Source organism: Scyliorhinus torazame, chromosome 19 (genome assembly GCF_047496885.1).
Source record: "Scyliorhinus torazame isolate Kashiwa2021f chromosome 19, sScyTor2.1, whole genome shotgun sequence".
Classification (NCBI taxonomy): Eukaryota; Metazoa; Chordata; class Chondrichthyes; order Carcharhiniformes; family Scyliorhinidae; genus Scyliorhinus; species Scyliorhinus torazame.
In genome coordinates, this window is record NC_092725.1 from 137,766,700 (window position 1) to 138,920,132 (window position 1,153,433).

Genomic DNA, 1,153,433 nt, shown 5'->3' on the forward strand with positions numbered 1-1,153,433 from the left:
CCCTCTGACCCCCTCCCCCCTCTGACCCTCCCTCCCCCTCTGACCCTCCCCTCCACCCTCTGACCCCCCTCCCCCTCTGACCCCCCGACCCCGCTCTGACCCCCCCGACCCCCCTCTGACCCCCCTCCCCCTCTGACCCCCCCTACCCCCTCTGACCCCCCTCCCCTCTCTGACCACCCTCCCCCTCTAAACCCCCCGACCCCCCCTGACTCCCACCTCCCCTCCCCCTTTGATCCCCCTCCCGCCCCTCTGACCCCCCTCCCCCTCTGATCCCCCTCCCGCCCCTCTGACCCCCCTCCCCCTAACCCCCCTCCCCCTCTGACCACCCCCTCCCCCTCTGACCCCCCCTCCCCCTCTGACCCCCCTCCCCCCTCTGACCCCCCTCACCCTCTGACCCCCCTCCCCCTCTGACCCCCCCTCCCCCTATGACCCCCCTACCCCCTCTGATCCCCCTCCCCCTCTGACCCCCACTCCCCCCCTCTGACCCCCTCCCCCCTCTGACCCCCTCCCCCTCTGACCCCCCCCTCCCCTCTAAACCCCTCTCCCCCCTCTGACCACCCTCCCCTCCCCCTCTGACCACCCTCCCCTCCCCACCCCCCTCTGTCCCCCTCCTCTGACCTCCCCCTCCCCTCTGACCCCCCTCCCCCCTCTGAACCCCCTCCCCCCTCTGACCCCCCCTCCCCCTCTGACCCCCTACCCCCCTATCCCCCCTCCCCCTCTGACCCCCCTCCCCCTTCTGACCCCCCCCTCCCCCTCTAACCCCCCTCCCCCCTCTGACCCCCCTCCCCCTCTGACCCCCCTCCCCTTCTGACCCCCCTCTGACCCCCCTCCCCCCTCTGACCCCCCCTTCCCCCTCTGACTCCCCCCTCTGACCCCCCTCTGACCCCCCTCCCCCCTCTGACCTCCCCTCCCCCTCTGACCACCCCCTCCCCCTTCTGACCCCCCCTGACCCCCCCCTCCCACCTCTGACCCCCCTCTGACCCCCCCCTCTGACCCCCTTCCCCCTCTGACCCCCCCTCCCCCCCGACGCCCCCTCTCTGAACCCCCCTCCCCCTATGACCCCCCTCCCCCCTCTGACCCCCCTCCCCCCTCTGACCCTCCCCTCCACCCTCTGACCCCCTCCCCCACTGACCCCCCTCCCCCTCTGACCCCCCCCTCCCCCTGACCCCCCCTCTGACCCCCCTCCCCCGCTGACCCCCTCTCCACCCTCTGACACCCCTCCCATCCCCTTCTGACCCCCCTCCCCCTCTGACCCCCCCCCCCCGAACCCCCTCTGACCCCCCTCCCCTCCCCCTCTGATCCCCCTCCCCTCCCCCTCTGATCCCCCTCCCGCCCCTCTGACCCCCCTCCCCTCTGATCCCCCTCCCGCCCCGCTGACTCCCCTCCCCCTGTACCCCCTCCCCCCTCTGACCCCCCTCTCCCTCTGACCCCCCCTTCCCCCTCTGAACCCCCTCACCCTCTGACCCCCCTCCCCCTCTGACCCCCCCTCCCCTATGACTCCCTCTCCCCCCTCTGATCGCCCTCCCCCCTCTGACCCCCACTCCCCCTCCCTCTCTGACCCGCCTCCCCCCTCTGACCCCCCTCCCCCCTCTGACCCCCCTCCCCCTCTGACCCCCCTCCCCCTCTAACCCCCTCTCCCCCCTCTGACCACCCTCCCCTCCCCCTCTGACCACCCTCCCCTCCCCCACCCCTTCTGTCCCCCCTCCTCTGACCCCCCTCCCCCCTCCTCTGACCACCCTCCCCTCCTCCTCTGACCCCTCTCCCCCTCCTCTGACCCCCCTCCCCATCCTCTGACCCCCTCCCCCTCCTCTGACCCCCCTCCTCTGACCCCCCCTCCTCTGACCCCCCTCTGACCCCCCTCCCCCTCCTCTGACCCACCTGCCCCCCCTCCTCTGACCCCCCTGCCCCCTCCTCTGACCCCCTCCCCCCTCCTCTGACCCCCCTCCCCCTCCTCTGACCCCCCTCCCCCCTCCTCTGACCCCCCTCCCCCCTCCTCTGACCCCCTCCCCCCCACCTCTGACCCCCTGCCCCCTCCTCTGACCCCCTCCCCCCTCCTCTGACCCCCCTCCCCCCTCCTCTGACCCCCCTCCCCCCTCCTCTGACCCCCCTCCCCCTCCTCTGACCCCCCTTCCCCCCTCTTCTGACCCCCCTCCCCTCCTCCTCTGACCCCACTCCCCCCCTCCTCTAACCCCCCTCCCCCCTCCTCTGAACCCCCTCCCCCCTCCTCTGAACCCCCTCCCCCCTCCTCTGACCCCCCTCCCCCCTCCTCTGACCCCCTCCCCCCTCCTCTGACCCCCCTCCCCCCTCCTCTGACCCACCTCCCCCCTCCTCTGACCCCCCCTCCCCCTCCTCTGACCCCCCTCCTCTGACCCCCCTCCCCCCTCCTCTGACCCCCCTCCCCCCTCCTCTGACCCCCCTCCTCTGACCCCCCTCCCCCCTCCTCTGACCCCCTCCCCCCTCCTCTGACCCCCCTCCCCCCTCTGACCCCCTCCCCCTCCTCTGACCCCCCCCTCTGAACCCCCTCCTCTGACCCCCCTCCTCTGACCCCCTCCCCCCTGCTCTGACCCCCCTCCCCCCTCCTCTGACCCCCTCCCCCCTCCTCTGACCCCCCTCCCCCCTCCTCTGACCCCCCTCCTCTGACACCCACCCCCCTCCTCTGACCCCCCTCCCCCCTCCTCTGACCCCCCCTCCTCCCCTCCTCTGACCCCCCTCCCCCTCCTCTGACCCCCCTCCTCTGACCCCACTCCCCCTTCTCTGACCCCCCTCCCCCCTCCTCTGACCCCCCTCCCCCCTCCTCTGACCCCCTCCCCCCTCCTCTGACCCCCTCCCCCCTCCTCTGACCCCCCTCCCCCTCCTCTGACCCCCCTCCCCCTCCTCTGACCCCCCTCCCCCCTCCTCTGACCCCCTCCCCCCCTCCTCTGACCCCCCTCCCCCCTCCTCTGACCCCCCTCCCCCTCCTCTGACCCCCTCCCCCCTCCTCTGACCCCCCTCCCCCTCCTCTGACCCCCCTCCCCCCTCCTCTGACCCCCCTACCCCCTCCTCTGACCACCCTCCCCTCGTCCTCTGACCCCGCTCCCCCTCCTCTGACCCCCCTCCCCCTCCTCTGACCCCGCTCCCCCCTCCTCTGACCCCCTCCCCCCTCCTCTGACCCCCCTCCTCTGACCCCCCCCTCCCCCTCCTCTGACCCCCCTCCTCTGACCCCCCTCCCCCCTCCTCTGACCCCCCTCCCCCCTCCTCTGACCCCCCTCCCCCCTCCTCTGACCCCCCTCCCCCCTCCTCTGACCCCCCTCCCCCCTCCTCTGACCCCCCTCCCCCCTCCTCTGACCCCCTCCCCCCCTCCTCTGACCCCCTCCCCCCCTCCTCTGACCCCTCCCCCGTCCTCTGACCCCCTCCCCCCCCTCCTCTGACCCCCCTCCCCCCTCCTCTGACCCCCCACACCCCTCCTCTGACCCCCCTCCCCCTCCTCTGACCCCCCTTCCCCCCTCCTCTGACCCCCCTCCCCTCCTCCTCTGACCCCACTCCCCCCCTCCTCTGACCCCCTCCCCCCCTCCTCTGAACCCCCTCCCCCCTCCTCTGAACCCCCTCCCCCTCCTCTGAACCCCCTCCCCCTCCTCTGACCCCCCTCCCCCTCCTCTGACCCCCCTCCCCCCTCCTCTGACCCCCCTCCCCCCTCCTCTGACCCCCTCCCCCCCTCCTCTGACCCCCCTCCTCTGACCCCCCTCCTCTGACCCCCCTCCTCTGACGCCCCTCCCCCCTCCTCTGACCACCCTCCCCCCTCCTCTGACCCCCCTCCCCCCTCCTCTGACCCCCCTCCCCCCTCCTCTGACCCCCCTCCCCCTCCTCTGACCCCCCTCCCCCCCTCCTCTGACCCCCCTCCCCCCCTCCTCTCCCCCTCCCCCTCCTCTGACCCCTCCCCTCCTATGACCCCCCTCCCCCCCCTCCTCTGACCCCCCCTCCCCCCTCCTCTGACCCCCCTCTCCACCTCCTCTGACCCCCCTCTCCCCCTCCTCTGACCCCCCTCCCCCTCTGACCCCCCTCCCCCTCTGACCCCCTCCCCCTCTGACCTCCCCCTCCCCCTCTGACCGCCCCCACCCCCCCTCTGACCCCCCTCCCCCTCTGACCCCCCACCCCCTCCCCCCTCTGACCCCCTCCCCCCCTCTGACCCCCTCCCCCTCTGACCCCCGCTCTGACACCCCCTCCCCCCTCTAACCCACCCTCCCCCTCTGACCCTCCCCTCCCCCTCTGACCCCCCTTCCCCCCTCTGACCCCCCCTCCCCCCTCTCGGACCTCCCTCCCCTCCCCTGACCCCCCCTTTCCCCTCTGACCCCCTCCCCCCTGACCCCCCTCCCCCTCTGACCCCCCTCCCCCCATGACCCCACTCCCCCTTTCTGACCCCCCTCCCCCCTCTGATCCCCCCTCCCCCCTCTGACCCCCTCCCCCCTCTGACCCTCCCTCCCCCTCTGACCCTCCCCTCCACCCTCTGACCCCCCTCCCCCTCTGACCCCCCGACCCCCCTCTGACCCCCCCGACCCCCCTCTGACCCCCTTTCCCCTCTGACCCCCCCTACCCCCTCTGACCCCCCTCCCCTCTCTGACCACCCTCCCCCTCTGAACCCCCCGAACCCCCCTGACTCCCACCTCCCCTCCCCCTCTGATCCCCCTCCCACCCCTCTGACCCCCCTCCCCCTCTGATTCCCCTCCCGCCCCTCTGACCCCCCTCCCCCTAACCCCCCTCCCCCTCTGACCACCCCCTCCCCCTCTGACCCCCCCCTCCCCCTCTGACCCCCCTCCCCCCTCTGACCCCCCTCACCCTCTGACCCCCCTCCCCCTCTGACCCCCCCTCCCCCTATGACCCCCCTACCCCCTCTGATCCCCCTCCCCCTCTGACCCCCACTCCCCCCCCTCTGACCCCCCTCCCCCCTCTGACCCCCTCCCCCTCTGACCCCCCCCTCCCCTCTAAACCCCCCCTCCCCTCTAAACCCCTCTCCCCCTCTGACCACCCTCCCCTCCCCACCCCCTCTGTCCCCCTCCTCTGACCTCCCCCTCCCCTCTGACCCCCCTCCCCCCTCTGACCCCCCTCCCCCCTCTGACCCCCCCTCCCCCTCTGACCCCCTACCCCCCTATCCCCCCTCCCCCTCTGACCCCCCTCCCCCCTCTGACCCCCCCTCCCCCTCTAACCCCCCCTCCCCCTCTGACCCCCCTCCCCTTCTGACCCCCCTCTGACCCCCCTCCCCCCTCTGACCCCCCCTTCCCCCCTCTGACTCCCCCCTCTGACCCCCCTCTGACCCCCCTCCCCCCTCTGACCTCCCCTCCCCCTCTGACCACCCCCCTCCCCCTTCTGACCCCCCCTGACCCCCCTCTGACCCCCCTCCCACCTCTGACCCCCCTCTGACCCCCCCTCTGACCCCCTTCCCCCTCTGACCCCCCCTCCCCCCGACGCCCCCTCTCTGAACCCCCCTCCCCCTATGACCCCCCTCCCCCCCTCTGACCCCCCTCCCCCCTCTGACCCTCCCCTCCACCCTCTGACCCCCTCCCCCACTGACCCCCCTCCCCTCTGACCCCCCCTCCCCCGCTGACCCCCCCTCCACCCTCTGACACCCCTCCCATCCCCTTCTGACCCCCCTCCCCCTCTGACCCCCCCTCCCCCCGAACCCCCTCTGACCCCCCTCCCCTCTCCCTCTGATCCCCCTCACCTCCCCCTCTGATCCCCCTCCCGCCCCTCTGACCCCCCTCCCCTCTGATCCCCCTCCCGCCCCGCTGACTCCCCTCCCCCTGTACCCCCCTCCCCCTCTGACCCCCCTCTCCCTCTGACCCCCCTTCCCCCTCTGAACCCCCTCACCCTCTGACCCCCCTCCCCCTCTGACCCCCCCTCCCCTATGACCCCCTCTCCCCCCTCTGATCGCCCTCCCCCTCTGACCCCCACTCGCCCTCCCTCTCTGACCCGCCTCCCCCTCTGACCCCCCTCCCCCCTCTGACCCCCCTCCCCCTCTGACCCCCCTCCCCCTCTAACCCCTCTCCCCCCTCTGACCACCCTCCCCTCCCCCTCTGACCACCCTCCCCTCCCCCCACCCCTTCTGTCCCCCCTCCTCTGACCCCCCTCCCCCTCTGACCCCCTCCCCCTCTCACCCCCTCCCCCCTCTGACCCCACTCCCCCCTCTGACCCCACTCCCCCCCTCCCCCTCCCTCTCTGACCTCCCCTCCCCCTCTGACCTCCTCCCCCCCCCCGACCCCCCCTCTGAACCCCCCTCCCCTCCCCCTCTGATCCCCCTCCCCCCCTCTGATCCCCCTCCCCCTCTGACCCCCACTCCCCCCCTCTGACTCCCCTCCCCCTCTGACCCCCTCCCCCTCTGACCCCCCCTCCCCGTCTAAACCCCTCTCCCCCCTCTGACCACCCTCCCCCTCCCCCCTCTGACCACCCTCCCCTCCCCCACCCCCTCTGTCCCCCCTCCTCTGACCTCCCCCTCCCCCTCCCCCTCTGACCCCCCTCCCCCCTCTGACCCCCCGCCCCCTCTGACCCCCCCTCCCCCCTCTGACCCCCCTCCCCCTCTGAACCCCCCTCCCCCTCTGACCCCCCTCCCCCTCTGACCCCCTCTGACCCCCCCTCCCCCTCTGACCCCCCTCTGACACCCCCTCCCCCTCTACCCCCCACTCCCCCCTCTGACCCCCCTACCCCTCCCCTCCCCTTCCCCCTCTGACCCCCCTCCCCCCGACGCCCCCTCTCTGACCCCCCCTTCCCCCCCTCTGATCCCCCTCCCGCCCCTCTGACCCTCCTCCCCCCTGACATTCCTCCCCCTCTGACCCCCCTCCCCCTCTGACCCCCCCTCCCCCTCTGACCCCCCTCACCCTCTGACCCCCCTCCCCCTCTGACCCCCCGCCCCCTATGACCCCCCTTCCCCCCTCTGACCCCCCTCCCCCTCTGACCCCCCTCCCCTCTGACCCCCCCTCTGAGCCCCTTCCACCATAATACCCCCCCTTCCCCCCGACCCCCCCTCTGACCCCCTCCCCCCTCCCCCTCTGACCCCCCCCTCCCCTCCCCCTCTGACCCCCCTCCCCCTCTGACCCCCCGACCCCCCCTCTGACCCCTCCCTCTCCCCCTCTGACCCCCCCTCCCCCTCTGACCCCCCTCCCCCCTCTGAACCCCCTCCCCCCTCTGACCACCCCTCCCCCTCTGACCCCCTACCCCCTATCCCCCCTCCCCCTCTGACCCCTCCCTCTCCCCCTCTGACCCCTCCCTCTCCCCCTCTGACCCCCCCTCTCCCCCTCTGACCCCTCCCTCTCCCCCTCTGACCCCCCTGTCCCCCCTCTGACCCCCCCCTCTCCCTCTCTGACCCCTCCCTCTCCCCTCTGACCCCTCCCTCTCCCCCTCTGACCCACCTCTTCCCCCTCTGACCCCCCTCCCACCTCTGACCCCCCTCTGACCCCCCCTCTGACCCCCTTCCCCCTCTGACCCCCCCTCCCCCCCGACGCCCCCTCTCTGAACCCCCCTCCCCCTATGACCCCCCTCCCCCCTCTGACCCCCCTCCCCCCTCTGACCCTCCCCTCCACCCTCTGACCCCCTCCCCCACTGACCCCCCTCCCCCTCTGACCCCCCCTCCCCCTGACCCCCCCTCTGACCCCCCTCCCCCGCTGACCCCCCCTCCACCCTCTGACACCCCTCCCATCCCCTTCTGACCCCCCTCCCCCTCTGACCCCCCCTCCCCCCGAACCCCCTCTGACCCCCCCTCCCCTCCCCCTCTGATCCCCCTCACCTCCCCCTCTGATCCCCCTCCCGCCCCTCTGACCCCCCTCCCCTCTGATCCCCCTCCCGCCCCGCTGACTCCCCTCCCCCTGTACCCCCTCCCCCTCTGACCCCCCTCTCCCTCTGACCCCCCTTCCCCCTCTGAACCCCCTCACCCTCTGACCCCCCTCCCCCTCTGACCCCCCCTCCCCTATGACCCCCTCTCCCCCCTCTGATCGCCCTCCCCCTCTGACCCCCACTCGCCCTCCCTCTCTGACCCGCCTCCCCCTCTGACCCCCCTCCCCCCTCTGACCCCCCTCCCCCTCTGACCCCCCTCCCCTCTAACCCCTCTCCCCCTCTGACCACCCTCCCCTCCCCCTCTGACCACCCTCCCCTCCCCCACCCCCTTCTGTCCCCCCTCCTCTGACCCCCCTCCCCCTCTGACCCCCTCCCCCTCTCACCCCCTCCCCCCTCTGACCCCACTCCCCCCTCTGACCCCACTCCCCCCTCCCCCTCCCTCTCTGACCTCCCCTCCCCCTCTGACCTCCTCCCCCCCCCGACCCCCCCTCTGAACCCCCCTCCCCTCCCCCTCTGATCCCCCTCCCCCCCTCTGATCCCCCTCCCCCTCTGACCCCCACTCCCCCCCTCTGACTCCCCTCCCCCTCTGACCCCCTCCCCCCTCTGACCCCCCTCCCCGTCTAAACCCCTCTCCCCCCTCTGACCACCCTCCCCTCCCCCTCTGACCACCCTCCCCTCCCCCACCCCCTCTGTCCCCCCTCCTCTGACCTCCCCCCTCCCCCTCCCCCTCTGACCCCCCTCCCCCCTCTGACCCCCCGCCCCCTCTGACCCCCCCTCCCCCTCTGACCCCCCTCCCCCTCTGAACCCCCCTCCCCCTCTGACCCCCCTCCCCCTCTGACCCCCTCTGACCCCCCCTCCCCCTCTGACCCCCCTCTGACACCCCCTCCCCCTCTACCCCCCACTCCCCCCTCTGACCCCCCTACCCCTCCCCTCCCCTTCCCCCTCTGACCCCCCTCCCCCCGACGCCCCCTCTCTGACCCCCCCTTCCCCCCCTCTGATCCCCCTCCCGCCCCTCTGACCCTCCTCCCCCCTGACATTCCTCCCCCTCTGACCCCCCTCCCCCTCTGACCCCCCCTCCCCCTCTGACCCCCCTCACCCTCTGACCCCCCTCCCCCTCTGACCCCCCGCCCCCTATGACCCCCCTTCCCCCCTCTGACCCCCCTCCCCTCTGACCCCCCCTCCCCCTCTGACCCCCCCTCTGAGCCCCTTCCACCATAATACCCCCCCTTCCCCCGACCCCCCCTCTGACCCCCTCCCCCCTCCCCCTCTGACCCCCCCCTCCCCTCCCCCTCTGACCCCCCTCCCCCTCTGACCCCCCGACCCCCCCTCTGACCCCTCCCTCTCCCCCTCTGACCCCCCCCTCCCCCTCTGACCCCCCTCCCCCCTCTGAACCCCCTCCCCCCTCTGACCACCCCTCCCCCTCTGACCCCCCTACCCCCTATCCCCCCCTCCCCCTCTGACCCCTCCCTCTCCCCCTCTGACCCCCTCCCTCTCCCCCTCTGACCCCCCCTCTCCCCCTCTGACCCCTCCCTCTCCCCCTCTGACCCCCCCTGTCCCCCCTCTGACCCCCCCTCTCCCTCTCTGACCCCTCCCTCTCCCCTCTGACCCCTCCCTCTCCCCCTCTGACCCACCTCTTCCCCCTCTGTCCTAATCTCCCTTCACCACCTAATGTCCCTCCTCCTGATCACCTCACCCCTCCTAATCCCTCCCCTTAATCCACCCTCCCCCAAACTAATAACCCCACCAAATCCCACCTTATACCCTCCCCAAAGCTCGTAGCACCGAGAAATACACCACTCGTGTTAGATACAGGGCCTCAGCAGGGAATGCACAGCCAAGGCCGCACACTCCCCCCTTCCCCTCTGACACACCCGCCACCCCCCCCGACACCCCCCCTCTGACAGCCCCCCTCCCCCCGACACCCCCCTCCTCCCCCTCTGACACCCCCTCCCCCCTCTGACACACCCGCCTCCCCCCCGACACCCCCCTCTGACAGCCCCCTCTCCCCCCGACTCCCCGTCTGACACCCCCTCCTCCCCCCGACACCCCCCTCCTCCCCCCGACACTCCTCTCCCCCCCCCCCCCGACACCCCCCTCCTCCCCCCCCCCCGACACCCCCCTCTGACACCCCCTCCTCCCCCTCTGACCCATTTTCTGCACTGAGGAGCTCCGCTTGCCATAACTCCTCAACGTAGCGAGAGAACGTCGATGTGACCCGACTACCCCAGGTCCCAACTCACCATGATGGGGCGGGCTGGTTCCCCCCACTTCCCACAACACCCATGCAGGGCACCCCCAACCCGATCCCCGCCGCATGAAAAATGCCGGCTTGGCCTGGCCAACCAAGGGTGCCACCCTGCCCAACGTTTGTGGAGGCACAAACTTAATGGCGCTCGCCCGAGGCCTCCGAGGTCCTGACGCCCCGGGTACCTCGGGAATCTGCAGTGAGACCCACTGTCTCCCTCTAACACGCAGATTTGCCAAAAGGTGATCCCGCCCACAATGAGCGAGATTTACATCGCAACCTCTCGCGATATCGTGTTAGATCTCGCGAGCCGGGTAGATCCTGGGAGCGGGGTCCCCTGGCTTCTAACGCCCACGTTGTGCCACGCGGTGAGCTGCTTTTCAGGGACAGCACCCGGAAACCTTTCCATAAAATCGTGCCCATGGTCTCTACGTGCCGAGGAGATTTAATTAGTCTAAAGTTAAGGATTTGTCACAAACATGCCTATTTGTGTGGCATGTTCCTGGTCATGAAATTATTTGGCCAAAGGTTAAGGTTAAGGAGGGTCTTAAAGGAGTAAGGGTCTATGGAGGGAATTCAGAGCTTTGGGGTTTTTATGGCTGTAGGCATGGCTAACCGCTGTCAACGAAGAGAGGCTGATGCACAAGAAACATGATTTTGAATGAGGCTCTTGGAAGATGGGAACGTGCAAGGTTTGAGAGGGGGGAGACAAGGTCACAGATTGAGGTAACCATGCAGTTAGAGTGTTGGGCAACTGGGAGTCAGTGTACGTTGGCATACTCTGCGTGGTGGTATGGATAGGATTCATGCAGCAGAGGTTTGCATTGTCTGAGGTTGGAGACTAACAAGAAGAGTGCCAGGATTAACAATGGACTGGCGAAGGGGCGGGTGATATTATGTTGGCGAAAGTGGCAGCTCTACACGATGGAGAAGGATCAGAATCTCAGCCCAGGGTTGAATAGCAAAGTAAAACATTAAGCTCAGGAAATCAAATTGACCGGTGAGAGATTTTTGCTGTCCGATTGTCTTGGATTCTTTAGGAATTCAAGATTAATTGCCTGGACACGGCTGTGAAAAATCACCGCCACATTAAAAACGCGTGCATTTCATTTTTCACTTTCTCATTCTCTGAGAAAAGAAATCTTTGACAAGGCAGAGGGATTTGAGACAGAAACCTCTGTGATGAAACCTCCAGGAATACTTCCCACCAGAGTTGACAATCCCATGTACCAATATACTGAATTATCGACAGGTTTGTCCATGGAGAACCGGTTTAAGAAAGGCCAATCTCATAGAGAATTTATCATAGAATTTACAGTGCAGAAGGAGGCTATCCGGCCCATCTAGTCTGCACCGGCTCTTGGAAAGAGCACCCTATCCAAGGTCAACACCTCCACCCTATCCCCATATCCCAGTAACCCCACCCAACAATAAGGGCAATTTTGGACACTAAGGGCAATTCATCATGGTCAATCCACCTAACCTGCACATCTTTGGACTGTGGGAGGAAACCGGAGCACCCGGAGGAAACCCACGCACACACGGGGAGGATGTGCAGACTCTGCACAGGCAGTGACCCAAGCCGGAATCGAACCTGGGACCCTGGAGCTGTGAAGCAATTGTGCTATCCACAATGCTATCGTGCTGCCCCTGATTCCAATTCATTCTCATTCTAATCTCATTCCAATTTTACAGCTGGATTTAGACACAAATCCCAAAAGCAGTTTTAACATTGTACTGTCCAAGAAACTGCAGTACCTTATTTCAAAATGTTTCAGTGAAATATATTGCCATAAAGCACCTTCTATCCAAAACATTTTTTTCTTCCAGTTTTGAGTGAGGATAGCCAAAAGAGACATTGGGCAGAGTGTAGGCTGAGGAGGGAAAACTGGCGTGCAGCTCCACAGTTCTCTCTCCAGATGTTCTGGCATAGCAGCGAGACAGAGCCTGATGGAGCCGGCAAAACCGCCCCACCCCCAATGGATACGGGGAACCCCCCACAAGGACCGAGGCAGTGCCACCATGGCATGGAGGGGCAGTGACAGGGCATGTCCCTCTCCCCCTGAGGGCTGTACTTACCTGTGTGCACCTCCCCCCCCCCCCAACCCGCGGGTGTTCCCCTCCCTTGACTGCTTCACGTTTCTGATGTGATGTCATGCCGTGAGGGGGAATTCTAAATGTGGGCGGACAAAAAGGCAGGAAGCTGGATAATTGTAATAAATTAAGTTGAAACGAGGGCAGGGCCCTCATTATGTCACCGACAAGGGGCGGGGAAAATCGGCGGGATCTCGTTTTCTGATTCTCGCGGGATTTTGGGCCCAAGTCGCTGTTTGCGCTCATGGCTATTGGAGGCACAACATTGCCCCCATTGAGTCTGGAGGCAACAAAAACACATCTGAGGGTTTTGGCAGTCAAAAGGTTGCAATAAGAGTCTTAGTGGATATTGTTGCAATGATGGGTAGCATGTGGGATTAAAAGCTTCACACACAGTTGGGGTTTTCTACACAAGTGACCTACATGGGACTACAATCAGCCGGCTTAGCTCAGTTGGCCGGACAGCTGGTTCGTGATGAGGAGCGAGACCAGCAGCGGGGGTTCAGTTCCCGTCCGTACCGGCTGAGGTTATTCATGAAGGCTCCTCGACCTTGCCTGAGGTGTGGTGACCCACAGGTTAAATTACCACCAGCCAGCTCTCCCCCTCAAAGGGGAAAGCAGCCTATGGTCATCCGGGACTATGGTCACTTTACCGTACCTTGTAATCTGAAATGGGAACCATCAGTGCAGCCTTGGAGATTTATGTGATTATCACAGGAAGAGCATAAACGGTGTGCGACCGCACTGTAAGTTAGTAAATCCGCCATCATTGACACATTTGTTTGAATTTATGGTATTAGTAAATGTGTCAAGATCCAAAAGATGGTCGACATTTCTTACACCGATCATATGAGCAAAAGTAAAATCATGGCACAGTGGTTAACACTGCTGCCTCACAGCTCCAGGGACCCAGATTCAATTCCAGCCTCGGGTGACTGTGGAGTTTGCACTTTCTCTCCATGTCTGCGTGGGTTTCCTCCGGGCGCTCCGGTTTCCTCCCACAAGCCCAAAGATGTGCAGATGAGGTGGATTGGCCATGATAAATTGTCTTTTAGTGCCCAAAGTTTAGGTGGGGTTACGGAGATAGGGAGGGTCGGGTGCTGACTCGATGGGCCGAATGGCCTCCTTCTGCACTGTTGGGATTCGATGATGATATGGAGGGAGTGTAAAGTACAGAATACTCCTGTAAAAACTGCACAATACATTAGATACTATAACATGGTTGAGTGGGTAGTTACATTTGATATTCCCAATAGTATGATGACAATTAGCCGGATATCTTGAAAAATTGAATGGAATCCTCAAATAGTGCTGATTTTGCCCTTCTAGCTAATGAAGACTAAGTCCACCTATTAAAAGGAAGTTCAGAAGAAACTTGTGTTACAGGAGCTTGTTAAAAAGGTCATGGTGGAATAGTTTTGCAAAGCAGGTGGCCCCTGTTCTGCAAAATGAAGATTTGCAAAACATTTTTTTGCAAGAGATAGATGTATCCCAGAAAGTTGGCAAATACCCAACAAAACAAGTTGCTATAAAGGCTGCAACTCACTCACTTGTTCTAGTTTTGCACAATAGAAGGAACTATCAGTTACATGCAGTGTCACAAATCTGCAAGGGCTAATCTGGAAGGTTTACTGCCTCAATGGTAATCTTACCTATTTACAAATGAAAACCCCGTTTACACGAACAACTTTGAACTCTTAATACAGTGAAACCGTTGCGGACATCATCAATTTACACTACCTGTTCATTCCTGTAACCTTAACACTCCCATTTGTACATAGCAGCACCTTTTAATATCGCACAAATACTGTCCTTGTTCTACACTATCAGTTTCTGCTCCATTGCAACATGTTTTCAGAGCTCGCTCACACCTTTAAGCTGTTAAAATTTTACACTATTGGTATTTTTTTTGTAGTCGTCACACAGTATTAGTAAATGTGCCAAGATCCAAAAGATGGTCGGCATTTCATATATCAGCAAAAGTATAATCATGGCTTGGTGGCAGTGCTGCAAATATATTTAATGTTCAGTGTTACTATTGAACACTCCCAACCTACATATCGTGCTCGACCGCAACATGAGACAGTGTTTGCTCCCGCATGGTGTGAAGCAGAGAGAGATTGTGACGTGCTCTGTAAACCGAGTGCCAACATCAGGGATTTGATGCACCTGGGAACTCTTTAGTATTGTCACTGGTGTGGAGTATGGAACTCTGAAAGTGAGAATTGTTCTCTGAAGAAAGAGGACGATAATAGCTTTGAAATGTGGCTGTGGGGTAGGTAGGGTGCTCAGGACAAGCTGGATGGGCAGTATGGTAGCATTGTGGAGAGCGCAATTGCTTCACAGTTCCAGGATCCCAGGTTCGAGTCCGGCTTGGGTCACTGTCTGTGTGGAGTCTGCACATCCTCCCCGTGTGTGCATGGGTTTCCTCTGGGTGCTCCGGTTTCCTCCCACAGTCCAAAGATGTGCAGGTTAGGTGGATTGGCCATGATAAATTGCCCTTAGTGTCCAAAATTGCCCTTAATGTTGGGTGGGGTTGCTGGGTTATGGGGATAGGGTGGAGGTGTTGACCTTGGGTAGGGTGCTCTTTCCAAGAACCAGTGCAGACTCGATGGGTCGAATGGCCTCCTTCTGCACTGTAAATTCTATGACATCTACGAGAGAAAGACAAACGAGTGGTGGGTTAGATTCAAGAGCAAGAGGTTCAGAAATCAGAAGAGTTGCTAAGTGCAGTTGGAGAGAGAGAAGGACAGGCAAGTGCAGACATTGGAAAAGAAGGCCCGACATCCTTATCCCGGCAATAATTGAAGGAGAAATTGAGGATAAAAATAGAAGGGAAGTGGGAAAATGAGACGATGGATAAAGTTGAGACGTGGACTGAGAGAGGCTTGAAGAAGGCCAGAGAAGATGGAAGAATGCCAACAACACCCCCCACCCCTAGTAGTATGGTGAAAATGAATGAAATCTCTCTGGCAAGTATTTTTCAAGCTGTAATTTAGATGAACATTTAGAGTTTGATTTGGAACTTTAAAATTGCGAAGGAAATTGATTTGATTTATTATTGTCACATGTATTAGTGTACAGTGAAAAGTATTGGTTCTTGCACGCTGTACAGACAACGCATACCATACATAGGAAAGGAAGGAGAGACCAGAATGTAATGTTACAGTCATAGCTAGGGTGTAGAGAAAAGATCAACTTAATATGAGGTAGGTTCATTCAAAAGTCTGATGGCAGCAGGGAAGAAGCTGTTCTTGAGTCGGTTGTTGTGTGACCTCAAACTTTTTTATCTTTTTCCTGACGGAAGAAGGTGGAAGAGAGTATGTCCGGGGTGCGTGGGGTCCTTAATTATGCTGGTTGCCTTTCCGAGACAGTGGGAATCGTTTCCTGCGGTCTTGGGCAGAGCAGGAACCATACCAAGCTGTGATACAACCAGAAAGAATGCTTTCTATGGTGCATGTGTACCTCTACCTCTGCTACTTACCTCTGCGCCCCCGGGGGAGGGGAATCACCTCGACTGAACCTCCTTTTTCAGAGCCAACGTGACCTGAAATATTCAGTGAGGGAGGATCATGTGGTGATGGTGGGTGGTTGGGGGGACTCGGTAAGTAGGTTTAAAATGTATTTAAATAAGATTCCCTCATTACATCACCGGCGAGGGGCATGGTGTTTTTCCCACTTCACCGTTGTTGCTGACGGCTAACGGGGGCTGAGAATCGCCCCCGACATGTTCACCCAAAATATATTACAACGTAAAACAGAAAACACATCGAGGAAGCTCCATCTGTGGCTTACCAGAGAAGTTAAGAAAAGTATTAGATTGAAAGAATTGGCTTAGAATGCTGCAAAGAATAACAGTAAGTCTGAGCATTGGGAATGTTTTAAAAACTAGCAAAGGGCCAGCAGAAAGTTGATTAAAAAGGGAAAAAATAGAATGAGAGAGTAAACTAACCAGAAGAGGTTTTGCAAGTACAAAGAACAAAGAAATGTACAGCACAGGAACAGGCCCTTCGGCCCTCCAAGCCCGTGCCGACCATGCTGCCCGACTAAACTACAATCTTCTACACTTCCTGGGTCCGTATCCCTCTATTCCCATCCTATTCATGTATTTGTCAAGATGCCCCTTAAATGTCACTATCGTCCCTGCTTCCACCACCTCCTCCGGTAGCGAGTTCCAGGCACCCACTACCCTCTGCGTAAAAAACTTGCCTCGTACATCTACTCTAAACCTTGCCCCTCTCACCTTAAACCTATGCCCCCTAGTAATTGACCCCTCTACCCTGGGGAAAAGCCTCTGACTATCCACTCTGTCTATGCCCCTCATAATTTTGTATACCTCTATCAGGTCTCCCCTCAACCTCCTTCGTTCCAGTGAGAACAAACTGAGTTTATTCAACCGCTCCTCATAGCTAATGCCCTCCATACCAAACAACATTCTGGTAAATCTCTTCTGCACCCTCTCTAAAGCCTCCACATCCTTCTGGTAGTGTGGCGACCAGAATTGAACACTGTACTCCAAGTGTGGCCTAACTAAGGTTCTATACAGCTGCAACATGACTTGCCAATTCTCATACTCAATGCCCCGGCCAATGAAGGCAAGCATGCCGTATGCCTTCTTGACTACCTTCTCCACCTGTGTTGCCCCTTTCAATGACCTGTGGACCTGTACTCCTAGATCTCTTTGACTTTCAATACTCTTGAGGGTTCTACCATTCACTGTATATTCCCTACCTGCATTAGACCTTCCAAAATGCATTACCTCACATTTGTCCGGATTAAACTCCACCTGCCATCTCTCCGCCCAAGTCTCCAAACAATCGAAATCCTGCTGTATCCTCCGACAGTCCTCATCGCTATCCGCAATTCCACCAACCTTTGTGTCGTCTGCAAACTTACTAATCAGACCAGTTACATTTTCCTCCATAGTATATAAGACGAAGAGTAGCCAAACTAAACACGGGTCACTTAGCGGCAGAGACAGAAGAAATTATCAGGGGAAGAGGAAGTGGCAGAGACGTTGAACAAATATTTCAGAGCAGAGGCACTAAATATGTCCAGAAGTAGTGGGTAACCAAGGGGCTGATGAAAGAGATAAATGTGAAGGTAATTAATAAAGGCAGTGAGATAGAATTGGAGAAACTTAAGGGACCAAACGCCAACAAATCCCTTCGGGCCTGTTGGGCTATATCCAAGGGTTCTAAAAGAGGTCGCTGCAGTGATGGTGGATCCATCGTATAAGACTGCTTGATATTGTTTCATCATAACTAGCAGAGATTTCACATGGCTGACAACTTGCATTTTAATTTTCTTTTGTCAGATAATGGCACGGGCGACTGGCTTTGGCAAGCGGTACTTCAAGGCATTTATTAGTGGTTTCTTTGTTGCGGTTCCCGTTACTGTGACCTTCCTGGATCGCGTGGCATACATTGCAAGAGTGGAGGGGGCTTCAATGCAGGTGAAGTACACAAGTTTTGTTATGCAGCAAAAACAGGCAAGCTGTGACTAACTGATGAAATTGAGCATATTTGCTCATGCAATTACTGATCATTTTTCTGCCATTGTGATAAATTGAAGCTGTTTAATATGGACCGCAATATACCTCTACTCCCCAGTAATCAGACATTCACCGGCATCAATGGAAGAATTTCCTTGACTATCCTGAGCCATATCCCCCATTCTAGGAGGATCTGAGGAACTGTACAATCGCTATTGTTTTACCAGCTTATTCCCTTTACTGGTGCAGTTTATTCTGAGGGTTCCTTAGGCGTCCCTATAACAAATGCACTCTGGTTTCTCTTCAGATCCTAAGTGTCCCTATTACAACTGCAGACTTAATGTTGAGCTTCCAACAGTTTGGTTACTGCGTTTTCTCTGAAGCAAGACTCTGTTCTAGTCTCTGTGGGCTTACAAATGAAGTTCTACAACCCCCCCCCCCAAGCTGCCTGTATGATATGTCATACCCATCTGCCAGAACTGCTGCTTCCCTTATTTGAGAAACCTTGCAGTCTTCCAGGTCTGGCTATTGGGATGCTGCTTTGAAATGTTTCCATTATCATTATCTCTCTCACACTTTCAAAATTCAGTGCTCAAAACCATCAGTCCACGATATAGCTTTCTCCCAAGCTAATTCTACAAACATTTCATTCGGTCTTTTCTTTAAAGTCCAAAATTTTAATTGATATGCTTCGGGGACAGGTTCATAAGCATTAACTACTGCATTTTTAACTGTCTCATTATGTCAGGATTTTTCTTCGAAAGACTAGAATAAATATCCATTGCTTTCCCCACCAAATTGCAAAATAAAATGCACGCACTTTTTCAAATGTCCTCAGTGAATTTAGGCAAAGATTCTTGGTTATATCAAAGCTTGGAGTGGAACTCGATGTATCATTATTAGCTTTTTCTTTTTCCAGGGCAAACAATCGCCCTTCCCTTTCTCTTCGAAACTTATTTTCTCCCCATGGACTGATGTTTACTCTGCCCCTTGAATCGACACTATAACCTATAATATCTCCCAACAGGGCTCTGTCCCCTGTTCTCAGGCATGGTCAAGTGTATCAACCATTGGTCCATTCTGTACCCTAAATGTTAGAATCTCCAGTTAACCAAGGGTCACCCGCAAGTGGGGAATTACCATGGCTCCGTACCTTAAACATACCTCGACAAAAGAATAGATTTAATCACAATAACCAGTAAATTCCAGATTACCCTTCATCGGATTTAGGGGGGTGGGGGTACCCCCCAAATGCCCTGGGGTATCCTTCCTGGAAGTTCTCAGGTAAGGGTTTACCTGGCAATTGTCCAGAAGCACTAATTTCCCTTGGATAATTGACCCTGCCCCATCCGACAAGGTGATTTAAATCGCTAACTTCGGATGCTTCTTTTGCGCTAATTGTTCCTCTGAAAGAGTTGAAAAATGAAACCATTTCTAACTTCAGCACAACTATTTTATACACGCATATATTAAACTATTTTTTATACATCCCGCAGAGGACACCCCCCCCCCCCCAAGATATTCACAATCCCCCCTCCCAGCTTACCTCCCATGAGATTCCCCCACATCCCAGATCCCCAGACACATGAGACACTGCCCCAACCCCACCCCCCCCATCCACCCTACCAACCCAAACACCCTCCAACCCAACCCAACCCAACCCAGAACCTGGAAAAAAGGCTCGGAGGATTCCAATTGTCTTGGATTTTGGGGGGCTGAGACGTGATCGGGGCAGTTTGAATTCCATTGAGGAATCGAGCACGAGCAGCAAGTGTTAGTCTGAGAGCGAGCGGCAAGAGCGGAGGTTGAGATTACCTCCCCTCAGGACTTTCCACTAAAAACTGAGTGAAGAAAAACATTAATTTTTCTCCTCCGTTTGGGGTAAAAGATTGAGACTGCTCAAGTCTATAAGTTACTCCAGGGGCGGCATGTGGCACAGTGGTTAGCACTGAGACTGCGGCACTGAGGACCCGGGTTCGATTACCGGCCCTGGGCCACTATCCGTGTGGAGTTTGCACATTTTCCCCATATCTTCGTGGGTCTCACTCCCCACAACCCAAAGATGTGCTGGTTAGGTGGATTGGCCACGCTAAATTGCCCTGAACTGGAAAAGAAAAATAATTGGCTACTCTAAATTTAAAAGAAAAGTCTATAAATTGCAGTAACAGAGACTTTTTATTCACAAACTTGCTCGGGAGACACAACCTGCTCCTACAGAGGCTGCATGATATATTTATATATTTTCGTTATCACTCTTACACCACAAAATGCTAATAAGCAGGATTATAGAGTCTCCAGCTGCCCCCTTTATCCATCTGAAGGCTGTGCTTCTTTTCACACTGTTGCTTACCCATCCTGTGAAGGTCATTAAGTTTGTGATTGTTGCTTTATCACGCCATCATGCTGAGAAAGGGCACTAATAACTATTCTTTCAAAGCTGTTAATGCTCATAGCTACATTTGCTATTAATGTTTAATTATTTCAATTACCCCACTGCACAAGTATGATTATCAAACAAAATTTAACAGCGGGGCGCTGAAGATGAAATGGGAACAAAATGGACAAAAACATCATCAAAGAGGTAGGTTTTAAGGAGCATCCAATTGTAGGAAAGAGAGATAGAGATGCTGAGTGAGCTACTGAGTTTAGGGCCCATTCCAGCTGAAATCACCGCCACCGCTTTAGCGATTGAAACAGAGGGATGCACAAGCGGCCAGAAGTGGAGGAGTGCAGAGAACTTGGAGGATTGTGCAGCTGGTGGTGGTGGCAGAGGTTGGAAAATATGATGGAGATTCAAATTGCAGCACTCGTCAGGTTGCGAGCCAGTGCAGGTTGGAAAGCACAGAGTGAAAAGAGGCTTGATGCGAGTTAGGATGCAGAGTAGCAGGTTTTCCGGTTATATAATGATAATCTTTATTGTCACAAGTAGACTTATATTAACACTGCAATAAAGTACCGCGAAAGTCCCCTAGTCGCCACATTCCGGCGCCTGTTTGGATACACAGAGGGAGAATTCAGAATGTCCAAATTACCTAACAGCACGTCTTTCGAGACTTGTGGGAGGAAACCGGAGCACCCGGAGGAAACCCACGCAGACATGGGGAGAACATGCAGACTCCGTCCAGACAGTGACCCAAGCCGGGAATCAAACCTGGGACCCTGGCGGTGTGAAGCAGTAGTGCTAACCACTGTGCTACCGTGCAGCTTATGTTTATAATGAGTACAAGATGGGAGGCTGGCTGGGGAGAATTGGAATAGTCAGGTTTAGGGGTAACCAGGGCATAAAGGTATGTGTCAGCAGCACATGGCCAAATGTGGAGATGGACGATGTTACACAAGTTAAAATTGCCGGTGATGGAGAGGATGTGGGGTTTGAAGCTCAGGGTGAAACTCTCCTCCAATTTCATTTGAATTATTGTAACAGTTACTGTATAGATCTTGAAGTAGATTTTCATAACCTTCAGATCTGCAACTGTATTCTATCGAATGCTCCAGTTACTTTTTTCAAGTGACTTCCCAGCATAAAAGCTGCCGACGTGATCTTTGCGGATGGATGGTTGACCACATATTACGTGAAGATGTTATTGCTTTTGAATTTGAGCGTTTACTCCTTATAAGTTTTGTGAATCTTGTACAATTTTGTATGGCATCTCGGTGAGAGATATGTTCTGCAATTTTTCACTTAACGCACTAAAAAGCTTTGAAAGATGCACTGGACTATTTTCATCAGTTGCCGAGACTGTATTGTTTGTGCAAAATGAAGGTAGTTCAGCAATTTCTGCTGGCTTGTTTAGCAGATAAAAATGGGGCTGGTTTAGCACAGTGGGTTAAACAACTGGCTTGTAATGCAGAACCAGGTCAGCAGCGCGGGTTGAATTCCCGTACCGGCCTCCCCGAACAGGAGCCAGAATGTGGCGACTAGGGGCTTTTCACAGTAACTTCATTGAAGACTACTTGTGACAGTAAGCGATTATTATTATATCGTGCTGCAACTGACCGGCAATACATAATAGCCTGAAAGTAAGGTATATTATCTAGCATCAAGATGTCACCAACGTGCATTCTGCCTGAGGTTCAAGCATTGGTAATTTGTGAGAAAAATAATCTGACAGCAGTTGCTGTGAATAATCTTTTGTATGCTGCATTCTCTTGACATTTTTGAAAATAATGTGCGATGGCACACGAACAAAGCTTCAAGTTAATGCTGATGAAATAGTTGAGATAATATTTAGTCCATTTGCAGCAACATCAATGGAATGAAATACGTTTACAATGCATGTTCAAAAATAATATGAACTCTTAAGATATAGAATTGTGAAAAGTCGTAAGTAAGAATACTTGTATACTATTCAGAGATTTTGCCAATACTAATACCGGGACTATACTATTCAGAGATTTTGCTAATACCAATACCAGCACCACAATCCCAGCCAAGCTCATATCCAAACTCCAAAACCTATGACTTGGCTTCTCTCTCTGTAACTGGATCTTCAACTTCCTGACCCATAGATCACAATCAGTAAGGATAAACAATAACACCTCCCACACGATAGTCCTCAATACCGGGGCACCGCAAGGCTGCGTACTTAACCCCCTAGTATGTATTTACATTGTGTATCTATCGTATGTCCTTTTGTTTCATGTGTGGAACGATCTATCTGGACTGTACGCAGAACAATACTTTTCTCTGTACCTCGGTATGCGTGACAATAAACCCAAATTTAATCCAGAATCTAAGTACAATGGAGATGAGTTGGATACACTTTGTTCTTTGAGTAAAGAAAGACTTCAGTCACAATCAGCGAGTGATGAATGAATGAATGATCAGTTTCTTGCTCATCACAGAAAACATTTGTTCTCCACCTGTGTCTTTTTTTGAATTTTGTTTTTAAAAAAAACCTACTAAAACTTTAAATGTACATTTTTGTAGAAAAATACTTTTTTTTTCTTAATCGCCACAGGCCAGTTACAATAATTTAAAATATAACTTTGAGGATTATGACTTCATGAAGAGTTCAACTGTAGTGAAATAACTCAATTGTGAAAATTATTCATTAGTTTGCATTGTTAGCTTGCATTAATAAATAATAACTTTATATCCCTAACCATCACTTTGATTAGAAGATGCAATTATAGTGTTATGTTTTTATCTCTCTACTGATCTGTGCTTCCATAGTTTGAATGTTGAATAGTATATATTTCTGTGCATTTTCAAAAGCAAATGAACGCCAAAGTGATTTGCCAGAAAACAATTTGCAATGCTAGAAAATGACTTTGATCTATTCTGCACCTTGAAGTAATAAGATATTGATGAGAGAAGTAACTCAAAACAGCACAAATTCCTCCGTGTATAGCTAGCACATGATCACATGGGCGAAGAATTGTTGATGTTTCCTCAACCAGTCCTGATGAGACGCTGCAGTTTGATTTGTAATTAAATCTACCTGGATGTGGCTTTAATTTTATACACACGTTACTATCCAATTTCACACTCAGATGGCCATTAAAACTACCACCTCACAACATACAAGGTGCATTCTTCCTATCTTGCTGTTTCTGCACTGAATTGTGACTGCCATTCATTAATATTTTACCTCCCCTGTAGTTTTGACACCCTGGCAACTTGGCTTCATGGAGGCAGTGGAAATAACTTTACAGTTAGCAGAGCTTTTCATTGTGGGCGCACCTACAGTCATAGCACTTTCACTTATTACCAGCTGTTCCCCCATTTATCTTGCTGTTGTGAACCTTTCAGAAAGACTTAATTTATGACATACATTGGACCACTTTTTAAATTCAATCTGTCAACCTTTACGTTTCTATATTAAAGCCTAGCTCTTTACAATTGCATCGTTTTGTTGATTAGAATGGAAAGATTTGCAGTTTACTTGAAAGATGCAAAGATCATCTTAGCTGGATACTTTTTCTTATCTCTACCTATTGTATCTAATAGCTCTACCTTGAGACCCTTATTATTCGTACTCTTCTATGGAAGTTGAAGCAAAGTATTCAAGTCCTTTCACTGTTTCTTCATTCTCATTGAGATATTTTCATCTGCCATTGGTTGAATCTTTAATTATTCCTTTACTTTGTGTTTATTACATCATTTATTTTTTCGCATTGTCTTTTTCCCTTTGTCAATTCTGACAATTATTTTCTACTTTTTCATATTCAATTTTCTTGTTGCTTTTAGTCCGGGATTCGTCACATGTCACTCTTTTTCGTTCACAGTTTGATTTCACTTTCTCTAATCATTAAAGGATTTCAGCTATTGCTGTAATCATTTTACATCTGACAATAAGTCCAGTTTGTACCTTAAATTAATGATTTCTAATTATTTGTCTGCTGTTTTATCTGCTAATCATTTTTTACCAATTGGCCTGGACTATTTTCTTTTCATCCAAATTGTCACTGCACGGTAGCACAGTGGTTAGCACTGTGGCTTCACAGCGCCAGGGCCCCAGATTCGATTCCCTGCTGGGTCACTGTCTGTGCGGAGTCTGCACGTTCTCCCCGTATCTGCGTGGGTTTCCTCCGGGTGCTCCGGTTTCCTCCCACAGTCCAAAGACGTGCAGGTTAGGTGGATTGGCAATGATAAATTGCCCTTAGTGACCAAAGGGGTTGGGAGGGGTTGCGGGGATGGGGTGGAAGTGAGGGCTTAAGTGGGTCGGTGCAGACTCGATGGGCTGGGTGGCCGCCTTCTGCACTGTATATTCTATGTTCTCATTTTAAATTTTTATATCAAACCTAATTTTGGTCTTTGTTTCCTAAATGTTTCACTGCCATTGCAAATCAACCAGTTGTCCCACTTAATTTTCCAGACATTGATCTGATCTAGGCATTGCCCCATTCATAGAACATAGAACATAGAAAAATACAGCACAGAACAGGCCCTTCGGCCCACGATGTTGTGCCGAACCTTTGTCCCAGATTAATCATAGATTATCATAGAATTTGCAGTGCAGAAGGAGGCCATTCGGCCCATTGCGTCTGCACCGGCTCTTGGAAAGAGCACCCTACCCAAGGTCAACACCTTCACCCAACACTAAGGGCAATTTTGGACACTCAGGGCAATTTATTATGGCCAATCCACCTAACCTGCACATCTTTGGACCTTGTTGAATTAAAATATACTGACTGAATGGGAAGTCCTGAACACACTCCAGAACCCCTCTTCCTTGCCCCCACCACCCTTATCCAAACCGCCCCCCCCCCCCGCCGTTGTTGAATTAAAAGACTGCTCCAATTCTGGATTATCAGAACTGTCAACCAGTTACATATTGGGAAGACTGAAGTCATTTCTTTTGGCCCCTGCTTCAAACTCTTTTCCCCAGCTACCGTTTCCAACCCTCTCCATGGCAACAGTCTGAGATTAAGCCGGCCTGCTCGCAGGCTTCGTGTCACATTTGATCCCAAGGTGAGCTGCTGACCCTGTACTTGTGCCATCACTAAGGCCACCTATCTCCGCTGCCATAACTTGCTGATTACACCCGTTCCTTAGCCCATCTGCTGTTGAAGCCCGTTAATTCTGTACGCAACTATCCCAATATAGGGGGGATATCAGAGGTAGGTTCTTTACCCAGAGAGTAGTGGGGGCATGGAATGCACCGCCTGTGGAAGTAGTTGAGTCGGAAACATTAGGGACCTTCAAGCAGCTATTGGATTGGTACATGGATTACGGTAAAATGATATAGTGTAGATTTATTTGTTCTTAAGGGCAGCACGGTAGCATTGTGGATAGCACAATTGCTTCACAGCTCCAGGGTCCCAGGTTCGATTCCGGCTTGGGTCACTGTCTGTGCGGAGTCTGCATGTCCTCCCCGTGTCTGCGTGGGTTTCCTCCGGGTGCTCCGGTTTCCTCCCACAGTCCAAAGATGTGCAGGTTAGGTGGATTGGCCATGATAAATTGCCCTTAGTGTCCAAAATTGCCCTTAGTGTTGGGTGGAGGTGTTGACTTTGGGTAGGGTGCTCTTTCCAAGAGCCGGTGCAGACTCAGTGGGCCGAATGGCCACCTTCTGCACTGTAAATTCAATGATAATCTATGATTAATCTAGGACAAAGGTTCGGCACAACATCGTGGGCCGAAGGGCCTGTTCTGTGCTGTATTTTTCTATGTTCTATGTTCTAATACACCCCTGGCTGATTCTCCCACATTCTACTCTTCATAAACGTGAGATCCTCCAAAACACTGCTGCCTGTGTCTTAACTTGACTCAGTTTCACATTATGCTCATGCAAAGCGTCTTTGGGTATTACATCATGTTAAAAGCACTGTATAAATATCAGTGGTTGGAGAAACCTCTTTGCCATTTACTCTGATTGGTGGATGTGTAACCTTGGAGCATGCACCAGGGAACAGTTAACTGATAATCTTAAATCTAAAATCAATGGAATAACACCTAATCTCCTACCCCTTGCATATTTCCGATACGTAGATGATACATTTACTATATTTGAATCCACAGCTGCTGTAAGAGCTTCCTTACGCACCTTGACTTTGAAATGGAGCGGACAGATGCGCTCACTTTCCTCAATGCGCTGGTTGAGAATTTCACCAGTGACTGCTTTTAGGTCTCCCGTACGAAATCCCAACTATTTGTGATTTGTAAGACTGTGAGGGAAGATGACTAAACCACAGGAGTGATAACACTGATCAATAGGCATCTTTTATGTTAAAATAAACTTTAATTTAAACACAAAATCAGTAACATTAGCAACACAGTAGTAGCTTTCCAATTAACTGTTAAAATAGTTCTTAAATAAAAGAAAAGGAAAACTCCCTATCTACACCTGCCACTATATATTCCAATGAAGGAACCCAGTGCAGTTCAAATGTCACTTGTAAATACAGTTCACAATCAAGGTAACTTGCTTCTCTGTGTAGACGTTTGGAGAGAGATACCCTGTCAGAAACAACCTGAAAATCCTTCTGACTTGTCAGACACAAATCCTATGGAAATCTGCAAAGCTACATACAGACCTGGCTCCTCCCATTAATTGAATAATCTGTATTCCAAGCATAAATCATTCTCCAATCTCCTCCCACTATGATGTCCTATAACCTGCTTAGCTAGGACTAAACACAATCCCTCGTAAATTATCGACACCCCAGGGAACCTCCTAAATATAAACAATATTACATTAGAAATCTATATGTAAATAAGTAAATGTTTAAAATCAATGATTATCTCACCTTTATGACTCCTTAATCACGGCTTTAGCAGACATGCTATCTGTATGTATTTGAAACTGAGGTTTTTGATAACATTACCACAACAAATATATATATATATATATATATATAAAACAGTGTCCTATATTCATCACACTATGCTGAGGTGTGGTAATCCTCAGGTTAAATCACTGCCAGACAATTCTCCCTCTCAAAAGGGGAAAGCAGCCTCTGGTCATCTGGACCATGGCGACTTTATCTTTACTGTATATCACAAGCCTACTGTCACTGGTCAATATATGAGTTGAGATTCCTACAGTTCCACGTGTTACAAGATTGGATTTATCGGCAACTTCATAAATAGGACCCGAGCCATTTGCTCACTGTGCAACCTTGATGCTGTAATGAGGTACATCAAAGCAATCCTTGGTATAATGGCTATCCTGATCAAATCATTGCTTGCCGTTTATTGTGCAAACTCATGAATGTACTTTTAATTCTGAAAAGTCGCCTGATTAACCTGAAAGAGTAAGTTGCCTCAAAATTTTGAACAACAGATGAAGCTAACTATTTCACACTGTTACTATGCAGTAGCAACAGAAGTGCTATTCTCCACTAAGATGATGCTGCCACCAAGCCAAAAAGACATCTGCCTGTCACATAAATGAATACTAAAGAACAAAGAACAAAGAAAAGTACAGCACAGGAACAGACCCTTCGACCCTCCAAGCCTCCGCCAACCATGCTGCCCATCTAAACTAAAATCTTCTACCCTTTTGGGGTCCGTATCCCTCTATTCCCATCCTATTCATGTATTTGTCAAGATGCCCCTTAAATGTTACTTTCATCCCTGCTTCCACCACCTCTGGCAGCGAGTTCCAGGCACCCACTACCCTCTGTGTAAGAAACTTGTCTCGTACATCTCCTCTAAACCTTGCCCCTTGCACCTTAAACCTATGCCCCCTAGTAATTGACCCCTCTACCCTGGGAAAAAGTCTCTGACTATCCACTCTGTCTATGTCCCTTTGCAGACCTACATCAGGTCACCCCTCAATCTCCTTCGACCAGTGAGAACAAACCAAGTTTATTCAACCTCTCCTCATAGCTAATGCAACATCCTGGTAAATCTCTTCTGCACCCTCTCTAAAGCCGCCACATCCTTCTGGTAGTGTGGCGACCAGTTTTTCCTACAAGTGGAAATGTGATGTACGAATTTCAGTGCTAGTGTGATGCTGGTTATTTAGGCCGTACATCCCAATGACTGGTGGCCCTATCAAACTGCACGTCCCTTTCAGCTGTTCGTAAGAGGCAAAGGACATACCATACCCAACAAGCCCATGCTTGCAGAACTCAAAACATACTGTCCAACATTGGATGTGATTCCATGATTGGACAACACTTGTTAAAAAATCCAGATTGTGCTAAGAATTACACTGAAAACCAATTAAAAATTATCAGCTGGACTCGGCGCGATTCTCCGCTCCCGCGCCGGTTGGGAGAATCGCCTGGGTCGCCAGGTTTTCCTGCGACGCTGGTCCGACGCCCTCCCGCGATTCTCCCAAGCGGCGAGAACGGCCCCGCCGAGTTCCCCGCAGCGCAGGCCGGAGAATCGCCCGAGACACCCAAAATGGCGATTCTCCGGCACCCCTGCTATTCTCAGGCCCAGATGGGCTGAGCGGCCAGCCCAAAACGGCGGGTTCCCCCTGGCGTCCACAACTGGTCGCTGCCGGCGGGAACAGCGCGGGAACGCTGGGGGGGGGGGGTGGCCTGCGGGGTGGGGGGGGGGGGGGTGGGGGGGGGGAGGGGGGGGGATCCTGCACCGGGGGGGCCTCAAATGGGATGTGGCCCGCGATCGGTGCCCACCGATCGTCGGGCTGTCCTCTCTGAAGGAGGACCTCCTTTCTTCCGCAGCCCCGCAAGATCCGTCTGACATTTTCTTGAGGGGCGGACTCGGAGAGGACGGCAACCACGCATGCGCGGGTGACGCCAGTTATGCGGTGCCGGCCGCGTCATGTATGCGCACCTGGCGCGTGTAAATGATGCGGCGCCGCTCCTAGCCCATTATCGGGCCCCGAATTGGTCAGGATAGGGGCCGTTTCGCGCCATCGTGAACCTCGACGGCGTTCACGACGGCGCGAACACTCTGTCTCCATTTTGGAGAATCCCGCCCACTGTGTTTCTCACTTACGCATATTAGAAGCTACATATATCCACACACAAGGCCCTGCCCTTTGCAGACATAAGGAATATATCTGTGCATTGTGCCTTTTTTCTACTACACAAGGGTTTGGGGGAACAGCCATTACCTGGTTAATACCCCATGCACTATCTTGATCAATCAAAGCCGACCTGCTTGGTTTGAATTTAATCAAAATCTTGGCAGTTAACTATTTCCTGGTGCATTCTCCATGGGAACACCTCTACAAATCAGAGTCCACTTGCCAACCAGCAGCAGTCTCTTCCCATACAGTATAAACTGCCTTGATGAGTGCAAGATGAAAAGTTTCAACAGCAAGTCTCTTTTTTTCATCAATATTCAAGTTCTGTACTAACGAATCTCTGAATTATTCCCTGAGTCACAAGTGAATTGATGTAGGATAAATAACATAAGGGAGTTGAATGCATGCCGCAAAGATTGTTGTGGGAAGAATGGGTTTTGATTCACAGGCCACTAGAAGTAGTATTAGAACATAGAACATAGAACATAGAACAATACAGCGCAGTACAGGCCCTTCGGCCCACGATGTTGCACCGAAACAAAAGCCATCTAATCTACACTATGCCATTATCATCCATATGTTTATCCAATAAACTTTTAAATGCCCTCAATGTTGGCGAGTTCACTACTGTAGCAGGTAGGGCATTCCACGGCCTCACTACTCTTTGCGTAAAGAACCTACCTCTGACCTCTGTCCTATATCTATTACCCCTCAGTTTAAAGTTATGTCCCCTCGTGCCAGCCATATCCATCCGCGGGAGAAGGCTCTCACTGTCCACCCTATCCAACCCCCTGATCATTTTGTATGTCTCTATTAAGTCTCCTCTTAACCTTCTTCTCTCCAACGAAAACAACCTCAAGTCCGTCAGCCTTTCCTCATAAGATTTTCCCTCCATACCAGGCAACATCCTGGTAAATCTCCTCTGCACCCGCTCCAAAGCCTCCACGTCCTTCCTATAATGCGGTGACCAGAACTGTACGCAATACTCCAAATGCGGCCGGACCAGAGTTCTGTACAGCTGCAACATGACCTCCCGACTCCGGAACTCAATCCCTCTACCAATAAAGGCCAACACTCCATAGGCCTTCTTCACAACCCTATCAACCTGGGTGGCAACTTTCAGGGATCTATGTACATGGACACCTAGATCCCTCTGCTCATCCACACTTTCAAGAACTTTACCATTAGCCAAATATTCCGCATTCCTGTTATTCCTTCCAAAGTGAATCACCTCACACTTCTCTACATTAAACTCCATTTGCCACCTCTCAGCCCAGCTCTGCAGCTTATCTATATCCCTCTGTAACCTGCTACATCCTTCCACACTATCGACAACACCACCGACTTTAGTATCGTCTGCAAATTTACTCACCCACCCTTCTGCGCCTTCCTCTAGGTCATTGATAAAAATGACAAACAGCAACGGCCCCAGAACAGATCCTTGTGGTACTCCACTTGTGACTGTACTCCATTCTGAACATTGGGGTAAGTGGGAGCTGTACCGTTGGTGGGGTAGCTCTGTAAATTAAGAATGTCGGTACAATAGTGAGAGATGACCTTAGTTCTAAAGGCTAAGACATCGAATTAGTTTGAATATTGATAATAAATCAGTAAAGATAAGGGGCGTCATTCTCCGACCCCCCGCCGGGTCGGAGAATGGCCGTTGGCTGCCGTGAATCCTGCCCCCGCCGAAGTCTCCGGTACCGGAGATTGGGCGGGGGCGGGAATCGGTCCGCGCCGGTTGGCGGGACCCCCCGCTCAATTCTCCGGCCCGGATTGGCCGAAGACGCGCCCAGAAATTGCCTGTCCCACCGGCGTAAATCAAAGCTGGTATTTACCGGCGGGACCAGGCGGCGCGGGCGGGCTCCGGGGTCCTGGGGGGGGGCGCGGGGCGATCTGACCCCGGGGGGTGCCCCCACGGAAGCCTGGCCCGCGATCGGGGCCCACCGATCCGCGGGCGGGCCTGTGCCATGGGGGCACTCTTTCCCTTCTACCTCCGCCACGGCCTCCACCATGGCGGAGGCGGAAGAGACTCTCCCCACTGCGCATGCGCGGGAAACTGTCGGCGGCCACTGACGCTCCCGCGCATGCGCCGCATTTCCACGCCAGCTGGCGGGGCAACAAACGCCATTTCCGCCAGCTGGCGGGGCGGAAATTCCTCCGGCGTCGGCCTAGCCCCTCAATGTCGGGGCTAGGCCGCCAAAGATGCGGAGCATTCCGCACCTTTGGGCCGGCGCGATGCCCGTCTGATTGGCGCCGTTTTTGGCGCCAGTCAGCAGACATCGCGCCGTTGGGGGAGAATTTCGCCCAAGAAGTCACTTGTGGGTGTAGTTTATATGCCCCCTAACAGTAATCGGGGGACAAGGTACACAGGAATAAATAATTGGGACTTGGAAGAAAGGTACAGCAATAATGCTGAGTGATAATAATCAACATATATATGCAATAATCAGATTAGCAAATGTATCCTTAAAGATGTGTTCACAGAGTATTTTTGGGACAGTTTCTTAGAGCGGCACATTCTGGAGTCAACCAGAAGGCAGGCGATTCTAAACCTGGTAATGTGCAAGGAGAGGGGATTAATTCTTGATCTGGAAGTAAAGGAGCCTGTAGATAACAGTGATCATAACATGATTGCATTTTGCATTCACTTTGAATAGTTAGATTCTCTCTTGTTGTAGATGGTAATTGCCTGGCACTTGTGTGGCCCAAATGTTAGTTGCCACTTTCAGCCCAAGCCAGGGTATTGTCCAGGCCTTGTTGCATTTGTTCATGTACTGCTTGGGTTTCTGAGAAACCGCGAATGGTGCTAAACATTGTGTAATAGTCAGCATACATCCTCACGTCTGACCTTACGATGGAAGGAAGGTCATTGATGAAGCAACTGGAATGGTTAGGCCATCACCCTGCACTGTGGGAGATTTTAGTTTAGACGGGCAACATGGTCAGCACAGGCTTGGAGTGCCAAAGGGCCTGTTCCTGTGCCGTACTTTTCTTTGTTCTTTGTTCTTTTGTTCTTTGTGTTGTCCTGGAGCTGAAATAATTGACCTCCAACAATTACTACCATCTTTCTTTGTGCTAGGTTTGAGTCCAACCCTATGATTCTTGACTTTGGTTTTGTTCGGGCTCCTTGATGTCGTACTCTGTCAAATGCTGCCTTTATATCAAGGGCAGTCACTCCTCACCTCTGGGGTTCAGCTCTTTTGCCCACATTTGAACCAAAGCTGAAATGAGGCCAGGAGCTTAGTGACCCTGGCGGAACTCAAACTGAGCGACAGTGAGCAGGTTATTGCTAAGCAAGTGCTGCTTATCTCTCTTGATAACCCCCTCCTCCACTGCACTGATGACCGAGAGTAGACTGATGGGCTGGTAATTGGCCAAGTTGGATTTTTGTGAATAGTACATAGCCGGGCAATTTTCCACATTGTTGGGTCGATGCCAGTGTTGTAGCTGTACTGGAAAAGCTTGGCTAGGCGTGCAGCTAGTTCTGGGGTACAGGTCTTCAGTATTATTGTTGGAATATTGTCAGGGCGCATAACCTCCACAGTGTCCAGTGCCACCTTGATATCATGTGACGTTAATAGAATTGGCATTTTAGGACATTTAGGATGACTGGTTCGTCCACTTGACATGTCTGGCTGAAGACTTGTTGTAAATGTGTCAGCCTTATCTTTTGCACTAATGTGATGGGCTCCCCTATCATTGAGGATAGGGATATTTGGGGAGCCTCCTCCTACATTTAGTTGTTTAATTGTCCACCACCATTCATGAGTGAATGTGGCAGGACTGAAGAACTTAGCTCCTATCCATTGGCTGTGGAATTACTTAGCTATGTCTACCACTTGCTGCTTGGGCTGTTGGGGCCACAAGTGGTCCTGAGCCGTAGCTCCACCAGATTAACACCTCATTTTTAGGTATGCCTGCTGTTTCTCCTTGCCTGCCCTCCTGCACTCTCCATTGAACCAGGGTTGGTTCTCTGACTTGGTGCCACTGGTAGGGTAGGGGATATCCCAGGCCTCAGGGTTACAGCTTGTGGTTGAGTACGAAGGTGCCGCTGCTGATGGCCCACAGCACCTCATGGTTTCCCAGTCTCCAGCTGTTAGATCTGTTTGAAATCTATCCCAGCAGGCAGGTTGCTGAGGATGAGGTCAAGTATGCTTTTCCCTTTTGCTGGTTCCCACACCACCTATATCCTTTTGGTCTGTAGTGGTGCGACCGAGCCGCTCTTGGTACATTCCAGGGTATATTCTGCATCCTTGCCAACCACAGTGCTTCCTCCAAGTGATGTTCACCTTTTAGGGGGATGTGGGGTGGTGGTGGGCAGTATGTGGTGATCAGTAGGTGACTTCCTTGCCCATGTTTGACTTTATGCCATGAACACTTTGTATGGTCGAGAGTTGATGTTGAGGACACCCTGGGCTGCTCCCTCCCTCCCGCTAGTACACCACTGTGCTGCTACCACTGCTGGGTCTGTCCTGCCCGTGGAACAGCTGGGCTCAGTGAGTGGGCAAATATTTGGCAGATGGAGTATAATGTGGGAGTATGAGCAGTTATCCACTTTGGAAGGAAGAATAGAGAAGCAAAATATGATCTAAATGGAAAGCGAGTACACAAATGCTGCCTGCAGAGGGAGCTGGAGCTGGATGCCCCATATGTGAATCCCAAAATGTTAACATGCAGGTACAGCACATGAGGCCTTTGGGGAATGAATATTAAAGTAAGAAAGGCTTGCTGAAGCTGTACAGGGCACTGATGAGACCACACCTGGAGTACTGTATATTAATTTGCGGCATGATTTAATGGTATAAAAACAGAGTCCAGTTTCGGGCGTGTTTAGCAAGGTGCTTCTTGGCCGAGAACGACATCGCTATTTAACGGGACTTTGCTATTTCTTTGGCCTCAGCGAGGAACGCCACCAAGGCTGCATTTACAACATTTCTTGCACTGATGAACTCAGCTCACCAGTGCAGGAAGATTATTTTTAAATGCTGCCCCAATCTTTCGACTCCCCTCAGCCACTCAACCGTAGTCTCCGGACCGCTCCATTGCACCCAACTTACCTCTTAGGGAACCCTCAGCTCGACCCTCACCCCACCTCTTAATGGCAAGGCACCCCTGGGCCCGATCCCCGGCAAGGGCAACGTGGCACCCGGGCCTCTTTGCACTGCCAGCCCGGCACCCGAGCAGTGCCATTGCCAGCGGGAGTGCCGGTGTACTGCCCTGCCCAGAGCCTGACCACCCGGGGTCTCTAACGGCCTGGGAGGGCTCCCTTTGGTGCCGTTAACCCTGGCCCATGTTTGTGGAAACCAGTGCTAAACGGCACCCTGGTGAGGTCTCCCAGGCAAGGCCGTTAGCGCCCGGGTCCTGAGAGAATACGCCGGTCATGTTTAAATGAGCACCTGGATCTCGGCCAGCAAGGGTTGAGTTACAGATTGCGACGTTGCGCGAGATCTCATTAAATCTCGCAAGGTGTTTTGAGCGGCGTGCATCTGGCACGAGGCCTCTCGCGAGAGTCGTGTCACCAAATCGGGCACAAAGAGGCCATTAAATTGTGCCCTCGTCTCCTTCCTTAAAGATGGAAGAGCTTCTATTGGAGGCATCTGGCACGAGGCCTCTCGCGAGAGTCGTGTCACCAAGTCGGGCACAAAGAGGCCATTAAATTGTGCCCTCGTCCCCTTCCTTAAAGATGGAAGAGCTTCTATTGGAGGCAACTTCGAGAAGCTTCCTTGAGAATTAAAATTAATACATTTCCTACTTTGTGATTATTTTACATTTATTATTTATTGTGCAATATGCAATGAAAGTTACAATTCCTGACTTTAACATTTCTATCTTCTGATTTTTTAGCCATCATTAAACCCTCCCGGAGGAACCACGTGTGATATAGTGCTTTTAAATCGATGGAGTGTGAGGAACTATGAAGTGCAGCGGGGAGACATTGTATCTGTGGTGTAAGTAACGCATTTAACAGTTTCCACTGAAATGTGTATTTTTATGAACCACTTGCCAGCTTTGAAAATGTGCATTAGTTGCATTACTCCTGCAGCGTTTGTTTTAAAAGCTGTCCTCTGGGTATAATCCTGTGACTGGCATTGAGGTTTTTCGTTAATGAATTCTTTAAACGAGCCGTACTGTTAAGTATTTGTGATCTTGTTGTGATTGGTTAATTTCTGTTTGATGGACTGGGTCTGTTCCTTGTGATTCATTATAAAACGTCACCCAGTTAAGAAAATGATAGATTGCAGAGACCAGCACATAAATTTATGCTGAGCTTTGCACTAACTGTTTTTGTGTACTCGGTGGATTTTCTTGGCCATGTGGCATTTTGTGAATGGGACAACCATGAAACCGAAATGAAGTGCACTGCATTAATATTCTCTTTAAAATCACCCAACTTACTGTTCTCTTGTGGCGTCTCACTTCTGTGGTGGAACAGAACATGATGCGAACTTCTCCAGGGCCTCGTATGGAAGCATATGGAATGCTCTCCTTCATTGGCAGAGGTATAGAGTATAAAAGTAAGGATATAATGTTGGAGTTGTATGAAACACTGGTGAGGCCACAGCTGGCGCATTGTGTGCAGTTCCGGTCACAGGAAGGACGTTATTGCTCAGGGGAGAGTGCAGAGGAGGTTTACAAGAATGTTGCCAGGGCTGGAAAAGTGTAGTTACGAGGAGAGATTGGATAGGTTGGGGTTATTTTCTTTGGAACAAAGAAGGCTGGGGGTGACTTAATTGGGGGGTACAAAATTATGAGGGGAAGAGGTAGAGTGGACAGAATAAAATTGTTTCCCTTGGTGGAGAATTCGAGAACTAGGGGACATAGATTCAAGATGAATGGCAGAAGGTGTAGAGGGGACACGGGGAAGAATGTTTTACGCAGAGGGTATTGGCTGTCTGGAATTTGCCCAAATTGGTGGTGGAAGCAGAGACCCTAAGATTTTCACTTTAAGTGCTGTAAGCTGGGTGTCCTTGGGCTGGCATGGACATGATGGGCTGAATGGCCTCCTTCTGTGCTGTAACTTTTCTATGGTTCTCTGGTATGCATGGCCATAAAAGAGGGGGGGGGGTGAAGGGAAGGTATGAAGTGTCATGTTGGGTGTTCCACTATACAAACAAACCAACACGGTTGTAGATGGTACAACTCTGTTTTATTATTCTTGATAACATCTACTGTATACTTCTGGCTGTGGTTCGTACTTTACCAGTTAACCTGTGGACCCAACCCTTGCACTATCTTAGAGAGGCACTCAGCACATGGTGTATGTCTGAGTGGCACGCTGTGAGCTCTGTGCCCTGAGCTGTCTCCTGCTGGAATGAGCGGGAACTGTGGTGTTCCCTGTTTTATCTCACTGGTGATTGGCTGTGATTTTGCATGTGTGTTGAGTGGTCCGTTGATCTGTCCATCAATGTGTGTGTGTGTTTGCACCGTGATATGTTTATATGAATATCATGACATCCCCCCTTTTCACAAGAATATGTGCCTATATGGTAATAAATATTGTTGTGTACTGAGTGCAGCTGAATATGTGTGTGTAATATCTACAACATGTATATGAGGCTAAACTATATACATAGGAAGGTGTCAGGTGCAACATAGCTACGGGGTTGTACCATAAACAAAACAAGTGCAATCATCAAATATCGAAAGAGAACTCCTGGAACGACAAAAAGAGAAACACATTAACATTGTGGCATAACAATTCAGTGAGTCCAATGTGCAAACAGGCTCATAAGTCCAGCCTAGTAGCTGGGCGATGAATTCGGGGTGACCGCCTCAAGGGTGGGTCAGGATCCACCGGCTGAGGAATGGGCCTGGCCACGGGCGATAGAGGAATAGGCATAGTGGCAGGAAGCTCCACGAAGTCGACATCAGGGACACCAGGAAGGCGTGGCACCGGTGCATGATCATGTAGCGAGCGTGGAAGCAGCTGAAGGGCCCGCCGATTACGCCGGCGAATGGAGCCATCAGGCATACGAACCAGGAACGAGCGGGGAGCCACGCGTCGGAGAACTTCGGCAGTTGCTGACCAGCCACCCTCTGGTAGGTGGATGCGGACGTTGTCTCCAGGCGCCAAGGCAGGAAGATCAGTTGCCCGAGTGTCATGTGCCACCTTCTGTTGAGCACGCTGCTGTCGCATCCTTTGCAGTACTGGAGCATGGTCGGGTTTAGGAACATGAATGGACGGTACAGTGGTCCTGAGGGCGCGACCCATCAACAGCTGGGCTGGTGAGAGGCCTGTGGACAGTGGGGCCGAGCGATAGGCCAGCAGGGCTAAACAGAAGTCAGATCCGGCATCAGCAGCCTTGCAGAGGAGCCGCTTCATGATATGGACGCCCTTTTCCGCCTTGCCATTTGACTGGGGATACAGAGGGCTGGACGTCGTGTGTGAAACCATACGAAGCGGCAAAAGAAGACCATTCTTGGCTCGCAATACAGGGCCCATTGTCCGACATGACGGTAAGCGGAATGCCATGGCGAGCGAAGGTTTCCTTGCATGCTCTGATTACAGCTGATGATGTCAAATCATGCAGGCGTATGACCTCCGGATAATTTGAAAAATAGTCAATTATGATGATGTAGTCCCTGCCGAGCGCATGAAAAAGGTCCACACCCACCTTCGCCCAGGGAGACGTTACCAACTCATGGGGCTGAAGCGTCTCAGGGGGTTGCGCCAGCTGAAACCTTTGGCAGCTGGGGCAGTTGAGCACAATGTTGGCGATGTCGTCGCTGATGCCCGGCCAGCTTCTCGGGCCCTCCGCCTGCACTTCTCAACCCCGAGATGGCCTTCGTGTAATTGTTCGAGGACCAGCCTGTGCATGCTGTGTGGAATCACAATCCGGTCCAACGTTAGGAGGACACCGTCAGTGACGGCCAAGTCATCCCGGACATTGTAGAATTGTGGGCACTGTCCTTTGAGCCACCCTTCCGTCATGTGGCGCATCACACGTTGTAGAAGAGGGTCAGCCACAGTCTCCCGGCGAATACGGGCCAGACTTGAATCGTCAGCTGGCAGATTGGCCGATGTGAAGGCCACATGCGCTTCGACCTGACAGACGAACCCCCCCCGATTCGGGCGGTGTGCTCACTGCTCTGGACAGGGCATCCGCGATTATGAGGTCCTTTCCCGGGGTGTAGACCAGTTGGAAGCCGTACCTCCGGAGCTTGAGCAGAATGCGCTGGAGGCGAGGGGTCATCTCATTAAGGTCCTTTTGTATGATGCCGACCAGGGGGCGATGGTCGGTTTCCACGGTGAACTGAGGGAGACCATACACATAGTCGTGGAATATATCTATGCTGGTTAACAAACCCAAGCACTCCTTCCCAATCTGCGCATAGCGCTGTTCTGTGGGGGTCATGGCCCACGAGGCATAGGCGACCGGGGCCCATGATGCAGTGTCGTCCCATTGCAGGAGTACCGCCCCAATGCCGGACTGGCTGGCATCAGTCGAGATCTTTGTATCTCGATTAGTGTCGAAGAACGCCAATACCGGGGCTGTGGTGAGCTTGATCTTGAGCTCCTCCCATTCCTTCTGGTGTGCGGGCAGCCACTGGAACTCCGTAGTCTTCTTCACCAGGTGGCGAAGAGGCGTTGTGTGGGAGGCAAGGTTGGGAATAAACTTCCCCAGGAAGTTGACCATCCCGAGAAAGCGTAGTACTGCCGCCTTGTCTGCCGGCTGCGGCATGGCTGTAATAGCTGTCACTTTGTCTGCATCCGGACGCACCCCTGACCGGGATATGTGGTCCCCCAGAAACTTTAGCTCAGTTGGGCCAAAAGAACACTTGGCTCGGTTGAGGCGCAGGCCGTGTTCTCGTATCCGAGCAAAGACGCGCTGGAGACGACTGATGTGCTCCTGTGGTGTGGTGGACCAGATGATGACGTCGTCAACATAGACGCGCACCCCTTCGATGCCCTCCATCATCTGTTCCATGATTCGATGAAACACCTCGGATGCCGGGATGATGCCATATGGCATCCTATTGTAGCAGTATCTGCCAAAGGGAGTGTTGAAGGTGCACAGCTCCCTGCTGGACTGATCCAGTTGAATCTGCCAAAAACCCTTTGAGGCATCAAGCTTTGTAAAAATTTTAGCCCGGGCCATTTCGCTCGTGATGTCTTCCCGTTTGGGCATGGGGTAGAGTTCCCTCATGATGTTATTGTTCAGGTCTTTCAGGTCGATGCAGATCCGGAGTTCGCCAGAGGGCTTTTTAACGCACACCATGGAGCTGACCCATGGCGTGGGCTCCGTGACCCGGGAAAGCACTCCTTGTTCCTGGAGATCCTGCAGCTGCTGCTTGAGGCGGTCCTTGAGTGGTGCTGGGACTCTACGCGGTGCGTGAATGACCGGGGTGGCGCCCGGTTTGAGCCGTATTCTGTAAGTGTAGGGCAGTGTGCCCATGCCCTCGAAAGCTTCCTGGTTGTGGGCGAGGAGCGAGTGGAGCTGTGCCCTAAAGTCTGCATCCGGGAAGTCTGACGTGCCTTCTGGAGACAGAGCGTGTACCCGCTGAACGAGGTGGAGAACCTTGCACGCCTGTGCGCCTAGCAGGGAGTCCTTCGAGGATCCAACTATCTCAAAAGACAGTGTGGCTGTGTATGAATTGTGTGTAATTTCGAGCTGGCAGGATCCCATGGCCGGCATAACATTACCGTTGTAATCGACCAACTGACAGAGGGATGGCCGAATCGGTGGTTTGACCTTCAAGGCGTAGAAGGCTGACCATGCAATGAGATTGGCGGAGGCACCAGTGTCTAAACGGAATGTGATTGGTGATCGGTTGACCGTTAGGGTGGCACACCATTCATCACCCGGATTGACGCTGTGCACTGGCATCGGCTGGTGGGTCCTACTTGGGGACATCCGATTTCTGTCAATTACCGCAACGCGGAAGGCTTCCTGGTCGTCGGTATCACCGGTCTGTAAGTCGTCAGGGTATGACTCAGTGTATGGAGGCTGAATGGCCCGCACGTCCCTGCGAGGCTGGCGGAATTGGGGAGCGTTGGCAGGTTGAGCTGCTCGACAGCAGGCAGCGTAGTGGCCCAGCTTGCCACAGCGGAGGCATTGTCAATTTTTCGCTGGACATTGCCGCTTTAAATGTGTGGATCCACAGTTGCCGCACATCGTGATGTCATGGCGTTCGTTGCGCCACCGCGCATGCTCAGTTCGGTCCTGCGTAGAGAACGCCTGCACGTCACGTCCCTCTGCGTCGACGTCTCTTTTGGCGCGTACAATGGTGGCCGCGGAAAGCGCGCGAAATGGCCGCCCTCATCCGGGCCGCGTGCCGGGAGGAACTCGATGGAGTGGACCCGCTCGGTCTCGTCGGAGCCCTGCCGTTCCGATTCGGCCGCCTGGAATTGGGAGTACCGGCTGGTCGCGTTTTCGTGGAGGACGCAGGTTTCGATGGCGGTGGCTAGGGTGAGGCTCTTTATTTTGAGGAGCTGCTGCCGTAGGGTTCCCGAGGTGACCCCAAAAACTATCTGGTCCCGAATCATGGAATCGGAGGTGGCCTCATAGCCGCAGGACTGCGCAAGGATACGGAGGTGTGTCAAAAAGGATTGAAAAGGCTCATCCTTACCCTGCAGGCGCTGCTGGAAGAGGTACCTCTCGAAGCTCTCGTTCACCTCGACGCTGAAGTGTTGCTCAAGTTTTAGAAGGACAGTCTTGTACTTTGTCTTGTCCTCGCCTTCCGCGAATGCCAGAGAGTTGTAGATGTGGATGGCGTGTTGCCCTGCCGTGGAGAGGAGGAGGGCGATCTTCCTGGTGTCCGATGCATTCTCCCTGTCTGTGGCTTCTAGGAAGAACTGGAAGCGCTGTTTAAACAGCTTCCAGTTGACGCCGAGGTTTCCAGCGATTTGGAGCGGCAGCGGCGGGCTGATGGTGTCCATGGCGCAGGATGGCGGATCGCTGTAGATGTGCAGGTAGGTCTCACAGTTGCTGGGTTCCAATCCTGGTACTATGTCGTGTTGGGTGTTCCGCTATACAAATGAACCAACAAGGTTGCAGATGGTACAACTCTGTTTTATTATTCTTGATAACATCTACTGTATACTTCTGGCTGTGGTTCGTACTTTACCAGTTAACCTGTGGACCCAACCCTTGCACTATCTTAGAGAGGCACTCAGCACATGGTGTATGTCTGAGTGGCACGCTGTGAGCTCTGTGCCCTGAGCTGTCTCCTGCTGGAATGAGCGGGAACTGTGGTGTTCCCTGTTTTATCTCACTGGTGATTGGCTGTGATGTTGCATGTGTGTTGAGTGGTCCGTTGATCTGTCCATCAATGTGTGTGTGTGTTTGCACGTGATATGTTTATATGAATATCATGACATGAAGGAGCCTCAAACTTTCAGGGGGGGAAGGGGTGGGGTTCCTGAAAGGGGTTGTGTGGAGGTCTGAAAAAGGGGTGTCCCCTCAGTGCCCCCATATCAAGGTTTCCTCACTTGGGGAGGGGGTGATGCCCATGTGTGTGTGGTGGAGGGGGGGGGGGGGGGGTTTAAATTGTCTGTGGGTAGGGGACCCCCAAGCTCACTTGGGAGATCGGGGCACCCATTCAAAACGACACCCTGATCCCTGAGGAGCCGGTTTTGCCGGGAGTTCAGTTCCCCACTGCTGAAGAAGAAATTTCCAAGTGTGGACTAAACCGGGTGGAAACTCCGCAAGGCCCAAAGACATGACTGTGGGCGGGATTTACCATTTGTTCTCGCTGGCGGGGTGGTCCGGTCCCACGACGGCACACGGGTTTCCCCGGCGACGTGGGGCGCTGTCACTGGGAAACCCCATTGACAATGGCGGGGTAGGAAGATCCCGCTGAAAGACACACGGTGGGGTGGTCAGTAAATTCCGCCCTAAGTAGGAGTGAACACCAGTGTGGATCTCACCGAAAACCCGGCGGGAAACACCCGCCAAACACGCCGAAAAATGACACTTGGAAATGGTTTGGTTGAATTTCGCCCTAAATCTGTTCCCAAGCGGAACGGCGTGTTTCAGTGGGAATAAACACGGGTAACCCCCTGCAGCCTTTCTCTGTGACAGTGTGGCATACCCGAGATCTTCCAAGCTAAAATGTACTTTTAGCTTCAAAATCCAAATCATTCGATCCTGAGATCTGCAAAGTTAACGTGTGTGAAGAATGGAGTGCATGGCTTTTTCCTCAAAGTCGCTGGTTCCACCAATAAATCCCTTTGTTCACAACGGTGCTTTTAGCTTCTTTGTTTTGGGAGCCACATACACAATTTCAATCACTTGTTGACATAACTGCAGCCCCCTTACTCCAGGATCATCCATTGTTTACGTTTTCTCACTTCCAATCCGAATCTTTTGAACTGAGCACTGGTTAAATCTCATTAGCCCAGGTCTGTTCACCAGTCTTTCAACTAAAGGGGCTGGTTTAGCACACTGGGCTAAATCGCTGGCTTTTAAAGCAGACCAAGGCAGGCCAGCAGCACGGTTCAATTCCCGTACCAGCCTCCCCGAACAGGCGCCGGAATGTGGCGACTAGGGGCTTTTCACAGTAACTTCATTTGAAGCCGACTTGTGACAATAAGCGATTTTCTTTTCTTTCTAAATGCTTCCATTTAGCTCCATTTAAAATTCAATTTCGAAACTAAGCTATTTTCTAAAACACGCAACGGATGAAATCAGGTATTTGCAACGCAATGTTAAAGGGAATTGTACGCATGCAGGTTGTCATTGTCATTTAAAACTGGCCTATATTTTGTGAAAATTGTGCAGAATTTTCACTAGTTAGCCCCATCCTTTACACTAATGACTGTGGGGCGTCTGCTGCTCCAGGCAGCAGAAGGTGATGCTGAATCTGCATCTTCGAATATGGATGTTGAGTTCCTGATGGCGGAGGCACTTAAGTGATCCTGAATCAGTCAATGAATAAATTAGATGAGATGCTGTGAACCAGTGTTCAAGGGAAGGCCGACATGTAGAGATATTGCTTGTGGTGCTAAGGAGTGAAGTTGATTTATATGTTTTGGTTGATACAAAAATTAAACATGCCAGTATGCTAATTCAAATAAAACTTCTCCATTCTATTTAATTAGACGGCACTTGACTGACTTGAGTTTAATTTTCTCCCCACAAAGAATTGACCTGATCTGGTGCTTTCTGTGCTGCTCTCTTAATTGAGATACAGAGTCAAAACCCGAGAACCATTTATTGGCTGAGCAGGCAGCAGGCTCGTGACTTGAATTTAGCAATTACTAAGAAGACAATTGTGTGTTCAGGAAAATAGAATTTAAAGCACATCATTTTCTTCTTCTTTCTGTCTTGGTTTAATTTGCTGTTCACAGAGTGCTCTTCCCCTTTGGTGCATCTTTGTTTAATGTCGTGAAGTTTACGGTTACCGGAAAAAACGTTCTACTCTTGATGGCCAACAAATAGCGGTGCTGACATTTCCGTCTCCGAGCGAGCCCTGTGTCCAATTGCCTGGTTTCAAAACGCTGTTTTATTTAAGCCACTGTTGCAGTATTGCCTGGGCTCACCTGCTGAGCAAAAGCTGTATTTAAAAAAATATATTTTTATTCTCCTTTTTCACATTTTCTCCCAGATTTACACCCGCCAACAATAAACAATAATCAGTAACAAATATGTCAATCCCCATATCAATAACAACGATCCCATCTTCCCACCAAACTCCCAAACATTAGCCCGCATGTTCACACAAACAAATGACAAAAAGGAATTGGGGATCACCCATAGTCGCCATTAACACACACAGCCCCCCTCCCCCCAACCCTCCCACCCACCCGTCCCAACTGATGTTCGATGTTATCCAGATCTTGAAAGTGCATAATTAATCATGCCCATGAATTGTCGAACCCCTCCATCCTTCCCCTCAGTTCAAACCTAACCTTCTCAAGAGTCAATAATTCCAACAGGTCCCCCCCCCCCCCCCCCAACACCAGGGCACAGGGTGGAGCGGTTGCTCTCCAACCCATCAGGATCCGCCTGATTAACGAGGCCAAGGCTCCAACATCTGCCTCCGCACTCGTTTCCAACCCCGGCAGGTCCGACACCCCGAATATGGCCTCCCGAGGGCCCGGGTCCAGTTTCACGTGCACCACTTTAGAAATTACCCTAAAAACCTCCTTCCAGTAATCCTCTAGCTTTGGACAGGACCAAAACATATGAACGTGATTAGCCCCCCCCCCCCCCCCCCCCTCCCCCCCCGGGCAACGTTCACACACATCTTCTACTCCTTCAAAGAATTGGCTCCAAAAGCTGTGTTTTTACAACTGCTTATTTTATTTGCTCACGGGGTGTGAGTGTCGTTTTTCTGACCATCCTTCATTGTCCTTGGGAAGGTGGTGCTGAGCCTACACCTTGAACCGCTGCAGTCAGTGTGGCGGATATGTTCCCACAGTGCGTTTAGTTAGGAAGGCGGTTTGAGCGAGCGACACTGAACGAGTGGCGGGGGCATATTTCCAAGCCATGATGGTGTATGACTCAGAGGGGAACTTGTGGGTTGTGACATTATGTATAATGTCTATCACATTAAAGATTGATGTAATACTCTAGCCGACCACTAGATGGAGCTGGGGAACAGATCTATAAAAAGGAATGCCTCTTAGATGTCTGGGAGAGGGTGACGAGAAGGCGAGAGAGAATAGGAGCAGTGCAGAGGACAATTTAAGATAGTGTGCATGAGACAGGTGTTAGTATGGTGTAGATTTTAGTTCAGTGAAAAAATTGCTTTTTTTCTTTACGAATAGTGATTGAACTGTATAATAAGTAGTGCAATAAATTTTAGCTTTGTTTATTTGACTTGGCTTTCTGTGGTCTTTGTGTACACTACGAATCCATCCCGAGTATTAGCAACACAAAAACACCACATAGGTGGTGTTGTTCCCACAGCTCTGGTGCCTTGTTTTTCCTAATTGGAAGAAGTTGTGTGTTTGGGAGGCGCTCTTGAATGGGCCTTGGCAAGTTTCTTGTCAATCGTAAAGACTGCTGCCGTGGCTCAACTGTGCTGGTGGGAGTGACTGTTTGAGGTGGTGGATGGGATGCCAATCGTTAAGGCTTTGTCCTGGATACTATTGACTTCTCGAGTGTTGTTGGACAGGCACTAGACAATTGGGGCGTATTCCTGCACACTCCTGATGCACAATGTAGATGGTGAACAGGTTGTCAGAAGATGAACGACTCCATGCACAAAACCTAGCCTCTGATTGTCCTTGTATTTATCTGGTTGGCTCAGTTAGGTTTCTGGTCTTTGTTGGTGGTGATGGTTTCAGCAATGATAATCCCATTGACTGTCACTGGGAGATGGTTAGATTCTCTCTTGTTGGAGATGGCCATTGTTTTGGTATTTCAGTGGCACAAATATTGATTGCCACTTCGCAACCCCAGATCTTGTGGCATATGGGCAGAGAATGCTTCATTATCTGAGGAGTTGTGAATAGAATTGAACACTATACAGTCATCAGCGAACACCCTCACTTCTGACCTGGTAATGGAAGGAACATCATTGATGAAGATGGCAGGGCCTAGGATACTGCTGTCTTTCAGTTCAGATTTTTCAGTGGTTCAACTTGATGTTTACAAACATATTAAGAAATCTTACGACACCAGGTTAAAGTCCAACAGGTTTGTTTCAAATCACTAGCTTTCGGACCACTGCTCCTTCCTCAGGTAAAAGTCCAACAGGTTTGTTTCGATGTCACTAGCTTTCGGAGCGCTGCTCCTTCCTCAGGTGAATGAAGAGGTCTGTTCCAGAAACATATATATAGACAGATTCAAAGATGCAAGACAATGCTTGGAATGCGAGCATTAGCAGGTGATTAGCAGGTGGATCTGTAAAGATTTAATCACCTGCTAATGCTCGCATTCCAAGCATTGTCTGGCATCTTTGAATCTGTCTATATATATGTTTCTGGGACGTACCTCTTCATTCACCTGAGGAAGGAGGAGCGCTCCGAAAGCTAGTGACATCGAAACAAACCTGTTGGACTTTAACCTGGTGTTGTAAGACTTTCTGTGCTCACCCCAGTCCAACGCCGGCATCTCCACATCATGCCTTCCTCAGGTGAGGAAGGAGCAGTGCCCCAAAAGCTAGTGATTTGGAACAAACCTGTTGAACTTTAACCTGGTGTTGTAAGACTTACTGTGCTCACCCCAGTCCAACGGCGGCATCTCCACATCATGCCTTCCTCAGGTGAGGAAGGAGCAGCGCTCCGAAAGCTAGTGATTTGGACAAACCTGTTGAACTTTAACCTGGTGTTGTAAGACTTCTTACTGTGCTCACCCCAGTCCAACGCCGTCACCTCCACGTCATCTTTACAAACATATGACGTGATCCACAATCTCTTCTTAACCAATAACATTAAAACGCGTATTAATTCATGCAGGGCATTGGCAATACACACGTCGCCTTAGTGCACCATAGGGTCATTAGACATTCCCTAGGATGAGGGGATTGTTTATGAGGTAGGATTGAGTAAACTAAGGGCCCGGATTCCCTGGAGCTTAGAAGAATGAGAGGTGATCTAATTGAGGTGCATAAAATCCTTCAGGGGAATGCCAGGGTAGATGCTGACAGAATGGTTCCCTGGCTGGCAAGCCTCGAGCGAGTGATCACAGTCTCAGAATAAAGGGTCGGCCATTTCGGACGAAGATGAGGAGAAATATTTTGACTCACAGGGTTGTAGATCTGGAATTCTCTCTCTGACAGGGCTGTGGATGCTCAGCTTTTGACATATTCAAGGCAGAAGTCAGTAGAATTTTGGCTACTCAGGGAATTAAGAAATATGGGAATAATACTGAAAGGTGGAATTGAGGTGCAAGTTCAGTCATAACCTTGTTGAATGCAGAGTGGATTCACAGGGCCACAGCAGACGCTATCTCCCTGGCTCTACAATCAACACTCGAGCAACTCGACAACAAGGACACCTATGTAAGACTGCTGTTCATAGACTACAGCTCCACCTTCAACACCATTATCCCAACAAGACCAATAACTCAACTCTGCAATCTTGGACTTGACCCCTCCCTGTGCAGCTGGAACCTCGACTTCCTCACCAACAGACCGCAATCTGTCAGGATAGGCAACAGCACCTCCTCCACAATAGTCCTCAACAACGGGGCCCTGCAAGGATATGTGCTCAGTCCTCTACTGTACTCCCTGTACACCCATGACTGTGTGGGAAGATTTAACTCCAACTCAATCTATAAGTTTGCGGATGATACGACTGTGGTGGGCCGTATCTCAAACAACGACGAATCAGACTACAGGAGGGAGATAAATCACTTGGTTGCAGGGTGCACCGAAAACAACCCCTCACTAAATGTTGGAAAGACCAAGGAACTGATCATCGACTTCAGGAAGCGCAGCACGACACACACTCCCGTCTGCATCAATGGCTCCGAAGTGGAGATGGTCGATAGCTTTAAGTTCCTGGGGATCACCATCTGTCCTGGTCCACTCACGTTGATGCAACAGTCAAGAAAGCCCAACAACGTCTCTACTTCCTACAGAAGCTAAAGAAATTTGGCATTTCTGCATCGACTCTCTCAAACTTCTACAGATGTGCGATAGAGAGCATCCTATCCGGCTGCATCACAGCCTGGTATGGCAACTGCTCGGTCCAAGATCGCAAGAAACTGCAGAGTGTGGTGAACTCAGCCCCACGCATCACACAAACTTGCCACCCCCACATTGATTCTGTCTACACCTCCCACTGCCTCAGGAAGGCAGACAGCATTATCAGAGACCCCTCCCACCCAGGCATTGCATTCTTCCAGACCCTTCCATCAGGCAGAAGGTACTTCAGAAGTCTGAAGACTCGCACATCCAGACATAGGAACAGCTTCTTCCCCACAGCTACAAGACTCCTCAACGACTCCCCCTTGGACTGATCTGCACCCTGTAAGAACACTATTCACGACGCCCTCTGCTGCTCTTGCTCATGTATTTGCTTTGTTTGGCCCCTTGTTCCGCACTGTAACCAATTACTGTTTGTCGATGTACCATTTGTCAATGTCTGTTGATTATTCTTTTGTCTACTATGTACGTACTGTGTACGTTCCCTCAGCCGCTGAAAAACACTTTACACTGTACTTCGGTACATGACAATAAATCAAATCAAATCAAATGAAATGGCGTATTCTGGCTGGTATTTCTTGTGTCACCCTGATGTTATTGATTTACGCGATTAACCATACCACAAAATAATTGTTTTGTGAAAAACTTTGAACTTTTGGCATGAGCTGCTGCATAAATGTAAGCGGGAGGCGACAGAGCTGTGTGTAGCTCAATTACCACCCAGGCAGCGTGTGGTGTACATTATGTGGTTTACTCAGGAACAGGTTGTCTTCGAAAGTAAAGGATGCCTTCAATGGGCTTTTTGCATCAGATCTACCGTTTTGATTCTGGCCCTAGTTGCACAGGCCTAGAAATGTGCCATTGTAAAGTCTTTGCTGCTGACAAAACTTTACAACCACGATGACAGAAGTGGCAAGTGCAGCTTTTCAGCATGCGTGTTGAAAATTCAAATAGGAACAGTTGATTCGGTTGCAAATAGAAGAAGTAAATAACAGTCTGTGCACTGAAAATTTGGGCAGTGAATTAGTGTAAATGGGTTTGTTTTGTACTGCTTTAACTGTTTCCTTTCATTTTATTGCTGCAAACTAAGAAAAGATTAGTGAATCTAACGGGATTGCACTTTACTGAGCCACGCCTCTACATGATCCGCTGTATTTATGAGGCACTATCTGTGCATCAGATACAAAATATGTGCTCCACAGCTTTGAAAGTAAGCAACATAATCCCACGTTCACTGTGAAGAAAAGTAAGTCAGCAACACAAAACAGGAGCATTCCGTAAATACCTGAGGAATCTGTGATTGACTGCAAATGTGTTCAAATGGGGACGCTTAAATGCACAACAAATTTTTTTGCAGTGCTCATCTTTATTGTGAGTTGGAGCTTGGAATTTTCTCATCCATTTCTATTTTTTGTTTCTGTCTGGGAGAATTTCTTTAAAAAAAAAATTCCAATTAATAATAATAATAATAATAATAATAATTTTTACTGTCACAAGTAGGCTTACATTAACACTGCAATGAAGTTACTGTGAAAACCCCCTAGTCGCCACACTCCGGCACCTGTTCGGGTACACAGAGGGAGAATCCAGAGTGTTCAATTCACCTAACAGCACATCTTTCGGGACTTGTGGGAGGAAACCAGAGCGCCCGGAGGAAACCCACGCAGACACGGGGAGAACGTGCAGACTCCGCACAGATGGCGACCCAAGCTGGGAATCGAACCTGGGACCGTGACGCTGTGAATAAGAGGCAATTTAGTGTAGCCAATCCACCTGGTCTGCACATCTTTGGGTTGTGAGCACATTCTCCCCATGCAGACACGGGGAGAATGTGCAAACTCCACAGACTGGGACCGGGATCGAACCCAGGTCCTTGGCGGCGTGAGGCAGCAGTGCTAACCACTGCGCCACCGTGCCGCACCCTGTCCAAGAGACTTTCTAAGTGAATCTTTGTGTGTCTTTAGCCTGTCTCTGCGACGTTAAACTATTAATTGATTTGTAATGATGATTTGCAGAATGGAGTCATGTCAGTAAAACTAAATCTCATGCGCAACCAATTGGGAAAAGTTACAGTTTCCTTTCTCGTCTTTGAACAAAGTTTTGTTTTAAAAAGTTGGTGCGTTCCACCTCGGCTTTGGAGTGATTATTTAGCTCTTTATATCTGTTTGGTGAATCTGTAATTTAATGTAATGTAATTTCCCTGTCTTTTGGCGGCAAGGGTGATCACAATTTCTGTACACTGTAGTTATAGTTCTCATTTGCATGAATTTTCACCAAGAGATCGACGTTCTGTGTTAAAACCACAAGATGGTGCTGTGTAGCTGATTAAATGAAATGGGTTGGAACAGCCAAAAATTAAGTTCCCCCCTGTAAATGCAAGATCTTCAATCTAAGGACTGGTATTGTCTGGTATGTGAACAGAAATTAAGTTAAATGACCAACTTAGGCAATTACTAGGTCAGTTAAAAATAAAATATGTCTAGATCGACAGAGAATGGAAGATAATTAAATTTGGAATGCACGGGCATGATGGTTTAAAGATTTTTTGCAATTATTCTTTCTGTTATTGCTACAGATTAGGCAGAAATAACTGCTGTATTTAAGGATTCAAAATTATTTTGACTAATGTAATCCATGATAATTGTAGCATGTTATATTGTATTCTGATTTCCATTTATCAAGACATTTTACTTTATCATTAGTGTTTGTTAGAAATATTGTTGGTGACATTTTCAGACTGGTGCTTCAGCTACGTCCTGTCAATCTTGTATTTGCTCTATGCTGATATTTATAATTAAGTATTTATTGAGATGAGGTAGAATTAGGTTTTCACGATCTGTTACCCCGCCTTCATTGACTGTTAATGCTGCTACTGTTCTCACCAGGCACTTCTTGCTGTTCTTTATCAGATCTTCGTGCTTCCACCCAAAAATATCCACAAATGGACCAAAGCTCTTCCCCGCAGCATACATTTTCTGTGTACTTTCACCTGACTTATTGCGTCATGATTTTCAGCCTTACTCTGCGTGTTAAATTAAAGAACAAAGAACAAAGAAAAGTACAGCACAGGAACAGGCCCTTCGGCCCTCCAAGCCTGTGCCGACCATGCTGCCCGTCTAAACTAAAATCTTCTACACTTCCGGGGTCCATATCCCTCTATTCCCATCCTGTTCATGTATTTGTCAAGATGCCCCTTAAATGTCACTATCGTCCCTGCTTCCACCACCTCCCCCGGCAGCGGGTTCCAGGCACACACCACCCTCTGTGTAAAAACCCTCGCACATCTCCTCTAAACTTTGCCCCTCGCACCTTAAATCTGTGTCCCCTGGTAATTGACTCTTCCAGCCTGGGAAAAAGTTTTTGACTATCCAAAATGATATCAGTATTTTGCTTTCACACATCTTTGATTGGCTCAAAGGGAAATAGCACCCTTGGTACATGTCCAAATTATTGATATATACATAATGATATGTACATCATGAGCAGCAATTGTCCCAGAACTGAACCATATGGGGCACCACAATGCACTTCAAACTATTTTCTTTAAAAATCTGCCCCTAACTCGTGTCCTGCTGTTTTTGTTCTTTCTAACCAATTTGCCACCCTCGTCCTAATTCCTTACCCTTAATCTTCTTGTGTTGCATTGCGTTTCCTTAAGTCAATGACCTCCGACCTAGTGTGACAGGGAGAAGTGAGCCAGCTTAAATCCTGGAGTTCGTGTATTAGTCGCCCGTAAAGTAATATTTGATCTGTGTTGATTTCAGTTTGTTAAGTAAAATTCTTAAAACGTGAAATCTTGTGCTTTCTACTGGTCGACGGGAAATTTTTTTATTTTTTAAAGCTCTGGTTCTCTCTGGCAACCATAGCACAGCTCACATCCCGACCTCAGCAACTAACGCTGGCACCGACACTGATCATTTTCACCTCACAGCCAGCCCTCGCGGTCAATTTCCACAAATGGTTCCCATCCCTCCTGCCAACCCAATCCATTTCTCACACGCGGAACTTGCAGGAAAGGGTGGCGCGGAGCCCCAGGGAAGGGGAGAGAATGACGGGGTGGAGAGCAGGTGGCCCTCCAGCGGTAGCCACCTTGTCGGCTACTGGGGAGGAGGTCTTGTTTCAGGAGGGCTGATGCTCGGAGCAATCACCCACCAGAAAAGCTGGAGCTTCCTGAGGCCCTGCTGCCTACACGAGTTGGGAGGACCTGTCCCCTGCCTGTAAACCCTGTGCTGAAGGTCTCGCCTCCCTCAAATCAGATTAGTGTGATTATTCCCTATGCCCTGCTGTGTTATTTATCAGAGGTCCAAGGTAGAAATGCAGATCTACTCTTTTGGCACTGTGACGGCGAAGAGCAGAGAAGTGCAGATGACTGAAGCCCAAGATGAACTGATTTCCCAAACTACACTTTGTGCAGGACCAGGTAATCCATGCCTGGTCTTGATTTCCCTCTAGCCCCTTTAGTTATAATAAATCATTATCGCGAACTTGCTGAATTGGTTTTCCTTGATTTTGATGGATTTATTTTGTAATGAAAGAAAGTTTTAATTTCAGTGACTCATTTTGAGGCTGAAATGCAGTGTAGCAAGAATCAGGATGTAGATTTGTGCCTTTTATTACTTGTCTGATAGTTGCCGATCTGAAGGATGATGTGGGGGGGAAGGAAACATAGTCAAGGAACTTTACCATGGAGAAGGAAGAGAAATGAGAGGGAATGTCAGCTCATACTCTGCACATGATTCTTGATGGTTAGTTGTAGACAAGAGGAAGTGGTATCTGTAGGGAAGATGTGGAATTGAAGGGCTGGATTCTCTGTTTGGGAGACTGTTCTCCCGCTGGAGCTGAATTGCTCTGGTTCATGCTGGGGCGAGGAGTGTTGTCTGGAGGCGCTTCAACCCATCCACAAAACGCAGTCATTTTTCTTTTTGATAAACATTTTATTGGAGGCATTTTCAAATATATACATAACAACATAAAACCAACCGTGGCAACAGCAAACAGCCTAAATATCCTTAAACCCCTCACCAAATATCTCCCCCCACTTTACCTGCTGCCCCCCCCTCATTTTTGCTTTTAACCCAACCTGAGCGGAAATATGAACCCCCGACCCCCCCCGCCCGCTGACAACTCAATACTCCTTAAAGAAATCGATGATCAGCTTCCACCTTGAAGGTGGTTACCCCTCCTCTGCCCCCCTAATGGCGAACTTGATCTTCTCTAAGTGCAGGCACTCTGCAAAATCGCTCACCCACACCGCTACGCTCGCCAGCCCCGAATCCCCCCAGCCCAACAAAATCCGTCTCCGGGCTATCAGCGAGGCAAAGGCCAATACATCGGCCTCTCTCCCCACCTGCACTCCCGGATCCTCCGACACTCCAAATATTGCCACCTCCGGACTCTGAGTTACCGTTACCCCCAACATCTTTGACACTGTTGCTAACTTTTGGTTGGCTCTTAATTCGTAATTTGCTCTGTTTGTTTAACCTTTGCTCTATAGTCGCCAGGTATCTTTATGATACTGCCACTAGGTTCAAGTTCAAGTAATGATCAATAACTCAACACACCAATTAGTAAGATTCAAATCAAAGCACATTTATTATACACAGTAAATCACTACTCATGCATAAAGTCTACTTTCTAGGCTATTCCTATCACTAAAAGGCCTATACTTAGCTTTGGACTGGCCCACCAGGTCAGGGGAACAAACGGCCTTTCGTTCAGGTCCTGAGTCTGCAGGATTCAAAAGCTGGTATGGACTGGTAGCTAGGAGCGCCTATCTCCTATCAGTGAGTGTTGACTTGAGACTTACTTGGTTGGAGGCAGCGAGGCAGGTCACTGTCAAGGGTTGGTTCAAGTTGCTGAGTCACCCTGCCAAAGAAGAACGATTTGAACTTGGGGGCTTTACTTTATAATCCCCAGGGGCTTCCCGCCCTTCGGGGCGGACCCCGTACCTGGTTCCAAGTGATTGGACTACTTTCCGATCACTTGGATCGATTTCTCCAATCCTGGAGTCGTTCCATGATCGTTGGGCAGTCCCTAAATGTCCGGTGGCCTTCCTTTGTCTTGGCTCCTGCTGGCGCCGAGGAGTCTGGCTTGGCTTTATTCACCTCAACTGTTGCCATTGTGCCCTGGAATCGCTCATTACTATGCAGAAGGCTGCTACATTACTATGCAGGTGGCTGCTGGTTTCAGTGCTGTCTGGTTCTTTACAGGTTCCAATACACATGATTTCTGTATTTGCTAGTCTTTGCCTGTGTTGGCTGAATTTCCCTTCAGCCTTTGCTGTTCTCCATTTTAAATCGGGAAGTGGCCAACTCAGGTGGCTACAACACCATATCTGAAAATCTCAATCAAAACCTCCTCAACCTTGGACATGCGCAAAACATATGGATATGGTTCGCCGGCCTCCCCGCGCACCTCCCACAACTATCCTCCACCCCTAAATCAAACCGACTCATCCTGGACACCGTCACGTGGGCCTTATCACTTCAAACTGGATGAGACTTAGCCTTGCACCCGACATGGCCAACATTCCATTCACTTTCTTTATTACCTGCTGCACCTACATGCAAGTTTTCAGCGACTCATGCACCAAGGCTCCCAGATCCCTCTGCACCGGAGCACCCCAAAGTCTCTCCCCATTTCGATAATAAGTTGTCTTCACATTTTTCCGACCAACATGGATGATCTCACACTTCTTCACGTGAATCTCAACCTGCCACCTTTTGGCCCACTCACCTCACCTGTCTACCTCCATTTATTTGTAAGATTCTTATTTCCTCATTGCAACTTACTGACCCACCTATTTTAAGTGTCTTCTGCAAATGTGGCTGTAGAATCTTCGACCCCTGTATCCAAGTCGTTAACATAGATTGTAAATAGCTGGGGCCCAAGGATCGAACCCTAGTTACGTCTTGCCATCCAGAAAAAGACCCATTTATTCCAACACTCTGCCTTCTGTCCGTCATCTAGTCTTCTATCCAAGTTAATAAGTTACTCCTAACCCCAAAGTTGTTGTATTTCAATATCTACAATACTATATTTGGCTTTCGTATCAGTAAATTGTTGCTGTGGATGTTGGCATATAAGTCAACCGTTGAAGCCTGGAGAATTACGTTGAAAAGCAGGAATTAACTTATATGCCAAGTATAAATGAGAATTGTCACCATTGATGTGGGTGCAGATCACCATTTTGAAATGTCATTAGTTACCGATGCTAAGAGTGAATGTGTATTAAATTCACACATTTTCACTACACATGCATGAATCACCTGCTTAATCTCTTGTGTCCAGTTATAATGTACTGGTAAGTAACACATGCATTTTTGGAGTGAAAACATTGAGGCTGACTACGCCTGCATATCATGGCTGAAAAGGGGAGATTGACTTATACACCGAATATCGGCAAGAACATGACATTTGGTCGGGGTTAGCACTGCGGCCCCACGCCGCTGAGGACCCAGGTTCGATCCCGGCCCTGGGTCACTGTCCGTGTGGAGTTTGCACATTCTCCCCGTGTCTGCGTGGGCCTCACCCCCACAACCCAAAGATGTGCAGGGCAGGTGAATTGGCCACGCTAAATTGCCCCTTAATTGGAAAAAAAATAATAAAAACATGACTTTTGGGACCTGAAAAAATGGGACTGCCTTCTACAGCTGTTCGATTTATGTGCTGGGATTTACTGCACTTTTGAAAAGCTCTGTCGCCTTGAAAATGGTAGCTTTCCATCTAAAGGTGCCATTGCTAATTTTTGTCGACAGATGAAAAGCAAAACAGCTGATTTCCTTTTACTGTTTCATGTGTTTTCTGAGAATTCTAGAAACTAAACAAGTTGAATTTTCTGTGGAGGTCAATTAAATATGTGCCCCTTACCATTTTTACTGATGAGCTTGTTTTGCAAACTGATTCGTTTAAAATGAGGATTTATTAACTATGTTGACAGTTCATTGCTTAGTCATGGTCTGTATTGTAAGCCTACTTCGAAATCCAAGACTCTGCAAACATTGTCTGATTATACTTATAATTTCTGATTTTTTCCAATTTGTGCTCCATCTTCTTATTGAGGATAATTCAAAGACCTTTGTGACGGCTGGGAGACATGTGAAATATAAAATAATCAATGTAGCTAAAAACAGGAAGAAACAAAATTGAAATTACTTAAACGGCATGATTGCAGCTTATAACAGTGGTCTTGATTCGCCATTAAAAGAACCTGAAAAAAAATTTAGAGTACCCAATTAATTTTTTCCAATAAAGGGCCAATTTAGCGTGGCCAATCCACCTACCCTGCACATCTTTGGGTTGTGGGGGCGAAACTCACGCAAACACCGGGAGAATGTGCAAACTCCACACGGGCAGTGACCCAGAGCCAGGATTGAACCAGGGACCTCGGCGCCGTGAGGCAGCAGTGCTAACCACTGCGCCACCGTGCTGCCCGCATTAAAAGTACTTTGATTATTTATAATTATCATGAAATTTTGAGATGAGTAAGTTGTTCAAATGATTAAATATATAGGGCGGAATTCTCCATCGGCCGACGCTGAAATCCGGAAAGGCAATTGGGCAGATAATCCCGCGTGAGGCCAAAATCGTGGCCGGCGGCAGGCGCCCGACTGAATGCCGTGCTCCGGTGTCAAACATTCTACTCCGCATGTTCAGTAAACGCCGATCGCATATCATTAGCGGGCCTGACCCGGTATTCTCCCGGGCCTCCGCGATGAGCTGTATTGGTTAGGCTTGCCTGTAGAATTGAATCACCAATGTTCTTGTGATGAGGGCAAAACGCGTGAGACTTGCAAAGTCTCCTTTAAGGTTCAGTTTGATATCGGGATGTCTGGTTTATGTCGATTCGGCCTAATTTCATTCCAAGTTCATAAACGCTCATAATTATTCCTGGTGTTTTAGGATCACACTTTTCAATTCTGCCAATTTCCTGATGAAAGTTACAATTAAGTGACACTTGGCTTTGGGCATCTGTAAACAACGCTAAAAACACCAGGCTGATGGTGAATTCAAAGTTTTCTGGCCTGCCCACATAAATGCTCTCCCGCTGCGATTGCTAAATGTTTCAGGCTCACTATAGCTAAACCAGCATCCCGGTGGGCTGAAGACATGGTTCTTCTTCAAACTTTCTTGAACGCAATCAAAAATTCTATTTCCTTTTGTACTAGTCCTGCTACTTTACTTCCAGTCTGTATGCATGTTAAAATCTCTTATTATTCGTATATTTTGTTCCTCCTGCATGTAGTGATTCCATTTGTTAATTACATTCATTTAAATCCTCCTTGTAGTAATTGTGTACTAATCCCACAGCAATCCAATTTTCAGGTTGTTTCTTTAAATTCTACAGTACAGTGTTTTTCAAATTTGTTTTCCCGAGACCCACTTTTGCCAACTGGCTGACCTTCGTAACTCACGCTAGCCGACCTTCGCGACCCACGTTGGTCGACCTTTGCGACCCACGGCACCTGACCTTCGCGACCCACGTTGACTGACATTCGCAACCCACGCCGGCCGATCTTCGCGATCCGCGCCGGCCGAACTTCGCAACCCCCACCGGCTGACCTTCGCGACACACGCCGCGTCTGCTTACCTTTAATGCAAAAGGAGAGCCTGCTTGGTCTTCATGACCTCTCTCTCTAATCAGGTTCACAGGAGGAGCGGGAAATGCACGTATCAGTTCCTTTGTGCCGTCTTCATCTTTGTGACAATGGAATATCCATCCTCGCACATGTAGATCATTGTGAAGGGCAATGGCAACAAAATGCTTGTTTTACACAGCACTTGTCACTAGTCCAGAATGGTTACAGCCTCGTGGGCTTTTGACATGTTTTTAATCTGCTACATGGAGCAGGTAAAGAAGCATAATCTTTTAATTTGGAGTCAGCTGTAAGTTAATAACTGACTCTGGGGTCTCAGCCTCGAAAGGAACTTTTTACCCACCCCTTCTCTTTAAAAATCTGAAACTTATTTCATTTGCCAGTACCTCCCTGCTTATAACACACATGGGCCGGGATTCTCCGATCCCGCGGCCAGGTTCTGACGCTGGCGTCAAAAGCGGCCTGAGCCACGCCGGCATCAACGGGCCTCCAGTCCCAGGTATTCACCCCTTCCCAGGGGGCTAGTACAGCGCTGGAGTGGTGTCCGCTGCTCCAGCTGGCGCTCCACGGCCGGCGCGAGTCCGCCCATGCGCGTGGGTTCCCGTCTCCGTGCCGGTCCCCGGGCAAAATGGCGGAGCCCTACAGGGGCCTGGGGTGGAGGAACATAGGCCCCCCAATGGAAATAGCCCACCCACTGATCGGTAGGCCCCGGTCGCGGGCCAGGCCACCGTGGAGGCCCCCCCCAGAGTCGGTTCCCCCCGCCCACCCCCCCCACCACGATGGCCCCCGCAGCCAGAATGCCGAGGTCCCGCCGGGTAGGACCAAAGGCAACCTACGCCGGCTGAACTCGGCGGGCCCTCGGCTCGTCGAGGCACTGGGAATCGCCTTGGGGGGGGGGGGGGGGGGGGGGGGTTGTTTTCAACGTCTGTTGCTGATTTTGGCTGTTTGACTTTTAATTTGGCTCTGTTTAATTACGTTTGCTCAAAAGTCGCCAGGTATCTTTCGATACCACCACAAGGTTCAGAACCGAATACTGATCAAAGACTCGATACACCAGTTAGTTAGTTCAAAAGCAATGCTCATTTATTTACACACAGTCAAATCTACTCATGCATAAACTCTACAATCTAAACTATCACTATTACTAAAGCCTACACTTAGCTTCGGGTGCCCACTCAGTCAGAGGAACAATGGCTGTTGCTCGGCTCTGAGGCTGCTGGGTTGAGCTGTTTATACGATAGCGACTAGAAGTGTCTACCTCGTAGCGTGCATTGACTTGGAACTTACTTGGTCTGATGCAGCAACTCGACGGGTCTCTCTTCGCTGAGAGCCAAGGCCAAAGAAGAAAGATTCTCCCTTGGGGAATACCTTTTATACTAAAAAGGGTTTTGCGCGCTTTTGGGCGGGCCTTGAACTTGGCCTCAATTAATTGGGCCTTCCCCAATCATTTGTATCGATCTTCCTCCAATAGAGGGGTGGTTCCCTGATTGCTGGGCGTGTCCTAGGTGACCGTTGGTCTGCTTTGTTTTAGTCTCTTCTGGTGGGTTTCTGCCTTAACATTGTGTATCTAAATGTTTCCCTTTTGTCCCCGGAGATGGCTCATTAGTATGTAGATGGTTTAGCAGTTCCTGTCCTGTCTGAAAGCTTAAGGTTCTAATCAACAGACAGACCTTGCACCTGCTCGTTTCTTAGTGTTGTCCAATTTTCCCTGCATTCTTTGCGAGTGTCTATTTTGTGACCGGGAGGTGGCCAGCCCAGATGGCTACACTACCTCATTGTGATCCTCAACGCGAAGCGTGAAGGATCACACTACTAATTCGTCTTCATCCTCTGACCAAACGGGGTACCCATACTTAGGCTCCACACTGTCCTATCCTATGCAACACAATTTTACCTAAACAATTTAAAATACATTCATTATCATAAAACTCTACGGGGCGCTATGACATTAATACATGCATTACAGAAAAATAAAACAAACTGGAACCTCTAACTATTCTCAATAAACTATCCTATTTCAAACAATCCAAAAATAATCTATACATCTTAACCTGTACAAAATAGCAGCACACAAATTTCTCTGGCCTGGCAGTCAGACACAGAGGTTTACATCTCTTTATTCCACGGAATACATAAAGAAAAATGGATGCTCTTTAATCCGTCCCAATGGGTTCGGGGGTCTGGTGAAATCCGAAAATGGGGGACCTAAACCTGTATACCGAGAGCGATATGCTCTCTTTCGACATTTCCTAACTCTAAATGTTTGCACGACACTGCAAAGTGGCTAGGGGCTTTTCACAGTAACTTCATTTGAAGCCTACTTGTGACAATAAGCGATTTTCATTCATTTTTCAAAGTATCGCCAGCACTAAGAGTGCTTCGACTACATATGAGAGTGAGTACCAGGTTATAAACTTATCACACCAGGTCGGGGTATTGCGAGCTGTCGCGGGGCTAGTTATCTCGGGGTTACATAGAACATAGAACATAGAACATAGAACATACAGCACAGAACAGGCCCTTCGGCCCACGATGTTGTGCCGAACCTTTGTCCTAGATTAATCATAGATTATCATTGAATCTACAGTGCAGAGGAAGGCCATTCGGCCCCACTGAGTCTGCACCAGCTCTTGAAAAGAGCACCCTACCCAAACTCAACACCTCCACCCAACACCAAGGGCAATTTGGACATTAAGGGCAATTTATCATTGGCCAATTCACCTAACCCGCACATCTTTGGACTGTGGGAGGAAACCGGAGCACCCGGAGGAAACCCACGCAGACACGGGGAGGACGTGCAGACTCCGCACAGACAATGACCCAAGCCGAAATCGAACCTGGGACCATGGATCTGTGAAGCAATTGTGCTATCCACAATGCTACCGTGCTGCCCTTAAGAACAAATAAATCTACACTATATCATTTTCCCGTAATCCATGTACCTATCCAACAGCTGCTTGAAGGTCACTAATGTTTCCGACTCAACTACTTCCACAGGCAGTGCATTCCATGCCCCCACTACTCTCTGGGTAAAGAACCTACCTCTGATATCCCTCCTATATCTTCCACCTTTCACCTTAAATTTATGTCCCCTTGTAATGGTGTGTTCCACCTGGGGAAAAAGTCTCTGACTGTCTACTCTATCTATTCCCCTGATCATCTTATAAACCTCTATCAAGTCGCCCCTCATCCTTCTCCGCTCTAATGAGAAAAGGCCTAGCACCCTCAACCTTTCCTCGTAAGACCTACTCTCCATTCCAGGCAACATCCTGGTAAATCTTCTTTGCACCTTTTCCAGAGCTTCCACATCCTTCCTAAAATGAGGCGACCAGAACTGTACACAGTACTCCAAATGTGGCCTTACCAAAGTTTTGTACAGCTGCATCATCACCTCACGGCTCTTAAATTCAATCCCTCTGTTAATGAACGCGAGCACACCATAGGCCTTCTTCACAGCTCTATCCACTTGAGTGGCAACTTTCAAAGATGTATGAACATAGACCCCAAGGTCTCTCTGCTCCTCCACAATGCCAAGAACTCTACCGTTAACCCTGTATTCCGCATTCATATTTGTCCTTCCAAAATGGACAACCTCACACTTTTCAGGGTTAAACTCCATCTGCCACTTCTCAGCCCAGCTCTGCATCCTATCTATGTCTCTTTGCAGCCGACAACAGCCCTCCTTACTATCCACAACTCCACCAATCTTCGTATCATCTGCAAATTTACTGACCCACCCTTCAACTCCCTCATCCAAGTCATTAATGAAAATCACAAACAGCAGAGGACCCAGAACTGATCCCTGCGGTACACCACTGGTAACTGGGATCCAGGCTGAATATTTGCCATCCACCACCACTCTCTGACTTCTATCGGTTAGCCAGTTCGTTATCCAACTGGCCAAATTTCCCACTATCCCATGCCTCCTTACTTTGTGCAGAAGCCTACCATGGGGAACTTTATCAAATGCCTTACTAAAATCCATGTACACTACATCCACTGCTTTACCTTCATCCACATGCTTGGTCACCTCCTCAAAGAATTCAATAAGATTTGTAAGGCAAGACCTACCCCTCACAAATCTGTGCTGACTATCCCTAATCAAGCAGTGTCTTTCCAGATGCTCAGAAATCCTATCCTTCAGTACCCTTTCCATTACTTTGCCTACCACCGAAGTAAGACTAACTGGCCTGTAATTCCCAGGGTTATCCCTAGTCCCTTTTTTGAACAGGGGCACGACATTCGCCACTCTCCAATCCCCTGGTACCACCCCTGTTGACAGTGAGGACGAAAAGATAATTGCCAACGGCTCTGCAATTTCATCTCTTGCTTCCCATAGAATCCTTGGATATAACCCGTCAGGCCCGGGGGACTTGTCTATCCTCAAGTTTTTCAAAATGCCCAACACATCTTCCTTCCTAACAAGTATTTCCTCGAGCTTACCAATCTGTTTCACACTGTCCTCTCCAACAATATCGCCCCTCTCATTTGTAAATACAGAAGAAAAGTACTCGTTCAAGACCTCGCCTATCTCTTCAGACTCAATACACAATCTCCCGCTACTGTCCTTGATCGGACCTACCCTCGCTCTAGTCATTCTCATATTTCTCACATATGTGTAAAAGGCCTTGGGGTTTTCCTTGATCCTACCCGCCAAAGATTGTTCATGCCCTCTCTTAGCTCTCCTAATCCCTTTCTTCAGTTCCCTCCTGGCTATCTTGTATCCCTCCAATGCCCTGTCTGAACCTTGTTTCCTCAGCCTTACATAAGTCACCTTTTTCCTCTTAACAAGACATTCAACCTCTCTTGTCAACCATGGTTCCCTCACTCGACCATCTCTTCCCTGCCTGACAGGGACATACATATCAAGGACACGTAGCACCTGTTCCTTGAACAAGTTCCACATTTCACTTGTGTCCTTCCCTGCCAGCCTATGTTCCCAACTTATGCACTTCAATTCTTGTCTGACAACATCGTATTTACCCTTCCCCCAATTGTAAACCTTGCCCTGTTGCACGTACCTATCCCTCTCCATTACTAAAGTGAAAGTCACAGAATTGTGGTCACTATCTCCAAAATGCTCCCCCACTAACAAATCTATCACTTGCCCTGGTTCATTACCCAGTACTAAATCCAATATTTACATGTATTGCAGGGGTGGGCATCATTTACGGTTTGTGTGGTAGGGGTCAGGGGGGGTAGCGTCCACGCGCAACTGAAGGATCCCGCTAAGATCCACGTGAACACGAAGGCTGTCTTCATCTTTGTCGGTCTTCTTCTTTGTCTTCCTCTGGGGTTCCTGAGGGTTCCGGAGTTCTGTGAATGCAAGCATAATTTCTGTTATTATCTTGCTTAAGATCTCGTATGTCTGTCTGTCTGTCCTTTGTTGCCAATTTCCCTTTATAATTGGTCACCATCTGTGACTCCCTCATTTAAATTTTTTTAAAAAACGCGAATATTACGACTAGACATCTAAGAAATTACTGCCGTACTGCGAACCGTCTTGCAGCCTGTGTGATTTACCATCCCAATGTTTGATGATGTAAATAGCATAGGGTAGCAACCTAAGGGTTGCCAAAACCAAACAAAAGAATTTTGAACGTAATGAGCCAAAATGGGGTGCGTATGGGCTGCAGCGGTAAGAAATGGGTGGAATTCCCGGGTAGGACAGTGATCAATGCCATATGTGCTCTACCCGAGCGTAGCTGACCAGAGGGGGGGTCCTCAGGCAGGGCGGGGACCAATGCCGTTTCTCCACTGCCTGAGCAACCGGCAGGAACGGGTAAGAATGTGGTCGTCGTGGGGGCTTCCTCTCGAATCAGGAGAATAACTATGAGTCGTCTCTGTCGACAAACTGGTACCTCTGAACGGCAGTCTGGAGACAAACTTGTTCCTCTAACAGGCGTTGCACGTCAAAGGAGTCGTGACGTGGGGTCACGAAAACTTTCGGGTTTACGAACAACACTTAACGTTAACACTAACGAACAAACATACAACAAACATGGTGCAGGTTCCATCAGAAAGGACACCGTATCTCTCCATTGGTTCCTTTTTTCTCCATCACCTGGACACCTCACTGCTCAATAGCGAACAGGGTCGCAAAGGGATTCGTTTGGTGGGAGTCAGACTCTATGTCATCAACTTCTCCCGGCTGCCAAACTCTTGTCTGTAGTAACCGCGCTAAAGCTGCTTGGGACGAATTGGGGTCCATCTCATCAATCCGGATGAGCCTGAACGAATTGTCTCGGTGCCAGAATCGTGTGTCGAGGTTGGAGCTACTATGCTTCAATCCGTAATCGTCGGGCGGTGGGTCTGGGTCAGGGGCTTTGATGTAAGTAATCTCAAATGGGTCAGTAGAATCATGCTCAGATTCGATGGGAGTGGGGCCTGGTGCAGGGGTATAGTCGTAACATGGTTTGCTGTGGCTATCGTCATCGTGATCGCTATCACTGTCGCTGTCGCTGCTGGCTGAGGGAAGGGAGAGGCGGAGTCGTGCCTCTGGGGGTGGAGTTGAAGTCGTGTCTGAGGGCGGGCTGGAGTGGTTGGGGGAGGGTAGGAATACGTCATCTGTGGGTGGGGCGTGCTCGTCTGCTGCTGCGAGCAGGATGTGCTGTGTGTGGCTTTGCTGCGAGCCATAAGCCTTGAGCTGGTTTATATGAAACCACGCAGACTTACCATTGGGATAAGTTATTTTGTATACTGAGGGGCTGACTTTGTCCGAAATGGAGTATGGTCCGTAGAATTTTGGGGAAAGGAATGAACTGGGGTTGTAAAGGGAAAGCATAACTTGTTGCCCTACTGTAAACTCAGTGGCGTGCATTGTTTTGTCGAAACAAGCCTTGCTCTGTTTCTTCCTGGTTCCAAGTCTCACTGTTGCTGCGAGTTGGGCTGCCTTTATTGTCTGTATCAGTTGTTTAACTGCATTTTCATGCATGAGGGCTGTAACTGCGGGGCTGGCCAAATTCAGTCCTAATAAATACTCAGTGCCTTTCATGGGGCGTCCGGTCATGAGGGTGTGGGGGGTGTATCCTGTGGACGTGGATACCGTGTTTCTTAAAAACATTAAAGCAAATGGGAGAACTGAATCCCAGGTGCTGTTATTCTGCTATACCATTTTCCTGAGGGTGGCTTTCAATGTCCTATTCATTCGTTCTACAATACCACTTGACTGGGGGTGGTATGCGATATAGAATTTTTGTCTAATGCCAAAAATCGTGAGGACGTTTTTCATTACACGTCCTGTGAAATGGGAGCCTTGATCGGACTCTATACTGCGTGGGAGGCCCCATCTTGTAAAGATGTGGTGCGTTAATATTTTAGCCGTTGTCTTCGCCGTATTAGTTCGCGATGGAAATGCTTCCACCCATTTTGTGAAGGTGTCTATGACCACCAACTCATACTTGTAACCATTACTGCACGGGGGTAGTGGTCCAATATAATCTATCTGGAGATTTGTACAGGGCGCGTATGACTAAGTTGAATCTTTTTCGCATATCTGTCCGGATTGTTCTGGGCACAGATTAAGCAATTCTCAATGTAGTGAGTTACATCGATTTTTAAATCAGGCCACCAACAAAGCGGTCTGAGGTGGGCTTGGGTGGGTTCAATTCCTTGGTGTCCATGATTGTCATGGAACTGACAAATGATCTGGTTCCTGTCCTGGCTGGGAACTATATAAATGCCATCCTTTAAAATCACACCGTCGTGTGTGGTGATTGCATTTTTAAACTTGTCGTACGGGGCTGGGAAGGTTCCCTTTAAAACTTCCCTGAGTTTCTCGTCCTCTGTCTGTGACTTCGCTAAAGCCTGAATATTGGCCTGTGAGACCTGAACTGTGTGTACTGGGGTGCTTTCGGGGGGGGGTTCCAGAAGTAACCATGCCTGGAGCCTGCCTTCACTAGGGCGTCTGCTTTAACGTTACCGGGGGCGGGGGGGGGGGGGGGGGGGGGGGGGGAAGAACGGCGATGACTGCGAACCTTAATTACTCCGTATTTCCTATCCTTCGCTGTCTCTAAGGTATGGTGGAGTAATGTGGCTGAGGGTAGGGGTTTACCGTCCGTGGAAACAAATCCTCTTGTCTCCCAGAGTGGTAGGAACTCTGTCAAACTATTACAGACATACAAGCTGTCTGAATAGATGTCTGCTAGGGTCGGGAACGAGTCAGGGTGGTCTACAATGTATGAAATTGCTGCCAGCTCTGCTGTCTGCGAGCCTAAGTGTCCTGGCAACTTTAATGAAATTTCATCTAGGGCGGCCCCGGCGCATCCTCTACATATATACCGCAACCGGTAATTCTCTTTCCATTTAACACTATGGAGGAGCCATCCACATAAATCTTCAGGGGTGCGCACGTGTCTGTGAGCTGGGGTCTCTGGGGTGTACTACCTGTTTTCCTGTGTTGTGTTTTGTGGTGATGATCTCACACTCATGTGGGGTGCCTGCATACTGCAATTTATCGGCAAGGAAGGTGTGGGTCTTGGTTCGTTTTACTGTGATGTCCCGTCCCTGTAAAAGAAGGGTCCAACGGGCTGCACGGATTTGGCTGACTGTGCCATCCTTAAGTCGGCCGTCTAACAATAGTTGTGTCGGGGTGTGTTCAGTGAGAATGGTGATGGGGTTGAGTCCTGTAATGTAGGCGAAGTACTGTACTGCCCAAAAAACTGCGAGCAGGTGCCTTTCACATGCAGAAAATCCTTGCTCTACCGGGTCTAACACGCGTGAGGCGTATGCTACAGGGCGTAATTGGTCATGGCGTTCCTGGAGGAGCACGGCCGAAAGGGTTCGGTCGGTGCTTGCAACTTCGATTGCGTATGGGGAAAGTGGATCTGGGACCTGTAGTGCGGGGGCTGTGCTGAGTGCTCTTTTTAAAGCGTCCACGGCATTTGTATGCTGGGGAAGTCAATCCCAAGGTGCCTGCTTCTTGAGAATGTCGGATAGGGGCGCTGCTTTAGTGGCGAAACCTTCAATATGGTTTTGGCAGTAACCAACCAGTCCTAAAAATGACCAGAGGACTGAGATATTGTGGGGAAGGGGCAATTTGACGATCGAGTCAATTCTCTTATGCTCAATCTCACGTTTACCATGAGTGATCACTGTTCCCAAGTAAATCACTTTCTCTTTCAAAATCTGGGACTTCTTGGGGTTGACTTTACAACCAATTTCTTTTAGGAGTGCTAGGAGTTCGGCGAGAAGCGAAATGTGCTCTCCCTTTGTGTCTGCCTGTAGTAACAAGTCATCTACATACTGGACCAGACAATTGGGGCAGGAAAATTTTGCTAATCCATTTGCCAGCTGTCGGTGAAAAATGGAGGGGGAGTTGTGGAAGCCTTGTGGAAGGCACGTCCACGTGTACTGTTGCCCTTGGAATGTAAAGGCGAATTTGTACTGGCACACTTTAGCCAATGGAATGGACCAAAAGCCATTACTAATGTCCAAAACCGAAAATTCTTTTGACTGGAGTCCCTGTTTGAGCATGGTCTCGGGACTCATGGCTATGGTGGGGGCTGCTGCTGGGGCTACTTTGTTCAGTTCCCGGTAATCAATGGTCAGTCTTCGTGATCCATCCGGTTTCCTGATGGGCCAAATCGGTGCGTTGTTTGTGGAGGCTACTGATCTGAGTATGCCTTGATCCAACAAACTCTCTATTACTTTGGAGATTTCTCCCTCTGCTTCCTGGGGAAATCCGTACTGCTTCTGGGGTTTAGGGTCGGGACCTGTAAAGTTCACAAAGCCAGCCAATTTGCCACAGTCGTGCTTGTGCTGTGCAAATGCTGCTATATGTTCCTGCAGGACTGCCCTAACCTGTTTGTCGGCACTAATGATGCGAGGGTCGAACCAGAAGTCTCCTACTGAGCTAATCCTGTTTACGTACTCTCCTACTGTGAGCGTGGCGGGGGCTCGTGCTGCCTTTGCCATTTTCCTAACACACTTGTTAACTGGGTCAAAAGAGAGGTTATGGGAGCTCATGAAATCGATCCCAAGGATATGTTCTGCTGTCTGGGGCAGATCGACCAAAACTACGGGGTGCTTAGTTGTGATGTTCCCTATTTGTATCGCTACAGGGGCTGTGATGTGTCCCTGTTGTAAATGGCCTGTAAAACCGCTGAATGTGATGGTGTCTGTTGTGGGCCACGTGTCTCGCTGGAATATCGTGGAGGAATTGAGTGTGGTGCGGGACCCTCCTGTGTCTCAAAGAAATTCTGCGGGTTATCCCCGGACTTTGCCTGCCACTACCGGTCTACCGGACCTGTCCCAAAGGGTGTCGCAGACCCAAGTTGGGGAGCCCGAACACTCTCAGTCGGTGCCGTTCATGTCTGCATTCTCTGAACGGGCGCTAACGCTATGGATTGGCTTTGCCCTATTCCTGTTTAGGGTGCCCGTCTGTTGACTTCTCTGCTGTTTTTGGGGTGCTTGACACTCTCGTGCAAAGTGTCCTAGCTGTCCACGATTGTAACATTCCTGAGCTTTGGGCTGGGGTGGGCTGTTCCTGCCCTCATTTACCCATGCGGGGTTCTGGTGCGCTTTAACTGGATTCATATCTGCCTGCTCTTCATCGGGTTTTATAAATGCGGTTTTGCTTTGGACTGATTTCTCCCAAGCGCGGGACAATCTCTTCAAAACCCATTTTTCATTGTGGGCCTTGTCTGAGGGGTCATAATTTGCGCAAGCTTTTCGTCCTGCGTCTGTGGCGTGGGAGACTAGAATTCAGATCTGTTTGGCCATATTATCTGGGGACAAATGGGCGCGGCTAACACTCCAAAAACTGCGGTGAAGTGAATCCACAAGTGTCCAGCAAACGCTGTGGGGTGCTCTGTCTTCTTTTGCCTACACTTACTTATGCCTTCTACAGGGTCTCCTCTGTTAAAGCCGATCGCATCAAGGATCGCTGTGTGCATCTCTTGGAGTGTGCCTCCTTCTACATTCTGTGGGTTGGGAAGGGCTGCCACGACGGGAGGGTCGAGGCTCAAAACTGTGAGCTTCACTTGCTCCTTTTCGCCCAGGCCGTGCATGGTAGCCTGCTGTTTGACTTTCGCAAAAAATTGGTGGGGTCTGAAGTGTGAAGGAACGGTGTAATTTTTCCACACGCGCCCCGTAATTGGGTCACAATTAGCGGGGTTGTGTAAAGAAAGTCTGCTTCTCCTTCAGCCCTGCGGTGTGTGGTTACAGGGTTCATGGGGGGGTGTTCTGACTGTTCGGTTGTGGGCTGGGGCGCTTTCCTTTTCTGGAGTTTTTCCTGCGTACAAGTCCCATGTACGTATCTATGGGCAGTCACAAAGAACAAAGAAATGTACAGCAGAGGACAGGCCCTTCGGCTCTCCAAGCCCGTGCCGACCATGCTGCCCGACTAAACTACAATCTTCTACACTTCCTGGGTCTGTATCCCTCTATTCCCATCCTATTCATGTAAGAAGATCATTTCATGACGGGGTTGTTTTGTTGGCCAGTACGAGAATTGAACCCCGTTCAATTCCTGCCAGTCGGGGCCATTTTCCTGATTTGAAATCCAATTTGAACGGAAGGCAGAGATTGCAGTTCTGCAATTTGCTTCCGGCTCTTTGCGTGGTCTACGGAGCTCTGCCTTTGTTCCGTTGTGGAAGTACGGAGTGCTCGTAGGGCTGCTTTTAAATCATTGCATTGTTTCTGCAATTTCTCCACTTGCAGTTCTGTCTCTTGTCTTACCAAGACCGCACGTTGCGTGTCCTGGTAGGCCTTATCATATTGCACCTGAAAACTGTTCAAATGCGCGAGACAAGACTGATGTGCCCTCTTGGCATCATCCAACTCTCTGTCCCTTGCTGCTAACTGCTCTTTTAAATCTCGGTTCTCCTTCTCTACCTCGCTCACGTCTACCTCACTGGTACTATCTCTCTCCTCTATCTCTCTACGGAGCATCCTAATGACCTCCTCTGTGCCTCGCAATTGTGCCAAACAAGACATGATTGCCATCGGCTTGCGAGCTTTCCCTAAGCTCTTCTTGTGTATCTCTGACAGGTTCTCCCACCAACTATGTCCTATACTCCCGGGTACTGTTTCCTCATTATCGCAGAATTCACTCCAAAGGGGCCATCCTTTCCCTTTGAGATATTTCCTGATCTCATCTTCCCAAACGGGACACTGTCCTACTCTACTGGTCGCTGCGACCTCAAATTCCTTGGGGTTCATAAGGCGTACCATTGCCTTCATTGCCATTTTCTCTATCTAGGTTCTCTACTGAATTTGGAACAAGGGGTGATAAAGTGGTGATGTAAACACGGGTACGGCTTATGCTAATTTCCGGCCTACAAAACTCCCGACAGTTTTACGCAACAAACTCTCTCAGGTTTACCTTATATCCCTGTTAGTACACATGCATTAACACACTTCCGAATCTCGGAGGCTTGATCAGTATTGTCCTTACGCTTGTGGTTTTTCTGTTTCCAATTGGATTCTCAATTCAAACTTGGGTTCTCTCGCAGGGGTTAGGCCACTTCTAAGTCGAGCCCCGTTAGATGTCGCCAGTAAATGTTGCTGATTTTGGCTGTTTGACTTTTAATTTGGCTCTGTTTAATTACGTTTGCTCAAGAGTCGCCAGGTATCTTTCGGTACCACCACAAGGTTCAGAACCGAATACTGATCAAAGACTCGATACACCAGTTAGTAAGTTCAAAAGCAATGCTCATTTATTTACACACAGTCAAATCTACTCATGTATAAACTCTACAAACTAAACTATCACTATTACTAAAGCCTATACTTAGCTTCGGGTGCCCACACAGTCAGAGGAACAATGGCCGTTGCTCGGCTCTGAGGCTGCTGGGTTGAGCTGTTTACAGGATAGCAACTAGGAGCGTCTATCTCGTAGCTTGCGTTGACTTGGAACTTCCTTGGTCTGATGCAGCAACTCGGCGGGTCTCTCTTCGCTGAGAGCCAAGGCCAAAGAAGAAAGATTCTCCCTTGGGTGATACCTTTTATACTAAAAAGGGCTTTGCGCGCTTTTGGGCGGGCCTTGAACTTGGCCTCAATTAATTGGGCCTTTCCCAATCATTCCTATCGATCTTCCTCCAATAGAGAGGTGGTTCCCCGATCGCTGGGCGTGTCCTGGTGACCGTTGGTCTGCTTTGTTTTAGTCTCTTCTGGCGCCGGGGTGTCTGCCTTAACATTGTGTATCTAAATGTTTCCCTTTTGTCCCCGGAGATGGCTCATTTTCTGTCCTGTCTGAGAGCTAAGGCTCTAATCAACAGACAGACCTTGCACCTGCTTGTTTTTTTAGTATTGTCCAATTTTCCCTGCGTTCTTTGCGAGTGTCCATTTTGTAACCGGGACGTGGCCATCCCAGATGGCTACACGGCCCCCAACTGGCGCAACACCGATCCCGCGGGCGCCCGAGAATCGGCGGGCCGGCGTTGGAGTGGCGTGGCGTGATTCTCGGCCCCCCCCCCCACCGATTCTCCGAAACGGCGGGGAGAATCCCGGCCTCGGGCTTTGAACCCTTATTTGCACAGTAACCATTGACAAAACCATGCCTCAAGTAATCATCTTTATACTGCTTTGTTCCCGTGTTAAGTTTCTTCTTTGTAGGCTGTTAACCTAAGGCCCTGGAACTCTGTACAGAGGTGACACTGACGCTTCTCAGGCCATTTTCAATAACTATGTCGGTAGCGGCTGTCGGGCGCTTATCCCACGATCATGACCACCGCGGGAACGCTGCAACTGATCACTCGCAACCCTCCCAACACGTGTCCACTACCCACCCGCAGGTCGTGGCACCCACTTTGAAAACCCCTGCTATAGTATATTCCCCTCACCTGGAAGAGAATTGATACTACTTTAGTTCCATCCGTCTTTCTGACGCAATATTCTAACAGTCTAATAGCCATCTTACTGCTTTAGGTGCAGTCGTATTCTGGGGGCAGTTTGCTCCCATTTTGAAAAGTGTTCTGTTATCTCAGGTTTCTGCATAAACTCATTTGCATGTGACCATCCACTAACATGACCCAGTGCAACTGGATAGTGTCTTAAAATGTAATTAAAAAAAATTTGTATCAGGAAATATTTATTGGTAACAGGGGTAACTTGGTACAGTTGGATTAATACGGCCGGTTATCACATTACAGCTGACGTCATTAAAGTAAGTTGTTATAATCGTATTGCCAATCCTTCACCTGATTTCAAATGACCGAAAATAATTTCTAAAACAATACATGAACCATTTGCTAATTATACTGGGATAGAATAGTCTGTTTCTTGTCAATTTTTTTAGAAAGTTTTTTAAATGTCTTTGTTAGTTTTGTTGCACCCAAAAATGTGCAGGTTATGTGAATTTGCCACGATCACAATGTGCGGGGATAGGGCTGGGGAGTGGGCCTAGCTAGAATGCTCTTTCAGAAACATGACGAGTTTATCCAGGGAGACATGACTAGGTTGTTGGTGTGGCTGGCTTTGTACTGTAATATTTTTTTTAAAGCAACACAAAACATCTCAGAAACCCGAATTGCACCAGATGTAGCTTGCCTTTAAAACTCCCCGCTCCTTTTGCGCTTATTAAACCAACAAAGGGTGAATTATGCCAAAAAAACTCTACCTCTATTGTATTTGCAATGTTCTTTGCTTTGGTATGGAGACATGTTGTATGGATGACAACTTCCAACTCTTAGCTTTCCTGCTAATCGCCTTTGTTGATTTAGTATCTAATGGGACCTCTCTAAAACTTGCCACCTTCATTTAATTTTTTTTTTAGAGTTTCCAATTATTTTGTTTCCCAATTAAGGGGCAGTTTAGTGTGGCCAATCCACCTACCCTGCACATCTTTGGGTTGTGGGGGTGAAACCCACAGAGACACGGGGGGGAATGTGCAAACCCCACACGGTCAGTGACCAGGGGCTGGGATCGAACCTGGGTCCTCGGTGCCGTGAGGCAGCAGTGCTAACCACTGCATCACCGTGCAGTCCAACTTGCCACCTTCATGACATTATCTCTTTCATTCTCCCGTCTCACCTCTTTAAAAATGTTCGTTTACCGTTCCCCTTGCTTAAACATTTTAAGAGGGAAGAGTTTTACGCCCTAAGGCCCAACCCATTTTTCAGAAATGATTTTCATCTATCTACCATCACTCTGTAATCGTTTAACCTTTCTCTTTGGAAGTATACCTAAATATCTCTTGAACTTATTTTTGTTACCTACCTGAAAAAGTTGCTCCATAAGGTGTCCATCAGCCTATTTTCTTTCTGAGTGAAAAGAACTGTCTTTCTTATTTATAAGTTGTTTTCTGGCTTTTATGCTTCTCACATTAGGAACAATTTGCTTTAATAATTTTGACAGTTCTACTCATAACCTGAAAAAGTCTCATGTTCTCAGTACAAAGCAAGTTCAAATTCCTTGAGCTTTTGTCATGCCTTGAATCATTGATACTTTGAATTAACTCTGTTATTTGTCTGTTATCTTTGGGCAGTATAATGTTTTCTATGATTCATATGGAAACCTACGTGTGCATTAGTAAACAGATCTTCAACTTCTTCCATACAAATCTCCAAACCATTGATATCACTGAAGAAACCTGTGTGGCTTGCATAGGTAGAGGATCTGCGGCATTGCCTTTTCCCCCAGAAAATTGATGCATTGTAGCAATGGTTGATACAAGAATGTATTGTTCCCCCCCCCCAAGAATATCACAGTTGTATGCAACTCCCTAGTAATCATTTGATTTTGATGCTGTCTTTTTTTTCCATTCAATGGATGTGGGCTTTGGTAGCTGGGCCAGCATTGCTCGCCCATTCTTAATTACCCTTGAGAAGGTGGTGGTGAGCTGCCAATTTGAACCGCTGCAGTCCATGTGGTGTAGGTACACCCACAGTGCCGTTAGAGAGGGAGTTCCAGGATTTTGACGCAACGACAATTAAGGAATGTGTCATGAGAGTATCCCTTGAAGAAAGGTTTTTGTCTTATCACATGGCTTCAGTGATTTAATTGTGTGGGTGGGGCTGGGCTGTGGCTCTGTGAGCTGTTTTTGGTTTCACATTCAGAATTGACTGCTGGAGACTCAAACAGGAGAAAGAAGTGTTTTGGCCTCTCTAGTTTCATTTTGAATATCTGTTCCAGTAAAAATCACCTTGGTGGTGGCTTTAGATATAGTTTGCTTTCCGGTAGGGTTTAAACCTGCTGGTGAGACGGGGTCAGAATCTCAGGAAAAACCAGCCTTATTCAAGTGAGAATACAGAGTGCTGGGCCACACCCTTGAAAAGTTTTTTTTTTTGGTTTATGGGATTTTGTTTTTGAATTGGAACAGTTAAGGGCGAATTCATTAAGTGGTATACATAGATTACTGTAGCTAGGTGGAGTCTTTATGTTTGTAATTGTTAAAAATTCTTGCTCTGTCTTTATATAAGTGTCAACTAAGTTCTTAGAATAAAGCTTGTTTTGATTAAAGTGTCTGGGAAGACTGTTGAATCACACATCAAGTGAAGGCTCTTGTGTTCATCCCAGCCAAATTCAACAAAAAGTTATAGATCAGGTGAACTCCATAGTACACTTTGGAGTATCTAAATCCTGGCCCATAACAAATGGCGATATAGTTACAAGGCAGGATGGCTTGGAGGGGAGCTTCCATGTGGTGGTGTTCCCATGTATCTGTTGCGCTTGTCGTTCTAGATGGTAATGGTCGTGGGTTTTGAAAGTGCTGTCTGTGGGGCCTTGGTGCGTTCCTGCAGTGCATCTTGTAGATGGTACACAGGGTTCCTAGCCTCTGATCTACTCTTGTTGCCACAGTATTTATATGGCTAGTCCAGTTGAGTTTTCTGGTCAATGGTAGTCCCCAGGATGTTAAATTATGTTTGAATAAAACATGTTTCTTTGCTTAGCAGCTCACTTTGAGTAGCTTTAGAGGTTAACTGAGTTGCAGCTGGTATGATAGTCATCAACAAAGAGGAAGCTATACTTCTCCCTCATGTTCCTTCATGTTTATTCTCGAGTATATTTGCTTTTGGACACTGAGTGTAAACTGTGTACTCCAGTCAAACATCATGCAAGAGCCAAAAATCATGGAAACAATTCCTGTTTTCTCAGCATCAGCCACAGCCATTTCATACCTTGTGGAGACTATCCCTACCCATTTTTTAAAAAGTCAATAATCAGCAGTAAGTAATAATTATCTATATTGGTCTGAGGAAGGAGCCCATAAAAGCTATTCCCAGCTCCTCCTTTGGACCTAATAGCAATCATTAACCCTGTGGGATGATTTTGAAACTTGTTACATATAAGATCCTATATAATGAGACCAGCATAAAATTCATAGGTGCTAAAAAAATGGCAGCTATGTTACATAGCTGAAATGGTCGTACCCTAAACTGGAACAATCCTTGGCCGGTGTAAAATGCCTGTTTTAATGCTCAGCCAAAATCCAAAATGCCCGGACCAGCATTTGCCTCTGAAGAGAAATTCTCAAAAGTTATTCACTTGAGACATCAGGACTTCGTCTTCAATGTCATCTCATTCAATTTTTATAGCTTCCCCAAAACGCATTAAAAGTAGGAAATGCCTGTGGCCCTGAGCTGGATCAGAAATATGATTGGGTACCATCTTTACAATTTGTTCATTTTTCTGGCAGTTTCCTGCAACACTAAGTTAAAGCAAGGGGAATAGTGTCTCGTATGTCATTGTAATGCTATCAGTCCATACTCATTTGTCAGAAAACAAAGTGGATAATTCACTTGGGAAATGCAGCAAATCGTTTTCTCCAGCACATTGCCAGAGGCCTACTTGACAATTAATTCAAACTTCTTTTCAATATCCTTCGGTAAAGTCATGTTCCAAATAATTGTTACTTACCTTATGTTGTACTTCACCTGTCTGTTGTGAAGCACACATTGTCCACGGTTTCTGCAATGCTGCTGTCTGTGGTTCGGTGGATCTTTCTGCTTCTACCTGAGCGTGCTCAAGAGGAGCTCTCTTTTCACTTCAGGATGCCAATGTGTCCTTCAACAAATTGTCATGGAGGCCAATCATGACTCTTCACTGACAAATCCTCAATGAATAGACAATCAGGACTTTATATCTCCCACCAGCAAAGTACATGCATAAAGAGCAACAATCGCAGTGGTGGGTTGTATTCTCCTGTTGTAGATTTATTTTCTACTTTGTCTTTACTGGGCTCTGTTCCAACTATGGCAATCAGTGAATTTGCCTTCTTTCTATGTTATCTATGTCCGAATGCTTAGAGTCGCCAGGTATCGATTGATACCACCACAAGTTTCAACCGGCTATCGATCAAAGAGCCAAACAGCAGTTAGTTAGTTCAAGGTCAAGGGTACTTTATTTACACACAATTAGTCATGCAACATAAACACTAATAGTTAACTACGCCAATCAACTAAGACAACCTGTACTTAACTTCGGGCACCCGGCTTAGGTCAGAAAACAGTGGCCGCTATTCAGTTCTGGATCTCTCGGGTTCGAAGGAGTAACTGCTGCTCAGCTGGGCTCATCCGTCTGGTAGCGGGCGTTGAACTTGGACTCGGTTCTGGTGTTGCTACGATTGGCGATGGCCGTAACCGGGGTACCAAGGCCAAAAGAGAACAAACAAATGGCGAACTCTTCTTTTTATACTTGGGGGTTTTCGCACACTTTTGGGCGGTCCTCCGATTTGGGCCTTACTAATTGGGTGATCCCTGATCACTCTGTTTGATTCCTTAGCCAATAAGTGGGCGGGGATCTGGATGACTGGGCGTGTCCCAAGCGGTCACTGACCCCGTTGTTTGCGTTCCCCTTGAGCAGGTAGTGGCGCCGGAATGTCTGGGACTGTCCCGTTTACTCGAGTACCAGTCCTTTGTTTTGGTGAAGATGGGCCATCAAATGCTAATCGGCCCTGTTACAAGGCTAATTGGACGGAGTTTCGATACCGTCTGGACGTTTGCTGGCAAATATGCATTTCAGGCTCTGAGCCTGGCTTGTCCATTTTACCCGCTAGGCTTTGTGAGTTCCTCTGCACCTAGTTGGAAGTGGTCATCCCAGATGGCTACACTCCCATGTTCATAGACTTCCATTGCTCTGTGGTACATTGTAACATGAGATATATCTGCATCTTTTTGTGAATTAGTTTTGTGATGACTTAAAAGGTAGAATTCTGTAATCCCATTCAAGGATTGTATTCCATAGAACTGCACTGAACAAATTGGATTTAATGTACCATTTTGGAATTGAAAAGACACTGTGAAGTAACCATGTGGAAAAACTAGAATGGACATCAAAAGCTACAGGAAAATAAGTCTCCAATACTCCAGCTTCACTTCCTTTTAACAGAAATATACAAACCCTTATCTACAAAACCCTAATGGTCTGCAGCCTTCAAACATTGTTTTTCCGAGTGGCAGGTTATAACTCATATAGAAATAAATCTTCTGGTCTTGCCTGTCACGAGAATGTCGCGGGTGGGACAGATAATCTGATGGTGCATTTAACCACCCAATGACCTCAGGTGGGAATTTCTGGTCTCAGGGTGATGGGTGGGGAGGGGGGGGAGCTGGGGGGTAGGTGGGGGGGGGGGGCATCAGGGAGAGGAGCAACAACCAGAAAATTCTGTCCATTTTGTCAACTTTGTAATAACTAAAACATGTAATTATGATACAGTGAGCAGAGATTTTCTCTCGGGTAACTACAATAATACTCCTGCAGCAAAAACAATTCAAGTAGGAAGGTACCAAAACACGGGCAATTGTTTGAAACTTCTGTCACTTTCTTTGCATCTCAATATTGACTATTTTCTTTGTAAGGGAACCAAACAGATGAAAATCTAGAGCAATAAACTTTGGGCTGCTTATTGACTTTGCGCATTGCAAGGCAATCTTCTTCAAACTCCTCTCAATGTTGATTTGTAATTGGTCAGATACTTGAGAATTAACATCTTGGATTGAGACAGCCCCATCATTTTTTTTCTATTGCATCTCCGTTCCATCTCCGTTCCTTTCTACATCTTTACACATGTTATAGAGGTGGGAAATCATAAACACGTGTCCATACCCTAACAGTTTGTTGCATCATGTTGGCATTACGAGTCAGCCTGCCACATAAACTGATCTTCTGGGGGTTGTCGCACATTTGGGTCTTCTCGGCAAGGGTTGGTATATTCCTGTTATAGGAAATGAGGAAAAGAGGCTTATTTTCCTGTTTTGTTTTGTGATAATGCTTGCTGTTCCATGGCTGAGCTTCCGATCTTTGTGGGTGGGGGAATAAATGTACAGACAAGAGCCGAAAAAAGTCTTAATCTCGGCAGGGTCCTCATTTTGGGGAGGGTGAGGATATAGCTTTCTAGCATCCATTGCCCACATTTCCTCTATGAAAGGCACAGGGAAGACAGAGATGGGAGCTCAAAGCACACATTGAAGCTGTTGAGTAGCCCCTTTTTTATAGTGCCCAGTCAAAGACGTGATTCTATGAGAAAAGCCTAGTTTTTGAGCATTTCTTCAGAAATTTAAGTTAGATCTCCTCAGCGAATTTTCGGCAACATTGCCCAACACCACATGACTGGATGTAGTTTAACAAAACTAGTGTCAGAATCCATAATGGAAGGTAAACCATCCTGGGTTAATCACAATTCTAGCGCGATCTTAATGTGACTCATTGTCGAGTGGTATAATGACCTTTCCTACAAGCCCTGAATATGTTGCCTTCAGTGGCCACTGCCAAACATCTCCGCATGCTTTGGCCAAAATTGTGGTTGCAAAATCTGCTCTATTGTATGATGGTGTGGTGTGGAATTTTCAAGTGTTCCCTTTGCGTTCTGTTGCAATTGGCAGTGTTCGCAAATTCCTTTATCCGGACCCTCTTTAAGGTAATTGATGACATCAAATTTAGAATCTTTCACATTTCCCAAATATGAGTGAATTTACAAACCGATCTGTTCCTTCTGTCTGATCTGTCCCTTCTGACGAAAGGAAATGTTAACTTTGTCTCTTTTCACAGAGCTGCCTGAAGGGCTGAACAACCCAACATTTCCTATTCGTTCAGATTTCCAGCATTCACAGTATTATTTTGTTCCTGAAGTGCTTGACAGTTATGTTACATTAGTTGATGGGATGAATTCTGCATTCGGTAGCTTATGAATGAATGTTCTTTCTTTCTGCTTCTTTGTGTTGTCTTTTTCTCCCCTTCTATCCATCACCCCCTTTATGTGGCCGAAACTATTTTTCCTCCAATATTTTCTGGATATTATGGACTATTATGATCGGGATCAACAGCTGCCATAAAAACTAGTTGGGAAATCTATTTAAAGAAAGCATTTTCCATTCAGCAGAGTGAATCGAAATTCCATGGGCGCGATTCTCCACTCCCACGCCGGTTGGGAGAATCGCCTGGGCCGCCAAAATTTCTGGGGACGCCCGTCCGACGCCCTCCAGCGATTCTCCCAAGCAGCGGGAACGGCCCGGTCGAGTTTCGCGGGCCGCAGGCCGGAGAATCGCCGGAGACACCCAAAATGGCGATTCTCCAGCACCTCCGCTATTCTGAGGCCCGGATGGACCGAGCGGCCAGGCCAAAACGGCGGGTTTCCCCCGGTGCCGTCCACACCTGGTCGCTGCAGTCGTGGGCGGTGCGTGAATGCTGGGGGGGTGGCCTGTGGGGGGGGGGGGGGGGCGAGGGGGGATCCTGCACCGGGCTTCACCTGGAATGTGGGGTGGCCCGCGATCGGTGCTCACCGATCGTCGGGCCGTCCTCTCTGAAGGAGGACCTCCGTCCTTCCGCGGCCCCGCAAGATCCGTCCCCCAACTTCTTGCGGAGTGGATTTAGAGAGGACGACAACCACGCATGCGTGGGTTGGCGCCGGCCAACCTGCGCATGCGCGGATGACGGCCGTTATGCGGTGCCGGCCGCGTCATCTATGTGGCGCCGCTTTTATGCGGGCGACAAGGCCTGGCGCGTGTAGATGACGCGGCCCCGATCCTGGCCCATTGTCAGGGCCTGAATCAGTCGGGACCGGGGCCGTTCCGCGCCGTCGTGAACCTCGACGGCGTTCACGACGGCGCGGCCACTTCGGCGTGGGATTGGAGAATCCTGCCCCATGTATTTGATACCTGGACATTACTTGGTAAATGAAGTGAAATGTGAAAATTTACCAGAAGGAGCAGGCTATTTATTCAACAGCATATTGACCATTGTCGTGAATGGTGTTAAATGTACTTATGTATCAGAGAAGTATTTTGGGCACCCCTCATTTTTCCTGTGGTTTAAGTTAAAAGAAGCTGTTAAATTGATGAACTGCGTGAGGCAAAATTGTCAGTGATTAATGAATGAACTGATTGTATTAAAGATGCTGACATCATAATGATTGAATGCGTTCAAATTTACTGCACTTCAATATTCATCACAGTCAGCAAAAATGCATACACCGTGCTATTTCTCAGTGATTTGGTTTAAGCATAATATTGTTTCAGCAATGATAAAAATGTATGGTGTGCATTAAAGCAACATGAGTAAGTGATTTCTATTTGCACCCAGTCAATGATGTGTGTAAACAATTAGTTACTTGTGGATTTATGCCTTTTTTTCCAGCTGAAACCTTCTAAACATCCTTCAGATGGATTGTACTGAAGTGTCTATAATTAGTAAAGGAATGGCATTGCCACTGTGTCCCAAAAGAGAGAAATTGTGTTGCCATGTTTTATATATTATTCACTTTACACTTTATTTCTAACCTTGAATTTAATGTGCATTTAAATAAACTTGTGTTGACAATTCATTCTTTTCTCAGATTTTGACTACAGAACTAATTACAAATTTTCTTTATCTATCATAGAGAGTGGAAATCAGTCACCAGAATTAACAGTCAAGGTGTGACCTTTACAACAGCATATGTAGTTTAATAGGATCAGTAATGATTTCCTGTTCACTTGCTATTGATTTTCTTTATCATAATTATTTGTTGCCTGAATGCTATTTGCCACTTTTGTCTCTTTAGACACATACACTACACAAGCTTCTTACATCTGGTATACTTAGTTTGGAAAAATGAAATAACTTAGGACAGCACGGTAGCACAAGTGGATAGCACTGTGGCTTCACTGCGCCAGGGTCCCAGGTTCGATTCCCCGCTGGGTCACTGTCTGTGCGGAGTCTGCACGTTCTCCCCGTGTCTTCGTGGGTTTCCTCCGGGTGCTCCGGTTTCCTCCCACAGTCCAAAGACATGAGGTTAGGTGGATTGGCCATGATCAATTGCCCTTAGTGACCAAAAACGGTTAGGAGGGGTTATTGGGTTACGGGGCTAGGGTGGAAGTGAGGGCTTAAGTGGGTCGGTGCAGACTCGATGGGCCGAATGGCCTCCTTCTGCACTGTATGTTCTATGTAACTTAGAAAAAAAATGCTTCATAATTTGAGTTTTTTTGGGGGGGCCACGTTTTGCGTTCAACAAGTGACGCCGACGTGACGGTGCTTGTTGCTGACTTTGATTTACCAAAGAATGTAGATATTCGATATTCTAGGCGGCATGGTGGCACCGCGGTTAGCACTGCTGCCTCACGGCGCCGAGGACCTGGGTTCGATTCCGGCCCCGGGTGACTGCCTGTGAGGAGTTTGCACATTCTCCCCGAGTCTGCGTGGGCCTCACCCCCACAACCCAAAAAGATGTGCAGGGTAGCTGGATTGACCATGCTGGATTTCCCCTGAATTGGAAAAAAGTAATTGGGCACTTTCAATTTATTTTAAAAAAAGCTATTTGATGTTCTGCAAATATAAACGTAGCTCTTCAGGGCCAGAGTTTTTTTTTAGCAATACTTGTAACTAAGTATGTGATTAACTGGGCTTAACCTTTTCAAAATAAGAAGTTTTGAAATTGGCTCCCTTCTCGTGCCACAGATGCTGTCAGATCCGCTGAGATTGTCCAGTATTTTCTGTTTTTGTTAACCTTTTCAAGGATCTTTACAGTGAGAATAGCATACAAAAAATAGAAGCTCATGTCAATTCAGTGATTTCTAATTAACTTCCATTTGCGAGGACTTTAACAGCACACCCTCTGAAGCAACCAGAAATGTCTGGCAGCAGCTTCTGGATTTAAACAGTTAACTGTGCGTTACGTGGGTACCACATGTTGCTCTGTTTCACAATAATGATGGCAAACGCTGCAGTCACACTGTCATTATAACAGCGAGCGAAATCTGAGTCTTCATCTCTGCTTTCGAGCTACTTTCTGAGTATGCGTTTGTATTGTGGGTGCAAAACCCATTAACTCAGTTAAAGTGACAGAAAAACATGAGGGCAGCCTATTTAATGGAAAGGAGGGAATTCAGCTGAATTACTAGGTTAAAATTTCAATGAAATGTCATTGAATTCCATTCAAGAAAGGTCTTGACATGCCCTTTGTATTGAATGAACAACTCTGCTAAAAGTGGGTCCAGTAACATCTGGACCACCTGTAAGTCTGCAGCTGTAGTTATTTGAAAGTTGCAAATTCATTTCTATCTGCAGATCTTCCTTGACAGGTGAGAAAGAGCCCTCACCGGCAGGAAGTAGAAATCTGCATTGCTAGTTTACGGAGATAGCTCAGTTTATCTGTGGTTAGGACAAATGATTAGCATTGCTAGTACCAGCAGCCCCCATAGATCAAACCACCGTTGTTAATACCCATCGATCATATTTGAGGAGATAGTGTGAAGGCGTGATGACATTGTAATTTAAAGTGAAGGTAAAGAAACCCTGCAGGACATTGTAAATTTACGAGTGCTGTGCCACTGTTCGTTACTTTGACACCGTGCTCACCTGATTTGAAACAGGTTGGGTGAAAAATGACAGGAAAGCTATGTCTAATGGCTATCAGTTTTGCATGGAGCATTATGGGTTTTACATCTGGTTGTTTGCTTCATTGGAGAATCTCTTTAAAGTACCTCGTTCTACAGTCGAGAATCTCTGGCTGTGGGTTATTATCGACACTGCATCATAATTTTACCTTTGATGTATTGCTTTCCAGGAAGAGAATTCATGCTGGGACTGCAATTTGGAACTTGAATAAATTTAAAATAATTCTTAGTTAAAATTTTGCACTTTTCATTAGTAAATCACAAACTAAAGCCTTTATCAATATATCATGATATATTAAAACCATTTTTTATCGTGATGAAATAAGTTAATTTTTGTCACCTTATCTGTCTTGAATTGCTCACATAGATCTCATTATAGCTCGAACATCTGCACCAACAAGCACATGTTCATATTTTTTAAAACAGTGATGATTCATTGCATTCGAGTTATGGCTTGAATTTTTGATCACACGAAGAAAGATCAGCAATAATTTATGTTTACTCTTCTGCAAGGAGTATTCAAAATTAATTGTTCTCTAATGTAATGTACTCTTTTATGTTTTTATTACTTTGCTGCCATTTGATTTAAGCATTTGTGGTAGAATATCTAAACCGGATCTATTCCATTAAAACACATTGGGCTGGATTCTCCGGTTTCCCAGCTGCCTGTTTCTCGGCCGCTGTTCGCTGGAGGCGGGATTCTTTCTTCCCGCCGCTTGTCAATGGGATTTCCCATTGTATTGTAATCACCCCACGCCGTCGGGGAAACCGCGGGCGGGGGGGGCGCTGTCGGCGGAAAAAGTGTATTCTAGCCGTTGTGTTTTAATTAACCGTGCATGGTACAGTGAAGCTCTTGTAAAATTGTTTGGAGGATGTGATTTTGTAGCTTTTTTAAAACAATTTTATTTATTGCCTGAAGTAATTCTTGAAAATATTTTTTCCAAATACAATGCTGTCAGTTTGCTTCGATAACAATTGCTCGCCATTTTTCCTGTCCGGCCTGCTGCTGCACACCCTTCATTCCCTTGCTCTCGTCAGCCGTCTGGGCACGCCATGGCATTCTGTCTTGCTATGTAGAGGTGGCGGGGGTCTCCAGTGGAGGGCTCTCTACCCGTTTACCATTGAGAATTTGGCCTGGATGCTGTTGCATTTGGCAGTCCGTGCTGTAAGAGGGTAAGGGGCTCATGGGACTCCCAGGCCGCCTATCTGTTCTGTAGCCATAGGACTCTGTGTTCCATGTATTCATAGGCTGTGTGAGGTTGCTGCCCCTGTTCCACTATTTGAAGGGGCTGAACAAAGAACAATTCAGCACAGGAACAGGCCCTTCGGCCCTCCAAGCCTGTACCGGTCACAATACCAACCTTTGCCAAAACCCTCAGCACTTCCTTGTGCCATATCCCTCTATACCCTGCTTCTCAAGTTTTGTTTGCACTCTATCCCCACCCTTTGACCACCCCATCAGCCTGCTCCTGGGCCTGACCAAGGTGACCATTAATAGGTCCAGGCAGCGGGTGGTTGAGGGGGCCCTTTGACCCAACTACCCGCCCCTCATCCATGGTTGCATCTGCGTCTGGGTGTCACTGTCGGCGATCCAGATCTACGCTTCAGGCCTCTGAGCCGTGGTCACTGTCGGGCTGGTGCGCATCATCTCCTCCCAAGATGGATATGTTTCCTTTAAAGATTTGGGACAGTATTTGGCAACGGACCTGCCGCGTGTTTTGCAGCGGCGGGAGACAATCCACCATTGGCCGGCGGCGTGATCTTCTGGTCCAGCTGTTGTCAGCAGCGTTTGCTGTTGAATGCATCTCTTGCCAAGGGAACCCGCGGCGGGGTGCGCTGTTGGCAGGACTGGTGGAAAATCTCACCTTGGTTTTCATTGCAGTGCGCCAATAAGGGGTGGTTCTTCAGTTAATTTGTTTATTTGACTTACTCAAAAGGATACAAAGAGATACTTTGCCTGTCAGGAGTAGCGGCTGTTGTCAGAGAACCGCTGTTCGGGAACTTGAACCTCCACCAATACGGGTCTGTGTGGCTGGCAGGAGAATGCTTGGGCTACTGGAGTGACCAGAGTGGGGACGTGTTGGGTGGCGGAGGAGCCGGCTGGAGTCACCCAGAGGAACTTGAGTGACATGCATCAGTGGCTATTCGGCTCGCGGCCAAAGCAATCCAGAGCCTTAAAAATCATGGTGCTTGACCCTGGCTGTACTTTGTGGTGTGGGGGTGGACTCAGGTAGGTGGAGCGCTCTTGTTTGAACTGACCCCTGGTCTGATGGAATTTCTCATTAGCCTGGGGGCTCTGAAACGATCCCACAGGAACCTCAGCCCCACAATTTGTAGTGTAATGCAGAACCCCCCCCCACCAGCCTATCCACTCTGCAAGGATGGGTTTCCTTAACGGGCTGGCGCTGCACACCCTTCACTTCCCCTCTTCCCCTCGCCGGCTGTTTGGACACTCTGGTGTTCTGTCCTGCTGTCTGGAGGTGGCTCCCAGGGAAGGGTTGTCTGTGTGGAAGTCCTCCCTTTTCCATCAAGGATTTAGCGTTGAGGCATGCCGCAGTTCCGTGTCACGGAATCCCAGGCAGCTTGTAGTTCCTGCAGCGCCAAGGATTCCCTGTGCCACGTTTATATAGATTGCGCAGGGTGGCGGCCCCTTCTTCTTTAATTAAAGGGGTCGCTCCCCAGGCTTTGGCTGCACCTCAGCCCCTTTGATCACCTGACAGGGGGAGCGGGGATAGGGTCTGCTCCTGGACGTGTCCAAGGTGGCCGTTAGTGGGTCTAGGCAGTGGGCGATTGAGAGGGCCGCTTGACCTGACTGCCTGCCTCTCTTTCATGGTTATGTCCATGCCCAGGTGTCCCTAAAACAGGACCACTCGATATCCACTCGGTATGCTTGAGACCTCCCGCCACCTATGGGTGCTGCAGTAGCTGGAGGACGTCATAAACCTGGGTAACGCCATTTTAATTTAATTTGAGAAGTTAAAGCTTTTGTTTTTTTCTTGCAATATCCCTTTTAAAAAGGGTTGTTTTTTTCAAGTTAACTTCTTAGTTTGATTATTGTACTTCAAAAGAGTATAAAACAATACTCTCGGACACCGAGTGCTGGGCAGGGTGCAGGGAGATATTTGTAATGCTGCTTTCCTACTTTCCCATCTGATTGTCAGAGGTTTAACACCTGACCTGCTCTTGTTGCCACAGTATTTATGTGGCTGGTTTGGTTAAGTGTCCGGTCCTTGGTAATCACTCCACCCCTTGCTGCCGCAGCTGTTGGCGACGAGGAGGGATTGTGTGTTATGCTGCAGTTTATCAGCTTCCCTGGTATGTATTGATTCAATTTCTCTCCCAAGAGAATAATTTATCATTTTCAGTACATTATAAAGTATACATCTATGGAGAAGAGGATTAATACACCATACACAGACATATATATGTGTTTTTTTTAATAATATACATTTGGGAGAGTTAAGTTGGCATAACACATAAATATTTTAAAGATGATTGCTGACAGAGTGTTCCAGTTAATTTCTTTCATTGACTGGAGCTGTCACTTTGTATTAGTATGTATATATTCTTGTATAGAATACTGCTATTAAACATTAAGACCAATGAACAGGTCTCAATTTTCCATTTCATGATATGATGTAAACTCTTATGTCAAATTGTCAAAGTGATGTGCCAGTTTTCAGATTCAGTAGCTGTTATGCCCTTAAGCAGTATTGTTATATGGTTATATTGTCCTCTCAAGCTCTATGGTTATTTTGTCTTCTCAAGCTCTACGGTTATATTGTCCTCACAAGCGCTATGGTTATATTGTCTTCTCAAACTCTATGGTTATATTGTCCTCTCAAACTCTATGGTTATATTGTCTTCTCAAACTCTATGGTTATATTGTCCTCTCAAACTCTATGGTTATATTGTCTTCTCAAATTCTATGGTTATATTGTCTTCTCAACCTCTATGGTTATATTGTCCTCTCAAACTCTATGGTTATATTGTCCTCTCAAGCCCTATGGTTATATTTTCTTCTCGAGCTCTATCGTTATTTTGTCCTCACAAACTCTTTCCGTTGTTTTATTATGATTAAAATGAGTGATCAGGGACTTCTGGTTGCGGCTATGCCGAGGTAGGTCGCACGTTCGGCAGCTCCCGCCAGTGCATTTGGGGAATGTTCTTTTTGTTTTGGTGCTGGGTGGGGATGGGTGAATGGATTTGATTTGGGGGCTGTGGGAGAGTGTGGGCGTCGGTGTTGGAGGGGCAGGGGCCCGCGGAGGAAGAGGGGGGGGTGGAGGCTCGGGGATGGGGAGTTGGGGTAAGGCCGCAAAAAAGGAGCTGCGCCAGAGGGAGCGGGGCCGGATCAGACGGAAAGCGCGGACTTTTTCCCACGTTAGGGAAGGATGGGGGCGGGGCCGGGGGGGGCGGGGCCGGGGGGAAGGGCGGTGCTGGAGAGGAGCGCACACTGATTGCCAAGGGGTGGGGGGATTCTCACACCGGGGGGTCGATGGAATGGAGGGAGAGGCCGGGATCAGCAGGAGTCAGCTGACTGACGGGAGTGACATAGGGGGAGCAAAATGGCTAGATGAGGATCTAGTGGGGGGGGGAACTAGTTTCTGCTGCATTGGCGAAAGGGGAGCTGGAAGTAGGAGATGTAGTCGGGCGAGGGTCCGCCGCCTGGGGGACTGGAGGGTGTTGGAGGCGCGGGCACGTGGCTGGCCTAGAAAAGGAGATGGCTAGTCGGCGGGGTGGGGGGGAAGTAGCCCCCTGGTCTGGCTGATAACTTGGAATGTGAGGGGCCTGAATGGGCCGGTGAAGAGGGCCCGGGTGTTCGCGCACTTAAAGGGACTGAAGGCAGACGTGGTTATGCTCCAGGAGACACATCTGAAGGTGGCAGATCAGGTTAGGCTGAGAAAGGGATGGGTAGGGCAGGTCTTTCATTCCGGGCTGAATGTGAAGAACAGAGGGGTTGCAATACTGGTGGGGAAGCGGGTGTCTTCGAGGCACTGAATATTGTAGTGGATAATGGAGGTCGATATGTGATGGTGAGCGGTAGGTTGCAGGGGGTGCGGGTGGTACTGGTGAACGTATATGCCCTGAATTGGGATGATGCCGGATTTATGAAACGCATGCTGGGTCGGATTCCGGATCTGGAGGTAGGAAGCTTGATAATGGGGGGGACGGGACTTCAACACGGTGCTAGACCCAGCACTGGACCGTTCTAGGTTCAGGATGGGTAAGAGGCCGGCTGCGGCCAAGGTGCTCAGGGGGTTTATGGACCAGATGGGGGGAGTGGATCCATGGAGGTTTGCCAGGCCGCTGACCAGGGAATTTTCCTTTTTTTCCCACGTCTATAGAGCCTACTCCCGGATAGATTTTTTCATCTTGAGTAGGGTGCTAATCCCGAAAGTGGAGGGAACGGAATATTCGGCCATAGCCATCTTGGACCACGCCCCGCATTGGGTGGAGTTGGAGTTGGGGGAGGAGAGGGACCAGCGCCCGCTGTGGCGCCTCAATGTGGGACTGTTGGTGGATGAGGGGGTGTTTTGAAAGATACTTGGAGGCCAACGTCAATGGGGAGGTGCAGGTGGGGGTAGTCTGGGAAGCGTTGAAGGCGGTGGTCAGGGGAGAGCTAATCTCCATTAGGGCCCACAGGGAGAAGAGAGAGAGGAGGGAGAGGTTGGTGGGGGAGATTTTAAGGGTGGACAGGAGTTATGCAGAGGCCCCTGAGGAGGGGCTACTTAGGGAACGATGGACCCTCCAGACGGAATTCGACCTGATGACCACGGGGGAAGCAGAGGCACAGTGGAGGAAAGCGCAAGGGGCGGCTTATGAGTATGGGGTTGAATTTTACTGGAAATACGTGGACCTGCTGGGCCCGTTGCTAGTGAGGACATTTAATAAGGCGAGGGAGGAGGGCACCTTGCCCCCGACAATGTCCAGGGCGCTGATTTCTTTGATTTTGAAGCAGGACAAGGATCCATTGCAATGGGGGTCGTATAGACGATCTTGCTCCTCAATGTTGACGCTAAGTTGCTGGCGAAGGTGCTGGCTACGAGAATTGAGGACTGTGTCCCAGGGGTGATTCAGGAGGACCAGACGGGATTTGTGAAGGGTAGGCAGCTGAATACTAATGTGCGGAGGCTCCTCAATGTGATTATGATGCCCTCGGTGGAGGGAGAAGCGAAGGTAGTGGCAGCTATGGACGCGGAGAAGGCCTTTGATCGGGTGGAGTGGGAGTATCTTTGGGAAGTGTTGCGGAGGTTTGGGCTCAGGGAGGGGTTCATCAGTTGTGTCAGGCTGCTATATAGAGCTCCTGTGGAGTGTGGCTACGAACCGACGGAGGCCGGAGTACCTTCGGCTGTACCGGGGGACGAGACAGGGGTGTCCCTTATCCCCCTTGTTGTTTGCACTGGCAATTGAGCCGCTGGCCATGGCACTGAGGGAGTCCAGAAAATGGAGGGGATTGGTTCGGGGGGGAGAGGAACACCGGGTGTCGTTGTATGCCGATGACCTGTTGTTGCGGATCCAGTGGAGGGGATGGCGGAGGTCATGCAGATCCTTCGGGAGTTTGGGGACTTTCGGGGTATAAACTCTACGTAGGGAAGAGTGAGCTCTTTGTGGTGCATTCAGGGACCAGGGAAGGGGGATAGACGAGCTACCGCTGAAGAGGGCAGAAAGGAGCTTTCGGTACCTGGGGATCCAAGTAGCTAGGAGTTGGGGGGCCCTGCACAAGCTCAATTTGACGCGGTTGGTGGAGCAGATGGAGGAGGATTTTAAAAGATGGGATATGCTGCCACTCTCACTCGCGGGTAGGGTGCAGTCGGTCAAAATGACGGTCCTCCCGAGGTTTCTCTTTGTGTTCCAGTGCCTTCCCATTTTGATCCCCAAGGCCTTTTTCAAATGGGTAAGCAGGAGCATCATGGGATTTGTGTGGACTTATAAGACCCCGAGGGTGAAGAGGGTGTTTCTGGAGCGTAGCAGGGACAAGGGGGGGCTGGCGCTGCCGTATCTATATGGCTATTATTGGGCAGCAAATGTGGCGATGATCCGGAAGTGGTTAATGGAGGGAGAGGGAGCGGCGTGGAAGAGGCTAGAGATGGCGTCCTGTGTGGGCACGAGCCTGAGGGCGCTGGTGACGGCACCGCTGCCGCTCTCGCCAACAAGGTACACCACGAGTCCGGTGGTGGCGGCGACGCTGAAGATCTGGGGGCAGTGGAGGCGACACAGGGGCGAGGTGGGAGCCTCGGTTTGGTCCCCGATTCGGGAGAATCATCGGTTCGTCCCGGGAAGGATGGATGGGGGGTTTCGGAGCTGGCATCGGGCAGGGATTAGAAGAATGGGGGACCTGTTCATCGATGGGACGTTTGCGAGCCGAGGGGCGCTGGAGGAGAATTTTGGGCTACCCCTGGGAAATGCTTTCAGGTACATGCAAGTGAGGGTGTTTGTGAGGCGGCAGGTGAGGGAACTCCCGCTGCTTCCAGCACGTAGGATTCAGGACAGAGTGATTTTGGGTGTATGGGTTGGAGAAGGCAAGGTTTCGGCGATTTACCAGGTGCTGCAGGAAGAGGAGGAGGCCTCGGTGGAGGAGTTAAAGGGCAAGTGGGAGGAGGAGCTTGGGGTGGAGATAGATGAGGGTCTGTGGGCTGATGCCCTGAGTAAGGTTAATTCTTCCTTCTCTTGTGCCAGGCTCAGCCTAATACAGTTTAAAGTTACTCTCAGAGCGCATATTACAGGGACGAGGTTGAGTAGGTTCTTTGGGGTTAAGGACAAATGTGGGGGGTGCTCAGGGAGCCCAGCAAATCACGTCCATATGTTCTGGTCGTGCCCGGCACTGGATGGGTTTTGGAGGGATTTTGGGAGGACTATGTCCAAGGTGGTGAACGCCCGGGTCAAGCCGAGCTGGGGATTAGCATTATTTGGGGTATCGGACGAGCCGGGAGTGCAGGAGGCGAAAGAGGCCGGTATTCTGGCCTTTGCGTCCCTGGTAGCCCGGCGGAGGATTTTGCTACTATGGAAAGATGCGAAGCCCCCTAGTGCGGAAGCTTGGATCAATGACATGGCAGGGTTCATCAAGCTGGAGAGGATAAAGTTTGCCTTGCGAGGGTCTGTGCAGGATTTCCTCAGGCGGTGGCAACCGTTCCTATACTATCTCGCGGAGCGTTAGGAGGAGGTCAGCAGCAGCCCAGGGGCGGGGGAGGGGGGGGGGGTGCTGGAGGGCGCGGGCAGGGAGGGGGGGTTTCTTTTGGGGTGGCGTTTGGGTTAAGGTGGGGGGGGTTTCCCTATTTGTGTTTTCTACTGTTATAGGGGGGGTTATTGTATTTGGGGGAAATCCAATGTATAATTTCTGTTTGTTGTGTTTTTGTTTCTTTTTCTTGTAGGGGGAAATTTGTTGAAAATTTGTTGAAAAATTTGAATAAATATATATTTTTTAAAAAAATGAGTGATCAAATTAAGCTATTCCAAACCATTACATCATGGATGAGTGAGTTTCAAACATTCCACCACTTCATTTAATTTAAAGTACCCTTCCCTAAGACCTGTAGACCTAATACATCCGTGTTCACCCAAAAGCTGATAGAATTCATCATGCTCCAGTCCCACAGAGAACTCAAGACATTAAGGCACTTGGGCAACGTGAATCCTCATCCCAAAGCCCACCTCCTTCCTTTTTCCCCTTTCTTCATCTGCTTCAAATTTTCCTCTAGCCTTTAGGCTTAGTCCTCCCCTCCGTTTTCCCTTCTGTTCTTCACATCCCTAGTTTCTTGTCCTCTCTTTTTTCCTAGCTTCTACCTCTGTTATAGAAACATATAAAATTATGAAGGGAATAGATAGGATAGATGCGGGCAGGTTGTTTCCACTGGCGGGTGAAAGCAGAACTAGGGGGCATAGCCTCAAAATAAGGGGAAGTAGATTTAGGACTGAGTTTAGGAGGAACTTCTTCACCCAAAGGGTTGTGAATCTATGGAATTCCTTGCCCAGTGAAGCAGTAGAGGCTCCTTCATTAAATGTTTTTAAGATAAAGATAAATAGTTTTTTGAAGAATAAAGGGATTAAGGGTTATGGTGTTCGGGCCGGAAAGTGGAGCTGAGTCCACAAAAGATCAGCCATGATCTCATTGAATAATGGAGCAGTCTCAAGGGGCCAGATGGCCTACTCCTGCTTCTAGTTCTTATGTTCTTATATACCTCTTTCATTTTCACATCTCCCTCGTTCCTTCCCCTCCTCCTCTCACACCTCCTGTTCTCCTCTTCTATCCCCCTGTGCTCTTCTCATTTCCCCATCACCCGCTCCGCCCTCCCCAGCACCCTCTTCTCTTCTTTCCCAGCCATAGCACATGCTCTTCCCTCCCCTCTCTCACTCCTCCGCCCACTCTCCTCTTCCACCCCAGCCCTCACTCTCTTCATCCACACTTTCCTGGCTCTTGCTCTCCGCTCTTTCCCATCAGCCCTCACTCTCCTTTTCCCTCTTCTTCCTTCCCCAGCTCTTGCTCCCTTCTGCCCCGATCCTTGATCTTCTCTTCCCTCTTCCCCCGGCCTCTTCTTTCCTCTTCCCCACCTGCTCCTAATCGTCTCCATTCTTCTATTTCTTCCTCACTTTCCATCTCCCTACCTAACTCACCGATTTTGCTTAATTTGCTTAATTTGATTCCCGTATTTGGAATAGACTCTCTGGAAAATACCTCAGTAGATCAACTAATTTCAATGAAAACTGCAATGCCGTAAAACTTTATAATTATCTGTCAAATCATCATAAAGCCAGCATTAAATCTGCAATTGTAGGAATCCATTTTGGTTAATCTCAGACAGGGGAATGATTTTTTAATGTACTCCTTAGTTTTTCCATAAAATTGTTGATGAGTAGTGCATCAGAATAGTTATTAGCATGTGTCACAGAACACATCTTTGAAATGCCAATTGGTACCATTTCTGGAGGGAATTTTCAGGTCACAATTTCCTATTACAGTCAATCCAAAATAGTGGAAAATCAATTTTTCAGTAGTATTCTCATTTGCAGTGCGGAGACAATGGTCCCAGTGACACTGGTGTAACCTTTCTGGTGTTTAGATCTTATTAAATGGAAATAACTACTTTCACAGTCTCAAATGTCGGTTCAGTGAATGAAGGATTCCCAGCCACGCTCCCTGTAGGAAAAGACACTTTGTATAGCTGTATACAGGCAGGAAATAATTTTACATTCAAGTGAAGTTTTCAAAATAAGCACAGTCTCTCCTCCTGAACATTTTAAAAATAAATTTAGAGTACCCAATTGTGGTGATGTGCATCAATGTAAATGCATGTAGGCTAGCTAGACACTAGAGGGAGCACCAGAGACACCACACACACACACACTCAACCAATAGATCAGTTAGATAGGACACGCCCAATGGACATTCACGATACACATGGAGGTGACACCACCACAGGAGGGCATTACACCAACCCATATATAAAGGACACCACACACATGATCTGCCTCTTTCCAGTGGAGACAGTCAGTGAGTACAGACACAGGGTTGATTCAATATTACACCCACCACGTGGATTGCAGCAACTGGTTAGTCAGTCTGGATAGCTATAGTAGGATTAGCAGTAGTGTCGAACCCGAGTAATAGAAGTGTAAATAGTTTAATAAACGTGTTGAAGTTATCTCCACGTCTGAACCTTCCTTTGTCAAGTGCACCACAAGGAAGCCGCTTATGTTACATCTCGAACATAACAAATCACCAATTATTTTTTTTCCAATTAAGGGGCAATTTAGCGTGGCCAATCCACCTAACCCGCACATCTTTGGATGGTGGGGCGAGATTCATGCAAAGACGGGGAGTATGTGCAAACGCCACACGGATAGTGACCCGGGGCTGGGATCGAACCCGGGTCCTCAGCGCCATGAGGCAGCAGTGCTAACCACTGCACCACTGTGACACCCCTCTCCTTCTGAATTTTAATAGTAATACCACTGTAATGATATGTATAGTGCAAGTGTAGTAACGGGTTAACAGGAGAGACTACATGTAACGCAACACGAGATGGCGTTACGAAGTGATCATATAAAAGGCTGCTTCTCTAGGCATGCTGGGGGAAACTGATGGAGATTTCAATGTAGAAGGATAGTGTGAGGTTGAGTTAGAATGTAGTTTATATATTAGAGAGATTAGTAATTACTGTATCACAGATTCAGTACTATTATTTTGTTATCTGTTACTCAGTAAAGTGTGCAAACCTAATCACGTTATGTAGTGGAAATATAACATGCTACCAATAGTGTAAAATAAATTAGTTTTGATTTAAACATCGTAGTTTATATTCTTTGTCAACATTACATATCTGGCTATCTTGGAGAACAAGACAAGGAATATAGCAACAGCAACGTTCAAACCATCTGATAATTGTAGATACACAATCAAGGAGGTGCAGCTACTCTGAATCCTAATTTGTTACACACTTGCCCATTTGTGGCCTGTTATCATATACTCAGCTGTCCCAAAGCACTTCACTTCAGTTGAATGAGCGTGAATGATTGTTAGCATTCCGGCCTCTGAATCAGAAGATGCAGGGTTTGAAACTCACTTCAAACAGCTTGCAAGTGGAGACCGGATTTCTGGTTCAGACCCCGGGTTGAGATCCAGTGGGATATATGCATTAGTTAGGTGTAGGTGGCTGCCTTCATCATAACTGATATGGTAGGCCATGAAACCCTCCCACCATACGGAAGTCAAGATCCCATGAGTTGAATTTATCTGTGTTTTGTCTAGAGATACTGGTTGAGGGAATAATTGGTGACCAAGGCAACCGGAGAATTTCCTGCTCTTCTTCAACAGGGATTACGGTGTCAGTCACATCTGCTTCAACAGGAACTCGGGGCTTTGGCTCCATGACTTATCCTTAAGATAACACCTCTGACAACTTGGCACTTCTTCGCTGTTGCAGATATGTCATTGCAGAGGATGACATAAGAGCAGCGTAGGCTCAAGTCATTCGGCTCATCCGGCATGTGTCGGTGTTCCTGCTCCACGTGAACCTCACTCTACCTCTCCTCATCTCACACTTACCACCTCGTATTGTTTCTCTCTTTTCTTGTGTTTATCCAGAATCACCTTAAATGCAGCTCTGTTATTTGGCTCGACCATACCTTGCAATAGCGAGTTCCACATTCCACCCACTCTCTGTAGATGTTGTGCTAAAGTCTCTGAGCAGGGCTTGAAGCAACAACGGAGGTGAGAGTGTTGGCAACTGAGAAAAGCTGGCATGTAAATTGGACAAAAAAATGAATCATTGCTTTCATCAATATTATCTGCCATTGTACATTTTTGTTTCAAAATATTTAAATAGCGAATAAAATCATTTATTGCGTGGTGGCCTTATCACTGAAGCAGATTTGGATTTTGGATTTTGTTTACTGTCACGTGTACCAAGGTACAGTGAAAAGTATTTTTCTGCGAGCAGCTTAACAGATCATTAAGTACATGAAAAGGAAAGGAAATAAAAGAAAATACATAATAGGGCAACACAAGGCACACAATGTAACTACATAGACACCGGCATCGGGTGAAGCATACAGGGGTGTTAATGAGGTCAGTCCACAAGAAGGTCGTTTGGGAGTCTGGTAACAACGGGGAAGACGCTGTCTTTGAGTCTTCGTGCGTGTTCTCAGACTTCTGTATCTCCTGCCCGATGGAAGAAGTTGGAAGAGTGAGTAAGCCGGGTGGGAGGGGTCTTTGATTCTGCTGCCCGCTTTCGCCAGGCAGCGGGAGGTGTAGATGGAGTCAATGAATGGGAGGCAGGTTTGTGTGATGGATCTGTGTGATGGATCTGGAAATCCTTAGTAATTTATAGTTTAAGGAATCATTAAACCTGTAGAATTTATTCAACTCCCTCTATACAGGTTTTGAGAAGGAACAATTGCAGGGCAGAGCACACCATATCTACTCACTTAAGTTCCTTCTGTTGGAAATGTATTTGTTAAAGTTCCATATTCTTTGTTTCCACCCATTCAAGTCTACTTGTATGAATATCAACTATGCTCCTAACATTCCATTTTAGAATGTATCTTGTCCTACTTTGAGATTTGAAACAAGTATACCTGACAGAATATTCAGTTCAGTATCTCTTGTGGGGGTTTTTGAAACAATTTTGGAGGAGGCAGTAAATACTTGGAAAATGGTACTGATGTAGATTCATAATAGCGAAGATCGTGCTTCACTTGCTGGAGCTGCTTTGAAGATATTGCAAATTGAATATATGGACTTGGATTTTCAGAAAACGTTTTAATTAATAATACGGTAAGAATTCGCAGAGGAGGTGGAAATGTACGGCAGCAAATAAAAAAATCACTCCCTTTGTTAGCCATAAAAGGAACCGTTTCATGAGTTTACTGGGTACTTATGGACCATTTATTTATGGGAGCTTCACAGTTGAATCTAATTCTGTGCCCATCTGACAGCCATTCAGACACACTTCCAACAGGGATCATTTGGTAATATTCCGGGGTGGGAGTCTGAGTCGACTTTCTTTCCCTCCTCCCCTCCCCTTCCCAAACGAGGAACACTGAAGTCAATAGTTGTTTGGAGAAATACTTTTGTGCACGGTTGTGTGCTGTATTCTGTGGCTTGTCATATGACCTCTGCGTTAGGTGACCTCTGGTGTCATCCCTTCGCGAGTAAAGGATTGAGATAGAAGCATGGAACATGGTGTCAGGATTTTGCAGCTGAAATTAAACGGGTTTTGACAGCTGTAAGAAAGCCAGCTACTGTGAGAAACAGCGGAGAACAATTCACATTTCAGTCTGCAGTTTTTTGCAGGACATTGACTGCTGAATGAGTCAGTGTGGCTTTGGATAATCCTGCTCCAGCTTCTATGGTGATTAAGGCAGATTTGAGAACAAATTGACAATCCCTCCTGTCTCAATAGTAGAATTATGAAATTGCCACAGGATTAAACCAGAAACTTGAACAAATAAAAGTGGCAACTCTCATCGGTGCCGTGAGCTGTATTGAACCATGGACCTCATTGAGGAGCAGAAATCCCAATCTTGAAATCTTGGAGACCTTGCAGACCCACTTTGAGCCCCGTACTAATGTTATTTATGAATGCTACGTGTTCAACACCAGAGCTCAGGAAGAGGGGAGAGAATATTGATCAGTGTGTGGCTGCACCTGGGCAGCTGAAAGATGATCCAGTCAGAGATATGGGGCTGGATTCTCCTTCCTGCCGTGCCAGATTTCTGGATCAGCACGCCGGTGGGATGCTCCATTTCGCCGGCTGGTCAATGGGGTTTCCCATTGTGGGGCAGCCCCACCCCGCCGAGAAACCCCCGGGCTGCCGGCAAAACAGAGAATCCCGATGGCGGAGAATCCAGCCCACGATTGTGGTAAGAACAAGACATCTCACTATGAGAACAAGTCGGCTGAGAAAAGAGAGACTTACTCTCAAGAAAGCTATTGACGTGCAGGAGTTCTGCAGTGAGTGACCATCAGCTGGAGATTAATTGATGGGGGAAACCGATGAGCCTTTGCATTCTGCAGAGAGGCAGTTCGTGCCTTTCCAGCACAGGATCATGGAGAAATTAAAGAATTATTTGCAGAAGGTCCAGCTGAAAGATCAAGACGAGAATACTGGACGTAAATATTGTGGCGGACATCATGCACATGAAAAGGAAGCAAATCCAGCTCGGGGAGTGCAGTGGTCTAACTGCAAGAAGCTGAATCACTTTGTATGCTGGTGTTTTGCTGGAAAGAAGCTTATAACGATGGTTGCTGGAGAGATATTGGACAATTATTCAGACAAGTCACTCCACACCTTCGAACAGGTGGCATTGTCAGGTCTCAAGGTAAAAAAGTTGTTTGTGACTATTGGAATGATGAGTGCAGAAGGGGAGCATCAAATTAACATGAACTGTCAGAGAAACGCCCGGAGCTACGTGCAACATCATGAGCTTCTTAGAACTGTGAGATGTTGCTCAGGTTGGTGATCTGAAAGTGAAGCTGTCGAAGGTAAAGCTGAAGCAAACATGATGGAATGATGCTCACCCCAATGCAATGGGAAGACAAAAGATCCATAGTTCCAAATAGTAGATACCAACCAAATTCCACTCATCTCTGCTGAAACAAGCGACAAGCTTGAACTGGTAACCCTCCCTGTATCAGAAGAGATGTTTCTCATGGTACCAAGCCATTGACTGCTGAACAGATACTGAAAAATTGCAAAGATGTTTTCACGTGCTTCGCATGTCTTCCTGGTGACTACCATCTTGAAGTAGATGCATGTGTGAAACTAACTTAGCATTTCCCGATAAGAGTTCCAGCTGCCCTCAAGTTCAGCATTAAGGACAAGATTGAGGAGCTTAGAAAGACAGAAGTAATCAAGAAGCTGACAACACCTCCAGATTAGCAGCATGGTAGCCATGAAAAAAACCATGGAAAACTGAGAGTGCGCATTTATCCAAAGGACCTCATGGCTTTGAAGTGATTTAATTGCTTCATGCCAACAATTGAAGATATTTTGCAGCAACATAAGTCAAAGGTCTTTACCACTCTAGCTGCGAAGGATGCATACTGGCAAGTTGGATGAAAGCAATAGTTTTCTGACTATGTGCTGGAAGCTAGTTATGGTTGTGCATGCCATTCGGCATTTGTACTGTTCCAGAAGAGCATCAACACCGGCAACATGAGATGGTCAGTTATCTTCCAAGAGTGGAATTGACCGTGGACGATCTGCTAGTTTCCGGATGTAGAGATATGGTGGAAGAGGCCATCGCTAACTTTGATCAGAATCTAGTGAGACTGCTAGGTAGAGCTCGCCAGATGACCCTGAAGCTGCACAAGGAAAAACTGCTGGTGAAAATGATCAAAGTCAAGCACACAGATCATATAGAATCTACGATGCAGAAGAAGGCTATTCGGCCCATTGAGTTGCACCAGCCTTTGGAAAGAGCACCCTACTTAAGCCCTCGTCTCTATCCTACCCCACCTAACATTTTGAACACCAAGGGGCAATTTTTTTCTCCTCATGGCCAATCCACCTAACCCACATATCTTTGGTCTGTGGGAGGAAACCGGAGCACCCGGAAGAAACCCACACAGACGCGGAGAGAAATTGCAAACTTCACACAGTCACCTGGGGCTTGAATTGAACCTGGGCCCCTGGAGCTGTGAGGCAGCCGTGCTAACCACTGTGCCACCATACTGCCCCCATCAATTCAAATCATGAAATATATTTTCATAATCAGCAAATCAGAAGAAGACATATGAACCGAGATGATGACCAGCTGATGGAATTGCATTTGGTGAGGGTCAGAATGCAGACAATCCAATTTGTTACGTAGCTGTAAAGAGATAACTTGTAGAATGTTGGAGAGCTGGTCAGAGTGTAGATGTTCTCAGCAAAAGTAAGCCTTCTTGGCAATTTTGAATCTGTGTAAAGTAGCCGCCACTATGAAAAATGAAATGAAATGAAAATCGCTTATTGTCACAGGTAGGCTTCAAATGAAGTTACTGTGAAAAGCCCCTAGTCGCCACATTCCGGCGCCTGTTCGGGGAGGCTGTTACAGGAATGTTATGATTATAAACTTGTCCTCCCTGTCCTTAAACCGGACAAACCAGCCCGTCTCTGTAGAGATTATAAACTAATGGTCCAAGCCAGACAGGTACCCAAGACCTATACACAAGTTAACAGGTGGCCAGTTGTTCACTAAGTTGGATCTGAGCCATGCGTATCTTCAATTTGAATTAGACCAACCTTCCCAGAAGTATGTTACGATCAACATGCACAAGGGCCGATATGATTATACTCACTTGCCCTTCGGGGTCTCGTCAGCATACCCAATATTTCAACAGATCATGGTGACTATAGTGCAAGGGTTACCTAAAGTGGTGGGCTACTTGGATGATGTCCTTGTCCTGGGGGATTTGGCACAAGAGCACCTGGCGACCCTAGAGGATTTCTTGTAGAGATCTTTTGGGAGCTGGAGTACATCTGAAGGGGGAAAATGTGTTTTTCAAAGAATTGAAGTGACCTACTTGGGGTTGCAGGTAGATAAAATGGGTCTACATCCAGTAGAGGACAAGATGAAGACTATCAAGAAAGTACCAACAAGAAACACTACTAAGTTAAAATCCTTCCTGGGATTACTAAATTATGGACAATTGATCACAAATGTGGCCTCCTTGCTGACCCCCCTTGCATTCACTGCTGCAAAAGTATCAAAAATGGTCTTGGGAAGCGTCACAGGTGGAGGCTGTCAAGAAAGTTGAACAACAGTTGCTGTCATCCAACTTGTTGGCCCATTTTGACCTCAAGAAGGAACTCATCCTGACATGCGATGCTTCACCTTACGGGATCCATCCAGTCAGAGTCTTTGCACCTCCAACAAGTTATCGTCTCGAAGCCCAGTAAAGAGAAACCTGGGCCCCGGCAAATTGTGAAGGCGGGTCGCATCCGGCTGCCTCCACCCTTCTCGACGAACATCGAGGAGACAGCGTTAGATTGCGGCCGAGGCTCTTGACCGACCACGGGCCTCGAAGACCGGATAAAATGTGCTCCGTCGAACTCGAAATGTGTTCCATTGAACTCAAATGGAGATTGTGAGAGCATGACAGACTTCTCCAATTTGATCAGGAATTCAGGGGAGACCGGGCCCACAGATACTCCTTCCCTGGCCCCATTTTCCCCAATCAACCAGAAAGTTTGACATACCATGGAGCAGGATTTCCAAGGACTGAAGGTGAACCCCCACCAAGGAGACTGCCCTATCGACTGACAGGATTCTCTTCTCCACTTCATACATTCATAGAACATAGAACATTACAGCGCAGTACAGGCCCTTCGGCCCTCGATGTTGCGCCGACCTGTGAAACCAATCCCTTATCATCCATATGTTTATCCAATGACCATTTAAATGCCCTTAAATGTTGGCGAGTCCACTATTGTTGCAGGCAGGACATTCCACGCCCTTACAACTCTCTGAGTAAAGAACCTACCTCTGACATCTGTCCTAAATCTATCTCCCCTCAATTTAAAGGTATGTCCCCTCGTGCTAGCCATCACCATCCGAGGAAAAAGGCTCTCGGCTCTCACTGTCCACCCTATCTAATCGTCTGATCATCTTGTATGCCTCAATTAAGTCACCTCTTAACCTTCTTCTCTCTAACGAAAACAGCCTTAAGTCCCTCAGCCTTTCCTCATAAGATTCTCTTTAAGATGTCTTGCAGTTCATCAATGTGAGCACCAATAATCTGTGCTGGGGAGCCGAGACAGTCGTCCACAGCTCCACTCAGAATGGCAGCCATTATCTCAATGCCAATGGCATTGCCGAAGTGTAGGCCTGTCCACCATTTCTTGTCTCTTGGCTATTTGGCTAAGATCAAGCGTTCGATCAAGCCCATGATGAGGTGTTATGCCTTTTCTTGTCAGCCTGGATGTTGTATGTCTCTCTTGTGGAGATCATGAATTGGATTCATTTTGAATTTGAATTGTTTTTTTGGAGCAAGCAATCAGATGGATTAATAATAATCTTCATTAGTGTCGCAAGGAGGCTTACATTAACACTGCAATGAAGTTACTGTGAAAATCCCCTAGTCGCCACAGTGCGGTGCCTGTTCGGGTACACTGAGGGAGAATTCAGAATGTCCAATTCACCTAACAGCACATCTTTCGGGACTTGTGGGAGGAAACCGGGGCACCCGGAGGAAACCCACGCAGGCACGGGGAGAAGGTGCAGACTCTGCACGGACAGTGACCCAAGCCGGGAATCGAACCGGGGTCCCAGGCGCTGTGAAGCAACAGTGCTAACCACTGTGCTATCGTGCCGCCTAAGGGTTTGCCTTGTTCACACTGTGCTTTGGTTTTGTAACTTTAAAGATCGGATCAAAAAAAAAATGAGTAGCGCATAGCTCGGGAAAACACAGCCGCTCTCGCGCTTACATCATGAGACACCCCCGGCTTCCAATTTTTATCCCATTGGGCGGTGCATTCTTGAGCTATCAGGAGTGTGCATGGCTTTTTAAATTTTCATGGCAATGAAGACATGTTAGACGTACAGTACTTTTTTTCTCTCATCTTGTTTTCTTATGATATTTAAGCTCACTGTTAAACAGTAAACAGATGGGCCTGTTCAACATATTATATTGCAGATTGCACTCTCAAAGATGAAAGAATTGAACGGAAATGCTGTAGAATCAATGCAAATAGCAGAAAAAAGCGAAATCTTACCATGATCAGTGTGTTGTGAAAGATTGGATATTGTCGCATCTGGGATACGATACAGTTCTATTTCTTCAATTTCGAAAGCACAATCCATTTTTATTTGCTATAAGTTTTCTGTGCAATCTAATTCATCACAAGTGTTTAAGTGGAAAGTTATGACCAAGGGCTTTGTGTCAGGAAAATAGTGGTTATATGAAAATATCTGGGAAATCCAAGAAATTGGAATATTTTCTGCTGGTTATTTATTTTTAAAAACCAATGGGAAACCAACGCTCCGCTGTCGAGTGCCCCAGCAGCCCATAACTCACCCATACCCACCATCACAGCTTCCAAAGTCAGATCGGCCTTCCTGAAAGTGAACCCTCGGAAGGCGTCGGGCCTGGACGGGATCCCTGGTCATGCATTCAAAGCCTGCGCGGGACAGCTGGCAGAGGTATTCGCGGACATCTTTAACCTGTCCCTACTCCACTCCGAGGTCCCCACCTGCTTCAAGAAGATCACCATTATACCGGTGCCAAAGAAGAACCAGGCAATGTGCCTCAATGACTACCGTCCAGCGGCCCTGACTTCAATCGTAATGAAGTGCTTTGAGAGGTTGATCATGAAGCGCATCACCTCCATACTCCCAGAGCACCTTGATCCACTGCAATTCGCATACCGCCACAACCGGTCCACAGCAGACGCCATTTCCCTGGCCCTACACTCATCCCTAGAACATCTCGACAACAAGGACTCCTACATTAGACTCCTATTTATTGACTACAGCTCCGCCTTCAACACCATAATCCCAGCCAAGCTCATATCAAAGCTCTAAAACCTAGGACTTGGCTCCCCACTCTGCAACTGGATCCTCGATTTTCTGACCAACAGACCACAATCAGTAAGAACGAACAACACCTCCTCCACAATAGTCCTCAACACCGGGGCCCCGCAAGGCTGCGTACTTAGCCCCCTACTCTACTCCCTGTACACATACAACTGTGTGGCAAAATTTGGTTCCAACTCCATCTACAAGTTTGCTGACGATACGACCATAGTGGGCCGGATCTCGAATAACGACGAGTCAGAATACAGGAGGGAGATAGAAAACCTAGTGGAGTGGTGTAGCGACAACACTCTCTCCCTCAATGCCAGCAAAACTAAAGAGCTGGTCATTGACTTCAGGAAGCAAAGTACTGTACACACCCCTGTCAGCATCAACGGGTCCGAGGTGGAGATGGTTAGCAGTTTCAAATTCCTAGGGGTGCACATCTCCAAAAATCTGTCCTGGTCCACCCACGTTGACACTACCACCAAGAAAGCACAATAGGGCCTATACGTCCTCAGGAAACTAAGGAAATTTGGCATGTCCACATGAACCCTTACCAACTTTTACAGATGCACCATAGAAAGCATCCTATCTGGCTGCATCACAGCCTGGTATGGCAACTGCTCGGCCCAGGACCGCAAGAAACTTCAGAGAGTCGTGAACACCGCCCAGCCCATCACACGAACCTGCCTCCCATCCATTGACTCCATTTACACCTCCTGCTGCCTGGGGAAAGCGGGCAACATAATCAAAGACCCCTCCCACCCGGCTTACTCACTCTCCCAACATCTTCCATCCGGCATGAGATACAGAAGTCTGAGAACACGCACGAACAGACTCAAAAACAGCTTCTTCCCCGCTGTTACCAGACTCCTAAATGACCCTCTTATGGACTGACTTCATTAGCACTACACCCTGTATGCTTCATCCGATGCCAGTGTTTATGTAGTTACATTGTGTACCTTGTGTTGCCCTATTATGTATTTTCTTTTATTGCCTTTTCTTCCCATGTACCTAATGATCTGTTGAGCTGCTCGCAGAAAAATACTTTTCTCTGTACCTCGGTACACGTGACAATAAACAAACCCAATCCAATCCAAAATGTAAGTTGCTTGAGGCAGGGACAGCTTGACTAAGTAAATGGAACTACTGCCTTTGATTTCTTGATGAGCAACATTGCAAATGGATTTTTCCCTAAAGCAAGTTGATATAAATGGGGGACAGACCATGAAGGGATTTGATTCAGGTGTTAAAGCTAGAAAGAAAAGGACAAGGTGTGAAGACAGGGCTATAAAGTGAGTGTACTTTGCATTTACACTCTGTTTGACTTCTGAAGACGTTATTAGTTTATCAACAACTTGTTTGCCTTGTTTTGGACACTGTGGGTTTATCCCGTTCCTTCCGAGGTGGAAGTGCACTCTGTCCATTCCTAGGATGCATTTGAATGTTCTCTTTCCATGGTGTCTGCCATATCCCCAATGGGATGTATACGTTTTGCAAATCGAATCTTAATTTCCACTTGTTTCACCATCTCAGCCGAGTATTTGTGTGTTGTTTTATTTTCAAATCGCTTTGCCAGCTTGGCTCAACTTTGTCTTCTCCACGTGCGTTGTGCTTCAGTGTCAGATTTACATTTTCCAATCTAATTTCTGTCTTTTCTTGCTCTCTCTGCAGCAGAACCTTTATCCTTATCCTTTGTTTTGGTTGAGCTGTTGGCCAGATGTTGTCTCCAGCCAAGCCTGGAATAGTTTCAGTTCTGTAGTTGCACGGCTCATGGCTGCAGTGTCTGCTCACAGCTTGGAAAATTCTCTGGCTTTTCCTTTCAGTGCCTCCTCTCTTTCGGCGAACGGTTTCAGCGGCTCTTCAGTTTATTCTGTAGCCTTTGGCTTCCTCCTGGAAGATGGAATATTGCTGAGCCTTCTCTGCCAACTGGTTCACCAGTTTGTTCAGAGTGACGTAAAAGTAACTTAGCTTCTCTTCTTTTTCTTCCAGAGGAATAAACCGCAAACCTAAGGGATTCTGTCGCATGTCCAGGTCCTCGGCAGGTTTTCCTTTTGACGTTTCCTTTAATTCTTTGGGTTTCTGCTGCTGTGTTTCCATTCTGCTGTTTAGGAAAGTTTTTATTTCTTCATTTTGCTGAATGACTAGACAAGGTGAGATGGAAGTGATTGACCTCAACATTGACCAAGTGTGGCATCTAGGAGTTCCAGCAAAATGGGAATCAGGGGCAAAGGAGTCATACCTAGCACAAAACAAGATGGTTGTGGTTTTGTGACGTCACAGTCAAAGAACAAAGAACAAAGAAATGTACAGCACAGGAACAGGCCCTTCGGCCCTCCAAGCCCGTGCCGACCATGCTGCCCGACTAAACTACAATCGTCTACACTTCCTGGGTCCGTATCCCTCTATTCCCATCCTATTCATGCATTTGTCAAGATGCCCCTTAAATGTCACTATCGTCCCTGCTTCCACCACCTCCTCCGGTAGCGAGTTCCAGGCACCCACTACCCTCTGTGTAAAAAAACTTGCCTCGTACATCTACACTAAACCTTGCCCCTCTCACCTTAAACCTATGCCCCCTAGTAATTGATCCCTCGACCCTGGGGAAAAGCCTCTGACTATCCACTCTGTCTATGCCCCTCATAATTTTGTAGACCTCTATCAGGTCGCCCATCAAACTCCGTCGTTCCAGTGAGAAAAACCGAGTTTATTCAACCGCTCCTCATAGCTGATGCCCTCCATACCAGGCAACATTCTGGTAAATCTCATCTCAGCTCCAGAACATCACTGCTGGTTCCTCAGGATAGTGTCCTAGGCCCAATCATCTTTAACTGCTTCATTAATGACCTTCCTTCCATCATAAACACTGAAGTGGAGATGTTCGCTGATGATGGCACAGTGTTCAGTGCCACATGTGACCCCTCAGATACTGAAGCAGTCCACATCCAAAATGCAGCAAGATGTGGACAATATCCAGGCTTGGACTGACAAGAGGCAAGTAACATTTGTGCCACACTGGTGCCAACAAGAGAGAATCTACCCTTAGCCTATTGACATTCAATAGCATTACCATCACTGAAAATCCCACTATGAACATCTTGGGGGTTAACGTTAATAAGAAACTTAACTGGATGTAAATACTGTGACTATTAGAGAGCCCAGAGGCTAGGAATCCTTGGGGAGTAACTCACCTCCTGAGTTCCCAAAGCCTGCTCACCATCTAAAAGGCACAAGTCCTGATAGTGGTGGAATACACTCTCTTTGCCCAGTCGAGTCTAACAGTACCCAAGAGCATTGGCACCAACCAGGACAAAGCAGCCAGCTTTATTCGCATCCCATCCACAAAGATTGAATCCCTCCACCACTGGCGCACAGTAACATCCGTGTTCACCATCTACAAGATGCACTGCAGGACCTCACCAAGGCTGCTTAGACAGAAAGTTCCCAACCCATGACCGCCGCCACCGAGAAGGACAAGCGCAGCAGAAATGTGGGAACATTACGACTGGAAATTCTCCACCCAGCCACTCGCAATCATGACTTGGAAATATATCACCAATCTTTCACTGTCGCTGGGTCAAAATCCTGGAATCCCTTCCCCAGGTAGGTACACTGTGGGTGGTTCAAGACTGCACTGGTTCAAGAAGGCAGCTCATCAATTGTTTAAAAAAAAGTTGATCTTGAAGGGCAAGCAACTGTTCTTCAACAGTTTATTTTCTTGTAGCCCTCACTCTGTGGTCTATTGTTTCCCTCTATTTGAGGTCCTCAGTGGTCTTCTCTATGGGGTCATTTGTCCCCTTCCCTTCAGGCTCTAGTTGCCCAAGCTCTTTTCAAGCTTCTAAACTTTTGAAACTTTCCCCTGTTTTAGAGCAAACACTGCATTATTGTTGCCCTTAAACGTTGCTGATTCTTTTTTGAAACTCTCTTTTATTTTTATTTTTTGTACTTTAGGTTTCTATTGTTAACTCTGCCAGCATTTTAAAACTTTTTTTTTAATGCAGCTATCTTCCAGCTGCTTTATCGATCTACTGAGCTGTCGGACTGCCACCGATTCTATGATGTATAACCAGGGGGGTGGCATGGTAGCACAGCGGTTAGCACTGTTGCTTCACAGCACCAGGGTTCCAGGTGCGATTCCTGGCTTGGGTCACTGTCTGTGCGGAGTCTGCACGTTCTCCCCGTGTCTGCGTGGGTTTCCTCCGGGTGCTCCGGTTTCCTCCCACAAGTCCCGAAAGACGTACTTCTGAGGTGAATTGAACATTGTGAATTCTCCCTCAGTGTACCCGAACAGGTGCCGGAGTGTGGCGAATAGAGGATTTTCACAGTAACTTCATTGCAGTGTTAATGGAACACTACTTGTGACAATAATAACGATTATGTAAGTACAGCTTCTTTTCATAATTGAAGCTTGTCCGTTTAAACAGGAGACCTTTATTGATAGTCTTTAACTATTTACCGATCCAAGGTATGGCCCTATATGGAGATGTTTCATGTAGGTTGGTTGCTTACGGACTTCTATTCTGGACTTTTCTCTCTGTGTATCTCTATACATCATGTCATGGGCGGTGCTATTCTCCAGTCCAGATTTTAACCCTTGCTCTGCTGGGCACCTTTATCTTACAGTGGCATGCACACAACATCACAACACTTTCAATTATGCTTTGATCCAAACTTGCATAATGTATTACATTGGACTACGTAAAAGTGCAATTAGTTTGCTGTGTTTAGTTACATTTACGTAGAAGTATTATTTAATCTATACTAATGAAAAATGCACGAAACATTACTCAATTAACTTCGCAAGCACAATATTTAACATTTGGAAAAGCAATAAATTGATTCTGGATTCTATTCCTGAACATTTCAAATAATTTGAAGCTAATTTAATTTACTATGCCTGGAATTTTACAGTCCCTCCCAGGAGTGTCCAGTCTCGTCGAAAGCTTGAGTTTTGAACGGTTCACTGCATTTTTGGCCCTACCCCTGCCGCGACAGGGCCGTAAAACTCCACCTCATGTATATAAACATAACTGTCTTTCTAAACAAGTGAAACGTCTTGTGGTAGTACCAGGTATTGCAGTACCTGAGAGGTGGATGACCATTGGTTAGACCCAGGAGTCTACCATTGGCTGATGTACATAGCTCCGCCCTGAGAGGCGGAGTATAAGAACAGGTGCCGTCCCAGCAGCCTTCACTTTCTGTATCGAAGCTGCTGGGGAAGAGTTCTAGCAGATTAAAGCCTTCAGTTATGAATCACTTCGTCTTGAGAGTAATTGATTATGCATCAAGTCTATTTTCCATTTGAAAAAGCTCTGACAAAGTACAGTTCACACGTTGCAGATTGAATGTTTACAGAATACTTTCAGTCTTTCCAGATTTTCTGCATTTCATAATTCTATTTAATTGCAAATTAATTAGTCTCTTTAAACTCTACCATTTCAAAGAGGTTTGGCAACATAGTGTGAGATAATGTAAGCAAACAGTTTATGGAAATTGACTAAAATTTGAACTTTCGACATACACTTCTGCTCAAGGCACCTTGTGAAAAAGATACAGTCCCCAGATGGTAGAGGAGGACCGGCCCTTATGAAAACATGCTACAACATAAATGACAAGGCAGCTCTACATAAAACATAAATTGTAACCAAGAAGAAGACGCCTGTTTTTTTACACTTATAATTAGACATGATTTGAAGCAACATAAATTAACACTTCCAAGAACATTAGGGTTCGCTTTACCCTGACATGGATGACTTAGTTTTTCAACCAATTCTAATTTGGTCAATGGTCATGTGGCACGCTCTGTGACTTTATTCATAAACAGGCTTCCTCTGGGTATCAATCTGTTGTGCAAATGTCAATGTCTTTTTCTAATCCCAAGCAAATTTGCATGAATTAGTCACGCTGAATCTGGAATTTAATGTTGATAATATGTCAATTATGCTTTTTAATCAGTTGCTGGACAAGTACCAGCCTTTTATTAGGATTTTAGCACCAAGTATAACTGGCACCTGTTCATTGAGACAACCCAGGCGGAAATAACATTCTATTCATTAGTTTACTTTCAATGTGCAAAACTCATTGGTACTGATTTAAATACATTGGAAATCAATTGGTGCCGAAAAACATGCCCTCTGTAAATGATAGGCTCCATCTCGCACATTCCAATTAACAGACATTCACTGTAATTATAGCAGTATGTGCAGGAAGTGCAACTCCTTTCAAAGTGCTCTTCATGTATAATACATTTCTGGAGTAATTACTGTTGAGTAATCTGGCTGGTACTGTGAACACATATTTTATACTCTACATATAGTCAGTCTTAGTGATATTTAGCGCGTCAACTTGTTCACCTAAATGTGCAGTGAGCAGGTTAAATTGATCATTTGTATAAACAAGGGTCGCCATTTTTTCACTGTTCTGGTTGTATCATGTGTACTTTATGTGACATATCTCAGAAATGAAGAAAAATGATGCTTGATCATTATCCCACCGGAGAGAGTGTCCAGCAGTGTGAAGCCATGCACACTGTCAAAGGAAAGTACTTTAAAAAAATTAATTAACGTGCTGTAGTAGCTTTGTCCACATAGTCTGCCTGACCTGTTGAGTGTTTCCAGCATTTATTCTGTTGGTTTTACTTTCTTTTTCCATGATTTAAAAAACGATCTCTTCTGCAAAACATGTGAAGTCTTACATTTATGCTAGAAGTAAGGCATGGACTGGAACTTGGCAAAATATTTGCTCGTCAAACATCCGACTGTGGCTTTGCGGTGTTCGTATAGCAGTTAGTTTATTTGGCACCTCTGGTAGATTTCAAAATGTGATATAAAAATACTTCATGTAATGTGGTGCTTTAAAATAACAAGTGAGTGCAGGCATTGTATATTCGACATAAAAATTGTGGAGTTCTTATAATATTAGCATAATGGCCTTTAGCGAAATGGCAACATGAAAAGATGCTACACCAGCTGACCTGTCAATCAAAGCAATTCAGCAGAGTTTTTTTTAACACTCACTAACTATGTCAGCCAGTTTATTTTCTACATTTCAAAGAGCAGGAGATTTTTAAAAAAAAATTGACACCTTGACAGTTAACTGGCCTTATTCACCCATTGAGAAGATTTATATTTACTCTATACATTATTGACTTGATGCTGAGTTCAAATGGACCTGGTGACTTTGGGTTTCCTACCCTGCAGTATTCATGTCCAGCCCCCTTCACCGTACATGCAAAAGCAGGTACTGTCAGAAATGAGGGAGGGGCCACCTGCCATTCCCTGAAAGTTTGGCTCCTGTTATTTTACTGGGAGAAATTTGGAGATAGGTGTGACATTAGGGAGCACAGCACAGAGAGGTTGATGACTGGGTTGTACCAAAAAACAACATACACCACAACAAACCAGTGTTCCAAGTTACCCATTTGGGTTTTGGGATTTAACATCAGCATGGTTCGTAACACTATCCATTTTCCTTCTGAATAAGCTCTATTTATCTATTCCCCCTCCCCTCTCCCATCTCCAAACTTCTCCAAGTTAAACACTAGGGGCCGATCATTCATGTCATTGAGAAGACTCTGCAGACGTTTAAAAATGGCAGGTGGGATCTGAATGCTTTGCCCCCGTTTCAGACTGTGGGGGCAAGGGAAGGGGGTGTAAATCACACAGGTAGGAATCCATTCCTCAGTGCTGAGTTCAAACTGACTCCACTTTGGCTGTTGCAAGGACACCTTCTGTGGTGGGATTCAGGTCTGTGTCCCCAGAGCATTAGCATGGGTCTCTGAACTAATTCAGTGATGTCGCCACTACTCCCATCACATTTGCTGCAAGATTAGATTTTTTTTATTGAATTGCTGTACGAAACACTTTTTTCCTTGAATCAGCATATATATATGAAAATATTTCATTCACGTTGTTAAAGAGTTATGAAAAAAACTCAAGATGGGTCTCTTATCTGAATGTGAAATTGAAACAACCCCTCGTTGGCCACCTCCAAAATCTCTTGGGAATTTGGTGAGATGGTTTTTAAAATTTTGCTGCAAGAAAAGTGAAATAATTTTGTGGAGGAGTGGGAAAAAATGAAATCCTGTTGGAAGAAGGATCATTTGTTATGGCTGACTTGCTTATTTAGGAACAAGTTTAACAGGAAAGGGTCATTTTGGACAAAGTAGCATTGACTGGGCATTTGTCAGTACCATGTTGGGAAGGTCAGAGGTTATTCAAAGAGATGTGAAATAGAATTTAAACAGACAACTCTCACAATACGCCATAGATTTATCAGAATCTGAAAAGGCAAGTTGGGATTCTGAGCAGAGAGACCCGTTCTCAGAACAGCGGGAGAGATTTGTTTTGTGCAGAAAAATGATTTAATCCATTTATAATTCCATTGAGGACTCATAATTTTATTATTTTAGGCTTCAAGCTCCTTTCCTTATTTCAGTTTGATTGCAGTTTTGCATATCTCGGGGGATCTTGTTGCAATTGATCGTAGATCATGGGCGGGATTCTCCCTTCGGGCAGCTAAGTGCTGACGCCGGCATAAAAACGGGAGTGTTTTACTCTGGCGTCGGTGCCTGTTCCGGGACCCCATTCCGCGGCCCACAGGGGGCTAGCACGGCGCCGGGGCGCCCCACGTTCTCCAGCTGCCGATCCCGGCCTGAACGCAGCGCCGCGGGGTCCGCGCATGCGCAGTTGGCCCGGCGCCAACCAGCGCGTGCGCAGTAGCCTTCTTCCCCGCGCTGGCCCTGACGCCAAATGGCGCAGGGCTCCAGGAGCCGGCGCGGAGGAAAGGAGGCCCCTCTCACAGACACACACTCATCCTCACACACACGCACTCGCCATCACACACACACAAACACTCATCCTCATGCACACACAACCATCCTCGCACACTCTAACTCTCACACACACACTCATCCTCAACGTGCAATCGTTTGAATGAAAAATGGAATGGAGCGTCCAACGCAGACACTCTCCTCTCCCAGGTTTAGTAGGAGGGCAGTCTGGGTCATTGATGCCTGCTTTGCGGCATTAAAATGTCTCGTCACCTGTTTACACAAACAATCTCCAGACTCCTGTCTCTACATGTTTGTTTGCATATGTTGCTGTATGTGCACCTGTGATATGGAGAAGCTCTTATTTATGCTTCTAAGAAGAACAGGTCTCAGACTGAGAATCTGTCGACAAACCATATTACTTGGCAAACAGGCATGGGCACAGATGCTGTGAGGTACAAAAATACAGCAAAGACATTATGATAATTTTATATCAGACACGAGATGGAATAAAGCTGGATTATTGTGTTCCATTCTGGCCAGCCTTACTTAGGGCGGGCATGCAACCCCGAGAATGGGCACAGGCGAGTCTAAATGATAAAATTTCTCATGATAAAGTGCAGAGGCTGCGCTTATGCTTTCCAGAGCAATGAACTCAAAGGAGGGTTTGATAGTGGTATTTAAAATCAAGAAGGTTTTAGATAGAGTAAGTAAAAATGATATACCCCCATTGTCTGAAGGATAGTTAACCAAATGACAATGGCTTAATTTGATTAGCGAAACGTCCGGAATGGTTATGAAGAAAAGATTTCTGTGCAACAAGTGCTTTGGGTTTGGAATCATAGATTCCCTCCAGTGCCGATGGAGGCCATGTGGCCCATCTAGTCAACACCGACCCTCTGAAAGGGCACCCGAACAAAGGCCCACTCATCTGCCTATCCCCCATAACCCTATCTAAACTTTGGACACTAAGGGACAATTTATTATGGACTATCCACCTAACGCATCTTTGGACTGTGGGAGGAAATCGGAGCAGCCGGAGGAACCCCACGCACACACGGAGAGAAAGCGCAAACTCCACACAGTCGCCCAAAGCCGTAATCGAACCCGGATCTCTGGTGTTGTGAGAAAGCAGTGCTCGCCACCGTGCCACCACTTGGAGTCTGGAGATTGTTTGTGTAAGCTGCTCATGGGACATTTTAACGGAGTGCCTGACTGTGTGTTGGCTATGGATAAAATAAATGGCACCTAGGGCAGCACGGTGGCACAGTGGTTAGCACTGCTGCCGCATGGTACCGAGGACCCAGGTTCAATCCCGGCCCCGGGTCACTGTCCATGTGGAGTTTGCACATTCTCCCCGTACCTGTGTGGGTCTCACCCCCACAACCCGAAGATGTGCAGGGTTGGTGGATTGGCCACGTTAAATTGCCCCTTAATTGGAAAAGAACTGGGCACTCTAAATTTAACTAAAGTAAAATAAATGGCATCAAGTTAAATGGCACATATTTGATGCAGGAAAATGATCTTTGTTTTTAGTACAGAAAGTTTCAATTGGATGCATTGAGCTGCAGTCTGAAAGAGCCAGTAGACTGCACCTGAGGAACTCCCCAATTTAAAAACTCACACCTATTTTACCTTGCACTATCTTTTGCTTTGTTATTAATCTCTCTTCACTTCTATCCTATCACGGAGCAAGCCATTTGTTCTTTCCTCCTCTCTCCATTCTCTGCAGCTCCCCTTGTCATAATATACACACAGGTATATGATGGTGCACAGACAGACAGTGAGTGGCACAAAGGATGACCAATAAACATACAGAACACAGCAGCCAATCACCAGACAGGACACGGCCACTATCTCACCAGGGGGCACTAGTTTTCCCGCGGTCTTGGGATGCAGCCTCTGAGACAGTCAGAGCCTGTGAGCAACAACTAGAACACCCACCATGTGGTAGTAAGATAGTCTGGTCAGGTTAGCCTCAGGTCTCCAGTCAACTCAGCACAGTGTCAACCCACAGTTCAAGCATGTTCAATAGTTAAGAGTTTAATAAAATAGAGTTGCATTTCTTCAAGTGTTGGAAGCCTGTCTCTCTCTCTGCTACAGTAAACGCAGTCCTCGCAGACCCAGTTTACCCAACACATCATGGTACCAGTGAGTTATGTTTGAGTTTGACGGACCCACCTTGAGATAGTCTGCCTTTGACCAGCGATCAGCCGTCCGGTAACATGGACAGCGTCCGCCCTCGCCCGCCGCTCCGCATCGCCGGCAACCTCGGTGCGAACTGGAAGATTTTTAAGCAGAAGTTTCAGCTGTATCTTGAAGCCATCGACCTCGAGGCCGCATTGAATAGCAGAAAGATTGCCCTCTTCCTCTCTACAGCTGGGGACCACGCTATCCACATTTTTAACTCCCTCACCTTTGCTGAAGGTGAGGACAAGACAAAGTTCAAAACAGTCCTGCTGAAGTTCGATAGCCACTGTGACATCGACGTCACCGAGAGCTTTGAACGCTATGTGTTCCAGCAGAGGCTTCAGGGTAAGGATGAACCTGGGGCTGTTTAGCACAGGGCTAAATTGCTGGCTTTGAAAGCAGACCAAGGCAGGCCAGCAGCACGGTTCAATTCCCGTAACAGCCTCCCCGAACAGGCGCCGGAATGTGGCGACTAGGGGCTTTTCACAGTAACTTCATTGAAGTCTACTTGTGACAATAAGCGATTTTCATTTTTCATTTCAACCTTTTCAGTCCTTCTTAATCCATCTCCGTATCCTAGCCCAATCCTGCAACTACGGCTGCACTTCCGACTCCATGAACAGCGACCAGCTCATTTTCGGGGTCCATTCCGATCCCCTTCGCCAGCAACTCCACAAAGTTAAGCAACCATCGAAACCTGCGCCCTACATGAGCACGCTAATGACCGGTACTTCCATATCAAGGCGGCAGAGACGGCGCGGCAAGGCCCCCACGATGTGGAGCGGGTGCAGGCCGTAAAACAGCTCCAGGGCCTGAGTCTGGATGAGGGCAGCCATTTCGAGTGCTTTTCCCGGACTCCTGCGCATGTGCACAACGACTGAGGAGACGGCGAGGCCGAGGGTCGAACTGCGCATGTGCGCACATCTTTCGACCACACCGCGCATGCGCGGTGGCGCACGGAACGTCCTGACGTCGGCGTCATGACGTGCAACAACTGTGGCTCCGCCCACTTAAAGCGGCAATGTCCCTCGAAATCTCGACGCTGTCTCCAGTGTGGCAAGCTTGGTCACTACGCAGCCCTGTGCAGATCTGCTCAACTGCCCACCACACAGCGATCCCAGCCGCAGCGCAGGAACGTCCGGTCAGTGCAGCAACCCGGTGCAGACTCCGACTCCGACATGGTTCCAGATTCCGACACCGCGGGCCTCACATCCCCATTCCGGGTGGGCATCACCACCAAGCATACGATGCTTTCTAAAAAAAATTCCCAGTGATGAGCATTGATCCAGACGATGAGTGGTGTGCCACCCTTACGGTCAACGAATCTCGCATACGCTTCAGGCTGGACACCGGTGCTTCAGCGAACGTCATTTCGAAGTCTGACCTGGATACCATCCACGTCAAGCTGAGCATTCTTCCATCGGCCTGCCAGCTTATCGACTACAATGGCAATGCCATTGCTGCCAGTGGCTGATGCCAGCTTGTGGTTTCTCTTCGTTCCTCAAGAGCCACCCTGCGTTTCGAAATAGTCACGTCCAACAAAGCTTCCTTGCTCGGTGCTCAGGCTGCAAAATCCTGAATTTTGTGCAGCGGGTTCACTCCATGTCTCCTGCTGAGGCATCAGCCTCGCCAGATGCCAACTTTCAAACCCAATTAAATGACATTATAGCACAATACCACAGCGTCTTCGAGGGTATGGGCACACTCCCCGACACATACAAGATACTTATGAAACCGAATGCCACACCCATGGTTCATGCACTGCGTCGGGTGCCGGCACCCCTCAAGGACTGCCTCAAACAGGAGCTGCAAGACCTCCAGGACCAGCGCGTCATTTCTAAGGTCAGGGAACCCACGCACTGGGTTAGCTCCATGGTTTGTCAGGGGAACTTCGCATTTGTATCGACCCCAAAGATTTGAATCGTAACATCATGAGGGAACACTACCCTATCCCTAAGCGAGAAGAGCTCACTAGCGAAATGGCTCACGCCAAGTTATTTACGAAGCTGGATGCCTCCAAGGGGTTTTGGCAGATACAGCTGGACACAACCAGTCGAAAGCTCTGCACTTTTAACACCCCATTTGGTCGTTACTGTTACAACCGGATGCCCTTTGGCATCATCTCCGCCTCGGAGATGTTCCACCGAATAATGGAGCAAATGATGGAGGGGATCGAGGGGGTGCGAGTGTACGTCGATTACATCATTGTCTGGTCCACAACTCCTCGGGGAACACATCGACCGCCTCAAGCGAGTGTTCCATAGGATCCACGAGCATGGTCTCCGACTCAACAGAGCCAAGTGCTCGTTCGGTCAAGCAGAAATAAGGTTCCTCGGCGACCATATTTCGCGGTTCGGTGTGCAGCCAGACGCAGATAAGGTGTCGGCGATCAATGCTATGAAGACACCGGAGGACAAGAAGGCGGTCCTCCGCTTCCTCGGGATGGTCAACTTCCTTGGGAAGTTTATCCCCAACCTCGCATCTCACACCACAGCAATCTTGTAAAAAAAAACACCGACTTCAAGTGGCTCCCCGCTCATGAGTGAGAGTGGCCTGAGCTCAGGGCAAAACTCACCAAGGCCCTGGTCCTGGTGTTTTTCGACCCTGCCAAGGAGACGAAGATCTCCACCGACGCGAGCCAGGCTGGCATTGGGGCAGTCCTCCTCCAGCGCGACGAATCCTCCTCCTGGGCCCCAGTCGCATATGCATCTGGAGCCATGACCCCTACTGAGCAGCGATATGCTCAAATCGAGAAAGAGTGCCTGGGCCTCCTCACGGGGATTGACAAATTCCATGATTACGTGTATGAACTCCCCAAGGTTACGATCGAAACGGACCACAGGCCACTGGTTCACATCATAGAGAAGGACCTCAATAACATGACGCCACGCCTACAGCGTATCCTCCTCAAACTCCAACGCTATGATTTCGACCTGGTCTACACCCCGGGCAACGAGTTCATTGTGGCCGATGCACTCTCTCGCTCCATCACCACGCCGTGCGAGCAGTCGGACTTCGTCTGCCAGATCGACGCCCATGTTGAGTTCTGCGCATCCAACTTTCCGTCCACTGACGAAAGGGTCGTGCAGATTCGTCATGAGACGGCCAGGGATCCTTTACTCCAACGAGTCATGCGCCATCTCACAGATGGTTGGCAGAAGGGCCAATGCCCACAGTTCTACAATATGAAAGATGACCTGGCAGTGGTCGATGGCATACTAATGAAACTGGACAGGATAGTAATACCACAGGGTATGAGCGAGCTCGTCCTCGGCCAACTCCACGATGGTCACCTGGGGGTGGAAAAGTGTTGCCGGCGAGCCCGAGAGGCAGTATATTGGCCTGGCATCAATGACGACATCGCCAACACTGTCCTAAATTGTCCAAAGTGCCAACGGTTCCAGCCGGCTCAGTCGAAAGAGACTTTGCAGCCGCATGAATTGGTGTCGTCCCCATGGACCAAGGTTGGCATTGATCTCTTCCAATTTTTCAAATTACCCCGAGGTGGTCAGACTGCATGACCTCACATTAGCAACAGTCATCAGGGCGTGCAAAGAGACCTTTGCCCGTCATGGCATTCCACTTACGGTCATGACAGATAATGGCCCGTGCTTCTTCAGTCAAGAGTGGGCGGATTTTACCCGACGGTACAATTTCACGCACATCACTTCAATCCCCCACTACCCTCAGTCAAATGGGAAGCAGAAAAGGGGGTACACATTGTAAAACGACTATCGTGCTCTGGTCCATGCTGACCGAGTTTGTGTTCAGCTACCTGGCGGTGGCTGGGCTGCCACAGCTGTGGTGGTCAAGCAAGTGGCCCGCAGATCATTTCTCGTTCGCATGCATGATGGCTCTTTTCTTCGCCGTTATAGGCGGGCACTGCGGCTGCTTCCACACTCGTCACCTGAACGTGATGTCCCGCCTCGCCTGCTGATTCCTCAGGACACACCGTTAAAAAGAATAGTGGCCGCACTGCGCATGCGCGCCAATGATCATGCGCGCATGCGCAATGCTGCCAATTTTTTTTTACATGCTCGCAGCCATTTTAAAGGCCGGCTGCTGCGCGGGGATTTGCGCGATCGGGAGCGCCGCGAAGGATGTCTCCTTTGGTTGCATGGTGTACTGAAAACAACCTCTCTCTAAATGTTGGAAAGACTAAGGAACTGATCATTGACTTCAGGAAGTGCAGCACGACACACACTCCCGTCTGCATCCCCGAACAGGTGCCGGAATGTGGCGACTAGGGGCTAGGGGCTGGTTTAACACACTAGGCTAAATCGCTGGCTTTTAAAGCAGACCAAGGCAGGCCAGCAGCACGGTTCGATTCCCGTACCAGCCTCCCCGAACAGGCGCCGGAATGTGGCGACGAGGGGCTTTTCACAGTAACTTCATTTGAAGCCTACTCGTGACAATAAGCAATTTTCTTTTCATTTTTCATTTTCATGGCTCCCAAGTGGAGATGATCGATAGTTTTAAGTTCCTGGGGCTCACCATCACCAACAGTCTGTCCTGGTCCACTCATGTTGATGCAACAGTCAAGAAAGCCCAACTCTACTTCCTACGGAAGCTAAAGAAATTTGGCATGTCTGCATCGACTCTCACTAACGTCTACAGATGTGCGATAGAGAGCAGCCTATCCGGCTGCATCACAGCCTGGTATGGCAACTGCTCGGCCCAAGATCGCAAGAAACTGCAGACTGTGGTGAACTCAGCCCAACCCATCACACAAGCTGGCCACCCCCACATTGATTCTGTATACACCTCCCGCTGCCTCAGGAAGGCAGACAGCATTATCAGAGACCCCTCCCACCCAAGCATTGCAAACTTCCAGACCCTTCCATCGGGCAAAAGGTACAGAAGTCTGAAGACCCGCACATCCAGACATAAGAACAGCTTCTTCCCCACAGCTACAAGACTCCTCAACGACTCCCCCTCGGACTGATCTGTTCGCTGTAAGAACACTATTCACGACGCCCTATGCTGCTCTTGCTCATGTATTTGCTTTGTTTGGCCCCTTGTTCCGCACTGTAACCAATCACTGTTTTGTCGATGTACCATTTGTCAATGTTCTCTGTTGATTATTCTTGTGTCTACTATGTACGTACTGTGTACGTTCCCTCGGCCGCAGAAAAATGCTTTTCACTGTACTTCGGTACATGTGACAATAAATCAAATCAAAAGAAGTCACCCGGATGAGGAAGATCTGGTGGAAATTATCTACATGCAAAGCCTTTTATAAAGTACCTCACTCTTTCAGGTTACTTCACAAGATAGAATCCTGTGATAGCAATAGAAATGGGAAACACCAGATCCAGAATTAGCTTCAATTCTGCAACCAGAAAGTTGTGATGAATGGATGTGATTCAGTTTAGAAACATATTACTACTGCTGCCCTCTCCCCCATTCCCCCTAAGGGATTCATCCTAGGCCTGACACGCTCCATCTTCTTTATTAATGACCTAGGAAGTGGTGTTGAGTGTATAATAAGTTTGTAGATGACACCAAAATCTCAAGTTTAATTTCTGTAGACTTGTTTTTGCTTTTGATTTATAATCTGGATGAAGATATAATAATTAGCTGTTCAGCTGTAATGGTGAGTGAAGTGGTGCGGTGCTAAAGTCTCATAACTTTTCAAAATGGCGAAAGTAATAGTTGACGTTACTGACACTCGAATATTCTGGGACATTAGGGCGGCACGGTAGCACAGTGGTTAGCACGGTTGCTTCACAGCGTCAGGGCCCCAGGTTCGATTCACGGCTTGGGTCACTGTCTGTGCGGAGTCTGAATGTTCTCCCCGTGTCTGCGGGGGTTTCCTCCGGGTGCTCCGGTTTCCTCCCACAAGTCTCGAAAGACGTGCTTGTTAGGTGAATTGAACATTCTGAATTTTCCCTCAGTGTACCTGAACTGGCGCCGACCAGGGGATTTTCACAGTAACTTCATTGCAGTCTTAATGTAGGGGCTGTTTAGCACAAAAGGCTGTTTAGCACAAGGCTAAATTCTATGATAATCTATGAATTACAGAGCCAAATTTCCAGGAATTTCTGGCCTTTGCATTACCCTTCTGTTTCCTAGATTATGATAGAATTTACAGTGCAGAAGGAGGCCATTCGGCCCATCGAGTCTGCATCGGCTCTTGGAAAGAGCACCCTACCGAAGGTCCACACCTCCACCCTACCCCCATAACCCAGTAACCCCACCCAACACTATGGGCAATTTTGGACACTAAGGGCAATTTATCATGGCCAATCCACCTAACCTGCACATCTTTGGACTGTGGGAGGAAACCGGAGTACCCAGAGGAAATCCACGCACACACGGGGAGGATGTGCAGACTCCGCACAGACAGTGACCCAAGCCGGAATCGAACCTGGGACCCTGGAGCTGTGAAGCAATTGTGCTATCCACAATGCTACCGTGCTGCCCCCACAATGCTACCGTGCTGCCCTTGGTGAGTTACTGCAGTGCATCTGTAGATGGTACACACTGCTGCCAGTGGTGGAGGGTTTGAATGTTTGTGGAAGGGCCGCTTTGTCCTGGATGGTGTCGAGCTTTTTGAGTGTTGTTGTGGAGAGAGAAACAAAATTAACATTTCGAGTCAGTATGGCGCTTCTTCATTAGATCCATTCATTCTAAGTTTTCTGTCCAAAGCTAGGTTCATTCAAAAATAAACACAGGTACAATTGACTTTGATTACTCTGGGGTAATTCACACAGTTTCACTGTCACAATAGCAAGGCATTCAAAAGTATTTTAGTACACTGTTGGAAGTAGAAGTCGCCAGCTGTGATTAAGTGTATTGCTGGAGTTGGAGTTTTGTCCCCACGCTCCAACCATTTGCCAGCCAACACATCCATCCTTGTGACGCACTGCTTTCCCACACCAATGGGAAAGCAAAAAGACTCCTTACCCAATTGAATGATGCTTGACTGTCAGTCAAACAGCAAAATTAAAAAAAATCTTTTTTAACGTCCCCCTGGTTTTTCTCCAAGATTGCACACAGCAGTGTCCTCGAGATTAATGCAGACACTTGGGGAGTTGGCTGGGAAAAGAGGTTTGTCACAGCAAGGATGCAAGTACTGCCTCTTCGCATGAAGGAAGCTGGAAGTTCTGGATGTGCCTGTCAGTTTTAATGAAAACACACCTGACAGTTTTGCTCATTACAGTAAAGCTTCCAGGTAAGTCACCCCCCGACAAACAAATTAAATTGGACATTGCCAAAATAGAGGACCCTTCAATGAGTCAGCATTGTGAGACTGTATTGAATCGGTCATTAGAGAGGTACATGAGATGTCCATGGGGAGAGGTAATTGTGGACATTACTTTTTGCAAGGCTCACATGAATTAAATTGATTCACTAAACCTGATCCGGGAAATTGGGACACAAACAAAACATTTAGAATCAGGTGATCCCTGGAGAGAGAAAGAACTTGCACAATAAAATGGATATAACACCATCTCCCAATTGCAGCAATGGATGTAACATCTTCATTCAGCTCCCCTTGTTCATCGACCATTCTTCCATTCCACAAGGCTTGGGTAGGGAGCCACAGTTAAGTTCAAATTTAAAGAATAGAGATACATTTGGTGGAAAAGCTAGGTTGTAAGAGCTGCATAATACTGTGGGTGTCCCTTGTTTATGGCTTATTTAATTGCTATCTGTTATCACCATAGTTGTGCAGTCAAGGTGGATCTGAGAGCTCATTAGCTTTAGTTACAGTAATTATTGTGGAGTATGCAAGAGGGGATCAGTTCATTTAGTGTAAACGTACCATCTTTATTTTGTATCTGTAATTCTGTTTGTTATTTGATCTGCAATCTAACCTGGATTTGCCCCACATTCTTGTTGTCTGGCTAATCAGCATGTTACTATAATTATTGTTACAGTTTTTAATTAGAACTATTGTGAGCATACAGTGAATAGATTAGATATGCTTTGGGTCTATTGATTATCTAGTATACTACCTGTTTCTTTATAGCAAAGAGGTTGGCTCTCTGAGGATTTAAACCTGTGTCTACTATTAATACAGAAGATTTGCATTTGACAAATCTGAGCTCATGAAGTCACCTCTTTTTGTAAGTACCGTTACGATCAACAACCGCCATCAAATGTATTAAAGTTGTCCTGCAAAATCTAATCGTGCTTTGTGTGTGGGAGAAAAGAGATGTTTATTGCTGGCCACTGAAGTAAGATATACTTCAGTGTTTTGATGACCACATAAACATTGGCAGCCAAAAAGTGATTTGCAATGTTAGCGTTACAATAAAATGGAATGAAATAATTGTTTTAGTTGTAGGCGTTTAGCACAATGAAGATGAAGATATTTGCATTTACATTCCATTAAAGATATTGTTTAATTGCACCTGGTACTATATAGTCTATCTATCCAGAAGCTTTAAAGTTGGTTAGGTGCATACCTGTTACAGAGTCTTTCTAGCGTGGAAAAGTCTGCTTGTCTAGCAGATCAGGTGGATATAGCAGCAGTAGAAAGAGCACATAATCTAGACTGACAGACTTCAATGCAGGGGGACATTTTTGTCTGGTTACACTCCTTTGAAGTACCTTGGAAGGCATGACTATGTAATAATAATAATAATCTTTATTAGTGTCGCAAGTAGGCTTACATTAACACTGCAATGAAGTTACTGCGAAAATACCCTGGTCGCCACACTGCGGCACCTGTTCAGGTACACAGCGGGAGAATTCAGAATGTCCAATCCACCTAACCGCACGTCTATTGGGACTTGTCGGAGGAAACCGGAGCACCCGGAGGAAACCCACGCAGTCACGGGGAGAACATGCAGACTCCGCACAGACAGTGACCCAAGCCGGGAATCGAACCCAGGTCCCTGGTGCTGTGAAGCAACTGTGCTAACCACTGTGCTACCGTGCCACCCTGTTAAATGCAGTGTTAAATGCAGCGTCAATATAAGATACTGCTTTTGCACTGGTCGACTACTGCGTTGCTGGAGGTCTCTTGGATGAAAACTCGTCTGTCCTCTCAGGAGAATGCAAAAGATCCCTCGGCATGAATCGAAGAGGAAGAGAGCCCTCCTGGTATCCTGGCTGAGGGTCCCTCAATGATCCTTGTCAAATTACACGTCTAGTCATTTCCTTATTACTTCCTGTGGCATCTATCTGTGCACAAATTGGCTTTGTGTTTGCATTGGAAACAACAGTGACTAGAACATAGAACATGCAGTGCAGAAGAGGCCATTTGGCCCATCGAGTCTGCACCGACCCACTTAAGCCCTCAGTTCCACCCTATCCCAGTAACCCCGTGACTCAATAACCCCTCCTAACCTTTTTGGTCACTAAGGGCAATTTATCATGGCCAACCCACCTAACCTGCACACCTTTGGACTGTGGGAGGAAACCGGAGCGCCCGGAGGAAACCCACGCAGACACGGAGAGAACGTGCAGACTCCGCGCAGACAGTGACCCAGCCGGGAATCGAACCTGGGACCCTGGCGCTGTGAAGCCACAGTGCTAACCACTTGTGCTGCCCCAAAAGCTTTGCACTGCAAAAGCCATTGATTGACTATGAAGCTGTTTGAAATATCCTGAGGGTATAAATAGTACTAAATTACAATGTCACTTCTTTTTATGATTTAAGTACCAATCCTAAAATTGCTATATTTAAGTATCAATAACAACTAGTACCAATAAAATATGTCTGAAAGGAGCGCAAATTGGTTTTGTTGTTCTTGCTGTAGTGTGTTGAAGCTTCAGATATCTGTAAATTAATGTTTTAAATTGCACAGGCATATTGTACTTTGTGATGGTAGTCTTATGAAAATCATAATGTGCGCTAGAATCTTAATTCTTTACAATTATCCCTTCAAAATGAAAAATAATTAGTTCATGCTGTGCTGTAAATCATATGCCAATATAATTCTGAAATGGTGTCACAATAGCTTCTCAAAACCTTCAGTAATAAAAATGTATAATTTTTATTTTTTGCTGCCAGGAATATTGTTGTCATTCTGAAGTGGCTTATTTTTTAGCATCAAAACGACCAGAAAATAAGGCTGCATTTTACGGACAACATTTGCCTCCTTCTCTGAAACTGGATCTTCAACATTCTCCTTATTTCATAAATTGTCTTGTGGAAATACTTGTATTACAAGATGATATGAGACAGCACAGTGGAGATGTGTATCCTTGTACAAATTTTAAAAAGACACTTCAGACATAGATAACAATGCAGAAAAGTGACTTTCTTAACCTTGTGGTTTGATGAATCTCAAAACAAAACCTTGATATTATCTGCGTCCTTAATTTGCACAATTATTACATAAAGGAAAAATTGCCATCCAAGGTGACCATAGGCTGCTTGTGCCTTTGAGGGGGAGAGCTGACTGCTGGTGATTTTAACCTGAGTATCACCACACCTCAGGCAAGGGGCAAGGTTGCCTTCATGAATAACCTCAGCCGGTACGGGAATCGTACCCACGCTGCTGGCCTCGCTCTGCATCACCAACCAGCTGTCTAGCCATGTGAGCTAAACCAACCCGACAACGTATAATTTACACATCGAACACTGAACATTTTGGAAGAATGAAAATGAACGATTTATCATAGAATTTACATAGAATTCACAGTGCAGAAGGAGGCCATTCGGCCCATCGAGTCTGCACCGGCTCTTTGAAAGATCACCCTACCCAAGCCCACACCGCCACCCTATCCCCATAACCCAGTAACCCCACCCAACGCTAAGGGCAATTTTAGACACTAAGGGCAATTTATCATGGCCAATCCACCTAGCTGCACATCTTTGGACTGTGGGAGGAAACCGGAGCACCCGGACGAAACCCACGCAGACTCGGGGAAAACGTGCAGACTCTGCACAGACAGTGACCCAGCGGGGAATCGAACCTGGGACCCTGATGCTGTGAAGCCACAGTGCTAGCCACTTGTGCTACCATGCTGCCCAGGGAGCAACAATCCAGTGTGTAAAGTAGTTTGTGGGGTCATGGCTGAGGTGGGAGAGCAGTACAGAGGGAAGTGGCTGATTACAATTAATTGGCAATTTTGCGTGGCCAATCCACCTACCCTGCACATCTTTTTGCGTTGTGGGGGTGAGACCCACGCAGACACGGGGAGAATGTGCAAACTCCATACGGACAGTGACCCAGGGCCGGGATCGAACCACGTTCCTCGGTGCCATGAGGCAGCAGTGCATGGGCGGCACCGTAGCACAGTGGTTAGCACTGTTGCTCCACAACGCCAGGGTCCCGGGGTCGATTCTGGCTTGGGTCACTGTCTGTGCGGAGTCTGCACGTTCTCCCCGTGTCTGTGTGGGTTTCCTCCGGGTGCTCAGGTTTCCTCCCACAAGTCCTGAAAGACATGCTGTTAGGTAATTTGGACATTCTGAATTCTCCCTCTGTGTACCCGAACAGGTGCCGGAATGTGGCGACTTGGGGCTTTTCACAGTAACTTCATTGCAGTGTTAATGTAAGCCTACTTGTAAAAATAAAGATTATTATTAGAACCACTGCACCACTCCTTGGAGCATTTTTAAGGGGACTGTTGCACTTGAGAGGAAATCTTGCTACTGGGAGGACACGAGTGCAGATGGGAGGGTGCTGGCTTGTGCTGGGTACAAGAAAGTACAAGGGCCTCTGAGTCAGGAAGCATTTTTGGAAGTATTGGGTGTGGAAGGTCTAGAGATAGTTAAAATGTTGAAGTTCAGGGAAGGGATTGGAGCATTAAAGGGATACATAGGAATGGGAAATGCTGAGAGGAGATTGGGGCTAGGTAGAAGTGGGGGGACTAGAAGCATAGGGGGTAGGATACGGAAGTAAATGGCAAAGGGGAGTCCGAAGAGTTCAGAAGAAAGACATTTATTGAGCGTAACAGCAGTATTTACACAGGGCCCGGTTACACATCTCCGGGTCCGCACTCCTTCCTGTCAGCTAGCACAGCCACTGACCTGTTATACGAGTGCTGGTTAACCCACAGCCCAATCAGCACTAGGGAACAATCATCCTCAGCTGGATGAGTCCCAGGAAAGGTTCAAGTGCAGCCTGTGATCAGTATTATGGGTGAGGCTTTTCAGAACCCCAAAATGTATCTCCCTTTAATGGATTTGTTGCTTTTCCGACAGCACGGCTTGTTCCCTAGGTGTGGGATTACAATTATGGACACGTGGGTTTTTAAACACAAAACTCTGTTTATTCCATGAACTCAACTTAACATCTTAAATAAACATTGGATCTCTTAACACCCCTTACTTCAAAGATAACTCCTTAAAATGTTCCTTCAAACTTCCAAGAGACTTAACACCTTTAAACAGTATCACATCAGGTTAAAGGATGTAAATATTTTCTGTAGAATGGCAGAGACTGTCGCAAACTTGCTTTCTACTTTTAAACTGCTCTCAGCCAAACCAGCCAGGCACTTTTTAGCTGCTCTCAGTAAAACCAAACTGCAAAACTTGCAGCTCTCTGGAAACACACAGACACTGCTTTTTAAACTGAAACTAAAAACCTGCAAAACACAGACTGCAAAATGGCTAAACTGAGCTGAGCTCCACCCACTCTATGACATCACTGTTTTTTCAAAGATACATTGCTTAAACATCCAGTTCTTAAAGGCACTCTCGCATGACATCAGTAATAAATCATAGTTGAGATACGGTGCCAGATGAACATTGACAGAGTACAAATGTTAAGTGACTGCAGGAGGTATTTCTCCAGTCCGACCCTCCTCCTCCACTTATGGCCTCTTAAGCATTCTTGCTTGTTTTTAATCACTCCACGATTGGTGGTTGTGCCTCCATCTGTCTAGGCCGAAAGCTATGCAATTCCCTCCTCAAACCGCGTATCCGCTCTTTCTGCTGTTAAGATGCTCCTTTAAAACCCATCTCTTAGACCAAGCTTATTTGTGTGATAGCGTTGAAGCACCTGAGAGTGTTTTGCTGTGTTAAAGGTGCGAGATAAACACTAGCTGTTATTAACTGATGCAAGCCCGATTAAAGTGTACAAACAATGGGTGCTGTTGCTGAGTGTAATTTGTGGCGGGTTTTGCTGGGTGTTTCCCGCAATTATTGGAATTATTTTCATTACTGGCGAGCTGAACCCGCTGGCGAGACCGGCTCCTCAGTGATCAGCCACCATTCTGAAAGGGTGTCCAGATCTCTAAGAGGGCTTGTAACTATTCCTTTCCCTGTTTTTAATGCATGGGCCAATCTCCGCTTAATTTGGTCCTAATGGAAGCTTTATTCAGCCTTACGGCCTTGAGCACACGGGTCCCGACATTAATTATGGCGCAGCGCCAAGCTCATACTCCAGATCTTGACAAGCTCCTGTTGAACTGCTAACTTCACCAGGCAACAAGAGATAACATGAAGAGTTGGGGAAACTGGCACGTATGGGAGAGAGCCAGTGTACAAAGCCATGTAAATATATCATTTTGCCATGTATATATCTTGCTCTGTGCGATTTCTCGTTATTTTGTTTAAGGGGGGGGGGTGTTATTGTTTGTAAGGGAGAAAAATTGTGTTAAAAAACTTTAATAAATATATATTTTTTTAAAAACTTCACCAGGCAAACATTTTTTAAATTTAATGTGTCGTGAATTTGATGGTTTCAACAAGCATTTGTGTCACTGGAACCTCATACAGTCGAATTGTACCATTTACAAACCTCTGGAACAATACCTCTCCTTGGGCACTTGGGCGAACAGCACCGAGAATGAGAGGTGCAGAATAGGTGTGAATTAGCAGCATTTGTATAAAAGCGTGACAGCAGTGAAGCAGGGGAATGATGGATTAGATGTGGCAGTGTGTGGCAGGTCAATGTCATGGTGCATGGGATGGTTGTTCATGAGATTGTGCTTGCTGCTCTGTGAGTTCTCCCTGCTGTGGGCTAACTCAGGATGGACACTATCTAATTTAGCTTACCTGTACTCAGACGCACACTATTTTGTCACCGAGGGAAACAAATAAGATATATCTCCTCACACCGTAGCTGGAAGATACTTGGAAATGTTGTGTGATCTGGACAGAAGTGCAATCATTTTAAAAAAAAAAAGATTTTTTTTCCAGTTAGTTTATTTCTTTAAAAAAATATTTTTTCCAACTAAGTGGCCAATCCACCTAGCCTGCACATCTTTGGGTTGTGGGGGTGAGACCCACGCAGGCACGGGGAGAATGTGCAAACTCCACACGGACAGTGACCCAGAGCCGGGATGGAACCCGGGACCTCGGCGCCGTGAGGCAGCAGGGCTAACCACTGTGCCGCCCTGCTGCTCCGTAGAGTTATTTTATTGACTGAGGAGTTGAGATATTTTCAGAAAAAACATGTAATCAGACTGAGCTTTTAAAACAAAATATTTTTTATTCTCCCTTTTCACATTTTCCCCCAAATTTACACCCACCAACAATAAACAATAATCAGTGACAAATATGTCAATCCCCATATCAATAACAACAATCCCATCCTCCCACCAAACCCCAAACATTAGCCCGCATGTTCACATAAACAAATGACAAAAAGGAATTGGGGATCACCCATAGTTGCCATTAACACACACAGCCCCCCTCCCCCCAACCCTCCCACCCACCCGTCCCAACTGATGTTCAATGTTATCCAGATCTTGAAAGTGCATAATTAATCATGCCCATGAATTGTAGAAACCCTCCATCCTTCCCCTCAGTTCAAAATTAACCTTCTCAAGAGTCAAGGATTCCAGCAGGTCCCCCCACCACGCCAGGGCACAGGGTGGAGAGGTTGCTCTCCAACCTATCAGGATCCGCCTTCGGGCGATCAACGAGGCGAAGGCTCCAACATCTGCCTCCGCACCCGTTTCCAACCCTGGCTGGTCCGACGCCCCGAATATGGCCTCCTATGGTTCAGTTTCAGGTGCACCACTTTAGAAATTATCCTAAAAACCTCCTTCCAGTAATCCTCTAGCTTTGGACAGGCCCAAAACATATGAGCGTGATTAGCATTGCCCCCCTTCGCAACGTTCACACACATCTTCTCCTTCAAAGAAACGGCTCATCCTCGCCCTCGTGAGGTGTGCTCTGTATACCACCTTCAGCTGTATCAGCCCCAACCTCGCGCACGAGGTGGAGGCATTCACTCTCCGGAGCACCTCACACCAGAACCCCTCCTCCATATCCTCTCCCAACTCTTCCTCCCACTTTGCTATGATTCCTTCCAGTGGTGCCTTGTCCTCTTCCAAAATAGCTCTGTAAACCGCCTACACTACCCCCTTCTCCAGTCCCCCTGTCGTCAGCACCTCCTCCAGCAATGTGGAGGCCGGCTCCACTGGGAAGCTCTGTATCTCCTTTCTGGCAAAATCTCGAACCTGCATGTATCTAAACATTTCCCCCTGCTCCAGCCCATACTTCGCTTCCAGCTTCTTCAATCCTGCAAACCGATCCCGAAGAAACAAATCTTTTAGTGTCTTAATCCCCTTCTCCTCCCATTTCCGAAAATTTCCATCCCACTTCCCTGGCTCAAATCTGTGGTTCCCCCGAATCGGCATTTCCCTTGACCCTGCCCCCAACCCGAAGTGTTGGCGAAACTGCCTCCAAATTCTCAATGAAGCTATTATTACCGGACTCCCTGAGTATTTCCCCGGGGCCATCGGAAGCGGAGCTGTTGCCAGTGCTTTCAATCCCGATCTCCTCCATTCTGACCCACTGGGAATCAACCCCTCTGACCCAGCTCCGCACATTCTCCACATTCGCTGCCCAGTAGTAATACATCAGTTTCGGAAGACCCAAACCCCCTGCCTGCCTTCCCCTCTGTAGCAGCACCTTTCTAACTCTGGCCACCTCCCCATCCCATATGAACAACGTAATCCTTCCCTCAATCTCTCTGAAAAAAGCCTTTGGCAGGAAAATCGGCAGGCATTGAAAAATAAACAGACATCGCGGCAACACCTTCATTTTAACCGTCTGTACCCGACCCGTCAGTGACAGAGGGAGACCATCCCACCTTGCCAGATCAGCTTTCACTCTCCCCACCAAACTAGAAATGTTATACCTGCGGAGCTCCCCCCCACTCCCGTGCAACCTGCTCCCCCAGGTACCTAAAGTGAGTCCCTGCTCTACGGAATCTAATCAGACTGAGTTAAAGGTTATTCAAAATAGAGCAAACACATTACATTAAGATATACCGAAAATTGATTTCAGATGGAAGCTGTCTTATTTTATTATTGCTTAATGTATTTAAATATGCAGTTGGCAAAATAGTTTGATGAGGATGTACTCTCCATTAACTCTTTCACCAGATGTTGTTGTTTATATGTATCACTATGGGCACGATTCTCCCAAATGTGAAGAAGTCCCAGAGCGAGCGTGTTTAGCTGCGTGTTTCCCAGCGCTCGCAGTGCCGAGAAGCACATGGCTAATCAATGCCACTCGCATTGTATAAGGGGCCTGAATGGGCAATGCACAACCGAGGCCGCACATAACCCCGATTTGTACAGCGGGGAGCTCCGCCTGCCGGAACTCCCCATGTCGCGAGAGATCGGGATGCCATGGACCGGTGCAGAACGGCGCTCGCCCGAGGTCCCTCAGGAGGTGGGGTTGAATCCCAAAACCTCGGGAAACTGCACATTACAGTGGGGCTCGCTGCCTCGTTCTAATGTGCAGATTTGCCAAAAAAGTGATCCCGCCCACAATGGGTGGGATTTAAATTGCAACGCTTCACGAGATTGCTTTGGGTCTCGTGAGGCGTGTCGATCCGGGTAGATCCCGGGAGCAGGGATCTGCAAAGCAATGCAGCGTGGTATGTATTGATATTAAATTAGTGTCTATTCATTACTGATCTGACATTTTTAATTGGCAGAAAAAAATTTGCAGGGATATTGATGATCTGATTGCGTACAGTCGATTTGTGTCCTTGCAGTTTGGCTGCTGTAGATATTTGTGACTCCTCTTTGGAAGCAAACATTTTGATGTTCAGTTACTTGAGTACAGCTTTCAGATGCAAAGATGGATTTAGCGCACAAAAGCTAGCTTGCAATGCAATTTGTCTCTGAATTATTGCTTTTTTTTTAGTTTATGGCACTTCATCTACATTTGAATGTAAGATCTTTGCTGAACACGATTTATTTTGGTCGAAGTTTCTGAGATGTCCTATAATTTACGAGGAGGAGCTACACAGTAGTTTTGGCAAGGAAACCTGAAATGCAAGGGTTTCTGGAAACGCATGGACGTGGCATATTGCACATGAGAAAATGCTGGAAAATCTCAGCAGGCCTGGCAGCATCTGTAGGGAGAGAAAAGAGCTAACGTCTCGGGTCCGATGACTCTCCGGACTTGAAACGTTAGCTCTTTTCTCTCCCTACAGATGCTGTCAGACCTGCTGAGATTTTCCAGCATTTTCTCTTTCGTTTCGGATTCCAGCACCCGCAGTAATCTGCTTTTATATATTGCACATGAGGCTGAATTGGAATGAAATTAAACAATGGTAATACAACATTTAATAAAATGCTGGAAATACTCAGCAAGTCAGGCAGCACCTCCAGACAGAAAAACAGAATTAACCCTTCGAAAGAACTGAGGACAGTTAGGAATGCTTTCAAATAAGGGGTGGTGGAGAAAGAAGAACAAAAGCAAAGTTTGGGTGAAGAGCAGAAGAGATCAAGTGACCAAAGGTTTTGTGGTATAAAAGCCAAAGGAAGTTATAATGGGTTAGGCTAGGAAACAAAAGGTGTGTTCAATTGTGGTGTGAATGCCCAGAGAGCAGCAGTTCAAATGCAAAGTAGAGAAATAAAAAAAGAAGCAAGGGGAAAAACAAATGAGCAGAAAACGTCACCGATTACTGGGATGTCAATCGGTGGAAAGGATGAGTGCAGTCAAGGGGTGTGTTATTCGTCACAAAGTTATCTGGCTGCAACAGTTTAATTAATGATGAGCCCACGGATGATGCTGGTGGGGGATTCAATGATGGTAATCCCTTTGAGTACCAGGAGGGAGTGGCTGAATTTCTTCTCTGGTGGGAGAAGGAAATTGCTTAATATTTGCCTTAGCAGATGTTACTTGTCACTTATCGATCCAAGTCTGAACACGGACTGCTTGTTTATCTAAGGAGTTGTGAATGGAACTGGGCAATCTTTGGCGAACGCCCCTGCTTCAGACCTTCTGATGGAGTGGAGGTTATTGCTGAAGCAGCTAACCCTAGGACACTACAGTCAAGAGCTCCTGCAGCAATGCCCTGGAATTGAGTTGACTGACCTGCATCAACCACACCCACATTCCTTTGTGCTAGGTATTTAGCCAATGGAAAGTCCTCCCCTGGTCTCCACTAATTTCAATTTGTCTATGTTATGGGCCAGGGGTTAGAGAACCCCAAAATGTATCATGGAGTTCACCTGACCCACAACTTTTAATAGATTGTGGTTATGGGGAGCACATGGTCCACTCTACAGGTGTGGTACAGCAGAAATGGAAAAGTATTTTTTAAAGCAAAACAATGTTTATTCTATGAACTCAAGTTAACCTTTTTAAAACATATAGTGGACATCTTTGCAACCATCAATTCAAATACAACACTAAGTAATGCTTATGCTGTCCTTTTAACATCCTTACAAAAGAAACACCTTTTAACAGAAGCACATCAGGTTAAAGTCACGACTGAAAACATTTATAATTCTGAATTCACCAAATGATCAAGAGATAGTCTTTTCATGGCAGAGAGATCAACAGTATAACTGCTCTGTCTGGCTTCAGCTCCCACACTGAAAATGAAACTACAACACACCCTGCAGCAAACAGCCTAAAACGCAAGTAAAAAGCTGACAGACAGCCCAGCTCCACCCACTCTCTGACATCACTGCAGTAATAAACACCCATTTCTTAAAGGTATTCTCACATGACATCGAGGATTCCTTGATGCAAAGCTTAGTCAATTACTGCCTTGATACCAAGGGCAGACACTTGCTTTACCTCTGGAGTTCAGCTCTTTTACTCATATTTGAATCAAAGTTGTAATCAGGTCTGGAGCGGAGTGACCCTGGTAAAACCCCAATTGAGTGTGATTGAATAGGTTATAGACAATGTACCCTCAAACTGTTATTTGTGCTGTTGCTCACCTACAGTAACCTAGAGGGCCTGGCTGTTGTGTGGGAACCTTTTACTGCATGGCTCAGAGGGAACATGAATTATGGATGAGTATATGCAACTTGAAAGCACTGTCAACAACACCTTCATTTAGTTTGCTGATGATTCAAAGTAAGTTAATGGGTTTAATTGGCCAGATTGCCATAATTTTCTGGGCAGGTTTCCATTTTGTCCAGTAGATGCCTGTTTTGTAGCTGCACGAGAACAGATTGGATGGAGGTGTGTCCAATTGTTTCTGTTTTAATTTAATTTTAGTTGAATAATGCCAGTACAGGTATAAGAGTTTTCATTTGCTTTCGCCAGCAATCACCACTTAATGAGGGATAGCAAAGGTTGGGTACACAGAAAAGTTCCTTCTTTGTCCTAAAGTGTATTTGCACATGAATCTCAGAAGAATTAGCATTATTGCGTCACAGCTCCAGGGTCCCAGGTTCGATTCCCGGCTTGGGTCACTGTCAGTGCGGAGTCTGCACCTTCTCCCCGTGTCTGCGTGGGTTTCCTCCGGGTGCTCCGGTTTCCTCCCACAAGTCCTGAAATAAATGCTATTAGGTAATTTAGACACTCTGAATTCTTCCTCTGTGCACCCGAACAGGCGCCGGAGTGTGGCGACTAGGGACTTTTCACAGTAACTTCATTGCAGTGTTAATGTAAGCCTACTTGTGACACTAATAAAGATTATTATTATCATGTTAGTGTGATAGCGCCTTCTAAGTGTTCATCTATTTAGTAGTGTTAAGGGAAGTGCTGAGTCTCAGACTGTGTTATGCTCTGGTTTCATTCCTGCTAAGCATAATTGGGATGGAAATTACCTCAAGTATCTTCGAATTCAGACTGCTATTCTGGCAGAATGAGGGGACCTGGGGCGCGATTCTCCGCAATCGGTGCGATGTCCGCCGACCAGCGCCAAAAACGGAGCGAATCAGTCCGGCATCGCGCCGCCCTAAAGGTGCGGAATTCTACACATCTTGAGGGGCCAAGCCCTCACCTTGAGGGGCTAGACCCGCACCGGACTGATTTCCGCCCTGCCAGCTGGCGGGAAAGGCCTTTGGTGCCCCGCCAGCTGGCGTGGAAATGACTTTGCCGTGCGGCGCATGTGCGGGAGCGTCAGCGGCCGCTCACGGCATCCCCGCGCATGCGCAGTGGAGGGGGTCTCTTCCGCTTCCGCCATAGTGGAGACCATGGCGAAGGCGGAAGGAAAAGAGTGCCCCCGCGGCACAGGCCCGCCCGCGGTGGGCCCCGATCGCGGGCCAGGCCACCATGGGGGCACTCCCTGGGGCCAGATCGCCCCGCGCCCCCCCCAGGACCCCGGAGCCTACCCGCGCCGCCTTGTCCCGCCGGTAAGAGAGGTGGTTTGATTCTCGTCGGCGGGACCAGTATTCCAGCAGCAGGACTTCGGCCCATCACGGGCCGGAGAATCGCCGGGGGGTGGGCGCCAACCGGCGCGGCGCGATTCCCACCCCCGCCGAATATCCGGTGCCGGAGAATTCAGCAACCGGTTTGGAGACCATGTAGGGTGGGTGGTCGGAGGAGGGTCGGAGAATCCTGCGCCTGATATCTGACACACCTTGATGGTCCCAATCCCAAAATAATTGTTCATCTATTGATTTAATTTTGATATGCTGCTTTGTCAGGAATTTTTGATTGATTGTCACTCTCTATCCTTTAAATTTTTCAGGTCATGTAACATTTCTAAATCAAGTGAGTGAACACTAGGGCTCAAAGTTTTGTCCCTGGGTTGGGTGGCTGAGTGAGGCGATTTTCCTGCTTGGCGAAACCGGGCTTTAAAAATATCCACCCACAGGTCGGGTGTTCGGTTGGTGGAGGCAGCCTGAAACAGGAGCCGGGGCAAGCAACCCGGGAACAGGTGCGGAGAAGAGCTGGAAGCTGTCCTGTCTCTGTGCACAGTTTGAATCAAAAATAATAACGAAACAAAAAACATCAGTCCTGACCCTCTGCCCCACACACTGCCTATGCCCCAACCATGCTTCCTTATGTTGATCCATGTCTCCTCACCCACCCCACACGGCCTCCAAACTTCCTATTCCAACTTAGTGCCCCTCACACAGCATGGTGGCGCAGTGGTTAGCACTGTTGCCTCATGGCGCCGAGGTCCCAGGTTCGATCCCGGCTCTGCGTTACTGTCCGTATGGAGATTGCACATTCTCCCCGTGTTTCCGTGGGTTTCGCCCCCACAATCCAAAAGATGTGCAGGCTATGTGGATTGGCCACACTAAATGCAGCACGGCAGCACAAGTGGATAGCACTGTGGCTTCACAGTGCCAGGGTCCCAGGTTCGATTCCCCGCTGGGTCACTGTCTGTGCGGAGTCTGCACGTTCTCCCCGTGTGTGCGTGGGTTTCCTCCGGATGCTCCGGTTTCCTCCCACAGTCCAAAGACGTGCAGGTTAGGTGGATTGGCCATGATAAATTGCCCCTAGTGACCAAAAAGGTTAGGAGGGGTTATTTGGTTACAGGGTGGAAGTGAGGGCTTAAGTTGATTGGTGCAGACTCGATGGGCCGAATGGCCTCCTCCTGCACTAATGTTCTAAATTGCCCCTTAATTGAAAATAATAAATTGGGTACTCTAAATTTTGCGAAATAAAAGAAATTAACTTTAGTGCCCCTCGACTCATGCAAAGCCTTGCCCACCCACCATTTTCCGTTACCCTCTTCTGGGAAAGTTCCATGACTGCTTTGACACTTGTTGACAGGTTTTGATACATCCTGGATAGCTTTGTTAGTTCCTTGACATTGGTACAGTTCCTTGACAGCTGGAAAGTTCTTTAAGAGCTTTACAGTTCCAATGTTCGGTGCAGAAAAAATACATAACCATGTTCGCTTTTAACAATCCTAAATGGTACCCTACCTCGCCAAAGGTTATTCAAACACACCTGCCAAGTTCCGATCTCCTCTTACATGTTCCATTCTGCATGCTCCCGATTCCACACTCCTGGGGCGGGATTCTCTGACCCCCCCGACGGGTAGGAGAATCGCCGGGGGGTGGCGTGGATCCCGCCCCGCCGGCTGCCGCATTCTCCGGCGCTGGGGATTTGGCGGGGGCGGGAATTGCGCCGTGCTGGTCGGAGGCCGCTGACAGCGACTCCCCCGGCGATTCTCCGGCCCGCGATGGGCCGAGTGGCCGCCCGTTTGTGGCCAGTCCCGCCGGAGTATGTCACGACAAATACTTACCGGCGGGACCTGGCTGCGCGGGTGGCCTTCGGGGTCCTCGGGGGAGGTGTGGGGGGGCGCCCCCACGGTGACCTGGCCTGCGATCGGGCCTGTGCCGTGGTGCACTCTTTTCCTCCGCGTCGGTTGTTGTAACAGTCTGCGATGGCCGACGCGGAGAAGAACCCCCCTGCGCATGCGCTGGGATGACGCCAGCAAACGCTGGCGCTCCCGTGCATGCGGCCGGCGGAGGGCCTTCGGCGCCGGTTGGCGTGGCGCCAAGCCCCTTCCGCGGCAGCTGGCGCGGCGCCAACCTCGCCGGCGCCGGCCTAACCCCTGAAGGTGCGGAGGATTCCGTACCTTCGTGGCGGCCCGACGCCTTACCCATCTCTGTAGATTATTCAGTTGTGGAGGGTATTGCAGTTGCCTCCAGCTCTTCCAATGTCCACGCATGCCTAACCAATGGGGCCAGTATGGAGAAGCTGGAACCTGAGCTATCTTTTCTCCCTTCTGTGGTACTTGGGTGTCAGCAGCACTTATAACTCCTGGTCATTCCCCAGACAAACAATTAAATCACCAGAGATTGAAAGTTATAAGAATAATCACAATGGAATGAATGAACAGGCTGCTGAAAAAGGGTGCTCAAATGTTATATTTGTTAAATCCTTAATATTGATCTCTTACTATTGGGTGGCCGGACACATGAGTTGTTACGGTCAAGAGAGCGATGGTAGGATGGCTCCCCCTTTGTCCACATTTCAACTGACCAAAGACAAATGTGCCATAAAAGACTACATGAGAGCTGTGACTGTTAAGAGCAGACAATGAAAGGTTTTGTGATAGGTTTAAAAAAAAAACACGCATCCACACGCACACAGTTTACTGCTTGCGGTAGCTTCACAGGGAGAATGTGCAGACTCCACGCAGACCGGGACCCAAGCCGGGAATCGACCCCAGATCCCTGTCCCTGCTAACCACTGCGTTACCGTGCCGCCCTGCGAAACGCGTGCAAATCATTGGTTCGGTTGTAGTTGCAATATTGTGCCCAGTTTTGAGCACCTTATTGTAGTAAGGACACCCTGGCCATTGAGAGGGCGTGGAAGAGTTTTATTTAAGAATAATTGGTTTGCCATCGTTTGTGCCCTCAGGGACTCAAGGTCAAATCCGAACTGGGGTTAATTGGACCTTGGTGCTTCGGCAGGATTTAACCCTCTGTTAAGTTGGACATTCTATTAAAGTATGTTGATATTATTCGGAGGTAAATGACTGTGGCTCAGTTGGTAGCACTCTTGCCACTGAATCAGGAGGTTGTGGTTCACGTTCCACTCCAGACACTTGAGCACAAAAATACCGTCTGCAATCCAGTAAATAATAAGGAGGGATCTATTCTGAAGTGTTACAGTTTGTCGTTCATTATTCTGTAAATTCCAAATTATTTCAAAGCTTTGATTATTTCCAGTGCTTGTAGTCGTATAGATTTGAAGAATGTTCTGTAAATGTTAAGGGGAGAAGTTTGAAGTGGGTGATTTATGGAAAGTCTATCATCAACGAGTGATAGTAGCTATGTAAATCATAAGTGTCTTAAGTGGCTCATTTTCCATAAACTACCACTACTAAACTCCAGTTACAGTACCTGTACGACACATTATTTTTACAAGTATTTAAAATAGTACTTTCTGGTATATTTACAGTTTTGTACAATGATATTCCTGTAATTCACGATATGGATCTGCAGTTTATCTTGAACATCAATTTGAGGCAAGTACTTGGAGGATGAGATTCTACAGCACAGCATGGCAGTGTAAGATTGTGAGGTTGTACCAGGAATCTGGGTTGCAATCTAGTAGATAGAATCGGGGGCAGGACCTACTCAGTTAATGGTAGGGAGTTGGGGACAGTTATTGAACAAAGAGATTTTGGGGACAGGTTCATAGCTGCTTGAAAGTGGGATCACAGGTGGACAGGGCGATCGAGAAGGCATTTGGCATGCTTAGTTTCGTTGGTCAGAACATTGAATACCAGAGTTGGGACGTCTTGCTGAAGTTGTACAAGACATTAGAACGACCACACTTGGAATACCATGTACAGTTCTGGTCACCCTATTATAGAAAGGATATTATTAAATTAGAAAGAGTGCAGAAAGGATTTACTAGGATGCTACCGGGACTTGATGGTTTGAGCTATAGGGAGAGGCTGGATAGACTGGGACTTTTGTCCCTGGAGCGTAGGAGGCTGAGGGGTGATATTTTGAGGTCTATAAAATAATTAGGGACATAGATAATCAACATCTTTTACCAAAGGTAGGGGAGTCTAAAACTAGAGGGCATAGGTTTACGGTGAGAGGGGAGAGATACAAAAGGGCCCAGAAGGGCAATTATTTCACACAGAGGGTGGCGAGTGTCTGGAACGAGCTGCCAGAGGCAGTAGTAGAGGCGGGTACAATTTTGTCTTTCAAAAAGTATTCAGTTATATGGGAAAGATGGGTGTAGAGGGATATGGGCCAAAAGCGGGCAATTGGAACTAGCTTAATGGTAAAAACTGGGCAGCTTGGACAAGTTGGCCGAAGACCTGTTTTCATGCTGTAAACGTCTGTGACTACACGTGAGAATTTCTGATGGACATGGTATCTCCGTGGATCTTTGCATGATAGTTGGTAGAATTAAGATTCTGGCGTTGGAAGAATCGTAAACTGTGGAGCGGAAATGAATGAGTTGGACATTGTTGTTAGAATTTGTTCAATGTCTCACTAAGGGGTTCAGAAGATTGTAAGGGGCGGCACTGCGACACAGTGGTTAGCACTGCTGCCTCACAGCGCCTGGGACCCGTGTTCGATACCGGCCTCGGGTGACTGTCTTTGTGGAGTTCGCACGTTCTCCCCGTGTCAGCGTGGGTTTCCTCCGGGTGCTCCTGTTTCCACCCACAGTCCAAAGATATGGAGGTTAGATGGAGGGGCGAAATTGCCCCTTAATGTCCAAAAGGTTAGGTGGGGTTGCTGGGGTGTGGGCGTGGGCCTAGGTAGTGTGCTCTTTCGGAGGGTCAGTGCTGACTCAATGGGTCGAATGGCCTCCTCTGCGCTGTAGTGGTTCTGTGATTCTATGATTCTGTGAACAGTCGTGTTTATTGTACCCCATCCACTATCATGTGACGCTCTACATCATACTGTAGCCAGTACTGTTCGCCAGGACCACATTAACCCTTGCTATGCCAATCACCCATTTACTACAGACATTACACATGACAATATGCTTGTTGATTTTCTTTTTAGAATTACAAAGAGAAAGATTGAAAAGACGAAAAGTTTACATGGCAAAATATTATTTTTGGTATGCCTTTGTCAGCCTGATAAACTTTGAAGGACTAGTGTTTATTACTCATAAAGACCTGAGGCAGGATTCTCCGTTGGCTGATGGCGAAGTTGGGAAATGTGATTCGGTGGAGTATAGGTTCTGATGCCAAAATCGCGGTGGGCTCCAATTTGGCACCAAATCACAATTCCCCATCACCTCGACAGCGACGTCAATGCATACATGAACGCCTTACAGTAAACACAGTTTGCATATCTTTAGTGGGATTGACCCGGTATTCTGTGGGGCCTGTGTGAGGGTCTGCCTCGGACAGGCCGAGTTCCCGATGGTGCGGTTCTCTTGCGCTTTTAAAAATCGAGAAACCGGCGTCATGGCTGCTGAGGGAGAGAGAGGGGCTACAGAAAGTGTCCAACGTCGCCATAGTTTGCTGACAGTTGTGCCGCTGACTGGGGGGCTTCTGCCAGGGCCGGAGGAGGGAGTAGTAGGGGGTGGGCTGTGGGATCGGGGTGGACCGGCACAGAGCACCATTGCCGCAGCCGGCAAGGCAGCCATGCAGCTGCGCACGCCGCAGACAGCTCACAGTGAACTTCGGGCCACGGGTCGTATTGGCAGATACAAAGATGTGTAGAGGGACAATGGTGTTGAGGAAGTGGGGAGGCTGGAGAAGGACCTGGACAGGCTAGGAGAGTGGACAAGGAAGTGGCAGATGAAATACAATGTGGAAAAGTCTGAGGTTATGCACTTTGCTAGGAAATGGAAAGGTTTCGGAAATGTGAAGCACAAAGGGACTTAGGAGTCCTAGTTCCGGATTCTCTTAAGGTTAACATGCAGGTTTGGTTGGCAGTTAAGTAGGCAAATGCAACGTTAGCATTCATTTCGAGAGGACTACAATACAAGACCAGGGATGTACTGCTGAGACTGTATAAAGTTCTGGCCAGGCGCCATTTGGAGTATTGTGAGCAGTTTTGGGGCCCGTATCTAAACAAGGATGTGCTGGCCTTGGGAGGGGGTCCAGAGGAGGTTCACAAGAATGATCCCAGGAATGAAGGGCATGTCATGTAAGGAGCGATTAAGAACTCTGGGTCTGTACTCTTTGGAGTTTAGAAGGATGAGGAGGGAATCTTTTTGAAACTTACAGCGAAGCCTCGAAAGAAAAAGAAAGAAAGAAAGAAAATTGCTTATTGTCACAAGTAGGCTTCAAATGAAGTTACTGTGAAAAGCCCCTAGTCGCCGCATTCCTGCGCCTGTTCGGGGAGGCTGTTACGGGAGTTGACATGGAGAGGATATTTCCACTTGTAGGAAAAACTAGAACCCGAAGTCACAGCCTCAGACTGAAGGGTCGATCCTTTAAAACTGAGATGAGGAGGAATCTTTTCAGCCAGAGGATGGTGAATCTGTGGAACTCTTTGCCGCAGAAGGCTGTGGAGGCCAAATCACTGAGTGTCTTTAAGACAGAGATAGATAGGTTCTTGATTAATGAGGCATTTTGAGTTACGGTAAGAAGGCAAAGGATTGGGGACGTGAAACATATCGGCCAATATCGAATGGTGGAGTAGACCCAATGGGCCGAATTGCCTAATTCCTCTCCTATATCATATGGTCTTATGGTTTCAATGTGGAACTGCAAACAGAACGTCCCTTCCCATTTGAAGCTTTGCAGTGCTGATATTCAGATTATGTTTATAACTTGAGCCCAATCTGGCGGATACAAAGAACATATATGAAGAACTGAAAGTGAAACCAAAAACTATTCGAGAGGTTTTAAAAAGAGAAGTAAAGAACTAAGATTGAGTTTTATTTAGAACACCCATTCGCCGCATTAGTATAAGTAGTTAAAGGAATTGTCATCCACACAGTTTAGAAAAGATTTTGTGGCACTAATAAATGTGAAGTTTGAGAAGAATATGTGTGGGTGTGAAGCTTTAATTTACAATGAATACTGTATTACTTTCCAACCTTCAGGATAATCCATCACCACCAACATATAGTCCCAGACTGTGTGCCTCCTTCATGGAGACATACTTCTTCCTACAGGTTTCTTTCAAACGGATTGTACAATGGATCATACTGTGCAGATGATTAAATGATATTTAACTTCACTTAATTATCATCCTAACACATTTCCCGAACAGTGACAATATCACGCCTAAAATTAAGTTACAACGGTCATTCCTGTAAACTATTCAAGTACACCCAAGTACATCAAAACAGCAATTAATCATGGGTGTTAGCTTTAATCGTAACAGAATGACATAGTTTCAGCAAAATTAAATTATTTTAGACTATCCTCTCACTTAGGGATGTGATAACAAAATCATTTGTGAACTTAATTGAAGGGAATCATATTAGTTACAGAAAATAAAGTTACCCAAGCTCAATAATAAAAGAATGCGAATTCCATTAACCACTTCTATTACTGCAGCTAATGTGTGTTCTAAATAATACACCAGTGCTTTTCAATCTTAGATCTTTATTAAAACTTCCAAGAATTTTTGGCTCCTCCTATGGTTCTTCTTCAGCTATCTTTTTTGTCTTAGGTTATCTGCATTAAGGTTCAAATGATATGCATAATCTGAATATCAGTGCTGTGAAACCCCATTGCGGGAAGGAAAGTTCAATCCGCAGCTTCAAATTTAAAATATTTTGTCCTGTTAAAAATAATCGGAATATTGTAACTAACATGTACTTAGGTTTTTAAAAAAGCACTGTAAACTCTTATACTGCACTAGATAACAGGGCGGGATGCTCCGTTTCTGAGACTAAGTGTTGACGCCGATGCAGAATTTGTGGACTTTCACGACAGCAAAACTGGCTCCACACCTGGATCCTTTTCCACTTGAATGGCTCCCTGCTGTGGCCAGTTTTTTCATCCTCCCCATAGTCCCCGCTCTCATCCACACAGGGAGCAAGAATATCGAACCTGGTGGACAAAGACAAGAGCTGAGCCTCCTACTGCACTGTGTAGTCTGTCATTCTATGAATCTAGGCAACTAACCAATATAATGGCTAAATCAGGACATGTAGACTTTCCCATGCAGGTTAATGAGCATGGAAATTATTCTTCAAGGACAGCTTTTCATGCCTCCCGCAGGTCCAAACAACAACAATCACTTTGGCTTTCCTTGGTTAGCCTTCATATGTCAACATTCTTGTCCTAGAATGTGCCCGTGCAGATGTTGAATGAGAATGGAATAGGGCTTGGATATATTGCCTCCACATTCAAATGGCATATCAGCATTTTCTGTGTCGGCTGAAGTAGTGAGGCTATTTAATAGTGGAGGGCTGTCAGCAGCACTGGAAAAATGGTCCAGCAAGAATCATGTCTTCTGGAAATCATGAATCTTTTGTCATCGCGCTTATAATAATAATCTTTATTATTGTCACAAGTAGGCTTACATTAAAACTGCAATGAAGTTACTGTGAAAATCCTGCATTGCTCATTAAAATAATTTCATAAAATAAGTGTTACCATTGCTGAGTAATTAGGCACTCTTTAAATTTGAACATTATCAGCAGGGGTTTCTGGCCAGCTATGTTTTGTTACCAGTGATACGCACCCAACATTGGCCGAAGCAGTACAAAATTGAAGAATTGCAAATTCAATTTTCATCTATCGCCAATCGACTTTCTGCGATCTATCCTATCCAATTAAACTCCATATGATATTCTGAAGGTCACACTTTGACTGCATTAATAATGATTTTTAATTTCTGCTCTGTATATTATATAAATCAAGAACATTTTCAATGGCTTCTGTAGTCAAAACCTTTGATTAGAAAATTAACTGGTATCAATGGAATTGATCTCACTTCATTATGCACAGAATTCCGTTGGGAATAAAAGGCTGGAGCTTCAGTTCCATCACACAGCTGTTTTTCAGCGCAATTTGCAAGACGTGGTTAAAACCGGTATGAAAGATTGTTGAATTACAAGCACAAATCAAGCTTCCATGATCCTGGTTGGAGTCATACCTGGCACAAAGGAAGATGGTTGTGGTCATTGTAGGTGAATCATCTCTGCTCCAGGACATCACTGCAGGACTCCTCAGGACAGTGTCCTAGGCCCAACCATCTTCAGCTGCTTCATCAATGACCTCCCTTCCATCATAAGGGCAGAAGTGGGGATGTTTGCGGATGACTGCACAATGTTCAGCACCATTCGCGACTCCTCAGATAATGAAGCAGTCCCTGTCCAAATGCAACAAGACCTGGACAATATCCAGGCTTGGGTTGACAAGTGGCAAATTACATTTGTGCCACACAAATGCTAGGCAATGACCATCTCCTACAAGAGAGGTTCTAACCATCGCCCCTGGACCATCAATGGCATTACTATCACTGAACCCCCACAATCAACATCCTGGTGGTTACTATTGATCAGAAACTGAACTGGACTAGTAATATTAATACTGTGGTTACCAGGGCAGGTCAAAGGCTAGGAATCTTACGGCGAGTAACTCACTTTCTGACCCCCCCCCCCCCACCCTCCCAAAGCATGTCCACCATCTACAAGTCAGGGGTGTAATGGAATACTCTCCACTTGCCTGGATAAGTGCTGCTCCAGCAACACTCAAGAAGCTTGACACCATCCAGGCCAAAGCAGCCCGCTTGATTGCTACCCCTTCCACAAACATTCAAACCCTCCACCACAGATGAACAGTGGGAGTTGTGTGTACCATCTGCAAGATGCACTGTAGTAACTCACCAAACACCTTCCAAACCCATGACCACTACCACCGAGCAGGACAAGAGCAGCAGATACCTGGGAACCCCACACCTGGAGGTTTACCTCCAAGTCACTCACCAGCCCGACTTGGAAATATATCGCCGCTCCTTCACTATCGCTGGTCAAAATCCTTGATCACCCTCCCTAACAGCACAGTGGGTGTGCCTACACCTCAAGGACTGCAGCAGTTCAAGAAGGCAACTCCCCACCACCTTCGGGAGTGCGATTAGTGATGGGCAATAAATGCTGTTCTAACCAGTGACATCCACAGCCCATGAATGAATAATAAAAAAAAAGATTGTTCTCTCTTCTCATTAACTGATAAAATCATATAATATCAATAGCTTTTATGCTTCAAGAACTGGGGTTTGTTTTAATTTGATTGCAAGACTTGGTCAATTATAATTACAGATACAGCTGGGAGAGCTGATCTAAAAGGGATTGTCAGTTTAGACGAGTTACAGACCACGTCAGGTACAAGCTTCCCAGAATTTATTAAGTTCATCACAATAAGTACAAATCATGATACTTAGCAAAGGGCAGTGGTAAGCAGTCACCGTGGGCTGGATTCTCCGACCCGCCCCGCCACATTTCTGCCCTGACCTGCCGGTGGGATTCTCTATCCACTAGCCGGTCAATGGGGTTTCCCATTGTGGGGCAGCCCCACGCCGGGAAACCCCCGGGCGCCAGCTGTCATGTGAGAGTACCTTTACGAAATGGGTGTTTATCAAATAGCCGTAGTGGATGTACCTTTAAGAAATGGGTGTTTATAAATAGCTGCAGTGATGTCAGAGTGTGGGTGGAGCTAGGCTGTCTGTCTGTTTTTACTTTCGTTTTTAAGCTGACAGCTGCAGTGTGTGTTTAGTTTAATTTTCAGAGTTGGAGCTGCATCCAGCCAAACAAGGTGTCATTTTGATCTCTCTCTGTATGAAAAGAATGTCTTCAGAGCACTGCTAATTTAAAAGTGATAACTGCTCTCAGTAGAGAATTTAAACCTGATGTCTTTGTTAAAGAGCGTATGTGTCTTATGGATTTTGCTAGGAAAGATTAAGGTTTACTAATAGAGTACTGTATTCTTTTGGGGAAGTATTTGAGATGATAGTTGCTAAGATGTTTAACTGTGTGTTCATAAAATGTTAACTGGATTCATATAATAAACATTGTTTTGTTTTAAAAGTACTTTAGATCTCTGTTGCATCACACCTGTAAAGTGGGCCCTTGTTTTCCCCATAACCAAAATCTATTAACAGTTATGGGTCAGGTGAACTCCATGATACACTTTGGGGTTCTTTAAGCCCTGGCCCATAATACCGGCAAAAACAGAGAATCACGCCGGCGGAGAATCCCGCCCCTTCTCTGTGGAATACCGGTCATCGACATAGGGCTGACTGTGGCAGTCATCTCTTGAATTTGTTCTCCAAAAATACTTTCTTCGTAAACTATCTCAAAGAACATTAGAAGCATTTCAAACTAGCCATCACAATAAAATTCAGATTTTCTACATACCTCATGTTGAGCTCTAAGGTGCTTCACTACAGTTAAAGGCACATTACATACATTTTGAAATGGTTGTTACAAATGGTGCAAAGGCATCCAAGCTGTCTACATGTATCAAGTTGCACTCTGAGGTATTTTCATACATACGTGCGCCCATCTTTTGATTGAAATCTGTCTTTTTTCTTCGCTTCTTAATGATGCACGCTTTGGAGTCTTACAAATTCTTATTTTATGTCCCTTTTCAGCCCTGGCTGTGTTCCATATTATGCAAAGCCCCTTTCCTAACTACTTAATAATAATAATCGCTTATTGTCACAAGTAGACTTCAATGAAGTTACTGTGAAAAGCCCCTAGTCGCCACATTCCTGCGCCTGTTCGGGGAGGCTGGTACGGGAATTGAACCCGCGCTGCTGGCCTTGTTCTCCCTTGCAAGCCAGCTGTTTAGCCCATTGTGCTAAACCAGCCCCTACTTGATTGGTTGGTAATGACCTTATTGTCCTACCGAGGCTATACCTTGAGCTGGTACCTATTGCAAGACCCTCGCAACCGTACGATTCGTGTCTCTGTTGTTTGCCGGGGTTTCAGTCACATACTTCCATGATACTGTTAGCTCTACGCAACTCATGCCTGAGTCCGAAAGATCTCACCTCCTGCAGTTCTGGCTCTGTGGCCTCTTACTTAACAATGGCATGATGTGGAGATGCCGGCATTGGACTGGGGTGGGCAGAGTAAGAAATCTTACAACACCCCTAAAGTCCAACAGGTTTGTTTCGAATCACTAGCTTTTGCAGCGCAGCTCCCTTATCAGATTTTTGATTCACTTGAGGAAGGAGCTTCGCTCCGAAAGCTAGTGATTCGAAACAAACCTGTTGGACTTTAACCTAACAATGGCAGTTTAGGAGGGTCAATGTCCATAGAATGTGCTTTAAGCGGATAGAGTAAATTTACAGTCTTTTTTGGGCAAAGGGTCAGTAGTTTCCCTGAGGCTGTCCATAGTTTCAAACTTCCCGTAAAGAACAAAGAACAAAGAAGTTTTGCCTCCACTGAATTAGTCATTTTACATTTCTCCTCGGCATTTCTAAAATCATTAAAAGAAAACCCAAGTCTACAATGCAGTTTACCTTAACATAACGAATACCACTGCGGCCAAAAGCAGCATCTTTCAAAATACAATCTATATTTGGGTCACATGAGCAGAGTAGAGTTATGGTGACTTGAGAGTGACTAATGCGTGTGTCATTAAATTCAGAGCAAAGCATCAGTGCTTTATGGATATCGTTTGAACCATGAGATTGAATTACCACTTTTACTTGCTATAGTGTGTGTTGATTTTCAAAAAAAATTACCGAACGCTCTCAATAAAATAAAAATCACACTAATAATGTGTGAAAATAATGCCAGAATTAAACTGATTAAACCTGGTCAGAGGCTACTGTGAATCCATCTCACTGGAATTATAATTCTGACATTGATGGGTCAAGGAAAAAAATCTATATTTAGGAAGCTAAATTATCAAGGCCACAATAATTTATTGTTGTTGATTTCTACTTATAGCTATAGTTATCAAAGATATTGGCTGATCGACCGAATTTTACAATTGCACTGTGTATTTTATGCCTGATTAGTTGGGAAAATGATAGATTGGTCATGATCTTTCCGATCCCTCAAGACTTTCTCAGTAACCCACTGCTTATTTAAGCAGTTCAGGCTGTAGAGTTGTGAAATGATGGAGGCAATTGTTCCAAGAGTGATTTATTGTTATGCCCATTAGAGAAATAGAGAGCCATACCTTTTACAGACTTCAACTATCTTAGCAAATGTTTAAATTTTGCAAGGGGGAAATTCACATTTATTACTTCGTATGCAAGCGTTTGTTGATTTAATTCAACTGCTAGCTGTTGCTACTTAGAGATTCTCAAACACGACATGCATTACTATCGAGAGCAAATTAAATTATAATGGGCGCTTTTAATTTTAACCAATAGATACATAACTCCAAGTCTTTCTGACCTCCTTCACTTGCTGTACTTGGCCAAATAAAGGTACAAAATAAAACAATCTACATTAATTTAAGGCTGCAGTTACACACCGTCTTTAACATTGCTGCAAAGATCTTTACAATTCAACGCAAGTCATTAAGATATTGTGTAAACTGAATAAATGGCCGATTGGATCGTTAGCTGTCCTCCATAACTTCACCCGTCTCTGTCTACACTTCACCCACCTGCTGCTGAAACCCATGGTTTAACCCTGTCATGCCAGTTAGATCGTAAACTGTGGAATGCTCTCCATAAACACATTGTCTCTCCACCCCACCTTCTTCCTTTAAGACGCCACACCATGAGATCCACCTCATTGACCAAGCTTTTGTAATGCTGCACCTTCAGAGACTTTATCAATGAACAACAAAGGATTTATTTACAAGGATCTACAAGAGCAGCACAGTGTCTGCTGCTAGTTCTGGACTGCCTCTGCCTAAGAGAACTCTTCCCCTGGAGTAATTCTCCACTCTGAGTCCCGATTGGTCACCCAGGCCAGGTGACCCTTACTCTGCTGTGTTGCCCTTAAAGGGAAAATCACCACATCCCTCCCCCTTTAGCTACTTTACATAATCTTCAATAACTAATTTGCTCAGTCCTAAATTCTAGCAAAATGTTATTTACATGAGTTGGACAATCAAAGGGGTTTTCTGTTTCTTGTAAAGCAGTGTAATTCTGTTGTCTGAGATGCTTTCACAGGATCAACGTTAACAAGAATTACAATAATGAGTATCTCTTCTGGCACAGGCAGTTCATCGCTATTTGCTGCCGAGGGTGGGGATGAGGCCCACACAGACAGGGAGAGAATGTGAAAACTCCACACGGACAGTGACCCGGGGCTGGGATCGAACCCGAAACCTCAGCGCCTTGAGGCAGCAGTGCTAACGGCTCCGCCACCATGCTGCCCCCGATAAATTCCTTAACCCTTCTAGAAAAAACTTGGGACTTACAGGTGGTACAATAAATGCTGTATAGATTCTCTGTGTCTACGGAAATGGTGCATTTTCTGTAAGAATGTGCTTCAATTTGACCCAACCGTTCCTGAATCAGTGGTTTGCTTAGCCCTGAAATTGTGAAGTGTCTCCAAAGATTTTCTGCAATTTTCTTTTTCTCTGTGGGGGGGGAAAGACAAATTTAAAGTAAATTCTTTCGACAGGCATCTGTGAAATTATTGCAAATTTCGCTCACACAATGAAACCAATAAATGTAGTGGTGTTTCATTTAGGCACAGTGGTAATTTACATGTTAATTTTGATAATCGTTTTTCATATGTGCACAGAATTGTGCCAAACACACTCAATGAGATCGGAAAGTACAACTTAGCAAGCAGTATATCCAACAGTTGCACATGCAATTCATTCTCAGTTGTAGCAGATGCTAATATTTGAAGAAACTTGTGTTATGACTGGATAACTAATGTCGGACACCTTTCCTGAAGGTAGGGGGTTTGATCTCCAAGACGCAATTGCTTTTAATTCTGTTCTTCTGCTGTTCACATAACAAATGGTGTTTATTCTTTAGGATTCAAAGGTCTTCTTGAATTTACTGAATGCAAAATAACTTAATATAGAAGTCAAAATAAACAGTTGAGAACCAAACGTGCAGAGGGACCAAATCTGCGGCTGTATTTAAGTGCACGCATTGCCCACGCTAACCTTTGTCCCCAAATACGAATTCTGCTCTCTAACAGAGCAAATCACAAATCCTCATTTTAAAGCTGAATGTTTTAGTGAGATGTTTTTTCCAGAGCGCAGCTTAACTCAACTGATTTGCCTGACCTTATGGTATCCTTTTGCCCCCTATCAAATGCAAACCAATCTTTGTTTTCGTAATGGATTATTGTGACAGGGAAGGTTAAACGTGTGGATGTGTTTGGTATTTGAATTGGAAAAAAGAACTAGTGTGAAAAAGACTCTTGCCTTCCCCCTTTTGTTTTTCAAAAATATATTTTTTTCATAAAACACCTGAAAGAACATTGCAAACATTTCAGAGTGGCCATCACACACAATGCAATAACATTCAGATTCTCTACATTCATCATGTTGCACCCTGAGGTGCTTCAATACAGTCAAAGAAACATTACAGTCGTTTCAAAATGGTCATTACAGATAGCAGAGAAGTATTCAAGTTGTCCACATAGATCGCGTTGCACTCTGGGATGCTTCGATGCAATTGTGATGCATGTAATATTCACTCTGCACATTCAGTGTGAGCCATTGGGCCCAAGGGGGTTCTATTCAATTCCCCTCCCCTTGGTGCACTGTGATGTAAAGGTCTTAGCCAGCAACCTTTCCCTATTGTGCCTCTGCGGCGGCTACCCCAAGCTTTAGTGCGTCCCTCCGCATGTTTGGAATGTGCTAGTCTGCAACACTCGGTCGGGGATAACTCTTTGCGCCAGAAGATCAACAGGCTTCGGGCAGGTTGAAGAGCGTCTTTCACCGAGTTGATGATTCTCCAGCAGGAGCTCATCTTTATCTTGGTGTCCCCCCCTGGAAACAGCCCGTCGAGCAGAGTCCTACATCACAGAGCTACTTGGGTGAACCTCGACAAAAACCGCCTCCTCTCTCTACAGACCTTTTTTGCAAAGACACATTCCACAAGGAGGCTAATTTATTTAGGTGTTCCGTGTGCCACTGTTACAATGGAGAGTTACAGAATTGTTTTATCGCACACTGAGTTGCAATCTTGTTATCTGGTTAAAGGAAAAGCAAACATTGGTAATGTTGCTATTCCGGAGAATTTATGGAACCATCTGAATTCTAAATCCAATTTTATATACTACACTGATTAACTGATTAAATATAACAAAGCCAGCAATTGGCTGATTAAAGTCATACCTGACATAAAGGAAGATGTTTGTGGTTATTGGAGCTCAGTCTTCACTGTCCTGGGCTATCACTGCACGAGTTCCTCAGGATAGTGTCCCAGGTACAACCATCAGCTGCTTCACCAATGACTTTCTCTCCACCATCAGAAGTGGAGATGTTCACTGGTGATTGCACCATATTCAGCACCATTCGCGATGACTCATGTAATGAAACAGTCCGTGCCCATACGCAGCAATACGTTCGAGCTTCGATAGATAAGTAGCTGGTAAAGTTTGCAGCGCATATATACCAGGCAATGACCATCTCAGACAAGAGAGAATCTAACATTCTTCCCTTGACATTCAGTGGTATTCCCATCACTGAATACCCCACTATTATCACAACACCCTAGGCTAGTGTGCGGTCAATTGCAGCCCCATTTACCCGGAGCCGCAACGCAAGCAAAATTCGATTTGATTTAAAATACCTGAGGTTCATGGTTGAGCGCAATAAACTGAAGTCACCAGGTTTAGAACTTAAACACAAGTCACCTTTTTTTGAGTATAGTATTATAATTAAACGGACAGAAAATGCAATCCCCCTTCCCAACTATCCCGACTGTCTACATATACAAAAACTACACACACACAGACAAACAACACAGAAGGGGACGGGTGGTGGAAAGGGAAAGAAAATATCAATATAATTAAAAGGATAAGGATCTTTGATGCACTGGGATGACTTCTAGTTAGTGTCTTTCTGAAGTTCAGCTTTTGTTTTGATGCTTCTTTCTTCTAGGCTTGAGGGCGGCACAGTGGCACAGTGGTTAGCACTGCTGCCTCACAGCTCCAGGGACCCGGGTTCAATGCCGGCCTCGGGTGACTGACTGTGAGGAGTTTGCACTTTCTCCCCGTGTCTGTGTGGGTTTCCTCCGGGTGCTCCGGTTTCCTCCCACAGTCCAAAGATGTGCAGGTTATGTAGATTGTCCCTTAGTGTCCAAAAGGTTAGGTGGGGTTAATGGGTCATGGGATAGGATGGTGTAGGCTTAAATAGGGTGCTCTTTCCAAGGGCCCTTGCAGGCTCGATGGGCCAAATGTCCTCCTTCTGCACTGTAGGGATTCTATGACAAGATGGTTTTCATTGGAAAGGTTTTCTACCACCTCTGCAAACTGCATAATTTCACTATCTCAGCAGAGGATGTGCCGGGCCTTCACTGCTTTCAGAACAATAGAGCAGTTCTTTCACTTTAGCAAGCAGGAGAGAGATTGAGCGTTCCTTTCACTTCCAAGGTCTAAATGCTGCTGCCCAGTTCTCTCAGAAAGCATCACTCAGGAACCAATCACTGACCATTGTCAGGCAGAATACTGTACCTGGCGAACCCACCAGTTGCCAGTTAACCAATCAATCCGAATCCCTCCAAACCTTGTTCCTAAGATCCAGTCAGTGCCGAGGAGTCTGGCTTCTCCTCTCCAAAAACCAAACCCGGGAACACAGTGTGCTGACAAGAAGGCAGTCTCAACTTTGAGACTTCTGCTTGAAGACACCTCCCTAATATGTGTCCATGGACCAAAATAATAAAATAACATAAAAGAAATGGGAACAAAGGAAATAATTAGAAAGGCCTCTTGTACTATCAACACCTGGGGATTACCATTGACAGAAACTGAACTAGCCATATAAATGCCGTGGCTACTATAGCAGATGAGAGGCTGGGAATTCTGTGGTAAATAACACCTCCTGACCCCCTCAAAGCCTGCCCACCACTGACAAGGCACAAGTCAGGAGTGTGATGGAATACTCCCCACTTTTCCTGGATGAGTGCAGCTCCCAATAACATTCAAGAAGCTCAACACCATTCAGGACGATGCAGCACATTGTTGGCTGGTGTGGATGCGAAAAATGGCTTGTGTGGGGCCAATACCGTTTCCAATACCTTTTATTGGGCGGGTGCTTTTGAATGATAGCCTCCCTACCTTTTCTTTTCCAGTTCCCTTATATGATGAATACCATATGGCCATGACAGGCAGGAATTAGGCAGTAATTGCTGATTAAATGCCCCTCCTGTCTTGAAACGCCACCAAAAATTTGACCAATTGTCTTTGGTCATCACCATAATTTCCATTCTCTGGCCACCAAGTCCTTCCCTCTCCCTGGTCCCAGGCCAATGTCTGAGGCTGAATGAGGAACATCCTTAATTGAGCTTAATCCGTCCTCATATTCTCACTGCCGACTTTATCTCTGTTGTAACAGCTTGCATTATGTAGCGTCTTTAATATGCTAAAATTTCCAACATGTTTTATAACATCAATTTTCAAACAAAATTTGACATTGAGTTCACATAAAGTGATATTAAAACTGGGGACCAAAGGCATGGTCAAAGCAGTAGGTTTTAAGGAATGTCTTAAAGAAGAATTGAGAAGGGAAGATGTTTCGAGAGAGAATTTTAGAAGTTAGTCTTGGCAGGTGAAGATGTCCATCAAAGGTGAAGTCACTGAAACAAAGATAATAATCTTTATTGTTGTCACAAGTAGGCTTACATTAACAATGCAATGAAGTTACTGTGAAAATCCCCTAGTCGCCACATTTCGGGTACACAGAGGGAGAATTCAGAATGCCTAATTCACCTCGCAAGCACGTCTTTCGGGACTTGTGGGAGGAAACCAGAGCACCCGGAGGAAACCCACGAAGACACTGAGAGAAGGTACAGACTCTGCACAGACAGTGACCCAAGCCTGGAATCGAACCTGGGATCCTGGTGCTGTGAAGCAACAGTGATAACCACTGTGCTGCCTTGCCACCCTATTGGAGATGCACAAGAGGTTAGAGGTACTGGAGCGCGAGTTGTGAGTGAGTTGTAGGCCTGGAGGAGGCTACGGAGAATGGAGGGGCTAAGGGCAGTGTAGGGATTTAAAAATAGGGCTGTTAATTTTGAAATTGATGCCCAATTTAGATCAGTATGATCTAATACATCTAATACAAGATCAATATACATCCAATAAAAATATCCATTTTGAATTTTAAAAAATAATTTATAAAAGTTGAAATGGCAATTGGTTTGATTTATTTTGAAAGCATTTAAATGCATGTTTTTCATTAAATCTAAAGTTACCAAAATACGTTGATTATGGGTGCAATTGATCTGGTTCAGAAATACCCTTCACCACCGACACAATGGTGACAAATGCAATGATAATTCAGGAGATAACATAAACTGCAAGTACACATTGTCACGGTGTAGAGTTCTTTGGCTGTTTTCCTGTAGAAGAGACTTGGCGACATTGTACAATAGGTGCCGAGAATAAGCTGCCTCAGAGTTGTTCGCGGTTCACGAACGGCAATGCTGATTTGCAATTGCGCAGGCAGAGGAATGGCAATCAGTGTGCAAGATGCCAAATGGTTTCTGTCAGACACTGAACAGTAAGTAATTCACTAACGATGTTTGGTCAATCACAACAACACCACCGTAGCATCTTGGAATTGACAAACACATTTGATCTTTTGTAGGTCAAGGAGTGGAGCTTTTAAACATAACAGCAGACAATCAAAAGAGGGAGACAGTGTAAAACTTTGTATATTGTAAGGAACACAAAGGGTTAACAATTTGATGTTAATACTTCTCATCACCAGATTCGATAAGGAGCAGTCATATAAATATCATGTGATTCCTGGGATTCTGGGAGAAGGAGTTTAGGCGTGAGAGAGATTATTTGCATAGTTGAGAGATCTGGGGCGTCATTCTCCGACCCCCCGCCGGGTCGGAGAATGGCCGTTGGCCGCCGTGAATCCCGCCCCCGCCGAAGTCTCCGCTCCCGGAGATTGGGCGGGGGCGGGAATCCAGCCGCGCCGGTTGGCGGGACCCCCCGCTGGATTCTCCGGCCCGGATGGGCCGAAGTCCCGCCCAGAAACTGCCTGTCCCGCCGACGTACATCAAACCTGGTATTTACCGGCGGGACCAGGCAGCGTGGGCGGGCTCCGGGGTCCTGGGGGGGGGCGCGGGGCGATCTGACCCCGGGGGGTGCCCCCACGGTGGCCTGGCCCGCGATCGGGGCCCACCGATCCGCGGGCGGGCCTGTGCCGTGGGGGCACTCTTTCCCTTCCGCCTCCGCTACGGCCTCCACCATGGCGGAGGCGGAAGAGACTCTCCCCACTGCGCATGCGCGGGAAACTTTCGGCGGCCGCTGACGCTCCTGCGCATGCGCGGGGAAACTGACAGCGGCCGCTGACGCTCCCGCGCATGCGCCGCATTTCCGCGCCATCTGGCGGGGCAACAAACGCCATTTCCGCCAGCTGGCGGGGCGGAAATCCCTCCGGCGTCGGCCTAGCCCCTCAATGTTGGGGCTAGGCCGCCAAAGATGCGGAGACTTCCGCACCTTTTTGCCGGCGCGATGCCCGTCTGATTTGCGCCGGCTTTGGCGCCAGTCGGCGGGCATCCCGCCGTTGGGGGAGAATTTCGCCCCTGTAGTTAGAGATATCGTATTGTTTAATTTAATAACTTTTACGTTGTAACTTGTGCGAATCTTATGTAAGTAGTGTAAATAAATCAGCTTTGTTCATTTACTTAGCTTGATGTTCTTTGTTAATAATAATAATAATAATAATAATAATAATTGTTTATTGTCACAAGTAGGCTTCAATGAAGTTACTGTGAAAAGCCCCTAGTCGCCACATTCCGGCACCTGTTTGCGGAGGCCGGTACGGGAGTTGAACCCGCACTGCTGGCCTTGTTCTGCATTACAAGCCAGCTGTTTAGCCCACTGTGCTAACCCATCCCCTAAGCACCAAGTACTCACGTACTCAAGACATCCTGATTTATAAAACAGAGAACATCACAGACAGGAGTTCTCCGTAGGGCAAGAACTTTTATCTTGGTTCGGGAGAGTCTGTACTTCTGTGATTAATAAAACACCATCAAAGCAGGCTAACTGTGAGTCTGATTGTGACGGACATCCCTCATCCAACTCAATGTTACACATATTTCACAAATATATTCCTTCCATGGGGTGTGGGTGATGCTGGCTGGGCCAGCATTTATTGCACATCCCTAAATGCTGCTGAGAATGTGACGGGTGACCCACCTTCCTGAACTGCTGCCATCTTATGTGGTGTAGGTACACCCACCGTGCTACTAGGAAGAGAGCTCCTGGTTTTTGACCCAGTGACAGTGAAGGACCGGCGTAATAGTTGCAAGTCTGGATGGTGTGTGGCTTGGAGGGGAACTTTCACGTGGTGGTGTTCTCCTGCATCTACTGCCCTTGTCCTTCAATCTCGGTGGTAGACTACATGGGTGTGAAAGGTGGAATTAAAGGAGGCTTGATGTGTTGCTGCAGGGCATGTTGTAGATGGTGCATTCTGCTGCCGTTGTGTGTCGGTGGTGGAGGGAGTGATAGTTGAAGGTGGCGGATGGGGTGCCAATCAAGGGGGCTACTTGATCCTGGATGGCGTCGAGTTTATTGAGTGGAATTGGGGCTACATTCATCCAGGCTAATGGAGACTCCTGACTTGTGCCTTGTAGATGGGCAGTGGGGCGACAGGAGGTGAGTTTACTCATCGCCCAATTCCCAGACTTGACCTGCTCTTGTAGCCACAGTATTTATATGGCTGGTCCAGTTCAGTTTCTGGTCAATGGTAACCACCCAGGATTTGGAATTGGTGCGGACGTATGTGTGATTAAGCGGGAAGGTGGGTTGGTGGGATGTGGGCCTTCCTACCTGCCTCCAAAACATGTCCAGGATGGGAAGGCTCAAGGATGGCATACTTGATCAGAGGCCAGGTGAAATCATTAACTGACCCACGGAAAATCCTGTCACTGCGCCTGACCGAGGCACCTGGCATCAAGAAAGGCGGCTCCCTAGGAAGCCATCTGTCTGCCCTATGAGTCAGTCCCCTTTTCCTGTGCTCCAGTCCCTGGGACCCACCCCGCCCCACATCCCTGAATTTGGAAGATCCATTACCGTTCCTCTGCATAGGTCTCTGTGCAATACCGGCAGTGGTCACCGTTCTCGGTGGCACTGGAGAGAGCTGTTGGCCTCTGATGGACCTGCCGCTCTCCCGGCTTAGGTGCCCCAGGCTTGAAAGTTCGACAATTAAATGGACTGGGGGTGCCGTGGGACCCCATCCAGCGGGCTCCCCACTGCCAATTAGTGCTCCTGGAGATCAGCAAAGGTCAGGCCCTCCCACTGTCCACATTAAATTCCACTTGTTGTCGCGACTCATTAATGATCTTGGTCTGCCTTCAGAGCGATTGAAAGAATGGACATAAGTAATGCACAGAAATCCAGTCCAGAACACATAAATATAAGGCAGTTGGAGTCGAAATAAGCAAGTGACCAAAGTGCTTCATGGAGTGACTGGCACCACTAACCTGGATAGATATCTGTAACACATTCCCCCATCCATAACATACTGATCAGTATTTCACTGATGTCCAGGAAGTTTGAATCTATTTTCTCAGCTTTTGTTTTTCTATGCTGTACAGACTTGCTAATAATAATAATAATCCTTATTAGTGTCACAAGTAGGCTCACATTAACACTGCAATGAAGTTACTGTGAAAATCCCCTAGTCGTCACATTCTGGCGCCTGTTCGGGCACACAGAGGGAGAATTCAGAATGTCCAATTCACCTAACAGCACGTCTTTCGGGACTTGTGGGAGGAAACCGGAGCACCCAGAGGAAACCCACGCAGACACAGGGAGAACATGCAGACTCCGTACAGACAGTGACCCAAGTCCAGGGAATCAATCCCGGGTCCCTGACACTGTGAAACAACAGTGGTAACCACTGTGCAACGTGACACCCATTCTCAATGTGCTGTGCAGGGTGTTTAGTATCATGTGCCGTTCCTGTAAAGTTTTCGTAACAAGGTTGAAATTTTGATGTGTTCCCTTGCTCCATGATAGTGGGGAAGGTTCCAGAACCATCTGATATTTAATTGTCCGCTATGGCTGCAGGTAAACTGCAGTTGTAATGATTCAAGGAGGACACATCATTGAAGCACTCTGAAGTAAGCAAAGTGCATTTGCTTTTGTACCTTAAAGTACACTTACTAATAAGGTCTTCAAAAATTGTTAAATTCAAGTCATTTCTGTCTTATCTTAAGAACAGAAGTTATACGAGACAGTGATTAATGAACATCATGCAACCCCAAATCTATTTTTTAATGTTTGAGGTATGTGGGCCAGTATTGTTCTGTAAGCTGTTGGTCACTGTATAATGTCTATGTACACCATTGAATGACACTAAGGCTGCATAATTCATGACACAAACAATAAATGGGTAAGATAGTCCAAAATGCCAGTCAGCCTTTTGTTTTTCAGGTAACCTATGGGCTGACAAGGCATTTATGAAATGAAAATCGCTTATTGTCATAAGTAGGCTTCAAATGAAGTTACTGTGAAAAGCCCCTAGTTGTCACATTCCGGCACCTGTTCGGGGAGGCTGGTACGGGAATTGAACCGTGCTGCTGGCCTGCCTTAGTCTGCTTTAAAAGCCAGCTATTTAGCCCAGTGTGCTAAACCAGCCCCTTTATCAAGTTCGAGTTGCATACTTTATTGAAACAAGATTAGAGTTCATGCAGCTTATGAGAGAAATATTATTTTTAAAAATAAATTTAGAGTAAGGGACAATTTAGTGTGGCCAATTCACCTACCCCGCACACCTTTGGGTTGTGGGGGCAAAACCCACGCAAACACGGGGAGAATGTGCAAACTCCACACGGTCACTGACCCAGTGCCGGGATCGAACCTGGGACCTCGGCGCCGTGAGGCAGCAATGCTAACCATTGCGCCACCGTGCTGCCCGAGAGAAATATTCTTTACTGCCCAGACCATCATATATTGTGTTATAGTAGATAGTTTTTTGAAGAATAAAGGGATTAAGGGTTATGGTGTTCGGGCCGGAAAGTGGAGCTGAGTCCACAAAAGATCAGCCATGATCTCATTGAATGGTGGAGCAGGCTCGAGGGGCCAGATGGCCTATTCCTGCTCCTAGTTCTTATGTTATAAAATCTTCTTGTTGGAGGGAAAGATTTCATACAAGTTGGAAAAAAAATAACTAAGTTGTAAAGCTTTTATTGTATTGGAGGCAAAAGCTCATGGGCCATAATCCAATGTCCAGGCGCTGTGTGAAAATATATGTTTGACTTATTTTCTGCCCTGGAAAATAAATCAATTTTATTTGCTTAGTCCCTTGCTAGCACTGCTTGGACATCATTTGAAAAGTAGATGCTGAACAACAGGGTTATCCTGTCATACATTATTGATTGTTAAAATAAAGGCTTTTTAAACTACTGGGGGAGAATAGGTTAGAGTAAGGAGTCCAGGATCTCTCCAGTTAATTATGCCTTTTGTTCGGCTGTAGTTATAATATGCATATGTTTCACGATCATTAGTTAACCACCAGTCAGCCCAAGATTGTGATCAACCAGCAATTTAGAAAAATAAAAATTGAACAGAAGATTTAAAAACAAAGTTTTACAGATATTGGAAATCTGAAAATAATAAAAAAAATACAGAGAACAGAACATGAGATCTCAATGGCAGCAGGTAACAGCCAGCACCCATGGGAAAAACTGAAATTGATGTTTGCATCGAGAACCCTTCCTCACGTCAGGAAGGTATTGCAGATGGACAGTGCTTAAAAATAAAAGAAAGAAAGGGAGAACTTGTATTTATATAGAGCCTTTCATAACCTCAGGATAACCCAAAGCATTTTACAGCCAATACCACTCATAATGTAGGAAACCTGGCAGCGAATTTGCATACCAACAGCAGGGTCTCACAAATTAGAAAAGACTTCAAGGAAAGTCAGGAAGGCATAGAATTCCTAGATCAGTTAAGTCACAAGGGAATTTGGCAAGATTGGACGGTATTTATTTTAATGCAAGGAGTCTGAAGAACAAGGCAGATGAATTGAGGGCACAAATTAAAACATGTGGGTATGATGTCATGGCTGTCACTGAGACATCGTTGAGAGAGGGCAGGACTGGCAGCTCAATATTCCAGGATACAGGATCTTCAGTGAGATAGGGAAGGAGGTAAAAGAGGAAGGGGTTTTGCAATTTTGGCCAGGGAATCAATGGAGGGACAACATCATAGAAGGCACTTCAACTGACGCCATATGTGTAGAATGTAAAAACCAAAAAGGAGCAATCACATTGCTGGGAGTGATCAATAGGCCCCCTAACAGTCTGAGAGAAAAAGAAGATCAGACATGGGTGGTATGGTAGCACAGTGGTTAGCACTGTTGGTTCACAGCTCCAGGGTCCCAGGTTCGACTCCCGGCTTGGGTCACTGTCTGTGCGGAGTCTGCACCTTCTCCCCGTGTCTGCGTGGGTTTTCTCTGGGTGCTCCCGTTTCCGCCCACAAGTCCTAAGAGACATGCTGTTAGGTAATTTGGACATTCTGAATTCTCCCTCAGTGTACCCGAACAGGCGCTGGAGTGTGGCGACTCGGGGATTTTCACAGTAACTTTATTGCAGTGTTAATGTAAGCCTCCTTTATGTGACAATAAAGATTATGATAAAAAATTAAATCTCAGAGAAGTGTAAAAGTACTAGGACAGTAATAGTGGGGATTTCAACTTCCCAAATATTAACTGAGGCAGTCATAGCATAAAACGTTTGGAGAGAGTGGAATTCTTAAAATGCAACCAGGAGAACCTTTTCAGCCAGTGTGTAGAAGGACCTACAGAGTCCTGGGTTTAATTTTCAGTAATGAAGTGGTTGAAGTATCAGTGGGGGAACATCTTGCAAACAGTGATCATAACTCCGTTAGATTCAAAATTGTTATGAAAAAGGACAGGGATGGGCCTGAGATCAAAGTTCTAAACTGGGGGAAGATTGATTTTAAAACATCAGATATGATTTGAGCAGAGTTAACTGGGAGCAGGCAGTTTGGGTAAATCTGTGACAGGTCAGTGGGACTCATTCAAGAAGGAAATAGGGTGAGTACAGGGCCAAACATGTTCCAATCAAGAAAAAGAGCGGGACCAATAAATCGAATCGACCCTGGATATTCAGGGATGGACAGCATAGATCAGGAGAAAAAGGGTGGCTTATCCAGATATGAAGAGCTCAGAACAGCAGAAACCCTAGAGTCGTATAGAATGTGCAAGAGGGAACTTAGGAAATTAGGAAAGCAAAAAGTGGACAGGAAAGGATACTGGCCGGTAAAATAAAGGAAAATCCTCAGCTGTTTTACAAGTACATTAAGGGTAAAAGGATAACTAGGGAAAGAATAGGGTCCATGAAGGACCACAGTGGTAATTTGTGTTTGGAGACAGAGGATGTAGGTAGGATTCTAAATGAATACTTTGTGTCAGTGTTCAAGGACTGTTTGGGTATAGAAATCAGGGAGAAGGACAGTAGTAAAATTAAATAAATTATCATTGACAGAGAGGAGGTTCTGAGTGGTCTGGGAGGCTTAAAATGAGCCAAATCTCCAGGGCCAGATGAAATGTGTCCCAGGCTGTTGAGTGAGGCAAGGGAGGTGCCAGAGGACTGTAGGATAGCCAATGTAGTACCTTTATTCACGAAGGGAAGAAGGGGTAAAAATGGAAACTACAAACCAGTCAGCCTAACCTCAGTGGTGGGAAAACTATTGGATGCAATTCTGAGGAACAGAATTAATCTGCATTTCGAGAGGCAGGGATTAATTAAGTACAGCCATCATGGTTTTGTTAAGGGGAGGTCATGGCTGACCAACTTGATTTAATTTTTCGAAGAAGTGGCCAGGTGTGGAGATGAGGAAAATTAATTTGACTTAGTTTATTTGGGCTTCAGCAAGGCGTTTGATAAGGGTTTCATGGGAGACTGATAGCGAAGTTAAGAGCCCATGAGATCCAAGGAAATTTGGCAAATTGGATCCAAAATTGGCTGAGTGGCAGGAAGCAGAGGGTGATGGTTGAGTGGTGTTTTTCTGACTGGAAGCCTGTGTCCAGTGGGGTCCCGCGCGGATCAGTGTTGGGGCCCTTGCTGTTTGTGGTTTATATAAATGATTTAGATATGAACGTAGGGGGTTGATCTGTAAATTTGCGGATTATCCAAAAATTGTTTGGGTGGTAAATAGTGAGGAGGGCAACCTTCGATTACAGGAGTATATAGGCGGGCTGGTCAGATGGGCTGATCAGTGGCAAATGGAATTAAATCCGGACAAGTGCGAGGTGATGCACTTGGGAAGAATAAACAAGGTAAGGTGATACATGATAAACAACAGGACCCTGGGAAGCACCGAGGATCAGAGGGAGCTTGGTGTGCATGTACACCGGTCCCTTAAGGTAGCAGAGCAGGTGGATACAGTGGTTAACAAGGCACATGGTATACTTGCCGTTGTTGCTCATTTTGTTTTCTTTGAAGAGGTTTAAGATCTGGAAAGAAAACTAGTCTGAGCAGCTGGAGAACTACACATAAGTTTTCTGTCTGGGCCTGACCCTTTGAAAAAAATGATCAGATTCCACCCTCTGTTTCCCACTCTACAGATGCTGCCAGACCTGTTGAATTATTCCAGAACTTTATGTTCATATTTCAGACCTCCAACATTCACAACATTTTGCTATAATTTTAGTTTTAATTTAACTCAGCATGGTCGGCACGGGCTTGGAGGGCCGAAGGGCCTGTTCCTGTGCTGTACATTTCTTTGTTCTTTGTTCAGCTGATCTTCATTACTATTGAAAAAAAAACTATTTAAAAATTAATGATTGGTTGACATTTCATGATATGGAAGTTATGTTTTTCCTGCCATGCGAAACTGTTATGCAATTCCAAAGAATCTATCGAGGTACCTATTGTTGGAAAATACAGATAGGGTACAGATGCTGTATTTTTCCGCTGAGGGAAATATTATTTTTGCAGTTTTGAAAAATATTATGTACTGTTACTATTTTTGCACAAAATATATTATTTTTTTTATTTTGCACCCTTAAGAATTCTAATATATTTTTAACTCACTTGCTGTGAGGAAAAGCTTATGTTCCATGAAAGACAGATTGAAAGGTGGCGTTTTTTTTAATGCTACAGGCTTATATACTGAATCCCAACCGAACTATTGAGTAATAATTACTATTGTATTAGTTAGCCCGACCACACACCTGCTGACTCACAAATATATAAATTCACGGCAGCATTTCCCCTACATTGGACTTTAGCAGAAGGTGGTAGAGGCCACAGGATTGGAAGGTGCCGACGAAGGAAATTGTCGAAGGAAAAGAAATATGTTGGCTGTCTGCCTTCTCGACATTTCAGTATGGTAGAAAGGAGGGATAATTATAGTTTTTAGCACTAAAGGTAGCAATTTTTGCAAAGTTATACAAAATATATTTCAGGTAAGTGCCCACAAAACAACTCCAACTGGGAGGAGGATGGAAAAGAATCTTCTTCCAGGATTCTGAAAATGCTGTTGTAATGAAAATAATGCCCAAGAATTGGCGAGCAATTCCTCTGATTTTTGCTACTGCTGGAACGAAGGATCTTTACCGTTGTTTGCGCGGCCTCCGACCTGGAAGTGCGGAGGCCGCATTTGCAGCAAATGCTGCATGATCTACCCCGGGTCCCTGCTAGCCCCCTGCAGGGCTAGGAATTAGTGTTCCTTTAGAATCCATTTGGGTGGAAATCAGGAATAGTAAGGCGAAAAAGTCACTGATAGGAGTAGTCTATTGGCCACCAAATAGTAACATTATGGTGGGACAGGCAATAAACAAAGAAATAACTGATGCATGTTGAAATGGTACAGCAGTTATCATGGGGGATTTTAATCTGCATGTCGATTGGTTTAACCAGGTCGGTCAAGGCAGCCTTGAGGAGCAGTTTATAGAATGTATCCGCGCTAGTTTCCTGGAACAGTATGTAATGGAACCTATGAGGGAACAAGCGGTCCTAGATCTGGTCCTGTGTAATGATACAGGATTGATTAATGATCTCATAGTTAGGGATCCTCTCGGAAGGAGCGATCACAATATGGTGGAATTTAAAATACAGATGGAGGATGAAAAGGTAAAATCAAACACTAGTGTTTTGTGCCTAAATCAAGGAGATTACAATGGGATGAGAGAAGAACTAGCTAAGATAGACTGGGAGCAAAGACTTTATGGTGAAACAGTTGAGGAACAGTGGAGAACCTTCCAAGCGATTTTTCACAGTGCTCAGCAAAGGTTTATACCAACAAAAAGGAAGGACGGTAGAAAGAGGGAAAACCGACCGTGGATATCTCAGCAAATACGGGAGAGTATCAAATTGAAGGAAAAAGCATACAAAGTGGCAAAGATTAGTGGGAGACTAGAGGACTGGGAAATCTTTAGGGGCAACAGAAAGCTACTAAAAAAGCTATAAAGAAGAGTAAGATAGATTATGAGAGTAAACTTGCTCAGAATATAAAAACAGATAGTAACAGTTTCTACAAATATATAAAACAAAAAAGAGTGGCTAAGGTAAATATTGGTCTTTTAGAGTATGAGAAGGGAGATTTAATAATGGGAGATGAGGAAATGGCTGAGGAACTGAACAGGTTTTTTGGGTCGGTCTTCACAGTGGAAGACACAAATAACATGCCAGTGACTGATAGAAATGAGGCTATGACAGGTGAGGACCTTGAGATGATTGTTATCACTAAGGAGGTAGTGATGGGCAAGCTAATGGGGCTAAAGGTAGACAAGTCTCCTGGCCCTGATGGAATGCATCCCAGAGTGCTCAAAGAGATGGCTAGGGAAATTGCAAATGCATTAGTGATAATTTACCAAAATTCACTGGACTCTGGGTGGTCCTGGCGGATTGGAAATTAGCAAACGTGACACCACTGTTTAAAAAAGGAAGTAGACAGAAAGCGGGTAATTATAGGCCAGTGAGCTTAACTTCGGTAGTAGGGAAGATGCTGGAATCTATCATCAAGGAAGAAATAGCGAGGCATCTGGATGGAAATTGTCCCATTGGGCAGATGCAGCATGGGTACATAAAGGGCAGGTCGTGCCTAACTAATTTAGTGGAATTTCTTGAGGACATTACCAATGCGGTAGATAACGGGGAGCCAATGGATGTGGTATATCTGGATTTCCAGAAAGCCTTTGACAAGGTGCCACACAAAAGGTTGCTGCATAAGATAAAGATGCATAGCATTAAGGGGAAAGTAGTAGCATGGATAGAGGATTGGTTAATTAATAGAAAGCAAGGAGTGGGGATTAATGGGTGTTTCTCTGGTTGGCAATCAGTAGCTAGTGGCGTCCCTCAGGGATCAGTGTTAGGCCCACAATTGTTCACAAATTACATAGATGATTTGGAGTTGGGGACCAAGGGCAATGTGTCCACGTTTGCAGATGACACTAAGATGAGTGATAAAGCAAAAAGCGCAGAGGATACTGGAAGTCTGCAGAAGGATTTGGATAGGTTAAGTGAATGGGCTAGGGTCTGGCAGATGGAATACAATGTTGACAAATGTGAGGTTATCCATTTTGGTAGGAATAACAGCAAAAGGGATTATTATTCAAATGATAAAATATTAAAACATGCTGCTGTGCAGCGAGACCTGGGTGTGCTAGTGCCTGAGTCGCAAAAAGTTGGTTTACAGGTGCAACAGGTGATTAAGAAGGCAAATGGAATTTTGTCTTTCATTGCTAGAGGGATGGAGTTTAAGCCTATGGAGTTTATGCTGCAATTGTATAAGGTGTTAGTGAGGCCACAGCTGGAGTATTATGTTCAGTTTTGGCCTCCTTACCTGAGAAAGGACGTACTGGCGCTGGAGGGTGTGCAGAGGAGATTCACTAGGTTACTCCCAGAGCTGAAGGGGTTGGATTACGCGGAGAGGTTGAGTAGACTGGGACTGTACTCGTTGGAATTTAGAAGGATGAGGGGGGATCTTATAGAAACATATAAAATTATGAAGGGAATAGATGGAATAGATGCAGGCAGGTTGTTTCCAATGTTGGGTGAAAGCATAACTAGGGGGGCATTGCCTCAAAATAAGGGGAAGTAGATTTAGGACTGAGTTTAGGAGGAACTTCTTCACTCAAAGGGTTGTGAATCTATGGAATTCCTTGCCCAGTGAAGCAGTTGAGGCTCCTTCATTAAATGTTTTTAAGGTAAAGATAGTTTTTTGAAGAATAAAGTGAAAAAAGGGATAAAGGGGTTAAGGGTTATGGTGTTTGGGCCGGAAAGTGGAGCTGAGTCCACAAAAGATCAGCCATGATCTCATTGAATGGTGTGGCAGGCTCGAGGGGCCAGATGGCCTACTCCTGCCCCTAGTTCTTATGTTCTTTCATACCAGTTTTTCAGGCATGAAACTCCACCGTTTTGACGCCAACATGGGGGACATAGTCCCAATAATGGAGAATCCAGCCCATGATCTCTGCAGGCTGCAAAAGCACATTAGGACATACGTACAGTGCAGAAGGAGGCCATTCGGCCCATCAAGTCTGCACCAACCCACTTAAGCCCTCAGTTCCACCCTATCCCCGTAACCCAATAACCCCTCCTAACGTTTCTTGGTCACTAAGGGCAATTTATCATGGCCAGTCCACCTAACCTGCACATCTTTGGACTGTGGGAGGAAACCGGAGCACCCAGAGGAAACCCACGCAGACACGGGGGGAACGTGCAGACTCCACACAGACAGTGACCCTGCAGCGAATCGAACCTGGAACCCTGGTGCTGTGAAGCCACAGTGCTAGCCACTTGTGCTACCGTGCTGCTATTAACTCCCCAGGGACTTCCCCAGTCTAATTCCTCTGGTCAATTTCACCTGCTGTTTCCTAGAAGCAAAACAAAATTATTTTTAAAAACATGACCACTTCTGCCAATCCACCTAACCCTGCACATCTTTGGGTTGTGGGGGTGATACCCACGCAGGCACGGGGAGAATGTGCAAACTCCACAGAGACAGTGACCTGGGGCCGGGATCGAACCCGAGTCCTTGACGCTGTGAGGCAGCAGTGCTAATGGATTTGCTATCTTAATGGGCCTCTCTAATTGCATCTTCACAGACAAATCCATCTTCAACCACTTCCTAATTTTTCTAATTGCCCTCAGCCCTCCTACCCATTCTGATTCCATTTCCTTATATCCTTGTAACAAACCCATCCTATCGCTTGAAGTTGAACTTTTAGGCTGACAACTGCCTAGCTTTTAGCATTCCATTTATCTATTCAATTCCTTCACCTCGATCTTTGGTGTTCCTTTCTCCAGTAAAACCTTGAATCTGTCTCACCCTGCTTGTTCCCTTGCTTTAACAAGGGACCTTGCTCCCATGGGGTGCAGTTCTTCGCCTGCAGAGTACACAACTCTTTTGACCATCCATCACCAGATCTGGCTGGATCACCTCAACAACTGTCGTGCTCATTCTTCTCTGCCCAAAGTCCCCCCTGCCCCAGGATCATGCTGGAGCAACAAGATAATAGCTGACTTCTCACATGTTCCACACTTCTTCCATCTTCACCTCAAAAAACCTCTTTGCGACTGATGTTGACTGTCTGCTTTTGCAGCTTCTTCCGCACCAATCCAAATCTTCTCCCAGGCACAGTCCTGACCTGACCCTAAATCTGCAACTTCCTGTAGTTTTTCTTCTGTCCTCGCTGTCTCTCTAAACTCACCTTGTTATTGGATCTACTGCCGGCCCCCATGACCCTATTGCCACAAAACTGCTCAACACTCTGGGCGGGCTTCTCCATTGGTTGGCAACGAAATTGAGAAACACAATTGGGCGGAAAATGAGGTCCGACGGCAACATAGTGACGGGCGGAAATTTGACGCTAAATCGTAATTTTCCGTCACCTCAACAGCGGCGCCGATGCGATCTGGAACGCATGTACAGTACACACCATTTGCATGTCATTAGTGGGCTCCATCTGGTCTTCTCCGGGGTTCCGTGATGCTCCGCCTCCGATGGGCCGAGCTCCCGGCGGCGAGGTCCACTTGTGTTTCTAAAAATCGTGAAACCGGCATCGTGGCTGCTGAGGGAGAGGGGGTTCAGAAAGCATCCAACATCGCCATTATTTGGTAATTTGCCAAATCCTAATGTGATTGTTGCTGTTTTCAGAAAACGAAGGGAAAATAATATAGCACATAGCTGACAGTACTTCTGCCAGGGCCGGGGGGGGGGGGGGGGGGGGGGGGGGGTGGAGGGTGGGAGAGGGGCGGGAGGGTGGGGGGGAGTAGCGGGGGTTGGCCAGCAGGTGGGCTGTTGGGCCGGGGTGGACGAAAATGGAGCATCATTGCTGCAGTCGGCAAGGCAGCCATGCACCTGTGCACACAACTGACAATCCATTGTGAACTTAGGGTGGCGGGTCGTATAGGTGACCCCCGAGGGCACCCCCCTAGGTGCCCACTGGACCCAGCCAACCCATCAGCTGTGTGGGCGCACTCCAGCACAACCAGTGCCATCTTGTTGGCTGGGATGAGTGTGTGTGGGGAGTGAAGTGTATATATGTGGCTGCAGCTTGTCAGCCTCCCGAGTGTCAATCACGGACCTGGCGAATCCCGCACTGTCTTTCATTGGAATCGATTGTGTTCCACGTGGCACCGGTGCCAGCCTCTCAACAGTTGCTAAATCAGTCCAGGTTCGGCGCCAGTTCTGCTGTCGTGAAAGTCCATGAAATCTGCCCCAGCGTCCCAGGTACGGAGAATCCCGCCCCCGATATCCCATCCTCACCCCTATGCTAATTGTAAATGGTTTATTTGCCTCCATGTCCTCCCCCTCCATTCTGAGAAATGACATTCTGACAACTCCTCTGTCTTTCCAAGATACTGTCCCGTGTGCTATATTATTTTCCCTTCATTTTCTGAAAACAAGACAGCAACAATCACATTAGGATTTGGCAAATTATCATCTTTATGGGATTATTCACAGGTAGGATCTCCATGATCTGTGACCAGCTTCCCTGTTGGGTTGGATTTTGCAATCGGATTTCCGCTGCAGTCAAAGCCCTGAAACAGCCCGATTTGAAAGACACGAGACATTCTTTTTAACTCGTGCATTGTCTCTCTCCTCCACACCATCTCTGCAGCCTTTGGTGAGCTTGACCATATAACCTCGCTGCCGCTTGAACTCGGTGCAAATGATTGAAAAGGGACATGTGTTACTTTCCAAAGAAACCTATTGGATCTTAATGCTTATTAGTAGAAAGTTGCACAAGTTTCCTGTGTTGCTCTTGTATTTTTCATTCACATAACTGCTAATTATTTATAATGATGAATGATAAGCCATCCGGCCTTCTTCCGGAATTAATGGATTGTTGGGCCTTTGCTGCTTGAGACAAACACTGTCACAGTGATTAAAAACAGCAATATTGTGTGCAAAATACCAAGGGGACATCATCAGAAAATGAGCCATGTGCTATATTATATTCCTTTCGTTTTCTGAAAACAAGACAGCAACAATCACATTAGGATTTGGCAAATTCTCATCTTTATTGGATCATTCACAGGTAGGATCTGCCACTTGATCCAGTAAGTCACTGTGTGTGTGATCCAGCATTTTGATCGTCGGCAAAATTGGGAGTAGTTTCTTGCGGCTGCGCTTGAAATCCAATTGCTGTTCCAATTGCATATGGTGCTGCAAACAAGATTTCTTTCCAGTCTGATTTTAAGCAATATTTTGGATCAGAACTATCGAACAATAGAAAGGTTACGCTGTCATTCAGCCCATCGTGTGCGCATCGGAAGAACATTTTTTACATGTTCTTCTTTTGCCAACGAGAATCACAGGAGCTTCTTGTGTCAATTAAAATGCAGTTGGAACATTTTTTTTATTACTCCTTTAGGCAACATTCAGAACAAATAAATAGTTTGGAAGTTTATGGAAAAGGATCTGAAGTTAGCCGGCGAGGACAAAAAGTTGGGAGAAGAGTAACTTTTAGTGAGGAGCCTGGGGAAGTATATTTGCACAGAGCAAGTGATAGGATAGATATTGCTTTTTGGAAGCTTTATTATATATATTTTTAATAAAGTTAAAGTGGCCAATTCTTTTTTTTCCAATTGAGGGACAATTTAACGTGGCCAATCCACCTACCCTGCACATCTTTGGGTTGTGAGGGTGAGATCCACACAGACACAGGCAGAATATGCAAACTTCACAGGGACAGTGACCCAGGGCCGGGATCAAACACGGGTCCTCAGCGCCATGAGGCAGCATTGCTAACCACTGCGCCACCGTGCCGTCCTTGGAAGCTTTATTATATTTGACATTGTAAATAATTTGTGATGACAGAAGGAATTATTAATGAGGCTCATTTATCGTGGGTGAGCACCGGGATTGGATGCGGGCTAGGGTTAAATGGGAAAACATTCTGATTGTGTTGGGAAGACTCCTCCAACCCGTTGATTCCTAGATTTTCCAGAGGAGGAACGGGGGGCAAGAAACCAATTAACCTACCTAATAGGTGGGCAGCCGCCGCCAGGCATTTTAGATATGATAATGGGGCTGGAAGCCTTGGATTTAACCTGCTCTGAAGGTTTAACTATTGTTGGCTGGGTTACCCAGACACGTGCCTCCACAGCATTCCACATTTCGCTCTGTTCATCCGAACGTTTCAGTAATTTCCGTTGAACATTGTGCAATTCAGCTGTGAAAGGTTATCTCAGGCTGAGAAGGTACCTCTGGTACTCTGTGTGAATATTTGATGGCAGAGCTAAGTGCTGAGAATCTATGTGGCGTAGAACTTCTGTCTTTCCATTTGCCTTCTGAGAAGCAGGCATGATAAGGTGTACTTGTGCTTGATGGACTGGTTCAAGTTGGAGTTGTTCCAAAAAAATATTTCTATTTGACAGTGTAAATTGATTAATTGCTTATTTCCTCGTGCTGTTATAAAAAAAAAAAAATTTAGAGTACCCAATTCATTTTTTTCCAATTAAGGGGCAATTTAGCGTGTTCAATCCACCTACCCTGCACATCTTTGGATTGTGGGGACGAAACCCACGCAAACACGGGAGAGAATGTGCAAACTCCACAGTGACCCAGAGCCGGGATTGAACCTGGAACCTCGGCGCCGTGAGATTTCAGTGCTAACCCCTGCTGCTCTTCGTGCTGGTTTTAATACACACCAATGTTAACTGAAAACAGACTTACGGTCCGCAAATCGGTCAGCAAATTACAGCTCTTTCTACCAGTCGTACCGTAACCAACTTTTTAGAGGCCAATTTGCACGCAACAACATCCTAAAGACTGCAAATAAAATGAATGACTGGATGCTTTGTTGTCGATGGTGTTGGTTGACTTGGGATATTGTTCAGGGCATTGAGAGCTATCACTAATTTCTTTGAAATGCTGCCTTTTACCGAAGGGTCTCATTTAAATGCACCATCTGAAAGAATATAAGTGCTTCCTCAGTATTGCCCTGAAATGCCATCCTGAGGGGCGGCACAGTGGTTAACACTGCTGCCTCACGGCGCCGAGGACCCGGGCTCGATCCCTGGGCCGGGTCACTGTCCGTGTGGAGTTTGCACATTCTCCCTGTGTCTGCGTGGGTCTTTCAGATGTGCAGGGTAGGTGGATTGGCCACGCTAAATTGCCCCTTAATTGGGAGAAAACTTTTTAAAATGAATTTTTATTTTTAAATGGCTGCAGTGGTTCAAGAAGGCAGCTCACCACCACCTCCTGAAGGGCAAGTAGGGATGGGCAATAAATGCTGGGCCTAACCAGCGACTCCCACATCCGTGAAAATGAATTTTTAAAAAAAGTCATCCTGGATTATGTGCTGAAAACCTGAAATGAGTCTGGAGGCCACAACTATATTAATGAAAATCATGAATATTGCAGAATTATGTTGATCAACAGTCTAAAACTGATACACCTATATCTCATAATGGAGTAAATTTTTGTGAAGAATGATAGCTGAATTATTTTTATATCAGCCTAATGTTCTATGAAAAGCCAATTAATAAATCTCACAAACACCCTATCTGATGAAATGTAGCACGTTTTCAATCTTTCCACAGTAATTACGAATTTTACTCAGGTGAGACTTATAAATAGACCTGCCACTGAAGCTATTGAACAGATGCTTCCTAATTAACAGCATGAATGCTGCACCACTGTATCCCTTTCATTACCTTTATACCCTAAGCTGCAAGCATCTGCCTCCTGCTGTATTCACCAAAAGAATATTTTATCCACCGTTTCTCCTGTGATCCTGAGTAACCTTCTTCATTTGAAGAATATTAGTTAGCAGAAAGTTGGACTTGTGGTACAAGAGCAAGTATATACGGTTAAAAGGAATTTCCATGGGTTTTCTGTAGCCAACGAGCACTTGTAAGGAATCTCTAACTGAAAAATATTCTTCATTGTTCAGAAGCTTCCAAATTGAGAGAAAGAGATTTGATGGTGATATCCTTTTTTATTCATGTCTGCAAATAGTACTTGTTCACAGTGCAGCAACAGACTGCCGTGTACTGTGGGCGATAGGGTAGCTCAGTGGTTAGCGCTGTTGCTTCACAGCGCCAGGGTTCCAGGTTCGACTCCCGGCTTGGGTCACTGTCTGTGCGGAGTCTGCACGTTCTCCCCGTGACTGCGTGGGTTTCCTCCGGGTGCTCCGGTTTCCCCCCACAAGTCCCGAAAGAGGTGGGGCGGGATTCTCTGACGCCCCCCGCCTGGTCGGAGAATCTCCGATGGGTGGTGTGAATCCCGCCCCACCGCAGGCTGCCGAATTCTCCGGTGCCGGGGTTTTGGCGGGGGGGGCGGGAATCGTGCCGTGCCGGTCGGCGGCCGCTGGCAGTGACCCCCCCCCCCCCCCGGCGATTCTCCAGCCCGCGATGGGCGGTCCGTACCGGCGGGACCTGGCTCTATGGGCGGCCTGCAGAGTCCCCGGGGGGGGGGGGGGGGATCTGACCCCGGGGGGGTGCCCCCAAAGTGGCCTGGCCTGCGATCGGGGCCTACCGATCCGCGGGCGGGTCTGTGCCATGGGGGCAGTCTTTCCCTCCGCGGCGGCTGCTGTCAACCTCCGCCATGGCCGGCGCGGAGAAGAACCCCCTTGCGTATGCGCTGGGATGACGCGAGCAATTCGCACCGGCCGGCGGAAGCCCTTCGGCTCCAGTTGCCGCCGCGCCAAGCCCTTATGCACCGGCTGCCGCGGCGCCAACCCCTGCCGGCACTGGCCTAGCCCCTGAATGTGCGGAGGATTCCACACCTTCCGGGCGGCCCGACGCCAGAGTGGTTTATGCCACTCCTCGGCGTGGTACGGCCCGCCCCGCCGGGTAGGGGAGAATCCCGCTCGTGGGACGATAGTGACATTTAAGGGGCATCTTGACAAATACATGAATAGGATGGGAATAGAGGGATATGGACCCAGGAAGTGTAGAAGATTGTAGTTTAGTCGGGCAGCATGGTCGGCACAGGCTTGGAGGGCCGAAGGGCCTGTTCCTGTGCTGTACATTTCTTTGTTCTTTGTGCTGTGAGGTGAATTGGACATTCTGAATTTTCCCTCTGTGTAACCGAACAGACGCCAGAATGTGGTGACTAGGGGCTTTTCACAGTAACTTCATTGCAGTGTTAATAGTAAGCCTACTTGTAACACATGGGGACAGTTAAACTTATAAATTCAGAAGCTGCTGATTGCTGCCCTACTTCTCCGCAGGGGTGCATTGTCATAGTCTTCACACATGGGATCAAAATAGGAATCACTGGTTTGTCGTGAAATTAAACTTAATTGCCCAACATTTTCTCCATTAAGACAGACGAAAAGTTAAGCTGTCTTCAGGAGTACCTGAGCCCCTAATGCTGCACTAATTACTGTTGAACAACACTCTGACACTGAAAGCCTAATTTTACACATGTAAAATTTTACACGTTCCCAGAGCAGAAAATGTCAAAGTTGCAGATTTCTTTTTAAACAAAGTTGATATTTCTGTTTAAAATTTGTCTTTTGATATTTTAAGTTACTCCCCCGTCCCCATGCATATGTCCTAATCTTTATTGGGTCTCCTGCGCAATAGTTTAAGTGAAATTCGTATTTGCTGCTTTTCACTTCCCGTTCTGTCTCAGCCTGGTTGATCAGACTGCCTGTTTCTGTCCCATTGCTGGATATTGTATATTTCTCTATAGAAGGTGCCAAAATCAAACTGATTTTTAGAGTAGAGGAGATCTACACTCTAGATTTGATTAAATCTTAATGGGCACCTTTCACTCCAGTCAATAGCGAGCACTGTGCCATCTCCGCTGACCAGAAAATCCAGATCACCAGGCCTGCTTCACAGCCCAAATTTATTGCATTACATTTTTTTAAGTGTCTGATTCTCTCGCTTCAGCTCCTGTGCCCATTGTGATTGCAAATACCGCAAAGAAAAAATAACCGTGTGGTCATTTTGGTCATGGTGGCGAAATGCAGCTTCAACAGAGGCAGTGCACAATGTAGCAAAACCAGGAACAATATTATTTCAGAAGAGCAAATTACTGCGGATGCTGGAATCTGAAACCAAAAGAGAAAATGCTGGAAAATCTCAGCAGGTCTGACAGCATCTGTAAGGAGAGAAAAGAGATAACGTTTGGAGTCCAGATGACACTTTGTCAAAGTTCAATATTTGTCAAAACAATATTATTTCATCGCTTCTTTGGATAATGTGGTCCAAGTTCCAATTCCCTCTTTAACGTGGTTCTGACGTCTTTCCCATCTTGTCGCTACTGATGTCAATAAAAGGACTTACTTCTTTGACCGGAACTTTGGTCATTTGCCCGAATGTCATTATGTGACTTGGTGCTGAATTTTCTTTTATAATGCTCTCGTGAAGCACCTTAAGATACTTTACTGTGTTAAGGATATTATGTAAATACTAGGTGTCCTTGTTGTTCTTCTTCGAGCCAAAGTCCAAATGTTATGAAGCAAAACAGCCTCGAAAGATCAGTAATTCATGTTGACCCATATTGATTAGCAGCTCTGACACAATTGCTGCCGATTTTATTGAGAAATAAACAATTGAATTTGAGCACTGTTAGTACATTTTTCATTATGGAGTCAGTTTTGCCACTCAACTTAATTGAAAGAAAAATTAAGATATACTGTTGCCCTTAACGTTCAAAGCCCTGTTTGTATTTATTAATGTTTCACATTTGTTTATGCTCAGGTATAAATCACAATACACACAATATGATAGGAGCAAGTTTTAACATTCCTTTGGACCTGTAACGGATCGTGTACTCAAATTCTCTCAAACTCTAACTGCTTCTGAACATTTTGCCTCCAGCTTTATTAAATTTCCTGCATGTTAGCTGGCTCTGACCAAAATCCAACTTTTAACTTTTGTATTTTGTCCCTCGAGGGCAATTATTTCTGCAGTTCTCAGCTAAAGTACTAAGAATGTGTTGGGTATAGTATCACAAGTTGCAAATGCGTTTGTTTCCTCGTAAATAGCATTATGCTTGCTTTTTTTGTTTAATTAAACTTTCTTCTTCGATCTGTCAGAGTGAACTAAAACTGATATTTACACTGAAATTTAGTTACTTATCTGCTGAAGTACAGTAGCTGATTGTTGTTGGAATACCATATTCCAGACTGCAAGATAGTCTCCAGAACCTTGCCCAAGTCACCAATCTTCAGGTGATCATACACTCATCTGAGGCCCACGTGCTTTGGTCCCACAGAAATTCGTAGTTAGTAGCTAGGAACACGAACCCTGGCTTCTTTACCCTCTTTATTCTCTCACGCTCTAACCTAAGGATACTGTGATCAATTGAAATGCCCCTACTGCACTTTAGCTCAAATCACAAAATAAAGAAAGAGGATGCTATCTGTCTCTTGCACCTCATTCTGACACAGAAATCTTTTTAAAAAAAGTTTCCAATTAAGTAGCAATTTAACATGGCCAACCCACCTGCATATCTTTGTGTTGTGGGAGTGAGACCCACGCAGACACAGGGAGACTGTGCAAACTCCGCGCGGACAGTGACCTCCCGGACCGGGATTGAACTCGGGTCCGCGGTGCCGTGAGGCAGCAGTGCTAACCACTGTGTCACCGTGCCGCTCCAGTGTCACATAAACCTATGTAAAAGTCCCGAAAGAGGTACTTGTTAAGTAATTTGGACATTGTGAATTTTCCCGCAATGTACCCGAACAGGTGCCGGAACGTGGCGACTAGGGGCTTTACACAGCAACTTCATTGCAATGTCAATGTATGCCTACTTGTGACAATAAAGATTATTATTATTAAAATCTTATCATAGCATTGAAATAATACTTGAAAGTTTTTAAAAAAGGATTTCACTTGTTAATTACAATTTATATGATGACCGTCTTGAATTTCTCTTTGAATAATTTGTACCCAAGTCACTTTGCCCAACAATTGCTTGGCGATAGGGATGACCTTTTCTTACTGTCCTGGTTTGTTTCCTCACTAAGGTTCTACCTCATTTGTCTGATCTTCCAAGTTTTCTCATCATCCATTGTAACTCATCTTCACCTTTTTTTTCCAAAAATATTTTATTGAAGCATTTTAACACTTTAACATTTATTAAACAACAGAGCGGGCCAACAGACACAAAAAACATAAAAATAACATCCCTACTACCCCTGCCCTGATTCCTAATTACCTGTATACAAAGTTCCCTGTCCTCGTCTTCCACTACCTTGCCTCCCATTTTCCGCCCCCCTTGTCCCCTCTCCCCCCCCCTCGCTGCTAACGTTCAATTTTGAAATGAAAATCGCTTATTGTCACAAGTAGGCTCCAAATGAAGTTACTGTGAAAAGCCCCTAGTCGCCACATTCCGGCACCTGTTCGGGGAGGCTGATACGGGAATTTTCCTTGAAGAAATTGATGAACGGCTGCCACCTGCGGGCGAACCCTTGAATTGAACGTCTCAACGCAAACTTAATCTTTTCCAGCCTGAGAAACCCCGCCATGTCGCTGACCCACACTCCTGACTTTGGAGGCTCCGAGTCCCTCCAGCCCAGCAAAATCCGTCTCCGGGCCACCAGGGAGGCAAAGGCCAAAACGTCGGCCTCTCTCCCCCCCCTGGGCCCCCGGACCTTCTGATACCCCAAATATTGCCATTTCTGGACTCGGAGTAACCCTCCCTTCCAGGACCTCTGACATGACGTCTGCAAATCCCTGCCAGGATCCCCTCAACTTCGGACACGCCCAGAACATTTGCACAACATTCGCCGGGCTTCCCCCACAGCGTCCGCACCTATCCTCCACTTCCTCAAAAAAACCTACTCATCCGGGCCACAGTCATATGAGCCCTATAGACCACCTTGAACTGGATCAGGCTAAGCCTGGCACACGACGAGGATGAATTGACTCTCCTCAAGGCCTTTTCCCATAGTCCGACTTCCTATCCCTTCCCAACTCTCACTCATCTTAACCTTAACCGTTGTGTGTGTCTTCACTGACGTGCTTTCAAGACTTGGTTGTTTCCTCGCGATTCTGTGATCAGGTCAGCAAACTCACGATAGACCCAATATTGAATTTGGTTCCTTTCTGATCTGCATAAATCAGTACGGCGTCTCTCAGTTGCTAGGGAAACTTTGGTGGATGAGCTTGACTAATTCCAACATGAAGCGCACAATTACACTGAGAATAATGTGTATTTGTTAATTGAACAGCTGAACCAAATAGTAATGTCTTTTTCTTATTGAAGTGATTTGAATTTTTTCAAATCACTTGTAATATCTCCCCCATATCAGTCACCAATGTTGCTGTGACATTTTTACACCTCACTATATAATGACTTGAGGAAAGGTACAATAATGTCTTGCATTTATATAACGCCTTTAATGAAGTGAAACAGGTGATGATTTGGTGATGTTATGTCAGAGTGGAACCAGGTGAGGACACTCTTACTCATTGCCATTTGCACATGCTTAGGATGGAATTTCATTTTGTCTTTGAACGGTGCTCATGATTGTGAATTTATGAATTGATTCAGAGCCCATTGGTATACTTTCTGACTCAAAATCCTTCGAAGTATAGCATACAGATGTAATAAATTATTCACTAAAATAGCATAAGCATAAGGGAGTAAAATCTCTGGTCCTGATCACCGCAGGAATTTCCGGCTTAAAATTGCTGCTCAAAGGAAAGGGGCAGAAGTATGGTTCACACAAACTTGCTCCGTCATGGCTGATATTAGGTTTCAATTCCACTTTCATGCCTGCTCCCCATATCCCTTGATTCCCCAAACTCTCTCTGGCCCAACCTTAAATGTATTCAGCAATGGAGCATCCACAACGCTCTGGGTTGAAGAATTCCAAAGATTCACAACCCTTTGAGTGAAGTAATTTCTCCTCATCTCATCCCGAAGCGATTGGCCCCTTATCCTGAGGCTGCACCTCTGTTTTTTTAGATTTCCTGACCCCATTATTGACCGCATGAAAGAGAGGTAAGTGCATTCCAAGCACTAATTGCATTCCAATCACTCAATGTTATTGTACTGCACTTGTCTTTGATGTAGTCATTGATGTAGTCAATGTTTGTAAACATTGGGGTTTCACCACTCAGGCCACTGGATCATGAAGGCAGATGAACGAATCAAAGCTGCAGATGGTTTGCAGAAGCTGTCAATCACAGACCACTGCTAGAAAGCTATGAATGGCTTGCAGCTAATGGATCTGTGGGAACCAGACACAGGTCACAGCTGTTCTCCTTCGAGGAATGGACACGTGGAGCTTCAAGGTAAGTGTTACAGCTGTAATTCCTCTCACTGCCCCTGTCTGGACTACTCTCCAGCTTCCAAACTGGGGTCTCTTTTCTGTGGAGGTGGGCTGTGTTGGGTGGGGATGTCTCTTTAGGCAGGGGGGTCCCTGTAGGGGATTCTCCCTATTACAGGGGTTCTGGGAGGAGGGGTGTGTGTTTGTGGGGGTGTGGTAGATGGAAGGGTGGGAAAGCAATGTGTTGTGGGGAGGGGTCGGTGTTCCTCGGATGGTCTCTACTAGAGTTACCCCCTTGGCCCACTGCGAGGTACACGACGCCAGGGCCACGCTGGTAGAGATCACAAGTGATCTGTGCCCATGTGATCTCCAGCTGCAGGGAGCGGTTAATTGATTGCCTCTCATTCTTCTGAAAGTTTAGGCCCTATTTACTCAGTCTCTCAAGATATACCATCCCAGGGATCAATTTGGTGACCCTTCACTGTATCACCACCAATGCAAATATGTTCTTCCCTAAGTGTGGAGAACAAAACTGAACACAGTGTTCGAGATGTGATTTCACTAAAACCCTGTACATTTGTATCAGGGATTGTTTAGTCCTATGATCCAATGCACTCGCAATAAAGACCAACGTGCCATTTACCTTACCGATTGCTTGCTGTATTTGCATGTTAATTTCCTCTTTGTACAAGCACGGCCAAGTCACTGAACATCAAAACTTACAAGCTTCTGACCTTTTAAAAACTATTCGACTTCTCTAGTCTTGCGACCAAAATGAATAAGCTCACGCTTCCCTACATTATACCCGATCTGCCATCTTGTTGCCCACCAGCTTAACCTGTCTATATCCCGTTGCAGCCTATCTGTGCCGCACCACATTTTACCTATTCACCTTGCTTTGTGTCACTAAGTTCTGAATATAGATTGTAAATTGCTGAGGCCCAGCTGAGATCCTTGCAGCACTCCACTATTGACTGCCTGCCAACTTGAAAATTCCCTGTACATGCCCATTCTCAGCATCCTGCCCGTTAACCTACCCTCTCTCCATGCTTAAATATGAACCCCAACTCCATGAGCCTTTATCTTGCCCTTTAACCCTTTGTGTAACACCTTATCAAATGTCTTTTGTAAGTCGAGGCATGTTTGTCAATCTTCTAGATAACTCATGTATATTGAATTATGTGGTCATGATCACATCTACCCTGAGGGGCTTTAGAATTGGGGTGAGTTTACATTTTGCTTGTCTAAAATCTAACGTGAATTACAGTTTGATACAGTAACTGTTATGGCCTGACATCTTGCTGATGGTTTCTGAACACAGAGTGAACTGTTCATGGACTTTAACTGTCTGGAGCCTTTCCGATTGGGAGAGAAATTTTCTGTACCATTTGTCTGACCAATAATCAAATTATAGTCCACTGTACTCATTGGCACATCTCCTGTGGTGTTGATCACAGCAGGTTTTCTAAAACATATCTTCGCACTTTTTCCCTTTGGGAATAGTGGGGAAGTGGCGGGAAGATACCCGAGCTGATTATCAGCCCATTGAACCGTGATTTGAAGGCTCCTTCCACAGCCAACAAGTCCTGGTGTTGGGCTTGAACCCGGAGCTTCTGGTCCAAAGGTAGAGAGGCTACCCTTGGGCCACAAGGCCTCCCTCACAGCAGGTTAGAGCATGTCGGGGTATTTATGTCCCAGTGAACCCTTGCTTAAACCCCCACATCTGTAGAGATCATATTTAAAACAGTGGTATTATCAGTGAAGTATGATGAGAGGAGTTGTTCTAACCCATCCAAGGGTCAGCAACATCAGAGTCCCAGCGACCTCACTTGAATATGATCTCCCCAGATGAGTGGGCTTAAGCAAGGGTTCACTGGGCCATAAATACCCCGGCCCAAGTGCGGGAGACCCTTTGAGGAGTAGGAGTTGAATCTAATAAGTAAAATAAATATTGAGTTCTCTAACAGTCATCGCTTCCGTGTGATCGCTGGCCTGGAACTTTACACGAGTGTTACAAGATATAAGTGTGACACTTAAATGAAGTGGGTGCTCCATAAAAAAGATTTCAATGACCCAGATTTTGTGGTCCCAGTATCAGCGAACACTGAGATATTTATCGCTATCGAAAGACAGGAGACCACCGTAACTTCCTGTGCTGGAAGTTGAAAGCTGAAGTGTGCTTTAATAGAGCCTTCGCTGATGGTGCTGCCGGATCACTTGGTAAAGTGGCCTGGATCCATATTTCATCGACTTAGGCCGATTGCCCACAACTAGCACTGCATTCAATATCGATTTTATTTAGAGTTGCAGTCAGCGGGGCCAGAACCTGGGAATTGTATCCATGTTCCCACTTACGTTATATGCAAGGAATGAACCACTGCTGTTTAACTTTTAAATGATTTTGACTTCAGTTGTAACGAAAATAAATTATTGTAAATAACAAAGTCTCAAACACTGAGCTCTAATCCTGAATGATTGCTAGATACGCAAGAACTACTGCTAGCTGTAGGGCAGCACCTCAAGGAACCTCCAGGTAGTCCATTCCTGGAATTCAGAGGTTTATTTCAGAGTCACAGTAGGAAAAAGAGCTGAACGTAGCCAACGACTCCTGGTATTTTGCTGATACTGGCCGGAAGGTGCCTGGTGTCTCTCAGTTCTTTGGGGAAATTGGTGCAAATGGAGCAGCAACATATTCAATTACTTAAAAGTGTCTTATTAAATGAATAAAGCTTTGAGGAAACATTACTGTAGAAATCAGAAAGTGGGTGGGGGAAACATGTAACCTCTGGCTCATAAAACATACCAAAATAAGCCTCATTTTACATCTATTTAATCATCTTGGTTTAAAGGGTGAATTCAGGTCATTTTTTTGTTTTAATTTTAAAAACTTTGTTTTTATAAGTTGAGAGTACCCAATTGTTTTTCCAATGAAGGGACAATTTAGTGTGGCCAATTCACCTAACCTGCACATCTTTGCGTTGTGGGGTTGAAACCCATGCAGACACGGGGAGAATGTGCAAACTCCACACGGACAGTCACCCGGGGCCAGGATTCGAACCAGGGTCCTCAGCGCTCTAGGCAGCAGTGCTAACCACACCGTGCCATCCCTAGGCCATGATTGTGAAGTAATTTGCATGAAATATAAACTTTAAAACTGGAGGCAAATAAAGCATTGGTATTCAGCATTTTATTCACATCTAAATAAAAATCAGATAATTCTGAATGAATCGTGTACTTTAAACTAAGCAGAAGTATTCAGACCTTAAAAGAGCTGGTATTCGGGTGTTAAAACAATCATAACTAATGTGAAAATAGTCTTAATCCGAGGCAGGAGAGTTGATTTCACAGAGCTTTTTACATTTTAGTCAAGAAAAGTAATTATTGGTCAGTATTGAATTGGAGATATAACAATGGAAACTTTGTGCTCTTCGCAGTTTCCTTGTTGAGCTGAGCAATGTGGGCTATGTATATTGTGTGAAAGGGTTGCATTATGCCAGTCCGATTAGTCACTTGATTCACTTTTATTTGAGTGCAAGACATTCAATTTGTTCAATGAAGTCTCGGGCAAATTTCAAATTGAAGGATTACAAATTTAGGAACAGTTTTCTGAAAAGCACTTTGGTGTCAGTGGTGTAATAAAGATTATAAATCCTAGATTTTTGCACGTCCATTCTCTACACACGCTTGAAGAGTTGTGGGGGGGGGGGGGAATGGGAAGGGGTTGCAGAATGAAGCTTCTTCAGACTCAGCCTGGACAGCTCCTGTGCGGTTTCACGTTAAACTCCAGATGGCCAGTCCGCGATGGAAGAATGCAAAACTAGTCTTTACTTGGGATAGATTTATTTACAGAGGGAAACATGACTCCACTTAACCTTTGTGCGCGTAAGTGTCTCTTTATGCTATTTTGAGCAAAGTAAAACAAATGGCCAAGTTAAGCATTAACAGACTCTTAAAGGGATAGTGCCTCTTTATGTGTGCTCAAGTAACAATCAAATTGATGCTTCCCATCTGCATGTAATTAACTTCAATTGAAAGGAGACGGAGATAAATAGATATGGCGAGCACTCCAAATACATTGTTGTGCTTTCTGCTTTGTATTCCAAGTTCTGTGGTCTGCTATGAACTTTCAGCTCTTGTTGAGAACCAAATCGGTTTGTCCAAGATGTTCCCACGGCATTCAAAGTTTGTTAAAAGTATTTAAAAGTTTTTAACAGTTTTTAGTCATTAAACATATTTCAAATCATTAAAAAAACCTCACCTGCCTTGGGAGCCGAATATCACAGAATGGTTACAGCACAGAAGGAAAAACCTCACCTGCCTTGGGAGCCGAATATCACAGAATGGTTACAGCACAGAAGGAGTCCATTCAGCCCATAATGTCCATGCTGCTCTCTGTAAGAGCAACTCTGCCCGTCACAATTTTCCATCATTTCTCAGTAGCCCCACAAATATGTTCTCTTCACGTGCTGACTGACCTCAAGGGACTTGTCTTTGACTTGTGACATAATTCAAGATTGGCTTTGCAAAAGGTGTGCCACATTCGCTGGTCCTCCGGTCGGTGGACCTTGCTGCATCCAACAAATTAGTAAAGTTTGCCTTTCTCATTGTGGTCAGTGGTGAATATTGCCACTTTGTTGCTGATCACAAAATTGGACTCCCAGTATACTTTATGGATACTAGTCGACCTCCCGTGCTATTGCAGGTGAGTAGACAGGAACTACAGTTGGCTTCAGATGAAGCAGAGTTAAAGGATGGGGACCAGAGCAGGCAAATGTAATCTTGTTTCCACTTTGAAGTTCTGCATTTTGTCCTTACTTTAGGTAACACTATGATTTGATATTATCTATAGTAATATCCATTTAATATGGCTACTACAATGACGACACACCGTACTATAATTTGGGAGGTAGGGTTGGAGCAGAGGAGTTCCTCTGCAGTGCACATGGAGGATTTGGGGAGGCAGAACTGAGGTTCTACTGCTGCACGATGTGATTGTAACTGTTAAAGGAGAAAATATCCACACAAAAGCCGGAGTATAAATAAAGAAGCAATTTATTATATCAGAATTCTGGGAGGAAAGGCCTGAGACTCCGCAGCCTTTGACAGCACCTTTTCTCACTTGAGCTAAGGCTCACACAGGTTAATATACAGATTCAAGGGGCGGAACTACTTGTATTCTCATTTACATACAATCAATCAACTATACTCGCTTCACACTTCATTACATGCAGTCACTCAATTTTCCTAGCATCCCAGTTATCACATATATGGTTAAAGTGGGTGTTGTATTACCTGCCCCTAACTTCATACAGAAGTCATTCAAAACTAAACATAATGATGTCCTGTCTGCAACTGGGGTCCTTGATCTTATCAAAGACACATAGCATTTCTTGTTCTGGGAAGCTGTTATCAGCAGCTGTTGAAATACTCCCTTGGTTCTCATGAGATAGTTTACACAATTTGTAACTTATTGTTAAAGGAAAGTGGCTAGTTCAGCCATTTTGTGTCTTCAGTATTGCTAAAATAGTTACAGCCATTTTGTGTCCGTTCTGATATTAACAAGCATTGTGTATACACTATCTATTTCTACAAATTGCCTCTTCTAAACAGGGATCTAAGCCAATGAGTACCTTTTGTTTCATCATAACTAATCATAACTATTCAAAAGTAATATAGGAGCACAAATGTAGTTACAGGGCCACCTATAATTTATATCGTAGTCCAATATCACAAAATGCCCTCCAACAGTAACATAGCAAGTTTCCATAATTAATATGAATATAGGAATTATTACGATCCCAGACCAGATCCCCAACAGTTCGGCTACTGGACCGAAACCCCAATACTTTATTTTATTTTATCATACTATGAGGAAAGAATGATTCACTCCAGGAGTGATTGCTTGAAAAAAATAGGGATTTGGTATTTTTAATACAAAACTTTATTACGAATACAATATTAAACTCTCACTTCACACTCGAAATGAATAGCTTGCAATTACACCTTAATACTACTACTGAATTCTCTATTAAACAACAAGAAAATCAACAGACAGCTCTCAATCCAGCTTAAAACCAGCGTGGTATAAAGTACAGAACAGATTTGGCTTTGGTTACAACCCCTTCAAACTCTGGCGGAATATCTTCAAATAACTGCCTCATCGGTGTTGTTTCAGATTCTTCCTTGCCTTCAGGCAAGTTTGCTCTGCTTTAGAATGTTATTCTCTTTTTTTAAAAACTATCCCACTGGGAAAGAAAACTGCCTTTACCTGTGGTCTAAAGAAAACGAGGGTTGCGAGATCAGACTTTCACCCTTCTCCCTAAAAGGTTTAAAAAAAAAAAAAATCTCACTCTCTTAGTTCCGCCCAGCACTGACATCATCTCCCCAAGCTGAAGAACAAGTTAACTTTCCAGGGACTGTCTCTAGTCCAACCACAGTGCATTAGCCAAGACTGAAAAACACTGTTGGTCAATTTCACCTTCTGGCTCCTAAAAGCCACGCAAAACAACATTCTTAAAACAAAAACTATGACCACTGCAGTTAAACACACTCTTACTCCAGGCTTTTAACCCTTAAATTTCCCAATATGTAAATCCAATATTCCTAAAATCTTCCAGTCATCACAGAATTTAGAAATGGAAACAATTGATATGACATGTGTGCAGCTGTAACAACAACAGCTTATGTTTACATAGCGCCTTTGACCGAGTAAATATCTCAAGTTGCTTCACAGAGCATTATATCGCCAACCCACGGTAGGTCGGTGACGCCAACAACTTTTAATTTCTGGAATTTCTTATATTTGAAAGAAAGGCGGAGAGGTTTAGGAAATTATTAAGATATTTCAGTATAGTTTCAGCAGCACGGTAGCACAGTGGGTAGCACTGTCGCTTCACAGCGCCAGGGACCCGGGTTCGATTCCCGGCTTGGATCACTGTCTGAGCGGATTCTGCACGTTCTCCCCGTGTCTGCGTGGGTTTCCTCCGGGTGCTCCAGTTTCCTCCCACAAGTCCCATAAAATGTGCTTGTTAGGTGAATTGGACATTCTGAATTCTCCCTCTGTGTACCTGAACAGGTGCCGGAATGTGGCGACTAGGGGCTTTTCACAGTAACTTCATTGCAGTGTTAATGTAAGCCTACTTGTGACACTAATAACGATTATTATTGAGTTTCTAGTTCCACCTAAATATAATTGAATATGTTTAATATATCAACTAATTAATCTTGTATTGCCTTAGGATTAAGACAGTGTTCAGGTGAAGCAGGTATAGAAGGTGAGTGTAATTAGACCAGGGCCTGCGGGCGTAATCTGAATTTTAAAATAAAACATTTTTTCCTTACTGTTCTCTTTTCCTTTTAATTCCCATATCCATAACTGACTATTCTTCACTCCAGTAGGTCATGCACATTTGCCAAAAATTCATTGTACAGGTGGCATTTAAGTTGCAAATGTCAAAATGGATGCAGATTTGATCCTGTACAGAATAAAGAATCTTAAAGAAGATAGGTTTGCTGGGTCTATGTCTGCCAGTCTTACCCTGGCCTTAACACACATCTGAAGATGCTTAAAGAGCTATGCTCAGTGAGTTTCTTGCGAGAGTTGGGGATTGAATTGGGGGTGTTAAAACCTTGAATGAGGAAAAAAAGCACGGGGCGGGATTTTCCCCATATTCTCTCCGAGTGTCGGTCTTCGTGAGAAAACCGGAGAGAATCCTGCCGAAAACTCACCTTTTATATACAACCTCTTTAATAACATTTTCTTTTTCCACGTGATTCAGGGGACCCCTGCTGAGGTAATCTCAGGCCACAAGGCATAGAGGTCAGCAGGCCGCCTCAACCTCAGCTGCGGATCCTGGGGATGCAGCTAGACATATCCGGAGGGTGAGGAAGAGTAAACAACAGTAGGAACATTGTGGACACCTGTGAACCCAGGCACTGGTAGAGACAAGACACCATTTTGTAAGAGCACACTTGTATTAAATATCACTTTATTCACCCACACAGATCCTCCACGATGTCATGCCATGACGTCATACTCCTCAGGTCCTTGCACAAACATGGCGCCTCCTCTTGGGCAGTGTGAGACTAGTACCGCTATGCCTCTCCCACTTTCTACACTGACACAGTAAAGCTGCCTACTGCTGCCAACCCCCCCCCTCCCCCCACCCCCCAATCACCCAGCCATGGACACTTCTCCTCCACTCTCCCCCCACTGCCCACAACAACACCTAGACCTCTCATGTTTGTCAGCGTTCTCTAGTTATGAGGATGCCAAGGGCTGAAAACGTGCGACAGTCTGTCTACCTCATCAGTAGATGTAACCCCCGACCTTGGAGGAGACAGTATAGGTTGAGATGTGATATTCAACCTCTCTGGGTCCCTCAATCATCCCGTTCAGTGGCAGGTCACATCCAGCTCTCTGTCAGGCAGGGGTCGGGCATTTCACGAAGGTTAAGATGAACATCGCTCTATCCTCATCATTCTCCTGCAGCGTCAGGCCAATCGCTTTAGCGTCCTGTCGATAAATGTACCCACCATAAAGAAGACCTCTGCAGGAACCACCGTGGATGCCAGTCTTCATAGCAGGAGAGGTCTTCACACCCTTCTCCCGGTTGTCGCATAAACAAAGAGGGTGCCCTACCCCTGTGCCACATGCAGGATCTGGTCATCGTCCGAGGTCCATCCTCCTCCTCAACATCCTCCTTATCCAAGATGCGGTGCTCCTCCATCTCCTCCTGGTTCAGTTGCTCTCCCCCTGCAGTGGCAGCTTATGCAGACCACAGCCGACTACTGTGATACGAGGCACCTTCTGGGGGCTGTATTGGAGGGCACCCTCGATGGGTCCAGGCAACGGAACCGTATCTTGAACAGTCCATTCGACTGCTCGAGTAGCACATGCTCTGATGCTTGACCCTTGTTGTGAGTCTCAGCATGTATGTGTGGCCCCCACACTGGCATCATCAGCCGCCCTCCTGAGTGGGTACCCTCTGTCCCCAACCGATGCTCTCCATCAGAAATGGCTGGGAATTGCGAGCGCACCAAGATGTAACTATCATGGATTCTCCTTGGGAAACGGGCACACACCTGCATGTTGGGCATTGCATGGTCACAGACATCTGTGACCTCCCTTATGCACTTGTGCGTGGCTGACTGGGAGATCCCGGACAGATCAAACGTGCAACCCCGAAAGGAGCCGCTGGCATAGAAGCTCAGAGTGGCAGTGACTTTCAAGGCCACAGGAAATGGGTGACCTCCCATCCACATGGTACCAACTCTTGCATCATCTGGCACAGAGCTTAGTCTCCATAACCAGTGACATTGAATTTCCAGCCAGCTCAGACGCTTGGGATTCAAAGTGCAGCCTGAGTGTTAATCCTCACTGCACTCGACCTCCCCACTATGTGAAGGTCTTGAGCCTCATGATGCTGGAACCCACCCCGTGCCAGAGTCCCCCACTCTGCCCATGCAGCCTGGCATCTCATGGGACCCAACCCAGGGATTTCACAGTTGCCCTTTGTGCTGACCCTGTGGATTCGCCTGCTCCCACCCACTTTCCAGCTGCCACTCCAGAAGGGCGATCCCCTCAGCGGTGATAGCACCACAGGCCCAGCAAGGAGGGCACAGGAAGTGATGCCGAAGAACCAGTTCACTAGATCTGTTTAAATCTGGAGGCCCACCGCCAAGAAGGGCTGCTAAGGCCTATGAGCGACAACTCCCCCCCCCCCCCAGGATGCTGAGACTGAACCCCCCCCTCCCCGTACACACACACCTGAGTTGCACCTATCTACATCCCCGCGTCCTCTCCAGTACCCCCTCTCTAAATGGCACCCTGGAGAGTGATGCCGACCTGAGCGCTCATCTCCACTATCTCTTCCGGAGATAAGGGCGCCAGGTTCTCGATTTCTTTTCATAGCTGTTGCAAATTGCGCTGGCATGATGTTTCGGGAATCTCATTACGCCACTGGCAAGGGACATGGAAAATCGGAAAGCGTGATCTCGCTGGAGAGAATCTCGTTTCCTGATTCTCACCATATTTTGCTCCAGCGCCGCCGTTCTCGCTGATGGGTAACGCAGGCGGAGAATCACCCCAGTGCAGTCAGATCTAGATTTGCTGGGAAAACGGACCTGTATCTGGCTGGTGGGCTTGATTGTTGATAAATGTAGCGACATGCCTGGTCAACACCAGGTGTACAAATACTGTGCAGAGTCTGCATTAAAACCTTTTCAGCAAGTAAAAGATCTAGGTGTTGCAGTCTATGAATTTCTAAAGGTTAATAATCTTTGCCACAAGGTGATAGTAGAGGAATGGGATTTATTGCCAGGACATTCTAATATCAAACAAACAGCGCTATAACGTTCCTGTGCAAGATCTTGGTTAGACTTCCGTACTGCCTAGTTTTGATCTCCTCACATGGGAAATAAAGATGCCTTGTAAGAAGGTTTAGGAGAGCCATAAAATGACGCCTCATTTAACAGCTGTTAATTATTACGCAAATCTTAGAGAGCTGGGCCTTTTTCTCAATCGAAATGTAGATCTCTGATTGATTTAGTTGAGTTATTTTGTTTAGTTGAAAGAAGGTGCCATGCACAGACATTCTGTTTGTAAAGAGCAGGGCCCTGTGTATGAATATATGGAGCTTCTAGCACACTGTGAGGTACACTGCGAGCCTGACTGATCATTTTAAAATGGTTGTTAGTGTAATTCTTAGCACAATCAGGATTGTTTAGTAAATGTTGCCCAATTACAGAATTGTGTCTAATGCTAAGACCCTACGCGCTACGTTTTGCAAGCACGGGCTGATTGAGAATGGTCAGTACTTTGTCTATCGCGAACAGCGGAAAGGATGTGCTGTTTGATCCAATCCACCCGTGGTTGAGACATATGGCCTATATTTTTCAACTAAACTAAAGCTCCCCTGGTTCATTTCCCTTGAAAATGCCTTTCACCGGTGCATTCCCCGTGGCAAATCCTCCACCAACCACCGTCCACTTGCCAACCAATTAGCTCCCTCTTCTCCTGCTGTAAAAATTGTTGTTCCCTTTGAGATTTGGTATTCTTGTGATTCTGTCCTAATGTGTGCGAGACAAAAAGCTATGACAGCATGTCTCCTTTTTCAATCAGGAAAATGGTGAACTCCATATCCAAAGCAATAGCATCTGGCCCAAACCTGCCTCGTACCCTTGTCACATCACAGCTGAGGTGCCACAAGGAAGACATTATGGAAAAGAACCACAAGATTAGTCCTTAATGTGATGGATAAGAGACATTTAAGATATGATTTAATGGAAAGATATTTGAAAAAAATCAATGGTATGGAAAAGATTAATCCAGTGAACTACTATTAATTATGGGAGTGGGCCAAACATTCAGAATGATAAATAGCAGGTTGAGAATGATGTTAAGAGGTTGTTCCTCTGAGGGTGAAATGGATTTTTGAGCTGGCTGGTACAGGTGAAAACCTTGAATGTATTTAAGATACAACTAGGTGCAGTAATGGTGAAGGGTGAGGCGGGGGAGTGGCTGCGGGGCGAGGGGGGTGCGAGGGTTGGGAATTGTACGGTGCTTCTGGATGGATGAATTCAAAGTGGTACTTTTCATCCTTAATCATTGGGTCAAACCCAACTAATCTTAAAAAAGTGAATTGTGAAGGATAGTCTCTATGGGAGAAAGAACTTGGAGAGGGACCAGGACTAGTGAAAGATGCAGTCTCCAGGTCACAGAAACCATTTGCATTAACAGTGGTGAATGCTGGAGTTTGGAGAAAGGCTTGTACTTCCTGCCCACATTATCATCTCTCTCAAAAATGTTTGAAATTGCCTTGGGTACATTGAATTAGTTTGACGTAAAGTGACTGTTACGTATCTAATTGTGACAGTCATTTTTTTTACAAATCAGTTGAATGTATTCACATTCATCTAATGTATGTGATATTGGTAGTGGACGGATTATTGATCCGGATACGAGAGGGGGTCTGTTCTTTGAACAGTAATATAGGTCATTTTGTGTTCCCCTCAATCACTGGAACAATGAAAGCGCTTCGGGTTTAAACTGGAACAAGGAGATTTATTGTAGAGTGAGTTATAGGGCTGAACATCAAAAAGATGAAGCAAAATTAACTAAAAAGATATCACCTCTGTTCCCCATGTCTTTGTAAAGCAATGAGTTTATAAACAATAATAGCGATTTTTTTTTTTTTTTTTTTGTTTTGTTAATTATATTGGGCCAGATTTTCGGTTGCAAGTTGGGAAGTTCAAGTCGGACAATTGCCTGGCTTGGCCCACTGGCCTCGGGAATAGGTGCTCTGAGTGGCATGATTTCCATCCTGGAGGAATGGAGCAGGATGGATTAATCCTTGAAAAAAAACTTTGTATTTACAATCCCACAGGTAGGCAGTTTTGTTTGATTTTTTAAAGGAGAGGAGATTTAAATAACTTGAAAACTTGTCAGTTCTCCGTATCGTATCTGCCCTTTAAGAGCATTTATGTCTGAAACATAAAGTCATTGAACACACACTGTGGGTTGAGGTCATTCCTCGAATGAAAATCAGACCTTCTTGTCCTGTGTTTGCCCTGTTTTAAGTGGCCCAGCCGATTTGTAATTCACACCTGTGCACTCCACATGCCACCATTCCCTTTCCTCTACTAGCAAAATAGGGATCTGTCGGATATGGGGGTGGGACTTTGGGATCCAGGTTTGGTGGTCTAAATGCCCACTGAGTCTTCATGACTCCACGAAAATCTGGCCCTTTATTTTTAATTCTCACCGTTTAAGTGCGATGAGAGTTCCACAGACCCATGACTCTCTGAGAGAAAAAAATTATCTTCATCTCTGTCTTAAATGGGAGACACCTTGGGCTGGATTCTCCGTTTCTGGGACGATGTCCCCCACGCCGTCGTAAAAACTGTGGTCTTTCACGACAGAAAAACTGGGGTGAAAGTGCCACATATTCCTAGCCCTGCAGGGGCTAGCAGGGACCTGGGGTGAAACGAGCGTCTTTTGCTGCAGATAAGGGCCCCGGCGCTCCGGGTCGGAGGCTGCGCATGCGCATGGCAGCGGCCTCCAGCGTCCGCGCCGTACTCCATGGCGGACTCAGACCCGCAGAGCCGGACTCTCCAAATAGTGCCCCCAATCGGACACGCGCCCGACCCGGACAGCCCACCCAAAATTAGTCCGATGCCGTATAAGGCCCACCCCCCCTCTGATCGGCCCGCCCCCGACCATGGCGGCCGCGGACTGAGTCCGCAGTTGCCACACTAGTATCTCGACCCGCAGGATCACATTAGATCCACACCGTCGGCTGGTTGGGGACGGAGAACGGCGGGGCGGGCCTCCAGCAATGGCGGCAGGTAGGCGATACGCGGCGGTTTCGGGGCCCGAAGAATCGGGGAACCTGCGCCGGTCCCGATTTCGTGCGCCAAAATGGATTCTCGGCCCCGGCGCCGGCTGCGATTTCGGCGTCGGGGTGCGGAGAATCCAGAACCCTTATTTTTAATCTGTGCCCTCTGGCTCTAGTCGCTCCCATAAGGGGAAACATCCTCTCAGCATCCACCCTGTCCCCTCAGGATCGTTTTCATAAGATCACCTCTCATTTTTTTAAACCCCAATGGATGCAGGCCCAACCTGTCCAACCTTTCCTCACAACATAACTCCTTCATCTCAGGAATCAGTCAAGCAAACCTGCTCGGAACTGCTTCTGATGCAATTATGTCATTTCTTAAATATGACGAGCAAAACTGTACACAGTACTCTCAATAAGGTCTCAGAAATACCCCATACAACTGTAGCAAAACATCCCTACTTTTATATTCCATTCCATTTGCCTTCCTAATCACTTGGTGTACCTGAATACTAACATTTTGTAATTCCTGTACCAGGAGCCACAGATCCCTCTGTCGAGCAGATTCTGTCATCTCTCTCCAATTAAATAATACGCTACTTTTTTATTCTTCCAAAGTGTATGGATTCACATTTTCCTACATTATACTCCATCTGTCAAATTTCTTTAATTTTAATTTTTTTTTCCAATTGAGGAGCAATTTAGCGTGGCGAATCCACCTATCTTGCACATCTTTGGGTTGTGGGGATGAGACCCACGCAGACACGGGGAGAATGTGCAAACATTCCCAGGGACCCAGGGCCGGGATCGAACCCGGGTCCTCGGCGCCGTGCCGCCTACCTGCCAAATTTCTGCCCACTTATGTCCTTTTCACAATTTATTTTCCTACGTTTTGTCGGAAATTTAGCAACCGTGCATTCAATCCCATCATCCAAATCATTAACATCGATTGTAACTAATTGAGGCTGCTGATCCCCCTGGCACTCCCAATCATTACATCTTGTTAACCTGTAAATGACTCATTTGTGCCTACTGTCTGTTTCCTGTTAGCTAGCCAAACCTCTATCTGTGTCACCCCCTACACCGTGAAATCTTATTTTGCTCTGTAACCTTTGATGTAGCATCTTGTCAAATGCCTTCTGGAAATCTGAGTATTCCACATCCACAGGTTTCTCTTTATCCACGTTGCTTGTTACTTCCTCACGGAACTCTTAATAAATTAGTCAAACACAATTTCCCTTTCACAAAACCATGTTGACTCTTCCTGATTGAATTGAGATTTTCTGTGTCAGGCAATAGATTCCAGCATTTTCCATACAACATATATTAAGCTAACTGGTCTGTTTTCTGTTTCCTTCCCATCTTGAAGGCAGAGTTACATTCATTATTTTCCAAACTGACGGGTTCTGTCCATAATTAAAACCAAAACTATTTATTTTTTTAAAAATATATTTTATTGAAAATTTTTGGGCAACCATCACAGTACATTGTGTATCCTTTACACAGTAATATCACAATATAAGTAACAATGGCCAGTGTTATAAACAAGAAATAAATAATATATAAACAAAAACAAAACTAAATGGCAACTGCCTTGTCCCAGATAAATATTCTCCAAAAATATGTTTTAACCGTCCAATATACAATTATCTATAACAACAACCTATACATATTATACTTATATATTAACATCCCTGAGAATCCCTCTGGTTCCTCCCCCCCCCTCCCCCCCCCCTGGGTTGCTGCCGCTGTCTTCTTCTTTTCCATTCCCTCTATCTTTCTGTGAGGTATTCGATGAACGGTTGCCACCGCCTGGTGAACCCTTGAGCCGATCCCCTTAGGACGAACTTAATCCGTTCCAGCTTTATAAACCCTGCCATGTCATTTATCCAGGTCTCCACACCCGGGGGCTTGGCTTCCTTCCACATCAACAGTATCCTGCGCCGGGCTACTAGGGACGCAAAGGCCAAAACATCAGCCTCTTTTGCCTCCTGCACTCCCGGCTCTTCTGCAACCCCGAATATAGCCAACCCCCAGCTTGGTTCGACCTGGACCCCCACCACCTTTGAAAGCACCTTTGTCACCCCCACCCAAAACCCCTGTAGTGCCGGACATGACCAGAACATGTGGGTGTGATTCGCTGGGCTTCTCGAGCATCTCGCACACCTATCCTCTACTCCAAAAAATTTACTGAGCCGTGCTCCAGTCATATGCGCCCTGTGTAACACCTTAAATTGTATCAGGCTTAGCCTGGCACACGAGGACGATGAGTTTACCCTACTTAGGGCATCAGCCCACAGCCCCTCCTCAATCTCCTCCCCCAGCTCTTCTTCCCATTTCCCTTTCAGCTCATCTACCATAATCTCCCCCTCGTCCCTCATTTCCCTATATATGTCTGATAACTTACCGTCCCCCACCCATGTCTTTGAGATCACTCTGTCCTGCACCTCCTGCGTCGGGAGCTGCGGGAATTCCCTCACCTGTTGCCTCGCAAAAGCCCTCAGTTGCATATACCGGAATGCATTCCCCTGGGGCAACCCATATTTTTCGGCCAGCGCTCCCAGACTTGCAAACGTCCCATCTACAAACAGATCTCCCAATTGTGTTACTCCTGCTCTTTGCCATGTTCCAAATCCCCCATCCATTCTCCCCGGAGCAAACCTATGATTATTTCTTATCGGGGACCACACCGAGGCTCCCGTCTTTCCCCTATGCCGTCTCCATTGCCCCCAAATTTTCAGAGTAGCCACCACCACCAGGCTTGTGGTGTATTTCTTCGGTGAGAACGGCAACGGCGCCGTCACCATGGCTTGTAGGCAAGTCCCCCTACAGGACGCCTTCTCCAATCTCTTCCACGCCGCTCCCTCCTCTTCTCCCATCCACTTACATACCATTGAGATGTTGGCGGCCCAGCAGTACTCACTCAGGCTCGGTAGCGCCAGCCCCCCCCTATCCCTACTACGCTGCAAAAATCCCCTCCTCACTCTCGGGGCCTTCCCGGCCCACACACAACTCATGATACTCTTCTCAATCCTTTTGAAAAAAGCCTTCGTAATCACCACCGGGAGGCACTGAAACACAAAGAGGAATCTCGGGAGGACCACCATCTTAACCGCTTGTACCCTCCCTGCCAGTGACAGGGATACCATGTCCCATCTCTTGAAGTCCTCCTCCATCTGTTCCACCAACTGCGTTAAGTTTAACCTATGCAATGTACCCCAATTCTTGGCTATCTGGATCCCCAAGTAGCGAAAGTCCCTTGTTACCTTCCTCAGCGGTAGGTCCTCTATTTCTCTGCTCTGCTCCCCTGGATGCACCACAAACAGCTCACTTTTCCCCATGTTCAGCTTATATCCTGAAAATTCTCCAAACTCCCCAAGTATCCGCATTATCTCTGGCATCCCCTCCGCCGGGTCCGCCACACACACCAATAAATCGTCCGCGTAAAGAGATACCCGGTGTTCCTCTCCTCCCCTGAGTACTCCCCTCCACTTCCTGGAACCCCTCAATGCTATTGCCAGGGGCTCAATCGCCAGTGCAAACAATAATGGGGACAGAGGACATCCCTGCCTCGTCCCTCTATGGAGCCGAAAATACGCAGACCCCCGTCCATTCGTGACCACGCTCGCCATCGGGGCCCTATACAGCAGCTGTACCCATCTAATATACTCATCTCCAAAGCCAAATCTCCTCAACACCTCCCACAAATAATCCCACTCCACTCTATCAAATGCTTTCTCGGCATCCATCGCCACCACTATCTCCGCTTCCCCCTCTGGTGGGGGCATTATCATTACCCCTAGCAGCCTCCGTATATTCGTATTCAGCTGTCTCCCCTTCACAAACCCAGTTTGGTCCTCATGGACTACCCCCGGGACACAATCCTCTATCCTCATTGCCATTACCTTGGCCAGAATCTTGGCGTCTACATTTAGGAGGGAAATAGGTCTATAGGACCCGCATTGCAGCGGGTCTTTTTCCTTCTTTAGGAGAAGCGATATCGTTGCCTCCGACATAGTCGGGGGCAGCTGTCCCCTTTCCTTCGCCTCATTGAAGGTTCTCATCAGTATCGGGGCAAGCAAGTCCACATATTTCCTATAAAATTCGACTGGAAATCCATCCGGTCCCGGAGCCTTTCCTGCCTGCATACTCCTAATTCCTTTCACTACTTCCTCTATCTCGATCTGTGCTCCCAGTCCCACCCTCTCCTGCTCCTCCACCTTAGGAAATTCCAGCCGGTCCAGGAAGCACATCATTCTCTCCTTCCCATCTGGGGGCCGAGCTTCGTATAATCTTTTATAGAATGCCTTGAACACTCCATTCACTCTCTCCGCTCCCCGCTCTATCTCTCCTTCCTCATCCCTCACTCCCCCATTTCCCTCGCTGCTCCCCTTTTCCTCAATTGATGGGCCAGCAACCTGCTCGCCTTCTCCCCATACTCATACTGTACACCCTGTGCCTTCCTCCACTGTGCTTCTGCAGTACCCGTTGTCAGCAAGTCAAATTCTACGTGTAACCTTTGCCTTTCCTGTACAGTCCCTCCTCCGGTGCCTCCGCATATTGCCTGTCCACCCTCAGAAGTTCTTGCAGCAACCGCTCCCGTTCCCTACTCTCCTGCTTTCCTTCATGTGCCCTTATTGATATCAGCTCCCCTCTAACCACTGCCTTCAGCGCCTCCCAGACCACTCCCACCTGGACCTCCCCGTTATCATTGAGTTCCAAGTATTTTTCAATGCACCCCCTCACCCTTAGACACACCCCTTCATCTGCCATTAGTCCCATGTCCATTCTCCAGGGTGGACGCCCTTCTGTTTCCTCCCCTATCTCCAAGTCTACCCAATGTGGAGCGTGATCCGAAATGGCTATAGCCGTATACTCCGTCCCCCTCACCTTCGGGATCAACGCCCTTCCCAAAACAAAAAAGTCTATTCGCAAAGAAACTTTGTGGACATGGGAGAAAAACGAAAACTCCTTACTCCTAGGTCTGCTAAATCTCCACGGGACTACTCCCATCTGCTCCATAAAATCTTTAAGCACCTTGGCTACAGCCGGCCTCCTTCCAGTCCTGGATCTCGACCTGTCCAGCCCTGGCTCCAGCACCGTATTAAAATCTCCCCCCATTACCAACTTTCCCACCTCTAGGTCCGGGATGCATCCTAGCATGCGCCTCATAAAATTGGCATCATCCCAGTTCGGGGCATATACGTTTACCAAGACCACCGCCTCCCCCTGTAATTTGCCACTCACCATCACGTATCTGCCCCCGCTATCCGCCATTATGGTCTTTGCCTCAAACATAACCCGCTTCCCCACTAGTATTGCCACCCCCCTGTTTTTCGCATCTAGCCCCGAATGAAACACCTGCCCCACCCATCCTTTGCGTAGTCTAACCTGGTCTATAAGTTTCAAGTGCGTCTCTTGTAACATAACCACGTCTGCCTTAAGTTTCTTAAGGTGTGCGAGTACTCGTGCCCTCTTTATCGGCCCGTTTAGCCCTCTCACATTCCACGTGATCAACCGGGTTGGGGGGCTTTTTACCCCCCCCCCTTGTCGATTAGCCATCCCCTTTTTCCAGCTCCTCACCCGGTTCCCACGCAGCTGTGTCCCCCCCCAGGCGGCGCCCCCCCGCCCACCCCACCCCATTCCGGCTCCCCCCTCTCCCCAGCAGCAGCAACCCAGTAACTCCCCCCTCCCACCCCCCACCCCCCGCTAGATCCCCCACTAGCGTAGTTACACCCCCCAAGTTGCTCCCAGAAGTCAGCAAACTCTGGCCGACCTCGGCTTCCCCCCGTGACCTCGGCTTGCACCGTGCGACGCCCCCTCCTTCCTGCTTCCCTATTCCCGCCATGATTATCATAGCGCGGGAACAAAGCCCGCGCTTCCCTTTTGGCCCCGCCCCCCATGGTCAACGCCCCATCTCCTCCACCTCCCTTCCTCCCTCCAAAACCAAAACTATTTCAACAGCCAATGTCTTTTGAGATCCTTGGATGAAGCCCATCAGGACCTGAGGACTTGGCAACTTTTAGTTCTAATACTTTTATCAGTACGCTTTCCCTCGTGATTGTAATTATTTTTAGTTCCTCCCTCCCTTTCACCTCGATGTACATTTAGTAATCCAGAGACTATTACCTTTAAGGTTCTGCTTTTGAATTTAGTGCCTAGCTGCTCGTATTCTCCCAGCAGAACCTCTTTCCTAGTTCTACTTCTGTTGTTGGTATTTTCGTAGACCACTACCACTGGATCCTACCTCTTCCACTGCAGGTTTCTTTCCAGCCCAAAGCAGAAGTCCTGAGCCCTGGAACTGGGCAAACAACAGACTTCTGGACTCTCGCTGTCAGCTACAGAGACCAGTCTCTTGTACGGTCATCCACCCTGCAGCCCCCACTTTCATTCTTTCAAGTTGCTGGCACCTTGAGCTTGTTGGACAATTGCAAAGACTGAAGCTCCTCCAATTCTACCGTCTGAGTCCCCAGACGTGCCTCACTTGCAGTCACACCCTCCTGTCCCTGAACTCTGATCAAATCAGAAGACCCAATCCTAAGGAAAGTGACTGCCTCCTGGTGCAAAGTGTCCAGGAAACTTTCCCTCTCCTTGATGTGTTCTGTTGTTGCAGCTCAGCTCCCAGCTCGATGACCCTGAGCCAAATCTCCTTGAGCCTTACTACACACTCATTGCGTTTGCCCTGGATCACACTGTCCACCGGGAGCTCCCACAGTCTGAAGTTGCAACACATCACCTGCCCTACCATCTTTACTGCTACTGCTAGTAAACCTCACTGCATTAATAAAACCTTGTAATTACTAATAAATTACACACGCTTTGGAGGTAAATTAGCAAAATATTCACCAACCAAACACATATTTTCCTATGATATCAGACTGTGATTTCTCTCAGAACGCAGCTGATTTGCTCTGAAGCCGTAGACGGGACTGGAATGCAAAGTTTTTTGAGATTACAGCAAACTGCTTCTGGAGCCTCTTTACACGTGCTCTTCCAGCGTTCTACTGACTGCCTCCAGGCCCTCCTTTTGCCCATTCTTCTCCATGCTGCCAACTGCCTGTGGGTCCTCTTTTCACCCTCTCTCGTCCGAGTCCGCTTTTCACCCTCTCTCCTAGGTTTTTGCTGACTGCCTCTGGGTCCTCTTTTCACCCACCCTGATGTGTTCATTAACCTGTCTTAGCCTGAACTTACCACCATCAGAAATTCATGCAATCCTAAAACATCATGTTGTAAAAATAAAAAAGTGTATTAAATTAAAATTGCCCTGCTGCTGTATAGTGTACAGATTCACAGTGGCGGATTCACAGTTAGTGGGCGCCCTGTGCTCAACTTCATTTCTGGACCCTCATCATGAACCACCCTCCCTCTCCCCACCCTGTCCATCATGCCCCTCAGCATGAACGACCCTCCAGGACCCAAAGACCGAAGCCAGGAAAATACACAAATTGATCTGTCGATGCGATGCCCTCTTAATGAAATTTTTTTTTTTTTTAAATTTAGAGTACCCAATTCATTTTTTCTCCAATTAAGGGAACATTTAGCGTGTTCAATCCACCGACCTTGCACATCTTTGGGTTGTGGGGGCAAAACCCACGCAAACACGGGGAGAATGTGCGAACTCCACACGGAGAGTGGTCCAGAGTCGGGATTGAACCTGGGACCTCGGCGCCGTGAGACTGCAGTGCTACCCGCGATGCCCTCTTATGCTGCAAACTTGATAGAGAATGAATCGAAGTGGACAAGATTTCTGAAGATTTTAATTGTTTCAAGTGCTTCTCCTTCATAAAGTCACTGCCGATGTCAGTGAACAGAGGCTGAGATGGGCGTGAGATTCTGTTACTCACAGATTCGGCACTGAATCACAAATGTCTGCGACAGAAACATGCCATCATTCTGCAAGAGCCACGTTTAAATTTGCATGGAAATGCTTAAATGAATGGCTAATTGTGCGGAGGATAGGGATGTGTGGCTCTATTTTTGACTGCTGTTGTTCTGGATTGCTTTACTGTTCTGCGCGTGCATGTACAGTCAACAGCGGCTTTTAGCCACATGCCTCGTCAATCAGAGAAGAAAATACGAATGCACGATTTAAAAATGTGTTTACGGACGAAAGCTCATGTATAAAAAAAACGGAGTCAGAATTTCTACAGAATTGTCTCTCAGGTATTCAGAGCAAGGCAAAGCTTCCTGGGCATGATCAATTGAACTAGTAACAAAGGAACAGGTGGTGTGTTTTCTTCAAGGAGAGTGAGACCAATAATGCAACCACAAACTTGTCCAATTTTTAACAAAATCTCCAGATTTTGTATGTATTTTGGCAATCAATGACAATGTTTCACAATGATCACCAATATTGTGTAATGTATGAAGGTACCCAAGGATTATGAGAATTGAGATTCTCTATACACAAACATATATAAAATGAGAGATAGTCCATAATTAATTTGTGGAATGACCATTAGATTTGTGCTGTCTTTTGGGAATGTGAATGTGATGATATTTGTGGAATGCACTGCTGTAAACTACGTGGTTACTATTTACCTTCAATTCTACTCATTAAATGCCAGTCAGTATGAATGAATGAATGCAGAAGAAAGGTGAAATATTTAGTCCTTTGACCAAACTCATGAGTCTGTGTCTGCATCTTCATTCTGGATGGTCCCATTGCGTAAAAGTCCAGGGCGACCGTCACCTTGATGGCTACCGGGAGCAGGTGTCCTTCCCCCATACCCCAGTGGTTCCAGGTGTGCCAGGATCCAGCAGATATGGCACACTGTCGCCCTGCTCAGGTAGAGTAAAAGGCGACATGCTGCCAAGACACAAGAGGCCTGATGTGGTGCCTCCTTCCCTCCTCCTCCTTGGCCTGTTGGGCGTCCGGCTCTCCATCCTCACCGGCTGCCCCCTGTTCCTCTGGGGCAGGCTCCGCCGCTGCAGGGTCCTCCCAGAGAAGCTCCTGCTCGTACAGCCGCAGTGTATCTCCCCAGGGCTGCGACAGCCACGATGGAGGCCATCATTCCTGGTTGGATCCTGAAGTCCATTGTCTGCAGGGCATGAAAGGCAGACATGTGAGCACAGTGTGTATCCCCGTGCCCTACCAGCTCCAACTGGCTATACGGTGGCCCTGGCCTGCACTGCAGTCGCTGCCCCCCGCATGTTCCATCCCCCCCCCAATGCCCACACCCACCCCTGGCCATTACTCCTGGCACTCTGCCCTCCGCACTTCATCCGTGGCCCTGTGGATTCCCAGCACTCAGTCCTGCCAGAAGGGGTACCGGTAGCTGGCCCTACCCATGCCGGTGATAGGCTCCGCGGTGCCCTCTTGTAGGGGCTACTGCGGGTGTCCCCCTTGGGTGGGCTGCATGCTGCCTCCCCGGTGGGCGGCGCCCTGTTGTTGTGTGGGTGGAGTGCAGGGGTGGTGGGATGGGGGCACCATACGGCCGGTGTCACTCTGCACAACCTTGGTTGGCGGTTAGTGGGGTGCGCAGCAAGATGTCTGCCTTTTAGGCTACCACACTGGCGGACACCCCCCACCTAGCAAGCCCTTTCAGCGGCAGGTCTGGCAGCCCACAATCGCACCTCTGGGAACATGTCCTACCTCCTCTCTCTCCCTTAGCAGCCACGCCGCCCGTTTCCCAATTTCTAAAACCATGAGTGAAACCAGGCGTCGGTAATTCCTCCGAGAGGAGGCGGAGCATCGCGGAGGCCCCGGAAAATATTGCGTAGGGACCACTAATGATATGCCAACGGTGCTCCATTGGCTGCCCGTTGCCGGCCACGATTCGCGCCCCATGCGTGATTCTCCGTCCAATAGCATTCTCTGATTCTGCTGTCGCTGGACAGAGAATCCTGCCCTTTGTAAACCTGCCCCTGCAAATGCAAGTATACTGTGAAGTATGTAAAAGAATTTTTAAAAACTTACACTTGTTGCATTTCTGCAGCATTTGTTTTGCTTTTTGACATTTTGGGCAGATACAAACAGATGCTCCACACTTCCATCCATGTTCCATTCCCGTCTGATCTTACCATGAGTGATTCTGTCCTTCAATATGACACTCGGACAACCGTGTTCTTACTGCCCAGGTCATCGTGGGTTCAGTTACAGGCTCCGATTAGGATGGTTTATTTCACTGATTATGTTAATGCTTTCTTTGGTAAATCAAAATTGTGCACAAGGTGATTCAGGCAGCTTAACAGACTCCAAAGCTTTAATATGCAGGTTTGATATTTAACGCTAAATATGCATTGATAAATATGTATATAAGAATTTGCTAAATTCAATGAAAATCTTAATTAGAAAATGAGTTTTTTTGCAAATGCTAATTCTGTGCCGCTTTGTATTCCTTATTTGAAATGGTTTTAAAATGTGATTTGCCAGAATAAGCAGCTTGCACACCGCTCTGAATAAATCTTAGATTTATAGAAATCTGGTGTAATATATTAAAATATTATTTATACTTTTAGTGTTGTTAAAAGAAATACAATAAAGCTGATTAAGTGAATATGACTGATTTGGGTGATCAGCCCACCACCGTGTTTTTAAAAAAAATTGCCCTGACAGCATCGCATTCATTTGCTCCGAGGAAATTTCTTATAAAATATAATTGAATGCACCACATCATAAATCAAATTGCCCAGCTGGCTGTGGGTTCTGGAAACGCGGCGATTACATAATTCCTGGCTGCTGCTGCGAGGAGGACGTCTGCGACGTCAAGCAGTCTTAACAGTTGCGCCATTCTTAGTACCATTCTTCCTTTTAATCATCACGTAGAACAAAGCAGCGGGGGTTAAAACTGTCTCGTTTGGCATGACTGAAGCATGTCCAGGAGGGTTCATGGCAAGAAAATGTGTGACCCTATGGATCTGTTAATTGGCTGGCGATAAGGCATCGCTCTGCCTGATGCAACCCTTCATAGTTCAAACTGGGGTTATTTTTGTTCAGTGGAGCAATATTTGCCCTGTGCCCTCTAGTTATTGTTCAAAATCCAAATATAGAATCCACAGAATCGCTACAGAACAGATCCTCCGAAAGAGAACTCTACCAGCCCACCCCTCACCGTCCTATCCCCGTAACCCCCACTAAATGGCCAGGTCACCCTCCCCCCTCCGCCCCCCACACCACGTAGACATGAGGGTGTCCCGGCTCCCCTTGCCGGCCATCGGGCCATCAGGTTCCCACTCCCAAGTTACTGATACTCCGCTATGGGATTGCAAAGAGCCTCCCCATTTCAGTCCCCCCCCACCCCCCACCACCAACCCCCTCCCCTTTCATGGCCATGACCACTCTCATCCCTGCCCCGGCACACTGACACCCGGACAGTGCCAGGTTGGCACTGCCAGGGTGTGCTGCCCCGTGCCCGACCCATCCAGGGGCCCCAATGACATCCGAGCCCCTCGGTGTGGCCGAGGACTGGTTTGGTTTTCCTGGGCGGCGTGGCGGGGGCGGGGGGGAGAGAATGGCAGGAATCGGGATAGTCCGGCTTTGAATGGGCTCAGCATACTTCTTTGAGTTCAAAAGGCTCATTTAAATATGAGAGTCTGGTTCACGCCCAGCAAGGGCATGAACCAGATCATGTCGGGTGCGGTCGGCTGGGAGCATCACCCTCTGTTCTGTGCTCGGCACGAACCCCGTTTAGGGGCTCTCGTGCTATTCTCTGGGAACGGCGGGCGCATCCGGAAGGGTACAATCACACCCAATGTTATTTTGTGAGGCCTCATTGTGCTCAAGGTTGCCGTCTGTCTCGCATTCCAAGGCGGCAATATTTCAAAATTGCAAGTTTCTTGGCTCTAAAGTGCTTCGGTTTGGGCTGAGGCTGTGACAGGTGCTATATAAATGCAAGTTTTTCTTCTAGAATTTCAAAAGGAGAAGTCAAGTTGTTTATTAATTTGGAGTTTAGTGATACATGGGTGGTGGGAGGTGGGGGTTCAAGAAAGAAAAAAGGCAATGAGAAGAATGCCTCGCTGTTTTTTACTTCCTGTAAGTGGTTATTTCAATAAAGGTTAAACAACAAAGTTCAGCTGACGTGGACCTGTGGGGGAGGCAGGGCTGGGGTGGGTGATTGACAGTGGGCAAGGGTGAGGGGGAGTGGCAGATACCGTTGATTTGTCAAGAGAAGTAATGGATAGATTGATGACAGTTGATACTTTATACTGACAGGTTCAAGGAACTGTAGGTAGGAAAGACAATTAGCAACTGTGGTTTTGAAATCGCTAAGGATGAAGTCGAAATAAACCCAACAGACTCAACAGGAGTCAGAGCAGCAATCGATAAAACCAATCGAACGTTGAATTATATAACCAAAGCTGTCAGGTACAAGTCAGAGAAAAACAGAGCGGAAAAAGTCAGAGAAAGTAAACAGAACCAGGGAATTGAGTGTATTCAAATTAATACCCCATGGAACGACAGGCTGAAGGAAGGTTTGAGCCATAACAATGCTGGAATCATCTTTGGCAGGGCTTGACATGCATTCGCAGCAGAGGTCTGGGAGCCAGCAATTCCTGTCCCCACTTGCTCGTAGTACAATATGGAGCTTGGGGCCTTTCCTAAAAGCAGTGTCTAAAATGAGACGGCAGGGAAACAGAGGTACTTCAATACCGCGTTAGTGGCCATGACTGCAACTTTATTGAGAGTCTTGCGTTAAATTGTTTTTACTGAACGGCATGTCATCTTGTAAAATTGACTCAAAGCCTTTCAAGATTTGATTTACTTCCTGAATATTAAATGCAGTCTGTGTAGAGGAACAGCTTTGAAGTTTGCTATATGGTCTTCAATTTCCACATTTATTGTCAGGCTCTCTCTCACTTGTCTCTGCATTTAATCTTTTAGCTTCCCCTCCCCTCCCCTCCCTTCTCACTTGAATTATAAACCTCTCCCCGTCACTGACTATTGCTGAGCATGAAGTATACAGGGGCTGGTTTAGCACAGGGCTAAATCGCTGGCTTTGAAAGCAGACCAAGGAAGGCCAGCAGCACGGTTCAATTCCCGTACCAGCCTCCCCAAACAGGCGCCTCGACTAGGGGCTTTTCACAGTAACTTCATTTGAAGCCTACTTGTGACAATAAGCGATTTTCATTTCATTTCTGCTCCAAGCACCAAAATGATTGGGGAAATAAAATGAGCTAATGTTTCACAATAACCAGTTGCCATGGAAAGTTGACAGTATGCAGATATGGAAGTGTACTATCAAAGGCTTCTTAATTCTGTGGACTTTGCTGTCTTCTTGTGGCACTGGAGCAAAAAACCTGCATTTATAAACACAGATAAAGAGCGTAGTGGAAGGGTTAACGTGGGATCGCCTTCACTGTGAAAACTAAAGGAAAACATGACGGAGTCTAGAAGGCAGTCTTGGAATGGGCCAAAACATGTGTAGAGGTAAGCATGGAGACAGCTCCCAGTTTAGACTTTATACTATATTGTACATAGTAACTAGTACTCAATAAACATTTACTGTTAAAACTTTTGTAAGGATCCTCCTGTTTAAACCCTGTTTGTTCCCTGTTTCCCCTTTCTTCTTTTTTGCAATTATCATTTTTATCCATGGACGATTAATGGGCCTGTGCCTTTAATGCAGGCCTTGCCTTTAATTCAGGCAGGAGAGATCAGTGATGACTCAGTTTGATGACTTGGCTGGTAGCCAATGAACAGGCTCAAAATGCTGGGCTTTGCCGATAACCAGTGGTGATTGGTTCTGATTTCTCTAGGATGTCTTTCTCCCCAGTAAGGCTGAGTTGTTTAGTTTCGCTTTCAGCTCAGAAGCTGGAAGAAGGATCCCTGAATTTCCTCTCTGAAAAATTCTCTCTAAAAAGACCAGTGTAAGAACTATTTTCTTTTCCCAGTGAGGCTGGGTGTCATTTTAGTGAAACTACATAGGATTGAGATTAAAACTCGGGCTGGAAGCTGGGTTTGATGCAAGACCAAGAGTCTTAAGTGAGAGGTAGACTCAAAGGTGGACCTTAGAGTTGAAGGCCCAGCTTAAAAAGGCTAACGTATCTCTCCAGAAGAAAATCTACTGCCTGTGAATACTCAATGAATGTTACTGCCGGAAGACCATTACCAATTGTACACCGGTGGCTTTGATATCAGCGTGCTAAGAGGACAGCCTACTGCAAAGATTTCAACATTGAATACAAGGACTCATCTTTCTTTTCACCTAAGTCCCTATTATTTTTACCCCTTTCCATCCCTCTGTGTCTGTTGGTCTTGTGTGTGGGTAGAGGGTGGGGCAGTTAAAGGGGGGAGGGGGTAATAGATTAGTTTGTCATTATTCTGTTGCATGAACTGCACATCTCATCTTTATTTCTGTTATAAATAAACAGTAATTGTATTTCAGCTTACCAACCTGGTGACTGTCGATTATTGGGCAGCCAAGGGCCAAAGATTTCGGGAATCTTTTGACAAATTATTGGTTAATTCCTTTGTGTTGGGACTCCGGGGCCCAAGGTTTCTTATCACTATACAAGATTCAGAACCTCTTCATGAGGCCTACTAAACTACACACACCTTACAACAAAGACTACTTTTAAAAAATGTTTATATCTTCGTTAGTTGCGGTGTAGGAGAGGGAATAAAGTCATCTGATCTGTCAATGTCCAGGAGGAATGTGCGTCCAGTTCTTTGATGAACTTAGAGATGAAAAGAGAAAGCCTCAACTTGGAAATGAAAACAGAAGATGCCAGAAATACCAGTAGATCTTTTCGGACCTAACAACGAATGTCTATTATCTTAAAAAATGTCCAAGACATTAACTCATTGGCGAATTTTGATGGTATGGCAACTGCTGTTCAGGTACAAAACAGGCACCTACCGAACTAATATGATTGGCTGTGGCTCATTAGGAGCTGCAAGTACCATGTTGGTAAAGGCAGCAAAGGAGACATCCTGGATCTGCAGCCGAAACAGACTCTCACCACTTTACCAATTGAATGTCTGAAACCTGTTCGAGGACCCATTCACAAAATTCAGTCCTGAATTCAAGGCGGTCTATTTGTGCCCCAATTAGTGGTCCTTACAGGAACCCTGGAGGCTGCCAGTGAAAAGATAATTTTAATGAAAAGGCAAGTTATCTGAACATGGAGCCAGAAGATGCAAGGGGTGCTCTGCCTGACTCCACTTTGGTGCTGAAGACCTGTGCTAGCTCCCACTCGGGGGGCCCCCTATTGCTGAAGTCTGAAAGGGAAAACGTCTTTGTTGGTGAGCTGCCCAGAGCCCAGCCGGTGCCTGCAGCTTGTTTAAGCCTATTCCTGTATCAAGTTTACATTGGTGGGCATATTTTCTCCCTTGGGATTCTGGCAGACTGGCTCCTCAAAGATCGGGGTGCCATTTTCATCAGTTTGTTGCCTCTGCCACTGTTATAGATGAGTCATAGATGTTTACAGCTTGGAAACAGGCCCTTCGGCCCAGCTTATCCAGGCCGCCCAGTTTCTATCACTAAGCTAGTCCCACTTACCTGCATTTGCCCCATATCCCTCTCTACCAACCTGCCCATGTAACTGTCTAACTGCTTTTTAAAGGAAAGAATTGTACCCGCCTCTACCACTGCCTCTGTCAGCCCGTTCCAGATGCTCACCACCCTCTGTGTGAAGAAATTTCCCCTCTGGTCTCTTTTGGATCTCCCCTCGCACCTTAAACCTCTGCCCTCTAGTTCGAGACTCCGCTACCTTTGGGAAAAGATGTCGACTATCTACCTTATCTATGCTCCTCATTATTTTATAGACCTCTATAAGATCACCCCTAAGCCTCCTATGCTCCAGGGAAAAAAGTCCCAGCCTATCAAGCCTCTCCTTATAACTCACATCATCAAGTCCTGGTAGCATCCTCGTAAATCTCTTCAGCACTCTTTCTAGTTTAACAATATCCTTCCTATAATTGGGTGACCAGAACTGAACACAGTGTTCCATGTGCGGTCTTACCAATGTCTTGTCCAACTTCAACAAGACGTCCCAATTCCTGTTCTTATTTCAACGGAATTGGTGGTCCAATGAAACAAGGAGGAAGGCGATCGGAAATAAAAGACAGAAAATGCAGGAAATATTCAACAGGCCAGGCAGAGAGAACTTGTGTTTTGCCTTTGCGGAAGAACATCTTGTGAATTTTACCTCAGCATCTCCTTTGTGAATGTGAACATTTCAGGGCTTAAAATGCTAAAACCACAAAAGGAAGGAATACACACTTCAATCATTTGCCCGTTCTATGGTTTAACTTTTTTGCTGAGTTTATAAATATGAACCGAATGCTGACTTGAGTAATGGGCGGTGACAGAATCATTTTTACACTTCTCATGTAACATCTTCAAAGGTTCCCAGGATCGGGGACTTCCGGTGGCGTCAATGAGTGACTGAGCTGCACATTCGGGGGCTCTCACTCCGGCGGGATTTGAGGGCCTGGTTCCCCGGTTTTGCGGGGCTGTGGAGCGCAGAAAGGACGGCCACAGGGGGCTAAGGAGCGAGCAGTGCTGCATGGAACTGCGGGAGAGCAGAAAGCACCGCAAACAGGAGAGGAAGGGACAAAGGCAAGGTGCAGGGGAAGCTGACCCAGGAGCAAAGATGGCGGACCTGCGGACCTTGGACCCGTCGATCCATCAGGCGCTGGAAAACATGCTGCAGGTGATAAAGAGCAGTTTTGAGTCGTTGAAGTGGGATAACTTGGACCCACTTCAGAAGGCAGTGGATCAGCTGAACCAGAGACTGGATGCCCAGGACGAAAAAGTTAAGGAGCTGGGGGAGGCGGTGGAGGAGCAGGCGGACGCGCAGACGATTGCTGCGCTAGAAGTCGATGGGTTGAAGGAGAGACAGAGAAGACTGCTGGACAGAGTGGAGGAGCTGGAAAATAGAGCCCGTAGACAAAATATGAGGATGATCGGCCTCCCGGAGGGGGCGGAGGGAGCAGATGCCATAGCGTTCGTGGCGGACCTGTTGATGCAGCTGATGGGGGCTGAAGCCTGTCCACAGCCGTTGGAGCCGGAGTAGGCACACAGAGTACAGGCGAGGCAGGTGCGTCCGGCCCCCCCCCCCGATGGTGATTAGGTTCCACAGGTTTGTGGAGAAGGAGCGGGTGCTGCAGTGGGCAAAGAGCGCTAAGAGCAGCACGTGGAATAACAGTGTCCTTCGCATTTACCAGGACCTAAGCCAGGAGGTGGCCAGGCGGCGAGCAGCCTTTAAACAAATTAAGGAGGTGTTGTTCAAAAAGCACGTGATGTTTGGTCTGCTCTTCCCAGCCCGTCTTTGGGTTACGCATCAGGGCCAACACCACTACTTCTCCGAGCCCGAAGAAGCGATGGACTTTGTGAGGAATCAGGGGCTGGTCTCGGACAAATGACCCACGGATGCAAGCTAGGGTCCGGGAATTACTGGTTGAAGGGACGCCTACTGTGCTTGGACTGCAGGTCGACTGTTTACTGCGTTAAAGGTGCCTTGTGGTGTATTTTTTGTGGGCAGTTTTTGCCTGTGGGGGATGTGGGGGGAGGGTATTCCCCCCCCCCCCCCCACCTTTCGAATGCTCTTTTTCCTTTTTTCTGTTGTTTTTTTTCCTCCCTTTTTTTTCTTCTGTTGTGGTGGGTACCTATTGTTGGGCTCTCCGAGTGCGCTGGAGCCTGTATTGTAACAAAAGGGTGGCCGGTCAGCAATGGGGATTAAAGATGTTGGTTGGGGACTTTTATTTCATTTATGTCTATGGTTTTTATGTTTGTTTCGGATGGGGGATGTACGGGTACTGGGTCATTGCGGTGTTATATATATATATATTTTTAGTGCTCAGAAAGGGACGTGGGTTAACACTTTTCTGTGTAGACAGCTGGAACTGTATTGAACCTGGAGCAGCCTCGCGTTGCTGTTTGATGTTTACATCTTGTTTGATCTTTCCCATCTTAGTGAGACTGCTCCAGTGGGTCGGAGTGGGGGATGGTGTGCTGGGGAGTGGGGAGATGAGGTCGGGGAAACAATGGGAGTGAGACAAGGAGGCGCCGGAGCGGAGTCACCGGGCTAGCCGATTGGCTAGTCAAGGGAGTCAGGTGGGGGGGGGGGGGGAGAATACAGCCAGTGGATGGCAGGGGTGGGGTTGGTTATCAGGGGACGTAGGTGGGGGGGTTATTCTGCTGACGTGGGGGGGAGATCTGAAGTAGGTAATGGAAAGGAGGTCGGGGGTGGAGGCAGCCAAGAGGCGAGCCAGGAATGGCACGGCGCATGGGCCGGGGGTGGGCCCAAGAAAGGTTATGGCTGACCGGCAGGGTGGGGGGCCGTGCCCCCCAACCAGGCTGATCACCTGGAATGTCAGGGGACTAAATGGGCCAGTTAAAAGGGCACGTGTGTTCGCACATTTGCTGGCTCTGAAGGCGGACGTAATTATGTTGCAGGAGACACACCTGAAAGTGTCCGACCAGACTAGGCTAAGGAAGGGCTGGATCAGCCAGGTCTTCCACTCGGACTTGGGTTCTAAGTCCAGGGGGGTAGCAATTATGATCAATAAGCGGGTTCAATTTGAGACGGAGGGCGTAGTCGCAGATGGCGGGGGCAGATTTCTTATGGCAAGGGGCAAGCTGGAGGGGAGAAGAGTGGTGCTGGTGAACATATATGCGCCGAACTGGGACGACGTTGACTTTATCAAAAGAGTGCTGGGGAAGATCCCGGACCTAGACTCATGTAAGTTGATAATGGGGGGGACGGACGTTAATACGGTCCTTGACCCGGGGCTGGACCGGTCATGTCCCAGAACGGGTGGACTCCCAGCAATGGCAAGGGAGCTGAAAGGGTTCATGGAGCAAATGGGGGCTGTGGACCCATGGAGAGCCAGACAGCCGACGGGAAGGGGCTACTCGTTTTATTCACATGCTCATAAAGTATATTCTAGGATTGATTTTTTTATCGTGAGCAGGGACTGTGTAGGGGAGGTAAAGAATACGGAATACTCGGCAATCACTATCTCAGACCATGCCCCGCACTGGGTGGTCCTGCACGTCGGGGGGGCGAATTACCAACGCCCGCAATGGAGGTTAGACGTAGGACTGTTGTCGGAGGAGGGGATATGTGAGAGACTTCGGAAGTGTATGCAAAATTACTTGCAGGTGAATGATACGGGGAGGTTTCAGCAGCGACCCTGTGGGAGGCGCTGAAGGCAGTAGTGAGGGGGGGAGCTGATCTCAATTCTGGCTCACAGGGTCAGGGCAGACAGAGCAGAAATGGACAGATTGATTAGGGAAATTCATCGGATAGACGAGGAGCATGCGGGGTCCCCGGGGAAGGACCTACTCAGGGAGAGACGGATATTGCAGGCGGAACTGGGGGTGCTATCCACGAGTAGGGCTGTGGAACAACTTAGGAAGGCGAGGGGAGTGGTGTACGAGCATGGGGAGAAAGCCAGTAGATTGCTAGCGCAGCAACTCAGGAAGAGGGAGGCGGCCAGGGAAATAAGTAGAGTGGTTGATGGGGAGGGGAGCAGAGTGGAGGACCCGGCAGGACTGAATAAGGTATTTCGGGACTTCTATAGTAAGCTGTACACTTCAGAACCCCCGGAAGAGCCGGAGGAGATGAAAAGGTTCCTGGATGAACTGACCTTCCCAAAAGTAGACAGGGGACTAGTGGACGGGCTGGGGGCCCCGATTAGAGCGGAGGAGGTATTGGGGGGTCTAAAGGCCATGCAGTCGGGGAAAGCCCCGGGACCGGATGGATACCCAGTAGAGTTTTACAAGAAGTTCTCGGAGATAGTGGGACCGGTCCTGACGAAGGTTTTTAATGAGGCAAGGGACAGAGGGACCCTGCCACCGACTATGTCGCAAGCCACCAGCTCGCTGATACTGAAGCAGGACAAGGACCCGGAATCCTGCGGGTCATACAGGCCAATCTCCCTGATCAATGTGGATGCCAAGGTCCTGGCAATTAGAATTGAGGACTGCGTACCGGAGGTGATTGGGGACGATGAGACAGGGTTTGTGAAAGGCAGCCAGCTGACAGCTAACTTGAGTAGATTGCCTAATGTGATCATGATGCCCCCGACGGGCAAGGAGGTGGAGATAGTGGTGGCAATGGACGCTGAGAAGGCCTTTGACCGGGTGGAGTGGGGCTATTTGTGGGAGGTGCTTGGACGGTTTGGGTTCGGGGAGGGACTGGTTAATTGGGTCAGACTATTGTACCAGGCCCCAAAAGCTAGCGTTAGGACGAACAGGATAATGTCAGATTATTTCAGACTACACCGTGGGACCAGACAGGGGTGCCCACTCTCCCCGTTGCTGTTCGCGCTGGCTATAGAGCCGTTGGCGATTGCGTTGAGAGCTGCGAAGGGGTGGAAGGGAATGATTAGGGGGGGTGGAACATAGGGTCTCTCTCTATGCGGACGACTTGCTCCTGTATGTGTCGGACCCACTGGCCAGGATGGAAAATATACTGGAAACATTGAGGAAGTTTGGTCGGTTTTCAGGGTACAAATTAAATATGGCCAAGAGTGAGATGTTTGTGGTGCAGGCGAGGGGCCAGGAGAATAGACTGAAGGAGCTGCCATTTAGGCTGGTGGAAGAAGGTTTCTGGTACTTGGGGATACAGGTGGCACGAGACTGGGGCAGGTTGCATAAGTTAAATTTGACTAGGGTGGTGGAACAAATGAAGAGGGAGTTTCGGAGATGGGATGCACTCCCGCTGTCACTGGCGGGGAGGGTGCAGACTGTAAAGATGACAATCCTCCCTAGATTTCTGTTCATCTTCCAGTGCCCCCCGATCTTTATCCCATGGTCCTTCTTCAAAAGGACTGGCAAAATCATCATGAGCTTTGTCTGGGCGGGAAAATCCCCGCGGGTGAAGAAGGCGGTGCTTGAAGGGAGCCGCAGCGAGGGGGACTGGCATTGCCGAGTCTGATCAACTACTACTGGGTGGCTAACATAGCCATGATAAGGAAGTGGATGGTGGGTACGGGGTCTAACTGGGAGCGAGTGGAGGCGGCTTCGTGCAGGGGCACCAGTTTGGCAGCCCTGGTCACGGCTCCCCTACCGCTGTCGGCGGTATGGAAAAAATTAAGTTCGCCCGAAGGTGGCAACCATTCATCGACTTCTTCGCGGGAGAGTGAACGTCTGCGGGGGGGTGGTGGGGGAGATTAGAGTAGAGTTGGGGGGATAAATAAGCGGGTAGTGTCTAGGGGAGAGGAACGGGCATGTGCAGTATGGTTTGATTGACATATTGGTTTTATATTGATGTTTGCACATTTCTGTTATCTGTAACTGTTTACAATACCAAAAAATACCTCAATAAAATTGTTTGTGGAAAAAAAAGGTTCCCAGGATCTATTGAACATTCACATTTCAGTCAACCACAAAAGTGTCATAAGCAGTGTCTGCTCCAAATGTTCTTTTTTTGTGTGCAGCCTGTTTATTTCAATGTGTGGCACTTTTAAACCTTTTTCCACAATATATAGGAGAAGAATTAGGCCACTCGGCTCATCGAGTCTGCTTCCATGGCTGCTGTCGCACGCAAGGGGACGAGTCGCCTGTGAGTTACCTCCTGGGTGACTGCGCGCAAGCGCGGTCTTCTTGCTTTCACCTTGTTTCTTCTAAACTTACTTATCCCTCCTGGAGGATCGATAAAGAGGTGTATATTTAAGTGTACATTCCAGATAAATTGTACAGTCTCTGCTACCTGCATTGTAAAACGAAGATCTCTGAAGACGTGTTTGCTGATATGTGGCCCCTCATTTCCCACATAGTAAGATCCTTCAAAGCATCATGGATTATTTCTCCGACGTTTGTAAAGAATCGATCTCTAATCAATACAGGTTGTGAGTTCTCATATAATTTAAAAAGCTGATATCCACAAGAAATGTTATCCCACACACACAATATTGGACGGCAGACTGCCATCAGGGCTGATCTTTCCTTGATTTCCTTGGGTGTCCTTTCCTTCAGCTAGCTGCATATAAGTTGATCCAAGCCTTGCTGTGCCCACCATAGAACCGTAGAATTCCTACAATGCAGAAGGAGGTCATTCGGCCCATCGAGTCTGCACTGACCCTCTGAAAGAGCACCCTGTCCTGATCCGTAACCTAACCTGTATGTCCCTGGGGGCAATTTAGCATGGCCAAATGACCTAACATGCAGCTTTTTACTGCTTTTTCCTATTACAGGCATCAAGCTGCCATGGGCTATATACTCTGCTCCTCCAGCTGCGTCTTTCTCAGCCACGCACCATTCGCTGGTTGAGGGATTCCATCTTTCCCATCGTAGTTATCCCATGCCGGGAAACCCGTGGGTGGGGTGCGCTGCCAGTGGGAAAAGTGAATAGCAACGATCGGAGATTTCGGGCCCATGTTTCAGTTGAGATTGGTCTTTAGTCAACGCTTATGGGTATGATATTCCCACCGCATTGCGCCCGGTGCCAATCCCAGGGGCATTGCCAAGGTGGCATTCTTTGCATGCGCATGATCAGGCCAGGGTCACCCGGTGTAGGGGGTGGTGAGTGGGGGCCGGGGTCCCCCCCATGTTGCGTTCAGGCTTGGGGGGGGGGGGGGGGGTAGAGAAATGTCAGGGATTTTTTTCGGGGCCTCGGAGATTTCAAAATGGCGTCCCGATCTCTCTACAACGGTGCGCTGTGGAGACCAGGGCCTGGATCCTCTGCAGCCCCGAGCTGAAATTGCGCCTTGCGCCATTCCGCCGAATCTCCGGACCCGGGTGAATCGCTCGAACGTGAATCGCGGCTGGGGGGCCATTGCCAGAGGCCCTCCCAGCGATACTCCATTCCCGACCGGACGATTTGCCAAAGGCGTGGCTCTAACCATGTATGGCCAGTCGAGACTCTCGCACAGCGGCTGTGGACTCAGTCCGCGGCCGTCCTGGTGGGGCGGCTAGGGGAATCGGCACCGGGGGGGAGGGGGCCTTATGGGCGGCCGGGGCAGCGCTCGGGCCGGTCCGATGAAGGGGCTCGACGATGATCGGGGGGCCCTTGTTTCTTCGTGATGGTCCGCGGTCTGAGTCTGCCATGGTGCTCGGCGCGACCGCTGGAGGCCGCCACCGTGCGCCTGCGCCGACTCGGAACCAGAATTGCGGGGGCCCGTATCCGCAACCAAAGCTGCGCGAAGTTCCCCAGGTCTCTGCCAGCCCCCTGCAGGTAAGTGAATTGCTCTTCAGTTTTTTGCAGGAAACTGGGGAGTGAAACGCCAGCGTTTTTACGCCGGCATGGGGACAGAGTCCCATTTCTGGAGTATCCAGCCCCAGAACTCCCCATTGTAAAAAATGCCTCGGGCACGTGTTCCCCGTTTAGGCTCCAAATTCAAAGTGAGTCACATTGAGTAGCCATGTAAATCTCGGCACTGCGAGTCCCGGGGAACACGCGGCTAAACACGCTCGCTCGGGGACTTCCTTCCCTTTGGGGAAGATTGAGCCCAATGTTATTTTTTTGGTGAATAGCACCCTGTATCTTTCGAACTGACCACACAAGCTTTTGCAAAGATTAATCTCCATCAAAAATGCCTGAAGAAGATGCATGTTATGAACCAATGTACTCCTGAGAAAGCTGAGGTTCACTCAATATTACTACCGAAGGCCAAACTCGGTTTAAACACAGTACCTAGGAAGCACGATATGGTGTGATGTTGTCCCAGATGGTGGAATGAACAACAGCTTGTTTAAAGCAAGTGGTGCTTTTGGAAGCAGTACTTCATGGAGGTGACAGGGGCCCCGACTGCCAACCAGCCAGCAAGAGCCCCATGCCACACCTTTTGGAGAAGACCCACACAATGATGTGTCACTCAGGTACTTGACAGGCACCCCCCCCCCCCTTGCTCCGTGATAGGAAAAGGCACCAAATGATGATTCATGATGTTGGCAACCACAAGGCTTGAAGCAACTTGTACGCAGCTCACTGAAAGGAACAGAACCCAAAAATCAATTGAGGAGCGATCAGCCCTCAGGTCAGTCTGACATCCAATGTTCTTTGATGGACAGACATTCCGCGTGGATATCAGCCTTTAGAATTATATGAGAACTTAGAACCTCTTTTACTTGGAGATGAAGCCTAGGCTGCTGTCCACGACAGTGAAGCACCTCTAATCTGATCGCTGATTGTGTATCCAATTCAGTGATGTGACCAACGAGGGCTTGATCTGAGCAGCACCTGTTGGTGGAGGTCAGAAGAATAACCTGCCCTTCCCCAAGAAAACAAATCGTACACAAAGAGTGATATTTTATATGTGAAACAAGTTTATTGTACAATAAATTATTAACCTGAGCAAGCACCTCTTTTGAATTCCATGCAACTCTGAATGGTTCACTTTAGCGTTGTCCCTGACTTATGCTGCCAACGGGTATGTAAGCACTGAATTGGCAAGACTGGATGACACCAACCTTTTTATGTCAAATCTCACAGTGGTTCATAAAGCTTGTTATATTTCTGACACAAATTACTTTTGCATTAAGAAGAATGCCAAGATAGTTTAAATATGAGAATTAAATCAGCTGAGATTCAAATGAGCGACTGTCTCTGGAAAGTTATCTTTTTAAAATACTTCAGAATTATTGCAAAACTCTTTTTCTGGGATAATTGCTCGAGATTTTGCATGGATTATGGTACTGTGTATCCAGTTGAACAATTAAGTGCATTTCTTAATATAGAACCAGCCAGAGTGCACGGGCATGAAGAAAACATTGATGTGTGACCTTTATTTTGCAATAAACAAAACCTTAGAAGGAAAATTTGTTTTGAACTAACGAACAACAATAATAGAAGAAGTTAAATATTTCAGAGATATTGTCGTACAGTTTAGAAGGATGAGGGGGGGATCTTCTTGAAACTTACAGGATACTGCGAGGCCTGGATAGAGTGGGCATAGAGAGGATGTAGGAAAAACTAGTACCAGAGGGCACAGCCTCAGACTGAAGGGACGATCCTTTAAAACAGAGATGAGGAGGAATTTCTTCAGCCAGAGGGTGGTGAATCTGTGGAACTTATTGCCGCAGACGGCAGCGGAGGCCAAGTCACTGAGTGTCTTAAGACAGAGATAGATAGGTTCTTGATTAATAAGGGAATCAAAGGTTGGGGGGAGAAGGCAGGAGAATGGGGATGAAAGAAATATCAGCCATGACCGAGTATGGCAGACTTCGCACAGACAGTGAACCAGCGGGGAATCGAACCTGGGACCCTGGCGCTGTGAAGCCACAGTGCTAGCCACTTGTGCTGCCCACTTTAAACAAACTTATATGGGTTTTCTCACAGAGAAATTTGACATTATGTGAAAATAAAATGACTCTTTCAGCCAGAGTCAAGCTCTGTCATAGTAATTATGAAGCGAATATATCACTAAAAACCCAGTGACGTATCATTTAACATGTCCAAAGATATGCAGGTTAGGTGGATTGACCATGCCAGATTGCCCCTTAGTGTCCATGGATGTATGGGTTATGGGGTTGCAGGAATAGGGCGGGAGCCTGGTTCGAGTACTCTTCCAGGGGTTTGGTGCAGACGTGAGAGGCCAAATGACCTCTTTCTGCACTGCTGGAGTTCTATGATTCTATGGACATGGTTTAACATTTTCAAGGGTCATTCTGGCCTTAAGACTAAGATCGTAAGAGTAATTTCAGTTCATTGAAATCAATTTAGTGATTTCTAATTGATATCAATATTCCGGCAATAGTACCGAAGACTTGTGCTCCAGAACATGCCGCACACCTAGCCAAGCTGTTCTAATACAGCTACAACACTGGCATTCCGACAATGTGGAAAATTGCCCGTGTGTGCCCTGCATACAAGAAACAGGACAAATGCAACCCAGCCAATTACCGCCCTCTCAGTCTACTCTCCATCATCAGCAAAGTGATAGAAGGAGTCATCAACAGCGCTGTCAAGCGGCGCTTACTCAGCAATAACCTACTCGCGGACGCTCAGTTTGGGTTCCACCAGGGTCACTCAGCTTACAGTCTTGTTTCAAACATGGACAAGAGAGCTGAATGCCAGAGCTGAGGTGAGAGTGACTGCCCTTGACATCAAGGCAGCATTTGACCGAGTGTGGCATCAAGGAGCCCTAACTAAACTGGAGTCAAAAGGAATCAAGGGGAAAATTCTCTGCTGGTTGGAGTCATCTAATAATAATAATCTTTATTAGTGTCACAAGTAGGCTTACATTAACACTGGAATGAAGTTACTGTGAAAGTCCCCCAATCACGGCACGGTGGCTTAGCACAGTTGTTCACAGCTCCTGGGTCCCAGGTTCGATTCCCGGCTTGGCTCACTGTCTGTGTGCGTTTTCTTCCGGGTTCTCGGGTTTCCTCCCACAAGTCCCGAAAGACGTGCTTGTTACGTGAATTGGACATTCTGAATTCTCCCTCAGTGTACCCGAACAGGTGCGGAGTGTGGCGATCATAGAACTATAGAACTTACAGTGCAGAAGGAGGCCATTCAGCACATCGAGTCTGCACTAGTCCTTGGAAAGAGCACCCTAAACTGCCCACACCTCCACCTTATCCCCGTAACCCAGTAACCCCACCTAACCATTTTGGATACGAAGGGCAATTTAGCATAGCCAATCCACCTAACTCCAATTCTTTGGACTGTGGGAGGAAACCGGAGCACCCGGAGGAAACCCACGCAGATACGGGGAGAACATGCAGACTCCGCACGGACAGTGAGCCAAGCCGGGAATTGAACCTGGGACCCAGGAGCTGTGAACAACTGTGCTAAGCCACCGTGCCGTGATTGGGGGACTTTCACAGTAACTTCATTCCAGTGTTAATGTAAGCCTACTTGTGACACTAATAAAGATTATTATTATTAGATGACTCCAACCAGCAGAGAATTTTCCCCTTGATTCCTTTTGACTTCAGTTTAGTTCGGGCTCCTTGATGCCACACTCGGTCAAATGCTGCCTTGATGTCAAGGGCAGTTCCTGGCGCTGTGAAGCAACTATGAAAAACAGAAGCTATATCTGGCACAAAGGAAGATTGTTGTGGTGGTTGGAGGTCAATCATCTCAGCTCCAGAGCATCACTGCAGGAGTTCCTCAGGGTCGTGTCCTCGGCTCAACCATCCTCAGCTGCTTCACTAATGTCCTCCTTCCATCATCGTGTCCAAAAAGGTTAGGTGTAGTTACTGGGTTACGGGGGTAGGGTGGAGGTGTGGGCTTAAGCAGGGTGCTTTTTCCAAGGGCCGGTGCAGACTCGATGGGCTGAAAAGCCTCCTTCTGCATTGTAAATTCTATGATCCTATGATAAAGTCAGAAATGGGGTGTTTGCCGATGACTGCACAATGTTTAGCACCATTCACCACACTCCGGCACTTGTTCGGGTACACGGAGGGAGAATTCAGAATGTCCAATTCACCTGACAAGCACGTCTTTCGGGACTTGTGGGAGGAAACCGGAGTACTCGGAAGAAACCCACGCAGACACGGGGAGAACGTGCAGACTCCGCACAGACAGTGACCCAAGCCGGCAATCGAACCTGGGACCCTGGCGCTGTGAAGCAACAGTGCTAACCACTGAGCTACCGTGCTGTTTATGTTTGCTGTCATATATTTTGACAAACTAATTCAATGAAAATGATACTGCCTGGCCGTGCTCCTAAGCATGGATGAAACCACATTGACATATAGCTCTCGTACTTGTGTGCTGTGACTGGCATAGGCAGGGACTTGCAGCTGAATCAGTTTCTCACCCATTCACATATTCACCCATAGGCACTATTAGTCTGTTACAGAAATAAAGTTAAGAATGTTCAGCGTGAGTGATGGGTTTATGCATATTCACCAGTTATAGGGTAGCCAAGGTCTTATTTTATTGTTAGAAGTGTGTGTGAGACAATGTGGATATGTAAATTAATCCCCAAATATGGAACGGTGTCATTTATTGCTGTTCTGGGAGAATGTAAAACTTTAATGAGATGCAAATGTAATCCAGTTTAAATTTGAGTTGAATGATGGTAGCAGGTGTTTATGGAATTGGAGCGTTTTGTATCTAACTATATTCACTTGGAACTGAACTTCACAACAGCACGAAATTATGGTAGAAATCAGTTATGTTTTCTACAAAATCAAATGCGTAAGCGAACCGGTCTCCTCCCTCTGCTGCAGTACCGAAAAGGCTCTTATCAACGTCACAAATGACAGCCGCTCTGACGATGATGATCCACAGCACTCAGACTCGCACACACAACTTGCAGACCGCAGGTTATTACCTCCCCATTCAAACCCTGTCTTGAAAAGGAGGGCAGATCAGGAGACACAAAAGGCGTCAACTTGAGGAAGGGTAATCTGCTCCACCATGCAACCAGCCCTCCACCCGACCCAGGTAACCTACTCAATCAAGCGACCACAGCCACTACCCATGTAGCCACGTAATTATTGAAGATCAACCCAAGGAAGACTAGCCAATCGATGATTAACTGACCACACCCGGGCATGCGCCATTACGTATTTTCCCCCTACTCCAACAACTTCACACATGCCAACCACAAAAAAGAATCATCAGGAACCCAGTTCTCTCGAGGATACATGATCTGTCTCACCCAGGAAGAGGACTTACATGGCCATACGAACCACCTCCACACCAAACTATCATCCTGACACCCTCCTGTGGTGCTACTCATCTTCTCTGTAAATAAGTGAAGGGTACCTAAAATGTACTCCCTCCTTGTAAACACAAGGATTACAGCACATAAAAAGGAATAAACCTTGGCAAACACTGCACAAGCCTCATATTGCACTACCAACTCAGTATGATTTTAGCCATATAACAGGATAGCAGGTGACATGTATCGTACACCCTTGTCAGGATAAAAGACAATAAAACCAGCATCATAATCACAAGGGGATAATGTTCATGATTATTGATGAACTGCAGGATAATACAAACTTCTACAGAGCTTAGATAGGGCATAGCCATGACAGGATCGTCGAGCAGCATTCGGGATCTTTCCAGAGTTCCATCGACGTTCCTGATGCTCTGCCATATTGACGTTCCTAAGCCCAGGTAGTGGGAAACCTGGTCTATGCGGGAAGCAATGACGCGTCGCGTCCGGCTGCCTCCAATACTTGGACAAGACAATGTAAGACTCTGACCGACCTAGGCCCTGTTGACCAGGTACAATGTGCTCCGTCGAACTTGTATACGAAACTTGATTGCGAAAGCATGGCAGTATGTCTCAGATCTGGCTGGAACTCGGCCCCTTCTCCTCGAATCGACCAGGATGTTCGACATAACGTGCAACAGTGTTTCTGAAGGCCGAAGGAGTGCCCCCACCAAGGAGTCTGCCCTATTGACCGATACAATTCTCTCCTCCGCCTCACCCATTCTGTCAAAAGTATCTCACAGTTCATCAATATGAGCACCAACAACCTGCGCCAAGGAGCCAAGACCACCGTCTACAACATCATTCACAATGGAAGCCATCATCTCGACGGCGACAGCATCGTTGAAGCGCAGGCCCGCTTGCCAGGAAAACCGCCACTGGAAGCAGTGCTGCAGGCAGGCCGCCTCCGACCACCTCAATCAAACAACGTTTTTGTGACTCAACTCGGCTCCCCATCACCAAACTCCAGCCAGGATCTCACAGGAACATAGCAGAGGGCATACACAACAGGAGCAAATAACTGTGGGTTGTGTATCAGCATAACAAAATAAAGATTAAAAGATGAATAGTGCCGCGGCCTGCACTCACATCGCATCACACTCTGACCAACTTTTACAGATGCACCATAGAAAGCATCCTTTCTGGCTGCATCACAGCCTGGTATGGCAACTGCTCGGCCCAGGACCGCAAGAAACTTCAGAGAGTCGTGAACACCGCCCAGCCCATCACACGAACCTGCCTCCCATCCATTGACTCCATTTACACCTCCCGCTGCCTGGGGAAAGAGGGCAACATAATCAAAGACCCCTCCCACCCGGCTTAATCACTCTCCCAACTTCTTCCATCGGGCAGGAGGTACAAAAGTCTGAGAACACGCACGAACAGACTGAAAACAGCTTCTTCCCCGCTGTTACCAGACTCCTAAACGACCCTCTTATGGACTGACCTCATTAACACTACACCCTGTATGCTTCATCCGATGCCGGTGTTTATGTAGTTACATTGTGTACCTTGTGTTGCCCTATTATGTATTTTCTTTTATTTCCTTTTCTTTTCCTGTACTTAATGATCTGTTGAGCTGCTCGCAGAAAAATACTTTTCACTGTACCTCAGTACACATGACAATAAACAAATCCAACATGACCCTTCCCCCTCTCCTCCAGCCTGTTTTCCTAATGTATAATTAACATTAGCAAAGTTGATGATTGTTGCCTTGGACCCTGAGCCATTTTGAACAAATAGTTTTGCAGCCTTCATTTTGAGTTTCATCAATGAATATTATAGCGAGATTGTGATCATCCTACATGGTGGTGAATGGGCAGTCAGCTGTGAAAATGAAGATGTATACCCACCCTGATCACTGTCAGCATATTCCCATGGAGCTGACTGCAGGTGGTTGGACACACCTGCTGAGCCAGGCGGCGTAGGCCCTGCGATGTAGATAGAATTCTGCTTGGCATCTGGGACTCGACTGAGTGGTGTGCGCACTGTGCATCAGTTTCTTCTCCAACCCTGAAAATTTAATCCACCCCTTATCCTGGACCCCTTGACTGAATGGGCTGTCCGATATAGTCTGATGGCCCTCGCTTTCTTCCAAAGCGCAAGCCATACGAAACTAAGGAACTGGCCAGTGAGCACGATCTGCTGGTCAGCCGTTCAAAAACACAGGAAATATCAATCCCCGCCTGTGTAAACTATCCGTAACCATCCTCACACCTGCTGAGAGTTTTCTCTACAACAGTCATGGGAGAAGGCTCGCAGCTTTATCTGATCTGAAGTGATATGTTCTGGAGACGTTGTCACGTAACTGCTCAGGCTATGAATATGCAGGGGTGTCTAACTTGATGCCTGACAGATTGAATAGGTTGGGCAATAAATATGATAAATGATCTAGGAGCTATAAAACTGCTGTTGGTACCTTAATACGTCTGCTGGGAGATTGCTCCTCACATCGACAGGTGTTCCAGCTGAAGCCAGAAAGACCTTTTAAGATATCTTGGCAATGCAATTCAGAATAACATGGCAAGATAGAATTGCTGTTAATAATTTGAGTTATTAAAGTAAGAAAATTGAATATTTTCCCAATGGGTAAATGTAGAGTTGAAGTTTCTTTACCGTTGCAACCACAGCAGATGTTATTTCTGAGCAAGCCACTTCTCAGAAGGGAACCTGTCTTATTGATCGTAACTCTTTTTTTGGTATGTTGGAGCTGAGGAGGAAAATCTACTGATCCCAAAAGCATAGAACTCCAGTGGTATTTTTAAGATTTTAAAAATTTAAAGATTTATTGACAAGGAATTAGCACGCAAGATTGACGTTACATAGATAAACCAGTCTTGCAGAACAACCTCCAAAAAGCCCATTTGGTTGGGAGGCACAAATAAACTGCCTTCTTGGCAATGACTCTCCTTACAGACACGATAGCGCACTGAATAGCGCAGCGGCTTCACAATGCCAGGGTCCCGTTTTCGATTCCCGCCGCTAGGACACAAAAGGAAGAAGTTCAAGCCGTGGAATTTTTGGGCAGCACGGTAGCATTGTGGATAGCACAATTGCTTCACAGCTCCAGGTTTGATTCCGGCTTGGGATGCTGTCTGTGCGGAGTCCGCACGTCCTCCCCGTGTGTGCGTGGGTTTCCTCCGGGTGCTCCGGTTTCCTCCCACATTCCAAAGATGTGCAGGTTAGGTGGATAGGCCATGATAAATTGGCCTTAGTGTCCAAAATTGCCCTTAGTGTTGGGTGGGGTTACTGGGTTATGGGGATAGGGTGGAGATGTTGCCCTTGGGTAGGGTGCTCTTTCCAAGAGTCGGTGCAGACTCGATGGGCCGAATGGCCTCCTTCTCCACTGTAAATTCTATGATATGATATTATCGATTTTTAACTATAAAAATCCAGTGATATTATCCATGTCATTTTAAGAAAGGCGTACCATACGTCTCCTCAAACACCTGCACTCTGATGTTGAAATACAAAAGAAAGGTTTAGAAATAGACTGCTTTCTGAATACAAAGACTTTTCTGGCTTGTCTCAATAGCTGCTTCAAATTCACAACTTTCACACCTTCTCCCAGCACAGATCTAGTCTCAAAACATCTCCCCCAGCCAAGTTAAACCTCTTCCCGTAAATATCTTTTATTCCCTTTCATCTCAGATTTCATTGTCATCAAACACCTCTTTGAAATCAACTTTTCCAAATATAAGAATCTTCCATGTTTTTCTATTTTGCACACACTTTTGTGTCAATAAAATTTAATATACCTTTGTAAGTTCTAAAAGTCCCTTGTCACTTTGGAACTTCCCTGTGAAATTCAACAACTGAAATGTCAGGTCCCTACTTATCTCAGAATGCAAAATTTAAACCCAACCTATTCACTTGTAAATCCAACCTCACCACAGCCTCTCATTGCAAATGCATCTTCACCCTTTTACCCCTCAGCTCTCGCACTATTAACCTACTTAATTGTTCAGTTTAATTTATCATGTTCACACACACAGCTTTCTTTACAAAATACCACCACATTCCAAAAAATTAAGAAAATTACATTAACCATACCCTTCAAAATGCTTTCTTTGCTATCTTCCTCACTCGGTGACATCAGGGAAGTATTTATATCCATACTAATTATCCTATGGCTCTTTTGATTAAATCAATTGTTCCTGCTTCAGAGGTTCCTGGACTGGAACAAAGAGACTGGAGAAGGAGAATCAAGGAGAGATGGGAAGACGGGGGAAATGGGAAATTGGGGAAAAACGGTTGACTGGGAAATGAAGGTCATGGAGAAAGGGTGGCTGAAAAATGGAAATCAAGGCGAAAGGGGGAATGGGGTTGGATGGGAAAGAAATGGGAAAACAGGTCGAGGAAGCAGCAAAATCAAGGAATGGGAGTTGTGGGGAGTCAAGGACACAATGGGAGTGGGGAAGAAAGAAAACATGGATAGTGGGAGCTGGGGAACAAATGGAGGCAGGGGAATGGGTTGGCTGGGAAACTTTACTGTGGGTATTGTTACTTATAGGTGATGAGGAAAGAAGAGGTTGGAAACCAGGGATTTTCACTGTAAGAAGCAAAAGGGCAAGACAAAGTGACGGTCCTTGAACTGAGCGCTATTCTACCTGGAATACTTCAAAAGGCCTTTGTCAAAAACAACAGATTCAAATGCCAAATGATCCAGCAATAAATGCATCAAACATGTTTCCGTGCTGCAGTGTGAAATCCTGAATGAATGGCATAATCTGTCAATTCTGTCATGCATTGTACAACATTGTTAACCTCTGAGGAAGTTTCCAAGGTTTTCTCTCCTGCAATTTCCTTACTCGCATCAACAGCGAGCAAAATGTGTCTCAACATTGGGTTGGTTGGCCACACTCAATTCCTCCTTATTCTTAATGTCTTTACCCAGCGTGGCGGAAGAGGTGGCAACTGTGGCTTCCTTCACTATCTTCCACACCTTTTATATCATGAACATGGCCTCTGAGTACAGGTGGATTGAATACTTGCTTCTTATCGATGGCCTCAATAACCTGAGAGATCTGCTCCTGCCAGTATTGGATTTTCAGGGTTCTTCATAACCGTCTGATCGATTGGCAGGAGGTTGGGCCTAGTGCTGGGAGACATGAATATCAACTTAATGCTGTTGAGGTCAGCGATGTTGGGGTGTGCACGGTAGTTGTCTGAAATGATGACAACCTTCCTATTTCTTTGCTTATGCACCTTGTCCACTTTCCTGGTGCAAGTTTCAGTAATTCTGCGAGTTACTCAGGCGGTTTGGTTAGCCTCAAACTGTGTGGATAGTGTCTTGGCATTTGCACAGCAACATGGCTCCTTGGACTTTCCTCTCTCAAGAAGCGGCAGGTTTTCGGTGCCATCCATAATGGTGACCGGTTTCTTGCTCCACTTTCCAACAAAATTATAAGGGGCATAGACAGAGTGGATAGTCAGAGGCTTTTCCCCGGGGTAGAGGGGTCAATTACTAGGGGGCATAGGTTTAAGGTGCGAGGGGCAAGGTTTAGAGTAGATGCGCGAGGCAAGATTTTTACACAGAGGGTAGTGAGTGCCTGGAACTCGCTACCGGGGGAGGTGGTGGAAGCAGGGACGATAGTGACATTTAAGGGGCGTCTTGACAAATACATGAATAGGATGGGAATAGAAGGATACGGACCCAGGAAGAGTAGAAGATTGTAGTTAAGTCGGGAAGCATGGTCGTCACGGGCTTGGAGGGCCGAAGGGCCTGTTCCTGTGCTGTACTTTTCTTTGTTCTTTGTTCCTCCTTTACATTGTTCACCTTTAAGCATCAAAGAGCAGTCTCAAAAGATGGTAAAACAATCTGGTTTCATCTGTGTTGAAAATGTCTCTTTGCGCATACTCATTCAAGATGTTGCAAGATCATTGACTGTCAGTGCTGTACCGGCCACACCGACACTGTTTACCGCATCAAAGTCGATGCCATTGCCTTGTCTTGAATTGGTCCAGCCATCCATTGCTGCAAGTGAACTCCATGTGGCCCTGTCTCTTTACCAGGGGGATGCCCATATCTTGCAGGATTGGGCTGGACTGGGGATAACAATCTGCTTGTCGGCCTTGAAACACATTAGCCAAACCTCTTCAACGTCGGGATATGCAGCAGTCTTCATCCTCTTTCTTGATGTCAAATTATTCCAAGATGTTCGCCCTGTATTTCATACTGGTGGATAAACTTGATGGCAGAACCTCCGGCTCCTTCCTGATGTCTGCTTTCCCCTCCCACTTGCTGTATTAACTTCAAGGTTCAACCGGCTATGGATCAAAGAGCCAACACCAGTTAGTTAGTTCAAGGTCAAGGGTACTTTATTTACACACAATTAATCACGCAACATAAACACTACTAGTTAAACTGCACCTATCGACTAAGACAACCTGTACTTAACTTCAGGCACCCGGCTTAGGTCAGAGGAACAGTGGCTGTTGTTCGATTCTGGATCTATCGTGTCTGTAGGAGTAACTGCTGCTCAGCTGGGCTCATCCGTCTGGTAGCGGGCGTTGAACTTAAACTTGCTTCTGGTGGCGCTGCGATTGGAGATGGTCGTTGCCGGAGCGCCAGGTCCAAAAGAGGCCGAACACACGGCGGACTCTCTTCTTATGCTTGGGGATTTCGCGCTCTTTTGGGCGGTCCTTCAGTTTTGGACCCCACTAATTGGATGATCCCTGATCACTATGTTCGATTCAAACCAATAAATGGGCGGGTGCCTTGTTGGCTGGGCGTGTCCCAAGCGGTCATTGACCCTGTTGTTTACGCTTCCCTAGTACAGGGAGTGGCGCCGAAATGTCTGGGACTGTACCGGTCGCTCAAGTATCAGTCCTTTGTCCAGCGGAGATGGGCCATCAAATGCTAATCGGTTGGGGGTTTCGATACCGTCTGGATTCCTCACTCGCAAATATACATTTCAGCCTCTGAACCTGCCTGAATCTTGCATTGCCCATTTTTCTCGCTATGCTTTGCGACCTTCTCTGTTCCTGGTTGTAAGTGGCCATCCCAGATGGTTACCGCAGCAATATGGAAAAACGATTTTGCCAGACTACGAAAAGGCCTTACAATGGCAAACTGCAATGAATCTTTGCAGCTGTTGAATCTAATATCTGGGCCAAAATGACCTTGTGTCATGGTGTGTGTGTATCCGTCCCTGGTGTCACCCAGCTCTGCCTTATTTGCATTACTTCTGACAGAAACCTAGTAACGTAGATGTGCTGTGAAATGGTTACACAAATCATAATAATCTTGTCTGCTGCCATTATGTGTCTGCTGCCATTATGCAACTCCAGATTTAATAAAGTGAAAACGCGGAGTCCTCTCACTGTCAGAGCCCCTTTTGAAAAATCAGATTGTGATGAACTCTGCTGTGTTTTTAAAATTGGATTTTGGCTTGGAGTATTTACTGATGCTGACAGTGTGAGGGAACTGAATGAACATCAGTAAATAACATCATTAACCCAGGGTGTTGCAGTTTTAGTTGTCTGTTTATCACATCAGTTCGATCATACTCTTGGGCACAAGGTCTCTTGTTCTTGCCAACAGCGCGCACTGTTTAAGCACAAATAAATAGAAATAGAGATTTCATTTCATTTCATTTCATTTTCATTTCATTTTCAGGATGTTGAATTTGAACGTGATTCTTTTTAATTGGGTGATTTCAAACTTAATTTTTAGTGTACGTATCTTGTCTCTGTTGAAAACTGGCTCACAGGGGCTGGTTTAGCACACTGGGCTAAATAGCTGGCTTTGAAAGCAGACCAAGGCAGGCCAGCAGCATGGTTCAATTCCCGTACCAGCCTCCCCGAACAGGCGCCGGAATGTGGCGACTAGGGGCTTTTCACAGTAACTTCATTGAAGCCTACTCGTGACAATAAGCGATTTTCATTTTCATTTCATTAATGTCTCGTGCAGACTGATTCTCTGACAGAAATTGAATGTATTGCCTTGTTATTGACAAGCAGGCTTTGCAAGCCCTCAAACCTAGCGTGTTTTCAATGGACTTCCAAAATCCCGCATCTCCAGGCAAAAAGTGATTGGAGGAAATCCGATTTTGTCCCCAATTTAAAAAGAGGAACCTGACCTCAGGTTGGTGGGGGGGGGTTGCACTTTACACAACTAGGCATTTGCAACCTGCAGAAAGGCAGAGGAAAACGGGGTGGAGAAGGGAATGCGGAGGAAAATTGGTTTTCCTCCAAAAAGAATTGAGTGTGGTCGTTCGTACGTCGAAAAACACCTCTACAGCAAGAGAACATTTCAGTTCCATTTCACAGCAGACGAGGTCCAGCTCCGCCACTAGATGGTGCTTCTGAACCCACAGTGCTCCACACCTGAGACAACATTCCAGCGTCCGCATTTGCTTCGTCCCAGGTGCTGGGCGACCTGGACACGATGGTGGGTTTTCTTGTGTCTCAGGCACCTGGCTGAACAAAAAGAAAATCTTGAAGAAGGTCCTGTACTGGAGGAACATCGTTACTGTTATTTTCAATATTGGGAGATCCCGTGCTTATGTCTCGAACTAAATGATTTCTGTTCATCAGCAGGATTTGACTTTGGTTGTTCGTTATCTCAGGAAACATACTTTGACTTCATGTTAGTAAGAACAATGATTGAGAAATTGAAGCAATCCAAATTATTTCATCAGACTCTGATTATACTGTAAGCTTGTAGATGAACAATTTTCTAAGCGCACAGATTTTAAAGATTGTAACGGCGTTTTGATTCAGAACTGATGCACAGGAACTGTGGAATTCCCATGCACAATTTGTGTTTTGTTTTCGAGGTACTCTAAGCTAAACAAAAGAGTATATTAGAGTAAATACGTTTCTTTTTTATTCGTTCATGGGATGTGGGCATCGCTGGCAGGGCCAGCATTTATTGCCCATCCCGGAGGGCATTTAAGAGTCAACCCCATTGCTGTGGATCTGGAGCCACATGTAGGCCAGACCGGATAAGGACGGCAGATTTCCTTCCCTGAAGGACATTAGTAAACCAGATGGTTTTTTTAACGACAGTCGACAACGGTTTCATGGAATTCCAGACTTTTTTTGTTAAATTCAAATTTCACCATCAAAATAAAACTGATTGGGAAGAGAAATTATTGTAACCTAACTCAAAACTAATTGTAGAAGACCATAGTGCAGTCCCCGTTTGGTGAGATTTTCTCGAGAATGGTGAAAGGACGAGTTTTGAATGTGAAACCACATTCCACGGTCGGTAGCCTCGCCCAGACCATGTTTTTAGAATTCCATTGTGAAATGTTACTTTAGTTATATTCTCATTAGCATCACTGTTTACTGACTATATTAGTACGCGTCTCTTTTTCAAACTGATTACCGCAACTGATTGTTCGTCAATTAACTTATCTTCTGCGAATTCTGCAAAGAACATTTGCATTTTATTTCTGATTATATTGGTGTCAGTTTTTGCTCTAGCTTCTGACAAAGTAACAAGGAAATTAATTTGGCACAAAAGACTTTGTATAACTATGAGCCACCCGTGATGATTTTGGATATTTCCTCAGAACAACCAGACTGACCATAGATTAATGAAGGCATAGAAAGCTGTATATCTAAGTTTCTACATTACAACAGTGGCCACACTTCCAAAGAAAACAGCATCATCAACTGTAAAGCACGTTTAGGAGATTGAGGGGCTAAAAGGTGCTGTAGAAATGCATGCTCTTTCTCCAGCATGCATTGGGAGCAAGAGGTTACAAAGAAATATAGACAGACTGCCACTGACGAAGTTTAGTTAAGTTGTACAATCAGGTCAGGCTATTCACATTATATTATCCAACATTAGTCAGTTGGGGCATTTGGAGTGGAATTTTCCAGTTCCCCCCATGGCCGATTTAATGGCAGGCGGAGGGGGAGGGGGGAGGGGGAGTGTAATGGCAGGTTGCCACCCCTGCTAGAGGCTGGCATGAAAGCATTTTGCATCCTGTTAATGGGATCAGATGGAGGCCCAACCAGAATTCTTCTTCCCTGCCCAATCATTCGTGGCACTAACGGGTTTTCAAGTCGTTCCAGAACATTTATGGACCAGCGTGGCATGCAAACGTTTGCACTTACCTGAAGAGGCCTGGAGCACCCTGCGGAGATCCGGTGGAGGACTCCGGTGACCATGGTCCATCACGTGCAACAGTGGGCAGGTGGAGCTTCAATCGCATAGATGGTCTGGCAGCAGATGGAAGGCTGCAGGAATAACTGCTGGGAATTAGATGCGAATGAGAGGAATGAAGAGCTGGGCCTGATATGGGGGTAGAGAAAGTTGTGGGTGTTAGGGGAAAGAGCCAGAGAGAGATGCTGCAGGGGTCATTGAATGGGTGAGCTGGTATGGAGTGGGAGGGTGGGAAGGACCTTGCTGGGGTAAAGGCGGTGGTGGGGGGAATTGTGCAGGTGTGAATGGGAATTGTTGGGGAGAGGGGTCTGTGGGTGTGAATGGACATGAGGGTGGGGAAGAAGGGGAAGGGGTTTAGAGGGAGGGTATTTAGTGTCAATTGTCAGGTCCGGTGAGGGGGGCGGGGGGGGGGGGGGGCGCATACTTAGGGGAATGGATGGTGAGGACTAAAGGGGGCAGAAACGGTAGGGTCGGAGGGTTAGGGTTCTGTGAAGTTGATGAAAGGGCACTCAGGGATGTTGGAGAGGTTACGGAAGCAAAGGCAGTTTGTGCACCTTTAGCAGAATGAAGGGGCAGGTCTCATGGCATGGGGGTGGGCTCCTCGAGAATGTGAGGGATTTCAACACTCACCTGCAGGGGATGGAAAGTGATGGGGGAGGGTTGAATGATGATAATAATAATCGCTTATTGTCACAAGTAGGCTTCACTGAAGTTACTGTGAAAAGCCCCTAGTCGCCACATTCCGGCGCCTGTTCGGGGAGGCCGGTACGGGAATTGAACCCGCGCTGCTGGCCTTGTTCTGCATTACAAGCCAGCTGTTTAGCCCACTGTGCTAAACCAGCACCAATCGTCAGAAGGTTAAATGTTGTGCCTCGGGGGTCGGGTGGGGGGGGGGTGTCAGTGGTTATGGGGGGATGGGGTAACGGGGGCAGGGGTAAAGGTATTGGACTCGATGGGGGGCCGAGATCAAGATAATCACGGCTGCTGTAAACTATACTCGTGCTGGAGACCTCCAGATGCTGCATGAGAGTTGGATCCTCAGGGGTAGGCGGAGATGCAGGTCAGGTCAACTGGACAAGTAAAGGGGAACCCCAGCATGTAGTACTAAGAATGTTAGGGTGTTGGGACAGGGTGGTGTGTTACGGACAAAGGCTCAGCATGCGTGGGAACCTTTGCATGGCTCACAAGGGCCTTGGGAAATACCTTTGCCTCCTTGACACATAGACCCAGCCTGGGGTATAAGGAGATGACTGGTTCAAAGACTAGATCATAAATAAACCACATTGAAGTGCAAGCGATGCAGAGCGAGGCCAACAGTGTGACTTCAATTCCCCTACCGGCTGAGGTTATTCATGAAGGCCCCGCCTTCCCAACCTCGTCTGAGGTGTGGCGACCCTCAGGTCAAATCACCCCCAGTCAGTTCTCCCCCTCAAAGGGGAAAGCAGCCTATGGCCACTCGGGACTATGCTGATATCTTTAGCTGTTTGGAAGTGAGTTTGCTTTCTTGTTGTGCAGTGCGGAGCTCTTTGAGAGTTTTATTCAAATTATGTGAAGCAGATTCCTGTTCTGAAACAATTGTTGGCAACCATTTTGCTACAGGTTTTAACATATGAAAGTAAGATTGGCGACATGGTCAGAGATTTGACGATACTTTATTACAATGCTGTGATATGTTAGTTTACCTCGTTGGTTTCCAACTAAAAGAATGGAAAAATGTATTGACGCTTCGTGGCAACGAAACGATGCAGGGGAGCATGGGTATAACCGGTTCTCCACCTAACTTCTTGGTCAGAAATGGTGTATGGAACAAGGCAACCTTTTGAGGGAAAATACATAAATTGTATGTTTGTAAAAAGAAAAGAATCAATAGATTCATGTATTGCAGCTTTAGGACACTTTAATTTGATATTCACAACTCAAGATACAGTGTGGGGAGCCAACTTCGTAATGTCTATTGGTGTCGTGTCAGAGCGTTCACTTCCTAAAGGGTGATTATGGATTTGAGTCCCTGGTATTTGGCACAACCGCACTAAACATTTCTCAGCTTAGAGCTAGAATGTTCAGTAAGTGCTTCCCGAGGGGGGGGGAAGTACCTCTCAGCTTAGCAGAGGGGGAAAACTGCTGTTCTTTCCCTCTACCGGTGCCTGTCAGATCCCATTCCAGTTGTTGCAATACTCCTTCCGGCCCAGCCACACATTGCCAGCAGTCAAGCAGAAATATGGGCCTGCTTTCTCCCCAAATCACTGAATCCTTACAGTGCAGAAAGAGATTATTCGGCCCATCGAGCCTGCATTGGAAGAGCATTCTACCCAGTCCTACACCCCTGCCTTTGGTCCATAACCTTGCACATTATTTATTTTCGGAAAGCTACCCCATTCGCTTTTGAATACCTCGATTGAGCCCACTCTCAGAATGTTAGTTCCAGACTCCCACCAGCCTCCGGGTAAAAAATATTTTTCCTCGTATCACTTTTATTCCTTATGCCAATGATTTTGGATCTGTCCCCTCAAGTTCTTGATGCTCTCTTAAGTTGGAGCAGCTTTGCATGATTTACGGCGTCCATACCCCTCAGGATCTTGAATACCCTCTCTCAAGTCTCCCCTCAGTCTTCTGTTCTCCAAGGAAAACAGTCCCAACCTCTACAACCTAACCTAAGAGCTACAGATCTTTATTTCTGGAATCATTCATGTGAATCTCCCCTGTACTCTAATGCTGGAGAGGGAAGGACGATTACTGGAAATATGGACTTTGCTGGTAATGTATTCATTTTCAAAGTCTAAATGAGAAAGCAGGATAGATTTGAATTTAATACCTCACTCGAAAGGTGGTACCTCTGAGAATGTATCAATTCTTGAAAAGCAAACCTGGAGCATGAGCTGGCACCTTGGAATTGGCCATGAGACATGTCTGAGCTCCAGGAGACTGAATCAATCTTTTTCCTCCTAGACGTGTTACAGTCAGTACCATTGTTTTATTTTGTTTATGAGTAGTCCTATTTCCTATCAATAATAAATTAACCTGTAATTATAGTCTGAACAATACGGTCAGACCATGGAGCATTTTTTACTGCCTATCAGACACTGGAAGAAGTGCATGATCTGGAGACTATGCAACTTCCGAACACAACATAAACTTGTGTAGTTCCACTTATGCAGTAGGTTTCAGTAAGTTCATGGGCCATGGGTCTGCTCATGGAAGTTGACATTTGTTGTGAATACAAATTTTTTTTTTTTTTAGGAAATATTTTATTAAGGTGTTTATAATTTTAACATTTTAAACGGAGAGACCCAACAAACACAATTTTAAAAAACCCACAATAACATATCCCCCTCTCCCAAGCATAGACCCTATCGTGGTCCATGTAACTACTCCATCTCACGGTTCTCCCTTCCCCGGTTTTTCTACCCTTATTTGTCTCTTCCATGCCTCCCATTTTACCCCCCCCCCCCCCCTTTGCTGACGGTCTAATTTTCCTTGAAGAAGTTGATGAACGGCTGCCACCTCCGAGCGAATCCCTGCAACGAACCACAACCCCGCCACATCGCTGACCCAAACCCCCGACTTTGGGACTTTGGAGGCTCCGAGTCCCTCCATCCCAGCGGAATCCGTCTCCGGGCCACCAGAGAGGCAAAGGCTAAGACATCGGCCTCTCTAACCCCCAGCCGGGCTCCCGGATCTTCCGACACCCCAAATATTGCCACCTCCGGACTCGGAGTCACCCTGCGAATACAAATGTAATAAAGCACTCACGCTGTGAAGGAAGTAAGCAATGCAGAATAATACTCAGTTTTTGTCTGTCTGGTCAGTTTGGATTGATCAATTCAAGAGTTGCAGCTGTTGGTGGGCTATTTGGCCAGAGGTGCGTGGCACACCTGTGCAGTGACAATTGATTAAACAGATAGCTTGAAACTTTATTTTAACATTTTAGTGAACCGTGTGTCAGATGGAGCAAAAACTTACTGGTACACTCAGTGGACGAAGGAAGCCCTAGCCATAACCTGTATTGAGTTGACCATGCGCTCCGTGCTTGACTCCAGGTTGGCTTTAAGTGACAGGGCTACTGGTTTCCTATGTTTCCCAGTGAAGAGCCGAACAATTGGCATTGGCAACTCACCACCAATGTGGATAAAGCTAAGCACCACATTATGTGAACATCCTGCCAATGAGTAGAGCAGGGATCGTACTCGACGCCCATTTTTAGCCCATGTGAATTTTGAGAGTAAAAGCGCATTTCACAATTATTGAAATGGCACATTCTGTACTCGAAGGAGTTGCTGAACCTGGATGTGTAAGTCCTGCCTGTTTTATTCCCGAGCAGCTCCTCACAGCTGGCAGCAGATTGACATGGTTAAAACCCAGAGTGCAGGTAGATCCTGTCGCTCTATTTCCAATAGCGCGGGGCCTGAAGTGAATTTGATGAAATTCTGGCTTTGTTTCTCATGAAAAAGCCCGCATTATCCTCACTTAGAAATGAAAAGCCATCACCTTTGGGAAACTGAACTATGGTGCCCCTTTCAGTCATCTGTTAAAAATGGTAGCAAAGAAATGTTGTCTATTCGCTCTTTGAAAAAGAAGGCCAAGCAATCTCCTACCTGGCAAACAGCAGACAATTCATACTGGAAAAAAATAAACCTGACAATGCAGTCATCTGGATGTTTGTCACTGTCGCCAAGATTGCTTTCCATTGTGTTGTTTTCCAGTTTCCATTCACAAAGGCACTAAAACTCATGAGTCCAGGCATTGTGGAGAAGCGAATGGAACTTTCTCAAAAGTTGTGTTTTCTTTCCATCTGACAAAAGGATCAAGTCTGAATGTTGTGACAGTTAACAATAAATCAGTTTTCAAATGTTCAATTTTCTCTCCTGCAAAAGGTGAGCGAATGCACTCTTACTGAAATGGGAAGATTTGCCTCAGTTTCATTAAATCCCTTTATAATGCATGAAATTTAAGGTTGGTTTTGGATTAATTGCTGCGGTGACAAAATGCCGATTTAGAACTAAGAGCAAGATTGCCATTTATGTCAACCTCTGCAAGGAAAAAATTAGCGCCAGGCAAAATATATTTTGCTCCGCAAAGTGAATTTTCAAACACAACATTTATTTCAATGATTTGAGCGAAATTATTCTGCCTTGAGATGGTGCAAAGAATGACAATCAGTTCATGTTACTGTGCCAGGTTTTGGTTGGTTTGCAGAGGTTGTGTATCAAGAAGTGGCTTGATGTGGTCTTTGTGAAAGGCACAGAGATCCTCAAAATTAATGGACCGTCATTAACAGGACAGTAGTTATGAGTAATTACCTTTATGCATTAACCAGATTTTTGAAGATTTATCCTCACAGCAGGAAGCGGTCCTGCAGCTAGGAAGCAACATAATGAAGAAGAGTAGATATCAGCTTTCCTTATCCAGTTAGCACGCTTTCCCCCCTTGTGCTTTGCCTTTGTTGTATGAAGGACATCATGTCAGCTATTTCCATACATTTGGGACTCCAGATGGTTAAGAACGTTTAATGGATGCTAATGGAAGAGTGATTTATTTCAGGGCAATCAAATGCTACAGGAGAGAGACGTGCACAAAGTAGACAGTACACCTTGTGCTGTCCAATAGAAATCACTTACTCACCACAGAGGAGGCTATGGCAACACCATTGTAGACAAAGATACTAATTTTAATTTATTATGGTGCACCGAGGCCGCCGCCAGCAGTGGTGACTTCTCCCGATATATAGTACGGCACTTAGTGTCAAAAACTTTCATGCATGGGTTCCACGCCACACCGCGGGCGGGGTGGCCTCTTATTTTCCCTCCCTGCTCTCACCCCAGCGCTGCCATCATAGGGGTGCCACATTTAAAGGCCACCCCAGCATACAGCAGCTACACTTTATCGATTGCTGCGAAATGATGGCTGCCAAGAAATCCACCCCCAGGTTTCAGAGGCCTCCCTGGAGAGACTGCTTGATGCTGCAGAGGTTTTCCGTGATGTGCTGTACCTGCAGTAGGGCGGAAAACCAGCCGGCAAGGTGAGGAACCCAGCCTGGGAGGCAGCGGTAGCGGCGGTCCGTGCTAACACCCTGCAGAAGACGAGCTACCCAGCGCAGGAAGAGGATAAGGGATCTCCTCCGTTCTGCCAGGGTAAGTCACCCTTCTCATCACTCTCATCACTCACATACCCATCACACATCCACAAAGATCTCACAGAGCCACCACCACTCGCTGCCCCACACGCATCTTCATCTGACCACTGCGGGTTGTGTTCTCGTTACCTCACTGGTCCTCCTCACAATCCACACGTGCCAGGCATCCTTATCACCTGCCCTGGCACGTGTCCTGCTTTCGCTCTCTCCATCTCTTCTCATGCAGCACAAGCTGTACACAACAAGAGGGAGAGATCCCAGACAGGTGGAGGAATGCCAGAGCTGAAGGTTCTCACAAACATTGAGGACAGAGCCATTGTGCTGGCCAGGGAGGACGCAATCTCTCCTGTGGGTGAGGTCGGTGGCGATAAGTATTCCTCCCTCTTCACGGTTCTGCTCCTCCCTTTGGTGAGCCAGGTGCCTCTGTTGACATCTTCTCTCCTACCTATAAGAGAGAAGATGGCAACAAGTTCACCAGGCTCCATGTTCCATACATTCTCCTTGCTGCAACAGCAAAGAAGAGAGACTTGTCCGTCAGCATTTGTCTCTTGAAGACCAATCTTTGTCCATTCGTTGTCTGAAGCTGCCTCTGACCCATGTCCTGATTACCACATGGATACGCAGTCCTTACTTTGCATTCTGTTTTGGCAACACCCCCACACCACCCTTTCCGCACACCAAATGACCACATGACTGAGTGACCATAGTTTTTGTCACTCTACTGTATCCTAAGCTCTCATCTCAGGCACAGATCTTCACTCCAGATCCTAGCTCCAAAGCCTTGCGCTCAACCTGGTCTATAGGATGCACTTGTCAATACGCAGCTCAGCACATGGCCAAGGATTAGGTACGCTCTCCTCGGGCCATGTGCCATTGCCAACTCTCTAAGGGGATATAGTCACTTGCCCAAGTCGACCAATGGTACAGGCACAACATGATAGTCATCAATTTTGGAAGTCAGTGCATCAAGGGTTAAATACTGAGCAGCATTCAGTGGCACTCACACCCATAAGTGATACTTAAATGGGCATAATTGTGTAACTACTTTGACTTTAGGCATCAGAATTGAGTTAAAGCCGAATGGGCTCAGCTACAACTACTGATGACTGACAAGTTTTTGGCAACCGCCTCCAGAAGCCCCCTTACTCCACCCCAGATTTGAGTGAACAGTCAGACTGTGATGGCTCCCCCCCTCCATCACCACACTGCCCCAAGCTTCCCTTCCCTCTGTGAGACTCAGTCTCATCCGATTAGGCCCCTGGTAACCTAGCGTCAAACCCCCAGTAACCTAGCGTCAAATCCCAGGTCTCCTGCGACAAGGACCCCGGCACCATTCAATCAACCCCTGGGACCCTGGAGTCAAACCCCTGGACTCACCCGACAGGACCTCGGTATCCTGATTTCAAACCCCCAGTACCCTTCAATTCTTACCCTGCTTGCCCTCAAGAGTCTTATCCCAGTATTCTTCCAGTGTTAACCTGTTCTGAAAATGAATGAAATGAAAATCGCTTATTGTCACAAGTAGGCTTCAATGAAGTTACTGTGAAAAGCCCCTAGTCGCCATATTCCGGCGCTTGTTCGGGGAGGCTGGTACGGGAATTGAACCGTGCTGCTGGCCTGCCTTGGTCTGCTTTAAAAGGCAGCTACTTAGCCCAGTGAACTAAACCAGCCCCGTTCTCCCTCAGTCAAGCCCGGTACCACCGAGTCAGATCCCAGTACCCGTGGGTTAGGCCCTGCTCCCCCCAAGACAGACCCTGCTACCCCCGAGACAGACCCTGCTACCCCCGAGACAGACCCTGCTACCCCCGAGACAGATCTTGCTACCCCCGAGACAGACCCTGCTACCTCCAAGTCAGACCCTGCTACCCCCGAGTCAGACCCTGCTACCCCCGAGACAAACCGTGCTACCCCCGAGTTTCCTCCCACAATCCCGAAAGACGTGCTTGTTAGGTGTATTGGACATTCTGAATTGTCCCTCAAAGTGTACCCGAACACGCGCCGGACTGTAGCGACGAGGGGATTTTCACTGTAACTTCATTGCAGTGTTAATGTAAGACCACTTGTGATATAATAAAGATTATTATTATTTTTGATTTCACCGGAGCGCTCATTGTAGCTGCTTGTTACTGTTTCTTGTGGCCTGGGTCGGTTGTTCTGATTGTTGAGCTCACTAGGATAATTCCAGTTTCCTTCACACAATATTAGTACCTGTGGAATCTCACCACCATTGCCCTCGGGGGGGGGGGGGGGGGGCGGCTTCCTCGTACGCGCTCTGTGAGCCCTGTCCACCTCCAAGGGTTGGGAGAATGCCCCATCCCCCAGCAACCTCTCGAACACGCCCGCTATGTATGCCCCAGTGACCGCTCCTTCGGACCCCTCCGGGAGACCGACGATTCGCAGGTTCTGTCGGTGGGACCTATTCTCTAGGTCCTCCACCTTCTCCAGGAGCTTCTTCTGCTGGTCTCTCAGCATCCCCACCTCCAACTCCACCACAATTTGATGTTCCTCCTGTTCAGCCAGCGCCTTCTCTACTTTCTGAATCGCCCGATCTTGGGCGTCGAATCTGAGCCCTCCTGAATAAACTGCATCAGCTGCTCCGTTGACGGCTGGGCCGACAAGTCAGGACTCCAGTCATCTGTTAGCACTTCCAGTCCGCCCCTCCGTGCACCGATGTCGGAATCCACTCAACAATTGCCTCTACCATCAATTTACCAAATCAAGTCTGATAAAAAATCGGGGGAAAAGGTCCAAAGATCCGACCCAAGCGGGAGCCACCAAAGTGCGACCTACTCCTTCATAGCCGCCACCGAAGGTCTTCTCACAATATTAGTGACGTTTTCATAGGTCTCTCACGTTCACTCGGTTGCCAATTTAATGGAATACTATCTCACCAGCGTCACCAATAATGTTGCTCTTTCGAGTCGCCAATATGATACTGAGGCTCTTTTTATGATATGATGTCCCAACATCGTCGCCAATACTGTGGGTGTTTCTGTTTATTTTACTGAACCACAAGGCTTTCCCGTATATCGGTCAAATGACCACACAACCAGTTAGTCAGTTCAAGTTCAAAGATGGTTTATTTACACACAAGGGTTACTTCGACATGCAAGCACAATATACTACAAGTTAAACTACACCTATCAACCACAATAACCTAGACTTAACTTCAGGCGACCGGTACTGTGGAAGTGGATAAGGCCTTTATCTTGATCTCACATGGCTGGTTTGAAGAAGTGGCTCTGTCTCTGCCGGGCTCATCCATCAGGTAGCGATCGTTGGTCTTGAACTTGGCTGTCTGGTCATTATGCTGCTGTTGGGCTGGCGCAGGCCGGATTCAAAGGAGGCTGGCACAGGCCGGGTCCAAAAGAGACAGAACACATGGCTGTGTCCCCTTTTATCCCTCTAGGGTTTTGCGGTCTTTGGGGCGGTCCTTAATCTTGGACCCAATAATTCAACAGGGCTTCAATCACTGCCTTCGATTTCGGTCAATAAAGGGGCGGATACCTTGGTGGCTGGGCGGGTCCTTAGTGGTCACTGACCTTGGCGGTTGGGCTCTCTGAGTAAAGGGAGTGGCGCCGATCAGTCTGTGGCTGTATCGGTTTCTTGAGTGCAGTCCTATTGTTCTGGGGAAATGGGCCATTAGAATGCAAACGAGCGGGGGTTTCGATCACGTCTAGCTACCTGCGTTTCAAATACACAGACGCTCTGTATCTGTCTGAGTCCTGGGTTGGCCATAATTATCATGGTCCTTTGCAGGTGACCATCTTAGATGGCTACAACTTGTGATACACACCATGTTAGCATAAAACAAATAAGCGGTGACCAAGGTAGTAAACAACCAAAACACACTTGTGCACTCTGTTTTTCCAACAAACCGACACCATACGGTGACAGTGTCTAATGCTGAATTTATAATTACTAATCAAAAATGCAATCAGTCATTTGTGTATTCCCAATTAATTGCAGGTGGCTAGTGGCTAACATATTGGATAATAGAGTTTTGCAGATAATCTGAAGCCCCACTGACTGTTGATGGTCTGCAGCGATGCAGTCACTGAGGAGAAATCTAGATGGGTTTATCATGATGTGGAGAAATTATTAAATCTGACGACACAATAGGAGGTACAGATGATGTAAATTTGACGGTGTATAAAATTTACATCACTATCCGTGATGAATTACAAATTAAGTGCTGTTCGAATACAAGATGATAATCGGAAGCTCTTTGTTGTGGATGTGACAGTTGATGTTGATATTGGCGAAACTCATGAATAGTTCCTCAGTAAAGTTGTTCATCAAGCCCCAGGAAACACTTTTTAAAATCTGATTATATTTTTTTAATATACATATCTTCAAATTAAACATTGCGATACAATTCTTTGAATGGATGTGCAGAGAGACTTCTTTTTACATTTCAGCTGTCGGCATCAGGCTGCTTTCTGGATGAAAATGGTTGAGATGCTTGCTTGTCTGGGCTGACAGTAATCATCTGATATCTTGATTATATGGGGAAGCGGTGGTGTAGTGGTATTGACACTGGCCTAGTAATCTAGAGATCCAGAGTACTCTGGGGTCCTAGGTTCGAATCCCGCTACTGCAGATGGTGAAATTTGAATTCAATAAAAATCTGGAATTAAAAGTTTAACGATGACCATGAGACTATTGTCGATTGTCGGAAAAACCCATCTGGTTCACTAATGTCCTTTAGGGAAGGAAATCTGCCTTTCTCACCCGGTCTGGCCTACATGTGACTCCGGACCCACAGCAATGTGGTTGACTCTGAACTCTCAAGGGCAATTATGGATGGGCAATAAATGCTTGCCCATGTCCCATGAACGAACAAAAAAATAGTCAGCCTTATTTTTTTTGAATGTTATTCCTTTCTCAGTGTTATAAACCCAGTGCACAGAGCGGATGGGGAAAACCCCTAATCTCCTTGTTCGCTCCAAAAAACAATTCAAACTCAATCCAATTCATGGTCCCCAGACAAGAGACAAACTAGATCCAAACTGACAAGGCATCGCATCACACTTGATCTTACGCTTGATCTTACGCTTGATCTTAGCAGGAGGCCAAGAACCTTTAAGAATCTGACTCTCACTTTTGCATTGTGTTCATGTAAAACAGTCATTTTCAAACTCAGGGTCACGACCTGTGGCCGGTGGGTCGCGGGCGGGTGTTGGGAAGGTCGCGGAGCGATTGGTCACGGCGTTCCTGAATGCGGGAAGAAGAGCCCCGCTTTTAAAAATGCCGGCTGTCCCCCCCTCAGCTGGATGTAGCAGTGCGCAGGCCTGGAGCCCAGCAGGGTAGACCGTCTCCTCCGCACGTCAGTGCGCTGTTCCAGGAGCACAATTTAAAATAAAATTTGATTAGCCTTCTCGGCGGCAGAGAGCAGGTCACGTCATGTACTCTGGGGCAAAATTGCTGAGGAGAGCTTCCTCTGTTTTGTAGCTGCCAGCAAGCAAGCAACAGGACTGTCTGAAGAACTGAAGATGGACCTTTTTGGACTAAGGAAGAGAGGGCCAGGGACATAAACAAATCAGGATTTCTCAACTGAATCAGCTGGAGGGAGCTTCGCAGGAGAGTCCACGGCAGGACAAGGCAGTGGTTGTGTGAGCACCAGGGTCCCTGATGAACAACCCATACAGAAATGTAACATTGAATGACAAAGCAAGTGAGGTCGTGAGAACCAAGCAGGCTCCCCTGTCGCATTCAAGGGAAACAAAAATGGTGGGTTACGAGGTCAGCCGGCGTGGGTTGCGACGGTTGGCCAGCGTGGATCGCGAAGGTCGGCTGGTTGATAAAAATGGGTCCCCGGAAAAAAAGTTTTAAAAACGCTGATGTAAAGGGTACAAAACTGTAGGGCAGCATAGTGGCGCAGTGGTTAGCACTGCTGCCTCACAATGCCGAGGACCTGGGTTCCATTCCGGCCCCGGGTCACTGTCCGTGTGGAGTTTACACATTCTCCCCATATCTGTGTGGGTCTCATCCCTACAACCTTAAAAAAATGTGCAGGGTAGGTGAATTGGCCACGCAAAAATTGCCCCTTAATTGGAAAAGAATTGGGTACTCTAAATTTATTTTAAAAAGGATGTAAAACTGTATTGCAGCTAGAAGCACCTTTCCGCAAAGCTTTCCATTATGTGCAGCTGCCAGATCTTCATAGAAGCTGCCTATATAACGATGAACAAGTCAAATGTCAATACTATATTGTTGAGAACAGGTCACTTGTTGACTTTCAGTTATATTCCAAATTGCCCTTTAGATTATATGGCCATATGGTTATGGTACAGTGTATGATGGAGTGGATGGATGGCGTATCCAATGATGTGCTTGTCAGGAGGTTAATGATATCAGTACAGTCACAGCAAGTGGTAACAACGGGCCATAATGTATTTTCACAATAATGATGAGGCTAATGGTGCTTGATGTTATTTCTGCACAAATGATATGCCGGCCTGATACAGGGTGGGCAGTGGGATGGGGGGAGCCCGTCATTGATTTTCAAAAATCCAAACCTTGCTGCCTGAGTTGTGTCACTCTACTGTTAGTAGAGAAATGTTTTTGGGGAAATTAAAGGGATTGAAGGCGGATAAATCTCCAGAGGCTGATAAACTTCATCCCAGAATACATAAGGAAGTGGCCCTCGAAATAGTAGATCCATTGGTGATAATTTTCCAAAACTCTTTGGACTCTGGAATACAGATTGGAGGGCAGCGAATATAACCCCGCGATTCGAAAACGGAGGCAGAGAGAAAACAGGGAACTATAAACACGTGAGCCTAACCGGTAGTAGGGAAGTCGCTGGAGTCCATTATCAACGATTTCATAGCTCATCATTTGGAAAGCTGTGGTATAATCAGGCAAAGTCTTTTTTTCTAAAATGTGTATTGAAAATGTTTTCATGTTGAACATCCGAAACAATCAGTCATAAACACACAATAGAAGAGAGAAACAAAAAAGCAAAACATTCATTACCTTTAAGACAAAAACTAAACCAAACCCCCAACAGCTGTCGGTGATTAACTCGTTAAAAAACGGAAATGAATAGCAGCCATCTTAGGTAGAACCCCTCCTCCGACCCCCTGATGGTGAACTTGACCATCTCCAAATGTAGAAAAGACATGAGGTCACCCAACCAGGACGAGGCACTAAGCGGAGAAAGAGCCCCCTACCCAAGCCCAATTTACCTCTGGGCTACCAACAAGGTAAAGGCGAGGACATTCTCCTTCACCCCAGACTGAAGCGCGAATCTAACCCCTCAAGTATGGCCACCGGCGGCAATGCATCCAAATCTGCACCCAGTATCTCCGACATGGTGTTAAAGAAAGAGGCCCAAAAGCTTATCAACTTGGGACAGGACCATAGAATTTACAGTGGAGAAGGAGGCCACTTGGCCCATCGAGTCTGCACCGGCCCTTACAAAGAGGACCCCACTGAAGCCTACGAATCTACCCTATCCCCATAACCCAGTGACCTCCACTTAACATATTTTGGACACTTAGAGCAATTTAGCATGGCCAATCCACCTAACTTGCACATCTTTGGAGGAAACCCACGCAGACACGGGGAGAATGTGCAGACTCCGCACAGACACTGACCCAGCCGGGAATCGAACCCGGGACCCTGGAGCTGTGAAGCAACTGTGCTAACCACTATGCTACCGTGCTGCCCACAACGTGTGTGTATGATTAGCTATCCCCCGAGTGCAGTGCTCACACTTATCTTCAACCCCTGAGAAGAATCTGCCCATCCTAGCCCTGGTCAGGTACATCGTGTGCAAAATCTTGATTGGATCAAACTCAGCCGAGCGCATGAAGATGTTGGGTGACCTCATGTCTTTTCTACATTTGGGGATGGTCAAGTTCACCATCAGGGCGTCGGAGTTGGCGCTGTGGAGGGCCTCTCTCCACACTTCACCATTATGAATCGGACCCAATTTGCCTTCCCATTTCACCCTCATACGTAACGGAGCGGACTCTGTGGAAGGATAGGGCCATATATGTCCAAAATAGACGTCTGTCAGGCCTAGCCAGAGACAAAATCTTTTTCAACAGGGGCGAGGATAGCGCCAAAGGAAAGGAGGGGAAAGCTTTGCGGAAAAATCGTGAATTTGAATATACCTGAAAAGACTGGAACCAGGCAGTTGGCATTTCTCAGCCAACTCCTTAAAACTAGCAAACCTCCCCTCCACGAACAGGTCCCCAAGCCTCTCCAGACCTTTCCCTTCCCACGACTTAAACATCAAGTCTAAACCAGCTGATAGGAAAAGGTGATTGTTGCAGATGGGGGCTAGTGAAGACAGGGACCGAAGCTTGAAATGTTGCCTGAACTACCTCCAAACCCTCAGGGTGGGGATCACCGCAGGATTCATTGAAAATCTCACCGGGGAAAAAGGCGACGGTGCATACCTATTGCACAAAGACTAGAAGCAGTGCAGGAGCTCGCTTCCACTTGTCCCCATATAATAATAATAATCTTTTATTGTCAAAAGTAGGCTTACATTAACATTGCCATGAAGTTACTGTGAAAAGCCCCCAGTCGCCACACTCCAGCCCCTGGAACCACAATCGCTAAACCACCACAATATCTTCTGAATATTGGCTGTCGAATAGTAAAACAATAAATTGGGTAGGGCCAGGCTCTCTTTGGAGTAAAACACCTTGGATTCTGGAAGTCTTACCAGCCCAAATAAAAGAGATTACTCAAACGATACTTGAAAGGTAGAGCAAAAAGGCCCACCCAAGTTGGTCACTCAACCAAATCAAAAGGCTGGGGAAAGAGAAATCTGCAGACACCGCCAGCAACTACTCCCATCTCCATCCTCCCCAATGCCATCATTCTTGAATACAACCACACCCAAATGCAAGTACAAATAGAGGCAAGGGAAACACAGAGTACTGAAATCTGCTTCTGACAAACCTAAACAAAGCAACAACTCTGAGCTCATAATCTAAAAAAACGACCATTATGAGCTGCAGCTAACCCTTCAAAACCACTCCCATTAGCTAACTCTTTGGTTAGCAGGGAGACTCCTGACTGGAGATAAGAAAAATGGATCTAGACAACAAAATATCAAAACTGCATAAACCTTACGCTGTGGAAGGGAGCCCTATGTTGTCATAACAAACAGAATCCCACATAGAGCTAAGCCCCAAATCTAAACAGGAAATTTAAAATTTCAACCCCATCAAGAACAGAAAAACTATGAAACCCCAGCAATTCAACATGCCCGTCAGCAGAACCAAAATCTCAATTACACCGTGCCCAACTTGTGTACTTTAACAAAAGTTCCGTCTCTCTCGGTGCATCAAAGAAATAGATTTTCCCTTTGAACTTACTTTACGCCGAGCAGGGTAGATCATACTGAACCGGGCTCCGAGTTTACACAAGGCGGCCTTGGTTCTATTGAACGCAGCTCCCTTCTTCACCAGCTCCGTACCCATAAGACCATAAGACATAGGAGCGGAAGTAAGGCCATTCGGCCCATCGAGTCCACTCCGCCATTCAATCATGGCTGATTTCAACTCCATTTACCCACTCTCTCTCCATAGCCCTTAATTCCTCGAGAAATCAAGAATTTATCAACTTCTTAAAGACACTCAACGTCCCGGCCTCCACCGCCCTCTGTGGGAATGAATTCCACAGACCCACCACTCTCTGGCTGAAGAAATTTCTCCTCATCTCTGTTCTAAAGTGACTCCCTTTTATTCTAAGGCTGTGCCCCCGGGTCCTAGTCTCCCCTGCTAATGGAAACAACTTCCCTACATCCACCCTATCTAAGCCATTCATTATCTTGTAAGTTTCTATTAGATCTCCCCTCAACCTCCTAAACTCCAATGAATATAATCCCAGGATCCTCAGACGTTCATCGTATGTTAGGCCTACCATTCCTGGGATCATCCGTGTGAATCTCCGCTGGACCCGCTCCAGTGCCAGTATGTCCTTCCTGAGGTGTGGGGCCCAAAATTGCTCACAGTATTCTAAATGGGGCCTAACTAATGCTTTATAAAGCTTCAGAAGTACATCCCTGCTTTTATGTTCCAAGCCTCTTGAGATGAATGACAACATTGCATTTGCTTTCTTAATTACGGACTCAACCTGCAAGTTTACCTTTAGAGAATCCTGGACTAGGACTCCCAAGTCCCTTTGCACTTCAGCATTATGAATTTTGTCACTGTTTAGAAAATAGTCCCTTCCCTCTATTCTTTTTTCCAAAGTGCAAGGCCTCGCACTTGCCCACGTTGAATTTCATCAGCCATTTCTTGGACCACTCTCCTAACCTGTCTAAATCTTTCTGCAGCCTCCCCACCTCCTCCATACTACCTGCCCCTCCACCTATCTTTGTATCACGTCTTGATAGAACCTAATGGTGTGGCCTTCCCACTTGAAGTCACCAACCTCAGGACCCTCTCTTTGTCCTTGAAGCTATGAAACCTCACCGCGCCCGGTGGATCTTCAGATCGAGGCCTTGGCCGGAGAGTACGATGGGCTCGGTACAACTCAGGAAGGCTGTGACTCCACCCTCACCCACCATCTTACAGAACATACCTGCAAAGTACTCCGTGGGCTTTGGGTCTTCCATCCCTCCGTCAGCCCCACATTCTGAATACTTTTCCTCCTGGTCCTATTCTCTAGATCATTCATCTGGGTCTTCAACGATTTTTTCGCTTTGACCTCCGAAGATAGCTCCGACTCCAGCGAGGCAATCCGATCGCTGTGGCTCGAAAGGGCCTTTTCCACATCATTGATCGTAGCCCAATGGGCTGCCACAATTTCATTGGTTTTCCCCAAAGCTGTTTGAATGGGGGCCAAGGCCTCTTCCATTGATTTCCGGAGGTCCTCCATCACAATTCGTCACTGCTTTTTAAATTCCTTCGCCAAGGTACTAGCAAGCACCTTGTCCAATACTGGAGTGGCTGGAGCACCAGAGACTGACTCCACCATTCTACCTGCCGATGAACTCTGAGAGACCTCAGACTCAAGCACTGAACCTCTGCTTTCCATCTTCTTTCTCCTAACTTTTTTTGAGATATTTCAGTCATACAAGATCCTTATTACTACCGTGAATTTTCAAGAGAAAACAACCTCTGGTAATATGAAAATAGGCAAAAAGCACAGTTTTCTATTGGGACCTTCCTCGTGCGTGTCTTCCCCCTACATTACGCCACCGGAAATCCATAATCAGACAAAGTCGGCATTGATTTATGAAAGAAAACTCTGCTCAACAAATCTACTGGAATTCTTGGCAGATGTAATTAGTAGAGTTGACTGGGGAGAACCGGTGGATGTGGTTTATTTAGAATTTCAGAACAAAGTCTCACATAGCAGATCACTACGTAAAGTTAAAGCGCATGGGATTGCGAGTAGTGTCTTGAAATGAAAAGAGCGCTGGTTAGCAGACAGGATCAACCTGTCGGAATTTCTCCAAATGGAGAAAATCAAATTCGCCATCCGTCAGTCGGAGGAGGGCTTCCATAGAATGTGGGAGCCATTTGCTCGGTTGTTCCAAGACCTGTCTGTGGCCAACAACTGCGGCTCTAGGATCAGGCTGATCAGCCAGACAAGGACTCAGTGAAACCACGACCAGTAACACGGAGTTTCTTAGGTGGACAATCATACTCGTTTGCGAATGATCGCTGAAGAATATTTTCATCCTGGATCGATTATGCTTTTGGGGCAGTTGACTCTTTATGAGCTGAATCTAAATTCATCGTAACACCATAATTATAAGTAAAAATAAAATCATCTCTCAGTCAAATAGACAAAAATATGGAAGGATAATCTATGAAATAAGCATAGTCTAGAAACTGCATGGGGTAGTTAACATGCAGTTTAAGGCATGAGAAACAAGACAAATAATAGCTATCAGTTGAACAGCAATGTTCTGAATGCTGGCTGTTTGCCATGGCTACGGGGGAAAATTCTCCTTCATTGAAAGTAGCATGTGATGAGATGCATATTGATTAGAAAATGATGGAACTACATAGCCGCAACAGCATGAGTTGTCAAGCAATAAGGATGGAGGTTGGAAGCTCATGACAGTAGTATCAGCAAAACCACATTCCTCAGTAAAGATTAAACAATGCCTCGAATGAACATTTTGACGCGTATATGTGCAAATTGATGAAACTTGCAAGGTGATAATGCAGAAATGCACATAGCGGACACAAATCAGGTCAGAAATAATGGGTCAAACTAGATGATACTGATACATAATTTCCTCATATTTTTCAAAGACCAGTAATGTATAATGATAATATACCACCTATTGTGCTTTCATTAAGTATTTGTTATATAAACATTATTTTGTGCGCTGGGTGCTATTTAAGCCAATTATTTATAGAATATGCATTTAATTCTTTAATATTACTGATGTAGTAAGTGATGTTTCCAGAAAATGTTATACATCAATGGATCCACAGTGGTCATATCTTTTGTGATGAAGGTAGGAAATTGACATATTTTATATTTTTGCAGTAATGTTTTTAAAACCTGGATTAAGATGCATACTGTCAGTGTGATGGCCAGAGCTGTGATTAGGGTGTCGTAAGAGTGAGATAATCATTGATTTGCAGGTGAAGTGTTCTGCTAATAGATCTTGAGAACCATTTACTCATTTACAGATGGCTAGCAAATGGAATAGTGTTCGCGTGGGGTGTGGGTAATTTGAGGAGTAGTGTTTTTGGTCCCAGCTCAATAGGTGATGGGGCATCTTGTGGGAGGAGACAGGAGAATGCCGATTGCTTTGGGTACAGATGATGCAGTTAATGGGAGGAGCCAAGTCTGTATGAAAAGTTAGTTGGTCCTAGAACTCTCGTCTGTTTGGTCCTGAAAGGTTCTCTCTCCAAAGATTCTGCTCAGAGAAAAGCAAATAGAAACCTGGTTGTCAACTTTATTCATGAGTGGTATTTGAAATATATTGCTTTGCTTAATTGGAGTGTAGCAGCAAGATTAGGAAGTAAGTTAAGGCTTTCTCTTTTACTTAAGAACTGTTTTAACAGTTAATTTTAAAGCTATTTCTTGCTAATGTGATTAATTCTAAATTAACGTTTCTTTTAACAGAAAAGATACCTATTGGCCAGTGTTGTCACTCCTGTGGTGTAGTAACATAGATTTGTAAATTGAAAATAGTTGGGTTCTCGTCTGGGATCCATGGATTTGCATGTGACTGAATAGGGCGATTCTCGACCCACAGATCTTTAGATAGAGGGCAGGATGTCCCACGAGGTATCGGTACACAAAGTGCAGGGTGTGCTTCCTTATTTTTCCTTCTTTGCCACCACTCTGCCATTTCTTTAAGGCTTGAAGCATGATGCTACTTGATGGACAATTGCGCCTATTTTGAGTGATTTGTAACAAGCTCCCTCCAGTCATTAATATGAATGATGTTGTGCATCAAGGAGAGCATCTGAGTGTCTTTGGAGTGTTGTCTGTGTTCCCAAGAACACCAACCATTTGAGAGTATCGCTACAACGGTGGATTCAAAATTTTGTTGGAAATGTACCTTTCGATGTTGGAAATGGCACTGTTTGTCATCCTTAAGGGGAGAGATTCCATCCTTTGAGTGAACAGCCATTTGACCTACGCCTATTGATGGCCCTGATTGCTTCAACAAATGTTTGCGTGTCATGACAGTCAGCATATTGTAGAATTTCTCAAGCTTTATCGTCCCTTCCCATCACTGGTTCATTATCTTCCGGTTTGTCATTGGGTGTCAGCCTTGAGCTGTTAGAAATCTGCTTCCATGACTTGCAACCCCAGATTGTTGTGCCAGGCAATGAAGGCAGCATATGTTTGTTCCAAGAATTCGCATATTTTTGCATTGTTTTTGTCAAACTGGACGTGGTGATGATGATGCTCAAATCCAGTGGCCTGGACACAGGAGTTTCGTACAGCTGACTTTGTTTGATTCCACTGTCCTGAAACTGAGTTGATTTTCCAGTTTGGTTGTCAGCTGCACTTGGAATACTATGTACTAACATTATTATATCTAATCTTCATTCCACTCTTACTATACACTTCTAACACCATTTCAACCTTGATTCCCCGTTATGATAACATAATTTTGCCTTTCGCAAACACTGTCATATTTCAGACGGCATTCTTCAATATATCAGGCCTTCAAATTTGAAGTCAGTAAAGCTTTTTGCAACAGGAGAGAAACCTGCTCATGCTGAATTTCACTGGAATGCTGAACAACGTAGAACTGTGCTTTTTCGCACTATTTTAGTCCTTTACTGTTTTCCCAGACTCAATAGCAGTGAATCTGATTGATTCTTAAGGTGCTATGAATGCTGTCAACACTTCATAAAATTATTGATAAAATCAGGAACATGAATAATATCGGCAGCAAACAGCGTAATATTGGCAGTAAACCAGCTTGTGTGATTACATGTTAGTGTTCTAGAAACTGCAAACAATAAACATGTCTTTAACAAGATTCCTCACAAATCGGCTGGTTAACATAAATCCATTATTTACACTTCAGAGCAATGTTTAACAAACCTCAACCATGGAATTATTCACTGTGCAAACATATTCTGACTTCCTTGGCTTTTTCTCACTTACAATTTTAGCTTTTCTAACATACTACAATCATCCTCACCATATACTGACAGTTTGCTAAAAGGTGCAAGTATTATTTTCAACCCACACTTCCTTTGAAACCTACTTTTTGGAGAATTAGTTCTTCATATTTGGGTACATCTCAGTAAAATCACTGAACATATGGGCAAAATGAAAATCTTGCATTGCATCCATTATCTTAATGCTGCATTTTTAATGTAGAAATATTTAATAGGATCAATGAATGATTAGGAAAGACCTCTGTGAATTGAGTGTCAATGGTTTGATTCACCTGTGTTTGATTATGTTTGTTCCCTGATGCTTGTTGAGCGCCAAATTATGTTTGACCAATCGAGTGTGCGCTGCTGCTAATTGTTGATTGTATTCTGCTTTGCTCCTTCCATGGACAATGACGTAATTCAGTAGGATGAGCATCTGATAAGATTGAAGAGATTATCTTCTGGAATGCTTTAGGTGCTGAATGGAACCCATAGGGCATTGTGCTGTACCGAAGCACACCATGAATAACAAAAGCTAGAACATATTGGCTTTGCCCTTGCAGAGGTATCTGAGATAGCTCCATTGCATATCAAACTTTGTAAAGACTGTAAAGTCATGGAATTATGTGGACAGGTCTTATACTGTAGGAAGTGGATACTTGTCTGGAACAATAGCTTTGTCAACTGCCATAGCGTTGATGTATAGATTAAGTTCACCATTTTCCATCTTGCAATGAATAGATTTGATACCCACAGTGATGATGATATCACCTGCTTCTAGTTGTTTTAGCTCCTGTGACACTTCAGCATGGATTTCAAATGGCAATGGTCTCAAATTTTGTGAAACTGGTGGAATTGATGGATCAACGCGAGGAGCATAACAGTACCCTTGATCTCTCCAAATAAGGAAGGATACTGGCATGTACAGTCTTTGTCACAAATCGCATTAATGTGCACCTTGGTGGGGTCTTCAGGTTTGAATCCAACCTATTGAAAAGGTTTACCTACATAATTCTTTGGCCTTTAGTTACACAGAAAGTGAACCTGTCAGTGGTGACATTTTTGTAGTGGACCATAACTGTAATCATTTCTTGAAATAGAATGATGGATGATAGTGTTGGCATGAGCTTGGAGGGTGCCTATCACAGGTGTGAGGGAGAATTGTGAAAAATAGTAATATAGAGTTTGTCATTCAGTATTGATACTTTTAAATACGACCGACACCTTATTGTTCCTGATTCACAAGGCAAAGAGTATGAGGTCTTTAAACTTCAATGCACAAATGACCGTAATTGATAAGTGAAACTGAGATGTCCCAAAGCTCGACTGAGCACTCTTTAAAATGACCTTGTGCTTTACTCTTTGCGATGGTATATACATGTTACACTTCACTCTCAGGAAGAGGCTATTCCACTTGTTGAACTGATGAAGTTGTCTTCTTCGACGACCTCCACGCCTTTGCAAAATGATTCCATTTTGAACATGAGTTGGACATGGTGTTGTGATTCGACAAGCATTTCCACAATTTGGGCACGGTTTAGGAATCTGACCGTGATGGAGTATGTGTTGATGAAGTTGCTGAGGTCTCATTGTCCATAACCCAGCACTAGGAGATGGCTGGGAAAGCTGTGTTTGTGATCTTGAATCTTAAGGGTGAATTGCTGTGTATTTTCTTGGAATCTATTGTGAGAGATTCAATTTGGACATGAACATACATAGAACATACAGTGCAGAAGGAGGCCATTCGGCCCAACGAGTCTGCACCGACCCACTTAAGCCCTCACTTCTACCCTATCCCCGTAACCCAATAACCCCTCCGAACCTTTTTGGACACTAAGGGAAATTTAGCATGGCCAATCCACCTAACCTGCACATCTTTGGACTGTGGGAGGAAACCGGAGCAACCGGAGAAAACCCACGCAGACACGGGGAGAACGTGCAGACTCCGCACAGACAGTGACCCAGTGGGGAATCGAACCTGGGACCCTGGCGTTGTGAAGCCACAGTGCTATCCACTTGTGCTACTGTGCTGCCCACGTTTAAGTCCATGGCTTTTTCCAAGGTGAAATTATCATCCCCCTTGAGGACGCAGTCCCTAATGTGTGGAATTGAAGTATTTTCAATTTATTGATCACAAATTACTTCATTGGTTAGTGCATCAAATGTACATGCAGAAACCAATTGCAAAAAAGGTCCAACAAAGGAAAAGAGGTGTGGGAGGCCTGGCCCGTCCAAACGTACAGTTCTACCACTGGGCAGCCACAGCAGGAAGAGTGAGGGGGTGGGTGCAGAAACCAAGAGTGGTGGGTGAGGATGGAGGAGAGTTCCTACACCGGGACATCCCTCGGAGCCCTAGTCACAGCTGCACTCTCATCCCCTCTGACCAGGTACTCAAGAAGCCTAGTGGTAGTAGCCACTCTGACCATGGTATCAGATGAGACAGCCCTTCGGCCTGACCGAAATGTCCACTATGCCTCCCATCTGTAACAACCACAGGTTTATTCCGCATCAATGGATGCCAGCTTCAAAAGGTGGAGACAGGACGAGGGGACACTGACGGTTAGTAACTGTTAAAACTTGCAACATTTTATTGTGTTTGGTGTGGGAATTGAACTGCAGTCATTCTTCTTTTATAGTGCTTTTACTGTATTTAAAAGAGAGCCAGGAATCTAAAACCAGACCAAAATACCAAATTGTTTTTGTGCAGTTAACCCTCACTTTAAGGTGCCCTGTTTTAAGTTGTTACGATTCAGTGATGCCGGTATTCACGTTTAGCATTGTAGATTTGCATTAACATCATTGCACACCAGCTGTGATGTAGGGTCTCGTGACCCATTTGGTGCCATTTTGGGCCAGCCTATCCTCCCAACCCTCCGGCTGGCTGTCCCCCCAGCCGTCAACTCTCCCAGTCACTACCATTCCTCCCACTTGCCGCCAACAGTGCCATTTGCTGCCTCGCTGCTTTGCAACTTAACTCTGCAACATGGAACTCGAATATGCTCTATCTTGCTAATTTGCTTCCTGCCTCTTGCTGCTCATCTCTCGAACCTTGCTCACGACGACAATGCTGGAGAGGGAAACTGTTAGCGGGAGAGGTGGTGTGTGGGAGAGGGGGTGAGTGGGAGAGGGGGTGAGTGGGAGAGGGGGTGAGTGGGAGAGGGGGTGAGTGGGAGAGACGACGGGCAGGAGAGGCAGCGAGCGGAAGTGAAGGTGACCAGCAGAGGCAGCAGAGGTGGCAAGCGGCAGAGGCAGTGAGCAGGAGAGGCAGTGACTGGGAGTGACAGCCAATGGGAAGATCGACATGTGGAAAAGGTGGCAATTGGGAAAGTTGGGGAGCATGATCAGCTGGGAGCAGGAAGGTTAGCGACTGGACAAGACAGCCAGCAGAGGGTCAGCGGTAACTGGAATGTTCAGGGAGCAGTAGGACAGTCAGCGGGAGGGTCAAAAAGCATGATCAATGGCAAGATGGTGGATCGGGAATAGTAGAGGTGAGGAATCATTGTTCACAAGAATGAAGAGCTTGTCGTATGAGGAACGGTTGAGGACTCTGGGTCTGTACTCGGAGTTCAGAAGAATGAGGGGGGATCTTATTGAAACTTACAGGATGCTGTGAGGCCTGGATAGGGTGGACGTGGGGAGGATGTTTCCAATTGTAGGAAAAACTAGAACCAGAGGACACCATCTCAGACTAAAGGGACGATCCTTTAAAACAGAGATGAGGAGGAATTTCTTCAGCCAGAGGGTGGTGAATCTGTGGAACTCTTTGCTGCAGAAGGCTGTGGAGGCCAATTCACTGAGGGTCTTTAAGACAGAGATAGATAAGTTCTTGATTAATAAGGGATCAGGGGTTATGGGGAGAAGGCAGGAGAATGGGGGATAAGAAAATATCAGCCATGATTGAACGGCGGAGCAGACTTGATGGGTCGAGTGGCCTAATTCTGCTCCTCTGTCTTATGGAACAGAAGACATGGTGAGCCAGAGAGACGGTAAGTGATTGTAAGTAGAAAGAGTCGGCACATTTCATTTATATTTTAACATTTCTTTTACTTTCTAAGTTGTTTTTCCTACAAATGGAGTATCTTAACAATGTATAGTATTTCAACTTACAGGGTATAATGTTTTAATGTTTGTTTTCTGACAGGAAATGTCCTACAGAGCCTAACTGAAGCTTTCACATTTGTTGTAATGGAGAAATTAATTCACTTAATATTGTTTCATTTAGACTCGACTTTTCAGGAATGCAACTACAAGGTTAAGAATTATTTTATATGGGTAATGGCATCAAGATTAGATCTTCAGTGAGGTTGTCACAAACATTCTTCACTACTAATTTATTAGCTATTACCTCTACTTTATACACTTTATTCGACATTACCTCTAATTTATTCACTATTTTTATAATTTAACCAAGTTTAATTTATCATCTAGTTTTCTGATCTGGGCTGAGTTCCTTTAACTTCACTTGGCAATCAGCGAAATGCTTGAAAAGGCAATTCCTAAGCTTTAAGGCAAAGCAGACATGCATGTCGCCCAAGATTTTGGTAGACGTCATCTTTAAGATATTTGCTCGATAAGGATTTCCTTAATGCTCGCAAGGTAAGCGATTCAGAAAAACGTAGCAGGTAAACATGGAAACAGTAAATTTGGCCCAATCCTGGTGTTTTACCTCCATACTTTAAACGTTCTAACCACATTTTATTCAACTTGGGCGCGATTCTCCCCTACCCGACGGGGCGGGGGTACCGGCGTAATGGAGTGGCGGAAACCACTCCGGCGTCGGGCCGCCCCAAAAGTGCGGAAGTTTCCGCACCTTTAGGGGCCAAGCCCTCACCTTGAGGGGCTAGGCCCGCGCCAGAGTGGTTTGCGCTCCGCCGGCTGGCGGGAAAGGCCTTTGGCGCTGAAACGTCTTCTCCGGGCGACGCATGCGCGGGAGCGTCAGCGGCTGCTGACGTCATCCCCGCGCATTCGCAGGGGATGGGGTCTCTTCCGCTTCCGCCATAGTGAAGACCATGGCGAAGGCGGAAGAAAAAGAGTGCCCCCACGGCACAGGCCCGCCCGCAGATCGGTGGGCCCCAATTGCGGGCCAGGCCACCGTGGGGGCACCCCCCAGAGCCAGATCGCCCCGTGCCCCCCCCCCACCCAGGACCCCAGAGCCTGCCCGTGCCGCCTTGTCCCACCGTTCAAAAGGTGGTTTAATCCACGCCAGCGGGAGAGGGCTGACAGCGGCGGGACTTCGGCCCATCGCGGGCCGGAGAATCGCCGGGGGTGGGCCCGCCAACCGGCGCGGCACGATTCCCGCCCCTGCCGACCGGCGCGGCGCGATTCCCGCCCCCGCCGAATCTCTGGTGGCGGAGAATTTGGGACACGCGGGGGCGGGATTCACACCAGCCCCAGGCAATTCTCTGACCCGGTGGGGGGTCGGAGAATCGCGCCCCAGGTTCCTAAATTTCTTGAGCTCCTTCTAATTACTATACTTATAAACGAGTGAAGGTAAAATAAATAATAATCGCTTACTGTCACAAGTAGGCTTCAATGAAGTTACTGTGAAAAGCCCCAAGTCGCCACATTCCGGCACCTGTTCGGGGTGGCTGGTACAGGAATTGAACCTGCGCTGCTGCCTTCTTCTGCATTACAAGCCAGCTATTTAGCCCACTGTGCTAAATGGTAAAATTGGTATTAATTCGCATCTTGAAACCCATCCTACAAGGAACGCCCAGTTTCTGTCACAATATGACGGGCTTCTTACAGAAACTTATCACCCATGGACCAGTTGAACCAGGAACATTCCTTGTCACAGTGGACGTCTCAACACCAGCATCCCCCATGACGACGGCATTGCTGCAACAGCCTCAGTACTCAACACCGACAACTGCCAATCTCCAGACGCAATTCTGCAACTCATCCGCTTCATTCTGGATCACAACATCTTCACCTTCGACAACAAGTTCTTCATCCAGACGCACGGAACAGCCATGGGGACCAAATACCCACCTCAATATGCCAACATCTTCATGCACAAGTTTGAACAAGACCTCCTCACTGCACAGGACCTTCAACTGACGTTATACACCAGATACATCGCTGAAATTTTTTTCCTTTGGACCCACGGTGAAGAATCACTGAAACGACTACACGATGACGTCAATAAGTTCCATCCCACCATCAGACTCACCATGGACTCTCCAAAATCGGTTGCCTTCTTGGACACACTCATCTCCATCAAGGACGGTCGCCTCAGCACTTTGCTTTACCGCAAGCCCACAGATAACCTCACGATGCTCCACTTCTCAATCTTCTCTGCTCCTACAACATCAGCCTTAGATTGTAAGTATCCCGCAGCAGCTTGCGAAGCTCCCGGGACTAGTATAGTGGTTGAGACTTTGGGGATAGGGGGTGCATGCTCCTATTTTGTCCTTTTAAAACCCTGTCATGGCAATCTCTGCAAGACGTGCCAGATCATCGACATGGATACCACTATTACACGTGAGAACACCACCCACCAGGTACGCGGTACATACTCGTGCGACTCGGCCAACGTTGTCTACCTCATACGCTGCAGGAAAGGATGTCCCGAAGCGTGGTACATTGGCGAGACCATGCAGACGCTGCGACAACGAATGAACGGACATCGCGCAACAATCACCAGGCAGGAATGTTCCCTTCCAGTCGGGGAACACTTCAGCAGTCAAGGGCATTCAGCCTCTGATCTCCGGGTAAGCGTTCTCCAAGGCGGCCTTCAGGACCCGTGACAACGCAGAATCGCCGAGCAGAAACTTATAGCCAAGTTCCGCACACATGAGTGCGGCCTCAACCGGGACCTGGGATTCATGTCACATTACATTCATCCCCCACCATCTGGCCTGTGAAATCCTACCAACTGTCCTGGCTTGATACAATTCACACCTCTTTAACCTGGGGTTACCCCATCTCTGGATCTGTAAAGATTTAATCACCTGCTAATGCTCGCATTCCTAGCATTGTTTGGCATCTTTGAATTTGTCTATATATGTGTTTCTGGAACAGACCTCTTCATTCACCTGAGGAAGGAGCAGCGCTCCGAAAGCTAGTGACATCGAAACAAACCTGTTGGACTTTAACCTGGTGTTGTAAGACGTCGTACTGTGCTCACCCCAGTCCAACGCCGGCATCTCCACATCATGGTCCTTTTAAAAGATTGCTAAAATTGTGTATGTAAGTTTTACGTTGTGCTGCGATGGTATTCCTTCCATAGTAATAGTCATTAAAGTATAAGATAAATTGTGTGTTTTCTGTATTTGGTGGTGGTTGATCTTGGCAATTAATAAATATATGTGTTTGGATTTTGGAATTGGAGTCTGTCTCAATTCCTTCAATCCCTCACCAACGAGCTCTAGCCAAGTCACTCTATTAAAATACTCCTTACCATAAATCCGGTGTCGAGAACTGAGGAAAATCCCTGGGCGCTTCGAACCCGCTCACTCAGGAAAGGCTGCCAGGTACAGGTGGGCAGAGGTTTTCCTTTCCTCGCTCTCTTGGGGGCGCTGCTCAGGTGAAGTAGGCGCAGGTGGTAGCGAATCCACCGGTGAGAGAGAGGATCACCCGGGCAGTGGTGGGGCTTGGACGACGGGTAGAAGCCCACGGGGGTGGAGGTAAAAGGGGATCCCGCTACAATGGCCGCTACAATGTTCCACCCTAAAAACATTAAAGAAGCCATCCCCTATAGACAAGCCTTCCGTATACCCAGGATCTGCTCAGACGAGGAGGTGCGTAACAGACATCTACAGACGCTGAACGATGCCCTCGTAGGAATGGGATATGGCGTTCGACTCATCGATCGACAGTTCCAACGCGCCACAGCAAAAAACCGCACCGACCTCCTCAAGACAAACACGGGACACAACCGACAGACTACCCCTTGTCGTCCAGTACTTCCCCGGAGCAGAGAAACTACGACATCTTCTTCGAAGCCTTCAACACATCATCGATGAAGACGAACATCTTGCCAAGGACATCCCCACACCCCCACTACTTGCTTTCAAACAACCGCGCAACCTTAAACAAACCATTGTTTGCAGCAAACTACCCGGCCTTCAGAACAGTGACCACGACACCACACAACCCTGCCATGGCAATCTCTGCAAGACGTGCCAGATCATCGACATGGGTACCGCCATTACATATGAGATCACCACCCACCAGGTGCGACTCGGCCAACGTTGTCTACCTCATACGCTGCAGAAAAGGATGTCCCGAAGCGTGGTACATTGGCGAGACCATGCAGACGCTGCGACAATGGATGACATCGCACGACAATCACCAGGCAGGAATGTTCCCTTCCAGTCGGGGAACACTTCAGCAGTCAAGGGCATTCAGCCTCTGATCTTTGGGTAAGCGTTCTCCAAGGCAGCCTTCAGGACGCGCGATAACGCAGAATCGCCGAGCAGAAACATATAGCCAAGTTCCGCACACATGAGTGTGGCCTCAACCGGGACCTTGGATTCATGTCGCATTACATTTACCCCCCCCCACCATATGGCCTGGGGTAGCGAAATCCTACCAACTGTCCTGGCTTGAGACAATTCACATCTCTTTAACCTGTGATTATCCCTCTCTCCAGTTACTCCGTCTGGACCTGTAAAGATTTAATTACCTGCAAAGACTCGCATTCAAAGTATCGTCTTGCATCATTGACTTTGTCTATATATATGTTTCTGGAACCCACCTCTTCATTCACCCGAGGAAGGAGCAGTGCTCCGAAAGCTAGTGATTCAAAACAAACCTGTTGGACTTTAACTTGGTGTTGTAAGACTTCTTTCTGGACTTTGCATGACCAAGAACAGCGAGATGAGTGAATGTTCAATATTACCATGCCGCTATGTGAACGAAAGCGAAACCACAGTGGGGTGGTTTGTATGTGACTCCAGGACAATCTAGGTTACCTAACAGTTGACCTCATCAGTTGCCACAATTGATATTCCTGTCTCAGGGGCTCACCAATTTGGTGTCATTCCCATTACCAATATTATGTACTTCCTGATGTGTCCATTTGTGCTGAAGTCTGATTTGCACACCCGCTGACACAGGGATCTATTGTTCTTCTGGTCTGCTCAGAGATGATCTAGTACTTGTTTTGTGAAAAGAGTTGTGATTTTTGAATAAAGGGCGACGACTCACCATACAGGCACTGCCTTGTCATTCCATCATTTAAGGCTGGAATCCAATCATTCTGGGCGGATACAAATATAACATTTCCTTTTTTCTAATTGTCTTAAGCTGCCATATTCCAGCAATATTGCGCTTTTCATGACATTTCAGAATTTTACTTTCTCGTTCATCCATGACCTCCTTATTACTGCCACATTGTCTCCTTTGCATGTTGAAAGGAATTTTGCAATGTCCCATTGCCCACACCATCTTAATAAAACAAGTTGCACTTGTCCTTGAAAGATTCTTAAGGATAGTTAGATTGTCCAATTGGATGAATGATCTTTTCCACATTTATACTGGTTCACTTGGCTCATCACCTGCTTGAGAAGCGTTAAGGCAGAACATTAAAGCAGGTGCTGTGATGGGCTGATTTTTTCTTTGTCTGTCAGACATTTCAGTTGATGTTATTAATGGCCCATTAGTTCCAACCAAATCTGTAGCTCATCCAGAAAAAGTTTGAGAAACCTGTTTTTAAACATTGAAGATCTTTAAAATAAATATTCCTCGGTGTCCTACAACCATCTTGGGAGTTCTAATATCTTTACTGTCACAAGTAGGCTTACATTGGCACTGCAATGAAGTTACTGTGAAAAGCCCCTAGTCGCCACACTCCGGCGCCTGTTCGGGTACACAGAGGGAGAATTCAGAATGTCCAAATTACCTAACAGCACGACTTTCGGGACTTGAGGGAGTAAACCGGAGCACCCGGAGGAAACCCACGCAGGCACAGGGAGAACATGATTGTGTGTGGTTCGACATTCCATTGCTTCATTTAAAACTGGATAAAATAACTCAAGTGGGTTATACTTTTTTTTAAAAAGTAACAATATATAAAGTAGAATCGGATTTAATATTTTTGTAAAACTAAATAGAAAGATTATGAAGTCTGCAATCAGTTTGACCAACTTTATATTTTTAAAGTATTTACTCATTGCAACACCTCCACCAATCAGAGCCCACTTGCCAGCCAATCAGCACTCCCTTATGCACGACAAATTTTTGTTCCCTCTTCACAATTGGTAATTCCTTGCAAGCTGTCCTGATGAGTGCAAGACAAAAAGCTTCAACAGCATTTCTCTTTTTTCAGCAATATTCAAGTTTATTTCTATCAAATGACTATTTATGATGAAATGTTCCAAGGGGCTTCACAGGAGCATCATAAAAGTATAAGACAGAGCTACATGGGGTGCTATTAGATCGGATGAATGATAGCAGATCAAAGAAGTGGATTTTAAAGAGTGTTCTGAAGGGGGAAAGCAAGGTAGAGCTTTGGAGAAGTGTAGAGATGGAATTTAAACTCTTGAGGTAGAGGCAACTGAAGACACAGCCCCCAGTGGTGGAGCAATTATAATTTGGAATGCACGAGAGGCTGGAGTTAGAGGAGCACAGGTATCTCAGAGGGTTGTGGGGCTGGAGGAGATTGCAGGAATAGGGATTAGCAAGGCCATGGAGGAATTTTAAAATTAAGACATTGCATGTTCTGGAACCAGTATGGGTCAGCGAGCACAGGGGTGATGAGTAATGAGATGAGCTAAAGTTTACTGAGGGTAGAATGTGGGAGACCAGCCAGTAGTGTGTTTGATTGGTCAAGTCTAGAGACAAAGAAGGTATGGCTGTGGTTTCAATAGCAGATAAGCAGAGATGGGGCAAAATTGAGTGATGTTATGGAATTGTATTTTGTTTATTCATTCAAGGGATGTGGGCTTCACAGGTTTCACATTCATTGTCCACCCCGAATTGCCCTTGAGAACCGCTGCAACCTATGTGGTTTAGGTACCCCCACAAGTGCTGGGAGGAAGTTTCAGGATGTTGACCCAGCAACATTGAAGGAACAGCAATATATCTCAACTCTGGATGGTGAGTGACTTGGAGGGAAGTCCAGGTAGTGGTGCTCCCATGTATCTGCTGCCCCCGTCCTTCTAGATGCTTATGGTCATTGGTTTGGGAGGTTCTTTCTAAGTAACCATGGCGAGTTTCTGCTGTGCATCTTGGAGATGGTACACATGGCTGCTACTGGTGGTGGAGGGGTTGAATATTTGTGAATGGGCTGCCAAACAACCGGGCTGCTTTATTATTAATTCCATAGGCCGGAATTGAACCCGGGCCTGGCGCTGTGAGGCAGCAGTGCTAACCACTGTGACACCGTGCCACCCTGGATGGAGTTGAGCTTCTTGAGTGCTGTTGGAGCTCCACTCATTTAGGCAAGTTGGGATTATTCCATCACACTCCTCATTTGTGCCTTTTAAATTTGGGGTATCAGGGGGTGACTTACTTCCTGTAGGCTTTCTAGCCTCTGACTTGCTCTTGTAGCCACAGTATTTATATGACCAGCCTAGTTAAGTCTCTGATCAATGGTAACCCCCAGGATGTTGATCATGGGGGATTCTGTGATGGTAATTGAATGTTAGGGGGCGATGGTTAGATTTTCCCTTGTTGGAGATGGTCATTGCCTGGCACTTGTGTGGTGCAAAATGTTCCTAGGATTCTCTGGGAAGCTAGGGAGGAGATTGCTGAGCCTTTGGCTTTGATATTTAAGTCATCTTTGTCTACAGGAATAGTGCCAGAAGACTGGAGGATAGCAAATGTTGTCCCCTTGTTCAAGAAGGGGAGTAGAGACAATCCCGGTACATAGAACATAGAAAATACAGCACAGAACAGGCCCTTCGGCCCACTTTGTCCGAGATTAATCATAGATTATCATTGAATTTACAGTGCAGAAGGAGGCCACTCGGCCCCCCGAGTCCGACTATAGACCAGTGAGCCTTACTTCTGTTGTGGGCAAAATCTTGGAAAGATTCATAAGAGATAGGATGTGTAATCATCTGGAAAGGAATAATTTGATTAGAGATAGTCAACACGATTTTGTGAAGGGTGGGTCGTGCCTCACAAACCTGATTGAGTTCTTTGAGACGGTGACCAAACAGGTTGATGAGGGTAAAGCAGTTGATGTGGTGTATGTGGATTTCAGTAAAGCGTTTGATAAGGTTCCCCACGGTAGGCTACTGCAGAAAATACGGAGGCATGGGATTCAGGGTGATTTAGCAGTTTGGATCAGAAATTGGCTAGCTGGAAGAAGACAAAGGGTGGTGGTTGATGGGAAATGTTCAGACTGGAGTCCAGTTACTAATGGTGTACCACAAGGATCTGTTTTGGGGCCACTGCTGTTTGTCATTTTTATAAATGACCTGGAGGAGGGAGTAGAAGGATGGGTGAGTAAATTTGCAGATGACACTAAAGTCGGTGGAGTTGTGGACAGTGCAAAAGGATGTTACAAGTTACAGAGGGCATAGATAAGCTGCAGAGCTGGGCTGAGAGGTGGCAAATGGAGTTTAATGTAGAGAAGTGTGAGGTGATTTGTTTTGGAAGGAATAACAGGAAGACAGAGTACTGGGCTAATGGTAAGATTCTTGGCAGTGTGGTTGAGCAGAGAGATCTCGGTGTCCATGTACATAGATCCCTGAAAGTTGCCACACAGGTTGAGAGGGTTGTTAAGAAGGCGTACGGTGTGTTAGCTTTTATTGGTAGAGGGATTGAGTTTCGGAGCCATGAGGTCATGTTGCAGCTGTACAAAACTCTGGTGCGGCCGCATTTGGAGTATTGCGTGCAATTCTGGTCGCTGCATTATAGGAAGGATGTGGAAGCATTGGAAAGGGTGCAGAGGAGATTTACCAGAATGTTGCTGGTATGGAGGGAAGATCTTATGAGGAAAGGCTGAGGGACTTGAGGCTGTTTTCGTTAGAGAGAAGAAGGTTAAGAGGTGACTTAATTGAGGCATACAAGATGATCAGAGGATTGGATAGGGTGGACAGTGAGAGCCTTTTTCCTCGGATGGTGATGTCTAGCACGAGGGGACATAGCTTTAAATTGAGGGGAGATAGATATAGGACAGATGTCAGAGGTAGGTTCTTTACTCAGAGAGTAGTAAGGGTGTGGAATGCCCTGCCTGAAACAGTAGTGGACTCGCCAACACTAAGGGCATTCAAATTGTCATTGGATAGACATATGGACGATAAGGGAATAGTGTAGATGTGCTTTAGAGTGGTTTCACAGGTCGGCACAACATCGAGGGCCGAAGGGCCTGTACTGCGCTGTAATGTTCTATGTTCTATGTTGCTTGCCACTTGTCAGCCCAACCCTGGATATTGTCCAGGTCTTGTTTCATTTGGAAATGGACTGCTTCATTATCTGAGGTGTCGCAAATGATGCTGAATGTTGTGCAGTCATCCGCAAACATCTCCACTTCTGACATGATGGAAGGAAGGTCATTGATGAAGCAGCTGAAGATGGTTGGGCCTAGGACATTACCCTGAGGAACTACTGCACCTGAGATGATTGACCTCCACCAACCACAGTCATCCTCTTTTGTGCCGGGTATGACTCCAACCAGCAGAGAGTTTCCCCCCTGATTCCCATTGACTCCAGTTTTGTTACAGCTCCTTGATGCTGCACTTGGACATCTGCGGCCTTGATATCGAGGGCAGTCACTCTCACCTCACCTCTGGACCTTTGGAGAGGTATAAATAGATGATTTGTACTGGAGTAATGGCACGAATATGAGGTTGGAAGCTCACCTTAGGATCAAATAAGACACCCAAGACTGTGAACAGACTGGCTTAATCTGAGGCTGCCTCCGAGGGGAATGGAATCAGTAGCTAGGGAATGGAGTTCAGAATGGAGACTGAAAATAATGGCTTTAGTCTTCCCAATATTAAATTGAAGGAAGTACCTGCTCATCGAGTACTGGGTATCAGTTCAATAGTTTGATAATTGAGCAAAAAGGGATTCGGGTTCGATTCTGGCCTCCAGTGAATGTCTGTGTGGAGTTTGCACGTTCGTCCCGTGTCTGCATGGGTTTCCTCTGGGTGCTCCGGTTTCCACCCACAGTCCAAAGGTGGATTGGCTGTGCCAGAGTGCCCCAAGGTGGTGTTACGGGGATAGGGTGGGGGATTGGGCCTCTAGGTAGGGTGCTCTTTCAGAGGATCGGTACAGACCCGGTGGGCCAACTGGCCTCCTTCTGCACTGTGGGGTTCTCTGATTCTATGAAGTGATTCTCAGGTCAGGATTTGATGGATGAAAATGGAGCTGGGTGGGAGGAGACCCATCGAGCTGGGTGGGAGGAGACCCATCGAGCTGGGTGGGAGGAGACCCATCGAGCTGGGTGGGAGGAGACCCATCGAGCTGGGTGGGAGGAGACCCATCGAGCTGGGTGCGAGGAGACCCATCGAGCTGGGTGTGAGGAGACCCATCGAGCTGGGTGGGAGGAGACCCATCGATCTGGATAACATTGGAGAGGCAGAGGATGGACCCAGTGCTTCCCAATCTTTTCAGTAAAACTGCACATGACAAACAACCCAGGGCATACCCACTTGTTTCCGCTGAATCGATTGCTCACAAATGCCACATTTACTTACATTTACTGAGGTTATGGTCTTACTGGGCTGGTTTAGCACAGTGAGCTAAATAGCTGGCTTGCAATGCAGAACAATGCCAGCAGCGCGGGTTCCATTCCCGTACCAGCCTCCCAGAACAGGTGCCGGAATGTGGCGACTAGGGGCTTTTCACAGTAACTTCATTGAAGCCTACTCGTGACAATAAGCGATTATTATTATCAGTAGAGAGCTTTGCAGCATACAATGTAAATTCAGTGGGTCAGAGCAAAACGCAAAGTTGAGCCAATAGCAATTTACGGGATTAGTGGGAAACTTGGGGCGCGTGTGCGCAGACCGTTTTGATCTGGGGAAGAATTGATGAGAGGGCTTCACAAGATACAACAGTCTGAATATTAAAAGGCGTAGGCATCTTATCCACCTTTCCTTCATCTTTCTCCTCTTTGATTCCCTCTTCCCCTCCCCCCACATCTACAGTTCATCCTCTGATGTTAGTTTCCTTGCTGTTTGACCTTTCACATCTTTTGTTCTCTCTGGGGACTGCCATTAGCACTCTTTCCCCTTGGTTTCTGTGACCAATCGCACCCGGTTTCCCTGGGTTTCTGTGGCTATGATCATCTTTCATTCTCACTCCACAGTATAAATATTTCCCACTTTCTCTGTCTGTTAGCTTTGACAAAGAGTCATCGGACTCGAAACGTTCGCTCTTTTCTCTCCCTACCAGACTTGCTGAGATTTTCCAGCATTTTCTCTTTCGTTGAATATTAAAAGGTGCTGGTTATGTAGGTCTACCGGAACTGGAGGTTTGTACAGAAAATCTGGAAGTCTGGCTTTCCTCGCGTACTGCAGAGTTTTCGATCCAGAGTTTTATAGATCTCATCTACAATAATGAAGAGCGGATTTTAGTAAAACAAGGCAGGATCTGGCCAAGGTAGACAGCGACTTGCGGGGATAGAGCAGTGGCGGGGAAGGGGAGGGGGGCGTCAATCCCAGAAAAGAAGGGGACAGATCCATGATCCTGTCATCCACCAGAAATATTTGGCCTGCTGGAGGAATGGCAAGCCAAGTGTTGAGAGGGGAGGGCAGGCGCAGTCAGCACAAATAATCTGTGAATCGACTTCACAATGCAAAAGTGGCCTGGGTTTCGTAACCAGCGTAAAGAATATGCCAATAAAACTGACTCCTCTTTGATCGCATCAGTGGGATATTAGGCTGTAAGGTCGGACTGACGTCCTTGCAGTCAAAAGGCCTCGGAGTCACAATGTATTTTTGAGAGTGAAATTGTTCAGGTAAGAAGGACATACAATTAATGAACAGACTCAATGCCTTGCCCAAGGCCCCGGAAGATCGTGCTCAGACTTCGGAACGTGGTAGAAGAATTTATTTCATTGCCTTTAGCGCAATCATCCATCAATGCGTTCTTTTGCATATGAAGATACATATTATTGATGTGGAGATGCCGGCGTTGGACTGGGGTGAGCACAGTAAGACGTCTTACAATACCAGGTTATAGTCCAACAGGTTTGTTTCAAATCACTAGCCAAACCTATTGGACTTTAACCTGGTGTTGTAAGACTTCTTACTAAGATACATATTGACTGTAAAGCAGATAAGCTTTGCCACTATTCTGTGAATCTGTGTGATTATTACAGCGTCAACGAGTTCTCGTCGTGTTGGTGCCAGGGATGTGAAAATGTGTGAAAAGCTAGTCATTACTGGGCAATTAGATACACACCTTAAATTTAGTTTTTCTCCGCTTCTCCCCCCCAATCGCCCATTATCAAATGGAGTTTAAACTGAGAAAATCAATGATGCTGAACTGAAAGGTGTTCCTCATTCAACACACAACTTTAGCTTCCCAGGGAATTGCGAACAGCTGTAACAAGTTTAAAAGTTTATGATCCATGGAGAAAGCCCTGGAGGAACTGGTCTCGGCCTTTTGGCTAAGGAGAACGTGAGGTCAGGTGTAATGCCTGGATCTGGTACGCCTCTCTTGTGGGGACCGTGAATTGGATCCAATTTGAATTGGTTTTTGGAGCAGACGAGGAGCTGGATTAGAGGTTTGCCCCTATCCGCACTCTGAACTCTGGCTTTGTAACTCTGAGAAAGTAATAAAAAGAAAACTGGTCCCCTGCTTCAACCATGTTTTGGTAGTTCTAAAAAAAGCTACTCGGGACACACCTGTAACTGGAATATCATCATCTCTTATTTCAAAGGTTCCAATGTTCAGATACAACCTAGCTTTGATATGTGGTGCAGAAATTGTGGGATTCTGCAATGATAAAATGTTGCACAAACAATTAAGTTTCAGTTCTAGTGGGCAGCACGGTAGCACAGTGGATAGAGCTGTTCTTCACAGCTCCAGGGTCCCAGGTTCGATTCCCGGCTTGGGTCACTGTCTGTGCGGAGTCTGTACATTCTCCTCGTGTGTGCGTGGGTTTCCTCCGGGTGCTCCGGTTTCCTCCCACAGTCCAAAGATGTGCAGGTTAGGTGGATTGGCCATGCTAAATTGCCCTTAGTGTCCAAAAAGGTTAGGTTGGGTTACGGGGATAAAGGGGTTAGCGTGGTGGTGTAGGGCTTAAGTAAGGTGCTCTTTCCAAGGGCCGGTGCAGACTAGATGGGCTGAATGGCCTCCTTCTACACTGTAAATTCTATCATTCTATACAGGACCATCAAACGGTTGTTATTTATCAAGAAACTTCACATTTGGGCGGGGTGATGGCGCAGTGGTTAGCACTGCTGCCTCACGCCGCCGAAGACCCGCGTTCGATCCTGGCCCCGGGTCACTGACCGTGTGGAGTTTGCACGTTCTCCCCGTGTTTGTGTGGGCCTCACCCCACAACCCAGGATTAGCACCGACCTAATAAAAACATGACCGTCTTTTTTTCTCTTTGGGAAATCCACCCCCTCCCTGCTGAAAGTTGAACTGTTTCCATTTGGAGTTTCCCCATCTCTTGCGTTGCAGTTTCTCCCCAAAAGAGAACCTTCAGGCTGAGCCATTGATCATTTCATAGAATTTACAGTGCAGGAGGAGGTCACCCGGCCCATCGAGTCTGCACCGGGTCTTGGAAAGAGCACCCTACCCAAGGACCACACCTCCATCCTATCCCCACAACCCAGCAGCCCCACCCAACACTAAGGGCAATTTTGGACACAAAGGGCAATTTATCATGGCCAATCCACCTAACCTGCACATCTTTGGACTGTGGGAGGAAACCGGGGCACCCGGAGGAAACCCACGCACACACGGGGAGGACGTGCAAGACCCCGCACAGTCAGTGACTCAAGCCGGAATCAAACCTGGGACCCTGGAGCTGTGAAGCAATTGTGCTATCCACAATGCTACTGTGGTGGTATGTATTAGGGGTAATACGGTACACCACGTGTCGACAGGCTATTGGTGGAGGGATGCCAGGTCCTGATAGGATCTGCCACCTACTGGACTCCACCCAGAAATGCTGGTACAAGAACCCAGCTTTTCCCTCCATTTCCCTAAGCAGCTGTATTCTGTAACCATGCTGCTGGGGATAAAGTTCTGCTTAATAAAGCCTTCAATTAACATTACCTCAACCTGCCTCGCGTCATACTGACGGTGCGACAATTTATTAAGCAGAATTTAAATTGAAGAAAACGACGTGGGAACATGGAGCTCTGAATCACTGAGTGCCTGCGCATCGCACCCCAAGCAGCTAACTCGGCCTCTATCTTCAAGCACTGGATGGCATGCTTTGAGGGCTACCTCCGAACGGCCCCCGGCACACTGACAGACAAACAAAAGATGCAGGTCCTCTATTCCAGGGTGAGTCCTGACGTCTACTCCCTTATCGAGGACGAGGACGGTTTCACCGGTGCCATCGCCGCGCTGAAGGATATCTACATCCGGCCCGCCAACCAGGTTTTTGCTCGCTACCAGCTCGCCACACGACGGCAATTTCCAGGGGAATCGCTGGACGAGTTTTATAACGCCCTGCAGATCCTGGGTCGAAACTGCAACTGCCCGGCTGTAACAGCGAGTGAACACACAGAGCTCCTGGTCCGCGATGCGTATGTGCCAGGTTTGGCCTCTTCCCAGATCTGCCAGAGGCTTCTGGAGAAAGAATCTCTGGGACGTACAGAAGCTCGTGCCCTGGCGGCATCCCTCGATGTGGCCTCGCGTAACGCCTGCGGCCCCGACCGCACTACAGCCCCTTGGGCTCCGTGGACCCCCACTGCGGTCGACTCGCCGACACCTCCCCCACCCCTGCAAACCTGTGCGGCCAAAACACCAGACCAACCGGGGGGGGCCCCGCTGCTATTTTTGCTGCCAGCCGAAACACCCTCGGCAGCGCTGCCCGGCCCGCGCGGCTACCTGCAAAAGCTGCGGGAAGAAGGGCCACTACGCAACGGTGTGCAAGTCCCGCGGGGTCGCCGCTATCTCCGGGGAAGAAACGGGACCACAGACCCAGCCCCCCCAGCGATCCACGTGTGACCAACGGACGCCGCCATTTTGGACCCCGGACGCCACGAGGGAGAGATGGGCCGCCATTTTGTCCACCCCCGACCGCGCTCGATCCGTGGATGCCGCCATCTTGGCTGAAGGACCCCGACACAGCCGGCCACATACTGCCTGATTACGATGCTCAACTTCAACAACCACGTCTGGCTTCGACGACCCTCGACCAGTCGCGACCCCGGACTCTCCAGACTGCAACCACTACAGTCCTAGTGAATGGCTACGACACGCCTGACGGCGGGATCCCACTCCGTTCAGATCACGGGGTTCTGCATTGCTAACCTAACGGTGCAGGGGAGGGAGTTCCGAAATTACCGGCTGTATATCCTCCCCCATCTCTGTGCACCCACACTCCTAGGGTTGGACTTCCAATGCAACCTCCAGAGTTTAACATTTAAATTTGGCGGCCCTATACACCCACTGACTGTCTGCGGCCTCGCGACCCTCAAGGTTGAACCGCCTTCCTTGTTTGCGAACCTCACCCCGGATTGCAAACCCGTCGCCACAAGGAGCAGACGGTACAGCGCCCAGGACCGAGCATTTATCCAGTCTGAAGTCCAGAGGCTGCTGAAGGAAGGCATCATCCAGGCTAGCAACAGTCCCTGGAGAGCCCAGGTGGTAGTTATTAAGACCGGGGAGAAACAGAGGATGGTCATCGACTATAGTCAGACCATCAACAGGTACACTCAGCTAGATGCGTACCCTCTCCCCCGCATATCCGACATGGTCAATCGGATTGCACAGCACAAGGTCTTTTCCACCGTGGACCTCAAGTCCGCCTACCACCAGCTCCCCATCCGTCCCGGTGACCGCAACTATACTGCCTTCGAAGCAGACGGGCGGCTATACCACTTTTTAAGGGTTCCATTCGGCGTCACGAGCGGAGTCTCGGTCTTCCAACGAGGGATGGACCGAATGGTTGACCAGCACGGTTTACGGGCCACGTTCCCGTATCTCGACAACGTCACCATCTGCGGCCACAACCAGCAGGACCACGACGCCAATCTCCAAAAATTCCTCCAGACCGCTGAACCTCACTTACAACAAAGAAAAATGCGTGTTCCGCACCGATTGTCTAGCCATCCTGGGTTACGTAGTGCGTAATGGAGTGATAGGCCCCGACCCTGAACGCATGCGCCCCCTCATGGAGTTCCCTCTCCCCCACTGTGCCAAAGCCCTGAAACGTTGCCTGGGCTTCTTTTCTTATTACGCCCAGTGGGTCCCCCAGTACGCAGACAAGGCTCGCCCACTACTCCAGTCCACTACTTTTCCCCTGACGACAGAGGCATGCCAGGCCTTTAGCCGCATCAAAGCGGATATCGCAAAGGCCACGATGCGCGCCATCGACGAGTCCCTCCCCTTCCAGGTCGAGAGCAACGCATCGGATGTAGCTCTGGCGGCCACCCTCAACCAAGCAGGCAGGCCCGTGGCCTTCTTCTCCCGAACCCTCCACGCTTCAGAAATCCGCCACTCCTCAGTGGAAAAGGAGGCACAAGCAATAGTGGAAGCTGTGCGACACTGGAGGCATTACCTGGCCGGTAGGAGATTCACTCTCCTCACTGACCAACGGTCGGTTGCCTTCATGTTCGATAATGCACAGCGGGGCAAGATCAAGAACGACAAGATCTTGCGGTGGAGGATCGAATTCTCCACCTTCAATTATGAGATCTTGTATCATCCCGGAAAGTTGAATGAGCCATCTGATGCTCTATCTTGCGGCACATGTGCCAATGTACAAGTGGACCGTCTACAAGCCCTCCACGAGGACCTCTGCCACCCGGGGGTCACTCGTTTCTACCACTTCCTTAAGGCCCGCAACCTCCCTTACTCCGTCGAGGACGTCCGAACAGTCACCAGAAACTGCCAGATCTGCGCTGAGTGCAAACCGCACTTTTTCAGGCCAGATAGAGCGCACCTGGTTAAGGCCTCTCGACCCTTTGAACGCCTCAGTTTGGATTTCAAAGGCCCCCTCCCCTCCACCGATCGCAACGCGTACTTCCTGAACGTCGTTGACGAATACTCCCGTTTCCCTTTCGCCATCCCCTGCCCCGACATGACAGCGTCCACGGTCATTAAAGCCCTCGGTACCATTTTTACACTGTTCGGTTTCCCGACTATATCCATCGCGACATGGGGTCCTCCTTTATGAGTGACGAACTGCGTCAATTCCTCCTCAGCAGGGGCATAGCCTCGAGCAGGACGACCAGTTACAACCCCCGGGGGAATGGGCAGGTAGAAAGGGAGAATGGAACGGTCTGGAAGGCCGTCCTGCTGGCCCTCCGGTCTAGGAGCCTCCCAATTTCCCGCTGGCAGGAAGTCCTCCCGGATGCCCTTCACTCTATCCGGTCCCTGCTGTGCACCACCACGAATCAAACGCCTCACAAGCGCCTCCTCCTCTTTCCTAGGAAGTCCTCCTCTGGAACGCCACTTCTGACCTGGCTAGCAGCTCCGGGACCCATTCTGCTCCGGAAACATGTGCGGGCGCACAAGTCAGATCCGTTGGTGGAACGGGTGCATCTCCTTCACGCCAACCCGCAATACGCCTATGTGGAGTACCCCGATGGCCGACAGGACACGGTCTCCCTGCGAGATCTGGCGCCCGCCGGAGCTACCCACACCCCCTAACGCCAATCACCACCTCCTCACTCCCGCCGGTTCATCCCGCAGCCACCCCCTTCCCGGGGGGTTCGGTTCTCCTCCCAGACCCGCCCAAGAGTAAGGACACAGGGGACAGCGCTACGCTCCCAGAGTCGACGGGACTCGAGCCAGCGCCATCACCACCCCGCCCGAGACGATCGGAAAGGATGACCAGGGCGCCCATCCGGCTCATCGAATCACTTTAACTCTCAACGTTTTCAGTTATTGTGTCTTGTTATAGTTATGGCATATTGCCGACCCTGTTTGACCCGTTGGCCCAGTTGAAGCGATAATTTTGTGTTTTGTTCAAAGTTACGGCACAGTACCGACTCTGTAAACCCCTACCACCATGCGAACCACCATCCCGCCGGGTTTTTTTTCAACAAGGGGTGAATGTGGTGGTATGTATTAGGAGTAATACGGTACACCACGTGTCGACAGGCTATTGGTGGAGGGATGCCAGGTCCTGATAGGATCTGCCACCTACTGGACTCCACCCAGAAATGCCGGTATAAGAACCCAGTTTTCCCTCCATTTCCCTCAGCAGCTGCATTCTGTAACCACGCTGCTGGGGATAAAGTTCTGCTTAATAAAACCTTCAATTGACATTACCTCAACCTGCCTCGCGGCATATTGACGGTGCTACAGCTACCGTGCTGCCCCACTCCCCCCTGTCTTTTGTCAGACTTCTCAAGAAAGCAGGAAGAAATAAAACACGACTCTTGAAACATCTTGTTGGATTAAGAATGGTTGGCAAGCCTTTGTAAGCAAGTTGCAAATTTAACACGGGACCAAAGAGTTTTAAGATCTTCAAGGCCTATTGAATTAACGGACTCGAATATTTGATATCGGAGCATAATACTGAAGATTATTTTGGTATAAAATGGAAGGGTGTTTGCTTCCCAGTCATCTTGGTAAAGGGTATAACTTGTGTGATTCGAGACTTCATTTTGAGGAGCTGTGGCAACCCTTTTGGCAAAATTTGGTGAAGTTTGAAGCACCTACAAAAATAAGAAAACCAAATTCATGAAGTGTGCTTTGAATGTTTTTTTCTGATGTTTTTGTTTCGTAAAGTCAGAATGTAAGTATTTAGACGGTTTAATATGAGAACTCTTGAATGTAAATGCAAACAATGATATGGGGTTGCCTTTATTCTCTTACAAATAAAAACATGATGAAAAATTAACACGTTTTATTTTGCAATTAAACTGTTGAATGTCTGAAATTCTTCAAACACCTTTGAGGAACTTACCCCACACAAAATGATTGCTTCCTGACATAAGTTGAAGGAAGCTTTTCAGGGTGTAATTAATCCCTGCCCAATGTTCCAATTTTTGGCAAAATTTAGAGTACCCAATTATTTTTTTCCAATTAAGGGGCAAGTTAGCGTGGCCAATCCACCTAACCCTGCGCATCTTTGGGTTGTGGGGGTGAGACCCACGCAGACACTGGGAGATAAATGGAGTTTGCAACTCTAGAATGGGTGCAGCTGCCATTGTGGAATGGTCAACATCGACGACAGAATCAACTTTTGTTTTTATTGCTGTGTGAATGTGCAGGCTTCCTTTCGTGGAACAGGCATCCAAGGTCTTGTGTGCTTTAATGCTCTTTCTACCCAAATCACAACGTTAACCTGGAATTAACTTCTTCACTGTTATTATCCATATTTCAGTGGTCAATGGGTACAAAATATACTGATCACATTCTCAGTCTGCAGTATGTTTGGAGATCAAATGCAGTAAATAGCATTGTATTGTATTTTAAACAGAAGCACTTTGTCTTGCTCTATAGACCATAAGACATAGGAGCGGAAGTAAGGCCATTCGGCCCATCGAGTCCACTCCACCATTCAATCATGGCTGATTTCAACTCCATTTACCTGCTCTCTCTCCATAGCCCTTAATTCCTCGAGAAATCAAGAATTTATCAATTTCTGTCTTAAAGACACTCAACGTCCCAGCCTCCACCGCCCTCTGTGGCAATGAATTCCACAGACCCATCACTCTCTGGCTGAAGAAATTTCTCCTCATCTCTGTTCTTAAGTGACTTCCTTTTATTCTAAGGCTGTGCCCCTGGGTCCTAGTCTCCCCTGCTAATGGAAACAACTTCCCTACGTCCACCCTATCTAAGCCATTCATTATCTTGTAAGTTTCTATTAGATCTCACGGTAGCACAATGGTTAGCACAATTGCTTCACAGCTCCAGGGTCCCAGGTTCGATTCCGGCTTGGTCATTGTCTGTGCGGAGTCTGCACGTTCTCCCCGTGTGTGCATGGGTTTCCTCCAGGTGCTCCGGTTTCCTCCCACAGTCCAAAGATGTGCGGGTTAGGTGCATTGGCCGTGCTAAATTGCCCTTAGTGTCCAAGATTGCCCTTAGTGTTGGGGGGGTCAGTGGTTGATGGGGTGGTCTGGAGGTGTTGACCTTGGGTAGGGTGCTCTTTCCAAGAGCCGGTGCACACTCGATGGGCCGAATGGCCTCCTGCACTGTAAATTCAAAACAGGTTGCCATCGACATCTCCAGTTTTACCCTCGTCGGCAGTTTAATAAGTCATGGAGAGTCCACAGTGGGGAGTTCACTACATGAGGCCTGGTCAACCTGATGGGGCACTCTCTCTTTTTGGTCAGTTCCACATGGGCTGCCACTTAATACAGGTACGGACAGATAAGCTACCCCGCACTAGTGGGGACGGGGTCGTACTCCTCGAGGAGCTTGGGGAAACAATCATCTCGAAACCATGGGCGGGATTCTCTCAGCCCACGCCGGGCCGGAGAATCGCCGGGTGTGAATCGCACGATGCCGCCCCAACGCCGGTCCGCCTATTCTCGGGGGCCGCGTGCGATTCGCCGCCCGGGATGGACCAAGTGGCCTCAAAGAAAGTCCGAGTCCTACCCGGTGGGACCTCGGCGTGTATCCTTCCGGAGGTGGCCTGGTGGGGTGGGAGCGGGGGTCCGACCCCGGTCGGGGGGGGGCCTTCACTGTGGCCTGGCCCGCGATCGGGCCCACCAATCGGCGGCTCGGCCTCTTGGGCTGGGGACCACCTTTGCTCCACGTCATCCCCTGTAACCCTACACCATGTTGCGGCGGGGCCGGCGCGGAGAATGAAACCACCGCGCATGCCCGCAATCGCACCGGTCCCAGTGCGCATGCGCAGACCCGCGGCGCACATTTGAGGCCGGTATCGGCAGCTGGAGCGGCGTGGGTCACTCCAGTGCCAGGCTAGCCTCCTGAAGGCCTCGGAACCGCTGCTCCTGGGGGCCTGTTGACGCCGTCGTGAAATGCGACGGTGTTTACGACGGCGTCAACACTTAGCCTCAGGATCAGAGAATCCCGCCCCCTATGTTCCGTGCTAGTTATTATAGCTTCTTACTAGACAGTGATTTGCCTATTGCATCTTTAACCTCCTTAATATACAGCATCCTCAGGTTTCCTGTTTCATCGTCCTTCAGACAGATTACAATGTTTTAACCTATACTAAAGCACAGTTAAAAAGCAACAGGTTGGTGATTTTTTTATAAATGAACTGGGGGCGTCCTTCATTATGCTTTCAGTTCGAATAAACTTTTGAGAGTGTAATATATGACTCGATGCCTGCCCATTCTGTAATGCAGTGGTTTAAAAAAAACGTAATGGAGTCTTTTTTATTAGCAAGCAATTTTCTATTCCGAATACGGTGGTGCATAATGTCCAGAGCTAGAACTTATTTATGGAGAAAGACACATTTATATCGTATTCTGTTGTATAATTTACCTCGTTTAGGATATTTCAGTTGTAATGTATTTGAGAAAGTGCATTTTATGGTTTCTCTGTTACGCGGGAGTGTGTTATTCTGATAGGACTGTGCGTTGTTATCGCTATATTGATACAAGTTGTTTGCTAGGAATCCCTTCTCTCTAAAAGGAAACCCATAAATTCTAGAATTAAGTGGTGTGATAACAATGCTGCATGGACTTCTGTGAATGCTTTTGCATTAAGCACATGAAGATGAAGCACAGCATGAGCACGATTAATAGATTTATTTTATTGTATTTTAATCGTGTCTATTATTGTGCTGAATATTTCATTTTTGCTTCCAAAAATAGACTTAGAGCGATCTCCTGACCTTCCAACAACGGGATGTGGCTCAGTTTTAACTGATTTGAGTTTAATCACACTTTCCTTTCTCAATGTTGCAACAATCTTTACCCTCCCACCATCTAGAAATTATTAAAAAGCTTATTGAAAAACTAATCTGAAACCGAAACCTTGAGAATCCATCCCACAACGAAAAATGTTTTAATGGGCGGGATTCTCCGTCCCGCCGCACCCGTTTCCAGGCGTGGAGCGCCACAGCCGTCCCGGCTGACGGCCAATGGGGTTTCCCATTGTGGGCACACCCCGTCGGGAAATCCACGGGAGCGAATGCGCTGCCGGCGAAGCGGAGGATCCCGCCAACGGAGAATCCCGTCCAATGTCTCCCAGAAAGATCTGCCTTACACGTGGCCCTTGATTACAGCTTCCAACACTGCTACCTGATGTGTTATGTACTCTGGGATAACACAGGCTGCAACTGGATGCAGCTTTGACCAAAAGATACTCCAGACCTTGAAGTTAGTTCAATCTGATTTATTGAACCACTAGCTCAGTTCTCTATGAGTTCGACTCTCTGCTAACCTAAGTGTGGTTACTCTGTCTGACTGAACCAGACTAGCTCTTAGCCAGGTGCTGGAGGTGTGATACTGTACATATACCCTGACTCACTCTGTAGATGTTCATCAGTGGAAAGAGGTGGAGTGGAGTGCCCCGTGTCTTTTATAGTGAGATACCACCCCTGAGTGTCCTACCTGTTCATTGGTCATGTCCTGTTCTCGGTGTTCATTAGCTGCCTGTCTGTATATCATTATCTGCATGTTTGCATATCATGACATTACCCATGATTAAGAGTTGCTAATTAGCTTCAATTAAAGAATGTGAATGTGGTTTGCTGCTGTACTAGTTCAACAGCAAGTATAATGTAGGTTCTATGAAGAACTCAGATGAATTCAAATCTCAGTTGAATTTATGTAACACCTCAGCCTATGCCAAGAGCACAGACTATGAAAGATCTAAATGTTATACCCTACCTCCAGCTATTTTTGTGTCAGATTTCTAATTAATGAAAAGCTGGGATTTGTTTAGCTCAGAGTAACTGTTTGTAACATTACAATTATAAGGTGAGTGAGTCATGTGAGCTGTTCTGATGTCTGCCCCACAGCAAGCCTGGGAGTTTGATAGTTAGAGATTTTTCTAAAAATGTGTTTGTGGGATGTGGGTGTCGCTGGCTGGCAGGCTTGGCCACCTACTGCCCATCCCTAATCACCACTGAAGGGACATTTAAGAGTAAACTACATTGCTGTGGGTCTGGAGTCACATGTCGGCCAGACCAGGTAATGGCAGCAGATTCCCTCCCCTGAGGGACATTAGTGAACCAGACGGGTTTTTAACGATAATCAACAATGGTTCTATTCATTCACATTTCACCATCTGCCATGGTGGGGCCCAGATAGTTTTACCTGGAAGAAGGTGCAAGGCATTTACTTTTACAAACAATAGCAGCTGCTTAACAGTGGATAAACTGTGAATCTCTAAAATCACAGAGAAGTGTTAAAAAATGTTGGGTTGTAAACAGCCATGCTTTAAGCTGTCCATTTAGTTCCAAGGTGAAAGGGAGTTGGGATGCCAAAGATCAGTGTCTCGACCTGGAAATAAAGCCCGTGTGATTTATGTTGGCTTGGAATGGGCTTTTGGAGGGGAAGGATTTCTAAGATATCCCTGGAATTCAAGTCCAGTTAGTCTGCCAGGGTCTGGGAGAGAGAATTAAAGGCCAAAAGTCAATTTTGTTGAACATGCCAGAAGGTAGGCAGCAGCTCTGACTCTGCTTGAATCATTTTAGACTGATTTGGGGAGAATTGAATGCCTACATAAATGACAGCTGAATAGATACATGTGAAGTATGTTTTTCGGTAGTGCAAAAAATAAAAAGGGTGATATTCTATTTCACCTAACAAGCACGTCTTTCGGGACTTGTGGGAGGAAACCGGAGCACCCGGTCATTTCATTTCAACTTATACCATAAACCAAAATCTCTGCAGGAGAGATTTTGGTTTACGGTATAAGTTGAAATGAAATGAAAATCGCTTATTGTCACAAGTAGACTTCAAATGAAGTTACTGTGAAAAGCCCCTAGTCACCACATTCCGGCGCCTGTTTGGGGAGGCTGGTACAGGAATTGAACCGTGTTGCTGGCCTGCCTTGGTCTGCTTTAAAAGCCAGTGATTTAGCTCAGTGTGCTAAATTGCCTTCAATGATAGTGTTTATTCAATAGTGCTTTTAGTTTTTTGGTTACAGTAAACATCTTTGAACATGAAATCTTATCATGGGCGAAATTCTCCAGAAACGACGCGATATCCGCGGACTGGCGCCCAAAACGGCGCAAATCAGTTGGGCATCGCGCCGCCCCAAAGGTGCGGAATGCTCCGCATCTTTGGGGGCCGAGCCCCAACCTTAAGGGGCTAGGCCCGCGCCGGATGAATTTCCGCCCCGCCAGCTGGCGGAAAAGGCCTTTGTTGCCCCGCCAGCTGGCGCGGAAATGATATCTCCGGGCGGCGCATGCGCGGGAGCGTCAGCAGCAGCTGACGGCATTCCCGCGCATGCGCAGTGGAGGGAGTTTCTTCCGCCTCCGCCATGGTGGAGACCGTGGCGAAGGCGGAAGGGAAAGAGTGCCCCCACAGCACAGGCCCGCCCGCGGATCGGTGGGCCCCGATCGCGGGCCAGGCCACCATGGGGGCACCCCCCGGGCCAGATCGCCCCGTGCCCCCCCCCAGGACCCCGGAGCCCGCCCGCGCCGCCTTGTCCCACCGGTAAGGTAGGTGGTTTAATCTACGCCTACGGGACAGGCATTTTAGCGGCGGGACTTTGGCCCATCCGGGCCGGAGAATCGCGGGAGGGGGCCCGCCAACCGGCGCGGCGCGATTCCCTCCCCCGCCGAATATCCGGTGGTGGAGAATTCGGCAACCGGCGGGGGCGGGACTCACGCCAGCCCCCGGCGATTCTCCGACCCGGCGGGGGGGTCGGAGAATCTCGCCCCATGTATTTTTTCAGCTACTAACTGGAAGGTTGGACTTTGTTTGTTATCGGTCTCTCTGCAGGAGAGATTTTCCTATAAATAGGAAGATTTATGGAAGAATGGATGGCAAGGTAGCACCACGGTTAGTGCTGTTGCTTCACAGCTCAGGGACCCGGGTTCGATTCCCCGTTTGGGTCACTGACTGTGCGGAGTCTGCTCGTTCTCCCCGTGTCTGCGTGGGTTTCCTCCGGGTGCTCCGGTTGCCTCCCACAAGTCCCGAAAGACGGGCTTGTTCGGTGAATTGGACATTCTGAAATCTCCCTCAGTGTGCCCGGTATCACACAGATTACTTTGCTGTATATCTCAGCCTGCAAAGCATGCCAAGACAGGACGTGCCCTCGTCAGCACATTGGCTATTCTCCAGCCGCACCAGGACTATAATTCCTACTGCCAAGACACTTTTGTTGACCAAACACGAAGCCTGTGTGAGTGATGCACTCGTAGAAAGCCGATTGAGAGGTCAATTGCACTCTGATCACAATGCTCACAGACTCAGCCCTCTGACACCTGGTCGAATGGCCAGGATCAAGACCACACACTGCCATGACAAATTGGCGGTGGTGCACAGCCATTCCCCGCAGCCGAAGTTCCGAAGAAGCCTCGCATGGTATCCACGATGTACGAAACTAACACCTCCTACTACAGGTATCGGAGCCAGCACCAGCAGAACCACAGTACCACAGCCATCCAGCTTACAGCACAGGCCTCTTACATCAGTGGCAATGGAGGACGTTCCACAGACCTAAGCAACAAGCGCTCCACCCATGAAGCGCCCCAGGTTGTCCACGCAGGAGGCACTGGCCCAAGAACATGCAGAGCACAGCCAGCTGGCACAATCACGCGATCGAGGCATACGACCAAACCATACACAAGATTCCAGCACTACGTAACGAATGGGTCAACAGCTGGCCTCTGTTTTCCTCCTTACACAAGATGGGGATGGGGAGGGGGTGCGGGGGGGAGAGAGAGGAGGAGGTAAAGAGACTCGATAGGCTGTGCACCAGTTACAACAACTTCAAGCTGTGTCTCACCCTACGTAAATAGTTATGTATTGTTCACCTGTACAATCTGTATGGTATGAAATGACTTGCACACAATTAATGTTGGTGCGCTCTGTTACCGCCAGTTGTCCCAACTTAAGAAGATGTAGGCCGAGTGGTCACATGATGTGATTACTTAAGAGATCATGTGACGGACACGCAGGAGTCCTCCCCAGAGCATCAGCAGAGTACAAACCTGTAGCAGCTGCTCAGCTGGTGAATAAAGTGTTTGGTATAAGTCCTTGCTCACCAGTCTTTGGGCACGCAGCACTTCTAAGGCACTACCATCCCCATTTGATGGAATAAATTTTGAGTGTGTCAAAACTCTCTCTTCTTGGGAGGTAGCCCATTGCCAGCCCCCATTTTTCCTGCCAACCGTTGAATCCAATTTATTCGGCCTAGATTTGTTCTTACCCCACTGAAGTCGGCTTTCCCCTGTTAATTGTTCTTACTCCGGACTGTTCTTTGTCCATTTCCATTGTCAGCCTAAATTCTATGATGTGGAGATGCCGGCGTTGGACTGGGGTGAGCACAGTAAGAAGTCTTACAACACCCGGTTAAAGTCCAACAGGTTTGTTTCAAATCACTAGCTTACGGAGCGCTGCTCCTTCCTCAGGTGAATGGTAATTCACCTGGTAATTTGCCACAAACTTTACTGCAGCGATCTTTCTGGCCTCTCAATGATTCCAGTTGATGTTATAAGTGGACGGGAAGATCCCAGAATGGATCCCTAGCTCAAAAGTCTGTAACTTTTCCTTTTCCTTTTATAAAATGTGATGAACAGATTCACAGGGCCGCTAATTAGCTTTAACAACAGGGGAAAAAAACAATTATTAAACATTAAAAAATTGGATTGTGGTACAATACTCCTTTTCTCCCCCCTTAGCTTAACAATTGCACACAGATTTTAAGATTAACACAGACTACAAAGTACATCCAAAGATACAATGGTCTCATTAACACACAAAGATGACTGTGGTAAGACACACTCCTCTCTGAGCCCATACTGTGGGCCACCCTGTCTTACTGAACACCAGCTTTCACACGAGTGATTTCAAATTCCGCTTTCAAAATTCACACTTTCAAATCTTCTTTTAAATGATTCTTTCCCTCCACTGCTCCCATCCAGATTTCGCTTTCAGGTTTTACACCTCTCCCTTCAGTTTTCCTTTGTCTTAAAGGCCTTTACACAAACTCCGAGGACCGCATACCGATTTCCACAATTATTTCAAATAACATCTCCCAAACTGTGCTAATTTGCCACAAACTTTACTGCAGCTATCTTTCTGGCCTCTCAGTGATTCAATGCCTTTTCAACTCTATGTGAATTTACTGAACAGTAAACTGTTCTGGTTCCTAGTTACCCCTGTTCTGTTAACTCCAGACTTCTTGGAGACTTCTCCATTTCTCCAGTTTCCTAAATTAGCTGGAACTTAGGTTTCCGGCATCTATTTTCTTAATCATAATGTTCTTCTAGAAAGGCTGAGAGAGATTTTCCCTCTTTAACCTTATAAAACCAACTGCTTTTAGCGGAGCTGACAACCTCCATCACTCTCACTATCTATCTCTAACTGCAGTCAAATTAGCTAAACTAAAACTTAAATGCTTCTCTACCTTACAAGGCCCTGGTTGCTAAGCAATGCCCGCATACCTCTGCTGTCCTATTTATTTTCACGCCGTAGCCCTCTCTAAGCACAATAGCAACACAGTTGGAACTTAACCAACCCCCACACATACAAACACCCTTGTCCAGCATGAATCTAACTATAGGTTTACCCTCCCAGGCACAGAAACATGAAATAATTAAACCCACTTAAAACTATAACTTATTTCGAATATTTACCAGTATCAATATAAATCCCTTAAAACTACCTTTGTTTTCTTAACATCCACCTCTTTTCCAAGAAGCAGGTCTCACAGTGCCACCTGTCTCGCTGGACTGAAAAGACACTGCTGTAGAAAATATTCCTGAGCACACTCTGAGAATCCTTCTCCTCTTACACTACTACTATCCCAGGCTATATTCGGGTAATTAAAGTTCCCCCTTATAAATACTCCATAATTTTTGCAACTCTTTATTTTAATTGCAAATTTGTTCTTCTATATGCTTTCCACTCATTGGTGGCTTATAGACTACAGACCAAACAATGTAATTGCCCATAAATCTGTTATTTTCTGTAGCAGTGGCTTGCTTCATTTGAAAAGTACGATTACTATTCAGATATGAAACTCCATTCACACTCCCGACAAGGATTCTCCTACAATGGATACTGCTTTGTCGCCAATGAAACTCCTCCCGTGATTTTTCACTGAATGCGTGAACAGGTTTGCATGAATCAGGTTCGAGGAACTAAGTATCGATAAATCCTGTACACGCGTTTGGGTGGCATCACGAATAGTCTTCGGTAATATGTCCCAACTTTTAACAAGATAGCTTGCAACTGTCAGCATTTGTCACCATGAAGTTAACTATTAATATTAACGCATCAGACATTATTTAGTTGAGAAATTTTCCTGTTCTGGGAAATAAATGTCACAACTTGTTTCCAAGATGTATGTAGCAACTTTGTAAAAACCCTGGGCTGGATTCTCCGGCCCGCTGCACCAGATTTCCGGTTCAGCACGCCGTCGGGATTCTCCGTTTCGCCAGCTGGTGAATGGGGTTTCGGATTGGATTGGATTGGATTTGTTTATTGTCACGTGTCACCGAGGTACAGTGAAAAGTATTTTTCAGCGAGCAGCTCAACAGATCATTAAGTACATGGAAAGAAAAGGGAATAAAAGAAAATACTGTCATGTGAGAGTACCTTTAGGAAATGGGTGTTTATAAATGGGTGTGTATATAAGTATCTGTAGTGAGAGTACCTTTAAGAAATGGGTGTTTATTACTGCAGTGATGTCAGAGAGTGGGTGGAGCTGGGCTGTCTGTCAGCTTTTTACTTTTGTTTTAGGCTGTTTGCTGCAGGGTGTGTTTTAGTTTAGTTTCCAGAGCTGGATAGCTGCAGTCACAGCCAGAAGGTGTATTAGAGTCTCTCTCCGTAATCTAAAGACTGTAAATCGATCCTGGTTATTTAAAACTAATAACAGTAGTGACTTTAACCTGACGTTAACCTTCTGATAAAGGATGTTTTAAGTTGTCTGGATGTTAAAAGGAAAGCTTAAAGGATTACTTAGTGTTGTAGTCTTTAGGGGTTGTATTTGAATTAATGGTTGCTAAGATTTTCACTGTATGTTTTAAAAATGTTCCCTTCCAGTCGGGGAACACTTCAGCAGTCAAGGGCATTCAGCCTCTGATCTCCGGGTAAGCGTTCTCCAAGGCAGCCTTCAGGACGCGCGACAACGCAGAATCGCCGAGCAGAAACTTATAGCCAAGTTCCGCACACATGAGTGTGGCCTCAACCGGGACCTGGGATTCATGTCGCATTACATTCATCCCCCGCCATCTGGCCTGCAAAATCCTACCAACTGTCCTGGCTAGACACAATTCACACCTCTTTAACCTGGGGTTACCCCATCTCTGGATCTGTAAAGATTTAATCACCTGCTAATGCTCGCATTCCAAGCATTGTCTGGCATCTTTGAATTTGTCTATATATATGTTTCTGGAACATACCTCTTCATTCACCTGAGGAAGCAGCAGCGCTCCGAAAGCTAGTGACATCGAAACAAACCTGTTGGACTTTAACCTGGTGTTGTAAGACTTCTTACTGTGCTCACCCCAGTTCAACGCCGGCATCTCCACATCATGTTTTAAAAAGGTTAACTTGAGTTCATAAAATAAACATTGTTTTGCTTCAAAAAATACTTTTCCATTTCTGCTGTACCACACCTGTAGAGTGGGCCGTGTGCTCCCCATACCACAATCTATTAAAAGTTGTGGGTCAGGGGAACTCCATGATACACTTTGGGGTTCTCTAAACCCTGGCCCATAACAATACATAATAGGGCAACACAAGGTATACAATGTAACTACATAAACACCGGCATCGGATGAAGCATACAGGGTGTAGTGTTAATGAGGTCAGTCCGCAAGAGAGTCATTTAGGAGACTGGTAACAGTGGGGAAAAAGCTGTTTTTGAGTCTGTTCGTGCGTGTTTTCAGACTTCTGTATCTCCTGCCCGATGGAAGAAGTTGGAAGAGTGAGTAAGCCGGGTGGGAGGGGTCTTTGATTATGCTGCCCGCTTTCCCCAGACAGTGGGAGGTGTAGATGGAGTCAATGGATGGGAGGCAGGTTCATGTGATGGACTGGGCTGTGTTCATGACTCTCTGAAGTTTCTTGTGGTCCTGGGCCGAGCAGTTGCCATACCAGGCTGTGATGCAGCCTGATAGGATGCTTTCTATGGTGCATCTGTAAAAGAGTTAATGTGGACATGCCGAATTTCCTTAGTTTCCTGAGGAAGTATAGGCGCTGCTGTGCTTTCTTGGTGGTAGCATCGACATGGGTTTCCCATTGCGGGGCAGCCCCACGCTGTTGGGAAACCCCCGGGATGCCAACAAAATGGAGCATCCCGCCAGCGGAGAATCTAGCCCCCTTTATTTCTCCCAGTGAAGAACTAAAACAAAGTTTAGTATAATTTTTGAATGGAATGCTGATACATGATCAAGTGTATGTTAAAATAGATTTATTTTGGATATTCATTTTTGCTGCTGGAAGTACACTGGGAGTATTATTATTGCAAAAACTCCATTACTCATTTTGTAGTAGTATCATATGAAATGGTGGAACCTTTTACGTGCCAACCGCAACCATGTTTTTGAGTGAGGTGTAATAGAAGATACATACAATTGCTTCCCCACAAGACATGAGTAAAACTTCGAGAATGGTTCAGCGTGGGCCATTTTTACATGTTCCTGAGGTACTGACTTCAGGATGGTATTAACAGAGGCACAATTTCTCCCCAAGCTTCAGATGGGGACAGTGGTGATGGAAAGCCAAAATGCTTTCTGAAGACACTATAGTTCAATCTGGAATTGTGTTTCGTAGCATGCAGCATTTTGGAACACCGGCCAGTTGCACACCATTTTATTGCCTCAGCCAGTACTCTGTGCAGCAACGGGAAAATTCCGCCCAAAGAGAGGGAAGGGTAGTATTAAGAGAGAGGTAAAAGGGACAAAGCAAAATTAAAATGACATCTTTTAAAGGTCTCCAACAATAATTACAAGCTGAAGGAATGAGACTCCACGCTTGTAAAAGTTGATTTTCAGTGCTCGAGAGGTTTCTTGGCAGTAATTAAATCTTATCATTTCATTGAAATATCACTTGCACTTGAGTGGACAGGCATTAAGTCTTTTGGCTTGTGTAGTGAGTATATTACTTATGTAGACCAACGTCTCTCTGTTATATGTGTTTCAGTGGTATTTCCTTGGTGAGATACAAAGATATAGTGATAACAAGGTCTGGCGATACAGGATATCTCAAACAGGAACATCCTGATTTCCACGTTTAACTGCATGTGTGATCATTGGAAGGTCAAACCCATTTATTCTTTTATGGTGCACACTGGTCACTTCACTGTTAATACTGCTGCAAAATTTGCACTTGTGTCTTCTAAACATATAAAACTGTTTATTGACAAAATTGTGCCTGCAATAGCTTCCAAATCTAGATTATCACACGTTCTCCAGAGAAGAGGTGATGTTTATCGTTAGCATTTTTAATGATCTTCCAGCATTTATCTGAAAATGATAAATTAGCAGAAGAAGAGAAGTCCCATTGCACTGTAGAAAATCTTAGCATTATTTTTTAATATCGATAACAGGTGCAAAGCGAATAGCTGATTTTGGATCATTTGGATTCAAATTCAGTTTTTCTCTTGACAAAGCTATTTAATCAAAGCTATTTTGTGAGCGAGCTGAATTCTGGCAATAGCCACACGGGTCGAAATATGAGGGCTTTCCACACACCTACAATAGACCTCCATTGCTTATTGGATATTATTCCACAATTATGTGTTCCATTTTCACATACTCAACAGCAGGTAATTAGGAATGTAAATGGCATGTTAGCCTTCATTACGAAGATTTTGGTCTAAGCGTAAAGAAAGTTTGCTGCAACGGTATAGGGCCTTGCTGACATTACACCTGACATTATTGTGTACAGTGTTTAAGCAATTATTGCCTCGGAAGAAACAAGAAAGATTCACTAGAGTAATTCTTGGGATGGTGGGAGTGTCCAATGTAACGATTGTCTAGACTATGCCTCTTTCCCTTCGAGTTTCAGAGAATGAGAGGTAATTTGATTGAAAGACATAAAATTCTCAACATAAAGAGTTGATGGGAGTAGATGCTATGAGGATGCTTCTCCTGTCTAGGGGCTGGTTTAGCACAGTGGGCTAAACAGCTGGCTTCTAATGCAGAACAATGCCAGCAGCGCAGGTTCAATTCCCGTACCAGCCTCCCCGAACAGGCGCCGGAAAGTGGTGACTAGGGTTTTTTTACAGTAACTTCATTGAAGCCTACTAGTGACAATAAGCTATTATTGTTATTATTATTATTATTATTTTGAACTAAAGGTCACAGTCTCAGAATAGGGTGTCAACCCCAAAGGAGTGAGATGAGGTGAAATCTCTTCACTCTAAGGATTGCAAATCTTTGGAATTTTCTACCTCAGAGAGCTGTGAATGCTCAGCCCTTGAGTTCGTTCAAGACAGATGGTGATGGAATTTTGGATATGAAGGCCTGGATTTTCCTGGAGTGGTGGAGATTCCACAGCTTACAAAAATGGTGCTGGGTCGCTGAGTCTGGAGGTTTCACCCGCACATCCAGTACAAATCATTTTTACAGCAGGGGTAATGGAGGACATAAGTTCATAAGATATAGGAGCAGAATTAGGCCTGTTGGCCCATTGAGTCTGCTCTGCCATTCGATCATGGCTGACCTCATCCTGGCCTTAACTCCACCGTCCTGCCCGTTCTCCATGACCCTTCAACCCATTACCAATTAAAATCTGTATAACTCCTCCTTAAATTTACTCACTGTCCCAGCATGCACCGCACTCTGGGGTAGCGAATTCTGCAGGTTCACAATCCTTTGGGAGAAGTAGTTACTCCTCAACCCCTTTCACACATGTACATATTACAGAAGTGGCGGCACATCTAAAAGTGCAGTTGACTCTAGGCAGAGGTGATTTTCTTTATTGGCACTTCCGAAACCCGACTCGTGTTCCTGACAACTTTATGCAAAAAAGTTGTAAACCTCCCGCGAAGCCATTGCACAGGTCAGGAACCTTCTTGGAGAACGCAAAAAGTTTGAAGAATTGCCACAGCAGGTCAACCATTCCAAGCACGGGTATGAGCTGGGACCCAAGAGAGTTGGATGGTAGGACTTCATAGCAACTCCAGAAATTCCTGCCTCACAGATGGAACAGTTTACAGGTTGGCCTTTTATACTGCGCTCTAGACATGTTCCACATGCAGGGCTTACCTCTTCATTACTACTGACTCTGGGGTCTGCAAGCTCAACTCCGCCCACCCCTGCCCTCAGAGCGAAAATTCAGCCATTCAGGACTTCCCTCCCAAGGTGTGTTTGGTGAGTCAGGCAATTTCCCAACAATGCCCATCTACCTCGGGAACAAAAATCCAGACGTAAGAGATTGAAGGGATAATGCAGGAAGGTGTGGTTGAGCTAAAGGCGATCAGCCATAATCTTTCTGTATGGTGGAGCAAACATGAAAGTGCAATTGGCCCACTTCTGCTTCTATTTCTTAGATTCTTCTTTATATAATGGACTTGCTGATCATTTTATCCAAAATTATAATAAAAGGCACAATAGCACAATGGTTAACCTGTTGATTCACAGCGCCGAGGTTCCAGGGTCGATCCCCGGCTTGGGTCACTGTCTGTGCGGAGTTCTTCCCCCATGTTTGCGTGGGTTTCCTCCGGGTGCTCCGGTTTCCTCCCACAGTCCAAAGATGTGCGGGTTTGGTGGATTGGCCATGCTAAATTGCCCATAGTGTCCAAAGGCTAGGTGGGGTTACTGGGTTACGGGTTTAGCTTATTAAAGCCTCAGTTTCGTTCACTACTTGTCTTGTGATTAATTGATGGCACATCACTCACAAGAAATTTTAAATTAATAGCAGGTTTCAAACTGGTGTGCTATATGGAGAACATTGCAACATTTAATTATAGTTCTGGCCATAATAATAATCTTTAGTGTCACAAGTAGGCTCACATTAACACTGCAATGAAGTTACTGTGAATATCCCCTAGTCGCCACATTCCGGTGCCTGTTCTGGTACACGGAGGGAGAATTCAGAATGCCCAAATTACCAAACAGCACGTCATTTGGGACTTGTGGGAGGAAACCGGAGCACCCGGAAGAAACCCACCCAGACACAGGGAGAACGTGCAGACTGCGCACAGATAGTGACCCAAGCCGGGAGTCGAACCTGGGTTCCTGCTGCTGTGAAGCAACAGTGCTAACCACTGTGCAACTGTGCTGCCCAAGGACATCTGACCTTGTATGTTCCTATTGACACGAAGAATTGAAATATTGCTTATTAAAAATATAATATATACCTATCTATCATATATATAATTCATGATGGCTATCTTTCAACTCCAATGTCTGGTACAAACATTATTTGAGACGAATGCTCAAGATCGGTCGGGTGTCTATTTCGAGGTCTGGGCACTGAGGAAAAGATGAAGAGGGGAAGATGGTTAAAAGAATGAAATAATATCAGGAAGAAAGAAAGGCAGAGAGTAAAGGACAGCAGGTAAGAGTTCAAGAGCTAAAGAAGAACGCAGAGGGCTGGGTTCTCCGCTTGGGAGACTATGTTGCCCCGCCGGAGCTGAATCACTTCTGGTATGCGCCGTGGCTGGGACTGGCGTTCAGAGGTGATTCCGACTCCCTTGCCATGTAAATGTATGAATGCCGGAGAGCACAAGGGTTTCCGTTCAGAATGTCGCCATCAGGTCGCCAGAATGAGCAGACGGTCTGATACCGAGGTCCGGTGGCTGACCCCTCCCCCCCCAACCCTCGATGACACACAAACCTGCCCCCCCCCCCCCCCCCCTGCTGACAAGTAGGGGCATTTCCCCCACCACCACTGCAATTGCTGGATCAACCCTCCACCATCCCCAAAGCACGCACTCATGAGGGTGACCCGGCCCCCACCACCATCAGAGGCCCCGCACCTGAGACCTGCCCATCACACCCCCTCCCCCCATATCAGAGACTCCCCAATCAGGGTGTTTCCCCCCCCCCCCCCCCCCATATCAGAGACCCCCTCAACAGAGATTCCCACCATCAGTCCCTCCATTACAGAAATCCCCCCAACAAAGATCTCCCAGCAGAGATCCTCCATATCAGAGACCCCCCCAAAATCACAGTTGCCCCCCCACCCCCATCAGTCACCCCTTCCTGGAAGCTGAAGAGCAGTCTGGTCAGAAACGGTGAAAAATCACTCTTTTTTCACTCACTTGTTGCTTCCACCTTCTGCCTCGATGCCACCACCAGCAGGGGACCAGAACATCGACACGAGATTCTCTGTCGCACTGGGAACTCCGCTGGCATCGTGGGAGAATTCCCTCCCAGGATAATGAGAGAAAAAATCTGAAGAAATGATGTTTAAACGATGAATTAAAGGTTGGCTAGAATTGCCCTGTGTACATGACTAAGATCGCATGGGAGAAATAAAGGGAAAAAAGGGTTTACTTGTATATTTTCAGCCTGCAACTAACCATGCATTTAGGATAGCAACAGCAGAAAGTGAGATGTACGATTATGATCCAGCAATGTTAAATTCTTACAGTGCAATAGTGTGACGTTTTAAATCTGACAAGATTTACCAAAATACTTGTTCCTAAAAAAAATGTAGATCACTTTTTTTTTTAAACTGTTGCGTTAAATATATTAGCAAGTGCATATAAACCTGTCCCTCCTGCACTTGGTGAGATCTGCGGAAAGGAAAGTCTCGACTTGTAAATTAAGCAATATAAAGCAGCTGTTCCGAGAAGGATATGTGCCGGGGAGCAACTGATCAGCTCTTGGTTTCTGTGAATTGGCTGGAATTTCTATTAATACATGCTTTTCAGCTACACAGCAATTAGGAAGATAAATTGAGTTATTCAGTCTAGGAGTGCTAAATTAGATTAGAACCTGGCCCTTTCAATGTTATTGCAAACTATCTTTCTGTGCACGTTGTAGGTTTCTCTGATAACTTCCATCAGGGTGGGGTGGGCGCTGGTGGCAAGGGACAGAGCCCTGCCCACCTTATGGAAGGAGCCTGAGGCCTGACTCATTCAACAACACTGCCCCTACCACTCTCAGAGGACGTGAGGTCCAAAGGGTCATGACTCTCTGCAAGAACAAAATCCTCCCTCATCTCAAACCTAAAAGGGGAGACCTCTTATTTTAGTCATAGTCGTAGAATTTGGCCATTTGGCCCATCGAGTCTGCACCGGCTCCTGGAAAGAGCACCCTACTTAAGCCCATGCCTCCACCCCACCATCCCCGTAACCCAATAACCCCTCCTAATCTTTTTGACACTAAGGGGCAATTTATCATGGCCAATCCACCTAACCTGCATATCTGTGGACTGTGGGAGGAAACCAGAGCACCCGGAGGGAACCCATGCAGACACGAGGAGAAAGTGCAAACTCCACACACACAGTCATCTGAGGCCGGAAATGAAACTGGGTCCCTGGAACTGTGGGACAGCAGTGCTAACCACTGTGCCTCTGTGTCCTCTAGTTCCAGGGCACGATTCAGAGGACTCAAGTTAAAGTCCACTGTGCGCCGTGTTTAGTGGAAGCGTCGAGAGACACCGTGCTCTTGACCTCCAGGACAGGGCTGAGGAGAGCGGGCGGGCAGCCAGCTGAAAAAAAGATCCGCCACCAGGCCAGATGGCCAGCAGCAGGAGCCAGGTAGCCAACCAGGAGCACACGCGGTCACACGAGGCCCAGCCATCAGAGCAGCAGTCGGGAGGTGCAAAGAAGACCAGGCGAGCGGGACATCATGTTTCGGGGAAGTGGGGAGCAACGGGAACCAAGGGCGAGGTTTGGGGTTTTGTGCCTTGCATTGTGTGAGCTGAGGCTGGGCAGGGTCAGGAGGTCATTGATGTTATCCAGTGTGGGGCTCGGCACCATTGTGTGCAGGGCTTGACTTCATTGGGCTGAGGCTCCACTTCCTTGGGGGCGGGGCTCCATGTCCTTGGGGGCAGGGCTCCATGTCCTTGGGGGCAGGGCTCCATGTCCTTGGGGGCGGGCCACCACAACATCAGGAGGTGTGGTGTGAAGTGGGGCCGCCACAAAGTGGGAGAGCCCAGGCCCCCAAAAGTGTCAGTCCACCTCTGACTCTGCCTGATTGCATTGAGATTTTCTGAGTACCCCCACTATAACCTCTTTAATAATGGATTCAAGCAAATTCTCAGTGACAGACATTAAGTTAACTGGCTCTGGTTTCCTGCTCTCTTGTGAATAAAGGTCCCACATTTGCTATTGTGGGACCTTTTCAAAATTGCACATTAAAATTAACTAGCCACCTTCTTGCTCAATAACCCATCCACATGAACAAGAATTTTCCTTTTTTCAATGTATCATTCATGGCTTAAAAGGAGGTGTGACTTCCAAAAGGTTCGGTTAGGTGGGGTTACTGGGTTACGGAGATGGGGTGGAGGTGTGGGCTTAAGTAGGGTACTCTTTCCAAGGGCCGGTGCAGCCTTGATGGGCCGAATGGCCACCTTCTGCACTGTAAATTCTATGAATCTATGACGATTCTATGATACATTTTAGCCCTCCCAAAAAAAGTGCCATCTTTTATGCTGGGTCGATTTATCTCTGATAAGGTATGATTTTTGACCCTGTATTTGCTGTTATAATTGTTTAATATTTTAATTCACAACCTGCGTGTTCACTAATAAGCAGCCATTGTTTGCTGGAACAAATAACTTTAAGTAGAATTTTTATTACCGGTAATTACAGTACTGAGACAATAACAAATATTATTGAGCTGAAATGCAATGAGGAATTTGCGATTACAGTGCAATTCGGCTAATTTCTATTCCATTTTATTCTTTCATGGGATGTGGATGGCTCTGGCAAGGCTAGCATTTGTTACCCATCCCTAATTGCCCTTGGACTGAGTGACTTTCCCCCTCCCATTATCAAGGATAGTTAAGAGCCAACCACATTGCCTTGGGTCTGGTGTCACATGTCGGCCAGACCAGGTAAGAATGGTGGCTTTTCCTCCCGAAAGGACATTAGTGAAACCAGATGGGTTTTTACGAAGATTGGCAATGGTTTTATGGTTACCATCACTGAGACTAACTAGCTTGTCAATTCCAGATTATAAATTTAATTGAAACCCCACCAGCTGCCGTGGTGGAATCTGAACTTTTTGTTAACCAGCGAACTAATCAACACTTGACAGATACGATTGCATAGATAGTTTGATTGGTAAGCAAAATAGTTTCCATATTCCCTCCAGCTGTTTCCTGAAACTGACAGTCTATCGTCAGTCACTGGTTTGCATTGGCTGCATATCTATTGTTTCCGCCTTTGGAAGAGGTAAACACAAGACTTTTTAGAAATCTACATTCAAAACTTAAGTGTGATTTCTTTTAAAATTAAGCCTTTGCTTGTAAATTACATATTTTGCTTGATAATTGACTGAAACTCAGGGCCTTGGGCGTCATTCTCCGACCCCCCGCCGGGTCGGAGAATGGCCGTTGGCCGCCGTGAATCCCGCCCCCGCCCCCGCCGAAGTCTCCGAAGGGAGAAAAGTCGGCGGGGCGTTAATGGCGCCGCTGCCGCGGAGAATGTCACGGGCCTGCGCAAGGCAGCCGATTTTCGGCCTGCCGATATTCTCCCTTCCGGATGGGCCGAAGTCCCGTCGACGTGATGACCGTTCACGTCGACGTCAATCAAACCTCCTTTTCATCGGCGTGACCCGGTGCTCCAGGCTCACGCCGACCAGCGAGGAGGTGAGTGACGGCCTGGGGGGTTGGCTCTGGGCAGGAAATGGCGTGGCCGCAGACTGATTGCCTGAGAAGAGGTGTGTCTCGGCTTGTGTGTGTGTGCGGCGGGGGGGGGGGGTGGTTAGAGTAGGGTGGGCTCCGGGGGAGTGCCGGGAGGGGGTCCGTGCCGGGGTGGAGGTTGTGGAGGGGGTCCGTGCCGGGGTGGAGGTTGGGGGGGGGGGGGGTCCGTGCTGGGGTGGAGGTTGGGGGTTGGGGAGGGGGTCCGTGCCGGGGTGGAGGTTGGGGGTTGTGGAGGGGGTCCGTGCCGGGGTGGAGGTTGGGGGTTGTGGAGGGGGTCCGTGCCGGGGTGGAGGTTGGGGGTTGTGGAGGGGGTCCGTGCCGGGGTGGAGGTTGGGGGGGGGGGGTCCGTGCTGGGGTGGAGGTTGGGGGTTGTGGAGGGGGTCCGTGCCGGGGTGGAGGTTGTGGAGGGGGTCCGTGCCGGGGTGGAGGTTGGGGGTTGTGGAGGGGGTCCGTGCCGGGGTGGAGGTTGGGGGTTGTGGAGGGGGTCCGTGCCGGGGTGGAGGTTGGGGGGGGGGGGTCCGTGCTGGGGTGGAGGTTGGGGGTTGTGGAGGGGGTCCGTGCCGGGGTGGAGGTTGTGGAGGGGGTCCGTGCCGGGGTGGAGGTTGGGGGGGGGGGTCCGTGCCGGGGTGGAGGTTGGGGGTTGTGGAGGGGGTCCGTGCCGGGGTGGAGGTTGGGGGGGGGGGGTCCGTGCTGGGGTGGAGGTTGGGGGTTGGGGAGGGGGTCCGTGCCGGGGTGGAGGTTGGGGGGGGGTCCGTGCTGGGGTGGAGGTTGGGGCGGGGGGGGGTCCGTGCCGGGGTGGGTGATGGGAGGGCAAATGAGTTGGTCCACCTGGCCAGGTGCCAGCCTCCAACAGTTGGACCCATGCGGTCCATGCCACCTGGCTGGGGGGAGGAGGGGATATGGGCAATGATGACATGTCGTCGTTCCCCTCCCCCCCACCAGGTCGTCATGTTTTCAGATCATCCAGCGATGTTGGCCGCCGTGGTGGCAGCCGCTCATGTCTATGTTGCCCTGGATGAGGAGGAGGAGGAGGAGGAGGAGGAGGAGGAGCGTGCCAGAGAGGCGGCGCAGGCTGCCGCAGAGGGGCAGGCGGCAGCCGCCCAGGCTGGAGGGACACCTGACCGACAGGACGAGGAGGGGGAGGAGGACGTCGCGGCCCCACGGCAACGGAGGCACCCGAGGGCGCCCCGTGTGTACCGGCCCCGGCAGTCATACCAGGACCTCACGGACCGGGAATGCAGGAGGAGACTCCGGATGAGCCGGGAAACCGTGGCACACATCTGCCACCTGCTGGCACACCTGTCACCGCGTGGCACTGGCGGGGGACACCCTCTCCCCGTGTCCGTCAAGGTTACGGTGGCCCTGAACTTTTATGCAACGGGGTCATTCCAGGCACCGAGTGGGGACCTGTCCGGCATATCGCAGACATCGGTGCATCGGTGCATCCGGGCAGTGACAGATGCCCTTTATGCCATGGCGCACCGCTACATCCGCTTCCCCGTGGACCGGGCCAGCCAAGATGCCCGGGCCGTGGGCTTCTCTGCCATTGCCGGGTTCCCCATGGTCCAGGGCGCGATCGATGGGATGCACGTCGCCGTGCGGCCACCTGCAGATAACAGGGCCGTGTTCACTAATAGGAAGGGGACCTATTCGATGAACGTACAGGTGGTCTGCGACCACCGCATGATGATCCTGCACGTCTGCGCCCGTTACCCAGGCAGTGTACACGACTCATTCGTGTTGTCGCGGTCATCCATCCCCGGCATGTACGAGGGACGCCATCCCCGGCTGAGGGGCTGGTTGCTGGGCGACAGGGGCTACCCATTGCGATCGTGGCTGATGACGCCTATACGGAGGCCACGCAATGAGGCGGAGAACCGCTACAATGATGCCCATGTAGCGACAAGGGGAGTGATCGAGAGGTGCTTTGGCGTGCTGAAGATGCGTTTCAGGTGCCTGGACCTCTCTGGGGGCGCCCTCCAGTATCGGTCAGATAGGGTCGGCCGCATCATTGTGGTGTGCTGCGTCCTGCACAACATAGCCCAGCAGAGGGGCGATGTGCCGCAGGCAGAGGAGGGCGGAGTGGAGGAGCAGCAGGAAGAGGCCCAGTCCTCCCCAGATGAGGGGGATGGGGGCAATGGTCAGGGCAGACGGGGTAGACACAGACGGGTGGCTGTCCACCGTTACCGGCTGGCCCAGCGGGCACGGGACAGACTGATAGACGCCCGCTTCACTGACTAGATGGGCGTGGGAATCGGGTAGTATGGCCACAGACCGCACACCATGACAACAGCCGACCACCCACACCCCCCACCCATCCATCCACCCAGCACCATCACCCCCCTCCCCAACCCCACACACCCCACCCGCATGCACACCACCCCCCCACTCCCAATTGCCGATCCACCGGCGGCACAACGGGCCGGGCTCACCCAGTTGCGGGTGGACGCGTGTCTATCGCAGGCCATGGAGAATGATGACAGCCCGCCTCCGATGAGCTCCTGGCTCTACATCGTTGGACTATGTCTGACCCATGGCCACAGTACCACCATCCACCCGGACCATCCCTGCATGCGGCTGTGATACTGCAGCGCACGGTCCCGTCCTCTGCCCGGGGGATGTTGATGGCGGCCCAGGGGGAAGGGGGCAGACTCACCTGGGGCTGAGGTAAGACCACCCCTCACACACACACTTGCGCTCAACGTACATGACACCCCCGCACACTTTGGACAGAGCATAAAGGCAGCTTCGGTAGGTGTAACATTGACTTTAATAACCAAAGGAGTTCATGCACGTGCCCTAGCGCCTAAAACTCATCTGTGCCCTGCACCCGTGCCAACTTACTCAGTGTCTAATTGTTTGGCCTTACGGGCCCTTTGACTACGTCTACGTGGTTCCCCAGACGGTACAGCAGAACTGGAGGTGGACTCCTGTGATTCCTGCCCTCTGACACTGGATCCCTTTGGCGGCCGTTTCCTGGGGCGTCCTGGCCTAGATGGGCCAGGCTGCGGCCCGGGCGACTGGGATGGCGAGCTGCCAGCCTGTCCTGCCCGTTGCCCACCCGATGCACCTGGGACGGAAGGGGGGGAGTCCGAGGTGTCGCGGTGTACCGGGACCTCCCCTACAGAGGGAGCCGGGATGGACCACACCACCTCCTCCTCCCTCGGGGTGCCCGATGGCCCCCAGGCCTCTACATGGGTGGGGGATGCGAACGGACTGGCCATCCGACGCGCCCCCGACATCTGGCGCTGCCAGTCCTGGAGGCCCGTGCTGGTATCGACAGGGGTCTGCAGGTTTGCAGCCATGGAGCCCAGGGGGTTGTCGAACCCTGTCTGCGACAGTGCGACGCCAGCTCGCACATGGCCACTGGCGCCGATGCCCTCAGCGATGGCCTGCTGAGACTGGGCCATGGCCTGCAGAGACTGGGCCATGGCCTGCAGAGACTGGGCTATGGCCTGCTGAGACTGGGCCATGGCCTGCTGAGACTGGGCTATGGCGTTGAGCGCCTCTGCCATCTGGCGCTGGCACTGGCTCATGGCCTCCTGTGAGAGGGCAGCCATTTCCTGGGCCACAGACGCCGCCTGCACGGAAGGCCCCAGGCCTCGCAAACCGTTCCCCATGTCTGACACCGTCGCACCCATTGCCTCCACCGCGGACGCCACCCGTGCGGTGTCAGCCTGGGTGGCACGCATGACCGGGACCACTCCCAGCTCCTGGACGCGGGTGGACTCCTCCACCTGCGACCGCAGCCGCCGCAAGCCACCCGTCACCCTATTCGCTCGTCTCCGTGTCGGTGGTTGCATCGGATCTATGTGTGGGTGTGGTAACTGCAGGAACCCGGGATCCATCTGGGCGGCAGATGTTCGCTTGGCCTGGGCTGCCCTCCGACCGCCCGGTCCCTCTGCTGCTCCTACCTCCACCTGCTGTACCGGGACGGCTGTGTTGTGCGCACCAGTGAGTGTACCAGACGCCTCATCACTAAAGTGCCCAACCGTGGTGAGTGTTTCTGCGATGGTGGAGGGTGTTGGTGACAGCAGTGGCGTTGTGTCGTGCTCTTCGTCCCACTCTGAGTCCATGGCACTTTGGGGTGGGGGTTCGTCTCCACCCATCCACTCTGAGTCACTGTCCGGTATTTCGTCTTCCCGGGTAGGGGTGTCCTGGGTAGTGCTGTCCCGGGTAGTGCTGTCCCGGGTAGGGGTGTCCTGGGTAGTGGTGTCCCGGGTAGGGGTGTCCTGGATAGTGGTGTCCTGGGTAGTGGTGTCCTGGCTCGGATGTGACGGGGGCCTGTGGCTGCCCCCCTCATCGCTGGGTGGTCGCTCCCGCACGTGACGGGGGTGTCGTCTCCCTGTTGCTCCAGGTCTCTCCGTCTCCCGTGGTCTCCGAGGGGCATCCTGCGGGCGTCGCATGCTGGAGGGTTCGGGTCTCTCCGTCTCCCGTGGTCTCCGAGGGGCATCCTGCGGGCGTCGCATGCTGGAGGGTTCGGGTCTCTCCGTCTCCCGTGGTCTCCGAGGGGCATCCTGCGGGCGTCGCATGCTGGAGGGTTCGGGTCTCTCCGTCTCCCGTGGTCTCCGAGGGGCATCCTGCGGGCGGTCTGCATCTGCGGGGATGGGTGCCTGGACGTTTGGTCCTGCGATACACAATGAAGCATGCATGGTTAGACATCAGGCAGTGATCAGGTGATACGGGAGAGGGGGATATAGGGGAGGGGGGATATGGGGACGGGCTGTTGGTGGCTCACTTGCTCGTGGGGCCCCGACCTCTGCATCAGCAACCTCCCGGTCGTCAGGTCCGCCAGCCAGTTCCAGGGCCCTTTCCTCGTGTACGGTCAGTGGCCTCTCATCAGCGGGCCCTCCTCCAGTCCTCACATGCTCCCTATTGTTGTGTGCGCGCTTCTCCTGGGGGGGGGGGGGGGGGGTGGTGGCAGGGGTAAAAGGCAACAGTGTTAGGCAGGTATATGAATGCACGCCATCGGTTGCGCGTGCATTGCAGAGGTTAAGGTTAGGGCTGGATTCACTTGGGGATATGGGGGATATGGGGGAGGGGGGATATGGGGGAGGGGGGATATGGGGGATATGGGGGAGGGGGGATATGGGGGATATGGGGGAGGGGGGATATGGGGGATATGGGGGAGGGGGGATATGGGGGAGGGGGGAATATGGGGGATATGTGGGAGGGGGGATATGGGGGAGGGGGGATATGGGGGAGGGGGGATATGGGGGATATGGGGGAGGGGGGATATGGGGGATATGTGGGAGGGGGGATATGGGGGAGGGGGGATATGGGGGATATGGGGGAGGGGGGATATGGGGGAGGGGGGATATGGGGGAGGGGGGAATATGGGGGATATGGGGGAGGGGGGATATGGGGGAGGGGGGGATATGGGGGAGGGGGGATATGGGGGATATGGGGGAGGGGGGATATGGGGGAGGGTGGATATGTGGGAGGGGGGGATATGGGGGAGGGGGGATATGGGGGAGGGGGGATATGGGGATATGGGGGAGGGGGGAATATGGGGGATATGGGGGAGGGGGGGATATGGGGGAGGGGGGAATATGGGGGATATGGGGGAGGGGGGATATGGGGGATATGGGGGAGGGGGGGATTTGGGGGAGAGGGGATATGGGGGATATGGGGGACGCTCACCCTGCCTGCTCTGACGAGGTCGTTCACCTTCTTGTGGCACTGGGTGCCTGTCCGTGGTGTCAGGGCCACAGCGGTGACGGCCTCTGCCACCTCCCTCCACAGACGCCGGCTGTGGCGTGGGGCAACTCTGCGGCCGTGCCCGGGATACAGGGCGTCCCTCCTCTGCTCCACCGCATCCAGGAGCGCCTCCACATCGCGTGACTCGAACCTCGGGGCTGAGCGACGGCCAGCCATCAAGTCGGGTGTTGCGGTCGGCTGTTCCGGTCGGGTGGGGGGGGAGCTGCGCGGCCTTATGAGCCGTCACGCCGTGCAGCGCGTATGACGCTGCACGGCGTGAACCACTGCGCAAGCGCGGATCCCGTTACGTCGCTGCTAGCCCATTTCGGGCCGCAGACTATCGGCCCATTTTTATGACGTGACGCAAGTGGGATTTGCGCCGTTTTTTGCGCCGATCGGCGGAGTTTCCGCCGATAACGGAGAATTTCGCCCCTTGTTCCTAATGAATTATTCAGATCACTTGCTTGTTTAAGTAAATATCATTTTGGGAAGAGATTGCATAACCTTGGATCAGATAATGCTGAATTCATCAAGCAACTGCCATTATGTACATTTGGAACCAGAAGTAAAATTCCATAGTAACCAATGTGATGCTATTGGAAGGTATTGACCTTCAATGAGGAAGCCTCATCAATTCTTAGGATTCTGTTTGAGTATTTTTCTTCATTTTGTTCTCTCCTTTTCTGGAATTGATTCTTGCTAAGTATAGTTCCATCGTTGCCAGCATATGCCAGGACCCGGGCTGTGTCTGGAGTGAGTTTGGGACGGTTTAGGTGATAATCAGTTCATCACCCTGAGATATATTTTTTAATATTCTGTAAATTTGTGCATAGATAAAAAATAAAACACAAATAATTTCCTACTTACTGTTTTTGTCCACCTCTCTGTCTCTGGGTGAGATTTTAACTCATTCAAAACTCATTTATTAGTTATCATTTGATGAGAGGGGAATTGAATGCAAAATTGGGGATGTTATGCTACAGTTGTACTGGGCAATGGTGAGACACCATATTTGAGCTACTGTGTGCAGTATTGGCCACCTTATTGAAAGAAGGATATAAATGCGTTGGGGGCAGTTCAGAGAAGGTTTACCTGGAATGGATGTGTTGTCTTATTAGGAAAGGTTGGACAGGCTAGGCCTGTATAAGGGGTTTGGAAGAGTAAGCGATTTGATTGAAACATAGACGACCCCAAGGGGTCTTGACAAGGTGGAAAGGATGTTTCCTCTGGTGGGAGTTGGGGGAGAATCTACTACGAAGGGGTCACTGTTTAAGAATAAGGGGTGGGATTCTCCAGCCACGCCGGCCCGGCGACCGGAAATTCCCGCCCGAGGTCAATGGATCGTTACATGGTCCGCGTCCCGCCCGTGGCGATCTTGCGGTGGGCGGGGCGGAGGAATCGGGCACAAGGGGTTGCCCATTCAAAATGGTGATGAGGTGAAACTTTGTTCTCTGAGGATTATGAATCTTTGGTTCCCTCTTTCTGAAAGGTGGTGGAAGCAGAGTCTGTATATTGTGAAGACATAGATGGATTAATTCTTCGTAATCAAGGGGGTGGTAGCTTATCGGGGGTTGGCGGGCTGCAGATTTGAGATCAGCCACGATCTTATTAAATGGCGGAGGAGGCTCGAAAGGCTGAATGGGCTACCCCTGATACTTATTCACATGTTCATATGTTCATAAACTTACATGGAGTTATGTTTGTCTCTGCTCTTTTGAAAGCTTTCATACACTTCTGTTGTCGCTGTCAATATTTGCTTCTAATGTTTCTTTGCGATCATTTTGTGGCCATAATAATAATAATAGCTTATTGTCACAAGTAGGCTTCAATGAAGTTACTGTGGAATGCCCCTCGTCGCCACATTCCGGCGCCTGTTCGGGGAGGCCGGTACGGGAACTGAACACGCGCTGCTGCCCTGTTCAGCATTACAAGCCAGCTGTTTGGCCCACTGTGCTAAACCAGCCCCCTAAGAAGCCCCTGTAATATTTGTGGGTGCTATGACGCACTGTCATTTCTGGAAGTATAACCCACCAAAGATCAACACCGGGACAGGAGTGGAGAAAATTTGAAAAATGTATTTGATGAAAAGCTCTCTCAATTCCATTGGTGATGCATTGTACGATGAAGGCATATCGTGGCACGCATATTAAGGTCACACATTACTGATCTGATCGACTTTATTAAAGAAGTTACCGGGTTAGTGGGTTATGGTGACCCAGTAGACATTGTCTGTCAAGAATTTCAATATTGAGGTCTTCCGGATGCGGCGATGACTAGCTAAGTCGCACGTTTCGGCACCTCCCATTTCAACGGACTTTTGGGCTCTTATCGGGAGCCCCAACGGAAATTTTCAAAGGCTAAACCCAGTGTGAGGCGACATAGGAAGGAGTCCCCCCGGGTGTGGATGAAAAGAAGTGATAGTAGTGGCCAGATTGTGGAGGATTCTCTGGAGCAGTGGCAGAGAAGGGAAGGGAGAAGCAAGATGGCGGCTGAGGGAGCCCAGTTGGTATGGGGCCTGGAACAGCAGGAGTTCCTCCGGCGATGTGTGGAGGAGCTCAAGAAGGAGGTGCTGGCGCCGATGCTGCAGGCGATTGAGGGGCTGAAGGAGACGCATAAGACCCAAGAGACGGAGCTCCGTGGAGTGAAGGCAAAAGCTGCCGAAAATGAGGACGAGATACAGGGCTTGGTGGTGAAGACGGAGACGCACGAGGCGCGACACAAGAGGTGTATGGAGAGATTGGAAGCCCTGGAAAATAGCTCGAGGAGGAAGAACTTAAGGATTTTGGGTCTTCCCGAAGGTGCAGAGGGAGCGGACGTTGGGGTGTACGTGAGCGTGATGCTCCATACCTTAATTGGAGCTGAGGCCCCGACGGGCCCCCTGGAAGTGGAGGGAGCGTACTGGGTCCTCGTGAGAAGACCAAAGGCAGGGGAAACACCGCGAGCAATAGTGGTGAGATTCCACCGCTACAAGGACAGGGAGATGGTCCTGAGATGGGCTAAGACGGAGCAGCAGATGGGAGAACGCGGTGATCCGCGCCTACCTAGATTGGAGTGCGGAGATGGCGAGAAGGAGGGCGAGTTTCAATCGGGCCAAGGCGGTGCTCTACAGGAGGAAAGTGAAATTCGGAATGTTGCAGCCGGCAAGACTGTGGGTTACACACCAGGGCAAACACCACTACTTCGAGACGGCAGAGGAGGCGTGGACATTCATTCAAGAGGAGAAGTTGGACTAGATTTGGGAAAGGATGTTTGGAATGAAGTAGTGAGGTGGTGGCAAGAAATTGTAAATCAGGTGGGGGAATTTTTTCCACTCGAAGGAGGGGGACACGAAGAAATGTGGGCACCGGTGGGGATGGGGAAGGAGAGAGGGAGCTGCGCCATTAGGGGCGGGGCCAAAAGGGAAGCGTGGGTTCTGTTCCCGCGATATGGAAAGTGTGGCGGGAAAAGGGGGCGTAGGAACGAGGGGGCCTCACACGCAGGGAGGCTAAGGATAAACGGGGGAAGCCGAGGTCAGCCAGAGTTTGTTGACTCCGGGAAGCAATATGGGGGGTGCAATCAAGCTAGAGCGGGATCTAGCGGGGGGGGGGGGGGGGGGGGGCGGGGGGGGGGGATTAACTGGGTTGCTGCTGATAAGGGGAAGGGGGAGCTGTTATGGGATGGGATGGTCGTGACGGGAGGGTGCTGTCTGGGGGACAAGCGGTTGCGTGGGAACCGGGTGAGGAGCTGGTTTAAAAAAGGGGATGGCTAGTCGACGAGGGGGGGGGGTGGTAAAGAGCCCCCCAACCCGGTTGATCACGTGGAACGTGAGAGGGTTGAATGGGCCGATTAAGAGGGCAAGAGTATTTGCGCACCTAATGAAGCTAAAGGCAGACGTGGTTATGTTTCAGGAGACGCACCTGAAACTGGCGGATCAGGTCAGATTAAGAAAAGGATGGGTGGGACAGGTATTCCACTCGGGCTTGGATGCGAAAAATAGAGGGGTGGCAATACTGGTGGGGAAACGGGTATCGTTTGAGGCGAAGACCATAGTGGCGGACAGTGGGGGTAGGTACGTGATGGTGAGTGGCAGATTGCAAGGTGAAGCAGTGGTGCTGGTATATGCCCCGAACTGGGATGACGCGAACTTTATGAAGCGTATGTTGGGGCGCATCCCGGACCTGGAGATGGGAAAGTTGGTAATGGGGGGGGGACTTCAACACGGTGCTGGACCCAGGGCTGGACCGGTCCAGATCTAGGACCGGGAGGAGGCCGGCAGCGGCCAAGGTGCTTAAGGGCTTTATGGAGCAGATGGGAGGAGTGGATCCCTGGAGATTTACTAGACCGAGGAGTAAAGAGTTTTCCTTCTTCTCCCAAGTTCATAGAGTGTACTCCTGGATAGATTTCTTTGTCCTGGGAAGGACGCTGATCCCGAAGGTGGCAGGAGCGGAGTACTCGGCTATAGCCATTTCAGATCATGCCCCACATTGGGTAGATCTGGAACTAGGGGAGGAAAAGGAGCAACGCCCACTTTGGAGATTGGACATGGGACTGTTGGCGGACGAGGGGATATGTGGAAGGGTGAGGGGATGTATTGAAAGATACCTAAAGGTCAATGATGACGGAGACGTCCAGGTGGGAGTAGTCTGGGAGGCGCTGAAGGCGGTGGTGAGAGGGGAGCTGATTTCCATAAGGGCCCATAAGGGGAAACAAGAGGGTAAAGAAAGGGAGAGACTGATTGGGGAGATTCTGAGGGTGGATAGGCAATATGCGGAGGCTCCGGACGAAGGGCTACACAGGGAAAGAGGGAGATTGCACACGGACTTTGACTTGTTGACGACGGGTAAGGCGGAGACGCAGTGGAGGAAGGCACAGGGAGTACAGTATGAATACGGAGAGAAGGCGAGCCGACTGCTGGCCCAACAACTTAGGAAGAGGGGGCGGCGAGAGAAATCGGAGGAGTTAGAAACGGGGAGGGAAGGATGGAACAGAGAGCGGAGAGGGTGAACGGGGTATTTAAGGTATTCTACGAGAGTTTGTATAAGGCCCAACCCCCGGAAGGGAAAGAGGGAATGATGCATTTCCTAGACCAGTTGGAGTTCCCGAAGGTTGAGGAGCAGGAGGGGACAGGACTGGGAGCGCAGATTGAGGTAGAGGAGGTGGTAAAAGGAATCGGGAGCATGCAGGCAGGGAAGGCCCCGGGACCAGATGTTTTCCCGGTGGAATTCTATAGGAAATATGTGGACCTGCTGGCCCCACTCTTGACGAGAACCTTCAATGAGGTTAAGGAAAGGGGGACACTACCCCCGACGATGTCGGAGGCGACGATATCGCTGATCCTAAAAAGAGACAAAGACCCGCTGCAGTGCGGGTCATACAGGCCCATCTCCCTCCTGAACGTAGATGCCAAGTTATTGGCCAAAGTGATGGCGACAAGGACAGAGGACTGTGTCCCTGGGGTGGTGCATGGTGACCAAACAGGATTTGTTAAAGGGAGGCAATTGAATACCTATATACGGATGTTGTTGGGGGTGATGATGATGCCTCCACCGGAAGGGGAGGCGGAGATAGTGGTGGCTATGGATGCAGAGAAGGCATTTGATAGTGGAGTGAGACTATTTGTGGGAGGTACTGAAGAGATTTGGATTTGGAGAGAGGTTCATTAGATGGGTTTGGCTCCTATACGGGGCCCCGGTGGCAAGTGCGATTACGAACAGGCAACGATCCGACTACATCCGACTATATAGGGGCACAAGGCAGGGGTGCCCCCTGTCCCCGTTACTGTTTGCGTTGGCAATTGAGCCATTGGCCATAGCGCTGAGGGGCTCTAGGAAGTGGAGAGGGGTACTTAGAGGAGGAGAAGAACATCGGATGTCATTATACGCGGATGATCTGCGGTTATATGTCGCGGACCCAGTGGAAGGGATGCCTGAGATAATGCTGACACTCAGGGAGTTTGGAGAGTTTTCAGGATACAAACTGAATATGGGGAAGAGTGAACTGTTTGTGATGCACCCCGGGGAACAGGGCAGGGGAATAGACGAGCTGCCGCTGAGGAAGGTAACAAGAGATTTCCGGTATTTAGGGATCCAGGTGGTCAGGGACTGGGGAACCTTGCATAAGCTTAACTTGACACGACTGGTAGTGTAGATGGAGGAAGACTTTAAGAGGTGGGATATGGTGCCCTTGTCATTGGCGGGCAGGGTGCAGGCGGTTAAAATGGTGGTCCTCCCGAGGTTTCTTTTTGTGTTTCAGTGCCTCCCCATACTGATTACAAAGACCTTTTTTAAGAAGGTGGACAGGAGCATCATGAGCTTTGTGTGGGCCGGAATGACCCCAAGGGTAAAGAGGGGGTTCCTGCAGTGCAGTAGAGATAGAGGGAGATTGGCACTGCCGAGTCTGAGTGATTATTATTGGGCCGCTAACGTGTCTATGATATGTAAGTGGATGAGGGAAGAAGAAGGAGCGGCGTGGAAAAGGCTGGAGATGGCGTCCTGTAGGGGAACTAGCTTAAAAGCACTGGCAACGGCGCCGCTGCCGTTCTCCCCGAAAAGGTACACCACAAACCCAGTGGTGGTGGCAACTCTGAAGATTTGGGGGCAGTGGAGACGACATAGGGGAGTGACGGGGGCCTCAGTGTGGTCCCCGATAAGGAACAACCACAGGTTCGTCCCGGAAAGGATAGACGGGGGATTTCAATCTTGGCAGCGAGCAGGAATTGCGCAACTGAAGGACTTGTTCTTGGACGGGACGTTCGCGAGTCTGGGAGCACTGACAGAAAAATACAGGTTGCCACCTGGGAATGCATTTCGTTATATGCAAGTGAGGGCATTTGTGAGGCAACAGATGAGGGAATTTCCGCAGCTCCCGGCGCAAGGGATCCAGGACAGAGTGATTTCGGGGGCATGGGTGAGTGACGGTAAGGTGTCCGATATATACAGGGAAATGAGAGACGAGGGGGAGACGATGATAGAGGAACTGAAAGGAAAATGGGAGGAGGAGCTGGGGGAAGAGATTGAAGAAAGGTTCGGCACAACATCGTGGGCCGAAGGGCCTGTTCTGTGTTGTATTTTCTATGTTCTATGTTTAAGGGCTGTGGGCAGATGCCCTAAGTAGGGTAAATTCCTCGTCCTCGTGTGCCAGGCTCAGCCTGATCCAATTCAAGGTACTACACAGGGCGCATATGATGGGAGCAAGATTGAGCAGGTTTTTTGGGGTGGAGGATAGGTGCGGGAGGTGCGCGGGAAGCCCTGCGAACCACACCCACATGTTTTGGTCATGCCCGGTATTGCACGGGTTCTGGGTGGGTGTGGCAAAAGTGATTTCAAAGGTGGTGGGGGTCCGGGTCGAACCAAACTGGGGGTTGGCTATATTCGGGGTTGCAGATGAGCCGGGAGTGCAGGAGGCGAGAGAGGCCGATGTTCTGGCCTTTGCGTCCCTAGTAGCCCGGCGAAGGATTCTACTTATGTGGAAAGAAGCCAAGCCCCCGGGCGTGGAGGCCTGGATAAATGACATGGCAGGGTTTATAAAACTGGAGCGGATAAAGTACGCACTAAGAGGTTCGGCTCAAGGGTTCACCAGGCGGTGGCAACCGTTCCTCGACTATCTCGCAGAGCGATAAGGGAAAATAGGAAAGGTAGCAGCAGCAACCCAGGGGGGAGGGGGGAGGGTGCATTTGGGTCTTTGGGTTTTTTTTGTGTGTTGTTACATATTTGTTGTTCATATTTATCTTCTCAATGTTACTATTTCTTTTTGTTTTTCTTTTTATTTGTGTTGGCACTTGCCGTTAGTTAATATATTATTTTAAAAACGATCAATGTATATATTGTTACAAAGTTGTAAAAATGGAAAAATTCTTGGTTGATCGAAAAACTTTAATAAAATATATTTTAAAAAAAAGAGTTTCAATATTCTATTGCATTCGGATTTATTTACTGGATAGAATTGTGTGGCATTATTGGTAGCCAGTTGTGGTGGCCTGAGAATTGTTTGAATGCCCATTGGCTGTCAGTAGATTTGGAACTGCTTAGAGATTGGTTACTATTGGTGTCCTCCAGGGATTGACGTTGGGATCTTTGCTATTTATTATTTTCATCAGTGATTTTAAACCTGAATGTTGCGTGAACAATTTGCAAGTTTGCAGATGATACTTTACGTGCAAGAGTTAGAATTAGAGAATGTGTTCAACTGCTAGAAACAAATCTGCATGTGTTGGTGGATTGCCGGGCCGGTGTTTGGCAAATGATGTCTAATTTAGAAAAGTGTGGTGTTATGCATGTGGGCAGATCAAATGCTAAATATACATATCTACAGGGTAGAGTTTTAAAACCTAAAAGAAAGAAATCTGGGCATCTTAATCCATTAACCGTTGGAGGTTCATGACAAATACCATGGAGTAAACAGGGTTGAGGGTGTGTTCACAGGATAATAAGACAAAGCACATCTTTTTTATCCTTGTACAAGACCTTGGTCAAGTTCAGTTCGAATATCATGTCTAATTTTATTCTACTGGTATAGTGGTGGATATTGAGGCTTTAAAGTGGGTGCAGAGGAGGGCCACTGGTTAATTACCAGTTAAAAACCCAATTGGCACGGTGGCGCAATGGTTAGCACTGCTGCCTGCAGGCTGAGGACCCGGGTTCGATCCCGGCCCCGGGTCACTGCCTGTGTGGAGTTTGCACATGTCTGCGTGAGTTTCACCCCCACAACTCAAAGATGTGCAGGGTTGGTGGATTGGCCACGCTAAATTGCCCCTTAATTGGAAAAAAATAATTGGGTACTCTAACTTTATTTTAAAAAAACAATAGGCTCAACAACCTGGGCACCTACACCACAGAGAAGCGTGGATTTTGGGATGATTTGATCCAAGTGTATTTGTGAATGTATGGACTAGATCGTGTTTCTGCAGTCTATTTATTTAAACCAAATAGAGGACCGTGGATCACGCGTAGAAGCTATGAAAAGGCAGAACTAAGCTGGGTGTTAGGCAGTTCTGATTTTGCCAGAAAATAGTGGATCATTGAAACAGTCTGCCGAGTCATGCAGTGAATGCTGATTCACTGCAGTCCTTCAAAAGGGAACTGAACCTGTTTCTGGCTTGGGTGAAGATTATCCCGTGTGTTGGAGGGCATTTTCTGATACTGGACTATGATATAAATTATAGGTGGCCCTGTAACTACATTGGTGCTCCTGTATTACTTTTGAATAGTTCTGATGAGACAAAAGGTACTCATTGGCTTAGATGCCTGTTTAGAAGAGGCAGTTTGTAGAAATAGATAGTGTATACACAATGCTGTTAATATCAGAAAAGACACAAAATGGCTGTTAGCTATTTTGTGATATTAAAGACACAAAATGTCAGACACAAGCCACATTCCCTGTAAACTGTCTCATGAGAACCAACCATGGGTATGTATAGGGAGTATCCCAACAGCCGCTGATAACAGCTTCACAGAACAAGACTTGCAATGTATCCTTGATAAAGCTCAAGGTCCACAGCTGTAGACAGGACATATCCTTGTGTTAGTTTTGAATGACTTCTGTATGAAGTTAGGGGCGGTGAGACAACACCCACTTGAACCATATATGTGATAACTGGGATGCTAAGAAAATTGATTGACTGCATGTAATAAAGTGTGACGTGAATATAGTTGATTGATTGTATGTAAATAAGAATCCGCCCCTTGAATCTGTATATTAATCCGTGTGAGCCTTAGCTCAAGTGAGAAAAGGTGCTGTCAATAGGTTGCGGAGTCTCAGGCCTTCTCTCCCAGAATTCTGAGATAAACTGCTTTTTTACTTATACTCAGGCCTTCATGTGAATATTTTCACCTCTAACACCATGTAAGATGTAGGTGCATGCAATATAAATATAAAGTAAAAGCTAAATATTGTGGGAAATGTGTGTTAATGTTGCAAATGCTGCGACAACTGAGTACATGCTCCAGTTGTGATTAAGAGTAGCTGATACTAATTGTGGAAAGATTAGAGCCTTTATCTGTATAAAACATAGTTTCCATTTACATGGCAGAGAAACTGTGCAGACAGGAAAAGTAGTCTGCACTTAAGTTCTGCTTGTGTGTGAATATACCTATGCTGTAGACAGACTGGCTCCAGCTTCTTTCTTTGCCAGATGCCTGCTCATCACGAGTCTTTCCAGTGCAGGAAGAGGCTATTTGGTCCATCGAGTCTTCTCTAGCCCGCTGAAAGAGCCTTCTACCTAGTCCCACTCCTCTGTCTTATCCCCATAACCTTGCACATTCTTTCTTTTTGGATAGCAATCAAATTTATTTTTGAATACCTTAATCTAACCTGCCTCCACCACTACCTCAAGAGGTTCATTCCAGACTACAACCGCCCTCCGCGTGAAATTTATTTTCCTCACATCACTTTTCCACCTTTTGTCAATTATTTTGAATCAGTGCCCTCTAGTTCTTGATGCTGTCTAGGTCCAGTTTCTCACTATTTACCCTGACCAAACCCCTCAGGATCTTGAAAGTTTCCTCATGGCCTTCTGTTCTCCAAGGAAACTAGTCCCATCCTCTCTAATCTATCCTTATAGCTACAGTTGTGTATCTCAGTAATCATTCTTGTGAATCTCTTCTGTATTCTCTCTAATGCCTTCAAACTCAAGTTTGGTGAGTAGAACTGAATACAGTTCTCTAGATGAGGCCTAGCTAAAAGCTTATACAAGTTCAACTTGACCTACTTACTCTTGCAGTCACTGCCCCTATTAATAAAACCTGAGATACTATATGATTTATTAACTGCTCTCTCAACATGCCCTGTCTTCTTCAATGACTTATGTACATATACACCGAGTCCCCTCTGTTCCTGCACCTCCTTTAGAGTTTCTCCCTTTATTTTACACTGTCTCTCCATATTCTCCCTGCCAAAATGAATCACCTCACACTTCTCTGCATTGAACTTCATCTGCCACTTGTCTGCCCAATCCACCAAAATGTCTATGTCCTTTTGTATTCAGGCCGTAAATTCTATATATCATGAATACATATCAGGAAGGGCAAGGGACCCAAAACCGACGCCTGGTGAACGCCACCACAAACCCTCCTCCAATCAGAGAAACAATCAGTTATCGCTACTCTCTGTTTCCCGTCACTCAGGCGATGTCCTGTCCAAGTGCCTACTTTCCCTTCTATTTCACGAGCTGGATTTTTGCTCACATGGCTGTTGTGTGGCACTGCATCAAATGCCTTTTGAAAATACATATACATCACATCAACAGCATTGCCCTTATCAACCTTCTCTGTTACCTCCTCAAAAAGCTCCAAGTTAGTTAAATATGATTTTCCTTTAATTAGTCCATGCTGGCTTTCCTTAGTTATCCTACACTTGTCTAAGTGACTATTTTGTCCTAAACTATAGTTTCCAGACATTTCCCTACCACTAAAGTCAAACTGATTGACGTGTAGTTGCTGGCATTATCCTTGCTCACTTTTTGAATAAGGATGTAATATTCACAATTCTCCAGTTTTCTGACACCGCCGCTGTGTCTAAGGAAGTCGAGGAAGTTATCCCGAGTGCCTCTGAAATTTCCTCTCGCTTCCCTCAGTACCCTTGGATGCATCTCCTCCGGTCCTCCTTATCAATTTGAAGTAAAGGGATAGCATTTCTAATATCTCAGATGAATGTTGTGCTTCGGACTCCCCTGGCTGAAAATAAATCTGGTACCAGTAATACTTATAAGCCTTTTATGTATTTGAAAAGAAGGAATGTTCAGCATACTTACAGCATAAGTTACAATTCCGTGCCATAATTTCATTTGGCATGGAGTTTTAAACACATCAAGCTGGGACATGAACTCAGTGGGTATGTATGCATGGCCTCAATGAATGTTAGATCCAAGTCTCAACTCGAAGGGTCTCCATTTAGGGAATGGAGAAAAGGGCAAGCTTGAGGCCCCTGATACTGTCAGTCTCCACCTTCATTACCTATTTCAAAACTGACCACAATTCCAGGAATTGCTGAAGTTCTGGGCTGCCACTCAGTGCTTCAGCAAGGGATGTGTTAAACACCCCCCCACCCACCCCCTGCACCAGAACCAGCAACCATTGAAATCAACAAGGGCTTTAACTTTCCTGCTCCCAGCTTGCTGTTAGAAATCCCTTGGCCGGGATTCTTCGACCCCTCCACCGGGACGGAGAATCGCAGGGGGAGGCGCGAATCCCGCCCCGCTGCCCTGACGTCGGCTGCCCTATTCTCCGGTGCCGTTTTTCGGGCGGCGGCGGGATTCCCGCCACGCCAATCGGGGGCCATTGACAGCGCCCCCCCCCCCCCCCGCGACTCTCCGGGCCCCGATGGACCGAGTGGCCGTCCAGTTTTGGCCAGTCCCGCCGGTGTGAATGACTCACCTCACACACGGCGGGACCTGGCAGGTGAGTATGCGGGACGATCCGACCCTGGGGGAGGCCCCCACGGTGGCCTGGCCCATGATCAGGGCTCACCGATCTGCGGGCGGGCTTGTTCTGTGGACTTCTTTCCTCCGTGCCGTACCCCTGTAGAGCTCCGCCATATTGCCCGGGAGCCGGAGCGGTGAAGAAAACCCCCGTGCATGCGTGGAAATACGCCGGCCGGTCTGCGCATGCGCGGAAATATGGCGGCCGGTCCGCGCAAGTGCAAGATCATGCCGGCCGTTCCGCGCATGTGCGAATGCGCGTCATCCCTTCGGCGCCGGCTGGAGCGCCGCCAACCCCTCCGGCGTCCACCTAGCCCTCGAAAGTTCCGAGAATTCCTTACTTTCGGGGGCTGTTGACGCCGGAGTGGTTTACGCCGGTTTTCCTGCTGGCGTGGGACCTAGTCCCCAGAAGTGAGAATCCCGGCCCTTGTTTGCCATGCTCGGGTTTTCAGTCTTTAACATGCTTGGCCACCTAATCTTCCACCAACGCCTCTCCACTGTCGTCCAGATAAGTAGGACTGATCTTACGTTGTTCCATTCTTATCCACCTAATCATTGTCAAAGAATCATCTGCAATGGCCTTTCTTCTGGCTCCACCATTACCACTGGGTTCCCCCCCCCCCTGGTTCCCCCCCCCCCGGTTCCCCCCCCCCCCCCCCCCCCAGGATCTATCCATGGCTCATTCCTATTTGTCATCTACATGCTGCCCCTTGGCAACAGCATTTGAAGGCACATTATTAGTTTTCACACGTACGCTGATGACATCCAGCTTATTCTCACCATCAACTCTCTCAAGGCCCCAGCCACTGTTGCTGTTTATCCAGCATCCAGTATTGAAATTTCATCAAACTGAACATTGGAAAGCCTAAATAAAGCCCTTGTATTCGGTCACTGCTCTAAAATCCGTTTCCTCGCTGCTAACTCCATCCCTCGCCCTGGTAACGGTCTGAGATTAAGCCAGGCTGTTTGCAATCTTAGTGTCACCTTTGATTCCAAGATGAACTCCTGACCTCACGACAAACACTTTTCCCACCTCTGTAGCATCACCCAACTTTGCCTTTGTCACAGCTCATCTGCTCATTCATGCCTTTGTTATCGGCTGTTCCAACGCATTCCTGGCCGGTCTAGCTAAACAACGCTGGCTGGGGCCTGGGCTTTTTATCATAGACGGATTGTGTCGAATGAACAGTGAGAGCTGATCCATGGCGATCTGTAGTGCTCGCTGGTCATCCAGCGGCTCTCCTCCTCCTCATTGTTGTTACTGCCTCTGGGGTTCCGCTTATGCTGGGGAAGATCAAGCTTGGCATCTTCTTATTAATGGGAAGGGAGAGTGGGAAAGAGTGAGAGAGGCTGAACCAGAGAGAAGTAGGAAGGAAGCAAATGAAAGCAAACAGATGGGGCACAGGGAGGGAGAGGAGTGGGGGATAGTGGAGGAGGATGAGGGGGGGGGGGGGGAGAGGCAAAGAGACAAGAGGGGAAAAGCTAGAGTGGGATTGAAGCATCGCAGGAAGGGGTTCCCCATTGGTGTGAGCCCAAACCCGAGTCAGCGGCCAGCTCCCTGGAGCCAATCCTGGGGCAATCACGTTGGACGATGCTGATAAGGTCACATTTGTACACTCTAGTTGGTTCGAAAGGATCACCTATAGGGCACACACAAAACTAACACTGCATTAAATCATTGCCACTTAATGACCCATGCTGCATATATATTGGATGGTATTTTTACCCAATGCCAATAGGCATTGTCATTTCACTAGGACCTTGCTGTGATTGTTTGGTGAATTGATGGATGAATCTTGAAACTAGAAAAATAACATGTGCTGTGGAGATGCCGGCATTGGACTGGGGTGAGCACAGTAAGACGTCTTACAGCACCAGGTTAAAGTCCAACAGGTTTGTTTCAAATCACTAGCTTTCGGAGCGCAGCTCCTTCCTCAGGTGAAGAGGTATTTTCCAGAAACATACATATAGACAAAGTCAAAGATGCAAGACGATACTTTGAATGTGAGCATTTGCTGTAATTAAGTCTTTACAGATCCAGAGAGAGGGTTAATCACAGGTTAAAGAGGTGGGAATTGTCTCAAGCCAGGACAGTTGGTAGGATTTTGCAAGCCCAGGCCAGGTGGTAATGGGGGGGGGGGGCGGTGAATGTAATGCAATGCGACATGAATCCAAGGTCCCGGTTGAGGCCATACTCATGTGTGCGGAACTTGGCTGTAAGTTTCTGCTCGGCGATTCTGCGTTGTCGCGCGTCCTGAAGACTGCCTTGGAGAATGCTTACCTGAAGATCAGCGGCTGAATGCCCTTGACTGCTGAAGTGAATGAGGGAAGAGTTGTTGGTGGGAGGGTGGGGGAGGGGGTGGTGCGTGTAATTGGCTCAGAAAGAGAAGTACCAAGGCCCAAGATTTATTTCCTGTGCCTTGGGTGTCATACATTGTTTAATAACACAAAGTGCCTTGGGACGCTTCATTACATGAAAGGTGTTTTTAACAGCGTTGTGATTAATAACAGTTGATGAACAATGGAACGAGGACGAGCTTGAAAAATTAATTCACATTTGTGGAGTGTCGTTCAATAATTGGTTAGATTTTTTGAAAGCTCCTTTTAAATGTTTTTTTAAAGTTTTTTTTCGGAATAGTTTATCTTCTAACCTCACCTCATGTGTATTCCCCAAGCATTTAGTTTATGTAAAAGAAATTTAATAGGATTTTATTAAATCCTTGATTGTCATTGTCTGCGAGGTCATCTTGATGTCATTACTCCAGGTAGGTGCTGTGAATTCCCCAGTAAAAAACACTGTAATCAGTTGCAGTATAACTGAGGTGGACTCCTCACCAGAGACATTGCAGCGAGACTTTTGAGGTCAGCAGAGGATCTCCTTGCTTCGACGCTGAGCATAAACTCCAGGCTTTTCTGTTTACTAACAATCAAAATTGCAAATATAACTTAGATTTGTTTGATAAAATCGAAATGAGCAAAAATCATGTATGGCATTTTGTGAATTGTATCTTATTGCGAATGTAAACCTTTGGTGAAGTGATTGTCATGGAATATTTTTACTGCCAAATTCTCCAAATTCACTCCAAATGGCTACTAAATGCAAGTGAGAATGAGGGGAGAATGTAAGATACACGAGCACGTTCCCGCTGACCTGTTCAGTACCTGCATTGTAATCGGCTGTATTTCAAATCTCTTGCCTTTGACAAATGGTGTTGCTGAAAGCGTTGTCCATGGTGCTGAAATCTGTGGTGATGCATGAGCATAACCCACCTGATAAATTCTACTGTCACATCGCTTGTGATGGTGATTTATCAATTTTGTGATTTTTTTTTGGTGGGGGGGGGGTCTTCAGAAAAGGCATTAGCATTGTAAATATACAAATCTGTAGTATTATCATTGTGGGAGCTGCTTAAATTTTCACGTCTCTGAAAAATGCACCAATCCTCCAAAAAAACTAGAGAAAACGATGAGACACAACTTCAATGTCAGACGTTGAAAATGAAATGTATGAAAAATGATTAACGGAGGGCATGGTAGCTGTGCTGTTTGCGTTTTATGGGTGAAATGAATAAATCTGAAATGGGTTTGAAATGTGGTTTAATTGCAGTTAATGAAAAATATGCCTCATCTCACCTAAACAGTAAATAGAAATCCGACACTGGTGCAGAGCTATCTGCCAATCAGGTGAAACTGAAACTCATGTTTATCTCTTTTATATTCATTTAAAAAATAGACTTCTTGTAGTTACTGGCAACACACTTCCAGTTCAGAAAAATATTTGTAACACTTGAATTTAAAAGGGAACCAGACATAATTGAGAGTTTATTCAAAAATGTTAATTTTGTTTCCAAAAAAAAAATCCATTTCACATACTCACTGCGTGATCTAGTCTAACGGATTGCATCCATTCAATAACACCACATGTGGCATTCTATTTTTAACTGCCCAGCTCCTAAACAACTGCCAGCTAAAGTATTGTGTAAAACAGGACAGGAGGTATTGCTTGGAGACCACTATTACAGTGCACTACTGTTACACATTACATAGTTAAATACAGGAAAAATACTTTTAACCTCACCTAGCATCAGTGTGCCATCTAACCATCAAGTCTTTTTAACTGTAGCGAGCAGTTTAACATTGACAGAGTAGATGTTAAGGTTGTTACAACTCAGATTGGCTGGTGATTGTTTATTTCAAACATGTCATTCTTAAAGGCACGCTCTCACCAATCCACACCTTTGAATTGCCCTTATTCGTGTTAGTGTGTGTCCATCAAACGGCAAATGTACTGTATAGGAGAGGAGTTTCCTTTCATTTCCTGTAAGCGTTGTGAGCAGGGCCTGTGCTTTTTTTTCTTCTTCTTCTCCTCCTCTCGTACCCAACATTTAAAAGCAGTCCAATTGTAACCAGCTTTTTTTTTTACATTTTGTTTTACAAAATAAGTTTTAAGAGCAGCTTGCCGACACATCTATTACAGTGGCTTTAACTTCCAGCGGCCCGTTCTTCTCCTTTACTGTCCCCCAAAGATTGATGGCAGGAGGGTAAAAGGTGTTTGATGGAAATGTTGCTTTATTCGGCGTGTATCTTTCCAAACAGCTGCGGCTGGAATCACGTTTCATCTTCCAAGTCGCACAAGAGTAGAGGCATGTCATGCTAATGACACCAAAGACTGCACCAAGGACGGCCACAAGTGCTGAGGTTGTAGTTTGTCCACTTGACTGAACGGCTGGGTCCAATCCATTTGTCGTGACGTTGACACATTTCTTTTCAGTTTGTTGACGAATGTCAGCCACACGAACACATACCTCATACTCAGTCGATGGGTTCAGATGTGTTAGATTATACACGCGCATATCTGTCGGGACTCTGGCTGTAAAGGTAAGTTGGGGGGTTTCAGAACCCGCTTTGCCAGACCACCTAATATTTGACGACACCCTGTTTGTAACAGCCTCCCAGGAAATCAGGACAGAATGTGCTGTCACTTCTTCAATCCTGATATTCAACGATTTGTTCCTGGACTGTGCAAATGATCCATTCACCATTACGACGACCTTTTTCAAATCCGCTCCAACCAGATTGTGGGCCACGCAGGTATACAGGCCTGCCTCCTTGTTGCTTATATTAAATAAATCCAATGTTCCTTCGAGGTGTACATTGTACTTATCGGTTGCAGTGTTAGGAAGAAGTTTACTCCCGGATGGTGTGATCCAGTAGATTTCAGGCCCTGGTTGTCCTGTGGCTCGACAGTGAAGAGATGCCGAGCTCCCACTGTCTACGTTTAGATGGGAAGGGAAACTTTCTGAGGCTATTAATGGAAGGCACACATCTGTCATTTCTCGGAAAGGAATCTCTCGGACATGCTGACCTTTAAACTCAGGTGGGTCGAAACAAAATAAGGATTGTAGTTCCATGAATCGAATGTGTGTTTTATTCATGTTAATCCAGCGGATGACGCAGTCACATCTGATTGGATTACTATGAATGCTGACTTCCTGCAATTTAGGTAAAGATTCCACCGTGCCCCTATAGAGAGCACTTAGTGCATTGCTGTTAAGCATTAATGTTTCAAGTTGGGGAGCTTTGTAGAATGCATTTGGATGGATATAGGAAAGCTTTGGGTTGTTTGTAGCTTCAATTTTTGTCAGTTCAGGCAAATTATCAAGGGCAAGACAATCAATAGAAACCAGCTCTGCCATATTATTAATGCCCAGCTCTTTCAAGTGCAACATATTTTTGAAATCCCCTTGTCGTATTCTCTGAATAGGATTTTTATTCAAATCCAGGAACTTGAGATTGGGGACTTTCTGAAGAGCAGCCTGGGGCACAGTGACAAGCCGATTGTCATAAAAAGAAATGCTCTCTAAATTGTTTAGACCAACTAAGGTATTGTCCCCCAGTTCAGAGAGCTTGATTCCGGCTAAGACCAAACTGCGTAGATTGATCAGGGGTTTGAAGCTCAAGTCTTGAATTTTAGTGATGGGATTTTCTCCTATTGTTAGGATCTCCAAGCTTGGAATAGCCTCAAACCAGTCACTTTTAATCATTGTCAATTCGTTAGAATTAAGATGCAGTCTGAGAAGGTTATCAAGACCTATGAATGCTCCTTTGGCAATGCTGGAAATCTGGTTGTGATTAACATAGAGTTCCTGCAGGTTAGTGAGACCGGGCAAGCAGCTGTCAGGCAACTCAGTGAGCTTGTTTTCCTCCATGTGCAATGACATCAGCTGAAGCATTTTTCCCAGGTTGATGTCACAGATTGCTAAAAAATTGTTTTGAGACAGGTCGATCTCTGTCAGATTGACCAAATAGTCTATTTTGTTCTCGATTTTTGAAATGTTGTTACTCTGCAGTAGCAAGACCTGCGTCTCAGCTGGTATTCTTTGCGGAAGCGAATCCAGATTTAAGTCGTTGCAGTCTATTGTAGGAGCTTCCATATAAACAGACCTTGGTGTGAACCATGGTCTGGTTTCACAAATGCAGGACTTTGGGCAATCCTTATTTCTTCCCACTGTTTGTACTATTGCAGTGACTGCAAGCCCAACAAAAAAGCAGGCATTGAATGATGTGTCCTTCATTGTGGATTGGTTTCCTCTGCACAGTAATAGGTGCTTAAAGATTCTGCAATTACTGCTTTTAAGCTTAATCGCCAGGTCGTTTGTTACCGAGCACTGCACATATGCTGTCTCATATATTCCATGTGATTGGCAGATTTCTGTCCTTGAAAGGAAGGAGTAAACATTCAATTACCCTGAGCAGAGATGCCATGCACACCGAGCACTGGAAGGCTGTTCCACACCCTCGATGCAGCGAACTTGATAAACTGGAATGGAAATATATTTGCAGAATTTGGTGCAAGATTATGCACTTCAGTCATTCTTCTGTTGTCTGTCCATGTTTTCTGAACATCTTTTTAAGCAGGCATTAGAGAAGAGTGGATTCACCTGCAAAAAAAAAAGAATTATTCATCAGACTATGCACGGTCATGTATCCATACATTTACAAAGGCACCATCTGTGCTGAGCAAACGCATGCAGATATAGGCTTTCAAAAAGGACAAGAATATGAAGTTCAAAAATGATAAATGAAAGTAAATTCAGATGAGCAATTAAGCTTGACTCAATTAGCATTGTTAACAGTTGACAGACTTCAATGTTAACAAATACACTTTTCAAATGTTCAAGATTGCACACTGTGGTGTCGTAGAAAAATGCAATGAAGCCTGCATCACCTTTTATAGCATTTTATTACCCCTGAGCAGTAGTTTTTCGTTTTTATAGTACATTCTGGGAAGAGTGATATTGGGTAGCCAATAATGCTGAATAGCTGCACTTTCATCAGAATTCTGGATTACAAGATAAGTGTTTAGAATCATAGAATTTGAACTTACAGTGCAAAAGGAGGTCATTCGGCCCATCTAGTCTGCACTGGCCCTACTGGAAAGAGCACCCTATGCAGGCCCACACCTCCACCCTATCCCCATAATCCCACCTAACTTTGGGACACTAAGGGCAATTTAGCATGGCCAATCCACCTAATCTGCACATCTTTGTACCGTGGGGGGAAACCAGAGCACCTGGAGGAAACCCACGCAGACACGGGGAGAAAGTGCAAACTCCGCACAGTCACCCCAGGCCGGAAGTGAACCCGGGTCCCTGGAGCTGTTTGGCAGCAGTGCTAACCACTGTGCCACCCAAACCCAAAGTTTTGAACAGGACAGGACAAACCCACCATATTCTCTACATCAGAACATTTGGCAGAGGGTTTTGTGTTTATCTGAACCTTTTAGAAGTGATCTCAGTAAAATGTAGAGACTGGGGTGGCCTTTAGGATCCCACTCTAGCGGCCCGCTTTCAGCAAGGTAGGAGCAGGGACGGCAGCGATGAAACAATTCTATTTAATCGAAAAAGTGAACATTTAGACAAAAAGTACTGAGCAGCAATGACATTTCAGTAGCCAACCCTTTCCTACCTTATTCCAGGTCCCAGCTTCAATTTGATATGGCCACTGTGAAGATAAAGATCCTGACATTCTTTTATGAGCAGGGCACCCACAGCAATGACTGCCAATTCACACCATAATGTGGGCTACTTCCCTGGTGTTCTGCCTTTGTTCCCAGCCAATTAATGGCAGCAGACCAGTCTTTAGTGTCATTCAGACCCCCACCCTGGGGAAATTCTTTTTTAATTAAGGGGCAATTTAACGTGGCCAGTCCACCTACCCTGCAAATCTTTGGGCTGTGGGGATGAGGCCCACGCAGACACAGGGAGAATGTGTAAACTCCATACAGACAGGGACCCGGGGCCGGGATTGAACCCGGGTCCTCGATGCCGTGGGGAAGCAGTGCTAACCACAATGCTACCCCCATGTTGAGCAATTAACCTCTGTTGGTTTAACAATGAGATTTCGTAGCCTTAAATTAAGCTCAATTTAAACTCTGCTCTCATAGTCGAACTCACAGTGACCCCCTAGCCTTCTGTTTGGATTTTGTTTATTGTCACGTGTACCGAGGTCCAGTGAAAAGTATTTTTCTGCGAGCAGCTCAACAGATTGTTAAGTACACGAAAAGAAAAGGAAATAAAAGAAAGTACATAATAGGGCAACACAAGGTATACAATGTAACTACATAGACACCGGCATCGGGTGAAGCATACAGGGTGTAGTGTTAATGAGGTCAGTCCATAAGAATGTCGTTTAGGAGTCTGGTAACAGCGGGGAAGAAGCTGTTTTTGAGTCTGTTCGTGCGTGTTCTCAGACTTCTGTATCTCCTGCCCGATGGAAGAAGTTGGAAGAGTGTGTAAGCTGGGTGGGAGGGATCTTTGATTATGCTGCCCGCTTTCCCCGGGCAGCGGGAGGTGTAGATGGAGTCAATGGATGGGAGGCAGGTTTGTGTGATGGACTGGGCGGTGTTCACGACTCTCTGAAGTTTCTTGCGGTCCTGGGCCGAGCAGTTGCTATACCAGGCTGTGATGCAGCCAGATAGGATGCTTTCAATGTGCATCTGTAAAAGTTGGTAAGAGTTAATGTGGACATGCCGAATTTCCTTAGTTTCCTGAGGAAGTATAGGCGCTGTTGTGCTTTCTTGGTGGTAGCATCGACGTGGGTGGACCAGGACAGATTTTTGGAGATGTGCACCCCTAGGAATTTGAAACTGCTAACCATCTCCACCTCGGCCCCGTTGATGCTGACAGGGGTGTGAACAGTACTTTGCTTCCTGAAGTCTGTATTTGCCTCCTTGATGATCTGTATTTGCTTCTGGTGTTCAGAACCTGCATATTAAAATGCTAATCCTTATGTTCAAATCCTTTTATGGCTTGGTCTGTTATATCTGTTGTGTCCACCAGGCTTACAATCTTTTATAATTCCTCCAACTCTGGCTTCTTGTCTACTCTTATTCTTTTGCCCCACCATTGGTAGGCATGCCCCCCAGCTGTCAAGACTGTAGAATTCCAGATCAATGGAATTCCTTCTCAAAGGAGAAGCCTATCAACTTCTTTAAGACACTCGTTAGTTAAAATTCTCTCTTCCGCCCAAGCTTTTGGTCGTCTACCCTATGTCTCACCCTTTGTTTTAGCCAACGTCAGATTTTGTCCAATTACGCTCTTCTATGATGTCTTAGGATGATTTACTATGTTCAACGTGCCATAAAAATGCAAGTTGTTAAATTATATGAACAGATATGTCCCCTTTTGGGAGGCTTGGGGACACAATTTGGGATCTCCCATTTAAGGCAGAGATGACGAGAATTATTTTCTCTCAGGCCATGGATTTCTTTCCTCTGGAGTGGAGACAGGGTTGTTGAATAGTTTTAGGACTAAGTTAGATAGATTCCTGACTAACAAGAGAATCAAAGGCAAGAGGGGTTAGACCGGGTAGTACAGTTGATCAAACAGTCAGATCACCCATGATCTTATCAAACGGCAGCGTAGGCTCGAGAGGCCTATTTCAGCTCCTGATTTGTCCAAGTTCCAACATACTGTCTACCGTTGGTGTTGTGGAATGAGGGCTCCTCTCTGGGAAAGACTGACCTTTACCTCGGGAAGCAGAGAGATAATGGGGGAAATGCGGCAACAGGTGACACGCAGCGATTGTATTTAGCCTGAGTTAACTTACACAACTCGGGAAGAAAATATCATCTGGTTTCCTCTTGCGACCTGTTACTGTTACTTTTTCAATCGATTGTCACCTAGCTCCACGCTGAAATTTAACAACAGAAACTTATACTTAAATTGGACTTCCAAGGTACAGCATATCTCGAAGTACATTCGAGAGAAATAGCAAGAGGAAGGGAGACCGAGTCTTAGAGAGGGCGAGTGAAGGTTAGCTCAATAAGATGGACTTTGAGGAATTGGGAGATACAAGACCATGGCGGATTTGAAGACCAAGGAATTTGTCATAGATTTTTACACAGCAGAGCAAGAGGCCTTTCGGCACTCGTGTTTGTGTCAACCTTGGTTTTCAACTGTTTCATTTAAAGAGATTTTAATAACTTGAATATTGATGCAAATCCAGTTTTAAACATTTTGACCACTTATTCTCCCTGGGTGAGAATGTAATTGTATGTTCTTTCATAGGTTGAGCAGTCACACAGCATGATCACTACCTCACATTGCACATTATTAGCACCTTGTTGCGGTTGCTATGCAACAACCAAGCAACCTGTGGTAATGTCTTCACAGGTGCTAATAATATAAAAGTGGTGTTATTTTGCAATGTCTGTCATTGGAATCAGATACACAGTATTCCAGCTAAAAATCTGTAAATATCTAGGCAGGTGCCAATAAGATCAGAATGCGACTTGCTAATGCTGCCTGCCACGGGAGTCCGAGCCCAAGCATTGGGGTCAGCACCCCAATGCTTTAAGATGAGAATGTCAATGCCGCCCCCCCCCCCCCCCCCAGCGTTCACGCACCGTTCACGACGGCAGCGACCAGGTGAGGATGGCGCCGGGGGGAACCCACCGTTTTGGCCTGGCCGCTCGGCCCATCCGGGCCTGAGAATAGCGGGGGGTGCCGGAGAATCGCCATTTTGGGTGTCTCCGGTGATTCTCCGGCCTGCGGCCCACAGAACTCGACGGGGCCGTTCCCACCGCTTGGGAGAATCGCGGGACGGCGTCGGACCGGCATCCCGGAAACTTTGGCGGCCCATTCTGCCAACCGGCGCAGGAGTGGAGAATCCCGCCCCAGGATTGCTGGGGGGGGGCGGGTTGAACAATTGCCTCACGTGTTTCGAGATGTTGTGAAGAGAAAATGGGCAGATGATTTAAAAGATAAATATGGTGCGAGATTCTCCACTCCCGCGCCGGTTGGGAGAATCGCCTGGGCCGCCAAAATTTCCCGGGACGCCGGTCCGACGCCCTCCCACGATTCTCCGAAGCGGCGGGAACGGTCCGGTCGAGTTCCGCGGGCCGCAGGCTCGCCGGAGACACCCAAAATGGCGATTCTCCGGCACCCCCGCTATTCTGAGGCCCGGATGGGCCGAGCGGCCAGCCCAAAACGGCGGGTTCCCCCCGGTGCCGTCCACACCTGTTGGCTGCAATCGTGGGCGGTGCGTGAACACTGGGGGGGGGTGGCCTGTTGGGGGCGAGGGGGGATCCTGCACCGGGCTTCACCTGGAATGTGGGGTGGCCCGCGATCGGTGCCCACCGATCGTCGGGCCGTCCTCTCTGAAGCAGGACCTCCTTCCTTCCGTGGCCCCGCAAGATCCGTCCCCCATCTTCTTGCGGGGCGGATTTAGAGAGGACGACAACCCTCGCATGCGCGGATGACGCCCGTTATGCGGCGCTGGCCACGTCATCTATGCGGCGCCGCTTTTACACAGGTGACAAGGCCTGGCGCGTGTAGATGACGCGGCCCCGATCCTGGCCCATTGTCAGGGCCTGAATCGGTCGGGTCCGGGGCCGCTCCGCGCCGTCGTGAACCTCGACAGCGTTCACCATGGCGCGGCCACTTCGGCGTGGGAGTGGAGAATCCCGCCCCATGTTCAGCGTGGGGGCTGGGAGAATCAACTTTTGCACCGAAATCTCGCCCAGCGCCGATCCGGCGATTCTCTAGGACCCGGGAATCAGTGTTTTCGCAAATTACTCCGCACGGCTGGGGAGCCATTGCCAGAGGCCCGCCCAGCGATTCTCTGCTCTCAACCGGCTGAGTTCCCGACGGCGTGGAACTAATGTGGTATAGCTGGTCGGGGCGGGTGGATCGGGCACCGGCCTTATGGGCGGCCGGGGTAGCGATCGGGCCGGGAGGATCCTCGGGTGCACGGCCGATCGGTAGGGCCTAGTTTGTTGGTGTTGGTCCGCAGTCTGAGTCCGCCATGGCGCACGGCGCGGCCGCTGGAGGCCGCTGGAGGCCGCTGACGTGCGCATGCGCGGACTCGGAACCAGAGGTGCGGGGGGCCGTATCCGCAGCCAAAGCTCCCCGGGTCCCTACCGGCCCCCGGAAGGTAAGTGAAACGACTTTTTTTTTTTGTTGCAGGAAACTGGGGAGTGCAACGCCAGCATTTTTATGCCTGCGTGGGGACATAGCCCCATTTTGGGAGAATCCAGCCTCATAAATTTTGATGCGTTTTGCGAGTTTGAGAGCGTGATGAGGCGCTCCTGTAATAATAATTCCCTACTCTCCTCATTTAAAACTGCATTTCGGAAACCTGCCTTTTTTGCATTTTGATGAAATTCGGGATTGCTTTGAATCTGCCGTTTCATTTGATTCACAGTTAACATTAATAGAAAGACTGTAGAAACACTTCAAATAATACCGATTATTTCCCGTCATCGTACACAGCTTTAATGCGTTTTAATATCCCTGCATCTTCAGATCCTGTGCTTAATAATAAGTAGGTTTGTTTCTTTATGCAGTCTCTTCAACTCTATCCTAACACAAAGCATTGCATCCCTTCGAGGGATATAATGGCCTTTCTTTTAAGTATCGAACAGGCACTTGTAGATTTATACGTAGTTCCAGAGAGTATCCTGCTATTAATCTTTTGTGCCTTCCAATGTATGGCATCTGGTGCTTGAGGAACTCACCTCCAACCAAATTCGGATTAAAATTGTGTAACAGGATTAGTTAGATGCATGGCAATCATCTAGAACTCAAAGCAGAGTGACCAGTTCATTTTTCAAGCTCCAACCTGAACTTTGATTACTTGAACAGGCAACACATCAATAGCCTACTATTTGAACAAGCAAGAGAAGCTTAACCTCAAACCGAGCACTTCATCCACTGATACATGCTTTACAATATCATTCTGTCTTGGCTGTCACTTGGAGGGAATTCAAAGAAAGACTACCGATGCAATCGATGTGTGTCTTTTTTTTTTAAAATGAAAAATCTACAGAAATAATCCAACAGTCCTTCAAAATATACTGGGCGGTTCAGCTAAAAGGGGACACACTCCCAACGTGACCGGCGTAGCCGCCCGTTTCCCGCAGTTCGCAGCGGTGAGAAACGGAAGGTTGTACAACGCTACTCTTAAATAAGGGGCCTCAGCGGGGAACGCACGAATGAGGCCGCACTTTACCCCTGTTACCTGAACTCCTCAATATAGCGCAACAATCGGGATGGCATTTAAAATGGCGTCCAGATCTCCGAGGCCCGGAGGCAACCCCCCCAAGCCCCATATCACTATGGGAGGGTCCCCGGCCCCCGTTCGCACCCCCCAATACCCATGCAGGGCACCCCCAGCCAGATCACCAGCACACAAAAAATGCCAGCTTGGCACTGCCAGTATTCCCAGGTGGCATTTCTGGGCTGACTGAGGCACTGCCGGTGTGCCAGGCAGTCTCAAGGATCACTCAACAGTTGAGTTGGGGGGTTGGGGGGGGGGGGGGATCAGCAGCTGTGACGGGGGGGGGGGGGGGTCAAGAGATTGGGGGTAGCATCTAAAAATGCCTCCCGGTCTCTTCCTGCGCTGACGAGCGGAGCCAGAAGGCAAATGATATGCTGGCCTTTATAGCGAGATGATTCGAGTATAGGAGCAGGGTGTCTTGATGCAATTATACAGGGCCTTGGAGAGACCACACCAGGAGTATGGTGTGGAATTTTGGTCTCCTTATCTGAGGAAAGATATTCTTGCTGTAGAGGGAGTGCAGATAAGGTTTACCAGACTGATTCCTGGGTTGGCAGGATATGTCAATATGCAGAGAGATTGAGTCGGTTAGGAATATATTTGCATTAATTTGGAAGAACGAGGGGCGATTTAATAGAAACCTATAAAATGGTAACAGGACTGGACAGGGTAGATGCAGGATATATGTTCCCGATGGTGGGGAGTCCAGAACCAGGAGTCACAGTCTGAGGATATGAGGTAGACAATTTAGGACTGAGATGAGGAGACAGTTTTCCATCCCGAGAGTGGTGAACCTTGCTAAGAGAGAGTTCAATCACCCAAAGTTCTTCCTCCTCTGCATATTGACCCTCATTGCCCACCTCAACCTGCCACTGCCAGGTTGTGCAGAGCGCAGAAGACCACAATGATGCGGGACACCCTCTCGGGGCTGTATTGGAGGGCTCCCCCGCCTCCCCACCCCCGACCAGGGACCGGAACAGCAATTTGAGCAGTCCAGGTGCCTGCTCGACCAACACACCTGTTGATGCATGAGCCTCATTCTAGCCCTACCTCAGCAGGTGTTTGTGGCCCCCGCACTGGCATCATCAGCCACCTCTGGAGGCATTCCTCGTATGCGGGTGAACCCCATGGCCCTGGTATCTGCCTGGTCCCGGTCCCCCTTTGTGTAAATGTGGTCCCTCTCAAATAGCGCATCTGTGACCTCCCTTATGCACTTGTGTACAGCTGACTGGGAAATTCCACACAGGTCACCCGTCCTGCCCTGAAATGAGCTGTTGGCGTAGACGTTCAGAGTGGTGGTGGGTTTAAGGGCCACAGTCAATGGGTGATTTCCCAATCCATGTGGTGCCAGCTCTTGCTCTACCTGGCCAAGGTGGTCCACCATCCCCCTGGACTGACACAGCCTTCCCCGGCACTGCAGCTCTGACACCTGGAAGCAGGATGTTTGACCTCAGAATACCCTTGGCCTATAGTATCTCCTCGCTCCTCCATCTGTGACCCTGCTCCCGGGAGAGCAACTGACGCAGACTCCCCCTCCTTTGCAGAGCAGGGCGCTGGTTCTGACTGCAAATAGTGACACATTGATTTTGCTGCTGATGGTTGATCGCAATCAGTAGAATAGTCAATTTGACTGGCTCAATGATTGTCCAGAATCATCAACTGAAAGGAAGAGAACATCTAAGTGAGTGATGAGGCTTCCTGACAAGAGCCCTGACCCTCAGCCCTCGAGGCTTCTGGGACATCCACCCATGTGCTTCCCCCTGAACCAGTGCGTCTCCAAGGCACCCTACTCTCTCCCCTTTAACACAATAACCACTTCTCCACAGTTGTCCCTCTGAAGTCCACCTGTATGAAACGCGTCGACCTTCGAAAGTTTCAGTGTTTCCTAACCCTCCACCAATTTCTCCCCTCCCTCCCTCCCTCCCTACCCAACTGTTAGACAGTAGGGCAGTTGAGTGCATGCATTGAACCAGCTTTTTTACCTCACGGGGGACCTCATCGGTGCATCCCCCCCATCATGACCTTGAACAGGGTGAGTGCTGAGGGATTTAACTATAATGTAATAATCGCTTATTGTCACAAGTAGGCTTCAATGAAGTTATTGTGAAAAGCCCCCTAGTCGCCAAACCGTGGTTCCAATCAGTGGCACACTCATGTATTGCTGTGTTCATTAATTGGCACAATTGACTCATCAAGGAAGGGCCAGGGAGTTGATCAGGCAATTGACTTTCTCTTGTGGTAGTCAAGGCACACCTGGTTTGTATGAAGATGGCACCCTCCATAACTAGTGGCCTTGATCATCCCTGCAGCTTATCCCCCTTTGTCGTTACACTGCTGCCTAAGTATGGAGGTTCAAATCTCACAGCAGTCGTCCTCCCCTCCTATTGAGAGCGTCTTCAGGCCTCCTGAGGCCAGGGGTGAACCCCTTTCTGGTCTCCCACTCTGCCCTTGCAGCCTGGCCTGTCATGCGTTTTCCGATTCTCTCCAGATTTTGCGCCCGCATCAGAGATCCTGCGTGTGACTAACACAGGCTGAAAATCGCTCCCCTTATTTTTTTCTCAGACGTTGGCTTTGCAGTTGGTACTGGTTGCAGAGTTGGTAACTTACAAACCTTTATTGCACGTAATCAATAAATGCAATGATTCCCTGTAACGTACAGTTTTCCTGAACTGCTTCCCATTTCTAACTAGAACAAGAAATTATTGCATGTACCTCCAACTTAATTGCCCAGATGAGGAATGAATGCAAGTTTATATTACCAATATGCTGAATCATTTTGTAAGCTACGCAAAGTGTTCATTTCCTCTGGCAGTAAAGCTATTGATAGTCAAACAGCGTGTAACTAAATGCAGAGTACAGTCCACTGCAGTAAACTAGTGACAGTAAGCCCAAGGGTAATGTGAAGGCTTTACTGACACAGCCAATGGCCACGTCTGGAGTTTCACTCAAACACCTGCTCATTGAACTTGAATGAAAAAAAATCACTCATTCAAAAGGTGTTGCTGGCAGCTTCTCAAATTCGTGGCTTTGGCTGATCTGTTCCATCCGTTTGTTGTTCAACCCCTTCCTCCTGAACCGTACCACTTTGGTGCACAGCTTCAGAACGAGGAATGATCTCCTTTCAACAATATGTTCTTTGAAAAATATTTATATTGTGTTGTATTGCAAATATCCTCACACACAGCTTAATAATACGATTTGTGATTGCCAATTTTGTGCTCAACAGGTCTCTCATGGTAAGCGTCACTGGTCACAAAAAATAGACTGCATCGTCCTGTGGTCTGGAGTTTACCTATTTACCGGGGCAGCACGGTAGCACAAGTGGATCGCACTGAGGCTTCACAGCGCCAGGGTCCCAAGTTCGGTTCCCCGCTGGGTCACTGTCTGCGGATTTCTCCCCGTGTGCGCGTGGGTTTCCTCCGGGTGCTCCGGTTTCCTCCCACAGTCCAAAGACGTGCAGGTTAGGTGGATGGGCCATGATAAATCGCACTTAGTGACCAAAAAGGTTAGGAGGGGGTTACTGGGTTACGGGGATCGGGTGGAAGTGAGGACTTAAGTGGGTCGGTGCAGGCTCGATGGGCCGAATGGCTTCCTTCTGCACTGTATATGTTCTATGTATGTTCTTTGTTCTATTTCTGTCCAGTATCTATTCAAACAGTATTTATGGCCCAGGGAGCATATCACAGAATTGTCACGGTGCAGAAGGAGGCCATTTGCCCAACGTGTTTGCACTAACATCCAAATGAGCATCATGGCTTAGTGTCATTTCCCTGGATTTTCCCTGTCCTCCTGCACATTGTTTTCATCCAATGCTCTCTTGAATGCCCCGATTGACCCTGCCTGCACCGCACTCCCAGACAGGCTATTCCAGTCCAAACCACTCTGTCTGAAAATAGTAAATTATTTTTTGCACACTCTATATCAATTGAATACAATAGAGGTCAAAGTTATCTGACTAATATAATATTGATTTAGAATCCAGGTAACTGAGATAACAGACGCCATGAACTTTCATCCACATTAAATATCCAGTTTAATGAACAAGTTTGGATTCATTGTTACACTATTTGGAGGTTTTCTTTCTTTAAAAAGGGTATTGAGAAAAAGTGACAATTCGTGTTATTTACCACTAGTTTGCTCCATTTTCACAGTGTCCTCTCAATTATTAAGTATGGCTGAGTTGGTCACCATGCCCTTTCCCTTTTGATCAGGGAGGTTTTTTATAATAATCTTTATTAGTGTCACAAATAGGCTTACATTAACACTGCAATGAAGTTACTGTGAAAATTCCCCAGTCGCCACATTCCGGAGCCTGTTCGGGTACACTGAGGGAGAATTCAGAATGTCCAATTCACCGAACAGCATTTCTTTCGGGACTTGTGGGAGGAAACCAGAGCGCCCGGAAGAAACCCACGCAGACACGGGGAGAACGTGCAGACTCCGCACAGACAGTGACCCAAGCCGGGAATCGAACCCTGGTCCCTGGTGCTGCCTTGCCGCCCCAGATTTATAAATTACTGAAGGAAGTTGGGGACGTTGAAAGTCTAAACTTTAGTTAGTGAGGAGATCTGGGGGCATTTTCCAGGCGCACCTCCACAATCCCAAACCCCATTTTCGGGACATTTCAAACCTACTGCTTTTCAATTAAATAATTTAGCTGTAACGATTGCAGACATTTAAAAAATGAAAATAAGTTTACTGGATCCATTAACTTCTTTTGGAAACCTAACCATCGAAGTAACAAATCTACAATGCATTGTATGTTTGGTACCCTCAATAATGACGCTCAGAGCGTAAACAGTGAAGAAGGCTTTAATAAACTAAGAACTAGACTAGAGCTGAAACGTGTGCTAACTGCTGCATTGCCCACAAGGCGGTTCCTTATATACGGCTCCCAGATGGGCGGAGGCGGAGTTCCCCAGGGTTCCAAGCCCGGTCTTAAAGGGGACATCACCTTACATGATGACAAGGGTACAGTGTAGCAGTAACCGTTCATCACATTCACCCCGTTTAAAAACGAGTCTGGCAGGGGTGAAGTACCATCATGGGTCCATCCGTCTCGGTGGCCGGATCGTCCTCATTGACCTCCTCAGTTTGGGCGGCGGCCGGTGGTGCGGTGGACACGGACGTCCTGGTTGAGGGTACGCCCGGGAGCACGGCAGTCGGAGCTTCGGTCCGGGTCGGGGCAGGGGTACAGGGCGCAGGGAGAATAGGCGGGGCCGGGGTAGCGGTGCCGGCGGGGTGTGTAAAGGGGGGGCGCTGGGGGCACGCGGTAGGTACTCACCAATGGGGGGTGGGGTCGGGAGGGGGTGTGTTGTAGTGGGTGCCGGGTCCTGCAGGGGAGCGGCGCGGGAAGGGGCGTCTAGTGGGGGATCCAGCGGGTGCCAGATCCCGGAGGGAAATCGTATCTTGCCTGCCGTCGGGGTACTCAACGTAGGCGTAACGGGTTGGCGTGGAGCAATCGGACCTTTTCGACCGTTTTATGGCTCCTCGCGTGCCTCCGGAGAAGAACAGGTCCCGGAGCCGTCAGCCAAGGTGGAAGCGAGACCCCGGAGGTGGACTTCCTGGGGAAGATAAACAATCGGTTGTGAGGGGTCTCATTCGTGGCCGTGCAGAGGAGCGACCTAATGGATTGTAGGGTATCGGGCAGGACCTCCTGCCAGCGGGTAGTTGGGAGACTTCTCGACCGTAGGGCCAGAAGGACAGCCTTCCACACTGTCGCGTTCTCCCTCTCCACCTGTCCGTTTCCCCGCAGGTTATAACTGGTCGTTCTGCTCGAGGCGATGCCTTTGCTGAACAGATACTGACGCAGTTCATCGCTCATGAACGATGTACCCCGGTCGCTGTGGATATAAGCGGGGAAACCGAACAGGGTGAAGATGCTGTGCAGTCCCTTAATCACGGTGGCTGAGGCCATGTCGGGGCAGGGAATGGCGAATGGGAAACGGGAGAACTCATCGATCATGGTTAGGAAATACGCATTATGATTAGTGGACGGGAGGGGCCCCTTGAAGTTCACGCTCAGTCGCTCAAAGGGCCCCGAGGCCTTCACGAGCCGAACCTTGTCTGGCCGGTAGAAGTGCGGTTTGCACTCCGCACAGACCTGGCAGGCCCTGGTCATGGCCTTGACCTCCTTGGTTGAGTAAGGAAGGTTGCGGGACTTGATAAAATGGATGATCCCGGTAACCCCCGGGTGGCAAAGGTCATTGTGGATGGCTTGCAGGCGGTCGTCCTGCGCGTTGGCACATGTGCCGCGGGACAGGGCATCTGGGGGCTCATTGAGCTCCCCTGGACGATACTTGATATCATACGTGTAGGTGGAGAGTTCGATCCTCCACTTCAAAATCTTATCATTTTTTATTTTGCCCCGTTGCGTGTTATCAAATATATAGGTGACTGACCGTTGGTCGGTGACGAGGGTGAACCTCCTACCAGCTAGGTAGTGCCTCCAGTGCCATACTGCCTCCACAATGGCTTGTGCCTCCTTCTCGACGGCAGAGTGTCGAACCTCTGAGGCGGTGAGGGTCCGGGAGAAAAACGCTACTGGACTGCCTGCCTGATTGAGGGTAGCAGCCAGGGCGATGTCTGATGCATCGCTCTCTACCTGGAAGGGGATAGTTTCGTCCACCGCGCGCATAGCGGCCTTGACGATATCGGCCTTGATGCGGTTTGAGCCTCAGCCGAGAGGGGAAAAGTGGTGGTCTTTATGAGTGGGCGGGCTTTATCCGCATACTTGGGGACCCACTGGGCGTAGTAGGAGAAGAGCCCCAAGCACAGTTTGAGGGTCTTGAGGCTGCGGGGAGCGGGAGTTCCTTAAGGGGGCGCATGCGGTCGGGACCTAGGACCCCGTCTTCCATGACATAGCCGAGGATGGCTAGCCGGGTTTTGTGGAAAACGCATTTTTCCTCATTATAGGTCAGGTTAAGGGCTCGGGCGGTGCGGATGAACTTTGAGGTTTGCGTCATGGTCCTGCTGGTCATGGCCGCAGATGGTGATATTGTCCAAGTACGGGTATGAAGCTCACAAACCGTACTGGTCCACAATTTGATCTAATCGCCTTTTGAAAGACGGAGACCCCATTCGTGACGCTGAAGGGTACCCTGAGGAAGTGGAAGAGCCGGCCGGCTGCTTCGAAGGCAGTATAGGGGCGGTCTTTTGGTCGGATGGGGAGCTGGTGGTAGGCGGATTTGAGGTTGACTGTGGAAAATACTCGGTATTGGGCGATCCAATTTACCATTTCCGCGATGCGGGGAAGTGGGGACGCATCAAGCTGCATGAATCGGTTTATGGTCTGGCTATAATCCACGACCATCCGTTTCTTATCCCCGGACCGGACTACCACCACTTGTGCTCGCCAAGGGCTGTTGCTAGCCTGGATGACTCCCTCTCCCAGTAAACGCTGGACCTCTGACTTGATAAAAGTCATGTCTTAGGTACTGTAGCGCCGGCTCCTGGTGGCGACGGGCTTACATTCGGGGGTGAGGTTCGCGAAGAGCGAGGGGGGTGCGACTTTCAGTGTCGCAAGGCAGCATACCGTGAGGGGGGGGGGCAAGGATCCGCTGAACTTCAGTGTCAGGCTTCGGTGGCTGCACTGGAAATCCAGTCCGAGCAGCAGGGGGGCACAGAGGTGGGGAAGGATATAACATTTGAAACAGGTGTACTTGGTGCCCTGGATCGAGAGATCCGCAATACAGTACCCCATGATTTGTACCGAGTGGGCCCCGGATGCGAGGGCTATCGTTTGGGATGCGGGATGCAGGGAGCAGCGCCTTACCGTTTCAGGGTGGATCAAGCTCTCCGTGCTCCCGGAGTCGAAGAGGCATGCAGTGTCGTGCCCGTTGACCTGGACCTGCATCATTGAGTTCTGCAGGTGTTTTGGCCGAGTTTGGTCGAGGGCGATCGCTCCCACTCGCGGGTAGTCGGAGTCCTCAGCCGAGTCAGACTCGTAAAATGGCCGCCGCCGGCTGTGTGTGTCGGGTCGAGAAGATGGCCGCCGACAAGATGGCCACTCCCATGATTCGCACGAGGCTGATGACGCGTCAGAAGGGGATGTGTCGGGTTGGTGCGCAGCCGCATTGCGAGGCCTGCGGGCCTGAGTTTCGAGCCGGATGTTCTTTGTTCGTCTGGCCCCTGGGTCTGGCCAGGCAGACCCTCGCATATGCCCCTTCTTCCCGCAGTCACTGCAGATCGCGGAGCGGGCTGTGCAGCGTGGGCGTGGGTGCTGGCCCTGCCCGCAGAAGTAGCACGGTGTGGCCCCATGGTGAGCGGGTCGCCGCGTGACGCAGGCCCGTAACGTGGCTGAGTCTGAGGAAGTCCGGGGTGGGGCTCGCAGAGTCCGCGGGGTACGTACCCAAATTATGTCGGGCCACCTCCAGCGAGGAGGCGGGCGTTAGCGTGTCCTGGAGGTCTTTTGCCCCGTTTTTGAGCAGCCGCTGCCGGATGTAGGTCGAGCGGATGCCGGACACGAAAGCGTCTCTGATGTGCAGGTTCATATGGACTTCCCCTGTCACATCCTGATGGTCACAGTCCCGGACGAGCGCGGTGAGTTTCTCGACAAATTCGTCCAGCGATTCCCCCGAGCGCTGCCGGCAGGTAGAGAGCAGATGCCTGGCGTGTACCTCGTTGATAGGCTTGACAAACCGCTTGCAGAGTAGCTCGACCGCCTCTTCATAAGTCGTCGCCTTCTCGAGCGTGGCGGATATTCTGTGACTCACCCGGACGTGGAGTAGGCACAGCTTGCGCAGCCCCAGGATGGGAGTCTCTGAGGAGTCCAGGTAAGCCTCGAAGCCAGTATTTAAAAATTTCCTTTGCCTCCGGTGTACGTCCTTCTAGGTTGAGCTTCTCGGGTTTCAGGCCTGCGTCCATCCTGCTGTGGTTTAGTTTATTATATTGTGGTACCCCCAATAATGACACTTAGAGCGTAAACAGTAAAGAAGGTTTTAATAAACTAAGAACTAGATTGAGCTGAGACGTGTGCTAACTGCTGCATTGCCCACAAGGCGGTTCCTTATATACGGCTCCCAGATGGGCGGAGCTCCCCAGGGTTCCGGTCTTAAAGGGAACATCACCTTACATGATGACAAGGGTACAGTGTAACCGTAACCGTTCATCACATATGTGTACAAGATACTAGCTCACTGTCCTGTAGTTTTTTCTTTATTCTTTGTGCGAGTCGCAGGCAAGGCCAGCATTTGTTGCCCGTCCCTAATTGCCCTCAAACTGAGTGGCATTTTAAGAGGCAACCACATTGCAGTAGAGTTACATGTAGGCCAGACCGGGTAAGGACGGCAGATTTCCTTCCCTAAAGGACATTAGCGAACCAGATGAGTTTTTACAACAATCGACAATGGTTTCATGGCCTTCATAGAGGCGGCACGATAGCACAGTGGTTAGCACAGGGTTCGATACCCCGCTTGGGTCACTGTCTATGCGGAGTCTGCTCGTTCTCCCCATATCTGCGTGGGTTTCCTCCCACCGTCCAAAGATGTGCGGGTTAGGTGGATTGGTCATGTTAAATTGCCCCTAGTGTCCAAAGTGTAGCTGGGTTGCTGGGTTCAGGGGATAGGTGCTCTTTCAGGGGCTGGTGTAGACCCGATTGGCCTCCTTCTGCACTGTAAATTCTACAATTCTATGATTAGACTTTTATTTCAGATTTTTTATTGAATTCTAATTTCACCATCTGCCGTGATGGGATTCGAACCGCATTACCCTCAGTGTCTGGATTACTAGTCCAGTGACAATACCACTAGGCCAATGCCTCCTCCTTGTACAGGACCGGAAGGCAGTCCAGGACCAGGTAGGAGGTTAGCCGGCTGAAGATGTTCATTCTGGATTCTTTTGAACGAACAGTTTTTACTTTGACGTAACTTTGAGGGAGAAACATGTTTTTAACCAAACCTTGAAATTGATTCAGAGTCAAGAGTAAAAATGAACCTATTCTCCCCCCTTTTAGATCAATCTAAAATGTAGTTCAAATACGTTTGGTTTTTAATCTCTTAAACTATGAAGATAGAAATTAATGTGTATCAAATGATTTACGGAAACACAAGCAGAAACCGTTTCAAAATAAAGAACTGACCTGGCCTGTTCTGACAGCCTCTGCCAGACCTATCGTCCATTTTATCGGATTGGTTGTCCAGATTAGAAGAGATTTTTCTTGTGAAATGCTGACAAGTTCACACACGCTGACTGTGGTTGGTGACATATATGAATATATCAGCCGTAAACAGCCAACAATGTAACCATGACAACATCCTGGACATACAGGAAGCACTTCCAATTTCAAGATTGCTAAATTATAGGCAACTGGTAAATTAGAAAATTTCCTTTTCTTGATTGGACAAACCCATCAGCTCGGACTAACATTCAAAAGAGACAAAATGGCGAATGAAATACCAGCCCTTACGGATACCCAAGCTTGTTAGAAGGTTACATCAGTGCTTAGCATGGACATTTAAGGAGACAGAGTGCAACAGCAGAAAGTTCCCCCTTGAGACGATGGGCGAACAGAATACCAACAGCAGTTGCTATTTGGCGTCCCACAGAAATTCACTCCTTTGCTTGCCAATGTTAGAGTTCCGCTGATACTATATGTGATTGTGATGTTTGCAATTAATTTTTGCTGTCTTCCTGGTTTAACGAGCAAATGTAGCAATGAGAGATATAGTTGGGGACAAAAATAAATAATTTTAATAAAAACTTTGTTTTAAAAATCCACATCTGCCTCACGGCGCCGAGGACCCGGGTTCGATCCCGGCCCCGAGTTACTGTCCGTGTGCCGTCTGCACTTTCTCCCAGTGTCTGCTTGGGTCTCGCCCCCACAACCCAAAGATATGAAGGGCAGGTGGATTGGTCACACTAAACTGCCCCTTCCTTGGAAAAAATAATCGGGTGCTCTAAATTAATTTTTAAAAAATAAATAAAAGTCCACATTGCATCTCGGAAGCTACTTTTCTTTTACGACTGAGGTGTAACGCAGGAACTGAAGTGATTTAATTCTTAGCTCTCAGACAGAATGTCAACTGTGCAGTTCATCACTAAAGCTCATTTGCTTTTAACTCCGCTTGGTGACATTTCAGTAGTTCCTTCTACTTTGATGACATGTTCAAAGTTTTCCATCACGGGAGGAGGGGGTGAATAAAAGGTCATTGTTTTCCTTCCTCTCTCCTCCGTCACATTTTTCTGCCGTACAGTCCAAGGAGCGGCACTGGCAGACGTTATGGCAGTTCCACGGCCAGTTTGTTTTGCGATCCGAGTGTTTGAGGTGGATTCACATTGGCAGAAGAAGCTCACGAGGAAATATAAGGAGAAACCGGCACGTTTGACTTTCTGCGCAATCGGACATTGACAATCAATCATTGACATCGTCAAGATAACAATCGTTTGCTCAATCACAAAGTACCACTATTTTAATTAACTTAATCTTTGTAGATCAAACCTAATTACTCCTCTTCCAGGAGTTACCAACACCAAATCGGAGTGTTTTAAGAGCCAAGTAAAAATTGGCATTCTAACATAAGAACATAAGAACTAGGAGCAAGATTTGCCACCTGGCCCCTCGAGCCTGCTCCGCCATCCAATAAGATCATGGCTGATCTTTTTGTGGACTCAGCTCCACTTACCCGCCCACCCACCGCAACCCTTAATTCCTTTACTGTTCAAAAATCTATCTACCATTGCCTTAAAAACATTCCATGAGGTAGCCTCAACTGCTTCACTGGGCAGGGAATTCCACAGACTCACAACCCTTTGGGTGAAGAAGTTCCTCCTCAACTCAGTCCTAATTTTGAGGCTTTGCCCCTCAGTTGGAAACAACCTTCCTGCTTCTATCCTATCTATTCTCTTCATAATGTTTCTAAAAGATACCCCCTCATTCTTCTAAATTGCAATAATTCCAGTATACTTAGTCTCTCCACATAAGCTAATCCTCTCAACTCCGGAATCTCCTCTGCACCCCTCCAGTGCCAGTACACCCTTTCTCAAGTAAGGAGCCCAAAACTGTCCACAGTATTCCAGGTGTGGCCTGACCAGCACCCTATACAGCTGCAACATAATCTCCCTGCTTTTGAACTCCATTCCTTTAGCAATGAAGGACAAAAGTCAGTTTGCCTTCCGAATTACCTGCTGCACCTGCAAACCAACCTTTTGCGATTCATGCACAAGGATACCCAATTCCCTCTGCACAGCAGCATGCTGCAATTTTTTACCATTTAATTAATAATCTATTTGCATGCATCATTGCAAATGCCAGTACATATTTTATGATCTAAAAACAATAATTTTCCCCTCACTTAATGGAAGAATGTACAAGAGAAAGGATTGTTGCAGTCTCTTTGGAGGATCTGAAATGCACAGTTGAAAACGCTCAACCAAAGGGCTTGAGCAGTTTTGATATGACATTTTGATTGTTTGGTCTACAATGAACAACATAGCACACTGATGGGCAAGGGCATAAACCTCCTCAGATATTCTGATCAATTTAGGTCACGTGGAGATCCTGAGCAGACAATGCAACATTTCTCAGTGGGGGCAAGGAAAGTCAGAGGAGGTGGGGAGGAAGCACTGCAATGATGCTCCCAAGCACCAGTTTCAAGGGGGGCTGGTTAGCAGTGTGAGTGAGTGCATGCGTTCTTTCAACTGCAAAGTGTTTAGCCAGGTGGAGAAAGAAAAACAAGGAGATGGTTAATCTAATTGTGCTGTTTTTCAATTAAAAGTGCAGTGTAGATTAGTGTCTGATTGGCTGAAGCTGCCCCCACCCTAATTGCTGAGAGGCAGTTATCTGGCAGTCACCTGAGGCCTGTTAAGGGGCACAAAGGTACACATTGTATTCTTCTCTTTGAAGTTTTAGTGTGAGTCATCCTTAAGTCTGTATAAAAGACAGACAGAAAGCGCACATTAGTAAGCATTGCGCAGGTCAAGGAGACACAGCCCGAGTGAGTGAGACACAGACAGAGTGAGAATTTGGTAATTTGGCGCAGTGAGGTAATTCGGTGAAGAGTGGGATAAGGTGCTTTTCCCCCGACTGTTTTGTTCTCTCTCTTTCTTCGGGCCTAATTTTGGGAGCCGTTCGGAGGAGGAGGAGCAGTCTCTGTGAGTATAAAAACCTAACGGTAACTTCCTGTTTTCCAGTTTTTTCCCCCAAAAGTGACAACAGAGGGAAGCTGTGATCTGATTGGTTGATAGCAAATCTGCCCCAAATTTAAAAAAAAAACACAGCTTAACTTAAATTAAACTAATTAATTAATTAGTGATGGCTGGTCAAGTGATGTGCTTGAGCTGCTTGATGTGGGAGCTGGCAGATCCCATTGCGAGCTGCAGCGACCACATCTGCAGTAAGTGTTGGCTGCTCGAAGAGCTCCGGCTCAGAGTTGATGAACTGGAGTCTGAGCTTCAAACACTGAGGCACATCCGGGAGGGGGAAGACTTACCTGGACACTGTGTTTCAGGAGGCAGTCACACCTGTCAGAGGAAGTAGTTTAAATCCTGCCAGTGGCCAGAGACAGCAGGGTGTGACTGCAAGTCAGGCAGGTAAAGGGAACCAGCAGTCAGGAACTCAGGAGCCTCAGCCCTTGACCCTGTCCAACAGGTATGAGGCACTTGAATAAGGTGGAGACCATCCCAACGGTATAGGTCCCCCCTGTCCCAAAACTGATGCCAGTGTCCCATGAAAAGGAACCCCTCTTTCCCACACCACTCTTTCAGCCACGTGTTAACTTCCCTTATTCAAAAAGTCATATATCCTATGCTGTAATAGCAAAACATCTACACTTAATGCAAGACTCCAGAGAGACTCTTTTTAAGATTTTAATCTCATAACAATTTTCACGAAACTCGACATGAAAAAATTATTGCCAACTGCCAGGTGTCACTATTTCTCAAAGACTTGGCTTGCTGTTATTGCTGTAATGTATCATGTGTTGTGACTTGGGAAAGTTTCCCACTGTAGCCTCCCACCAGGAAACGTTCACTGGGGATGCAGCCGATGGTTGCGCTAATTGAAAGAAAGTTCCGGAAGTACCAGAAAAACTCAGCAGGCCAGGCAGCATCAGTGGGGTGAGAAATAGTGACAGTGTGCGGGGTTCTCTGCCCACACCTGCTCAGAGACCAGAAATTCCCGCCCAAGGTCAATGGTCGCGACCCGCCCATGGCGATCTTGTTTCGGGCGGGGTGCAAGAATCCCGCCATTTTGAGTCCAACGTTGCCTCTTGGGTCCCACTCAGTAGTCTGTCATACTGGTCGTGAAACATCAGCTCTGTTTCTTTCTCCAGTTACTTCCAGCCCTGCTAAACGTTTGCAGCATTTCTGGGTTTTTTTAAAACTTACAATTTCCAGCATCTGTGATATTTATAATTTCCAGCATCAACAGCATTTTGCATTTAATTCGAAAAGTTCAACAGATTTGTTGGTCCCTCACTAGCTTTGACATTAGATTAGCATGGTTATTGCAATCAATTTCTAATTTAAATTATTTTCTTTGTATTCAATAACTGCTATAGAATTATCCACTGTTTTTAAAACAGAATAGTGGTCTTGTAAAATATTTTGCATGATAATTGGAGCATTTACTTTTTATTAGAGAAAAAAAATCCCTTTCTAATAAATAACGCAACTCTGGACAGATTAATTACAGAATCATGGTGATGGAATATGATTGGAATCTCTAATTCGGTTTGTTTCACATGCTGTCAGTCTGTATATTTCATGCTTCGCTACACAAGGAGAGGGTCCATTGTTCCCGATGGGAAGGCGTTCTTAGCGAGGATAAGCCAGACATTGTTGCCTGTCGCCAGAGCAACAGGGAAGTAAAGCAAGGCAAGGCAGGAAGGGAGAGAAGAAAAGTGTGTTGGGCTTGGCACTTGTTCTGTTTCCACTTCAACGCTAGAGAGATGGTAATTAAAAAGTAAAAATGCAGCAGTTACTGAGTACCATACCCTGCTGCCAGTTAGACAAGAAACTCGCTTTATAGCACTGTTTTATAGGCTGTAAGCATTTCCAAAAAAAGCACAGCTGTTGGCCACAATAGCCTTTTTTCAAACACAATGAATAAAATAGCTACTTGCGATCTCTGCATTTGCAGCCATTTTAACAGTCTCACTTCTACAGCTTTATTAACCCATTTGTAGAAAGAGTGAAAAAAGACATGGTTTAATACGACGTTGGCTTTCTGTATTACCATTAGCCGAGAAATTTGATGATGTATGCACTCAGCTAGTCTCTTGTTTCTTTCAGAAATGAAATAGATTCACTGGAGCTCGATGGAGAAAGTATGGCATAATTATAGTAAAGAGTGGAGCAAATAATTATTTTTATCTTGCATCTAAATCAAGGATTGGATGTTATTTCCAAATAATGCACTTTGCTTTCCTTTTTAACTTGACTAATTGCTCATTAATTTAAAGAAAACACTTTTGAAAATGTCAATAGACATCGAGCTCAGAGTGTTGCGGAGTTGTGCAGACTCTATAAACTTTTACAAATGGTGGGAGGGACCAGGATCCGGAGGATCTGCATCCATTTCAGATCTGATTTTCGCCAGTAGGGGAAAGGGGGTGGGACGTGATTTACACATGAAATAAACCCAAACTCAGCAGCGCCATTTGAAACCAATGAGTTCAAACATATCCCATTTTCACTGCAGCAAGCGCATTAACCTGCAGTATAAGAGTTACAAAGTTTATATTATTAAAGCTCTGGAAGGGCAGTGAAGGTTTGTAGAACTGTCAAGTGGTCATTATTTAAATCCCAGCCCTTTAAAGAAAAACTAAATATCAATAGGCTACCTGTATTGGTGAAAATTGAAATAAATTCTGGTCTAGCAGTTACCATATTTGTTTGTTGACATTACCCTGAGGGCTATCATTATTAGTGCTTGGCTTCATTCCACAATCTATTACTTCACTTGAGGTTGTAAATTCAATTTGATTGACAGCTCAAAGGGGTTATTTAATGATTAGTTGTCTTTGATGTGGGGTTATGAATACAACTGTTTGTTTTTGTAAAGCATTAGGTACTTGATGGGACTTTACATTTTCTGAATGGGCTTGCATGATGGGTGTATATATTGTTTCTATAATAAAGGCTGTAATAGATATTTAGAGTCTTATTCTATCTTAATGTGACTCCTGAGGTCTGTTCATTGTGGATATTGGGTGAGTTGGCATGGAGGGTATAAGGAAAAAGGGTGTTTCTAGGGGGGCATGAGTTGGCATGGACAGGCAGTGGGTGAGGGGGTATAAGGAGCGAGGGCTGTGGGACATAATATTAAAAAAAACACTGGGATGATGTCCTATTGAACTGAGCCAGGCCTCGACACTCAACAGCTCACGTGGCCAACTCCAATCTACATTCAGGGGTGGTGGGCCAGATACCCACCACCACCCCACCCCTGGAGTGAAAATTCCATCATTCAGGGAGAGTTCCACCTGGGCTGGGCCAAGGGATTTACCTACTCAAGCTACCCGAAATGAGAGTGAAAATCTGAGCCACAGACTGATTTTCCCAAGTGAAAAGACGGACCAAGAATGTGATGTGGTTGTAAATAAGCTTTAAAAAGTTTAGGATAAAATTACACTAAAGAACCTTAGATAACTTCATTGTTGTTTTATTGCTATGGAACAGCATACTGCATTGCACCTATTCATGAAAATAATAATCTTTATTATTGTCACAAGTAGGCTTATATCAACACTGCAATGAAGTTACTGTGAAAATCCCCTAGTCACCATACTCCGGAGCCTGTTTGGGTACACAGAGGGAGAATTCCTCACAGCACGTCTTTTGGGACTTATGGGAGGAATCCGGAGCACCCGGAGGAAACCAACGCAGACACGGGGAGAACGTGCAGACTCCGCAAAGACAGTGACCCAAGCCGGGAATCGAACCCGGGACCCTGGCGCTGTGAAGCAACAGTGCTAACCACTGTGCTACCGTGCCACCCATTTATTACATTGATTTACTATCTAAATTAAACCTAAAATCACTAATAGCACTGCTGAAGAAGAACAATATTGCTAAATAATTCTTCAGCGTTAAATTCACGGTGCTATTTGATCTGTTCCTGGCAAGGATAATTTGTTAAAGGTTCTGTTGCCGGAGATAGAGGTAATCATGCACGATGGATCTCCAAGGGTGACTTTTAGTTGTAACAGTCAAATGAACAGACTGCTCAGTGGAAATGGAAGGTAATTGTGAAGGATAGGTTAATAACCCTGCTTATCCACACTCCCAATTTATCTGCTCTAGTTTATCTGCAAGAAATTCTGTAGTTATTGGGAGATCTGTGGGTCTTTTGTAGCAAGGACTGCATTGGTTGGCTATTACGAATGAGCATCTTACTTTTGGTTTCCCTAATGTTTAGGTTCTTTTAAAGTATCAAATTATTCAAGCTGAAAAACGATTTGAAAGGAAAAGAGTTATGAGATATGTTGGAGTCCATTCATTGTGCCCTCCTTTTTTGCTACTCTCAACAGTAGATTAGTGTACTTCTCATTCCATTGGGCTAAGAATAACCACCAATTTATATCGCTTACTTACTGAGGCAGAAACATGCGTTACTCAAATAACAATACATTGTTGTAAAAAATTATGAAGTAGCAATGTTCAGTTCTGTTAAATTAATACAAACGGACTTCTAGTTCAATGCAATACTGATCTACAATGTTCTTTTTAACAACATTATTTTGCACATTAATTCTGAGGCAAGGAAACTAACTCAGATTGCCGGGAGAGGTTATTTTTTGTTCGAAGCGTTACAGGAAGTCAATTTCAAATGGCAACTATATATTTTAGCAAATGCAATGTGATCTCACTTTGTAACATGGGAATAATGGCGAATGATTGTCCTTTATGGCTTGTTTCAGGAATTCATGTCTAAAGATCTTCATACATTACCAAAATGGACGTGTTTTGTGCAGTAATGGGTTTTATTGTCAAATTAGGCTGTAATTTAGAGTGACTGATGTGTGAACTGAACTGTTGATTAGCTAACGGGGACCATGTTGTTCAAAAACTGCAGATACTGAAAATCTAATTGCTGTAATATGTCCTTCCAATGTCATCGAAATTAACACAAAAGAAAAACAGAACTTCCTTTTACTTTCATAATTCTCCTTTGTACTGTACAGCATAAATGTGCTCTGGGGGCATGGTCAGTTGGTTTGCATTAAGCATATTTAACACAGTTAAAACTGTACCAAATTGGTTTGGGCTTTAGTTCCATGATGAATATGACTCCCTGCAGCTCGTACTAGTTAAAGCTGCAGTACTTCACTATTGGCCCATAATTACATTTTTCTGTAACTCCACTATAGGAGCCGCCCTGCATTATGATTTTACCAGCATTAGTCAAGAAGGTATTTATGTTTACTGCACAGTTCAGAAACAAGCAAGTTGTATATTTTTCATACCCCTAATCTCCGCTCGTTATCTTTGGTCTTACAGCACACAATCCTACAGTTTATATCCAGTACAATGAAGGGTGAAAGAAAGAAGTTGTAGAAAAAGAATTGATCAGAAATGTTTAATAGTGAAGAGAAGACATTGATTTCATTGTTTAAACTTAGCAGGAATATAACCCCCGTTATTTACAGTGATTATGGAAAGGCAGCACGGTAGCATTGTGGATAGCACAATTGCTTCACAGCTCCAGGATCCCAGGTTCGATTCCGGCTCGGGTCACTGTCTGTGCGGAGTCTGCACATCCTCCCCGTGTGTGTGTGGGTTTCCTCCGGGTGCTCCGGTTTCCTCCCACAGACCAAAGATGTGCAGGTTAGGTGGATTGGCCATGATAAATTGCCCTTAGTGTCCAAAATTGCCCTTCGTGTTGGGTGGGGTTACTGGGTTATGGGCATAGGGTGGAGGTGTTGACCTTGGGTAGGGTGCTCTTTCCAAGAGCCGGTGCAGACTCGATGGGCCGAATGGTCTCCTTCTGCACTGCAAATTCTGTGAATGCACAGTTTCTTGCAGAATACAGGAACAACCCTCCGAAGGATTCTTAATTTTAGCATTTACACAAATGCTTTTCTTGCTCTAGTCCTCTATCTCTGTATCAGCTAAATTATTGATAAGCCAGTTGCATTTAATACTGCCATGTGTTGATCATGTATCATCTGATTAGAAAGCAGGATGAGCACAGGAATAGATGAACACAAAAGACTGAGAAGTGCTCAACCTGGACAGGTGTGTGACAGGGGAGCTAGCGCACTATCACAGGTAGAGAAATAAATACTTGCGCTAAGTTGGCAAGATTCAAGGAAGAAGATTGGTGTGTGTTTTGAAGCATTGAATTCATTGTGGAACCAAAGTCATCAAAAGATTATTACCTCAACATAGCCAAGTCAATAGCAAAATACTGTATCCCAAAACAAGTTCAAGCGCTTAATTTATTGCTCCATTACATTTGGAATGTTTCTGTCGTAAAGTCAATTATTTGTTCTTGCTACTTTTATGGAAGATTTTTATTTATATAGCATCTTTCATGACTCATGGGTTCCCAAATCACTTTGCAGCTAATGTAGTGTAGTCAGAGTTACAATGTCGGGAATGTTACATTTTGGATTGCATGATCAGTCCACTTTTATGTTCGCTGACAAGTGTCAAATAGTCAGATATTAAGAGGGAAATTCACGAACAATGGTTAAAAGTAATTTAATCAGGAGAGTTGTTTAATTCAAGGCAATTATTTTGAGATCATTTTGAAATCAAATTTTAAAAAATCCCTGCATCTCCCCAATAGAAGTAAAAGATAAAGTCGCCATAGACCCAGATGACCAGAGGCTGCTTTCCCCTCTGAGGGGGGAGAACTGACTGGTGGTGATTTAACCTGAGGGTCACCACGCCTCAGGCGAGGGGCAAGGTTGAGAAGGCGGAGCCTCATGAATAACAGCATGGCAGCACGGTAGCATTGTGGATAGCACAATTGCTTCACAGCTCCAGGGTCCCAGGTTCGATTCTGGCTTGGGTCACTGTCTGTGTGGAGTCTGCATATCCTCCCCGTGTGTGCGTGGGTTTCCTCCGGGTGCTCCGGTTTCCTCCCACAGTCCAAAGATGTGCAGGTTAGGTGGATTGGCCATGATAAATTGCCCTTAGTGTCCAAAATTGCCCTTAGTGTTGGGTGGGGTTACTGGGTTATGCGGATAGGGTGGAGGTGTGGACCTTGGTTCGGGTGCTCTTTCTAAGAGCCAGTGCAGACTCGATGGGCTGAATGGCCTCCTTCTGCACTGTAAATTCTATGATTCTATGAACCTCAGCTGGCACGGGAATTGAACCCCTGGCCCTGCTCTGCATCACAAACCAGCTCGCTAGCCAAGTTAGCTATACCGGCCAAGAATATAAATGACTATTATGATAAAGTCATGCTAAAAAGAACATAGTAGAGGACTGGTTCCTGTAACAATGCGAGGGGAAGGGCTGCCATATACATTACCTGACTTTGAAACATTACAACATTTTCTCTGCTCTTGTCACATGTTCAACATACCTCTGTAGTTGCAATATTGCCTCTTAAGTCAGAAGGCCATGGATCTAGCCTTCATCAGGATAGGAGGCAAATTATCTAGATTCTAGACTGATATTTCAGTGCATTATAGAGTAGAGTACAGTACTTTTCATAGAATTTACAGTACCTGCCATTCGGCCCATCGAGTCTGCACCGGCCCCTGGAAAGAGCACCATACTTAAGCCCACACCTCCACCCTATCCCCATAACCCAGTAACCCCACCGAACCTTTTTGGAAACTAAAGGCAATTTAGCATGGCCAACCCACCAACCTGCACATCTTTGGACGGTACTGCATTGTTTGACTGTGTTTCAGATGAGATATTGAATAAAGGCTTTGTCCACCTACCTATTCTGGTGACACTGCAAGGATGTTCTCACAGGGAAGGGACCTGAGCAACTTATTTTCCCCTCGCCCAAATGTCACTAAAGTAGATTAACTGGCCACAAATTTATATATGCGACCTTATTGTGTGCAAATTGGCTGCTGTATTTGTCTACATGACAATGCTGGCCAATACAAAACAAATTAATTAGCTGTGAAGTGCTTTGGGCAACGTGGTAACATGGAAAGCTCAATGTTGTTTGTTAATACCTGTGCAAAGCAGTGAAGAGATGAACTTAAATTGTCCGGGAGTGGAAATTTACAGCTTTAGTAACTGCACTCCTCTGAAGTGATTATTACGAATTTGACAAAGAGTCATCCAGACTCGAAACGTTAGCTCCCTTCTCTCTCCACGGACGCTGCCAGACCTGCTGAGATTGTCCAGTATTTTCTGTTTTTGCTTCAGATTCCAGAATCTGCAGTATTTGCTTTTATATTACTATTTCAAGCCTGATGTGTCCTTTGGTGCTTTTTGATTTTAGTGGTGCAGTTGCTCCTGTAAGCAGTATAAAAACCTTACCTTAATGGAAGCTAACTCACTTTTTTATATCTACTTGTACAATAGCAGAACATGGATGTCCGTACAGTGAACTCAACTGAATATCTATGGGAGGTGATTCTCCGAGCCCCGCGCCGGGCCGGAGAATAGTCGCAACCGAGCCACGACCCCCCGCGCCAGCGCCGATTCTCCGAAGTGCGGAGAATCGGCACCATTTGCACCGCCGTGTTTGGCACGGCGCCAGCCGCTGGGCCGCTGATTCTCCGGCCCGGATGGGCCGAGCGGCCGCGCTGATACGACAGAGTCCCGCCGGCGCCGTTCACCTCTGGTCACTGCCGGCGGGAACTCTGCGCGAAAGGTCGGAGGGTGGCCTGGGGGGGGGGCCTCCGATGGGGTCTGGCCCGCGATCGGGGCACACCGATCGGCGGGCAGGCCTCTCCCCCCCCCCCCCCCCCCCCCCCCGGGCCTACGTTCGTGCGCGGCCAGACCCTGAACACCGACTCCATGTTGAGTTGGAGCCGGCGCTCTAAAGAAGACCCCCGTGTATGCGCGCGTTGGCGCGGCACCCATTTGGCACTGCGAAAGGAGGCTGGAGCAGCATGAACCGCTCCAGCGCCCTGCTGGCCCCCCTGTGGGGGCCTGAATCGGCCGGACCCGGGCCTGGTTAGCGCCGTCGTGAAACACGGCGGCGTTCACGACGGCGCAAACACTTGGCCTCCATATTGGAGAATCGCCTTCATGCCCTTTAAACATGTATGCCTTCAATTTCCCTGAAGGCGAAGCAAGTTAAATATAGATATGGTGAAGGTTGATTCAAATTGTTTGATCCATAGTAATTTAGTACATGAAGCACAATAGTCAATAGTTAAGATCAGATTTACTAATTTAAATAGAAACAACTTATCGCCATGCAATAATGAAAACATTTGCGGCCTTGCTCTTGTAGGCCATCTCCCATAAGCTAAATATACCAATTTCCCTGTATCTGGCCAGCTTTTCCTGTTATAGAATTCCACTGAATTCCTACCGTACAGAAGGAGGCCATTCGGCCCATCGAGCCTACACAGGCCCCCTGTAAGAGCATGCGACCTAGACTCACCCCCTCTGCTCTGACCGCGTAACTCCACCTAACCTGCACATTCTTGGACACTGAGGGGCAATTTAACATGGTCAATCCACCGAGCCGGCACATCTTTGGACTGGGGGGGGGGGAAACTGGAGCACCCGGAGGAATCTCACTCACGCAGACACGGGGAGAAGGTGCAAACTCCACACAAAGTCACCCAAGGCCGGAATTGAACGGGTCCCTGGCGCTGTAATGCAGCAGTGCTAACCACTGTACCACAGTGCCACCCTCACTTTGCCTCGGAGGTAAGTACGTCTGCTTTTTAAGTGTCTCGTTCGGCTTTATTTCCTGATTTTCAGGTTAGAAGGAGATCAGAAACTTTCCAACAAAATGTGTGTCCTCAGCTAAGGAGACAATTTATTAAATTGCTTATTATCAGAGTTACGTACATAGCATCGGTGCAGCACGGTAGCAGAGTGGTTAGCACAATTGCTTCACAGCTCCAGGGTCCCAGGTTCGATTCCGGCTTGGGTCACTGTCTGTGTGGAGTCTGCACGTTCTCCCCGTGTGTGCGTGGGTTTCCTCCGGGTGCTCCGGTTTCCTCCCACAGTCCAAAGATGTGCAGGATAGGTGGATTGGCCATGATAAATTGCCCTTAGTGTCCAAATTTGCCCTTAGTGTTGGGTGGGGTTACTGGGTTATGGGGATAGGGTGGAGGTGTTAACCTTGGGTAGGGTGCTCTTTCCAAGAGGCGGTGCAGACTCGATGGGCCGAATGGCCTCCTGCGGCACTGTAAATTCTATGATCAGCTCCTCAGATCCCATTTTTATTTCACTACAATTATCAGTCTTCACCGATAAAACACTATGGGCCACATCTTTGTCTGAGACTGGGAAAAGCCAACCTACACACTTACATGACTCGGATATTGTGAGTTCACACACCAGATTAATTTTGTCACATCGAGATCGGGTTCACGGTGTGTTTTGTTCACAATGATGGCGTGCATGAGGTGCGTGGGTTTAGAAGCGGGCCCATATAAAACATCCTTCCCCGTCCTGCAACATATCAGTATAGCTCCCAAACCCACACCACTCACCTCACAACCAACACCGTACCACAGCTTGCCCCATGCCTCTCATGTATCCTCCGTGTCCCCACAAGTCGCCCATGCCACCCCATGCCCCCTTTCCCCATATATCATTTATGCCCCCTCAAATCACCTGTGCCACCCCTTCACACCTCTATGGCCCCCATACTTCCTCCATAGCCAGTCACCAACTATGCACAATGGACATTCTTCAAGAACCATGCCATTGCAAAAGGAATTGATTCAAAATCACTCCTTTGCTGAATTCTAAACTGCTCCCAAACCTCAGGCCAATTTGTATGCCATAGTTCAGTATATTGCTTAAATATTCTCATTCTGGCCTGACTCTTCAACTCATCACAGCACTTGACATTAAATATCCACATTTCTTGGTGAATCAGCCCCATTAAGTTCATTTGTGTATCTCTGTGTACAATACAGGAGCATGGGTAAGATTAATGGCAATTGCTACCCCCTGGGAGTGATGAACAAAGTGACCTGATATCAGCTGGTGCAAGAATATTCTGGAAAAAACATTGCGGAATATCAGTGTCAGATACCCATGGATCAAAACAGCTGCTACGTGAAGTACATTTAGGTTTCTACTTGCAATATCACGGCATGTACCCGATTGCACCTGCAGCAGTCCCTGAAGGGGGGGACCTAAGGTTGGCGGGGGTGAGGGGGGGGGCAGAGAGGCCTTTGGCAAAACCATAGCAGACTGTCACTCAAATGGGGGGGGGGGGGGGGGCGGACCTTGCCAGCGATTGGGGGGGGGGGGGGGGGGTGGTGACGAGGGCTGTAGGGTTATTCTGAGATCGGGCCACCCTTTATAAATGGCTACCTGATCTCTGAGAACCCGGCTATGCCGGCTTCTTCGGGTCCGAAGGCACGAATCACCTAGGCTCCAAAGGAATGTGGGTGGATTGCGATATGGATCACGCCAATCCAACGGGCGGGTACCACACCTTGTCACCTCCCCACACCCCGGAGACCATACTCTAAATTCTTTGGGAGACCTCTGACCTTGATGTTTTGTTTTGTACAATGAACAATTGAAGACAGTATATATTTTGTAACCTTGTTCATTACAAGATAGGAATTGATGCATTGTACAAGAACATTAAGACCCAATGTACATATAACATAGAACATTCAGTGCAGAAGGAGGCGATTCGGCCCATCGAGTCTGCACCGACCCACATTAAGCCCTCATTTCCACCCTATCCCCGTAACCCAATAACCCCTCCTAACCTTTTTGGACAGTAAGAAGTCTTACAACACCAGGTTAAAGTCCAACAGGTTTGTTTCTACTGCTGTAAGACTTCTTACTGTGCTCACCCCAGTCCAACGCCAGCATCTCCACATCATGGCAACCTTTTTGGACACTAAGGGAAATTTATCATGGGCAATCCACCTAACCTGCACGTCTTTGGACTGTGGGAGGAAATGGAGCACCCGGAGGAAACCCACGCAGACACGGGGAGAATGTGCAGACTCCGCACAGACAGTGACCCAGCGGGGAATTGAACCTGGGATCCTGGCGCTGTGAAGCCACAGTGCTAACCACTTGTGCTACCGTGCTGCCTCAATAGATGAAAATATTTCTTTGGAATAGTCTTGTGCATTTTCATATGTTACACAGTGCAAACCTTCGACTACATTCTGCACTATTAAAAACATTCAGACCAGAACATAACTGACATCTTTTATTTTAACAACTACTTTTTGTCAGATGATTCAATTGAATTGTACATTTGTCACGGCTATGGTCTTGTCATAGGCCTAAGATGCAATTTCCTCTGTGTGCTTGGGTCTCATGCAGCTTGACAAATAGCTCCACTAAATGTTGTGTGAAGGTATAGTTTTGGCATATGCCGACATTATCAGCTGATAAAAACCGAAATACAGTCACCTTTTGTTGCATTTTCTAGTATACGAGCTTCAAAGTGCAAACATTATTCACTTATTCACTCAAGCAAGTGGGGGAAAATAAATTAAATTTCCCTAATCCCGTGTTCAGCTAACCATCTGTAAAATTACCTGGGGAAAATTAGGTTTTTCTGTGTGACACTGGAAGCGGCTCAGCAGATTGGAAGCTCTGCAAGTAACGCTGTCCATTGGTCGCCTGAGTTTTTAACTGTTTAATTACCCTTTTCATGCAGTTTTGTCATAGTCCAGAATTCCTGGTGTTACGAAATTAGCTTTAATTTTGCTTTACTTTTAGAAATTGCATCATGGTCATGGCTAGCGAGTGTGCAGAAAGGTTCAAAACTAGTACACAGTACTGTTAATAATAACAAGTGCTTTAATGTTATAACCTTCCCACTCTAGCAAAGGGCCTGCACATTCAGTGTTCCAACAGCTTTGTCAGATGAGGCCTGCAGTACTTTTGTACAGCATGTACAGTTAATTTTACATGCAGCAAAAAGGACACGATTTAGGATTTACACTCTGTAAACAATGAAAGAAAACCTCGCAGCAGATATTGGTGCATGGCCCCTCATACCACCTGCGACAGTTCAGAATAAAAGAACGAGAGCTAAATATGACCATCAATAATGTCTGTGCTCTCTGCTTGACGTTGAAATGGGCTGTAAAAATCGTGCGTCCGTCCAATCTATCACCGAATCTGCATACTTCAATTTTAGCAGCATTGCCTGTCACCACCCCTACCCTCAGCCATGACATTGGTACCAGTGTTTTTGGTATAAAATTCCTTCATTTTGTATTTAAAAAATAAAGCTAATAAATAATAATCTTTATTGTCACAAGTAGGCTTACATTAACACTGTAATTAAGTTACTGTGAAAATCCCCTCGTCGCCACACTCCGCCGCCTGTTCGGGTACACTGAGGGAGAATTCAGAATGTCCAATTTACCCAACAAGCACGTGTTTCGGGACTTGTGGAAGGAAACCAGTGCACCCGGAGGAAACCCACGCAGACACGAGAAGAACGTGCAGACTCTGCACAGACAGTGACCCAAGCAGGAAACGAACCCGTGTCCTTGACGCTGTGAAGCAACAATGCTGACCATTGAGCTACCGTGATATAAGAACATAAGAACTAGGAACAGGAGTAGGCCATCTGGCCCCTCGAGCCTGCTCCGCCATTTAATGAGATTGTGGCTGATCTTTGTGAACTCAGCTCCACTCTCCGGCCCGTACACCATATCCCCGAATCCCTTTATTCTTTAGAAAGGCATCTATCTTTTTCTTAAAAACGTTTAAAGAAGGAGCCTCAACTGCTTCACTGGGCAAGGAATTCCAGAGATTCACAACCCTTTAGGTGAAGAAGTTCCTCCTACACTCCGTCCTAAATCTACCTCCCCTTATTTTGAGGCTATGCCCCCTAGTTGTGCTTTCCCCGACCAGTGGAAACAACCTGCCCACATCTATCCTATCTATTCCCTTCATAATTTTATATGTCTCAATAAGATCCCCCCGCATCCTTCTAAACTCCAATGAGTACAGTCCCAGTCTACTCAACCTCTCATCATAATCTAATCCCCTCAACTCTGGGATCAACCTAGTGAATCTCCTCTGCACTCCCTCCAGTGCCAATATGTCCTTTCTCAGGAAAGGAGACCAAAACTGAACACAATACTCCAGATGCGGCCTCACCAACACCCTATACAATATCAGTATAGGTTGCAATATCTTAATATCAGACATCAAAGAAATACAAATGGATTACTTTAATTATATATTTATTTATAATTCCTAGACTGTACTATTCTAATGCTGTCCATGCTGAGCTCTCATTATCCATCCTTCATAAAGTCTCACTTGTACAAAACACAGCCATGTGTACCCTGTCCTGCGCCAGCCCCTGTTCGATGTCTTTATTGATCTTTACTGGCTCCCAATCCCCAGTGTATCACATTTAATTTTTTTGTCCTCATACATAACTTCCTCCATGACCTTGTCCTATTCTATTTCTAGAATCTCCTCCAGCCCTGAAACTAATTTGTGTTTCTGGCACCCGTCTTCTGCGTTCATCCTCCCCTCCCCCCCCCCCCGCCCCCTGCCCTTCAGTAAAAGATGTACCCTTCACATTGCCAGGATCCTCCTCAACCGCCTCTTCCCAGTGCCGGAGAAACTCCTTCCAGTGTCACAGTGCAGCTTTCGCCCAGTAGGAGGCACCACAGTTATGGTCGTCACCATGGGAAATTCAAGGAAAGTGCAAGGAACGGCACCAACCGCTTTACATGGTCTTTTTGCACCTCACAAAAGCCTCTGTCTTGACTCTGTCACCCACGAAGACTTATAGACAATCCTCCTCAAATTTGGCTGCCCTCAGAAATCTGTCATTATCCTCACCCTACTACATGATTGTGAGGTTTTGATAATACTAAAATTGAGGTTTTGTTGTTCATCTGCAGTAACATCTATGCATTTAATTGTTAACCACTTTTTAAATGGTTCAGTTTGAATTCCTGTTAGTGAGGCGATGGGCAGTCGAAGCAGTTGGGATACTGGTCAGGATGGTCGTTGCTGTCTGTGCAAAACTACACTTCATGTTCTCATGACTTTAATCTGCCTGAGAAGTCTGGATTCAGCAACTCCATGTTTGAAGAAATGGCTAAATAGTAGTTTGAATTTAGGATAATACTTTTATCTTTTTTTAAAAAAAAACATACATTGATTTAATTGATTAACCATAGTTGTAGGACAGAACATCTGGAACAGATGGAAACTTTCCTTTCTGTTTTGACATTAAGAAAAGTGGAATTATTAATATTTGTCCTTAATGGTGCTGGTTCTGTAGTACTGGATTACATTATGGCCGGGGAATCCTGCCCTGTTTGTTACTACACTGCATCTATTATTTTTTTGCAACGGAATGTAAACTTGGGCAGCCCAGGGGAAAAGGGATAGATATTTGTCTTTCGTCTATATGACTAGTTACAGAGCCGGGGTGACACGAGATGACTAACACCCTAAGACAATGGAAGAAGTGAATCTGGACTATTTTCAAATAAGGGATTGTGGAATAATGGGAATGAGATATTAAAATTAGGAAATCAGATTTTTGTTGGCACAGTGTTACCAGTGCTTCTGGGGTTTGATTCTCCTGGACACCATTCAACATTACTTCAAAGACAGAGAAGAGAAATAACATTGCCTGTGCTAGCAACATTCAAAGAATCCTAGGAATTTGAGGGATAAGGCACAGGGCTAAATAGCTGGCTTTTAAAGCAGACCAAGGCAGGCCAGCAGCGCGGGTTCAATTCCCGTACCAGCCTCCCCGGACAGGCGCCAAATGTGGCGACTAGGGGCTTTTCACAGTAACTTCATTTGAAGCCTACTTGTGACATTAAGTGATTTTCGTTTCGTTTTCATTTCCATGTTGCCTTCACTGTTTTATGTTAAACATATGTAAATCTTGCTTAATAAATTCTACTCTATTCATAAATGCTATTTATTCATACCTTGTTGAGTCGAGGACAACTGTGAGGACCGAATGTTCGAAATTAAGAATTCGGAACTTAGAAATTTTAATTAGAAGAGGTTTATAGCGCAAAACCCTAAAATCCTACATGATAACATGCAAACTGTGATCCACATTAATGGAACGCCCACAAACCCTTTCTCAGTGAAAGTTGAATTTGAACATCATTGTGTAATTACACCAGATGTCTTCTCCATTTATCTTGCTGTAATACTGCGTTTCGCCTCCAGCAAATTGTCCACAAGTGTGGAGATGGTCCACAGAACAGGCAGGAAACTGTTCAACCCACATGCCTTCAATCCAACACCAAAACCACTCCAATCTCAGTCATAGGCCTGAATTTTTCGTCTGTTGCACATGCGGTACCCCGCTAGTCATTTGGAAACATTCCTACTCTTTGTTTCCTGTCTGCCAACCAGTTTTCTATCCATCTCAATACACTACCCCTAATCCCATGCAATTTAATTTTACAAAATAATCCCCTTCGTCAACTCGACTAGTTGCATTGATGGATCTCTGTGTCTATTCGGAACCCTGGATATGCATTATCCCTTCTTAGTTCCCAAATAACAGAGATTCCAGACTGCGATATTGCTAAAGTTATTTGTAACTTTATTGTTCGCTTGCAGTGTCTACTGGTAAAGTCAATTTCAGGTGCAAAATTTGGGAAGTTCCGACTAGCCCTGCAGTAAGGTAGTCAGATCGATTGTCTTTCGCAAATACAGATCGTTGAAATTAATTTAAAATACAGTTATAGTTCGTGGTAATTTCTTCAAATCAAGATGCACAGTACAAAACGAAAGAAAAGAAAAAAATGGCGATTTGCAAAGCAAGCGAGAGAATAGGGGTGGGATTCTCCACTCCCGCGCCAAAGTGGCCGCGCCGTCGTGAACGGCGTCGAGGTTCACGACGGCGAGAAATGGCCCCGATCCCGACCGATTCAGGCCCTGACAATGGGCCAGGATCGGGGCCGCGTCATCTACACGCGCCAGGCCTTGTCGCCCGCGTAAAGGCGGCGCCGCATAGATGACGCGGCTGGCGCCGCATAACGGGCATCATCTGCGCATGCGCGGGTTGGCCAGCGCCAACCTGCGCATGCGTGGTTGCCGTCCTCTCCAAGTCCGCCCCGCAAGAAGATGGCGGACGGATCTTGCGGGGCCGCGGAAGGAAGAAGGTCCTCCTTCAGAGAGGACGGCCCGACGATCGGTGGGCACTTTCACACTGTTGTTAAAACTCGGCGATGAGTGTCTAGGCAGCACATCAAACACAAACCTCAGCCCCCAAGCAACTTTTTAATATTTTATTTTAGCGCTGACACCACATTCTGCCCTTGATCAAGGTAGAAGCTGCAGCATAAATGCTGCCTGGCCAATCAGCATGCCCGCCAATGGTAAAAGCAGATGGGCAATGTAAAGTTCTGTTCAATTGGCTTCCTATCAGGCGAAATTGCCTGCTTGATTGCCGGCGGCGTGCTCCCGAATCTCGCGTGCTCCCGAATCTCACGTACTCCTGTTCACTGAAATATTGCTCGAGTGCAGGATGCCACTGGGACCAAAACTGCACTAAGTACCCTCGGTGTGATCTCACCAATGCCCTTTACCACTGTGGCAAGACTTCCCCTACCTCTATACTGTATTCCTCTTGCAATAAAGGCCAAGATTCTACTTGCCTTCCTAATTACTTGATGCATTAGCATGCTAACTTATCTTGTTTCACGTACAAGGTGACCCAGATATCTCTTCACTGCAGCATTCTGTAATGAATTCCAGCAATTTCCCAATGACAGATGTTAGACTAACATCTAACTGGTCTATAGTTTGTTGCTTTCTGTCTTCCTCGTTTCTTGCACACATCAGTTCCATTATTTTTCTCTAGTGACAGTAATTGTTTTTTGACTATTTTGGGGCTAGTTTTACTGGCGTCTATTATAAAGATAGATACAAAATATTTGTTCAAAGTCTTTGCCATTTCCTCGTTTCCTCTTATCAATTCCCCAGTCTCACCTACTAAGCAACCAAAGTTTACTTTAGCTACAATTTTCTTTTTCTTATACTTTGCGAAGCTTTTACTGTCATCAGTTATTTTCTCCCTTTTTTGCGATTCTTGGCTAGTTTCTAAAATTTTCCCAATCTTCTGGCCTATCACTAATCGTCACAACATTTTTCTTTCAATTTTGTATCCGTGTGGCTAAATTGATCATATTCCCACCTCCGAGTCACACGTTTGTGGGTTCAAGACTTGAGCAGAAAACCCAAGGCTCACACTCCAATGCAGTACGAGGGAGTGAAGTACTGTTGGAGGTATTGGGCGCGTTTGTATGGATTTGTCGCTCGTGACACAGGTCGCGACAAGGCCGTTAGGGTGGCACAGTAGCTAGCACTGGTGCTTTACGGTGCCAGGGTCCCAGGTTCGATTCCCGGCTTGGGTCACTGTCTGTGTGGAGTCTGCACATTCCCCCCGTGTCTGCGTGGGTTTCCTCCGGGTGCTCCGGTTTCCTCCCACAAGTCCCGGAAGACGCGCTGTTAGGTGAATTGGACATTCTGAATTCTCCCTGTGTGTACCCGAACAGGCGCCGGACTGTGGCGACTGGAGGATTTTCACAGTAACTTCATTGTAGTGTTAATGTAAGCCTACTTGTGACACTAATAAAGATTATTTTTTTAAAGATTATCATATTGCTGTTACTTGGGAGTTTTCTGTGCCCAAATTAGGTGCCCTACATTACAACAGTGAGTTGCTACAATCTCCTTAAGAGACAGATAACTTGTAAAAATAAATGTGAACTTCCTGTCAATGGGTGGAATTTTCCCACGTGTAATTTCGGACGTGGAAATCGGTGCGAAATGGCACCAGCTGTTCCGGCACGATTCCCATCAAGACATTTTTTTGGAGGGGGGGGTGGAAAACAGGGATGTGATTTTCACCAGCACCGAGAGGGACGTGGCCTAAACACTCCGACAAGCCTGCCTTCACCGAGATCGGGGCACCGATTTTAAAGGCCCTGATCTCAAAGTGGCAGTAAAGGCCCCCCCCCACCTCCCACCATCGTCACCTTCAGGGCTTCAGTGCCACCATCATCCCCCCACCATCCTCATTGGCATCAACCCTCCCCCAAGAATCACTGGCATTGGGGCCCACCCAATGGGGCTTCCTTCATGCCCCACCCCCCTTCTCACGAGCAAAACTGCCACCTTCTCACCAGCATCAGCTCTCCCCCCCCCCCTATATGCCAGTACCAGTCTCCCCCAAGTGAGTGACACCACACCCTTCAGGCCCTGCCCCTCTCAGACCCCCCCACCCCTTGAGAGCGCCAGCCTGGCAGTGTGAGGTTAGCACTGCCAGCGTGCCAGCAGCAGTGCTAGGGGCTACTCTGTCCCAAGAGCCACCCCGATATAGTGGTCATACCTGATCTCCAGTAGTGAATCCTGCCGGCTTAACGTTGCACCGGTGGGTGAGAGAATAGCGGGAACTGGAGGAATTTGGCTTAAAGCCGATTTTGAATATCGTAATGTTGCTTAATGCTGCTTTTAATTTGCTAATCTGGTTCACCCCCAGTGAGGGCACGAACCAAATCCAGTTGCAGTGGGCCAGGAGCATTGTACTCTATTAAGAACGCAGATCTGCCGGCCGCAGATCCCATTTCGGGCTTTTCCCGCTATTCTCCCAGTGTAATGTGATTTGTGCCGACGCAATGCGACCAAAAATTCATTCCCAATAGCTGAAAAGATGCCACAGCAAGATTTCACGTTTCAAGACTTTTACTATAACTAAAGACTTAAAGCACGATTGACTAAACACAATATTTGTAGGCAACTTATACTTTAAACCATAATACAGAACATTCCCTTTTCATTTCACAACCATAGCCTGCTAGGGGCAGCACGGTAGCCTTGTGGATAGCACAATTGCTTCACAGCTCCAGGGTCCCAGGTTCGATTCCAGCTTCGGTCACTGTCTGTGCGGAGTCTGCACATCCTCCCCGTGTGTGCGTGGGTTTCCTCCGGGTGCTCCGGTTTCCTCCCACGGTCCAAAGATGTGCAGGTTAGGTGGATTGGCCATGATAAATTGCCCTTAGTGTCCAAAATTGCCCATAGTGTTGGTTGGGGTTACTGGGTTATGGGGATAGGGTGGCGGTGTTGGCCTTGGGTAGGGTGCTCTTTCCAAGAGCCGGTGCAGACTCGATGGGCCGAATGGCATCCTTCTGCACTGTAAATTCTATGATAACCACACTCACAGATATACTTCATGCTGTCCTTTAAGTAGATGTCCAATTATCCCGCAAGCTGTCAAAGCTGATTCTTAGCTCCTGAGGCTATTTTTCCTTCCTCAGCCTGGAAACTTATAATGTCAGAACTATTTCTCATGGTCACCTTTTTCCCTGGAAATTCTTTCTCTAGCACAAGCTAGGCAAGTCTTCCAGCCTTGTTTGAACTGCTCCCAAATATAGTCTTTTCAATGCTAGTGTGAGCAACCACCTTCATGGTGAACCACAGCATCTTGCTACCTATAGATGATGGGGCTGGTTTAGCACAGTGGGCTAAACAGCTGGCTTGTAATGCAAAACATTGCCAGCAGCGTGGGTTCAATTCCCGTACCGGCCTCCCCGATCAGGCGCTGGAATGTGGCGACTAGGGGCTTTTCACAGTAACTTCATTGAAGCCTACTTGTGACAATAAGTGATTATTGTTGTCCCTCTTCCAGATCTTGGCAGACTAACCTCGTCCGGGTTTTCAGACCTCAGACCCTTCCGCTCTCAAAGCCCATCTTGATGGTAACATCATCACATGGGCCTTGTATCCAGGTAGAAATGCTGATTAGCTTGGGACCCTGATACTCTTTTGCCTTGGAAAGAAATGGACAGGTTAAAGCATAACTGTTTACAATCTGACATTCTCAACACTTTCCTGGGGCTTTGGAGACTCTCAGCCTAGTCACTTTTTTTAAATTTTAAAGCGTCCAATTCTTTTTTTTCCAATTAAGGGGCAATTTAGCGTGGCCAATCCACCTACCTTGCACAACGTTGGGTTGTGGGGGTGAGACCCACATGGACACGGGGAGAATGATCTATTCATGGTTAACCTACCGTCTGCTGCCATTGTCTTCAAATGGAAACACCATGCACCTCCTTGCCTGGAAGACAATCTGGGCCCTTTTTAATCTCTTACCAATAAAACCACCGAGGTTTGGTGTCAGGTAGAATTCAGAACAGGTCATATGATCACTTTCATTTTATCCTAAAGTAAAGACAGTGGGCGCGATTCTCCGCTCCCGCGACTAAGTGCCCACGGCGTCATGAACGCCGTCGAGGTTCATGACAGCGCGAAATGGCCCCGATCTCGACCGATTCAGGGCCCGAAAATGGGCTAGGATCAGGGCCGCGGGAAACTCGGGGGGCATGTCGCGAAAGCAGCGTCGTCAGCACGCGCCGGGCATTGGCACCGCATAAAAGCGGCGCCGCGTCATCTGCTGCGTAACTGGCGTCACACGCGCATGCGTGGTTGCCGTCCTCCCCGAGGCTGCCCCGCAAGAAGATGTCGGATGGATCTTGCGGGGCGTGGAGGAAAGGAGGTCTTCCTTCAGAGAGGCCGGCCCGCCGATCGGTGTGCACCGATCACGGGCAAGACCCCTTTTGAGTCCTACCCCGGTGAAAGAACCCCACTCGCCCCCCCACAGCGTTCCCGCGCTGTTCCTGCCGGCAGCGACCAGGTGTGGATGGTGTTGGCGGGAAGCCATCGTTTTGGGCAGGCCGCTCGGCCCACCCTGGCCAGAGAATAGCGGGTGTAGTGGAGAATCGCCATTATGGGTGTCCCGGGCGATTCTCCAGCCTGCGCCACGCAGAACTCGACGGGGCCGTTCTCGCCGCTTGGATGAATCGCGGGAGGGCGTCGGACCAGCGTCGCGGGGAAAAATGGCGCGCCAGGCGATTCTCCCAACCGGCGCGGGAGCGGAGAATCGCGCCCAGTGTCCCAAGACATTTCGGGCTGGATTCTCCGCAGCCCCGCGCCAGCGCGGGGGTGGAGAATCCACTTTCACACCGCAATCAGGCCCGGCGCCGGTTCAGCGATTCTCCGGGACCCAAAAATCGGTGTGACCGCCGAGAACGCCGCGCCACGGGGGGGGGGGGGGGGGGGCATTGCCAGAGGCCCGCCCAGCAATCCTCCGCTCCCGACCGGCCGAGTTCCCGACGGCGTGGAATCAACCACCTATTGCTGGTCGGGATGCTGGCGTGGCGACTGCGGACTCAGTCCGCAATGCCCTGGTCGGGGGCGGGCGGATTGGAGACCGGGGGGGGGCCCTTGTAGGCAGCCAGTGATTAGATCTGCGGGGTTAGATACTCGGGCGCGCAGCCGATCGGGCGGGGGGTCTCATTTTTCTGTCTGCCTCTGCAGTCTGAGTCTGCCATGGAGCTTGGCGCGGTCGCTGGAGGTCGCCGCTGTGTGTATACGTGGACTCCGAACCGGAAGTACGGGGGCCCGTATCCACAGCTAAAACTCCTGCATGGCTGAGAATTAGGTCAACTTTTTTTTTAACAGGAATCTCTGGAGTAAAACTCCACCGTTTGTATGTCGGCGTTGGGACAGAGTCTCCTTTTGGGAGGATCCAGCCCAACAATCTTATGAAGCCGAAAATTGTAATGAAGTATATTTCAAAATTATTTCTTTAGCTGTAAAGAGCTCTGGTTATTCGGTGGATATGAAAAGTGTTATATAAATTCATAGAAATTTCTTTTAGCTTCCTTAGATTGCCTCAGCTGGTTCATCTTTTCTTGGAGCCTATCTTTCAAAGCAAATAAGTTATTCACGGCTAGAAGAATTGATAAATTGAGGAACGCTGAAACATTTAGTACCTTTTGGGAAAAAACTTCTTAAGAGCGTGTTCCTATCAGTACTCCCGGTAGGCAAGAAGCTCAGAAGAAGTATTGGTTTTGAAAAATTGGGCCAACTCCTTTTTATGAAAGCATTTTTATTCAAATCAGGATATACATAACAACAAACAATCATTCAATAACAAAATAAACGAAATACGATTCTCCTAATTTTAGATTTTTTCACTTATTTCCATAATCCTTTCCCTTTTCCCCTCCCCTACTATCTCCCCCCAGCCCCCTCCCCTTACCCGCTGGCAACAAACATCTGTAAATAGAGACAAGAACAGCTTCCATCTCGTCCTGAATCCTCCCATCTGAGTCACGAAGGACAAACTTAATTTTCTCAAGTTTAAGGAATTCCGCAACACCCCCCAACCATGTCGATACTTTAGGCGGATCTTCTGACTTCCACTTCAATACAATTTGACCCCCGGACGATCAATATGGCAAAGGCGACCACAACAGCTCCTTTCCCTTCCATTAATCCTGGTACTTCCGACCCTCTAAAAATTGCCTCGAGGTGTCCTGGTAATATAGTCCAAATCCTTTTCCCAGGATACAGATCTACATTCACATTAATGTTCACTTGTAAACTTAAAAACTGCACTGGATGGACAAATTCTCTAATCCACCAGATTAGCTTGTCGATGTCAACATTGAGGCTGGTTAGACCTCGATTCAGCCAGTCCTAATGTCAAGAACTAGCAGATCTTGTGACTGACTGCGTCAGAAAAAACTCCAGATAGTTTTCTTCCCATTATTAGTGGAAATAAGAATGAGCATTTCATAGAATTTACAGTGCAAAAGGAGGCCATTTGGTCCATTGAGTCTGCACCGGCCCTTACAAAGAGCACCCTACTCAAGCCCACGCATCTACCCTATCCCCGTAACCCCAACTTAACGTTTTTTGGACGCTAAGGACAATTTATCATGGCCAATCCACCTAACCCTCACATCTTTGGACTGTGGGAGGAAACCGGAGCATCCGGAGGAAACCCACGCAGATACGGGGAGGATGTGCAGTCTCCGCAGAGTCAGTGACCCAGCCGCAACTCGGACCTGGGACCCTGGAGCTGTGAAGCAACTGTGCTAACCACTATGCTATGCTATAACACTATGCTATAACACTATGCTATGCTATAACACTATGCTATGCTATAACACTATGCTATAACACTATGCTATACTATAACACTATGCTATGCGATAACACTATGCTATACTATAACACTATGCTATGCTATAACACTATGCTATACTATAACACTATGCTATGCGATAACACTATGCTATGCGATAACACTATGCTATAACGCTATGCTATAACACTATGTTATGCTATAACACTATGCTATGCTATAACACTATACTATGCTATAACACTATGCTATGCTATAACACTATGCTATAACACTATGTTATAACACTATGCTATGCGATAACACTATGCGATGCGATAACACGATGCTATGCGATAACACGATGCTATGCGATAACACGATGCTATGCGATAACACTATGCTATGCGATAACACTATGCTATGCGATAACACTATGCTATGCGATAACACTATGCTATGCGATAACACTATGCTATGCGATAACACTATGCTATAACGCTATGCTATAACGCTATGCTATAACACTGTTATGCTATAACACTATGTTATGCGATAACACTATGCTATGCGATAACACTATGCTATGCGATAACACTATGCTATGCGATAACACTATGCTATGCGATAACACTATGCTATGCGATAACACTATGCTATGCTATAACACTATGTTATAACACTATGTTATGCTATAACACTATGTTATGCTATAACACTATGTTATGCTATAACACTATGCTATGCTATAACACTATGCTATGCGATAACACTATGCTATGCGATAACACTATGCTATGCGATAACACTATGCTATGCTATACTATAACACTATGCTATGCTATAACACTATGTTATGCCATAACACTATGTTATGCCATAACACTATGTTATGCTATACTATAACACTATGCTATGCGATAACACTATGCTATGCGATAACACTATGCTATGCGATAACACTATGCTATGCGATAACACTATGCTATGCGATAACACTATGCTATGCGATAACGCTATGCTATAACGCTATGCTATAACACTGTTATGCTATAACACTATGTTATGCTATAACACTATGTTATGCTATAACACTATGTTATGCTATAACACTATGCTATAACACTATGTTATGCTATAACACTATGCTATGCCATAACACTATGTTATGCCATAACACTATGTTATGCCATAACACTATGTTATGCCATAACACTATGTTATGCTATAACACTATGTTATGCTATAACACTATGCTATGCGATAACACTATGTTATGCTATAACACTATGCTATGCTATAACACTATGCTATGCGATAACACTATGCTATGCTATAACACTATGCTATAACGCTATGCTATAACGCTATGCTATAACGCTATGCTATAACACTGTTATGCTATAACACTATGTTATGCGATAACACTATGCTATGCGATAACACTATGCTATGCGATAACACTATGCTATGCGATAACACTATGCTATGCTATAACACTATGTTATAACACTATGTTATGCTATAACACTATGTTATGCTATAACACTATGCTTTGCGATAACACTATGTTATGCTATAACACTATGCTATAACACTATGCTATAACACTATGCTATAACACTATGCTATAACACTATGCTATAACACTATGCTATAACACTATGCTATAACACTATGCTATAACACTATGCTATAACACTATGCTATAACACTATGTTATAACACTATGCTATAACACTATGCTATAACACTATGCTATGCTATAACACTATGTTATGCCATAACACTATGTTATGCCATAACACTATGTTATGCTATACTATAACACTATGCTATGCGATAACACTATGCTATGCGATAACACTATGCTATGCGATAACACTATGCTATGCGATAACACTATGCTATAACGCTATGCTATAACACTGTTATGCTATAACACTATGTTATGCTATATCACACTATGTTATGCTATAACACTATGCTATAACACTATGTTATGCCATAACACTATGTTATGCCATAACACTATGTTATGCTATAACACTATGTTATGCTATAACACTATGTTATGCTATAACACTATGTTATGCTATAACACTATGCTATGCTATAACACTATGTTATGCTATAACACTATGTTATGCTATATCACTATGTTATGCTATAACACTATGTTATGCTATATCACTATACTATGCTATATCACTATACTAACACTATGTGTCCTGTGATGTTTCAGGTTCCCATTTGCTGGGCTTATAATTTGGTACATCTCCCAAAAATGGGTTTGAAAATGCAATTTTCCTTGCTGACGAATTCAGATGCTTTTAGGTAGTCAGGTTCTGATTTAAATTGAAGGTACTCACTCTACAGGCCTGTGTTGACTTGTACTAGGTTAATTTTGTGCATCACTCGACAAAGAAATGTATCGAGAACCTTGCAAGTTCCAACATGAAACACATCATTACTTTTTGTTGAAAATGTCATATAGCCAGCCAGGCTACAATTAGATGGATACTGCCATGCACTCAATGTGCAGACCTGAGATCTGCAAATGAAGCCGGGACACTGTATAAGTTTCATCCAGCTCAATTCTCCGAGTTTAATTTCTACTCGATAAGAAGAACTGTCACCACCATTGTGTGGCTATTGGACAGGTCTCTTGTATTGTGGAACTGAAGGGCTGGTAAGAAGGCTCTGGATATGACTGCGCATGATCAGTAAATAATTTGTGCAATGGACAGGGAGACATCTTCTGATAAGATTAGAGGATGGTTTAAAAATATAGTTATCCGCAGGTAGGCAAGTTTCAAGCATGTACAACTAGATTAAATCTCCAAAGTAGCTACATGGAGCATTATACACATTTTTGCCAAACACTGAGTTGGATTTGGCTCCAAAGAGATGCAATTTGGCAGATGTGTGATACTATCTGCCTTGGGCTCCAAGCAGATAGATTCTCCTTTTTTGTACAAGTGCACCTCTATGTGAATTGTGAGTGACATGCAAAGGATCAAACAAGACAGATTACTTACTTTCATGTGCTACAGCTTTTCGCTTTCAGATTAATTTGTTTTCCAAATGCTAAATATAGCAAACTCCTTGCCTCCAAACCATCCACTTGCAGCTTTAGCTGATTCCCCCAGATTGGATTCTCTGCATTAGGCTGAAAACAATTCCTGGTTTCATTTCTTTGGAACACAGTTATCTACTCGTCCCCATTTCTTTAAAAGTCCCGAACATTGGCTACCAATTTTAAATGTTTATCATAATTTTGTTTCAAAACACGTGTGCTTTGGATGATGACACCTGTTTAATAAAATGGAACTTCAAATCCTATGGATGGGGGTGGGGGTTGTAGCCATCTGGGATGGCCACTTCCCGATTACAAAATGGACACTTTGCAAAGATTGCAGGGAAAATGGACAATGCTGAGAAAACAAGCAGGTTCAGGGTTTGTCTGTATATTGGAGCCGCAGCTCCCAGACAAGACCAAAACTGTAGGCCTATTAGCATACCAATGGCCCTTCTTCGGGAACAAAAGAGTGACGTTTGAGTAACCAATACTAAGGCAGACACCCCGGCGCCAGAGGAGACCGAAACGAAGCAGGCCAACGGCCACCTAGGACACGCCCAGCCATCAGGGCACCCACCCCTTTATTGGATGAAATTAATAGGAATGATCAAGAAATGGCTCAATTGATTGGGACCAAGTTCAAGGCCCGCCCAAAAGAGCGCGAAGCCCCTTTGGGTATAAGAAGGAGCCCCCAAGAGAGAATCGTTCTCTTGGACTCGGCTCTCGCCGAGGAGAGACCTGCCCAACAGCTGTACCAGAACAAGTAAGTCCAAGGTCAACGCACGCTACCAGACAGCCGACCTTAGCTGTTCCCCTTCACCACTTCGACCCCAGCAGCCTCAGAACCGAACAACGGCCACTGTTCCTCTGACTGAGTGGGCGCCCGAAGCTAAGTATAGGCTTTAGCAGTAGTGATAGTTTCGTCTGTAGTGTTTCGTGCATGAGTATATTTAACTGTGTGTGTAAATAAATAAGTACTGACTTTGAACTAACTAACTGGTGTATCGAGTCTTTGATCAGTATTCGGGTTTGAACCTTGTGGCGGTATCGAGAGATACCTGGCGACTCTAGAGCAAACAAAATTATTCGCAAGAAAGGCGACCATATTGACCGCCATATTCAGAGCCAACCAAAGAGAGCAACAGGGTGTAAATCCTATGGATGGGGGTGGGGTAAAATCCACATGAAGAACAGAGGACTTTAGCAACTTTGCTGGTTTTCAGATTGTGCTTTTGCTACAGGTGAGCATTTGCAAACTCCGAGTCTAGACCATACTGTGGTCTAGTTAGGGCAAAATTATCTGTAGATAAATTGCTGCTGCCGCAATGGAAAAGAAAATGCGTAAATAATGGAATACTGGACATCTATGCTTAGATGTCTCTTGCAACTGCTCCCATACAACTGATTGAACAGCAAATACTGAATTATTGACTTGATACTTTTTTTTGACTATATTCTGTTCTACAGGAGTGATTCATGACATTATTATCAAATGTGCTTCATCTTTGATATTGCAATACTGTCTATTTTGGCTTGGAACTAGAAGTGGAACAGTAAGCATTACATTCAAATCAATACATAATCACATTTAAATAAAAGTCACATTGTTTGATGGTTTAGGCAACAGTGAAGTTAATCATCCCGGTGATTGGATAAAGTGAGTATCCCATAATCAAACTACATTTATTTGCAAGCACAGCCCCTCCTTATTTTGTTGGCCATACAACATTGTGCTGTTACTCACCCTCTCTGAGATCAATATATCTTTCAAATAAAGTTGAATGGACTTTCTCTTAGAATGACTGACAAGTTACTTTGCTCAATATTATATAGTGCACTCGCGCATTTAGTGGTCGGTCTACTCTTGGGCGTAAAGAGTTGATGTGGTATTGCAGCATATCATCTGTGTTTTCCTCCTCAAACACTTAGGGCGGGATTCTCCCGCAATCGGCGGGGCGGGCCGTACCGGCGCCGAAGAGCGGCGTGAACCACTCTGGCGTCGGGCCGCCCGGAAGGTACGGAATCCTCGGCACTTCCGGGGGCTAGGCCGGTGCTGGAATGGTTGGCACCGTGCCAGCTGGCGCCGAAGGGACTCCGCCAGCCGGCGTGAGTTGGCGCATGCGCAGGAGCGCCAGCGTGTCGATTCCTGAGGGGCTTCTTCTCCACGCCGGCCATCACGGAGCCTTACACAGGTCGGTGCGGAGGGAAAGAGTGCCCCCACGGCACAGGCCCGCCTGCAAATCGGTGGTCCCCGATCGCGGGCCAGGCCACCGTGTGGGCCTCCCCGGGGCCGGATCCCCCCCTGCCTCCCCCGAGGATTCCACAAGCCGCCCTCAGAGCCAGGTCCCGCCGGTATGGACCTTGTCTAATCCACGCCGGCGGGACTGGCTGAAAACGGGTTGCCGCTCGGCCCATTGGGGCCCGGAGAATCGCTGGGGGGGGGGGGGGGGGGGGGGGACACCACTGCCAACGGCCCCCGACCGGCGCGCCGCGATCCCCGCCCCCGCCCAAAAACCGGCAGCGGAGAATTCGGCAGCCGGCGTCGGAGCGACGGGGCGGGATTCACGCCGCCCCCCGGCGATTCTCCGACCCGGCGGGGGGTCGGAGAGTCACACACTTAATGTTTAGGAGTAGCTTTTTTTCACTGCAGTCCAAGTTTAAAAGGCAGTGAGTAGTGGAATGAGTAATGTCCATGATTTTTGCAAGCTGCCGACAATGGTGGCCATACTGTAAATATTGAGTGTTCGGGGCAGCCAATGGCTGTACAACATTAGACTTTCAACCCTTCAGCAAACTTTACTTTTCTCGGCTCATACAAGTGGTGTCAGTGGACATGCACAAATTAGATAGAACTGTGCAAAGACTAGAACCAGGTTTTTAAATTATGAACACTTTTCTCTGCCAAAGCAAGAAAATACCTTGTTTAAAAACCGTGAGGCTCATTTAACTGTGCTCGCCCAATTCACCTGGGGCCCGGGATTCAACAGTCTGGCCAGGGAGAGTTCGACGGCCACAGTTTGGTACATGTTCACAAAATCCTGAACCAGTTGTGCTGGCACCTCGGGAGGGGGGGGGGGGGGGGGGAGTCTCACTGGGGAGTCGAAGCCCCCGGGCTGTCGGGACACTGGACAGGGTTGACTGGCACTACCGCTCAGCATCCGCACAGTACCAACCTGGCATTGCGAGGCTGGCGGTGGCACTGCTATGGTGTTGGGCTGGCAGTGCCAAGGTGCCCAGCTGCTAGGTTGCCCAGGACAGGGGTTGGGTCCGGAGGGGCCTTGCCCAGAAGAGGTGGTGTCGGGGGAGTGGGGCTCGAGGGCCCCAGGAGAGGTAGGTTGGGTGAAGTGAGGAGGGGTGTGTCAAAAGGATAGGGGCTGCCTTTAAAAATTGCACCCCGATTGCTCGCCAGTGCAGGAAATTACTGAGAGGGTCTCCTCAAAAAAACTGCAAAGTCCCGTTGAATAGTGGGTTCTTTAGGAACAGCCCGCTAAATGTGCCGTTCAGCAGACTTTAAGAGCCCGCTGAATGCGCCAATTGAATTTGACCCTTTCCTTAGTAAGGCGCTATGCATCATGTTTTTCCTGTAGCTCTAGCCTGTGACCTCTTACCCGAAAGATATTTGCAAGTAATTAAGAAACTTACTGTGCAGAGTTTTCATCTCATCCAATAATTTTTTTTTCATAAGTGCACACACTTTAATGTCTTTGGGGACTAGTGGGGAAGTGGTGGAAAGATTCCCGATCTGATTATCAGCCTGTTAAACCACGTTACGAAGACTCCTTCCACATATTGGGGGCAGCACGGTAGCATTGTGGATAGCACAATTGCTTCACAGCTCCAGGGTCCCGGGTTCGATTCCGGCTTGGGTCACTGTCTGTGCGGAGTCTGCACATCCTCCCCGTGTGTGCGTGGGTTTCCTCCGGGTGCTCTGGTTTCCTCCCACAGTCTAAAGATCTTTAGCACAGGGCTAAATTGCTGGCTTTGAAAGCAGACCAAGGCAGGCCAGCAGCATGGTTCAATTCCCAGACCAGCCTCCCAGAACAGGCGCCGGAATGTGGCGACTAGGAGCTTTTCACAGTAACTTCATTTGAAGCCTACTGGTGACAATAAGCGATTTTCATTTTTTTCATTTTCATTCGAGGTGGAGAACGCTTTGAACGGGAGAAAATGTCGAGCAACAAATGTCAACTGCAATTTAATATACCTGTTTTAGGGTTACTTACAAAAAGTCCACCTTAATATAAACCCGGAGCTTCGGGTCCAACAATCAGGAAACTGTCACTGGGTCACACGAGCTCCCATCCAAAATTCTCACACAAAGATACAAAAGTTTGGTTAACCAAACTGTAGAAAGTGAAAATTAGGTTTATTATCTTGCTAAGTGAAAAATTGCAGCTTTGTTTATTTTAATACGGACTTTTTTGTAAGTAAGCCTAAAAACAGGTATATTAAATTGCGGTGACATTTGTTGTTCGACATTTTCTCCCGTTCAAAGCGTTCTCCACCTCGAATGTCAGGCAGCATTCCTTGGAGTCTTGTAGTGCCACTTTTAATGACGATCACCAGGGGATGTGTGAGAATGAAACAGATTGACTCCGCCAGCAATTCTTCCTCTCTCTCGCTTGGGAAAAGTGCCTTCTCCAGTCCAGCTGGCTGGGATCAGGAATTCACAAAATGTTACCTTATCAGAAATCAGAGGAGCAAGCCTCCATTTTATTATTTGGCGAACACCGCAGACAGGTCCAGCCTCACAGTGCACGGCTAGACCACATGTTATTCAGCAACTGTGAACCTTGCATTATGAGTTCCTTTACGGAATTTTTTATTACAGATCTACAATGCCAATTTTTTGAAAAGAAATCCATGTTGGCAACCATTTGGTTGCAAAAGCTCAACAAAGTGCGGCAGATGATTTCCCAGACAAAATATTTCTGCGTATTGCCACATTTTCTTGCAGCACCCACTTGACTCAGGCTATTTCTTGGAGCCTTCATAATGGATGAGTCATCTCTCTTTTTGCCCGTGATGTTTTATCTTTAAGTTTTAAAGAGCAATCTTGTCCGTTAAGTTCCCTCAAATTATTATTCTGAAAATCCTAAAACTTGACAGATAGTCAAAATGACAGACAATGCTGACCCTGAAAGAGTGAGTTAAATTGGTGTTGTATCACTGTCTGCCTTTGAACACACTGCTGTATGGTATATATGCATCACTTTTGTTCTAACTGAAGATGCAATATGTAGGGTGGGGGGGCGATTTCAGCCCATGATCGCTGTCAGAGAGAATGCAGCTGCGGGCGGAAAGTTGAGAGGGAATCGGGAAGTGCAATTCTCTCCGGAGAGATTGCGTTTCCCAATTTTCCCAGCTTCCTGCCAGCGACGTCGCGACGTTCATGCCTGCAAAGGGAGTGGCCCCCATTTAAATGAATTACAATAAATGTCAATGTTATTAACGGGCCTCCCCACCACATGGTTCTCCCCCCCACCACATGGTTCTCCTCCCCCCCCCACCACATGGTTCTCCCCCCCCACCACATGGTTCTCCCCCCCCCCCACCACATGGTTCTCCCCCCCCCCAACCACATGGTTCTCCCCCCCCCCCAACCACATAGTTCTCCCCCCCCCAACCACATGGTTCTCCCCCCCCAACCACATGGTTCTCCCCCCCCAACCACATGGTTCTCCCCCCTCCCCCACCACATGGTTCTCCCCCGCCCCACCACATGGTTCTCTCCCCCCAGCCCCACGGTTCTCCCCCCCCCCTGCCCCACCACATGGTTCTCCCCCCCGCCCCACCACATGGTTCTCGCCCCCCCCCCCCACATGGTTCTCTCACCCCCCCCCCAACGTGATTTCAGCAAGGTTTACAACAACTTTTTGAAAACGTGATTCAGGAAAAGGGTAAGTAGCGCCCAAGGGAGGGGAGTGTGGGGGATGGGGGGGGGGGGGGGGTGGAGGGACATGCCCAGGCAGTGCCTAGCACTGTCCCATGGCACTGCCTCATGCAGTGCCAACCTGTGCCATTGGTTAGTGCCAGGCAGGCCCTCGTGGGAGCCTCATGGCTGGGAGCGTTTTCCATTTTTGTGCGGGTGGGGAGAGCAGGCAATGAGGGAGGGATGGCGAAACGGCGCCGATACATCCGGAATGGTGGTGGAACCCCCAATGAATGTCCTTGTGAGGGAGCTATTGTCCGGAGTGAGGGGGGCGGATTAACACTTCTGTTCTGATTGGGGCACCTCTTAAAAATGGCGCCTCGATTTCTGTGAAGCCTGGTGCCGGCTCTATCAGACCCCACCCCACCAGAGTGATGGCTACACCCACTCATTTTTTTTCTTTAAAGAGGCTCAAGATCTGGGGAGAAAACTGGGGCGAAATTCTCCCCCAACGGCGCGATGTCCGCCGACTGGCGCCCAAAACGGCGCCAATCAGACGGGCATCGCGCCGCCCCAAAGGTGCGGAATGCTCCGCATCTTTGGGGGCCGAACCCCGATATTGAGGGGCTAGGCCGGCGCCGGAGGGATTTCCGCCCTGCAGCTGGCGGAAACGGCGTTTGTTGCCCCGCCAGCTGGCGCGGAAATGACATCCCCGGGCGGCGCATGCGCGTGAGCATCAGCGGCCGCTGACAGTTTCCCGCGCATGTGCAGTGGGGAGAGTCTCTTCCGCCTCCGCCATGGTGGAGACCGTTGCGGAGGTGGAAGGGAAAGAGTGCCCCCACGGCACAGGCCCGCCCGCGGATCGGTGGGCCCCGATCGCGGGCCAGGCCACCGTGGGGGCACCCCCCCGGGGTCAGATCGCCCCGCGCCCCCCTCCAGGACCCCCGTAGCCTGCCCACGCCGCCTTGTCCTGCCGGTAAATACCTACTTTAATATACGCCGGCGGGACAGGCAATTTCTCGGCGGGACTTCGGCCCATCCAGGCCAGAGAATTGAGCGGGGGGGGCCCGCCAACCGGCGCAGCCCGATTCCCGCCCCCGCCCAATCTCCGGTACCGGAGACTTCGGCAACCGGCGGGGGCGGGATTCACGGCGGCCAACGGCCATTCTCCGACCCGCTGGGGGGTCGGAGAATGACGCCCCTGGTCTGAGCAACTGGAGAGCTACACGCCGGTTTTCAGTCCGAGCCTGACACTTAAAAAAAAAAAAAATCTTTATTGTCACAAGTTGGATACATTAACACTGCAGTGCAGTTACTGTGAAAGTCCCTAGTCGCCACATTCCGGCGCTTGTTCGGGTACACAGGGAGAATTCAGAATGTCCAAATTACTGAACAAGCACGTCTTTCGGGACTTGTGGGAGGGGTCAATTACTAGGGGGCATAGGTTGAAGGTGAGAGGGGCAAGGTTTAGAGTAGATGTACGAGGCAAGTTTTTTAACACAGAGGGTAGTGGGTGCCTGGAACTCGCTACCGGAGGAGGTGGTGGAAGCAGGGACAATAGTGACATTTAAGGGGCATCTTAACAAATACATGAATAGGATGGGAATAGAGGGATACAGACCCAGGGAGTGTAGAAGATTGTAGTTTAGTCGGGCAGCATGGTCGGCACGGGCTTGGAGGGCCGAAGGGCCTGTTCCTGTGCTGTACATTTCTTTGTTCTTTGTTCTTTGAAACCGGAGCACCCGGAGGAAACCCACACAGACACGGGGAGAACGTGCAGACTCCGCACAGACAGTGACCCAAGCCGGGAATTGAACCTGGGACCCTGGCGCTGTGAAGCAACATTGCTGACCACTGTGCTATCATATTGTAAGATTCCACCCGGGATGCGCTGACACATTGATTAATCTGCCTGTTGTAAAGTTTGATGATTACCAGACAGAAATATTTCTACTTATGGTGTAATGAAGCTGGAACGTTTAGCTTTCAGACTTTGAAGCTGTGGAAGAAATGAACTTTCATTATAACCTAGGTTAAAAAAACATATTGGCCAGTGGAGGAAGCTGGGTAAAAGTAGATGGACTGAATTTTCTCTCAAACCCTTTTCTTTTTTTTTAAATATAAATTTAGAATACCCAATTATTTTTTTTCCAATTAAGGGGCAATTTAGCATGGCCAATCCACCTAACCTGCACATCTTTGGCTTGTGGGGGTGAAACCCACGCAGACATGGGGAGAATGTGCAAACTCCACACGGACAGTGACCCAGGGCCAGGATTCAAACCCAGGTCTTCAGCGCCGCAGTCCCAGTGCTAACCACTGTGCCACGGTGCTGCCCTCTCTCTCAAACCCTTGTACCAACTGGACCCGCAAAAGGTTAACAATTGAATTGCATTGCGCATAATCAAGATGTGTACTCAAGTGACCGTATCGGCTTCTGCCAAAACAGCTCTCGAGCCAAATGCTGGCAGGAGTGTGAAAGCGGCCTGGGCTATTTCATCAGAAGATCACTCCCTCGTTAAGAAGAAACATCACTTTCACTTCACTCCTCAGCTGAGCAGCATGGTAAAAGGTGAAAATTAGGAGTTTTCTGAGTTGGGATTCATCGGAGCAATTTGCTGGCAGTGTTCAGTGAAGCCATTATAGAGTGGAGCTCCACAGGAGAAAAAGCATTTGTTTGCACGGACCTTTAAAAAGGAGTGTTTTGCTTTTGTTATTCTCCTGCCACTTGATTAATTGTTGTGATCTTTCTCCGCAGCGTCATGTTCATGTGATGAGGAAACTGACCTTACTTAGGCCTCCTGGGCTGTCACACTGTTCTGCTTCTGCGAGTAACAGTGAATCCATGAAGCAACCATTTTCTTTAATATTTTGTTAGCAGCAAGACGCCATGAAAACCCAAAAGGCTTGAATTAAAGAGTAAAAGTGGCTCTGCCCGCAACATGGATAAAGAAAACCTGAGGGCAAATATCACAAGTAATTGAGTAGCACAAAGAAATAACCACACGAGTTATATCCTTCAAATGGAAGTTAGAGCAGGGACAAACTAGCTACAGTTGTGTGTGTATAGATGGTAATTGTGACCACAGTATGGCAACTCTAGTTTCTTTGTTTTAAAAATAAGCTAATTATGCTACTATTTTCATTAACGCAGCTTTGTCAACTCTGAGGCAGAATCCTGACACTTCTGATAAATCATGTGAGTGGGTTTGTACAACCGATTAATAGAAATTACTTTAATTAGCCAAAGAAATGAATGTAGTGTATTTCTCCAGAGATTGCAGGTAATGTTCTCAAAACCAGGTTCCGCATTTCAAGTTAACCCCACGGTATAAGGATACCAATAATCTTTACAATTAATAAGATGATGCCACATCATGCTGCTCTTTACTACTAAATTCACAGTATCAACATATGCCAAATTCTGATTGGCAGGCTCCTGCTACTGTGTTCATAATGAATCCAATGGGTTTGTAAATATGAAATATTTCCAAATTTTATTTTGATTGATAATATAATATAATATTGTCTCAAGTAGGCTTACTTAACACCGCAATGAAGTTACTGTGAAAAGCGCCTGTTCGGGTACACAGAGGGAGAATTCAGAATGTCCAATTCATCTAACAAGCATGTCTGTCGGGACTTGTGGGAGGAAACCGGAGCACCCGGAGGAAACCCACGCAGACACAGGGAGAACGTGCAGACCCCGCACAGACAGTGACCCAGGGAATCAAAACTGGGACCCTGTCGCTGTGAAGCAACAGTGCCCACCACTGTGCTACCATGCTTGGCGGATAAATTTGTCTCTTTGCCTCGATTCTTGTTGTGAAATACTGCAGCTGTTGTATGAAACCTACGAGTCAGGAGCTGGGCCAGTCCATTCGGAACACTTCAGCCGGCTCCACCATTCAGTCAGGTAATGGCTGATCTAATTGTGGCCTCGACTCCACGTTCTGCCTCCCCCCAATAACCTTTGACTGCCTGATTTGTCGAGAACCTGTCTATCTCAAATATTTGTGGGCTGGTTTAGCTCAGTAGGCTAGACAACTGGTTTGTGATGCAGAACAAGGCCAGCAGCGTGGGTTCAATACCCGTACCGGCTGAGAATTCTGAATTCTCCCTCCATGTGCCCGAACAGGTGCCGGAATGTGGCGACTCGGGACTTTTCACAGTAACTTCATTGCGGTGTTAATGTAAGCCTACTTGTGACAATAAAGATTATTTATTTACTTTATTTATCGACTCGCCTTCCCCACTCTCTGGGGAAGAGAGAGTTCCAAAGATTCACCACTCTCTGAGAGAAAACATTTCTCCTCATCTCCTTCTTATTTTTAAACGGTGTCCCCTGGTTCCAGTCTCTTCCCCAAGGGGATAACACCCTCTCAGCACCCACCCTGTCAAATCCCCTCAGCATTGGGGCAATAAGGTAGCACAGTGGTTAGCACAGTTGCTTCACAGCTCCAGGGTCCCAGGTTCGATTCCCCGCTGGGTCACTGTCTATGCGGAGTCTCCACGTTCTCCCCGTGTCTGCGTGGGTTTCCTCCAGGTGTCCCGTTTTTCTCTAAAAGTCCAACGACGTGCAGTGGATTAGCCATGATAAATGCCCTTCGTGTCCAAAAAGATGTGGTGGGGTTACGGGGAGAGGGTGGAGGCGTGGGATTAAGTAGGACGCTCTTTCAAGAGCCGGTGCAGACTCGATGGGCCGAATGGCCTCCTTCTGCACTGTAAATTCTATGATCTTCCTTGTTTCAAAAAGATCACCTCTCAATTTGGGGCAGCACAGTAGCATTGTGGATAGCACAATTGCTTCACAGCTCCAGGGTCCCAGGTTCGATTCCGGCTTGGGTCACTGTCTGTGTGGAGTCTGCACATCCTCCCAGTGTGTGCGTGGGTTTCCTCCGGGTGCTCCGGTTTCCTCCCACAGTCCAAAGATGTGCAGGTTAGGTGGATTGGCCATGATAAATTGCCCGTAGTGTCCAAAATTGCCCATAGTGTTGGGTGGGGTTGCTGGGTTATGGGGATAGGGTGGAGGTGTGGACCTTAGGTAGGTTGCTCTTTCCAAGAGCCGGTGCAGACTCGATGGGCCGAATGGCCTCCTTCTGCACTGTAAATTCTATGAAATCTATAAATCAATGTTCTAAACTACAACGGATACAGATCCAGCCTTCCCAACCGTCCCTCATAAGATAACCGTCACCACCCCCCACCCACCCGCCCATCACAGGTATCAACCGAGTGAACCTCCTCTGACCTGCTTCAATGCATTTACATCCTTTGTTAAGTAAAAAAGCGACCAAAATCGTACACAGCACCCGAGATTGTCATTGGCCATCATAGATACTTTGTGTCCCGCACAAATCAATATGCACGTGTGCATCAAGCTGCTTTTCTATTGCGATCTGAAAACCCTTACAAAGGGATCAAGGGTTCCGTAATAGTACAACTGAGGTTTTCCAGTGAAAGGCAAGTCATTTAAAAACAAAATAGATTCTTTTCCTGCAGATTTGCTGATAGAATTTTCATGCAAAATAAGAACCTCTCTATATGTACAAAGCACAAGACATCCCGGATACCAGCATCAGAGCTTCAGGAACTTGACGGTTATTGACCCATTTACTGCATTAATCTAAAACTTGATTGCATATCATATGTGATTAATTAGAATAGGCAGACGTATAAATCAGGATATTTACCAAATACCCATGTTGTAAATTTATAAACCACTATCTCAGTGGAGATGAACTAGGATTTCTATCACAGCTCATTTCCCTCTGGAACTCCAGCAAACTGCTGCTTCCGAGAAGCGGAATGAATCACTGTGTTTGTGAAAATAAATTGTTTAAAGGCTTACTTCACTAAACAGTTCTGCTCAATAAGAGACCTCTTCAAGGTCTGAATGGGCTGTTCATTTATAACTCATAATTGAACAGGAAGAGTTTTATAAAAGATTGCGCTGGTGACTGTAATATTCATGAACCAAGAACCGTCAATAGTAAATGGCATAGTTAGAATATATAGGACAATATTGGCTCTCCCATTTTCACCTGTATACGTCCTGAATAGATTCTAAACACATTGTGACCAGACTAGGGTCACAGCTCCAGGGTCCCAGGTTCGATTCTCGGCTTGGGTCGCTGTCTGTGTGGAGTCTGCACGTTCTCCCCCGTGTGTGCGTGGGTTTCCTTCGGGTGCTCCGGTTTCCTCCCACAGTTCAGAGATGTGCAGTTTAGGAGGATTGGCCATGATAAATTGCCCTTAGTGTCCAAAAAGGTTAGGGGGTTAATGGGTTACGGGGATAAAGGGGATAGGGCGGAGGCATGGGGCTTAAGTAGGGTGCTCTTTCCAAGGGCCGGTGCAGACTCGATGGGCTGAATGGCCTCCTTCTGCACTGTAAATTCTATGATTCTATGACTAATGGCACTTTTTCTCACGCTTTCCCAAGTACAGAAAAAGGACATATGCCATTTGTCGGTCTGTTCCACAATGTACTTACTGGGGTGGCTCGGTGGCACAGTAGCTAGCACTGCTGCCTCACAGCTCCAGGGACCCGGTTCGATTCTGTACTCGGGTGACTGTCTGTGTGCAGTTTGCACTTTCTCCCCATGTCTGCGTGGGTTTCCTCCGGGTGCTCCGGTTTCCTCCCACAGTCCAAAGATGTGCAGGTTAGGTGGATTGGCCACGCTAAAATTGCCCCTTAGTGTCCAAAAAGGTTAGGTGGGGTTACCGGGTTACGGGGATAGGGTGGAGGTGTGGGCTTAAGTAGGGTGCTGTTTCCAAGGGCTGATGCAGACTCGATGGGCCGAATGGCCTCCTGCACTGTAGGAATTATATGATTCTATGACATTACAGTACTTTTGTAAACAGTGAAGAAAGTGAATAAAATCTCAATTCTTTAGTGTTTGCCGATTTCCATGAAATGAGCAGAGTTCCTGGAGGAGAACGAGACTTGGTGATGAAAAGCTTTCAGACCATCATTCAAAATACACAGGAGGCAGCAGGCAAATTCACCCCCTCCTTCTGGAAAGCCCCAAAAATGCCCAGGAAAATTCAATCACGGGGGCGACCAGTCAGAGACAAGTCACCCCCAGAAGAAGATGAGACAGAATCCGTGAAGCTGACCGTCACCAAACACAGGAAGAGAAACAGTCTGTGATTGGGCGAGGAGTGGGGAAGTGAGTGGCAGTGCTCAGCCTGAGGCCTGGACACTGGAGCAGCAGCGGTGAGGGAGGCTGCAGGAGTAGGGCGAGGCAGTGAGGGAGCGACTGGAGGGCAGGGGAGGTGGCCAGGGAGCTGCTGCTGTGGGGTGAAGTGCAAGGGAGTGACGGCGGGGGGAGAAGCGGCAAGGAAGCAGCTACAGGGGCGGGAGTGGAGACAAGGGAGAGTCTGCAGGTGGGAGAGATGATGAGGCAGTAGCTGCTTTGGTGGCAGAGGAGGTAAAGGCGAAGTTTAATCAGGACACGGGGAGACTACCGAGTAAAGCCAGGAACAAAGTTTTATTTTCAAAATAAAACTTTCCGGTGGACCCTGCTTGTTTTGAGCCTTACTGGCCGACCTTATATACACTGGGTAATTGAGATACCCTGCCCCTTGCAGGGGTAGCTCGTACTCCGCAAGGTGAATGGGGGGGGGGGGGGGGGACCAGCATTCCCATCCCATAGGTCCCATGCAGGACATTACAGGGAGAAAGGCTGTGGGTGGGGGGGGGGGGGGGGGGGGGGATGTGTTAAGTGAATTGGTTCAACGTTGACTGCAACTGGATTCAGTGAAACTAGAAACAGGCTTCCGACACAGGAGATGGTCCAATACTGTTTTATTGAACTTCCTGATTGCTGTACATAGTCTGCTGTGAGTTGACACTGTGAGTTGATCAATCTAACTGTTAACCTCCTACTGGCTTGACCAGACTAACTCTTTACCTCATGGAGATGGTTCTCACTGGCTTGGGCACTCTAACTATCTCAGTAGCTGTGTCCTGTGAGAGAGAGAGTCTTAATGCCCTGTGGGCTTTATAGTGGTGGTGTCCTGTCTGGTGATTGGTTGTTCTGTGTCGTGTGTGTTCATTGGTTATCCTGTGTGTCAATCACTGCCTGTCTGCATCTCATTATATACAGGAGTGGATATTATGACAGGGGACAGGCTGAAAATGGTGGGGGAGTGGTGTGTGGAAATGGAAAGGTTGAAATGTGGCAAGAGGCTGCGAAGGTGGCTGGCTGGCTGGCGGGTGGGGTGGGGGGGGGGGGGCGGTGTAGGGGGCAGGGAGAGAGAGAGAAAACAATTTTAGACCTGTCAACAAAGAAATATTCAGCTAACTGGGAGCCTGGAAAACTGGATGGCACTGAGGTAGTGAAGACCTTGAAAATGAATGTGAAACACAAGCTGAAGGCTGCACAAGCTCGGGAGCTAGCGATGCTGCATGGGGAAATGCTGAGGATGATGTTGTAATGTACACTGTGTTAATTGGAAAATGTAATCCTCAACCGTTTTTATTTCATAAGGAAGGTTTCCACTTGTGTGTTCCCACACTTCAAGGCATTCCTCATACTGTGGTGCAGTGACTGTGTTGAAATCAACATTTTGCACATCCTAAGATCCCAAACAGCAATGAACACTACCTTCTGTGGTGTTCTTTAAGACCTCAGGAGATCCCAAAGTCCTTCATTAGTCAGTGAAATATTGCAAATGTGGCCCCTGTTACAATGAAGGAAATATGATGTGGTACGTGACTATTTAATTTTGCATAGTCTAGGACTAGGGAGCGTAATCTGAAACCCGGAAGCAGAAATGAGGAAACACTTGTACACACAAAGGGTGTGGGGTCTGGTACACTCTTTTCCAAACAGCAATTGATGCTAGCTCAATGATTTTGTAAAGGTTATTTCTGAAATTGAGATCGGAGGTGCAGTAAGAAGAGTAGTAATTGCCTGATTAAAGTCTTCCAGTTTTGTGAATATGTGATGAAAATACATTAACTGCGACCTCACCAGTCTGCGGAGGGTGTGTTTAGCTTGCGAGTGTTGTGTGTGTGGAAGTGTATGCCAGTTATTTTGAAAAGAAAAACTTTTGCTGCTAACTTATGCCTGTTGTTTTCTAGTGCCAATTTAAATCCTCTGGTGCCTAGGAAAGATGCTTTCCTTGTGTTCTGTGGCTTTCGGCTTAATGGAGGAGTGATGATTATTATGTGTATTGATGAATTCTTATAATTCTGCTTCAGTGCGAGTCCAAATACTTCGTATGTTAACATAAATGGTTGACAGTAATGGCCGAATAAAGGAGTTAGTGAGAATGAAAATGGAGCTCCCGAACATCAGAAAGTAGCCTTTGAGAAAATCTCATGAAGAGCTCTTGGGGGAGAAAAATATTTTGACCCCTGTTTGGGATCCAGAAGCCCAAAGACATCTGTTGAAAATGGTGTCTGCTAACACTCCTGTGTAGCACCTTGGAACTTTTTTATCACATTGTGTAAATAGAGGTTGTTTCTCTTCCCAGGAATGCTAATAAGCCGGGTTTTGTAAGTTATTTCCTTTTGTAGCTGCAGCTAGAGATCTAGCTGCCGATCCCCCTTCACAGTTACAAATTCTGTTCCATATTTTTGGCCTACTCTAAGTGTGTTCCTCCTTGGCCTTTGTCTTTGTACATTGTTGTTTTTGGACTCCTGCCTGATACTGTCACAGCTGGTTGCATATTTCTTCTGTCCTCTCATGTAAAAAAAATGGAAAATAAGAACTTGGTATAGCCCCACAAAAGAAAAGCCATTATTTCTTCTGTTGGCCCATTGTTCGAAGGAGTTGTCCCTATTTTCCTTTACAAGTAACGGTTCCAAAGAGTGTCAGAGCATCGAGCGACTTACATAAGTAATATTCAGTGGAGCTTTTGTGCCGCCACCCTCCAAAAAATGCCATCACCACCTCCTTCTTAAAAAAACACATCTCACGTTTGCAATCTCAGTGTCTTACTCAACTCTCAGTTGAGTTTGAAAAGCAATGTTTTATCCGTTAGCAAGTGTCTGCTTCTACAGTCGCAATATTGCCAGCCTCTTGCCTGATCTCACCCTCATCAATACTAAACCTGGTTTCCTCCAATGGCGCCTTGAGCCCCAGTCCACATCAAATGCAAGTGTTGTAAAACTTTGCCACCAGCAACCTTTCAGGTATTCAGTTCCATTTTCCCTTCAAATTGGCTCCTTACTTCCCCAAAGTACCAGATTCCTCGTCTTTGTTTAGCACTGGGCTAAATGGCTGGCTTTTAAAGCACACCAAGGCAGGCCAGCAGCACGGTTCAATTCCCGTACCAGCCTCCCCGAACAGGTGCCAGAATGTGGTGACTAGAGGCTTTTCACAGTGACTTCATTTGAAGCCTACTTGTGACAATAAGTGATTTTCATTTCTTTGTTATAAATCCCTTTATTGCCCCACCCTCCATCCTCATTTCTGCAAACCCCTGCTTCCCTGTCCATGCCCCAGTACTTAGTCCCAGTTCTCCTTTGCATCACCCTCTATCTGTTCCATCACTTTCTGCAAAACCCTCCCTTAAGTGCTTTGCATTTCTACTTCTTTAACTACCTTTGAAAACCTCATCAAAATCTGTATTTTGAACCATGCGTTTTTGTTATCACCTATCCCAAGTGTTATTACTTTGCATTCATTCATCTTCTGTGATGGCTACAGAGTGAGTGGTTATTATGTTAACAACCCTAGATAAATGTAAGTTGTACAGAATGAGCTTGGGTACTTCAGTTCATCAAATGCCAAAAATCAAGACTCAAAGCATTTCTTTGGGGGGGGGGGGGTCAAAGGATTAAAATTAAGCACTGGTACACAGTGTTTCTAGTGACAAGTATAATTTCATTTACATTGCTTCTTTGATAATGATATTGGCGCGGCAGCAAATTGCCTGTTACAGATGTGCTGTCACTGCCAAACAACCAGCGCTGAACATCCTGAAATTTGTAATCGTAAAAGGGCAAAACACTAATCTCCTTCTCTGCTGTTGTAACTTGGATGGAAAGTTTAAATGGCAGCAATGGATGAATGAGGCACTTACTAAAACTGAGACATGTTACCATAGGTCTAACGCAGCTAACTGATGAGAAAACCACATTAATTATAGCAACTATTAGCACTGCTGTTCAGCATAAAGGTTAATGCTTCAAGTATGAGGGCTGTAAATTTTTTTTAAATAATCGAAGATTTATGCGTCTCATTGTGCAGAGAGACAGTAATTGAATCTTTAGGCAAATTGGTGAATACACTGCGTTGCTATCAAGGTCAGGCATTAGTCCCGCTGTATTACAATGTTTGCTTTTATTTCAAATTAATTTCAGGCTGTTGTTCTATTCACCCCTCACCCTCCACCCTCTTCCACGCCCATGTATTTTCATCTGAGCTTTCCTGTATATTTTTCTGTTGCAAATTTAAAAGTACAGCAGGAAAAAAGAATGAAAATAATTGAACTGTTCCCTTAAAAATGTCATTGTGGCTTCATGGGTACAAAAAACACCTGTTGATGAAAGTTTAAAGTTTTTTTAAAAAACCTGTAACCCCTTTCCCTTTTATTGCTTCCACTTTTTCTCTGTTATATTTCTCCTCCTCTTTCTTTCTTTCTTTTCATTCTTTTACTCCGATTCATTGTTCCAATTTCTCTTTATTTTTCTCCCTTGGGTGTCTCTCCCTCTTTTTATTTTTAAAGCCTCATTCCCCTGCTCCGGTATCCCTGTCTCGACTCGTGAATGGCAGCTAGGCAGTGCGTAAGTGTGTAAATGTGATGTCCTTTCTCCCTGCTCTTTGCAAAACATACCACTAATACAAAAAGAAACATGAATTTGTTTTCAATGATTTGCGTAAGTGGATGGGATTCATTTCTGATGATCAACAATGTATGAAGATAAGAATGTTAATCTAGGGACAAATACTGGTAATCGCCAGTGACTGGCATTTTAAATTAGGCCATTTGTAAACACTGTCAAAATGATGGGTTTCAGGCTTTCCTCCCCCATATCTATATTTGGTAGCAGCACCTAGTGAAAACAAGTTCTTGTATGGATTGGTGTGCTGGGAATGTTTACATGGAAGAGTGCACATTTGAAACTTGAACTGGAATTAGGGGCTTGCATAGAACTAATTTTAACAGGGATGAATTCCATATGTTTCCGGTTATCCCTGTGGGTGACAGTATCGACAATTGCAAGCTTTCTTTTACTTATGTTCTCCTTGGGTCTCTCCAGGTCCCCGTCTTCAGGCTAACAGGGTGAGCAGGTTAATCCATCCCTATCTCTATCATGATTCTCTTAAGCTACATTCAAGGATATGACAGAGTGTGGCCTAATGTGTCTGCTTCTCTGATTATTCCCATCCAACCATATGGGGAAAGTGGCTAGCCTTTAATTGGAAAAGCTTTCCTTCCTCCACTTTATCACATAGTATGTTGGTGCTAGAGCCAGTGGAGGGAGTTTTCATTTCAAGATGAAGATTTCATCCTTTCTCTTAAAAGTTGGTTTGTTACCATAATTTTGTCATTTGGTCATCATTTTGACATGATGTTCTATATTTACTCTGTCAAGTGCTTGCATTTTTTTAAAAAACACCCTTCGTCAGTAGGTTTATCAAAACCAGATCTGGGTCAAAATTGAACATTATGAGTTTGCAGTTATTTCTATAACTGCTCAGCCTGCTACATTTATCAGATTATAAACCCTTTTAACCTGTTTCCACATTTTATTTACTTTGTCCCTCTGTCTATTTTTCAGTTCAAGTGGAACTCAGTCTTGTGAGATACAAACAAGAAAAGTCGCCACCATACTATTCATCCTGTGCATGTTGTCGACAACTTGCTGAGTCCAGTAAAGCAGCAGGAGAACAGTAGCACAAATTGAGTGTGTCCCTGTCCCTACAGCCCGCCACTATTAATTGTGTATCCCTTTCACATTTTGTATTGTGCCACTCCTGTGATGTTAGAATGTTAATTTCAAATCTGGCTAAGGAGCCAATAGATTCCATAGTCGCTCTTATCACCAGTCAAGTACAGACAGTCAGGAACAGGTCTGTTCTTCATAGCTGTTTTCACCACAGCCTCATTAAGAACAAAAACACGTGGGAGTGGAGATGGATTTTACAGCAAATGTTTTCCGCTGCTGGTAATTTTTTTGGAAACTATTCTGATTTAGCAGGAGTCGGTTACAGAGTAGGTTACAATGGTCAACTAAACAGTTTCCTTAGCAACTTGCAAGACATGGTTGCAATTCCTGTCTTGTACTTTAATGACAGCACTTAAATAATTACACTTAACATGCACCGTAAAAGGAGGGTTTGGATGAAATGGGAAGCGCAATACTAGCTAGGCATGCTGGAGATGACTAAATCGGATCCCTTTGTAACCATGGTGAAAACAACATGAATGCCATCTTCGATGATTTAATGTGAACAACTTTGTCTCAAATCATTTTAAACCCGACAAGACCTTTTTGAATTGAGTTAAATGGAAACTGAATTGTGAGCATCAAAATTTACATCTTTATTGTATTCCCTTTAAAGTCTCTAAAGCACTGTGGCATTCTCCATTGTCGATTCATTTTGATGCATTGTGTGGTGACATAGATACTTTGACCTACAGTTGTCTTCACTTCCTTTCCTATTTGACTGCTGCCAATGTTTTGCATACATTCACCGTGGGCCTTTTTCTGTTTGTTGCTTTTTTTGAACATCCCAGTGCACAAACACAATCATTTTCACATCATTCCTCTAATTTAGCCTCATAATTTGCAACCTCCTTGCATTGATCCAAACGGGATAATAATCACTTATTGTCACAAGTAGGCTTCAATTAAGTTACTGTGAAAAGATGGATTTGGTTATGGAATTGGTGTTGTGTGTTCATCGTGACTTTTTTGCAGGAGCACATATCCTTCAGTTGAAAAGCAGTTTCCCGTTGAACAATTGACACAGATGCATTTTTTGGGTTGTTGGCGGACAGGCCCTTGTCTTACGGTCATTACGACACAATGGGTGATGGCACTAACTTATTATCATGTGTACACCACCCACTACTGCCCATGTACATACACTCAAGGATAGCAATTCAAATAAAATCCCAGTGGCCCTGCTTTCTTGCAGTCAGCAAGTCTTTAAAATGTTCACAAAAATTGGTTTGAATGTACGCGATGGTCTTGTTGACAACCTGATAGAAAATGAAAGTGGTCATGCTTCATTAAAGTTAGAGACAAGTAACATTGTTTCTCCTCCTCACCCACCCACTGCAATGGAGAAGAAAATGTTGCTTTGTACTCTTATGAATTTCCTTGTTAAGGATGCTGCCCCTATAGCATGCAGCAGTTACATATTTAGATAAAAGACTACTGACCCAGTGCGATGTGCATCAGAACAATCTGTACAAAAGCCTCTCATAGTATCATAGACCCATTCAAACACAACTGCCCTATCGTTAATTATTTTGCTGTGGAGAAAGAGCAGTGCTGAATCATATTATAGAAGCTGATTTATTATCATCTACCTAAGGCCGTTTGATTTAATTGACTCCTTAGTGTTCGTGCAATTAAGTTGGCAGCATTTTTAAAGGTCAAATCAGATAATTTTAGCTTTTCTTTTAAACGTTTGACTTGTTGGAAAACAAAAAAGTGTTTTTTGCTTTTACATAACAACACATTAGGGTATCAATCTTGGACAGCCTGACAGTGCAGGGAGACAAAGAAACGTCAAAAGCTTTAAGAGATATTATTAAATGAAGATAATATTAAAAAACTTCTCTGAAGTTCAGAAATAGGGGGAGTAATGCAATTTAATTTCTCTCTGTCTTGCAGCAATGTGCTGAATGTATCGGTGATCAGATTTTATAACTGCCCTAATTTCAATGGGCTGATTTAAAGATTGTCATTGACTACAGGACCAACCAGCTGACTTAGTCCGACAGAAGGTTGCTTTTGGTTTTGACCTAAAGCAAAATCAGAGGCTTTAATCTGAATCCAGCTTTTTAAAAGAGAGTGCCCCATGTTGGTTACTGCGTACACAGGGCAATTAACTGAAAGCTCTTGGCTTTCTTTTCGTTTGAACTGCAATATTCTGCCTGCACCTATTGATTTGATTACATTTTGTAATATACATACACTGGCAGTCTTCTTCTCATTTTCATTTCAGGTCTGTATTTTCTGACTGGTGGGGGGGGGGTGATTTTTGACATCATTGCGAATAAACTATCAGAACTTTACACATCTCAAATATTCCCAGTGCTGTTGGTGGGGAGGGGCGTTGGAATCTGAGAGTTTGGTTGAATTGAAGACCCACTGATCTTGCAACCCACCTCTCTATCAGATGTTTTAGTGATAGGAATGTCTGGAAACACCAACAATCTGCAACACCGCTGGACATGAAGCAGCAAAATGAAATTGTAGAGAGGGGGAAAAAAGCTTACCTTCATATCCTCGAGCATCTCTCTCAATTCGCTTGGCTCCCTTACGGCTTGTGACCAAGGGGGGTGTTTTAGACGGTGTGGGGGTTTCAGAAGCTGCGCCTCCCAACAATAAGCATCTGTTTGCTGGGGCTCTGCTGCCGAGCCGAGACAGACAATCCACTGTATGGAGGACAGAAAATGCCGCTAAGCTGCTTTATATTTCCCCTCGCAGCCAGAGCCCGGAGTGCTGCATGATTCACACTGTCGGTTGTCACATTGACATGGGGGCTGCCTGCTCAGCGGTCATTAATAACCGAGCACCCTCCACTCCCCAGAGAAGAGCCAATGATGTCCGAGAGCCAAGGTGTAGCCTTGTGCAAGCTGCCGGAGCCTGGTTGGGTGGAGCAACCTGCCCATCAGCAGGGCTGTGCTGCCGAAGAGGGGATGATAAAAGGGGCGAGTGCTTGTAGGTTTCCCTTTGTGTCCACCCCAGCTCTGCTCGTGTTTCGGGGGCGGGGGCACACTGTCGCTGGCTGCTGCTTTTAATCAGAGATGGTGCTAACCAAGTCTTTAACCCTGTGGGTGCTGCTGGGAACATTTCGCCTTGCACCACATTTGTTTCAACGCTGCCAACTCCTCGCAGAGAAAACACTCCACTCCACACCCAGACAGAGACTGGGAGCTTCCCCCACCCATTCCCCCTTTTGGAACCTTACCATAGGCAGCACTACACTGAAAGCTCAATTATGCCTGGGCTGCAATCTGTACAATTCTGTGCAGCCCTGACACCCTGGTCATCAGCTTTAAAAAAAATTGCTCTATTCTATGATTCTACATCTGAAAAGCGTCTGATAGTTTTCTGTACAGCTTAATACATTCAGGAGCAGTTCTGTCTCATCATTTCCCAATGCATGTCCCAGCTGCAGCAGGGTGCAATTCTGGTTTAGAGTGCAAAGCCTCTGCTCTGCAGTCAGTCTGTCCACTGGGAAACTTGGTAACCTCACTGGGAGCCCTCCACCCTGTGCGGGAGATTGAGTTTTCTTTCCGAAAGAAAGAGGGCAACACCTGACAGGTTGGTGGCCAATGCTGCACCTCCAATGCCAGTGAGAGCAAAGTGCTGGGAATGCTCCTGTCACCCAGTTGGGATCAGCTGCAGTTCTGGAGGCAGTCAGAAGACCGCCCTGATGTGTGTTACAGCTTCTTAATCCTCTTCCTGGCATTGATTCTTTTCAGTGTAACACACTTGAGGGTTTTCAGCTGTCTTGTTGGAAGAGGAGAGGAAGCCTAAGCAATTTGCACAGGCACTCGAACCGACTGGATTGGGAGCATCATTTGATCCCCTTGTTTAAAAAAAATAATTTTGTCGAAAAACGTTTTACCTGATTGTTCGTGTAGGATTGTAATAATGTCAGTTTAACTGATAATCCCCACTCACTGAAGGATAATGCACTTTGCCTTTACTGAATTGTAATCTGTGCAAGATGTCAACAATAATATTGAGCATCCGATCAAGTGGGTAGTTTTGTTCCTACATCTAGTTCGCCTGCATGATCCTTCTAGTCACAATGGGTAAGATGACCAACTCCATGCCCATTCCGTTAATTGGCAGTCCCATTTGTACTTGGACCCAGGCCCATGACAAACAGAGGAGATGTATAGCCCCATCAGTCGGTGGCCGGTTTAAAGTCCCGATCCAGGAGGTGAAAGGTCAGTGTTCCAACTGAGCCCCCGCCACTGGAAGCATGCTCAATAACCGTTCAGTTCCTGATGCAGTAATCTGTTCATCAACTGGCCCCAAAGTTGTCTCTGAAGGTGTCAGTGAAAGGCACACCCTTGTAAATGTCTCAATTGTGCAGAAAGTTCAAGTTGGAATTTAGGAAACTAATAATAATAATGTTCATTAGCGTCACAAGTAGGCTTACATTAACACTGCAATGAAGTTACTGTGAAAAGCCCCTAGTCGCCACATTCCAGTGCCTGTTCGGGTACACAGAGGGAGAATTCAGAATGTCCAATCCACCTAACAGCACGTCTTTCGGGACTTGTGGGAGGAAACCAGAGCACCCGGAGGAAACCCTTGCAGGCACGGGGAGAACGTGCAGACTCCGCACAGACAGTGACTCAACCTGGGAATCGGACCCGGGTCCCTGTCGCTGAGAAGCAACAGTGCTAACCACTGTGCCACCGTGCCGCCCATATTGATACCGGCTCTAAGTTTGGAAACCTTTAAAAGGCCCTGATGAAATGGTAATTCAGCAAAAGCTTAACTCATTGAGAAGCATTGCATTATTCCTTTCATTATGACTCAGGCCCTTTCCCATCCAGATCTTTCTTTTTTCACGTGTCGTATACGAATGCTTGGCCAAGACAGGACATGTCTACCAATGTTTTACAATCACAAGTTTCACTAAGGCAGGGAATGATTGGCATTCAGCATCCAGTGATGTATGGTTAATGAGCATACAATGTGTTTCTGGCAGAGGATTTATTTTTGACAAATGACACATGTACAGAAGCTTCTGAAGCAAGGTGACGAAGACTCATAATATGCAAATGAGAATTAGACTACCCATCAAAACATCTTCCTGCTTTTCAGCCATAGAGGAAGTTGAGCAATTCATATTCAATTTCCTACCTTCATTCGGAGGTAATTGATGGGGAGCATTTAGTTACAGTCTGCCCTCTCACTTTTCCTCTGGTGAATGCACCATATTATCTTAGCTGATAATTTGTGAATATTGAGAAGAGCAGGATCCTGGAAAAGGGGACTGTATTCTATATTTTGGGAGCCTCCCCTCAACAAAGGCAGACACAGACAACAAAGTTCATCATCCTCTCCAATGCGCCAAGTTGGTCTATGGTCTATTTGAAGACCGAGACCGAAAACCTGAGACGAAGGTCATGGTTCGCTGGGTAGCAATTATCGCTGTGATCTAGTGTGCTTTGGAGACTTGGTCATCCTACGGCAGATACCTCAAAGCACCGGAGAAGTACCACCAGCAGTGCCTTCCCCAAATCCTTCACATCCGGTGGCGAGAAAGGCAGTCCAACAGCAGTGTTCCCTCACAAACTGGGATTGAACCTGGGACCTTGGCACCGTGCTAACCACTGCGCCACCGTGCTGCCCTGGGGGCAGGACATTCATATGCCTGACTGCAAAAAACAGATGTTATTGCTCTATTTGAACTTATTTCCCATGGGAGACTTCCAGGAAGACAGCAGAAACACTTTTGGGATGTCCTCAAAGCATCGCTGAAGAGGTCAAACATCCCATTGACTCAAGAGGTTCCCTGGTCTGTGACTGATCAAAGTGGAGGAGATTCCTTCAGGAAGACACCGATCATAATGAGAGACTTTGTTGAGAACACATAGAGGTGACGTTGAAGCGTCAGAATGTGGATAAACCTCCCATCAATTCATCTCCTCGACCCTTAAAGCCCCACCTGGCCTACGTGTGGCAGAGTCCACAGATGACACATTGGCCTTATCAGTCATCACAGAATCCATCAGATCAGAGTGGAAGCAAGTCATCTTTGCTCCCAAGTGACTGTCTAAAAATAATATTGGGAACAAATAGTTATAATTCTTCTCAGTGAGGAATCGGATTAGTACCTGCCCCAACGACCAGTGTAATTTTATCCTCAAAAATATATATTTGGGACTCTTCCCCTTCTCAGGTTTTCAAAACGTCTTCCATGGGATGTGAGCACCAAAGGTAAGGCAGCACTTCTTACCTGTCCGCACATGTCTTTGAGAAGGTGGTGGTTGGGAGAAGCCAAGCCCCTGTTATACAGCACTAGCTGCCCTATTTTGGTACGTCTTCATCCAATGACACACTGAACAGCTTTGGGACATTTAAATAGTTTTTCAGCATTTTAGTGAATGAGTGCGAGTGAGGGTAACTGGTTAGAGTCTTAGAGTCATCGATGTTTACAGCATGGAAACATCCCCTTCGGCTCAGCTTGTCCACGTCGCCAAGTTTCTATCACTAACTTTGTCCCACTTGCCCACATTTGGCCCATATCCCTCTATACCCACCCTGCCCATGTAACTGGTTACAATGGTAGAATGCCAGCTGGGTCTGCTGATAGGATAGTCAATGGTGGTGGCAAGGTGCCAGCTTGGTTTGGTGGGCAGGGTGCTAGGGTGCCAGCTGGGTAGGGTGGCAGGTTGTCTGTAACAGGATAGGCACGGTGGCAGGTTGCCAGCTGGATAGGGTAGTACGGTAGGTGGTAGGTGACAGGATTGGTAGGGTGGCAGGTTGCCAGCTGAGTAGGGTGACAGGGTGGGTAGGGTAGTGGGTGGCAGGATGGTGGGTGACAGTGTGCCAGCTGGGTAGGGTGGCAGGTGGTAGGCGACAGGATTGGTGGGGTGGCAGATTGCCAGCTGAGTAGAGTGACAGGGTGGGTAGTGTAGTGGGTGGCAGGATGGTGGGTGACAGGGTGACAGCTGGTTAGGGTGGCAGAGTGGGAAGAGTGGCAGGTTGGTAATGTAACAGGGTGGTGAGGTTGGGTCGGGGAGGGTGCTAGAGGTTCAGATGTCGGAGTGAGGGAGAGGGTCAGAGGGTCAAGTTGGGTTTCAGTTGTATATTTATTATAGTGTTACTCCAAAGGTGAACATTTGTTTCAGAATTCTTCTATCTTTACTTTTTTTAAATAATGGTCACATTTACATAACTCTTAGCCTTGAAGTAATGGTCCATAAGCTCAGGGCCAGCTTTCTTTGCTTCTAAATTTCAAAATGCTCTGCATCTTCCCAGCTGGTGGCAAGATTAGCATGGGGATTGTGGAAGAAAGAGAGCTGCCCATCACCCCAAGGGGATGGCTGGAACTACAAGAAAAATTCAACTTTTCCAGTTAGGAGTCAAGTGAATCAACTGCTTGAGTTAGCAGGCCCCAATTCACGAGCCTGCTTCTCAATAATTAGAAAACATTGTGATTCCCCAAAAGGTTAATAACCGCCAAGTTACCCAGGAGTTAGACATAGTTTTTTTCCTGTAAAACATTTCCCGGATAATTATTCGGCTCAGTGAGTCAAAACACTTTTTTTTCGTAGAATTAACAGTGCAGAAGGAGGCCATTCGGCCCATCGAGTCTGCACCGGCCCTTGGAAAGAGCACCCTACCCAAGCCCACACCTTCACCCTATCCCCGTCACCCCACCTACCCTTTTTTGAACACTAGGGGCAATTTCGCATGGCCAATCCACCTAACCTGCACATCTTTGGACTGTGGGAGGAAAGCGGAGCACCCGGAGGAAACGCACGCAGACATGGGGAGAACGTGCAGACTCCGCACAGTCAGTGACCCAAGCCGGGAATCGAACTTAGGACCCTGGAGCTGTGAAGCAACAGTGCTAACCACTGTGCTACTGTGTTACCCTCTGCCTCCAACTCAGAATTGGAGACTTCTATGGAGAGTTCCCGAGCAATTCCTACAGAGTCCTTGTGTTGGGTATTCTCACCGCGTTCTCCAGGGTACCTATAGGGTCCGGCCACCAGAATATCTGAGCCATTGTTTCAACAGTGCTATTTGATGATCCAGCTGTATTATCTTGAATTAGTATGGCGCTGGACGGACCAACGCATTTCCAGATTTTAAACTGTAAAAACTATTGTAAATTATCACAAGTTTAAATTAGTCATTATCCAAATTAATTAGCAACATCTATTTTTTAATTAACCCTCTTGAGATAAAATAGGCTTCAGCCAATTCTTGGTCAATGAACCAACCAGTTTAAATGGCTAATTTGGAAAGGATTGCATGTAATTTTTTGCTGAACTGCGAATGAATGAGCCATTATACTTTTAAAATAATGTGTTGATCAATTATCATTAAAAAGGTATTTAAAAATCATGGGTAAAACCTGTTTTAGTCACGAGTAAGATAATTATCAGATGCATGAGAGGATTTTTGATTATTCATCCTGCTCCTCTGATGGAAACATCATTAGGTGTTCAAGGACATTAGGAGTGTATCTTATACGGTCTCAACGTACATATGTCTTTGTGGTGTAAATCTGGACCCAGATTGATGTTATCACAATAAATGCCCTTATTCCTGTATAATTAACTGCCCTCTATCACGTCCTCCTGTAACATTTCAAATGAAACATTTTGAGTACTGCCTCTAGTCTAGCCAGCTGATACCTCCCAATAGAAATGTCCTGTAATCCTTGTTAGTGCTGTAAAGCTAAACTTGCCAGGATTGGACAATTGCTGCTGATAACAACTGGTGTGTGAGTAACTGGAGGAAGTGAACCTTGCACATTGAGAACTCCAGCCCCTTTTAAAACTTGGACAAAACGCATCAAGGACAAAGCTTCAAGTGTGAGTGGCCTGGCCTTTGCTGAAATAAGAAGGGGAAGGCTACTGGCATTTGCCATCATTACAAGGTAAATTTGACAGCAATTTCTGGTCTCTGCACGTACACAACGATAGGTGGAAACCTAGAAATAGATGCCCTGTTTCTCCAGAGGGGTCACTGTTGCAATCCTTGCAGAGACTCCAGACACAAATCATTGTAATGGCGTCAACTTACTGTACTTATAATATAATAATCTTTCTTGTCACAAGTAGGCTTACATTAACACTGCAATGAAGTTACTGTGAAAATCCCCTAGTCGCCACACTCTGGCGCCTGTTCGGGTACACAGAGGGAGAATTCAGAATGTCCAATTCACCTAACAGCAAGTCTTTCGGGACTTGTGGGGAAAAAATGGCTGGAAAAAGTTAGGACTGATTTTAATGGTGCAGTAAGTAGTAATTGTTGTTGAACGACCCCTTTATACTGGAAAAAATAATTTTACAAGTGCTCAGTCTAATTTCCTCAAGAAAATTAGATGTTGAAGGTATTTTGTTTCACTTTTTCAGTTTTCCTTTTATCTCTCGCTCTCTTAACCTCATCTGTATCCCCAAGCTTTACTTCAATTCCTGGAGGTGATTCAAATGTAAAATGATGTCCAGTTATTTTATTGATTTCCTAGTTTGACTGTGTGCTTCAATTAGGCTACTTCATACCGATTGGCAATAATGCCCTGTTCAGAGAAACCGCCAAGCCCCTGTCGAAGGCATTGCATTGAAACATGTGCCAGAGTAAACCTCTGCTGACAAGCCCATGAAAAGGCTGGCCAATGGGATGTGAGGTAAACGGTAAACATTTGTGCTTTGCTGCTGAAAGCAAAATCCAGCCCATTATTGTTTTATTCACTCAGTGTCAACACTGCAGGATAGTTAAATAAATAAATAAAAATAATTGCTTATTGTCACAAGTAGGCTTCAATGAAGTTACTGTGAAAAGCCCCTAGTCGCCACATTCCGGCGCCTGTTCGGGGAGGCCGATACGGGAATTGACCCCGCGCTGCTGGCCTTGTTCTGCATTACAAGCCAGCTGTTTGGCATACTGTGCTAAACCAGCCCCGAGTTTATAGAAAAGCGAGTGAAAACATTTTAAACTACCTGCATTTGTCTTGCATTGTGTCCTGGTCGACAGGTAACAGTTTACAGGGTACTCCTGCGTTTATACTCGGCCTCTGACGATTGATCAGCTGATATGGTCCCATTCTTCCTCCAGTCCTCAGCAGTCGGGTACACTATTACTCCCATTATCTGAGCTTCTAAACTATAGCAGGCCAGCATAATGATAAGGATGACGGTTCTCTTGGAGGGTACAAGGTTGTATTATCACCAGAAAAGTTATTTAACAAGTTAAACTTTCGAAAAATATTTGCCAGAGATGAGGAAAATAAGCCGAGGAGTATTCAGACTCTAAAAAGCATTGCTGTGTGGTTTTAATTGATTCTTGGCAAAATACTTTTGATACAAATATACAAATGTTTTCTTTCTGTTTGCCCTTCTTGGTAAGAGAATCATAGAATCACTACAGTGCAGAAGGAGGCTATTCGGCCCATCAGGTCTGTATCAACCCTCTGAAAGAGCCTACCCTACCTAGGGCCGAACCCTCTAACCCCACCCAACCGTTGGACACTAAGGGGCAATTTAGCATGGCCTAACCTGCACATCTTTAGACTGTGGGAGGAAACCGGAGCACCCGGAGAAAACCCACGCAGACAGTGGGGGAAAAATGCAAACTCTACACAAACAGTGACCCAAGGTCAGAAGCGAACCCAGATCCCTGTTGCTGTGAGGCAGCTGTGCTAACCATTGTGCCACCGTGCCGCTAATGTCAGGGATGCAAAGCACGGTAGCATTGTGGATAGCACAATTGCTTCACAGCTCCAGGGTCCCAGGTTCGATTCCCGGCTTGGGTCACTGTCTGTGCGGAGTCTGCACGTCCTCCCCGTGTGTGCGTGGGTTTCCTCCGGGTGCTCCGCTTTCCTCCCACAGTCCAAAGATGTGCAGGTTAGGTGGATTGGCCATGTTAAATTGCCCTTAGTGTCCAAAATTGCCCTTAGTGTTGGGTGGGGTTACTGGGTTATGGGGATAGGGTGGAGGTGGGGACCTTGGGTAGGATGCTCTTTGCAAGAGCCGGTGCAGACTCAATGGGCCGAATGGCCTCCTTCTGCACTGTAAATTCTATGATAATTCTATGATAAGACATGTTCTAAGTGTTGTGGCAAAACTGTTAACGTCAATTTTGCTTTGGATTGTTGGGTCAAATTTGACCTGTTATTTTTAACACATTCCATTAGTGTTCACATAAAATTCCAGAATTGCTTTGCTTTCAATATAAAACACAGATGTACTGCCTTACGCTCTCTTTGTGCTGGAGGGATGATGTAGGTAGCTGTGGTTGGTCGGAACTCTGCAGACTGCTGGTTTTTAAGGATAAAACACAGCCTTCCACTGGAGTGAACTGATTTTTGATAAACAAAATCTCTTGTTGTGATAATAGAGTGCTATGAGTTAATTAAATTTATTTTAAGTCTTCAGCAGCACTGTATAATGAGCACTTTTTTCACCCCATTGAGCTCACTTGCGTGGTGTTTATCATCATCAACCGCAGTGTATCTTCCCTGTTTAAACTCTTGAGGACGACAGTAATATTTCTCCATCAATAGCAAATCTGCAATGGTTACAGTCTGCTTCAGATATATTTTGAGACATCTGTGTATTTACACTTTTAGTTTTCTCCAGTTATCTGAACACACTTTGCCTCATTTTGTGGTTTAACCTTTTATTTGGTCATCAATTCCCCAGCGAGATATTTGCGCACCGCCCACTGATGCACCCAAAGCTCAAGAGATGGGACGAACAGTGGAATTAGAATTCCGATGGTGGGTTCCATCTGCGTCCATTTATCTGTGCCACATTTCTTCCGTGTCAGTCTCGCACGACCTTCCTGCCTCAGGAGAATGATCTAAACTGCGCAGCTATCACCAAGGCCCAGTGACAATTTCTAAGAGAGTCAGAGTAAAGGAGGGTACGTCCCCATGCCCCCCCCCTTTTTTTAATGCATTAGCTGCCATAAAGCAGGTAGGTTTAACCGCCTGATTGAAAATGACAGGCTGGTGAGAAGGTCAGTGTCGAGGACAAGTGTATAGTAGGATTTGGGGGTGCGGGTGTTAGGTCTGGGGGCGTGGGGGGGGGGCGGTGTTGGGAGGATGGTGTTCAATTTGAGGGGAAGTCTAGCCAGGTTAGGGGTGTCGGTTCGGGGTATAGCATTGGGTTGCTGGGGGGGAGCAGGGGAGCGGTCCAGCCGGGTTGGGGGGGGGTGGGGGGGCAGTGATCGAGTCGGTGAGGAGAGGGCAGTGTTTCGGCCAGGTTGAGTCAGGAGCGGTCAGCCGTGTCGGAGGGGCTGAGGGTCAGGTCAGGTCCGAGGGATAGTCGGTTCGGGCTGGGTGGTTGGTATCCAGCCAGGTCAGGGAGGCGATTCTGGACCGGGGGAGGGGTCCAGCAAGGTCAGGGGTTTGACTTGGGTTTGGGATGAGAGTCGGTCCCAGGGGGTGGGGTCGGTGGTGGAGGGTCAGTGCGGGAATGGGGAATACCGTTGTGAGCTGGGGGGGGGGGTTATTCGGGAGGGTTGGGGAGACCCCTGTCAGGTCTGGGTTGTGGAGGGAGCCATGTGCGGGGATCGGTCTGGCTGTTTAAGATAGTTACCCAAAAAGTTGGGAGATCTTTTATTTCTTCTAACATTTTCGGAGTAACTGTTAGCATAACCCTACCGGAACAATCCAATAATTCCAATTGGAATCGAACACAGCTCCCTGGCGCTGTGAAGGAGCATTGCTAACTACTGTGCGGCCTGAACATAAAAGTAAGTAGGGTCGTCTTCAATTATACAGGTAATTTGTGAGACTGTGTGAACTGTTTTGGTCTCCATATTTAAGGAGGGATGTGAATCCCTGGGAGGAGGTTCAGAGCAGGTTTACTCGATTGACACTTGGAATAGACAGGTTGTCTTATGAGGGAAGGCTGGACAGACTGGGCCTGTTAATTAGGGGCCACCCTTACAGGATGAAGACGAGGAGAATATTTTCCTCTCAGGTGGTTGTGAGACTTACAAAGCAGCGGAGGTGGGGGGTCACTGAATATTTTTAAGGCAGAGGTAGAAAGATTCTTGTTGGACAAGGGGGTAGATGATGAATGTGGAATTTGAATCACAAACAGATCAACCATGAACGTATTGATTGACAGAGCAGGCACGAGGGGTCGAATGGCCAACGTCTGCTCCTATTTCGTGTGTTGGAACGTTCGGATGCTCTTCCACCTTGATGGCATTTTTTCAGTTAATATGAGATAATTTATTCACATGTAAACATTTGATTGTAAACCATACGTAAATGGTCAAAAACTTAACAATGTAACATTGCATTGTCAACCTTCTCTCATTGTTGATTAGATAAATTAAGTACCTTGCATACAGAGCTTTCCTTTAGAGATTTTAAAATAAATCATCATTTTATACACCTGTGACCCAAGAACTTGCATGGCGGCACAGTGATTGGCACTTCTGCCTCACAGTGCCCAGGGTTCAATTCTGGCCTTGGGTGACTGTGGGTGTGGAGTTTGTACTTTCTCCCCACGTGTCTGTGTGGGTTTCCTCCGGGTGCTCCGGTTTCCTCCCACAGTCCAAAGATGTGTCCTAGCGTCCAAAGATGTGCTGGTTAGGTGGATTGGCCCTGCTAGATTTCCCCCTTGCGTTCAAAAATGTGAAGGTTAGGTGGATTGGCCATGTTGAATGCGTAAGGTTGCAGGGTTAGGAGTGGACCTGGGTAGGGTGCTCTTTCGGAGGGTCGGTGCAGACCCGGTGGGCTGAGGGGCCTCCTTCTGCACTGTAGGGATTCTGTGGATTCTAACTGTTATCTTGTAACAGTAGTGCATTGCGCTATTTAATTTACATAATTTCTTCTGAAAGCTCTATCCCATCTGATACAGTGCTACAGTAAATATAGAATGTGACATATTATTGAAAGCTTTGCAGAGAATATTTGCTAGTTTCCTGATGTGCTTACTCAGGTGGAAACAAAATGGTCCCAAAATGTTCCTATCCTGTCCTGTGATTCTACCTGTCAGATTGGGGTACACTTCTTTACCAGAACTCATTCCAAAGGAAAAATAGAAAGGAGACTGAATTTGGCCCAACTTTGACTGTTCTGATCCAAATATAGTTCTGAATGTCGCATTTGTTCCTCTTCTGATGTAGGTCTGGATTTTCATAGAATTTACAGTGCAGAAGAAGGCCATTCGGCCCAGCGATTCTACACCAGCCCTACTTTAGCCTACACCTCCACCCTATCCCCATAACCCAGTAACCCCACCTAAGCTTTTTGGACACTAAGGGCAATTTAACGCAGCCAATTCACCTAACCTAATCTTTGGACTGCGGGAGGAAACCGGAGCATCCGAAGGAAACCCGCGCAGACACGGGGAGAACGTGCAGACTCTGCACAGTCACCCGAGGCTGGAATTGAACCCGGGTCCCTGTAGCTGTGAGACAGCAGTGCCAACCATTGTGCCACCGTGCCGTCCCAACGATGCAAAGATTAAAAAGCTGTTGCCGTTTCTTGTTATTGCCCCACTGAAAATGATCACAACTTTGGGAATCTGCCCACGTGCTGAATAACTCAGAAATCCATGGCACCTGTCAGCGATCAGCACTGCTCCAGACAGTGCATTGTGGAAGTCCCCCTGGAGCGCAATCCCTCGGCAACCAGTGAATTGCCAAAAACTTCCACTATTATGCTGCTTGTGTCACTGTGAAAACCCTTTAAAAATTACACCTTGTTGAATGAGCAGACTAACATCACACATTGGCATACCGACTCCCTGATTACTGTCAAATACCCTCACTGGCCTTAGAAACCTATTACACTTATGATTCTTTCATGATGACAAAAATACTTCTTTATTTTAAAAAGTTTATTTATGGTATATCTAAATCCAATAATCATTTATTTTATTTGAAATGTTAAACCGTTTGAACTTAAAAACAATTAAAAAAATTAACGGGTTAAAAATTACAGCAGAAGGAGGCCATTCGGCCCATCGAGTCTGAACTGACCCTTCAAACTCACCCACATCCACCCTTCCCAATCTCTGCACTCCCATAACCTAATCTACACATCCCTGCACTAAGGGGTAATTTAGCATAGCCAATCCACCTAACCTGCACATCTTTGGACTGTGGGAGGAAACTGGAGCATCCGGAGGAAACCCACGCAGACACAGGGAGAATGTATAATGTCTACACTGACAGTCACCCGAGGCGGGAATTGAACCCGTTTCCTCCCTCCCTCCGAGTGCTAACCACTGTGCTATCCAGAGGTAAAGTCGCCATAGTCCCAGATGACCATAGTCTCTTTTCCCCTTTGAGGGGAAGAGCTGACTGGTGGTGATTTAACCTGAGGATCACCACACCTGGTAAGGTTGAGTAGGCAGGTCCATGAATCACCTCAGCCGGCACGGGAATTGAACCCAAGCTGCTGGCCTTGCTCTGCATCACAGACCAGCTATCTAGCAAATGAGCTAAACTGGCTGTCAAGTGGAACCTTCATTGCTCATTGTAAGGTGAACTTGAGTCACCTTGATGAGTACAGCTGAGGGCCTGAAGTCACAAAAAGGCCAGGCAAAGTATTGTCTTTCCTGTCGGACATTAGTGAACCAGATGGATTTTTAACAACAATCCTATCGTTTTCATGTTCACCATTGCTACTGTTATGAGCTTTAAAATTTTTAATTTAATTAAATCGTCCCAGCTGCTGCAGTGGGATTCAAACTCATATCTTTGGGTCATTTGTCCAGCACTCTGGGTTTCTAGCCCAGTAACATCCCCCTGCGCTGCTACAAATGCGCATTCAACAGCAGCAAAGAGAGGAATATAAATGGTTTGAAGAAGACTATCTTTCACAGCTTAAAGCCTAAAGGATGAATAAACTGTCGTATATCAGGATCTTACGACTATTTCCATGGTGAGTATTTGGAAAAGAGGTACTTTAAAATGTGTTTTACAGCACAGATGTCGGCCATTTAGCTCAACAAGTTCTTGCTCCACACGAATCTCCTCCCACCTTCCTAATTTAATCCTATCAACATTAGCTTTGTAACTTGCTCCATCATTTAACACTTACACTTAAACGCTTTGTTGCCTGAGCTTTCTCTTGCGGTCACAGGTTCTATATTCTAACCCATCACTGAGTAATTCATTTTCTCCAGAATTCCTTGTTGGATTTATAGTGATTATCTTAAATTTTGGCCCTAGACCTCGGGTGAGATTCTGCCAATAAATGACGAAGGGCACGATTCAACTGGTTGAGAACAAAGTCCCGTAGCGAGCACGTTTAACTGTTTGTTTCCCAGCGCTTGTAGTGCGTTGCGTTGTATAAGGGGCCTCGGTGGGGAATGCGGGGCTGAGGCTGCACATAGCCCCGTTTTGTACACTGAGGAGCTCCGCTCTGCAGAACTCCTTAGTGCAGCCAAAGATCAGGATGCCATTTTTAAATGACGTCCCGATCTCCGAGGCCCCTGCAGCTGGGGGGCCTCCGATCCCCTGGGAGACCCATTCCATCTGGTCCCTATTTGTTGGCCCGAGGTCTCCAAGGTGAAGGGGATAGATCCCAAAGCCTCAGGAATCTGCACAATAAAGTGAGACTAGCTATCTCGCTGTAATATACAGATTTGGCAAAAAGGTGTTCCCGCCCCAATGGGCGGGGATTTACATCGCAATGTCCCACGAGATTGCGTTAGATCTTGCGAGGTGCTACAAACCGGGTAGATCCCGGGAGCGGGGTCTCCCGGCTTTCATCGGCCACGCTGTGAGCTGACTTTCAGGCGCAGCGAGGCAATTGGACCTTGCCCTAAATGTAATTTTGGGCGGGAATCGAGGGATGTACGTGCACGATCCAGATCTCAATTCATCCACACTTAGTCATGTTGGGCTGGATTCTCCGCAATGCCGGAAGCGAGAATCGAGATTGGGCGGAGAATCATGCGACGTGGGAAAAATACATTTTGTGCCCGGCGCAGAATCCGAGGCCTCGCTCGAGTTCCTCGCTGGCGGCAAAATCGAGATTTGTCCCCACGCTGGTGGATCCACACAAAACCGTAATTTGCTTGGATTTTAATATCATTAATGGCTTGGAAACCTCCTGTTCCACGCCTCCGCAAATCTCCGCCCCTCTTCTGCGGGAGTCTCATGCGTGTGAATTAGTGCAAGTATTTAAAAGCGAGGCCTGGGCCTTGCCTGCGGTGGGGAAGCGCGACGTTAAAAGGACGTTCAAAAAGCCTCAAATATTGTCAGGATTGCCGGGGGGATGGCTGCCTGGGCTGGGGTCAGAAAACAACTTGGTGCCAAGTCCATGGACTCGGTGTGTCCCTCGTGGGATCGGGGTGGACTGGCTGCAGCCATCGCTGCAGAGTGTGTTTTTAAAATTTACGCTCCTGGTGTTACGCACCGGCTCCCGAAGCTGCTAAATGCTGCCTGCGGCCTTGGAATGTTGATAGAGGCTCTGATCATCTGGGAGCCCACTCAGGCCGTACTCCTCCCGGACATCCTCATACCCCAGCTGTTCCATCAAGGGGATGGACTTGACCAAGCTCAATCAGGGGCCCATCAAGTGTTGGCAACCCTCAGCAGGGCTTCCCCACTGCAGAAGAAACAGGTGAACAGCAGAGCTCACCCTAACCAAAGGACACCTGTAGAACCCTCCCTGGCTCTGTCCCCCTCACAGACACAAATCACCTCACACTCTCAGCCCAGGGGCGACGTCCGACCTAGAACGCTTCAGCCCCTTGACCAAGCCCCCTGAGGGGTCTGCCCCCCCTCACTCCCCGAGCACTGGGGCAGTAGCTGCGGTGCCCTTGAGCAGCATGCAGGAAAATGGAAATGGCCGCTCACCTGCCCAGTTCCCCTCAGCTGCCATGGCACCAGCTTCACGTTTTATAAAAGGGGTACTAAACGACGCCCGCATGATTTCTCACTATGGAATCGGTTAATTCCCGGGGGACCGCTGCATTCGACTTCAGTCTCGGTAATGAGATTGAAACAAATTCAAATGAGATTTAATGTTATGCTGGACATTTTGAGGCCTGATCCGGAACTCACCATCGGGAGCGGGCCGGGTAAATTGTAAATTAATCTCGATTTTCGGCCTTTCCTAATGCTAGAGTCTATTATAAGGGATGCAGTACAGGACACTTAGAAAATATCAATGGGTTTGGACAAAGTCAACATGGACCTACGAAAGGAAAATCAAGTTTGACAAACCTATTGATGTTTGTTTGAGGAGGTGACTGGTAGAATAGACAGCAATGAACCAGTGGAAGTGGTGTCTTTGAATTTTCAGAAAGCTTTTGATAAAGTCACACACAAGAGATTGGTGTGAAAAATTAAAGCTCATGGGAAGGAGGGGGGGGGGGGGGTAATATATTGGCACGGACTGAGGATTGGTTGGCTGACAGGAAACAGAGAGTCGGGAGAAATGAGTCTTTTTCAGAGTGGAAGGCGGTGTCCAGTGGGGTACCACAGGGATCGCAGCTTGGGCCACAGCCATTCCTAATATGTATCAAAGATTTAGATGAGGGAACCAAAAGTAGTATTTCTAAGTTTCCTGACGACAGGAAATTTGTTGGGAATGTGAGTGGTGAGGAGAATGTAAAGAAGCTTCAAGGCAATTTGGACAAGTTGAGTGAGTGGGCAAATACATGGCAGATGCAGTATAATGTGGATAAATGTAAAGTAAAGTTATTCAATTCGGAATGAGCGGCAGAAAGACAGTATTATTTAAATAGTGATAGATTGGGAAATGCTGATGTACAAAGGGACCTGGGGGTCCCAGTATCTAGGTCACTGAAAGTAAGCATGCAGGCGAAGCAAGCAGTTTGGAAGGCAAATGAGAAGGCAGCACAGTGGCTAGCACTGCTGCCTCACGGCGCCGAGGTCCCAGGTTCGATCCCAGCTCTGGGTCACCGTCCGTGTGGAGTTTGCCCATGAAATGAAATGAAATGAAAATCGCTTATTGTCACAAAGTAGGCTTCAAATGAAGTTACTGTGAAAAGCCGCTAGTTGCCACATTCCGGCGCCTGTTCGGGGAGGCTGGTACGGGAATTGAACCGTGCTGCTGGCCTGCCTTGGACTGCTTTCAAAGCCAGGATTATAATATAAGAAGAAATTGGGTCGACTGGGCCCTGTATTCAGCAGAGGTTAGAAGAATGAGAGGGGAACCCACTGAAACGTATAACATTCTGACAGGACATACTGGATGCAGGGATGCTGTTCCCTTTGGTTGGGAGATCTAGAACAAGGGGCTGGTTTAGCACAGTGGGCTAAACAGCTGGCTTATAAAGCAGAACAAGGCCAGCAGCGCGGGTTCAATTCCCGTACCGGCCTCCCCGAACAGGCGCCGGAATGTGGCGACTAGGGGCTTTTCACAGTAACTTCATTTGAAGCCTACTTGTGCCAATAAGCGATTTTCAAGGGGCCACAGTCTCAGGATAATAGGGTAGGGGGTATAGGACTAAGGTAGAGGAGAAATCTCTTCACTCAGTGGGGTGAACCTCTGGAATTCTCTACCACAGAAAGCCGTGGAGGCCAAATTACTGAATATATTTAAGAAGGAAATAGATTTCTGGGCTTTAAAGGGGTATGGGGAGAGTGCGAAAATACGGGCCCGCATCTCTGCTTGTTGGGATTCTCTGTTCCCGCAGGCAGCGCCCCCCCCCCACGCCCGGGTTTCCCAGCAGCGTGAGGTGACTTCAATAGGAATTCCCGTTTCAAGTGGCGGGGGTAAAGAATTCTGCCGCCAGCGAATGCCACGCTGCCGAGAAACAGGCGGCTGGGGAACTGGAGAATCCCGCCCATGGTGTTGAGATAGAGGATCAGCTGTGATTATATTGAATGGCGGAGCAGGTTTGAAGGGCCGAATGGCTCACTCTTGCAACTGTTTCCTCCGTTTCTTAAAATGCTCAGTTCTGTCCCCAAATGACTAGCTGATTCAATATTTTGAAAATATGAGTTCAGTACAGATTATGCAATATTTGTGTTGTCTGCGTGTAGGATTACAGTTTGCACTTTTTTAGTTTTTTATTTTGTTTTCTGTCTGCAAGATTTTGTTGTCATGTAATACATTTGTGTCGGGTGTGAGTGTCCAACGTCAATACCTTGATTAAAGTTTTCCTTTGGCCTATGTGCAGACAACGTTTGAACAACAAAGGATCTTGTGCATAAATGTACAATCCACAGGATCAAGTTTCACCCTCAGCTGGTCCGATAGCCCGAATGTGGACCCCGGAAGCTTCAGTTCAATTTGTAGGATCTGGGCACAATACTTGAAGGAACAACTGGACCCTGATGGCTGAGAGATTTAGGCTGCTGTTTGAAGCCATGGCCGACAGAATGGCAAACTTCATAGGAGCCAGCAGAAGATAGGATATTGCCAAATACAAAACGATGTCATCCAGCATAGCACCAACCAATGGTGTCTTCAGGCAGTGACTGGTGATTCCCCTGCTTGTACTGTACGAAGGTGGGCTGAGGCGTTTTGCATTACGAGTCTGCCTTAGTGTGCAGAATGACTGTAACATGCTGTAGCATGTCACGATCAAGAAGCCCCTTCACTTTGAGTTAAATTAGGAATACATCCAATCCGTGACCGTGGAAGATGAAATACTCTAACTGTCTCAACCAGATGACAAAGTTATATTAGCATGGAAATTTAGGGGTAATCTGGACCTTATCACTTTCACTCCGAGAAAAAACTGTCCATTGCCAAGGTGATAAACTTCACACACTGTGGGCGGGATTCTCCGTCCCGCAGCACCCGTTTTCTGGTGCGGGCCCCCCTCCTCCGTCGCAACAGACGGCCAATGTGGGTAACCCCACGCCGTCGGGAAACCCGCAGGGGTGGGTGCGCTGCCAGCGAAACGGAAGATCTGGCTGATGGAGAATCCAGCCCCATTTATCTGACTGGTGCCATGGACCAAACCTACAAGTGATGCATCATAAAATCAGCTGATTTTGTAGCGCAGAAGGAGCAGGATTTATTATATCAATTCAATTAAAAAGCATGGCAGTTGTTCATGTGTATGGTTGATGAAAACCCTCCAAACACAGAGAATGGTGGGTGTGTTTTTTTTACGGTGTCTTCCAGATAGTTGCCAATTATTTACATCCTGTCTGTGGAGTGAGTTTCGTTGTGTTTGGTTGAAGCTAGCCCATTTGTAAACAAACCTTTTCATGCTCTGTTGAATTTAGTTTCCTCATCACCATGATTAAAGAGCAACCTGTAGGAATAGAATGAATTTGTTTCTAATTTGGAGTAAGCCGCCCGTGTGGCCAGAGGTACAAATGATATATTAGCAATTATAAATAAATCCAACCTGACTTTTGAATCAGCAACCTCTGTAAAACACAGCTGTGATTACCAGTTAAAATTATGTTTGGCTTTGCGGCCTAGAAATACAATATTATTCACTGAGATTAAATGTTCACCCGATTCATGTAAGCAGATCAGTTCAATCTGGGAGTAACCTTTCGAATGGAAGGTGGCAACAATAAAACAAATTTATATGAGGTTTTGGGGCGGAGGGGAAGGTTGATGGTGGGGGGCGGGAAATTGCATGGATGGCATTCCCTCCAGGGTCCTGTCTGCCACCACCAGGGTGCGCTTTTACGGTGGGGCAGTCAGGGAGTCAGACAGGAAGTGGCAGGCACTGGGCTACTGAGGGTAGGTAATAAAAAAATTCACTGGCCTCGATCTCGGGTGGGAAAGTGGATGGGGGTGGGGGGGCGAGATAGCACCTCCATCTGAAGCCTCCTTCTGATTTTGGTCACCCTCCCCACACCGGCTGGCCTGTGGACCTGACGGAAGAAGGTGGAAGAGAGTATGTCCGGGGTGCGTGGGGTCCTTAATTATGCTGGCTGCCTTTCTGAGGCAGCGGGAATTATAGATAGAGTCAATGGATGGGAGGCTGGTTTGCGTGATGGACTGGGCTACATTCACGACCTTTTGTAGTTTCCTGCGGTCTTGGGCAGAGCAGGCTCCATACCAAGCTTTGATACAACCAGAAAGAATGCTTTCCATGGTGCATCTGCAGAGGGTTGTAGCTGACATGCCAAATTTCCTTAGTCTTCTGAGAAAGTAGAGTCGTTGGTGGGCTTTCTTAACTACAGTATCGGCATAGGGGGACCAGAACAGGCTGTTGGTGATCTGTGCACCTAAAAACTTGAAGCTCTCGACCCTTTCTACTTCGTTCCCATTGATGTAGACAGGGGCATGTTCTCCACTACGCTTCCTGAAGTCGATGACAATCTCCTTTGTTTTGTTGACATTGAGGGAGAGATTATTGTCATCGCACCAGTTCACCAGATTCTCTATCTCATTCCTGTACTCTGTCTCGTCATTGTTTGAAATCTGACCCACTACGGTGGTGTCATCAGCAAATTTGAAAATCGGGTTGGAGGGGAATTTGGCCACAGAGTCATAGGTGTATAAGGAGTATAGTAGGGGGCTGAGGACACAGCCTTGTGGGGCACTGGTGTTGAGGATGATCGTGGAGGAGGTGTTGTTGCCTATCTTTACTGATTGTGGCCTGTGGGTTAGAAAGTTCAGGATCCAGTCGCAGAGGGAGGAGCCGAGGCCAAGGCCACGGAGTTTGGAGATGAGTTTCGTAGGAATGATGGTGTTGAAGGCTGAGCTGTAGTCGATAAATAGGAGTCTGATATAGGTGTCTTTGTTAGCTAGGTGTTCCAGGGTAGAGTGCAGGGCCATGGAGATGGCGTCTGCTGTGGACCTGTTGCAGCGGTAGGCGAACTGTAGTGGATCAAGGCAATCGGGGAGGCTGGAGTTGATTCGGGCCATGACTAACCTTTCGAAGCACTTCATGATGATGGATGTCAGAGCCACTGATAAAATCTAATCACTCACTTGGAATTAAGATATTAAAACCAACATCCAGAAAAAGGTTACACACAAAAGAAGTCCCACAACCCATCACAGTACACAATAAACCCTATTCATACAGCCTGGTTGAATTGCAGTTTGAATTTACAGCGGTTCCATCTTCACAATTCGGCCTGTTATTTGAAGTTAAATCTTTGAAAATGTGCTTTTAATATTGTTGACATTAAAAGAGACAAAAGATTGCATAAAACTGCCTGGAGAGCTCCACCTGCATAAAGGACTGGAATAATAATGAATAAGAAGGTTTTAATTACACAATGCGCCTCCGGGTTCAGCTGACATTGATAAACTATTTGACCTTTTCTCCTGCGGTTAATGACATTTGAACCTCTCGATGCTATGACTTGATTAAAAATAGGAATTTGTGCCACAAAATTATGACCTTATATTAGACTACTTCTGTATGATTCTATTAAAATTCTAAAGGATTTTGTAATTACCATTTCGATTCCCATTAGATCCTATGAGATATGAGAATTTAAGAATCAAATAATTCTTCATTATAATTTACAGTGTCTTCCCAAGTTTATTGCTGCCATTTCATCAACACGAGTTAGTAATGCTATGTCAAGAATGAATAGACTTCCTATAGGATAAATACTATGGTCTAGAGAGATCGAAAGATCTGGAATAAATGTCTTAAATTTTCATATTCTAATTTGATTGTGTAATGTTTTAATCCTGTACACAATTCATCCACCAAGGCCTCGAAATTGCAATGTTCTCCATCTCCATTGAAGATGATGGGCGCGATTCAACAGAAACATTTCTAAGTCTTATTTTGGGCACATTTGGCAGGTGTGTTTCTCAATGGCCGCATTGGCGACATCGTGGTGCGTTTAATTGAGCCCCACGTGAATCTTGCCATTACTCACTGTCTGATTCGCCAGACTCGTGCCTCAGCATCTCGCTGCTAAGAAGAAGGAGCTGCTTTTAAATGCCCCCTCACCACTCGCTCCCAATCAACACACAAGCATGGCAGCGCGCGCTGACCTGCTCCTCGTTTTGGGGGTGCCGACCTGGCCAGGCTTTGCGATGCCGTCGATGCGAGATGGGACCTCCTGTTCCCCCGAGGGGGTCGGAGGACCAGCAGCAGGGTCACCAATGTCGCCTTCGAGGCAGTGGCAGCGGCTGTCAGTGCGGGTGGCATGACCAAGAGGACCTCCACCCAATGTTGGAAGAAGACCAATGACCTCCACCGAGCTGCAAGGGTAAGTTACCACCTCTCTCCTGGCATCAGTTCCGACTGCCACCCCTTAACTTCCCTAATCCACCTCCCCCGACCCCACAAATCACTGGCTGTCACCTCACATCCTCCCTGCACCCGATCTTCAAGCGTGTTCCTCTGAACCCTCGGCACCCACCAGCACACCCCCTTCATGTCCAGGTGCGGTGCCCACACATGCCACCTGCTAGAGACCCCCCTGATCCTTCAAGCATGCCGCTCACAATGCCCTCTTGTTCCCGCAGGAGAAAATAGCAAATAATAAATGGGAAAGGGCCAAAACGGGGGAGGAATCCCCGAGATCTGAGTCCTGACCCCCCATGAGGAACGGGCCCTGGAAATCGCGGGGTTGTCCGAGGAGAGAGCAGTCACCGACTGCAAGGTTGGCCTGCGCCACGGAGGCGAGGATCCACTGCCGCTTCACCCAGGTGACCTGTCTCGAGTAGTTCATGTCAGACAAAATGATCGTTCCCTCTCACTGACCACATGTCCATTGTCTCGCAGGATCTCCATGTGATGAGGCCGGGCCATCTGGAGTCGTTTCTCCTTCCCAACTAAGAGACCACCTCGGAGGAGCGCTCTGAGGAGACTGCGGTGCAACGTCACAGCTATCACTCCTACCTTCCACCAGCGCAGACACACACACCTCGGTGGCAACATTAATGGACAGGCATCTGGGGCACAATGTGGTGAGCATCGCACAGTTGCTGATTCCCAGAACTCCGCAGAGACCCAGTCCGATGCCGAGCCTCTGGACAAGGTGCCCCCAGAGCTGATGCAAATGATAGGACACAGCTGTGACATTCAGGAGGGGATGTCCGGGACAGTCCAGCGACTTTATGGCTGATTGGAGGAGGCCTCCAAAGCCTTCGGGCGGAGGAGATGGTGCCATCAATGCGTGGCACTGAGGCCAACACTGCTAGGGCGGCGACCACAATGCAAAACCTGGAGCAGGACCTCTGCACCTTGAGTTGTGTTGCCTAAAGCATGGCTCCGTCTGTGACACCCGTGGCTGAGGGTCTTGACATCATGTCCGAGTTGCTGTGGAACATGGCCCAGATGCAGATAGACATTGTTGAGGCACTGCAGAGCATGGCCCAGTCACTGAAGAGCATTGCTGAGGTCATTGACACCTTGGTGCAAACAATGGGGAGCCGCTAGGATTGCAGAACCAGATGACTCCGAGGTCTCTGGAGCTCACTTCAGCTGCCCCTCTGTTCCATGGAGACCCCCAGAGCCCTACGGCCACTATCGGGGAGGAGGAAGCACTGGAAGCCAACCCAGCCACCAAGGAGACAACGATTCACAGACACATGGCAGCATTGTACCTGGTTGTCCATTGCACTGACGCGGACATCCAATCAGGTCAGAGTTTGAGGCATGAGTTTGCACTTCTTCACTTGTATGTTTTACTCATCCAATGTGAGAGACCGATGTGGCCACATTTAACTTTGCTGCAAGTTCATTATCATGTCAAGAAAGAGCCCGTCAATGGAAACATAAAAACTGGGAGCAGGAGTAGGCCTTTGGGCCCAACGAGCCTGCTCCACCATTGAACATGATCATGGCCGTTCCTCCATCTCAATGCCATTCACCCGCTCTCTCTCCAAATCCCTGAATACCTTTTGTACCAGGAAATCTATCAACTGCCTTCTTAAATACATTTAGTAATTTTGCCTCAACAGAGCTAATGTGGTAGAAAATACCATCGGCTCACTGTCCTCTTCAGTGAAGAGATTTTTCCTCATCTCAGTCTTAAATGGCCCACCCTATAATCCTGAGACTGTGGCCACTTGTTCTAGATCCCCCAACCAGAGGGAACAGCGTCCACGCAACATTTGTGAAATAACTAAATAATTTTGATGGGAAGTACCTAGTTTTGAATAATCGTAGAATTGATGTTACCGTGTTTTATAGTCTTAAGATGACTGACAACAAGGAAACTGCTAGTGAGCTAAACATGTGCCCAACTAACCAAACACTCTAATCCCAAATTATAATATCGACGTGAAAATTGTTAGTACTTTGCTCTTTTGAAATAAAAACCATCCAAGCAAATCGAGTTTGTACGCTGTTATGCCAAAGGAGGTTTCGGTGAGAAGGAACTCCTCCGCTTCCCGTACCAGCCTCCCTGAACAGGTGCCGGAATGTGGTGACTAGGGGCTTTTCACAGTAACTTCATTGAAGCCTACGCGTGACAATAAGCGATTTTCATTTTCATTTTTTAGGATCCAGGCGTTGGTTCCCTGGCAAGCCAAGCATCTGTGTTGCATGCGTTTCTTTTGTCTGCTCTTTGGTCTATTACATGTGCATATCTACAAGGTATGCTCACATAAAGCCTTGTCGTTGTCACACTAATGAGCAAAGCCAGCTTAATCTCAGGGTGCATGTACTGGCTTGCATGTTTGTCTGGTTACATAAGCCAAAGCTTAATAAAGTGCAGAGTAATTTAACTGGACCAACAAAAGTATGATCCAATAACAAACTTAAAAATGTTACAGTAAGAAGTCTTACAACAAGGCCCAGGGATGGGGAGTTGGGGTAAGGCCGCAAAAAGGAGCTGCGCCAGGGGGGGGGGGGGGGGTGCAGCTCAGGAAAGCGCGGGCTTTTTCCCGCGTTTGTGAAGGATGGGGGCGGGGCTGGGGGGGGGGGGGCGGGGAAGGCCGGTGCTGGAGAGGAGCGCACACTGACTGCCAAGGGGTGGGGGGATTCTCACACATGGGGGGTCGATGGAATGGCGGGAGAGGCCGGGGTCAGCAGGAGTCAGCTGACTTATGGGAGTGTCATAGGGGGAGCAAAATGGCTAGATGAGGATCGAGCGGTGGGGAGGGGGGGGGGAACTGGGTTGCTGCTGCATTGGCAAACAGGGAGCTGGAAGTAGGAGAGGTAGTCGGGGCGGGGGTACGCCGCCTGGGGGACTGGGAGATGCGGGCACGTGGCTGGCCTAGAAAAGGAGATGGCTAGTCGGCCGGGGGGGGGGGGGGGTGCGAGTAGCCCCCCAATCCGGCTGATAACTTGGAATGTGAGGGGCCTGAACGGGCCGGTCAAGAGGGCCCGGGTGTTCGCGCACTTAAAGGGCTGAAGGCAGACGTGGTTATGCTCCAGGAGACGCATCTGAAGGTGGCAGATCAGGTTAGGCTGAGAAAGGGATGGGTCGGGCAGGTCTTCCATTCAGGGCTGGATGCGAAGAACAGAGGGGTTGCAATACTGGTGGGGAAGCGGGTGTCGTTCGAGGCACTGAATATTGTAGCGGATAATGGAGGTCGATATGTGATGGTGAGTGGTAGGTTGCAGGGGGTGTGGGTGGTACTGGTGAACGTATATGCCCCGAAAGCTTGATAATGAGGGGGGGGCGGACTTCAACACGGTGCTGGACCCAGCACTAGACCGTTCTAGGTACAGGACGGGTAATAGGCCGGCTGCGGCCAAGGAGCGCGGGGGGGGCGGTTTATGGACCAGATGGGGAGAGTGGATCCATGGAGGTTTGCCAGGCCGCTGGCCCGGGAATTTTCCGTCTTTTCCCATGTCCATAGAGCCTACTCCCGGATAGATTTTTTTCATTTTGAGTAGGGCGCTAATCCCCAAAGTGGAGGGAGCGGAATATTCAGCCATAGCCATTTCGGACCACGCCCCGCATTGGGTGGAGCTGGAGTTGGGGGAGGAGAGGGACCAGCGCCCGCTGTGGCTCCTCGATGTGGGACTGTTGGCAGATGAGGGCGGGTGCGGGGGTGTATTGAAAGATGTTTGGAGGCCAACGACAACGGGGGGGTGCAGGTGGGGGTAGCCTGGGAGGCATTGAAGGCGGTGGTCAGGGGAGAGCTAATCTCCATTAGGGCCCACAGGGAGAAGAGAGAGAGGAGGGAGAGGGAGAGGTTGGTGGGGGAGATTTTAAGGGTAGACAGGAGGTATGCAGAGGCCCCCGAGGAGGGGCTACTTCGGGAGCGACGGAACCTCCAGACGGAATTTGACCTGTTGACCACGGGGAAAGCAGAAGCACAGTGGAGGAAAGCACAGGGGGCAACGTATGAGTATGGGGAGAAGGCGAGTCGGATGCTGGCACATCAGCTTCGTAAGAGGGAGGCAGCGAGGGAGATTGGTGGAGTTAGGGATCGAGGGGGGAATACGGTGCGGAGTGTGTTGAGAATAAACAAGGTATTTAGGGACTTCTATGGGGATCTGTACAGGTCTGAGCCCCCAGTGGGGGAGGAGGGGATGCGACGATTCCTAGATCAGCTGAGGTTCCCGAGGGTGGAGGAGGAGGAGGTGGCTGGTTTGGGGGCGCCGATTGAGCTGGAGGAGCTGGTTAAAGGATTGGGGAGCATGCAGGCGGGGAAGGTCCCGGGGCCAGATGGGTTCCCGGTTGAATTCTAAAGGAAGTACGTGGACCTGCTGGGCCCGTTGCTAGTGAGGACTTTTAATAAGGCGAGGGAGGAGGGGACCTTGCCCCCGACAATGCCCAGGGCGCTGATTTCTTTGATCTTGAAGCGGAACAAGGATCCATTGCAATGTGGGTCGTATAGACCGATTTTGCTCCTCAATGTTGACGCTAAGTTGCTGGCGAAGGTGCTGGCTACGAGAATTGAGGACTGTGTCCCGGGGGTGATTCATGAGGACCAGACGGGATTTGTGAAGGGTAGGCAGCGAAACACAAATGTGCGGAGGCTCCTCAATGTGATTATATTGCCCTCAGTGGAGGGGGAAGCGGAGGTAGTGGCAGCTATGGACGCGGAGAAGACCTTTGATAGGGTGGAGTGGGAGTATCTTTGGGAAGTGTTGCGGAGGTTTGGGTTCGGGGAGGGGTTCATCAGTTGGGTCAGGCTGCTATATAGAGCCCCGGTGGCGAATGTGGCTACGAGCCGGCAGAGGTCGGAGTACCTTCGGCTGTACCGGGGGACGAGGCAGGGGTGCCCCTTATCCCCCTTGTTGTTTGCACTGGCAATTGAGCCCTTGGCCATGACACTGAGGGAGTCCAGGAAATGGAGGGGACTGGTCCGGGGGGAGAGGAATACCGGGTGTCGTTGTGTGCTGACGACCTGTTGTATGTGGCGGATCCAGTGGAGGGGATGGCGCATAGGGAGTTTGGGGACTTTTCCAGGTATAAAGGGCAGCACGGTAGCATTGTGAATAGCACAATTGCTTCACAGCTCCAGGGTCCCAGGTTCGATTCCGGCTTGGATTACTGTCTGTGCGGAGTCTGCACATCTTCCCCGTGTGTGCGTGGGTTTCCTCCGGGTGCTCCGGTTTCCTCCCACAGTCCAAAGATGTGCAGGTTAGGTGGATTGGCCGTGATAAATTGCCCTTAGTGTCCAAAATTGCCCTTAGTGTTGGGTGGGGTTACTGGGTTATGGGGATAGGGTGGAGGTGTTGACCTTGGGTAGGATGCTCTTTCCAAGAGCCGGTGCAGATTGGACGGGCCTCCTTCTGCATTGTAAATTCTATGATCTATGATCTATGATCTAAACTCAACATAGGGGAGTGAGCTCTTTGTGGTGCATTCAGGGGACCAGGGAAGGGGGATAGACGAGCTACCGCTGAAGAGGGCGGAAAGGAGCTTTCGGTACCTAGAGATCCAAGTAGCTATGAGTTGGGGGGCCCCGCACAAGCTCAATTTGACGCGGTTGGTGGAGCAGATGGAGGAGGATTTCAAAAGATGGGATATGCTGCCACTCTCACTAGCGGGTAGGGTGCAGTCGGTCAAAATGACTGTCCTCCCGAGGTTTCTCTTTGTGTTCCAGTGCCTTCCCATTATGATCCCCAAGGCCTTTTTCAAACGGATAAGCAGGAGCATCATGGGATTTGTGTGGGCGAATAAGACCCCGAGGGTGAAGAGGGTGTTTCTGGAGCGTAGCAGTGACAGGGGGGGCTGGCGCTGCCGAATTTGTGTGGCTATTATTGGGCAGCCAATGTGGCGATGATCCGTAAGTGGGTAATGGAGGGAGAGGGGGCGGCGTGGAAGAGGCTAGAGATGGCGCCCTGTGTGGGCACAAGTCTGCGGGTGCTGGTGACGGCACCGCTGCCGCTCTCGCCGACAAGGTACACCGCGAGTCCGGTGGTGGCGGCGACGCTGAAGATCTGGGGGCAGTGGAGGCGACACAGGGGCGAGGTGGGAGCCTCGGTTTGGTCCCCGATTCGGGAGAATCATCGGTTTGTCCCGGAAAGGATGGATGGGGGGTTTCGGAGCTGGTATCGGGCAGGGATTAGAAGAATGGGAGACCTGTTCATCGATGAGACGTTTGCGAGCCTGGGGGTGCTGGAGGAGAAGTTTGGGCTACCCCCGGGAAACGCTTTCAGGTACATGCAAGTGAGGGTGTTTGTGAAGCAGCAGGTGAGGGAATTCCCGCTGCTTCCAGCACGTAGGATTCAGGACAGAGTGATTTTGGGTGTATGGATTGGAGAAGGCAAAGTCTTGGCGATTTACCAGGAGCTGCAGGAAGAGGAGGAGGCCTCGGTGGAGCAGTTAAAGGGCAAGTGGGAGGAGGAGCTTGGGGAGGAGATAGATGAGGGTCTGTGGGCTGATGCCCTGAGTAGGGTTAATTCTTCCTCCTCGTGCGCCAGGCTCAGCCTAATACAGTTCAAAGTTACTCACAGAGCGCATATTACAGGGACGAGGTTGAGTAGGTTCTTTGGGGGGGAGGACAGATGTGGGAGGTGCTCGGGGAGTCCGGCAAATCACGTCCATATGTTCTGGTCGTGCCCGGCACTGGATGGGTTTTGGAGGGATTTTGCGAGGACTGTGTCCAAGGTGGTGACGCCCGGGTCAAGCCGAGCTGGGGATTGGCAATATTTGGGGTATCGGACGAGCCGGGAGTGCAGGAGGCGAAAGAGGCCGATATTCTGGCCTTTGCGTCCCTGGTAGCCCGGCGGAGGATTTTGCTATTATGGAAAGATGCGAAGCCCCCTAGTGTGGAAGCTTGGATCAATGACATGGCAGGGTTCATCAAGCTGGAAAGGATAAAGTTTGCCTTGCGAGGGTCTGTGCAAGGGTTCCTCAGGCGGTGGCAACCGTTCCTAGACTATCTCGCGGAGCGTTAGGAGGAGGTCAGCACCAGCAGCCCAAGGGCGGGGGGGGGGGGGGGGGGGGGGGGCAGGGAGGGGGTGTTTCTTTTGGGGTGGCGTTTGGGTGAAGGTGGGGGGTTTTCCCTATTTGTGTTTTCTACTGTTATATGGGGGGTTATTGTATACGGGGGAAATCCAGTGTATAATTTCTGTTTGTTGTGTTCTTGTTTCTTTCTTTTTGTTGGGGGGGGGGGGGGGTTTGTTGAAAAATTTGAATAAATATATATTTAAAAAAAAAAAGAAATCTTACAACACCAGGTTAAAGTCCAACAAGGACTCAAATCACTAGCTTTCGGAGCGCTGCTCCTTCCTCAGGTGAATGAAGAGGTATGTTCCAGAAACATATATTTGGACAAAGTCAAAGATGCAAGACAATGCTTTGAATGTGAGCATTTGCTGTAATTAAGTATTTACAGGTCCAGAGAGAGGGGTAACCCCAGGTTCAAAAGGTATGAATTGTCTCAAGGCAGAACAGTTGGTAGGATTTCTCAAGCTCAGGCCAGATGGTGGGGTGTGAATGTAATGCAACATGAATCCCAGGTCCCGGTTGAGGCCCTGCTCATGTGTGCGGAATTTGGCTATAAGTTTCTGCTCGGCGATTCTGCGTTGTCGCACGTCCTGAAGGCCGCCTTGGAGAACGCTTACCCAAAGATCAGAGGCTGAATGCCCTTGACTGCTGAAGTGTTCCCCGACTGGAAGGGAACGTTCCTGCCTGGCGATTGTCACGCGATGTCCATTCATCCGTTGTCGCAGCGTCTGCATGGTCTCGCCAATGTACCACGCTTCGGGACATCCTTTCCTGCAGCGTGTGAGGTAGACAACATTGGCCAAGTCGCACGAGTATGTACCATATAACTGGTGGGTGGCATTCTCATGTCTAATGGTGGTATCCATGTCGATGATCTGGCACGTTTTGCAGAGATTGCCATGGCAGAGTTGTGTTGTGTCATGCTCACTGTCCTGAAGGCTGGGTAGTTTGCTGCAAACAATGGTTTGCTTGAGGTTGCGTGGTTGTTTGAAGGCAAGTAGTAGGGGTGTGAGGATGACCTTGGCAAGATGTTTGTCATCATCGATGATGTGTTGAAGGCTGCGAAGATGTTAAAAATGTTAGCACAGTATTTTTCCAGTGTCCAATTCTGCCCGAAAACAAGAGCTCTTTTTACGACATGGATACATCATGTGTGAGAAAATGACCCACAAAAAAAAGAATACCTTATTGCACAGCCGAAGTTCTCGGCCATGAAATGTTATGAAGATTGGAACTATGTTCTCCTCGGTAATGTGGCTGGAATCTCCCCACTCGCAGTAAAATTTTTGCTTTGTGATAATGATGCCATTCAGTGAATAGAATCCTCACAACCCGGGCTGACATAATCAGAAAGACTGCACAGTCTGTAAATGTTCATGCAGCAAATGTGGTTTCATAGCATTTAATATTTCACGCAATTTCTTTGAAACGTCACTCATCATACAGGCAATGTGATATGTTCACCCGTGAAATAGAATTCTCGATCAGTGATTGAAGAGCCTTCACATAAATTACTCGAGAGTTACTGGGTCCTTTTCGGTCATTAAATGGAAATGGTATTTCATGGTTAAACATTTGGTATATTCTGCGAATATGCAGATAAATCAATCAGAAGTAATTGGATTGAACGTTAGAAGGAAAGAGGGAGAAATAGCCATTCAACCGGTGTAACGTGCGTATCAGCCTGTCCCATGTTCAGGACATTCTCATCTTCCATTCTGTCCATTTCAATCCTCTTTTCTCAATTTCTATCTCCCCTCCTCAGGTGTTGACTCTATCCTGGGGTATGATTCCGAGACTGCTGTTTTTTTGAAGCCACCTCATGCTCGTTGCCATAAATCTTGCCAGATTCCTACCGCTGACTGTTTGTGGTCAGTTTAGCCGTAGCAGGGGAGCCTGTTTCTGCCCTCGTCCAAGCCCACAGTTGTGCATTCACAGCAGAGAGTGTGGTTAGTAATTTGCAGCAGGATTGTTGGATGGTTTCCCCTCTCATCCAGGGTGTTGAAGGCAATTGCAACACCCATTCACTCATGCCAGCTGTCGCACAGCTAATGTTGAGCAGATAGCATTTGGATTTTTCTAGCCTTGTGGGTCAACTATTCATTGGCTAACTACACTGAACCAACAGTAGATCCAGTCAATTAAAAAAAAAAATCTCAGTCTCATGCAATCATGTGATCCCAGCTCTGATTACGAAGTTGTTAAATCAGATGAGAAACTTGATCGGATTGCAGGCTACAGTGGTACCATGCTGGCTGTTTTTAATGCATTTCCTGATTCTATGGGTAAACTCCAAAACTGCACTATCTATCAGCTGTTCTAAGTGTAGTCTTGACATGCCTGAATATGCCTTGTTCTCTAATCAGCAGTCACTTGTTTCAGCATTAAATAGGTTGGGATGTTCATTGTAACAGTAATAACTGACTTCCCATGGGAATGGTGTGAACAGCAATCTGTTGGTGAAGCAATTTATAGCAATCGCCTTAATAAATTAAAGATTGTATTAACTCTTCTGATCATTGATTGGGTCTTTGTAGACTGCTGACATCTCTACCACATGGCATTTTGCACTGGCAAATGACGCCGCAATGATGAGTAACTAAACACGTCCTGTACTGTTCTCTGATATGTAGGATTCTCAATGTTTCTTTACATATTTATCTGGGTTCAGTTAATGGAAAGATCTCCCAATGGCGAAGTGCTGCATTTCATAATAAAAGCTGTTCCCAAAGTAGGTCCCTGATCGGTCCTCTTGTTGAAGTAGAGAGGCTAGTATGACACGAAGAATTGACGGCTGGTAATGTGACTGACCTTGCCGGTCGGGGGCCGTTGAAAGCAGCCCCCACGGTGATTCTCTGCGCTCACTGGGCTGAGTGCCCGCCGAGTCCCGCCAGCGTGGCTTATATATTATCCCACCCGGCGGGACCTCAGCGTTCCGGCTGCGGGGGCCAAGTGTTCAGTATCACTCGCAACTTTTCAGCTACTAAAGCAATCAGTGCTCACGCGCAGCAAGATCTGGAAAACACTCAGGCTTTGGTTGATAAGTGGCAAGTTACACACCAAATGTCATTCAATGAACAATTCCAGTCAGAGAGAATCTAATGATCTCCCCTTGACAGTCAACACCTTTACCATCGCTGAATCCCCTGCCATCAATGCCCGAGGGATTACCATTGACCAAAAAATTAATTGGACCAGTCAAATGAATTCTACGGTTCTAAGAGCAGATCAGAGTTTGGAAATTCTGCCGTGAGTAACTCACCCCCTGATTCCCCAAAGCTTGTCCAGCACCTATAAGACTCAAGTGAGATGCACGATTGCTGGTTTAGCTCAGTGGGCTAGATAGCTGGTTTGTGATGCAGAACAAGGCCAGCAGCACGGGTTCAATTCCCATACCAGCTTTACCCGAACAGGTGACAGAATGTGGCGACGAGGGGCTTTTCACAGTAACTTCATACTTGTGACAATAAAAGGTTATTATTATTATTATATTCCCCACTTGCCTTGAGGACACCCAAGACTCTCAACTCCATCTAGGACAAAGCAACATACCTGACCAGTATCCCATCCATCACCTTAAACGTTTACTTCCTCCTCCACCCACACACAGGGGCAGTAGCCTGTACCAGCTACAAGATCTACTGTAGCAATTCATTAAGGCTCTTGCAACGGCAACTTCAGAACCCACGACTTTTACTTAGAAGGGAACATGGGAATACTGCCACATACCATCGTGACTGGGAACTAAATCACTGCTTCTTCACTGATATTGGGCCAAAATCCACACGCAATGTGGACTGTTGAAGGCTGATCACCACCTTTTCAAGACCAGAAATTGAACTGGACCACCCTGTAAATACTTTGGCTGCAAGAGCAAGTCAGAAACTGGACATTCTGCGAAGAGTAACCCATCTCCTGCCTCCCCAAAGCCTGTCAACCATCTGCAAGGCACGTTAGAAGTTAGTCAATTTCCTTTCTGACTCTTGAAGGCAATCGAAACTTAGTTCCTGGAGACAATAACGGCAAAACATTCATGAAATGGCCTGAATCCTGAAATTCCAGAACAGACGATTTCCCTGTGAATAGATTTGAGTTTGGTTAAAAATTAGATTTATTTTGAAGTATATTCAAACACTTAGGGCGCGACCTTCCGGCCTCGTTACACTTGTACTCAAGCGAAACGAGGCCGGTGAATAGCAGGAGAGACCAAAATTGGGAACCGTGCCAGGCGGCAAACAGTTTGCGATGCAACCAGCCCGTTCCCCGAGGTGAAATCAGGATCGCGCCGTAGCGTGGCGAGGAACCAATTATCACCACTTAAGCCTCATTTCCATACAATTAACGAGACCATCCCATATCCAATAGCCTTCGCTTCATTCAGTGGCCTCCCCAGAAAGTGGTCACCAGGGCACTGATTGGTAACCCTTTGGAAAAATGTGAACCTGGTGGAAGGGCTTCTGTGAGGAGGGGAGTGGCCTTCTTTGCTCACAGGCAAAGAGCCCGGGGGCATGGGCTTGCCGCCCCTGTGCTCGGCAGGATGTGGGGAACCCCCGGCTGAGGGTGGGGGACCCTTCACAGGGGCGGGCCACTATGGGAGGGTAGGGGGAAGCTCTGGGGGGGGGGAAGCGACCGGGGAGCAACTGCTCGCGACACCACCATGCCAACCCCTGGATTGTGTACCCCGTTCCAGGGGAAACCCTTGTCCCAGCCCGTCTGCCTCACCAACCACCCATCACTCCCACCGACTGCCGAGGCCTCTAGCCATGCAGCTGAAGGCTATAGCCCAGAGGTAATTGCCAATCGTGCTTATATGAGCACTTCACACTATCCAAGTTGATTCCTGTGGGGGGCGTGGTATGTTGCATGTGGGAGTCATAGCCTAGCATCCCAATCAGACTGTGATGCCTGGACAGTCCACCTGAACACTGCGGGAGGCAACACCACACACGCAGCAACCGACATCTGAACACCCAGGGCATGGGACACAGATCCGGCGTGCATGTCCACTGCAGGAGGGGGGGGGGGGGGGGTGCTACAGGAGGGGGGGTGCAGCACCTGGTCCAGTTGGCCTTGTGAGCTAGTGTCAGGGCTACAGGATCTGGGGTTCATTGAGGGGAGCCCGATGCGGCCGGGAGTGCATGGGCAGAGCATTCCGGGTGGGGTGGGGGGGGGGATCAGTGGGGAATTGGAGCGACCCAGGGTGGGAGTTACTCCGGTTTGTCAGTCTAACACCCTCTCCCAATGCCTTATAGATATTGAATGCTATGGCAGGGATGTTGAACGCAGAGGTTTCCCTAGTGTTGAAGATGCTATGCAAAGTGCCGTGCCCCCCCCCCCCCCCCCCCCCCCAACCCCACCCTCCTCACCCCCCCTCCCCCGGTGCCCTCAGTGATCCTCGATCTGCTTCGCCCTAGCTCTACCACTATGTCTAGGTGTGTCCCTGGGATGCACATCTGAGGTGTAGGCAACCAGTTGCTTACCTCTCCCGGGCCTTCGAAGCCCTTGGTGGGCGCCCTCTGGGGACGGCTCAACTGTCGACGGCACATGCCGGCCTGTCCCGTGTGGCGACCCCAAGATGCGGCCTTGTCAGAGGGGTGGAACTTAGGGGAGCTGGTGGTCCCTGCCGCCACCCCATGGGACGGGTCCGGGTTGGCACTCAGCGCCCCCTCCTCCCGGTCCGTGCCCTCGGCCACCCTGGTCACCTCGAGGGCCTGCGCCTCGAAGGAGGTGAGGATTCTCAAGTCCAGTACCCCACCTCCAATCTGAGACCTCTCCCGCTGATTATGGGAGAGCTTTTTCTGAGGAGACACAAAGAGGACACCGTTAGCCACACGCGTGGTTCACAGTGGTGGCGGGGGAGTGTCTGTGAAGGGAGGGATGAAGGGGCTGGGTGTGTAGGGAGGGTTTGGGATCACCTGGGGGGTGGATTCTTTCTGGAGGGGGGGGAGCGTGTGCAGCCCGGTGTAGGGCGTTGACCTCCTTCCGACACTGGAGGCCAGTCCTCCTGGTCACACAGCCCGAGCTGACAGCTGCCGCTACCCGGTCCCAGGCAACACTGGCTGTCTTGTGGCTCACCCTCCGGGACCGCCGGGGGAACAGGGCATCCCTCCTGGCCTTCAATGCATCCAGGAGCCTCCGCAGGCCAGTATCCCCGAATCCTGGGGCTGGCCTCCTCAGTGTAATTGTTGTGAGCTGGCTGGGGTTGGCTGAGCAAGTGCAGCTTCAGTGCTGCTTGACCTTGTTAGCGGGGGGCTGGCGAGCACGGTCCCGGTGAATCAGCTGGCGAGCCGGCATTTGGGGCGAGAAGACCGTGAGGCCCCATTAAGTGGACCAATTAACACTGAATGGCGTTGCTGGTCACTGGGACGAGCACCAGGAAGCTCGTGGCAATTTCCGCTCGCTGCCACACTTGGAAATGATGTGGAGGTGCCGGCGTTGGACTGGGGTGAGCACAGTAAGAACTCTTACAACACCAGGTTAAAGTCCAACAGGTTTGTTTGGAATCATTAGCTTTTGGAGCACTGCTCCTTCCTCAGGTGAATGAAGAGGAAGGTTCCAGAAACATATATATAGACAAAGTCAAAGATGCCAGACAATGCTTGGAATGCGAGCATTTGCAGGTAATTACGTCTTTACAGAGCCAGAGAGAGTGGGGTAACCCCAGGTTAAAGAGGTGTGAATTGTCTCAAGCCAGGACAGTTGGTAGGATTTCGCAAGCCCAGGCCAGATAGTGGGGGGGTGAATGTATCCAAGGTCCCGGTTGAGGCCGCACTCATGTGTGCGGAACTTGGCTATAATTTTCTGCTTGGCGATTCTGCGTTGTTGCGCGTCCTGAAGGCTGCCTTGGAGAATGCTTACCCGGAGATCAGAGGCTGAATGCCCTTGACTGCTGAAGTGTTCCCCGACTGGAAGGGAACATTCCTGTCTGGCAATTGTAGCGTGATGTCCGTTCATCCGTTGTCGCAGCGTCTGCATGGTCTCGCCAATGTACCACGCTTCGGGACATCCTTTCCTGCAGCGTATGAGGTAGACAACGTTGGCCGAGTTGCACGAGTATGTACCGCGTACCTGGTGGGTGGTGTTCTCACGTGTAATGGTGGTACCCATGTTGATGATCTTGCACGTCTTGCAGAGATTGTCATGGCAGGGTTGTGTGGTGTCGTGATCACTGTTCTGAAGGCTGGGTAGTTTGCTGCAAACATTGGTTTGTTTGAGGTTAGGGTCTGTAAAGACTTAGATTATCTGCAAATGCTCGCATTCAAAGTATTGTCTTGCATCTTTGAACCTACCGCTCCATTCACCCGAGGAAGGAGCAGCGCTCCGAAAGCTAGTGATTTGAAACAAACCTGTTGGACTTTAACCTGGTGTTGTAAGACTTCGTACTGTGCTCACTTGGAAATGTTTCTGGAGAATTGCACCTGTAGCTTTTCAACTTCTGATTTTGACAGTTGTTCAAATTGCTGGTTTAAAGTCCAATTTCTTCCTAGATGCCAATATTTACAAAAAGAAATGCCCCCTTAGTTATCCTTCATATCGTGGATTTGGAAATTGGAGTTTTTTTCCAGAAAGAGGAAATACTGGAAATACACAGACAGCATGTCAGCTTTTGAAAAGAGAAGATTGTGTTTCAGATATCGGTTCTTCATCTGAACTTAACTCCTCTCTACCTGAGCTGTTATCTTTTGTCTTATCAGATGCTAACAGCCCTGCTCTTGTTTCCAATATTTCTGAAATCCTATTATCTTTTGAGATGTGACGAGTGCTCCTTTTGTGACATTATATGCTCCATCATGTTTGATACTATGTTAGGTGCTAATTTAAGGGGCCTTTTTTAAAGTACCAAAATAATGGGTATTGAATTTCAGTTCGTGCACAAGAAGACAATGAAGCTCGGTCTCATCTGAATCATGGTTCCAAGGGTTGTAGATTATCTGCCATTTGTCAAAATGACACGATGAAAACCGTCATTCTGCGGAAACATTTTAAAATACTTTTATCAAGTATTTACTTTAAAAAGAACAATTGTGGGTACACTTAAAGAGGAAACAAATTACCAAAATATGACATCACTTTGGTTTGAGAACAAAGATTCATTTCAACTCAGTTGTCAGAATTCTGGTAATGCAGTTGGGAAACCCTAGAGATAGGGGTCCTTGTGAATACACTAGTTCAAAATGATTCGATCATTACGATAGCACTGCACGTTTCTAGATAATGGAACAGGTCTGCTGATAAGAAAGGCATGGGAGGCACGGTAGCACAGTGGTTAGCACAGGTGCTTCACAGCGCCAGGGGCCCAGGTTCCATTCCTGGCTTGGGTCGCTGTGCGCGCGGAGTCTGTACGTGCTCCCCGTGTCTGCGTGGGTTTCCCCCGGGCGCTCCGGTTTCCTCCCACAAGTCCCGAAAGACGTGCTTGTTGGGTGAATGGGACATTCTGAATTCTCCCTCTGTGTACCCGAACAGGCGCCGGAGTGTGGCGACGGGGGAATTTCCACGGTAACCTCATTGCAGTGTAAATGTAAGCCTACCCAAGACACTAATAAAGATTATTATTATTAATTTTGATTCAGCTTTTAGTTCCAGCAGGGTTATTGGTGAGGATTTATCATATGTACTGTAGCATCACTTCAGAGCTATCGGGTTGTGGTTCAGAAACTTTAAGTAGTGTTTCGGAACAATTGCTTGTATCTTTTCCAGCTAAGTCGACATGTATTCAGTGATTTGATTCTTGGTCTAACGAGTATGATGTAAAATAGTGCAGGAATTATGTTAAGGCAGTCAGTCAGTTACTATGCCAGTTACTTGAGCAGCTGTCTTCGTTGCCAGCAGGCAATAAAATACTTTCTGCAATTAACGAAAAATTGGGCAGTTGACAACTCATTGCTAACTTTATCTGTGCAAAACCCACTGTAATGCTCAGTTGGAGCAACTGCAACCCTTGGTGATATTGACCCTCAATCATCTTTTGATTTTAGCTGCAGGCATGGACTGGCCACCAGGCACTAAAATATAATCCTGAGAACCAAACTGCACTTTATTGTGGAGATTAAGCCAAGGAGTAGGCTTATGCTATCTCCTTGTAGTATGTTTGTGCTGCACTTTTGTATTATGCTTATGCCATCTCCTTGTGCCTCTCCCTGTGATTTGCGGCATCTAGGTTTGCAGACAGATTGTGAACTTCCACAGTTGCAAAGGGAAAAAATCAACAAAAGGGAACATTTTAAATTAAAAACAAAAATTATTGTCAGTTCCAAATTAGCTGATCAGTCACTGTTGGAGGCAAATTTGATATTTCCTTGTTGCAAATTCAGGTTCCGTCCACCTAGTTTAAATTGAGTTGTTAGCAGTGAAAGACCTTTACCCAGGATCACAACATTAGGCTGCAACATCGCTTCCAAGTGGCCGAGTGTGGTATTACCATAAATGTAAGAACTGCAAGGGTTAATGAAGTGTCTAGAGTAGCCACTAGAGGGAACTACAGTCACAAGAATATAAGGCATTGATGCTAAGCCTTGTGGGAGTGTGTGTGCAGGAGTTAGCCAGAGAGAGTCAGAAGTACAAATAGTGTGAGTAAGAGTAGATCATAGTTTATATCAATATTAAGATTAGCTGTAGATGAGTGTAGTTTAAATGTTATTAATCAAATGTGTATTCTTTAAGAGTACGTGTCGAATCCAAATTAGTAGCGTTAATAAATTTATCATTTTGTTCAAGTTAAAGCTATTTTGGGGTCTTTGTGAACACTACGCCAACCATTCTGAATTTAACAACACAAAGAGCATGACAACCGAGGAACATTGTAAACAATTGGGCACTCCTTTGCATTTAATAAAAGTTAACTGTGGAACTTGTTTCGTCCTTGAAACGTCTTGCAACCTACCTTATTCTGTGCAACGTGTCTGAAAGTCAGGTTCCTGGCATTATTTTCTTCAGCAGGAAGTTGCTCCTGCTGATGGAGGCAGATGCCCTGGCAAACCACGAGCTCCCGAGATTGAATAGAAAAGCTATTAAACTGTTGTGTCGTGTAATTTTATACTGCAATACAGTTGAGTTTTATTTCAGGGGAATAGAATATATTGATAACAATTTGGTTTAAATTCAGGAGGTATAATTTATTCTTGTTTTGACTGGCAAAAAGCAATGATAATGACTGATCACAGCTGTTGCCTTGGCCTGGTATGAAAATCACTGCTGTGTATTGACTTTTGTTATATTTTGAATGTGGGGCTAGTAGAAGAAGAATAATAATCTTTATTGTCACAAGTAGGCTTACATTAACACTGCAATGAAGTTACTGTGAAAAGCCCCGAGTCGCCACACTCCGGCGCCTGTTCGAATACACTGAGGGAGAATTCAGAATGTCCAATTCACCTAACAGGCACGTCTTTCAGGACTTGTGGGAGGAAACCGGAGCATCCGGAGGAAACCCACGCAGGCACGGGGGGAAATGTGCTGACTCCGCACAGGCAGTGAGCCAAGCCGGGAATCAAACCCGGGACTCTGGCGCAGTGAAGCAACAGTGCTAGCTACTGTGCTACTGTGCCACCCATAAAATCCTTGGTGGAATTTAATGTCAGCGGCGCGGGTCTCGCTGCCCGGAAGCGGGTGGCAATACCGTTCTGGGCGCGGATGGGTGGCTGAACATGTTCTGCACAGCTATGACAGTGTGGGCCAAGTTGGGAGATGTCCTCAGCACAGAGTGCTGCAAAATGCGGGGAGAAAAGCCGGCTGTGCAGTTTGAGAACGGTTTCCTCGCCTCAGCCAGCGCTCTGTGCAAATAATGGAAATTTCCGCCCATTGCATCATAAAATCATACCTTACAGCCAATGTACCAGGCTGCCCCATTATCTCTGGGTATACATGACTTGCATAACTCACCTGCTGGCTCCCCAAAGCCCATCGGGTATGCCATGGAATAAATTCCACTTGCCCTGGAAGAGTGCAACCCCAACGATACTCAAGATGTTTGACACTATCCATAACAAACCAGCTAACCTCATCAGGACCCCCATTCACCAGCACTGCCTCCATCGCCAGTACATAGCGGCAACACTGTGGACAACATACAACACGTATGACAGCAACTCACCAAGCCGACTTTGGAAGGTTCTTCCAAACCACAGGACAAGAGCAACAGATCCATGGGAGCAGCGGCGCCTGACATTTCCCTCCAGGCCACTTCCCATCCCTACTTGGAATGACACCGCCATTAATTCACCTAGTTAAAAACCTGGAGCTTGCTGTCTAACAGCATTGTTGGTGTGTCTACATCATATGGAATACGGCTCACCACCTCTTTCTCAAGGGCAAATTGGGATGGGCGATAAATACTGTCCCATCCAGAGCTGCTCACATCCGAGACACAAATAACAAAAAATTGTATCCCCATTTCTCCCTCTTTCAAAATCAGTTGCACTGAAGCCAGTCTCCTCTATGTAAAAATCTGGGGCGCGATTTAATGCGCAAAAAACAGTCACGTTTTGGGCAGGTATGGCAAGGTCTTTCTCAGTGCCTGTAGCACAAAGAATATCCCCTCTGCCAAACAGGACTCTGTCGTTTTTCCTGGCCTCGGTCGGGAACGCCCCGACAAGGCCGCATTTACCTCACTTCCTGCATTGAGGAGTTCAGCTCATCTGTGCGGGAAGAGATGGGGGCACCATCTTAAATGCAGCCCCGCTTTCTTGACCCCCCCTCGAACACCACAACGTGGCCACTGGACCCCCCCACTGCCCCAACTTACCTCTTGGGGGATCCTCGGACCCTCAATCACGCCACCTCTTAGGGGCAGGACACCCCTGAGCCCAATCCCTGGCATCGAAACCTGCCACCTTTGCACCTTGGCAGGGCCCTTTGGACACCCTGGCAGTGCCAAGGTGCCCTGGTGGCAACAGGTGCCAGAGACCACGCTGCTCAGAGCCCGTCCAACCGGGGGCCTCCGCTGGCCTGGGAGACCCCCTGTTTCCGTTAACGGGCCTCCAGGCCCAGTAATTCTCCTCTCCTTCAGGGGCTAGAACGGCGCCGAAAGCTGTGCACTGCTCCGGCATCGAAAGCCGGCCCTACACAGCCGGCGAGGGTCCGCGCATGCGTGCCACGGCCGTCTCTGTGCCGGCCCATGCCCGTGGTTGCTGTCTCCGCGCCGGCCCCCGCGCAACATGGCGGAGCGCTACAGGGGCCCGGTGCGGAGGAACATAGGTCCCCCCAGAATGAGCGCGCCCGCCGATAGTTAGCCCCCGATCGTGGAGCCCCATCCCCAGAGTCAGATACCCCCGCCCCCTCCACCAGGACGGCCCCCGCTGCCAGAATGCCGAGGTCCCGCCGGGTGGGACCATATTTAAACTACGCCGGCGGGATTTGGCGGGCCCTTGGCCCGTTGAGCGCGGAGAATCGCTGCGGGGGCCACGGCGACCAGGCGGGCGCGATTGCCTCCGATTCTCCGGTCGCTGGAGAATCGGCGGCCCGACATCGGAGTGGCGTGACGTGGCGGGATTCTCGCGCCCCCTACCGATTCTCCGACCCGGTGCAGGCTCGGAGAATGCTGGCCAGATGTTCCTGATGGTCTTCACCCTCCTACTCAACTCATCTGCTTGTGAGTGGCCCAGATCAGTGTTGAATTCAGCTTTGCAGCTGAATAGCCATTCATTATTCAATTCACCCGCAAAGAGTTGGCCACATGGGTGGTGTATTCCTCCAGCTGATGTATGTCGACCAAAGGTTAATTCATTTTGTGCAGAATCTGTTGTATTGAAAATAGGTGTAAAAAAGGGAACAAATTCAACAGCCATTGAGGGTAACATCGGGACGACCTTCGACCTCCAGGATAGGGCTGAGGTGGGCAGGCGGGCAACCAACCAGGCTACCAGGCTAGATAGCGAGCAGCCAGCCAGCCAGGAGAACACCCGGGTCGTCGAGACTCGAGGTCTGGCCATCCGAGCGAGAGCCGAGAGGTGAGCAGAGCAACAACTGGGAGGTTGCGAAGAAGGCCAGGCAAGTACCGGCCTCATGTCTCGGGAAATCGGGGTGCAGCAGCCAGTGGGAGCAGGGTAACTTGACCAGAGCTGGAGGCCGGCCAGGCAGCCGGACTGGGAGTGAGAGGGGCTGGGCTGGGCCACCACCGTACTGGGCGACAAGGGCGAGATTTGGGGTTTCTGTGCCCTTCATTGTGTGAGCCGACGGTGGACGCGGTCAGGAGGGCATTGACGTCATTGTGGGTGGGGCTTGACATAATTGTGGGCGGGGCTCAATGTCATTGTGGGTGGGGCTTGACATCATTGTGGGCAGGGCTCAATGTCATTGTGGGCCGGGCTTGACATTGTGGGCAGGGATCAATGTCATTGTGGGTAGGGGCAGGGCTCAATGTCATTGTGGGTGGGGCTCAATGTCATTGTGGGTGGGGCTCAATGTCATTGTGGGCAGGGCTCAATGTCATTGTGGGTGGGGCTCAATGTCATTGTGGGTGGGGCTCAATGTCATTGTGGGCGGGGCTCAATGTCATTGTGGGCAGGGCTCAATGTCATTGTGGGCAGGGCTCAATGTCATTGTGGGCGGGGCTCAATGTCATTGTGGGCAGGGCTCAATGTCATTGTGGGCAGGGCTCGACAACATTGTGGGCAGGGCTCAATGCCATTGTGGGCAGGGCTCAATGCCATTGTGGGCAGGGCTCAATGTCATTGTGGGCAGGGCTCAATGTCATTGTGGGCAGGGCTCAATGTCATTGTGGGCAGGGCTCGACAACATTGTGGGCAGGGCTCAATGCCATTGTGGGCAGGGCTCAATGCCATTGTGGGCAGGGCTCAATGTCATTGTGGGCAGGGCTCAATGTCACTGTGGGCAGGGCTCAATGTCATTGTGGGTGGGGTTCAATGTCATTGTGGACAGGGCTCAATGTCATTGTGGGCAGGGCTCAATGTCATTGTGGGCGGGGCTCAATGTCATTGTGGGTAGGGGCAGGGCTCAATGTCATTGTGGGCGGGGCTCAATGTCATTGTGGGCGGGGCTCAATGTCATTGTGGGTGGGGCTCAATGTCATTGTGGGCAGGGCGCAATGTCATTGTGGGCGGGGCTCGACAACATTGTGGGAAGGGCTCAACATCATTGTGGGCAGGGCTCAATGCCATTGTGGGAGGGGCTCAATGTCATTGTAGGAGGGGCTCAATGTCATTGGGGGCGGGCTGCCACGTCACCATGGGGTTGGACGTGACCTGGGGCCTCCACAAAGAATGTGAGACCTGGCCCCAAATGTGCAAGTCAGCCTCTGAATGCGAGTCTTGTAAATCACATCAAAATGTGAAATTACATGCTTTGAGGTATTTTGTTTTCCCCAATTAAAGTCGATTTCGGCGTGAGAACAGCTGGTGAGTCAGTTTCAGCGGGAGCATTGCGGAAGTGGCTGCTGGGAGGTAAGTCAACCTTTAAAAACACTTGTCTTTGCAGGGGCAGGCCAGTCGATTTCGGCGGGAGAACAGCTGGTGAGTCAGTTTCAGCGGGAGCATTGCGGAAGTGGTTGCTGGAAGGTAAGTCTGTCCTTTAAAAGCACTTGTCTTTGCAGGGGCAGGCCAGTCGATTTCGGCGGGAGTGGAGCTGGCTGGTTAGTCAATTTCAGCAGGAGCTGAGAATTTTTCTTTTTTTTAAATTAGTTTTTTAGGCGGGAACAGGAAGTCGACCCGCGGACGTCTGGGAAGACCCTCACCAATAAATTCTGGTGGAGAGGAAACCCGAGACACTACACGTGTAGTGTCTCCCACCCGCCCTCCTCCTCTAACCTAATAATAAAACCCATTGGTCTGAGGTAAGTACCATATTTTATTATATTATTATTATTTTTTATAAAAATTTAATTTAGTTGTTAGCCAGATCTTGGTAGAAAGTTAGAGGGATGACAGGGAAGGGAGTGCAATGTTCCTCCTGCAGGATGTTTGAGGTGAGGGATGCAGTTCGTGTCCCTGCTGATTTTACCTGCAGGAAGTGCTGCCATCTCCAGCTCCTCCAAGACCGAGTTAGGGAACTGGAGCTGGAGTTGGAAGAACTTCGGATCATTCGGGAGGCAGAAGGGGTCATAGATAGCAGCTTCAGGGAATTAGTTACACCAAAGATTGGAGATAGGTGGGTAACTGTAAGAGGGACTGGGAAAAAGCAGTCAGTGCAGGGATCCCCTGCGGTCGTTCCCCAGAGAAACAAGTATACCGCTTTGGATACTTGTGGGGGGGGGGACTTACCAGGGGTAAGCCATGGGGTACGGGCCTCTGGCACGGAGTCTGTCCCTGTTGCTCAGAAGGGAAGGGGGGAGAGGAGCAGAGCATTAGTAATTGGGGACTCTATAGTCAGGGGCACAGATAGGAGATTTTGTGGGAGCGTGAGAGACTCACGTTTGGTATGTTGCCTCCCAGGTGCAAGGGTACGTGATGTCTCGGATCGTGTTTTCCGGGTCCTTAGGGGGGAGGGGGAGCAGCCCCAAGTCGTGGTCCACATTGGCACTAACGACATAGGTAGGAAAGGGGACAAGGATGTCAGGCAGGCTTTCAGGGAGCTAGGATGGAAGCTTAGAACTAGAACAAACAGAGTTGTTATCTCTGGGTTGTTGCCCATGCCACGTGATAGTGAAATGAGGAATAGGGAGAGAGAGCATTTAAACACGTGGCTACAGGGATGGTGCAGGCGGGAGGGATTCAGATTTCTGGATAACTGGGGCTCTTTCTGGGGAAGGTGGGACCTCTACAGACAGGATGGTCTACATCTGAACCTGAGGGGCACAAATATCCTGGGGGGGAGATTTGTTAGTGCTCTTTGGGGGGGTTTAAACTAATGCAGCAGGGGCATGGGAACCTGGATTGTAGTTTTAGGGTAAGGGAGAATGAGAGTATAGAGGTCAGGAGCACAGATTTGACGTCGCAGGAGGGGGCCAGTGTTCAGGTCGGTGGTTTGAAGTGTGTCTACTTCAATACCAGGAGTATACGAAACAAGGTAGGGGAACTGGCAGCATGGGTTGGTACCTGGGACTTCGATGTTGTGGCCATTTCGGAGACATGGATAGAGCAGGGACAGGAATGGATGTTGCAGGTTCCGGGGTTTAGGTGTTTTAGTAAGCTCAGAGAAGGAGGCAAAAGAGGGGGAGGTGTGGCGCTGCTAGTCAAGAGCAGTATTACTGTGGCGGAGAGGATGCTAGATGGGGACTCTTCTTCCGAGGTAGTATGGGCTGAAGTTAGAAACAGGAAAGGAGAGGTCACCCTGTTGGGAGTTTTTTATAGGCCTCCTAATAGTTCTAGGGATGTAGAGGAAAGGATGGCGAAGATGATTCTGGATATGAGCGAAAGTAACAGGGTAGTTATTATGGGAGACCTTAACTTTCCAAATATTGACTGGAAAAGATATAGTTCGAGTACAATAGATGGGTCGTTTTTTGTACAGTGTGTGCAGGAGGGTTTCCTGAAACAATATGTTGACAGGCCAACAAGAGGCGAGGCCACGTTGGATTTGGTTTTGGGTAATGAACCAGGCCAGGTGTTGGATTTGGAGGTAGGAGAGCACTTTGGGGACAGTGACCACAATTCGGTGACGTTTACGTTAATGATGGAAAGGGATAAGTATACACCGCAAGGCAAGAGTTATAGCTGGGGGAAGGGCAATTATGATGCCATTAGACGTGACTTGGGGGGGATAAGGCGGAGAAGTAGGCTGCAAGTGTTGGGCACACTGGATAAGTGGGGCTTGTTCAAGGATCAGCTACTGCGTGTTCTTGATAAGTATGTACCGGTCAGACAGGGAGGAAGGCGTCGAGCGAGGGAACCGTGGTTTACCAAGGAAGTGGAATCTCTTGTTAAGAGGAAGAAGGAGGCCTATGTGAAGATGAAGTGTGAAGTTTCGGTTGGGGCGATGGATAGTTACAAGGTAGCGAGGAAGGATCTAAAGAGAGAGCTAAGACGAGCAAGGAGGGGACATGAGAAGTATTTGGCAGGAAGGATCAAGGAAAACCCAAAAGCTTTCTATAGATATGTCAGGAATAAGCGAATGACTAGGGAAAGAGTAGGACCAGTCAAGGACAGGGATGGGAAATTGTGTGTGGAGTCTGAAGAGATAGGCGAGATACTAAATGAATATTTTTCGTCAGTATTCACTCAGGAAAAAGATAATGTTGTGGAGGAGAATGCTGAGCCCCAGGCTAATAGAATAGATGGCATTGGGGTACGTAGGGAAGAGGTGTTGGCAATTCTGGACAGGCTGAAAATAGATAAGTCCCCGGGACCTGATGGGATTTATCCTAGGATTCTCTGGGAGGCCAGGGAAGAGATTGCTGGACCTTTGGCTTTGATTTTTATGTCATCATTGGCTACAGGAATAGTGCCAGAGGACTGGAGGACAGCAAATGTGGTCCCTTTGTTCAAAAAGGGGAGCAGAGACAACCCCGGCAACTATAGACCGGTGAGCCTCACGTCTGTAGTGGGTAAAGTCTTGGAGGGGATTATAAGAGACAAGATTTATAATCATCTAGATAGGAATAATATGATCAGGGATAGTCAGCATGGCTTTGTGAAGGGTAGGTCATGCCTCACAAACCTTATTGAGTTCTTTGAGAAGGTGACTGAACAGGTAGACGAGGGTAGAGCAGTTGATGTGGTATATATGGATTTCAGCAAAGCGTTTGATAAGGTTCCCCACGGTAGGCTATTGCAAAAAATACGGAGGCTGGGGATTGAGGGTGATTTAGAGATGTGGATCAGAAATTGGCTAGCTGAAAGAAGACAAAGGGTGGTGGTTGATGGGAAATGTTCAGAATGGAGTACAGTCACAAGTGGAGTACCACAAGGATCTGTTCTGGGGCCGTTGCTGTTTGTCAATTTTATCAATGACCTAGAGGAAGGCGCAGAAGGGTGGGTGAGTAAATTTGTAGACGATACTAAAGTCGGTGGTGTTGTCGATAGTGTGGAAGGATGTAGCAGGTTACAGAGGGATATAGATAAGCTGCAGAGCTGGGCTGAGAGGTGGCAAATGGAGTTTAATGTAGAGAAGTGTGAGGTGATTCACTTTGGAAGGAATAACAGGAATGCGGAATATTTGGCTAATGGTAAAGTTCTTGAAAGTGTGGATGAGCAGAGGGATCTAGGTGTCCATGTACATAGATCCCTGAAAGTTGCCACCCAGGTTGATAGGGTTGTGAAGAAGGCCTATGGAGTGTTGGCCTTTATTGGTAGAGGGATTGAGTTCCGGAGTCGGGAGGTCATGTTGCAGCTGTACAGAACTCTGGTACGGCCGCATTTGGAGTATTGCGTACAGTTCTGGTCACCGCATTATAGGAAGGACGTGGAGGCTTTGGAGCAGGTGCAGAGGAGATTTACCAGGATGTTGCCTGGTATGGAGGGAAAATCTTATGAGGAAAGGCTGATGGACTTGAGGTTGTTTTCGTTGGAGAGAAGAAGGTTAAGAGGAGACTTAATAGAGGCATACAAAATGATCAGGGGGTTGGATAGGGTGGACAGTGAGAGCCTTCTCCCGCGGATGGATATGGCTGGCACGAGGGGACATAACTTTAAACTGAGGGGTAATAGATATAGGACAGAGGTCAGAGGTAGGTTCTTTACGCAAAGAGTAGTGAGGCCGTGGAATGCCCTACCTGCTACAGTAGTGAACTCGCCAACATTGAGGGCATTTAAAAGTTTATTGGATAAACATATGGATGATAATGGCATAGTGTCGGTTAGATGGCTTTTGCTTCGGTGCAACATCGTGGGCCGAAGGGCCTGTACTGCGCTGTATTGTTCTATGTTCTATGTTCTAATGGGCAATCTCGCAATTGACCTACCCTGCACATCATTTTGGGCTGTGGGGGTGAGACCCGTACAGGCACGAGGAGAATGCAATCTCCACACGGACAGTGATCCGTGGTCGGGATCGAACCCGGGTCCTCGGTGCCGTGAGGCAGCAGTGCTAACCACTGTGCTACCGTGCCACCCCACATGTCTTGAGATATAAGGCCTGACTTGCGTTCTCCTTCCCAATAAAATAAACATCATAACAAGCATCCATTAGAAGTACTAACTGAAATATTGAAAGGGTTTTGTGTAATACCAGCCAAGATGTGATTTCCACTTCCTCTGATGATGGTACACATAAAGCGTGATAAATAGTTGTAATTGAATCGCAATAATGAACTCTACAGTGACTGTTATAACAGGGTTTAGCACACCAGCAAATTAATTATGGCTAAATCACTGTTAAAGCACTAAAGAAGGTTTGAAATGCCCAAGTAAAGCAATGCTGGTACTTTCTGAAATGGGGTAATGGGAGGTACATGTGTCATTCCATGTTGAAACATTTGCAAGGTCCATAAAGGAAGAAGAAACAGACCTGAGATGCATGGCTTTGTACAAAGTGGGCTGGATTCTCCGTCCCACCGTGCCAGATTTCTGGTTCAGCACGCCGGCGGGATGCTCCGTTTCGTCAGCTGGTCCCTGGGATTTCAACACCATAATCCCAGCCAAGCTCATATCAAAGCTCCAAAACCTAGGACTTGGCTCCCCACTCTGCAACTGGATCCTCGATTTTCTGCCCAACAGACCACAGTCAGTAAGAATGAACAACAACACCTCCTCCACAATAGTCCTCAACACCGGCGCCCCGTAAGGCTGCAACCTTAGCCCCCTACTCTACTCCCTGTACACATACGACTGTGTGGCAAAATTTGGTTCCAACTCCATCTACAAGTTTGCTGACGATACAACCATAGTGGGCCGGATCTCAAATAACGACGAGTCCGAATACAGGAGGGAGATAGAGAATCTAGTGGAGTGGTGTAGCGACAACAATCTCTCCCTCAATGCCAGCAAAACTAAAGAGCTGGTAATTGACTTCAGGAAGCAAAGTACTGTACACACCCCTGTCAGCATCAACGGGGCCAAGGTGGAGATGGTTAGCAGTTTCAAATTCCTAGGGGTGCACATCTCCAAAAATCTGTCATGGTCCACCCACGTCGACGCTACCACCAAGAAAGCACAACAGCGCCTATACTTCCTCAGGAAACTAAGGAAATTCGGCATGTCCACATTGACTCTTACCAACTTTTACAGATGCACCATAGAAAGCATCCTATCAGGCTGCATCACAGCATGGTATGGCAACTGCTCGGCCCAGGACCGCAAGAAACTTCAGAGAGTCGTGAACACCGCCCAGTCCATCACACGAACCTGCCTCCCATCCATTGACTCCATCTACACCCCCCGCTGCCTGGGGAAAGCGGGCAGTATAATCAAAGATCCCTCCCACCCGGCTTACTCACTCTTCCAACTTCTTCCATCGGGCAGGAGATACAGAAGTCTGAGAACACGCACGAACAGACTCAAAAACAGCTTCTTCCCCACTGTCACCAGACTCCTAAATGACCCTCTTATGGACTGATTTCATTAACACTACACCCTGTATGCTTCATCCGATGCCAGTGCTTTTGTAGTTACATTGTATATGTTGTGTTGCCCTATTATGTATTTTCTTTTATTCCCTTTTCTTCTCATGTACTTAATGATCTGTTGAGCTGCTCGCAGAAAAATACTTTTCACTGTACCTCGGTACACGTGACAATAAACAAATCCAATCCAATCCAATCCAATTCTTATTTTCCTACAGTATCCAGCCATCCACTTTCTGTACGGACATTTTGTGTCACATTTGCATTTGGATGTCTTGAATTTAACATTTATAAAACAGCAAAGAAGTAGATAATGTACCAATTGAACATAGATAAAGCAGGTAGATAAAACCGAATACAAAGAATCAATGAATACAGCCAGTTCATAATGAACTTAGCCAAAGTAAGTACTTCAGTGACTTTAAAGGAGACAGATCATGGGACACATCTTCTTCATCTTAAACAATTGCAATGTGCTTTGGACAACATGCGAGCAATTTTTTAAAACAGATTTTCAATTAAGGGCCAATTTAGCCAATTCACCTACCCTGTAGTGAGACCCATGCAGACACGGGGAGAATGAGCAAACTCCACACTGACAGTGACTCGAGGCCGGGATCGAACCCGGGTCCTCAGCGCCATGAGGCAGCAATGCTAACCACTGCGCCACCATGCCACCCCAACATGCGAACAATTTCACACAAGACCCATAGTGGTCATCAGCATTACCTTTGATTAAATATATAAATATATGACCTCCTTATCATACTCAAAATGTACTTGGTGATTCTAAAAGACTACGGGCGAGATTCTCCGGCCCCCCCCCGGCCGGGTCGGAGAATCGCCGGGGGGGCTGGCGTTAATCCCGCCCCCGCCGGGCGTTGCCGAATTCTTCGGCACCGGAGATGGGGCGGGAATCGCGCCGTGCCGGTTGCCCCCCCCCCCCCCCCTGCCCCGCGATTCTCCGGCCCGGATGGGCCGAAGTCCCACTGCTAGATTGCCTGTCCCGCCGGCGTGGATTAAACCACCTCTCTTACCGGCGGGACAAGGCGGCGCGGGCGGGCTCCGGGATCCTGAGGGGGGCGCGGGGCGATCTGGCCCCGGGCGATGCCCCACGGTGGCCTGGCCCGCGGTCGGGGCCCACCGATCCGCAGGCGGGCCTGTGCCGTGGGGGCACTCTTTTCCTTCCGCCTTTGCCACGGTCTCCACCATGGCGGAGGCGGAAGAGACTCCCTCCACAGCGCATGCGCGGGGATGCAGTGAGCGGCCGCTAACGCTCCCGCGCATGTGCCGCCCGGAGATGTCATTTCCGCGCCAGCTGGCGGGGCACCAAAGGCCTTTTCCGCCAGCTGGCGGGGCGGAAATCAGTCCGGTGCGGGCCTAGCCCCTCAAGGTTAGGACTCGGCCCCCCCAAGATGCGGAGGATTCTGCACCTTTGGGGCGGCGCGATGCCGGACTGATTAGCGCCGTTTTTGGCGCCGGTCGGCAGACATCGCGCCGATACTGGAGAATTTCGCCCTACATTTCTATACTTAATACCTAAATTTTAGCAGCTAAAGATTCTCATAGCATATTATAAGAATTAGGCAATGGGGATATGATAGCATAGTGGTGCTTTGACTGGAGCCCTGGACTAATGATCCTGAGATATGAGCCAAGATTATAACTCATTCAAAACCCACCTACTCGCACAAAATCAGGCCCGTGTATTTATATGCGATCATGACAGCTGGGGAACTTAAATAAAAATTATCAGTGCCGATGGCGATGGAATTACCAGACTCCCATAAAACCAAATCTAATCCACGTCCTTTAGGGACATAAATCTGCCATCCTTACCTGGTGTGGCCTGTGTTCTCTACGGTGAGATTGACTCTCAGAGGCTCTCTGAAATGGCCTAGAAAGCCACTCTCCACCATGTTCTCAAGGGAAATTAGGGAATGGGCAACAGACTCCGACCTTGCCCGCACGCCCACTTCCAGCGAATTAATTGAAAAACAGCAATTCAAATTTTACTCTGTAATCCTCGCCACATTGATAAAGAACAATTGCAATGAGAATGATGCTATTAAACAAGAATTGGAGTCCACACAAAGAAGCAATCGATTGTAATGATTTTGCAGAGGAGAAGAAAATTGCAAAGAATAGGCCAGCAGAATAAGATTGTAAAATGGCAATCCTGATGGTAGGGGATATAAAGTAAGTTGCAACTTATACAAAAGAAACACAAATGTGGTGCCTTTAATCAATGTTAAATAACAAATTGATACCTTTAACGTTGAAGGAAGAAATTAATGAGGCAGAGTTAAGGAATGACTTTTTTCACAGCAGTTTGTTTTCCTCGGAAAAGCCCTATTCCCAACATACCACTAAAATGGATCTGAGTTTATCGAGATTAGTGGTCAGCAATTAAATGGACATTAAACAGGAATGCTAAAGCACCAGGTGCATGTGTAATCCATCAGAGGGCACTAAAATGAATGAGGATAGGGATGAAGTGACAGAGATTTTGCTAAACTCATTGAATACAAGTGGGGTGTGAGAGAAGTGTGAGGCAGCTAATGTAATTCCAGTCTGTAAAAAGTCAGGAGTTGAATCTTGGGAATTACAGGCCTGTTAACCTGACCTGTGCTGTGAGAAAATACTCGGGTCTATTATAAAGGAAACAATTGGAAAGTACCCAGAAAGGTTCAGCAGAGAGGAAATGGATTATGCAAGTCCTCAGTATGAACTCAAAAAGCAGGGCAATGTTAAATGATGCGACTGTGCATCTATCATGCAGCACCTCCGTACCTCCTCTATCTTCATTGTTTTGATAAACATATTATATGATCTCACAAAATCCTGTAATGGTTCGGATCTATGACTATTTTAAAATGATGCTTGGATCTCTTGAAATTTCAAAGATCTATTTTATCCCATTGCAAAAATAGGCAAATCCTGCTTCGGGTATTTGTGTGTTTTAGAGACATGTAGACTTCCAGGGTAATATACCAGGGAGTCAAGCCAGACGGTGAAGTATGAAAACTAGACACGCATCCTTTTTTTGACAGGTCTGTTCACAGGTTGCAGCATTTCTTAGCTCTGTCCCTCGTCTACCAATGCCCCAGTGTCCCAGCAGTCCCCAGATACGGACCTCCCCGATGATGCTGAATCTGTAAGGATGCTTCCCCCCCCCCCCTCCCCCCACGCACTGCTGTGGTGTTTCGGAATCCAGGGTGGGTGGCAGCCTCCATCTTCCATGCCCAAACTCTATCCACCCCCCCCGTCAGCAGGGCCATGGAAGAATCCCGCCCACAGATGCCAGCGCTGAGTCAAATAATTCAACTCGACTGAAGCTCAGTGATTTGGATTACAATGACGCAAAACCTTCACCTTTTCAAAAGAAAATGTCAGCTGATGCAAAATTCTGGTCCTCTTTTTAAGCAATTACTAACATAAATGTCTTAAATGAATTAATGCTGCAACTGGAAAATTAACTGTGGCTTTATTGCAATTACCTCATGGTCTCTTAACATTGATTTACATTAACTGAGATATTTAGCTTTTAAGAAAAATGAACAATAATTAAGGTCCATTTATGGTATCCATGAGTTAAAATAATTCCAAGCAGGTTGAATTTGATTTCTTGCATGAAATCTTATTAGAAAAGCAGATTTTTCTGAAAATATTAAGGTTCCATACCTCATGAATTTAGCGATGCCTAGAATGATGTAATTACTAATTATTGAACCAGGAAATGTTAGATGTGGAGTAGGGAAATAGCATGTGTACTTTGAAACATCGTTATGGTGACCTTGAGAATGTATTCCTACAGTGCGAGCTTCAGAGTCTCCGCAGACTAGCTGCTGCTGTTGTTAACTATGTTCGAACTTCCTGGAAAAATGTTTTCAAAATCAGATTTGATTGAAAAATGTTCACAGTGCCTCCAAAGCCGGAATTCCCCGATCCCGCCCACAACCGGCTGCAAGGAAGAACAGAGTATTCGGCGTCCCAGCCAGCTGTTCCCTTTAGCGGACCGGGACAATGCCCGCTGCGAGTGAGGGGTCGGAGAATCCAGATCTGATGGAACGGCACCATGTTGTGGCTGTTCTTTGGTTGTTTAAATTAACATTATTACGGTTGTAGCGTTGCTACAAAGAACATGCAGACTTTGTACTAAATCAAAGTCAATTTATTTACACTATGAACTGAATTCTTAAGTATGCCGAAAAAGCTAAGTATTAGATCAAATAACTACAAAACACACAACTTCTTTTTAAAAAAAAAATATTTGTTAAAGTTTTTTAACACAATTTTTCTCCCTTACAAACAATAACCCCACCCCCCCCCCCTCATAACAAAAAAAACCAAGAAATCGCGCAGAGCAAGATATATACATGGCGAAATGATATATTTACACAGCTTTGTACACTGGCCCTCACCCGTACGTGCCAGTTTCCCCAACCCTTCATGTTATCTCTTGCTCATCCACCCTCCCAGGCAGTCCCCCCCTTTCCCCCCCTCCCAGGACGTCCCCTCCACCCCCCCCCCCACCCCCCAAGGTTGCTGCTGCTGCTGACCGACCTTCCTCTAACGCTCCGCGAGATAGTCTAGGAACGGTTGCCACCGCCTGTAGAACCCCTGCACAGACCCTCTCAAGGCAAACTTAATCCTCTCCAACTTTATGAACCCAGCCATATCGTTTATCCAGGCCTCCAGGCTGGGGGGCTTCGCCCCCTTCCACATTAGCAAGGTCCTTCACCGGGCTACTAGAGACGCAAAGGCCAGGATGCCGGCCTCTTTCGCCTCCTGCACTCCCGGTTCGTCCACTACTCCAAATATTGCTAGCCCCCAGCTTGGCTTGACCCGGACTTTCACCACCTGAGATATTGCGCCCGCCACTCCTCTCCAAAACCCCTCCAGTGCCGGGCATGACCAAAACATATGGACATGGTTCGCCGGGCTCCCTGAGCACCTTCCCCATCTGTCCTCTACCTCAAAGAACCTACTCAACCTCGCCCCTGTCAAGTGCGCTCTGTGGACCACCTTAAATTGTATCAGGCTGAGCCTGGCCCACGAGGAGGAGGAATTAACCCTACCTAGGGCATCAGCCCACAGACCTTCCTCGATCTCCTCCCCCAGCTCCTCCTCCCATTTACCCTTCAACTCTTCTACCAGCGCTTCCCCCTCTTCTTTCAACTCCTGGTGTATTTCCGACACCTTGCCCTCCCCGACCCATATACCCGAGATCACCCTATCTTGAACTTCTTGTCCCGGGAGCAACGGGAATTCCCTCACCTGTCGCCTCACAAAAGCCCTCACCTGCATATATCTAAAGGCATTTCCCGGGGTAACTCGAACTTCTCCTCCAGAGCCCCTAGGCTCGCAAACGTCCCGTCGATGAACAGGTCCCCCATTCTTCCAATCCCCGCCCAATGCCAGCTGTGGAACCCCCCGTCCATCTTCCCCGGGACAAACCGGTGGTTACCCCTGATCGGGGACCACACCGATGCTCCCATTGCACCCCGGTGCCGTCTCCACTGGCCCCAGATCCTTAGCATTGCCGCCACCACCGGGCTCGTGGTACACTTAGTCAGCGAGAGCGGCAGCGGTGCCATCACCAACGCCCCCAGGCTCGTTCCTTTGCAGGACGCCATCTCCATCCTTTTCCATGCAGCCCCCTCTCCCTCCATAACCCACTTGCGGATCATCGCCACATTTGCTGCCCAGTAGTAGCTCCCCAGGTTTGGCAGCGCCAACCCTCCTCGGTCCCTACTGCGTTCCAGGAACCCTCTCCTTACTCTCGGGGTCTTATTCGCCCACACAAACCCCATAATACTCCTGCCTACTCTCTTAAAAAAGACCTTAGTGATCACGATGGGAAGGCACTGAAACACAAACAGAAACCTCGGAAGGACCACCATTTTGACCGACTGCACTCTACCCGCCAGTGAGAGCGGTAACATGTCCCATCTTTTGAAATCCTCCTCCATTTGCTCCACCAACCTCGTCAGATTCAGTTTATGTAGGGTCCCCCAACTCCTGGCTATCTGGATCCCCAGATACCAAAAGCTCCCCTCCGCCCTCCTCAGCGGTAGGTCCCCTATCCCTCTTTCTTGGTCCCCCGCCTGTAATGCAAAGAGCTCACTCTTCCCTACATTGAGCTTACAGCCCGAAAACTCCCCAAACTCCCTTAAAGTCTGCATGACCTCCACCATCCCCTCCATTGGATCCGCCACGTACAGCAACAGGTCATCCGCATATAGCGACACCCGATGTTCTTCTCCCCCTCGGACCACCCCCCTCCATTTATTAGACTCCCTCAATGACATGGCCAATGGTTCGATCGCCAATGCGAACAACAGGGGGGACAGGGGGCACCCCTGCCTCGTCCCTCGGTACAGTCAAAAGTACTCCGACCTCCGCCGGTTCGTCACTACACTCGCCATCGGGGCTCTGTAAAGGAGCTTAACCCAATTGATAAAACCTACCCCAAACCCAAACCTACGCAGCACCTCCCAGAGGTACTCCCACTCTACTCGGTCAAAGGCCTTCTCCGCGTCCATAGCTTCCACTATCTCCGCCTCTCCCTCCTCCGATGGCATCATTATCACGTTTAAGAGCTGCCGCACATTGGTGTTTCGTTGCCTGCCCTTTACAAATCCCGTCTGGTCCTCATGGATTACCCCCGGGACACAGTCCTCGATCCTCGTGGCCAGCACTTTTGCCAGCAACTTTGCATCCACATTGAGGAGCGAGATCGGCCTGTACGATCCACATTGCAGTGGGTCCTTGTCCCGCTTTAGGATCAAAGAAATTGTCGCTTCCGATATTGTCGGGGGCAGGGTCCCCTCCTCTCTTGCCTCATTAAAGGTCCTCACCAGTAGCGTGGCCAACAGGTCTGCGTACTTCCTGTAGAACTCCAACAGGAATCCGTCCGGTCCCGGTCCCTTCCCCGCCTGCATGCTTCCCAAACCCTTGCTCAGCTCCTCCAACCCAATTGGTGCGCCCAAACCAGCCACCTCTTGCTCCTCCACCCTCGGGAATCTCAGCTGATCTAGGCATCGTCTCATCCCCTCTTCCCCCGCTGGGGGCTGGGATCTGTACAGCTCTTCATAAAAGGCCTTGAATACCTCGTTTATTTTTGTCGCGCTCCGAACCGTGGCTCCCCTTCCATCTTTGACTCCCCCTATTTCCCTCGCTGCCATCCTCTTACGGAGCTGGTGTGCCAGCATCCGACTAGCCTTTTCCCCATACTCGTAGGTCGCCCCCTGCGCTTTCCTCCACTGTGCCTCCACCTTCCCTGTGGTCAACAGGTCAAACTCCGTCTGGAGCCGTCGTCTTTCCCCAAGTAATCTTTCCTCCGGGGCCTCTGCGTATCTCCTGTCCACTCTCAAAATCTCCTCCACTAACCTCTCCCTTTCCATACCCTCTGTCTTCTCCCTATGAGCCCTAATGGAAATTAGCTCTCCCCTGATCACCGCCTTCAACGCCTCCCATCATGCACAGAACTTCTGAAGAACACAACTGTCTCCAACCCTCTTTACTAACTCACTCCCCAAGATCATGTGGACCACCGTGCATGTTGTGAGATGTGTTCTCACTCCATCCAGTGGCTGGATGCTGTAATTACACACTATTCTACATGATGATTCATATATACAAAGATGATATGCTATTGTCATGTGAGAGTACCTTTAAGAAATGGGTGTTTAAGAAATGTACCTTTCGGGAATGGGTGTTTATTAGTGATGTCAGAGTGTGGGTGGAGCTGGGCTGTCTCAGCTTTTTACTTTCGTTTTAGGCTGTTTGCTGCAGGGTGTGTTTTAGTTTTGTTTTCAGTGTTGGAGCTGAAGCCAGCCCAAGCACATGTACTGCTGTTCTCTCTGCCATCAAAAGACTACCTCTTGATCATTTGGTGAATTCAGAATTATAAATGTTCTCAGTAGTGAATGTAAACCTAATGTGCTTCTGTTCAAAGGTGTTTCTTCTGTCTTCTGGATGTTGTTTGGGAAGTTGAGGATTACTTAGTGTTGTATTCTTTGGGGGTTGTATTTGAATTGATGGCTGCGAAGATGTTCACTGTATGTTTCAAAAACGTTAACTTGAGTTCATAGAATGAACATTGTTTTGCTTTAAAAAATACTTTTCCATTTCTGCTGTACCACACCTGTAGAGTGGGCCGTGTGCTCCCCATACCACAATCTATTAAAGGTTGTGGGTCAGGTGAACTCCAGGATACACTTTGGTGTTCTCTAAACCCTGGCCCATAACACTATACATACAAATATGATATACCAGACATCATTACAGTGGCGTTCTGTGATGCAGCTTTATGCTGCCAAGTAACTTCGGTCATACCAGTGGAGAACAAATGTGATTAGATGGCTGGTGTCTCCCTGCAATAGAGAGAGGAAAACGTTGTGGTTGAGTTACCCTCAGGTACAGTAACATATACCCTTGCAGTTTGTGTGACGAGCTGTCCTCTCGAATAGGAAATTATGCACACCGACAGTCAAAGTTGGGAAGGGAATTATTGCTTTCAGCGCAATGACTACAAGACTAATTTGCTTTACCGAGGGCGGCAGTGGTTAGCACTGGGACTACGGCGCTGAGGACCTGGGTTCGAATCCCGGCCCTGGGTCACTGTCCGTGTGGAGTTTGCACATTTTCCCCATGTCTGCGTGGGTTTCACCCCCACAACCCAAAGATGAGCAGGGTAGGTGGATTGGCCATGCCAAATTGCCCCTTAATTGGAAAAAAATTAATTGGGTACTCTGAATTTTTAATAAACCCATTTGCTTTACCGCCTGACAGAAATTCACTTTGCACGCAAGTAAGAGTAACCTCCGATGCAAGCTGCAAAATCAAATCAAAGCTCAAGCATCTCAGTTTTTTTTTTGTGATTCAGCATCAAACCCTCCTTGTTCCCTGAGCAGAGACGAATTCACAATCATATCTGCCTCAAATTTTAATCTTGGACTGAAGAATGTTGTTTTTTTAATCAAACCAATAGCAGATGAGAACGTATGGAACTGCTAGCTTTTCGGTACTGGCTGCAAGAGGCTAGGTGTTCCGAGGAAGATGAAAGCTATCAATAACTGCAACAAATAATTATTCCCTGGCTGATTTGGATGCTTTGTCATTGGGCCTGCGCCAAATCTACAGCCTGAGCTACACCTTACAAAAATTAATAATCCTGCTCTTGGTGCAGTGAAGGGAGAGAAAAACAATTTCCTCGCAGTTTCGATCTTCATTCTTTCGAGTGCGAAAATATGCAAACATAAATCAGTTAGTAAGCACATTTTCTGGATTGCCGAGAAGATTCATGTATTTGAGCTACACATTGTAGAATTTATTACTTCTGAATCCCTCCTTTCACAAAGTATTGTGTAAATGCAGCTGGATTAGAATCTTGCAACTGCAAGCTAGATGATCAGAGATTCACGATATATCATCCTACCCTTATGGAAATACATTGGCTGCTATTAGTTTTTGATGAGGAACCAATACCGTGAAATCAATCCGCGCTCACATCTTCACCCTGATGGTATGAAGGACAAGACATCATCTGAAGAACCAGTGACATCAGACAAGATACCCAATTTCTTACTTGCCGTTGCAGTGACACGACAAGGCCGTTAAATCTCACGAGGGGCCTCTCGCCAGGCGAGATCCAGATTTACATATTTAAGTGAGCCATTAGGCTCATTTTAATATATCGACGCCCGATTCTCCCGATGTCCGGGGACGAACGCCTGCGCCTGGGAGACCTAGCCATGGTGCCGTTTAGTACTGATCCACCCAAACATGGACCAGGAGTAATGGCACCTGGGGCGGAGGGGGGGGATCTGCCATGGCAGGCCCCCAGGTGGTCGGGCTCTGGCCAGGGTGGTACCGTGGCACTCCCGCTGATGCCCAGGCACCTTGACACAGTGCCCGGTTGGCACTTTCAGACTGCAGGGGCACTGCCAGGGTGCCAGGCTGGCAGTGTCCGGGCCCCGGGGGGGGGTGCCCTGAGCTTTAGAGGTGGGGTGAGGGGGGGGGGCTCGAGGATCCCCTCGGAGGTAAATTGGGTGGGGGTCCAGAGGCCGCCGTGCGGAGTCCGAGGGGGGGGGATTAAAAATGGTGCCCCAAGAGCTCGTCAGTGCAGGAAGTGAGGTAATAGCATGGCGGGGTGTTCCTAACTAAGGCCAATAAAAACAGCGTCCCGTAGGGCAGCACGGTGGAGCAGTCGGTTAGCTCTGCTGCCTCACGGCGCCAAGGTCACAGGTTCGATCCCGGCTCTGGGTCGCTGTCCATGTGGAGTTTGCACATTCTCCCCGTGTTTACCTGGGTTTCACCCCCACAACCCAAAGATGCGCAGGCCAGGTGGATTGGCCACGCTAAATTGCCCCTTAATTAGAAAAAATGAATTGGGTACTCTAAATTTTTTTTTTTAAAAACAGCGTCCTGTTTGATAACGGGATCTTTCTCTGCACTGGAGGCGCCAAGAAACACCCCGCTATTCGCACCAAAAACAGCACGCTGTTTTTTTGGGCGTCCAATCGCTTCTGTTATCTCAGTTATTACATGAAAAATGAAAATCGCTTATTGTCACAAATAGGCTTCAAATGAAGTTACTGTGAAAAACCCCTAGTCGCCACATTCCGGCGCCTGTTCGGGGAGGCTGGTACGGGAATTGAACCCTGCTGCTGGCCTGCCTTGGTCTGCTTTCAAAGCCAGCGATTTAGCTCTGTGCTAAACCAGATGCTGAATTTGTACTGCACAAGCAATTTACTTTGCCTTGTGGAGAGCAAAGTGTTAATGGTGATGTCTTGAATAAATATCATGGTCGGAATTCTCCGATTGTTCCAAGATTAAATTTGCGGCAGATATGATTGTGAATTCATCTCTACTCTGGGACAAGCTTCAATGCAAACCGCAAATCAGACCAAAGTTCCATCATCTCAGTTTTTGTGATACAGTATCAAACCCATCCTGTCACTATGACAAGATAGGTTTGATACTGCACCACAAAAAACTGAGATGATGCAGCTTTGGTTTGATTTTGCAGTTTTCACTGAAGATTGTTCTTACAGGTATCGAAAGTGAATTTGAAATGAAATGAAATGAAAATCGATTATTGTCACAAGTAGGCTTCAAATGAAGTTACTGTGAAAAGCCCCTAGTCACCCCACTCCGGCGCCTGTTCAGGGAGGCCAGTACGGGAATTCTACAGTGCTGCTGGCCTGCCTTGGTCTGCTTTCAAAACCAGCAATTTAGCCCTGTGCTAAACCAGCCCCTACCTGTGCTAAACCAGCCCCTGAATTTGCAGCATCCAGTGCACCTGGTTTCCCGGTGGGGTGGAGTGGCTTCAATGGGAAATCCCATTAACACGCACCAGGAAGGTAACATCTCGCCATCAGCGAACTGCACGAGAAACACGGGGCTGGGGGACGGGAAAATCCAGCCCCATCAATCCAATACAGCAGAACATTGTAGCGGCCTGGTGGCACCACAGACTTCTCCGGTCAACAGCGTTGCTCGTTGTTTGAGGTGTGGGTCTGACCTGCGATGGCCCATGTGGAGAGTGGACTGTAACACAAATCATTTCGCTGAGTCAATAAATTCACCCCTGTCCAGACTTACCAGCAAAAACTCAATTTTTCTGTTGCCAATCATTTTGCAAAGTAAAATGACTATGGTAATCCACTTTGAAGTGGACACATGAATATTTCACTGTAATTGCTTATAATTGTGCGCTATTTTGGATAATGGAATTCAAAAACCATAAGCAATGCATGAAACCCCTTTCTCACCTTGAGCTGAATGCTAAACCTAATTTCAACCCGAGAAATCACGAATGTAGCAACGCTTCTGTCCTCTTCAATCCAGTTTTGCGGATACCGTCGTTTTTGGTTGAAGGAATTTAACAAGAGTATAAGGACCCTTGGAAAAACAAGGGAATGTGTTTTAGAAGGAACAATGTAAAACTTAACCCTTGCAAGCAGTAGGTCAGTGCATTTGATCATTGAACAACGAGTTCTAAAATTCTAAACCAACATTGAAAACATAAAAAAGATTTGGGCCATCAACAGTCCAAAAAGGAGTTTTTCCAAAAAGGTGTTGCAGCCTCAATTTTTTAATCTAAGTTTATGAGTAATAAAATGCAAAACATTAATGTTAGCCTACAATATTCTAATAATCAGTCAAGCTTATCTCAGCACTATTATATTCATTATAACTTGCAACATTAGGCAGACTGTAAGGTTAATTATGACGATACGTACAGGATGGCCAAATCAGGTAACGTCTCGTATTAACTAATTATCCATTAGGCACCTTAAAGATTAACCATTAATCTTGTGGGGCACCTATTTGAAAACCATATGGGACTGATATTACATTTTATGTGTTACAACCAGGTTTTAAAAAAAATTTAGTGTACCCAATTCATTTTTTCCAGCTAAGGGGCAATTTAGCGTGGCCAATCCACCTACCCTGCACATCTTTGGGTTGTGGGGGCGAAACCCACACAAACACGGGGAGAATGTGCAAACTCCACACGGGCAGTGACCCAGAGCCGGGACCGAACCTGGGACCTCGGCGCCGTGAGGCCACACTGCTAACCACTGCGCCAACTTGCGGCCCCGGTGTTAAAACCAGTTTTTAGTGAGAATTTCTATGAAGTTGAAACATATAATCCATCTCAAAGCATCACCGTTTTCATCGTACTTATGCTTTTAAATGTTCCTAATGCAATTGGATTCTTCTAGTTTTATAAAGTGTCATATTGACATAGTCAGAAGTGAATACTGTCATTTCTATTATGTATTATTGCAGTCCTGCACAATCTGCATAATTTTTTCAGATGTGTTTTCTACAATGATGCATGTTTGAAAACTGCGTTGGCTACAGTTTCAGATTGCTTCTGTGGTATTTCACCCTCCGCTATCTTATTTATTCTGGTAATGAGGTTATGCATGTCTGTGTGATAATAGGCAGAGGAGGACAGCAAAACGATTTAATATGCGAGATGTAATGTCAGAAGGCGTACAAGATGTGTGAAGTATTGAGCCAGGCAGGCTGGTTGCTGTGAGTTACTGCTTACAAATCAGTCCTGAACGATTGAGGGGAAATCTGGATCTTGAGCAGAATGACATCAACATGAAGCATCGCACTGTGGATATGATTGTTTATAAAAATAAATCCCACACTCACTTTTAGACCGTAAGGAATAGGAACAGGAGGAGGCCATTCGGCCCCTCTGGCCTGCCCTGCCGTTCAATAGGATCGTGGTTGTTCCGATATTCCTCACGTCCACTTTCCGGCCCTTTCCCTGTAACCCTTGGTTCTCTTGCTGCACGAGTATCTGTCTCAGCCTCAAATATTCACTCGGACTCTGACGCCACACCTCTCTGTGGCCGGGAGTCCCAAAGACTCACAACCCTCTGAGAGAGGAAATTCCTCCTCACCTCAGTCTTAAATTGGTGACTCCCGCTGTTCAGGTGTAGGCCGTCCCAATGGTACATACCCCACTTTCCCCAGTACTGGTGTCAGTAACCCATAAGCCAGGACCCGCTTCTCCCACATCAGTCTTTGAGCTGGGCATTCATTTCTTTAACCTTATTTGCCCTGTGCCAATTTGCATGCGGCTCAAGTTGATCTTTGAGGTTCTGCTTCTTAACTTGGTGTCCAGATCCTCATGCTGACTGTGCAGAATCTCCTTCCTCATCCTGTCTGTGGTACCGACAGAGACCACGGCAACTGGCTCTGCTCCCTCCCACTGCAGGTTCCTCTCCAGCCCTGAGCAGATGTCCTGGCACCGGGCAAGCAACACAGCTGCCTGGGCTCTTTCTGTCGGCTGCAAAGAGCTGGGTCAATCCCCCTCCCCCTCACTATACCGGCCCCTAATATTACATTCCGTTTTGCTGCCCGCATTTGAATGGCTTCCTGAACCACGGTGCTGTGGTCAGATCGTTCATCCCGCCTGCACCCCCACTTTCATCCAAGCAATCTGAAAGAGTCTCAAACCTGCTCCACAATTGCACAGACTGAGGCTCTTGCACTCCTGCCCTTGTGGTTCTCTTACCTCCCTCACTCGCAGTCACTCACTCCGGTCACTGACTGTTGATCAAACCAGAAGACCCGATTTTCAGAGGTGTGACCACCTCCTGCTACAAAGTGTCCAGGTAACTAGATTAGATTGAATTGGATTTGTTTATTGTCACGTGTACCGAGGTACAGTCAAAAGTATTGTTCTGCGAGCAGCTCAACAGATCATTAAGTACATGGGAAGAAAAGGGAAGAAAATAAAATACGAAAAAACTAGAACGAGTATAAGTTAAGTAAAAAGTGGATCTGTTGGGGAGAGCTCGCAGAGAGTCCCCTCGCTCCGGCGCCATTTTCTGGACATTTTCCCTCTTCCTGATGCTAATGTTATGGGCCAGGGTTTAGAAAGCCCCAAAGTGTATCAAGGAGTTCACCTGACCCACAACTTTGAATAGATTGTGGTACGGGGAGCACACGGCCCTATTCTGCAGGTGTGATGCAACAGAAATCTACAGTACTTTTAAATTAAAACAGTTTATTTATGAAACCAGTTAACCCTTTATAAACCCACAGTAAACATCTTAACAACTATCAACACCAATAAATCCCCCGAAGAATACAGTACTCTCTAAGTAACTCTTAATCTTTCCTTGCAACATCCATAAGACAAAAAGAACCCTTTTTACAGAAAGACATCAGGTTTAACTTCACTACTGAGAACAGTTACCACTTTGAAATCACCAAAGAACATTCATAAGCTTGCAGAGATACATACACATCTTGCTGTGATTGCAGTTTTTCCAAATCTAAAATGAAACTAAACACACCTTGTAGCAAACAGCCTAAAGTGATAATAAAAGCAGACCGACAGCCCAGCACCACCCACATTCTGACATCACTGATAAACACCCATTTCTTAAAGGTACATCCACTACAGATATTTTTATACACACCCATTTCTTAAAGGTACTCTCACGTAACACTAATTAAACATCAGGAGCAAAAGGAGAAATAAAGGGAGGGATAGAAATATTGGATTAAGAGAGAGAAATGAAAGAGGCAGAAGAAAGAAGCAAAAAAAGTCTTGTATTTATAATACCTCCAACAACAATTAAAATCTGAAGAAATGAGACTCCACACTTGTTAAAGTTAATTTGCACACTCGGCTTTGCATGAGTGAACTACACTGCAATACAGAACCACTGAAGAGGTTACAAAAATGATTTACCATGCTGATACTAGAGCTGTGAGGTTAATATTGTGTTAGGATGAACAGGCTGGGTCTCGTCTCTATTGAAAGGAAAAGGTTGAAGGGTGACCTATTGGGGGTGCTATAAATTATGAAAGGTTTTGATCAAATGGAAAAAGAAAATGTTTTCTATTGTGGGCATTGGGCCATCAATACAAGGTAGTCATCAAGAAATCAAGCAGGGAATTAAAAAGAAACTTCTGGGCGAGAATATGGTACTCACTACCACAGGGAGTTGTTGGTGAGTTGAAATTCGGGGCACAATTTAACGGCAAAATTTTGAAGTGTCATTTTGGGCATGTTTGACTGGGTTTTTCTCATCTGCCGCATTGGCAAGATCGCACCTTCCACACGTCCAATCTTCATGCTTGCACCTGAGAACCCCCTGCTACCCACCAGCACAACCCCTTCATGTCCAGGTGCGGTGCCCACACATGCCATCTGCTATAGATCCCCCCTGACCCATCAAGCGTGCGGCTCACTGTGCCCTCTCTTTGTCCCCGCAGGAGCAGATAGCCCATAATAAGCATGGAAGAGCCAAGACTGGGGGAGGGTGGAGTACCAGAGATCCGGGTCCTCACCCCCTCTGAGGAACGGGCACTGGAAATCACGGGGTTGTCCAAGGAGAGAGCAGTCACCAAGAGCAAGGTTGCCCTGCGCAGCTGCTTCACCCGGTCTGAAGTGAAACAAGATAATCCTTCCCTCTCACTGACCACATGTCCATTCTCTCGCTGGATCTCCATCTGATGGGGCCGGACCATCCGGAGTCGTTAACCCCCCGCCACCCTGGAGTTCACCTCGGAGGAGAGCTCCGAGGAGACTATCATCGATGCGACACAGCTATCAGCTGCACCCTCCATCAGTGCAGACACACACACCTTGGTGGGCGACATTAGTTGACAGGCTTCTGGGGCACAATCTGGTGAGCACCACACAGTTGCTGATGCACATCAGGTGGAGGCAGGAACAGCCGAGGAAGTCAGCAGTCGGGGGTTGGCTGGATCCCAGGACCCAGCTGAGTCCCAGTTTTTGCCGAGCCTCTGGACAAGATCATCCCGAGCTGATGCAGTCGATAGGTCACAGGCTGTGACATTCAGGAGGGAATGTCAGCAACATTACAGCGAGTGCATAGCCGATTGGAGGAGCCCCAAAGGCCACGGGCGCTGGAGATGATGTTGACAATATGTGGTACTGACGCCAACCCTACGAGGGTGGCGACCGCAGTGGAGCATGACGTCAGCATCTTGAGTGGTGGTGCCCAAGGCATGGCTCAGTCCATGACGACAGTGGCTGACGGCCTCAACATCATGTCCCAGTCGCTGAGGGACATGTCCCAGATGCAGGTGCTGAGGCACTGCAGAGCGTGGTCCAGTCACTGAGGACCATCGCTGAGGGTGTCAACACTAGGATGCAGACAATGGGAAAGTGCCAGGACTGGCAGAACCAGATGACTCCGATGTCTCTGGAGCTCACTCCAGCTGGCCTTCTGTCCCATGGGGACCTCAGGGTCCTCCGGGTAATGTCAAGGAGGAGGCAGAGCTGGAGGCCAACCTGGGGCCTCTGCCCACTGGCACCGAGGAGATGACGGTGGTCTCCAATTCTTTCGGATCCCACCTCATGACACCGCCGCATCTCGAGAGCAGCGGGCAGAACAGGGTTGTATGGCGACGGCAGTGACATCGGTAAGTCATTTGGGCCCCTCTAGAGGACGTCCGCCAAGGGCATCAAAGACCACAGGATGTGAAAAGCAGCAGGCTGCCACCACCTCGGGCGTGCCTCCTGGGGACACACCTCAATGTAGCAGTAGATCACAAAAGATCAAGAAGAGAGAGGATAACTGAGTGGGTACTGGGATGGGGGGTGTTGTGGGAACTATCTGTAGCTAGGGGGAATGGAATGTCAAATCTTGACAATTATACCATGTTACACCTGATACACGTGAAGCCTCTGTCACATTAATCTTCACCGCGTGCCTGCCTGCGTCCCACCCCCTTTCCCTCCAACCCCCTGGGCACAGTGGTCCATGATCAATTGACCCCTGATGCAGAATCCATGATGGGTGTGAGCTAGCAGAGGTAAGGCAGGAGACAGACTTTGGCATAAACTGAGGGACACCAGAGCTAATCCCACAGCGAATTATCATCTCTCCTGTCTTGTATATTGACTCGCTGACAGTCCCGGCCCCCTGCACTGATGTTACACATGCTTGGAGGATGGAACAGGGTATTCGGAGACAGGAGGATGGAGAATAGTGGGGGGGAGGAAGTTATTAGTGGGGACTGAGGGAAATAGGGTGGAGGGGCGATTGGGGAGAAGGAGGGATGGGGAGATTAGGGGAAGGAGTAATGGGTCCTTGCAGATGCCAGGGATCTCCAAATGTCACAGGATGTAACTCATGTACGCTCGCTGAGAAGCATGCACACACACGCATGATCCAGAGGCAGTGGGCACACACAAATTGAGCATTCAGGGAGTGAAACCCCTTCCTGGTGAAGAAGGGCACTCCCTGATGTCCAGCTGCACGCAAGGCAACATGAATGTCAGCAATTGGGCCGCACGGTGGCGCAGTGGGTTAGCCCTGCTGCCTCACGGCGCCGAGGTCCCAGGTTCGATCCGGGGTCACTGTCCGTGTGGAGTTTGCACATTCTCTCCGTGCTTGCGTGGGTTTCGCCCCCACAACCCAAAGATGGGCAGGCTAGGTGGATTGGCCACACCAAATTGCCCCTTCATTGGAAAAAAAAATGAATTGGGTACACTAAATTTATTTTTAAAAATGAATGCGAGCATTTACCCCCCTGGACCTGGGGCACCCTGGTGGTGGCTGAGAATCCTGCAGCTCGGGCATCTTATTGGGCCTGGTCCAGCTCAAAGTAGATAAATTGTAATTCCTGGACTCATGGATGCACTTGTGGGCTGTAGCTTGTGAAATGCTGCACAAGTCCCCGCTCGAGCCCTGGAATTATCCAGCTACATAGATGGTCAGGGTCCCGGTGACCTTCACACCCACCGGGGGCTGGCATCCTCCTCCTTCATGAGGTCCGCAAGGACGTGGCACAGGTGCCGCATTGTCTCTTTGTTGAGACGGAATCTCCTGCGCCACATGCTGTCCGTCATCTCCTCGAAAAAGCAACCACCCCTGTGCACCTTGGGCCGTCACTGGCGTCCCCCTCTGGGTTCCTCCTCGCCTGATGGGTGGCCGGGCCTTTAGGGCGGCCCCTTGCACATTGGGTGCAGCCCCCGGCCTGCGTCGACGCTGACTACCTCTGGGTTTGACCAGCTGGGCTGCCTCCAGCACTGTGAGAGCAGGCTCTGCCGGGCTGACATTATATCTGTAAGGAATTGGAGAAGGAGAGAGAGACCGACAATCAGTTTGGGCTTTCCACTCTGGGACCCTCAAATTCCCCCAAGCCTCCCCCACCCTGACGTGTCCTGCCTTCTCTCAGAGTGCTATACAGCGAGCCAGTTTTACTGGAAAACCTCGCTCAGTTCACTCATCCCCAACCACAGCGAGAGCCTCTAGACCCCTGCCTGGAACAGTAGGGAGACCGTGCTCAGGTGCCCTCCCCTGATCCACACACTCGCCCTGTGGTCACGAGGATATCCCCAGTGCTGGAGTCCAGCTCTGGAGTGTTTGATTTTTGGCTGCTGCCTCTGCGCTGCTGAGGCTTCTAGAGTTTAGGCAAAGTGTTGGCTTCAAAGTTTGATTGAAATGCTACGCAATAATCATTGTGTGAAACATGGCATGTGTACCCACGAGAAGCCACTTGAGAGTTGTGAAGTGCTTAGGCATAACGGTAGCACAAGTGGAAAGCACTGTGGCTTCACAGCGGCAGGGTCCCAGGGTTGATTCCCCACTGGGTCACTGTCTGTGCGGAGTCTGCACGTTCTCCCCGTGTGTGCGTGGGTTTCCTCCGGGTGCTCCGGTTTCCTCCCACAGTCCAAAGACGTGCAGGTTAGGTGGATTGGCTATGATAAAAGCCCTTAGTGACCAAAATGTTGAGGAGGGGTTATTGGGTTACAGGGATAGGGTGGAAGTGAGGGCTTAAGTGGGTTGGTGCAGACCCGATGGGCCGAATAGCCTCCTTCTGCACTGTATGTTCTGTGTTCAATGCTCTCACAGCTTTCTGCAGGATGAGAAAGCTCCCTGTTGGCAAATGGCATTAGGTAGGCCGGCCAGGTGTCTTTCATGAGTCGGCGCAGACTCGATGGGCAGAAGGGCCTCTTCTGCGCTGTTGTGATTCTGTCAGGTCGGTGAGCCTCCGGCCCAATGGGTGCTGCTCAGAATCGGGGGCCTCAAGCTGCTTTACTTCACCATCAGGAGCATCAAGTTAAAGAAGATTCAGAGAAAGAAGCTTTCTTCGTCTGATGACCATACAGAGATGACTCCAATGGACAATGATGAGACAGCTTTATCCTGCGTGAACGGCACGAGGAGGAGCATTAACCACACTGCTTCGCAATCTTGCTGACTTTCGGCCACTGCAAATGCTTTGAGACACTCTTCACCGCTTTGCGGTAATAAGCACTCGAGGGACATATGGTGAATGTGACTTGTTATTTGTCGTGCAGTTTTCACAATCTTCAATCTTCCTGCCTTTTGCTAATTATTTGCCAGTGACTAACTGAATATATTTGCACAACTTTGATTGCAACTGGACAGGCAACTATTCCGCTACAACCAAAATCTTCAACCTCCACCTTCCAGGATCCGGAGACCTGCTGTTTGGGGGGGGGGGCAATTTTGCTTTGGCGTTTCTGCGATTTCAATGGAAGAGACCTGGGGAAAATTGATGTACAGAGAGATCTGGGAGTTCAGGTCCATTGTACCCTGAAGGAGGCAACGCAGGTCGATAGAGTGGTCAAGAAGGCATACAGCATGCTTTCCTTCATCGGACGGGGTATTGAGTACAAAAGTCGGACGGTCATGGTACAGTTGTATCGGACTTTGGTTAAGCCACATTTGGAATACTGCATGCAGTTCTGGTCGCCACATTACCAGAAGGATGTGGATGCTTTGGAGAGGGTGCAGAGGAGGTTCACCAGGATGTTGCCTGGTATGGAGGGTGCTAGCTATGAAGAAAGGTCGAGTAGATTAGGATTGTTTTCGTTGGAAAGACGGAGGTTGAGGGGGGGCCTGATTGAGGTCTACAAAATCATGAGCGGTATAGACAGGGTGGATAGCAAGAAGCTTTTTCCCAGAGTGGGGGACCCAATTACAAGGGGTCACGTGTTCAAGGTGAGAGGGGAAAGGTTTAAGGGAGATATGCGTGGAAAGTTCTTTACACAGAGGGTGGTGGGTCCCTGGAACGCATTCCTGTGGAGGTGGTAGAGGTGGCCCGATAGCGTCATTTAAGATATAACTAGAGAGATACATGAATGGGCAGGGAGCAGAGGGATACAGATCCTTAGAAAATAGGTGACAGTTTTAGATTGAGGATCTGGATCGGCGCAGGCTGGGAGGGCCGAAGGGCCTGTTCCTGTGCTGTAATTTTTCTTTGATCTTTATTCTTTGTTCTTTAAATTTAAAGGAATGATTGGTCTTAAGCCATTTCAGGTGGATAAGCTTATCTACATCCAACATTGATACAGTGAATGCTATATTCAGGCGTTGTGGGCAGCAGCCAGTGTGTACTTTGTGGGGGGGGGGAGGGCGGTGAAAATCAGCTCCTGTGGCACCGAGGACCGTGTGCTTGTGGAGGCTGAATGCTATCCTCGGGGACAGAGTAAAATAGGGCCCATTGATCCCCGCCACGACAAAGATGCATTAGGGACCCACAGAACACCACAAACGCGACAGCACCTTCCCTGCACCTGACGGTCAACTTTAAGCACCTTTTTAAGTCAGTCCCTGTTAACTGGGACGTTAGTTTTTAAACCAAGTTGTCATGTAGCAGCGCTCGCTTAAACTCAAAGGGAGCAATGGGACTACGTGGCTTTAGTTGCTGTTCAACATTGGATGCTCCTTAACCGTTGGCTTTCACTTCCCCTTAGCAGCCATTGCGCCAGCTTCACTTTTTAAGAGAGGAGTACGAAACTACGCCCCCGTGATTTCTCGCGGGCGAGTCGGGTCATTCCCGAGAGGCCGCTGCAATTCGACTTCAATCTCGCTAATGAGATGGAAATTAATGCAAATGAGGGTTAACGATATGCTCGCTATTTTGGGGGTCAGATCCCGAACTCGCCATCAGGAGCAGCCGGTTGGATAGCGAACTGAACTGCGAATCTCAATTTTGGCCTTTCCCGCTATTTAACCGCCACGTTCAGATCCACGCCGGCCGGAACGCGCTTGTTAAATCGCGCCCTAGATAAGCGTATGAGGGAGAAGGGAATAGAGGTCTTTGCTGATAAAGTTAAATGAGTCAGGACGGGCGGCGGCTCAAGTGCAGCATAAATGCCAGCGTGGGCTGGCTGGACTGGACTGGCGAGCCTGTTTCTGCACTGCGTTATATTTTCTGCATTGCCATGCAAGTCAGCTGTTGAGCTAACTCTTGCATACCACTTGCATAAGACATGCTGCTGGGCGGGGGGGGTAGGGAAGGAATCTATCTCTGTTAAGGAGATTAATGCTCCTTCACAGGTACTTTCAGCTTATTCAAGCTTTGCATCTCATGATTTTGAAGCAAGCATATTAGGCATCAGAGATCAGCGAACCCAAGTCTTCGGATTTCCAAAACAGTTTGCGGATGTTTATCATTCCGCTTTCCCGCGGCTCCCTAGATGATGTAAAGGGGCATTGTCTGTTGCTGCAACAGTAAAATCAGGTTTACTTCTTTAGGCAATTTTTCTTCTTCAAACCTCAATATATTTTCGTTATTTACAGTTTGGTTATTCTTCTGGTTACCCGTTTGGACGTTTGGGGTTTCAATTCTGTGGAGAGACTCGAGAAGCTTCTTTGGAGCAGGAAGATTAAATTTAATGGAAGTGTTCCAAAGTTATGAGGGGCTTTAATAGAGGAAATGAGGCAAGCTTGTTTTTCTTGCGGGTATTAACTGGGAATACAGATTGGCTAAAGATTAAGTGAGGAGATGAGACGGGTTTATGTTGCGAGTTGTAATAATCTGGAAGGCGCTCCTTGAAACAAAAGCAAATTAAATGTTCAAACGAGAATTGAATATACATATCCATACAATCCGTAGATTCCCTGCAGTCCATTCGGCCCATCGAGTCTGCACCGGCCCTTGGAAAGAGCACCCTACTTAAACCCATAGAATTTACCATAGAAGTTACAGTGCAGAAGGAGGCCATTCGGCCCATCGAGTCTGCACCGGCTCTTGGAAAGAGCACCCTACCCAAGGTCAACACCTCCACCCTATCCCCACACACCAGTAACCCCACCCAACGCTAAGGGCAATTTTGGACCCCACCCTACCCCCCCCCCCTGATCTTTTGGGAACTAAGGGGCAATTTAGCGTGGCCAATCCACCTAACCTGCACATCTTTGCACTCTGGGAGGAAACCGGAGCACCCGGAGGAAACCCACGCAGACACGGGGAGAACGTGCAGACTCCGCACAGGCAGTGACCCAAGCCGGGAATCGAACCTGGGACCCTGGAGCTGTGAGGCTAACCACTGTGCCACCTGTATGGTATATGGAAATGAAAAATTTGAAAGGCTATTGGGAAATGGCAGAAGAGTGAGATTAATTGGACAGATCTTTCAATGAGGGTTGTTGGGCTCAATAGCTTCCTTCTATGCTAAGATTCTAAGATTCACAGCTCCAGTTTATCTCCACGCTAAACAGATTGGGAAGCTGCAACACAAAGGGACTGGGGGTACTTGTGCATGGAACACAGAAGGCTAGCACAGGGGCAACAGGTAATCAGGAAGGCTAATGGAATGTTGGCCCTTATTTCAAGGGGGTTGGAGTATAAGAGTCGGGAAGTCATGCTGTAGCTTTACACGGTACTGTTGAGACCACATCTGGAGAACTGTGATCAGATTTGGTCCCCTTATTTAAGGAAAGACGTTGGCCAGAATTCTGCGGCCGTTGGTTTCTCTGTTCCCGGCCACAGCACACCATCGCCCACAGATTTCCTGACGGCGTGGGATGTCTTCAAGCGGAAGTCCCATTGACAAGCAGCGGGATTAGAAAATGCAGCTGGCTGCGAACGGCACACCGCCAAGAAATACATGGCTGGGGGAGTGGAGAATCCATCCCATTATTCCATTGGAGGTGGCTCCGAGAAGGTTCACTGGGATGATCCCCGGTATAGAGGGATTGCCTTAGGAGCAAAGGTTAAACAGGTTGGGACTCTACTCATTGGAATTTAGAAGAATGAGATCTCATTGAAACGTATCGGATTCTTACAGGTTTTGACAGGGTCGATGCTGACAGGATGCTGGGACTGGTATTCGAGCAGACGCCTAACTAGGGAAGTAGAGAGGGTTTTAAACTAAATAGTGCGGTCAAGGGACATATTTGCGAAGTTGTGTAGATCAAAGAGCAGAAACGAGGCAAGAGAGAAAGATGTTAATATGGGAAATGATAAAGAGAATGTGATGGGAAGGGATAAAGTACAAACCTAAGAGTTAATCAGCAGTCAAGGCTAAACATTGCAAAAATACTGAAAGAACAAAACTAAAGGCTCTGTATCTGAATGCACATCGCATTCGAAACAAAACAGATGAAATATATTAAATACAACCTGATACCGTGGGCAGCACGGTAGCATAGTGGTTAGCACTGTTGCTTCACAGCTCCAGGGTCTCAGGTTCGATTCCCGGCTTGGGTCACTGTCTGTGTGGAGTCTGCACATTCTCCCCGTGTGTGCGTGAGTTTCCTCCGGGTGCTCCGGTTTCCTCCCACAGTCCAAAGATATGCAGGTTAGGTGGCCATGCTAAATTGCCCTTCGTGTCCAAAAAGGTTGGGTGGGGTTACTGGGTTATGGCGATAGGGTGGAGGTGAGGGCTTGGGTACCGTGCTCTTTCCAAGGGACGTTGCAGACTCGATGGGCCGAATGGCCTCCTTCTGCACTGTACATTCTATGACCATTATAGAGACATTATAGAGTTATAGGATGATTGGGACCTGAATTTTGAAGGGTGTGTGACATTTAGGAAGGACAGGCTGCCAGGAAAAGGTGGAGGGTGGTTCTATTGATTAAGGATGATATTACCACATTTGCAAAGATGATCCAAGTTCAGGAAACCAGGATGCAGAAGCGTTTTTTGTAGAGATGAAAAATTATGAAGACAAGAAATCACTTGTGGGAGTGGTGTAAAGGTAAATTCACCATAGTCCCAGGTGACCACAGGCTGCTTTCCCCTTTGAGGGGGAGAGCTGATTGGCGGTGACTTAACCTGATTTCACCACACCTCAGGCGGGGGGCAAGATTGAGAAGGCGGGGCCTTCATGAATAACCTCAGCCGGTACGGGGTTTGAACCCATGCTGCTGGCGAACCAGCTGTCTAGCCAAGTGATAAATAAGGGGATGAAAGCTTATCGGGATTCGGTGGGATTATGGAGTTGAGGTTTCGGTCAGATCAGTCGTGATCCCATTGGCAGAGCAGGTTCGGGGCACTGTATCACAGTCCTTCACTCTGACTGGCCACAGGTGGACATAGTTGGTTGTCCTATTCGCTTGGGGCCCCAGACACCTGGTTTTCCTCGCTGCAATGTTATATCAGCTCGCATTTTCAGCAACTTAGCAAGAAAAAAAGTTTAAAATCCTGAACATTCAAGGCCAGTCTAGCTCACTGCAGTCACCATTAAATATCCTGATGCGACAGATTACAGCCCAATTAAAACACCCTGACAAACTATTGTACAATGACTGCTTTGACAAGTGACAGCCATTTCTTAGCATTTCTTCCAGAATCTTAGAGCAGTTTTGTATCATTCTCAGAGCAGTGTGTAACACATGTAAAAAGATGCGCTTATTATTTGAATTCTATTTGCGATCTCAATGAAGCTTTACTTATCCAAGGTGATTGCTATTCCTGAGAGAGGATACAGACACTTTGCAGTTAAGTACAACTTTACAGTGAAGGACACAATATCTATTAAACATTTTAGGTGGGATTTTCCTGCCGTGCTGCGCCAGATGCATAATGAGAGAGGCCCAAAACGGATTTCGTGCCAGGCTCCGAGCGAGATTAATGCACTTACTTACCCATTACGCCTGGCACAATCTGGATCATGCCCGATGATCATATTTCAATGAGCACTGTCGGCCAATGTGCTGACCCTGGTCCGTAGAAAGGGAAGCGACGGATGCGTTCCTATACCTCTTGTCCATGTGCACCTCCCATCTGGCCTCCATCCTCCAGATCCTCATTGGCCTCTTCCTCAACACGCTCCTGAACGTCCTCCTCATCCGTGGACACGTGCCACTCCTCGAGCCCGTCCTCAGGAAAGTCGTTGCCCCACTGCCGAGCAAGATTCTGTAGGGCACAGCAGACCACCACGAAGCGGGAGGGCCTCTGGACCTGTCAAGCCAGCAGAAGCTCCTCTTCTGGAGGCCGACACATCACCCTTTCACAGAGGGTGGCACTGTGAGCCTTATTGTATTGGGCGTATGATGCGATCTCCGGCCTCCTTCCTGGCGTCGTCAGCCAAGACCTCCTCCAAGCCATCCCTGCAACCTGGGGTGGCCCTCGAAAATGGCAGGCATCTGCAATTGCTGAGGATGTAACTGTCATGCACGCTCCTTGGAAAACGTGCACACACGTGCATGAATCGCATCTGGTGGTCACACACCGAATGTTGAAGGAGTGGAATCCTTTCCTGTTCAGGAAGGTCTGATGCCACGGGGCGCAAAGAGTGACATGAGTGCGGTCGATCGCCCTCTTGTGGAGACAAAGTCGTAACTTCACATTGATGATACTCTCCATCGTGTTGTGTGACACTATCACCGTGCAAAATCAACAAGGGGGCACAGAGGAAATTCACCACTGGCCTGGGTGGGCTCCCAGAGGACCATAGGCCTTCTGAACATTCAAAGGATACAACAGCACTCAGCAGTGTGAGTAGCCAGGGGCCTGTAAGTAGCAGCAGAGGAGAGCTTTTAAAAGACAGAATCCACGGACCTGGCACCAAGTTGTTACCCGCCATCTCCCCGGCCCAGGTAGCCCCCCCAGCGACGGTTTTCAATGATTTTTAAGTGTTTTTTAATTTAAAGTACTGAATTTTTTTTTCTTCCAATTATGGGGCAATTTATTGTGGCCAATCCACCTATCCTGCACATCTTTTCGGGTTGTGGGGGCGAAACCCACGCAAACACGGGGAGAAGGTGCAAACTCCACACAGACAGTGACCCGGGGCCGGGATCGAACCTGGGACCTTGGCGCCATGAGGCAGCAGTGCTAACCACTAGACCACCGTGCCGCCCCCCACCGCCCCCCCCAGCCCCTGTGTGTAAATACTTGTAGTAATTTGTGCACGCAGGGGACCCATCGTGGAAAGTCGAAGCGTAAAGTGTCCATGCCGTTAATCACATTTAAATGCAATGCAAATGTCAGTCTTGCATGACCGTGCTGGCGCAAACCTTGCTTTCGCCACCGGGGAGGGACCGGAGCATGGCGCCCGAATCGGCGCCGGGCGCGAACCTCGATTTTTGCCGGACTCCCGATTCCCCGCCCGATCGCGATTCCCGCTTCCGGCGTCGCGAGGCAGAGAATCCAGCTCCTAGTCTCAGTACTGGTGACCTTGACAAGTATCATGGATTGTTGTAAAAAAAACGATCTGGTTCACTAATGTTCTTTCTGACAAGTCTGCTATCCTTACCTGACCTGGCCTTCCCGTGACTCAAGGTCCAGAGAAATGTGGTTGACTTTGCAAACCACCCAAAACAAGGGCCATTGAGGATGGGAAACCAATACTGAACTTGCTCCAGAGCCCACATACCATGAAAGAATTTTTAAAAACCAACATGCTTCTTGAAGAATGTTACTGAATTTTACAGTGAACAAATGCGCCTTCAATTAAGTGTATTTTGTCCAGGAGTGTATTAATTTGTGGTTCACTAGATTGTGAAGGCTTTGAAATATGAAAATGTTTGTGTCTGGAAGGAATGCTGAGACTGACATGTTGTTCATTTTGGCTTTAAGTAATTTTTCCATATCTCACAACTATAAATGATTTCTTGATTTACTTTGACACAATACTCAGAAGTTATTTCAAAAGCCTCACAGCTACTCAAAAGTCTTTTATATATTGCTTTTACATGATGGAGTTGGATTTTGATAAGATACAACTTCACAGTGGATCTTAACTGTGATTGATACACCATGTCAAGGAGCACAGCGGTTCCCATATGGCTCTAATAGTCTCTATTTCAATGAGTTTCCTTAAACCAATCAAATGTTAAAGGACATTACAGATTGTATAACCTTGTCCTTTTATTTCAGGTCACCCAAAGACCCAGAACAGAAAATAATCAAGCGAGTCATTGCCCTTGAAGGAGATATCATCAGGTAAGCATTCTGTGTTGTAATGACTTGGTTCTTAAGATTTTTGTGATATATGGCAGTCAATCAAGTATGAAACCGCAGCTGAATTTCCATTCTGAATTCTTGAGATTGTCATGGTGACATATTAAAAAGGCCAAATTGCTTTGATGCTTTTTAAAAAAAGAAATGCCACCTTTTCATGTTGCAACCAAAGCAAATTCAATGTTGCTAATCTATTTCTGAGCTATTACTAAAATCCTAAATATTTAACACACTTCCTTCTGGCGGTGAAAATGTGTATTTTGCCCGTTTAGTCGTTGGTTTTTGCACACTTGGTAAATATGCTCTCGCAGTGGCACTTATCATAAATCTTACATTAAAATGGTCCGTCCGTGCAGTTTCGCATTGCAAGGTGATCTTGAAATGAGAATCCAAATGGCTGGCAGAAGCAGAACTAATAGGGTTTAGAAATTGATCACCCTGGTGGTTATGAGATTTAAATGAGAAATGGACGGAAAATGACTCCTACCTTTTTCATTATTCTTTGATTCTCGTACTTGCTATTTTGACATTAAGTTTGAGAGCAGGAAATTCAGTGACAAAGTTGCATTGTTTTAACCTGGTAGATTGCGAGTGCTTTAGGATGTAATGTCAGTCCTTGTGCTTAGCTTTCTAAAGCGTGTAATATGGTTTTGAAGGCCGTTATTGAGCACCCGTTTCTCTGGAGCTGTCTTGGTTAGGAATCTTTAATCTATTTATGTGGGGATGTGTGGCATATTTGACAGACAGGACATCATGCAAAGATCTATTTACTTGTAATAGAAAGCTCCAGAGATGGCTGTTCGATTGACAACAGTGACGGATGAACCAGGCTTTGGATAGGAAAGTTGAAAAAGCTGAAAATTAACAGCAGTTCAGTCAGCATCTGGAGGGAGAAAACATAGGTTATTGATTTTATTTGTTCATGGAATGTGGGTGTCGCAGGCTGTGCCAGCATCTATTGCCCATCCCTAATTGCCCTTGAGGGGGTAGTTAAGAGTCAACCACATTGCTGTGGGTCTGGAGTCACATGTAGGCCAGACCAGGTAAGGACGGCAGATTTCCTTCCCTAAAGGACATCAGTGAACCAGGTGGGTTTTTAAGACAATCGACAATAGTTTCATGATGATCATTAGACTTTTGATTCCACATTTCTTTTTTTATTGAATTCAAATTTTACCATCTGCAGCGGTGAGATTTGAACCTGTGTCCCCAGAGCAGTACTCTGGGTCTCTGGTCCAGCGACAATACCACTATGCCACCGCCTCCCCTATATGTTTCAGTTTCTCCATCCATCATTGGAACTGAAGAGTGAATTAGAGACAGCGGGTGGAACTTTCGGGTCGCACCAGCGGGAGGTTTCACAGCGGCGGGAGCAGCAAGTACGGAGTGAGGACCAAAGTCTGAAATCTGCCCATGGGAAAACAAGCCGTAATTCCGCCAACCCCTGGCAGATCAGCGTTCCCACTGATCCATGTCGGGAAGCCCATTTTCATATATTAGCGTGTCACGAATATGCATTATAAAACGCAAGTCGCCCGAATCACGTTCTCCCTCCCAATTTATGTGCCCAGCAAGCGGGGAATTCGACCAGCCATGACCGGATATAAGTAGCATGTGACTGTCCACCCTCACTTAGCTCGTGACTTCGAGGTGAGTGCAGCGTTCAAAGCCGACCGGCAACAGCTTCGCTCTGCGCTGTCAGTGAAAGGTGAGGCTGGAGATGGTTGTGTAGTGTGGCGGATCACAGTGGGTGCGGCGCTCCTCTGCGAGGACCGCACTCAGTTTGTGCTTTGGGACTCAGGTAGGGCTGCACTGTACCAACAGAGACCAGCATGGGGACCGGCCGGGGGGGGAGTTGACAAAGAACATGAGGGTGAAGGGAACAGGGGAGGGTTAGCTGGGGGGGGGGGGGGGAGAGTGAAAGGTGGCAGGCAGAGGAGTGATCGGGGAATGATTGGGGTGGGGGGGATCTGCAAACCAACACTTTGAATGGGTGAATGCAGACACAAAGGTGCTGGGTGGGCCTTGTGTGGCGTAAGTAGAAAGGAATACATGCAGACTGCAGAGTATGAAGGGGGACTGGTTAATGAAGCACAAGGGTTGCATGCACACTCATGATGGGAGGCTTGTGCAAGAGAGAGGGTGGTAGGTTTTACACGGAGACTTATGGAGGCAGGGATGGAATTGTTATTGAAATCGTAGAGTTTTACAGCACAGAAACATGCCCTTTTGCTATCGTGTCTGTGTCAGCCAGCAAACACCTACCAAACACCTGTAAACAGTCCAACTAGGGAAGAGGCGGTACTGGACCTGGTATTGGGGAATGAGCCCGGCCAGGTGGTAGATGTTTCAGTAGGGGAGCATTTCGGTAACAGTGACCACAATTCAGTAAGTTTTAAAGTACTGGTGGACAAGGATAAGAGTGGTCCGAGGATGAATGTGCTAAATTGGGGGAAGGCTAATTATAACAATATTAGGCGGGAACTGAAGAACATAGATTGGGGGCGGATGTTTGAGGGCAAATCAACATCTGACATGTGGGAGGCTTTCAAGTGTCAGTTGATAGGAATACAGGACAGGCATGTTCCTGTGAGGAAGAAAGATAAATACGGCAATTTTCGGGAACCTTGGATGACGAATGATATTGTAGGCCTCGTCAAAAAGAAAAAGGAGGCATTTGTCAGGGCTAAAAGGCTGGGAACAGACGAAGCCTGTGTGGCATATAAGGAAAGTAGGAAGGAACTTAAGCAGGGAGTCAGGAGGGCTAGAAGGGGTCATGAAAAGTCATTGGCAAATAGGGTTAAGGAAAATCCCAAGGCTTTTTACACTTACATAAAAAGCAAGAGGGTAGCCAGGGAAAGGGTTGGCCCACTGAAGGATAGGCAAGGGAATCTATGTGTGGAGCCAGAGGAAATGGGCGAGGTACTAAATGAATACTTTGCATCAGTATTCACCAAAGAGAAGGAATTGGTAGATGTTGAGTCTGGAGAAGGGGGTGTAGATAGCCTGGGTCACATTGTGATCCAAAAAGACGAGGTGTTGGGTGTCTTAAAAAATATTAAGGTAGATAAGTCCCCAGGGCCGGATGGGATCTACCCCAGAATACTGAAGGAGGCTGGAGAGGAAATTGCTGAGGCCTTGACAGAAATCTTTGGATCCTCGCTGTCTTCAGGGGATGTCCCGGAGGACTGGAGAATAGCCAATGTTGTTCCTCTGTTTAAGAAGGGTGGCAGGGATAATCCCGGGAACTACAGGCCGGTGAGCCTTACTTCAGTGGTAGGGAAATTACTGGAGAGAATTCTTCGAGACAGGATCTACTCCCATTTGGAAGCAAATGGACGTATTAGTGAGAGGCAGCACGGTTTTGTGAAGGGGAGGTCGTGTCTCACTAACTTGATAGAGTTTTTCGAGGAGGTCACTAAGATGATTGATGCAGGTAGGGCAGTAGATGTTGTCTATATGGACTTCAGTAAGGCCTTTGACAAGGTCCCTCATGGTAGACTAGTACAAAAGGTGAAGTCACACGGGATCAGGGGTGAACTGGCAAGGTGGATACAGAACTGGCTAGGCCATAGAAGGCAGAGGGTAGCAATGGAGGGATGCTTTTCTAATTGGAGGGCTGTGACCAGTGGTGTTCCACAGGGATCAGTGCTGGGACCTTTGCTCTTTGTAGTATATATAAATGATTTGGAGGAAAATGTAACTGGTCTGATTAGTAAGTTTGCAGACGACACAAAGGTTGGTGGAATTGCTGATAGCGATGAGGACTGTCTGAGGATACAGCAGGATTTAGATTGTCTGGAGACTTGGGCGGAGAGATGGCAGATGGAGTTTAACCTGGACAAATGTGAGGTAATGCATTTTGGAAGGGCTAATGCAGGTAGGGAATATACAGTGAACGGTAGAACCCTCAAGAGTATTGAAAGTCAAAGAGATCTAGGAGTACAGGTCCACAGATCACTGAAAGGGGCTACACAGGTGGAGAAGGTAGTCAAGAAGGCATACGGCATGCTTGCCTTCATTGGCCGGGGCATTGAGTATAAGAATTGGCAAGTCATGTTGCAGCTGTATAGAACCTTAGTTAGGCCACACTTGGAGTATAGTGTTCAATTCTGGTCGCCACACTACCAGAAGGATGTGGAGGCTTTAGAGAGGGTGCAGAAGAGATTTACCAGAATGTTGCCTGGTATGGAGGGCATAAGCTATGAGGAGCGATTGAATAAACTCGGTTTGTTCTCACTGGAACGAAGGAGGTTGAGGGGCGACCTGATAGAGGTATACAAAATTATGAGGGGCATAGACAGAGTGGATAGTCAGAGGCTTTTCCCCAGGGTAGAGGGGTCAATTACTAGGGGGCATAGGTTTAAGGTGAGAGGGGCAAAGTTTAGAGTAGATGTACGAGGCAAGTTTTTTACGCAGAGGGTAGTGGGTGCCTGGAACTCACTACCGGAGGAGGTAGTGGAGGCAGGGACGATAGGGACATTTAAGGGGCATCTTGACAAATATATGAATAGGATGGGAATAGAAGGATACGGACCCAGGAAGTGTAGAAGATTGTAGTTTAGTCGGGCAGTATGGTCGGCACGGGCTTGGAGGGCCGAAGGGCCTGTTCCTGTGCTGTACATTTCTTTGTTCTTTGTTCTTTGTTATTCTAATCCCATTTCCCAACAATGAGTTCAGGATTCCCACCACCCATTGAGTGAAAAAAGCTTTCTCTGTTAATGACCTTAAATCTATTCCCTTTGGTTTTGACCCCTCAACTGAGGGGGAAGGTTTCTTTCTTTCCACCCTATACATATCCTTCATGATTATTTACACCTCGGTAAAGTTCCCCCTGCCCCCCACCCGCCTTCTCTGCTCTAAGGAAAACAACCGCAGACTATCTAGCTTCTCTCCATAGCTGAGACACTCCAGCCCAGGCAACATCTTGGTGAATCTCCTCTGCACCCTTTCTAGAGCAATAACATTCTTACGACAGTGCGGTGACCAGAAATGTGCTTGGGCGGTGAAGGGTTTAGTGACAGACAGCCACAGTTCCAATAGTGAGGCCAAAAGGTCAGGTTGAGAGATTAAGGACAGACCTAATGCTCTGCAGGCCATGCTCCAGGGCTATGCATGGAACACATATTATGGTCATGCTCCAGGGAGGGGCAAGGCCTGTCTTCTCAATGGGGTTAAGGCACAATCTTGGTTTGCGGGGCATGGTTATGGTCGCATACTCGGTGGCCCTGCGGGTATGTGCCCTGATGGGATGGTCACGGTGAGGGGAGGCAGCCTGTAAGTGGGGAAAACATAATAAATTGGGGGATATTGAAGCTCTCGCGAGGGAAGGGCGGGCCGTTTCCGTAAGTGACCGTTCACACAGCTGAAAATGGGGAGGGTTGAGGTCCACATGGGACATGGAGGTATCCATAGTGATGAGTTTGGGGGAAGGGCAGGAATGTCCACCACAATAACTATGGGCTCCAGAGTTACTGAGGGAGGCTTGAGAATGAGCAGGGGGAAGTCCACCTGCCCAGCACGAGGTTCCATGATGATCAGAGGAACACGAACATCGGGATTTGGATTTGGATTTAGATTTTGTTTGTTGTCACATGTCAATGATTGTCAAGGAATATGGTGGCTCACACTGTCACGTTCTGCAGCAGGATCTAATGCTGGTATGGGCTGGGAGGACAGCCTCTGCCAGTGGTCCAGAAGGTCACCTCTGCACTCAACATTTTTACAAGTGGCTCATCCCAGGGGTCCACAGGGAATCTATGCGGCATCTCTCAGTCCCCCACACATTAATGTATAAAGGAAATGACGGATGTCCTCTACCGTATACCACTCATCATCATATAACGTTTACAATGGATGTCTGTAGCCAGGCTGCCAGATTTGTGGCATTTCTGACGATGTCAGGCTTTCCAAAAATGCAGGGTGCAATCAATTGCACATGAGTTGCCTTCGAGAGCGCCCTGGCGGCAGCCCCTGCTCTTCATTAACAGGAATGCTTTCTAGTTCCTCAACTTTCAACTGGTGTGCGACCATCACAAGCGAAATTGAGCCCTTGGCTGAGAACTTGTTGAAGGGTATAGTGCGACAATTTGACAATGGACTTCCCGGTAGTGATACTGGTTTCCCTGTAGTGGTACTGGTCTCCCTGTAGTGATACTGGTTTCCCTGTAGTGACACTGGTTTCCCTGTAGTGACACTGGTTTCCCTGTAGTGATACTGGTCTCCCTGTAGTGGTACTGGTCTCCCTGTAGTGATACTGGTCTCCCTGTAGTGATACTGGTCTCCCTGTAGTGATACTGGTTTGCCTGTAGTGACACTGGTTTGCCTGTAGTGGTACTGGTTTGCCTGTAGCGGTACTGGTTTGCCTGTAGCGGTACTGGTTTGCCTGTAGTGGTACTGGTTTGCCTGCAGTGGTACTGGTTTGCCTGTAGTGGTACTGGTTTGCCTGTAGTGGTACTGTCTGCAGGATCCATCATTGAACAAATCACTAGCACCCTGAAGATGCGCTTCCAATGTTTGGAGCACTCAGGTGGGGCTCTGCAGCGCTTTCCAGCGAGGGTGTCCCGCATGATTGTCATCTGTTGCACCCCACATAACCTACTGCTTCAAAGAGGGAGGCATAGAGGAGGCTGATCACTACTCGGGCGACAAAGACCTGGTATGGCAGAAACCTGAAGAGGGCAATGATGGTCAGATTCCATGCGAGGATGCCCTACACTGGTGTGTGTCTCTATGCTGGTGAGGTAAAGTCGCCATAGACCCAGATGACCAGAGGCTGCTTTCCTCTTTTAGGGGGAGAGCTGACTGGTGGAGCTTTAACCTGAGGATCACCACACCTCCGGCGAGGGCCTTCATGAATAATCTGCGCTGGTGATGAGTGGGGTGAGTGTCGTGCCAGGTCTTCACCTGATGCACCCTTTCCTGAGCTAGCCTGGGAGCTGGGGCCCATGGTAGCTCTGATGATCGGTGTGGGCCTGGTGCTGCCTTGGAAAGAGAGAAGATAGGTTCACGAGCAGGCTGAATCCATCTGACTCTCTGTGACCGCCTGGATCTGATCAGTCCTTGGAAGGATCCTCCGGACTAGCTTTCTGGGAGAGGCCGATCTCCACCTTTGCGATCCCTGGCTTCCCCTGCCAACTCAGTGACATCCACTTTGAAAGGAGTGAGCTCCAGTTTGTTGGACGTTCCTCCTCCCATCTGGGATTCCTACCCCTTGTTTTGGGCAAGCTCGGCCTGCATGAAGACAAATGGAAGGTATGTTAGAGTGTCCATAAGAGGTTTGATATCTGGCATGATAACTGTCCCTCTAGTATGGCATGAGAGCCATGAGGAATGTAACACTTGAGGTGCATGATGCCATTATGAGAGTGTTAGTTTATAGTGAGCTGAATGTTGACTTCCATGGCGGTGTGGATGATATCATTCATCGTATTCTTGAACTTCATTGCCGGTTACCTGTGGTACAAACCTCGTTTGTGATCACCTCCCAGGCCAGCGAGGTGAGGCCGGCCAACCTCACCTCCTCTTACTAAAGCGCCCAGAGAGTCGCGGTTCAATCCTCGGGCCACACTGTCCTTGTCCCTGGGAGCCATCTCAGATTGACGGTGACCACAGCTGGGCTGCAGAGAACGAATGTGTGCATTCGGCTGGCATTTAAATACGGCGGCAGGACCTTTGACCCTATTAGCTGACGGTGGGGTGGGCGAATCACTGCCCATCCTGCCGTGTGATTCATGGAGCTCCTCGGGGAAGCATAATTAAAGATCTTGCAAGCATTGAAATTTCCAAGCATTGAAATCTGCAGTGCCGCAGGAATCATACCACCTGCCCTGCCCGAGTCTGCCAAGTGGAAACATTCCATTCAGCATCTTGGTAAAAATGTCAAAGCAAAAGCGAGGAAGATAATTATCAGATATGCCAATCACGCAGAACGTGTAGCTGGGTGAAGTGATCTGTAATAAAAACGGGGAGTGCTGGAAAACCTCGAGGTCTGGCACCACGGGCGGGGTTCTCCCCTACCCGGCGGGGCGGGGGGTTCCGGCGTAATGGAATGGCGGGAACCATTCCTGCGTCGGGCCGCCCCAAAGGTGCGGAGGTCTCCACACCTTTAGGGGTCAAGCCCTCACCTGGAGGGGCTAGGCCCGCGCCGGAGTGGCTTGCGCTCCACCGGCTGGCGGGAAAGGCCCTTGGTGCCACGCCAGCCGGGGCCGAAAGGTCTTCGCCGGGCGACGCGGATCGGCGCATGCGCAGGGGAGGGGGGGGGGTCTCTTCCGCCTCTGCCATAGTGAAGACCATGGCGAAGGCGGAAGAAAAAGAGTGCCCCCACAGCACAGGCCCGCCCGCGGATCGGTGGGCCCTGATCGCGGGCCAGGCCACCGTGGGGGCACCCCCCGGGGCCAGGTCGCCCTGCACCCCCCCCAGGACCCCGGAGCCTGCCCGCGCCGCCTTGTCCCGCCGTTCAAAAGGTGGTTTAATCCATGCCGGCGGGACAGGCATTCCAGCAGCGGGACTTTGGCCCATCGCGGGCCGGAGAATTGGTGGGGGTGGGCCCGCCGACCGGCGCAGTGTGATTCCCGCCCCCGTCGAATCTCTGGTGGCGGAGACTTCGGGACACGGCGGGGGCGGGATTAACGCCAGCCCCCGGCGATTCTCCGACCCGGCGGGGGGGGGGGGGGAGTCAGAGAATCCCGCCCAACACGTGGAGAGAGAAACAGAGTTAACCTTTCGAGTCGGATACGACTCTCCTTCAGAACTGGGAGTGGTTTGTAAACTCAAATGTTTGTTTAAAGAAAAGAACATCAGTGGACTGGAGAGGCATGAAGGGGCAAAAGAATGTGCAGATAGTGTAAGGTGAGGAATTAATCTGCCAATTAAATCAGTTGGTGCAATTTCCATAATATGGAGGTGGTATGTGAAACGATACAGCTGACAGTAGAAAAGCATCAAAATATTTTAAAAACTGCTTGATTCCCTGTGGCATTATACATGGACGAAATGGTTTAAAAATTACAAAGTGCATCTCTCTCGATTACATTTTTCATTTGTCCATTCTAATTCTATCTCTTTGTTTGCTCCTCGCACATTTTTCAGCCCCGATCTTAATTCTGAACAGGGAATGTGTGGGGAAACCGATCTGCTCCTCCCCCCCACCCCCCCTCCCCCCCCACTCATACCTCCACCCACCCCATCCCCAAAGTCGCCATTGTGAAACCAGGACAATATTAATTGATGGGCCTGTTTGGGGAAATGGACAGCCTGTGGTGCTCTTTGTGTTTCTAAATTCAGGATAGTTGGCGTAGTGTTCACAAAGACCACAAAATAGCTTTAACTTCAACAAAGCTATAAATTTATTAACACTACTAATTTAGATTCGACACGTACTCCTAAAGAATTACAGTTGATTAATAGCATTTAACTACACTCATCTACAGCTAATCTTAATACTGATATAAACTATGATCTGCTCTCACTTACACTATTTGTACTTCTCACTCTCTCCAGCTAACTCCTGCACATACACTCCCCAAAAGGCTTAGCATCACTGCCTTATATAGTTGTAACTGTAGCTCCCTCTAGTGGCTACTCTAGACACTTCATTAATCCTTACCGTTCTTACAGTTATGATAGTACCACACCGACCCCTCATTTTTGTGGTACGATTTCTGATTGGTCCCCTAAAGCCTATATTAAGGGAGGTTAGATTCCCTACTACTTGATTTGTTTTTTGCATTACTACCAGAAGGATCAATTAGGTGAATGAGTCCCACAGCTCCTGGTAACGTTTTATTCAACCATAACAGTATCGCAACAGTGACTCCACTTCAAAAGTACTTCATTGGTTGTAAAGTATTTTGAGATGTATTAAAGCTGTGAAGGACACGATATAGATTCAAATCTTTCTCTTTATCTTCCTTTGTGCTTGCCCGGACAGGGTGCTGGTCGGGGAGTCAGGGCACCGAGGGATGGTACTGTTCCCTATCGCCCATGGGTACATCTCCAGGATGAGTATCCAGCAAGCTTGGAGAGAGGTGGTCTGAGAGAGTCAGTGACAGCAGCATCACCTCCAGTCCTGGGTACAATAGCCTAACAAGAGCAACACTATGGCTTCACAGCGCCAGGGTCCCAGGTTCGATTCCCGGCTTGGGTCACTGTCTGTGCGGAGTCTGCACGTTCTCCCCGTGTCTGAGTGGGTTTCCTCCGGGTGCTCCGGTTTCCTCCCACAAGTCCCGAATGATGTGCTGTTAGGTAATTTGGACATTCTGAATTCTCCCCCCATGTTACCCAGGTGCTGTAGTGTGGCGACTAGGGGATTTTCACAGTAACTTCATTGCAGTGTAAATGTAAGCCTACCTGTGACAATAAAGATTATTAAAAATTAAAATTAAGGGTGAGCAAAGCTCTTCAGATTTCACGATCATTTGTACCACTTCCAAGATATGCACTAGCTAAAGCCTTTGCTATTCACGGACATAGCTCCATCCCCGTGCAATATTTCAGCTCACACAAGTTACCTACTAATGTAGAATTATGAGACGCTACATAGCCCCCAAATCACCTGATATTCGTGGAACTGAGATTTCTGGAGAATGATAGAGATTTTCTTCACAGTCATGTTTCAAATGTTACCGAGACCTGCACTACACTAAATCAAAGCATCCAAAATCTTTCAGACCCCGACACTCCGCCGTGTGTTCAGGATGAAGCTACCAGAATGGCCTTTGCAATGGGCTCACCTGCATAATGAGGAACGGGGAACTGCAGCAGCAAAGGCAAAAGTCTCAAAGCATTGTGCCACTGTAGAAGAGAACAGACCATTTGCTTTTACCTCTTTTGGTGGTACTGTAATATGTGCTTGTTTTATATTGTGTGTTCTGCTTAAGCAAATGAGCACCATGGGAAATTTGGACATCAATCCAAATCAGCAAATTCAAGAATGAATTTTGGCACAAATGGGATTGAGGAAAACTTTTCGCCCACATTTCAACCCGTGGTGCTACCAGATCTCAGTTTGCCCCTCCCCAGCGCTGCCATAAGCCCCCAAATACACAAGAGTGCTCAGAAGATGCTTTTCAAAACCTTTTTCTCAGCTTGGCCTTTCCCAGAGTGACACACCTTTTGGGTAAGTAGTGCTGGGAGCTCCTCACCTCTGTTTTCATTTAAACTGATGTGGAGATGCCGGCGTTGGACTGGAGTGAGCACAGTAAGAAGTTTTACAACACCAGGTTAAAGTCCAACAGGTTTGTTTCGATGTCACTAGCTTTCGGAGCGCTGCCCCTTCCTCAGGTGAATGAAGAGGTATGTTCCAGAAACACATATATAGACAGATTCAAAGATGCCAGACAATGCTTGGAATGCGAGCATTAGCAGGTGATTAAGTCTTTACAGATCCAGAGATGGAGTAACCCCAGGTTAAAGAGGTGTGAATTGTCTCAAGCCAGGACAGATGATAGGATTTCGCAAGCCCAGGCCAGATGGTGGGGGATGAATGTAATGCGACATGAATCCCAGGTCCCGGTTGAGGCCGCACTAATGTGTGCGGAACTTGGCTATAGGTTTCTGCTCGGCGATTCTGCGTTGTCGCGCGTCCTGAAGGCCGCCTTGGGGGAACGCTTATCCGGAGATCAGAGGCTGAATGGCCTTGACTGCTGAAGTGTTTAAACTGGCCTCTTCACCAACTATCCTTTTTTAAAAATAAATTTAAGAGTACTCAATTATTTTTTTCCAATTAGGGGGCAACTTAGCGCGGCCAATCCACCTACCCGGCACATCTTTGGGTTGTGGGAGTGAAACCCACGCAGACGTGGGGAGAATGTGCAAACTCCACACGGACAGTGACCCGGGACCAGGAACGAACCCGGATCCTCAGCGCCGTAGGCACCAGTGCTAACCACTGCGCCACAGTGCCACCTTCCAACTATCCTTTTTTTAAATTTTAAAATAAATTTAAGAGTACCCAATTAATTTTTTCCAATTAAGGGGCAATTTAGCATGGCCAATCCACCTACCCTGCACATCTTTGGGTTGTGGGGGTGAAACACACGCAAACACGGGGAGAATGTGCAAACTCCACACAGACAGTGACCCACAGCCAGGATTGAACCTGGGACCTCGGCGCCGTGAGGCTGCAGGGCTAACCCACTCTACTATCCTTTTTAAAGGAAGCACCATCACTTTCAGTTAATTTAGGACATCACTTTTGGAACAACAGCACATAATGGAAAGGGTTACCCGAGGAACCATTTTCAGGTGTTTTCAACTACGTTTTAAAACCTACAGTTCAGTTCAGTTAGGCGTGCAATGACTACAAAGTTGTCTCCACCCTGCTTCCAAAAAATGTATTGCTAAAATCAATCAATTTATACAATAATAATAATAACCTTCATTATTGTCACAAGTAGGCTTACATTAACACTGCAATGAAGTTACTGTGAAAAGCCCCTAGTCGCCACATTCCGCGCCTGTTCGGGTACACAGAGGGAGAATTCAGAATGTCCTAATTACCTAACAGCACGTCTTTCGGGACTTGTGGGAGGAAACCGGAGCACCCGGAGGAAAGCCACGCAGACACGGGGAGAATGTGCAGACTCCGCACGGACAGTGACCCAAACGGGAAACGAACCTGGGACCCTGGTGCTGTGAAGCCACAGTGCTAGCCACTATGCTACCGTGCAGGAGGGTCCAGAAAGGACCGCTGCCTGGTAGTTTCTGAGAAACTTGAGGAAATGAAATCTCATCCTGCATCCCAGAATCTATAACATATTCCTACAAGTCAGTTGTTGTTCGAGATCATTAGCTGAGTCTATTCAGGAAGTCTCTAAAGGATTCGCTGGAAGGATATACTTCCTGCTGGCTGTGAAATCTTTCCAATTCAAAGTATCCTTCCTATGGCTTCCTTTAGCAACCAGCAATTTTAGAGTATCTCTGCCAGATTTTCTTTTGTGCCTCTTTCAAGGCGTTTTGCAAATTTGTGGGAAGTGTTTGCAGAACTGTCAGAAAGCCTGGGGACATTCCAGTTGTTGTCTCTGCAAGGTGTGACCATCATGTGAGGAAAGGTTCAGATGGTATAGGGCAGTTTACCTACCATCTGACCAATAGGCAGCCATCTGACACTAAAACTCAGATTGAGGGAAGGGGTCTGCCTCCCTCCCCCTCCCGCAGCGTGTTTTGTGGTGGCGGGTTCCTTCAGTCCCGTTGCTGTCAACAGGGTTTCCTGTTGCCCACACTCTCCGCCGCTGGGGAACCCATGGCGGGCGGGAGGGGCACCATTGGAAGGACCGGACAGGAATTCCCACCCCAACAACTACATCGTTCAAGATATTGGATCTTCATCAGATCTGTGCACCTCAGTCAACTAAAACAGTGGCTAATACCATTGTTGCTTCTACATTAGCTAATGAAAATTGATCTACTTTCCTTGGTAGCTTGCCAGCAGTGCATAAATCAAGATAGTGTTCAAATGGAAATGCCCCTGTGGCCTCCGTCATTATCTATCCCCACATACCAAGCAACTCTTAACGCGTCAGTGCACTCATCTTCTGGACATCCGAGTTTGAGGTTCTTGGTTTCAAACACAACCCATCCAGTATATCAACAAATTGAAAATAGGGGTATTTCACTTATCTGTACTGCTGATAACAAATGAAGAAGCTCTCTGTTCTTGGCAGCAGTACTAAATTATGCTGTTCAGTGGAAGAACATGAAGGGACATGGGTCAGGGAAGACCGCTGCCACATTTCGACCCTGTCCAGGAACAAGCAAACCTTCCATTCCTCCTACTCCAGCAAGCCACCATGCCCAGCATGATGGTGGGGCTGCAGGAACTGCGAACTGAGCCTCAAATGCTACCAACCCTAAAGTTCTGCCAATACAGCAGTGACAATAGATCCTGGGTCCACAGCTGAATGCCTTTTATAGAGGGTATGGCTGGGATTCTCCGACCGTTCGCTGGTCGCGTGATTCTCTGGTCCGGCCGCCCGGATTTCCCGACGACCTTGGGGTGGCTTCCATGGGAAATCCCATTGGCAAGCGGCAGAAGTGGAGAAAATTCTCCGTCCTCGCCAGCAGCAGTAGAGGGTTGATTCGCCACCTGTGTCTCCTGCTGGGTACCTCTCTCTCTCTCTTCTGTTCCCAGCTATTAACCCACTAACTAACCGTTTATCGGCTTGCACTCAGACCAACGCAAAAACAACATTTTTCATCTTTCCCTTTTAACTTTTAACAGTTCTCCTACAATACTGCAGTACATATTATTTCCCTGGATAACAGTGGCTGGCTTCCTCTACATGACTCAAGAATACCGAACATTAAATGCTGTTCTGTGTTGTAACAGAGGGCAGGAAAAGAGATCGGAATCATTTCTGGATCGAAACTCGTTCCTGGGGGAAGGGTGACAATTACCAGCCTTGATATTTAACCGCCGCATCACCTTAATTGGTCGATATGTGGGCTGGCCAGCTATTTAAAAATGGCAGCTGGACTCTCGAAGCTGTTTGGCCAATCAGAGGCCTTCCAGCTTGAATGATGCAACAGGTTTAAATGGAGGGTAAGCAAGGGAAAGGGCACTTCAAAGTGGAGGTGCCCTCTGGACAACTTTAATGTCAATTTAAAAAAAGGATCTTGCAGTCAGGTCAACACTGTGCAGGATTGTGCGGGGAACCCCTTTACAGGCCTGTAGGCCTGCCTGGAGCTTTGAGGAGCATTCTGTCCCACAACAACCGTCTCCAGACACCTAAAATGGCCCCCGTTGCCTGCAGGGACCTGAAAACCACCTGGTAGATTTGTTCAGTTCCTTTAATTAGCCCCAATTAGGCTTTTAAAGAGCTTGCTCGACCACCTGCGATATGTGGATACCTGCCGCTCTTCCCCATTCCATCTGCGCAAAAATAGCTGGGAGACTGGATGGAGACTGTCATGCTGACTGGATCCGCTCCAACCCACTTCCATTTTTGGTCCTGGTGGGAACTCTAAACCTTGCCCATTGAACGTAAATCATGTCCAGCCCCTTTGGTGAGGAAAGGGAAATCCAGACCATTATCATTGTACAATCAAAGCCAAGGGAACTTTGTTTTGTATTTGTGGCTACAATAGATAGAAATATCTCATCATAAAAATGCTGCTGTACATATTCTCGATCTTAACTTGAAGAATGTAAAGCTGATGTCCTAATGGCAGGGGTACACCACCAATATGATTTAAAAATAAAGCAGTATTCAAATGGATTCAATATCAGGTGGCTACCTAGTTTAAGATAATATTTTGTTGTTACCTCTGGCCATTTTCAAGTTAATCTAAGAAGGAACAAAATGTTCGCCTTTGGTTATAAATCTGTTATTTTCTTGACCATTACAATGGAGGATGGAACTTGCTTTTTCACTCAGCAAGGGGTAATCAAGCAGCACTGGAGTAACAGGCTGAGCTCCCAGTTTGTGTTGCTTAACCATGAACTGCAATCTCTGCCTTTCTACAGTCTTACAAAGTTTAAAATCTTTTTCTCGCTTGCGTTTTCTTCAGCTTTTTCTTCACCGTTGGACCCAGGGACAATGCATTTTCAAAGACTAAAGCGGATGTTGTGGCTATTTCTCGACCGTGTGGCTGTTTTTTTCTCATACATTAAAAAAAAAACCTTTGTCGGCTGGACGATGGAGTGAATGTAAGATGTCTCTACAAGGTTATCGTCCTCCATGGGGATTTTGTGGCCTGTGCATCAGGCTGAAAACCAACTTTTATCTGCCGAGCTATGGGAAGAGGGCCAACTGAAGGAAGATCCTGACATATTAGGCCAGCTCGGTAGCGTTGTGGACAGCACATTTGCTTCACAGCTCCAGGGTCCCAGGTTCGATTCCGGCTTGGGTCACTGTCTGTGCGGAGTCTGCACATCCTCCCCATGTGTGCGTGGGTTTCCTCCGGGTGCTCCGGTTTCCTCCCACAGTCCAAAGATGTGCAGTTTAGGTGGATTGGCCATGACAAATTGCCCTGAGTGTCCAAAATTGCCCTTAGTGTTGGGTGGGGTTGCTGGGTTATGAGGATAGGGTGCTCTTTCAAAGAGCCGGTGCAGACTCGGTGGGCCGAATGGCCTCCTACTGCACTGTAAATTCTATGATATTTATACATTCAGTGAGTGTAATAGACACCACGAGACCCACGGGGGTACATTGATTGTTCTCGCCACGGGACCCGTGGAGTATGAACATCCCTGCTGAATGGGTGGAGACCCACCCAGCTTGGGCTCATAAGATCGCAGTATAGAGGCCGGCCCGGACAGGGACCGGCATGTTGGTTGTCCCAATGAGGCTGTGCTATGTAAATAGTTGGCTGCTGTGGGCAGACTTTATGGGACTTGATTAAAACCTATGTTCTCCTTACCGCTGACCTTCCGGGTCTTAATACTGGCGACGAGGTAAAAGAAAATCTGAACTCCAATCCTGAGCGTACAGCAACGTATGGATCTAACTTTTAAAAATGCCTCTTTTCAGGAAATTGGGGTCCTTTTGTGCAGACCTGGAAGACTGGGCTCAGTTTGCAGAGCATACTTTTTCCAGTCCAACGCCATCTTGAGAGAGGACCGTCAGGAGGTAATAGAATCATAGAATCCCTACAGTGCAGAAGGAGACCATTTGGCCCATTGAGTCTTCACCGCCCCTCTGAAAGAGCATCCTACCCAAGCCCACTTCCCGGCCCTGGCCCAATAACCCCTTAACCTAACCTACACATCCTTGGACACTAAGGGCAATTTAGCTCGGCCAATCCATCTAACCTGCACATCTTTGGACTGTGGGAGAAAACCGGAGCATCCGGAGGAAACCCACGCAGACACGGGGAGAAGGTGGAAACTCCATGCAGACAGACACCAGAGGTCGGAATTGAACCTGGGACCCTGGAGATGTGAGACAGCCGTGCCACCCGTGTCAGTAATCCTCCTGACAGCCTGCGGGGCCCCGACCTTCGGTATTATAAAAAGCCTCACCTACCCAGCTGCTCGGGATGTTTGATGAATTAGTTGCACTGGTGTCCAACTATCATGACCCAAAACCATAATAAAATGGTGAACTCTGGCACCCAGGGAGTTGTGTTGGAGAAAACAAGGCCCGCATCCTACAAGATCTAAGGGAAAACCTTGCGCAAACATGTTGACCACCCGAAGAAGTGAGAGCACGCACTAAAGGTTACCCGGTCATCGGGGTCAGTATCTCCAAGGGCACCACTTGTAGCCAAGACATGCAACGCATCGTGGCCCAAAACCCCCGGACCATCGAGACGAGGACGGCTCCGGCTCAGAGATGGACACTGAAGAGTCCACACGGACGGACGATGACGTGTCTGGGAGCTGAAGTCCCGGCAATAACCCTCTGGAGAATGTGACCTCGATTAAAACCTGCAACCTCCTCCCCACTGGCTTCCCGGGTCTTAATAGTGAGGAAACGTGGCGGATGGGTAGGAGAGCGATCGGAGGAAATTCCTGAACATCGTGGGGAAGACGCCGATATGTCATCAACGCCCCTTCTTTCAGGTTTCTGCACTGAGGAAAATCTAACCCAAGGGATTACAAAGAAGATCTCACTATCGATCCTTTGTTTTGGAACAAGCATTAGTGAATTTTACCAGCAAATTTTGTTTTCTTTAGCAATGAGCTTTAGGCTTCAGAAGAGGTTCACAGGTGAGATGCAGTTTCTGATGCAGAAGTTCAATTTGAACCAGCTGTGGGAGCATTGAACTCCTGCAACTATCATCCATCTTAAAGATGTCCTTTAGCTGGGAAACCGAGCATGGATTTGTCTGCACGGTGGACAGTTTATCGATATGTACTTAATACAGATACATCGATTGATTGGCTGTGCAACTGTGGTAAACCCTGTGAGTCACCCAGTATCTTTTGAGTTTATTGTTTCCATTCAACACTGTAGCATGATCCGCACAGCGATTATCGTTTCGAGTTATTTTTGAATAATGAATCCAAGCCAATGCAAGCAATTCCCAAAACAGCCATACACAAAGTGAAGAAAGTCGCTGGAGGTACCTATGTTGGTTCCTTGTCTCTCATACTGTTGAATTAAAAATGCTCGTTCAAATCCGCATTCCGTCTGCAGTTACACCTATTGCCCATTTGGTTATGTAGCCCTTCTGGGCATCCTTCCCCTCTGCACTTCCTCTTTGAGGGCAGAGCATTCAACACCTAGGGCATGATGGGTGGCGGCGGCCGGGGGGGGGGGGGGGGGGGGGGGCGGGCAGGGTTCGCATAAGTCCACACGTATGGGGAGACATGGGGAGAACGTGCAGTCTCCGCACAGACAGTGACCCAATCGGGGAGCCGTCACTTCCTACCATTTTCTACAATTGGTCAATTTGTGCCCACAGGTGGGCTAGCTATCCTATGAAGGACGGCATGGCTGGCAGGTTCTTGAAGTTGGAGGGCCAATAAGAAGCCTTCCAGTTTGAAGGCAGGAGCATGATGTCATGGCAGGTAAGTGAGGGAGAGAGGGCGCCCAAAATGGAGGCAACCCACCTCCAAATCTTTAAAAAATTTGAAGCAAAATAAAGGCCTTGGCAGCCAGGGCACCAGCATGGCTGGATGGATCCCCTTCATAGGACAACCTGCAGCTGCTGTTAAACCCGGGTGAGCAGGGAGGTCCTACCTAAGACCTGTCCGGAGTGCTGGTCCCTGTCTGTCACCAGGAGACAATCCTCTCCCCCCCCCCCCCCAAACCGCCTGAGGGAATTATCATAGAATTTACAGTGCAGAAGGAGGCCATTCGGCCCATCGAGTCTGCACCGGCTCGTGGAAAGAGCACCCTATCCAAGGTCAACACCTCCACCCTATCCCCATAACCCAGTAACCCCACCCAACACTAAGGGTAATGTTGGACACTAAGGTCAATTTTATAATGGCCAATCCACCTAACCTGCACATCTTTGGACTGTGGGAGGAAACCGGAGCACCCAGAGGAAACCCACGCACACACGGGGAAGATGTGCAGACTCCGCACAGACAGTGACCCAGCCGGGAATCGAACCTGGGACCCTGGAGCTGTGAAGCAATTGTGCTATCCACAATTCTACCGTGCTGCCCCTTATAATAATCGCTTATTGTCACAAGTAGGCTTCAATGAAGTTACTGTGAAATGCCCCTTGTCGCCACATTCCGGCGCCTGTTCGGAGAGGCTGGTATGGGAATTGAACCCACGCTGCTGGCATTGTTCTGCATTGCAAGCCAGCTATTTAGCCCACTGTGCCAAACCAGCCCCAAATGAAGAAAACATGTCGCTTGACCAACAGAAAACATATCAAAGGGCTCGTCCGGGATTTGAACCCGAGACCTCACACATATTCATGTATCACCAACCCCGACGCGAGAATTTTACCCCTAGACCAACGAGCCAATCTAGAGACCAAATGGAAAATCCCAGTAGGCTGTCTTCAATAGTACATTAATTACCCCTCTCCAGCACCAATAAAATGACCCAGTAATGGGATGGGGGCCAGGGAATCAGCAGCTCGCAGCTGGTGCTATTTTTAGTGCCTGCTTTCCCAGCTTTACCAGGGACTAAAAATTCTTCCCCAAGATGTTACTGTCTGGGGCTCCTCCTCTAAACCTGTCCTCTCTGTATTCCTGTCACCTCCCTTAAAAAATTTCTCAAGGTTTACCCTTTCCCTCAAGTCTTCAGTTGGCCCTCCTGAACCTTCACCCCGGCTCCCATCCTATTCTTTGTATTCATTCCCTGTAAAGGGCCTTGGATTATGTAAATACAAGGTTTTGGTAGTGTCAACATGAGGCGCACATTTCAACACTCTCATGTATTACGTACGTCCTCGCGCATTTCAACCAACCAGTTTAAAAAAAAAAAAAAATTTTTTTTAGAGTACCCAATTATTTATTTTTTTCCAATTAAGGGGCAATTTGAAGTGGCTAATCACCTAACCTGCCATCTTTGGTAGTGGGGGAGAAACCCACGCAGACACGGGGAGAATGTGCAAACTCCACACGGACAGTGACCTAGGGCCGGGATTCGAACCCGGGTCCTCAGCGCCGCAGTCCCAATGCTAACCACTGCACCACGTGCCACCCTATCAACCAACCAGCTTGACAGTGTAGGAAATTACTAGAGTAGGGATTTTATCAACATGGCCATAAATGTAGCTACCAAATGACATCAAGATTTTAATGGAATTTTGCAATTAGGTTACTGTGATGATGTGATTGATCAGAATTTCCGAATTGAATGTTTGTTGAATTAGGAAACAAAGCACCCTCCCTTCCAGAAGACCCAGAGTGGCTTGAATACATGTATTTGTTATGGAACATATCTTCTGTATACTTGAGCAGTAATTGAGATATTTAAATTATTGTTTGGGGACAGTAAATAGGAGGCTGCCATGCATGCAAATTATCGCATTGTGTTGCATCGAAATAGAGCGGAGTCTCAAAGCTGTGCTCAATTTATGTTCAATGTGAGTTCTCGGCCAAATCCAGCAGAAACTCAACAGACCCAACTCTTTGTTCAGGTTGAACTCCACCAGGTCGGACTGCTTTTCAGGTAGAACTCAACTCCATTCAATCCAACTAAGTCAGCAATGCTATGTGATCAGTTGTTTGGGATGTACTAATCTTGCTGGAAAGAAATTGTACTGCTGATAAGCCATGATTTTCAGCAATGCGTGGGCAGCACGGTAGCACAGTGGTTTGCACTGTTGCTTTACAGCGCCAGCGTCCCAGGTTCGATTCCCAGCTTGGGTCACTGCCTGTGTGGAGTCTGCACGTTCTCCCCGTGTCTGCGTGGGTTTCCTCCGGGTGCTCCTCCCACAAGTTCCGAAAGACGAGCTATTAGGTGAATTGGACATTCTGAATTCTCCCTCCGTGTACCCGAACAGGTGCCGGAGTGTGGCGACTTGGGGCTTTTCACAGTAACTTCATTGCAATGTTAATGTAAGCCTACTTGTGACAATAATAAAGATTATTATTACTTGTTGACTTTAAGGTGAGCATGGGGAAGACAAGGTGTGGAGCATTGTGCTCACTAAATCTTAATTGAAGGCAGCAAAGGTGCTGGCATCTGAGCTAATACTGTGGTCATTAGTTTCTTTCATTCACAGCTTTTGATTTGTGACTTCAGTCTGCCCCAATTATTGACGCTTGTTCACATTAAAAAATGTGTTAACTTTGCAGGATCTACTGGGGTTGTCAGGATCTGTTGCGCAGCACTGAAAACATTCTAATTTTAATCAATTAATATGAATTGCTATTTCAAAATAGTTGTTACGCCTCAAAAAAATGGATTGTACTGTGTCCCTTGCTCTGAAGCGAGCTGTATTATACTAGCAGCTTGCTATCCACACATATCAATAATGTGTGCATGAGCCTCGTGCTAGAATTGATTAATTGCAGGTGGATATTTTGACCCATGAATGTTTCATTCCATTCTGTCACTGCAGCATTTTGTTAAGGGCACTGTATATTTTGTGAATTATATGATGCTAATTATATTTTCAATTTCCAGGTAGCATTGGGGGAGAGAATCTATGTTGCCACCAATGGGAAGATGATGGCTGTTATGATATCCAGATTTTTAATGTGCTTAACTTCATTAAAGAATTACATTTTTTTCAATGTCCTTTCAGTTTATCGGCAAGGAAATTAATATAAAACAGCTGCAATCAATTCTAACCCCAATCAATAATTATAGCCACAATTTAAAAAAAAAACGCAAGTCAGAGGTGACAAATATATTGAACATGAAATTCCCGTAAGATTCTGCCGCGATGTGCACTGCTAAATGGGCGCATTAGTAGAAAGTTTGATATCCATTATTAGGCAGTGCAAAATTTTCATGTGCCTCTGGTGGAACAGAGGGAGCCAAGGAAGTCTGCATCTGTGACAAGTCAAACGCCACAGATGGAACATTGTTCCAAATATTCGGTGTCACGTGGCACTCATCCTAATAGTACTAATCGTTCGTGCCATGAAGGATAGCTAGATGACACACAATATTTCCTAAATCCTATGTGCTAGTTTAATGAGCAACATAACAGAAAGATAATAATATTAATCTTTATTATTGTCACAATTAGGCTTACATTAACACTGCAATGAAGTTACTGTGGAAATCCTCTAGTTGCCACACTCCGGCGCCTGCTCAGGTATTTCACTGCACCCAGTAAAACAAGAGTACTCCATTTCATTTGCAATTTCCTTTCGCACAGTTTAGCCATCACAGGATGGAGTAGGACTGTTTGCTTGTCAGGGGTTTGACCATTTCTCCTTGAATTCCGTCATCACGTAGAGAACAGAATAGAAAAGAATAGAAGAGAATAGAGCTTTATTGTCCATGCAAAAGTAGAAATTTGTCTTTGGCCTCACCTCCAGTATAACATATAGGGCGTGATCTAACGGTCTTGCACCGCCTGACTTGAGACGCAACACGGCCGGTAAGTCTCGAGGGAGGCCTCTTGGGAGATTTACCTGGCTCGTTACGCCTCGCGATTTACACTGTTTGTACTGAGTGCTGAATTTGGTGCATTTGAGTGCTATAGTGAGAGTTTGGTGACTGAGGGAGTATAAGGCTTCATTTTTATCTAAAGTCTAGTCTTTCTTTTATTTAGTTAATTAACTTAAAAGTTGCTGTTTGGTTTAGAAGAAGGTGAATTTTCAATCCACTTTAAACAAAGGTTCTACTTGTAGGTACTTGCAGCTGGAGCTTGTTAATTAGTTAATTGGATTAGGCCAGTTTTCAGAGGCTAGATTCACAGTATAAAAGTGATCCCCTACAGTGCAGACTTTGTTTGCACTGAGTGCTGAATTTGATGCATTTTGAGTGCTATAGTGAGAGTTTGGTGACTGAGGGAGTGCTGAACTTGGTGCATTTGAGTGCTATAGTGAGAGTTTGGTGACTGAGGGAGTGCTGAACTTGGTGCATTTGAGTGCTACAGTGAGAGTTTGGTGACTGAGGGAGTTAGGTGAGGAGGGAGTAAGGTGCTCCTTTCATTTTGTTTCCTACATTTCCGCAAAGAGCGAGAAGGGAGCCAGGGGTTTACAGAGAGTGCAGCTGACTGGGAGCAGAGTCGGAGGGCGGAGGTCCAGTTGGTCCACAGGGCAGCTATATTCTGTAAGGTAAGAGGGGATGGAGGCTAGGCCTGTTGCATGCTCCTCCTGTAGGATGTGGGTGGTGAGGGATACCACCGGTGTCCCCGCTGACTATACCTGTGGGAAGTGCACCCAACTCCAGCTCCTCAAAGACCGTGTTAGAGAACTGGAGCTGGATGAACTTCGGATCATCCAGGAGGCAGAGGGGGTGATAGAGAAGAGTTACAGGGAGGTAACCACACCCAAGGTACAGGACAAGAATAGCTGGGTTACAGTCAGGGGAAAGAAAACAAACAGGCAGACAGTGCAGGGATCCCTCGTGGCCGTTCCCCTTCAAAACAAGTATACCGTTTTGGATGCTGTTGGGGGGTTGACCTACCGGGGGAAGGCCCTAGTGACCAGCTCTCTGGCACTGAGTCTGGCTATGGGGCTCAGAAGGGAAGGGGAGAAAATAGAAAAGCAATAGTAGTAGGAGATTCAATGGTAGGGGAGTGGATAGGAGATTCTGTGGTCGCGAGCGAGACTCCCGGAAGGTATGTTGCCTCCCGGGTGCCAGGGCCAGGGATGTCTCGGATTGTGTCTTCAGGATCCTTAAGAGGGAGGGAGAGCAGCCAGAAGTCGTGGTGCACATTGGTACCAACGACGTAGGTAGGAAAAGGGGTGTGGAGGTAATAAACGAGTTTAGGGAGTTAGGCTGGAAGTTAAAAGCCAGGAAAGACAGAGTTGTCATCTCTGGTTTGTTGCCGGTGCCACGTGATAGCGAGGCTAGGAATAGGGAGAGAGTGCAGTTGAACACGTGGCTGCAGGAATGGTGCAGGAGGGAGGGCTTCAGGTATTTGGATAATTTGAGCGCATTCTGGGGAAGGTGGAACCTGTACAAGCAGGACGGGTTGCATCTGAACCAGAGGGGCACCAATATCCTGGGAGGGAGGTTTGCTAGTACTCTTCGGGAGGGTTTAAACTAATTTGGCAGGGGAATGGGAACCGGATTTGTAGTCCAGCAACTAAGGTAGACGATATTCAGGACGCCAAAGCGTGTAGTGAGGCAGTGGGGAAGGGAATACTGACAAAGGAGAGTACTTGCAGGCACGGAGATGGGTTGAAGTGTGTATACTTCAACGCAAGAAGCATCAGGAATAAGGTGGGTGAACTTAAGGCATGGATCGGTACTTGGGACTACGATGTGGTGGCCATCACGGAAACTTGGATAGAAGAGGGGCAGAAATAGTTGTTGGAGGTCCCTGGTTATAGATGTTTCAATAAGATTAGGGAGGGTGGTAAAAGAGGTGGGGGGGTGGCATTGTTAATTAGAGATAGTATAACAGCTGCAGAAAGGCAGGTCGAGGAGTATCTGCCTACTGAGGTAGTATGGGTTGAAGTCAGAAGTAGGAAAGGAGCAGTCACCTTGTTAGGAGTTTTCTATAGGCCCCCCAATAGTAGCCGAGATGTGGAGGATCAGATTGGGAAACAGATTTTGGAAAGGTGCAGAAGTCACAGGGTAGTAGTCATGGGTGACTTCAACTTTCCAAACATTGAGTGGAAACTCTTTAGATCAAATAGTTTGGATGGGGTGATGTTTGTGCAGTGTGTCCAGGAAGCTTTTCTAACACAGTATGTAGATTGTCCGTCCAGAGGGGAGGCAATATTGGATTTGGTACTTAGTAATGAACCAGGGCAAGCGATAGATTTGTTAGTGGGGGAGCATTTTGGAGATAGTGACCACAATTCTGTGACTTTCACTTTCGTAATGGAGAGGGATAGGTGCGTGCAACAGGGCAAGGTTTACAATTGGGGGAAGGGTAAATACGATGTTGTCAGACAAGAATTGAAGTGCATAAGTTGGGAACATAGGCTGTCAGGGAAGGACACAAGTGAAATGTGGAACTTGTTCAAGGAACAGGTACTACGTGTCCTTGATATGTATGTCCCTGTCAGGCAGGGAAGAGATGGTCGAGTGAGGGAACCATGGTTGACAAGAGAGGTTGAATGTCTTGTTAAGAGGAAAAAGGAGACTTATGTAAGGCTGAGGAAACAAGGTTCAGACAGGGCGCTGGAGGGATACAAGATAGCCAGGAGGGAACTGAAGAAAGGGATTAGGAGAGCTAAGAGAGGGCATGAACAATCTTTGGCGGGTAGGATCAAGGAAAACCCCAAGGCCTTTTACACATATGTGAGAAATATGAGAATGACTAGAGCGAGGGTAGGTCCGATCAAGGACAGTAGTGGGAGATTGTGTATTGAGTCTGAAGAGATCGGAGAGGTCTTGAATGAGTAGATTTCTTCTGTATTTACAAATGAGAGGGGCCAAATTGTTGGAGAGGACAGTGTGAAACAGACTGGTAAGCTCGAGGAAATACTTGTTAGGAAGGAAGATGTGTTGGGTATTTTGAAAAACTTGAGGATAGACAAGTCCCCCGGGCCTGACGGGATATATCCAAGGATTCTATGGGAAGCAAGAGATGAAATTGCAGAGCCGTTGGCAATGATCTTTTTGTCCTCATTGTCAACAGGGGTGGTACCAGTGGATTGGAGAGTGGCGAATGTCGTGCCCCTGTTCAAAAAAGGGACTAGGGATAACCCTGGGAATTACAGGCCAGTTAGTCTTACTTCAGTGGTAGGCAAAGTAATGTAAAGAGTACTGAAGGATAGGATTTCTGAGCATCTGGAAAGACACTGCTTGATTAGGGATAGTCAGCACGGATTTGTGAGGGGTAGGCCTTGCCTTACAAGTCTTATTGAATTCTTTGAGGAGGTGACCAAGCATGTGGATGAAGGTAAAGCAATGGATGTAGTGTACATGGATTTTAGTAAGGCATTTGATAAGGTTCCCCATGGTAGGCTTATGCAGAAAGTAAGGAGGCATGGGATAGTGTGAAATTTGGCCAGTTGGATAACAAACTGGCTAACCGATAGAAGTCAGAGAGTGGTGGTGGATGGCAAATATTCAGCCTGGATCCCAGTTACCAGTGGCGTACCGCAGGGATCAGTTCTAGGTCCTCTGCTGTTTGTGATTTTCATTAATGACTTGGATGAGGGAGTTGAAGGGTGGGTCAGTAAATTTGCAGACAAAACGAAGATTGGTGGAGTTGTGGATAGTGAGGAGGGCTGTTGTCGGCTGCAAAGAGACATAGATAGGATGCAGAGCTGGGCTGAGAAGTGGCAGATGGAGTTTAACCCTGAAAAGTGAGAGGTTGTCTATTTTGGAAGGACAAATATGAATGCGGAATACTGGGTTAACGGTAGAGTTCTTGGCAATGTGGAGGAGCAGAGAGATCTTGGGGTCTATGTTCATACATCTTTGAAAGTTGCCACTCAAGTGGATAGAGCTGTGAAGAAGGCCTATGGTGTGCTAGCGTTCATTAACAGAGGGAATGAATTTAAGAGCCGTGAGATGATGATGCAGCTTTACAAAACTTTGGTAAGGCCACATTTGGAGTACTGTGTACAGTTCTGGTCGCCACATTTTAGGAAGGATGTGGAAGCTTTGGAAAAGGTGCAAAGGAGATTTACCAGGATGTTGCCTGGAATGGAGAGTAGGTCTTACGAGGAAAGGTTGAGGGTGCTAGGCCTTTTCTCATTAGAACGGAGAAGGATGAGGGGCGACTTGATAGAGGTTTATAAGATGATCAGGGGAATAGATAGATACAGTCAGAGACTTTTTCCCCGGGTGGAACAAAGCATTACAAGGGGACATAAATTTAAGGTGAATGGTGGAAGATATAGGGGGGATGTCAGAGGTAGGTTCTTTACCCAGAGAGTGGTGGGGGCATGGAATGCACTGCCTGTGGAAGTAGTTGAGTCAGAAACATTAGGGACCTTGAAGCAGCTATTGGATAGGTACATGGATTACGGTAGAATGATATAGTGTAGATTAATTTGTTCTCAAGGGCAGCACGGTAGCATTGTGGATAGCACAATTGCTTCACAGATCCAGGGTCCCAGGTTCGATTCGGGCTTGGGTCACTGTCTGTGCAGTCTGCACGTTCTCCCCGTGTCTGCGTGGGTTTCCTCCGGGTGCTCCGGTTTCCTCCCACAGTCCAAAGATGTACAGGTTAGGTGGATTGGCCATAATAAATTGCCCTTAGTGTCCAAAATTGCCCTTAGTGTTGGGTGAAGGTGTTGACCTTGGGTAGGGTGCTCTTTCCAAGAGCTGGTGCAGACGCAATGGGCCGAATGGCCTCCTTCTGCACTGCAAATTCTATGATAATCTATGATTAATCTGGGACAAAGGTTCGGCACAACATCGTGGGCCGAAGGGCCTGTTCTGTGCTGTATTTTTCTATGTTCTATGTTCAAGTGTGCAGTTAGACTCACTTCAACATCTCTCACCAGAGTTACCCATGGCGCAGGACCTGGTCCTCCAGCCTTGGAGACCCCAAGCGAGTGCTCTTTAGCACTGGTCTCCAATGAGAACTTGGGGGGTGGGGTGGTGTCTCCCAGTGATCGGGGCCTCTGAGAGGTTCAGGCTCTGGGCAGGGTGGGATCCTGGCGTCCCTGATGTCACCCATGGCACTGCCACCTTTGCACTCTTAAGTAGTGGGCAGGCTTCTGGGTCACTCACTGGTGATCACCTCACAGCTGAAGATCCACAGCAGCTGGAGGCAGGGACGTCCCAGGGAATCGTCACTTGGACGGATGCCAGAGCTGAGGACTCTGCTGATCCCCTGCCCGATGACGTGACTCTGGGACTGGTTGTCTGAGAGCTGCTGGAGCTAAAAAGGCTATGTCGTGAGCATCAGGAAGGGATGACAACATCTCTGCAAGGCCAACAGGAGAGTCACACCGCTTTGATAGAATTTACAGTGCAGAAGGAAGCCATTCGGCCCATCGAGTCTGCACTGGTCCTTGGAAAGAGCACCCACCCAAATCCATGCCTCCACCCTACCTCGTAACCCAGTAACCCCAACTAATCTTTTTTGGACACAAAGGGCAATTTAGCATGAAACGAAATAGAAAATGCTGGAAAATCTCAGCAAGTCTGGCAGCATCTGTAGGGAAAGAAAAGAGCTATCATTTCGAGTCCGATGACTTTTTGTCAAAGCACAGTATTTATTTTGGCCAATTTATCATGGCCAATCCACCTAACCCGCACATCTTTGGACTGTGGGAGGAAACCGGAGCACCCGGAGGAAACCCACGCAGACACTGGGAGAACGTGCCGGGTCCGCACAGACATTGGCCCAAGCCGGGAATCAAACCTGGAACCATGGAGCTGTGAAGCAACTGTGCTAACCACTGCTACTGTGCTGCTTTCTGTCAGAGGAGATGGTGCTTTCACTCCAACTCAATGAACAAACACTGCGAGGGTGGCATTCGCAGTGGCGACCTTGGTGCAGGAGGTGCATTCCATGGCGGGGGTTGGGTGGGGGGGGGGGGGGGGGGGGGTCCCTTCCATGGCTAAAGTAATGAGCTCTAGGGTGAAGGGCTTCAACTACATGGTGCATGCACTGGTCATAATCTGCGAGTATCAGGGCCAGAGGAAGGTAGGGCTTCTGAATCTCACTCCAGCTGCCCCTCTATCACATGGAGGAGCACAGGAGCTCCCACGCACCCGAAGGGAAAAGGATCGGCAAGAGCGTAATCTGGGGTCCTCCATCCAGGGGGACCCTGGGGGTGCCCAGCCCTTCTGACACCCCCGTCCCTATGAGAGACACACCTCCAGCCCCGCACATCGAGGAGGTAGTAATACCCGTGCTGCCTGAAAGTAGGCCGGGACCCTCAATGTCCACGCCCCCCAGGGGATGCCCGCCAAGGTCATCTACACTAGATAGATGACTATAGATTGATCTCGCTGAGGTGCAGTGTCCTTTCAGCTAGTTACACTCGATCAACACTGACATAGTCGTGGAATAATTTTCCCCTCAGGCCTGGTGACAGAACTCTATCATAAGGAGTACATGTTTATTTGTGTTGGAAGGGAAATGGTCATAAATGAAACAATGTATGAAAAAAATAATTATATCAGAAGCAATTTGATTCTGAATGTATGGCCAGGTGACAGGAAAGAATATACAATCAGAGCATAGCTGTTATTTTCCACAAAGGTGAGAAGCACGTGCATGTTTTGATTAATAATTTTGTGTGGGCACCATATTGAGGTTATTGAAGTGGTAGAAAAGTAAGTGTTTCATTGTGGAGAAAATACATTCTTGGCTGTTTTATTTGATTTTAATGTTTTCCATGCAGTTTACTTCATTCAGAATCATTTCAAAGTAGATAGAAAGTCATTTAAACCCTGTCCATTTCAGCTTGTTTCAAGTACTACATTTTCAAAACATCTGCTCCTACCTGCTGGAAATTTTTACATTGGTAAAGAGTTTTTTTCCCCCATTGGTATGTATCAAGCAGTGTTCCATTGACATCGGGTTTTCAGATGGTAACCAATTTCTGGACCCTTGCTTTGCAAATTCTGGAGTTGTACTAAAGAAGCGGAATGTCGTGATTTTATAATTTGAAATGTACCTTTAACCCCTCGATTGTGTTGGTCTTTCTGCCGCAATTTAGTCAAAGTCAACATAACTGGCACAAAACTGACAGAATTGACAGTGTCCAAAGGTTTGTAGGTTAGAGAGGGTTACGGGGATAGGGCGGGGGAGTGGGCTTCAGTAGAATACTCTTTCAGAGGGTCGGTCCAGACTCAATGGACCAAATGGACTCCTGCACTATCGGGATTCTGTGGTTCAATGGTTCTAATTTCTAACGTCATTTGTATTCGGCACAACTGATGTTTCTTTTTTTTGGTAAATTTGGAGTACCCAATTCTTTTCTTCCAATTAAGGGGCCATTTCGCGTGGCCAATCCACCTACCCTGCACATTTTTGGGGGGATGTGGGGTTGAGACCCACACAGACACGGAGAGAACGTGCAAACGTCATACGGACAGAGTGACCCGGGGCCGGGATTGAACCCGGGTCCTTGGCGCCCTGAGGCAGCAGCGCTAACCACTGTGCCACCCTGCTGCCCTCAACAATTCACGTTTCTGAGTTCTTTCGAGCCAGTTTTTAAAACATTGCCTGGAAGCAGGCCGTTCGCCTGTGGTGAATTAGTCATCATGAGCGGTTTCTCTGATAATTACATTGGGGGTTTGCAGGCCTCCAAGAAGGCAGAAAGAGGGTAATTTTTAAAAAAAGCAAAAATATTGTGGATGCTGGAAATTTGAAATGAAAATGGAAAAATGCTGCAGTAGGTCTGGCACCAGCTATGGAGAGAGTTACCGTTTCAGGCCTATGGACTTTCATCAGAACCTTCAGAATTAAACTAGCTCTGCTGGGTGCAAGGACACTAAGGGTGGAGTTCTCTGGCAGGATCTGGTGGGGGGGAGGGGGCTAAGATTTTGGCGGGACGCCCAAAAATTTGTTTCCTGCCGGCAGGAAACAGCAGCGGAATCTTCTGATGCTGCTTGTCTATTGTGTCCTATTGGATGATAATGGAATAGTGTAGATGGGCTTTAGATTGGTTTCACAGGTCGGCGCAACATCGAGGGACGAAGGGCCTGTACTGCGCTGTAATGTTCTATTGTGTCTATTGTGCTTGTGATGGCGGATCAGCCATCCCGCTGGAGACCTGAATGAAACTGCTTTGCATCCTGCTAATGGGATGGAGATGAAGGCCCGAGCGGAATCTTCTCCAATTATTCTCCGCGACAGCAGCAGAAAAACACACCGGTGCACATCAGGCCTGGACCAACGGGAAAGCATGGGGCTGCCTCCGGAGTTCAGGATGGAGCACGCCAGTGACCCTCAACCCTGGGACACCGCATCAGTGGGTGGGGGAAGCATCTATCAGGGGGTGGACCTTCCAGCTTCAGTGTCTTTGTGGAGGTCCATCTACCAGCCTCAAGAGTGTTCCTGGAGATCCATCATCTTTCTTCAGGAGGTCCATGTTCTTCCTTCAGGAGGTCCATGTTCTTCCTTCAGGAAGTCAATCTTCTCCCTTCAGGAGGTCCATGTTCTTCCTTCAGCAGGTCAATCTTCTCCCTTCAGGAGGTCCATGTTCTTCCTTCAAGAAATCCATCATCTTCCTTCAGGATTTCCATAATCTTCCTTCAGGATGTCCATGTTCTCCCTTCAGGAGGTCCACGTTTATCCTTCAGGAGGTCCATGTTCTTCCTTCAGGAGGTCCATCATCTCCCTTCAGGGTGTCCAACTTCTTTCTTCAACAGTGGGTCAGAAATGTCAGGTGCTTTTCAGTATGGCACCCAGATTTGACGGCGTGATGTGACGGTCCATCAAGTGGTCCATTAAGGGGGGGCATGGTAGCACAGTGGTTAGCACAGTTGCTTGACAGCTCCAGGGTCCCAGATTCGATTCCCGTTTTGGGTCACTGTCTGTGCGGAGTCTGCACGTTCTCCCCATGGCTGCGTGGGTTTCCTCCGGGTGCTCCGGTTTCCTCCCACAGTCCAAAGATATGCAGGTTAGGTGGATTGACCATGCTAAATTGCCCTTAGTGTCCAAAAAGGTTGGGTGGGGTTACGGGGATACGGTGGGGGTGTGGGCTTTCCAAAAGGGTCGGTGCAGACACGATGGGCTGAATGACCTCCTTCTGCACTGTAAATTCTATGATAAGTCCGTACTGCCAAAGAAAATGGTGCAAAAACCCCGGATGCATAATTAATTAATTAGACCGGGGATGGAAGAAATGGCCATCTCCCATCGCAGCGGGATGCATTGGTCGTCCCCACCCATGTCATGGGCGAAATCCGCCCCCAGTTTTCAAAGCTGTGAAATGTGATTTTTGTTCAAATCTACCGAAGAGCTGAATTGGAGCCCTAATATAACTGCAAAGTAGTTTTCGATTAAAACAAAATGTCAACGTCAATGTCGAGTTACTCAGGTGGATTGACAACTGTGACAAACCTACTTTCCGGTGCTTTAACTGGGCTTGCGTTGCGCTGGGCACAATGGGGGTCGCTAAATCGTGCCCTTTATTTCTGTTGCTCTCGTGCACAGCAGAATGGATTAAATGGGAAGTTCACAAAGCATGGGGAACTGGCTGGTGTGGACAGTATTTTGCATTCCTAATAAACCTGACTTGGCTGCGATGTGCATGCGCCCCTTAACATTGTCTCTTATTTGATGAACTCGCATCTTAAATTTCAAAAGTAACCAAGGTATAAGATTAATAAGAAATAAAAATAGAAAATGCAGGAAATACCCAGGGGACCTGGCAGCATCTGTGGAGAGAGGAACGGAGTTAACATTCCAGGCGGACGATCAAAACTCAGAGCGAAGAATACATTGAGATTGGCCGTACAATAGTTCACCCTGACCAATGAGTTGAAAACAATTTAATTGCTTAAAATCCCTTTGCTCAGCTCTTTACTGAAGTCCAAGGTATGTACAATTTGTTTCCAAGAAAGCACTTAAAAATACAATTTTAAAATGAGAGAATTGGCATGTCTAAAATAAGGTCATCATGTTCAAGAAAACCCGATGTGGTGCCACATGTTCACTTTATGTTGTTTTACTCTAATTGGGGCTTTACTGATTATAAAATTCTCTTACTACAACAAGACTTTGCTCTTAGAAGTAAAGCTCACTAGCCTTTCATGTTGACAAGATATTTGAAAACCGATAGAAGGTTAGCTTCAATGTGTAGTACATCAGAAAAAGGGCACATCTCACTTAATCTTTTCATCTTTCACTCTTATCGCTTGTGACAGACTCCTTGCTCAAATGCGACTAGAGGTTACATTTGCATCATGAAAGGGGGTCGCCAAGCTGTTCTTAGAAGCACGTCATAAAACGTGATCAGCTGTCTGAAATATTTGAAAGCCAAAATGATAAAGACCATAACCTTTAATTGTGCTGCAGTCAGCAAACTGGACTTTGAACCATACTTCAGTCAGACCTGGGTGACATCCCCACATTCAAATGCAAAAGAAGGAAAAGTATTGTGCATGTTCTATTATCTGTGTAGTTTAACTATGCCCAATAGCACAGCCATTTGTGCATTCCTACACAACCATTTTAGGAATTGTTGCCTGATGTTCAAATTAAATAAACTGATCTCAAAAGCAAAATACTGTGGGTGCTGGAAATGTGAAACAAAAGCGGAATGCTGGAAATGCGAAGCAGGTCAGACAGCATGTTTGGAGAGAGAAGAACCCCGAGTTCATGGGCATCATTCTCCGACCCCCCCACCAGGTTGGAGAATCGCCGGGGGCTGCCGTGAATCCCGCCCCCGCCGGTTGCCGAAGTCTCCAGCACCGGATATTCAGCGGGGGCGGGAATCGGGCCGCGCCGGTTGCCGGGCACCCCCGCTGGATTCTCCGGCCCGCATGGGCCGAAGTCCCGCCGATAAATTGCCTGTCCCGCCGGCGTGGATTAAACCACCTTTTGAACGGCGGGACAAGGCGGCGTGGGCGGGCTCCGGGGTCCTGGGGGGGGCGCGGGGCGATCTGGCCCCGGGGGGTTACCCCCACGGTGGCCTGGCCCGCGATCGGGGCCCACCGATCCGTGGGCGGGCCTGTGCCGTGGGGGCAGTCTTTCCCTTCCGCCACGGTCTCCACCATGGCGGAGGTGGAAGAGACTCCCTCCGCTGCGCATGCGTGGGAAACTGTCAGCGGCCGCTGACGCTCCCGCGCATGCGCTGCCCGGGGATGTCATTTCCGCGCCAGCTGGCGGGGCAACAAAGGCCGTTTCCGCCAGCTGGCGGGGCGGAAATTCCTCCGGCGTCGGCCTAGCCCCTCAATGTTGGGGCTCGGCCCCCAAAGATGCAGAGCATTCCGCACCTTTGGGGCGGCGAGATGCCCGTCTGATTGGCGCCGTTTTGGGCGCCAGTCGGCAGACATCGCGCCGTTTCGGGAGAATTTCGCCCCATATTTCAGCTTCAAGATCCCAAGTTCTGGTTTTCCTTTTAAGTTCCCACTTTGATTTCATTGAAAAATAAACAATTTGGGATACAAGATCATCCTATGGCCGCCATCCTCAAGGACTGTAAATGTCGAATCGTTAAGACTGCCGGTCCTTTTCGTAACGATCGCCACTTTATTTGTTGCAAATGCTGTGATAGTTGAGTGCATGTTCTAGTTGCAATTGAGAGCAGCTCATTCTAACTGGGGAAGGATTAGGGCACCGATATATAACTTTCGGTATGATGCTTCTTTGTGAAGCGGCAAAATCTAACAGGGAAATAGACAAACAAATAATTGTTTGTGTGGGGCAGGTCTAGGACGGGTTGGTCCTGATATTGTCCATTGCCAGAGCTAAATACCATGGATATCCACACAGCTTTCTTATTTGTTGATCCTGGAGACATGGGCAGAAGATAGGACAGCACTATGGCTTGAGAAGTATGCATGAAAATATACTCAGGGAGTTTAGTTGCCTCTCAACCACCTCCCAGCGTTGTTCCAATTGAGGCCTCTTAAAGGAAGACTTGAACCAAAGGAAATCCACAGTGACCTTTGTCATGTGAGAGGACCTTTAAGAAATGGGTGTTTACCACTGCAGTGATGTCAGAGAGTGGGTGGAGCTGGGCTGTCTGTCAGCTTTTTACTTTTGTTTTAGGCTGTTTGCTGCAGGGTGTGTTTTAGTTTTGTTTTCAGTGTTGGAGCTGAAGCCAGACAGAGCAGGTGTACTGTTGATCTCTCTGCCATGAAAAGACCATCTCTTGATCATTTGGTGAATTCAGAATTATAAATGTTCTCAGTAGTGAATGTAACCTAATGTGCTTCTGTTAAAAGGAGTTTCTTCTGTCTTCTGGATGTTGTTTGGGAAATTATTTAGGATTATTTAGTGTTGTAGTCTTTGGGGGTTGTATTTGAATTGATGGTTGCTAAGATGTTCACTGTATGTTAAAAAGGTTAACTTGAGTTCATAGAATAAACATTGTTTTGCTTTTAAAAAATACTTTTCCATTTCTGTTGTACCACACCTGTAGAGTGGGCCGTGTGCTCCCCATACCACAATCTATTAAAAGTTGTGGGTCAGGTGAACTCCATGATACACTTTGGGGTTCTCTAATCCCTGGCCCATAACACCGTGGTAGATTTTAAAGGTTACTGTCGGGCAGCAAACATATTTTAAAAATTAAACCATTTCCTTATGAAAATATTTCTAAGGGGGCAAAATAGAAAGTAATTAAAACTTGATTTGCAGTTTTGAGAAGAGTGTGTAATTGACTAAAGTACCTTCAATGGAATTAAAAATCAAGAATCAAAGGGACAATTTGCATACTTTGGAATTCATACTAGTTGTTGAAATGCAAAATTGAAGTGGGTCGACCTAAAATGCCATGTTTCATAGTGTGTGTCAGGTCACTTTATTTTACCAACACTGCGAACCGGGCTGTTTCATTCACAATAAAGACACAACTTGAAACAAAAAAGAAGCAATCTCCCACCTGTGTGGGGGAATGATGTAGAAGGGAAAAGTAGTTTGCACTTCTGTCTTATTTATTAGTTTTGGTGAATAGACCTCTGAGTCGAGGGTCTCAGCTGCCTCACTGGAAATCACAGGTGGCTGCATCGGAGGAAGGGGCAGCACTGGTCGCGTAGGCTTTGATCTGTCCTTGAGGATCTGAAAGTCTCGGCTGCGGAGGTGGTCCACGTGCCCGTCCAATTCTTTTCCTTGTACTCGCACGGGGTACGAGATCGGCCCTGATCACTTTACTCCTGTCCCTGGGATCCAAAATGCCCCGTCAGCGAAATTTCAGACATAGCCCACGTCCCCTGCTACAAATTGCCTGATGGTTCTGGATTGACATGCTTCGGTGAGCTCCTGCCGGTCGCGGACGTTTCCCCCGATGCCTGGCAAGACGAGGCTCAATTGCGTGTGCCCCGCTTCTCCTTCATGACCTCCAGAAGCCTCTCTGCCAGAGCCCTCACCTGTGGTGCCTGTTCCAGTGACCATGGCTGCCCTTGCAGAATTGCAGGACCTGCAGTCTGAATGGAGTCCTGACATAAGAGGCTGACCACATGCTCCTCAATGCAATACAGACATATAGAGGTGAGCAATCTGCCTCATTCTACTCAGGGGCACTATGCAGGAACGTTTCTGAGCACAAGGCTAAATCAATCACAGATGAGTTCACGGGTAGTGTAATATCTCAAATTGTAAAGCAGAACTTTTCCATTATTCATTCCATTCATATAAATAGAAGGATGGATATATTGGTCTATATTTGCTAAATGACACATATAATAACCAGGTAAACATAGTTAGCTTTCAGATAAAGCCACGGTAATTATACAGGCGCATTAAAAAGTGTCATAATAAAAGAACTTGGACAAAGAGGCTTCAGTGTTTGTTTACCGACAAGCAGGTGAAGAGCCCACTGCCTGCAGTGTTCAGAATAAACTACAGTCCAACTTCTTCACACGCCACAAAATTATTACAGCGCAGAAAGAGGCCATTTGGTCCATCCTGGGTGCGATTCTCCACTCCCGCGCCGGTTGGGAGAATCGCCTGGGCCGCCAAAATTTCCCACGACGCCGGTCTGACGCCCTCCCGCGATTCTCCCAAGCGGCGGGAACGGCCCCGTCGAGTTCCGCGGGCCGCAGGCCGGAGAGTCACCCGAGACACCCAAAATGGCGATTATCCGGCACCCCTGCAATTCTCAGGACCGGATGGGCCGAGCGGCCAGCCCAAAACGGCGGGTTCCCCCTGGCGCCGTCCACACCTGGTCGCTGCCGTCAGGAACAGCGCGGGAACGCTGGGGGGGGGGCGACCTGCGGGGTGGGGAGGGGACATCCTGCACCGGGGGGTACCTCAAATGTGGGGTGGCCCGCGATCGGTGCCCACCAACCGTCGGGCCGTCCTCTCTGAAGGAGGACCTCCTTTCTTCCGCAGCCCCGCAAGATCCGTCTGCCATCTTCTTGTGGGGCGGAATCGGAGAGGACGGCAACCACGCATGCGCGGGTGACGCCAGTTATGCGGTGCCGGCCGCATCATGTATGCGGCGCCGCCTTTACGCGGCGACAAGGCCTGGCGTGTGTAAATGACGCGGCCCTGCTCCTAGCCCATTATCGGGCCCTGAATCGGTCGGGATAGGGGCCGCTTCGCGCCGTCGTAAACCTCGACGGCGTTCACGACGTCGTGGGCACCTCGGCGCGGGAGTGGAGAATCCTGCCCCCTGTCTGTACTGGCTGTCTGAATGAGCATTTTGGCTTTCTGCCACCCCCCTGCCTTTTCTTCGTACCCCGTGTTTCTATTCTGAAAAGTTGGTCCCTACTTTATGGACAGTGAACATTTTGTATAAGTTGCCACCTATGAAAAATGTGTCGTAAGGACATTGTTGGAAAAAGTGCAAAACGACTAGATCCTAAATGCAGCAAACGATGAAGATTGGCCAGTGTGCTTTAGACGTTCTCAGTTATTGGCTGTTCAAAATATCTTCAATAGGCCTGCACCTGAAACGACCTGCATCAGGTAGTTAATGTTACATCAGGAATTATGGAAATTTGACAGAGTTCAAATTCAGATGTGTCTGCCACTGAATTAAAATGAAGTAGTCAAAAATTGTTGTTTCCGAAAGGAACAAGGTTGCATTACAGAGAGATGAAACAGAAAAGTGGGAATTTCACCTCCTGCTGGAATGGTGAACAATAAGTCCCTTTGTTGAGACTTATCGGACGGTGCAAAGCTTATTTTTATTGATTTTTGAGGAGAAAGAAATGAAGTCAACTTTATTTGCAGTAATGTTGTGTAAGCCTGACGCTCCAAACATAATTCAGAAATGTTCTCTTGGTGAGCCTCTGATCCTCGAACTTGCTGAGTCCCTTTCCCTCCATACCGGTAGTGAAAGCTGCGAGTCAGGGTTGAGTCTGCCATTACTTGGCTTCACTGCTGGGATGGTTCGGGCTGGGATCTTCTGGGCCTGGCTGGCCTGTCCGATCCCCTGCTGTGGGTCCCGCCATGGCGTGTCCGGAAAGTCCCGGCCACAGAGTATAGTTCCACTTATTCCCAAAAGAACAAATTTCTTTTGGAGACTATGTGGTGCATGTTGATTTCGACACGCGCTACGTGCTGGGAAGAAAAGCTACTGTCAGACGGTATTTTTATCACTTGCAAAGAACTAGAGCGGAAAGAGGTACAGATCTTGTTAATATATTGAAAAAGCAGAGACAAGAAAGATTGCGGCAGAAATAGAGTTGGGTAGTATTTACAGCTCAGAAACGGACCATTCCTCCCAAACGGCTCATCCTGATGTTTATGCGCCATGCACCACAGTTTCTGGCATCTCGAAGGAAACTAGAGCAGGGTGGCATAATAAAGAATAAAGAACAAAGAAAGTTACAGCACAGGAACAGGCCCTTTGGCCCTCCCAGCCTGCGCCGATCCAGATCCTTTATCTAAACCTGTCGCCTATTTTCCAAGGATCTACTTCCCTCATTTCCCCACCCGTTCATATATCTGTCTAGATGCATCTTAAATGATGCTATCGTGCCCGCCTCTACCACCTCGGCTGGCAAAGCATTCCAGGCACCCACCACCCTCTGCGCAAAAAACTTTCCACGCACATCTCCCTTAAACTTTCCCCCTCTCACCTTGATATGGTGACCCCTTGTAATTGACACCCTCACTCTTGGAAAAAGCTTGTTGCTATCCACCCTGTCCATACCTCCATTAATTTTGTCACCTCAATCAGGTCCGTCTTTCCAATGAAAACAATCCTAATCTACTCAACCTTTCGTCATAGCTAGGACCCTCCATACCAGGCAACATCCTGGTGAACCTCCCCTGCACCCTCTCTAAAGCATCCACACCCTTCTGGTAATGTGGCGACCAAAACTGCACGCAGTATTCCAAATGTGGCCTAACCACAGTCCTATACAACTGTAACATGACCTGCTGACTCTTGTACTCAATACCCCGTCCGATGAAGGCAAGCATGCTGTATGCCTTCTTGACCACTCTATCGACCTGCGTTGCCACCTTCAGGGTACAATGGACCTGAACTCCCAGATCTCTCTGTACATCAATTTTCCCCAGGACTCTTCCATTGACCGTATAGTCCGCTCTTGAATTAGATCTTCCAAAATGCATCACCTCGCATTTGCCTGGATTGAACTCCATCTGCCATTTCTCTGCCCAATGCTTGGCACTGCTGCCTCAGAGCGCCAGGGACCCGGTTCAATTCCAGCCTTGGGTGACTGCGTGGAGTTTGCACGTTCTCCCCGTGTCTGCGTGGGTTTCCTGCGGGTGCAGCGGTTTCCTCCCGCAGTCCAAAGATGTGCAGGTTGGATAGATTGGCCACGCTAAAATTGTCCCTTAGCATCCAAAGATGTGCAGGTTAGGTGGGGTTACGGGGATAGGGCGGGGGAGTGGGCCTAGGTAGGGTCCTCTTTCAGAGGGCTGGTGCAGACTCAATGGGCCGAATGGCCTCCTGCACTGTAGGGATTCTATAGTATTAGTCCAAAGCCCTAGACCAGTCAGCCACATGACCACCAAACCAGTTAACACTGGCTTGAGAAATGGAAATGGATTACCCGTCAGACAACAAATATTTTCCTGAAACGCATCCAGGAATGTAAGAGAGATGAACAAGGTGGCACTCAAGATCTACCTTTCCTGGCATTCAACCACACAAATGGACTTCATATGCTTGGAACCACAGTGAAAAGTGCCATTATAGTGCTGTGCCAGCGCAGTGCCATCTTCTAAAGTCCGCTGCACAAGTAGCATCTGTGCGATAATGCACATGGCTGTCAAAACCAGATTGGCCCTTAATTATTACACATTGTGCGTTGAGAAAGTGAAAAATTCATTGTACGACAAGATCAATGACCATCACTTTTTGCCACAGACCACTTATGAAATAATTCCACAAGTCCAGAAGGTACCCATTGCCAATCAGCGCTCCCATGCATCATGCTGACTTAGAAATTAGACTGGGGCTAGTTTTGGCAGTGAAGGTGTGTAGTTTGGACCATGGCTGCTTCTCAGTGGTGAGCCCCAAAGTTGTTCAGATATTGAGCCTCAAGCCCCATTTCAATGCTGCCAGCGAAATGTGAAGAGGCGCACCATTCACCAGGGCTCGAAGTGTGGGTCATCGCTGACACCGTAACCAGCCTCAGCTAAATGTTCACAGGGGCTGGGGATGGCTCCAAGATTGGGTATTAGGAAGCTAGGAACCTAGGATTGGGGTACGAGCAGGGAGAGGATAATGATTGGGGGTTGGCAGCTATAACGAGTGGGGGGAGGCTGCTACCTGTGAAATTGGGAGCAGTAGCTGTTATTTACCTGCTTTGTTGCAGGCAAACCCTAAGCCTTGTATCCCTCGGTGTAACCCGTAGAGGTGCAGCCTGCTTTACAGAGGGGTTTTGTCGATGGTGGATGGACTTTCGGGAAACTTTGAATCCAATCTCAGCAGAGGCATTCATTGCACATTTCTTTTATAAACCATTAAGCATTGAGCTATAAACAAGTGATATGAAGTGGCAGAGCACATTTCTACACCTTCTGCTAAAATGTCCTGAAAATTGCTCAAGCAATTGTTGCAGGCTATAAGCCAGAAAGCTATGAAATAGATTTGTAACAAATTCTCCCAAGCTCGCTCCTTCTTGCTCGGAGGAACTACCTGCACCTTGTGGGGAGATGGATAAAACTTAATGGACTTTTTAGTACCGCATTCAAGAATAAGACAACAGTGGAAGGGGAAATAAGAAACAGGGTTAACATAGAATGTGCAACGATAAGGAGAACAAAATAATAACCGGGAACTACTGTCCCGAAAGACGTGCTTGTTAGGTGAATTGGAAATTCTAAATTCTCCCTCAGTGTACCCGAACAGGCGGCGGAATTTGGCATTAGGGGATTTTCACAGTAGCCTTTTTAAAAAAATTTTGAGTATCCAATTCATCATTTCCAAGTAAGGGGCAATTTAGCGGGGCCAATCCACCTACCCTGCACATCTTTGGGTTGTGGGGGCGAAACCCACGCAAACACAGGGAGAATGTGCAAACTCCACATGGACAGTGACCCAGAGCCGGGATCGAACCTGGGACCTCGGCGCCATGAGGCAGCAGTGCTAACCACTAGGCCACCGTGCTTCCCTATTTTCACAGTAACGTCATTGCAGTGTTAATGTAAGCCTACTTGTGACGATAAAGATTGTTATTATTATTACTGCCAATGGCAAACATGATATGTAGGGAATATAAAGGAGGTCATTATTGGCAGATATTTGAATTTCGCACGCAGAATTTACAAACAGGAAAATTGAAAAGGAAAGCTACTAGTATAATTTCATTGAACAGTAGAGGGGACAGCGTGTTGACATAGTGTGTGGTATAGAGTATTAAAACAATTGGACTTCATTAAAAAAAAAAAATTGGTAACGTGGAAAAGACCAAACACAGAGGCAATTTTGTTCTTTATCACCTGGATGTTAATATCACTTGGAAGGGTGCAGAAAGGACCATCTAGCCCAGAAGATGACAGGTACTGTAATATATCATGCCTCATTTTCCTTCCTTTCAAATTAATGAAAGCAAATCTAATAGACCCTGTTCTCAGTGTGCAATTCTCCCCGCAGATTTTCCATTCTTTGCTCTGCTCAAGTGATGTACAACTCCCAGGTGGTTTAAGATGGAAATCCGCTCCTGGGTTCCCAGGCACACTCTATTTATTAAGATCTGAATTTTGTAAGAAAGGCCAAGGACAAAAATAATTCAAACCTGCAAGACTTTGAATGAGCAGCCTACCTGAAGGTTATGTAAAGAGTTCCGGGGAGGATTAAGTAAGAGCAATAAGAAAATAATGCGACACACTGCCAAATGTTTCACTCTAAAGGCTGGGGAAAAGGAAACATAAGATAGCATTTGAACTCGGATCTCTTAAACACAGAATTAATTTCAGTAATTATAATTCAGATAAACATTGAGCTCTCACCATGCATGCGTCCCAAACAATTAACACCACAGGCATCTTTGGTCATAGCTGTTTTGCATTTTATACAACACTACAGCACAGTTGCATTACTCAATATGCATGTTGATGTATCAAAACATGACCTGATGTGAATTCTTAATAATGTCTGTTTTGAAGTTAATAGACTGCTCATGTTGCCATTTGAGGTTGAATGTTGCAAATGGGTACAAAATTACTGAGAATCAAAGTTGGGCTAGACAGAAGAAATAAATTGCACGGGCATTATTATAAAAATTCTCTTTCCTAATAAATGCTTGTTTATTCAACTGGAAATCAAATCATCTCAGTGCGTATGTCCTGCTGACTTGTCTATTACATCCACTTGCCTCTTCAGCTCTGAAGAAGAGTTGAACGGTCTCGAAACTTAAAGTCTGTTTCTCTCTCCACAGATGCGGCCAGTCCCCCAGAGTCTTTCCAGAATTTTCTGTTGTCATTTCAGATTTCCGGCATCCTCAATATTTTGCGTTTGTGGCATCAGATTCACCGAGATCTGATTGCCTGAATGAGTGAAATTTAAAGCGGCCCATTATGGTGGGAGCCATGGTGGCTGGGCCCAACTAATTGCAGGAGAGGCCCCACATCAGTCTCCCGGTGGTGGCAGAACATCTGACAAAGGCTGACGAAGGATTCCCAGCCTCTGGCAGTGGGATGCCGGTCATAATCATTGATGAGCCAATTGACATACCACAGTGTTGGGGCCACAGCTGTTCTCTTTATATATTAACGATCTAGATGACAGGACTGGGGGCATTCTGGCTAAGTTTGCCGATGATACAAAGATAGGTGGAGGAGCAGGTAGTATGGAGGAGGTGGGGAGGCTGAAGAAAGATTTAGACAGTTTAGGAGAGTGGTCCAAGAAATGACTGATGAAATTCAACGTGGGCAAGTGCGAGGTCTTGCACTTTGGAAAAAAGAATAGAGGTGTGGACTATTCTCTAAACGGTGACAAAATTCATAATGCTGAAGTGCAAAGGGAGTTGGGAGTCCTAGTCCAGGATTCTCGAAAGGTAAACTTGCAGGTTGAGTCCGTAATTAAGAAAGCAAATGCAATGTTGTCATTCATCTCAAGAGGCTTGGAATATAAAAGCAGGGATGCACTTCTGAAGCTTTATAAAGCATTAGTTAGGCCCCATTTAGAATACTGTGAGCAATCTTGGGCCCCACACCTCAGGAAGGACATACTGGCACTGGAGCGGGTCCAGCGGAGATTCACACAGATGATCCCAGGAATGGTAGGCCTAACATACGATGAATGTCTGAGGATCCTGGGATTATATTCATTGGAGTTTAGGAGGTTGAGGGGAGATCTAATAGAAACTTACAAGATAATGAATGGCTTAGATAGGGTGGACGTAGGGAAGTTGTTTCCATTAGCAGGGGAGACTAGGACCCGGGGGCACAGCCTTAGAATAAAAGGGAGTCACTTTAGAACAGAGATGAGGAGAAATTTCTTCAGCCAGAGAGTGGTGGGTCTGTGGAATTCATTGCCACAGATGGCGGTGGAGGCCGGGACGTTGAGTGTCTTTAAGACAGAAGTTGATAAATTCTTGATTTCTCGAGGAATTAAGGGCTATGGAGAGAGAGCGGGTAAATGGAGTTGAAATCAGCCATGATTGAAAGGTGGAATGGACTCGATGGGCCGAATGGCCTTACTTCCGCTCCTATGCCTTATGGTCTTCTGGTAATGTAGTGCTGGCCGAGGGGTTAAATGGGAGCCACAAGGCCTTCCTGTGCCTTCCGAAGACCACCCAGCAAGCCTCCTGTCCTTCATTTGTAAATGCTCTGTGCCCAATTGAGGGATCTGGCATCCAGCAATGGCGGGAGGAGAGGGAGGGAAGGTGACCACTGAAAGCCACCACCCTGCCCCTCCCTTCTTCCACGGCCCCACCCTGTGACCCTCATCTTTCCCTCATTCACCTTTGACCTGTTGTCCCTTGGCCTACCAGTTACATTGCTGGCCGCTGCCACTGATGCCGGGGAAAGATGTTCACACACAGGGTCCACAGTGGAACAATAACTCCCTTTGTAGTTGTCACCCTCGACACCGGGTTGGGTTTGGAGCCACTGGTCACTCCAGTTAGCAGAGCACAGATGTACCATAAACCAATTGTCAGCTGTGGTTCAATGCTAGCAGTCTTGCCCCTGAGTCAGACGACTGTGGGTTCAGGTCATAATCCCAGCGATGTGAGCACAATAATTTCGGCTAACATCCCAGCGAAGAGCTGAGGAATTGCTGCGATCAGAGGTGCCGAATTTCAGATGGCACATTATGCAAACTCATTATGCCATGGGGCAGCACGGTAGCATTGTGGATAGCACAATTGCTTCACAGCTCCAGGGTCCCAGGTTCGATTCTGGCTTGGGTCACTGTCTGTGCGGAGTTTGCACATCCTCCCCGTGTCTGCGTGGGTTTCCTCCGGGTGCTCCTGTTTCCTCCCACAGTCCAAAGATGTGCGGGTTAGGTGGATTGGCCATGATAAATTGCCCTTAGTGTCCAAAATTGCCCTGAGTGTTGGGTGGGGTTACTGGGTTATGGGGATAGGGTGGCGGTGTTGACCTTGGGTAGGGTGCTCTTTCCAAGAGCCAGTGCAGACTCGATGGGCCGAATGGCCTCCTTCTGCACTGTAAATTCTATGAATCTATGAACTCTGCATCTGCTCTTTCAGATGGAGAGTTTCCATTGCAGCATTTCAAAGAGTAGCAGGAAAATACCCATCAGTGTCCTTAGCCAATATTCCTCCTGCAATAACATCACTAAAATACGTTATCTGGCCATTATCACATTGTCTTGGGACATTGATGTGCACATATTGGCTGTTATGTTCTATCAGTAAGTAATTTTCATAGTCCCAAATGACCATAGGCCGCTTTCCCCGTTTGAGGGGGGAGAGCTGACTGGTGGTGATTTAACCTGAGGGCCACCACACCTCAGACGAGGGGCAAGGTTGTAACCTCAGCCGGTACGGGGTTTGAACCCGTGCTGTTGGCCTTGTTCTGCATCACACCAGCTGTCCAGCAAACTGAGCTGAACCGGGCCCCAGTCCAGTGACTACAATTCAGAATGACATTGTTTTATACAGTTGCGAAAAGTGCTAGATAAATGCAAGTCTTCCTTCCACACTCTTGACTATCTTGTTAAACGATAGTGTGACCCTGGGGTGCGTAACAGAGAATCCTTACTCTATAACAGATACTCAAATATTTGCACATGCTACCATGTGAATTTCATTATCTTTACAAAAGGAGACTGAAAAGGCTGAAAACAAGGCACAGCTTCGAGCTAACAGCTGATGTATTTTGTGTAAAACGCATGAATGAACAGGATCCAGTTTTTACAGAAAAAACACACCGTGTGTCCTACCCATTATTATTCTTTAAACTTGGGCTCGCCATCTCCTGCTAAGAGGCGTTTAAAATCCAAAAATAATGTTTTGCCACTGCTGTGAGGACATCACCTTCTGTGCATCTGAGAGGAGAGGGAGGGAAACAGGAGACTACGTCTAACTATCAGCAGAGACTCACTCCTCTTCCATTCTAATGTTTACCTGGCTTCCCCGTAAATATATATATGATATACCCCTCAAAATATTCCTCCTTCCATATCCATGCTATGCTTTGGATAAAGAGATTTCTTCTCATCCTGTTTTGTATCTGTGAATACATTCTTGCTGGTTCTGCGTCATGTAATGTGTAGCGCTGGAGTGTTTGCGAGGGTTTTGCGCAGATTGTCACCTTTATTGTGTGCCCAAAACCCTTAATAAACCTCTCATTGTGTTTGACAAGAATCCAGTGAGTGGGTCGGCACCTCCATACCTATCCTCTTTGCAGCAACAAAGACATATAAACCCCCCCAACTGGATTTATTCCCGTACCAGCTGAGGTTATTTGGGTGGCACGGTGGCGCAGTGGTTAGCACTGTTGCCTCACAGCGCCAGGGACCCGGGTTCAATTCTAGCCTCGGGTGACTGTGCGGAGTCTGCACATTCTCATCGTGCCTGCGTGGGTTTCCTCCGGATGCTTCAGTTTTCTCCCACAGTCCAAAAATGTGCGGGTTAGGTGGATTGGCCATGCTAAATTGCCCCTTAGTGTCCAAAAAAAAAATGTAGGTTAACCTAAGGGGGTTATTGGGATAGGGTGGGGAGTGAGCTTGGCGGCACGGTAGAACAGTGGTTAGCACTGTTGCTTCACAGCGCCCAGGTCCCAGGTTCGATTCCTGACTTGGGTCACTGTCTGTGTGGAGAATGCACGTACTCCCCGTGTCTGCGTGGGTTTCCTCCGGGTGCTCCGGTTTCCTACCACAGTCCAAAGATTTGCAGGTGAGATGGATTGGCAATGCTAAATTGTCCTTAGTGTCCAAAAAGGTTAGTTGGGATTACGGGGATAGGGTGGAGGTGTGTGCTTAAGTGGGGTGCTGTTTCTAAGGGCCGGTGCAGACTCGATGGGCCAAATGGTCTCCTTCTGCACTTTAGGGATTCTATGATTCTATTGTTTCTTGGATAAAGAGTCATCCAGACTCAGAACATTGGGGGCGATTCTCCCAAATGGAGCCTAAGTGTCTGCTCCGTTGTGAACACCGTCGCGTTTCAGGGCGGTGCGAAACGGGCATGGGGCCGACCGATTCTGGTCCCCACAGGGGGCCAGCACAGCGTTGGAGCGGTTCACGCCACTCCAGCCTCACTTCCCGGTGCCAAATGCGCGCCGCGCCAACCCACGCATGCACAGTTGGGCTGCGCCAACCTGTGCATGCGCGAGGGACTTCTTTAGCACGCCGGCCCCGACCCAACATGGCGTCGGGGCCTGCCGCGCAGGAAAGTAGGCCCGGGGGGGGGGGGAAAGAGGCCGGCCCGCCGTTTGTGGGCCCTGATCGTGGGCCAGACCCCATCGGAAGCCCCCTCCCCCCCCGAGGGCGTAGCCCTACCCCGCTCACCCCCCCCCCCCCCCGACTGTTCTCGCAGAGTTCCCGCCGGCAGCGACCAGGGGTGAATGGCGCCGGCGGGACTCTGTCGTCTCCGCGCGGCCGCTCAGCCCACCTGGGCCGGAGAATCGGCGGCCCCGCCGATTCCAGCAGCCGGCGCCGCGCCGCCGCAAATGCAGCCGATTCTCCACACCACGGAGAATCGCGCGCCGGCGTCGGGGCGACGTGGCGCGGTTGACGTGATTCCCCGGCCCGGCGCGGTGCTCGGAGAATCGCCCCCCCATTATCTCCCTTCTCTCTCCATTGGCGCTATCAGACCTGCTGAGGTTGCCCAGTATTTTCTGTTTTTGTTTCAGATTCTAGCATTGGCATAATTTGCTTTTATCTATAGATTTATTATCGATTATCTTAGATTCATGGGCGCTAGCTTACGTCTCCTTTGCAAGTGTAAACACCTTCTCTGTCTGCCCTCTCAAACCCCTTCATAATTTGATTTATTTCTGTGAGGCCATCCTTTTCTTCGCATTCTCTTTTCTAGAAGAAAGGCTTGTGTGCGGTGCTCTAAGTGTGGCCTAAGTGTGGCTTAACCCAGGTTCAGGGTAGGTTTTACTTAACTTCTCTGCTTTTTCAATTATCCACAATAATCCTCCCGATGAATAGCTAATTAACAGATCAAATCACAAATAGAAACCTTCTGGCTGAAAGGTGAAATTAAAAACGGAAAATGCTGGAGAAACCCCGAACCGGTCTGGTGGTACCTGTGGAGACAGAAACAGAGTTGACGGGTGGAGGTCTCCCGTGCGCCCCCCCCCCCCCCCCCCCCCCGGCGATGGGACCAATGGCGGCGGAGGAGAATTCGGCGGCAAGCCCCAGAAACGGTTTCACGGCAGCGGGAATTTATAATCTGATCTTCTGATGGTGCCCGCCATGGCGGATCGGGAATCCCGCTGGACATCAGCATGGATTCCGCGAATGGGGTGCAAAGGAAGATCCAACCAAAACCTGCCCCGCCCCCCCCCACCCCCCAGGCCCAATTCTTTGTTAAGCCCATGGAAAACGTTTGGACCAAAGTGCCGTGCCAAGGTCAGGACTTAAGTTTAGGACCTTGCTCAGATCACGGACATCCGAGGAGAAGACCATGCTGGAGGATCGTGGTTACCGGACCCTGGAGGATCACATGAGTCGCCTGGTGCGTGGATCTTCACGCACATGGCTTCACCGCGAAGCAGCTCTCGGAAAGTGAGAGGTCTCCACGCAGGAGTTCCGGCTTCGATGATCTCAGTCCTGTTTCAGGGCCTTCACCGTGGACTGGTAAGGATGTGACAATGGCGGGAGGTGGGGGTGGGAAGGTTTAGATGTGAATGCAAGAGGAAGATCTTGGGAGGGGAGGAGAGGCTGGGGTGGGGGGAAACGATTGTGTCGGGGGTGAAACTGGGAGGGGAGCTGAAGGTGTTAGAGGGGTGAAGCTGGGAAGGGGTGGAGAGAGTTCGGAGGAGGGGAGGTATCTGAGGGTAGGAATGAGTAAGGGGGAGGAAGGAGTAACGGGAGAAATGGTGCAAGTAAGGGAGGGAGTTCGGAGAGCGGGAGGAATAGGGAGAGAGCTTCGAAAGGAGAAGAAGTAAGGGAGGGATGGACTGTCCGGGCAAACACCCGAAGCAAGGGTCTGTGGAGTCAATGACTGCCTCCTGGGGAGCACATTTACACTGGGTGTGGTGGGATGGAATGTCGAGTGTGAGGGGGGGGCAGAGGGAGCCAGTAGAGTGGGAGGGTGAGGATGCAGCGGTATCAGTAGCAGGGGCCATGAGGGTGGCTGGTGGGGACACAGAGGGTGGGAAGCAAGAGGTTGGGGAGGTCAATGTGGATAGGGTCGGGTTTTCAGGCAGGTTGATAATCGGCTCAGGAATCGCTCCGCTACTTCCCTCACTATTCCCCAAATAGGAAAACAGGGAATGTGAAGGTACACTGAAACAAAACCTGGAGATTCCTGAAGTAGGAGGGTTCAGGCTGTAGGGTAATGGTGGGAAGGCAGAAGGTGATGTCTCGGGGGTCCACAGACATGGGGGGAAAGGACATGGGTGGCTGGAGGAGGGGAAATGAGGGGAGCCACTTGCAAAAAAACCTGACTACAACCATGTTTTCATAATCTAAAATAGCAGAGTTTCGTGCATGGGAGGAGTCCAGTTAGTGGGTGGGCGGAGGCACTCGTCAGCTCAGATCGACAACAACTGAAAGAGACCCCCAGTGGCCAGGGCTGGAAAAGCTCAGGACGGCCATTTATGTGACAGATTGGAGAATGTGGGGCTGTTCTCTCTCGAGTAGAGGTTATTTGATAGAGGTGCTCAGATCTATGAGGGATCTGGACAGAGTCGATGGGGTAAAACTGTTCACGTTGACAGAAGGATTGAGAAACAGACGGCTCCAATTTCAGGAGATTGGCAAATGAAGCAGTGGCGACGTGAGGAAAAGCTTCTATTACACAGCGAGTGCTTAGGATCTGGGTGCCTTGCCCAAGCGTGTGGTGGAGGCAGATTCTTCACAGCCTTTGAAAAAGAATTGGATCATTTTGTGAAGATAAAAAAAAAAACTGCACGGCTTTGGGGCAAAGGTGATGGAGTGGGACAGGCCTGACAAAGCCTTGATCATGATGCTGAAAGACAATTCTGAACATTATTTAATGACAGTAAATATATTTGCAGATGATACGGTGACAGTGTTCACCCGTACAACCACTAGTAATCAACGTTTCTTGGTTTTACGTGTTCTACTTCTCCCAGGTGCTGCCCTGACATCCACAGCAGGGGTGGAGGCAGCCTGTGGCCCTGTTGCCATCGATGACTGGTCAGCCCCGGGTTACTTTGACTTTCCGCCATTGGGCCCACTGCCCGCGAGGTTGAAGGGTTCACAGGCCAGGGGCCTTGGAGGGAGCAGACAACATCTGTTGGTCTTGAGTGGATGACCCGAGGGGCCCGGCCTGACTCCTCGAGGGGAAAGGGCACCTGGCGAGACATTGAGCTATGAACTCACCCATGGCAATGGTGATGGAATGCAGTAATGCACGTATCTGTCAGAAACGGGGCAGCACGGTAGCACAAGTGGCTAGCACTGTGGCTTCACAGCGCCAGGGTCCAAGGTTCGATTCCCCACTGGGTCACTGTCTGTGCGGAGTCTGCACGTTCTCCCCGTGTCTGCGTGGGTTTCCTCCGGGTGCTCCGGTTTCCTCCCACAGTCCAAAGACGTGCAGGTTAGGTGGTTTGGACATGATAAATTGCCCTTAGCGTCCAAAAAGTTTAGGAGGGGTTATTGGGTTATGGGGATAGGGTAGAAGTGAGGGCTTAAGTGGGTCGGTGCAGACTCGATGGGCCGAATGGCCTCCTTCTGCACTGTATGTTCTATGTAGAAACGGCGGGTCTCCATGGTGCCCGCCGCACTCCATGGAGACTTTGAGGCGCGCACATGTCGGCAACACTTCATCCGCGAGCAGGCAGGCAGACTCCTCCGACTTGCATGCCACTCTATTGAGGGCTTCTAACAGCTATTCCTCATGGTTCCTTGCATCTTGTTGTCTCTCCACCATGAGTTGGAAGACCAATTCCAGGGGCTTGTCTCAGACCTCGTAGATACCTCCTCCCCAGCAGTCCTTCAAGAGCCGGCTGAACTTGCCTCCTCCTGCTGCGGACACGTGTTTGTGCCGTGACCACCAAATTATGAGCCCCTTCCTGAAGTAGCACCGATACCCTCCGAGATGCGTGTTCGGAGTTGGCGGAGGGTGCAGCTGAGAACTGTGAGACCGCTATAGGTGTGGAAGTCTCCTGTTTGCTCCCTTCTGGTTCATCTCTGGGCTGGGGATTGATAAGGAGTTGTCCTCCTCGAGCCTTGGTCTCTTCCTGGAGGCACCCATCAATGAGATAGGAGAGTACACGTGATGCATCAGCTGCCTGCAACGTGAAGACATATTCGACCCTGAGGTTTGCATTGAATAGATGAATCCTTACTGGGTGTATGGCCAAGACCAAGGCCCCCATCACCAATGGCTCTGTTGTGTACCACTCCTGCGAGCTCGGATACCCACCCCTCAAATCCAGTTAGATTCTTCAGGAATGGTCCCACCATCCCCCTCTCTGATCTTCCCATGTTCAACTCAATTGTGGCAGAGTTTCTCCGGCTCAAAGGAGAGAACATGGTTGAGAGAAGGTACACTGACTGCATTGGCCACCTGTGCCAATGAGGCATTGGTTTCCTTGCTTGGCCGCCTCCTCCTCCCATCAGGCAGGTCTTACACATCCCTGAGCGCCTCGATATAGTCCAGAAGGACATCACTGAACATCAGAGCAGGGCCGGCGGATGACCTGGTAGACCCATCTCTGGTTTTGGTCTGACATTGTGGATGCCTGAACTACTTTTAAATAAAGTGCCCAGATATGATGGGAGAATGCAGCCCAGCATTGTGACTCCAGTTATGAGTTCCATAGCTTTACAGAGGGTGCAGAAGAGACTTATCGGAGTAGTATCAAAGATGAAGGACTTCTATCATGTGAAGAAACTAAGTTTGTTCTCCTTGGTGCAGAGAAGGTTAAGAGAAGTCTTGATAGAGGTGTTCAGAATCATAAAACGTTTTGTTAAGACTAGACAAGGAGGCTCTGTTTTCAGTGGCATTGGTTGATAACTAGAGAACACAGATTTAGGGATAGAAAAGCAAATTACTGTGGATGCTGGAATCTGAAACAAAAACAGAAAATATTGGACAAATGCAGCAGGTCTGACAACATCTGTGGAGAGAGAAGGGAGCTGACGTTTCGAGTCTGGGCGACTCTTTGTCAAAGTTGGAGAGAACTGGAAATGGGGTCAGATTAATACTGTAGTGGGGTGTGGATAGAGGGCAGCGAAAGGCGGATATAGACAAAGATGTCGAGGACAGAAGATAAAAGGAATGTAAATGAAGGTGATTAAGGCTAAGAAGGGTGCTGACAGTGGCGCACAAAGAACAGAGCAGAAAAAAACCTTGTGTACCAACCTCTCTGCTGGATTTCTCGCACGTATTGTGTCATTGTATAAATCTTCTGCATGTCTTCATAAACAACTTATGTTATATATAAAATGTAGTGCAGGAAGTTTAATTTTGTCACCGTGAGCACAGCAGAGGATAAACGAACAAGTGTTTTGCTGTTGGAAGCTCATTATAATGTTTGTGCTGCGATGCAGCAACGCAATATTTTATTATGTGGCTAGTTATCAAACGCACCAATTTTATGCACAAGCTTTATGGTGGCAATTGTCATTTGCTTGTGTTTCACTCATTCTATCAACAATATTTTTATGTGCAAATTTAATACATTATATTTCGGCACATTACTGACACAGATATTTTTGTGTGGCTATTGCTTTGACTTAAGAATTAGTTTGCCTAAGTTTGAGTGTACCAGGATTTTGCTGAATGTCTTATAATGCGGCATTTTAAAAGGGAACATTGAGAACTGGAGGGCACCTGCACTTCAGTTCTGGTTGTGATAAGTTGGACCCGAGTCACCCTCAGTGCTTCAGGGTGGGGGGGTGGCGGGGGTAGGGAGAAATTGCATTGATTTCTTCAGGATCCCACCCCGATCTGGATGTGATTTCACAGCGGGACGAGCTGGGCCTCAAAGGGAAATCCCACCCTTGCCGCTATTAATGGTTGCTTTTCAGGCTGGCAGGCGCCAGAGAACTGAGACCAAAGAGAAAATGCTGGAAATCCTCAGCAGGTCTGGCAGCATCTGCAGGGAGAGAAAAGAGCGAACGTTTCGAGTCCAGATGACCCTTTGTCAAAGCTAAAAGACCGAGAAAGTGGGAAATATTTATACTGCGGAGTGAGAATGAAAGATGAGTCATAGCCACAGAAACCCAGGGAAATGGGGTGCGAACAGCCACAGAAAGCAAGGGGAAAGAGTGCTAATGGCGGTCCCCAGAGAGGACAAAAGGTGCGAAAGGCCAAACAGCAGAGAAACTAACATCAGAGGGTAAACTGTGACAGATGTAGATGTGGGGGAAGGGGAAGCAAAGGGGGATAAGATTGGGGGGGGGGGGTAAATATGTATAAAGAAAGTCTAGAAAGAAAGAAATGGTAAAAGACAGTTAAAATGAAATGGGTTGAAAACAAAGGGGTCGAGGTGAGGTAGAGCTAATCATCTGAAGTTGTTGAATTCGATGTTGAGACCGGAAGACTGTAGCGTGCCGAACCGGAAGATGAGATGTTGTTCCTCCAGTTTGCGTTGAACTTCACTGGGCCATTGCAGCAGACCAAGGACAGACATGTGGGCATGGGCGCAGGGTCTTGGGTTAAAATGGCAAGCAACGGGAAGGTTAGGGTCCTGAATGCACCAACCTCCATCTTGGGTGGGGAGGACGAGAATATTTGGGGGCCTCTATCAGAAGCCTCCTTCTGACAAGAAACCCTCCCCTCACGGACTAGACCACCTGCTACGCCCCAGTGCATCCCTTACCCTCCCCTCCCTAGGTCCTCTGCCACTTACCTGTCACACCGACTTCCCTGCACTGAGCCCCAGGCTTTGCGCTGCAGTGCCTCTTCCGACCACTGTAGCGATGTGCCTGGATAGGCTGGAGAGCTTTTGGTCAATCAAATTGGCCAACAGCTCTCGAAGGCAGGATTTTGTTCCACGTGTTCACGGACGCCCTGCCTGCTGCCATTCACTGCTCATTTGAGCCTAAAATATCAGCTCCCGCCATCTGAAAAATTAAGGACTTGAAGTGACCAGCTAGTAGTGATTGTTTTTAACCGGATGTCCAATAAACGACAGCACTGGTTCTGAGTGAGGAAGTAGCTGCGCATTTTCACTGAAAGGATGTATGGTAGGCCTTCCGAAAAGTACTTTTGGATGATCATTAATCAAGTGCCGTCTCGTCTGGTAGACGCTTAGACACAAGTCATTTTACTTTAAACAGGGAAGAAATTGTGCATTCCTAATTACCTACCAATCAAACGGCTCGTACCTCATTAGCACTCAGATGAAGTTAGTTATATCTAATACTGTATGTAGCGTGCTCCAGCTCCTCCACACAGCTAAATATTGGCATCACCTCATTGTTCAGTTTTACCTGCCACACTATTAAGCTGAAAAGCAAAATGTTTTTAAAACACCTCATCGTCAGACTAGAGTTGCAAAGAGGAGGTCTTCTCCATGGACTAGTTCAACATGATTAAATTTATCTTTAGCTTTTGGGCACTGCTGCCTCACAGCGCCAGAGACCTGGGTTCAATTCCGGCCTCGGAGTGACTGTCTGCGTGGGTTTCTTCTGGATGCTCCGGTTTCCTCCCACAGTCCAAAGATGTGCAGGTTAGGTGGATTGGCCATGCTAAATTGCCCCCTTGGTGTCCAAAAAGGGGGATTACTGGGTTACGGGGATAGGGTGTGGACTTGACTGGGTGTGACCTCACTGGAACGAAGGAGGTTGAGGGGCGACCTGATAGAGGTCTACAAAATTATGAGGGGCATAGACAGAGTGGATAGTCAGAGGCTTTTTCGCAGGGTAGAGAGGTCAATTACTAGGGGGCATAGGTTTAAGGTGCGAGGGGCACGGTTTAGAGGAGATGTACGAGGCAAGTTTTTTACGCAGAGGGTAGTGGGTGCCTGGAACTCGCTGCCGGAGGAGTTGGTGGAAGCAGGGACGATAGTGACGTTTAAGGGATATCTTGACAAATACATGAATAGGATGGGAATAGAGGGATACGGATTCCGGAAGTGTGGAAGATTTTAGTTTAGACGGGCAGCATGGTCGGCACGGGCTTGGAGGGCCGAAGGGCCTGTTCCTGTGCTGTACTTTTCTTTGTTCTTTGTTCATTGACCGCAGGTAGGGTGCTGTTTCAGGGGGTCGGTGCAGACCCGATGGGCCGAATGGCCTCTTTTTGCGCTGTAAGGATTCTACGTTCTTTGAGCTCAACCATATTATTCCTCTTGTTGACGATGCTCAAGTCACATTCTCCATGGCAAGTTATTTGAAATCCAAGACCAGCCACCAACATTTATAAACTTCATTAGCTTAATCTTCAAAATGTAGCCCCTGGAGAAGTTCCCATCCTGATGGTAGAATCAGCTTGGTTCTCATTGTCCTATCTGAGGAACAAGCTGCTATCCGAACTCACCTAGTCCCACTGGAATAGGAAGCAGCCGTCACTAGCGATACCCACAAAAGCCGATTATATTGCGGATTTATTTCCTTCTTATCAAACTCATAGAAACCAGAGTGAATTTCAGTGAGAATTACCTGATTTTGTGTCAATCCAGCTTCAGAGAAAACTGGTTCACTGATGACGTGCATCTCCGATTCTAGATATGAAATTTCTATAATAATAATTCTCATTATGTCTGGATCCTTTGACAAGTCGTGGCTCCTCCGCTTCCCTGAAAAGTTAACCTTTTGTGATACATCCGGTGAACTATTCGCCCCTCGCAATAAAGGACAGGACATGATGAATGGGCATTCATCTTGATATCTGCACATTTGCTTATCCTTGCAGGGGCGTTTTGTTTGGCACCATTCATTTTTCAATTTCTTCAGTGGGATACTGATGTCATTACAGTTTTTTGTCTTGCTTGCCATTCATAAAACCCCTTCAAACTGCAAAACCCCAACTGAAAAACAAGCACTGAATAGATATAAGCAGTTATAAATTGAAACGGAGAGTGGATTAGCATCAGAGTCAAGAAGTGAATAGCGAAAAAAAAGCATTCACATTGTCATTAATTCACTTAATAAATTGTCAAATCTGCATTGCAGTCTGAGAATGAAATGAAGACATCATGAATTCAGAAGGGATCTTCGATTAATTGTGCAAAACAAGGGCAATTTCCAGATGCACTGCTTCGTGTGGTAGGAATGTTGGGCATTGTCATATCAAGCTCAGTATTATTCTGCTTCCGACATGCATCTGCTTCTGTTGAAAATCACACAAAGCCCAATTGTTGTTAAGTAAGCACTGGTTAGGGTCAGGGTTTACTGCTCTTCGAAGTGCAAGGGCAGTGATCCTGGTTTTCGTTGTTTTATGTTGCAAACGATAAACTCCGTCAAGGTTAAAATATTCTGATGATGTCTCTGTTAAATTGATTTCAATGGCTTGAGGGAATTATACATTCCAAGAATCTGCTTTTAAGGATGGGACAAATTTGTAATATGGTAAAGATATGTAGCAGGAAATGCTCACCAGATGTGCAGTTTAATTTTATCATATTGAAGAAAGGTAAATGTAGCAAATTAAATTTTGCAATGTATTTTTAGTGTAATGCCAGTAATGGTAATGTGACTAAACTAGTAATCTAGAGGCCCAGGCTATTTCTTTGGCAACACAGATTCAAATCCCACTCTGGCACCTTGTGGAATTTAACTTAATAAAGTGTGGAATTGGAAACTAGTCTCAGTAATGGTAACCATGAAACTATTGTCAATTGTCGTAAAAATCCATCTGCTTCACTAACATCCTTTGGGGATCAGTAAGAAGTCTTACAACACCAGGTTAAAGTCCAACAGGTTTGTTTCGATGTCACTAGATTTCAGAGCGCTGCTCCTTCCTCAGGTGAATGAAGAGGTATGTTCCAGAAACATATACATAGACAGATTCAAAGATGCCAGACAATGCTTGGAATGCGAGCATTAGCAGGTGATTAGCAGGTGGATCTGTAAAGATTTAACCGGGTGCTCCGGTTTCCTCCCACAAGTCCAAAGATGTACGGGTCAGGTGGATTGGCCATGTTAAAAAATTGCCCTTAGTGTACAAAAGAAAACGTTATGTCGGGTTACTGGATTACTGGGATAGGGTGGAGATGTGGACTTAAATAGGGTGCTCGTTCCAAGGGCCTGTGCTGACTCGATGGGCCGAATGGCCTCATTCTGCACTCTAAGTTCTATGATTCTGTGATTCTACATGTGATTTCTAATCCTCAGCAACGTGGTTGATTCTGAAGAGACCTCTGAAGCCTAGCACCGTTCAGTTCAAGGGCAATTAGGGATGGGCAAAAAATGCTGGCCTTGGCAGCAATGCCCACATCACATGCAAGAATGTATCATAATATTTTATATGAGTCAATAGAGTGGATATGGCAATTTTACTTCTTATCAAACGGTGATATACATTAACGATGAAACACCGCAGTATTTAAAAGATACAGGACGAAAGCTAACGGCCAATAAACCGGGATTTACCTGGCTCGCCATGCCTCGCTTGATCTAACGGGACCTCACGAGACGTCACAATCTGGATCCCATTCAGAATGGGCGGTATCCGTATTTGGCCAATCTGCATGTTAAAGAGTGCAGCTAGTCTCACTTTAATATGCACTCGCCTGGTCTACCTAAGGTGTTGGGATCGAATCGCTTTGCCTTGAAGAGCCCAGGCAAGCGCCGGTTAGGACAGGTCTCCACAAACAGGGACCAGGCAGACCGGCACTTGGCAAGGTGGATCTGCCAGAGGATCGGAGGTGGCTGGGCTCTGGGCCAGCTGCTGAGGTGGCACTGCCAGGTTGTCAGGCCAGGCAGCGTCATGGTGCCAAACTGGAATATTGCCGCAGCGGGGGGTTTCAGGCCTGGGGGTGCCCTGCCAGTATGTGTGGGCAGGCTAGAGGACCCCCCAACTGGTGAGTTGAGGCGTTGGGAGGATCTGAGGGTCGGGGGGATGAGAGATCGGAAAGGGCGGAATTTGGGGGGGAGGGACGTGTTCCGCGCTGGTGCCCGGAAACAAAACAAAGTGTCCACCGGGATTGAGCCGGCTAATCCCATCCAGAATGGACTCTTTTTTTAGTTAAATCGTGCCCACAGTTTTTAAGATATATCAATATGTTCATTATATTTTACAGAACTATGGGACACAGGAACAGATACATAAAGATTCCCAATGGGCACTTATGGATTGAAGGCGATCACCATGGCCACAGTTTTGACAGCAATGTTTTTGGACCTGTAAGTTTATCTTTTCTCTATTTCTCCTTTTCTTCGACCAGTCTGTTGAATGAATGCAGCAATGTTGATCGTGAAATAATGGAAGAAGTGATTCAAATAGATTCTGCAAATTGTTCAGCTGGCTTTGTACATTTCAAAACTGGGTGTCCTTTAATAGGCGTAGAATGGCATTTTGATGTGCTACATTTCTATTTGACTACTTATTGGTTTTCTGTAAAGTAGGGAAAGTTACTGTAGAAATTGCGGAACAAATCAATACAGTTTAATAAAGATTCATGTTTCCTGTGGCAGCGCGATAGCACAGTGGTTTGCACAGTATCTTCACAGCTCCAGGGTCCCAGGTTCGATTCCCAGCTTGGGTCACTGTCTGTGCGGAGTCTGCACGTTCTCCCCGTGTCTGCGTGGGTTTCCCTCCGGGTGCTCCGGTTTCCTCCCACTGTCCAAAGAGGTGCAGGTTAGGTGGATTGGCCATGATAAATTGTCCCTTAGTGTCCAAAAAGGTGAGGTGGGGTTACTGGGTTAGGGGGATAGGGTGAAGGTGTGGGCTTAAATAGGGTGCGCTTTTTACGAGCCGGTGCAGATTTGATGGTCCGAATTGCCTCCTTCTGCACTGTAAATTCCATGATTCTAAAACAGACACTTCCGAATAACTAAATAAACAAATGGAGTATTAATGCATGTACACTGGAGTGATGAACTATCAATTATGACGAGACGAGAGTAGAGAGTAATCGAGGCTTTATTACACAGAGATGTGTGGCCTCCTACAGCTGCTGCCTAAATGGCTGCAGTTCGGAGAGCACACACATTTATACTCCGCCTACTGGGCGGAGCCAGCAGGCAGGGATCTACCCCTGTACCTGTAGTACAGGGGCCTTACTGTAATACCCTCGTATGCAGTGCAGTATATACAATATAATACAACAGTGGCGACTACCACATGGAGACAAACATTTTGAGGTGAAAATGTATCTCGGCATTACATTTATCTCGGAATTATTCTGCGATTTCCTCAGAAAATTCACTGGTGAAACATCACCTGTCCTTCTAAAAATATATACTGACTAATATTGATTAGCCCATTCCTCTCTGAAATGTTCACTACCTTTATCCCATATTATGCATTTTTAAAGTTAAACCCATCGCATAACTGACATTAATTCTCCTCTGATTTCTTGGCTTATTCTTTCCCCATTTCTTAAACAAGAAATAGAATATTTGCGACACTACAGTCCTTAGATACGTGCCCAAAACAGGGCTGTTTATTTTTTTGTTAAATCGTGCCCCAAGTCTCATCAATTAACCTACATCTAGTGAACCCATGTCCTTCAAGGTAGTAAATCTGCCATTCTTACCTAGTCTGACCTACATGTTTTCCAAAATTGTTAATAGACAGAGTGCTATGGCTCGCCACCACCTTCTTGGAGACAATTAGGGAGGACGCCAAATGCTGACCTTCCCAGCGATGGTCTCATTCCACGAGCGAATAAAACAAATTTGAGTGATCAGGGGCGACATTCTCCCGAAACGGTGTGATGTCCGCCGACTGGCGCCCAAAACGGTGCCAATCAGACGGGCATCGCGCCGCCCCAAAGGTGCAGAATGCTCCGCATCTTTGGGGGCCGAGCCCCAACATTGAGGGGCTAGGCCGGCGCCGGAGGAATTTCCGCCCCGCCAGCTGGCGGAAACGGCCTTTGTTGCCACGCCAGCTGGCGCAGAAATGACATCCCCGGGCGGCGCATGCGCGGGAGCGTCAGCGGCCGCTGACAGTTTCCCACGCATGCGCAGTGGAGGGAGTCTCTTCCGCCTCTGCCATAGTGGCGACCGTGGCGCAAGGGAAAGAGTGCCCCCGCGGCACAGGCCCGCCCGCGGATCGGTGGGCCCCGATCGCGGGCCAGGCCACCGTGGGGGCACTCCCCGGGGCCAGATCACCCCGCGCCCCCCCCAGGACCCCGGAGCCTGCCCACGCCGCCTTGTCCCGCCGTTCAAAAGGTGGTTTAATCCACGCCGGCGGGACAGGCAATTTATCGGCGGGACTTCGGCCCATCCGGGCCGGAGAATCGAGCGGGGAGGCCCGCCAACCGGCGCGGCCCGATTCCCGCTCCCGCCGAATATCCGGTGCCAGAGACTTCGGCGGGGGCGGGATTCACGGCAGCCCCCGGCGATTCTCCAACCTGGCGGGGGAGTCGGAGAATGACGCCCCAGAATTGTGAGGCTGTCTGATCAGTTCCAAAAGGAGAATTCCTGCACACTGTTCAACTTTACCTCACATTTAAGGCCGTTTTTCTAACGGCAGAATCATTTTAAATCAGCAACTGTCTCGATTCCTTCAATGCTTTAACAAGAAAATTTGCATTATAAAGTTTTAATGTTTTGGAGTATTACCTTTTTTAATGAGAAATACTGGAAATAGTTTGAAGGATTTCAAGCTTATTAAATTTGTTTAAAATTGAAGTACGGCTTGCACTTAAGAATACACTGTAATTTTAAAAACAATCGTAACCTGGTAGTGGCAGAGTCTATAATGAAATGATAATTAATGCTGGCCTGGTTTTTGAGGTCAGTGGTGAATGAACACCACATACCGTTCAGGGGCCTGTGTCAACAGGCCAAGCAGTGATTTGTCTGTTCAATCAATCCGATTGAAAAATCCTTACAAAGACGTGCAGAGCCTAAACCAATGTGTGTGAGGCTCGAATATTTAATCCAATGTAAAATCATGTGTAGAGAGAGCAAAATGAAGAAAGGGAAAGGAGAATTTTATTTAAAGGGCGAGGTAAAAGAGAAAAAAAAGGCAAAGGAAAAAATGTTGGGCGAGGTCCGGCCCCCAGACCCATGGGGCTGGGTTCTTCAGTCGGCGACGGTGAAATTGCGTTCGGCGACGGGCCGGAGAATCCAAATTCCCGACGGAATTGGGAGCGGCGCTGCGTCCGCGATGCTCGGGGTACGCCGCGCCACGTATCCAGGGCCTCCCCCGATGTTCCGTCCCCCGATGACCCGCCCCCGACCGGCCAAGTTCCCGACGGCGTGGGTCACGTGTGGTCTCATAATTCAGCAATGCCTGAAGGAAAAGCTTTGATTGTTGTGGCATTTTGTAAATGGGTTTAATTATTGTCAAACTTAGTTCTATAATAATCATTATTAGTGTCACAAGTAGGTGAAAATCCCCTCGTTGCCACACTCCGGTGCCTGTTCGGGTACACAGAGGGAGAATTCAGAATGACCAATTCACCTAACAAGCGTCTTTTGGACTTGTGGGTGGAAACCGGAGCACCCGGAGGAAACCTGCGCAGACACGAGGAGAACATGCAGACTCCGCACAGACAGTGACCCAGCAGGGAATCGAACCTGGGACCTTGGAGCCGTGAAACAACAGTGCTAACCACTGTGCTACCGTGCCGCTTAGGGTGGGTTTCTCCGGCCGCGTCTGCCCGGTGTCCGGAGAGTCCCGCCCGAGGCCAATGGACTTCTCCATTGTCCGCTTCTCGCCCGTAGTGTTCTTCTGGCAGGCGGGGCGGAAGAATCCAGCCCTTCATTTGTAGATCTGGGCCGGAATTGTCCGGCCGCTGGCTGCTGACGGGATCCTCTGGTCCCGCCGGCAGCACACCCCGGCCCGTGGGTTTCCCGATGTGCGCGGGGTGGCTTCAATGGGAATTCCCATCGTCAGCGGCGGGAACAGAGAATCCTACCGCCCGTGAACGGCGTGCCGCCTCCCGCTGCCAATAAACACGCGGCTGGGCGTTATACCGTTCCGTATTCGCTTTAAAAATGCACTGCATGCACGCCTAGGTTATTATTTAGATACTGATAGATACAACATGTAACAGACACTAATTTCTCTGGGGGGGGGTGGGGGCAAGGAGACGAGTTTGAAAGCTGGCTTCATCTACGACATTGTTACCTACAAAGTTTCTTTATCTTCTGCGAAAAAGCAAGGTCACTCTCTGATACATCAGTGACAATAAAGAGATGCTAATTGCTAGGTCTGGTGGTGGTGGGACGGGGCGGGGGCCGCCTAGATTACATAAACTGAATTCTTCATGAACCTTAAAAGCTCCAACTGAATTCATGAGCGAACTACTGTGATAACAAAAAGAACATTTTTGAAGTGATTCATAATTTTGACTTCTCTAATCTTGAAGTCTGCGAATGACACAGGAAATAATGCATCTTTTAGAGTACACGGTGATACCAGGGACCCAGACAAACTTTTATTTTGAAAGAAAAATGGCGAATTATGTGACCCTGTGTATGCTATTTCATTTCCTGGACTGTAATGAGAACTGGCACTCCGAGTTTATCGGTCAGGAAAATGTTCTTACTGCTGATTCCAATTCAGTAGATTTTGGAACTCAGCAGAAGGCACGTTTACAATGAAACTACCCAAGACACTTCACAGAAGTGGTAACTACATGTCCGGTCAAAATGGTCTGTTTTAATAGGGCCCTAAAGAACTATAAAGATGTGGCGATGCTGGTGTCGTCAAGGGCATTCAGCCTCTGATCTCCAGGTAAACGTTCTCCAAGGCGGCCTTCAGGACACGCGACAACTCAAAATCGCCGAGCTGAAACTTATAGCCAAGTTCCACACGCATGAGTACAGCCTCAACCGTGACCTGGGATTCATGTCGCATTACATTCCTCCCCCATCATCTGGCCTGGGCTTGCAAAATCCTACCAACTGTCCTGGCTTGAGACAATTCACACTTCTTTAAACTGGGGTTACCCCGAGATCTGTAAAGACTTAATTACCTGCAAATGCTCGCATTCAAAGCATTGTCTTGCATCTTTGACTTTGTCTATATACATGTTTCTGGAACGTACCTCTTCATTCACCTGAGGAAGGAGCAGTGCTCTGAAAGCTAGTGACTTGAAACAAACCTGTTGGACTTTAACCTGGTGTTGTAAGACTTCTTACTGAACTATAAAGAGGCGGAGAGGTATAAGGTTTCGGGACAGATTCTTGAGCTTGAAGCCCGATGGTGACATGGCCCCCCGGTGGTGGCCCCCGGTGGTGGGCCACATGGGATGTGTAATAAGCCAGAGCTGGAAGAACACAGAGTTCTTGCAGAATTGTAAGACGACAGAAAGGTACAACAATAGGGAAGGATGAAATCATGAAGGGAGTAGAACACCATGATGTGAATTACAAATGAGAGATTTTAGAGGACTGGGAGCCACTGCAGCTCAGTGAGTACAGTGAACATTGATGGTGTGAGTGATTGGGTTTGTCAGTAGAGTTTTAGCTGATGTGGTTTATGCAGGGGAGGGGGGGTGACAGGCCAGGAACCATTGCAACAGCCAGGCTAGGAAGGGACAACAGCACAGATGAAGGTTTAATCAACAAGTGGGCTGAGGTTAGGGTTGGACACTGGCAATATTGGAGAAGTGGAATTAGGCTGTCTTTGTGCGGGGATTGGGGTGGAGTTGGAGCTTCAGCTCGGCCTGTAGAGTGACAGCGAGGTTGGGAACTGTCTGCTTTTACCTGAGGTAGTAGTGGCGGTGGGGAATGCAATCGGTGACAGAGAAATGGACCTTGAATGGGAAGGTGTCCAAGACGAGGGATATGATCCTGTGGGTATTGAACTGGAGGAAATTGTGGCTTATCCAAGACAATGCGCCAGCGTAGTGGCACTGGGGGGGGGGGGGGTCAAGAGAGGTGGTGAAGATGTAGAGCTGATACCCAGCAGATTGGTGGAATTGTGCATTGTGGGCTGGATTTTGTCCTCCCCTGCTGGCCTGCTTGAAGAAGAGGTGGGGGGGGGGGGGGGGAGGGCTCATAATTTGCAGCCCGTGGCCTTCCTGCCCTGACCCATCTGCCCTGAACCGGTTTATGGGAGGCAGTGAGATGTCTTGTGACTTGCCCATCTATAGACCTATTGAAGTTCTGAAGTGACCAATTAATGGCCATTTAAGTGCCACGTTCTAACCGGCTATTTTACCCATGGTGGGGGAAGCCCAGACTAAGAGGGTAGAAGGGCAGCTTTAACTGAACGGACTGGTGTCACCTTAGAGGAGGGCTTCCTCTTGGGGTTGCTTGTGCCCATCAGAAGCAAGGTCATATCCCCCTTTTAGCCCTCCTGCCTTGGCCCCTTCAACCCAACTCTCCCATCCCCCTTGCTGGGCCTGTCAGCTCCCACTGATACCCCAGGTTTACCTTCAATCTCACCTCCATACCCTCCTCTTCGCTGTGGACTGGCAGTGGTTCCCAGCAGTGGCCACTGTTCAAACCTGGCACCGCTGGGACTACGGAGCTGCTGGCTAACCATAGTGGCTGGCAGCTCTCTAAGGTGGGACATCCTCCCTGGATGCACAGGGCAAGAAGCAGCTTTCACTCACATCAAACAGCTAGTGACAACAATGCCAATATTGAGATACCAGGATGTCAATGACGAAGTCGCCCTGCAGTGTGATGCCAGCGAAAAAGGACATGGAACAACCCTCATGCAGCAAGGCCACCCAGAGCATTAACACAAGAACGACGCTACACAGATTGAGAATGAGTGCTGTCTTTGCTTGTGAATATTTTAATCAGTGCCTGTTTGGGAGGGAGGAAGTAATGGTAGAGTCTTACTACAAGCCACTTCAAAGCAGCTTTTTCAACCCGCTTCTATCGGCTCTGAAGAACCTGCAAAACTACTTTGTTTGCAGAGATATAATTTGGAAGTTAAGTACAAGCAAGGTAATCAGATGTACATCGTCGACATGCTGTCGAGAGCTGCACTCCCTTTGAAGGAAGACGAAGATACTACTACAGAGTGCAAAATCTCCCAGAGTTAACGAGAAGCAATGGTACGTCATGCTCTGGAAGTCATCAACGCAGCAGAGATAGTGACTCTAACAGACAAGTGTTTTGCTCAGATCAAGCAAACCGTGCAACAAGATGCAATTCTTCAAGTGTTACACAAAGTACTGATGAAAGAATGTTCTGAAACCGTCAAGGACACAGCTCTTGTTGTAAGAGAGCATTGGGAATACAGAGGTGAAACAATTGCCCAAGGTAGCACCTTGTAAGAAGAAATGAGAGTCATCACCCCTAAAATGTAAATCAGGCAGAATAAATTGTAGTTCCCTTTAGACCTGTTATTCTTGTGAATCAAGCCTGATGAGTGCAAGACGAAATGCTTCAACAACATGTCTCTTTTTTAAGCGATACTCGAGCTCTGACTATTTAACCTGAAATGAAAAAATGAAAATGAAATGAAAATCGCTTATTGCCACAAGTAGGCTTCAAATGAAGTTACTGTGAAAAGCCCCTAGTCGCCACATTCTGGCGCCTGTTCGGGGAGGCTGGTACGGGAATTGAACCGTGCTGCTGGCCTGCCTTGGTCTGCTTTAAAAGCCAGCTCTTTAGCCCTGTGCTAGTTTGATTCCCTTCTGTACTTTATTACCCCTATGTTCTACCTATCATGCCGTTATAGCCTATCATGTAACGGCACGTATTCTGTCCCTGTGTTACATACAGATAGATATAGGACAGATGTCAGAGGTAGGTTCTTTACTCAGAGTAGTAAGGGTGTGGAATGCCCTGCCTGCAACAGTAGTGGACTCGCCAACACTAAGGGTATTCAAATGGCCATTGGATAGACATATGGACGATAAGGGAATAGTGTAGATGGGCTTTAGAGTGGTTTTACAGGTCAGTGCAACATTGAGGGCCGAAGGGCCTGTACTGCGCTGTAATGTTCTATGTTCTATACCCCAGGAATATCAAGAAATACTTGTCCTTACAAACAGGGATTGGGACTCAGAGGCTGAGAACTCCAAGCTCCAGTCAGCCTCAGTGGTTTCTGTACACGCACTGACTCTGGAATGGCCGCGCGTGCAGTCTGTTCCGGTTTTGCGATCTTCGGCTTCTGCACCAGTGCTGCCCGGAGAGTGGCCGCACAATCCCAGTTGAGGAATTTGTCATCTTCAGGCTGGGATCTGGCTCTGCGCACACGCGCAGATTGTCCTTCTCATGTTTTTTTAAGTTTAAAGGGAGCCTTGCGCCAGTGTGGAAGAGGATCAAATTGAAAAGTAAAACAGGGATAAAAAAAAGATCAGATCACCCTGAAGCAAAACGCCATTGACTGAGAGGCTGGATTGGTGCTGCAGTGGGCAGATTTCCCCGGACGAAAGGAAGTCTCCGAAACTAAGGAGTGGGACAGAAGGAGGCCCCAAGGCAGCACTTAAGTCAGGGGACAAGAGCAGCGACTGAAAACAGGTCCTGTTCAGCGAAGTTAAGAGTGATAAGTAAGAGGGAGGCTCCAAGCTTAAAGAGAGAAAGCTGCAAGAAGTAGACTGAAAGCAAAATAGGCTCGTGGGAAGCCAGAAGATCCAAGGAGGTAGCCGTGATGGTCTGTTTACCACAGGCCTGTGAAGCAGCGGTGTTCTGTTGGCATGGCTGAGAATCTGAGAGATTGTGTGAAAGGTGAAGCTTGAACGCATGTGGTGATCCATTGAAGGCGAGATGGAAACCCTGGAGGTGTATTCTTGGTGAAGACATCCAACAGAAAGCGTCATTTGGGGAACGATTCCAATCTTCGAGAACGGAGATTGTAAACTCTTGTGTGAAAGACACAAGAGTTCCAGTGAGACCAGTTGTCTCACGTGTGACGAGCGACTTGGGGGAGTTGCTGAGAAGGTTGTTTTGGGTGGCATCGGTCACTTGGTTTCAGAGTGTGGGGTGTTTGACCACAGGTTTCCTGTTGGTTTATGTGGACTGTGTATTTACTGTGAATGATAGAGTATAAACTAAATTTTATAACTTGTGTTAACCTTACAACATACATCTGTAAAGGTATAGTTGGGGGTGAAGGAATATTATAATATATAGTTGAAATTGTTTAAAGAATGTTTTATTCTTTTGTTAAAAGTTCAGCAGCTGACTCCTGTGACTCTCTTCAGTAGCTGCCCTCCATGATCTATCAAGCTGGGTTCTACCCTGGGATCCGACTTGTCTCTTGGCAACATCAGCTGGGATTGTGACACCTGTGTTAAATCTCACATTGCTACCGTCATTGTCCTATAATCTTAAGCCTTCTTCTTCTTCTTCAGCCTTCCCTTTCCCAGCGATTTCAAAAAGGCCGACGTGAGACGCATTCCAATTGTTTCTCCCCGATCGGTTATATCTAGTCCTGGTTAATCTTCGCAATGGTCACGATTGTATTCCTCCACACTTGGAATCTGTCACTTCAACAGTGATCCGATTCTGAACACAGGGCAGCAATAATTTTGGTTGACAGCATAATTCTCGTTAGGTCCCCCATATGGATGTAAACAGAATGATTTGTTTACATATTCACTTAAACCAAGGTTATTCGGAAGTTGTCACATGGAAGGAGGAGCTTTCAGAACTCAGTGATTGAAGTAACGAGGTGAAGTAGCTAGACCCTGAGCCCTGCCACCTTACTGTGATGATTTGAGGAATGGATGGTGTTAGTTAAAAGAGCACCAGTTCTGATCCTTTATGCAGGATCACAGTATGATAGTGAGAGCATGGGAGAAATTCAGCGCTGAAATGCTTGGGATAGGGATCTAGTGCAGGTTCATTTGGCCCATCGAGTCTGCTCCGGCTCTTGGAAAGAGCACTCTACCCAAGGTCCACACCTCCACCCTCTCCCCATAACCCAGTAACCCCACCAATTTTGAATACTATCGGCAATTTAGCATGGCCAATCCACCTAACCTGCACATCTTTGGACTGTAGGAGGAAACTGGAGCACCCGGAGGAAACCCACGCACACACGGGGAGAATGTGCAAACTCCGCACAGACAGTGACCCAAGCCTGGAATCGAACCTGGGACCCTGGAGCTGTGAAGCAATTGTGCTATCCACAATGCTACCGTGCTGCCCAAAAGCCCCTAGTCGCCACATTCCTGCACCTGATCGGGGAGGCCGCTACGGGAATTGAACCTGCACTGACCAATAGCCCAGTGTGCTAAACCAGCCCCTGGTGGGAATAGTTATGTTGCAGGTGGTAGTTGCATGGATGAAGTTCCAATTAAACCTGAGTAGGTAAGATTGGAAAAATTCAAATTTGTGTTTCAGAAATGCCTCCATTTGAAGAATAATGATGAAAGTGGGCAACTTCGGCTTTAGTGAACTTGTGCAGTACATCTAGTTGAAATATTTGGTGCACCACTTTCAAACTAGATACTCAGCCTACAATAACTGCAGGAGTCATGGGCTAGATTCTCCGCACCCCGACGCCAAAATCGCGGCCGATGCGTGGGCGGAGAATCCGGCCGGGATTCCCCGACCCCCCCCCCCCCCCCTCCCCGCCGGGTCGGACAATCCCCGGGGGAGGTGTGAATCCTGACCCAACGCCGGCTGCCCTATTCTCTGGCGCCGTTTTTCGGGCGGCTGTCGGGGGCCATTGACAGCGGCCCCCCCCCCCTCCCACCCCGGCGATTCTCTGGGCCCCAATGGGCTGAGCGGCCGTCCATTTTTGGCCAGTCCCGCCGGCGTGAATTACTCGCCTCACACACGGCAGGATCTGGCAGGAGAGTGTGCGGGGGCGGTCGTTGGGGGGGTGTGGGGGGATCCGACCCCGGGCTGGCCCTTGTCCCGTGGGGAAACTTCTTTCTTCTGTGCCGGGCCCCTGTGGGTTTCCACCATATTGCCCGGGGGCCGCCGTGGAGAAGAGAACCCCACGCGCATGCGTGGGATCACGCGGCTGTTCCGCGCATGTGCGAACTCGCGCCGGACCTTCGGCAATGTCTGGAGTGGCGCCAATCCCTCCGGCGTCCACCTAGCCCCTGAAAATGTGGATAATTGTACTTTTGGGGGCTGTTGACGCCGGAGTGGTTGCCGCTAGTTTTGCCGCCGGCGTGGGGACTTCATCCCCAGAAGGGAGAATCCCACCCCCCTCCCCATTTTCCTGCAAGGAATTGGGACTGGCGCCAGTTCCCCAATTCTACGGTCCGCAAAAATCGATGTACTCGGGCAGTACGCCGCGCCGCCTGGGACCTACCTGGGGCCATTGCCAGATGCCCGCTCCGCCATCCTCCGCCCCCGACCGGCGAAGTCCCAACTCCGTGGAACTAATGTGCTCCAGCCGGTCGGGATACTCGCGTGGCGGCTGCGGACTCAGTCCGCGGATGCCCTGGTCGGGGGCCGACCGATCGGAGGACGGGGGGGTGGCGGTGCCTTATAGGCAGCCGATAAATGCTTGTGCGGGAGTTGAGGGTCAGGAGCACGGCCAATCAGGGGGTTTCTTTTTTGGGTCCAGCTCCGTGGTCCGATCCGCAACGGAGACCGGCACGGCCGCTGGAAGCAAAAGCTGTGAGATCGACGGCAGGTCCCTGCTAGCCCCCTGCAGGGCGGGAAATTAGTCGTCCTTTCATGCCAGTTTTTCAGGCATGAAACTCCACCATTTTGACGCCTGCGTGGGGACATAGTCCCAATAATGGAGAATCCAGCCCCATTTCTTTCACTAAAAATCCCATCGATGGCAGGACCATTTTTAATTTTTCAACTCCAAATGTAGATGCGCACCCAATGTTTTAATAATTTTCCATTTGTCATTGTTTAATTACCGATGTTATAAATGCCTGCTTGACTGATGACAAGCATAAGAATTTCAGCACATGGGGTCAGCTGACAGCTTTTTCATTTTAATTGGTAGTGGTAGCAATTAGTGTCACTTACTCTGAAAAAAATCACACTGATGCCTGCTTGACAAAATGGAACTACTCAATTTAAAAGATTCCCAAAATTAGCCAGTCTTTTAAATTGTTGAACTCTGTGAAATCTTCTGGAAAGGGCACATTTTCCAATTTTATAATATGTTAAATAATGCTGATTTTACTCCAGCCGCTTGCTCCCCTGAAAGAGAACAGTGGGCGCGATCCAATGGCCATCCTGCGCCCTAAAAGCAGCTCGCCGCGGCGCAGCGTGGCCGATAAAATCCGGGACACCCTGCTCCCGGGATCTACCCGGCTCGCGTTATGGACAATATGGGTGTCACGGTAGCACAGTGAAAAAATGAAATGAAAATGAAAATGAAAATTGCTTATTGTCACAAATAGGCTTCAAATGAAGTTACTGTGAAAAGCCCCTAGTCGCCACATTCCGGCGCCTGTTCAGGGAGGCTGGTATGGGAATTGAACCGTGCTGCTGGCCTGCCTTTGTCTGCTTTCAAAGCCAGCGATTTAGCCCTGATGCTAAACCAGCCCAGTGGTTAGCACTATTGCTTCACAGCTCCAGGGTCCCAGGTTCGATTCCTGGTCACAGTCTGTGTGGGTTCTGCACGTTCCCCCCGTGTCTGTGGGTGTTTCCACCGGGTCCTCCCACAGTCCAAAGATGTGCAGGTTAGGTGGATTGGCCATGCTAAATTGTCCCTTCTTGTCCCAAAAGGTTAGGTTGGGTTATGGGGATAGGGTGGAGGTTTGAGCTTAAGTAGGGTGCTCTTTCCAAGGGCCGATGCAGACTCGATGAGCTGATATGGCCTCCTTCTGCACTGTAAATGCTGTGATGAAATTTGCGTATTAGAACGAGGCAGCAAGTCTCACTTTAATTTCCCGAGGTACCTGAAGCTTTGGAATTCACCCCCTTCGCCTTGGAAACCTTGGGCGAGCGCCGTTCAGCACTGATCCTCACAAACGGGTAGCATTCCCGTCTGAGTCAGAAGGTTTTGAATTCAAATCCCACTCCAGGGGCTGGATTCGTGGCCCCTGCCCAGGGCAGGAATTAACATTTGCCCCACTGACTGGCACGCTAGTTCCTCAGTTCCATCCCGCCTCCTGACCATTTTTTTGAGGAGGCAGGATTGGAGGTCAGCAGGGCTACCCTCCCACAAGTAGCGAGTTGCCGTCCAGGCTTATTTTGAGCTATTCTTTAATAGAAGGTTTTAATAAGTTACAGAAAGGGCACGTCCGTCTTGAACGGCCTCCCTCTTACTTAACCTTCCATTACAGCCTGCTGCTTCTTTCAAGGAAGGCCTCTGATTGGCCCTGCTATTTCAAGAGCCCACCCTAAGGACAATTAGCGTAACTCCCAAGACAATCCAAGGAGCACCCCATGAAAATTGCAAGGAGTGATGGTTTCCCCCCAGTCCTGATCTCTGTCTCTCATCCTTGGCGGAAAGGCCCAGCCCCAGAATTTGGGTGTAAAGGTCTGGGCTCACACTCCAGCACAGGGAATACTACGCTGTCAGCAGTGCTGGCTTCCTGATGAAGCGTTACTCCGAGGGCCTATTTTGAAAAGGTACAGGACTTACCCCGAGTGCCCTGGCCTATGTTTATTTCCCAGACAGCATCATAAGAACAGATCATCTGGTCACTGTCATGTTGCTGTTTGTGAGGCAGCACAGTGGCGCAGTGGGTTAGCCCTGTTGCCTCACGACGCTGACGTCCCAGGTTCGATCCCGGCTCTGGGTCACTGTCTGTGTGGAGTTTGCACATTCTCCCCGTGTTTGCGTGGGTTTCGCTCCCACAGTCCACGCAACCTGCACATCTTTGGGCTGTGGGAGCACCCGGAGGAAACCCACGCACACACGGGGAGAACGTGCAAACTCCGCACAGACAGTGACCCAAGCCGGGAATCGAACCCGGGTCCATAGTGCTGTGAGGCAGCAATGCTAACCACTGTGCCGCCCCCGATATTGCTTACATATGAAATGAAATGAAAATCGCTTATTGTCACAAGTAGGCTTCAAATGAAGTTAGTGTGAAAAGCCCCTAGTCGCCACAGTCCGGCGCCTGCTCGGGGAGGCTGGTACGGGAATTGAACCGTGCTGCTGGTTTGCCTTGGTCTGCTTTCAAAGCCAGCGATTTAGCGATGAGCTAAGCCAGCCCCTATAGAAATACATTATATTAAAATATAATACAAATATATGGTAATCATGTTAAAGTATTCAATTTTAAATGTGAATTAAAAGTTACGTATATTCCATATTTGGAGTATTTGTGAATACAAAAGAGGAAAATTAGTACTTTTAAGAAATTTGGTACAAGGATCCTGTTCAAGTAATGGATTGTACCTGAACAGATGTGGAACATATAGCAAAATCAAATCTTTGTGGATTTGTAGCCTGTCTTTTTGAATACTAGATATAAAAATTCTAAATGTTAACTTCTCTCTGACAGGGTTTGCTTCTCCACCGTAGCTCGTGGCATTAGACAAACCCACTTCTCAGCCCCAAAACATTGTGTTTTGTATATGCTCGGTGTATAAGTCGCTCCCCTTTTCAGGGCTAACATGATGTCCTTGCATTTATAGCCAGCCTCAGTGTTTCACCCGCAAATTAGTGTTTTACTCACCGGTACCTTACAACTAGTTGCAAGGGATCAAGCAGGAGCTATGGACTGTGTTACGAAGATGTGTGGTACTTCAAGATCTGGCAAGTCAAAGCAGAACCCGCTTAACAAATGATAAATGTGGCAACTGCCCACATCAATGCCAGCCGTTCACTTTTATACTTGCCGTATAAGTTAACCCCATATTTGGAGGGATTGTGTGTCTTCAAAGGTTGACTTACACACCAACATCAGCTGTGTGTGAATCTTCAGCACTGTAGCACCGTGGCTAGCACAGTTGCTTCACAGCTCCAGGGTCCCTGGCTTGAATCCCGGCTTGGGTCACTGTCTGTGTGGAGTCTGTATGTTCTCCCCGTGTGGGTTTCCTCCGGGTGCTCCGGTTTCCTCCCACAGTCCAAAGATGTGCAGGTTACGTGGATTAGCCATGATAAATTGCCCTTAGTGTCCAAAAAGATTGGCTGGGGTTACTGGGTTATGGGGATAGGGTGGAGGTGTCAGCTTAAGTAGGGTGCTCTTTCCAAGAGCCGGTGCAGACTCGATGGGCCGAATGACCTCCTTCTGCACTGTAAATTCTATGATTCTCAGTGTGGGGGGTTGCAATGATAGGTCAGTTTGGAGAAAGGGATTCGAGGCAGATGCTGCCTCCAGAGTGTAGTTCCAGGGTGAAGTTATGTGCCGGGTCGAGATGTGGATGCAGTCGGCAGCTGGACCAGGAGGGAGTGTAGGTTCTGTAAAATGAACCTAGGGCTACAGGCTGAGGTTGCGGTTTAGTTTGACCTGTGGCAGGGTGGTGTGGAGGTTGCCCGTCAGCCTGCAAGCAGGAAGTAGGGACGCCACGTGCAACGCCAGGCATGCGTGGGAATGGAGTGGACAAATTATTACTGAGGGGAATGTCATAGGATAGCGGGTTGGGGAAAGGCATCGGCTGTCGGTTTGGGGAAAGTGGGAACAAGCTGGGTGTGGGACCGGGGACATTTTGGGGACCCTTTGTTACGGCTGTTGGGTCTTGTCTCCCGACACACAGGCACACACACATACGCCTGAATGCACACACACACATTTAAAATAAACTTGTGATTCCCCCCTGATCCCAGCCCCTTAAAAAGTGTATCCTTTTTATGCTCTCAAGAAAAATGTTATATAGCTGCAGCCAGACGGATGGTCCAAGCCAAAGAAAAACATTGGTTTCCCCTATTAGTTTTTATTGCGATTGCTTTTAGACTTGTTTCCTTATTTCTGTTGAGGTTTTGTACACATTGAGGTGGACAATATCAGTGCTGGGAAATGAAACTTAGGACCAATTCCATCTCCCAACAACAACCACACCAACTTGCATTATATAGTGCCTTAAACCCCCCAAAACATTCCAATGCTCTTGGCTTTTTGTTAAGAAGCATAAAGTACAATTACACTTCTACTATATTGGATCCCTATGGTTATGCCCCTGTCTAATCTTCTTCCTTATTTTCCATACAAAACGGAAATCCAACCATCACCGCCCCCCCCCCTCCCCCCTCCCGCCCCACCGCCGACCTTCTGTAACACCTCCCCCCGCCTCGTCCACAGAAGTTGTTCAAAATTGTCTTTAGAAGTTGTATAATAAAACATTGCAAGTAGAAAGGTAAAGGAATAAAGCTTTGTGATGTACAGCTGTGACATTTTTATAGGAATAAAAGAGACTGCATTGAATAGTGAAAATTCTTGAAATTATTAAAAATGTAAAAGGTCAATATTGAGCTGAAATAAAGAGGTAATCCTGCCATGTTATAAATCATTGATGCAATGTAACTTGTAATTCAATGTACAGTTCTGGGTGGCACAGGATAGAACAAAGGACAAAGAAAAGTCCAGCACAGGAACAGGCCCTTCGGCCCTCCAAGCCAACGCCAATCATGATGCCCTAACTAAAAACAAAACCTTCTGCCCTTACTCAGTCGGTATCCCTCCATTTCCTCCCTATTCCTGGACCCATCCAGATGCCTCTTAAATGATGCTAATGTGCCTGCTTCCAACACATCCTCTGGCAGCGCGTTCCAGGCAACCATCACTCTCTACGTGAAAAACTTATCCCACACATCTCCCTTAAACTTTCTCCCTCTCAACCTTGAACCTGTGCCCCCTTGCCATTGAAAGGAGCTTTGGAAAGATACTGAAGAGAATAACCAGAATGATGATGGGGGTGGAGGGATTGTACCATGAGAACGATTGTGTAAATTGGGCAGGTTCTCACAAGAAAATATTTTTCAGAGGTGACTGTTTAGAATTCTAAAGGGAAATAATGTAGATCAGCTCCTGACCTCATTACAGCCTTGGTTCAAACATGGTCAAAAGAGCTCAACTCCAGAGGTGAGAGTGACTCCCTTGATATTGATTCAGGATTTGACCGAGTGTGGCATCAAGGAGCCCTAGTAAACTACAGCCAATGGGAATCAGGGGGAAAACTCTCAGCTGGTTGGAGTCATACCTGGCATAAAGAAAGAAGGTTGTGATGGTTGGAGGTCAACCATCTCAGCTCCAGGACATCACTGCAGGAGTTCCTCAGGGTAGTATCCTCGGCCCGACCATCTTTAGCTGCTTCATCAATGGCCTCCCTTCCATCATAAAGTCAGAAGTGGGGATGTTCGCCGATGACTGCACTGTGGTAAGCATCATCGGTATCTCCATGGATAATGAAGCAGTCCATGTCCAAATGCAGCAAGACTTGGGACTTTCACTTTGCAGTCTCTATTTTAAAAGTTTTAATTATGAACGGTAAATTATAGCTCCCCTATTGGCGGCTGCAATGCAACCTGGTGTGCAACAGACTCCAGGAACTCCTTTCCAACAAAATTGACAACTATACAGCTATCTGCCTACTTTCTAAAGTCTGCAGTTCGCTCCTGTTATTATTCTCATGTTGCTTCTGTCTTCCATAGTATATAATAACCTGCCCGCTCGCAATCATTATCCTATTTACCAACATTTGGTAAACTGTCTGCTCAAGGATACAGTTAAATTCAGCGTCTAACTAACCACAAGATATGGTACACACCGTCAGGCATGCCCGTCTAAACTTCGTGGCTGCTATGTCCTTGCAGAGATTATGAATGAATGTCAATAAGTGTGAAGTAGCAAATTAATCCGATTCCAAACCGTGGGCTGTATTCTCCGTCGGCATCCTCCGTTTCACCGGCAGCGCACTGAAGCCTGTAGATTTCCCGACGACGTGGGGTGCCCACAATGGGAAACCCCATTGGCCGGCTGCTGGGACGGATGATCCCGCTGCCACCGGGGGGGGGGGGGGGGGCGCTGAACCCCCCCCGTGGCTTTGAGTCATGCATGGTATTGTACTTACTATATTCAACTATTTGCTGATTGTGATTGTATTTAACTTGTGATTCAATTTACAAGGCTAAGTTTAGAACATGAATTTGTGAATTAGCCTTGTCAAATGCATTTTTAAAATTTATAAAACGTTAGTGAATGAATCGAAATAAGAGCCTTTTGCACTTAATTTTCAGATGAGAACTATTTTGGTCTTAACCACTATTTTCAGCCAAAAAAGATGACAGTGACTGTGGCACAAAGGCACCATTCAAGCTGTAATAGGGGTGCTATCGCTGTGGTATAAAGTGTCGGAAAATGCTTTAAAATGAGTGGCGAGAGTATAAATACCTCCTGAATGGCAATAACTTAACATAACACATGACCTTTCAGCAGTGTATCAATTCAGTAATTAATTGTGTGTCACAGGTAGTCAACATGTAGTTAAATAATCATTAACTTTTCTGTTCATTACGATACTCTGGAGAGTTGTTCCAGACATTGCAGCTTGGGTTTTAAGGAAGGAAGCAGGGTAATTTGTATTCTATTTCCAAGTAGGTCGCAGAATGTTGAAGACGAGATTGTATCTATTGCAATATTTTAAAAAAGTCTGTGAGCACTTTCTGTCTATTTGATTGCAAGCCTTACAACTCTTAATATCACGATTTCTGCTGCTGCATTTATTGGTCGCATCAACTGTAAGAAATGATTTTAAAGTCCCTTTTGATTATGGGGAGAGAGCAGGATTGGATTGGATTGGATTTATTGCCACGTGTACCCAGGTACAGTGAGAAGTATTGTTCTGCGTACAGATAGATCATTCCATACATGAAATACACAATGTAAATACATAGACACAGGCATCGGGTGAAGCATACAGGAGTGTAGTACTACTCAGTAGAGAAGATGTGTGAAGAGAACATTCAATCCATAAAAAGGTCATTCAGGAGTCTGCGGGGAAGAAGCTGTTTTTGAATCTGTCATTGGGTGTTCTCAGACTTTTGTATCACCTGCCCGATGGAAGAGGTTAGAAGAGAGAATAGTGTGGGTGGGAGGGATCTTTGATTATGCGGTCTGCTTTCCCCAGGCAGCGGGAGGTGTAGACAGAGTCAATGGATGGGAGGCAGGTTTGCATGATGGACTGGGTTGTGTTCATGACTCTGTAATTTCTTACGGTCTTGGACCGAGCAGTTGCCATACCAGGCTATGATGCAGCCATAAAGGATGCTTTCTATGGTGCATCTGTAAAAAGAGAATGGGGATGAGAAATATATCAGCCATGATTGAATGGCGGAGCAGACTCAAAGGGCTGAGTGGCCTAATTCTGCTACTATGTCTTATGATCTTATGATTATCAGTTCAATGGTTCAAAGCTGACTCCATATTGATAACAGAAAAGTGAAACTTAGTACATTACAATGTTTGAACAGCAGTTTACAAAGAGCAATTGAGAGTAGTAGGCGTCATCCATTCCTCGTTCCTCCCGTGCAAGGATTACACCGCCTAGATCCAACGGAGAATATCCCGTTCCACCAGGATATATCCCAAGAATCGGAACTGCAATTATTATTATTATTAACTATCCACCCAATCATGCATCGTCCATTCTCTGCATGTTACCCAATCGAGAGCCTGGTGAGTTGTGACTCCAGGCGTAGGTCTCGAGCCTTGCTCTAGCTTTAGCGAAAGCTTTTTCTGCTCTTTGTTTCAGTTTCCACTGTGATGGTGCAGCTCGGGACCTTGACAATAATGAGAATTTTGACTGTATCAAAGCTTAATGTTGCAAATTTAGTAACAATATTCTATAATTGATTATATTTCAACTGTTCTGGGTGCATTCTTGAAACTAGAGAGATAAGATTAGCCCCCCCCCCCCCCCGTTTTTTCTAAGCGATAATATGGGGGGGATTCTCTGGGGCCACTAGCCAGCAGCGGGAATCGCGATGGGCCGATGAATTGAGCGTGAGGCCTAAAACGGGATTGACCCCCAATGTGAATTGGTGCATGTCTTGATAAACAGGGACCTGGTGGAGAAAGGTCAGGTGTGGAGAGAGCACTCAGACAGAGCAACTGGACTTTCTTGGAAGTTTTTCAGAACAAAGGGTCAGCCTCTTTAAAGAAACTGCGGTTAGAAAGAACAGCTACTCAAAAGAGGAAGCCTTCAGAGTGAATGGACCTCTGCAGAGATATATAAATAAACAATGGTAGTCTTCCTTTGACATCGCCAGGGCTTTTCAATCAAGAAACTTTTAAAAGGCAGTGGTGCGTGAAATTGAATGTAAATAATGCAGTTCAAAGCTTTTAGGCTTCTACACTTGCACAGAGGCATCAAAACGATAAAAGGGGATTAAATTGAATGTGAAAAAAAACGCTTCAAAGCTTTCCACCACATTAAAGGGAAGACTTTTACCTTTATTTCGCAAATCTTTCCTATTGGCATGCTGAAAGACTATTTAAAGGGTTATGGCTACAGAGAGAAGACTTCCATTTTCTTCTCACAGATCTCTGATCTTGACATTATGAAAGAAGTTTAAAGGTTCTAAAGGCTACAGATGAGAAGACCGGCAAAATGACTCCATCCCAGGAAAGATCTCCAACCTGAGCCTCTGCAGCCCAAGCCCCCACCCCCCAGACCCCACCTCCCCTGAAGGATCACCATGGAGACAATTGTGGGAAGGGTACTAACCCCATTCCACTCCCTTGGAGTGCAAGTTGCTATGTTGACATTGCCAAGGGGTGGGGGCTGAAGGGGGAGAATGGGGAATGAGCTGACGGGGGGCATTGCCAGCAATGCGAGGGGGGGGGGGTGGCGAGGTGGCCTTGCCAGCGATCTGGGGGGCTGCAATAGTATTCTGAGATTGGTATGGCCTTCAAAAACAGCATCCTGATCTCTGAGGAGCAGGCCCTGTCAGATACTCTCTCGGGTCCAGCAAAAACCCCCATCCTTGCTAAAACCTTGAATGGCAAGTCAGCTTTGCTTCCAGCACCAACAGGAATCGGTCCCATTATTCACTGGCAGGAGCATTTGGTCTGCAAACGGGAGAATTGTGCCGATTGTTTTGCAAACCAATGCCCCTCATGCAGAACCTGGAGTTCGCAGAACACCCAAAGCAGTGGGTTACTTTGCAGAAAGAAGGTTAGAGAAATCCTGAGAGTCATTTAAATCTTGCAAAGACCTAATTTCACCAAATATCCTCAAAAGCCCATATTCTTATACAGTCCAAAGGTGCGCAGGTTGGGTGGATTGGCCATGCTAAATTGCTCCTTAGTGTCCAAGAAGGTTATTGGGGTTACGGGGATTGGTGGGGTTACAGGGCCTAGGTAGGGTGCTCTTTCGGAGGGTCGGTGCTTACTCAATGGGCCGAATGGCCTTCCTCTGCAATGTAGGGATTCTATACCCTGTGATATTCAAATTCTTCACATGCAGGTTCCTCACAATTGATTGGCTGATATGCTAGTTTAATTTAGTTAAAGTGAGTTTACCAGTTGATTCACAACCGTAATCATTTTGACTTGTTGATATGCAAATTTGTGAGCAAGGAGGAGAACAACTTGTACTTGAATAGTGTCTTTAACGTAATGAAATCTCCCAAGGTGCCTCATGGGAACATTATCAAACATAGTATAGCACCAAGCCCCATAATGAGATGATCAAAGTAGCAGCTTTTGAAGAGTGTATCATGCAGAGAAGGCACGAAAAAAGTAAAATCTTAAAAACTTGTTTCTCTTCCATATTCTCTTGTTTAAATTTTTTTTAAAAAAATGGACAAAGGTTAACTCATCAACCTTCTGGAATGTGACACCCCTCGCATTGTGTGAACATTCCAGCTAATGCAACACTAAGGGAGCTCTGGGCAAAGTCACATTGTGACTCCCTCAGCTCCAGCGGCGTGCCAATGAAACTACAGTTAACGACTCAAATTACAATGGGTTTTATCGAGGGTCCTTAGAGTCCGTTGTTAGTTGAATGGCTTGACCCGAAACCACCCTGTCACACGGCAGAGACTTGAGCTGTTTGAATTGCTTTAATTATACAGCTTTTCAATTCCATCTTCAGCTGCGGCTTAACCCAGCTCCAGCCTGCCTCTGGCCTCCATCTCTCTCAAAGTCAGATCTCCCGATCGTCTGCAAAGTGAGCTAATTCCCACAATACAAGAATACTTTGATGCATTTTTAACCGCCGAGTTCTTGGGAACAAGACCATGAATTCGGCCAGACAAAGCCACCTGAAAGAACCATCACTGACTGAACTTTAATCACGGGGATTAATGGCAGTAGATTTTTTTTAAAGTTGCTCACAATTTGTAACTTCTTCCCCTTTATTTCTCTGCCTTACTACCCTGAACGCTTGTGACTGTGTGACGCAATCCCTCTTTTTTAATCACTAATCAGGCCGACCCGTTTCTTTTAACACACTTTTTCTTTGTGCTAATAAAAGATCTTGGGATTCCCTGTTATGTTAGCTGCCAGCCTCTTTTCATGCTCTCTCCTTGCTTTTCTGAATAGTTTTTTTCACTTCCCTTCTGAAATGAAAAAATGAAAATCGCTTATTGTCACAAGTAGGCTTCAAATGAAGTTACTGAAAAGCCCCTAGTCGCCACATTCCGGCGCCTGTTCGGGGAGGCTGGTACGGGAATTGAACAGTGCTGCTGGCCTGCCTTGGTCTGCTTCAAAAGCCAACGGTTTAGCCCTGTGCTAAACCAGCCCCCTCTGGACCATCTATATTTAGCCTGATTCTCCATTGTATTTTCTATCGTACGCACACTTCCTTCTTTTCACCCTCGCCTTCACCTCTATCTCTCTCACTATCCAAGACGCTCTGGATTTATTTGTCCTGCCTTTCTCCTTCAAGGGAGTATATCTTAACGTTGCTGGTAATACCTTTCCTTTGAAATTGGCCCACTGTCTTTTCCGCCAACATTTGATTCCAGCTTACTCAACTCCCAAGCATCCTCGTCCCAACAAAGTTGGCTTCCCCTCAATTAATTATCCCTGCTCTGGTTTGCTTCTTGTCCTTTTTCCATGGCCAGCCAAAATCTTATGATGCAACAGTCATGGTCCCCGAAATGCCCTTGCATTGAAAATGAAATGAAAATCGCTTATTGTCACAAGTAGGCTTCAATGAAGTTACTGTGAAAAGCCCCTAGTCGCCACATTCCGGCGCCTGTTCAGGAAGGCTGGTACGGGAATTGAACAGTGTTGCTGGCCTGCCTTGGTCTGCTTTAAAAGCCAGCGATTTAGCCCAGTGTGCTAAACCAGATATTTAACCCACTTGGGTCAACTCTTTCCTCAGAACCAGGTCCAACAGTGTCTGCCCTCTCGGAAACATACCGTTGCAGAAAATGATCTCGAACACGCTCCAGGAGCTCACTTCATTCCCCTCTTGTCCCTTTGATCTATTCCTATCCTGGTCTATATGTGGATAATTGAAATCCCACGTTATAATGACTGTATAATTATTGCACCTCTCTTCTGCAAATTTGTTTCTCTAAATCCCTTCCACGATTGGGGGGCTCTATAAAATACACAGATCAACGTTATGTTATTGCACCTTTTCCATTCCATACCTCTAGCCAAAGAGATTCCGTCTTTGACCCCCTCCCCCCAGAACATTCTCTCTCTCCAGGAGTGTAATGCCAACTTTAATCAATACCTCCACCCCCCCCCTCCCCCTCTTTTCTGTAATTTTCAGTTTTTCCTAAACACCTTGTACCCAGGAATAGTGAACATTTAATGCTCAGTTCTGCCCTTCTTTGAGCCTGGTCTCTTTTGTAGCGATAATATCATAATTTCATTTGTCAATCTATGACTGCAGTTCCACCAATCTTATTAACCACACTCCATGCATTCACACACATGCACATTAACCCTGATTTAGGCTTTTTTACTTCCCGTCCTTATTCTGACCCCATCTAATGACTTCCTATTGCCTACTCCAGTTCTATCAAACTCTCTAGGTATTCTATTAACCTTCATTCTACTTCCTGATATTTCCTCCTTATCAGTTAATACCTCTCTACTTCCTACTGCCTGTTCTTCTCCTCTCCACTCTGCATCTCCGCTCCAGTTGCCATCCCTTGCCAATCTCGTTTCAACCCTTCCCAACTGCACTAGCAAACCTCCCCACGAGGCCACTAGCTCCAGTCCTGTTAAGTTGTAATCTGTACTTTTTGACCTGCCCCCGAATTGGTCCCAATGCCTCATAAATCTAAGGCCCGCCCTCCTGCTCCATTTCTCCAGCCGTTTGTTGAACTGCTCAATCTTCCTATTTGCATGCTCACTAGCACATGTCACTGGGTGTAGTAATCCTGAGATTACTGCTCGCAAGGTCCTGCTTTTTAATTCTCTTCCCAACTCTCTAAAATCTACTTTCAGCCTCATCCCTTTTCCTACCTATGTTGTTGGTTCCAATGTGGAACTCGACCTTTGGCAGTACACCCTCACCCCCCAAAAATAAGGTCTTGCAGCTGCTCAGTGACGTCCTTGACTCTGGCACCAGGGAGGCAACATACCATCCTGGAGTCATGTCTGCGGCTGCAGCTCCGGGAACATCTGTCTACTCCCATAAAGTATGGAATCATCTACCACTAAAGCACTTCATCTCTTCCTCCTCCCCACCTGTGGAACTGAGCCACCCACTCACTGGGTGTCACAAATTTGGCTTTTGCGACAGTTCTCTGAGGAAACACCTTGCTCATCAGCATCCAAATGGAAAAGCAGTTAGAGAGCGAGATAGCCTCAGGGGATTCCGACACTGCCTGCCTTTCTTACTCTTAGATCCTGTGGCAGTCACCCATTCCCTATCTGCTTGTGTACTTCTTCGCTGAGGTGTGACCACCTCCCTAAACGTGCCATCTTTGTAATCCTCAGCCTTGCAGACGGAGCACAGTCTCTACAGCCACTGCTCGAGCTCCGCATCCCGCAGCTTAAGTTTCTGCAGCTGATGACATTTCCTGCAGATGTTGTCACCGAGAGCATTTTCTGGCTGAATGATTTCCCACGTCCTGCAGGATGCACGTTGCACATTGTTGAGCTGCACTTGACACCTTAAACTTTAAAAAAAAAAAATTTGGAGAACCACATTTTTTTTCCCCAATTAAGGGGCAATTTAGCATGGCCAATCCACCTAACCTGCGCATCTTTGGGATGTGGAGGTGAAACCCACGCAGACATCAGGGGAATGTGCAGACTCCACATGGACAGTGACCCAGAGCCGGGATCGAACCCGGGTCCTCGGCGCCATGAGGCAGGAGTGCTAACCATGCAGCACCATGTCGCCCCTTGACATACCTTGATACCGACATACCTAGGGGCTTTTCACAGTAACTTCAGTTGAAGCCTACTTGTAACAATAAGCGATTTTCATTTCATTTCATTCAATCTCCGGGCGAACGCGACCGAAGAATCCCGTCCAAGGTCAGTGGAGTTCTCCATGGTACGCGGCTCGTCCGTGGCGTCCTTGTGGTGGGCAGGGCTGGAGAATCCAGCCCATTGTGTTTACTACAGAGGATAGAGCCAGAGGTGAAGAACATTTTGAAAGTTGAACAAGCTGGTGAAACATATGTGACCTGGTCCTTGCCCTAATCACCTTCATTAAAAATGGCTTTCAAAGTAACCTCAAAACAGGTGGGGCGGGATTCTCCGACCCCCCTCCGGGTCAGAGAATCACCGGGGGGCGGCGCGAATCCCGCCGCCACCGGCAGCTGAATTCTCTGGCGCCGGGGATTTGGCGGGGGCGGGAATCGCGCCATGCCGGTCGACAGCCGCTGGCAGGCGGCCCCCCCCCCCCCGGCGACTCTCCGACCCGCGATGGACCGAGTGGCCGCCCGTTTTCGGTCGGGCCCGCCAGCGTATGTTACGACAGGTACTTACCGGCGGGAACTGGCTCCGCGGACGGCCTCTGGGGTCCTCGCGGGGAGGGGGAGGGGGGGGGGCGCAGGGGATCTGGCCCCGCGGGGTGCCCGCATGGTGGCCTGGCCCGCGATCGGAGCCCACCGATCCGCGGGCGGACCTGTGCCGTGGGGGCACCCTATTCCTCCGCTCCGGCCGCTGTAACTGTCCGCGATGACCAGCGCGGAGATGAACCCCCCCCTGCGCATGCGCTGGGATGGCGCCAGCACACGCTGGCGCTCCTGCACATGCGCCAACTCATTCCGGCTGGTGGAGGCCCTTCGGCGCCAGTTGGCGTGGTGCCAAGCCCCTTCCCCGCCGGCCGGCGCGGCGCTAACCACTCTGGCACCGGCCTAGCCCCTGAAGGTGCGGAGGATTCTGCACCTTCGGGGCGGCCTGACGCTGGAGTGGTTCACGCCGCTTCTTCCCACCGGAGTTGCCCGCCCCGCCGGTTTCCGAAGAATCCCGCCCGTGGTGACTTTCCCAACCTCACTGCAGCATATAACACGGTCTGGTGCACTGATCTCCTTGCCAAAATCTCAAGAATCCTTCCTCAGTGTGTTACTGACACAATCAAACTAAGTGGGTGGTTCAAGATGCATATGGGTGATGAGACAAGCTCCTGGAGGAAACAGTGCAACAGGCTTTGCCAGGGTTCTATCTGTTGTGACCCCAACCTTTTTGAGTCTTTATATCAAAGATCTGCCTCCAAGCCTGCCTTGGAAATTCATCTATGCTGAACCTATCTGGTGTGTCTCTCAGGTCGGACATTTTCTTGACGAGAGGCAACACTAAACAGCGAGGTTACAAAGCTGACCAACTATTGTGAGACATGGCACTTTAACCCAACCCAGCAACAACAAAACAGCCTCAAGTATATTCCACCTCCACCATTCCAGTGCCAAGACGGAGCTCAATATCTCCTTGAATGGCAAAAGACTGATTCACAAACGACATCACATTTATCTTGATGTTACCATTGATCAAACACTGATGTAGAAAAAAGCATCCGTGCAGGATACCAGCAAAGATCAAAGTGTGAAACAGCTTCCTGAGTAAATTGACTAGCCCATCATGGGTGCAGGTGCTCAAACGGTAAAGACCTCAGCTCTTGCCACTGTCTACCAGCCTGCAGAGCACTTTGCACCTGTCTGGCGCAGCGCATCCCCCACCAGACTTGCATATACCCAGCTCAACACAATAATGAGCAACATCTCGGGTGCCCTCCGATACACTCAACTCTCCTGCCTCCCAGTCCTGAGCAACCCCCCCCCCCCAACTTAACCACTGTGGAAGCTATTGCCTGGCTTGGTGATCACTACACACTGCAGAAAAAAAACTACAGCATGGTCACCTGTCAGTGGCCAATCACCTCTGTGCCAAGTCTCAAAGGTCAATACTTGCCAACCAATCAATATACAGGACTGTTGGGATATCATTTTTAGATTTTATCTGTAAACTCAGGACTCCTGCTGCTGTAAGGGCTTTCACTCTCTCCAAATTCCTACTGCTATATGGGCTCTCTATCTCTCTGAACTCCCACTGCTTTATGGACTCTCTCGCTCTCCGATCTCCAACTTCTTTATGTTCTCTCTCAACTCCAACTGCTTTACGGGTTCTCTCTTTCTCTCCCGACTACCTCCGCTTTATGGGATCGCTTGCTCTGCCACCTCTTGATGCTTTCCTGGCTCTCTCTCCCTCTCTGAACTCCTGTAGTTTGATGGGCTCTCTCATTCTCCGAAGTCTCGCTTCTTCATGGGCTCCCCCTTTCTCTGAACTCCCCGAACTCTCTCTGAATTCCGAATGCATTTTGGGCTCTCCCTCTCTCTTCAAGCGCTTGCTGATTTATGGGCTCTCTCTCTGTGTGAACCCACCACGTGGAAAATGGCTCCTCGGTTGAACAAACTTCCAAGATTTTTTGAATACTTTTAAGAAAACAGTGAGGTAAACATAAATCAGTTTGAGGGAGAGGTGGAAAATTGGTGATACATGAATGATGGCATGGTGGTTAGCATTGCTGCCTCACAGCGCTGGGACCAGGGTTCAATTCCAGACTTGGGTGACTGGCTGTGGCTTTGTGCAGTTTGCATGTTCTCACTGTGTCTGCATGGATTTTGTTTTTCGTTATTCGTTCATGGGATGTGGACGTCGCTGGCTGGGCCAGCATTTATTGCCCATCCCTGAGCGCGTTTAAGAGTGAACCAAGTTGCTGTGGATCTGGAGTCACATGTAGGCCAGACCAGGTAAGGACGGCAGATTTCCTTCCCTAAAGGACATTAGTGAACCAGATGGGTTTTTGCAACAATCAACAATGGTTTCATGGTCATCATTAGACTTTTAATTCCAGAGTTTTATTGAATTCAAATTCCACCATCTGCCCTGGTGGGATTCGAACCCATGTCCCCAGAGCATTACCCCGGGTCTCTGTATTACTAGTCCAGTGACAACACCAGTACACCACTGACTCCGGGTGCCCTGGTTACCTCCCACAGTCCAAAAATGTGCTGGTTAGCTCGGGGTTACAGGGATAGGGTGGGGGAGTGGTCCTACACCACTACGTGCTCTTTCAGAGGGTTGGTGCAGCCTTGATGGGCTGAATGGCCTCCTTCTGCACTGTAGAGATTCTATGGAGTGACTGCCCTTGATGCAGCGTTTTAGATTTGTTCTTTTGCAGGCACACCAGCATTTGACAGTGTCATGTTCATGAGAGAGGGTGAGCCCAAAATGCATTCGGAATTCAGAGAGAGTTCGGGGAGTTCAGAGAAAGGGGGAGCCCATGAAGAAGCAAGACTTCGGAGAATGAGAGAGCCCATCAAACTACATCAAATCAGAGTGTGAGAGAGAGAGAGAGAGAGCCAGGAAAGCAGCAAGCAGTGGCAGAGCAAGCGATCCCATAAAGCGGAGGTAGTTCAGAGAGAAAGAGAGAACCCGTAAAGCAGTTGGAGTTTAGAGAGAGAGAAAGAGAGAACGTAAAGAAGCTGGAGATCAGAGAGCGAGTGATCCCATAAAGCAGTGGGAGTTCAGAGAGATAGAGAGCCCTTACAGCAACAGTACAACTTTCAATAGTCTTTATACCCAAATCTTCCAGCGCTGCCTTGTAAACATATCACTAAATTGCCCTCAAAGGCTTAGCTGATGATGCAGAAATACACTATCCCATCAGCACACCCTAAAGTTATTAAAGGCTCACAGATACTTTGCCCCTTTAAATAAATTGCCATCTGATTTGTGTCAATTGGGATGTACATCATTCACAACTGGTCCAGGTAAAGAATGCAACCTTACAATGAATAAAATAACAAAGATGAAGAGCTCGGTAAAGTTAAAATAACAAAGAGCTCCAGCACTTGCTTTGCTAAGACGCAGCATGAATCTAGGTTTTCATATCTTTCTCTAAAGACCCATCAGTGAAGGGAAACAATTAAAATCCATCTGCAGCCGTTTAAGATCCGCCAACTGCTCCCTCATTCAAATAGATTGAAGTCATGTCAATTGAAATTTGGGATGCACACAGTAATGGCAATACTTCCCTTTGCGATAGATTCCCTTAGATTATTTTTCTGTTGCAGTTTATTTGTTGAATTAATTGTTGTTATCTGCATTCCTCCACAACATAAAAGGTGTAATTGACTCTCAGTGAAAAGTTAAATTAAGCGGGCAGCAGTTGAAGAGATTCGGATTTGAGATGTCACCATATTGTTAGATCTTCTTCATGAGGAGTACCACACCATGGTTAAATGCTGCTATGTGTAATTATAACATGAAAATATATTTTTTTAAATCAAGATCACATTTAATTCAGCTGGAATTCCTGGTTGCTTTCAGCTGCTATTTCCCAATGAATTTGTTTTCTTGCAAACTTCCATTCAGGGCTAACTGTGAGTGCAAACACATATCTCAGACTGTAATGGCTAGATAGTTGGTTTTCCTACAAAGCACGACCAGCAACATCGAAGAAACAAATAGCCATTTGTCAGGTTTTGCCGCAGGTCAACAGCTGTAACATCTTTGACTTCTTTGCCAAAAGTAAAGAGCTAATATTTGCTCAACTTGCTTTACACGTCACCTCGTAGTGATGGATAACAGGTTTGACGTAATTTTACATGAAATTTGCTTTCTTGTTCCGTGGGAAGAAAAGCTGATGGAAGTAAGAATAGTTGAACCAAGTTAGGTAGATCCCTATGATTTGAGATGCCTCATGAAGTCAGTATGGAGAAAAGAAATCGTAGCAGATTCATGAATTGAAGTTTTCATTGCCTTCGAGGTTTAATTCAGTATGTCGGAGTAAAGGAATGAACACATCAGTTATATTGAATATCATTTTCCACCTATACATTTTTTCTTACCAAATGTCTTCCCTCCTGAGGTTGATTGCCTCGGTTTTCATGCCACTGACTAGGTTGGGATCCCCCCCACCCGCCCACCAACCATTCCTGTTGTGAGGAGTTGTTATAGCCCTGGTGTATGAGGGGGCATGGGTGCAGACTGTGAGCCTGCCCTTGGCAATCCTGCCATAATCTACCCCGCCGCGGAGGTGGGCATTTCAAGCCCAATGCTGCTATCACGGAGTCAGGTCTCTTGGAGCTGGTGGCTACTTCTGGACTTCTTTCATTGCCGGGCTTTGAGATACCAAAAAAAAATTGTTCTTTTGATTATTGCATGCTGTATTGTGAGTTAGATGTGTTTTTACTGCAGTGATTGATTATAGCCTGTCCTGCAAAGATATGCTGATACCTTGTGTAAGTATTGAGATGCATTTGAGTGCTTTTCAGAACTGGGTAGAGTGCCCTTACGCATTCAGAACTGAAGAAAGTACTGCCTTAGATCTTTTTTTTAAACAATACAGCGCAGTACAGGCCCTTCGGCCCACGATGTTGCACCGAAACAAAAGCCATCTAACCTACACTATGCCATTATCATCCATATGTTTATCCAATAAACTTTTAAATGCCCTCAATGTTGGCGAGTTCACTACTGTAGCAGGTAGGGCATTCCACGGCCTCACTACTCTTTGCGTAAAGAACCTACCTCTGACCTCTGTCCTATATCTATTACCCCTCAGTTTAAAGTTATGTCCCCTCGTGCCAGCCATATCCATCCGCGGGAGAAGGCTCTCACTGTCCACCCTATCCAACCCCCTGATCATTTTGTATGCCTCTATTAAGTCTCCTCTTAACCTTCTTCTCTCCAACGAAAACAACCTCAAGTCCATCAGCCTTTCCTCATAAGATTTTCCCTCCATACCAGGCAACATCCTGGTAAATCTCCTCTGCACCCGCTCCAAAGCCTCCACGTCCTTCCTATAATGCGGTGACCAGAACTGTACGCAATACTCCAAATGCGGCCGTACCAGAGTTCTGTACAGCTGCAACATGACCTCCCGACTCCGGAACTCAATCCCTCTACCAATAAAGGCCAACACTCCATAGGCCTTCTTCACAACCCTATCAACCTGGGTGGCAACTTTCAGGGATCTATGTACATGGACACCTAGATCCCTCTGCTCATCCACACTTTCAAGAACTTTACCATTAGCCAAATATTCCGCATACCTGTTATTCCTTCCAAAGTGAATCACCTCACACTTCTCTACATTAAACTCCATTTGCCACCTCTCAGCCCAGCTCTGCAGCTTATCTATATCCCTCTGTAACCTGCTACATCCTTCCACACTATCGACAACACCACCGACTTTAGTATCGTCTGCAAATTTACTCACCCACCCTTCTGCGCCTTCCTCTAGGTCATTGATAAAAATGACAAACAGCAACGGCCCCAGAACAGATCCTTGTGGTACTCCACTTGTGACTGTACTCCATTCTGAACATTTGCCATCAACCACCACCCTCTGTCTTCTTTCAGCTAGCCAATTTCTGATCCACATCTCTAAATCACCCTCAATCCCCAGCCTCTGTATTTTCTGCAATAGCCTACCGTGGGGAACCTTATCAAACGCTTTGCTGAAATCCATATACACCACATCAACTGATCTACCCTCATCTACCTGTTCAGTCACCTTCTCAAAGAACTCAATAAGGTTTGTGAGGCATGACCTACCCTTCACAAAGCCATGCTGACTATCCCTAATCATATTATTCCTATCTAGATGATTATAAATCTTGTCTCTTATAATCCCCTCCAAGACTTTACCCACTACAGTCGTGAGGCTCACCGGTCTATAGTTGTCGGGGTTGTTTCTGCTCCCCTTTTTGAACAAAGGGACCACATTTGCTGTCCTCCAGTCCTCTGGCACTATTCCTGTAGCCAATGATGACATAAAAATCAAAGCCAAAGGACTAGCAATCTCTTCCCTGGCCTCCCAGAGAATCCTAGGATAAATCCCATCAGGTCCCGGGGACTTATCTATTTTCAGCCTGTCCAGAATTGCCAACACCTCTTCCCTACGTACCTCAATGCCATCTATTCTATTAGCCTGGGGCTCAGCATTCTCCTCCACAACATTATCTTTTTCCTGAGTGAATACTGACGAAAAATATTCATTTAGTATCTCGCCTATCTCTTCAGACTCCACACACAATTTCCCATCCCTGTCCTTGACTGGTCCTACTCTATCCCTAGTCATTCGCTTATACCTGACATACCTATAGAAAGCTTTTGGGTTTTCCTTGATCCTTCCTGCCAAATACTTCTCATGTCCCCTCCTTGCTCGTCTTAGCTCTCTCTTTAGATCCTTCCTCGCTACCTTGTAACTATCCATCGCCCCAACCGAAACTTCACACCTCATCTTCACATAGGCCTCCTTCTTCCTCTTAACAAGAGATTCCACTTCCTTGGTAAGCCACGGTTCCCTCGCTCGACGCCTTCCTCCCTGCCTGACCGGTACATACTTATCAAGAACACGCAGTAGCTGATCCTTGAACAAGCCCCACTTATCCAGTGTGCCCAACACTTGCAGCCTACTTCTCCACCTTATCCCCCCCAAGTCACGTCTAATGGCATCATAATTGCCCTTCCCCCAGCTATAACTCTTGCCCTGCGGTGTATACTTATCCCTTTCCATCATTAACATAAACGTCACCGAATTGTGGTCACTGTCCCCAAAGTGCTCTCCTACCTCCAAATCCAACACCTGGCCTGGTTCATTACCCAAAACCAAATCGAACGTGGCCTCGCCTCTTGTTGGCCTGTCAACATATTGTTTCAGGAAACCCTCCTGCACACACTGTACAAAAAACGACCCATCTATTGTACTCGAACTATATCTTTTCCAGTCATTATTTGGAAAGTTAAAGTCTCCCATAATAACTACCCTGTTACTTTCGCTCTTATCCAGAATCATCTTCGCCATCCTTTCCTCTACATCCCTAGAACTATTAGGAGGCCTATAAAAAACTCCCAACAGGGTGACCTCTCCTTTCCTGTTTCTAACTTCAGCCCATACTACCTCGGAAGAAGAGTCCCCATCTAGCATCCTCTCCACCACAGTAATACTGCTCTTGACTAGCAGCGCCACACCTCCCCCTCTTTTGCCTCCTTCTCTGAGCTTACTAAAACACCTAAACCCCGGAACCTGCAACATCCATTCCTGTCCCTGCTCTATCCATGTCTCCAAAATGGCCACAACATCGAAGTCCCAGGTACCAACCCATGCTGCCAGTTCCCCTACCTTGTTTCGTATACTCCTGGCATTGAAGTAGACACACTTCAAACCACCTACCTGAACACTGGCCCCCTCCTGCGACGTCAAATCTGTGCTCCTGACCTCTATACTCTCATTCTCCCTTACCCTAAAACTACAATCCCGGTTCCCATGCCCCTGCTGCATTAGTTTAAACCCCCCCAAAGAGCACTAACAAATCTCCTCCCCAGGATATTTGTGCCCGTCAGGTTCAGATGTAGACCATCCTGTCTGTAGAGGTCCCACCTTCCCCAGAAAGAGCCCCAGTTATCCAGAAATCTGAATCCCTCCCGCCTGCACCATCCCTGTAGCCACGTGTTTAAATGCTCTCTCTCCCTATTCCTCATCTCACTATCACGTGGCACGGGCAACAACCCAGAGATAACAACTCTGTTTGTTCTAGTTCTGAGCTTCCATCCTAGCTCCCTGAAAGCCTGCCTGACATCCTTGTCCCCTTTCCTACCTATGTCGTTAGTGCCAATGTGGACCACGACTTGGGGCTGCTCCCCCTCCCCCCTAAGGACCCGGAAAACACGATCCGAGGCATCACGTACCCTTGCACCTGGGATGCAACATACCAAACGTGAGTCTCTCACGCTCCCACAAAATCTCCTATCTGTGCCCCTGACTATAGAGTCCCCAATTACTAATGCTCTGCTCCTCTCCCCCCTTCCCTTCTGAGCAACAGGGACAGACTCCGTGCCAGAGGCCCGTACCCCATGGCTTACCTCTGGTAAGTCCCCCCCCCCACAAGTATCCAAAGCGGTATACTTGTTTCTCAGGGGAACGACCGCAGGGGATCCCTGCACTGACTGCTTTTTCCCAGTCCCTCTTACAGTTACCCACCTATCTCCAATCTTTGGTGTAACTAATTCCCTGAAGCTGCTATCTATGACCCCTTCTGCCTCCCGAATGATCCGAAGTTCTTCCAACTCCAGCTCCAGTTCCCTAACTCGGTCTTGGAGGAGCTGGAGATGGCAGCACTTCCTGCAGGTAAAATCAGCAGGGACACTAACTGCATCCCTCACCTCAAACATCCTGCAGGAGGAACATTGCACTCCCTTCCCTGCCATTCCTCTAACTTTCTACCAAGATCTGGCTAACAACTAAATTACATTTTTTATAAAAAATAATAATAATATAATAAAATATGGTACTTACCTCAGACCAATGGGTTTTATTATTAGGTTAGAGGAGGAGGGCGGGTGGGAGACACTACACGTGTAGTGTCTCGGGTTTCCTCTCCACCAGAATTTATTGGTGAGGGTCTTCCCAGACGTCCGCGGGTCGACTTCCTGTTCCCGCCTAAAACACTAATTTTAAAAAAAAAATTCCCAGCTCCTGCTGAAATTGACTAACCAGCCAGCTCCACTCCCGCCGAAATCGACTGGCCTGCCCCTGCAAAGACAAGTGCTTTTAAAGGTTGACTTACCTCCCAGCAGCCACTTCTGCACTGCTCCCGCTGAAACTGACTCACCAGCTGTTCTCCCGCCGAAAGCGACTGGCCTGCCCTTGCAAAGACAAGTGATTTTAAAGGACAGACTTACCTCCCAGCAGCCACTTCCGCACTGCTCCCGCTGAAACTGACTCACCAGCTGTTCTCCCGCCGAAATCGACTGGCCTGCCCCTGCAAAGACAAGTGCTTTTAAAGGACAGACTTACCACCCAGCAGCCACTTCCGCACTGCTCCCGCTGAAACTGACTCACCAGCTGTTCTCCCGCCGAAATCGACTGGCCTGCCCCTGCAAAGACAAGTGCTTTTAAAGGACAGACTTACCTCCCAGCAGCCACTTCCGCACTGCTCCCGCTGAAACTGACTCACCAGCTGTTCTCCTGCCGAAATCGACCGTATTGATTCAAAATGCCGTGTTTTAAAAGCAAGGTGACCTACTCTTATGAAGAAAGATAAGGGATACTTCGACCAGCAGGATTTTGGAATGGCCAAAAGACCATAAGAGAAGGACGCAGTTCACAGAAGGTTTACTAGGCTATGGAATGAGCGGGGTGTCTAATGAGGAAAGACTGGACAGGCTAGACTGGTGTCTGCCAGAGTTTGAAATTTAAGAGGCAACTTGATTGAAACATAGGGGGATGGATTTTCTGCCACAGTTTTCCCTATCTGGCGGAGAATTGAGTGTCGGGCTAAAAATGGGATCGACGCCGCTCCTGTCTCCCGCCAGCAGCGGTAGCGAACGACACACTCCACGCCGGCCGGAGGATGCAAATGGGTCATTTGAACCCATTTCCATCCGATGAACAGTGTTGAAGCCAGATTCTCCACACCCTCACGGTACTCCGGCAATATGGGCCACGATTCACACAGGCAGGGATTGGTGCAAGTACCTTCAAGCACAGCCCTGACTTGGGGGACCCCGCGGTGGGTCAAGGTGGTAGGTATGTAGAGTAGGTGACCCCTAAAGTCTGTCGGGGAGCCACCTCTCCGCAGAATGCAAATACTGCCCACCCCAACACCTCAGCCCCTCCATCAGACCTGCAATAGAAATCCCCAAAAGAGATCTCCCATCTCAGACTCCCATCTGACTCCCCACCCTCATCAGAGACCCCTGTCTGGGAGCTGAAGAGCAGTCCAGGCAGTAGGTTGAAAAATCACTACATTTTCACATGCCCTTCCCTAACATCTACTGCCCAGACAGAAATGTTCAAAGCAGCAGCTGTTACAAGTGACAGAGACTTCTTGGAAAACCCTGTACACTTCAAAGAGCATGAAATCCCTTGACAGCCTTTCAGATCTTCCATTCAATTTCCCACAATGATACATTGCATTGCCAACATCGCTGACTGGGTCAGCATTTATTGCCCATGCATAATTGCCTTGAACTGAGTATCTTGCTCGGCCATTTCAGTGGGTCGCAGTTAAGAGTCAACCGCATCGCTGTGTCGATCTGGAGTCACATGTGCGCCAGACCAGATAAGGGTGGCAGATTTCCTTCTCTGAAGGACGTCAGTGAGCAAGCTGGGTTTTCACGACAATCGACAATGATTTCATGGTCATCATCCAGATATTTATTGGATTCAATTTCCAACATCTGGCGTGGTGGGATCCGAACCCAGAACTCCAGAGCATTACCCTGGGTCTCTGAATTACTAGTCCTGTGACAATCCCAGCATGCCACTGCCTCCCCCTCAGAGACAGCTGCTTCGAGGATTGTTCATTGATCTTACCCTTCACGCTTGAATGTATCTCATTCGCCTACTTTGATGCTAATCACAATGTCTATAAACACTCTTGCTATGATTGACAGCCCCTGACCACATCAAAGGCTTTAAGTGCTTTGCCTTCCTCTTTTTCACAGCAGTAACCACTTGCTCTTTCGGGGATCTGATGAAGGGGGAGGTTGTTTGCGGTCTGATGGTGGATTCTGTTGGGATCTGATGGGGGGGTCTCTGTTGTAGGTTTGATGAGCGGGGTCTCTGTCAAAATGGCTGCTAGATAATGGGATTCCAACGAGATCTTCCTTCAGTTTCCAGATGAAAATCTTGGAAAGATTTTTAAAAAAAATTTGGTTCCCTGGACCAAATTGTTAGGTTACAATAGATTGAAATTTAATCCCCATTTTACTCCTGTTGTGCATATTTTAGGTCTATATCCTGCTGACACATCAAGCCTGAAATGTGTATGTGTGAGTTTGTGCATGTAGGTTTCACCCCATTATATTAATATTCCTCACCTTGACCACAAGAATACATTACAAAGTATGATCCTAATTTTCCATGAGCCTGTACCAGTCACCCACTGGTGAGAGTTCAGCGGAGAAACAGTGTCATTAGTTTTTGCAATATTTCTTTCATTCACTTACGGGATTTGGGCGTTGTTGACTAGGACATCCCTAGTTGCCCTTGGAAAGATGGTGGTGAGCTGCCTTCTTCAACCGCTGCATACCCTGAGGTGTAGGTACATCCACAGTGCTGTTAGGGAGAGAGTTCCAGGATTCTGACCGAGTAACAGTGAAGGAATGGTGATATATTTCCAAGTCAGGATGGTGAGTGACTTGGAGGGGAACCTCCAAGTGGTGGAGTTCCCTGGTATCTGCTGCTCTTGTCCTTCTAGATGGTAGTGGCCATGGGTTGGGAAGGTGCTGACAAAGGAGCCTTGGTGAGTTTCACAGTGCATCTTGTAGATGGTACACATGGCTGCTACTGTGCGTCGGTAGTGGAGAGTTTGAATGTTTGTGGAAGGGGTGCCAATCAAGTGGGCTGCTTTGTCCTGGATGGTGTCGAGTGTCATAATATCCACTCATGTATATAATGAGATGCAGACAGGCAGTGATTGACACACAGGATAACCAAGGAACACACACGACACATAACAACCAATCACCAGACAGGACACCACCACCTATAAAGCACACAGGGCATTAAGACTCTCCCTCTCTCTACAGGACACAGCTACTGAGATAGTAAGAGTGCCCAAGCCAGTGAGCACTATCACCAGGAGGTAGAGAGTTAGTCTGGTCAAGCCAGTAGGAGGTTATCAGTTAGATTGATCAACTCACAGTGTCAACTCACAGCAGACTATGTACAGCAATCAGGAAGCTCAATAAAACAGCGTTGGACCATCTCCTGCGTCAGAAGCCTGTTTCTAGTTTCACTGCATCCAGTTGCAGTCGACGTTGAACCAACTTACTTTACACATCATCGAGCTTCTTGAGTGTTGTTGGAGATGCACTCTTCCTGGCAAGTTGGGAGTATTCCATCACACTCCTGACTTGTGTCTTGGACAGGCTTTGGGGAGTCAGCAGGTGAGATTCATGCCGCAGGATTCCTAGCATCAGACCTGTTCTTGAAGCCACAGTATTTATATGGCATGTCCAGTTCAGTTTCTGGTCAATGGTATGCCTCAGAATGTTGGTAGTGGGGGAATCAGTGATGGTAATGCCATTGAATGTCAAGGGGCGATGGTTTGATTCTCTCCCAAGTACTTGCTGCTCTTGTCCTTCTAGTCTAGATGGTAGTGGTTGTGGGTTTGGAAGGTGCTGTCTAAGGAACCTTGGCGAGTTCCTGCAGCGCAACTTTTCATAGAATTTACAATGCAGAAGGAGGCCATTCAGCTCATCGAGTCTGCACCGGCTCTTGGAACGAGCACCCTACCCAAGGTCAACACCTCCACCCTATCCGCATAACCCAGCAACCCCACCCAACACTAAGGACAATTTTGGACACTAAGGGCAATTTATCATGGCCAATCCACCTAACCTGCACATCTTTTGACTGTGGGAGGAAACCGGAGCACCCGGAGGAAACCCACACACACACGGGGAGGATGTGCAGACTCCGCACAGACAGTGACCCAAGCCGGAATAGAACCTGGGACCCTGGAGCTGTGAAGCAATTGTGCTATCCACAATGCTACTGTGCTGCTTGTAGATGGTACACACAGCTGCCACTGTGCGCGGTGGTGGAGGGAGTGAATGTTCGTGGAAGGGGAAGCAATCAGGCGTCACTGCTTTGTCCCGGATGGTGTCAAGCTTCTTGAGTGTTGTTGGAGCTGCACTCTTCCAGGCAAGTGGAGAGTATTCCATCACACTCCTGACTTGTACCTTGTAGATGGTGGACAGGTTTGGGGAGTCAGCAGGTGAGTTATTCGCCGCAGGATCCCTAGCCTCTGACCTGCTCTTGTATCCACAATATTTATATGACTAGTCCGGTTCAGCTTCTGGTTAATGGTAAACCCCAGGATGTGGGGACTGAGCAATGGGAATTAGTATTATTATTATTAATGCCATTGTATTTTTGCTCCACTGACCTGCACAATAACATTTTAAAAACCAAATACTAAAATGAAATCTTCCAATGGAAAGTAAGAATAATTTAATAGTTACTAGTTGTAAGTTTTTGTTGCAATTGCCATTCCAGCTCCCTTTTCCAGTGGCAAAATCATGAGTACTGTATTTTGTTACTCTGTCCTTGGCTAGGACCATGCAGACGAGGTTTCATTTCCAGCTGCTTCTTGAGAAGAGTTGTTACTGGCTGTCAGAACATTGGTCTTATACAGTGTTCTTCAAACTTTTTTTCTGGGGACCCATTTTTACCAACCGGCCAACCTTCGGGACCCAACCCAGCCGACTTTCGGGACCCAACCCGCCCGACCTTCGTGACCCACGCCGGCCGACCTGAGCGACCCACCATTTTCTCTTACCTTGTTTGCTGCTGATAAAAATGGAGGAAATGATTTTGGGTCCCTTTGGCCCTCGTACACGCTCCTCCAATGGGACCTGTTGGATGAAGGTGAAGCCATCCGGTGTTGAAAAGTATGGAGTCTCCATCTGTCCAAAGTTCTGCATTTTTTTCCGTAAAACTTTATTAAATACAACCCCCCCCGAACTTGTAAAAAAAAAAAAAAATTAAAATAACCAGAAAAAAATTAAATGAAAAAATGAATAAACCCCCCCCCCCGAACTTGTAAAATAAAAAAATCTGCGACCGTTTAAAAAAAATAGCGGCCGCACTGCGCATGCGCGCCCGATCATCGTGCGCGCACTGTGGCCACATTTTTATTACCTGTTCGCGGCCATTTTAAAGGCTGCTTGCAGCCAAGTTTGAAGGACACTGGTCTTATACAGAAAAAGCAACAGCAAAGTAAAGTTGTAAAATTTACTTCGAATTTGATGTAAGTAAGACCATTTTAATAATGATGTGGAGATTAGAGGGGGACTCGGTAGCATAGTGGCTAGCACAGTTGCTTCACAGCTCCAGGGTTCCAGATTCCTGGCTTGGGTCACTGTCTGTGCGGAGTTTTCACTTTTTCCCTGTGTCTGCGTTTGTTTCCTCCGGGTGCTCCGTTTTCGTCCCACAGTCCAAAAATGTGCAAGTTAGGTGGATTGGCCATGCGAAATTGCCCTTAAGTGACCAAAAAGGCTGGGTTGTGTTGGGTGGGGTCACTGGGTTACAGGGATAGGGTGGGGGGTGTGGGCTTAGGTAGGATGCTCTTTCCAAGAGCCGGTGCAGACTCGATGGGCCGAATAGCTGCCTCCTGCACTGTAAATTCTATGATGCCGGCGTTGGACTGGGGTGGGCACAGTAACACGTCTTACAGCACCAGGTTAAAGTCTAACAGGTTTGTTTGGAGTCACTAGCTTTTGGAGCTCAGCTCCTTCACCAGGTAAGTGAAGAGGTGGATTTCACAAACTCATATTAATACAAAGTTAATGATGCAAGATGATACTTTGAATGCGAGTCTTTGCAGATAATTAAGTCTTTACAGGTCCAGACGGTGTGACTGGAGAGAGGGATAATCACAGGTTAAAGAGGTGTGAATTGTTGTGTGGTGTCGTGGTCGCTTTTTAATAGATTCTGCAAGCAACACATGCATTGAGGGTTATCAGCACTCACATAGCATTGAACATATAGCAAGAGGTTGTGATTCTACTGAAGTAGTGGTACAGACACCTCCCTCCCAGAATTCAACCCTGCAAATCTCAGAATAAAAACCACTTTATCCAAAGATCAACAGTAACGTTTGGTTTTGATGTGCGTTTACCCGTCAGTATTCGATATGCTAGTCTTTCTCTCAGTTGTAGAGCAGCACGACATCTGACTGCAATAAAGCTCTTTCCAGCAGCTCTATTTCTGTCAATCTAAAGAAACGATGGTTTTCTGCGTGATCCTAAATTAACCGGATGGCTGCAGACTGTAGATAAAGGTCTATAAAGAGAGTGTCCTCACAGAATTATTTCAATTGCCAATAACACTGCCCTCTATGAGCTGAAGACGAGGTAATCAAAGACCATGATTTCTTCACTTTTATTTTAGTAGTATTGATGCTTGTTAATGAGGAATTGTCAGAAATTGCGTTCGAAATGATCTGCCTTCGAACCGTCGCACTAACACAGTTACTCCTTGCGCGGCTGTGTGCCTAACACGTGACGAAATGCATTTCCCAGAAAAACCTTGTCTCCCCCCCCCCCCACCGCCGGCCCAGCTCCTTTCTCTTATTGTTAGCATCTATTATCAAAATTGGTTTGAGTACTCCATTGAGATGTAAAGCAATATACATGGTACAGTATTCTCTAAAAGGAGCTGACACTAACTAGATGACAAACCAGTTCTGAGAGTGTCATAAATTTGAAATACATCAGGTATTATCTCCAAATACGGTTGCTATGTGATGTTCAATGACTCAGCTCAGCTCTGTGTGTGTGTTCTGCAATGACTTCTGACTTGAGGACTTAATCCATCAGGGCCCCGCTGTTGTTTAGCAGAAAGCCATTAGCTTTTTCTTTTCAGTTTCTTGTTATTTCCAGCAGATCAAAAGTTCGCATAACACGCCACATGGTTGGAGATGCATTTTGTGGCAATGCTCGCCGCTCTCTCTTGCATACTATGCTGCCCAAGAGCTGTGGTGGGAATGAGACAGTGACATTTCTATTGTAATGTACAATCTCTTCAGTGGTGTTTTACTTCTTGTCTTCAATTCTTCGATTGCAACCCAGTGAAGTGGCAATCCTCCGGCAAGCTGTGGAGTAAATGCTAAGCGATACCTGCACAATAAGTGCTAAGTGATAACTACACAGTGTGCACTATCTACTTCTGGTGAAGTCTGAACAGGGGCTTATGTGATATTTCGAAATTGATACCAAGTTCACATTTTCCTGTTGTACCCTGATATCTAATACTGGAGGAACAACTGCAAATTCAGCTTTCAGAAACTAAGTAAAAGGAACGTTGTAAACCAATGTATGATATTAAACATTGTACATTGAGCACGTTTGTTTGTGTATTAAGTCAAACATTTTTAGCCAAGTCACTCTTGTGACTCTATAGCACCTTTGTCTTGTTATTCACATTTTTCCCTATTGTAATAGGCAGCACGGTAGCATAGTGGATAGCACAATTGCTTCACAGCTCCAGGGTCCCAGGTTCGATTCCTGGCTTGGGTCACTGTCTGTGCGGTGTCTGCACGTCCTCCGTGGGTCTCCTCCGGGCGCTCCGGTTTCCTCCCACAGTCCAAAGATGTGCAGGTTAGGTGGATTGGCCATGTTAAATTGTCCTTATGGTCCAAAATTGCCCTTAGTGTTGGGTGGGGTTGCTGGATTATGGGGATAGGGTGGAGGTGTGGACCTTGGGTAGGGTGCTCTTTCCAAGAGCCGGTGTAGACTCGATGGGCCGAATGGCCTCCTTCTGCACTGTAAATTCTATGAAATTTATGTAATGTACGTTTTTATTTTCATTGAAACAAATAATTACTGCTGAAAACAGGTTAGACAAAGAGAGGTGGGGAGGAGGCTCAGGTGGAACACAAGCGCTGGCATGGACCCGTTAGGTGAATGGCCTGTTTGCGCCGTAAGTTGGAACAAAGAAAAAGTTATACATAAAGCAGGGTGCAGCATGGTTTTTCCCCTGAAGTTTGCAGTTAGATGTGAAGCAAGGCTACTCGCTGCTGGCCTCAAAGCAAACTTTACAAAGAGATCTTTCCATCTCTATGGCGAGAGCTTTAATTCTATCGATGTGCACAGTTGTTGCGCTCTGTAATAGGAATTCCCAACGCGGAGCTGCAGTGATGACATGCAGCTGGCCAAGCAGCCAATCATGCAAAAGAAAGCAAATAATATATATAAAAGAGACAGTAAATAGGGAAATGAAAAGCATTGAGCAGAATTTTCTGCTTTTGAAACTAAGTGCTGTGTGTTATTAAAAGTATCTACTTTAATAACTATTGTGCCAGTGAGGCTTTTGAATAAACATTTAGTTAATGGGAGCATATGTTTATTAATTTGACCTCCTCTGTCCTTGCATCTACAAGCACTCTTTCCCAATCCTTCAACGTTATCTTCACCTGCTGGATCCATGATCATTCCTGTGTCTAAAGCTCCCCTGCTACAGCACTGAAACAATCTTAATTCAAGTCACAAATAACACCTCAATATCAGTGAGAATAGTGCACTCTTTCTCCTCCTCCAGTCTAGTGTGTCTCCTTTATTTTCCAGATCAGCCTGTCTTTTCTCATGTGATTTCACTCTTAGCTATCTTGTAGCCAAGATATCTTCAGCAATGCCTTTTATTTTTGTTTCTGCATCATTACCACTGGATTCCTGCAAAGGCCTATTCTTGTCTACTTCCTCTTCTTCCTTTGCATGCTCCTTCTCAGCGATATCCGACTGTGTTCCCATAACGTAACAACACCCAGCTCTACCTTCCTCCCTCTTTTCGCTGTCCCTCCATTTTCTTTATTGTCAGACTCCTCATTGGGCATCTAGTCCGATTAAGCTGCAGTTTCTTATAGCTCAGCATTGGACGGGCTGAAGCCATTATTCTCTGCCCCACCATAAAGTTCATACTTATGGCATTATTTCCACGGGTGGCACTGTAGCACAGCGGTTAGCACTGTTGCTTCACAGCACCAGGGTCCCAGGGTCGATTCCCGGCTTGGGTCACTGTCTGTGCGGAGTCTGCACGTTCTCCCCATGTCTGCGTGGGTTTCCTCCGGGTGCTCCGGTTTCCTCCCGCAAGTCCAGAAAGACGTGCTGTTGGGTGAATTGGACATTCTGAATTCTCCCTCTGTGTACCCGAACAGGCACTGGAATGTGGCGACTTGGGGCTTTTCACAGTAACTTCATTGCAGTGTTAATGTAAGCCTACTTGTGAGAATAAGGGTTATTATTATCCCTCTCTCCACCCTCAGCATCTCATTCGATCCGGAACTAAGCTTCCGACCACACACCCTCACCATCACAATGACTACAACTACCTGCCTGCTCTGCAATATCGCTGCTTCCTCCCTTACCTCAACCCATGCACCATGAAACCAGGCTGGTGTCCTCTCTTTCACCCTGCACACATGTCAGCACATCCCAAACTCTGCCGCCCATTTCTTAATTTTCTCATCCTGCGCTGCTGAAAATACAATTTTCATTGGATGCCCCCTGCGAGATACCAAATGATGAATGATTTTGAAAATTACAATCATTTCAATTATCGTTCAACCAATTTTATGGTCAATTTTAATCATTTTTTTTGTGTTTTACTTTGTAAATATTATTTTGAGTTGTAAATACTTATCTCAGTCGAGAGAAGCAATGGCGAAAGAACAAATAAATATTTTGGGCCAGATGAGAAAGACAAAGTGGGGGCTTACGACATTGGCAGTCATTATGAGGGAGTTAACGGACACTGGGATTCACTGTCAGATTGGGCACAGGTTAGAACAAACAAAGAGAACAAAGAACAACACAGCACAGGAGCAGGCCCTTCGGCCCTCCAAGCCTGTACCAGTCATGATCCTACCCTTGGCCAAAACCCTCAACACTTCCTTGTGCCGTATCCCTCTGTACACATCCTATCCATGTATTTGTCGAGATGTCTTTTGAACGGCGTTAATGTATCTGCTTCCACAACCTCCCCTGGCAATGCGTTCCAGGCACTCACCACCCTCTGTATAAAGAACTTGCCTCGCGCATTTCCTCTAAACTTTGTCCCATGGACCTTAAACCTATGCCCCCTGGTGACTGACCCCTCCACCCTGGGAAAGAGTGCCTGCCCATCCACTCTATCCATGCCCCTCATAATCTTGGAGGCCTCTATCAGGTCGCCCCTCAACCTCCGTCGTTATAATGAAAACAGTCCGAGTCTATTCAGTCTCTCCGCGTAGCTAACACCCTCCAAACCAGGCAACATCCTGGGAAACCTCCTCTGCACCCTCACCAAAGCCTCCACATCCTTCTGGTAGTGTGGCGACCAGAATTGTGCGCAATATACCAAATGTTCCAATATTAAAAGCTATCAATTTTATAAATTGGGGGAAAAGCAGATGTCTAGAAACAAATACCTATTTCAGTATGGGAAAGTACAATGCAATGTTTTTATCAAAAGTAAACTTGAAGATTGCCTGTCTAAATAACCTAAGAGACAGTAGTTATGCTTTAAGAAATAAAAGATTCTACATGACTAACCTCCTTGACTTCTGAGAAAATGCTATCCCAAATGAATTGTGAAAAGCCACAAGAAGTGATGATCCTTGACTTTCAATTATCAGTTGACAGCATTCTGCGTGAAAGTCTACTAGTCCATCTGAAAGTAATTGGGATTTATCCTTGGGAATGAGTATGAATTGGACCAAAGTGTGTGTTGTGTTATGCTGGGAGGAAAGTGCTAAGTGGCATGACCCAGGAACTGGTGCTAGGCTAGCTTTCCTTCCTCATTTACATCAGCAAATTGCATTCAGCAACTCCATGCCAGTAAGGCAGAATTGAAGCGGAAGAGGGGTAATTGAATGAGAGGAGGCAGCTTGGGAATATAAAATGAGTTGGACAATATGTGTAAGTGGACAGATCAGTTACAATGATGTTACAGCCAGCAGAAAACTCAATTTTACTTTGAAGCTGCGATTCAAGAAATAGCAAATGCACTGTACACAAAACCAATCAAACAAGTTGCTTTGGTGATTCATTCAGACACAATCTTGTTCCTCATTTAGATTGTTTCGTCAATGAAAAGTAACATTTTATAGCCTAATAAACAGACAAATTGCATAATTATGGGGGGAAAAAAAGGAAAGGTGGCCATAAAATTAATGGTTTATTGCATAAATGCCTGTCTTTCTGTTTGAGTTCGGGATTTCCATGGAGACTGCGGAATTCCAGTTGTTGTGGAGAAATTCTGTTTGAGATGTACGCTCAACTGAAGTTATGACGCAGGCTGAACCAAATGTGAAGTGGAAGAAATGAGGAAAAACACCAAAAACCTCACAGTTCAGGCAGTTTATTCTGACCTCAGTCCGCCAGGCTATTGTAAATGACCCACGATCCAATGGTCACGCTGCACCCAAGAAGCAGCTTGCCGCAGAGCAGTGTGGCCAATAAAAGCCAGGAGACCCCCTCCCGAGATCTACCCAGCTTGCAGCGGGTCACGAGGTCCAACGTGCTCTCACCAGACGTTGCGATGTAAATCCCGCCTTCCAAGAGAACACCTCGGAGGAGAGCGCCGAGGATGCCACCATCGATGGGTCACAGCTCTCATCCCCACCCTCCACCAGCGCAGAGACACACACGTCCGTGGGCGACCTAGTGCACAGGCTTCTGGGGAACAATCTGGTGAGCACCGCACAGTTGTTGATGCACATTAGGGGCAGGCAGGAACATCCGAGGGAGTCAGCAGTCAAAGGTTAGCTGGATCCCTGGACCCAGCTGGGCTCCAGTCAGATATCGAGCCTCTGAGCATTTTATCCCGAGCTGATACAGGTGCTAGGATGCGGCCGGGATATTCAGGAGGGGATGTCAGTGACACTCCAGCGAGTGCGTAGCCGAGTGGAGCCCCAAAAGCTACAGGCGCAGGAGATTGCCCTGGCAATGCGTGGCACCAAGGCCAACACTGCTTGTGTGGTGACCACAGTGGAAAGCCTGGAGCATGACGTCCGTACAATGAGTGGTGGTGTCCAAGGTGGGGCTCAGTCAGTGACGGCCATGGCTGACGGCCTCAACATCATGTCCCAGTGGCTGGGGGACGTCTCCCAGATGCAGGTGTACATTTCCGAGGCACTGCAGAGTATGTCCCAGTCACTGAGAGACGTGTCCCAGTCGCTGAGGAACATGTCCCAGGTGCAGGTGGACATTACCGAAGCACTCCAGGTGGTGACCCAGTCACAGAGGAGCGTCAACACCATAATAATAATCTTTATTATTGCCATAGGTAGGCTTCCATTAACACTGCAGTGAAGTTGATGTGAAAATCCACATTCCGGCGCCTGTTCGGGTACATGGAGGGAGAATTCTGATTTACAAATTACTTAACAGCACGTCGTTCTGGACTTGCAGGAGGAAACCGGAGCCCCGTGTGTGCGGAGGAAACCCACGCAGACACAGGGAGAACGTGCAGAGTCCACACAGACAGTGACCCAAGCCGGGAATCGAACCTGGGACCCTGACGCTGTGAAGCAACAGTGCTAGCCACTGTGCCACCATGCCGCCATGGTGCAGACAATGAGTAGGCGCCAGGACTGGCAGAGCCAGGTGACTTAGGGGCCTCTGGAGCTCACTCCAGCTGCCCCTCCATCCTGTGGAGACCCCCAGGGCTCACAGGCACCGTCAGGAGGAGGCCAGCCATGAGCCTTCTCACTGAGAGATGATGGTGGTCTCCAGCCCAACCAAGGCCTCCTGACAAAGGCGCGACTCAAGGTCAGCGGGCAGAACAGGGTGGCACGGCGACGCCAATATCTCCGATAAGCAGCCGGGGCCTTCCGGTCCCAGGAACTGGACACCTGCCAGGGCATTAATTTTTTTAAAAATCTAGAATACCCAATTATTAATTTTTTCCAATTAAGGGGCAATTTAGCATGGCTAATCCACCTAGCGTGCACATCTTTTGGGTTGTGGGGGTGAAACCCACTCAGACACTGGGAGAATGTGCAAACTCCACACGGACAGTGACCCAGGGCCGGGATTCAAACCCGGGTCCTCAGCGCCGCAGTCCCAGTGCTAACCACTGTGCCACCGTGCTGCCCTAAGCCAGGGGCATTAATTACCACAAAGACACATAACGCAGCAGGCTGCCTCCACCTCTGATGTGCATCCTGGGGACACACCCTGACATAGCTGCAATGATTAGGAAGATTGGGGATCACTGAGTGGGCACTGTGGGGGAGGGGGGACCTTCGGCAGCTCGGGACAGTTAGGGTTTTGTATGTTCACAATTAAATCATGTTACACCTGAGACATGTGAAGCCTCTGTCCTGCTATTCCGCACAGCGGACCGGCCTACCCCCCCACCCCCTGTTGCCCTTTGTTCACCCCCACCCCTGGAGGCCCCGAAGCCGACCATGTGCAGGTGTGCCCGCGCTGTCAACTGAAAGACAGCAGACTCTGGCAGAGATTGGGAAGCAGCAGAGCTCACCTGACAGTGAGTGATCATCACTCTCCTGCCTTGTACATTGACCCGCTGACAGTGCCCACACAGGCCCGTCACCCGGAGTGATGCAACACAGACCCTGGCAGGATGGAACAGGTTGGTTGTGGGGGGAGAGGGGAATAGCTGAGTGGGGGATTGATGCCAGGGGGAATGGGTGGGGAGGGAATGGGTGAGAGGGGAAGGTAGGGAGGGAGGGGGAGGGGTGCAATGGTGGACAAAGCTTCATCCTTTGAGAAGCAGACAAGGGCATCCCTCGTCCTCCAGACATGCCTGACCCTCACCGCCGCCTGTCCACCTTCCTCCGGCTGATCCCACGTGTCCCCCCCCCCCCCCCCCCCCCCCCCCCCCCGGCTCGTCCTTCAACACCTCCTGGCCCGGACCCCCCTCATCCTGCTTCTCAGACGAGGCAGCATGCCCCTCCCCCTCCTCGAGCACATTGCTTCGCTGCTGTGCCAGGTTGTGGAGGGCACAGCAGACCACCAGACCATGGGCGACCCTGGGGGTGTACATGGGGGTGTACTGCAGGGCATCACCAGAGGCATCGGAACCGCATTTTGAGCAGTCCTATGCACCGCTCAATGACAGCACGGGTGGCAACATGGTTCTCGTTATATCGGGTCTCCATGCTGGCATCATTAGCCAGGACCTCAGCAGGCACCCTTTATCTGCCAACAGCCAATATGTCATCCTGGGTGGTCCCCGAAGACGGAGGGGATCTCCGATTGTCCCAGGATAAAGCTGTTGTGCACACACCCTGGGAAGCGTGCACATACGTCTATGATCCGGAGAAGGTGTTTGCACACAAGTTGAACATTCATAGAGTGGAACTCTTTCCTGTTAATAAAAGGCATTCCCTGCTGCCTGGGCATCTTGATGGGCTCGGTTTAGTTCAAAGTCTGATAATTATTAGGGGTTCTCTGTGGGAGGGTCTTCCTATCTACGGGGTCTGTGGTTAGGTCTCTTTATTTTGGGAGACTCTTGGGGGATCCGTGGACGGGGGGAGGGTCTTGTGAGGGGAGGGGCGTGAGGTGGGCAGGTCTAGCATTGTTTGGGGGGGGGGGGGTGGCCCTTGGATGGACGCTGGTCCATCGAGAGGTCCACCACGTCAGGGCCAGGCTGGGAAATACCAGCAGTAATTCTCACCCACGTGATTCTCAGCCTGGAGGACCAGAGAATCATGCAGGTGTGGAGAATATGGTGCCCGCTGACGTGCGGGCACATACCCTGATCCTGTCGTCAGTGGGTGGGCAGAGCATTGCAAACGGACCTGCACCTTTTTTTACCCCGGACGTTTGATTCTCTGCCGCATCGGGAACCTCACTTACGGCGGCATGCGGTGGAGAATTTTGCCCGTTAAGTACGCGGAGGAGGGTTTCTAATGGACTTGCTCCGAAATCTGCCTTTATGAAATTACCACGATTTAATTGATAATGTCAGAGGGTTTATCATCCCTTCATACATTGATGATTTATACATCTCTCAATCAATTGAAAAACCTTTGTTTGGAGATAATGCCAGACAATTTCTAACCCCCATGATATTGGACACATGTGAATTGGTCGCATTAACAAAGTGCCAGATCACATCAGGGTTAACGAAAGTTGAGCAGTCCACCCACACAATACTTTTCGGCAGAACCAATGTGTTTCTTAGCACATTTTGATTTGATTTGATTTATTATTGTCACACGTATCAGTATACAGTGCAAAGTATTGTTTCTTACATGCTATACAAACAATGCATATCGTACATAGGGAAGGAAGGAGAGACTGCAGAATATAATTATGCTGGCTGCCTTTCTGAGGCAGTGGGAATTATAGATAGAGTCAGTGGATGGGAGGCTGGTTTGCGCGATGGACTGGGCTACATTCACGACCTTTTGTAATTTCCTGCGGTCTTGGGCAGAGCAGGCTCCATACCAAGCTGTGATACAACCAGAAAGAATGCTTTCTATGGCGCATCTGCAGAGGGTTGTAGCTGACATGCCAAATTTCCTTAGTCTTCCGAGAAAGTAGAGTCGTTGGTGGACTTTCTTAACTATAGTGTCGGCATGGGGGGACCAGGACAGGCTGTTGGTGATCTGTACACCTAAAAACTTGAAGCTCTCGACCCTTTCTACTTCGTTCCCATTGATGTAGACAGGGGCATGTTCTCCACTACGCTTCCTGAAGTCGATGACAATCTCCTTTGTTTTGTTGACATTGAGGGAGAGATTATTGTCGTCGCACCAGTTCACCAGATTCTCTATCTCATTCCTATACTCTGTCTCGTCATTGTTTGAAATCCGACCCACTACGGTGGTGTCATCAGCAAATTTGAAGATCGAGTTGGAGGGGAATTTGGCCACACAGTCATTTTAAAATGTGTCTCAGAAGCAAATCCGCATCGCGAGAAAATTATAATTTATTTGTATAATATACGTTGCATTTGAAATGTTATATTGTACTGTTCTGGAATTCAGTACACACACCATCGCTTTTTATTAGATTCCTGATCATGTCAACCTGACTGGCTTCATATATTTCACAAACTTGCAGCAAGCTCTGGATTTTATTACGAACACCTCCCAGCTGTTGTAACATACTGCCGAACCGTACAACACAAGCTCAGGTAGGTTATTTAATGCTCACATGAAAATTTGAGACAGTGGGAGAAGTTTTTTTTTTCAGTTTAAAATTATCTCGGGGCGGCACGGTGGCGCAGTGGGTTAGCACTGCTGCCTCACGGCGCCGAGGTCCCAGGTTCGATCCCGGCTCTGGGTCACTGTCCGTGTGGAGTTTGCACATTCACCCCGTGTTTGCGTGGGTGTCACCCCCACAACCAAAAGATGTGCAGGGTAGGTGGATTGGCCACGCTAAATTGCCCCTTAATTGGAAAAAATTAATTGGATACTCTAAATTATTTTTTTTTTTAATTATCTCCGGGAGTTGAGCAGGGTATTTTCTTTTTTCAATTTTTAACAGCGGAGACTTGAAATGCCGCTGACATCCGTTCTCCATTTGTAAGTTCCTCATCCTCAGCACACGAAATGTGATCAACCAGATTCGCTCCTAATGATACTAATCTTTTACTGTGGGTAAACAGTCACCTAGCAAGTAAGGCAAAGGTTGCGAATTTAATTGTGATGCGTGGGAGCTTGTAGGAAATGAACCAGAGCACTGAATTTGCTGAGCTCATTCTTTACATTATAGGTGACGTGTAAGTATAAGCAGATTTGGTCAAAACTTTCAAGTGGAAATTAGATGACTATTTGAAGGGGAAGACATTGTCTAGGTCTGGGAAAAGGCAGGGGGAGTGGGAGTAGCTGGATAGGCTCTTTCCCGTTCATGATAGACTGAATGGCCTCCTCCTGCTGGATGGAATTCTATTATTTTCCAGTCTTGTTTAAATCTTCACATTCTTCAATTAATTAAAAAAAAATCTTTACTGTCACAAGTAGGCTTACATTAACACTGCAGTGAAGTTACTGTGAAAACCCCTAGTCGCCACATTCCGGCGCCTGTTCGGGTACACAGAGGGAGAATTCAGAATGTCCAATTCACCCAACAGCACGTCTCTCGGGACTTGTGGGAGGAAACCGGAGCACCCGGAGGAAACCCACGCAGACACGGGGAGAACGTACAGACTCCGCACAGACAGTGACCCTAGCCAGGAATCGAACCTGGGACCCTGGTGCTGTGAAGCAACAGTGAAGCTACCCACTATGCTACCGTGCCACCACTATGCTAACCCACTGCGTCACCGTGCCGCCCCGAGATCATTTTAAACTGAAAAAAAAACTTCTCCCACTGTCTCAAATTTTCACGTGAGCATTAAGTAACCGACCTGGAAATGATGCCATAAGTATGAACTTTATTGTGGGGCAGAGAATAATGGCTTCAGCCCATCCAATGCTTAACTGTGAGAAACTACAGCTTATTCGGACTAGATGCCCAATGAGGAGTCTGACAATAAAGAAAATAGAGGGACAGCAGAAAGAGGGAGGAAGGTAGAGCTGGGTATTGTTACGTTATGGGAACCTGATGCCACAGTCGGATATCGCTGAGAAGGAGCATGCAAAGGAAGAAGAGGAAGGAGACAAGAATAGGCCTTTGCAGGAATCCAGTGGTAATGATGCAGAAGCAAAAATAAAAGGCATTGCTGAAGATATCTTGGCTACAAGATAGCTAAGAGTGAAATCACATGAAAAAAGACAGGCTGATCTGGAAAATAAAGGAGAGACACTAGACTGGAGGAGGAGAAAGAGTGCACTATTCTCACTGATCATAGATCATAGAACTTACAGTGCAGAAGGAGGCCATTCGGCCCATCGAGTCTGCATCCGCTCTTGGAAAGAGCCCCCTACCCAAGGTCCACACCTCCACCCTATCCCCATAACCCAGTAACCCCACCCAACACTAAGGGCAATTTTGGACACTAAGGGCAATTTATCGTGGCCAATCCACCTAACCTGCACATCTTTGGACTGTGGGAGGAAACCAGAGCACCCGGAGGAAACCCACGCACACACGGGGAGGATGTGCAGACTCCGCACAGACAGTGACCCATGCCGGGAATCGAACCTGGGACCCTGGAGCTGTGAAGCAATTGTGCTATCCACAATGCTACCGTGCTGCCCTTGTTTGTTTGTGACTTGAATTAAGATTGTTTCAGTGCTGTGGCAGGAGTTGGTACCTGATCAGAGTGCTTTAAACACAGGAAAAATTATCATGGATCCAGCAGATGAAGATACCGTTTGAAGGGTTGTGGAAAGAGTGCTTGTAGATTGTTGGTGGCTTGCAAGGACAGAGGAGGTCAAGTAAATAAACATATGCCACCATTAACTAAATGTTTGTCTAAAAGCCTCAATGGCACATTAGTTATTAAAATAGATAATTTTAATAACGCAGTTACTTTTTATTGAATGTGATACAATCGAACTTGGGACCCTGGCGCTGTGAAGTGACAGTGCTAACCACTGTGCTACCATTTGAGTGTGAGCTCCCACTCCGTTTCATGTGGTGACTAACAGGGCCGGCACTTTCCCTCCGCAGGACTAGTCACCTCTATCTTTCTCGGTTCTCTTTCTTTCCCTCCCTCTCTCTCAGATTCTTGCGCTCTGACCTGTCCATGGGATTCAGGGATATTGTCAGGAAAGAAACACCCTAGAAGCCGATACTATAATTGCTTTCTATGCCCTGTTCCTTTCTCACAGAACATCTCCATGGCAACATGAATCATGTAGGCTTTTTAATAAGAATGCTACCTTCTAGACCCCCATCTCCATTCTGTCTTGGAACTAAATAAATAGTTTCAAGTATAAAAAGATTTTCAAAAGCTGACCTTCCTAACACCTCCCTGAGACTAGCTGTCAATCCACTGACAGTATAGCTGGCTGATTATTGTTTACAGGTGTAAATCTATCACACCTTCTCCCCAATTACATGACTTGGGTTCCCTCCTTTAACCTTTAACAACCAAACCACACGACCTGTTGGGCAGAATTCGGGACAGGTTATATCATCCACTTCATTGCAGCTAAGTGCTTTCACTTCCTGTTTGGCAGAACAGAAAGCACTTAACTGCTTTTGATGTGAGAACTGTCAATCATGGCAAGAGTGTTTTATAAACATTGTGGTTAGCATCAAACCAGGGTATTGGACACGCATTCAAGTATAAAGGGATAAATAGATCAACAGTCCACCAAGCAACTCTTTCTGGAGTAATACATCTGTCAATGCAATGTACTGCCATGCAAAATTGATTGGAAGATTTGCATTTCAGAGACTATCAAGTGAATTGGAGTCCTTTGAAGTGTTGTGGGCTTTTCAGGAAGCCTCTAGATTGCTTGTAACAGCTGCCGATTAAAATACTTGTGTCTGAGGCAGCAGATGTAAGAGAAGGGTAAGTGAAAATGCAGTGATTTTTCACACTACAGCCTGGACTGATCTTCAGCTTTCAGACAGGAGTCACTGATGGGGGGGGGGGGGTCTGATTGGGGATCTGGTGAGGGTGTCTGATGGGGGTCTCTGTTGGAGTGGGGTCTGATTGGGAGTCTGATCAGAGGGTCTGATGGGGTCTCTGTTGGGGGTGACTAATGGGGGTATGTGATGGAGTGGGGTCTGATTGGGAGTCTGATGTGGGGGTCTGATGGGGTCTCTGTTGGGGGTGACTAATGGGGGTATGTGATGGAGTGGGAACACCACCGGAGGACCTTGGTATCAGGCTGCCTGCTCAAAATACCGGCCTCATACTGGGATTCCGATTGAATCTGACAAACTTATCCTCCAGAACGGAGAATCCAGCCCCTGATAATGACATGCAAATTAATTACAATGGCTTCCTGACTTGTGAATGCCAGGATTCCCAGTACCTCACTGGCCAAGGCTGGGGACAATGGCAACGAGACTTCCTGCTGACGTAAAATGCAATTTGGGCCTCTTTTTCCACTCCTGTCACCAAATTTGCCCGAGAAGAGCGGAAGAGGAAAATCCCCCAGCCGCAGTCCCAAAGCGCAGCAAACTTCGTATTTGTAATAAATGTATGCATCTCAATAAGTATCTCGACAATGCGGAGTATTGACTTTTAAAACTATGTGCTCATTAGTGGTCAACAAATCATTAGCACGAGTAACATTGCAGCCCGAGTAGGGAGTGATAACTGGAGAGGAGGCCGATATTTGTGAGAGTACAGATATTCGATGAATTGATAATAAAGCATTTGAAGAGTTTCTCGAAGAACTGAACCCCAGCTCAAGAGGCTCCTGAAACACAATTCAAAACTGAAGCTCCTCCAAATTGGATTAAGTGGAAAGTATTCCTCGGGATTATGCGAAGCTTGCAGCAAATGGGAAGAGGCAGTTCTTTTGCGACACTGCTAAGTTGAATGTTTAGTGGGCTAGACAGCTGGATTGTGCTGCAGAACAAGGCCAGCAGCGCGGGTTCAATTCCCGTACCGGCTCAGAATTCTGAATTCTCCCTCACTGTACCCGAACAGGCGCCGGAATGTGGCGACTGGGGGCTTTTCACAGTAACTTCATTGCACTGTTAATGTAAGCCTACTTGTGACAATAAAGATTGTTATGAAGTACAGTGAAGGAACAAGCCCTTCGGTCCTCCAAGCCTGTGCTGACCGTCTAAACTAAAATCTTTTCAACATCCTGGGTCCGTATCCCTCTATTCCTATTCATGTATTTGTCAAGATGTCCCTTAAATGTCACTATCGTCCCTGCTTACACCACCTCCTCCGGCAGCGAGTTCCAGGCACCTAGGTTCCAGGCATCCAGGTTCGATTCCCGGCTGGGTCCATGTCTGTGCGGAGTCTGCACGTTCTCCCCGTGTCTGCGTGGGTTTCCTCCGGGTGCTCCGGTTTCCTCCTACAGTCCAAAGACGTGCAGGTTAGGTGAATTGGCCATGATAAATTCCCCTTAGTGACCAAAAAAAGGTTAGGCGGGATTAATGGGTTAAGGGCATAGGGTGGAAGTGAGGGCTTAAGTGGGTCGGTGCAGACTCGATGGGCCGAATGGCCTCCTGTACTGTATGTTCTATGTATGGTCTATGTTCAGTATCCTCTGTGTAAAAAACTTGCCTCAAACATCTCCTCTAAACCTTGCCCCTCGCACCTTAAACCTATGCCCCCTAGTAATTGACCCCTCTACCCTGGGGAAAAGCCTCTGACTATCCACTCTGTCTATGCCCCTCATAATTTTGTATACCTCCATCAGGTCGCCCCTCAACCTCCGTCATTCCAGTGAGAACAAACCGAGTTTATTCAACTGCTCCTCATAGCTAATGCTGAAGCACCATGTTAAGTTTTGATCTCCTTACCCAAGGAAGGGGATACGTTCCTTAGCGAGGATGCAATAAAGGTTCACTAGATTAGTTTCCGGGTTGAGAGGACGGCCTGGCCTGTGAGGGTCGAATAAGTAGAGCTCTCGGGCTGCAGTCTCCACACCTCCAGCTCAGAGACCAGGGGAGAGACAGCCTGCCCACGATCCTGACAGTTATACCACGGCAATTAAACTCCAGGAGCAATGTTCAGAGCTTTAAGGTGAGATTTCCAAACCTTTCCCGGGAGGAAGTTCAGCCTCGGAGAGCTGCCGGCCATATGAATGGCCAGAATTCTGTAATCTCCATGAGTGGTGGCTACAGCCGGGACTACAGGCGGTAACATGGCAAAGAGCCCAGCTAAGACTAGGTTTGGGGCATCTCAGAGAGGGGGAGGGGAGGTTGAGGGGGTGGGGAGCAGGTTTCGAAAAGCCACAGGGAGAGTTAAATGGGTTAATGACCACGTAGGGGGAGGGTGTCTCTGATGCGCTCAGGGGGCTTGCAGAGATGATCATCATCCAAATTTACCACTAAAGGACCTCAATAGGCCCAAGGGTAGGTGGGCCCCTGTCCGCCTCCACTGCCCCTGCTGTAAAATTTCAGACATCTCAGGAGCAGGTGGGTGGGCGATGGGCAGGCCATTCGCTGGATTTTATGTACCGCTGCCATCAAATGTGCCGGTGGTGGATTGTTAAATCCAGCCCCTGGAGTCGATAAGAGTGAGAGATGATGTTGTTGAAACATGAAAACTCGGAGGGGACGATACAGGATACATGCTGAAAAGCCTTTTTCCCTGGTTGGAGAATCTGGAAGTCGGGGTCAGAAGAGGTGAATTTGATCTCTCCGGTGGTGTGAACCGTCCTTGTCGCGCATCAGCGGCCAATTTTTATCCGCAAGACTTCATGTTTTTTATTTGACTTGGGAAATATCGCCAATATTTTAAATTCCAAGCCCAAATAATGAGGCTTGGAAAAGGGGCTCCAAAAAGAGTTTGTGAACTTCAGCGGGAATGAGATCGATGTGTGGTGAACAATAGTTTGCCTCTTCCTGTGAGCCCATTTCACACTGGCATTGCCTAATTTCACCCCCATAAATTCGGTACGGGGTTGGCTGAAATGAGGATGGTGGTAAAGCTTCGGCATCAGCTATCCAAAGGGTTCTGAGTGCTCAAACAATGAGCATATTCCAGACAGCTGGATTGATTTTTTTTTTCCTAACGGAATCGAGGGTGATGGAGACAAGGTGGGAAGATGGAGTTGTGCAAATTCATCGTCTGGCGGGGCAGACTCGAGGGAGCATAAGCCGAGAGCTTCTCTTATTTCTAATATTCTTAGAAAGAAGAACAGCGTGTTTAAGAAATGCAATCTTCTTAATGCAACAGATTCTGATACCTTTAAAAGTAAAGCAAAAATACAGTGCAAGTCTCAATAAAGAAAAGTAAAGTTAAATTGTCTGGAAACATCAGAAATGGGATTGTATTGTCCAAAGATTTCAGATATAAATTTACACCTCTTCTGAGCCAATGTAAATACAGGTGATTTTCATTCTTTGGGATTTTGATATGGTGTCTGTTGTAGACGGAGGCAAAGGCTCCACAAGAGGCCAGGCTGACGGGGTACAACTCTCTTTATTCCACACTGGTCACAACAATTGCTCCTCTCCAGTCCCCGCGGGGTCTCCTTCCCGGAACTGCTTCCAGGGCGGGGTTTATGTCCTGTGGGGAGCTCCTCCAATTGGGAGGAGGCTCTGCCCCCAAGTCACCTGGGTAGCTCATACTCTGAGGCACATGCAGGCTGTGTTCCTATGAGCTCCTGCTGCTTCTGGCTGAAACCCTGCTTCCGGATCTTGTGCGTTTTTCTGTAAGGCTGGCTGCCTTTTTTCGGACTTTGAAGCCTGGACTACGGCAAGGGAGAATGGTGCTACAACCTGTTGGATGGAGGGCAAGAGGAGCCTGTTGCTCCTGCCAGATGCAGCGGAGAGCGAGGGGGGAGAGCTTGCCTGCCTGCAGCAGCCACACCTGAGCCTTGTACTTGTTACTGGCTACCTTTCTGCTTATCGGCTGGGAGTGGAGCACGAGGCAGATTTTGGTTGGCCTGGCTGAAAGTGGAGGAGAACGGACTGACTTTTGCAATTTTGGGCCGGATGCCGAAACTGTGAGAGCAGCAGGGCGGTGGCCCAATTAACTATGTGTACTGCTTTTCCTGATGTTGGTTGTGTTTTATTGTTGGGGGATTGTATGGTTATTATTGTATTTTTGTTGTGTATTTCCAATTGTGTCTAGCGGCTCGGTGCTCGCCAGTTGCGCCATCCCGCTTCTGTGCACATCGGGTTGAGGGCTCCCTCCGGGTGCCAGTGAGGGGGAGGTGTGTTCTCTCTCTCCTCAACCATGCGCTGCCTGTCCTTTTCTGGTGGACTGTGCTGCCTGCGGTGGTTTCCACCAACATGGGCCGGTTGCTGGAGCTGGGGGATGGTGGGGACGGGAGGGAGAGCGTGCACTGACTTGAGTGCTGGCAGTTTTGCCTTGTACTTAATTTTTTTCTTGGTTTTCTTGTGGTTGCTCTGTATTTTGTTCATTTTTGTAAAGCGAGTTCTCCCCCCCCCCCCCCCCTCTGTTTCGGTGTGTCCTTTTCCGGTGGTCTACGCTGTTCATTTAGGTGCCTTTCCGCCGATGTGGGGCTGTCATTAGGGCACAGTATCGGTGTGTCATTTACCGGTGGACTCTGCTGTTCAGTTGGAAGCCTTATGTGAGGCTACCGTTGGGGCCGTGGTGGTGGGTGGGTGCTGGCTTGAGAGCTGATGGTTTTGTTTTTTTCGTGTCTTGTAAATGCTTTGACCGATATACCGCGACTGTTTTTTTAGCACGTTGCTGATTCTTTTGTATTCTTGCGTTGTCAATAAACTTAAAATATACCTGCAGGCTGTGTTTCCCTGAGCTCCTGCTGCCTCTGGCTGAAACGCTGCTTCCGGACCTGGTGTGTTACTCTGCATGCTGACTGCCTTTTTCTTTCGGACTTTGAAGCCTGGACTACAGAAAGGGAGAATAATGCAACGACTGGTTGGATGGAGGGGAAGAGGAGCCTGTTGCTGCTGTCAGTTGCTTTCAGCTGCCACGCCTGGGGCTCGTACTTGTCACTGGCTGCCTTTATGCTTATCGGCTGGGAGAGGAGCACGGGGCAGATTTTGGTTCGCCTGCTGCTGGGCTAGAAGTGGAGGAGAACGGATTTGGTTTTGCAGTTTTGGACTGGATGGTGTCTGGAGACCGGATGCCGTAACTGTGAGAGAAGCAAGGTGGTGGCCCAATGGACTACGTGCACTGCTTATAACTGATGTTGGTTTTGTTTTATTTTGTGGGGATTCGATGGTTATTGTTGTATTTTTGTGCCTACCGGCTGGGTGTTCGCCAGTTGCGCCCCCTCCTGTTCTGTGCACTAGGGGTTGAGGGGTCTTTCCCGGTGCTAGTGAAGGGGAGGGTTGTGCTTTCTCTCTCTCTCCTCAGCCGTGCACTGCTGTCCCTTTCCAGCGGAATGAGCTGCTTAAGGGCACCTCCTCACCAACGTGGGGCTGTTACTGGAGCCAGGAGAGGGCGGGGGGCGGGGTAATGTGTGCTGGTTTGATTGCTGGGGGCTTTGCCTTGTACTTAATTGTTTCTTGCGGTTTCTCTGCATTGTGTCTTTTTTTTGTGAAGGGAGTTCTCTCTCTCTCTCTCTCTCGTGCCATGCCCGTATCGGTGAGTCCTTTTCCAGTGGTCTGTGCTGCTCGTTTGGCCGCCTTTCCACCAATGTGGGGCTGTCTTTGGGGAGGACTGGGGGGGAAAGGTGGCAGTACGCTGACTTTGCAGCTGGTGGCTTGTTTAAAGGAACTTTTTCGAGTTCAACCGTGTCCCCTGTTGGGAGGGGAGGGGATGTTAACTCTCTCTCTCTCTTACACTGTGCCCTGCACCAGTGTGTCCTTTTCCAGTGGTCTGTGCTGTTTGTTTGGGCGCCTTTCCGCCGATGTGAGGCTACTGTTGTCTTGAGTTGTCAACTATTTGTCGGAGGGGAATCAGATGTGAGACCAGTTTCGTCCCTGTTGGGGGTCGTAACAGTGTCAAACGCATGACAGGCAACATAGGGTTTCAGTGCGTAGGCCTAAGGAACTGAGTGACTGATCGCTGAAATTCACACCTAACGGGAGGAATTTAATGCAGCCCTATCTCGGTGCCCAATATGGTGGGCAGCCTCACTCAAACACCCGGGAGGCCACATGCCAGTTTGTACGTGGCAGGAAGACCTTCCACGAAGAGATGGGACGGAACCACTTGCCGGCTAACCGCAGGGAGGTATTTAGGCTCATTTGTGTGACTGTTAAACCAATTTAAACCTAATCCTGCCAGGTCTGCCTTTGCAATTTAACATAAATGCCATGGGCGTCCCATGGCTGCAGAAATCCGCTGGCTCTTTAGGCGTCTGCCCTGAGCTGATGTGATTTTAGAGATGAGCCTAACACCTTCAAACCCTCAACGACTTGAGGCACACGACTCTGAAATATACAACCAAGTTTCAACATACATAACACAATATTTACCAAATCAAAGGATCCCCAGTGCCTCAGTAAAATAAATAAAAGCAAAATGGTGCGGCGACTGAAGATTTGAAATGAAAGCGGCAAGCATTGGAAATATTCAGCAGCACTGGCAGCAGCTGGAGACAAAAACAGACTTAAGGCATCTCATCCAACGCTTTCCTCTTTGAGGTGTTAAGGTATACGATCTCCAACAATTTATGAATAGCAATACCCGCCCAGATCCTCCCTCCCCTCCCCTTCCCTCTGAGCTAATCCCTTCGTCTAAGGTCACCTTTTGGTGTGTAATTACTGTAATAATCAAAGTAATCTTTATTGTCACAAGTAGGCTTACATTAACACTGCAATGAAGTGTGAAAATCCCCGAGTCGCCACATTCCGGTGCCTGTTCGGGTACACAGAAGGAGAATTCAGAGTGTCCAAATTACATAACAGCACGTCTTTTGGGACTTGTGGGAGGAAACCGGAGCACCCGGAGGAAACCCATTGTTGTACTCTCCATAACGACGCTAGAGAGTAAAACGGTACAGAGGGCTTTAATAAGCTAAGAACTAGCCTGGTGTCGAGACGCGTGCTAGCTGGGTGCCGCTCACAAGGCGGCCCCTTATATACGGCTCCCAGGTGGGCGGAGCCGGAGGCGGAGTCCCCCAGGGTTCCAAGCCCGGTTTTAAAGGGGACATCACCTTACATGATGACAAGGGTACAGTAGTACAGTAACCGTTCATCACATTCACCTCCTGTTTTTTAAAAAAAGTCCGGCGCGGGTGAAGTGTCATCAAAAGTCCATTCGTCTCGGTGGCCAGATCATCCTTATCGACCTCCTCAGCTCGGGCGGCGGTGCAGCGGACACGGACGTCTTAGTTGAGGGTACGTCCGGGAGCATGGTGGTCGGAGCCTTGGTCCAGGTCGGGGTAGGAGATCGGGGCGCAGGGGGAATAGGTGGGGCTGGGGGTAGTGGTGCCGGCGCCGGCGGGGGGTGTAGAGGGGGGGCGCTAGGGGGCGCGTGCGGTAGGTGCCCACCAACGGGGAGTGGGGCCGGGAGGGGGTGTGTTGTAGTGGGTGCCGGGTCCTGCAGGGGAGCTGCAAGTCTGTAGTAGGGGAACCAGCGGGTGCCAGATCCCGGGGTTTACGTGTAGTAATCGGACCTTCTCGACCAGAGGGTCTGTTTTATGGCTCCTGGTGTGCCTCCGGAGAAGATCAGGTCCCGGAGCCGTCAGCCAAGGTGGAAGCGAGACCCCAGAGGTGGACTTCCTAGGAAGACAAACAATCGGTCGTGAGGGGTCTCATTCGTGGCCGTGCAGAGGAGCGACCTAATGGAGTGTAGTCCGTCGGGCAGGACCTCCTGCCAGCGGGTAGTTCGGAGACTTCTCGACCGTAGGGCCAGAAGGACAGCCTTCCACACTGTCGCGTTCTCCCTCTCCACCTGTCCGTTTCCCCGCAGGTTATAACTGGTCGTTCTGCTCGAGGCGATGCCTTTGCTGAGCAGATACTGACGCAGTTCATCGCTCATGAACGATGTACCCCGGTCGCTGTGGATATAAGCAGGGAAACCGAACAGGGTGAAGTTGCTGTGCAGTGCCTTTATCACAGTGGCTGAGGTCATGTCGGTGCAAGGAATGGCGAATGGGAAGCGGGAGAACTCATCGATAACGGTGAGGAAATAGGCATTGCGGTTGGTGGACGGGAGGGGCCCCTTGCGTAGACGCTTAGTCGCTCGAGGCCTTCACGAGCCGAGCCTTGTCTGGCCGGTAGAAGTGCGGTTTGCACTCCGCACAGACCTGGCAGGCCCTGGTCATGCCCTTGACCTCCTTGGTTGAGTAAGGTAGGTTGCGGGACTTGATAAAGTGGACGAGCCGGGTAACCCCCGGGTGACAGAGGTCATTACGGATGGTTTGCAGGCGGTCCTCCTGCGCGTTGGTGCACGTGCCGCGGGACAGGGCATCTGGGGGCTCGTTGAGCTCCCCTGGACGATACTTGATATCGTACGTGTAGGTGGAGAATTCGATCCTCCACCTCAAAATGTTATCATTTTTTATGTTGCCCCGTTGTGCGTTATCGAACATAAAGACGACCGACCGTTGGTCGGTGATGAGGTCGAACCTCCTACCGGCAAGGTAGTGCCTCCAGTGCCGTACAGCCTCCACTATGGCTTGTGCCTCCTTCTCGACTGCAGAGTGTCGAATCTCGGAGGCGGTGAGGGCCCGGGAGAAGAACGCTACTGGTCTGCCTGCCTGGTTGAGGGTAGCAGCCAGGGTGATGTCTGACTCATCGCTCTCTACCTGGAAGGGGATAGTTTCATCCACCGCGTGCATAGCGGCCTTGGTGATATCGGCCTTGATGCGGTTGAAAGCCAATCGAGCCTCAGCCGAGGGGGGAAATATCGTGGTCTTTATGAGTAGGCGGGCTTTGTCCGCATATTTGGGGACCCACTGGGCGTAATAGGAGAAAAGCCCCAAGCAGCGTTTGAGGGCCTTGAGGCTGCGGGGAAGGGGGAGTTCCTTTAGGGGGCGCATGCAGTCGGGGTCAGGACCTAGGACCCCGTTTTCCACGACATAGCCGAGGATGGCTAGCCGGGTTGTGTGGAAAGTGCATTTTTCCTCGTTATAGGTCAGGTTAAGGGCTCGGGCGGTCTGGAGGAACTTTGGGGTTAGCGTCATGGTCCTGCTGGTCATGGCCGCAGATGGTGACGTTGTCCAAGTACGGGTATGCAGTCCACAAACCGTACTGGTCCACCATTTGGTCCATCACCCTTTGAAAGACGGAGACCCCATTTGTGACGCCGAAGGGTACCCTGAGGAAGTGGAAGAGCCGGCCGGCTGCTTCAAAGGCAGTTTAGGGGCGGTCTTTTGGTTGGATAGGGAGCTGGTTGTAGGCGGATTTGAGGTCGACCGTGGAAAATACTCGGTATTGGGCGATCCGATTTCCCATTTCTGCTATGCGAGGAAGGGGGTACTCATCAAACTGAGTAAAGCGGTTTATGGTCTGGCTATAATCCACGACCATCCGTTTCTTATCCCTGGACCGGACTACCACCACTTGTGCTCTCCAGGGGCTTTTGCTAGCCTCGATGACCCCTCTCCCAGTAAACGCTGGACCTCTGACGTGATAAAAGTCATGTCTTGGGCACTGTAGCGCTGGCTCCTGGTGGCGACGGGCTTACAGTCGGGAGTGAGGTTCACGAATAGCAAGGGGGGTGCGACTTTCAGTGTCGCAAGGCTGCCTACTGTGAGGGGGAGCAAGGGTCCGCCGAACTTCAGTGTCAGGCTTCGGTGGCTGCACTGGAAATCCAGTCCGAGCAGTAGGGGGGGCGCAGAGGTGGGGGAGGATATAAAGTTTGAAACGGGTGTATTTGACGTCCTGGATCGAGAGATTCGCGATACAGTACCCCTTGATTTGTACCCAGTGGGACCCGGATGCGAGGGCTATGGTTTGGGACGTGGGATGGGTGCGCAAGGAGCAGCGCCTTACCGTTTCTGGATGAGTAAAGCTCTCCGTGCTCCCGGAGTCGAAGAGGCATGAAGTGTCGCGCCCGTTGACTTGGACCTTCATCATCGAGTTCTGTAGGTGGTTTGGTCGAGTTTGGTCAAGGCTGATCGCTCCCACTCACAGGTAGTCCGAGTAAAATGGCCACCGCCGTCGGTCGCACATGTCGGGCTGAGGAGATGGCCGCCGACAAGATGGCCGCTCCCATGATTCGCACCAGGCGGATAACGCGCCAGAAGGGGGCGTGTCGGGTCGGTGCGCAGCCGAATTTCGGGCCGGCTGTTCTTTGTTTTTCTGGCCCCTGTGCCTGGCCAGGCAGACCCTCGCAAAATGCACCTTCTTCTCGCAGTCGCTGCAGATCGCGGAGCGGGCTGGGCAGCGTGGGCGTGGATGCTGGCCCTGCCCGCAGAAGTAGCACGTCATGCCCCCAGGATGAGCGGGTCGCCGCGCGGCGCAGGCCCGTAACGTGGCTGAGTCTGAGGAAGTCCGAGGGCGGCTCGCAGAGTCCGCGGAGTACGTACCCAAATTGTGTCGGGCCACCTCCAGCGAGGAGGCGAGCGTTAGCGTGTCCTGGAGGTCTTTTGCCCCGTTTTGGAGTAGCCGCTGCCGGATGTATGTCGAGCAGATGCCGGACACAAAAGCATCTCTGATGTGCAGGTTCATATGGGTTTCCCCTGTCACATCCTGATGGTCATAGTCCCTGGCAAGTGCGGTGAGTTTTTCACAAATTCGTATAGCGATCCCCCCGAGCGCTGCCGGCAGGTAGAGAGCAGGTGCCTGGCGTGTACCTCGTTGATGGGTTTGACGAACCGCTTGCGGAGTAACTCGACCGCCTCTTCATAAGTAGTCGCCTTTTCGAGCGTGGCGGAGATTCTGTGACGCACCCGGGCGTGGAGTGGGCACAGCTTGCGTGGCCCCAGGATGGGAGTCTCTGAGGAGTCCAGGTAGGCCTCGAAACATCGGAGCCAGTATTTCAAAATTGCTTTTGCTTCCAGATTGAGCTTCTCTGATTTTAGGCCTGCATCCATCCTGATGTAGTTTAGCTTATTAAATTGTTGTACCCTCAATAACGACACTTACAGAGTAAAACGGTAAAGAAGGCTTTAATAAGCTAAGGACTAGCCTGTTGTCGAGACGCGTGCTAACTGGGTGCCGCCCACAAGGCGGCCCCTTATATACGGCTCCCAGGTGGGTGGAGCCGGAGGTGGAGTCCCCCAGGGTTCCAAGCCCGATCTTTAAGGGGACATCACCTTACATGATGACAGGGTACAGTAGTACAGTGACCGTTCATCACACCCACGCAGACACGGGGAGAACGTGCAGACTTCGCACAGACAGTAATCCAAGCCGGGAATCTGGCACTCTGAAGCTAACCACTGTGCTACCGTGCCCCCCTCTGATCTTCCCCTCTTTGACGCTGAACAAACTGTGCTCAACAAAGGACTCAATTTTATCGCCTTACACCCCTGCCTCAATCAGTTTGGGGCTCATGGTGGCATTAAATTATTCGCCTTCACCTCTGTACTCCCTTCTTTGGGCAGAAGACCTTCTCCTACTCAAGCGACCCTTTCACGTGTCTCCAATATTTTCCCTCCTACTGGACCTCTCCCTCTTCCCCACTCTTGATCTTTTCATTGAGAGCTGGCAGCGTGACGTCAGTTGTCTCTGCTTCCCTAATCCTGCCGAACCTGTCTCCTTCTGAATTTGTTGCTCTCCACTCCAACCCTGACTTTGTTATCAAACTTGGCGACAAGGGGGGTGTTGTTGTTCTTCCCACCTTGTCCTGGACCATTACCCCTCCAGCAAAATTCAAGCCATTGTTTCCCAGCCTGTCACTGACCTCATCTCCGCTGGACAGCTTCCTTCCACAACTTCACCCACCTTTTAAAAAATATATATATTTTATTAAAGTTTTCAAACACAATTTTACCACCTTACAAATCAATCAAAAAAGATAACACAATAACTAATAGATAACATTATTTAAACAAAATAGTGAACTAACAAAGTAACAAAAAATAGTGCTCCCCCCCCTCACTCTCTCCACCCCAACCAGAACAAAACAGGTTGCCCCCCCCCGCCCCTCTGGGCTGCTGCTGCTGCCGATCTATTTTCCCTTAACGTTCCGCGAGATAGTCGAGGAACGGTTACCACCTCCTGGAGAACCCCTGAACCGATCCTCTCAATGCAAACTTCATCCGTTCCAGTTTTATGAACCCTGCCATATCGTTCGTCCAGGCCTCCACGCCGGGGGGTTTCGCTTCCTTCCACATGAGTAAGATCCTTCGCCGGGCTACCAGGGACGCAAAAGCCAGAATATCGGCCTCTTTCGCCTCCTGCACTCCCGGCTCATCCGCTACCCCAAATATAGCTAACCCCCAACCTGGCTTGACCCGGACCTTCACCACCTTTGAGATCACTCCCTCCACTCCCCTCCAGTACTCATCCAGTGCCGGACACGACCAAAACATATGTGTGTGGTTCGCCGGGCTTCCCAAGCACCCCCCGCACCTGTCCTCCACCCCGAAGAACCTGCTCAGCCTCGCTCCCGTCATGTGTGCTCTGTGTAGAACCTTGAATTGTATCAGGCTAAGCCTGGCACATGAGGAAGAGGAATTTACCCTACTTAGGGCATCAGCCCACAGACCCTCCTCAATCTCCTCCCCCAACTCTTCTTCCCATTTTCCCTTCAGCTCCTCTACCAGCGCCTCCCCCTCATCTCTCATATTTCGGACACTTTGCCCTCCCCGACCCATACCCCCGAAATCACTCTATCCTGGATAACGCCTTCACTTGCATGTATCTAAAGATATTCCCCGGGGGCAACTCATACTTTTCCTCCAGCGCTCCCAGGCTCGCAAACGTCCTGTCAATAAACAAATCTCTCAATCTCCTAATTCCTGCCCGATGCCAGCTCTGGAACCCTCCGTCCATCCTTCCTGGGACAAACCTATGGTTGTTCCTGATCGGGGATCACACCGAGGCACCCGTCACACCCCTATGTCGCCTCCATTGCCCCCAGATCCTTAAGGTTGCCGCCACCACTGGGTTCGTGGTATACCTTTTCGGGGAGAGCGGTAGCGGCGCCGTCACCAGCGCCTTTAGGCTCGTTCCTTTACAGGACGCCATCTCCAGCCTCTGCCACGCCGTCCCCTCTCCCTCCCTCATCCACTTGCGAACCATCGCCACATTGGCGGCCCAGTAATAATCGTCCAGATTCGGCAACACCAGTCCCCCTCTGTCCCTGTTGCGCTGCAGGAACCCCCTCCTTACCCTCGCGGTCTTCCCCGCCCACACAAAACTCATCACACTCCTATCTATTTTCTTAAAAAAGGCCTTAGTGATCAAAATGGGGAGACATTGAAACACAAAAAGAAACCTTGGGAGGACCATCATCTTGACCGCCTGCACTCTGCCCGCCAGTGAGAGCGGCAGCATATCCCACCTCTTGAAATCCTCCTCCATCTGCTCCACCAGCCGCGTCAGATTGAGTTTGTGTAAAGTTCCCCAGCTCCTGGCTACCTGAATCCCCAAATATCGGAAGCTCCTTTCTGCTCTCCTTAACGGCAGGCCGTCTATCCCTCTTCCCTGATCCCCGGGGTGTACTACGAAAAGCTCACTCTTCCCCATATTAAGCCTATATCCCGAAAAATCTCCAAACTCCCTCAATATCTGCATAACCTCTGTCATCCCCTCCACCGGATCCGCCACATACAGCAGTGGGTCATCTGCGTAGAGTGACACTCGGTGTTCCTCTCCCCCTCTAACCATCCCCCTCCATTTCCTAGAGTCTCTCAATGCTATGGCCAGTGGTTCAATTGCCAGCGCGAACAGTAATGGGGACAGAGGGCACCCCTGCCTTGTTCCCCTGTGTAACCGAAAGTACTCCGATCTCTGCTGATTTGTGACTACAGTTGCCACTGGGCCCCATAGAGGGGTTTAACCCAACTGACAAACCCCTCCCCGAACCCAAACCTCCTCAGCACCTCCCATAAATACTCCCACTCTACCCTATCAAATGCCTTCTCTGCATCCATCGTTGCCACTATCTCTGCCTTCCCCTCCGCTGGGGGCATCATTATCACCCCCAACAGCCGTCGCACGTTAACATTCAGTTGTCTCCCCTTTACAAACCCTGTCTGGTCTTCATGCACCACCCCCAGGACACAATCCTCGATCCTCATCGGCAGCACTTTTGCCAGCAACTTGGCGTCTACATTCAGGAGCGAGATAGGCCTCTATGACCCACATTGCAGCGGATGTTTATCTCGCTTCAGGATTAATGATATCGTCGCCTCCGACATGGTCGGGGGTAGAGTCCCCCCTTCTCTGGCCTCGTTAAAGGTTCTTGCCAACAGCGGAGCCAACAAGTCCACGTACTTCCTATAAAATTCCACCGGGAACCCGTCTGGTCCCGGGGCCTTCCCTGCCTGCATGTTCCCCAGCCCTTTAGTCACCTCGTCCACCCCGATTGGCACCCCCAGACCTGCCACCTCCTGCTCCTCCACCCTCGGGAACCTTAGTTGGTCCACAAACTGTTGCATCCCCTCTTTTCCCTCCGGGGGTTGGGACCCATATAGCCTCTCATAAAAGGTCTTAAACACCTCATTTACCTTCCCTGCACTCCGCACCGTAGTTCCCGTTTCATCCTAACTCCCCCTATTTCCCTCGCCGCTGCCCTCTTACGAAGCTGGTGGGCCAGCAGCCGACTCGCCTTTTCCCCATATTCGTATCTCATCCCCTGTGCTTTCCTCCACTGTGCCTCTGCCTTCCCTGTGGTCAGCAGGTGAAACTCCGTCTGAAGTCTTCGCCTCTCTCTATATAGTCCTTCGTCCGGGGCCTCCGCATATCTTTTATCCACACTCAAAATCTCCCCCACTAATCTTTCCCTTTCTTTGCCCTCTTTTTTCTCCTTGTAAGCCCTAATGGAGATCAACTCTCCCCTAACCACCGCCTTCAGCGCTTCCCATACTACCCCCAGCCGGACCTCACCATCATCATTAGCCTCCAGGAACCTTTCAATACATCCACGCACCCTTCCACAGACTCCCTCATCCGCCAACAGTCCCACATCCAGTTGCCAGAGTGGGCGCTGTTCCCTCTCCTCTCCTAGTTCCAGATCCACCCAGTGCGGGGCATGATCTGAAACGGCTATGGCCGAGTACTCCGTTCCTTCCACCCTCAAAATCAGTGCCCTACTCAAAACAAAGAAATCTATCCGGGAGTCAACCTTATGAACATGGGAGAAAAAGGAAAACTCTTTGGCCAACGGCCTAGCAAATCTCCACGGATCCACTCCCCCCATTTGCTCCATAAACCCCCTGAGCACATTGGCCGCTGCTGGCCTTCTTCCGGTCCTGGATCTAGACCGATCTAACCCTGGATCCAGCACAATGTTGAAATCCCCCCCCCATTACCAGGCTTCCTACCTCCAGGTCCGGGATACGTCCCAGCATCCGCTTCATAAATCCCGCATCATCCCAGTTCGGGGCATATACATTTACCATCACGACCTCCATTCCCTGCAATCTGCCACTCACCATCACATATCTGCCCCCGCTGTCCACTACTATATTCCTAGCCTCGAACGACACCCGTTTCCCCACCAATATAGCCACCCCTCTATTTTTCGCGTCCAGCCCTGAGTGGAACACCTGTCCCACCCATCCTTTCCTTAACCTAACTTGTTGCGCCACCTTCAGATGCGTCTCCTGAAGCATGACCACGTCTGCCTTCAGTCCTTTTAAGTGCGCGAACACTCGGGGCCCTCTTAATCGGCCCAGTTAGGCCTCTCACATTCCACGTGATCAGCCGGATTGGGGGGCTGCCCCCCACCCCCTGCCGACTAGCCATCACCTACTCTAGGCTTGTCCCACGTCCAGGTCCCGCGCACCCACCAGTCCCCCAGGCGGCGCACTCCCGTTCCGACCACCTCTTCCCTTGCCAGCTCCCTCTCGATCCCAGCAGCAGCAACCCAGTTATCCCCCCTCTCCCCCCCCGCTAGATCCCCTTCTAGCATGGTTACTCCCCCCATAATGCTTCCGTCAGCTGACTCCAACTGACCCCGGCTTTCCCCGCTCTCTCCTTGACCCCCCCCCCCCGTGTGTGGAGCTCTCATGCTCCTTGCGCCTATCTTCCCGCCATCATCTCCCTAGCGCGGGAAAAAACCCGCGCTTTCCTAGATCAGCCTGACCCGCTATTGCGCAGCTCCCCCTACAGCCCCGTCCCCATTCCCCATCCCCCACCTATGTCCCTTTTTCCACCGGCGCCCACATTTCTCAGTGTCCCCCCCCCTGTCAAAGAAAACAGGGATTCTTCTCTCCCCTTTCCCCTCCCGATCTATCGTCCCGATACGGTGAACCTCCCATTCCCCAATTTACATTTCTGTACATCAACACAGTCATCTCCCCCACAGCATCAGTCCCTCAGTTCTGATCCAATTTCTCTTCTTGGATGAAGGTCCATGCCTCTTCCGACGTTTCAAAATAGTAGTGTCTATCCTGGTACGTGACCCACAATCGCGCCGGCTGCAGCACCCTAAACTTTACTTTCTTCTTGTGAAGCGCCGCCTTGGCCCGATTAAAACTCGCTCTCCTTCTCGCCACCTCCGCACTCCAGTCCTGATACACTCGTATCACCGCATTCTCCCACCTGCTACTCCGTACCTTCTTGGCCCAGCTCAAAACGTCCTCTCTGTCGGTGAAGCGGTGATATCTCACCACTATCGCCCTTGGTGGTTCTCCAGCCTTTGGTCTCCTCACAAGGACCCGGTGAGCCCCTTCTACCTCCAGGGGGCCCGAGGGGGCCTCAGCTCCCATTAGCGAATGGAGCATCGTGCTCACATAAGCCCCAACGTCAGTTCCCTCCACTCCCTCGGAGAGACCCAAAATCCGGAGGTTCTTTCTCCTCGATCTGTTCTCCAGGACTGCGAGTCTTTCGATACACCTCTTGTGTAGCGCCTCGTGCGTCTCCATTTTTACCGCTAGGCCCAGAATCTCATCCTCGTTCTCAGCTGCCTTCTCCTTCACCCCAGGGAGCTCTATCGCCTGGGCCTTTTGCTTTTCTTTTAGCTCTTCGATTGCCAACAACATCAGCGCCAGCACCTCCTTCTTTAATTCCTCCACACACCGTCGGAGGAATTCCTGCTGGTCCGGGCCCCATGTCGCCTGGTCGCCATCCGTCGTCATCTTGCTTCTTCCTTCTCTTCTCTGCCGCTGCTCCAGAGGATCCTTCGCAATCTGGCCACTACCACCGATCTTTTCCATACACACTAGGGGGGACTCCTTACTTCATCACCCCACACAGGGGTTGGTCCGAAAAAATTTCCGTTGAGGCTCCCCAAAAGAGCCCAAAAGTCCGTTAGAGCGGGAGCTGACGAGACGTGTGGCTTAGCTCCGCATCGCCGCAACCGGAAGTCAACTTCACCCGTCTTGATCGCCAACCCCACCCTGCCACTTCTACCTCCTTCCCAAAACCCACAAGCAGGACTGTCCTGGAAGACCCATCGTTTCTGTCTCGCCCTGCCCCACTGAACCTATCTCTTCCTACCATGACAAAATCTTTTCTTCCCACCTACATTTATGATTCGCCTGACACCCTGGGCGGGATTCTCCGACCCCCCCCGCCGCCCTTGTCCTTACTTTCCACTCCGCCCGTCTCCGTATTCAATCCTGTTCCACTTCTGCCACCTCCGCGAAAACCGTTTTCCCTCCCTCAACTCAGCATTCCTGAGCGGCCATTCCCTCGGCAAAAAAACATGATGCACTCTTCCGTCACCCCAAAGCCTCAACCCCTCTTCATGGCACCTTCCCATGCAATTGCAGGAGGTGTAACACCTGCCCTTTTCTACCTGTCCTCACTGTCCAAAGCTCCAAACACTCCTTCCATGTGGAGCAGTAATTTAGTTGTACATCTTTTAATTCAGTCTACTGATTTCGCTGCCCTGAATTCAATCTCGTCTACATTGGGTTTTGCAGAACACCTGCACCCAGGCCACATGCATGACCCCGACTTTTCGGTCATTTGCCATTTCAATTCCTGCCATTCGACCCGTGGAGTGCCCTGAAAGGTGGTATCCCTGAGTTTTTAACTCCACATTTCCTCTTGGCACATGGGTGGCACCTTCCTACCTTTTCACAGGTGGAGGTGCTAATGGACACAGTCCAGTTCGCACTGGCCCACTGCAACACTGTGATCATACAGTGATAGTCTGCAGCTCTACGCTAACACCAGGCATATACTTTGTAAGCTCCTGAGTTTTGCTCTCCATGACGGTCGCCAACCTCTCCATGGCAAAGGTCATGCTCTTAGATGCCTCCATCACCTGCTCTTGCCTTCTCAGAGCCTCATACTCTACCTTGTTTACCTCTACAACTTGGGCAGTCATTAGTCTGGGGTGCAGCCTGGGCCTGGCCTCTGGCAGTCCTCCGACTGCCAGTGGGCCCAGTTGTCACAATCTCTAGTGTCTGCATTTTCTCAGCAGTGAGATGCTCACGCAGACTGTGGTGTCTGGCCAGCTGTGTGAATCTGTGCTCGTGCTTGGTTTGGACAAAGATGTGGCCATGAGCCCTGTGAGACTGGACCATTCTCCTTGTCAGAGGAGATAGCTTGAGACTCACTTGCGAGCATCAGGGATCATTGCTGTCAAAGAAAAACAAAGATTATAGGCTCTCAGATTGTACACTGTGAAATGCTGATCATGGTTGCAGTGGTCACCCCTCCCTGTGCAAGCTAATCGCAACGTACATGGTCCCCACTCTGCACGCCAGTATCTCCAATGTCTGCGTCCAACAGTGAACAACCACCCTGCTCCTCTGCTCTTCCTCCATCACTGCGGAGGTGGGAGCGGGGTTGTTGAGCACCTCTCCAGCACGTTTGGCTCACTCCGACCTATCGTCAGCGCTTTGGCTCTGCAAGCACAATGAGATGGACTCCAGATGCGGCTGAGGAAATAGACCTACCCCCCGGGCCTACAATGGATGCATGAGAACAGACACAGTTTGCATGGCATTCACCCAGACATCCTTGTGGTTTGGAAAAGCTCATGCCATCCAATGGGAATAGCATCTCCCTGTGCTCTAGGGCCACCTGGCAGAGGTCTGTCACTGATGTATCGCTAAAGCTTGGGGAAATCCTGTGACCACTCGGCAACATCTCCTCCATCGTGAACTTTCAGTCGCAATCTGAATTGTTTATGCTGGTCCTGGGTGAGTTGCTCATATGGGTAGGCACGCTCTATTGTAAATGATTTCACCTTTGACAACCCAGCTCTTCTCCCATCCCCAGGAGCACTCCATTTCACTGGCCTTTAGCAGCGGACATGGATCTGGCTGCCTTTCAGAAATGGAGCCAGCCCCTGTGTCTTGGTGCTGTGTGGGATTCCAAACCGCACCGGGTAATCACGTGGGCCACCCTGAGTCATTTCTGTTAATTGGTGGGCAGCACGGTGGCGCAGTGGTTAGCCCTGCTGCCCCAACGGCGCCGAGGTCCCCGGTTCGATCCCGGCTCTGGGTCACTGTCCATGTGGAGTTTGCACATTCTCCCCGTGTTTGCGTGGGTTTCGCCCCCACAACCCAAAGATGTGCTGGGTAGGTGGATTGGCCACATTAAATTGCCCCTTCGTTGGAATAAATTAATTGGGTACTCTAAATCTATATTTTAAAAAAATTCTGCTAATTGGCCAGCCAATGCTTGGTCACACTGGACCAGCCGCAGGAGACCTGTGCTGGATCTCCGCACCTTCCCGCCCTGGCGTCAGGAGTCATGACTCCACGACTAAATTCTACCCGGCAATGTTCAGAAATAAATCAGTTACGTTAAGAAATTCCAGACCATCTTACTCTCAAGCTGTAAAGTTGTTTGATTGTGTCATGGGCATTCTCACAGAGGTACATATTTCCATTTATGTTGCCAGCGATATGATTACATTTCTGTTTTACTTGGCTGCACAGAATAGAAAGGAAATGTACAATCAGCCCACATTGCAAATGAATCATCTGAGCATGTAATTCTGTGTCATGGTATATCTGCTTCATTTACATTTGTATTACAAGTTGTTCTGATGAAAAAAAATACTTATTCACCTCATGCCACCTTTTGTTTTCAGAGTAAAGTTGGTTTGCTCTGCTTTGTTTGTGTCTTTATCATAGATCAATGATGTACTGTGCCAAGACATGCTTGTTAGGTGAATTGGACATTCTGAATTCTCCCTCTGTGTACCCAAACAGGCGCCGGAGCGTGGCAACGAGGGGATTTTCTCAGTAACTTCATTGTAGTGTTAATGTAAGCCTACCTGTGATAATAATAAAGATTATAATGTGGTTAGCGCTGGCTGAACCAAGCATGACCCGCTGATCTGGTAACCATGACAATGATGAGCAAAAAACTTAGACATGAAGGTGATCTAAAGATGGGTCATAAAGAGTTCATGTGGTTGGCCTGTGACCATTTCCTTAGGCAACCTTTTTGTTCAGATCACTTAAATCTTTTCGTTCCCATCTTATGCACAGATTCAAAAACAGTTCCTTCCCTGCTGTTACCAGACTCCTAAACGACCCTCGTAATAATAATAATCGCTTATTGTCACAAGTAGGCTTCAATGAAGCTTCTGTGAAAAGTCCCTGGTTGCCACATTCCGGCACCTGGTTCGGGCAGGCCGGTAAGGGAATTGAACCCGCGCTGCTGGCCTCGATCTGCAATACAAGCCAGCTGTTTAGCCCACTGTGCTAAACCAGCCCCTCTTATGGACTGACCTAATTAATACTACACTCCTGTATGCTTCACCCAATGCTGGTGTCTATGTATTTACATTGTGTACCTTGTGTTGCCCTATTATGTATTTTCTTTTCATGTACTAAATGATCTGTTTGAGCTGCTTGCAAAAAAAATACATTTCGCTGTACCTCGGTCCATGTGACAATAAACAAATCCAAATCCAAAAAGTTGAAAGGAATGAGAAATTGAGAGAGAAGTAAAGAAAGTCATTCAAACGCTGAACCAAATGAGGAAGGAGATGAGCGATAGCATGCGGCTATGCTGATGCTAGGCTTGCTATGGAAAAGATTAAGCAAGAAAGCACTGGTTTGGGAACACAAGGGTGGCCTGTTAACAAATTGGGAATCTCTGTGTACTTTGCCAGTTCCTTAGAAAAGACTCGGTGGGCACCGAACACGGGCCAGCCCACTATTGAGGCCGCCCTCGGTGCAGGGATCCCCCTCCCCCTCCCCCTCCCACAGGCCGCCACCCCAGCGTTCCTGCGCTGTTCCTGCAGGCAGCGACCAGGTGTGGGCGGCGCTAGCGGGACGCCGTCGTGTTTGGCAGGCCGCTCGGCCCGCCGGAGAGAGCGGTGATTCTCCCAGCGGCCAGCCGTGATTCCCGCCCCGCCGGTTTGGTGGGGGGGGGGGGGGAGAATCGCGTGTGGGTGCCGGTGTGGCATGGCGGGACTCGCGCGGTGCCCCAGCGATTCTCCCACCCGGCGTGGGGGGGGGGGGAGAATTCCGCCCACTATCAGGGTCGAGGCAAGAAAGGGCAGAGTGGAGCCCCTCAATCCCATTTGATCGCTGTCTGCAGTCAGCTGAAGCAACTGGTTTTGGGAAGATTGCAGTCACGGCATTCAGATCTCACAGGTGAATGAAAAATGAAAATCGCTTATTGTCACAAGTCGGCTTCAAATGAAGTTACTGTGAAAGCCCCTAGTCGCCACATTCCGGCGCCTGTTCGGGGAGGCTGGTACGGGAATTGAACCGTGCTGCTCGCCTGCCTTGGTCTGCTTTCAAAGCCAGCGGTGCTAAAGAAGGCTAATGCACTGAAATGAAGAAAAGGTTAAAAATTAGGCGAGAATAAATGAGTTAAAATGTTATTACTTTTTATTGATATTTCAGATTTTATGGCCAATCGATCTCCACCCATTAGAAACTCTAGCAGCAGTGTAGCAAAATGTTAATGGCATTGCTGTTCTCATTTAGTTAAGTACCAATTAGTATAAACGTATAACCACTTAATCGTGAGTTCTATCCAAATAAAATAAAGTAGACTGTACATGAACAGTGAGGAGAGAAACATTGTACTTATAAATTTCTCCTAAATTCACTGTTCTGGGTGTTAACACTTCAAATCTACATGAGCTATTTGGCACTGTAATGCCTTTTTTGGGTTTATTTAAAAAACATTTGTCCTGCGTTTTCATTCCTTTTTGGTTATTTATAAATATACTAAAAGGGGGAGGCAGTGGCGTAGTGGTATTTTCGCTGGAACCCAAAGACCCAGCGTAATGCTCTGGGGACATGGGTTCGAATCCCACCATGGCAGACGGTGAAGTTTGAATTCAATAAAAATCTGGAATTAAAAGTCCAAAGATGACCATGAAACTATTGTCGATTGTCATAAAAACCCACCTGGTTCACTAATGTCCTTTAGGGAACGAAACCTTTCGCCCTTATCTGGTCTGGTCTACATGTGACTCCAGGCCCATAGCAATGTGGTTGACTCTTAAATACCCTCAGGGCTGGGCAACAAATGCTGACCCAACCAGCGACGTCCACATCCCATGAATGAATGAATGAATGAATGAAGTGTTTACCGAAGGCTTCCCGAATACCTTGCCTGCACGGCAAATGTGTTTGTGTTTGAATTTGATGTGAATTGAAATCTGGCATGACTTGCCCAACTGCTCTGATCACTGGCCTGATAAATAGCACTGGAAAAAGCACAGTTGATATAAATCTTTACTTTAATGCTTGACTTTTATTGACCATGGGATGAAGATGACCCAAAATATACCCTTTTTAGATTTTTAGATACATTTAACACTATCTTTAGCTCAAGTCCTGGGTGTATTAGACCTTCAAATCCCCTTCGGGCACAGGTCTTGGTGGTTCCTGCTTTTCTGATTGAATGAATAACATTTAACAGAGAGCGGTTGGTAGTCAAGGTCACTAAGCTGCTCCAGTATTTGCAGTTCTGTCTCAGGAAGACCTTATCTGTTGTATTGAAGCCTACTTTCTGTCTGTTCAGTCAGGCGGTGGTACAGAATGAGTGATAGCGAACCAGCTACCGGTTTTTTGCTCACCATACCCAAGACTAAGTCCTTCCCCTTACACCAAGCTCGTTTCCCCCTTTGATCAAACAACAATGAGATAGTTCACCACTATTTAGTGCCCAGAATTCTCAGGTCAAACATGGGCAAGGAAACCTCTTGCTGATTACCATCTACTGCTACCTAAACTGATGAATCAGTACTCCTCGATCCAATTGGATGAAGGACTAAAGATGTCAAGGTGATAGAATGTAGTCTTTTTTTTAATACATTTGGATGTCATAATATACACCAGTATATCATGGTGCAGACACACACTGATGGACACACAGTGGGACCAATCAACATACACAACACCGCAGCCAATCACCAGTGAGAGCACACGCACTACAAAGACAGGGGACATCAGAGTTCCTGCTCATTCGAGTAGCAGCTAGCTAGGAGTACAGAGCTCACAGCCTGCACCACAGACATTCACCATGTGCTAAGTGCATCAACTGATTAGGACAAGGCAAAGGTCTTCAGTTAAAGCTGGTATCGTATTTTCCCATAGTTCAAGTCTGTTTAAATAGTTAACCTTTTAATAAAATAGTGTTGCACTACTTCAAGTGTTGGTAACCTGTATGTGATCCAGAACACCCAACACATCATTAGAGTACCCAATTATTGTTATTTTTTCCCAAACCGGCTGGTTTAGCACACAGGGCTAAATAGCTGGCCTTTAAAGCAGACCAAGGCAGGCCAGCAGCACGGTTCAACTCCCGTACCAGCCTCCCCGAACAGGCACCGGAATATGGCGACTAAGTGCTTTTCACGGTAACTTCATTGAAGCCTACATGTGATAATCAGCGATTTTCATTACATATCATTTCAATTAAGGGGCAATTTAGCATGGCCAATCCACCTATCCAGCACATCTTTGGGTTGTGGGGGTGTAACCCACGCAGACACGGGGAGAACGTGCAAACTCCACGCGGACAGTGACCCAGGGCCAGGATTCGAACCCGGGTCCTAAGTGCTGTAGTCCCAGTGCTAACCACTGCGGCACCATACTGCCCTAGAATGTAGCCTTGATGCGGGACTTCGAATCGCCAAGAGTGACTCAGTATAACCATGACTGACCAAGGCGCCAGAGTCCTATAGGACATAGCTGCTGGACTGGTCTTCAACAAGTGGTGAGAGAGCTAACAAGAGGTTAAACACCTACTTGACCCCACCTTCACCAATCGACCTGTTACGATGCATCTGTCCATGACCGTATTGTTCGGAGTAACTACCGCACAGAGAAGAAGTGCCATCTTCACATTGAGGAAACCCTCCATCATGTTGTGTGGCACTACCAGCGTGCTAAATGGGATAGATTTAAAAAAGATTGAGCAACTCAAAACTGGGCATCCATGAGGACACCAGCAATGTCAGAATTGTATTCAACCACACTCTGCAATTACCATCAAGCCCGGGGGGTTAACCCTGATTCAATAACGAGGGCAGGAGGGCATGCCAGGAGAAGCACCAGGCATACCAAAAAATGAGTTGTCGGCCTGGTGAAGTTGCAATAAAGGACTACTTGCAAGTCAAACAGTGTAAGTAGCATTGGATTTTTAAAAAAGCTAAGAGTTCCCGCACTCCGTGAATCAGATCTAAGCTCTGTACTCTTGCCGGATCCAGTCATGAATAATAGTGGACAATTAAACAGCTAACGGGAGGAGGACGTTCCACAAATATCCTCATCCTCAATGATGGGGGAGCCCCTCACATTTGTGCAAAAGGCAAGGCTGAAACATTTGCAACAATCCTCTGCCAGAAGTGCCGAGTGGATGATCCATCTCGGTCTTGCCTTGAGGTCCCCAGCAACATAGATGCCAGTGTTCAGCCAATTCAATTAGTTCCACATGATATCAACCGTCACTGGACAGTGCAAAGGCCATAAGCACTGCCAACATTCCAGTAATAGTACTGAAGTCTGCTGCTCCGGAGATTGCCGCACCTCTAGCAAAGCTGGTCCAGTACAGTTACAAGACTGGCATCTATTTGGCAATGTGGCAAATTGCCCAGGTATGCCTTGTACACAGAAAAATCCAATTACTGCCCCATTAGCCTGCTCTTAATCAGCAGCAAAGTGATGGAAGGGGTCATGAACAGTGCAATCAAGCAACATTTTCTTAACAGTAACCTGCTCATGGCGGCATGGTGTTGCAGTCGTTAGCACTGCTGCCTCAGACCACTGAGGACCCAGGTTCGATCTCGGCCCCGGGTCTGTCGTTGTGGAGTTTGCTCATTCTCCCCTTGTTTGCGGAGGTCTCACCCCCACAACCCAAAGATGTGCAGGGTGTAATAATATAACCTCTATTAGTACCACACGTAGGCTTACATTAACACTTCAATGAAGTTACTGTGAAAAGCCCCTAGTCTCCACACTCCGGCGCCTGTTCGGGAGTACTCAGAATGTCCAATTTACCTAACAAGCACGTCTTTTGGGACTTGTGGGAGGAAATCGGAGCACCCGGAGGAAACCTACGCAGACACGGGGAGAACGTGCAGACTCCGCACAGCCAATGATCCAAGCCGGGAATCAAACCCGGGTCCTTGGCGCTGTGAAGCAACAGTGCTAACCACTGTGCCACCCCAAGTAGGTGGATTGGCTATGCTAAATTGCCCTTTAATTTGAAAAAAAATTGGGTACTTTAAACTTAGGGAAAAAAGCAATAACCTGCTCACTGGCACTCACTTTGGGTTCCACCAGACCCACTCAGCTCCTGACCTCATTACAGCCTTGGTTCAATCTTGGACAAAAGAGCTGAATGCCAGAGGTGAGGGGAGAGTGGCTGCCCTTGATATCAAGGCAGCATTTGACCAAGTGTGGCATCAAGGAGCCCTAGCTAAACTGGAGTCAATAGGAATTGGGAAACTCTCTGCTGGTTGGAGTCATACCTGGCATAAAGGAAGATGGTTGTGATGGTTGGAGGTCAATCATCTCATCTCCAGGACATCACTGCAGGAGTTCTTCAAGGAAGGAAAGAATGTGGATTGTGGAACTACCGAGGAATCTCCCGCGTCTCTATCGCTGGGAAGATCATCGCCTGAATCTTCACTAGCCAGTCTCCCAGTCTCTGAAGAAATCCTTCTGGAAAGCCAGTGTGGCTTCTGATAAAACCGTGGAACAGCGGACATGATTTTCACTGCTCAGCAACTTCAAGACAAATGCCAGGAGCAACATCGGCCATTCCACACACGGCCTTCATCGATCTGGCCAAGGCTTTGGCTCAGTCAATCGGGAAGTGCTATGGAAGACCCTGTCGAAATCCGGCTGCCCAGAGAAATGAATCAACATCCTCCGACTCCTCCACGACAAGATGTCGGCGAAAGTCCTCACCAACGGAAATAAGACAGAAACCGTCAAGGTCAAGCAGCGATGTATCATCGCCCCTACCCTTTTCTCCATCTTCATCGCCACATCCTTCACCTTGTCAAGAAAAAGCTTCCCAGTGGGGCGGACATCGTCTACAGGATGGTTGGAAAACCTTTCAACCTCAACCACTTGAAATCCAAGAAGAAAGCAACGCTGACATCACTCGTGGGCATGGCCATCTCCACTCAGGAGAGAATCTCCAAGCCAGGCTTGACACCTTCGCGGAAACATACTATAGAGTCGATCTCAGCCTCAGGAAGACTCAAATACTTGACCAGTCTGCCCGCAGGGCCAGATCCAGTCTCTCCCTCCATCAAGATCAATGGAGAAACTCTCCCAAACATGGAACATTCCCCAAAGAGAGAGAGTGAGAGAGAGAGAGGGAAGAATTGGGTACTTTAAGTCCCGCTTTTGGGCTCTCACAATATTTAGCGGCCATTACGGGATTTGTGGAGATGGGTAACCAGCCCACAAAATCCCGCCCTTATTTCCGCCTTTCTTTCTGAAAGGAAGGATTGAGTAGAAAACTATTGAGTGACGTCGGCAGCTTAACTCCAGAGTGGAAAAGGAAAGTGAGTTACTCGGGCCTGAATTCCTCGCCGTCTATCTATGGAATGACCCCCAAATCGTGCTGTACCCTTCCTGTGTAGTGCTGCACCTGATTTGGTTTCTATATGTATTTCAATGAAATATTTTTTTTTTAGCATGACCTCAGAGGAGGTTATCAGAGGTTTTGTTGTTTTTCCTTTTCTGTTAAGTTCTCCTCTGCAGAGAACCGCTCAGTAGCTGGCACCAATGTAACAGCACCCATTTAGTACCGACAAGATGCATCCTGAAACAGGAGGATAAAACCAGTGAGATTATCTCCGATGGAGTCATTCAATGGCATGCCCATTGCTAACCTCCCACGAACAGGAAATCTGAATTGCCAGCTCCCAACAGGAGGTGAAAAGTAACAGCCGAAGTACGGTTGTTGTTTTTTCACACCACTTGGCTACAGGAAATATTCTATTTTTAAATTATTTCCCCGCATTTTCGCTCTGTCTTCACTAAATCGAGACGACATAGTATCTTTATTCTTCAGGTTTTCTGTAATGAAAGGCTGCTGTTTGCTGTGTGGATGGAATTGCTCAGGACTTCCGGTTGCGGTGATGCGGAGCTAAGCCGCACATTTCGGCAGCTCCCGCTAGAACGGACTTTTGGGCTCTCCGGAGGAGCCCCAACGGAACTTTTTTGATCAAATCCCGCGTGGGAAGGTGAAGTAAGGTCCCCCTTCCGTCGTGTATGGAGGGGACTAGAAGTGGAGCAACAGAAAAAGAGGCTTTGGAGCAGCGGCAAAAACGAGGGGTAAAAAACAAGATGGCGGAGGGCGGAGATCGAGCAGCATGGGGGCCGGACCAGCAGGAGTTTCTCAGGGGCTGCGTGGAGGAGCTTAAAAAGGAGGTGCTGCGCCAATGCTGTTGCCGATCGAGGGGCTGAAGGCGACCCAGAAGGCCCAGGCAGTAGAGCTCCGAGAGGTGAAGGAAAAAAATAACGAGAACGAGGACGAGATCTTGGCCTGGCGGTGAAGATGGAGGCGCACGAGGCGCTGCACAAGCGGTGGCCCGAGAGATTCGAGGTCCTGGAGAACAGGTCGTGGAGGAAGAATCTCTGGATTCTGGGTCTGCCCGAAGGAGTGGAGGGGGCTGATGCCGGGGCGTATGTGAGTACGATGCTCCATTCGCTGATGGGTGCGGAGGCCTCTCCGAGCCCCCTGGAGCTAGAAGGGGCTCACCGGGTCCTGGCGAGGAGACCCAAGGCCGGTGAGCCGCCAAGGGCGATAGTGGCAAGGTTCCATCGTTTCGCGGACAGAGAGAGTGTCCTGAGATGGGCCAAGAAGGAGCGGAGCAGTAGATGGGAGAATGCGGTGATCCGAGTCTACCAGGACTGGAGCGCGGAGGTGGCAAAGAGGAGAGCTGTCTTCATCCGGGCCAAGGCGGTGCTGCATAAAAGGGTGAGATTCGGAATGCTGCAGCCTGCGCGACTGTGGGTCACGTACCAGGACCGACACCAGTATTTAGAAACGCTAGAAGAGGCTTGGACCTTTATCCAAACGGAAAAATTGGACTCGAACTCGGGGACTGTGGTTGTGGGGGAGATGTTAACTGTATACAGGGATGTAAATATGGGTAAAGAATGTTTCACGATTGAGACGATGGATGGGGATGGGGGAAGAGTTTTTGAAGGGGGGACAGTGAGGAATGTGGGCGTCGGTGCTGGAGGGAGGTGAGACTCTGGGATGGGGGAATTGGGATAAGGCCGCAACTGGAGCTGCGCCACAGGGGGCGGGGCTGGCTCAGGAAATCGCGGGCTTTTTCCCGCGTTAGGGAGCGGGGGGGATGGATGAGCGCAAGGAGGAGGAGGGATTTCCACACGGGGGGGGGGTCAACGGGAAGGCGGGGGGGTGGGTGGGGGGTGGGGTGGGGGGGTAGCCCCCCAATCCGGCTGATCACGTGGAATGTGAGAGGCCTAAATGGGCTGGTTAAGAGGGCCCGAGTGTTCGCGCTCTTAAAGGGACCGAAGGCAGACGTGGTCAGGCTTCAGGAGACACATCTGAAGGTGGCAGATCAGGTCAGGTTAAGGAAGGGATTTTTAGGACAGGTGTTCCATTCGGGGCTGGATGCGAAGAATAGAGGGGTGGCGATACTGGTGGGGAAGCGGGTGTCGTTTGAGGCAAAGAACATAGTAGCGGACAATGGCGGCCGATACGTGATGGTGAGCGGTAGGTTGCAGGGGATGAGGGTGGTATTGGTAAATGTACACGCCTCGAATTGGGACGATGCTGGATTCATGAAACAGATGTTGGGGCGTATTCCGGACTTGGAGGTAGGAAGCTTGATAATGGGTGGGGATTTCAATACGGTGTTGGACCCAGCACTGGATCGCTCCAGATCTAGGACCGGAAAGAGGCCGGCTGCGGCCAAGGTGCTCAGAGGGTTTATGGACCAGATGGGGGGAGTAGATCCGTGGAGATTTGCCAGGCCTTTGGCCAGAGAATTTTCTTTTTTTTCTCCCATGTACACAAGGCCTACTCCCGGATAGATTTTTTTGTTCTGGGCAGGGCATTGATCCCGAAAGTGAAGGGAACGGAGTATTAGGCCATAGCCATTTCGGACCACGCCCCGCACTGGGTGGAACTAGAGCTGGGGGAGGAGAGGGACCAACGCCCGCTGTGGCGGTTGGATGTGGGACTGCTGGCAGACGAGGAAGTGTGCGGGAGGTCTATCGAAAGGTATCTGGAGGCCAACGACAACGGGGAGGTGCAGGTGGGAGTAGTATGGGAGGCACTGAAGGCGGTGGTCAGGGGAGAATTAATCTCCATCAGGGCTCATAGGGAGAAGAGAGAGGGCAGGGAAAGGGAGAGGTTAGTGGGGTAGATTTTTAAGAGTAGGCAGGAGATATCCAGAGGCTCCTGATGAGGGACTGCTCGGGGAGAGGCGAAGTCTCCAGACGGAGTTCGACCTGTTGACCACAGGGAAGGCAGAGGCACAGTGGAGGAAGGCACAGAGGACGATGTATGAGTATGGGGAGAAGGCTAGCCGGATGCTGGCACATCAGCTCCGTAAGAGGATGGCAGCGAGGGAAATATGTGGAGTCAAGGATGGAAGGGGAACTACGGTGCGGAATGCAGTGAAAGTGAATGAGGCATTCAAGGCCTTCTGCAAGGAGCTGTGTAGGTCCCAGCTCCCAGGGGGAAAAGAGGGGATGCGACGATTCTTGGACCAACTGAGGTTCCCGAGGGTGGAGGAGCAAGAGGTGGCTGGTTTGGGGGTGCCAATTGGGGTGGAGGAGCTGGTTAAAGGACTGGGGAGCATGCAGGCAGGGAAGGCCCCGGGACCGGATGGGTTCCCGGTGGAGTTCTATAGGAAGTATGTAGACCTGTTAGCCCCGTTGCTGGTAAGGACTTTTAATGAGGCAAGGGAGGGGGGGACCCTGCCCCTGACAATGTCGGAGGCGACGATCGCTTTGATCCTGAAGCAGGATAAGGACCCACTGCAATGCGGGTCGTATAGGCCGATCTCGCTCCTCAACGTAGATGCTAAGTTGCTGGCAAAAGTGTTGGCTACGAGGATTGAGGACTGTGTCCCGGGGGTGATTCACGAGGACCAGATGGGATTTGTAAAGGGCAGGCAGCCAAATATCAATGTGCGGAGGCTCCTAAATGTGATTATGATGCCATCGGTGGAGGGAGAGGCGGAGATAGTGGCAGCTATGGACGCGGAGAAGGCCTTTGACCAAGTAGAGTGGGTGTATCTCTGGGAAGTGCTGAGGAGGTTTGGGTTCGGGGGAGGGTTTATTAGTTGGGTTAAGCTCCCATATAGAGCCCTGGTGGCGAGTGTGGTTACGAATCGGTGGAGGTCGGAGTATTTCCGGCTGTATCGAGGGTGCCCCCTGTCCCCTCTGCTGTTTGCATTAGCAATTGAACCTTTGGCCATGGCACTAAGGGAGTCCAGGAAATGGAGTGGGGTGGTCCGAGGGGGAGAGGAGTATCGAGTGTCGCTGTATGCAGGCGACCTGTTGTTGGATGTGGCGGACCCGGTGGAGGGGATGGTGGAGGTCATGCAGATCCTAAGGGAGTTTGGGGACTTCTCGGGCTACAAGCTCAATGTAGGGAAGAGTGAGCTCTTTGTGGTGCATCCAGGGGGATCATGGAAGAGGGATAGATCATCTACCGTTGAGGAGGGCAGAAAGGAGCTTTCGATACTTGGGGATCCAGGTAGCTAGGAGCTGGGGGGCCCTGCACAAACTTAATTTGACGTGGCTGGTGAAATGAAAATCGCTTATTTTCACAAGTAGGCTTCAAATGAAATTACTGTGAAAAGCCCCTAGTCGCCACATTCCGGCGCCTGTTTGGGGAGGCTGGTGGAGCAGATGGAGGAGGACTTTAAACGGTGGGACATGTTGCCACTCTCGCTAGCGGGCAGGGTACAGTCGATTAAAATGGTGGTCCTTCCAAGGTTTCTTTTTGTATTCCAATGCCTTCCAATTGTGATCACCAAGGCCTTTTTTAAGAGGGTAGGCAGGAGCATTATGGGTTTTGTGTGGGCGAGTAAGACCCCGAGGGTAAGGAGGGGATTCCTAGAGCATAATAGAGATAGAGGAGGGCTGGCGTTGCCGAATCTGGGTGGCTACTACTGGGCAGCCAATGTGGCGATGATCCGTAAGTGGGTGATGGAGGGAGAGGGGGCGGCATGGAAGAGGTTGGAGATGGCGTCCTGTAAAGGAACGAGCCTGGGGGCGCTGGTGACGGCACCGCTGCCGCTCTCGCCGACAAGGTACACCACGAGTCCGGTGGTGGCGGCAAAGCTAAAGATCTGGGGGCAGTGGAGATGACACAGGGGAGCGATGGGAGCCTCGGTGTGGTCCCCAATCAGAGGCAACCATCGGTTTGTCCCAGGAAGAATGGACAGGGGGTTTCAGAGCTGGCATCGGGCAGGAATTACAAGAATGGGGGACCTGTTCATTGATGGGACGTTTGCGAGCTGAGGGGCGCTGGAGGAGAAGTTTGGACTACCCCCGGGAAACGCCTTCAGGTACATGCAAGTGAGGGCGTTTGTGAGGCAGCAGGTGAGGGAATTCCCGCTGCTCCCGGCACAGGGGATTCAAGACAGGGTGATTTTGGGCATATGGGTCGGGGAGGGCAAGGTGTCGGCAATATACCAGGAGATGAAAGAAGAGGGGGAGGCTTTGGTAGAGGAGCTGAAGGGTAAATGGGAAGAGGAGCTGGGGGAGGAGATTGAGGAGGGTCTGTGGGCTGATGCCCTGGGTAGGGTTAATTCCTCTTCCTCGTGTGCCAGGCTTAGCCTGATACAATTTAAGGTTGTTCACAGAGCGCATATGACGGGGGCGAGGCTGAGTAGGTTCTTTGGGGTGGAGGACAGATGCGGGAGGTGCTCAGGAAGTCCGGCGAACCATGTCCATATGTTCTCGTCATGCCCGGCACTGGATGGATTCTGGAGGGGAGTTGCGAGAACAGTATCTAAGGTGGTGAAAGTCCAGGTCAAGCCAAGTTGGGGGCTAGCACTATTTGGTGTAGCAGACGAGTAGCATTCTGGCCTTTGCGTCCCTGGTAGCCCGGCGAAGGATCTTGTTAGTGTGGAAAGACGCGAAGCCCCCCAGTGTGGAAGCCTGGATAAATGATATGGCAGGGTTTCTCAAGTTGGAGAGGATAATGTTTGCCTTGAGAGGGTCTGTGCAGGGGTTCTCCAGGCGGTGGCAACCGTTCCTATACTATCTCCCGGAGCGTTAGATGGAGATCAGTCGACAGCAGCAGCAACCCGAGGGGTGGGGGTGGGGGGGACGGGGACACATCTCTTTCTGGGGGGGGGAAGGTTTTTTTTTCGGGAGGGGCATCTGAGCAAGGAAATACATAAATGATCCGGAAAACCGATATGTACGGGAGGAATCCAATGTACAAAGTTCTGTATCATATTGATTTGCTATGTTCATGTCTTGCTATGCGAGTCTTCGTTCATTCATCCAGATTGGCCGTAGAGTGTCCCACTGCAAGACCTAATTGCTTCTGAAATTATTCCACGGCAGTTGTTGATCATTCTCGGAAAATTCCTGGCAGCAGTCCTATGCATTGCCTTTTATTAGTTTGATCCTTAATTTAAAGGAACTATCCGGTTTTACTTTTCCAAACCATTCACAACGTAGAACTGGGGAAGGCTGGGTGGGGGGGGGGGGGGGGAGGGGGGGGTGTGCATAATCTTGCGATTAACAGAACTAAGATGAGGAGTAACGTCGTCATTCAAATAGTTGTATATCTTCAGAATCCTCCATCTTTGAAAGCTGTGGATACATAGTTTTGGAATACATTCAAGACAATTGAAAGATATTTGGACGCTACGGAATTCAAGCGATACAGGGATAATAATAATAATCGCTGTTCGGGAATTGAACCCGCGCTGCTGCCTTGTTCTGCATTACAAGCCAGCTGTTTAGCCCACTGTGCTAAACAAGCCCCCACTGGATAGTGGAGGAAAATGGAGTCTAGGTTGAAGATCTCGTTGAGTTGAGGAACAGACTCAAAGATTCTTCCCCGGCTCCTATTTATTATGTGCCTCTAAGGTCGCTTTTCAGACTCCCCATCAAAGCTTTTTTTTAAAAAAAACACAATTCTCCATCTTTTCTCAAATTTGCCAGCTCTAAAAGCTGAGAATTGTTTTGATGGTTCTTTTCTCCACTGCCTCCAAGAATCAAATCCCTCCCTTTACTTTGTTGATAAGAAATGGATCAATCTGTGTACTGACCAGAGTACCATATAGATTGATCATGACTTTCTCTGACTTGTATTCTACTGTTTTGGATAGTAGATGAATATTCTTTTGGCTTTGTGCTGTGCTGCTCTACATTGGTTGGGTGTGTCGAATGACTGTAATAAAATTAAAGAGATTAACATAGACAGAGAGGAGGTTCTGAGTGGCCTGGCAGGCATAAAAGTAGACAAATCTCCAGGGCCAGATGAAATGTATCCCAGGTGCTGAGAGAGGCAAGGGAAGGTAGAGCAGGAATGCTGGCAGTAATATTCAATTCCTCTCTGGTCATAGGAGATGTGCTGGATGATTGGAGGATAGCCAATGTGGTACTTTTTTTAAAGAAGGGAGGAAGGGATAAAGCAGGAAACTAGAGGCCAGTCAGTCTAACCTCAGTAGTGGGGAAACTATAGGAAGCAATTCTGAGACAAAATTAATCTACATTTGGAGAGGGAGGGATTAATCAGGAACAGTCAGCATGGTTTAGTTAAGGGGAGGTCATGTCTGACCAACTTGATTGAATTGTTCGAAGAGGTGACCAGTTGGTCAATGAGGGCAATGCAGTTGACGATGTCTACTTGGATTTCAGAAAATCTTTTGCTAAGGTCCCACATGGGAGACTAATAGTGAGGGTAAGAGCCCATGGGATCCTAGGAAATTTGGCAAATTGGATCCAGAATTGGCTGAGTGGCGGGAAGCAGAGGGTGATAGTCGAGGGGCGTCTTCCTCCTGGAACCCTGTGTCCAGTGGGGTGCCGCAAGGATCAGTGTTGGGGGCTTTGCTGTTTGTGGTTTATATAAATGATTTAGATATGAACGTAGGATCAGTAAGTTTGCGGATGATGCAAAAATTGTTGGGGTGGTAAATAGTGAGGAGGATAGCCTTCGATTACAGGAAGATATAGACGGGCTGGTCAGATGGGCTGATCAGTGGCAAATGGAATTCAATCCGGATAAGTGTGACTTGATGCACTTGGGCAGGACAAACAAGGCAAGGGAAGACATGATAAACGGCAGGACCCTGGGAAGCACCGAGGATCAGAGGGACCTTGGTGTGCATGTACACCAGTCCCTTCAGGTAGCAGGGCGGGTGGATACTGTGGTTAAGAAGGCATATGGTGTACTTGCCTTTATTAGCCGAGACATAGAGTTTAAGAGCAGGGAGGTTATGCTGGAACTGTATAAAATGTTGGTTATGCCACCGCTGGAGTATAGTGTGCAGTTCTGGAATCCACATTATAGGAGGGATGTGTTAGCACTGGAAAGGGTGCAGAGGAGATTTACCAGGATGTTGCCTGGGCTGGAGAGTTTTAGTTATGAAGGGAGATTGGCTAGACTTGGGTTGTTTTCCTCGGAACAGATGAGACTGAGGGGGGACATGATTGAGATGTATGAGAGGCATGGATAAAGCAAACAGGAAGAAACTTCCCTTTTGTTGAGGGATTAATAAATAACCTGGGGGCATAGATTTAAGGTAAGGGGCAGGAGGTTTCGAGGGGACGTGAGGAAACACATTTTTACCCAAAGGGTGTTGGGAGTTTGGAACTCGCTGCCTGAAAGGGTGGCGGAAGCAAAGATCTTCATAACATTTAAGAAGTGATGTGCACTTGCGATCCCAAGGCAACAAGACCAAGTGCTGGGACATAGGATTAGAATAGTGAGGTGGCTGTTTTTGACAGGCATAGACGCGATGGGTAAAGGGCCTGTTCTGTGCTGTATGACTCTAAAAGTCAACAGACTCTTAGGGGCGGTGTTCCCCCCCCCCCCCCCCCCCCCCCCCCCCCCCGGCCGGGTGGGAGAATCGCCGGGGCGCTGTGCGAGTCGCGCCATGTCGCCCCAACACCCGCACGCGATTATCCCACCCCCCCCCGCGCATGCGCAGGATTGAGCTGCCCCAACTGCGCATGCGTGGGTTGGCGCGGCGCCCATTTGGCGCCACGTAAGGAGGCTGGAGCGGCCTGAACCACTCCAGCGCCGTGCAGGCCCCCTGTGGGTGCCAGAATAAGTCATGCCCGGGCCCTGTTCGCGCCCACGATGGCGCGAACACTTGGCCTCAATATCGGAGAATCTCGCCCTATATCTTTTTCAATTGCATCTTCAGCTATTTGAACTCTATTAAAGTACCTGGGGCGGGATTCTCCGACCCATCGCCGGTTGCTGAATTCTCCGGCACCGGACATTCGGCGGGGGCGGGAATCGCGCCGCGCCGGTTGGCGGCCCCCCACCCCCCCCGGCGATTCTCTGGCCCGCGATGGGCCGAAGTCCCGCCGCTGTCAACCCTCGCCAGCCGGCGTGGATTGAACCACCTTGAAGACGGCGGGACACGGTGGCACGGGCGGGCTCCGGGGTCCTGGGGGGGGCGCGGGGCGATCTGGCCCCAGGGGGTTCCCCCACGGTGGCCTGGCCCGCGATCGGGGCCCACCGATCCGCGGGCGGGCCTGTGCCGTGGGGGCACTCTGTTCCTTCCGCATTCGCCATGGTCTCCATGGATGGGCCGATGTCCCGCTGCTGGAATGCCTGTCCCGCCAGCGTGGATTAAACCACCTCTCTTACTGGCGGGACAAGGCGTGCTCCGGGGTCCTGGGGGGGGGGGGCGCGGGGCGATCTAGCCCCGGGGGGTGACCCCGCAATCGGGGCCCACTGATCCGCGTGCGGGCCTGTGCCGTGGGGGGCACTCTTTTCCTTCCGCCTTCGCCATGGTCTCCACCATGGCGGAGGCAGAAGAAACCCCTCCAATGCGCATGCGCGGGGATGCCGTGAGCGGCCGCTGACGCTCCCGCGCATGCGCCGCCCAACAAAGTCAGTTTCGCGCCAGCTGGCATGGCACCAAAGGCCTTTCCCGCCAGCTGGCGGGGCGGAAATCAGTCCAGCGCGGGCCTAACCCCTCAAGGTTAGAGCTCGGCTGCTCAAGATGCGGAGACTTCCGCACCTTTGGGGCGGCGCGATGCCAGACTGATTCGCACCGTTTTTTGCCGCCGGTCGGCGGACATTGCGCCGTTTGCGGAGAATTCCGCCCGTTTCCCATTTTTCCTTCTTTTTTGCAATTTTTCCTTTCAATTCATATTAAGTTTTATCTTCTGTACTTATCCCTACTTGCAGATTTTTCCCAATTCATTCTGTAGTTCCTGTGCTTGAGTTTTTGAATCTGAGTCACCAATTTAAATAGAAAACAAGAGTGATCCCAATGCCAATTCCTATATCACACCATTCAGTACCACCCCCACCCAACATAACTCCTCCAACTAGCACCAATTGTTCTCTAACCTTTAGGCAATTTCTCATCCTAGTATCAAAGAATAGTTACAGCACAGGGGAGGGCATTCATCCCATCTTGTCTATGCCAACCCTCTGCAAGAGCAACTTAGCTACTTCCACTCTCCCACCTTTTCCGCAGTGTTGTTTCTGTTCAGATAATTATCCAATTCCCTTTTGAAAACCATAGCTCAATCAGTCTTCAACACACACTCCGGCAGTGTATTCCAGATCGTAACCACTTGCTGTGCGAAAAAGGGTTTCCGCATTTCTCGTTTAGTTCTTTTGCCATTCACCTTAAATCGGTGTCCTCTGGTTCTAACCCTTACGCACGTGGAAACGGTTTCAGGATTTTGAATGCCTCTATTAAATCTCCTTTCAACAAGGGCAGCACGGTGGCGCAGTGGTTAGCTCTGCTGCCTCAAGGCGCCGCGGTTCCAGGTTCGATCCCCTGTTGGGTCACTGTCTGTTTGGAGTTTGCGCATTCTCCCCGTGTTTGCGTGGGTTTCGCCCCCGCAACCCAAAGATGTGCAGGGTAGGTCGATTGGCCACACTAAATTGTCCCTTAATTGGAAAAATGAATTGGGCACTCTAAATTTCTTTTTTTTAAATATCTCCTTTCAACATATAGATGCTTCAGGAGAGATAGAGGAGGATGTAAAATGGGTGGGGGAGTAACATTACTGGTGAAGGAGAATATTATAGCCGTACTGCGGGAGGACACCTCGGAGGGCTCGTATAATGAGGGAATCTGGGTAGAGCTCAGAAACAGGAACGGGGCAATCTCAATGTTGGGGGTTACAGGCCCCTCAACTGCCAGCGAGAAATAGAGGAGCAGATAGTTAGAGAGATTTTGGATAGGTGCAAAAGTACCAGGGCTGCTGTGGTAGGAGATTTGAACTTCCCCTATATTGACTGGGACTCACTTAGTGCTGGGGGCTTGGATGGGGCAGAGTTTGTAAGGTGTATCCAGGAAGGCTTCTTGATGCAATATGTAGATAGTCCAACTCGGGAAGGGGCAGAACTGGACCTGGCAATGGGGAATGAGCCTGGACAGGTGGTTGAGGTTTCAGTAGGGGAATATTTTGGGAGTAGTGACCACAATTCCGTAGGTTTTCGGGTACTTTTGGACAGGGATGAGGGTAACCCTCGCGTTAAGGTGCTAAACTGGGGAAAGGCAAATTACGATAACATTAGACGGGAATTAAAAAATTTGGATTGGGTGCGGCTGTTGGAGGGTTAATCAACATCGGACATGTGGGGGTTTTTCAAGCGACAGTTGATTAGGATTCAGGAAAGTCACATTCCTGAGAGAATGAAGGATAAGTATGGGAAGTTAGGGAGCCTTAGATAACGAGGGATATTGTGAACCTCGTCAAAAAGAAAAAGGAGGGTGGGAACAGTCGAAACCCTTGAGGAGTATAAAGGAAGTAGGAAGGTACTTAAGTGGGAAATTAGGAGGGCTAGGAGGGTTCATGAAAAGTCCTTGACAAGTTGGATTAAGATGAATCCCAAAGCTTTTTATTCATATGTAAAAACCAAGATGGTGGCCAGGGAAAGTATTGGACCACTTCAGGAAAGTGGGGGAAGTCTATGTGTTGAGACAGAGGAAATGAGCGAGGTACTAAATAAGTACTTTACATCAGTGTTCATCAAAGGAAAGGACTTTGTGGAAGCTGATTCTTGGGTAGGGTGGGTGGACTGTCTGGGTCATGTTGACATCGAAAAGGAAGAGGTATTGGGTGTTTTAAAAGACATTAAGGAAGATAAATCTCCTGGGCCGGATGAGATTTAACCCAGAATTCAATAAGACCATAAGACATGGGAGCAGAATTAGGCCACTCGGCCCATCGAATCTGCTCCGCCATTCAAGCATGGCTGATATTTTTCTCATTCCCATACTGAGGGAAGCCAGATAGGAAATTGCTCGGGTCTTAACTGACATCTTTGTATCCTCATTGAGTACAGGTGAGATCCCAGAGGACTGGAGAATAGCCAATATGGTACCGCTGTTTAAGAAAGGTAGCAAGAATAATCCAGGAAACTATCTGCCGGTGCGCCTCATGTCTGTCGTAGGTAAATTATTGGAGAGAATTCTCAGGGACAGGATTTGTACTCATTTGGAAACAAATGGACTCATTAGCGATAGACAGCATGGTTTTGTGAAGGGGAGGGCAGGCCTCATTAACTTGATCAAGGTTTTTGAGGAGGGGACGAGGATGATTGATGAGGGGAGGGCAGTGGATGTTCTCATAGAATTTACAGTGCAGAAGGAGGCCATTCGGCCAATCGAGTCTGCACTGGCCCTTGGAAAGAGCATCCTACATAAGCCCATACCTCCACACAATCCCCACACCTCCACCCTATCCCCGTAACCCCACCTAACCTTTTTTGGGGGACACTAAGGGCAATTTAGCACAGCCAATCCACCTGACCTGCACATCTTTGGACTGTGGGAGGAAACCGGAGCACCCGGAGGAAACCCACGCAGACACGGGGGAGAACAGTCAGACTCCGCACAGACAGTGACCCAAGCTGGAAATCGAACCTGGGACCCTTGAGCTGTGAAGCGACTGTGCTAACCACTATGCTACCGTGCTGCCCCCATGTTGTTTCCATGGACTTCAGTAAGGCCTTTGACAAGGCGCCTCATGGCAGACTGGTACAAAAGGTGAAATCACACGGGATCAGAGGTGAGGTGGTAAGATGGATACAGACCTGGCTCGGTCACAGAAGGCAAAGGGTAGCAGTAGAAAGGTGTGTTTCTGAATGGAAGGTTGTGACTAGTGGTGTTCCACAGGGATCTGTGCTGGGGCCTCTGGTGTTTATAGTATACATAAATGATTTGGAGGAAAATGTAGCTGGTCTGATTAGAATCATTCTCGTAACTCTTTTCTGCACCTTTTTTAATGGCTTCACATCCTTCCCATCTTCACATCTTTTCAATTGGTGAGCGCAATTGAAAACAATATTCCGGCCAAGGACAGGAAGTTGCTTTACAAAAGTTCACGATGACTTGTTTCTGTTTCATAATAATTTACTTGCTTTTCTACAGTGCCGGGGGGAGGGGGTTGGGGTCTGTGGGGCGGTTTGGGGGGGGGGGGGGTCACGTAGTGTGGGGAGGGGGAAGCTTTCGGGGAGGTGCCCCGGGGGTTACGTGGTGAGGGGAGGGGGAGGTTTGTGGGGAGGTGCCCGGGGGGGGGGAGACTATGTGGCGGTGGGGAGGGGTTTTGTCAGGGGGAGGGAGTTCCGTGAAGGGAATTTATGGGGGAGGGGGGAAGCGTTTCATCGACAGGGGCCAAGGTTCCATGGGATGTTCCTTTTTCAAATTCTTTTCTTTTAAAATTAGGCCGCCCTTTAATTTGGTGGCGAGCTGAGTTCATTCAGATTTCGCCCTGCCAGGCAGCACGGTGGCGCAGTGATTAGCACTGCTGCCTCACGGCGCCAAGGTCCCAGGTTCGGTCCCGGCTCTGGGTCACTGTCCGTGTGGAGTTTGCACATACCCCCCATGTTTGCGTGGGTTTCGCCCCCACAACCCAAAGATGTGCAGGGTAGGTGGATTGGCCACGCTAAATTGCCCCTTAATTGGAAAAAATGAATTGGGTAATCTAAATTTTTTTTTTTTGAAAGAATTCGCCCTGCCAGCATGGCGTGCTGGGGATGTGTCCCTTCACTTTTTTCCCCCAAAGTGTCAAAAAGTATTGGGCAGGATTCTCCGTCCCGCCGCACCAGTTTTCTGATGCCGCGCGCCTTGGCTAAAAGCGGGATTCTTTGTCCCGTCAGCCAGCCAGTGGGATTTCCCATTATGGGCAGCCCCACACCGTCAGGAAATCCTCGGGCCGGAGAATCCCGACAGCGGAGAATCCAGCCCATGGTGGGAACAGCCGCCATTTCAGCTGGTGGGCTGCGTTCCACTTTCCCCGCCCTGCTGACACTTTGAAAAAATAAATCGGTAAATTCTGCCGGTGCCCCCGATTTCCGACCCCATGGAGGTTTCCCCAGGGCGGATGGGGCGAGCCATTCAAAACTCCGCTGACTCAGGCGGGGCTGGAAAATCCCAGCCAGCATTTCAGACAGTGTCCACACCTACAGTCACTACCTCACCTACCATTTTCCAACAATATTGGAAAATCCAGCCCTGGCCCCCGATGATGAGCAGTACAACTTCCATTTGCAAGACATATATTCGTATGTTAAATCTGGCACAGTCTGTTGACTTGTCGTATTATGTGTTCCTATCATTGGTTGTGGCAGATAATGAATACAGGTGAGAAGTCTAGTGGTCAGGTGCTATGATATAAATCCTTATATTAACGAAAGCCTTTCTTCTGACAGCATTGTGAAGAAGCGTTCTGTTTCTATGAATCCCGTGGGATGCATTCTGTCAAAGAAAAATAAGCGTAGAATTACATGAGCGGAACTTTGAAATTATTTGCCAATGTTACTGTAGTTTAACTAAATAATGATCGAAATAAGAGATTACATTTCTTCAAAATGATTTGAGAATTGATCCAGTAAATCGATGCTGCTGGTTTGGCGATGAGTATTGCAAAGATTGGCATGGTGGAAGGGAAAGGATAGCAGGTGAGTTAGAGGCTGGAGCATGTTGGAGGATCAACTTGGTGTGACGGGTTTTCAATTTATTGACTTTGACACATTGTGTATACACTTGATGTTTCAATCAGACATGTGATCAGCCATTGACAATCGTTTTTTTTATCTGAATAAAGTTTAAATTTGCAACTCTTACAGAGAAGCTCCAAATATGAAATAAAGTATTGTTAAACGGGACCAAGGTGATTAACCAATTCATCCAATCACTTTCTAAATATGTGCTTCTGCTATTTAAGCATGAAATAAATTCACTTCTGCTTCCCTGGGATACTTAATTTTGGATTGCGAAAAGCTCTTCAGTGCTGTCTTAATTGGATAACAAAACATATAAAGTTAGCTCAGATTCTGTCCTTTCTAAAATTAATTTACAGGATGTGGCCGTCGCTGGTTAGGCCAGCATTTATTGCCCATCCCTACTTGCCCTTCAGAAGGTGATGGTGAGCTGCCTTCTTGAACCACTGCAGTCCCTGAGGTGTAGGTGTTGTTAGGGAGAGAGTTTCAGCATGTTGACCAAGCAACAGTGGAGGAGCGGCAATTTATTTCCAAGTCGGGGTGGTGAGTGACTTGGAGGGAAATCTCCAGGTGATGGGGTTTTCAGGTATCTTCTGCCCTTGTCCTTCGAGATGTAGTGGTCGTGGTTTTGGAAGGTGGTGTCTAAGGAACCTTGGTAAGTTCCTGCAGTGCATCTTGTAGATGGTACACACGGCTGCCACTGTTCGTCGGTGGTGAGGGTTTGAATGTTTATGCAACGAGTACCAATCAAGCGGGCTGCTTTGTCCTGGATGGTGTTGAGCTTCTTGAGTGTTGTTGGAGCTGCACTCATCCAGGCAAGTGGAGAATATTCCATTATACTCCTGACTTGTGCCTTGTAGATGGTGGATAGGCTTTGGGGAGGGTCAGGATGTGAATTATGCGTCTTAGGATTCTTTGTCTTTGACCTGCTCTCTTACCTTGTCCTTTATACTGTCAATTCTTTGCCACCGTAAATAGAACTTTCTAATTGAAAACAAATGTTCCTAATAGTAAATTCTCTTTAACAAGTTGCAGTTATGACACCGTAAAAATTGTCCTCCTGCCGTTTGCTTTTAAGAATAACATATTAACTCAGCAGATGTCCAAAATAAAGGCTTTTAAATTGCACAAATTTCCAAAATATGCTGCTGTAAAGTTGCACTGCTTCGTGCTCACTGTACTGTGTTAGAGATGGAAAGGAAACAGTTTTCTAACTCTCATTACCAGGAAGACACATTCCCAGTCTCAATCAGCCAGACCCCAGGTAAGTTATGTCAAAGTACTCCCCCGCAGGCAGGGAGGGAAAGAATAGACGGCAAGTATAGAAAATGCTTCCGAAGCAGCAGAAACAAAAGGCTCAGGAACAGGTCAGTCACCAGCCCACTCAGTTGGGAGCGATGCATGCCACAATGTGACCTTCAAGGAGAAAGAAGAACATTTTACAATGGGCCATAACGTTTGTGTTTACTTCAGTATTTTCGAAAGCCGCAGTTTGGAAGTCTCACCACAGAGGGCCATTATGAAGGCCACATGGGATGTTAATGGATCCACACAAGATAAAAATACAACACAGGTAGCAAGATTCTGAGCGTGCGTTATATTTTTCAGAAAGTATCCCAGGGAGTAGACAGGAGCATAGTTAAATTGGGAGTGGTGAATACTTCACTTTGGACACAATCGCAGTCGAATCATAGAAACTTACAGCGCAGAATGAAGCTATAGGGCCCACCATGTCTCTTAGGAGGGGAAGTTGTGCTTTGTCGTACTCACCAGTTTATGTCTACAACCGTATGAATTCCCCATTTTTTTGTACTTGTCCAACTTTCTTTGAAAAATTATTTATGGATCAGCCTCCATCACATTTTTAGGAAAAGCTTTTCAGGATTAAAATAGATTTCGGGTACCCAATTCATTTTTACCAATGAAGGGGCAATTTAGCGTGTTCAATCCACCTACCCTGCACGTCTTTGTGCTGTGGGGGCGAAACCCACGCAAAGACGGGGCGAATGTGCAAACTCCACACGGACAGTGATCCAGAGCCGGGATCGAACCTGGGACCTCGGCGCCGTGAGACTGCAGTGCTAACCACTGTGCCACCGTGACGCCCCTTTTTCAGAACGCGTGAGTGAAAATATTTCCCCTCATCTCCCCACGTTGGCTAGCTGATAAGGTGATCAAAGAAACCTATGGGTTACTTAGGTTTTAAATAAACAGATAGAATAAAAACCAAAGAGATCATACTAGAAGAGATTTGACAATGGAAGAAAGGACCGTTTCAGCCTTTTCCTGTCCCACTGAACCTATTTCTTTCTATCTTGATTCTATTTTTTCCTTTTCCTGTCTGTTCCGTGGGCAGCACGGTAGCACACGTGACCAGCACTGCGGCTTCACACCGCCAGGGTCCTAGGTTCGATTCCCCGCTGGATCACTGTCTGTGTGGAGTCTGCACATCTTCCCCGTGTGTGCGTGGGTTTCCTCCGGGTGCTCCGGTTTCCTCCCACAGTCCAAAGATGTGCAGGTTAGGTGAATTGGGCATGATAAATTGCCCTTGGCGACCAAAAAAGGTTAAGAGGGGTCATTGGGTTGCGGGGATAGGGTGGAAGTGAGGACTTAAGTGGGTCGGTGCAGACTCGATGGGCCGAATGGCCTCCTTCTGCACTCTATGTTCTATGTTCCGACCTAGAGCCATGAATCTTCTGATTCCCGACATCATTTCGACAATTTACGGTTTCCCAGCCCTAACCACCTCCTCTTCGGTATGGATGTCCAATCTCCCTACACCTGTGTCCCCCACCAGGACAGTCTGATAAATTCTCAAAGCTACTAAAAATCTTGTTCCCCTTGCAGCTACCTAGAAAGTAAAACACAAAAAGGTCCATTCTGTTTGGGACAAAATGTGTCAATTAGCCTGAATATATCTGACAATTCAAACTTAAAATTCTCAGTTCCTGTAAAAAAAAAACATCTTCAGCTCTTAACAGGCAAGGGTTAATTCTCTGCTGTTTGAAAAGAGGCGGGGTAAAAGTTTTCAACTGGACGTCATTACCGCAGCACCCTCGTTTGTTTCGATCTAACCAGAAACACGAGGGACCCATTTTCTTTTATTAATCTCCACTTTACACCCATTGGGTTTTTTTCTCATAATTTGTTTTCCTTTCTTCCTAGTTGTATCATTTGTGTCAGGAATAATTATTTTTTCAACCTGACCCGAAGTTTTAACACAAGACCAATTCAACGCAGGATTAGCCATAATCATTTTAGATATCCCAAACTCCAATCAATCCTTTTGAATTAAAATGATCTCATTCTTACCTGCATTTGTGAATTTGTATCCGGATTAAAATTCCCACATGTTGATCAAATATATTGTGGAATCATGCTTCTGGCCAGGAAACATGACTCCAGGTTCCTGGCAACCATCGTGACTTAAATCACCTAAACAAGGATCTCAAAGATCACAATTTCAGATAGAAAATGTCAACACTTGAAACAGACACACACGAACATCATTCATACACAAGTAGCAAAACTTATCAAGTGCTTTATTTCCTTTTCTACACTTCAGGAATCTGTAATTAAAAACGCAGGGTTAATTCCCCAGGAAGATAAACCACCATGATAACATTACTCTACGAACCTCCACCTAAAAAAAAACACACCGATTCTTTTGCTCGTAAACTTCACAGTTAATCGCCAGCCTTCTCTCGCTGCCACAGAATCTCAGGGACAAAGCACTGAAAGCTCCCACTCCCTTGGCTAAAACAATAAACAAGATCCTCCACTCTTCTTCATTATAAGACTTAAATTATTTTATTTGATTAATTTATCTTTTTCTTTTCATTTAAGACCGTCTCCAACAATTAATTTCATAGGCATCACCTATCCTTTATTAAATTCAAATCTCAAAGGCATTTCACCCAAACACATTATGAGCAACAAAACCTTTGTTCCCTCAAGGGGGTGATATGATAGTACAATAGAGTTCTCACATTTGTTCCAAATTCCTACAGAGCGTGCTTACAATTTCTACTTTTAACTGGTGTCATTGAAATTCCAAAAATCCACAATTCAACCTTGTATCAAGTAATTTAGACACATACGTTTGTGGACAATTTAAAAATCAATCAATAGCATGCTGAAATAGTTAACGTTTGTGCTCCAATTTATTTTCCTTCATCCTTTATTTTTCCATCAAACCGACTCAAATACCATTGCTTAACCACGTTTGAAAGAAATCTCATCAGTTCACTTTTAACTTGTTTTGAAGAATTCAAATTGGATCACCGCTGAACTGCAAGGGGCTATCTGTGCTGGGGTGGCGGTCGGCGGCCTCTCCCTCGAAATCATCAGTGATGTTTCTCCACGGCTGCCCCTGGAGCGGCAATCATGGGGGTTAAATCTTGTTGCACATACAGACTCAGTATAATTGTCTGTCTTGTCACTGTCTGTCTAGTCTGAGCCTCCCTTCATTTCTTACTGCGCCCCGCTTCAGAGGCTGTTTTTCATCATAGCAGCAAGTATGACAGCTGCTATTTCTAGTTTATTTTTTAATCTTCCCTACCCACCAAGCCTTCTGCTCAGCCTCGGGCACTTCTGAATCCTAGCCTCTCTCAACCATCTTTTTGATCAACTTTTTCTGCTCATTAACAATGGTTTGTGTCATACTGCATTGGGTCCGCACTGGGGTTCGCTGCTTTGGCCTCCAACGAATTGTCATGGGGCCCTACTCTGTCCAGTCGTTTTAGCCCACAGCGGATATATCGCACTTCTCATTGGCGTGGTCCATCTTTGCCCACCCAACATCATTAGCGCCTTCTCAGTGTTGCATGTGTCCACCGCTACCTACTTTGCAGCTTTTTCCCTTATTCGGGTCGCATAATCTATGGCTCTGACCGTCTGATACGCACCTCCTCTATTTACCGGGTGGTAAATTAAAACATACTCACCCTCATAGGAGTCGCATCATTCTGCTGGAGCCCTGTGAGCAACCCTGCCTGCAGCGCCAAAATTTGTAGGAGTGTTTTCAGGGACTGAGTATTCAGCTGGCTTTTATGTGGGGATCTTCCCTCTTAGTTATGGCTTAGCTAAACACAAAGACCCACGGAGACAGTAACTCTGGTTACGACGGCTCTATTTTCCAAACTTGGTCAATGTACGAGCAAGAGTGATTTGGATAAATGCCAAAACCAACTCTGCTTTACAATGCCTCAGGTTCAATAGTTATATAATTTCCAAAAATCAGTAGCCCACCCCAGTTTGACTCGATTCAATCCTTGTAGCTGTCGATTTTACCTTGATCAATGAATTTTACTTTAGGCAGCATGGTGACTGCGTGATCAGCTCATGAATTAGCCCCATCCATTCCCTGGCCATCTGTTGTTTTTCAAGACCCTCCCCTACCCCAATTTCTCTTATCTCAGTTGGTTCCTGCCTGTACCATTGTCTGTCTGAGCGCAGGATGTTCGAGCTACTGATCAAAACTGCTTATTGAGCTGGCTGCATTACTGCTGACCACATTATTTCTATCTGATTCTGTCTGTCTTAGGAATGTGGTCAAGTTAGCTAGCTTAAATCCCATCATACAATGCGGCCACTACTATTAGCAAGAGCTTAAATGCTTGTTACTGCTATGTTCTAAGAATGCATGTCTAATGGTTAATAATGATTACTGGGTATACTTTCTATGATTAGTTTCAATCCTCAATAAACGAACATATATAGAGCTATTCTCGTGTTATCCTAGCTATTCGATTTTAAGGGGTCTCATCTCAGAACCCGCCCACCTCCCCTTCAGTCCTCTGCTTTATACATGAGATATGAATAGTCCCCATCCACCACCACCCTCCTCCATCTGGTTGAACTTGTTGTCCCATTGAGCAATTTCTTCCTGTAACTTGTCTCACTTACTCAGGGTGAAAACGGCTGTCATGAGGGGACATAATTTTAAGGTAATTGGAGGAATGTATAGGGGAGATGTCAGAGGTAGGGGGCGCGATTCTCCGCGCCCCGCTGAAGTGCCAACGCCGTCGAGGTTCATGACGGCGCGAAACGGCCCCTATCCCGACTGATTCAGGGCCCGATAATGGACTAGGATCGGGGCCGCGTCATTTACACGCGCCAGGCCTTGTCGCCACTTAAAGGTGGCGCCGCATACATGACGCGGCCGGCGCTGCATAACTGGCGTCACCCGCGCATGCACGGGTTGGCGCCGCGTGGTTGCCGTCCTCTCCGAGTCCGCCCCGCAAGAAGTTGTCAGACAGATCTTGCGGGGCTGCGGAAGAAAGGAGGTCCTCCTTCAGAGAGGACAGCCCGACAATGACCCCATTTGAGGCCCCCCGGTGCAGGATCTTCCCCCCCCCCCCCCCACAGGCCGCCCCCCCCCCCCCCCAGCATTCCCGCGCTGTTCCTGCCGGCAGCGACCAGGTGTGGACGGCGCCGGGGGGAACCCGCCGTTTTGGGCTGGCCGCTCGGCCCATCTGGGCCTGGGAATAGCAGGGGTGCCGAAGAATTGCCATTTTGGGTGTCTCGGGCGATTCTCCGGCCTGGGGCGTCGGACCGGCGTCACGGGAAATCTTGGCGACCCAGGCGATTCTCCCAACCGGCGCGGGAGCGGAGAATCCCGCCCAGGTTCTTTACACAGAGAGTGGTGGGTGTGTGGGATGCACTGCCAGCAGAGGTGGTGGAGTCAGAGTCATTAGGGACATTTAAGCGACTCTTGGACAAGCACATGGACAGCAGCAAATTGAAGGGGTGTAGGTTAGGTTGACCTTAGATTAGGATAAATGGTCGGCACAACATTGTGGGCCGAAGGGCCTGTACTGTGCTGTACTATGTTCTACTCCAACTAAAAGGTATGGTTATCGATATCCTGAATCCTAGTTATTTTCCTGTCTTTTTATGGGGTAAGTGGAACATTCCTTGTTCCAATCCTACTCCAGCCCCTCCACCCAGCTCTTTTTTTTCAGCACGTTGATAGCTGAATCGGGGCCGCATCGTGCTGTCACCCAAAACTGAAAATCTATAAATTCTGCTTCCAGTTCCCACCCTTCTGACTGTAAATCCCTTTTTGAAAAATAAAGGGATTAAGGGTTATGGTGTTCGGGCCGGAAAGTGGAGCTGAGTCCACAAAAGATCAGCCAGGATCTCATTGAATGGTGGAGCAGGCTCGAGGGGCCAGATGGCCGACTCCTGCTTCTAGTTCTTATGTTCTTATGTTCTTCCACCTTCGCCCTTCACATGGTCCATCCCCAACAGTTCTCTTTCATTCCTCAACTTCTCGGTTTCTGCTTCTGGGTATAGGCTGTCTACTGATATTCATTCTAAGCCTCTCGATTCAATACCTACTCAAAAGTTAGAACACAAATAAACCAAGTGAGAAGTCTTACAACACCAGGTTAAAGTCCAAATGGTTTGTTTCAGATCACTAGCTTTCGGAGCACCGAGGAAGGAGCTGTGCTCCGAAAGCGAGTGATTCGAAACAAACCTGTTGGACTTTAACCTGGTGTTGTAAGACTTCTAACTGTGCTCACACCAGTCCAATGTCGGCATCTCCATGTCACGACAAATAAACAGGATTTAGATTGTTTGGAGACTTGGGCGGAGAGATGGCAGATGGAGTTTAATCCGGACAAATGTGAGGTAATGCATTTTGGAAGATCTAATACAGGTAGAGAATATACAGTGAATGGTAGAACCCTCAAGAGTATTGACAGTCAGAGAGATCTAGGTGTACAGGTCCACAGGTCACTGAAAAGGGCAACACAGGTGGAGAAGGTAGTCAAGAAGGCATACGTCATGCTTGCCTTCATTGGCCGGGACATTGAGCATAAAAATTGGCAAGTCATATTGCAGCTGTAGAGAACCTTAGTTAGGCCACACTTGGAGTATAGAGTTCAATTCTGGTCGCCACACTACCAGAAGGATGTGGAGGCTTTAGAGAGGGTGCAGAAGAGATTTACCAGGATGTTGCCTGGTATGGAGGTCATTAGCTATGAGGAGAGGTTGAATAAACTTGGTTTGTTCTCACTGGAACAAAGGAGGTTGAGGGGCGACCTGATAGAGGTCTACAAAATTATGAGGGGCATAGACAGGATGGATAGTCAGAGCCTTTTTTCCCAGGCTAGAGGGGTCAATTACTAGGAGGTATAAGTTTAAGGTGCGAGGGGCAAGATTTAGAGGAGATGTATGAGGCAAGTTTTTTACGCAGAGGGTAGTGGGTGCCTGGAACTCGCTGCCGGAGGAGGTGGTGGAAGCAGGGACGATAGTGACATTTAAGGGACATCTTGACAAATACATGAATAGGATGGGAATAGAGGGATACGGACCCAGGAAGTGTAGAAGATTTTAGTTTAGATGGGCAGCATGGTCGGCACAGGCTTTGAGGGCCGAAGGGCCTGTTCCTGTGCTGTACTTTTCTTTGTTCTTTGTTTGTTCTAAGGCTGACATTCCAGCGCGGCATGGAGGAGGTGCTGCACTGCTGGGGGTGCCGCCAATCAGATGAGGCATTAAACTGAGGCCCCGTCTACCTCTTTGAACTGATGTAAAAGATCCCATGGCACTATTTCAAAGAAGAGCAGGTAAATTATCACTGGTCTAATACAGGTAGAGAATATACAGTGAATGGTAGAACCCTCAAGAGTATTTACAGTCAAAGAGATCTAGGTGTACAGGTCCACAGGTCACTGAAAGGGGCAACACAGGTGGAGATCACTGGGCAACACGGTAGCGATTACTGGGCAACACGGTAGCATAGTGGTTAGCACAATTGCTTCACAGCTCCAGGGTCCCAGGTTCAATTCCGGCTTGGGTCACTGTCTGTGCGGAGTCTGCACATCCTCCCCGTGTGTGCGTGGGTTTCCTCCGGGTGCTCCGGTTTCCTCCCACAGTCCAAAGATGTGCAGGTTAGGTGGATTGGCCATGATAAATTGCCCTTAGTGTCCAAAATTGCCCTTAGTGTTGGGTGGGGTTACTGGGTTATGGGGATAGGGTAGAGGTGTGGACCTCGGATAGGGTGCTCTTTACAGGTGGAGATCACTGGGCAACACGGTAGCGATTACTGGGCAACACGGTAGCATAGTGGTTAGCACAATTGCTTCACAGCTCCAGGGTCCCAGGTTCAATTCCGGCTTGGGTCACTGTCTGTGCGGAGTCTGCACATCCTCCCCGTGTGTGCGTGGGTTTCCTCCGGGTGCTCCGGTTTCCTCCCACAGTCCAAAGATGTGCAGGTTAGGTGGATTGGCCATGATAAATTGCCCTTAGTGTCCAAAATTGCCCTTAGTGTTGGGTGGGATTACTGGGTTATGGGGATAGGGTGGAGGTGTGAGCTTGTGTAGGGTGCTCTTTCCAAGAGCCGGTGCAGACTCGATGGGTGAATGGCCTCCTTCTGCACTGTAAATTCTATGATTCTATGGTGCCCTGGCCAATATTTACCCCTCAGTCGACATCCCAAGAAACAGATTGGGTGGGAGTCTAAAGCCATTCGCTGGCAGTGGGATTTTCTGTTCCTGCCGCCCGTGGGTTTCTGAGCGGTATATGGGGTGGAGTAAATGGGAAATCCCACTGACAAGCGGTGGGAGTAGCGAATCCCGCCACCAGCGATTGGCGCGGCCTAATTCTCCATCCTCGCCAGTAACTGTAACGGGGCAGACTCTTAGTCATAGAATTTACAGTGCAGAAGGAAGCCATTCGGCCCATCAAGTCAACACCGGCCCCTGAGAGATCACCCTATCTAAACCCACACTTCCACTCTATCCCCGTAACCCAGCAACACCACCTAACGTTTGGACACTACGGGGTAATTTAGCATGGCCAGTCCACCTAACTGGCACAACTTTGGACAGTGGGAGGAAGCCGGAGCACCCGGAGGAAACCCACGCAGACACGGGGAGAACGTGCAGACTCCGCACAGACAGTGACCCAAGCCGGGAATCGAACCTGGGACCCTGGAGCGGTGAAAGAACAGTGCTGCCCACTGTGCTACCGTGTCACAATGGAGAATCCAGCCCATTATCTAGTTATTATCACAATGGCTTGTTGAGAGTTTGCTATGCACCTATCCTACATATCCTGCATTTCAGCAGTAACCACACTTCAAAAGCATTACATTGGCTGTAAAATACTTTGGCACGTCGAGTGGTCATGAAAAGCACTTTATGAAAGCAAGTCTTTCTTTATGTTTCTAAGCATTTCACAAGATACTGAAATGTGCATTTGCATCGCAATGTACAAGGACGTGCTTCACAAAGGGAACAGCTGATAATATGGTCTCGCAAGTAGATCCTTGAGGACAATGTGAAGGTGAATTGGAGGTGGTAAATCCAAGGGTTAGGGGAAAGTTTCCAGAGGTTAGGATTAAAATGACTCGAGGCTACTGGGAGTGGGAAGAAGGACAGTCTGCAGATTTAGGTATTGAGCTGGGCTGGAGGAGGTTACACGTGTTGCAGGGTGAAGCTGTTTCATTGCCTTCAACCCTTTATGGGCTTATTATCTGCTGCTCACAGGTTGATTGAACCGAACCTCCAAAGATAACCCAGTTATGTTAATTACATCCTATTAATAAATGCTTTGACTGCAGTTTGAGTCTAGTAACAATGATACTTATCTGACCACTGGCTGAATAATTAACATTGGGCGTGTGACAGCCGCTTCATTAGTTGCAATTATACATTGGATGCATATTTGCAAAATACAATGATTACATTTCACAATGTCCTTTTCCCAAACATTAAAGTCATCGCTTATAATTGTTTTAATTTGCAGATTAACATTAATACAAAATAACACAAATGATTTATTTTAAAAATGCTTATTTTACAATAATGGTTAGATTTTCCTGCAAAATTAGTAGATATTCAAAATGGGTCCTTTGAACCTCAATTGAATTGGCAACCTAATGCTGTGGATAAGCTTGCGTGTTTCCTTGCATATCCCTCGACAGACTTCCACACACCTTCCTCCAGATAAGCTGTGGACATTCACACAAGAAAATGTCATCAAATTTATTTTCTACTGGCCACGTTTGGTTTTTCTCTTGCTTCAGACACAGGTTTCAGATGCTGAGGTTTGGCACCCAAATTGACATCTGGAACTAACAGACATGTTTTTGTCCCCCTGGGTCGGAGAATCCCGAGGGGGCGGCGCAAATACTGCCCCGACGCAGGCTGCCATATTCTCCGGTGCCGTTTTTCGGGCGGGGGCAGGATTCACGCCACACTGGTTGGGGGCCGTTAGTAGCGCCCCCCCCCCACCCCCGGCAATTCTCCGGGCCCCGATGGGCCAAGCGGCTGTCCGTTTTTGGCCAGTCCCGCCGGCGTAGGTTACACATGGTCCCACATGGTGGGACCTGGCAGGTAAGTTGGCGGGGACGGTCCTTGAGGGGGGGGGGGCGGGGGCGAGGGGGGATCCGACCCCTGTAGGGCTCCGCCATGGCCGGCGCAGAGAAGTGAACCCCCATGGGCCAAAATACGCCGGACGGTCTGCGCATGCATGGAACCACACCGGCGGTTCCGCGCATGCGCGGGATCACGACGGCCCGTCGGCGCCAGCTGGAGCGGCGCCAACACCTCTGCCGTCCACCTAGCCCCCGAAGGTGCAGAGAAATCCGCACTTTAGGGGGCTGTGGACGCCGGAGTGGTTGGCGCCGGTTCTCCTGCCGGCGTGGGGACTTAGTCCCCCAGAAGGGAGAATGCCATTGATGATGCCCTTGACTACCATGTGGTGTTGCTCCAATCGACCTCAGTCACTCTGATCCCACACTGTCCTTGGGTGAAAATGATCTACCAGGGCAGGCCAAAGGTTAGGAATCCTATGGCAAGTAACGCACCTCCTGACCCCTCCAAAGCCTTTCCACCATCTACGACACCCATGTCAGGAGTGTAATGGAATACTCTCCACTTGCCTGGATGAGTGCAGCTCCAACAACACTCAAGAAGCTCGACATTATCCAGGACAAGACAACCCACTTGTTGGTCCCCTTTCCACAAACATTCAAAGCCTCCACCGCTGATCAACGGTGGAAGCCATGTGTACCATCTACAAGATGCACTACAGTAACTCACCAAGGTTCCTTAGACAGCATCTTCCAAACCCACGACCACTACCATCTAGAAGGACAAGAGCAGCAGATATCTGGGAACCCCACCACCTGGAGGTTCCCCTCCAAGTCACTCACCACCCTGACTTGGAAATATATCACCGTTTCTTCACTGTTGCTGGGTCAAAGTGCTGGAACGCCCTCCCTAACAGCACAGTGGGTGTAGCTACACCTCAAGGACTGCAGCGGTTCAAGAAGTCAACTCACCACCATCTTCTAAAGGACAACTAGGGATGGGCAATAAATGCTGGCCTAACCAGCAACGCCCACATCCTGTAAATTAATAATAAAAAAAATGTAACCATGCTTGCGGCCTCGCAGTCATCGAGTGACATGCAAACAGACTTGTTTTCATCCCTAACAGAAGCCTTACTTTGAAAGCATCTAACAAAGAGGCCAAAACTGTAACTTAACGGAGGATTATGTCTATCAGCCTTTAAACTTGCTTGTCTTTCTTGGTTCCACTAAGTGCACAAGGGGACCAAGAAATCATGCCAAATGCAAAGAAAAGCATTGCAGGTCCGGGAATCCTGAAACAAAAACAGATATGGCAGAAATGCTCAGCAGCTCAGTCAGTGTCTGTGGAAAGTACAATGGTTCATCAGGACTAGTTCTGATGGATGGTTTGCGCCTTAAACTTTCAGCCAGAAATTGCTGCAAAGGCGGTTTTGGCGGAGAATTGCATTAGTTGGACTTCATGCTCACCACCATCACATTGATTCTGTCTGCATCTCTCGCTGCCTCAGGAAGGCAGACAGCATTATCAGAGACCCCTCCCACCCAGGCATTGCCATCTTCCAGACCCTTCCATCAGGCAGAAGGTACAGAAGTCTGAAGACCCGCACATCCAGACATAGGAACAGCTCCTTCCCCACAGCTGCAAGACTCCTCAACGACTCCCCCTCAGACTGATCTGCTCCCTGTAAGAACACTATTCACGACACCCTATGCTGCTCTTGCTCATGTATTTGCTTTGTTTGGCCCCTTGTTCCGCACTGTAACCAATCACTGTTTTGTCGATGTACCATTTGTCAATGTACTCTGTTGATTATTCTTTTGTCTACTATGTACGTACTGTGTACGTTCCCTCAGCCGCAGAAAAATACTTTTCACTGTACTTTGGTACATGTGACAATAAATCAAATCAAATCACTGGCATTACACGATATTTGCACCAAAAAGTCCTAGAATATTGACCTGATAGTGGTGCAATGATGTTGATTGTTGCACGCTGGACCTTGTGCTTGATGATCTGTGTGCTTCACCAATGAAAGAAAGGGATATTAAATAAATGGAGCAAAAGACAGGAATTAGAAACAAACAAAATATAGAGACAGAAAGAGGGATGCAGAAGTGACGGGGATTTAGGCCGCTGGTTGGAGTCTGCCAGGCCTGGCTCTCAGAGGGCCCTCCCCCCTTCCTAATGGTAGACTCTTGATCCGGCACTAAGGGCCTTTGAACAAGGGACCCCAGCTGAGGGCCCACAAGCAACCTCGCCAGGCTGTGCTTGCCATGCTCCCCAAATGCTGAGGCCCCCACCCGTCGCCTCTGGGTTAATGGGTACAGCAGGGTGAGGCCCTTAGAAGTGGGCATCAATCAGTCACTTAAGGGCCTCAATTGGTGGAGGGCAGGAAGGCTGTCCACAGGCCTTCCCAGCCCCTGACTTAATTGGTTGGGAGGCAGGAAGGTGACGGTGTCTGCACCTGTTTCCCTTCCACCTGATTAAATGCATCTCCTGCAACCAAACTCGCCAGAGGGAAGGACACAAGATTCCATCCCAAGAGAACGGATTAAGGTAGGAAACAAAAGAGAAATCGGGAAAAAATTAGGAACACTAGCAGAATGAATCCGCTTTTAAAGGTGATGTCTAAATGTAGTATTGGTAAAAAACATTTACCCTTGTGGTAACTGGGTTGCTTTATAAATATAAGGGCATATATTGCATTATATATATGCACACACACATATATATATATAATATATGTGTGTATTATGTATACATAGTACATATGTATTGTTATGGGCCAGGGTGTAGAGAACACCAAAGTATATAATGGAGTTCACCTGACCTACAACTGTTTAAAGATTTTGGTTGTGATGAGCACAAGGGCCTGACTTTTCAGGTGTTATTCAACAAGAGGCGCCGAGGTCCCAGGTTCGATCCCAGCTCTGGGTCACAGTCCGTGTGGAGTCTGCACATTCTCCCCGTGTTTGCGTGGGTTTCGCCCCCACAACCCAGGGTAGGTGGATTGGCCACGTTAAATTGCCCCTTAATTGGAAAAAATGAATTGGGTACTCTAACTTTATTTAAAAAAAAGTTTATTCTACGAATTCAGCTAACATTTTATCAACACACACAATAAGCATTTTAATCAACTACAAACATAAATGCCCCACACAGCTATAGTACTCTCTCTCTCTCTCTCTTTCTATCTATCTATATAATATATATATATATAACCCTTAATAACTTCCCTTTACTGTTTCACTCAAATAACAACATCCATAAATCAGACAATACCTTTTTCAGCACAAGACAGTAGGTTTGAATTCCTTCCAGAACACAGTTATTACTTTGAAGTTATCAAGTGATCTGGAGACACCTTTTTAACATGCAGAGTGAGAGACTCCAAGATTCTGGCAGTCTGAATGCAGCTTCCAAATGTCTGAACCGAAAGTAAAACTCGGAGCCGCAAAACAGCTTCCAGCTGAAAATGAAAGTAAAACCAGAGCCACCGTCCAGCTCCACCCACACAATTACATCACTGCAGCCATTTGAGAAGACAAACATTTCTTAAAGGGACATTCCCGTGACAGTATGCAGCCAAAAGTAAAGCAAATCTGATGTAAAATATTTTAGACAGAACGGGGGCGTCATTCTCCGACCCCCCCCGCCGGGTCGGAGAATGGCCGTTGGCCGCCGTGAATCCCGCCCCCGCCCCCGCCGAAGTCTCTTGTACCGGAGATTGGGCGGGGGCGGGAATCGGGCCGCGCCGGTTGGCGGGACCCCCCGTTCAATTCTCCGGCCCGGATGGGCCGAAGTCCCGCCCAGAAATTGCCTGTCCCGCCGGCGTAAATCAAAGCTGGTATTTACCAGCGGGACCAGGCGGCGTGGGCGGGCTCCGGGGTCCTGGGGGGGGGGTGGCGCGGGGCGATCTGACCCCGGGGGGTGTCCCCACGGTGGCCTGGCCCGCGATCGGGGCCCACCGATCCGTGGGCGGGCCTGTGCCGTGGGGGCACTCTTTCCCTTCAGCCTCCGCTACGGCCTCCACCATGGCGGAGGCGGAAGAGACTCTCCCCACTGCACATGCGCGGGAAACTTTCAGCGGCCGCTGACGTTCCCGCGCATGCGCCGCATTTCCGCGCCAGCTGGCGGGGCAACAAACGCCATTTCCGCCAGCTGGCCGGGCGGAAATCCCTCCGGCGTCCCTCAATGTTGGGGCTAGGCCGCCAAAGATGCGGAGCATTCCGCACCTTTGGGCCGGTGCGATGCCCGTCTGATTGGCGCCGTTTTTGGCGCCAGTCGGCGGACATCGCGACGTTGGGGGAGGATTTCGCCCCTGAAGTCTATTGGATGCTGTGACTTTTAAAAAAATCTTTAATGGGATGTGGACTTTGCTGGCTAGGCCAGTATGTATCCTCCATCCTTAATTGCTTTTCAGCAGATGGTGGTGAGTGGCCTTCTTGAACTAATATCCGTGGAAGGTGGTATAGATATCCACTGTGCAGTTAGGAAGGAGTTCCAGGATTTTGCCCCAGCGACAGTGAAGGAACGGCGATATAGTTCCAAGTCAGGATGGTGTGTGGTTTGGACTGCATCTTGCAGATGGGTGGCCTTCCCAAGCTTCTGCTGCCCTTGTTGTCCCAGGTGGTAGAGGTCACTATGGAAGGTGCTGTCGAAGGAGCCTTGGTGAGTTGCTTCAGTGCTTCTTATAGATGATACACACTGCTGTCACTGTGTGTCAGTGGTGGAGAGAGTGAATGGTTAAGGTGGTGGATGGGCGTTAATCAAGTGGGCTGCTTTGTTCTGGATGGTTGAGCTTCGTGGGTGTTGTTGGAGATGCACTCATCCAGGCAAGTGGAGAGCGTTCCATCACACATCTAACTTACGTGTTGTAGATGTGGACAGGTTTCTGGGGAATCAGGAAGTGAGTTACTCACCAGAATTCTCAGTTTCTGATCTGTGCTTGCAGACACAGTATGTATGTGCCTGGTTGTTCAGTTTCTGATCAGTGATAACCTCAGGATATTGATAATGGGGATTCCACAATGGCAATGCCAATGAATGTCAAGGGGGGGTGGTTGTTAGTTGCCACTTGTCAGCCCAAGCCTGGATATTGTCCAGGTCTTACTGTATTTGGACATGGACTGCTTAAGTATCTGACAGTCACAAATGGTTTTGGAACATAGAACATAGATCAGTACAGCACAGTACAGACCCTCCTGCCCACGATGTTGTGCCAACCATTTATCCAAATGAGGTCAACCTAACCTACACCCCTTCAATATCCATGTGCCTGTCCAAGAGTCACTTAAATGTCCCTAATGACTCTGACTCCACCACCTCTGCTGGCAGTACATTCCACACACCCACCACTCACTGTGTAAAGAACCTAACTCTGACATCTCCCCTATACCTTCCTCCAATCACCTTAAAACTATGTTCCCTTGTGACAGCCATTTCCACCCTAATGGAAAAGTCTCTGGCTATCCACTCTATACATGCCTCTCATCACCTTGTACACCTCTATCAAGTCACCTCTCTTCCTACTTCGCTCCAGTGTGAAAATCCTTAGCTCCCTCAATCTGTCTTCAGAAGACATGCCCTCCATTCCAGGCAGCATCCCGGTAAATCTCCTCTGCACCCTCTCCAAAGCATTCACATCCTTCCTATAATGAGGCGACCAGAACTGGACAGAATATTCCAAGTGTGGTCTAACTAGGGTTTTATAAAGTTGCAGCAAATCCTCATCCCCACATCTGACCTTATGCTGGGGAGAAGGTCATTGATGAAGCACTTCATGTTTTCTGTGCCTGGGACATTACCCTGAGGATCTTCTGCAGCAATGTCCTGGGACTGAGATGATTGACTTCCAATCATCTTCCTTATGCTAGACATGATTCCAACCTGTGGAAAGTTTTATCCCTTATTTCCATTAACTCCTGTTTTTCTAAGGCTCCTTGATGCCATACTCTGTCAAATGCTGCCTTGCTGCCAAGGACAGCCACTCTCACCTCAGGCCCTGAGTTCAGCCCTTTTGGCCATGTTTGGACTCACTCACTCAAGAGGTGATGGCCCTGGCGGAACCCAAACTGAGCATCAGAGAGCTCAGAAAGTGCTGTTGACGATACCTTCCATCGCTTCACTGATGATTGCTAGTAGACTGATTGGCCAGGTTGGATTTTCCCTGAATTTTGTGGACAGGAAATACCTGGGCAATTTTCCACATTTCTCTGTAGATGCCAGTGTTGAAGCTAGCTCGAACAGCTTGGCTGGCGGCTAGATCTGGGGCACAAGTTGTCCGTACTACTACTGGAATGGTGTAAGGGCCTGTGATACCCTGTGGCTTCAGCTATGATATCACATGGAGTGAATCAAATTGGCTGAAGACTGGCATTTGTGATGTTGCCGACCTCAGGAGGAGACCGAGCTCAAGCATCGCCTCGGCACTTCTGGCTGAAGATTGATTCAACCTCTTTGTCTTTGTTGATTCAACCGTGTCTCTTGCACTGATGTGCTGGGCTCCCCCATCATTGAGGGTGGGAACATTTGTGGAGCCTCCTCCTCTATTTAGTTGTTCGACTGCCCAGCCATGACTGGAGATGGCAGCACTGCAGAGCTTAGATCCATACGTTGGTCGAGGATCGCTTTGCTTTGTCTGTTACTTGCTGCTTCTGCTGTTTTGGCACACAAGCGGCCCTATGTTCTCGCTCCACCAGATTGACACCTCATTTTTAGGAGTGCTTTGTGATCACTCTTGCCTGCCCTCCTGCACTCTTCGTTGAACCACATGAGTGATTCTAAAAGAAAATCAACCTACCTGTTTGATGTTTTTTGAAAATAATGTCTCGATAAATGTGAAAGTGTGAATACTGCAAAATCTGCCTGAGCTGCACAATTTGCTTAATTGACTTGAAACTCGCAACATTCCTCAATGTGTTTTTTACTGTTTAATGTATGTCTCAGCAGTGACAGTTACACCCAACAACACAAGTTTCCTAGTTATTTTCATAACATTTAAATCCCGCTGTTGCTGACGCATGTGCTGTTATAATCTGCATCAGTTTCAAACACTGAAGGACGCACAACAGTGGGTTTTGGATAACATTCCATTGAAGTGTTACTGAACAGATTTGGTACAGCACAGTCGGCGTAAGAAAATCGAGCCGTGCTGCAGAACTAAGCAAACACCTACCCTGCTGTGACACCTCAAACCTTGGTAGAGATGTGCGAGATCGGCACCTTAAGACTGGGGAGGTTACAAAGAGAATGAAACGCACATTGGTGACAATATTCATAACAATAATCTTTATTGTCACAAGTAGGCTTACATTAACACTGCAATGAAGTTACAGTGAAAAGCCCCAAGTCGCCACATTCCGGCGCCTGTTCGGGTACACAGAGGGAGAATTCAGAATGTCCAAATTACCTAACAGCACGTCTTTCAGGACTTGTGGGAGGAAACCGGAGCACCCGGAGGAAACCCGTGCAGACACTGGGAGAACGTACAGATCCCGCACAGGCAGTGACCCAAGCTGGGGATCGAACCCGGGTCCCTGGCGCTGTGAAGCATCAGTGCTAACCACTGTACTACCCTGCCACCCATAACACTATGGAATGTTTTTTTTTTGTTCTGTGTTAGACTAGATCAATTTAAATCTAATGTCAGCTGCAACTGAAATAATTTGTCCAGAGCTGCGATACAATTTTTGAAATATACAATTCTTATTTTCTCTGTACATCAAGGTAAGGGATATTGGAAAAGGGAAATAACAGCTTCTTTGCCGTGTTGTTGTAAAATAAGTCATAACCATTTTACCTTTGGGGCTGAGAGATCAATGCGTTTTGCTAATGCTGGCAATTTGCATGTAGAGATGAGGTTGAAATATAGACTTTCAAGCATAACTCCAAAGTAACTAATTGGGTGAGTTCAGTATTATGATGTAAGTTAATTCCATCCATTATATTTAATTCATATTTGTGAATCAGGTTCATTAAAATAGACTTGATCCGATAAGTAAAATAAAGTTGTTTCTTGATAAAACTTGGGAATATACAATTATTTGATTGGAGCGATGCAGTGATGAACTGGGCTGATTAAGCCTAATTTATATGTATAAATTAATTACTGGACTAACGTTCCAAAGCTTCGAGGTTATAAATGTTGTATTTGTGCAGCTTGAAGCATTGTGTAGCTTTGGGAAATATATAGACCATAAATCCAAACGAAAGCTGTTTTCTGCCATTGAAATACGATAAAGAGCGCGATCTAGCGGGAAAGTTTCAAAGTGTCATTTCAGGCGGGTTTGGCTGGCAGTTTCTCCCGCCTCTGTCAGCGAGTTCCCCACCACTAATTAACATAACATTAGAACATAAGAACTAGGAGCAGGAGTCGGCCATCTGGCCCTTCCAGCCTGTTCCGCCATTCAATGAGGTCATGGCTAATCTTTTGTGGACTCAGCTCCACTTTCCGGCCCGAACACCATAACCCTTAATCCCTTTATCCCTTTTTTCACTTTATTCTTCAAAAAACTATCTTTACCTTAAAAACATTTAATGAAGGAGCCTCAACTGCTTCACTGGGCAAGGAATTCCATAGATTCACAACCCTTTGAGTGAAGAAGTTCCTCCTAAACTCAGTCCTAAATCTACTTCCCCTTATTTTGAGGCTATGCCCCCGAGTTCTGCTTTCACCCGCCAGTGGAAACAACCTGCCCGCATCTATCCTATCTATTCCCTTCATAATTTTATATGTCTCTATAGGTCCCCCCACTGTGTGCGCCCCCCCCCCCCCGCATCCTTCTAAATTCCGATGTCCCAGTCTACTCAACCTCTCCTCGTAATCCAACCCCCTCAACTCTGGGATTAACCTCGTGAATCTCCTCTGACATCCTCCACCAGTACGTCCTTTCTCAGGTAAGGAGACCAAAACTGAACACAATACTCCAGGTGTGGCCTCACTAACACCTAATACAGTTGCAGCATAGCCTCCCTAGTCTTAAACTCCATCCCTCTAGCAATGAAGGACAAAACTCCATTCGCCTTCTTCATCACATGTCGACCAATGTTTTGCAACTCATGCACTAGCACACCCAGGCCCCTCTCCAGAGCAGCATGTTTTAATATTTTATCATTTAAATAATAATCCCTTTTGCTGTTATTCCTACCAAAATGGATAATCTCACATTTGTCAACATTGTATTCCATCTGCCAGACCCTAGCCCATTCACTTAGCCTATCCAAATCCCTCTGCAGACGTCCAGTATCCTCTGTGCTTTTTGCTTTACCACTTATCTTAGTGTCGTCTGCAAACGTGGACACATTGCCCTTGGTCCCCAACTCCAAATCATCTATGTAAATTGTGAACAATTGTGGGTCCAACACTGACCACTAGCTAGTGATTGACAACCAGAGAAACGCCCATTAATCCCCACTCTTTGATTTCTATTAATTAACCAAACCTCTATGCATGCTACTACTTTCCCCTGAACGCCATGCATCTTTATCTTATGCAGCAACCTTTTGTGTGGCTTGTCAGAAGCTTTCTGGAAATCCAGATATATCACATCCATGGGCTCCCCGTTGTCTACAACACTGGTAATGTCCTCAAAATATTCCACCAGCCATACATAGTCACTTTTTCGAGTGCTGGGGAGTTTCTCCTCAGGCTAGCCCACACTTAGGGCGAGATCTACGCTTGCGCCCTAAAAGCAGTGTAGCTGGTAGATGCCGGGAGATCCCTCCTCCAGGATCAACTTGGCTCGCTGCGCCTCGCGAGATCCAACACGATCTCTTAAGATGTCGCAATGTGAATCCCACCAATTATAGCGGGATAACTTTCCGGCATATCTGCATATTACAGTGAGATTCGCAATCCCGAGATCTAACCAAGGCGTAGATGACCTCGGACAAGCGCGTTCAGTGCTGGTCTCCACATACGGGGACCAAACAAAGTTCAGATCCCCAGGTGGAAACATTTCTAAGGCCAGAACTAGCCCAATGCGAGCAGCGTCCCACAACGCGCGCGATTAGATGGGTGGTTCCTGCCGCTCGGAGTACCAGATCACCGAGAAACACCACGGTATCGAACGCCCATTCGGGAACAGTGAGAGCCTCAGGAGATCAGAGGCGCCCTCTGGGGCAGGGTATTTGCCCTCTGGGGCAGGGTGACACCCTGATACCACCTGAGCACCCTGGCACTGTCAGCCCGGCATCCTGACAGTGCCACCTGCCAGCCCAGCACTGCCAAGGTGCACTGGTGTGGCACTGCCAGGGTGCCAACCTGGAATTTTCTGCGCAATGGGGATTGTGCCTGGAGGTGCCCAGTGCGGGGCAGGGTACGTCGCGGGGGCTGAAGACCTCCTTAGAGGTGTGTTGGGGTTTGGGGGGATTTGAGGATTGCATTGGAGGGAGGGGGAGGGGGGGTCGGGAGCATGGCGAGCGAGCTTCTCAGTGCGGAAAATGGGACTGGGTGCTGCCTCGGCTGCCCGTTCCCTCTGAAGCCCCCAATCTACCCGGATGGCCATTCGATAGCATGGTGTTTTTCATCCGAGTACCGGGAAACACCCAGCCAACCACGTGTGTTGTGCGACTCTGTTCCCATTCGGGTAGATCGTGCCCTGAGAATTTTTCCCATCTGGGGAGCTGAACTCACTGTCCAGCCCAACTCCAACAGGCCACCAGTTTGAAAATAAGCTTGCGGTTTCCCCAGACACCTCACCCACGGGCAATGTCATCCCCCCCCCCCCCCCCCCCCACACACACACACACAGGCACTAGCCCACACACCACACCCCCAAATCAGGACGCCCCGCAATGGGATCGCTGAGGGCCAACCCTTTTCCAACCTTCCCACGCCCCTTTATGGGCCCCACCCTTTCAGGAATCCCACCCTTCACGCCCCCTCCCCCACCCTAAACCTTCTGGAGGCCCCTTCATACTTGCCCCCTTCATACCTACCCTTCAACCCTCGTTTCGTACCCCCTCTCATCCCTCCTTTCATGGACATGACCCGCCTCAGGCCCTGACCATTGGCAGTGCCACCCTGACACCCAGACACACTGGCACCACGACCCTGGCAAAGTCTGACAGTGCTGTCCGGGCATCTTGGCGGCGCCAGGCTGGCAGGGAGAGAGCTAATGTGCCACCACACCATGTCCCTGACCACCCAGGGGCTTCCAAAGTCCTGGGAGATTCCCCAGGTGTTTTTCCACCTGGTTTGCATGGACCGGTGCGAATTGGTGCCCAGCTGGTGTCTCCCTGGGGAGGCCGGTAGATGCCGAGAGTCGATTAGATCTGGCGTCATCGGCACGGTTATACCTGGTGAGACCTCGCAAGGCGCAGCGACTGTCCGGATGCCTGGGGGAGCCTCTCCTGGCATCTAATGGCCATGTCGCACCCCCGTTCGGGTGCAACACGGCCAGTAGATCGCACCCTATATTAAATATCCCCTTTCAACATCTCCCTTCAAACAGGAAACAATCCCGATTAAATGTTTGTCGTTTGAAATATCACTTTGCTTTAAGTAGAGTCATTTTAGACTTGCAAGGAAGAAATTTCATGGAAATGGAAACTGTCCCAGGAATTTACCACAAAATTTGAGGCTTGGCTTCCACCTATCCAGTTTCTGGGACGGGCAACCTGAGGACCTGAGAAAATGCATTCCCACTGCCCTGCTGCTTTACATTGGCTAGTTTTGGTAGGCCAATCAAACCCCTTGCCCCTCAAGGCATACAGGAACATTGAACACATGGTTCACTTGCCTCGCCCTCCGAGGTCAGAGGAAGAGGCGCCAGGATGAAAGAACTCAGACCTGAAATGTTAACTGAACCTGCGTTATAAATTATTTATTCTATTATATCATAGATTTGGATATCATAGCCCAATATGATAAGATTTACTGACCCTGATTCCCCAGTATTTTTCTGAAACAACATTCCCAAAAGTGGTGGTAAGACTGGCGTAGTGCAGCAAATTGACGATCAATGCTGTGGTCAATGTGAGGTTGAAGCATGAATTATAGAATCACAGAAATATAAAGTGCAGAAGAGGCCTTTGGCCCATCGAGTCGGCACCAACGCATGAAAAACACCTGACCTGCCTACCTAATCCCATTTGCCAGCACTTGGCCCATAGCCTGGAACGCTATGACGTGCCAAGTGCTCATCCGGTACTTTTTAAAGGATGTCAGACGCCCCGCCTCTACCACCCTCCCAGGCCATGCACACCCCAGACCGTCGCCACCCTCTGGGTAAAAAGATTTATACTCGCATCCCCCCCCAAACCTCTTGCCCCTCACCTTGAACTTGTGACCCCCTCATGACTGATCCTTCAACTAAGGGGAACAGTTGCTCCCTCTCGACCCTGTCCATGACTCTCAGAATCTTGTACACCTTGATCAGCCTTCTCTGTTCCAATGCAAACACCCAAGCCTTCATAACTTAAACGTTTCCATCCCAGGCAACATCCTGATGAATCTCCTCTGCACCCCCTCCAGTGCAATCACATTCTTCCTATAATGTGGCAACCAGTACTGCACACAGTACTCAAGCTGTGGCCTCAACAATGTTCTATACAACTCCAACATGACCTCCCTGCTTTTGTAATCTATGCCTTGATTGAAAAAGGCAAGTGTTCCATGTGCCTTTTTCACCACCCTATTAAGCTGCCCTTCTGCCTTCAGAGATCTGCCACGGTCCCTTTGTTCCTCAGGACTTCCCAGTGTCATGCCGTGCATTGAATTATTCCTTGTCTGATTCTTTCCTGGTTTCAGTGACGCTTGTTTTGTTATGCTCTTGTCGTAGCAGAAGCTGCTTCCTTGATGTGCACTCTGACAAAGGAAGGTTCAGACTTGGAGATAGCTTTAACACGTTTATTACTGTTAACAATTCTCCTACTTGGATTCAACGCAACTGTTAATCCTGCTATAGCTACTCAGACTGACGAGCCAGTCTGCTACAATCCACGTGGATTGCCCCCCTGTGGTAGTGTCACCTCTGTGTGTATCGTGAATGCCCATTGGTCATTTTCTATCTTCCTGACCTATTGGTTGACTGTCTGTGTGCCATGTCTCTGGCGTTCCCTCTAGTGTCTAGCTCGATGTTGTGTCTGTACATTAACCCTTTGTGTACTTACATGATGTATATCACCACAACGGTTTCAGCAGAATGGTGCTAAAATCCCAACATTGCTCCAACAAAGGTGTTACTTTCCAATGACACCATTTCCTTGCACTTTAGTAATGATAGTCATTATGTTTTCCATTATTTCTTCATTACTATGGGGGTATGACCCAGCAAATTGCAAGCCATTGGTTAGGGCGCAATGCCTTTTTTGAAAATTAATGAGGAAAAAGGACTTGCATTTGTACCGAGATGTACAGCCAATGCTTTTCAAATTGGGCCACTGCTGTACTGTAGGATACACGGCAGCCAATTTGCAAACTCACACAAACATAAATATGTTAATGACAAGATAATCTGCTTTAGTGATAAGAACATAAGAACTAGGAGCAGGAGTAGGCCATCTGGCCCCTCGAGCCTGGTCCGCCATTCAATGAGATCATGGCTGATCTTTTGTGGACTCAGCTCCACTTTCCGGCCCGAACGCCATAACCCTTAATCCCTTTATTCTTCAAAAAACTATCTATCTTTATCTTCAAAACATTTAATGAAGGAGCCTCTACTGCTTCACTGGGCAAGGAATTCCATAGATTCACAACCCTTTGGGTGAAGAAGTTCCTCCTAAACTCAGTCCTAAATCTACTTCCCCTTATTTTGAGGCTATGCCCCCTAGTTCTGCTTTTACCCGCCAGTGGAAACAACCTGCCCGCATCTATCCTATCTATTTCCTTCATCATTTTATATGTTTCTATAAGATCCCCCCTCATCCTTCTAAATTCCAATGAGTACAGTCCCAGTCTACTCAACCTCTCCACGTAATCCAACCCCTTCAACTCTGGGATTAACCTAGTGAATCTCCTCTGCACACCCTCCAGTGCCAGTAAGTCCTTTCTCAAGTAAGGAGACCAAAACTGAACACAATACTCCAGGTGTGGCCTCAGTAACACCTTATACAATTGCAGCATAACCTCCCTAGTCTTAAACTCCATCCCTCTAGCAATGAAGGACAAAATTCCATTTGCCTTCTTAATCACCTGTTGCACCTGTAAACCAACTTTTTGTGACTCATGCACTAGCACACCCAGGTCTCTCTGCACAGCAGCATGTTTTAATATTTTATCATTTAAATAATAATCCCTTTTGCTGTTATTCCTACCAAAATGGATAACCTCACATTTGTCAACATTGTATTCCATCTGCCGGACCCTAGCCCATTCACTTAGTCTATCCAAATCCCTCTGCAGACCTCCGGTATCCTCTGCACTTTTTGCTTTACCACTCATCTTAATGTTGTCTGCAAACTTGGACACATTGCCCTTGGTCCCCAACTCCAAATCATCTATGTAAATTGTGAACAATTGTGGGCCCAACACTGATCCCTGAAGGACACCACTAGCTACTGATTGCCAACCAGAGAAACACCCGTTAATCCCCACTCTTTGCTTTTTAAAATTAACCAATCCTCTATCCATGATACTACTTTATCCTTAATGCCATGCACCTTTATCTTATGCAGCAACCTTGTGTGGCACCTTGTCAAAGGCTTTCTGGAAATCCAGATATACCACATCCATTGGCTCCCCCGTTATCTACCGCACTGGTAATGTCCTCAAAAAATTCCACTAACTTAGTTAGGCACGACCTGCCCTTTATGAACCCATGCTGCATCTGCCCAATGGGACAATTTCCATCCAGTTGCCTCGCTATTTCTTCCTTGATGATAGATTCCAGCATCTTCACTGGCCTATAATTACCCGCTTTCTGCCTACCTCCTTTTTTAAACAGTGGTGTCACATTTGCTAATTTCCAATCCGCTGGGACCACCCCAGAGTCTAGTGAATTTTGGTAAATTATCACTAGTGCATTTGCAATTTCCCTAGCCATCTCTTTGAGCACTCTGGGATGCATTCCATCAGGGCCAGGAGACTTGTCTACCTTTAGCCCCATTAGCTTGCCCATCACTACCTCCTTAGTGATAACAATCCTCTCAAGGTCCTCACCTGTCATAGCCTCATTTCCATCAGTCACTGGCATGTTATTTGTGTCTTCCACTGTGAAGACCGACCCAAAAAACCTGTTCAGTTCCTCAGCCATTTCCTCATCTCCCATTATTAAATCTCCCTTCTCATCCTCTAAAGGACCAATATTTACCTGAGCCACATTTTTTTGTTTTATATATTTGTAGAAACTTTTACTATCTGTTTTTATATTCTGAGCAAGTTTACTCTCATAATCTATCGTACTCTTCTTTATAGCTTTTTTAGTAGCTTTCTGTTGCCCCTAAAAATGTCCCAGTCCTCTAGTCTCCCACTAATCTTTGCTACTTCGTATACTTTTTCCTTCAATTTGATACTCCCTTATTTCTTTAGATATCCACGGTCGATTTTCCCTCTTTCTACCGTCCTTCCTTTTTGTTGGTATAAACCTTTGCTGAGCACTGTGAAAAATCGCTTGGAAGGTTCTCCACTGTTCCTCAACTGTTTCACCATAAAGTCTTTGCGCCCAGTCTACCTTAGCTAGTTCTTCTCTCATCCCATTGTAATCTCCTTTGTTTAAGCACAAAACACTAGTGTTTGATTTTACCTTATCACCCTCCATCTGTATTTTAAATTCCACCATATTGTGATCGCTCCTTCCGAGAGGATCCCTAACTCTGAGATCATGAATCAATCCTGTCTCATTACACAGGACCACATCTACGACCACTTGTTCCCTCGTCGGTTCCATTACATACTGTTCTAGGAAACTAGATGATGGTTGAGGAATGGGTATCGGCCAGGACACTGAAGATAGCTCACTTCCTCTTCTTCAAAGGATCTTTCACAGCTACCTGAGTGAGCAAGCAAGTGGGCCCTTTGTTTAACATCACATCTGAAAGAGGGCACCTCTGACAGCACAAGACACGCTCAAAACTAACTGCAGTGATGGAAGCCTGGATTTTTGTGCTCAGGGCTTATCATAGAATTTACAGTGCAGAAGGAGGCCATTTGGCCCATCAAGTCTGCACTGGCCCTTGGAAAGAGCACCCCACTTAAGGCCACTACTCCACCCAGTAACCCCACCTAACCTTTTTGGATGCAAAGGGCAATTTAGCATGCCCAATCCACCTAGCCTGCACATCTTTGGACTGTGGGAGGAAACCCACGCAGACACGGGGAGAACGTGCAGACTCCACATAGACAGTGACCCAAGCCAGGAATCGATCCTAGGACCCTGGAGCTGTGAAGCAACAGTGCTAACCACTGTGCTACCGTGCCGCCCTGGAGAGGGCCTTGGACCCACGTTTGACTCAGGGGCGTGTGCGCTACTGACTGAACCAAGGCAGACATAAACTTGCAGTTTCCCGTGCAAAATTGTGGTACTCGCGCATTTGTGAGACTAGTGGCTTTGTTCGTGTGAATGTAGTTAAATTTTGTTTAATTGGCACTTGCCTGCGAGAATCCCGTTGGAAAACCACTGATCGATATGAATGAAACGTAGAAGTTAGGTAATTTGGACATTCTGGATTCTCCCTCCACATACCCAAACAGGCTCCGGAATGTGGCGACTAGGGGATTTTCACAGTAACTTCATTGCACCGTTAATGTAAGCCTACATGTGACAATAAAGATTATTATTATTCTAAGTGGTGGGAGGACAGGGACAGGCAAGCCCCAGTAGATGCACTTGGACCCACAGAGGAGCTTCATTAATTACGTGCTGAGTTTGTTTTATTTTCTCCTAACGTTCCTGCAATGTTACAGGCCAAGGAAATATGCTTATGGAGTAACAGCCTTGTAAAATCTTGCTGGCTGGAATGTGTCTCCTCAGCTCCTTTCAAATCACGTGCAATCTGGTGATAAAAATCAGAATCACAACAGCAGGAAGATTTAGAAACACTGACACAGCAAAATGAAATCTGCACTAAAACCTTGCATGTCCTTTTCAAAGACATCATGCAGAAGACTAGAGAATCAAGTTGCTATATTATCAGTATTGGTATTTGAAATCTGGCATTTTTAATGCAGAAATCAAATGGAGAATGGAAAAACTAGCCAGCTATGATTTATAGATGAGGTTTTATGATCTTTTCAAATCCCAGTCTCCAATAAGAGAAATAACTCTAATTATCATACTACTTGCAAGGTAACATAAAAACATTAATGGACCTGAAGATATTTTAATATCTTCCAGATGGCAAAAGAATAGTATAGCAGCTAAATTCTGGTACTGGCACATTAAAGAGGTTGAAGAGAAGAGACACCAGGAGCACAATTCAGCAGACTGCAGCGCCGAGAAAGACCCCACTACAGAATGCCACTTTGCCGTGCTTTTTGCATCGGCAAGGAACTCCCCGTCGATACCACTCTTTAAGTTATTTCCGACACTGACGAACTAGACAACTCATGGGTCTGGGTGCCATTTTTAAAGGCAGCCCGATCGTTCAACCCCCCCCCCCCCCAGTCTGTGGCATCAGGATCCCCCCCCCACTTCCCCAAAGCACCTCTTCCAGAGTCCTCGAGCCGCCCTCACCCCACCTCTTATGGCCCCCTCCTGGGCCCGATCCCTGGCCCACGCAGCCTGGCACCTGGGCACTGCTAGCCTGACAGTGCCAACTGTATGGCAGTGCACATCTGTCAGGGGAGTGCCAGGGTGCCACCTTGTTCAGTGTCCGACCACCTGGGGGCCTCAACTCCCCAGCGAGACCCCCACCCGAGGTGCCATCACGACTGGTTCCCGACTTTGTGAATCTGTACCAAATAGCGCTAGTTGAGGCCTCAAAGAACAAAGAACAAAGAAAAGTACAGCACAGGAACAGGCCCTTCGGCCCTCCAAGCCTGTGCCGACCATGCTGCTCAACTAAACTACAATCTTCTACACTTCCTGGGTCCGTATCCCTCTATTCCCATCCTATTCATGTATTTGTCAAGATGCCCCTTAAATACCACTATCGTCCCTGCTTCCACCACCTCCTCCGGCAGCGAGTTCCAGGCACCCACTAACCTCTGTGTAAAAAACTTGCCTCGTACATCTCCTCTAAACCTTGCCCCTCGCACCTTAAACCTATGTCCCCTAGTAATTGACCCCTCTACCCTGGGAAAAAGCCTCTGACTATCCACTTTGTCTATGCCCCTCATAATCCTGTAGACCTCTATCAGGTCGCCCCTCAACTTCTGTTGTTCCAGTGAGAACAAACCGAGTTTATTCAACCGCTCCTCATAGCTAATGCCTCGCTGGCGAGACCGATGAATCCTGGGCCCTCGGTGAATTGGACGACGCATATTAATTAAATATACGCGCCTGGATCTTGCCCAGTGACAGCGAGATCCAGATCGTGACACACCGCTAGATTCATTTCCAGCGTCGCGAATCTCGGTGCGGGCCACTTGCAAGATTCAAAGGTCTCGTCACGCCACCAAGTCGGGCGCCACCAGGCCGCTGAAACTCCTCCGAGATTCGGTCAAATAGTTCTTATTTTCCAAGAGCTCTCAGTAAAAGTAATTCACAAGGTGCTCCTGTTTATTGTGTCAGATGTCCAACAATCCACAAACTCGGATATTCCCTTTGTCGTGATATACATCAGCATATCATGGTGCAATCACACACACTGAGGGACACACAGTGGGACCAACCAGCATACACAACATCGCAGCAAATCACCAGTGAGAGCACACGCACTATAAAGACAGGGGACACCAGAGTTCCCGCTCATTCTAGCAGCAGCCAGCTCAGAGCACAGAGCTCACAGCCTGCCTCTCAGACATTCACCTGTTGTAACAGGTGGATTATGGCTGGACCTATGCCCACTGCGCGACAGCACTGTGACCAAACTCATTTGTCCAGCTTGGGGATCAATAATTGTACAGGGAGGGCTCAGCACTAACAGAAAGTTTGTCATTGCCAAGGAAGTAAAGTTGTGGCGGTGCTGCGATATCTGATGAGCAGGCAACCAATTGAGGGGGAAAAAGAGCCCCAAGGTCAGTTTTAGAAGTTTTTGTTCCGGTCACCAGCTGGTCTGAGGCTTTTACCCAGAGAATGGACCCCTCTCCCTTCAAAAGGGGACTCCAGCAGGTCCCCCTCGCATTGTTGCCTCCATGCCCTCACCTCATGCACTCACTGTGAGCAGTGGATCAGCTGCTTAACCCTGCCTGTCTGCCCGCTGTCCTTTACCTTCAATGGATTGGCCAAGGGATGGAAAAGAGCCTTCTCCTCTGGGTGGGAGAGTAAAATACGTTTTGATCAAGGAAGAGGCAAATATTTAAACTATTCTTTCCACTGCTACCCTGCTGAATCAAGAGTGTGATAGTAGAGGAAAATCCAGATTCTGAATTATATTCTGAGGGAAACATGGGAAAAGTAGGGGAATTTTGCATGCTGGTGTGAAGGAATTTCTACATTTCATGGATTCTGTTTAGTTTGGAATTCTTGGGCAGAATCTCTCAGCCATTTGGAGACTGACTGGGTGGTGAGGGTCTGGCAAAATAGCCGGTGTAAGTGTTGGGGTGGGGGGGGGGCTCAGCACCGGGAAACCTGCTTGACCACCCAATGGGTGGTAAATTGAGCCACTAAGGTGAACAATTAAGGGCCAACTCTTTCCTCCGTGGGCATTTTTCCTCCGTGGGCATTTTTCCTCCGTGGGCATTTTTCCTCAATCGAAAGTGCCCACCACTGTGTGGGGAGACCAGCGACTAAACGGCATTGCTGGTTCTCCACAACAGCCTCCGGTAAAATGCTGCCCCAGGTCCTCTCCGTAGCCAAAGGGTATCACTTTTAGCCCAGAGGTGGAATTTCACCGCCACCGCCAAATGCCATAGCGCGAGAAAAGCAACACTTGAGCATGGGACGGAAATGTTCACGGCAGTGTGGTTCTCAGCAATAATATATGCACCGGTGTGATTATACATTCGACATCTGGTGAAGTCAGTCACTAGTTATTAACCTGTTTCCAACAAGGTTGCCAACCCTCCCAAAATGGCCTGGAGACTAACCGATTCACCCTCAATCTCCCCAATCTCTATCAATAGCAATCAGGGAGATTTGAACGACCATTTAATTGACTCCTAGCGACGACAGAATCCATTTAACCAGACGGGATGATTCAATTCACAGAGGTAAATTGAAGGGGTGTAGGTTAGGTTGATCTTAGATTAGGATAAGCAGGCCGAAGGGCCTGTACTGTGCCGTACTGGTCTATGTTCTATTAATTCGCGATTGCAGGCCGCAGTTCTGCTCGGGTGCGATGACGTGGGACATTGCGGCCGCCCATGCGTACTGAGCTCTCCTGAATGCCACAGTCCTGCCTGCTTCTCCCTGGAGCTGGGCCCGAGCTGAGCCGCCTGAGCCAGTGTCAAGAGCAAGCAAGTGTCAAATTGCGTGGTCGAGCCAACCAGTCAAGAGAGAGTGCAGGTCGAAGCCAGCCGGCAAATGCTCACCCAGCCGGGAGGTAAAGTTAAGGAGTGAGTGAGCGATTGAGCAAAGGGCAAGCTTAGCTGTCTGAACTTTGAACTGTCACTGCCCGCCTGGTAAAAACCACACCCACCAGGGCAGGCCAGTGCCTAGAATGCCAGCTCCCCGGACTGGATTGCAGCTGGAAACAACCCCCCAGAGAGAGACAGAGAGAACAAGAAGAGGGAGCGCAGCCAGCTTCCTGCTTTTTGCTGCTCTGCCAACAAGACAAAAATGGAGATAAGGGTTTCAATTTGGGAATCCAAGCTGGACAGGTACTGCTTTGGTAAACCATGTGATGCAAGCGGAGCAGGGCTAGTGTGGAGCTGGGTGGCGCGGCTCTGACTGCAGACCTGCTTTGATTGTTCCTCATTAACATATAGCCATTGGTGGAATAACTGCGCTCCCTAAAGCCCGCACCTTCGTTAAAATAAAAAAACGATTGGGGTATTGTTGCCGGGTTTGGAAATGACAGATCAGTGGTCAATCGCTGACATCATTACATTCGGAGAAATAAATCTCCTGAAATAACTTCACTGTGGGCTGGCAACGTTAGCTTCCGGTGTCTGTGCTTTCCCGTATTTTCACGCGTCTTTGTACATGAGTTCAAGGGCAATGCCCTCACTGATATTAGGGGAGGCCGGAAGGCAAAACTTGTCATGTGTGAGTTGAATCTCTGGTAGGGCTCATGAGCGTCACATGCCTGAAGGCCCTGATTGCAAAATCTTGCCTTGGGAGAGATCTGGGAGCTGCCAATTCTCATTAGACAATTTGCCAAGGGTATTCAGAGTTTCATGTTTATGAGGTATTATTGACATTGACAAGCAAAGAAACCTGGATTTGTTATTCACGAGCTTCAAATGGTTCATTAGTAAACATTCATTCACACTGCGGCTTGCGAAGATCAAAATTCTACTTTGTAAATCTGTCCTCATCTCATTTAAGCTTTCTGTGTCTCCGACTGGGAATTTGTCCCAGTGGTGATGCTATCTCCCTCCTACTCTTCCCTCAAATGTCAGTTTATTTCTGTCAGGTTGCATTGTTAATTACAATGTCACATTGAACTAAAGTTCCTTCAGCTAGTTGAATCATTGACAATTGGGAGTGAGGTGATCAAACATGGAGAATATTTGTCGAAGTAACTGGGCCTGTGGCGAGTTAATAATGACCCATTTACCAACAGAATTCTTTAACGCACGATTAGTGTTTACAAAATGTAAACTTCGGAAAGTTCCAACAGACACATGACCCCCTGGGATCAGAGACACCTGGGTGGTCAGTCTCTGGGCAGTGTGGCACCCTGGCACTGCTGATGCCACCCAGGCACCTTGGCACTGCCAGACTGGCACCTGAAGCTGTGCCCTGATCCCTTCCTGCACTGGCGAGCAGGGTTTTTCGGTGCAGGAAATGGGACAGGTTGCCGCCTCGGCAGGGCGTTTCCCGCCGAGGCCCCAGAATGAAGTAGAGTCCCGTTTAATAGCGGGGTTTTTCTTAGCGGTGCCAGTGCTGGGAAACGCACGGCTAAGCGCGCTCGACACGGGACTCTTTCATTTCCGTTAAACCGTGCCCATCATTTCTAAATGATGCCCACGTGAAACAGACCTGCTCTGCCGATGGGGCGATGGCAGCTCTATGTAAAGGGCCCAATCAAACCCTCATGTACAGCGTTTCAGACATCTCCAGGCTGTGGTTGGTTTCTCTTATGTTTTAAAATACACAACAGTCTCCGTTTTACAAACTCACAAAGAATTTTGACACATGAAAAGGTAAATAGATTTTTCCTCTCCCCAACTGCGCTCTATCGTGTCTGAAGCAGAAGGATTCAGTCAGCAGCATTTCCTTTTTAAAATTCACTTCAGGAATAAATTGAATAATTCATGAAAATAGAACATCCCAAACAAAACTCGAACTGGGCCTGTGGTGAGTTAAGTGTCGCCATTTCCCAGCAGCATTCTTTATCACACGACTGGTGCCCACAGTGGGTAAACTTCAAGAAAGCTCAAGTTGGCCTTGACTTCCTCTCTCAGAGATGTTGCCGTCACTGAAATCATACTTTTTCGTTCCAGACTCCTCTATATTATTTCTCAGTTTCCTCAGATAGCAGGCCATATTCAAGTGTCGTCGTCACTCTGCCAAGTCATTTTGAGACGGAAATTTGAAAGCACTTCAGAAAGGGCAGCTGAGACATGAAGTACATTAGCTGATAATTTTCCTTTGAGTGATAGGTCGTAATACATGAGCTGAAATCCCCATTATTGCCAATCTTAACCAAACTTAGGTGGGAGAAGCGATAGCTGAAATGCCACTGATTGCTTTTGCTAAAATTAACGGAGACGATGAATTTCAGTTCCGTGGAGACTTGATATGTTATTCCCTTGTTTATGAGGAAATATAGTACATCTGTTCCATTTTTGGCATTTTTATGCTTTTAGAGTTTTCGAATGCACGGCAAGCAATGATGATAATTGACGATTTAATTGCATAATTGTGTAAACAAATTCTTTCATTTGGGCCTCCTGCTTCTGTTAGTAACGTAAACTAATTAAATGGGAACAGCAGTAGTCGTAAGAGCCTTCTAACCATACTGACAGCTGTGATCTTCAGTTACTCCAAAGTCTATCACTGTGCCATCTAAATTGGGGAACTTTATAGCCGAATGCCTCATTTATTTAGAACTGCAATCTTACAGCAACTGTACTTCATGGGCTACGATTTGCCATATATCATCATCGATCTTCCAAGTTTCGACCTGTGGTGTTTTGTGGTTCGGACCCAAGGATGGTTGGTATGGTGTTCACAAAGACTGCAAATAGCTTTTATATTAAACAAAGCTAAAGATTTATTTACACTATTTAATTGAATTCGACTCTTACTTCTATATAATAAACAATTGACAATAAATATACAATCTACACTCATCTATCACTAATCTCTACACCAATCCAATAACTATGATTTGCTCTCACTCACACTATCTTTCCTACAGTCTGTCTTCTAGCCTTCTCCTCAGCTCTCTCCCAGAAGGCTTTGCATCGATGCCTAATATAGTTCTGCATCTAGCTCCCTCTCGTGGTTGTTTCGGACATAACATTAATCCTTACAGTTCTGTACATTGCTTGTAATGTCACAGACCCCTAGACTCCAAGAAAGATGATGGTCAATGCTGGTAGACTCGACACAGTTATATTCTGAAGTTTCCAGGTCCTTAGGTGATGTGAATGCACCCTGTGGTGCAGCCATGAATCAACATGCCTCACGGCTGATATGATCAAAGCTGGATGTTTTTCCGACTGCCATGCAATGCAATCAAGTTGAACTTTGCCTCATGGAGACTATCATCTTTCTATCCTAGAGCTAAGATAGCGGTTCAACCAAGCCACATCCAGTAAGGAATGTTTCCTCCTTCACCTGAGGAAGGAGCAGCGCTCCGAAAGCTAGTGACATCGAAACAAACCTGTTGGACTTTAACCTGGTGTTGTAAGACTTCGTACTGTGCACATCCAGTAAGGTCCAACCTATTGCAACTGTTGTTTTTGTTAAGTAATGATAGCGGGGATAGCGTAGTCAAGCTGGATAAATGGACGTGGGGTATGGATCTGTCAGGATTTAATTGAATGGCAGAACAGACATGAGGGCCTATTTGTGTTCCTATGTGTAATGATATGTATATTGATTGGAATGTAAAGAGTCAACAAGTTAATGATAATGCTTCTGGTAACCACAGAACAATCATATATACATCATGTGATTTGGGAATCCTGTCATAAGATAGTTAGGCATGATAGAGAGCAGTTGTGTACTTGAGACGCTCTGTTAGTTAGAGATAGCATAGTTTAATATAGAAATTTCCTACTTTAGGACTGTGAACGAACCTTAGTTAGTCGTATAATACATTTATAGTTTTGTTTATTAACAAAGCTTTGTATTCTTTATTCAACACTACGCATCCAAGGCGTCCAGGTAAGGCAAAACAGAGAATACAACATGCTGCCAGAAGTGGACAACTTTAAATAAAGAACACAACACTATGGTGTTCTTACCCGCAACTATCTTTGTCCACTACATCACTGTGGTCGGATGCATCAAGGCCTCTTTTTGCCTCCCAGTTTCAATGGCCATCAAGAAGTGAAGAGGAGCATTGCATCTTGGTAAATGCCGCTTAGAATCTGCAGCAGATCCCCCTCATTTTGACTCGCGCTGTATTGCTGTGTATGCATCATTTCTTAACCATGCTTCAGTCCAGTTCAATTCCTGCATCATCACAGATAAGGGCTAAATCGCTGGCTTTGAAAGCAGACCAAGGCAGGCCAGCAGCACGGTTCAATTCCCGTACCAGCCTCCCCGAACAGGCGGCGGAATGTGGCGACTCGGGGCTTTTCACAGTAACTTCATTTGAAGCCGACTTGTGACAATAAGCGATTATTATTATTATTATTATTTGTCACAAGGAGGCTTCAATGAAGTTACTGTGAAAAGCCCCTAATCGCCACATGTCGGTGCCTGTTCTGGGAGGCTGGTACAGGAATTGAACCCGCGCTGCTGGCATTGTTCTGCATTACAAGCCAGCTGTTTAGCCCACTGTGCTAAACCAGCTCCTATACGTTGACCAACAGCCTTTCAATCCAATTTGGAGCCAGCCGGTGTCACAGTTTGATATTTTGTTTTTCTGAGCACAAGGACAAGGATTTAGGTTTTTCTGCAGCTCAAATTGGTGCGAGGTGAGCAGCAGACCGGGAGCACAGGCGTGAGGATGCAGCACGTGGCTCAGTCCAAACCTTGGACCCCAGCCGCATCCAACCAGAAAACTACAGATTCCAATTCGATGTCCCAGTGCAACTCGCCACCCAGGGTGCTGGAAAAATTCAAAAGTGCCGGAAAAACTCAACAGGTCTGGCAGCGTCTGTAGAGGAACAAACAGAGATAACGTTTCGAGTCAAATGACTCGTCTTTGGAACTTCGGGGGATGCTAAACCTGCTGGGTTTCTTCAGCACTTACTGTTTTTACTTAAAATTCCCAGCATTCCCAGTGTTGTGTTATGCTTCTTCATGTATCATAAGCTGCTTCCTTGGTGTATACTCTGACAAAGGAAGGTTCAGACTTGGATATAGGCTTAACACATTTATTGAACAGTTAACAATTCTCCTACTTGAATTCAACTCTCCTGCTGATCTTACTGTAGTAACTCAATCTAATTAACCAGTCTGCTCTAATCCATGCGGTGGGTGTGATGCTTCCTGATCTGCCCTTGTCTCTCTGAGTGTCGCCTATGGAAAGAGAAAGAGCGTGTGTGCCCTGTCCTTTTGTATCGGTAGCCCCCTTGTGGTAGTGTCAACTCTGGGTCCTTGACTGGCCATTGGTCATGTCCTATCTTACTGAGCTATTGGTTGAATGTCTGTGTGTCATGTTGTCTCTGGTGCTTCCTCTAGTGTTTACTTAGTCGTAGTGTATTTACATTAACCCCTTGTGTATTTACAGTGATGCATGTCCACCACACACAGTACTTATTTTATCCAGGGAAATTCTTCCAGTTCTATGCAGAGCCAAACCACAGCTTGGTCATGGAGGGGTAGGCATTGGGATGGGGAAAGATCCAGGCCAGCAGAGACTGCAATAGTGCTGTGGAGTCAAGAGGAGCACTCTGATAAATGGGTACAGAAAGTGTCTAATCATCTTTCTATCGGTGTCTCCAAGAGACTGTTTTAAGGATCCCTGGTTAGGTGATGGAAAACCTGAAAAAATTGTATGATGCAGGATTCACCCAGGGCGTGATTTTCCCACGGTCCATGTCCGGCAATAGGGATGAATGCGGGAGCAACCCAAACCTTATGTGAGTTACCCGACTCACTTCATTGGCGCAACCTGGATCACCCGGTATCCATCCAGCGCCTGGGAGTCAACGGCCAAGCATGCAAGGCCACAACCGGGCGCTATTTAGCACTAGTTTTCACAATCATAGACCAGGTGTGATGGCACTTCGGGAGTACCATGGGTCCTTCGAACTCCCTGGGTGGTCGGGGACAGGGCAGGATAGTAGCCGAGTACTCCCTCTGGCACCTTGGCACTGCTAGCCTGGAACCCTGGCAGTGCCACCTGGTGGCACTGACAGGAGGCTGGTGGTGCCAAGGTACCCAGGTCCCAGGTTGGCCCTGACAAGGGTCAGGGCCTGGGGGTGGCGGGGAAGTGGGGGAGGTATTGAGGGGGCCAAAGAAAAGTTGGGGAGTGGTAACTGGGCGAGGGGGTTCCTGGAAGCAGGGGGTCCTGAAAGGGGTGGGGTGTAGGAATCGGGGCAGCCTTTCAAAAGGTGCCCCAATCTGTGAGGAGCCAGTCCTGCTGGCGAGCTCAGCCCCCCAGTGCAGGACGCTTTTCGAAGTGTGGTTTCAGTGCGGCGAAACTCCCTGATGGCCAAACGGTGCCATTGAATCGCGGTGTCAATCTCGGCACTGCAGCCGGCGAGGAACACCCTGCGAAACATGCCCGAAGCCCAACTTGGAAATGTTTCCGCTGAATCGTGCTGCATTGGGCATCAGAGTTCTAACGCCCAGAGTTACAAGGGCTGGTTTAGCTCAGTGGGCTAGACAGCTGGTTTGTGATGCAGAACAAGGCCAGCAGCACGGGTTCAATTCCCGTACCAGCTGAGAATTCTGACTTCTCCTCTGTGTACCCGACCAGGCGCTGGAATGTGGCGTCTATGGGCTTGCAGTGTTAATGTAAGCTGACTTGTGACAATAAAAAGATTATTATTAATACTGGCTGCTAGCCCCTGATTAACACAATATGGGGATTAATGATTTTTTTAATAGGTGAGAGCCTCATTGTAAGTCAATGGCTTTAAAATTGACATCCAGTGCACTTCTGGAAGAGATCATGCACACAAATTTGCATTTGGAGATTGGTGAATTCAACTTCAAATCTTTGCCCGAAAATGGCGGGGGCCAACTTCTCCTGCCACTTTGAAATCAATTCCAGCCTGCTCCTGCTAGTGGAAGGGTTCACGGCTGGAAAAACTGACTCAACATTGTCCATTGTATGCACAGTAATTGCTCCAAGGATCCAGGTTATTGTTTCCCAATGGAGGCAAAGATCAAATCATCAAATGCTAAACTTAGTTCATTTTTACTGGAGAAGCAATTTCCGTCTGCCTTCATGACCGCGCGACATTTCCTGTGGCCATTTGCAGGACTGGTGAAAAATGCACGTGCACCTCTTCCGTGATTCTGGGCCAGAAGAAAATTGTATCTCAAAACCGCGTACAGTTTTCTTGTGCTGGTGTGGATTTTGGAAGCCTACCAAGAATCTCACCTTCTTGGAGCGCTCTTGACCACTGCCTGCTGAGGCGACGGGAACATTCTGAAAGTCAAGTCTAAAATGTTCTGAAGCTTTCAAATGTTATTATTGGCTGCCATATTGTAATGTTTTTAATGCAATGATTTATAATAGGGATGTGTCTTGAAAAGGTACGTTGACCCTTACATTGACCAGCATTGTGTGATCATTGTATTGCCATGCATTTCAATACTTTTCCAATTGGCAAAAGTACTATAATGCATTAAAGACGATTTTGTTAAATGGTTTGTCTGACTCTACTGTCAAGTTTTGTGCTGTGCTTTAAATTGAGTGACAGCTCTGGCTGTGAAAAAAAAACCCTGCTTTTGAAAGTTAAAGAAGATCGCTGCACCTGCTCCTCTCCACTGATTGACATATACTCTGCTTGAAATGGAAATGGAACACCATTCTGTTTCATCAGTTTCAGACAATGCAGCTGGAAGCTTTTGTTATGGCAGGTGGTGGACTTTCCAATTGGTCTGCCTACACATCCAGACACGCCAATCATTTCATCGTGGCTCGCAAAATGCACCGTGGATCTGACCCCTGTGTAAAAGGATAGACTATCCTGTGCAAAGTCATACATCGGTTGGGTGTGCATTTTGGAAGGTGGAAAAGCGTGCAGGTCATATTTCCACAGGCCCAGGGGAAAGTCTGGCCCGTGGTCTCTTGAATCACTCTTTGTAGCTGAATGTGTACTCTAAAAAATGCTTTTAAATATTTACGCTTCAGGTGTTTAAGTCAGCAGCCCTAAGGCCATTTTTGAAGACTCTGAGAAGGCCCTTCCATCTGTTCAACTAGTCATATCAGTGTAATATGGTATTGCATCAACACATAGTTCAGACTATCAGTATAGGACATAATGGATACAATTAGATTGTAGATTTATTTGCTGGCAATTTAATACCAATAGCATGAATGGCCAATAATATGTGCTGATATATTTTGAATGAACCGACAGACTTATTAACAGAAATGGGCAGCATGGTAGCACAGTGGTTAGCACAGTTGCGTCACAGCTCAAAGGGTCCCAGGTTCCATTCCCGGCTTGGGTCACTGTCTGTGCGGAGACTGCATGTTCTCCCGGTGACTGCATGGGTTTCCTCCGGGTGCTCCGGTTTCCTCCCACAGTCCAAAGGTGTGCGGTTAGGTGGATTGGCCATGATAAATTGCCCTTAGTGTCCAAAAAAGGTTAAGTGGGGTTACGGTGATAGAGTGGAGGTGTGGGCTTGCGTAGGGTGCTCTTTCCAAAGGCCGGTGCAGCCTCGACGGGCCGAATGGCCTCCTTTTGCACTGTATAACCTATGAAATCTATGAAATGATAAGTATATTAGGTAAAAAATTGAATTTCATTGTGGCTGTTTTTGCAGTTGTAAATTGGGAACAATGTTGACGAATTTTGGAGACCAACATCTTCAGAATGCCTGAAAGGCCTTTGTGGTATTATCATAACCATCAGCATTACAAGGGTTAATGTAGTGGGCATGAATAGCCACTGGAGAGTGCTGCAGATACTACAAAAAGTGGCTGGTTTAGCACAGTGGGTTAAACAGTTGGCTTGTAATGCAGAACAAGGCCAGCAGCGTGGGTTCAATTCCCGTACCGGCCTACCGAACAGGCGGCGGAATGTGGCGACTAGGAACTTTTCACAGTAACTTCATTGAAGCCTACTTGTGACAATAAGCTATTATTATTATTATTATTATTATTATTATTATATAAAGCAGTGATGCTAGACCTTGGGGGAGGAGTGTATGATGGAGACAGCTAGTGAAGGTCATCAGAGCAGTTAGTGTGAGAAGGTTAAATTATAGTTATACCAGTTAGTGAGATTAACAGGTGAGTGTAGTTAGATGTTATTGATCAATTGTGTATTCTAAAAGGACTAAGTGTCGGATCCCAATTTAGTAGTGTAAATAAAATTATAGCTTTGTTTAAGTAAAAGCAATACTGTGGTCTTTGTGGAACACTACGCCAACCATCTGGGCAGCACGGTAGCACAGTGGCTAGCACTGTGGCTTCAAAGCGCCAGGGTCCCTGGTTCGATTCCCCGCTGGGCCACTGTCTGTGCGGAGTCTGCACGTTCTCCCCGTGTCTGTGTGGGTTTCCTCCGGGTGCTCCGGTTTCCTCCCACAGTCCAAAGAAGTGCAGGTTAGGTGGATTGGCCATGATAAATTGCCCTCAGTGACCAAAAGGTTAGGAGGGGTTATTGGGTTACAGGGGTAGGGTGGAAGTGCGGGCTTAAGTGGGTCGGTGCAAACCCAATGGGCCGAATGGCCTCCTTTTGCACTGTATGTTCTATGTTCTATCCTAAATAAACAGCACAAAGAACAACCCAGGGGAGGTGTTTGGTTAATTATATATCTATATGAGGACCCTGATACCTGTGGTTAACCCCCAGTCAGGAAATGGGAGTTGTCAGGCATCGACCCAGGCCTGCGTGGTTTAGGCTTACCCAGCATGAAACATGAGTTGAAACCAGGACTGCGTGGTTTAGGCTTACCCAGCATGAAACATGAGTTGAAACCAGGACTCCACCAAAAAAGTAAGTACTGCCTTACTTTAGAAAAAAATCCATTCAACTGTACTAGCGCTCCTACCTGATCCACAACACCCCTTTTAGTCACAGACTCCCCCCAATGCCTATCTGACCCCGGCACTTGTCTGAGGGCCACTGATTGTAAGGCGAATGATGCTGAAATTCAAATCCCCCGTCAATCTGCTTGTGGATGTGAAACCTGAAGCCTAATTTCAAGCCAACCTCGGGCCTCTCACATCAGTGCGAAATTCCCGGTGGTGGGCACCAACAAATTTACAGCCCTATGTCTTTACATCAGAATAAATCCAGACAGCAGCAAATCTGTTGATTCCAGTTCCGAATTGCGGTATAATAATCTATAATCGTCATTGGTGTCACAAGTAGGCTCACATTAACACTGCAGTGAAGTTACTGAGAAAATCCCCTCGTCGCCACACTCCGGCACCTGTTCGTGTACACTGACGGAGAATTCAGAATGTCCAATTCGCCTAACAAGTACGCCTTTCGGGACCAGGGAGGTACTTCTGAGGCTGTATAAGGCTCTGGTCAGACCCCATTTGGAGTATTGTGAGCAGTTTTGGGTCCCGTATCTAAGGAAGGATGTGTTGGTCTTGGAAAGGGTCCAGAGGAGGTTCACAAGAATGATCCCTGGAATGAAGAACTTTTCATATGAGGGACGGTTGAGGACTCTGGGTTTGTACTCGTTGGAGTTTAGAAGGATGAGGGGGGATCTTATTGAAACTTACAAGATACTGCGAGACCTGGATAGAGTGGACGTGGAGAGGATGTTTCCACTTGTAGGAAAAACTAGAACCAGAGGACACCATCTCAGACTAAAGGGACGATCCTTTAAAACAGAGTGAGGAGGTATTTCTTCAGCCAGAGGGTGGTGAATCTGTGAAACTCTTTGCCGCAGGAGGCTGTGGAGGCCAATTCACTGAATGTCTTTAAGACAGAGATAGATAGGTTCTTGATTAATAAGGGGATCAGGGGATTTGGGGAGAAGGCAGGCGAATGGGGATGAGAAAATATCAGCCATGATTGACTGGCGGAGCAGACTCGATGGGCCGAGTGGCCAAATTATGATCCTATGTCTTATGGTCTTATGGACTTGTGGGAGGAAACCGGAGCACCCGGAGGAAACCCACGCAGACACTGGGAGAACGTGCAGACCCTGCACAGACAGTGACCCAAGCCGGGAATCGAACCCAGGTCCCTGGCGCTGGGAAGCAACACCGTGCTACCGTATATTTTCAGCACTGTCATTTATCTTCAGGGGAAGCACAATCCATTAGTAAAATTTTCTTGTTCCCAGTTATTCAACATAACCTGCAGGATATTTGTGTTATCTTTGTATTCTTATTGATGTCATCTTGGGTTGGCAACCTAATTAGAATGCACTTGGGATGTATTAAATTCATAGGCTCTAAGATGATTGTCACGCAAATTAATGTCGTCAGGCCGAGGAGATGGATGATACTTTCTACGTTTCTCCATACTTGTTTCAAGGGCAATTTACCCCTTCCAGATATTACTGATGTTTTAAATTACCTCAATGCCTTAGATTGGATAATTTGCTAATGCAGTGTGGTAATTTTCACCCATGGCTATGTGCAACTCTGTCTTTCAGCGCACAATGCTCGTTTTGAGATTGCTGTGAGGATTTCCACTGGCTGCGTACATGTTTGCAGTTCCTGCCGCGAATATTGCTGCTCTTATCTTAATCCTTTCCCAGCAATTTTCGTCGATTTAAATGTAATTCAAGGTTACAGAATGGACCAGACGGTCTTTTTCCCCCTGACGTTCCAGCATTGAAGCTGGCAGAGCACCTCGCTAAAACTTTGGTTATTTCAGATGGAAGCTGTGCTCAAATAAAAAGAAGTAAATAAAGCAAGAATGTGTTTATTATCAGCATCACAGCAAACAGTGCATGTTTAGTGCCCCATCTGAAGTGTCAGTTTTCTCAAAACACTTGTTCAAATGGTTGATTGTATATAACCGTTGCTGGTTGCAGTGCAGAAATGGGCCGATGTGATTTTAATGTTTTGGGGTAATTTTAATGTTCATTGAGGTCAAAGAAACCCTTCCGACGCCCATATCGGGGGCGGGGCCGGTTTGACGCTGGTATTTGAGTCTCCGCCCCCTCCAACATGGCGTCATCGCATTGCGTGCCATTGGAAAGACGTTGGCGCATCATGGGAAGCCCCCTCCCCGATGCTCCACCCCCAATGGACCGAGTTCCCGACGGCGCGGAACACCTGCTATTTTTTTATCCAGCGCCGCCACAGTCGAGGGGAGGGGGAGCCGTTCCTCTGGCCGGGGGGGGGGGGGGCTGGGGGGACTGGTGGGGGTGGTCCGGGGGTGGCAGGGGTGGTTACTGGGAGTCATTATATGGCAGACCGGGTGCGTGCGTGGCCGGCGCCATGTCGCTCGGCGTGGGAGGTTTTGGCATGGGAGCCGGGAGCTTTCCCCGGTGCGGCTGCTCGATCCCAGTGGTCTCGGAATCGGTGCAGCTGTTGCGCCATTTTTGTCTGCCGTCAGTACTTAGTATGGAAATCGGAGAATCCAGCCCAATGTACTTTAACTGCCAGTTGAAGCTGCCATTTGTACTGCTCCAATAACATACCATGAACACTATTTGGACAGATCTGACCTTTCCACTTCTTGCATTAGTTTGCATTCTGAATCGTCAGCGCTGCTGGCACATTAGTTGCTCCTTGTGCTGAACGGTCAGTAGTTTAATGTGGTGCGCGATGTGTTCTGTGAGGCCGGAGTGGAAACTGCCAACTCGACACGGTGTCACCTTGACTCCGCTGGTAGGTCAGGAGGACGTGTGTTCAAGTTCCCCTCCAGACACTTGAGCGCGTAATCAAGGTTGACACCTTAATGCCACACTTGAGAGTCCTGCACTGTCGGAAGTGCCACCTTTTGACTGAGAGATTAAACAAGGACCCTGCCCTCTCAGGACCATTTAAAAGATCTCGCGGCAGCATTTGAGGAAGAGGAGGGGAGAAAGGGGCTGGTTTAGCGCAGTGGGCTAAACAGCTGGCTTGCAATGCAGAACAAGACCAGCAGCGTGGGTTCAATTCCCATTCCAGCCTCCCCGAACAGGCGCCGGAATGTGGCGACTAGGGGCTTTTCACAGTAACTTCATTGAAGCCTACACGTGACAATAAGTGATGATTATTATTATTATCCCAATATTTATTCCTCACCAACACCAAAACGTGGATGATCTGGTCATTATCAGGGTGGCACAGTGGTTAGCACTGTTGCTTCACAGCGCCAGGGTCCCAGGTTCGATTCCCGCTTGGGTCACTGTCTGTGTGGAGTCTGCACGTTCCCCCCGTGTCTGCGTGGGTTTCCTCCGGGTGCTCCGGTTTCCTCCCACAAATCCCGAAAGACGTGCTTGTTAGGTGAATTGGACATTCTGAATTCTCTATCTGTGTACCCAAACAGGCGCCGGAGTGTGGCGACTGGGGGATTTTCACAGTAACTTCATTGCAGTGTTAATGTAAGCCTACTTGTGACACCAATAACGATTATTATTATTGTTTGTGAAAGTTTACTGTGTGCAAATTGGCTGTGGCATTTCAGCGACCACCCTTCCAAAGTATTTTATTCGCTGTTGTTTTTGGGATGTCCTGAGATTGGGAACGGTTTGATTATGAAAGCCTTTATTGGTTGAAAGGGTTGTTTTCTTTCTATTAGCCTGAGATTGATTAAAACTGGATCCCGGAAGTAAAATGGAAACTTTATGCAAGTGCACCGCACTATGCAAACAGGTCCAAAGCTATCTTTCATTGTAAGAAGGTCAAAATATGCAGGAAGGGGAGAACCATGGAACAGATGGCAAGAGTGGAAGCCAAAAACCTCTTTGGCAAAGTCAGCTTCTTTTCCTGAACTCTTCATGCACAGATGCACATATCCTGATATGGGCATTGTAAACCTCCATTGCTCCCAGTAATCACTCAGCACAGACAGCTCTCTCTCACTCGCTCACTCTCTCATACTCTCTCTCTTTTTTCCCTCCTACCTTCTCCTACCCCCAACTTCAAACCGACCCACTGTTCGCCTGGTAGTCCTTCTTCATGTGGAACCACCCCCACCACCAGGATGCGGAACGTGATAAAACCGCTCAACTCTGTCCTGCTCACCCAGGGCTCAAGCTGCTGCTGACATGCCACCAATTCCCTGTGTACCAGCACACTAAATTCCAGCTCTGGCAGCACCTCTGCTCGCTGGTTGTACACTTAAATTGCTGTGTTGAGACGAGCATTGAGTGTGGCAGCAATGAAAGTGGTTGTTTTATGTCAAGAATTAAGAAGCAATCTCAAGAATGGAGCAAAGGACTTCTGTCAACTGGTTTTGTACCATGCATCTATTTGCAAAAATTGGCCCCTGTTTCCTTTAAGCTCTTATTGTAATAAAGCAACTTTATAGCAGCCTTGAAGTTCGTACCACAGGGCCCCGGTGTGCATCCCGCAGCTCTGGCTGCTGGTGGGACCGTGCTGTCCAGACCGTGTGGCTGCGCATGCACGCGGCGGCCCACATTGGCACGGGCTCCGCCGACATGGACCCACACAGCGGGCCCGCGCGGTGTAAGGTAGGTCTCCCCCAGATCGTGATGGCCCGCCGATTGGTGGCCCCCGATCGCGGGCCTGGTCACCGCTGAGGCCTCCCCGAAGTCAGATCCCCCGGCCCCCCACCAGGACCGCCAACGCGGCCGCATGTCCAAGCTCCCGCCGGGTGGTACCAGATGTGAACCATGCCAGCGGGTACTTGGCCGGTCGACCGTGGAGAATCGTCGCGGGGGCCTCTTCCAACGGCCCCAACCGGCGCCAAGTCGACTGCGCGCGCGTGACTGGCAGGTCCGCAGAGAATCGCGGAAGCGCAGTTGCGCCGGATTTCCAGCTACTCTCTGCCCCCGCACCGGGCGCGATTCCGGCGCGGAGGGTCGGAGAATCTCGCCCTGTATTTCATCTGCCATTTAATTTCCCACTTTGCTAGCCTGTCCAAATCCTTCCAAGGGTATCGACATTAGGGAAGAATAGGAAGCTGGGAAAATGTGGTGGGGTAGCTCTGTTAATTAAAGAGGGCATCAGTGCAGTAGTGAGAGATGGCCTTCGTTCCAAATATCAAGGTGTTAAATTGATTTGGATGGAACTAAGAAACAGCAAAGGGAAGAAATCATTGGTGGGAATTGTTTATAGGTCACCAAGGTGCAATTGTAATGTAAATTGCAGTATAAATCAGGAGATTAGAGGTGTGTACAACACAGGTAATACAATAAACATGGGGGATTTCGATTTACGTATAGACTGGGGAAGCATAATTATTAATAATAATAATCACTTATTGTCACAAGTAGGCGTCAATGAAGTTACTGTGAAAAGCCCCTAGTCGCCACATTCCGGTGCCTGTTCGGGCTGGCCGGTATGGGAATTGAACCCGTGCTGCTAGCCTTGTTCTGCATTACAAGTCAGCTATTTAGCCCACTGTGCTAAACCAGCCCCAGTCCAAAGATGTGCAAATTATGCTAAATTGCCTTTAGCGTCCAAAAAGGTTAGATGGGGTTACTGGGTTACGGGGATAGGGTGGAGATGAGGGCTTAGATAGGGTGATCTTTCCAGGGGCCGGTGCAAACTCGATGGGCCGAATGGCCTCCTTCTGCACTGTAAATTCTATGATCTATATATTAGTACTAATATGGAGGACAAATTTTGGAACGCGTGCAAGATGGTTTTCCAGAGCAGTACATTAAAGAACCAACTGGAGAATGGGCTATTTTAGATCTAATATTATGCAGTGAAAAAGGGTTGATTCATAACCTTGTTGCAAAGGAACCTGTAGCAAAGAGTGACCTCAATATGATAGAATCTTACATTAAGTTTGAAAGTGACGCAGTTCAATCAGAGACTAGCGACTTAAATCTAAACTAAGAAAATTATGATGGTATGATTGGAGTGGTAGATTGGGAAACTAAAACAAACAATATGACCGTGGACAGGCAATGGTTAACATTTAAAGAATTAATACATAGTTTATATCAAAAATACATTCCTCTAATGCACAAAATCCCAGCAAGGCAAGTGTTCTAACCGTGGCGAACAAAAGAAATGAGGGTCGCGATTTTTCCAAAGGGAATGTCCCGGACCGCCACCACCCTCTGGGTAAACAGGTTTTTCCTCTAATCCCTCCTGAACCTCCTGCTCCTCACCTTCAACTTGAGTCCTCCTCGTGAGTGACTCTTCAACTAAGGGGAACAGCTGCTCCCTATCCACCGTCCATGCCCCTCAAAACTCTGTACACCCAGTGCTGGAGTGGCTTGATCCTGATTTTTGTGGACTGCTTGCTCTCTTGCAAGGGCATCTGGGCCTTCCCAAAAGCAATATTCTTAATACTTTGGAAACTGTTTAAACCTACATACCGTACAATTTTGTGTCTGCAATAATATAACAAGTGGTAATGGCCTACGACTGATAACTTGTCTATGTTGAACGTGCGTGATTTGAGATTTCTCATGGAATCATAAACTATCCAAAAAGATCCACAATTAGGTTCATGATAATCATGAGAAGAACACAATCAAAAGCGAGACAATTTACTGACACAAGGGAATGAAAAGTGCACATTCCACTGGAAAAATTCGGCAGCTTTTATGTTTCCTTGCGACACTTGGATATTCAGAATTGCTAAAATGTACAAAAATCTTGCAAACTACTTTACACATGGCAGCTTATGTGCGAGTGATTTGGGTCATTTATCTGACTTTTTACACTGCTTGTTCACCAAAAAGAATAGAAGCTGTAAAATAGAAGAACCTTTCTGAGCATGGTGACACCTCCATTTATTGGCGATGTTTGCTCGCTATGCACCAGATCCTCCCGTTTGTAAAGTGATGCGCAATAGTGATGGCCCGATGCTACATAAACGAGTGCGCAAAAAGTGCCCTCTTCCTTCCCCCCCACTCCCCCAAACAACAAAACGAAGTAGAAGAACAGAATTTGGGCATATGTTGTGCTCACCAATATAGTTTGTAAACGTTTAACCAGAGGGAAGTTAGGAGAAACGTTTTTTGGGGGCCAGGGAGTGGTTACAATGTGGACCTCGTCATCACATAGAGCAGTTGCGATGATTGGATGCATTTAAGCAGAAACAAAAGGGATATGTTTTTTAAAAATAAATTTAGACTAGCCAATTATTTTTCTTTTCCAATTAAGGGTGGCCAATCCACCTAACCAGCACACCTTTGGGTTGTGGGATGAACCCATGCAGACATGGGGAGAATGTGCAAACTCCAGACGGACAGTGACCCAGGGCCAGGTTTCAAACCTGGGTCCTTAGCGGCGCAGTCCCAGTGCTAACCACTGCACCGCATACCGCCCTACAAAAGGGATGTGTTGAAGGGGTTCCTTCAAAAAGGCTTGCGTAGTGTATAAACAGCATATGGAACCTGTTGTACCATGTGGTCTATTTATATGCCGTGAATGCTCCGTTTAAAAGCCTCAGTAATGTTTTTCGACTCCAGAAAATTTGCTGATCAATATCATTTTATCACTTTAATAATAATCTTAATAATAATAATCTTTATTTTCTTTAGAGGCCAAAATAGGAGGCAGGTAGCTCGAGTCGAGAAATTCCCCCACTCACTGCACTCGCCTCCGAAGGAAGTACCCCGAATCGGGTGATTTCCGCCGGCGGGGTCTCGGAAGGGGAGTGGGGATGGGGGCAGGGGTGGCGGTGATGTGGGGTGGAATGGAGATGGCCTGCCGACCCTAGGAAAAGTGTGTAGGCAAAAGAGTGTCTCTGATGCCAAGGTGGGCTGATTAAAATGCTTGCTTCAGTTCTCTAGAGCTTTGTCACAGTTGTTTCAGAAAGATTTAGGCCTCCCGGCCCCCAGCTCTCATACCCTCTTACGTCCCCCACCTAACCCCCCCCCAACATGGCCCCTCATGCCCTTCATGCCAACTCAATGCCAATTCATGCTTCTCACCTCTTCTGGCACCTCATAACATCCATGCTAATTCCAGAGCCACTTCATCAGGGGCAGCACGGTAGCCTTGTGGATAGCACAATTGCTTCACAGCTCCAGGGTCCCAGGTTCGATTCCAGCTTGGGTCACTGTCTGTGCGGAGTCTGCACATCCTCCCCGTGTGTGCGTGGGTTTCTTCCGGGTGCTCCGGTTTCCTCCCACAGTCCAAAGATGTGCAGGTTAGGTGGATTGGCCATGATAAATTGCCCTTAGTGTCCAAAATTGCCCTTAGTGTTGGGTGGGGTTACTGGGTTATGGGGATAGGGTGGTGGTGTTGACCTTGGGTAGGGTGCTCTTGCCAAGAGCCGGTGCAGACTCGATGGGCCGAATGGCCTCCTTCTGCACTGTAAATTCTATGGTAAATTCTATGATAATCATGGGCATATCTCAGGAGCAACATGGAAATGAAATGAAATGAACCTCTAAAAATCTAATACATCTCTCACTATACAGACTTGATCGTGAAAAAAGACTCTCATCTTTAAAGTATTAAAGCTTTTAAATATCCTCGAGTAGCTCATCTCTTATAAAAACAAAAAACTTTGGTTCGTACCCCTGATCCTTTAATTGCCTCTTTAAGGAGTGAGTTAAACAGTGAACTCAGAAACATCTGCTGAGATAATTGTGGATTTTCAAACTCAGATAATCATTCATAGTGAATTAGTCCTCAGGGAATTGTCAACAAATAGCTCTATTGAAATTGATTGAAGAGATGCAACATCAGCTGGCCTGTCAATCAAAGCAGTCCCATTGAGGTTTTTTAACCAACTATTGACAAGTGCAACCATTTTTTTTAATACAGTTTAAACAGTGCCAGATTCTTAAAATTCATATCGGGACAGTTAGACAGACCTGGGCCGGCATTCTCCATTCATCGGGATTCATTTTTCCCACTGGCAGCGCACCTCCGCCAGCAGGTTTCTTGGTGGCATGGGTTGGCTTCAATGGGAAAGAGAACCACGCGCGCCCACCAGGAAACAAACGGCTGGGGGACCGGAGAATCCCGCCTCTTATCTGCCCTGCAGGAGCATTTGCATCTACTCTATACACCGATGACTCCTACACTGTGGGTCAAGGCCTTCACAACAGCCAAAGTAATTGGATCTGCAGAATCTGAGTTTCCCTCTTGTAGGATTCGTGCCGCACCCCCTTTTCCCCTAAATAACAAAAATGGGATCGGCCAGAAATGGGGCCATGAACTCTGCATCCAGTTTCTACCCACTGTTTTTTAAAAAAATATATTTTTTATTCTCCTTCTTTTTCACATTGTCTCCCAAATTTACACCCAACAATAAACAATAATCAGTAACGAATGTAATGCCAAACTCCATATCAATAACAACAATCCCATTCCTCCCACCAAACCCCAGACATTAGCCCGCATGTTAGCATAAACAAATGGCAAAAAAGAATCAGGAATTGAAGTGCAGCACGGTAGCACAAGTGGATAGCACTGTGGCTTCACTGCGCCAGGACCCCAGGTTCGATTCCCCGCTGGGTCACTGTCTGCGCGGAATCTGCACGTTCTCCCTGCTTTTGCATGGGTTTCCTCCGGGTGCTCCGGTTTCCTGCCACAGTCCAAAGACGTGCAGGTTAGGTGGATTGGCCATGATAAATTGTCCTTAGTGACCAAAAAAGGTTAGGAGGGGCTATTGGTTTACGGGGATAGGGTGGAAGTGAGGGCTTAAGTGGGTCGGTGCAGACTCGATGGGCCGAATGGCCTCCTTCTGCACTGTATGTATGTTCTATGAATCACTCATAGTCACCATTAACACACACAGTCCCTCTCCTCCCAACCCTCCCAGCCCCCTTCCCTAATGTTCGATGTGATCCAATTCTCGAAAGTGCATAATGAATAACGCCCATGAGTTGTAGAACCCCTCCATCCTTCCCCTCAGTTCAAATTTGACCTTTTCAAGCGTCAAGAATTCCAGCAGGTCCCCCCACCACGCCAGTGCACAGGGTGGAGAGGTTGATCTCCACCCTGACAGGATCCGCCTTCGGGCGATCCACGAGACGAAGGCTACAACATCTGCCTCCGCGCCCGTACCATCCACCGTTTTTAAAGGTCTTACGACCCAGTGTAAACGGGGTGAAATTCCTTCCCCCGCTTCACACCAATAAAGGTAACAGGTTTGTGTTGATACTTCGGTCCAAGAGAATGTCACTTTTTATAGCTGCATGTTAAGTTGCAATCAACTCTTGTTGAAGTCTTGACCTTGTAGTTCTAACAGGGATTACTAACGTTCACACATTTCTCTTAGTATTTACGCCTTTAATTGGACGTGACCGCGCCAGTTGCCCGAATGGCTCGGCAGTTCAAAGCAGCGACTCAGCGGAGCTGTACAGAGCAGTTTCAATCCCTGTCCTGATGCTGAATCAGCTGATCGCAGCTTATTAAATAAAAGAGTCATTCGGGTTAAGGAGAGCAAAGATCACCGTGATTTCTTAGTCGTGATCACTGAGCTGTGAAGTGCATACCGGGTGATGGGTAGAATTGAACATAGTGGTGAGATCTACACAGTTGAATAGTTCGCTGACTCTCGGAGTTTAGGCTTACGAATGTATAACCTCGTGGACTCCAAAAAGGAGTTAACACGAGGTCTGAGTGCAAAGTCAGGCGATAAAATTAATACCCAAAGGGGTACGAGAAAAATAACTCAAGAGGAGCAGTTTCTTATCTCATTGGATAGAATTGAGTAAACTGATGAGGGATATGTGTAAGTTTCAATTTCAAAAAGTTCTGACTGCCGGGAAATTGATGAAGCCTTAAAAATGTAATTATCTTTACTTAATATCTGTCGAGGCAGATGTTGAAGTCACAGCAACTTCAGGAGAGGGAGTCTTTCTTGTCAATAACTTAAAAGTACACCAGTACCTTAGTAATATCAGTTGCCGTTTCATTACTACATTTCAACAAATCATAGAATCATAGAATCATAGAACCGCTACAGTGTAGAAGGAGGCCATCCGGCCCACCGAGTCTGCACCGCACCCTCAGAAAGAGCACCTGACCTAGGCCCAATCCTCCGCCCCATTCCCGTGACCATACCTAACCTTTGGACACTTAAGGGAAAATTCAGCGTGGCCAATCAACCTAATCTTTGGACTGTGGGAGGACACCGGAGCACCAGGGGAAAACCCACGCAGACACGGGGAGAACGTGCAAACTCCACACAGATAGTGACCCAAGGCCGGAATCGAGCCCAAGTCCATGTGTCCTCTGAGGTGGAGAAAAACATTTGGATGGCGTGACTCGGGGACTGTAAAACAGGACCCAATCAAAGTCATCGCTTTGAAATTCATGGGAGCATTCGGTATATTGATATAGGCGGTACTTATCAGGTCTCTTAATTAGCGGCATCCACAATCTGCATACTGCTTTATTTAGATTTTGATTTATTGTCACGTGCACCGAGGTAGAATGAAAAGTATTGTTCTGCGTACAATCCAGGCAGATCGCTCCATACATGAAAACATAGAACATATTAAAAATACACGATGTAAATACATAAAGATAAACATCGGGTGATACATGCGGAACATAGTGCTACAACTGTAGCGAAGATGTGGAGAAAGATCAGCTCAGTCCAGAAGAGGGCCATTCTGGAATCTGATAACAGAGAGGAAGAAGCTGGTTTTGAATCTATTGGTGCGTGTTCTCAGACTTTTGTATCTTCTGCCCATTGAAAGAAGTTGGAAGAGAGAATAATCCGGGTGGGAGGAGTCCTTGATTATGCTGCCCGCTTTCCCAAGGCAGCGGGAGGTGTAGACGGAGCCAATGGATGGGAGGAGGGGTCGCGTGATGGACTGGGCTGTGTTCACGACTCTCTGTAGTTCCTTACAGTCTTGGGCTGAGCAGTTGTCATACCGGGCTGTGATGCAGCCACATAGGATGCTTTCTATAAACATTGATAAGAGTCATTATGGACATGCCAAATTTCCTTAATTTCCTATGGAAGTACCGGCGCTATTGTTCTTTCTTTGTCGTAGCGTCGACGTGGGTGGACCAGGACAGATTGTTGATCTGTCTAGGAATTTGAAGCTGTCAACCATCTCCACCTCGGCACCATTGATGCAGACAGGGGCGTGTGTGACACTTCGCTTCCTGAAGTCGATGACCAGCTTCTTAGTTTTGCTGACATTGAGGGAGAGATTGTTGTTACACCACTCCACTAGGTTCTCCATCTCCCTCCTGTACTCTGACTCATCGTTGTTTGAGATCCAACCCACTACGGGAATGTCATCAACATAATTGTAGATGAAGTTGGAGCCTCATTTTGCCAGACAGTCGTGTGTGTATGAAGAGTATAGAAGGAGGCTAAGCACACAGCCTTGCGCGGAGGAGGTGTTGTTGTTTATCCTTACTGATTGCAGTCTGTGGGTCAGGAAGTTGAGGATCCAGTTGCAGAGAGAGGAGCCATGTCCTAGGTTTTGGAGTTTTGACATGAGCTTGGCTGGGATTATGGTATCGAATGCGGAACTGTGGTCAATGAACAGGAGTCTGACGTCAGAGTCCTTACTGTCAAGATGCTCCAGGGATGAGTGTAGGGCCAAGGAGATAGCATCTGCTGTGGACCGGTTGTGACGGTAGGCGAATTGAAGTGGATCAAGGTAATCAAGAAGGTTGGAGTTGATGTGTCTCATGACCAACCTCTCGAAACACTTCATAAGAATAGATTTGAGGGCCACCGGTCGGTAGTCATTGAGGCATGTTGCCTGGTTCTTCTTTGCCACCCGTTTGATAGTCGTCTTCTTGAAGGGAACCTCGGAAGGAGTAGAGAGAGATTAAAGATCTTGCGAATATATCCACCAGTTGGTCCGCGCAGGATCTGAGTGCACGATCAGGGACTCATTGTCACAAGTAGGCTTCAAATGAAGTTTTCACAGTAACTTCATTTGAAGCCTACTTGTGACAATAAGCGATTTTCATTTTTTCATTGCTTTCTGTCGATTCACTTTCAAGAAGGCCGGTCTAAATTCTGAGGCTGTGACGGTGGGTATGGGTGTGCCCGAGGCTGTTGGGGCAGGTGACAGCGGTTTGTTGGTTTCCTGTTCAAAACGAGCATAGAATACATTGAGTTCATCGGGAAGGGGTGCTCTGTTGCCAGAGACCCTACTCGACTTTGCTTTGCAGCCCATTATATTGTATAAGCCTTGCCAGAACCGACGAGAGTCTGGTATTGTCTCTTGGCATCCCTGCTGGCTTTGCGGAGGTCACACCTAGATTTCTTGTGTAGGTCAGGGTCACCGATCTTGAACGCCTCATACCTGGTATAATCCACCATGAGAAAGAAATACATTAATTTCAAATTTCAAGCATTTTCACAGACCATTGCTGGCGGTCAGAGGAATATGAGGTAACATTTTAAACCATGCCCTTTAGCACTATGGTTAACCTCAAACTTAAATAAACACTGACATAGGTGTGAAAAAGAAAAATAAAGGTTTGTGTTTCAAGCAGTGCCTTCTGAAGAGGGATAAGAGTCAAAGCACTAACCTGCCTTCCCTATTAACAAGCTGATTAACCTATTTCATTTTGTCACTCCTTTCTGTTTTATTTTGGATCTTTTAGAGGTAATTTTAACTTGCTTCCCCACAGCAGCAAGGTGGATAGGGTGGGTTAAATCGCTGCATTTTAACTGCGCATTAGTTTTGCTCGGCCCAGATGCCTGCCAGAGGCAGGCAGAAGCTACATGATTTATTGCAAATTAGATTCTGTGATGCAGTTAACTGCTGATTTAATGCAAAGTCACAGAAATCTTGCTAAGCCTCCAACCACGCCAATAAAAACGAGTGGGATTCATCTTCTGGAGGCTCCGAAGCAGCATTTAAAAGAATGTGCACCTGCAGGTAATCATTGGATCTGTGTGGCATTAGACTGTTTGCATTGTCAGGAGAAGGTAAGACAGGTATAAAACGTGAGAAACAAGCAAACTTCTGGAACGAGAGATTTGGCTGGTGTAGCCTCAGAAGCTGTGACAAAAACCTCTCTGCAGACCAAAGTGTCTGATGTGATAATATAGGTGATTAATTTCATGCCAAATACAATTACATTCTAGTGGGGTTATCCTGAACAATAGGGGATAATCTTTAAATTGGAGCGAGGCCATTTAGAAATCAGATTTTCGGGTAAAGCGTTGTGACAATCTGCTTCCGAAAGCTATGGCTGCTGAGTCACCTGAATTTCTCCCGTATGTAATGGACCAGTTTGTGTCAGGTAAGGGCATCAGGGGACATGGAGCAAAAGTCGGTAAATGTTTCTGTGCCAGTTAGCTGCTCTCAGGTTGCGCAGTGATTAAGTAGATTACAATTGGGCTGAATGCCCTTGGGCTGAAGGCAGGAAAATATCATAAGTTGTCATCTCTGCTGGCAGCTAAAAGAAGGCGTGTGCATTCCGAGTGAGGACACAATTTGGTTTGGCTTTGATTCCAGGGCAGAGAAGACCTGGCCATTTGGTCCCCCACAAATGGAACATGAGGAAGAGCTCAAATTGTGGGTCAGACCATCGCCCACGTGCTGAACTCCTGCCCTGTCCATTTCTGGTGGCATCATCAAACATTCACACTGAAGCCATTGAGTTGATTTCTAACCTCAAAGTCCAACTGTAACTGCATCCCCAGCCATACAAATATATACATGTTGGAACTTGAATTTCTAGCTTGGGTTAATTTACAATGCAGATTCCATCTGTTTATCAGTGCAGTGTAATTTTAAAAACACAAACATAAGTGTTAAACTTCAACCAATTAACCGCATAAAAATTAATGTTTGGATAGAGAACATATTAAAAATTAAATTTGCAGTAGACTATTACTCCACTATTAATTTATGCTACCTTACTGATGGTGTGTGGTGAAATCTATTTTGCAATTTTGCATTATGATCAAATTTCTGGAGTTAAAATTATGCAGATGAAATTGCAGCTAAATTAACATGGCAGCAGGCTAATTTTTCATAAATTATATTTCAATTATACATTAATATAATGAGCAATGAAGGAAGAACATGACATAACAGCAGCAAAATGTAATATTAATGCAGGGATGGCACAGAACCTTCTCCACTGCTGCACAAGCATTTGCAGATTTCCTAGAATGCAAAGATAACGGGTCGGATTCTCCGTTGGCTGCGCAGAAATTGGAGCGTGTGATTAGGCGGAGCATAGCCTCCGACGCCAAGGTCGCAGCAGGCGCCGGTTTGACGCCGAATCGCGGTGTTCCGCCTCCCTGAAAACGGCGTCCATGCAACGCACGCCACGCGTAGTTGAAATACCGTTCGCAAATCATTAGTGGGCCCACCCGCGATTCTCCGATGGGCCAAGTTCCGACGGCGCGGTCCACGTGTGCTCTCACAAATGGCGAACCTGGCGTGGTGGCTGCTGAGTGAGAGAGAGGGCGTACGGACAGTCCAGCTCCGCCATTTAGGACTTGAGTTCCAGATGTGAGGCGCCGCCACACTCGGCCGGGATCCGTGACGCTGGCTGCGGAGGGCTTCCGTGAGGGCTGGCGGGGACTGCTGGGGGGGTGGCATCATGTTGTACGCCGCGACCGCTGCGGGACGTTGCCATGCCCATGCGCGGCCAGGGACCCGGCTATTCTCCAGCCATTTTCAGTGTGGGAGCTGGGAGTTTCACCCGGCACCGCTGCTAGCCCCTCACCGGCCCCGGAATCGGGAAGGGGCCGCCGCCGATTTTTTTCGTCGTAAAACGCCCGCGAATCCTCCGTTCGAGCGGGCACTTAGCCGCTGAAACGGAGAATCTAGCCCATAGTTTGCTTCTACTTCCACCACAATGCATCATTTTCGTATCATAGCATAGAATCCCTACAGTGCAGAAGGAGACCATTCTGCCCATCGAGTCTGCACGGACCCTCCGAAAGAGCACTCTACCTCGGCCTTATTCTCCGCCCTATCCCCGTAACCCCACCTAGGGGCAATTTATCATAGCCAACCCACCTAACCTGCACATCTTTGGACTGTGGGAGGAAACTGGGGCACCCAGAGGAAACCCATGGGAAGAATGTGCAAACTCCACACAGACTGTCGCCTGAGGTCAGAATCTAACCCGGGTCCCTGGCGCTGTGAGGCAGCAGTGCTAACCACTGTGCCACCCAATGGTACAACCTCTTCAATAATAATAATAATTCAGATCACATTTATTTTAAAGGCAGATGCCTCAGCTTTTGATGATAAATTGTCTCAGGTATTAGCGATACAGCCACGCCCCTATCCACAGTCATTTTAATATCATGACCTTGAAGTTTCGGATATGCCCAAAAACGTTGTTGATCTCCTTGCTTTGACAAAATACCTAGCTTTAGCTCGGTTTTGCTGTCTTTTGAGTAATCTTGAGCTTCATCCACTAATTTGTAAACATGACTTTTGCACTTTTTTGGTGTAGAAGATCTTTCCTGAACCCAACACGTCTTGCCAATGTGACCATTTTAACGACAGTTCTTGCATGTATTTTATTTACTCAGCATTCCCCTGCTGAGTGTCCAACCTGGGTACAACGGAGACATGGTTGCACCTTTGCAGCCTTGTTCCTGAAGGTACCTCTTTTGTGGATCCTCGCCCCAGCCCATACCTGCGAAGCTTTTCTCTTTGTAAGCTGCATAGATGTGGCAACTCCCTCAGCAGCTTTTAGAGTTAGACCACCTAAGTAAACAGCTTCCTCTGAATTGCTTCACTGTGTAGCCCACAAACCAGCCTATCTCGAAGAGTATCATCAAATGTCGTACCAAGTTCACGATATCTGGCTAATCTTGTTAAAATGCTGTAAACTGTAAAATGGTTTCACCTTCTCCCTGACTATGGCAGTGAAATCAGAACCTTTCTGCAGCGGTTTAGGAAAGAAACATCCGTCTAAAATTTTCATCAGTTCGCTGAAGGACTTGTCATATTCTTCTTCTACACCAAAAAAGGTTTTACGAGGTGAACACAAATCTGCAGCAGCAAACATGTTTTACAACGAACTGAGCTGAGAAATGTTGCGACCTTGAGGTCCTCCAGTGTCTGATTCGCATAATAAACAATTGGAATCTTTCTTCATAGGAATTCCATGTTTCATTATCCTCATCAAATGCACCCATAGCACCCATTTGTCCCACCATTTTTGGATCCCGCCACCCAGATTCTACATCTTCTCCCTTCCATTTTAGGTCTGAGTATTTTGCACGAATAGTGTCCATTGCAGACTCGGAAGACTTCAAAATCCCCCTTCCCCGCACCCGTTTTGCTTCGCCACATGCGCGGTCCCTGCAGCCCAGACCCCACTCACTTCAACCCAAGCAAGTCTTCCCTGGCTGTCGATCTTCGTACTCACAGTTGCTGTCAAAATCTTTTGTTAAACCTTCACATCGGCGGTAGTCCTTCACCCGACGTGTGTGTGTGTGTGTGTGTGTGTGCAAATCTGATCCCGAGAATCTTCCGTTCCTCCTGATGCCATCCCGCAATTTGTTGATGATAAATTTTTTTTTTATCCTGCCTCAATCCTCGTCGCCACTTTTCTCTCGTTATATTTCTTTGTTGCCACAAAGAAGAAAGTTATGGAAGTGTCCGCACTCTGGACTCTTGTAAAACACAATGAGAGGTTTATTAAGGGCGTTGCTCAAACAATTAAGATGGTAATCTGCCCAAACACCACACAATGACTCTACTGACGCCAGTACACAACATGTGACGCAGAACCAACACAAATGTATTCCCAGATACGTAACAGAGACTGTCATTGCTTGGTCCATGTGTGTCCACCTGTCAGTCCAAGCCTGAATGTTTCTACATGGACTGCTTCATTAGCTGAAGAATTGGGTCCCGTATTCATCATAGACTTTACAGTGCACAAGGAGGCCATTCGGCCCATTTTGTCTACAAAATTATGAGGGGCATAGACAGAGTGGACAGTCAGAGGCTTTTCCCCAGGGTAGAGGGGTCAATTACTAGGGGGCATAGGTTTAAGGTGAGAGGGGCAAGGTTTAGAGTAGATGTACGAGGCAAGTTTTTTACACAGAGGGTAGTGGGTGCCTGGAACTCGCTACCGGAGGAGGTGGTGGAAGCAGGGACGATAGTGACATTTAAGGGGCATCTTGACAAATACATGAATAGGATGGGAATAGAGGGATACGGACCCAGGAAGTGTAGAAGATTGTAGTTTAGACGGGCAGCATGGTCGGCACGGGCTTGGAGGGCCGAAGGGCCTGTTCCTGTGCTGTACATTTCTTTGTTAATTGTTCTTTGAATCTGCAACGGCCCTTGGAAAGAGCACCTTACTGAAGCCCACACCTCCACCCTATCCCCGCAACCCAATCACCCCACCTAACCTTTTTGGATACTCAGGGGCAATTTAGCATGTCCAATCCACCTACCCGGCACATCTTTGGACTGTGGGAGGAAACCGGAGCACCCGGAGGAAACCCACGCACACACGGGGAGGATGTGCAGACTCCGCACTGACAGTGACCCATGCCGGGAATCGAACCTGGGACCCAGGAGCTGTGAAGCAACTGTGCTAACCACTGTGCTACCATGCCGCCTATGCCATCCTCAGGACCCTGTTTAAAATGTGCTTCTTTGACCAAGCTTTTAATCATTTCTCATAGATTTTTCTTTGACTCCATGTTAAATTTGGTCTAGTTACACTCCCCTGAAGTGCTTTTGGAAGCTTTCCTATATTGAAGGTGTGAATGTAAGTTACTATATTTTAAGTATCAGGTAAAGACGACTTAACAGATACCATATGTAAATCATAGAAACTTAAATATTATTGAAGGATAGGTTTATAGAGGCAACAGACAAATAAATAATTTAAGTGAAAATTCTCCCCAGCAATAGATCATTATAATCCAATTTATACACTACCTTGTTTTCATTTATTTAGCAGATCAGTATCCTTCAAAATTGCCACTCTTGATTAATTATTTTCAATTGAACCAGCTTAAGATAACATCTGGAAATGTTTAGTGGAAAAAAAAATCAAGTTTATTGCTCAATTTTTAAACATTTTCTGAACTATCTTGTTGAAATTTCCCTGACTCAATTATCTCGCCAGGCTTGTTGTATTTGGGTGCATCCCAATCTAATGTTTTTAAAGAGAATTAATGATGTGACTGCAACATGTAAATAGATTGTGCAGGAGATCTGACCTTGTCCCTGAAACTGCAAAGTCCTGATTTTAACCTGGGCTGGGTGGGTATCCTGTGCCTCTCCCATGTTCCTTGGCCAGATCATTTCAACACCTGGGCGTCATTTAAATTTGCCTGCGCTGTCTCTCACCCAAAGCTGGGAGTGAGTGAGGTAAGAACCAATGGTGACTGTGGGAACCGCAATTGGAGGGCAACTCTACCGAGGAACCAATGGTACGATCCTTCCTGGGGGAGTGAGGTGGTTTCTCTAAAGAGCTGCCAGTGAAGGGAGGGAGAGAGATCAAAGCTGGAGATACGCAATGAGTTTTTTTTTCAGGGCCCAAAGAAGCACTCCACCTCCTGCTAGCTTTGAAGAACTCCTCGTCAACATCAACATCTGTAAAAAGAAAATTACCGAGGCCTCTTCTGGCCACTCTCGCTGTTTGACACTAGATTTTATTGGTAGGTTTGGTAACAAATGGGCCTCGCATGATTGTGTGACGATACAATTGAGGGGCTAGTTTAGCACAGGGCTAATTCGCTGGCTTTGAAAGCAGACCAAGGCAGGCCAGCAGCACGGTTCAATTCCCGTACCAGCCTCCCCGAACAGGCGCCGGAATGGGGCGAGTAGGGGCTTTTCACAGTAACTTCATTTGAAGCCTACTTGTGACAAGCAATTTTCAGTTAGGGCAGCATGGTAGCATTGTGGATAGCACAATTGCTTCACAGCTCCAGGGTCCCAGGTTCGATTCCGGCTTGGGTCACTGTCTGTGCAGAATCTGCACATCCTCCCTGTGTGTGCGTGGGTTTCCTCCGGCTGCTCCGGTTTCCTCCCACAGTCCAAAGATGTGCAGGTTAGGTGGATTGGCCATGCTAAATTGCCCTTAGTGTCCAAAATTGCCCTTAGTGTTGGGTGGGGTTACTGGGTTATGGGGATAGGGTGGAGGTGTTGACCTTGGGTGGGGTGCTCTTTCCAAGAGCCGGTGCAGACTCGATGGGCTGAATGGCCTCCTTCTGCACTGTAAATTCTATGAAAATTCTAAATTCTATGACAATACATGCGTTGTTATCAGGCAGCAACAGCCCTGCTTGTCACTGTTTAGAAATAAGGGGTTGCTCATTTAAGACAGAGATGAGGAGAATTTTTTTCTCTCAGAGGGCGACAGGTCTCTGAAACTCTCTGCCTCAAAAGACATAGTAAGAAGTCTTACAACACCAGGTTAAAGTCCAACAGGTTTGTTTCCAATCACTCGCTTTCAGAGCACTGCTCCTTCCTCAGGTGAATGAAGAGGTGAGTTCCAGAAACATATATGACTTTGTCTATATATATGTTTCTGGAACCTACCTCTTCATTCACCTGAGGAAGGAGCAGTGCTCCGGAAGCTAGTGATTCGAAACAAAACGCTTGGGAGTTTAACCTGGTGTTGTAAGACTTCTTACTACGCTCACCCCAGTCCAACGCCGGCGTCTCCACATCAAAAGACATAGGAAGCAGAGCCTTTGAATACTTTTAAAACAGAGTTATCGGAAGGGAGGAATGTGGGGTTGCGGTCACAAGCAGACCAGCCATGATCTTATTGAATGGTAGAGAAGGGTTCGAGGGGCCGAGTGGCCTGACTCCTGCTCCTAGTTTGTGCATTCCTACCAAGTGGGTAAGGTCGATCAGAGCTGGAACGTATTTGCAAATTGACAAAACCCAAGGGCTTTCTATAAACATTTTTTATCAAGATGCACACAATTACAAAATAGCTACATTTTTTATAAAATTAAAATTGTAGCTGCCTCTTGTTTCGAAGAGCAGGATGAAACTCAGAATAACTGAATTTCATTGGCAGCATTTGAAGTGCCTTCTCTCAAATATATAACATCCGTGGAATTGACATTCTTTGCATTTTTGAAGTTGAATAAATGTGCCTCAAAAATATTAGTACCGAAGGAACCATAGAGAATATCCTAATTTTCAAATTGCTATTTTTATTTAGAGTACAATATAATCTTATCTATTTTCCAGAAGCTTAACCAAGATAGTAAAAGCTAATTCATGTTATTCAGTTTCCTGTATACATTTTGCTGAAAGGATATATTTGAAAGTCAGTTCAATGTCATGCTGCATGTTGGAATAGTGAAAATCTAATCTCCCTTGCATTAATATGTTTACACTACAGAAGGTAATCTGAATTGTCATTAATCTAAAGTGACATCAGATTAAAAGTGTAATTGGCAACATGACTAATTGGAAATGTCCTTGAGGCAAAGTTTGACGGCAGTTGTGTTCACGAACTTCAGTTTACTTTGCAAAGGAACAATCAAAGTGGAATAGCTAAATTCTTCTACCTCTGTTCTTTAGAGGGCTTCAGGTGCAATTTGATGTGTACCGTGGCAGTGCAGTAAGTATTTTAATAGCAGCCAACATACTTGTAAGGGCCACGAAGAATCCAGCACGAGTTTTAAGGATACAAAGTAATAACATTTATTTCCAATAACATATATATATAACAGCAGCAGCAACTTCCCTTGCTGCACACTCATTCCTGCTGGTTCCTAAACTGGCCAGCTTTATTTATACTTGGAGTTTACTAATGGTTTCTCCGACCCCCTCATTGGGGAAGCTCATACTCCCACAGGATTGTGGGATTGTCATTAGTCCCCAGCCAATGGTAAGCAGGCAGGTTATAACATCCCTCCCCCCCAAAGTCCAAGGAATCCACCAAAGACCCTGGCGAAGGAGGGCGTCGGACTCATTTTGCCACAGGCCGGACACCATTTGCACGCGGCGCTGGATCAGGCGACGTGTAACGAGACGGAGACCTGCGCTTCCGTGATGAACGGCGTAACGGTTGTACATCCATGGCCCGTCCTGATGCGTCCTGTGTCTCCATCTCGGAGTCAGAGTCTGCTGCCTCCATCATGTCAGCATCTCTATCTCCATTCGGCTCTGTAACGACCTGCGCAGGCTTCGAGTGAGGCACCAGAGGAAGATTGTGAGGACTACCTTCCCTTGTCTCTGGTCTCTGCGGCTGTAGAAATGAGCTCCGGGGCGGGGAATCTTTTGAGGGGATAGTCTTCTGGACCGAACGTGGTCTACATGTTTGCGCTGGAGACGACCCTGGGCTTGCACCTGGTAAGATATTGGGCCCGTTTGGCGAAAGATTACGCCAGGAACCCACTGGGCACCACCAGCAAAATTCCAAACCAACACTGGGTCACCGGGCGCAAACTGCCGAATCGGCCGATGCCGAGAAAATCCCTGTCCCTGCCGTTCTTGTGTGCAGCGTACTTTTGCGCCAATGTCCAGGAAAACCATACTAAGACGTGTGCGAAGTCTCCGGCCCATTAGGAGTTCTGCGGGAGCTACTCCAGTCACCGCATGGGGGGTGGTCCTATACGTAAACAAAAAGCGAGCCAGTCTCGTGTCCATTGATCCGGAAGACTGCTTCTTTAGGCCTCTTTTGAATGTCTGCACTGCGCGCTCTGCCAACCCATTTGAAGCCGGGTGGTAAGGGGCAGTGCGGATATGGCGTATCCCGTTGAGCTTCGTGAACCTCGCAAACTTCTCACTCGTGAATGGAGTGCCGTTATCCGTGACCAGCACCTCGGGGAGGCCATGCGTGCTAAAGGACAAACGCATCTTTTCAATTGTTGCGCAGGACGTTGTCCCCTGCATCTTATGCACCTCTAGCCATTTAGACTGGGCGTTGATTAATAGAAGGAACATGGATCCTTGAAATGGGCCTGCGAAATCTACATGCAAGCGTGCCCAAGGCTGCCCTGGCCATTCCCAGTGATGTAGGGGCGCGGCCGGCGGAAGCTTCTGATGCTCCTGGCAAATGGAGCAGTTTTGGGCCACCTTCTCAATGTCGGTGTCGAGGCCTGGCCACCAGACATAACTCCGGGCCAACATTTTCATTTTGGTCACACCTAGATGCCCATTGTGCAAGTCTGATAGTATCAGCTCCTGGCCTTTTTCCGGGACAATCACACGCGTCCCCCACAAGAGGATGCCGTCTTCCACGCTGAATTCTGACAGCTTGGAGGAAAATGCCCGCAACTCGCCTGGGAGCTGTCTATGCTGCCCACCATACAGGACTATGTGCCGAACCTTTGATAGGACTGGCTCCGTCTGGGTCCACTCACGGATCTGTGATGCCGTGACAGGCAAGGTGTCCATAAAATTTAGGGTTGCAACCACCTCACCGGTAGTGGGGGTCGACATGGGGCCGGTCGATAAAGGCAATCGGCTCAGTGCGTCGGCATTTGCTATCTGCGTACCTGGTTTGTGCTCCAGAGAATACTCATATGCAGCAAGCACAAAGCCCAGCGCTGGATCCGTGCGGAAGCAATGGCGGTATTGGCTTATCCTCTCTGAAAAGTCTCAGCAGAGGCTTATGATCAGTCACGATAGTGAAATGGCGGCCATACACTTACTGGTGGAAGCGTTTCTCCACAAAAACCACTGCCAGGCCCTCCTTCTCGATCTGCGCGTAATTTTTCTCCGCTGCAGTCAATGTGCGGGAGGCGAAAGCTATCGGTCGCTCGGCCCCGTTCTCCATCTTGTGGGACAGGACGGCCCCAATACCATACGGGGATGCATCACATGTGATGAGCAAAGGCTTTCCAGGATCATAGTGGGTTAGTAACCCAGACGATGACAATTGTTGCTTTACCCGCCGGAAAGCAGTTTCTTGCAGCTGACCCCAAACCCAGGTGTGATTTTTCTTTAGCAGAAGGTGCAAAGGGGCCAGCGTAGTTGCCAGATTGGGGAGCAACTTCCCGTAATAGTTTACGAGACCGAGAAAAGAACGAAGATGCGAAGTGTCAGTCGGGGCGGGGGCCTGTTGAATTGCACGCACCTTCTCTGCGATGGGGTGCAAACCTTCGCGGTCCACCCGATAACCCAGGTAGACTACTTCCTTTGCTGCACACGCCTTCCTGCTGGTTCCTAAACTGGCCAGCTTTATTTATCATTGGAGTTTACTAATGGTTTCTCCGCCCCCCCTCATTGGGGAAGCTCATACTCCCATAGGATTGTGGGATTGTCATTAGTCCCCAGCCAATGGTAAGCAGGCAGGTTATAACAATACTATTACTGCAATACAGATATATCACAAAACGGACATTGAACAGAATTAAAAAGGTTAACCAGGACACTATTATTTCCCATTGTTAGTGATTCAGCTCCATTTGAATCTGAAACGTGTCATCAAAATAATCTAAATTCTGAAATATTTTGAGATACAAGGTGTTGAGGATAAACAGACAAGGATAGAAAGAAAGAGGGGAATCAATATTGATTAAGAAGAACATTCATGCTGTCGAGCAACCATGTCTTGGAGGGATCAAGTGCAGAATCCACTTTATTAAGGAACTGGAGAGGTACCATTGCACTACTAAATCGCTGGCTTTGAAAGCAGACCAAGGCAGGCCAGCAGCACGGTTCAATTCCCGTAACAGCCTCCCTGAACAGGTGCCGGAATGTGGTGACTAGGGGCTTTTCACAGTAACTTCATGGAAGCCTACTTGTGACAATAAGCGATTTTCATTCATTTCATTTCCTAGAGGCTAGTTACTCTAAGGAAAGATATGCAGCACAAATTTACAATAAAATACAGAGAGGTGAAAATGGGGCGGCACGGTGGGACAAATACGGGTCCAAAGAAGCTCCGTTCGCACAAACTTGATGAAGAATTATTCATTGTGATGTGTTAATTGCCGGCATTTTGAGTGACGACTTTCTATTTATGTAGAAATTATACCTGCTATGAAATAATCACTAAAGTATAAAAAAAGTATTAAGGGGGCAATTCTCCAAAATGGAGCCCAAGTGTTTGAGCTGTCGTGAATGCCGTCGCTTTTCACGACGGCGTGAAACGGGCACAGTGACGACCGATTCTGGCCCCCACAGGGGTCCAGCACGGCGCTGGAGCAGTTCACGCCGCTCCAGCCTACCTCCCCGGCGCCAAATGGGCACCGCGCCAACCCGCGCATGTGCGGGGGGACTTCTTCTGCGCGCCGGCCCCGACTCAACATGGCGTCGGTGTTCAGGAGCCGGCCACGCAAGAAAGTAGGCCCGGGGGGGAGAGGGTGTCGGAGGCCCCCCCGCCCCCCCCCCCCCCCGGTGAAGGATCGCTTTTCCCCGTCCCACAGGCCCCCCCCCGGCCCTTCGTGCAGAGTTCCTGCCGGCAGCGGCCAGGTGTGAACCGTGCCGGCGGGACTCTGTCGTGTCCGCGCGCCGCTTGGCCCATACGGGCCGGAGAATCGGCGGCCCCGTCAAATGCGACGGCGCAATTGGCGCCGATTCTCCGCACCTCGGAGAATTGCGCGCCAGCGTGGGGCAGTCGTGGTGCGGTTGTGGCGATTCTCCGGCCCGGCGCGGGGCTCAGCGAATCGCCCCAGAAGATTTTGAAACCATCTTGGCTGTACAACAATTGGAATTTTAACTAAATTTCCTTGGCTGCAGAAAGGTTACTGAACTAGATTTACAGGACTTTTCTCACATCACACGTCGAGCAATAAATTAAGTCTGAACATAGAATGATTCAAATATTGTCATTTAAAAAAAAAAAATTTTAGAATACTCAATTCATTTTTTTTCCAATTAAGGGGCAATTTAGCGTGGCCATTCCACCTACCCTGCACATCTTTTGGGTTGTGGGGGCGAAACCCACGCAAACACAGGGAGAATGAGCAAACTCCACACGGACAGAGACCCAGAGCTGGGATCGAACCTGGGACCTCGGCGCCGTGAGGCAGCAATGCTAACCACTGCACCACCGTGCTGCCCTAAATATTGTCATTTTGAGCTTATTTGCGAATATAGGGCTGGATTCTCCGCTCTCCGACGCCGATATCGCACACGGCGACGGGGCGGAGAATCCGTTTTGGCAGCGAAATCAGGAGCGGAGCGGTTTTAAAATTATCCGCCCCGCCGAAAATCGCCGTCCTCCCACCAAGTATCCACCGCCTCAGGCCATTGCCTGAGGCCTGCCCCGCGATACTCCGTCCCTGACCGGCTGAATTCCCGACGGCTCGTGTGGTCTCACTGTCCGGGATCCTCGCGTGGCGGCTGCGGATTCAGTCCGGGGCCGCCACAGTCGGAGGAGGGCCGATCAGTGGGCAGGAGGGGCTTCATTCGGGGCTGGGGGTAAATGTGGGTGGGCGGTTCGGGGCGCACGATCGCCGATGCGTGGCACTGGTTTCCTGGTCCAGGTCTGCAGGCCGCCGCTGTACGCATGCGTGGCCTCTGACCCAGAAGTGCGAGGAGCCCTATCAGCAGCTACTAAGACGGCTGCCAGCTAGTCCCCAGCAAAGCAGGGAATCTGTGGCCTTTTCACGCCTGTTTTCCTGGTGTAAAAGATCACAGTTTTCCCGACGGCATGGGGTCTTAGTCCCAACAACGGAGAATCCAGTCCGTAATGTTCTTTAATGGGGCCGATGTGGAATCTCGATATTGCCATGTGAACAAAGAACATTAGACTTTGTTTTACAAACAAAGTTATTTATTACTAACACTACACTAACGAGTAACTAAAATGTCTAAGATAAATACAGTTGGAAATAACTGTCTAACTTACACTGAAACACTACAGAGCTACTCTAATATGTGACCTCTATCAACTCCTAATCAGCATCTTCTGGTGGAACACATGGTGCATCCGGGTTGAGGAACTGCATACTCGCCCCACCTGCTGGTCGGATGCCAGAACTGCAACAGTAAAACATATAACTTAGAATATGCATATAGATGATGATGAACTATGCATATTGTATATAGATGATAGTCCACCTATTAACACAGCGAATGCTTTCAATTAGCCGAATTTGAGATGATTTAACATTTGAGGAGCATGTCAGCTCGATGCAGCTCAGAGAGCACATTGTCTCGGTGCACTATTATTTTTCATATCACACAAGTTATGGCAGTCAATATCTGATGACGGCCATAGCACCATCTTTTTTGGATTTAACAAACAAGTTTTTTTTTACCACACTTTAGATTAAGTACTCCCGTGCGGGGAGTGACATTCCAGTCTTTGCTAATTTTAGTGAAAATATAGTCTGAGATCTGAAAGGGTTAAATTGCACTACCGCACCTCTTCCAGCCATTTAACTTGTCCTTTGCCTCGAGGCTTGTGTTTTGCCAGTTTTCTGGAACACAAATGTGTTATTTTAGGTGTTATTAACAGTCTTAAGTGAAATGACTTTGGTTAACCTTAATCCAGCTTCTAAAGGGCATACATTTATACCACAAAACTTGCCGTAATTTGGCACAGAATTACAGACTCAGATGATGGAGCGCGCAAGGAAAAGAGTGTCGTAGCTTACGGTTGAATTCCAGTTTGGGGGCAAGTTGAAGGGGCATGCTGAAATTGAGATTGTGTGATGCTGGCGTTAGGTATCGGACACTGGAAGTGGATCAGTGTTCCACTTTGCAGCACTGACATCCTTCATTGGGAAGGAATTTTGGTTAATAGGGCAGGCAGTTTCACTTCTGCTGCTTAATCCACTATCTTTAGAAGGCTGACTTTAAGAACAATGCCAAAAAGAAATGTGATAAAGTGTTTAAATACGGTTTATTTGATATTCAGGTTGTCAGTGTGGTCTGTCAGAGTTTGGAGTGTTTTATCAGAATGGTTAATGGACTCTCTCAATTGCGATTTTACGCACTGGATCCATGGCAGGTTTAAGTACTGGCTGATGAGACATTTGGACAGATATGCATGGATGCTAATTATTTTGAATACTATAAAGGTGATTAATGTGCAAGTAAAAAAGCTCCTCAAAATGAGCCTTAATTGGTTTAAAATTTATTTAAAACATTCAGCATTCGGATTCAATCGAAGTTTAAGCTTAATGGGCTGGAATTTGCTCTCAGCATCGAATAAACTGCACCAGCCGTGCATCGCACTTGCAGATGCCCAGACATTTTGTGTAAGATTTCATACTGGAACTTGCTATAATTAAAGAGCAGATGTTTCAAAGTTTCCACACTTGTAGTTTTCCACCGGGTGTGATTTCCATTTCAAGCACGTGCAAACACGCAGAAAAGCCAGCATAGAGGAAAGGAAGATCACATTCTCTGCGACTGCCTTGTCACACCTCCTGTAACATAAACTGTACATAACAAGTGGTGAGAATATGCAAATCTGCACACTGTGAAAATGATAAAAGTAGTACAGAAACAATTGACTGTGTTGTGGGTCCATCGTAAGAAATGTCCATATTCGTCTTGTGCGTGTATTGAAGTGTCGTTACAAATCTAGCCAGTCGGGTGACTTACGGCTTCTGCTGGACCGTCTTAACGGTGGTAGTAGAGATGATGGTTTGATGTCATCAAGAGTACTGTCTGGCGTTGTGTGGCGAGGAATGTCCTGTGGACAAATGGACTCGGTCAAGTCCAGTGTGGGAAATACTGGCGTTGTAGGTCGAATCTCTAATAGATCCCAGCGGTAACGGCGAAAACGTACTCCCGCAGACGATTTGACAATGTAGGACCGCGGTGCCTCCTGCCTGATCACCGTGGCTGACTCAGACCATCCGCCTTCTGGGTCCCTGATTCTGATTGTGTCACCTATTGTCAGTGGCTTGAGTGGGATCGCATGTTGATCGTAGTATAGTTTTTGTTTGGAGCATAGTGCCCGCATGTCATCGAGAACCGGTGCGTTGCCGGGGTCTCGGAATTGCTTTGCCGGTAGGGATGTCCGGATGTCTCTGCCGAAGAGCATTTGCTCTGGCGACAGTCCTAAGCTCAATGGGGTTGCTTGGTAAGATAACCGAGCTAGGTTGATGTCGGAACGTGACTCGGCTGCCTTGCTGATGAGTCATTTAATGATGTGGACACCTTTTTACCCTGTTCCATTTGATTGCGGGCAGCGATTCTGTGTCACACCGTTGTCTGACCTCGACGTTTCCCTGTGTTTGTGGCATTGATTCTGTATGTCATCGTTCGTGAAAGCTGTTCTGCTTGTTTGTTCTGGAGCAGATGTGAATTTGTGAGATTCTTTATCATGCCATGGCATGTTTGTGGTCTTATCATTGTTTCGCAGTGTGCTTGGCATTGTCCTTCACGTGCAGAGTTGTACCATGTTGTACAGGTCGTTGTTTCATTGTTGTTTCTGGCGTTTCTGTCTTTGTTGTTTTCGTTGCTGTTTTTGTTGTTGTCGTTCTTGTTGTTCTGTTTGTCGCGCTTGTTGATTCTGTTTTTGTTGTTTTCGCTTTTATTCTTGTTCTTTTTTTTGTCGTGCTTGTTGTTTCTGGGATACTTCATTTTGCTTTTGTCGTTCTTGGTGCGCTGCATGTTGTTTTTGTTGTTGCTGTTGTTGTTCTTGTTTCTGCTGTGCTTCTTGCGGTTTTTATTGTTCTTGTTGCGCTCACTGAGTGTGCCATGTGGATGATTTGAGTCATTGTCACAGTTATTGGTGTCAGTGTCCTTTGTGGTATCTGCTACATTGAGCGTTTCTTCTTGAGAATTGTGAGAATGATCTAATGTTGCATTGATGTTGGTGACATCAGTCATTTGTGGTGGATTCGATTCCTCTTCTTTGCTTACTTGGTACTCCTCTTCTAGAGTCATTTCTGGTTCACTTGAATTATCACTGATTTCTTGGTGCTCCTCTTTTGGTGTAATTTCAGGTTCATTTGAATCATTTGTGATCTCTTTGTGCTCCTTTTCTAGAGTCAAAATCTTCACGATTTCTTTTTGTTGTGGGTTGTGGTGCTCCTTTTCTGGAGTCAAAATCTTCAGGATTTCAATTGACGTGGTCTCTCTGGATTCATGGGTGGCTGTCCTCTGATTATTGAGTGCTTCTGTGCAGACGAGCTGAGATATGTCAATCTCGCTGTGATCCTGCGCATCCTGTATGGGAATTGCGATTTCTTCGTCACTTGTCTCACATACAGTGGGTAGACATTCAATGTCTTCTGCTGGTGGCTCAAATAAGCTTGATAGATCTTCATGGTCTTGTACATGCATGGCGTTCGCTATGGAGTGTTCGCTTGCTTTCATTTTTGAGTCTGTCACCGAGCTGTCTGTGGAGGCTTGTGTCACTCTCTTTGTGGCGGCTTGCGTAGCTTCTTTGTGGAGGCTTGTGTCACTCTTTGTGGAGTCCTTCATCGCTCTCTCTGTGGAGTTTGTCATCACTCTCTCTGTGGAGTCTGTCATCGCTCTCTGTGGAGTCGTGCAGTGTTCTCACTGTAGAGTCGATCTGTGCTCTCTCAACGGAGTCGTTCTGTGCTCTCTGTGTGGCGTCGTCTTCGTCTTGGTTATTGCTGTCATCCCATGTTACGATGATCTGCCATGGCACCATGGTATTGGATTCATCTACCATGAGAAGAGCCGTATTGAGCTTTTCAACCATGTTGCTGATGCTGTGATCAGGATCTCCGAATAACTCAGCCATGTCTGGGCAGTATCGTGTGTATTGTTCGATGGACAAATCATCGCTTTTTGTTTCGGAGTTGTTATCGTTCTCTTCATGTTCAATGAACAAATCATCATCTTGTGTGGATGCTGGGACCCTTCATGGCGCGTGGTCCGCTCTCTGTTTCTTGGCGTCAGGCCGCAGCATAATCCTGCACTCACGAGTCGGGATGTCATATATGCTGGGCTGAAGATTCCCCAATCCGAAGAACTCATCGTCGGGGTCTTCACGGTACAACACCTCTAGTTGCGGCTCGGATTTGGTACTGGGGTAGCCACCTCCCAAGATGAAATCTTCGTCTGAGTCGTAGTCGACAAGGACCATATCATCATCTAGGGCGGTGCTAACCGCTTATTCCAGGGTGTTGTGAAAGTTATTTTCAACTATTGATGTAAGTTTGGGCATTATTCTGTCTTTTGAGGCAAGAAAATTGGGATTCGCAGCTTTAAATTTCTTTTTGTTCATTTACATGCATTTCCCTTTTAAGTGGGCGTGGTCCTGGTCCTCTGATGTCATGACGCTCGTGACATCATGCGTAGGACTCGATTGCCCATGCGCACACCGAGTTTTCTCTACTGTGCGCTCTTTTCGCAACTGCGCATGTGCGCTCCTTTCTCAAGATGGCTGCCGCTCAGAACCTCCGTCTTCCCCCAATTCAGTCCTGCCGCCACCTCGTGGTGAGTGTTTGCGCCATTTTTACCGATTTTGTTTTCTAAATGATGATGATTCTGTGTTGGTAGAGACTCAAAGTATTGATTTTGTTTTTGTTCATAAGCAAGGCATTTTTGTATAGCGATTTCTAGAGTTAGATACTGATTTTGTGAAAGTTCTTCCCTCAAATTTTTATCTCATAGTCCAGAAATTAATTGATGCATTATCACAGTGTCTCTGAAATCAGCATCATTACAGACTTGTGGTATTGACTTGAGATTTGTAATAAAATCAGAGATGGGCCCTCCGTTTCTCTGACAAGAGTTAAATCTTTCCAGCATCTCACCCGAGTGACTCTTACAGTGTTCATCAAATTTCTTGAGTATAACTTCTAATTTGGTGTTGTCCTCACCTTCTAAGTAATTAAAGCAATTGTAGATTTATCTAGCTTCATGCCCTCCTGTTGAGAGTAGTAGGGCTATTTTCATTGCATCAGAGGCAGTGCTTCAATCATTAGCTATGATAAATATTTGGAACAGCTGTTCAAACATTTTCCAGTTATAACTTAAATTACCGGTTGTTTCCAGCTGCCATGGAGCTCCAACAAGTTCCATCGAATCAGTTAGTCGTCGAGGGTCCATTTGCTGCGAAGTCTTCCACAGTTGAATATCCAGTTTAAGTTTTTCTTCTCTTGCTGGTGTCTAGCTAGCTTTTTGAAATCACTCCTGGTATCATATGTTATTCTCCAAGTCTGAATAAAGATTGTAGACTTCCAGTTAACACAAATACTTTATTCAATGGATTTGTTCTGTTTCCAGAGCTTAACTAGATATAATACAGTCAAGAGGTATGACCAGTGAAGCTAAGGTAAGCTGCCTATGCTGAGCTATCTCTGTCTGCTGCTGCTCCCTAGCCCCATGCTTCTGAAAGAGGCGGATCCTCCCTTGGGCTGGACCCTTTATACCTATCTCTGATGCCCTCCAATAATGCTGTGGCTGTTACATCTGTCTGCAGTCCCTGGTGTATGTGCAGATGTTTGTACAGATCACTACTGCCTGTGCAGCCTCTCTGCTGATATAGGGAAATCTTTTTTTAAAAAAGCACAAATAGGAAAACAAAATGTGGCGATAACAATACTATCCATAGATTATGTTGTACGTTTTACAGGTTTCCCTGGGGCTGGTTCACGCCCGTGCCTCGCACATCATCTGGCCGCCCAATCGTTGGATGAAGTTACAAACTGACCTCCCCGAGGAGCGAAGGCCTCTGTTGTCCGGGAGCAATGACCCTGCAGATGGGACATCGGTTTAGCAGCTTCCCCAAGAAAGCAACATCCCAGCTTGGAATTGAGATCAGCCAGCATCTGTTCCAGAAGGAAAAGTGTAACTTAATGCTCCATAACATTGGAGATTTCACACGCTGGGGTATTCCAAAGCCATGAACTACGTTTCTTCTACAACGCAAAGCTCACTATTACATATGTTCATCTGACATTTGCCGTCATTTTTACTTGTTCTTCTTCTAAATTCTGAATGATTTCACTGCTAATTGAGCAAGGAATCTCCTTGAATTGAGAAGGAAAGGTAAATTAAAGAGTCAATTCTAGTGGAGTCCTGATGACACCAACTCCATTTTTCCAAATGAACCATTAAAATATGTTTAATGTTATTTAGATGATGTAAGTCTAGAACTAATTTTTCAGGCTCACTTTGCCAGCATATGGACGGAAGGTTACATTTCCAGCCCAACACCACTTACTCACCCAAAACCAGGAATTTTGTCCCAAATTCCCGGGCAGATCATTTGCATAAAAGGTCATTTGCATGACCAATCTGAGCAAATCCTTCTATAAAAGAGCAAGGTCTTCGAGACATGTGAATGACCCAAAACGCTTTTGACCTTACCCACTCCCACAGTAACTAGCCTGATGAGAAAAGGTGGTCAAAAACCGCTAGGTTTGTGTCTTTTAAAAGACCTCAAAGGAATTCACCCCAGGTCTCAAATGGCAAGTGTTTCCATGACAGGATCCCTGACATAGAGGAAGTAAATGTAAGATACGCCAACGACCTATGTCAATGGACGGTCCATACCTGTGAATTCTGGAGCCACGGAGATTAGTCCCAAATTCTGCGGAAACCCTGGGGCTGGATTCTCCCAAAACGGGGTTATGTCCCCACGCCAGCGTGAAAGCACTGGCGTTGCACTCCCGAGTTTCCTCAAAAACAGATATACCGATTCACTTACCTTCAGGGGGCTAGCAGGGATCCAGAGCGATTCTCGCAGCTTTAGCTGCGGATACGGTCCCCGCACTTCAGGTCTCGAGTCTGCGCATGCGCGTGGTGGTGGCCTCCAGCGGCCGCGCCGAGCGCCATGGCAGGCTCGGACCGCGAGGCAGCTCCGAAATGTAGCCCCCCCTCCCCCCTCCCCGATCGGCCGCGCGCCCTTGCATCGGACCGGCCGGATATGTCCCCTGGCTGCCCATTAGCCCCCAACCCGGTGCCCGATCCCCCTCCCGCCCCCCCGGACTGAGTCCGCAGCCGCCACGCGCGGTTCCCGAACGGCAATAGGGGGTTAGAATCACGCCGTCAGGAACTCGGCCGGCTGGGAGTGGAGAATCGCTGGGCGGGGCCTCTTGCACTGACCCCCCCAGCCGCGCGGAGTAATTCGCGAAAAGGCCGAGTCTCGGGTCCCGGAGTATCGCCGGAGCGGTGATGGGTCCGATTTCGGCGCGGGGCTCGGGAGAACCCAGCTGGTATAACAGAGAATTTATTTTGTTTCACGAGCCGGGACTTTTGAGGGGATTTGGTTGAAGCTGACTGTAAACTGAAGGTACTTTTATTCCTATGGCCAAGGCCTAAATCCAGCCCAGCTAAATTCGCAGAACGAATATCTTACCTCCCTCTCCTCTCTTTCTCTCTCTCTACTGCCCATGAAGATCCAATTTGAAATGAGTTTGGGCTGTGTCAATCCAGTCCTTTGTAGGTTTACAGTTCTTAACGGCCTGTAATTTACCATAAATTGACATGCACTTTGAAATCTTATAAAGAGAGCACATTGGCAACTACGGGAAAGTAGATAGTAGCTGTTGGGGCAGAATTGAAGGAACCTTACTTTCTTAGAAACATACTAAACCTGCCAGGGATTACTTAATACTGGCACTGGGTAACAAAAGTGAATAAATATTGAATTTCCCAGCAGTGCTGTATCTGTATTTGTGATGTGAATGCGATTTATTAATATGTTTCAATTTTTTATTCAAAAGCCGATACATCCCTCGTTCGTTTCCAGCGGTTTAATATTTAAATCCATCACTTGTCATGGCAGCCTTCCATACAGAATGGAAAGATTCCAGGCTTGACCCTGCAGTCTCAGCTGACAACAGCAGTGCCAAAATTGATCTCGACATCGCCCAAGAAAGGGAGACAGCAGTCAGGATTCCTGATTGTCCAGTAAGTCCTGCTGGTAGTGTGGGTGGTGGATGTTAACAGAGCTAAGCCTGTTTAAGTGGTGCCCATCTGCTTCGTGCTAACATGTTAGCTGTAAATGCCCAATTGATCAAATTGTTCTGATTTCTGAAATAGGAATTTAATTGGAGAAGTAAACTCTGGGGCAAACCAATATTAGAGCCTTCTGCCAGGGAACCCCTTCGATGGTGAGTTCCTCATTCGGTAGCAACTGAACCAAAGGAGTTATATTCCATTTGCGATTCTCTTCCCGCACCTCGTGGTGCAATAACGCAGACCTTCATCTCTTTCCACAGTGTGTAGTTCCTGGAACAGGTCGCTGGGGGCCTACAGCTTTGGGGGTGGGGTGGGGAGAGGGGGATGTCTTTTCACATCAAGCGTGGCTTTACCAGGAGTCTCTCCCGCTCTTACTTCCAGCAATTGGCGTGTTTGGAAGGATTTACAGGTTGACACTCAAACCTGTTGGCCACGTTACGAACAAACCTTCCTTGGCCATCAAGTCCTGGGGTGGGACTGGAACCCAGAGCTTATGGCTCAGATTCAGGGATGCTGCCCGCAATACCATAAGATCTTCTGAGCAACTATATAAGAGTTCTATAAAGGTCATTTTGTACTGTCATGTTCCAAATCAAAAATGGTAAACTAAGGATGGTGTACAAAATAGCTTTTTCCTTATATGAAGGCCAGTGCTGGTAATTATGTTAAAGATAATTGGTCTGGAACAGATCAGTATGAGCTATTTATTTGCGATAACGCATGCAGGGAAACTTTAAACCCTAATTTTCATCGCTGTCTTCCTAGAAACTTTAAAAGTACTTGAAATGTTTTAACGGTAAAATGGTCAATTGCCCCACTCAAATGTCACTGTAACACCTTTCATTCCACCTCTTTGGCTGAGCTGCTCATTGGCAATGAGCAGGAGATGCAGTATCACAAGAGTAGTCCACCTTCTTTAGGACAATCATGGGCAGGTTACTAGGCTGGCCACCCAACCCAAGGAGGCATCGTGATGAACTAACGTGGGAGTAAAAATGGATTTAAAAGTCATTCTGATCCTTTCAAAAATTAAAAAGGTGAGATTAACGATATGAATCTCACACACGCAGATTCACAGTTCTATCTAATGTGCCAAGAATATGTACAATTGAATGCGATTGTAAATTGAAGGACACCGATGCGAAAGACAAGGACAAACGAGAGTGTTTCCGTATTAAGATGCGGTATTGAATAAAGAATGAAGTCTGTTTTAACTTTGTCTATAGAGTTATTACAGGCATTGTGCCCCTTACTGACCTTTAAAGTGTTCTGTACCATGAAGTTCTGACTGAATAATTATCATCAGCCTGAGGTAGGAAATTTAGCAATTATGCCATTATTGATACGCTTAACACTCTTACAGTAGTACCTTTGAAATAATTGGCACTCCTTTTATTAATTCAGTGATTTAGCCCTGAATTACCAATACATGAACACAACATCTTCAGCGTGGTGCAAACTTCCTTAACTGATTTTTACATGCACACACATTGACGTATCATGCAAAGTGAGATCCACAAAACTGACTTTGCTTAAAAAGAATTATTGAAATAAAATGCAGGTTTCAGAGACTGCATGCAAGGATAAATAGAAAATGTGAAAACAAAATGGTGTTTCGTTGTTGGGCAACATTCTGCTTTAATATTTTGAGAAACGTATCTGATTGAGTACAGGTAAGCATTAAAAATGAACGCTTCATCGATTCCAATGTTTAGCCATGATCTGGAGTTTGTTTCATTTCATTATTGGCAGTGTATCTTCAACTGATGAAACATATTTTCGCTAAAAGCTGGATCATATTAATTGAAATTATGCAGGATTATTTAAAACAAAGGCAAACTAGAATATTGTTACTACAGCTCAGATGCAGTAGGAATATATCACAATGCATGACATGATCAGCAATAGGCTATTCAGCCTCTCAAACCTCTTCTGCTATTCTATTTGATCATGGATGATCTGGATTTCAACTCAGTTCGCCCACCTTTTCGCCACAATCCTTGATCCTCTGATTTAATCTCTCAATATCAGTCTTGAAATTTTAATTTACTCGTCGACCACAGCTTTTTGGGGAGAGGGAATCCCAGATTTCCACTGCCCCTTGTGAGGGGAAAATGTTTCCCGATAGAACTGAGATGAGGAGGAACTACTTCTCGCAGAGGGCTGCCCCATAGTGCGGTGGAATCTGAGTCATTAAATGGTTTCTGGAAGGAGATAGATCTATTTCTGATTTTTTTTAAACACGGGTGAAAGGGATATGGGGAACAGGTGGGGGGGTGGATTTGAGACCAGGAAGAGAGCGGCCGTGATCTGATTGAATGGTGGAGCAGACTCAAAGGGCTGAATTGCCTACTTCTCCTCCAAATTCCTATGTTCCGATATAATCCCATCTGACTTTGCTTTTATGTCCCTTAGTTCCTCTACATCTATCCTATCAAATTAATTTATAATTTTAAGCTCCTCACTCTACAGCTTTACAAATTCAAGGGAATAGAAACCACATTTATGTAACCCGGCCTTATAATTTAATCCATTAAACCCTAGTAGCATGCCAGTGAATCGTGGCACACCCACTCCAAGGCCAGTACATCTGTTCTGTGTTGGGTGCCCAAAACTGAATGTAGTATATACCCAAGATGGTATCAGGCCAAGGCTGTGTATCACTGCAGAATCACTCCCTCAATTTTGAATTCCAACTCCCTTGATAAAGAGCAGAATTCTATTTGTGTTCAGGAATTGTAAGAGTCCTTCCTGTTTATTTCCTTTGTTCCCATTTCTTTTATGTTATTGTGGTCCCATAACCAGAATGTGCCTTTTAGCAGAACACTCGCGGTTGAAGCAGCCTGCTTGTCAGGACATGGTGTTCCCAGGTTTTGTTTTTAGCCAGATTCCTTGGCATCGAGTCGATCTTAGGAATCAGGTTTGGAGGGAGTCGGTACAATAGGTCAGCTGGCAAATGGTGGGTTTGCCAGGGACAGTGTTCTAGGGGCTGGTTTAGCTCACTGGGCTAAATCGCTGGCTTTTAAAGCAGACCAAGGCAGGCCAGCAGCACGGCTCAATTCCCGTACCAGCCTCCCCGAACAGGCGCCGGAATGTGGCGACTAGGGGCTTTTCACAGTAACTTCATTGAAGCCTACTCGTGACAATAAGCAATTTTCATTTTCATTTTCATTCTACCTGATAATGATCAGTGATTGGTTCCTGCGTGATGCTTTCTGAGAGAACTGGCAGAAGTGTTTAGAACTTGGAAGTGAAAGGAGTGCTCTTTCTCTCTCTCCTGCTTGCTGAAGTGCTGAAATAAAAGAATTGCTTTATTGTTCTGAAGGCAGTGAGTTCTAGGTGCATCCTTTGCTGTGAGCCTGGAATGATATGGAGCCCGCAGAGAAAGTAGACAACCTTGCCAGAGAAGACCACCTCAAACCTAGAAGGAAGAAATATCAAAATGAAAGCTGTACTTCTGAAAAACACCAACTGGAAATCATCCCAGAGCATCAAAGATCTTTTTATTTTTATTCATATTTTATTTCCCTTTCTACCACTCTCTTCCCTCTGTGCTGTTTGTCTGTGTGTGGAGAGTGGGGGCATTTAGAATGGGGGGGTTAGGAATAGGGTAGTAGATGGTCAGTTACATTTTCTGTCTGTTTAATTATAATGCGATACATAATAAAAGGCGACTTGTATTAACTTCACAAACCTGGTGACTGTAGTTTAATGGACTCAGCCAAGGATTATAAACACAATCTAATTTTGAGGGCAGCACGGTGGCGCAGTGGTTAGCACTGCTGCCTCACAGCGCCGAGGTCCCAGGTTCGACCCCAGCTCTGGGTCACTGTCCATGTGGAGTTTGCACATTCTCCCCGTGTCTGCATGGGTTTCGCCCCCACAACCCAAAAGATGTGCAGGCTAGGTGGATTGGCCACGCTAAATTGCACCTTAATTGGAAAAAATGAATTGGGTACTCTAAATTTCAAAATAAATAAATACAATCTGATTTTACCTGTGTTGTGACTCCAGGTCCAGTGGGGCAGGAATTGACCGCACACCAGCCCACGGTATTGTGACAGCATGCTTTTTGTATCTATGCACAAGCTTTTACATGGACTCCTGAATCAATTTGTTCCTCTACAGCTCCGGGTCTCTCGCCATTTTCAAAATATACTGATCTGTTATTTGTGAATCCAAAGTGAATGGCTTCAAACCGTCTCACATTAAAACACATTTGCCATACGTTTGCTCACTCACTTAACCTGCCCATGGTCCTTTGTAAAATTTTGCTAACATCTACGCAACATACTGTGCCTCCTAACTAATGTCTTCATAGCGAGAGGATTTGAGCATAGGAATAGAAATGTTTCATAGCGAGAGGATTCGAATGTGGGATTAGAGCTGTTTCACTGCAATTGTATCGGGCATTGGTGAGGCCACACCTGGAGTAGTGTGGGCAGTTTTGGTGTCCTTACCTGAGGAAGGATGTTCTTGCTATGGAGGGAGTGTTGCGAAGGTTTACCAGGCTGATTCTTGGGATGGCGGGACTGTTATATGAGGAGACACTAAGTAGGTTAGGAATACATTCACTGGAGTTTAGAAGTTCATAATATATTCACTGGAGTTCATAAAACTTACAAAATTCTAACAGGATTAGACAGGATAGATTAGAAAGAATGTTCCCGATGGTGGTGGAGTCCAGAACTAGGGGTCATAGTTTGAGGACAAGGGGTAAACCTTTTAGGACTGAGGTGAGGAGACATTTCTTCACCCAGAGAGCGGTGAATCTGTGGAATTCACTACCACAGAAAGTAGTTGAGGCCAAAACGTTGTATAATTTCACGAAGGAATTAGATGTAGCTCTTGCGGCTAAAGGGATTAAAGGATATTGGGGGGGGCGGGGGGGATCAGGGTATTGAACTTGATGATCAGCCATGATCACAATGAATGGCGGAGCAGGCTCGAAGGGCCGAATGGCCTCCTCCTGCTTCTATTTGCTTTGTTTCTATGACTTCTGCAGACTTCAATATGTAACCCTCTCTTCTTTCATCCAAATCATTGATAAATATATATAATATATACATGTCTGTGATGAAAAGCCCTGGGACACATCACTTTTCACATTCTCCCAGTGAGTTCTGTTTACGTGCAGCTTCTATTCGCTAACTCCCAATCTATGTTGCAGGGTTTATTCTAAATCCATTTGCTCTCGTTTTGAACGATCTCGTGTGTGGACCCTTCTAGATTCAAAAACAGCTTCTTCCCCGATGTTACCAGATTCCTAAGTGACCCTCTTAAGGGCTGATCTGATTAACACTACACTCCTGTATGCTTCACCCGATGCCAGTGACTAGGTATTTACATTGTGCACCTTGTGTTGCCCTTTTACGTATTTTCTTTTCTTGTACTAAGTGATCTGTTTGAGCTGCTCACAGAAAAATACTTTTCATTGTACCTCGGTACACGTGGCAATAATCCAATCCAATCCAAAGCTCGAAGGTCACAAAATCAAAATGGAAGTGGATACGGAAGTGGCTGTATCGTTAGCACCTGAGACAATTTATAATCAAAAGCTGAGACATCTGCCTTTAGAACTGTCAAATGTGATTGTAAGGCTGTAAGAAGTCACACCTTTATCAGGATGCGTTGTGGTGAAAGTAGAAGCAATTCGACAGACGGCGAAGTTGCCTCCATGTTGTTCTTGAAACATTTCCTGCTTTATTTGGTAGAGCATGTTTGGCGAAGGTCAGACTCAGCTGGGAAGCAGTAAATCAATTAATGGATGCAAAGAGCAACTTGCAACGTACTTACGACGAAGTTCAACAGACTGATCAGCACCTTGGATCCAGACCTTCAGAGCACCCTATGTGCTCTCATCCCACGTACTCCCCGCGTTGGAGATCTCTACTGCCTCCCGAGAATACACAAGGCCAGCACACCAGGCCGTCCTATCGTATCAGGCAATGGGACCCTGTGTGAGAACCTCTCTGGCTACACCGAGGGCATCTTGAAACCCATTGTACAAGGAACGCCCAGCTGCTGGCGCGACTCGACGGACTTCCTACAGAAACTCAGCACCCATGGACCTGTTGAACCAGGAAGATTCCTCGTCACAATGGACGTCTCGGCACTCTACTCCAGCATCCCCCATGACGACGGCATTGCTGCAACTGCCTCAGTACTCAACACCGACAACTGCCAATCTCCAGACGCAATTCTATGGGGACCAAATTTGCACCTCAAATGCCAACATCTTCATGCACAAATTTGAACAAGACCTCCTCACCGCACAGGACATTCAACCGACGTTATACACCAGATACATCGATGACGTTTTTTTCCTTTGGACCCACGGTGAAGAATCACTGAAACGACTACACGATGACATCAATAAGTTCCATCCCACCATCAGACTCACCATGGACTACTCGCCAAAATCAGTTGCATTCTTGGACACACTCATCTCCATCAAGGACGGTCACATCAGCACTTCGCTTTACCATAGGCCCAGGGATAACCTCACGATGCTCTACTTCTCCAGCTTCCACGCTAAACACATTAAAGAAGCCATCCCCTATGGACAAGCCCTCCGTATACACCAGATCTGCTCAGACGAGGAGGAGCGTAACAGACATTTAAAGACGTTGAAAGATGCCCTCGTACGAACGGGATATGGCACTCGACTCATCGAGCGACAGTTCCAACGTGCCACAGCAAAAAACCGCACCGACCTCCTCAGAAGACAAACACGGGACACAACTGACAGAGTACCCTTCGTCGGAAGTACCCTCCAGTACTTCCCCGGAGCGGAGAAACTATGACATCTTCTTTGCAGCCTTCAACATGTCATTGATGAAGATGAACATCTTGCCAAGGTCATCCCCACACCCCCACTACTTTCCTTCAAACAACCGCGCAACCTCAAACGAGCCATTGTTTGCAGCAAACTACCCAGCCTTCAGAACAGTGACCACGACACTACACAACCCCGCCATGGCAATCTCTGCAAGACGTGCCAGATCATCGACATGGATACCACCATTACACCTGAGAACACCACCCAACATACTCGTGCGACTCGGCCAACGTTGTCTACCTCATACGCTGCCAATGTACCCGAAGCGTGGTACATTGGCGAGACCATGCAGACGCTGCGACAACGGATGAACGGATATTGCGCGACAATCGCGAGGCAGGAATGTTCCCTTCCAGTCGGGGAACACTTCAGCAGTCAAGGGCATTCAGCCTCTGATCTCTGGGTAAGCGTTCTCCAAGGCAGCCTTCAGGACGCGCGACAACGCAAAATCGCCGAGCAGAAACCTACACTCAAGTTCCGCACGCATGAGTACGGCCTCAACCGGGACCTTGGATTCATGTTGCATTACATTCATCCCCCATTATCTGGCCTGGGCTTGCAAAGTCCTACCAACTGTCCTGGCTTGAGACAATTCACACCTCTTTAACCTGGGGTTACCCCTAACTGTTGATCAGTAAAGACTTAATTACCTGCAAATGCTCGCATTCCAAGCATTGTCTTGCATCTTTGACTTTGTGTATATATATGTTTCTGGAACATACCTCTTCATTCACCTGAGGAAGGAGCAGTGCTCCGAAAGCTAGTGATTCCAAACAAACCTGTTGGACTTTAATCTGGTGTTGTAAGAGTTCTTATTGAAGTCTGCTAGCAGGGGGGCGACCTTTAAATGCGGCGCCCGGATTTTTGATCTGCCGGGCGAATCAGAGGCAATTAGTTCGCCATCCAATGTGAAACCCGTGACTCTGCAATTCTGCACAAAGTGCCACACAGTACGCCGTAAAAAGCCACCATTGCCGTTGGCGGGTCAAACGGCACTTGGCGATTTCCGGGATGATTCTGCCCATAGTTTTTAATGTCGCAAGTCACTTTGCTAGCACTAAGACTGTCTGCGATAGTAATACAGCAAAGCATATTCATTACTCAGGTGCATAAATCTGCAAGATACATGGCCTTGAAGCTGTATTGATGAAAATGATCTGACCAACCAGAGGCGCATCGGGATTCATGACCAGATCGTGATGTGGCTGACAATTTAATCAGTGCCTGTTGATCAGTTTGGAGAGTGAACTTTCTACCGTAGAGATACATGTGCCAGTGTTTACTAGTGTAAATGCTGGCTCGTGTTTCCTGCTCTCCAGGAGAGTATTTGCCTTCAGTTTCCAGTAATGGGCATGATGTATGAATGCTTGGTTTTTCAGTGTACTGTGAGACTATAGCTCCAAGTGCATTTCCTGATGCATCTGTTGGGACATATGTTTCCGCTTGTGGGTTGAAATATGCAAGGACTGGCAGAGATGCTATCTCCGCCTTTAACTTGTCAAATTCTGTTTGCTGTGGAATTGTCCATTCCCATTGTGCATCTCCTCCTGCTCCTCAATAAAGAGGTAGGTTCCAGAAACATATATGTAGACAAAGTCATATATGTTTCTGGAACCCAGCTCTTCATTCACCTGAGGAAGGAGCAGTGCTCCGAAAGCTAGTGTTTGAAACAAACCTGTTGGACTTTAACCTCGTGTTGCAACACTTCTTACCATCTTTGTGCAATCACTTCTCAAGAAGCTCCACGATTCCTTGGTACGTTGGAATATATTGGTGATAAAAGTTGGTAGTACCGACAAACGATGCTAACTCTTTCACGTTAGACAGGGTCAGAACGTTTGGATGGCTTTGATGTTGTCATGTGTAGGCTTTAGTCCAGCTGCTGTCACTTTGTACCTTGGGAAAGCAATCTTAGCTGCCGCGGATGTGCGTTCATCCTTGTTGAGTGTGTTCTGTGAGTTGAGTGAGGACCACTGGAACTGCTGACGGGCTGCCATTTGTCCTTTCCAACAACTTTGTGAAGTATGTTGAGCAACTCCTCAACATCTGACCAGACTGAAGGTGATCTTCTGAATTGGGCTCGGTGATGAACTTCGTCCACACAGCATTCTGTGGTGCGGAGAGATCCCTTCATGAGTAAAGAAAGGTGCAAGTTATCAGCTTTTCTCTGCTCGCTGTGTGTGAAGATAGCCCCATCACATATCGAACTTTGTGAATACTATAGCACGAAACGATGCTGGTGGTTCTTGAATCGTAGCGAGTGGATACTCATTTGGAATGATTGGTTTGTTGACTGCCTTCAGGTCAATGCATAGTCAAAGTGCACTATATTTTTTGTTGTACAATGACTGGATTCAACATCCAAGGCAATGAGTAAATTTCCTGAATGACGCCTTCTGCTTCAAGTCATTTCAGCTCCTGTGACACTTCTGCACAGATTGCAAATGGCAACCATCTCAAATTTTGGGAAACTAGAGGAATTGATGCAACACAAGGAACACGCCAGTCCCCCTTAATCTTCCCAAATAAGGCAAGATACTGTTGTGCAAAGTCTGTGTCATTGATCACATTGATGTGTGCTCCACTAGGCCTTTAAGTTTGAAGATCAGCTTATCGAACCGATTTACTCCCAAAAGGCTTCTGTCTGTGGGGGAGGCAGTGACGTAGTGGTATTGTCTCTGGACTAGTAATCCAGAGACCCAGGGTACTGCAATGGGGACCCGGGTTCAAATGCCACCAGGGCAGATGGTGAAATTTGAATTCAAGAAAAATCTGGAATTAGTCTTATGATGACAACCATTGTCGATTGTCGAAAGAAATCTGCCACCCTTACCTGGTCTGGCCTATATGTGACGTCAGATCCACAGCATTGCGATTGACTCTCAACTGTACTATCATTTCCCTATTCCCTCATAACGTAGCAAGCCATGCTGGTCAAGGACAATTAGGGATGGGCAATAAATGCTGGCCCAGCCAGCAACGCCCACATCCCCTAAATGAATAAAAGAATATATAAAACCTGAAATTCTTTAGGTTGATATTTTGTCTTGCAGGATTGTCCCCAGGACCAGGATAATCGAGCTTGAAGATCGTCAGTCCCAGGAATAAGAGAAAGTTGTGAAAAATAACAGTCTGTCACTCAATGTAGATACTTTCGTACTTGCGATCTGAACTAAGAATTCCTTAAAATGACCTGGGTATTTTCCCACCCGTGATAACATACACATTCCGGAGTTCACTTTCAGGAGAGTATGCCTTCACCTGTCAAGACTGAGGATTGGGAACATTTTAGAATTCAGCAAAGGGGGATTAAATAACTGATAAAGAACGATAGAATTGAAAATCAATGTAAATTAGCAAGGCACATAACAACGGTTGTAAACCCTCTATAGACGCATAAAAAGGAAAAGATTAGTATAGACGAATTTGGGCCCATTGCATGCAGAGAGAGGAGAAAATGGGGAATAGGGGAATGACTACTTTGTGGGCATGTCACCCAGAATGTCATTTTTGGCAGGTTGGATGGGTGTTTCCCGCTGGCCTTTTGGGCGAGATCCAGGGCATTCGCCCATATTTAGGGTTGGATTCATCCACCCCGCCCGCTGCAAGATCGCCAAGGGCAGGACGCGGACAGTGGAAAAGTCCGTTGACATCGGGGCGGGAAGGTCCGGTCGCCAGGCGGGCGCGGCCGGAGAATCTCGCCCTAAGTCATTTTTGGGGGTTTGGGGGAGTTTCTCACCGGACGAGCCCATATTAGAAATGGTTTCTGCAGTGGGGGAGTAAGCTCGATGGCCAGACCGGCTCCTCCGAGATTGGGGCGCCATTTTGAATAGGTGCCCCAATCAGACAGTGAACTTGAGGGCCCCCCACACCCCCACACCCTTGGACAATGCAATCCCCTGCAGACATTGCAACACCCCCAACCCTCGACCACTGAGGGGCAATCTTCCCCCAATTAATAAAAGTTGCGTGAGCCCCCTGCCACCACCCCGGCATGAGTGGGACACTGCGTCACTCCCACCCATCCTTGTGGCCATCAGGGAATAAATCCACCCTCCAAGGATACCCTGCTATTGGGTTGCTGAAGGCACCCCCACTTTCAGGACCCCCCCCCCTTCAGTTCCGTCTCCCCCTCCCACCATCCCCCATTTTCAGGAAACCCCCCTACACCCCTCCAACTTTCATGATGCCGCTTCATACCCCCCTTGACACCCCCTTTCAAAGGCATGGCCCCCCCTCTGCCCTCTCCAGTGCCAGAGATCCCAAACACAGGTCTGCACTCGGCACCTGTAAAGACCATAAGACATAGGAGCAGAATTAGACCATTCGGCCCATCAAGTCTGCTCCGCCATTCAATCATGGTTGATATTTTTCTCATCCCCATTCTCCTGTCTTCTCCCCATAATCCCTGATCCCCTTATTAATCAAGGACCTATCTATCTCTGTCTTAAAGACACTCAGTGATTCGGCCTCCACAGCCTTCTGCGGCAAAGAGTTCCACAGATTCACCACCCTCTGGCTGAAGAAATTCCTCCTCATCTCTGTTTAAAAGGGTCATCCCTTCAGTCTGAGGCTGTGCTCTTTGGTTCTATTCTCTCCTACCAGTGGAAACATCTTATCCATGCTCACCTCTATCTTGACCTCTCTGTACCTCTCAGAAAGACCCGGAGGCATAAAGGTTCATCACCTTGACGGCCACCGGGAGCAAGTGTCTTCCAAACCCCCCGCGGTGCCAGATGCGCCACAATCTGGCTCAGGTGGCGCACAGCCTCCCTGGATGACCAAAGTCTTTGGTGGCAGGCGCGGTCGGCGGGTCCTCGAAGGACAGGCGCTGACGGTAAACACGTAGCCTGATGCGGCGCCTCCTTTGCACCTCCTCCTTGGCCTGTTGGACGGTGGCTGCCTTGCCTGGCTGGGTGGCCCCTGCTCTTCTCGGGCAGGTTCTTCTTGTGCAGGGCCTTGCCTGAACAGGCCCTGTGTCTCCAGCGTCACCATCCACTGCGGCCAGGTAGATAGCGAGCATTCCTGGCTGTACTCCGAAATTCATTCTCTGCAGGCGGGAAAAGAGAAGACATAACAAGGTGAGCATTCCCTTGCCCATCCAGATCCAACAAGCGACATGGTGACCCTGGGTTGCACTTATTTTCAGCCCACACCCCACCTCAGCCACTACCCCCGATATGTTGCTTTCCACACTGAAGCTGGTGTCCTGCGGAGTGGGCTCGCTGATAGTGTAACTGGTGAGGCCTCTGCCCTGAGTGGCATGTGCCCTTTGTTTGAGGTGCCCCCTGCAACTGCCCTGCTTCCCCTGAAGTGGGGCTGCGCTTGGGCCGCCGACTGGGTTTGGCCACGCCCATCCCATTGATGGGTCAGCTGGGGTCTGAGGTTTGCCAGAGGGGCGGCCTAGGTGGGTGCCCAAATGACCAGAGGCTCTGAATATTCACAGGACAGAGTGAGCAGTCAGCAGAGTGAGCAGATACCCCGATCCCAAAGGGGTCATGATATGCAATCATGCAGCTAATGAACAGATAGAATAGGACACGACCAATGAGCAGTCAGGACACTCAGGGGTGGTACCTCACTATAAAAGGGATGAGGCACTCACACCCCACCTCTTTCCACAGACCAACATCTACAGAGTGAGACAGGGTGTATCCTCAGCATCACACCCCAGCACATGGCTTAGACCAAGGCTGGTTCAGTTAGACGGAGTTACTACATTTAGATTAGCAGAGAGTCAAACTCATTGAGAACTGTGCTAATAGTTCAATAAAACACATTGAACTCACTTCAAAGTTTGGAGCATCTTTTACTCAAAACTGCATCAAGTGGCAGCTTGTGCTATTCCAAATTACATAACATAACATGATACCAGGAGTCTGTTCGATCTAGTTCGTTCAACTCAGCAAGATCCGTGACGACCGGCGAATGTATACCGGCACAATGGAAAGGATTCAGGCTCCTCACCAGCTCAGACCTCCGGCAACCTCAGTGCCAACTGGTGGACATTCAAGCAGAAATTTCAGCTTTAGGTCGAAGCATCAGACCTCAATGGTGCGTCTGATGCACGGAAGATAGCTCTTTTCCTCACCAAGGGGGTGATCACACCTTGGAAATATTCAACTCCTTTCACTTCGCCGAAGACCAGGACAAGACAAAGTTTCAGACCATCCTGGACAAGTTTGACAGCTACTGTGAGGTGGACACCAACGAAATCTTCGAGCGCTACATATTCAAACAGCGATTGCAAGGTAAAGACGAATCCTTCACCACATATTTAACTAACTTTAGACTGCTAGCGCAATCCTGCAACTTCGGTGATAACACTGACTCCATGATCAGTGTTTTTGAAAACTCACCACTATTCTTAGAAGTCCCCCTATACCAAAAAGGGCCGACTTTCTAAATGGTGATCAGGGATTCTCACTCCCTGACTCCGATACAGGCTTCAGTGGGTGCTATTCAGGTCAAACTATGTTTTCAAGTTATCCCCCAGTATAACCCATACCTTCACCGAAGATTTCATCTACTTACCACTTAGTAGCATCGATCCTGGGTCCCGCATTGCTAAGTAAGTAAAGTAGACTTTGGAATAACCACTATTTCAGGTTAAATTAAGTTATTTTATTATTATATTTTTTCTTTTAAAAGCTGCAAATACTTTCTTTACAGAAAGGGAATCCTGCTTAAACTTAGGAGGTATGACTTCAAATTGGTGTACACACCTGACAAGGAGCTCATCATTGCTGATACATTGTCCCGCTCCGTCACCTGGCCCAGTGAGCCACTGGAGATCATCCAGCACATTGAAGCGCAGGTGCAGCTGTGTGCTAGCACTCTCCCGGCGACAGATGAGAACGTAGTTCTCATCCGTGGTGAGACAGCCAAAGACCCCCTCTTGCAGCGCATCATCCACAACTTCACCAATGGCTGGCAGAAAGGGCAGTGCCCACAATTCTACAATGTGAAGGATGACCTGACAGTGATTGATGGTATCATCCTCAAGCTGGGCAGGATTGTCATTCCGCTGAGTCTCCAGAGCTTGGTGCTGCGCCAGATTCATGAGGGACGCCTGGGCGTCGAGAAGTGCAGATGCAGAGCCTGGCATGGTCCTGAATTGTGCGACCTGTCAGCGGTTCCAGTCAGGAGACCTCCAACAGCATGACATAGTGACCTCTCCGTGGTCCAAGGTTGGCATCGACCTCTTTCATGCGAATGGTCACGACTACGTATTGATCATCGACTATTTCTCGAATTACCCCGAGGTGCTGAAGCTCCCTGACCTCACCTCTCGGACCGTCATCAAAACCTGTAAGGAGACGTTCTCAAGGCATGGCATCCCAATCACCGTCATGAGCGACAATGGCCCGTGCTTTAACAGTCGAGAATGGTCCCCGTTTGCCAGGTCATACAATTTCCAGCATGTCACCTCCAGTCGGCACTATCCGCAGTCCAATGGGAAAGTCGAGAAAGGGGTGCACATTGTGAAACAGCTCATCTGCAAGGCCGCGGACTCTGATTCTAACATACATTTTGCACTGCTCGCGTACAGGGCGACTCCATTGTCCACTGGCATGTCGCCGGCTCAACTCCTGATGAACAGGGACCTGCGGACGCCGCTTCCAGCCATACACCTGCCCAACCTGGATCACCTCCCGGTGCTGCAGAAGATGCAGCAGCTCAGAGACCGTCAAAAGCAGGGCTATGATGTCCATGTCACCGATCTGGCCGTGCTATCCCCGGCAGACACTGTCAGGATCAAGATAACGGATGGTGGGTGGTCTGCCCCAGCTGTCGTTGTTCGACAGGCCGCGCCCCGCTCTTATGTTGTACGTATGGCTGATGGCTCCATCGTGCGAAGGAATCGACGGGCACTGCGCAAAATTGCCTGCCCGCAACCACTTTCTCCTCCATTTCCATATGTTGAATTGCCACCTCCTGATACCTCGCACCACGAGGCCACCAGTCAGGCTTCCATCCCGCCTGTCAAGGCGTCGTCGTTCCCTCCGCCACCTCTCCGGCGGTCGACCAGGATCAGACGCAAGCCTCAGAGACTGGACTTGTGAACATTTGTTTTGTTTGCTCTGTTCTGTTGTCCTTCGTCAGTCACGTTAGACAGACTCATTCACATGTAAATACATTCACATATGCCAACAAAACATAAAAAAAGGGGAGATTTCATGTTATGCAAACATGCAGCTAATGGATACATAGAATAGGACACGACCAATGAGCAGTCAGGACACTCAGGGGTGGTATGTCACTATAAAAAGGATGAGGCACTCACACCCCACCTCTCTCCACAGACCAACATCTACAGAGTGAGACAGGGTGTATCCTCAGCATCACACCCCAGCACGTGGCTTAGAGCAAGGCTGCTTCAGTTAGACTGAGTTACTACATTTAGATTAGCAGAGAGTCGAATTCATAGAAAACTGTGCTAATAGTTCAATAAAACACATTGAACTCACTTCAAAGTTTGGAGCATCTTTTACTCAAAACGGCATCAAGTGGCAGCTTGTATTATTCCAAATTACATAACACAACACCCTGGATCCACAGAGCTGTCAGAAAGTTGCTCCTTGCTACTCCTGGCCTTGGCAGCCCCCCCACCCCCAGCAAGCGCCACCATTTCTAACAGTTTTACCTTCTCTCTCCCTCAGCAGCCATGGCGTCCGGCCCCCGTTTGTAAATAGTTGCTGTAAACCGCGCCCACGTGACGCACACCTAAGAGGGTTGAAGCCTCACGGAGGCCTGGAGAATACTTTGTCCAACCTGGTAATGACATGTAAATGGGTGCACATGCTGATTTTGCATTCTGCCACTAGCGCAGGGTGCAAACCTCGCTTTCGGCAACAGCGAGGGACCAGAGCCTGGCGGTTGATTCCGTGCTGGGCGCGATCCTCGATTTTGGCCGGAGGCCCGATTCTCTGCCCGATCGCCATTCCCGTTTCCGCCATCGAGGGGGCGGAGAATTTCGCCCATTGTGTTTTAAAGAAAGAATACGAAGAACATAGGTTTATATAACACTTTCCGTGGTTTCAGGACAACTCAGAGTGCTTCACAATGAATAGAGCATTTTTGAAGTGTAGTTACTGATGTATTGTTGGGGACGATGGCAGACAGTATGTGCACAGCAAGGTCCCATGAAGAGCAATGAGATAAACAGCCTGGTAATCCGATTGAACATGTGGCTTGAGAGGTAAATGTTGGCTGGGATTCCATCCCTCTGAAATGGCATATTTTACATTCACATGTGGAGGCTAATTCCTCATTTGAAAGTTAGATTAATAAAAGTATTTGATCTAAAGTTTCCAGTCCAGTGCTTTCTTTCTCTACACACATTGACGTTCTTTCCCATAGCGCACACTCTTCACTGAATCCAATTTGAAGTATGATCTGGGTTAGGATCATCCATACAGCTCAAGTTAATAATAGTCTAAGATATCGGCTTGAAATGGTCTGGATAATTGGGCCCTATTCCCACAGCAATTACTTCTTAATCTCAAGAAATATAGTTGAAATCATTTTAGCCGCTTAAGTAGATGAGATTGTTGTTTCAGTTCCTGCTTGTAGGGCAGTTTTTATTTGGGCAATTGCCTCTGAAGGCCCATCTTTTAAAAGATGGAGATTCAGCACATCCTTGATTCAAAATCAAAGGTTCACAGGAATTTTCCAAAGAGAGAGAAGGCTATTGATTCATTGTGTTCACACAGTTATGATAGTGTATTTCGGATTCAGCTGCAGAAAAATAACTAAGGTCATTCTCAGGGGACAGGTGTTATGCTTCACCTTAACCTGAGAGGGAGAGAGAAATTGATATTGGATCCCTTCCTCTCCCACGGTGCAGTGGGATAAATAACTCACACGTTAATTAATCGAGTCTTGCAAGGTGAGCTACCCACTGACAGTTAATTTCAAGAAATTTTTGCCCAGTTGTACAGTTCAAAATATGCTCTGATGAGGCGTTAGAAAACTTTTTCAGCACCTAGAACTTCTCTGGGTCAATGACAAACATCAAGATGGTAAATGTGCTTTTTCTCCAGAGGTTTGCATTGAAGGGCACGCTTTTGAGCAAGCTTATGAAGACACGGAAGGCAACAATAACATGCATTCACAGAGCACCGATGTTGTTGTTTCTCATCCAAGGCCCACTTTCATCTGGTCCCGTGACTGGTCTTTCCTGGATTCACCTGAGGAAGGAGCAGTACTCCAAAAGCTAGTGATTTGAAACAAACCTGTTGGACTTTAACCTGGTGTTGTAAGACTTCTTACTGTGCTCACCCCAGTCCAACGCCGCCACCTCCACATCATGGTTACCTGGAATAGGTTATGAGTCTGTCACCAGGGCTTGCAGCTTGAGGGGTGCCACTCCACAGCAAACCAGGCTGACCAGGAGTCCACCCCGCTCTTATAGCCTGCCACTGGCACACTGGAAGAATTTTACAGGTTTACACTCAACCTTTTGGCCGTGTTATGAACAAACCATCCTTGGCCACCAAGTCCTGGGATGACTCGAACCTGGAATTTCTAGCTACCCACTGCCCCACTGAGCTCCTGAAGCACCTTGAACACAGAAGGTTAACTCAAGGTGCTTAAGGTGTAAGGTAAAAATGGGTGCACGAGGCAAAGAGGGATATGTTATACGAGTGACCCTTAAGTTTGACCAAAGAAGTAAAATTTTATCAGCGATCTAATAATAATAATAATAATCGCTTATCGTCACAAGTAGGCTTCAATGGAGTTACTGCGAAAAGCCCCTTGTCGCCACATTCCAGCACCTGTTCGGGGAGGCCGGTACGGGAATTGAACCCGCGTTGCTGTCCTTGTTCTGAATTACAAGCCAGCTGTTTAGCCCACTGTGCTAAACCAGCCCCTTAAGGAAGGAAAGAAAATTGGAGGGGCAAAGGCCTTTAAGGCAGGAATTGCAGAGTGCAGGACCAAGGCGATTGGACGAGTGTTGGGAAGAGAGGATGCACCAAGGGTCAGAGCCTGACATGGTGGAATGTAATGAAAGAAAGGCAGGCTTAATGCCACAAATGGATTTAAACACAAGGGTGACAAATTTATATTTGAAGTGTTGATGGACTGGGAGTCAAGGGCAGCAGAGACCTGGGAACATTACCTCTCCAAGTTCTCAAGCAAATTACACAGCTATGGGCATATATCTTTAACTTTGGACCAAAATCCTGAGATTTTCTACCCAGGAGCACTGTGGGAGGGCCTGCACCACACTGACTCCAGCAGTTCCAGAATGTGGATCACCACTCCTGGTAAGGACAGCTAGGGATGGGCGATAGCTGTCAGCCATGCCAGCAACACAACCATTGCAAGGCTGGTTGTTAGAAAATGAAAGAGACCGGAAAGTGATGTTCATCATAGATTTCATAGAATTTACAGTGCAGAAGGAGGCCATTCGGCCCATTGAGTCTGCACCGGCTCTTGGAAAGAGCACCCTACCCAAGCCCACACCTCCACCCTATCCCCATAACCCAGTGACCACACCCAACACTAAGGGCAATTTTGGACGCTATGGGCAATTTAGCATGGCCAGTCCACCTAAACTGCACATCTTTGGACTGTGGGGGGAAACCGGAGCACCCAGAGGAAACCCACGCAGACAAGGGGAGAACGTGCAGACTCCGCACAGACAGTGACCCAAGCTGGGAATCGAACCTGGGACCCTGGAGTTGTGAAGCAATTGTGCTATCCACAATGCTACCGTGCTGCCCCCAAAGTCCAGCTAATACAGAAAAACACTCAGTAAGTACAGGTGCACACAGAACATCACATTCTTTGACTAGTAAGATGAGTTATTAACAATATGAACATGTGGAAAGATAACTGATGAATTGTGATGTAGAGAATAACTAATTAATTCAGTGAATTCTCCTGGAGCTACTTGTAGTGTGACTACCCTCTTGTACGACTTACTACCAAATGCCAGATATAGTGAGTCACATGGTAGACTCTATTGTCACCAGCTGGTTGGAGGACGCATCGATAACTATATACATTGATGGACAACTATATACAAAACTGTGCACAGAAATATCACCACAGGTGACATGATGGATTGTTTAAAAAATATGTTTCTTAAAAATGTTTCAGTATATACAATATAATATAAAACAATCAATTCAAATTACAAAGACAAAAACACAACAAAAAAAAATCACAATCACAAGTTAACTTAACCCCTAACACCGGACTAAACCCCTTAACAACTGACGGTATCGAGCTCTTTAAGAAAATATACTAATGGCTGCCACCTTAGCTAGAACCCTGCTACCGACCCCCAAATGGTGCACTTGACCTTCTCCAAATGCAAGAGCCACATAGGTCACCCACCAACCGAGGCACTGGGCAGAGAAGGAGACCTCCACCCAAGCAAAACTTGTTTTTGGGCTATTAACAAGGCAAAGGCATGAACATCCACCTTCACCCCTGTCTGCAGCACCGGCGCGTCCGAGACCCCGAGAATGGCCACCAGCGGACATGGCTCCAGGTTGACGTTAAGCATCTCTGACAAGTTGAAGAAAGAGACCAAAAAGCTTACTAACTTGGGACAAGACCAACATGCAAGTGTGATTAACCGCCACCCCCCCCCCGCCCCACTTCCCCCTAGAACAACGTTCATACCTGTCCTTGACCCAAGAGAAAAAAAACGCCTCCTCACCTTGGTCAGATAAACCGTGTGCACCACCTTGAACTGGATCAGGCTAAGCCGAACACAAGAGGACCGTGGAGTTGATCCTGTGAAGAGCCTCGCTCCACAATAGGACCCAATTCACCCTTGTATTTCACCATTACCTCATTCAATGGAGCCGACTCTACTGCTAGGATCTGGCCATACACACACACAAAATAACCCTCCCACCAGAGGCTGAAGACGAAACCCTCTTTACAGAGGGTGGTGCCAAGGGAAAGAGGGAAAAGCCCTACGATGAAAATCATGAATCTGATAACTAAACAGATTGAAACCAGGGAGTTGAAATTTCTCCAACAGCAACTTCAAGCTGGCAAACCTACCTTCCACGAACAAGTCCCCAAACATCTCCAATCCCTTCCCCTCCCAGAATGTAAAAGTCAAGGAGTTGTTAAACATATTTAAAATTAGAGGGACTAGCTGTTCCGTAAACTCAAACTTTCTTCTTAAAACTCATTGGGGAAACCATCAAGGCCAGGAGCTTTACACACCTGTACCAACTCGATTAATTTCCTCTGGGCCCAATGGGATTCCAACTCTTCCCGCATCTCCCTCTCCACTACTGGGATGGATAACCCATCCAAAAAATCTTATCAAGGCCGAAATCTTCGCCAGGGACTCCGATCTATAGAGATCCCGATAAAGTGTTTCAAAAGCCTCATTGGCCGGAGGCGGGGCGGAAACCAGGCTGCCGCTCGAGTCCCGTCTCTGCACAACCCCCCGGGAAACCGTCTGCCATAACTGGCCTTCTCCCGGTGTTCATAAAAAGACACCCCCTCCAAAGTTGCATCGGGCCCAACACCTTGCCCGTTGGGGGAAAGGGGGCGGAAGAGCTGCACATATGTAAATAGTTAACAATCACCTTCTGTAAAATATGTATTGCAAAATATCTTTTTTTTAAAAAGAACAAAAAGGGGGAGCGGGGTGGGGTGTCTAAGGAGGTGGGGGGCCGGTTCCAATGTTGAGCTCTTGTAAATTATATATGATCCACATACCTTTGTTTATTATGTAGTGCATAAAATTAAAAAAACTTCAATCAAAACATTTAAATAAAGAGTAGAGCAGGGGGTTGGTGGTGTGGGGGAGTTCCTTGAGGTGGAGAGGGGGAGGGGGCGGTGGTTGCTGAGGGTGTTCCCTGGGGTGGAGAGGGGGAGGGGGCGGTGGTTGCTGAGGGTGTTCCCTGGGGTGGAGAGGGGGAGGAGGCGGTGGTTGCTGAGGGTGTTCCCTGGGGTGGAGAGGGGGAGGGGGCGGTGGTTGCTGAGGGTGTTCCCTGGGGTGGAGAGGGGGAGGGGGCGGTGGTTGCTGAGGGTGTTCCCTGGGGTGGAGAGGGGGAGGGGGCGGTGGTTGCTGAGGGTGTTCCCTGGGGTGGAGAGGGGGAGGGGGCGGTGGTTGCTGAGGGTGTTCCCTGGGGTGGAGAGGGGGAGGGGGCGGTGGTTGCTGAGGGTGTTCCCTGGGGTGGAGAGGGGGAGGGGGCGGTGGTTGCTGAGGGTGTTCCCTGGGGTGGAGAGGGGGAGGGGGCGGTGGTTGCTGAGGGTGTTCCCTGGGGGTTACTGGGCCTGGCAGGAGTCAAATTGAATCACAAATTATAATGAAGATTATATAAGGTGATCTAGTTTCTGGATTTGTCTTGAATTCCTTTGCCAGCTGCTGAAGGAAGTAGCAAAGTGTCACGTTGTATTTCAAAGGCTGTTTTAATTGCCTGTGACTCGTTCAATATATAGTCGTATTAGCTTGGTATTCCGTGAAGTGATTGGTTCATATCTTATATCAGAAGAAGGTGCAGGAGGCTTGAGTCTGTAGATTTGGACAGCTGCAGACTTGCATGTGACAGTGATCCTGAAGAAAGGTAAGAATGAGTGATAAGAGAGGACAACATTTGTGACAGTAACGAGTTCAATTATATTTCAAAATGATCAGATTATACATAATGTATATTATGCACGTATATTATGTCAGCTCAGTATTGGAATACATTTTCTAAGTAATATTGGGGTGGGTCTAGGGACGTTCCATTTTCTTGTTAAAACTTCATATTTAGGTTTAGGCAGAGGTTTAAGGTGAGAGGGGCAAGGTTTAGAGTCGATGTACGAGGCAAGTTTTTTACACAGAGGGTGGTGGGTGCCTGGAACTCGCTGCCGGAGGAGGTGGTGGAAGCAGGGACGATAGTGACATTTAAGGGGCATCTTGACAAATACATGAATAGGATGGGAATAGAGGGATACGGACCCAGGAACTGTAGAAGATTGTAGTTTAGTCGGGCAGCTTGGTCGGCACGGGCTTGGAGGCCCGAAGGGCCTGTTCCTGTGCTGTACTTTTCTTTGTTCTTTGTTCTTTATTAACATTATTACAAATGTATTACTTTTTTTGCTAATTTAAACAACTATAAAATGTGAAAATTCCAAATGTCAGAGTTATTCTGTTGTGAAGGGTCAATGGGTGGCTTGCCCTCTGGACATTGTTACCATCCCAGCTGAAGCTACTACTGGACAAGTCAGATCCCAGGATCGATCCTAGGTGGGATTCTCCAGTCTGTGAGACGCGTATTCCGGCACGGCGCGCCCTGCCGGCAGCAGGATTCCCCGTTCCCCAGCCAGCCCGCATTGTGGCCACTTCATGCCGTCGGGAAACCCATGGGTGTGGGTGCACTGCCGGCGGACTGAGGATCCCGCCGATGGAGAATTCCGCTGCCTAACTTTTATTTTTTGTTTAGCGACGTGGATGAACAAAGTCACAGGACTGCTGGTTAACTTTTAACAAAACTTTATTAAGCAAAGAAAGATTAACGTAATACACTACTCCTTCACCCCCGCGCCACCTTTACAGATATATACGGACTTGTAAGGATAACACAAGTTGCAAAATGTATCTTATTCTCTAATGTTCACAGTAAGTGCATGGTCTGTTTAAACCACCAGGCGAAATTCTTGATTTCTCGAGGAATTAAGGGCTATGGAGAGAGAGCGGGTAAATGGAGTTGAAATCAGCCATGATTGAATGGTGGAGTGGACTCGATGGGCCGAATGGCCTTACTTCCGCTCCTATGTCTTATGGTCTTATGGTGGTCAGACACATGAAGCTCTGAAACCAAGTGGCAGATGCCACTCAATACAACGTCTGTGGATTTCTCATCAAATCCTCCCCGATGTCTGTCAGACTGTAAGCCAAATGGTCTCACTAGAACTTTGACTTCCACACAAGTATCTCCAAACTCCACTCTCGAAGAACACGCTATGAAATCCTCTCCCACACAAGGATTTCTCTCAGACACCGATGCCTCCCCCTCCTCCAGTTGTCACTCAAGTTCTGCCATCTTCTTATTTCACTTGCAGGTGTCCTTGTAGGGGTTGTCGATGCCACGGAGGACATGACCCAGTGGCCAAGTCACCACGTAGAAGGTATTTAGCAACTCGGTTGACATCCATCTGATGTATGTGGCCGAGTTAGCACAGACCGCATCAGCTTAGCAATGAGTGTATGCTGGTGGAATTAATACACCCCAAGATCTCTGAAGTGGTAACCTTGTCCTTCCAAGAGATGCTGATGATACGTCTGAGTTAGCAGTGGTGGAAACTCCTGCCTAGCCTTTGTTGTCCAGATTTCATCACTGTAGAGGAGTATACTGAGGATGCACACTTGGCTGACTCGCAGTTTAGTTTTCTCAGTCAGGTTGCCGTTTTTCCACGACCTTACTCAGCTTGGACATGACAGCTGCAGTTTTTCTGCTGCGTGTGTTGATTTCAGCATCATGGGACAGATTGTTGGTGATTTTGGAGTCTAGACATAAAGCTCTCAACAACCTCCCGTGTCACATTGCCAATGCTGATAGAGGGCAGTATGGCAACATCCTGGACGATGACATTCCTGATGCTGATGGTCAAACCAAACTCTTTGCAGGTAAGAGAAAATCTGTCCATTTGCTGCTGAGGGTGTTTCTTGATTTGGAATGGTAGTGTTGCATTGTTAGAATAGAAAATCTCGCTGATGAGGACCTGGCACACCTGTGTTTTGGTTCTCAGGTGAGCAAGGCTGAATAACTTTCGGTCAATTCTGGTATGTAAGTAGACACCCTCTGTAGAGGATCTGGAGGCTATGACAGCATCAGTTTGATTCCCGGCTTGGGTCATTGTCTGTGTGGAGTCTGCACGTTCTCCCCATGTCTGCGTGGGTTTCCGCCGGGTGCTCCGGTTTCCTCCCACAGTCCAAAGATGTGCAGGTTAGGTGGATTGGCCATGATAAATTGCCTTTAGTGTCATGAAGGTTAGGTGGGGTTACTGGTTTAGGGTGGAGGCATGGGCTTGGGTGGGGTGCTCTTTCCAAGGGCCGGTGCAGACTCGATGGGCCGAATGGCCTCCTCCTGCACTGTAAATTCTGTGAAAAATAAAAATCTGCCCAAGAGTGTCGGTGCCAGCTCACAGCCCTATTTTACCACACCACGGATCTCAAGGGATTCCGATGTTGCCCAGTCACGGCTGACCTTACCTATCATGTTGCTATGGAAAGAGGAGCGGACGGTATGGTAACACAGTGGTTAGCACTATTGCTTCACAGCGCTAGGGTCCCAGGTTCGATTCCCGGCTGTACAGAGTCTGCACGTTCTCCCGTGTCTGCGTGGGTTTCCTCCGGGTGATCCGGTTTCCTCCCACAAGTCCTGAAAGAAGCGCTGTTAGGTAATTTGGACATTCTGAATTCTCCCTCTGTGTACCCGAACAGGCGCGGGAATGTGGCGACTAGGGGATTTTCACAGTAACTGCATTGCAGTGTTAATGTAAGCTGACTTGTGACAATAATGATTATTATATCATATTATTTTACATTGAGCAACTTCGGCACGCATTACCATTAAGTAATTGTGAAGAGTTCTTTGCCATATATTCTGGATTGGATTGGATTTGTTTATTGTCATGTGTACCGAGGTACAGTGAAACGTATTGTTCTGCGTACAGTCCAGGCAGATCATTCCGTACAAAAAAAAAACATAGGGCATACCCTCAGACCTGCAAGGGAACATAAAAGGGAAAAGTTAGAGGTATTATTAATAATAATAAAAATCACTTATTGTCACAAGTAGGCTTCAATGAAGTTACTGTGACAAGCCCCTAGTCGCCTCATTCTGGCGCCTGTTCGGGGAGTCCGGTACGGGAATTGAACCCGTGCTGCTGGCATTGTTCTGCATTGCAAGCCAGCTATTTAGCCCACTGTGCTAAACCAGCCCCAGAATTGAGTGTTAGAATGAAGTTTTATAAGGTTAGTACGGTTATAAGAGATGTAGGAAGAGGATCTGTGTGAGGGAGCTCGCAGAGAATCGCCATGCTCCGCGGAGCGTCATCTTGCTTTCTGATTGAAATAGTGATTGATTTTAATAGATACGATATAGGTGACAACTGGTTTTGCAATTTTAATACCATTCATACAATAAATGAGTTGAAAATCAAGATGATCATCACCTTGCAAAAGTTTTGAACATTCAAAAACAGGCCTTAATTCATAAAATTCGAAATAATAGAGTGCATCCACCAACAATGCACTATGGCAAAAGGCGAAAGCTACTAGATCGCTGACTCAGGAGATTGTACCTCACAGGGACTTTCATCATGAACTAATCTGCAGTTTTCACTCCGGTCCATGGAGTACCAGTACTCTTCATCCATTTTCCTGTTTACATAGGGGATAACAGGTTTCTGACACTTGGCTACCCAACAGAAGGATATAGTCAGTTTGATTGATGAGAATAAATTGAGCTGAGAATTTCATAGTACTTGTATTCCACAATGGGTGTAATATTTAGATAACTTGAGTATGAGGAAATATAATGGTTAGTCCCGAGCAGGTTTACAATTGTACCAGGAAGTGAGAAGTTAATTAAATTAATTAACTAGCCAGGGACGAGACTCCCATTTTCATTCATGTGGAGTTTGAAGACGGATACTCGAAATTGTGTTTTCTGATTCAAATACAAAATGGATGTAAAACTTCAATGTGCAATTCCAGTATTTGCAAGTGGAATTGAATTTATCTCAATTTAAAAATAATAAATTCTTCATGGACGACTATTTACTTATGATGACAATTTTGGCAGCTGGACATAATCCAAAACATTTGGGGCTTGCTTTAATGGCCTCATCATGCCTGATTTGGTGACGCAACTTGGCCACTGAATCTTGCGAGGGGCTTCTTGTGAGATTCGCGATGTTCAAAATGCCTCGTGAGATTTAACCGTTTAGCACTGGTTTCAACAAACATGGACCAGGCATAATGGCACCTGGGGGGCTTTTCCAGGCCACTGGAGACCGCTGGATGGTTGGCGAGAAGGCAGGTGGATACCCTGGCACTCCTGCTGGCACCCGGGCGCCTTGGCACTGCCAGTCTGGCACCTTGGCACCGCCACCCTGGCACTGCTAGGATGCCCAGGTGGCACTTCCAGTCTGCCTGGGTAGCACTGCCAGAGTACCAGGTTGGCAGTACCAAGGTGCCTGAGTGGCAGGTTGCCCATGCCAGGGATCAGCCAGGGGATGCCTTGCCCTTAAGAGGTGGGGTGAAAGGAGCCTACAGGAGCCCCTAAGAGGTAAGTTGGGTGCAGTGGGGGTTCCGGAGGACGTGGAAGATGCCCTCTACCAGCAGCTGTACTGTGTGATGGCACCTGGTTGACCACATCCAGGTAACCTTGCAGGTGAACGGGCACTCCATCCAAATGGAGCTGGATACCGCAGTAGCAGACTCCGTGGTCAGCCGTTGCCCTCTCAACAGGATTCGGTCAGGCCTCCAGATATTGGCATTGCAGAATACCGCTGCCCAGTTGGCAATGTGACAATTGAAGGTACATCGGTGTTCCCCGTCACATACGGACAGCAGTCGGCAAGCCTATCACTGAGGTGGTGCATGGTAGCGGACCGAGTTTGCTAGGCCGTGACTGGTTGTTGCACCTGCGGTTGGATTGCCAGCAGTTTGCTGAATGTACCCAAACGGGCCGGAAAGAGTCTTGGCAAAGTTCCACATTGTATTCCAGGAGGGCCTGGGCACCATACAGGAGGCCGTGGCCAAGATCATTGTGGACCCATTGGTGCAACCGAGCTATTTCTGTGCCCAACCGGTCCTGTATGTCCTGCGGTCAAAGGTAGATGCTTAATTGGATCATTTGGAGCATCTGGGCATGATGCGTGTTGTTTATTTCTCGAATTGGGCTGCCCCAGTCAGCCCTGTGCTGAAGCCCGACAGTTTCATACGCCTGTGCTGCGATAACAAAATGACAGTGACCCAGATCTCCCGCTTGGAACGTTACCTGGTTCCCCCGCATCTGTTGGAGAAGTTCAGCGGCAGTCGCATGTTTGCAAAGCTGGACATGAGCCATGCTAACCTCCAGCTGGCCTTGAACCACGAAACGCAGAGTTTCGTAATGGTCAAAACGCACCGGCACCTGTATGAGTATACCCATTTGTCTTTCGGGGTTTCCTCGGCGTGTGCCTTTTTCCAGCAGGTTATGCAAAACATTCTGCAAGGTTTACCCCAGGTCACAATTTACCTCGATAATGTCCTAATCACAGGCTCCTCCGACCAGGAACATTTATAGAACTTGGCCGAGGTTTTGCCAAGATTCCAGGCAGCCGGCATCCGCCTCTGGCGGGAGAAATGTGTTTTTAATGCAGCCAAGGTCACGTACCTCGGTTACTGAGTGGACCGTCATGGCCTGCACCCCGTCGGGGACAAGGTGTGGGCTTTCCGACAGGTCCCCCGTACCAGGTGTGCCAACAGAACTCTGCTCCTTCCTGGGTTTGACCAGCTAATCATCCCGAACTTGGCCACCCTGTAGACCCAGCCTCCGCTGGCTGTTGAAAAAGGACCAACCGTGGGAATGGGCCCAGCCCCAGCAAACGGCTTTTTCGAAAGTGCGACGACGGCTATTATATTCCCATCTGTTGACCAATTTCGATTCCTCCAAGGCGCTCATCTTTTTTTAAAATTTAGAGTACCCAATTATTTTCTTCCAATTAAGGGGCAATTTAACGTGGCCAATCCACCTAACCGGCACATCTTTTTCGGTTGTGGGGGTGAGACCCACGCAGACACGGGGAGAATGTGCAAACTCCGCACAGACAGTGACCCGGGCCGGGATTCGAACCCGGGTGCTCAGCACTGTAGGCAGCAATGCGTACCACTGTGCCACCGTGCCGCCTCTAAGGCGCTCATTTTGACCCGCGATGTGTCGCCTTACAGGGTCGCGGCCGTCCTCGCCCACCGCATGGCCGACAGGTCAGAGTGCCTCATCGCTTTTGCGTCCGGGGCTCTCGCGGAAGCCAAAAGAAACTACGCCCAGATCGAAAAGGATGGTCTTTGGAGTACTTGCTGGGAAGGTCTCCGCGGGAAGGATAGGTCCGAGGCGGACCTCCTCTTTCACCCTGGGCGATTTGGTCTTTGTCCGAAATTTTGGCGAAGGAGCCAGGTGGGTCCCGGGAATCGCATTAGCCTTGTCCGGACCGGTTTCTTACATGGCGCGAACACAAGGCCGGGAATCCAGCAGTGACTGGCACGTTCTCTCGCCTTGGATACTACAATATGCCTGTTCTTCCAGCACTGCTGGGTCAAAACCCTGGAACTCCGGTGACCCGGCAATTGGGAAAGGGCAAAGAAATTCCAGCTTCATCCGCATCCCATAAACGGATATTAAAACAAATGAATTTGTATAACTTCGCAGGTCAATTTCCCCGATGCTTCCAGCAAACTTGTGTGTCTAGTGGAACTCAAGTAAGGTAAATCTCACAATGTGACAATGATGTACACCTTGTACATAATTGAATATGAAAATGAATTAACTTGAGAATTCTCAGAGCCGTGTAACTGTTTTATGGACTTGCAACAAAGCTCTTCATTTGAGAAGGGATTTTCTGCTGTAATGTTTGAAGTATATGGTAATTATTGTCACAATGCGTGCACACCAGCTGTTGCAATCTCCTGATTGCACAGGCCTTTATCAAGTATTTTACTGTGAGCTTCTTTCTATTAGGTTCATGTATAATTCATCAGGGTAGTGTACTTTGCATTTTGTATTCATAACTACCTTTTGTTGTATTATTTAGAGTGCTACAAGTTTGATAGTTTTATTGGCATGAAAGAGCTCATCAATAAAATTATAAATCCATCTGTGTGTCCCAGTGTTTGAAACAGTTCTTATTCTTAGATGGGCCACAGCAAACAGACTGATGACGTCTCGTGGTGTGGGATTTAATGTAGTTTTTGCTTTGTCTTTACTTTGGACTGGAATCATTTTCTTATTTTGAATTGTGATTTTTATTTTATTTTCATCAGGAAAGATAGAATTTCCGATGAGGCAATTGATTCGGAATATCGGAAAGACAACTGTTCAGGCCTCACTAAACTGATCCAAAACAGACGTGCTTGCAAGGAGAAAAATGCAAAGTTTTATAAAAGGAAGCAGGGATTCTTCAAAGATATTTCGAATGTTTAGCGCCTTTTTTTTGCAGATGCACATTTTTAATAGTTGCGAGGTTTTAATTCAATGGGAATGTAAATGACGTTCTGCAGTTCTGTGATGCTCAATGCGGTTGGCAACACAAATGTGCCTTGCTGTTTTCATGAACAGTTACGGGCACAGTCTAGGCAACTGAGACGTGTTCGTCACGCCAATGAAACATTGGGCATGAATATCGGAATGCGCACAAAATCGCTTTTAGTTTCTTGACTTGATATCAAAGGCACTCAGAGTCATGGAGCAGAACTCAATGTGGCTACCAGGGACGGAAAACATGGCAGGCGGGGAAATTGATCAGCTATCATGTGAAATCTCGGTTTTGCCGACAGCATATTAAAATGTCGTGAAGCCGGCAGCGTTGCAGTGTTGGGTCAGGCCTTACACTGCCCAGTGGCAGGATCCTATTTTCAATACATTTTCAATCCCATGAATACTGATTTTATTAAAACTTTTTCAAGTTAAGTCCTACCTTCAAGATCAAGTTGCTGGCACATGAGAAACTTGTGACACCTTTGTCACATTCGTTAAAAATTGGTGTGCACCAGTTGAGCTTGTCCAGTTGGAGCTGAGATGAACAGTTTGTGGTGTTCTTTGGTTGCTAAATTCAGGGTGGTTGACAAAGACCACAAAATAGCTTTAACTTGAACAAAGCTATACATTTATTAGCAATCCTAATTTGGATTCAACACATACTCCTAAATAATACACAGTTGATAATTAACATAATCTACACTGATCTACAACTAATCGCTACACTATAATAAACTATGATCTGCTCTCACTCACATATCTTTCCTTCAGTCTGTACTCTAGCAAACTCCTTCACTTCTCTCACCACAAGGCTTAGCATCAATGAAATGAAAATGTCTTGTATACTTGTAACTCTAGCACCCTCTAGTGGCTGATCTGGACATTTCATTAACCCTTGCAGTTCTTCCATTTATGATAATACCACACAGTTGTCTTCATTGTGTGGAGGGGTCGGGAGGGGGGTGTGGGGGGGGGGGTGGAGGCGATGGGCAGGGTGGGCTAATGTATTTAGAAAAGGCAAAATGAGGAGCCTAAAGGGTGGGTTCAGTAGCGTCCAATGTCAGCTCCAAGGTATCTAGATGATGAAACTGTCGAACATGGGGAAGGTCCACCATTACAGGGGGAAGTTCAATTCGGTGTGGCAGGTCCAGTCTGAGATAGGAATAATCAAAGATCTCAGAAGGCATATCAAGGATGTTGGGGGGAGGGAGGGTCTAGGATCAAAAGAATGTTGACAGCGAATGGATGAGGGTGAAGAGGGAGGTGGGAGGTTCGAGGGTGATGGGGCAAGATGTTTAAAGAATCAAGGGTAAGGGCACAAACTCAAAGTATGTCGAAGGGTGGAGTGTGAGACTGATTATGTTGTTGACCATTTCTGCAAACTTGCGTTCAGCTGGCATGAGTCCAGGTTCAAGCGAGAGGAGGCCATTGGGTGGTAGTTACGGGTGTGGCCCATGTGAGGATTACAAAATCTCATTTCTCCGTTACTGTGTGGATGAAAGCCATGGACAGGTGCTCATGTTATTGTTTGCCTTCTTCACACAGTTCACTTGGTGGATTTTCTATGTCTCAGATACACCAAAAAATCTTGCAAACTTGGGGCGAGGATGAAGCAAGGCAGGTCAGTGGCCAGCTAACAAAAGCAAGGCCAGCATCAGGCAGAGGCAGAGTGGGAGGCTGGTCACGAGGCAGGTGTCCAGGGAAGACATTGTAAAGGAGGGGTACTGAGGTGAACTAACTACCTGCAAATGTTGGCGAGGCAATTCCTTCTGGGAAGCAGTCACAGAGATAATGTGGGATCCTGCAGCCACGTGGATTGGGCGGGAACCCTATGCCAATGGCCCCCAAGGTGATTGCGGCACTCATTTCCCTCGTCAAAGGTTTTCAGACTTCCACAGGTGACGTGTGGCAGTTCACAGGCTGTCACATACAAGTGCATAAAGGAGGCGAGTAATGTCTTCTTGCACCATGTGAGAGACGTGAACATAGCCCAGTCCATCACGCGGACCTGCGTCCCATCCACTGACTCTGTCTACACCTCCCGCTGCCTTGGGAAAGCGGGCAGCATAATCAAAGATCCCTCCCACCGGGGTTATTCTCTCTTCCAACATCTTCCATCGGGCAGGAGATACAAAACAAACAGATTCAAAATCAGCTTCTTCCCCGCTGTTACCAGACTCCTGAATGACCCTCTTATGGACTGATCTGATCTCTTTACACATTTGCCGGCAGCCCGGGGGTTTCCCGACGGCGTGGGGCTGCCCCACAATGGGAAACCCCATTGACCAGCTGGCCGACCGAGCATCCCGCTGGCGTGCTGAACCACAAATCTGGCGCCGCAGGGGGAGAATCCAACCCCTTCTCTACTGAACTGCACTGTAGTATGCTTCACCCGGTGTCTGTGTCTCTGTATTTACATTGTTTATTTATGCATGTCCTCTGTTTTTCATGTACGGAACGATCTGTCTGGACTGTACGCAGAACAATACTTTTCGCTGCACCTCGGTACACGTGACAATAAACCTTAATCTAATTCGTCAAATTCTCCACAGATGAGAATAGCCAGGCAGCAAGGGTGCTGAGCTCTGTGGACATCAGCCATTTGCAAGGGGTCATTGATTGCACGTGTGGCCTTTGGAGCTCCTTGGGAACAGCTAGCAGCATATGTGAGGTGCAGGGCATTGACAATTTGAACGTACAAAGGGTCTGTGTCCACAGTGAAAGGGTCAGAATGTCTGTGCCCATTTACCAGGCGGCTCTCAGCACACCTACATTTTATGTAACTCACAGCTCCCAGAGTATTTTGAGGTCCTAACCCAGGTTGAAAGGGTTGATTCTGGATGATCCCCTCCAGACCGTGATGTGGAGATGCCGGCGTTGGACTGGGTGAGCACAGTAAGAAGTCTTACAGCACCAGGTTAAAGTCCGACAGGTTTGTTTCAAATCACTCGCTTTCGGAGCACTGCTCCTTCCTCAGGTGAATGAAGAGGTAGGTTCCAGAAACATATACGTAGACAAAGTCAAAGATGCAAGACAATACTTTAAGTGAGGCACCCCAACAGTGCAGCAGGAGATTCAGATAATGTTTACAGCAGAGCCACTATTGAGCAGATCATTGGTTTGTTGAAAATGTGCTTCCACTGCTTTGCCTGGTCTGGAGTGGCTCTTCAGTATCAGGGTATCCCGGACAGTTGTAGTCTGCTGTGCACTGCACAATGTGGCCATGTGATGTAGAGAACTGTTGGAAAAGGCCGACAGAGAGAAGTAGCATCCCTCCTCGGATAAGGATCAATTGGATGGGACTGAAGAGGCTATGAATGTGGACGAGTCTTTGTGGGGTGTATGGGATACCAGGGGCAGCCTAATATACACCTGATTCGGCCAAGTGTGAGGCGCCTACAAAATCATGGTCCCATTGCCAGAATTTCCCTGCCTGTTCGGGATGCCGGCGAACTCTCGCCAGCCTCCCTCCCGGAGTTACCTCTCCACCTGTGCCCTCGACCGCCTAGAAGCCTTTGTCTCACACATTCGCGAGCGAATACTGAGCCCCAGCACACCTGTTTCACACTGAGACATACATCAATCAGCCGTTCATAAGCAAAACTTCAGATCCTGCACCATTGTTACACGACTGTAACAATTTCAATTGTCCCCATTGGGAGTAATCTTGGCCAATCTCCTTGACACTGTCAGTGAAGGAGGAACACCTGAGCTTGCAGGTTCAGCAATGTCCCACAGATCGCAAAGTATAAAACTGGACAAGTGCATGAAGATCCAATGAAGACAATGCAAACACACAACATCGTTTCCTCCACAACAAAGGAAATGCCATGAGTCCATGATAACCTTGAAACGCGCCAGCCCAGTCAGCTCTCTGACTAAGCTCGTCCCAACAAATGACGATGATGCACACATGAATAAAATGAAGCCAATATAATGTACAATATTTCCTTGGGACATCATGCCTTGGTGCCGAGATCAGGAGCTGAGGTGGAAGCAGGGTGCTTGGCATGCCGCCCCATTGCTATTGATGACCGAGCTGGGACCTGGAGCCTTGAGGATTTGACCTCTGGGGGCCTCCTGCACAGGTGTAGGGGTATCCTCTGCACTTGCCTGCCGGTGGCAATCTGGTAAATTGCAGAGGGGATGAAGAGAAGCTGTTCACCCTGGGGGTGTCCTGAGAGGAAGCCCCAAGAGTGGCTCGCACATACTTTTGTATCTCTGTGTACCATGTCTGCCACCTGTCTCCCTCTCACCTAGCCACTGTTACACTGAACCCATGACTAAAGCAGGTCAGAGGGAATGTTTGCTTACCTAATTCTCCATGGCAGTCACCAATCTCTCCATGGAGGAAGCCATGTGCATATATGCCTGAGACATGACAGAGCTCAGGCTGGCAAGGACTCCTCCATCATCCAAGTACAGATGCGCAAAAACCTCGAGAATCTCTGCCATCAATTTCCCTACTTTTTGCTGCACTTCTAGCAGGTTTCTTGTGGCCACAACCAGAGGCCTGCCATCAGTGCGGGGTTCAGCAGGAGCCCATTTAGAGTCAGGGACCTCGCTGCCATAGTCCCCCTCAGATGCTGTGCTCCCAATTCAGAGCGTGAACCCTCTGCAACCTGTGTGGTTGTCACTGCTCTGTGGAGGATGCGGAAGTGGCAACTGACAGTGCATCCTCTCAGTCAGCGGTTTTATCATGTCCCGAAATAGAATCATCAATCTCCTTCAGTGACTGTGGCCTGGTCTTGGGATGTCAATGTGTTATCAATTACATTGTTCAGGTTTGTTTAATGTCAATTACATTGTTAACGGAAAGAGGTGATGGGTCGTTTAACAGAACGAGGGGCTAGCTATAACACTGGGCGTACTACATATGGGTGTCCTTGAAGAGGAAGCATGTGGTGTCCACTGATACGCTTGAGGCTTTTGTGACTCCACTGGGGCTGGAGAACTTCATCGGCTCCCATAATGATGTTTTGATTTAGCTTTGATAAGTTTCCTTTAACATTTTGTTTTTTTGTTACATTTAAAGGGCTGTTTCCTCGTTATTTAGTTTATTTTACTGATTTATTGTTTCATTAAACGTGTGACATTACGGGGCGGCCCAGTGGCGCAGTGGTTAGCACTGCTGCCTCACGGCGCCGAGGACCCGGGTTCGATCCCGGTCCCGGGTCACTGTCCGTGTGGAGTTTGCACATCCTCCCCGTGCCTGCGTGGGTCTCACCCCCACAATCCAAAAAGATGTGCAGGGTTGGTGGATTGGCCACGCTAAATTGCCCCTTAATTGGAAAAAAGAATTGGGTATTCTAAAGTGTGACACTGGGTGGATGTGAGGAGTGTCGTCGTGTCGTCACTGAAAAATGTCAATAAACACTCAGCAGGGAAAGGTTCCGTGTCTTAGTTTTACCTTCCCCTACCAGCATGGATCTTATCAACATGGGATTGTGAGGACCTGTAGTGGAGAACAAAAACAAACACATTAAGGATCGGCATAATCTCTGAGCATACCACATGTCCTTGTGTGCCTCCTATCCATAGGCCACCATCAGGTTGGATGCATTCTCATTCTGATGCCTGGCCACTCCAACCTTGCCGTAAAGAGCGTTTGAACGCTCTGCTCTTCTATAATTTGCAACGCGCCTTCCTTGACAAAGAGGAAAACCTTCAGATTGGGCACCCTTCCTCGCTGTCTCTTTAGAGTTTTGTGTCTATTTATCCTGCATGACGACAAGTTGACTGAGTGTCATGTCAGATGATACCAAACCCCCTTATCATGGATCACCATCCCACTTACTGGCCTGTTAGTGGTAGGTTGTGTCCAAGGATCCATTCAAGCCGAACAGTCACAGGCTTTGGCCTCAATTTCCCTGAAGTTTAGGGGGAGGCGTTGGCATAGTGTCATTGTCACTGGACAGTAAATCAGACACCCAGAGTACCGCTCTGGGGACCCAGGTTCAAATCCCCCCCCCACTGCAGAGGGTGAAAATTGAATTCAACTAAAATCTGGAATGAAAAGTCTAATGATTATGAAACGATTGTCGATTGTCGTCAAAACCCATCTAGTTCACTAATGTCCCTTTGGAGAAAATCTGCCATCCTTACCTAGTCTGGCCTACATGTGACTCCAGACTCACAGCAATGTGGTTGACTCTTAACCACAAGGGCAATTAGGGCTGGGCAATAAATGATTGCCCAGCCTGCAAAACTCCATCCCATGAACAAGTAATCAAAAAACATACCAAGGCTGATCACATCGTCACCCACGTAGCCTAGCCATCCACTTGCACAGATACGTTGCTTGATGACTCCATGAGAAACCCTTGATATCATGTGACTGCTGGATCAGAGCTGGATTGACCCTTTTCCGTCACTGGTACCGGGGTCTTTGTCGGACCCAATGGTATCTCATCTCCGTTTAAGCTGTCTTGGTCAGACAGATAATTCTTATTTTAACCATCTGCGGGAAAGAGAAGCTGACATTGTTTCCTGACAGCCTGGAGGAGAATCAAGAGCCGGGGGGAGGGGAGGGGGTTCATTGCTAAATCATGGGGCCAGTGTTTCTCCAGGTTCACACATCTCCAAGGTACTTAAATGTGATTGGTGTTTTGCAGTGCACTAAAAATTAATGACAGAAGGGGGAGAGTGATAAGACCGTAAGACATAGGAGCAAAATTAGGCCACTTGGCCCATCGAGTCTGCTCCGCCATTCAATCATGGATAATCTGTTTCCACATTCTCCTGCCTTCTCCCCATAACCCCTGATCCCCTTATCAATCAAGAACCATCTATCTCTGTCTTAAAGACACTCAGTGATTTGGCCTCCACAGCCTTCTGCGGCAAGGAGTTCCACAGATTCACCACCCTCTGGCTGAAGAAATTCCTCCTCATCTCTGTTTTAAAGGATCGTCCCTTTAGTCTGAGATGCTGTCCTCTGGTTCACGTTTCTCCTACAAGTGGAAACATCCTCTCCACGTCCACCCTATCCAGGCCTCGCAGTATCCTGTAAGTTTCAATAAGATCCCCCTCATCCTTTTAAACTCCAACGAGTACAGACCCAGAGTCCTCAACCGTTCCTCATACGACAAGCTCTTCATTCCAGGGATCATTCTTGTGAACCTCCTCTGGACCCTTTCCAAGGCCAGCACATCCTTCCTTAGATACGGGGCCCAGAACTGCTCAGAATACTCCAAATGGGGTCTAAACAGAGTTTTCGGAAACATCAACATACATCCCTGCTCTTGTATTTTATTGATAGGGGAGAGGTTTTAAAAAAAAATTTAGTGTACCCAATTCATTTTTTCCATTTATGGGGCAATTTAGCGTGGCCAATCCACCTACCCTGCACATCTTTGGGTTGTGGGGGTGAAACCCACGCATTCATGGGGAGAATGTGCAAACTCCACATGGACTGTGACCCAGAGCCGGGATCGCACCTGGGACCTCGGCGCCGTGAAGCATCAATGCTAACCACTGTACCACCGTACTGCCCGATAGGGGAGAGGTTTGATGGGGTGGGGCTGAGGGTGATGAGGGGGGGTGAAACAAAAAATTAGTCGGAGTGCTGATCGAGAGGAGGTGGACATGCACGTTGTAGCCTGATGCAGAACATCTGTGTTTGTCCAGGCCGCTCATTTCTTCTTTCAGATATTTATCTCCTTTGTTTTTGAAAACTCTGCTTCCACCACTGTCCCTGGTGGGACGTTCAATGCCCTAAAAGCCTTGTGTGTAAAGATGTTATCCTAACATCTATGTTCTTATAATATGTAAATATATGTCCTCCAGTTGCTGATTAATTTACTCGTGGAAAGTTTACCTCAGTACTCTGTGTATTCTTATTAGAACGCTGTTAATTGGATTGCTGGTTCATATCTTTGCAAATTAGTCCTTTGAAATTAGTGATATTATTAGACTGGAAGACAACGCTGGGAATTAGTACCTGTGTATAATCAGATTTTAATTGACTCAGAGATTTTATATATACGGTCTGTAAAGACAACTTTTGATTTTCTTTTGTTTGGGTTAAAAACATGTTTATCTAGATGCAGTTTACTGGGATAAAAGCTATTAACTCAACCCCATCTGATCCTGCATGGCATACGAATGTGTTATTTTCTACTTGCGCACTGCTCGGATGTAAATTGGGTCCGCCCTATGGCCACAGTGACCGAGGAGCAGGTGTACGACAGCAGGACACACTGTGCTGGGAATAGAGCAGTTGATACTCGTTTGTTGTGTATCTCACAATGAATAAACACATATTTACCAGACAGATTATATCAAATACAGAGTTCCCAGTGCGCCCTGCGTTAAAACCTATCATTGCAGACTTGTTGGTGATTGACTGACCCATTCTCTTTCTCCTTCACCCCCCCCCCCCCCCCCCCTGGACTTTGTGGTTTAGCTGCAGTGTGCATGCTAGGGATTATTTAGCCTTGTGACAGTAAAGGAGTAATAATAAGGAAAGTGGACCTTGTATTGCATGAAGTACTTGCCCTTCTGGCTATTCTTTTATTTAATATCATTAAGCTCATCTCACAGGAAATTAAGGGCAGAATTTTACAGTTCCCCTGGCGGAGGGTTTGCAGGCAGAGGACCACTTTCTCGGGTGGCCATCCCCCTGCGGCCCACCCAGCCTTGCCCTAATTGAGGCCCCCTTGGCCAATAATTGGCCACTATAATGCCCGTTTCCCGACTGGCATCAATTGAGAGACTGGTGGGGGGAGGTCTGGGGCATGGAGACCTGCCCAGCAGGGCGACCTGCTGGTGCTTCGGGCGGGAATGGGAGGGACCGCCTCCATCTAGAACCCCTTTTTTCACATTGGGTTGGCGAATCTGCATCCCCCCCTTCTCCACTGTTATAAACTGCCTGCGTACCATTGGCTGGGGACTAATGACAATCCCACAATCCTGTGGGAGTATGAGCTTCCCCAATGAGGGGGGGCGGAGAAACCATTAGTAAACTCCAAGTATAAATAAAGCTGGCCAGTTTGGAACCAGCAGGAAGGAGTGTGCAGCAAGGGAAGTTGCTGCTGCTGTTATATATATATATATGTTATTGTAAATAAATGTTATTACTTTGTATCCTTAAAACTCGTGCTGGATTCTTCGTGGCCCTCACAAACCTGGCGACGAGGGTTAAAGTCAATAACTGTCTACACTGCTGAAGCCACCTCCCTGGATTTTTGTTGAATACAGGTTGGAAGTTGTTTTCTATTATACCATGCCTCTGTACGGATGTTTTTGATGCTGCGCTGGAAAGCTGGAACCAGTACACACAACGGATGCGTTACTATTTCTGGGCAAACAATATCACCGAAAACGAGCGCCAGGTGGTCATATTGCTCACCACCTGCGGCCCGCATACGTTTGGGGTGATTAGGAGCCTTACGTACCCAGCTGCGCCGGACACCAAAACGTTTGATGAACTTGTGAATATAGTGGGGCAACATTTTAACCCAACCCCGTCCACGATAGTCCAGCGTTACCAGTTTAATACCGCTGAGAGGACCCCTGGAGAATCCCTTGCCGATTTTCTATCCAGGCTACGCAGGATTGCGGAGTACTGTGACTATGGTGAGACCTTGTCAGAAATGTTACGCCACCGTTTGGTTTGCGGTATTAACGATGCGGCCACCCAGAGAAAGTTGTTAGCTGAGCCAACATTGACTTTTCAACAGGCCATTCAGATAGTATTGTCTCGAGAGAGCGCAGAACGAGGAGTGCAGGAGCTACAGGGAATGGAAGTGCATGCCTTGGGGCGCAACCCCTTCCGTCCAAAAATGTCCCCCTGCACTCCTGCGGTACCTTGGCGAGGCGACGTCCAGACCGACGCTAGTGGCCGTCGGACATTCCTTCCCGATGGGAGCCTTCTCCAGAACCAATGGATGAGGAACCATGTCTGTGTCAGACTTGTAAGCGCCGACCCCGTCGCGGACGCCGCGCCGTCGTTCCGACCGAAACTGGGTCCAGCCCAGGGGCCGTACCTTCCATGTGGATGAACCTGCGGCGACTACTCCTGAGGACGTGGAGACGGAGGACAACTGCCTGCAGCTGCATTGTGTGGCAGCTCCCCGTGTGGCCCCCATTAAGGTGACAGTACGGGTCAATGGTCACCCGCTGGAGATGGAGTTGGACACTGGCGCAGCAGTCTCCGTGATCACCCAGAGGACATTCGACCGCATCAAGCAGGGTATACAGACCCTTACATTAACCGACACACAGGCCAGGTTGGCCACCTACACGGGGGAACCACTGGACATTGCAGGAACTACAATGACCCGTGTTGTTTATGGACGCCAGGAGGGGCGTTTCCCACTTATCGTGGTGCGCGGCCATGGGCCCAGCCTGTTGGGTCGAGACTGGTTGCGCCATTTGCGGTTGCAATGGCAGCACATCCTCCAAACAATTTCTGAAGGGTTGACTGAGGTGCTAGGATGATACCCAGATGTATTCCAGCCTGGTTTGGGGAAAATAAAAGGGGCTGTAGCCCGTATCCAAGTCGAACCAGGAGCCATGCCGCGCTATTTCCGGGCCGCCCGGTGCCTTAAGCCTTGCTCAAGAAGGTAGAAGGGGAGCTCACACGTTTGGAGAGTTTGTGTATTATCAGGCCTGTCCGTTTTGCTGACTGGGCAGCACCAATTGTACCTGTAATGAAGCCAGATGCCACAGTTTGCTTGTGTGGCGACTATAAACTTACAGTGAATACGGCTTCCCGACTCGACCGATATCCAATGCCTCGCATAGAGGATCTCTACGCGAAGCTTGCAGGCGGACTCGCATTCACAAAATTAGATATGAGTCACGCCTACCTGCAGTTGGAGCTGGACCCTGCCTCCCGACCATATGTAACGATTAATACACACCGGGGCCTGTATGAATATACGCGGTTGCCCTTTGGAGTATCCTCTGCCTGCGCTATTTTTCAACGTGTTATGGAGAGCATTTTGAGAGGTTTACCACGTGTTGCTGTCTACTTAGATGACGTTTTTATTACAGGGACGTCGGAGCAGGAACATTTGGAAAATCTGGAGGCTCTCCTTAGATGCCTTTCGGAGGCTGGAGTTCGTTTACGTCGCACAAAGTGCGTATTTCAGGCTAAGGAAGTAGTCTACCTAGGTTATCGGGTGGACCGCGAAGGTTTGCACCCCGTCGCAGAGAAGGTGCGTGCGATTCAACAGGCCCCCGCCCCGACTGACACTTCGCATCTTCGTTCTTTTCTCGGTCTCGTAAACTATTACGGGAAGCTCCTCCCCAATCTGGCAACTACGCTGGCCCCGTTGCACCTTCTGCTAAAGAAAAATCACACCTGGGTTTGGAGTCAGCCGCAAGAAACCACTTTCCGGCGGGTAAAGCAACAATTGTCGTCGTCTGGGTTACTAACCCACTATGATCCTGGAAAGCCTTTGCTCGTCACATGTGATGCATCCCCGTATGGTATTGGGGCCGTCCTGTCCCACAAGATGGAGAATGGGGCCGAGCGACCGATAGCTTTCGCCTCCCGCACATTGACTGCAGTGGAGAAAAAGTACGCGCAGATCGAGAAGGAGGGCCTGGCAGTGGTTTTTGCGGTGAAACGCTTCCACCAGTACGTGTATGGCCGCCATTTCACTATCGTGACTGATCATAAGCCTCTGCTGGGACTTTTCAGAGAGGATAAGCCAATACCGCCCATTGCTTCCGCACGGATCCAGCGCTGGGCTTTGTTGCTTGCTGCATACGAGTATTCTCTGGAGCACAAACCAGGAACGCAGATAGCAAATGCCGACACACTGAGCCGATTGCCTTTATCGACCGGCCCCATGTCGACCCCCACGACCCCTGACCTCCAGGTGACAGCTTTGTGCAACCAACCTGAGTTCCATGGGCTCAGCATTCACCGAAAATGCCAGATATCAGCGAGCCCTTAACTCTGCTTACTGGATGATATAGATTCACCAATGTTATCTTTAAGTAACAGAAAAGCTGCATCAGCTGTATATTTGCCTAGTCACAACTTCTGGTTCTAGCCTCTGTCTTTTTCAGCCTGCCTGTACTGCACCACTGGGATCACCATCATCATTGACAGCTCTGTTTCCTTTCAACCAGTTTCAGTCTCCCCAGAGGTTTTGGTTTGTGATTTCAGTCTCTGTCTTAGGTTCTTTCAGATCAGTTTCCTTTCTTATTTTCCCTTTTCAGTTTCCTTTTTCAATTAGGGTCTGTGTCGAAAAAGTACACCTTTGGAATTATGGGTTCCATCACTCAATTCTGTGCTGAACCAAGAAATGCTGCCTTGTCTGAGGTGCTGTCTTCTGGTTGATGCATCAACCAGAGCTTTCTCTATTTTCTCAGCTGTATACAAAAGATTTCATGGTGCTATTCAAAGAAGAGTTGGGTGTTACTCAGGTGCCCTGACCAATATCCCGCCCTCAGATCAGGCGATTCATTTGTTTTCTTTTTGTGGTGTCTTTCTGTGTTCAAGTTGGCTACATTTGCTGACTAAACAACAGTGACTACACTTCAACAAATGTCCAGTGGCTGTGCAGTGCTTTGGAACGTCTAGTGGATAGAGAAAGCATTACATTATTACATTTTGAAAATTTACTTTCATGTGTCCTAATTAACTGATCCTTAATACCATTGCTGAGTCGCTGAATCGATCATGTAATTTTTGCTGTCGAATCAACTCTGCCATAGATTCTTTCCCTTGAATAAAACTGTTGTGGCTCGCAGCCCTTACCACTCAAGAGTAGTATTAGTTACCTTTGTAGATTACAGGTCTGCCGTTGCAGAGTATGTTCAGTAAGAAGTTTTACAACACCAGGTTAAAGTCCAACAGGTTTTTTTCGATGTCACTAGCTTTCGGAGCGATGCTCCTTCCTCAGGTGAATGAAGAGGTATGCTCCAGAAACATATATATAGACAAATTCAAAGACGACAGACAATGCTTGGAATGTGAGCATTAGCAAGTGATTAAATCTTTACAGATCCAGAGATGGGGTAACCCCAGATTAAAGAGGTGTGCAATCTCTGCAAGACGTGCCAGATCATCGACATGGATACCACCATTACACGTGAGAACACCACCCACCAGGTACGCGGTACATATTCGTGCGACTCGGCCAATGTTGTCTACCTCATACGCTGCAGGAAAGGATGTCCCGAAGCGTGGTACATTGGCGAGACCATGCAGACGCTGCGACAACAAATGAACGGACATCGCGCAACAATCACCAGGCAGGAATGTTCCCTTCCAGTCCGGGAACACTTCATCAGTCAAGGGCATTCAGCCTCTGATCTCCGGGTAAGCGTTCTCCAAGGCGGCCTTCAGGACCCGTGACAACGCAGAATCGCCGAGCAGAAACTTATAGCCAAGTTCCGCACACATGAGTGCGGCCTCAACCGGGACCTGGGATTCATGTCGCATTACATTCATCCCCCACTATCTGGCCTGCGAAATCCTACCAACTGTCCTGGCTAGACACAATTCACACCTCTTTAACCTGGGGTTACCCCATCTCTGGATCTGTAAAGATTTAATCACCTGCTAATGCTCGCATTCCAAGCATTGTCTGGCATCTTTGAATTTGTCTATATATATGTTTCTGGAGCATACCTCTTCATTCACCTGAGGAAGGAGGAGCGCTCCGAAAGCTAGTGACATCGAAACAAACCTGTTGGACTTTAACCTGGTGTTGTAAGACTTCTTACTGTGCTCACCCCAGTCCAACGCCGGCATCTCCACATCATGGCAGAGTATGTTGTTAGCTTGTGTCTCCTGTAATTCCCAGCAAATGGCCATATGACATTTCCCAGTCTCTGCTGTCCAGAGCTATGTGACTGCCGAACCCACAAACACAGGGACCCGTAAAGAGTATACGAGTTACTGTATAGTGAGACAAATAGTGTCCCATTGCTGCAACTCATTAACCAAATATCATTGACACAAAGATGCTCCATAAAAGATTTTCATGCAAACTTCTAATTTCTCTAGAAGAAGCTACACAAGGAACGGAACTCCAGTGTAATTATTCTGATTATTATAGGTAGCTCACACGGTGCCAAACCTTCAGTTGCCTGGGCTCCAAGCTCTGGAAGTCCCTCTCGACATCTCTCTCCACCTCACTTGCCACCTTTAAGACACTTCTTAAAACCTGCCTCTTTGGTCATTTTACCTAATATCTCATTATGTGGTTCGGTGTTGCACTTTGTGTTTTGTAACGCTCATGTGAAGACCGTTGCAGCATTTCTATGCATTAAAAACTCCAAGTAAACATAAGTTATTCTTGCAGTAAGTTGATAGTTAAACTCTACCATCCTCCATTATCACTCCCTCCCCATTGTAACTTCTCCCGAAATCATAGCAATGGAAGAGGAAGGCGGTTCAGGAACAAAACTATTTTGATGTCTACATAAATAGTTTTATGATAAAAATATATGTTAAATCAACCATTAGAGGTCCATTACTTCCCTTTTCTCGCAAAGTAAATTTGAACAGTTCTCGACCGTTTTTAAAGCCCTTTATTATGATCCCAGACCAGACCCCGACAGTTGCTGGGATTCTGGATCGAAGCCCCAATATTTTATTTTAATTTACTAAGTCGGTGAGGGAAGGATACTTCACTCCAAGATTTATTGTAAGAAGAAATAGGGACATGATATTTTAAAACAAAACTGTATTACTAACACAGTATTAAAATCTTTAACGTCACATCCAAAAATAGCTTAAATTACCCTTCAGACAATGCTTCTCAATACAGTGAATACAATACCCTTAATTGCTATCTTTATTCCCACTTAAACAACAAGAAAATAAACCATCTCAGCCCTCAATCCAGCCTAAATACCAATGGCACAGAGTAGTACTTGTTTTGCAGAGTTACTCTTTGAGAAAGAGATTCTCTTGACACTGCTTTACAGAACAGATCTGATTCCGGTCTGAACCCCTGCAGACACTCTCGCTAAATGTCTTCAAAAGCTGTTTTCAACTGGCTTGTTTCAGCTCCCCCTTGTCCTCAGACAAGTCTGCATTGCTTTACATACAGTTAATCTCTTTTAACTAACTTACAGGGAGAGCAGAACTATGTCTTGGTGCACACCTTCAACCAGATCAGAACTCAACTGAAAATGCTTTCTCAAAATACCAGGTACCCTAGCTCCACCCAGCAACACTAACTGTACTCCAATTAACTCCCCAGGGAATCCCCTTCATCAAAACAAAAGTGCATTAGCGCAAGCTTTTATGATGGTTAATTGCACCTCAGGCTCCTAAAAGCTTGGTTACCTTTCAAACCAAGATGCTTTTAAAAATGTGACTGCAGCAGACAAACACACTCTAACCCAGGCCTTTAACTCTTACTTCACCAAATACTGCTAATACATTAAATCTAAAATCCTACATTCATCACACCTTGCCCTAGCACATGTAACGTAAAGACTGCGGAATTTAAACATGCAAGGCAGGATGTCAGTGCAACACCGAGTGATGTGCTGTCAGAAAAAGCTGATTTTCAGTTAGCCGCTTTCTACCTGTTTAGGTAGAAGAAAAAGATACAACGGTACTATTTGAAGAGAAGCACAAACCTGTCCCGGGGTGTTGTGTGCAATGCTTATTCCTCAACAATCGTTCGTTAAAAATGGGTTAACTTGTATTCTGTCTCATTACTTTCTGCGGGATCTTTTTCTGTCGAAGCTGGCTGCTACGTTTGCAGATGATGTCAGTGACTGCACGCCAAATAATTAATTGGATGTATAGTGCTTTGGGACATCTTGAGGATGCAAATACGATCTTCGGATTATGGAAAATGCGAGCAGTGCTGCATTTATTGTACATCAGAAGTGATCCTGAGAAGGTAGTGATGAGCATTCTCCTTGAACCATTCTTGTCTTTGTGGCGATGATGTTCCCATGATGGTGCTGCGTGGGGGAATTGCAGAAATTGATGCAGTGGCAACAAAAGAACATTTAGAACATTTTTCTCTGTCCAAGCCATGATGGTGTCAGAATTGAAGGGGAGTTTGGAGGTGACCATGCTCCCATGACATTCCTGCTCTTGTACTTCCAAGTGGTAAAATGCAGGGAAGGACGTCCTGCATTTGAAGTAAACTTTCTTTACTCACGAGCAGCTGGGTACATTTCAAATAGTCTCAGCAAATTATCAGTAATTATTTAACCCACTTATCCTCCAGAACCACATGCATTGTTTTGCTGATAAGATCTGCTTGATTTTATTTTGTTTATCCCAAAGCTCCTCTACCAAATATTTTACTCTGTTGTTCTTAATTTATTATGTTAATCAGCTCGACAAAAACTACTCTAACGCGGTCCATGCACAGATGAGTATAATTCACATTATTTTTTTTTTTCAATTTTCAAATTTTAACAACTTAACATATCACACATATACATTTACAAGTTACAACCGGCTCAAAATAAAATATCACCCCAGATTCGCCACTCCCACGCCGGTTGGGAGAATTGCCTGGGCCGTCGGACTGACGCCCTCCCGCGATTCTCCCAAGCGGTGGGAACGGCCCGGTCGAGTTCCGCAGGCTGGAGAATCGCCGGAGACACCCAAAATGGCGATTCTCCGGCACCCCCGCTATTCTCAGGCCCGGATGGGCCGAGCGGCCAGGCCAAAACGGCGGGTCCCCCCCCGTCGCCGTCCACACCTGGTCGCTGCCGTCGGGAACAGCGCGGGAACGCTGGGGGGGGGGGGGGGCGGTCTGCGGGAGGGGGGGCGGAATCCTGCACCAGGGGGTACCTCAAATGTGGGATGGCCCGCGATAGGTGCCCACCGATCGTCGGGCCGTCCTCTCTGAAGGAGGACCTCCTTCCTTCCGCGGCCCCGCAAGATCCGTCCGCCATCTTGCGGAGCGGATTCGGAGAGGACGGCAACCACGCATGCGCGGGTGATGCCAGTTATGCGGCGCCGGCTGCGTCATGTATGCGGCGCCGCCTTTACGCGGCGACAAGGCCTAGCACGTGTAGATGACGCGGCCCTGATCCTAGCCCATCATCAGGCCCTGAATCGGTCGGGATAGGGGCCGTTTCGTGCTGTTGTGAACCTCAACGGCGTTCACGACGGTGTGGGCACTTAGGCGCGGGAGTGGAGAATCCCGCCCATGAATTGCATTAGATCCCCCAGCCACACAGAGGTACAGCGTGGAGAAGCTGACCTCCACCCCAACAGGAATCGTCTGAGAGCGATCAGCGAGGCGAAGGCTAAAACATCTGCCCTGCGCCGTCTGCAACTCGGGCAAATCCGTCACCCTGAATATGGCCCCCAGTGGACTGGGCTCTAAATCCACATGTAGAATTGGATCGGCTGGGACCCTCCCACACGGCTCACAAATATCTTCCATCCCCTCAAAAATCCAGCTCATCCTCGACTTGCTCAGATGTGCTCTGCACTACCTTTAGCTGTATCAAACCCAGCCTCCCAGACGAGCTTGAGACATTCGACCTCTGCAGCACCTCACACTACAGTCCCTCCTCCAGCGCCACTCACAGCTCCTCTTCCTACTTGGCCGTAACTCCCTCCTGAGATGCCCTCCTCCAAGATCCTCCCATATTTCGCCGAGATGACCCCCGGAACACCACTGACAACACCCCCTCCAGGGACGAAGAGGACAGTCGGACAGACAGTCACAAAATCCCACACCTGCACGTACCTGAAACTTCCCCTTTCGGCACCTCAAACTTCGCCCCCACCTCTTCCAGACTCGCAAACCTTACTCCAGGAATAGATCCTTTATTTCCACCACCCCTCGCTCTGCCCATCCCCGAGTACTCGCATCCATCCTCCCAGGCTCAAACCCAAGGTTCAACTTAGACCCTGCCCCCAACTTAAAGTCCTACCGAAACTGCCTTCATATTTTCAACGTGGCCACTACCACCGGACTCCCCGAATACCTCCCTGGGGCAAATGGAAGCGGCGCCGTTTCCAACTCCCGCAACCCCGACCCCTTATAAAAACCTGCCTCCGCCTTCACCCACAAAGCCTCCAGCTCCTTACTCCAGCCCCACACTTTCTCAGCGTTCACTGCCCAGTAATAGTAACAAGTTCAGAAGGGCCAAGCCCCCAACAGTCACCCTCGCTGGAGAACTGTCCTCCTAATCCTTGCTACATTACCTGCCCACAAAATCATAATCCATATGAAATAAATCCTATTCGTAGCAGTGAAAATAACCATGGAATAATTTAAAATATGAAAATAAAATAATATGGATATAAGGAACCTGGTTGAGCTCTTTCCATTAATATAATGGAAGTTGTGATTTGTATCCCTGGCCAATTGTAAGGAATTATCGGTAGGGAATGAAACCGAACGAATCTTCCAGCATCGACCCAGGCACCGCAAACCCAGCTCTGTCGACCCTGCAAAGTTCTCCTTACTAACATCTGGGCGCTTGTGCCAAAGTTTGGCACAGACTAGTCAAGCAACAGCCTGACATAGACATGCTCACAAAATCATACGTTACAGACAATGTCTCAAATATCACTATCACCATTCCTGGGTGTGTCCTGTCTCACCAGCAGGACAGACCCAGCAGAGGTGGCTGCACAGTGGTAGCGAGGTGCCCTGGGAGTCCTCAACATCGACTCTGGATCCCATGAAGTCTCATAGCTTCAGGTTAAACAAGGGCAAGGAAACCTTCTGCTGATGACCACGTACTGTCCACCATCAGCTGATGAATCAGTACTCCTCCATGTTGAGCACCACATAGAGGAAGCACTGAGGGTGGCAAGGGTGCAGAATATGCTTTGGGTGGGTGACTGCAAAGTCCATCACCAAGAATGGCTCGGTAGTACCACCACAGACCGAGCTGGCCGGGTCCTAAAGGTCATAGCTGCTAGACTGGGACTGCAGAAGAGGGAACAACATACTTGACCTCATCCTCACCAACCTGCCTGCTGCAGATGCATCTGTCCATGACAGTATCGGTAGAAATGATCACCGTAGAGTCCTTGTGGAGACAAAGTCCCATCTTCACATTGAGGATACCCTCCATGTTGTGTGGCACTACCATCGTGCTAAATGGAATAAACTTCGAACAGATCAAGCAACTCAATACTGGGCTCCATGGGGCACTGTGGGCCATCAGCAGCAGCAGATTTTATTCAGCCACAATCTGTAACCTCCTGGCCCGGCATATCCCCCACTCTACCATTACCGCCCAGCCAGGGGATCAACCCTGGTTCAATGAAGAGTGCAGGAGAGCATGCCAGGAACAACACCTGGCTTACCGATAAATGAGGTGTCCACCTGGTGAAGCGGCAACACAGGACTACTTGTGAGCCAAACAGCATAAGCAGCAAGCAATAGACAGAGCTAAGCGATTCCACATTGAACGCATCAGATCTAAGCTCTGCAGCCCTGCCACATCCAGCCGTGAATGGTGGTGGGCAATTAAACAACTCACTGGAGGAGGAGGATCCACAAATATCCCCATCCTCGCTCGATGATGGAGGAGCCCAGCAGATTTGCGCAAAAGACAAGGCTGAGGCACTCGCAACAATCTTCAGCCAGAAGTGCCGAGTGGATGATCTGTCTCGGTCTCCTCCGGAGGTCCCAGCATCACAGATGCCAGTCTTCAGCCAATACGATTCACTCCACATGATATCAAGACACAGCTGAAGGCACTGGATACTGCAAAGGCCGTGGGCCCTAACAATATTCTGACAGAAGTACGGAAGACTTCGCTCCAGAACTTGCCGCACCCCTAGCCAAGCTGTTCCAGTACAGGTACAACACTGGCATCTACCTGGCAATGTGGAACATTGCCTAAGTGTGCCCAACTGTACACAAGAAACAGGACAAATCAACCCAGCCAATTACTGCCCTATCAGTCTACTCTCCATCATCAGCAAAGTGACGGAACGAGTCATCAACAGTGCTATCAAGCGGCACTTACTCAGCAATAACCTGCTCACGGACGCTCAGTTTGGGTTCCGCCCAGGGTCACTCAGCTCATGGCCTCATTACAGCCTTGGTTTAAATATGGACAAAAGACCTGAATGCCAGGGGTGAGGTGAGAGTGACGGCCCTTGACATCTAGGCCTGGCAAAACTGGAGTCAATGGGAATCAGAGGGGAAACTCTCCGCTGGTTGGAGTCATATCTGGCACAAAGGAAGATGGTTGTGGTGGTTGGAGATCAATCATTTCAGCTCCAGGGCATCACTGCAGGAGCTGCTTAGGGTCCTAGGCCCAACCATCTTCAGCTGCTTCATCAATGACCTCCCTTCCATCATAAGGTCAGAAGTGGGGATGTTTGCGAATGACTGCACAATGTTCATCACCATCCGCGACTCCTCAGATAATGAAGCAGTCCCTGTCCAAATGCAACAAGACCTGGACAATATCCAGGCTTGGGTTGACAAGTGGCAAGTCATATTCACGCCACACAAGTGCCAGGCAATGATCATCACCAACAAGAGAGGATCTAACTATCGCCCTTGACATTCAATGACATCACCATCGCTGAATCCCCCACTATCAACATCCTGGGGGTTACCATTGATCAGAAACTGAACTGGACTAGCCATATTACACTGTCACTACTAAGGCAGATCAAAGACTAGGAATCCTACGCCGAGTAACTCACCTCCTGACCCGCCCAAAGCCTGTCCACCATCTCCAAAGCACAAGTCAGGAGTATAATGGACTCTCCACTTACCTGGGTGAGTGCAGCTCCAAAAACTCTCAAAGATGCTTAACACCATCCAAGTCAAAGCATCCCACTTGATTGCTCCCCCTTCCACAAATATTCAAACCCACCACCGCCAACAGTGGCAGCCGTGTGTACCATCTACAAGATGCACTGCAGGAACTCACCAATGTTCCTTAGACAGCACCTTCCAAACCCAAGACCACTACCATCTAGAAGGACAAGAGCAGCAGATACTTGGGCACCCACCACCTGGAGGTTCCCCTCCCAAGTCACTCACCAGCCCGACTTGGAAATATATGACAGATCCTTCACTGTCGCTGGATCAAAATCCTGGAACTCCTTCCCTAACAGTACAGTGGGTGTACCTACACATCAGGGACTGCAGCAGCTCAAGAAGGCAGCTCACCACCACCTTCTGAAGGGTAACTAGGAATGGGCAATAAATAACCAGCGACACCCACATCCCGTAAATGAATTTTTTTAACAGGTCCTCTCCCAAAATATGTATTAAATCTTGTTTAGGTTAACACAGATAACAAGCCTGTACGTTTCCCAGGTAGGCATTAACATTATTTCTCTCATGACTCAAGCAGCAGACTGTATGGAAAAAGTTAGCTGGAAATGAGTCACCATTATTCTTCATCCTGTTAAGGATGTGCGTTAAGGAGTATTTACTGAAACTGGGAAAGAATATTAATACTATCCTCGTAATACATGTTGTGAAACTGGCCGTTTAATTATTGACTTAATACTTCCAGAGTATAGTGAATGGATTTCTTTATTTTCAACATTTCGATGACCAAATACTGGTGAATGTCTGCAGCAAATCTTCCAGTCCTCTGTTCGTGCTGGAAGGATAGTATTATGTGCTTGTCAAACTCAGTGTAATGAGCTGTGGGGGAGGGAGACAGACTGGCAGTTCAGAGTAGCTGGGGGTCTTGAGATTGAAACTGCTTTGGTTTTGACCTGGTAGTTATGCAATGAACTTATTCTGTTTGTTTTAACCGCTCAGTGAAAACCTTCCTCTTCTCTTGCACACCTCTTGAATACAATCCCTCAACATTTCAATAATAATTACTCTGCCTGTGGTTTGTTCTGCAACAGGCTGCCCTTAATTTAGGATTCCTGCAGGACCTGAGTTCTTAGTTATGGAATACAGATTGTACTATGAACTGGAATGAGCAGGTGTAATGAATGGCGTATGTTCCTTTGCATCTGTTCCACTGCAACTTGGAGATGAAGAGTGGCAATGAAAAAAACAGCCAGGACACACACTGTTAGTAATCTCAAATAAACAACTGAACAGCATTAATAATCTGGATATCAATATTGATACAAGATACTGGCTTGAAAGCTAAACTTGTGTCGGTGTTAAATTTCAGGCACACACAGGTTGAAGCCTCTGTTCCGAACTTCAAATACAAAAATTGTGCATTTTCCCCCCAAAGAATTGCTGGAAAACAGAGGCTCAATCAGCGCCTGACAAGAAAAAAGGCAAGTTAACATTCTATCTCGTAACCATTATGTTTTTTCTTCTCACCTGCTGGCAGACCAGAATTTTGTCAAATTGCACTCATATAGTTCTTAAAAATAGAATTTGTTTGAACAGAAAATGGGCACAGCAGTTTCTTACACTTCCTTCAACTAACTAGGAACATTCTTTCTCCCACGCCTGAGCGACAATCCGATATCCAGCCTGGCAATATCACATTTGTACTGCCTGCTTCCTGCCTGATTGGAACTTCAGTGGTTTGGGGAAATGGAGCCGTGCATAATCCTGGACAGCAGCACAAGACAGAGCTCTCATCAATAACAGAAATCTTTCAACAGGGAGGTGGAAGAATCCTTGTTCTCTGTGCATTTGAACCGAGGTGATGCGAGTTTGTGGGAAGCTTATGTGTCAAAAATATATTGTTTTGGTGAAAAATCTACATTGAGAATCTGGAAAACCAGATATGACACTGCCCTGACTTTGTACTATCTATCGTGTCATGTGAACTACTCAAAAATACACTATTTTTATTTTATATTTGCAAATGGTAAGGGGACAACGAAGTAAACTCTAAACAATCTGCCGTCTCATTAGCTAATTTGAACACATTGGAAGACCAGTGAGTGGAAGGTTGTGCACATGTCCGCTTTAGCAGAGCAGTGGATGATATTGATGCCCACTCTGATATTGCTGCAGCATTCAATTGCTCTCTATTTGATTTTGTGAGTCTGCCAACCGATCTGCGCTCACTGCGCTTGATTAGTTAAAAACGGCTGTGGACTCAGAAGAGTAAACAACTGTACAAATTACTCAAAAAGGCTGGAAGCCACAGCGGAAGCATGGAGTAGACATTTCAAAGCACTGTGAATAAAACCTGCTACAGTCATAGAGGCTGTGTCGTCTCTTTATAACTGTGAGAGATATAAAATCTAGAATTGTGCCAGGATGATTGAGGCTGTATCAAAAAGCTTTGAACAGGCTGTCTGCAGTTCATTGAAGTAAACAATGGGGAAAGCCCGAATAGGGCAAAACAGGAATATAACAAATGCAAATGTGACAAAGCCCACTTTCTTGTCGTTCCATATATTAGAGAATATTGTTTGTTAATCTGATGAACTGCTGAATTATACATATCCAAAACATGAACAGTTCTTTCATGTATCAATGGAGAGGTTGCTCTGTTGCTCGATGCTACCACGGCAAAGAATTTCAGCGCAAAACTGAGAAACCTTGTTGCCAACGGTGATGAACAGAAAATGCTGGAAATACTCAGCAGCTAAGGTGAGATCTGTGAGGAGAGGAGCACAGTTACCCTTTCAGGTTGACGACCTTCCATCAGAGCCAGAACTTATTTGAGATATCAGAAGCGACCGGATAATAAGGGGGGAAAGAAATGGTCAAGACAGGAAGAAATGAGTTGTGTGGGTCAGGAAGAGGCTGAAATGGTGGGTTTACCAGGGCAGTCCTGCTTCTGGAACTTGTGAAGGAGGGAGAGGTGGGAGGAGTTTCTTCCTAGCCTGAAACGTTAATCATATTTCTCTCTGCATAGATGCTGCCTGACCCACTGAGTATTTTCATAATTTTATGTTTTTATTTCAGACTTCCAATATCTGCAATGTTTTACCTTAGTTTTAGTGATGAATGGGAAGATGCAGTGTCCTGTTGGTAATCAACACCATGGCCCAGATCTTCTGGTCTGTTGATGGCCAGAGACAGGGAGTGGGATTCTCCGATCGCCAATGTCGCGTTCGGCGATCGGTTGGAGAATCCATTTTTACGCCGGTATCGGGGCGGCGCTGTTTTTTGATGCTCCGCCCCCTCAAAAGCAGCATACTCAGGACGTCACCGGAGGCCCTCCCCCGATGCTCCGCCCCCAATGGGCCAAGTCCCCGATGGCGTCGCTCGCGTGCGCTCACACCGTTCGGGGTCCTCGCTTGGCGGCTGAAGACTGTGTTCAGCGCCTCCACAGTCGGGGGGGGGGTGGAGAGCTGATGGGGGGGGGGGGCTTTGGCGGATCTGGAGGGAACTGGTGGGGAGTGGTCCGGGGGTGCCGAGGAGGGTTATGGGGGGGGCAGTTTTTGGCAGGCCAGGTCTGCGCGCGACGGGCGTCATGTTGTACGACACAGCCGTCACCTACTCATTAGTCACCGTAACTGCCTTGCCCAACTCGCCGTCTACCACCCTACTCACCTGCCTCCCTGCCACCATAATGCCTCACCTCCTTACCTTACACACTTACCTTTGCTCCATAGGTGTTTTCAATGCGGCTTTGGGACATTTAAACTCTACTCATTGGAATATGGCAGTTAGTGCCACTGAAAAAGGGCGTGGTTTCGCTGCGGATTAGCTGTGTTGCTGTCTATACGGTTTGCTGGACTGGGTTGGATGTGAAGAGATGCCCATTGGAAGATCACTCTGAAAGTCAGAGGAAGGTCAGAGTGGGAAATTGGAGCCTTTCCTCGCAGGCCAGGAACGTCGGGGTCAGCCAACCCTTCGAACCGTGCTAGCTGCCTTATTTTATTCAGTCTTCATCCACTCTTGGTCATTAGAATAGCTTTGTAGTGAGTCAGGTAGTTAGTGTGATTAAGGTAAGTGGGTGGGTTGGCAAGATGATACATTTTTGTAGGAGGCAGGTACAATATTAAAGGGTCTGCAAGAACAGAGTGACCTGGGGGTGTTTATGCACAGCTGATCGAAGATGGCCAGACAGCTAAAAAAGCCGTTCAGAGAGCATACGAGGTAAATTAAGACATAGGGGCACGGTTTAATGGGATTAAAAAAAAGTCCTGTTTTGGGCGCTTTTAGTGGGGTGTGTCTCAGGGCCTGTGGCGCCAAGAACGACATTGCTATTTAACAGGAATTTGTCATTTTATTTGGCCTTGCTGAGAAACGCCAAGACCCCACTTGGACGAGCGAGAGACCCGTTCATCGCTAGCTCAAATCCCATCATGGCTGCTAAATCTCATGGGAGGGCCAAAGTGGGATTGGCGCTGGTGAGATCTCGTTTTGATTATTTCCTGCACCCTCCATCGGTGAGGTGAACAGATTCATGCCGTCGCGCCTGCCCACGACCTATCCCCCCACCCCCCCGTTAACTCTGTTTCTCTCTCCCCAGACGCTGATGGACCGACTGCAGGTAGGGAATATACAGTGAATGGTAGAACCCTCAAGAGTACTGAAAGTCAGAGAGATCTAGGTGTACAGGTCCACAGGTCACTGAAAGGGGCAACACAGGTGGAGAAGGTAGTCAAGAAGGCATACGGCATGCTTGCCTTCATTGGTGGGGCATTGAGTATAAGAATTGGCAAGTCATGTTGCAGCTGTATAGAACCTTAGTTAGGCCACACTTGGAGTATAGTGTTCAATTCTGGTCGCCACACTACCAGAAGGATGTGGAGGCTTTAGAGAGGGCACAGAAGAGATTAACCAGGATGTTGCCTGGTATGGAGGGCATTAGCTATGAGGAGCAGTTGAATAAACTCGGTTTGTTCTCACTGGAACGAACGGAGGTTGAGGGGCGACCTGATAGAGGTCTACAAAATTATGAGGGGCATAGACAGAATGAATAGTCAGAGGCTTTTCCCCAGGGTAGAGGGGTCAATTACTAGGGGGCATAGGTTTAAGGTGCGAGGGGCAAGGTTTAGAGTAGATATACGAGGCAAGTTTTTTACACAGAGGGTAGTGGGTGCCTGAACCCGCTGCCGGAGGAGGTGGTGGAAGCAGGGACGATAGTGACGTTTATGGGGCATCTTGACAAATACATGAATAGGATGGGAATAGAGGGATATGGACCCAGGAAGTGTAGAAGATTGTAGTTTAGTGTGGCAGCATGGTCGGCACGGGCTTGGAGGGCCGAAGGGCCTGTTCCTCTGCTGTACTTTTCGTTGTTCTTTCTTGTTCTTGACTGAGTTTTCATTTCAGAACATTCTGTTTTCGTTAAAGATTGAAGTTACATTTACGTAGTGAGTTACCATTTCCTAAAATGCTTTACATCTGATAGATTACAAATGGCTTTATCAGTTCAGGTGTTGCATGGCTACAATTGGGTCTTCAGCTTCCCATCTAATGCCATCTCCACTACTTTGATTATAGCTTGATTTTTATTCTGCATATGAAAGTTTACTTGTTATGTCGAGAGTCTGTTAACACCAGTTGTGGACAAGTACAACTACTTCTCGTTAAGCCTTCATTCTTGTGAATGAAGTTAACATTTTCTGATTAACAAAATTGCAGCACTATCAAATAGTCCCAGACTGGCCAGCCTTAATGAATCGGAAGTGCAAGGGATCTGGTGGGTACCTGGCAGTTGATAGCGGTGGCTGGGGAGAGGGGGGGCGGGGGGGGGGTGGTGAACATGGACAACTTGCAACAAGATGTGTATGGCAATGCAGGACCAATGGTTGTATTACAGATGCCAGAGTTGTCCATGCTGTAATTGTATAAGGGATATCTATCCACCTGTCACAAAGTAAAAGTCAACCTGTTGCAACTAATTGTGATTCACGGCTAAATGTGCAATGGTGCTGTTATCGGAAATTACAGCTGCATGGCTCTTAGAGAGATCTGAACAATTTCATTCTGCACTCTTTTTCCTTATGGGAACTTGGACAGGACTAAGCTCCAGCCTCTCTGAGAGATTTTATTTTAGCTTTGAATTAAATGTTGCTGCCAGATTTAAAGCATTTGTGACCAAAGTTCCAAAATGTTAAAAACAGCATTAATATCAGTAATATTTGCTCGTTCTGGGCAGCACGGTAGCACAAGTGGCTAGCACTGTGGCTTCACAGCGCCAGGGTCCCAGGTTCGATTCCCCGCTGGGTCACTGTCTGTGCAGAGTCTGCACGTTCTCCCCGTGTCTGCGTGGGTTTCCTCCGGGTGCTCCGGTTTCCTGCCACAGTCCAAAGACGTGCAGGTTAGGTGGATTGGCTATGATAAATTGTCCTTAGTGACCAAAAAGATTAGGAGGGGTTAATGGGTTACGGGGATAGGGAGGAAGTGAGGGTTTAAGTGGGTCGGTGCAGACCCGATGGGCTGAATGGCCTCCTTCTGCATTGTATGTTCTATGTTCTGAATGTTTTTAGGAACATGTGAACATAAGAATTCAGAGCTGGGTAATCCATTATTTTCAGCATCCATTCTGGCCAGCCCCAAAAGAATGTTATATATTTCAATTGAATCATCTCTCATTTTCTAAATTCCAGGGAATATAAGCACAGTCTCCTCAATCTGCTCATCCCAGGAACCAGTCCAGTTAGCCTTTATGGAACTCCTTCTGAGGCAAATATCTCCTTCCCCGGCTAAGGATGCCAATATTGCACCCGGAGGAAACCCACGCAGACACGGGGGAACGTGCAGACTCCGCACAGACAGTGACTCGGCAGAGAATCGAACCTGGGACCCTGGCGCCGTGAAGCCACAGTGCTAACCACTTGTGCTGCCGAGCTGCCCACTTGACTTAGATTTGAAGACTTTGGACAATCCTGTTTCTCTCCACAGATGCTCCCTGACCTGCTGGGTATTCCCTACATATTTTAAATTTATAATCTAACATTCCATTTTCCTCCTTAATTCCCTGTGACTCATGTATAAGGACAGCCAGGTCCTTCTCAATGTGAACATTTCCTAATCTTTTACCATTCAAACATAGATTACATAGATTACATAGAACATACAGTGCAGAAGGAGGCCATTCGGCCCATCGAGTCTGCACCGACCCACATTAATCCCTCACTTCCACCTTATCCCCGCAACCCAATAACCCCTCCCAACCCTTATGGACACTACGGGTAATTTAGCATGGCCAATCCACCTAACCTGCACGTCTTTGGACTGTGGGAGGAAACCGGAGCACCCGGAGGAAACCCACGCGGACACGGGGAGAACGTGCAAACTCCGCACAGACAGTGACCCAGCGGGGAATCGAACCTGGGACCCTGGCGCTGTGAAGCCACTGTGCTAATCACTTGTGCTACCGTGCTGCCCAAACATCTCCTGCTTGTTTATTTCTGCTATCAAAGTGGATGATTTCATACTTTGTCAAATTGTACTCCATCCGCCACGTTCCTGCTCACCCACCAAGTCATCTACATCCCTGATGCAGCCTCTTTCTGCCTACTTACCATTCACTTTCCCACTTAACTTTCTATCCTCAACACAATTGAAATATACTCAGTTCCCACATCTAAGTAATTAGTGTTAATTGCAATGGTCCTTGCGGTACCCCACTGTTTACAGCTTGCCAACACCAACAATGTTTTGTTCCTTCCTAATCTACCAGCCTCCCTGAACAGACGCCGCAATGTGGCGACTAGGGGCTTTTCACAGTAAATTCTAGGGGCTGCTAAGCACAGGGCTAAATCGCTGGCTTTAAAAGCAGACCAAGGCAGGCCAGCAGCACGGTTCAATTCCCGTAACAGCCTCCCCGAACAGGCACCGGAATGTGGCGACTAGGGGCTTTTCACAGTAACTTCATTTGAAGCCTACTTGTGACAATAAGCGATTTTCATTTCATTTCATCTGTTTTCTGACCATTAGCCAGTCTTCAATTTATGCTGATATATTAACCCCAAACCCATGAGTTATAATTTTGCGTGATAATCTCTTGTGTGGTACATTATCAAATGCCTTTTGAAAATGCGACACTACATTCATTGGGTCCCCATTAGTCATCTTACTAGTTACATCCTCATTGTAACACAGTAAAAATAACAATTAATACTCTTTTATGTTGACCATAATGACAGAAATGAATTGTTCTTTAAAATTATCTCATGGGGCAGCACAGTGGAACAGTAGTTAGCACTGATGCCTCACATCGCCAGGATCCTGGGTTTGATTCCGGCCTTGGTTGACTGTCTGTGCGGAGTCTGCACGTTCTCCCCGTGTCTGCGTGGGTTTCCTCCGGGTGCTCCGGTTTCCTCCCACAGTCCAAGGATGTGCAGGTTAGGTGGAGTGGCCGTGATTAATTGTCCCTCAGAGTCCAAAGATGTGTAGGTTAGGTGGGTTTACGGGGATAGGGTGTGGGAGTGTGAGGGCTTAGGTAGGGGACTCTTTCAGAGATGGGTGCAGACTCGATGGACTGAATGACCTCCTTCTGCACTGTCGGAATTCTATGATTCTATTACCACCCTCTATCAGCAAAGGAACCAAGAATAAATGGAAGCTCATATTTCCTTTTCACAGTTGAGCCAGGGATCTAACTCATTTTTCTTGTAGACATTAACAATACAAATTACATTAAAAGAAAAAACCTGTTGAAATTCAAATGGATCTTACAGTAGTGGCTTTAAACATCTAAAGAACAATGCATTAACTTTAGAAACACTCATCAAAATGTTAATCATTTTTTATGTTAAACCCAGTGACTGTTGCCATAAATATCAATTAATTAATGAAATTAAATCCTGTCAATGGCTGACCAATTCTAATTCAAGTGAAGTTCCACTCTTAACATTTGATCATGCCAGCTGCTTAATCCATTGAGCTTGCCCTTATTTTTGAATGATTAAACGGCGGTTGTGAATAATTTGCCCAGATGATCTGGTTGCTGGATGGTCAGAAAGCAGACGGACCCGAGAGGTTGTGCATTCCTCGGAAGTCCCAAAGCAAGGACACAGTGGAAATTGCCCTGGAAGTTTCAACTTCCAATGGGCAAGTCCCCTGCTCCGCGGATCCTATGAAAAAGTCCACAGCTCTTAGAACATAGAGCACACAGTGCAGAAGGAGGCCATTCGGCCCATCGAATCTGCACCGACTCATTTAAGCCCTCACTTCCACCGTATCCCTGTAACCCAATAACCCCTCCTAATCCTTTTGGTCACCAAGGGCAATTTATCGTGTCCAATCCACCTAACAGCACGCCTTTAGACTGTGGGAGGAAACCGGAGCACCCGGAGGAAACCCACGCAGACACGGGGGAACGTGCAGACTCCGCACAGACAGTGACTCGGCAGAGAATCGAACCTGGGACCCTGGCGCCGTGAAGCCACAGTGCTAACCACTTGTGCTGCCGAGCTGCCCACTTGACTTAGATTTGAAGACTTTGGACAATCCTGACACACTTACCTAAATAGTTAGCCAGAAAATATTAGACTGGAAAAAAATCATGCCTAACTTTTAATCTATTGTGCTGAAACCAATCACATCTAAAAATAAACTTGATCTTCCAGTGAATATCTGAACACATGACAAAACAATTTCACATTTTAAGACAATTATTGTCGGGGTCACTGTGTGGACAGTGGAAATGTGTCTTCCGGGTGTTATGGGCATTAACCGTGGCGGGCATTTAGGATGTGGCCACTCCTTGTGGGAGAGGTGTGGTCCTGGGTTGAATGCCTGGATGTGCGGCCCTGAGGAGGGGCTTGACCGGATCAGTGCGTCCTGAGCTTCTCTACCACCCTGGTCAATGGTTCGACACCTCTGGATGGCCCTGCAGTGCAGGATCACCATGTTCCACCAAGTCTCCCTCTCAGCCTCTGGTGACACTGCTGGCCCAGCCTAAGCTGAATCTTTGACGGTCCAACCCAATGATGAGTGCCTTCATGTGCTCCCTGTCTCACCTCTGCATTCCTCCTCAGAAAGTGACTGCAGCTGTTTTGGTGCAGCTGGCCCCTTTTAAAAAAATTACTTTTATTCAAGTTTTTGATATTTTAACATTTTTAAAACCCACAACACAGTAAAGAAAAAAACAGCACCAACCCTCAACACCCCCCCAACACCAAACACCCCACTTTGCCCGCCCCCCTAAACAGCTGACGGTAACAAGCTCCTTGAAATGTAACACAAAACACCCCGGGCGCGATTCTCCACTCCCACGCCGAAGTGGCCGCGCCGTGGTGAACGCCGTCGAGGCTCACGACGGCGCGGAACGGCCCCGGTCCCGACTGATTCAGGCCCTGATAATGGGCCAGGATCGGGGCCGCGTCATCTACACGCGCCAGGCCTTGTCGCCCGCGTAAAAGCGGCGCCGCATAGATGACGCAGCCGGCGCCGCATAACGGGCATCATCCGCGCATGCGTGGTTGCCGTCCTCTCTAAGTCCGCCCCGCGAGAAGATGAGGGACGGATCTTGCCGGGCCGCGGAAGGAAGGTCGTCCTCCTTCAGAGAGGACACCGATCGCGGGCCACCCCACATTTCAGGTAAAGCCCGGTGCAGGATCCCCCCTCTCCCCCCCCCCACCCCCCCCCCCCCCCCGCAGGCCGCCCCCCCCAGCGTTCACGCACCGCTCACGACAGCAGCGACCAGGTGTGGACGGCGCCGGGGGGAACCCGCCGTTTCGGCCTGGCCGCTCGGCCAGTCCGGGCCTCAGAATAGCGGGGGTGCCGGAGAATCGCCATTTTGGGTGTCTCCGGCGATTCTCCGGCCTGCGGCCCGCGAAACTCAACCGGGCCATTCCCGCCGCTTGCGGGAATCGCGGGAGGGTGTCGGACTGGCGTCCCGGGAAATTTTGGCGGCCCAGGCGATTCTCCCAGCCGGCGTGGGACTGGAGAATCTCGCCCCCCCCATCTCTTGTGGAACGCCTCACTCGCCACCTCCCCCCCCAAAAGCAAATTTCACCTTTTCCAGATACAAAAACTCCATTCGTTCTCCCAGCCACAGTGAGGCACAGGATGGAGCTACTGACCTGCTCCCCAACGGGACCCACCTGCGAGCGATCAGCGAGGCAAAGGCTAAAACATCTGCCTCCGTTGGTGCAGCCATTCCTAATCGCTATTTGTTGCAAGCTCAGACTACAATGACCAATGCTGGTCTGGCAACTGTCTTGTGGTTTTATGTCCAGTATTTTGTGCCTTAGATTATACCTGCCTCAGTGAGGCATCAGCAGGGACCTTGACCCGTCCCTTTCCTCACCTGCAACAGCCTCAAGCCAATTGTGACATAGAAAATACATGTTGGTTTTCAAATTTTTTTTCCAATCCCTCCCGACAGGCATCTCTGACTTCCGTGCAGCCGGGTGTTTTCCATCCCACAATGGGTCTCGATACAAGATGGTGCCATCCCCATATGTGATGATGCCCCTCCTGCACATGATGATGCATGCCTAGTGCACTGGTGTACCGCAGTGGTGACCTTAGCTGAGGCCGAGTCTGGGAATGGCCTCATTCGCCCAGAGTCGCATGGGAATGGCGGCTACTTGAGGCCCCCTGCCCGCCCATTCCCTCCCCCAGCGCCCCACTTTGCTGTGCCTAATGGAACTCTGCAGGTGCACTCACTGCTCTACTGCCTACAGTTGAATCACTCTGAAATCTCTGCTTATGTAATGGCCACTGTGCACCAATGTGAGAACTCCCCTCTGCTTATTCCACCACTTCCGAAGTATCTGGATTAACTCCCATTTCTCTCAACAGCTCATCTTCCTGGACATGCTGGTGACCCAATGTGATCCCCTGCATCAACTCACAGACCTCAACCAGCCCAGCAACAAGCTGTCATCTCGCGTCTTCACCTCCTCAATTGGTTTCCTGTCAATTGAGGGCAGGCTTGCCGTGACCCCCGAGACGACGCTTCCACCAGAATCATCGGGCAGTGGCATGGCTTCGGGGAAGCCAGCATGCTGCCCAGCACGTGGTTCTCCCGGGCATGCCCACCTCCAGATCTGCCTCTGCCTCTGGTTGAGAGTGTCATTATATACACTCATGCACATATTGAGATACAGACAGGCAGTGACAGACATCCAGTACAGCCAATCAACACACAGGACAGAACACAACCAATCACCAGAACACTAGAAGGGGGTTTCCCACTATAAAACACACGAGGCATCAACACTCAACCTCTTTCCACTGGTGACAACTGTAGTGACAGTCAGGGTATATATATCAGTTAGCACCTTCTACACTGTAGCCATCTGGGATGGCCACGTCCCGATTACAAAATGGACACTTGCAAAGAATGCAGGGAAAATTGGACAATTATGAAAAAGCAAGCAGGTGCAAGGTCTGTCTGTTGATTAGAGCTGTAGCTCTCAGACAAGACCGATACCGCAGAACCAGCTACATACTAATGAGCCATCCCCGGGAACAAAAGGCAAGATTTAGGTAAACAATGCTAAGACAGACACCCCGGCGCCAGAGGAGACTAAAACAAAGCAAACCAACGGCCGCCTAGGACACGCCCAGCAACCAGGGAACCCCCCCCGTATTGGAGGAAAATCGATAGGAACGATTGGGAAACGGCCCAAATAATTGGGGCCAAGTTCAAGGCCCGCCCAAAAGCACGCTAAGCCCTTTTGGGTATAAGAAGGATTCCCCAAGAGAGAATCGCTCTCTTGGCCTTGGCTCTCAGCGAGGAGAGACCTGCCAAAGCTACTCCAGACCAAGTAAGTTCCAAGTCAATGCACGCTACGAGATAGATGCTCCTAGTTGCTATCCTGTAGCCAGCAGCCTCAGAACCGAGCAACGGCCATTGTTCCTCTGACTGAGTGGTCACCCAAAGCTAAGTATAGGCTTTAGTAATAGTGATAGTTTAGTTTGTAGAGTTTTATGCATGAGTATATTTGACTGTGTGTAAATAAATGAGCATTGCTTTTGAACTAACTAACTGGTGTATCGAGTCTTTGATCAGTATTCGGTTTTGAACCTTGTGGCGGTGTCGAAAGATACCTGGCGACTCTTGAGCAAACATAATTAAACAGAGCCAAATTAAGAGACAACAGCAAGTTAGCAACAACACGTGGCTCAGAGCTAGTCTGGTCTAGTTAGGTGTACTTAGAATAGTAGAGTGTCAACCCACAGCCAGCTGTGTGCCTTGTTACAGAAGTTCAAGAATCGTATTGAACCAACGTCTAAGTTTGGTATCTGCTTTCCAGTACAACTGCATCCAGTTTCAGTCCGTGTTACCCCAGGGTGAATAACACGACAGAGAGATCAGCCCATTATTTAAAACACGGACCTGAATGAAATTTTCTGACATGTTCGCCTGAAATTTTGATCAAACGTCGTGTTGTAATTTCAGTGCAAAATTTGTGAAAGTAAAACACATCTGAATTTTACTCACACTCTGCCCAGTTTGCAGAATGAGAGGGAGGGAGAGAGACACCAGAATAAAAAAAATTATTGAAGAATAAAAAAATAATCAAAATGCAGCTGGGAAATTGATAACAGAACAAGCTGGCAGCATGGAAAGGGAAGGTAATTAAGCAATACATTCCGTAATCCCCAAGTGTCCAGCAATAAAAGGCTCTTGAGCAATGAATAGTCACTGAAAAATAACCGCTCAGGAACTATTTATTAATGAGTAGACTCAAATCAACTGAAAAATAATTCTGCAGCAATCATTTTTCCTTTTCCAGAATTAAAGGGCGTCATTCTCCGACCCCCCGCCGGGTCTGAGAATGGCCGTTGGCCGCCGTGAATCCCGCCCCCGCCGAAGTCTCCGGTACCGGAGATTGGGCGGGGGCGGGAATCGAGCCGCGCCGTTTGGCGGGACCCCCCGCTCAATTCTCCGGCCCGGATGGGCCGAAGTCCCGCCCAGAAATTGCCTGTCCCGCCGGCGTAAATCAAAGCTGGTATTTACCGGCGGGACCAGGCGGCATGGGCGGGCTCCGGAGTCCTGGGGGTGCGCGGGGCGATCTGACCCCGGGGGGTGCCCCCACGGTGGCCTGGCCCGCGATCGGGGCCCACCGATCCGCGGGCGTGCCTGTGCCGTGGGGGCCCTCTTTCCCTTCCGCCTCCGCCATGGCCTCCACCATGGCGGAGGCGGAAGAGACTCCCCGCACTGCGCATGCGCGAGAAACTGTCGGCGGCCGCTGATGCTCCCGCGCATGCGCCGCATTTCCGCGCCAGCTGGCGGGGCACCAAACGCCATTTCCGCCAGCTGGCGGGGCAACAAACGCCATTTCCGCCAGCTGGCGGGGTGGAAATCCCTCCGGCGCCGGCCTAGCCCCTCAATGTTGGGGCTCAGCCCCCAAAGATGCGGAGCATTCCGCACCTTTGGGCCGGCGCGATGCCCGTCTGATTGGCGCCGTTTTTGGCGCCAGTCGGCGGACATCGCGCCGTTGGGGGAGAATTTCGCCCATGATCTGTTAAGTCCGTTGTGTAATGCCGAATAATGCACTTTTGATTTTCAGTGGAACCTGACTCATTCTTAAGTATTTGTAGAAGCACTGTCACTTTCCAATCCTGATTGGGTAAACAATTCAGATTCATTCCTATGACTGGTTTGCTATTGCACCAGTCAGAATACAATCAGGTGGCCAATTATGTGCAACGCAGAACTCGGCAGTGAAGCAAATAGTAAGGAGGGTAGCAGCAGATAAAAGCGAATTACTGCGGATGCTGGAATCTGAAACAAAAACAGAAAATGCTGGACAATCTCAGCAGGTCTGACAGCGTCTGTGGAGGGAGAAGGAAGATACCGTTTGACAAAGAAGCACAGTAGAAGAGTGGTTAGCACTATGGCTTCACAGCACCAGGTTTGATTCCCGGCTTGGGTCACTGTCTGTGCGGAGTCTGCACGTTCTCCCCTTGTCTGCGTGGGTTTCCTCCGGGTGCTCCGGTTTCCTCCCACAAGTCCCGAAAGACGTGCTGTTAGGTGAATTGGACATTCTGAATTCTCCCTCAGTGTATCCAAACAGGCTCCGGAATGTGGCAACTAGGGGATTTTCACAGTAACTTCATTGCAGTGTTAAGTGTAAGCCTACTTGTGACAATAAAAATTATTATTATTAAATGTTAGCTCCCTTTGTTCTCCACAGATGCTGCTGGACCTACTAGGATAGCAGGAGATTCCAGCAGGATACAGACAAACGAGTGGGTGGCACAGCGGTTAGCACTGCTGCCTCACAGCTCCAGGGTCCCTGGTTGAATTCCGGCCTCGGGTGACTGTGCGGAGTTTGCACTTCCTCCCTGTGTCTGCGTGGATTTCCTCCGGGTGCTCTGGTTCCCTCCCACAGTCCAAAGATGTGCAGGTTAGGTGGATTGGCCATGCTAAATTGCCCCTTAGTGTCCAAAAAGGTTAGGTGGGGATACTGGGTTACGGGGATGGGGTGAAGGTGTGGGCTTGTGTCGGGTGTTCCTTCCAGGGGCTGGTGCAGACTCGGTGGGCTGAATGACCTCCTTCTGCACTGTACATTCTATGAAATCTATGAAACGGACAGGCGCATGGTAGATGTAGTTCAAAGTGGTCCAGCAGGAGTAATAAAATGGAGCAACTTGACAAGGTAGACGTACGTATTTTAAGTGCTTCTTGCCCTTACTTCTAAAAACATTAAATCAATAGTACAGCATGTACACATTACTCGGCAGCAGTCATGGACGGTTCTTCGGCTAGCCCTCATGGATTACAACAACAACCCGCCTACAACACCAACCTGCACTCACCAGGCTTACAGCTGACGTCACGTTCTTACTGATGACGTCAGTGTATATATTAGTGTACGTGCAGGAACATAAAAGGACAAGGCCTGAACTGTGAGGGTCCTCAGTGCAGAACCCATCCACATGAATGTGTTCAATCACATTTCCACCCCTATGACCCTCATGTCGACTTGATATTAGAATTTTCGAAAGTCTCCGACGCCCACCCGACCTCCAGCTGACGAGCCGCCCCTGGAACATTGTCGGGCTCCCTTCCGCTGGTAGCCCATGGCGATGCCAGCAAACTTGCACCACTCTCAGAAAATGGCCCCTGGCTGAGGCCTTCGTTCCCTTGATTGCCTGACCCATTCCATCGAGTGGACAGCCCAAACTTGGAAACCCATCAGGGTGCGGCGCTATATTGAGATTACGAGAATGAATGAATGTGTAAGTGCAGCCAGAACAATGGTATTTAGCATTTGACCTCCCCAATGTAGAAGGAACTGCATTGTGAGCGGCGAATACGGTACATTTTATTGAAGGAAGTGGAAGGAAGCTGCTGTTTCACCAGGAAGGAGTGTTTGGGGCCTTGGGGGAGGTGATAGGGCAGTTGTTATATCTTCAAAGCTGGCATGGGAAGGTGCTGGGTGAGCGGCTGTTGAGATGATGGAAGGGCCATGGTGGGAATGGTCCATTCTGAAAGCAGAAGGATGAGGGAGGGATGACACATAGAGTAGAGGAATCACACTAGAATTGGTACAGTGAAGTGTCATTCAATTGGTTCCTGGCAGGAATGAGTTGTCCTAAGATGAGAGGTTGAGAAAATTGAGCCAATATTCCCTGGGGTTCAGAAGAGAGAGGTGGTATGTCGAGAGGGCTAGAATGCAAGACCAGGGATGTACTTTTGAGGCTGCATAAGGCTCTGGTCAGACCCCATTTGGAGTATTGTGGGCAGTTTTGGGCCCCATATCTAAGGAAGGATGTGCTGGCCTTGACAAGGGTCCAGAGGAGGTTCACAAGGATGATCCACGGAATGAAGAGCTTGTCGTATGAGGAACGGTTGAGGACCCAGGGTCTGTACTTGTTGGAATTTAGAAGGATGAGGGGGGGATCTTATTGAAACTAACAGGATACTCCGAGGCCTGGATAGAGGGAGCGTGGAGAGGATGTTTCCTCTTGTAGAAAAAACTAACAGAGGGCACAATCTCAGACTAAAGGGACGATCCTTTAAAACAGAGCTGAGGAGGAATTTCTTCAGCCAGAGGGTGGTGAATCTGTGGAACTCATTGCCGCAGAAGGCTGTGGAGGCCAAATCACTGAGTGTCTTGAAGACAGAGATAGATAGGTTCTTGATTAATAAGGGGATCAGGGAATACGGGGAAAAGGCAGGACAATGGGGATGAGAAAAATATCAGCCATGATTGGATAGCAGAACAGACTCGATTGGACGAATGGTTTAATTCTGCCCCTATGACATATGGTCTTATGGTGTTAATGGAATCCTACATCTCTTAAAGTCAAATGTAATCTGGTTCAAACAGATCCTGGAATTCATTGTAGACCTGAGGAAGATGCAGTTATGGCACATTACAGATGTGAGTATGTCCAAGGTTCTCTGAAACAGCCCTGAACAATAGTAACGCTACAGTGTAGAGGAGGCTATGTGGCCCACTGAGTCTGCATCAACGCTCCCGAAGAGCGTCCCACCCAGGGCCACTCCCCACCCAATCGCCGTGACCCCACCTAACCTGAACATCATTTGGACACTAAGGGTCAATTTTATCATGGGCAATCCACCTAACCTCCCATGCAGACACGGGGAGAACGTGCAAACTCCACACACAGACAGCGACCCGAGCCTAGAATTGAACCCGGGTCCCTGGCACTGTGAGGCAGCAATGCTAACTACTGTGTCGTGAAGGCCTGGTACAGGATGGGGAGAGAGATCCTTTATCCAGAGAAGACCAGAGATCCTCCAGACAAACTCTGAGAAAGGAATGGGAGCAGATATATGTCATGGTCAACACCAAGTCTACAGCCCCAAGGACCTACATGCAGCACCACAAAAAGTTCAATGACTTCACACGAGTGATCAAGGTTAGTGAACACATCTTCAAATCCTTCATTCCACTAACTGCACCACAGTTTAATATGCTGCTCAGTACACCATCACTCCCTTCTCTCACCGACCAACAATCTTGAGCAACAAATACCTCACATTAATAGCTTCACTGCACCCTCAGATACTTAACACTGCTGTAAACCTCACACCTACATGCTATGTAATGCACTGAGTAAGACAAGAATATGCTCAAGGCAGACAGCCATTGTTGAACAAACTTTATTAACATCGAACAACACGGGACAGGAACGAGAGTAGTATAACAAAATGTGCAGACCTTGCCATATACTACAATCCCTCCACCATTTAAAAACATAACCTGCCTTAAAATATAAATTCATAGGTTCCTAGACGTTTACAGCACAGAATAGGCTATTTGGGCCATTTTGCCCATGTCGGTCACCAATGATCTGACTGCACTCCCATTTTCCAGTGCTTGGCCCATAGCCCTGGAGGTTATGACAGCGCAATACTATCTAAATGTTAAGAGAGCTTCTGATTCGACTACCCTTTCAGGCAATGCGTTCCAGACTCCCACCACCCTCTAGGTGAAATTGTTTCTCCTCAACCCCCCTCTTAGCTTCTACCTCTTACTTTATATTTATGCCCCTTGGTTATTGACCGCTCTACTGGTGGAAAAGGTTCCTTCTTATCGACCCGATCTAGGCCCCGCATAACCTTATACACCTTTATCAGGTCCCTTCTCAACCTTCGCTGCTCCAAGGAAAACAGCCCCACCCTATCCAATCTTTCCTCATAGCTCAGGCCCTTCAGCCCAGGCAGCATCCTGGTACAGCTCCTCGCACCCTCTCCAGTGCAATCACATCCTTCCTATAGTGTAGTGACCAGAACTGCACGCAGCACTTTAGTTATGGCCAACCCAGTGTTTTATAGTCCCAGTGTGACCTCCTAGCTTTTGTATTCTATGCCTCAGCTAATAAAGGCGAGTATCCCATATGCCTTTTTAACCACCTTATCTACCTGCTTCAGGGATCTGTGGATATGCATACCAAGGTCACTCTAATCTTCAATACTTTCCAGAGACTACCAATAGCAAGGGCTAAATGGTATATCTACATACATTCATAAGACTATAGAGCATAAGACATAGGAGCAGAATTAGGCCACTCGGCCCATCGAGTCTGCTCCGCCATTCCATCATGGCTGATATTTTCTCATCCCCATTCTCCTGCCTTCTCCCCATAACCCCTGATCCCCTTATTAATCAATATATTCCCAGAATACAATGTGACAAAACCAACATCAATAATACCTGAAAATTAAAAAGGTTAGGTTGCATATTTGCTTTAATTGTAACCGTAACTAAAACATAAATGATAACATTGCCAGAGTAATTTACATGTGAAAAAATGTTTTTCTTTCACACAAGAATGTATTTCACAAAGAATATCATAATTCAAGATGACATAATGAAAATGACAATACTTTTTCTTCCTTCCTACATACTGTCAATTAATCTGTCTGGCCTCTTTCTATTTAGGTATCTACTTCCATTTTCATTCGCTTGATTCTGCTCTCTCAACATCTCTGCCTCTGTTAAACTCCACATAATGGTAGTGACTATGTGATTAATGTAAGAAATTGTTATATATTATATTTTATGTATGTGACAGTAATATTATTAAAAATCCTGCTTTATAATACATACAGGTAGTGTGTCCACTAAAGCTGCGATTAAGAAGTCATAAAAGTGAGGTAACCGTTGCTTCTAACCATTTACTTGTTTACATATAGATGGCTAATGGGATATGAAATGAAAATGAAATGAAATGAAAATTGCTTATTGTCACAAGTAGGCTTCAATGAAGTTACTGTGAAAAGCCCCTAGTCGCCACATTCCGGCACCTGTTCGGGGAGGCTGTTACTGGAATTGAACCGTGCTGCTGACCTCCCTATTGTTTATAGAAAGGAGGTTCCTTGGGATGTAAGTAATTTATGAGGAAGTGATGTTTCGTCCCAGCTAAGCAGGTCATGGTGCAACTTAATGGGATACACTTAATAGGAGGAGCCCATCATGTCTGTGGTTGTGCAGTCTGCTAGATGATTTTCATGTGAACAGCGGTTTGCGACAGGATTCTAGTCTGACAAGGCAGAGGATTTTCAGGCGTTCCTGAAAAGTTCTCTCTCTAACGGTTTGCACAGAGAACCGCAAGTAATCCTGGTTGCTAACTTTATTTATGAGTGGATTTTGAATTGTATTGGGTTGCTTTGGTGGAATATATATTGTGGCAAATGTAGACAGTGAGTTAAAGGTGTTCCTTTTATTTAAGATCTGTTTAAATGTTAAGTGTAAAGCTGTTTCATTGATGTTCATATGGTTAATTCTGTGTTTAAATCAAAGTTTGTTTTAACATAAAAAGGTACTTATTGGTCAGAGTAATCACTCTTAGGGTGAAGTATACTTTCCTCACAGTTTTACAAATTGAAAATTGTTTGGGCTTTCTCATCTGGTATCCTAACAAAGTTAGGGTCTGGCCCGGTATCCTAACAACTGTGACGCTGGTTAATCGGTCTTAATCAAAGATCCTGACTCACTTTGCTCTGCATGTGGATTTTGTAATATAGGCAACATTCCAGTTTCTTTCTGATTTCAGTTGGGACTGGAGGAAGAATTTGGACCATAGGAAGTTTATCATGCTCGCCCTTTGTCTAATTTCTTCTTTTAAATGAATGATCCACCTGACACTGAAATAGCCTCTCCCCAATCTTCATCAAATTATGTCAATGAATCCAGTCTCTTTCCAAGAACCCCAATCACCAACTTTTCCTCATCCTCTCAATGGATTCTCACAGCATTGAGCACTCTAAGTTTTATGCCTCATGTGTCATGACTCACCTTCGTTTTGTCTTGCATTTCTATTGATATCAGGCTGAAGCAAACTGAACCTCATCCGAAGAGCATATTTGAACACTAATTTGTAAAGTGAGCAACCTTTGGGGTGATTCTGTGAGAGAACATAAAATTATCTAGCCTGTGTTAACGAGAAACAGGGAAATTATTGCCTGGCCTGTCACCAAGCAAATACTTCTGCAAAGACCTTTTCACAATCTGTACACTTCTTTCTACCATTTAATGCTGGGTGATATGGTGGACAGCACCATTTAATGCTGGGTGATATGGTGGACAGCACCATTTAATGCTGAGTGATATGGTGGACAGCACCATTTAATGCTGGGTGATATGGTGGAGAGCATCATTTAATGCTGGGTGATCTGGTGGACAGCACCATTTAATGCTGGGTGATATGGTGGAGAGCATCATTTAATACTGGGTGATATGGTGGAGAGCATCATTTAATGCTGGGTGATATGGTGGAGGGCATCATTTAATGCTGGGTGATATGGTGGACAGCACCATTTAATGCTGGGTGATATGGTGGAGAGCACCATTTAATGCTGAGTGATATGGTGGACAGCATCATTTAATGCTGAGTGATATGGTGGAGAGCACCATTTAATGCTGGGTGATATGGTGGACAGCATCATTTAATTCTGAGTGATATGGTGGACAGCACCATTTAATTCTGAGTGATATGGTGGACAGCACCATTTAATGCTGAGTGATATGGTGGACAGCACCATTTAATGCTGAATGATATGGTGGAGAGCATCATTTAATGCTGGGTGATATGGTGGACAGCATCATTTAATTCTGAGTGATATGGTGGACAGCACCATTTAATTCTGAGTGATATGGTGGACAGCACCATTTAATGCTGAGTGATATGGTGGACAGCACCATTTAATGCTGAGTGATATGGTGGAGAGCATCATTTAATGCTGGGTGATATGGTGGAGAGCACCATTTAATGCTGAGTGATATGGTGGACAGCATCATTTAATGCTGGGTGATATGGTGGAGAGCACCATTTAATGCTGAGTGATATGGTGGAGAGCACCATTTAATTCTGAGTGATATGGTGGACAGCACCATTTAATGCTGGGTGATATGGTGGACAGCATCATTTAATTCTGAGTGATATGGTGGACAGCACCCCATTTAATTCTGAGTGATATGGTGGACAGCACCAGTTAATGCTGGGTGATATGGTGGACAGCACCATTTAATGCTGAGTGATATGGTGGACAGCACCATTTAATGCTGGGTGATATGGTGGAGAGCATCATTTAATGCTGGGTGATATGGTGGAGAGCACCATTTCATGCTGGGTGATATGGTGGACAGCATCATTGAATTCTGAGTGATATGGTGGACAGCATCATTTAATGCTGGGTGATATGGTGGAGAGCACCATTTCATGCTGGGTGATATGGTGGACAGCATCATTTAATGCTGGGTGATATGGTGGAGAGCATCATTTAATGCTGGGTGATATGGTGGACAGCATCATTTAATGCTGGGTGATATGGTGGAGAGCACCATTTAATGCTGGGTGATATGGTGGAGAGCACCATTTAATGCTGGGTGATATGGTGGAGAGCATCATTTCATGCTGGGTGATATGGTGGAGAACACCATTTAATGCTGGGTGATATGGTGGAGAGCACCATTTAATGCTGGGTGATATGGTGGACAGCACCATTTAATGCTGGGTGATATGGTGGAGAACACCATTTAATGCTGGGTGATATGGTGGAGAGCACCATTTAATGCTGGGTGATATGGTGGTATTAGAATGTGTTTGACTGCATTCTTACTCATATTTCAAACTCATCTGACACAGACTGTGGACCATTCATGAACTGACACCAACACCTCGAGTAATCCATAAATTGCAAGCCAATTTCTCAAAATGTTCTCAATAGTTTTGGCACTGGTGATATTGGACACAGACTCAACATTTATCCACTTGTTACAGCTATCGACCAAAACAAGGTACAATTTCCCTCCCACTTCAAATAAATCAATATGTACTCATTCAGTTTTCCTGTGGTTGATCACGCAATGAAAGGAACCTTGGCTGGATCATTTCTCATTCTGAGACACACTTCACTTTTCACCAACTCTTCAATTATCTATCTATCTTTGGACACCAAAAGTAGCTTCTTTCTGAGTCTTTCATATGAGTTATCCCTATGTGCTGTCCTTTAACAATCTCTCTCCAAGCATTGCCAGAATAATGACTCTTAAATACCATACAACACAGCTATGACCTACACTCATTTCTATCATAGTAGCAATTTTTCATCATCATTGGGGTGATACGGTGGTATAGTGGTAATGTCGTTGGGTTAGTAACCCAGAGGCCCAGGCTAATGCTCTGGGGACATGGGTTCAAATCCTACCATGGCAGCTGGTAGAATTAAAATTCAAGGAATAAAATCTGGAATTTCAAGCTTGCCCCAGTCTTGAAATTATCATCGATTGTTGTATAAACCTGTCAGACTTATAGCAATGTGATTGACTCTTAATTGCCCCCTTTGGAATGCCCCCTTCTTTGAACAAAATATGATCAATTAACAAAGTGAACTTCCTCCTGTACAAGTTGGTCTTGGTAACACCATTGAGGTCTTGTGAAGCAGTCAGATGCTCTGGGCTCGCGACACACTTCAGGGCCTGATGGCCATGGAAGGTGTGTATAACACGTTCAAACAGGTTGATTGTCTGTAAATCCTTCTGATAATAATACAGTTTCCTGGTCAACAATCTGCAGAAGGCAATGCAAACCACTGTACCTTGCCAAGCATTACCAGGGATCAATCGCAGAGGCCCATGATCGCCAATGCCCTTTCAGGGCATGGTACCTGAATAGAGAGAGAGTAACACCATAAATGAGTGAAAATAGTTATTTGTAAACTTGTGAGTAAATATGCTGATTCTATTGGAATACAGAAGCATCTGCTGTGGACCTCTTCACATTGTCTTTCATTATGTGAGCTAACACCACACCTAACCACTTGGTGAAGCAATGCATAATCAAACTAATTTTCTCTTGGGCTCATATTACTCTTGAAGTGAATCTCGAACTTTCTCTGTCTTACTGTTAATTATAATATCATTTAAGAAGGAGCAAACCTTCTTCATTCCACGTAGCACCTATCCAAGATGCTCTCGAACGCTTATGGGAGAAGTAGGCACCTCAAGGGTGGCATGGTAGCACAGTGGCTATCACAGCTGCTTCACGGTGCCAGGGTCCCAGGTTCGATTCCCGACTTGGGTCACTGTCTGTGCGGAGTCTGCGTGCTCTCCCCGTGTCTGCGTGGGTTTCCTCCGGGTGCTCCGGTTTCCTCCCACAAGTCCAGAAAGATGTGCTTGTGTGATGAATTGGACATTCTGAAAACTCCCTCTGTGTACCTGAACAGGCGCCGGAGTGTGGCGACTAGGGGATTTTCACAGTAACTTCGTTGCAGTGTTAATGTAAGCCTACTTGTGACAGTAATAAAGGTTATTATTATATTATTATGTGCAGGGCTAAGCCTATTGCAGTTTAAGGTGCACAGGGCACACCTGACCAGGACAGGGAAGAGCGGGTTCTTCCCGGAGGTGCAGGTTAAATGCGGGCAGTGTTAGGGGGGGGGCCGAGACCACCACTCCCACATGTTCTGGTCCTCACCCAAGCTTATTGGTCCCTGGACCATCTTTTCGATCCATGCCCAAGGTCATGGCGGTGAGAGTGCAGCCATGCTCTATCCAGAGCTCTTTATGGGGAGAGGGGCAATGCCTTCGCCTTCGCCTCCATGATTGTCCGATGGAGACTCCAGCTAGGATGGAGGTTGGCAACCCCACCCAAGGCCTCAGACTGGCTATCCGACCTAGCAGAGTTTCGAAAACTGGAAAAAAATTAAATTTGCCATCAGGGGTTCGGAGGAAGGGTTTCACTACATGTGGAAATGCTTCACCGGTCTCTTTGAGGGGGGGGGGGAGCAAATTAGTGTGGAGGGGAGGGAGGAATAGCCAGAAAGGGGAGGCGGGTGAATGGGGGTGGGGGGGCTGAAGGAGGATGGGAAGGGAATGGATGGGAGGCCGAAGAAGGGAGGAAGGAGGTCGCACCCACATCACAGCGATGACAAAGCGAAATGTTTACAATTTATTGAGGGCGGGGATGCCCACAAACAGAACCACAGCAACATTGCCGTACGAAGGGTGCAATCGCCATGCGAGATCTCATCTCCCTTTTTGTCTCTCCCTGTGGTGCACAGATCTTGACGCTCGTCCTTTCCAGTGAGGAAATGGAGGCCAGCTCCACAAGCATACGTGGTGAGGCCCAGCCGTGGTGAGGCCCAGCCGTGGTGAGGCCCAGCCGTGGTGAGGCCCAGCCGTGGTGCGGCCCAGCCGTGGTGAGGCCCAGCCGTGGTGAGGCCCAGCCGTGGTGAGGCCCAGCCGTGGTGCGGCCCAGCCGTGGTGAGGCCTGTGATGGCCAGTGTTTCAGCTTCCTCCTCCAGCACCAACAGAAGCCACCCAATACCTGGATGCTGCACTTAATCGCCAAGGATGTAGTTTTGAGGTGTGATATGAGAAATGTGGCAGCCAATTTCCACACAGCACGATCCCATAAACAACAAGGTGATCCTGACCAGATAATCTGTTTTTGCGATGTTCATTGAGGGTTAAAGATTTGCCAAGGTACGGAGAAGAACTCCGCCTCTTTTCTTCGACATGTTGGGCTGCATTTTCCGATTGCCCAGCCACGTGTTTCAAGCAGCGCGCTGTTCGCTAGTGGCGGTATTCTATACTCCCGCCGCTTGTCCATGTGAATTCCCATTGAACCCACCCCACCCCGCCCCGAAATCCAAGGGCGGGAATGCGCTGCCGGTGGGAACAGTGAATTATTTTCAGGCCTTTGCCATGGAATCTTTTATGTCCACCCAACGCTGTAATGTCTCATCGGAAAGGTGGCACTCCCTCAGTGCTGCATCGGGATCTCAGTCTTGATTTGCGTGCTACGAGTTCTGGAGCGGGACTTGAACACACAACTTTCTTTGTGGTGATATGCTTTTGGATCATATCGTCGATGGATGGTGGGCGACCTCCAACCAGCAGGTGGCATTGCAGACACACCACGCGGTCTCTAGACCAATGTCATGTGACCAGTGACTCCCAGGTGAATTGGACGTTCCAAATTTATCCTCCATGTGCCTGAGCGGGCGCCGGAATGTGTCGACTAGGGGCTTTTCACGGTAACTTCATTGCAATGTTAATGTCAGCCTACTTGTGACACTTAAGATTATTATATAGAGGGAGACACATTCGGCCATCTTCAGAAGAATTTTGAGAGGTAGTGAGACATACAAGTGAATGGTCAGTGCTGGGTGTTCCAGAGGAGTAAGAAGCAGACTCCACGCTAACGGGCTCTGTAACAGATTGCTATCTTACCACACGAGACTCGGTAAAAGACTCTGGTTTGGACAAGTCAAAAAGTTTGGTGGATTCCTTCGTAAGGTTTAAAGGACCAAACACAACGGGCTGGATTCTCTGAACCCCGACGCGGAATCCAGTTTCAGGCATGGAATTGGGACCGGCGCCGTTTGCCCGATTCTCGGGGCTCAGAAAGCTATGCTGCGCCGCAAATCCCCTACTTGCGGCCATCGCTGGAGGCCCGCCTCGCTTTTCTGCGCCCCCGACTGGCTGAAGTCCCGACGGTGTGGACCACTCATAGGCCTGCCGGTTGGGATACTGTCAGGGCGGCTGCAAACTCAGTCTGTGGCCGCCATGGCTGGGGGCGGGCCGACCAGAGGGCAGGGGGCGTGTCCTCATAGGAGACAGGATCTTTATTTTACGTCCGGGCCGGGCCCCCAGCCGATCTGGAGCACTGGAGGCCACCGACGTGCGCCTGCCTCTGACCCGGAAGTGCGGGGGCCTGTATCTGCAGCAAAAGCTGCGAGATTCACGAGGGATCCCTGCTAGCTCCCTGCAGGTCTTTGAATAAGTGCCTATTTCACGCCATTTTTTCTGCTGTGAAAGGCCACAGTTTTTACGGGGAAATAGTCCCTGAAACGGAGAATCCAGCCCAACATTTCATTTTTTTTAAATTTAGAGTATTCAATTCATTTTTTCCAATTAAGGGGCAATTTAGCGTGGCCAAACCACCTACCCTGCACATCTTTTGGGTTGCGGGGGCGAAACCCGGGGAGAACGTGCAAACTCCACACGGACAGTGACCCAGAGCTGGGATCGAACCTGGGACCTCGGCGCCGTGAGGCAACTGCGCCAACCACTTACGCCACTGTGCTGCCCTCAGCCCAACATTTCTGAGCCATCAATGACGCACCACTGCTTTATAATTTCGAAAGGAAAAAGCTTTCACTCACTGATGCGCAATCAATTACTCTCGAGACAAGGTGAGGCATAACTAATAGGCTTTAACCTGCTAGAACTCTTCCCCAGCAGCTTCGATACAGAAAGTGAAGGCTGCTGGGGTGGCATCGGTTCTTATACTCCGCCTCTCAGGGCGGAGCTATGTACATCAGCCAATGGTAGACTCCTGGGTCTAACCAATGGTCATCCACCTCTCGGGTACCGCAATACCTGATATTACCACACTCACATTAGGCCTGACCAAATTTAGTTTGGTATTCACACTGGTCTGATATGAAGTTGCCCTTTCTATTTAAAAATAATTATTCAGCATATTTCCAGACTGAGTTTGACTGTGAGCAGAGTTAAACATTTGCTGGGGAAAATGGCTGGGCCGTCTCTAAGTACAGAGTGACATGATCGCAATGAAAACATGACCATTATCTGTCTTGTCTGCCACCCTGGTTTTCAATTTACTGAGAATTTGGAAGGACAGAATGAGACACGAACACGGAACACGCTACTAAACACATTCAAGATAGTGTCGGTCGGAATGTAAGTAACTTTTCAGTAGGTTCAAAGCAGTTGCCCTCCTGCAGTTTTATATATTAAGTAACCTTAATTATAATGTACAAGCTGCAAGACATCAAAGCAATAGAGGATGATCACTTTATTTGTCAAACAAAATGTTTAGCTCCTACATGATAAAATGTGTCGCGACTGATTCAACATTTCCTGGAGTGAAGAAAATTGCCTCATATCTATAGGAAGCAGATCATTTTCTTCCCTGTCTCCCAACAGAGCCTTGGATACTGAACACGGCAATAAAAAAGATTTGTAGGATGCAATATTTTTAATCAAGCCAAGCTTTGAACAGAAAGTCAAACATATTAGCTGATGGCTTTAAGAAATATGACTTTAATCATTTGCAGTATCCCATATTTCTTTTCAATTTAGCCGAGTTATTTAAAATTTACTGGATGATCCATTTCCCTCAGGTTTCCTTTTGTTAGGCCGCACTTTATTAGCGATGTTGTTTTATTTTCTTTGCAGGCGGATAATGAATTTTCACTCGGACATAAATCCTGCCTTGATAAATAGCCTATGTGTGTATTTATACCAGATTCTAGAACACCCTCAGCTGAATTTAAAGAGGTTAACGTTCCAAGGGATTGGACACCCTGTAAAATTTCCACTGTTCATTAGTTTGTAGCTGAATGAAACATTGGAACCTAATTGGCTATCCAAGTGGTTGCTAATTACCATTAAAGATGATCACATCAAAATGAACCTTTTAAAAAACATTCAGATGGAAAAGTGATTCAGCCCAAACTTAGCTGCCAATAGCTAAATTACTCAATCGGTTTTACTATAATCGATTAATCTCAATTAAAAATAATTACAATTGTAAACATTAGAAAATGCTTTTGCTCAAACCTGACTATTTTTTGTCTGGGCAATTATCCATAGTTCACAAACAAGCATAAAATCTGATAAAACTTTGTAATTAAGTCACCTTCTCAATGGTAACTAGGGATGGGCGGCATGCTTCTCAAATTCCGTGAGAGGTATTTTGAAAAATACACCTTCAGCCCGAAGAGGTCGATACAGCTGCAGACAAATGATCTCCAGCTCTCTTTTGTTGTTGGTGATGTGGTAAAATGGCCATCGGCCTGAATCTTATGCCCGATACTGAATTGGACACTTTAATTAAAACTACTGTCAGAACCACAGACAGACCTGAAGGGAAGTCAAACAGCCAAGTTCAAATATACTGGACAGAGACAAACAGCTGGGGCAAGTCTAGGCCTGTCAGGAGAATCAGCCCCGTTCAAATGGATCGATTATCGTGGATTGCCCAGATGAAGCCAGACTTTCTGGCACCCAGATTTCCCGCCATTACCTTATATAGAATTAGGTTACGTGTGGACAATGCACCTGGGGATGGACCCTAGATGGGGTCTTCCAGGTGTCCTGCAGAGTTGCAATCGACAACCTCACTGGGTGTTGTGACCTCCTCCCCCCAGTGACCTCCTTGGCTGAGGGCCAGAGAAACCTCTGGTAGGGCGTGAAGAGGTGGATAAGAAGCAGACACACAGGTGACCGCCCCAGCGAAGACCCCTTTGCAAAGCCAATGGAGAAGGCTCAACGGCCGACCAGAGAATGGCGAGACCCACCTTCGCAGACGAGAGCCCTGAGATGACTGCGGCTCAGAGGATTGGACCCACAGCTCGATGAAATGAAAATGAAAATCGCTTATTGTCACAAGTAGGCTTCAATGAAGTTACTGTGAAAAGCCCCTAGTCGCCACATTCCGGCGCCTGTTCGGGGAGGCTGGTACGGGAATTGAACCGTGCTGCTGGCCTGCCTTGGTCTGCTTTAAAAGCCAGCTATTTGGGGTTGCATTAGAAACTTGGGTAGATAATATCTGGGATAATTTGGAAGAATAGCTTTTATTGTGTTTGTGAATATGTTTGGGTTGAATCGTGAACTTGATTTTTGCCGTTTGTCCATCTCGCAAATAAAGGCACCTGGGTAAAACATTTTGCGAATAAATTGGTCAAAGTGTCTGATAATTTACAGGCAACACTGATTACTTCTTTCAGCAAAATTGGAGACCTCTTCTCTCTGGACCCATTTTAAGTATGGAGTCTCCCTTCCGATGCTTTGTAAGTGACTCAGATCCACGTACCACAAAGGAAATGGTGGAACTGTATAAAACTCTGGTAAGGCCGCAGCTGGAATTTTGTCTGCAGTTCTGGTCGTCACATAACAGGAAGGACATAACTGTTCTGGAGAGATTACAGAGGAGATTTACAGGAATTTTGCCAGGGTTTGAAGATTGCAGCCATGAGGAGAGATTGGAATAGGCTAGATTGTTTTCCTTAGAACAGAGAAGGCTGAGGGGTAACCTAATTGAGGTGCACAGAATTGAGACTGGCCAAGACAAGAATAGACAGGAAATACATGATTCCCTCAGTAGGGGAGTCAGTTACCAGGGGAAACAGATTTAAGGTGATTGGTAGAAGGATAGAGGGGACACCCAGAAGGTGGTGGGCATCTGATTTTTTTCTCCGTCTAATGACACTCTGGGCAAGTGCGTGGTCAATTCCAGCTCCACTTGTCCCAGAGTCACAACTCAAGTAAACTAACCAATAATTTGTATAAAAATACCCAAAGTCTTTGGCCACTGGCTGCCCCATAATTACAGTCACCAGGAGCGAAATTCTCCATCCCGCCCCGCCACATTTCTGCCCCGACCCGCCGGCGGGATGCTCCGTTACACCTGCTGGTCAATGGGGTTTCCCATTGTGGGGCAGCCCACGTCGTCGGGAAACCCCCGGGCGCCGGCAAAACGGAGACTCCTGCCAGCGGAGAATGACGCCCCTCGTTTGTAAATGTAAACACAATTACTGTTTATTTAAAACAAGAACTATAATGAAATATGCAACAAATACAACTGGTTAACTATTAATATTTCCTAACTCCCCACATTAAATTTCCCCCCACTCCCTACACACACACACACATATAAGATAGACAAACACAGAGGGGTGGAAAGGGGTAAAGAATAATAAGCAAAAGAAAAAATAGAGGTCATTATTTCAGATGATGGTTTTTTTAGCGCACCTTCTTTCACAGCAAGCTTGCACATTCTGGTCTTTGTTTCGCAGCCTGTAATGGTTTCTCTGCAAGTTCAGGAATACAGTGCTCACACAGCAGCTTTCCTGGAGCGATGGCACACACAGGCTTTCTGGAGAGAGATTCGGAGAAGAGAGAGTAGCAGGACTTTGTGCTGCTAGGATCAAACTACAATGCCTTGGGACCTGAAAAGCATTCTACTATATAATCCAATCACTACCTGTTACCTGGTCGAGTACGATCTTTTGGGCGATTCAATGGTCACCAGCCAATCAATCAAACCGAATCTCAGCCCCTGTCTCTCACTGCTACCGACAAGTCTGTGGTCTCCTGTTCAAACCAATACAGGCTCGCAAAGTGATCTCGCCTGTCAATTCTGCCTTCTTCTGCTTGAATTAAAGTTACAGGCTGCCTTAAAGAGACAGGCCCATTAATCATCCATGGATCAAAATAAGAACGGCAAAATAAAAGAAAGGGGAAATACGGGGAATAAACAGGGAGGACTCTTACACTAAGGTGGTGGTTGAAGCTGAAACGTTCAACTCATTTAAAAGGCACTGGATCTGCATCTGACGCGCTGGAACCTGCGAGGCTGTGCACCAGGTGCTGCAAAATGGGATCAAAATGAGGGGCTAGTTTCTTTATTCTCTTGGCTAGCGAAGGCACGAAGGCTGAATGGCCTCTTTCTGCACTGTAACTTTTCTATGGCACTATGAGACGCGGTTGCCTCACCAGAGCACCAGCTGTTAAACATCTGTGTTGCGTTCACCTGTATACTGCCTCGTGCCTACTGTCTGATGAGGCAAATGTTGTGTTCAAAGTGCTTGAAATAATGCAGCAAAAAACGCGACCCATGTGCATTATTAATTTCAAACTGCTCAATTATGGTTCCTTTTTGAGGCAGACGTCTTCATTTAATTTGCGGAATCAAAATTCTGTTCTGGAGTTTTCCTGTCAGCGTTTGACTGTGATCTGAAAGGGCCACAGTATCTATTTTGCCAATTTCGAGTCACTAAATTTTCACCGGGTAAAATGCGAATTGGATTGCCAAAATAACTGGTCCGTGATTGCTTTAAAACCTGCGGTAAACCCTCAAGGTTGTGTTAGGTTCCATGGGGGCTGTAACTTTTAAAATGAAAAAAAGAAAGATTCTGTTTCTGTAAAACCAGAATCAATTTTACACATTCCGCATTTGGAATGTGTCGCAAAGAATTAACCGAATCTGGTAGGAATGGAAAAAGCTCTGTGACAGTTTTGTGGTACATTCCTTGGTTTGACTGTGATCTTTGCCAAAGTATAAGTGGAGCTGAGAAGTTAATTCTATCATTTATCTTGCTGAAATCAATATGAAAATATTCAAAATAGATAGGCGGAAGTGCGGAGGAGTTTTAATGATATTGTTTTTTTGAATTTGCATACAAACTAGCTGATTTTTTTTCAATATGCAGTCAATCAGCATTTCTCTGGTGGTGTTTACAATTAAAGTAAACGTTCTATAATATTAAAATGCAATTCAATTAGGCCTACAAAATGCATCCACCCTGAAGCTTAATTAAAATGCAATCTGTGGGCAACCTGATGTGTTTGTGAAGAGATTCATTTTCATCCAAGGGTAGATTTGAACTTGAATCAATGAAGCACATTATTATTTATGTCTGTGTTCATCAGACACGAGGGGTGGAATTTATGCCTCCCTCCTCACCCGCCCTACTATTGAGAGGAGTATGATGGCAGTGGGCATTTAATCAGGTGGGAAAGCGATGGGTGGGACCATGCCACCACCCGGATTAAGTTGCTAGTGAGAAGGCCAGTGGACTTTACACCCACTTGATGATTAGACAAAGACAATCAACGAGGTTCCGGAATCAAAAAATGTATCGTGGTTGTGGTCTTTTCTAGGGATGGTCAATTATTGCGGCTGCTTTTTGCCAATTTTGACTCCGCTGCATCAACATTTAAAAAGCACCAGCGATGGAAGTGTGAGTGTGGCCCTGAGGAAGTCTTTTGATCAGGACAAGCAGGTCCTGCTGTCGTCGACCTTACTGGTCCATTTCAAGTCCATATAAGGCAGCACGGTAGCATTGTGGATAGCGCAATTGCTTCCCAGCTCCAGGGTCCCAGGTTCGATTCCGGCTTGGGTCACTGTCTGTGCGGAGTCTGCACGTTCTCCCCGTGTCAGCGTGGGTTTCCTCCGGGTGCTCCGGTTTCCTCCCACAGTCCAAAGATGTGCAGATTAGGTGGATTGGCCGTGATAAATTGCCCTTAGTGTCCAAAATTGCCCTTAGTGTTGGGTGTGGTCACTGGGTTATGGGGATAGGGTGGAGGTTTGGACCTTGGGTAGGGTGCTCTTTCCAAGAGCCGGTGCAGACTCGATGGGCCGAATGGCCTCCTTCTGCACTGTAAATTCTATGAGATCTATGAAACCCATCGCTGTTACTGGCGATGGATCAGCATATGGTGTTGGTGCGGTACTCTCCCACGAAATGGAAGATGGTGTGGAAAGGCCTGTTGCCTTCACATCCTGAACACTGTCAGATGCTGAAAGGACATATTCCCAGATCGACATCGACAGTCTGCTCATCAGTTATGCCATAAAAAAAGTCATCAATACATTTATGGTCAACATTTTACCATCGTCTCAGTCCATAAACCATCACTTGCCATTTTTCGACAAGATAAGCCCATCGCACCAATAGCTCAGTCTGGCTTCCGAGATTGGCACTGCTCTTGGTGGCATATTCGTAAACCTTTCAGCATAGACCAGGAACCCAGATATCAAATGTGGATGTTGTGAGCGAGGGCTCTATATTTTCTTGATTCCTTACCTATTTCACCCGGCAATATTAAAGCTTGGACCAACAAACACCCTGTGTGGTCAAGAGCCAAGAGAATGGTTCTCAGGGGCTGGCATCTTGAGAAGCCGGAATAGATTAAGCCCTCTCTGTGACACATGGACAAAATCACATGGGAGGGCAGAGTCCTCCTGGGAGGTTGCTGAGTAATAATGCCACCCCATAGGGTGGGAGCCTCTTCTTCAAGAATTACACAGTGGTCACCTGGGGCAATCTAAAATGAAGGTACTGGCTGGGAGTTACGTATGGTGCCCGGGGATCGACAAGGACATCGAGAGTATGGCCAATCGGTGTGACCACTGCCAGTCGCAACACAACCTTCCACCTCCAGCAGGTTTGCACCCATGGGAGTGACCAGGGCATTCATGGACCAGACTCCAGATGTACCTCGCTAGTCCCTTTTTGGGTATTATGTTTCAGGTCATCATAGGTTCCCACTCGAAGTGGCTGGATGTCCAGCCGATGCGTTCGACCACCACCGCAGCCACAGTAGACAAGCTACGGCAATGTTTTGCCGTTCATGGCCTGCCTGAAGTGATTGTCTCAAAGAACGGTTTCGTTGTTCAACTCTTCATTAAGTCCAATGGGATTCAGCACGTAAGGACAGCCCCCGACCACCCCGCACCAAACGGGCTGGCTGAAAGAGCTGTCCAAACCTTCAAAGCAACCATGAAAAAACAAGCTCATTGGCCACTATTGCTTCACTTGGAGAACTTCTTGTTGTCGTAGAATTCAACTCTGCAAACCACCACCGGGATGACCTTGGCTGAGTTATCAATGGGCTGGCATCTCAGGATCCGTCTTGATCTTATTTTTCCAAATTTATCGGGTAGGTTGGAGGCTAAGCAAGCCTCACAGAAAAGCCACCACAATACAGCCGAGTAGGACAGGTTGTTCCAAGCAGATGATTTCATACAGGTGTGGAACTTTGGTGGAGGCCCAGAATGGTTACCTGCGAGAGTTGCCAAAGCGACTGAGTCAATACCCTATGTTACAAATCTCCAGAGCCATGAGGCCAGAAAGCATGTTGGCCATCTGAGGAGGAGAGAATCCAACGTCCCCGAAAAGGGGCAGGTGGACTCAATGCCAGTTACCAGTAGACCACTTGCTGAGGCGGCGGTGTGAGAATCTCAGTGCTGGCTTTATTTTGTTTGTCCCTCGTCCTTATTTTGCTCCTGCCTAAGGAATCAAAGCAATTGAAATTTGACAGGGAACTGAAAATATATGAGGGAGAATTGGAGTATGAGAGCCTACTTGTAAATTCTGCCTTCATTGATTCCGTGCGGACTGGGTCAGGTGGCAAATTTGAAACAATTTATCCACAGCTTCAAACAGCCCACCAGCTTCGAAACCATTAACCTCTCCTTCTAAGGAGGAGGCATCGACCACAATATCATTGCTGCGAGCAACACAGTTTCAGAAGCATTTACATATAAACCGGAGTAGCCTCGGAGATATCAGCCAGAGTGTGCAGAGAAAGCAATTGTATTTTCTTTGCATACTTCTGCTGAATTCTCTAAGGCTGCTCTTAATTCTGCATTTCCCACCAAAATGCTTGCTTCCACGATTAACTATATTGATTGGTTCACTTACCATACTCGGGTCACATTGTATTGTGTAGCACATGGCTGCTGCCAGGATTCCATGAATCAAATTGCAAGTCCTTAACCCACAGTCTGATGAAAAGTAGATAGTGATTAGCAGCAGTGGATATTTCCTACTTATTTCTCCTGGGTGTTAATTATGTCAAGGGGGACACCATGACAGAGTTATTAAATTCAGCAATGGAAGCCAACGATATTATAGGTCATTACATTAAAGGTTATTACAGGTATTATATTAATTAGAATCTTGCAATAAACTTTGCAATCCAAAGTTTGTGGTGATAGCAATGATGAGTTTTGATGATAAAACTAAGTTTAAAAAGAATGGTGTTGTGGAATTATTAGCTCTCAGAGGACTACGTGAATGATACTGTGTTGAAAAGAGCTTTCATTGTATAAGATTTCCCAAATATTTGCCTGCCTGTAAAGGGAACAACTTGTTTTTACCTATCATCCTGTGCTTGCTGATCTAATAATAATCTTCATTAGTGTCATAAGTAGGCTGAAATTAACACTACAATTGAGTTACTGTGAAAATCCCCTGGTCGCCACACTCCGGCGCCTATTCGGGTACACTGAGGGAGAATTCAGAATGTCCAATTCACCTAACAAGCACGTCTTTCGGGACTTGTGGGAGGAAACCCACGCAGAGACGGGGAGAACGTGCAAACTCTGCACAGACAGTGACCCAAGCCGGGAATCGAAGCTGGCGCTGTGAAGCAACAGTGCTAACCACTGTGCTACCGTCGTCAACTTCCAGTCAAGTAATCAGCACCTCCTTTGTAAAGTTCCTTTCTTGTTTTCAAATTCCTCCATGGCCTCTCTCCTCCCTATCTCTGTAATCTCGTCCAAGCCCACAATCTTCCAAGATATCTGCACTCCTCCAAACTTGGCCTCTCGAGCATCCTCAGTTCAAATTGCTCCATCATTGGAAACAATACCCACAGTTATCAATGTCCAAAGTTCTGAAATTCTTCCCGCTCAACGTTCTATCTCACACTCCTCTTTAAAATGCTCCTTAAGTTCTAGCTCTCTTTGGCCGAGCTTTTTACTATTTTAAAGGTGTTACAGAAATGCAAATTGTTCCAATAAATGTGTCTTCAACTCAACTGACCTTTAATAATAATAATCTTTATTATTGTCACACGTAGGCTTACATTAACACTGCAATGAAGTTACTGTGAAAAGCCCCTAGTCGCCACACTCCGACGCCTGTTCGGGTACACTGAGGGAGAATTGAGAATGTCCAATTCACCTAACCGTCATAATATCCACTCATGTATATAATGAGATGCAGACAGGCAGTGATTGGCACACAGGATAACCAATGAACACACATGACACATCACAACCAATCACCAGACAGGCCACCAGCACTATAAAGCACACAGGGCATTAAGACTGAGATAGTCAGAGTGCACAAGCCAGTGAGCACTATCACCATGAGGTAGACAGTTAGTCTGGTCAAGCCAGTAGGAGGTTATCAGTTAGATTGATAGAGTGTCAACTCACAGCAGACTATGTACAGCAATCAGGAAGTTCAATAAAACAGTATTGGACCATCTCCTGTGTCAGAAGCCTGTTTCAATGTTGAACCAACTTACTGAACACATCACTAACAGTACGTCTTTCGGGTCTTGTGGGAGGAAACCGGAGCACCCGCAGGAAACCCACGCAGGCACGGGGAGAACGTGCAGACTCTGCACAGACAGTGACCCAAGCCGCGAATCGAACCCAGGACCCTGGCGCTGTGAAGCAACAGTGCTAACCGCTGTGCTGCTGTGCCGCCCACATAGGCAGACAGGAGGAACCTAATATAGTTGACATCTGTTCCCAGTTTAGGCTTGGTCGCTTTATAACTGTATCCAATGTACGGTCTGAAAATTGACACAGTTGATTACAAATATTTACCCGTCTTAGCAAGATTCTCTGAAATGATCAAGCTGATTGGGAAACATGCATCTTCTGTAGGTGTCTGATGATCAGTTGTGGTTATAAGACAGAAAAGAAATCCACTCGGCCCATAGCATATTTGGTTCCTGACTTTGCAGACTGAGAATGAAGTGGAATTGACAATGTTCGGGAATTGCCTTGGATAATGATCCAATACTTGCGGTGAGGGTGTTAGTGTCCGTGCGGGGGGCGTCTGTTGGAGCAACGTAGAACCAGCAGACTGCTCGTCAGTCAGTGTGCAATGCTGTTTAGCTGTCGATTGACTGGTTGTTGCTATGATTGGACAAGCGCTTGGTGGGTTCGAGAGTTCTTGAAAACTGCTAACGTTCACAGTGGAACGTTGAGTACTACAACACGGAGGGATTCCACCCGCTCCAGTCTCCAGTCTGTGTGCGGCCATACAGAGAGAACAATGCTGCAGATCCAGTATCTGCATCCATCAGAATGTCAGATACCCGGACTCCAGTCTTGATGGCTCCGTTCTGCAGCAGGCTGCTTTGCCATCTGCATTTTAACCAATGACAAACAAAGAGGACGGCTGCTCGGCAACAAGGGGAATCCTCTGACAACAGGGTGAAATCGATACACATATGGGGAGGTGCGTACAACGAAGCCATGCTACCACATAAAATGGCTACCACTGGCATGCTTAAACAATGGGGGTGATTTTTCCACCCCACTGTGCCCTGTGCCCATTCTGTTGTGCCGGCAGAGGCCCAAAGCGGGCTTCGCACCAGGTGCCAAACCGTGCATGATTCACCCCCGCTGGGTGAGATCCAGGTAATGATATTTCAATGGTCCATTCAGCTGACCTCAATATGCACGGCCGGTTACAAGCCGCATCTTCCTGGCCTCCGGGAATCACCGATGAGGCCACACCTGGCGCCGGTTAATATAAGCGGAGACCAGGCGTGATGGCCACTCTGGAGGTCTCGGAGGCCATTGGACTCCGAATATGGCACTGTCCAAGTGCCAGGTTGGAATTGCCGAGGGGTGAGGCCTGAGGGGGGGCCGGGGGCCATGCCATGAAAGATGGGGGGTTGAAGGGGGGGGGGAGGATGAAGGGGTGTCATGAAGTATGGGTGAAGGAGAGGTCCTGAAAGAGGGGCTCCCAAAAGGGGGAGGGTCTGAAAGGGGGGCCCTAAAGATTTGGGGGCCCTTCAGAAACCTCTAGCAGGGTATGCTCACTTGGCAGGGTGGGGTGAGCACTGATGCGCACAAGGATGGATGCGTTTGGGGCAGAGCCACCCTCATGCCTGGATGGTTTTGGGGGGGGGAGGGTGTAGTGGGGGTGCTCACGCTAACTTTTATTGATGGGGGTGGGGGAGAGGTTGTCCCTCAGGGGGCGAGGCTTGGAGGTGTTGCCCAAGTGTGTGGGTCGTTGCATTGTCCAAGGGTGGGGGGTGTGGGGCACCCTCAACCTCACTTTGAGATCGGAGTATCCTTCTAGAGGGAGCCCTGATCTCTGAGGAGACGGCCTGCCCGGTGAGTTTAGTTCCCCCACTGCAGAAATAATTTTGAAGTGTGGGCTTGACCAGTGACAAACTCTCCAAGGCCGCCAAAAAATTACCAAGTGTGGGTGAATGCAGGTCTGAATCTCACTCAAAAAGCCGGCAGGAAACAACGTGCCAAACCTGCCCAAAACAACATTCAGGGCGGAATTCAACCAATAAAATTCGATGGACGCAGTCCAACTGCCACACTGCGCCCGAAGGTCAGCTACAGACCCGGAAAAGAGACCCTGCCGAGGTGTGCATTCCTAGAAGGAGAAAAGCTGTGTTTAAACCCCTTAGATTCGTCAGTTGCAAAGAACAAAGAACAAAACAACAAAGAAAATTATAGCACAGGAACAGGCCCTTCGGCCCTCCCAGCCTGCGCCGATCCAGATCCTTTATCTAAACCTTTCGCCTATTTTCCAAGGATCTACTTCCCTCTGTTCCCCGCCCGTTCATATATCTGTCTAGATGCATCTTGAGTGATGCTATGGTGCCCGCCTCTACCACCTCGGCTGGCAAAGCGTTCCAGGCACCCACCACCCTCTGCGTAAAAACCTTTCCATGCACATCTCCCTTAAACTTTCCCCCTCTCACCTTGAAATTGTGATCCCTTGTAATTGACAACCCCACTCTTGGAAAAAGCTTGTTGCTATCCACCCTTCCATACCTCTCATAATTTTGTAGACCTCAATCAGGTCCCCCCTCAACCTCCGTCTTTCCAACGAAAACAATCCTAATCTACTCAACCTTTCTTCATAGCTAGCACCCTCCATACCAGGCAACATCTTGGTGAACCTCCTCTGCACCCTCTCTAAAGCATCCACATCCTTCTGGTAATGTGGCGACCAGAACTGCACGCAACATTCCAAAGTCCTATACAACTGTAACATGACCTGCTGACTCTTGTACTCAATACCCCATCCGATGAAGGCAAGCTTGCTGTATGCCTTCTTGACCACTCTATCGGCCTGCGTTGCCACCTTCAGGGTAACAATGGACCTGAACTCCCAGATCTCTCTGTACATCAATTTTCCCCAGGACTCTTCCATTGACCGTATAGTCTGCTCTTGAATTAGATCTTCCAAAATGCATCACCTCGCATTTGCCTGGATTGAACGCCATCTGCCATTTCTCTGCCCAACTCTCCAATCTATCTATATTTTGGTGTATTCTCTGACAGTCCTCCTCGCTATCTGCAACTCCACCAATCTTAGTATCATCTGCAAACTTGCTAATCAGACCACCTATACCTTCGTCCAGACCATTTATGTATAACACAAACAACAGTGGTCCGAGCACGGATCCCTGTGGAACACCACTAGTCACCTTTCTCCATTTTGAGACATTCCCTTCCACCACTACTCTCTGTCTCCTGTTGCCCAGCCAGTTCTTTATCCATCTACCTAGTCCACCCTGAACCCCATACGACTTCACGTTTCCCATCAACCTGCCATGGGAAACTTTATCAAACGCCTTACTGAAGTCGATGTATATGACATCTACAGCCCTTCCCTCATCAATTAACATTGTCATTTGCTCAAAGAATTCTATTAGGTTTGTAAGACATGACCTTCCCTATACAAAACCATGCTACCTTTCACTGATAAGTCTATTTTCTTCCAAATGTGAATGGAATATCCCTCAGAATCTTCTCCAACAGTTTGCCTACCACTGACGTCAAACTCATAGGTCTATAATTCCCTGGATTATCCCTGCTACCCTTCTTAAACAAAGGGACAACATTAGCAATTCTCCAGCTTCCGGGACCTCACCCATGCTCAAGGATGCTGCAAAGATATCTGTTAAGGACCCAGCTATTTCGTCCCTCGCTTCCCTCAGTAACCGGACCTGGGGACTTGTCCACCTTAATGCCTTTTAGAATACCCAAAACTTCCCCCTTCCTTATGCCGACTTGACCTAGAGTATTTAAACATCCATCCCTAGCCTCAACATCCGTCATGACCCTCTCCTTGGTGAATACCATGCAAAGCACTCATTAAGAATCTCACCCATTTCCTCTGACTCCACGCATAAATTCCCTCTTTTGTCTTTGAGTGAGCCAATCCTTTCTCTAGTTACCCTCTTGCTCCTTATATACGATAAAAGGCTTTGGGATTTTTCGTAACCCTGTTAGCCAAAGATATTTCATGACCCCTTTTAGCCCTCTTTATTGCGCGTTTGAGATTTGTCCTACTTTCCCGATATTCCTCCAAAGCTTCATCAGTTTTAAGTCGCCTAGATCTTATGTATGCTTCCTTTTTCATCTTTGCTGGTCTCACAATTCCACCCGTCATCCATGGTTCCCTAATCTTGCCATTTCTATCCCTGATTTTCACAGGGACATGTCTGTCCTGCACTCTAATCAACCTTTCCTTAAAAGACTCCCACATTTCAAATGTGGATTTACCCTTAAACAACTGCTCCCAATCCACATTCCCTAGCTCCTGCTGAATTTTGTTATACTTGGCCTTTCCCCAACTTAGCACTCTTCCTTTAGGACCACTCTCGTCTTTGTCCATGAGTATTCTAAAACTTACGGAATTGTGATCGCTATTCCCAAAGTAATCACCGACTGAAACTTCAACCACCTGGCCGGGATCATTCCCAAATACCAGGTCCAGTATGGCCCCTTCCCGAGTTGGACTATTTACATACTGCTCTTAAAAAAACTCTCCTGGATGCTCCTTACAAATTCTGCTCCATCTACGCCTCCAACACTACATGAGTCCCATTCCATGTTGGGGAAGTTAAAATCTCCCATCACGACCACCCTATTGCTCCTACATTTTTCTATAATCTGTCTACATATTTGTACCTCTACTTCACGCTCGCTTTTGGGAGCCCTGTAGTAAAGTCCCAACAATGTTACTGCACCCTTCCTATTTCTTAGCTCTACCCATATTGCCTCAGTGCTCGAATCCTCCACCATGCCCTCCTTAATCACAGCTGTGATATCATCTCTGACCAGCAATGCAACTCCTCCACCCCTTTTACCTCCCTCTCTATCCTTCCTGAAGCATCTATACCCTGGGATATTTAGTTGCCAGTCTTGCCCTTCCCTCAAGTCTCAGTGATACCAATAACATCATATTCCCAGGTACTAATCCAAGCTCTAGGTTCATCTGCCTTACCTCCTACACTTCTCGCATTAAAAGAAATGCACCTCAGACCACCTGTCCCTTTGCGTTCATCATCTCTTCCCTGTCTACTCTTCCCCTTAGTCACATTGAGTTTATTATTTAGTACCTTACTGGCTTTAGTTGCTGCCTCTTTACTGACCTCTAACTTCCTAATCTGGTTCCCATCCCCCTGCCACATTAGTTTAAAACCTCCCCAACATTGTTAGCAAAAGCACCCCCTCGGACATTGGTTCCAGTCCTGCCCAGGTGTAGACCATCGATTTGTAATGGTCCCACCGCTCCAGAACCGGTTCCAATGTCCCAAAAATCTGGACCCCCCTCCCTCCTGCACCATCTCTCAAGCCACGTATTCATTCTGACTATTCTTTAATTTCTACTCTGACTGTTTTGTGGCACTGGTAGCAATCCTGAGATTACGACCTTTGAGGTCCTACTTTTTAACTTATCTCCTAACTCCCTAAATTCTGATTGTAGGACCTCATCCCGTTTTTTTACCTATATCGTCGGTGCCTATATGTACCACAACAACTGGCTGTTCACCCTCCCCCTTCAGTATGTCCTGCAGCCGATCTGAGACATCCCTGACCCGTGCACCTGGAAGGCAACATACCATTCGGGAGTCTCGTTTTCGACCACAGAAACGCCTGTCTACTACGCAAGTCATTCATTTCTAGTCATGGGCGGTGATTGACAGCTTCCACAAAACAGCTGCAACCTTGCTTCATTTATGTTCCTTCATGGATGAATGAGTCTAATTGCTGAAACCCTAAAGTTTACAAACATCAACCACATCAAAGTAAGGTAAGTGCATTCCAATCACTCAGTGCATCCCCATCACTCAAGCATGATTTGGGCCAGATTAGCCCAGTTGGTTGGGCAGCTGGTTGGTGATGTAGAGCAAAGCCAGCAGCGCGGGGGTTCAATTCCCATACCCGCTGAGGTTATTCATGAAGGCCCCGCCTTCTCAATCTTGCCCGCGCCTGAGGTGCGATGCCCCTCAGATTAAATCACCACCAGTCAGCTCTTCCTCTCAAAAGTGAAAGCAACCAAAGGCCATCTGGTACTATGGTGACTTTATCTTTACGCTTACCTTCACCTTGTCAAGAGCAAGCTTCTCAGTGGAGTGGACACCGTCTACAGGATGGATGGAAAAATTTCAACCTCAACCAATTGAAATCCAAAAGAAAGTGGCACCGACATGGCCCGTGGATCTTTAGTATATGGTTGGTATCTCCACTCTCTCAGAAGAAATTCTCCAAGCTATGGTTGACACCTTCATCGAAACAAGCTGAAGAACTGGGGCAGGATTCTCCGCAAACGGCGCGATGTCCGCTACCCGGCGCCAAAAACGGCGTGGATCAGTCCGGCGTCGGGCCACCCCAAAGGTGCAGAATTCTCAGCACCTTTAGGGGCCAAGCCCTCACCTTGAGGGGCTAGGCCCGCGCTGGAGTAATTTCCGCCCCGCCGGCTGGCGGGAAAGGCCTTTGGCACCACGCCAGCCAGCGCCGAAAGTACTTCGCCGGGCGACGCATGCGCGGGAGCATCAGCAGCCGCTCACGGCATCCCCGCGCATGCGCAGTGGAGGGGGTCTCTTCCACCTCTGCCATAGTGGAGACCATGGCGAAGGCGGAAGGAAAAGAGTGCCCCCACGGCACAGGCCCGCCCACGGATCGGTGGGCCCCGATCGTGTGCCTGGCCACCGTGGGGGCACCCCCCGGGGCCAGATCGCCCCGCGCCCCCCCCAGGACCCCGGAGCCCGCCCGCGCCGTCTGCTCCCGCCGGTACGGTAGGTGGTTCAATCCACGCCGGCTGGCGTGGGTTGACAGCGGCAGGACTTCGGCCCATCGCGGGCCAGAGAATCGCCGGGGTTGGGCCCGCCGACCGGCGCGATTTCCGCCCCGCCGAATCTCCGGTGGTGGAGAATTCGGGACATGGCGGGGGCGGGATTCACGCCGGCTCCCGGCGATTCTCCGACCCGGTGGGGGTTCGGAGAATCGCACCCCTGGTCTCAGCTTCAACCTCAAGAAGACTCGAGTCCTTTACCCACCCTTCCCAAGGCAAGGTCTGGTCTCTCCCTCTATCAAGATAAAAGGAGACACCCCACCAAATGTAGAACACTTCCCATACCTGGTGAGCCACCTCTCCTCTAATGCTGACATTGACGTGAACATCCAACATTCTATCTCATCCGCGGGCAACCTCCTTTGAGCGTCTTTGCTGACTGCGACATCCGTGCTGACCGATCCCCCCCTCCCGGAAACTCCTGCCAAGTATGCGGTCAAAGATATGGTTCTCGGATCGGGCTTGGACCCACAGAGCCCATGACCAGTAACATGGAGTTCCTGAGATGGACAATCATACCTGTTAGCGAGTGGTCGCCAAAGATGGTTCCACTAACATTCTGCAAGAGCTCTCTCGTGGCCACAGCAAGGTTTGCTCCAAAAGAAATGTTCTTCGCTGGGGAAATACACAGCCCGGTGTTGTGTGGGACCATTCAGAACAGGGAGGTGCGAGGTTCACTGATCTCAGTTGGGTCAGTATTAGGCGGTCGGCCTTCATCGGCATGACTGAGGAGGAACATCAACTGAAACATGCACAACTCTCATTCTCACGCACAACTTATCATTTTTGGTGTTGCCTTTGGAAAACCTGTCGCTTTAGGTACATTAAACAAGGAGAAGATAGCAGAAAAAACTGGACCCCAGAAACCCAGGTAAACTGGGAGACACATGAGTAAAAATCTGTTTTTATTTGGAACATAAACAAGGAAATGTGCAGGGGACTGGAATTAAATGACATCTAGCAATTTCCTACGCTGTTCACGGACTGCATCTGTCGGCCTCAATGCCCATGGCAGTTAGAAAGCAGTGCAAAATTATTTTGCAACGTAAATCCACAGTTCCAGCTTCCTCGCGCCCGAACATCAGAAGCAACAAAACAATTGCAGTTGCTTCTGTTGCCAAGTAAGGAAACCCTGAAGATTGCCAGTCAGTGTGCCGAATCCTCAGAAAAACAGTCGCACACTTTTTGGAGGATTCCTCATAATCTCCTGTGGATTTGTCTACATGACATGCTATACGGCAGATGCTGTCATTTATGCCGTTTCTATATCCTTGCAAAGATGTAGAAGAAATATTCACTCATCTCAATGGAGTTGAAGATTATGGGGTAAATCCACAGTCCCGCCCACTATGGGAATCATTGCAGCTGGAATGGATAATTTCACTGACCATTGAAGGGTCCATTGACCTCAGGCAGGGAGCTCTCGTCCCGGGACAAGCGCGACCAGATAATCCCGCCCTATGTGTTTAACTCACTTGAGGTGTGGCGATCCTCAGCTTAAATCACTACCAGGTTAATTCTTCCCCTCAAAGGGGAGAGCAGCCAATGGTCATCTGGGACTATGGCGACTTTACCTTTACCTTACCTGTAGTAATCCAAAACAGTTCCAGCAATAACAGGAAAATGTTGGAAATACTCAGCTGTTCTGACAGCATCTGTGGAGAGAGAAGGAGAGTTAATGATCACCTTTTTTTGAATGGAAATAAATCATTTTAACGGGACGGGAATAAGCAGGAACAGTTGTTCTCTCGGTGCAGTCCTGTTTGTGAACTTTAGGAAGAAGGCAGAAGTGGACCGTTCGAGGTTGGAAGCTGTGCAGCGAACATTCATTGAGGAGACGAGGTCAGTGTCAGTCCTGGAAATAATGGCTTGATGTCCGGTGCTGGAGGAAGTAAAGGTCAGCTTGCCAGACAATTGAAGCACCACCAGCCTTGTCATCAGATTTCAGGAAAATGTCAAGGTGGAACCTTAGAGATTGGAGTTCAGCGGGTTCAGAGGGAGATGGATCATCGACCTGGAAAATTAATTATTTTTCAGTTGCACAGGTGCTGCCAGATCTGCTGTGCACTGCCAGCATTTCCTGTTTTTATTTCAGAGTTCCACAATCTGCTGTATTACATTGACACATAACACAGGTGAGCCAGAACTGGGCAACTAGCATAACGTCTGAGATTAAAGCTTAGTTAGTACAACAGATTTTTTTTTTGTCAATATGTGAATGTTGTTGGGGTGCAAAGTACAGATGTGAGGTAATGCATTTTGGGAAATGACAGTATTGACAGTCAGAGTGATCTAGGAGTACAGGTCCACAGGTCACTGAAAGTGGCAACACAGGTGGAGAAGGTAGTCAAGAATGCATACGGCATGCTTGCCTTTATCAGACAGGACATTGAGTATAAAAATTGGCAGGTCATGTTGCAGCCGAATAAAACCTTAGTTAGGCCACACTTGGAGTATAGCATTCAAATCTGGTCACCACACTACCAGAGGATGTGGAGGCTTTGGAGAGGTTTCAGAAGAGGTTTTCCAGGATTGTGCCTGGTTTGAGGGCATTAGCTATGAGGAGAGGTTGGATGAACTCAGTTTGTTCTCACTGGAATGACGGAGGTTGAGGGACGACCTGATAGAGGTCTACAAAAGTATGAGGGGCATAGACAGAGTGGATAGTCAGAGGCTTTTTCCCAGGGTTTAAGAGTCAATTACTAGGGGACATATGTTTTAGGTGCGAGGGGCAAGGTTTAGAGGAGATGTACGAGGGATGTTTTTTATACAGAGGGTAGTGGGTGCCTGGAACTCGCTGCCAGAGGAGGTGGTGGAAGCAGGTATGATAGTGACGTTTAAGGGACGCCTTGACAAATTCATGAATAGGATGGGAATAGAGGGATATGGACCCTGGAAATGTAGAAGGTTTTAGGTTAGACAGGCAGCATGGTCAGTGCAGGCTTGGAGGGCCGAAGGGCCTGTTCCTGTGCTGTACTTTTCTTTGTTCTTTCTTTGTTCTAAGACTGACAATTCTGAAAATGAATTTGCTTCGAGAGAGTGTCAAGTGCTTCATTGAAAGAATTTGATGTGAAATTCAGATCATGACATAACCATATCTTGGAACTTAGGTGTCATCATGCATTGTGCAAAATCACAATGTACCCATCTCCTGATGTTCACGGGGGAATTCTGGATGGGATTTAGAAGCTGGAGAGAAAAACTTGTCAGTTCAGCAATACACAAAATATTGGGATTTATAATGGAAATGATTAAAATATGACTTTTCTTATGTTTTGCGTAAAGGCCGATAACTTCTAAAAAAATAAATTAAACTTCCAGTTAATAGCTCAAAGGATTATACAACAAGATTTCATGTTTTAAGATTTTTACTGTAACAAAAGACAAAAAGCACTATTGTCTAATACAGGGCGAGATTCTCCGTTTGGGAGACTATGGGCTGGATTCCCCAGTTGACGACGGCTAAAACACGTTCGGCGAATGGCCGGAGAATCCAAATTCCCGACGAAATCGGGGGGCGGCGCCGCGTTCGCAATGCTCCGCCCCCTCCCACTTATCGACGGCCTCAGTCCATTGCCTGAGGCCTGCCTCCCGATGCTCCGCCCCCAACCGGCCGAGTTCCCGACGGCGCGGGACACGTGCGGTCTCATCCATCGGGAACTCAGCGTGGCGGCTGCTGCGGACCCAGTCCAGCGCCGCCACAGTCGGGGTAGGGTCGACCCGTGGGCAGGGGGGGGACATATTTGGGACTGGGGGCATGGTGGGGGGGGGAGCGTGGTCCAGGGCATGCGAGCCGGCCGAAGGGGGGACTATTTTGTGGGCCGGGTCCGCGAGCAGAGTCTGCCATGAAGCACACCGCGGCCGCTGCAGGCTGCCGCCGTACACATGCGCGGCCACGGACCCGGCAATTCTCCAGGGCTTATCGGCAGCTAGAGCCGGGCGTAGATGCCACCATTCCCACGCCGGTGTGGGGACATAGCCCCAGAATCGGAGAATCCAGCCCTATGGGTGCGATTCTTCCCAAAGGGAACAAAGTCCCCTTGTGAGTGCATTTGGCCACGTGTTTCCTGGCATTCACAGTGTGAGGAAATACATGGCTATTCAACGCGACTCACGTTGAAAAAGGGGCCCTTTTTGTACAGTGGGGAGCTCCGCTTGCCGGAACGCCCCAGTGTAGCGAGAGATCGGGACGCCATCTAAAAATGATCCCTGAACTCCCCCCAGCCCAAAGCACTATGGAAGGATCCCTGGCCCCCCAACACCCACGGCAGGAACCCCCAGCCCAATCGCGTGCACGCAAAAATGCTAGCCCGGCACCTTAGCAGTGCCAGGCTGGCACCCAAGTGGCCCCAGCAGTGCCAGGGCGCCACCCTGCCCGAAGGTAGATCTCTACCAGTGTGGCCCTGGCATAGTGGACCTCTTCAACGCAGAGGTCCCGCCGGCTCAGAGGATGTTAGAACGGCGGCGGCGGGACTCGGCCTTTTGATGACGGCCGCTCGGCCCATCCAGGCCGGAGAATCGGCGCGCCAGCCCGTGCCGGAGAGTCATCGCATACCGTGACCGGCACCACGCCGGCCACAATGGCGCCGATTCCCCGCTCTGCGGAGAATCGCGTCCCGGCATAGGGGCGGCGTGGCGCAATTCGCGCCGGTCGCGGCGATTCTCCGGCCTGGCCTGGTGTCGGAGAATTCCGCTCATGATACGTTATGTCTACATCAAAGCAAAGGGAACATTACAGATTTCCTCAACTCCATGAAACATCAAGGAGATTAAGGTAATAGCTCTGCGGAAAATAGTGAATTGATGCTGTGAAAAATTCCTGAAGATTTGCTGGCCTCGAATCGACAGTTAATTGAATCATGTTGTGGTCGAGCGGGGGGATGGTGGCAGTGTGCGTGAAGCAGATCCATTTGCATTAGTTCCCCACCAAGTGGATTAGGTTTAAGTTAGTCACTTTTGGCCTACATGTGGAGATGCCTTAGAGTACCCTTCGTCGTCCAGTACTTTCCCGGAATGGAAAATCTACGACATCTTCTTCGCAGCCTTCAACACGTCATCGATGAAGATGAACATCTTGCAGAGTACCCTTCGTCGTCCAGTACTTTCCCGGAGCGGAGAAACTACGACATCTTCTTCGCAGCCTTCAACACGTCATCGATGAAGACGAACATCTTGCCAAGGTCATCCCCACATCCCCACTACTTGCCTTCAAACAGCTGCGCAACTTCAAACAGACCATTGTTTGCAGCAAACTACCCAGCCTTCAGAACAGCGACCACGACACCACACAACCCAGCCATGGCAATCTCTGCAAGACGTGCCAGATCATCGACATGGATACCACCATTACACGTGGGAACACCAACCACCAGGTATGCGGTACATACTCATGCGACTCCGCCAACATTGTCTACCTCATACGCTGCAGGAAAGGATGTCCCGAAGCGTGGTACATTGGCGAGACCATGCAGACGCTGCGACAACGAATGAACGGCCATCACGCGACAATCACCAGGCAGGAATGTTCCCTTCCAGTCGGGGAACACTTCAGCAGTCAAGGGCATTCAGCCTCTGATCTCCGGGTAAGCGTTCTCCAAGGCGGCCTTCAGGACGTGCGACAACGCAGAGTCGCCGAGCAGAAACTTATAGCCAAGTTCCGCACACATTAGTGCGGCCTCAACCGGGACCTTGGATTCATGTCACATTACGTTCATCCCCACCATCTGGCCTGGGCTTACGAAATCCTACTAACTGTCCTGGCTTGAGACAATTCACACCTCTTTAACCTTGGGTTACCCCTATCTCTGGATCTGTAAAGACGTAATTACCTGCAAATGCTCGCATTCTAAGCATTGTCTTGCATCTTTAACTTTGTCTATATATATGTTTCTGGAACATACCTCTTCATTCACCTAAGGAAGGAGCAGTGCTCCGAAAGCTAGTGTTTGAAACAAACCTGTTGGACTTTAACCTGGTGTTGTAAGACTTCTTACTTTTGGCTTAGGTTTATTATTTTACCACTAAACGTAGGTTCAACGTCGTGAAAACAATAACTGAGGCCTGCCAAGGTTTTATGACTTGAGCAGATTGTTGTTACATTAAACATGTGTAATTTACACCGAGCCTTATTCTATTCTTCTAAAAATGACAGATTTAACCCATTTAATGGAATGAAAACTGTTTGTAAATGCAAATCACTGCGGAGAGAGGCAGTGGCGTAAGGTATTGTCGCTGAACTGGTAGTCCAGAGACCCAGACACGTGCTCTGGGGACCTGGGTTCAAATTCCGCCATGGCATTCGGTGAAATTTGTACCGATGACCAGAAAACTGTTGTTGAGTGTCACAAAAAAACATTTGGTTCAGGAATGTCCTTCAGGGAAGAAAATCTGCCGTACTTGCCCGGTCTGGATTACATGGGACTCCAGGTCCACAGAAATGTGGTTGATTCTTAAATGCCCTCAGGGCAATGGGCAATAAATGCTGGCCTGGCCAGCGATTCCCACATCCCGTGAACAAATAAAAAAAAGGCAGCTAATATTTCAAATCTGGATGGCTTTGACAAAGAGTCATCCAGACATGAAAAGTTACCTCCCTTCTAATAATACCAATCTATATTAGTGTCACAAGTAGGCTTACATTAACACCACAATGAAGTTACTGTAAAAATCCCTTAGTCGCCACATTCCGGCGCCTGTTCGGGTACACTGAGGGGGAATGCAGAATATCCAATTCCTTAACAAGCCTGTCTTTTGGGAGGAAACCGGAGCGCCCGGAGGAAACGCATGGAGACACGGGACAACGTGCAGACTCCGCATAGACTGTAACCCAGGCTCGGAATCGAACCCGGGTCCCTGTGTTCCCTCAGATGCTGTCAGGCCTGCAGAGATTGTCCAGTATTTTCTGGACCTGTTTCTAACACAGTATGTAGATTGTCCGACCAGAGGGGAGGCAATATTGGATTTGGTACTTGGTAATGAACCAGGGCAAGTGATAGATTTGTTAGTGGGGGAGCATTTTGGAGATAGTGACCACAATTCTGTGACTTTCACTTTAGTAATGGAGAGGGATAGGTGCGTGCAACAGGGCAAGGTTTACAATTGGGGGAAGGGTAAATACGATGTTGTCAGACAAGAATTGAAGTGCATAAGTTGGGAACATAGGCTGTCAGGGAAGGACACAAGTGAAATGTGGAACTTGTTCAAGGAACAGGTACTACGTGTCCTTGATATGTATGTCCCTGTCAGGCAGGGAACATATGGTCGAGGGAACCATAGTTGACAAGAGAGGTTGAATGTCTTGTTAAGAGGAAAAAGGAGACTTATGTAATGCTGAGGAAACAAGGTTCAGACAGGGCGCTGGAGGGATACAAGATAGCCAGGAGGGAACTGAAGAAAGGGGTTAGGAGAGCTAAGAGAGGGCATGAACAATCTTTGGCGGGTAGGATCAAGGAAAACCCCAAGGCCTTTTACACATATGTGAGAAATATGAGAATGACTAGAGCGAGGGTAGGTCCGATCAAGGACAGTAGCGGGAGATTGTGTATTGAGTCTGAAGAGATAGGAGAGTTCTTGAACGAGTACTTTTCTTCTGTATTTACAAATGAGAGGGGCCATATTGTTGGAGAGGACAGTGTGAAACAGACTGGTAAGCTTGAGGAAATACTTGTTAGGAAGGAAGATGTGTTGAGCATTTTGAAAAACTTGAGGATAGACAAATCCCCCGGGCCTGACGGGATATATCCAAGGATTCTATGGGAAGCAAGAGATGAAATAGCAGAGCCGTTGGCAATGATCTTTTCGTCCTCACTGTCAACAGGGGTGGTACTAGGGGATTGGAGAGTGGCGAATGTCGTGCCCCTGTTCAAAAAAGGGACTAGGGATAACCCTGGCAATTACAGGCCAGTTAGTCTTACTTCGGTGGTAGGCAAAGTAATGGAAAGGGTACTGAAGGATAGAATTTCTGAGCATCTGGAAAGACACTGCTTGATTAGGAATAGTCAGCACGGATTTGTGAGGGGTAGGTCTTGCCTTACAAGTCTTATTGAATTCTTTGAGGAGGTGACCAAGCATGTGGATGAAGGTAAAGCAGTGGATGTAGTGTACATGGATTTTAGTAAGGCATTTGTTAAGGTTCCCCATGGTAGGCTTATGCAGAAAGTAAGGAGGCATGAGATAGTGGGAAATTTGGCCAGAACTGGCTAACTGATAGAAGTCAGAGAGTGGTGGTGGATGGCAAATATTCAGCCTGGATCCCAGTTACCAGTGGCGTACCGCAGGGATCAGTTCTGGGTCCTCTGCTGTTTGTGATTTTCATTAATGACTTGGATGAGGGAGTTGAAGGGTAGGTTAGTAAAATTGCAGATGACACGAAGATTGGTGGAGTTGTGGATAGTGAGGAGGGCTGTTGTCGGCTGCAAAGCGACATAGATAGGATGCAGAGCTGGGCTGAGAAGTGCCAGATGGAGTTTAACCTTGAAAAGTGTGAGGTTGTCCATTTTGGAAGGACAAATATGAATGCGGAATACCGGGTTAACGGTAGAGTTCTTGGCAATGTGGAGGAGCAGAGAGATCTTGGGGTCTATGTTCATACATCTTTGAAAGTTGCCACACAAGTGGATAGAGCTGTGAAGAAGGCCTGTGGTGTGCTAGCGTTCATTAACAGAGGGATTGAATTTAAGAGCCGTGAGGTGATGATGCAGCTGTACAAAACTTTGGTAAGGCCATATTTGGAGTACTGTGTACAGTTCTGGTCGCCTCATTTTAGGAAGGACGTGGAAGCTTTGGAAAAGGTGCAAAGGAGATTTACCAGGATGTTGCCTGGAATGGAGAGTAGGTCTTACGAGGAAAGGTTGAGGGTGCCAAGCCTTTTCTCATTAGAACGGAGAAGGATGAGGGGCGACTTGATGGAGATTTATAAAATGATCAGGGGAATAGATAGAGTAGACAGTCAGAGACTTTTTCCCCGGGTGGAACAAACCATTACAAGGGGACATAAATTTAAGGTGAATGGTGGAAGATATAGAGGGGATGTCAGAGGTAGGTTCTTTACCCAGAGAGTAGTGGGAGCATGGAATGCACTGCCTGTGGAAGTAGTTGAGTCGGAAACATTAGGGACCTTCAAGCAGCTATTGGATAGGTACATGGATTACGGTAGAATGATATAGTGTAGATTAATTTGTTCTTAAGGGCAGCACAGTAGCATTGTGGATAGCACAATTGCTTCACAGCTCCAGGGTCCCAGGTTCGATTCCGGCTTGGGTCGCTGTCTGTGCGGCGTCTGCACGTCCTCCCCGTGTCTGCGTGGGTTTCCTCCGGGTGCTCCGGTTTCCTCCCACAGTCCAAAGATATGCAGGTTAGGTGGATTGGCCATGATAAATTGCCCCTAGTGTCCAAAATTGCCCTTAGTGTTGGGTGGAGGTGTTGACCTTGGGTAGGGTGATCTTTCCAAGAGCCGGTGCAGACTCAATGGGCCGAATGGCCTCCTTCTGCACTGTAAATTCTATGATAATCAATGATTAATCTAGGACAACGGTTCGGCACAACATCGTGGGCCGAAGTGCCTGTTCTGTGCTGTATTTTTCTATGTTCTATGTTCTATGTTCTCTGTGCTTTAAGGTGCTCTTCCTTCAGAAATAATCTCCTGAAGTAAAGACAGTTTTTCTCACGTGTATTCCGGCAGCACAATGGCAGCAAGACTTGGAGAGTGAACAAACAAATGAAATGGTTTCTGCTTTCCCGACTAAACACATATTTCTGTTCAATAGAAAATGTGGAGGTTTTCAAGTGAGGATTAACTTAGTACCTAGCATTTGACAATGCGTGATGAAACTCTGTACATGAAAATGCTTGGCCTTTCCTTTTATTATGCTTGATAAATGCAATAAATCAGCAGTCAAAATGCTTCCTTTCAATTTGTATTTAGGTCGACAGCTCTGAATGGCAAGATCATCTCTTGAAAGAGCAATGGCAAGTTTTGATTATATGGGCAAGTTTTATGATGTTGACTGACAGTGAACAGCAATAGGCTGACAAGCTAATGCAGGCCAAATCAAAACCAATAAAACAATAGCAAATTAAACTTATTTGTGAATGTTGCAAGCAAAATGTTATTACTGCAACATTTTCCATCCTTTGAGCAATTGCTGCAAAACAGTAGGAATTGGTGATAAGGATTTTATTTGAACTCATGAACTGGCCCGTGTAAGTGTATTTCATACTTTAAAATATAAAAGTCTATTTGCCTATTGACTCTATTTGTTTCTAAATGTAATGTACAATTTGCGCTGTGATAGATTCCCCCGAGGGAAAAGCATACACGAGACAAGTTCCCTGAAAGGAAACCTCTTAGCAAAGTAATATCACTGAGCTCAGTGAAAGTAATGAAGTGAAATTTCAACCCTTTACCACGGTAATGCTATCATCAGTACGGTTTTGTTGGCACTCAACAATACTGGTCTATCCAAACACGTGAAGTTCAATTGCTTCCCACGTCCCTTGCCATGCTTTGGGTTTTTATTTTTATTGACAGGACCTGGCCTGGAATTTCTCAAATGGACGTAAACAGAAATTTAACGATAACATTTACTATGGTTGCCACTCCAGCTTTGCTCACCAGTACATACATTGTAATTCTCATTTGTACCTCATTTGTACCTCTCATTAACATATGGCAGGGGGGTGGGCACGGGAGCAATAGGTCAGAAGGTGAGAGCATTGAGGGAGAACTAGGGAATAGGGACAGTGTGGCTCTGAGGCAGAGCAGACAGGGAGAAGTTGCTGAACACAGTGGGTCTGGTGGCCTGAAGTGCATATGTTTTAATGCAAGGAGCATTACGGGTAAGGCAGATGAACTTAGAGCTTGGGTTAGTACTTGGAACTATGATGTTGTTGCCATTACAGAGACCTGGTTGAGGGAAGGGCAGGATTGGCAGCTAAACGTTCCAGGATTTAGATGTTTCAGGCGGGATAGAGGGGGATGTAAAAGGGGAGGCGGAGTTGCACTACTTGTTCGGGAGAATATCACAGCTGTACTGCGAGAGGACACCTCAGAGGGCAGTGAGGCTATATGGGTAGAGATCAGGAATAAGAAGGGTGCAGTCACAATGTTGGGGGTATACTACAGGCCTCCCAACAGCCAGCGGGAGATAGAGGAGCGGATAGGTAGACAGATTTTGGAAAAGCGTAAAAACAACAGGGTTGTGGTGATGGGAGACTTCAACTTCCCCAATATTGACTGGGACTCACTTAGTGCCAGGGGCTTAGACGGGGCGGAGTTTGTAAGGAGCATCCAGGAGGGCTTCTTAAAACAATATGTAGACAGTCCAACTAGGGAAGGGGCGGTACTGGACCTGGTATTGGGGAATGAGCCCGGCCAGGTGGTAGATGTTTCAGTAGGGGAGCATTTCGGTAACAGTGACCACAATTCAGTAAGTTTTAAAGTACTGGTGGACAAGGATAAGAGTGGTCCGAGGATGAATGTGCTAAATTGGGGGAAGGCTAATTATAACAATATTAGGCGGGAACTGAAGAACCTAGATTGGGGGCGGATGTTTGAGGGCAAATCAACATCTGACATGTGGGAGGCTTTCAAGTGGCAGTTGAAAGGAATACAGGACCGGCATGTTCCTGTGAGGAAGAAAGATAAATACGGCAATTTTCGGGAACCTTGGATGGCGAGTGATATTGTAGGCCTCGTCAAAAAGAAAAAGGAGGCATTTGTCAGGGCTAAAAGGCTGGGAACAGACGAAGCCTGCGTGGAATATAAGGAAAGTAGGAAGGAACTTAAGCAAGGAGTCAGGAGGGCTAGAAGGGGTCACGAAAAGTCATTGGCAAATAGGGTTAAGGAAAATCCCAAGGCTTTTTACACGTACATAAAAAGCAAGAGGGTAGCCAGGGAAAGGCAAGGTTGGCCCACTGAAGGATAGGCAAGGGAATCTATGTGTGGAGCCAGAGGAAATGGGCGAGGTACTAAATGAATACTTTGCATCAGTATTCACCAAAGAGAAGGAATTGGTAGATGTTGAGTCTGGAGAAGGGTGTGTAGATAGCCTGGGTCACATTGAGATCCAAAAAGACGAGGTGTTGGGTGTCTTAAAAAATATTAAGGTAGATAAGTCCCCAGGGCCTGATGGGATCTACCCCAGAATACTGAAGGAGGCTGGAGAGGAAATTGCTGAGGCCTTGACAGAAATCTTTGGATCCTCACTGTCTTCAGGTGATGTCCCGGAGGACTGGAGAATAGCCAATGTTGTTCCTCTGTTTAAGAAGGGTAGCAAGGATAATCCAGGGAACTACAGGCCGGTGAGCCTTACTTCAGTGGTAGGGAAATTACTGGAAAGAATTCTTCGAGACAGGATCTACTCCCATTTGGAAGCAAATGGACGTATTAGTGAGAGGCAGCACGGTTTTGTGAAGGGGAGGTCGTGTCTCACTAACTTGATAGAGTTTTTCGAGGAGGTCACTAAGATGATTGATGCAGGTAGGGCAGTAGATGTTGTCTATATGGACTTCAGTAAGGCCTTTGACAAGGTCCCTCATGGTAGACTAGTACAAAAGGTGAAGTCACACGGGATCAGGGGTGAGCTGGCAAGGTGGATACAGAACTGGCTAGGCCATAGAAGGCAGAGAGTAGCAATGGAGGGATGCTTTTCTAATTGGAGGGCTGTGACCAGTGGTGTTCCACAGGGATCAGTGCTGGGACCTTTGCTCTTTGTAGTATATATAAATGATTTGGAGGAAAATGTAACTGGTCTGATTAGTAAGTTTGCAGATGACACAAAGGTTGGTGGAATTGCGGATAGCGATGAGGACTGTCGGAAGATACAGCAGGATTTAGATTGTCTGGAGACTTGGGCGGAGAGATGGCAGATGGAGTTTAATCCGGACAAATGTGAGGTAATGCATTTTGGAAGGTCTAATGCAGGTAGGGAATATACAGTGAATGGTAGAACCCTCAAGAGTATTGAAAGTCAAAGAGATCTAGGAGTACAGGTCCACAGGTCATTGAAAGGGGCAACATAGGTGGAGAAGGTAGTCAAGAAGGCATACGGCATGCTTGCCTTCATTGGCCGGGGCATTGAGTATAAGAATTGGCAAGTCATGTTGCAGCTGTATAGAACCTTAGTTAGGCCACACTTGGAGTATAGTGTTCAATTCTGGTCGCCACACTACCAGAAGGATGTGGAGGCTTTAGAGAGGGTGCAGAAGAGATTTACCAGAATGTTGCCTGGTATGGAGGGCATTAGCTATGAGGAGCGGTTGAATAAACTCGGTTTGTTCTCACTGGAACGAAGGAGGTTGAGGGGAGACCTGATAGAGGTATACAAAATTATGAGGGGCATAGACAGAGTGGATAGTCAGAGGCTTTTCCCCAGGGTAGAGGGGTCAATTACTAGGGGGCATAGGTTTAAGGTGAGAGGGGCAAGGTTTAGAGTAGATGTACGAGGCAAGTTTTTTACGCAGAGGGTAGTGGGTGCCTGGAACTCGCTACCGGAGGAGGTAGTGGAAGCAGGGACGATAGGGACATTTAAGGGGCATCTTGACAAATATATGAATAGGATGGGAATAGAAGGATACGGACCCAGGAAGTGTAGAAGATTGTAGTTTAGTCGGGCAGCATGGTCGGCACGGGCTTGGAGGGCCGAAGGGCTTGTTCCTGTGCTGTACATTTATTTGTTCTTTGTTCTTTGTATTTGCTGGAATATTTTAGAAATACACAAACCACCCAGGTTGAAGTTTAAAGCGCCACTTTGCACTGTCTAGTTCCTCTTACCATGTGGGAATTAAAGCTGGAAGCCATAAAACCATCATGTATGGGGTGGCATGGTGGCGCAGTGGTTAGCACTGCTGCCTCACAGCGCCGAGGACCCAGGTTCAATCCCGGCCCCGATTCACTGTCCGTTTTGAGTCTGCACATTTTCCCCGTGTCTGCCTGGGTCTCACCCCCACAACCCAAAGTTGTGCAAAGTAGATGGAGGCCATGCTAAATTGCCCCTTAATTGGAAAAATTTTATAAAAATTGTTTACACTTCATGGGCAAACCATGTTCAAGAATTTGTAAATTATGCAGACTTTAACATTCGTAATCATATTCATTCTGATATTGATAAATTCAAGGTGAAGATTGATAGATTTTTGGAAACAAAGACAATCAATGTTGTCTGGGCAGAACACAGGCAGGCGGTCGTTCTGACCGTATTGAATGTGGAGCCGGCTGGGAGGTCCTTAAGGGTCGACTCCTGATCGGATTGCGAATGTCCTTATTGTTGTATTTGGTCCTTTGTACTTGACGAAGGAATCCACCAAACACTTCGACTTGCCCAAACCAGAATCTTTTATTGAGTCTCGTGTGGTAAGATAGCAATCTGATACAGAGCACGTTATCATGGAGTCGGCTAACTACTCCTCTGGAACTTGCAGCCAGCACTGACCATTCACATGTCTTACTACCCCCTCAATCTTCTTCTCAAGGTGGCCGGATGTGTCTCCCTTTATATTGGAGTCACAGGTCACATGATCTTGGTCTGGAGACTGCATGGTGTGTCTGTACCGCCACCTGCTGCTTGGAGGTCACACACCTTCCAACTATGATATAGCCCTTAGGCATATTTATCAGGTCATAAATATACATTTAAAGACCCAGAAACAACAGAACATTTTCAAAATATGACCATAAAATGCCAGAAATATGGCAGCATCTAAAAGTTTGGTTTAAATCTGTTGCCGGTTCAGAACTGACACAGCTGTATGTATTTTCGGGTCTCCATCAGGTAGGCACAAAGCTATTTAAGGAGAAGCAGAGTGCATTGCCAGGAGTTCTGTTGAATCGTCGTAAAGGATTGAGGAATACTGGGCACAGGGCAAGTAACTAATGCACCAATTTCTTCAATCTTTCCTGGAGAAAATTGGCATTATGCCTGTTTAACTAAATCATATGTGTCTCACCCACTTTTACCATTAAGGATGATCAGGCAGAATTTACAATATTGGAGGAGGGGAGAATTCTAAAATTGGGGGAACAGCGAAAGAACCTATGGATAGAAGTTTACAAATTTCCTCACAGATGGTACAGCATTTTTTGAAGGCTTCCTAAAAAATAAGTAAGTGATCTTTTTTCCAGCCCACTGCAGGTAGCTAGTTAAGTGTGTGGTACTGACAGAAATAAACCTTGGGAAGTTATACGGCCACGTTATTTTAAGGCCAAGATATTACCTTTCCTGACAATGTTCTTCAAGGAAAGTCTGGTCATTTAGAAGCTACACAAGAAGCATAATTAGGCATTTAAAGCTTTACCCGACATTAGAACTTATCTCCAACGTGACAGCTCCATCCTATAATGCTCAGGCTACTTTACAAATTCCTTTCTGATGGTTATTGCTGCCATTGACCACAAATAACTGTGTGCTCCCATTATTTCTACTTATCCTCATGGGGTGAAGTTGGCAGAGACAGAATGACACACAAGGGGTGGGATTCTCCAATAATGAGGCGATGTCCCCATGCCGGTGTGACGAGCGGCTCCAACCACTCCGGCGTCAACGGTCCCCGATAATGGGGAATGCTCCCTTTCCTCGGGGGCTAGGTCGGCGTCGGAGTGGTCCCCGCAGCTCCAGCCGGCGCAGGTCCGCGCATACGCGGGGGTTCCCTTCTCCGCGCCGGCCCACGGGCAATATGGCGGAGCCCTACAGGGGCCCGGCACTGAGGAACATATGCCACCACGGAACCAGCTCGACTGCCGATCGGTTGGTCCCGATCGTGGGACAGGCCACCCCCCCCCCGGGATTGGATCCCCCCGCCCCTTCCTCCAGGACGGCCCCTGCAGACACACCTTCCAGGTCCCGCCGTGTGGGACCTGAGTAACTCACGCCTGCGGGTCTCGGCCGAACTCGGCAGCCGCTCGGCCCGCTGGGGCCCGGAGAATCGCTGGGGGCCGCTTTCAACGGCCCCCGACCGGCACGGTAAGAATCCCGCGGGTGCCCGAGAATTGGCGGGGGAGAATTGGGAAACCGGCGCGTGGCAGCGGGCCGCGATTCTCGCGTCACCCTGGGGATTCTCCAACCCGGCGGGAGGGTTGGAGAATCCTGGCCAAGATCAGAAAAAGTGGTATACCAGAGCAGCGATGGTGAAGCTAGTCAATGGCAGCGGCCATTCTGCTACACCTCACTGCTTTCTCTAGTTGCAGTCTGCACAGAATTCCTGGGTTTCAGCAGGATAATTCCTGGGTTTAAATTCCTGCTGCTTGAAATAAAATAGTGCAGGTAAACAAATCCTCCAATGTCCCCATGTCTGATTGTGAATGCAAGTGCATAGGTAACAAGTTTTAATACTGAGTTGCAGTATTGCTAACTACAATACACAGCAAACTCATTTGGTATTTGTTCATTCGGAGTAGAAGGTGGTTTAAGCCCGAGTACAGAATGGGTACCATTCTGAATGCATCTAATCGTAAGTAGGCAAATAATATCCTTAACAGGTCCTGCTGATCAATGAGAATAATAAAACACAGGCTGCCAGCATTGATGGTGCTATTTATTGGCAACTTACTGAATGGGAGGTATCAATAGAATCCGTAGAATCCCTACAGTGCAGAAAGAGCCCAGCCGGCCCATCGGGTCGGCACTGACTGTCAGAAAGAGAACTCTATCAAGGCCCACACCCCGCCCTGTCCCCAGAACCCCACCTAACCTGCACATCTTTGGACACCAAGGCGAATTTTTTTAGCACGGCCAATTCACCTAGCCTGCACATCTTTATAATCTTTATTGATGTCACAGGTCGGCTTACATTAACGCTGCAGTGAAGTTACTGTGAAAATCACCCAGTCGCCACACTCCGGCGCTTGTTCGGGTACACAAAGGGAGAATTCAGAATGTCCAATTCACCTAACAAGGACGTCTTTCGGAACTTGTGGGAGAAACCCCACACAGACACGGGGAGAAAGTGCAGACTCCGCACAGACAGTTACCCAAGCCGGGAATCAAACCCGGTTCCCTAGCGCTGTGAGGCACCAGTGCCACCCACTGCGCCACCGTGCCGCCTTACGCTGCTGATACCATTTAAAGACAATGTGCATCTCTTAAATGGGCGGTGCACTTTGGCAACTATAACTGAAGACTGTGGACTACAGTCAGCACAGGAGGATATGCAAGTACTCTCTGCTTTTCCAATGTTGAAGTATCGGTGGAGGAGATTGGTAGGAGGGGAAAGCTCTTCCATCATTCAGGTGGCAAGAAGCCATGGCAGAAGTGGCAGAGCAAGTTAGTGCCAATTGTATCATACATGATATGGGGATCATTGCTCTTTTGAAACAAACAGCAACTTCTGAAGTTAATATGCACAGTTAAATGTGGAAATCCAGATGATGCTGTCAGTAATTTTGTGCTTCACCAGACGGTGCACTGTTCAGGTCCCCCTAGAATGCAATCAATTAGAAATCATTGAACTGACTCAAGTTTACCCTTTCATGCTAATAGTCTCAATGTAGAAAAAGTTCCACCTTGTGGAATAAGGTGTAACTGGGTTTTTCAAACTGAACTAAGTTTATGTCTATTGTGAAACGGCTTCATTGCCCCAAAAGAGTGGTATCGTATTTGCGAAATGATCACACTTCTGCATTATGATAAGATTTTGCAAAATTAATCTCAATAAGTTTACTTATTGAACTTTTTGGCTTTGACCTTAATCCACTGTGTATTTTCCAGTCATTTACTTTGCTATCTGTAAAATTCAATTGAAGGGATTCTGTGGTTTGCTGCGTCTGAAAACAGAGCTGGTTTAAATCATTGGTATTTGTATTTGTGGGTATTAGAAACAATTTTGTGTTTCTGTGTAAGAAAGGTTTAAAACTTTAGTTAGCTTCATGTTTAGCATGTCTATGGGTTTTGGTCACTTTAAACTGTGCGTGCATTATAATTAAAGGGTGTACAATGTGAAATTAACAGGGTTTAAAGGAAAACCGGATTGTTGCTTAGCAACCGAGGGCCACTCTAGGTTTGAAATAACTTTTGGGTTTAGTTTTAAGATGCATCGTCCCAAACTTCCCAAAGGAACAAAAGGACATCCCGAAACTAGGGAGTTGGGACGAAAGTAATGTCTCAGGAAAGCAGTTTGGTTAAAGGAACAAAGAACAAGAAGTTGAACAAGCTCTTGTTGGACGAAGTTAAAATAACAAGCAGAGAAAGTGCTCCGAGTTAAAGAGAGAGCTGCAGGAACCAGATTAAAGTTGAGAAGCCAGACATCTGAGGTAAATCAAAAGTTTGGTGACATCTCAATCCAGCCTGTGAAGCAGTTATGTTCTCTTTGCATGGCTGGGTACCTGAAGGAGTGTGTGGAAGCTTGACTGCATTTGGTAACTCCATAGAATCCCTACAGTGCAGAAAGAGGCTATTCGGCCCATCGAGTCTGCACTGCCCCTCTGAAAGAGCATCCACCCAAGCCCAATCCCCCACCCTATCCCCGTAACCCCACCTTACTCGCACGTCTTTGGACGCCAAAGGACAATTTTGTAGCATGGCCGCCCACCTAACCTGCACATCTTTGGACCGTGGGAGGAAACTGGAGCACCCGGAGGAAACCCACGCACACACGGGGAGAACGTGCAAACTCCACACAAACAGTCACCCAAGACTGGAATTGAACCCGGGACCCTGGCTGTGAGGCAGCAGTGCTAACCACTGTGCCACCGTGTCACCATGAGGCAGAGGAACACTGAAAGGAGAGATTGGAATTTGTAAACAAATTATTCTTGCTTGGGATGTGAATGTTGCCAGCATTCGTTGCCCATCCCTAATTGCCCTTGAACCGAGTGGCTTGCAGTGGCTCTCATTTCAGTGCGGGCTGTTCAGAGTCAGCCACGTCGCTGTGTATGCCTGGAGTCACGTGTAGGCCAGACCGGGTAAAGGACATGAGTAAACCAGATGGGTTTCTACAACTGACAATGGTTTCATGGTCATCATTAGATATTTAATTCCAGATTTTTTGTGAATTCAAAATTCACCATCTGCCGTGGTGGGTGGGATTCCAATGCAGGGCCCCAGACATTACCCTAGGTCTCTGAATTACTAGTCCAGTGAGAATGCCACTCCGCCATCAACTCCCCTTAATCCTGGAAGTGGATCCTTGGTGAAGCCATCTAAGAGAAAGCATTGTTTGGGAAAAGCTTCTAAGATGTGTTTTCCAAGAGTGGAGTTTGGAGACACTTTGGAAGTCAGAGTTCCAGTGAGATCACTTTGCGCAGTGTCACAAGCACCGAAGGGGGTTGTTTTGGATGTCATCTGCCACTAGGTTTCAGAGTGCGGTGTATCTGAATACATTTCGCCTATTGGTTGACATGGACTGTGTACTGTGTACTTACTGAGAACATTAGCGTGCTAGCCATTTTGTAATGTGTAATCCTCATAAATCTGGCTATTGTTACGCCACCCTGGGCAAGTGAGTGGACAAGTCCAGCCCCTCATGCCCAAGAGCCACAACGTAAGTGAATTAAGCAATAAATCTTATAAAAATACCCCGGGTCTTTGGCCCTTGGCTGCCAAATAATTACAGTCACCGGGTTTATAAATGTAAACACAATTACTGTTCATTTATAACATAGATCATAGAATTTACAGTGCAGAAGGAGGCCATTCGGCCCATCGAGTCTGCACCGGCTCTTGGAAAGAGCACCCTACCCAAGCCCACACCTCCACCCTATCCCCATAACACAGTAACCCCACCCAACACTAGGGGCAATTTTGGACACTAAGGGCAATTTAGCATGGCCAATCCACCTAACCTGCACATCTTTGGACTGTGGGAGGAAACCGGAGCACCCGGAGGAAACCCACGCACACACGGGGAGAACGTGCAGACTCCGCACAGACAGTGACCCAAGCCGGGAATCGACCCTGGAGCTGTGAAGCAATTGTGCTAACCACAATGCTACCGTGCTGCCCACAAGAACTATCATGGAAAAATGCAGTAACTACAACTGGATAACAACAAGCTAATACAACGACCCCCTTTTACTGTCCAACCCTCTACCCACACACACACACAAGACAGACAAACACAGAGAGGTGGAATGGGGTAAAAAATAATAAGGATGAAAGCCAAAAGAAAAGGGGCTTTCTGAGACTAATGTTTGACGCTGGGGCAGGATTTGTGGACTTCTACGGCAGCAAAACTGGTCCTGTAGCAGGACTGATTCAGCGACTGTGGAGGGGCTAGCACTGGCATCACATGGAACACAATCAATTCCAATGGCAAATGGTGCTGGGTTCGCCGGTTTCACAGTTGACATTCAGGAGGCTGACAAGCTGTAGCCACATATATGCACTTCACCCCTCACACACACTCATCCCAGCTAACAAGATGGAACTGGTTGTGCTGGAGCATGTCTATCCCACTGATGGGTCGGCTGAGGCCAGAGGGCACATAGGGGGGAAGACCCATACAACCTGTGGCCCTAAGTTCAGGGTGGGCAGTCAGCGGCGTGCGCAGCTGCACGGCTGCCTTGCAGGCCACAGCAATGGTGTTCTGCGCTCATCCACCCCGAACCCACAGCCCAGCGCCTGGCCCCCCTGGCCAGTGGCACGCCTGTCAGCAAACTATGGCGATGTTGGACACTTTCCGTACCCTCTCTTGCCCCCTCAGCAGCCACGGCGCCTGTTTCACGATTTTTAAAAGCCCAAGTAAACCTTGCCGTCAGGAATTCGCCCCAGTGGAGGTGGAGAATTAAGGAGGCCGCAGGGAATACTGGGCTAGACCCGCTAGTGATATGCCAACGGCAGTTACTGTACATGCGGAATGGGATGCATTGACACCGCTGTCGGGGCGACGGAGAATTGTGATTTGGCGTGGAAAGGGCGCCCGCCACAATTTTGGTATCAAAACTGATCCGCTGCCCTATTGTGATCCGCAGCCCTATTGTGATCCGCCGCCCTATTGTGATCCGCAGCCCTATTGTGATCCGCAGCCCTATTGTGATCCGCAGCCCTATTGTGATCCGAAGCCTTATTGTGATCCGCAGCCCTATTGTGATCCGCAGCCCTATTGTGATCCGCAGCCCTATTGTGATCCGCAGCCCTATTGTGATCCGCAGCCCTATTGTGATCCGCCGCCCTATTGTGATCCGCAGCCCTATTGTGATCCGCAGCCCTATTGTGATCCGCAGCCCTATTGTGATCCGCAGCCCTATTGTGATCCGCAGCCCTATTGTGATCCGCAGCCCTATTGTGATCCGCAGCCCTATTGTGATCCGCAGCCCTATTGTGATCCGCAGCCCTATTGTGATCCGCCGCCCTATTGTGATCCGCAGCCCTATTGTGATCCGCAGCCCTATTGTGATCCGCAGCCCTATTGTGATCCGCAGCCCTATTGTGATCCGCAGCCCTATTGTGATCCGCAGCCCTATTGTGATCCGCAGCCCTATTGTGATCCGCAGCCCTATTGTGATCCGCAGCCCTATTGTGATCCGCAGCCCTATTGTGATCCGCAGCCCTATTGTGATCCGCAGCCCTATTGTGATCCGCAGCCCTATTGTGATCCGCAGCCCTATTGTGATCCGCAGCCCTATTGTGATCCGCCGCCCTATTGTGATCCGCAGCCCTATTGTGATCCGCAGCCCTATTGTGATCCGCAGCCCTATTGTGATCCGCAGCCCTATTGTGATCCGCAGCCCTATTGTGATCCGCAGCCCTATTGTGATCCGCAGCCCTATTGTGATCCGCAGCCCTATTGTGATCCGCAGCCCTATTGTGATCCGCAGCCCTATTGTGATCCGCAGCCCTATTGTGATCCGCCGCCCTATTGTGATCCGCAGCCCTATTGTGATCCGCAGCCCTATTGTGATCCGCAGCCCTATTGTGATCCGCAGCCCTATTGTGATCCGCAGCCCTATTGTGATCCGCCGCCCTATTGTGATCCGCAGCCCTATTGTGATCCGCAGCCCTATTGTGATCCGCAGCCCTATTGTGATCCGCAGCCCTATTGTGATCCGCAGCCCTATTGTGATCCGCAGCCCTATTCTGCTGTCAGCTGACGGAGAATCTCGCTCACGAGTCTTTGCTTCAAATGGTGGTTCTTTAGTCCTCTTTCCTCGCAGCTGGCTGGTTGATCAATGTCTCAGTTTACAGCTGGTAATGGCCTTCCGTGCAGAATTATTCATTCACTTACAGGCAAGCGGGCTGTCTGGAGAGATGCTTCATTTCTTACCAAACTGGGCCTTCAGCTTGAGGTTTACATTCAGGCCTATATCTTTCTGTGCAGACACTTTATTTCGCATCAAACCTTGGTTTGACTTCAGGCCTCTGCCGTCTCAAGAGAAGGATATCCAGACATAGTGCAGACAGAGTTGGCCTTCTGTAGAGGTTTGGTTAGGTTGTTTCTGGAGAGAGTTAGTTAGATCCCTCCACCCAGGCTGCAGAATGGAACCTTGTGGCTCGGAAAGCATTCCAGTGGGATAATATCCAATCACCGCCTGTTATCAGGCAGAGCACAGCCTTTTGGGGCAATTAATTGGTCTTCAGCCAAATCAATCAAACCGAATCTCAGCAAATCTCTGCCATTGGAGCCGGTCAGTCTACAGCACAAACTTGAACCAGCACAATGATCTCTCCTGCTGCTAAAATCCTCTGCTTGAATTAAAGGCACAGGCTACTTGACTTAAAGACGCATGTCCATTAATCATCCATGGATCAAAATTAATGGCAAAAATAAAGGAAAGGAGAAATAAGGGAATGACCAGGGAATAAACAGGAAGGGAGTGAGGGGGCAGTGTATTATAGTTAATCTTTTCTTGTTTAATAATGTTTTATTCTTTTGTTAAAAGTTAATCGGCAGCCCTGTGCCTCTGTTCATCCATGCCACTAAAAAAAAATACAAGTTACGATCTATCGAGCCAGGGTTCTATTCTGGGGCCTGATTGTCCAGTAACAACATCTGCTATGATTGTGACAGCTGTCTGTGAGAATACTTCCATGTGATTGGTTGCTTCCTGCATTTGATGACATCACTGCTGCTGGAAGCCTGGGGATCTCCTTGATTTGGCGTGAGATTCAAACTGATGTTGGGAAAGGGGAAATCTATCCTGGAGAGATCACCAGGGGCGGGATTCTCCAATTGCCGATGCTGAAATCGCGATCGGCGATTGGCCGGAGAATCCGTTTCTACGCCGAAATTGAGGGCGTCGATGTTTTGTGGATGCTCCACCCCCTCAAAATCGGCACACTCGGGGAGTATGCCGCACGTCGTCGGGATGGCCCCAGAACATCACCTGACACCCTCCCCTGATGCTCTGCTCTGATTGGGCCAACTTCCCAACAGCATGGGACATGTATCTTCTCAACGTTCATGAAGCCGGGGGCTTTACGTTGGCTCGGCTGCTCGCCCCGCACTGGGCGGACGCCACTGACATTATGGTTGTGAGGCCAGAAGCTTCGTCCGGACATAGCTGCAAAATCGGAGAGCCCACAATGTTTCTAGGAAGCCGTGCTCCATGCTCAGCAGCTCAAACAAACTTTACTGGTCCTGGCTGTAGCTCGCAGTTAGCCTCTCTCTTCTTTCTGGAAGCACAAGCAGTTCTTCCATTCACCATATGTAAAAAAAAAACCACTGTTGGACCAACAACTGACACTTGCAATCTGATCAAAGGTCCTCCTTCTGCGGTGGAACAACTGTAGGAACCTCCCAACCAGACCCCACGGGAGGCTAATCAGCTGGTGCAACATGAGGTTACACTACAATAGCTCACTTCCTGCTCCAGGGGATGAACAATGTACACAATTGTCTGCTGTGTGTATAATTGTCTGGGGTTCTACATGGACCAAAAACATAGTTGCGTCGGCCATCACCAGACCAGGACAGTATCCAATAGAACCTCAAACTGGGCAGATGAAGGATTGACTGCAGTGAAGGGCAGTTTTCCAGCAATATACAGCCCACATTGAAAAGCAATCGTTGAGGGATTATTTTTATTTTGGATGCTGATGCTGACAGAGGCATTGCCTGGATGCTAGGCTGGCATTTTCTGCGTGGCGATGATCGGGCCGGGGGTGGTGGTGTCCTGTTTGGTCGGGCGGGGGGGCATGGGGGGGGGGGGGGGGGCAGGTGACCCTCCTTATAGTGAGTCGGGGTTTTGGATGTCACGTTGGGGGCGGGAGAGATTGAGACATCATTTTTAAATAGCGAGCAGTTCCTTGTTGCAGAAAACAAAGAACATACAGTGTAGAAGGAGGCCATTCGGCCCATTGAGTCTGCACCGACCCACTTAAACCCTCACTTCCAGCCTATCCCCATAACCCAATAATCCCACCTCACCTTTTTGGTCACTAAGGGCAATTTTATCATGGCCAATCCACCTAACCTGCACGTCTTTGGACTGTGGGAGGAAAGCGGAGCACCCGGAGGAAACCCACGCAGACACGGGGAGAACGTGCAGACTCCGCACAGACAGTGACCCAGTGGGGAATCGAACCTAGGACCCTGGCACTGTGAAGCAACTGTGCTATCCACTTGTGCTACCATGCTGCCCTAACAGGATTGAGTGCAGTCTTATCGGGGAGGCTGTACTTGCTGAGGCCGCAGGTCTACCTGGGCGGGCGTTAGATAGCGGGGTGTTTCTCTCTGAGCACCGGGAACCATCCGGCTAATCTCTCACGCTACAGGACTCTGTACCCATTCGGGTAGATTGTGCCCAAGGGGACCAAAACTGTGCACAGTACTCCAGGTGCGGCCTCACCAATGCCTTGTACAGTTGCAGCAACACTTCTCTACTTTTAAACTCTATTCCTTTAGCTATAAAGACCAAAATTAAATTTTCCTTCCTTATTACCTGCTGTATCTGCCTGCTCATCTTATGTGATTCATACACCAGGACACCCAGATCCCTCTGCACCGAAACATTCCCAAGTTTCTCTCCATTTAGATAATAAGATGTCCATTTTCCCGACCAAAATGGATAACCTTCACACTTATCCACGTTAAACTCCATCTGCCAAACTTTGGCCTACAGACTTTTTAAAAAACAAATTTAGAGTACCCAATTCATTTTTTCCAATTAAGGGGCAATTTAGCGTGTCCAATCCACCTACCCTGCACATCTTTGGGTTGTGGGGGCGAGACCCACCCAAACACTGGGAGAATGTGCAAACTCCACACGGGCAGTGACCCAGAGCTGGGATTGAACCTGGGACCTCGGCGCCATGAGGCAGCAGTGCTAACCCACTGCGCCACCGTGCTGCCCCGACCCACAGCCTTAACCTATCTATATTCATTTGTAAATTTCTCATTTCCTCATTGCAACTTACCGTTCCACCTATTTTTGCGTCACCCGTAAATTTGGCTACAGTACGTTCTATCCTGATATCCAAATCAGTAATATACATTGACAGGAATTCTCCATTGCCTATTGCCGGTAGCAGCGTTCCTGATGCAGCAGAGAATTTTGTGTCGGGCAGAAAACGGGATGGGCGCCAGTGCTCCAGTTCCCCCACTAGCAGCGGCGTCGAGGTTCGTGCCCTGTGCCAGTAGGAGGATGCAAATGGGTCGTTTGACACATTTGCATCCTGTTAACGGGCTGAACACCAGATTCTCCGCCTCCATGGAGCTCTAGCTCTCTCAACGAGGATTCACACGGGTGTGGGACCGTGTGGTGGGCCAAGGGGGTACGTAATTAATGTAGGTGCCCACAATGCAAATCTTGCGAACCCCACCTGCAGCCCCCACTATCAGACCTCCCATCAAACCCATCCACCAGAGACCCCAATCACAGACCCACACAAGAGACCTCCATCAGAGATGCCAACAGACTCGCCTTCAGACCCTCATATCGGACAGTCCCCCATATCAAAGATCCCCCATTAGAGACCATCCATATCAGAGAAAACCCCATCAGAGACCTCCACCCATATCAGAGACCCCCCACCCCCACTCACCCCTGGCTGGAAGATGAAGAGCAGTCGCAACAGAAACAGTGAATAATCACTTCATTCACCTGTCACTTACACCGGCTGCCTCAGGCAGATGAGTAGAAAGCAGCAGTTTTTACTTCATTAAAAAAACAAAATAAATCACAAGATTTTAAACTCCCTCAAATCCTTTGATCTGCAAGCCTTCTATTCACTTTCAAAGTCAAATAGCTTTTCATAGGCTGTAATTGACAGGGTAATAGCTTCCAGACAGTCAAGTGTCTGGATTGTTTATTTTAATTTCTCTTCACATTTGAATGCATCTCAAGGACCCTGTTTTGAACCTAACCACAATGTTTATAAACATCTACATGTTAAGTGTTTTCCCTTCCTCTTTTTCTCAGCAGAAAGCACTTCACTGCTTTTGATGTGGTCAGAATCTATCAATCCTAGTTACATGTTTACATTGCAGTTAGTTTCACAGCAGGCTGCCTTGAAATCCACTCAAGCGTGAAGGGAAATGAAATTTAAAAATCCAGACAGCTGGTTGTGCGTGCAAACTGTCAATCACAGATTAGTAAAATCAATTTCACATTAATGTGAATGAAAGCCTTGCGGATCAAAGATCTGAGGGGGTTTAAACCCAGCTGATGTGGTTTTATCCTTTTAGGAATGTGCAGGTGCTGCTTCCTCTGCCTGAGCCAGCAGATGTATTGCACAGGTGAGTTTTAAAGCAGTGATTCTTTTTCACTGTCACTGTCTGGACTGTTCTCTAGCTTCCAGGCAGGGGGCTCTCTTATGGGGGGTCTCTGGTGAGGTTCTTTTTAATGGGGTAGTCTGGTTGGGGTTTCTGTTATGGGGGTCTCTGGTGGGGTGTCTGAATTGGCGGGTTTCTGATGCCAGTCTCTCTTAAGCGGGGGAAGATGTAGATGTGGTCAGACGATGATGTGATGACGCGACTGCAAAAATGGTCCTGCGCCGGGAGCTCGGGAATTCTCCCCAGAGCGCGGGCAGAACACAAGCATGGAGCAGCTGCACAGCTAGTGAATAAAGTATTGTTCGTCACAAGTCCTTGTGGTCAGTGTTTGGGAATCCGGCACTTCCACATTGTCAGGTAGCATTTTGCCGGCAGTTCTTTTTGGGCTGAATCATAATTCAGGAGCTGATTTTGAAAGCCTTGTGAAACAAGATGCAAGGTCGCTGCATGAGAAATTGATACATTCAGCAGTATTCACAAAGAATGAGCTCAGATTTAGTTAAAAGGCTACCTTTAATTAATCTTTTAGAAAAATGTGGTGCAGGAGCTATTGCTGTTTCGAATTTAAAAAAAAGCTGACTATTGGATCAGTTCTTTAATCAGCAGATTTACTAGTAGTTCCGAAATGTAATGTATTGAACTTAATGCAGCATGTATTTGTGATCCAGTCACTACTCCCATAAAGTAATGTAAACAAGCAACATAAGTCCACACTTCCCACTCCAACAACCACAGCAGCAGTTTTAGCATTTGCTGCTCTCTCTTTTCCCCACATTTTCCCCTTTAATTCATTACAATATCAACCAGCATTTTTTTAAAAAAATGTCTCCACAGTCCCAGAAGACCATCGGCTGCTTTCCCCTTTGAGGGGGAGAGCTGACTGGTGGTGATTTAACCCGAGGGTCGCCACATCCTCAGGCGCGGGGCAAGGTTGAGAAGGCGGGGCCTTCATGAATAACCTCAGCCGGCACGGGAATTGAACCCACGCTGCTGGCCTCACTCTGCATTTATAGAAGTGTCTTTCGCCTAGTCAAAATGTCCCAAGGTGTTTTAAGGAAGTATCATCGAGGAAAATTTGACACTGAGCCACATAGGAGATCTGAGGAGAGTTATCCAAAAACTTGACCAGAGTGTGACAATATAGAAATGTTCAGTATACAAAGTACGAAGTCTTACACCACCAGGTTAAAGTCCAACAGGTTTGTTTCAAACACTAGAAACAAACCTGTTGGACTTTAACCTGGTGTTGTAAGACTTCTTACTGTGCTCACCCCAGTCCAACGCCGGCACCTCCACATCACAGAGTTAATGTCATGTTACAATTAACCACCAGATGGAGCTAGATGCAGTACTATATAAGGTACTGACTCTCACGCTTCTGGGAGAGAGAGTGAAGGCTGGAGTAGAGTGGATTGGAGTGATCTAGAGAGGATCGAGTACAGTTAGAGTTAGAGCGTGGAGACTAGTGTTCATTTAGTGTAGATTACTATAATTCTTGTTTACTAAAGGAGTAGGCGGTCGAGCATAATTTAAGTAAATAAAAGCTAGCTTTGTTAATGGAGTTAGCTTCTGTGGTCTTTGTGAACACAGGGCAGCACGATAGTGCAGTGGATAGCACTGCTACCTCACGGCGCTGAGGTCCCAGGTTCAATCCTGGCTCTGGGTCACTGTCCGTGTGGAGTTTGCACATTCTCCCCGTGTTTGCATGGGTTTCGCCCCCACGACCCAAAAATGTGCAAGTTAGGTGGAGTGGCCACGCTAAATTGCCCCTTAATTTGAAAAAATTAATTGGGTACTCTAAAAAAGTCTTTGTGAACACTACGAAATCCATCCTGATAACAGCATCGCAAAGAGCACCACACAGAGAGGTAGGTTTTAAGAGCCATCTTAAATGGGAAGAGGCAGGTAGAGAGGCAAAGAGATTTACGGAGGGAAATGCCAGAGTTCGGGGCCCAGGCATCTGAAAATGTGGCTGCTAATGGTGAAGTGATTGAAAAATAAACACGGTTGCTGAATTAGGGTGGAGGTGTGGGCTTGGGTAGGGTGCTCTTTCCAAGAGCCGGTGCAGACTCAATGGGCCGAATGGCCTCCTTCTGCACTGTAAATTCTATGAAATCTATGATGATGATGTGGAGGTGCATGGAGATCTCAAACGCTGTGGGACTGGAGGAAGTCACAGAGATAACTGTAGGATTAGTGTGTTCAGAACTGAAAGGGTTAATGTGGGACTGGGAGCCAGTATCACCCACAAGATGTTTCAAAGGGAGTCTCGTGACTAGTAGTCGTCTGAATGATGTTTGCTCATGGTGAGACCTGAAGAAGTTTTTTTTCTACAATAAATAGTTACTGTTAAAGCTTCATGTCTCTGAACCTCTTCCTTTGACAACCTCAGCACCATTCAACAATAACGAGGGAGGGGCCATGGAGCAATTCAAAAACAAGGATCAGAATTCAAAGCTCGTGGTCTGGATTCTCTGTTTTGGGGACTTAAGTCCCCACGCCATCACGAAAACTGGTCTTTTACGGCAGGAAAACTGGCGTCAAAAGGCCACAGATTCACCGTTTGCTGGGGGCCAGCAGGCAGCCGTCGTGGAACTCGCAGCTCCAGCAGCCGATACGGCCCCCTGCACTTCCGGGTCAGAGGCTGCACATGCGCACGGCCTCCAGCGGCCGCGCCGTGCTCCACGGCGGACTCAGCCCGCGGACCTGGACCGCCAAAATAGTACCCGCATCGGCCTCTCTCCACGGGTACGCCGATTTTCAGGGGGGGGGGAGAATTGCGAAACTGCACCGGTCCCGATTTCGTGGGCGAAAACGGATTCTCCACCCCGTCATCGAACGCGATGTTGGGGTGTGCAGAATCTGGCCCCGTGCCTTCTTTTGTAAAACCAGTTGAAATAATTTTTAGACAATTATTTGCAGGTGCATATACCCACACGTACACAACACATACTGTCGTGGAAATTAAAATGAAGACAAATTCCTCGAGGTTCAATTTAAGGAGATTTATTTACACAAATATATTTGCGGAGAGAGAGTGTTCCGGCTGCGTAGCTAGGGCATTATGAGATTCGATTGATGGAAGCATATCTTTATAGTCTGAAATAACAGCTTGAATAAACAGCCATGTTTATATGAAATAGACCTTGGAAAGTACGTAAGATGAAATACGTAGGACGTATGTTCTTGCCCTTGGCTAAAAACAACTCGAGTACACATTTTGTTATAATTCGGAGGACAATGTGTTATCATAATAAGGCCGAGACCAAAATATTAAGCAATATTTTGTTTACGTTAACTGACCTACTTACTTCCGTTCAAAAGCAGTGTTGAACTATAGTCAAGCATTTCCCAGCATGCTTCTAAGTTGGCAACTCATTAATTTCCCTTCCGCATTTACATACACACACACACACACACATACACGCACTTACAGATACATACACGCACACATACGTACACACACATACACAGCAACTCTTTTGCAACATAGACAGATTTATTATGCTCAATATACATCTATTTTAATGTTATCTCTTTTCCAGTGGGTTTTTAAAGTGACGCTGATAGGACCTGACAATTTGCAGATGGAAATTAAAGAATGGATGTTTCCGTTAATGGTGGGAAAGCTGAGTTAGGACAGTTTCTGTCTGCCCAATCTACCCCGGGGAAAACAGTCACTCTTTGAATTGTCATGGTATGGAGGCAGGCGCCCTGTCCAACTAGGGGCAGTGTGAAGAGCAGCCTCTTGAGGCTGAAGGGCCGATTAGCGACCTTTGGCAGGCTACGATGGAGGAAAGAACAGTCAAACTTGGAAATGACGGGTACTGGTTTGAGCTGGGGTTCCATCTACCTATACAGGACCAGTTCGGGCCGGAGCCTGTCATTATCAAGTTTCTTTCCATCAGGCATTTCAACGTGATTCAAAATTGTTCCTGCTGCGGGGAGGGAGGGGGCCCCTTACTCGCCTTCAATGTTGTCACTACCGCATCCCTCTCCTCCATCCCTTGGCATGGAGGCCTGGAGGCTGGAAAATCCCAATCAGCCTTAACGGGCCTAATCGGCTGGCTACCTCGTGGGGATAGGTAGCACTGAAAGGTGCCACAGCCGTTTTGGCAGTGCCGAAGTTGGAGAATAGGCATGCCGACCAGTGTTGGTATTTTCAGACTCTGTCTGTCTCCACACGTGCCTGTTATCAGAGGCCGTTTCCCAGTATGTGTTCTGAAAAGGCATTCGGTCACTGACCTGACTAGCAGAGCTGCAACTGAAGAGCCCCGTAGAAACATCTGTATTGGCATTTTGAGATTTTTCAGAATCTTTTGTGTATTTGCTTTTTGTTTATTTCCTGCATCCACCGTGTTGATTAGCGTTCTGACACTACGTTGAAGTAGCGAGCTTTCTCAAGGCAATCCCTATTAGTCGCGTGTTTCTGGAGCAGTAACCAAGATGAGACCTGCTAGCCAGGCAGGTTCGCTTGAGCCGATCTTCCAATACCTTTCACCAACATTTACAGGGGGGGGGGCATTTAAACATTGTGAAAGTCTGATTCCACAAGCTCAATGTCAGAAGGCAGCCTCAGCACCATATGACTAGCATTGCTAACGGTACTCAAACTTCCTCCTACTGGCTCTTCCCAGACATGCTGGAACATTACCCTGTTGGTAGAGTACCATAGAATGGTCATAAAGAACATGCTCTTCGCTATCACTTCTTTCTGCACCATGTTCTGATTGCGAGCAATCAACCAAGGGTCAAATTGTTACTCTGCTCCGTCACTTGCCTTCCTTTCTGTGTATTGTACTAAGCATTAGGTTTTCCCAGACATTTCAGTTACTGAAGCAAGCATTACATCTTAAAATGCAATTAAGTGCATTTGATGCTGTTATCGAGATGTGGGATTCTAATGTACGCAGCCGGGACAAATGCTGATTCAGTCCATCATCGCCACCTGAAGGTTTATCAAGCGGGAGGTAACATTTGCATCGCATAATCATCTCAAGCAAGATGAAAACTCCCTCTGATTATTCACCATATCACCTGCCACTGTTGCCCCACAATCAACAACTTGGGTTCGTAATGTTATAGCTACAAACGTGGAGTAGGAAAGAGACTGGATCCTCAGGGACAAGTGTCACGTCAGAGTACCCTTTAAGAAATGAGTGTTTAAGAAATGTACCTTTAGGAAATGGAGCTGCTCATTTTACTGGAGTGATGTCAGAGCGTGGGTGGAGCTGAGCTCTACTTCTGCTTTATAGTTTCAGTTTGAGAAAGCTTGGGTGTGTCTGTGTTTTTCAGTGAGCTGAATCTGAAGTTAAAAGTGAGCTGCACTGCTGTTGATCTCTGCCATCAAAAGACTATCGATGGATCATTTGGCGAACTCAGAATTGTAAAAAAGGTCTCAGTATTGAATGTAAACCCTAATGTGCTCCTGTTTAGAGGTTTGTTAAGTCTTTTGGGATGTTGAAAGGACAGCATACAGGTTATTTAGTGTTGTATTCTTTGGGGGGTGTATTTGATTTAATGGTTGCTAAGATATTCACTGTTTGTTTTAAAAAGGTTAACTTGAGTTCATAGAATAAACATTGTTTTGTTTTAAAAAACCACTGACCCATTTTCTGCTGTACCATACCTGTAGAGTGAGCCCCATACCACAATCTATTAAAAGTTGTGGGTCAGGTGAACTCCATGATACACTTTGGGGTTCTCTAAACCCTGGCCCATAACACAAGTGAATCATTTCATGGCCTCTGAAACCTTTCTACCATGTTGCAAGGATCAATTTAAGAAGACGATGGGATACTCACCATTTGCCTGGATGGATGCAGCCTTAGAATAATGGCATTGAAGGAGGAGCCCAATGCCACACTGGTCAGAGCAGATTATTTGATTGGTACCCCTGGCACTAGACTCAATATCCACTCCCTCGCCTTGGTGGCTATAGTACGTATTATCTACAGGATGTATTGCAGCAATTCACCCAATTTACTTCAGCAACATCTCCATGTCCTGTGGACTTTATCTTCAAGGAGAACAAGAGAATAATTCTGTGTGGACACCATCATGTCCAATGCCATTCCAAGCTAGAAAAAGTCCTGACAATTCCATCATGGTGAATGCTTCAGCATCCTGGAATTCTTCACCTGATACTATTACAGGAACACAAACGTGTTCTCGTGAAGCTCGCCTGGTCCAACGTGGGTGGTCTTGCAAATATTCCTCGGGTCTCAGGTCCATAATTTGAAAATCTATCCTTAACTAACTTTTTGGGCGGGATTCTCCGACCCTCCCGCCGGTCGGGGGCCGTTGGCAGCGGCCCCCCTGCCGATTCTCTGGCCTGCAATAGGCCGAGTGGCCGCCCGTTTTCGACCGGTCCCTGGCTCCAGGGCGGCCTGCAGAGTCCTCGGGGAGGCGCGGGGGGATCTGGCCCCGGGGGGTGCCCCCACTGTGGCCTGGCCCGCGATCGGGGCCCACTGATCCGCGGGCGGGCCTGTGCCGTGGGGGCACTCTTTCCCTCCGCATCGGCCGCTGTCAACCTCCGCCATTGCCGGTGCGGAGAAGAAACCCCCTGCGCGTGGGCTGGGATGACGGCAGCACACGCTGGCGCTCTCGCGCATGCGCCAGCTCGCGCCGGCCGGCGGAAGTCCTTTGGCGCCGGTTGGCGTGACGCCAAACACTCCGGTGCCGGCCTAGCCCCTGAGGGTGCGGAGGATTGCGCACCTTCGGGGCGGCCCGACGCCGGAGTGGTTCACGCCATTCCTCGGCGCCGGTTCGTGGAGAATCCCACCCCATTCTTGATTTAGTTATATTCTCAGATGGTGGTACACACTCCATCAAGTAATATGTCATGATAAGCAAAATTCCATCAGAAAAGGATTCTCATCTTCCTTCCAACAGGCAACATGCCTGTAGTCAATAGAGGCTGAATGACAACAGAAACAAAAATAGCTTTCATCCTTCTTCAATTGAAGACTGTCAGATGTTTTCTAACCTTATGAGAGAGGAGTGCTAAGTGACAAGTGTAGCTCAATGTCCTTGATAGAAGTTTATACACAGTGTAAAGACTTTTGAAAAGTGCTGGAGCAGCTCATTGATTTTACCGATACGGAGAATAATGCATTAAACTGCATTATATCAACATCTGAAGATCAATAGCTTAAGTGCTACACCTTCAAAACGATTGCTTTCCTGTCTAAACCTTGTCTCTTACACAATTTCAGTTTTCAGGGGCTGCCTCGTCGACGGTGATGAAAGAATATTAGCTTTTTAAGTTCATGATTTACTGGGAAATCACTTGTTTGATACAATAGATTTCACAATCGTCTGCGTTTGACTATATTTTAAATACTGTTATGGGCGAGGCGTTTTCAGAACCCCAAAATGTATCATGGAGTTCAACCAATCTCCCCCTTTAATGGATTGTTGCTTTTCCAGCACATGGCTTGTCCCCCAGGAGTGAGATTACAATTATGGACGCGTGGGTTTTTAAACACAAAACAATGTTTATTCCATGAACTCAACTTACCACTTTTAAATAAACATTGGATCTCTTAACACCCCCTTACTTCAAAGATAACCCCGAAAATATTCCAACACTAAATAATCCTTCAGTTATTCTTTTCAACATCCAAGAGAGAATTAACACCTTTAAACAGAAACACATCAGGTTAAAGGCTTTACTATTACGAGTTTAAATCACCCAAATGATCCAGAGATAGCCTTTCATGGTAGAGATCACAGCAGATCCAGCTCACTGCAAAACATAGACAAACACCCAGCTCTTTTCCTCAAAACTGAAACTTCAAAATGGCTGAACTGAGCTCAGCTCCACCCACTCTCTGACATCACTGTCTTCTTAAAGGTACATTGCTTAAACATCCATTTCTTAAAGGTACTCTCACATGACACCTCCCCCCAAGAAAGAAAATAAACCATCAACTTCAAGATGGTTTCATTTTTCACTTTTGCACCATCCACTAAGAAATGTACACAGTAAATGTAAATATACCTTTTCGTTTTTAAAAAAAACAACACATGCAAACAGCATAATAATATACTCCATTTTTCACGTTCTTCTTCCTCCAACCGAAATCCTTCTCGATTGACAGTCTCTTTGAACAAGAAAGTCTCTGCACAATCCATCCATTCCTCTACGCCTCGGCATTTCTCTTTAGAATCTAGAATCAGGTACTTTAGTTCAATCTGACCACAGAGTCCCTTACAATTCTCCAATACGGGAGCATTGGTGATCACAGCTTTCAGGCAGTCAAATGACTGTTGAAAGTCCGCTGTCCATTGAAATTTTTGACGTTTCATTAGCAAGTCCTTCAGAGGAGCAACCATGCTACAAATCTGTTGCACAAAAGTTCAATCAAATTCATTCATGCTAAGAGATCGCATTATTTCTCTTTCATAGAATTTCATAGAATTTACAGTGCAGAAGGAGGCCATTCGGCCCATCGAGTCTGCACCGGCTCTTGGAAAGAGCACCCCACCCAAGGCCCACACCTCCACCCTATCCCCATAACCCAGTAACCCCACCCAACACTAAGGGCAGTTTTGGGCACTAAGGGCAATTTATCATGGCCAATCCACCTAACCTGCACATCTTTGGACTGTGGGAGGAAACCGGAGCACCCGGAGGAAACCCACGCACACACGGGGAGGATGTGCAGACTCCGCACAGACAGTGACCCAAGCCGGAATCGAACCTGGGACCCTGGAGCTGTGAAGCAATTGTGCTATCCACAATGCTACCGTGCTGCCCTTAAGAACAAATTAATCTACCCTATATCATTCTACCATAATCCATGTACCTATCCAATAGCTGCTTGAAGGTCCCTAATGTTTCTGACTCAACTACTTCCACAGGCAGTGCATTCCATGCCCCCAATACTCTCTGGGTAAAGAACCTACCTCTGACATACCCCCTATATTTTCCACCATTCACCTTAAATTTATGTCCCCTTGTAATGGTTTGTTCCACCCGGGGAAAAAGTCTCTGACTGTCTATCTATTCCCCTGATCATCTTATAAACCTCTATCAAGTCGCCCCTCATCCTTCTCCGTTCTAATGAGAAAAGGCCTAGCACCCTCAACCTTTCCTCGTAAGACCTACTCTCCATTCCAGGCAACACCTGGTAAATCTCCTTTGCACCTTTTCCAACATCCTTCCTAAAATGAGGCGACTAGAACTGTACACAGTACTCCAAATATGGCCTTACCAAGGTTTTGTACAGCTGCATCATCACCTCACGGCTCTTAAATTCAATCCCTCTGCTGATGAACGCTAGCACACCATAGGCCTTCTTCACAGCTCAATCCACTTGAGTGGCAACTTTCAAATGAAATGAAATGAAAATCGCTTATTGTCACGAGTAGGCTTCAATGAAGTTACTGTGAAAAGTCCCTAGTTGCCACATTCCGCCGCCTGTTTGGGGAGGCTGGTACGGGAATCGAACCGTGCTGCTGGCCTGCCTTGGTCTGCATTAAAAGCCAGCGATTTAGCCCAGTGTGCTAAACCAGCACCTGGTGTATGATGTATGAACATAGATGTATGAACATTGACCCCAAGATCTCTCTGCTCCTCCACATTGCCAAGAACTCTACCGTTAACCCTGTATTCCGTATTCATATTTGGCCTTCCACAATGGACAACCTCACACTTTTCAGGGTTAAACTCCATCTGCCACTTCTCAGCCCAGCTCTGCATCCTATCTATGTCTCGTTGCAGCCGACAACAGCCCTCCTCACTATCCACAACTCCACCAATCTTCGTATCATCTGCAAATTTACTGACCCACCCTTCAACTCCCTCATCCAAGTCATTAATGAAAATCACAAACAGCAGACGACCCAGAACTGATCCCTGCGGTACGCCACTGATAACTGGGATCCAGGTTAAATATTTGCCATCCACCACCACTCTCTGACTTCTATCGGTTAGCCAGTTCGTTATCCAACTGGCCAAATTTCCCACTATCCCATGCCTCCTTACTTTCTGCATAAGCTTACCATGGGGAATCTTGTCAAATGCCTTACTAAAATCCATGTACACTACATCCACTGCTTTACCTTCATCCACATGCTTGGTCACCTCCTCAAAGAATTCAATAAGACTTGTAAGGCAAGACCTACCCCTCACAAATCCGTGCTGACTATACCTAATCAAGCAGTGTCTTCCCAGATGCTCAGAAATCCTATCCCTCAGTACCCTTTCCATTACTTTGCCTACCACCGTAATAAGACTAACTGGCCTTTAATTCCCAGGGTTATCCCTATTTCCTTTTTTGAACAGGGGCACGACATTTGCCACTCTCCAATCCCCTGGTACCACCCCTGTTGACAGTGAGGACGAAAAGATCATTGCCAACGGCTCTTCAATTTCATCTCTTGCTTCCCATAGAATCCTTGGATTATATGGACTTGTCTATCCTCAGGTTTTTCAAAGTGTCCAACACATCTTCCTTCCTAACAAGTATTTCCTCGAGCTTACCAGTCTGTTTCACACTGTTCTCTCCAACAATATCGCCCCTCTCATTTGTAAATACTGAAGAAAAGTACTCGTTCAAGACCTCTCCTATCTCTTCAGACTCAATACACAATCTCCCGCTACTGTCCTTGATCGGACCTACCCTCGCTCTAGTCATTCTCATATTTCTCACATATGTGTAAAAGGCCTTGGGGTTTTCCTTGATCCTACCCGCCAAAGATTGTTCATGCCCTCTCTTAGCTCTCCTAATCCCTTTCTTCAGTTTCCTCCTGGCTATCTTGTATCCCTCCCGTGCCCTGTCTGAACCTTGTTTCCTCAGCCTTACATCTCAGCCTTCTTACTCTTAACAAGACATTCAACCTCTCTTGTCAACCATGGTTCCCTCACTCGACCATCTCTTCCCTGCCTGACAGGGACATACATATCAAGGACACGTAGTACCTGTTCCTTGAATAAATTCCACATTCCATATACAGCGAGAGGACACCTCAGAGGGCAGTGAGGCTATATGGGTAGAGATCAGGAATAAGAAGGGTGCAGTCACAATGTTGGGGGTATACTACAGGCCTCCCAACAGCCAGCGGGAGATAGAGGAGCAGATAGGTAGACAGATTTTGGAAAAGAGTAAAAACAACAGGGTTGTGGTGATGGGAGACTTCAACTTCCCCAATATTGACTGGGACTCACTTAGTGCCAGGGGCTTAGACGGGGCAGAGTTTGTAAGGAGCATCCAGGAGGGCTTCTTAAAACAATATGTAAACAGTCCAACTAGGGAAGAGGCGGTACTGGACCTGGTATTGGGGAATGAGCCCGGCCAGGTGGTAGATGTTTCAGTAGGGGAGCATTTCGGTAACAGTGACCACAATTCAGTAAGTTTTAAAGTACTGGTGGACAAGGATAAGAGTGGTCCGAGGATGAATGTGCTAAATTGGGGGAAGGCTAATTATAACAATATTAGGCGGGAACTGAAGAACATAGATTGGGGGCGGATGTTTGAGGGCAAATCAACATCTGACATGTGGGAGGCTTTCAAGTGGCAGTTGAAAGGAATACAGGACCGGCATGTTCCTGTGAGGAAGAAAGATAAATACGGCAATTTTCGGGAACCTTGGATGGCGAGTGATATTGTAGGCCTCGTCAAAAAGAAAAAGGAGGCATTTGTCAGGGCTAAAAGGCTGGGAACAGACGAAGCCTGCGTGGAATATAAGGAAAGTAGGAAGGAACTTAAGCAAGGAGTCAGGTGGGCTAGAAGGGGTCACGAAAAGTCATTGGCAAATAGGGTTAAGGAAAATCCCAAGGCTTTTTACACGTAAATAAAAAGCAAGAGGGTAGCCAGGGAAAGGATTGGCCCACTGAAGGATAGGCAAGGGAATCTATGTGTGGAGCCAGAGGAAATGGGCGAGGTACTAAATGAATACTTTGCATCAGTATTCACCAAAGAGAAGGAATTGGTAGATGTTGAGTCTGGAGAAGGGGGTGTAGATAGCCTGGGTCACATTGTGATCCAAAAAGACGAGGTGTTGGGTGTCTTAAAAAATATTAAGGTAGATAAGTCCCCAGGGCCGGATGGGATCTACCCCAGAATACTGAAGGAGGCTGGAGAGGAAATTGCTGAGGCCTTGACAGAAATCTTTGGATCCTCGCTGTCTTCAGGGGATGTCCCGGAGGACTGGAGAATAGCCAATGTTGTTCCTCTGTTTAAGAAGGGTGGCAGGGATAATCCCGGGAACTACAGGCCGGTGAGCCTTACTTCAGTGGTAGGGAAATTACTGGAGAGAATTCTTCGAGACAGGATCTACTCCCATTTGGAAGCAAATGGACGTATTAGTGAGAGGCAGCACGGTTTTGTGAAGGGGAGGTCGTGTCTCACTAACTTGATAGAGTTTTTCGAGGAGGTCACTAGGATGATTGATGCAGGTAGGGCAGTAGATGTTGTCTATCTGGACTTCAGTAAGGCCTTTGACAAGGTCCCTCATGGTAGACTAGTACAAAAGGTGAAGTCACACGGGATCAGGGGTGAACTGGCAAGGTGGATACAGAACTGGCTAGGCCATAGAAGGCAGAGAGTAGCAATGGAGGGATGCTTTTCTAATTGGAGGGCTGTGACCAGTGGTGTTCCACAGGGATCAGTGCTGGGACCTTTGCTCTTTGTAGTATATATAAATGATTTGGAGGAAAATGTAACTGGTCTGATTAGTAAGTTTGCAGACGACACAAAGGTTGGTGGAATTGCGGATAGCGATGAGGACTGTCTGAGGATACAGCAGGATTTAGATTGTCTGGAGACTTGGGCGGAGAGATGGCAGATGGAGTTTAACCTGGACAAATGTGAGGTAATGCATTTTGGAAGGGCTAATGCAGGTAGGGAATATACAGTGAATGGTAGAACCCTCAAGAGTATTGAAAGTCAAAGAGATCTAGGAGTACAGGTCCACAGATCACTGAAAGGGGCTACACAGGTGGAGAAGGTAGTCAAGAAGGCATACGGCATGCTTGCCTTCATTGGCCGGGGCATTGAGTATAAGAATTGGCAAGTCATGTTGCAGCTGTATAGAACCTTAGTTAGGCCACACTTGGAGTATAGTGTTCAATTCTGGTCGCCACACTACCAGAAGGATGTGGAGGCTTTAGAGAGGGTGCAGAAGAGATTTACCAGAATGTTGCCTGGTATGGAGGGCATAAGCTATGAGGAGCGATTGAATAAACTCGGTTTGTTCTCACTGGAACGAAGGAGGTTGAGGGGCGACCTGATAGAGGTATACAAAATTATGAGGGGCATAGACAGAGTGGATAGTCAGAGGCTTTTCCCCAGGGTAGAGGGGTCAATTACTAGGGGGCATAGGTTTAAAGTGAGAGGGGCAAAGTTTAGAGTAGATGTACGAGGCAAGTTTTTTACGCAGAGGGTAGTGGGTGCCTGGAACTCACTACCGGAGGAGGTAGTGGAGGCAGGGACGATAGGGACATTTAAGGGGCATCTTGACAAATATATGAATAGGATGGGAATAGAAGGATACGGACCCAGGAAGTGTAGAAGATTGTAGTTTAGTCGGGCAGTATGGTCGGCACGGGCTTGGAGGGCCGAAGGGCCTGTTCCTGTGCTGTACATTTCTTTGTTCTTTGTTGTTCTTTGTTATTTCACTTGTGTCCTTCCCTGACAGCCTGTGTCCCAACTTATGCACTTCAATTCTTGTCTGACAACATTGTATTTACCCTTCCCCCAATTTTATACCTTGCCCTGTTGCACGCACCTATTCCTCTCCATTACTAAAGTGAAAGTCACAGAATTGTGGTCACTATCTCCAAAATGCTCCCCCACTAACAAATCTATCACTTGCCCTGGTTCATTACCAAGTACCAAGTCCAATATGGCCTCCCCTCTGGTCGGACAATCTACATACTTTGTTAGAAAAGCTTCCTGGACATACTGCACAAACACCACCCCATCCAAACTATTTGATCTAAAGAGTTTCCACTCAATGTTTGGGAAGTTGAAGTCACACATGACTACTACTCTGTGACTTCTGCATCTTTCCAAAATCTTTTTCCCAATCTGTTCCTCCACATCTCTGCTACTATTAGGGGGCCTATAGAAAACTCCTAACAAGGTGACTGCTCCTTTCCTATTTCTGACTTCAACCCATACTACCTCAGCAGGCAGATACTCCTCGAACTGCCTTTCTGCAGCTGTTATACTATCTCTAATTAACAATGCCACCTCCCCACCTCTTTTACCACCCTCCCTAATCTTATTGAAACATCTATAACCAGGGACCTCCATCAACCATTTCTGCCCCTCTTCTATCCAAGTTTCCGTGATGGCCACCACATCGTAGTCCCAAGTACCGATCCATGCCTTAAGTTCACCCACCTTATTTCTGATGCTTCTTGCGTTGAAGTATACACACTTCAACCCATCGCCGTGCCTGCAAGTACTCTCCTTTGTCAGTGTTCCCTTCCCCACTACCTCACTACACGCTTTGGTGTCCTGAATATCGGCTACCTTAGTTGCTGGACTACAAATCCGATTCCCATTCCCCTGCCAAATTAGTTTAAACCCTCCCGAAGAGTACTAGAAAACCTCCCTCCCAGGATATTGTTGCCCCTCTGGTTCAGATGCAACCCGTCCTGCTTGTACAGGTCCCACCTTCCCCAGAATGCGCTCAAATTATCCAAATACCTGAAGCCCTCCCTCCTACACCATTCCTGCAGCCACGTGTTCAACTGCACCCTCTCCCTATTCCTAGCCTCGCTATCACGTGGCACCTGCAACAAACCAGAGATGACAACTCTGTCTGTCCTGACTTTTAACTTCCAGACTCAGTCCCTAAACTCGTTTATTACCTCCACACCCCTTTTCCTACCTATGTCGTTGGTACCGATGTGCACCACGACTTCTGGCTGCTCCCCTTCCCCCTTAAGGATCCTGAAGACACGATCCGAGACATCCCTGGCCCTGGCACCCGGGAGGCAACATACCTTCCGGGAGTCTTGCTCGCGACCACAGAATCTCCGATCTATTCCCCTAACCATTGAATCTCCTATTCCTATTGCTTTTCTATTCTCCCCCCTTCCCTTCTTAGCCCCAGAGCCAGACTCAGTGCCAGAGACCTGGCCGCTAGGGCCTTCCCCCGGCAGGTCATCCCCCCCAACAGCATCCAAAACGGTACACTTGTTTTGAAGGGGAACGGCCAAGAGGGGTCCCTGCATTGTCTGCCTGTTTATTTTCTTTCCCCTGACTGTAACCCAGCTACTCTTGTCCTGTACCTTGAGTGTGGTTACCTCCCTGTAACTCTTCTCTATAACCCCCCCTGCCTCCCGGATGATCCGAAGTTCATCCAGCTCCAGCTCCAGTTCCCTAACACGGTCTCTGAGGAGCTGGAGTTGGGTGCACTTCCTGCAGGTACAGTCAGCGGGGACACCAGTAGTATCCCTCACCACCCACATCCTACAGGAGGAGCATGCAACTGGCCTAGCCTCCATCCCCTCTTACCTTACAGAATATAGCTGCCCTGTGGACCAACTGGACCTCCGCCCTCCGACTCTGCTCCCAGTCAGCTGCACTCTCTGTAAACTCCTGGCTCCCTTCTCGCTCTTTGCGGAAATGTAGGAAACAAAATAAAAGGAGCACCTTACTCCCTCCTCACCTAACTCCCTCAGTCACCAAACTTTCACTATTGCACTCAAATGCACCAAATTCAGCACTCAGTGCAAACAAAGTCTGCACTGTAGGTGGATGACTTTTATACAAAACTACGAACTTTGGATTTCTTGTCCGCTACTCGTTTCATCACATTTTGTGCAACTTTCAAATGTTGTCTAACCAATTCACCTACTCTATTTAATCATTCCCTAAAATTTGACACGTAATCCAATAGTGTAATTTCCGATTTCTCACCCACCAATTTTTCCTTAATCAATTCAAGTGGTCCTCTTACCTCATGACCAAATATTCGTTCAAAAGGACTAAATTTGGTAGACTCATTAGGTGCATCCCTAATTGCAAACAATACGAATGGGATTCCTTTATCCCAATCCTCTGGATAATCTTGACAATATGCCCTCAACATTGTCTTTAATGTCTGATGCCACCTTTCTAACGCCTCCTGCGATTCTGGATGATACGCAGTTGATTTAAATTGTTTTATTCCTAAGCTATCCATAACTTCTTTGAATAACTTTGAAGTAAAATTCAATCCTTGATCCGATTGAATTTCTGTGGGTAGTCCATATCTAGTAGAGAATTTAAGTAACTCCTCCACAATCCTTTTAGCTGTAATATTATGCACTGGAATGGCCTCTGGAAACCTCTGGTCCCTAAAATGCTGGAATGGGTATTAAGGGCGCTGGTTTTATCACTGCTTGAGGTTTCCCTATCACTTGACATGTGTGACATGATTGACAAAATTTAACTACACCTTTATGTAGTCCAGGCCAATAAAAATGTTTCTTGATTTTAGCTTGAGTTTTCCTTATTCCCAAATGACCTCCCACTGGTACCTCATGTGCAACTTGCAACACCTCCTTGCTATACCCTACCGGCAATACTACTTGATGAACTTCTGCCCACTTTTCATCCACCTGCATACGTACAGGTCTCCATTTTCTCATCAAGACATCACTTTTACGGTAATAACACTCTGGTATACTCTCAGATTCCTCTTCCGTATATGCTTTCTGATATATTCGGTTTATTTCTACATCTTTCTGTTGTAACTCCGCCAATTTTCCTGCACTAAAAATATCCGCCTCATCCTCCACCTGTTCTTGTTTTTTTTCACCATCTGATCAAAAATCGTTTCTGATAATTGCACTTCAACTTCATCTTCACTCTTTGATTTCGCCTCTTGTCTTAACCTGTGACTTTGAGACCTTGTTACTACACAATCCGGAAAAATCCCAGGATATTCGTCCGTCAACACTTCAGTTGTCTGATTTTCCACTGACTTATCAACCACAGTAGGCATCACTCCCACCTGCGATCCAGCAATATCATTACTCAAGATAAACTGTATTCCTGGACAAGATAGTTTATCTATTACTCCTACTACCACTTCACCACTCTTCACTGGACTTTCCAACCTTACCTTATATAATGGAACGCTACTCCTCTCACCCTGAATTCCACATATCACCCACCTTTTCTGGCAACATTCTTTCCAAACGACATAATTCCTCATCTCTTACCATTAAAGATTGACTAGCCTCTTTATCTCTTAAAATTGTGACTTCTTTACCTGCTTCTACTGATACACATGAGTAAACTTTACCCACACAAGTAAATTCTTTAAAGACATCTGGCATCTTCTTAACAATTACGTCTTGAACAGGCTGTACAATCATTTGCACCTCCTTCACTTCCCTTGGGCTTTTCTTTACCACTCTAACAAATCCCACTGTCTTATCCTGTTTTATCATATCAGCCTTCCCAGTGCTTTTCTTCAACCACCAACACTGTGACTTTACATGGCCTAGTTTATTACAGTGAAAACATTTGAAACTTTTCATCTCTTTTCCACCCTCCTGGATTTCTTTTTTAATCTGAGGTACACTCCCTTTATTGTCTCCCATCAGATCACCTTTACCTTTACCACTTGAGTATTTCTCATGTCCCCAGTTTCTATCTCCCACTGGCTGAAACTGATGTCGGAAACCAATCTTTGATTTATGAACTAATTCATAATCATCTGCCATTTCTGCTGCTAATCTCGCAGTTTTAACTCTCTGTTCTTCCACATGAGTTCTCACTACATCAGGAATTGAATTTTTAAACTCTTCCAAAAGTATAATTTCTCTGAGAGCTTCCTAAGTTTGGTCTATTTTCAAAGCCCTTATCCACCTATCAAAATTACTCTGTTTGAGCCTTTCAAACTCAGTGTATGTTTGACCAAATTCTTTCCTTACATTTCTAAACCTTTGTCTGTAAGCTTCAGGCACTAGCTCATATGCACTTAAGATGGATTTCTTCACCTCCTCATATGTTCCAGATACCTCCTCCGGTAGTGATGCAAACACTTCACCAGCCCTACCTACCAGCTTTATTTGAATCAGTAATACCCACATGTCCTGTGGCCATTGCATTTGTTTAGCTACCTTCTCAAATTAAATGAAAAAGGCTTCTACCTCCTTCTCATCAAACCTTGGCAATGCTTCGACATATTTAAATAGATCCCCACCACGTCTTTGACTATGATGCTCTGTCTCATTATCCTCATCCACCTCCTCCAACTGTAAGTGTCCCTTTGCGTCTGCCAATTTTAACTGATTTTCATGTTTCAGAGCCATTTTCGGAAGTTCAAACTCTCTCTCTTTTTCCCTTTCCTCTCTATCTCTTTCTTTGTTTCTTTCTTCTATCTCCTTTTCTTTTTCCTCTCTATCTCTATCTCTTTCTTTATCTTACATTGCATAATCAAGCCTCTTTAATTCTTTTTCATGTTCAAGTTGCTTTAATTTTTTTTCATGTTCAAATTGCTTAATCTGCAACTGGAGCTTTGCCATATCTAATGAGTCAGAATGTATCACAGGCAAATGTAAATGCGCAGATACCGCATTAAGTATCTCATCTTTTCGTATTTTGCTAGGCAGTGTTAACTGCAATGCTTTTGCCAAACCTAACAGTCTGTCTTTAGTCTCTGTCCGTAAGGTATCGCGTGTTACCGCGTCCAACCGCAAAATCTTCTGAGCCTCCGAAAGAGCCACTGTTCACAACAATCTCCCCACTTAAACTAAAATACCACACCGGAAAAGCAATAATTCATCACTGTCTTTAAGTTCACAAAAGCCAATCTAATAGATAGACTTTTATCCCGGACGAGCCCCCAATTGTTATGGGCGAGGCGTTTTCAGAACCCCAAAATGTATCATGGAGTTCAACCAACCTTTCCCTTTAATGGATTTGTTGCTTTTCCTAGCACAAGGCTTGTTCTGCAGGTGTGATATTACAATTAAGGACGCGGGGTTTTTAAACACAAAACAATGTTTATTCCATGAACTCAACTTACCACTTTTAAATAAACATTGGATCTCTTAACACCCCCTTACTTCAAAGATAACTCAATATTGCAACAGTAAATAATTCCTCAAAATGTTCCTTCAAACTTCCAAGAGACTTAACACCTTTAAACAGAATCACATCAGGTTAAAGGCTTTACTATTATGAGTTTAAATCACCCAAATGATCCAGAGATAGCCTTTCATGGCAGAGATCACAGCAGATCCAGCTCACTGCAAAACACAGACACACACCCAGCTCTTTTCCTCAAAACTGAAACTTCAAAATGGCTGAACTGAGCTCAGCTCCACCTACTCTCTGACATCACTGTTTTCTTAAAGGTACACTGCTTAAACATCCATTTCTTAAAGGTACTCTCACATGACAGTACTGATAATGTTTTACGAGAAGAATATTCGACTTAACATAGTTTTTGATCATTAATTCTTGTGCCAATGCTAAACACGTATGTTCACAGCTTTCTCTTGTTGGGGGAATTATTAGTGGGAGGGGCTCTGTTTTAAGGAGGTGAATGAACTGAAGATGCCAATTTATGTACCACTTATCATTAAAAAGAAAGAAAGACTTATATTTATACATCACCACCAGACATCCCAAAGAACTTTACAACTCTTTAAGTACTTTTGCAGTGTAGTTACTGTTCTAATGAAGGAAGCTGTTAAGAACCCCGCTGATTTGAAACACAAGGGTGTGCCAAAACCAAGAAGGAACACTGATTGTTAGTGGTATATATTTTCATTTTGCTATACTGCGAGAAAAGATATGCAAATCAAGGAGGAATAGTCCAGTCATTGTGTGGACAATTAATAAATAACATTTATTAACTTAAAAAAAAACACACGACAAAAGGACTATAATACACTCAACATTTAATCACACTGATGGCTACATGCACACACAGTATTACAGGAAATTACCGCTTGGTTCCCAACTGCCTACGTTTCCTGAACTCGAAGACATCCCTTTCTTCCCAAACATCATCCAATATTATATAACTCTGTGAGCTAAATCCAGCAGATAATTACCACGCACAGGTTACTTGGCCACGTTTGGAAAAACTGACTTGAGTTTCAGCTAAAGTAAAATTGTCTCAATTCGAGTGTTGGATCTTCACTGGCTGCCCGTTTAGCAATTACTTCTTTTTGGGAGACTGTTTCTGTAGCTGGGTGTGGGTGTGATGGTAGCTACCTCTGCTGTGTCCCTTTCTCCAATTATTGTGCGACAGATATATAATTCTTTCCCTTTGATGTTACCCACCCTGTGGATCTGGCTTTTAGCCTATACATGTCAAATTTCCTTATCTCTCTACTTTGACGTTACCTCTGCCATACCGCATTGTTTTAGAGCATAGAACATAGAACATTACAGCGCAGTACAAGCCCTTCGGCCCTCGATGTTGCGCCGACCTGTGAAACCAATCTAAAGCCCATCTACACTATTCCATTATTATCCATATGTTTAACCAATGACCATTTAAATGCCCTTAATGTTGGCGAGTCCCCTACTGTTGCAGGCAAGGCATTCCACGCCCTTACTACTCTCTGAGTAAAGAACCTACCTCTGACATCTGCCCTACATCTATCTCCCCTCAATTTAAAGCTATGTCCCCTCGTGCTAGCCATCACCATCTGAGGAAAAAGGCTCTCACTGCCCACCCTATCTAATCCTCTGATCATCTTGTATGCCTCTATTAAGTCACCTCTTAACCTTTTTCTCTCTAATGAAAACAGCCTCAAATCCCTCAGCCTTTCCTCATAAGATCTTTCCTCCATACCAGGCAACATTCTGGTAAATCTCCTCTGCACCCTTTCCAATGCTTCCACATCCTTCCTATAATGCGGCAACCAGAACTGCACGCAATACTCCAAATGTGGCTGCACCAGAGTTTAGTTTTCCCCTAGTCACACAGGCAAACACTCGTTTTTCTCACTGATATGCTAAGTCGCATCTCAAAATCACTTCAGGTAGCTGCTCTTATCAATTCCTTTTTAAATTTTGTTTAATCTCAATTTCATTTTTTTAATGCTAATTTTCCCCAATTTGTAACAGAAGCATGACAGCAAATTCCCACAAACATTCTGCAATAGCGACCAGGTACGTTTTGTGATGTTGATGCAGCGATATATATTCACCAGGATACCAGGGCTCCCCTACTCTTCTGTGCCATGAAATATTTTACATCCACCCAAGCAGGCAGAGGGGATCTCAGTTGAACATTTCATCCAAATGACAGCATCTTCAACAGTGTAACCCTCCTTTAGTACTGCACTGAAATGTCAGCCTTGGTTGTGTACTCACGTCCTGGAGTGTGACTTGAACCAAGAGCTGGAAAACCCTGAGACAAGAGTGGTACCAACCGAGACATGGCTGACACACACACTGCACTTTCAAAAGGTGAAAAACCTCTCTCGTCCCCTCCTTGCACATTAAAATACAACATCTATCTTACTCAATCATTGGCACAGATGGGGGTCATTTAGCTCATATTTTACTGCTCTGCCATTTCGCTAACTCAGGACAACTCAGTTTCAATTTGAAATCTCTTGTGCAGTGCGCCATGAATTGGTTTGTGAAAGTGCATGTATGGGGTGTTGTGATGCTCTAATAATAATAATAATTTTTATTGTCACAAGTAGGCTCACATTAACACTGCAATGAGATAACTGTGAAAATCCCCTAGTCGCCACACTCCGGAGACTGTTTGGGTACACGGAGGGAGAATTCAGAATGTCCAATTCACCTAACAGCACGTCTTTCGGGACTTGTGGGAGGAAACCGGAGCACCCGGAGGAAACCCACGCAGACACAGGGAGAACGTGCAGACTCCACACAGACAGTGACCCAAGCCGGAAATCGAACCCGGTTCCCTGCTAACCACTGTGCTACACTAAATTATGAAATTTTAGAAAATACTGTTAAAACTTTGGACTGTTAACATGGCTGCTGCTTTTGATGGTATCGGCTCCACACAGCCCTGAGACTCATGCAAATACTCAATTCCATATGGAAATTCACACATCCCTTTGTTTAAGGGTGGAATGTCAACAAAAGGACTTAGTATTTGCAGATTACCTGTCTTCCTGGTTATGTGGCCAAAATACAAATGGGAAATGATCCCCATCAATCTTCAATTGTCCCTCATCCATATCCAGACTGGGTTAAATTCAAGTTGTTGACTTACAACACAGGATAATTATCGATCTGGCCACTCACCTGTTTGTAAAAGGATTTTGGACCTGTAACAGATCACATGGGTGAATCAGCCATGTCTGTTGCCTGTTTTTATAACAGCAATAATCAGTTCTTCAGAAACAAAGAGATCATCAGAAATCACACAAACCCTGCTGCAGCCAATTAAGTAGCTGAGGTCATCAACAGTCATACCTTGAAAGCTGGAGAAAGTATCTCCCTAACCTGGTCCTTCTTAATGTTCACCTGAGAACCAACTTACTGGGCTGCAAGAAGCCTCGGAGCTTCATGTGATGTGGGCGTCACTGACGAGGACAACATTTATTGTCCATCCCTGGTTTCCCTTGAACTCAGTGGCTGGCCCAGACATTTCAAGATCAGGAGTTCAGCGTTAGCACATTGCTGTGGGTCTGGAGTCGTGTGTAGGCTAATTGAAAGAGCAATTAGTCCCACTCCCTTTATGTGAGGCTGGACTTTATGGCCCCCATCGTGGGTGACAAAACACAAGGGGTGCCCAGCCCACCACCTTCCCACCACCCCTGAACTGTCCTCCATGATATGATAGTTGGGAAGGCGCTGAAATCCGCTGCCCACCTGCCATTTTAAAATAAATAATTAATGTTCAATCAAATTTCTTACCAAGCCAATTATTATTACAATGTCCACGTCATGAAATGTTTGACATGGGCAGTGATAAAAATCTAGATTTTAATATATAATAGGTTTACAAGGAAGAAATGGTTCAGAATCAAAATGGTTTATTAAAGTGGTTCAGAATTAAAATGCTTTATTAAGGTCACAAAGTTCAAACAGTGAAAACTGCTGAATAGCTGGAGAATGATCAGATTAAACCTCCAGACAGCCACATTCGTTAGTATGTAAATCTGGGCAGCGTTCCTAGTTCAGTTTTCATGAGAACTGATAAAGTTTGGTGGGAACGGAATATCACGGTAACACCATATCAAAATTTGATGGACAGCCATTTCTATCGAATTAAATGAACTATAATTAGTATGTTCCAATCACAGCCAGAAAGGGGACAGAACATTAACGATAGCAATTACCTTAAAAATAGGTGCCGGTTCGGACAATTCATTCCGGAATCATCTTACTTAATTTCTTTAACTAGTTCCTGCGCTTTGCGCTGAAAGCCGCCATTTTGTCTATTTTCAACTTCTGTGTATTGTGTATTTTAATTTGAAGAAATCATCCAGAACTGTAATTTATATTGAATTCAACTCAATCATCTGTGTTTGCTTGGACAAAACAAACTTTTAAAATACTCTGGGCGGGTGGGAGAATCGCTGGGGCGCCGCGCGAATCGTGCCATGCCGCCCCGACCCCCGCAAACGGCGAGCGGCGATTCTCCGGCGAGCGGCGAGCGGCGATTCTCCGGATGGGCCGAGCGGCCGCCCGTAAACGGCGCGAATCGTGCCACGCCGCCCCGACCCCCGCAAACGGCGAGCGGCGATTCTCCGGCGAGCGGCCGCCCGTAAACGGCCTCGTCCTGCCGGCGCCGTCCACACCTGGTCGCTGCCAGAGGGTACTCGTTGCGAAGGCTTGGGGGGGGGTGCCTGTGTGTGGGGGGGGGGGGGGGAGGGGGGCTCCGTTCCCAGGGGGGGGGGCCTCCGGAGTGGCCTGGCACGCGATCGGGACCAACCGATCGGCGGGCCGGCCTCTCTGTCGGCGGGCCTCCTTTCCTCCGCTGGCGAGCCTGGATCCATCCGCCATGTTTGTGCGGGGCGGCCTGGGGGAGGACGGCCCAACTGCGCATGCGCGGGACCCGGGTCTCTGACGCCGCGCTGCGGCCCCGCCCCCGTAGATTGCGCGATGCCCCTGCTAGCCCCACGGAGGGGGGAGAATAGGGGTCTGGGAACGGGCGCCGGCCAGTCGGCGTCGGCACTTAGACTCCCGTTGGGAGAATCCCGCCCAATGTATTTGCAAGCAAACTGACCTGGTCAAGAGACATTTGAAAACTGACTGAATAAAGCTTCAACTTACTTCACGCATGAAGCTCAGTTTTAAGTTCTGTCGAGCGATATATAGTGCGGCAACACATAAGATATATTAACCAAGTACAGATTAAGATATTTAACCTATCAGGCAGGCAGGTGGAAGTGGGTAATCCATCTTTTGAGTCAAAGTTGAGAAAATGGAGGGAACAAAGGGGAGGGGCACATCATTCAAGAGGCGACCTCTGCACATCAGGGGCACCCCCATAGATGTTATCCCTGCTTTGTTCCATCCCTTCTGAACTCCAAGACCAGTCTCTGGTCACCTCCACACTGCCTCCCTAGGCTGCCCATTCCTTCCACGTCCAAAATTGCAGTAGCAGGAGCCTTACCTGGCTCCAGTGTCCAGCTTCTCTTCTTCGTGGGCCTGCTTTGTAGCCCCGGTAGCACCCACTACCCGGTTCTAGCACTGCTGGGACTGCAATCAGATTGGCCAGCAGCGCACAAGGGCAGGGCCTCCTCCTGCCAAGTGGGCAGAAATCCCACTCTCTCCTTGTTCAGCCCCGTGGCAGTAAATGACGACTGCGGCGTGGGCTATCTTCGGGTATATCGGCTACCTGTCGACTTCCCTCCCAGGGGCTAATGAATTCCGCCACCAGGGAATGACACGACTGCGCGAAACAGGGGGCCAGGGGGGGGGACCAGAGAATCCAGATTTACGTCTTAAATTCTCTTGTCAGATGATATCGGGATTATAATGGATTTGGAAATGGGCAATTCAGGATTTTTCTTGCAAAACCTGTGTTTGGATGCCAGCTTGTTCCACATCACACTACTGTGAGTGGGCTTTGAGCTAACTCTCAAGTGGGTCACCAACAGTTCCTGATGAGGCTAATCTCACATGCTTCAATTTAGCAATAGAGTGTGACTCCACATTGCTGCCCCAACCAGGTTCGGATCACGTCAATTTTGAATAATGCTGTTGCTCCCACTGGCATTGCTTCCCTGGTGCATTCCACTCATTTGACCGTCACCGCTGGAAGAGGCGCGCTGTACCCCTATTTACAACCACGCGTAGAATTACCCCCTCACGAGAAAAACTGAAGTTCCAACGAGTCAGTTTCAATGGGGCACCACTTGGCTGGTGCCAATACTGAAACTGCAGCGTGAGACCCGTGACTGTATTGGATGCAGCATAAGCTTAGTAAACATTACATTCCTGGCATATTCTGGAACTGCTCTCTATTCATTAAATTCGCATAAAATGTATTTATGTTGAGTTAAAGCTCGGTTTGCAACCACGTTATTTTATTTTTCTGACTCATGAATCAGCCAAAGTCCTAAGGCTTTTCATTTTTGAGTAACGGGATTGATTTTTCCTTAATAGAAGGTTGATAAAAAAACTATGAGAGATTATGACTCAAAATCTGCATTTTAGAATGGGTACTTTGTAATATTCATGGCAAAGTACTACATTGAAGTTTTTTATTACATTATAAAGGTTACGATTTTAATTTTAATCCAAATAAAATGTACATTCCAATATTATTTTATTCAAAACTATTCTAATGGGACTCCTTTCTTTAAATTAATATCCCATATAGTAAGAAATGTTGTCTCGTCCATGGACGTTCTCTGTAATGTGTTCTATCTACGATACTGAAGCAGGTTGGAGAGGAATTTATTTAGTGGGATACAGGCTGCTTTTCCCTTTTAACAGGGAGAGACTGACTGGTGGTGATTTAACCTGAGGGTCACCACACCTCAGGCAACCTCCGGCAAGGGGCAACGTCGAGAAGGCAGAGCCTTCTTGAATAACTTCAGCCGGTGCAGGAATTGAACCCACGCTGCTGGCCTTGTTCTGCATCACTAAACAGCTGTCCAGCCCACTGAGCTAAACCAGCCTCTCAGTGGGATAGGTCCTGAGTGTGAGTGTAATGCATCAGAAAGGCTACATTTGCTGATACTTTTGTTGTTCCAAACCGTGCAGAATGCTGATAGCAGTCTTGGTGTCAGACTACCTGTTCATTCTTAGTAAGTTTTGGTTGAACTATACGCTCAAGGAGTTTATGGATTTATTTTGTCTTGATTGAGACCATCCAATCAATTGTGTCCTGCTTATCTCTGCCTTTCTGTAGTTCATCAGGCCAAACTTCCTCTAAAACTACTCCAGGCCCAGCTCTGAACGCACTTCTTTCTCTAGTTTTACCCTGATCACCCCCAAGATGCTCCTGGAATAGTGATCCAGAACCTTGGACTAACAATCTGGAGATGTGAGTTCAAATCCTACCACGGCAAGGGGGGATTTTGAATTCAATGAATTAATAAATATGAAATAAAAAGCTAGTCTGGGTGATGAGGATTTATGAAGCTACTAGACGTTTGCAAAATCCATCTAGCCCACTAATGGCCTTCAAGAACAAAAAGTCAAATCTTGGCTAGGCCGAGTCAGATTTTTTTTTCTTGAAGGCCATTAATGGGCGAGATGGATTTTACAAAAGTCTAGTAGCTTCATAACTACACTACTTGAGAAAGCAGTGAAGAGTCTATCACATGGCTGAAGGTTGAAGAAGCCCAGCAAGCCACTGTGTTTTGTGAAAACTGCTCTAGTAAAGTGAAATGAGAACAAACCCAAATGAACAATTTATATTTGCTGAATCATACCTTGCAACCAATGTCCCAGATACCTCCATCACTATGCATGGGTGTGTCCCATCCCACTACCGCCGGTTTTGATTTGATTTATTGTCACATGTACCGAAGTACAGTGAAAAGTATTTTTCTGCGGCCGAGGGAGCGTACACAGTACGTACATAGTAGACACAAGAATAATCAACAGAGAACATTGACAAATGGTACATCGACAAAACAGTGATTGGTTACAGTGCGGATCAAGGGCCCAAACAAAGCAAATACATGAGCAAGAGCAGCATAGGGCGTCGTGAATAGTGCTCTTACGGGGAACAGATCAGTCTGAGGGGGAGTCGTTGAGGAGTCTTGTAGCTGTGGGGAAGAAGCTGTTCCTATGTCTGGATGTGCGAGTCTTCAGACTTCTGTACCTTCTGCCTGATGGAAGGGTCTGGAAGAATGCAATGATTCGGTGGAGGGGTCTCTGATAATGCTGTCTGCCTTCCTGAGGCAGCGGGAGGTGTAGACAGAATCAATGTGGGGGTGGGAAGCTTGTGTGATGCGTTGGGCTGAGTTCACCACAGTCTGCAGTTTCTTGCGATCTTGGACCGAGCAGTTGCCATGCCAGGCTGTGATGCAGCCGGATAGGATGCTCTCTATTGCACATCTGTAGACGTTTGTGAGAGTTGATGCAGACATGCCAAATTTCTTTAGCTTCCGTAGGAAGTAGAGATGTTGTTGGGCTTTCTTGACTATTGCATCAACGTGAGTGGACCAGGACAGACTGTTGGTGATGTTGGCCCCCAGGAACTTAAAGCTATCGATCATCTCCACTTCGGAGCCATTGATGCAGACGGGAGTGTGTGGCATGCTGCGCTTCCTGAAGTCGATGATGCCCTCCCCCAAAGATAGATAGAAGCCCTGAGCATCATAAAGACATGTAATATACCCAGGATGATGGACGTCAATGTCCAGCACTCCGTAGATGACTATACTGGCTCATCCCAAAAGGAGATACCTACCGGAATGTGTTTGCAGGAGGTGCTGGGAGAACCAAGATGAGGGAAAAACTACTTCACCGTGTCCTCCATAATCTCCCTGGTGCAGATGCACCTGTTCATGACAGGATTGGTCAAAGAGGCCATTGCACAGTATCTGTGGAAATGAAGTCCTAATTTCACATTGCGGACACACACCAGCCTGTTGTATGGCATTACCATTTTGATAAATGGGATGGATTCAGAACAGATCTCAAAACTTGGCATGAATGTGATGTTGTGGGCCATCAGCAGGGGCTGAATTGCATTCGACCACAATATGTAACCTCATGGTCCTGTATATGCCCCCACTCTACCATTAATATAAAGCCAGGGAATCAACCATCGTTCAATGGAGAGCAGAGGAGAGCAAGAACAGTATCAGACATATTTAAAAATGAGTTGTCAACTGATAACAGGACCACAAACATGCCAAACAGTGGAAACAACATGCTACAACAAACAACTAAGCGATACCACAAACAACGCATCGATCTAAGCTCTGCAGTCCTGCCACGTCCAATCGTGAATGGTGGTGGAGAATGAAATGGGGGAGGTGGATCGACAAACATCCTCGCCCTTAATGATGAGAGTACCCAGCGCTGGTGCAAAAAGCAAGGCTGAAGCATTTGCAAACATCTTCAGCCAGAGGCACTGAGTGGATGATCTATGTCGACCCACTCCTGTGGTCCCCAGCAACACTGTCTTCAACCAATTCCATTCATTCGACAAGATGTGAAGAAACGGCTAAACGATTTGATAACTGCAAAGGTGACGGGTTATGACAACATCCTGGCAGTAATATTGAAGACCTGATAGGAACTAGCCATGCCCCGAGCCAAGCTCTTCCAAAACCGATACAACATTGACATTTGTTGATAAAGTAGAAAACTCTCCAGGTATTTTCTGTGTACTCAATTAATGGCCCTCGTTCGCTCTTTAGCTACAGATTTCATCCTTCTACCTGTCAAACATCTCTTCCCATCCTTGCACCCCAAACTGAAGTTCCAACGACATATCCACGCCATCACGAAGACCACCTTTTTCCATGTCCACATCATCACCTGATTGCAACCCTATTTCAGTTCACTTCCCACTGAACCCCTCCTTCATAACTTTGTTACCTCCACACTTGCCTAGATCATAGGTCATCATAGAACATACAGTGCAGAAGGAGGCCATTCGGACCATTGAGTCTGCACTGACCCACTTAAGCCCTCACTTCCACCCTATCCCCGTAACCCATTGACCCCTCTGAACCTTTTTTTTGTCACTAAGGGCAATTTATCATGGCCAATCCACCTAACCTGCACGTCTTTGGACTGTGAGAGGAAACCGGAGCACCCAGAGGAAACCCACGCAAACATGGGGAGAACGTGCAGACTCCACACAGACAGTGACCCAGCGGGGAATCGAACCTGGGACCCTTGCGCTCTGAAGCCACAGTGCTATCCGCTTGTGCTACTGTGCTGCCCTATTTCAATGTATTCCTAATTGGCCTCCCATATTCTATCCTCAGTAAACTTGAGGCCATTCAAAACACACACAAAGTCACATTCCCCTATTACCCCTGCGCTCACTGAATTACATTGGCTCCCGGTCAAGCAAAGTGTCGATTTTAACATTCTCACCTTTGCTTTCAAATCCCTCCATGCTCTCGCCCTTCCTTCCTTCTGAAATCTGCTCCAACCACAACTCTTTGGAGGGTCTACATTAATCAAATTCTGACCCTTTCACAGATTTTAATCGTCCCACCATTGGTGGCTGTGTCTTCTGTTGCCCAGGCCCCCACGGTCTGGTATTCCTTCCCTAGACCTTTCTGCCTCAGCCTTGCTTTCCCCTTTAAGAAACTCCTTAAAACTCACCTTGTTGACCAGGTGTTGGGTCCCCCTCCCCAATATCACTCTCTGGCTTGGGGTCATAATTGTTTTAAATTGTTTTTGTGAAGCGCTTTAGGATGGTAGATTATGTTGAAGATGCTATATAGACATGTAATAATGCACTTTCACAGATTTCATTAATTTTAAAAAAGGCTGCCCCCCCCTCCCTCCCTCGAGCTTCCCCTAGTTCTCTACAGTCTTCCGCCTAAGAAGGGACTTCACCCCCTGGGGTGATTACCCACTCTCACTCCCAATTGGTCCCCCAGGCCAGGTGACCATTACTCTGCTGTGTTGCCCTGAAAGGAACAACCACCAAAGATATAAGTTATTGTAACTTTTATCCCATCATTGCTTAGTTACTGTTGCCACAATAACTCAGACGATTTAATAGATGATAGGGCAAAGCTAATTGAATATTCTTGGCTTCAGTGCAACTTCTCATGTCATGAAGCAGTTTTGCTTCTACAAACCAATGTTTCTCTTTAACAACCTGAAGACGAGCATTGAATGGATTTGGCTTTTATAAGATTAAAAAGAAGGATGACGAAATGTGAATTTTCATCCTCTTAATAGCTGTCAAAAATAACTCAGCAGTGGTCCAGTAGACAAAATCACTCTGTGTTCCGCGTGGTAAGCTGCTGGCATTCTTATACCTCCACTGTCACTGGAGTTGAATTTGTGAAGAAGTGCCAAGTAAGATGAGAACTCATAATTTACAATTGCGATGGAAACATTCATTCTTCTACCTATTCTATACTTCGCCTTGGCTACTGTGGTATCTTCTAGATCTGTAACATTTCAAAGACACGAGTATCGGTTTTCCACCATTTTCCACTTTCTGGCCTAACCACCAAAGACAGGCTGTAGTTTATGTGCCTAACTGAATTTGAACAGATTAGGGGTGTGATTCAGCAGCCTCATCGCGCCCGACTTGGTATCGGGATGATGCCTATTGCATCTCGCAAGAGGCCTCACGCGAGATTTACGATGCCTGAAACACCTCACGAGATACAATGACATCTCGAGAGATGTCACGATTTGACTCTTGCCCTCACTGGGCATGAGTATTTCAAGAAGCGAGTGGGTTGGGGGACATTTGGCTAGCCAGGTTAGACACTGCCTCACTTGCAGGCACAGAACAAGCATGGCCCAGGCACAACGCACCTGTAGGGGTCTCACATGCTATTGGAGACCCAGATGGTCTTGAATAGGGCCTGACACAACCTGGCTCCTGGGCACCTTGGCATTGGCAGCCTGACACCCTGGCTCTGCCACCCAAGTTGCCCGGGTGCCATGTTGACAATGCCAAGGATTAGTCCCGGGGAGGCCTTACCAGCTAGAGGGGAGGTGGGGAGTGGGGGAGTTGCTCCTGGGGGCCTCCCTAAGGATAACGGGGAGGGGGGTGTTTGAAATCTGGGGGGCCTGAAAGGGGGTGGGCGGGGGAGGGGGGGGGGGGGGGGGAGGGGGGCAGGGTAGATCAGGGCAGCCAGTCAAATGGTGCCCCGATCTGCAAGGAGCCTTTCCCAAAATCCCTCTGTGTGGTCTTGGCAGAGAAAAACTCCCCTAGGCCAAAAAGAACAGCAAGGTGCCGTTGAATAAAGATGTTCTCGGCATTGCAGCCGGAGAGAAACACCCCAAGAAACGCGTTCGAAACCGGACATCGAAATCTTTCGGGTGAATCGAGCCCCCGACCTCTGTGAAACATTTGCTAGTCGTTTCCGTCCTCTTGCTGGGTCAGGAAAGAAGCCTTTCATACATCATACATTCCAGCTGAAAATTCATTGAAACAGCATTCACAGTATGGAGTCACTTTTGAAGTACGGGTTGGAGAATCCAGAGTGTGTTGCCCTCTCTCCACTATCCTCTCCCTGCTGGGAAGCATACGATTCCCAGAGGGAGATCGGGAATGAATCAAACCTCATTTATGTTTCCAGGAGCATTGGAAAATTAGGAAACAATGTACATGACTTAATACACCCCCAGTCTCACAATGAAATATATCACTATGGATAATTGATAATGCATGCATAAGGAGTCCCCAAATGGGCCCTTCCATCATCTTATCTATAAATACATTAATTATATATTTAATTTATGAAGATGATATATATTGATATTATTCTCAGAAGATCCCCCAAGTTGATGCTAAAAATGATGCATCAAACCAGAGGTGCTGCAGGCATGGTTCATGTAAGAGCGCTCAACTCCTTTTTAGAAAACAATCAAGTCTTTCTTGAACTGATTCTAAGGCTGACAATTTGAAATTAACCATTTGAAATGAACAATCCTACTTGGATTCTGAGGGATTCAAAATACCTGCAATTGAAGGTGGCATAACCTTGAGTAATATTGAGTATTTCAAGAAGTGAGTTGGTTGGCGTACATCTGGTGAGGCAGATAAGAGACTGCCTCCCTTGCAGGCACAGTACAGACTTCAAAGCACACATATGCTATCAATATTCGCATTCAGCAGATCAGTCCAGGAGAAAGCATACATCAGAATTATCAGAGATATAGAGGAGATAATCATACAATGGGAGAACTCATTACACATTTGATGAAAATTGCCATTATTTTGCATCTGCATTAATCAATCTTACCCCATCATAAATTGCTGATGCATAAAATATGAGAATATTATTTTCGTTTAAGATATGTTTTTGTCAGGTAATCGTAAGCTGCACTATTAAAACCGGTATGAGTCAATAGGCCCATCACAAGATTGATTATAATGGGTGTTTGTTCTAGATATTAGAAAATAAATTAGTTCCATTCTTCCTCATTCGAGGTACTAAAGATGCTGACATAGTAACTGAACAAGGTCTGCATTAGGTACCATTCTATTTAAAGTTTTAAGTGGAATTAAATTTTAATGATTTTCTTGAAAGTTTTCATTTTGAAGTTACACGCATGCCAGAGATTTCTTGGAGTAGTGTAGTTGGCAGTTTATGCCAATTGCATGCCAATCTTCCTGTTTAGATTATTATAGAATTTACAGTGCAGAAGGAGGCCCTTCGGCCCATCGAGTCTGCACCGGCTCTTGGAAAGAGCACCCTACCCAAGGTCAACACCTCCACCCTATCCCCATAACCCAGTAACCCCACCCAACACTAAGGGCAATTTTGGACACTAAGGGCAATTTATCATGGCCAATCCACCTAACCTGCACATCTTTGGACTGTGGGAGGAAACCGGAGCACCCGGAGGAAACCCACGCACACACGGGGAGGATGTGCAGACTCCGCACAGACAGCGACCCAAGCCGGAATCGAACCTGGGACCTTGGAGCTGTGAAGCAATTGTGCTAACCACTATGCTACCGTGCTGCCCCACAATTTACTGCTGCAATATCGTAGATGTGTTTGAGTTCCTCTTCTTCAGCAAGGCAGCGATACACACATCAGTCAGTTTACAGCAAACGCCAAGGACGATATCCCAGCTCAAGGACTTGTTCAGATGTCTGCAAAGCTCTTCCAGAGGGCAGTAATCCAGCAGCACAACCTGGAAGCTGAAACGCTGCCACCTCCACGCCAAGTCAATATTCTGGACCAAAGCCGGTTTTCAGTATACCGATGGTCCCCCTCCTCCAACATCCGCAATTTCTTTTTGATAAATTTAGAGTACCCAATTAATTTTTTCCAATTTAGGGACAATTTAGTGTGGCCAATCCACCTAACCCGCACATCATTTGGGTTATGGGGACAAACACGGGGAGTATGTGCAAACTCCACACGGACAGTGACCCAGAAATGGGAGCGAACCTGGGACCTCAGCGCCGGGAGGCAGCTGTGCTAACCACTGTGCCACCGTGCTGCCCTTCAACTTCCACAATTGCTGCTTGCGAGAGGTTGTCACATTCCTGGCGTCCTTTATCGGTGACTCAGAACCCTCTCAGTCGTTAAGCATGTTCTCGGGGCCTACAGGATCCGCTGACTTCCTGACTTGATCTCCTGTCGGCAATTGGAAGGAAGCAGGACTTTGGAAACTGAGGGCTTTCTTTAATCAGGGAACGAGATTGGTTCTGCTCCAGCATCGCACAAGGTTGGCCAAACGCTTCTCTGGTGAACCGGCGGCCATGCACACAGAGCTCCACCAACATTCCCCGATGCAAGAGTCGTTACCTCTCTGGGCTGGCGGGGGGTAGTAGAGAGTTTGATGTTGTTGCCGTCAATGGTGCCCCATGCATTTATGCCTTTCATTCTCACTGTCCACAATAATGTAGAATCGGCAAATGCCTGGTAAAAAGGCCAATGCATTGAGAGGCATCAGTGTCTCGAAAAGTGTATTCTGACACTCGGGCGACACCGGATAGCCAAACTGAGATAGTTAAACTATAAGAGGAGCAGCAAAAGAAATCTGCAAAATGAATGCCAGGTTGCAGATATGGGGCTGTGAAACCTTAATGGTCCTTCCAGGCTGAGAATCAAGCGAGAGCCATAAATCACATCAGAACAGGAGGCCGTTTGGTGTCGTGAATGAGTGATTGTATATGCTGATAAAACTAGTATAATCCCAGGAAAAATATAATTGCAACTGTCTTGTTAATGAACATTTCACAATTTTGACATGTGTTTTGCCAGAGTTGAACAAAAGACCATGTGAATTGTGGCACAGTCTGAAAACTGGCGTAGCTCATTTACTGCATCCATTCAGGATTTTCACTGGAAAATGTCTCTGCTGTGCATATTCTCTTGCAATGGCCTAACCCTCTAGGAAGGTCTCACCATCGTAAGAACATAGTAGGCAATTCAGCTCCTCGAGCCTGCTTCCGTCATTCAATAGGATCATGGCTGATCTCATCTCGGCCTCCTCCTCATCTCTACCTTCCTGCCACTTCCCCATATCCCTTCATCCCGCCACTAATTAATAACCTATCTATCTCCTCCTTAAATTTGTTTTAGTGTCCTGGTGTCCACTGCACTCTGTGTGGAGAATTCCACAGATTCACGACCCTTTGAGTGAATTCATTCCTCCTCATTTCTGTTTGAAATCTGCCACCCCTTAGCCTAAAACTATGGCCTATCGTACCAGAAGGTCCAAAATGGGGAAACATCCACTCTACATCTACCCTGAAAATTTTAGCACCTGTATACTTCAATTAGATCTATTCTCACTCTTCTAAACTGCAGTGAGTTTAGGCCAAATTGCTCAATCTCTCTTCATAAGACAAGTCCTTCATCCTTGGAATCAATCTAGTGAAGCAGCTCTGAACCACCTCTAATGCATTTCCGTCCTTCCTCAATAAGGGGACGGAGACTGTGTGCAGTATTCCAGATACGATCTCACCAATGCCCTATAAAATGGAAACAGCACCTCCCTACTTTTGTACTCTATAATGAATACCAAAATTCCATTTGCCTTTCTTATTGCCTGCTGCACCTGCATACTAACTTTCTGTGATTCATGCATGAGGCATCCAGATTCCTCTGCACCCAAGCACTCTGATGTTTCTCTCCATTTAGATAATAAGTTGCCTTTTTATTCCCCTGACCATAACGGATAACCTCACACTTACCCACGTTAAATTTCATCTAACCTACCTAGTCCATTTGTTCCTCATTGCAACTTACTATCCCACCTATTTTAGTGCCACCTGCAAATTTGGCTAAAGTACCTTCTATCCCTGCATCTGAGTTATTAATATCTGTTGTAAATAGTTGGGGCCCGAGGACCGAACCCTGCGGCACCCCACTAGTTACATTTTGCCAACCAGAAAAAGACCCATTTATCACCACTAATCCTCTATCCAAGCTAATTAATTATCCTCAACCCTGTGGGATCTAACCTTGTGTATTAACCTTTTGTGCGATGCCTTATCAACATCTTCGAAGAGCTCCAGCAAATTAGTTAAAAGTAGAATTCCTACAAGGCAGAAGGAGGCCATTTGGCCCATCGAGTTCACCGGCCCTTTGAAAGAGCGCCCTACCCAGGCCTAATCCCACACCCTGGGCGTCATTCGCCGGCGGGAGTCTCCGTTTTGCCGGCGCCCGGGGTTTTCCCGACGGCGTGGGGCTGCCCCACAATGGGAAACCCCATTGACCGGCCGGTGTAACGGAGCATCCCGCCGGCGGGTCGGGATGGAGAATTTCGCTCCCTATCCCTGTAACCCCACCTAGGGGCAATGTAGCATGGCCAATCCACCTAACCACCTGACACGATTGACCTTCCATAAAACCGTGCTGACTCTGATGGATTGCGGTTTGACTTTCCAAATGTCCCTTTACTACTTCCTTAATAACGGATACCAACAGTGTCCCAACAACAGGCGTTAAATTAACTTGTCTGTAGTTTTCTACTTTCTGCCTTTCTCCCTTCTTGAACAGGGGCACTATGTTAGCATTTTCCAATCCACTGGAACATTTCCTCCAGAGGACTTGACCATAAGTTGAATTGTCAAGGCTATATTGGGTTATATTCCATCTTTACCAATATTATTTGGTTATATATGGTTATACATGCATCAAAATATAATCTTGATCACCCAACTAAAACTAAATGTTGTCTGAATTTACAAACATATGAACTTAACGGATTCTGAGCAGTAAGAGGCCATTTGGAATCTCAAGCCTGCTCCACTTTTCAATAAGATCATGGCTGACCTGATTGTAACCTCGACTCCATATTCCCGCTGACCCCAATAAGAGTTCACCCTCTTGCTTATCAAGAATCTGCATACCTCTGCCTTAAAACTATTCAAAACACTGCTTCCTCCCCTTTGCAGAAGAGAGTTCAAAAGGCCCTCTGAGAGAAAGAAATTGCCTCATCTCTGTCCCTAATCAGTGACCCCTTATTTTTAAATGGTGACTGAGTCTAGATTCTCCCACTGGAAGAAACATCCTCTCCACATCCACCCTGTCAAGACCTCTCAGGATCTTACACGTTCCAATCAAGTTGCCTCTTACTCTTCCAAATTTCAGCGGACACTAAGTGAAGCCTGTATTATGGGCCAGGGTTTAGAGAACCCCAAAGTATATCATGGAGTTCACCTGACCCACAACTTTTAATAGATTTTGTTTAAGGGGAGCACAAGGGCCCACTTTACAGGTGTGATGCAACAGAGAACTAAAAGTATTTTTAAACAAAACAAAAATGTTTATTCTATGAATCCCAGTTAACATTTTATAAACGCACAGTTTATCAACCACCAACACACGTAACTCCACAGGTACAATACTCTATAGATAATCCTTAATAACTTCCCAAACAACATCCATAAGTTAATACCTTTTTAAACAAAGACAGCAGGTTTATATTCTCTACAGAAACAGGTATTACTTTGAAATCATCAATGAGCTGAAGACATTCTTTAGCTTGTAGGGAAAGATAATTACACAGCTGTTTGCTTTGAATGCAGCTCTCCAACTCTGAAACCAAAACCAAAAACAGAGCCACAAAGCAGCTTTACCGCTCAAAACGAAAGTGAAAGCCAGGCAGACAGCCCAGCTCCACCCACACACTGACATCACTGCAGCTATTTGATAAACGCCCATTTCTTAAAGGTACATCCAACTGACACCTGTCCAACCTTTCCTCATAAGATAACCCACCCAGTCCAGGTATTAGTTTAGGAAACCTCTGAACTGCTTCCAACATATTTACATCCTTCCCTAAATAATGAGACCAATTCTGTACGCATTACTCCAGATGTTGTCTCACTAATGCCCTATACAACTGAAGCAACCTCCCTACTTTTGTACTCATTTCTCCTTGTAACAACATTAACAATAACATCCTATTAGCTTTCCTACTTACTTTCTGTCGCTACAGACTAACCTTTTGTCATTCATGCACGACGACACCCCGATCTCTCAGCATCTCAAAGCTCTGCAATCTCTCACCATATGGAAAATATCCTTTTTCTTTTACTTTTCCTACCAAAATGGACAATTTCACATTTTGCGACATTATACTCTATTTGCCAGATCTTTTCCCACTTACTTATCTTAACTATATCCCTTCGCAGTCTTCTTGTGTCCTCTTCACAACTTACTTTCGTACATATCTTTGTATCATCAGCAAATTTAATAACCATACCTTCGGGCCCTTCATCTAAGTCATTTATGTGAAATTGTAAAAAGTTGATGCCTCAGCACTGATCCCTGTGGCATACCACCTGTTACACCTGCCCACCAGCAAATTACACATTTATGCCTACTCTCTGTTTCTTGTTAGTAATCGAATCTTATCTCCATGCCAATACCATGAGTTTTTATTTTCCACAGTAATCTTTGATATGACACCTCATCAAATGCCTTCTGTAATTCTTAGTACATTCACTAGTTCCCCTTTATCCGCATCACATTTTGCTTCTTCAAAGAACTCCAATAGTTTGGTTAAACATGATTTCCCTTTCACAAAACCATGTTGACTCTGCCTGATTACCTTGAATTTTTCGCAGTGCCATGCAATAACATTTTTAAAAATAGCTTCGAACATTTTCCCTCTGACAGATGTTAATCTAATTGATGTGCAGCCTTTGTGCTTTCTAAATACCTCCCTTTTTGAATAAAGGATTTACATTTGCTATCTTCAAATCCAATGGGGTTTTCCCCAAATCTGGGGACTTTCGGAAGATTAAAATCAACGCATCAATGATCTCACGAGATACTTCTTTCAAGACCCTAGGATGAAGTCCATCAGGACCTGGGGACTTGTCAGACCACAGCTCCAACAATTTGGTGAGATTTTTTCTTTTTCGGCTATCACTTGCTGACGTGTATGATTTTCCATCTCAGAAACTCCGTGTCCCTGGTCATAGATTCTGTGGGTCCATGCCTGGCTGATGAGCCCGATCCTAGAGCTGGATCTCTGGCCGCACACAGGGCAGGTATTTCCAGTGGGTGGGATTGGTCCTTGGATTCAAGATCGCTGGCATTCCTTCCTCAGGGTCCTTTTCAAGACCTCTGCTTTTCACAGGGTGGTTTCAAAGAATTGTGTCCCTTCGATCAGGAGGTTTCTCCCCGTAGACCTCTCCTGAGCAAAGGTTTCCCGGGCATTGACGTTTAAGTTGCATTTCTTGAGGTAAGCCTCCAGAGTGTCTTTGAAGCACTTCCTTTGTCTTCCTCTTGTTCGGAAGCCTTCCATGAGCTGCATGAGAAAGGTTTGCTTTGGCAGTCAGGATTCTGGCATCCTAAGGATGCGGTCAGCCTAGCGGAGTTGGTTTTGGATGGTCACGGCCTCGATGCTGGTGCTGTTGGCTTCTTCAAGGATGCTGATGTTAGTACGCCCACTGTCCTCCCCCTTTTGTGGAGAATCTGTCTCGAGCAGCATTGATAGTACCTCTTCAGGGCCTTGAGGTAACGTCTGTACGTCGTCCAGGTTTCTGAGCTGTATAGAATAATTGGGAGGATGTCTGCTTTGTACACGAGGATCTTGGTATCAGCACGGATGTCAGAGCCATCGAAGACTCTCATCCTTAGGTGTCTGAATGGTGGCACTGATGGATTGGATCCAAAGTTGGATCTCTGCTTCGATTGCAGCCTCAGATGAGAGGTGAATCCCCACATTGGGGAAATGTTCCACATTTGGGAGGGTTTCCCTGTTTATTCTGATGGACGGAGAGACTGGATCTTGTCCTGGGCAAAGAAATTGAGTCTTCTCGAGGTCGAGGCTGACACTGATTCTTCTGTGAAGGTGTTAAGCATGGCTTGGAGATTCTCTGAGTGGGGATGGCCATGTCATCCACATACTGAAGCTCCATGAGCGATGTCAGTGTTTTTTTTTGTTGGGTTTCAACAGGTTGAGGTTGACAGGTTTCCCGTCCAACCTGTAGACGATGCCCACCCCACTGGGAAGCTTTTTCTTGACAAGGTGAAGGATGGTGGCGATGAAGATGGAGAAAAGGGTGGGGGCAATGACCTACCCCTGCTCGACTCCAGTCTTGACCTTGAAGGTTTCCATCTTATTTCCGTCGGTGAGGACGTTCATCGACATCTTGTCGTGGAAGGATGCATTTCTCAGAACAGCCAGCCTTTGACAGGGTCTTCCATAGAACTTCCCGATTGACTGAGTCAAAGTCCTTGGTCCGACCGATGAAGGCTATGTAGAGTGATCGATTTTGCTGTTGCCATTTCTCTTGAAGTTGTCGAGTGGCAAAAATCATGTTCGCTGTTCCATGGTTTGGTTGGAAGCCACAATGGCTTTCTGGAAGGATTGTAATTTTCTTGAGTTCCTCGCCCTCTTTAGTTTTCATACAATTCATAGAATTTACAGTGCAGAAGGAGGCCATTCGGCCCATCGAGTCTGCACCAGCTCTTGGAACGAGTACTCCGTGATCTGCTTTACAGTTGTCTGATTTACAGTTATATCTGGGCTGTTACTTGTGTCCTCTATCATGAAGACCGATGCAATTCTCAAGTTCACCTCAGAGTAATTTGGTGCATAATACCTTTTAACTAAAAACCTCTGTCTTTGAATTAAAAACTGGCATTCATTCAGCAAGCTGCACGTCGCACCAGGAACATCCACACAGATGGCGACCATCTGCCGGGATCAACATTTGTTATATTAACATTATGCACTTGGTGTAATTTACCTTAAATAACTTCAGGAATAAACAGCAGAGCCTAATTTGACCCCTCGAAATCTCCAGCTGCAGACAAATGGACCAAATTCACTCACTTCCTGAGTCAGTCAATCAGGCTGGTTAAACATCGGTTCAGATCTCAGCTCCTCACAAAACTAATCAGGGAAAATAATTATACTTCTCGCATAACTGAGTTTTATAAACCTAATCAAATTACATGTTTTTCTCAGAGCCGAGGCTAATTACAGTCCGTGTATTTTGTGTGTAGAGAACACCTGTGTTGCAGAAGAGTTTTGTTATTATTCAGTAATGTGAACATTGGCTGAATTGATCAGTCAGTCATTCAGAGGAGATGCATTTCACATTAAATATAATTAGGTACAAGTGTCCGGAACAGAGCAAAAAAAATTAGAGCTGGGTTATTCTGGGGTAATTTTTAAAAGACGTCTTTGTTCTTGAATGTGGGTGTCGTTGGCTCGGCTAAAATTTATTACCCATCTGTAGTTGCCCTTCAGAAGGTGATGGTGAGTTGCCTTCTTGAACTGCTGCAGTTCCTGAGGTGTAGGTACACCTTCCGTGCTGTTAGGCAGTTCCAGAATTTGGACTCAGTGACGGTGAAGGAACGGCGATATATTTCCAAGTCAAGGTGGTATAGAGGTGGGGTCCTCAGACATCTTTTTCTCTTGTCCTTCTAGATGGTAGTGGCCATGGGTTTGGACGGTGCTCCCCAAGGAACCTTGGCGAGTTCCTGGGGTGCATCTTGTAGATGGTACACACAGCTGCCACTGTCGGTAGGCGGTGGAGGGACTGAATGTTTGTGGAAGGGGGAGCAATCAAGCGGGCTGCTTTGTCCTGTATAGTGTCAAGTTTGAGTTTTGTTGGAGCTGCACTCATCCAGGCAAGCGGAGAGTATTCCATCACATTCCCGACTTGTGCCTTTTCGATGGTGGGCAAGCTTTGGGAAGTCAGGAGGTCAGTTAATGTCAAGGGCAGTCACTCTCCCCTCACCTCTGGCATTCAGCTCTTTTGTCCATGTTTGAACCAAGGCTGTAATGAAATCAGGAGCTGAGTGACCCTGGCGGAACCCAAACTCAGAGTCCGTGAGCAGATGATTCCTGAATAAATTCCACTTGAAAGCACTGTTGATGACCCCTTCCATCACTTTGCTGATGATCAACAGTAGGCTGATGGGGCTGCAATTGGCTGGGTTGGATTTGTCCAGTTTCTTGTGTACAGGACCCACCTGGGCAATTGTCCACATTTCTGGATTGATACCAGTGTTGTAGCTGTACTGGAACAGCTTGGCTCGGGGTGCGAAAAGTTCTGGAGCACAAGTCTTTAGTACTATTGTCGGATTATTGTTAGGACCCATGGTGAGCCAACTTCTTTAACCTCCGCAGTCCACTTCGTGCATGCATATCTACAGTGCTTTTAGGAAGGAAGCTTCAGGATATTGACCCAGCAACAGTGAAGGAACAGCAATTTGATTTCAAGTCAGGATGGTGTATGACTTGGAGGGAAACTTGCAGATGGTGGTGTTACCATGCGCCTGCGACCCTTGTCCCTCTAGGTGGTAGAGGTCACGGGTTTGGGACCTACTGTCAAAGGAACCTTACTGAGTTGCTACAGTGCATCTTTCATAGAATTTACAGTGCAGAAGGAGGCCATTCGGCCCATCGAGTCTGCACCGGCTCTTGGAAAGAGCACCGCACCCAAGGTCAACACCGCCACCCTATCCCCATAACCCAGTAACCCCACCCAACACTATGGGCAATTTTGGACACTAAGGGCAATTTATCATGGCCAATCCACCTAACCTACACATCTTTGACTGTAGGAGGAAATCGGAGCACCCGGAGGAAACCCATGCACACACGGGGAGGATGTGCAGACTCCGCACAGACAGTGACCCAAGCTGGAATCAAACCTGGGACCCTGGAGCTGTGAAGCAATTGTGCTATCCACAAGGCTACCGTGCTGCCCTTGTATATGGTACACACTGCTGCTATTTTGTGTTGATAATAATCTTTATTGTCACAAGTAGGCTTACATTAACGCTGCAATGAAGTTACTGTGACAAGCCCTTGGTCGCCACATTCCGGCTCCTGTTTGGGTACACGGAGGGAGAATTCAGAATGCCCAAATTACCAAACAGAACATCTTTCAGGACCTGTGGGAGGAAAGCAGAGCAGCCGGAGGAAATCCATGCAGACACGGGGAGAACGTGACCCTGGCGAGGTGAAGCAACAGTGCTCACCTCTGTGCTACAGTGCCACCCAATGGTTGGGAGTGAATGTTTAAGATGGTGCCAATCACGCAGACTGATTTACTGGATGGTGACAAGATTCATGTTGGAGCTGCAGTCATCCAGGCAAGTGGAGACTATTCCAAAACACTCCTGGCTTGAATGAGGCCATTCGGCCCATCGAGTCTGCACCGGCTCTTGGAAAGAGCACCCTACCCAAGCCCACACCACCCTATCCCCATAACCCAGCAACCCCACTCAACCAACACTAAGGGCAATTTTGGACACTAAGGGCAATTTTAGCATGGCCAATCCACCTAACCCGCACATCTTTTGGACTGTGGGAAGAAACCGGAGCCCCCTGCGAGGAAACCCACGCACACACGGGGAGAACATGCAGACTCCGCACAGACAGTGACCCAGCCGGGATTCGAACCTGGGACCCTGGAGCTGTAAAGCAATTGTGCTATCCACAATTCTACCGTGCTGCCCTGGTCTTGTAGCCTTAGCATTTATATGGCTAGTCTAGTCAATTGTTTGGCCAATAGTGATCCCCAGGGTGGTGATGGTGGAGGGTTCACTGATGGGAGTTCCGTGAATGTCATGTTAGGTCCTCTTTTGTTAAAAATAGGCATTGCCTGGCATTTGTGAAGCTAGGACAGAACTCAGAGGATTCCACAGTGATGTCCAGGGAAGTCCCGTCCACAGCATTAAAAATGGTGTGCTTACAATAATTGAAACTATTATATTAATTTCATCAGATTTAACAAGTGATTTCTCTTCTGGTTTACTTTCATATATGGGCCCACATGGAGCTGTCCTGCTCCAGGAGGATGATTCTGGCATCAACCATCTCTCAGGCTATTTTGCAAAAAACCTCAACTCACACCAGAAAGGTTAATCCAGAGACCTTCTCCCAGCCGCTCCAGCATTTTGAAATTTATGTTCCACATGGGCACCAGGAAACTCCATCATACACCAACCACAATCCTTTGAAACCTTTGGAAAAATTCAAAGCTACCAATACTCGACTCTGTCTCTGGAGTCTGTTCTGACACTCCTGCGAATCACCCGCATGCAAGGTAGGCACCGACCTTGCTGACGGCTTCTCGTGGGTTTACACCTAAAAACAGTGCAGCAGGGAACTGCCATTGCCCCCGTTAGTTGTGGGCATGATTCAGGGGGTTGGGGGTAGTTACGCTGTGAGGCGCAGTTAGCGATGTGTTTGCCAGTGCCTGCAGCACCGAGAAACATTGCGCTATTCAACGGCACTTTGCCGCTTCTTTTGGCCGCGGGGATTTCCTGCGGCCGAGCTGATTTCACCAGCCGATAGGTTCCTCGCAGATCGGGGTGTCATTTTGTCCGGCTGCCCAGATCTCTCCCCCCACCCCCATTTCCGACCCCCACTCACCCCCAACATTGGCAAGGCACCCAGGAACTCCCCTCACCCCCTCTGACTGGTAAGGCCCCCTAGAGCCCAATCCCTGGCAGTGCCAGGGTGGCACTGCCAGAGTGCCCAGGGGCACTGCCTGGGTGCCAGGGTGGCAGTGCCAAGATGCCCGGTTGCAAGGGGGAGAGCCAGGATGCCACCCTGCACTGTCCCTGACCACCTGGGCGTCTCAATGGCCTGGGAGACCCCACCAGGTGTTGTTACGCCTGGTCAACGTTTGTGTGGACCAACAATAAACGGCGCCTAGGTGAGGTATCCAAAGCACGGCCATTGAGCACCGGGCGCCTTGTGAATCCGGCAAAAATATACTTAAATTAACCGTACGGCTCATTTAAATATGCTGATCTGGCCCATTCCAGTGAGGGCGAGATTGTTTCGAGGAAGGCAAATCTTGCAAGGGACCGCTCACATGATTCAACGTCCTCGACCTGACACTGACTTTCCAGTATGAAGAAGAGAATGAATGCGTACTTCTTTATTTGAGTAATGCTGAAAAAAGAGACATATCAGTACTTTGTATCTTGCACATAACAGGACACTTTTCAAGAATACTAATATAAGGAGAAAACAACAATTTATACCGTACGAGAAGAGAGTGCTGATTGGTTGGCAAGGGGACTCTGGTAGGTAGAGGTGTTGCCATGGAGTTTGCACCAGTTGATGATGACTGGCTGCTAACTGCCAAGCATTTTTTGACATTTAAATCCAGTAGCTTGATCCTGATTGGTCAATGCATTACCTTGAGGAATAAGTGAGTAAATGGGTGTCACCGCATTTGTTTAGCTGAAACAAGCGCAATGTGTGTACATATTCTTTCTGTCTGTAAATAACAGGATGATATTAATCTGCATATAAATTGGGCAAATCAAATTTTCACAATACCATAGAGGAGGAATTCCTGGAGTGCATGTGGGATGGTTTGCTCTACCATACATTGAGGATCCAACTCGAGAACAGGCTATCCTAGGGGGGGTATTGTGCAATGAGAAAGGAATCATAAGTAATCTAGTTGTGTGAGACCCCTTGGGAATGAGCGACCATAACATGATAGAATTTTTAATCAAGGTGAAGAGTGACATAGTTGATTCTGAGACTGGGGTCCTGAATTTTAATAAAGGAAACTACGATGATCTGAGGCATGAGTTGGCTCTGATAGATTGAGGAACATTACTTCAATGGATGACGGTGGATAGGTAATGGCAAACGTTCCAGGAGCACATGGGTGAACTGCGACAATTGTTTATTCCTGGCTGGCGTATAAATAAAGTGGGAAAGGTGGCCAAACCATGGCTTGCAACGGAAATTTAGAAATAGTATTAGATCCAAGAAAGCATAAAAATTGGTCAAGAAAATCAACGGACCTGAGTATTGGGAGCAGTTTAGAATTCAGCAAAGGAGAACCAAAGGATTGATGAAGAAAGGGAAAGACAGTTAGCTTGCAAAAACCTGACTGTAAAAGTATCCATAGGTATGTGGAGAGAAAAAGATTGGGGAAGACAAATTAAGTTTCTGACAGTTAGAAACAGGGGAATTTATAATGGGGAACAAAGAAATGGCTGACCAACTAAATACATACTTTGGCTCAGTCTTCACAAATGGGGACATAAATAAGATACCAGAAATGTTGGGGAGGAACTGAAGAAGATCTGCATTAGTAGCGAAATTGTATTGAGGAAATTGACGGGATTGAAGGCCAATACATCCCCAGGGCTTGAGTGGGCAGGTGCAGACTTGATGGGCCGAATAGCCTCCTTCTGCACTGTAAATTCTATAATACCTCGCACAATGGAAGATAATTGTGGTTGTTGAAGGTCTCTCGCTTCTGTTCCAGGACATCACTGCAGGAGTTCCACAAGGTAGTGTCCTCGGCCCAACCATTTTGAGCCACTTCATCAATGATCTTCCTTCCATCATGAGGTCAGAGGTAGGGATGTTCGCAGATAATATGATATATGCTCAAGGTACCTAATCTTTCAATGCCCATCACCTGTGTATCGTTGATGTTGACAATGAGATTAATCTGCCATTAACAAGGTCAAGTTCAAATTTGGTTCAACTTTTGATCACTTTGTGTGAGGTCATGTTTTGGGGCTGGTTTAGCACAGGGCTAAATCGCTGGCTTTGAAGGCAGACAAAGGCAGGCCAGCAGCATGGTTCAATTCCTGTACCGGCCTCCCCGAACAGGCGCCGGAATGTCCCGACTAGGCGCTTTTCACAGTAACTTCATTTGAAGCCTACTTGTGACAATAAGCGATTTTCATTCATTTCATTTCATTTTTTCATTTCATTCATTGGTGGGAGCCCTCTGGAATAATCTGCAAAGATCAAATAGGTCAAGAATCGCCCACCATTCTGAAAAACATTGTTCCCAAGTTTGTAAGAGCCTTCAACAACCTGTTTGCAGAAAATAAATGTCCTGAAAATGGCCCAGCATCATTGCAAATGGTTTTTTAGAAATCAGACTCTTTAACAGAAGAGAACTACCCAGGTGCAGGCAAAGATTTCATTCAGGTCTGGAAAAGCCCAGCAGGTCTATGTAGAATCAGAGTTAACATTCTGAGTCCAGTATGATCCTTCCTGTTTCCACTTTTTCCCAGCACTTTCTGCTTTCAAATTCATGCTTCAGTCAGAAACCTCTGGTCAAAACAGACGCTGAAATCCTCCTCTATGTTGGATCCAGCATCGATTGCACTTCTCGTGGTACAGAACCACCATTAGACGGTCAAAGTGCAGAATATGTGCATTAAATGAAGTGCGACCACTGATATTTCATCAGTTTCCATATTTTGAACAGTTTAAGCATGCTAAAATGTAATGACAAATCTTATTGATTTTCTGTCTTTTAAAATTGGAAATGGCCTCAAGGAGTTATTTATCACAGGTAGATAATAAGCCATTGCAAATCAATGACACCGAGGCAAAGCATCATTTTGGTTAAAGCCAAGCTTTACAGAATATTAATCTGGGGAGGATGGGAGATACATTTTATATATTGTGAGTGCATGAACCTGATTATGTAACATTGATTTGCTGACCTTATAGCCATCATTGAATGCAACCCTGTTAGATTGATATGAAATATTCCATTTCGATCTTTACTTCTCTTCATTCTATGCAACGCTGCAAGAGTAGCCTTTACCACATTTTAGAAGATAAGAGGCCAGGTCTAAGTGTTACCCTCCCTCCAGCTTTCTCACACTTCTTATGGAGAAGTATTTATTTGTTTCTTAGTGGCTTTCTCTAATGTTAACTTGATAGCGTTACAATTATCAGGCTTATATGATTGCTTACCTTTTGGGACTGTGTCTTTAAGTTAGAGTAAAATGAATATGTGATGAATGTGCAGTCAGGCTGACAGCAATTCTGGGTGGCTTGATTGTTAAAGATGGTTTTCCAAGGAACATGGTGCAAGGGACAATGGTAGCCGCGTGTGTACTAACAGTGGATAGACTGTGAGGGTGGAATTTATGACCCCATCACAGCACGGGGGTGGGGGGAGGCCATAAATGTGCAAGCAGTTCAAAATTTACTTTGGTGGACCTGAAAGTCCTGTTGGCAGGAGAGGCCGTAAAATTCCGTCCTGAGTCTCCAAAGTCCCAGAAAAGTGTTGTGAATGTTGAGTTGTAAACAGTTGTGCTTCACACTCGTCCATTTACTTCCAATATGAAAGACAGTTGGTTCTCAAGGATCGCTATTAAGAATTTCTACCTAGATACAAGGCCCATGTGATTGACATTGCCATGAAAATGGCTTTGGTAGGGAAGGATCTAAGATTTCCCTGAAATTCACAGACAGTGTTTTTCTTCTAGGGTCTGGGAGGGAGCAAAGCTTTAGTCAGGAAGATGCTGTAGTTCACCACATAGGCGTGCCTACGGGAGCTAATACTTTATTGAAAAGACCAAATTCATGATGAGCTAAAATAAGGCTGGAAGATTCACCTAGCTTTTATGATAGAGGAAAGATCTCTGGGGAGTAACCACACTGTAAAAGACAGTTCTGAGATTAAAAGTTCCCAGGCTGAGATAGAACAAAAGTACATAGAAACATACATAGAAAATAGAAGCAGGAGGAGGCCATTCGGCCCTTTGAGCCTGCTCTGCCTTTCAATATGATCATGATTGATCATCAAGTTCAATACCCTGATTCCGCCTTCACCACATATCCTTTGATCCCTTTAGCCCCAAGAGCTATATCTAATTCTTTCTTGAAATTTCACAAAGTTTTCACTTCAACTACTTTCTGTGGGAGCGAATTCCACAGATTCATCACTCTCTGGATGAAGAAATTTCTCCTCACCTCAGTCCTAAAAGGTTTACCCCTTATCCTCAAATTATGACCCCTAGTTCTGGACTTCACAACCATCAGGAACATTCTGCCTACCCTGTCTAATCCTATGAGACCCCTCTCACTCTTCTAAATGAATATAATCCTACCTGATTTAGTCTCTCCTCATATGACAGTCCCGCTGTCCCAGAAATCCGCCTGGTAAACCTTCGCTGCACTGCATCCACAGCAAGAACATCCTTCCTTAGATAAGGAGACCAAAACTGCGTATGATACTCCAGATGTGGCCTCACCGATGCCCCCTGCAATTGCAGTAAAACACCCCTATTCCTGTACTCAAATCCACTCGCTCTGAAGACCAACATACCATTTGCCTTCTTTACTGACTTCTGTATCGGCGCGTAAATCTCAGGAACAAAGAATCACATTGGACTTATTCCTGGCGAATTAACGTTTACCTAAAGACAGTGTAAGGTTTATCAGTAAAATGTGTTGAACGTTGTGCTAAAAGGTAAAAGCAATGTTCTGTTTTTTAGTTTAAAGTATAAGTCGCCTACAAAGATAGTATTTAGCCAATAGTGCTATTGGTCTTTTGTTACAGTAAAGGTCTTTAAAAATGTGAATCTTTTACAAACCTTTCAGCTATTAACGGAAACTCAAATTGCCTTATTTTAAAGTTATTGGCTCTATGGGAATCATCGCAAAACTTAAAAATTTTAATCGCTCAATCCAATTTGAGATGAAGTTATTGCATGTCGTGATGCATTGTTGAAATGTAATCATTTTTATGCCAGTTAGTTTGTCATCAGCTAAGTCAATACAGAAGCTCCCAGCTATTTCAGGGTGTATCTTTTTCTTCCTAGTCCAAATGGGTATTGAAGATTAAATCTGACGGTATTAGATGTCCTCTCATTTACAGAAAATTGTGGCTCAAGGGTGTTTTATAGACAGGAGAGATGCAAATAGTTGTGTCCCACTGCTACCACTCCAAAACAATCCAATCAAAGCCATAAGACCATAGGACGTACGAGCAGAAGTAGGCCACTTGGCCCGTTGAGTCTGCTCCATCATCCAAAGAGATCGTGGCTGATCTGATGTAATCCTCAACTCCAATTTCCCGCCTTATCCCATAACTCTTGATTCCGTTAAACTCGCTATGGGAGCAAATGAAAATCTGCCTTGTGCTCCACTAGGTGCGGGAAGCAAAACAACTAATATGCTGTAAATGCAAGGATGTCCTCCAGTTTTGCAGAGCCTATTACAGAAAAGAATCTAGAAAGGCGACACTGAGACACACAAGGGCGGCATGGTGGCACAGTGGTTAGCACTGTTGTCTCACAGCGTCAGGCACCGGGATCGATTTCAACCTCAGGTGACCGTGTGGAGTTTGCACTTTCTCCCCATGTCTGCGTGGGTTTCCTCCGGGTGCTCCAGTTTCCTCCCACAGTCCAACGATGTGCAGGTTAGGTAGATTGGCTGTGCAAAATTTCCTTTAAGTATCCAAAGGTATTTGGGGGCTATGAGGATAAGGCGGGGGAGTCAATCTTGGTGGGGTGCTCTTTCACAGGGTCAGTGCAGACTCGATGGGCCAAATGGCCTCCTTCTGCACTCTAGGGATTCTATGATTCTATGATGAAGAATCTGTCCACCTCAGCCTTAAACATACTTAACGACCCAGCCTCTAAAGCTCTCTCCGGTAAAGAATTCCAAGGATTCACTACCCTCTGCAAGAAGAAATTTCTCCTCGCGTCTGTCTTAAATCAGCGACCCGTTACTCTTTGATTATGCTGTCTGGTCCTAGTCGCTCCCTCAAGACTAAAATCCTCCCAGCATCTACCCTGTCAAGCCCCCTGAGAATTTTATATGCCTTAATAAGGTCACCTCTCATTCTTTTAAACTCCAATGAGTACAGGCCGAACCTACTCAACCTCTCCTGAAAATCCCTCCATACCGGGGATCAAACTAGTGAACCTTCTCTGGAATGTCTCCAATGCCAGTGTATCTATCCTTAGATAAGGGGACCAAAACTATCCACAGTGCTCCAGGTGTGCTCTAACTAGTGCCTTTTACAGTTTTAGCAGGAGTTCCCTTTTCATACTCCTTTCCCTTTGGCCAATCCACCGAACCTGCACATCTTTGGACTGTGGGAGGAAACTGGAGCACCCGGAGGAATCCCACACAGACATGGGGGGAACATACCGACTCCTCGCAGACAGTGACCCAAGCCGGGATTCGAACCCGGGTCCCTGGTGCTGAGGCAACAGTGCCAACCACTGTGCTACCATGCCACGCGAGTGGGAGACCGGGAGATAAACGCATCTTCTCAGTTGTCATTGGTGGTGCTGAGAATCTTGTATTTGTAAGGATTGAGTCGTTGGTCTCTTGAGAGGAACATGAGGTTGTGCATCACTTTGGCATCAGAGATTCATAGAGGTAGGTAAGGGAGTTGAGATGGGAGTAACTGACTCTAACTTTTGGCAATGTAGTGAGGAGCGCCTTAATGAGGCTGCTTTATCAATGGCCTTCTTAGTGGGAATCTTTGTTGATTGCACAGTGGTTGGTAACATCCGTGACACTTCAGACACCCAAACAGTTGGTGCTTGCATGTGGGAAGACCTGGATACGGGTTCCAACAACTGCAAATCTCTCATTTCACCCTGATGTTCAGCACCATTATTATCACTGAGACACCCCCTATCATCATTTTGGGGGATTACCAATGACCACAAACCAAACTGGATCAGCCAGATAAATATTGTGGCTCTAACTGCAGATCTGCGGCTACGAATTCTGCAGCGTGAAACTCACTTCCTAACTCCCCAAAGGCTGTTCACCATCTACAATAAGAACTAGGAGCAGGAGTAGGCCATCTGGCCCCTCGAGCCTGCTCCACCATTCAATGAGATCATGGCTGATCTTTTGTAGACTCAGCTCCACTTTCCGGCCCAAACACCATAACCCTTAATCCCTTTATTTTTCAAAAAACTATCTATCTTTATCTTAAAAACATTTAATGAAGGAGCCTCTACTGCTTCACTGGGCAGGGAATTCCATGGATTCACAACCCTTTGGGTGAAGAAGGCACAAGTCAGGAGTGTAATGGAATACTCTCCACTTGCCTGGATGAGTGCAGCTGTGAAAACAATCAGGAAGTTTGACCATATCGAAGACAAAGCAGCCTTATATTACCACAACCTACAGATTTCAGTTTTACTGAAAATTGCCCAAAACATTTTATTCGATGCTGGTTTTTTTTAAAACTTAATTTAAATATTCTGCTGTTTAATCTGCTTTGACTAAATAGATTTTATCCACAGTGGCAGCAATTTCTTTCAATTCCTGATGGAAGGTGTGATGTTCTCTACTTTCTTTGTCAAGGATGGCTTTGTTGTGTAGTGTTCAACAAGTAACATCAAGCTATGCTAATTAACAAAGCTAATTCACTGACACTACGTAGGTGCTAAGTAAACTATGCTATAACTCTATCCACAGATCTCCTAAACACACGACTGCTCTCTATCACGCCTAAACACCTTCTCCCAGATCAAGGCTGTCACGTGACCTACGTGACTGCTCTTGAGCACCATCTGGTGGTTAGATGCATTTACATGAAATTGTTAACCCTTCATTTACCATACAATATCCATATTATCACAAAAGGGTGAGATGAAATGCGGTCAAATGTCAGATTTTCATCAGAATTAATTTTGTGATCATGAATCACAAAAACAGCACGGTAGCATTGTGGATAGCACAATTGCTTCACAGCTCCAGGGTCCCAGGTTCGATTCCGGCTTGGGTCACTGTCTGTGCGGAGTCTGCCCATCCTCCCCGTGTGTGCGTGGGTTTCCTCCGGGTGCTCCGGTTTCCTCCCACAGTCCAAAGATGTGCAGGTTAGGTGGATTGGCCATGATAAATTGCCCTTAGTGTCCAAAATTGCCCTCAGTGTTGGGTGGGGTTTCTGGGTCATGGGGATAGGGTGGGGGTGTTGACCTTGGCTAGGGTGCTCTTTCCAAGAGCTAGTGCAGATTCGATGGGCCGAATGGCCTCCTTCTGCACTGTAAATTCTATGATAATCGATGAATGAATTCTCAAATATTCAGCACCAAACCTGTCCTAGAGTTGAGGCCCCGATACTAATCTGAAATGTCCAAGACAGGTAAGAGGTTGTGTGGCCAGGGTGGGTAGGGTAGTTATTGACTAAACTATCACTTTGCTTTTTTAAAAAACTTTTCGTGGTCAAGCTAATCAATGCTTGAGCTAGACTAGAGCTACTACTGAAGCGCCTCCTCATAGGCGCTCTGTATATGAAATAAAGATCAAAGGGGCTGTTTAGCACAGGGCTAAATCGCTGGCTTTGAAAGCAGACCAAGGCAGGCCAGCAGCACGGTTCGATTCCTGTAACAGCCTCCCCGAACAGGCACCGGAATGTGGCGACTAGGGGCTTTTCACAGTAAGTTCATTTGAAGCCTACTTGTGACAATAAGTGATTTTCGTTTCATTTTCATTTCATTTCAATTGTAGAAGGTCAAAATTCAGCAAACCCAATATTGATATTCTACCATCATTGCAGATTCTGTTTTAAGTCAAATGTCTAACTTTTGTGACAGGTTGTAATCTTATTTGACATTTGATTTTGTGCCGACATTATATTAGTTTTGTTCTGTTTGATCTACTTGCTTAAACTTTCGCTGTTTGCTTTTTGGACATAATTGACATTCGGCTTTTGAGATAATTGTTGGACCACGAGCTGTAAAAGAATAATCAGCTCCTTAAATTTGTGATAGTCACTTGCAAAGACGTTCCCGTGGCAGGTCCCTGCAGACGGAGAAGGAATTTGTGAATTGTTTTCCAGTTGTGCAGTTTAAGCAAAAAAGAGTCGAATACCAAAGACATTTGAGCTTCTGCGTTTCTCCCTAAAACACAAAAGCTATTATTTTCAAAGCTTTAGCTCATCTAAAGCTACAACTTATTATTTATTTTTTTTTTGCAATTTTAGCCATAAGCTTCAAGCTGTGACTTAGATGATTTTACCTTCCTTTTTCCATTTTCTGAGGAATGCTTAGCGAATCATTATGCAGTCAGCTGATTAATTCCGCACAGGTACCAGCATGACAGGTTCAAGTGATTACTATAGATACCAAATACCAAAGATGGTGAACTTCGCAACTAATCCACAATGCAGGAGGAAGACGGCAACTAACTCATGCCTTTTGAAGTTAGAAGTAGGGCCACGTGAAGTGATGCCGAAAGATATTACTAATATATCAGTGAAGGATCTGAAGGCATATTGGATTTACGATCTGGGATGTAGCAGGTAATGCATGGGTCAGCCTGTAGACTGAGGAAACAGCAGGTGGCTTGCAATGGATGGCGGAATGGGCGGGGGCCTATGGCCGAGGACTGACAGGCCAGAACCAGCACTCAGCTATGTGGATTGGATTGGGGAAGCGGGAGGGGGGAGGGGGGGGAGTGGTACAAGGAGGATTGCTGCAGTGGGGGGAAAAATAAGTGGGGGAGCCTGGAAGCTCAATCCACACCATCTACACCTTTAAAGAACAACCTTGCTCTCTCAGCTATTCATGAGACAGGTTGAAAATCAGAATGTGCAGGAAGGCAGTTGTGATGAACGGTTATTGTGTTACTGTACCCTTATCATCATGTAAGGTGATGTCCCCTTTAAGACCGGGCTTGGAAACCTGGGAGTCTCCGCCTCCTGCTCCGCTCACCTGGGAGTCGTATATAAGGGGCCGCTTTACAGACGGCACAGCACCCATCTCGGCACCAGGCTAGTTCTTAGCTTATTAAAGCCTTCTTTACCGTTTTACTCTCTCGTGTCATTATTCAGGGTACAACAGCAGTGGGACCTCAACAGGTTACCTGTCCATCAGCCTAGTTCCCACCCAGCAGACAGGATTAAAATTGCCCCTGGAGTCCGGTAAATCTCTCAATTTTAGTGGCTGCACGCAAAAGCATTCGACCAACATGAAAAAAACCTTACAATTTGAAGTAAAGTACAAGTGAATTAACAAACTAAATTGCTTCTGCGATAGAGATGTTTGTATAGGAAAGTTTAACTGTCGAATGTTTGAAATTCTACTACAAAGGTGGGGAATCAGCCTATTAAATAGATTTTTTATTGTTGAAGAAATTCTCAATTCATTATTAAGTTCCCAATTACATCTTGCAAAGAAACCCAGAGCATTTTCCTAGTGATAATCACATGCAATTCTTACAAAAATGTGTTAGCTATTGTGTATTATAATACCCATCGACAGGATGTACACGAGCTGCTTTCCTGTTCCTGCCCTAAGTAGATCTTCCTACAAAAGAGTTCAGACCATTGTAAAAAAAAACATACATCTGGTAACCACAATGCCACAATGTAATCACATATTGGTTCCTTCAGACTGATCATCGTAAACATCCCCGTACCTCAGTCAAGGTTTTTCTCATTTCCATTGTCCAAAAATAACATGCATTAAACAATAAAAGAGCGACTTTCACTCCTGAAAGAAACTTTCAAAATTCTCAGAAAAGGCCATTTAATGCCTTTTTACATTATTTCTTCAATTATCTTTTCACAAGCATTCCATGATTCCTTATGTATTGTGGTCAGCCTACATACTCAGGTAACAAAGCAAATACCACACACAAGACAAACTGTAATTACTTTTACAGATACCGACTGGATTTATTAGCCCCTAAAGACTGATGTATTAAACCATGAATCACGGGGAATTTGGAAAAGATAACGCTGCCACATAATCTGCCCACCACTTCTCAGCTTTGAAAGTCAGTGCGATGATGGGGAGAAGAATTGAAACTTGAGAGGATGAATATGTCATAGTTTTCCTCATCCATCTGTAAAGTGGTCCCAAATTTAAAGGAAGTGTTTTTGTAACTGAAATGATCTCATATCTATAATGGTGTTATCACACCCCGCACATACGTGAATTAGGGGGAACTGAAATGTGGGAGTATTTGTTTCTGTTTGCTGATGCCATTAATTGTGGTTGTTCCAGAATCTGAGTCAAATGGAATGTCTGTGTGAGAACATTTATTTGCTGGTGTGTTGCACAGTGTTACGAATCCATGCTTCATAAAAATAACTTCATGTCTTTATGGATTGATGCTCACTGATTTAAGTTTTAAAATGACTGAAACAGCAAGCTGAAATGAAAATCGCTTATTGTCACAAGTAGTGTGTAAATGAAGTTACTGTGAAAAGCCCCTAGTCGCCACATTCCGGCACCTGTTCGGGAAGGCTGGTACGGGAATTGAAACGTGCTGCTGGCCTACCTTGGTCTGCTTTAAAAGCCAGCGATTTAGCCCTGTGTGCTAAACCAGCCCCAGGGGCTTTCAAGTGCCGGTGACAGAATGCACACCCCAATTGTACATGCAGTTACCCAAAACGCAAAGTAAAGACTCCATGGGTAGGATTCTCTGTTGCCTGGTGCCGATATCGTAATGGGCGACCGGGCGGAGAATCGATTCCTACGCTGGAATCGGGGCTGGCATTGGTTCGATGCCGGTTGGCGACACTCTCCGCCCCCTCCAAACTGGCGTCATTGTGACGCACGCCCCGCGCAGTCGCAGTGCCGTTGGCGTCTCATCTGCTGGCCCCCGATGGGCCGAGTTCCCAACGGCACGGGACACGTGTCCTCATAGGAATCGTGAAGCCGGCGGGGCGGCTGAGGCCTGTGTCCAGCACCACCACACTCGGCTGAGATCCGTGCCGCTGGCCGGGGTGGGCTTCAGCGAGGGCTGGGGGGACTGGTGGTGAGTGGCCAGGGGGTGGGCTGTGGGGTCGCAGTTTGTGGGTCAGGTCAGCGCACAGCTGCCACCATGTTGTATGGTGCGACCACTGCAGGTCATCAGCCGTGCGCATGCGCGGCCGGGGACCCGGACATTCAGTGGCTGTTTCCAGCACAGGAGGCGGGGGTTTTGGTCATCACCGGTGCTAGCCCCTCACGGGTACCGGAATCGGTGAGGAGTCCGCGCCGATTGTTTCCATGTGAACCTCCGGTGGATTCTCCGTTCGAGTAGGATCCCACATTGTGCAGCAAGAGCTTCCAACTTTGAATTTGTTGAACAATGGAAATATTGATCCTGCGGTCACATGACTAAAACCAATCTCTCTTTCTCTCGATCTCTCTTTCTGAGATATTTAAAGAATTCAAACCCAGCAGCTGCAGTGTAAATTAGGCACTTACATCTTTAAATCACCTCAACATTGAAATCAGAAGGACCTCCAAGCTCAGCTTAGATCCACACGAGTCATCAACCTACAATAATCATCTAACTTTAATCTTTACTGGACTTTAACTGTGTCATTTAATTTATCCTCCCACATTGCAATCCATTTTTGTATGTGTGAACCTGTGTGGGTTGAAAGTTGGACTATTTCCATTATTTTACTTAAACTGGGTTGAATACAATAAATGCTATCGTCTTCTTTTTTAAAAACTCAAGCAAACCCGTCTGTTTGTGTCTTTGACAGGCTCAGGCATGTAAACAGTTTCCCACTCACTGACTTGGCATTATACTCTTCAATAAACCTGTAATAATAATCTTTATTAGTGTCACAAGTAGGCTTACATTAATACTGCAATGAGGTTACTGTGAAAATCCCCTAGTCGCCACACTCCGGCGCCTGTTCGGGTACAGGGAGGGAGAATTCAGAATGTCCAATTCGGCGAACAAGCACTATTCGGGACTTGTGGGAGGAAACCGGAGAATCCGGAGGAAACCCACGCAGACACGGGGAGAACGTGCAGACTCCGCACAGACTAGGACAGATTTTTGGAGATGTGCACCCCTAGGAATTTGAAACTGCTAACCATCTCCACCTCGGCCCCGTTGATGCTGACAGGGGTGTGTACAGTACTTTGCTTCCTGAGGTCAATGACCAGCTCTTTCGTTTTGCTGGCATTGAGGGAGAGATTGTTGTCGCTACACCACTCCACTAGGTTCTCTATCTCCCTCCTGTATTCGGACTCGTCGTTATTCGAGATCCGGCCCACTATGGTCGTATCGTCAGCAAACTTGTAGATGGAGTTGGAACCAAATTTTGCCACGCAGTCGTGTGTGTACAGGGAGTAGAGTAGGGGGCTAAGTACGCAGCCTTGCGGGGCGCCGGTCTTGAGGACTATTGTGGAGGAGGTGTTGTTGTTCATTCTGTTGGTCAGAAAATCGAGGAACCAGTTGTTGGGGTAACTTCATTCACCACATAGCCTCCCAAGATTCGTGGGCAAAAAGGAAACCATGTCTCACAATTTTCAGGTAACGACAGTGAAGGAATATTGTGCCGTGCCTTTTCTTCAGGAAATGTGCACATCATTGATATACTCCAGTTTCGTGCTGCAAATGCCCGACCTTTGTTGCTCGACTGAAAACCCACTTTTGATGAACATCGGTTAGCCCCTGTGAAAATCCCAGACAATGTGAGTGTGTGGAACCAGCAAAAATTTACATTTAATATTTTTAGGCCCAAAGTCACGACTTATGGCTCCGGTTTCCTCCCACGAGCCCCAAAAGATGTGTTTGTTCGGTGAATTGGACATTCTGGGCGGGATTCTCCATGATCGGCGTGATGTCCGCCGACCGGCGCCAAAAACGGCGTGAATCAGTCCGGCATCGCGCTGCGCCAAAGGTGCGGAATTCTCCGCATCTTGAGGGGCCAAGCCCTCACCATGAGCAGCTTGGCCCGCGTCGGAGAGATTTCCGCCCCACCGGCTTGCGGGAAAGGCCTTTGGCGCCAGCTGGCGCGGAAATGACTTTGCTGTGCGACGCATGCGCGGGAGCGTCAGCGGCCGCTCACGGCATCCCCGCGCATACGCAGTGAAGGGGGTCTCTTCTGCCTCCGCCATAGTGAAGACCATGGCGGAGGCGGAAGGAAAAGAGTGCCCCCACGGCACAGGCCCGCCCGCGGAACGGTGGGCCCCAATTGCGGGCCAGGCCACCGTGGGGGCACCCCCCGAGGCCAGATCCCCCCACGCCCCCCCCCCCAAGACCCCGGAGCCCACCTGCGCCGCCTTGTCCCGCCGTTCGAAAGGTGGTTCAATCCACGCCGGCTGGCATGGGTTGACAGCGGCGGGACTTCGGCCCATCATGGACCGGAGAATCGCCGGGGGTGGGCCCGCCGACCGGCGCGGCGCGATTCCCGCCCCTGCCGAATCTCCGGTGGCGGAGAATTCGGGACACGGCGGGGGAGGGATTCACGCCAGTCCTCGGTGATTCTCTGACCCGGTGGGGGGTCGGAGAATCGCGCCCTCTGAATTCTTCCTCTGTGTACCCGAACAGGCGCCGGAGTGTGGCGACAAGGGGATTTTCACAGTAACTTCATTGCAGTGTTAATGTCAATAAAAATTATTATTATGACATTCTGTAACATTTCTTTTGGATTTCTCCTTGCAAGGACCTACATTGACATTCAATGCTGGAATGTCTTATGGCGTCAGAATCTGTCATACTGAAAAGTGAAAGAGTTTGTAAAACATCTTACACATGCCAGGGGGAGAATTTCTGCTGGTTTCCACTTGTGTTGTTACATGTCCAAGGTCAAAATTGTGAGATTCCACTGGTTTGAGGAGGCTTTTCTAGTTGCTCTCATGAATAGGTACTCCTGGGCAGGCCTTTACAAATGTTCTGCTATAAAAACTTACGTCATTTTTGAAAAAGTGGCTTGCTGCACCAATAAAGCTTTTAAATGGTCTAGTATTTTTTAAAAAGTAATTTTAAATCAAGTCACTCACCGGCAGAGGGCTGGACATCCTTATTGATTACATTTATACTCGGGGATTGTAATGACCTCCAATTGGCATTATTGTTTGGCCAATTGGAGTATGAGCTCCCTCAATGATAGCTCATTGAGGGGGGCCATATAAGCACCTGTGTAGGCTTTGTGAGGCAGTCGTAAGTTGACTGGGAATGCTAGCAGCACTGTTTGGAGCTGCTCTTGTAAAGAAGTTATTGCAAATAAATACTGGTGTGGTGATGGAACCCCTGCCTCCTGTGGATTATTACAGGGATAAACCCCATTTTCATCTGCATTAATAAGCTGCACCAGACCTCTTGCTTACACCATTAAGCTCAGTCCATCTATGTTTCATGTTCTATGTTCTATCACCAGAATGACAGGGGGTGGGATAGCTTGATCTTGGTTTCGGACAATGCTCGGCACAACATCGAGGGCTGAAGGGCCTGTTCTGTGCTGTACTGTTCTGTGTTCATTCTTTGGCCAATGATTAATTATGCACTGAGAACAAGCTTTCAGGCCATTAATGACACTGTGGAGGCATTTTCTACAACCCAGGTGATGCGCGATCAATTACAATCAAAGACGAGGTTGTAACATAACTGAAGGCTTTAATCGACTAGAACTGTTCCCCAGCAGCTTCGCTGCAGAAAATGAGGGCTGCTGGGATGGCACCGGATTTTATAGCCCGCCTGTCAAGGCGGAGCTACATACCAACAACCAATGGTAAACGCCTAGGTTTAACCAATGGTCTTCAAAATCTTGGGTACTGTAATACCTGATAATGCCACATTCACCCCCTGTTAAAAAAGAGTCCGGCGGGGGTAGTGGCCAGTGGTTACAATTGCATCTAACATGGTATGATCAGATATGGAGGTACCGTGATACCTCCTTACAGAGTTGTCGCGAATATTTACAAGCGTGGAAGATACATACATTCAGTGTTCGTTTACAGTTACAGTGAAGCAATCAGTTGGTCGGGTGGCCTGGTCGTCCTCCTGGATCGTCTGGGCTTCAGTGGTGATTCTGGTGGGGGTCCGGGCGTCTGCGACTCCGGGAGCGTGGTTTCGGCCTCCATGGCAGCTTCGTCACCCCTAGACGGCGCTGGTGGGGCAAACGGTTGGGCTGAGAGGGGGGCGCCTGCAGGGGGCATCGGTGGGTGGGAGGGCCTAGGCAGGAGCGGCGGGAGGACTGACCCGAAAGGGGGGGGGTTAGCGTGCAGCAGGTGGACCCTCTCGACCAACGGGTCTGACTTGTGCGCCCGCACTTGCTTCCGAAGCAGGATGGGTCCGGGTGTTGCTAGCCAGGTTGGGAGCGAGGTCCCGGAGGACTTCCTGGGGAAGACAAGGAGACATTCATGAGGTGTCTGATTGGTAGTTGTGCAGAGCAGAGACCGGATGGCGTGGAGGGTCTCCGGGAGGACGTCTTGCCAGCAGGAGACTGGGAGATTCCTGGACCGTAGGGCCAATAGAACGGTCTTCCAGACCGTTCCGTTCTCCCTCTCCACCTGCCCATTTCCCCGGGGATTGTAACTGGTCGTCCTGCTCGAGGCGATGCCTTTGCTGAGCAGGAATTGACGCAGTTCGTCGCTCATAAAGGAGGACCTCCTATCACTGTGTATGTACGCGGGGAACCCGAACAGTGGAAAGATACCCTGGAGGGCCTTGATGACTGTGTTTGCGGTCATGTCTGGGCAGGGGATGGCGAATGCGAACCGGGAGTACTCGTCAATCACGTTCAGGAAGTACGTGTTGCGGTCGGTGGAGGGGAGGGGGTCTTTGAAGTCCATGCCGAGGCGTTCAAAAGGACGGGAAGCCTTTATCAGGTGCACCCTCTCTGGCCGGTAGAAATGCGGTTTGCACTCCGCGCAGATTTGGCAGTCCCTGGTGACTGTCCTGACCTCCTCGATGGAGTAGGGCAGCTTGCGGGTCTGAAGGAAGTGGAAAAAACGAGTGACCCCCGGGTGGCAGAGGTCCTCGTGGAGGGCTCGGAGGCGGTCCACTTGTGCAGTGGCACATGTGCCGCGGGACAGGGCATCAGGAGGCTCGTTTAGCTTCCCTGCACGATACAAGATCTCGTAGGTGGAGAGTTCTATCCTCCACCGTAAGATCTTGTCGTTTTTTATCTTGCCCCGCTGTGCATTATCGAACATGAACGCCACCGACCGTTGGTCAGTGAGGAGAGTGAATCTCCTGCCGGCCAGGTAATGCCTCCAATATCGCACAGCTTCTACTATGGCTTGTGCCTCTTTTTCGAACAAGGAATGGCGAATTTCTGAAGCATGGAGGGTACGGGAGAAGAAGGCCACGGGTCTGCCCGCTTGGTTGAGGGTGGCGGCCAGAGCTAAGCCGGACGCATCGCTCTCGACCTGGAAGGGGAGGGACTCGTTGATGGCACGCATAGTGGCCTTTGCAATGTCTGCTTTGATGCGGCAGAAGGCCTGGCCGGCCTCCGTCGACAGGGGTAAGTTTGTGGACTGGATTAGGGGTCGGGCTTTGTCTGCGTAGTTAGGGACCCACTGGGCGTAATAACTGAAAAACCCGAGGCAGCGCTTCAGGGCCTTGGGGCAGTGAGGGAGGGGGAACTCCATAAGGGGGGCGCATGCTTTCAGGGTCGGGGCCTATAACTCCATTTTGCACCATATAGCCGAGGATGGCTGTGTGGTCGGTGCTAAATACGCATTTATCCTTATTATACGTTAAGTTAAGGACTTTCGCTGTCTGGAGAAATTTTCAAAGGTTGGTGTCGTGGTCCTGCTGGTCATGGCTGCAGATGGTGACGTTATCAAGATACGGGAACGTTGCGCATAAGCCGTACCGGTCAACCATTCGGTCCATCTCGCATTGGAAAACCGAGACCCCTTTAGTGACACCAAAGGGAACCCTTAAAAATTGATAGAGCCGCCCATCTGCTTCGAAGGTAGTGTATTTGCGGTCACTAGTATGGAGGGGTAGCTGATGGTAGGTGGACTTGAGATCCACTGTGGAGAAGACCTTATAATGCGCGATCCTGTTTACCAGGTCGGATATGCGGGGGGAGAGGGTACGCATCCAGCTGCGTAAACCTGTTGATAGTCTGACTGTAGTCAATGACCATCCTATGTTTCTCCCCGGTCTTTACCACCACTACTTGAGCTCTCCAGGGCTGTTGCTCGCTTCAATGACCCCTTCCCCCAGCAGCCTTTGGACCTCTGACCCGATGAAGGTCCGGTCCTGGGCGCTGTACCGTCTGCTCCTGGTGGCGACGGGTTTGCAATCCGGGGTGAGGTTCGCAAACAGGGAAGGCGGGTCGACCTTAAGGGTCGCGAGGCCGCAGACAGTAAGGGGGGGGTATAGGGCCGCCGAATTTGAATGTCAGGCTTTGCAAGTTATATTGGAAGTCCAACTCCAGGAGTGTAGCCGCGCAGAGGTGCGGCAGGACAGACAGGCGGAAATTGTTGAATCTCCTGCCTTGGACAGTGAGGTTTGCTAGGCAGAACCCCTTTATCTCCACCGTGTGTGACCCGGAGGCCAGGGAGATTCTTTGGTTTAGAGGGTGGGTATCAAGTGAACAGCGCCTTACCGTGTCGGGGTGTATAAAGCTTTCCGTGCTCCCAGAGTCGATCAGGCAGGACGTCTCGTGGCCGTTGATGAAGACCGTTGTCGTTGCTGTTGCGAGTGTCCGAGGTCGATTCTGGTCCAGAGTCACCGAGGCCAGATGAAGCAGTTGCGGGTTTTGATCAGGCAGCGTGTAGTCAGCCATGCTGGGGGCCTGGGGCCCCGTCCAAGATGGCGTCTCCCATGGGTCGCTCATGGTGGTCGGGGATGGACAAAATGGCGGCGGGGATGGACAAAATGGCGGCTCCCATCTGTCCAGTGTTTTGTCCGGGGGGCAAGATGGCCGTGCCCGTGGGTCGGACGTGGCCCTAGGATGGGGGGGGGGTGGCGGTGAATGCTGGCTGCCTGGGGCCCGAAGGGAAGGTTGCCGTGGCGGTCCAGAGTTGCTGGAGACCGCGGCCACAGCTCGTGCCTGGCAGACCCCCACAAAATGGCCCTTCTTGCTGCACCCTTTGCAGGTGGAGGTGCGGGCCGACCAGCACTGGCGGGGGTGCTTCGTCTGCCCGCAGACGAAACAGCGGGGCCCGACTGAGTTAGCAGGCCATCTTACGGCGCAGGCCTGCGGGGACACGGGCAAGGTCTGTGGGCTGCCACTGCGGGATGCCACGCAGCCCAGGGGGCCGCCGCGTGGTCGGGCGCATAGGACTGCGCGTTTCTGGAGGCAACATCCAAGGACCCTGCCGGGGCCCTCTCTAAGTCCCAGGGTGGGTGTCTTTTTCTAAGAGTCTTTGGCGGATCTCTGAGGAGCTCATACCTGCTACGAAGGCATCCCGGATTAGAAGTTCCATGCGCTCGCTCCCCGAAACTTGCGGGCAGCCACAGCTTCTGCCCAGCACTAGTAGCGCACGGTAGAACTCCTCCAACGATTCCCCGGGGCTTTGCCGTCTAGTTGCAAGCAGGTGATGTGCGTAGACCTGGTTTACAGGGCGGATATAATGTCCTTTTAACAGTTCGATCGCAGCATCGAAGTCCTCCGCCTCCTTGATGAGGGTGTAGATCCCTGGGCTTACCCTTGAGTGCAGGAGATGCAGTTTCTGTTTTCCTGAGGGTGTACCTCTGGCCGTCTCGAGGTAGCCTTTAAAACACGCCAGCCAGTGCTAAAATATCACCACCGAGTTCTCCGCGTGGGGGCTGAGTTGTAGACACTCCGGCTTGATTCGGAGATTCATCCTTTCAGCTGAAGTGTAGTCGATTAAATTGATGCACCATCAATTACACTCAAGACGAGGTTGTAACATTAACTGAACGTTTTATCGACTAGAACTGTTCCCCAGCAGCTTCGATACAGAAAATGAGGGTTGCTGGGATGGCACCGGTTCTTATACACCGTCTGTCAAGGCGGAGCTACATGCCAACAGCCAATGGTAAACTCCTAGGTTTAACCAATGGTCTTCAGCCTCTTGCGTAATGCCTGATAATACCACACCGGGGCAGGAATATTTCTGTGGCATCTCATAGAATCCTTACCGTGCAGAAGGAGGCCATTCGACCCTTCGAGACTGCACTGACCCACCCAGGCCCACTCCCCCGCTCTACCCTGTAACCCCACCTAACCTTTTGGACACCAGGGGACAATTTATCATGACCAATCGACCTAACCTGCACGTCTTTGGACTGTGGGAGGAAACCGGAGCACCCGGAGGAAACCTACGCACACACGGGGAGAACGTGCAGACTCCACAAAGTCACCCAAGGCCAGAGTTGAACCTGGGTCCCTGGAGCTGTGAGGCAGCAGTGCTAACCACTGTGCCGCCGTGCCACCCAAAATCTCATTCTAACTTAACTTGGGCTGCAATAAAAATAGTAAACATTATTGCATTTTTCAAAATTCCTATGATGATAAAGACATTCAGCGTGGAATTCTCCCAAAATGTTTCTAAGTCTGGTCGCCGGCAGGACGTGAGGTGTGACCTCCTTTGGGTGGATCGGTGCAATCCAGATCACAATCCACCCACACGTAGACATTTGTTTGGACAGGGGGGAGAATCTTGCACTGGCACTGAGAGAGGTGGGGCCTTATTCACACCGGCAAGCCCGGTTTCACAGAGAGCAGGACACCCTTTTCAAAGGGTGCCCTGATCTCGAAGTGACAGCCAAGGCCCCAACATAGCTGGCAACGGAGTCTCAGTGCCCCCCCCCCCCAAACCCTCACCTGCATCAACCCACTTCCCCCCCCCCTCCAAGATTTGCTGCCATCGGCCTCCCCTCAGTAATCTCCTTCAGACCTTTTTTTCCTTCGTGCTGGCGTCAGCCCCCCCCCCTCCCATCGCGGGTGCCAGTGCCCACACACCCCTCCCCCTTGAGGACGACACCTAGCTATGGACTCGGCAGGTGATTTGATTTGATTTATTGTCACATGTACCGAAGTACAGTGAAAAGTATTTTTCTGCGGCCGAGGGAACGTACACAGTACGTACATAGTAGACACAAGAATAATCAACAGAGAACATTGACAAATGGTACATTAATGAACAGTGATTGGTTACAGTGCGGAACAAGGGGCCAAATGAAGCAAATACATGAGCAAGAGCAGCATAGGGCGTTGTGAATAGTGTTATTACAGGGAACAGATCAGTCCGAGGGGGAGTCGTTGAGGAGTCTAGTAGCTGTGGGGAAGAAGCTGTTCCTATGTCTGGATGTGCGAGTCTTCAGACTTCTGTACCTTGATGGAAGGATCTGGAAGAAGGCAATGCCTGGGTGGGAGGGGTCTCTGACAATGCTGTCTGCCTTCCTGAGGCAGCGGGAGGTGTAGACAGAATCAATGTGGGGGTGGTGAGCTTGTGTGATGCGTTGGGCTGAGTTCACCACACTCTGCAGGTTCTTGCGATCTTGGACCGAGCAGTTGCCATACCAGGCTGCGATTCAGCCGGATAGGATGCTCTCAATCGCACATATGTACAAGTTTGTGAGAGTCGATGCAGAAATGCCAAATTGCTTTAGCTTCCGTAGGAAGTAGAGTTGTTGGGCTTTCTTGACTGTTGCATCAACGTGAGTGAACCAGGACAGACTGTTGGTGATGGTGACTCCCAGGAACTTAAAGCTATCGACCATCTCCACTTCGGAGCCATTGATGCCGACGGGAGTGTGTGCCGTGCTGCGCTTCCTGAAGTCGATGATCAGTTCCTTGGTCTTTCCAACATTTAGTGAGGGGTTGTTTTCAGTACACCATGCAATCAAGTGATTTATCTCCCTCCAGTAGTCTGATTCGTTGTTGTTTGAGATACGGCCCACCACAGTCGTATCATCCACAAACTTATAGGTTGAGTTGGAGTTAAATCTTGCCACACAGTCATGGGTGTATAGGGAGTACAGTAGAGGACTGAGCACACATCCTTGCGGGGCTCCGGTGTTGAGGACTATTGTGGAGGAGGTGCTGTTGCCTATCCTGACAGATTGCGGTCTGTTGGTGAGGAAGTCCAGGATCCAGCTGCACAGGGAGGGGTCAAGTCCAAAATTGCGGAGTTTGGTTATTAGTCTTGTTGGGATAATGGTGTTGAAGGTGGAGCTGTAGTCTATGAACAGCAGTCTTACATAGGTGTCCATGTTGTCGAAATGTTCGAGTGTTGATTGTAGAGCCAGTGAGATAGCATCTGCTGTGGGCCGATTGCGGCGATAGGCAAACTGCAGTGGATCGAGACCGTCTGGGAGGCTGGTGTTGATCCGTCTCATGACTAGCCGCTTGAAGCATTTCATGATAACAGACGTCACCGCCACCGGTCGATAGTCGTTGAGACAGGCTACCTTTGGTACTGGTATTATGGTGGTCTTCTTGAAGGAGGTGGGGACCTCAGAGCGGAGGAGTGAGGTGGTGAAGATATCTGTGAATACACTCGGCAGCTGGTCTGTGCTCTGAGTGCTCGCCCAGGGACTCCGTCGGGGCCCGTCGCTTTCCGCGGATTCACTTTCAAGAAGGCAGCTCTTACTTCTGAGGCTGTAATAGTGGGCATGGGTGTGACCAGGGCTGTTGGGGTGGGTGGCACTGATACATCGGCTGATTGCTCAAAGCGGGCATAGAACTTGTTCAGATCATCGGGTAGGGATGCTCCAGCCCCAAATATTCCTCCTGGCCTTGCTTTATAGCCTGTGATCATGTGTAGGCCCTGCCATAGACAGCTTGGGTTTGTGTCGTTGGCCTGGGACTCTGGTTTGATCCGGTATTGTCTTTTGGCGTCCCTGGTGGCTTTCCGTAAGTCGTACCTGGATTTTTTATATAGGTCAGGGTCATGCGACTTGAACGCCTCCGCCTGGAACTTCAGCAGGGAGTGAACCTTTTGGTTGAGCCAGGGTTTCCAATTGGGGAACACCCGTATTGTCTTCTTTGGTACACAAGCCACGACACACTTACTGATGAAGTCTGTGACGGTGGTTGCGTACTCGTCCAGGTTAGCTGCCGCAGCCTTGAATATGGACCAGTCCACAGACTCCAAGCAGTCGCGGAGGATGTTCTCAGATGCCTCTGACCAGCACTGCACAGTTTTCTTGACTGGCTCAGCACGCTTGAGTTGTGGTCAGATTTGCCAAAGTGTGGCCGGGGAATGGAGCGGTCGGCACCTTTGATGCTCGTGTAGCAGTGGTCCAGGGTGTTTGCACCTCTGGTGGAGCAGGAGATATGTTGCTGGAGTTTGGGGAGGACCTTCCTGAGGTTGGCCTGGTTGAAGTCTCCAGCCACGATTGTCAGGGCTTCGGGGCGATTTGTTTCTTGGCCGTTGATGGTGGAATGTAGTTCGTCAAATGCTTTCTTCACTTCCGCCTGCGGTGTGATGTGGACAGAGGTGAATTCACGGGGCAGGTAGAAGGGGCGTCACTTCACAGTCAGGTATTCTAGGTCTGGGGAGCAGTGGCACGCTAGGGATACCACATCCAAGCACCAGGAGGTGTTGATCAGGAGGGAAACACCCCCGTCCTTCGACTTGCCCGAGTCCGTCGTGCGGTCCTTACGGTGGATTGAAAAACCTTCGGGTTGATCGGCACAATCTGGTGTGGCCGGAGTGAGCCTCGGTGAAGCAGAGCACACAGCAGTTTCTCACTTCACTCTGGGAGGTAAGTCTAGCGTTGAGGTCATCCAGCTGGTTCTCAACCGCTTGGACGTTCGCCAGGGGTACGCTGGGGAGAGGAGTCTTGAATCCACATAATTTAAGTTTCACCTTCAGGCCGGTGCGTTTTCCCCTCTTCCGGGGTCGACGGCTGCTCTCGGCTGGCTTTGCGTAAGGTAGGTGATTGCGTTCGGAGGGGGCGTGGATGATGGTGGCGGTGTCAGGGTCACTGGAAGGGGTTGTGCATGGGCCGGTCTGGTCTCGTGGGGCGGTGAGCTTGGGTTCACCTTCCGGTGGGGATGGGCGGGTGCCCTGCCCTCCTTCATGGCTGCCCCTTTCTGGCTCCTCCCCTTGGCAGTGCCCGCCAGGTTGGCATTGCCAGGATTCCCAGGGCAACGCTATGGCACGGTCCTGCCATGTCCCCGACCACCTAGGGGTTCCAATGTCCTCCGAGCCCCCGGCATGGCCACTACATCTGGTCTCCGGTGGTGAAGACCAAACATACTTTCTGATGCTGTGCCAGGGCAGAATCCGGTAGCCAGGAGAATCTGGCTTTAAACGGACGCCGTGTGTGATAATTTGGAAGGTCTAATACATGTAGGAATTACACAATGAATGGTAGAACTCTTGCAAGTACTAACAGGCAGGGAGATCTGGGCGTGCATGTCCACTGATCACGGAAAGTGACAACGCATGTGGATAAGGTGCTCAAGAAGACATGCGGAGGGAAGCACGGCGCAGTGGTTAGCACTCTGCCTCATGGCGCCGAGGTCCAAGATCGATTTGGCTCTGGGTCACCTTCCGTGTGAAGTTTGCACATTCTCCCCGTGTTTGCGTGGGTTTCGCCCCCACAACCCAAAGATGTTCAGGGTAGGTGGATTGGAGACGCTAAATTACTCCTTAATTGGAAAAAATGAATTGGGTACTCTAAATTTTTTTTTAAAGGCATACGGCCTTGCTGGCCTTCATCGGTTGGTGCATTGAACGTAAAAATTGGCAAGTCATTTTGCAGCTATACAGGACCGTAGTTCGGCCTCATTTGGAATATTGTGCACCATTCTGGTTGTCACACTACCAGAAGGATGTGGGAGCTTTGGAGAGGGTACAGAAGCGGTTTACTAGGATGTTGCCTGGTATGGAGGGCATTAGCTATGAGGAGAGGTTAGATAAATTCGATCTGTTCTCACTGGAACGACGGAGGTTGAGAGGTGGCCTGATAGAGGTCTACAAGATCATGAGGGGCATAGACAGAGTGGATGGTCGGATGCTCTTTCCTGGGTAGGAGAGTCAAGTGCTAGGGGACATAGGTTTAAAGTACGCGGGGAAAAGATTAGAACTGATGCGCGAGGCAGATATTTTACACAGAGGGTGGTAAATATAATGGAACGCGCTGCCTGGGGAGGGGGTGGGAGCAGGTACAATAGCAGCATTTAAGGGGCATCTAGACAAATATATGAATAGGGTGGAAATGGAAGGATACAGACTCCGTAAGTGCAGACGGTTTTAGTTTAGGCAGGTACTGTGGTGATCTCCGTAGGTGCATGCACACAAGGGGTTAATGGGTAGATAGCAGAACCACATGATCACCAGAGGGCTGGACCAACAGGGGTATAAAGGGCAGCCACACGGGGTCTCTCTCTCTCTCTTGCTGGTGTGCTGTGAACAGGGAAACATCAGAATCACATAGATAGTTAGTGGAGTTACATTTAGTTACAATTGTTAAATCTTGTTAACCAATTCCTAGTTCCCATGTTAAGGTAAAGAACTCACGCATTAATAGTTATAGTTACTCAATAAACCTTTGTTGTTACTGGACGAGTTTGAGTCTTCTTCAACAAGATTCAAAGGACCTCACCATCAGCCAGGGATTGAGTAACACGTGTTATCGACCATGCAGGTAACACCACAGGTACCACGGAGTGTGTTGGCCTTAACAACGAAAATAGAAACTAGCTAGCTTAGGTTCGACAGACAAAGAGAAAACAAAAAAAATAAAAAAAATTTGGATAAGATATTCGGCCAAGGAAGGAAAATGAAAATGAAAATGTAAATCGCTTATTGTCACGAGTAGGCTTTCATGAAGTTACTGTGAAAAGCCCCTAGTCGCCACATTCCGGCGCCTGTTCGGGGAGGCTGGTACGGGAATCGAACCGTGCTGCTGGCCTGCCTTGGTCTGCTTTCAAAGCCAGCGATTTAGTCCAGTGTGCTAAGCCAGTGGCATCGCTACACTCGGATCTCTCGGGCACAAACTGGTAAGATGGAATCACTTCCAGAACACCTCAGAACCTCTGGTAATCTCCAGGATAATTGGAAGATTTTCCTGCAACAATTTAATTTGTTTCTGGAAATTAAGGACATGACCGCTGCGCCAGATTTTTAAAACAATTGCATACCTCCTAGCTGCGGCAGGGAAACCGGCCATGGAGATATATAACTCATTTACCTATGCCGAAGGGGAGGACAAGATTAAGTGGGACACAATTATAAAAAAATTCGATACTGTCATGTGAGAATACCTTTAAGAATTCGATGTTGAAGAAATGTACCTTTAACAAATGAAGCTGATCATATTACTGAAGTGATGTCACAGCGGGGGGAGCTGAGCTCACTTCTACTTTTGGTTTCAGTTTGAGAGAGCAGCTTGTGTGTGTCTGGGTGTTTCCAGAGAGCTGCAGGAAGAAAAGCAAGGTGCTGGAGCTGAAATCAACCAAGCTGATATATCTCTGCCATCCAACAGAAAATATATATATTCTGTGACCTGGTGTGTTACTGTTTTGAAAGTTTGAAGCCTTTTGGATGTTTGAAGGAACATTTTGAGGGATTATTTAGTGGTGTATTATTTTCGGGGTTATCTTTGAAATAAGGGGTGTTAAGGGATCCAATGTTTATTTAAAAGGTTAAGTTGAGTTTATGGAATAAACATTGTTTTGTGTTAAAAACCACGTGTCCATAATTGTAATATCACACATGGGGAACAAGCCGGGTGCTTCAAAAGCAACAATCCATTAAAGGGGGAGGTTGGTTGAACTCCATGATACATTTTGGGGTTCTGAAAACACCTCGCCCATAACAATACCCACTGCAAATCGGAGGTGAATGAAACATTTGAACGCTTCAAGTTCACCAGGCGTATACAAGGACCAGAAGAATCATTCAGCAGCTTTCTCACTGACTTAAAGCTGCTGGCCCAATCCTGTAATTATGAGACCCTCCGTGACTCCCTCATCAGAGACCAGATTGTCAGTGGCATTTCTGATGTGGGACTCAGTAAATCTCTCCTTAAGCACAAAAATCTTGATCTTGAAATGGCTGCACAACTATGTTCTGCTCATGAAATCACTGAAGCACAATATCAACAGTTTACTTACCGGGACCAAAGCCTCCACCACGAGGTTGCAGCAGTCAAAACGGTGGCCCAGGCTTCTCGAAGGTGCTCCTCCCCCGGCAATCCCGTGCGCGCGAATCTGAAAGTGGCCCACACACATGCGCAGTTCGCACGGAGACTAGAACCAGCTGAGAACGCTACTGCGCATGCACGAACGTGCCAGGATGGTGTCATGACATGTCATAACGGCGGACATGCCCACTTAAAAGGGCAATGTCCAGCTTATGGCAAACAGTGCCTGAGGTGTGTATAGTACAACCACTATGCCTTCAAATGTCGAGCTGTGCTACAGATGACTTCCACAGGACAACAACTAAGACCCTGCGACGTTCGGAACGTGGCGTCTATGGACCGCCAACCAATATTCAGTGATTACCTGTCCGAAAACGATGACCTTGCCGATGATGACTCCTACCGTGTGGCCACGGTCACAGTCGCGGAGGAACCTTACATCACCACGCCTCATCCAAAATGCCCGAAAGTGAACAAGAAGGGGTTTAAAGTTTCAAAACAAAAAATTATTTTCCCCAGCGACAGAATGAAGCTCGAGCCTCCACTTACAGTTAAAGATCACTGCCGCAGCACCCTGAAACATACCGTTTGCAACACCCAAAGAGAACAGCACAAAGACAAATCAATAGCAAAGGATTTGTTCATTGACGATGATTACTCCGGGGATGAGTTCCTCATTGGTCAAGTAGAGCACCATGACACATCCTTGACAAGAAGCGATGGTTTGCTCGCTGACGAATGCCACTCAGCCATGTATCAGTTCTCCGGATCTGATGGTCATTGCAGCAGCAACATGGCTGCCAAGTCCCATACGAGTCTCATGGTGGGAGAATCCAGTACCATGACGACATGGCAGCTCGTCGACAAAATGGATGACAACCACATGTCATATATCTTAGCAGAAGGTGACGCCATGCAGAGAGCACAGATTGACTCCACTGAGGGAGTGATACCAGCCTCCATAGCGAGCTCATTGACAGGCTCCAGAATGGCCACAAGCGACGACTCCGGAGCGACAGCCGTGAACCAGGAAGACTATGACGCTCTATCTGCCTTGTATGAGCAGCCAGCAGCAGACATTAAATGTCTACCCACTGTTGATCAAAGCAGTGAACAAAACCACAACAACAACAACAACAGATCTCGTGATCTTGTGTCTGCGCCGCAGCAATCACCCAACCCAGCTGCAAAAAGATGCCATACGGGGTAAACACTGCAAGCACAAAAGAAAGTCTGCTACTAACGTCAACTTACTTCTACCATTCCGATGTCTCATGATGTCCTCACGGACACACATAAACACTGACGGCCACAACGACATGGCGACATCAACACTGCCACCTCAACGACAGGCGGAAGGATCAACCCACCGGATCAAACGCAGACAGTCTGGACTCACAAAGCTTTCCGTTCGAATTGGACTTTTTAAACGTTGATTGACTTTGTATAGTCATTAATACCATCCCATTCTGCACACAGCGTTACTTGTTTTATCTGTTCCCAGTTGACTTAATTCATTATGTTTGTTTAGTTTTCGTTACACCATACAGAAAACCTGTAGCACATTAAAAAGGGGGAGATGTGGTGATCTCTGTAGGTGCAAACACACAAGGGGTTAATGGGTAGATAGCAGCACCACATGATCACCAGAGGGCTGGACCAACAGGAGTATAAAGGGCAGCCACACGGGGTCTCTGTCTCTCTCTCGGGTGTGCTGTGAACAGGGAAACATCAGAATCACACAGATAGTTAGTGGAGTTGCATTTAGTTACAATTGTTAAATCTTGTTATCCAATTCCTAGTTCCCATGTTAAGGTAAAGAACTCACGTATTAATAGTTATAGTGACTCAATAAATCTTTGTTGTTACTGGACGAATTCAAGTCTTCTTCAACAAGATTCAAAGGACCTCACCATCAGCCAAGGATTGAGTAACACGTGTTATCGACCACGCAGGTAACACCACAGGTACCATGGTCAGCGCAGGCTTGGAGGGCCGAAAGGCCTGTTCCTGTGCTGTATTGTTCTTTGTTCTTTGCCCTTTGTTCTGGCATATTTCAATATGGTGATCCAGTTCACTCCTGGTGAGAGCGTGAACCATATTTCATCACCTGCTGTGGGCCGGTGTTGCGCTCTGTTCGTCACCTGGAGCAGAGCTGTTTAGGGGCTCATTCTCCCAGCACAGTGGGATGTATGCCAGGTGCAAAGCAGCCGGAGATTCACCCTTCGTGATCGTGACTGATTATTTAAATGAGCTGTTCTGTTCAATTCTTTAATCGTAACATAATAAATAGGAGCAGGAATAGGCCAAACAGCTTTGAACCTGCTTTGCCATTCAAAACGTTCATTGCTGATCCTGAACCTCAACTTCACTTACCTGCCCAATCCCAATATCTCCTGATTTCCTTTGGAATCTATCAATCTCAGCCCTTAATATACTCACCGACCTGAGCATCCACAGCCCTTGGTGTACAGAATTCCCAAGGTTTGCAACCTTGCGAGTGAAGAGGGCTCCTCCTCTCATTATCCTGAGACTATGACCCCCGCATTCTAGAGGGGGAACTGCCCCTCAGGCTCGACCCGATCAAACCCACTCTGAATCTTACATTTCAATGAGGTCAATTCTCATTTTTCTCGGGGCAGCACGGTGGCGTAGTGGTTAGCCTTGCTGCCTCATGGCGCCGAGGTCTCAGGTTCGATCCTGGCTCTGGGTCACTGTCCGTGTGGAGTTTGCACATTCTCCCCGTGTCTGCGTGGGTTTCGCCCCCACAACCCAAAGATGTTGCCTGGTATGGAGGACATTAGCTATGAGGAGCGGTTGAATAAACTCGGTTTATTCTCACTGGAACGAAGGAGGTTGAGGGGAGACCTGATAGAGGTCTACAAAATTATGAGGGGCATAGACAGAGTGGATAGTCAGAGGCTTTTCCCCAGCGTAGAGGGGTCAATTACTAGGGGGCATAGGTTTAAGGTGAGAGGGGCAAGGTTTAGAGTAGATGTACGAGGCAAGTTTTTTATGCAGAGGGTAGTGGGTGCCTGGAACTCGCTACCGGAGGAGGTGGTGGAAGCAGGGACGATAGTGACATTTAAGGGGCATCTTGACAAATACATGAATAGGATGGGAATAGAGGGATACGGACCCAGGGAGTGTAGAAGATTGTAGTTTAGTCAGGCAGCATGGTCGGCACGAGCTTGGAGGGTCGAAGGGCCTGTTCCTGTGCTGTGCATTTCTTTGTTCTTTGTTCTATGTGCAGGCTAGGTGGATTGGCCACTCTAAATTGCCCCTTAATTGGAAACAATTAATTGGCTACTCTAAATTTATTTTTAAAAATTAAAACAAATTCTCATTTTTCTCAACTCCGGAGAGGATCGGCCCATTGTACTCAATCCCTCCTCACAGGACAACTCTCTCACCCCATAAATTCATCCGTTGAACCTTAATTACACCCTTTTAAGGCAAGTCGATCCTTGCTTAGGTAAGGAGACCAAAACTCTACACAATAACCTAGGTGTGGTCACATCAACTCCTTTACACTTGTAATAAGGTTTCCTCACTATTGTACTCTGATTCCCTTGCAATTTGCCTTTCTAAATGCTAGCTGTAACTGCATTTTAACATTCTGTATTTATTTTATGAGGACATCCAAATCTCTTCGAAAACCACAATTTAATACTTTCTCGCTATTTAAAAAGCATTCAGTTTTTCTGTTCTTCCGACCAAAAGTGAATGGCCTCGCATTTTACCACATTATTTGGATTTGGATTTTGGATTTTGTTTAATGTCACGTGTACCGAGGTACAATTCATGTTGATATGAAGGCGGTCTTTGAGATGAGAACAGGCCTTAGAAAGTGATTGTAGTGTCAGCTTACAGGATATTTCTTAAGATATTCCTGTGCCTCATAAACAAGTTAATCTACAAGGATCGGATGGGAAAGTTAGAGGCTGCTAGCCTCCACTGTTTACCGCACTAATGTGAGTGGGAGCTCCTGCTTGGATATCAAGAGACCAAGCTCATGAGGACTTAAATAAGGCTGGAAGATTTGCCTAGCTTTGGCTAGAGGGAGGGATTTCTATGCTAATTTTCACCATGAAAGTCTGTTTGGGGGTGTAGAAGTTATCCAGTTTGAAAAGGTGAAAGAATGAAAGCCACCTGGTGATGACTCTTGCTGTGGTTCCTGGAGAATGTAGTGTCCATCTGAGGGACAGAGTAAAGTAAAATGGTCAGGGAGGATGTTCAGTTGTTTAAAAAATCAAATGGGGAACCCTCTCTGTCATTTAGAGTATAAGTTTCCTCCTGAAATAGTGTTTAGTCAACATTGCATTTAGTTTGTTTGACACAGTAAAAGTCTTAAAACCTGATCCCTCCAGTCAGTCACTGAAACTTTGAATATATTTCTGAACGTGATTAGTCTTGACAGGGATTGTAACATTGCACAGATCCAACTTGTTCATACTTGGAGCATAGTATTGTGTACTAAAAATAAATAGCTTCTTGATGAAGTGCACTGTAATAATTCTTGCCCCAGAGCGCATTCTGTGCAATGCTTTGTTTATTCATTTAAGGGATGGGGCATTCACGCTGGGCCAGCACTTATGATATGGTGTACAGCAGGCAGACTTTCTGTGAAAGAAATACCTTGGGCCGGACTCTCCTTCCCGCGCCATGGGGGTTTCCCATCGTGGGGCAGCCCCACACCGTCGGGGAACCCCCGGGCTGCCGGAAAAATGGAGGATCCCGCCGGCAGAGAATCCAGCCCCCTGTTCTGTTGACCTGGCTCATTTTGGGGAATTCCAGTGTGCAAATTGACTGTGTTATTCATTTTTTATTTTAATAAAAAATGTTATTACAAACATCTATCAAAACAGGTTACAACAAATATATTGTGAAACATGCTTCCCAACAATCAACTATACAGTGTCTGTACAGAATTTTCCCCCTTTTCAGCCTCCCCCCCCCCCCCCCCCCTTCCCCCACCTCCCCTGCGACGAACAGCTCCTCAAACATGGTCACAAACATCCCCCACTTTTTCTCAAACCTCCCTGCTGAGCCCCTTAACTTTATCTTCTCTAACCACAGGAAGTCATACAGGGCACCCAACCAAGACTGTGTCATTCATGACTTTATTGGGCGTAAAATGCTTCGGGATCGTCTCTGATAATGAAAGTAGCTATGTAAATACAAGTCCTCTCTTCCTGTTAGACTCTGTTCGTGGGAACATATGCAGAGGCAGTGGCATAATGGTATTATAATAATCTTTATTTCTGTCACAACTAGGCTTACATTCACACTGCGATGAAGTTACCACATTCCGGCGCCTGTTCGGGTACACTGAGGGAGAATTCAGAATGTCCAATTCACCCAACAAGCACATTTTTCGGGAATTGTGGGAGGAAACCGGAGCACCCGGAGGAAACGCACGCAGACACGGGGAGAACGTGCAGACTCCGCACAGACAGTGACCCAAACCGGGAACTGAACCCGGGTCCCTGGCGCTGTGAAGCAACTGTGCTACCGTGCCGCCCAATTCCCTGGAGACCAGGGTTCGAATCCCAGCAGGGCAGATGGTGAAATCTAAATTCAATAAAAGTCTAATGGCGACCATGACACTATTGTCGATTGTCGTAAAAACCCATCTGGTTCACTAATGTCCTTTAGGGAAGGAAATCTGCCACTCTTACCTGTGTCTCCAGCCCAACAGCAATGTGATTGACTCTTAATGCCCACATTCCATGAATAAATAAAGAAAAAAAGACATAGGAACACGAGCTGGACATTCAATCCCTGGTACTTGTTCTATCATTCAATAAGATCAGTGTTAATCTGAATCCTAACTCCATCCACTTATCTTGATTCCACATCTCTAATACACCAGATTCACACTATTTTTACTACTTCCGTATGCTCCTTCTTATCGATTTAAGTTATCGTTCACCTGTTTTGTCGACATTAATCTTTTACTTGGTTGTTGGCTCTTACCCTTTAGGGTATACAGTGGTCCTGCATAAAGCTAAATTATTTGTAACACCTCATCTGTCATTTTATCTATTAACAGAAATTAGTTTATGTTGCCAATCTGTCTTATCCTGCTAAATTATCTTTAACCAACTGATGTCTAAGTAACTGTATTAAGGTTTTCAGTTTTTTTCAATACAAAGCACGCCAAATGATTTTGTTTTGGAAGATGAATAAGCATTCAATAGCCTGGCCCATTACTATGGAAACAATATCTGGAAGATTTTCTCCATATTGAAAATAACTTGAAAGTGCTGTTATCTCAATTCAGCAAATTGAAAGATACCTTGAATTTACAACTATTTAAGGGCAATAGGTTATAGAAATCTGTAAAGGAATGATGTGAAATTATAACTAAAATGTTAAAATAATACATGATATCTTCCTTTGAATACATTTAAAGTGCTTTATTTCCCTCATGGCTGCTTAAAAGAAATAAAGATCTACGTGAGTGCAAATGCCTGAGAGCAACAGTGATGAGTGGTTTGCAATAGAATGGGGCCAGAAGGCCCAGCACATACTGTGTACCGGATAATTATATTGACCCAAGTTACTGACGATATTAAGTTAATTGGAAAACTAATAATGTTGTGCCAGATTTTGTCAGTAGTACAGCTCGATTTTCAAGTTAGTGTTAATAATGGGCGGCACAGTAGCACGGTGGTTAGCACTGTTGCTTCACAGGACCAGGGACCCGGGTTCAATTCCAGACATGGGTTACTGACTGTGCGGAGTCTGCACGTTCTCCCCGTGTCTGCGTGGGTTTCCTCCGGGTGCTCCGGTTTCCTCCCACAAGTCCCGAAAGACGTGCTTGTTAGGTGAATTGGACATTCTGAATTCTCCCTCAGTGTACCCGAACAGGTGCCGGAGTGGGGCGACTAGGAGATTTTCACTGCAGTGTTAATGTAAGCCTACTTGTGACAATAATAAATGTCATGATATTCATGTGAACATCACAGCACATACACACACACACACATAATGATGGACAGATCAACGGACCAATCAACACACACAACACGACAGCCAATCACGGACAAGAGCACACACAGTACAAAAGCAGGAGCACGACACTTCCTGGGCACTCGAGCAGGAGAGAACTCAGGGCACAGACCTCATTGCCAGCCACTCAGAGGCTCACCATGTGCTGAATACCAGAGTTTACTATGTTTATAGTTCAATGAAATCAAACTGCGTTGTACCATACGCAACCGTGTTGGTTCATCTGTGTGTCAGAGTACCCAACACTTCAATAAATATTATTATTTTTGTGATAATGCTAATTCTTTCCTGGCAGCAAATAACGCAAATATTTTCTTACTTAAAGATACAAAACAAACCTCTGCAAAGAGATCATAGTGGAGATTTTGCAATCTCCCCCCTTGGAGGAAATGGAGCGCCAGCATCATGATAACAGAGGGATATGACTTGATTCCCTGTTCTCACCGTTACTATGGCGACTGCAGTCTTTCCCTAGTTGGGCCTAGTCCTGGCTGACTGGAAATGCAGCCTGAGTCACGATGGACGTGCAACCCTGTTTGCCTATCCAGTATCAGTTGGCCATCCAGGGGAAGAGGGAAACACAAGGGCCTTTTATTTATCATTGTGGGCTTGTCAGGAGAACGAGGTTTTCTGCAGGCTTGCGTGATGCACTATCAATTACGACGAGACGAGAGTTGAAGGTAATCGAGGCTTTATTACACAGAGGTGTGTGGTCTCCTACAGCAGCTGATGAAATGGCTGCTGTACGGAGAGCACACATATTTATACTCCGCCTACTGGGCGGAGCCAGCAGGCAGGGATCTACCCCCGTACCTGTAGTACAGGGGCCTTACCGTAAAACCCATATATATATATACAGTATAATACATCAGTGGTGACTACAGGCATGAAACCAGCCTGGCCTGTTGCTTCCTGAAGTCTGTGCTGGGGTATAATCTACTCCGCACGCATCTCAAAAACCACGACAAATTGCTGGAACCTATGCCACAAAGGTAACGCATGGGTGAGCAGATTACCTGACTGATGGAGTGACAAATTGCACCAAAAGGCTCATCACCCTCCTACTAGGACAAGTTCCGTGTGTCAGACACAATGCTGACGCTATTTTTATGTGGCACATTGAGTCATGTAATAACTCCCAACAGGGACCGTGTGTTATAACGGAGTAATCAATTGTGTAGCTACTATTAGCTGCGCGAAAGACAATCGCTTGTTTTGAGCACAATTACACTATTCATGGCATTGAGCTGCATTGAGCAGTGCTAAAAATCAGTGATTTAAATGTCTCTGCCGTCCGAACCAGCTTTCACATTGCTACCCCCATCGCAGGTGCTCAGTGCGCGGCAGAGAACAGTTGTTTAAAGCATAAGTTAAACTGAAGCCATGCTTTGTGATATTTTACATGATCATTTATGAGCTGTGATACCTTTATCTTTAATTTGGTCCTTTAGCTGAAGCAGCAGCAGACTTTCCGGCCCAGCGGTTGTTAGGCAGCCAGGCAGTGGAGTTTGCCTGTCAGCCACCCAATTGCCCCGACAGATGGCCCAGTTCTTTGCAGGAGCTGGATTTTATTGATCTGGGGCCAGCGGACAGTTGGCTGAAAACGAAAGCAGCGGGGCAACTGGCTGCCTTCAAGGTGTTGGATGGATCGACTGGCCTCAGGGGCTAGAGGGGAAGTGATGGGGGGAGCAGGGGCTCTGTTCTGGGTGAAGGGCAATAGCCCAGGTTATTTTTGTGGAGCCCCAGGGAGTGCTCATGCTTCACCTTGTCCAAGATCAATAACTAAGTACTATTATCGCAGGTCAATCTGTTATCGCTAGCTTCTACGAATGAACAAGTCACCGAAGTCTCAGAGCAGCTTGACGATTGTTTATTCAGACATACGCAGGGAGAGATAGTTCAACGAGTGTGCACGTTGGATCAACTCTGTTGTTTACAAAAAGGGGTACATGTTTATATCCTTTTTAACACATACACGGTCGTTGTTTAAATTTTGATCTGACATTAAGAATCAGGTACATCTTGCACTAGCCATGCAGTCACGTCTACACCCTTTCCAGGTACACCTTGTACTAGCCATGCAGACACGTAGACACCCTTTCCAGGTATACCTTATACTAGCCATGCAGATACGGCTACACTCTTTCCAGGTACACCTTGTACTAGCCATGCAGTCACGTCGACACCCTTTCCAGGTATACCTTATACTAGCCATGCAGATACGGCTACACCCTTTCCAGGTACACCTTGTACTAGCCATGCAGTCACGTCGACACCCTTTCCAGGTATACCTTATACTAGCCATGCAGATACGGCTACACCCTTTCCAGGTACACCTTGTACTAGCCATGCAGTCACGTCGACACCCTTTCCAGGTACACCTTGTACTAGCCATGCAGTCACGTCTACACCCTTTCCAGATACACCTTGTACTAGCCATGCAGACACGGCTACACCATTTCGAGGTACACCTTTTACTAGCCATGCAGTCATGTCTACACCCTTTCCAGATACACCTTGTACTAGCCATGCAGACACGGCTACACCATTTCCAGCTACACCTTTTACTAGCCATGCAGTCATGTCTACACCCTTTCTAGGTACACCTTTTACTAGCCATGCAGTCATGTCTACACCCTTTCCAGATACACCTTGTACTAGCCATGCAGACACGGCTACACCATTTCCAGGTACACCTTTTACTAGCCATGTAGTCATGTCTACACCCTTTCTAGGTACATCTTGTACTAGCCATGCAGTCATGCCGACACCGTTTCCAGGTACACCTTGTACTAACCATACAGTCACGTCTCCATCCTTTCCAGGTACACCTTGTACTAGCCATGCAGACACGGCTACACCATTTCCAGGTACACCTTGTACTAGCCATGCAGTCACGCCTACACCCTTCCCAGTTACACCTTGTACTAGCCATGCAGTCATGTTTCCACCCTTTCCAGGTACACCTTGTACTAGCCATGCAGTCACCCCGACCACCTTTCCAGGGGCTTCCAGCTTTTCTTGTTCTGACTTTCTCCATGAGTACTATTGCAAATGCCCTTGCTACCTGACTCCAAGACTCCGTCATCGCTAAGGAGGTCAGCGAAAGCACACCTTGCAGCTGTAGAGTCTATTGATGGAGGTTTAAGTGTTCTGAGGGTAAATTGGTATTGGAATGTGCTTGATGCTGATATTTGAAGCAAAGAGATATATTGACCTTTTAAACAAAGACATTTGTAAACCCTTTTCTATTAATTTCTTATTCTTAAATCTTGCCACGCATTCACGTTAATTCATCCTTTCATTATTATTATTTCCCCGAACAGTACTTAGTTTTGATTCCTCTTCAACTGAACTCCCAATTGAACTGGTTACAGCACGGACTCTGCTGATTCCAGTCCTATAATGACATAATTAAGGCCCCGCTGAGTTAAGTGACTAATTTGCAATTGCTTCAGGGGGCACCTGAGTTGTCTCGCACAAGGATTCCAGCAAAGTTGTGACAGCAGCAAAGACAGCTGGAACCAGGGGGTTATTTGCTAACTTCAAAACAGAAAGTTCTGGCAGATCTCAGCAGGCCTGGCAGCACCTGAGGCGAGAGAAACAGAGTTAATGTTTCGAATTGAGTATGATTCATCTTCAGAACTGGGGCACCGTCTGTAATCTTCAGAACGCTATCGCCCCGCTTCGGCCTGACAGAAGCTTTCACAGTCTCCCTATAATTTGAAAGAATAAAAGTCATTGTCAGAGGCCAAAGGATTGAGGAGGATGCAGAGATGCTGTGGTGTGATTTGGAGAAGTTGAGTGAGTGGGTAAATGCATGGAAGATGGAGTATAATGCGGATAAATGTGAGGTTATCCACTATAGTAGCAAAACCCGGAAGGCAGATTATTATCTGAATGGCCATAGTGAACCTAGTGGAGTGGTGTGGTGACAACAATCTCTCCCCCAATGCCAGCAAAACTAAAGAGCTGGTCATTGACTTCAGGAAGCAAAGTACAGTACACACCCCTGTCAGCATCAACGGGGCCGAGGTGGAGATGGTTAGCAGTTTCAAATTCCCCGGGATACACATCTCCAAAAATCTGTCCTGGTCCACCCACGTCGACGCTACCACCAAGAAAGCACAACAGCGCCTATACTTCCTCAGGAAACTAAAGAAATTCGGCATGTCCACATTAACCCTTACCAACTTTTACAGATGCACCACAGCCTCCTATCTGGCTGCATCACAGCCTGGTACGGCAACTGCTCGGCCCAGGACCGCAAGAAACTTCAGAGAGTCGTGAACACCGCCCAGTCCATCACACGAACCTGCCTCCCATCCATTGACACCATCTACACCTCCCGCTGCCTGGGGAAAGCGGGCAGCATAATCAAAGACCCCTCCCACCTGGCTTACTCGCTCTTCCAACTTCTTCCATCGGGCAGGAGATACCGAAGTCTGAGAACACGCAGAAACAGACTCAAAAACACCTTACACCCCTGTATGCTTCATCCGATGCCAGTGCTTATGTAGTTACATTGTGTACCTTGTGTTGCCCTATTATATATTTTCTTTTATTCCCTTTTCTTCCCATGTACTTAATGATCTGTTGAGCTGCTCGCAGAAAAATACTTTTCACTGTACCTCGGTACACATGGCAATAAACAAACCCAATCCAATCCAATAAATTTGGAGAGGGGAATGTGTAATGAGACCTGGGTAGCCTCGTACACCAGTTGTTGAAAGCAAACATGCAGATGCAGCAGGCGGTAAAGAAGGCACATGGTATGTTAGCCTTAATAGTGAGAGGATTTGAGTACAGGAGCAGGGATATCTTGCTGCAATTATATAAGGCCTTGGTGAGACCACACCTGGAACATTGTGTGCCGTTCATCATGGTTATAATGAATGGTGGAGCGGGCTTGAAGGGCTGAATGGTCTCCTCCTGCTCCTATTTTCTATTTTTTCCATGAATAATATCTATAAAGTTGGATAAATATAAGTACAAAACACAATGGGGTGATTCTCCACCAACCACCACCGGTAGCAGAGTCCCCAATGCAGCGAATAATCACAGGTTGGGGGAAAAACGGGATTTGCTCCCAGCGCCGGATGGCAGAGAAACCCTCCCAAAATGCTGTGAACCTAACTGTTTATAAACATCTAGCTATGATTGACATCTCCTCACCACATCAAAAGTAGTTAAGTGCTTTCTGCTGAGAAAAAGAGGAAGTGAACAGTTAACTGCTAGATATTTATAAACATTGCAGTTGGGTTTGAAGCAGGGTGCTTGAGATGCATTTTGAGAGTGAAGGGAAATTAAAATAAACAATCCAGACATCTGACCATCTGATAACTATTACCCTGTCAATTGCAGCCTACCAAAAGCAATTTCTCTTTGAAAGTGAATAGAAGCCTTGCAGCTCAAAGGATATGAGAGGGTTTTAAACTTTGCTATGTGATTTGACCTTCTAACTGCTCCTGCTTTCTAGACATTTGTCTGAGGCAGCAGGTGTAAGGGGCAGGTAAGTGAAAAAGCAATGTTTTTTCTCTATTTCCACCTGAACTTCTCTTTAACTTCCAGGCAGGGGTGACTGATGGGCGACTCTCTCTGATGGTGATTCGTAGAAACATAGAAAATAGGAACGTGTGGGGACCATTTAGCCCTTTGCGCCTGCTCCACCATTCATTATGATCATGGCTGATCACCCAACTCAATCGTTCAATCCCGCTTTCCTCCAATAATCTTTGATCCCCTTCCGCCTCGGTCCTTTATTAACTGCTTCTTGAAAACATACAATGTTTTGCCCTCAAGTACTTTTTGTGGCAACAAATTCCACAGTCTCACCACTCTCTGGGTGAAGAAATTTCTCCTCATCTCTGTCTTAAACCCTGTATCCTCAGATTGTGACCCCTGGTTCTGGACACACTCACCATTGGCAACATCCTTCCTGCATCGACCCTGTCCAGTCCTGTTCGAATTTTATAGGTTTCTATGAGATTCCCCCTCATTCTTCTGAACTCCAGCGAATACAATCCTAACCGATTCAATCTCTCCTCATACGTCAGTCCCGCCATCCCTGGAATCAGACTGGTAAACCTCCGCTGCTCTCCCTCGAGACCAAAAACATCTTTCCTCAGACAAGGAGACTAAAACCCACACAATATTCCAGGTGTGGCCTCACCAAGGCCCTGTATAATTGCAGCAACACATCCCTGCTCCTGTACTCGAATCCTCTCGCTGTGAAGGCCAGCGTACCATTTGCCTTCTTTACGTGTGCTTTACTTGCATGCTTACCTCCAGTAACTGGTGTACGAGGACACCCAGGCCTAATTGCACATGCCCCTGTCCTAATTTATGGCCATTCAGATAATAGTCTGCCTTCTCATTTTTGCCACCAAAGTGGATAACCTCGCATTTATCCACATTATACGGCATCTATCATTCACTTTCCCACTCACTCAGCTTGTCCAAATCACACTGAAGGATCTCTGCATCCTCCTCACAGCTCACCCTCCCACCCAACTTGGGTAGGTCATATTCGCGCCACACAAGTGCCAGGCAATGACCATCTTCTACAAGAGAGGATCTAACCATCGCCCCTTGACATTCAATGGCATTACCATCGCTGAATCCCCACAATCAATATCCTGGGGGGATCCTGGGGATCAATAACATTGATCAGAAACTGAACTGGACTAGCCACATTCAGCCTGTGGCGACTGGAGCAGGTCAAAGGCTAGGAATTCTATGGCGAGTAACTGAACTCCTGACCCCCCCCCCCTCCTACCCAAAAGCCTGTCCACCATCTACAAGGCACAAGTCAGGGGTGTAATGGAATATTCTCCACTTGCCTGGATGAGTGCAGCTCCAACAACACTCAAGAAGCTCAACACCACCCAGGACAAAGCAGCCCCGCTTGATTGCTCCCCCTTCCACAAACATTCAAACCCTCCACCACCGATGAACAGTGGCTACTGTGTGTACCATCTACCATCTACCGTAGTAACTCGTCAAGGTTCCTTCGACAATACTTTCCAAACCCACGACTACAACCATCTAGAAGGACAAGAGCAGCAGATATCTGGGAACCCCACCACCTGGAGGTTCCCCTCCAAGTCATCCACCACCCCGACTTGGAAATATATCAGCCGTTCTTTCACTATTACTGGGTGAAAATCCTGGAACTCACTCCCTAACAGCACAGTGGGTGTACCTACACCTCAGGGACTGCAGCGTTTCAAGAAGGCAGCTCACCACCACCTTCTGAAGGGCACGTATGGATGGGTAATAAATGCTGGCCCAACCAGCGACGCCCACATCCCGTAAACGAATAAAGAAATATATTGGGGACGGTCTCTGGTGGTGGGGTGTCTCTGGTATGGGGGGGCTGGTCTCTGATATGGGGGTGGTCTCTGATCTGGGGGGACCATAAGACATAGGAGCAGAATTAGGCCACTCGGCCCATCGAGTCTGCTCCGCCATTCAATCATGGCTGATATTTTTCTCATCCCCATTCTCCTGCCTTCTCGCCATAACCCCTGATCCCCTTATTAATCAAGAACCTATCTATCTCTGTCTTGAAGTCTCTGGTGGGCGGTCTCTGGTGGGGGGTGTCTCTGATACAGGGTGTGTTCTCTGATCTGGGGGTGGTCTCTGATCTGGGGAGTGGTCTCTGATGTGGGGGGGGGGTGTCTGATATGTGGGGTCTCTGATTTGGTGGGGAGTTCTGGTGGGGGTCTCTGATGGGTGGAGGTTGGGTCACAGCGTGCGTGCAGTTGGTTGGGAGGTGGGGGGGTGACCCAGCAATTCCCAAATTCCGATCGTTGGGGGAAGGTGACCCTACTTGTCAGCGGGGGCAGGATTGGTGTCGTTGGAGGGGAGGGGGCACAGTTGCTGGACCTTGCTATCGGGCCGCCTGCTCAAAATGGGGGCCCGATAGCGGGATCCAGAACTGAATTCCTTGCTCTCTGCGCCATACATGAATTTGCATGGATTGGGAGAGAAAATCGCCACTGGGGGCAGCTCCGAGCACCAGCACAAACCAGAAGCAATTCAGCTCCGGCAGGAGAACACGTGTGGACCACCAACCTACGTTCTGGTATTTGGGAGGGATGGAATGTTGGATGGTGCAGCCTGAAGAATAGTATCCTATTTTTAAATATATATTTAGAGTCTCCAAATTTTTTTTTCACACTAAAGGGGCAATTTAGCGTGGCCAATTCACCTATCCTGCACATCTTTTGGGTTGTGGGGGTGAGACCCACGCAGACACGGGGAGAATGTGCAAACTCCACACGGACAGTGACCCGGGCCAGGATCAAGCCTGGGACCTCGGTGCCGTGAGGCACCAGTGCTAACCACTGCGCCATCATGCCGCCCACAGAAAACTACCCTGCTGAGGTCTCAACTTCTGGAGGACCTTGCTACCGAATAGATCCGAAAGGAAATTTAAAAAAGGGACAAGGGTAAGAATGGCGTCAACTGGTTTGATATTAGCAGTTGACTGTTGAGAAGGCAGCACAGTAGCATGGTGGATGTGGATGCTTTGGAGAGGGTACAGAGGAGATTTACCAGGATGCTGCCTGGAATGGAGGGCATGTCTTATGAAGAAAGATTGAGGGAGCTAGGGCTATTCTCACTGGAGCGAAGAAGGCAGAGAGGTGACTTGATAGAGGTGTACAAGGTGATGAGAGGAATGGAAGAGCGGATAGCCAGAGACTTTTCCCCAGAGTGGAAATGGCTGTCATGAGGGGACATGATTGTAAGGTGATTGGAGGAAGGTATAGGGGAGATGTCAGAGGTTCTTTACACAGAGAGTGGTTGGTATGTGGAACGCACTGCCAGCAGAGGTGGTGGAGTCAGAGTCATTAGGGACATTTAAGCGACTCTTAGACAGGCACATGGACAGCCGTAAATTGAAAGGGTGTAGGTTAGGTTGACCTTAGATTAGGATAAATGGTCGGCACAACATCGTGGGCCCAAGGGCCTGTACTGTGCTGTACTGTTCTATGTTCTATGGTTAGCACTGTGGCTTCATAGCACTAGGGTCCCAGGTTCAATTCCCGGCTTGAGTCACTGTCTGTGTGGAGTCTGCACGTTCTCCCCGTGTCCGCTCACAAATCCCAAAAGACGCGCGTGTTAGGTATTTTGGACATTCTGAATTCTCCCTCAGTGTACCCGAACAGGCGCCGGAATGTGGCAACTAGGGGTGTTTCACAGTCACTTCATTGCAGTGTTAATGTAAGCCTACTTGTGACAATAAAGACTATTATAGATCAAAGCTGGCAAGCTGGTGAAATATACAATTTGCTGAGGTGATTGAAGGGTTACAGTGATGGGCATTCACTCCGATAGGTCACCAGCCTCACCTTCCCCAATTACGTTATTTTTTTTCTGGGCTGTTATCACCAGAGCTTCAAGCTCCATTTCAGTGAGAATTACAATGTCAAGTGCTTGTTCCTGCTCCATGGCATTGTGTGCGGCAGAAAGAGAGGATGGGAGCCAGCGACCTTTGAAAGGAAAGTGGAGAGATGCAGTGTTTGTGCTGGAGATAAAGCACATAAAGGAATGACAATGGGCCGATAGTGGGTGAAAGGTGACGAGTCTGGAAACTGAAGCGAGGAGGGTGCCATGGGAACAGCCGCAGGTTGTGAAAGTGTTGGGATGTGAGAACGGAACTCTGGTAGTGTGTGGTGCGAAGCGAGCAAAGGAAGTGGTGAGCATGTTTGGAGTAAGAAAGGGCTGGTACACCGTGCCCTCGTGATCGTACGTGGAAGGAGGTGATACAGGGGAGCGAAGTGTTGAAAGCGCTGGGGGCGGGAGGGGGCGGGGCTTGGTGAAGACGAGTGTTTAAAATGCTCAGGCGCACGGGCCAGAATTTTATGTTGATCGGGCGGGTCCGCACCCGACCTGAGAGTGGGTGATATTGCGCAGGGAGGCATTGGGCATCCGCAAGTCACCGTGTTCACACACAGGGCTGAGGTCGCGGGAGTCCGGAACTTGCCCACCGACAATTCAGAGGCAATTGTTAGTGATTTTACGATGACCGTCCACTTTCACAGTCAGCGGACAGGGCAATTGGTCAGGCAGCCTTCACGTTTCTGCTACAACCTCGACTCTGGATGGGATAAAATGTCTGGGGTGAAATAAAATGAAAATATGATGTCTGGGGATTGAGGTTATTTAATTTATCTCACCAGAGTCAGATTTTTGGTGGCAAGGTAGCACAGTGGTTAGCACTGTTGCTGCACAGCGCCGGGGTCCCAGGTTCGATTCCAGGTTTGGATCACTATCTGTGTGGAGTCTGTACGTTCTCCCCGTGTCTGCGTGGGTTTCCTCCGGGTGCTCCGGTTTCCTCCCACAAGTCCCGAGAGACATGCTTGTTAGGTGAATTGGATATTCTGAATTCTCCCTCAGTGTACCCGAACAGGCGCCGGAGTGTGGTGACTAGGGGCTTTTCACAGTTACTTCATTGCAATGTTAATGTAAGCCTACTTGTGACACTAATAAAGGTGCTTGAATGTGCTGCGTTGACACAGTTTGCTGTGTTCTTTTCATCGCATTCAATTGGTACCAGTCTGCAGCTCTGGGGGGGGAGCTCCGGGGCACCGACCTGCCTGCGGATAATTCGGTAAAAGTGCCCGTCCACATCGTCACTTTGCTTGGCTCCTGCCTTCCTCCCTCACCCTCCCCGCTGCCCCAGCAGCCCTGAGCCTTTCCCGGCCTGCGTTTTATACTGGCTGCCCGGTAATTGGCCAACCGACAAGAAATCACTGCCGGGGTCCTATTTCGTCCAGAAGCACCAACCCCGCCTGCTCCCAGGCCTGCCCTTCACACGTGTCTGGTGAGCGCAAGGTGCCGGCCGTGGAAATAAGAAATGTTCACACCATTAGAAAAGAGGAAACAATGATTGCAATTTGACTTTTACAGACACCCCGCTTTACATCATAGCCTGGATGGTCAACATTATTTGTAAGCAGGGTATCGATTTGAGTTTTAGATATCAGGGGGGAAAATTAAACTTAAACCTATTTGTTTTTCTGGTGGAAAACAGCCACTTGCACATTACACGGCGTGATCTGCTGTACCCAAATTATTGTGTAATTTTGGTGGCACGGTGGTTAGCACTTCTGCCACACTGTGCCAGGGACCCGGCTCAATTCCAGCCTCGGGTGACGGTCTGTGCGGAGTCTGCATGTTGTCCCCATGTCCGGGTGGGTTTCCTCCGGAACGGTGATTTTACGAGGTGCTCGCCATATTCCAAGAGGCGCAGGAGTTTCAGAGTCTTGTCAGCTGTAAGGAAGTGGAAGTTCAACCAGGTGCTCTGGTTTCCTCCCACAATCCAAAGATGAGTGGTTTGCAGGGTAAGGACTGTTATATTTTAAATAATGACTTATCCAAAATATATATATTACTCTTGAATCCACTAGGATGATAAAACGACCAATAGTCTTCTTGTTGAAAGATGAACTATTTAATGAGTAATAAAATAATAAACTGTGAGTTCTTTTGCTCAAGACTAAACTAACTATGAAGAAATAAAGTACAATACTTTTGTGAGGGCCACGAAGAATCCAGCACGAGTTTTAAGGATACAAAGTAATAACATTTATTTATAATAACATATATACATATATAACAGTAGCAGTAACTTCCCTTGCTGCACACTCCTTCCTGCTGGTTCCTAAACTGGCCAGATTTATTTATACTAGGAGTTTACTAATGGTTTCTCCGCCCCCCTCATTGGGGAAGCTCAGACTCCCACAGGATTGTGGGATTGTCATTAGTCCCCAGCCAATGGTAAGTAGGCAGATTATAACATCCCTCCCCCCCCCAAAGTCCAAGGAATCCACCGAAGACCCTGGCAAAGGAGGGCGTCGGACTCGTTTGGCCGCAGGCCGGACACCATTTACACGTGGCGCTGGATCAGGCGGCGTGTAACGAGACGGAGACCGGCGCTTCCAAGATGAACGGCGCAACGGTTGTACATCCACGGCCCGTGGACCCGAGGATTCCCCCTCTGATGCATCCTGTGTCTCCATCTCGGAGTCAGAGTCTGTTGCCTCCGTCATGTCAGCGTTTCTATCTCCATTCGGTTCCGTAACGACCTGCGCAGGCTTCGAGTGAGGCACCAGTGGAAGATTGTGAGGACTACCTTCCCTTGTCTCTGGTCTCTGCGGCTGTAGGAATGAGCTCCGGGGGGGGGGCGATTCTTTTGAGGGGACAGTCTTCTGGACCGAACGTGGTCTACATGTTTTCGCTGGAGATGACCCTGGGCTTGCACCTGGTAAGATATAGGGCCCGTTTGGCGAAGGATTACACCAGGAACCCATTGGGCACCACCAGCAAAATTCCGAACGAACACTGGGTCACCGGGCGCAAACTGCCGAATCGGCCGATGCCGAGAAAATCCCATCCTCGTCGCCAGTTTTGTGAGGGCCACGAAGAATCCAGCACGAGTTTTAAGGATACAAAGTAATAACATTTATTTACAATAACATATATATATATAACAGCAGCAGTAACTTCCCTTGCTACATAATCCTTCCTGCTGGTTCCTGAACTGGCCAGCTTTATTTATACTAGGAGTTGACTAATGGTTTTTCCGCCCCCCTCATTGGGGAAGCTCATACTCCCACAGGATTGTGGGATAGTCATGAGTCCCCAGCCAATGGTAAGTAGGCAGGTTATAACAAATACAGATAACTATATAACTATACACTATTATAACAAACTAGCTCTAACTTCTCTCACTCTAGCTCGTCTATGTCTTGCTTGTTCACAGTCTTGAATCACACTCTCATCATCACCTGACTTAAAAAAGGTGGGAATCCAGTTCTTATAGTATCTGACTGTGAGACATCTAGTGTTGAAATGACTGTACTACATTTACATACATTGATATGTATATTGATATCTGAATATCACTACAAGGGCGGGGGAGTGTTCTTTCAGAGGGTAGGTTAAGAATCGAGGGGTCAAATGGGCTCCTTCTGCACTGTAGGGATTCTATGGATTTCCTTGGCTTTAGCCATTCAGGATCCCAGGAAAAATAAGCATTTGGCTGTTTAAATAAGCAGGAAGCAGGTTTTCTGATGTAAATCCTCTCTGGCGGGTAGTTTTTTTATGCACGTGAGACTGGTTCTGTGCTCCTTATGCTCTTTTCATCCATGTGCCCTCTCAAATTCATGTTCCTCGTGCCCCCCCCCCCCCCCTCGCGGGCGGCTGCCCGACTCCGGATGGTAGAAGCTCTCACCCTCTCCAATTCTCCTCTTTAGTGGGGGTCTCAAAGCCAGAGTAAACGAGACCCTGCTGCACTTGTGTCTCAGGTTCTCTCACTGAGAGAGGTCGCCCAGTCTGAGTGGCTCCAATGTGCTCTCCAGATTTGACCATGTCCAGATTTGACCATGTCACCCTCCCTCAACCCACACCACCCGTCGCAATGGCTGCCAGCTGCAGCTAGGTCACATTTTCTACTGAACTTCCACTTCCTTACAGCTGACAAGACTCTGAAACTCCTGCACCTCTTGGAATACGGTGAGCCCCTCGTAGAATCACCGTTCATTCCTGTTCAACGGGCCCAATTGCTGGCCTTCGCCCAGCAACCTGGCCGCCTCTGGAAATGTCTCTTGGTGGTGACGCAGAATTGGGTGTCATCGCATTTCACCAGCTTTCCTGCTGCCCCGCCTGCTATCCAGCCCGCTGCCCCTGTGGCGACAAAGTTCCACCGAATGCCGTCAGAGTGGGAAGGTGTTAGAGATGTTGGAAGATGCCAGGCAAGAGGAGGAAAAAAATAAATTCAAGAACGAGGGAAAGAAGTTCCGTGGAGCAAGAACTGGCTAAAATATGATTGACCTGAAATATTAACTCTGTATTAAATTATCCAGTTTGCCTGTATTTATTCACATGGAGCTGTATTTTACAGACCATCAAAGTCAAAAACTCATCATCAATAGGTCCTGCAGCCTATAGACTTTCCCTGATCAGAGCATATTGCCTTTGGCCAGACTTTGACCCACTGCCCTGAGGTAGATTTTCTCTCACTCTCTGGTAGTCCCCTCAGGCAAGGAGGATGCCTGCCCTAGAACATCGTCCGTGGTTTGCGGAGTCTTTTAACATGAGGAGGCTGTTGTGCTGCATCTATCACATGGCTCTGGGTGACCAGAAGACTCTCCCGCTCTTGCCACCTACTCACGGCAGATTGGAAGGATTTGCAGGTTGATAATCGACCTGTCTGGCCGCGTTATGAAGGCACCTCCGTGGCCATCAAGTCGTGGGAGGGGGGGCCTCGAATCTGGAACTTCTGGTTCAGAGTGGGGGAGGTTACCCATTGTGTCGCAAGGCCCCCTGGGGTGGATTTTACAGGGAGGAGAACCACCCCCCCTCCCCCCTCCCCCGCCCAACGTACAGGTCAGTTGGCACCTCACCAACCTGGCATCTGGCTGCCCCATGGCGATAACACGCTGGGGTACAGAACGGGACTTCTACCCTCAGGGACAGCAGGTTGTTTCATAGAGAAGTGCCGGCCAATCACAGCAGCACCAGGCAACAGTCGGGGCCACCGCCGGGACTACGCGCAGTCCCAAAGAAGAGTTGAAGATGTCTCCAGAACTGCAGGTACGTCTGGAGGCTTTGAGGGAACACAGCTGGGAGATCTCAGTGAGGGTGGAGGGTGGAGTGAGATCAGGTTATAGAGGCGGGAGGGGATCGTCTTTGGTGTTGAGTGTTGCGGGGAAGGGGGGTGGGGGTGCCCCTAGATGGGCTCCACCGACCCTTCAAGGGAGGAATCCTCCTTCTTGCCCAACAGAAGCCCGTGTGGGCAAAACTGTTGGGCTGGGAGAACGAAGCCCTTTCATGGCAGTTCGTTGTCCACTTGAAGATCTCAATAAACCGAAGGATAGGTGGACTACCTGAGGTCTTTCTCCTGCAATATGTGGGAAAAGTCAGAGATGTGTGGGAACTTGGCAAACTGGCCACCACTTCATTTTACGTCTCCCCTCTGCCTTCAAATTCAAATCTTTTCAGCCCCAGGGTCACTTATACAATGCAGATGGCTCCTTGCCCCCACGAGAGGTTGCACCAGTCTGGGGGTTCTGTAGTTCCTTGTACAGGCCTCTCTTGTCCTCTACTCCTTGGAGGCCTGCTGCAGTGCGCCGTCTCTTGAAATGAACCTGTCGCATGTCGATGGTGCCTGTGGCCAGCTGTTTTGCAGGGTTTTCCCCGGGTCCCTCTTGTGGATTAGAGATCCTTCCGATTTCACCACTCTGAACCGCTGGGCCTCACAGCCGCCTTTGTTCAACGATTAATAGTGAGAAACACAGTAGAGGGCGTGGATCACTTCAACGTGATGACCGTACAGAAGCCTGTGGATGTATTGTGCTCCGGTCAGGCTCATCAGGAGCAAATGGCATGAGGCAGCAGAGTTCGCCGCCACATAGCTTTCTGCACCCCTCAGACCTGCAGAATAAGAAGAAAAGTGAGTGGGAGGAAATTTGTATGTCAGGAAAAATTATTGTTCAGTATCTTTCTTACTCTGACACCATTACATATCTCCACATCTAGTCGTATAATATATATTCCGTTTGACAGTAAGTGCCTGTTGAAATTATAGCCCCAATTTCGTGAGTCTCGCTAACGGTGAGCAAGGGTTGTGAATTTGAATATACAAGACAAAAGACTCTGAATTCATGGCAAGGAACACTTGTCAGGCTTTTGGAGGTTGTACTGGCGACCGGTTCAATTATCAAGGGACTGGGGAGAAAGCAGGCACTTCAATTTGCCATTCAAATCTGTTACCTTTCCTTCTCCAGACAGGTCTCTCTCTCTCTGTAAACCTTAACCAGGCACAGGAATCCGCCAAGTGAGTTATAAATAAGGGGCGGCACGGTGGCACAGTGGTTATCACTGCTGCCTCACAGCGCCAGGGACCCGGGTTCGATTCCGATCTTGGGTGACTGCCTGTGCAGAGTCTGCACGTTCTCCCCGTGTGTGCGTGGATTTCCTTCGGGTGCTCCGGTTTCCTCCCACAGTCCAAAGATGTGCAGGTTAGGTGGGCTGGCCATGCAAAATTGTTCCTTGGTGTCCAAAATGTTAGGTGGGGTTACTGGGTTACGAGGATAGGGATGGGGCACGGGCTTAGGTAGGATGCTCTTTCCAAGGGCCGGTGCAGACTCGATGGGCCAAATGGCCTCTTTCTGTACTGTAGAGATTCTAAAACCGCAACAAAATCTCTCAGGTTTACCTTATATCCCTGTTAGTACGCATGCAAATAACACACTTCCGAATCTTGGAGGTTTGATCAGTATTGGTCTTACGCTTGTGGTTTTTCTTTTTTCCCAATTGGATTCGAATTCAAATTTGGGTTCTCTCGGAGTGACAAAGGCCACCCCTAGGTCGAGTCCCGTCAGATGTCGCCAGTAATGTTGCTCTGTTTCTCTGGTTATGAATATGCGGTCAATATGGTCCTAATTATGTTTACTTTCCTAATATAATCCTAATTATGTTTACTTTCCTAATATAATCCTAATTATGTTTACTTTTGAGTCGCCAGATATCTCTCGATACCGCCACAAGGTTCAAACCCGAATACTGATCAAAGAGCCGATACACCAGTTAGTTAGTTCAAAGTCAATACTATTTATTTACACACAGTAATATCTACTCATGCACAAAGTACTACAAACTAACCTAGCTCTAATGCTAACGCCTATATTTAGCTTCGGGTGCCCACTCAGTCAGAGGAACAATGGCCGTTGTTCGGATCTGAAATTGTTGGGTTCGAAGTGGTGAAGGGGAACCGCTAAGGTCGTCCGTCTGGTAGCGAGCGTTGACCTTGGACTTACTTGCTTCTGGTGCAGCTGGTGGAAGGGTCTCTCCGCTTTGAGAGCCAATTCCAAGAGAGCAATTCTGTCGTGGGGGTTCCTTCTTATACCCGGAGGGGCTTCGCGCACTTTTAGGCGGGCCTTAAACTTGACCCAATTAATTGGGCCGCTTCTCAATCACTGGTATTGATCTTGACCAATAGAGGGGTGGGTGCCCTGATGGCTGGGCGTGTCTTTGGTGGCCGTTGGCCTTGCTTCGTTTGTGCTTTTCGGTTGGGGAACTGGCGCCGGGATGTCTGAAACAGTATCGGTTGCTTGAGTGTCTTTCCTTTGTTCCCGGAGATGGGCCATCAATATGCTAATTGACCTATAGTTCCAATTCGGTCTGGGAGCTGTTTCTCCAATATGCATACAGGCTCCATGCCTGCTTGTTTTCCTAACATTGTCCACAGTTCCCTACATTCTTTGCGAGCGTCCATTTTGTATTCTAGAAGTGGCCATCCCAGATGGCTACAGAACTCATTTCTGGACTCTCTCCCTTTCCCCAAAAGGCTGTGGTTGGTACGTCAATTGAAATATGCAAGACTGCTAGATTTTGTGTTAAGTGTGGGTATCGAGAAGAGGTAAATGAATGGTGTTGAAGTTCAGGTCAGGCTCCGGGGGCTGAATGGCCTATTCTTGTTCACATAATAAAATACTGCAAGTCCATATCAATTAAACAGCGAGACAGTCCACTGTCTACTACTTTTGTTATTCCCTCAAATTATTCAATTCGTTTCCTCAGACATGACCGACCTTTTACCACTCCGCAATATAATAACTTCTTCACAATAGATATTCCACCAGCAGGCCGACAATTTTCTGGTTATTGTTCCACTCATCATTCCTCATTGGAAAGTAATTTTTTCTGGAACCATTCATCACATCATTTTTGTGTCAAATCGCTGGCTTTTCAATCAACCTTTCTGAATATACAATACCATCTTCAAATAAAACAGATGAGCCAATCTGATCACGAGTAAATGTGTTTCTCAATGCCAGGAATTTCCTTTTCGGATTGGACGGCATATGTTTGGCGGCTGTCAGAAGGAGCTCCCTTCATGTGGCCTGAGTTTTTAGGATGGTGGGGGCTCGGCCGACAGCCACAAAGCAATTTTCCAATGAGCGTTGATTAGCATAAGTCGGCCCTTCCGTCCCTCACTCAGGAGTAAGTCCCACCTTAGAGTGTCGCTGGCCAATCTGATTGACCCTCCATGTCGTGGAAATAATGATTAGACAGAGGCTTCGAGCTTCGTTTTAGGATTTTATTCACACGATATCGTGGAAAGGCTGCAGTAGCCAAATAGCCACTTCACAGCACTCTGAACTTATACAGCAGAAATCTTTACAGTCTGCCATAAACAATTCTAGGAGTAAACAGCATCTGGCTGGCCATGTTTATGTTAAACAAACCTTGAGAATGCTCTTGGTTCATTATCCAGTACATATTTCTTGCCCTTGCTAAAACAACTCGTCATCATAAAAAGGCCAAGTCCAAAATACTGTTACTAAGCAGTATTTTGTTTACATTACCCGACCTTCGACGTTCTGTTCAGAAGCAGTGTTAAAATATAGTCAAACAATCCCATCATGCTTTAGCAAGTACATTTTCTTTAATAGCAACTAATATTCATGTATTTTCTAAGCGGGCAACTAATCCTCCTATTAACTTCCCTTCCACACTCCAACAACAGCAAACTGTACTAACCAGCCTGAGATTAAGTCCCCGGAACCGGACACCCAGGGAAGTGAAAGGGGTCCTAGGGCAAGGAGGATAGGTAAGGCCTGGGGGAAATCACCAAGCGCCCAATTTGGATTGCGGAGATAGACCGAGTGGGAGTGGGGGGTGGATCCAGAGTTCGCCTGTCCTTACGTGGGGTGGCAGCCCCATTCAGAAGGGGGCTTCTGTTGGAGGTGCCGTCCCCTTCCCACCCGAAATCTAATATTCCAGGTGTCCCCATGGCGCTACAATATGCCCGCCGGCCTAAAAGCTGAGGCTGGGCAGGAAACAAGCCTTAAGTGGCCATGAAATGGGGAAAGGGTGGTCTTTCCTTCTGAGGCCCTGCGCCCACCCCGCTGTGGGGCTGGGGTGTGGGGGTATCTGCAGGGGACCCTGTCTGAGAAGGTTCACCCCCCCCTCCCCGATGTCTCAGAACCCACTGGGGGGGGGGGGGGGGGGTGAATGGGGGAGTGTCAAATTCTGGCCCATGTCTTATCTTGGATTCCAATTGATCTTTTAGTCAAATTCATGGCAACTGTAGTATAAGTTCTGACACATATAGATAGGGTTAATGTGGGACTGTACGACCCACACAGTGATTGGAGAGAAGCACATTCAGGATCAGTCCAGTGTACTTTAAAAATGCACGTCAAACTAAAGTCATCAATGAATCAAACTGTTCAAGATAGGGACACATTTCTTTTTTTCTATAAAACTCTTCAAGTCTGGGTTCCGCCCATTGTGGGTGGGCCACACAACAAGAGCTTTCTGGAGTAAGATAACTTCTCCAGAGAAGAACGCTCAAAGGAAGACACAGACCTCATTCAAAAGGAAGACACAAACCAAATTCAAGTAAGAACATTCATCGTGAGGTAGAAATGAACAACAACCACAGTGAAACTGAAACGATTCAGTCCAATGAAGAATGAAGGTTCAAGTGCGGGTGGATCACACCGTTTTTGGGTTGTGCCAAAGTTGAATGGGCAACCTATTAAAATGGAGGTTGATACGGGGGCTGCCATCTCCCTAATTCCTGAGACCATCTATGAACCGAAACTTAACCACCTGCTGTTAAAACCAGCAGATGTGATCTTGAGGACCTAGACTGAAGAGTTAGTGCCACTGAGAGGTTACATCACAGTCAAGGTTAGGCAAATTGGACAAACCACAGAGTTACCACTCCGTGTGGTGCGAGGAATTTTTCCAGCACTCTTTGCTGGGGAAGGATTCAATTGATTTGGAGCGACGTCAAAAACCCAGCTTATTCAAATTCATACTGACCGACCATAATGGAAAGATACAGCAGTGTTTTTGAAGATAGACTGAGGTCCATGAAAGGTGCGCAAGTGTCCCTGAAGATTAAGGAAAATAGCCAGCCCAAATATCGCAAGGCATTGCCCTATGCAATATGTCTGAATGTTGAATCCGAACGACTGAGACTTGTGGAAACAGGAGTCCTAGAACCCATCACTACTAGTGACTGGGCAACCCCTATTGTACCTGTCATGAAACAGGATGGCACAATTCACATCTGTGGAGATTCTAAGACAAGAATCAATCCGATTCAATGTGTGGATCAATACCCGCTACCAGTGATTGAAGATTTGTTCTGAGGTCTAGCAGGAGGACAGAAGCTCAGCAAGATTGACCTATCGCAGGCCTACCTTCAAATAAATGTGGCAGCTGAATAGAACAAAGAACAAAGAACAAAGAAAAGTACAGCTCAGGAACAGGCCCTTCGGCCCTCCAAGCCCGTGCCGACCATGCTGCCCGTTTAAACTAAAATCTTCTACACTTCTTAGGTCCGTATCCCTCTATTCCCATCCTATTCATGGATTTGTCAAGATGCCCCTTAAATGTCACTATCGTCCCTGCTTCCACCACCTCCTCCGTCAGAGGGTTCCAGGCACCCACTACCCTCTGTGTAAAAAACTTGCCTCGTACATCTCCTCTAAACCTTGCCCCTTGCACCTTAAACCTATGCCCCCTAGTAATTGACCCTGGGAAAAAGCCTCTGACTATCCACTCTGTCTATGCCCCTCATTATTTTGTAGACCTCTATCAGGTCGCCCCTCAACCTCTGTCGTTCCAGTGAGAGCAAACCGAGTTTATTCAACCCCTCCTCATAGCTAATGCAAAATCTCAACACCTGCTCGCCATCCATCACTCACAAAGGCCTATTCCGCTGAAAGAGATTACCTTTTGGAATGACGTCAGCACCAACATTATTTCAATGTTCAATGGTCCAGATACTTAGTGGCTTACAGAGGTACTAGATGATATATTGATCACCGGCACAAATGAGAAAGAACACTTACGACACTTAGAAACTACACTAAAACAACTTCAGAAGCATGGCCTTTGTGTCAGGAAAGATAAATGTCATTTCTTTCAGACATCTATCCAATATCTAGGACATATAATATTTTAAATATAAATTTAAAGTTCCCAATTATTTTTTTTCCAAACAAAGGGGCAATTTAGCACGGTCAGTCCATTGGCCCATCACATCTTTAGGTTGTGGGGGTGAGACCCACGCAGACATGGGGAGAATGTGCAAACTCCACATGGACAGTGACCCGGGGCCAGGATCGAACCCGAGTCCTTGATGCCGTGAATCAGGAGTGCTAACCACTGCGCCATTGTGCCGCCCCTTAGGAAATGTTAGTAAGAGTCCAGACAAAATACCTAAAAAGGTGGAAGCTTTTATGGAAGCTCCATGACCTATGAAAGTCACTCAACTTAGATCATTCCTCGGGTTAATCAACCACTATGGAAACTTTGTCCAGAATTTGGCAACCTTATTGAAACCCTTACATACATTGTCGTGTGCAAAACAGGCAATGGACACCAGAATATGAAAAAGCAGATCAAACTGCAAAAGAAGCACTGAAGAGGTCAGAAGTGTTGGTACATTTCAACCTGACGTTACCTTACAACTTGCCTGTGTTGCTTCATCATCTGGTGTCGCATATACTACCTTCAGGCAAAGGTACGTAACAAGTGCAGAATCTAACTACGCTCAATTGGAGAAGGAGTATTATATTAGGTGTACGGGAATTCCAGCAATACCTGGATGGTCATTACCTCACATTGCTGACGGACCACAGGCCCTATTCTTGGGCCAACAAAGATACCCCATTGTTGGCTGCAAGTAGACACCAATGATGGTCATTAATCCTACCAGCACATTCGTACAAAATCAAATACATCAATACATAAAACATATTAATGTGCTTGCATTATCACTTCTACCTTTACCAGCTGGTCAGATACCACCTGTCATGATAATACGTTTTACTGTTCACAGATTGAGAACAGGCCGGTGACAGCAGCTCAAGTCTACAGACAGACCAGAAATGATCCTGTGATGGGGAAGATACTGGAAATGGTATTAAAGGGGGGTGGCAGGAAAACATCCTGAATTAAAACCTTACAGTTCCAGGAGACTAAAACAGCACAGGACGGATGTCTGTTTTGGGGGATAAGAGTAATTATTCCTCCAAATTTGCAACAAAGAGTATTGGAGCAGTTACACGAAGGACACCCAGGTATAGTTTGAATGAAGGAACTAGCACAAAGTTCCATTTAGTGACCAGGAATTGGTGCCTAGATAGAATAAAAAGTAGGACTGTGACAGTCATGTGCACGGGTAAGGAACCATTGTCCCCATTGCATCCAGGGCAGTGGTCTAAAATGCCATAGCAACGTCTGCACATTGACTTTGCTCTCCGGTCGAGGAGCATATGTTCATGGTCGATGTAGACGCACACTCAAAGTGGCCTGACTTGGTCCTAATGAAGTCGACCACTGTTGAACAAACCATTGAGAAACCCGACGAGATCCTTGCGAGATTCGGAAAACCTGAGCAGATCGTGAGCGATAATGGGTCACAGTTCACAGTCCAAGAGTTCAAACAGTACTTCAAGATGTGTGAAGTTCAACGAATAACGCCAGCACCTTGCCACTCGTCCACGAATGGTTCAGCCAAAAGGTTTGTCCAGTCCTTGAAACAACACATGCAACTACACAAAGTTCACCAGCTTTGCTATTGATGAAAAGGAAGCTGAGGACTACCTTTGATTTACTCTTGCCAGAGGAGCCATCTGACATTGTGGAATGAAACCAGTAGTCACAGACCTTGAGATGGGAATGTAACTCAAGGAAGCTCTCGCTTCAACCAATGTTAGCACGCAGCTACACACTAATGAGAAGTCGATCCCTGCAGTGGTATTGGCTCAGAATGTTCAATATCCTACACGGTTCAAATGACAGACAAACTGACGTGGACACGCCATGCGATCAACAGGCCTTTGTGCGCCAGTGCCAGAACTACCTCAAGAGGTAACAGTCTCCATTCCATCTGACTGTGCAACTTCTCATTCATCTACCAAAGAAGAGATTGCATCAGGAATACCTGCTACTACTAGTCTTCTCTCGGAAAGAGACACTGTAACGCCTTCCAGGGTAGAGCCATCTACTGGAGAACTTGAAAATACATCTACGGTCGAGGATGACAAGATCCCGGAAGAACGCAAGCAGCCAGCGAGAAATGCACGGCCACCAGACCTTATTGACTGTGTTATTACAGTGTAATAATACAATGTCTTGTAGCGCACAATGACTTACGCGAGACGAGAAGCGATGAAGTCGATCTAGGCTTTATTAAGCGAGACTTGTCCCCAGCAGCTCAGCAACAGAATGAGGCTGCGGGGAAAAGCTCGGGCTCTTATACTCCGCCTTCAGGGCGGAGCCAGAAGTCGGCAGATCCAACCAGGACCCGGGACCTGTCAGCCAATAGCCTCTCGGCTTCACAGGTACCACATTACCCCTAATACATACCACCACAGTCTGCAATTGTATCTAGATGTAAATGACTTTGGTAATATCCTAATTATTAGTTACATTGAACCTGAGAAGTAAAGGAGGAGGAATGTTATATACTTGGATTATTGTAGTTTTGTGCAATGTCCCTTTAAGAACCGAGTCACGTGACTTAGAGATGTCATCGGCTAATTCGCGGTCTAGTGCCAAGCTTTGTACAGTGAAGACATATTCAATAAACCTCTGTTTAAACCTCTGCATCAAACCCAAATGCTTCTTCAATCCTATTTCTTTTTGTAATGTTGGTCTGAAAGATACAATAACAATTCTGAATTCCATTGTTGGTAAATTGAAATGAGGGTGTTGGAAAAACTCAATCAGAAACACAGTTAGGCATAAAGGCAGGGAGAAAATGCATTCAAAGAAGTTGTGGCCTTGAAAGAACTGAAGTGACACAATAGACTCAGGAATGTTCTAGATTCTGGAACAAAGCCAAGTGATTCAAGAAAGAGACTGCAGAACTGGAGAAAATGCTTGGACATGTGTGTGGAAAACTTGAGAAAACATTACTGGCGCGATTCAGTGGCCTCATCGCGCCCGACTTGCTGGTGGGATGAGGCAGTTGAATCTTACGAGAGGCCTTCATCGAGAATTGCAATGCTCGAAACGTCTCGCGAGATTCTACGGAGTCTCACAGCCGTTGTGATCTCGCTCTTGCTGGGTGAGATCCAGGCACGCATATTTACATATGTGTTCGCCAAATTCACCAGTATTCATCGGCCTTGCCAACAAAGTTTCAACTGCCGCCGTTTGGTGCTGATTCACAAAGTCATGAACCAGTCATTTTTTAAAAAAACTTGTTTTTCTTCAAGATTTTACAGAATGTTTACAAAACCACTACCAAAAAAAGGAAAGAAAAAAAAATCAACAACTTAACAAAACAAGGTGGGATAACTATGATTTACAAGAGAAATCTATCCACAACCCGTACAGTTCCCCCACCCCCCTCCTCCCCGGTTTGCTGCTGCTGCTGACCTCCTCACTTAACATTCCGCGAGAAAGTCAAGGGTCAGTTGCCACCTCCCGGAGAACCCCAGCAAGGACCCTCTCAAGGCAAACTTTATCCTCTCCAAACTTAGAAACCCAGCCATGTCACTAACCCAAGGCTCCACACTTGGGGGTTTTGCGTCCCTCCACATTAACAAGCCATCTCCGGGCTACCAAGGAGGCAAAGGCCAGAACTCCGGCCTCTTTCGGCTCCTGCACTCCCGGATCTTCTGACACCCCAAATATTGCTATCCCCAGCTCGGCTTTACCCGAGTGTCCAAGAACTTGGACATGGCCTTTGCAAAGCCTTGCCAGAATATTTAAGTGCCGGGCATGCCCAAAACATATGGACATGGTTTGCTGGGCTCCCTGAACACCTCATACACCTGTCCTCCACCCCAAAGAACTTGCTCATTCTTGCCGCTGTCATATGGACCACCTTAAACTGAATCAAGCTAAGCCTGGCACAAGATGAGGAGGAATTGATCCTCCCAGCTCCTCCTCCCACTTGCCCTTCAGCTCCTCCGCCGAGGCCTCCTCCGCCTCCTGCAGCTCCTGGTATACGCCTGATACCTTTCTGTCTCCTGCCCACATGCCCGAGACCACCCTGTCCTGTATCCTGTGGGCAGGTAGCAGCGGAAATTCCACCACCTGTTTCTTCAAGAAAGCGCTGCCTTGCAGGTACCTAAAGGTATTCCCTGGGGGCAAACTGAATTTCTCCTCCAGTGCCTTCAGGCTGGAGAAAGTCCCATCTATAAACAAGTCCCCCATGCTTTTGATACCCGCTCTGTGCCAGCTTAGAAACCTTCCGTCTATTCTACCCGGGACGAACCTGTGGTTGGTTCGTATCGGGGTCCAGACTGAGGCCCCTACCTCCCCCCTGTGCCTTCTCCACTGACCCCAAATCCTCAGTGTCGCCATCACCGCCGGACACGTGGTGTACCGTGCCGGCGAGAGCGGCAGCGGTACCGTTATCAGTGCCCCCAAGCTAGTATCCCTGCACGGCGCTGACTCCAGCCGCTTCCACCACCCCCCCTTCCCCCCCACCCCTGGACTGCGCTCTAAGAACAGTCTTTTAACTCGCGGGGTCTTGTTTGCCCACACAAATCCCGTGATAATCCTGTTCACCCGCTTGAAGAAGGACTTAGGGATGAGGATGGGAAGGCACTGGAAGATGAACAAGAACGTGGGGAGGACCGTCATCTTCACGGACTGCACCCTTCCCACCAGGGAAAGTGGGAGCATCTCCCACCTCTTAAAGTCCCCCTCCAACTGATCTACAAGCCGAGTTAGGTTGAGCTTATGCAGGGCATCCCAACTCTTAGCCACCCGTATGCCCAAATAGCGAAGGCTCCTCTCCACCATCTTGAGCGGGAGCTCTCCCAGTCTCTTTTCCTGGCCCCTCGCATGGATCACAAAAAGCTCGCTTTTCCCGACATTCAACTGAGACCCCGAGAAATCCCCAAAATCTTTTAGGATCTGCATGACCTCTCCCATCCCCTCCATCGGATCTGAAATATACAGGAGCAGGTCATCCGTGTACAGTGGAACACGATGCTCCTCCCCTCTCCGAACCAGCCCCCTCCAGCTTCTAGACATCCTCAGTGCCATGGCCAACGGCTCGATTGCCAGAGCAAACAGCAGGGGGCACAGGAGCACCCCTGCCTCATTCCTCGATGCAACCTAAAGTACTCCGACCGCAGGCGGTTCGTGGACACACTCGCTACGGGGGCCTGATACAGTAATTTGACCCACACTATGAATTCCTCGCCAAATCCAAATCTGCCTAACACTTCTCACAGGTACTCCCACTCCACCCGATTGAAGGCTTTTTCTGCATCCATTGCAGCCACCACCTCTGCATCCCCTCCTTCCGAGGGCATCGTGATCACGTTCAGGAGCCTCCGCACATTCATGTTCAGCTGCCTGCCACTGACAAACCCCGTCTGGTCCTCATTAATCACCCCGGGGACACAGTCCTCAATTCTAGTGGCCAGGATCTTGGCCAACAGTTTGACGTCTACATTAATGAGCAATATCGGCCTGTAGGAACCACATTGCAACGGGTCCTTATCTCGCCTCAAATGCCACCCGTTTGCTCACCAAGAATGTGTCCCCCCTGGTCTTCGCACCCAGCCCCGAGTGAAAGACCTGCCCCACCCATCCCTTCCTCAGCCTAGTTTGATCAGCGATCTTCAGATTCGTTTCTTGTAGCATTGCTACGTCTGCGTTTAGCCCCCTTAAGTACGAGAACACACAGGCCCTCTTGACCGGCCCATTCAGGCCCCTCACGTTCCACGTGATCAGCCTGGTTGGAGGATTGATTAACCCCCCCCCCCGGCCGACTAACCATCCCCTTTTTTAGGGCAGCCGCGTGTCCGCACCTCCCGCACACTCCAGCCCCCCAGCCGGAGGCTCCCCGTCCCGACTCTCCCTTTGACTCCAAAGGTTTCTCCCCCTACAGCCAGCACAGCAGCATCCCAGCCCTCCCCTCCCCTCCTCGATCCCCCTCTCCCAAGTCAAGCATCCGCTTAACGCCAATTCCCACCCCCATTACGCTCCCGTAAGTCAGCTGACTCATGCTGACCCTGGCCGCTCCCGCCTCTACCTCCAATCCCAATGTTGGCTCCCTCTACGGGCCTCCAACCTCCCCCCCCCCCCCAACCAAGTGAGGGAGAGAGAGCCCCCCCCCTTATTCACATGTGTCAAGAAAGAAAAGCTCAGACAAACAAACAAACTTTGGGTGCTATCCCCAACGACGAGCAACTCCCCCCCACCCCGTAATCTTCTCTCGCTGTCTGTACCGTCCCCACTGCCTGTGACGCAGCTCTATACCAGCAGCAAACAGACCCAGAACCTCGAGGGCCCAGAACAAAGGGGCAAAAAAAGAAAACACGGGGGAAAACCAACATAACACCGCCCCCTCCAGTCCCCACCGTCCCACCGGGGTGCCCCAACAAATTACAGCTGTCCATTAATTCAAGTCCAGCTTCTCGTTCTTAATAAAAGTCCACGCCTCATCTGGCGTATCGAAGTAATGGTGCCAGTCTTGGTACGTGACCCACAGCCTCGCCGGTTGTAGCAGCCCGAACTTCACCCCTTTGCTGTGGAGGACCGCCTTGGCCCGCTGGAATCCCGCATGCCTCTTAGCCAGCTCTGCACCCCAGTCCTGGTAGATACGGATCTCGGTGTTCTCCCACTTACTGCTTCGCTCCTTCTTTGCCCATCGCAGGACACATTCCTTGTCGGTGAAGCGGTGGAACCTTACCACCATAGCTCTCGGCGGCTCGTTCGCCTTAGGCTTCCTTGCCAGGACTCTGTCCAGCTCCAGGGGCCACAGGAAGGCCTCCGTGCCCATCAGCGTCCCCAGCATGGTGGTCACAAACGCACTCGCATCCGACCCCTCCGCACCTTCAGGGAGACCCAGAATTAGCAGGTTCTGCCTCCTCGACCTGTTTTCAAGGTCTTCCAGCTTCTCCTGCCATCTTTTGTGCAGGGCCTCTAACCGCCAGGCCCAAATTCCTGTCCTCGTTATCAGAGGCCTTTTGCCCCACCTCCTTAATCGCCGTCCCCTGCATCTTCTGGGTCTCCACCAACCTTTCAATAGAAGCTTTCATAGGGGCCAGCATCTCCGCTTTTAACTCAGTGAAGCAGCTTCTAAGAAACTCCTGCTGCTCCTGTGACCACAGGGCCCACGCTGCCTGATCCCCGCCCGCCGCCATCTTGCCTTGTCGTGCCCATTCTCCTTTCTTCTCCAAAGCAGCTTTTTTGATCGCCCCACTCCTGGTCCACTCCATACAGCGCTGGGGGATCCTCACTGTTCCCTTCCCACACTGGGAATCATCGTCCAAGTGCTGCTGGAGCTCCGTACAAGGGCCCAAAAGTCCGTTGTCGGCGGGAGCTGCCGACCGTGTGACCTACCCGGGCATAGCCGCAACCGCGTCATGAACCAGTCATGATGGCAGCTCGGTGGGTCTCGCTGGGGGGTTGAGGCTCCCGGGCGATCCAGGACAGGGCAGGGTGGTATTCTGGCACTCCCCTTGGCACCCTGGCACCTTGGTACTGCCAGCCTGGCACCCTGGCAGTACCAACCTGTCACTGCCAGGGTATCTGGTGGCACTGTCAGGATGGCAAGGGCACTGCCATGATGCCAGGCTGGCAGTGCCAAGGTGCCCAGGTGCCAGGTTGCCCATGCTAAGGGTCAGGTCCAGGGGGGGATCTTTCCCATAAAAGGTGGGGTGAGGAGGGGGGGGGGGGGGCTTAAGAACCTCAGAAGAGGCAAATTGGGTGAAGTGGGGGGGGGGGGGAGGTCCTGAGGCAGCAGAGGGGGGTCAAAAGATGGGGGCTCCCTTTAAAAATGGCACCCGATCCGCGGGTAATTGCCTTGCACCGGTGAGCTGAGCTCGGCCATGCAGAAAATGACTGAAAGAGACCTTGCCGGGGGGGGAGGGGGTGTTTCCTCGCCGAGGAAAAACATAATGCAAAGTGCCGTTGAATAGCGAGGTCTTTCTTGGCCTTACAGCTGCTGAGAAACACGCCTCCAAATGTGCCGTTCAGCAGACTTTAACTCCAGTCCCCTGAAGCACGCCCTACATTTAGAAGTGAAGAGATTAAAATGAAGAACCTGTAATGGAATGACCAAGAAGGAATTCTCACAAGAGAGCGAAGAGTCTCAGAAACAATCAACAGAAATATAACAGCAGAACGCGAGCTTGTAGGATAGCACAGGGTGCTGGAGGGCATTTTGTGACACTGGACTACGATATAAATGATAGATGGCCCTGTAACTACATTTGTACTCCTGTATTACTTTTGAATAGTTCTGATGAAACAAAAGGTGCTCATTGGCTTAGATGCCTGTTTAGAAGAGGCAGTTTGTAGAAATAGATAGTGTATACACAATGCTGTTAATATTAGAAAAGACATAAAATGGATGTTAGCTATTTTGTGATATTAAAGACACAAAATGTCAGACACAAGCCACATTCCCTGTAAACTGTCTCATGAGAACCAACCGTGGGTATGTATAGAGAGTGTCCCAACAGCCGCTGATAACAGCTTCGCAGAACAAGACTTGCGATGTATCCTTGATAAGCTCAAGGTCTAAGGCTGTAGACAGGACACATCATTATGTTAGTTTTGAATGACTTCTGTATGAAGTTAGGGGCGGGTAAGACAACACCCACTTTAACCATATATGTGATAATTGGGGATGCTTGGAAAAATTGATTGACTGCGTGTAATAAGTGTGACGCGAGTATAGTTGATTGATTGTATGTAAATGAGAAAACAACTAATTCCGCCCCTTGAATCTGTATATTAACCCATGTGAGCTTTTGCTCAAGTGCGAGAAGGTGCTGTCACAGGCTGTGGAGTCTGAGACCTTCCCTCCCAGAATTCTGACATAAACTGCTTTTTTTTAACTTATACTCAGGCCTTCGTGTGAATATTTTCACCCCTTATTCTCTGCGGAAGAAAAACTGATCAACACAGAGAACCAACTTTCATGGACAAAAGATGTATTTGTAAAGGAAAAACGAGAATGGATCAGAACACTGGAATGTCACTCAAAGGAAGAGAACTTGAAACGCTTAAATGATAAACTTGCAGAAGCAAATCCAACAAAGATAGACCTTCACTTAAAACTTGATGAACTTCAAGCAGCAGACGTCTCCAGTAAGCATTGTGCAAAATGCCTGTCACCAGAGAAAGAATCGCTGATGGATCAGAACAGTTGTGTGGTGGTATGTATTAGGGGTAATACGGTACACCATGATGCCGAGGGGCTATTGGTGGACAGATGCTGGGTCCTGATTGGATCTGCCGCCTACTGGGCTCCACCCAGAAAGGCGGGGTATAAGAACCCGGTTTCTCCCAGCAGCTGCATTCTGTGACTGAGCTGCTGGGGGAAAAGTCTGCTCAATAAAGCCTCGATTGAGTTCTCTACGTCTCGCCTCGTGTGTGATCGATGCTGCCACAATTTATTGAGCAGACTTAAAAAGGAATATGGAGCTCCAGATCGCCCCGGAGTGCCTGCGAATCGGCCCCCAAGCAGCTAACTCCGCATCGGCGTTTAAGCACTGGCTGGCGTGTTTTGAGGGATATCTCCGAACGGCTCCCGGCAGACCAACAGAAGACCAGAAGATGCAGGTCCTACATTCCAAGGTGAGTCCCGAAATCTACTCGCTCATCGAGGACGCAGAAGATTTCCCAGCGGCGATCACCTTGCTGAAAGAGACCTACATTCGGCCCGTCAACTAGGTCTATGCACGCCATCAGCTCGCGACGAGACGGCAAATCCCCGGGGAATCGCTAGACGAATTCTACAATGCTCTACTGATCCTGGGAAGAAACTGCAACTGCCCAGCTGTAACGGCGAATGAGCACACGGAGCTCCTGATCAGAGACGCTTACGTAGCAGGTTTGGCATCATCGCAAATTTGCCAGAGACTTTTAGAGAAAGACTCTCTCGGACTCACAGAGGCACGGGCCCTTGCGGCCTCCCTCGACGTGGTCTCCCAAAACGCCTGCGCCTATGCCCCCGACCGCACTACAGCCCCTTGAGCTCCGTGGACCCCCACCGCGATCGACTCCTCGGCAACACCCCCCCCCCCGCAAGCGTGCGTGGCCAGAATCCCAGACCACCCGGGGTGGCCCCGCTGCTATTTTTGCGGGCAGCCGAAACACCCCCGCCAGCGCTGTCCGGCCCGCTCGGCCACCTGTAAAAGCTGCGGCAAAAAGGGGCACTACGCAGCGGTGTGCCAGTCCCGTGGGGTCGCTGCTATCTCCGGGGAAGAAATGGGACTACGGACTCACCCCCCCCCCCCAGTGACCCATGTGCGGCCAACGGGAGCCGCCATTTTGGACCCCGGACGCCACGAGGGGGGATGGGCGCCGCCATCTTGTTACCCGCGGGCCGCGTGCGATCCATGGGAGCGGCCATTTTGTCCACCCCCGGCCGTGTGCGACCCATGGGAGTGGCCATTTTGTCCACCCCCGACCGCGTGCGATCCATGGACGCCGCCATCTTGGCTGACAGGCAAGGACCCCAGCATGGATGGCTCCACGCTGCCTGAAGACAATGACCAGATGCAGCAACCATGTTTGGCATCGGTGACCCTGGACCAGTTGCGGCCCAGGACGCTCCAGACAGCAACGACGAAGGTGCTGGTGGACGGGCATGAGACGCCGTGTTTGATCGACTCGGGGAGCACGGAGAGTTTTATTCATCCGGACACGGTAAGACGCTGTTCCCTTGTAATTCGACTCGGGGAGCACGGAGAGTTTTATTCATCCGGACACAGTAAGACGCTGTTCCCTTGTAATTCGTCCAAGCACCCAAAAAATGTTCCTGGCGGCGGGGTCCCACTCCGCTGAAATGAAAGGATTCTGCATCGCAAACCTAACGGTGCAGGGGAGAGAGTTCAAAAATTACCATCTGTATGCCCTCCACCACCTCTGGGCTCCCACCCTCCTGGGGTTGGACTTCCAATGCAACCTCCAGAGCTTAACATTCAAATTTGGCGGCCCTATGACCCCACTGGCTATCTGCGGCCTCGCAACCCTCAAGGTTGAACCGCTTTCCTTGTTTGCGAACCTTAACCTGGATTGGAAGTCCGTCGCCACTAGGAGCAGAAGATACAGCACCCAGGACCGGACGTTTATCAGGTCCGAAGTCCAGCGGCTGCTGAAGGAAGGCATAATCCAGGCCAGCAATAGTCCCTGGAGAGTCCAGGTGGTAGTTGTAAAGACCGGGGAGAAGCAGAGGATGGTCGTAGACTACAGTCAGACCATCAACAGGTACACGCAGCTAGATGCGTACCCTCTTCCCTGCATATCCGACATGGTCAATCGGATTGCACAGTACAAGGTCTTCTCCACCGTGGACCTTATGTCCGCCTACCACCAGCTCCCCATTCGCCCCGGTGACCGCAAGTACACTGCCTTCGAAGCAGACGAGCGGCTATACCACTTTTTAAGGGTTCCATTCGGCGTCACGAACGGAGTCTCGGTCTTCCAACGGGAGATGGACCGAATGGTTGACCAGCACGGTTTACGGGCCATGTTCCCGTACCTCGACAACGTCACCATCTGCGGCCACGACCATCAGGACCATGACGCCAACCTCCGCAAATTCCTCCAGACCGCTAACGCCCTCAACCTCACCTACAACGAGGAAAAATGCGTGTTTAGCACTGACCGCCTAGCCATCTTGGGCTACGTAGTGCATAATGGAGTGATAGGCCCCGACCCTGAACGCATGCGCCCCCTCATGGAGTTCCCTCTCCCCCACTGTGCCAAAGCCCTGAAACGCTGCCTGGGCTTCTTTTCTTATTACGCCCAGTGGGTTCCCCAATACGCAGACAAGGCCCGCCCACTAATCCAGTCCACTACTTTTCCCCTGTCGACAGAGCCGCATCAAAGCGGATATCGCAAAGGCCACGATGCGCGCCATCGACGAGTCCCTCCCCTTCGAAGTTGAGAGCACGCATCCGACGTAGCTCTGGCGGCCACTCTCAACCAAGCGGGCAGACCCATGGCCTTCTTCTCCCGGACCCTCCACGCTTCAGAAATTCGCCTCTCCGCAGTAGAAAAGGAGGCCCAAGCCATAGTGGAAGCTATGCAACATTGGAGGCATTACCTGACCGGTAGGAGATTCACTCTCCTCACTGACCAACGGTCGGTAGCCTTCATGTTCGATAATGCACAGCGGGGCAAGATAAAAAACGACAAGATCCTGCGGTGGAGGATCGAACTCTCCACCTACAATTATGAGATCTTGTACCGTCCCGGAAAGCTGAACGAGCCGTCCGATGCCCTATCCCGCGGCACATGTGCCAATGCACAAGTCGACCGTTTCTAAGCCATCCACGAGGACCTCTGCCACCCGGGGGTCACTCGTTTCTACCACTTCATAAAGGCCCGCAACCTCCCGTACTCCGTCGAGGAGGTCTGAACAGTCACCAGGAACTGCCAAATCTGCGCAGAATGCAAACCGCATTTTTTCAGGCCAGATAGAGCGCACCTGATAAAGGCTTCCCGTCCCTTTAAACGCCTCAGTTTGGATTTCAAAGGCCCCCTTCCCTCCACCAATCGTAACACGTACTTTCTTAACGTCGTTGACGAATACTCCCGTTTCCCCTTCGCCATCCCTTGCCCCGACATGACCGCGGCCACGGTCATTAAAGCCCTCTGCACCATCTTTACCCTGTTCAGTTTCCCCGCCTACATCCATAGCGATAGGGGGTCCTCCTTCATGAGTGACGAACTGCGTCAATTCCTGCTCAGCAAGGGCATAGCCTCGAGCAGGACGACCAGCTACAACCACCGGGGGAACGGGCAGGGGGAGAGGGAGAACGGAACGGTCTGGAAGACCGTCCTACTGGCACTATGGTCTAGGAGTCTCCCAACTTCCCGCTGGCAGGAAGTCCTCCCGGATGCCCTTCACTCTATCCGGTCCCTGCTGTGCACCACCACTAACCAAACGCCTCACGAGCGCCTCCTTGTCTTCCCTAGGAAGTCCGCCTCTGGAACGTCACTTCCGACCTGGCTGGCAGCCCCGGGACCCATCCTCCTCCGGAAACATGTGCGGGCGCACAAATCAGACCCGCTGGTGGAAAAGGTACATCTCCTCCACGCAAACCCGCAGTATGTCTACGTGGCGTTCCCAGACGGCCGACAGGACACGGTCTCTCTGCGGGACCTGGCGCCCGCCGGAGCTCCCCACCCCTCCCAACACAAATCACCTCCCCCTCACTCCCGCCGGTGCACCCCACAGCCACCCCCTTCCCTGGGGGATCGGTTCTCCTCCCAGGCCCGCCCAGGAAACAGGGATGGACAGCGCGATGCTCCCAGAGTCGACCGGACCCGAGCCAGCACCACCACCACCCGGGCTGAGACGATCGGAAAGGGCGACCAGGGCACCCTCTCGACTCATCGAATCGGTTTAAGATGTAAATAATTCAGTGGCCCAGTAAAGCGACATTGTTGTAGATAGTTAATGCTGCGAATCGGTTTAAGATGTAAATAATTCAGTGGCCCAGTAAAAGCGGCATTGTTGTATATAGTTAAATGGTTAAGGCACCGACCCTGTAAACCCCTACCACCCACCACCCACCACCCCGCCGGGTTCCTTTTTAACAAGGGGTAAATGTGGTGGTATATATTAGGGGTAATACGGTACACCATGATGCCGAGGGGCTATTGGAGGACAGATACTGGGTCCTGATTGGATCTGCCGCCTACTGGGCTCCACCCAGAAAGGCGGGGTATAAGAACCCGGTTTCTCCCAGCAGCTGCATTCTGTAACTGAGCTGCTGGGGAACAAGTCTGCTCAATAAGGCCTCGATTGAGTTCTCTACGTCTCGCCTCGTGTGTGATCGATGCTGCCACAAGTTGCTTGAAAGCAGAATTAACAACCGAAACTGACCAACTTCTTCAATTTCAGCCCACTCTGAACAACGTGAAGGCTGGGATGCACGATGTGAAAGAGCAAATCCAGACTTTGAAGGCGGGTAGAGAAACTCTGTGAAACAGACTGACAATCTGAGGAATGAACTGAAAGAACCCAAGGAGCAATCTGGGAAGAAAAACTCTGAACCGAACCGAACGTCCAGGTGAAGGTGTCAAACTTATAACCGAGTTCTGCAGACAACTAATTCTGAAACAAAGACAACTCTGAGTTGCTGAGCTGAAAAAAAAATCCTAAGCTCCAAAATCAACTGGAAAAGAAGAAAGTGTTCAAAAACATGGGTAAAGTGGTGAAACAAATGAGGATGTGAGTTCTACTTTGGAAACATAAACTTCCACATCTTCGCCATGACTCACACAATTGCGGAAGAAGGGAAAATCATGGCAAGGAGATGAGCGCTATGTTTTTCCAACCTGTAAGAAATGAGTTAGAGTAGCAACCACCGATCAGCTCAATGGCCCACCAAGAGAGGTTCAATGCGTAAGAATGGAAGGAAAGGATGAAAACATCCCCAGATACCAGAATCACCTCCAAACCAACTGAGGAAACCACAAGTGATGGAGCTTCCACTCCTCTGACTGCACTGCAAATGAGGCATGGAAGGATTATAAGGCCTCCAGACTTCCTGAAAGCTTGAAGTCAAGGCCTTTAAGGGAGGAGATGGGGCAGTGATCATGTAGTAATGACACTGTAAATAGTAATAGACATGTTAGAAATAAAGTAAATGACAGCCACTTAAAATACATTGGATTAAGACTTGGGGGAGGTGTAGTATAAGGATCTGGCAAGTATAGGACTGATTACAATACTGCCCACGCAGAACACAGAACACCTACAGTGCAAAAGGAGGCCCTTCACTCCATCGAGTCAGCACTGACCCTCTGAAAGAGCACCCAACCTAACCTCACACCCCCACCTGACCACCTCATAACCCTACCTAACCTGCACATCTTTGCACACTAAGGGGCAATTGAGCATGGTCTATTCAAGTAACCTGCACATCTTTGCACTGTGGGGGGAAACCGGAACACGCGGAGGAAACCCACGCAGACACGGGGAGAACGTGCAAACTCCACACAGTCACCCAAGCTGAAATTGAACCCGGGTCCCGAGCGCTGTGAGGCAGCAGTGCTAACCACCGTGCTGCCCTGTAAAAGGCGCACATGACCTGCATCCAGTGTCATAGTATCATAGAATTCACAGTGCAGAAGAAGGCCACCGGCCCATCGAGTCCACACCGGCCCCCGGAAAGAGCACCCCACCCAATCCCTTTGGACACAGAGGGCAATTTAGCCTGTCCAATCCACCTACCCTGCACATCGTTGGTCTGTGGGAGGAAACCGGAGCACTTGGAGGAAACCCACGCAGACATGGGGAGAACGTGCAGACTCCGCACAGACAGTAACCCAAGCCAGGAATTGAACCCGGGTCCCTAGCTCTGTGAAGCAACAGTGATAACCACTGTTCTACCGTGCCACCCCAGTGTTGGACAGAGCCTTGTGTGCCAGCAAATATGGAGATGGCTCATAGCTTGTAACTGTATCTTTGTAAACAGTTCTAAGAGTCAATAAAGAATTGCACTTAACCTACGTACGACTACAAAGACTTCTTCCGACCTACCAAATTGTAACCAGCACTCTACAACGGCAATCAATTTATTTTCCTCGAGAAAGTTCTCACTGTAAGTCCCTTTGTTCATTCCCCTCACAGTGGTGTCCTAACCCATGCAAATCCTTACCCTGTCATCACAGCACAAATAGAAAATCTGACCCTTTTTGCCACACAATCACTTTTTCCTTTTTTTCTGTTTAAACTAACATTTCACAATGAGATAGTGGGCATCGCTCAGAGTACAATAATTGCCTCTGGCCAGCTGTGGAACTGTATTTTATCAGAATTGCACAATACATGGCTCAGGCTTTGAAGAGATAGAATCCCCAAGGACGTTGTTCACTTTCTTATAGAAATGCTACTTTAACCGTCTGATGTTTTTTGACGCACAGCGCATTTAACCCAGAACAATATGTTCATGGCCAGTAGCACTGAAAGTACCGATCATTAGAGCAGTTTGTTATTATCGTTCCACTGAGCAAAATCTTTACGGGGGCTCAAAGGTGGAGAGGGTGCCGGGAAATCTGAAATCAAGCCGAATGTTTCCTATTAAAGGGAGAAGAGATAATCTGCTGGTGGTTAGAGGGATGCTGCGGAGTGGAATGCCACATGGAAGGTCCTGGTAATTGAAAGAAAAAATTTTATCATTGATGTCTGCCTAATCTTAGTAAAAAAATAAAAGGGAGTGAAGTTACATTTATATTTTGCCTTTTGCCACCTTGCAGTATCTGCCTCCTCGTCAATGAAGTACTTTCGAAGCGCAGTCATCCTTCTCAAGTCAGTTTTAAATATATTCAATGATGGAGCATCCACACCCTCTGGGGTTGAGAACTCCAAAGATTCATAGCCTTCTGTGTGAAGAAATGTATCCTCGACTCAGTCCTAAATAATTGGCCCTCTAAACCTGAAAGAGCTTCCCCAAGTTCTAGATTCTCCATTCAGTAGAAACAACCCCTGGGTGTATACCCTGGCAAATTCCTTAACAATCTTGAAATTTTTCAATGATACCATAAGATCATAAGACATAGGAGCAGAATTAGGCCACTCGGCCCATCGAGTCTGCTCCGCCATTCAATCATGGCTGATATTTTTCTCATCCCCATTCTCCTGCCTTCTCCCCATAACCCCTGATCCCCTTATTAAACAAGAACCTATCTATCTCTGTCTTAAAGACACTCAGTGATTTGGCCTCCACAGCCTTCTGCGGCAAAGAGTTCCACAGATTCACCACCCTCTGGCTGAAGAAACTCCTCCTCATCTCTGTTTTAAAGGATCGTCCCTTTAGTCTGAGATGGTGTCCTCTGGTTCTAGTTTTTACTACAAGTGGAAACATCCTCTCCACGTCCACTCTATCCAGGCCTCGCAGTATCCTGTACGTTTCAATAAGATCCCCCCTCATCCTTCTAAACTCCAACAAGTACAGACCCTGGGTCCTCAACCGTTCCTCATACGACAAGCTCTTCATTCCAGGGATCATTCTTGTGAACCTCCTCTGGACCCTTTCCAAGGCCAGCACATCCTTCTTTAGATATGGGGCCCAAGACTGCCCACAATACTCCAAATGGGGTCTGACCAGAGCCTTATACAGCCTCAGAAGTACATCCCTGGTCTTGCATTCTAGCCCTCTCGACATACCACCTCTCACTCTTCTGAACTCCAGGGAATATTGGCTCAATTTGCTCAACCTCTCATCTTAGAACAACTCATTCCTGCCAGGAACCAATTGAATGACACTTCACTGAACCAATTCTAGTGTGATTCCTCTACTCTGTACGTCATCCCTCCCTCATCCTTCTGCTTTCAGAATGGACCATTCCCACCATGGCCCTTCCATCATCTCAACAGCCGCTCACCCAACACCTTCCCATGCCAGCTTTGAAGATATAACAACTGCCCTATCACCTCCCCCAAGGCCCCAAACACTCCTTCCTGGTGAAACAGCAGCTTCCTTGCATTTCCTTCAATAAAATGTACCGTATTCGCCGCTCACAATGCAGTCCCTTCTACATTGGGGAGGTCAAATGCTAAATACCATTGTTCTGGCTGCATTTACACATTCATTCATTCTCGTAATCTCAATATAGCGCCGCACCCTGATGGGTTTCCAAGTTTGGGCTGTCCACTCGATGGAATGGGCCAGGCAATCAAGGGAACGAAGGCCTCAGCCAGGGGCCATTTTCTGAGAGTGGTGCAAGTTTGCTGGCATCGCCATGGGCTACCAGCGGAAGGGAGCCCGACAATGTTCCAGGGGCGGCTCGTCAGCTGGAGGTCGGGTGGGCGTCGGAGACTTTCGAAAATTCTAATATCAAGGCGACATGAGGGTCATAGGGGTGGAAATGTGATTGAACACATTCATGTGGATGGGTTCTGCACTGAGGACCCTCACAGTTCAGGCCTTGTCCTTTTATGTTCCTGCACGTACACTAATATATACACTGACGTCATCAGTAAGAACGTGACGTCAGCTGTAAGCCTGGTGAGCGCGGGTTGGTGTTGTAGGCAGGTTGTTGTTGTAATCCATGAGGGCTAGCCGAAGAACCGTCCATGACTGCTGCCGAGTAATGTGTACATGCTGTACTATTGATTTAATGTTATTAGAAGTAAGGGCAAGAAGCACTTAAAATACGTACGTCTGTCTACCTTATCAATTTGCTCCATTTTATTACTCCTTCGGAGCCCCTTTGAGAACACCTCCCTTTTCAGGTGACCCGAGCTCAATCCCCCCCCCCCCCCCCACCCACCCCCACCCCCACCCTCTCAGCAGCGCTCCCCTCTCCCGGCTTAACATTCCTCGGGGCCCTCCCATTGCTCCTCCTGAGTCCCCGTTCTGCCCGCCATCCTTATTTGGACGGCGAATGTGGAGGTGGCTCGATTGTAGGCTGCTTCCCGTAAGACTGAATCACAAATGCGGGCTCGGGACCTGCAAGTGACCCCACATCGGGCTCCCTGGGTCCATTCAGCCGACTAACTCTGTTTCCAAAGGTGCTGTCTGACCTGCTGAGCGTTTCAGGAATTTTCTGTTTTTATTTCAGATTTGCAGCATCTGCATTTGTAAAAGAAGCGATAATCATTTTCATTATCGCTGCTGAACAATTAAAATTGGCAAATATCGGGCGTCTGCAACTTCTATAGTTTTTACCAGGAAGTGAAAGCGAAACAAAAAAATTAAGCAGCAGACGCGATAATTTAGAGCAGATGATGGACTTTCATCCAAATGTAGGGCTGCGAGAGGTAAGCTCTGGTTGAAAACTGGAGAATGGTGTATTTTCAAACCTGGGGGGGATTCTCCTGTTCGGCGGCAGAGTGTCGGAAACGCCGTCGGGGGGCCAGCACGGCGCTGGAGCAGATGACGGCGCTCCGGCCTCCCATCCCGGTGCGAACTGCGTGCCGCGGGATCCTCGCAGGCGCAGTGGCGCGGGCGCACACCCGCGGTGGCCTCCCTCAACGTAACATGGCGCGGGAGTCCAGGGGCCGGCGCGGAAGAAAATAGGCCCGAGGAGCGAGAGGCTGGCCCGCCGATCGTGGGCCAGGCCCCATCGGATGCCCCCCCCCGGGTCGGAGCCCCCCTCCCCACTCCCCCCACAGGCCGCCCCCTGACCCTGCGCGCAGAGTTCCCGCCGGCTGCGACCAGGTGCGGAGAATCGCGTGCCGACATCGGGGTGGCATGGCCCGGTTGCGGGGATTCTCCGGCCCGGCCCCGGGCTGGGAGAGTCCTGCCCCCTATTCTTGGTCAGGGTTGCTGTGTGAAGCATAGCAACATACTTTTCAATTTATAATAATAATTAGTGTCACAAGAAGGCTTACATTAACACTGTATTGAAGTTATTGTGAAAATCTTCTCGTCGCCAGTTCGGGTACATGGAGGGAGAATTCAGAATGTCCAATTCACCTCACAGACACGTCTTTCAGGACCCGTGGGAGGAAACCGGAGCACCCGGAAGAAACCCACGCAGACGTGGGGAGAACGTGCAGACTCCGCACAGATGGTGACCCAAGTCTGAAATTGAACCCGGGTCCCTGTCGCTGTGAAGCAACAGTGCCAACCACTGTGCTACCGTGCCGCCCCATTTTAAAGGAAGGAGAAATTGAGAGAGTGAGTCACACACCACAGAAACATGCCTCCTGCCAGCCAACAATAGCAAGGCAGTGTTGTAGCAGTTGGAGAAATGAAAGAGTTCAATTTCTTCACTTTGAGAAAAAAACAATGTATAATTATTAGTTGCTTACTGATCTGAGGAAATGTTTCTAATTTTGTGCAGGAATATGCTGTTGCGTTCGAGTATTTTGACCAGGAACAGTTTTGGTTTATGTCCTACTGTCTGGTTAAGGGTTCCTCGCTGGTGTACCAACAGACACACAGGTGTTATGGCAATGTCACCTTAAGAAATGTTTGTCTGCTCAAGTGGCTGCAGTGATGTCAGAGTGTGGGGGAGCTGAGCTCTGGCTCTGCTTTTTAGTTTCGCCTTGAGGAAAAGCTTGGGTGTGTCTGTGTTTTTTTGGTTTTGTTTTAGTGTTGGAGCTGAAGCCAGCCAAAGAAGGTGTAATTTCGATCTCACTGCAATCTAAAGACTATCTCTAGATCATTTGGTGAATTCAGATTGATAACTGTTCTCAGAAGAGAATTTAAACCTGATGTGCTTCTGTAAAAAGGTTTTTGTCTTATGGATGTTAAAAGGAAAGTTTAAGGATTACTTCGGGTGTTGTATTCTTTGGAGGTTCTATTTGAATTGATGGTTGCTAAGATGTTCACTGTATGTTTTAAAAAGGTTAACTGAGTTCATAGAATAAACATGATTTTGCTTTAAAAGTTACTTTTAAATTTCTGCTGCACCACACCTGGGCCCATGTGCTCCCCATACCACAATCTAGTAAACGTCGTGGGTAGGTAACTCCATGATACACCTTGGGGTTCTCTAAACCCTGGCCCATAACACAGGCCTGTTTCACGTTTTGAAAAGGCTTGGAGCAGTGGTCTGAAATTGGTGGGCAATCCCTATTTGTGAGTTGTGCTGTAGAAAAATTCCACTTCCCATTAACACCAACTTGCATCAGAAGCCATCCTCCAAATGAACACAATTATACTTTGGCATTCGTCATCTGAAATGCTTTAATATCAATCTTTTTTCTGTGTGATAGCTGGTGGCTGTCGCTCGTCCTGAGAAATCTCTTTGCTGAAATTACATGTTAAAATTGGAATGAAGATCAGGACAATGTACTGAAGCAACTGCAGGCAGTTTTCTAATTGTCTCGATGCATATTAGCTTGCTAGCGATAATGAAGCAGATGATTAGGGGAGAGATCTCGCAGTATTAAACATTCTTATTATTGCTGGTGGAGGTTTTTTAAAAAGGTTTATCACCATAAATGTAGATGGCTTGAAAAAGGGACGCTTAATTTAGCAAGGCCTATCACGCTTTGATTGTCAGCTCTTATGGTATGAGAAAGAAAGGAAGCATTAAAATAGTGAACTGCGTACTTTGAAAAAGGTTACACTTAATAAGGTGCATAATAGATGAGATTGTGTATGTGCTATGGAGGGGACCGTTTCGCGAAGGTTTGCTCTGATGTAGAACGTGATTCACAGACCTGGACTGTAACGAATGCTCTAATTGTAAAACTTTTGAGATCACTGCCGAAATTTTACCGGGCCATTGCAGACAGGCTGGGAGGCAGGAGGGTGTGTTAAATGGTGACGGAAGGCACCGGGAGAGGAATCCAATTCTTCCCGTCTCCACAGGATATTCCGGGAAGTGGGGATTGCAGCTGCCCAGCCGGAAGCCAATTGATTCAATTAACTAGCCAATTGATCGTCCACCTTATGTCCTTGCTGGCCATTTACCAGCATGGCCCCCTGCTGTTGGGGAGACTGGCAGGTACAGGGAGATGGATTCCCAGAAGAGTGATGTGGAGCATTCCTTTCTGGTCATTCCTTCTGGTCGTCAGCGGCAATCACTGTCCCTTCGCCTCCATTTCTAGAAGGTCCATCCCTCCGATCTCTGGGGCTTGCTTTCCCGATCCCCGAAAAACTTTCTTACTTCCCCTTCGAGGTTACGTCAAAATGGAGGTGCACTCTCTCTCTTTAGCCTCAGCAGTGGCCCCATTCACGAGCGGTGTTGCCAAGGCTGCTGAACAGCACGCCTCTGATTCAAATTCCTCCAACACCTTTACTGCTCTCCCTACCTCTATACTCTCCTCCAGCTCCAGAACACTCTGAGATACCTCTACTCATCTAATTCTGACCTCTTGGGCTTTCCCACTGTGCCAACAGCTGCCTTAGGCCTTGAGCTCTGGACTATCTCCTCACCGCCCCCCCCCCCCCCCCCCCCCCCCCCCCCGCGTCTCTCTACCTCATGCTCCTCCATTAAGGAGTTCCTTAAAACTTACCTCTTTGACCAAGCTTTCGCTCATCAGGCCTTGGGCAAGATCTTCCATCTGTTCACACCGCTGATGTCACACCCCTGCCGTGGGTTTCCCAACGGCATTGGATGTATTCAAAGGGAAATCCCATTGGCCGGAAGAGCCCGTCACTGGCCAACGGCAGGCCGCCTCCCGTCACTGAAGAGCTCACCACGGCCAACGGCGGACGGCCTCCCGTCACCGAAGAGCTCGCCGCGGGAAGACCAGCCAGAGAATTTCACCCCTGATATTTCACGTGGCTGGGTTTCATATTTTGTTTTATAACGCTCATGTGAAGTGCCTCAGATTATGTAAAAGGCACTATAGAAATATAAGTTGTTACCGTGGTAACCTTGGGCGGGATTCTCCCCTACCCGGCGGGGCGGGGGGTTCCGGCCTAATGGAGTGGCGGAAACCACTCCAGCGTCGGGCCGCCCTAAAGGTGCGGAAGTTTCCGCACCTTTAGGGCCCAAGCCCTCACCTTGAGGGGCTAGGCCCGCGCCAGAGTGGTTTGCGCTCCGCCGGCTGGCGGGAAAGGCCTTTGGCGCCACGCCAGCCAGGGCTGAAAGGTCTTTTCCGGGCGACGCATGCGCGGGAGCGTCAGCGGCTGCTGTGTTCCGCCTCTGCCATAGTGAAGACCATGGCGAAGGCGGAAGAAAAAGAGTGCCCCCACGGCACAGGCCCGCCCGCGGATCGGTGGGCCCCGATCGCGGGCCAGGCCACCGTGGGGGCACCCCCCGGGGCCAGATTGCTCCACGCCCCCCCCCAGGACCCCGGAGCCTGCCCGCCGTTCAAAAGGTGGATTAATCCACGCTGGCGGGACAGGCATTCCAGCAGCAGGACTTCGGCCCATCGCGGGCCGGAGAATCGGCGGGGGTAGGCCCGCCAATGGCGTGGCGCGAGTCCCGCCCCCGCCGTCCGGCGCGGCGCGATTCCCGCCCCCGCCGAATCTCTGGTGGCGGAGACTTCGGGACACGGCGGGGTCGGCATTCACGCCAGCCCCCGTCGATTCTCCGACCCGGCGGGGGGGGGGTTGGAGAATCCCACCCCATTGTGTCTATATTTTGTATTGTGAAAATCCTGCGCCATTTCTGGTGCCTCCTTATACATGTGGTACTGTAATATACAGGTGGCTTGTAATGCAGAACAAGGCCAGCAGCGCGGGTTCAATTCCTGTAACGGCCTCCCCGAACAGGCGCCGGAATGTGGCGACTAGGGGCTTTTCGCAGTAACTTCATTGAAACCTACTTGTGACAAAAAGCGATTATTATTATATTATTATTAATTACAGCATGACCTAAAAAACCATTCAAGTTAGAGTCATTTATGAAGTAAAATTACAATTTGTATCGGTTACATTTAATGGGCATCAGATTAATAAAAATAAAGGGCGAATCTCCACCATCTACAAGGCACAAGTCAGGAGTTTAATGGAATACTCTCCACTTGCCTGGATGAGTGCAGCTCCAACAACACTCAAGAAGCTCAACAAGGGGCTGTTTAGCACAGGGCTAAATCGCTGGCTTTGAAAGCAGACCAAGGCAGGCCAGCAGCACGGTTCGATTCCTGTAACAGCCTCCCCGAACAGGCACCGGAATGTGGCGACTAGGGGCTTTTCATAGTAACTTCATTTGAAGCCTACTTGTGACAATAAGCGAATTTCATTTCATTTCACCATCCAGGACAAAACAGCCCCGCTTGATTGCTCCTCCTTCCACAAACATTTAAACCCTCCACCACCGGCAAACAGTGGCAGCCGTGTGTACCATCTACAAGATGCATTGCAGTAACTCACCAAGGTTCCTTGGGCAGCACCTTCCAAACCCACGACCACCACCATCTAGAAGGACAAGAGCAGCAAATACCTGGGAACCCACCACCTTGAGGTTCCCCTCCAAGTCACTCACCACCCTGACTTGCAAATATATCAGCCGTTCCTTCACTGTCACTGGGGCAACATCCTGGAATTCCCTCCCTAACAGCACAGTGGGTGTACCAACACCTCAGCAGCTGCAGTGGTTCAAGAAGAGCAACTAGGGATGGCCTAACCAGCGATGCCCACATCCCGTAAATGAATGAAATTAAAAAGAATTCCCGACGTGGGAAGCCTAATCAGAGGACCTGAAGCTCTGTGGATGTCAACCCCACTGGGGGAGGCCGGTGCTGATGAGGGAGTTAGGGGAGATCATGGGTGCCTCAAATTGCTCACAAATCTGCTGAAGATTTTAACGTAAGGAGCTCTTAGGGTCATGTGTGCTGGGGGAGGGCCCTCCATGGGAGTGGTCATGGTTCAGGCTGCGGTATTTGGATTCACGTGGCTCAATAATGGAGCCAGTGAAATGAGAGAGTGGCGTTTCCCTGGTCTGCCTCCCAGTTGCTGTTGACCTCCTCACTTAGCGGAGCGCCAATTCAGCATTGGGCAAAATCTCTGCGGCTTCTGCACCTTGGCCATAAGTGGGTTCTTAATTGACTTTAATTGTTTACCTGCTGCTGCCAGGTGAGTAGTCATTGCCCCTCAGAACCTTAGGCTACCCGGAAGGAAGGTGGCAGGGGGATGGGAACCGATGCAGGAAGTTGGAAGGCAGTAAAACAGGGACAGAAACAAAAGGCAGTGAGGGGAAAAGTGTAAGGCAGAGAAGCCATACTCAAAAATCAAAAAGGGCGACAGTACAAAGTACAGTGACTGAGGGGAGCTCAGTGAATAGGCTCAGTAATACTGAAAGGAATAAAACGGGAAGTAAAAACATTAATGGTCAGCGACGCGGTAGGTTGTGACATGAAGATATGGGTTCAACGACAAGGAAAATTCGGAGAAAGTTAAGAGGAAGTATAACTTAGGAGAGGTCACTGATCGAGGTGTTAAGATTCAGAACAGAGGTAAAAAAGCCAACATAAGTGTACTTTACCTGAATGCTCGTAGTATTCGGAATAAGGTAAATGAGTTGATGGCGCAAATCATCGTGAATGACTATGATTTAGTGGCCATTACTGAAATATGGTTAAAGGATGGTTACGACTGGGAGTTAAATATCCGAGGGTATCAAACTATTTGGAAGGACAGAGTGGATGGTAAGGGAGGTGGTGTGGCTCTGTTATTTAAGGATGGCATCCGGGCAATATTAAGGGATGGCATCGGTGCTATGGAGGATAAGGTTGAATCCATTTGGGTGGAAATCAGGAATGGTAAGGCGAAAAAGTCACTGATAGGAGTAGTCTATAGGCCACCAAATAGTAACATTATGGTGGGGCAGGCAATAAACAAAGAAATAACGGATGCATGTAGAAATGGTACAGCAGTTATCATGGGGGATTTTAATCTACATGTTGATTGGTTTAACCAGGTTGGTCAAGGCAGCCTTGAGGAGGAGTTTATAGAATGTATCCCCGATAGTTTCCTAGAACAGTATGTAAAGGAGCCTACGAGGGAACAAGCGGTCCTAGATCTGGTCCAGGATTGATTCATGATCTCATAGTTAGCGATCCACTCGGAAGGGGCGATCACAATATGATGGAATTTAAAATACAGATGGAGGGTGAGAGGGTAAAATCAAACATTAGTGTTTTGTGCTTAAACAAAGGAGATTACAATGGGATGAGAGAAGAACTACTGAAAGTAGACTGGGAGCAAAGACTTTATGGTGAAACAGTTGAGGAACAGTGGAGAACCTTCCAAGTGATTTTTCACAGTGCTCAGCAAAGATTTATACCAACAAAAAGGAAGGACGGTAGACAGAGGGAAAATCGACCGTGGATATCTAAGGAAATAAGGGGAGTATCAAATTGAAGGAAAAAACATACAAAGTGGCAAAGATTAGTGGGAGACTAGAGGACTGGGAAATCTTTAGGGGGCAATAGAAAGCTACGAAAAAAGCTATAAAGAAGAGTAAGATAGATTATGAGAGTAAACTTGCTCAGAATATAAAAACAGATAGTAAAAGTTTCTACAAATATATAAAACAAAAAAGAGTGGCTAAGGTAAATATTGGTCCTTTAGAGGATGAGAAGGGAGATTTAATAATGGGAGATGAGGAAATGGCTCAGGAACTGAACAGGTTTTTTGGGTCAGTCTTCACAGTGGAAGACATAAATAACATGCCAGTGACTGATAGAAATGAGGCTCTAACAGGTGAGGACCTTGAGAGGTTTGTTATCACTCAGGAGATAGTGATGGGCAAGCTAATGGGGCTAAAGGTAGATATGTCTCCTGGCCCTGATGGAATGCATCCCAGAGTGTTAAAAGAGATGGCTAGGGAAATTGCAAATGCACTAGTGATAATTTCCCAAAATTCACTAGACTCTGGGGTGGTCCCGGCGGATTGGAAATTAGCAAACGTGACACCACTGTTTAAAAAAGGAGGTAGGCAGAAAGCGGGTAATTATAGGCCAGTGAACTTAACTTCGGGAGTAGGGAAGATGCTGGAATCTATCATCAAGGAAGAAATAGCGAGGCATCTGGATGGAAATTGTCCCATTGGTCAGACACAGCATGGGTTCGTAAAGGGCAGGTCATGCCTAACTAATTTAGTGGAATTTTTTTGAGGACATTACCAGTGTTGTAGATAACGGGGAGCCAATGGATGTGGTATATCTAGATTTCCAGAAAGCATTTGACGAGGTGCCACACAAAAGGTTGCTGCATCAGATAAAGATGCATGGCATTAAGAGTAAAGTAGTAGCATGGATAAAGGATTGGTTAATTAATAGAAAGCAAAGAGTGGGGATTAATGGGTGTTTCTCTGGTTGGCAATCAGTAGTTCGTGGTGTCCCTCAGGGATCAGTGTTGGGCCCACAATTGTTCACAATTTACATAGATGATTTGGAGTTGGGGACCAAGGGCAATGTGTCCAAATTTGCAGACGACACCAAGATGAGTGGTAAAGCAAAAAATGCAGAGGATACTGGAAGTCTGCAGAGGGATTTGGATAGACTAAGTGAATGGGCTCGGGTCTGGCAGATGGAATACAATGTTGACAAATGTGAGGTTATCAATTTTGGTAGAAATAACAGCAAAAGGGATTATTATTTAAATGTTAAAATATTAAAACATGCTGCTGTGCAGAGAGACCTGGGTGTGCTAGTGCATGAGTCGCAAAAAGTTGGTTTACAGGTGCAACAGGTGATTAAGAAGGCGAATGGAATTTTGTCCTTCATTGCTAGAGAGATGGAGTTTAAGACTAGGAAGGTTATGCTGCAATTGTATAAGGTGTTAGAGAGGCCACACCTGGAGTATTGTGTTTAGTTTTGGTCTCCTTACTTGAGAAAGGACGTACTGGCACTGAAGGGTGTGCAGAGGAAATTCACGAGGTTACTCCCAGAGCTGAAGGGGTTGGATTACGAGGAGAGGTTGAGTAGACTGGGACTGTACTCGTTGGAATTTAGAAGGATGAGGGGGGATCTTATAAAAACATATAAAATTATGAAGGGAATAGATAGGATAGATGCGGGCAGGTTGTTTCCACTGGCGGGTGAAAGCAGAACTAGGGGGCATAGCCTCAAAATAAGGGGAAGTAGATTTAGGACTGAGTTTAGGAGAAACTTCTTCATCCAAAGGGTTGTGAATCTATGGAATTCCTTGCCCAGTGAAGTAGTAGAGGCTCCTTCATTCAATGTTTTTAAGATAAAGATAGATAATTTTTTGAAGAATGAAGGGATTAAGGGTTATGGTGTTCGGGCCGGAAAGTGGAGCTGAGTCCACAAAAGATTAGCCATGATCTCATTGAATGGTGGGGAAGGCTCAAGGGGCCAGATGGCCTACTCCTGCTCCTAGTTCTTATGTTCTTACGTTTTAACACGCTGCGAAGCCGACCTACTGCGTGGCTTTCAAACTTAACCCACGGCCCCATCCACAAGGCGACCTCTGGGGGGCTGGGAATATTCCATCCAAACTCCACACCTCAACCAGAGGGCTGGGGAAACTTCGCCCAGAGGGTCCATTTGGTATTTCAGTCTATTTTGTTTGGGGAATTATTTGAAAATCACCTCCGTAATGTTTAATGAATGAAACGTACCCGTTTGGCGTCTCCGGATCCCAATCCTCTTCCTTCCACATGGAATCTTACTTCCTGTTCATGACATCTAGCCAAAATTACAGTCAAGTCCCAAATGGTGTCGTCAAAAAAGCCATCCTTTAGTAGCTGCCTTTGCAGCTTAGTAGAGCATGTTAATGCTGGAAATGGGGAAACATTGATGGGCCCCAGGGCTGATTAGTGAAACCTGTGCGCCCACTGAATTTTATTCTTTATTAAATTTATTTTTTATGGGATGTGCGTTTCGCTGGCAATGCTGGTGTTTGTTGCCCACCCCTACTTGCCCTTGGGAAGGTGGTGGTGAGCTGCCTCCTAAACTCAGTCCTTGAACCGCTGCAGTCCATGCTGAGTAGGTACACCCACTGTGCTGTCTGTTAGGGAAAGATCCCGGATTTCGACCCAGCGACATTGACCCAATATATTTCCAAGTCAGGGTGGTGAGTGACCTGGAGGGAAACCTCCAGGTGGTGGGGTTCCCAGGTATTTGCTGGTCTTTTCCTTCTAGATGGCAGTGGTCGTGGGTTTGCTGCCTAAGCACTGGTCCGCCTACCCAGTTTTTTTGCTGTAACTTGGAGGATTATTTGCTGTCAAGAGAGGAGAGAAAACTTTCAATGATTCACAGTAACAATTTGCACAAGCAACTTCAAACACTACAATCTGTTCATCTCGGTACTTTTCCAAAGGTTACCTCTTTTGAATTTCACGCCTATTTGGCAGGAAGAATTTGGCATTTAGAATATTATCTAATTACACACCAAATTGAAAACCCTGATTTCCTACTGTGTGATTAAAACCAGGATGAAGTCATTCCTTTTATTCCATTATATCACTCACTGGTCTCCCGTTTAATTATACAGCGTGTTTCCTGGCAGGTCTTGTTTGTATCCCTCTTTTAATTGCGCCTGGTGTTTACTGAATGCTCTCGTGTTTCATTCCTACCCCGCCGGTTCCTTGTTTCTGCTTCACTGCCGTCATCTTCACTCACCCTGTATGCTGTGACCCCTTGAACCCCAGCAGCAATAAGCAATGTCATTTCTCGAGGCATTTGCGTGGATGTTGCTGCATTGTGCATTGAACAGATATCAGAATGCCTGCTGGATGAGAGTTTTTCCCTGACCATAGACAAGAGAGGTGTCATCGCTAATGGTTGTTAGAATGGTGTTTGGCTGTAAATTTGGGAAGCTGGCAGACATGTCATTTTCTCCTATACTGGAGCGCCGACAGAGCCAAAGGGGAACCGCACCTGGTGTTTGAAGAAAGTGAATCAGCAGACTTGTCAAGAGAGTGATTGTCAAATTTTAATGTCCCGTTGTCTTTGTCCTTTCTATCACAGATAAAGTCAGGTGCAAGTTAGCTTAATTCCCAGAACTACCGAACAACCTCAAGGCCTGAAAATGAGCATGGGGACTGCGAGGAGCTGTTTTCTTATGCGCTTGCATTCCATGTGAACTTCGTGCTGCCGGCTCTTTCAGATATGCAACTCGGTGCTAAACATGCTGCTGAATGGCTGCATGACGCATTGGGGGCTGTTATAACCCCCCCCCCCCCATGAGGACCACGGGGAACCATTGTTGATCTCCCCCTGCGACGCGTGGAGTCCGAGCTTCCTAGACAGGGGACAGAGGCACCCGGCTGAGCTCGTTACAAATGACCACAAAAGCCGGCCCAAAGCAAGGCCTGGTGTGGTTAGTTCGACCAGCAAGGACTGGAGTGAGAGCGAGTTACGGCCTTGAGCAGAATATTGTATATAGTCAAATAAATGTCTGTTCTTCTACCGCTGGTTTTCTCAAGTTATTAAAGGGGCTTAAGGTTAACCTGCGCTATTTAAAACTAAACTTAAAGTGCATTCTGGGTGCAGCAGGTACTGGAACTATGACATTCTGAGCAGGAAGAAGAATGAAAATGATGCAACAGGACCGAGAGCAGGCACCGATGTTCCCATGCACAGCACTGGATACCTTGGCATAGGAGCTGGACGGGAGGAGTAAGCACCCCTACACAGAGGGCAGGCAAGGGGCCACAACGCAGATACTGAGTGAGAAGGCAATGGGAGCAGACCTCCATCACAGTCAATGCATGCAGTCTTGTCTCAATGGCCTGGATACAGTGCAGAAAGAAATTTAATGACGTTGCGTGAGTAGCTAATGTCATGTCTTTGCAAATGAGCCACTAACTTGACACATTACTCCGCTCACCACCCTCCCTTCACCCACTGACCCACAATGTCCATCAAGCATGATTCATACTTTGTATTCACCTCACCTTCAGAGTTCACACTGTAAGCTTCAAACCAACAACTCTCAGTTTACACACCCTTCCAGCTGATCAACCATGAGAGACACATCATTCTAGTTTTTCCTGCAAGTGGAAATATCTTCTACACGTCCACTCTATCTATTCTGTAGGTTTCAATGAGATCCCCCCTCATCCTTCTAAACTCCATTGAGTACAGACCCAGAGTCCTCAGCCACTCCTCATTCCAGGGATCTTTCTTGCCAACCTCCTCTGGACCCTTTCCAAGCCAGCACATCCTTCTTTAGATATGGGGCCCAAAGAGACAAGACAGTTAAAACCATCTATACCCGGGAGAATTCACGCTCCATTATTTCAGTACCTTGGTTGCCATAACATTAGTTTTATCATCTTGTACAAAAACTAATCTAATATCAAGCTTATTCACGGTATTGTTCTAATAAATCGCAGCCACACCCTATCTAAAGCCCTCACATCCTTCCTAAACGGCTCCAGCGGAAGTCTAACCAACATTTTATAACTTTGTACTGCAGCACTCTGGGTGCGATCGAACCCCAAAAAAAATCGGAGTCGGTTCTGGGCTGGATTAACGGGGCCGTTCCCAGCGCTAGCTAACGGCACTTTGCTGCTATTTTGGGCCCTGGCGGGGAACACCCCCCTGAGGCCACACTTTGTGCCATTTCCTGTACTGACGAGTGGAGTTCCTCAGCGCAGGAAGTGATTGGAAGTGATCCCTTGACCCCCTGACCCCCAGACCCCCGCAATGCCCAAACGCACCTGTTGGGGGGTTCTCAATTCCTCCCCCCCCCCCCCCCCGCCCCCGCCCCCTGCACTCCACCACATACTGGCAGGGCACCCCCGGGCCCAAGCACAGGGGTGGGGAAAATGCCAGTCCGGCAGTGCCAGGCTGGCAGTCCCACGATGTCCGGGCGGCACTAGCAGTGCCAGGGTGCCAGCCTGGCCAGAGGCCTTTTGGCTAATTTAAATATGTACATCTGGATAGGCCCAGCGCTGGCGAGATACAGATCGCGACCTCTCACAAGGTTCGGATGAATCTCACAAGATGTCTCAAGATTTTGAGAATCTCGCGAGAGACCTCTCGTGAGATTCACCGGCCTCGTCCCGTCACCAAGTCGGGCACCCTTTGTTTTTTTTACATATTTTACATATACAAATAAAGGGCTTTTTGCACATGTGAGGCACTCTTTACAAAGGTTGCCTGCCCTGACAGCCGAACATGTGGCCGAACCAGATATATTCCTTCATCAGCGCAAAACCCATAGTTGGCTCTCATTTGTCTCCCATTATCTGATTCTTGATCACTATCCTACTCATGGTCACGGAACCATTCCCGAACACTATCCCATTCCCGATCGCTATCCCTTTCCCAATCACTATCCCTCTCCCGGCCACTACCCCATTCCCATCCCCTACTCCATTCCCATCCCCTACTCCATTCCCATCCCCTACACCATTCCCGATCACTACCCCATTCCCGATCACGACCCCATTCCCATCTCCTACTCCATTCCCATCCCCTACTCCATTACCGATCACGACCCCATTCCCATCTCCTACACCATTCCCATCTCCTACTCCATTCCCGATCAATACTCCATTACCGATCACGACCCCATTCCCATCTCCTACACCATTCCCATCCCCTACTCCATTCCCGATCAATACTCCATTACCGATCGCGACCCCATTCCCATCTCCTACTCCATTCCCGATCACTGCCCCATTCCCGATCCCTATTCCATTCCCGATCCCTATCCCATTTCCGATCACTGCCCCATTCCCGATCCCTACACTATTCCCGATCACTAAGCCATTCCCATCTCCTACTCCATTCCCATCCCCGACTACATTCCCATCCCCTACCCCATTGCTGATCACTACCCCATTCCCGATCCCTACCCCATTCCTGATCCCTACACTATTCCCGATCACTCAGCCATTCCCATCTCCTACTCCATTCCCATCCCCTACTCCATTCCCATCCCCTACTCCATTCCCGATCACGACCCCATTCCCATCTCCTACTCCATTCCCATCTCCTACTCCATTCCCATTCCCTACTCCATTCCCATATCCTACTCCATTCCCATCTCCTACTCCATTCCCATCCCCTACTTCATTCCTGATCACTACCCCATTCCCATCTCCTACTCCATTCCCATTCCCTACTCCATTCCCAACCCCTACCCCATTCCCTATCACTACCCCATTCCTGATCCCTACCCCATTCCCGATCCCTACCCCATTCCCAATCACTACCCCATTCATGATCCCTACACCATTCCCAATCACCACCCCATTCCTGATCCCTACCCCATTCCCAATCCCTACCCCATTCCCGATCCCTACACCATTCCCGATCACTACCCCATTCCCATCCCCTACTCCATTCCCAATCACTATCCAATTCCCAATCACTACACCATCCCAATCATGAAACCTTTCTTGATCCCTACTCCAGTCCCGATCATTATCCCATTCCTCAACACTACACCATTCCCAATCACTACAACATTCCCGATCACTACCCCTCTCCCAATCACCATTCTATTCCCGACACTAACCCGTTCCTGATCACTGTCCCATTCCTGATCACTACTGAATTTCTGATCATTATTCTTCTCATAATCACTGCCTTATTCCCGATCACTATCCCACTCCCTGTCACTATCCCACTCCCTATCGCTATCCCACTCCCAATCACTATCCCATTCCCGATAATTACCCAATCCTGACAACTACCCTATTCCTGATCACTATCCCAACCCCAATAACTACCCCACCCTCGATCATTATCCCATTCTCGATTACTATTCCATTCCCGATTACTCCCCCACTCTTGATTCCTACCCTACTCCCAATCCCTACCCTACTTCCAATCTCTTTCCAATTCCCGATCACTGTCTCACTTCTGACCTTCCACTTCCTTCCTGATTACTTCCCCCTCTCTTGATTCCGATTGCACCCCCTCCTGAAATGAATCTTCCAAATTATGTTCCAACATTAATTTCACATAAGGGGGCAGCAGGATGGCACAGTGGTCAGCACTGCTACCTCACAGCGCGAGGGACCTGGCTTCAATTCTGGCCTTGTGCCCATCCACACTGTGCGGAATCTGCATGTTCTCCCCGTGTGTGCGTGGGTTTCCTCCGGGTGCTCCGGTTTCCTCCCACAGTCCAAAGATGTGCAGGTGAGGTGAATTGGCCGTGATAAATTGCCCTTAGTGTCCAAAAGATTAAGCAGGGTCACGGGGATAAGGCGGGAGAATGAGCATAGGTTAGGGTGCTCTTTCAGCAGTCCCGATGGGCCGAATGGCCTCCTTCTACACTACAGGGATTCTATGATTCTATGAATTAAGCATCATAATGAGCGCAAGCCAAAACATTTCCACACCTCGTTGAGTGAAGTGATTCAAGGAACCTTCTGTGTCGGCACCCCACCTCACTTCATTAATCTTATGGATTGAGCACGATTGTGAAATAAAACATAAAAAGAATAAATAGTGGACAAACTACCAGCCCGCTCTATCAGCTGCCGGAGAGAGAGTATACCTACGTTGTAGCCAAACTGGGTTTGATCTGCTTTTTAAGCAGAATGAGAGTATTGAGCTTTCCCTGTTGTTTGGTAACTTCTTTGGGAATAACCGAGGCAAATTCTGGTATTCAATGCTATTTATAATGTCAGGTTAATTACGTTTAAATTCTCCTCTTGGATTTTGAGCACATCATCTGCTGACCGGAGTGAGACCTTCCATTTGCGAGACGAAGGCCCCCAGCATGCCCATGGGGAACCGTTAATGGTTCAGGGAGATCGATAAATCTGCCATGACTGTGGCTGTAAAAACGTTCCAGGTCACCGATCTTCGCCTTCCATTCCTCCTCCTCTGGGGCCTCTGCTCTGACTTTGATCTTTGTGCTCAGCATCGAGGATGATTCAGTATTTTCAAAATTCAAAATCTCACAGCCCTGCCTCTTATGCTGGGAAAATATTCGCTTAAGTTGCAAGTGGTGTCAGCAATGAAACATCTTCCAACGTGCTAGCTGTTCCCAAAACCTGCAAGATTGCCGAGATTCGCTTTGATTTCTTTTTATTCCTACTGGGATGGAAACTTGCTACTATTTATAAATTGTCTGCATATGCTTATTCCACCTTCCTGGTAGCCTGAGAATCTACCTGCGTTGACTTTTTATGGGCCTCTGCGGTCATGTGGGTGGACTCTGTCCAGTGGACCAGAAAGCTATTTAGACCATTTTCTTCCCATGCCCACATTCTCCAAACTCCCCGCACGATCAACCTGTCTTGTTGAAATTTAGTTTGGAATTATGTCCATGTAATAATCTAATAATCTTTATTACTTTTACAAGTAGGCTTACATTAACACTGTAAAGAAGTTAATCTGAAAATCCCCTTGTCGCCACATTCCGGCGCCTGTTCGGGTGCACTGAGGGAGAATTCAGAATGCCCAATTCACCTAACAAGCACGTCTTTCGGGACTTGTGGGAGGAAACGGTAGGAGACGTGGATAGCACTGTAGTTTCACAGCGCCAGGGTCCCAGGTTCGATTCCCTGCTGGGTCACTGTCTGTGCGGAGTCTGCACGTTCTCCCCGTGTCTGCGTGGGTTTCCTCCGGGTGCTCTGGTTTCCTCCCACAGTCCAAATACGTGCAGGTTAGGTGGATTGGCCATGATAAATTGCCCTTAGTGACCAAAAAGTTTAGGAGGGGTTATTGGGTTACAGGGATAGGGTGGAAGTGAGGGCTTAAGTGGGTTGGTGCAGACCCGATGGGCCGAATGGCCTCCTTCTGCACTGTATGTTCTATGTTCTATGAAACGGGAGCACCCGGAGGAAACCCACGTAGACACAGGGAGAACGTGGAGACTCTACACAGACAGTGACCCAAGCTGGGAATCAAACGCAACTCCCTGGCGCTGTAAAGCAACAGTGCTAACCGCTGTGCTACAAATCAGTGCTGCAATGAGGCCAGGAGCTGCGTGACCCTGGCGGAACCCAAACTGAGCGTCCACGAGCAGGTTGTTTCTGAGTAAGTGTCGCCTGATAGCACTGTTGATGACTCCTTCCATCACTTTGCTGATGTTGGAGAGTAGACTGATCGGGCGGTAATTGGCTGGGTTGCATTTGTCCTGTTTCTTGTGCACAGGATACACCTGGGCAATTTACCACATTGCTGGGTAGTTGCCAGTGTTGTAGCTGCTCTGGAACAGCTTGGCTAGGGGTGCGGCAAGTACTGGAGCACAGGTCCTCAGTGCTATTGCTGGGATATTGTCAGGACCCATAGCCTTTGCAGTATCCAGTGCCTTCAACCATTTCTTGATATCATGTGGAGTGAATCGTATTGGCTGAAGACTGACAGCTGTGATGCTGGGACCTCCGGAGGAGACCGAGATGGGTCATCCACTCGGCATTTCTGGCTGAATTGTTGCGAATGCCTCAGCCTTGTCTTTTGCACAAATCTGCTGGGCTCCTCCATCATTGAGGATGGGGATATTTGTGGAGCCTCCTCCTCCAGTGAGTTGTTTAATTGTCCACCACCATTCACGGCTGGATGTGGCAGGACTGCAGAGCTTATGATGCGTTTGTTGTGGAATCGCTTAGCTCTGACTATTACTTGCTGCTTATGATGTTTGGCACACAAGGAGTCCTGTGTTGTCGCTTCACCAGACTGACACCTCATTTTTCGGTATGCCTGGTGTTGTTCCTGGCATACACTCCTGCACTCTTCATTGAACCTGGAGTGGTGTGGACATTCTGTCAAAGGAAGGATTTCTACCTAAAGGAAACATGCCATAGGTCACAATGACTCACCAGCGCATCGACCTTTGAGGCTACACTGGACTGTCGAGGAGATCTGAGAAGGCTGTCCCCCTCCAGGTACCTCAGTCTTACCAGGAGTTTCTCTGAGGGGCTGCAGTGTGTTGAACTTTCCCAAGGATGGGAGGAAATGGGCAACTTTTCTAGTCGAGTGGGTGTGCACCGTAGTAGCAGAAGTGTAGACCTGCCAACCTAGAGACAGCCCACAGAGAGGAACCAGAATCTCAGAAGTGTAAGTCAGGTGAGTGTCACAACACCTTCAGGTGGCAAACCCGACACTCTGACTTTCCCAGCATTCTCCTGCACAACACTCCTCAGGACAACATACCTTGCAGCTCCACTCATTCCTCTCTCGCTCTCTCTCTCCAGGTACCTCAGGGAGACCCACCTGATTAACCAACACTCACCCTCATCCTTCGCGTATTGCCCTCTTTGCCAAGCCTTACAATCCCCGACACAAACAGTATGCTTCATTCCGCTGAACACTCTCCTCTGGCTTTGAGTGACTATAAATAATTTCCAATGGTGACATGAAACGCAACAAAGGGCAAGAGGGAAGATTATTATTTTCTTGAGGCTGTTCTAAATCGAAGAGTAGTGAAGGTATAAAGTATGAGTTTGGTGAGCAGGTGTTTTTACAGCTTACACTGCACGGAGCCCTTCTGATGCTCTGTGCCTTTTGTATGTTGACTGTGTTGACTTCTTGCAGAAGACCATTCTACTTGGTGAGAGGCAGAGACACAGGATTAGGATGGGGGAGCGTGGACAGAATGGCCTCCAGCATCAGGCACTCTAATGGTCACTGGCAATGCATGTGTCTGCCTCCTGACTCCACAGTGAAAGAAGTTGTGTTCCAGAAGGCTGCAGATGTCAGTAATGACCTGTTGAGACAGTCTGAGCCTCCAGCTGCTCAAAGGGTTGATCCTCTGCCTGGAGGCCCGAGGTCGGGAGCCTCGTCTCCCTCCAGCTGGATCTTGGTGTCCATTCCCTCTGTCCTTCAGAGCAGCCTGTGGTTGAGGAGGAGGCAGCTAATGCTGCTCCTGCTGCTGTTCGTGGTGATGTGCCTTTTGCTCTTGCCCCTCAAGATGCAGCTGAAAAAGCTTCTCCCCTGTCACAGGGAAATCTGGCAGCACAGAAGCGAGCAAAGTCCTAGGCGGGTGACGAGCCTCCCAAGAAGTTGGCAATTGCCTGCCAAGCAGTGATAACACTCACTTGTGAAGAAGTGACCCGAACATCAGCCTCTCACCCGGTCATGGCTGGAGCTCTGCAGTTTAACTGGTCAAAGCCTTCCCATCCTGTCAGTTTCACCGATAGAGGTTCTCCTCACTGTGCACTCACCGCAGTGACCCTCAATAGTTGCTGACAAGTTGGGAAAATGGTGTCCTGGCGGAGACGTCCAGGATGGAAGGAGAAAGCAGTTCCCAACTGGCTTTTTAACTACCTTCATATATTAACAGACACATCCAAGTGGATTTCCGGCTTGCCTTTAATCCGACTCCGGTGAAACCCGGAAGGGGGTGAGATAATGCCCGGATACTGAATCAATGTTAATTTCAGGGGATAGAACCCCCTACCTGCATGCAAACCTGTCTCTCCTTCCCTGGGAAAATTCCCCTTCAATTGGTCCTGTTTAACATGATGATTCCTGTTTTGGGAATGTTATACCCAGAATGAACAATGTAGGATATAAGGATATAGATCGCCTTGGGATGCTTCTGAATTTTCACTTGCAGAACAGGTGGAGAGGAGAATATTTTTTTTAAACTAACTCAGGGAATGCAATGTTTTTGTTTGGACAGTGCAAAGTACGTGGCAGTAATGGAGCAACTTCCATTTGACATGACCTTTTCACATTTGGAGGTGTTGGTTAATGGCAGGATGAGAGCAGATATTTTCTGTAGGGTTTCCCTGGCTATGAATTTCAACAACAACTTACATTTATGTAGCACCTTCAGCATGACGAAACATCCCAAGGCAGTTCAATGGAGCATTTTAAAGTCAAATATCACACTGCGCCACTTACCAACAAGGAGCTGATGTAGGCCATTCAGCCCCTTGAGCCTGCACCACCATTTATTGAGACCATTGCTGATCAGATAGTCACCTCAAATCTGCATCCCCCTGTAGTGACCTATGTATATGGATATACATAAAGGGTTAATGTATAATCCAAGTACAGTTACATCATCACTAGAGGACAACACTAACAGGGGTATAAATACAGGCTTAATCTGTTTTCCCATTCTCTTCGGGTGTATTGTGACTAGAGAACAGAGATGTAGAGTTAGCTCAGTGTGCAAGTATAATATTCATAGTTTAATCTAATTCTATCTTGTTTAATTTAACTGCTAGTAAAAGTATTAAAGAATCGAACTCGCAAGTTAATTGATTAGTTACTCAATAAATTATTTGTTGTCACTGGGTGACTTTGAGTATTCATCAACATCAAAGTTAAGAACTTCTCTGGAAACAAATGAGTAACATGTATTACTTCAATAATCTATCACCTCCTTGCTTATCAAAAATCTATCCACTTCTGCCTTAAAAATATTCAAAGGCTCTGCATCCACCGCCTTTTCAGGAAGAGAATTGCAAAGACACACACCCCTCTGGGAGAAAACATTCCGCCTCATCTCTGTTTTAAATGGGAGACCACTTGAACGGGATTCTCCATCGTGGGATCCTCCCTTTCACCAGCAGCGCACTCTTGCCTGCAGATTTCCCAACCGCGTGGGGGGGGTGCCCACAATGGGAAACCCCATTGGCCGGCTGTCGGGATGGAGGATACTGCAACCCGGGGAGGGCGCGCCATGCCAGAAAACAGGAGGGGTAGGACATAGAATCCCACTCTTTATTTTTAAATGATGCTCCTTCTGTTCCAGATTCACCCTCAAGAAGAAACATCCTCTGCACATCCACCCTGTCAAGACCCTCCCTCAGATTTAATAATGTCGCCTCTTACTCGTCTGAATGTACAAGCCTAGCCAGTTCAATCTTTCCCCATAGACAACCCATCCCCATTCCAGATTTTAATCTGATCAATCTGTTCGCAACTGTTTCCGACGTATTTGCAGCTTTACTTAAATAAGGTGACCAATAATGTACACGATGCCCGGCACTGGCTGGCCTCTGGCATGGGTCAGACGGCCAGGGTACGGCCCGGGCATGACCCTTTCCCCTCCCCGACCCCGAGCGATTCACTCAGCTGGGCTCCTCCGATCGGTCTGGTTGTAACTGGTCTGCTGTCGCGCTGACGTGAATGGATAATGTAACCGGGGGGGGGGGGGGGGTATTGTCAGGTTGGGGGGGATATTGTCAGGTGTAAACGCCTGTTAATCAGCTTTAAATTCATTCTAATGGGGTTCTCGGCGTTGAACCTCATTACATCACTAGCAGGGCGGTGGGGGCGGGGGGGGGGGGGGGCTCATGGCGGGACTTCCCACTGGCGGATATTAAGATTGAAAAATGAAATGAAAATCGCCTATTGTCACAAGTAGGCTTCAAATGAAGTTACTGTGAAAAGCCCCTAGTCGCCGCATTCCGGCGCCTGTTCGGGGAGGCTGTTACGGGAATTGAACCGTGCTGCTGGCCTGCCTTGGTTTGCTTTACAAAGCCAGCGATTTAGCCCTGTGCTAAACAGCCCCTATTTGGGCCTATGGCGAGATTCTGCATTCCTGTAACCAATCATGTCTGATGTGAACGGGATCACAAAGTCCCGGCCATTGTCTTCCCTGTTGATCTGACACACCAGTCCTGGAAGGAGCAGAATTATATCCAGATTTATGCACTTTTGTTGAAATAAATATACTTCTTTTCCTTCCATATTTGTTCGGTTTCTGCTACTTTTTTATTTTTGTATATCTCTTTAGTTTGAATTTCCTATATTACTTAGATTCATCATAGAATCTATAGAATCATAGAATCCCTATGGTGCAGAAGGAGGCCATTCGGCCCATCGAGTCTGCACCAGCCCTTGGAAAGATCACCCTACTTGAGCCCACGCCTCCACCCTATCCGCATAACCCAGTAACCCCTCCTATCCTTTTGGACATCAAGGGCAATTTATCACGGCCAATCCCTCTAACCTGCATATCTTTGGACTGTGAGGGGAAACTGGAGCACCCGGAGGAAACTCATGGGGAGATCATTAAAACTCCACACAGTCACCCGAGGCCGCAATTAAGCCCAGGTCCCTGTCGCTGTGACGCAGCAGTGCTAGCCGCTGTGCCACCCTATTAAGAACCAGAAGTACGTTACATTCACCTGTTCTCTTTTCTTCACCTGGTGCGATGTGACTAAGCGAAATGACGGTAGACAGATGCTTTTCTCAGTATAGTTGTCATTAAGTGTTAGATTTTTGTTGGTGTGATTGTATCTGTCAGCACTTAGTGTAGCTACATCATGTTCTCGCTCTCTCCTCAGAAACAGATATTGATACAGCGCACACTTTCCTGACCGGGAAATAAATCATGCTTTTCTCTGAACCAGGTCCTTTATTCAGAGCTAGAGATGATGGGTGGGATTCTCCCCTACCCGGCGGGGCGTGGTGTCCTGGCGGGACGGAGTGGCGTGAACCACTCCGGCGTCGGGCCGCCCAAAAGGTGTGGAATCCTCCGCACCTTCAGGGGCTAGGCCCGCCCTGGAGTGGTTTTGTTGCTAATTTTGCCTTAGTTCAATTCCTCTGTTTTATTAACTTTGCTCTTGAGTCGCCAGGTATCTTTATGATACCGCCATGAGGTTCAAGTCTGAGTAATGATTAATAATCCAATACAGCGATTAGTAAGATTTAAATCAAAGCACATTTATTACACACAGTAATCGCTACTCATGCACAAATTCTACGTTTAAGTTACTTCTACAACTAACAGGCCTATACTTAACTTCGAACTGGCCCACCAGGTCAGGGGAACAAATGGCCTTTCATTCGGGTTCTGAGTCTGCGGGATTCGAACCTGGTACAGATTGGTAGCTAGGAGCACCTATCTCGTAGCAAGCGTTGAAGTAAGACTTACAGTTTCGACCAGCTGCTGAAGAGTGAAGAGCTGGAGAAGCGGTGGAGAAGAGAGCGACTTGAACTTGGGGCTCAATTCTTATAGTCCCCAGGGGCTTCCTGCCTTTCGGGGCGGACCCTGTACCTGGTCCCAAGTGATTGGACTTTGTCCCAACCGCTTGGTTCAATTTTCTCCAATGCTGGAGCGGTTCCCTGATCGATCGGCGGTCCTGAGATGGTCGTTCACCTCCCTTTGTGTAGGCTTCTGCTGGCGCCAAAGAGTCTGGTTTTGCTTTGTGTGTCTAAATGTTGCTTATTGTTCCCAGGGATTGCTCATTAATATGCAGATGGCTGTTGTTTTGTTCTGCTGATGGTTGCTGCTTTCGATAGTGTCTGGCCTTTCCAGAGGTAAATACACACTCAACCTGCAGCTGCTCATTTGTGTCTTGTTGGCTGACTTTCCCATCAGCCTTTGCCATTCGCCATTTTGAATCGGGAGCTGGCCATTTTAAGTGGCTACAGTTTGCACCCCGCCGGCTGGCGGGAAAGGGGCTTGGTGCCATGCCGGCCGGCGTGAGTTGGTGCATGCGCGGGAGCGCCAGCGTGTGCTGGCGTCAACCCCGCGCATGCGCAGAGGGATTGACTTCCTCACTGGGAATGGCGGACCGGTACAGCCTCTGGAGCGGAAGGGTAGAGTGCCCCCATGGCACAGACCCGCCCGCGGATCGGTGGGCCCTGATCACGGGCCAGGCCACCGTGGGGGCACCTCCCGGGGCCAGATCCCCTCGCGCCCCCCCCCCCCAAGAACCCCGGAGGCCGCCCGCGCCGCCAGGTCCCTCCGGTAAGGGACCTACTCCAATTTACGGCAGCAGGACTGGCACAAAACGGGCGTGACTTCAGCCCATCGCGGGCCTGAGAATTCGGGGAGCCCCGGGGACCATTGAGTCGCGCCGGTCCCCGCCATTCTCTGAAGCGGGCGGCGGCACTCACTCCGGGCCGATTTTTGGGGGGCGGGAGAATTTAAAGGACGGCGAGGGCGGGATTCACGCCGACCCCCGGCGATTCTCCGACCCGGTGGGGGGTTGGAGAATCTCGCCCGATATTTCTGAATTGGGCAAGAGAAAATTAAAACTTGCAATGTTAACAGTCTTGGGAATTGTAATAAAATATAATGCAATTCTTACGAATTGATTGCAATCTTGATTGAACAGCAACTTGACTTCAGTAAGCCTTTTTGTGAACCCTCCCTGTTTCTAATAATTAAATTTGATGCTCATTTACGTAAACAGCAGCACAGTGAAATGGTTACAGCCATTCAGCACAGCTGCTCTGAGGAGCTGGTGATTCACTCTGCCATCAAAGCCCCCCACACACTGTGCTCCCTTTCTCTGCTTCACATCTCCTCTTTTCCCTCATTCATTCTTTAGAGAAACAAAAGAAGTGACAGGCATCGGCTGACCTATTCCCCAGGGAAATGCCTTGACCCATCAGGGCCAAGTTGCCTGGTTTAAATTTGAAACTGCGCTTGGCAGTTATCTGTCAGTCACCATCAGCTGGTGCATTCTCCATGGCAACACCTCTACCAACCAGATTCCAGCGGGCAACAAATACAGGACAAATCATTGTTTTCCCCTTATTCGGGTATTCTTGTGAAGTGTCCTGATGATGTGCAAGGCAAAGAGCTTTGACATGTCTTTTTTTTCCAGCAATACTCAAGTTCTGCACGACCAAATTAATATTAACTTACAGGTTAATTGCTTGTTGATTTTTTAAAAAATCAAGTCTGCAGCTGTTGGCTGCTTTCTGGCGTTCTTCGATTTTGCAAAACCCGTGTAAAAAAACAGTCAAACTTGCAAAATGACTGGTGTGAGTCTGAACTGGAATTCTATTTTAAGGTATATCAGACCAGTCCAGACCAGATACATGCCATTTCACAAGGCTTCCGGTGGCAACACGGTAGCATGGTGGTTAGTACAATTGCTTCACAGCTCCAGGGTCCCAGGTTCGATTCCCGGCTTGGGTCACTGTCTGTGCGGAGTCTGCACGTTCTCCCCGTGTGTGCGTGGGTTTCCTCCGGGTTCTCCGGTTTCCTCCCACAGTCCAAAGATGTGCAGATTAGGTGGATTGGCCATGCTAAATTTCCCTTAGTGTCCAAAATGTTTAGGTGAGGGTCCTGGGTTACGGGGATAGGGTGGAGTTGTGGGCTTAGGTAGGGTGCTCTTTCCAAGGGTCGGTGCAGCTCCGATGGGCCGAATGGCCTCCTTCTGCACTGTACATTCTATGACATACATTGTGTGGCCTGGCGGTTGAACGCGACTCGCTTTGAATAAGGGGCCTAAATGGGGAACGCGCGGCCGAGGCCACACGTAGTCCTGTTTTTTACATGTGGAGCTCCGCTTGCCAGAACTCCCCGTTGCAGCAAGCGATCCGGGCGTCATTTTAAATGGTGGCACTGCCAGGGTGGCAGGCTGGCACTCCCAGGATGCCCAGGTGGCACCAGCAGTGCCAGGGCACCACCATGACCAGAGGGCAGGCAGCTGAGGGCCTCTGATCCCCTTGTTTGTGGGGACCAGTAACAAACGGCGCTCGCCCGAGGTCCCAGAGGCGAAGGAATTGAATCCCGCGTGGCCGAAAGGTTGAGCCGGTTGAATTCTGCTCAATGGGTGAGACATGTGCACTTCATTGAGGATGCCTGCATTGAAGTTTCCACCGACTGCTGCCAGAACTGCGGCCTCAGAACAAGGCAACGTCTGCAGTGCCAGTGGCGCTGAAGGTGACAATGAATTTGTATTCCTGTGACACCTTGCAGAAATCCTAGTAATCTTTTGTTGGACAGATTGCTGGGGGGGGAGTTTTCATCCTGCCAGCCCATTTACACAATGTAATCCACAGCCACAATGGGCTAGCCTGACAGACAGCCAACCTTGCAGTCTGCGCTTCTACAACAGCTCTTAAATGTTGGAGGTGTGCAGTATGTGCTGGAAAGGATGCTGCAGCATTAGACATCAAACATGTGTCAATGTCAGTATTCTATCCTCACCTCAAGGTAAACATTTTCAGTCAAACATATCGTTAGCCTAAATCGTCAATTGAAATAAATTTTACGTCAGAGGAGCTGTGCTGGCTACAGACCCAGAGCCCCCACCCTGAAGTGCGGCAGGTCTGTATCACACTGCCTGGGTATCGGGCACAGAGGTGCAAAATGCGCAGCTGATGCCCACAGACCAGCTGGATGTTCATTGAGTGGAAACCCTTTTGGTTTGTGTCGAGCGACCTGTTATCCGCGGGTGCACGGTGATGGCAGCGAACCCCACTGCCCGGGCATCCTGATGGGCTCAGCCCACATCGAAGTAGATGTATTGATCCACCTGGGCATGTAGGGCCTCCGTGACGGCGAGGGTGCACCTGTGCACCGAGCTCGGTGAGATCCCAGACAGGTCCCCACTCGGCGCCTGGAAGGACCCCGTGGCGTAAAAGTTAACGACCAGCACCTTAACGGCCACTGGGAGCGGGTGTCCTCCCCCATACCTCCGGGGTGCCAGGTGTGCCACCATCATGCCCTGTCCGGCAGGTCCTCGAATGACAGGCCGTGCCGGTATATGCGAGGCCTCATGTGGCACCTCCTTAGCACCACCCCCTCCTCGGCCTGTTGTACAGCTGGCTCTCCAACCTGGGCGGCTGCTCTCTGCCCCTCTGCTGCCTGCTCCACTGCTGCAGCTTCCTCGTCCTCCTCGAGCAGCTCCCGCTCGTACAGCCGCAGGGCATCCCCCAGGGCTGCGGCGACCAGCAGGAAGGCCCCCATTGCTGGTCGAATTCCAATATCCATTGTCTGCAGTGGGTGAAAGGTCAACACATTAACATGGTGCTACACGGTGGCCCCGGTTGGCATTGCGGGATCCACCCCCACACCTCCCTCCTCTCCCATCCCCTCACCCCTGGCCCCTTCGGTGGCCGGCACCGTGGGAACCTCTGGCACTCATCCCTGATGCCAGGGGTAGCATTGGCTGGCACTGCCCTCGCCAGGGTCTACTGTGGGTGTTGCCCTGGGCCACCGGTATGTGGTGGCGGTGTGGGGAGTGTGTGTGTGTGTTGCAGCGGGGGGGTGGGGGGGGTGGCGGGGGGTGGGTGGTGGTGGGGGGAGGCGGGGGGGTGGTGGGGGGTAGGGAGGGGTGTATTGCTGGGGGATGGGGCACCCATACGGCCGGTGATACAGGTCAGAACCAGGGGCCACGGTGGGAGGTCACTGGGTGCGCAGGTGCCTGGACACCGTCCCAGTCCCATTGGAGGGGGGGGGCAGGGGATGTCACCCTGGCCACTCGACCTGTTCCCCCTAGCACCCCCCCACCCCTGCTCCCCTGGCCCTGACGGGACCCCCCCCCCCCCCACACCCCAGCCAGCACGGCCAATGTCCAGCCTGGCAGCCCACGATCGCTCCTCTCCATGTCCTATCTCCTCTCGCTCTCTCTCAGCAGCCGCCACACCGGTTGCACGATTTCTAACTGCACAAGTGAACCACGCCATCGGGAACTTGGCCTATCGGAGGTGGAGAATCGCGGAGGCCTCGGAGAATACCGGGTCGGGTCCACTAATGATATGGTGTTTACTGTATGTGTGTTCTGGAACGCATTGACGGTGCTGTCGAGGCGACGGAGAATTGCGATTTGGCATCAAATTGGCGCCCGCCGCAATTTTAGCGTCGGAACCGATTCTCCACCCAATCACCTTTCACGATTTGGGCGTTGGCTAACGGAGAATTCCACCCATTGTGTTTCAGTTTGGTAACGTGATGTAATTAATGGGAGGAACCAGGCATTTTACAGAAAAGCAGTTTAGTTGAATTTTAGATTGAGATGTGAGCAGAAGCCAAGCCTCTGCTGTCACTGCAGTTCAGTTGAATTTATGTCTGTCGACAGATTAGCAGGTTCTTTTCAAGCAGTTCAAGATTGTGGCTGGAAGGTGAGCTGAAACAAACTGAGAAGGAGCTTCTGAAGAAATACAGCCAGAGTTTTTGCATGATTCTGACAGGCTTCACGTCTTTCCTTTAAAACTGTCTCAAAGAACATCTCTTTAAAACAGGTATGCCTGGGTCTGCTAATTGTATTTAAAAGTGGATTGAGATCTGAGATGGTTATGTTCTTTGGGTGGGAACGAAGACAGCAGTTAAAGGTTATTATGTCACTTTGTTGATGAGCATTATTTGTTTTAAATACATTTAGAGTGCTCAATTCAGTTTTACCAATTAAGGGGCAATTCAGCATGGCCAATCCACCTACCCTGCACATCTTTGGGTTGTGGAGGTGAGACCCACACAGACACGGGGAGAATGTGCAAACTCCACACGGACAGTCACCCGGGGCCGAGATCGAACCTGCGACCTCGGCGCCATGAGGCAGCATTGCTAACCACTGCATCACCTTGCTGCCTGGTTTAAGGGGTAATTATAACCTATTTTCCTTGTGTTATATTAAAGATATTTTAATGCTGTGTCTGTAATAAATTTGTTTTAATCTAACATATCCTTATTTCATGTGAGATCCCTCCTGCAGCGAAGTATCATCTCCTCACAGTCTTACAAAATTAAAATAAAATATTGGGGTTTTTGTCCAGTATCTTAGTCACTGGTGGGGTCTGGTCTGGGATCGTATTACTATCCTCGAAATTATGCGCAGTGCCAGTATTTAAGCGCGGAACAATCTGTTTGGGCAACGTGGCTGTTGTAGTTGAATAACTGTCAGTGTGTGCAAGCTGTGAGATATGGTCACGAGGCTTGCATCAGTGTTGGGTTTGAGGGTGTTAGGTATGAGCCCTGATTGATAGAGTTTGTTTCTGATTGATTGATGGGGGTGTGGTGATTTTGACAGTGTGGTCCAGTCGGCACGTGAGGACATATCCTGACCTTGACCACTTTTGTGAGATAATTGAACTCTTACAGCACTCCAACCATTTATTCTGGGTTTGACTGGTGTCTAATCACACTGGCTTTGGAGAAAGTGTGTTTAGGGCCCTTGAGCTACTTCCGGATACACAAAATCATTCCTCCTTGCCACCTCCTCCATCAAGACCTCCAGTACAACATCTGAAAACCTTGGTGCCCACTCCCTATCATGTTGTGCCATCTTAGAATATTTCCCAAGTCAAATTCACTTCCTGCCTGTTGGGATACCGGAGCAGACCCAACATTTGTTAGGATACCAGAAGAGACCCCAACAATCTTTTTAATTTATAAAACTATGAAGAAAAGATATTTCACTCCAGAAGTGATGACTCTCACCAATAGGTATCTTTTGTGCCAAAACAAACTTTAATTTGAAAACAGAAATGAATACATTATCATCAAAGAAATGACTTTACAACTAACAGTTGAACAGTTCTTCAACAGAAGGAAAAACGTAAACTGACCATCTATACCTGCTACTATCTCTAATTAAGCAACCCAATACAGTTAAAATGCCACTTATAAATAAAGTTAACAAAACAGGGTACTTTCTGAGCTGTGTAGAGAGTTTTCAAGAGAAGAGCCAGTGCACCTTGTCAGACTCAAATCCTATGACAAACTGCAAAACTACGGACAGACCTGGTTCCTCCCATTGATTACATCATCATCTGTAGGTTTCATGACCTGCTGAGCACTACTCCTCCCATAGATTATCCATACTCCAGGGAATCTCCAGCAATCCTGAGGTCCTTGGTTGAGCTCAATAAACTACAGTCACCAAGTTTGTAACTTTAACACAAGTAACCTTTTATTATGTACATTATTATAATTAAATGAACAGAAAATGCAACTGACTATCTGACTATCGGATACAACTCCCCGCCCCCCCCCCCCCCCCCACCATCTAACTACCCCACTCTGTACACACACGCAAACAAATAACACAGAGGGGAAAAGCTAATTGCAAGTTGAAGAAAATGATAAAGAATCTTTGATGAACTGGGATAACTTCTAATTAATGTTTTTCTGAAGTTCAGGCTTTTGATTTGGTACTTCTTCCTTCTAGGTTTTCTCTGACAAGGTTCTTTACCTCCTCTATAGATTCAGCATCATTTCAAGTTTATAGCAAACATGGGCCGGGCACCCACTGGTTTTAGAACAATAAAGCAATTCTTTCAGCAAGCAAGAGACTTCCAAAGTCCAACTCTTCTGCCAAGTTCTATCAGAAAGCATCATGCAGGAACCAATTACTGACTGTTGTCAGGCAGAACAGTGTACCTGGACAACCCACCGCTTGTCAGTTAGCCAATCAAATCGGTTTCCTCCCAAACGGGTTCCTAAGCTTCCCTCGGTGCCAGAGGGTCTGACTTCTCTTTTCCAAAACAAGACCTGATCACGCAATGTCCTGGCAAGCACTCTTCCACTTAAAGGCACACACTGATTATGGATCCACGGACCAAAATTATTAAAACAAAATAAATGGAAACAAAGGAAATAAACAGGAAGGACTCTTACGCTAGCTAAAGTCAGGAAATTTAGTAAACAACATAGAGTTGGTGTGATGCCATCATCACAAGCAGCAGACACATGATTAACCATGCATTACAATCCCAGGACAGAACAGAAGGAGGCTATGCGGTCCATCATGTCCACGTCAGCTGACAAGAAGCCATCCAGTCATCATGATTTAAGGTTTATGGCATGTTCTGTAGACTTGTAACATCTAGTTTAAATAATTTATTGTGAAACAACTGCATGATAAAGATAACTAGGATAAATAAAATAATAAACTACGAACACTGATTAACTATTGTAGAGCTACTGCAAAATATGTCTATCCTCCAACACAACCTACTCCCAACTCCCCAGCCACAGGGTCACGTGGTGGGTTTACACTGCCACCTAGTGGTCGGAGGTCATGTATAACATTATGTACAGAAATGCTTTATGCATATCATCACAGTTTATGACTTCATGGGTGCTGGTCACCATCAAACATTCAAACCCGCGACTGGCAGTGAGAGTCACCAGGCTGATCGATCGCTGGAAGCATCACAGTCATGGCTGGCCCTGCCCTCACAGGACTTCCATACATGCACATTCCTGACAAGTGACCAGGAACCCAGACCAATTTCCCCCGAACCAATGAGACCTGAACCCAATTATAGAGGTTCGGGTGCCAGGCTGACCAGCATGAGGATTCGGCCTGGCCTGGCTGCCTCAAGCGTTCGCTGAATAAACTCACCTGAAGAAATTTGTTGTAAATTTGCTCACACTTGCTGCAGCAGAAGCTTACTGGCTTTAGTATATTGCTGTAACCATAAATTCAATGACTTAGAGCATGTATGCCACACTGATAGCTAATTGTCACATTATTTATTCAACACATACTTCAGAGAAATCTCAGCATTCCAAAGGTATTAAAGAAACCTGGTAACTAATTCATTGTGGTAGAGGTGGCCCAATATTTCACACAGGCCAGTGGCAGGCTGAGATGTTGTCTAATTTTCACAGTCCAAAGATGTGTCGGTTAGGTGGATTGGCCGTGCTAAATTGCCCCTTGGTGTCCAGGGATGTATAGAATATAGAACATTACAGCGCAGTACAGGCCCTTCGGCCCTCGATGTTGCGCCGACCTGTGAAACCACTCGAAAGCCCATCTACACTAGTCCCTTATCGTCCATATGTCTATCCAATGACCATTTGAATGCCCTTAGTGTTGGCGAGTCCACTACTATTGCAGGCACGGCATTCCACGCCCTTACTATTCTCTGAGTAAAGAACCTACCTCTGACATCTGTCCTATATCTATCTCCCCTCAATTTAAAGCTATGTCCCCTCGTGCTAAACATCACCATCCGAGGAAAAAGGCTCTCACTGTCCACCCTATCCAATCCTCTGATCATCTTGTATGCCTCAATTAAGTCACCTCTTAACCTTCTTCACTCTAACAAAAACAGCCTCAAGTCCCTCAGCCTTTCCTCATAAGATCTTCCCTCCAGACCAGGCAACATTCTGGTAAATCTCCTCTGCACCCTTTCCAATGCTTCCACATCCTTCCTATAATGAGGCGACCAGAATTGCATGCAATACTCCAAATGCGGCCGCACCAGAGTTTTGTACAGCTGCAACATGACCTCATGGCTCCGAAACTCAATCCCTCTACCAATAAAAGCTAACACACCGTACGCCTTCTTAACAGCCCTCTCAACCTGGGTGGCAACTTTCAGGGATCTATGGACATGGACACCGAGATCTCTCTGTTCATCCACACTGCCAAGAATCTTACCTTCGCCCAGTACTCTGTCTTCCTGTTATTCCTTCCAAAATGAATCACCTCACACTTTTCTGCATTAAACTCCATTTGCCACCTCTCAGCCCAGCGCTGCAGCTTATCTATGTCCCTCTGTAACTTGTTACATCCTTCCGCACTGTCCACAACTCCACCGACTTTAGTGTCATCTGCAAATCTACTCACCCATCCTTCTACACCCTCCTCCAGGTCATTTATAAAAATGACAAACAGCAGTGGCCCCAAAACAGATCCTTGTGGTACACCACTAGTTACTGGACTCCAGACTGAACATTTCCCATCAACCACCACCCTTTGTCTTCTTCCAGCAAGCCAATTTCTGATCCAAACTGCTAAATCACCCTGAATTCCATGCCTCCGTATTCTTTGCAGTAGCCTACCGTGGGGATCCTTATCAAACGATTTACTGAAATCCATATACACCACATCAACTGCTTTACCCTCATCCACCTGTTTGGCCACCTTCTCAAAGAACTCAATAAGGTTTGTGAGGCATGACCTACCCTTCACAAAACCGTGTTGACTATCTCTAATCAAATTATTCCTTTCCAGATGATTATACATCCTATCTCTTATAAACCTTTCCAAGATTTTGCCCACAACAGAAGTAAGGCTCACTGGTCTATAGTTACCGGGGTTGTCTCTACTCCCCTTATTGAACAAGGGGACAGCATTTGCTATCCTCCAGTCTTCTGGCACTATTCCTGCAGACAAAGATGACTTAACGATCAAAGCCAAAGGCTCAGCAATCTCCTCCCTGGCTTCCCAGAGAATCCTAGGATAAATCCCATCCGGCCCAGGGGACTTATCTATTTTCACACTTTCCAGAATTGCTAACACCTCCTCCTTATGAACCTCAAGCCCTTCTAGCCTAGTAGCCTGAATCTCAGTATTCTCCTCGACAACATTGTCTTTTTCCTGTGTGAATACTGACAAAAAATATTCATTTAGCACCTCTCCTATCTCCTCGGACTCCAAGCACAACTTCCCACTACTGTCCTTGACTGGCCCTACTCTTACCCTAGTCATTCTTCTATTCCTGACATATCTACAGAAAGCTTTAGGGTTATCCTTGATCCTACCTGCCAAAGACTTCTCATGTCCCCTCCTGGCTCTTCTTAGCTCTCTCTTTAGGTCCTTCCTAGCTAACTTGTAACTCTCGAGCGCCCTAACTGAACCTTCATTTCTCATCTTTACATAAGCCTCCTTCTTCCTCTTGGCAAGTGTTTTGACTGCTTTAGTAAACCACGGTTCCCTTGCTCGATCACTTCCTCCCTGCCTGACAGGTACATACTTATCAAGGACACGCAGTAGCTGTTCCTTGAACAAGCTCCACATTTCAATTGTGCCCATCCCCTGCAGTTTTCCTCTCCATCCGATGCATCCTAAGTCTTGCCTCATCGCATCATAATTGCCTTTCCCCCAGATATAACTCTTGCCCTGCGGTATATACCTATCCCTTTCCATTACTAAAGTAAACTTAATCGAATTGTCGTCACGATCACCAAAGTGCTCACCTACCTCCAAATCTAACACCTGTCCTGGTTCATTACCCAGTACCAAATCCAATATAGCCTCGCCTCTCGTTGGCCTATCTACATACTGTGTCAGGAAACCCTCCTGCACACATTGGACAAAAACAGACCCATCTAAATTACTCGAACTATAGCGTTTCCAGTCAATATTTGGAAAGTTAAAATCCCCCATAACAACTACCCTGTTGCTTTCGCTCATATCCAGTACCATCTTTTCAATCCTTTCCTCTACACCTCTGGAATTTTTCAGAGGCCTATAGAAAACCCCTAACAGGGTGACCTCGCCTTTCCTGTTTCTAACCTCAGCCCATACTACCTCAGTAGACGAGTCCTCATCAAACGTCCTTTCTGCCACCGTAATACTGTCCTTGACTAACAATGCCACCTCTCCCCCTCTTTTACCACCTTGCCTGAGCTTACTGAAATATCTAAACCCCGGCACCTGCAACAACCATTCCTGTTAGTTTAAACGGTTATAGGAATAGGGCGGGGAAATGGGCTTGGTGGGGTGCTCTTTCCGGGGATCGGTGCAGACTCGATGGGCTGAATGACCTCCTTCTGCACTGGAGGTGTTCTTATGATTCTATCTCTTCCACAGCTCGAAAGGTTACGACACTCTAACCTCCTGCTATGAGGCTCCCTCCACTCAGCTGACGAGGACCAACAGCCCATGCGCTTTTCACCTAAACTCATGGAACTTGGTTCAAACTTTCTAACTGACATTTAAATTACTTTAGGTGTCTAACTGTGTCTTAACTGCTCTGGCAAAAGCGCACAGAGACAGGAATGTGACCTGTTGCACACCTTTCCAAAGACACGCTCACTCCTATTGTGTTTTGTGCCTCAAAGATATGCAGAGATGACACTCACTAGGTTCTGTATGTGAACCGCAACTTTATTAAAATGTTTTTAGAATGTCAGCTTTGACATGCTTACCTCTTGTATCGATTTCTCTAACCAGACCCAGGGGCTTGAGTCACAGCACATTCAGCACGCAACAGAAACACCTTCAAATACTGAACAACTGAACACAATAACATAGCTTTCCTCTTGTAAAATTAAAGAGCTTTATTTTAAATTGAACCATCCTTAACAACAAACATACACACATCGAGCCAGAGTGTGTTTCTCTCAGTAGAGAAATAGTCCGTGAGATTTGAAAGTGGCTGATTATGATGCTGAGATCTACAAATCTGAGACCCATGATCAACATTGTATTCAATCATCACAGAAAGAAATTATCACTGAATTTGAAATGTCCTAATCTGCTCACTTTCGAGCAGCTTAAGTTCCACTTTGTGTTCATAGAATCATAGAATCCCTGCAGTGCAGAAGGAAACCATTCAGCCCATCAAGTCTGCACCAACCCTCTGAAACAGCACCCTACCCAGGCCTACTCACCCGCCTATCCCTGTGGGGAGGCGGTGGCATTGTAGTATAGTCATTGGACTAGTAATCCAGAGACCCAGGGTGATGATCTGGGACCCCGGTTCGAATCCCACCACGGAAGGTGATGGAATTTAAAACTCAATAGAATGTCTGGAATTAACAGTCTAATGATGACCATGAAACCATTGTTGATTGTCGTAAAAACTCATCTGGTCCGTTAGGGAAGGAAATCTGCCATCCTTACCTGGTCTGACCTACGTGTGACTCTAGACACACAGCAATGTGGTTGACTCTCAACTGCTCACTCAAGGGCAATTAGGGATGGGCAATAAATGCTGGCACACGGACGAATAACCAAAACCCCATAACCCCACCTAAGCTTTGGACACTAAGGGACAAATTTGCACGGCCAATCCACCTAACCTGCACATCTTTGGACTGTGGGAGAAACCGGAGCACCCGGAGGAAACCCCCGCAGGTACCAAATTCCACACATTCCAAGGTCGGAATCGAACCCGGGTCCTTGGCGCTGTGAGGCAGAAGTGCTAGCCACTGTGCCACCATGCCGCCCAACATCTTGTCATCCAGCAGATAAGCTTTGGTACTGAACCTGATCTTCTTTGATAGAGGTGATGCCAACTTGTGGTTGTGGATTGGCAATTTGATATTAACCCAATCTTCAACTTCAAATGCCAATGTTCACTTGTCGAAGCACGCTTTACCTTGCCACTTTGCCATTTCTTTAGCTCTCAAATATTTGTTGGCTAATGGCGACTGTTTAAGAATGGTCAGGAGCATGCGAAAGTTAAGACCAGTCATAAGTATGGCCATTGTATTTCCAGTCAGAGAATATGGGATGGATTTATATGTGTGAAGTAGGATATGAATGGATTGATCAGATGTTTTCCCTTCTGACACAATCGGGCGGGATTCTCCGCCGGGGGGATGCTCCATTTTGCCGGCAGCCCGGGGGTTTCCCGACGGCGTGGGGCTGCCCCACAATGGGAAACCCCATTGACCAGCCGGCAAAATGGAGCATCCCGCCGGTGTGCTGAACCAGAAATCTGGCACGGCGGGATGGAGAATCAGACTGTCCCTGATCACCCTGTTCAATCATTCAAAGCCACCATTTGATTCTGGGTCGTTGGGATCTCCGGAGAGACTTACAACATTCAAATAGAGATTAGTTCTTCGAGCCATTAACTCAAGGAATGACATGACAAGATTTCTGTTTTAAAATTTTACAGTCACCAATGACTCAAAGCACGACTGACTAAACACTATTTTGTTTTCGTAGCCAACTTTTATTTCGAACCATAAAAAGGTGTCTTTCCTTTTATACTTTGCACCCTCCATGGAATTACAGCCCTCGCAAACAGACCACCGTTATTCCCAGCTTCCAGTGGTTCCTGGGTCCCTGCCTCATCAACTTCAAATGACTGTCTCCGGGGGCTTTCCTCAGTTTTTGGAATGTGCTTTAAATCCACCACCCACACTGAAGTCTGTCCTGATGATTGTTTTCCCTCGGACTTGCCAGAACTAATCTCCCAGAATCTGTTGAAGGCTTTGGGATGCATCTCTTTGATTAGAAACTGTCTCCTTCTGTATGTGGCAGCGGCAGCTCACAAAGTCGAGCAGCCTTTTCCAACCAGAATGGAGAGGTCTCGCCTTCCACGTTCTGGGAGGCGTTGAATCATAGAATTTACAGTGCAGAAGGAGGCCATTCGGCCCATCGAGTCTGCACCGGCCTTTGGAAAGAGCACCCTGTCCAAGCCCACACCTCCACCCTATCCCGTAACCCAGTAACCCCACGTAACCTGGTGATCAGAGGAGGAATAATATCATACAAGGCCCACATGGTTAAGGCTGTCAGGGCTGAAAGGTAGAGGTTGGTTTTAAGCTTGGAGTTGGGTGGACAACACTCCACGGCCCCTACGGCAGAGTCGTTGGCCGAGAGAAAGAGGCTGCAAATGATGTTTGAGCTTGAATCGACGGGGATTGCGGTGAGCCAGCTTGGCTGTTTGCGAGGAACGTTTTATGAGTGTGGGGATAAAGCCAGTTGATTATTGACTCACCCATTGAGACGGCAGGCAGGAACACGGAAAATAGCTCAGGTTAAAGACGAGGGGGGAGAGCTGGTTACTGCCCCAGATAAGATTAATGGAGCTTTAGAGGTTTATTTATCGAGAGCTGTACCAGTCTGAACCGTCAGAGGATGGCTCGGAGATGGAGCACCTTTTGGGCAGATTGGACTTCCCAGTTGTAGAAAGGGCGAAGAGGGAGGGGCTGGTAGCACCGTTGCGATTGGAGGAAGTTATGGACAGTATTGGTTCCATGCAATTGGGGAAAGCACCGGGGCTGGCTGGTTTTCCGGCCGAATTTTACAAACAGTTTGCGGCCTTGTTGGCGCCGCACTTACTGGGAACGTTCAATGACTCTCTGCTGAGAGGGGTGTTGCCTGTCACGCTGACGCTGGCCTCGATTTCTCGAATCCCCAAAAAGGACAAAGATCCCCTTTGAGTGTGAGTCTTACAGGCCTATTTCACTGTTATTCACTGATATGAAAATACTAGCTAAAGTTCTGGCGAAACATTTAGGTGGGTTCTGACCAGAATGATCTGTGAGGACCAGACAGGGTTTGTCAAGGGCCGACTGGTGTTGTTCTACACGAGAATGTGGTCATATCACCCTCTGTGGAGCAGGTGTCGGAGGTAATCACCTCCACCGATGCGGAGAAGACCTTTGACCGTGTGGAGTGGAGAGGCATCTTCGAGGTCTTGGGGTGATTTGGGTTTGGTCCCACTTTAATTCCCTGGGTGAAGCCGCTATATGATGCCCCCACGACTAGTGTCCTGACCAATGCTGTGGGCTCAGGATATTTCTAACTACGCAGGGGCGCAAGACAGAAGACCCACACTGACAGATAGGATGCTAATCCAGAATGCGATGGGGCAAGGGAAAATCTCCGATATAAATGAGTGTTTGCTGGAGACGGGGAAACCAGAGGTGAAGGGGAAGTGGGAATTAGAGTTGGGCCTAGGGCTAGAGGCAGGGGTGTGGAGTGAGATCCTGCATAGAGCGAACTTCACTTCCTCCTGCGCTAGGTTGAGCTTGGTATAATTTAAAGTAGTACACAGAGTGCACTTAACTAAGACGCGTCGGTGTGGGCACTTTCCTGGGGTGGAGGACAGGTGTGAGTGTTATTCGGGGGGGCAGGGGGGGAGTGCTGCGGATCACTCACACATGTTCTGATCCTGCCCCCCAAGCTAGGTGGGTTCTGGCTCTCAGTTTTTGAGATATGTCTGAAATCGTTGGGGTCAAACAAGAGCTGTGTCCGCTGGTGGGGGAGCTCCTTGGGGAGTTGGGGGGGGGGGGGGAGCGGGGAGGCTGACATCTTGGCCTTTGCATCCTTAGTGGCTCGGAGGCGAATCCTGCTTGGATGGAGGTTGGCTGTGCCACCCGGGGCTTCGGCATGGTCGGGTGACCTGGCAGAAGATTAAATGTACCCTGAGAGGGTTGGAAGACCCTTCCATCAGGCAGAAGGTACAGATGTCTGAAGACCAGCACATCCAGACTTAAGAACAGCTTCTTCCCCACAGCTGCCAGACTCCTCAACGACTCCCCCTCAGACTGATCTGTTCCCTGTAAGAACACTATTCACGCCCTATGCTGCTCTTGCTCATGTATTCTTGTTTCGCCCCTTGTTCCGCACTGTAACCAATCACTGTTTTGTCGATGTACCATTTGTCAATGTTCTCTGTTGATTATTCTTTTGTCTACTATGTACGTACTGTGTACGTTCCCTCAGCCGCACAAAAATACTTTTCATGGTACACGTGACAATAAATACGAATCAATCAATCAAAGAAAGGTTCTATTCTAGGTGGAAGCCATTCATCACTTTCTTTAAGGACATGTTCGTGGCCAGCAGTTCGGGGGATGGGCCGGGAGGGTTAGGAGGGGAGGGGCTAAGAGAGGGAGGATAATCGGGCTGAGGGGGGAATAGGGGACTTAGAGTTGTTGCTGTTACTTTGCTAAAATGAAAATGGCAAACTGTATGATCTAGTTAAGCCTTTGTAAGAATTCAGGTCGAACTGCTAATTGGCTGCCTTTGATCTCAGCTCCCTTTCATCTTAGACATAAATGGATAGTCTAAAACACAACTGGTTTTACAACCCGACGCCAAGGGCATCTTTCCTGGTCTCTGGGAGAGTCTACTCATGGCAAACTCAGACACTGCTACTTCCAATCATAAATACCTTGCACCTTCCCAGTAAGACAATTTGAGCCTTCCTTTGATTTCTAACATTGCAACCACCAAAGTTTGTTGTCAGGCACACCACAGAACAGGTCACATGGCTCCCTTTATCGATCCTAAGTTAAAGCTACAGCCCCAAAATATAATGATCTTATAACGCTCAAGTGTACCAGGGTCATATTCCAATGTTAGATGGTGGTTAGATGGAGCTTACTAGGAACTCTGTGAACTAACTGGAAACAAACTGCAGTCCATTGCTTGCCATGATAGTCTCCAGCAAACCCAATTTTTCAAACAGTTTATCGAAAATGTCAATAATTGAAGTGGTGGTGATGCAATTTGCCAGAGCGATTTCCAGCCATTTGCAATACAGATCGTGTGTACCAAGCAAAAAACAAACATTAATTCCTAAGGGGTCGATGTAGCGTTGCAGAACACAGTTTCAGAGATTTATCACTGCGGGTACATGCAATTCAGTTGCTGAAGAGCTCCTTGATCTGTCACTGGCCATCAGAATGCTTCACGTGGTCATTGTTTCATCTTAACGATACCCTGATGTCCTTCATGGGCAAAATGCGATACACATTGCCGTAGCACTGCGCGGGTTCCATGTGCAACAAAGTTGTCATCGAACAATGGGGGGCAGCACAGTAGCATACTGGTCAGCACTGTGGCTTCACAGCGCCAGGGTCCCAGGTTCGATTCCCCGCTGGGTCACTGTCTGTGTGGAGTCTGCACGTTCTCCCCGTGTCTGCGTGGGTATCCTCCGTCTGCTCCGGTTTCCTCCCACTGTCCAAAGATGTGCATGGATTGGCCAAGCTAAATTGCCCTTAGCGTCCAAAGGGGTTAGGAGGGGTTATTGGGTTGGAGGGATAGGGTGGAAGTGAGGGCTTAAGTGGGTCAGTGCAGACTCGATGGGCCGAATGGCCTCCTTCTGCACTGGATGTTCTATGTCTGATGCAAGTTCATTATGTGCTCGGCAGCACGGGACCAATTCTTCTGCTGTTTCCGAGGCTGCTCGGTTTGTAAGTACTGTCTTACTTTTTACAGCACGCTGTCCATTGCTGATTCTGCCTTGAACTCCCCTTGGGTGGCACAGTAGCACAGTGGTTAGCACTGTTGCTTCACAGCACCATGGTTCCCAGGTTTGATTCCCGGCTTGGGAGTCTGCACGTTCTCCCCATGTCTGTGTGGCTTTCCTCCGGGTGCTCCGGTTTCCTTCCACAAACTCCGAAAGACGTGCTGTTTGGTGAATTGGACATTCTGAATTCTCCCTCCGTGTGCCTGAACAGGCGGCGGAATGTGGCGACAAGGAGATTTTCACAGTAACTTCATTGCAGTGTTAATGTAAGCCTACTTGTGACAACAATAAAGATGTGAGCTGATTGGGCCAGTTGTGTCTGTCACTCTGAGACTGAGGTTGTATTTCTGTGCACCCTCTTTGAAAAGAAATGTTGGATTAAATTTGAACTGCCAGAGTTGTGGCTTTTTCCAAGGTTATATCGCCATCCTTCATGAGTAGATGCTCCCAAATTCATGGAACTGATGTATATTCACTAAGTTTTAAGATAGCTATGGAGAATGATAGGTCTGGCCCAAGAGTTAAAATTCTTAATTGGGGCAAGGCCAATTTTGATGGTATCAGACAGGAACTTGCAGAGGTAGATTGGGGGAGACTATTGGCAGACAAAGGGACGGCTGGTAAATGGGAGGCTTTTAAAAATGTGTTAACCAGGGTGCAGGGTAAGCACATTCCCTTTAGAGTGAAGGGCAAGGCTGGTAGAAGTAGGGAACCCTGGATGACTCGAGATATTGAGACTCTGGTCAAAAAGAAGAAGGAGGCATATGACGTACATAAGCAACTGGGATCAAGTAGATCCCTTGAAGAGTATAGAGATTGTCGAAATAGAGTTAAGAGGGAAATCAGGAGGGCAAAAAGGGGACATGAAATTGCTTTGGAAAATAATGCAAGGGAGAATCCAAAGAGATTCTACAGATACATAAAGGGGAAAAGAGTAACTAGGGACAGAGTAGGGCCTCTTAAGGATCAACAAGGGCATCTATGTGCAGAGCCACAAGAGTTGGGTGAGATCCTGAATGAATATTTCTCATCGGTATTCACGGTGGAGAAAGGCATGGATGTTAGGAAACTAAGGGAAATAAATAGTGATGTCTTGAGAAGTGTGCATATTACAGAGGAGGAGGTGCTGGAAGTCTTAAAGCGCATCAAGGTAGATAAATCCCCGGGACCTGATGAAATGTATCCTAGGATGTTGTGGGAGGCTAGGGAGGAAATTGCGGGTCCCCTAACCGAGATATTTGAATCATCGGCAGCCACAGGTGAGGTGCCTGAAGATTGGAGAGTGGCGAATGTTGTGCCCTTGTTTAAGAAGGGCAGCAGGGAAAAGCCTGGGAACTACAGACCGGTGAGCCTAACGTCTGTAGTAGGTAAGTTGCTAGAAGGTATTCTGAGAGACAGGATCTACAAGCATTTAGAGAGGCAAGGACTGATTCGGGGCAGTCAGCATGGCTTTGTGCGTGGAAAATCATGTCTCACAAATTTGATTGAGTTTTGTGAGGGAGTGACCAAGAAGGTAGATGAGGGTAGTGCAGTAGACGTTGTCTACATGGACTTTAGCAAAGCCTTTGACAAGGTACCGCATGGTAGGTTGTTGCAGAAGGTTAAAGCTCACGGGATCCAGGGTGAGGTTGCCAATTGGATTCAAAATTGGCTGGACGACAGAAGGCAGAGGGTGGTTGTAGAGGGTTGTTTTTCAAACTGGAGGCCTGTGACCAGTGGTGTGCCTCAGGGATCGGTGCTGGGTCCACTGTTATTTGTGATTTATATTAATGATTTGGATGAGAATTTAGGAGGCATGGTTAGTAAGTTTGCAGATGACACCAAGATTGGTGGCATAGTGGATAGTGAAGAAGGTTATCTAGGATTGCAACGGGATCTTGATCAATTAGGCCAGTGGGCCGACGAATGGCAGATGGAGTTTAATTTAGATAAATGTGAGGTGATGCATTTTGGCAGATCGAATCAGGCCAGGACCTACTCAGTTAATGGTATGGCGTTGGGGAGAGTTATAGAACAAAGAGATCTAGGAGTACAGGTTCATAGCTCCTTGAAGGTGGAGTCGCAGGTGGACAGGGTGGTGAAGAAGGCATTCGGCATGCTTGGTTTCATTGGTCAGAACATTGAATATAGGAGTTGGGACGTCTTGTTGAAGTTGTACAAGACATTGGTACGGCCACACTTGGAATACTGTGTGCAGTTCTGGTCACCCTATTATAGAAAGGATATTATTAAACTAGAAAGAGTGCAGAAAAGATTTACTAGGATGTTGCCGGGACTTGATGGTTTGAGTTATAAGGAGAGGCTGGATAGACTGGGACTTTTTTCCCTGGAGCGTAGGAGGCTTAGGGGTGATCTTATAGAGGTCTATAAAATAATGAGGGGCATAGATAAGGTAGATAGTCAACATCTTTTCCCAAAGGTAGGGGAGTCTAAAACTAGAGGGCATAGGTTTAAGGTGAGAGGGGAGAGATTCAGAAGGGCCCAGAGGGGCAATTTCTTCACTCAGAGGGTAGTGAGTGTCTGGAATGGGCTGCCAGAGGTAGTAGTAGAAGCGGGTACAATTGTGTCTTTCAAAAAGCATTTAGATGGTTACATGGGTAAGATGGGTATAGAGGGTTATGGGCCAAGTGCGGGCAACTGGGACTAGCTTAATGGTAAAAAACTGGGCGGCATGGACTGGTTGGGCCGAAGGGCCTGTTTCCATGCTGTAAACTTCTATGATTCTATGATTCTAAGTTGTTCACAAATTAGTTTGTTAGTTAACGTGCCAAATTTACATGTCGAAATCAGGTGCCACATCACTGCCCCGTATTATGGGTTCACCTATCTCCCTGGCAGCTCTAGCGGAATGTATATCAGTCGATCGTCACACTTTTCTTTGATCCAAAGTATTTTTCGCAAGCGCTTATCACCCTGTTGAATGTAAACGGGTCTTCTGCCCCGAAACAATGGACCAGTATCACGTTCTCATGGTTTTCATGGTTACAGTCATCAACTTACACAATGTCTGGTTGATTTACCTTTTTCCCTTACATCTGTATTCAACAATTTCCTTTGGGATTTTTCCTCCCACTGGGATCTTGTCCACATAAAAGTTCTCTCGACTTTTCCAAGCCATTAAGTTCATCATTCCATCATGCTCCACTGCCACTCAACATCAAGCTCTATCCTCCAGCTCTTCCAACTTTAAATTCATTGGGCTAGATTCGTCGTTCCTGAGGCGAAGTGCCGACACCAAGGGAGGATCTGTGGGGCTGGGTTCTCCGCCCCCCCCAACTCCGGAATCGTGATCAGGTCCGCCGGCTGAGTGCGCCATGGAGCAGGACGCGGCCGCTGCAGGCTGTCGCGGTGCGCCCGTGCAGCCTCTGACCCGGATGTGCTGGGGGGCCGTATCGGCAGCTGGAGCTGCGAGCTCGCTGACGGCTCCCTGCGAGCCCCCAGCAAAACGGGGACTCGGTGGACTTTTGAAAAGACCACAGTTTCCACGATGCGCGTCTCAAAATCGGAGAATCCAGCCCATGGTGTTTCACGACGGGAAAATCGGCGCAAACCCCTCACTGATTCCGCTCCCGGTGAGGAGTTAGCACCAGCATTGCATGAAACACCCGTTGAATGTGCGGAAAATGGTCAGAATTGCTGGGTCCCGTGCTGCACATGCACAGGAGTGACAAGCCGCAGCCACGTGTGCGCCTAAACCCCATGCACCGCATCGGTTGCGCCGGAAGAAACGCGCCGGCCGTGCTGGACCAGGTACCCTCCCGCCCCGACCCCACAGCCCAACTCCTGGCCACCCCACATCACTCTCCCCAGCCCTGGCAGAAGCCGCCCGGCGAGTGGCACGGACCCCGGCCGGGTGTGGCGGCGCTGGACACTGTCGGCACGCCCTCGCTTTCTCCCCGCAGCTGGCACACCAGGCTCCCGAACGCTGGGAGCACACACGGTCAGTGCTGTCGGGAACTCGGCTCATTGGAGGCGGAGCATCGCGGGTGGGCCCGATAATTATATGCAGAAGATGTTGCAAGTGCGCGCGGCGGTGCCCCGGTGAAACTGATTTGGAGGGGTGGAGTATCGCGACCCGGCATAAAACCAGCGTAGGCCCCGATTCCGGCGTCCGGAGCTATTCTCCGCCCGATCGCTGTTCCTGATTTCGGTGTCAGGCTACAGAGAATCCGACCCATTCTCATTTAATTGCTTTTGCAGGTAACTAGTCAATGAGAGAGTGGATCGCTAACCTTATTAAGATTGTACATAAAGTCTGCACATATCAATTGTATTTTTTTTTAAATCAAGCCTATTTCTAAAGATATTTGTGTCATTTGAGTTGGCCTGCGTTTTACAGTCAAGGAAATAATCTCAGTGGATGTGGGTTGATTTTGACGTTCATTATGTAACTTTTGTAAGTGAATTTTGGCATTTGTCCTGCGTTAGATAAGTTATTCAGTCAAAAACATCAAGATAGCATGAGGCAATCAATACTTAAGTGTCAAGGACTTCCGGTTGCGGCGATGCAGAACTAAGCCGCACGATTCGGCAGCTCCCGCGATTACGGACGTTCGGGCTCTCTAGAGGAGCCCAAACGGGAATTTTTTGAAGACGTTCCGTGTGGGAAGGGAAGAGTGAAGTCCCCCTTCACCGTTTATGGACCAGACCAGAAGCAAAACGGCCAAAAAAGCGGCATTGGAGCAGCGGGAGAAGCGAGGGAAGAAAAACAAAATGGCGGCAGCCGGGGATAAAGTGGAATGCGGGCCGGAGCTGCAAGAGTTCATCAAGCGCTGTTTCGAGGAGCTGTGGAAGGAGATGCTGGCGCCTATGCTGTCGGCGATTGAAGGACTAGGGATGACCCAGAAGGCCCACGAGGTAAAGATCCAGGAGGTGCAGAAAAACTTCAGTGAGAACGAGGATGAGATCTTGGGCCTGGCGGTGAGAGTGGAGGAGCACGAGGCACTGCATAAGAGGTGGGCGGGAAGATTCGAAGACCTGGAGAACAGGTCGAGGAGAAAGAATCTTCGGATCCTGGGTCTCCCTGAAGGAGTGGAGGGGGCCGATGCCGGGGCATATGCGAGCACGATGCTCGAGGCGATGATGGGCGCGGAGGCCCCTTTGGAGCTGGATGGGGCACACCGGGTGCTGGCGAGGAGGCCCAAGGCTAACGAGCCACCAAGGGCGATTGTGGTGAGGTTTCACCGTTTCACGGACAGAGAGAGGGGGCGAAATTCTCCGACCCCCTGCCGGGTCGGAGAATCGCCGGGGGCTGGCGTGAATCCCGCCCTCGCCGGTTGCCGAAGTCTCCGGTACCGGATATTCGGCGGGGGCGGGAATCGCGCCGCGCCGGTTGGCGGGCCCCCCCGCTCAATTCTCCCGCCGGCGTAAATTAAATCACCTACCTTACCGGCGGAACAAGGCAGCGCGGGCGGGCTCCGGGATCCTGGGGGGGTCGCGGGGCGATCTGGCCCTGGGGGGTGCCCCCACGGTGGTCTGGCCCACGATCGGGGCCCACCGATCTGCGGGCTGGCCTGTGCCGTGGGGGCACTCTTTCCCTTCCGCCTCCGCCACGGTCTCCACCATGGCGGATGCGGAAGAGACTCCCTCCACTGCGCATGCGCAGGAATGCTGTCAGCGGCCGCTGATGCTCCCACGCATGCGCCGCCCGGAGATGTCATTTCCGCGCCAGCTGGCGGGGCACCAAAGGCCTTTTCCGCCAGCTGGCGGGGCGGAAATTCGTCCGGCGCCGGAATAGCCCCTCAATATTGGGGCTCGGCCCCCAAAGATGCGGAGCATTCTGCACCGTTGGGGCGGCGCGATGCCCGTTTGATTTGCGCCATTTTGGGCGCCAGTCGGCGGACATCGCGCCGTTTCCGGAGAATTTCGCTCAGGGTCTTGAAATGGGCCAAGAAAGAACGGAGCAGCAGCTGGGAGAATGTGGAGATCCGAATATACCCGGACTGGAGCACGGAGGTTGCAAAGAGGAGAGCGGGTTTCAACCGGGCCAAGGCGGTGCTGCATCGGAAAGGAGTGAAATTCGGAATGCTGCAGCCAGCGCGATTGTGGGTCACATACAAGGATCAGCACCACTATTTTGAAACGCCTGAAGAGGCTTGGACCTTTAGTCAAACTGAAAAGTTGGACGCAAACTGAGGGTTTGTGAGGGTGTGGGGGACGTTGGATGTTTGTTGTACATAGGGTGTTAATCACGCGCAGGAAATGTTCCATGGGCTGGGGGAGCGAGGGGGATGGGGATGGGGGAAAAGAGACACGGCCGCGACAGGAGCTGCGCCAGAGGGGGTGGGGTAGGCTTAGGAAAGCGCGGGGTTTTTTCCCGCGGTAGGGAAGAAAGGCAGGAGGGGGAATGGAGGAACGCACACTGATTGGGAGATTCCCACACGGGGGGGTCAATGGGAAGCCGGGGTCAGCTGACTTACGGGAGTTTTATGGGGGGCGCAGAAAAGGTAGACACGGGTCTAGCGGGGAGGGGGGGGGTGAAGGGGGGGAAAAATGGTTGCTGTTGCACTGGCCGAAGGGGAATGGGACACAGAAGAGATGGTCGGTGCAGGGGTCTCCCGTCTGGGGGACTGGAGGGTGAGGGCGGCGCGGGCACGGGACTGGCCTAGAAAAGGAGATGGCAAGTTGGCCGGGTGGGGGCCCAATCCGGCTGATCACGTGGAACGTGAGGGGCCTGAATGGGCCGGTAAAGAGGGCACTTAAAGGGACTGAAGGCAGACGTGGTCATGCTCCAGGAGACACATTTGAGGGTGGCGGATCAGGTCAGGTTAAGAAAGGCGTGGGTAGGACAGGTGTTCCATTCGGGGCTGAACGCGAAGAACAGAGGGGTGGTAATACTGGTGGGGAAGCGGGTGTCGCTTGAGGCCAAGAATATCTTAGTGGACAACGGAGGTCGATATGTGATGGTGAGCGGTAGGTTGAAGGGGACGTGGGTGGTATTGGTAAATGTATACGCCCCGAACTGGGACGATGCTGGATTCATGAAGCGCATGTTGGGGCGCATTCCGGACCTGGAGGTAGGAAGCTTGATAATGGGTGGGGACTTTAATACGGTGTTGGACCCAGCACTGGATCGCTCCAGATCTAGGACCGGAAAGAGGCTGGGGGCGGCCAAGGTGCTTAGGGGGTTTATGGACCAGATGGGGGGAGTGGACCCGTGGAGGTTTGCCAGGCCGCAGGCCAGGGAATTTTCTTTTTTCTCCCACGTGCACAAAGCCTACTCCCGGATAGATTTTTTTTGTTCTGGGCTGATCCCGAAAGTGGAGGGAACGGAGTATTCGGCCACAGCCATTTCAGATCACGCCCCGCACTGGGTGGAACTGGAGTTGGGAGAGGAGAGGGACCAACGCCCGTTGTGGCGGTTGGATGTGGGACTGCTGGCAGATGAGGCGGTGTGTGGAAGGGTGAGGGGGTGTATCGAAAGCTACTTGGAGGTCAACGACAACGGGGAGGTGCAGGTGGGGGTGGTATGGGAGGCGCTGAAGGCGGTGATCAGGGGAGAGCTAATCTCCATCAGGGCTCATAGGGAGAAGATAGAAGGCATGGAAAGGGAGAGGTTAGTGGGGGAGATTTTAAGAGTGGACAGGAGATACGCAGAGGCCCCTGAGGAGGGATTACTTAGGGAAAGGCAACGTCTCCAGATGGAGTTTGACCTGTTGACCACAGGGAAGGCAGAGGCACGGTGGAGGAAAGTGCAGGGGGCGACGTACGAGTATGGGGAGAAGGCGAGTCGGATGCTGGCACACCAGCTCCGTAAGAGGATGGCAGCGAGGGAAATAGGTGGAGTCAAGGATGGAAGGGGAGCTACGGTGCGGAGTGCGACGATAGTAAATGAGGCGTTCAAGGCCTTCTATGAGGAGCTGTACAGATCCCAGCCCCCAGCGGGGGAAGAGGGGATGAGACGATTCCTAGACAAACTGAGGTTCCCGAGGGTGGAGGAGCAAGAGGTAGCTGGTTTGGGGGCACCAATTGGGTTGGAGGAGCTGAGCAAAGGTTTGGGGAGTATGCAGGCAGGGAAGGCCCCGGGACCGGACGGGTTCCCGGTTGAGTTCTATAGGAAGTACGTAGACCTGTTGGCCCCGCTGCTAGTGAGGACTTTTAATGAGGCAAGGGAGGGAGTGACCCTGCCCCCGAAAATGTCGGAGGCGACAATTTCTTTGATCCTGAAGCGGGACAAGGACCCACTGCAATGTGAGTCGTACAGGCCGATCTCGCTCCTCAACGTGGATGCTAAGTTGCTGGCAAAAGTGCTGGCTACGAGGATTGAGGACTGTGTCCCGGGGGTGATTCACGAGGACCAGATGGGATTTGTAAAGGGCAGGCAGCTAAACACCAATGTGCGGTGGCTCCGAAACGTGATAATGATGTCATCGGTGGAGGGAGAGGCGGAGATAGTGGCAGCTATGGACGCGGAGAAGGCCTTTGACCGAGTAGAGTGGGAGTATCTCTGGGAAGTGCTGCGTAGGTTTGGGTTCGGGGGAGGGTTTATTAGTTGGGTTAAGCTCCTTTACAGAGCCCCGGTGGAAAGTGTGGTTATGAATCGGCGGAGGTCGGAGTATTTTTGTCTGTACCGTAGGACGAGGCAGGGGTGCCCCCTGTCCCCCCTGTTGTTTGCATTAGCAATTAAACCCTTGGCCATATCATTAAGGGAGTCTAGGAAATGAAGGGGGGTGGTCCGAGGGGGAGAGGAGCATCGAGTGTCGCTTTATGCAGATGGCCTGTTGCTGTATGTGGCGGATCCAGTGGAGGGGATGGCAGAGATCATGCAAACTCTAAGGGAGTTTGGGAATTTTTCGGGCTATAAGCTTAATATAGGGAAGAGTGAGCTTTTTGTAGTACAGGCAGGAGACTAAGAAAGGGGGGTAGGTGATCTACCGCTGAGGAGGGCGGAGGGGAGCTTTCGGTACCTGGGGATCCAGATAGCTAGGAGTTGGGGGACCCTACATAAACTGAATCTGACGAGACTGGTGGAGCAGATGGAGGAGGACTTCAAAAGATGGGACATGTTACTGCTCTCGCTGGCGGGTAGAGTGCAGTCGGTCAAAATGGTGGTCCTTCCGAGGTTTCTCTTTGTGTTTCAGTGCCTTCCCATCGTGATCACCAAGCCTTCTTTAGAGAGTAGGCAGGAGCATTATGGCGTTTGTGTGGGCGAATAAGACCCCGAGGGTAAGGAGAGGGTTTCTGGAGCGCAGTAGGGACCGAGGAGGGTTGGCGCTGCCGAATCTGGGGGGCTACTACTGGGCAGCAAATGTGGCGATGATCCGTAAGTGGGTGGTGGAGGGAGAGGGGGCCGCATGGAAGAGGTTGGAGATGGCATCCTGCAAAGGAACGAGCCTGGGGGCGCTGGTGACGGCACCGCTGCCGCTCTCGCCGACAAGGTACACCACGAGCCCGGTGGTAGCGGCAACGCTAAAGGTCTGGGGCCAGTGGAGACGGCACAGGGGTGCAATGGGAGCCTCGGTGTGGTCCCCGATCAGGGGTAACCATCGGTTTGTCCCGGGGAGGAAGACGGGGGATTTCAGAGCTGGCATCGGGCGGGGATTAGAAGGATGGGGGACCTGTTCATTGATGGGACGTTTGCGAGCCTAGGGGCACTGGAGGAGAGGTTTGGGCTACCCCCAGGAAATGCTTTCAGATACATGCAGGTGAGGGCGTTTGTGAGGCGGCAGGTGAGGGAATTTCCGTTGCTCCCGGCACAGGAAATTCAGGACAGGGTGATCTCGGGCATATGGGTGGGAGAGGGCAAGGGGTCGGCAATATACCAGGAGATGAAAGAAGAGGGGGAGGCGTTGGTAGAGGAGCTGAAGGGTAAATGGGAGGAGGAGCTGGGGGAGGAGATTGAGGAGGGTCTATGGGCTGATGCCCTAGGTAGGGTTAATTCTTCTTCCTCGTGTGCCAGGCTTAGCCTGATACAATTTAAGGTGGTTCACAGAGCGCACTTGACGGGGGCGAGGCTGAGTAGGTTCTTTGGGGCAGAGGACAGATGTGGGAGGTGCTCAGGAAGTCCGGCGAACCATGTCCATATGTTTTGGTCATGCCCGGCACTGGAGGGGTTCTGGAGGGGAGTGGCGGGAACAATATCCAAGGTGGTGAAAGCCCCGGTCAAGCCAAGCTGGGGGCTAGCAATATTTGGAGTAGTGGACGAGCCGGGAGTGCAGGAGGCGAAAGAGGCCGCTATTCTGGCCTTTGCGTCCCTAGTAGCCCGGCGAAGGGTCTTGCTAATGTGGAAGGAGGCGAAGCCCCCCAGCGTGGAGGCCTGGATAAATGACATGGCAGGGTTCATTAAGCTGGAGAGGATAAGGTTCGCCTTGAGAGGGTCTGCGCAGGGGTTCTACAGGCGGTGGCAACCGTTCCTAGACTATCTCGCGGAGCGTTAGATGAAGGTCGGTCAGCAGCAGCAACCCGAGGGGGAGGGGGGGGATGTCTTGTGAAGGGGGGGGGGGGAGGGAGGGGGAAGGGGGGTCTGCCTGGGGGGTATTTGAGCAAGAGAATACATGAAAGATCTGGAAAACTGGCATGTACGGGAGGAATCCAATGTACAAAGTCCTGGAACATATCGTTTTACCATGTTTATATCTTGATATGTGCGTTTTCTTTCTATTTTGTTACGGGGGGGGGGGTTTGTTTGTAAGGGTGAAAAATTGTGTTAAAAAACTTTAATAAATATATCTTTAAAAAAAATACTTAAGTGTCAATCTGAAGGAACAGAACCAATATCACCCAAATAACATGTGAGTTAAATCCATAATGGATACAGAATGATGTGCTGATAGAAATTGGGAAATCTGCGATTGTTGATGGCACATAGTGCCACAGGGTGACAGATGTTGGCATTCCATTCTACTTAAACCCTGTTGACTAGCAGCCCTTGGAGGGAAAAATAAATGCTGTTTCCCATTATCTGGAAGCATTGTCTTTACCTGGAGAGCCACATCTTGCATCGTCTACATCCTCACATCTTCGCAACTTATTTTAGCAACATCGAGAAAAAACATGAGAGGTTTAGTGTCTCTTGCTAAAAATAAATGATCTTAACAGCTGGCTGGCATTTGCCTTTTCACTGTAGGTATATTTAAGGTTATAATTATATCTGCACTTAATTATATAATGCCAGTAATCTTCTTGAAAGTGCCTCCGTGATCTTTTTAAGCTGGCTGTATCATTAAAGGCTTGCTGTGTTCTTCAGAAATGTTTCAGGATAAATATGGGGTGAGTTACATGGAGTTAGGGTGAAACAACATTTTGACAACCGTGCGAGTATTTCCCCGCTTTTGGGGTTCAGGTAATTATTTGGTGACTTCATCTATGCAGAGAAAAACTGAACAACAAAAATATCAGACTTAGTTTTTCTATTTAATAAAAAAACACTCCTGAAGTAGATAAATTCCATACTCTCAATTGCTGGATGGTTGTACTCGAGGACTTTGATACTTCTGGGAGCTAGGATGTGCTTAATCTACTTCTTGTTATGCAATGTATTGTGGACCAGGGTTTAGAGAACCCCAAAGTATATCATGGAGTTCACCTGACCACAACTTTTACTAGATTTTGGTTATGGGGAGCACAAGGGCCCACTTTACAGGTGTGATGCAACAGAGATCTAAAGTATTTTTAAAACAAACATTGTTTATTCTATGAATCCAGTTAACATTTTATAAACACACAGTAAACATCTTATCAACTACCAACACTGATACCCCCCAAAGATACAGTACTCTATAGGTAACCCTTAATAACTTTCCTAACAACATCCATAAATCAAAAACCCTTTTTAACACATTAGGTTTGCATTCCTTACAGAAACAGGTATTACTTTGAAATCATCAAGTGATCCGGAGACATTCTTTGGTAGGCAGAGAGAGAAATCAAAATACACCTTCTTGCTTGAATGCAGCTCCCCAACTGAAAACGAAACTACGTCACAAAGCAGATTCCAGCTCAAAACAAAAGTAAAAGACAGAATCACATTCCAGCTCCACCCACACAATGACATCACTGCAGATATTTGATAAATACCCATATCCTAAAGGGTCCCGCATATGACAATTGCTACATTGGTTGGTATAGATAGCTATTCAGAAGGGACAGAAATGAGCAGGTATTAATATAAGAATGATGGGTTAAAATTAGTTTCCTCCTGGATTTGGATTTTGTTTATTGTCACGCGTACCAAGGTACAGTGAAAAGTATTTTTCTGCGAGCAGTTCAACAAATCATTAAGTCATGAAAAGAAAAGAAAATACATAATAGAGCAACACAAGGTACAGGTTGCAGGAATTTCATCCCATCCTGTTAAGCCAGGCAGCAAGTACACTTCATTCTGCCTCATCCGTCTTGCCTGATGGTAGCATTCTGGCTGACTGAACAATCAACCTTGGGCCTAGTAAAGTGTGTGGCTAGTAGGTGATTCAGCTGGCTCGCAGCTCTTAAAGGACAACTGCACTTATTCTAAGGAGGCTGCTGCTGACTGCTAGCACCGTAACTGGCTGCAAGTGGAACGTGAACAAATAGTGTACAAGGAGAGAGAGGGAGATCCCTGATGCATTAATCCGGTGGAAGCCTCAGTGATGGAGGTTGATGGGAGGAGAGAGGCCATTTTCCCATGGGGAAGGCCAATGGAACCCTCAAGCAACACGGTCTGAAGGGAATGGGAAGAGGTGACCAGGGAGGTCAACTCTGGAATCCGGCCCTCAAGGCCTGACGGCAGCGCTACAAGAGGTTCAACGACCTCACTTAGGTGACGAAAGGTCAGTGAGTGCATCTTCACATGACACACCACCAACCTCTCATACTGCTCAATTCAACAGTCCTCCATCACTCGTCCAGCAGTGTTCCCGAGTAGACAGGAGTCAGACCTAACGTCCAGATAGTCCATCTCATGCGCACACACCTTCCAATGTTCCCAGTCTCACACCCCACCTCTCACAGCCTCTACACACCTCTAGCTCTTCAGCTATGGCAGGCACATCACCCAAAAACAGTGCGGCACCCTCGCTGGTACTCTGACCTCCCTCTCACAGGAAGAGATTGCACAAAGTCACAATGAGCAGAGTTCAATTGGCAGGGGGTGGGGGCCGCCAGGCATGTCCATATCGCCTGAATCATATGGAGGAGATGATCCTCACACCATGGGGCTAGCTATGACAATGTTCATTCCTATTCTAACTGTCCAAACGTTGGCCCTCTGTGCACTACAATATTTTGACAGCTACTGATTTGCTCCCTTACGTCCACCATTCATTCCTGAGCCCCCGTTACTTTCTCCCACATTGGCTGTTCCTCAGTACGGTCCTGTGCAAGGGATGCAGATGTGAATGGATCTTGTGAGTTTATCCACTCATTGCCAAATCTGACTGAACCACATAAAGTGCAATTGAGCCCTGCTCTTGTCGACTAAAACGGCTCAGTACCCCAAGGTCAGTCTCAAATGCAAGATAAGCTCAGCTTACTTTCTCGACTGCAAACCACCTTATTAAACTCTTCTCCCCTCTCTCTTCTGCAATCTTATCATCTTTATTGCCACAAGTCGGCTTACATTAACACGTCAATGAAGTTACTGTGAAAAGCCCCTAGTCGCCACATTCCGGCACCTGTTCGGGTACACTGAGGGAGAGTTCAGAATGTCCAAATTACCTAACAGCACGCCTTTCAGGAGCACCTGGAGAAAACCGGAGCATCTAGAGGAAACCCACGCAGACACAGGGAGAACGTGCAGACCCCACACAGGCAGTGACCCAAGCCGGGAATCAAACCTGGGACCCTGGAGCTGTGAAGCAACAGTGCTACCCACTGTGCTACTGTTCCGGCCATCAGCTCCAACAATAAGTACAAGAAGCTCATGTGCTTCTTTATGGCCTGTCTCACTCCCGTAAACCCCCAGATCAAACTTCCTCTCGAGTTTCACACCTTAACTTGTTCCTGTTTCTCTGCCTCCCCCCCAGATGGTGACATTGACCACCATTGGTACTGCGGTTGCTTTAATGGTCCGAAGGACAGTCATGGCTCGGTTGGGAGCACACTCGCCTTTGAATCGCACTATTCTGAGCTCAAATACCACATCTGAGGCTGCAGTGCGGGATGGAGGGAGTACAATGCTGATGGAGATATTGGGTGCAATTTAAACACAGGTTTCTAAGTGTCATTTTGGGCATGATTGGCAGGGTGTTTCTCGACGGTTGCATTGGTGAGGCCGCGGGCCGTATTTAACGGCACTTAGTGCCAGAAATGAGCCCTCACGTGCTTCTCGCATTACTGGCTGTCCCACCTTGCCTGCCCTCCACAGTGGACCTGCATCAGTGAAAAGCTAACCACCGGGAGGCCACATCAACATGGAGCATAGCGGAGGAGGGAGAGAAAGCAACACCACCTCCCCCTCTCCAGCACTGACAGCGCCTCCAGCGACTCCCAGGCTCCAGAGAGAGGCAGGGCTGAAACCCGCGACCATAATAAACAGCAGTTACATGGTATCCGTCATACAATCCACACTCACAGACTCCCACAAACATAAACCAAACGGAAAACGACGAACACCAGCGACCCGCAAGGCTCCCATAACAGAAGCAGCAGATGGCTACTGAACATAAAAAAGTCACCAGTAGTCCCTTAAAGTGTCCCAACGCAACCCATGGCCTGCGTAGTCAAGCCGGGCTCCCGCCCCTCCTCTCCTGCAGTATCGGCAGATGATCTTCATCACCCCCCTGCCCGCAGACCAGGCCACAGGAGCACAGGGGGTATTAACAGGTGACCCACAAGTCCAGAACAGGATACACAGTCAACGCACAAAACAGACCTTTAGAAACGTCCACAGACTGCTCGAGCAAGTCCTCAGCCAGGCAGTAGGCCCGTCAAGATCCTCTCCTTGCCCCACTCCAGGTAAACGAGACCGAAAAGGCAACATTCATCCTTCCTTCCCTCCATCCAGAAAGCAGCACGTAAGCCCAAGGAGGCAGCAGGCAAATAAAAAAGGCAGCAGCAACCAAACTCTCAGCTACAGCCTCTGGGCATTTGTGGCTAAGCAGCAAATAGCAAACACAGCAGTTGGGATGGGCTCTCACAACTAACAAGGCCAATTCTTCATTAGCAAACGCCTTCAGCTGTGAAGCTAGAGGCTGCTCACAGTCAAAGGGAGTTAAAGTGATCTTCAGCGTATAATCAAGAACAGGGCCATGTCCTGGAAGTGTTTGGTAGGACAGACAGGCAGCAGCTGTAGATGCATCTGTCATGGATATCCACAATATTTAAAGATGGCTTGAAGGCCTCACAGATAAAAAGTCCCACAACTCGCCCCCGGCCCAGGACGACTCCCGACCTGGAAGCCCCCCTGAGAGGTCTCCCACTTCCAACAACCCCCACCTCAGCCGGAAAATGGAAATGGCTACTCCCCTCCCCAGTACCCTCAGCATCTATTGCGGCAGCTTCACATCGCCCAGGTGATTCTCACTGTGGAGCTGGTAAATTCCTGGGAGGCCATTGCATTCGACTTCGGTCTGTTTATGAGATGGAAATTAATGCAAATGAGGGTGAATGATATGCTCGCCATATTTGAGCATGGTTCGGAACTCGCCACCGGGAGCTCACCGGGCGAAAATCTCGAATTTGGCCTATCCCGTTATTTAAGCGGTGCGCTCAGATCCGCTTCCTTTCCTAGGGGGGGATTCTCCTTTCCGGGGACTAAGTCCCCACGCCAGCGGGAAAACCGGCATAAACCAATCCGGCGTCAACAGCACCCGAAAGTGCGGAATTCTCCGCACTTCCGGGGGCTAGGTCGCCGGAGGGGTTGGCGCTGTGCTAGCCGGCGCCAAAGGGACTGCACGTGTTCGCGTATGCGCCAAAAGGCCGGCGTGTTTTGGCGCATGCACGGGGGATTTTCTTCTCCGCACCGGCCATGGCGGAGCCCGACAGGGGCCGGCTCGGCAGGAAGGAGTGCCCCCACGGCACAGACCCGCCCGCAGATCAGTGGGCCCCGATTGCGGGCCAGGCCACCGTGGGGGCTCCCCCCCCCCGGGGTCGGATCCCCCGCACCCCCCTGTTGAAGAAGGTGGCCCAGTTCTTCGCCACCGCCTTGTTGCATCTTTTCATTTTTACGGGATTGGGCTTCGCTGGCTAGGTCGATATTTATTGCCCATCCCTAATTGCCCATGAGAACGTGGTGGTGAGTTGCCTTCTTGAACTGCTGCAGCCCATGTGGTGTAGGTACACCCACAGTGATGTTAGGGAGGGAGTTCCAGGATGTTGCCCCAGCAACAGTGATGGAACGGCCGATATATTTCCAAGTCAGGGTGGTGACTTGGAGGGGAACCCCCAGGTGGTGGGGTTCCCAGGTATCTGCTGCTCTTGTCCTTCTAGATGGTCGGGGTCGTGAGTTTGGAAGGTGCAGCCGAAGGAACCTCGGTGAGTTACTGCAAGTGCATCTTGTAGATGGTACACACGGCTGTCACTGTTCGGCGGTGGTGGAGGGATTGAATGTTTGTGGAAGGGGGAGCAATCAAGCGGGCTCCTGACGGGAGTGGAAGTAGGTGAAATGCTCCATGGAAACCTACGGTGGTGGGACACTCCGTGGAGGACCTTCCTCCTGCTCTCCGGTGGCAGAACGTCCCCTCTCTGCTGCCTCTTCTTCATTTTGTTTCAGAATCCCTACAGTGCAGAAGGAGGCTATTCGGCCCATCGAGTCTGCACTGACCATCTGAAAGAGCCCCCTACCTAGGCCCACCTCCCCGCCTAATCCCATAACCCCACCGAACTTGAACATCTTTGGACTGTGGGTGGAAACCGGAGCACCCGGAGGAATCCCACGCAGACACGGGGAGAACGTGCAGACGCCGCAGAGAAAGTCACCCGACTCCGGAATTGAACTCGGGTTTCTGGAGCTGTGGAGCAGCACTGCTAATCGCTGGGCCACCCTGCCACCCCATTCTGCCGCATTTGTCTGAGATGTCGCAGACCCAGGAACTGGAACTACCAATCGCATTACCCTGTTGCAGCCTTGGTGTGGGAAAGGTCACCTTCTTCCTTACTTGTACAGATGGAGCAATGGAGCATAACTGCCTGCCAAATTCAGCAACTCAGCCCAACCCCTCCATAAAACACCCCACCGTACTTCCAATAGTACCTTCAAACCTTCCAATAGCAGAAGTACGTCAACGGCACCTCGGCTGCAAGTTGGTGCCTTTTCCAATGAATAGCACAAGTGGGGGTTCCTCGCACAGTTGAAAGTTCAGTGGACCTGCGGTTCGAGTTTCAGAGACAAATATCTGGCACAAAGGCAGTTTGACACATGATCTGCTGACGTCATGAGCTTCCGGTACATACGCTGCCCGTCCACACAAGTGCCCTTCCCAACACCAGGAGGGGCAGGAAAAGGCCTGTGCCACGTTTTCAATTCCGGTTTTCTGTAGTTCAGGTGCAAGCAGCAATACTGAACCCAATCTGGTTTATTATTATTATTATCAATTTGGGCTGGTTTAGCACACTGGGCTAAATAGCTGGCTTGTAATGCAGAACAAGGCAGCAGTGCAGGTTCAATTGCTGTAGAAGCCTCCCTGAACAGGCGCCAGAATGTGGTGACTAGGGGCTTTTCACAGTAACTTCATTCAAGCCTACTTGTGACAATAAGCGAGTATTATTATTATTAATCTTGTGGCGTTTGTATTCTTTCAGGTTTCAGGTGGTCACCGTGCTGTGTGTCAATCCACGAGGCACTCAAACTAAGCAGCCGTCAGAGGTCAGTGACCAATCCAGAGCTAATGTTCATTGCCTGGGACAGGAACGTTGTGACTTCTAGCCCTTCACAGGTGCTGGGTAGGTCAGGTACCCTGTGAGGGGCAGAACACAGTCAGCCTTCGTAAGCTTCAATATTCAACAGCACCCGGTAAACGGATACTGCATTTTCCAGTTAGTTTCTAATCATGGATTAGCCCTTATTCTCTCGCGGCAGTCAAGTTAAAGAACACTGATTTCCACAGAAATATTCTATGGGACAGTATTTGAGTCTTCAGACACTTTTCACCGATTAACCTGTTTTCTCATATTGACTGTCATCCTGTATTGTTTCTTCATTTGTGTTTTTGTTTTTGGGCTCTTGTCCAGTCCATTTGGGCATTGTGCCAGCCCAACAGTTGGTGCCATTGTGATGATCCTAAGAGACTAGTCTTCAGGAAGATTAAGTTGTGCTCCTCCCGAGGATATGGAATTTAAGTGTACAAAGCAAAGTCCAGAAGGTTTTCTCAAGGGAGGCAAACACATAGATCAGGGAGAACAAGTTGGCTGTTCTATTGGAAGTCTGAATACATCCATTAGTTAAGCATTGGATTCAGGATTGCAAGTCATGGGTTTGAATCCGAGAACCTTTATTCAGTCTTTGCTCCAACAAGAAGTAGAGAAACGGATTATAATTAATTACGATAGGGGAAAAGGCGTTGCTTGTCACATTATTGCAGCATCAGCCATGAATGCAGAATCAGGTGTGGCCGACACCCATTAGAATACTGAAACAGCTGTGTCCCAGCTCTCTGATCTATTCTGTCAATTTCACAATGTTTATTTACGCAAAGTAAAGAGGTTTCAAGTGAATGAAGTTTCTGAATGATTGACATTTAGAACAAAGAACAACAAAGAACAAAGAAAAGTACAGCACAGGAACAGGCCCTTCGGCCCTCCAAGCCCGTGCAGACCATGCTGCCCGACTAAACTACAATCTTCTACACTTCCTGGGTCCTTATCCCTCTATTCCCATCCTATTCATGTATTTGTCAAGATGCCCCTTAAATGTCACTATCGTCCCTGCTTCCACCACCTCCCCCGGCAGCGAGTTCCAGGCACCCTACCCTCTGTGTAAAAAACTTGCCTCGTACATCTACTCTAAACCTTGCCCCTCGCACCTTAAACCTATGCCCCCTAGTAATTGACCCCTCTACCCTGGGGAAAAGCCTATTAGGCTCTTGTGGGCCTGTTTAACTCAGGGGTCTGCGTGGGTTCCCTCCGGGTGCCCTGGTTTCCTCCCACAGTCCAAAAGGCGATATTTTCGGCGATATATTCGCCAACATTTTTTACAAGCCCCAACTAATGGGCCTCCCCCACCACGAGTGGGGATGCTCATATTCCACAAGGCCCATAGGGAGATCAATTTGGGTGTCCCCGTGTCTCATGAGGGTTATTCTCGACTCCCAACTAACCACGCGTTCTGTTGAAAGCCCTTTTTAAAACACTCTCAGCTGAACAGCGTGGTGATCTTTGTGATTCTTGTTCTCAGGATGGATGCCGTAGTGTTCACAAAGACCACAGAAGCTAAGTTCCTTAACAAAGCTAACATTTAGTACACTACTTATTAAAGCTCAACCACTTACTCCGATCGCAAGCAATAATGATAATCCAGTAGTCTACAATCTACACTCCACTAACATTTACACTCTATCTATAATTGTACTCTACCCACTCTCTAGACCTCTCCTCTGCACTCTCTCCAGCCCTCTCCCAGAAGCCTGTGAGTCAGTGCTTTATATAGTTCTGCATCTAGCTCCATCTAGTTGTCAATTATGATATTACGTTAACGCTGTACAAACTAGACATTTTACATAATGTCACAAACAGGACCCCGCTAGTGGGGGTAATAGAGAGGATTGATGAGGGTGTTCCTGCCAGTGTGGTGTACATAGACTTTAAATAGAGACATATGATACAGACCTATGATCAATGGAGATAAGTGGTTCATAGACATTTTGGGGGCTGGAGGAAGGTCGTAGTGGTTCCTCATGGGGTCAGGGACGGGATCCTTGCTTTTCCTGACATATGTTAATGACCTAGACCCTGATGTCCATGGCACAATTTCAAAATTTGTGAAGATATAAAGCTTGTGAGTGCTGTGAATTGTGAAGAGGATAGCGCAGAACTCCAAAGGAACATGGACAAGTTGATGGAATGGGTGGACTTGTGTCAGATGAGATTCAACATGGAGAAATGTGAGGCGGTTCACTTTGGTCGGAAGAGCCATGGGCGCAGGAGCAGAGGGACCTGGGTGTATAAGCGCATCGATCATTGAAGGTGGCAGGACAGGTTGAGAGGGCAATTGATAAAACAGACAGTATCCTGGCTTTATTAATAGGGGTGCACCGTACATGGGCAAGGAGGTTATGTTGGACATGTACAAAACGCTAGTTCAGCCTCAGATGTATTATTGCATCCTGCTCTTCACATGCACTGCATGAAGTGTGTGAAGGCAGAGAAGAGAGCGCAGAAAAGATTCATGAGAAAGGTTTCAGGGGTGAGGAACTTCAGTCACGAAGATAGGTTGGAGAAGCGGCCGGGACAGTTTTCCTTGGAGGGGGAGGCTGAGAGTTGCTTTGATAGAGGGGTCTGGATAGAATAGATCAGGAGAAACTGTTCACAGGTGTATGAATTAACTACTTCTAGCAGGCATTTTTCAAAAGTAAGGCACGATATAATATGTTGTTAAATATATTGACACAAACCTGAACATACAAAATATATCCCGTGTGGTCCCAACGCCCTAGAGGTTTGGAAATGGCTGATTTTAGTTCTGTTGCCTCAGTGATGCATGCAAGCTCCATCTGAACAGCAAGGTTTGTTAGCTTCAATAACTATGAGTTATGTGTAAATGAACGAGGGTCACCCTTTTTACGTGGCCCGAAGGCTCCTTGGCACACCCCTATGGGCCCACAAAGATAAAAGCTTGAGCAATAATGCTGCAGATTAAATCTTTGCGAAAGAAACCTCTTTAAAACTGCCTTCACCGCGACACGCAATGAATATCACATTTGAATTGCAGGAACTCCCGGCAACGGCACATGTCAACAAATAACAGCTGATACCACGTGGCAAATTGTGTTCCACCCAGATCAACTCCTTTTGGATTCTGCAACTCCAAAGATTCGACTCTGCCCAGAATGTGTGCAATTCATTGCAAATAGCCAGGAAACAGAAAGATGGCCCTTATGTACAAGAACGGACTCAAGAGTGAACAGTGGTGTCGTAGATGGGCTGCTGAGATCTAGACCGCTATTTCTGAGCTTGTCAGGTCCTGTCAAAAAACAATTGGAATCGCACAAATAGCAGACAGATTTGGGTGAGGAAAACACATTGGGGTTAAAGGAAATTTCTTCGACACAAGTAGGCTACTGTTGATTGTAATCAATCAGAAACAGCTCTGTACATTGCTGCCGGTGAGTGGGTAACAATGTTTGAAGGAAGGTTGATAGCGGTATATTGGTTTGCTGTTTTTAGAGATTGGGTCAAGAAATTGAATTGTGCAGCCCTGCTTTGCAGCTTTGCGACTCAATCTGCACCTCGGCATGTCAAAGCAATTCGCCTGAGTCTCCAGGGATTACCGTGTGCAATCCTGGCTAAAAATCATCGGGATATTAAAAAAGGTTGTTTAGTTTGTCATTTTCTTTGGCCGGTTGTCTTTATCATATGTAAAAATATTGAAAATGGTGAAAGAAAAAAGGGACGGGATTCTCTGCCCCACCGCGGCACATTTCTGCCTCACCCCAATGGGGTTTCCCATTGTGGGGCAGCCCCACGCCGTCGGGAAACCCCCGGGCTGCCGGCTAAATGGAGCATCCTGCCGGTGGAGAATCCCGTCCCAGGTCTGTCCGGCTGACAGTCAAACATCCCCCATTTGGGTAAGGCGGACGTGTCTGTGACATTGTGTAAAATGTTCAGAATACAAAGGGTTAATGTCATATCATAATTAACCACTAGATGGAGCTAGATGCAGAACTGTTTCAAGCCAGGACTCCGAGGCTTCTGGGAGAAGGCTGGAGAGGAGCAGTGAGAGAGTGTCCAGAATAGTAATAGATCAAGTGTAGAATCTAGTGTTAGTAGAGTGTAGATTGTAGAATACTAGATTATTGTTGACTATAGGAATAAGTGGTTGAGCTTTAACGAGTAGCATAATAAATGTTAGCTTTGTTAATGAACTTAGCTTCTGTGGTCTTTGTGAACACTATGACATCAATCCTGATAACAAAGAACACCACAGTGTCGACCGGCTAATGGCTGCAAAGTGGGGAAAGTCATCTGACGAACCTGCGAGGAATACTTTGAACTGCAGTTGGCAACTTTATATGTACGTGTTGCCTTTGCAAATTGGGAGCCGAGCATCTATTTCAGGCCCTTTTCCAATATTTGACCTTGACCGGCCACATTGCACACCCTGAATGTTGTGGTCAGTTTTCTCAGGAGCTAGGTGGACAGTTTTTAAAGGGAATTTTGAAGGCTGACACCACATCCGCCCTACACCTTCCTTGTCTGGCCGTCGACTCTGGGTCACATTGAGAACCCTCTCACGCCGTTTGCAAGCTGACCTCACGAGAGGACAAATTGTGCAAGTTCTTGGCGCCCAACAGATTCAACGTGGCGGTTCATTGTTTTCCATTATCCATTCTGAGCCAGCATCTGGGTTATCACGCTACCTTTAGAGCAGACTTGAGAACATACATCATAAATATGTTCTAAAAATAATGCTTCTCTTTGCTGCAGAAATAAACCTTTCGTCACTCAATGTGCCGGTGGAGTTCTGACTTAATTAGCCAGTTATACAAGTTTACATTTCCTTGCCCAATATGAGCACCGATTAATTTCAATTTATCGTCAGATGCTTCTGTATTTCAAATGCAAAATGTCCATAATAAGTTGCATGTGATGCAACCTTTTTTGTTAGAGATCCTGTTGGATGCAAAAAACATGCACTTGTAAGGCTGAACTGATGTATTTGGTAGTTTGCATTGATAACAAATTGTATTTTGATCTATTTGATGCCAATATGCTAATTTCCATGGGTGGGATTCTCCGTTAGCCGACCCCAAAACCACAGCAGGCTCTGATTTGACACCAAATCGCGATTGTCCGTCACCTCGAAAACGGCGTCAATGCGATTCACTCTGCACGTACAGTAGACACCATTTGCATATCATTCACAGGCCCGACCCGGTACTCTCCAGGGCCTCCGCGATTCTCCGTCTCTGATGAGCCGAGTTCCCGACGGCGTGGTTCACTTGTGCAGTTAGAAATCGTGCAACCGGTGTGGCGGCTGCTGAGGGAGAGAGAGTGGGTATTGAAGGTGTCCAACATCGCCACAGTTTGCTGACAGTTAGTTTTGTCGTTGGCCGGGTGGGGGGGAGGGCTTCTGCCAAGGCCGGGGGGGAAGTAGTAGGGGGTGGCCAGGAGGTGTGCTGTGGGGTTGGTGTGGACGGTCACGGAACACCATTGCCGCAGCCGGCAACGCAGCTGCGCACACCACTAACAGCCCACTTTGAAACTGGTGCCATGGGTCGTATAAGTGTCCCCCCAGGCCACCTCCCCCACCCCAGGTGCCCTCTGGCCCCAGAAGACCCATGGACTGTATGGGTACCCTCCAGCACAACCAGTGCCATCTTTTTGGCCTGGGTAAGTTTGTGTGGGGAGTGTATGTGCGGCTGCAGCTTTGCCAGTTTCCCGAGTGTTAATCACGGACCCGCCGAATCTCGCACCGTTTTCAATGGAATCGATTGCGATCCACGCGGCACAGGTGCTAGCCCCTCAATGGTAGCGGAATCGGTCCAGGGGCGGCAGCAATTTCTCTGTTGTGAAAGTCCACTTAGCGTCAACACTTCGCCTCAGAAACAGAGAATCCAGCCCCTTTAATTCAGGACAGTTAATCTTGCCCTTTCCTTGATCTTTCCTTTCCTTTGAAGACACTGACATGTTGCACAAAGACAATTTCTCCAAACGTTAAGTACAATATTGGGTGTCAAGCTCTTTTATGAGGACAGAGAAATTATGCTGGTACTTGATGCTATGGCTAAATGTCTACTCTCATATTTTAGACAGACACATTTATGAGTTTGCAAGCTATTTTTATGGAAAGGTCACATAAAACAGATTGCTTGTGTTTCCTCAATGAGCACAATAAAATGAAGAAACACTTATGATTTATTTCTGTTGCCAAGGCAGTAACTTCAACTCACAACAATAGTTTTGGCATCGGGGCTTGTTCAGATTTTATGCGATATTGCTATGGATTTTAATTTCAGTTTATTGTTGGCAGTGGCTCCAGATGACTTATCTTTCCCCTTATATACTTCCCACTTACACGCCAGATGCTTCAGATTGTGTCCACAACATCCTGCTGCAATGCAGAACACTGGTGAAGAAATTGAACCTCATGACTTCCCATTATTTTGGGTTGATGGAGAAACAATCCTGGGTCTCATGGCCAGTCTCACCCTAATGTGCACTGGCCACCAAATTGGAAGCCGAAGACTTTCAAACGCCCACAGTGCCTTTGGAAACTTAACTTTAAGATGCAAATCCAGGTCCGAACAGCAGATTTAGAACTCTGATTAAAATTCATCGTTATTTGGGCATGCTCAGTTGTCCTGTGACCCAGTTATTGCATTGACCAATGACAATTGACAACTTTCGTGTCGAGTGAGTCTTGCCGTTAATTTAGTACTTTATCATTTGCATTCATATAGCATCTAATTGCATTGCTCAGAAACATTCAGAAGGGCTCCACATACAATTCATTAAATGCAGACAAGGATTCAGCATGGGCAGTCACACTTCCATGTCCCACAAACAGCAATAACGGATGGTTGGAAATGTATTTTTGGCAGTCCACATTGAAGGGGAATTTCATTCAGAGACAATGCAAAAACTTTAAGTAGTGCCTTGAGTTCTTATATCCACAAACTTGGTAGGACTCGGGTTTAATCAATTATCCATCCTTCAACACTCTTGTACAGAAGTGTCATTTTTAATTATTCACCATAGACTAGGGATGATTTTTAAACCCACAGCCTCCGGACTCAGAGGTAATAGAGTTATTCAGTCCAGCTGGTACTTCAACAATGGCGAATAATGTAGGAATGTTTTACTTTCATAAACGTTGGGCGAGATTCTTTGACCTCCCCCGCGGCATGTTTCTCGACAGTGGGAGGTGGCCTGCTGTTGGCCAACGGCAGGATGTTCAGGTCCCACCGCTGTCAATGGGATTTCCCATCGAATCAGCCACCTGCCGCCGGGAAACCCACGGTGTGGGTGGCATTATCGGCACAAGCAGAAAATCCCGCCAGTGTGAACAGTCGGAAGAAGTCGCCCAATTATAGTGTTCAAAATGAACAATTATAGCTAAGGTGTACATTTATTTATTTTGCTGTAATCATTGGCTCCAATGTCACACAAAAATTAATGCTGTGGTACAAACATTGGTTTTAGATCATTCAAGAAATGTTTATTATCAAAATAAACCATGTTTACGAGCATTATTTTCAATACTAATTGATGGGAGATATGTACCTTAATGACGTCATTATTCTGTTGTAACGTCCACCCTGTTTACTCCCTTATTCCCTCTTTCTTATATTTTTGCCGTTACATTTCTTATCCAATAATAATAATAATCTTTATTAGTATCACAAGTAGGCTTACATTAACACTGCAATGAAGTTACTGTGAAAATCCCCTAGTCGCCCCACTCATGCGCCTGTTCGGGTACACTGAGGGAGAATTCAGAATGTCCAATTCACCTAACAGCACGTCTTTTGGGACTGTGGGAGGAAACCGGAGCACCCGGAGGAAACCCACGAGACACGGGAGAACGTGCAGACAGTGGCCCAAGCCGGGAATCGAACCCGGGACCCTGGCGTGAAGCAACAGTGCTAACCACTATACTACCGTGCTGCCCACCGTTATCGTGCCGTCCACGTGGATGCGTAATGGATATGTGTCTTCAAGGCAAGAAGCCGGCATCTTACCTCAAGCAGAAGAATCCAGAAGCTTGGGCTGGTTTAAACTGGAGTTGTGGACTGGCTGGTACCAGTGAGGAAGATGGGCTGGAACTCAGTTTGATTGATTTGGCTGGTGGACAGTGAATTGGCCCAAAAGGCTGTACTTTGCCCGGTAACAGGTGGTGTTTGGATCTTAGCTCGCTGAAAGACTTCTCAGAAGGTTTCAGTTTCAATTCTGGCAGCATGGTGGACGGTTCCAGCTAATACTCTCCGGGAGCTCTCCGGACAGATCCAGCTAATACTCCAGAGAGATCCGGCTAATACTCTCCGGGAGCTCTCTGGAGAGATCCAGCTAATACTCCAGAGAGATCCAGCTAATACTCTCCAGAGAGATCCGGCTAATACTCTCCGGAGAGATCCAGCTAATACTCTCCAGAGAGATCCGGCTAATACTCTCCAGAGAGATGCGGCTAATACTCTCCGGAGAGATCCAGCTAATACTCCAGAGAGATCCAGCTAATACTCTCCGGAGAGATCCAGCTAATACTCCAGAGAGATCCAGCTAATACTCTCCAGAGAGATCCGGCTAATACTCTCCGGAGAGATCCAGCTAATACTCTCCAGAGAGATCCAGCTAATACTCTCCAGAGAGATCCGGCTAATACTCTCCGGAGAGATCCAACTAATACTCCAGAGAGATCCAGCTAATACTCTCCGGAGAGATCCAGCTAATACTCCAGAGAGATCCAGCTAATACTCTCCAGACAGATCCAGCTAATACTCTCCGGAGAGATCCAGCTAATACTCTCCAGAGAGATCCAGCTAATATTCTACAGAGAGATCCGGCTAATACTCTCCAGAGAAATCCAGCTAGCTCTCTCTAGATAGATCCAGCTAATACACTCCAAAGAAATCCAGCTAGCTCTCGCTAGAAAGCCTGCTGTGAGGGCTGTCTCTCTCTCTCTAATAGCCTGTGGGAGTTGCATTTCTGATACCTGAGGGCTGGAGACAAACCACAAACTGAAAGCAAAGTTTGATGCAACAAAGACCTGTCTCTCCAGGAAAGCTGCGAGCAATCTGTTTCTAATCTACAGTGCAGATCATCACAGGCTGTAACAAAGACGTTACTCTACAAGCATGCTGTGAAGAGACGTCGGCTAAGAACAATCATCCGAAACAAAGACTCTTTCTTCCATTCACCTCCGATGTCTACCCCTTTCCACTCTTCTGTGTTTGTCTGTCTTGTGTGTGTGTGTATGTGTGCATTTGTGTGTATAGAGGGTGAGGGGCATGTTAAGGTGGGGGTTACTTTTGGTTAATGGTTAACTAACTGTGTAAGCTGTGTATTTCATTATAGATCTTGTTATAAATAAACAGTACATAGAACATAGAACATTACAGCGCAGTGCAGGCCCTTCGGCCCTCGATGTTGCGCCGGCCTGTGAAACCACTCCAAAGCCCATTAACACTATTCCATTATCATCCATATGTCTATCCAATGACTATTTGAATCCCCTTAGTGTTGGCGAGTCCACTACTGTTGCAGGCAGGGCATTCCACACCCTTACTACTCTCTGAGTAAAGAACCTACCTCTGACATCTCTCTTATATCTATCTCCCCTCAATTTAAAGGTATGTCCCCTCGTGCTAGACATCACCATCTGAGGAAAAAGGCTCTCACTGTCCACCCTATCCAATCCTCTGATCATCTTGTATGCCTCAATTAAGTCACCTCTTAACCTTCTTCTCTCTGATGAAAACAGCCTCAAGTCCCTTAGCCTTTCCTCATAAGATCTTCCCTCCATACCAGGCAACATTCTGGTAAATCTCCTCTGCACCCTTTCCAATGCTTCCACATCCTTCCTATAATGCGGCGACCAGAATTGCACGCAATACTCCAAATGCGGCCACACCAGAGTTTTGTACAGCTGCAACATGACCTCATGGCTCTGAAACTCAATCCCTCTACCAATAAAAGCTAACACACCGTACCCCTTCTTAACAACCCTCTCAACCTGGGTGGCAACTTTCAGGGACCTATGTACATGGACACCGAGATCTCTCTGCTCATCCACACTGCCAAGAATCTTACCATTAGCCCAGTACTCTGTCTTCCTGTTATTCCTTCCAAAATGAATCACCTCACATTTTTCTGCATTAAACTCCATTTGCCACCTCTCAGCTCAGCGCTGCAGCTTATTTAAGTCCCTCTGTAACATCCTTCCGCACTGTCCACAACTCCACCGACTTTTGTGTCATCTGCAAATTTACTCACCCATCCTTCTACGCCCTCCTCCAGATCATTTATAAAAATTACAAACGGCAGTGGCCCCAAAACAGATCCTTGTGGTACACCACTAGTAACTGGACTCCAGTCTGAACATTTCCCATCAACCACCACTCTTTGTCTTCTTCCAGCTAGCCAATTTCTGATCCAAACTGCTAAATCACCCTGAACCCCATGCCTCCGTATTTTCTGCTGTAGCCTACCGTGGGGAACCTTATCAAACGCTTTACTGAAATCCATATACACCACATCAACTGCTTTACCCTCATCCACCTGTTTGGTCACCTTCTCAAAGAACTCAATAAGGTTTGTGAGGATGACCTACCCTTCACAAAACCATGCTGACTCTCTCTAATCAAATTATTCCTTTCCAGATGATTATACATCCTATCTCTTATAAACCTTTCCAAGATTTTGCCCACAACAGAAATCAGGCTCACTGGTCTATAGTTACCGGGGTTGTCTCTACTCCCCTTCTTGAACAAGGGGACAGCATTTGCTATCCTCCAGTCTTCTGGCACTATTCCTGTAGACAAAGATGACTTAAAGATCAAAGCCAAAGGCTCAACAATCTCCTCCCTGGCTTCCCAGAGAATCCTAGGATAAATCCCACCTGGCCCAGGGGACTTGTCTATTTTCACACTTTCCAGAATTGCTAACACCTCCTCCTTATGAACCTCAAGCCCTTCTAGTCTAGTAGTCTGAATCTCAGTATTCTCCTCGACAACATTGTCTTTTTCCTGTGTGAATACTGATGAAAAATATTCATTTAGCAACTCTCCTATCTCCTCGGACTCCAAGCACAACTTCCCACTACTGTCCTTGACTGGCCCTACTCTTACCCTCATCATTTGTTTATTTCTGACATATCTGTAGAAAGCTTTAGGGTTATCCTTGATCCTACCTGCCAAAGACTTCTCATGTCCCCTCCTGGCTCTTCTTAGCTCTCTCTTTAGGTCCTTCCTAGCTAACTTGTAACTCTCGAGCGCCCTAACTGAACCTTCATTTCTCATCTTTACATCAGCCTCCTTCTTCTTCTTGACAAGTGTTTCGACTGCTTTCGTAAACCACGGTTCCCTTGCTCGACCACTTCCTCCCTGCCTGACAGGTATATACTGACAGTAATTGTGTTTACCTTTACAAACCTGGTGACTGCATTTATTGGACCACCATGGGCCAAAGACTTCGGGATTTTTAATAAGAATTATTGGTTAATTCACTTGTGTTGTGACTCCGGGTCAAGTGGGGCTGTAATTGACCGCGCACTAGGTGGGGTTTAATTATAATGTTTTATAATTAAAACATTTCAAATAGTGCTTTATAGAGGTCCGTTGCCCAGCAATACTTTGGCCTGGTAATGGCCTGACGTTGAGATGAGTGGTCGGGGAGCATTTCAAAAGCCAAATGTAAGAGATTGCTGCAGGTCCTGTTAAATTGATCTGCAGTGCCTGTTTTCAATATCACAACAGGTTTCCCGGATGTCAGGATTCAGGGGCGAAATTCTCCCCCAACGGCGCGATGTCCGCCGACTGGCGCCCATAACGGCGCCAATCAGACGGGCATCGCGCCGCCCCAAAGGTGCGGAATGCTCCGCATCTTTGGGGGCCGAGCCCCGACATTGATTTCCACCCCGCCAGCTGGCGGAAACGGCGTTTGTAGCCCCGCCAGCTGGCGCGGAAATGACATCACCGGGCGGCGCATGCGTGGGAGTGTCAGCGGCCGCTGACAGTTTCCCGCGCATGCGCAGTGGGGAGAGTCTCTTCCGCCTCCGCCATGGTGGAGGCCGTTGCGGAGGCGGAAGGGAAAGAGTGCCCCCACGACACAGGCCCGCCCGTGGATCGGTGGGCCCCGATTGCGGGCCAGGCCACCGTGGGGGCACCCCCCGGGGTCAGATCGCCCCGCGCCCCCCCCCAGGACCCCGGAGCCCGCCCACGCGGCCTTGCCCCGCCGGTAAATACCTACTTTAATTTACGCCGGCGGGACAGGCAACTTCTCGGCGGGACTTCGGCCCATCCGGGCCGGAGAATTGAACGGGGGGGCCCGCCAACCGGCGCGGCCCGATTCCCGCCCCCGCCCAATCTCTGGTACTGGAGACTTCGGCAACTGGCGGGGGCGGGATTCACGGCGGCCAACGGCCATTCTCCAACCCGCTGGGGGGCCGGAGAATGACGCCCCAGATTCTCACAGATTCGGGCTGTGGAGCATCATCGGTTTGGTGGTGGTGGTGGTGGGGGGGGGGGGGGGGGGGCGGGGGCGGACTTGAATTGTTGGGGAGGGTGGGACAATGTTGACGGGGTATATCATACATCACAGGGCATCAGCAGATCAACAGGGGCTGTTTCGGAGATAAGCTTGGTGGGCCAGAGAGGAAACATTCCTGCTGCTCTTGGCCCACAAGAAATGCAATAAAACGCTTACCTCAGGAATGCAACCTTTCTCAGCGGGATGTCCACCATGTAGAAATTAAACCTAAAATATTAGTCCAATTGGAAATATGCACCCTCCATAATATATTGGAATATCAAGCCCACCTCCTGAGAATGGCTTGGTTGCCCAGAGACCCACCCACCTTGCGGAGGGGGGGGGGGGTTAGTTTAGTGTCAGTGAATCCATTTTAGCTGCATATGAATGAAAATACTGAAATCAGCTAATAAAGAGTGTTTACATGTATAGCAATGCTCATCAGCTACAATAAATTCTCTCACCGTGATGCAGCACACAGTGGATCCAAATCCATTTAAATTAAAATCTACCTTTATGTGAACTCATTCATGAAGAGAGAATATAATTACATCACTGTTCAGTTTCGAATCTGGGACCGGTGCAGGTAATTGTAGGGTGTCTTAGGTTATATTTACAGATACAAAATGTTGTCCCAGTGACATTATCCAGTTGCAGCAGGATCTTTCAAAGTAAACCCACATTTTATTTTGGCTGATATAATTGTCTTTTCTCCTAAACAGGTTATTCATTATTTGCGTGCTTTGGGAAAAACACTTTCGGATGTGATCTCTGAAAAATGACTCTCTGCCCACAGGCTCCGTAAAACTGTCCTCACTTCTCTGACTGTAGCAATGACAATGCGACACCTCATCCCTAACCGAGCAGACAGTATAAATCAATGCTGTCTCCCTTCCACTCCTTAGCAAATCAGCAATGTTGCTCTGATGCCCACAGTATAATTGGGGTAAGAGATAGGTTTTATGTATGTAAGAGGTCAGAGATACTGCGACGTAAACCACATCCAATTCGGTTATAAGCCAAGGTCTTGAACCTTGCAGTTTCTGTTTCCATGGCAGCAATTGCACTGTGGATACATTACTTAAGGCAGTATCGAGGCCAACAGTGAAGGTGCCCTGTTGAGAACTTGCTATGTAATGGGGTCATTCCATTGATTTGCAGCAATGAATTCTGAGGCATGATAGAATACCAAGAGCTGCTTTATCTCCTGTCCATTTAAAGCAGCAGAATTTGACAATGCAAATATATGTTGAAAGTGCAACACCCATACCACCGAATTCAAATTTCAACAACACAATCATACACTATTAATGAGATTTTCAGCATTAAATCAATAACCTTGTGCAGTTCAACTACCGGCAGGCCCATTAGTGTTCAGTGTGTATGAGACGATGGACAGCACTAACACATGAGGGAATTTGTTACACTGGGAATTTCAATTGGGGAGTTTACTGAAAACTGTTAATTGGATTCCGTTGCTGTTCTGCCTTCTCATGAACGATGTGATTTTTTTTTCTACTCGAGGGGCCCTAAAGTGTTTTAAAATGTTTATCTTTACATTACCTCTTAGATCTCTGACAGTGCCGTGAATTCTGAATTGCCTAATTGAGCAATTTTTAAAAAAGGTTTAAAAAAAAGAGGATTTCAGATCGTGAATTGCGGTACAGGAAAATCTGGTCCGTTTATTATGGGCGAGATGTTGGGCTGTATTCTCTGCTGTCGGCATTCTCCCTTGCGCCGGCAGCACACACATGCCCGAGGCTCACTGCTGACCTTGGAGAACGTTAGTGATCCTTGCAGTGTGGATTACCTCTTTCCCAGCAGTAGTTTGAATCCGATCCCAAGTCAAGGGGATCTCCACGCAGCTAGCAACAGTAGTGTCACAAAGCAGGGTAAGCAGCCAATCACATCAAAGTATTCTCACAAGCCGCAAACTAGGAAATAAAACGGCGAAACCCCTTCACATTTAATTTTTAAGTTTGCCTGAAAGTGAAATTGTTACAGCTGTGAGTTTTCCATGAAGAGAAAATAGGGCAGCACGGTAGCCTTGTGGATAGCACAATTGCTTCACAGCTCCAGGGTCCCAGGTTTGATTCCGGCTTGGGTCATTGTCTGTGCGGAGTCTGCACATCCTCCCCGTGTGTGCGTGGGTTTCCTCCGGGTGCTCCGGTTTCCTCCCACAGTCCAAAGATGTGCAGGTTAGGTGGATTGGCCATGATAAATTGCCCTTAGTGTCCAAAATTGCCCTTAGTGTTGGGTGGGGTTGCTGGGTTATGGGGATAGGGTGGCGGTGTTGACTTTGGGTGGGGTGCTCTTTCCAAGAGCCGGTGCAGACTCGATGGGCCGAGTGGCCTCCTTCTGCACTGTAAATACTATGAAAAAGGTTTGGAAGTGTCCACACTCTGGATTCATACAAACACGATGAGAGGTTGTGAGGGATGTTGACCACACAATCCAAGATGGAGAACTGAAGCCCACTGTTGATGTCAATACCAATCACGTGACATTTCACCAGCAGCGATGTATTCTCTGACACTTAACACCCATCCCCCTCTACTTTCTTAGTGTAATGACAACCGCTTAACATTTTTACAATAGACCCACTTATGCATTATCTTTACACACACAGATACAATTAAATAAATAAGGCAGTCTCTCAGGTGAATGTCTATTTCTTTTAGGTTGTATTTGATATTCTGCAACCTGGCTGTGTGACATCTTGGAAGTTTCCTCTTTTCCTTCAGCAGGTGGTACTTCCGGGGAGGTTTTTCCTGTGTCCATCTCTATACGTGTTGGGAGGTTCTCAGAAACAGAATCTGAACTTGTCTCTGCCTCTGGCCTCTGTTCTGAAGTATCACTGTCGACATTGTCCTGGGGAATTATGTCTTGAGAGGTTTCAGCGATTTCACTTTGTGAAGCTAGTAGCTGGTCAGTATGACATTGTCAAACTCTCTCATCATCCGTCTGTATGCTGTATGATATTGGACCTGTCTCTGCTAGGATCACAGCAGGTTCTCGTTGGTGGTGTTGCTTCTGCCTAGCACTCGCTGTCTTTGATTAAATACTCATTTTATGGAGTTCTGTTCTCTCCCAGCAATCTGTACTTGTTGTTGTTGCTTGACAATCTCTTATAATAATAACAACAATCTTTATTGTCACAAGTAGCCTTACATTAACACTGCAATGAAGTTAATGTGGAACTCCCTGAGTCACCACACTCTGGCACCTGCTCGGGTACATTGGGGGAGAATTCAGAATGTCCAATTCACCTAACAAGCACGTCTTTCATAGATAGTCATAGAATTTACAGTGCAGAAGGAGGCCATTCAGCCCATCGAGTCTGCACCAGCTCTTGGAAAGAGCACCCTGCCCAAGGTCAACACCTCCACCCCACCCCCACATCCCTACAACCCCACAACCCAGCAACCCCACCCAACACTAAGGGCAATTTTGGACACTAAGGGCAATTTATCATGGCCAATCCACCTAACCTGCACATCTTTGGACTGTGGGAGGAAACCGGAGCACCCGGAGGAAACCCACGCACACACGGGGAGGATATGCAGACTCCGCACAGATATTGACCCAAGCCGGAATCGAACCTGGGACCCTGGAGCTGTGAAGCAATTGTGCTATCCACAATGCTACCATGCTGCCCACAAGTCCTTTCGGGACTTGTGGGAGGAAACCGGAGCACCCGGACGAAACCCACGCAGACACGGGGAGAGCGTGCAGACTCCGCACTGACAGTGACCCAAGCCGGGAATCGAACCTGGGACCCTGGCGCTGTGAAGCAACAGTGTTAACCACTGTGCTACCGTGCAATCTCTGAAGTATCATGTGATATTAACAATCAAACTGTGTCCGCAGGTTCCTCCTGAACAGCAGCATTGCTGGTGAACTCTGTGTTGTTGCGTGTACGGTGTTCTGATAAGACATTAAGAATTTGTTTACTCTTCTTGTCAATGTACCCTGGTCCTTCAATGGTCCTTCAATGCCTTGATGGAATGTTCCACTGATTGAGTGTAACATTTGGCTGATCCATGTGTTACAGGATGGTATGGAGCTGACTTGATGTTGTGTACCCCATCTCCCATCAGGTAGTCCTCGAACCCCTTCAAAGTGAACTGAGCACCATTGTCACTTACAACCTGCTCCGATGTTTCACATCATGCATATATTTTGTCGAGCTTCCCAGTGGTCTGTGATGCGTTTTAATGATTACGACTTCCGGCCATTTCGAGTGTGCAGCTACAATGACTGGGAACATGTGACCCTCCTTTGGACCAGCGTAATCGATGCATACTCTCTGCCATGGCTGTGTCAGCCATTCCCACAGATGTAACGGTTGCAATGGTGGAGTGTTTCCTAGTTTTGCACAAGACTGACATTGCCCCAATTTCTCTTCGATTTGATCATCTAATCCTGGTCACCAAAAATAACTGTGAGCCACTTTCTTCATCCTTGCCACACCAGGATGTCCTTCTTGCAGCTGGTCAAGAACTTTACTGTGCAATAATCACTCTGATTCCCTATAATATATAGCATTCATGTGATGTAGGGATTGAGGTCTAGATTTTGACGATGAACATCTGACAGTGTTAGCTTTTGGACTATGTGCATCACCTTCCCCATCACTGGATCAGTTCTTGTGTATATCTGAACTTGAGATGAAGTCACAGGTACATTATCCATCAGTGAGAAATACAGGGTGTTGACAATGTTTTCAAGTTCTTGCTTGACTTGTAACGGCAATCTTGACAAAGTGTCAGCATTTACATGTTGCTCTGACTTATGATGTGATCATCAGGAAATCACGCTACAATTGCCAGACAGGAATGTTCCCTTCCAGTCGGGGAACGCTTCAGCAGTCAAGGGCATTCAGCCTCTGATCTTCAGGTAAGCGTTCTCCAAGGCGGCCTTCAGGACGCGCGACAACGCAGAATCGCCGAGCAGGAACTGATAGCCAAGTTCCGCACACATGAGTACGGCCTCAACCGGGACCTGGGATTCATGTCGTACTACATTCACCCCCCACCACCTGGCCTGGGCTTGCAAAATCCTACCAACTGTCCTGGCTTGACACAATTCACATCTCTTTAACCTGTGATTATCCCTCTCTCCAGTTGCTCTGTCTGGACCTGTAAAGACTTAATTACCTGCAAAGACTCACATCAAAGTATCGTCTTGCATCATTGACTTTGTCTATCTGTGTGTTTGTGGAACCCACCTCTTCACTGACCAGAGGAAGGAGCTACGCTCCAAACAAACCTGTTGGGCTTTAACCTGGTGTTGTAAGACTTCTTACTGGGCTCTGACTTATGATATTGGTATCATAAGAACATAAGACCATAAGAACTAGGAGCAGGAGTAGGCCATCTGGCCCCTCGAGCCTGCTCCGCCATTCAATGAGATCATGGCTGATCTTTTGTGGACTCAGTTGCTCTGTCTGGAACTGTAAAGACTTAATTACCTGCAAAGACTCACATCAAAGTATCGTCTTGCATCATTAACTTTGTCTATCTCTGTGTTTGTGGAACCCACCTCTTCACTGACCAGAGGAAGGAGCTACGCTCCAAACAAACCTGTTGGGCTTTAACCTGGTGTTGTAAGACTTCTTACTGGGCTCTGACTTATGATATTGGTATCGTGTGTGTGTGCCGACAATATCAAAGACCATCTTTGTTACCGACTAGCTGCTAAAGAGGGAATACCTTTATATGGCCCAAAGATTGTCATCAATGGTCGATGATCTGTTAAAACAGTAAATTGACACCCATAAAGATCGTGGCGGAACGTTCTTACCTCAAATATGATGCTCGAAGCCTCTTTTTCTAGCTGAGCTTAATTTGTTTCAGCGCGAGTCAAAGTTCCTCTCCTGAAGGCATTATGTGCGAGACGACTGCACCGATTCCATTAGGTGACGCATCACAAGGAAGTTATAACTTCAGCCTGGGATTGTAGTGAACCAACAGCTCTGAATTCTGTAAGGCATCTTTGACCTCATTGTACGGACTTTCACATACTTCTGACCAGTGCCATACCTGATCTTAGCTCTGTCACATTCTTAGTTCACGGTGCTTCTAAGATAGCTGTCATCTACTTCGGCTCCTTGTGTGAGCCATCTCTATCGATGATGTGGCCCAGATAATTTCTACATGTCTTGAAAAAGTTGCACTTTTCCTGTTTAACTCTGAGATTATGGTTTTGAAGATGCTTCAGAGTAATTTCCAAGTTCTTCAAGTGTTCTTGTTCACTCAAACCTATGAAGAGAGTGTCATCTAAATAACATTGCACCCCATTGAGCCCATTTAGAAGTTGATCCATGGACCTCTGAAAAAGAGCAGGAGCAGATGTTATTCCAAAAGGAAGTCTTCCGTAACCAAACAGACCTTTGTGTGTCATGATAGGGAGCAGCGGCTGTGATTTCGCAGCCACATTAATTTGCAAATTTGCCTGTGATAAGATCAATTTTACTGAATTTCTGTCCCCCACACAGTCCAACAAGTCTTCAATCAATGTCACATTACCGTGTTAATATTTATTTTAAAATCTGTACATATTCTCACTGAGCCATTGGGTTTCAGTACAGGAACTATTGGTGTTGCCCAATCACTCATAGCAACTGGTTCAATGACTCCTATTTGCAGTAGTCTTTCAAGTTCTTCAGTTTTTTGCCTGGTATGGTTCTAGCTTTGAATCATTTGTTGCACAGTTATCCTGATCTTTTGTTGCACTTCAACTCCAGTCATAAGATCAGAAAACATAGGAGCAAAATTAGGCCATTCATCCCATCAAGCATGCCCTGCCATGGCTGATATTTTCTCATCCCCATTCTCCTGCCTTCTCCCCATAACCCCTGATCCCCTTATTAATCAAGAATCTATCTATCTCTGTCTTCAAGACACTTAATGATTTGGCCTCCACATCCTTCTGTGGCAAAGAATTCCACAGATTCACCACCCTCTAGCTGAAGAAATTTCTCATCTCAGTTTTAAAGGATTGGCCCTTCAGTCTGAGTTCTATTTTTTCCTATGAGTGGAAACACCCTCTCCACGCCCACTCTATCCAGGCCTTGCAGTATCCTGTAAGTTTCAATAAGATCCACCCTCATCCTTCGAAACTCCAACGAGTACAGACCCAGAGTCCTCAAACGTTCCTCATACAACAAGCTCTTCATTCCAGGGATCATTCTTGTGAACCTCTCTGGACCCTTTCCAAGGCCAGCACATCCTTCCTTAGATATGGGGCCCAAAGCTCACAATACTCCAAATAGGGTCTGACCAGACCCTTATACAGCCCTCAGAAGTATATCCCTGCTCTTGTATTCTAGCCCTCTCAACACAAATGCTAACATTGCATTTGCCTTCCTAACTGCCTACTGAACCTGCACGTTAGCCTTAAGAGAATCTTTAACTAGGGCTCCTAGGTCCCTTTTGCTTCTGATTTCCTAAGCCTTAAATAGTCTTTGCCACCATTCTTCCTCCCAAATGCATAACCTCACACTTTTCCACATTGTAGTCCATCTGCCACTTCTTTGCCCACTCTCCTAGCCTGTCCAATTCCTTGACATGCCCTTGCAGTTAGAATCAGGTGAATTCACGATGGGCAACAGAGAGATGGCAGACTAGTTGAACAATTACTTTGAATCTGTCTTCACTAAAGAGGACACAAATAACCTTCTGGAAATACTGGGGCACAGAGGGTCCAGCATGAAGGAGGAACTGAAGGAAATCCTTATTAGTCAGGAAATTGTATTGGGGAAAGTGATGGGATTAGAACCCAATAAGTCCCCAGGGCCTGATGCTCTGCATCCCAGAGTATTTAAGGAAGTGGCCTTAAAAATAATGGACGCATTGGTGATAATGTTCCAGTGTTCTATAGACTCTGGATGAGTTCCAATGGATTGGAGGGTAGCTAATGTAACCCCACTTTTGAAAAGGCGGGAGAGAGAAAACGGGGAAATATGGACCAGTTAGTCTGACATCGGTGGTGGGGAAAATGTTGGAGTCAATTATTCAGGATGAAATAACTGAGCCTTTGGAAAGCGGGGGCAGAAGGGGTCCACGTCAGCATGGATTCGCTAAGGGGAAATCATGCTTGACCAACCTTCCGGAATTTTTTAAGGATGTGACCAGTTGAGTGGACAAGGGTGAACCAGTGGATGTTGTGTATCTGGACTTTCAAAAGGCTTTTGACAAGGTCCCACTCAAGAGTTTAGTGACTTGGATCTTCTGGTCCAGCGCTTGGTGATGTTCTGCAGCTGGCGAACAATGCGAGATGCTGTAAAACATGCCACAGGAGGGTGGAAAATCCCACTCATAGGGCAACATCTAGTCTGACCCCTTGGAGCGAGACTTAGATCCCGGCAGCAAGAAAGACAAATATTTACCCTAACGGACAAAATTGATGTTCAGCAATAGTAAAATTACTCTTTCGGGGTCATGAGGCTATTTTGTAGTTAATATGAACTAATCGCTATGAAAAACCCAGTGACAATTCATTCGACAAAGTGTAACCTTTTCAAGGTTTTCTAAAAGGATAGGAGTGCAGGTTCTCATCAGTTCACTGATTTCGAATTGTTGCAATGTGTTGGGCCCTCAATAGTGCCCCCTCTGGAGAAGCAGAGAATCACTGGCAGCAACTCCTGCACCCCCATGTTTCACTTCATGCATGCAGACTCCAGCAGCTGCTGTCAGCTTCAGAGGAGTAACGCTGGCAAATACTAATTTTTCAATATCGTTGCTGCCACAGAATTCAATAGTGCTGAGGAGCCAGGAAAAGCAATACGTTAAACTGTAAAATAATTCTAACTTATACAAAAAAAATTTAAAATGCATTTATGCATGGGACTATGAGAGGCCAGAAAGCCCATCTGGGGTGGGAACATCAAAGAAAGAAATAAAATTCACTCACTATTGATTTTCTACCAAATTGTATCCCTGTGTCCTTTATGTTTATATGATAGATTTATATGATATTTTGTGCCTATACAGAACTTGGACTTGAATTCCTTCCCCGAATTGTATAATTATGATAGTCCTTGCCTGGTATCTTCTACCGCTCAGTTATATACTTATCAACTAGCTTGTTCGCCGCCAGACCAAATTTCCAGGTACCCGGTGAACACATCCCAAGAAGCAAGCCGAGACATCTATGATGTAAAATAACACAAACTAATGCTAATGGCTCTTTCAAAACTGAAATGAATGACTAGAATCAGACAATACGTCCCAAAAAAGACAAATCACTCAGATCACCGATGCACTCACTGACATAACTCATTTGCACTTTTGGGTTCACAAATTACCTGCCTGACAATTATGAGCGATTTCTTTCTTTTTTGGTATGTCACTGGGACTTTTCAGAGAGGATAAGCCAATACCGCCCATTGCTTCTGCACGGATCCAGTGCTGGGCTTTGTTGCTTGCTGCATACGAGTATTCTCTGGAGCACAAACCAGGTACGCAGATAGCAAATGCCGACACACTGAGCCGATTGCCTTTATCGACCAGCCCCATGTCGACCCCCATGACCGGTGAGGTGGTTGCAACCCTAAATTTTATGGACACCTTGCCTGTCACGGCATCACAGATCCGTGAGTGGACCCAGACGGAGCCAGTCCTGTCAAAGGTTCGGCACATAGTCCTGTATGGTGGGCAGCATAGACAGCTCCCAGGCGAGTTGCGGGCATTTTCCTCCAAGCTGTCAGAATTCAGTGTGGAAGACGGCATCCTCTTGTGGGGGACGCGTGTGATTGTCCCGGAAAAAGGCCAGGAGCGGATACTAACAGACTTGCACAATGGAAATCCAGGTGTGACCAAAATGAAAATGTTGACCCGGAGTTATGTCTGGTGGCCAGGCCTCGACACCGACATTGAGAAGGTGGCCCAAAACTGCTCCATTTGCCAGGAGCATCCGAAGCTTCCGCCGGCCGTGCCCCTACATCACTGGGAATGGCCAGGGCGGCCTTGGGCACGCTTGCATGCAGATTTCACAGGCCCTTTTCAAGGATCCATGTTCCTTCTACTAATTGACGCCCAGTCTAAATGGCTGGAGGTGCATAAGATGCAGGGGACAACGTCCTGTGCAACAATTGAAAAGATGCGTTTGTCTTTTAGTACGCATGGCCTCCCCGAGGTGCTGGTCACGGATAACGGCACTCCATTCACGAGTGAGGAGTTTGCGAGGTTCACGAAGATGAACGGCATCCGCCATATCCGCACTGCCCCTTACCACCCGGCTTCAAATGGGTTGGCAGAGCGCGCAGTGCAGACATTCAAAAGAGGCCTAAAGAAGCAGTCTTCCGAATCAATGGACACGAGACTGGCTCGCTTTTTGTTTACGTATAGGACCACCCCCCATGCAGTGACTGGGGTAGCTCCCGCAGAACTCCTAATGGGCCGGAGACTTTGCACCCGCCTTAGTATGGTTTTCCCGGACATAGGCGCAAAAGTACGCCGCACACAAGAACGGCAGGGACAGGGATTTTCTCGGCATCGGCCGATTTGGCAGTTTGTGCCCGATGACAAAGTGTTCGTTCGGAATTTTGCTGGTGGTGCCCAATGGGTTCCTGGTGTAATCTTTCGCCAAACGGGCCCTATATTTTACCAGGTGCAAGCCCAGGGTCGTCTCCAGCGCAAACATGTAGACCACGTTCGGTCCAGAAGACTATCCCCTCAAAAGATTCCCCGCCCCCGGAGCTTATTCCTACAGCCGCAGAGACCAGAGACAAGGGAAGGTAGTCCTCACAATCTTCCACTGGTGCCTCACTCGAAGCCTGCGCAGGTTGTTACGGGACCGAATGGAGATAGAGACGCTGACATGATCAGCAGACTCTGTTTTCCAAAATGTTTCAACAGTCACTGGAGTCAGGGAAAGTACCAGAGGATTGGAAAATCGCTGTTGTAACCCCACTGTTCAAGAAGGGAACAAGGAAAAAGATGGAAAATTATAGGCCAATTAGCCTGACCTCGGTTGTTGGCAAGATTCTAGAATCCATTGTTAAGGATGAGATTTCTAAATTCTTGGAAGTGCAGGATCGGATTAGGACAAGTCAGCATGGATTTAGTAAGGGGAGGTCGTGCCTGACAAACCTGTTAGAGTTCTTTGAAGAGACAACAAATAGGTTAGACCAAGGAGAGCCAATGGATGTTATCTATCTTGACTTCCAAAAGGCCTTTGATAAGGTGCCTCACGGGAGACTGCTGAGTAAAGTAAGGCCCCATGGTATTCGAGGCAAGGTACTAACATGGATTGACGATTGGCTGTCAGGCAGAAGGCAGAGAGTTGGGATAAAAGGTTCTTTTTCGGAATGGCAACCGGTGACGAGTGGTGTCCCGCAGGGTTCAGTGTTGGGGCCACAGCTGTTCTCTTTATATATTAACGATCTAGATAACGGGACTGGGGGCATTCTGGCTAAGTTTGCCGATGATACAAAGATAGGTGGAGGGGCAGGTAGTATGGAGGAGGTGGGGAGGCTGCAGAAAGATTTAGACAGTTTAGGAGAGTGGTCCAAGAAATGGCTGATGAAATTCAACGTGGGCAAGTGCGAGGTCTTGCACTTTGGAAAAAAGAATAGAGGCGTGGACTATTTTCTAAACGGTGACAAAATTCATAATGCTGAAGTGCAAAGGGACTTGGGAGTCCTAGTCCAGGATTCTCTAAAGGTAAACTTACAGGTTGAGTCCGTAATTAAGAAAGCAAATGCAATGTTGTCATTCATCTCAAGAGGCTTGGAATATAAAAGCAGGGATGTACTTCTGAAGCTTTATAAAGCATTAGTTAGGCCCCATTTAGAATACTGTGAGCAATTTTGGGCCCCGCACCTCAGGAAGGATATACTGGCACTGGAGCGGGTCCAGCGGAGATTCACACGGATGATCCCAGGAATGGTAGGCCTAACATATGATGAACGTCTGAGGATCCTGGGATTATATTCATTGGAGTTTAGGAGGTTGAGGGGCGATCTAATAGAAACTTACAAGATAATGAATGGCTTAGATAGGGTGGATGTAGGGAAGTTGTTTCCATTAGCAGGGGAGACTAGGACCCGGGGGCACAGCCTTAGAATAAAAGGGAGTCACTTTAGAACAGAGATGAGGAGAAATTTCTTCAGCCAGAGAGTGGTGGGTATGTGGAATTCATTGCCACAGAGGGCGGTGGAGGCCGGGACGTTGAGTGTCTTTAAGACAGAAGTTGATAAATTCTTGATTTCTCGAGGAATTAAGGGCTATGGAGAGAGAGCGGGTAAATGGAGTTGAAATCAGCCATGATTGAATGGTGGAGTGGACTCGATGGGCCGAATGGCCTTACTTCCACTCCTATGTCTTATGGTCTGATGGTCTTATGGACTCTGACTCCGCGATGGAGACACAGGATGCATCAGAGGGGGAATCCTCGGGTCCACGGGCCGTGGATGTACAACCGTCGCGCCGTTCATCACAGAAGCGCCGGTCTCCGTCTCGTTACACGCTGCCTGATCCAGCGCCGCGTGCAAATGGTGTCCGGCCTGCGGCCAAACGAGTCCGACGCCTTCCTTCGCCAGGGTCTTCGGTGGATTCCTTGGACTTTGGGGGGGAGGGATGTTATAACCTGCCTACTTACCATTGGCTGGGGACTAATGACAATCCCACAATCCTGTGGGAGTATGAGCTTCCCCAATGAGGGGGGCGGAGAAACCATTAGTTTTTAAAAAAAATATATTTTATTGAAATTTTTTTTCCCAAACAACAATTTTTCCCTCTTACAAAACAAACGCAACAGTAACAATACAGAAATTTTTAACAATACACAAGTAACAAAACCCCATTATTTATTGACCTAAATTAAACTAACCCCCCCCCTCCCCCCTCCCCCCCCCCCTCCCCCTGGGTTGCTGCTGCTGGTCATCTGTCTTCCCTCTAACGTTCCCCTAGGTAGTCGAGGAATGGCTGCCACCGCTTGGTGAACCCTTGAGCCGATCCTCTCAGGGCAAACTTTATCTGCTCCAGTTTAATGAACCCCGCCATATAATTTACCCAGGCCTCCAGTCCGGGGGGTTTCGCCTCCTTCCACATGAGTAGGATCCTGCGCCGGGCTACTAGGGACGCAAAGGCCACAACGTCGGCCTCTTTCGCCTCCTGCACTCCCGGCTCTTCCGCAACTCCAAATAGAGCTAACCCCCAGCCTGGTTTGACCCGGGCCTTCACCACCTTAGAAATCACTCCCGTCACTCCCTTCCAATACCCTTCCAGTGCCGGGCACACCCAAAACATATGTGCGTGGTTTGCCGGGCTCCCGCCACACCTCCCACATTTGTCCTCCACTCCAAAGAACCTGCTCAATCTTGCTCCCGTTATGTGTGCTCTATGTAGCACCTTAAATTGAATCAGGCTAAGCCTGGCGCATGAGGAAGAGGAATTTACCCTGCTTAGGGCATCAGCCCACATACCCTCCTCTATCTCCTCCCCTAATTCTTCTTCCCACTTTCCTTTTAGTTCGCCCACCGACTCCTCCCCCTCTTCCCTCATCTCTCGATAAATCTCTGACACCTTGCCCTCTCCGACCCACACTCCTGAGAGCACCCTGTCCTGTATCCCCTGTGTCGGGAGCAACGGAAATTCCCTCACCTGTTGTCTAGTAAACGCCCTCATCTGCATATATCTCAAGAAATTTCCCCGGGGCAACTTATACTTTTCCTCCAATGCTCCCAAGCTCGCAAAAGTCCCATCTATAAATAAATCTCCCACCCTCCTAATTCCCAACTGGTACCAGCTCTGAAATCCTCCATCCATTCTTCCTGGGGCGAACCTATGGTTGTTCCTGATAGGGGACCCCACCAGGGCTCCCCGCACCCCTCTCTGTCGCCTCCACTATCCCCAGATATTCAGTGTTGCCGCCACCACCGGGTTCGTGGTAAACTTTTTAGGTGAGAACGGGGAGAAACCATTAGTAAACTCCTAGTATAAATAAAGCTGGCCAGTTCAGGAACCAGCAGGAAGAAGTATGCAGCAAGGGAAGTTACTGCTACTGTTATATATATATATATGTTATTGTAAATAAATGTTATTACTTTGTATCCTTAAAACTCGTGCTGGATTCTTCATGGCCCTCACAAAAGTAATATAAAGCATTGTAGAAAACAAATTATTAAATTGCAAGAAGTTCTAATTTTGCCACGTTGAAGCCATTCAGTGTGGTAGATAATAGAGGTTCTACAGGGCAGTCATTGGGTCAAATCTGAAAATAAGATAACAATACTATTACAAAATCCAGCCTGATTACATCTATATGTGGGGACGTTCTGATAAATCTGCTGCAAAGGAAAATTGTTAGTCATTCTCTGAGTACTAGGTAGCACAGTGCTTGTCGAAGGTCAAACATTTCAATCCCAGAATATTGATGCAGGAGTTCCTTCGGGTAGTGACATAGGCCCAACCTCTTTAGCTGCTTCATCAATGACCTTCTCACCATCATCAGGTCATAAGTGGAGATGTTTGTTGATGATTGCACAATGTTCAGCACCATTCACGACTCCTCAGATACTGATGTAGTTTGTGTCGATATGCAGCATGACCTGGACACCATTCAGGCTCGGATTTTCTCAAAGACTTGATTTTCACTGCCATCTCAGCCTTTCCATTCAACTGGAGTTCGTTCACAGGTGATGGACACTGCTAAATTTCCCATTCCTTTGTGAAGCAGCTGAATTCTTAACTCATGAACTGAGTGCCATTGTCACTCTTCACAATGCCGTAACAACTGACTTGTGCTTTCAGGCATTCTACTATTTCTCCTGTTGTCGTTGAAGTCAGCTGGTCTAACTCCCAGCAGTCAGAAAGGTAGTCTAAAGTGACGAGGTACTGGCTGATGTGGTCTTTAATTTCATTGCACAGTTTTAGGCCATTAGATCAGTTGCCTTGGCTTTCTCAGACTCAATTAAGTTTCTTGATGGCTTGTATCGATGCATTTCAGTATTTCTCCTCCCATCTCCTCAGGGGTGATGACTCTATTTTCTTTGTACATAATGCAATCATGGGCTGTCAATTCATCTTGCTATGTCCAATATTCTCTTGTGACCAGGAGTGTGGCCTTAATGCTCTAAGGCCACCCTTTCATCATTACTTCTTGTAGCCCTTGGCAGGTTGCATTTTGTTGGGCACTTTGCTTGATTTGAGCAAAGCACTCATGTGCCACATTCAATGGGATGAATTTTCCGTATTTTTGACTTAGCGTCAACGTGTGTGGGAAAACCGCGGAGGAGCCAGGCGGCTGCACTGCCAGCTTTTCCCGACATGTTTTTTGACACTCAGTCAAAATCAAACCAAACCAGAAGGTGGGTCACATGTTGCCATGGTGATGTGCCGAGCTCATTCAGAGCCTGCCCTGCCAGCAACTTCGGCTGGGTGGTCCTGAGGTACAAAATAAATAAAATCAGAAAAATGAAGGTCCCCATGGAAACAGAACGAGAAGGCAGTGCCCGAGCAATGGGGAGGCGCAATCCCGCAGATGTCAAAGCCGTTTTGGAACTCCCACTGGATTCTCCGCCCAATCCGCCATTCCAAACCACAAACGCGGGGCAGGAAATGTCCCAATGCCTCTGATGGGTTGAGGATCTCCAGGTCAAGCTGAGATGCTGCTTCACGTTGAATCTCGAAGATTTCACTTTTATTTCAGCACCTTCATGGAGTCGACTGCTCTCGTTAGAACATCAGTGATGTACACCAGCTGCCCTTTCAGTGATGTACACCAGCTTCTCTTGCTTCGATGTCACGTCCAGATGATATCTCTGTGAACTAAATAACACTTGTTTGCAAACATTTTTTACAGCAGATGGTGGAGTCATAGAATACAGAGTTCCCATCGAGTCTGCACTGGCAAAACCCCACTAAATCTACACGAATCTCACTTTCCTGCCCGTAGCCTTGAATGTTATGACATTTCAAGTGTTCATCCATATACTCTTCAAAGGTTGTGTGGTTTTCTGCCTCTACTATCCTCCCATGCAGTGCATTCCAGACTCCCACCATCCTCAGGGTGAAAGCATTTCTCCTCAAATCCCCTCTGAACTCCCCCCCCCCTTTGCCAGCCCCCTGGCCCTCAGAGGCTGGATAGGCCCAGGTTGTTTTCTGAAGAGCAGGGAAGGCTGTTTGAGGGGTATATGTTCATGAAGTATGTGGACAAGGGGGATAGGAAGCCATTATTTCCCCCTTAGTTGAAGGATAAATAAAAAGGGGGCATAATTTTAAGGTGACAGCATTTGTTATCCCGAGACCGCCATCCACCAGTGCCCCTTGGTACTGTCTGCCAGCCAGCCAGCTGACTATCATTGCCCTTGCTGAAATGGTGCAGTCCGATAACGGGCACACAAGGGACAGAGCTCCTTGAGATCTTCCTGCAAGGCCATCTACAGACTTCTCCACTGAAATGTGGCAACCTCGCAACAGTCAAGCTGGAATGACAGGGTTCCTATTGAATGGAAGCAGCGGGACAGGCTAAGGTACATGAAAGACAGGTAGAAAAGGGATGCACAAGGATGATTAGTTGATGTTTATGTACAATATAGAATGATGTGATTTTTAAATTCAGCTTGCATTGTTTACTTTATGTTGGTCTTTGTTTTAGATTGGTGGTCAAGCAGATGGAGTAATGCTCAATAACCGAGGGAAGGTAAGGTGTGAGACTGTTGGCGGATGAGGAATTGGGGCTGTATTTGCTGTTATTGCAGTTCACGGTGTCGGTGACGGACAGCCTGCCCAGAAAGCAGCTGTGTTGGTTACGTCCTCTTTTCCTTGACGACTGACCTACGGGGCTGCTCCAGAGCAGGCCAAGGTTGTTTCAGAGACCCCAATGACCTGCTCTTTCACATTTCATTTGGAAGCCTGCCTTTCACTGTCTGCACGATGCAGGGCTTGTGCGTCATCCGTCATGAGCCATGCCATCAAAGGATAGCAATTGTCGACCAATCGCCATTCTCTCGTTTGTCATGTCCCTGAATTGTAGCTGACCCAGCAAAATGAAAGTATCATGACCACTGCCAGGATAGCAGGATTTGACTTGAATGATGTGCTGTCTATCACCAACTGCATGAGGAGCGAGCAGAATCCTTTGCATTGTGGTACATCTCTGAGAGTTGCATCCACAGAACAGCGTGCATGCAGCCAATGGTACCTTGCAGCATGGAGAGGTTGCAGTGGGGCCTGTAGGAAGCGGTATTTCAATGATAATTCCATTAGTGAAGCGGAGACATCTGATACTCTTGTCAATTGCTGAAGATCAGGTAAGTGACGTGCTCCATGAACACCCTGGGAAGGCATGCTCACTTCCTGAGAGATATTAATCCACTCCTCCTCCCTCTTCAGGAAATTTTGTTCTACTCTGTGTCTCTCCTGTTCATCCTGCCAGCCGTGCTGTAGTAAAAGAACAAAGAACAATACAGCACAGGAACAGGCCCTTCGGCCCTCCAAGCCTGTACTGGTGATGATACCACCCTTGGCCAAAATCCTCAGCACTTCCTTGTGCCGTATCCCTCTATACCCATCCTATTCATGTATTTGTTGAGATGCCTTTTGAATGGCGTTAATGTATCTGCTTCCACAGCCTCCACTAATAACGTTGCAGGCACTCATCACCCTCTGCGTAAAAAATCTGCCTCGCATATCTCCTCTAAACCTTGCCCCACGGACCTTAAACCTATGCCCCCTGGTGACTGACCCCTCCACCCTGGGAAAGAGTGCCTGCCCATCCACTCTATCCATGCCCCTCATAATCTTGTAGACCTCTATGAGGTCACCCTTCAACCTCCGTCGTTCTAATGAAAACAGTCCGAGTCTATTCAGCCTCTCCGCATAGCTAACACCCTCCAGACCAGGCAGCATCCTGGTAAACCTCCTGTGCACCCTCACCAAAGCCTCCACATCCTTCTGGTAGTGTGGCGACCAGAATTCAACTGCCATACCACACCCTGTAGATATTAACAACTTTGAACAGCTCAAGAAATCACAAACACTTCTGCAATCACAGCAACAGCCAGTAAAAATCAATTAACAAGTAACCTGAAAGTAGTCGATGCCTTTAAATAGCACAGTTGCTGAATGCATGTTCAGGTTATGCGAGGTTATGAGTTAGCGTTCACTGGAATGTTGAGCTCCAAAATGGCATCACAAGCTGCTTAGCACACATAGTTCGAGTGGATGCTTCCTGTCGGTAAATTGACACCCTCACCCAAATGGCATCTCGCATAACCCGCATGCGAAATGTGTGCATGCACTGTGGATGCCAGCATGGAGACAAAACTCATGGTGCCAAAAAGCTGAGGACATTTACGTTGTCTTAAAACTTATCGTTAGTAAGCACCCAATTGAACCAGCTCACTGTGAGGTCACAAGCAAGACATGTTGTGCAGATGCATTGAAGGTTTCCACTGAAGCATACTACCATGAAGGTATGAAAGAAGGAAAAAGGAAGTACATTTACAAAGCACTTTTCATGGCTACCAGATGTCTCTAAATGCTTCACAGTGTGACAGAAAGTGCCCAAGTAGCAATATGATAGTGACCAGATCATCTGTTTATGTAATTTTCATTGAGGGATAATTATTTGCCAGGATACCGTGGGTAATGCCTCTTTTAGAACAACATAGAACATAGAACATACAGTGCAGAAGGAGGCCATTTGGCCCATCGAGTCTGCACCGACCCACTTAAGCCCTCACTTCCACCCTATCCCCATAACCCCTCCTAACCTTTTTGCTCACTAAGGGCAATTTATCATGGCCAAACCACCTAACATGCACGTCTTTGGACTGTGGGAGGAAACCGGAGCACCCGGAGGAAACCCACGCAGACACGGGGAGGACGTGCAGACTCCGCACAGGCAGTGACCCAGCGAGGAATCGAACCTGGGACCCTGGCGTTGTGAAGCCACAGTGCTAGCCACTTGTGCTACCGTGCTGCCCAAAAATCTTTTCAAAGTAGTGCAATGAGATCTTTCATATTCACCCAAGCAGGCAGATGAGGTATCAGTTTTTACATCTCATTCAAAAGATGGCACCTCCAACAGTGCAGCACTCCCTTGGTGCCGCGGCTGGAAGTCAGTCTTGCTCTTTCTGCTCAAGCTCCGTCGTGGGTGATGTTGAACCCAGAACGTACCTTTGACTTCGAGGTAAGATTGCCACCGACTAAAGCTACAGGTGACACAAAAATCTTTCTTTTGCATTTCTTTGCATTTAGCCCATCAGATACCAAACGTAAAGTGTCTCTTATTAACGCTGGCCAGCCTGCAAAATAAAAATCTGTGGCCAACATTCTCCTATCTTGTTCAGAAAAGAATTTACCAAAACTAGTCTTTAAAAAAATATGGTCCATTCAATTCAGTTCTCTAAAATTTGGACATTTTTGAGTTTAATAACTTCACACGGACTCATTAAATAATTGTAAAGAAAATGTTAAGCATCTTTGTGCAATTTATTTTGCTGGAATACAACACGGCTAAAGCCATTGATTTGTGTTGGCGTTTAACCTTTATTTTACTTAACAATGGTGGTATAATTCTAATCTCCCTTTGTTAGACTTCAGCAGCTTCACAAAACTGTTATTAGGATATTCTATTGTCGAAAGCTTTTCACTCTAGCCTATGGACCTGTGAAGCTCCATGGTAATTATAGTAGAAGCAATTGATTAAATTGGACTGGCTTGATGCAACTTATCCACTGTATCCTCTGCAAAACAAAAATAAACAGAAGAGGAATATTTAGAGCATATTTATTTGCTTCTCTGTAAAACTTACTTCAATCTGATTGTTTACTAACTATGATGCTTCACTTCCAAGCACTATTCTTCCAGGATAATGCCCAATACCTCATCCTGTGACATTCACAAAGTAAGAAAGCCCTTTCTTTCTAACCTCGACCGGCCAATATGGGGTTAACTCCGAGAGCGGAGACAGCCGGACCTGCGACAAACACCTCTACTCAGGCAGTGGGCTGAGTTTGAAAAACAACCCAGGAGCGACGTCACAGGAAAGTGGTAAATTCATTGCTTGCCACGTAACCGCAAATTTGAATGACCTATTCTAAATTACTCTCAGGTTAAAGGGGAAAAGGAAAAATATTCTACAGATTAGAAAAACTAAAAACCATTTGGTAATTAAAAAAAATATATATATCAAAAACGAATTAAATAAAATAGAGATGCAAGGCTAGGCGATGTGTTGTACCTGTATGATGTGGGAACTGATGGACCCCATTGTGGTTCCTAGTGAACACATCTTTAGCGAGTGTTGGTTGCTTGAGGAACTTTGCCTCAGACTTGATGAGCTGGAGTCTGAGCTTCGGATGGTGTGACACATCAGGGAAGGGGAGAGTTACCTGGACGCTGTGTTTCAGCAGGTAGTCAGACCCCTTAGATTAAATACTTTGAATTTGGCCAGTGGTGTGTGACAATGAGTGACTCAGATAGAGGGACCCAAGAGGTAGGGTTGCAGGAGCCTCAGCCCTTGTCCAACAGTTTGGATGAGAGCGGAGACTGTGGGAAGGATGAGAAAAATGACCTCAACACCATTGTACAGGGAGCCACTCAATCAATTATAGAATCATAGAATCTCTACAGTGCAGAAGGAGACCATTCGGCCCATCGAGTCTGCACCAACCCACCTAGGCCAGCTCCCATGCTCTATCGCTGTATCCCCGTAACCCTAGACATTAAGGGGCAATTTTTTCATGGCTAACCCACCTAACCGGCACATCTTTGGGCTGTGAGAGGAAACTGGAGCCCCAGAGGAACCCCACGCAGACACGGATGAATGTGCAAACTCCACACAGTCAATCAAGGCGGGAATTGAACGCATGTCCCTGGTGCTGAGAGACAGCAGTGCTAAAAACTGTGCCATTGTGGGGGGGGGGGGGGGGGGGGAGAACAGAAATGTACTCATAATTGTGGCTTGTATAGTTTTGTCATAGAATCCCTATAGTGAGTCTGCACACCCTATTTAAGTCCATGCCTCCACCCTATCCCCGTAATCCCTTTCTAACCTTTTGGACACTAAGGGGCAATTTAGCATGGCCATTCCACCTAACCTGCACAGCTTTGGACTGTGAGAGGAAACCGGAGCACCCGGAGGAAACCCACGCAGACACGGGGAGAAAGTGCAAACTCCGCACAGACAGTCATCCAAGACCAGAATTGAACCCAGGTCCCTGGCGCTGTGAGGCAGCAGTGCTAACTACTGTGCCACCGGAACATAGACACAGTTCACATGTTATGGGCCAGGGTTCAGAAACTCCAAAGTGTATTACGGAGTTCACCTGCCCTATAACTTTTATGTTGAATTTGGCTAGGATGAACACAAGAGCCTTCACTTCAGGTGTGATTCATCAGACTTCCTCGACACTTTAATCAAAACAAGCTTTATTCTAAGAATGTAGTTAACATTTCTATAAAAATACACAGCAAGAATTTTTATCAATTACAAACATAAAGATACCCCACACAGCTACAGTAATCGATGTATTGTTTGAAAACTTTGAGAATCCAATTAATTTTTTTTCCAATTAAGGGGCAATTTATTGTGGCCAATCCACCTACCCTGCACATCTTTGGGTTGTGGGAGCGAAACCCATGCAAACACGGGGAGAATGTGCAAACTCCCACACGGACAGTGACCCAGAGCCAGGACCAAACCTGGGACCTCGGTGTCGTGAGGCAGCAGCACTAACCACTGCAGTAATCTATGTATAACCCTTAATGAATTCCCCCTAAACTGTTCCAATTCAAAAACAAAATCCCATAAACCAAAAACTCCTTTTTAAGGGGGTGACACAGCACTCTGCATTCTCACTTGAATAAGACTGGCTTCTCCTGAGACTCTGACCCTGTCTCACCAGCAGGTTTAAACCCTTCCGGAAAGCAAACTATATCTAAAGCTGCCACCAAGGTGGTTTAAACTGGAACAGCTATTTAAAATGAAAATAGAGAGGCCAAAACACTTCTTTCTCCTGTCTGAGTCCACAGCAGTCAAATGTGAAAGTGAAAGTAAATATCACAGCCCACAGCTCAGCTCCACCCAAAACATGACATCGCTGAGGCGATATATAAGACAAAATTGTACCTTAAAGGTACACTCCCATGACAGTAACCAGGCTCGAAAGTCCGCAGGCTGTGTTGCCTACCTGGTGCCAGGGTTCAGGATATCTCATCGGGACTGAGAGGAACTTGGAGTGGGAGGGGAGAGATCCAGTTGTCATGGTCCACGTAGGTACAAATGACATAGGTAACAAAAGGACAGAGGTTCTGCTCAGGGAATATGAGCAGCTAGGGGCTCAATTAAAAAGCAGAACCAAAAAGGTACTAATCTCCGGATTACTACCTGAGCCACGAGCTAATTGGCACAGGGCCAATACGATTAAAGAGGTAAATGCGTAGCTCAAAGTTTGGTGTGGGAGAAATGGTTTTGAATTCATGAGACATTGCCACCAGTACTGGTGAAGGAGGGAGCTGTTCCAATGCGATGGTCTTCACCTGAACAATACTGGTTCCAGAGTCCTGGTAAATTGCCCAATATTTTAGTTCACTTTAAGACTGTGTGGAAAGAATGATTCACTCCCAGGAGTCATTGCATGAAAAAATAGGCATTTGGTATTTCGAAAACAAAGTTTTGTTATAAATACATTATTAGACTTTTAACTTCACACCCAAAAAAGAATAGCTTACAATTACCCCTTAACACAACCATACAAATTTCTCATTAAACAACAAGAAAAGAAACATGCAGCTAACTTATAGTTAGCAGGACATAGAGTAAGACATGCTTTATAAAACAGATTTGGCTCAAGTTGGAACCCCTTCAGACACTGGCTGAATATCTTCAAATAGCTGCTTCAACAAGGTTGTTTCAGCCTCTTCCTTGTCTTCAGACAAGGCTGCTCTGCTTTTAAGTATTATTACTCTTTTGTTTTGAACTATCCTACATGGGAAGAATTGTGGACTCAGAGTCAGGCAGATCAGAACTCAGCTCCTCCCTCTCGCAAAGCATCTCCAGACTCACGGTCTCTCTGCTTTGACCTCATCTCCCCAAATTAACAAATTATCTCTGCAGGCTGAAAAAGTCCCTGAACTCCCCAGGGACCTCCCCAGTCAAACTGCAGTCCATTAACCTAGACTGAAAAAGACATTCCATGTCAATTTCACCTTCTAGTTATGCAAAGAAAAACAGCATCCTTTTTAAAAGCATGATCATTGCAGCCAAACTATATCCCCAAGCTTTTAACTCTTAACTTGTCCCAATATCTAGAAAACAACATTCCTAAAATTCTCCTATCATCACAAATTATGAAATCCATGTTTATGTTCCAAAATATAAATTCTTGACTATGGGTTTGGGCATTACATTGTATTTTAGAACACATTGCAGACTATGTCCTTTGAAATAAACCACCTCCAGTGTCATATGAGGAGGAAATATCAATAATAATATTCCCATGTCTAATGTGACCATTCCTGGGATTGAGGCTCAGGTTGAATCTCCTTTCTTACAGTGTTTGATTTTAGACTTGACCACAGTAACTAAACACCACCCCAATGCTGAAACAATGGAAATTCGGCAACAAAGATGATGCAGACTGTCTATCATTATTGGGTTTTCCTGTGAAATCCTTGATTCTAAACACGGAAGCATAATTTTTCCACACAGTTCCAATCTCTGTACAAGTTCGCTAATGGCATTCAGAATTGGAAATGTCAAATTAGGCATCGCTTTTTTGGATTGCAGACTCCTTTCTGTTGGGTGATGGTATTTCACTTGTTCAGTTGTGACAAACTTAGTGAGGGTAGATTTTTATTCTCTCATTATCTCCAAGAATGCAGTAAGGAAGTGACGTATGAAGGCAAGGTCATTGAAGACATTCCCTCCCTTAGAAATTGGTCATTAATATTTTGGGAGAAAACCTTCAACTCAAAAGGACTTAATCAACGAATTTGAATCCAATTTGTTGAAGCAAATCCTCACAAATGCCAGGTGATGATGATAATTATGCCACTTTGTATGAAAGCATCCCTTATTTTAGCACCAAAACCTGCGATTCTTGCCAGTCACATAGTAACCAGGCAGCGGGCACCGGTCCCCCCATGCCGACACTATAGTTAAGAAAGCCCACCAACGACTCTACTTTCTCAGAAGACTAAGGAAATTTGACATGTCAGCTACGACCCTCACCAACTTCTACAGATGCACCATAGAAAGCATTCTTTCTGGTTGTATCACAGCTTGGTATGGAGCCTGCTCTGCCCAAGACCGCAGGAAACTACAAAAGGTGGTGAATGTAGCCCAGTCCATCACGCAAACCAGCCTCCCATCCATTGACTCTGTCTACAATTCCCGCTGCCTCGGAAAGGCAGCCAGCATAATTAAGGAGACCACTCACCCCGGACATACTTTCTTCCACCTACTTCCATCAAGAAAAAGATACCAAAGTTTGAGGTCACATACCAACCGACTCAAGAACAGCTTCTTCCCTACTGCCATCAGACTTTTGAATGGACCTACCTCGTATTAAGTTGATCTTTTCTCTACACCTTGCTATAACTGTAACATTATATTCTGCAGTCTCTCCTTCCTTCCCTATGTACGGTATGCATTGTTTGTACAGCATGCAAGAAACAATACTTTGCACTGTATACTAATACATGTGACAATAATAAATCAAATCAAATCAAATCAAATCTGAAAGCTAAACCATTGAGCGATGCATGAGTCGCAATTCAGGAGCATTACTAGTATGAGGCCACAAGCGTTTATTTTCCATAATTGACCACTATTTACAGTTGCATTTTATTTACTCAAGTTCTAGCCTTGTCGTTAGCTCTGGAAATCAGACGCGTTTTATTTTCCATAAAAATGTAATGGCAGCAGCCCTGAGCAATCTGTCTCATTGGGATCAGTTGCATGCTGTTGCTTCGGTTGGTGCACTGTTCATAGCTGTTAAATCTGTGAGAGGAAAGGGATACGGGCCAAACTAGAAAAAGCAAAAATATGGGCTAGAGCAGGTGAACAAAAAAGCCGAAATGCAAGAGGAGATTAACAATCTAGAAGGAAATGAAAATCTGTCACAGCATACAGAGATAATAATCTGAGCACGTGAGATATTTTTATCTTAAGTGACCAATTGTACAAACCTGGCTCGAAACAAATATGTGCAAAATCTAAAACTGCAGAAAAAGGTGAATAGAATAGAATCACTATAGTGCAAAAGGAGGTCATTCGGCCATCGAGTCTGCACCGAGCCTTTCAAAGAACACCCTATCCAGGCCCACAATCCACCCTATCCCTGTAACCCTAACCCCACCTAACGTTTTGGACACGAAGGGCAATTTAGCATGGCCAGTTCACCTCACCTTCACATCTTTGGACTGTGGGAGGAAACCGGACACACGGACGAAACCCAAGCAGACACGGGGGAGAATGTACAAACTACACACAGACATGACTCAAGGCGGGAATCAAACCTGGGTCCCTGGCGCTGTGAGGCAGCAATATTAACCACTGTGCCACCCTAAAAGATGCAATGAAAATATTACATTTGCACAACACTTTTTTCAGAAGTTTAAGTTAATAGCTTATTAATCAAACAGAACAGAATGCCAGTTTAACATGCCAACTGGAGGAATAAGCTTTGTCAGCACCATAAGCTGCTGCAGAGCACAAGGTGAGAGGTGGCCATGGTTTTCCGAAGTTTATTGCAAAAGCGGTTAAATTAATAATGAAAATGAAAACACTCAGAAAGCCCTATAAATCTCAACTTACTTCTCAAAGTGGCTACAAAGGAGAAGGGTAACAGCAGGAGAAGGACGGCTGGTTGAGCAACTCCAGCACAATGTTTTGTCACATCAGTCGTAGATTTGGCAGAGAGAGCGAGTCCGCAGCTGCAGGAACCGCCTTGGATAGTTCACCTCAGTACAAGAGCAAGAAATTGGATTTATAATGAATTGCAGACCGTAATATTGCAGCTGTGTATACTTTGCAACTATGTCAATGTTTGGTGTCCCAGATTCAATTATTTTCATCTATTGGTAATGATGCCCAATTAATAGAAGTGCTTCACCTGATTATTAGTGTTTATCTTTACTTTTTCCACTGCTGATACACACAATACAAATCATCGAGCATTATTGTAGAAAGTAATGTGCACATACTCCCTTTAGGCCTATGCCTTCTGTTGGTATGGAAACAGGAATGAGAATAGTCATTTAGTGGAGATGAAACTTGCTTTTAAAACTTGATGATGTCTAATCCGACTTCTGTTTGCATAAAATATGGGGCATTTAAATTCTCCCCCTATTACTCCTCCATTGCGTAATTAGTGGCTCAGCTGTGGAGAAATGCACAAGTGCAATTTTTGGCAATGCCCCAAGTTTCTGCAGCACTTCTGCTGGGGTTACTGTGGGCTTGTGGGAGAATCCTGCAGAAAGCTACCCCCATAGTCCCTCCCATTATCTACTGCTGTGTGGGGGAGGTGAGAAATATAAGTGTGTTGCATTGGGAACTCTAATATTAGCAAGCAACTGATATAAAGTGTAGCTGCAACGACATGATATATGCCTGAGCAACCCTGCTTCAGGGCTTGTGGTGCACTGGGTAGAGTCGCTGCCTCTGAGTTCCGGGTTCGAGTCCCACCCCAGCATTTGATGGCCAAGGAAGGTGTGTTCATAACGCAGTCAAACAGACTGGCTGCGTCAGCCACCAAATCCTTCCAAAACACGGCAATGGCTGGCGGCAAGAGCAGGAGAGGCTCCTGGTAAAGCCACGCTTGATTGGTGTGCCGGCCCTCAAGCTATAAGCCCCCTGGCGACAGACTAATGACCTGTTCCGGGAATTACTAGCTATGGAAACGGACAAAAGTCTGCCTTAGTGCATCACGAGTTGCAGGAAAAGAATCGGAACAGTGCATGACTGGTTGGTACTTACTATTGCACTTGAAGTTTTAATGCAATACAACTCCATTGCAAGATGTTTGATCGATCAAGGAAAGGATATCTCTCTTGCAAAACAAATGCGTTGGCATTGTTGAATCATAATTAAGGAGAATCTGATTATCCTCACGCCAGAGACTGACTTTGGGATGTGCTCCATATGGAGAAATTGTCATTCAGCTAACAACTGTCCATGAGGCAAATGAACAAATACTTGTTCTCAGGCGAAGACATCAATGACCTACTTTTAAAAACATTTATGCATGGATGTGGACGTTACCGGCATTTATTGCCCTTGAGAAGGTGGATGTGAACTATCTTCTTGAGCCACTGCAGTCCATGTGGTGCAGCTACACCCGCAACTCTGTTGGGAAGGGAGTTCCCAGGATTTTGACCCCAGTGATGATGGAGTCATCACACCTGGGCAGGGCTAGAACTGATGTCCTAGGGGGGCTATTTGCTAGAGCGGTTGGGGAGGATTTAAACTAAAATGCCAGGGGGATGGGAACCTACGCACGGAGTCAGAGAAAGAGGGAGCAAGGACAAAAGCAAAAGGTAGAAAAGTGAATTAGAAAAGTGATAGGTAGAGAAACCAAGGACAAAATTCAAACAGGGCAGTAGAGAAAAATATTGGGAGCAAGACATGGTGAAAAAGACAAACTTAAAGGCTCTGTGCCTTAATGCACGGTGTATTTGCAATAAAGTGGATGAACTAATCGCACAGATAGATGTAAATGGGTCTGATATAATTGGGATTACGGAGACATGGCTGCAGGGTGAACAGAGTTGCGAACTGAATGTCCCAGGGTTCTCAGTATTTAGGAAGGACAGGCATAAAAGACAAGGTGGTGGCGTGGCACTGCTGGTTAAAGAGGAAATTAACACAATAGTGAGAAAGGATATTAGTTCTGACAATGTGGAATCTGTATGGATAGAGTTGAGAAATACCAAGGGACAAAAAACATTAGTGGGTGTTATATATAGACCCCCAAAATGCACTGGTGAGGTTGGGAATGGCATTAAACAAGAAATGAGTGATGTATGTAATGAGGGAATATCGGTGATCATGGGTGATTTTAATCTTCACATAGATTGGGCAAATCAAATTAGCCACAATGTCGTAGAGGAGGAATTCCTGGAGTGTATACGGGATGGTTTTCTTGACCAATATGTGGAGGAACCAACTAGAGAGCAGGCCATCTTAGACTGGGTACCGTGTAATGAGAAGGGAATTATTGCCAATCTGGCTGTACGAGACCCTTTGGGGATGAGCGACCATAACATGATGGAATTTTTTATCAAGATGAAGTAGTTGATTCGGAGACGAGGGTGCTGAATCTTAATGAAGGGATCTATGAGGATATGAGGTGTGAGATGGCCTCAATAGATTGGGGAGAGTTACTTAAGGGGATGACAGTGGATAGACAATGGCAAATATTCAAGGAATGAATGGAGGAACTACAGCAACTGTTCATTCCTGTCTGGCACAAAAGCAAAGGGGGGTAAGAGGGCCAATCCATGGCATACAAAGGAAATTAGAAATGGTATCCGATCCGATGTCTTGCTCCCAATATTTCCCTTGGTATCCGATCCAAGGAAGAAGTATACAGATTGGCCAAGAAAAATAATCAGCCTGAGGATTGGAAGCAGTTTAGAATTCAGCAAAGAAGGACAAAGGAATTGATTAAGAAGGGGAAAGTACAGTACGAAAGGAAGCTTGCAGAGAACATAAAGACTGACACAAAGAGTTTCTACAGAAATGTGAAGAGAAGGAGACTGGTAAAGAGAAATGTAGGCCCACTGCAGACAGAAACAGGGGAATGCATAATAAGGGACAAAGAAATGGCTGAGCAATTAAATACATACTTTGGTTCTGTCTTCACAAATGAGGACACAAATCAGATCCCAGAAATGTTGGAGAATGAAAGCTTTAGTGAGAGGGAAGAACTGAGGGAGATCAACTTTAGTAGAGAAATGGTGCTGGGGAAACGGATGGGATTGAAGGCGGATAAATCCCCAGGGCCTGAGAATCTGCATCCCAGAGAGCTGAAGGAGGTGGCTCTGGAAATAGTGGACACATTGGTGGTCACCTTCTGGGATTCTATAGATTCTGGAACTGTCCCTGCAGATTGGAGGGTAGCTCACGTCACTCCGATATTCAAAAAGGGAGGTAGAGAGAAAGCAGGGAATTATAGACCAGTAAGTCTAACATCGGTAGTGGGGAAAATGCTTGAATCCATTATCAAGGGCTTTAAAGCGGAACATTTAGAAAGCAGTGGCAGGATCAGTCAGAGTCAGCATGGATTTATGAAGGGAAAATCATGCTTGACAAATCTGTTAGAATTCTTTGAAGAGGTAGCCAGTACAGTTAACAAGGGGGAGCCAGTCATTGTGGTATATTTGAACTTTCAGAAGGCATTTGACAAAGTCCTGCAAAAGAGATTATTGTGCAAAATTAAAGCGCTTGGGATTGGGGGAAATGTATTGAGGTGGATAGAAAACTGGTTGGCAGAGAGGAAACAAAGAGTCGGGATTAATGGGTCCTTTTCAAATTGACAGGCAGTAACCAGTGGGGTACCACAGGAATCAGTGCTGGGACCCCAGTTATTCACAATATATATTAATGATTTGGATGAGGGAACAAAATGTAACATCTCAAAGTTTGCAGATGACACCAAATTAGGTGGGAGGGTGAATTGTGACGAGGATGCAGGGATCCTACAGCAAGATCTGGACAGGTTGGGCGAGTGGGCAAACCAATGGCAGATGTAGTATAATTTGGATAAGTGTGAGGTTATTCACTTTGGAAGCAAAAACAGGAAGGCAGATTACTACCTGAATGGTTGTAAATTGGGAGAGGGGAGTGTGCAGCGGGACCTGGGTGTCCTTGTGCACCATTCGCTGAAGGTAAGCATGCAGGTGCAGCAGGCGGTAAAGAAGGTTAATGGTATGCCTTCATTGCAAGAGGTTTCGAGTATAGAAGCAGGGATGTGTTGCTGCGATTGTACAGGGCCTTGGTGAGGCCACACTTGAGTATTGTGTGCAGTTTTGGTCTCCTTCTCTGAGGAAGGATGTTCTTGCTCTCGAGGGAGTGCAGCAAAGGTTTACCAGACTGATTCCAGGGATGGTGGGACTGTCATATGAGGAGAGATTGACTAGGTTGGGATTGTTCTCGCTGGAGTTCAGAAGAACGAGGGGGGATCTCATAGAGACGCATAAACTTCTAACAGGACTAGACAGGGTAGATGCAGGGAAGATGTTCCCAATGATGGGTGTGTCCAGAACCAGGGGTCACAGCCTGAGGATTCAGGGTAAACCATTTCAGACAGAGATAAGGAGACATTTCTTCACACAAAGAGTGGTGGGCCTGTGGAATTCATTACCACAGGAAGTAGTTGATGCTAAAACTTTGAATATATTCAAGAGGCGGCTGGATGTAGCACTTGGGGAGAAAGGGATCAAAGGCTATGGGGAGAAAGCAGGATTAGGCTCTTGAGTTGGGTGATCAGCCATGAATGTCGGAGCAGGCTCGAAGGGCCAAAAGGCCTCCTCCTGCTCCAATCTTCTCTGTATCTATGTACCTTGCTTAGTTTAAGGACGGAATTTTGATCACTGGTTCAAATAATGAAGACATGTGAAGAAGCTGGAAGGTATTTTTGCAATGCTGTCAATCTCAGGGTCAAGAAAGAGAAGTGTGAATTTTTAAAATCTTCTGTTCACTATCTTGGAAACATCATCGACAAAGGCGGCCTTCACAAAGAACCTAAGAAGTTGTCGGATATTCTGGATGCTCCACAGCCGCAGGGCGTGACTCAGTTCAGGTCGTTTCTAGGATTATTAATGTACAATGGAAAGTTTGTAGCACACTTATCGTAGATTCATAGAATTTACAGTGTAGAAGGAGCCAATTCGGCCCATCGAGTCTGCACTGGCCCTCTGAAGCCCACATCTCCACCCTATCCCATACCCCAGTAATCCCACCAACGTTTTGGACACTAAGGGTAATTTAGCATGACCAATCCACCTAACCTGCACATCTTTGGACTGTGGGAGGAAACCGGAGCACCCGGAGGAAACCCATGCAGACACGGGGAGAACGTGCAGACTCCGCACAGACAGTGACCCAAGCCGGCAATCGAACCTGGGACCCTGGAGCTGTGAAGCAACAGTGCTAACCACTGTGCTACCGTTTCGCTCAGCAACAAGGCTGAAGCCTGTACTCACGTTGCTTTGTAACAAACAAGCTTGGCTGCGAGGATGCTTACCAAAATGTCAAAATAAATGACAGGAATCGGAGTTATTGGTCCATTGTAACACAAAACTGAGACTGCGGCATGCGCCGCATCACCCTGTGGGGCTAGAGCAGGTGCCTCACATATAATGCCTTCAGGCGAAGAGCAGACAATAGCACTTGCTTCTAGAACGTTGAGACCAACTCTGCTCAACTTGAGAAAGAAGCTCCCAGCATTATTTTTGGTATTCGAAATTTCCACCATTATTTAGTTGATATACTCGATTGACCGACCATCGCCCATTAACGACAATGTTTAGGATGCATGAGGACATCCCTTCGCTTGCTGCTAGTCGAGTGCAACGTTGGGCGTTAATCTTGTCACCACATGATTATAATATCAAATATTGTAGGTCTGAAGAGCACGCAAACGTGGACGCTTTGTCAAGGCGGCCGCTGCAAGATCAATAAGACCAGAAAGATAAGCACGAATCTGATGAACACATCAACGACATATTGTCATAGAATCATAAAATTTACAGTGCAGAAGGAGGCCATTCGGCCCCTCGAGTCTGCACCGGCTCTTGGAAAGAGCACCCTACCCAAGGTCAACACCTCCACCCTATCCCCATAGCCCAGTAACACCACCCAACACTAAGGGCAATTTTGGACACTAAGGGCAATTTATCATAGCAGGTGCAGTTTTGGCTCAATAATTACCAATTTGATCAGATTAGACCCATAGGCTCCCGACAGTGCAGAAGGAGGCCATTCAGCCCATCGAGTCTGCTCCGACTCACTGAAAGAGCCCCACCCAATCCCCATAACCCAGTAACCCCATCTAACATTTTGGATTAACAAAGGACAATTTAAGATGGCCAATCCACCTAACCTGCACATCTTTGGACTGTGGGAGGAAACGGGAGCACCCGGAGGAAACCCACGCTCACACGGGGAGGATGTGCAGACTCCGCACAGACAGTGACCCAAGCCGGAATCGAACCTGGAACCCTGGAGCTGTGAAGCAATTGTGCTAACCACAATGCTACCGTGCTGCCCCTGTCATGATATTCAAACACATACATCATGATAGACACACCAACAGACAAATCAGCACACACAACACCACAACCAATCATAGACAAGGACAGAGACAGTATAAGAGAAGAAACACGACACCTGGTGGCCAGTAGATCTGGAGACCAGGACAAGGACAGGACCTGATTAACATCACACACAGGGAGTCACCACGTGCAGAGTATCAAGACAGAACTGCAAATAACAAGTTGAAATAAAACAGCGTTGTACCAAATACAACCGTGTTGGTTCATCTGTACATCAGAACACCCAACACTACATGGTACAGGAGTGGATCGATACCTGCCGGCAAACCTGCCATCCTGAGATATGGACATCACCAACAAACCGCAGCCGTTGCAAGTTGCTGGGAACCTTGGCACCAATTGGAAGCTTTTCAAGCAGCGATTTGAACTGTACATGCGAGCCAACGAGAAACAGAGTGCCTCGGACGAAACAAAGATTGCGATGCTCCTCACCACCGCAGGTCAGCACACCATCGATGTATTCAACTCACTGGTGTTCGCGGAAGGCGAGAACCAATCCAAGTTTGACACGGTCCTCCTCAAGCTAGACCAGCACTTTAACGTTGAAGTGAATGAAGGTTTTGAAAGGTATATCTTTCAGCAACGCCTGCAAGGTAAGGATGAGCTCTTTCAACCCTTTCTGACGCACCTCCGCATACTCGCGCAGTCCTGCGGTTACGGCACCACCTCAGAGTCCATGATCCGGGACCAGATTGTTTTTGCCGTTGCCTCCAGTGGCCTACGCCAGCAGCTTCTTAAAATTAAAGGCCTGACCTTAGCGTCTGCGGTGGAAGCTTGTGTCCTCCATGAAAATGCAACCAGCCGTTTTGCCCAATTTCAGGCGACCGAATCGGCACGGAGCGGGTCCCTAGCCGTCGAATCGGCAAGCCAGGCTGCCCACGAGGCCGAACGCATCCAGGCAATTGATTATCTCCCGGCCCGCGGCCCGGACGAGGGCGGCCGTTTCCCGCGCTTTTCGCGGTCTCCCACGCTTGTGCGCGCCAAAACCAATGGCAACATCGAGGGACGCACTGTGCAGGCGCGCCCGATGCAAGACCGAACTGCGCATGCGCAGTGGCGTAACGAACGCCGTGACGTCATGACGTGCGGCAACTGTGGAGCTGTACATTTAAAAGGGCAATGTCCTGCTAAAAACCGACAATGCCTACGGTGTGGCAAGATGGGCCACTACGCTGCCTACTGTCGAGCGGTTCAACCGATGGATCCTACACATCTCCGACAACCTCGCAGACACGTCAGGACCGTCCAGCCCGTACATCAGGACATCCAGCCAAATGACACAGATGACCAAGATGCCTTCCGGGTTTCAGTCATTGATGTGAACAGGATCAACACCATCAATCCGGCCGATGAATGGAGTGCCACCCTGACGGTCAACCCGAATTCGTCGCACACCTACTAGGCTGGACTTATGAGACTGTTCACACGTTAATGTTGAAACACTATTGTATTGTAACATGTTACTGTTTTATCATTCCAGATATCATTTGACCGGACCGCACTTCAAAGTTTTTCGTCTTCCTGTTTAGTTATGGTACAACCTCGTTAGCATGACACACCCGACATCGCCCCATGTATATAGTTACGCCACATGCACCTGCTGTAAATATCACGCCCACACTTTTAGATGCACTCACGACACATTCGTATTTATAACCACGTAGGCACATAATTTTGTAAAAAAGGGGGGATGTCATGATATTCAAACACACACATCATGATAGACACACCAACAGACAAATCAGCACACACAACACGACAACCAATCATAGACAAGGACAGAGACAGTATAAGAGAAGAAACACGACACCTGGTGGCCAGTAGATCTGGAGACCAGGACAAGGACAGGACCTGATTAACATCACACACAGGGAGTCACCACATGCAGAGTATCAAGACAGAACTGCAAATAACAAGTTGAAATAAAACAGCGTTGTACCAAATACAACCGTGTTGGTTCATCTGTACATCAGAACACCCAACACTACAGCCCCTACCAGGACTATATTCTATCTGCCTCATGTGGAAAATGTTCCGATGGCGTCTTCTCAGGTACGAAAATTTACCCAAACAGATCGGTGATGGGGAAGGTGTTGGAAATGATTCAAAAAGGCACTCTACCACAAGGACACAGAAAAACTCCAGATCTTAAATCCTATTTCATTGGACATCTTGAGTTGACAGTTCAAAACGGAATATTTGTTAAAAATTAAAAAACAATGTTTCCAATTAAGGGGCAACTTAGCGTGGTCAATCCACATACCCTGCACATCTTTGGGTTGTGGGGGTGAGACTTTTTGCTTTTAGCTGTCACTGCCCTTGTAACATCTGATTTTTAAAAATTTGTGTTTATCATTATTATATTTCTGCCTTGTTTACTTCAATTATCTTATTCAGTTATAATTATCTCATAATTAAATTTCGTGCTTTGATGTTTCAGTAAGACACTTGGGGCAGTTTGTAAAGTTTAATGATAAACATTTATTAACAATGAATAATGTTATAGGTGCAAAACTTTGATACCTTATTAACATTTCAGTGGCTGTGGTCAAGGCAGCAGGCCCCAAGCCAGGGCGCGATGTAGGTGAGATGTCCCACATCGGGTGGCTCCTGCCTAGAATGTGGTAAGAAGACTGAAGTCCGGTCCCAGGGAAATTCTGGAGGAATACAAAAAAGAAGAAAAATAAATGTTAAAGAAACTTGATGAAAGTTTTTTTTTTCTTTTTTTTGAAGGAAGAATTTTTTGTTTTTTCTATAAAGTAAAGGAAAAGATTGAAGAAGGAAGGAAGGGTGAAAACAAAAAGGAAAAATAATAAGTGGTTAAAGGATGCGAAAAGCAGTGTCGAGGAAGGGAGGAAACGCGGGCTCGCCGCTGAATGAGAGGACCAGCAAAAGTGATGACAAGATGGTGGATGCCGGACCTCATGGTGGGGCCGCACTACTTACGGTGGAGAAGATGACCGAGGTGATGGCGGTGGAGCTGGAAAAGCAGTTTGCGAGGCACATGGAGGCTTTGAGGAAGGAGATGGCGGTCGCATTGAAGTCATTGGTGGAGGCGGCAATCGCCCCGGTGAGGGTAGCTGTGGCAAAGACATCGGCCGAGGTGAGAGAGCAGGGCGAGAAGGTGAAGGAAGTGGAGGAGGCCGTGTCACAGCACAGTGACTAGTTCACCTCGATGGAGGACGGGCTGCAGAGGGTGGTGGAGGCCAACAGAGGTCTCCGAGCAAAGCTCGAGGGCTTGGAGAACCGCTCGAGGCGGCACAATCTGAGAATTGTGGGCTTGCTCGAAGGGACAGAGGGCCCAAGGCCAACAGAGTACTTCGCTAAGAAGTTGGTGGAGTTGATGGGGGAGGGTGAGAACCCTTCCCGGTACGAGCTAGACCGAGCACATCGGTCATTTAGGCCGAAGCCCAAAGTGAATGAGCCGCCAAGGGCAATAATTATCTGCTTCCATAAGTACTGAATGAAGGAGAAGGTGTTAAGCTGGGCGAAGCAGCAGCGCGAGGTGCAGTGGGATGGTGCCGGAGTTCGGATCTACCAGGACTTGACGGTGGAGTTGGCAAAAAGCTGAGCAGCGGACGGGTGAGCGAAGGCAGCACTGTACAAAAAGGGGGTGTGATTTGGTATGGTATACCCGGCGAAGCTGACAGTGACGTATGATGCCAAAGACTTTTATTTCGAGACAGCGGAGGCGGCTGAGGCGTTCATGAGGGCAGAAGGCTTGGGACAGACGTGAGGAGCGGAGCTGGAAGATTATCATAGAATTTACAGTGCAGAAGGAGGCCATTCGGCCCATCGAGTCTGCACCGGCTCTTGGAAAGAGCACCCTACCCAAGGTCAACACCTCCACCCTATCCCCATAACCCAGTAACCCCACCCAACACTAAGGGCAATTTTGGACACTAAGGGCAATTTATCGTGGCCAATCCACCTAACCTGCACATCTTTGGACTGTGGGAGGAAACCGGAGCACCCGGAGGAAACCCACGCACACACGGGGAGGATGTGCAGACTCCGCACAGACAGTGACCCAAGCCGGAATCGAACCTGGGACCCTGGAGCTGTGAAGCAATTGTGCTATCCACAATGCTACCGTGCTGCCCCCCAAATTTCTTTTTAATTTTTTATAAGAGTACCCAATTCATTTTTCCAATTAAGGGGCAATTTAGCGCGGCCAATCCACCTACCCTGCACATCTTTGCGTTGTGGGGGCAAAACCCACACAAACACGGGGAGAATGTGCAAACTCAACACGGACAGTGACCCAGAGCTGGGATCGAACCTGGGACCTCAGCGCCGTGAGACAGCAGTGCTATCCACTGCGCCACCATGCTGCCCGTAAAAGGATTCCCAATTTTTTTCTGGTAAGGTACAAACTCTCCCCGTCGGGGAATTGAACCCCGGTCTCTCGCGTGACAAGCGGGTATACTAACCACTATACTAACGAAGAACTTCAAAAGAAGAGAGACTGTGGACTGTGATTGGGGAGCTGGAAAATGTATAAATGCTATAACTTTCTTTTTACTGACGTGTATTGTAATTTACTTCACTTCGCATTGTTACAGAGTCCAAGTTATTGGTTAGGTTGATTGGCATCCTGTGTTGCGACGGTTATATCTCATTTTAGTGATTTGTAAGGGTTGGATTGTTGTTTGTGTTTTATCTTTCTCTGGGACTGGGTGGGAGGGGACGGTATATCTTGGCGGGGGGAGCCACCCGCGCAAGCTAACTAAAGTCGGCTAGTGAACGGAGGTGAGGTGAGAGGAGGGCTGCGGACATTGGAGCCTGGTTGGCAGGTTTCAATGGGCCTACGAGGCGAGCGAGGGTGGGGGAGAAGGGATTGATGCTGGGTAATGTTTTTTTTGAGAGGAAATGTAGGAGGGGGGGGTTTGGAAGGGGAGGAAGGGGTTCAATGTTAATAATGGATAGGGGCGGGTCAGGCTCATGGGGCAGGGCCCGGTGGTATGATGATGGTGGATAAGAAGGGTGGGGGGGAGGGGGTGAGAGACCCCCAATTAGGATAGTCACGTGGAACGTGAGGGGGTTAGGAGGTCCGTCAAGAGGTCAAGGGTGCTTGCGCATCTTAAAAGTTTGAAAGCCGATGTAGCAATGCTGCAGGAGATTCACTTGAGGGTGAAGGACCAGGTAAGACTTAAAAAGGGCTGGGTTAGTTTGGTGTTTCACTCTGGATTTGACGGCAGAGCTCGAGGGGTAGCGGTAATGGTCAGCAAAAGAGTACGCTTCCAGATGGAGAAGGTGGTGGCAGATCAGGGGGGTAGATATGTGATTGGGACAGGGGCGCTGAAGGGGAGGTTAGTGGCGCTGTTAAGTGTATACGGTCCCAATTGGGGCGATGTGGGATTCGCAAAGAAGGTGTTTGGGGCCATCCCTGACTTGGACACACATGAACTGATAGTGGGGGGGGACTGGAACTTGGTGCAGGAGACAAGGTTGGACAGGTCACGGCTGGGCTCGCTGGTCCCATCAATGGGGCGAAGGCGTTGGCTGGGCTAATGGTGGAAATGGGAGGGGTGGACCCTTGGAGGTTTCTGCACCCAAGGGAACGGGAGTACTCGTTTTTCTCAGCAGTCCATAAGGTATACTTGCGGATCGACTTTTTCATGGTGGGGAAGGCATTGCTGGCTGGGGTTAAGGGGTCGGAATACTCAGCAATTGCAGTGTCAGATCACACTCCGCATTGGGTGGATATGGTACTGGAGAAGGGGACAGCGCGGAGGCCGGGGTGGAAATTAGGGGGACCAAGTGTTCTGTGACAAAATTGAAAAGGTAATTGAGGAATATGTAGGTTTCAACTGTACAGTTGAGGTGTCGAAGGCAGTTGTCTGGGAGGCTCTAAAGGCGGTGGTGAGGGGTGAGGTGATTTCATATAAGGCCAGGGTGGACAAAGAGGAGAGGTTGGAGCGGCAGAGGGTAATAGATGAGATGTTGGAGGTGGATAGGAGTTATGCAGAAGATGGGGACTCAGCGAAGCTGGAAAAGAGCAAAGAACTACAGGCGAGCTTTGATCGATTATCTACCAGGAAGGCGATGCACCAATTGAGACGAGCAAGGGGTGCAGTTTAGGAACATGGAAACAAGGCGGGTCTGTTAGCAGGTCAGCTCCAGAGGGAGGCAGCGGTAAGGGAAATTGTTCAGCAGAGGGACAGGGCAGGGAAGTTGGTGGTGGCTCCGGATCTGATTAACAAGATTTTTGAGGAGTTTTATGAGAGGTTGTACAGGTCAGAGCCACCTGGGGGAGACCGTGAGATGCAGGAACTTCTAGATGGGTTGGAGTACCCGAGGTTATGGGAGGGGGACAGGGCTACATTAGAAGGAGCAATCATGGAGCAGGAGATAAAGGTGCGATTGGGAGGATGCAGTCGGGGAAGGTGGCAGGGCCGGATGGGTTTCCGGTGGAATATTATAAAAAATTCCAAGGATAAGCTGGCACCCCTGATGGTGGGGATGTTTGAAGAGGCGATAGGGAAGGGGGTGTTTCCACAAACCTTGGGGCAGCCATCGATTTCCCTGTTGCTAAAAAAAGATAAGGATCCGACTGAGTGTGGGTCGTATAGGCCCATATCACCTCTGAATGTGGGCGCAAAAGTATTGGCGAAGGTGCTGGCGGGTAGGCTGGAGGAGTGCCTCCCGAAGGTGATAGGTGAGGATCAGACGGGGTTCGTGAGAGGGAGGCAGCTCTTTTCAAACGTTAGAAGGGTTTTGAACGTCGTTATGGCACCGGCAGAGGGGAAGGAAACAGAGGTGGTTGTGGCAATGGACGCTGAGAAGGCGTTTGACCGGGTAGAATGGGGGAACTTGATGACAGTTCTGGAGCGGTTTGGGATTGGACCAAGATTTGTGAACTGGGTAAAGGAGCCGAGGGCGAGTGTCCGCACAAACAACATCAGCTCGAGATACTTTTCTCTCCTCCGTGGGACTGGGCAGGATGTCCTATGTCCCCCCTACTGTTTGCACTCGCGATTGAGCCGTTGGCCAGAAGTTTGGGGGTATGGAAAGGAATAGTGCGGGGGGTGGGGGGAATAGAGCATAAGGTGAGCTTATATGCCGATGACTTGCTGTTATACGTGTCGGAACCGAGGGTGTCGATAGGGGGAATATTGGAGCTGCTTCGAGTGCTTGGGTCTTTCTCGGGGTAAAAACTAAATCGAGACAGGAATGAGTATTTTGTGGTGTCTCGGCTGGGGGTGGGGGCAGGGGTGGGGGGGCTGCCATTCCGTAGGGCAGGGACTCACTTTAGGTACCTGGGGGTGCAGGTTGCCCGGGAGTGGGGGGAGCTCCGCAGGTACAACATTTCTAGTTTGGTGGGGAGAGTGAAAGCTGATCTGGCAAGGTGGGATGGTCGCCCTCTGTCACTGACGGGTCGGGTACAGGCGGTTAAAATGAAGGTGTTGCCGCGATTTCTGTTTATTTTTCAATGCCTGCCGATTTTCCTGCCAAAGGCTTTTTTCAGAGAGATTGAGGGAAGGATTACTTTTGGAAGAGGAGAATGCACCACTGGAAGGGATCAACGCAAAGTGGGAGAAAGAGTTGGGAGAGGATATGGAGGAGGGGTTCTGGTGTGAGGTGCTCCGGAGAGTGAATGCCTCCATTTCGTGCACGAGGTTGGGGCTGATACAGCTGAAGGTGGTACACAGAGCAGACCTCACGAGGGCGAGGATGAGCCAATTCTTTGAAGGAGTAGAAGATGTGTGTGAATGTTGCGGGGGGGGCCCCCACTAATCACGTTCGTACGTTTTGGTCCTGTCCAAAACTAGAGGATTACTGGAAGGAGGTTTTTCGGGTAATTTCTAAAGTGGTACACGTGAAACAGGACCCGGTCCCCCAGGAGGCCATATTCGGGGTGTCGGACCAGCCAGGGTTGGAAACGGGTGCGGAGGCAGATGTTGTAGCCTTCGCCTCGTTCATCGCCCGAAGGCGGATCCTGATAGGTTGGAGAGCAACCTCTCCACCCTGTGCCCTGGCGTGGGGGGGGGGGGGGGGGGGGGGGGGGCACCTGTTGGAATTATTGACTCTTGAGAAGGTTAGGTTTGAACTGAGGGGAAGGATGGAGGGGTTCGACAATTCATGGGCATTATTCATTCTGCACTTTCAAGATCTGGATAACATCGAACATTAGTTGGGACGGGTGGGTGGGAGGGTTGAGGGGAGGGGGGCTGTGTGTGTTAATGGCGACTATGGGTGATCCCCAATTCCTTTTTGTCATATGTTTATGTGAACATGCGGGCTAATGTTTGGGGTTTGGTGGGAGGATGGGATCGTTGTTATTGATATGGGGGTTGACATATTTGTCACTGATTATTGTTTATTGTTGGGTGTAAATTTGGGAGAAAATGTGAAAAAGGAGAATAAAAAATATTTGATAAAAAACATTTCAGTGGCTGCATGATATTTCATTTAATAACTACCTCAACTTTTCCAAATTTCTTGCAAAAAGATCTTGGGCAGGATTCTCCGACCCAGCGCCGGGGTCCGCCGATTCTCCGGTGACCGCGGTCGCGCGGTCGGCGCGGCGCCGGGAGCGGCCCCCCTAGCGATTCTCCCCGCGCGATGGGCCGAGTGCCCGCCGAGTTAGGCCGAGTCCCACCAGTGCCATTCTCGGATGGTCCTCCCCGGCGGGACCTCAGCGTTCATGGTGCGGGGGCCGGCCTGGTGGGGGGAGGGGGGATCCGATCCCGGGGGGGGGGGGATCCTCCACGGTGGCCTGGCCCGCGATCGGGGCCTTAGAACGACGGGCGGGCTGATCCCAGTAGGGGCCTATGTTCCTCTGCGCCGGGCCCCTGTAGCTCTCCGCCATGTTGCGTTGGGGCCGGCGCGGAGAACAAAGAACAAAGAACAAAGAAAAATACAGCACAGGAACAGGCCCTAATTACGATAGGGGAAAAGGCGTTGCTTGTCACATTATTGCAGCATCAGCCATGAATGCAGAATCAGGTGTGGCCGACACCCATTAGAGTACTGAAACAGCTGTGTCCCAGCTCTCTGATCTATTCTGTCAATTTCACAATGTTTATTTACGCAAAGTAAAGAGGTTTCAAGTGAATGAAGTTTCTGAATGATTGACATTTAGAACAAAGAACAACAAAGAACAAAGAAAAGTACAGCACAGGAACAGGCCCTTCGGCCCTCCAAGCCCGTGCAGACCATGCTGCCCGACTAAACTACAATCTTCTACACTTCCTGGGTCCTTATCCCTCTATTCCCATCCTATTCATGTATTTGTCAAGATGCCCCTTAAATGTCACTATCGTCCCTGCTTCCACCACCTCCCCCGGCAGCGAGTTCCAGCCACCCACTACCCTCTGTGTAAAAAACCTGCCTCATACATCTCCTCTAAACCTTGCCCCTTGCACCTTAAACCTATGCCCCCTAGTAATTGACCCCTCTACCCTGGGAAAAAGCCTCTGACTATCCACTCTGTCTATGCCCCTCATAATTTTGTAGACCTCTATCAGGTCGCCCTTCAAACTCCGTCGTTCCAGTGAGAACAAACCGAGTTTATTCAACCTCTCCTCATAGCTCATGCCCTCAATACCAGGCAGCATCCTGGTAAATCTCTTCTGCACCCTCTCTAAAGCCTCCACATCCTTCTGGTTGTGTGGCGACCAGAATTGAACACTATACTCCAAGTGTGGCCTAACTAAGGTTCTATACAGCTGCAACATGACTTGCCAATTTTTATACTCAATGCCCCAGCCAATGAAGGCAAGCATGCCTTATGCCCTCTTGACTACCTACTCCACCTGTGTTGCCCTTTCAGTGACCTGTGGACCTGTACACCTAGATCTCTCTGACTGTCAATACTCTTGAGGGTTCTACCATTCACTGTATATTCCCTACCTGCATTCGACCTGCCAAAATTCATTACCTCACATTTGTCCGGATTAAACTCCATCTGCCATCTCTCCACCCATGTCTCCAAATGAAATGAAATGAAATGAAATGAAAATCGCTTATTGTCACAAGTAGGCTTCATATGAAGTTACTGTGAAAAGCCCCTAGTCACCACATTCCGGCACCTGTTCGGGGAGGAATTGAACCGTGTTGCTGGCCTGCCTTGGTCTGCTTTCAAAGCCAGCGACTTAGCCCTGTGCTAAACAGCCCCTATGATCTAAACCCTGCTGTATCCTCTGACAGTCCTCATCGCTATCCGCAATTCCACCAACCTTTGTGTCATCCGCAAACTTATTAATCAGACCAGTTACATTTTCCTCCAAATCATTTATATATACTACAAACAGCAAAGGTCCCAGTACTGATCCCTGTGGAACACCACTGGTCACAGCCCTCCAATTAGAAAAGCACCCTTCCATTGCTACTCTCTGCCTTCTATGACCTAGCCAGTTCTGTATCCATCTTGCCAGCTCACCCCTGATCCCGTGTGACTTCACCTTTTGTACCAGTCTGCCATCAAGGAAGGCAACCCACGCGCATGCGCAAACTCGCGCCTGCCCTGGTGCCCATGCACGGACCCGCAGCGCCCGTTCTGATGCCCGTACCATCAGCTGGAGCAGCGTGAGACTCTCCAGTAGCATGCTGGCCCCCTCCGCGGCGCAGGATCGCTGATCCTAGGGGCCAGATGACGCTGTTGTAAAATGCTCTGGCGTTTACGACGGCGTCAACACTTAGCCCCAGGATCGGAGAATCCCGCCCCTATTTTTTCACTTTAACACTTTAATGATCAATAAAATATCGCCGGAATTCTCCAGCCGTCGGGATTCTCTTTTCCTGCTGGAAACAGTCCCCCGCCTGCCAGTTTCTCAGCAGCATTGGGTGGCTTCAAAGGGAAATCCCATTGGCAAGTGGCGGGAAGAAAGAATCCCTCTAGCAGCAAACAATCCACTGCCGAGAAATATACAGCTGGGGGACCTGAGAATCCAACGCATATCTTGTACGTTAACGCAATGGTTCTGTTATTTTTCTATAAATAGGGGTTGGAGGGGAGTGAGAGTGTGTCGGAGGGGAAGGAGGGAGAGTAGGTGGTGAGGTAAGGGAGGTAGGAGAGGTAGGGGAGAGGAGGGGGTGAAGGAGGGGAGGGAGGTAAGAGAGGGAGGCGATGTGAGGGGGGGGCGGGGGGAGAGGGGGCATGGAGTGTTCAATGTTCAAAAGCAGCAGCTGCCAGGTGATCTTGAATTGCCCTGACATGACCTGGAGGCTGGGCTTGCCCACCTGCACCAGGAGATATGTCTGCATCAGGCTCCATATGATGTCCTTTGCCTGCACCCTCTCAGGTGTTTCTCTGGTTGGCAATCAGTAGCTAGTGGTGTCCCTCAGGAATCAGTGTTGGGCCCACAACTGTTCACAATTTACATAGATGATTTGGAGTTGGGGACCAAGGGCAATGTGTCCAAGTTTGCAGACGACACTAAGATAAGTGGTAAAGCAAAAAGTGCAGAGGATACTGGAAGTCTGCAGAGGGATTTGGATAGGCTAAGTGAATGGGCTAGGGTCTGGCAGATGGAATACAATGTTGACAAATGTGAGGGTATCCATTTTGGTAGGAATAACAGCAAAAGGGATTATTAATTAAATGATAAAATATTAAAACATGCTGCTGTGCAGAGAGACCTGGGTGTGCTAGTGCATGAGTCGCAAAAAGTTGGTTTTCAGGTGCAACAGGTGATTAAGAAGGCAAATGGAATTTTGTCCTTCATTGCTAGAGGGATGGAGTTTAAGACTAGGGAGGTTCTGCTGCAATTGTATAAGGTGTTAGTGAGGCAATACCTGGAGTATTGTGTTCAGTTTTGGCCTCCTTACTTGAGAAAGGACGTACTGGCACTGGAGGGTGTGCAGAGGAGATTCACTAGGTTAATCCCAGAGCTGAAGGGGTTGGATTATGAGGAGAGGTTGAGTAGACTGGGACTGTACTCGTTGGAATTTAGAAGGATGAGGAGGGATCTTACAGAAACATATAAAATTATGAAGGGAATAGATAGGATAGATGCGGGCAGGTTGTTTCCACTGGCGGGTGAAAGCAGAACTAGGGGGCATAGCCTCAAAATAAGGGGAAGTAGATTTAGGACTGAGTTTAGGAGGAACTTCTTCACCCAAATGGTTGTGAATCTATGGAATTCCTTGCCCAGTGAAGCAGTAGAGGCTCCTTCATTAAATGTGTCCAAGATAAAGATAGATAGTTTTTTGAAGAATAAAGGGATTAAGGGTTATGGTGTTCGGGCCGGAAAGTGGAGCTGAATCCACAAAAGATCAGCCATGATCTCATTGAATGGTGGAGCAGGCTCGAGGGGCCAGATGGCCGACTCCTGCTTCTAGTTCTTATGTTCTTATGTTCTAGGTGTGAGTAATTTATTCACACCCTCACTGGTCAGACATGTAGCCTGACTCCGACCCCCTGCCGGGTCGGAGAATCGCCGGGGGCTGGCGTGAATCCCGCCCCCGCCGAATCTCCGGTGCCGCGCCAGTTGGTGGGCCCCCCCCCCCCGCGATTCTCCGGCCTGGATGGGCCGAAGTCCCCGCTGTTATAATGCCTGTCCCGCTGGCGAGGATTAAACCACCTCTCTTACCGGCGGGACAAGGTGGCGTGGGCGGGCTCCGGGGTCCTGGGGGGGGCGCGGGGCGACCTGGCCCCGGGCGGGGTGCCCCCACGGTATGCCTGGCCCGCGATCAGGGCCCACCGATCCGCGGGCGGGCCTGTGCCGTGGGGGCACTCTTTTCCTTCCGCTTTCGCCACGGTCTCCACCATGGCGGAGGCGGAAGAAACTCCCTCCACAGCGCTTGCGCGGGGCTGCCGTGAGTGGCCGCTAACGCTCCCGCGCATGCGCTGCCCGGAGATGTCATTTCTGCGCCAGCTGGCGGGGCACCAAAGGCCTTTTCCGCCAGCTGGCGGGGCGGAAATCAGTCCGGCACGGCCTAGCCCCTCAAGATTAGGACTCGGCCCTCCAAGATGCAGAGGATTCCGCACCCTTGGGGCGGCGCGATGCCGGACTGATTGGCGCCGTTTTTGGCGCCAGTCGGCAGACATCGCGCCGATACTGGAGAATTTCGCTCCAGATTTTGAATCTGCACTGAATTCTGCAATACCTGCCAGAGAGATGGTTCATATTAGCTTACAGGTGGCTTCCATATGCCAACTAAAGCATTAAACTTTACTCGAACATTAGAAGAAACTACTGAGACCGGTTAGGATGAGCATTACATCAGAGATACATTTGAACAGCATAGCTCAATATACATCACAAAATCCAAATGTACTTTTGCTTCGCTTCAGCTGGGAGGACGACATACCACCATCAGCGCCCTTGAAGGAGCCAAGGGCTCCAGCATCGAGGCCATGATCAACCGAAACCATCTCCGATGGGCCGGCCATGTGCTGAGGATGTCAGGGTTCACCCATGAGAGACCAGAAAAATATCTAAAGTTGTTGAAGTCAAAGAAATCCTGAAAAGACAAGGGAAAAACCTGGAACTGGATTCCTTGTTTAAAAAGTGGAGTGGAAGCATTGTTTGAAAGGATAGTCGCAAACCCGGGAGTGCATTCTTCATGCAATCAGCTGATGGAAAGCATTGTTTGAAAGAAGATCTTCAAGTATGTCATGTTGGAGTGGAGTTTGGAAATCCTCACGTGACAATCATCCGGGGGGGGATTGTGAGGGCAATCTGCAGACGATCGGTTGTGTGGCATTGGCTATTTGGTTCAGCGGGGTGTTATTTTTTGAAAACTGTAAACATTTGTGAAGCTAAGGGGGGAGTAAAGGTGTATTGTATTATAATCAAACTTTTCATGTTGAATCTAAAAAAAAAATTCTTGGTGTTAAAACTAATTAGGACTCTGTTCCTCCATGTTTTCCAAAAGAAAGGGAAAATTACGATCTTTTGAGGCAAGGTTTCATCTGAAGTCTTCTCGTCCAACAGTAACACCAATGAGTATTATAACAAAAGCACACCAGACCCATGTTAAAACTCCTATTTATCTGCTCTCGTAACACACCTTAGTTGCAGCATTGAGTTGTTTTTAGTTGACTTTATGTCATTTGATGTTGTTTATATTTTTGAAATTCCATCTCTGCTGCTGAAAACTGATATTAAAATGCCCACATTCTGCTTTGCGAGCCTTTCAGTGTCACTGGAGCACTTTCTAATATTCCACAAGGACCTGTTTGTGGTGAATATAGCACTTTACCAACAAGGGTCAAATTTCTAATCTGGTGAGATATTCAACAGTGATTATGCATTGCTTTGTCACTGTTCCTTCAAAAAAGCACGCCCAAGGACCATTCAGTCAGTAGTTTGAAAGTAAAGTCCCAGGTGCTTTGTTCAGCCCTCATATATATTCTTTGGAAGATTGTTGGAACTGTTTAAATGCTTGCTGTGGCTTTTATTTTCAAAGAGAAGTGACCGTGAGAGCTGAGCGTTAAATGATCAGCATCTATATTTATTGAATTTCAACAAATTCTCCCATCTTTTTCGTGATATTCACCTCAGCCACTGCATATTAAAATGTATTTCTCCCCGTCATAAAACTTAATGTATTTATTACTGTTTTCAAGTTAGATAGGATTCGACGGTGTCACAATAACAATTGTATATCATGCATAACTACTTAAATGTGCACATTTAGATGCATGTGCTAATTATATAGACTAAGTGGGAGGGATTCTCCGACCCCCCGCCGGGTCGGAGAATCGCCGGGGGCTGGCGGGAATCCCGCCCCCGCCGTGTCCCGAAGTCTCTGCCACCAGAGATTCGGTGGGGACGGGAATCGCGCCACGCCAGTCGGCGGGCCCACCCCCGCCGATTCTCCGGCCCGCGATGGGCCGAAGTCCCGCTGCTGGAATGCTTGTCCCGCTGGCGTGAATTAAATCACCTTTTGAACGGCGGGACAAGGCGGCGCGGGTGGGCTCCGGGATCCTGGGGGGGGGGGGGGGGGACGCGGGCCGATCTGGCCCCGGGGGATGCCCCCACGGTGGCCTGGCTCGCGATCGGGGCCCACCGATCCGCGGGCGGGCCTGTGCCATGGGGGCACTCTTTTTCTTCCGCCTTCGCCATGGTCTTCACTATGGCAGAGGCGGAAGAAACCCCCTCCCCTGCGCATGCGCCGACCCGTGTCGCTCGGCAAAGACCTTTCGGCCCCGACTGGCGTGGCGCCAAAGGCCTTTCCCGCCAGCCGGCGGAGCGCAAATGAGTCCGGCGCGGGCCTAGCCCATCAAGGTGAGGGCTTGGCCCCAAAGGTGCGGAGACTTCCACACCTTTGGGACGGCCCGACGCCAGAGTGGTTCACGCCACTCCATTAGGCCGGAACCCCTCGCCCCGCCGGGTAGGGGAGAATCCCGCCCAGTATTTTGAAACAAAAATTAAAATTGCATATTTTAATTGGCAATTTTCCCGATGTAAGCATCTTTCAAATTGGGGTAACATTTAATTTTGTTTGATAAATATGGCCTGCACTAAACAAGAATTTATGATGTCGAATTCAACACGTTAATAAAAAGAAAATGTTTTACGAAAGTAAGCAGAACAATATTGATTCATTTTCGACCTTGTTGTTACATTGCCTGTGTTTATGTATTACAAGACATTACTTTTTGGTAGTTTAACACAAATTAGAAGCACAAATTTGAGATGACAAACATATTTTTGGCTAATTGCTTTTTCAATTGATGTAATCAAGAGTCCCATTTGTCATTAACTCCCCATTTTAATAGTTGCTCACGGCTGATTATTTAAAGCTCATTTCCGCAACATATGACTTTCTTGAATTGATGCGTTTTGCCTTGCGAGCAGAATGTGAGATCAGAGTTGTACCAAACTCAAACCTATGAAAGCTGAGGAACAGCAAAGACTACTGTCCTCAGATGTATCATGGCTGGGATAAAACATTCTCGTTACAAATTTGGGTCTGCCCCAGGAATCCACTGGTGTTGAGCATTAGGTCGTTCTCTTGGACAGCCTAGTTACCTACCTTTTTACAGAATGTTGACTCCCGCTAGCCTGTATCCACCAGCACGTTAGCGAGACCCAAGAATGAAATTGCCCTTAATTGCATCTCCATGTCTTAAGTGCTCACCATTTCTCGGACTGTGTAAATGAGAGGCAAGGAAGACATTGTTTGGTTTGATTTGTAACCTCCATGACAAACATACTGAACAAACAGTGTGATGAAAATCACTGGATGCAATCAGGTTGATTGCTGTTACTTCTCAAAACAATTATGCACAGTGCACGTGCATTTTGACCATCGGCTGCTTTCCCCTTAGGAGCTGGGGTCTGACTGGTGGTGGTTTGGCCTGGGGGTCGCCACACCTCGGGCGAGGGGCAAGGTTGAGAAGGAGGGGTCTTCATGATTTAAAGAAAGAAAAAGGGCCACAGGTTCGATTCCGGCTTGGGTCACTGTCTGTGCGGAGTCTGCACGTTCTCCCCGTGTCTGCGTGGGTTTCCTCCGGGTGCTCCGGTTTCCTCCCACAGTCCAAAGATGTGCAGGTTAGGTGGATTGGCCGTGATAAATTGCCCTTAGTGACCAAAATTGCCCTTAGTGTTGGGTGGGGTTACTGGGTTACAGGGATAGGGTGGAGGTGTGGGGTTAGGTAGGGTGCTCTTTCCAAGAGCCAGTGCAGACTCGATGGGCCGAATGGCTTCCTTCTGCACTGTAAATTCTGTGATTCTATGATTCTACACCAGTCTATTAGGACATCACCTGAGCCCCCCCGCTCCCCCAGATGCTCCGCCCTTGATGGGCCGAGTCCCCAAGGCCGTGGGACAGGTGTGCTCACACTGTTCGAGTGGCGGCTCCAGGCTGGGTCAGTGCCGCCACATTAGGAGGGGAGCTGTTCCGCTGGCAGGGGGGGCTTCGGCGGGGGCTGGGGGGACTCGTGGGAGGTGGTCTGGGGGTGGCAAGGCTGGCTAAAAGGGGGAGGCTTTTGGCCGGCCGGGTCCAGGCGCGGCCGGTGCCATGTTGCATGGCGTGGCCACTTACCCGGCCATTCTGCGGCCGTATCCACAGGTAAAGCCGGGGGCTTTACGCTGCACAGACACTAGCCCCCCACCGGACGGAGGATGGGTGAAGGAGCGGCACCGACTTTCTGGTCGTAAGACCAGACAATTCGTGCAGACGAAGCTGCAGGATTGGAGAATCCAACCCTGTGTTCTCCGTCCAGAACTGTATTGGTGCAAATCAGGAAGCCATTTCCAATCCTTTGCCATGCAAGCTTATTTATGCATTGCGGGGATTGTGAGGAATTCCCGAGGAAATCCCGCTATCAGGCTGCCATTTTGAGCAGACGGCGCGAAACCGCAATGTTTATAAACGTCATCTTTGATTGACAGGTCCCTGCCCATTCAAACAGAGTTAAGTGCTTTCCAATCACCTCCCTACATGGTTGAGTGATTTTGAAGCAGTCAGCTGGAAATTGACAGCACTTCAGCACTTAACTCTGTTTGAAGTGGTCCAGGACCTGTCAATCAAAGATGTTGTTCATAAACATTGTGGTTAGAGCACTTCAGAGGTATTCAACCCTGAAGGAAGATGAATGGACCAAAACTGACAGCTGTGTGTGTGTGTGTGGAAGTGGTCAATCACAGCATAGTAAGGGAAATGAATGAATGGTTTGCAGCTCAAGGATCTGAGGGAGTTTAAACACAATCGACTAGTTTTCTATTTCCAGGAATTGACAGGTGGTGCTTCCTGTGTCTGTGCCAGCAGTTTTTATTTATTCATTTATGGGATGTGGGCATCGCTGGCTAGGCCAGCATTTATTTCCCATCCCTAGTTGCCCTTCAGAAGATGGTGGTGAGTTGCCTTATTGGGTCGCTGCATCCTTGAGGTGTAGGCATACCCACTGTGCTGTTAGGGAAAGAGTTCCAAGATTTTGACCCATCGACAGTGAAGGAATGGTGACATATTTCCAAATCAGGATGGTGGGTGACTTGGTGAGGAACCTCCAGGTGGTGGGGTTCCCAGGTATCTGCTGCTCTTGTCCTTCTAGATGGTATTGGTCGTGGGTTCGGAAGGTGTTGCCGAAGGAACCTTGGTGAGTTCCTGCAGTGCATCTTGTCGGTGGTACACACGGCTGCCACTGTCCATTGGTGGTGAAGGGATTGAATGTTTGGGATTACCATAGAATTTACAGTGCAGAAGGAGGTCATTCGGCCCATCGAGTCTGCACCGGCTCTTTAAACACCGCCACCCTATCCCCATAACCCAGTAACCCCACCCAACACGAAGGGCAATTTTGGACACTCAGGGCAATTTATCATGGCCAATCCACCTAACCTGCACATCTTTAGACTGTGGGAGGAAACCGGAGCACCCGGAGGAAACCCACGCGCACACGGGGAGGATGTGCAGACTCCGCACAGACAGTGACCCAAGCCGGAATCGAACCTGGGGCCCTGGAGCTGTGAAGCAATTGTGCTATCCACAAGGCTACCGTGCTGCAAAACAGGGAAGGGGGAGCAATCAAGCGGGGCTGCTTTGTCCTGGATTGTGTTGAGCTTCTTGAGTGTTGTTGGAGCTGCACTCACCCAGGCAAGTGGAGAGTATTCCTTTACACTCCTGACTTGTGCCTTGTTGATGGTGGACAGGCTTTGTGGGGTCAGGAGGTGAGTTACTTGCCGTAGGATTCCTAGCCTTTGACCTACCCTGGTAGCCACAGTATTAATGTGAGTGGGTCCAATTCAGTTTCTGATCAATGGTAACCCCCAGGGTATTGATTGTGGGGGATTCAGTGATGGTAATGCCATTGAATGTCGCGGGGCGATGGTTAGATCCTCTCTTGTAGGAGATGGTCATTGCCTGGCACTTGTGTGACATGAATGTAACTTGTCAGCCCAAGCCTAGATATTGTCCAGGCCTTGCTGCGTTTGCACGTGGACTGCTTCATTATCTGAGGAGTCGCGAATGGTGCTGAACATTGTGCAGTCATCCGCAAACATCTCCACTTCTGACCTTATGAAGGAAGGGAGGTTATTGATGAATGTATTGCCCAGGTGAGTGTTGAAACATAATTTGTTTTCACTGCCTCTGTCTGCACTGCTCTCTGGCCTCCTGACAGGAATCTCTTTTCTGGGGGGCTCTCTTATTTTGAGTATCTCTGGGGGTGTATCCCTATTTAGGCAGTCTGTAGGGAGGGTCTCCTTATTTAGTGTGTCTTTATGGGTATATCTTTAATTAGGATGCCTGTGGGGGGGGCGGTTCCTGTGAAGGTCTCTTTACTTAGGGGGTCTCTATGGGCGGTCTCTATATTTAGGGGGGTTTCTGAAGGGATCTCTTATTCAGGGGGATTTCTTTATTTAGGGGGTTTTGGGGGGGGGGGGTCTGGTGGGGGTGGGGCAGGCAGGTCTTGCATTGTGGTGGTGAGGGTCGCCCTCAGATGGACGTCGGGGAGTTACCCGCTTGGCCCACCGTGAGGACCACCATGTCAGGGCCACGCTTGTCCGTACCTGTAGTCATTCTCACCCATATGATTCGCGGCCCAGAGGACTGGAGAATGGTGCGGGCCCAGAGAACATGGTGCCCGGCCCACCAGCGTGTCCCGGCGTCGGGGGGGGGGGGGGGGGGGGGGGGCGGGCTGGAGCATCGGAAACCGATGGGTGCATGGTCCGATCCCATTTACTTCCCGCTGCTGGACTCTTCACCTCATTGAATTCAAATTCTCAAACTTTCCCGCTGGGATTTGAATTCACCAGATTACTCGTGCAGAAATACAGCACAGTCGCACAGTTGACTGATTTGGCTGGTGCTATTACGAATTGGAGAATATATGTGGTTTTGTGCATTGCTTTGCTCACCAAGACCTCCCCCTCCGGAACGATAAAGAGAAAACAAGAAAAAGCAAGGGGAAAATTAACATAAGAACATAAGAACTAGGAACAGGAGTAGGCCATCTGGCCCATCGAGCCTGCTCCGCCATTTAATGAGATTGTGGCTGATCTTTGTGGACTCAGCTCCACTTTCCGGCCCGAACACCATATCCCCGAATCCCTTTGTTCTTTAAGAAGGCATGTATCTTTTTCTTAAAAACGTTTAAAGAAGGAGCCTCATCTGCTTCACTGGGCAAGGAATTCCAGAGATTCACAACCCTTTGGGTGAAGAAGTTCCTCCTACACTCCGTCCTAAATCTACCTCCCCTTATTTTGAGGCTATGCCCCCTAGTTCTGCTTTCCCCGACCAGTGGAAACAACCTGCCCGCATCTATCCTATCTATTCCCCTCATAATTTTATATGTCTCAATAAGATCCCCCCGCATCCTTCTAAACTCCAATGAGTACAGTCCCAGTCTACTCAACCTCTCGTCATAATCTAATCCCCTCAACTCTGGGATCAACCAAGTGAATCTCCTCTGCACTCCCTCCGGTGCCAATATGTCCTTTCTCAGGTAAGGAGACCAAAACTGAACACAATACTCCAGATGCGGCCTCACCAACACCCTATACAATTGCAGCATAACCTCACTAGTCTTGAACTCCATCCCTCTAGCAATGAAAGACAAAACTCGATTAGCCTTCTTAATCACCTGTTGCACCTGCACACCAACTTTTTGCGACTCGTGCATCAGCACACCCAGGTCCCTCTGCACAGCAGCATGTTTTAACATCTTACCGTTTAAATAATAATCCATTCTGCTGTTATTCCTCCCAAAATGGATAGCCTCACACTTGGCAACATTGAATTCCATCTGCCAGACCCTAGCCCATTCACCTAACCTATCCAAATCCTTCTGCAGACTTCCGGTATCCTCTGCACTTTTTGCTTTACCACTCATCTTAGTGTCGTCTGCAAACTTTGACACATTGCACTTGGTCCCCAACTCCAAATCGTCTATGTAAATTGTGAACAACTGCGGGCCCAACACTGATCCTTGAGGGACCCCACTAGTTACAGGTTGCCAACCAGAGAAACACCCATTTATCCCCACTCTCTGCTTTCTGTTAGTTAACCAATCCTCTACCCATGCTACCACTTTACCCTCAATGCCATGCATCTTTAGTTTATACAGCAACCTTTTGTGTGGCACCTTGTCAAAATCTTTCTGGAAATCCAGATATACCACATCCATTGGCTCCCCGTTATCTACTGCACTGGTAACGTCCTCCAAAAATTCTACCAAATTAGTCAGACATGACCTACCCTTTGTGAACCCATGCTGCGTCTGCCCAATAGGACAATTTCCCTCCAGGTGCCCCGCTATTTCCTCCTTAATGATAGATTCCAGCATTTTCCCTACAACCGAAGTTAAGCTTACCGGCCTATAATTACCCGCTTTCTGCCTACCTCCTTTTTTAAACAGTGGTGTCACGTTTGCTACTTTCCAATCCTCTGGGACCACCCCAGAGTCTAGTGAATTTTGATAAATTATCACTAATGCGTTTACAATTTCCCTAGCCATCTCTTTTAACACTCTGGGATACATCCCATCAGGGCCAGGAGACTTGTCTACCTTTAGCCCCATTAGCTTGCCCAATACTGCCTCCTTAGTGATTACAATCATCTCAAGGTCCTCACCTATCATATCCTTATTTCCATCAGTCGCTGGCATGTTATTTTTGTCCTCCACTGTGAAGACTGACCCAAAAAACCTGTTCAGCTCCTCAGCCATTTCCCCGTCTCCTATTATTAAATCTCCCTTCTCATCTTCCAAAGGACCAATATTTACCTTAGCCACTCTTTTTTGTCTTATATATTTGTAGAAGCTTTCACTATCTGCTTTTATGTTCTGAGCTAGTTTACTTTCATAGTCTACCTTACTCTTCTTTATGGCTTTTTTAGTAGCTTTCTGGGGCGTCATTCTCCGACCCCCCGCCGGGTCGGAGAATGGCCGTTGGCCGCCGTGAATCCCGCCCCCGCCGAAGTCTCCGAAGGGAGAAAAGTCGGCGGGGCGTTAATGGCGCCGCTGCCGCGGAGAATGTCACGGGTCTGCGCAAGGCAGCCGATTTTCGGCCTGCCGATATTCTCCCTTCCGGATGGGCCGAAGTCCCGTCGACGTGATGACCGTTCACGTCGACGTCAATCAAACCTCCTTTTCATCGGCGTGACCCGGTGCTCCAGGCTCACGCCGACCAGCGAGGAGGTGAGTGACGGCCTGGGGGGTTGGCTCTGGGCAGGAAATGGCGTGGCCGCAGACTGATTGCGTGAGGAGAGGTGTGTCTCGGCTTGTGTGTGTGTGCGGCGGGGGGGGGGGTGGTTAGAGTAGGCTGGGCTCCGGGGGAGTGCCGGGAGGGGGTCCGTGCCGGGGTGGAGGTTGGGGGGGGGTCCGTGCTGGGGTGGAGGTTGGGGGTTGGGGAGGGGGTCCGTGCCGGGGTGGAGGTTGGGGAGGGGGTCCGTGTCGGGGTGGAGGTTGGGGGGGGGGTCCGTGCTGGGGTGGAGGTTGGGGAGGGGGTCCGTGCCGGGGTGGAGGTTGGGGGGGGGTCCGTGCTGGGCTGGAGGTTGGGGAGGGGGTCCGTGCCGGGGTGGAGGTTGGGGAGGGGGTCCGTGCCGGGGTGGAGGTTGGGGGGGGGGTCCGTGCTGGGGTGGAGGTTGGGGGTTGGGGAGGGGGTCCGTGCCGGGGTGGAGGTTGGGGGGGGTCCGTGCTGGGGTGGAGGTTGGGGGTTGGGGAGGGGGTCCGTGCCGGGGTGGAGGTTGGGGGGGGGTCCGTGCTGGGGTGGAGGTTGGGGGTTGGGGAGGGGGTCCGTGCTGGGGTGGAGGTTGGGGGTTGGGGAGGGGGTCCGTGCCGGGGTGGAGGTTGGGGGGGTCCGTGCTGGGGTGGAGGTTGGGGGTTGGGGAGGGGGTCCGTGCCGGGGTGGAGGTTGGGGGGGGGGGGTCGTGCTGGGGTGGAGGTTGGGGGTTGGGGAGGGGGTCCGTGCCGGGGTGGGTGATGGGAGGGCAAATGATTTGGTCCACCTGGCCAGGTGCCAGCCTCCAACAGTTGGACCCATGCGGTCCATGCCACCTGGCTGGGGGGAGGAGGGGATATGGGCAATGATGACATGTCGTCGTTCCCCTCCCCCCCACCAGGCCGTCATGTTTTCAGACCATCCAGCGATGTTGGCCGCCGTGGTGGCAGCCGCTCATGTCTATGTTGCCCTGGATGAGGAGGAGGAGGAGGAGGAGGAGGAGGAGGAGCGTGCCAGAGAGGCGGCGCAGGCTGCCGCAGAGGGGCAGGCGGCAGCCGCCCAGGCTGGAGGGGCACCTGACCGACAGGACGAGGAGGGGGAGGAGGACGTCGTGGCCCCACGGCAACGGAGGCACCCGAGGGCGCCCCGTGTGTACCGGCCCCGGCAGTCATACCAGGACCTCACGGACCGGGAATGCAGGAGGAGACTCCGGATGAGCCGGGAAACCATGGCACACATCTGCCACCTGCTGGCACACCTGTCACCGCGTGGCACTGGCGGGGGACACCCTCTCCCCGTGTCCGTCAAGGTTACGGTGGCCCTGAACTTTTATGCAACGGGGTCATTCCAGGCACCGAGTGGGGACCTGTCCGGCATATCGCAGACATCGGTGCATCGGTGCATCCGGGCAGTGACAGATGCCCTTTATGCCATGGCGCACCGCTACATCCGCTTCCCCGTGGACCGGGCCAGCCAAGATGCCCGGGCCGTGGGCTTCTCTGCCGTTGCCGGGTTCCCCATGGTCCAGGGCGCGATCGATGGGATGCACGTCGCCGTGCGGCCTCCTGCAGATAACAGGGCCGTGTTCACTAATAGGAAGGGGTCCTATTCAATGAACGTACAGGTGGTCTGCGACCACCGCATGATGATCCTGCACGTCTGCGCCCGTCACCCAGGCAGTGTACACGACTCATTCGTGTTGTCGCAGTCATCCATCCCCGGCATGTACGAGGGACGCCATCCCCGGCTGAGGGGCTGGTTGCTGGGCGACAGGGGCTACCCATTGCGATCGTGGCTGATGACGCCTATACGGAGGCCACGCAATGAGGCGGAGAACCGCTACAATGATGCCCATGTAGGGACAAGGGGAGTGATCGAGAGGTGCTTTGGCGTGCTGAAGATGCGTTTCAGGTGCCTGGACCTCTCTGGGGGCGCCCTCCAGTATCGGTCAGATAGGGTCGGCCGCATCATTGTGGTGTGCTGCGTCCTGCACAACATAGCCCAGCAGAGGGGCGATGTGCTGCAGGCAGAGGAGGGCGGAGTGGAGGAGCAGCAGGAAGAGGCCCAGTCCTCCCCAGATGAGGGGGATGGGGGCAATGGTCAGGGCAGACGGGGTAGACACAGACGGGTGGCTGTCCACCGTTACCGGCTGGCCCAGCGGGCACGGGACAGACTGATAGACGCCCACTTCACTGACTAGATGGGCGTGGGAATCGGGTAGTATGGCCACAGACCGCACACCATGACAACAGCCGACCACCCACACCCCCCACCCATCCACCCACCCAGCACCCTCACCCCCCTCCCCAACCCCACACACCCCACCCGCATGCACACTATCCCCCCACCCCCAATTGCCGATCCACCGGCGGCACAACGGGCCGGGCTCACCCAGTTGCGGGTGGACGCGTGTCTATCGCAGGCCATGGAGGATGATGACAACCCACCTCCGATGAGCTCCTGGCTCTACATCGTTGGACTATGTCTGACCCAAGGCCACAGTACCACCATCCACCCGGACCATCCCTGCATGCGGCTGTGACACTGCAGCGCACGGTCCCGTCCTCTGCCCGGGGGATGTTGATGGCGGCCCAGGGGGAAGGGGGCAGACTCACCTGGGGCTGAGGTAAGACCACCCGTCACACACACACTTGCGCTCAACGTACATGACACGCCCGCACACTTTGGACAGAGCACAAAGGCAGCTTCGGTAGGTGTAACATTGACTTTAATAACCAAAGGAGTTCATGCACGTGCCCTAGCCCCTAAAACTCATCTGTGCCCTGCACCCGTGCCAACTTACTCAGTGTCTAATTGTTTGGCCTTACGGGCCCTTTGACTACGTCTACGTGGTTCCCCAGACGGTACAGCAGAACTGGAGGTGGACTCCTGTGATTCCTGCCCTCTGACACCGGATCCCTTTGGCGGCCGTTTCCTGAGGCGTCCTGGCCTAGATGGGCCAGGCTGCGGCCCGGGCGACTGGGATGGCGAGCTGCCAGCCTGTCCTGCCCGTTGCCCACCCGATGCACCTGGGACGGAAGGGGGGGAGTCCGAGGTGTCGCGGTGTACCGGGACCTCCCCTACAGAGGGAGCCGGGACGGACCACACCACCTCCTCCTCCCTCGGGGTGCCCGATGGCCCCCAGGCCTCTACATGGGTGGGGGATGCGAACGGACTGGCCATCCGACGCGCCCCCGACATCTGGCGCTGCCAGTCCTGGAGGCCCGTGCTGGTATCGACAGGGGTCTGCAGGTTTGCAGCCATGGAGCCCAGGGGGTTGTCGAACCCTGTCTGCGACAGTGCGACGCCAGCTCGCACATGGCCACTGGCGCCGATGCCCTCAGTGATGGCCTGCTGAGACTGGGCCATGGCCTGCTGAGACTGGGCCATGGCCTGCAGAGACTGGGCCATGGCCTGCAGAGACTGGGCTATGGCCTGCTGAGACTGGGCCATGGCCTGCTGAGACTGGGCCATGGCCTGCTGAGACTGGGCTATGGCGTTGAGCGCCTCTGCCATCTGGCGCTGGCACTGGCTCATGGCCTCCTGTGAGAGGGCAGCCATTTCCTGGGCCACAGACGCCGCCTGCACGGAAGGCCCCAGGCCTCGCAAACCGTTCCCCATGTCTGACACCGTCGCACCCATTGCCTCCACCGCGGACGCCACCCGTGCGGTGTCAGCCTGGGTGGCACGCATGACCGGGACCACGCCCAGCTCCTGGACGCGGGTGGACTCCTCCACCTGCGACCACAGCCGCCGCAAGCCACCCGTCACCCTATTCGCTCGTCTCCGTGTCGGTGGTTGCATCGGATCTATGTGTGGGTGTGGTAACTGCAGGAACCCGGGATCCATCTGGGCGGCAGATGTTCGCTTGGCCTGGGTTGCCCTCCGACCGCCCGGTCCCTCTGCTGCTCTTACCTCCACCTGCTGTACCGGGACGGCTGTGTTGTGCGCACCAGTGAGTGTACCAGACGCCTCATCACTAAAGTGCCCAACCGTGGTGAGTGTTTCTGCGATGGTGGAGGGTGTTGGTGACAGCAGTGGCGTTGTGTCGTGCTCTTCGTCCCACTCTGAGTCCATGGCACTTTGGGGTGGGGGTTCGTCTCCACCCATCCACTCTGAGTCACTGTCCGGTATTTCGTCTTCCCGGGTAGGGGTGTCCTGGGTAGTGCTGTCCCGGGTAGTGCTGTCCCGGGTAGTGCTGTCCCGGGTAGGGGTGTCCTGGGTAGTGGTGTCCCGGGTAGGGGTGTCCTGGATAGTGGTGTCCTGGGTAGTGGTGTCCTGGCTCGGATGTGACGGGGGCCTGTGGCTGCCCCCCTCATCGCTGGGTGGACGCTCCCGCACGTGACGGGGGTGTCGTCTCCCTGTTGCTCCAGGTCTCTCCGTCTCCCGTGGTGTGCGAGGGGCATCCTGCGGGCGTCGCATGCTGGAGGGTGCGGGTCTCTCCGTCTCCCGTGGTCTCCGAGGGGCATCCTGCGGGCGTCGCATGCTGGAGGGTGCGGGTCTCTCCGTCTCCCGTGGTCTCCGAGGGGCATCCTGCGGGCGTCGCATGCTGGAGGGTGCGGGTCTCTCCGTCTCCCGTGGTCTCCGAGGGGCATCCTGCGGGCGTCGCATGCTGGAGGGTGCGGGTCTCTCCGTCTCCTGTGGTCTCCGAGGGGCATCCTGCGGGCGGTCTGCATCTGCGGGGATGGGTGCCTGGACGTTTGGTCCTGCGATACACAATGAAGCATGCATGGTTAGACATCAGGCAGTGATCAGGTGATACGAGGAGGGGGATATAGGGGAGGGGGGATATGGGGACGGGCTGTTGGTGGCTCACTTGCTCGTGGGGCCCCGACCTCTGCATCAGCAACCTCCCGGTCCTCAGGTCCGCCAGCCAGTTCCAGGGCCCTTTCCTCGTGTACGGTCAGTGGCCTCTCATCAGCGGGGCCTCCTCCAGTCCTCACATGCTCCCTATTGTTGTGTGCGCGCTTCTCCTGTGGGGGGGGGGTGGTGGTGGCAGGGGTAAAAGGCAACAGTGTTAGGCAGGTATATGAATGCACGCCATCGGTTGCGCGTGCATTGCAGAGGTTAAGGTTAGGGCTGGATTCACTTGGGGATATGGGGGATTTGGGGGAGGGGGGATATGGGGGAGGGGGGATATGGGGGAGGGGGGATATGGGGAGGGGGGATATGGGGGAGGGGGATATGGGGGAGGGGGGGATATGGGGAGGGGGGATATGGGGGATATGGGGGAGGGGGGATATGGGGGAGGGGGGATATGGGGGAGGGGGGGATATGGGGAGGGGGGATATGGGGGATATGGGGGAGGGGGGATATGGGGGATATGGGGGAGGGGGGATATGGGGAGGGGGGATATGGGCGATGGGGGATATGGGGGAGGGGGGATATGGGGGATATGGGGAGGGGGGATATGGGGGATATGGGGGAGGCTCACCCTGCCTGCTCTGACGAGGTCGTTCACCTTCTTGTGGCACTGGGTGCCTGTCCGTGGTGTTAGGGCCACAGCGGTGACGGCCTCTGCCACCTCCCTCCACAGACGCCGGCTGTGGCTTGGGGCAACTCTGCGGCCGTGCCCGGGATACAGGGCGTTCGTCCTCTGCTCCACCGCGTCCAGGAGCGCCTCCACATCGCGTGACTCGAACCTCGGGGCTGAGCGACGGCCAGCCATCAAGTCGGGTGTTGCGGTCGGGTGTTCCGGTCGGGTGGGGGGGGAGCAGCGCGGCCTTATGAGCCGTCACGCCATGCAGCGCGTATGACGCTGCACGGCGTGAACCACTGCGCAAGCGCGGATCCCGTTACGTCGCTGCTAGCCCATTTCGGGCCGCAGACTATCGGCCCATTTTTATGACGTGACGCAAGTGGGATTTGCGCCGTTTTTTGCGCCGATCGGCGGAGTTTCCGCCGATAACGGAGAATTTCGCCCCTGTTGTCCCCTAAAGACTTCCCAGTCCTCTAGTCTCCCACTAATTTTTGCCACTTTGTATGTTTTTTCCTTCAATTTGATACTCTCCCTCACCTCCTTAGATATCCACGGTCGATTCTTCCCCTTTCTACCGTCTTTCTTTTTTGTCGGTATGAACCTTTTCTGAACACTGTGAAAGATCGCTCGGAAGGTTCTCCACTGTTCCTGAACTGCTTCACCATGAAGTCTTTGCTCCCAGTCTAACTTAGCTAGTTCTTCTCTCATCCCATTGTAATCGCCTTTGTTTAAGCACAAAACACTAGTGTTTGATTTTACCTTGTCATCCTCCAACTGTATTTTAAATTCCACCATATTGTGGTCGCTCCTTCCAAGAGGATCCCGAACTATGAGATCATTAATCAATCCTGCCTCATTACACAGGACCAGATCGAGGACCGCTTGTTCCCTTGTAGGTTCCATTACATACTGTTCCAGGAAATTATCCCGGGCACATTCTATAAACTCCTCAAGGCTGCCTTTACCAACCTGGTTAAACCAATCGATACGCAGATTAAAATCTCCCATGATAACCGCTGTACCATTTCTACATGCATCCGTTATTTCTTGGCTTATTGCCTGCCCTACCATCCTGTTACTATTTGGTGGCCTATAGACTACTCCTATCAGTGACCTTTTCGCCTTACTATTCCTGATTTCCACCCAAATTGATTCAACCTTGTCCTCCATAGCACCAATATCATCCCTTACTATTGCCCGGGTCCCATCCTTAAACAACAAAGCTACACCACCGCCCTTACCGTCCATTCTATCCTTTCGTATAGTCTGATACCCTTGGATATTTAACTCCCAGTCGTGACCATCGTTTAACCATGTTTCAGTAATGGCCACTAAATCATAGTCATTCACGATGATTTGCGCCATCAACTCATTTACCTTATTTCGTATACTACGAGCATTCAGGTAAAGTACACTTATACTGTTTTTTATGTCTTTGTTATGAATCCTAACACCTTGATCAGTAACTTTTCGCAATTTATTAAACAAAGAAAAAGAAAATGAGGGTGAAATGAAGTAGAGACTATCAATATGCATGAAGTAATATTTATTGGTGAGAATCAGAGCACAGATACAATTGTCATGATGTACCTCAAGATCTTGTAATTACACAAAATGCTAATTTAAATTCATGATGACTTAAAGAGAGAGAATCCACTAAACTCTACACGATCCTAAATTATTTAAGCTGCTATCAAGGGAGATATCTGTACTCATGCAAGTATATTAATGAATCTCTTTGTTCTGGTGCTTCCTCAGACTCTGCCAGATGAAGCCTAAGGCAGATATTTTATGCAGCATTTCCTCAAGCAGATTCATGAATCTCTCCAATTACCTCATAAATCTGAGGTAGTATCCAAAGTCTTCCAGGCTCCTTCACAATGTCACTAGACAGAACGTTTGGGCAAAATGTCTGCTCCCAAGCTTCCTCAGATTTCCAATTTGAAAGTATAAAATAGAGGATCGGACGATGACTGAAAGATTTAAAAAGTAATCTTCCATGTGATGAGTTGGATTAGATGACAATTTATAACAAAGTATTTTCTTTCGGTAATTATCCCAAAAGCTATTGCTCCATTGGAAATGTGGAATTATGCATTGGTGTGACCTACATTCTGCTGTAGGTGATAAATGTTGGCAAAGAAACAGATATTTACAAACCCAATAACATTGCGAATGGATTATTTATAAATCTAATGGGCTGTACGGTTGCACAGGGGTTAGCACTGCTGCCACCCGGGTTCAATTCCAACCTCGAGTGACTGCCTGTGTGGAGTTTGCACTTTCTCCCCGTGTGTGCGTGGGTTTCCTCCGGGTGCTCCAGTTTCCGCCCACAGTCCAAAGATGTGGAGGTTAGGTGGATTGGCCATCTTAAATTGTCCTTTGTTAATCCAAAATGTTAGATGGGGTTACTGGGTTACGGGGATTGGGTGGGGCTCTTTCAGAGGGTCGGAGCAGACTCGATGGGCTGAATGGCCTCCTTCTGCACTGTCGGGAGCCTATGGGTCTAATCTGATCGAATTGGTAATTATTGAGCCAAAACTGCACCTGCTATCACGTTTACTCTAGGGGTGGCATGGTGGCGCACTGTTTAACACTGCTGCCTCACGGCGTCGAGGACTCGGGTTCAATATCGGCCCCAGGTCACTGCCGTGTTGAGTTTGCACATTCTACCCTTGTCTGTACAGGACAGGTCTCATGCCCAAAACCCAAAGATGTGCAGGTTAGGGGGATTGGTCACGCTAAATTGCCCCTTACTTCGGCACTTTAAATTAAATAAAGGTTTATTCTCGTATCTCTTTGCTCAGTACCATAGAAAGCATCCTATCTGGCTGCATCACAGCCTGGTATGGCAACTGCTCGGCCCAAGACCGCAAGCAACTTCAGAGAGTCGTGAACACAGCCCAGTCCGTCACACAAACCTGCCTCCCATCCATTGACTCCATCTACACCTCCCGCTGCCTGGGGAAAGCGGGCAGCATAATCAAAGACCCCCCCCACCCGGCTTACTCACTGTTCCAACTTCTTCCATTGGGCAGGAGATACAGAAGTCTGAGAACACGCACGAACAGACTCAAAAACAGCTTCTTCCCCGCTGTTACCAGACTCCTAAATGACCCTCTTATGGACTGACCTGATTAACACTACACCCTGCATCCGATGCCAGTGCTTATGTAGTTACGTTGTATACCTTGTGTTGCCCTATTATGTATTTTCTTTTCTTCCCTTTTCTTCCCATGTACTTAATGATCTGTTGAGCTGCTCGCAGAAAAATACTTTTCACTGTACCTCGGTACACGTAACAATAAACAAATCCAATCCAATCCAGTATCCCATTTCACAATGTCCTTGGACTTAATATATTGTACTCAAATCCTGCCCAGTTCTATCTGGAGAAGGCCACGTGCAGCCCATAAATGTTTTGCTAGCCCTTAAATTTAATTCAGACAACACTGTGCTTAACTTTCACATAATTCATTAAATAGATTACCAAGGCTAGAGAACTTTCTTATAACTGCTATGCAATCTAATGGTAGTCAAGGAACCTGATTCATTGTGGAGAAGAATTGAAATATTTGCATGCGGCTGTGACTGAAAGAGAAAGAGGTAGTAAAAGGAACTGTAATAACATGCATGTTGGAAGCAAGATTCTCAATATTGTATTTGGTTGGTTAGATGTGGATTTTATAGTTGTCTTATTTTGGCAAAAAATCATTTAGAAAAAGCACTTATTTCAGAAATTAGTTTCTGATTTATCTGATAATCTGTAACAAAATCAACAATCCTCAGTGCAAACGTTCAGAATAGCACATTCATTGGCACTAATTTTATGGCATGCTATAAAGACTTGGCGAATCGTAAATTGGTAAAACAATATATTTCAATGTTTTAAAAGTTTGATACCTCATAAACAGTTTATTGTGTTTTTCTATCCATGTTGGCGACTGGTGCAAAGCCTAATTGATCAGCATTTATTGACCATATACAACCTGCTCGAGCTCTGTCATACCATTAATTTCCTTGTGGCACTGTTAGAGAAAATGCCATTTATCCTTTGCTTTCAATATAAACTGTTGATGAAAATGCATAAAGCATGCGATATGTCTTGGGTTTATGAAATGTCTGGAAATCCATCTTGATTACTGATAATCCCTTGCAATGCACATCAAACCTAACTGTCTCATCTTTTTCCCATTTCCTAGTCAGCGGCTACTGATAATAAATAGAAGGGCCCATGTAAATAAATGTTTCAAAAGTGTACTGAACAATATCACTTTTTACCCTGTTCCATTTGCAGATTTCAGTGAAATGACAAGTCTTAATGATCGCATTTTACACCCAGATGGATAAACAAACATTTCTGACAATATTTCTTTCCATCATTGTTCACCACACAATGAAATAAATTGTCAGATTTATTAACGTCCCGTCAAAATGAAAACAATTTCAATTATCCGTTCGTTTGCACACTCCAATTTTGACAGGATATTTTCCTCTGCTCAAACGCAAAGAGAAATGTCTGATTCGCATTGTAATTTATGAGCCGTTGGCTGATTTACAGGAACGCGCAAAGTTTGAAACGGGCAGTTCCAGCGAATACAATTTAATCAGTGATAATGAAGGAAATAGCAGGCAATCATTACACAGCTGCATCAGCAATTCCTTAAAACAACTTGGACAGTTAATAAGCCACTTAACTGGTATAAAATGGAATGTTTGTTAATCCATCTGTGCATTTTGTGTGGGAAATGGCTCAATAAAAGTAGAGAAAACTCTGATTTATTCCAAAGGCTCACCCTGTGTTTCCAAGTGTACATCCAAGGCTGTGTAGGAAGAATCTGATCTGAGTGCCCACAGCTCTATTTTAATGAACCGTTCACTGACGACACCACATTTCATGATTGTGTTTCACAGTCATGAATACATTTTTAATTTGATTTTAGCTTTGGAGGAAGAAGTTTATCACAACTTCACAAGGTTTTATCCCTCAGTCTTAATCTAACTCAGAAAGGCTGAATCAGATCTGGGGGGGTTCGTTCAAATCGCCCAAATTCTCCCTCCTCTCTGCCCTAAGCCTTCGTTTTCAGACGGGGATTTTTTTCTTTCCAAATGTCTCTCCGTTGAATTTTGCTTCTGTGGTTACATTTTGGGTGGCTTTAAATTCTGCGTTTATTAACATTCCTGACAGAGATAAAGAGAAGGGGCGGGGGCATCTGTACAATGATGGGTTCTGCCCCAATCTACAATAATTTCCCTCTCATAAGCGAGATTGAAGTTGAATGGAACGGCCTCGCAGGAATTAATCGGCTCCCCAGCGAGAAATCACGCCGGCGACGTTTAGTACTCTTTTTAAAAACGTGAAGCTGGCGCATTGGTTGCTGAGGGGAACTGGGGAGGTGAGCAGCCCTTTCCATTTTCCAGCATGCAGCTCAAGGGCATTGTCCCAATGCATATGGGTGAGGTTTGGTCAGGGACTGAAGTATTCCAGGTCGGGGGGGTCATGTTAGCTCCCTTTGACTGTGAGCAGCCTCTAGCTTCACAGCTAAAGGCTAATGCTAATAAGGAATTGGCCATTTTAGTTCACTGTTGCAGGTTGTGTTTGCTGCTTGCTCCTGCTGGTGACTGCAGATGCCTGGAGGCTGCTGTTGCTGTTTCCTTCCTTTTCTGTACCCGGAAAGAATGACCATTTTTTCCTGGGTCCTAGAAAACCGGGCTCATGAGTCCAGAAAGCAATCTGGTTTGAAACAAGAAAAGGTGTGGGACCTGGTGCGCGACATTGATCCAAATGGGCCACCTGATGATGCCTATGAAGAAATGCTTTTGCAGGTTGCTGTTGCTTTTGTTGCTGGTGTGGCGAGTGCCGCGTGTAACTGGCACGTCACCGCGGGTTAAACACGCTGGAAGTCAAGGATGTTCAACTGCACCTTGAGCTTCGGTAGAATATGTGGATTTGGTTGCGGTGAGATTGGGCCGTGTGGGAGGGGTCTGCACAGCTGCAGCCCCTGGGCGGAGAATGGCACTGATACGGGGAACAAGTCACACATTGATGGACGTATCATTTCTATGACAAAGGTCTGGACATGATAAACATTCTCAGGCTTATCCTCCGTTTCTGGTGAGGAACCTGCGAGGGGAGATACCGTCAGTTCTTTTTGTGAAAATGAGCTGTATAACTTTGTATTGGTGCCAATCTGGAATGGTGACGTTTGCTTGTTTAACGGTTAGTGCGAAATGTGGAGTGTTACGTGGTTGATTTCCAAATCTTTGTTTCTGTTGACCGTTTAACAAACAAAATATTCTCAAGTGGATTCTTGAGGGCACACGATCCATGTCTCAGATGATGGTTATTGCGTAGCATTTCAATCAAACTTTGAAGCCAACACTTTGCCTAAACTCTAGAAGCATCAGCAGCGCAGAGGCAGCAGCCAAAAATCAAACACTCCAGAGCTGGACTCCAGCACTGGGGATATCCTCGTGACCACAGGGCGAGTGTGTGGATCAGGGGACGGCACCTGAGCACGGTCTCCCTACTGTTCCCGGCAGGGGTCTGGGGTCTTGGGAGTTCCTGATGTGGCTTGGGAGGTGGGGGGGGGAGAGTGGGGGGGGGGGGGGGGGAGAGTGGGGGGAAGGGGGGGGTGGAGTTGTGGGGGGGGGGAGTTGTGGGGGGGGGAGTTGTGGGGGGGTTGGTGCCAAGTGAGATTTGTCAGCACATCCAGCTTGTAACACGGCACTCTGACAGCAGGTGGGACATGTAAGGGTGGGGGGAGGCGTGGGGGATTTGAGGGTCCCGGAACGGAAATCCTAACTGATTGTCGGTCTCTCGCCTCCAAGTCCTTACCAAAGCGGATGGTGGTATCGGTCCTACAGCGGCTGCCCGTGCCGTGCTGGTGCCAGCTTCGACGGCCAGATGCCAGAGAAGGCATCAGCATCAACACAGGCTGGAGGCGGCACCCCATGTGCTACATCCTTGGACACTCGGAGATCCCTGGCATCTTCAAGGACCACCCCACGATGACGGTTTGGATCTTGGGGATTAAGGGGTATCCGCTGTGGTCCGGGCTGATGGGGCCTAGTCCGCTCTGGCGATGCCGTGCACCCCCCAGAGGGTCTCCCGCTTTTTGTTGATCTGCTGTGCTCTCCACAACCTGGGTCAGCAGTGGGCGACATGCTGGAGGAGGAGGAGGAGGGACATGCAGCCTCCTTTGAGGTGTTGGTCCAGCAGTGGATGGAGGACGAACCCGGGGAGGACCCGCAAGAGCTAGGTGGGAATTGAATCGGAAAGGTTGTTCCTTTTTAAATTTCAGGAATTTAAATGAATCTAGAATTGTGCGGGTGGGGGGGGAGTCAGCTCAGGCCAATTTAAAAAGAGCAACTTTAACTCACTCCCAGTGAGTTCTCCCAGTGAGCCAGAGAAGACACAGCCAGAGTGAGACAGCAAAGAGTGAGTTTGGGAATTTGAAGCTAGGTGGGAATTCGAAGCTGGGTTGGGAGGAAGTGTTTTTATCCTTGGTAAGTGACTGGTAAGTAGTTTTTCTTTTCATTTGTCTATTTATTTATTTATTCTTTTGTTTTTTTGGAACTGTAGTTGTATAAGTTAACCTAAGGTTTAAGACATAGCAGGAGATCCCAGACCCGTGTCATGCTCCTCATATGCGATGTGGGAGCTCAGGGACACGTCCACTGTCCCTGGCTCCTTCACGTGCAAGAAGTGTGTCCAGTTGCAGCTCCTGTTAGACCGCTTGACGGTTCTGGAGCTGCGGATGGACTCACTTTGGAGCATCCGCGATGCTGAGGATGTCGTGGATAGCATGTTTAGTGATTTGGTCACACCGCAGGTGAAAGTTACTGAGGAATATAGAAAATGGGTGACCAAAAGACAGAGCAAGAGAAGGAAGGCAGTGCAGTTGTCCCCTGTGGTCATCTCCCTGCAAAATGACATACCGCTTTGGATACTGTTTAGGGGCTGTTTAGCACAGGGCTAAATCACTGGCTTTGAAAGTAGACCAAGGCAGGTCAGCAGCACGGTTTGATTCCCGCATCAGCCTCCCCGAACAGGTGCCGGAATGTGGCGACTAGGGGCTTTTCACAGTAACTTCATTTGAAGCCTACTTGTGACAATAAGCGATTTTCATTTCATTTCATTTCATACTGTTGAGGGAGATGGCTCACCAGGGGAAGGCAGCAGCAGCCAGGTTCATGGCACCGTGGCTGGCTCTGCTGCGCAGGAGGGCAGGACTATAGTGATAGGGGACTCAATCATGTAAAAAAGGCAATATTACAATAATCATGGGGGACTTCAATTTGCAGGTGGACTGGGAAAATCAGGTTGCTAATGGATCCCAAGGATTGGAATTTGTGGAATGTCTAAGAGATTTTTTTTTGAGCAGCTCGTGACAGAGCCTAATAGGGAACAGGCAATTCTGTATTTGGTGATGTGTAATGAGGCAGACTTGATTAGGGAACTTAAGGTGAAGGAATCCTTAGGGAGCAGTGACCACAATATGATAGAATTTACCCTGCAGTTTGAGAGGGAGAAGCTGCAATCAGATGTAACAATATTACAATTAAATAAGGGTAACTACAAAGACATGAGGGAGGAGCTGTCCAGAGTTTCATACATAGAATTTACAGTGCAGAAGTAGACCATTCGGCCCATCGAGTCTGCACCGGCTCTTGGAAAGAGCACCCTACCCAAGGCCAACACCGCCACCCTATCCCCATAACCCAGTAACCCCAGCCAACACAAAGGGCAATTTTGGACACTAAGGGCAGTTTAGCATGGCCAATCCACCTAACCTGCACATCTTTGGACTGTGGGAGGAAACCGGAGCACCCGGAGGAAACCCACGCACACACGGGGAGGACGTGCAGACTCCGCACAGACAGTGACCCAAGCCGGGAATCGAACCTGGGACCCTGGAGCTGTGAAGCAATTGTGCTAATCACTATGCTACCGTGCTGCCCTATTGTTGATTGGAGAAGGAGCCGAGTAGGGAAGACAGTGAAACAGCAATGGCAGGAGTTTTGGGGGGTTATTAGGGAGGCTCAACAGAAATTCATCCCAAGGAGGAGGAAACATGCTAACAGGAGGACAAGGCATCCATGGCTGACGAGGGATATCAAGGACAGCATAAAGGCAGAAGAAAAAGCATACAAAGTGGCGAGTATTAGTGGGAAACCAGAGGATTGGGAAGCTTTTAAAAGCGAGCAGAGGACAACTAAAAAAGCAATAAGGGGGGTGAAGATGAAGTACGAGTGCAAGCTCGTATAAAGGAAGATAGGAAGAGATTTTTTCAAAATGTAAAAGGTAAAAGAGAGGCAAAAATAGACAATGCACCACTGGAAAATGTGACTGGAGAAGTAATTTAAAAAAAAATTAATTCAGAGTACCCAATTCATTTTTTCCAATTAAGGGGCAATTTAGTGCAGCCAATCCACCTACCCTGCACATCTTTGGGTTGTGGGGGCAAAACCCACGCAAACACGGGGAGAATGTGCAAACTCCACATGGACAGTGACCCAGAACCGGGATCGAACCTGGGACCTCGGCATCGTGAGGCTGCAGGGCTAACCCACTGTGCTACCATGCTGCCCTGGCTGGAGAAGTAATAATAGGAAACAAAGAAATGGCAGACGAACTGAATAGTTACTTTGCATCAGTCTTCACGGTGGAAGACACCAGTGGGATGCCTGAGCTCCAGGAGAACCAGAGGGCAGAGGTGAGTGCAGTGACCATTACTAAGGAGAAGGTTCTGGGGAAACTGAAAGGACTGAAGGTGAATAAGTCACCTGGACCGGATGGACTACACCCCAGGGTTCTAAAAGAGATAGCTGAGGAAATTGTGGAGGCATTTGTGATGATCTTTCAGGAATCACTGGAGGCAGGAAGGGTCCCAGAGGACTGGAAGGTGGCGAATGTAACACCACTGTTTAAGGAGGGAGGGAGGCAGAAGACGGGAAATTATAGGCCGGTTAGCCTGACTTCGGTCATTGGTAAGATTTTAGAGTCTGTTATTAAAGATGAGATTGCGGAGTACGTGGAAGTGCACGGTAAAATAGGACTGAGTCAGCACAGCTTTGTCAAAGGGAGGTCGTGTCTAACAAACCTGTTAGAGTTCTTTGAGGAGGTAACAAGCAAGTTAGACAAAGGAGAAACAGTGGACATGATTTATTTAGATTTCCAGAAGGCCTTTGACAAGGTGCCGCATAGGAGACTGTTAAATAAGTTAAGAGCTCATGGTGTTAAGGGTAAGATCCTGGCATGGATAGAGGATTGGCTGACTGGCAGAAGGCAAAGAGTGGGGTTAAAGGGATCTTTTTCAGGATGGCAGCTGGTGACTAGTGGTGTGCCTCAGGGGTCTGTGCAGGGACCACAACTTTTTACAATATACATTAATGATCTGGAAGAAGGTACTGAAGGCTCTTTTGCTACGTTTGCAGATGATACAAAGATCTGTCGAGGGACAGGTAGTATTGAGGAAGCAAGGGGGCTGCAGAAGGACTTGGACAAGCTCGGAGAGTGGGCAATGAAGTGGCAAATGAAATACAATGTGGAAAAGTGTGAGGTTATGCACTTTGGAAGGAGGAATCTAGGCATAGACTATTTTCTAAATGGGGAAATGTTTCGGAAAGCAGAAGCACAAAGGGACTTGGGAGTCCATGTTCACGATTCTCTTAAGGTTAACGTGCAGGTTCAGTCGGCAGTTAAGGAGGCAAATGCAGTGTTAGCATTCATGTCAAGAGGGCTAGAATATAAGACCAGGGATGTACTTCTGAGGCTGTATAAGGCTGTATAAATCCCATTTGGAGTATTGTGAGGCAGTTTTGGGCTCAGTATTTAAGGAAGGACGTGCTGGCCTTGGAAAGGGTCCAGAGGAGGTTCACAAGAATGATCCCTGGAATGAAGAACTTGTCGTATGAGGAACAGTGGAGGACTCTGGGTCTGTACTCGTTGGAGTTTAGAAGGATGAGAGGGGATCTTATTGAAATGTACAAGATACTGCGAGGCCTGGATAGAGTGAATGTGGAGAGGCTGTTTCCACTTGTAGGAAAAACTAGAACCAGAGGACGCCATCTCAGATTAAAGGGACGATCCTTTAAAACAGAGGTGAGGAGGAATTTCTTCAGCCAGAGAGTGGTGAATCTGTGGAACTCTTTGCCGCAGAAGGCTGTGGAGGCCAATTCACTGAGTGTCTTTAAGACAGAGATAGATAGGTTCTTGATTAATAAGGGGATCAGGGGTTATGGGGAGAAGGCAGGAGAATGGGGATGAGAAAATATCAGCCATGATTGAATGGCGGAGCAGACTCGATGGGCCAAGTGGCCTAATTCTGCTCCTATGTCTTATGGTCTTGTAGGAGCCGAGGGATGGAGGACCGATGACAGTGAGGATCTGGTATGCCTGGAGAAACAGGGAGGCCCTCATCCTCACCAGATTCTCATAGCACGTGGCTTTGTCCGTCAACTCTACTCCTCTCCCATTCCCCTCCTTCCCCTCACCACTCTCCTTCCTCCTCCTCCCCCCATTCTTCTCCTTCCCCTCCCCCTCTTTCCAACTCCCCCCATTCGCTTCCTCCTATTCACCTTCTCTCTATTCCACTCCTTTGTTCCCCCCAAATACCCTGTTCCACTTCCCAGGGTGTGTGTAACATCACCTCAGGGTGATGGGCCTGTGTGGGCACTGTCAGCGGGTCAGTGTACAAGGCAGGAGAGTGACGATCGCTCGCTGCGAGGAAAGCTCTGGTGCTCCTCAGTTTATGCCAAAGTCTGACTCCTGTTTCTCTGCTGACACCCGCCTCACACCCATCCTCTGAACGGGGTTTGCGACTGGGGCATTCAGAGGGGGTGATCTTGGACCACTCTGCCCGGGGGTGCGGAGGCGGTGGGGCACATCGGAGGTGGTGGCAGCCCGCTGCTATTCACACCCTGTAGCCTTTGATGCCCTTGGCTGACGTCCTCTAGGTGACCTGGAGCCTGAGGGCCTCGACCGACTTATTGGTGTCTCTGGCATTGCCGTGCCTCCTTGTTCTGGCTGCTCTCATTGAGATGCACCGGTGTCTGGAGGGGGGATTCGAAAGAAGTGGAGGCCGCTGTTGTTTCTTTGATGGCAGGCCCTGGGTTGATCTCCAGTGCTTCCTCCTCCTTGACGGTTCCTGTAGGCCTTTGGGGGCTCCATGGAGTGAAGGGGCAACTGGGGTGAGATCCTCTGCGTCATCTGGCGCTGCCAGTCCTGGAGCCACCCCCCGTTGCCTGCACCCTGATGTAGATGGCCTCATGCTCCAGGCTTTCCACTGCGGTCGCCACCCTTGCAGTGCTGGCTTTGATGCCACGCATTGTCAGCATCCATCTCCTGCTCCCGTAGTCTTTGGGACTCCTCCGGCGGCTTTGCACTCGCTGGAATGTCACTGATAACCCCTCCTGAATCTGACGGCCATGTCCTATCATCTGCATCAGCTCTGGGATAACCTTGTCCAAAGGCTCGGCAACTCTGACTGCTGTCTCCCTTGACTGTTCCTGCCTCCTTCTGGTGTGCATCGGTAACTGTGCGGTGCTCACCAGATTGTGCCCCAGAAGCCTGTCCACTAATGTCGCCCACCGAGGTGTGTGTCTCTGCGCTGGAGGAAGGTGGGGATGACAGCTGTGACGCCTCAATGGTGGTCTCCTTGGAACTCACCCCCGAGGTGGTCTCTTGAGTGGGGGGGGGGGGTTGGCGGTGGGAAACAACTCGATGAGATGTCCCGACTCCATCAGTTGGCGAGAGATTAGACATGTGGTCAGTGAGAGGGAAGGATTATCTTGCCTGACATGAACAACTCACTTCAGGCAGGTCATCTGGGTGAAGGGGCAGTGGATTGTCACCTCTCTGGCACGGGCCAACCTCGCTGTCGGTGACTGCACTCTCCTCGGTCAACCCCACGATTTCCAGGGCCCGTTTCTCAGAGGGGGTGAGGATTCGGATCTCTGGTGCTCCACCCCCCCCCCCCCCCCCCCCCCAACCCCACACTTGGCCCTTTCCCGCATATTATTGGCTATCTTCTCCTGCCGGGACAAAGAGAGGGCATTGTGAACCATGCGCTTTATGGATCGGGGGGTCTATAGCGGGTTGCATGTGTGGGCACTGCAACTGGGCATGAAGGGTGCCAGTGCGTGTTGAGGAACAAGCACAAAGACCGGAAGTGGGAAGAGTGCGAGGTGTCAGCCGGTGGTTTGTTGGTGGGTTGGGAATTTGAGGGGTGGCAGTCGGAACTGATGCCAGGAGAGAGGTGGTAACTTACCCTTGCAGCTCGGTGGAGGTCATTGATCTTCTTCCTGCATTGAATGCTGGTCATGGTGCCCCTACTGACAACTGGTGTCACTGCCTCCCAGGTGGTATTGGAGACCCTGCTGCGTGCCCTCTGACGCCCTCGGGAGAACAGGATGCCCCGTCCCTCATCACAACATCAAGAAGCCTGACCAGGCCAGCATATGCAAAGCGAGGGGCCAGTCTGACATGCTTGGTAACGGTGAGTTAAAAACAACTCTCCCTGTTAGCGGTGAGGCGGGTTTGGCAAATCAGACGGCGAGATAGCCAATAATGGCAAGACGCACGTCATGGCTCATTTTGGGCGCTAAATGACATTTCATACGGCTGCGATCTCGCCAATGCGTCCGTCGAGAAAAACCCCACCGATCGCGCCCAAAATGACACTTCGAAATGTTTCCATTAAATCGTGCCTGGTGTGATGTTGTCCGGCATCAAGCTAGTTGGCCTCATTCAGGATAACAGTAAAGTCATACACACAATCTTCTTTCGGCAAAAAGTGATGCCAAAGAGGCTGTTACTCACCTATGGTCATTGTGCTCTGTGGGGACGGAATGGCTGGTTGCTGGGGAAACTGGGGTGTTGGCTCAAGAGGTTTCAGCCACAAGGGCTTTACGTTATGTTTCACATATATTCAAAAGCGGGAGGAAGGTAGAGTAAACCTATTTTAAAACAGAAGTACATAAGGAAGAAGTTAGGTGGAGGAATGGTCTTGATGGAGTTCTCTGCACGTTGAGTAGGGGTTTAAAGATGCAACTGGGAGGGCCAGTCACATGAGAAAAAGCTCTATTTCAACTCTGGGTATGAGTCCAATGGAATAAAGGAAAGGGGGACCAGGAAGGATGGTGGATAGACAGAGAACATCAAAGACATAGAGGCAGGAGGAACGTAGAGGGTACATCTAGCCAGAACTGGTGATAGATACTTTGCCATGTAAGTATCATGGCAAATAGAACAGAAAGATGTGAGTGCACTCGGAATGAGATTGAGAAGGGTTATGATTCATAGAATTTACAGTGTAGAAGGCCATTCGGCCCATCGAGTCTGCGACGGCCCTTGGAAAGAGCACCCTACTTAAGCCCATGCCTCCACCCTATTCCCGTAACCCGACCTAACCTTTTGGACTCTAAGGGTCAATTTTGCACAGCCAATCCACCTAATCTGCACATCTTTGGGCTGTGGGAGGAAACCGGAGCACCCGGAGGAAAGCCACGCAGACACGGGGAGAACGTGCAAACGCCACACACAGTCACCCATTGAACCCGGGCCCCTGGTGCTGTGAGGCAGCAGCGCTAACCACTGACCCACCATGCCGCCCCATTCCATGCTGAAGGATACTGCATGGGGAGGGGAACGTGTTGAGAGAGTTGACAGGAGTGCCGTCAGTGCTGCTGTCAGAGGGCTGGAGAGATGAAGTTCTGTAATTGTGCACATCAGGCCTGCAGCTTAGGATAGCAGCTCATCAATCAGAATAAAAAGAGGCCCTGGAGTTAACATTGTCCTGGCCTTAAGCCAGAAATCTTGCATCCTCATCCATCTGGTTAAAATTGGGGTTACCATTTTTAAGGATTGTTTGGATCCATCTGAGTTTAAATGGTGAATCTATCATAATTCTCAGATTAGTTTTATGAAACAACAATTACGTCAATTTCTATAATAATTCAAACATGTTAGAAGTTATTTAAAAAGCACTATCTCCTTTGCTAAATGTTAATATTTCAATATGACTCTGCTACAATTGTTAAAAGCACTCTGGTAGCAGTACTGCCAGCGACAATTCAGTTCCAGGAGACTGGAAATAAATCTGATCTCGCACACCGCCTTTTAATCATTCCATCTTAATATTTATAAGGATCTGTGTTGAGCAAAGCAATTAAGAAAAAAGAAACGGCTGGATGGAGATTTGTCTTTATAGTTAAATTGTAATGTGCGTCGATGAAAGCCATCATTCCTTCCGGTAGTTGCATCATTAGCGGAACATCAATAGATTATCTGTCAATCTGACTCTCCCTGTGTAGTGTGTCATCATCAAATGTTCATAGCCGCTGGCCCAGTTAAAAATAACTGGGATCAGAACATTTAACCTAAAGGGTGGTCTCTGCGGGTGAGGTGGGCAAACCACAACATCTGAAATTGAGTGTGTTCATGGAGATCATTCTTGCTCTTCATTACCTCAGTACCCATGGCCAGGGTTGTGCCACGATTGGTGGATATTATGTGCTGTGTGCCAGTACTGGAAACATCGACGGCTGCCATGATTATCATGTACCCAGCAGGGTAACAGAGGCCAGACATGGCGGTTATTCAAAATCCTATTGGATAGCATGATGAAATTGAGAGGAATGAAGTGCTGAATGAGCTTGAAGACCTAATGCAGAAAAGTGTGAGGTGATTCATTTTGGAAGGAATAACAGGAAGACAGAGTACTGGGCTAATGGTAAGATTCTTGGCAGTGTGGATGAGCAGAGAGATCTTGGTGTCCATGTATATAGATCCCTGAAAGTTGCCGCCCAGGTTGAGAGGGTTGTTAAGAAGGCGTACGGTGTGTTAGCTTTTATTGGTAGAGGGACTGAGTTTCGGAGCCATGAGGTCATGTTGCAGCTGTACAAAACTCTGGTGCGGCCGCATTTGGAGTATTGTGTACAATTCTGGTCGCCGCATTATAGGAAGGATGTGGAAGCATTGGAAAGGGTGCAGAGGAGATTTACCAGGATGTTGCCTGGTATGGAGGGAAGATCTTATGAGGGAAGGCTGAGGAACTTGAGGCTATTTTCGTTAGAGAGAAGAAGGTTAAGAGGTGACTTAATTGAGGCATACAAGATGATCAGAGGATTGGATAGGGTGGACAGTGAGAGCCTTTTTCCTCAGATGGTGATGTCTAGCTCGAGGGGACATAGCTTTAAATTGAGGGGAGATAGATATAAGAGAGATGTCAGAGGTCAGTTCTTTACTCAGAGAGTAGTAAGGATGTGGAATGCCCTGCCTGCAACAGTAGTGGACTCGCCAACACTAAGGACATTCAAATGGTCATTGGATAAACATATGGACGATAAGGGAATAGTGTAGATGGGCTTTAGAGTGGTTTCACAGGTCGGCGCAACATCGAGGGCCGAAGGGCCTGTACTGCGCTGTAATGTTCTATGTTCTATGTTCTATTTTTATCATATCTCAATTTTTCTAATGACCGGGAAGCCAGAGGTTGGGTGATTTAATTAAAGTAACGTAAAGTCTGCCTACAGCGGCAAACCTATTTACACTTCACAGCCTCCGTTAAGACAACCAAGCTGCCGGTCCCCACTCGGGCCGTCCTTTATGCTCGACCTTGCGAGCCCCAGCTGAGTGGGTCCTGAGGCGTGGGCGTCGCAGGCTGTGCCAGCATTTATTGTCCATCCCTAATTGCCCTTGAGGGGGCATTCAACCACATTGCTGTGGTCTGGAGTCACATGTAGGCCAGACCAGGTAAGGACGGCAGATTTCCTTCCCTGAAGGACATTAGTGACCCAGATGGGTTTTGATGACAATCGACAATAGTTTCAGGGTCATCATTAGACTTTTAATTCACGATTTCTATTGAAATCAAATTTCACCATCTGCCATGGTGGGATTCGAACCCGGGACCCCAGCGCATTACGCTGAGTCTCTGAATTACTAGTCCAGTGACAATATCACTACGCCACTGCCTCCCCTAAATTTAAAATACAAAGAGAAGATTCACAATATTTTAGATGCTGCAATTGCATAAACTGGACAGTGTTAAATGGACAATGATGCAATCAATAAAATAAATGAATTACCTGATATGAAATATTAAGACCATAAGACCATAAGACATAGGAGTGGGAGTAAGGCCATTCGGCCCATCGAGTCCACTCCACCATTCAATCATGGCTGATTTCAACTCCATTTACCCGCTCTCTCTCCATAGCCCTTAATTCCGCGAGAAATCAAGAATTCAAGAAATATTGGATGCAATCTAATCCAATGGGAACAGAGTCCCGTAATGAGCGCGTTTAGCTGGGTGTTTCCTGGCACGCGCAGCACCTAGAAACAGAACGCTATGTACCGGGACTCTGGTTCTATTCGGAGCCTCAGCAGGGAAGGTCCCACCGAATCCCCATTTAGTCACATTTACTCTACTGAGGAGCTCCGCTCACCCGAACACCCCTGAACTCCCCAAAGCCCAACTCACCTATAAGGGGGTCCACGCCCCCCCCCCCCACCCCCCACCCGCACACCACCGCACCCGGATAGGGCACCACCGGGCCCAATCCCCATCACAGGAATAACGCCAACTTGGACCTTGGCACTGCCAGGCTGGTCCCCGGGTGGCACTATCAGAGTGCCAGGCTGGCAATGCCAGGGTGGCTGTGTCAAGGTTCCTGGGTAGTTCCAACAGTGCCAGGGTGCCACCCTGCCCAAAGGGCAAGTGTCTGGGGGCTGCAATCCTCTGGGAGACCCCCCACAAGTACTGTTCCGTCTGGTCGCCATTTGTGGAGACCAGCACTGAATGGTGCTCACTTGAGGTCTCTGTGGTGAAGGGAGTTAGATCCCAACGCCTCGGGTAGATCATGGGAGAGTATATTTGAGTGAAACTAGATGTCTCACTCTAATATGCAATCACGCCCACAATGGGCGGGATTCAGATGGCGACGTCTCGCGAGATCGTGTTAAATCCTGTGAGAAGCGGTGAGCCGGGTAGATCTCAGAAGACAGATCTCCCAGGATCAACTGGTCGCACCACGCTCCTGTCGGGCACTACGCGGTCGGTAGATCGTGCCCAAAATGTTGACACAAAATTGTAACAAAAATACCTAATGGAAGGGCATCAGAGATGTCTCGCAATAGGGCAGGATACACATTTGAATAGTGGGAATCCTGAATTTAAATCCAAAGTTTTAATGTTATTTAACCAGTTCACAAACAAAAGCAAGTCTTTACGGTGTCCCGGTGATAACATGCATGATCGCCTTACACAAGTGGCTGGTGGGTTATCTGAAATATCATCCACAATATCTGGCGAACTCCCCATCAGGTTGTCTTTAGCAGAGGTTGGCGGACAGAAATAATCATTTTTTAAAAATGCTGAATGTTCTGATCCCAGTTGGTGTTATAACTGGACAGGAAAATCCCAGAATGCAACCTAATGTTTTATTTTTTTTAAATGTGGCAGAACAGATTGACAGGACCGTTAATTAATTTTAACAACAAGAGATAAACAGTTTTCAACATGATAAGATTGGATTATGATACAATACTCCTTTATTCACCCTGTGAGGTTAATAATTAGACCCAGATTTTAAGATTAATATGGATTCCAAAGTACATCTTATGGTACAAAGGTCTCATTAACACAAAGTCCCTTTAAGCACACAGATTGGCTGTGATCAAATACACGCGCACCCCACTCTGAACACAAGTTAGTCAGAATCCTCCAAATGATTGTCACATGAGAGTTTCCAAATTTCACTCCCAAAAAGGGAACCTTTTTTTCACAATAATGCCTCCCATTAGTAGTTTGCACTCTGAAATCAAGTCCAGGTTTTCCAAATGACACTTTTAAACAAAGCTTCTGCTCCACTTTTAACACTGAATCCAGACAAGTTCGACACCAATCCCTTTAGGATTTCTTTGTCTTTGCTGCTGTACAAACTGCTCACAATTGCTTTAACTCTCGATTCCCAGAATCTAGTAAAGGGCATCTGATGTTGGATTTACCTCTGAAGTCTGCTGTCCCACTTTAAATACGGTTACTGCAATTGTCACTTTACCTCGGGACACTTTGTTTATTCTCCCTTGAATTCTTCTAAATCAAACATTGGTCTTTGTTGTCTTATCTTCAGTCGGCTGAAGAAATATTTTCCATCCTAATTTCCAAGTTAAATGGACTGTAATTTGTTCTTTGGGAAGTCTGCCTCTTTGAAGTTCCCGTCCTGTCCAGCCTTTCTCCTGGTAGAGTTAAGGGATGTTCACTCCCTGGTGTCTTTATTCAACTCCCAAAAAATTCAGCTAAACTGAGATCAGAAAACTCTCCTACCTTACAAGGGCCTTCAGTTACTAAATAGCCCCTGGTATTATTTATTCATCATGCTGTAACCCCCTCTAAGCACAATAGAATTACAGTTTGAACTGAATCAATCCCCAAACATACAAACACCTTTGTCCAGCATGAATCTAACCATAGGCATTACCCTTGCAAACACAGAACCATTATATTAAACTCACTTGAAACTATTCCTCGGCCAAAATTCTTCACCTCGCACCTCCACTGGCAGAGTTCCCGGTGAGGCGGAGAATCCAGCTTCGACGAGAAAATGGGATCAGGCTGGACGCCGATCCAATTCCAATGCTCTGGCAGCCCACTGGTGCCGGAATGGAAATACGTATCCGCATGCCTGAGGGAGGATGCAAATGGGTCTTAATAGCGTGGTGGTCCTCTCAGTGAGCCAAGGGAGTAATTCCTCAATAGAGTTGTCCCCAAAATCCATCAGAGGGTCACCCATCTCCCCCCACAAGACCTGCAATGTTTATAAACATCAATCACTTCAAACAGAGTTAAATGCTGTGAATGTCCAGCTGATCACTTCAAAATCACTCAAAGGGGAAGGAAAGTGATTGCAAAGCACTTAATTCTGTTTGAAGTGGTCCAGGACCTGTCAAGTAAAGCTTTATGTTTATAAACATTGTGGCTAGAGCACTTCAGAGTTACTCAACCCTGAAGGAAGCTGAATGGGGCAAAGCTGACAGCTCTGCATGTGTGGAAGCGGTCAATCACAGCCTAGTAAGAGAAATGAATGAATGGTTTGCAGCTCAAGGATCTGACGGGGTTTAAACTCAGCTGACTGGTTTTCCCTTTCCAGGAATTGACATGTGGTGCTTCCTGTGCCTGAGCCAGCAGGTGTATACCCAGGTGAGTGTTAAAAGAGTAATTGCTTTCACTACCTTTGTCTGGACTGCTCTCTCGCTTGCAGACAGGGCTCTCTTTATTGGGGGAAGGGGGTTCTTTCTGACATGGTCCTATTTTCTGGGGAGTCAGTGGTGGTGTCTTTACTTAGGGGGCTTCTAAGGGGTCTGTTTATTTAGGGGCGGTCTCCTTATTTAGGGGGTCTCTGGGGGGGGGATCTCGGGGCTCTGTGGAGGGCTCTCATTATTTTTCACGCCATATTCAAGCGCGTACCAGAACAAATCTCCAACACTAGAGGCATTGATGACACATTGCAAGCCCCTCCCTCCGGATGTCAGACTCATCTGTACCCCTACAGGAGCCAATCACGGCTTCTTACACCCTACCATAACAAAAATAGAAAAATACAAAGAAAATACGCCAGAATCCAGTTCTAGAAGGATGTTTTACATTTACCACACCACGCCAAACAATCCCAACCTCAGGCACCCCACAGAACAATCACCATTCCAGATATTTATACAGAGAGGGCCTGCAGCGATAAGTTCAGATTGTGGTCAGTGTAGTCAGCGCCTTCCAACACAAGCCTTAAAACGCCAACCACAAAAAGAATCAGAAGGGACCCAGTCCTTGCCAGGTTACATGATCTCCTTCGAAGGGGTCGAATACAGATTCTCTAAATTCAAAGCAGCAACAAAAAAAAAAGCAAAATACAAAACTAAATCACCTCGAAAGCGGGGGCTACCGTCAATCGAAGTGAGGACTAATCCAACCACACCACCACACCAATCATCCGCCAGGGCCGGTTTAGCTCAGTTGGCTAGACAGCTGGTTCGTGATGCAAGGCCAGCAGCGGGGGTTCAATTCCCGTGCCAGCTGAGGTTTTCATGAAGGCTCCGCCTTCTCACCCTTGCCCCTCGCCTGAGCTGTGGCGATCCTCAGGTTAAGTCAATACCAGTCAGCTTGCCCTCCTCACCTGGGACTATGGTGACCTGACTTTTACATCCACCCATCACCCCATCACTGAGGTCCACTCAACCAGCAAAACCGCCGCTGCAAGCTGGGCCCCTCCCCAGCCACCTCTGACCCCCTTAATCAAACGGAGGTTCTCTCTGATTCAACTCGGCTCTTCACCACCAATCTCCAACCAGGATCATCCAGGGACATAGTACAAGACATATATCCCCCAAAAAGACAATTGTGGAATGTGCATTTGGAGAAAATAAGGAGACGGGAGGAGCCAGAGCTCGCGAAAACGCACTCACACCAGGCGACCCCCCACCTCAGCCTGGTTTCTGCTGGTTAACTAATTTGAGAGACAGCGAAGGCCCACAAATAAGTTTGGTAGTGGGGGGGACTGCAGTAGCTGGGGCAGGCGAGTGGAGTGGAACAAAGGCGACTTGCCAATTGGTTTTGTGTAGCCAGAAGAAGCACTGTGGTTCCTTCTGACTACACAAATAGCTCATTTCTGGAGGCCTGGAAGAACTATTGGCTAGGCCATCCCAGACCTACAGGCACTTGCCAGAGCTTGCACATTTGACTAGAGTAAATAAATATAACAATTCACGTCTTAAATGGGTGCAGAAACCTCATTTAAACATTGAAATGATGCCTTCAACTATGACATTTGCTCAGCAGGACCACTTAAAAAAAGGCCCAACCAATTTAGCAATGGCCTGTGGAGAAGCAAAGTATTCAGTTATCATTGTGCCTGACGTGGGTACAAGAATGTTAAATTGACAGACCCCTATCCATAGAATCCATAGACTTGCTAAGTGCAGAGGGATGCCATTCAGCCCATCATCTGCACTGAACCTCCAAAAGAGCATCCCATCCAGGCTCATCCCCCCACACCCCCATTCCCCCATCCTGTCTCAGAAATCCCGTCTAACTTGCGCACCTTTGGACACTAAGGGGCAATTTTAGCATGGTAACCTGCACACGCCCCTGTGCAATACCTGACCCTCCGTTCTGTTCCTTCAAACCTTTCTTTCTGCCTTTCCCATACTAAATCCCCCACGTCCATGTTTGTGATGGAAATTTCCACTCATCGTGGAGTAACTTCACCCTCCACCAGCGATGCACCAGTGCGTCATTTCAGCTCTGCTTCCCAGGACCTCAGCCACGTTTCCGGAGAAGGTCCAATATTTCAACCAAATCAACTTCCCCACTTTTCCGATTGGAGATCAAAGGGTCACCTAAAAACTGAACTGCCCAAATCTGAGAAAATTCGGAAACTATTGTCCACCTCGTGCCCAGTCTAACCATGTATTGTTCCATGTGCTGTTTAATAATAAGGCAACCTAATTTAGTGCAAAAACAAGTGCCGTAACTATCAGTGACACACACACTGTCCTGCTACCAAGCTTGCTTTGGCGGTGAAGCATGTTGATAGAAATGCTGTTGAACAGCAAAAGAGAGTAATACAAAGTGCCAATGATGTGGCAGCTCCATTTAGCACAACGCGGTGACATTTGTCTACTGGTACAATAGCTTGTTATAAAGCAGTCTGAGTTACATTGTGCAATAAATGGTTCAACATTATGGTGTAGTCATGCTTATTCTCTCAAAAATTCAGAGGCTGTTCCTTTTGGCTTTGTTTTGCTGGAGGCAGTCAGCACTGTTAAATGGCAGTCTCCAGGCACGGCTGCAAATCAACTTGAAAAGAGAGCGAATGAGGTGGGAAACAAATGGTCTTTCATGATGATAATTAATATTTACTCTCTTGGGGCATATTTGGTTGATCACCAGGCTGTAAAGTCACACAGGTCGCTCTCGCTATTGTAGTTGGTGCTTTTTTGCTTTCAACCGTTACGATACGTTGGGACCTTTAGACCGCTTGTGTTTTACAGGCAAGGTTCTGTCACTGGACAATGGGAATGATGAAATGAATGAAATGAAAATCACTTATTGTCACAACTAGGCTTCAAATGAAGTTACTGTGAAAAGCCCCTAGTCGCCACATTCCGGCGCCTGTTCGGGGGGGCTGGTACGGGAACATTTCAAACAACAGTGATATACTGCATTATGATGTGGAGATGCCGGCGTTGGACTGGGGTGAGCACAGTACGAAGTCTTACAACACCAGGTTAAAGTCCAACAGGTTTGTTTCGATGTCACTAGCTTTCGGAGCGCTGCTCCTTCCTCAGGTGAATGAAGAGGTATGTTCCAGAAACACGTATATAGACAAATTCAAAGATGCCAAACAATGCTTGGAATGCGACCATTAGCAGATGATTAAATCTTTACAGATCCAGAGATGGGGTGACCCCAGGTTAAAGAGGTGTGAATTGCATCAAGCCAGGACAGTTGGTAGGATTTCGCAGGCCAGGTGGTGGGGGATGAATGTAATGCGACATGAATCCCAGGTCCCGGTTGAGGCCGCATTCATGTGTGCGGAACTTGGCTATAAGTTTCTGCTCGGCGATTCTGCGTTGTCGCGCGTCCTGAAGGCCGCCTTGGAGAACGCTTACCCGGAGATCAGAGGCTGAATGCCCTTGACTGCTGAAGTGTTCCCCGACTGGAAGGGAACATTCCTGCCTGGTGATTGTCACGCGATGTCCGTTCATTCGTTGTCGCAGCGTCTGCATGGTCTCGCCAATGTACCACGCTTCGGGACATCCTTTCCTGCAACGTATGAGGTAGACAACGTTGGCCGAGTCGCACGAGTATATACCGCGTACCTGGTGGGTGGTGTTCTCACGTGTAATAGTGGTATCCATGTCGATGATCTGGCACGTCTTGCAGAGATTGCCATGGCAGGGTTGTGTGGTGTCGTGGTCACTGTTCTGAAGACTGGGTAGTTTGCTGCAAACAATGGTTCGTTTGAGGTTGCGCATAATGCAATACTGCATTATGACAGCCATTCGAAATAAATGACCCAAACGTACTTGGTCTTCGGACAGCACGGTGGCGCAGTGGGTTAGCCCTGCAGCCTCTCGGCGCCGAGGTCCCAGGTTCGATTCTGGGTCACTGTCCGTGTGGAGTTTGCACATTGTCCCCGTGTTTGCGTGGGTTTCGCCCCCACAACCCAAAAGATGTGCAGGGTAGGTGGTGATGTGTTGGGTACTCTGGATCTGTGGAGACTGTGTTTACCTTAGCAGTAACATAGACAGGCTACCAACACTTGTAATAGTACAACTCTATTTTATTTAACTAAGAGCTGTTAAACATACTTGCACTGTGGGTCGACACTATGTTAGATTGACTGAAGACCTATGCCTAACCTGACCAGCCGATTCTGCTAGCACATGGTGGATGTTTGTGCTACTGACTGCGGGCTCTGTCTGTCTCAGAGGCTGCATCCCGAATGAGCGGGAAAGCTAGTGCCCTCTGTCTTTATAGTGACCGTGCCCTAACTGGTGATTGGCTGCTGTGTTGTGTGTGTTGATTGGTCTTGCAGTGTGTCAGTCAGTGTGTGTTTCTGCACCATAATATACTGATGTATATATTATGACAGGTGGATTGGCCATGCTAAATTGCCCCTTAATTGGAAAAAATTAATTGAATACACTAAATTTAAAAAAAAACATGTACTTGGTCCTAAATTTGTTTCCTCATTCAATGGAAGTCCAAAACTAAAGTCACCACTGACCTCGATAATCATACTTATATAATCCAATTTGCACACAATTTGCAGAAATACGTTCACTGTTGACTGGCCTGAGTGAAACGAGGAGCGGCTTTCTTTGACTGAGGTTTGATGGTGCAAGTGAGGCAATGGCTCAAAACGAAGAACATTCAGGTTGTGGCATCAAAAATGGGACGATCGGATTCTGACCCTGTAGCAGAGACGTAAACCTATAGACATTGTCGTTCCTCACTTCCGCTGAGGAGTTGTGGAAACTGAAATAGTCATCAATGTTATTCTCCAATCTAATTCTGTTTTGAACCAACTGTCACTAATTTCACAACATTTAAATGTTTAGGGTGGTCTTTTCCACACTCCCCATGCTGTGTTTTGCACCAATGACCAATGGAGGCATCTTCTGGTACTGTCTCTGTCCACCTGGGGAGGGGGGTTCCCATTGTTCGTCATACCCTCTGCCCCTAGGGAACCTTCCTGATGGAAACGACCGGATAATCCCCCCACTAGAATGAAGATTTATAAACATTAGCCTTTTCTATTGTATGTGGGCGGCACGGTAGCACAGTGGTTAGCACTATTGCTTCACAGCTAGGGCCCCGGGTTCAGTTCCTGCTTGAGTCACTGTCTATGCCGAGTCAGAACGCTCTCCCCGTGTCCGCGTGGGCTTCTGCCGGGCATTCCGGTTTCCTCCCGCAAGTCCCGAAAGACGTGCTTGTTAGGTGAATTGGACATTCTGAATTCTCGCTCAGTGCACCCGAACAGGCGCCGGAGTCTCGGGGCTTTTCACAGTAACTTCATTGCAGCATTAATGCAAGCCGATTTGTGACCCTAACACAGATTATTATTATTAAATAAATAGGAAGGCAGTACCTTAAATATAATTGTTGTATGCAGGCCGTAAACAATAATTTGCAAACTTTATTAAATGATCGACAGAAGGATTTTAAAATTGCACCTCACAAATAAATAACATGCCTCAGCGTTTTAAAAAAAATGATACGGTGCTGAAAAAAGGATAATGATTTCGGAATCGGAACGCAATTGGATTGAAGTTTTGAACCTATGGATGATATCTGTGTTTCCAAGATATTTCAGTGTGAGTCACAAAAATGGTAGATTTTGTATTGTTCGAGTCTAATACCCATTCAAAATCTTTTGTTTTGATATAATTTAATTGACAGGCCAATTAGCTTCCTCCTGTGCTGTCCCAGTCTGTGATTCTAATCCTCCAAATCACTTCCCGAATGCTTCTTGTTTCTTTCAGCTTTCGTTAAAACGGCACGAGGAATCAGGTTGTGGACATCACTTTGGCTTCCATTGATCTTGCATAATTAAAGGCCAAGGTTTCTGGTAAAATCTGGTTAGGGACCAATGATGTTTTGTTTAAAGTAGACAAAATTTGAGATTCAAGACACTGAACAAGCCATTTGATTTCAATAAACGTTACCAAACAAGGTCAAAAAGATAAAACAATCTACCATATCCATCTTACTTTTTAATCTTCAGGGTAAGTATGAGGTACATGTGAATTAACAAGCCACCTGTGGTCCAGGCCCCATACTGCACAATAAATGGCAGATGTGACCAAGGCAGTTCCATGGATTTCTCAGAGATCCACCCTGCCATCAGTAAAACTGTGAATCTCACTGAAACGCTATCTCTCTCATGAGGGATTCCAGTCATCACCTTCAAAGAGCTAATCCCGAAATTCTCTCCAAAGGCCTCTCCATTAGGATGATATCAACAACAGCTCGTCCTGTAGGATGTCAATCTCGTGTCCAAAGATTCAATTCCCTTGACTTACTGAGTATGCATTCAAATACCAACTTACAAACCTGATGTCAGTCACACTAACCAAGCTCCAATAGCCTGCAACACGGAGTCACCAACCTTCAGCTGTCTCCTTGGATCTCCAGAGGTTCTCCGGAGCTCTCTTCAATCCCCAGGGCTTCCCTTCAACCCACTTTAATTGACACATCCCATTCCCTATTTCTGACCTTTTTTTCTCTGCTCCTCTCTTTTTAACTGCATTGGGACCTCTTAATAATAATAATAATAACATAATAATATAATAATCACTTATTGTCACAAGTAGGCTTCAATGAAGTTACTGTGGAAAGCCCCTAGTCGCCACATTCCGGCGCCTGTTTGGGGAGGCCGGTACGGGTTTGCATGATCTTCTGATCCATGTCGCTTCTCCAAGACTCTTACTTTGAGACCCCTCCCTGTTCCTTTTCCCTTTCGGACCTCTTACTGTCCCCTCTTCCTTTGGGACCTCTCGCTGTCCCCACTCCCTATCCCCTGCTCAGAACTCTTCTCAATGGCATTGGTTCCCGATTACCTGACCCAGATTTTCATGCCACTTGTCCTTATGCACAGATATACTTGGCTCAAAGAATGTAAAAATACTGATTGGTGCATGTGGCCCCGGTGTGCGCTTACGTGAAGGTTTGAAGCCCTGTTGGGAGTTGCAGTTCCCAACCTCCAGTCTCAACATCAAGGTAAACCTAGTTGTCATATCACTCCCCTTTAGTTATTTTAAAAATTATCTTAGTATTTATTCTCCACTTACCTTTCAACAATTTCGTTTTTTGTAAAGAAACCTACAAAAGTTAGTTGCAAAGTCACGCGGGCTAGCGGACGTCACACCTCACTTACTCATGTACCAACAGGAAAGGAATGCACACATACACCTTTTTGGTTTTGCTTCTTAATCTAAAGTCAAAGTCCTAAAATAGTTTTTGCGCGATCGGAAACGCAATGTTCACCACAATATCTGTACTTCTCAAATTGTGACTTAGTTGATTCCTTCACTATCCCCAAGGGCATCTGTACGTGTTTCATTATATCCCTTATTCCGGCATTTGGGAGGTGGGAATGGGGCTCAAAGCACCATTCAGGACCTGTGTTTCTGGTTACTGTTGTAAGGTTATTTGGTCTCACTACAAGATCCACAGGCATGTCTGGTTGAACATAAACTGTTCATTGTTAACACACCTATATACACCTTCGAGGAATGAAGTAACCCAGACATGTCCACTGGGGAAGCTGGTAAACACAGGATGAGGCTTGTGGCCTTCACTCACCTTCCAGGAGCGGAGACACCCGGACCTGTGAGGGACACCACTACTGGGGCAACTGATAAATAGAGAGCGAGGCTTGGGGCCTTCAATCAAGTGGAGACAGCCGGACCCATGAGGGACACCTCTACTGGGGATGCTGATAAATAGAGAGCGAGGCTTGGGGCCTTCAATCAAGTGGAGACAGCCGGACCTGTGAGGGACACCTCTACTGGGGCTGCTGATAAATAGAGAGCGAGGCTTGGGGCCTTCAATCAAGTGGAGACAGCCGGAACCGCGAGGGACGCCTCTACTGGGGCTGCTGATAAATAGAGAGCGAGGCTCGGGGCCTTCACTCGTGGAGACAGCTGGACCTGAGAGGGACACCTGCGAGGGATATCTCTACTGGGGCTGCGGGCTGAGTTTGAAAAACAATCCAGGAGCGACACCTCAGGAAAATGGTAAATTAATTTGTTGGTGACAAGCTGCTCTTAGGAATTGTATGTAAATAGCTTTAACTAGAAAAACAAACCATGTATAAAGAAGTCGCTCCTTGAATTTCAGTAAGGAACACCAGTAATTGGACAGGAAAGTTAAATCAAGTCAAAGTGAAATAAAAGAATTTAGTGAGCAAAGTTAGAAAAGGTTAGAGAGTGGAGCTGGGATGATAAAGGAGCGCGGATAAGAGCGAGGCTGAGAGCGCAGCCGGGAGGATAATGTCGCAAGAGAAAGAGAGAGGAAGACGCCAGAAGTAGTGTGGAGGGGAGGTGGGCCCAGCATGGGGAGGTGTGACTCGGTCGGGTATGAAGAGCCAGGCTCTTAGAAACGTCCTTGTGTTACAAGGGTGTCGATTGTTCAGTGTGGGTGCGCCAGTGAGGCCGTCACTAAGCAGTCAGGCGATGTTACCAGAGATTACCAGAGATGGATTTTATCAGGCCTTCGTTTGGCACTCGATCAGCTTACACTTTACCAACTTGAAAAATATCCTATTTATGCTTCATCTTTGTTTCTTGTCCATTCGCCAATCCGTCATCCATGATAATGTACTACCCCTAATATAATCCATTACCGTGTGTATTAACTGTTTGTGTGGCACCTTGTCAAATTCCCTTTGGAAATACAAGTATACTAATACCTCTGGTAACTTCCACATTATGAACCTCCCACATTATGAACCTTTTACAAGGAAGCCACAGTTACTTGGGGCTAGCCTATCCCCAACAAGAGAGAAAAGCAATATCCATTAATTTGACTCAGTTACATAGAATTTACAGTGCAGAAAGAGGCCATTCGGCCCATCGAGTCTGCACCGGCCCTTGGAAAGAGCAGCCTACCCAAGCCCACACCCCCACCCTATCCCCGTAACCCCGCCCAACCTTTTTGGACACTAAGGGCAATTTGGCACGGCCAATCCACCTAACCTGCACATCTTTGGACTGTGGGATGAAACCGGAGGACCCGGAAGAAACCCACGCAGACACGGGGAGAACATGCAGACGCCGCACAGACAGTGACCCAGCCGGGAATCGAACCTGGGACCCTGGTGCTGTGAGGCAATTGTACTAACCACCATGCTACCGTGCCACTGAAATAAAGCTGAAGCCGTCACTATCATAACCACCGGCCTCAACATATTACAAAGGAATTCTTCAGAAACCTGGACCCTCACATCACCATCAATGGCTCTCAATGAGGTTCCAAAGCTGCCACCTTGTGCCTACTCGAACTTTAATAAACCTGCCAAGCACAACTTCCCTTTGGTAAAACCATTTTGACTTTGACTTTGTCTAATCATCCTCAGTCGTTGGTGAAAAGGAAGACTGTCCACTTATCTCCCACTTCGCCAGCTTAGTTTTGGAGGGGGGAGGTAGGAAGTTGACAGGGTCCCTCGGGGAGGGGAGGGGGGATGGAATTACATTTCACCCTAAGGACTGTGGTAGTCACCACTGTTGTATTGTATACACCGCATACGAGGGGTATTACAGTAAGGCCCCTGTATTACAGGTACGGGGGTAGATCCCTGCCTGCTGGCTCCGCCCAGTAGGCGGAGTATAAATGTGTGTGCTCTCCGAACTGCAGCCATTTAGGCAGCAGCTGTAGGAGGCCACACATCTCTGCGTAATAAAGCCTCGATTACTCTCTACTCTCGTCTCGTCGTAATTGATAGTGCATCAAGTCCCAAGTATGAGAGGGGGTGGGTGCGGAATTATATTTCACACTAAGGACCAAATCTGATATAGTGTGAGTGACATTTCCATGTAAGCGTATGAGTGACTTGCAGATTACCATTTATTGAAAACACGGGTTTGGTCCCCTGATTTGCTCAGACTCCACTTATAAAGTATCAGAAACATTAAAAAAATGTTCATATTATTCCCTTTCTATCGAATGTCGCCCTGGTGAAAATAAATCCCAGGCTGCATCAGACAAGCGTTATCTATCCATGAATCTTTGAAAGGTTTTCTTTCTGCAGGAGTATTGGAAATAACAAAAAGCTGGTTATAGCCCGTCAGGGATGCTGGATTTCATTCTGTGCATATATTAAAAAAAAATGAGGTCCTCAAAAGAAAAATGCCTGTAAAGGCTTCAAAAAGGAAACTTTAATTTATTTACAATCCCGTTGCCTGCTGGTTCCATTTCTTTCCTATTGTGGAGGCATCTTATCATCTTATTCTTTTTTTATCTGTTCCTCTAGGTTTGGTACAAAGAATTCCATAACTGCTCCGACGGTGAAGACTATCTGTCATCTGCAGATTTTGTTTCTGCATTTTCCATTTTCTGTTGCTAGTTCCCTTCCTTTGCCCATCGGTACTTATTGCGAGGGTAAGTAATGTGCCTTTTGCTCCTTTAACAGCTAATAGGGTTAGGCGGCACGGTAGCACAGTGGTTAGCACAGTGGCTCCACAGCACCAGGGTCCCAGGTTCGATTTCCGGCTTGGGTCGCTGTCTGTGCGGAGTCTGCACGTTCTCCCCGTGTCTGTGCGGAGTCTGCACGTTCTCCCGTGTCTGTGCGGAGTCTGCACGTTCTCCCTGGGCGGGCTTCTCCGGTCGCCGATGCCGAAATCGCATTCGGCAATCGGCCGGAATATACCCGATTTCCAACCAAATCGGGGACTGCGCCGCTTGGGCGGTGCTCCGCCCCCGACAAAACTCTCGGAGTTCGCCGCGCCACATATCGATGGCCTCAGGATATTGCTCCGCCCCGACCGGACAGGTTCCCGACGGCGTGGGACACGTTTGGTTTCATCCATCGGGAACTCAGCGCGGCGGCTGGGGACTCAGTCCTGCACCGCCACAGCCTGCGGAGGGCAGACCCGCGGGCAGCGGGCGACATATTCGGGGCTGGGGGAACGGTGGGGGGGGGGGGTGGTCCGAGGTGCGCGAGCCGGCCGAAGTGGGGGAGTATTTCGCTGGCCGGGTCAGCGAGCAGCCTCCCCCACGTAGCATGGCGCGGCCGCTGCAGGCCCCTGCCCTGCACATGCGCGGCCACGGACCCGTGGGGGGAGGCGAGGGGGAGGTGGGGTGGGCGGCGTGGGGGAGGGGGAGGCGAGGGGGGGAAACACCAGCAAAGGGTCGTGAAGTTGGCGGGTGGAGGGCATCGGTAAAGTGCCGAGAGGTACGGGGGGCAAAAAGTAACAGGCAGAGGGGGTGGCTTAGCGGGGGAGGGGGGGGGGTGTCAACATTAAGAGGTGTTGACCCAGCAAAAAGGGGAACAAGTAGTGGGGGTGAACCAACAGAGGTGGAGCAATAGGAAGAGGGGGGCAAAGGGGCAATGACCTCATTGCCAGAAGGGAGAACATTTGGGCCCTGGAGGGAGAAGGATTCAGCTCCAGAAGGGGAAGAAAGCCAAGTTTAAAACTGATTCTTCCTGAGGCTGCATTCTTCAGCTGCTGGGCCTCTGCCTTCTTGGAGGACCCCGGCATTGGGCGGGGGCCCCTGGGCAAGTTGCATTGGGTGGATGTGTAGTAAACATGGGCTGAAGGATCCACTAAGATTTGGGGTGCAGGGGAGTGGGGTGGGGACTGGTTGCCTCTGAATTCATGAACGGCAACTTTAATGGAGAGCCATGTCAGCAATGAAAATTCTGTTGCAGATGTGATCATTCAGCCACTAGTCAATTAACATTCCTTCAGTCTGACAGCTAAACCAATTATGCCCACTCCATCATCACTGATGTGTGTGAGTGCCACTAATAACCACTCAGCAGTTAACCCTTGGTGCACTGATCTCGCCATTCTGTGAGTGCCATGGTTTCCCAGCTCTATCTCCGAGAGGGTAAGCAAGTACAACCCCGCCACCCCCATCAGGTGTGGGTGCTGGGGCACCTTTACAGGGGCATTTTTGACAGGGTAGTGTGCAGAGTCTTTGAGTGACACAAGGGATAAATTCCTGTGCCTTACGTGACATCTCAGGAGACAAGGCGGTTGCCAAAGCTATGGCCACTTGGGCAGGCTGAGTGTAGAAAGGGTGATGTGGGGTCTTATCCATTCTGGGAGCTCCTGAGGGAAAGGTCATCTATGCGATGACCAGTGCATTCATCAGTGTCTGTCAACACGCTGCTTCCTCAGGTGAATGGGCAAAGCATCAGTCCTTGGAGGCGAACGTTCATCATTAAATCGCTCTTTCTATTACTTTGTATTGAGTAGAGTGAGAGAGAGAGAGATGGAGCATGTGGGACTGACTATCATTCTGGTTGCCTCAGAGTTTTGGCACTATTTCCTCAGACAGAAGTCGGTTGGACTCCTCCATCCTGTCTTTCAATGTCAGACGTGTTGCTGAGATCCCTTCCTGATGTTCCCGACCTTACCTTTGCACTCCAACAACTGGGGCATCAGCAAATCCAGAAGCATGTCATTTGACTAGGCCTCAGCAGATTCCTAGCCTCCATTAGTCCCTCGAGTGCCAGAACCCTGAGATCTCCCTGCCCCCTTCTATTGTGGATTAGAGAGAATGAGGTGCTGATCAGTTAGTGATCCTAAGGCCTCTCTCTAATGATGTCCCACCGAGATAGGTGCCTCCGCGCTGGTGGAGGCTGTGGGTGAGAGCTGCGACGGCTCCTCGATCTCCACTTCTGAGAACTCATCCAAGCTGGTCTCGAACCTGGGTAGTGGAGGCCCAGGCCTTCAGGAGAAAGGGGATTTCATTAGTGCCAGGCAGGGACATAACAATTGAGGATACTGAACTCACGTTACTTTGGATTGATGGGTGATGGTATTTTGAGTCCTTACTTGGTTTATTGGCACCCAGCCTTTGGCACAGGAATGGTTACGCTCCTCCCCAGCCAGCTGGAGGGCCCTCCTCAAATCCTCCGAGAACTTTTAACTCAGGCATCCCTTCACCCATTTGGGATCTCTCCTTTTTATTGGAAGCCAGCTTGCCCTGCGCAAAAACAAACAGAGAGTGTAAACAGGGCGTGGGTGACAACAGATGGTTGGATGCTTGGCATTTGTGGATGGTGAGTGTGAAGAGCCGGGAGGTGATGAGGAATTGACCTGCAGGGGAGATGAAGATGAGTGTGGGAGGGAGAGTGGTGGTGTCCCTTGAGCTAGCAGTGAGCGAGCCCCCTGTGGATATGTGATGTATGAGTGAGTCGAGAATGATGGGAGTGACTTACCCTCGTAGAACAGAGGAGTTCATTCATCCTCTTTCTGTCCTGGGTGACCGTCCTCCTCTGCAATTCATTGTTATTCCCTTTACTATTGGTATTCTTCCAAATCTGTTCTGATGAGTGAAAGCTGAAAAGCTTCGATAACATGTTTATTTTTTAGTAATAATCAAGTTCTGCAAGGCCATGTATGTTTAATTGTATGTGAGACACACCATTGAATATGTAGGGTACACTTAAATTATCGGGTTATTTTCTCATCAGTGCATTTCTTATTTCCCTTTTCTTTTATTTTTGTCATTATTATTTTTGCTCCATGGGTGATTAATGGAGATGTATCTTTAAGTCAAGCAGCAGAATTCAGAAGTTGCAGGGGAAAACACTCTGCTAGTCGCTGCTGGTTTGACCAGGAGCTGCAGACTTGCCGACACCAGAGAGAGGTGGGGTGCGACTCGGTTTGATTGATTGGCTGGTGGCCAATGAATTGGCCCAAAAGACTGTACTCTGCCCGGTGACAGATGGTGATAGGATCCTATCCCAATGGAATGATTTTCAGAGTCCCAAGTAGTTGCAGTTTGACTCCTGGAAGCACAGGAACAAGGTCCCACTCTCTATCCTTTGTGCTCTCTCCAAAAAGGCTGGGAATGCTGTATTCCTGCGACGGCAGAGAACCTGAATAAATGACCCCAAAGGAAAACCATTACGGGCTGAAAACAAAGACAGAATCTTCTCTCTCTCTCTCTCTACAGAAACATCTGTGAGTGATGTATTTCTGAAACTACAGAGGAAAGTCTTTTACGCAGAGGGTGGTGGGTGCCTGGAATGCTTTGCCAGCGGAGGTGGTAGAGGCGGGCACGATAGCATCATTTAAGATGCATCTGGACAGATATATGAACAGTTGGGGAACAGAGGGAAGTAGATCCTTGGAAAATAGGCGACAGGTTTAGATAAAGGATCTGGATAGGCGCAGGCTGGGAGGGCCGAAGGGCCTGTTCCTGTGCTGTCATTTTCTTTGTTCTTTGTTCAATGAACGTACAATAAAACAAACTGAAAGCAAGTGTTGAAGAGGAGTAAGGTGCTGAAAACGACCTTCTGAAGCAAAGACTCTTTTTTCGTTTTACTTATGATTTTTCACCCCTTTCTTCCCCTCTGTGCTGGTCTGTCTTGTGTGTGTGTGTGTGTGCAGAGAGTGAGGGGGAGGGGGACAAGCTAAAATGGGGAGTTAGGAATTAGTTAATAGTTAACCAGTTGTACTTGATGTATATTTCATCATACATCTTGTTGTAAATAAACAGTAATTGTGTTTACATTTACAAACCTGGTGACTGTAATTATTGGGCAGCCAAGGGCCAAAGACTTTGGGTATCTTTCTAAGAATTATTGGTTAATTAACTTGTGTTGCGAGTCTGGGGCCTGGAATTGACCACACACTAGCCCAGGTTGTCGGGCCAACAGGTACTGTGGCCATTATGTGTCAGTACTGAGGCTCCAATAATAGAAATAATGAGCAGATAATGCAACTAAGACTGAAAGCTTTCCTTTGATCTTGGGGCTGATGGCATTGTGCACTCCAATCCCTGACAAAGTTATTAGCAATACTGTACAATGCTTCTTACATTTTTAGACATTTCAAGTGTGTGAGTGAAGAATTTATATAGATAATAGTAGCAGAAAATTACATTTTCCAGACCATGTTTGTATAGTTTAATTGGATCTTTTATGTATGGAGGAGAACTTTTGATAACTGTTGAATATTTTTCATTGCAGTAACCTTGAGAAGTTAACTCTTAATATGCCTTGGATGAATTTACACGCTTTATGTTTAGACACATTAAAGAATATTAGCCTATTGCCAAATCATATCAGATGCTCGATGGACTCTAACCTTTGATTAACTAACAAAGCCAAGTCTATGTAACTGATTTTCATCTTTTAACAAATAAAGTAACAGATATTCCAAACAATTCTTAGCATTACAGAGTGTAAAGCAAGCTCTGAAAATAATTTAACTGGAGATAGTTAATGATAGATTCTCAAAGGAAATACTACCTTCAACTGTTCTGCTTGCACAAGCAATAACTACTGCTCTCCTTTTCTATATTCTATTATATGTATAGGGTGTGGGTATCATGCTGAGGTGGGGGGTTACCCCCAAAATACTCTGGGAAACCTCCTCGCAGGAGTCCCCAGTTAACATTTGCATGACAATTGCCACTTTTGATGTGCATCTTGCACTGGGACCATCCAAAAATGTGATTTAAATTGCAAACTTCGAATGGCTCCAGCTGTGTAACATCGATAGTTGCCCAGAAACAATTACAAGAATTAAATCTAGCTTCTACATCCACTCCCCCGCCTCGACCCAACATGGCCGTGACCCCGCTTCCCAAGGCCGGACCCAACTCCCCCACCTCCCCTCTCCCAATCCTGCCCACCTGTCTGTGACACTTACCCTGTCAAACACCTTTAAACTTGGCTGAATTGCCGCTCCATTGGAAGGTACGGCCCAAGGTTGACCAATTCAATCAGCCCTTAGCTCATTAATAAAGTTTTTAAAAAACAATTGCTAAATTCAGTGACAATGAAAAACCCTGTACATGTGACAGTTGATGTAAGTTGTGAAATCATAAACACTACTTTAAAAAATAGACATACAACACTAGGTTAAAGTCCAACAAATTTATTTGGAATCACTAGCTTTCGGGGCATAGCTCCTTCCTCAGGTGACTCACCGAAAGCTAGTGATTCCAAATAAACCTGTTGGACTTTAACCTGGTGTTGTAAGATTTCTTCCTGTGTCCACTCCAGTCTAACACCAGCATCTCCACATCTTAAAAAATAGAATTTTGTGCATGGATAAGTGATGTGTCATTTGGAAATTTGATATTAGGAGAAGACCCAAAATAATGAAAGTTGCAGCTTACAATCAGACTCAAAACAATGGCACCATCTAAATAAAAAACCTGCATTTTTACAGCTCCCATAGTGACCTCAAGATCATCAGCGAAAGACACTGAACAAAATCTCTTGTTGCCGAGGGAATTGCTGCCCTCGATGGTATTGGTTCTTCATCACTGACACTCAAGGGCTGCTTCTGTTAGCATTTGCATTCGATGGAAACTCCAAGAGTAAGGGGACAAAAGCTCACGAAAAATGTGCCTTGGACTGTGCAATATTAGTGACACACAAATAAAATAATTGCTGAGTAATGATTTTGTGTGAACTTACAACTAACAATCAGAGTTTGTACCTTGTTCTAACCGAACAACAATTAGGGCAGATGACATAAGGTCAAGTGGTGTACTCGTATGTGATCATTCTCAACACATTTATTTGGGGGTGAGATTGGAATTCAGGTGACGGTCATACATGTCAAGAGCTTGGCATTTCAAAAGCTGAAAAACTGATTTTCACATTGTCCTGAGAGAGAAATTAGCAATTTCATTTTAGTCTTTGAAATAAAGCTACTTGTGACCTTGTTACTCACCACTGACTTGCTGCCAAGTCAAGTCACTTTATATTGCTTTTGAAATGCGGATTAAGTTAGTTGCAAGGTTGAAGCCAAAGACAAGTGAGTGCTCCTATTGAAGAAGAGAATGGTGAGAGAACTTTGGTGTGAATCTCTCTGCTGTACATTTGTCTAAAATAGAAGTATGTCGAATGCTAACAAACTCTGCAATTCAACTCATTAGTCCCAGGGCTGGTTGGAGCCTTGTTGAGCTGGGGTTGTCTATTAAATGTGGAAATGTTGTTTATAAACCCAATTGCAACGTTCAAATGACTTATACTAATGGAAAGATATTTCACCATAATTAAGTTTTATTTTTACATTTATTTTTAAAAAAAATTTAGAGTACCCAACTCATTGTTTCCAATTTTTAGGGGCAATTTAGCGTGGCCAATCCTGCACATCTTTGGGTTGTGGGGGCGAAACCCACACAAACACGGGGAGAATGTGCAAACTCCACACGGACAGTGACCCAGAGCCGGGAGCGAACCTGGGACCTCGGCGCCGTGAGGCAGCGGTGCTAACCACTGTGCTGCCCTTACCATAACTGATTTTAGGATTGATTTTTATGATGATTTTTTAAAAATAACAATTCAGCTTAATAATAATCCTTACTATTGTCACAAGTAGGCTTACATTAACACTGCAATGAAGTTACTGTGAAAATCCCCTAGTCGCCACATTCCGGCGCCTGTTCGGGTACACAGAGGGAGAATTCAGAATGTCCGATTCACCTAACAAGCCCGTCTTTCGGGACTTGTGGGAGGAAACCGGAGCACCCTGAAGAAACCCACACAGACACGGGGAGGACGTGCAGACTCCACACAGACAGTGAGCCAAGCCGGAAATCGAACCCTGGCGCTGTGAAGCAACAGTGCTAACCACTGTGCTACCCTGCCGCCCATACAATGTGTTTTTAATTTTTCCCCGCATTATATTAAATACTAATATCTTCTTTAGTTCCGGAGTATAAACATGCAACTTCTATTACATTGGATCAGGATTAATCAATTGTAATTTTAGTCCTGTACTTTAGATCAAAATGGTTCTTTACAAAAATTGTATTCACCCATATGTGAAGTTTATTGATAAAGAAAATACCACATTCTGTCACTCGCGCACATCCTCACCAAATAGTGCGCACTCAATGGCACCAGAACTGCTTCCGCCTTCAGCTAAGTCAACGGGTGCTATTAGAGCTGTTTGAAGAGGATGATCAGAAAGGAATTCAAGATACTTTTAATCACATTGACAAAACCGAAATCAATAGGAAAACTGATCAAATGAAAGGACGCCTGACTCAACGACCCATTCTGGCTCATTCCACCCCGTCTTGTGACCAATTCAATTATTGCCCTAACAATGGGACAACCATTACTTCTGGTTGAAAACAGTTAACTGATCCATTTCTGAATCGTAAAATTACTTTTGAACTGGCCATTTGATTTGTCTTTCTTTGAAGTTGCTGACAGTTGAGCTAATAGGAAATCAGAACACAGAACGCAGTCTGGCATGAAGCAGCAGCATCCCCACCAAACCTCCTCATTTCACTGAGAGAAGGAGCACTGTTGCTGATTTTCTCCTTGGTTCAATTGCTCTGTTTTATTACCTTTGCTCTCGAGTCACCAGGTATCTTTATGATACCGCCACGAGGTTCAAGTCCGAGTAATGATCAATAACCCAATACACCGATTAGTAAGATTCAAATCAAAGCACAGTTTTTATACACAGTAATCGCTACTCATGTACAAATTCTACGTCTAAGCTACTTCTACAGCTAACAGGTCAATACTTAACTTGGAACTGACCCACCCGGTCAGGGGAACAAATGGCCTTTCGTTCGGGTTCTGAGTCTGCGGGATTCGAAGTTGGTTCGGATTGGTAGCTAGGAGCGCCTACCTCGTAGCGAGCGTTGAATTAAGACTTACTTTGTCGGGAGTCACTGCACCGGTCACGGTCAATGTTGGTTCGTGTTGCTGGGTGACCCAGGCAGGACGCAGAGGTGAAGAGAGGTGAAGAGAGCGATTTGAACTTGGGGCTCAACTCTTATAGTCCCCAGGGGCTTCCCACCTTTTGGGGCGGACCCTGTACCTGGTCCCAAGTGATTGGACTTCGTTCCAATCGCTTGGTTCGATTTCTCCAATACTGGAGCGGTTCCCTGATCGATGGGCGGTTTTGAGGTGCTCGTTCACCTCCTTTGTGTTGGCTCCTGCTGGCGCCGAGGAGTCTGGCTTTGCTTTGTGTGTCCAAAATGTTACTTATTGTTCCCGGGGATTGCTCATCAGTGGCTGCTACTTTGTTATGCTGATGGTCGCTGGTATCGATGTTGTCTGGCCTTTGCAGAGGTAAATACACAGCAAACCTGCCGCTGCTGGTTTCTGTCTATGTTGGCTGACTTTCCCATCAGCCTTTGCCGTTCGCCATTTTACATCGGGAGTTGGCCAGTTTAGGTGGCTACAGCACTGTTACCACCGCAGCCCAATTTGCACAGGACTGCTAATGTACAGGATATAACCTGCCTATGCACTAAGGGTGGAACTAGGTATTCAGCTGGGAGTTAAGCTCCACGGTGTCTGAAAAAATTAACCGGAATTCATGTGAAAAGATGTTTTTTCAGCTTCATTCCTCTGATGAAAACGTATATACATTGTCCATAACCTGTGCTGTTGTCATCTAAAATGTACATGTTTGCAAAGATTAACAAATGTGGGGCCTTTTTCATTACAGCAGCAGGGGTTATGGAACAATGTAATATAAATGTTTAAAATTATAAAGAGATGTAACAAGATAGATAGATCATTCCAGTAGTTAAGGGGTCTAGAATTCATGGCCACAGACACAAAATTGGGGCGGGTTGGTGGAACAGTGGTTAGCACTGCTGCCTCACGGCGCCAGAGACGCGGGTTCAATTCTGGCCTCGGGTGACTGTCTGTGTGGAGTTTGCACTTTCCCCCTGTGTCTGCGTGGGTTTCCTCCGGGTGCTCCGGTTTCCTCCCACAGTCCAAAGACAAGCGGGTTAGGTGGATTGGCCATGATAAAATTTCCCCTTAGTTAGCACTACTGCCTCACGGCTCTGAGGACCTGGGTTCGATCCTGGCTCTGGGTCACTGTCCGTGTGGAGCTTGCACATTCTCCCCTTGTCTGCGTGGGTCTCACACCCACAACCCAAAGATGTGCAGGGTAGGTGAATCGGCCGCGCTAAATTGCCCCTTAATTGGAAAAAAAGAATTGGGTACTCTAAAATTTAAAAACGAAATTGCCCCTTCGTGTCCATGGATATGTAGTGGTGTCCATGGTTATTGGGATATGGGGGAGTGGGCATGGGTAGTGTGCTCATTGAAAAGATGGGCAGCACGGTAGCATTGTGGATAGCACAATTGCTTCACAGCTCCGGAGTCCCAGGTTCGATTCCGGCTTGGATCGCTGTCTGTGCGGAGTCTTCACATCCTCCCCGTGTCTGCGTGGGTTTCCTCCGGGTGCTCCGGTTTCCTCCCACGGTCCAGGGATGTGCAGGTTGGGTGGATTGGCCATGATAAATGACCCTTAGTGTCCAAAATTGCCCTTGGTGTTGGGTGGAGGTGTTGAGTTTGGGTAGGGTGCTCTTTCCAAGAGCTGGTGCAGACTCAAAGGGCCGAATGGCCTCCTTCTGCACTGTAAATTCAATGATAATCTATGATTAATCTAGGACAAAGGTTCGGCACAACATCGTGGGCCGAAGGGCCTGTTCTGTGCTGTATTTTCTATGTTCTATAAACTAGATGGACTGAATGGCCTCCTTCTGCACTGTAGGGATTCTATTATCTATGATTCTATGATCTATTAACTGTAAGAGACTTCGATCAGAGTGAAGGGTGGATGGAGGTTCCAACCTCTTTCAAGGCATCCTGGAAACATCTAGAAGCAGCAACCCATTTTTATCGTAATTCCTGGAATTTCCAACAATGTCCTGCTATTAGAACCCCCTAAAAATGTCTGCCTTTGTATTTTAATAGTAAAATAGTAGCAATGATTTAAAGTCTCAAGTGATTGCATCCAATTATTCTTCTAGATTCCATCATCCCATGGCTAAAGAGATCTATCAAAGGCCTGAACTATATTCATGTGTTCTTTAAAAGGCATCTGATTGATCTGATCCTGCTGCATAAGATGTTTTGAGGTTATACCTGTGCGTAAATAATATTTAAGATATATGTTACAGTACACAGGCGAAAGATAATTAAGGACTCAATATAAAAGGCTAATCTGTTGAAACCAACGCACTTTTAAATTGATGAGTTCAATGCAACGCTGCTAATTTAAAACTGAAAGGCTCATCAGATTTGACAGACAACATTTATTTGAATTATTAGCTTTATACTGTAAGCTTTTTGTAATTCATCACATTTTATAATTTGCAATGAAATATTTATGATTATCCAAAGAACTCGTAAAATTGATTGCTATTTGATTCAGGAAGTTCAAGCACTTGGCATGACTTTTCAAAATCGAGACTGTCCCAAAATATCTGTCTTAAAGAAAAACAGGAGTGTTTGTCCATTCCCAACAGCTCGCTAATGAAGTCACACGTCTCAAAATCTGGATGTTCCTGTGATTTCATTAGCAAATGGTTATTTGATTTTTGTTTTTAATCTAGCCCTTAGACAGCTCGGTAAAAGATCAGTCTGCTAAAATAGCTCAACTATCTTTCCACAAATCCCATGGTAACGTTGATCTCCATTTTAAAAAAAAGTTGACAAAGTCTGCTAAGCGAGGGGCTTTGTAAAGTTCTGATGTTACTTCCCATCTTACACCAGTACTGAGAGGCTAATCACTCAAAACCAGCTTTCCTATGGGGGACATGTCATTCCCATGCCTGGCACCAGACTCCCAAAGCATCTGCTCTATTCAGAGCTTGGTCACGGCTGCAGGAGGACAGTGGGAACACCTTAGGGATGTCCTCAAAGTATTCCTGAAGAAATCAAACATTCCTTCGCCTCATGGGCTATCCTGGCTTGCAAATAACCAAACTGCAGAAGGTTTATTCGCCAAGGTGCCGAAAACATCAGTCTGCTTCAATGGCAGCAGAAGTGAGGTCAGAGAGAGTTCCCAAGCCTCGAAGAAACAGCACCTGCCTAACCCTTCAAGAACCACCCGCTCCGCATGTGGCAGAGTGTACAGATCGTGCATCAGACTGAGCCGTCTCAAAGATCCCATCGAACGGAAGTGGAAACAAGTCATTCTCAATCCTGAGTCCTGTAAGAAGACGGTACAATCCAGAATAGGAGGAAGCGAGATACAAATGTTCGCTCAAAAGTTAAACAGTAACACTTAATGTTTGGGGTGGGGGTGGGGGGGGGGGGAGGGGGGGTGCGGTGGAGTGATGCGCTTTGACCTGAAATAGGAAGTGTAGTTTGTCCTCACTTCTGCCCATCAATCTGGAATTAATAACCAACTCATAAGAGATCTTTCTTTCAAGATTTAACTGCAATATAAATAATTAAAATGTAAGATCTAAAACAATGCTGACATCTTGATGAAACTGCAATAAGAAACGGAAAGTTTAACTTTCATACCTGCATGTTTGCTGTCGGGGTGCCTGGGATGTATATAGAAAATAAATATATTAACTTTTCTTTAAAGGTGTTGGGGAAAGGTCCAAAGGAGTACAAAGCATGGTTTCACCCTGTTAATGTTGATGATTGGGGGACATTACACACAGATGAGAAATTCAAACCTTCTTCATCACTGATGATCTCTTTCAATACACTACAATAATATTGCTGAGGTCAATAGTACTCTAACTTGGTTGGAACAGATGTTGCAAATGCATTACAGCTATAACAATTTAAAAGGAAGAAGAAAGAACTTGTCCTTTTTTCTGTCCAACGAACACCCTGCAACATTTCATAGCCAATCAATTCCTTTTCAGGAGCAACCATTTGTTTTGTCGGCAGGGTTAGCCTTGTTTAGATAATTAATCCTCAACAAAGAACAATCAGATAAATGACCAGTTATTCTTTTTTTATTTATAAATGATAAACGTTACCCCAGATAATGATTACATTGTTTCTTCTTGCCAAGCTGCCTATCTGGCCAAGACATGGATAAACCAGGGAAGCACAGGAAGATCCAAATGGAACATTTTGGATTCGCTTCTCTCTCTTCTTGAGTCATAGAGTCAGGGAGGAAGAATCATAGAATCCCTACAGTGCAGAAGGAGGCCATTCGGCCCATCGAGCCTGCACCGGACCTTCAAATTTGCACTCTAGACGTGCACTCTCCTGCCCTATCCCTGGAACCCCAGAACCTAATCTGCACATCTTTGGACACAGGGGCAATTTAGCGTGGCCAATCTACCTACCCCGCGCATCTTTGGACTGTGGGAGGAAACTGGAGCACCCGGGGGAAACCCACACAGACAGGGGGAGAATGTAAAAATTCCACACAGACAGGTGACCCTCGGCTGGAATTGGACCCGGGTCCCTGGCACTGTGAGGCATCAGTGCTAACCACTGTGTCACTGTGCCGCCCATGTCCTTTCCCCCGATTTTAACTCCCCTCAGCTGCTCACTCAGGCTGAACTAATTGATACATAACCTTGGTGTTTTTTGTAAGGATGATTCCTGATGATTCTCTTATTTCACTTTCTTTATTTTTTTGCCGTTATCATTTTGATCAATTGATGCTTAATGGGCATGTATCTTTTAAAAATAAATTTAGAATACCCAATTCATTTTTTCCAATTAAGGGGCAATTTAGCGTGGCCAGTCCACCTACCCGGCACATCTTCGGGTTGTGGGGGCGAAACCCACGCAAACACGGGGAGAATGTGCAAACTCCACATGGACAGTGACCCAGAGCCGGGATCGAACCTGAGACCTCAGCACCGTGAGGCAGCAGTGCTAACCACTGCGCCACCGTGATTACCAGTAGACATGTATCTTTAATTTGGGCAGGGGAAGAAAGGAATTCAAAAGTTACAAAAGGGAGAACACTCTGCTAGTTCCTGAGCTGCAAAACTCAGACTTTGTGGCACCCAAGTGATGTGGAGGGACTCGGTTCGATTGGTCATGTGGGGCGGGATTCTCCGAACCCCGCCGGCAGGCTCCCCCTAGCGATTCTCCGGCCCGCGATGGCTGAAGTCCCACCCATTCTATGCAGGTCCCTCCGGCGTAAACTGGAGTAGGTCTCTTACCGGCAGGACCTGGCGGCGCGGGCGGGCTCCGGGGTCCTCGGATAGGGGGGCGCAGGGCGATCTGGCCCCGGGGTGTGTCCCCAAGGTGGCTTGGCCCATGATCGGGGCCCACCGATCCACGGGCGGGCCTGTGCCATGGGGGCACTCTGTTCCTACCCGCCGGCCATGTAAGGCTCCGCGATGGCTGACGCATAGTGATCCCCCCCTGCGCATGCGCGGGGATGACGTCAGTCGCCGCTGACACTCCCAAGCATGCGCGGACCCGCACCGGCCGGCAGAGTCCCTTCGGCCCCAGCTGGCGCGGCGCCAACCACTCCGGGGCGGGACTCGCCCCTAAAGGTGTGGAGGATTCCGCACCTTTGGGGCGGCCCGACGCCGGAGTGGTTCACGCCACTCCTTCCCGCCGGGTACGGGAGAATTCCGCCCGTGGTGGCCAATGAATTGGCCAAAAGGCTGTATTCTGCCCGGTAACAAATGGATTGGATCCTGCCTGAGTGGGAAGATTTCCAGAGACCGAAGGAAAGAAGGAAAGCAGAGTCGGGTCCCTGGAGACTCAGGGAAAAGAACCTGCTCTCTCTCCCTCGTGTTTCCTCCAGAAAAACCGTTGTGTTTCTGAAACTGCATAAAACTGAATGAATCTACAGTGAAAACCATTACTGGCTGGACATAGAGACCTCAACTTGAAAGCCTGGTTTAAAGGAAAGTGTGTTTAAAGATAAAAATCTGAAGCAAATACTCTTCATCCTTTTACTTATTATTTGTGCCCCACTCTTTCCTTGTGTGTGTGTGTGTGTGTGTGTGTGTGTGTATATGTATCGATAGTGGGGGGGCAGTTAAAGTTGGAGATTAGGAATTAGATGATAGTTAACCAGTTGTATTTGCTACTTATTTCAATATAGTTCTTGTTATCAATAGAAATTAATTGTGTTTAAATTTACAAACCTGGGGCGGGATTCTCCGACCCCCCGCTGGGTCGGAGAATCGCCGGGGGGCGTCGTGAATCCCGCCCCCGCCGGCCGCCGAATTCTCCGGCGCCGAAGATTCGGCGGGGGCGGGAATCGCGCGGCTCCGGTCGCCAGGCCCCCCCCCCCCGGCGATTCTCCAGCCCGCGAAGGGCCGACGCCCCGCTGCTGTAAGGTCCCGCCGGTGTGAATTAAACCACCTCCCTTACCGGCGGGACCAGGCAGCGTGAGCAGGCTCCGGGGTCCTGGGGGGGGGGGGGGGGCGGGGCTATCTGGCTCCGGGGGGTACCCCCACAGTGGCCTGGCCCGCGATCGGGGCCCACCGATCCGTGGCGGGCCTGTGCCATGGGGGCACTCTTTTCCCTCCGTGTCAGCCATCAGCCTCCACGATGGCCGACGCGGAGGTGTCCCCCCCCTCCGCATGCGCGGGGATGACGTCAGCAGCTGCTGATGCTCCCGCGCATGCGCGGACTTCCGCCGACTCCATCCCGCCGGGACCCCCCGCCCCGTTGGGTAGGGGAGAATACTGCCCCTGGTGACTGGGCAACTAAGGGCCAAAGCCTTCGGGTATATTTCTGAGAATTATTTATTAATTTCAATTGTGTTGTGACTCCGGGACAACTGGGACTGGAATTGTCTGTGCCCTTGTCAAATTCCTAGGGGTGCACATCTCCAAAAATCTATCTTGGCCCACCCATGTCAACCCTGCCACCAAGAAAGCACAACAGCGCCTATACTTCCTGAGGAAACTAAGGACATTCGGCATGTCCACATTGACTCTTACCAACTTTTACAGATGCACCATAGAAAGCATCCTATCGGGCTGCATCACAGCCTGGCATGGCAACTGCTCGGCCCAGGACCGCAAGAAACCTCAGAGCGTGGTGAACACCGCCCAGTCCATCACACGAACCTGCCTCCCATCCATTGACTCCATCTACACCTCCCGCTGCCTGGGGAAAGCGGGCAGCAGAATCAAAGACCCCTCCCACCCGGCTTACTCACTCTCCCAACTTCTTCCATCGGGCAGGAGATACAAAAGTCTGAGAACATGCACGAACTGACTCAAAAACAGCTTCTTCCCCGCTGTTACCAGACTCCTAAATGACCCTCTTATGGACTGACCTCATTAACACTACACCCTGTATGCTTCATCCGATGCCGGTGCTTATGTAGTTACATTGTGTTGCCCTATTATGTATTTTCTTTTCTTTTCTTTTCATGTATTTAATAATCTGTTGAGCTGCTCGCAGAAAAATACTTTTCACTGGATCTCGGTACACGTGACAATAAACAAAATTGAAATATCAGCCCAGCGTGTGGTAACATTCCTTAACCAGGAGGCTGTGCTTCAAGTCTCATTTTGCGCCACCTCCATATCATTGTCACTTGTACTCCGACCTTACCCATATTTTAAATGGTGATATATTGGGAACTGTGGGTGTACAGGGGGGGCACAGTAGCACAGTGGTTAGCACACTGGCTTCACAGCTCCAGGTTCCCAGGTTCGATTCCCGGCTTTGGTCACTGTCTATGCGGAGACTGCACGTTCTCCCCGTGTCTGCGTGGGTTTCCTCCGGGTGCTCCGGCTTCCTCCCACAGTCCAAAGATGTGCAGGTTAGGTGGATTGGCCACGATAAATTGCCCTTAGTGTCCAAAAGGTTTAGGTGGGGTTACGGGGATAGGTGGAGGTGTGGGCTGAGGTCGAGTGCTCTTTTCAAAGGCTGGTGCAGACTCAATGGGCTGAATAGCCTCCTTTGGCACTGTAAGTTTTATGATTCTATGATTTTATGATATAAAAGGATCTAGGTGTCCTTGTGCACCAGTCAATGAAAGTGGAGAGGCAGGTGCAGCAAGCCATCAGGAAGGCAAATAGTGCGTCGGCCTTCATTGCAAGAGGATTTGAGTTGAGAAGTAGGGATGTCTCATTGCAGTTATTCAGGGACTTGTTGAGACCATACCCGGAGTATCGCGTGCAGTTTTGGTGTCCCGACCTACAAAAGAATATACTTGCCATCGAGGGAGTGCGGCAGAGATTCACTAGGCCTGTACCAGAGTTGGCGGGACTATCCCATGAGGAGAGATTGGTTTGATTGAGCCTGGATCCATTAGAGTTTAGAAGGATAAGAGGAGATCTGATTGAAACATATAAAATTCTCTCAGGGCCGGACAGATTGATGCAGGGAGGATGGTTTCCCTGGTTGGGGAATCTGGAACGAGAGGACTATGACTCAGGGTACGGGGTAGATCATTTAGGACTGAGATGAGGAAACATTTCTTCACTCTGAGGATGGTGAGCCTGTGGAATTCCCTACCGCAGAAGGCTGTGGAGGCCAAGTCACTGAATATATTCATTTTAATGGCATCCAGGGGTATGGGGTGAAAGTGGGAACATGACATTGAGATCAAGGGTCAGCCATGATCATTTTAAATGGCAGCGCAGGTTCGAAGGGATGTATGGCCTCCGCCTGCTCCTAGTTTCTATGTTTCTAGACCAGCACTTTGATTTTTACCATGCTGTCAATTTCTGTAATGTTCTAAATTTAGTTAATCGACGTTGGTTAGCTGTGCCTCCAGCTGCATGCTCTTTAAGCTCTGGAATTTCTCCCTACATCTCTAAACCTCTTTCCTCCTTTAAGGTGTTCCTTAAAATCTATCTCTTTGGCCAAGTCTGGCCTAATATCTCCCTATGTGGCCCCATGGGGCTGGTTTAGCACAGTGGGCTAAACAGCTGGCTTGTAATGCAGAAAAAGGCCAGCAGGTTCAATTCCCGTACCAGCCTCCCCGAACAGGCGCCGGAATGTGGCGACTAGGGGCTTTTCAGAGTAACTTCATTGAAGCCTACTTGTGACAATAAGCGATTATTATTATTATCATTATGTTAAATTTTGTCTTTTACCGCTCCTGTGAAGAACATTCAGATTTTTTGTTATGTTAAAGGTGCCCTATAATTGCAAGTTGGTGTTATAGTCTTTTTCATTGACCTCCCGAGATCAAACTGACAGCCGACAAAAGGGTCATTGATGAAGCAGCTGAAGATGGTTGGGCCCAGGACATTGAGTGATGTCCTGGGACTGAGATGATCACCCTCCAACAAACACAGCCGTCGTCCTTTGTGCTAGATATGACGACAAACAGTGGAGATTCCCATTGCTTTAATTTTGTGAGGGCTCCTTGATGCCGCTCTCGTTCGAATGCTTCTTTGATGTCAAGGGCAGTTACTTTTACCTCCCCTCTTGAGTTCAGCTTTGTCCTCGTTGAGGTGCCCGCTGAAGGCGCCACAGTGGAACAGTGGTTAGCACTGCTGTCTCGCAGTGCCAGGGACCCGGGTTCGATTCCGACCTTGTCTGTGCAGAGTCTGCATGTTCTCCCCATGTCTGCGTGGGTTTCCTCTGGATGCTCCGGTTTCCTCCCGCAGTATAAAGAGGTCCAGGTTAGGTGGGTTGGCTGTGCTAAAATCAACCCTTAGTGTCCAAAGGGTAGGTGGGGTTTGGGGGATAGGGCGGGGGAGTGGGCCTAGGTTAGGCTGTTCTTTTGGAGGGTCAGCGCACACTTGTTGGCCCGTGGACTCCGTCTGCATTGTGGGATTCTACTCTATTCTATGAGAGCAAGACTGGACTGAGGTGAGGTGCCAAGGAGCCCTCTTGGTACCCAAATTGAGCAGCAGTGTGCAATCTCCCCTTTGTAGCACTGTTAATGACTCTGTCCATCATTTTATTGTTTATTGAGAGTAGGTTAATGGAGCAGTTATTGGCCAGATTGGATTTGTCCTGTTTTTTTGTGGAGAGGACATACCTGGGCAATTCTATTCCAAATTACCAGGTAGATGCCAGTGTTATAGATGTACTGGAACAGCTTGGCTAGGGGCGCGGCAAGTCGTGGAGCACAAGTCTTCAGTACTGTTGTCAGGATTCTGTGTATGCTTCCCTACCTGCAGCTGCTCCAGTCATGGCACAGTGTTCAATCATTTATTCCAACGCTGTTTATTCCTTTCTTATACCACTTCAGCTTGTGACTTTCCCTCAAAAGCCCCAAGAATCAAATAAATAAATTACTCAGGCAATTGGTTGATAACACTCGGTAAATGCTGATGAAATAAATCAAAACAGAAGAAGACAAATGCAGTGCCACTATTCAAAACAGGAGTGATGCTTCAGTCGTTCAACTCTGGTCACCTAATTTGATATCCAAAGTAGGGAAAATGTTTCAATGCATTTTGCAGAAAGCTTTAGATAAACATTCAAAAATTAGAGTCATCGTACTTAACATTGCATTGTGAAATTGTACCTTACCAAACAAGTTCAATTCTTTCAGTGAGTAAATAAGCTCATGGATGTGGATAGTTCAGTGAGTATAGTTTACTTAATTATTGAGAACTGTGTTTTCCAAATTATGTTAAATCCTTCAGTCCTGGCTTCCTCTACATTGACACAGGATAGAAAAGGTTTGGGAACAACAACTGACCATTCACTGAAATGTCCGTGTCTGCAGTATAGAATCACAGAAACCCTACAGTGCAACACGAGGACATTTGGCCCATTGAGTCTGCACTGACCCACTGAAAGAGCTCTCTTCCAGGTCTAGTCTCCTGCCCTCTCCCCTCAACCCCACCTAACCTGCACATCTTTGGGCAGCGGGAGGAAACCGGAGCACCCGGAGGAAACACATGCGGACACGGAGAGAAAGATCAAACTCGACAGACAATGACCCAAGGGGGGAATTGAACCCGGGTCCCTGGTGCTGTGAGGTAGCAGTGCTAACCACTGTACCACCAAACCTATTCCTGGAAGGCATGGATGACAACAAGTCAGACCAAGTCAGATGGGCAAACTGATCTCTCATTTTAGTCAAAAGAAATCTATTTATCTTTAATATCTGTCGACAGGGTATCATTTTTATTTCATTTCACCTTGGCAGGTATCCCCATGAAAATTTCCATTTGTGAGAAATCCTATCATGGATATTCTTGTTATTCAGGTTTAATTCGAACCAAACAGGCACGCTGATTATTCTGACTAAAGGTCATTGATCTGAAACATTGGCCCAAACTGGCCTGCCAGCGACAATGTTGTGTTCATTGCCGTGACCCATGGAGATTTGTGTGACCCCCCCCCCCCCCCACCGGCAGAGAAATGGACTCCAGTCCAACTGCGGTGGGCAGAGTAGAGTTGGGGTGAAGAAGATACCTTCCTGCTTTTTTTTACAGCAGTAGCTGCTGTATTCTGGTTGGTATTTTAAGCTCCAATCTTAGTTAGTGGGTGGATGACTGAATGGTTACATGGATAAGAGGATCAATGTGTGAGTGAGTGAGTGAGTGAGTGAGTGAGTACATGGTTGAGATGAGTAGGTGGTTAAGGATGTGATGGGTAGGTGTGTGAGGTTGGTTCGATGGGTAACAGGGCAGGTAGTAGGTGGCTGAGTTTGCGAAGGAAATAGACAAAAGGTTAGGCAGAATTCATGGACGTGATTTAAGGGGACACGTTCTAAGTGTCGTAATAAGCGAGGTTTCCCGTGAGCTCCTCGACGCCCTCATTGGCGAGATCCTGATTGCTATCCAACGGCACTTTGTCATTCTTTTGGGCCCTTGCGAATTCCTCTCCGGGCAAACCCACACTTACAATTGCTTTCCTTGTTGGGGAGCTGAACTCGCTGGCCAGATCCACGCCTCAGTGATCGGACCGCCATTTGAAAGGGTGTCCTGATCTCTACGTCAGCTTCTGGTTTCCCCCTCCCACCTCCCCACACATGGGCAAGGTCATCCCCCACACACAGGGGCACTACCCCACACCACACCAAGTGAGGGCACTGTGCTATGGGGTCGCTGAGGCCCCCTCCCGCTTTTCAGGCTGCCCCACACCCCCTTTCGACCCCCCCCCTTCCTTTCCGGGAGCCCAGGCGCCTTTCACAGGCACCTCTCCCCTCAGGCCCTGACCCATGGCAGTGCTACCCGGGCACCTGGGCAGCCAGGCACTTCCACCCTGGCACCCTCAGCGAGAGGCAGCACGGTTTTGTGAAGGGGAGGACGTGTCTCACTAACTTGATAGAATTTTTCGAGGAGGTCACAAAGATGATTGATGCAGGTAGGGCAGTGGATGTTGTCTATCTGGACTTCAGTAAGACCTTTGACAAGGTCCCTCATGGTAGACTGGTGCAAAAGGTGAAGTCACACGGGATCAGGGGTGAGCTGGCAAGATGGATACAGATTGGCTAGGTCATAGAAGGCAGAGAGAAGCAATGGAAGGGTGCTTTTCTGATTGGAGGGCTGTGACTGGTGGTGTTCCGCAGGGGATCAGTGCTGGGACCTTTGCTGTTCCAAGGGAAGGACGAATATGTTGTTGACATGATTAGCTCTGTGGTCGCTTTTGAACAGAAGTTAAATCGCTGTCCATACAGCCGGAGCGACCCGAACAGCGGAATTTCCGAAATACTAAGAACGTCAAAGGACGGAATGTGTGCAGCTCGACCATGGTCGATACGTCGAACAGATGTAAATCCTTATTCCAGACCTGTCCAGACTTTGCAGAATCAGAGCCTGCAGAGATATCCATGCGTCTCCTGTTTAGTGCTGATTTTAACATTGATGCAATTGCATCAAAATTTGCACCTTCGTTCCACATGGACACACCAGTCGAGAATGAAATTGGGTCTTCGCAAAACGACATCTAAATCAAATCTAGGGCCTTGGAGTTGATTGGGGGGGGGGGGGGGGAGGCTTGGGGGGAGGGGGGCGCGGTGGGGGGCTGTTGGGGGAGTCCTTTGGAACACTAACCGTCGAGGAGAAATATCCAAATATGATAAAAACGGCCGTGCACTTGGCAGCATTTTTCCGATCCGCCTGCCTTTGTGAGTCAGCTTTCTGACACATGAAGATCATCAAATGCAAAGCCTGGCTTACTCTGACAGGTGACCACCTGGATGTCTGCTTGAGACAGACAATCAGCAGTTACTGTCCCGATTATGCAAAGCTTGCTGACACCATGCAATGCAGCGCAGCACATTAGTGAAGTAAAGAACCACTCATATCATTATTTTTTTGTGAATGTCAAACCATTAATAGATTCTGTACTCCTGATTAGTCTCAGTATAGACGTGTAAGATGTACTTTACAATGGAAGAATAATGAAATTCCTGATCAGACTTGGCACGCAAGAGCGTTCTTGGTGCATTTTTTGTCCTTTGTATCCACAGACAGGAAGCATAAGGCCGATATTGTTCCGTAGATGTCCCCGTGGGGCAGGGGTACAGACTGTGCTGGGAGATTGTGTTAGGATGACAGTCAAAAAAGTAGATCTCAAGTCAATGAGGGTTCGGCAGCCCTGGTATTGGGGTACATAAAATGAAAGAGATGAATGCGTGGCTCGCAGACTGGTGTGGGAGAAGTGAGTTCTGGCACCAGTACTGGAGACAGTGGGGGTTATACTGTGGAAACAGTCCATACCTTAACCATGTAGGGACTAGCGTTCTAGTGAGCTGTGTAGCTAGAGAAGTAGAGAGGGTTTTAAACTGAATAGTGGGGGGCAAGGGATCATATCATATATATGCGATAAAGCTGCGGTAAAAGGTGCGGAAAATCAAAGAATAGAGACATGGCAAGTGAGGAAGGTAGTAATATGGGAAATATAAACAGACCGTGTGTCATGTGAGAGTAGCTTTAAGAAATGGGTGTTTAAGAAATGTACCTTTAAGAAATGGAGCTGCTCATGTTACTGGAGTGATGTCAGAGTGTGGGTGGAGCTGAACTCTGGTTCTGCTTTTTAGTTTCAGTTTGAGAAAAGCTTGGGTATGTCTGTGCTTTTCAGTGAGCTGCATCTGACGTTTAAACAAAGAGATGTACTGCTGATCTCTGCCATCCAAAGACTATCTATGGATCATTTGGTGAACCCAGATTTGCAAAAAGGTCTCAATATTGAATGTAAACCTAATGTGCTCCTGTTTGAAGGTTTGTTAAGTCTTTTGGATGTTAAAAGGACAGCTTACAGGGTTACTTATCATATCATAGAATTTATCATAGAATTTACAGTGCAGAAGGAGGCCATTCGGCCCATCGAGTCTGCACCGGCTCTTGGAAAGAGCACCCTACCCAAGGTCAACACCTCCACCCTATCCCCATAACCCAGTAACCCCACCGAACACTAAGGGCAATTTTGGACACTAAGGGCAATTTATCATAGCCAATCCACCTAATCTGCACATCTTTGGACTGTGGGAGGAAACCGGAGCACCCGGAGGAAACCCACGCACACACGGGGAGGATGTGCAGACTCCGCACAGACAGTGACCCAAGCCGGAATCGAACCTGGGACCCTGGAGCTGTGAAGCAATTGTGCTATCCACAATGCTACTGTGCTGTAGCTAGTGTTGTATGCTTTGGGGGTTGTATTTGAATTAATGGTTGCTTAGATGTTCACTGTTTGTTTTAAAAAAAGGTTAACTTGCGTTCATAGAATAAACATTGTTTTGCTTTAAAAAATAACTTTTCCCTTTCTGAAGTACCACACTTGTAGAGTGGGCCGTGTGCTCCCCATACCACAGTCTATTAAAAGTTGTGGGTCAGGTGAACGCTATGATACACTTTGGGATTCTCTAAACCCTGGCCCATAACACGTGACAGGAAGGTATGGAGTACAAATCTAAATATAAATCATCAGATACGGCTAATGTTACAAAAATAAGCTCTGTATCACAATGTACATGGCATTCAAAACAAAACAAATTAACTGATAGCGCTGCAAATGTTTATAAACATCTATCTATGATTGACAGCTCATGGACCACTCCTGGTCCACATCAAAGACAATTAAGTGCTTTCTGCGAGAAAAAGAAGTGAGAGTATTTACCTGTCTTGGCAGTCGTGGAGCTGTCAATCACAGCTAGATGTTTATAAACATTGCATTACTTTCACAACTGACCATTTGAAATCCACTCAAGCGTGAAGGGAGATGAATTAAACAATGCAAAGAGCTGCATGTGTGTGCAAGCTGTCAATCACAACCTACTTAAAGCAATTTCACATAGAAGTGAATGAAAGGCTTGCAGAACAAATACCTGAGGGGGTTTAAACCCAGCTGTTTGGTTTTCCATTTCCAGGAATTTACAGGTGCTGTTTCCTGTGTCAGAGTCAGCAGGTGGGTGTTAAAACAGTGATTCTCTTTTGCTGCCTCTGTCTGGACTGCTCTCCAGCTTACAGGCATGGGTCTCTCTTATGGGGTGGGGGTCTCTGTAATTGTGGGTCTCTGGCAAGGGTCTCTCTCATGGGGGGTCTCTGGTGGAGGTCTTTGTAATTGGGGGTCTCTTGTGCGGTCTCTGTGATGGGGGATTCTCCTGGGGGTCTTATGGGGGTATTTGTGGGGGTCTCTATAATTGGGGTCTCTGGTGGTGGCCTCTCTTATGGGGATTTCTGAGGGGGATCTCTGTAATTGAAGGTCTCTGGCAGAGTTCTCTGTAATAGAGACATCCCTGGTGGGCGTCTCTGTACTTGGTGGGGTCTCCCAAATGGGGATCTCTGGTTGGCAGGGGGGGGGGAGGGGGGGAGGATCGGGTCACACTCATTCTGTGTGTGGGGGGGGGTGGACCCAGAAAATCCAGGGGGGGGGGGGGTGGAATTGCATTGATGGGGGGGGCCTAGCCGCTGGACCTCACTATCAGACTGCCCTCTCAAAATGGTGTCCTGACAAAGGGATATGCTAGAGAATCCCTCACAGTCCCCACCATGCATAAATTTGCACGGTAAGGGACTGTGAATTGCTTGCAGATTTGTGCTCCCAGCATGGACGCAAATCAGTTGCGATTCTTCTCCAGTGGGAAAACATAATCTCTTAAATCATAGAATCATAAAATTTACAGTGCAGGAGGAGGCCATTCGGCCCATCGAGTCTGCACCGGCTCTTGGAAAGAGCACCCTACCGAAGCCCACACCCTCACCCTATCCCCATAACCCAGTAACCCCACCCAACACTAAGGGCAATTTGGACACTATGGACAATTTAGCATGGCCAATCCACCTAACCTGCACATCTTTGGACTGTGGGAGGAAACCGGAGCACCCGGAGGAAACCCACGGACACACGGGGAGAACATGCAGACTCCGCACAGACAGTGACCCAAGCCAGGAATCGAACCTGGGACCCTAGAGCTGTGAAGCAATTGTGCTATCCACAATGCTACCATGCTGCCCTTTATGATGTAATGGAGAGTTCCACCCCTGGTATTGTGCAACACGATAAGATTGATTAATGGCCTCATCATGAATGCACCACAAGGCAGCAGCAATCATTGTATGATTGAATTTCACATTCAGTTTGAGGTAGAGATGAGTGGGTCCAAGACTAGTATTTTAAACTTAAATAAGGCAACTTTGAGGGCACAAAAGCACAGTTAGCTAAAGTTAACTGGGATAGGTCAACCGAGATACAGTGACAGGCATTGAAGAGGATATTTCAGAATACACAGAATAGGTACGTTCTGAAAGGAATAATATCTGGAATTTTAAGAGAAAGGATTGGACAGGCTTAGCTTGTGTCCACGAGTGTTTGGAAGAGTAAGCGGCGACTTGATTGAAACATATAAGATCCTGAGGGTCTTGACACAGGGATAGGGAAAAGGTGTTTCCTCTTGTGGAAGGATCTAGGACCAGGGGTCCCTGTTTAAAAATAACAGCTCATCCATTTCAGACAGAGATGAGAAGAAATGTTTTCTCTCGAAGAGTTGTGAGTGTTTGGAACTCTCTTCCTAAAAATATAAAAGAAGCAGGGTCTTTAAATATTTTAAGGCAGAGGTAAATAGATTTTTGATCAGCAAGGGGGTGATCCCTTGGGGCGGCATGGTGGCACAGTGGTTAGCACTGCTGCCTCACAGCACTAGGAGGTTCAATTCCGACCTTGAGTGATTGGCTGTGTGGAATTTGTACATCCTCCCCGTGTCTGCGTGGGTTTCCTCCGGGTGCTCCGGTTGCCTCCCACAGCCCAAAGGTGTGCAGGTTAGGTGGATTGGCCGTGCTAAATTTTCCCTTGGTGTCCAAAGGTTAGGTGGGGTTATGGGGTTCCAGGGATAGGGCAGGGGAGTGGGCCCAGGTAGGGTCTTTCAGAGGGTCGGTGCAGACTCGATGGGTCAAATAGCCTCCCTCTGCACAGTAGGGATTCTATGATTCTGTGAAAGGATATTGGAGGGTGGGTGGCAATGTGGCGTTGAGGTTACAATCAGATCTTATGGAATGTCGGAACCGGCTTGAGGGGCTGAATGGCCTGATCCTGCTCCTAATTTGTGTCCTCATAAATCACCTGAACAGAATGAAATTCAATTGGGCCCTTTTTCGGTGTCCCTCTCGGCCTTCAAAAGCAGGGATTGGGTTCCTTACAAATAAAGATCCTACCGGTTCTTCATTTTTAAGTGGAAGAATGTTTAATTTTATCCAATGGGAAAAAAACTAATCTGAGACAACAAAGTATGAAGTAATAGAATGTATGAGGGTCACAACTGTGTCAGGAGAGCAAGAAATTGTAATACAGCAGTACCAGAACTTTGACTTTTTCCATTTGTAATCAATTGCGACAAATCCTTCTCAGTTCTGTTATGTGCTGTATCCAAGAAAGGTTTGATTTATTAAGAGCTTCTTTTTACTATTTTTACCAGTGAAAATGTTTGGTCAGTTTATCTGGGTCACTTAGTTACATCATAAAGGGATAGTGATAGATTAAGTGAATTGGTAAAACTGGCAGATCAAGTTCAACCGAGGCAAATGTGAGGTCATCTACTTTGGCCTTCAGCTAGATATATCAGAGTGTTTTCTAAACGTTGAGAATCTAGGAAAGTGGAGGGACGTGTTGTGTTCTGCGATCTTGCTGTTGCAATGATGTACACTGAACATCTAGTAGTTTGACTGGAACGATGATTTATTGGTGAACATGTGGAAAGATAATAAACAGATTGTTATACAGACAGAGTTACGATGTGAGTTTGGTGACCTCTCCTGGAGCTACCGTGTGCGGCTGTCCTGTTGTACGCCTTACTACCAACTGGCGAGTGAATCTCGTCACATGACCGATGTCTGACGCCACCAGCTGGTTGGAGGTCACATTACTACAGTGTACAAAATTATTCACAGACATATCACCACAGAACAGAGAGATTTAGATCTCCAGGCACAGAATCACTAAAAGACATAGACAGGTACACACGCAGTACTGAGATGATGTGTGATAAGGGAAGCTGTACTCCGAGTATTTGCTTGCAGCCAGCTCTTACAGAATGAAGGGGTCCCGGATGCTTCCTCCCCTTCCTCCGACTCTTCTTCCTCACCCTCTGCTCGAGTGGCCTCCAAATGCATCTTGACGAAGGCTATGCCTTTGTGATAGCAAAGTTAGAGAGTCCACAGCAGACCGCCACAAACCTGGAGAGACACTCTGGCGAGTAGTGACGGACTCCAGCAATCCAGGCAGCATGAATGTTGCTGCCGAACACAAATAGTTTGTTCTGTGGCATTCCTGGTTGCTGCACTTTTCCCATTATCCTCACATGGTCGGGATGGGATTAAGGTTAGGATTAGGGGAATTATTATTCAGGTGCTTAGTGGGAATCCCCTGCCATCCAGCAACCAGTCTCTGATTCTTCGAGAAGGGTCAAAGATGGTGGGTACAGGGGTACGGGGTGAATGTAGATGCTTGCATGATAGCAGATGTGCACTGAAAAGATCATCTGGGAATAACTGCACACCAACTGGGCATTGATAGGGTGGTAGCCCTGGGGTGTCAGAACTTTTCCCCATCAATATGGGAGGCCCCCAGAGCCATGTGCGTGCGTGCCCCCAGCATCTTGGCAAAGCCACGTGCAGACTCAGTGCGTCCTTGTGGTCAGTGAGAAGATGGTGAAATCCTCTTGCAGAACCTCTGTCACCGTGGTGATGCCGTAAGATGTTGAGGTGTCCTGGAAGGATCCACTGGTAGAGAAATTTAGGGTGACAGTGATCTTGATGGCCTCTGAGAGCAGTATGCTTGCCTTATTGTGAGGCTGCTGGTCTGGTTGGAGGAGGTGGCACAGTTCAGTGACCACTCCTTGGCGAAATGCAATTTCCTCACAAACCACACCTGGCTGAGGTAGAGGTAGGAGAGGGGGGGTGGGGGAGGGTGGAGTACAGCCAATTAGTGAGAGCTCTTCTCCGCCTCCTCCCTCTGTGTAGATTTTTCCTTCCCTGCTCTTTCTCCAAATCATGGGGTGGCACTGTGGTTAGCACTGCTGCCACACAGCGCCAGGGTCCCAGGTTCGATTCTGGCCTCGGGTCACTGTCTGTGCGGAGTCTGCACGTTCTCCCTGTGTCTGCGTGGGTTTCCTCCGGGTGCTCCGGTTTCCTCCCACAGTCCAAAGACGTGCAGGTTAGGTGGATTGGCCATGTTGAATTGCCCCTTAGGGTGAGGTTACAGGGTGGAGGTAGGGCCTAGGTACAGTGGTTTTTCAAAGGGTCGGTGCAGACCCAATGGGCTGAATGGTCTCTTTCTGTACTGTAGGGATGCTATGGTTCTATGACGCAGCTGAAATCCATGCAACACAAGCGGCCAATACTGAAGCAGACTTTCCACTAACAGGCCATCAACCTCCTTTGAGTTTCTTGTCAAAATTAAATAACAATCCATCGAAAACCGTTAACAAATCTATCTCAATACCACCAAACATTGTACGACCACTCACTCTGCACCAGCAGGATTAAGTTAAAGCACCTCACCTTGACGTTGCGTGGTTAGCCTTATAAGTAATGCTGGTGATGGGATAAGCCCCTCTTGCAGTTTTTTTAAGTTAATTCGTCGGATGTGGGTGTCGCTGGCTAGGCCAGAATTTATTGCCCAACCCTAATTGCCCTTGAGAATGTGGTAGTGAGCTGCCTTGTTAAACCACCGCAGTCCCTGAGGTGTACGTGCACCCAAAATGATGTTAGGGAGAATATTCCAGGATTTTGACCCAGCGACAGTGAAGGAGCAGCGATATATTTCCAAGTCGGGGTGGTGAGTGACTTGGAGGGGAACCTCCAGGTGTTGGGGTTCCCAGATATCTGCTGCTCTTGTCCTTCTAGATGGTAGTGGTCGTGGGAAGGTACTGCCGAAGGAACCTTGGTGAGTTCCTACAGTGCATCTTGTAGATGGTTTACACGGTTGGTGGTGGAGGGGTTGAATGTTTGTGGAAGGGGGAGCAATCAAGCGGGGCTGCTTTGTCCTGGATGGTGTTGAGCTTCTTGAGTGTTGTTGGAGCTGCACTCATCCAGGCAAGTGGAGAGTATTCCAGGAACGACAAAGCCTCCAAATGGAATTTGATCAATTGACCACGGGGAAAGCAGAGGCACAGTGGAGGAAAGCGCAGGGGGCGATATATGAGTATGGGGAGAAGGCGAGCGGATGCTGGCACATCAGCTTCGTAAGAGGGAGGCAGCGAGGGAGATTGGCGGAATTAGAGATAGAGGGGGGAATACAGTGCGGAGTGCGGTGAGAATAAACAAGGTATTTAGGGCCTTCTATGGGGATCTGTGTAGGTCTGAGCCCCCGGAAGGGGGGGGGGAGGATGTGGCGATTCTTGGATCAACTGAGGTTCCCGAGGGTGGAGGAGGGGCAGGTGGCTGGTTTGGGGGCGCCGATTGGGGCTGGAGGAGCTGGTTAAAGGATTGGGGAGCATGCAGGCGGGGAAAGCCCCGGTACCGGACGGGTTCCCGGTTGAATTTTACAGAACGTATGTGGACCTGCTGGGCCCGTTGCTGGTGAGAATGAGGCGAGGGAGGAAGGGATCCTGCCCCCGACAATGTCCCGGGTGCTGATCTTGTTGATTTTGAAGCGGGATAAGGATCCATTGCAATGTGGATCGTATAGGCCGATTTCGCTCCTCAATGTAGGCGCTAAGTTGTTGGCGAAGGTGCTGGCTACGAGGATTGAGGACTGTGTCCCGGGGGTGATCTATGTGCGGAGGCGTAAACGTGATCATGATGCCCTCGGTGGAGGGGGAAGTGGAGGTAGTGGCGGCTATGGACGCGGAGAAGCCCTTTGATCGGGTGGAGTGGGAGTATCTCTGGGAAGTGCTTGGGAGGGTTGGGTTCGGGGAAGGGTTCACAAGATGGGTCAGGCTGTTATATAGGACCCCAGTGGCGAGTGTGGCTACGAACCGGGGGAGGTCGGAGTACTTTAGGTTGTACCGCAGGGGTGTCCCTTATCCCCCTTGTTGTTTGCGCTGCCAATTGAGCCGCTGGCCATGGCACTGAGCAAGTCTAGGAACTGGAGGGGATTGGTCCGGGGGGGGGGGGGAGGAACTCCTGGTGTCGTTATATGCTGATGACCTGTTGTTATATGTTGCAGACCCAGTGGAGGGGATGGCGGAGGTTATACGGATCCTTAGGGAGTTTGGGGACCTCTCGGGCTATAAGCTCAATGTGGGGAAAAGTGAGCTCTTTGTGGTGCATGCGGGGGACCAGGGAAGGGGGATAGACGAGCTACCGTTTAAGAGAGCAGAGAGGAGCTTCCGATACCTGGGGATCCAGGTAGCTATGAGCTGGGGGGCCTTGCACAAGCTCAATTTGACACGGTTGGTGGAGCAGATGGAGGAGGACTTCAATGGATGGGATATGCTGCCACTCTCCCTGGCGGGTAGAGTTCAGTCATAGAACATAGAACATTACAGCGCAGTACAGGCCCTCGATGTTGCGCCGACCTGTGAAACCACTCTAAAGCCCATCTACACTATTCCCTTATCGTCCATATGTCTATCCAATGACCATTTGAATGCCCTTAGTGTTGGCGAGTCCACTACTGTTGCAGGCAGGTCATTCCACACCCTTACTTCTCTCTGAGTAAAGAACCTATCTCTGACATCTGTCCTATATCTATCTCCCCTCAATTTAAAGCTATGTCCCCTCGTGCTAGACATCACCCTCCGAGGAAAAAGGCTCTCACTGTCCACCCTATCTAATCATCTGATCATCTTGCATGCCTCAATTAAGTCACCTCTTAACCTTCTTCTCTCTAACGAAATCAGCCTCAAGTCCCTCAGCCTTTCCTCACTTCCCTCCATACCAGGCAACATTCTGGTAAATCTCCTCTGCACACCTAACCCTAGGTGTGGAAGCTTGGATCAATGACATGGCAGGGTTCATCAAGCTGGAAAGGATAAAGTTTGCCTTGCGAGGGTCTGTGCAGGGGTTCTCCAGGCGGTGGCAAACGTTCCTAAATTTTCTCGCGGAACGTTAGGTGGAGGTCAATGGCAGCAGCAGCCCGGGGGGGGGGGGGGAGAAGGGCGTTTGGTTTTTCTGTTTTGTTTAGGTTAGAGTGGGGCTTTTATCCTTACTGGCGTGTTTATTTGTTAAATGGGGGTTATTGTATTTTGTTGGAAATCTCATGTATAATTTTTGCTTGTTTTTGTGCTTTATTCTTTTGTTTTCTGGTTGGAGTGTTTTGCTAAAAATCGTTGAAAATTTGAATGAATATATATTTTTAAAAACCAGGACGCCGATGACCACAGCTAATGTCTGACCCTAGTGAGTGGCGAGCGATTTTAAGTGTGATTGCTGGACCCATCCTCGCAGCAATGGTTCAGCTATTCCTTGAGAAGTCACAAGATGGCTTGAAGGGCAGGAGGAGATGTCTCCTGATGATTGGACTTAGTTTTCCTTCTCCTAGAACCTGTCAGCTATTAGGACACGCCTCCCAAATCTCCCCTCCCCCATGGTGCTACGTTGTCCCTCAGTATCCCCCTGGGCTTCCTGCACCTCCTCACCCTCATCTTCCGAGGACGGCTACTCGTCCTCCAGTTCACCCTCTGGCATGACCTCACCTCTCTGCATAGCCAGATTGTGAAGGACACAGCAAACTGCGTTCATGTGGCAAACCCTCTGCAGTGAGTATTGCAGAGAGACACCACAGCGGTCCAGGAATCTGAATCGCATCTTCAGCAGACCAATGGTCTGCTCTAACGGAGCGTGTGGTGCCGTGAGCAGTGAGGGAAATGTCCCGGACTCAGGAGCCAGTGTTTAAGTGGGTAGCCTTATTCCCCAGCAACCATCCCTATAGACTTTCGGGCCCTTTGATCCGAGACGGCTGGGAGCGATGAGGATGTAGGAGCCATGGAAACTCCCAGGATACCGTGCGCACACATGCAAAATGTGCTTTCCAAGGTCGCATACCAACTGCATGTTGACGGATTGGAAGCTCTTGCAGTTCAGGCCCTGCTACCAGGGAGCCCATATCGCCACATGGCATTGATGCCACCCGTCAGCGGAAAGACTGACTCGCCATTACCCCGCTATTGGGAAGATTGCAACCTGATTTTGCACCAGCAAGTTTCCGCCTTTTTGGATCGGGCCAGATCCTCCGCTCCTGCCCGCCACTAAACCTGCTGCGGGCAGGATGGAAGAATTCTGCGGGGAATGTTCTGATCTTGCTCGCCCGGGACCTGGAAATTCCCAACGGAGGTCAAAGGGGCCCTCTAATATTCCATTAAATTGTCTGCCCCGCCCGCGACATTTCCCGTGACGGGCTGGATTGGAAAATGTGCCCCTATGTTCCTATTTTTAATTGGTATTCTGACATTTGTGCAATTCTGGTGCAGTTTGATCATTGAAGAATAACATAATTGTAAACCTATAAAGATATAAGGAAATTACTGTGGATGCTGGAATCAGAAACAAAAACAGGAAATACTGGACAATCTCAGCAGCTCTGGCGTTCTACGTTGCGAGACTGGATGGCTCTTGCATCATCCAGATTTGAACCGTCAGCTCCTTTCTCGTCGTCGAGGAAGGTGTGAACCATTCCGGCGTCGAGGAGTGGCGTGAATCATTCCGGCACCGAGGAAGGCGTGAATCATTCCGGCGTCGAGGAAGGCGTGAACCATTCCGGCGTCGAGGAAGGCGTGAACCATTCCGGCGTCGAGGAAGGCGTGAACCATTCCGGCATCGAGGAAGGCGTGAACCATTCCGGCTCCGAGGAAGGCGTGAACCATTCCGGCGCCGAGGAAGGCGTGAACCATTCCGGCGTCGAGGAAGGCGTGAACCATTCCGGCGCCGAGGAAGGCATGAACCATTCCGGCTCCGAGGAAGGCGTGAACCATCCCGGCTCCGAGGAGTGGCGTGAACCATTCCGGCGTCGAGGAAGGCGTGAACCATTCCGGCTCCGAGGAAGGCGTGAACCATTCCGGCTCCGAGGAGTGGCGCAAACCACTCCGGCGCCGAGGAGTGGCGTGAACCATTCCGGCTCCGAGGAAGGCGTGAACCATTCCGGCGCCGAGGAGTGGCGTGAACCATTCCGGCGTCGAGGAAGGCGTGAACCATTCCTGCGTCGAGGAAGGTGTGAACCATTCCGGCGCCAAGGAAGGCGTGAACCATTCCTGCGTCGAGGAAGGTGTGAACCATTCCGGCGTCGAGGAGTGGCGTGAATCATTCCGGCAGCGAGGAAGGCGTGAACCATTCCGGCGCCGAGGAAGGCGTGAACCATTCGGGCACCGAGGAAGGCGTGAACCATTCCGGCGCCAAGGAAGGCGTGAACCATTCCTGCGTCGAGGAAGGTGTGAACCATTCCGGCGTCGAGGAGTGGCGTGAATCATTCCGGCAGCGAGGAAGGCGTGAACCATTCCGGCTCCGAGGAAGGCGTGAACCATTCCGGTGTCGAGGAAGGCGTGAACCATTCCGGCTCCGAGGAAGGCGTGAACCATTCCGGTGTCGAGGAAGGCGTGAACCATTCTGGCATCGAGGAAGGCGTGAACCATTCCGGCTCCGAGGAAGGCGTGAACCATTCCGGCTCCGAGGAAGGCGTGAACCATTCCGGCCTCGAGGAATGCGTGAACCATTCCGGCTCCGAGGAAGGCGTGAACCATTCCGGCTCCGAGGAAGGCGTGAACCATTCCGGCCTCGAGGAGTGGCGTGAACCATTCCGGCGTCGAGGAAGGCGTGAACCATTCCTGCGTCGAGGAAGGTGTGAACCATTCCGGCGTGGAGGAAGGCGTGAACCATTCCTGCGTCGAGGAAGGTGTGAACCATTCCGGCGCCAAGGAAGGCGTGAACCATTCCTGCGTCGAGGAAGGTGTGAACCATTCCGGCGTCGAGGAGTGGCGTGAATCATTCCGGCAGCGAGGAAGGCGTGAACCATTCCGGCGCCGAGGAAGGCGTGAACCATTCGGGCACCGAGGAAGGCGTGAACCATTCCGGCGCCAAGGAAGGCGTGAACCATTCCTGCGTCGAGGAAGGTGTGAACCATTCCGGCGTCGAGGAGTGGCGTGAATCATTCCGGCAGCGAGGAAGGCGTGAACCATTCCGGCTCCGAGGAAGGCGTGAACCATTCCGGCGTCGAGGAGTGGCGTGAATCATTCCGGCACCGAGGAAGGCGTGAATCATTCCGGCGTCGAGGAAGGCGTGAACCATTCCGGCGTCGAGGAAGGCGTGAACCATTCCGGCGTCGAGGAAGGCGTGAACCATTCCGGCATCGAGGAAGGCGTGAACCATTCCGGCTCCGAGGAAGGCGTGAACCATTCCGGCGCCGAGGAAGGCGTGAACCATTCCGGCGTCGAGGAAGGCGTGAACCATTCCGGCGCCGAGGAAGGCATGAACCATTCCGGCTCCGAGGAAGGCGTGAACCATCCCGGCTCCGAGGAGTGGCGTGAACCATTCCGGCGTCGAGGAAGGCGTGAACCATTCCGGCTCCGAGGAAGGCGTGAACCATTCCGGCTCCGAGGAGTGGCGCAAACCACTCCGGCGCCGAGGAGTGGCGTGAACCATTCCGGCTCCGAGGAAGGCGTGAACCATTCCGGCGCCGAGGAGTGGCGTGAACCATTCCGGCGTCGAGGAAGGCGTGAACCATTCCTGCGTCGAGGAAGGTGTGAACCATTCCGGCGCCAAGGAAGGCGTGAACCATTCCTGCGTCGAGGAAGGTGTGAACCATTCCGGCGTCGAGGAGTGGCGTGAATCATTCCGGCAGCGAGGAAGGCGTGAACCATTCCGGCGCCGAGGAAGGCGTGAACCATTCGGGCACCGAGGAAGGCGTGAACCATTCCGGCGCCAAGGAAGGCGTGAACCATTCCTGCGTCGAGGAAGGTGTGAACCATTCCGGCGTCGAGGAGTGGCGTGAATCATTCCGGCAGCGAGGAAGGCGTGAACCATTCCGGCTCCGAGGAAGGCGTGAACCATTCCGGTGTCGAGGAAGGCGTGAACCATTCCGGCTCCGAGGAAGGCGTGAACCATTCCGGTGTCGAGGAAGGCGTGAACCATTCTGGCATCGAGGAAGGCGTGAACCATTCCGGCTCCGAGGAAGGCGTGAACCATTCCGGCTCCGAGGAAGGCGTGAACCATTCCGGCCTCGAGGAATGCGTGAACCATTCCGGCTCCGAGGAAGGCGTGAACCATTCCGGCTCCGAGGAAGGCGTGAACCATTCCGGCCTCGAGGAGTGGCGTGAACCATTCCGGCGTCGAGGAAGGCGTGAACCATTCCTGCGTCGAGGAAGGTGTGAACCATTCCGGCGTGGAGGAAGGCGTGAACCATTCCTGCGTCGAGGAAGGTGTGAACCATTCCGGCGCCAAGGAAGGCGTGAACCATTCCTGCGTCGAGGAAGGTGTGAACCATTCCGGCGTCGAGGAGTGGCGTGAATCATTCCGGCAGCGAGGAAGGCGTGAACCATTCCGGCGCCGAGGAAGGCGTGAACCATTCGGGCACCGAGGAAGGCGTGAACCATTCCGGCGCCAAGGAAGGCGTGAACCATTCCTGCGTCGAGGAAGGTGTGAACCATTCCGGCGTCGAGGAGTGGCGTGAATCATTCCGGCAGCGAGGAAGGCGTGAACCATTCCGGCTCCGAGGAAGGCGTGAACCATTCCGGCTCCGAGGAAGGCGTGAACCATTCCGGCCTCGAGGAATGCGTGAACCATTCCGGCTCCGAGGAAGGCGTGAACCATTCCGGCTCCGAGGAAGGCGTGAACCATTCCGGCCTCGAGGAAGGCGTGAACCATTCCGGCGCCGAGGAAGGCGTGAACCATTCCGGCACCGAGGAAGGCATGAACTATTCCGGCTCCGAGGAAGGCGAGAACCATTCCAGCGTCGATGAAGGCGTGAACCATTCCGGCGTCGAGGAAGGCGTGAACCATTCCGGCCTCGAGGAAGGCGTGAACCATTCCGGCTCCGAGGAAGTCGTGAACCATTCCGGCGCCGAGGAAGGCGCGAACCATTCCGGCCTCGAGGAAGGCGTGAACCATTCCGGCTCCGAGGAAGGCGTGAACCATTCCGGCGCCGAGGAAGGCGTGAACCATTCTGGCTCCGAGTAAGGCGTGAACCATTCCTGCGCCGAGGAAGGTGTGAACCATTCTGGCTCCGAGGAAGGCGTGAACCATTCCGGCTCCGAGGAAGGCGTGAACCATTCTGGCTCCGAGGAAGGCGTGAACCATTCCGGCTCCGAGGAATGCGTGAACCATTCTGGCTCCGAGGAAGGCGTGAACCATTCCGGCTCCGAGGAAGGCGTGAACCATTCCAGCGTCGAGGAAGGCGTGAACCATTCTGGCTCCGAGGAAGGCGTGAACCATTCCGGCCCCGAAGAAGGCGTGAACCATTCTGGCTCCGAGGAAGGCGTGAAGCATTCCGGCCCCGAGGAATGCGTGAACCATTCCGGCCCCGAGGAAGGCGTGAACCATTCCAGCCTCGAGGAAGGCGTGAACCATTCCGGCGTCGAGGAAGGCGTGAACCATTCCGGCTCCGAGGAAGGCGTGAACCATTCCGGCCCCGAGGAATGCGTGAACCATTCCGGCCCCGAGGAAGGCGTGAACCATTCCAGCCTCGAGGAAGGCGTGAACCATTCCGGCGTCGAGGAAGGCGTGAACCATTCCGGCTCCGAGGAAGGCGTGAACCATTCCGGCGCCGAGGAAGGCATGAAACATTCCGGCTCCGAGGAAGTCGTGAACCATTCCGGCTCCGAGGATGGCGTGAACCATTCCGGGTCCGAGGAAGTCGTGAACCATTCCGGCGCCGAGGAAGGCGAGAACCATTCCAGCGTCGAGGAAGGCGTGAACCATTCCGGCCTCGAGGAAGGCGAGAACCATTCCAGCGTCGAGGAAGGCGTGAACCATTCCGGCTCCGAGTAGTGGAGTGAACCATTCCGGCGCAGAGGAATGCGTGAACCATTCCGGAGCCGACGAAGGCATGAACCATTCCGGCCTCGAGGAAGGCATGAACTATTCCGGCTCCGAGAAAGGCGTGAACCATTCCGGCGTCGAGGAAGGCGTGAACCATTCCGGCGTCGAGGAAGGCGTGAACCATTCCGGCTCCGAGGAAGGCGTGAACCATTCCGGCTCCGAGGAAGGCATGAACCATTCCGGCCTCGAGGAAGGCATGAACTATTCCGGCTGCGAGGAAGGCGTGAACCATTCCGGCGTCGAGGAAGGCGTGAACCATTCCGGCCTCGAGGAAGGCGAGAACCATTCCGGCTCCGAGGAAGGCGTGAACCATTCCGGTGGCGAGGAAGGCGTGAACCATTCCGGTGGCGAGGAAGGCGTGAACCATTCCGGCGTCGAGGAAGGCGTGAACCATTCCGGCGTCGAGGAAGGCGAGAACCATTCCAGCGTCGAGGAAGGCGTGAACCATTCCGGCTCCGAGGAAGGCATGAACCATTCCGGCTCCGAGGAAGGCGTGAACCATTCCGGCGCCGAGGAAGGCGTGAACCATTCCGGCCCCGAGGAAGGCGTGAACCATTCCGCGTCGAGGAAGGCGTGAACCATTCCGGCGTCAAGGAAGGCGTGAACCATTCCGGCCCCGAGGAAGGCGTGAACCATTCCGGCGTCGAGGAAGGCGTGAACCATTCCGGCGTCGAAGAAGGCGTGAACCATTCCGGCTCCGAGGAAGGCGTGAACCATTCCGGCATCGAGGAAGGCGTGAACCATTCCGGCGCCGAGGAAGGCGTGAACTATTCCGGCTCCGAGGAAGGCGTGAACCATTCCGGCTCCGAGGAAGGCGTGAACCATTCCAGCGCCGAGGAAGGCGTGAACCATTCCGGCTCCGAGGAAGGCGTGAACCATTCCGGCGCAGAGGAATGCGTGAACCATTCCGGCCTCAAGAAGGCATGAACTATTCCGGCTCCGAGGAAGGCGTGAACCATTCCGGCCTCGAGGAAGGCGTGAACCATTCCGGCCTCGAGGAAGGCATGAACTATTCCGGCTCCGAGGAAGGCGTGAACCATTCCGGCGTCGAGGAAGGCGTGAACCATTCCGGCGCCGAGAAACGCGTGAACCATTCCGGCGTCTAGGAAGGCGTGAACCATTCCGGCTGCGAGGAAGGCGTGAACCATTCCAGCGTCGAGGAAGGCGTGAACCATTCCGGCTCCGAGGAAGGCGTGAACCATTCCAGCGCCGAGGAAGGCGAGAACCATTCCGGCTCCGAGGAAAGCGTGAACCATTCCGGCGCCGAGGAATGCGTGAACCATTCCGGCCCCGAGGAATGCGTGAACCATTCCGGCGCCGAGAAAGGCGTGAACCATTCCGGCACCGAGTAAGGCGTGAACCATTCCGGCGCCGAGGAAGGCGTGAACCATTCCGGCGCCGAGGAAGGCGTGAACCATTGCGGTGCCAAGGAAGGTGTGAACCATTCAGGCTCTGAGGAAGGCGTGAACCATTCCGGCCTCGAGAAAGGCGTGAACCATTCCGGCCTCGAGGAAGGCGTGAACCATTCCGGCCCGAGGAAGGCGTGAACCATTCCAACTCTGATGAATGCGTGAACCATTCCGGTGCCGAGGAGTGGAGTGAACCATTCCGGCTCCGAGGAGTGGAGTGAACCATTCCGGCCTCGAGGAGTGGAGTGAACCATTCCGGGGCCGAGGAAGGCGTGAACCTTTCCGGCCTCGAGGAGTGGAGTGAACCATTCCGGCCCCGAGGAATGCGTGAACCATTCCGGCTCCGAGGAAGGCGTGAACCATTCCGGCCTCGAGGAAGGCGTGAACCATTCCGGCGTCGAGGAAGGCGTGAACCATTCCGGTGGCGAGGCAGGCATGAACCATTCCGGCTCCGAGGAAGGCGTGAACCATTCCGCGTCGAGGAAGGCGTGAACCATTCCATGTCGAGGAAGGCACGAACCATTCCGGCTCCGAGGAAGGCGTGAACCATTCCGGTGGCGAGGCAGGCATGAACCATTCCGGCTCCGAGGAAGGCGTGAACCATTCCGCGTCGAGGAAGGCGTGAACCATTCCATGTCGAGGAAGGCACGAACCACTCCGGCGTCGAGGAAGACGTGAACCATTCCGGCTCCGAGGAAGGCGTGAACCATTCCGGCTCCGAGGAATGCGTGAACCATTCCGGCTCCGAGAAAGGCGTGAACCATTCCGGCTGCAAGGAAGGCGTGAACCATTCCGGCTCCGAGGAAGGCGTGAACCATTCCGGCTCCGAGGAAGGCGTGAACCATTCCGGCCTCGAGGAATGCGTGAACCATTCCGCGTCGAGGAAGGCGTGAACCATTCCATGTCGAGGAAGGCACGAACCATTCCGGCTCCGAGGAAGGCGTGAACCATTCCGGTGGCGAGGCAGGCATGAACCATTCCGGCTCCGAGGAAGGCGTGAACCATTCCGCGTCGAGGAAGGCGTGAACCATTCCATGTCGAGGAAGGCACGAACCACTCCGGCGTCGAGGAAGGCGTGAACCATTCCGGCTCCGAGGAAGGCGTGAACCATTCCGGCTCCGAGGAATGCGTGAACCATTCCGGCTCCGAGAAAGGCGTGAACCATTCCGGCTGCAAGGAAGGCGTGAACCATTCCGGCTCCGAGGAAGGCGTGAACCATTCCGGCTCCGAGGAAGGCGTGAACCATTCCGGCCTCGAGGAATGCGTGAACCATTCCGGCTCCGAGAAAGGCGTGAACCATTCCGGCGCCGAGGAGTGGCGTGAACCATTCCGGCTCCGAGGAATGCGTGAACCATTCCGGCTCCGAGGAAGGCGTGAACCATTCCGAAATCGAGGAATGCGTGAACCATTCCGGCTCCGAGGAAGGCGTGAACCATTCCGGCTCCGAGGAAGGCGTGAACCATTCCGGCCTCGAGGAAGGCGTGAACCATTCCGGCGCCGAGGAAGGCGTGAACCATTCCGGCACCGAGGAAGGCATGAACTATTCCGGCTCCGAGGAAGGCGAGAACCATTCCAGCGTCGATGAAGGCGTGAACCATTCCGGCTCCGAGGAAGGCGTGAACCATTCCGGCGCTGAGGAAAGCGTGAACCATTCCGGCGCCGAGGTAGGCGTGAACCATTCCGGCCCCGAGGAATGCGTGAACCTTTCCGGCTCCGAGGAAGGCGTGAACCATTCCGGCGCCGAGAAAGGCGTGAACCATTCCGGCGTCGAGGAAGATGTGAACCATTCTGGCGCCGAGGAAGGCGTGAACCATTCCGGCCTCGAGGAAGGCGTGAACTATTCCGGCTCTGAGGAAGGCGTGAACCATTCCGGCCTGGAGGAAGGCGTGAACCATTCCGGCCTCGAGGAAGGCGTGAACCATTCTGGCGCCGAGGAAGGCGTGAAGCATTCCGGCCTCGAGGAGTGGAGTGAACCATTCCGGCCTCGAGGAAGGCGTGAACCATTCCGGCCCCGAGGAATGCGTGAACCATTCCGGCTCCGAGGAAGGCGTGAACCATTCCGGCGCCGAGAAAGGCGTGAACCATTCCGGCCTCGAGGAAGGCGAGAACCATTCCAGCGTCGAGGAGTGGCGTGAACCATTCCGCGTCGAGGAAGGCGTGAACCATTCCGGCGCCGAGGAATGCGTGAACCATTCCGGCTCCGAGGAAGGCGTGAAGCATTCCGGCCTCGAGGAGTGGAGTGAACCATTCCGGCCTTGAGGAAGGCGTGAACCATTCCGGCGCTGAGGAAAGCGTGAACCATTCCGGCGCCGAGGTAGGCGTGAACCATTCCGGCCCCGAGGAATGCGTGAACCATTCCGGCTCCGAGGAAGGCGTGAACCATTCCGGCGCCGAGAAAGGCGTGAACCATTCCGGCTCCGAGGAAGGCGTGAACCATTCCGGCGCCGAGAAAGGCGTGAACCATTCCGGCGTCGAGGAAGATGTGAACCATTCTGGCGCCGAGGAAGGCGTGAACCATTCCGGCCTCGAGGAAGGCGTGAACCATTCCGGCCTCGAGGAAGGCGTGAACCATTCTGGCGCCGAGGAAGGCGTGAAGCATTCCGGCCTCGAGGAGTGGCGTGAATCATTCCGGCCCCGAGGTAGGCGTGAACCATTCCGGCGCCGAGGAAGGCGTGAACCATTCCGGCGCCGAGGAGTGGCGTGAACCATTCCGGCCTCGAGGAGTGGCGTGAACAATTCCGGCGCCGAGGAAGGCGTGAACCATTCCGGCGCCGAGGAAGGCGTGAACCATTCCGGCGCCGAGGAAGGCGTGAACCATTCCGGCGCCGAGGAGTGGAGTGAACCATTCCGGCTCCGAGGAGTGGAGTGAACCATTCCGGCCTCGAGGAGTGGAGTGAACCATTCCGGCGCCGAGGAAGGCGTGAACCATTCCGGCTCCGAGGAAGGCGTGAACCATTCCGGCGCCGAGAAAGGCGTGAACCATTCCGGCGCCGAGAAAGGCGTGAACCATTCCGGCCTCGAGGAAGGCGTGAACCATTCCGGCGTCGAGGAAGGCGTGAACCATTCCGGCTCCGAGGAAGGCGTGAACCATTCCGCGTCAAGGAAGGCGTGAACCATTCCGCGTCGAGGAAGGCACGAACCACTCCGGCGTCGAGGAAGGCGTGAACCATTCCGGCTCCGAGGAAGGCGTAAACCATTCCGGCGCCGAGGAGTGGCGTGAACCATTCCGGCCTCGAGGAATGCGTGAACCATTCCGGCTCCGAGGAAGGCGTGAACCATTCCGGCTCCGAGGAAGGCGTGAACCATTCCGGCCTCGAGGAATGCGTGAACCATTCCGGCTCCGAGGAAGGCGTGAACCATTCCGGCCTCGAGGAAGGCGTGAACCATTCCGGCCTCGAGGAAGGCGTGAACCATTCCGGCCTCGAGGAAGGCGTGAACCATTCTGGCGCCGAGGAAGGCGTGAAGCATTCCGGCCTCGAGGAGTGGAGTGAACCATTCCGGCCTCGAGGAAGGCGTGAACCATTCCGGCCCCGAGGAATGCGTGAACCATTCCGGCTCCGAGGAAGGCGTGAACCATTCCGGCGCCGAGAAAGGCGTGAACCATTCCGGCCTCGAGGAAGGCGAGAACCATTCCAGCGTCGAGGAGTGGCGTGAACCATTCCGCGTCGAGGAAGGCGTGAACCATTCCGCGTCGAGGAAGGCGTGAACCATTCCGGCGCCGAGGAATGCGTGAACCATTCCGGCTCCGAGGAAGGCGTGAAGCATTCCGGCCTCGAGGAGTGGAGTGAACCATTCCGGCGCTGAGGAAAGCGTGAACCATTCCGGCGCCGAGGTAGGCGTGAACCATTCCGGCCCCGAGGAATGCGTGAACCATTCCGGCGTCGAGGAAGATGTGAACCATTCTGGCGCCGAGGAAGGCGTGAACCATTCCGGCCTCGAGGAAGGCGTGAACTATTCCGGCTCTGAGGAAGGCGTGAACCATTCCGGCCTCGAGGAAGGCGTGAACCATTCCGGCCTCGAGGAAGGCGTGAACCATTCCGGCCTCGAGGAAGGCGTGAACCATTCTGGCGCCGAGGAAGGCGTGAAGCATTCCGGCCTCGAGGAGTGGCGTGAATCATTCCGGCCCCGAGGTAGGCGTGAACCATTCCGGCGCCGAGGAAGGCGTGAACCATTCCAGCGCCGAGGAGTGGCGTGAACCATTCCGGCCTCGAGGAGTGGCGTGAACCATTCCGGCGCCGAGGAAGGCGTGAACCATTCCGGCGCCGAGGAAGGCGTGAACCATTCCGGCGCCGAGGAGTGGAGTGAACCATTCCGGCTCCGAGGAAGGCGTGAACCATTCCGGCGCTGAGGAAGGCATGAACCATTCCGGCTCCGAGGAAGGCGCGAACCATTCCAGCGTCGAGGAAGGCGTGAACCATTCCAGCGTCGAGGAATGCGTGAACCATTCCGGTGCCGAGGAAGGCGTGAACCATTCCAGCGTCGAGGAATGCGTGAACCATTCCAGCGCCGAGGAGTGGAGTGAACCATTCCGGCTCCGAGGAAGGCGTGAACCATTCCAGCGCAGAGGAGTGGCGTGAACCATTCCGGCCTCGAGGAAGGCGTGAACCATTCCGGCTCCGAGGAAGTCGTGAACCATTCCGGCGCCGAGGAAGGCGGGATCCATTCCGGCCTCGAGGAAGGCGTGAACCATTCCGGCCTCGAGGAAGGCGTGAACCATTCTGGCTCCGAGGAAGGCGTGAACCATTCCGGCGCCGAGGAAGGCGTGAACCATTCCTGCGCCGAGGAAGGTGTGAACCATTCCGGCTCCGAGGAAGGCGTGAACCATTCTGGCTCCGAGGAAGGCGTGAACCATTCTGGCTCCGAGGAAGGCGTGAACCATTCTGGCCCCGAGGAATGCATGAACCATTCCGGCGCCGAGGAGTGGCGTGAACCATTCCGGCCCCGAGGAATGCGTGAACCATTCCGGCCCCGAGGAATGCGTGAACCATTCCGGCTCCGAGGAAGGCGTGAACCATTCCAGCCTCGAGGAAGGCGTGAACCATTCCGGCTCCGAGGAAGGCGTGAACCATTCCGGCCCCGAGGAAGGCGTGAACCATTCCAGCCTCGAGGAAGGCGTGAACCATTCCGGCGTCGAGGAAGGCGTGAACCATTCCGGCTCCGAGGAAGGCGTGAACCATTCCGGCGCCGAGGAAGGGATGAAACATTCCGGCTCCGAGGCAGGCGTGAACCATTCCGGGTCCGAGGAAGTCGTGAACCATTCCGGCGCTGAGGAAGGCGAGAACCATTCCAGCGTCGAGGAAGGCGTGAACCATTCCGGCCTCGAGGAAGGCGAGAACCATTCCAGCGTCGAGGAAGGCGTGAACCATTCCGGCGCCGAGGAGTGGAGTGAACCATTCCGGCTCCGAGGAAGGCGTGAACCATTGCGGTGCCAAGGAAGGTGTGAACCATTCAGGCTCTGAGGAAGGCGTGAACCATTCCGGCCTCGAGAAAGGCGTGAACCATTCCGGCCTCGAGGAAGGCGTGAACCATTCCGGCCCGAGGAAGGCGTGAACCATTCCAACTCTGATGAATGCGTGAACCATTCCGGTGCCGAGGAGTGGAGTGAACCATTCCGGCTCCGAGGAGTGGAGTGAACCATTCCGGCCTCGAGGAGTGGAGTGAACCATTCCGGGGCCGAGGAAGGCGTGAACCTTTCCGGCCTCGAGGAGTGGAGTGAACCATTCCGGCCCCGAGGAATGCGTGAACCATTCCGGCTCCGAGGAAGGCGTGAACCATTCCGGCCTCGAGGAAGGCGTGAACCATTCCGGCGTCGAGGAAGGCGTGAACCATTCCGGTGGCGAGGCAGGCATGAACCATTCCGGCTCCGAGGAAGGCGTGAACCATTCCGCGTCGAGGAAGGCGTGAACCATTCCATGTCGAGGAAGGCACGAACCATTCCGGCTCCGAGGAAGGCGTGAACCATTCCGGTGGCGAGGCAGGCATGAACCATTCCGGCTCCGAGGAAGGCGTGAACCATTCCGCGTCGAGGAAGGCGTGAACCATTCCATGTCGAGGAAGGCACGAACCACTCCGGCGTCGAGGAAGGCGTGAACCATTCCGGCTCCGAGGAAGGCGTGAACCATTCCGGCTCCGAGGAATGCGTGAACCATTCCGGCTCCGAGAAAGGCGTGAACCATTCCGGCTGCAAGGAAGGCGTGAACCATTCCGGCTCCGAGGAAGGCGTGAACCATTCCGGCTCCGAGGAAGGCGTGAACCATTCCGGCCTCGAGGAATGCGTGAACCATTCCGGCTCCGAGAAAGGCGTGAACCATTCCGGCGCCGAGGAGTGGCGTGAACCATTCCGGCTCCGAGGAATGCGTGAACCATTCCGGCTCCGAGGAAGGCGTGAACCATTCCGAAATCGAGGAATGCGTGAACCATTCCGGCTCCGAGGAAGGCGTGAACCATTCCGGCTCCGAGGAAGGCGTGAACCATTCCGGCCTCGAGGAAGGCGTGAACCATTCCGGCGCCGAGGAAGGCGTGAACCATTCCGGCACCGAGGAAGGCATGAACTATTCCGGCTCCGAGGAAGGCAAGAACCATTCCAGCGTCGATGAAGGCGTGAACCATTCCGGCTCCGAGGAAGGCGTGAACCATTCCGGCGCTGAGGAAAGCGTGAACCATTCCGGCGCCGAGTTAGGCGTGAACCATTCCGGCCCCGAGGAATGCGTGAACCTTTCCGGCTCCGAGGAAGGCGTGAACCATTCCGGCGCCGAGAAAGGCATGAACCATTCCGGCGTCGAGGAAGATGTGAACCATTCTGGCGCCGAGGAAGGCGTGAACCATTCCGGCCTCGAGGAAGGCGTGAACTATTCCGGCTCTGAGGAAGGCGTGAACCATTCCGGCCTGGAGGAAGGCGTGAACCATTCCGGCCTCGAGGAAGGCGTGAACCATTCTGGCGCCGAGGAAGGCGTGAAGCATTCCGGCCTCGAGGAGTGGAGTGAACCATTCCGGCCTCGAGGAAGGCGTGAACCATTCCGGCCCCGAGGAATGCGTGAACCATTCCGGCTCCGAGGAAGGCGTGAACCATTCCGGCGCCGAGAAAGGCGTGAACCATTCCGGCCTCGAGGAAGGCGAGAACCATTCCAGCGTCGAGGAGTGGCGTGAACCATTCCGCGTCGAGGAAGGCGTGAACCATTCCGGCGCCGAGGAATGCGTGAACCATTCCGGCTCCGAGGAAGGCGTGAAGCATTCCGGCCTCGAGGAGTGGAGTGAACCATTCCGGCCTTGAGGAAGGCGTGAACCATTCCGGCGCTGAGGAAAGCGTGAACCATTCCGGCGCCGAGGTAGGCGTGAACCATTCCGGCCCCGAGGAATGCGTGAACCATTCCGGCTCCGAGGAAGGCGTGAACCATTCCGGCGCCGAGAAAGGCGTGAACCATTCCGGCTCCGAGGAAGGCGTGAACCATTCCGGCGCCGAGAAAGGCGTGAACCATTCCGGCGTCGAGGAAGATGTGAACCATTCTGGCGCCGAGGAAGGCGTGAACCATTCCGGCCTCGAGGAAGGCGTGAACCATTCCGGCCTCGAGGAAGGCGTGAACCATTCTGGCGCCGAGGAAGGCGTGAAGCATTCCGGCCTCGAGGAGTGGCGTGAATCATTCCGGCCCCGAGGTAGGCGTGAACCATTCCGGCGCCGAGGAAGGCGTGAACCATTCCGGCGCCGAGGAGTGGCGTGAACCATTCCGGCCTCGAGGAGTGGCGTGAACAATTCCGGCGCCGAGGAAGGCGTGAACCATTCCGGCGCCGAGGAAGGCGTGAACCATTCCGGCGCCGAGGAAGGCGTGAACCATTCCGGCGCCGAGGAGTGGAGTGAACCATTCCGGCTCCGAGGAGTGGAGTGAACCATTCCGGCCTCGAGGAGTGGAGTGAACCATTCCGGCGCCGAAGAAGGCGTGAACCATTCCGGCTCCGAGGAAGGCGTGAACCATTCCGGCGCCGAGAAAGGCGTGAACCATTCCGGCGCCGAGAAAGGCGTGAACCATTCCGGCCTCGAGGAAGGCGTGAACCATTCCGGCGTCGAGGAAGGCGTGAACCATTCCGGCTCCGAGGAAGGCGTGAACCATTCCGCGTCAAGGAAGGCGTGAAACATTCCGCGTCGAGGAAGGCACGAACCACTCCGGCGTCGAGGAAGGCGTGAACCATTCCGGCTCCGAGGAAGGCGTAAACCATTCCGGCGCCGAGGAGTGGCGTGAACCATTCCGGCCTCGAGGAATGCGTGAACCATTCCGGCTCCGAGGAAGGCGTGAACCATTCCGGCTCCGAGGAAGGCGTGAACCATTCCGGCCTCGAGGAATGCGTGAACCATTCCGGCTCCGAGGAAGGCGTGAACCATTCCGGCCTCGAGGAAGGCGTGAACCATTCCGGCCTCGAGGAAGGCGTGAACCATTCCGGCCTCGAGGAAGGCGTGAACCATTCTGGCGCCGAGGAAGGCGTGAAGCATTCCGGCCTCGAGGAGTGGAGTGAACCATTCCGGCCTCGAGGAAGGCGTGAACCATTCCGGCCCCGAGGAATGCGTGAACCATTCCGGCTCCGAGGAAGGCGTGAACCATTCCGGCGCCGAGAAAGGCGTGAACCATTCCGGCCTCGAGGAAGGCGAGAACCATTCCAGCGTCGAGGAGTGGCGTGAACCATTCCGCGTCGAGGAAGGCGTGAACCATTCCGCGTCGAGGAAGGCGTGAACCATTCCGGCGCCGAGGAATGCGTGAACCATTCCGGCTCCGAGGAAGGCGTGAAGCATTCCGGCCTCGAGGAGTGGAGTGAACCATTCCGGCGCTGAGGAAAGCGTGAACCATTCCGGCGCCGAGGTAGGCGTGAACCATTCCGGCCCCGAGGAATGCGTGAACCATTCCGGCGTCGAGGAAGATGTGAACCATTCTGGCGCCGAGGAAGGCGTGAACCATTCCGGCCTCGAGGAAGGCGTGAACTATTCCGGCTCTGAGGAAGGCGTGAACCATTCCGGCCTCGAGGAAGGCGTGAACCATTCCGGCCTCGAGGAAGGCGTGAACCATTCCGGCCTCGAGGAAGGCGTGAACCATTCTGGCGCCGAGGAAGGCGTGAAGCATTCCGGCCTCGAGGAGTGGCGTGAATCATTCCGGCCCCGAGGTAGGCGTGAACCATTCCGGCGCCGAGGAAGGCGTGAACCATTCCGGCGCCGAGGAGTGGCGTGAACCATTCCGGCCTCGAGGAGTGGCGGGAACCATTCCGGCGCCGAGGAAGGCGTGAACCATTCCGGCGCCGAGGAAGACGTGAACCATTCCGGCGCCGAGGAGTGGAGTGAACCATTCCGGCTCCGAGGAAGGCGTGAACCATTCCGGCGCTGAGGAAGGCATGAACCATTCCGGCTCCGAGGAAGGCGCGAACCATTCCAGCGTCGAGGAAGGCGTGAACCATTCCAGCGTCGAGGAATGCGTGAACCATTCCGGTGCCGAGGAAGGCGTGAACCATTCCAGCGTCGAGGAATGCGTGAACCATTCCAGCGCCGAGGAGTGGAGTGAACCATTCCGGCTCCGAGGAAGGCGTGAACCATTCCAGCGCAGAGGAGTGGCGTGAACCATTCCGGCCTCGAGGAAGGCGTGAACCATTCCGGCTCCGAGGAAGTCGTGAACCATTCCGGCGCCGAGGAAGGCGGGATCCATTCCGGCCTCGAGGAAGGCGTGAACCATTCCGGCCTCGAGGAAGGCGTGAACCATTCTGGCTCCGAGGAAGGCGTGAACCATTCCGGCGCCGAGGAAGGCGTGAACCATTCCTGCGCCGAGGAAGGTGTGAACCATTCCGGCTCCGAGGAAGGCGTGAACCATTCTGGCTCCGAGGAAGGCGTGAACCATTCTGGCTCCGAGGAAGGCGTGAACCATTCTGGCCCCGAGGAATGCATGAACCATTCCGGCGCCGAGGAGTGGCGTGAACCATTCCGGCCCCGAGGAATGCGTGAACCATTCCGGCCCCGAGGAATGCGTGAACCATTCCGGCTCCGAGGAAGGCGTGAACCATTCCAGCCTCGAGGAAGGCGTGAACCATTCCGGCTCCGAGGAAGGCGTGAACCATTCCGGCCCCGAGGAAGGCGTGAACCATTCCAGCCTCGAGGAAGGCGTGAACCATTCCGGCGTCGAGGAAGGCGTGAACCATTCCGGCTCCGAGGAAGGCGTGAACCATTCCGGCGCCGAGGAAGGGATGAAACATTCCGGCTCCGAGGCAGGCGTGAACCATTCCGGGTCCGAGGAAGTCGTGAACCATTCCGGCGCTGAGGAAGGCGAGAACCATTCCAGCGTCGAGGAAGGCGTGAACCATTCCGGCCTCGAGGAAGGCGAGAACCATTCCAGCGTCGAGGAAGGCGTGAACCATTCCGGCGCCGAGGAGTGGAGTGAACCATTCCGGCTCCGAGGAAGGCGTGAACTATTCCGGCTCCGAGGAAGGCGTGAACCATTCCGGCCTCGAGGAAGGCGTGAACCATTCCGGCGTCGAGGAAGGCGTGAACCATTCCGGCTCCGAGGAAGGCGTGAACCATTCCGGCTCCGAGGAATGCGTGGACTATTCCGGCTCCGAGGAAGGCGTGAACCATTCCGGCTCCGAGGAAGGCGTGAACCATTCCGGCGCCGAGGTAGGCGTGAACCATTCCGGCGTCGAGGAAGGCGTGAACCATTCCGGCGTCAAGGAAGGCGTGAACCATTCCGGCGCCGAGGAAGGCGTGAACCATTCCGCGTCGAGGAAGGCGTGAACCATTCCAGCGTCGAGGAAGGCGTGAACCATTCCGGCGTTGAGGAAGGCGTGAACCATTCCGGCTCCGAGGAAGGCGTGAACCATTCCGCGTTGAGGAAGGCACGAACCACTCCGGTGCCGAGGAAGGCGTGAACCATTCCGCCGCCGAGGAAGGCGTGAACCATTCCGGCGCCGAGGAAGGCGTGAACCATTCCGGCGTCGAGGAAGGCGTGAACCATTCCGGCGCCGAGGAAGGCGTGAACCATTCCGGCGCCGAGGAGTGGCGTGAACCATTCCGGCCTCGAGGAAGGCGAGAACCATTCCAGCGTCGAGGAAGGCGTGAACCATTCCGGCGCCGAGGAGTGGCGTGAACCATTCCGGCCTCGAGGAAGGCGAGAACCATTCCAGCGTCGAGGAAGGCGTGAACCATTCCGGCTCCGAGGAAGGCGTGAACCATTCCGGCTCCGAGGAAGGCGTGAACCATTCCGGCGTCGAGGAAGGCGTGAACCATTCCGGCGCCGAGGAAGGCGTGAACTATTCCGGCTCCGAGGAAGGCGTGAACCATTCCGGCTCCGAGGAAGGCGTGAACCATTCCAGCGCCGAGGAAGGCGTGAACCATTCCGGCTCCGAGGAAGGCGTGAACCATTCCGGCGCAGAGGAATGCGTGAACCATTCCGGCCTCGAGGAAGGCATGAACTATTCCGGCTCCGAGGAAGGCGTGAACCATTCCGGCCTCGAGGAAGCCGTGACCATTCCGGCCTCGAGGAAGGCATGAACTATTCCGGCTCCGAGGAAGGCGTGAACCATTCCGGCGTCGAGGAAGGCGTGAACCATTCCGGCGCCGAGAAACGCGTGAACCATTCCGGCGTCTAGGAAGGCGTGAACCATTCCGGCTGCGAGGAAGGCGTGAACCATTCCGGCGTCGAGGAAGGCGTGAACCATTCCGTCTCCGAGGAAGGCGTGAACCATTCCAGCGCCGAGGAAGGCGAGAACCATTCCGGCACCGAGGAAGGCGTGAACCATTCCGGCTCCGAGGAAAGCGTGAACCATTCCGGCGCCGAGGAATGCGTGAACCATTCCGGCGCCGAGAAAGGCGTGAACCATTCCGGCGCCGAGTAAGGCGTGAACCATTCCGGCGCCGAGAAAGGCGTGAACCATTCCGGCGCCGAGGAAGGTGTGAACCATTCAGGCTCTGAGGAAGGCGTGAACCATTCCGGCCTCGAGGAAGGCGTGAACCATTCCGGCGCCGAGGAAGGCGTGAACTATTCCGGCCTCGAGGAAGGCGTGAACCATTCCGGCCCCGAGGAAGGCGTGAACTATTCCGGCCTCGAGGAAGGCGTGAACCATTCCGGCTCCGAGAAAGGCGTGAACCATTCCGGCTCCGAGGAATGCGTGAACCATTCCGGCTCCGAGGAAGGCGTGAACCATTCCGGCGCCGAGAAAGGCGTGAACCATTCCGGCGCCGAGGAATGCGTAAACCATTCCGGCTCCGAGGAAGGCGTGAACCATTCCGGCGCCGAGAAAGGCGTGAACCATTCCGGCCCCGAGAAAGGCGTGAACCATTCCGGCCCCGAGAAAGGCGTGAACCATTCCGGCCCCGAGGAATGCGTGAACCATTCCGGCTCTGAGGAAGGCGTGAACCATTCCGGCCTCGAGGAAGGCGAGAACCATTCCGGCTCCGAGGAAGGCGTGAACCATTCCGGCGCCGAGAAAGGCGTGAACCATTCCGGCCCCGAGGAATGCGTGAACCATTCCGGCTCCGAGGAAGGCGTGAACCATTCCGGCCTCGAGGAAGGCGAGAACCATTCCGGCTCCGAGGAATGCGTGAACCATTCCGGCTCCGAGGAAGGCGTGAACCATTCCGGCGCCGAGAAAGGCGTGAACCATTCCGGCCCCGAGGAATGCGTGAACCATTCCGGCTCCGAGGAAGGCGTGAACCATTCCGGCCTCGAGGAAGGCGAGAACCATTCCAGCGTCGAGGAGTGGAGTGAACCATTCCGGCTCCGAGGAAGGCGTGAACCATTCTGGCTCCGAGTAGTGGAATGAACCATTCCGGCGTCGAGGAAGGCGTGAACCATTCCGGCTCCGACGAAGGCGTGATCCATTCAGGTGGCGAGGCAGGCATGAACCATTCCGGCTCCGAGGAAGGCGTGAACCATTCCGGTGGCGAGGAAGGCGTGAACCATTCCGGCTCCGAGGAAGGCGTGAACCATTCCGGTGGCGAGGAAGGCATGAACCATTCCGCGTCGAGGAAGGCGTGAACCATTCCGCGTCGAGGAAGGCACGAACCACTCCGGCGTCGAGGAAGGCGTGAACCATTCCGGCGCCGAGGAAGGCGTGAACCATTCCGGCGCCGAGGAAGGCGTGAACCATTCCGGCCTCGAGGAATGCGTGAACCATTCCGGCCTCGAGGAATGCGTGAACCATTCCAGCCTCGAGGAATGCGTGAACCATTCCGGCCTCGAGGAAGGCGTGAACCATTCCGGCTTCGAGGAAGGCGTGAACCATTCCGGCTCCGAGGAAGGCGTGAACCATTCCGGCCTCGAGGAAGGCGTGAACCATTCCGGCGCCGAGGAAGGCGTGAACCATTCCGGCTCCGAGGAAGGCGTGAACCATTCCGGCGCTGAGGAAAGCGTGAACCATTCCGGCGCCGAGGAAGGCGTGAACCATTCCGGCACCGAGGAAGGCGTGAACCATTCCGGCCCCGAGGAATGCGTGAACCATTCCGGCTCCGAGGAAGGCGTGAACCATTCCGGCGCCGAGAAAGGCGTGAACCATTCCGGCGTCGAGGAAGATGTGAACCATTCTGGCGCCGAGGAAGGCGTGAAGCATTCCGGCCTCGAGGAGTGGAGTGAACCATTCCGGCCTTGAGGAAGGCGTGAACCATTCCGGCGCTGAGGAAAGCGTGAACCATTCCGGCGCCGAGGTAGGCGTGAACCATTCCGGCCCAGAGGAATGCGTGAACCATTCCGGCTCCGAGGTAGGCGTGAACCATTCCGGCCCAGAGGAATGCGTGAACCATTCCGGCCTCGAGGAAGGCGTGAACTATTCCGGCTCTGAGGAAGGCGTGAACCATTCCGGCCTCGAGGAAGGCGTGAACCATTCCGTCCTCGAGGAAGGCGTGAACCATTCTGGCGCCGAGGAAGGCGTGAAGCATTCCGGCCTCGAGGAAGGCGTGAACCATTCCGGCTCCGACGAAGGCGTGAACCATTCCGCGTCGAGGAAGGCGTGCACCATTCCGGCTCCGAGGAAGGCGTGAACCATTCCGGCCTCGAGGAAGGCGTGAACCATTCCGGCTCCGAGGAAGGCGTGAACCATTCCGGCTCCGAGGAAGGCGTGAACCATTCCGGTGGCGAGGAAGGCGTGAACCATTCCGGCTCCGAGGAAGGCGTGAACCATTCCGCGTCGAGGAAGGCGTGAACCATTCCGGCTCCGAGGAAGGCGTGAACCATTCCGGTGGCGAGGAAGGCGTGAACCATTCCGCGTCGAGGAAGGCGTGAACCATTCCGCGTCGAGGAAGGCACGAACCACTCCGGCGTCGAGGAAGGCGTGAACCATTCCGGCGCCGAGGAGTGGCGTGAACCATTCCGCGTCGAGGAAGGCGTGAACCATTCCGCGTCGAGGAAGGCATGAACCATTCCGGCTCCGAGGAAGGCGTGAACCATTCCGGTGGCGAGGAAGGCGTGAACCATTCCGCGTCGAGGAAGGCGTGAACCATTCCGCGTAGAGGAAGGCACGAACAACTCCGGCGTCGAGGAAGGCGTGAACCATTCCGGCGCCGAGGAGTGGCGTGGACCATTCCGGTGCCGAGGAAGGCGTGAACCATTCCGGCCTCGAGGAATGCGTGAACCATTCCGGCCTCGAGGAATGCGTGAACCATTCCGGCTCCGAGGAAGGCGTGAACCATTCCGGCTCCGAGGAAGGCGTGAACCATTCCGGCTCCGAGGAAGGCGTGAACCATTCCGGCTCCGAGGAAGGCGTGAACCATTCCGGCCTCGAGGAAGGCGTGAACCATTCCGGCGCCGAGGAAGGCGTGAACCATTCCGGCACCGAGGAAGGCATGAACTATTCCGGCTCCGAGGAAGGCGAGAACCATTCCAGCGTCGAGGAAGGCGTGAACCATTCCGGCTCCGAGGAAGGCGTGAACCATTCCGGCTCTGAGGAAGGCGTGAACTATTCTGGCTCCGAGGAAGGCGTGAACCATTCCGGTGGCGAGGAAGGCGTGAACCATTCCGCGTCGAGGAAGGCGTGAACCATTCCGCGTCGAGGAAGGCACGAACCACTCCGGCGTCGAGGAAGGCGTGAACCATTCCGGCGCCGAGGAGTGGCGTGAACCATTCCGGTGCCGAGGAAGGCGTGAACCATTCCGGCCTCGAGGAATGCGTGAACCATTCCGGCCTCGAGGAATGCGTGAACCATTCCGGCTCCGAGGAAGGCGTGAACCATTCCGGCTCCGAGGAAGGCGTGAAGCATTCCCGCCTCGAGGAATGCGTGAACCATTCCGGCTCCGAGGAAGGCGTGAACCATTCCGGCTCCGAGGAAGGCGTGAACCATTCCGGCCTCGAGGAAGGCGTGAACCATTCCGGCGCCGAGGAAGGCGTGAACCATTCCGGCACCGAGGAAGGCATGAACAATTCCGGCTCCGAGGAAGGCGAGAACCATTCCAGCGTCGAGGAAGGCGTGAACCATTCCGGCTCCGAGGAAGGCGTGAACCATTCCGGCTCCGAGGAAGGCGTGAACCATTCCGGCTCTGAGGAAGGCGTGAACTATTCCGGCTCCGAGAAAGGCGTGAACCATTCCGGCTCCGAGGAAGGCGTGAACCATTCCGGCTCCGAGGAAGGCGTGAAGCATTCCGGCCTCGAGGAGTGGAGTGAACCATTCCGGCCTTGAGGAAGGCGTGAACCATTCCGGCGCTGAGGAAAGCGTGAACCATTCCGGCGCCGAGGTAGGCGTGAACCATTCCGGCCCCGAGGAATGCGTGAACCATTCCGGCTCCGAGGAAGGCGTGAACCATTCCGGCGCCGAGAAAGGCATGAACCATTCCGGCCTCGAGGAAGGCGTGAACTATTCCGGCTCTGAGGAAGGCGTGAACCATTCCGGCCTCGAGGAAGGCGTGAACCATTCCGGCCTCGAGGAAGGCGTGAACCATTCCGGCCTCGAGGAAGGCGTGAACCATTCTGGCGCCGAGGAAGGCGTGAAGCATTCCGGCCTCGAGGAGTGGAGTGAACCATTCCGGCCTCGAGGAAGGCGTGAACCATTCCGGCCCCGAGGAATGCGTGAACCATTCCGGCTCCGAGGAAGGCGTGAACCATTCCGGCGCCGAGAAAGGCGTGAACCATTCCGGCCTCGAGGAAGGCGAGAACCATTCCAGCGTCGAGGAGTGGCGTGAACCATTCCGCGTCAAGGAAGGCGTGAACCATTCCGGCGCCGAGGAATGCGTGAACCATTCCGGCTCCGAGGAAGGCGTGAAGCATTCCGGCCTCGAGGAGTGGAGTGAACCATTCCGGCCTTGAGGAAGGCGTGAACCATTCCGGCGCTGAGGAAAGCGTGAACCATTCCGGCGCCGAAGTAGGCGTGAACCATTCCGGCCCCGAGGAATGCGTGAACCATTCCGGCTCCGAGGAAGGCGTTAACCATTCCGGCGCCAAGAAAGGCGTGAACCATTCCGGCGTCGAGGAAGATGTGAACCATTCTGGCGCCGAGGAAGGCGTGAACCATTCCGGCCTCGAGGAAGGCGTGAACTATTCCGGCTCTGAGGAAGGCGTGAACCATTCCGGCCTCGAGGAAGGCGTGAACCATTCCGGCCTCGAGGAAGGCGTGAACCATTCTGGCGCCGAGGAAGGCGTGAAGCATTCCGGCCTCGAGGAAGGCGTGAACCATTCAGGCCTCGAGGAGTGGAGTGAACCATTCCGGCCCCGAGGAATGCGTGAACCATTCCGGCTCCGAGGAAGGCGTGAACCATTCCGGCGCCGAGAAAGGCGTGAACCATTCCGTCGTCGAGGAAGATGTGAACCATTCTGGCGCCGAGGAAGGCGTGAACCATTCTGGCCTCGAGGAAGGCGTGAACTATTCCGGCTCTGAGGAAGGCGTGAACCATTCCGGCCTCGAGGAAGGCGTGAACCATTCCGGCCTCGAGGAAGGCGTGAACCATTCCGGCCTCGAGGGAGGCGTGAACCATTCTGGCGCCGAGGAAGGCGTGAAGCATTCCGGCCTCGAGGAGTGGAGTGAACCATTCCGGCCTCGAGGAAGGCGTGAACCATTCCGGCCCCGAGGAATGCGTGAACCATTCCGGCTCCGAGGAAGGCGTGAACCATTCCGGCGCCGAGAAAGGCGTGAACCATTCCGGCCTCGAGGAAGGCGAGAACCATTCCAGCGTCGAGGAAGGCGTGAACCATTCCGCGTCGAGGAAGGCGTGAACCATTCCGCGTCGAGAAAGGCGTGAACCATTCCGGCTCTGAGGAAGGCGAGAACCATTCCGCGTCGAGAAAGGCGTGAACCATTCCGCGTCGAGGAAGGCGTGAACCATTCCGCGTCGAGGAAGGCGTGAACCATTCCGCGTCGAGGAAGGCGTGAACCATTCCGGTGCCGAGGAGTGGAGTGAACCATTCCGGTGCCGAGGTAGGCGTGAACCATTCCGGCCTCGAGGAAGGCGTGAACCATTCTGCCGCCGAGGTAGGCGTGAACCATTCCGCGTCGAGGAAGGCGTGAACCATTCCGCGTCGAGGAAGGCGTGAACCATTCCAGCGTCGAGGAAGGCGTGAACCATTCCAGCACCGAGGAAGGCGTGAACCATTCCGGCTCCGAGGAGTGGCGGGAACCATTCCGCGTCGAGGAAGGCGTGAACCATTCCGCGTCGAGGAAGGCGTGAACCATTCCGGCGCCGAGGAATGCGTGAACCATTCCGGCTCCGAGGAAGGCGTGAACCATTCCGGCTCCGAGGAAGGCGTGAACCATTCCAGCGCCGAGGAAGGCGTGAACCATTCCGGCTCCGAGGAAGGCGTGAACCATTCCGGCGCCGAGGAAGGCGTGAACCATTCCGGTGCCGAGGAGTGGAGTGAACCATTCCGGTGCCGAGGAAGGCGTAAACCATTCCGGCCTCGAGGTAGGCGTGAACCATTCCGGCCTCGAGGAAGGCGTGAACCATTCCTGCCTCGAGGTAGGCGTGAACCATTCCAGCGTCGAGGAAGGCGTGAACCATTCCGGCTCCGAGGAAGGCGTGAACCATTCCGGCTCCGAGGAAGGCGTGACCATTCCGGCTCCGAGGAAGGCGTGAACCATTCCGGTGGCGAGGCAGGCATGAACCATTCCGGCTCCGAGGAAGGCGTGAACCATTCCGCGTCGAGGAAGGCGTGAACCATTCCGCGTCGAGGAAGGCGTGAACCATTTATGCCTCGAGGAATGCGTGAACCATTCCGGCCTCGAGGAATGCGTGAACCATTCCGGCTCCGAGGAAGGCGTGAACCATTCCGGCTCCGAGGAAGGCGTGAACCATTCCGGCCTCGAGGAATGCGTGAACCATTCCGGCTCCGAGGAAGGCGTGAACCATTCCGGCTCCGAGGAAGGCGTGAACCATTCCGGCTCTGAGGAAGGCGTGAACTATTCCGGCTCCGAGGAAGGCGTGAACTATTCCGGCGCCGAGGAGTGGCGTGAACCATTCCGGCGCCGAGGAAGGCGTGAACCATTCCGGCCTCGAGGAATGCGTGAACCATTCCGGCCTCGAGGAATGCGTGAACCATTCCGACTCCGAGGAAGGCGTGAACCATTACGGCTCCGAGGAAGGCGTGAACCATTCCGGCCTCGAGGAGTGGAGTGAACCATTCCGGCCTTGAGGAAGGCGTGAACCATTCCGGCGCTGAGGAAAGCGTGAACCATTCCGGCGCCGAGGTAGGCGTGAACCATTCCGGCCCCGAGGAATGCGTGAACCATTCCGGCTCCGAGGAAGGCGTGAACCATTCCGGCGCCGAGAAAGGCGTGAACCATTCCGGCGTCGAGGAAGATGTGAACCATTCTGGCGCCGAGGAAGGCGTGAACCATTCCGGCCTCGAGGAAGGCGTGAACCATTCCGGCCTCGAGGAAGGCGTGAACCATTCCGGCCTCGAGGAAGGCGTGAACCATTCTGGCGCCGAGGAAGGCGTGAAGCATTCCGGCCTCGAGGAGTGGAGTGAACCATTCCGGCCTCGAGGAAGGCGTGTACCATTCCGGCCCCGAGGAATGCGTGAACCATTCCGGCTCCGAGGAAGGCGTGAACCATTCCGGCGCCGAGAAAGGCGTGAACCATTCCGGCCTCGAGGAAGGCGAGAACCATTCCAGCGTCGAGGAGTGGCGTGAACCATTCCGCGTCGAGGAAGGCGTGAACCATTCCGCGTCGAGGAAGGCGTGAACCATTCCGGCGCCGAGGAATGCGTGAACCATTCCGGCTCCGAGGAAGGCATGAACCATTCCGGCTCCGAGGAAGGCATGAACCATTCAGGCCTCGAGGAAGGCGTGAACCATTCCGTTGCCGAGGAGTGGAGTGAACCATTCCGGTGCCGAGGATGGCGTGAACCATTCCGGCCTCGAGGAAGGCGTGAACCATTCTGGCGCCGAGGAAGGCTTGAAGCATTCCGGCCTCGAGGAGTGGAGTGAACCATTCCGGCTCCGAGGAGTGGTTTGAACCATTCCGGCGTCGAGGAAGGCGTGAACCATTCCGGCCTCGAGGAAGGCGTGAACCATTCCGGCGTCGAGGTAGGCGTGAACCATTCCGGCTCCGAGGACTGGCGGGAACCATTCCGGTGCCGAGGAAGGCGTGAACCATTCCGCGTCGAGGAAGGCGTGAACCATTCCGCGTCGAGGAAGGCGTGAACCATTCCAGCGTCGAGGAAGGCGTGAACCATTCCAGCACCGAGGAAGGCGTGAACCATTCCGGCTCCGAGGAGTGGCGGGAACCATTCCGCGTCGAGGAAGGCGTGAACCATTCCGCGTCGAGGAAGGCGTGAACCATTCCGGCGCCGAGGAATGCGTGAACCATTCCGGCTCCGAGGAAGGCGTGAACCATTCCGGCTCCGAGGAAGGCGTGAACCATTCCAGCGCCGAGGAAGGCGTGAACCATTCCGGCTCCGAGGAAGGCGTGAACCATTCCGGCGCCGAGGAGTGGAGTGAACAATTCCGGTGCCGAGGAAGGCGTGAACCATTCCGGTGCCGAGGAGTGGAGTGAACCATTCCGGTGCCGAGGAAGGCGTGAACCATTCCGGCCTCGAGGTAGGCGTGAACCATTCCGGCCTCGAGGTAGGCGTGAACCATTCCAGCGTCGAGGAAGGCGTGAACCATTCCGGCTCCGAGGAAGGCGTGAACCATTCCGGCTCCGAGGAAGGCGTGAACCATTCCGGCTCCGAGGAAGGCGTGAACAATTCCGGTGGCGAGGCAGGCATGAACCATTCCGGCTCCGAGGAAGGCGTGAACCATTCCGCGTCGAGGAAGGCGTGAACCATTCCGCGTCGAGGAAGGCGTGAACCATTCCTGCCTCGAGGAATGCGTGAACCATTCCGGCCTCGAGGAATGCGTGAACCATTCCGGCTCCGAGGAAGGCGTGAACCATTCCGGCTCCGAGGAAGGCGTGAACCATTCCGGCCTCGAGGAATGCGTGAACCATTCCGGCTCCGAGGAAGGCGTGAACCATTCCGGCTCCGAGGAAGGCGTGAACCATTCCGGCCTCGAGGAAGGCGTGAACCATTCCGGCGCCGAGGAAGGCGTGAACCATTCCGGCACCGAGGAAGGCATGAACTATTCCGGCTCCGAGGAAGGCGAGAACCATTCCAGCGTCGAGGAAGGCGTGAACCATTCCGGCTCCGAGGAAGGCGTGAACCATTCCGGCTCTGAGGAAGGCGTGAACTATTCCGGCTCCGAGGAAGGCGTGAACTACTCCGGCGCCGAGGAGTGGCGTGAACCATTCCGGCACCGAGGAAGGCGTGAACCATTCCGGCCTCGAGGAATGCGTGAACCATTCCGGCCTCGAGGAATGCGTGAACCATTCCGGCTCCGAGGAAGGCGTGAACCATTCCGGCTCCGAGGAAGGCGTGAACCATTCCGGCCTCGAGGAAGGCGTGAACCATTCCGGCTCCGAGGAGTGGAGTGAACCATTCCGGCCTCGAGGAAGGCGTGAACCATTCCGGCACCGAGGAAGGCATGAACTATTCCGGCTCCGAGGAAGGCGAGAACCATTCCAGCGTCGAGGAAGGCGTGAACCATTCCGGCTCCGAGGAAGGCGTGAACCATTCCGGCTCTGAGGAAGGCGTGAACTATTCCGGCTCCGAGGAAGGCGTGAACCATTCCGGCTCCGAGGAAGGCGTGAACCATTCCGGCTCCGAGGAAGGCGTGAAGCATTCCGGCCTCGAGGAGTGGAGTGAACCATTCCGGCCTTGAGGAAGGCGTGAACCATTCCGGTGCTGAGGAAAGCGTGAACCATTCCGGCGCCGAGGTAGGCGTGAACCATTCCGGCCCCGAGGAATGCGTGAACCATTCCGGCTCCGAGGAAGGCGTGAACCATTCCGGCGCCGAGAAAGGCGTGAACCATTCCGGCGTCGAGGAAGATGTGAACCATTCTGGCGCCGAGGAAGGCGTGAACCATTCCGGCCTCGAGGAAGGCGTGAACCATTCCGGCCTCGAGGAAGGCGTGAACCATTCCGGCCTCGAGGAAGGCGTGAACCATTCTGGCGCCGAGGAAGGCGTGAAGCATTCCGGCCTCGAGGAGTGGAGTGAACCATTCCGGCCTCGAGGAAGGCGTGAACCATTCCGGCGCCGAGAAAGGCGTGAACCATTCCGGCCTCGAGGAAGGCGAGAACCATTCCAGCGTCGAGGAAGGCGTGAACCATTCCGGCGCCGAGAAAGGCGTGAACCATTCCGGCCTCGAGGAAGGCGTGAACCATTCCGCGTCGAGGAAGGCGTGAACCATTCCGCGTCGAGGAAGGCGTGAACCATTCCGGCGCCGAGGAATGAGTGAACCATTCCGGCTCCGCGGAAGGCGTGAAGCATTCCGGCCTCGAGGAGTGGAGTGAACCATTCCGGCGCTGAGGAAAGCGTGAACCATTCCGGCGCCGAGGTAGGCGTGAACCATTCCGGCCCCGAGGAATGCGTGAACCATTCCGGCGCCGAGAAAGGCGTGAACCATTCCGGCGTCGAGGAAGATGTGAACCATTCCGGCGCCGAGGAAGGCGTGAACCATTCCGGCCTCGTGGAAGGCATGAACCATTCCGGCTCCGAGGGAGGCGTGAACCATTCCGGCGCCGAGAAAGGCGTGAACCATTCCGGCGTCGAGGAAGATGTGAACCATTCTGGCGCTGAGGAAGGCGTGAACCATTCCGGCCTCGAGGAAGGCGTGAACTATTCCGGCTCTGAGGAAGGCGTGAACCATTCCGGCCTCGAGGAAGGCGTGAACCATTGCGGCCTCGAGGAAGGCGTGAACCATTCCGGCCTCGAGGAAGGCGTGAACCATTCTGGCGCCGAGGAAGGCGTGAACCATTCCGGCCTCGAGGAGTGGCGTGAACCATTCCGGCGCCGAGGACGGCGTGAACCATTCCGGCGCCGAGGAAGGCGTGAACCATTCCGGCGCCGAGGAAGGCATGAACCATTCCGGCGCCGAGGAAGGCATGAACCATTCCGGCTCCGAGGAAGGCGTGAACCATTCCAGCGTCGAGGAATGCGTGAACCATTCCAGCGCCGAGGAGTGGAGTGAACGATTCCGGCTCCGAGGAAGGCGTGAACCATTCCAGCGCAGAGGAGTGGCGTGAACCATTCCGGCCTCGAGGAAGGCGTGAACCATTCCGGCGCCGAGGAAGGCGCGAACCATTCCGGCCTCGAGGAAGGCGTGAACCATTCCGGCCTCGAGGAAGGCGTGAACCATTCCGGCTCCGAGGAAGTCGTGAACCATTCCGGTGCCGAGAAAGCGCGAACCATTCCGGCCTCGAGGAAGGCGTGAACCATTCCGGCCTCGAGGAAGGCGTGAACCATTCTGGCTCCGAGGAAGGCGTGAACCATTCCGGCGCCAAGGAAGGCGTGAACCATTCCTGCGCCGAGGAAGGTGTGAACCATTCCGGCTCCGAGGAAGGCGTGAACCATTCTGGCTCCGAGGAAGGCGTGAACCATTCTGGCTCCGAGGAAGGCGTGAACCATTCCGGCGCCGAGGAGTGGCGTGAACCATTCCGGCCCCGAGGAATGCGTGAACCATTCCGGCCCCGAGGAATGCGTGAACCATTCCGGCTCCGAGGAAGGCGTGAACCATTCCAGCCTCGAGGAAGGCGTGAACCATTCCGGCGTCGAGGAAGGCGTGAACCATTCCGGCCCCGAGGAAGGCGTGAACCATTCCAGCCTCGAGGAAGGCGTGAACCATTCCGGCGTCGAGGAAGGCGTGAACCATTCCGGCCCCGAGGAAGGCGTGAACCATTCCGGCTCCGAGGAAGGCGTGAACCATTCCGGGCCCGAGGAAGGCGTGAACCATTCCGGCCCCGAGGAAGGCGTGAACCATTCCGGCTCCGAGGAAGGCGAGAACCATTCCAGCGTCGAGGAAGGCGTGAACCATTCCGGCCTCGAGGAAGGCGAGAACCATTCCAGCGTCGAGGAAGGCGTGAACCATTCCGGCGCCGAGGAAGGCGTGAACCATTCAGGCATCGAGGAAGGCGTGAACCATTCCGGAGCCGACGAAGGCGTGAACCATTCCGGCATCGAGGAAGGCGTGAACCATTCCGGCGTCGAGGAAGGCGTGAACCATTCCGGCTCCGAGGAAGGCGTGAACCATTCCGCGTCGAGGAAGGCATGAACCATTCCGCGTCGAGGAAGGCACGAACCACTCCGGTGCCGAGGAAGGCGTGAACCATTCCGGCGCCGAGGAGTGGCGTGAACCATTCCGGCCTCGAGGAAGGCGAGAACCATTCTAGCGTCGAGGAAGGCGTGAACCATTCCGGCTCCGAGGAAGGCGTGAACCATTCCGGCTCCGAGGAAGGCGTGAACCATTCCGGCGTCGAGGAAGGCGTGAACCATTCCGGCGCCGAGGAAGGCGTGAACCATTCCGGCCTCGAGGAAGGCGTGAACCATTCCGGCCTCGAGGAAGGCATGAACCATTCTGGCGTCGAGGAAGGCGTGAACCATTCCGGCGCCGAGAAACGCGTGAACCATTCCGGCGTCTAGGAAGGCGTGAACCATTCCGGCTGCGAGGAAGGCATGAACCATTCCGGCGTCGAGGAAGGCGTGAACCATTCCGGCCTCGAGGAAGGCATGAACTATTCCGGCTCCGAGGAAGGCGTGAACCATTCCGGCCTCGAGGAAGGCATGAACTATTCCGGCTCCGAGGAAGGCGTGAACCATTCCGGCCTCGAGGAAGGCGTGAACCATTCCGGCCTCGAGGAAGGCATGAACTATTCCGGCTCCGAGGAAGGCGTGAACCATTCCGGCGTCGAGGAAGGCGTGAACCATTCCGGCGCCGAGAAACGCGTGAACCATTCCGGCGTCTAGGAAGGCGTGAACCATTCCGGCTGCGAGGAAGGCGTGAACCATTCCGGCGTCGAGGAAGGCGTTAACCATTCCGGCTCCGAGGAAGGCGTGAACCATTCCAGCGCCGAGGAAGGCGAGAACCATTCCGGCTCCGAGGAAAGCGTGAACCATTCCGGCGCCGAGGAATGCGTGAACCATTCCGGCCCCGAGGAATGCGTGAACCATTCCGGCGCCGAGAAAGGCGTGAACCATTCCGGCGCCGAGTAAGGCGTGAACCATTCCGGCGCCGAGGAAGGCGTGAACCATTCCGGTGCCAAGGAAGGTGTGAACCATTCAGGCTCTGAGGAAGGCGTGAATCATTCCGGTGCCAAGGAAGGTGTGAACCACTCCGGCTCCGAGGAAGGCGTGAACCATCCCGGCCTCGAGGAAGGCGTGAACCATTCCGGCTCCGAGGAAGGCGTGAACCATTCCGGCCTCGAGGAAGGCGTGAACCATTCCGGCTCCGAGGAAGGCGTGAACCATTCCGGCGCCGAGGAAGGCGTGAACCATTCCGGTGCCAAGGAAGGCGTGAACTATTCCGGCGCCGAGGTAGGTGTGAACCATTCCGGCGCCGAGGAAGGCGTGAACCATTCCGGCGCCGAGGTAGGTGTGAACCATTCCGGCGCCGAGGAAGGCGTGAACCATTCAGGCTCTGAGGAAGGCGTGAACCATTCCGGCCTCGAGGAAGGCGTGAACCATTCCGGCCCCGAGGAAGGCGTGAACTATTCCGGCCTCGAGGAAGGCATGAACCATTCCGGCCTCGAGGAAGGCGTGAACCATTCCAGCGCCGAGGAAGGCGTGAACTATTCCGGCCTCGAGGAAGGCGTGAACCATTCCGGTGCCGAGGAGTGGAGTGAACCATTCCGGCTCCGAGGAGTGGAGTGAACCATTCCGGCTCCGAGGAAGGCGTGAACCATTCCAACTCTGATGAATGCGTGAACCATTCCGGTGGCGAGGACTGGAGTGAACCATTCCGGCCTCGAGGAAGGCGTGAACCATTCCG

General features: G+C 48.3%; 2 protein-coding genes and 1 non-coding gene across 4 annotated transcripts; 1 reads left to right on the forward strand and 2 right to left on the reverse strand.

The window, feature by feature from the left end:
- Positions 1 to 17,453: 17,453 nt before the first annotated feature.
- Positions 17,454 to 691,650, forward strand: immp2l (inner mitochondrial membrane peptidase subunit 2). Its single transcript, XM_072485308.1, has 5 exons — positions 17,454 to 17,588; positions 34,865 to 34,968; positions 462,217 to 462,282; positions 519,997 to 520,099; positions 689,607 to 691,650. The coding sequence occupies exons 1-5, from the start codon at positions 17,454 to 17,456 to the stop codon at positions 689,748 to 689,750; spliced, it is 552 nt and encodes a 183-aa protein (XP_072341409.1). The 3' UTR covers positions 689,751 to 691,650.
- LOC140396554 (leucine-rich repeat neuronal protein 3-like) lies at positions 314,455 to 386,122 on the reverse strand. 2 transcript variants are annotated; one of them, XM_072485307.1, is made up of 3 exons: positions 385,573 to 386,122; positions 320,773 to 320,856; positions 314,455 to 317,603 (listed from the first exon to the last, which is right to left on the reverse strand). In XM_072485307.1, exon 3 carries the CDS (start codon positions 317,235 to 317,237, stop codon positions 315,108 to 315,110), a length of 2,130 nt encoding a protein of 709 aa, XP_072341408.1. In that variant the 5' UTR covers positions 317,238 to 317,603; positions 320,773 to 320,856; positions 385,573 to 386,122; the 3' UTR covers positions 314,455 to 315,107. The 2 variants fall into 2 exon arrangements, with proteins under 2 accessions (XP_072341408.1, XP_072341407.1); XM_072485306.1 differs by lacking the exon at positions 320,773 to 320,856.
- Positions 691,651 to 1,036,417: 344,767 nt separating the features above from the next.
- On the reverse strand, positions 1,036,418 to 1,036,489 carry trnad-guc (transfer RNA aspartic acid (anticodon GUC)). Its single transcript has one exon. It is a non-coding gene; the product is annotated as a tRNA-Asp (tRNA).
- Positions 1,036,490 to 1,153,433: the final 116,944 nt, after the last annotated feature.

Bases quoted from the DNA above. Each gene is read 5' to 3' on its own strand.
- immp2l (XM_072485308.1), top strand. From the start codon at position 17,454: ATGGCACGGGCGACTGGCTTTGGCAAGCGGTACTTCAAGGCATTTATT. The intron at 34,969-462,216 runs GTAAGTAACGCA...CTTTTATTTCAG, and splicing joins GGAGACATTGTATCTGTGGT to GTCACCCAAAGACCCAGAAC. The intron at 520,100-689,606 runs GTAAGTTTATCT...TACGTTTTACAG, and splicing joins ACAGCAATGTTTTTGGACCT to GTTTCCCTGGGGCTGGTTCA.
- LOC140396554 (XM_072485306.1), bottom strand. From the start codon at position 317,237: ATGAAGGACACATCATTCAATGCCTGCTTTTTTGTTGGGCTTGCAGTC.